Source organism: Triturus cristatus, chromosome 7 (genome assembly GCF_964204655.1).
Source record: "Triturus cristatus chromosome 7, aTriCri1.1, whole genome shotgun sequence".
Lineage (NCBI taxonomy): Eukaryota > Metazoa > Chordata > Amphibia > Caudata > Salamandridae > Triturus > Triturus cristatus.
The window spans coordinates 97,607,054-98,476,920 of NC_140590.1; the positions used below are offsets into that span (position 1 = coordinate 97,607,054).

Genomic DNA, 869,867 nt, shown 5'->3' on the forward strand with positions numbered 1-869,867 from the left:
CCGCAGCCCACAAGTCTCATCTAATTTACAGGCCCTGGGTATATGGTATACCAGCTTACAAGGGACTTGCTAGTAAATTTAATATGTCAATCGGGTATACACCAATTGCACACATGTTTAGGGAAGAAGCACATACATGTTAGTACTGGTAAAGTGCTAAGAGTCCTAAAGCAAACAAAATGATACAGCTCTTCTGGATAACATAAGCTGTGGGTCTGGTGGCAGACTGATTCTGTGCATCCCCACCGGATACATTAGCCTGTCTGTATCAGCTAGCTCACAGTGCCACTAGAATCTTCTCTTATCACTGAGAGGATAGTTCTTGGCAACCTCAGAACATGACAACAATGATCCCTCAGAATCGTAGAAACAATATACTACCTTTCGCTCAGCCACTTTGTTTGTCTCAGAGATACACAGAATAAACATACCGGGCGTTTGTCAATAAAGATTTATTGAACAGTTGTTATTCTAGTGTAGAATAAATGAGCTGCAACAACCATTAGACAGTAGCAGAGATATATGATTAGAAGCACCATGAAAGTAAATGGATAGCTCTACCATTTTGTAACAATCATGAATACATACAAGTATATAAAACACATGATAAAAAGTGCGTACTCCTACGATGTCTCCCTAACAAGATGTACCTAAATGTACCTAGCATCTATGTAGGTGTTATGCCAAGAATCCCTCTAGGATCTAGTCAATCCCATTACCCGAGAATTAGAGAACGTGGGACTCCGTCCTGGTCTCGAGTTGGACACCCCACGAGGGATGTTAGACCACTGCTAGCTGGAGCGACTGCATTCAGGAACCTAAGCGTCTCTGGTCAGTTTGTCAGCTGGGAAGTCACAGTCTCCTCTGTCTTTCTAAGCAAGACATGATGTATATATACCCATAGGACTCCCCAGGGGTCCTACCTTGCTGTGTTACTGTGTCGGCCTAAAGGATGATGTCGGGCCTGAACTTTATACAGAGATATTATACAGGAGATGTTCGTCCTGCTGTCAGTCCTGCTCTGCTTCCAAGAAGCCTCATGCATAATGTATGAGTTCCGAACTAGGGAAAAATCGGCGTTCTGAATGCAGAGTGGTACCTAGGTAAAAGGTAAGTCCCTATGAACCATTATGTATGTAATGTAGGGAAGGATATAGGTGAAAGGTTGCAGTGTCACCTGCGCCTATATAGGGTACCTATATGGTATATAACACCCACTCCTCTTCTGAGTGGATGACATATGTAACCTATTATTGTACTACTATTCAAATTTAGACATTGGTATGCACAAAGTGTTAAAAACATTTCATTGCTAAAATGTTAAAAAAAACATCTAAAAAATACTAAAAAAAAACTTGCAAGCTATAGCTCTAAAGTGTCTGTAGATATAGTCTGAACCACTAAAAGCATTAGAAAGCCATTTATGCCCAATAAATGAAAGGAATGTCAATTTCTTCTCTGAGTTCCAAAACGAGTATGTTTAAAAAAGGGCTAATTTCTTCCAGCACACGACGAGCCAAAAGTGAGTTAAATGTTTATGTGTCCTGGCTAGTAGACGCAACGTTTTCGTTGCTTGCTTCCGCAGTAGACGGCCCCTGTAGCACCTCGCAGAGTACGTCAATTGAGCACAGTTGATGTTCCACGCTGTCCGCAGCCGGTGCTGGGGGCAGCATGTGCGCCGTCCAAAGCCTGGCTGTCAGAGGAGGCGCCGGGGTCCATACCAAACAGATGCAGTTACTACCTGCAGTGGCTCAAGGAATGCTGCCATAACATTGGAATACGCTGAGGACACTGCAGAACATGGGCCGTTATCGGGTCCAGTTGAGCATTCACGTCTGGTTGCACACATGATGTGAGTGTCAAACAAAGGTCTAACATGCATTCTTCTCCGCAAAACAGGCATCGGAGGATAGGTAAGATGCAGTCCATCCAGACTGGTCAAAATGACAGGGACCAAGATGTACTTAGTTCTCTCAGGCGAGGCATGCCTAGATGTTGTACCATTCGGTCACAGTATTTCCGCTCCAGTAGTGCTTTTTCCATCTTCTTGGTGACTGGGACGTCCATTGGGTAGCAAATAGAAGACAATCAGGATACCTGCTATTAGAAACAGAATTAGAGGAAGTCCTCCAAAGATGCTTCCGAATACGGAGTGTATGAAGTTTGATATAACTCCAAGTACCGTCTGAAAGGTGCCTAGAAGTCTAGAACCTTTGGTCTTAAATAGGTGGACTATGCCTGTCGTATCAGACATGGTAAATATACGATTTATCAATTCTGCAAAATGGAAAGGGCAGTTTGTGTGGATAAGTGCCTCTTTCTCTGCTGAAGACCTTGCAATCTGGAGATCAAAAGTCTCTCGAGCGGAGGTTAAGGGCACAGATTTCTGTAAAAGCATGGCTTTCACTCTGCTTAGAGTATCAAACCGTATTAAAGAAACATTCAGTGATGGCCATAACGGCGCCTCCCTGACTGTATGTGCATACAACAAGTAACCCTGGAGCTCACAGTTACTAGATATGCGCTGCCCAGGAGCATTCCACAGCAGCCTTGACTGTTCAGCATCAAGTAACTCCCATTCGAAAGTAGCCCAAATGCTGGAGTAATCACTGCAGCTGGGGCGCCCCTTAGATGACAGGACAAGTTTGCTACAGAACCAACACAAGCCATGTGCAGCATTACATCCTGACATATGAGTGATCTACTTAAAGCGTTCTGACAGTTTGTTCCGCTTAGAAACACTTCTTGGTCCCCATTCCTGTATCGAAATCCGTATGATAATTCGCAATATTCCTTAATGTATTCCTTACCCATTTCTTCATATCTGCCTGCCTGCTTTTGTTCAAAACAATACTGAAACTGAAAAGTAGTGACCGGTAGAGTTATGTGGCTATGGATTAGCCATTCCGCGGATGGTGATTCTGCCACTGTAAATTTTAACCTCTCCAGTTTTTCAATACGCAGCATTGTATATTTTGTTCCCCTTTGTGCCATTTCTATCTGTTTATCTTTAAGATTGCATTCAGAAAACAGAAATGTGCTGTTGATAAAACACCAAGGCACGCAGCCTGCACACAAAGATTGCAACGTTCAGCTTAGCAACATAATAGAACGTAACTAAGATTGTCCTTGTTGGAATATGTCTAAATCCTGTTCTAGGATGTCTATCGCAGAAGATACAATGTTGCCTAAGGAATATATCCTGGAGGTCAATGTTGGTAACCCATTGTCTACCACTGTTAGAGATTTTCCTAGATTTATACGGTCTATCTCCCATAGTATCTCCTTGGCCTCTAGTTGGGATATTTTCCATATTTCATTGTAGGCAGCATACATGGCAGCATATATGAAACGTTTCTGATGTAGTTTCCAGGGACCTAGTAAAGAATCCCTAAGATCCATATCCTGTGTGAGTAAGAATAGGTGTTGTTTCACCTGTGTGAGTGTAGAGGTTTTTAGCCAATCGAGGCACAACTTCCCAACACTGTATGATGTCACTACCCCTGGATTTTGTCTCTGTACATAGCGCGGATCTGACATATGGATTGTGAACCCTTCGGTTTTACCCATGAATCTTTCCTGACAACTATTGGTGTCTGTGGGCCAAATCAACTATTTCTTCCAATTGGAGTCTGATCTATTGTATTGTAATATGTCATCTAGTGTAATATCTTCGTGTGATGTTATGTTACTCTCGGTGTGTGATGGAGTTGGCATCCAAGGTATGTTTTAGTCTTTGTTCTTGGCTAGTCCAAGGCAAGACATCTGTTGCACTGTCTCGTTCAAAAACATGAGTTGTTGAGGGATGAGGCATGCTCTATATAAAGCTTCTATCCCCTGCACCTGCCAATCTCTAGTACCCCAGACAGATTTTAAGTCTATGGTGTCTTTCCATAAATCCTAACCTTGTTCAGACAACTGGGCAATAAAGGATGCAGAGTAAATCTGTTTAGTGTTTGTTAACATATTTTTCTGTGCTGGTGTTGGTGCAACCTTATAAAAATATGAGGCTGGGTCAGACATATTAAACCCTGAAAAATATAACTTTCTGTGCAAATGTTTTTGAACTGCACTTCGTCTGTGTTGGACAATGTTCCCACTGGTGGTATGTGAACACATTTCTAGGATTAGATGATTTATGCAAAAAGTGATGACCATAATGTTGATAACAATACATGGTTTTGAAATATGATGTGCCTTCCAATGTTTCAATATTAGAAATCGCAGCAGATTTTTCCAAATCAGATAACATATTATTAATAGTTTCAAAATCCCAATCATCGGAAAAATTACTTGTGGTAATTATATCACTCAATGATATTTTAAATAAATGTGGAATTTTTAAAAGTTCGGTCGGGCCGAATATGTCAAAATCAACCTTGTCCCAAACTATAGCATCAGGTATAGGAGCTGCTGTAATGTTCACTAATGACAAGTGTCTTTGTTCTCGATGCGATGATTAATGTGGTTTTACAAGTAAATTCATCTTTTGGGCTACAGAGCTCTGCCGAATATATTGTCCATTAAAAAGCATGTTAAAAACTGCCGCTAAGGCTAACCAGAAAAGAAAAAAAAGTACCCCGGTAATTATCCATAGTTCTATCCACGGTGATACCAGGTAGGTTCTTTCAAGAAAGTTCAAAAAGTCCTTAACTTGCTGCTTGTGTGATTTTTGGACTGGCATAGTTTCTGGTTCACTTGAATCCAAAGAAAACGTATCAAAGTTTATGAAGTAGCCAGAAGCAGTTCGAAAAATTGTTGGAATTGCATCAGTATTTATTGACTTTGCTCTTGTCTAGGCATGATGACATAGACATCTGTATTTGGTCTCATAGCAATTTGTTGTTCTTTTTTAGTTTGATTTTGAAGTTGATCTTCAGGCTCAAGGGGAACGAGTTAATAGTATTGTTGCATAGTCCATTATTCCGTACAGGAGGCTCTTCGAACGTGAAGAGTCTTTCTGTTTGAACTCCCTGAATTGTAGTAAGAGAAGGGCGTCGGCTACTTTGGAGTCCAAGTGGCCTACTACTCAGTAGTGGCCACATACTGTGGTTTGAGTAGTTCGATTTAGACAAATCTTTTCTCCTTTTTTCCAGCAAGATGCGGTAGAAGTTCAGTGCTTTTTCCATCAATTGCTAGGACCGGTACAGGCTTTCTGTAGGATGGCCCAAATTATTTTTTGTCTGCTATTATCTCTCTGACCAGATCCCCGACTTTGGGATCCAGACAGGTCTTGCCGTGACTGATTTGACTTCTGCCCGGATTGCCAGCTACCAGCTTTTACGTTCCCCGAACGCCTACTCAACACCTGTCCACGGAGGAGGGCGGGACTGCGAGGACCAGCCTGCCAAGCGCCCGCAGCACCATCGGCGCAGCTGGGTCCTCTTCCCAGCCACTCCCCCTGGTCAATTCAGCGACTCGCGGCCCCCGCTTCGCGGGAGCCGCTCGAGGATAAAAGCTCCAGTTTGAAAGTGAACTTTGTCTGCCCGGATTGCCAGCTAGCAGCTTTTACGTTCCCCGAACGCCTACTCAACACCTGTCCACGGAGGAGGGCGGGACTGCGAGGACCAGCCTGCCAAGCGCCCGCAGCACCATCGGCGCAGCTGGGTCCTCTTCCCAGCCACTCCCCCTGGTCAATTCAGCGACTCGCGGCCCCCGCTTCGCGGGAGCCGCTCGAGGATAAAAGCTCCAGTTTGAAAGTGAACTTTGTCTGCCCGGATTGCCAGCTAGCAGCTTTTACGTTCCCCGAACGCCTACTCAACACCTGTCCACGGAGGAGGGCGGGACTGCGAGGACCAGCCTGCCAAGCGCCCGCAGCACCATCGGCGCAGCTGGGTCCTCTTCCCAGCCACTCCCCCTGGTCAATTCAGCGACTCGCAGCCCCCGCTTCGCGGGAGCCGCTCGAGGATAAAAGCTCCAGTTTGAAAGTGAACTTTGTCTGCCCGGATTGCCAGCTAGCAGCTTTTACGTTCCCCGAACGCCTACTCAACACCTGTCCACGAAGGAGGGCGGGACTGCGAGGACCAGCCTGCCAAGCGCCCGCAGCACCATCGGCGCAGCTGGGTCCTCTTCCCAGCCACTCCCCCTGACTCTCCGCGATCATATCAACTGGCCCTAGCAATCGCGCCAGCGGAACGCGCGCGGAACGAAGGGCAGAGCGAAGACCAGGCAAAGAGCGGGCCGTTTGAGGCCGTTCGAGGACAGGCGAGCCAGAGCCAGGCCCCGTCACTCATTCCATTTACACTGTACAGCTGCTCAAACTGCACTGGAGGATGTCGGCCATAGAAACAAGAAGCAGATCTACGCGCGCTGCAGGACCGGCCAAAGGTACTCTTGACACTTACTTTGCCAAAGCCGGTTCTCTGTTAATCGATGAAATATCTATTCTTGAACGGCGAATTTCCCAAGAGATCGACTGGGTTAGACGATCTTCGCTAGGTCCACTTGCACTTGCCCCCTCCCCCAGACACACTGATGCACCTAAATATGGGGGGTTTACTGGCACTCCCGTCCTGGCTGACTCACCTAGTCCTGTCCCAACAAACAATGATAGTGATATGACGGCCATTACGGACATAAGCATATTGCCTCTCCCTTCTGCCAGGCCTCCCTCTCTACCGCTGACTTCCATCTTGCCTGCCGATGACGCAACTGGCGAAAGATCTACTCCCAACTCTGAGCTTGCACGGAGGATGAGGGAAGGAGCGTTCCCTAAAAGAAAGACGAAGGCTGGCTCTATTCGAGGCCGCAAGGTGACCGCCCCAAACCGGAATCTAAAAAGTGACCCCAACCTTCATATTTCCAAAACCAAGTCATTAAATCACTCCAGAAAAAATAGGCCACCAACTCCCTCTAAAACGCCCGAGCAACTCTCCAACCACAATTCTATCTCTACAATTGAGCCTTTTTCTCTCTTGGAAATCCGAACTCTCCTAAAGGAAATTTTAAGTCCCCTGGAGGACCGCATCTCCAAGATAGAAACACTATTACTGGAAATTAGAAAGGGGTTCTCAAGTAGGGCAGAGGGGAAACAGTCATCATCCACCAAGGCTAGTGAGTTAAACACTGATAAATCCCTGCTCCCACGCAGGAAAATTGCAACACTCCCTCAGCCGATTTTAATTTGTGATCCCCCAGCATTACCAACAGAGCATCCTTTAACCTGTAAACCAACACATGCAATGGAGAAAGCCCAAGATGCTTTCAATTCGCCTCATGTTGAGCCACATCTGAAGGCCCGGCAGGACACAACGTATAACCTTCCACCACAGGCTAACCCTTACGCAGTAATCCTAGCCGGCATTCCTCCACTGAATCCCGCTGATAGAGAGTCAACAGGTGCACTAAAAAATAAAATTACTCATTGGCTGTCCAAAAACAGACCCCTTCCAGAGGGAATACACGCTGAGGTTCTTATGGTGAGAAGAGTCCCCTGGGTGGGTACTACCAATAAGAGCATCCAGGGTGACTGCGCCGTGATCAATTTTAGAGACCCTGCCACTGTGAAATACATCTGCAGCTGGCCAAGAAACACGCACGGGACATCTATCCACACATTGCCCCTGTCCTTTTTCTATCCTCTCCCAAGACATGAATTGGATGGAGAGGGATGGAAACTGGTTCCCAGAAGAGATCACAGGCGGAGACCTAATGTAAATTTAGAACACCTCACCACCAGAACCACTGCTGATAACTATCTTCCCCTACAAAATAGCTTTAGTTGTTTGGACATGCTGGACTGACTGATTAATAAAGGGACGGCCGTTGTGCCGGAAATAAAAAGGTCTCTATTAATAGACCCACACTCAGATACTCACATAAAGAGCGACGGTCTAAAGCAGTCACAAACTGATGAGGAATCTAGCATGTTAGTCACCATTACACCCACAATCGAACCCATAGTACAAGAGGTAGTGTCAACCGACCCAAAAGCCTTCATTATGGATCACCTCCCCCCACCTCCTAAGCTTTCTAAACACCACACTTCCCTTTTAAATATCCTTTCTTGGAATATAGCGGGCCTGTCCAACAAATTAAACTGTCATGCATGGAATGACTTTATAGTAAACAGGGACATATGCTTATTTCAAGAAACGCGGATGCGGGAGGACACCGCCCGCATCGGCTTTGCTGCCTTTTCCAAAAATGCAAAGTGGAGTGGCAAAGGTCGCCCCTCTGGTGGGCTCACAACCTGGATAGCCTCTCATCTTGGCTGCAGGGCATCCCCTGTGATAGTAAACTCAGAGGATATTTTGGCAGTTTTATTGGAGTGGCCAGGTCTGTCCAGTCTCCTGGTAATTAATGTTTACTCAAGGCCAGTTAGTAATTCGCAAGAATCTACTACCATTGCTGAGCTCGATTCTGCCCTATCCTCAATTCCTGTGGGCACCCCCTATATAGTAGGAGGAGATCTGAATTGTCATTTTGAACCTCTTTTGGGCCTATCGGATGGCCTGTCCCAGGAGGAAGACCACATCTGGTCTATACCACCGTCCCATCTTCCAGCACCAAAAGCGTGGTCCCCCCTGGCGATACAAATCACTTCTCTCACCCTTAAACATGGGCTGAGGGCCTGCAATGGAAGGCTACCGTCAGACATTCCCTCAAATTATACCTTCCATAGAGAGGGTAAAACATCGAGACTGGACTACATTCTGGTCCCACTAGCCCTCTGGTCGCAAATAAGTGACTTTCGGATACTCCAAAGGGCTGATAGTGATCATAATGCTTTGCAGCTCGAGTTACATCATTCTGGCCTAGAACCAAGGGAGAATAATGGGGATTCATCCGACCCGGGATTACTCCTTTCTACTAACAGACGTAGAATAAAATGGGAGAATCTAGTAGCTAAAGAAGGGATGATACCAAACTTATACGCCCTACTTGTGCCGTTCCTGGAGAAGGTTCAAATCCTGATTCTGCACTCAAGCACTCCGGGATTATTCAATAACTTCTGGCAGTTACACGCAGATCTTATAATTTCTACATCAGAAATTCTTACTGGCAAACCTAAAAGGGCCCTTCCTACTTCAGTTCCCTCCTGGTATAACTCAGCCTGCAGGAAGGCTAAGAGTGACCTTCTGTCCGCACTCAAGACAGGTCAGGACCGGACAGGAATCAGGGAGAAAAGAGCAGCCTATAAATCACTAATTAAGAATGCAAAACTGGAATGGGAACAAGATAAATGGGAGAAATTATCGAAATTTCTGGCAGTAGGTGATTCCAGGAATTTTTGGCGTTGTGTAAACACTGGCACAGAAGAACTGGTCTCTGCGATTGAACCGAACATTTCTGCTGAGACCTGGCGTGACCACTTCCAGTCTTTATACACGTCCCCCGCGGGGACAGGGGCCGACACTGTCTCCACGGAAGTCACCACTACTTCGGGCTTTTCTTTTTCCCTAAAAGAAGTTAGAGTAGCTATTATGGCCCTTGCTACAGGAAAGGCGCCAGGCTTGGATGGATTGCCAGGCGACCTTTTTAAGCAAGAACCTGAAGTCTGGGCACCTTACTTCACGTTTTTATTTAATTCCATTCTGAAGGGTATGGAACTACCAGATACTTGGCTGGGCGCAGAGATTGTCCCAATTTTTAAAAAGGGCTCTCCTCTGCTCCCAGCCAACTATAGACCGATTAGTCTCATCGATGTTTCCCAGAAACTTTTCGGCAGACTCATCCTTAACCATTTGCAGGACTGGATTGAGGAGTCCAACATCATGAGCACATATCAGGCTGGTTTCAGAAAGAAAGTTTCGACCATTGACCAGATTTTTCGTTTAAATCTTATTCATTGGAAGACCGTATTATTAGAGGGTGGCACCCTATATACGGTCTTTGTCGATTTACGTGCCGCATTTGACTTAGTGCCTAGGGAAAAATTGTGGACTGTTCTTGATGACCTGGGCATTCCAACTGACATCCTAGTAATCCTGAGAAGACTACATCGGGGAAACTATGCAAGGGTGAGGTGTGGGAGAGGGGGCGCCCTAACGGCCCGCTTCCCCGTTGACAGGGGGGTTAGACAGGGTTGTGTGCTCGCACCGACTCTTTTCTGCCTCTTTGTCAACGGGGTGATTAGCCACTTGAATGCGTTGAAAGATACTGACGCTCCGAGGCTTGGAGGCACGAGGGTACCCGCTATTCTATTTGCGGATGATACCCTATTGCTCTCCAAGTCTCCCATGAGCATTCAGCGGATTCTTGATGGGTTTGTACTCTTTTGTGCATCTCGGGGGTTGGAGATCAATGCGGCAAAAACTAAGTATATGATCTTCAACCCCCCATCAACCACTCGCCCCAATCCCACGCTCGGGCCCTCCAGGCTAGAGAGGGTCTGCACATTCGAGTACCTGGGGTTAACACTAAATCAATCTTTGTCCTGGGACACCCATCGCACTAGGGCGAACCTGAAATTATCTCAAATGATAGGAGGACTGGCAAGGATGACCCGGGGTTTGACTTATCAACCATTTTCCCCTCGCCTACAAATATATAAATCACAGGCAAAAGGGGCAGTGATCTATGGTGCTGAAATATGGGGACACACTGTCACTCAGCCCATCCAGGTGACTGAGAATAATTTCCTTAGACAGCTAACAGCTCTCCCCCTCAGCACCCCCCTCCTACCTTTGAGACTTGACCTAGGCCTCAGACCAATTTCAGAAGAACTACGCCTCAAACCCTTACTGTATTGGCGAAGGCTATGGTCCACACCGGAACTATCCGACTTTAGATCTGAACTTCAGGAAATCCTCAAACGCTGTAACCCTGCACGACTCCCCTGGCTCAGGCATATTAAACAAACCTGTGAGGCACTAGGAAGACAGAACTTATGGTCTCACCCGGAAATCACATGTCCCAGAGTCTCAAGGAAATCTTTAGCCATAGATTATTATGAACACTGTTTATGTCTCCAATTTAAAAACATACAGGAGTGTACCCTTACAGGTAAATTCTTGGAGTCCAAAATCCTATATTGCCAAGAGTTGGTGTATGATAATATAGGCCCCCCGCTTACCAGGAAGCTCTTCATGCAATGGAGGTACAGCACCCTTCCTCTTAAAGCGCACACTGCTTGCTGGTCAAATTCTGAGAACTCATTACAATGCCCAGCGTGTGCGCATCCGAGGGAGTGTGACTTGCATATAATATTTTTCTGCCCGGCATATAGAAGAGCAAGACAGTACTGGCTGGTCCCACTCCTCAAAAACCTGGGCTTCAGGACTTACGTTCCGGCATACAGGATTCTAAAAAGAGACCTCTCTGCCCCAACTGTGTTTGCAGTCTCAAAATTCTTAACGGCAATGTGGCACAGTCGTACTAAATGTATTAAGCTTTTATTAACCAAATGACTGTTTTATATTCTGGTCAATCACCTGGAAATTACCACTGTATCCTTCGTTGTTTTTTAAAAAAATGTTGTATAATGTATTCTTTTATGGTCAAGTCGACCGAAATAAAGATCAAATGATGATGATTTGACTTCCCCAGTGGTAGTCTGCTTCAGATGGACATTACTGTCCTGGATTCACTTAGATCCTGTAAAACATCCAAATGATCATGGATGTCAAAAGGCTTATCACCCACCACTGCGACTTCACAATCAAGATCAGGTACCCACATTCTTGTCCCAAATAGGACCTCATATGGAATGACCCCCCCAGAGAACCTCTTGGCATATTGTTAAGAGCCTGCTGCACTCCATAAAGATGTTTTACCCAACTCTCACCCGTGCCTAATACTCTAGCTGTTAAAGACAGCTTTAATTCAGGCCGTGGTTAACCGCCAGTCATGGCGGACATGTGTTAGAGGAGCTCCGTGCTGGGCCCTGAAACCGAGCTAATTATCCTGTCGAACAGAGGACACCAGTCAGCCACATACGCTGCAATGAGAAGCGGAAGCAAAGCGGAACACAACGACACCAAAACGATGAGTCTGCATGGTGTGTAGAAGAAGAAACGGGACGGCAATTCGAGTCGCGAAGACGAGTGCGGCACAAACGCCAGTAATCAGTGCCGCGGAAGTCCAGGACGGCCTGTGTGTTCACGTCGGAGACAGCAGAGACTAACGGGAAACCCTGCCCATTCAAACGATCTCCAGGCGGGCCAGGAGTGCCGCATGCCCTGGGAGAGAATTGGGAAGCTGGTGAGCAGTACAGGGAAATGAGCAGCAAATGGCAGGCGGACACACCCCAGAGACACTAAAGTGACTACGAGCCCAAGACCTCCACTGGGGACGAGACGCACCATTGATGCCTGCCGGGCGCTCTGTGGAGTCTGCAGCTCCGGAGATACGTGGCGCTCATAGACAATTAATGCCGCGCTGCGAAGAAAAGAGAAAACTCCTGCCGAGGACAATAAATTGCACCGACTGGCTGCGCCAGTGAACGCCTTTAGTACAGTGAATAACTAGGGAGGACGCCGGGGCAGGTGAGCAGCAGCATTACAGTTAGTAAGTGGGGCTCGTACATGATGTGCATTTGAGGACTGCTCCGGTCGAAGTTCCAGGAGGAATAGCAGTGATAAAAGAGACTTACAGTCCAGGACTATGTATATGCAGCTTCACATGCCGGCTTAGTAGTGACTTGCAACAGGAATGGGGTGGCAGACGAACCATAATATACACATGGTCATAGCGGCCTGTGTGGCCATATGTACTGCTATAGCCATTGGAAATGAGTGGCTTGCATGGAGTAAGACGTGGGACAGCCAACATTGTGAAACGCCGTCTCCTGGTCGTGGGAGAGCTAGAAGGAAGGTTCAGTGGGTGTGAAGCATACCAGCAACCCCTTTGCATGACACCTTTGGGCCGGGACATGGTGCTGAAAACAAAAGAGTACGCTGCACCTGAGCACGGCGAACAGAGTTGCGTAGGAGGTAGTAGACGCGGTTAGGACAACGTTCACACACAACTAGAACTGAAAATGGGGTGCACTATGACTAAGCAACCTGGACCCACCCGCTGCGGAGATGACAGACTCTGCAGAGCAAGGCAACTCAACCCAAGGGTCTGACCAAAAAGTGATACCACCCACAGGATCTGAAAAACACAACGATAAACTTGACTTAATACAGAAAGAAATTCGGGACTCACGCACAGCCATTGAAATGCAAATAGGCACGCTGACCACTAGCTTCACCTTCTTAAAAGCAGACCAAGCAAAATTGGCGGATAAAGTGAAGTCAAACAAAATACTACTTGACGATTTGATACCGCAACAAAAAGCTACCACCTCTCAATTGGAACAATTGCAACGACAACTGCAAGGGTTACAGGATAGGTTGGACGATGCGTATTCTGGGAATAGCAGAACGGAGCGAAGGATCTAATCCCACTCAATTTGTAGAAAAATGACTTTGGGATCATGTTGCATCGACGGGCCTCACTGACCACTATAGTGTGGAGCGAGCGCACAGGGTCCCACCCAGGTCTCCACCCTCGGGCGCAGCTCCCAGGCCGATCATAGAACGTATATTAAATTATAAAAATAGATATACGATCTTGCGCGTGGCACAAGAGAATGCTCGACTCGAATTTGAAAATAAACAGATATCTATATACCCGGACTTCACTCTGGCAGTCCAAAGAGTGAGAAATACTTATTGCGATGCAAAAAAGACGCTTCAGGCCCACAAGGTGAAATGTGCAATGTTATTCCCTGCCCATTTGAAAGTTATCTACATACAGTAGACCCTGTTCTTTGATAATCCAGAGGAAGTAATGGAATGGGCAGAAATTACTTTAACGCCAAATACGTCACAAGCCTCGTCACAGGAAAGCCGGAATCGGCAGCCTCGACCTCGGAGAGTCAACAAAACTAAAATAGATCATGGCCGCAAAATGTACCTAGTTCCGGGACAAACCCCTCACTGGAACAGATTGCAGAAAATCAAAGGGACGCATTGCTTGCTGCGGCTCCATTGATTGACCAAGATTAGTCTTCTGTTGTTGAGACTTTGGACTCCTCAGAAGATGGCGATGCCTTCTCGGACTCCAAGAATAGTTGGCGTTGTTACCTTTGGTTACCCCGCAGACTGCGAATGACTGTATAGGCTAAATATTGTGACGGACACATGGGGGTATATGCTGTAACAGATGAGTATGATTTACCTTGCAATTCTGATACATGATAATGATAATGCTAATGTCCCCTGTAACAATAATTGTAACAAAATAGGGTCGCAGCTGGAGCTCCCTGGCTGTGCGCACTGTGTGCGGTGCTGTGCACGGCATGAACATGGCGGTTGCTGCTCCTCCAATGGCGACTGCATTGTGTTATAAAACTTGCAGAGTTCCTGATGAGCTGGCTTTCATTGTTTGGTCCTCTAGTGTTTTATGGGGAACCTAGTATTGGGAGTTTTAATAGGGTGCATTAATACAGAATCAGCTGCAGAAAATTCTCTATGTAGTCAGCAAGTGAGGATGTGGCTGTATATCACACTCTATCATAAACGAATGAATGACACAACCTAGTAAATATATATACACGTGTTGGAATACGAGGGGCTTCGGCTCAATACATAAGAGACATTGAGTTCTAGCACAGCTTAACCATAGGAAGGTACACATAGTGTTTCTGCAAGAATCCCACCTCACGCATGCACAAGCCAGTAAACCTTTATTTCACACATCCTACTCCGCATTTGCTAGGGGGGCGGCGATATGGATAAGAAATGGTACCCCTTTTGATCTATTGGAACAGAGAATAGACTCCAACGCAAGATATGTGCTAATACACGGAAAGCTAGATGGGAAACACATAGTGATGGGAAGTATCTACGCCCCGACCTCAGAACAGGACAAATTTCTAGACATACTTTCTGTGGCAATGTCAGGGTGGGATGCCTACCCCGGGGTCCTAGGAGGGGATTTCAATGTGGTACTAGACATAGGACTGGATAGGTCACACCCCCCACTGCAGGGCACAGGTTTTAGGAAACAAGCTGACGCTCTTAAGGGATGGGCAGAGGGCTTGAACATAGCAGATGCATGGCGTATGATACACCCCGCAAGCAAGGAATTTTATTTGTTTCGCCGCTACACGGGTTACATACCCATATAGACAGAATCTTCTGTTATTTGCCTATCATTGCACGTGTACCGGAAACCACATATCTGGGTAAAACCTTATCGGACCATAATTCCATTGAAGTTGCATTATTGTGGGAGAGGATCCCATCGCCGGTACAGACATGGAAACTGCAGCCTTTGCTATTGGAAGACTCCAATTCCCTATCTGCAGCGATTGTTAATTATTTTGCAGAAAATGCGGGCACGGCTAGCACGCGCCAAGTGGAATGGGACACTTTCAAAACTGTAATCCAAGGAGTGGCAATTAGCACAAGGGTGGGGGCTCGCTCTACCCTAGTTGACAAGATAGCGGAAGTTGAGAGCAACCAGGGTAAATAAGAGCAGGAAGTAGCAACAAACAACACACATAAGGACGAGCTACAAGATAACCCGCATAGAATATGCGGAACTCATGGAAGAACTCTGTGTATTGGATTACCGTTTATACACACAAAAACAACATGCAGAAGCAGACAGGGCGGGCCTACTCCTTGCTAGGATTCTCAAGCATACACCGCACTGACACAGGTCCCCATTTCGGAGATTATCACTCCAGAGGGCACTGCGGTTCACACTCAATAAGAGATAAATACGGCCTTTAAAAACAAATTTGAAACACTGTATATGGCACCAGAGGAACCTAGTGTAACCGAGTATGAAGCATTTTTTGAGGAACTTTGGTTCCCGCAGCTGTTGGCGGACGACCAAAAAGAATTAAAGAGTAAACTGTTAGCAAACACAGACTCCAACAATTCATACAAATAGGGGCACATTCACAAGGAACAATCACCGAGTTAATGGCACTTTACCAAATTTGCGATAAATTTATCGCCCCATTCACAAGCTGGTGTTAACAGCCCACAGCACCAGTTTACCTGCAATAGCAGCCGCAAAAAACATCGCCACGGATGACCCCCGCAACTATTGCTAATGAGATGCAGAGTAGGCGTTCCCATGCCAAAAGCCACAACAACACCACTCCACAACATTCACAACGACCAGACAGAACTGCGATAATAACATGAAACAGCCGATAAGGCACATTAGCAGCAGAAAAATAACACCTACTCTGACCTGGTGCTAAGTCGGACCGCAGTCTGTACCACAAAAAGGAGCACAGTCCACAGCCACATCGGAAGGGCAGCAGATGCCATTGAGCCACTGGTCATGCTGCCCGGACACCCAAGAGGTCCACAACACCCACTGCCACCACCCCAGGACCCCATACAGCACCCGGAACACCCCCCCGGACCACCACCCAGGCAGCGCTAACAAAGACAGCAGACCCCCAGGAAACACACCAGCCTCAAAAACCCAACACCTGAAAATGTCATTGCCCAATACAGGCTCAAAAGGACAACCATCGCACGCATCATGACCAAAAACGCCCAACAGGCTGATGGCACCAACACAGCGGACAACCAACATCCCACCCCACACAAAGCTGCTGGCTGTGCTGCACCTGTAGGCCCCTGGTATCCCCAAACAACACCCGCCACAGTCAGAGGAGTCACACAGCCAGCCACATCCAAGTCACTCACACCTGGCCTGGATATCACCACAGCCTGTTACCCCAGTCCCCATATGTCAAACATAATGCGCAGGATCCGCTGGAGACCAAGCAAGGACCGTATGCCATAACTGGATGCACGCACGTGTTGTGGGCAATCCACAGCACACATGTCATACCTGTGCCCCCTGCCGACACAGCACACAATCACCACAACAGAAATCACACGTCTCACATCAATGTGCAGGCAACAACCGAACACCGTGGAACCTCCACCAATCTCTCCACCAAATACCCAGCCACTGTGCACGATTCCTCCATCCTCCGACAGTCCATCAGCAACCAGCGTCCCCAGGATGTCACCAAGAGAAATGCACAGCCCCCTGGCAATTTCAAAATGAATACCTCAACTCCACAACCATGCAACTCACAACTCTGGCAATGCACACGTCACAAATACAAAACCAATATGCAAAACAACATGCCCACCCACCAGGCCCGACAGGACAACTCACAATGGAAACCTGGGCAAGCCGTGAACATGAGCCTTCAACGGCATGGCACCTCAGCCACACAATAGCCGAATGTGGTGAGAGGTGGCAACCAGGCATGTGTGAAGGATGCAGGAGAACCATGATTGGGAAACCACACAATGCCAAGAGTGGTGGAGATGTGCTGGACGGACCACAGTATGCAGAACACACCCATATCCAAGGCGACATACACCTCTGGTGTATGGAGTGTAGTGGACAGTGGACGCTACCATGTCACTCCGGCCAGTGGGGGAGTTTGTGGAAATGTTACCTGTTACGTCCCCCCCGTAAGCGTGAGTGGAGTGGGTTGGCCTGGCGTATGCCAGGCCAGCGTATAGGTGTGAATGAAAAGCACGTAGCCCTGGGCATGGTCCTCTTCTGGAAAGCCCAACGTCTCTGCCAGGGTGGTGCCGCTCACCACGCCACGAGGCCGCCACCGTCCTCGTGAGCAGAGTTGCCTGTGATACTGTGTGCATGCCATACCCCGGACCGCTGGACCCCAAACGCGTCAGGCCCGCCCCTGTGCCACCAGTCCACACTGATCACCTGCCGACACTGGCATATGTCACGGAGGGCCCACCATTCAGGCACGCGACCTTGGCAGCCTCCTCAGACCATCATGGGCTTCACAACAGAGGCCCGCTTTAGTCCTTTCTCGCTGACGTACTCTACTGCCGCCTCCGGCCTACACCATGGTCAAGTAGGTCTCACATTTGGAACTGTGTTTTGATTATACCATGGCAGTGAACATTATCTAAGGCAGAGTTCATGTCACTGTACTCCCTTCGATGTGGTGCCACCAACTCTGTGCACAGCATTACAACCACACGTGTCTGTTGGCCTTCGCGGTCATGCCCTCGGCCTACTCTGCGCACGAGTAGGTCACAGAACTGGAACTGAACATTGATTGTTCAACGGCAGTTTACATATCCACGCACGCAAGGAGAGGCGTGAGAGGATGACGCGTTGCAGCCCGGAGGGAATAGGATCATCATCACGGAGGTGATCGAACAATACCGACAACTGCCCTGTTGGCACTAACTCTGCATCGCGAGCCAATGACAGCTGGCTGTGGGCCCTTGCTGACCGCCGCCCCCAGCCTACACCGTGGTCGAATAGGTCACGCACACCTTCAAATCCAGCCTCGGTATGTTTATGGAAGACTTCATGTCATTGTACAGGCATTATCGCAGACTGCATCCCCTTTCAGCCCCGGTGCCAAGATGTCTATTCCCCGAGACCCATGGTCACTTTCTAGTTGGACTTTGGGGACGACTGACTCCATGGACTTGGGCTTTTCATCGCCATCATGGCGGTGATACTGACTTCGTGGCAAAAACTAAGCCGTGGCATTCCAGCCCACCATTTGCTGCTTCCGGATAACATCAGACCTTTCGTCTCATGCCCTGGAGGACACCTTCCACTGTCCTCCGCAACATACACCTCGGACATTGATGAGGACCCGCTCCGGTCACATGGCCCATCTGACTGCACCACAAGTCACTGTCCCATGGCAGGGTGCCCGTCCCGGCCGCTGTGCATCCGGGGCCACTAACTCTGTGCAGCTCATGTCAGGGACCCTGTCTGATTGAATATTGGATTACCTCTGTGATGGTGGTCCTCAGGTCATCAACGCCATGTGCATGTGGCCTGCACTGTCCACTGCCTCCGGCCTCAACTGCGGACCACCAGGGCTCACACATCAAATCAAATCCTGACCGTACCGGATGTCGCATCACCGGAGGAGGCACACGCCACCTCCGCCAGGACAACCTCCAACCACCATCTGCCAGAGTTGAAACTGTGGTTCTGACAAACCTACAGAGTTGATAAACACCTGTCGGGGATGCCATCATCAGAGTGATACTCTGCTAGGCACTCCAGGTGCCACTGACTCAGTGCCCCGCAACCCATCGTCCGTTACTGATTGTGTTTTGTGCTGTGGAGAGGCTGCGCAGCAATGTCATGTCAAGCAATATGGGAGACCTGGGACATTGTTGAGGAAGCTGATGCAGGTCTCACACACCACACTGCATCTGCATGAGAAATATCTCGAAGGGACACAATCCGAGACTTTTTCTTCTCATGAGCACGCTCATCTCTAGTGCCCCAACCACAGTGCACTGCAACTTATGGACACTCCTGTTTGCGTGTTGTGCGCCCTCTGGACTTTCTCCGTCTCCCTACATGTTGCTCAGCAGTCGACTGTTATGCAGGTGTTTTCAGTTTCCATTGCACTGGTGTCCACTGTTCAAGTGGTTGCCCGCACCAAGAACTCCGTGTTGGCTGGCTTACACTCACCTCACACACATCCAGCACAGGCATCACTGTACATGTGACCCTGCCAATAAAGCGGCCGGGCGCAAGTGCCCGTAGCCAGTTCAACGTGATATCTGCATGTGTCCCTGTGGTCTTGTTGTATGCATGAGGGCCGAGGGCCCTGGGCCCTACGACATTACATTGTGCTGTGTACAGCGGATGCAGACATGTCACCGCAGGCAGCGCGTTGGAGCTTGGCCATGTAGTTTTGTCATCACCCACTCAAACCGTAAGGGGAGTGGGCTGGGCTGTCGTAGGCAGAGCAGACGTGGGTAGGTGACTGCTATTTGCGTGCCCCTGGGCGTGGTTCTGTTCTGTGAATGTGCATCTGCATGTGTCTCCATGGCTGTGTGGGTCTCCTTTGTGGGGTGTGGGTGGTCCCTGAAGTGTAATGGACACCAACATATGTGATCTAGTTGGCCTTCCATGGGTTCGGACCCCAACCATGCCTGTTCGGCCACCTCCTTTTGGCGAGCTGACACATGGCAACGGGATGCCATGTGTGGGTGGGTGAAGTGTCGTGAGCCAGCTGTGCTTGCGGGTGCTTCCTGCTGTGTGGTCTGTTGTAGGCTCTGTGTCCACCTCTGGGAAGCTTGTCTGCCAGGTCCTGGTGGTGGGTTGCATGGGATGCCCATGGGCTGTTGTAGGGTGTCGGTGTTGAATGTGTGGTGGTCCACTCCGGTATCACAAATGTTCTGTCTTGTGTGCTCTGCTGGAGGTGTTGTGTGCCCCTTTGCAATGTGAAGGAGAGATGCATGTTGACATTGTGTTGACATGTATGTTTGCGTATTGTTCTGGTCTTCATGCAGACTGTATGACTATGTACAATGTGACTGTGTGTGAGGTGCTGAATCCTGCTGCGGGACAGTGTACATTTGGACTACAAGACGGATGTGAGGTCGTACGTGTATATTTCCATTTCACAGTTAACTGCTCAGTCAGATGTAGTAGGCATGTTTCTGTGCATGTGTGGAGCCAGTTGTGTCCTCTGTTCTGCAGTGTCAGCTATGCACATCGTACCACGTTGTCGTCAATGTGGATGTGCTGTTCTTGCTATGTGTGTGTGCTGCAGTGTGCCAAGAGGATGAGGGACATGATCCTGGGTAATTGTGGGTGTGCAGTGTGCTACGCCTCGTTGTGCATGTGTGCCATTGTGCCCATCTCCCCCGTCCCCACAGTCCCTGTTGATGTTGTGTCAGGTCCTCTCGAGCTGTGTCCATACTCCCTACTCCTTGCACCGTCTCCACACTGATGACTGTGGCCTCGGTTTCCTCCAGCTCCTCCTGTGTTGCTGGACTGCCACCTCCTGTCGCCGTTGCTGCCTTCCTGCTGGCACCGGGTTTGTGCCTGGTTTCGGTTGTCACATCAAGCCGGCGCCTCTTGGCCTCCTTGATTGACCTCCTCGGCACTCTGACTGCATTCCAGGTGGTCTGCTTGTGGGTCAGTTGCTGGTGGTGTTCTGTCACGTCTGTGACGCTGGTCTTGTTTTCCTGCGGTCTGCACCCCGTCTTCCTCTCCCTCTTCTCCTTGGCCTTCCCCGAGCCCGTTGTTCCTTGCTGGTGGTCTGTGGGGGTTATGGGGTTCGCGTTGGCCTCTGCCCTGGGTCTGTTTGCATACATGTTGCTACGTGCTTTGGCTTGTTTCAGGTGTGTTGTTTCTGTCTTTATTGTGGTGCATTTGCCGGCCAGACGCGTGGTATTTGCAGGCCTGTGGCTAGTTTTCGTGACTTTTTGTACCCCGTTGGCCTCGTCGCATTTGTTTTGCGTTTGCATTTCGTATTTTTGTCACGTGGCGTTGGATTTTGCATGGCCATTTAGACCGGTTATCTGGTGACTATCGCATGCTAGTGCCGCGTTGTGAATACTTGGTTGGCACGGCGTAATTTTCCCACGTTGGGCTGCGATGTTGGAAGTTGCGTTAGGCTACTCTTGAGGTAGTTATCACACGTTCTTGTGAATATACCCCATAGACCAGTGCGGGTTTGTACCGGGCAGGTGTATGGCACTTAATATAAAAAGATTTCACCAGATTATGACACGATCAAATGCAGACACTAATACACAGGGACCTGCGCCAAGCTTTTGATTCACTACAATGGAGCTATATGCTCCGTACTCTCCCGCGGTTTGGAGTCCCAAAGGAGTAAATGAGATGGTTGGCTCTCCTGTACATGAATCCTACAGCACGCGCGAGAACGGTGGCTCATATTTCACAACAATATATAGTAGCACGGGGAACTCGGCAAGGGTGCCCGCTCTCACCTTTGATATATTTATAATGGCCCTCGAACGGCTGATTATTTAAATCCGTACCCTGGCGGAGCAACAAGGTGTACGGATGGGAAATGACACCCACATTATATCAGCATATGTGGACGATCTAATATTATATTTTGAACGTCTCTGAAATGATCCTAAACCGATCCCCGAAATATTTAACACTTTTCAGTCACTGTCAGGGCTCTCTATAAATGAAACTAAGTCTTACATGTACTTCTTTACCGATACTGCGCAAACTGATCCATCGCAATTTGGCTTCTGTACGTTCCGAACCACGGAATCTACTTTCAGATATCTAGGTATTCAGGTATACAGAGATTTGGGAGACTTGTTAAACGGCAACCTGACCGGGGCGATCACAACACTAACAAGCATTGAAAATGCAATAGGTCTCGCCTTTGATTAAGTTAAAGCCATTTGCTTTACTAATGGTATTGTATTGCAAAGCAAATGGCTTTAACTTAATTAAAGGCGAGACCTATTGCATTTTTAATTCTTGTTCAGGACTTGTGCCCTGCTCTTTATTGCCTCAGGCCCTAGGTAAAAGAGGTACCATTTACTATGGACCTACAGGACTTACTAATGATATTGCCAATTGGGGAAAACAATTGCACAGTTTTAGGGAAAGAGATCTGACACTTAGGGCCTGGATAGCAAGAACCAGTGCACTTCACATCGAAATCACATCATACACCAGGCAAAAAAATGAGGGTTACCATGTCAAAAAGGCACTTTCCTACAAACTACTATTACTGTAACCCTGTATCCTCTGTGTTGTAAAAAGCTCTGATGCCTTCAGGCCATGTCCACGTTGTATAAAATTTCAAAAATATATAAAATAAATAACGTTCCTTCGAACAAGTGCCTAGAATCAATTTTGTACTAGAGTTGCTATTAAAAATATACTTCTGTATCTATTGCCTGTCGCAATACAATACAATGGCACGTTGAGGCGATGACGATATACCCGCAAACATAAACAAATATGATAAATGAAGCACTTTGTTGGTAGAACTATGTTAACGTTATAATTATACATACAGTCGTCTTACAGAAAGGAAAGGACGCATGGGTCCCAGAATTCTTTGCAAGGCGCCCCTCCTCTCCAGGCTGTGGGATCTGAGGCACATGCCTTCTTCAGCACGAGAACACCCCCTAGCCCGGTTGCCGAGGTAACAGTGCCCAGCACGCTTGTCCGTTGGGATTCCGGTTCAGGGAAGCTTGCTAAGCCGAGCTTGCGCACAACCAGAGAGCCTCTGGGGCAGGGAGGGGGACAATCAGAGGAAGGTGGAGGTGTTTAAAAGGATAGAGAGGCCAAGGTTTGAGAAGCGTCAACGGTGGAGAACGACTCTTGGCTCACAGCAGGTCGCCCGCGGTGGGCATGAACGGAAGGAGGAAGGAGAGTGGCTGGGCACTGTGTCATTCCCGCCACAAGCATGTAAGTACCGCGCCAAGGGTCGTCAAAAGGAGGGGGAAAGTTTTATGTGCAACAGCGGTAAGGGGAGGGTTCAGGGTAAGCACGGGTGTGCTAGCAGTCGGGTGACACTGCTAAGGGTAAGGCGTGATAAGACACCGTCCTTGGAAGGTCGCTAGCATTTTCCCCAGTAGTTCCAGGCTGAGTAAATTAATGTAGGCTTTAACAAGTCACGCGTGGTCACAGGTCACCAGCCCCACCCTAAACCTCACCCTGAAGACCGCGCAGACGCGGCCGGAAACAATTGTGCGCGCGCTGCCGTGCACCATTTAATTATGAAGAGCCTCTGAGGCCCGGGCGGGGCCCGGGCGCGCGCACTAAACATAACGAGTACTCAACTGGAATTAATGGCACGCGCACAAGCTGTTCCACTGTGAAGCGCGTTCATAGAGCAGAATCGGCTCGTGCCCAGAGCAGAATCGGCTCGTGCCCAGGTCTGTCTCCCTTGGGAGTCACACGGCAACAATAGTACTTGTTGGCGGCAGCGCTTCGCGCTGCAACGCCAGCGAGACCTAAAAACACAGATAAAATTCTGGACATCGCTGCCACAGTCTGTGGCGGGCAGGGTAGCTATTGCCAAAATGGTAATGCTCCCCAGATTGCTTCACTATTTGCACGAATATGCCACTCATGATCCCGATACATGTTTTTAAAACCCTAGACACTCTGCTGGTGAAATTAATATGGGGAGTGGGGTGCCGGCGGATTGGCTTGTCGAAATTGTATTTGGATACAAAGCACAGGAGTATGGGAGTCCCATACTTCAGAGCGCACTGTTACGCAGGTCAACTACAGTGGCTGGCGTACTGGATTGTAGGCCGCAACCGGCAGGAGATTACTATGACATAAAGGGAATGCTACACATGCTTCTATTACCAAACAGTAAGCTCCCACTAAATGTGCCTCCACTGTTGAAAATTGCATTGTTATACTGGAAGAGAGCACTGAAATATACCAAGCAGCTGGCCCCTTACGCCCCTAATATTCCACTGCTGGGACTCCCTCTGCCGTTAGGGACAGTAACACTTTAGCGTATATCCGGCTGGATAGATACAGGAGTAGACACGGTGGGTATGTTATTTACAGACCATACATTGATAAACCATGATATATTTGTGAGGGAACAGGGAGTACCGAATACATTATTTCTTCTTCACACGAATATAACAAGATATATTAGGAACACATGGGCACCCGGAGGGGCGGAACCCCTGACACATGACTTAGTACACATGCAATATTTGATGGGTAATGGCAGCCATCTAACTAAATGGTTATTTGCGGGATTCGAACATGTGCTGCAATACCACTACAGACACTCCGGGATAAATGGAATACAGACATAGGCCGTAAATTAACTAATAAAGAATGGAGAATATTACTGGAATACCTGAGGAGGTTATTGAGAAATCCAAAGTTTTCGTTTATTCAACTTAAGATTGCACATCGTGCTTACATGACCCTCCACAGATAAGTATGATGTTTCCAGATGTAGCGAATGAATGCCCACGATGTCAACACGCCAATGCAAACTTATTACATATGCTATGGGCCTGTCCACGATTGGCACATTACTAGGGATCAGTGCACACAATATTAAATGAGGTTGCCCCAGGGAGGGGAGGGCAATCGTTTGAGTACTACATACTAGGAATAACAACTAGAGCCAAACAGGGGAGCCCCATACATAGATTTGCTAAATTAGCATTGATTCTCCCCAAACACACAATAACCATGCAGTGGAAAGTGAGAAAAGCACCGTCAGATGGGGTAAAGCGGAAAGTGCAGAGTTACAGAGGAAAGAGTGTATGGGGGCTGCAAAATGGAATGGTATGTGATGTTGGAAGAGTTTATAGCAACAGAGGTACAGTCATAGTAGGGGGGCAATGTTAGAATGTAAAGGATGCTGCCAAGAAGTAAGAAACGCCAAAATATTTACCCTGCAATGCATTATTATATGTTAGGAGTCGTTTGCTAGAGGAATGCCACGAATTATAACTGTTAAATGTATTCATTTATTTATTTATAAAGCTTTGTATAGCGCGAACAAGACCCAGGAGAGTATCAGAGTGCTTCACAGTTGAGGTAGGTAGAATACCAAGGTGTGATCAGAGCAAAACATTACAAATATGTTCAAGATAAACATTACCACTAGGTTCAAGACGAGGGCACGACAACAAAATGATTAAGAACATCTGAGAACCAGATAGGAAAGTTCCAACAATAGAAAGGCATAGGCATTGAACCCGTGCAAGTTTGCTCAGCTGTTAGCCCTGTGAACGCCGATCCTGCCTGCTAATTATTTTGCTCTTTGCACATTTGTTTAGTACTGTAGAAACGAAATGAAATGATGCCATTCTTTTAAAATAATATTTTGGGTGTTGTGATGTTCTAACTTGATTTTTAAATAATTTTAACTTGAAATTGGAAGTATAGGGTACGGGGGGAATCGAACTGTGATCGAGAGAACAGGAAGTGGGGATTCTTATTTGTTGACACCCGCCATCTTGGTTAAGGCGCGGTCTAGCTCCCAAATCACAGAGGAGATAAAACGGGACGCTGCGCTAGCTCGCGTGGACCCGTGCAAGTTTGCTCAGCTGTTAGCCCTGTGAACGCCGATCCTGCCTGCTAATTATTTTGCTCTTTGCACATTTGTTTAGTACTGTAGAAATGAAATGAAATGATGCCATTCTTTTAAAATAATCTTTTGGGTGTTGTGATGTTCTAACTTGATATTTAAATAATTTTAACTTGAAATTGGAAGTATATTGTACGGGGGGAATAGAACTGTGATCGAGAGAACAGGAAGTGGGGATTCTCATTTGTTGAGACCTGCCATCTTGGTTAAGGCGCGGTTAGGTCCCAAATCACGGAGGAGATAAAACGGGACGCTGCGCTAGCGCGCGCGGACCCGTGCAAGTTTGCTCAGCTGTTAGCCCTGTGAACGCTGATCCTGCCTGCTAAATATTTTGCTCTTTGCACATTTGTTTAGTACTGTAGAAACGAAATGAAATGATGCCATTCTTTTAAAATAATCTTTTGGGTGTTGTGATGTTCTAACTTGATTTTAAAATAATTTTAACTTGAAATTGGAAGTATAGGGTACGGGGGAATCGAACTGTGATCGAGAGAACAGGAAGTGGGGATTCTTATTTGTTGAGACCCGCCATCTTGGTTAAGGCGCGGTCTAGCTCCCAAATCACGGAGGAGATAAAACGGGACGCTGCGGGCTTGCCGAAGGTGCGCCTAAGGCAAGCCCGTCTACGCCCGTCCGCGCATCGGACGCGCTAGACTATCCAGGTATCAGCAGCAGAGGTAAGATGTCTATTAGCGCATATAATCCTCGTATTAGTTATGACATTGGAGATCTTAAAGATCTGAATGTTGGTGCGAAATGTTGTCCCCACTCTCTCTCGGTGGGCTCCATGAAAGCATGGAGTTGTGAAACATGCCATTGGACTCTCCCCCTTCCCCCGGCTACCGCCGATACATCCTTTCCAGGTGAACGTGTGCATAATCAGTCCATACTTACTAATCAGCGAGCTAGCAATGATTTACAACTGATGCTCTTGAATACTCGCTCTATGAAACAGCACGAACACCAGATTTTCGATCTTCTTTCTGAATCTAAGCCTGATGTGCTGTTTCTCACTGAAACTTGGCTTCATGAAGGGTCTAACCCTACTATCGCCAATGCCATCCCACCCAACTATCTTATCTTAAGGAAAGATCATGTAGGGGGACGTGGTGGAGGAGTGGCGATTATTTATAAAAATACATTCACCTGTACTACCCATCCCAATTTTGTTTTAGAGAATGCTGATAGTCTGAGTTACCTTTTAAAAATATCTCCCCATCATTCTATTGCAGAGGCTTTAGTCTACTGGTCTCCTGGTCAGGCTAAAAGCTTCCTGGAAGGTTTGAACTTCGCCATTTCTCCCTTGGCCGCTAAATATGAACAATGCTTAATCTTAGGTGATTTTAATATCCATATGGATCTGCCACATAATTTGGATTCGATAAAATTGTACGATTTATTAAATATGCTACATTTTTCTTCATATGTTACTCATCCCACCCAGGAAAAGGGACATATATTAGACCAAGTTTTCTCAACTAAATTAATTGAAATGGCCTTACCTCTCCCCCTGGTGTGGTCAGAACATCCCCTATTAACTTTTAGCATTAAGGAAGCATCGGCCCCATCTTCTAAGTCTTATGCACTACGGACTAACAGTTTTAGGTCTTTTAAATCAATGACCTCGGCAGCCGTAGGAGCTTTTCTGGAGGCACATCATTTTTCGTTTATGGAGAGCCTCACTCCTGATGTATCTTCCCTAGAAAGTTGGCTCAAAACCTGTGTAAACACCATTGCCCCTCTCAAAACCCAGGTAGCTAATAGAGCCAGACCATCTGCTCCCTGGTTTACGGAAGATCTCAGGAAGAGCAAGAGCCTCTGTAAATGTCTAGAAAGGAAATGGAGACAGGACTATGATACATGGGCGAAGCAAACTTATAAGACTTCACTAAAAGCTTACTATAATAAAGTTCACCTGGGAAACATGATTTTTCTCAACGAAAAAATTGAGAAAGCAGGAAATAAAAGTGAAGAACTTTTTAAAGTTGTAAAAGATTTTACGGCCCCTAATGCCATAAAAAATCCTTTCACTCCAATGAAAGTATGGACTGAGAGCATTGCTCAATTTCTTTTCACTAAAATGTCCTCTTTACAGGCTACTTTCGTAGCAGCTGGCCCCGACTGTCATGGGAATTTGGATAGGCTTTGTCTACAGCCACCCCCGTCTGTGAACTACCTACTACATATTCCAGAACTCTCGTTAGAAAAATCCTTACAACTCCTTCGCTCTCTTAAGTCAGGCTCCCCAGTAGATCCCTGTCCGGCAAAGATTTTGACCTCAATAGCAGATGTAATCAACCCGGCAGTTAATCAGGTGCTGAACCTTTCATTATCTAAGGGGACAGTACCGGATAGCTGGAAACCTGGGAAAATTCTTCCTCTTTTAAAAAAACGCTCTGCTGATCCCTGGACAGCAAGCAACTACAGACCCTTCTCACTGCTCCCTGCCTTATCCAAGACTCTGGAGAAATATGTAAACCAGGTTCTCGGGGAGTTTGTAGAATCCAATGGCATCCTCCATTCCAGCCAGTCAGGCTTCCGTGCTAACTATAGCACCGAAACAGCTCTCCTCAAGATATCGCAGTCCATAAAAGTCACCTTGGATAAAGGTGGGAGAGCAGTATTGGTACTGCTGGATCTATCTGCAGCCTTCGATACCGTATCTCTTGACCTTCTTCACAATCGTCTTAGGAGGTAGGGTATTGGGGGCAATGCCTTACAATGGTTTCGGTCTTACCTTACCAATCGCCAGCAAGCAGTCTGGTTCCCCCCTTTTGAGGCCCCCATTCAATCAATGAATATGGGAGTTCCCCAGGGATCCATCCTGAGCCCCACATTGTTTAATGTGTATGTGGCTCCCCTGGCACTGTTGGTTGAACCTTTTGGTGCTAGAATCGTCTCTTATGCTGACGATACGCAACTACTGTTCACATGTGCAAAGGGTGAAGCTTTGGATGGGAAGAGGATTAACCTATGCCTCTCGGCGGTGTTTAACTGGTTCTATGTAAACCATCTACGATGTAATTCTGAAAAATCAGAAATGATTTTTGCGGCTGTTCACCGGACGATGAATGGCGTGAATGGTGGCCATCTAATATGTCTCCCCCTACTGTCCTGGCCACTACGGTCAAGAACTTGGGGGTTAAACTGGACAGTAATCTTTCCATGATTGCCCAGGATCAATCGGTGGTGAGCACTTGTTTTGGACTGCTTAGGATGATGCGAAACTTCTTACCGCTACTCTTTATGTCCCACAGGAAGATAGTCGTGCAAGCCCTGATACTATCTCGGCTCGACTATGTGAATGTTCTTTACTTAGGCCTCCCTGAGTATTTGTTTAATCGGCTTCAGGTCGCCCAGAATGCTGCTGCCCGAGCGATTTTTTTAGCTGACCGTCGTACTCACACAACCCCTCTCCTTAGAACACTTCACTGGCTCCCAGTGTGTAAGAGGGTATCCTTTAAGGCACTGGTATTGGCCTTTAAGGCCTTTCATAACGTCGGTGCTCCTTACTTAAGGGCTAGATGCCAGCAGTATGTACCCGCACGCAATCTACGGTCCTCATCCTCTTGTTTGCTATTTACCCCAAGGTTCTATCGTGCCCGGCAGGGAGGTCGTTCTTTTCAGGTATTGGTGTCTGTACTCTGGAATATTCTACCTATTAAGTTGCGCTGGGAAAATGATCTTCTGCGCTTTCGTCATAAACTAAAAACGCTGCTGTTTTCATGATCAGTGTTCTAGGTTCTGATTGCTGAGGGTTTTTTGTTGAGGGTCGCCATGTTAGCGCCGGGACACTCTTGGGAGTAGCCGTGCGCTCTATAAATACCCAGTAACATTAACATTAACATAGGCAATGTCCATAGTAACAGTAGTAGCCTGCCAATCCTATTAAACACCAGATTACACAAAGGTAACAGATAGCGATCAAACAAAGGGAGAGAGACATTCCATAAATAGCATACAGAGTTGTGGAATGGCCTGTTCCCACTGTTAAACTCAGAAGTGAAACTGTGACTGGAAAGTCATATCATCAGAGAAGAGAGCAGTATTGAGGCAACTGAGCCAGAACTTTATGGCAGGAATTTCAGCATTAGAATTTTTTTCACTTCGTTTTTGAAGGAAGCGGTGGATGGGATTCGGCGAACTTCCGGTGGAAGGGAATTCCAAATCTTTGGGGCCATGCCCAAGAATGCTCTGTTACTCGTTTTCTTTTTGTGGAAGATTTGAGGTTTCAGGAGGAGTGAGTTTGCACTCGGCAACCCCCTGATAATTCAAGCTTTTGAGCCAGATAGATGGGGGTTTTGAATTGCAGTGCTTTGTGAGTCAGGCAAGCGATCTTTAGTTGAATTCTAGCTTCATAAGGTAACCAGTTTAGGAATTTTAAGGCTGGGGATAAGTGCTCATTTCCTTTTGTCCCAGTAATCAATCTGTCTGCGGCATTAATGGAAGCCGTAAGTGGAACGAAGCTTTGTTTGGTGAGACCGCAAAGAGTGGAGCTGCCGTAATCAAGTCCTTGGCAATACTAAAGCTTGAACCTCCCATTTGAAATCTTCCTGTGGGAGGAATGGTTTCAGATTCCTTAGTAGCCTCATCTGATGTTTAGCACCCTTGGTTACATTGCATATTACATTGCTAATATGTTTCTGCATGTTCAGGTGTCTGTCTAGGGTGATTCCAAGAGATTTAGCAGAGTCGATAATGTGGGTGGAGCAGTTGAAGGCTGACAGGTGATGGATCCAGAGGTCAATCTTGGGGGCATGGTTAGGTGGAGCAATGAGGAAGAATTCTGTTTGGAGTTGAGCGAAATGAAGTCTTCCGGGGAGGAGACTTTCAAATAAAATTGGGTGTCATCTGCGTACATGTGAAAGAGAATGTTCGCTGAGTTCAGGGCATTAGCTAATGGTTCCAAGAATAGATTAAAGAGTATGAGAGAAAGGGCAGACCATTGTGGAACCTCCATCAGGACTGTAGACAGCTGAGATAAGGATTGCTTCATTTGAACTCTTTGGGATCTGTTTTGGAGAAAGGAAGAGAACCATTGGAAGACCACACCTGATTGACCCATCCGGTGTTCTAGCGTGGAGAGTAGTTTGCTGTGGTTAACAGTGTCGAAGGCAGAAGGTAGTTCAAGGAGAATGAGGAGGCAGGATTTATTTTGGTCAAGCAACTTTAAAATGTCGATATGCTGACTGTCAATATGTATATATATATATGGAGAACTGAGTCTGTGGGAAGGGAGTGGGTGGGAAATATAGTTAGATTAAGTTAAGTTGGGAGGGATGTAAGAAGAGCTATAACTTGATACAATGCCTATGCTGAGTTATGTACATGGTAGAATCGGAAACTTGATGGACATTACAAGTAATGGAAATATATAAGTTAAAACTGTTAAATAATATCGAGGATAACTCATCGACCAGAGTGCAATTGTTTAGTTTCTACCGAGATCCATAAGAAATAAATAAAAAAAAGACTGCTTTAAGTCTTGGTTTTTTCTCACCACGACCGAATTTCCCTCTGGATGGTACGGAGAGGAGTACCGCAATGCTACACCCAATCCTCGCATGGCCTCCTTGTAAGCCCGAGAGCTAAACGCAGGGCCCTGGTCAGAATGTAATGTGCCAATTGCGTATGTCCCTATGAAGACTCGCAAATCTTTTATAACAGTTCGAGCGTCAACCGAGCGCTGGGGCCACACCCATAGGAACCTTGAGCAGGAATCCACTGCAACCATGATATATCTGTAAGCCCCGTTTCTTTTTAAGGGGCCGCAATGGTCCAAGTAGAACATGCTAGTGGTTTGTCGGATATTAAAAATGGTGTCTGCGCTGGACGTGTTACGATGGAACCTTTCATCTGCTGGCAGATGTTGCATTTCAAGACATAGGGCCAGATGTAGGTAAAATCAGTTTTGCGAGTCCTTAATAGCGATTTTTAGCGAATCGCTATTAAGGACTTGCAAAATGGAATGTATGTACGAATTGCAATAATAATTGTGAATCCTTAATATTCCTTAATTGCGAATTGCAATTTGCAATTCGCAGTTGAGGAATACCTTCCCATTCATTTCTAAGGTCCTAGAGGCCCATAGGAATGAATGGGCATTGCGCACGCAATTTGCGAGTACCCAATATGTACTCGCAAATTGCGTGTGCAATTTCAAGGGTGTAAGGGTTCCAAAAGGACACCATGTTGCACCCCTGAAATGTGCATGTGTGCACATGTGGCGCACATACATGCCCTAAGGGCATGTATGTGTGCCACATGGCAGTTTGAAAAAAGTGCTTTTTTCAAAAAAATTGCAAATTACCACCTACTTGAAGTTGGTGGTAATTTGCATTTTCCTTAAGGCAAAATCACAATTTGCGATGCCTACTAGCATAGCATTTAGGGAATCAAAAATGGTGATTCTCTAAATGCTTGGGCAAAATAAGGAATCGCAATGTTTGTGATTCCTTGCTTTGCGAGTAGGTATTCGCCTTCCTACATTGCACACATCTGAATTGCGATCCCAAACGCTGACATTCTGCAAATTTCAGTGTTTGCGATCGCAATTTGTCTTGCTACATCTGGCCCATAGTCTTTAGTCTGCTTTGTTAATCCAGGCTACCATTAGCGTTGTTTCAATAAAGAAGCAGTCGCCGTCACTCCTGCATGAGCAGAACCTATCCCTTCGTGTGCTGCTATAATTAAACCTAACTTACGATCCAGGTTTGGAATTACTCTATCCTCCACTCCAGGAATCTGAGCAAATGGAATGTTATTGGCATCTAACTTGTAGGAGTATTTGAGTGGAAATCTTTTTGGTCCTGCACCGCTGTTTTTGCGTGAGGAAAAAGCACTTACCATAATCTCACAGTCTATTCTTGTTTTAGAACGAGTGATTGCAGCTATGGAAGCCATACATACAGCTCCCTTTGCGGCTTCATCAGCCAATTAATTCCCTTCAACATGAACGCCATCACGCTGATGACTCGGTAGTCTCGATTTAAACTTCACTACCTGTTCCCATAGCATTTTATGCTTAATTGTGCCACCTTTTGCATCTTTGAACCCGTTTTGAACCCAGTATTGCAAGTATTCATTATATGACTGCACACAGTAAAAGGAATCACACACAATTAGTGTGGGGAATTCTCAATCTGTATTTACTAGTGCCAGTATCAATGCTTTTAATTCTGCCAGTTGTGCTGTGCAGTCTCCTAGAGACTGTGTTTTTGTGCAACTAGGTTGGAACTTTCCAACCCGCATGCTACCTTTAACAATTTCACATGTCGCTCTATATTGTTGCTTACTTCCTATGGCCGGTTGAGCAGATCTGTCAGTGTAAATAATATATTTGTACTGATCTAGAGGTATTATTTCATTTGGTAGAGGATATTCTTGTTCGTATTGCAGGAATGCTTGTGTCTTTAAATTTGAGTCTTACCTGTATTCTACATCTGTTGCAGTGAGAGAATTAGCCCATTGTATCCATCTCGGATGTAAGGCTTTAGTGTTAGGGACGCTTATCTTTGTTGCAGCCTCGAAGGCTGGAACTGGAGTCACTACTATCATTCATTTCCCCTGAGCCAGTGCTCTTTCTCTCACTACAGCAGTCTTTACCGCTGTTAGAATCTTTTCTGTAGATGCAAAGCGCATCTCAGCATTTGTGTACAAATGTGACTTGTATGCAATTGGTACTGTTTCACTTTCATTATATGTCAGATAGGTTTACCCAGATTGACCCGCAACTCTACGGATCACTAGGTTGCGTACATTTACGCGTGTCTGTAAGTGTCTGTATGCTATCGTGCCAGCTTGTAAGGAACAAAGTGTATCTGTGTGTTCCTGTGTCCAATGTCTTACTGAAAAATCAGGTTTAATTAAGGTGCAGAAAGGTTTTACTCTTTTTGTGTAATCCAAAATGTAGGAATCCCAGTATTGATTGTAGATTTTTAAATAATTTTGGAGGTTGGAGCAGCGAACATTTTTCAAAAGAATTGTCTGCCAGGCTTTTTCCTTCACTTGAAAGCTCATATCCTAAAAACAGGACACTGAGGTGGGCGATTTTAGATTTTTTAAAGTTGAATTTGTAGCCCTCAGATGCAAATCCCAAAATTATGGTATTTACTATGTTCAAGTGCTCCTCCAGGTCATCATCCATCAGTTCAATATCATCCACATAGGACAATGCCTCTTCATCTAATTTCTGAAGTAACTCAGTTACTCTGGCTGAAAACAACCCCGGGCTGTTCTTATACCCCTGGGGGAGTCAACGAAATTGCTTCTGAAACCCTAGTGCTGAGAATGCTGTTAAATACCTGCTTTCAGGTGATATATTTTGTCCAAAAAAACCCATTTGATATATCAAGTGTTGTTTTGTATTTTTTCCGCTTAATGTTATTCATTAATGTGGCACTGTGTGCACTTTGAACTGTGAATGTCTAGGTGCAAGTGTTTAAATGTCTATATTCTAAAACCAGACCATATGAATTGTCGGGTTTCATGACTGGAAACAAAGAATTGTTCATTTGAGAGGTGCATGTTTCAATCACCCCTTGGCATTCAAGTTGATCTAAGATCTCCCTGACCTGTTTTTTAGCTTCTTGCTTTATTGGATACTGCCTCTGTGCAGTTGGAGTATTTTTTAAAGGAATTATGTGGTGGGTTGAATCTTCATCCCATCCAACATGGTTCTTGTATAATGCCAGGGCCTGGGCTACCACCCACTCCTGCGCATATGTGTGTTGTAAGTGCCTGTGAATATGGTCTGAGAATGCCGTTAGAATTAAAGTTTCTCCTTTAGGGCAATCAATGGCGAATGCTGGCGGGCAATCTCGTTCAGCTAACAAAATGTCATAGCCTAACGTCAGGTTCTCCTCAAAGAGACATCTAACTGTCCTACTTTTGTCCCCCTCCATCTGGAGGGTTATTTCATGTAACCTATGTGGAACACTCACCCTAATCGTTGGGTGTTTCTAACGTGATATAATCATTCAAGTCCGCTGTCACCAAAAATTCCATCAGGTTCTGGTGAGCTATTGTTACTTCTGCTACGCTGTCTAGCATCGCCAGAACCCATTCCCCGTTCAGTAGTTGAGTCCTCAGAATTCTGGCCATGTCTAATCTTTAGACATGCAACCTTCTTCTTTTTGAACTTTGACTTTTGCTTTGGTTTCTCTTCTTTTTAGAAGTGTAATCTTGAGCGTGCTGCTTGTCTCTGGACTTTGTACGCTCTTCTTGTCTGTCTGACTATCCTTCCCTTTCGGAGTTTTTCAATGAATCCTTAAAGGAACAAGAGGAACGTGTATCAATATCCTGATACTTGTCAGGTTTCCTAATGTTATCCTGATTCCTGAGGTTATACCTCTTTTTGGAGGGCTCCTGGGGAGGAGATCTACCTTGTGATTGAGATCTATTTCCTTTAAATGATTGTTGTTTTTTATTGTCCCATTTCTTTTTAGTTGAAGCAGGTGTCTGCTTTGAAGTGTCCTTTTCAGAACTGCCCATCAGTTGTGGTTTTAAAGCTTTCCCACCCAAACTGTCTCTGCCTAATTCTGCATATGCAGTTTCAATTATTTTTGGTAGTTCATGTTCCTGTTCTAAAGGACTAAACTCCCTTAGGCGTTGACGGATAGTTACCGATGCTGCTAATATTGGCTAAATTCTGGCTGATACCTGGTCATAGTTACCTAGTAACTTTATCCCTAAGTTCAGACCAGGCTCTGCTCCATACTCATTCTGTATTTGTCTTAATACATCGGCTATCACTGCTAATGAAGAAATACCATGAGTCCTGGTATAAATGGCAGCAAAGATTGTACCTCTACTTGTGGTGTTATCCCCATGGGCAAGCAGATTGTTATCATTCTGTGTTTTTCATACAGGGTAGTATTCGAGAATACTGTCTCTAACTATGTTATTTTCTGAGCTACTCAGAATTTCATTTGTTTGTGTTTTGTGGGCATTTTGCCCATCACTGCGTGGAATGTTTGTTGTGTGATTTTAGTTGCTATACCCTCAGTTTGAGTTCCATTTATTGCAACTATTGGTGGGTGGACTGTAAATGTCCTTATTACGAATCGTGTCAAGTTTCTATAGATTTTAATTAAATCTTTGTTTTGTATGAGTAGGTCTCCTGGTGGCATTATGTCAATGTCAGGATGTGGTGTGTAGGCCACTAATATTGGCCATGTTGCCCCTTCTCCGATGAGCGGGCCCAGTCTTACTCTTCTCCTTATGTGGGGTAGGGTGCCTTTAAGCCAATATAAGTGTTCCTGGTACATGAGCAGAACCTCAATGTCCTCAAACGGACAATATTCCGCTGGTGCATCTCCTTCTGTATAGTAGTGAAATGTCTGTGTCCTTGCATTTGCTGCTGGGAATGTAACCCACAAATAAAAATGTTCAGTTTTGTTTGATTCATGTGCCTCAATCACGAAAGCTACTATGCCACTCCTAGCTGATAATCCATTCTCTAGCAATTTCAGTGTGACTATATTTCAGAATTGTTCTGCAATCGGAATTGCGTCTGCATCTCCTTCTCCGGCTGAGACGTTCAGATTTACTATTGCGCCATCTCTGTTCTCAGTAATTTTTTAAAGGTTTTTTTATGAGCAATTTTAGGAACAATGTGTCCTTCAAGCTTGATGAACCAACAGCCAATGAATAGGATTTTTTCATCTTCTCAGCTGTGGCGGAGTTAGTGCCCACCCACTCCGGATGTCTGATGTTTTGTGAGTAGGGGTCTCTGAGAATAGCACAACTGAACTACTCAGATTCTACTGTTAAATTAGTACCCAACCAATGTTGGCGGTGCAATGTTGTGTAGTTCCTATATTACCTATACCGGATCTGCGCGTTTGGATAACATAAACTGCGGGACTAGTGGCAGACTGATTCTGTGCACCCCCACCAGATACGTTAGCCTGTCTGTATCAGCTAGCTCACAGTGCCACTAGAATCTCCTCTTATCGGGGAGAGAATAGTTCTTGGCAACCTCAGAACATGACAACCCTGATCGCTCAAAATCGTGGAAACTATATTCTACCGTTCGCTCAGTCACTCCTGCTCACTTCGTTTGTCTCAGAGATACACAGAATAAACATACCGGGTGTTTGTCAATAAAGATTTATTGAACAGTTGTTATTCTAGTGTAGAATAGATGAGCTGCAACAACCATTAGACAGTTGCAGAGATATATGATTAGAAGAACTAAGAAAGTAAATGGATGGTATAGCTCTACGATTTTGTAACAATCATGAATACATACGAGTATATAAAACACATGATAAAAAGTACGTACTCCTACGATGTCTCCCTAACTAGATGTACTTAAATGTCCCAACCATCTATATAGGTGTTATGCCAAGAATCCCTCTAGGATCTAGTCAACCCCATTACCTGAGAATTAGAGAATGTGGGACCTTGTCCTGGTCTCGAGTTGGACACCCCGCGAGGGATGTTAGACGACTGCTAGCTGGAGCATCTGCATGCAGGAACCTCAGCGTCTCTGGTCAGTGTGTCAGCGGGAAGTCACAGTCTCCTTTGTCTATCTAAGCAAGACATGATTTATATATACCCATAGGTCTCCCCAGGGGTCCTACCTTGCTGTGTTACTGTGTCGGCCTAAAGGATGACATCGGGCCTGAACTTTATACAGAGATATTATACAGGAGATGTTCGTCCTGCTGCCAGTCCTGCTGTATTTCCAAGAAACCTCATGCATGATGTATGAGTTCCGAACTAGGGAAAACCCACGTTCTGAATGCTGTGTCGTATCTAGGTAAAAGGTCAGTCCCTATGAACCATTAGGTATGTAATGTAGGGAAGGATATAGGTGAAAGGTTGCAGTGTTACCTGCGCCTATATAGGGTACCTATATGGAATATAACAAAAGCAAAAGGTTTGGGGGAAGACCATCCTAAGGATGAGAGGTCTAACACGTGTCCCCCAGCTGAAAGTTGGGAGATCTACTTAACCTCTAGGGAGTCCTTCTCACTAAGGCAGAACATCCTGAATAGACCATCAGCATTGGAGTGGCCTACACCTGGTTTGTGTTCCCTCCTGAAATCCCTACCCTGTAGGGAAATGGACCACCTCAACAGTTTTGGATTCTCATTCCTCATTTGCACGAGCCACCTGAGGGGCCTATGGCCAGTTTGAATCAGGAAGTGAGTGCCAAACAGGTATGGTCTCAACTTCTTCAGTGGCCAGACCACAGAATAAGCTTCTCTTTCTATAGCACGTCACCTTTGTTCCCTGGGGAGTAACCTGCTGGAGATGGCCCTCCTCATTCACTTACAACAGTACTGCCCCTTTACCATGCTCTGAAGCATCTGTTTACGCGATCACACCACCTCTGGACACTTCTATGGTGGATTGACTGGGAAGCAGGTCCAATCGACCCTTACTGTGGCATTGGAGCACCTAGCCCCTAGTGAGACAGTGCTATTTAATCATGACCCAAGGAGGCTGTACCATAACACCACTTAAATCCCCTCCCCTTCCATTACACCAAGAGACTAACCATAACCAATTTGTTAGCCTGGAATGTGACTGGGGTTAGGTCTAAGCTCAATGGCCATGCATGGGGATCTTTTATCAATCAGTCTGACATATGTCTTCTACAGGAAACCTGGTGCATTGACCCTGTCTACAGGTCTGGGTTCATAAACTTTTCACCCCTGCATGTCACACGGGGAATGGACGTTCATCAAGCAGTCTTTTAATCTCAGTTACACCTTCCTTAATGAGAATTGTTTCCCTCTTTTTGTTCAAATCTGTTTTATTGAATTTATCAGTTACATATAGAGAGACGTACTCACACGTTATACATGCATGTTGCCATCTACCAAACATTCAATCATGCTTTCGTTGCATGTCAGCTGAACACTTTAACATACATGGCTCATGCGCCACTCCAAATTGATTACAAACGCAATGTACAGCTCCTTGCCTTAGTGCTATGTTTCATAAGTCAATGTTTGGTCAGCGACAATATTCTCACAAATACAGTCTTTCAGTTGATTCAGCATGGACTTCAGTACAGACAATGTAGAACAATAACAATTTTTAAAAAAACAACTAACCAACTCTACGCAGACCAGTGTTAGCACCCCGTTGTCTCTTCCTCCCGTCCCCGTCCCCCGCCTCCCCATATCCCTGTATTTCAGATTGACTGTTATTTTCTTGCAACAGCGACCACCTTTATCGTCACACCTAGCTATACAGATCAACTCTCATGCGAGAACACCACAGCCGCACACGATGAGAAGCTTCAGCATCCTCTCTGAGTCCCCGTCCTCCCCTTCAGCCTGATCCCTTGATCACTCCTCCCCGGCTCCCTGTAGTGCATGAATCAAGACCTCCCACTGGGTGGCCATGGGTTCCCTCCACAACCCCATCGTCTCCTCCCTCCTAATGGATGTTCCCTCTGCTCTGGCCCCCGCGAGCAATGAATTTCTCCATGCCTGCGCCTGAGGCGGGTCCTGCGCCTTCCATCTCTTGGTGAGCAATCTCTTAGCTACTATTATACCCAAGTCTATAAACCGGGACGCTACCTTCATGGCCGGTGTTCTGCGGAACATGTGTAACAGGTATACGGCCCATTCAAACGGCAGGGTACAGCCTGTGCACATATGCAGCAACCCGCCGATTGTCTGCCAATACATATGAAGCTGGCTACAGCTCCATAGCATGTGGACTATACCCACCCCCAGCTCGGCACATCTGGGACACTTTGCATCTGTGCGGTGGAAATACTTATTGACCGCCTCCAGAGTGAGGTATGCCCTGTGAATAATGAACAGCTGGATCTGCCTGAACCTCATATTTCTGGGTATGCGCATTGGACTCCCCAACATTCGCTCCCATTCCTTATCCTCCAGGGGCCTCCCCATGTCGGCCTCCCACTTATGTCTGAGAGGTTCCAGCGCAATCGCTGTGTGAGTGTGCAGCGACGCTGCAAACCAGCGGCCCAAACGCCTGCCTCGTCCCATAATGTGAAGGTATTGTATGGTGAGGTGTTGTCGAGGCTCCGTGGACATGTCCCCCCATTTCGCTGCCAGGGATGCAACAAGCGAGCGATGCAGGAGGAACTGGCCTGGTGACAATCCCTCCTCCTCCATCAGATGATCATATGACCTAAGGGAACCGTCTCGATATAGATCTCCTAAGGTCTCTACATCAGCATCCCGCCAATCCGTGAGCGCACGAGCGGTGAGCGTCCCCACCCCACTGGGGGATCCCTCCAGCGGCAGTGCCGGCGCGTATGGGATTAGAGCTCTGGTGAGAAAGAGACTTCTACGGTAGCATTTATCTGCCACATGTAGGAGAAGCGGCTCCGGCGCTGCCCGCCTGACAGCCGGGTGAAAGAGCTCGAGGAGTCGCTCCAGGGAGTAGGGGGGCAGCCTCGAAGCCGTATCCTCACGACCCCTATCCGCAAACCAGCGAGAGATCCATAGTAACTGAGCAGCCAGATAATAGTGCTCTAAACAAGGTGCCGCAAGCCCTCCCTTAGCGGTCGGAAGGTACAGTTTTGCTAGTGACAGCCTATGCCGACTGTTCCCCCAGATGAAGTCCCGGAGTGTTCTGGAGAACGTGGCAAAAAAAGCCACAGGAACATATAATGGCAGATTGGCAAAATAATACAGGAGTCTGGGTAGAACCACCATTTTGGATAGTGCCACCCTGCCCATGACCGTAAGTGGCAATGAGAAATGTTTCCCTCTTGACACTGCATCACATGACATTCAAGGTGTCATGGTCAAAGGAGAGGACTTTCATACCTATTATATCTATAATATATATATTCAATGGTTTTGGGTGTTGGAGATTCACAGACAGTACACCATCCTGCCTCACATAGGAATTATTTTGCCACACACAATTCATTAATTGTTGCAGGGGACTTCAATACTACATACAAACCTCTAGACAGCAGTAGCTCTCCCCTCTATGAATCTGAGGATGAGGTATGGGGTATTCTGCCTCTAGACACTGCTCCTCTACAGCACAGGACAGATGCAGCATACCAGCTTCTATCCTTTAGAGTCCTGTTTAGGCTGAGGGCATGTAATGGGCATACTGCATCTGATTGTAATGCAATTCACACTCCCAGGCTCCACTAGCAGGATAGACTATATATTGATCAACCTCTCTCTGGTCTGCTGTAGTACAAATGATGGTACCTAGCCACGACAGTGACCACAATGCCATACAATGCTCTTTCAGTGATCATTTTAGCCAGCCAGCAAATATTCCCCTCCACCTCGCTGCAGACCTAACACCTTCCAATGATGGGAGCAAGAAAAAGTGGACCACACTTGCAGTTCTGCCTGATCCCGTGGATACAATCAACAGGGTTTTGCTTCATGCTATTGCTGGAGCAGGGTTTTCTATTTAAACTCAAACTTCAGTTTATATTTTCGTATGTCATATTTAAAAATACTAATGATTTATAATTAAGTATTAAGTTTGTCGAGTGTTTTAACTAACCAACCTTACTAATGGAAGAAATTACACGTGGGAATGCAATTGCATGGCTAAATTAATAAGTGAACTAAGTGGGTGAGCAAATTAATTAAATAAGTGTGGCTTATGTGACATTTGTTATGTGTTTGCGCTTTGAAATAATATGCTTTAATGTTTTTTTTATGTCACAAATGGCTAGATAAATACATACACATAGAGGTATTAGTGGGAATTAACACTGTATAATCAATATAATGTAGTAACGTTGTTTATGTTTCTTTTTAATTAAGTTGCCCATTTTGGCCTATTGAGAAAATGGCCGACATCTACAGCCTGCATTTGAGTAGATGAAATATGAAGAGAGGCCTTGCTGAATATGGTTGAAAATGTGACCTCGGCCTCTGTCTGAAGCCAAAAAGGTTATGAAAGGACAGCAGTTCTGGGCTCATTGCCAGATATCCTAGGAGGAGAATAATTGTCACAATGGACATTTGATAACTTGCGGTGGCTTCACTATAATTCCGGAGAAGAGCATCCATGGATGTTGCAAAATTAGTTTGTGCTTCCTATTTCCGTGTTTTTATTTTTGAGATATCCAAGAGCGAAGATGATTTTTCTAATGTTGCAAGCTAACATCCTTTTCTGCTCAACGGACGTTCAGAGCTTTGTTTGTAACTTTTAGTATGCTAATTTTTAGTATAAATATTTCTAGACTAGAGAGGGTCTGTCGCCACATCGCCACTTCTTCCTGAACTTATGCTCAAGAGGATCGATGCTGACTGACGGCAACACGAAAGACTTTGATTCATTGCCGAGAGACCTGATCTGACTTAGAGAATATTTAGCCAGAATAGGTAATTATGAGAATAATGATTTTGCAATTGAATGGCTTTCATATGAACTAATTTTAGATAAATCATTCTTGTTTGAATTTCAGTGTCAGGTGGTTATTTCTTTGTCATTTATTGAGATCTCAAATGTGTTTTAACTGTTTAAATCATGACTCGAGACAATTCAATTTGGTTGCATTGACCTCAAATTAGATGCAGATTGATCAAGGAGTTCTCTCTTACGTTCAGTGTGGATAGAGTAATAGAATGAATGTTGGTGTAATGGGCCCCACCAGCGTATGATGAATGTATGTGCGTGTGACTGTGGAATTACTCTGTCCGTGGAAGTAAGGAGAATTTAGGAGTTCCGATCTGCAGCAGTTTCCTGGTAGCAGTATGATGGTTTTGATTATTGTCTTGATCTGATAAATTGCTTGTACATAGGCTTTTTGAATTTATTGATTGATGTTGATACATGTACTAATACTAAATGTTGAAGTCGTCGTATTGAGTTCTGTGTAGTGTGTACAGCTTCTGGGACGTAGGGAGTCGGTGACAGTTCCGTAGTAGGGCAGAGGGAAGTAAGTGCTGTTCTCGGGAAAGACGGGGTTGTTGGCCCTGTACGCATGCAGGGAAAAACATGTGACAATTGAAGTTGCGCGTCGCATTGTCTGGGTTCGATTTAGTGACATCGTCGTGTGTTACCATTAGAGATATTTCTTGTATAAGAGAAGTGTATATGAAAGCAAAGGTTATCTGTGAAACTCTGGTCTTAAGTCCCAGGGATCCGTAAGGTTTGCCGTTAAAGCTTACCGCTGGAGAAGTAATAGGTATTCTCTGAGCTTGTTTGAAGGACTAAGCAGAGGCAAGCGCTGCTTAGTTAACGTGTGTTATAATTCTGTAGTAGGACAGATTGTTCGCTGTTCTCGGGAAAGGCAGGATTTTGTGTAAATGTACTACATTTTCTGGTGTGAATGTGCGTGAATATATGGGCATTTAGTTAATTGTGAAGCTCTTAGGAACATTCCGGGAGGAAACAGTTAATGGATGCATGTTAGAAGGGCAGAGTAGAGGGATGTGCTACTGTGTCAACGAAAGTAATAATTCCGTAGTAGAGCAGAGGTAAGCGCTGTTCTGGAGAGAAGCGGGATTCTCGTGGGAAAGGTCTTTACTATTCTGTGGTTAGCGAAGCAGACAATGGAGATGTTTATATGTTGTAACTAATAGATTTTGTAGAATCTAAAACAGAGTCTACTAAGAAGGCTTTGTAAAGGAGGGGTAGACGAGTGACAGGAGACAGGAGTAGAAGCGACTGCAGCGACTACTGACGTCAGAAAGACCGCGCTGTGATTGGACAGTGGGTTAGAACAGCGAAAGCGCTGTGATTGGTGTGTTGGTGTGAGCCGCGCAGGGATTGGAAGAAGTACAGGGTGACGTAGACGCTCCGGGATTGGTGCGTTGGTGTGAGTCGCGCTGTTATTGGACAAAAGATCGTACAGTTGCGGAAAGGACTAGAGGTTTGTGGTAAACGCGAAAATGTATTACCAAACCGAGGAAAAGAAGAAGAAATCCTTGTTCAGTAAAATTAAAAAGTGGTTCGACAAGGATAAGAAATTAATAACTAGAGAAGGTGAATTGCTACCTCCGACAAGAACCCCTGCATCCTTCATGGTTGCGAAATATGGGTATCATACCTGTATATGGTTAGACAATTGGGCTAAGTACACTAAAGAAGATGGTGTTTTAGCATTCCCGGAACATGGTTCATTTAATATGGCCGTGTTGAAATTTACGGTAAAAGATGTTGTGTCTAGAGCCAAGACCAAGGCCGACACAGTTCGAGGCATTGGTAGAATGGGAAGATGAGGTACATGAGCGAGAAAAACAGAGGTCTGGAGGAAATTATAGGTACATGTTCGGGAGGAAATATGATCGTGAGACTCATCATGATCGAATGAGGAGATGGCGAGATGCTAGTATGACCGAGGGACTGTATCCTATGAGAACCGTTGAAGAAACGGAAGGGAGGAAAGGTACGGAAAAGGTATCTGATGCAGAATTGAGGAGGTATGGGGCTAATGAATATGAGGATGAAGTCTTGGATGATATGATTTACAAGAGATCACCTCCATATAGACCAGAACCAGAGGTGAGAACACCAGTTACTACACCAATAAGAGATACTTTGCGAATAGTTAAAACAGAAGTTGTGACACCTGATCTGAAAAGTGGTAGCTCTTTCACGGAAAGGGAAAGAGAGAGAGAGCGAGAGAGAGAGAATGCAATCGGGGATGAGAAAACTAGAGAATTAGCAAGAACGACATCTGAGTTGACTGAGAAAATTAGAGAATTGACAAAGAATCTAGAAGCTGTTACAGTGCCTGTAACTATTGGTCCGGTTATGCCTATTTTTGATAAGCAAAGAATGGGTGAATGTGGTTTAACAGTTCCATATGTAGGAAATGGACTAGTTGGTTCTCCAGGAGAGTCAGGAATGAGGACAGGAGAAAATCAAATGAGGCATACCATATGTGGAGAGTCAGATGTACAGTCTAATTCAGGATTGAATACTGGCTGTTTAGGAGGATCAATATTGGAACCACAGAGGATGGCAGAAAAAGTGAGTACAGTGAAAAAGTCTACAGAAATAACGGCTGAAGATTTGAATGATTGGTTGAAAGTTCTCCAAAAGAAAGATAAAGATTCTCAGGCAATTGATGTGGCCAGGTTGCGCATAGAAATGGAGGAGCTTATTGCGGGAACAATTCCTACAGAAATGTTAAAAAATCATCATGACGGAGAGTTGTTATTCATGTGCAAGAGTATCACCTGGAGGGCTAAGAGTACACATGATAGGTTAAAAGGAATAGCGAGTGAAATGGGAGTTGACATGGATAAAGTAAAAGCTTTGCAGAAGCCTTACAGTGTGGATTTTTCTGACAAGGACATTGAGAATTTAAATGATGTTGGCAGAACAGGGCATATTAAGGAAATTATTTCCTTATTGCGAAAATGGGGTGATGTGGAAAAATGGAAGGATAGGTGGTACAAGAAAAGGGAAGATTCAGTGGACAGGACTTATACAGCATTTCCCATGAGAGAAAAGGAAAAGACAGTGGATGCTTATCCTATGAGAGAGATTCCTGGAGGAGGATATGTACATGTTCCATGGACCAGACAGGATATTTTGTCATTTACGAATGATTTCCCTCGACTGAGAGAGAAGCCTGTCGAGTGGTATCGGCAGGTAGACAGGTTTGTGAAATTGTCAAAAGTGCTGTGGATTGACCTGAATAGTCTGTTTGATATAATTGTTCCAGCAGACTTGTGGGCAGAATGTAATATAGTCATAGATTGGCCTGCTAAGGAATATCCGAGGGACCCAAAGTCAGGAGCTCCAGACCCGGAGGTTATGAGGAAATATGAGCAGGTCATAGTGTTCTTGAAGAACAAGGTGCCTCCTAAAGAGACAGACTGGGTTAAGATAGATCGAACACATCAGGAAGCGAAAGAATCAGTCCATGCCTTTTATGAAAGGTTAATACTGGCCTTTAAACAGTTCAGTGGAGATGAACATCTGGGTGACAAGGATTTGAGTCATTTTGTATACATATTTGTATATGGCCTGAGACCTGAAATTAGTGAAATGATACGAGAGCATACAGTTGATTGGCAGAGTAAGAAGATTGATGAGATCTTGAGACATGCGAAGTACTTCAGTGATGAAATAGAGGCGAAACAAAGAAAGCTGAAGGAAAAGGCAATGTGGGCACAGGTGAAGGTTGCAGAAAGACAAGAAGCACAGCTGGTTGAACAAGCAAATAATCCAGGAAATAGGCCCAGATATGGTACTGGGAAAGGAAAGGGGAATCTAGAAGAGGCGAAGAAAAAGTTCCCGTGCCACAACTGTGGACAATTGGGGCACTGGAGATCCGAGTGTACGAATCCACCATTAGTGAGTAATGAGAATAAATCCTTGACTCAACATGTGCAGAACGAGGGGTGTAATCATCAGCAGCAACAGCAGAAGGTTGTCAAGCAGCAGAATCAAGAGCCGAAACCGCCTTTACCGCAGAACAGAGGGTCCCAGAAATACAATCAAGACTTGGGATTCTACAATGAGGAACAGGTAAACAAACCGAGACGTACAAATACAGTACAGCAATACTGGCTAAAGAATGAGGGAAGTGAGTCTGAAGGTGACTTCTGACGGTGCCGAAGAGAGGAGGAAGAGTGCATACTTGGAGCAACTCTAGAAATAGACCAGGCAGGACCATTTGTAGATGGGAAAATAAATGGGGAAAGTGTTACTTTTTTAGTAGACACAGGAGCAACGAGATCAACTGTCAGGTCAGCAGATATAAAGAATCTTCCTCTCTCGGACGAAGCAATCCAAGTGGTTGGTGTGTCTAATACACAGATTAAGACTCGTCTTACCGAACCAGTAAAGGTTAGAATAGGGACATTTTCAGATATGCACCGATTTGTGGTGTGCGACACTAGTCCAGTGAATTTGCTAGGTAGGGACTTATTGTGTAAAATGAATTGCACAATTTTTTGTACTCCGGATGGAATAGTCTTTGAGACACCAGATGAGGATGTCTTATACAGGATGACTCTGGATAATAGAGAAAGTGAGATTGTTGGAACATCTGCTGTCTTTAATCCAGATGATTTGCCTCAAGAGTTGAGAAACACAGTAAAAGCAGTAGTCTGAGATTTTACTGGAGAAGATGTGGGATTGATGAATAATGTAGATCCAGTAAAAATTACAGTGAAAGAGGGAATTACTTACCCTAATATCCCACAATACAGATTGACACCAGAGATAATTGAAGGAATAACACCTATAATTGATAAGATGATTCAGCAGGGTGTTTTGAGAGAGTTACTGAGTAGCCCATGTAATTCACCTATAATGGGGCTGAAGAAACCTAATGGGAAGTTCAGGATAGTGCAAGATTTGAGAAAAGTTAACAAAAGTGTGGTATCATGCTGTCCCATTGTGCCAAAGCCATCAGTGATTTTGTATCAGATTCCTCATGATGCTGAATGGTACACAGTAATTGATTTGTGTCATGCTTTCTTTTCAATTCCGTTGCATCATGACAGCCAGACGATTTTTGCATTTCGGTTTGGACAGCGTATTTTGGCATGGTGCCGAATCCCACAGGGGTACACAGAGAGTCCTTCAATATTTAATCAGTTGCTAAAGAAATCTCTGGAAAGCCTGACAATGCCTGAAAGCTCAGTTTTGGTACAATACATTGATGACCTACTTGTGGCATCGAAGACACGTGAAGCTTGTGAAGTAGATACCATAGCTTTACTGAATCATCTGGCTGATGGAGGGTTAAAGGTATCTCCAGCTAAATTTCAGTTTTGCAAGAAAGAAGTACATTATCTTGGACACAATATTGAAAAAGGTCTGAGAAAAGTGACCATTGACAGAATCAAAATTATCAGAGGAATGAGAGCCCCAATGACCCAAAGAGAAGTAAGAATGTTTCTGGGAATGGTGGGTTATTGTCGTCAGTGGATAAGTAACTTTTCCTTGATAGCAAAGACACTGATTAAATTGACCAAAAGTGAAGTGAAAGACCCCTTGGAATTGAATGCAGAACAAATGGCAGCATTCGAAGAATTAAAAAGCAGATTATGTGAAGCTCCTGCTCTAGGAATGCCAGACTATGAGAAGGAGTTTGAACTGTACTGTAGTGAGAGAAATGGATGTGCACTTTCAGTGTTAATCCAGAAACATGGACGACTGAGAAGGCCGATTGCGTACTTCTCATCAACACTTGACCCAGTAGCTGTGGGTTTACCAGGTTGCCTGAAAGCAGTAGCTGCTACATGCAGAAGCTTGGAGTGAGGGTATAATAATGGGATATCCTGTAGGGGTATTTGTACCTCATGATGTGGCAATTCTTTTGACAAGAAGCAGGACTCAATATATGTCACATAGTCGGCTGACTAAATATGAGAAAATCATTCTGGGAGCATCAAATGTGACTCTTGAAAGATGTGTAAATGTGAATCCAGCAACACTGTTGCCTGATGCTGAAAATGTGAGTGTGAGAGATGATGTTGATCATGACTGCCTGGATGTGCTTGATTACTGTACAAAACCAAGACCAGACATAAGAGATCTGCCACTTCCTGAGAGTGATCATGTGCTGTTTGTGGATGGATCGTGTCTGAGAACAGATGAAGGTGTGCTGAGTGCAGCATATGCGGTGTGTAAAGTCTCAGAAGTTATGGAAGCTTCATCTGTGAAAGGAGTTAAATCTGCTCAAGTAGCGGAATTGGTGGCATTGACAAAGGCTTGCAAGATTGGTAAAAATGTGAGGGTGACTGTAATGACTGATAGCCAGTACGGATTTGGAGTGGTTCATGACTTTGGCCAGCTTTGGCTACAGAGAGGTTTCTTGACTTCGAGTGGAACTCCTATAAAGAATGCGGAAGTGATTGGGAAATTGCTTGAGGCGATACAGCTGCCTAAAGAACTAGCAGTTGTAAAATGTGCTGCTCATGGACAGGGAGATGATTTTGTTACTCTTGGTAACCGATTTGCAAATGACATAGCACAGTATTGTGCAAAGAACAATCATTCGATTAACAAGGGAAGAGAGAAGGAAATGTCTTTTTGTTCTGTGATGTTTACTAATGTCCTAGAAACGTGGGATGAAGTGAAGCAGTTGCAGGATGAAGCAGGAGATGAGGAAATGAGGGATTGGATCAAAGCAGGTTGTGCACCAAGAGAAAAAGATCATGTGTGGATCTATAGGGATGGAAGACCAGTCATGCCAAATTCCATGTTGTCAACAATGGCAAGAATGTATCATGGCCAGGGACACCTGGGGAGGGATGCTATGATTAGGTCCTTCAAGCAGACCTGGTACAATGCAAAGTTCAGGCTGATTGCAGAGAGCATCTGTCAAAGATGTTTGATTTGTCAGCAATTCAATACTGGAAAGAAAACAGTGGTGAGCCTAGGAACGATAGGCAGAGAAGGAGGTCCTTTTACCAGAATGCAAATAGATTTCATTGAAATGCCTCAAGTCAATAGATTGAGGTATGTTCTAGTGGTAGTCTGTTTGTTTTCAAGGTGGGTGGAAGCATATCCAACTAGGAGAAATGATGGAGTAACAGTGGCCAAGCTACTGTTAAGGGAGTTGATTCCTAGGTACGGGTTTCCAGTAACGATTGAGTCAGATAGAGGTGGACACTTCTACAATGAGCTCATGAGTTTAATTTGTGAAGCATTGAGCATACAGCAGAAGTTACATTGTGCATACAGACCAGAGGCTTCTGGTGTTGTTGAACAGATGAATGGCACAATAAAAAACCGAATTGGTAAGATGTGTTTAGCCACTGGAATGAAATGGCCTGATGTCTTGCCTCTAGTGCTAATGACTATTAGATCTACTCCAGATAGAACTACAGGGTTGAGTCCACATGAAATATTGATGGGACGTGCAATGAGACATGCATTCGTGCCTGTCAACAAGCTGATGACTATAACTGATGACATGATTTTGGATTACTGTAAAGGCCTGGCTGACGCAGTTCATTCTGTGTTTCACCAGGTTGGAGAAGACGCCACTACACTTGAAAAGAAGCAAGCCCATGATCTGAGCCCAGGGGACTGGGTGAGGATAAAGGTGCACAGAAGAAGAAATTGCTTGGTTCCAAGGTGGGGAAGACCAAGGCAAGTCATTCTGACTACGACGACTGCTGTGAAGTGTGCTGGAGTGAAGAACTGGGTTCATGCAAGTCATACTCTGAGAGTTCCAAATCCAAAAGAAGGGACTGGGAAGGAGTATTTTGAAGAGTCAGATTCCAGTGATGATGCAGATACTGAAACAGTGAGAAGAAAAAAGAATCCTGAAAGGGGGGAAGGAGAGTTGGAAAGAGAGTCAGGTGATTCTTTTTTCTTACCAGAAGAAGCTCCAGGAGTTTCAAGAGAAACATTGCGAACCTCAGAAGAGAGTTCAGATTCTGGGAAAGTGCCTGAAGTTTCAACGAGCAGTGGAAAAGGGAAAGAGAAAGGAAAAGGAGAAAAGAGCAATTCCACAGAGACTACATCTGAGTCAGATGAAGAGATTGAGAATCCACCTGAGATTACTTCTGAAGAAGTAGGGTCAGAAGAAGATAGAGAGGGAAAGATTGCGGAAGACCCCCGAGGAGGTATAGGGAACATTCCTGATAAGCTAGGTGAAGGGACAAGTAGACAGCAAGAAGATTGCGTGTCGGAGGCTCGAGGAGGGACAGGAGTAGGGAAATCTCAATCGGTGGAAAAGAAGACTGTGGGAAAAGAGAAAATCGTTGATGAACAAGAGGGAAATGAGACAGAATCGGATGAGAGTGAGAATGAGGTACCAGAGGGTCGAGTTCTGAGAAAGAGAACTTGGATTGGAGAAAGAAACAATAGAGAAGTGAAACAGAAAAGAAGTGTAAAAGGAGATCTTTGGCGTAACAAGATAAAGAGGCTGAGATATCGACTGACACGAGTGAATTCATCAAAAGCTGAACAGGTGAACGAGGTGTCAAGTCAAAATCAGGCGAAAGAAGAAAAATAGAAAGAATCAAAGGAACCAGAAGGGATCAAAAGAATCAGAAAACCCAACCAGAAGTATAGGTCACCGGAATGGATGTATGTGGCACTGTCTGAAGAAGAAGAAGAGGCAGAAAGTCAAGGAAATCCAAAGGGGACCTTACAGAGAGTGGTTGAGGAGGAGAAAACTGTTGGAATCCTGAAAGTTATCTTGACTGACATTGGAGAAGAGACGGATGTTCAGGATATTCAGGATCTGATACAATTTGATGTTGCCGAAGAAGAAGTGAGAAGTGATGAAAATCCAAATTGAGTGAACTAAAAAAAAAAAAAGTCACTTGGAGAAGATTGAAGACGAAGAGCCTTGAAATTTATAGATTGTAACGATCTAGTGTCATAGAGATTCAGTAGTGGAGTAGTAGGGGCTGAGTCAAAAGACACAGTCAAAGTAGTAAAATGGCTAACACAGGAAATAATCAAAGTAGATGTGCCTTCTTGAAAAGATGGTGTAGAATGTGCTGCTGCTGTACAGGATTATTAATGCTACTATGGTGTGTGCTTGCTTTATTAGTTACTTTCAGAGTTACAATAGATACTTTGGGAATACATATCGAGAATATAACTAATATAGAGAAAAGTTCACAGAAAGTAGTACCAACTAGAATTAGTAACATATACATACATAACGCTAGGTCAATTAATGATTTTTCTAGCAATGTTTTTTAAAAATTATTGTATGAATATGTGAAGACAATGGAGGTAAGGGATTGCTATGTCTGTATGCAATTGCCTGCCTCTGTTTCAGAGGGAGTTACTTATCATCATTTGCCAGCTACGTATGGAATTTCATGTAGTGTGTTGAGTAGTATCTTTTATTTGTTAGGGAAAATAGATTATGAGATGTCTAATAAGGATCACATTTTTGGGCAATTGCCTGTGAATAAAAAATTGAATCCTGCTAAAGAAGCTAACATTTTTGGTGAGATTTTTATTGAAACAGAAGAATTAACATTAGATTACATTTTCAGAAATAATTTAACTTGTAGTTTAAAAGAAGAAGAAAAAGCTTTCTTGGACATGGTAGAAAAGAGGAGAATGGGTATGCATGAGAAGGCAGGAGGTTACAAGATGAGTGAGACGGTGTGGGATATTGAGATGGGAAAGAAGTTGGAAAATGGAGCCAGACCAACTTTGGCTTTAGATGCACCACAGAAGGGTAAACTATGCATTACCAGAAGGAAATCCCAATATGATAATTATTTTGTTGGGACCAGTGAGTGCCATGATACATACTTTATTGCAACGGGATGGGGATTTAGAGGAGGAGAAGATCCAGTTTTCCCGGGGGTGTATTATATTTGTGGGAATAAGGCTTATTACAGGTTGCCTGACCATTGGTATGGCACATGTTATGTTGGCCTGGTCTTTCCAAAGATTTTTCATATGGATAGAATAGAAGATGCAGAACAAATTAATTTACTAACACGCTTTAGAAGAGAAACTTGGTCAGAAATTGTAGGAGATATTTTCGGAGCTTTAATTCCAGCAGTGGGTATTTCACTAAATGCATATGGAATTAGGAAATTGTCAACAGTGGTGGATCGCTTATCGACAAGTACCGCTGGAGGCTTTCTATTGGTGAATACAGAGAGGGTTACCTTACGCGCTATGTCTATGCAAAATCGACTTGCCCTTGACATTCTATTGGCAAAGGAGGGTGGAGTTTGTGGAATGCTGAAAGTTCAACATTGTTGCACTTACATTCCTGATGAAAGCAGAGATCTAAAAGTTTATATCAAAAATATTACTGATTTACATGAAGATTTAGTACCACTGGAAGCTGAAAGTATCTGGACTAAAATGGCTAATAAAATGATTTCTGTTAAGAATTTTATTGCTAAAATAGGTAGTACTATTTTTGGTAAGTTATTATTTCCTTTGACGTGTGATTGTTGCTTTATTGATTCTTAGATTAGGGTGTTTATGTTGTAGATACAGGAGAAGTAAAAAGAGAATAGTAAAAGAAAATACTGAAAAGAGACAAAAGAGGTCAAAAAGAGACCCACAAGAAATAGAATTGGAAGAATTCAGGGAAAGCATGTATTTAGAGACAAAAAGAGATGATGAAAGAGAAACTGGAGTATAATGTGAGAACAAAAAGACATTTGAACCTTTCCTAAAAGGGGAATTAATTTTTTTGGGTTGGATTTTTGTGGTGATAAGATATCACCAAAGGGGGGATTGCTGGAGCAGGGTTTTCTATTTAAACTCAAACTTCAGTTTATATTTTCGTATGTCATAATTAAAAATACTAATGATTAATAATTAAGTATTAAGTTTGTCGAGTGTTTTAACTAACCAACCTTACTAATGGAAGAAATTACACGTGGGAATGCAATTGCATGGCTAAATTAATAAGTGAACTAAGTGGGTGAGCAAATTAATTAAATAAGTGTGGCTTATGTGACATTTGTTATGTGTTTGCGCTTTGAAATAATATGCTTTAATGTTTTTTTTATGTCACAAATGGCTAGATAATTACATACACATAGAGGAATTAGTGGGAATTAACACTGTATAATCAATATAATGTAGTAACGTTGTTTATGTTTCTTTTTAATTAAGTTGCCCATTTTGGCCTATTGAGAAAATGGCCGACATCTACAGCCTGCATTTGAGTAGATGAAATATGAAGAGAGGCCTTGCTGAATATGGTTGAAAATGTGACCTCGGCCTCTGTCTGAAGCCAAAAAAGTTATGAAAGGACAGCAGTTCTGGGCTCATCACCAGATATCCTTGGAGGAGAATAATTGTCACAATGGACATTTGATAACTTGCGGTGGCTTCACTATAATTCCGGAGAAGAGCATCCATGGATGTTGCAAAATTAGTTTGTGCTTCCTATTTCCGTGTTTTTATTTTTGAGATATCCAAGAGCGAAGATGATTTTTCTAATGTTGCAAGCTAACATCCTTTCCTGCTCAACGGACGTTCAGAGCTTTGTTTGTAACTTTTAGTATGCTAATTTTTAGTATAAATATTTCTAGACTAGAGAGGGTCTGTCACCACATCGCCACTTCTTCCTGAACTTATGCTCAAGAGGATCGATGCTGACTGACGGCAACACGAAAGACTTTGATTCATTGCCGAGAGACCTGATCTGACTTAGAGAATATTTAGCCAGAGTAGGTAATTATGAGAATAATGATTTTGCAATTGAATGGCGTTCATATGAACTAATTTTAGATAAATCATTCTTGTTTGAATTTCAGTGTCGGGTGGGTATTTCTTTGTCATTTATTGAGATCTCAAATGTGTTTTAACTGTTTAAATCATGACTCGAGACAATTCAATTTGGTTGCATTGACCTCAAATTAGATGCAGATTGTTCAGTGTGGATAGAGTAATAGAATGAATGTTGGTGTAATGGGCCCCACCAGCGTATGATGAATGTATGTGCGTGTGACTGTGGAATTACTCTGTCCGTGGAAGTAAGGAGAATTTAGGAGTTCCGATCTGCAGCACTATCTCTGAGCTTGATAGCTCTATTTCTTCACAAGATAGACTGATGGCAACCCCATTGATACATGAAGCACTATTTAACAAGTTGGTAGTCTGCTTCACACGGCACCTCACTCACACACGCAAGATCTCTAAACCAGGTCATACCTCGTTTAATTAAGATTGCAGTCGGGCTAAATCTGAGCTGTGAGAGGCGCTCATAAAAGAGAATGTCTCAGCCATTAATGATGGAATAAAGAAGTACAAAGTGTTCCAACTCAAAGCTGACAGTGTATGTTACACCCAGCTCTGGTAAGACTTGATATGAGGCAGCGGACAATAAATACACTGGGCAATTCTGTAATTTGGTACCAAAAAAGAGGCAGAGATCTGTAACCTGCTTCGCAGACTCCATTCACTCGGAGACCTGGAACAAACATTTCTCAGATCTCTACAGCCCCCCCAGATAAGAGTGTGGATGAGAAACCCCCCCTAAAGTATCTTCCATAGTCTCCCTCTACTATATTAACTATAGCAAAAAACACGACCATGAGGGCAATTAAGTCTGTAGCTGCTGGAAAGGCTGTGGGTCGAATGGAGTCCCAGGGAGATCTCTTCTTATCCAATATATAGAACTGGGCCAAATTTATAAATACCTTAGCCACCCTTATTCTGGAGGGGATGGAAATTCCGTCTAGCTGGAGAGCGGCTGAAATTGTTCCTGTTAACAAGAAAGGCCCAAGACACCCCCTCCCCGAACTACAGGCCAATTAGACTTATTGATGTAATACAAAAGGTTTTCATTAAGCATATCCTGTTTCAGCTTGACCATTGGATACAGGGCTTGGAGCACTGTCATATCTGCAAGTAGGCTTCAGAAGCCAGGCCAGTACCATTGAGCAGGTCCTTAGGTCCATGATTATTTATTGGAAGACAGCTATCATTGAAAAATCTCATTTATACCTTGAAGGTACCCCTTCCTGCACATAAACAATAATTGTTTTGCTACTTTTTTTTTTTTTTTTTTTAAATATTTTTTTATTGAGAGTTCAAATATAACAATACAATATAGAGAAAAAAAAAAGGATACAGTCGAATCCGATTAATACAGTGCGAGACAGAGAATACTGAAAACATTCATACAGATTGTCATTTTAACATTTAAATTATAAAGTGCAGGGTTGTATAGAAGCAAACGATCAATCAACTGTCATTAATATTCAAAAGATTTTGTTAGAATAAAAACAGTGCGTAGTATTTAAATACAATGAGCGTCTTCTCAGTTAATAATCCAGAGCTGAGTTGTAAAGTGCAGTGTGCGAAATCGAGACAGTCGTTATAGACTAGAAAAGAAATAGATGTTCTCGCAGTAGTATAAATCTAGTTAAGTAATAGCAGGACAAATTTAAAGATCAAACACCCTCCAATATTTATCATATTTTTTAAGGGCCCCTGATCTAAGAGCATATTTTCTTTCCCTATCCTGGATTCGGAGTAGTTTTGTCTTCCATGCCTGGAAGGATGGAACAAGATCTGTTTTCCAGGACTGTAATATAAGGGATTTAGCTATTAGAGAACCTATAAAAAGGGACTCATCATGTTGAGTATGGATATAAGAGCAACCTAGGAGGGGAATTAGATCATCAAATACAATATTAGTTTTGAGAACGATTGAAAGATATTTTTCAATTTCCTTCCATAAAGCCTGGATTTTTGGACACTCCCAGACAATGTGTGTCCAAGTGCCTTTTTCATCGCAACGAAAGCATTTGTCGGCTACTTGAGGGAAGATATCATGTAAAAAGGATGGGGTTCTATATATTAACCATTTGTTGTAAAATTGCATACGTTTAAAATTTGCTCCTTGAAAGATGGTTTTATTAAATTTATTTATTTTGTCCCATACCTGTTGATTAATTGTAATATCTTCCCTCTTTTCCCATCTTTCAATAATCTTGCTATAGGAGTCCTGGTCCTTACTTTCTTTTAATATTTTAATCCAGAAACTCATTTTCTTTTGTATGTTATTATTAAGGATAGAGGAAATATTTTCTTTAATGATTGATTGATTGATTGATAGGGAATTTGTAATGCGCTACTTTGCCAGAAGGCGTCAAGGCGCAAATGATGGAAAACAATCAGCCGAATCCAGGAAAAAGAAGGACTTTAGGGGTAAGCGTCAGAGAAAAGGAAGGTTTTGAGGGCTCGGCGAAACAGGAAAAGAGATTCCTGATTCCTGAGATCAGGGGGAAGCTCGTTCCAGAGTCTGGGGGCAAGGGCAAAGAAGGCCCTGCCTCCCCACCTTGCTTTCGCAAAGCGGGGGACAGTTAGCAACTTCAGACTGGCGGGTCGCAGGGCCCTACCTGGGGTGTAGTACGACACCAGAGACCTAATGCCCTCGGCCCCTGCGTCATGAAGAGCCCGATGGATGATAATCAGGGTTTTGAATTTTATCCTGGCATGGACCGGGAGCCAGTGAAGATGTTTCCTGATAGCAGTTCCAGAGGGGGCGATAACGACAAACCTTGCTGCCGCGTTCTGAACAACTTGCAGCCGATGGACCAGACTGTTGCTCATCCCAAAATAGAGGGCATTACAATAGTCCAAGCGCGAAGATAGAAGGGCAACCGAGACTTGTTTCCGGGCATCAGGGGTAAGGTAGTGGGTGAGCTTTCTCAGCACCCTTAGAACCCCACAGCAGGTGGAGACGGTCCTATTCACTTGCTTGTCAAAGGCAAGTGAAGTGTCGAATAGGACTCCCAAATTACGGGCAACGGAGGATGGCTGTGGGCATACTCCCAGAGCCGATGGCCACCAGTCGGCTGACCAGACCTCCTTGTTTTCCCCAAACACAAGGATCTCAGTCTTCTCCCCGTTCAAATTTAAGAAGTTTGACGTCATCCAACCTGCCACGGCCCCCATGCAATTCCTGAAGTTTAGGGCCGTAGACCCAACAGATTGTGACAGGGAGACCATGATTCGGCATACGAGAGTACCTCCAATCCAAAAGATCTGACAAGCCTAGCAAGTGGAGCCACATAAACGTTGAAAAGAGTGGGGCTCAAAGAAGAGCCCTGAGGGACCCCACACTGCAAAGGCTTGGCGGTGGAGAGGAAGTCACCCAGTTTAACCCTTTGCTCCCTATTATTGAGGAAGGAGGTGAGGAGACTGAGGGCCAGACCCTCCACCCCCATCTCGCTAAGTCGGGAGGCCAAGATGGTAGGGGACAGGGTGTCAAATGCGGCTGTAAGGTCGAGCAGGATCAGAAGCGTAGTCTGCCCCCTGTCAACCTTAGCGCGGATGTTATTGACCACCACTGTAAGGGCTGACTCGGTGCTAAGCTCCTTTCTAAAACCGTGCTGAGATGGATCAAGCAGGCAGGTTTTATCAAGAAAGGAGCTGAGATGGAAATTCAAATGAGCCTCCAACATCTTGGCCGGGGCAGGAAGAAGGGAGATGGGACGAAAGTTCTTTAGAGTCCCAGGGTCCAAAGTGGCCTTTTTTAAGAGGGGCTTCACAATAGCAGTTTTCCAGGAGGCTGGGAAAGTCCCACTGGATATAGCCCTGTTCATAACCGCCAACATGGGGGGAATTAGAGTAGCCCTACAGTTTTTTAAGACTTTAAGTGGACAGGGGTCAAGAGGAGAACCTGACCTAAGGGAGTCCAAAAGTCTCTCAAGGTCAAAGGCCGTAAGAAGAGGAAAACTGGGGAAAGTTTCGATAGGGGGAGTCATATTCACCGAGTCAGAGGACAAAGGGCGAGTGAGATTATCCGCCTAGAGAGCTGTGTAAATATTTAAGATTTTAGTGTGGAAAAAGGAAGAGATCTGATCACAAAGATCTTGTGAGGGGACTATAGGGGAAGGGTGATGGATAAGGGATAGGGTATCCACAATTTTAAACAAGTCTCCAGAGGAAGTAAGGGAGGAAGTGAGATTGGAGAAATAGGTTTGTTTTTCAACCAGCACCGCCGCTTTGTAGTTCTTAAGGAGGGTTTTGTGCTTGGTCCGGCCTTCCACATCGGGCTGAGTTCTCCAGAGCCTTTCTTGCCTCCTACATACCTGCCTCTGAGTTCTAAGGGAGTCAGAGTACCAAGGTGCTGAGGGACGTTTCCTGGCATTGTATACAGATTTAAGAGGGGCCAGGGTGTCCATTGCCTTTGCGATAGTGCTCGCAAGCTCCCGTGCTGAGAAGTCGATATCCTGTGAGGGGAGAGGCTTGAAATTAGCGATAAAGGGGCCCAAAGATTGGTCAGTCAGGCCCCGGAAATTCCTCTTCTGCACCCAACAGTTTATATCTTCTCTGGGGACTGGAGAGGCACAGGGAGTAAATTCCATGGAAACCGCATGATGATCAGACCAGGAAAGGGGAAAAAGTGGACCCAGCTCCAACCTGAGATCATTCGTAAAGACTCCATCTAGCGTGTGACCAGCAATATGGGTGGAAGATGAGACCTTTTGAAATAGATTGAAGGAGGCCAGTGAATCCACGAGTGATAGCGTATCGCTGGAATTGCTATTTTCTAAGTTGAAATTAAAATCCCCGAGAATAGTGAGGGAGGGCCTATTTAAGAAAGGCTCTATGACATCCAAAAGGTCAGGGCCAAACGAAGATCTGGGGCCTCGGGGTCTGTAAACAAGAACACCGGAAACATTTTCTGAGGGAGAGGAACTAAGAGAGAAAAACATGGCCTGAAAAGAGTTATAGGGAGAGGGAAGAGGCTCCATACGGCAGGTAAAGGCGATCTTATGTATTATGCCAATTCCGCCCCCTTTACAGCCCTCTCTATCCTGTCTTACCATAGTGTAACCGTCAGGGAGAGCGTTGAGCAAATCAGGACCTGCTGAGTCAGAGCCCCACGTTTCTGTTACAAAGACCCAGGAGGGTTTCCTTTGAGACACAAAGTCTCTGAAGGCTAAATTGTTTTTAACCAGGGAGCGGGCGTTGATGAGGAAGCCTAATTCTTTCGAGGGGGGTGGGGGCTCTTGTGTCCCTTTTTTCATAAAGAAATTAGTGACAGGTCCCGGGAGGGCTGTCCTCGAACCCTTCAGACATCTACAGTCCAGACTATGGTGCAGCTGCCCGGGAGAGAATGTGTGATGACATTCTAACTGGGGGGGTCTGAGAGATTTGAGGGTACTCAGAGGATACAGCCGGGTGCAGGATGATGAACATGAGCACCGGGCAGCATCCCTGGTCCTTTGCACCTCCTTAGCGCTGACGGGCGCAGACGGGCAGGACTCTGGCATGACTCCGGCCTGAGTCCGGCCCGCCCGCAAAGCGCATCCGCTGCACGGAGGAGACGTCATCCCCTTATATAGAAAACTAGAGCGCGTCCTCGCGCTACAATACCCCCAATATGGCCGCCAAAGCCAGGTTCGCCTCTCCGGGAGCATGCTCTCAGCGTCGATGCACAGCTGAGAGCTGCCCGAGAGCGACTGGTCGAGGAAGCACCTAAGAAAGTAAGGCACACAAGTTGCAGTCTCTGGGGGAGATTTTACACACCAGGCACCAAAGCTACCACAAACGTGCAAATCAAACAATGAAATAAAAAGCTTGTTAGATCAGGCAAGTCGAGAAGTATGAGTTAAAATACACGAGGTAAGGGTGCAAGGAAGAACTTCCCGGCTTATCACCTCAGGAGGGGAAAGTGCTGCTGGCTAACGCGATCCCCGGATCAGGGACCCCTTATGTAGGAAACTAGAGCGCGTCCTCGCGCTACAATACCCCCAATATGGCCGCCAAAGCCAGGTTTGCCTCTCCGGGAGCAAGCTCTCAGCGTCGATGCTTAGCTGAGAGCTGCCCGACAGCGACTGGTCGAGGAAGCACCTAAGAAAGTAAGGCACACAAGTTGCAGTCTCTGGGGGAGATTTTACACACCAGGCACCAAAGCTACCACAAACGTGCAAATCAAACAATGAAATAAAAAGCTTGTTAGATCAGGCAAGTCGAGAAGTATGAGTTAAAATACACGAGGCAAGGGTGAAAGGAAGAACCTCCCGGCTTATCACCTCAGGAGGGGAAAGTGCGGCTGGCTAACGCGATCCCCGGATCAGGGACCCCTTATGTAGGAAACTAGAGCGCGTCCTCGCGCTACAATACCCCCAATATGGCCGCCAAAGCCAGGTTCGCCTCTCCGGGATCAAGCTCTCAGCGTCGATGCTCAGCTGAGAGCTGCCCGAGAGCGACTGGTCGAGGAAGCACCTAAGAAAGTAAGGCACACAAGTTGCAGTCTCTGGGGGAGATTTTACACACCAGGCACCAAAGCTACCACAAACGTGCAAATCAAACAATGAAATAAAAAGCTTGTTAGATCAGGCAAGTCGAGAAGTATGAGTTAAAATACACGAGGCAAGGGTGCAAGGAAGAACCTCCCGGCTTATCGCCTCAGGAGGGGAAAGTGCGGCTGGCTTTGTTGGATAAATTTCCAATATCGAGTTCTATGAGTTTTGGATTTATCCTAATAAAGGACCAGTTCAGCGTTAGGTGCGAGTGGATTAAATGGCTATGAATTTCATCCGAGGATTTCCACCTATTTCCCAGCATGAAGTCTTCAATTTTCTCAAAACCATTCTCCTTCCAAAGTGATATTTTTTTGTCCCTACAGCAAGCATCTCCCAAGCTAAAATTTATTAAATTTGTCTTATTACTTAGAATGGGTAAGTCATAAAATTTAAAAAACTGAGTTTTCACCTTGAAAATCCACTGAAGGGATTTATATTGTACTTTTTTTGGATCTTTCGTAGTTCTGACCGGGTCATGGATTTTCAATTCTAACAACATCCTTTTCATAAAAAAATTATCTGTCTCATGCGAATCTAAAAAAAACCTGTGGCTATAATGTGCAAAAGACGCGAAATAATATTCCTTAATATTTGGGAGGGACAGCCCTCCTTGTGTGGATGATAAATATAAAGTGCTCAGTGTTAATCTGGGAGATTTTTTTGCCCATAAGAAAGAGGAGATCAAAGCTTCTATTTTTTTAAAGTAAGAGGCCTGGATTGCGCAGGGAATTGCGCTAACAAGGAAATTAAAAAGGGGTAACACCGACATTCGAATTAGCGATGCCCGCCCCATAAGAGACAAGGGTAGTAAATTCCAACGATCTAAGAGTGAGCCCACCTTTTTTAATAAAGGTAAAAAATTAAGTGAAACGAGATCATCTGGGCTATCCGATAAGAGTATTCCAAGATATCTCTTTGGATCCGTATTGTATATCCGCCTAAATTCTGAAGCTAAAGTATCTATAGTGCAGTTCAGGAGAATAATTTCCGTTTTGCTTACATTAATTTTATAACCCCCAAGCTTTTGAAAGTCAGAGAAGATTTTTAAAATCTTCAGTTGACTTGAGGGTTTAGAGTCTATGAAAAGGGCAATATCATCCGCGTACAATTTTATTTTTGTCATTCCTAATATTGGGGCAGTGTCAGCTTTGATATTCCTGATGGCGATCGCTAGAGGTTCAATAAATAATGCAAATAGAATTGGCGACAAGGGGCATCCTTGTCGCGTGCCTCTAGTAACTTCACAGGACCCAATATTAGTATTATTAACGATAATTTGTGCCCTAGAATTCATATACAATTGTCGTAAAAGAGAAATAAAAACATTCGGGAAATTAAAACTACGTAAAATTGCAAACAGGCAATCCCAAGACACTAGATCGAAGGCTTTCTCCGCATCTAAAAACCAAATTTGAGCCTTTACCTTATTAGTTTTAAAATAATCTAGTGCCTCCAGTAAAAATTTAGTATTGGAATGAAGATGCCTGCCTGCAATAAAACCACACTGATCATATGCTACCAGAGATCCTACTATTTTATTTAATCAATTTGCTAAAAGTTTTGTAAAAATTTTATAATCTGTATTCAAAAGGCTAATCCGTCTGTATGAATTTATATTTTCCTTGTCTTTTCCTTTTTTTAAAATACTGACCACCACCGCTATATGAAAGGAGTCCGGTGGGGGACTTCCTTGGAGTAAGTTATTAATTAATTCCAAAAGTTCCTTACGTAATGTTCCCCTAAATTTTTTAAAAAATTCAATGGGAAGGCCATCCTCACCATTGGCCTTGCCATTGGGGAAGGATTCTATCACTTCATCTAATTCTAATAGTGTAAAATCCTGTGTAAGGTAATTCCTGCCCTCAGCATCTATTTTAGGTATTTCAAGTGGCTGAAGAAATTCCGTGATAGAGTCAGGTGTAGCCCCCTCGGTCGCTTGATATATCCACTCATAGTGTTTTAAAAACAACTCACCGATGGAAATGGTGGTCTTGACTTGTACTTTAGTGATGGGATCAATTAGCTGATCTATTCTATTTCGTACCCGCTTTTCTTTAGATTGCCAGGCCAGCAGCTTTCCTGTGTATTCACTCTCCTCATAGATCTTTTGTGCTTGTGAATTACTATTTATCTCACCTAAATCATAATAGAAGTCCTTCATCTTGCGCTTCGCCTCGTGAAGTTTGTGTCCAGAGAACATAGATCTAGCCCTTAGATGCTCTTGGGTAGCCTGCGAGAGTTCAGTTTGGAGTTTGGTTTTCTCCTCCCTTCTTGCCTTGAGCTTGGGAATTTCTTTAGAAGTAATTATTCCACGTAGAGTGGCTTTAAATACATCCCAGATTATATTTAATGGGGCTGTACCTCTATTCTGTATAAAAAATTGCTCTATCTTTTCGTTAATATCCGTGCACCATTGTTGGTCGAGAAGGTTAAGTTTATTAAAAAACCATCTACTTGTGGGTCTTGCTTCATAATTCCCCAAATTGACCTCCATGCAAAGGCCTGCATGGTCTGAAAAAGCATTAGGTAGATAGGCGTAGTTATATAATTCTAGGTCGTGAGATGATAAAAAAAAACCTAGCCTTGATGCAGAATTATATTTTGCTGAGTGGCATGTATACTCGCGCTTGGTAGGGTTTAAGTTACGCCAATGATCAATAACATCGAGGTCAATTTTTCAACTTTGGACAGCTAAGGCAATTTGGGGTTTATTCTGTCGGCGGTCTTTCTTGGAAGAATCCAGTTGAGGGTTTTGTAATAGATTAAAATCGCCCCCCCAAATTATTGGCCCAGAAAGACCGGTTAATGCCTGCTTAACCTGTAAAATAGCTCGAGGGTCGTCCAAAATTGGTGCATAGATTGTGGCAAGAATAACATTAACATTGTTTAATTTACCATATGCAACTGCCCATCTACCTCTGGGGTCTATGCATGACCCTTCGAGATTAAAACCTACATGTCTCCCTATTAATATGGAAACTCCTCTCTGAGCCATCCCGGCAGGAGCAGATATGTTATAGCCCGCCCAGCTTTTGAAGAGTTTAGCTGACTCTGCCTGATCTTTATGATGGGTTTCTTGAAAGTAGATAACGTCTGGTATAAGGTTTTTCAACCAGCACTCAATAGCGTTCCTTTTACGAACGTTATTTAGGCCATTAACATTTAAAGAAATAAATTTCACCATGTTATTTGTTGTTCAAAATATTGGACGTAACCCTCGGCTAATATGCAAGTGTGCAAATGGGCAAATGTGCAAATGGACATACAGCAGCAGCAACATATGAAACTAATAAATAATATATATATATATATAACAGTAAAAAGCAACACATGCAGAATCTAAATTTCAATGTGCAAATATGCAAGTAAACAGCAAAAATGTAAGGTGATGTTACGTTGTCTGTGCAAATATGCATAAAAGCAGCAAAATAGTCCAAATAGCAGCACGGGCTTGAAGGTTTTAAGCCCCCCCTGGTGCAAAATAGGCAGATATACTTATAGAGTCTTGTCATCTTAACACGACCCATATGGACAGAATTGACGAGTGCGAGATATTATTTGTGCAAAAAAAAATAATAATAATAATAATCATTATAATGTGAAAAAACATATTGTCTTTGAACTCTCTTTTTTCCCCCCTTGCCATCTCATTGCATCCTTGTGTGCTTCCTGTTTCCATCAAGTGACCGCCCTAAGGTAATAATAACTTCAGCAAGAATCAGCAACTAATTTAATTACCCCCCGAGGCTGTCGAGGAATGTTTGGGCTTCATGTAGGACCGAGAATATAAAGAATTTTCCTTTAGCCAAGACTTTGAGTTTCGATTGCTGCACTATCATGGCTTGGGCTCCCTTGCTCTTGAAGGAGTCGATTAGCTTCACAAAGTCCCTGCGTCTGTGAGCAGATGCTGCCGACATATCACCAAAAATTCGAAAATTGTTCACCCCCTCCACATTGAAAATTCTTTTAGAAAATGCGGTATTTAGAATTTTTTCTTTTACCCTAAAGTCTGAAAAATTAAGCAGAATTGTACGGGGGTATTTCAAGTTATTAGGTTTATGAGCAGGGACTCTGTGCGCCCTTGTGATAGTCAAGTCACCTTGCATCTCAGGGATAGCTTTTTTCAATAAAGAGTCTGTCCACCTGACTACGTCCTTATCTTCAAGGCCCTCTGGTATGCCTACGAGTCGTAGATTAGATCTCCTATTATAATTCTCCAGATCCTGGAGTTTTTCCTCTAAGTGGGATTTCTCTCTATTAGCCTCCGCAAGATTTTTCTGAATTGTAGTTAAAGAGTCCTCTAGAGAAGATATCCGAACTTCGGCTTCAGAGACCCTCAAAGGAATGTTGCCAAGGCACTCCTCCATCTTCATAAGCCTGCTGTGTAAGAGTGAAATTTCCTGAGCCTGAGAGGATTTAAAGTCTCTTAGTTCCTGGAGGATAGTAACTAGGATATCTTCCATCGTGCTTGCTTTTGTAGCACTCGGAAGGTCAAGCAAGCCGTCGTCTTGGGAGATCGGGGAGGCTTCTAGGCTTAGGGCTTGACTTGGAGCTATCGTGGTTTGCTTGCTGCTTGAGCCTGAGTTTGGGCTTAGGCTTATAGCTGGTGGCAGCAGAGGATGGAGGGAAAGGGAAGTGTTGGAGGAGATCACAGTTGAAACCGTTGGAAACGTTGGTGAGGGTAATGCAACATCTTCTAGCCTTGTCGGTATCTTCTGCGTTGTGGGGCTGCTTACTTGACCTTCAGTGTTAAAGACTTCATGCTCTAAAGTGGAACTTGAACTCCCCTGCTTTAACCCCCCGTGTGTAGAAGTACTTGAAGACTGTCCCTGCTGAAGAAGGGGTTTTGAAAAGAGAGGGTATTGTTTCGGGGTAGAGCGACTCTCGTGGCAGGCAGTAGAGGACATATTAGCAGCCTTGACCGTTTTGTCAGTTTTCTCCATACTTTTACCCCCCTTGTCCATTCTTGTCCCCTTGTCTTTCACAACATCCTCTTCTTTGTCGCCAACAGCAAGCAAGCTCAGTTCTGCAGATAGCTCAGATAGGGTCAAGCTCTCAACCTCTACCTCTTCACCTTCTTCGCCCTCCTCTTGATCATTTTCCTCGTTGTCGTCATTCTCAGCCTGTTTCCTTAGCACATTATACTTATTTTTTCTGTATAAGTCAGTGGACTCCAGCGCCTTCTGTTTTAGGGCTTCTTTTTGTTGATTTTTCCTTTTGTTTTTTCTCTCTCCCTTTGTTGTTGATGGAGATCTGATCGGGGTTAAGAGCTTAACCTCATTTCCCAGCTCTAGCTTGGACTGTTTGCCCCTCACTCTTGTCGCCATCTGGAATGTGTATTTTAACCACGCTTTTAAATGCCCTGAATATTCTCTGAAAGATTTCACTTTTCAGGTCACTACTGAGTGAGAGAGCGAGGAGCGAGGATCATGGAAACGTAGGATCGTGGAATGTGAGGAGGGAGAGTCAGCTTTGCCCCTTCACAGTCTTACAAAGCAATCACATCAGGATTACAGTAAATGCACCGATGAGGAGTCGCAAGAAGGGCGCGGTATAGCAGAGCGAGCGCGGACTGAGTAAAACCCAGCGCGCCTTACCTCGTAAGTAGACCAGCAAACCAGCGTCCGGCGACCAATGCCCCCAGTTTCCAGTTTCCAGTTATTGACCGTTATAGGTGCAGCGGGTTTAAACACTCCATAAACCAGCAGACAGGGTAGGCACCGAAAAGGGGCAGCAGCATTGCTTTACCCCTTCACCCCTTGCGGATTCCAACCAGCTTTACAAACAGCGCACCGAAGTGTAGTCTCAAGGGAGTGCCCCTTACCTCACAAAGCAGCCAGCGTCCAGCAACCAGCAACCAGTGCCCCCGTCTCCCCGACAGCACACCTCCGCAGAAGCCAGTAGCACTTCAAATAATTCAATCGCTCCGCGTGGGAGGACCCTCCAGCACGTTAAACAATCTGCCGACTCCGCTTGTCAATGGATCAGAGGGCAGAGCAGGAGAGAGCAGACTCGCACAGCACAGCGCTCGGAGCTCAACCTCCGCCGCCTCCGAGATTAACAGAGACTCTCCGAGGGGCTCAGCTTGGTTCCCGCTTGGCCCTGCTGGAGTGGACCCGAAGCACGGTTTTCCGGGACCCAGCTCGGCATCTAGCGAGGGAACAGCAGTTGCGGCGCTCCGTTCACGAGGGCGGGACTACGGAGGAAACAGGGAGCACAGCGGCGGCGTGGAAACAGGAAGCACAGCGTGGGTCACCGTTTTGCAACTTGTGTGTGCTGCATTAAGCAGCACACCTAGAAGTTACAATGGAGCATGGACCTTCCTGCACATGAACAATCTTCCCCTGAATGCAGACACCCTTGCACTATGGTCAAAGGTGCCTGCATTGACGCTAGGCTCCTAAACTTAGCGCCATACGCAGGGCTGCACCATATTCTTGTAAATATGGTGCAGCCCTGCATTTCAGAAGCGGAGGAGCGTGTTGTTAAGCCAAAGAGGCTAATGACATTCTGCTGCTTCTTTGTAAATATGCCCATTTGTTGGATCTAAGTCTTTATTGAATTCTGGTCTGAAAATTACCCACCTCTTTCCAGAGAGGCATTTAAAGAATCATCTGGGGTTGGAAGTCAAAACAAAACACGAGGAAAGTGAATCATGGATCTCTCTCTAGTGCCTTACTGGAGATTAAACCCCACACTGAATTTGAGCCCGTTCTTAATTAACTGCTGACCCCGGTAGCCAGAAAATTGTTTTTTAGATTTCTGATACAGTACCCTACCTCTCCTATTCTTTAGTTCAAAGTGGAATTCCAATGTCGATAAAAATCCTGTGTGCCCAGTATGCTTGCAGGCGGAGGAATCCTTACCACACTTTGGGCCATATGTAGGTGGGCTAATACCGGTCGGTAACGGCTGAAAATCGGTAAATTTTCCGTTACCGACCGGTATTTAGCCCTTTGAGATGTAGGAGGCTGGATTGAAGGATTCGGTAATTTACCAATTCGGTATTTTAAGAAATCGGTAGAATACCGAATCGGTAAATTACCGAATCCTTCAATCCTATGTAGGGAGCACTCAAGTGAGTGCATTTTTGGTTTAAGGATTCGTAATTTACCACCAACTACAAGTACCTTTTCAAAAGCAATTTAGTGCTTTTTTAAAAGTGCCATGTGGCCGACATACATGCCCTTAGGGCATGTATGTGCGCCACATGTGCACAGATGCACGATTCAGGGGTGCAACAGGGTGTCAATGTTCCACCCTGCCACCCTTGAATATGCTCCCCCTATTACCGATTCGGTATTTACAGAATCGATAATAGTGAATGGCTTCCCATTCATTCCTATGGGCCTCCAGGCCCATAGGAATGAATGGGAAGGTATGCCTTAATACCGATTCGGTAAATACCGAATCGGTAATAACGAATATTACCGAATCGGTAAAATTTACCGATTTTTTACCACATTCTATTTACCGATTCTTAAATACCGAATCGGTAAAATTTGGTATTTAGGAATCGGTAAATAGAAATTACCTACATATGGCCCATTATCTTTTTCTGTCCCAGCCACAGCCTGCCCAGGACAAGCTGGATCACACCTATCTGCAGCCAGCTGGGGTGTAGATAGTATCTTCTAATGCTAAGGCTGTTACTCACGGAAACAAGTGAGTCAGTTGTCGGAGCTTTGACTAAATACCTTCGTTGGAGCTTTTCTACAGGGCAAAAGCAATACAATAGCAGCCCCTGACTAATGGTCTCAGTGGGGCTCCCTTCTACTCCATCTACCCTTTCCTCTTGTTGTTGAACTTGCCACCCCATTACAGGACTGCTGAGCAGGGTTAGCCCTTATTTACCACACGCGTGCTGTTGTTATAGGTTAATACTGAGGCTCCTATACTTTTAATACTGAAATGTTATTATTTGTTTTAAGGTTTTTACACAATCGTAACAGGGATTCTGCTCAGAACAAAACTATGCTTGGGACCAAAGAACATTAGTAGATAGGGACTGAGTCACTATCCTACCTCAGCACCATGTGCCCCAGTCGAACTAGCTATAGTGTCTCACTTGCCCCCTGTCCAGAGAGACAGGTGAATGGACACCCCAGAACACAGGGATCGCAGTAACAGGATACACCTTTTTCCGCACACACTCATACTCGTCCATAATAAGATATGACCGGGGTACAAAGGAAGTTTGAAGTATTTATCTAAACTATCGTGCTCTAGGGTGCAGTCTATGTGTCACAGTCAAAAAACAACTGCCTAGCAAAAATACCATCAACATAGTCAGTAAACCGTATGTTACAAAAAGCCCTGTCATATTATAAAACATTTTAGCCTAACCCTCCTCCCCTTCTACAGAGGAGCATTTCTTATACAGCAAATATCTCTGGGATTAGTGGAGGACCCCGTGCCTTAGCCTACACAGGTAAATGTTCTACATCTCAGATACAGCTGTGATCTTCTCTCAGAAATCTCCTTCTCTCTCTGTGTCTGTTACATTTCTATGCGTACCCATATGACAAGGTTTACATAAACAACAGCTGCATTTCTGTGTTGTATCTAGGTGTGAGTGCCGGACCAGAACAAAATAACAAGATACATTGTTATTTGACCTTGTTTGCTGTGTTCATACTAAATCCCAGGAAATAACAGAACAAGACAACAGCTGTGGGTTTTCTGTGTGAAAGTACAATGTGGCACAAAAGCAAATGTCTTTATATAGTAACATGTAAACAGCTAATGCAACCTGTGTTGTGCACAGTTAGGCTAAAATAGGGAAAACCACAATGGGCCATGTACGGAATACATGACACCCTTCCCTTGGTCAGAAAGGTAGCACATAATAGGATAAGGCAATAAAAAATATAAGCAAACTCAAAACCATTGTTCAATTTGGTTACAATGAAGGGTGTAGAAAAAAGTATTTTCCCCAAAAAATATTCAATTTAATGCATGTTGGAGGAATCAAGTATATAGCTAGCCATTTTAAAGGCAAAGGAATCCACAATGGGGTCTGACTTCATTCGGATGGACAAGTATATGGCCCAGCTCATAAGTTCCAAAGAACAGACAAGATCTTCAGCGCCAACAGATGCAGATACGGTCAACAGGCAACCTGAGTTGACTTCAACGAAACTCTGATCTAGCAATCACTGTGCAAATGCACATGGACTCCTGTCGGCCATTTGCTCCAGACTCGGATTTTGTAGAGGGCGCAAACCCAAGGAACAGTCCTGATAATGTGTCACTAAGGACTCATCAGTAGTTCGAGATCCCGGGCAGTGGGCGTCTGTAGAGCTAGGCATGTATCTAGTGCTCATTGGTATGGGCACCAGATGCAGTGAATTCAGGTTGCACGCAGGTAAAGTAAGCACAGCAAAAGGTTAAACACCAATCCACATCCAACCCCTGCGGTAGAAATTATGCCAAAAAGCTGAAGCATACGCTCACAGTAATGCTGGAGTGATGCCATGTCCGGGGCGGCCTCAGAAGGAACATCTATTACAGAACAGCAGCAACAGGATGAGAATGCCGTAAATGAGGAACAGAAGTACCAGGAACCCACCTAACACGCTGGAAAAAATACAGCTTATAAAAGACAGTATTTCTCTAAAAATAGTTTGGAAAGAAGTGACAAGCCCAGATCTTACAAGTTTAAAAAAATGGGCTACACCCACGGTTATGAGAAGCATTAAATATTTGATTTATCAATTCTCTGAAATGCAGGGGAGGATTTGAAATTTGATAAGGACAGAATTTCTAGCCACAAACAATTTGAAGATCTTGCAGGCAGATGTGAGAGCCACTTCTTGTTGGACCAATAATGCTTTGAGTCTGCTTAGCTTGTTGAAATCTGCTTACAAAGTTAGAATGGCACGCCACAATGAGCTATCTACTATCCCATGCGGAGGGGGAAACAGGACGTTGTTAAAACAAGTCACTGCTTGGGAAACAGATACAATATAGGGTACTCCCGACTGCATTCCGCAATGGTCTTGATTTTTAAGCATGAGATAGCTTTCATTTGAAAGTACTGTAATGTAGGGAAGAATTGAGGGGACGGGAGTTCATTTTAAATAGCAAGCCAAATTAGCCACTGAAATATTTCAAGCGCTGTGGATTTTAGCGTGTTGACAAACAAGTGAATGACTGGCAGTGGAGTCGCACTCCTCTCTAGTAAGAAAAACACCTCTATCAGTACGTTCACAGTGATGGGTAAATGACAGGGACCATACCAAATGGCTGTAGCTGCTCCAAACGGGTTCGTATCTACCTGCAGGAAAATGTTTCATGGAAGCTGTAAACTGAAATGTTGATATGAGAAATGAGATCGCCCCATGTTTTAACCATACCGCTGTAGGCATGTCGGCAAAAGTGAATAGGAGTTTTTTTCAATTTCTCTAAATGTAGCATGGTGTGAGTTGCATCTTTCATAGCCATTAATTGCTGTTTGTGTGTTAGATTGAAGGCAGAAACAAAGCCGTAACGTTCAGGTAATGCTAAGGAAAGCGTTCATTTTTGAGTGTTTGAAGCGTCCAGCTGAAATTGCATAATAGATCTGACCTTGTTGACCATAATACAATGTCGACATATCATTCTGTACAATATCAATAACAGATGACACAATGCTATTAAAATTATAAGTATGGTATGATAACGTATTAATACTGTTGTCCTCTACAGCAAGTACTTTATCCAAATTATCTTGATTAATTTGTCTCAAAAGCATAACAGCTTCAATTTGTGAATATTTCCAAATTTCATTGTAAGCTGCATTTAGGAATTTTTTAGAACGAGGGATCTTGACATAAAAATAAGATGGATTCATGTTCTCTGACAGAAGAGAAAGATGTAGTTTCACTGCAGTCAGGGTAGAATGTTCCAACCATTGCTTGCATAACTTTCCTACTGAATAGGTGGTTATAATGTTAGAATGGGTAGACTGTGAGTACCATGGATCTGGTCTTCTTGATTTGAAACTGGGGATGGAGTTACGAAAACAAACATGATGGCCATTTGTGTTCACAGGCCACACCAACTACCCACCTGGATTTGTAAATGACAAGTTAAATGTGCCATTTTTATATCATACTATTTAATTTGGCTTCTGTATTATTTGTGTAAGATTGCCAACCATTAAAGTGGGCAATTGAAGGAATGGTCGGGACATTTATTCTTGAACTTTTGCCAAACCCAGAAAAGTAGTCTGTTGGATCATTTTGTTTAGGAAAATAATTTATGTGGGAATTAGACAGGCTGAAAATAAAGTTTCTCTTTCCTGGACCTGCCAGGCTTTTGTACCCCAAATTGATTTCAGGTCAATATTGTCTTTTCAATAATCATAACCTTAAAGGGCCAACTGGTCAACAAATGAAGTCGCATATATCAGCTTGGTCTGAGTAAGCATATATGTTTGGACTGTGTTGGAACCAATCTCAAATAGTATGATGTTGGGTCTGAAAGGTCATAACTTGTATAATAGATGTACTTGTCTTTCTGTGTTTTTGAACTTCCCTGTGGTGGAGTTGGCCAATGTTCCCATTGCATATCATTATAATGGTGGTGCTGTCCACTTGCCTTATGCACAAAATGATGTCCATAATGGTGGTAACAGAACATCTCAGCGGAATTAGTGGAATTCAGATGTAAATCCTCAGATTCAAACACCGTATAATATTCTAATTCAGAATGTATTGAATTCACAGTGTCAACATCCCAGTCATCTGATTGTAACCCCAGTACTATTACATCATCCGTAGGAACTTTGAACACATATAGAATCTGCAGGGTTTCCATAGAACAAAGTATCAAAAGGAACTTTATCCCAAACATCCGTCAGTCACTGGAACGACCAAAATGTTGACAAGGGACAAGTCTCTCTTCATTTTATGTGAGGGGAAATGTGGAGCCAGCACCCGACAACCAGTCAACCAAATAAGATCAAAATACATATCCAAATATATATCCAAGGAGGGACTAGATAAGTGCATTTAAACCAGGAAATAAAAACTTAAATCCGTGCTTGAGGTGAATGCAGAACCAAAGATACTGAAGAAGTGTCAGTAACTCAGAAGGGATATCCAATGGCAGATCAGCATACATGACATCCACTGTAGAAGATAGAGAAGTAGCAACACGAACCAAGTCAACAAAGGTTTAAGCCCCCTCTCCCATCCTGGTAGCTAGAGAAAAGCAGCAAAGGTGAAGTTCACTGGCTGCAAAGGAAAGTCTTGTGATGGAACACTTCTGGGCATATTATGGAGAATTGGCCATATGGAGTAGCTTGCCATGTTCAATGGAAACATAGTGATTTTCTTTATGTCCTGAAAGTGGTGGCAAAATCACGGTTTGTGTACCCTGGAAACCTAAGTATGGAACGGGAGCTGAATTCTTTCTTGAGGGCCACGTTTTCACAAACAAGGTCACAGCACTTACGTAGATCCTAAAAGACATCACAGTGATTATCTACATCAAAGTGTGGCTGCCACCACAATGTCTGGACCCTCAAGGTCTGGAACATACATCTTGATGCCAAAAAGCATTTCGTATGGGGTCCGCCCACCCAGAGATCTGTTAGGTAGATTTTTTAATGCTCGTTGAACCCCAAGAGATGATTCAACCAAACACACCCTGTACTTAATTCTCTAGCTATTAAGAATTGCTTTTAGTCACGGTTCATTCTCTCCACAAAAGAATTACCCTCAGGCTTATACAGAGAAGAAAAATGCACTTGCACCTATGGACTTCATTGAATCCCGGTAAGCCTTAGAGGCAAAAGGGGGGCCTTGGTCTAAGTGAAATGCGCAATAGACGTAAGACTCGACAGAGACTTGCAAATCTTTAATAAATGTTTGTGGCCAAACCCAGAGGAACCTGGAGCAAGAAACAACTGCAACCAAAACACATTTGAACGCAGTATCAGAAATTAAGGGACCGCTATGATCTAGAAAAACATAAATGTGTCTGTGGCAGTCTAGACACAGTGAAACATTTAATCTGTTGGCATATATTGCTGGAGCGGGTAATATGTTTTGTGTTTTATACCCACTTCATTTTCGCATGTTTAAAACGAATAATAATTAATCATAATTCCATTAATGGTTTGATGTGTGGTGTTTAATCAACCGTATTAACAGGAAGAATACACGTGGGAATGCATTTGCATGGCTAATTAATAGGTGAACTAATATACGTATGCATATTAATATGATGAGTGTTGCTTTTGTGATGTCATTGTAATTTGTGCTTAATAAAACGAGTATAAACGGCTTTAAATGTTGCATATTGCTAGATAAATGCACACACATATGGGTACTAGTAAGGGGATGACATTGTTTTAATCATTTCAATGTATTAATTACGTTTTTATGCTTCTTTACTTAAGTTGACCATTTGGGCCTACTACAAAATGGCTTCCGACTGAATCTAACTGTACTGAATGACATCATTGGTGGAACATGGAGAAGTGCACCTGCGCAAACTTCAGCAGCCGTGTCCCCTATGTGACCTAACCAGACGATGCCCATCTAGGCCAACCTGGGCGAAACGCCAGTTCTCCTGAATAATAAACAAAAGATACATTGGACTAATAAAATTGACAAGTCCCAATTCATTGAAACTTTTCCTGCATGGGAACCACATTGAATGTTTCCTGATGCACCAAAATGTATTCTAATTGACCAATTGGAGCCCACCAAAGTTGTATTTGTTACTTTTTGCAATGTAAATTTACTATAAATAATGGTAGACTAGAGAGGTAAGGGCGAACGTCATTTCCAGTTTCCTGATGTTATGCTGACGGAGAGGAGTCACCACTCTGCATGACAGATATCCAGAACTTTGACAAACTGACTGATGACCAGACTCTGACTTAGAAAACGACAATTAGCCAGAATAGGTAAATATGACAAACTGAGATTGAATTATTAAGATTTTAACCTGCATTTAATTAGATAAAATAATTGAATTTACATATGCGTTGGGTTGTTATTTCATTGAAAGTATTGATTGATTATTGTTGAAGTAGTAATGTATCATTAAATTCAAAACAACTAAATTGGTTCGATCGACCCTTTAGATGGAAGGGATGCTAGGTGTGATATAGGGAAAGAGGTATTTCCTTCCAGAGCAGTATTGGGAAACAATCTCCTATTCTTAGGTGCGGTTAGTTTGATAGAATGAATGTCAGTTTTCTAGTAGCAAGATGATGGTTTTTATTGTTTTGATTTAGGGATTTTGCTTGTATATATATAGCTTATTAATTATTGATTTGTATTGGGTGATGAGTTTAGAGCCAAGACCTAGACCGACACAATTTGAGGCACTGACAGAGTGGGAAGATGAAATGCATGAGCGAGAAAACAGAGAAGTGGCGAAAGATATAGATATATGTTTGGGCGACAGTATGACCGAGAAAACCATAGTGATCACATGAGAAGGTGGCGAGACGCAAGTATGACTGAAGGACTGTTTCCCGTAAGAACTGCAGGAGAAACTGAAGGGAGAAAGTGTGTAGGAAAAAGACATAATGTAGAATCTAGAAGGTATGGAGCAAATGAATCAGAAGACGATGTTCTAGATGACATGTTTTATAAAAACCCACCACCGTATCGACAAGAACCAGATGCTTTGACACCAAGTGCCCCGATGAGAGAAACCCTGCGAATAATTAAGACAGAAACTATGACCCCAGAAGTAAAAGGAAGTAATTCCATTAGAGAAGGAGAGAAAGAAACAGAAAATAAGACAAATAGTGAAAATTCTATGGAATTAGCAAAAACGACACTGGAATTGACTGAGAAAATAAGAGAATTGACCAAGAATCTAGAAGCAGTCACAGTTCCTGTAACAATAGGTTCAGTAATGCTCATTTTTGAGAAACAGAAAGAGAGTGAACATTGTCTAACAGTTCCTTATACGAGCAATATACAGGTTGAACAACCACAAATGAGAGCAAAAGAGAATCCTTGGAGACATACAATGAGTATAATCGAACCGAATGTATCAAATAATCAATTTTTAAGCCCAGATTCTACAGAAAGAAACAGAATGACAGCAGGATCAATATTAGAACCGCAAAGAATTTCAGAACCAGGGAATGTAGAGAAATCAGCAGGAATAACCACAGACGAGTTAAGTGAATGGTTGAAAGGCTTGCAGGGAAAAGAAAAAGAATCCCAAACCGTTGATGTGGCCAAGCTATGTATGGTACTAGAAGAATTAATAGTAGGGACCATCCCCACAGAAAAGTTGAAAAATTACCAGGATGAGGAATTGTTGTTCCTATGTAAAAGCGTCACTTGGAGAGCAAAAAACCTACATGACAGGTTAGAAGAAATAGCAAGTGAAATGGGAATTGACATGGATAAGGTAAAAGCTTTACAAAAGCCTAACCGAGTGGATTTCACTGAAAAAGATATTGACAACATGAATACCACAGGACGAATAGGACAGATCAAGGACATAATCACTTTGTTGAGAAAATGGGGAGATGTGGACAAATGGAGAAGTAGGTGGTATAGAAAACGAGATGATGCCTCAGATAGAACATTTCCAGCATTCCCTGTAAGAGAAAAGGAAAAGGTAGTGACAGAATTCCCTATGAGAGAGATTCCAGGAGGGGGATATGTACATGTCCCGTGGACAAGACAGGATATTTTGTCTTTTACAAATGATTTCCATCGATTACGAGAAAAGCCCGTCGAGTGGTACAGACAGGTAGACAGATTAGTTAAATTGTCAAAAGTATTATGGATTGATTTGAATAGCCTATTTGATATAATAGTACCAGCAGATTTATGGACAGAGTGTAAGATAGTGATCGATTGGCCAACCAAGGAATACCCAAGGGATCCTAAAACAGGAGCACCAGATCCCGAAGTAATGAAAAAATATGAACAAGTTATGGTATTTCTGAAAAACAAGGTACCTCCCAAAGGAACAGACTGGGTAAAAATAGACCGAACACATCAGGAAGTAAAAGAGTCAGTCCATGCCTACTATGAGAGACTAATACTAGCATTTAAGCAGTTTAGTGGTGATGAGAACTTAGGTGAGAAGGATCTGAGTCATTTTGTATACAGATTTGTATATGGTTTACGTCCTGAGATTAGTGACATGATAAAGCAGCACACTGTCGATTGGCAAAGCAAGAAAATTGATGAAATATTGAGACATGCTAAATATTTTAGTGATGAGATTGAGGTAAAGCAACGAAAACTGAAGGAAAAGGCAATGTGGGCACAAGTGAAAGTCACAAAGACAGGAAGCTCAATTAGTGGAGCAGGCCAAAGATACAGGAATGAGACCAAGATTTGGGCCTGGAAAAGGGAAAGGTAATATAGAAGAAGCTAAAAAGAAATTCCCATGCCATAATTGCGGTAGAATAGGGCATTGGAAATCCGAGTGTAAATTTCCCACAAACACTAACAGTGAAAATCCATCCTTGAATCAACAGGTGCAGCATCAGAATGAGGTGAGTGGCCAACAACAGCAACAGCAGAAGGCTGCTAATCCACAGAATCAGGTGCCAAAACCGCCTTTACCACAGAGCAGAAACATACAGAAGTATAGTAACAAATAGGGATTCTACAATGAAGAACAGGTAAATTAACCACCACGCGCAAGCGCTGTTTCGCAGTATTGGCTACAACGTGATGAGAGTGATTCAGAGGAAAGTTATTGACGGTGCCGAAGGGAGGAAGAAGAGTGCGTACTTGGCGCAACTCTAGAAGTAGACCAGACAGGACCATTTGTAGATGGAAAGGTTAATGATGAAAATATTACTTTTCTAGTCGACACTGGAGCTACTCGATCAACTGTTAGGTCAGCTGATGTAAAGAATCTTCCTCTTTCAGATGAAACAATCCAAGTAGTTGGTGTGTCCAACAAACAAATTAGAACGTACCTTACAGAACCAGTAAAGGTCAGAATAGGGAAATTCTCAGACATGCACTGCTTCGTGTTGTGTGACACTAGTCCTGTGAATTTGCTAGGAAGGGACTTATTGTGTAAAATGAATTGCACCATATTTTGTACTCCGAATGGAATAGCATTTGAAACACCAGATAAGGATGTATTGTATAAAATGACCATAGCTAACAGAGAGAATGATGTTACTGAAACATATGCCATATTCACTCCCGATGAGTTGCCACCACAGTTAAAACAGACAGTAAAAGCAGAAGTCTGGGACTTCACTGGAGAAGATGTGGGACTTTTGAGAAATGTAGACCCAGTAAAAATTACTGTAAAAGAAGGAGTAACCTATCCAAACATCCCACAATACAGACTGACGCCTGAAATAATTGAAGGAGTAACCCCAATAATAGAGAAAATGATCAAACAAGGAATTTTGAGGGAAATAATGAGTAGTCCATGTAATTCACCTATAATGGGACTGAAAAAGCCTAATGGAAAGTTCAGAATAGTGCAGGATTTGAGAAAAGTAAATAAAATTGTTGTATCATGTTGTCCCATCGTACCAAATCCATCAGTGATTTTGTATCAGATTCCCCATGACGCAGAATGGTACACAGTAATTGATTTGTGCCATGCTTTCTTTTCAATTCCTTTGCGTCACGACAGTCAGCATATTTTTGCATTTCGGTTTGGAGAGCGTATTTTGGCATGGTGCCGAATCCCACAGGGGTATACAGAGAGCCCCTCAATATTTAAGCAGTTGTTGAAGAAATCTTTGGAGAGTCTAGCAATGCCTGAAAATTCAGTTCTGGTTCAGTATATCGATGACCTACTGGTGGCATCGAAAACACGTGAAGCTTTTGAAGTAGACACAATAGCCTTATTGAATCATTTGGCAGATGGAGGACTAAAAGTATCACCGACAAAATTACAGTTTTGTAAGAAAGAAGTACAATACCTAGGACACAACATTGAGAAAGGATTGAGAAAAGTGACAATAGACAGAATCAGAATTATCAAAGGAATGAGAGATCCCATGACACAGAGAGAAGTGAGAATGTTCCTAGGAATGGTTGGTCATTGTCGTCAGTGGATAAGCAACTTTTCCCTGATTGCAAAACCATTGGTGAAATTGACAAAAAGTGAGGTAAAAGACCCCATTGAACTAAACTAGGAAGAATTGGCAGCATTTACGAAATTGAAGGATAGTCTATGTGAGGCACCTGCCCTAGGTATGCCAGACTATGAGAAGGAGTTTGAGTTGTATTGCAGTGAGAGAAATGGATATGCACTCTCAGTGTTAATACAGAAATATGCAAAGTTGAGAAGGCCAGTTGCATATTTTTCATCAATGCTTGACCCAGTAGCTGTAGGTTTGCCAGGATGTCTGAAAGCCGTAGCTGCTACATGCCGAAGTTTAGAGCAGAGTGAAGGAATTGTGATGGGATATCCATTGAGAGTATTTGTACCTCATGATGTGGCGATCCTTTTAACAAGGAGTCAAACACAATACATGTCACATAGTCGGCTGACTAAGTATGAGAAGGTCATTCTAGGTGCAACCAATGTGAGTCTTGAGAGATGTGTGAATGTGAATACAGCAACATTACTGCCAGATGCTGAGAGAGTGGAGGTAAGAGATGAAGTTGATCATGATTGTTTGGATGTACTTGATTTTTGCACGAAACCAAGACCAGACATAAAAGATTTCCCATTGCCAGAAAGTGATTATGTGATGTTTGTAGATGGATCCTGTTTGAGAACGGATGAAGGATTTCTGAGTGCGGCATATGCAATATGCACAGTTGCAGCAGTCATGGAAGCATCACACTTGAAAGGAGTTAAATCCGCTCAAGTGGCAGAATTGGTGGCATTGACCAGAGCATGTAAGATTGGGAAGAATGTGAGAGTAACAGTGATAACTGACAGCCAGTATGGCTTCGGAGTTGTCCATGATTTTGGCCAACTTTGGCTACAAAGAGGTTTCCTAACCTCAAGTGGAACTCCTATAAAGAATGCAGAAGCGGTTGGAAAATTGCTTGAGGCGATACAGCTGCCTAGAGAATTGGCTGTTGTGAAATGTGCTGCTCATGGTCAAGGTAGTGATTATATCACTACGGGTAACCACTACGCAAATGACATGGCTCAATAGTGTGCACGGAATCAGTATTCAATCAATCGGGCAAAGGAAAAGGAAATGTCTTCTTGCTCCTTAATGTTTACTAACGTTGTGGGAACTTGGGAAGAAGTGAGACAGTTGCAGGACGAAGCAGGCGATGAGGAGATGAAACAGTGGGTGGAAGCAGGATGTACACCAAGAGAGAAGGATCATGTGTGGGTCTATCGGGATGGAAGACCAGTAATGCCTGATAGCATGATGTCAACCATGGCACGGATGTATCATGGCCAGGGACACATAGGGAGAGATGCCATGATAAGGGCCTTTAAACAAACCTGGTACAATGCAAAGTTCAGGCGTGTAGCAGAGAGCCTTTGTCAGAGATGCTTGATATGTCAGCAATACAATCCTGGGAGGAAAACAGTAGTGAGCCTAGGAACAATAGGCCGAGAGGGAGGACCTTTTACCAGAATGCAAGTGGATTTCATTGAGATGCCACCTTGTAACAGGTTGAGGTATGTTCTGGTGATAGTCTGTCTGTTTTCCATGTGGGTGGAGGCATTCCCAACAAGAAGAAATGATGGAATAACAGTGGCAAAGCTACTGTTAAGAGAATTCATCCCAAGGTTTGGGTTCCCAGTGACCATTGAATCAGACAGAGGAGGACATTTTTATAATGAAATTATGAAATTGATCTGTGAAGCATTGAGTGTACAACAGAAACTACATTGTGCCTACAGACCGGAGGCTTCTGGTGTGGTTGAACAAATGAATTGTACCATCAAAAACAGAATAGGGAAAATGTGTTTGGCCACAGGTATGAAATGGCCCGATGTCTTGCCTCTAGTCCTGATGACAATCAGATCTACTCCAGACAGAACTACAGGGTTGAGTCCACATGAAATTATCATGGGACGCGCCATGAGACACGTGTTTATACCAGCCAACAAGTCGATGACTATAACTGATGACATGGTTTTGGATTACTGTAAAGGCCTGGCTGACGCGGTCCATTCTGTGTTTCATCAGGTTGGAGCGGACGCCACCACTCTTGAAAGAAAACCAGCCCATGATCTGAGCCCAGGGGACTGGGTGAGAATAAAAGTCCACAGAAGAAGAAATTGCTTGGTTCCAAGGTGGGGAAGGCAAAAGCAAGTTGTACTGACCACAACAACTGCTGTGAAGTGTGCTGGACTGAAAAACTGGATCCATGCAAGTCACACTTTGAGAATTCCAAATCCAGCAGACAGTACTGGCAAATAATATTTTGATGATTCAGAATCGAGTGCTAATTCAGATGACGAGACTTCAAAGACAAAAGAAAATCCTCAAAGGGGGGAGAAAGGGCCAAGATTAGCTCTAATTCCACGAAGTAACTCCCTGAGGAAAAGACTGCAGATTTCCGATACAAGTTCAGATTCTGGAAACGAACAAGAGATACCGAGTACCAGTATCGAACACAAAAAGAAGAAAAGAAAAGAAAAGAACACTCCAACAGAAGAGACATTTACACCAAATGAAGGAGTGGGAGAAGTTCCACCTGAAATAGTCCTTGAAGGTGAGGAAGGGAAAGAAATAGAGAGAGAGGGACAGATTTCTGCGGAAAACCCCCGAGGAGGTGTAGGGACAACCAACACTGAGTTAGATGAAGGGACAAGTAGACAGCAGGAAGATTGCGTGTCGGAGACCCGAGGAGGGATAGAAGTAGGGAAAACACAAGAGGTGGAAAAAGAAACTGTTGGAGGGGAAAAGCAAGTCAAGACAGAATCTGAAGAGAGTGAAAATGAGATACCTGAAGGTCGAGTTCTGAGAAAGAGAACTTGGATCGAGGAGAAAAACATTAAAGAAGGCAAAGCAAGAAGAAATGCTAAAGGAGACCTTTGGCCAAATAAGATAAAGAGACTGAGATACCGATTGACACGAGCTAATTCATCAAAGGCTGAACAAGTGAATGAAGTGTCAAGTCAAGGAAAATCAAAAGAGGAAGAGATAAGTGTGTCTGAAGAAAACAAAAGAACAAGGAAACCAAACCAGAAGTATAAGTCGCCAGAATGGACGTACGTGGCACTGCCTGAACAAGGAGAAGAGGCAGATAGTCAAGGAAATCCAGAGGAGGCTTTGCTGAAAGTGGTTGAAGAAGAAGAAGCAGCGGGAATCCTGAGAGTTATCTTGTCCGACATTGGAGAAGAAGCGGAAATTCAGGAATTTCTGTATTTGGATGACGAGAGGAAAGTGAAAAATGATGAGATGCCAAACTGAATAAGATCAAGGAAAGGCATTTGGGAAGAAAAATGTAAGATTAAACTGGAAAATTGAACGACTGGTATAACTTGTTAGGTGCTAAGTGCCTTAAGGTGGAAAACCGGTTGTGAAAGTAGAAGAGGCTAAGTCAAAAGACACGGTCCATTCTAACAAAATGGCTAACATAGATGATAAGAGTAGATGTATCTTTATGAAAAGATGGTGCAAGATGTGTTGTTGTTATACAGGATTATTAATGCTTCTCTGGAGCATACTTGCTCTATTGATCTCTTTCAAAGTAACTTTAGATACATTAGAAGGACATACTGAAAATACGACTAACATAGGGAAGATTTCTCCAAAGGTAGTTCCAACTAGAATAAGCAATGAACATTTACATAAGGATAGGTCTATAGCTGATTTTTCTAATAATGTGTTTTCAAAATTATTATATGAATATGTAAAGACAATGGACGTAAGGGATTGCTACGTATGTATGCAGTTACCTGCCTCTGTGTCAGAAGGAGTGACTTATCACCACCTTCCAGCAACCTATGGAATATCATGTAGTATGTTAACCAGTATATTTTATAAAGTAGGTAGACTAGAATATAATTTTTCTGATGTTGATAACATTCTTGGACAAGTGCCTATGAATAATAAGTTAAACCCAGCTAAAACTGCTAAAGTATTAGGTGAAATTTTTATAGAAAATAAAGAACTAACATTAGAATATATTTTTAGAAACAATTTAACTTGCAGTTTGAGGAAAGAAGAAAAGACATTCTTGGACATGGTTGAAGAAAGGAGATTGAAAATGCAAAGAAAGGTAGAAGGAGAAAAGATGGATACAACAGTTTGGAATGTAGATAAGGAAAAACACCTGAAAAATGAAGCCAGTACAACTATGGCTATATATACACCACAGAAAGGGAAATTATATATTAAGAGGGAAAAATCTCAATATGATTACTATTTCATAGGGATTAGTGAATGCCATGATACATATTTTATTGCAACTGGATGGGGATTCAGAGGTGGAAATGATCCAGTCTTTCCTGGATTGTATTACATTTGTGGGAACAAGGCATATTATCGTTTGCCAGACCATTGTTATGTTGGCCTGGTCTTTCCAAAAATCTTTCATATGGATAGAGTAGAAAATAATGAACAGAGTAGTCCACTAATACGTAATAAAAGAGAAACTTTGGCAGAAATTGTAGGTGATGTTTTTGGAGCATTGATACCAGCAGTGGGAATATCTTTGAATGCAAACAATATTCGGAAACTATCAACAGTAGTGGATCGCTTGTCCACAAGCACCGCTGGAGGATTCTTATTGGTAAATACTGAAATGGTTGCCATGCATGCTATGGTAATGCAAAATCGACTTGCCCTTGATATCTTATTGGCAAAAGAGGGTGGAGTCTGTGGAATGCTGAAAGTACAACATTGTTGCACTTACATTCCTGATTAAAGCAAAGATCTAAAAGTGTACATCAAAAACATTACAGAATTGCATGATGAAATAGTACCACTGGAGGCTGAAAATGTTTGGACTAAAATTAGTAATAAGATGGCCGCTTTAAGAATTATTTAGCAAAAATAGGTAGTAGTAAAATATTATTTCCACTAACATGTGTGATTTTTCTATTACTAATGTTTAGATTAGGATGCATGTGTTGTAGACATAGTAAAAACAAGAAAATACTTAAAAGAGAAAATTTAAAAAGAAAAGTGAAGAAACATGAAAGAGAATTTGAGGAGATAGAATTGGAGGAGTGGAAGGAGAGTATGTATGAAACAGCAAAAAGAGAAGAAGAAGGGGAAACTGATTTATAAATTGAGCAAGAAAACATTTGAAATTCCGTAAAAGGGGAGAACACATTTTTGTGTTTTTGTGGTGATAAAATCACCAAAGGGGGGATTGCTGGAGCAGGTAATATGTTTTGTTTTTTATACCCACTTAATTTTCGCATGTTTATATTAAAACGAATAATAATTAATCATCATTTCATTAATGGTTTGATGTGTGGTGTTTAATCAACCGTATTAACAGGAAGAATACAAGTGGGAATGCATTTGCATGGCTAATTAATAGGTGAACTAAAATACGTATGCATATTAATATGATGAGTGTTGCTTTTGTGATATTGTAATTTGTGCTTAATAACACGAGTATAAACGGCTTTAAATGTTGCATATTGCTAGATAAATGCACACACATATGGGTACTAGTAAGGGAATGACATTGTTTTAATCATTTCAATGTATTAATTACGTTTTTATGCTTCTTTACTTAAGTTGACCATTTGGGCCTACTACAAAATGGCTTCCGACTGACTCTAACTGTACTGAATGACATCATTGGTGGAACATGGAGAAGTGCGCCTGTGCAAACTTCAGCAGCCGTGTCCCCTATGTGACCTAACCAGACGATGCCCATCAAGGCCACCCTGGGCGAAACGCCAGTTCTCCTGAATGAGAAACAAAAGATACATTGGACTAATAAAATTGACAAGTCCCAATTCATTGAAACTTTTCCCGCATGGGAACCACATCGAATGCTTCCTGATGCACCAAAATGTATTCTAATTGACCAATTGGAGCCCACCAAAGTTGTATTTGTTACTTTTTGCAATGTAAATTTACTATAAATAATGGTAGACTAGAGAGGTATGGGCGAACGTCATTTCCAGTTTCCTGATGTTATGCTGACGGAGAGGACGGTGACTCTGCATGACAGATATCCAGAACTTTGACAAACTGACTGATGACCAGACTCTGACTTAGAAAAAGACAATTAGCCAGAATAGGTAAATATGACAAAATGAGATTGAATTATTAAGATTTTAACCTGCATTTAATTAGATAAAATAATTGAATTTACATATGCGTTGGGTTGTTATTTCATTGAAAGTATTGTTTGATTATTGTTGAAGTAGTAATGTATCATTAAATTCAAAAACAACTAAATTGGTTCGATCGACCCTTTAGATGGAAGGGATGCTAGGTGTGATATAGGGAAAGAGGTATTTCCTTCCAGAGCAGTATTGGGAAACAATATCCTCTCGTTAGGTGCGGATAGTTTGATAGAATGAATGTTGGTGTTATGGGCCCCACCAGCGTATGAGTTGTGTGATGTGTGTGACTGCAAAATCATTCTGTCTGTGGTAATAGAGAGGAATGAAGAATCCTGAACTGGATCAATATCACAATCTAAGAAATATTTTCTGGTTTGCTGCTACAAACCCTGCCACCAATACCACTGTTGTAAAAGGGAAATAGTGCCAGCCACTCCTGCATGTGCAGAAGTGACACTCTCATGAGCGGCAACTATTAAAGAATATCTGCGGTCAAGGTTTGGTATCACGCGGTCTCCAACCCCTGGTATAGTCACAAATGGAACTTGTTGTTCATTAAGATAATATGAATATTTAGAAGGAAAATCTTTAGGTAAAGTGGTGCCGGCTTGAAAAGGAGTGACTGCAATCATGATGTTATTATCATGAGTTTTAGAACACGTAATTGCTGCTATCTTACATGTGGCTGCTGCAGATTTGGCTGCCTCACCAGCCAGAGAACTTCCTATTGCGTGTGCTCCCACACGTTGATGACCCAGTGCATGAATAGCACGAACTAGTGGAAACTTATCTTTAAAATCCGCAACCTTAACCCAAAGCATTTTATGCATGATTGTTCTACCTTTGGAAACCTTAAAGTAATGTTGTCACCAAAAATACTAATTATCATTAAATGATTGTACACAATTGAACGAATCACACATTCTATTTTTTTTTTTTATTAATCCACAGTATCAAACCAAAGAAGACTGCATCATCAATAAAAACAAATAGGTCATATACAAAAACATACATATAATTCATTTCCTTCCATGAATTCCATATTATAAATCAGTAATGCAAATAATCAATCATTGCCCCCACACATAAATACCCAGTTTCCGTTTCCTAAATTCCTTAACAGAATACAGACTATATTCCAAATTATATACATATTATAAAACCGGGCGTGCCACATTTCATGAGACGGTGCATCAGACTGCAGCCATGAGGATGCCAAACATAACCGCGCTACTGCAGTAGCAATAAAGAGCAAATACCGGAATTTGTCCATAGGTCTCCCTTGCTCCACAACTTCACCAATTCCAAGTAGCATCATGGAGGCAGAGATTTTGGTTGCAACCCCAGTTACCTCTGTCAAAAATTTCTCAATTCATTCCATTAAAGGCGCCAATTTACTACTAGCATAAAAAATATGAAGAATGTCAGCATTGTCTCTGCCACACCGAAAACATTTACCCTCATATCCCCGTCCCCATTTCATCATCTTAGCTGGGGTGTGGTAGAGATCAAATATAGTTTTATAACACTGGGCTTTTAATTTCGCCGACAAACAAATTTACCCCACAGCAGCAATCACCGTCTCTAAAGAGACCGTAGGTTCTCCTAATTTAAGTGCCCAATTACGGTTATGCTTATCCAAATCATCCGATCTTAGAGCTAGGAGGATTTTATAAAGATCCCAATCTTTTCCTGCCGCCTAATGGCCTCAACTAATTTATACGGTATCATCAGGGTAGGGTGCTTACGTAAGAAATCCCAAATCAGTAAAAATTTAAAGAACTGGTTCTTAGGAAGACCATTATCGGCTAAATCTGAAAAAGACTTATACAACCCCCCCTGCTTCATAAAAATCCCCAATTTGAGTAATGCCCTTTCGTCTCCAGCTATTTGCAACATAATCGCAGAAAATTGACGGGAGGATACCCGCGGCCAAAGTAGGTGTTTAAAAGTTTATATCTGGGATTTGTAAATCTTCATGAACCCTGGTCCAGACCTTAAAGACGGCCCCCAGAATTTTAAAGCACCTTCTCTTATAATAGCTCCCATCCAATTTCTTGAACAAGCAGTTCTTCACCTCGCCACACAGTACCATCTGATAAATTGAAGGGGCCTCCGCAGGGTTACTCACTTCTTCTCCTGTCAATAATATCCGCATATTAGATAACAGACACACGTAATAATACAGTGTGAAATCGGGAACCGACCACCCACCCCTCTCTCTTGGAAGGGTCATAAAATGGAGCGTTCTCCATGGTTTCCCCAGTGCCCACAAAAATTTAGCACAAATTGCGTGTAGAGGCTGTAATTGACCACGGGAAACCTCCAGAGGTACTGATCTAAAAAAATAGAGGACCTTAGGAAGTATATTCATTTTCAGGACATTAGCTCTACCAACCAAGGACAAGTATAAACAGCCCCATCTTTCTAGTGATTGTATACCCCCACTTATAATGTCACCCCAATCGCTCTCCACCAATTCTTTCAAACACACTTGTATCATGATTCCCAAATACGTAACCTCCTTGACCACTCTAGTATCGTTAGCCATAATATGGTTTGTACACAAGATCTGAGTTTTTGATATATTTAACTTATATGCAGAGACTTCACCAAACTCAAGGGCCTGCTGCTCAATCTCGGGCATAGCGGTAGCAGGATCCGAAGTTACAATGGCTATATCATCTGCATATGCCAGAATGCAAAAAACGATCTACCGGAACACAAAAAGGTTATATCCGTGTGCTTCTATCCAGGATGGTTAAAAAAGGATTTATATAAAGAGCAAACAGCAGGGGGGAACAGGGGCACTCATGTCGTGTGCCTCTAAGATCTTTATAGGATCAGATACAAAACCCATCGAGCAGATCCTGGCCGTAGGTGATCGATATAATACCTGTATGGCCTGGATGAACCCCTGACCAAACCCCATCCACTGCATAACCCCCCATAAAAAGTCCCAGGCCACACGATCGAACGCCTTCTCAGCGTCAAGTAAAATCGGTCCTAAGTCCCGAGATTCAACCTGGGAAACATCAAATAAAGTGACAATTCTTCTAATATGGCTCACCGTCCCCCTGCCAGGGATGAATCCATGCTGTTTGGGGTAGACCAAGAAAGATATGATTTTAGCCAGACTATTTGCCAATATTTTAGCATAAATTTTACCATTGCAGTTTACAAGAGAAATCGGGCGTTACGACCCTGGCAAATCTGATGGTTTATCTTTTTTCCTGAAAATTACAATATTGGCCACATCCCACGATTGTGGAGCCAGTCCCATTTGAGATGCTTGAAAGACGGCTAGCATATCTATTTTAAGATCCTGAAAGAAGGCCCTACACACCTCCACCGGGAGTTTATCTGGGCCTGCCGCCTTGCCAGTTGTCATACCATTTATAGCTAGCTCTAGCTCATTCATAGTAATGGGGCAGTCCAATAGCTCAGCCTGCTCGGGATCGACCTGCTCCACTAAATGCTGGAGGTACATGTTTCTATCATGCTGCCTCTGTTCCTTTCCCGAGTATAGATCTTCGTAGAATTTATGAAAGATCTGGAGGATCTCTTGGGGATCAAATACCATATCACCATGAGCATTCTTCATGCCAGTTATTCGATAAGTAGCCTCCTTAGCGCGTAGCCTTTGAGCTAAACACCGTCCTATAGCCTCCCCATACTCATAGCAATCCCTTTTATGCGCTAGATAATTAGCTGCTATTTCCATGATCCAGGATGAGTTCATCTTTGCCTTACATCTGGCCACCCTCGTTAGTAATTCAGTAATATTGAGCTTAAGCTGAATTCCCTGTGCTAGCTTTTCCTCGGCGATCTTAAGTTCGATATATAGTTCCTGTACTACAAGTTTGGATTTCTTTTGTTGGTACAATCCATAACTCAGAACCTCTCCTTTGAAACAGGCTTTAAGAGTCCCACAACACCCCCACAGATGTAGAATACCGGTTGTTTTGGAGAAAGTCCTTAATCCACCTCTTCATATGGTCTATAAAGATCTTATCAAGAAGAAGTTTCCGATCAAAAGTAAAATTTCTTGGGACTACACCGGATCCCAATGCAAGGATATCCAGAACTACCGGTGCGTGATCAGAGGTGATTCTTGGGAATACACGTATTTTAGCTTCAGTAAATATTGAGGAGGACAAAAAAAAAAGGGTGGGAATAGAACATAAAGTCAGGATCAGGCTTGCCCAGAGTATCCCAGACATCCACCAAACTGTGATCTAACAATAAATTATATAATGCCTTAAAGACAGTGGGTTTCTTTCTTTATATTTGTGTATACCCTGTTGAAGTTCTTTCTTAATCAGGTTGATGTTAAAATCCCCACACAAAACCAGAGGGGTGGGCCAGAGTGCTAGCTCCACATTTAATTGCTCCAAAATCATAGCCTCATCAAAATTGGAGCCATAAACAGTGCATAGTGTGCACTTAGTTTGCCCAATCAAGCATTCCACAATCACCCAGCGTCCTAGTTTGTCTACTAAAACCCATCCTGAAGTTTGTATGGCAGGTTTAGCTAGAACCGCCAACCCCCGAGTCATTATCGATTGTTGTGAGGTGGCTAAAAGCCTGAAGCCCATTTCCGAAAGTATTTTCAGCCTCCCCTACGGTATATGCGTTTCTTGTAAGCAAACCACATCGGGCTGGATCACCCGAAGCTCAGCAGCAACACTTTGTCTTTTATTGTAATTGTTTAGGCCACATACATTTAAGGAACATATTCGAAACCCAAATCTAGCCATTGAATAGGTAGGGGAGTCAAACCGATACTCAATTCTCTATGAAAAGACATTGGATCTGTAAAACTCAAAAACTTACTGATGCTGTGGATTATTTTTCTTATTTTACCCCAATTATAGCCCCCACACCCTCCTGAGCCGCCTACACCCCTAATCCCCATCCCCGCTATCCCTACCCTTCAACAAGGCTTTAGGACCAATAGTCCTGTGATGACAAGCTCCCACCACCCGAATGATCACCACCACCACAAACCCCTCACCCCATGACTCAATCACTACCATAGTAAACAAGATGTACTCCAAGAACAAGCTCATCAGTAGAACACATATAACCCATATCTCAAATGGGGTGAGATAATGTGTATACCCAAAAAAAGATACAAAAAGAAAACCAAAGAAGGTGAAAAGAGAAAAGGAAAAAAAATAAGCGGAGAAGAGACAACAAGAAAACAGAATTGCCACTCGGATAGTCATTATACATGATTATACCCTAAGTAGGAATTTACCACTGAATACAAAGGCCATCCCAGTGTTTACAGAGAGTATAAGAAATCCTTCGCTAACACTTCAGAGGTTAAAAATCGGGTTTGTTCCTTAAAAATCACTTTGAGCTTGGCAGGGTTAAACAAGAAGACTTGAGCCCCTTTAGCCTGAAACGGTGTTATCAGCTGGAGCAAATGCCAACGCCTTTCCACCGTTGCATGACTAAAGTCAGGTCTAACAAAAAACTTGAGCCCCTTCCCTGCCTTTTTTTTATCAGGGCGAGCCAGCCTGTACACATCTTCCCGAGCCAGAAAGCTGTTAAGAGAAATCAACGTAACTCGGGGTTTATCTGTGGTTTGACCAAATCTAGGACGAAGAGCAAAGGGGAAACAATGCGCTCTTTCTATCTCCCTCTGCCAGTTCCAGTTTTTTAATTCAGGTAATGCTTCTGTGAAAAAATCGATGATGAATTTTCTAGGATACTGCCCTTCAACCCCCTCAGGGATTTGCATAACTCGGAGATTGTTCCTGCAAGAACGATTTTCTATATCCGTGAGTTTTCATTGCGTGTTGTCTTTTAGGGACTGCAACAACTCGGTCAAGGCCTTCTGTGCTACCAGTTCATCTTCAAGAGATGTGATTCGGGCTTATGCTTCCTTAAACCTTGCAGTAAACTCCGTACAAGTTTTAGCTATCCGTCGCACAGAGTTCTGCAGTTGTCGACATGAGCCCTGCACTCTCTGATTTTTGGCCTGTGCCTCCTCCCTATGTGTCATCGTAGTCTCGTAGATCAAAGTTAATGATACCTCCTCCGGAGGATGTAGTGGCGTTTCCATAGTGGTCCTTGGGTTGCATACATTATCCCTGCTCAAATCAGTCGAGCAGGAATAATCCCACTGTAAGGCATTGTTACCCTGGCCACTGTCTATTTGCGTAACACCAGCTCTAGAACCGATCTTTTTTGGACTGTACGAGGGCTCCCATCAGATATATCATCAGTATCCTCCAAATGCGTACTGCTGAGATCACTGCCACCATTCTCCTGCGCAGCAGCCATGGCTGAGGCCATAAGTATAGAGTCAAGATCATCACTAGAGGAGTTTGAATTGTGGGAAAGTGAGTAGAAATAACCCCCTGATTTTATCTCCTTCAGTGAAGATTTCAAACTAGAAACATCACTTTCTGGGGCCATGCCATTTTGCACAAGATTATCCTCATTTCAATCCTGCGATGTGGCAAGGAAATCCTGAGGGTGGATATTAGTCTCTTGACATAGATCAGTCACTTGGGCCGCCCCTAATATCAATGGGGGCCCTACAGTGGTGTGAACCCCATCATATGGGGTGCCTTCTTGCCCGTTCCCACCACCTTCAACAATGCGATTAGTAGAGTCCCGGCATCCCAATGTGGAAGCAGTTGAGGCGCCCTGTGGGGGCTGAATGTCTTTCCCCTTGTCTTTGCCAGCAGAGGCCGAGAACAGTAGTGGGATAGTGCACTTACCTGGGTTCTCCACAGTCTTTTCCTCCTTCCTCGTTGTGGATTCCTTTCTGGCAGTTTTGTCGCTACTCGCAGCACTCGCAACATTGATCGCAGCCTTCAGTCCCCAACGTCCAGTACCCGTGTTGTCCACCGGAGGTCGACTCTTCCCCCTTGCAGTGTTGGGAGGCATGGTTAGAGCTGACGAATCCTCAACTCTCCGGCCGCTGTAGCCCACGAGTGCAGCGGAGCAACACATACGCCAGGTCCAAGCAGGACCCCACCAGCAGCTGTGAAGTCGACGCAGCCCCACAGAAGCCACTGCCGCCGCCAAGATCAGCATGGCATGGAGACCACACAAAGGAGGAGTCATCCCGTAAGTTCCGAGTTCCTTCCCTTCCTCCATTTCATTCAGGGTGCCATGTAACAACGAGTGGTGGTGGTGAGCACCCGGGAGCAGTCAGCTCACATGCCCGGCCGAGCGGAAGCCATCTTGCCTTTCCCTGAATCCCACATTCTAAGTGTGAGGAAATCAGGATTTCTATGTTCAAGTGCAAGAAGCAAAGCCTTTAGTTCATCCAACTGTGCACGGCAATCTCCTGGAGACCGAGTGTGAGTAATGGTAGTTTGGAAAATGCCATCTGACATAGTGCCTAAAACAGTGCCGCATGCTGCGGAGTATTGCTATTTAGAACCTATAGCCGGTTGTGCTGAACCATTGGTGTATATAATACATTTGTATTTATCAAACGGAAGAACAAAGTCGAAATCCATGGACTTTAGAATTAGGAACGCTAGCCTTAGTGACAGCCTCTAAGGCAGGCACAGGTGAAACAAGGCCAAGGACATCCATCTGGACTGCTGTCAGTATTTTTTTGACTGATGTAAAATGCATTTCCACCAGGGAACATAAGTGCGACTTATATACAATAGGAACTGTATCACCTTTATTAAATGTGATAAAAGTAAAACCAATAGAATCAGTCTCTACCATGACAAAAGTTTCAGTTGCTCTCGCCTCCAAAAGCTGGTGGAGAGTCCTGTGCACTATGTTGACTTCTGCATTACTTTCGAGGAGAGTCACCGCCCAACACCTCTCCAGGAGAAGGATTCTCACCATATGGGTCATATTTAGGGGTTAAGACTGCAACTTTATTTTTCTGAAAAGGGAGCTTATAAGAAGGCGGTTGATCCTCCTTCTTGATCTAAACGTCGAAAGAGCATTGTGTGACCTGTTCTGGCTGCATGTACTCTCCTTTTCTATGATCAGATTTCTGTCCTCTGTCGTACTGTTGATCAGTCCTGAAAGAAACAAGGAGAACAGGGATCAGGAACCTGAAATCGATCAGGAGTTTTAATTTTAGATTAGTCATGAAAATCGGAACACAGTTCAAAGTATTTCAGGGGCGGGGTACCAACACGAGGTCCACCGTTAGGTTGTGGGAGTTTAGCTTTATCCCATGTTTTCTTCAAAAAAGTACAGGCAGGGAGAGCATCTTTGTCACAAGCTGGTTTTATATGGGTGGAAACAGAAGGTCTGGTCCCCAAATGATCGCGTCCTGAGAAATGATAATAGGCAAACTCATGTTCACAGTCCGCAATAGCCACTGAGCAAGTCGCTGGCATATAGTCAAAGAAGCTGTGTCACCTTTAAGATTAGAAAGAATCATTTGGGAGACAACTTGAAAATTTCCAACAAGTTTCATCCCCAAATAGAGGGCACAACCTACTCCACGTTCAGTCCCTATCTGTTTGAGGACATTCGGCAAAATGCCCATCGAGGGAGTGCCGTAACAGAGAGTTTACAGCATGGTAAACACAGCCCCCCAGGTGTTGCAGTTGGCTAAAGCTGGAACCAGACCATTAAGCAAACACATGGTTAAAATTCTATGTTTTTTTTGTTGTCCCATAAGGGAAAACACAACATCAAGTTATTCAATTTTCTGGGCAATCCAAAAGGGAATGTCCTCACGATTAACTGACTGTTAGCCCATAACCAAATGCACGATAACCGGAATAATATTAAGTCCTACAGTATGTTCTGCCTGAGCAGACACACCCGCTGAAGAAAGGCATGGGAAACAAATTGTGTCAAGCGTCTATATAAAAGAACAATCTGGGTATATAATATAAGCGTCTATGCCAAAGTCAGACCTGCTAAATTTTGTAATGGCGTGAAGCCTGCAAGAGTAGGCCTGGCGGCCCTGTTCAGACTTAATGGACCCATACAAACAATGCCAGGGACATGGGGAAGGGCCCCATTAAACCAAGTCTGGTGTTCTCAGACTGTAAGAGGAATTTCAAGAAGTGCATATGAATGATAAGCGTTTGTTGCCGCAGCCACGGTATAAGCAGGAAACAGATTGTCATTAGCGTTGAAAGCCAGGAAGGTGACCCAGTAATTAAAAACCTCAAAGAGGTATGCAGCTTCCACTTCACAAAAAAAAAACCTACAGGAGCCTCGCATTAGGAACTTCATGCTGAAGTAAGTGTTGAGTAACCACTGGGCGGCAATTTGTGGCGATGGCAACAATCATTATCTATAAGCAAGGGATTAAAAAACGCAGAACAAAAAAGGGTATAAACCTTTAATATTCAAGCTTAAAAAACCGTCAGAACTAGGTGGCCCCTAACAACTGTGCAGGATAGGTCCCATTCACCGCAGATGTCTCTGCAAAATGGTGTGAGGATATTGTGGACAAGCACAAACGCTACTCAAGGTTCTCACAAATAACCATAGCCAGAGATACAAGTGAATCAACACCTCAGAACACAACACTCTCGACTTTCTCAGGGATCGCAGTAACAGGATACACCTTTTCGCTTACACACTCATACTCATCCACATTAAGATATGACAGAGACATGAAGGAAGTTTGAAAGATTCATTTAAAATATAATGCTCTAGAGTGCAGTATACATGCTACAGTAAAAGAAAAAACTGCCTAATACAAATACCATGAGCACAGTCAGTAAACCATATATAATGACAATCCCTGTCATATTCTAAGACAGATGAGCTCATATTAAACACCTAGTTGAAAAGATAAAATACTGGATAGATATGAAGAAGTATACAGGAAAGTGAAAGAAGAAGGTTGCTACTAAAAAGAAGGCTACAGAGACAGACAGGAAGGCAAAGGGTTCAGCTAGAAATTCAATTAGGGGTGGGCGGAATTTGCGAAATTCACTTTCGCAAATTATCGCGAAAATGTTAAAAATCTCAGCAAACACGTGGAAATATCGCGACGATGCGGAAGTTTTTTTCCCGCCCGTTCGCGGTATTTTCTGCGTGGTTGCGGCTCGCCAACTTACCCATGCGGTTGCTCACGGGCACGGCCATCTTGTTTTCACTTGTCTCGCGGTGCATGACGTGATCGCGCGACGAATGACGTTACTGCGGGCATGAACTGTCGCGAGACAGCACCAATGGCTACCAACAATCCAACATCTCGTGGAGAACGCGAGCGGATCGGGCAAACTTGTAGGCGAACACGGGGATTCAGGTAAGGCGATCGTGCACTCGCGAGAATTTATTATTTTACAGCGTGAGCAAGCAAAACATTTCCGGTACAATGCAGATTGCGGAAATTTTGACATTTTCGCGCTCTCCGCGGAACGCGAAAATGTCACATTATCGCAATTTCCGCGAGCGGAACGGAATTTTAGCCCAGGCCTAAATTCAATGTTAATGTCAATTTTAACATTTGCACTAAGAGAAGTGCATGGAGGGAATTATGTGCATGTGCCCTGGATAAGAGGTAATACTTTTGGCCTTACAACAATTGTTCCAAATTTGTGTGAAGAACAGGAAAAATGGTACGAGGACGTTCTTAGATTAATGACAATTTCAAAAATGCTTTGGACAGATTCAAATATGCTATTTGAGACTCTGGTACCAAGTGCTTTTTAGGCAGAGTGTACAGCTGCTATTGCTTGACCATCTAAGGAACCAGCTAAAGTTGTAGGTCCCAGTCAAAACCGTTGCTGGAAAATTTAGAGCAGTGCTAAAGCATTTGAAAAAGAAGGTGCAGGAGAATTTATTGGACAAACATTTGAGAACTACACAAGAGCTAAAGGACAATGCAAGCTAATTATGAGGGACTTATGCAGATTTTTAAGGAACTCTAGGGCATGTACAAGGAAACATTTGGAGCGCAGCATCCAGGCAAGATAGCGCAGGGTTGCACCGCATTTATAAGAAGGCGCACCTCTGCATTCACCCTAGCACTGGCGCTAAATTTAGCTGCCTAGTGCCAATGCAGGCACCCTTTCATCATAATGCAAGGGTGCCTGCGTTGAGGTGTCCCTTCCTGCACATAAGCAATCAGTAATGGCGATTTGTAACTTCTTTGTGTTGTTCTTTTTTCTGCAGCACACATAGAAGTTGCAATTAGTAATTGTTCAATGATTGTTGCTATGCAGGAAGGGACACCTTCCTGCACATGAACAATCATTAGTAGGGATTTGCTGTTTCTTTCTGTGCTGCATAATGCAGCACACATAGAAACAGCAAAAATGAGGAGAAATTAATCATTTCCCCTCGTTTTGCCAGGTTAAAATCAAGGGGCATTTCTACTAGGAAGTGGCAGAGCATGGGGTTAACCTAATGAGGCTAACGCCATGCTCTGAAACACAGTTCTGCACTGTATTACAATATTACGGTGTAGCCCTTTGTTTCCCCCTCCGCTGGTGCCAAATTTAGCTGCATAGCGCCAATGCAGGCACCCGTGCACAACAGTGCAAGGGTGCCTGCGTTGCAGAGGAAGATTGCTTATGTGCGGGAAGGAGTTCCTTCCTGCACATAAGCAATCCCTTCCTGCACATAAAACAATCTTTAAATGATGTTTTGCAGCTTCTATGTTTGCTGCATTAAGCAGCACACATAGAGGCTGCAAAACGTCATTTTTTTTAATGATTGTTTATGTGGAGGAGGGACACCATCCTGCACATAAACAATTATTGGTGTTTTGCTGTTTCCATGTGTGCTGCACAATGCAGCACACATGGAAACAGTAAAAAAAGAGAAGAAATTAAAACATTTTCCTCATTGCCCCAGGGTAAGACCAGGTTTGCTTGGTCTTCATTTTGGGGGCTGCCCCAAATTTACGTCACCCTTTTAAATATAGGGCAGCATCAAAATCAATCAGTGCTGCGGTGGAACGACCACAACAACATCCATTGCCCTCTCCTTTCACGCTAAGTATAGCATGAAAGGGTGCCTTATTTACAAGGTAGTGTTAAGCCACATTAAGTGGCTTAACACTGCCTCGTAAATAAGACAAAGCCCCAGCGCCACAGGAACATCGATAAAGGTGACGTTGTGGTGGCGATAGGGGCTTGTAAATTTGCCCCCAAGTTTTCCTTGGTCTTGTTTTTGGCACTGCCTCCTATTTATGCCACCCTTGTAAATAGGGGGCAGCGTCAAAATGCAAAGGGTGTTGCGGCGGACGTCCACTGCAACACCCACTGCCCGCCCCTTTCATGCTAAGTGGTGCATGAAAGGGGGCCTTATTTACAAGGCGGCGTTAAGCCACATCAAGTGGCTTATCGCCGCCTTGTAAATAAGGTGAATGGTTTATCGCCACAGGAACATCACAAAAAGTGACTTTCCTGTGGCGATAAGCTCTTGTAAATATGTCCCTCAGTGTAGTTAAGGATCTTGAGAAAAATTATGTCAGTGGATTTGTATCTGCTTTTGCTATGGGTTTGCATCCTGAGATTAGCATGCATATTCAGTGCAATGTTCAGACTAAAGGTATCAATGATATTTTGAAATACTCTTAGTACAATATTGATTGGTTTGTTGTGAAACAGAAGAAGATTAAGGAACAACTGATGGCTGCTCATACAATGCTGTTTCAGAAAAATGGCAGAAATCAATCAATGCGTTTTGAAGCAGATTTTGACAATTCTGAAATTAATGGAGAGCTTTCAATGCAAGGTGCGAGAATGGGAAATGAGATGGATCAGATGCAAGCTCCTGGTGGAGGAGTGGTAAATAATTCTGGAGTGAATACAGATATTGAGTTGCTGAAGAGAAGTACTGCTTGCAATTTTTTCAGGAAAATCGGCCATTGGAAGCAGGAGTGTAGACTGAATCCAGATAGAATCCAGAATGATGTTGTTTCCAAGATGCAGCGGAATATGAATCGGGTCCAAACACAGTCAGTAGCACAGCCCAACCATCTTCTGTGCAGAATGTGTTAAATCAGTAGCAATTTCGTATGAAAATGCCTGTAGCTCCTGTGATGCAACAAAACATGAAAAATAATATGCTATTATAGCCCAGGTTGTCAACAGAATTCATTAATTCTAGAGATAATTACTTTTCAGAGAATAATTCCCAATGAGGGTGCCTAATGGGGAGTAAGGATTGCTTACTTAGTGCAGTCCTTGAGGCAGACCAAAAGGACCCCTTTGTAGATGGTGAGGTGAATTACCACCATGTGTCTCTCTTGATTGACTGATTCATTGATTGACAGAGTAGCTACTGGATCTATAGTTCATTCAATAGAGGTTCTAAACCTACCCTTCTGGGCAATGGAAGATCATGCTGTAGGCATCAGCAATAAACACATTGTTTATCATGTTACAGCAGATGTTCCTGATAAAAGAGGATCAATGGAAAATAACCTCAAATTCATAATGTGTGGTTCAAGTGCTATTACTTTGTGGGCTGTGATTTGCTTTGCCAGATGAATTGTGTGATTTAATGCACACCAGATGGTGTTCCAATTTAAACCTAGTATGAAGATTCATTGATTAGGATCAAATCAAATGATTCAATAGTTCAGTTGTTCCCACATCTTACCAAACTGAAATCTCAATTCAAGACACTCGAAGTACAAATGATGCAGGAACAGAGAAATGTTGGAGTGAGTGGTTTATTCGTCAACCCTCATCAGCTTCCCCCAGCAGTAACCGTCTGTTATACAATTTCCCAGAACATCAAGTTCGAGCATTCTATATTAGTACATTCTACATTCCAAAGTGAGATAATCTGGAATGGGGAAAGCATGATATCACAACACATTTCCCTTCTTTTACAAACATTTTAAAGAAAAACAACAGTACAAAATAACAAATAAAGAAAAGAAAAAGTTAAGTGTGAAGAAAAGATATATGTTGTCTAAAATTCTCAATGGAACACAATTTAAATTAAGAACACTTTATACATCACGAAATCTGATTGGTTTGGAAACTATCCTTCTGCTTCTGCGCAAAACAGGAAAAGTCTCCTCCTCAGTATTGCTTTGCATAACGGCATCTGACGATCCAAAACTTTGAAGACGTTTGTTCATACCATGCACATTCTCCTTTTCACTATTGGCAATTATTTTATGTACTCTATTTTTATTCCACCATTCACGACCCTTTGGCCCTAACAGCATTTTTTGACACTGCATCAACCTGTACGGGATCTTTAAACTTAGAATTCCCTTTTACAACGTGTGTGGGAATCTTGATTCGGACCCAGTCACCCACCTCAATCTTTGTGTGATTTACACCAACTATATGCTTTTCATCATAATACTCTTTCATCTTGTTTTAGTACAATTCAACTTTTGAACGTAAAATCTCATGACCAGGATTGCTCGTGTCCATTTTAGATTGATATAACCTTAACCATGGGGGACATAACTTAGACGTTGAAACACGCCCCCTCATAAGTTCAAAAGGGCTTTTACCCGTTATAGCGTTGGGAGAAGTGCGGTGAGACCACAACATGCTCTCAACTGCCTCTAGGACAGGAACAGAATTTTGTATGGACCATTGTATACATTCAACCAACGTCCGGCTCATTTTTTCCACCAAACCATTTGCTTGTGGGTGATAAAGAGCAATCCATTTATGAACCATAGCATTCTTCTGCACTAGAGATAAACTGAACACCATTATCGGAAACCAGTTCTTTAGGTAATCCTTCCCTAAGGAAACATTTTTTTAAGAGAGTTTAAAACAGAACTAGTGTTAGGCTCCTCCATGAAATCAACTTCCCACCACTTGCTAAAATAGTCAACAATGACTAAAGCAAACCTGTATCGGTGTGGTAACATGTTAAACGGACCGATGAAGTCAATAGCAATTTTAAGCCATGACCCTTCAGGTAAACTACAGGATTGTAAAGGAAGAGTGGTAAGCTTAATACTCTTGTCACTGTTGGCACAAATGACACACCTTTCAATTTTGTTAACAATCTCGGTGTGCATAGCTGGCCACCAGTAAACCTCTCTAATTTTCTTTTTTGTTATGGTTTGGCCCAAATGCCCTTCATGTCCATTTTCAATAATTCTTTGCCTCAAACCAAAAGGGGGAACAAATCTATCACCTCTCATCAAAATTCCATTCTTCTGAACATGAAGTTCATCTGCAATTTTTGCGTAAACTTGCAAGTTAACAGGCAACACTCGTTCCCTCGGCCAACCTTCAATCACACATTTTTTAACAATGACAAGATCCCCATCTTCTTCCATTCTCAATTTCCATTCTTCTTCACTAATAGCCTGTCCTTGGCACACATCCACGGATGCTATCAGGCATTCATCAAAATCCTCATCACAATCATCAGAATTGATTTCAACAGAAATGGGAGAACGTGATAGAAAATCTGCCCTAACATTTTTCCCTCCAGGGATGTACTCAATTTTAAGGTCATATTGTAATAATTTGGCACTCAATCTCGAGATTCTTGGGGTATGGTCTCTGATAACAGTACCGGATAAAATATTCACTAAGGGTTTGTGATCAGTTTGCAATACAAACCTCCTACCCCAAATGAAACATTTAAGCCTTTCCACTGCCCAACAACACGCTAAAAGTTCCTTCTCGATTACAGAATATATTTTTTCATTGTCTCTTAGTGAACTAGAAGCAAATCCTAAGGTGACTTCTTTTCCATGCTTGTTTATCTGAGACAAAGTCGCACCCAATCCATCATTACTTGCATCTACTGTGATGATACATTGTCTTGAAGAGTCAATCGGTGCTAGGATACTTGGAGAACTAATTTCTTTCTTTAGATTGTCAAATTCCACTTGACACTCAGCCGACCATGTACAGTTTTTCTTTTTTTAAGCAACTCCCTCAAATTGGTACAAAAGGGGGTGGTGATGGACGGAGCATCAGAACCAATCAAACACTCACACCCAGTCAACAGATCTGGGTTTGATCCATCACCGTTCTTTAGTCCACTCTGCCACCCCAGTTCAGACATGGCCATATGCAAATCAGTCTGACCCTGTGCCTCATGGGAACAGTCCAGCCCGAACTGCCAAGCCATGCCTTCCCTGGACCGGAAACAAGCTTCCTAGGACCGGTTTCTGGCATTTCAGCCGTCTTCAGCCAGGCTTGCTTGAATCCAGTGGCAAAGTGAGCAAGGGACTCAATGTCTGAGCATACCCTGCCAACTTAAGGCGAACAAAGCGGTACAAAAGGGGGTGGTGATGGACGGAGCATCAGAACCAATCAAACACTCACACCCATTCAACAGATCTGGGTTTGATCCATCACCGTTCTTTAGCCCACTCTGCCACCCCAGTTCAGACATGGCCATATGCAAATCAGTCTGACCCTGTGCCTCATGGGAACAGTCCAGCCCGAACTGCCAAGCCATGCCTTCCCTGGACCGTAAGCAAGCTTCCTAGGGCTGGTTTCCGGCATTTCAGCCGTCTTCAGCCAGGCTTGCTTGAATCCAGTGGCAAAGTGAGCAAGGGACTCAACGTCTGAGCATACCCTGACAACTTATGGCGAACAAAGCGGTAAAAATTGACAGTTTTTGCCGAAAAATTCTCAACAGATTTAGCATAAAACTCACAAACTCCTAAAAATGATGATACATGTTCTTTTGTTGATGGACACGGTGCTTTGATAATGGCATCAATTAAACCAGGTCTAGGTGAAATTCCTTTTTCAGATATGACATGACCGAGATACCTTTATTGAATTGGTTACTGCACTTCATTCCTTGATGTGTCCCCCTGGGCACAGCGTTTGGCGAATCAATGTTTTGAAATATTTGAGGCGACTCGTGGTTGGTTGTATTGCAATTAATGTATTTATTCATACATTATGCATTTTTCGTAAAGGATTAATTTTGTTATTATGTCACATGGACTTTCTTTATCCAATGCATTTCGGGTATAGGTACCCTTCGTCAGGGATTAGTCCTGTGATAAGAATATAAGTATCATGAACCACTGTACACAATGGGGTTATTAATCTATTGGTTCTTTTAAGTCAAACGGGTATGTGTTAATAATCTGATTTAGATAAGAATATGAGATGGTATGTCTGTTGCATTAAGGTTTATAAAAACGTGATTGGGATCGTTGACTACAGCAAGTGAGAGAGGAACGCGCGTTAGTGCTCGGTGTTGTTAAAATAGTTTATGCAAGTAAAAGGTGCTCCGGTTGAAGAGCTTAACCCTTTCGATGCTTGTGACGGAGCGGTTCCGTCATGCGCATCGGTCGTGCTGTGCTCATGACGGAACCGCTCCGTCACGGCTCGCCCGCGCAACGAACCTTCAGCACGGCGCGGAAATCCGCGCTGCACTGAAGGGGTTAATATGCAGTGAGAAGATGTCATGTCAATATAGTTAAAACATGGTGAAAAGGTGAAAAAAATATTGTGCCGATACGATTTACTCAGCAGGTGTGTGAGAATGTGAAAATAAAGTGTTAAATAACGTCGCATGTTTTTTTTTTAAAAGCTGAAGAGGTGACGAGTTTCAGATGGTGATAAAAGCTGTGAAATTATGTACGACTATAGTTGCGGTTAGTGGCGTTTACTGCAAAAAATGCCACTAGTTGTGAAGCTCAGCGAGATTAATAACGGCGGATGTGGTGCCCAAAAGTTATCGTGCTGTATAGTTTACGAATGATTTTAGCCCGTGTTATGCGCAAAGGTGCATCAAACTTCGGATCGTTTCGTTACAAAGGTTATCACGCTGTATAGTTTACAAACGGAGTGATTTTAGCCCGTGCAATGCGCGACGGTGAATTAAAATTTGGTTCGTTTGGTTACATACCTTGTGTGAATTAATCCGTCGTGAACTTCGATTTAGAGAATGTTACTTGCCGGTGTAGGTGAGTTAGGTTTGGTGGCCATCTTATGTTTATGCGTTATCTATGTAGGTAACATAGTGAAAGGAGTATGGTACAATAACTTTGGCGGCCATCTTAGAGTGTGTATGTTATGTTAGTATGTTTTGGAAGTGGTGTCGAAGGCGTAATTTTCTCATAAATTTGAAAAGACATCTCAAGTTCCAAACATACTACCACCACAAACCAACCCTAAACCAGACCAACTCAAGGGATTATCTACACCAAGTACGTATATGGCACCTATTAGCCATAAAACACTGGACACTTTCGAAAACCTTGTAAAACATGACCTACAGAAATTGAATCTATCAAAAAGAACAAGAAAAACCAAACTAACGCAAAAAAAAAATTGGCATCATTAAAAGCATAGCCAACAACCCGAACATCACTTGTCAAAAAGCGGACAAGGGAGGAGCGCTGGTTATCCTCAACACAACCGATTATGAAATGGCAGTAATCAGTCACCTAGCGGATGAAACGACAGACATAAAAATGGATACCAACCCAACGGAGGCCTTTCACAACATTTTGAAAAATCTCATCAATCAAGCCCACGATAAAGGAATCATTAATAACAGAACCAAAAAATTCCTAATCCAAGAATTTCCAAGAAGTCCTACCATCTACATGGTGCCAAAAATACATAAAGACCCTCTAAAACCTCCATTCAGACCAATCGTATCTACGAAAGGAAGCATACACGAACCCATTGGAAAATTCATCGATCGGTATCTTCAACCCATGGTCCTCAAAATGAAAACATACATAAAAGATACCACAGATTGTAGTGAAGATTACTATCTCCCTATGTACAATGCTAAGTTAGCACAACCGCGTTAGATGTTAGAAAGCCATCTTGCCGCTTTTGCTGCTTTTGCACGCGACACTGTAGTTACATGTTATTAATTGAGAAGTGCTTACTTGACTTTGCTTCACATGAGAACTGTCTGTTGTTTAACATCCTTAACAGTGAGCAGGGACCTTGGTCTGAACATTGTGTAAAGAAACAGTCTGGGTCACTAGACGGTGCATGTTGTTGAGTGCAGGTTGATCGTCCCACTATTTAGCCATAACATGCACGCAGCTGCAGATACCTGAAAGACGAGTGCTTTTTAATATTGCAGTGCAGCACGTTTTAGATTCATTCGGAAGAAGAGCGTTCCCAGGAGAGAGCCTAGCTGATCCTGTGATGTGATTCCACTAAGCTGATCTATACGGTATGGGGTCCCCCATTCAAGCCTAGAGACCTTCTATTAGTCTAATAATAATACTATTAGTTTACTAGCGAAAGGAAGGTGGCTGTTTCCACTGTCATTTTATTATGATTGCTCCTTTCATTTTCTATGGTGTTGTAACAATGCTGATGGTTCTGATCTTGACCATTTGTCTGCTTATGTTAGCCAAAGTACTGCATCTTAGGACGCGAGGTTTATAAAATAAACTCTTTCAACTTTACAGTGTCTTTGTTTATTCTGTTGTGGACTGATATGAGAATAATTACGAACAGGTATTTCTGATTCCACCATTCCCGAGAATATTCGAAGTCGCTTGTTCTGGGTTGTCTATACATTGGGACCGCCGAGCTAAACCTCGGCTAAAGAATGGGACACTAAGCTAGTCGGATAAGGGGTTCTGGGTTCTGAGGGGAGTTTTTGGTACACCACAATTCTCTGAGGTCCTGGTTTCCTGCGCACAGTTCTGTGCATAAGCAGAATCCCTGCAACACGGCGCACCTAACGTTTGGTCTATTGATTTGAAATACCTTAGTAGTGCGTGTATTAGTCCACAACGCCCTCACTCTGGTTTCCGGTTGACGGGAGTGACGGTTTAACCTACCTAGGTTTCGACTAATAGGTTCCTTCAAGCTTGATCATTAAAAAGGTTATTTCTTCTGAACCCCAGTGCTACTGTGGATATCGTTGTTACACTTTAGTGTGTCCTTATGGCGGTCGACATTGCCACACATAGTCGAGCCCCTCTACGCCGTCATTCAGAGGCGTATGGGGTGCCATGACGGGATGGCTGTTATTTTTGTGGTGAGCGCTGATGGGTGACTTTTCCGGCGGTGGATGCAGACGATGATACGTTTCATACCTTTACTCCCACGCAGTTACCTCTGGTCTATACCCCATATAGGACACAAGAAATTCAAATTTCTGCCTGGCAGCGTACCATTTGGTTTAATGGCGCCCTTCCCCATGCGGTAGCACCGACTAGAATGGGCCCGTTGTCTATTGCAGGGGCCACATGGCCGGTGCTGGCCGGTTTTACGCCTCATCCCCGCTATATGACGGTGGCGGTGGCGGTGGCTGAGTTGCGGGTACTACACACAGCCCTGATTACGGTCCATAGGGCTTTAGTGCAGTACGTGTCACGCAACGTGCAGGCGGGGGCACCTGCTGTTGCGGGACACACGACTGACCACCACGCGGTGGTTATTAGTCCTGTTATGGTTAATTCGGTTGTGGGCAAGCGCCCCCAGAGTAAGGATGAATTTCCCTACTGGTTTGCTGAGAAATTTGACCAACTGGAGGCGGTTTTTCCGCACACCACTCCTGTGGAGAAACACAGGATTCTCACCATTACTTTGCCGAAGGACCTGGTCCCGGATATAGTCGATTGTGATAACTGGGGCAAGGTCTTTGCTGCGACCTATTCGAAGTGCTATGGCACTCCATCTATGTCTGTACTCCCCTCCGTCATCAAGAAAGTTCAAGACAATCACTGTGCGGAGGGGGCTATTGAATTGGGAATGAGGCTTGTCGACAGCTTCGTTGTGGTATGTTCCATGGTGATGGGCAACCTCAAAGGAGATGCCATGCAGCTCCAAGTAGCGAATATGCTGGAGCTCGTGGATGTGCTCGACAGGCCCAGGGAATTCGCTAAAATCATTGCGAAAGCCTACAGAACTGTCGGATGTAGTGCCTTAGGTGTGAAACCTACAGTGATCATTCCTGATATAGTACAGCAAACTAAGGTGAGCTCGTCTACTAAAGACGAAAAACCAAATTTTCCAAAACAAAGTTGGAGAAGTAAGAAACAGGGGAAACAGCAACAGAAACAGGGTTCTCGTCCTGCCTCACCCCTCCAGTTGTCTAGTGACCGCATAAATGATCTGCGCGATCGTTCTCGTATCAAGTCACCTGATAGATTTCAGGTTTCTGAACAACGCTCTCCTCGTTCTTCACAGGAAACATCGGCTTCACAATCCGGTGGCGGAGACCGTGGGAAAGGAAGGGGTGCCCAAGGTCGTGAGCAACCCCGCCAGACTGACGGCAAAGGCAAGCAGGACGAGTCTGCACGACAAAGACCACCGTTTCAAAAGAAGAAAGTTGCTGCCCTAACAGCGAGGTATGCCTCAGATAGTACGGACACAGCTTCGGAACCAGACATGGGCACTAACGCTGCTAGACAGCGCGGCAGAAGTTACAGTAGTGCGACGAGCAATGCGTCCATATCTGGTGGCGACAGCAACTGATACATTTGTGACTGTTGAAACTGCTGATACTCGCGTAGCTCCCCCTGACAGACTATATAATATAGTCCTTTTAATTGAGGGTGACATACAACTCACAATTCAAGGGATTTTTTGGGATAATCTGACCTCCTCCTATGATATTATTTTGGCGGAGGCTGATTGGCCCCCGGCTTTCGTTTTAGACACTCCTAGAGGGGAGGAGATGATCCTCCCGTCCTTTACGCACACGGTGCCGAAGGACCAGTCTAAGAGGTTAGCCGAGGAGTGGGCACAGGTGCTCGCACCTGCGTTGTATCGTAATCAGGTGGGCTGGGATAAATTGTCTCCTAGCCATGAGATTCCGTTGCGGTCCACGCCCCAGCCCCAACCCCAATATCCCATGCGTCGCGAAGCAAGGTCTCACGTCGCGTCTATCCTTGAACAATTGGAATATCAAGGAGTAATTGAAACGTGTGTCCCCAATGAATAACCCCTTGTTCACTGTGACGAAGCCTGACGGGTCGTACCGCCTAGTTTTGGATTACCGGCACTTAAACTCACACTGCCGGATGTGCGCGGTACAGAATACCCACAGTTCTGCTCTCGTCGATAGTCTCGTCAGAAAACAGTTTAAAACCCCACTTGACATTTCCAATGGCTTTTACAGCCATAACCTGTCCTCTCTCAGTAGTGAGTGAACGGCGTTCACCTCGGGTGGCAAACAAAAACAGTTCAAAAGGCTACCAATGGGCTATAAAAACAGCCCTGGTGTCTTTGCCGCTCGTGTGGTCTCTCTCTTGGAGATGGTAGACCCGGAAGCGTACTCGTATGTCGATGACATCTATCTGACGGACGACGAGTTGATCCCACACCTTACACGAGTGGATAACATAATTACTATGTTTGCAGACTTCAGTTCCAAGTTCAACTTTGCGAAGACCCACATTGCCGAGTATACAGTGTTGTTCTTGGGGTACGAACTCAACAATGAAGGTCGAGGATTGGCTCCGCACTTCCTTGAGAAGTGTGCATGCCTTTGTGCTCCTACAACGCTGAAGAAATTACAATCCCTGCTGGGCTTTCTGAATTTCGGTCGTACCTATATTCCTGACTATGCCCAGCGTATCAAGCCGCTTTATGCCTTGGTACAACCTACTTTTTCCAAATCTTGTTGGCTGCCAGAGCATTCAGCTACATTGCAGTCATTGCAAGCTGATCTCCTTGCTTCTAAATACTTACAGACACGTGATAACCACACTAACCTGGTCATTAGAATTGTACCGGGCGCAGTGGGTTTCACGTACTTAACGTTCAATGAGGGCGACACCGTCCCCATTGCTTACAAATCACACTTGTACACTTCAGCTGAGCTGCGATTTTCCGCTGTCGAGAAAGTACTGACAGCAGTTCAGATGGCGATCCTGAAAGAACGGGCGCTATCACAAGGGAAACGCATGTTGGTGGTAACACCATATCCTGCCCTTGAGGCAGTGACGAAAGCTAGTGTACCAAATTCTAAAGCTTTGCATCCAAGGTGGATACAATGGGCAACTTCCTTAAATTCGCCTGACGTCACATATATCTTTGACGCGGCATTACAGACTCAGGAGTTCTTGCAGTATGAGTTCGTTCATCCGGCTCCTCTGACTTTGCGCCCGCTCGAGGATTACCATTGTGTCATTTATACTGACGGTTCTGCGCAACCCGCAACTGGGTCAAAGCACGCCTATTCAGAGGCCTGCGCAATTGTGGTTGGTACTTTCGTGAATGGTGAATTCCAATCCGATGTCATGCATACGCAGTCATTGGGTGATTGTACCGCACAGTTGGCAGGGCTTCCGGCTCTGGTGCTTGCACTGGGGTTTGCTGATCCTCGAGTCACTACTCTTATAGCGAGTGACTCGTTTTATTGTGTCCAAGCCTACAACGACAATCTACATTTTTGGTCTCAAAATGAATATTGTGATTCCAAAGGTAGCACAGTTAAGCATAAAACGCTTTGGGTTCGAGTGGCAGAACTTAAAGAACATCTGCCTCTCGTGAATGCAATTCACACTCTTGGTCAACAACGTGTTGGCGTCCATGCTGTCGGAAACAGTTTGGCTGACGAGGCAGCAAAAACCGCAGTGGCGACATACTTAGTAGCAGCAGTTACGAGATCACAAAGTAAGATCGATGATGACATCTTGGCAGCTATTGCTGCTACAGAGACGGGAAAGAACTTTCCAAGAGGTTTCCCTTCTCGTTACCATTATCGCTTAAGTCCTGATAACGCCCCGTTTGTGAGGATTAATGACGTTGGTGACAGATTGATTCCCAACGCGGACTGCAGACCATCTTTGATATCAGCGGCCCACGAGGGCATGGCATCCGCGCATGCCGGCGTTGCGGCTACTGTATCTTTATTACAGCAGCGTTACTGGTGGTTCGGCTTATACAAACAAGCGCGCGCCTATGTTCTTAATTGTGACATTTGCCAGCAGATAAAACCTTAATCTGCGGCGCGCCCACCACAAACACAGCTGTATATATCTAATAAACCACTTGCTTGTGTTTATTTAGATCATTGCGGTCCTTTTCCCTCTGATACTGCGTACAAGTACATCTTGGTTGCAGTGGATTCGTGCACACGTTTTCTGTGGGTGTGGCCACAAAGGAGTGCTGATGCCCGTACTGTCATCAAGGATTTGCGTGTCTTTGTTGGAAGTTTTGCATGTGGTACCTTTCATTCTGACCACGGCCCTGCGTTCGCCTCTAAGGCGTACAAAGAAGCCATGAGAAGTTTGGGGGTCCAAGTCAAATTTTCATCTCCATACCGGCCTGAGGGCAATAGTGTTGTGGAGCGAATGAACCGTGACTTAAAGCAATCTTTGACAGCCAGGGTTTTAGGTACTGGCCGGAACTGGCTAGCCCACTTGTATGACGTGCAACGTGCACTTATTAATCTCCCTAGAAGGTCTCTGGGTGGGCGGACCCGTTACATGATGCTCTTTGGCATACGAATGTTTGTCCCGGACCTTGATGGTCTAGACATGGCGGCGGCGGCCGCGCCTTTTGACATAGATGTTCACTGTGCTGTATTGCAGACTCTTCAAGAAGCCAGAGACACTCTAGCAAAGGAACACATACCCTCCACATCTGATGCTGCGCTCCAGATTCCGGTAGTTGGCTGGCTACCTCGAGTTGGTGACCTGGTCCGTGAGAAGGTGGAGAACAAGAAGGAGTTCGGCCCCTCTTATCGTGCACCAGTTCCGGTGCTTGGAGTACAGGGTACACGTACAGTCATTTTACCTCCACTTCCTGGTCGCAAGGATAACAGGTACATCTCTATTGACAATGTCAAGCTACAGCGAGTGGCCGATACTTCTTAGTATGACACCAGCAGTTTCTTGCCCTTCAATGCTGCGAAATTCTGTTGTGGCCCCAGCTTCTAACACCTTGCCTGGTGTTGCCGTCAAGATGCATACAGTCACTGGTCCTTTATTGCCACCGACAGCTGGTGGTTTGCCTGAAGATGCTGAGTATGCTTATCCTGCAGAAGTCCCGGTGCTTCTTTTACAATCAACCGCTATTAACCAGTCACGTTCCTCTTTGACACTAATTCAATGACTTCCAATGCCCCTTCAAAAGTTTCTATTTTTGTTGCCTGGTTCAAAAGAAATTTTTTAATCCCGCCTTGGACTTACATTTGGCTGGTGCTCACATGTGTTTTTTTGTTTATGTCCGTTGGCTTTGTGGTAGTGTTTTTTAGACTTATCAATGGACACTACCTGAATGAAAGATCTACAATTGGATTAATTGATGGAACTTTGGCCTTCCACTCCTCATCACACATTATGAAAAGGGACCAGACTTTTGTGAACATTACTGCCTGGCCTCTGCGTGATGGGATCGCTTGGAATGCTGTAAAATTTCAAATTCATGGCCCCACCGAAGTGATTAATGTGCCAAATGTTTTTCGTGTTTCTATGGGTGATGTAGTTAAACAGAACATCCGATCGGATGATGTCCAAGCGAATGAAGCACTGTTTTCTGATTTGAAATATTATGCTGCATTTGATGCTGAAGATTTGTATTTAGATACTGCAAATTATGATGAACAATTTTGCTACCAACATTATGGCACTCATTTCCCACACAGAGCAAATACTTTTAGGAATTTTGTTAATTTTACACAATGGGAACACTGTCCAGCCCCTATGCCTGACAGCTCCACAACGTTAGTGAACAAATTCACATACTTTTCGGATTTTAGTGTGTCTAATCCTGCCTCCTTTTATTTTAAGGTTGCGGCTGAATCTTCTTCTAAGGTTCGGCTGACACACACCAAATTGTTGTATTCTAAGTCCTTTATGGACGAATTGGCAATCGGAGGTTATGACCTGTACAAAGCTACTATCGATCTTAAATCGGTTTGGGGTTCTAAACCGTGGCAGGTACAAGGAACAGAGGCTTTGCATCGTGCCTGCCTTATCCCGAACCACATGTTGTTTTTGAATTCGTCTATTTTTCAGACCACCTGTTTTGGATTGGCTACATCTAAAAAATTTAATTCCTCCTCGACCCCGGATCTGGGTGCTTATCCTAATTGGGAGAATCATACAGATCTGTCCCTTGCTACATTGCAGTCCCTCGTTTCCAACAAAACCTTCAATGTTTCGGCATTGAATCCTGAAGGGTGGTTGGTGTGGCAAACGAGCTCAGATTCCTGTCAACATCGGTTTTTGGATTTGTCTCCGGGGTATACACAACTTAGAGTAGACCCTTGTTTTGAATCTTCACACACAGTAACTACCTACTCAGTAGGTAAGTTACGCCAGTCATGGCTGCAACATTCCACATTAGCATCTGTTAAACTTCATTTATCACGTTTGAACGACAAAATAGATTTGAATGATTTTGTTAAGGGTCCTGCGTCTGGCAGGTCCAAGAGATGGGTATATGCTATTTACAACGAAGTTTGGAAACTATCACAGATTGAAGCTGCGTCTAGATTACGCGCTATTGGCCAAGCCAATATGGAGAAAGTATTAGCTGTAATAGATAATAGCATTAACACCCTGTCTTCTAGAATTTATACCTTAGATAATATTGTTTCGTCTGTAGTAGACATTGTGCAGGGTGATTTGTCTGTATTGTATCATGGTCAAAATCAATTGCATTCTATTATGCAGTTTGCATGGACTTTGCAAACGTTAAAGGCTGGGAAAGTCCCTTGGGATTACATGAATACTTCATCTTTGTTCCTTCCTTTTAATTTAACTGCAAAACAACAATTCATGTCCTTGAAGGATGCTACATACTCATTGCTGCACATTGAAAAGTTAGAACCTTTACCTTTCTCTGTTGCTGAATTAAACTCCGCTGTGTGGCTTATCCACGGGTTGATAACGTTACCATTCCCCCTGTTTAAATTCAGTTCGTGCATGAAACATTATGCTCTAGGCAGATATGAAAAACTTGGTACTGCCTTCCTGCACGAAGTTTGGTCACTCCCATTCACATATAGGTGCGTGAGAGACTGCACGGAGGTTTACTTAAAAGGTGAGGAGTGCACTTCCACTCCTGATCACTCTGTAGTGTGTAGGCACATTCAATTGCATGGTGCATGTAATATACACGCTCCGAATTTAGCATGCATCCTGAAAGGGATTCCGGTGCCAGTTATAACACCGTCTTTTACGCTGCTTGCTAACGGTAGTTATTTGCTGTTAAATAATGAAGCTTGCTGTGGGATGTTAGTGGGAATTCCTTACATAGTGACTGTATCACAACGGGTAGTTTGCTGTAATAACGTCCTTTTCCCACCCCCGCATGGACGGCTCGATATATCCTTCTGGCCTTCCATTCCAACCTTGAAAGCAGAGTTCAACAAGATGAGCAGAATAAGGGCTCTATTGTCTCAAAAAGAAGTCGCGTTGACTTCATCCCAAGAAACATTTGTCCTTCACGTAGCTAACACCCGCACAGAGGTGCAAGCGCTTTTGAACACTGATCTCCCACTACATTTTGGGACGCTAATTCAGACTATCTTTAATGCCTCGTCAACAAGTGGCCTGGCTCATTTTTTTAAAATTGTGGGCTCCGGCCTCGTGACCTCCTCTCAAACTATTTTTGGTGTGATCCCCGCATTTTTTCATTCAATTTTTTCCAGCGTCTTCGGAGGTCTCCCTTTGCTTCTCGCCCTCGTAGCTGGGGTGCTATTATTGATCTGCGTACTACGCTATGGCTGCACAACTTGCGTTACAAGACAGCATGCCCCGGCTGCTCCATCTTCGTAACCAGATGCTTGAATACTACGGCACTCTGCCGCTGGCGACCTTAAGCATTGCCTATGGATTGTCCTTCCGGTTTCCCTTCTTTACCTGTGTGCAACCTGTCTTTCATTGCCTAGATTATCCATTCCAATGGGCTCTGGATTTGTGCCTGTCGAACTCGGTGTCTCCTGCCCCGGATTATGATCGGCTAATGAGCCCCTTAGTGGCTCATGAGTTGGACTGTTCTGGCGTCAGGATTATGGCCTGTGGAGCGGCACATGGAGTCCTAGGGAATTGGGATATCGGAACGGCTGCTGCTGACTTCTTAGCGAGAAGTTATCTTGAGGAACCCGCCTGTTGTCCTCGTATGGTGCTAGAGGCTCCAGTGGTCGAGGAACACGTGTGTTCCTTCCCCTTGCTGAACTGGATGGCAGATAATTTTTTGAAACGTTCCAATGATTTCTTCTTGGAAGATTTTGCAACTTATTGTGCTTATACCTTGATGGATTGACTTTTTGCCCTCTTCATATCATGGTGCATCCATCGATGTTATATTTTTTTCCCTTTACATGGTTTTTTTCCCTGAAACATCGTTTTTCTTTTTCTTTTTTTCTTTGAACTTTTCACTTACCTTATATGGACTTACAGTTCATGCCCTTGGTTCCGTTCTATCAACCTTGAACTCTGCGTTCTTGAAAGTGCGCCCCTAGTGGTTAGTGGTCCGATCAAGGGGGGGTGTAGTGAAGATTACTATCTCCCTATGTACAATGCTAAGTTAGCACAACCGCGTTAGATGTTAGAAAGCCATCTTGCCGCTTTTGCTGCTTTTGCACGCGACACTGTAGTTACATGTTATTAATTGAGAAGTGCTTACTCGACTTTGCTTCACATGAGAACTGTCTGTTGTTTAACATCCTTAACAGTGAGCAGTGACCTTGGTCTGAACATTGTGTAAAGAAACAGTCTGGGTCACTAGACGGTGCATGTTGTCGAGTGCAGGTTGAGCATCCCACTATTTAGCCATAACATGCACGCAGCTGCAGATACCTGAAAGACGAGTGCTTTTTAATATTGCAGTGCAGCACGTTTTAGATTCATTCGGAAGAAGAGCGTTCCCAGGAGAGAGCCTAGCTGATCCTGTGATGTGATTCCACTAAGCTGATCTATATGGTATGGGGTCCCCCATTCAAGCCTGGAGACCTTCTATTAGTCTAACAATAATACTATTAGTTTACTAGCGAAAGGAAGGTGGCTGTTTCCACTGTCATTTTATTATGATTGCTCCTTTCATTTTCTATGGTATTGTAACAATGCTGATGGTTCTGATCTTGACCATTTGTCTGCTTATGTTAGCCAAAGTACTGCATCTTAGGACGCGAGGTTTATAAAATAAACTCTTTAAACTTTACAGTGTCTTTGTTTATTCTGTTGAGGACTGATATGAGAATAATTACGAACAGGTATTTCTGATTCCCACCATTCCTGAGAATATTCTAAGTCGCTTGTTCTGGGTTGTCTATACATTGGGACCGCCGAGCTAAACCTCGGCTAACGAATGGGACCCTAAGCTAGTCGGATAAGGGGCTCTGGGTTCTGAGGGGAGTTTTTGGTACACCACAATTCTCTGAGGTCCTGGTTTCCTGCGCATAGTTCTGTGCATAAGCAGAATCCCTGCAACATGGCGCACCTAACGTTTTGTCTATTGATTTGAAACGCCTTAGTAGTGCTTGTATTAATCCACAACGCCCTTGTGCAAGGTCTTTTCCTGCCACCAAGATATCGTCTTGAAATGTGACAACTCCTTTTAGACCACTCAACACATTCTCCAACACACGTTGGAAATCAGAAGCGGCGGAAGCTAGCCCAAAAGGCATTCTCTTGAATTGGAAGGTCCGATGGGAGAGACGAAAGCTGTATAATGTTTGGATGATTCTTCAAGTACTACTTGATGGTAGGCGAAGGACAAATCGATTTTACTAAACACTTTTGCTCCAGAGAAAGTAGAAACAATATCATCTATACGTGGAAGTGGGTGGGAGTCTACCCAAATCACTTTATTCAAACTTCTAAGGTCCACACAGACCCTAAATTGGCCATTTTTTTTCTTGCGATGACCAAAGGGATAACCAAAGAGAGGACTCAATTGGTTCTATGACAACATCCTCACACATTTTTTTGAGAATCTGTGACAACTCATCTCGTACACTGAAAGGAACATTCCTTAATTTGTGTTTAACCGGAGTAGTACCACTTTGTACTTTGATCATATGTTTGAATACAGAAATTCTTCCCAATTTATCACTGAATACGTCTTTATATTTGCTGATCCATTTCACGTCACTGGATACTTGTAGGGAAAGATTAGCACATGGGTGATCTGGAGCCACAGAAACTTTAACTTTTTTTCCTGGTCTGAGCGTCATACCAAATAACCCTTGGTGGTACCACCACAAAATATTCAGTCCCTTCTTTGCTACATATATTTTCCCAAAAATCACTTTCTCTTTAAATTTCAAATGTCCTTCAAAATAACCTGTTAGTTCTATCTTCCTCCCATCATAAGTAAAAGGATTTCTATCTGGAGGAAGCAAAGGCTTATCATTCCACATTTTCTTGAACAATTCTTCAGTGATAATGGTCATTCTTGCTCCTGAGTCAATCCCATCTTCAATAATGTTCTCATATGGGTCAACACAATCCATTTCATCACTTTGGACTACGACAATCATGTCTCTTTCAAATTGTTCACTCATAGCTTCAAAAGTAATATAATTTTCAACCACAGTGTTTACTTTGATATTCTCTTTTGGTGTTTGACACACTTTTGCGAAATGCCCGTCTTATTACACAACTTACATTTTACATTCATTGCAGGGCAAGGACGCCCATTAAAACCATGTCTTGTGTTACCACACCTAAAACAAATGTTTTTTTGACTGAAGAAATTTTCTTTTCCTTCCTATCTTTTATAGGGATATTTACTAGGCCCTTTCTGTGTTTGTCCCGTACACTCTTTAGTATTTTCTTTAACTACTGACACCCCACACTCTTCATTTTTTTTTTTAAACTCCTTTGACGATTTTTGTGAAATTTCTATACTTTTGACTATATCTATTGCTTCTGTGAGTGAAGGATTTTTAACGTTAACAACTTTTCTTGAACTTTCTTATTCCAACATCTGACTACAATCTGATCCCTGATGAGTTGGGACGTAAAGTTTTCAAACTCACATTCTGCTGCTAGTGTACGCAAAGCAGCAACATAAGTAACGATTGATTCATCCTGCTGCTGTTCCCTAGTGAAAAATGTATGCCTGTTGACAATAAGACTGGGTGGAATATCGAATTGTTTTTCTAATTTTTTTACCGCTAATTGATATTCGTCAATATCTTCTTCATCCTCTGAGGAAATATGAATTTTATGATCAGTTATGTCCCCTATCTTAGACCCCAACGGCTCCATGTGCATGCTACAAGTACATGTATGTTCCCTCCAGTTCCAGTTATGAAGACGCAAATACATGTGCGTCCACCGTCAACATGTCCTCTTTCAGATCCGCCATGAATGGGTCAGATATTCCATTCCTAAGTATGAAAGGCCACCGACTTTATGTGGTTCACTTTCCACGTTTTACAGTTCAGGCGAGTAGGCCCTGAATTCTGCCATCAAGCCTTTTCCTGCCTTCTGCCTCTGAAAGCTCCAGTCTGAGCCCGCATCTGTATCCATGAACTTTGTCCTACTCCCTGCGCGGCTAACGGTGCCTGATCCGGCCTGTTGCCTGCCAAAAACTGTATTTCACCTTCAAGATTATCTGCTCCGCTCCTCATCCGATGCATTCCTGTCTAGTAGTTTAGGTAAACATTCTTCCAGCTACCGAGCAGAGGGCCAGGCCTCACTGTCCTCATGCAAGTAATTCATAGCCCCTGTTACCATGGAAGATTCCTGCCCCCTCGCATCTCATGTAGACACTTAGACGCTTGTACACGCACTAACAGTCAGTATAGAATAGATTCCGTCCTAGAGACCTTTCCTTTTGGATAATACAGTTCTTTAAACATAAGATATTAGATATGATTTGGGATTAGGTTGACATGACCCCCCAGACTTCTGTCTCCACATGTAGAGCTAAATGTCAAGTCCCCTTCACCCTCTAGTTGCACGTCAATCACACGTCATGCGGCTGCGCGCGCATCTCTGCCAGGTATTTCTGCTGACATTGCAGGATTCTCTTATGGATCCACCCACCTGTGACCTCATGTTTAATGACGTTTCTAGTCTACGCCTATGTTTACGCCTTTTTCATTACGTATGTGTATTATTATCTGTATTATCAGCTGTTACGCCTCCTGCATCTGTCTTAATGTAATGCTTTTCATATAAATATCTTTACTTGTCAATAATGTATTGCCTTCCCTTCCTGAACCCTCGTGGTGATGGAATTTGATGCCTATGGTTCGAACCATAATTCCTTTGTAGAGGAATAAAGCCTTTCAGAACCTCTAATACCACGGATTCTGCCTCTTATTTTTACTGAGTTATTCTTACTAGACTTTACCGCATAAAAATAGTACAGGTAATGAAATATTTACCACATAAATTGGCGCCCGAATAGGGACACTTTCTCATCTCACGCGCCGGAGGTGCGTTGCAGGCCCGGTCTCCTGCCACAGCTGGACGGACAACAACGCGTACCTGCAGGATTTCCTGTATCTCCCTCCGGCCAAGCGGGGGTGACTGAGGCTGCGATCAACACCCAGACGAGGCGGTGAGAAGTGCGAAGTATCCCGACCAGAGCCTAGCTGAGAGAGCAAGATCCGAGGTATACAGAGGCCCACCAGGTTCCGAAGTTTCCGAGTCGAGTCGAGTCCAGTCCGGTCCAGTTCAGTTCAGTTCCGAGGCCTTCCGTTCCGTGCTACCCGGTGAGTACCGTTGCCGGGGAGGCATTTAGACGTGCACATTAGGTTGTGCCGGTCAAGACGGGTTTGGGTACACAAATCCGGTCTGCACTGTTTCAGCAGTGTATCTGTACTGTTTAGCAGTATATCTAGTATGTCTTGCATATAATTCAGTATTATCTAGTGTTAGTATTATGTCAGTAACTAGTTTTCTATTAGTTATCATCGTTCGTTAAATGTTAAATGTTAAATGTTTTAATACGTTCTACATATTGTGGTGTGAATGATTGTTCATTATTGTGTTTATTGTATTAAGTGTGTTCAAGATCAAGTAATAAGGTCTAAAAATGCCGCTCTTTTCAAAATTAAGACAGATCAAAACCAGAAAAGGGGTACTCGAAGAAGCTGTTCCCATTCCACCTAGGGACACTCCAGGGTACTTTATGTATCATAAGCATGGCCTAGATGCCGTATTATTTCTTGATTTATGGGTGGACTACACCAAGGATTTACCAGAAAGTCAGAGGTGGCCCGCAGCTGGGACCTGGGATGCAGATTGCATCATGAGAGTAGAAGAAGAATTGTGGAAAAATAAAGCCAGACAGTCACAGAAAGAGGCCATTGAATTATGGCGTAAAGAATCATATAGACGTACAGAAAAAGCGCTCAGACAGGAAGAGAAAAGTAGGGAGAATTCGAATAAAGCCCGAGAAAATATATTAATTGAGGAAGGTACCCGAGTAAAAGCAGAACAAGTAGACAGACAACGAAACACTCTTATGAATGGTATGTATCCTCTTCTGGCCGAAGGGTTACCTCAGGCCACCCCGGAAATACCGAAAGACTTGACACCTCCATTACTCCCGATAAAAGCACATCCCAAAACAGCAAAAGATGTTTTCCTTTCTTCCTATTTAGATGATGTAGCTCCTGAAGATGCTAATGTTCCGCCACACACACCGCCTACCGATGGTGCTCAACGCCAAGATCATCCGTCTGTATCCCCGCAACAACAAACTCCTACGCACATTCCCACAGGTCCATCTGTTTCTACCGCTTTTCCTACATCTACAGTTTCTATCTTACATCCAACAAATCCTTTCGTGCCTAGCACCTCAGACGGTGCGACAGGAGGTACGACAGAAATTTTTGCCACGCCACCCCGAGGAAATAAATTATCCCTTAGAGATTTAGCATACGAACGTACACCCCAACTAGCAACTTCCGACATGTTTAAAGAGCATCTAGTGGATTGTAGATATGATCCTGTGCCCGGTAGACGGGACGGTATGCTGCTGTCATCACTACGTATACGACGAGCTTCAAGGTATTTAGCGACGCTACCAGGAATGGTGGCACATTTAGACAATATATATCACTTTGTCCAATCAGGGCGAGGCCCTGAAAGTATTGACGAAGCCATGGAATACCAGAAAGTGGATGTACAGAGACAACTGTTACGCTTCTTCATAAACTGTGTGATCAGAAACCAAGACAGGCCTGAGGTAGAGCAGAAGGAAATACAAGTACTTACCAAATGGGGTCAGAATATATCAGAAGGGAAACATGATAGACAGACATGTATAGTAGTTATGTGCCGAAAGATCCGCAAAGAAGTAGAACGAATACATAAAGAAAGATTAGAGACAGACCAACATGAATCAGAGGGAGAGGAGGACGAAGAATCAGAAATGCCCACAGGACACTTAGAGACAATGGCTTATGTAGGTAAAGGAAGATCTTTTAATAATACCAGATGCTTTAATGATCCAATACGTCCGATACGTCCAGAATGTAACAGAAATTTTCAAGCCCCTATGTTAAATATAAGGTCTCCTTGTTGGAAACAGCCCACTCCCACTCCGCAGGGTGGTGGTGGACCTTCCCGACACAACGGGGTAGCTTGGCTCGAGTGGTCAGGAAACAGGCGCAGTGCTAAGCATACAATATACCCATACAATAACCATGCGTGCATCCGTTCCAAAAACGACTCTACACCGTAAAAATTATGAAAATATGCTTTCTTTATCTTTCTTCTCTTAGTTGCTGATTGGGAAAATAAATAACAATCACAGTATATACATTTTAAATAGAGCAGGTCAAATAAATACTGGCTGTTTGCTGAAATAAATAGGGGTGATCATAAATAACAGGGCATAAATACAAGTGCAATATATACAGTCAATTAAATACTTTGAGGTAATAAATACTGTACTAATAAATACTGTCCCAATAAATACTGTACACCAACAAGTCCTGTGGACCTATAAATTCAGTGCAGCAATAAATAGATAAGAACTTAATAAATACAGTATCCCCAATAAACAATTAGAAGTATACAGTACACTTTGTGAATCAGATGGCACTTCAATTCTTAAGGGCTGATTTGGCCCAGGTACAGCTTGTAGGGTGTGGAAGGCTTGAGGGGGGGCTACTCCCTGGCTGAGGCAAAGGCTGAGGCCTAAACTGAGGTAGATCAAAAGGGGGGAAATTCCAATGCCCTGGCTTCCCTCTCCACACAACCTCTCTAGGTTAGTCCCAGTTCACCCCAGGCACAGTCAGATGGGTTTCAGCACCTCCCTAGCCCCTTAGAGTAGTCTCTCAGGTCTCCACAGGGCCTTAGGCGCCCTCTACTCCACTTACTGCCCTTTTCTGATGTTCCGACGCCGCTGGAGTCGTGTCGACGCCGTGAGGCGGTTCCGGTTCGGTCTCGGCGGCCTCGGCACAGTGTCAGTTCTTTGACGACGCCGGTAGGCGGTTCCGGTCCGATGTCGGTGGCCTCGGTTCGAACTCGACCTCCGATTCGACGGCGTCGGGCAGTCTCTTCACACGATGTCGACTTCGGGCGGCTCCGGTCCGATGGCGCTCACGGCTCCGATGACGTCGGCCGGCCTGGCCTCGCTGTCGACTTCCGGCGACTCCGGGGTGCGATCCTCACCCCCGACCTCCGGTGTTCCTCCTTACAGGTTCCGGGCGACTCCGGAGTGCGATCCTCACTCCCGACCTCCGGTGCTCCTCTACCTCGGTCTCCGACGACTCCGGAGGGCGGACTTCACCCTTCCGATGACGCCGCTCACTCGACCTCGGTTCACCTCCTTCTCGACCCTTGGTATTCCACTCGACCTCCGCCGACGCCCTCTTGCGACCTCAGGCGGCTCCGGGTACGACGTCTGCTACCTCAGTCAGCGCCGCTTCTCCACCTCGGGCTCCAGGTCTTCGGCTACTCGACGCCAGGCTCCAGGGAAACCAGTTCTCAGGTCAGAATCTTGCTGCTTTCTTGGTTCTAAGGCCTGTTCCTGCTGTCCAGGTCCTTAGGATGGTTTTCTTCTGACCTCTTCCCACCCAGGGCTATAGGCTGGGATCCATCAGTAGGGACAAGTATCAAGGGTGGGTTTATTGACCCCACTCCAGGCACAAGTTTCCACCCCTACTGCTTCACTCCTTCCTCCTTCGCTGTTGTGCTCCTCTCTCTTCACCAGTCAGGTGCCAACTGCCAGCTCCAACTGCCAACTGCCTCTCTTATCCTCCCAACATTCTAAACCGCCTCCAACGGTCACAGGGTTCTGGAAGCTCCTAGAATGTTCTGGAAGGTGCTGGTAGGTTCCAGTGGATGCTGGTGATGTCATGGGAGGCCACCATTTTGTGCTTCAGGCCCTCAGTTAGAAGTTTCAGGGGTAGATAAAATGGCTCCCTGAACCTGTAGCAACATGAAAAATGAAAACAACTGAGGGTAAAAGGGCCAAGTCCTACACAACCCCCTTCCAGCCAAAAGCCAGGGTAGACCGATCAATGCCTTGATGGTCTTCCCTGCTTGGGGCGAGAAAAGGTGGACGCAGGCCCGCAACGGCAGGAGCACCCGCAAGTTCTCCTCCGCTCTGGAACCCAATGGTTCCCTAACTAACCTCCCTGGACCAACAAAACCACCCCACGGGGGTTCCCTAGCTAGTTGTGGCCAGGACCGGCCCCTGGGCCATCCAGATGTCTCTGGCCCGGGTGATCTCGCGGAGTGGGGGGCAGTAGCCCCAGGCCTGTAGTGCCCGTTGACCACTCCGGTCCTCCTCCTTGCAGTCCTAAACTGCCTCTGGTCCTTCCTCCTGGGTTTCACACCCTTAGGCTGACCAGCCTTCAGGGGCGAGGCTCTCCTCCCCCTAACTCTCCTTCTGGGGTTCCTCATCCTTCCCTGCGAGGCACCCTCAGACCAACACTTCCTCCTTAGTCTAGGGCCTTGACCCCTCAACTGATCCTTCAACCTAGGGTCTAAACCCTTAGGCTGAGGCGGTGCCCGAGGCGAGACCTTCCTCCCTCTGCACCCCCTTCCAGATTTCTGCACCCTCCTAACGGGAAAAGTACCCCTGGAAGTCAATTTCGGGGGGACCCGGTTAACAGAGGCCCCACCCGCCAGGTCAGGCAACCCCTGAGCCTGGCATCCCAGCCCAGGACCTAAACCCTGAAACTGAGCCAACCCCAGAACCTCAGGCGCGCTGGTTACAGTCGCCCTGGGTCCTCCTGACACTAGGGGCTCCCCTGCACTGGAGGGCACATCGGGACAGCCTAGGCTCCCAACCTGGGGCTCCCTTGCGGAACTCTCCAGGCCCTGAGACTTCGGTTGGGGCACCTCGGGACACCTCCCCGTCTCACGCCTTCCTACAGATAGGTCGTGAGGCCCTACAACCCTCTCTCCCTGGGACCTAGCTGGGCTATCTGCCACTTCTCTCACCTCGCTGGGTTGGAAGATCCCTGCACTACCCCCTTCAGGTTCACACCCCAATGCCTCCTCAGACACCCTGGTGATGTCTTCCTGGGGTAAATAAACTTCTAGCTCCTGTGAAGCTTCTGGTATGCTGCCACCAGTGTCCTCGCTGGACACACTCATCTGGAGGGCACGCAGCTTCATCTCCTTCATCCAAAGCTGGTGCGCCCTCCTTTTCTCCTCCATCTCTTTCTCCAGCCTTGCTAAGTCCCATGCGAGCTGTCTTTTCTCCCTCCGGTCTGTTAACTTCCTGACTTGGGCCACAGTGTACGTTTTTAGATTGTCTAGTACAACCTCCATCTTGCCCACTCAGGTTAGAGGACAGGTTTTGTGCAGTAACAATGCAGGGGGGTACCTTTAGTAATACCTCCTCCCACCACCAGAGTAAATTTGGAAAAAAGCAAAAACCCACAATTAGGAAGGCCGCTGTGAGAAAACTCCCGGTGTAGGCCTATGGACTACCCACAGTTATTGTTGAGTATATGTAGGCACAGCTCTATCCCACCACTGAACACCAATTTATGTTGGAAACAGCCCACTCCCACTCCGCAGGGTGGTGGTGGACCTTCCCGACACAACGGGGTAGCTTGGCTCGAGTGGTCAGGAAACAGGCGCAGTGCTAAGCATACAATATACCCATACAATAACCATGCGTGCATCCGTTCCAAAAACGACTCTACACCGTAAAAATTATGAAAATATGCTTTCTTTATCTTTCTTCTCTTAGTTGCTGATTGGGAAAATAAATAACAATCACAGTATATACATTTTAAATAGAGCAGGTCAAATAAATACTGGCTGTTTGCTGAAATAAATAGGGGTGATCATAAATAACAGGGCATAAATACAAGTGCAATATATACAGTCAATTAAATACTTTGAGGTAATAAATACTGTACTAATAAATACTGTCCCAATAAATACTGTACACCAACAAGTCCTGTGGACCTATAAATTCAGTGCAGCAATAAATAGATAAGAACTTAATAAATACAGTATCCCCAATAAACAATTAGAAGTATACAGTACACTTTGTGAATCAGATGGCACTTCAATTCTTAAGGGCTGATTTGGCCCAGGTACAGCTTGTAGGGTGTGGAAGGCTTGAGGGGGGGCTACTCCCTGGCTGAGGCAAAGGCTGAGGCCTAAACTGAGGTAGATCAAAAGGGGGGAAATTCCAATGCCCTGGCTTCCCTCTCCACACAACCTCTCTAGGTTAGTCCCAGTTCACCCCAGGCACAGTCAGATGGGTTTCAGCACCTCCCTAGCCCCTTAGAGTAGTCTCTCAGGTCTCCACAGGGCCTTAGGCGCCCTCTACTCCACTTACTGCCCTTTTCTGATGTTCCGACGCCGCTGGAGTCGTGTCGACGCCGTGAGGCGGTTCCGGTTCGGTCTCGGCGGCCTCGGCACAGTGTCAGTTCTTTGACGACGCCGGTAGGCGGTTCCGGTCCGATGTCGGTGGCCTCGGTTCGAACTCGACCTCCGATTCGACGGCGTCGGGCAGTCTCTTCACACGATGTCGACTTCGGGCGGCTCCGGTCCGATGGCGCTCACGGCTCCGATGACGTCGGCCGGCCTGGCCTCGCTGTCGACTTCCGGCGACTCCGGGGTGCGATCCTCACCCCCGACCTCCGGTGTTCCTCCTTACAGGTTCCGGGCGACTCCGGAGTGCGATCCTCACTCCCGACCTCCGGTGCTCCTCTACCTCGGTCTCCGACGACTCCGGAGGGCGGACTTCACCCTTCCGATGACGCCGCTCACTCGACCTCGGTTCACCTCCTTCTCGACCCTTGGTATTCCACTCGACCTCCGCCGGCGCCCTCTTGCGACCTCAGGCGGCTCCGGGTACGACGTCTGCTACCTCAGTCAGCGCCGCTTCTCCACCTCGGGCTCCAGGTCTTCGGCTACTCGACGCCAGGCTCCAGGGAAACCAGTTCTCAGGTCAGAATCTTGCTGCTTTCTTGGTTCTAAGGCCTGTTCCTGCTGTCCAGGTCCTTAGGATGGTTTTCTTCTGACCTCTTCCCACCCAGGGCTATAGGCTGGGATCCATCAGTAGGGACAAGTATCAAGGGTGGGTTTATTGACCCCACTCCAGGCACAAGTTTCCACCCCTACTGCTTCACTCCTTCCTCCTTCGCTGTTGTGCTCCTCTCTCTTCACCAGTCAGGTGCCAACTGCCAGCTCCAACTGCCAACTGCCTCTCTTATCCTCCCAACATTCTAAACCGCCTCCAACGGTCACAGGGTTCTGGAAGCTCCTAGAATGTTCTGGAAGGTGCTGGTAGGTTCCAGTGGATGCTGGTGATGTCATGGGAGGCCACCATTTTGTGCTTCAGGCCCTCAGTTAGAAGTTTCAGGGGTAGATAAAATGGCTCCCTGAACCTGTAGCAACATGAAAAATGAAAACAACTGAGGGTAAAAGGGCCAAGTCCTACACTCCTGAACACCTATTCCAAGCTGCTGATAAACTACTCCGAGACCGAAGGGGGTACCATATGCTCGATTCCATGGATGAACAAGAATTAGCCAGGTCAGCAGTACAATGGGCTGACAGTCCCGGCAAATACAGTGATGATGCACTAGCACACACGTTTCTGAACCTTGCCCCAGACGAACAACGATTAGCTGGTATATACATGATTCAACACCTCCTTATATTATATAAAAGCCAACACTCCGATCCTGGACCCCTACCTGACATATTGACAGAATTACTCACGAATAAATGGAGAGGGTCAGGTACTGATTTAATTAAAGAAATTCTAGAATTTCGAAGCCAGTATATAGTTTTCGTATGCCCAGAACATGTTCCAGTTCCCACTATGGGAAGAAAAATGTATCACATAGATAGACAGAATCCCTTACGCGAAGTACACCCAATCAGAGGTGAAGATAATACCTTTAAACGCGTGTTTGTGTACACGCCTATAACTAAAATTGAATTATTAGAAATGAAGAAAGTAGTACCCAGCCATGACAAGGATCCAGCAGGTTTCCACCGTGGGATAAAAGACATGTTACTCATGGGAGAGTATACCTACCCCGACATTATGAAAATATTAAGAGTATTAATGCCTGCCGGTATTTACGAGAAACTCAAAGAAAAGGAATGGGAGGTGGGAGACCAAAAGATAGATTGGACAGCATTAGAAAACGAAGAAAAGGCTCGAGCTGCAGGATCAGGGCTTGGGGAAAAGACTACAGCACTACCAGGATTACTAGTGCAGGTACTGCCACGTTTATTAACTACGAAAAAGGAGGACTGGGGTGCAATCTCAGCCTGTAAACAAAAGCAAGATGAAGACACTAGTGATTTCTATTCCCGATTTGAAAAATGTTTTGGTATAAATAGTGGCATAAAAGCAAGTAGCGAGTCATATCCACATCTGTTTGTGACAAAATTAGTTGAAAATTCCCTACCGCAAGTTAAGAATAGAGTATTGAAATTCGAGAGTACCTGGCAAGGTAACACCCCGTCACAGATGTTACAGATGTTACAATATCACCACAATAGAATTAGAGAAGAACAAGAACATGAACAAAGACGTATGAAAGACACGAAAATGAAAATGCTTGTGGCTCAGTCAGTTCCAGCTGATGGTCATAAAAAGGGTGATTCCGCAGGTCCGGCGAAAGGGACATGCAACTATTGTAAACAACAAGGTCATTATATACACGATTGTGCAGTTCTGAAACATAATATCGCCACGGGTAAAACCCAGGAAAGACCACGTCCACCTAGACAGGATCAGAACCAACCACAAATCCCTCAGCATGCACAATCTAGGCCAGCTCCGCAACAGGCAGCTCCACAACAGACCGTAGCCACATCACAGCAGCAGCCTATTGCTGCCACACAAGCAACAACGCAACAGATGTACCAGTATGCACAAACTGATTATCCAGATTATCAGCGATACACATGAAATAGCCTAGAGAGGGAAGTTGGCTTACCCCTTATCGAGGTTCCTGTAGATCAAGAGGGACCTTATGTACATAGTGAACTATTAGGGGAAGACAGAAAGTTTTTACTTGATACAGGGGCAAGCAGAACAACTATACGACGCAGTGAAGTTCCAGGGGCACCCCTCTCAGGCTCACAGAATATTTCCCTTGGATTCTCAGGAAAGCCTATCATTAATGAAGTATCGCAACCCCTTCCACTTACGGTTGGTCCATTGACACGAACTACAGATTTATTGCTTACTAAATCATGTCCAGAAAACTTGTTAGGTATAAAAACATTGAAAGCTCTAGGAGCTATAATATGTTGTTCTCCGGAAGGAGTACGATTATTTTTACGTGACTTCAAAGGTCACTACGTGTCCAGAGACATGGATCACCGGCTGCAGAATTTACCTACACATTTATGGGCACAAGGCCCTACTGATGTTGGTTGCATGAACATTACACCATATCGAGTCACACTAAAAACAGGAGTGGTACTACCACGAATGCGACAATACAAGTTACCACCAGATGCTGTTGTGGCTTTACTGCAAATCATTGACGAGCTCATTGGACAAGGAGTGGTTGTGGAAACCGACTCCAATGTATGTAATTCCCCGATAATTCCGATTCTTAAAAGAACGGATCCAAAAGCACCACCAGTATATCGATTAGTTATTGATCTGCGCGAATTAAATAAATGTATTGTACCACAATACCCTGTGGTCCCAGATATCTCTTCATTACTAACAGCTATTGATTCAGAAGCAACGTTCTTTACTGTAATTGATCTCAAGAATGCCTTCTTTAGCGTCCCAATAGATCCGGAAAGTCAATATTTGTTCGGATTCAGTTTAAATGGACGAAGTTTTAAATTCACACGCGCTCCTCAAGGATTCACAGAAAGCCCCAGCATCTATAGCCAAGCACTGAAACGAGAACTTGACAGTATCCACATGCCAGTTAACACTGCCCTGCTTCAATATGTCGATGATCTGCTGATCACCGCCCGAAGCGAACGTAAATGTGAAGAAGCGTCACTGACGGTTTTACAATTTCTGGCCGACAAGGGGCACAAGGTGTCCCCTTCTAAGCTGCAATTCTGTGTCCAGCAAGTTGTTTATCTTGGGCACTTGCTGTCCAAGGAGGGAAGACAGCTTACACCTGACCGCATCCAGTTAATTGCTAACATGCCACCACCTAAGACACAAAAGGAGGTGCGGGCTTTTATAGGCCTCACTTCATACTGTAGGCAGTGGATCCCTCAATATGCATTTCTAGCAAAACCACTCATCCAGTTGACAACACAGGAGGCAGCCACATCGACTGTCCTCCCTTGGACTCAAGAACATACGCAAACCTTTGAAAGCTTAAAGAAAGCTTTATGCCAAGCACCTGTTTTAGCAACACCATGTTACAGTAAACATTTTACACTCTTTGTTACAGAACGCGAAGGTACTGCCTTGTCAGTACTCACTCAGGAACAAGCAGGATCACACAAACCATGTGCTTATTTTTCTAGTACATTAGATCCCGTAGCTCAGGCTCTCCCTGCGTGCCTGAAATCAGTGGCAGCAACAGCTTTAGCAATCAGACAAAGCGATGCCATAGTATTAGGACATCAATTGACAGTACAAGTACCACACGCAGTAGAGGTTCTCTTGAACCGCACACAAACACAACACTTGACTATAGCAAGACTCACCGGTTATGAATTAACATTGTTTCAGCCACACATAGAAATCAGACGTTGTAATACATTAAATCCTGCCACACTTTTGCCAGTAAACGGAACAGATCCATTAGCACATGATTGTATTGAAGTCATTACTATCACGACGAAACCCAGACAAGACTTGACAGATATCCCTTTATCAGATCCGGACCTGACATTGTATGTAGATGGTTCATGTATGAGAACAAGTACAGGAGAGTTAGTGGCCGCTTACGCAGTCACAACAGACACTGAAGTCATTGAAACAAATTGTATTAACACTCTGTCAGCTCAAGCAGCAGAGCTCATCGCTCTGACACAAGCCTGTATTCAAGCCAAAAAAAAAAGAAAGTCAACATATACACAGATTCACGTTATGCATTCGGAGTCGTCCATGACTTCGGCGTACTGTGGCGAGAGAGAGGTTATTTAACTTCTCACGGTACCCACATCCAACACGGACCCCTCATTCAAGCTCTATTAGACGCGATTCATCTACCTACTGCAATATCGATTATGAAATGCAAAGCCCATACAAAAGTTACCGATATCATTTCTCAGGGTAACGACCTAGCTGACAGAACAGCTAAACAGACTGCTCAGAATCAGACTCATACAACTGACACGACAAAGACAATAGTTCCGACACCAACACATTGCATGACAGTTAAGGATCCCGCCCTTGATGTAATTGACATACAGACACATGCTACACCAGAAGAAATAAAGAAATGGACTGAATTAGGAGGGATCCAAACGGATCAAGGATGGATGACGAAGGGAAAATCTATATGGTTTCTTCCCGACTCCATGGTTCAAGTCATCATTAACACAATACATAGTCCAGCGCACCTAGGAGAAAAAGCTATGCTAGACAGCATTCAACACATTTGGTTCAACAAACACTTGCGAGCAGCAGCCAAACAGAAAGTACGTACCTGTATGATATGTTGTCAGTTCAACCCAGGTAAAAGCATTCCCGTAGAACGGGGTGGATTTCAACCTCCCGATCACCCTTTTGAAGTCCTCCAGATGGATTATATCCAGATGGAACGATGTCGAGGATTCAAATATGTTCTCGTAGTTGTCTGTGCTCTCTCCCGTTGGACAGAAGCCTACCCGGTTTCAGATTACACTGCCCCGACTACTGCCAAACAGCTAGTTCGAGAATTCTTCCCACGGTACGGTTTGCCCCGTGTCGTGTACTCAGATAACGGCCAGCCATTCTCATCCGAACTAATGAAACACGTTTCACTTCTGTTAGGTTACCAATGGAAATTCCACTGTGTCCGACATCCCGAGGCAGCAGGTCTCGTGGAACGCCATAATCAAACTCTGAAAATTAGATTGTCCAAAGTATGTAGAGAAAAAGGTGTCGATTGGATAGTAGCCTTACCAGTTGCGCTCTTTTACATGAGAATGGTAGCACATTCTCGAACAGGGCTATCCCCGTATGAGGTGATCTTCGGTAGACCACCAAATATGTGGGGGACGCCTATACCTCGTAAAATCACTGATGTTGACTGTAATATGCTGACAGATTACCTGGCTTCCTTGATGTCTGCACTACAATCTTGTCGTTCACAGGTAGCTGCAGCTTTTCCCGATAACACTGAGGTGAAGCCCCATGACGTGGTTCCAGGTGACCTGGTTCTTGTGAGGAATTTCGACCGGAAGACCCAGCTGGAGCCTAGGTGGCAGTCGCCCAGGCTCGTCTTGCTGACCACAAGGACAGCCGTGAAGATTGAGGGACGTAAAGGGTGGTTGCACTCGAGCCATATCAAAAAATTTTATGGACTACCGTCCGATGTGAACACTCAGCCCTGCATTCCCTCACAGACAGACTCAAAGCTCCCCTTGGTTGAAAGGACGGAGAACGAACTCTATAAACTGAAACTAAGGTCTAGCAAGTCAGACAATTTGATTGTTTAAGTCCTCTCCAAGGTGAATCGGTTGAATTTGTCTCTGACATGTATCCTCTAGACCGAAATAGAGAGAGAAATAGACAGATACAGCTTAAAAAACATGCGTACTGTAAATCGCTTCGTAGTCACTGCATAGTGACATTATTAATTTTGTTTTTTCTAAGTCTTCTGATCATCATTTCTAGTGTATTGCTACATATGTATTACCCTATTTCTAAGCGTGCTTACAATGCTACTGCTGAACATTCTTTTAGCGAATTACCTCCGCATGAGTTGTCTTATAGATTTGCGCTGCGCAACAACACTTTTATTAGTATGTTACATCATTCCCATCAGACCAACAATGCTACCAATTGTTGGATATGTGGCCGACTCCCTCCCTATCAGAACTATAAGGGAGTTTTGCCTCTCTTTCCGTATCCGTTCACACACAATGGCTCCTGTGGAGCATGGTTTAGTTTGATTAATTCCCTAGATTCAAATTCAGTAGTGTATCAAGACAACTGGGTATGGGGAAACCTGAACCTAGTTTTGCTTAAAGTCTGCTACCCTAATAAGGAGGGACTTCCCAAAAGAACAGGAACTGATCTAGAAAATGAAGTATATGGATTAGGTAATTTTACACTTAACCTCATGATTCTGAATGTTGAATCCGAAGCTACCCCAATCTTGCCCGCTATGTCAGTATTTCCAGTTAAAGGTGAATTATGTGTTAGAAAGAATGGTTCCATACACATGGGCCATAGTAAATGTACCACTGTAATAAAATTCAGTGATCAAGGCAAGTCTACATTCAGAGCTTCTCGTCATTCCTACTTCATATGTGGCCAGACTGCATATATACGTTTACCTCTAGATTGGGATGGTACCTGTTACATAGCATTCCTTCTGCCACCTGTTTTCCTAGCCCCTCCTGATTATCACAGAAATACCCATTTAGTACACAATAGACAGCAGAGAGATCTCCCGATTGTCGATTACACTGAAACGGCATGGGAACAATACACAGATTTCAATAAAGGTTTCTTTCCCTATATAGGTACAGTCACTAATAGTAAGCTGATACGTAGATTAACTAGAACCCTTGAAGCAGTAGTGAATGAGACTACTTCCGCCCTAGGCAACTTAACAGAGGAGCAGTCTGCGATGCGGATTGTTGTGCTTCAAAATCGTCTTGTCCTTGACGTCATCCTGGCCGATAGGGGCGGAGCTTGTAGGGTCATCGGATCAAGTTGCTGTGTTTTCATACCAGAAAACTCGCCGTCAGTATATAAAGCCATAACTCGCCTTCATAAGATTATAAGCCAGATACACCAGAGTCCAGGCACCTGGACTTGGTCCGGTTGGTTCTGGAGCGTGTTGTCAGCCTGGGGATGGAGGATTCTATCTTTCCTAGGTATTGGCTTTCTCATACTATTCAGTTGCTGCTTATGTCTACAATGTGGGCCAGCGATTTGTGGTTTGTGTGCCACATCGTGTATTCCGCATCCAAGTTTTCGTTCAAGATCCCGGAAGAAGAAAGAAGAACAAATGATGCTATATGAACAGATTGATGGATTGATGAAGATCGATATCTCCTGAGGGTCCGTAGGGGACAAGGAGGGAATGAGGAAATATGAATTTTATGATCAGTTATGTCCCCTATCTTAGACCCCAACGGCTCCATGTGCATGCTACAAGTACATGTATGTTCCCTCCAGTTCCAGTTATGAAGACGCAAATACATGTGCGTCCACCGTCAACATGTCCTCTTTCAGATCCGCCATGAATGGGTCAGATATTCCATTCCTAAGTATGAAAGGCCACCGACTTTATGTGGTTCACTTTCCACGTTTTACAGTTCAGGCGAGTAGGCCCTGAATTCTGCCATCAAGCCTTTTCCTGCCTTCTGCCTCTGAAAGCTCCAGTCTGAGCCCGCATCTGTATCCATGAACTTTGTCCTACTCCCTGCGCGGCTAACGGTGCCTGATCCGGCCTGTTGCCTGCCAAAAACTGTATTTCACCTTCAAGATTATCTGCTCCGCTCCTCATCCGATGCATTCCTGTCTAGTAGTTTAGGTAAACATTCTTCCAGCTACCGAGCAGAGGGCCAGGCCTCACTGTCCTCATGCAAGTAATTCATAGCCCCTGTTACCATGGAAGATTCCTGCCCCCTCGCATCTCATGTAGACACTTAGACGCTTGTACACGCACTAACAGTCAGTATAGAATAGATTCCGTCCTAGAGACCTTTCCTTTTGGATATAACAGTTCTTTAAACATAAGATATTAGATATGATTTGGGATTAGGTTGACATGACCCCCCAGACTTCTGTCTCCACATGTAGAGCTAAATGTCAAGTCCCCTTCACCCTCTAGTTGCACGTCAATCACACGTCATGCGGCTGCGCGCGCATCTCTGCCAGGTATTTCTGCTGACATTGCAGGATTCTCTTATGGATCCACCCACCTGTGACCTCATGTTTAATGACGTTTCTAGTCTACGCCTATGTTTACGCCTTTTTCATTACGTATGTGTATTATTATCTGTATTATCAGCTGTTACGCCTCCTGCATCTGTCTTAATGTAATGCTTTTCATATAAATATCTTTACTTGTCAATAATGTATTGCCTTCCCTTCCTGAACCCTCGTGGTGATGGAATTTGATGCCTATGGTTCGAACCATAATTCCTTTGTAGAGGAATAAAGCCTTTCAGAACCTCTAATACCACGGATTCTGCCTCTTATTTTTACTGAGTTATTCTTACTAGACTTTACCGCATAATAATAGTACAGGTAATGAAATATTTACCACACCTCTCTCACCTCATACGGTGGAAGATGTTCATAAACTGACTGTCCTTCAAATCCTAAGCTATGTTCTAATAAGAATTTTTTTCTTTCTGGACAGTATCTATTGCCCCCAATTACACCCAGGTACTTTGTGAAGGCTCTGTACCAGGATCGCCATGGAATAGGTGGGTCCCCTGGAACTTGAAGGAAAGGAGGAGGTGCGTTGATACTTTGCATCTTGATATCACTCCAAACAAAAGACTTTTTGCAATGATAAACAATGTGAATGTAAATCCCCAAAAAATAAAATACACATACATTCTACCATTAAATTTACACTAAAACCCACATGGAAAGTTATGCCTTTAGCAACTTTGTACCTAAATGTCCCCAAAAAAAAATATATATTTTTTTTTTTACAACCCCCCCACTTTTTTTTTAATTAACCTACAGAAGAAATTTGTGAATGTCTCACAGGGTAAAATTAATACAAAATTGTTTGTAATACTTTTTTTTTTCTTTTTTAAATGGAAGAGCAATTAAAATCCTCTGGTGTTGAAAGGTGCACAATGGGTACTTAATTTGTGAGAAGGCTTTGACGAAAACGACCTTATGATCGCGTTTTATTCACAGTTAATATGTTAATACTTGACACGCTTTTAACTCATGTGAGGGTGTCACAGTGTAATTCTGCTCCATCTAATCTTTTAGTAAAAATCGTGTTTACACACATGTGTGCGTGTCACAGTGTTGCACACATTGATTTCGATCTTCCTCAAATGTGTGGTTGACACGCTCACACTTTTTTTATGTAATATATAAGCCTCATTAAGTCAGTTCCGTAAAACTTCGGAGGATGTAATTGTTTAAACGTTACCAAGGGAACGTTGGTTAAGACAAAGAAAATGTCCGCCCCAGCGTGGTAACGTAATGCCACATGCGTCACAGTCCGTCAGGTAGATGCCTGATCCTGTGCACGTTTTACCACAAGATGTCAGCAGCTACGAGCTGACGTGTGACGCTGAGATCCCGGTCCGACAATGGATGTGCGATCCTTGGTTGCTAGGTGTGACGAGCAACACGATAGACGACGCGCAACATGCCTTTTTTTTCCTTTTTTTTTTATTGTTCTTCCGAAGCGGAGCGTGACTCTTGGGAAGCTGAGTACTCGCGGCCAGATTGCGCTTTAAACGAAGATGAAGCAACAAAGGTAGGCAAGCCTTACTTACAGTTTTTCTTTCTTCTTTTTTTTTTATGTGTCCGTTTGTCTTTTCCTTTCCTTTGACACGCATAGGTCCTTCCCTTCCTTAGAGGGTTTGCGTTTAACTTAGATCGTCGCCAAATTTGTAGAAGTACAAATGATGCAGGAACAGAGAAATATTGGTGTGAGTGGTTTATTCGTCAACCCTCATCAGCTTCCCCCAGCAGTAACCGTATGTTATAGAATTTCCCAGAACATCAAGTTCGAGCATTCTATATTAGTACATTCTACATTCCAAAGTGAGATGATCTGGAATGGGGAAAGCATGATATCACAACAGACACTCTCAAAGAAGAGGTATTAGATTTTACAATAAAAGAGAAAAGTTTGATTAAATGTCCAAAGCCTTTCAAACCTAATGCAGTTTTCCTCAGAATTAGATAATACAGATTTTCAAAAGAGGCAGAAAAGGGATGAAGCCCATCATTGAGAAAATGATTGAACAAGGTATTTAGCATGATGTGGTTGGTAGTCCTTGCTATTCTCCCATGATGGGCATTAAAACAAGCATTGGCATAGCCAATAGGTCTCGCCTTTGGAACCTTATAATTGTTTAGCCATGTAGCACACAAGCTGCGAGTTTACAAACATCAGAAAGTAGACAGAGCAGCTGATCACATATTATGTAACAATGGCAGGAACCGAATAGTTCCGCCCTGCATACCCTCTGCACAGGATTAAGCAAGAGCATTAACAACCGATCAGTGGTGGGTGCGGAGGGGACATGGACTGTTTCCTTTCATCTTTAAAAATGCAAGACTAGATACAAGTGTCAGAATTCAAGGAAAACATGAGAGGATGTGCCTGTGCGACTCACACTTAATATGGGACACAGTAGGCTCTAAACAGGGAGTGGTTTGATTTGACTCAGGGTGTCCAAATAAAGACCAGGAGGGCTGGACTCATGCCAGGTTTCCAAGATAGCCACATAAGATTCATGTCAATACAATGAACCGAGATGAAACCTATTTTCAGTAGGTGATTATCCTTAAAATCTGGCATGGACCCAGCCCTCTGGACCCAAGTTGGACACCGCTGTTTAAACAGAGCCAGCCGGACTAACACGCCTGGCCTATGTTTTGTAAAAGGAAAGCCGAGGGGTGAAAGCACTTGGAGAGGCAGATATGGCGGGGTCGCAGAGTTCTATCGCCAGCTCACAAGACCCGTGTGTCTAAGGGTCTGAACTGCTTGGTTCCCTGAGAAAATAAAACAAGGTGAAAGGAGGGACAGTTTGACAAGTAGAGCGGAGACAAAGCCATGAAGTACTGATGGGAGAGCCGTAAAGAGAGACAAAATGGATGAGATGAAGGAGAGACTAAAAGGCTAGGATGAAAAGGACCAGCTGAAAAACAAAGAGCCTCTGGTGAAAGGAGGGACAGAATGACATGGAGAGGGGAGAGACAGCCCGTGGGGTGTGCCATTGTGAGAGATGAAAAGCTGAGGTGAAGGGTGGAATCCGGTATGAAGCAGAGACTATGATGAAGGAAGGGGTAAGATAAAATGGTAGAGCCTGTGAAGTGCCGGTGGGGAGTGCCACAATGAGAGACTGACCGATTGTGATGAAATAGGTGACTGGGTGAGAAATGGAGAACCTCTGGCGTAAGGAGGGACAGAATGAGGGGAGAGATAGCCTGTGAAATATCGGAAAGAAGTGCTATTAAAAGATTAGAAGACAGCGACAGGCTGAGGTGAAAGGAGGAGTCCACTAAGAAGCAGAGAGCCTCTGGTGAAAGGAGGAACAGTGCGACAAGGTGAAAGGAGGAACAGCAGGGAAGTACCGATGGGAGAGCCATGAAGAAACAGAATGGATGAGATGGATAGGGAAAAGGCTGGGATGAAAAGATGGACCGGGTGAAAAACAGAGAACCTGTAGTGAAAGGAGGGACAGAATGACACAGAGGTGGAGAGACAGCCCGTGGGGAGTGCCATTAGGAGAGACTGAAAGGCTGAGGTGAAAGGAGGAGTCCGGCAAGAAGCAGAGAATCCGGTGAAGGAAGGGTCAGGATGACCAAGAGAGTGAAGAGACAGCCATGAAGTACTGCTGGGGAGTGCCACAAGGATAGCGTGAATGACAGATGAAATGAGTAATCGGATAAGAAAGAGAAAGACTGATGAAAGGAGTAATGGTGAAAAGGAGGCAGGAGAGACAGCCCTGAAGGACCGGTAGGGTGTGCCACAAGGACAGACTGAAAGATTGAGATGAAATGAGTGACTGGTGAGAAGCAGATAGCCTCTGGTGAAAGGTGCGACAGGATGACAAGGAGACGGGAGAGACGCTGTGAAATACCAGTGGGGTATGCCAGAGTAGTTGTGATGGGAATGCAGAGTTGTAGAGTTGCAGTTAAAGAGTTATTCGTTTGTTGTGTTGTTGTAGATGTACCATCAATTTTTAGGGGGGGTGTTGTAAAGCTATAGTGTTGTTGATGTGCTGCTGTAAAGCTATAGGGTCAATTCAAATGTGGTTGTGGACTACTAAACATGTGAAGTAATTTATCTGTGACTTTCGAACTGTGTAGTGAAGTTAAACTACAGACGCCTGTGCTTTTTTTCCCACTTTTGCTTCATCGGCCGTGCTCACTAAAGCTAAATGGCTTGTCTCCACTTTAGTTTCCCGACTGTCAGGAAACATACCTAGCTGAGTGCGGCCTGTGAGAGACCTGCATCGGAGCGATTCTGATGGAGAGGTCTTATACTTGGAAGCTCGACCGATTCTACAGTTTATTTTTTGCCAAGTCCATTTAAAGGGGGAGGATCCTCTCATTGTATCGGTCACAGACCGCTGGGATCTGGTGGGGCCTTAGTTGGATGTGGGTGATTTGAAGTTGTTTTTAGAAACGTGTTATTTCCTTGCCATTGTTGCACAGCGCGAGTTGTGACAGACATGGATTGGATATGCAATAGCTGAGAGAAATATAAGTACAGCACAGAAAGTGTGCTTTTAATGCGCTGCCGCACAGATATAACAAGCATTGGCATAGCCAATAGGTCTCGCCTTTGGGACCTTATAAGTGTTTAGCCATGCAACATTTGATGTTGTTGCACCAAGGATATTGTGCTGCATAACTAAATACTCATAAAGTCCCAAAAGCGAGACCTATTGGCTATGCCAATGTTTGTTCCTTGTGTTGTGCAGTGCAAGGCAATTCTACCCAGCCCCCAGCAGAGTAGCAACAAATAGCTTCTAAAAGGAGAATTTTGACCATGTCAATAAGTCAATTCGCCTAGGGTAAGAAATCCTTGCATCACTCTTGTAGGTTGGAATTGTGCAAGGGAATTGCTCCGTGGACCTATGTCATTCGTTGTATCTTACACAACAACCTTCCTGTGAGTGATGATATGACCTGCTTGCACAAGGTGACTAGACGTAGGTGGTGACTATGCAGTTGCCAGATTGCAGATGTATTAACCGAGCAAGGCAGGCAGTATGAGTGGCACAGAAAGTGACGACAAAAGAGAGGTACAAAAGACTGGTATGCTATTCCACCGTGGTCCTACAGCACAAAGTACCCCTTTTAAGTATATTCCTCGAAGTGAACTGCTATTGTGCCCCTAACTTTAACATAAATGTAATCTCCAACAATGGGAGGTTTATTAAAGCTGAAATGCATGGCTGGGCTTCCGAGCGCCATAAAGCCAGACAGGGAGAGTCGCTTTCTCTTGCATTTTGGAGCAGTCCCCAACAGTAAGGCCTTGTCCTTCTCACTTCCGCCCGCGTGCACCTTCCAGACGGAGGCCCGCGCCGTGATCAGTAAGGAGATTAGATATTCTCCCTCTGGCAGGTGCGCTCTCAGTTTAACATGTCTGAGCTGGCTGTGGTCCCCACCTCCTGAGGTGAGACGGTTTAAAGGTCCTTCACCCGGATGTCTAGACGGGGCCGCCTTAAATGCGAGTTTTGTCACCGACCCGCTGGCCCTGGGTGCGCGTGAAGGTGAGCCGTGATGATGCGCAGCTCATAAAATGCAGTGCTCGCTGTCTGCCTCCGTCTGTCTGGGTGAGCCGAGCCCTCTAATCCCGCGCGCGGGTTCAGCGGATGGCATTTAATAGAAAGTAAAATGGATTGGAAAGAATTAGCAGCTAAGACTTTAACACTATTAAATCAATCTTCTGTTTAATGTGAATATGTAAATTAGAATTCAACAGTGGGTGGCTTAATGCGATACCGTTCAAAAATGAGACTGAAAAACAACCTCAAATTTTTGCAGTGACACAATGACTAATCGCAGGGAGTGCAGCGCCTCGCCATGCGCGCTTGCAGTTGTGTGTAGATGAGACACACGCACACACCGCAGTAGTCACAGTGCTGTTTTCCGGGATTCTTAGTATTCTGCCCTCATGATGTTTTTCTTGTTGTGTATTTTTTTTGCCTTGGCTCTCCTGACTAGATTCGAGCTCAGATAGACAGACAGCAAGAATCAAGACTGCTGTAGTTGTGTGAGTGAGTCAAAACAAGTCGACAAAAGTAAAAGTGAGGGGGGTGTGCAAGCCTGGGGTTGTGTGCGCGCGCGCACACGCTGAAAGTGAAAAACAAGGGAGAATATAAAGGGAGTGGTGCGTGCACGGCCGTCGCGAAAGTGATAGCGATCGCGATTTAGCACGCTGCGAGCGATGCGCTTAATGAGCATGAGGAATGCCATATGGCGCCTCTGCTCAAGCACGCGCCCGTGCACAGGCACTGCAAGCTGTAGCCGGCGGTAGCATTTTTTGAAGCTCTTACTTAAAGTCTCGCCAGACCAGCGCAAGCGCTGGGTCAGGCGAGACCTAAAAACAAGTGTAAATGGAGAATAGCGCATAACCTTCAGAAAATTAATAAATAGCGATTCCATGTTGTCCAGTGGTACTGAAAAAAACCTTGACAAATCTACTCGCCCACTCGTTATGGCAAGTCAGATTTTATCAGGGTGAGCTATATTTAGGATCTACTAACCCCTTCTGGCTAGCTGACAAGCAACAGGTGTTCTGTTATCTCACACAGTGTAAGAGCGGGAAAGCTAAACAAATAATGCTGCCTCAAAACGGCACCACTCAATCTCGCCCCCCCCCAGAGACCAATGTAATTGCCAATTTAGGAATACACTCGCCACCTGAAGCTAAGGAAAATGACAGACGCACTCTCCTAACAGACAACGGGGCAGGGGACAAGACAAATTACCCGATGGAACTCATATCCCTGCTGTTGCAAGCTCTACAAGCATCAACAGATACTCTTATTTTGCAGTCAGATAAACTAGACATTCAAATAGACCCAATGAACAATAGTGTATCGTACATCGCAGAGAAACTCGAAATTGGACAGCTCAACTAATGTAATAACAAGAGTACAATCCACATACTCCCCGCAGGCCTCTTCATGTGCATGCGGCCCAATACTATATAAATTAAGCTTTTTACAAACTTTATTGCAACAGATTATTTGTCTTAACAAACGCATGGTTATCTCTAACTCTCAGCCTGTGAGCATGTGAGCATGGTCACAGATTATACTGGTTCAACCTCAAACAAGCAGCTTCCGACGGTAGTTCCAGTCCTCAAGCTTGGAATCAATTACATTACCCGGTCTCCAGCCGCAGAAATGACTGATTATGCAAATGCTGAGAAAATAATGAAACCAAAGGTTTCTCTAGGTCAACCAAATACACTAGTGCAATCCAGGAGGCAAAAAAAGAGAGAAAGGAAAGCAAGGAATAGAACTAAGGAACACTCCATAGAAAGCTTCACCAAAGTATATCTGATTTTTACTACATCACGCCAAAAGAAAAACTTAAATAGGGTCCGTCGTCATCAACACATGCCATTCCCCGACTAATCCAGACCGATTTAAACAAAGGGTCTGCAGGAACGAATACGGAAGCTTCAGGGCTTCTTAAAAGACAAACCAATGACGCCACTGTCTTGGTCTTTGCTAATCTCAAGAAGAATCAGAATCACACACGTCGGTTGATAGAGTTGGTCTTCACGTACAAGAACTCAAGATGTCAACAGACGGTGAAGGACCTAAGAAAAGAGAAATTCAAGCACCTTCAAGTTCACCTCTCTCATCAACATCACAATCACTGCTGCCAGCTCAGAAACATTCATCCGGAATAACAGAAAGTCCTAAAACTGTCAACAATTTAAACACGTTCTCAGACATAACAGAATATTTATCCAGTCCGATGAGACACCGGGCTCTCAGCAGCAGGAAATAAAAGATTAATTGCTCAGATCCACCGGAGGTTTCCAGAAACAATGCCGCAAGACAGAAAACAGAGGTGGGAAACCATCTATCACAAACAAAACTACGAAATCACATTGTAAACCAGATATACTCCATATCAAAGGAAAGCACACTTATGGAAAGCTTAAGGGCCACACCTAAGCCCAACTGCACTCCACAGCAGACAATATGGACTCGGGAACTCAAATCACATTGCAGCCATGATATCTTGAACGGAAGTAATATATTAAGACTCATGGCGGAAATTCTGGATCTAAACCAGATGCAAACGGCCGACCTCCCAATTCTTCACAGCAGGCCAAAAAGACTCAACAAACATTAACCACATGACAATCGGCAGAGGTTGCACAGCTAATACTAAACAGCTCCCGACAATTTGAAGACTGGGATATAAAACTATCTACACCAACAAGCCATCTCCTCTGATTGATTATCACTCACATCAACCTAAACAAGACTTCAATAATCTTCTGGCTAGTAAACAAGTTTATTCCATTCTACAGAACGCTAAGGGAAGCAGCGGTTCACACGCAACCGTGGATAGAAAAACCGGCAAACAGTATAGTCAAAGTCAAATTTATTCAAATGTTCGGTATTTTAAAACCATTACATTATATAATATGATTACGTTACTTAAAGCATCCTATATTTAAAAAAAGAACATTTATAAAAAAGAATAGAATCTTCATTCATTATTCTACACTTCGTAAAATCAAAGACCTGTCCAAAAAGTGCTGCACCATAACATCATCCTCATCTTAAAAACCATAATCATAAAACTGTATATTAAATTATTTGGTTTTCTAATACGATTCTTCCTAATTCCTTTAGATCCAAAATTATGAATGTAAGCCCCCTGCAGACCAGCGGAATCGAAGACCCACCCAACCAGGTGGTTACAGCTTCCCTGCATGTTCGTATGTTCATATTAATGAATATTTCTTTCAAAAGTATCTTTGTTTCTTTCTTTTAATAACTTCGGACATGCACAGAGAATATGTGATAGGGATTCACGTTTGTAGTTGCACAATCTGCAGTCTTAATTTTGGTTATGGTGTTTCCAGGGGGGATCAAATCCTTTGTTTCCCACATACCAAAGCGTAAATTCATAAATTGGTTCTTTAAGATTTTTGAGAAATGTGCTGATAAATAAACCTGCGGTTTCCTGGTGCCATATGAATGAATCACCATCTAGGCATGACGTCTTTGTAATAAGCTGTTTTCATCTGTTATGTTAGACACGATTTTTGTAGACCAATTTAATGCTCTGTTAAAGACCTGTTTCACCTTGCCTTAGTTCCAAATATATTGAACACAAAGATCCTCAATGACTTGTGCTAAGTAACAGCCCCAGGAACCTTGTGTTTTCTTCTCTCTCTGAGCTTTTATTTCTTTCCAGCACAAATTCTCAATAGAATCAATTGTGGCTGGTCTAAGCCTTCCACATAATTTATTCAAAGCACTTTTGCTCCGATGTATTTGATTGGTCAAACCAAACTCTAAACGGACTTGAGCCGGTGATGCTGCTTGCTGTATGGTGAAGACTTTTATAAACCTTCGTTTAGATACTGTTTAGGATTGCGATTTCATGACCCCTCATAATTTCTCTACCATATGTGACAGAAGGCATTAACTGTGCCGACATAACAGATAATGGATGGCTGTAAGATGGACAGCTTAATTTCTTTTTGAATAAATTGAAGCCATAGATAAGACTTTGCGCATTAGCCCTCATTGCTAGAGACTGATGTTTATAACTCAGTTTTCTTTCGATTTTAAACCCCAGGCAACAACCTCAACTTTTTTTCCGCCCAAAAACCACGCGTGTTTTTTTAATTTGGCATCCACTAACCACACTACCTTTGTTTTAGATAAAATTAATTCTAATCCATGCCGTTCCATATAATTCGCTAATGTGCTCATACTGCGTTGTAACCCTGTTGGGGTTGGGCTGAAAAGCACTATGTCTTCAGAATACTGTAAGCAGCTAATTTCCACTTTGGCTAACATTGGTGGATGGCTGTTTACTCCAGTAAGTGCTTCTTCAAGATCAGCTAAATACAGATTAAAGAGGCTTGAGGCTAACACGCACCCCTGTTTTAATCCGTTGTGGGTACCTATTTTCTTTGTTGCACAACTACCATCACCTATTTTCACCTGAGTCCAGGTATCAGTATACAGTTCTTTGATGGTGTTCAGTAAGTTGTGTGGAATACCCCACGTTGCCAGTTTTTTCCATAGGTGACTTCGGGGCGCATGATCGAAAGCTGACTTTAAGTCCACAAAGCATGCAAACATCCACTTGTTCTGATGTTTGGCATTTTCGATTTAGTAGCGTTATGGCTGATAAATTGGTCAGTTTGTCTGCCCCTACCCTGAAACCGGTTTAAGACCGAGATATCAATTTTGTATCGTCAGACCATTTTTGAGATGTTCCAGCAGACAGGTAGCATATAGCTTTGCTTCAACATCTGTTAAAGCAATTCGTCTGTAGTTGCTGGGCAGTGACTTATTTCCACCTTAAAGATTGGTTGAAGAATACTTCCTCTCCATGATTCTGGGTTTTTGTTTGTCAGGAACAGCTCCTGAAAAAGTGTGTAAGATAAACTTCCCAGTAAGCAGGCTCTTCCTTAAAGAGAGCATTTGGTATACCATTTGGGCCTGCTGCACCCTCTTTTTTAAATTTCTTTATGATTTTTGTTAATTTTTCTGTATCTGTAAGTTCAGGGATATTTTTGCTTTGATTTTTGCTTAGCTGTTTATTCATGATGATTTTTTATTGAGTTCCTGTGATTATCAGTGCTGCTGTTGACAGGCTCCTTCTCTTTTCGGTTACATTATCACAACTTTCTGTATTTTGTTTGTACTCCGGTTCTTTGTACATAGACCGGCAAGCTAACTTAAGTTTAAATCAATGGAACTGGCTTCCAGGTACACTCGCCAACAAGAAGAGAGAATGACAAAGAACACACAAAACTAGTAATTCTTATGAAGATGAAATTCACATTCTATCCTGAAACATAGCTGGAGCAAAGAAACTTTTCGAAGAAGGTCTTCCACTTCAACATAATTGCCTTACAAGAAATGTGGGCACTGGAAGATCTCTCCATAGTTGGTTTTACCCACTTTACAGTGGTGGCAAAAAAATGTAAACATTACGGCCGTGCAAAGGGTGGCCTGGAGTTGATGTTGAATTAGCTCTAAACATTACTTCAGAACAGCTGAAGTCTCCAGATCCTAGTATTCAACTTATTAAACTTACATATCATCGTTTGGGAAAAAGGACATCAGTAAAAGTGATACACGCAGTCGACAGTTAAAAGAAAAAAAGGGCAACAATGCACTTTTAATCAAAACCATTTCGGACTCACGTTGTGCTGAACCAGCTTGGAAAATAGTTCTGGCAGGGGTTTTTAACAAGAACTTGTTCCACACACCTGACGAAGATGACATCTTGGCAGATGACAATATTTTCTGGAGCATAAAGCAACAGCTTTCATATAGGCCAACTCAACAGGACCAAATTGGCCAGCAGCCGGTAATAGCCTTAGAATATCAGGGTATGCGTGTGATTAATGGAAGATCAGAAGAAGATACTCCGCCCAAATACATGTACCACGGCCGGAGGTCCCAATCGACACTTGATTACACGATCATAACGCTACCATTAATGCCATTCCTTCGTCATTTCCATATTTAATACACCACACTGAGTGAACATTCAATTTAACACATTATCTTTAAATTGAACTTGTCAAGATTTCAAGCCACTACATCACAGGAACGCAACCTAAAATGCCTCACCTGGTCAAGCAGAATCAATCAGCAGAAATTTACAACAGTGAAAGTGCAACTTGCTGAGTCTGTACTAGTGAACACAAACTGGGTAAAGCATGGTCTCAATATCTGATTGATCTACCAACTGTAAGGACAAAACCTCGGCGCAAGGTATCATACTCCAACCCATATAAATGATTAACAAGTGAAGTACAAAATTTCAGAAGAGACTTCAATAAAACATTGAGGAAATTACAAACAAATAATAGTAAAGATGCTACATGGAAAGCATTTCGGCAGCAGAGAAAACATTATAAAAGAAGCTATGTGAGAACAAGAGATCGTGTGGGGACAATTTCTGCGTCAAACTATTACACAACGCAAGGCATCACAACTCAAATTCAAATTCAAAAAGTACTTTATTCGGTTAAAAATCAATAACCATAAAAGCAGCAGATAAAAATTTACAATTTAAAATGGCTCAATACACAGTTATTATAACAAGGGCGAAGCACAGAATTTTTATATGAACACTTAAAATGTATCCATCCATCGATTTTCGGAGTTTAAAAACATGTTTAAAAAATTCTGACAATGATACAACAATAAATACAGTGTCCATTCTTTGCAATTCTAAAAACGCTGGGCGGCATCCATTTAACTTCATCTCTTTTAGGATTGGGACGATAAATTTCCTACGGGGCAAAGTGTAAAATCTACAGAAAAACAACACGTGAATATCGGATTGCAGAGATAATTCATCACATGGGCATAAGCACAATTCATTAGACCAGGAGTTCATTTCTGGGAATGTTAATAATCTAAAAACAATGTTAAACCTGAAACGTGTAAGACGAAATCTATCGTAATGTGACATAGGGAGGCATAAGTATGGTTGTAATTTAACTCCGCTTAATATCAACTGATGGGAGCAAACCGTCTTTTTCTTTATTTCCTCTAACAATCTTTTTCCCCTGAGGTGTTCCATACACAGTTTTTTCAATAATTTTCTGGATATATGTGCCATTAAAAGTGGATCCTTATAGTATTGTTGATAGTGAATTTCTGTCAAGAAGGATTTCACATAATTTAACCATTTAAAAACATTGACATTTTCAAGTTGTAGCACATCCTGAAGTATGGCACGGTTTACTACACACTAATTTACAGTCCATATCCTATGCCACAATAAGATGGGCTGGATTCTTATTATATCTGAGATATACGACTGCCCCAGCTCCTCATGACAATTAAGGGTTGCAATACTATCGGGTACAGACAACATGTACCGCATAAACTTATTTTCAGCTAATTGCATTGCGTTTATGTTAGCATACCCCCAGAGTCCTGATCCATACAAAGCCACCGATATACACGTTGCATTATAAATGGTTAGAATTTCCCTAATGGGTTTCTTTCCCAACTTTTGTATAAAACTCTTTAGGGCCATTATTGTCTTTGAAAATAAGAGAGTTCTTGCCCTTATAGCGCTTGTCCATGAACCAGTCTCATGGAACAAGATACCTAAGTAAGGGAAGGTGGACGTGTTTTCTAAGGGAGCGTTATTTATAAACATAGTTTTCATTTGCTTCTTAGATCGTGTTCCACAGTTCATGGTAAAGGTTTTACTACAGTTGATTTTCAAATCTAAACTGGACATGAACTTATTAAAGGATGCTATCAAGTTTTGGAGGGCAATGGGTGTACGCGCCATTAAAACAGCATCGTCCGCAAACAAGAGCGCAGGGATAGACCTATTACCAACAATAGGCACATCCCTGCACTCCTGCAGTAGACGATGCTCCAGTCCGTTTATGTAGATTAGGAATAGAAAAGGTGCCAGGACGCATCCCTGGCATACTCCGCGCCCTATCCCAAAAGATCTACTACATTCCCCCCCTCTTCCATAACGGACAGTAGCTGTAGCCCCAGAGTACAGCTCCCTCAAGAAGCGAATAATCGGATCTTCCACGCCCATCCTTTGCATCAGTTCCCATAGTTTGTTATGGGACACACAGTCAAAAGCCGAAGTAAGGTCGACAAACGCAAAATATAGGCGCTCCCTTTTTATCGATATGTACTTCTGCTGGACAAAAAATAAATTCAAGCACTGCTCGATAGTTCCTATGCCCCTTTGAAAACCAAACTGTAGATCACTTATTACCCCATTATCCTCCGCCCAGTTTTGTAATTTAGCTAAAATAGCTCTACCGAGGATTTTTATAGACGAGTGAAGTAGGGATATTGGCCTATAACATGCACAGTTTTGCCTATCTCCCTTCTTATAGATAGGAACAATGATAGATGTAAACCATGATGGACTTAGACCCCTCGCTAATGCTGCATTAAAAAGCTGTACCAGAATGGGGCCCCAGATGTCACTGTTAGCTTGATATAGATTAGCTGGGATCCCATCTGGACCTGCTGCCTTTCCACTCTTCGTAGCTTTCAAACTCAATAGGACCTCAGGCAAGGTATCCACTACTTTTTGGGCATCCCCCCCTTTCTCACATAGGACCTCAGGCGGAGTAACCACTACTTTTTGGACATCCACCCCTTTCTCACTTATTAAGTTAGAAACTTTTTGGGTGCTTTGTTCTAAACACATGTAGGGGGTGGAGAAATGTGTAACCCAGTCGTCTTCACTAATCGCAATTTCCATGCGAGCCTTGGTGTTATCAAAAAGGAAGGGGGCATTTACCACCCTCCAAAATGCAGGTGTATCTTTGGACTGTGAGGCTTCACATAGTTCTTCCCAAGCCACCCTCTTTATGGCGTTCCTCCTCTGTTTCAGTGCCAGATTGTAACGATTCCTTAAGTCCCTTATTAAGGAGGGGTCCCGGGGTTCCCGGTGGATGGCATATTTAAGCTCAGTGAGGGCCTTAGTGCATGCATTATCAAACCATCTTCTACCATTCTTGGGCCTGTTCCTAGAAACCGCCCTCAGGCTCTCTTTGATGGTGACTGCTATAATATTAAAATGCTCTATTATATTTTCACTCTTAGAATTTTCATCCAGGCAAATTCTAAAGCTATCTGTACAGGTGTTAACCAGTTTAGCTAAGAATTCATCCGGGGCCACCTTGCTCCACTTAAGCGTATACCCATTTTGTCTCCCCAGAAAAACGTCCGGGGCTGCCTGCATTTGCAACTTATCATTTTGGCATGCCATAAATGGGATATCAATTTCAAGTACTTGTGGAAAATGATCACTCATTGGTGACTCATGGATCTTAAAACTAGAGATCCTGTATCCATAGTTATTCGAGCAAATAGTAAAATCAATGGTAGTCGATGCTCCCCTACCAATAAAGGTCGGGACAAATGGTGTTGGTCGCGTAGCCAGTTCATTTACATATCCCAAATCACAATTAAATAATATCTCATTTAACAAGTCCCCAGTTAAAGTATGATCAAAGTGTGTGAGGTTACTGTCTTGCTCTAACATTAGACCGCAAATTCCTTTTTGACCCTTATTACAAAGATGACAGTTAAAATCCCCCCCCATAGAATCATTTCTTCCCTCCCTTACTGTCTATTTCGCCTTGGAGATCCTCATTTAACCTTTTCACAATATCCTGGATTGTGCTACTTGGGATATTGTTATAGAAGTTAACAATAATAAAACTAGTCCCAGTCTTAGTGTCTATCACTACTTTGTGATAGAAACTACACTCTGAGTAGAAGCGAACCCTCTCATATGGTATACAATTTGAGAGGTATGTAATTAAACCGCCCTTAGGTCTCCCGTGTGTTCCTCCTACTGCAGGAGTGCAGTAAGTTTTGTAACCAATTAAATGTATGGGCTCAATGGTCCAGGTTTCTTGCAAGGCCACAATATCCATACTATCTATGACAGTTTCCCAAGAGGGGTTAGAAATTTTCTGCTTTAAGCCTGCCACATTCCAAAACATCACGGTACAGGTTTCTTTATGACTAGCTATTTTTGTCTCATCCATGACAGCATAACCCCTATCAATCCCCTTATTTTCAAATGTAGTTTTACCCAGGATTTCTATTGGACCAGAGGTCTGATTTTGGCTACTTTTATGGCATGATCCCTTTTTGCATTTAACATACTCCTTCACCACCATTTTGGTCGAATTAGCCAATTCATTACTTTCTGGCGACGTCTTACTACTCACACTACTAATAATCGTGTCAGACATTTCCTGTGATGAACTATTCACTCATGAATTTAAAGGAATGTTTACAGATGACAACGGGTCAAGAAATTCTTCATGCTCCGGGCGTCAGTCAACCATCTCCAATGGGCTGAACCTATTGTAACATGGGAGGAAGGGTGGAACAAACTGTACACCTGGCCATTCTCCGCAATACTGCTGGCCACCCTTTTGATTGCTCCCGGCCCGCCGCTGTATTAGGGTCTATCTGTCTTCTCCCCTCCCTCCCTGACTATTGGGATTTGGATCCCTATACATATCATGCCTCCTCCATTCCCTGGGACAATTCACTTCCCTAGTCCAGCTCCATCTGTCATCTGGCTGTTCAGCTGGTGTATAAAAGTAAGACAGAGGTCTAGCCATAATTGACAAACCCTGATTTCTTGGAACCCCCGGCAGATGTAATCTACTGTTCGCGAATTTTCAAAGGTTATGACCTCACAGTCCCCCTGTGATCTTTCCCTATTATAGCCCACCCAAGGAACCCTTTGAACCATTAAGATCTTACTGGCTAATGCTAAAGGTAAAGGGTAATTAGAATTTAACCAGTATATCACCTTATTTCTGAGTGCCTCGAAGGGTTCCGTAGTTTGAGGAACCAATTCCGGAACCCCTGTTAAAATTACCACGTAGGGACATGCATCTGGTGGTAAATTGATGCTTCTACGTTTTTCGGGCTTCTCGTGTTGGACTTTATCGGGATTATGAGTGGGTGGGTTGGGGGTAACTGTTGTACATAAGATTGATTCAGAAGCCGGGGTTGGTTTAAGACCATCTATACTTACTACCGAGCAGGTGGTATTTTGCATGGGTTTAAGAAGGGGAGTTTTAGGGGTTCTTTTTTTCCCTTCCGCCCGTTTATTATTGGTTGTCTGCGGTTTATCCACCGGTACGATTTCATGATTTACCATTTTTTCCAGGCTACTATACTGTACTTTTATGTCTTTCTGCAACGCCTGGAGTAGCTTCTCTATACCATGAAGCCTCTCTTCTAAGGGCGTAAGTAAGGATTTAATTAGCGTTGTCAAGGTACATATTAAGGGGTCCTCCCTTTCTACTCGTACGCCTGTACTATTAGCTGTAATACTTTTAGAAAAAATATCAGCTAATGTATCATCTAGTGTGGTGTCGTCTAGAATAGGCAGGGGCATTGACTTGTACCCACCCTCTTCTTTCTCGGAGTCAAGCCCATTTATTTCCACCGCAGCCTCTTTACTACTCTTCTCTCTAATGCCACCCACCTTAGCTACTTTAACTTTTACTTTCTTGCCAGTCCACTTATTATTTTTAACACGCTTATTTTTTGGGATTGCCCCCTGCCTTTTTCCTCTCATTTGCCTAATTAAAGTCTCAGCCTGAGTGTCTAAATATACCCCAGTCATGGTATTTTCCATGGGATGTAATAGTTGAGGACCAAAAGGGATCGGATTTTGGGGAGCCGGCTGAGTACAGTCGATATTATGTATCTCCGCATGTGTCTGCAGGGGGACGGATTCAGATAAAGCATTTTCAGGGCTACGTACCACAGCTATGTTGCCCAACGATGACCTCTTGGCAAATGCTAAGTCTTGGGATACCCTTCTCTCCATTAGTACTATCCCCTGATCTATCAGGGAGTTAGTACGTACTATGAAGTCGTTGAGTGTTCCCGTCAACTTTACCCCCCCAACCGCAGCCTTACTTCTAGTTTCCCGTGTGGTCATTTTATATGGGCTTTTTTCAAGCATATACAAAACAGGAGCTATCCTAACTAGAGGTGATGAAATACTAATATCAACTAATACAAATTCAAAGCATACCAATGAAGCCTCGGGTTATGATCGACAAGATATATTGTCAGACAATATCAAGGGGTCCCCAGAAAGAAGCACAGTGAATGATCACAACGATGGCTCATGTGATGGACTTACAATTCCTTAGTCTTTCGTCTGATAATGGTCCAGGGTCACTGGCCCAGCCCAGTCTCCTCGGGCCTCTGAGGGCCTAAGAGGGCCCGCCCTTTGCCCGGGCTTAGCCCGGCGCCGCCCGCGCGCGTCCCGCGACGCGGAGGAAGCTTGTCCGCTTTTAGCACCTCCGGGCGCGGAAGTCTGGTTAGTTGGGGGCGGGCCCACAGCCAGGGATTCTGGGGGCTGTAGTGCGCGAGCTCCGCTCACCGCGCGCTGCAAACAGGAACCACAGCAGCGTCGGCGGAATCGAGCACGAGAGGCCACAGACGCCCAGCAACCCTGTTCCTCTGCCTCAGGTCCGCAGGTAAGGTGCACAGTAATTCTAAGTGTAAAATGAGGATCCCGCTCCACCGAGGGAGCTTGTTCGCTTTTAGCGCCTCCCGGCGCGGAAGTCTGGTTAGTTGGGGGCGGGCCCACAGCCAGGAATTCTGGGGGCTGTAGTGCGCGAGCTCCGCTCACCGCACGCTGCAAACAGGAACCACAGCAGCATCGGCGGAATCGAGCACGAGAGGCCACAGACGCCCAGCAACCCTGTTCCTCTTCCCCAGGTCCGCAGGTAAGGTGCACAGTAATTCTAAGTGTAAAATGAGGCTCAAATTATGACAAACAATAAATCAATTGAATCGGCCAAGGAATATCTTAACATCAAACATGCAGGAATGGGCCAACTACATAAACTAGAAATTTAGAACACAGTATCATACTTCTCAACAGATACAGACATCGCAGGTACACCTAAGTCATCCCCAGCAAGCAGGTGTTAATGCCCATTCCACCCATGCCAAAGCCACAAATGAGATCCTTGGCCTAATAGGGGAATCCAACATAAACAACTCCTCTTACCCAGTGGACACAATAAAAAGCATAATAAACCAAACCAAAAGAAATTGTGCTCCAGGTCCCAACGGTGTCCCGAAAGTTTTTTTAAACACAACCTAGCTTTTTGGAGCACTCCACTAGAGAACCTTTTTGCTGAAGTTGAGTTCAATCAATCAATCAATCAGGCAATTGTAAGCGCGCTACTCACCCATGAGGGTCTCAAGGCGCTGAGGGGGGGGTCCGCAGATCTGTTTAGCTGAAGAGCCAGGTCTTGAGGGTCTTCCTGAAGGTGTTCAGGGAGGGGCGAGTCTGATGTCTGCGGTAGCTTGTTCCAGGTCTTGGCTTCAATGTGAGATAATGATCTTCCACCTGCTCTGGCTCTGTGGATGCGCAGGGTTTTGACCAGTGTGAGGTTGAAAGATCAGAGGTTTCTTTTGGGTACGTGGATGTTGATTCTGTCAGTGAGGTATTCAGGTCCGTTGTTGTGTTGGTATTTGTAGGCGTGAGTGAGGATTTTGAAAGTGACTCTTTTCTCCACAGGGAGCCAGTGGAGACATCGTAGGTGTTGGCTGATGTGTTCGTGTCAAGGGATGCCGAGGACGAGTCTGGCGGCGGTGTTCTGTATTGTCTGGAGTTTGCGGAGTAAGGACTTGTTGATGCCGGTGTAGAGTGCATTTCCATAGTCCAGTCAGCTGGTGATGAGTGCGTGGGTGACTGTCTTCCTTGACTCAGGGGGGATCCATTTGAAGGTCTTGCAGAGGATGAGGAGGTTCATGGTGAGTGATGAGCCGTGTACGATGCAGAGGTTCTTGGTGTGGTCTGAGGGGGTAGGTGGTCTTCTGCAGGTGGTTGGCCACCAGGTGCTGTCCCATGCAGAAGGGGTGGTACCGAGGATGAGGACTTCAGTCTTCTCGGTGTTGAGCTTCAGGCAGCTGTTGGTCATCCAGACTGCGATGTCTTGCATTCCTTTCTGGAAGTTGAGTTTGGCAGTGGTGGGGTCTTTGGTGAGGGAGAAGATGAGCTGGGTGTTGTCGGCGTAGGATACGATGTTGAGGCCGTGTTGTCGGACGATGGCTGTGAGGGGAGCCATGTAGATGTTGAAGAGGGTGGGGCTCAGTGATAAACCCTGTGGGACTCCACAGGTGATTTTCGTGGGGTCATGGAGGAAGGGTGGGAGTCTGATCCTTTGGCTTCTTCCGGTGAGGAATGATCGGATCGGATCCAGTCCAGGGTTGTTCCTTGTATGCATGCATCGTGTAGTCTGGCGACTAGTGTGCGGTGGGAGACGGTGTCAAAGGCCGCTGATAGGTCGAGTAGGATGAGGGCTGCGGAGTGGCCTCGGTCCAGGAGGGTGCGGATGTCGTCTGTGGCGGCGAGTAGGGTGGTCTCTGTGCTGTGGTTGCTTCGGAATCCGGATTGGGACGCGTCCAGGACACCGTTCTCTTCAATGAATCGTGTCAGTTTCCTGTTGACTGTTTTCTCTGCAACTGCAACTGCGAAGGGGAGGAGCGAGATGGGCCGATAGTTCTTGAGGTCAGTGGGGTCAGATGTGGACTTCTTGAGCAGGGGTCTTACTCCTGCGCACTTCCAGTCATCTGGGAAGGTGCCTGTTTTGAAGGTGGTGTTGATGGTGCGTTCTAGTTTGGGTGTGATGGTGGCTGCAGCTCTGTGGCAGATGTGAGAGGGGCAGGGGTAGGTGGGGGCCCCCAAATGGATGCTTTTCATGGTCGAGGCGTTGTCTTCGTCCTGATCGGTGTCCAGTTGGAGATGGTGGGCTGGCTGGTGTTTTTGGGGGCCATCTGTGGCACCTGGTGGATGGTTGATGAAGTTGTCATAGAGGTTTTTGATCTTGAGGTGGAAATAGGTTCCAAGCTTGTCGCAGAGGTCTTGGGATGGGGTGATGTCTGTGGCTTCGCTGCGTGGGTGGATGAATTCTTGAATTACACTAAAAAAGTTCCTTGGAGTTGGTGGAGTTGGCCAGTATTTTGTTGTGGATGAAGTTCCTCTTGGTGGCTCTGATATGGTTGTGGTAGTCCGGCATGGCGTCCTTGTAGGTGGTGTGGTTTTCAGTTGTCTTGGTGTTTCTCCAGTTCTTCTCCAGGTGGCTTTCATGGGGCATTGTCTGTCAGGGTTGCGTAGCGGGGCGACCTCATCTGTGCAGTTGGAAATCCAGGTGTGGTGTTCTCTGGCTGCGTCGTTTGTGTCGGGTGCCCAGGTGTGGTTGTCTCAGGTGAGGGTGGAGTTAAGTTGTTCATCGGTAACGTTGCTCCAGTTCCTTTGTGGTGGACGTGGGGCCGGTTTGGGTGCCTTGGGTTTGTTGATGGCGAAGTGTACGCAGTGGTGGTCAGTCCATGGCGGCTGCATTGTGTGGCTGAATTGGATGCTGTCTCCTGCCGCAAAAATGGGGTCGAGGGTGTGTCCGGCTCTGTGGGTCGGCGTGTTGACGATTTGTATAAGTCCGATGCTGGCAAGGTTGTCACGAAGGATAATGGGGTTGGGGTCGCTGGGGATGTCGAGGTGGAAGTTCAGGTCTCCAATGAGTATGTAGTTTGTTGAGGTAATGGCATGGGGTGCGATGAAGTTGGTGATGGTGGTGGTGAAGGGTGTTCGGGGGCCAGGGAGTCTGTAGATGAGGCTTCCTCAGAGTGTGACTTTGGGGGTGGTCTGGATCTGGAAGTGCAGGTGTTCGGTGGAGGGGAAGTTCTTAAACCAAATCCCTGAGAGCTGGCAAAGATCTATTATAACACCAATATACAAAGGGGGAGAAAGAACAGAACCCTCTAACTACAGACTTATAGCATTACTGGATGTTGAATCAAAATACCTTGCCTCCTTGATCCTGGAAGATCTGTTCAACTGGTATAATGAACTCAACCTGATTCCTACAAACCAGACAGGCTTTAGAAAGGAGATAGGAACCATATCTAACATATCATCCATCTCCCTAATTGCAGACAAAATGTAAGGAAAACAAACAGAGTTTGCATCTGTTTTATGTTTTATTGATCTAAAAGCTGTGTTCAATAGTGTGGACTGGAAACTTTTGTGGTCAAAATTGCGAGCATGGAACATTCCAGCAAGAATTCTAAAATGATTCTTGTTATTTTATACCAATACATGGGTAAGAGAGAAACTGGAGGACTGCTCAAGAGTCTCAAGAAAATTATGCACAAACAAGGGCCTGAAGCAGGGACATGTTTTGGCCCCACATTTAATGAATCTTTTCATATATATCTGTAAGTAAATCTTCTTACAATCAATTCCCATTCCCCACAATTTGGCACCTTAGTCCTATTTCACGTTGCCTATGCCGATGGCATAGTTTTACTCAATTTAACCAAGATTGGTCTAACTAGAATAATAACTGAACTTGTAGCATTTCTAACAGCAAACAAGTTAGAAATCAACACAACAAAAACAAAAACTATGCTTATTAGTAATCGGGCAGCCCACCAGCATAACATCTGGCTAGAAGGAAAGAATCTGGAAAATGTGTCCAGCTATGAATATCTGGGATTTTACATTGACAATAAACTTCCTCATCATGAACAGAAAAACTACATGGTTCAACGGGCAAGCGCACTAACTTTTGCTAACAAGTCATTGGCAAACAAACTGGAGGGCCCATCGTTCAGACCACTGATTTGGGTAATAACAGCCAAAACACTTCCAACTTTAACATATGCGAGCGCCGCCCTTTACAGAGAAGACTTGACACTCCTTAATAACTTAACTGCTAGCATTTTTAAAAAGGTTTTTCAACTCCCCCAAACTGCCTTGCCAGCACAAATGTGCCTGGAATTTGGCCTAATTAACTAAAAACTGGTCCTACTCTACTCATCAATAAAAGTTTGGTATCGCATAAAACAAAATGTGGAGAACGCTAGCCTTAACGAGGCATTGAGGTTAGAACTTGAGAAAGGGAAGAAATCACCATACACTGACTTTTTGCACAACACACTTAAATCCACTTGCACTTTGGACCTTTGGAACAAAAACCTGCCCTTTTTAACATTTAAGTTAGCACTAAACAAAGCCAGAAAACTCCATTCTCTATTACTGAACAAAAGTATTTTTAGCCAAAGATCTAATTCTTGGAAAGCACTCAACAACTATAAAGTCCTCAAACAGGTGGCCTACCTAGATCTAACTTTTTCGGTCCACTTAAAAAACACAGCTAATGGCACTACGCTTTGGAAAATATCCCTCACTTTCAGACGCTCCAATGTGGAAAAACACTGGTTTAAAAACGTTTCGCCTGTGTGGTAGTCAAAAGGAAGATCTTATCCACCTGATATGTATCTGTCAGAAACTTCATCCAGCACGTGTCACTTTATTAAAGGAAGCCTTTCAGAATAGGGGAATACAATCCTGCAGGTCCGCTATTATTAAAGGGCTTGATCCATCTGACCCACAGATGAACTGCAAACTGGTTAAGTTCCTTCACATACACGATCAGGCTGTGAAGTGTAAGCCCCTACACGAGGGTCCGTTTACGGAAGGGACCACTCCTGCTGTAACTGATCTGCTCAATTGATATCTTGATGATGGAATTGTGCGCAGCCTATTGCTTCACACTCCAGGCAGGAAACAAATACGACCAGCACAGGGTCAATGACTGCGTAAATCCAGTAATATTAGAGATTTAGGACGCCAATATTTAATTTACAATCTATTCCTACCGGAAACTAAACTAATAAGTTTGCCACTTGTTATCTGATGGTTTAACACATGTCTTTCCCAAACGTATCAATGGTCTTACATATTTTAGACACTATTTTACAGGATTTTAGATTGTATTGACAATTGAAGATTTTTTATAACTGTGTAATATTACTATGTGATATATTGGGTTGATGAATTAATTTTAAACGTCTGTTTTAAATCAAAGTTGACATACGCAGTAAAATTGTATTTGGTTAATTAACTAAACAATTAAGATTACTTACTCACACAGTGTAAGAGCGTTAAAGATGTATTTAAATCTTTTTTATCTTGTCACATTTATTCTATCTTCAGAAACAGAGGTCAAAAGTCAGTTTACATCTACAATTATTTTTCTTTCTCTGACTGCAAAGTTCAAGGATTTTGTAAAGTCAAAGTCTGACAAACCATGCTGTACGGAAAATATGAACTGAAAGGCTGTCATGTTTTATTCACACACACTTAAATAGCTAAAAAGTGAACTTTACAAACATTTCAAAATACATTTCAGAAGATATTAAAGTCCTCGGTTTGTAATTGTGTGATGAAAAAAAATATTTTAATAGGATGAAAACATATAAGAACACTTTACTTGATGTTGTACAAATGATACATCTGGTTGCTGAAACTCAATGTCCACAAATTATTGTTTATACACTATATCGTTTCATAAGTGAAACGGCATGTTAGTGGGAATATTTTTGACCACTTCAGTATGAAAATGGGTTCTGTAAATGGGAGTGCACACCACCTGGTGCTTTAGTGATATATTTATTAAAAGTGATTTTTTAAAGAAGAACTGAGAAACATTCCTGCCCCAATGGCAATGCTATTAGTGAAATAAGAGGCAAGTCACAGTTAATGTGCACCTATGTGGGCTAGATTCTTATTATGCATGCAGCAAACAGTTAATTTATTAAATCCAAACAAAAAGTTTATTCATATAAAATTAAAGTTGAGCTTACATACTGGTACTGGTGCTCTCATATGTGATAATAAATGAAACGTTGTCTCTGCAAAACAAAATATTTGCTTGCAATGACATAATGAGACCAGTTTATGGGTCAAGTACATTACAGTTAGGTTGAGTAGATTATTCAGGTTGCTAGACCCGCAGGTCTAGTGACATTTGTGTAATTTTTTGAGGCCTGCGAATCCTGAAGTAATTCTGTATCCAATTCCAAAAGATGCAGAATGGTATAGTCATTGACTTATGCCAAACATTATTCTCCATTCCTCTGCATGCGGAAAGCAAATATATCTTTGTGTTTCAATTCCAAAATGACATCCTTGTGTAGTGTAGAATTCCACAGGGTTATACTGAAAGTCCTTCAATTTTTAGTTCAATGCTAAAGAAAGATTTAGAAAGTTTGTTGTTGTCATATACTTCATTCCATGTACAGTACATAGATGACCTATTGGTAGCATCTTAGGCAAAAGAACATTGAATAATTTATATTATTGCACTTCTGAATCATTTAGCTGGCAATGGTCTCACAGTTCCCCTACAATGATGCCCTATTGTAGAAAGAAATTATTTATCTTGGTCATCACTTTAACAAAAGAGCAAGGAAAGTCTCAAAAGAATACATTTCTGCAATTCTGAAGATGTATCCTCCAACCACCCATAAGGAGTTAGGATGTTCCTAGGAATTGATGGCTACTGTCACCAGTTGATTCCAAACTTTTCTTTGATTGTGAACCCTTTAATAAGGCTTACACCCGGTAATATCAATGACCCAGCACAATTTGATGAAAAATATTTAGAGCCCTCCCTAAAATCAAGAGAAAAGGTTTGCAATGCAACCGCCCTCAGAAAGCCAGATTATGATACAGAGTTCTACCTTTATCGTCATGAAATAGGTGGTGTGCTTTTTCCACACTTTCTCAGAAACCTCGTGGAATTATGAGGCCAATAGCCTACTTGTCAGCTGTTTTGGATCCAGTAGCTGTTGCTCTTCCTGGTTGTCTGAAATTGGTTGCAGCTGTTTGCACTGTAATAGAGAAAACTCAGATTGATAGCTGAAATATTTTCAGTGAGGAGATGTAATTTTTGGAACCCTACAACACTGCTACCTGAACACAAAGAAGACAAGAGAGTGTTGAAGATGAGCACGACTATGTGGTAGTCACAGAGTTATGTACCAAACCAAGACCAGACGTAAGAGAAGTTCCTTTTGAAGAGCTGATCTGATTTTGATTGTGGATGGTTCTTGTTTGAGAGACCATCATGGAGCACTGAAGGCTGCCTATTAAGCATGTTCCAGTTCATACACATCATTGATGCCAGATAGAATGTCAGCACAAGCGCCAGAGTTGATTACATCGATAGGAGCTTGTTGTCTGCAGAAGGCTTAATTGTGAAAATGTATACAGGCAGCCAGGATGGATTTAGTGTTGATCATGCCTTTGAACATCTTTGGTCACAAGGTGGGTTTCATGACATCCTCTGGAACTCTCATACGGAATTGATCCTGTATTTGTGACTTATTGGTAGCCACACAATTTCCAAAGGAGAATACAGTGATCAAGTGTACTGCTCATAAAGCTGGAAATTACATGCTTGCCCTTGGAAATACAAATGTGGATCAGATGGCTAAATACTGTGCACCAGAGAATCAAGCCATTAGTTCAAATGAACAAATTACAGTTCAAAACACAGAGCAAAATGAAGCAAATGAGTCTTCTTTTGTAAGTGCAGATAATGTGGATTGTTTCTTTTTTTAATCCATTAATGGCTTTGAGTAAATCGAGGGATCTCCAGGATGACGTGCCAGGGAATAAGAAAAAAAGGTGGAAAATAATGTTGGTTTCAAAAAGGACTAGCAAGATTCATGGACCACTCTTGAATATAAATGTGTTTTTTGTCTGTTACAATATTGCATTCACTGGCTAGTTTTTACATAATAAATCACATGTGAGAAAGGATGCAAAGGCCAGAGTTTTTACTAAATACTGGTCAAATTCTAAATTCAGAGGTGTTGCAGAAGATTTGTATCAGAGATGCCTTGTTTTTCAGAAAATTATTCAAAGAAAGAAAATCATAGTTCCTATGAACCGCACAGGCAAATCATTAGGCTAATTTACGAGACTTCAGGCGTAATTCATGGAAATGCTGGTTCACAATGGTCTTTGATACATTTTTGAGATTGCTTATTCTTAAAATAGATTTAGTCCTATCCCACTAGTAGGTCAGGCAGCAGGACAGTTGCAAAGCTTACTTTACGACAGATCGTGGCTCCCATTTAAAAAAAGAGATTTTACAATTGATTTGTACAGCTCTCCAAATTAATTAGAGGTTCCATTGCAGTTATCATCCTAGGTAATCTGGCATAGAGGAGAGGAGGAATGGAATCATCAAAAGTGATGACACAAGGGATGGCTAAATGATGACAACAGAAATCAAATGTCACTCATTGAGTCTGTGTGACTGGATTCTCGTCAAAATGTATGTCCGATAAAACCTGTCTTGTGGGGAGGGGGAGCATCCTTTTCCAAGTTGTGGCTAACAGTGTGTGGTGGAGTTCTGCAGTGGAGCCACACTGCTCACACAAAAAGAGTGTACGTGGCAGATGAAGGAGTGTGTCCTCAACCACTGATACAATTTTGAGTTCTTAACGTGTATCTGGGGGGTGAAGAAAACTTTGAAACTAGCGAAGGCTCGAAGTAGTCAAGGCTTCAGAAGTCGCTAAAGAAATTAATGGTGAAGATCCTAGTGAAGGTACCAGTACCCAGTTTTAATGCAAGGGTCAGAGAGAAGAGTTGTTGGAAAGTAACGAGTGGAAGCAAGAAGAAACACTGTTAGAGACTAGAGACAATCAGAGAAGAACCTAGAGTAATTTAAATCGTCTCAGAAAATAGTGATACTGAGTTGCTAGTTGCTTAAAGACCAGAAGAGAGGAGAATTTTTAACTGAAATAGCATGCCACCTGAATTGGTGTATTTTGCATCTGTGGCTGAAAAGGAAGATAGAGAGACCTGGGGGCATATTATCAAGAGATATTTTGCCGCTTTTTCGGCACATGGCACCGAAAAAGCAGCGATTTTTTTATCTCAATATTATCAAGGCATCGCTAACATGCATTAGCGCATGTTAGCAGCCAATTTTGTAACACATCTCATGACAGCGATAGATATCGCTAATGAGATGCAAAGTAGGCGTTCCCTCCAAAGACAACATGAGAAAAGATTGCAAAACCAACATCGTGGTATTAACAACGCGGCCCCCGAACAGCGAAGCGATAACAAAAGGCGCTCTAAGCCCCCATTATCGCATGATTCTAACACCTGCAAAAAACCTGACTGGATTGTATGGTTAAGTACACACTTTCGTATCAGCAAGCTTTTCTATTATCGATGCTCAATTATCTCTGGATTCCTCGCGATAATTGGTGTTTTCGCCGCTATCGCTGGATTTCTTATCGCCTTTGAGATGAGCGTTGATAATACTGCGCTATCACGGCAATGAAATCCAGCGATAGCCGGCGATAAGAAAAACAGCGCTAAGCTCGCTTTGCAATAATTATCACAACTCGTTGGTAATATGCCCCCTGGGGTCCAGTAAATTGTTAACAATCTTCTATTAGGAGTGATTGGGAAGTAGAGAAAAACACCTTAAACTGTATACTAAATGATTTTGTAATTTTTTAGATTAATGTTTTGGACTTGATGGAACTATCCAGATTGAGTTTGTAGACTGAATGAACTGAACTGAGAAAATAATTTTACCTGAAAGCTGAAATGTGATTTATGATTGCTACTTTAAATAAATATGAAGCAATAAGAATAAGAAAATAACTTTAAAGACAGTTTTTTCTGTTATTTTTTTGTAAAAAAAAATAGGAAGACTTAAAATTACTTTAAAAGAAAGAGGTTTTTGTTGAAGACTAGTCATTTTGAATCCAGATTTATGTTTTCATTTGTGTTTTTTTTTTATCCTATTGGAAGATGGCATACAGTAACTGCTGTAAAATTACTAGTATGATTATACTTGCATGATTATATCTGTAGTGTTATTAGTAGTCTGAGTAGGTTTATTGTTGTGCCTCATTACTCTAGTGAGATAAGACTCATATAAGTATGTCACACTGTTGGATTTAATACATTGATACATAGGGAGAGGATGGTTAGTGAATTTAGTGACAATATTTATACAAAGCGTTGGGTGAGTATGTGGATATAGTCGGTGTTAAAAATTGCTCTGCATGTTTTATTCTACCTTGTTCTGCAGGTGAAGTAATGACAAACTCAAAACTATCGTTGTAAGAAATTGGGTTACTGGTTTAGGGAGGTGAAAGTCTTCTAAAACAGCAACCAAAATCATTATCAGGGTGAAGCCACACACAAGGCCTCAGTTAACCTGTGCTCAACCCTCAGGTAGCTTGGCACAGGCCAGTCAGGCTTAACTCAGAGGTAATATGTAAAGTGTTTTTGTGTTAAATAAGCGTTATTAGCAATAAAGATTGCAAATAAGAAAAAACAATTGGTGAGAATAGTAACAATGCAGCAGAAAAGAAAGCGGTTTACAATTTTTAAAAGAATTATGGGAAGGAAAGAATAGGAAGAAAAATAAAATAAAATATACATCATACAACTGAGGATCGAATGACATTGCATATCAATATAAAATGACTTAAATGATTGAAACACCAAGAAAACAAATATAGTGGCAAAAACTAATAAAATAAGAGAGCAGAGATAGAAAAATTCATGGAGGTTTAAAATTTTCAGAACGATTACGAAGCTCTGGTCGTTTTGCAACCTTATTCAAATAAGTTAACGGTAGACGAAATAAATCTCTGTTCACATGCTGTTTACAAGAAGAAGCAAATGCAACATTTAATTTATGATAATGATAAACATTGTTCCACCAAGCTTTGATTGAATAGGGACATTTTCAATTTAATGTAATTTGTTGAAAGGCTGAAGTTAATAAGGTCAAATAAACCATGTTTGCAAGAAATTAATTCCAAAGTATTAAATAAACTACAGAGAAATGTAATACATTGGACAAGGGGCATTGTCAACTGAAAATGAGCTAACTATGGGACCAGTTTTCCAAAAGGAGGTGACAGGGGGGTAAATAAAAAGAAGATGCAACAGATCTGCAAAAGGCTGGCCACAAAACTAACACAATGAGCTATTTGTGTGTGAACAAGGGGCAATAAAAACCGACGTGTACTATAATCTGTGATATAAAAAGAACAGGGTTTGAGTAGTGGATGCAGATATAGAGATTTATAACGATCTAGTCCAAATCCTGTCTCAGAGACCAATGCTCCAAATACATCCCAAATCAGCCTCCCAAGCAAGTTCCAATTTATTTATAAGGCGCTCAGGATTTGGGACTGACAGATATTTATAAATCAAAGTTGCTTTTGGGAAGAGAGTAAGTATCTTGAGAAGAGGGAGAGTAATTTTTATTAAATAAAACAAAACCAAAACAATAAAAATCCAATCAGTAGAACTGAAGATATTCAGTTTTAAAGATTTTAGTAAAAGAAATGCCAAAGGGCATAAAAAGACAACTGTTGATATCTGGTCACGCCGGACCAGGACAAAATCACAAGGTCAGTCTGAACCCGATGGAGCGGGGGCAGGCTACAGGGACCCAGTTGGATTGGCCGTACAAATCACCTTCAATCCTAGGATTCTGAGCGTTGTGAGGATCTGAGTTGAAGATTCATCACCCAGCTGATGCGATGAATTGTTTCCGAGATGTGGCGAGGCTGCTGTGCGAGATCTAGCTGCATCGGTGTTGGAATTGGGGGTCTCTAGTTGGCAGAGGTAGGTACCTTTGACCAAGTGGGGACCCTTGCTTATAGTCAGGGTAAGAGGCTACACTTCTAAAATAGCCCCTGCTCACCCCTTTGGTAGTTTGGCACGAGCAGACAGGCTTATCTCAGAGGCAGTTTGTAAAGCATTTGTGAACACATACAGTAATACAGTGAAAACACTACAAATGGACACCACACCAGTTTAAAAAAATAAGTGATCTTTACTAGACTTAACACAAGACCAAACGACAAAAATCCACAATACTGTAATCCAAGTAAGTCTTTAAAATGGTAGAAATAGCTTAGTTCACTTTAGATTGTAAATGCAACACTTTACTCTCAAAATACCTGGGATGTGTAACGCAAAACAAACAAAAAGGGTCGCAGGGAAGGTGATGCGCCGTTCCTTACACTCAGGTGAGTGGATGCGTCGGTTCCTTACTGCTGCGCAGGGGAGTTGAGGCTCGCTTCCTTACTGTGTGGGGAGTTGATGAGATGGTTTCTTACTGCGATCTGATGCGATGACGCTCCGGTGCGATGCAACAAAAATGGCGTCTTGGTTATGGTGCGACAACGTAGATGCGATACATTGACGCCCGACGGCCATGCAGCGACTCGGTGAACTTCTGAGCCATGACAAGCCCTGCGACACGCTTCTCCGGTGATGAGACGATGACCTCTGCGGTGGCGGCACGCTTCTCCAGTGATGCTACGCGCCTCAGTGATGCGATGGCGACAGCCGGCGGCATGCTTACTCGGCGATGCGACGACAACTGCTGCGGCGGCGATACGCTTCTTCTTTGTTGAGTCACGCTTCCATCTCCCAGCTACACGCAGTCTCTTAGAGGGCCCAGCACAACAGCAGGCACTTCAATTCCCACAAGGGAATTCAGGGGAGAGCTGGTGGTGAAGTCTTCTATCCCTGAGACTTCAGGCAGGAGGCAAGCACAATTCAATTCCTTGGAGATTCTTCTTCAAGATGACGAAAGGACACTCAGTCCTTTTTCTCCTTTCTTTGGCAACGAAGCAGCCACTGCAGGCCAACCCCCAAACAGCACACAGCACAGGGGTAGTCTCCTTCAGTTTCCTGGTTCTTCTCCTGAACAAAGGTTTGTCTTGATTCCAAGAAGTGATCTACAGTTCTGGGGCCTGGGTCCCCCTTTTTATACACACAAATCCTTTGTTCAGAAGGCAGAGAGTGTCTGTACCTAGTCCAAACCAGTTCTGGGTGCATGCTGCCAGTGTACAACTTCTTCCTTTGTCAGTGTGGGCCAGGGTCATCAGACGCACCACAGGAGGTGGAGCCAGCATTGTGGAAGGCAGGCACAGCCCTATTCAGGCCCAGGTGCTACTCCTTCCACCACTCCCAATGCAGATAGGTCTATTCAGCCTAGTGCTGACTCACCCTGTCTCCTGGAGCCACCCCAGCCCCTGTCACTCACAAACCAGACATGCAATACAGAACCTAGCAGAGGCAGGCTGGATGGTTAGGTAAGAAAATACCTACTTTCAAAAAATGGTATTTTCAAACACAGAATGTTAAAACCAACTTTACTAAAAGATGTATTGTATCATTCTGAGTTCAGGCATACTAAATTATTTGTTCTACCATGTTCCCTGGGTCAGTTAGGATTATAAAATGTTATTATCAAACTGCCCATTCTGGCCTATGGGGACAGGTAGCCTTGCAATAGTGAAAAACGAAAATGGCTGTAATTCACTATCAGGACATGCCACATACATCAGGGCATGTCCTACCTTTTACATATGATGCACCCTGCCCTTGCGCCTACCTTAGAGGTGGCTAACATGTAGAAAAGGGAAGGTTTAGGGACTGGTAAGTGGGTGCACTTACCAAGTCAACATGGCAGTACTGGACTGCGCACAGGCTCTGTGATGGCAGGCCTGAGCCATAATTTACAAGCTGCTCCGGTGGGTGGCACAATCAGTGCTGCAAGCCCACCAGCAGTATTTGATTTACTGGCCCTGGGCACCCATGGTGCACTGAACTAGAGTCTGACAAGTAAACCAAATAAGCCAAGCATGGAGTCACTAATCCATTACATCACTTTAACATAGGGAGCACTTGCACTGTGGCACTGAATAGCAGTGGCACAGTGCTGAAAGCATCTAGACCAGCAAAACATATAGCAGAAACACAGGAGGCAACAGCAAAAAATGGAAGGGAGACCCACGCCAATGGTGCCAGGTCTAACACGTGTCCCCTCCAGCTGAAATGTGGGGAGAACTACACTACCTGTTGGGAGTTCTCATCACTAAGGCGGAAAAATCTGTACAGACCATCAGCATTGGCGTATTCTGTGCCAGGGCAGTGTCCCACCGTGAAGTCCATCTCCTGTAGGGAAATGGACCACTTCAACAGCTTTGGATTCACACCCCTCATCTGCATCAACCCTCTGAGGGTACCTGTGGTCTGTCTGAACCCTGAAGTGAGTCCCAAACAAGTATGGGTCTCAACTTCTTCAATGCCCAGACCACATCAAATGCCTCATGCTCAATTGCACTCCACCTCTGTGCCCGTGGAAGTAACCTCCTACTGATGAAGGCTACAGGTTGGTCTAGGCAGTCCTCATTTATTTGTGAAAGAACAGCCCCTACACCATGCTCTGAAGCGTCTGTTTGGACAATAAACTCTTTTGAGAAGTTGGGGGCCAGGAGCACGGGCGCTGTGCACATGGCAGTCTTCAGAGCATCAAACGTTTTCTGACAGGTGTCAGTCTAGTTCACTTTCTTGGGCTGCTTCCTGGAAGTCAGCTCTGTTAAGGGTGCAACAATGCTGCAATACCCCTTGACAAACCTCCTGTAGTACCCAGCGAGTCCTAAAAAGGCTCTCTCTTCTGTTTGGGTCTTGGGGGGTTCCCAAGCTAGGATGGTCTCATTCTTGGGCTGTAGGGGTGCCACTTGGGCACTCCCAACCTGGTGTTCCAAGTGCACCACGGAACCCTGCCCGATCTGGCACTTACTCGCCTTGATCGTGAGGCCTGCTCTCCGCAGCGCCATCAACACTTCTCAGAGGTGGCGCAGATGTTCTTCCCAACTGGCGCTGAACACTGCAATGTCATCCAGGTTGGGGGCACTGAAATCTTCCAGCACAGCCAACACCTGGTTGACCACCCTCTGAAAGGTGGCAGGGGCATTCTTCATCCCGAAGGGCATAACCTGGAATTGGTAGTGCCCATCTGGTGAGGAGAATGCTGACCTCTCCTTTGCCCCACCAGTCAAGGCGATCTGCCAATACCCAGATGTCAAATCAAACGTGCTGAGGTACCAGGCAGCCCCTAACCGATCAATGAGCTCATCAGCTCTGGGGATGGGGTGCGCGTCAGTCCTGGTGACTGAATTGAGTCCTCAGTAGTCCACACAGAACCGGAGATCGGGCGTGGCACCAGGCGCAGCAGCCTTTGGGACCAAGAGCACTTGGCTGGCCCAAGTGCTGTTAGAGGACTCAATCACCCCCAATGCAAACATCTTGGAGACCTCCTCCTTGATGCAAGCTCTCACCCTGTCAGTCACTCTGTAAATTGTGTGCTTAACAGGAGGACTGTCCCCAGTGTCCACATCATGGACGCACCAATCAGTGACACTAGGGTTCAGGGAGAACAGGTCAGAAAACTGTCCCAACAGTTGGTGACAATCCTCCTGCTGCTCAGGGGTCAGGGAGTTAGAGAGGTTCACACCCACCACTGACCTGTCTTGCTTCTTGACACACAGGAGGTCAGGAAGAGGCTCAGTCTCCTCCATTCCAGCATCTGTGGCTAGGAGCATGCCCACTTCAGACCTCTCCAAGTGGGGCTTCAGGCGGTTTACATGCAGGACCCGCAAAGGGTTCCTAGGAGACCACAAGTCCACCAAGTAGGTGACATCACTCTTGTGCTCCACCACCTCAAAGGGTCCGGTCCACTTATCTTGGAGCACACAGGGCTCCACTGGGGCCATGGCCCACACTTTCGGACCAGGCTGAAGCTCAATCAGAGTGGCATTCTGATCATACCACCCCTTCATCTCCTCCTGGCTAACATCCAGATTTACCTGAGCGAGTTGCCTGAAACGCCGGGTTTGGGTTTCTGAAGGCCAGCATGTAGCTATATACATCCTGGGGAGGTTTCCTGGGAGCTTCCTCCCAGCCTTCCTTTACCTAACTCAGAGGTCCTCTTACCGGGTGTCCATAAAGAAGTTCAAAGGGGCTGAACCCTAGGGACTTCTGTGGCACCTCTCGGTAAGCAAAGAAAAGGCATGGCAAGAAGAGATCCCACTTACGCCTCATGGGTTCCTCAAGAACCATAATCATGCCTTTAATAGTCCGGTTGAATCTCTTACCCAGCCCATTACCTTGGGGTTGGTAAGGAGGGGTGAACTTGTACGTCACACCACACTCCTGCCACAGGGACTTCATATACTTGTAAATGAAGTTTGTACCACGGTCTGACACCACCTCTCTGGGGAAGCCCACACAGGAGAAAATCCCCATCAACGCACGACCCACCACGCACGCGGGCCCTCACCGAACGGAGAGGCATGTCTTCCTTGTACCGGGTCACATGGTCCACCAAGACCAGAATGAACCTGTTGCCCATGGCTGTCTTGGGATCCAGAGGCCCAACAATGTTAATGCCCACCCTTTCAAAGGTGGTGCTGACCACAGGGAATAGCTGGAGAGGAGCCTTGTGCTTCCTCCCACTCTTTCCACTTACCTGGCAAGTTTGGCAGGTCCTGCAATGAGTGTCTGAACTCTTGCGCATCTGGGGCCAATAAAAGTGGGTGACAAGCCGTTCAAAGGTCATGTCCTGCCCCAAATGTCCTGCTAAAGGCACATCATGAGCCAGCCCCAGTAGGAAGGCTCTGAAGTGCTGGGGTACCACCAGCAAACGGGCTGACCCAGGCTCAGTAAGATTAAGCAAGCTATTGCCCAGAGTCACATGGTGCTGGGCTAATCTGCCGCCGGCGCCAGGGATCGAACCGTGATTCCCAGATTTCGGAGTCAGTCGCCCTGGCCGCGGCGCCACACCTCTTCCAGCTCACTTAGGCTCACTATACAGGATAACATTTTCCCAGTAGATCCAATGTGATCCAGATTGATCACCTGCTGCCTGGTTTGGGGCCTGTTGCCGCCAACCCACAAGAGAAGGGCACTTGTTCTGCTCCTCACAGAACTCCTTCTTGAAGGGACCTCTTTCTTGCTGCCGATGGGTCAGCTCAGACAGGTCCCCCAGTTCAGCAATTTGCTCCCCTATAGGTTCCAGGGCATCCCCCTCAAGGTCTGCCTCCTCCTGGACTGTGGGAACTTCAGGGGCTGGTTTCCCGTGCCCCCTACCTCTTCTCTTTAAGGCAGGTACCTGGGCCACTTTCTCGGGCTCCAGATCCTCTTGAACACTCTTACTGGCTGCCATTGACCGAGTGGTCACACATGCCCACTCAGGCAGACCCAACATCTCCAAATGAGACTTTCTCTCCACCTTAGCCCATGGGAAGCTTTCTAAGTCGTTGTCCAACAGACAAATCAACAGGCAAGGCTGGCCTCACAGCTACTTGAAGGGTACCTGAGACCCCCCCCCACTCAAAGGTAACTTGGTCCACCTCACAGTGGCTCTCTGAGTCGTCAGCGGCAACTACAGGGAAGTCCACATGGGGAATTACCTGCTCCTTAGACACCAGCTGACAACTGACAGGTGTCTCTGAGAGCTTCCACCCTCTTGCCATTGATGGTCACCCACTGCCTGTATTTCTTAGTGTTATCAGGCAGCTGGGTCCTGGGGACCTTCTCACAGTCTCCTAAAGAGACAGGGGACATCTCTGCGGGACCTCACCCACCTTGGGCAACCACCTCCTCCCCCAGGGCTACAGTAGCCATCTGCCGGGGTGGTGCACCACTGGGTGCGGTTTTCCCATACAGGGGACATCTAGCATCATAAGAGCAGTGGCCCACTAGACCACACTTAAAACAGGTCTTGGGCCCCCTGTGAACAGGCTTATCTGTCGGGGTCCCTGCCTTCTCAGGGGGAGGCTTGGAACCCTTCCCTTGGTTCCCTTGGGGATTACTTTGGGGCCCTTTCTGGAACTCCCTCTGGTTACCCTTGTCCCCCCCATGTCGTACTTTAGAATTTGGGACCGCGTAGGAGGCAGGGCCCTACCCCTGTCTATCCCAGTATTAGTGAACCGCGAATGGTTAATGCAGTATGTACAAGTGCTTTGTGTAACGTTTTAGCTATGAATGCACTGTGTATACGTTATTATACATCACTACGTGGGTTCCATTTTGTATCGGTGGCCATCTTATGGTTGCCCTCACATAGGCTATATAGCATGGGGCAAATACGGGCCTTTTAGAGCACATGTGCCTTTCCTTTAACTTTTCTGTGACCTGGGCAGCTTGGCTCCGCTGCCCCAGGTCAGTCCGGTCTCACGAGTTCCCCGTCCTCTGGCCACCTGTGATTAGCATCAGGGCTTGACACACCATAAAGTCTTTTCATCCTACACGAGCCTCCAGCTAATCTCTTTCGCACCTGACTGTTCCTGTTTTATGGCTTGTTTCCCAAACAGGAGATGCTCATGTTTATTGGGGCCTATCGATATCTGATGTGGGATCTGAGCCTTGCTGTGTAAATAATTGCGGGCTGGCTTAACTGGAATGTGGGATGGTCATCATGACTCTGCCTTTTCGTTTGAAATGTATACATGTAATGGCCATATCGTAAACTAAGGAATGTATGCCTGAGGCAGGATATTCTGTATTTAAGAAGAAGCCCGTTTCTGTGATTTTCAGCAGTCTCCTGAGAACATACACGCTGTTGTACTTCTAGGATACCTGTAATTGGTCTGCAGCCAATAAACTGATCTTTGACTTCACCCAGAAGACTCTGTGTTTCTGTAGGTCTGAAACAGGAAGAACCCCGAAGTCATAGGGTGTGTTCCCCTGCACCGCTGGGCTTAAAATACCCAGTACTTCAGTTGGCGCCCAACGTGGGGCGATTTCAGCGGTACCGGTCCAAGCCAGAGGTTCGTGAGAAGCTTCGTGTGGAAATTCTGGAGGAAGGCCGCCACTTCATCGACCCCTGCATGTCGACGTGGTCCGAAGGTGTTTTCTGCGAGGTTCTCCGCGTCCCGACGGCTACGAAGGACTGCTGCCCTGATTAATCGCCCTGTTTTGGACCCTTGACGATTTTGGTAGAGCGAAACAATCGAGAGAGTCTTCTGGTGATGCCATTGATCATCGATATTCAGTTAAGTATAAGTGGAGCGTCTCCCAGTTTGAATTTGGTATCCTTCGGGATAATTTTGGTTTATTTGGAGTTTGCAAACCCCAAAGCCAGAGGACTCGTGTATTCACGAGACTATTGTAATCGATAATCCTTTGAAGTTTGGAACTAGACTAGTGAGCGAAGATGCCTGGTGCTAGTGTATTTGGTAATTAGTTTTGTTTGAGTTGTAGAAGGGATTTCCAGTTGGAGGATTCATGTCCGGTTCCTCCAATTGGAACTCCAACTTATGAGCTTTATGGAAAACATGGCGTGGGCCCCATTGCATATAATGAAATATGGATCCGATACACCAGAAAGGACGGTGTTTTAAAATGGCCCCAAAATGGTAGTTTCGATACAGATATCTTAGATAATTTGGAAGTTAAATTGTTTAAAAAGAAAGCCCGGCCGGCGATGTTTGATTCTTTCCGCCTATGGCGAAAGGAAGCCAAACAGAAGGAAATAAAGCTAGCGAAAAGGAATAAGAGAGAGAGAGAGAGAGGTATGTCAGTGATGCAAGCAGCTGTGCAATTTAAAGATAATGAGGAGGAACAAATGAATGAGTAATTGCACAGACAGCGCAAACTAGGGATTGATAAATGTTACCCTGTTTTGTCACCCCTTGTGCAAGATGAGACAAAAGAGAAAGAAAAAGATTCCCTAATGTCCCATTTGTTAAGTTCACCACCCCCGTATGCGCAAAATGCCACAGCACCTCCACAGCTTGTAAATGCGCAGCCTCCAGTAAATATGCCGCAAGCCTTCCCGCAGCTGCCAGCTCCTCTTCAGCTGGCTCCTATCCCTGCAGTGCAGCCCTCTCAAGGGCCGCCAGTTTTGCTACCTGTTACCCCCGCGCTTCCTGCGACTTTGCCTAGCACACCAGCGGTTTCCCCTGGCGCTCCTTCTTATACTACCCAGGAACCTGTATCTGAATCTGTTTTTCTTCCCTCTGTCTATCCCCCCGTTTTCGCCTCAACTTCTCCTTCAGCACGACAACGACTGGCTAATGTAGTTACTAGTTTAATGTCGCCTCTCTTTGGGTCATCTAGTGCGACTCCTGCCTTACAGCGTAAGCAATTGCGCAGTCAGCTGCCTGATTCTGACGAGAAAGAGGTGTTAGATCATCTGGCGCGTAGGTGGATTGGTTTCCCTTCACTCTATGATGTGGAATCGGTTGTTAACGTTTTTCACCAATGGGATGCCCCAAAACAGAGGTATGTGTTCGAGAAAATGTGTGAAATTCTCTGTGAGGAATTGGATGATCATGGTAGAGATCCAAGCCCGCAGGAGTTGTGTCAAGTGAGATTCGATTTTGGAAAAGGTACGATTGTGGGCCCCGATGTCAATAGAGCAGTTGCGATCTTATTATCCTTGAGGAATGATGATTGTCAACAGCCGTTGTTTACACAAGATTTCCCTGTGGGGAGAAAGGGAAAAGCGCGACAATACCCTATGAGAGAAGTCCCTCCGGTATGGAAGGAAGCTGTTGCGGCTGATGCCGCTCATGGTATTGCTGCTATGCCAGCACATTTTCAGCGTGTTTGGGTTCATGTCCCTTGGAAACGATCTGAAGTAATAGCGCTTAAACAGACATTGCCTGATCCCCGTAAGAACCCTACAGGATATTATAAGGAGTTATCCCAAACTGCAGAATCGTGTGTAATGAATTTGGCTGACATAGATATGTTGTTCGGGAATGTTTTCCACAGCCTTTATGGGGATCCATCCGTAATACGGATCATGCTGCAGAGCTAGGGGGTACATGGGCTAATATCGTTCCTGCAGACGCTAGACAAGTTGGTGGTGCAAAACCTGAGCCTTTGGTAGCAGAACTCCCTGGTAGAATTATTACGTACATGAAAACTATAATGCCTACGATGCGCGTAAATTGGGATAAACTATCCGCATGTAAGCAGAAGAAAGATGAGACAGTGTCCGATTTCTTTACCAGGTTTGAAGAAACGTTTATCGACCACAGTGGTCAAGACATGAGTACTGAAGGTGGCCAACGGTTATTTGTTGATAAATTTGTGCAGAATCCACTTCCCGAGTTGTGTAAGAAATTAAAAGACTCAGAAAGTTCTTGGGCTGTTTCCTCTTCAGCGCAAATACTGGCTACTGCACAGTATTATGAGAATAGAGACAAAGATGAGAAGGATAGAACAGATAAGAAAACGAAAGAACTAAAGACAAAGGTCCTTTTGCAGCAGGCCTATCCGCCACGTGGAGGACAGAGTAATTATAGGCAAACACAAGGTATCTATCAGCAGCCCCAACAGTTTCAGAGTAATCAGCAAATGAACGGGTATTATCAACCACGTATCCCTGTAGGTCCCAACCAATGTTCATATTGCAAAGAGGAAGGTCATTTTAAATATAGTTGCCCTAAATTAATGCAGCGTAACAGTAATGCGTATGGCGCAAGAGGTGGAGGTGGTCAGCAAGCTCCTAGAGGCAGAGGGCGTGGAAATGTTCCCCAGAACGCGCGTCCTCTTCCGCCTCAAAATACCATAAATAGCTTTGATCAGCAAGCCAATGCGACTGGCAATACAGCTCAGTACTACAATAATGATTATTATGCAGAAGATGACAATGTAGAAGATGATGATTACTAGGATCGCCGTAGACAGAGAGAGGGAGTTGTTTCAGTGCCAGTGGATCGGAGTGGACCCTATGTTAAAGTAACTACAGCAAATGTAACGGAGCCCTTTCTGTTGGATACTGGTGCTGCAAAGAGTTCAATCATGTATTCAAAACTCCCTGGCGCGCCTTTGTCTGGCGAAATAAATGTCTCAGTAGGTTTTTCTGGTGCCCCAGTTAGGAACCCGATTTCTAGTCCTATGTCACTTTCTGTTGGACCTTGTGAGCTAAAAGCACCCCTCATTCTAACAACAGATTGTGGTGAAAATTTGCTAGGCTTAGATTTGCTAAAAAGATGGCATGCAACGCTATATTGTTCTCCCTCAGGAGTACAACTTACATTAGGTAAGAAAGTGATTTCCCCAATGTATTTGTCTAAAAATGCAATGCCACCTGAATTGTCATCCCTTCCGGATGTCCTTTGGGCTACTGGTCCCAATGATGTGGGTCTTTTGGAAATACCGCCATATGTGGTAACTTTAAAAGCCAATGTCAGATTGCCACGTATTCCCCAGTACAAGATCTCCAATGAAGGTCAGAAAGCATTGTTAGCAATTTTAAGTGATTTGATTAAAAAGGGTGTAATTGAAGAGACAAGAGGCAACGTTTGCAATAGTCCTGTTTTACCTGTCTTAAAACGAACGGACCTTTCACAGCCACCTGTTTACAGATTCGTGATTGATCTTAGAGAGGTTAATAAGATTGTTGTGCCACAGTTTCCAGTTGTCCCTTATATAACTGCCTTGTTAACTATGATTCCAGCCTCCGCTGCATGGTTCTCAGTGATCGATTTAAAGAATGCCTTCTTTAGCATCCCAATTGCAGAGGAGAGCAGAGACATTTTTGGCTTTAGTTTAGGAGGTCGCAGCTTCCGCTTTAAACGCGCTCCCCAGGGCTACTGTGAAAGTCCATCAATATACAGTCAGGCTTTAAAAGCGCAGCTTGATGCACTTGTTTTACCTAGTGGCGCTATCCTCATTCAGTACGTCGACGATTTACTAATCGCCGCAGATACCGAAAAGATTTGCAAAAACGCTACCTTGTCATTGTTGCGTCATTTGTCTGCCTTCCATCACAAAGTGTCTCTCTCAAAGCTGCAATATTGTCGACAAGAAGTGACCTACTTAGGTCATCTCTTATCGAAGGAGGGAAGGAGACTGACCCCAGAACGAATTCAAGCCATTGCACAGTTGAGTGTGCCAAGAACACAGAGAGAAGTGCGTGCTTTCTTGGGCATTACTTCATACTGTAGGCATTGGATACCAAATTTTTCCTTGTTGGCAAAACCTTTGTTAGCATTAACATGCAAAGACACACAGAATCCTATCCCATGGTGTGAAGAGTGTCAGAAACGTTTTTTGGAATTGCGTAATGCATTGTGTTCAGCTCCTGTGTTGGGTACCCCTGACTACAGCAAGCCTTTTACATTGTATGTTCATGAGAAAGATGGTTGCGCATTGTCAGTGTTAACACAGCCTTTTGGCGACAGACCGCGTCCATGCGCATATTTTTCGTCAACCTTGGACCCTGTAGCGAGGGCATTGCCAAGTTGTCTGAGAGCCACAGCCGCCGCAGCTATGTCTATTCGACAGTCTGCTGGCCTAGTGATGGATAATACATTGATTGTTATGGTTCCACATGCTGTGGACACATTGTTAAACAGGACCAAGACACAACACTTAACTAGTGCGCGATTATCTGGTTATGAGCTGACACTGTTAGCAAACCATATACACATAAAGAGATGCAACACATTGAATCCAGCTACACTATTACCAATCCCAGCAGACCTAGATGAGATTGAGCAACATGATTGTCTGTTCAGAACAGAAGAAGAGACGAAAGGGAGAGTAGATCTCAAAGATACTCCCCTGACTGAGTGTGATGGTACCTTATGGGTGGATGGTTCGTGTTTCAAGCTTCCGAATGGTGATACGACTGCTGCATATGCCATCACGACTTTGCACACGATTGTGGAAACTGCACGTGTGCCACAAAATTCGGCTCAAGCAGCAGAATTGATTGCCCTTACGAGAGCATGCGTGTTGTCTGAAGGAATGAAAGTGAACATATATACGGATAGCCAGTACGCCTTTGGCGTGGCTCATAGTTTTGGGCGATTGTGGAAAGAACGTGGGTTCCTGTCTTCGCATGGAGCTAAGATTCAGAATGGCAAGTTGGTGAATGATCTCCTTGAGTCGCTGACCCTACCGTTGCAAGTTGCGATTATGAAATGCAGTGCGCACAAGAAAATCACGGATGATGTTGGTCGTGGTAATGCGTTTGCTGATGAAGTCGCGAAAGAAACAGCAAAAGATGTGAAGACTCGAATGTATGTTGCAGGCCCTGCCAGATGGGTTGGTGATGTTGGAATGTGTGAAAACACAATAGAGAGTGTAAAGTCCCTTCAAGCTGAAGCCACAGAGAAAGAGTTAAGCAAGTGGAGAGAAAGTATGGGTAAGTTGGATGAGAATGGTTGTTGGATTGATTTGTCAGAACATAGGCGATGGTTGTTACCTGATGCATATGTGTTTCCAGTGGTTACTATGGCACATGGAAGGGCACATATCAGTACGAAAGGAATCTGTAAGTTGTTGGCTCCAGTATGGCAGAATGCTGGAATTCCTAAGTGTGCAGAGAATGTGGTCAAGAATTGTATGGTATGCTTGAAGTACAACCCTGGTAGGGGAACCCCAACTCCAGCTGGTCATTTTGCGCCTCCATCATATCCATTTGAAGTTTTGCAGCTAGATTTTATTCACATGGAAAGGTGCAACAACCTGAAATACGTATTGGTGGTTGTTTGCGCTTTCTCAAAATGGATAGAGGCCTATCCCCTAAAGGATAACACTGCTCTGTCCACAGCCAAAGCCCTTGTGAAGGAATTTTTCCCTAGGTTTGGAATGCCAAGAATGGTGTGGAGTGATAATGGAAGTGAGTTTGTGGGTAAAGTGATGAAGAATGTGTGTGAGGGACTAGGTATAAAGCAGAAATTTCACGCTGCAAATCACCCCCAATCAGCTGGATTAGTAGAGCGCTACAATGGCGCTCTAAAACTCAAACTGGCCAAAATTCAAGCGAGCTCAGGTCTTAACTGGCCTGACGCTCTGCCTCTAGCACTCCTATCCACAAGAATGACCGTGCACTCACGAGTGGGACTTAGTCCTTATGAGGTCGTTTTTGGCCGCCCGGCCAATGTATGGGGTGTGCCAAGACCGACGAAATTCAGTGAAATCGAACACCCAGTACTGCTTGATTACTTGTATGATTTGACGGTTAAACTGCGTGTTTTACACCAACAGGTGCATGATACTCTCCCCCCGGCTTCTGAAGCTCCTGGACACCCTATCAAACCTGGCACGTGGGTCCTTGTGAAAAACTTCCAGCGGAAAACCAACGATGAGCCCCGCTGGATTGGCCCTCATCTCGTGCTACTGTCTACAAGATCAGCTGTTCGAGTAAAGGGGAAAAGGAACTGGATCCACGGTGCCCACGTGAAGAGGATCCCTTTGCCTCTGCCGTATGACCAGTGGGTCCAGGAGGGTATTGCTGACTCTGAAACAGACACTGTACCTCGTTTTGTGCCGTTCAGTGATGCACGCATAAAAGGCACAACTTCAGCGCAGGAAAGTGACGATATTTTGCAAGAAGCTGTGCCACCGTCAATTCGATTGGACACCACAGAGCCTGAACTCTTGTTCCAAGATCAAACAGTACCTGGCCGTTTCCATTACAATCTAAGACCAAGGCCCATGGACAAATAAATATTCTTTTTCTTTTACCTTTCTATTTTTTGATAACCAGAGCTCTCCCATCTGAAGGACTTTCTTGACTTTTGTTTTTCGAACCACCATCCGGGTTCAGCCGCAGGGTCGCGGTGCCAAGACTTTGGGGTACAGGCCGAAGACGTTAGGTCGACGGTTCTGGTTGGTCTAGGGCGTTCCCTGGACTGACAGGCGTACTCCTTAGCAGAAGATACTCACCCGCGGCGAGCGGCGCGATTAGAGGATGGAGTTTTTCAAGATGGAGAGACCCGCTGAGGAAATGAACTTTAAAACAAGAATGTGTAAAATCATGAAGCGCAAACGTTTTGTATTTTTATGCCTGTTTGTATTATGTAGTATGATAGTGTTTACTGTAGGATTTGTATTCTTCTCCTCTCAAGAGCCCATTGCACCCACTGTACAGCCTATACCTCCTCCTACTATCTCCTCACACTCTTTTCACCCTCTGCCTGAACATGAACAAGCTAGACGATCAGAGTTTGTGAATAACTCGTTTATTCAGCTCCTACACCAGCACCAACTAGTCATGAATACAACCAATTGTTGGGTGTGTGGTTTAATGCCACATACCATTAATAAGGGTATTCCCTATCTAGTGCTGCCGAATAGTTACAATGGATCGTCATGGGCATTCCAGACCATGTTTCTCTATGCTCTAGATGCGTACTCCCCGCGACAACCGCGTTCCATCAGACCTAGCACCAATAATAAAGCTTTAATGAAAGGAGTTGCCGACATGAGTAGAGATATCGATGCATACTCATCTATTCCCAAAGAAGAGTTGAGAGCTTATGTAGGGTGGAACGCGACGGGGTATAGTATTAGTCTAGGTGAAAGACAGCGGAAAATCTCATCCCCAATCTGGGTCGTACCCCACATAGGTCGGTTCTGTTTGCAAGGTAATGGTCAGAATCCTAGGGCTCAACTGGGAAGAAGTGACTGTACTGAAACGTACACTTTTCCGTCACAGTTTTCCCCTGCGTTTTTGGCTTCCAAGGGTACATATTTTATCTGCAATGACCGAGAATATACATGGTTGCCCCCTGACTTCTCGGGCACATGTTATATTACAAATCTGCTACCGCCAACATTTACTGCCGCCTCTGACTATCACAAGACCAGAGTTGTGAGAGGCGTGATTAGTAAGGAGGATACTGCCGGTCAGGGAGCGGGAGATTTCTTTTTGGGTTTCCTGCCGTTTTGGGGACCTATGGTTAATAGTAGGAACCTGAGACAGCTGACTCGTGTGGTTGAATCCACTGTTAATGTTACGGCTGGTGCCCTTGGTAATTTTACAGCTGAGTTCCAAGCGGATCGCCTCATGACTTTGCAGAACCGCATGGTTCTAGACGTCATACTTGCAGACCGTGGTGGGGTATGTAAGGTTATCCAATCCAGTTGTTGCATTTTCATACCAGACAACGCTCCAACAGTTTATCAAGCCATCTCCAAACTGCATAAAATATCTGAGTTCATACACGTGGATAAAGGAGATTGGTCACTGGTGGGGTGGTTCTGGGAACTGATATCTGCCTGGGGTTGGAAAGTTCTGATGGTCATTGGAATGATCTTAGCCATCCTTTTCCTGTTCTGTCTGTGCATACAGTGTGCTCCTGCGATATGTGGCCTCTGTGCTACATTATGTGTAAGGAAACCTGTATCGAGGGACGAGCTAAGTAATAGGATGATGCTACAGCAACATCTCCATGACTTCGTGAATATTGACCTAGACTCGGATTGAAATGAGTATAGTTATTGCCTATGTAAGGGCAAAAGGAGGGTCTGTCGTACTTTAGAATTTGGGACCGCGTAGGAGGCATGGCCCTACCCCTGTCTATCCCAGTATTAGTGAACCGCGAATGGTTAATGCAGTATGTACAAGTGCTTTGTGTAACGTTTTAGCTATGAATGCACTGTGTATACGTTATTATACATCACTACGTGGGTTCCATTTTGTATCGGTGGCCATCTTATGGTTGCCCTCACATAGGCTATATAGCATGGGGCAAATACGGGCCTTTTAGAGCACATGTGCCTTTCCTTTGACTTTTCTGTGACCTGGGCAGCTTGGCTCCGCTGCCCCAGCTCAGTCCGGTCTCACGAGTTCCCCGTCCTCTGGCCACCTGTGATTAGCATCAGGGCTTGACACACCATAAAGTCTTTTCATCCTACACGAGCCTCCAGCTAATCTCTTTCGCACCTGACTGTTCCTGTTTTATGGCTTGTTTCCCAAACAGGAGATGCTCATGTTTATTGGGGCCTATCGATATCTGATGTGGGATCCGAGCCTTGCTGTGTAAATAATTGCGGGCTGGCTTAACTGGAATGTGGGATGGTCATCATGGCTCTGCCTTTTCGTTTGAAATGTATACATGTAATGGCCATATCGTAAACTAAGGAATGTATGCCTGAGGCAGGATATTCTGTATTTAAGAAGAAGCCCGTTTCTGTGATTTTCAGCAGTCTCCTGAGAACATACACGCTGTTGTACTTCTAGGATACCTGTAATTGGTCTGCAGCCAATAAACTGATCTTTGACTTCACCCAGAAGCCTCTTCTGTTTCTGTAGGTCTGAAACAGGAAGAACCCCGAAGTCATAGGGTGTGTTCCCCTGCACCGCTGGGCTTAAAATACCCAGTACTTCACCCACTCCTCTGCTGGGTACCCTGCCCACCTTTGGCGAAGTTTCCCACAGGACTCTTGTGGACCCAGGTGCTCACCCAGCAGTCCGCCTCCTCAGCAAGCTTCTTAGGATTAGTCAGCTTACTATCAATCAGGTGCTAGAGTAGCTCTGGAAAACAATTATTGGGCAAGTGCTCCCATGCAAACAAATAATAGAGTGCCTCAAAATTATCCACTTTGCTACCCTTCACCCAACCATCCAATGCTCTGCAAAAGAAAGACACATAAACCCCCCATGTGGTAGACTCCAGTTTCTTGCAATTCCTAAACCTTTGTCTGTACACCTCTGGGGTCAAACCATATCTGGACATTAGGGCTACCTTCATGTGCGCATAGGACACCTGCTCCTCAGTAGGTAAATCTAACAAGGTGTCCCGCCCATCACTAACAAAGCGGCCCCACAACCCCGCTCCCCAATCCTTATCAGGGACCCGGTGGGCCAACATTGCAGCTTCATAAGCCCTAAACCATTGGCCAATATCCACGTTTGTGGAAATCCTCAACTACCTCTTTGGGGATGTAGGCCCTTGCTTCTACAGGCACTGGTGGTGCGCTGCCACCAGAAGGAGGAACCTCTAAACGTTTGGCTTTGAGTTCCAATTCCCTCAACACTCTCTCATGTTCATAATGCATTTTCTTTGCCTCTAAGGCTAGCTTCTTCATTTCTAATTCCATTCCAACTTCTATTTTCTTGCTCTCTATGTCCTTCTGACCATCTATTTTGAACTTGGCTTGCTCCAACTTATGCACTCTCTCCCTCTCCCTGTCCTCCAGCTCTCCTGGGGACAGGCCCTTGGTAGAAACACTGCTGCCCGCCCTGGAAGGTACTTTCTCCCCGGCTGGGCCCAATGGCCCCTCAAGCTGCCCATCTAAATTCTCTGCCTCCTCCACCGGCTCTTCAGGATGCTCACTGGCATTTCTAGATTCTACCCAGGCCCTCAGCTCCTTTTAGTATTCCTCTTTCCTGGTGAAGCCTTTCAAAGAGATTTTACAGTTCTTGCAGAGCCTTGAGGTTTGGCACACTGTAGGTATCAATCCTCTCTTCTTCCATTTCAATGTCTACAGATGTAATGAATGCTGGCTTACTCATGGTAGAAACACCGGCAGTTCTCAAGAATCAAAAAATAGAAAAGAAGTTCCAGGGAAACAAATTCCACCAAAATATATTTGGTTGCATTATGGTCTGCACTCACTAGTAGTGTACACCAATCACTGTATATAAGTCACAAATGCAAGTCTAAATCCCCACTGCTGACCACCAATGCTAGAATTGGTGGTCTCTAGTTGGCAGAGTTAGGTACCTTTGACCAAATAGGGACCCTTGCTTCTAGTCAGGGTAAGAGGCTACACTTCTCAAATAACCCCTGGTAGCTTGGCACGAGCAGACAGGCTTATCTCAGAGGCGTTGTTTAAAGCATTTGTGAACACATACAGTAATACAGTGAAACACTACAAATGGACACCACACTAGTTTAGAAAAATAAGTAATCTTTACTAGACTTAACACAAGACCAAACAACCAAAATCCACAATACTGTAATCCAAGTCTTTAAAATGGTAGAAATAGCTTAGTTCACTTTAGATTGTAATTGCGACACTTTACTCTCACAGTACCTGGTATGCGTAACACAAAACAAACAAAAAGGGTTACAGGGAAGGTGATGCGCCGTTCCTTATACTCAGGGGAGTGGATGCGTTGGTTCCTTACTGCTGCGCAGGGGAGTTGAGGCTCGCTTCCTTACTGTGTGGGGAGTTGACGCATCGGTTCCTTACTGCGATCCGATGCTATGGCGCTCCGGTGCGATGCGACATAAATGGCGTCTTGGTTACGGTGCAACAAAGTAAATGCGATCCGTGCAATCCCGACGGCCGTGCGACGACTCGGTGAACTTCTGAGCTGCGACAAGCCCTACGACACGCTTCTCCGGTGATGCAACGACGACCTCTGCGGTGGCACGCTTCTCCTGTGATGCAACGTGCCTCGGTGATACGATGGCGGCAGCGGCGGCATGCTTACTCGGCGATGTGACGCCAACTGCAGAGGCGGCGACTCGCTTCTTCGTTGAGTCGCGCTTCCAGCTCCCAGCGAAACGCAGTCTCTTAGAGGGCGCAGCACAACAGTAGACACTTCAATTCCCAGCAAGGGAATTCAGCGGGGAGCTGGTGGTGAAGTCTTGTATCCCTGAGACTTCAGGCAGGAGACAAGCACAGTTCACTTGGAGATTCTTCTTTATGATGATGAAAGCACACTCTTTCCTTTTTCTCCTTTCTTAGGCAATGAAGCAACCACTGCAGACCAACCCCCCAACAACACACAACACAGGGGTAGTTTCCTTTTTCAGTTTCCTGGTTCTTCCTCTCAGCAAAGGTTTGTCTTGATTCCCAGAAGTGATCTAAAGTTCTGGAGTCTGGGTCCCCCTTTTTATACACACATATCCTTTGTCTCTGAAGGCAGAGTGTGCCTGTACCTAGTCCAAACCAGTTCTGGGTGCATGCTGCCAGTGCACAACTTCTTCCTGTCTCCTGGAGCCACCCCAGCTCCTGTCACTCGGAAAACAGACATTCAATACACAACCTAGCAGAGGCAGAAAGGATGCTTAGGTAAGAAAATACCAACTTTCTAAAAGTGGTATTTTCAAACACAGAATGTTAAAACCAAACTGCCCATTCTGGCCTATGGGGACAGGTAGCCTAGCAATAGTGAAAAACGAAAATGTCTGTAATTTACTATCAGGACATGCCACACACATCAGGGCATGTCCTACCTTTTACATATGATGCACCCTGCCCTTGCGCCTACCTTAGAGGTGGCTAACATGTAGAAAAGAAAGGGAAGGTTTAGGGACTGGTAAGTGGGTGCACTTACCAAGTCAACATGTGTTAACCTTCACTCACCTGAAAAGCAGGATGTTCAACTTGAGAGATGTGAGGATTGTTTCCGTCCACCCCTAAGAACTTACGTCTGAATTGAACTGAATTTAGAACACAGCTCACCCAGGGTAATTTCCTAAGGGAAGGGCAAATGGGACAAAATAATAAACAAAAAGACACTCTGGACTTCTACGTGCAGCAAGTAGTAACATCAGCTACTTCTTATAATCTTGTGTTTCTAGTATAATAAATGACAAAAGAAACAACATTAAAATAAGCATCAAAGATTCTGTTCCTTATTTCTGAATTTAGTTAAACTCTAAACTACATGCCACTTTTACCTTTAACACCCTGCGCCAGAATGCTTTCTTTATATTTAAACTTTTGGTCTGCTTTTATCAGCTTTTTCTGCAATGATATAAACAAAAAACAACTTCAAATGTCTGAACATAGAGCGGGTGGTAATTGTTATATGTCCTTTGCTTCTCTGTGAACTTACAAAAGATTTGCCTTGCAGTTCCTTATATTTGTCTCTTTCTTTAACACTCAGGTTCTTAACTGCAAAAGTCTGCCCAGTCTACATTCGTCAAAGATAAGTGAAAACTTCAGGCTTTAACTACTTGAATTATTTCTTCGTTTAAATAGTGCCGAAGTTGAGAAATAATAAAAAAAATAACTTATTGCAATGTCAGAAGAAAATAATGCCAGGCGCGCTTACTTAGTAAACTTGTCTCTTTAGAATTTTCTTTTTGTTTCTTTTTCAGCGGGGGACGCCTTTCGTCGTGACTCCTAGAGGTTCAGGAAGAGATTTTCAAGATGCGGGGAAGACTTCAAGTGGCGGACAGGAAGTGCGCGTCTGCGCGGAAGCAGCACCCGATGCGAAGACGAGACCTCCGAGGCTTGAATCTCTGCTTTCCGGTAAGTGAAGTTAAAAACGAGCGCAAGCGAATGTTCACACTTGCTTGCTTCTTAAATAGGGTTTTGGAGAGGGTGGGGTTTTGCACGGAGGCACAAGGAATAACACGTGCAAGATGAGTTCGTTATTAAACGTGCCTCGTAACTGCCAAAACGTGTTGCCTTGATGCTAAGAAACACCTGCCTTGAATTAACGTGCCTCGTGATTGCCAAGAAGAACGTGTAGCCTTAATTTAGGGAAAGCACACTTGCTGACAGCACGATCATATAGAAATAAAACAAAGTAATATTTCAGCAATACTTTTGGTTTTACATAATGTTCAAAGAAAAGGCAATGGTTAAGGAAAAAGGAGAATAATAAACATACATAAGCAAAGGGTTATTTGACCAGGATTACAATTGTATTGTCTATAAGTCTACCATATATATATATACACTGCTGGCCATTAATGCAATTCTAAACAGGTTTGAGCCACATTATTAACACAACCTCTAACAACATGGCAGTACTAGACTGCACACAGGCTCTGCAATGGCAGGCCTGAGCCATAGTTTACAAGCTGCTCCAGTGGGTGGCACAATCAGTGCTGCAAGCCCACCAGCAGCATTTGATTTAAATGCCCTGGGCACACATGGTGCACTGGACTAGGGTCTGACAAGTAAACCAAATAAGCCAATCATGGAGTCACTAATCCATTACCTCGCTTTAACATCGGGGAGCACTTGCACTGTGGCACTGAATAGCAGTGGCACAGTGACCAAAGCATATAGACCAGCAAAACAAATAGCAGAAACACAGGAGGCAACAGTAAAAAAATGAAGGGAGATCCACGCCAATGGTGCCAGGTCTAACAAACGGCATTGAAGATCCTGTCTACAAGGGTTTGCGATGCGAATTCTGGAGTTGGGGGATGCATCAGTCCCAAGGAACTGTGAAGCTGCGGTGCAGACTCAGACATCATCATAAAGGATGCCATGGATGAGGGATGCAAGGTCCTGCACCAAGGATGCGTTGTGCAGTGGTTGTTCCAAGAAAGTGTTGGGCTGCAATCCGATGTGGATCTTTATGGTAGTTTCGATCCACACAGCAGCAGCGGTGTGTCAGTTCTGCTCAGGGTTGCAAAATGCAGCAGAAGAGATGTGTCTGTTCCGCTGGTTCAACAGATGCTTGTAGAGCACCATAGGCCCACTTCTGAGGACTGGGGTGGCACAACTTGGCAGGCTAGACACACAGATGGCTGAGTTCATATGTAGGTGCAAGGTTACTGGGGCTTTCTGTCCCAGAGACTCAAGTCAGGAGGCCAGCCAACAAGCTCTTGGAGTCACTCTGGGATTCTGGGTTCAAGAGATGCAGTTTCAGTCCTTCTCACCCAGGCAGGAGGGCAGGAGGGCAGGAGGTAGCAGGTCAACACATCAAGGCAACAGCACCGCAAGGCAGCAGTCCAGCAAAGTGCAGTCCAGATGAGTGCCAGTCCTTCAGCAGCACATCAGTCCTGCTCCCTGACAGAGTATCCATAGGTCCGGAAATGTACGGAAATGTTGGCATCTGAGGTACAGTATTTATAGCCAGTTGTGCTTTTAAATTGGGGGAGAAGCTTCTAGTGGTTTCCCCTTGAAGTCCCAAGGCATACTGGCTCTTCTGGTTCCAGGCTAACTATAAGGGATATACAGCCCTTTGTTTGGAAGCAGGATGTTCCTTTGAAGGCCAACACAATGTAACAGGTAATTATCAACGTAGGAACACTATAAATTCATAACAATTATTAAACATAAAATAATAATCTAAAATGATTAAATAGCACAAATACATTCATGCAAGCTTGAAAGTTATATTTGCAAGAACAGAACAATATGAAAAAAAATTGCAATTCATTTTACCATACGTATTTGCTTTTGACTAATCAATTAGTCCGTCATTCATGGAAGGTATGTCAGGTCCTAAAGGGGAAGAAAAATCAAGATAATTATGGCAGGTGGACTCATCACAGACATGATCTGCTGCTGGAGAGCACCCCAAAGGCTACAAAAAAAGATATGCCTTAGAGGCTTCCTCCTCTCGATCTTCTCTCTGCTAACTCTCAAAAACGAACTGCTTCTTGCAGGATACTCACAGCTGGTAGACTTCAAGCACGCCCACCCATCTGCTTGAACAGTCACACACTCACTCATCTCAGATAGGACAGCCATGTCATGCCCAAGCAGTCCACCAGCCTACCCTCCATTGCTAGGGGCAGCCTGCACTTTATCCACTAATGTGGCTTTTAGAATGAGGTTCAACAGTAAAAGTTCTTATGGGAACTGTTTTGTAGGTTCATAGTCACAAATCATGAGTCAGAATCATAGGATAGAGTAACCAGTGGACTCCCTAGAACACAGAATTGAAGGGGGGAGGGGCATCTCATCTGTCGAGGAACTAAATTAAAGGGTTTTAAAAACTGGGGAACAATGGGAAATGGAGTATTAGGTATCTGAATCATCTTTTGTAGGTCCAAATGCATTGCTCTGCTTTTCAGATAAGCCATCATGATCAAATCAAAAAATCAGATGAACTTAGATACACGCTTTATTTTAATGTTTATTGATAGGAAGACCCATACTGTGCCAAAGCTGTGCCTCTGTATTAGGTAAGGTTACAGTACAAATCAATTTAATTACAATGGCATGTATACAACGTACAAATTCGGCTTACAGTTAAAATGGCTCATCTTCTTACAGAGAATGATAAAGCAATTTTTGGTTAAGTTCTTTATGCTTTCAGCTGTCCTTTATAAACTGATAATGGCCACCAGGGCAGCCACTATGAGTGGGGCAACATATGTGGCGCGCGGGCCACCATTTGGCTTTGGTGTTATTGACTTTGGTGTTATTGTTGCCAAATCCAAACCATTGCAGAGATTCTTACTACAGCAAGAGCCACTTTCGCTGACATCCTCATAATCGCTGACCCCCCTGGACCGCGTAGTGCAGCCCGCGAGGGCGCATTTCTTCATAAAGTAGGTTAAGTAGACTTTGGTTTTTTTACCTGTGAAAATGGAGCAGAAAGGAAAGCAGTTTCAATAATGATCTAGGTCAGAAAAATATATATTTGACATACTTCAGTAAAGCACCCCTGGGTTTGGGCAGGCAAGCCCTTCCCTTTCCAGAGGGATACTAGCATCCTCAGATGTACCGCCTACTAGCACCTTGAGATGTAATGACTACTAACACCCTGAGATGTACCTGGCACCATGAGATGTACTAACTACAAGCACCCTAAGATGTACTGGCTACTAGCACCCTGAGATGCACTGGCTACTAGCACCCTGAGATTTACTAACTACTAGCACCCTGAGATGTTCTGACTACTAGCATCCTGAGATGTACCGACTACTAGCACTCTGAGATCTACCGACTATTAGCACCCTGAGATGTACCGACTATTAGCACCCTGAGATGTACCGGCTACTAGCACCCTGAGATGTAACAACTACTAGCACCTTGAGATGTACCGGCTACTAGCACCCTGAGGTGTACTGACTACTAGCACCCTGAGATGTATCGACTACTAGCACCCTGAGATGTACCAGCTACTATCACCCTGAGATGTACTGGCTACAGGCACACTTAGATGTATCGGCTACTAGCACCCTGAGATGTACTGGTTACTAGCACCCTGAGATGTACCTGCTACCTACATCCTGAGATGGACTGTCTACTAGCACTTTGAGACGGACCAGCTAGTAGCACCCTGAGATTTACTGGCTACTAGCACCCTGAGATGTACTGGCTGCTAGCGCCCTCAGATGTACCGACTACTAGCACCCTGAGATGTACCAGCTACTAGAACCCTGGGATGTACCGGCTACAAGCACCCTGAGATGTATCGGCTACTAGCACCCTGAGATGTTCCGGCTACTAGCACCCTGATATGGACTGGCTACTCACATCCTAAGATGGACTGGCTACACCCACCCTGAGGTGGCCCATCTCCTAGCACCCTGAGATGGACCAGCTACGAGCACCCTGAGATGGACCAGCTACTAGCTCTGTGAGATGGACCAGCTACAAGCACTCCGATATGTACCGGCTACTAGCACTCTGAGACATACCGGCTACTAGCACCCTGAAATGTACCAGCTGCTAGCACCCTCAGAAGTACCAACCGCTGTCATCCTAAGATGCACCGACTACTAGCACCCTATGATGTACCGCCTACTAGCACCCTGAGATGTACTGACTACTAACACCCTGAGATGTACCGACTCCTAGCACCCCGAGATGTACGGCCTACTAGCACTCTGAGATACACTGGCTACTAGCTACGTGCAATCAAACTTCAAGACCAATAAAATAAGGAAACAGTATTAAACGGAACACTTCCTATTGGTAGTACTTTTCATGTCTTCAACATTTTTGTCATATATTCATTTATATCTTTATTTATAAAGTACCAGATTGGCATCAAGTTGTACATACCTGTAAAGGGAGAAAATAGAGGCATAAAAAGAGAATATCTGGATCTGGTGACTAAGGATGCCGGTCTAGGGGCTCATTAGGCAACTGCATTTTCTACAGGTATTTGTGCTTGACTCCATGGTCAGATATTCAAATCCTAGCGGGTCCACTAATCCTTTCATTCTGTTGAGGTTAATGAAATTAGCACCAGTGAGTTGGGAAACAATTAATATCTGATGTGAGGACTGTGGTGTATTATATGTTGAGGCAGTGAAGCTTCATTTTGTAATACATTCACAGAACCCTCTTGAGACCAACCAGGCTTCTTTGTACAACCTCTAGCTCAACGTTGGGTGGCCTTGGCTTCAAACAGCGGGACTTAACAAAGGAACTAGTGCAAAGCATTTAGATGCAACAAACAACAGAATAAGGAAGTCATACAACATGAAAGAAATCTGGCACCAATTTATAAAATTTGCTTATATTTTTATGAATTTGTAGACATCAAGGTGAGTAAAATGCACAAGAGGTTTATAGAGATATAGTTTTTAAGTAAAATTCAAATCAAAGTTTTTACTCCAAAGAGCAAACAAGCACTGACAATCATAACGTTTGAAAGGTTTTGAAAATAGAAGGGTTCTGTTTGACTACTAAGGCCTGGTTTAGCAACCACTACTGACAGGAAGAAGGTCTGAGGGACCAGAGAGTAGGTTTCGGACAGCTACCTGTCACAACAGCAATCTGGAGTCTAGTTCCACATTTTAAGCAAGAAATGTCATAGACATCACTGAAGTGGTAGTGATGATGGAGATGCAAGGTGCTGAAAGATGCTCTGGGTGCTGTGCGATCGATGGGGTCTTCTTGCACTTATTCCTCAGTCCACAGGTAAGGTGAGGCACTTTGGCCACTGGAGCTGGGCCCCTCTAATTCCTCTTTGCATCAGTAGAAGGCTACCAATCTCCGGTCTCAGAGGTCCAGCTGCTTCCTTTGGTGAGAGCTAGTGTCAATGTTTGGTGACCATTCCACACTCTGACAACTCTCCCGGATCCAGCAAACATAGGTGCAACTACTGAGGGTTGAGGGGAAGTCTTCTTGGCGGCACGTCGGCAGTCACCAGCGATTCCTTGGAGATGGCTACTGACTTGCTAGAATGGGCTACTTCCGCTTTTATGGCACTGGTGCTCGAACAGGGGGGTCAGTCTACCGGCCCTTGAAGTTTTTTTTTGTCTGGGGCTCTGAGCCTGGTATCACAGGCACATTTGTCTTTTCACTTGCCCAAGGAGCAGTAGGTGTGATCCAGCTATTGGTTAAGTCTATCTTGCTAGGTCTAGGTCCTCAGTCCTTTCTCCTCTCCAGATGTGATCGGAGGTTCAGGGTGCCATATTTAAGCCCAGGAAATTCCCTGGGGTGATGATGCGGTCACTAGGTAATGATCTCCCAGGATCCCTTCGATCCTGTGATGAAGTTAGGCTGTTTGTGACACAGAGTGCAGTATTCTGCCCTTTCTCAAGATGTCTGAACTCTTCCTTGGCTGTTACGAGCTTGGTATGCCACCCTAGAGTTGTGGCTACCTGTGGGCTACACACTCACAAAAAAAAAAACAGTTTCACAACTGGGTTCCTCTCTCTATTTAAGCCTGTCTACCTGAACAAAGGGGCAGCCCTTCTCAAGTTTGATCGCCATTTGCCTACCAAATATGGCTTCTCCTTTGAAGCTCGCTTTTTGGGCCAACACTCTGTGTGACTCCCTGCCAGAGGGAGGTAACACCTCCCTCTGCGGCAGAAATCTATTGTTATTGAGTCTGGGAGTTGTTAACAACTCCCTTGGAGGGCAAAAGGCTGGTTACCAGCAACTGTGAATGGCCACTGGATAAAATGGGCAACTGAGTGGCAGCTTTCTAAAAGTTGCCTTTCCTTACTAATGACATTAATCTTGACTTACGCATCAAATCGGGTTTAATGCTACGATTCGTTTGATATCTTTAAGTACCTATTTTAGTAGCTCCATTCAGAAGTTAGCAGGGATGGGATGTCAGCCTGTAACTCTGTACTAGCAAATGGGCCTACAAGCTTTTCGACAGTAAGATGGCAATTCGGACGTTTTACTATTAGGACATATAACAGTACATGTCCCATTTAATAATATATAGCTCCCTGCCTTAAGGATCTATAGGCCTTCTTTAGGGGAGACATATATATTGTCAAACTAGCAGTTTAAAACTTGCCATTGAGGCTGAAGTGGAAGGCTGGGCATCATTTTGTGTTTTTCACATATTTATCATTATCCACTCTACAAGTCCTTGTTGGGCCAAAGATACAATGAAAAAGATAGCTAACAGTTTAGCCTTGAATGAGTCAGTGTGGTGGGTGCTGCATCAAGTCACAAACGTATCCCAGCACCCAGTTTACACTGATTTTATGGAAGGTCCCCTGGCTGACAAGATCACATCAATGACTCTGAGCGGTGGCAGTTGATCAAAATAGATCAACTGCCACCGCTCAAACTCCATGCAAGAGTGCACAAGCTTGGGTGCAAGACCCTGCCATGCTGTTGCAACAAGAGATCCTCCTCAAGCTGCAGCTTGATTGGAAGACAGATCCTCAGACCCAGAAGATCTGGGTACCACACTCTCCTGGGCCAATTCTTAACCACTAAGATGACTTTGACGTGGTAGCAAAAAGATCCAGCCCAGTCTTACCCCATTGCTTGAGGACATCCTGTGTTACCTATGGGTGTAAATACCATTTGTTATCTGCTAGGTGTCGTTGGCTGAGCTTAGCCACACTGGTACTGAGAGATCCCTTCAAAATCTTGGAGATGCCCTGATGACTCAACGACTTCCAGAGTCGCACATCTTCCACACACAAGGCCCTGGACCCCCATCCCACCCTTCTTGTTGCAGCACCACATAGCGGTGGTGTTGTCCATGAGAGCTTTCACAATTCTTCCCTTAAAGATTAATGGAAAGACCTTCACCACCAAGTAAATTGTGCACAACTCCAGCAACCTGATGTGGAGGTGGGTCTACACTGAAGACCAGAGCCCTCTGATCTCCACCTCTCCCAGATGGCAACCCCAACCCAGTAGTGATACATCCATCACCACCGTCAACTCTCGGCGGGGAAGGAAGAGAAGTCTGCCACTGGTCCAATTGCGGTCGAGCACAGACCGCTGCAGATCTTTTGCAGTATCCTCAAAAATCTGGATGGAATCTAAGATGTTTCTGTGGTGCTAAGCCCATTGAGATTTTATATCCCACTGTACAGCTTGCATGTGCCTTCTGGCATGGTACTTTCCACCAGAAAGTTTGTCCAGTCATTGATGTGGTCCTTATCAGGCTGTCAAGCCCATTCACTAACCACTCAATCCCTTGCCTTCCTATATCTGAGTATTCAATCAATCAATCAATCTGTGGTAAATAATTTAATTACCGGGACTTAATTTGATGCGGAAAATCTATAACAATAGCTCAGTAAAATAAGAGGCAGAATCCGTGGTATTAGAGGTTCGGAACAGGCTTTATTCCATAATCAATTTAAATCGATGAGCTCCAGATTCCATCACCACGAAGGTTCAGGAAGTGAAGACCGTACTTTATTGATAAGTAATCATTTTTATACAATAGGCATTACAGTGAAGCAAATGCAGGAGGCGTAACAATTGATAGTAAAGATAAAACATACATGCGTAGCAAAAGTGGGTGAAACTGGGCGTAACTAAAGAACGTCATCAGGTATGATGTCATAATAGGGTGGTTCCATGAAAGAATTTCGCAATGTCAGCAGAAATACCTGGCAGAAATGCGTGCGCAGCAGCATGACGTGTGATTGACGTGCAACTAGGGGGTGAAGGGGACTTGACATTTAGCTCTACATGTGGCGACAGAAGTCTGGAGGGTCAAGTCAACCTAATCCCAAATCATATCTAACATCCTATGTTTAAAGAACTATGTTATCCAAAAGAGAGGTCTCTTAGAGTAGAATCTTATTCTATACTGACTATACTGACTATTAATGCGTGTACAAGCGTCTAAGTGTCTACACTAGATGCGAGGGCAGAAATCTTTCATAGTAACAGGGCTATGAATTACTTGCATAAAGACAGAGAAGCCGGGCCTTTTGCTCGGTAGCTGGAAGAATGTTTACTTAAACTACTAGACTGGAATGCATTGGGTAGGGAGCGGAGCAGATAATTTCGAAGGTGAAATACAGTTTTTGGCAGGCAACAGGCTGATGTCAGGCACCGTTAGCTGCGCAGAGAATGAGGACAAAGTTCATGGATACAGATGCGAGCTCAAACTGGAGCTTTCAGAGGCAGAAGGCAGGAAAAGCTTGATGGCAGAATCAGGGCCTACTTGCCTGGACTGTAAAATGGCATAAGTGAACCATATAAAGGCGGTGGCCTTTCATACTTAGGAATGGAGTATCCAGCCCATTCATGGCGGATCTGAAAGAGGACATGTTGGCGGTGGACGCACATGTGTTTGCGTCTTCATAACTGGAACTGGAGGGAACATACATGTACTTGTGATTTATACATGAAACCGTTGGGGTCCAAGATAGGGGACATAACAGACCAGAAAAATCCATATTTCCACATTCCCTCCTTGTCCCCTACTTGCCCGTCAAGAGATATCAATCTTCATTAATCCATCGATCTGTTCATATAGCATCATTTGTTCTTCTTTTTTCTTCCGTGATGAATGAAATCTTGGTGGTGGAATACACGATGTGGCACACAGACCACTGATCGCTGGTCCACATTGTAGACATAGACAGCAACTGAATAATATGAGGAAGCCAATACCTAGGAAGGATAGGACCTTCCATCCAAAGGTAGATAATACACTCCAAAACCAACCGGACCAAGTCCAGGTGCCTGGATTCTGGTGTATCTGGCTTACAATCTTATGAAGGCGAGTTATGGCTTTATATACAGATGGCGAATTTTCTGGTATGAAAATGCAACAACTTGATCCGATGACCCTACAAGCTCCGCCCCTATCGGCCAGGATGACGTCAAGGACAAGACGATTTTGAAGCACAACAATCCGCATAGCAGACTGCTCTTCTGTTAAATTGCCTAAGGCGGAGATAGTTTCGTTCACTACTGCTTCAAGGGTTCTGGTTAATCTACGTATCAGCTTACTATTGGTAACTGTACCTATATAGGGAAAGAGACCTTTATTGAAATCTGTGTATTTTTCCCATGCTGTCTCGGTGTAATCGACTATTGGGAGATCTCTCCTTTCTCTATTGTGTACTAAATGAGTATTTCTGTGATAATCAGGAGGAGCTAGGAAAACAGGTGGCAAAAGGAATCCGATGTAGCAGGTACCATCCCAATCTAGTGGCAAACGTATGTATGCCGTCTGACCACATATGAAATAGGAATGGCGGGAAGCTCTAAATGTAGACTTGCCTTGATCACTAAATTCTATTACAGTGGTGCATCTACTATGGCCCATATGTATGGAACCATTCTTTCTTACACATAATTCACCTTTTACTGGAAATACTGACATGGCGGGCAAAATTGGAGTAGCTTCGGATTCGACATTCAAGATCATGAGATTAAGCGTAAAATTACCTAATCCATACACTTCATTTTCTAGATCAGTTCCTGTTCTTTTGGGAAGTCCCTCCTTGTTGGGGTGGCAGGCTTTTAGTAAAACTAAGTTCAGATTTCCCCATACCCAGTTATTCTGGTAAACTGCAGAATTCGAATCTAGGGAATTAATTAAACTAAACCATGCTCCACAGGAGCCGTTGTGTGTGAACGGGTATGGAAAGAGAGGTAGAATTCCTTTATAGTTCTGATAGGGAGGGAGTCGGCCACATATCCAACAATTTGTAGCATTGCTAACCTGATGGGAATGATGTAACATACTAATAAAAGTGTTATTGCGCAGCGCAAATCTATAAGACAATTCATGCGGAGGTAATTCACTAAAAGAATGTTCAGCAGTAACATTATAAACATGTCTAGAAATAGGATAATATATGTGCAACAATATACTTGCAGTAATTATTAAAAGACTTAAGGAAAACAGAATTAATAACGTCACTGTGCAATGACTACGCAGTGATTTACAGTACGCATGTCGTTTCAGCTTTATCCTTTTGTTTCTTTCTCTATACAGGTCTAAGGGGTACATGTCAGAGACAAATTCGACCGATTCACCTTGGAGAGGACTTAAACAATCAAATTGCCTGACTGGTTAGACCTGAGTTTTAGTTTATATAGTTCATGGCTATTCAGTTCAACCAAAGGAAGTTTAGAGTCACTCGGGGAAGACACGCAAGGTGTGTCATTTACGTCTGACGGTAGTCCATGAAATTTCTTGATATGACTTGAATGTATCCAGCCTTTTCGACCTTCGATCTTTACGGCTGTCCTCGTCGTTAGCAAGACAAGTTGAGGCGACTTCCACCTAGGATCCAGCTGAGACTTCCGATCAAAGTTCCTCACTAGAACTAAATCCCCTGGAATTACGTCATGGGGTTTCACCTCGGTGTTGTCGGGAAAGGCTGCAGCTACCTGTGAACGACAAGATTGTAGTGCAGACATCAAGGAAGCCAAGTAATCTGTCAGCATATTACAGTCAATATCAGTTATTTTTCGTGGTATAGGCGTCCCCCACATATTTGGTGGTCTACCGAAGATCACTTCATAAGGGGATAGCCCTGTTCGAGAGTGTGCTACCATTCTCATGTAAAAGAGTGCAACTGGTAAGGCTACTACCCAGTCGACACCTTTCTCTCTACATATTTTGGACAATCTAATTTTCAGGGTCTGGTTATGTCTTTCCACGAGACCTGCTGCCTCGGGGTGTCGGACACAGTGAAATTTCCACTGATAGCCTAACAAAAGTGAAACGTGTTTCATTAGTTCGGAGGAGAACGGCTGGCCGTTATCTGAGTAGACAGCACGTGGTAAACCGTATCGTGGGAAGAATTCTCGAACTAACTGTTTGGCAGTAGTCGGGGCAATGTAATCTGAAACCGGGTATGCCTCTGTCCAACGGGAAAGAGCACAGACAACTACGAGAACATATTTGAATCCTCGACATCGTTCCATCTGGATATAATCCATCTGGAGGGCTTCAAAAGGGTGATCAGGAGGCTGAAATCCACCCTGTTCTACGGGAATGCTTTTACCTGGGTTAAACTGACAACAGATCATACAGGTACGGACTTTTTGTTTAGCTGCTGCTCGTAAATGTTTGTTGAACCAAATGTGTTGAATGCTGTCTAGCATAGCTTTTTCTCCTAGATGTGCTGGACTATGTACAGTGTTAATAACGACTTGGACCATTGAATCAGGAAGGAACCACACAGATTTTTCCTTCGTCATCCATCCTTGATCCGTTTGGATCCCTCCTAATTCAGTCCATTTCTTTATTTCGTCTGGTGTAGCATGTGTCTGTATGTCGATTACGTCAAGAGCGGGATCCTTAACCATCATACAATGTGTTGGTGTCGGGACTATTGTCTTTGTCATGTCGGATGTTTGAGTTTGAGCAGTCTGTTTAGCTGTTCTGTCAGCTAGATCATTGCCTTGAGAAATGATATCAGTAACTTTCGTATGAGCTTTACATTTCATAATTGATATTGCAGTGGGTAGATGTATTGCATCTAGTAAGGCATGAATAAGGGGTCCGTGCTGAATGTGGGCACCGTGAGAAGTTAAATAACCTCTCTCTCACCACAGCACGCCGAAGTCATGTACAACTCCGAATGCATAACGTGAATCAGTGTATATGTTGACTTTTTTATTTACGGCTTGAATACAGGCTTGTGTCAGAGCGATGAGCTCTGCTGCTTGAGCGGACAAGGTATTTATGCGATTTGTTTCAATGATTTCAGTGTCTGTTGTGACTGCATAAGCGGCCACTAGCTCTCCTGTACCTGTTCTCATACATGAACCATCTACATACAACGTCAGGTCTGGGTCTGACAATGGGACGTCTGTCAAATCTTGTCTGGGTTTCGTCGTGCTAGTGATAACTTCAATACAATCATGTGCAAGTGGGTCTGTTCCATTTACAGGTAACAGTGTGGCAGGATTCAATGTATTACAACGTCTGATTTCTATATGTGGCTGAAACAATGTTAATTCGTAACCAGTAAGTCGTGCTATAGTCAAGTGTTGTGTTTGTGTGCGGTTCAAGAGAACCTCTACTGCATGTGGTACTAGTACTGTCAATGGATGTCCTAATACTATGGCATCGCTTTGTCTGATTGCTAAAGCTGTTGCTGCCACTGATTTCAGGCACGCAGGCAAAGCCTGGGCTACGGGATCTAATGTACTAGAAAAGTAAGCACATGGTTTGTGTGATCCTGCTTGTTCCTGTGTGAGTACTGACAAGGCAGTACCTTCGCGTTCTGTAACGAAGAGTGTAAACTGTTTATTGTAACATGGTGTTGCTAAAACAGGTGCTTGGCATAAGGCTTTCTTTAGGCTTTCAAAAGCTTGTGTATGTTCCTGAGTCCAAGGGAGAACAGTCGATGTGGCTGCCTCCTGTGTTGTCAATTGAATGAGGGGCTTTGCTAGAAATGCATACTGAGGGATCCACTGTCTACAATATGAAGTGAGGCCTATGAAAGCCCGCACCTCCTTTTGTGTCTTGGGTATCGGCATATTTGCAATTAGCTGGATGCGATCTGGTGTAAGCTGCCTTCCCTCCTTGGACAGCGAGTGACCAAGGTAAACAACTCGCTGGACACAGAATTGCAGCTTAGAAGGGGACACCTTGTGCCCTTTTTCGGCCAAAAATTGTAATACCGTCAGTGAGGCTTTCTCACATTCAGGTTCGCTCCTAGCGGTGATCAGCAGATCATCGACATATTGAAGCAGGGCAGTGTTGACTGGCATGTGGATACTGTCGAGTTCTCGTTTCAGTGCTTGGCTATAAATGCTGGGGCTTTCTGTAAATCCTTGAGGTGCGCGTGTGAATTTAAAGCTTCGTCCATTTAAACTAAATCCGAACAAGTATTGGCTTTCCGGATCTATTGGGACGCTGAAGAAGGCATTCTTGAGATCAATTACAGTAAAAAATGTTGCTTCGGAATCAATGGCTGTCAGTAATGAAGAAATGTCTGGCACCACGGGGTATTGTGGTACTATGCATTTATTTAATTCGCGCAGATCAATAACCAATCGATATACTGGCGGAGCTGTTGGATCTGTTCGTTTAAGAATCGGAATTATCGGTGAATTACATACATTGGAGTCAGTTTCCACAACCACTCCCTGGGTAATAAGCTCGTCAATGATTTGTAGTAAAGCCACTACAGCATCTGGGGGTAACTTGTATTGTCGCATTCGTGGAAGTACCACTCCTGCCTTTAGTGTGACTCGATATGGTGTAATGTTCATGCAACCAACATCTGTAGGGCCTTGTGCCCATAAATGTGTCGGTAAAGTCTGTAGTCGGTGATCCATGTCTCGGGACACGTAGTGCCCTTTGAAATCACGTAAAAATAATCTTACTCCTTCCGGAGAACAACATATAATAGCTCCTAGAGCTTTCAAAGTTTTTATGCCTAACAAGTTTTCTGGACATGATTTAGTAAGTAATAAATCTGTAGTTCGTGTCAAGGGACCAATCGTATGTGGAAGAGGCTGTGTTACTTCGTTAATGATAGGTTTTCCTGAAAAACCAAGGGAAATATTCTGTGTGCCTGAGAGGGGTGCCCCTGGAACTTCACTACGTTTTATTGTTGTTCGACTTGCCCCTGTATCAAGTAAGAATTTTCTATCTAGACCTAACAGTTCACTGTGTACATAAGGTCCTTCTTGATCTACAGGAACCTCAATAAGGGGTAAGCCAACTTCCCTCTCTAGGCTGTTTCATGAGTATCGTTGATAATCAGGATAGTCATACTGTGCGGTCTGATACATCTGTCGGGTCGTTGTTTGTGTGGCAGCAATAGGCTGCGGTGGTGGAGCTGGCATAGACTGTTGCGGAGCTGGCATGGACTGTGCATGCTGCGGAGCTCCTTGTTGGTTCTGATCCTGTCTAGGTGGCCGTGGTCTTTCTTTTGCGTTACCTATGGCAATATTATGTTTTAAAACTGGACAATCGTGTACATAATGACCTGGCTGTTTACAATAATTGCACGTCCCTTTAACAGGACCTGTTGAAACACTGGACTGTGTTATACCCTTCTTATGACCGTCAGTTGGTACTGTCTGGGAAACTAGCATTTTCATTTTCGTGTCTTTCATGCGTCTATGTTCATGTTCTTGTTCTTCTCTAATTCTATTGTGATGATACTGTAGCATTTGTAACATTTGTGACGGAGTGTTACCTTGCCAGGTACTCTCGAACTTCAATACTCTATTCTTAACTTGGGGCAAGGCATTTTCAACTAACTTTGTCACAAACAGATGTGGATACGACTCGCTACTTGCTTTTATTCCACTATTTATACCAAAACATTTCTCAAATCGGGAATAGAAATCACTAGTGTCTTCATCTGATTTTTGTTTACAGGCTGAGATTGCACCCCAGTCTTCCTTTTTCGTAGTTAATAAACGTGGCAGTACCTGTACTAGTAGACCTGGTAGTGCTTTGATCTTGTCCCCGAGCCCTGAACCTGGACCTCGAGCTTTTTCTTCGTTTTCTAATGCTGTCCAATCTATCTTCTGGTCTCCCACCTCCCAATCCTTTTCCTTGAGTTTTTCGTAAATGCCCGCAGGCATTAATACCTTCAATATTGTCATAATGTCGGGGTAGGTATATTCTCCCATGAGTAACATATCTTTAATTTCACGGTGGAAACCCGCTGGGTCTTTATCATGACTGGGTACCACTTTCTTCATTTCTAATAGTTCTATTTTAGATATGGGTGTGTATACAAACACACGTTTAAACTCATTGTCATCACCCTTTATCGGGTGCACTTCGCGTAAGGGATTCTGTCTATCCATGTAATACGTCGTTCTTTCCTTGATGGGTAGTGAGACATGTTCAGGACATACAAAAAGGATGTACTGCTTTCTGAATTCTAGTATTTCTCTAATTAACTTAGTACCGGAACCTCTCCATTTATTCGTGAGTAATTCAGTCAACATATCAGGTAAGGGACCAGGATCGGAGTGTTGGCTTTTATATAATATAAGGAGTTGTTGAATCATATAGATACCAGCTAAACGCTGTTCATCTGGGGCGAGGTTTAAAAACGTATGTACTAGTGTATCATCACCATATTTTCCAGGACTATCAACCCAGTGAACGGCTGACCTGGCTAATTCTTGTTCGTCCATAGAATCGAGTATATGATAACCCCTTCGTTCTCGGAGTAATTTGTCAGCGGCTTGGAATGAATGTTCGGGGGACCTTATATTTATTATAGGAGTTTGGAATTTTCTGTTATTATCTGGACGTATCGGACATATCGGATCAGTAAAGCATCTAGTATTATTGCAAGATCTTCCTCTACCTACATAGGCCATAGTTTCTAACTGTCCTGTGGGCAGTTCTAATTCTTCCTCGTCCTCGGTTTGTTCTGGTTCGTCTACTGCTAATCTTTCCTCGTGTATTCGTTCTATTTCTTTGCGGATCTTTCGGCTCATAGCTACTATACATGATCGTTTATCGTGTCTCCCCTCTGATATATTCTTACCCCATGTGGTAAGAATTTGCATTTCTTCCGTATTTACCCCTGGTTGATCTTGATTTCTGATCACACAGTTTATGAGGAAACGTAACAGTTCCCCCTGTATTTCCACCTTTTGGTACTCCATGGCTCTGTTAATACTCTCAGGGTCTCGCCCTGACTGAACAAAATGATATATATTTTCTAAATGTGCAGTCATTCCTGGTAGCTTCCCTAAATATATTGCAGCTCGTCGGATACGTAATGATGCCAGCATCATTTCGTCCCCTTTTCCGGGCACAGGGTCATATCTACAGTCTATTAGAAGTTCCTTGAGCGTGTTGGGAGTTACTAGTTTGGGCGTACGTTGGTGGGCTATTTCTTGAAAGGAAAGTTTATTTGTTCTGGGTGGCGTAGAAAAAATGCTTGATGTACCTCCGGTAGCACCACCTGGGGTGCTGGATGTGAAAGGATTCGTTGAACGGGATATAGCAACCATAGGTGTGGATGCAGATGTAGAAACAGATGTGCTTGCCGGAACTTGTGTCGGGGTTTGCTGTTGCAGAGGAGGAGGGTCTTGGCGTTGAACCCCCTCGGCAGGCGGTCTATGTGGCGCAGCATTAGCATACGCGGGAGCTGCGTCGTCTAAATAAGAGGAAAGAAAAACATCTTCTGCGGATCTGGGATGCCCTTTGGGATGTACTTTTATCGGAAACAATGGGGGTGGCAAGTCTTTTGGTATTTCCGGAGTAGCCTTAGGTAGTCCTTCGGCCAGAAGAGGATACATACCATTCACAAGGGCATTTCTTTGTCTGTCTGTTTGTTCTGACTTTACTCGAGTACCTTCTTCAATTAATACACTTTCTCGAACTTTATTTGAATTCTCCTTACTCTTCTCTTCCTGTCTACGTGCTTTTTCTGTACGTCTATACGATTCTTTACGCCATAATTCAATGGCGTCTTTCTGTGATTGTCTAGCTTTCCTTTTCCACAATTCTTCTTCTACTTTCATAATGCAATCTGCATCCCAGGTCCCAGCTGCGGGCCACCTCTGACTTTCTGGTAATTCCTTGGTGTAGTCTACCCATAGATCAAGAAATAATATGGCGTCTAGGCCATGTTTATGATACATGAAGTACCCTGGAGTGTCCCTAGGAGGAATGGGAACAGCTTCTTCGAGTACCCCTTTTCTGGTTGTGATCTGTCTTAATTTCGAAAAGAGCGGCATATTTGAGAACTGATCTGATCTGATACCTAGTTTTGAACACATTTAATACCATAAAACACAATAATAAACAGTCATTCACACCACAATATGCAGAACATATTTAAAACATTTAACATTTAACATTTAGTGAATAAACAATGATGGTCATTTAGGGAACTAGTCACTAAGCATAATACTCGATACTAACTAGATAAATTCTGAATTATATACTAGACATACTTGATATACTGCTAAACAGTACAGATACACTGCTGAAACAGTGCAGACCGGATTTGTGTACCCAAACCCGTCTTGACCGGCACAACCTATGTGCACGTCAGAACGCCTCCCCGATAATGGTACTCACCGGGTAGCTCGGAACGGAAGGCCTCGGAACTGAACTGAACTTGAACCGGACTGGACTCGACTCGGAACTTCGGAAACTTCGGAAACTGGTGGGCCTCTGTATACCTCGGATCTTGCTCTCTCAGCTAGGCTCTGGTCGGGATACTTCGCACTTCTCACCGCCTCGTCTGGGTGTTGATCGCAGCCTCAGTTACCCCCGCTCGGCAGGAGGGAGATACAGGAAATCCTGTGGGTACGCGTTGTTGTCCGTCCAGCTGTGACAGGAGACCGGGCCTGCAACGCACCGCCGGCGCGTGAGATGAGAAAGTGTCCCTATTCGGGCGCCATTTATGTGGTAAATAATTTAATTACCGGGACTTAATTTGATGCGGAAAATCTATAACAATAGCTCAGTAAAATAAGAGGCAGAATCCGTGGTATTAGAGGTTCGGAACGGGCTTTATTCCATAATCAATTTAAATCGATGAGCTCCAGATTCCATCACCACGAAGGTTCAGGAAGTGAAGACCGTACTTTATTGATAAGTAATCATTTTTATACAATAGGCATTACAGTGAAGCAAATGCAGGAGGCGTAACAATTGATAGTAAAGATAAAACATACATGCGTAGCAAAAGTGGGTGTAACTGGGCGTAACTAAAGAACGTCATCAGGTATGATGTCATAATAGGGTGGTTCCATGAAAGAATTTCGCAATGTCAGCAGAAATACCTGGCAGAAATGCGCGCGCAGCAGCATGACGTGTGATTGACGTGCAACTAGGGGGTGAAGGGGACTTGACATTTAGCTCTACATGTGGCGACAGAAGTCTGGAGGGTCAAGTCAACCTAATCCCAAATCATATCTAACATCCTATGTTTAAAGAACTATGTTATCCAAAAGAGAGGTCTCTTAGAGTAGAATCTTATTCTATACTGACTATACTGACTATTAATGCGTGTACAAGCGTCTAAGTGTCTACACTAGATGCGAGGGCAGAAATCTTTCATAGTAACAGGGCTATGAATTACTTGCATAAAGACAGAGAAGCCGGGCCTTTTGCTCGGTAGCTGGAAGAATGTTTACTTAAACTACTAGACTGGAATGCATTGGGTAGGGAGCGGAGCAGATAATTTCGAAGGTGAAATACAGTTTTTGGCAGGCAACAGGCTGATGTCAGGCACCGTTAGCTGCGCAGAGAATGAGGACAAAGTTCATGGATACAGATGCGAGCTCAAACTGGAGCTTTCAGAGGCAGAAGGCAGGAAAAGCTTGATGGCAGAATCAGGGCCTACTTGCCTGGACTGTAAAATGGCATAAGTGAACCATATAAAGGCGGTGGCCTTTCATACTTAGGAATGGAGTATCCAGCCCATTCATGGTGGATCTGAAAGAGGACATGTTGGCGGTGGACGCACATGTGTTTGCGTCTTCATAACTGGAACTGGAGGGAACATACATGTACTTGTGATTTATACATGAAACCGTTGGGGTCCAAGATAGGGGACATAACAGACCAGAAAAATCCATATTTCCACAAATCAATCGATTTGTAGAGCGCACTGCTCACCCGTGAGGGTCTCAAGGCAATGGGGGGGTGGGGGTGCTGCTACTGTTCGAACAGCTAGGTCTTGAGAAGTCTCCTGAAGGTCAGCAGGTCCTGTGTCTGTCGTAGGCGGAAGGGGGGGGGGTGTTCCAAGACTTGGCGGCGAGGTGTGAGAATGATCTGCCGCCGGCGAAGGCTCGCCAGATGCGGGGGACGGTGGCGAGGTCAGCGGAGCAAAGCTGGCGATTCGGGGTATAGAAGGTGAGTCGTTCATTGATATACGCTGGTCCGGTGTTGTTGAGTGCTTTGTGAGCGTGGGTGCTTTGTCAGTATTGGTTTCACCTCAGTTAGCATACCTTTTCATTCAATCCAGTACACATCAAAGTTCCTTCTTTCATTCTCAAACCTACGCTCTTTGCCTCTTTCTCCATGAGAAAAGCCTCATCCAACCATATTTTCATACCTGCAGTGTATTCACCGGTTGCTCTGTGCCCTAAAAAGACTGGCCATCCTTTTCATCACCAGTTCACTTTGTGCCTTCTCTATGATACTGTAGGCCTACTTCTGCCAGGTTATATGGAGTAATGCCCTGGGTATGATGTAAGGTATGGTGAGTGTCCCTAGTTCACAAACATAAAGTACATAATACATAGGCAAATGGTGTGCGGTCTATTCTGCCAGATCCCAGGTTCGAATAAAAGAAGGGAAAACATCTGGTGGAATGCAGTTACAAACTGTAGTCATCAAACCCAAAATCAAACAGGCCAACTAGGCTTCAAAAGAGACTTTGTTGAAGATCAAGGTTCAGCAAAGCTTAGACCCTAAGTTTGCACTTTGACAGATAATGTCTTGCTTCACTTATTCTTCAGAAACTTGTGAAGCAGCTTTTTGAAAATCAGAAGAAAAAAAAATTTCAAGACTGATGTCTGGAGTCACAGTTGTCTAGGAGGAACAGTTGTATGAATCTTCCTACAACTGGCGCAGGACTACCACAGCCTAATAAGCAGCATGCTGGTTAACCAATATTGAGGAAATATGTCAGCCGCTTACTCTGACCCTGGACATTAATAGTCACCCGGCACTTTATGCTCTCCAGAGTCAAGGAAGTCTTTAATCCAAAATCTCCCTGGAGACTGTAGCAGGACACTGGCTTTTTATGTTCTTAGATTCTGGGACTGTAAGACTGATAAGAACACAAATGTAGAGACAACTATTTCAATGCGGTTCTAGTAGACAGCAGGGGTATTTCTCAGCACAGCAGCCAAGTTGCTGGAAACACTATGGATGATTGTGGCGCTTTTATTGGAGTGTGTGAGCAGTCCTTGAATCATCTCCTGATTTGCATGTGTGTAAACCCTTTGAAGCTCCGAGCTGGCAAATCGCCCACATTAAAAGAACTGCAGTGACACTGAATTCTCAATGGGTGGGTTATTCCCTCACCATAGCTGTGTCAGTCTATGGGTTCATATTTTATAACTACTAAAAGTAAAAAAGGCATCTAATCTTGCTACAGATTTAAGGCAGTATCATGAGTGGGTGCACTGGCACACAAGAGAGGACTTGTTAGTGCATGAGCTTCAGGCATCGAAGCTTGGAAACAGGGAGAGGCAACAAAAGATTGCTACTGCTTTCTAGGCCACAGTAAGAAATCATTGATAGTGTGGGTTCTGCTAAGTGTCTGACACGGCACCCTTGTCCACTGGTAGTAATATGTAGTTTGGCATCTAAGCTTACTGTCAGTAAAACCCAGTACCCAGCTGCAAATGTTAAAAGGTTGCTGATTTATCTGGACAACACGATATTCCTAGGTCAAAACAAGGGCCTTTTGCAGATGCAGGTGCAGGAGGCAATACAACTAACCCAGAGGCTAGGGTTTATTACTTAATAACATCAAAGAGAATAGATTTTCGGGGTTTTCTGGCAGACTCAGACAAACTGGTGCCTTTACTTTCAGACACAAAGTTGAACATGATCAGGAACAAACTGAGGAATATGTTGGTCCAGATTTCCCTCCAACGCGTAGCAAAGATGGTGGCTCTCCTCTTCAATAAAGGTAATTTTTCGTAGGACCCTTTATTACATGTCACTGCCGTGTCTAAAGAGAATCAATCAATCATTCATAGCATTTATAAAGCGCACTACTCACCCGTAAGGGTCTCAAGGCACTGGGGGGGGGGGAGGGTCGGGAAGCTGCTACTTCTCAAAAAGCCAGGTCTTGAGGAGTCTTCTGAAAGTCAGCAAGTCTTGGGTTTGCCATAGGTGGATGGGGAGGGTGTTCCAGGTCTTGGCGGCAAGGTGGGAGAACAATCAGCTGCCGGAGGTCGCTCTTTGGATGCGGGGGACTGTGGTGAGGGCGAGGTAGGTGGAGCAAAGCTGGCGGGTGGGGTTGTAGAAGCTGAGTCATCTGTTGAGGTACGCTGGTCCGGTGTTGTGGAGTGCCTTGTGTGCGTGGGTGAGGAGCTTGAAGGTTATCCTCTTGTTGACGGGGAGCCAGTGCAGGTCTCTCAGGTGGGGTGTGATGTGGCTGCGGCGAGGAAAGAGAAAGCATTTACAAAGGAGCTTGGAATACTCAGAAATGATTCCCTTAGATTCCAAGGTGACATAGAGCCCATAAGGCCTGACTACATTTTAAGAAGATCTTGACTCCATCTTAACTAACGGGAGTCACAATATTTCACTGTTGCAGATGTCATCTGACCTTATCTTTCAAGGAACCATTAAAGTGTCAAGTCACTGGGCTAATGACATAGAAATATCACCTGATATGATATCAATCTGGAACAAGTCTACTTATAACCATGCCAGTGTTAAATAACTGCAAGTACAGATATATGGCCCAATAGTGTAGCATGAATTGTCGTCTTTTCACCTTATATGCTCATAAGGAAACAATAGGACATACACCTTGTTTCCTGTAGTTCCTATATAACCTATAAAGAATCTGCGCGTTTGGATAACATAAATTGTGGGATTGGTGGCAGACTGATTCTGTGCACCCCCACCAAGTATGCTAGCCTGTCTTTATCAGCTAGCTCACAGTGCCACTAGAATCTCCTCTTATCGGGGAGAGAATAGTTCTTGGCAACCTCATAACATGACAACCCTGATCCCTCAGAATCGTGGAAACAATATACTACCTTACGCTCAGTCACTCGTGCTCATTTAGTTTGTCTCGGAGAGATACGCAGAATAAACAGGCTGGGCATTTTCAATAACAATTTATTGAACAGTTGGTATTCTAGTGTAGAATAGATGAGCTGCAACAACCATAGGACAGTAGCAGAGATATTTGATTAGCAGTGCTACGAAAGTGAAGGGATGGTAAAGTTCTACCATCTTGTAATAATCATGAATACATACAAGTTATAAAATGCATGATAAAAAGTGCGTACTCCTACGATGCCTCCCTAACTAGATGTAGCTAAATGGGGAAACATCCTTTACCACGCAACCATTACAACGCGGTATGGTTACATCGTGGTTTTAACAACGCAAGTCGTTACACCGACTTGCACTGGAGGGCGCTGTAGGCTAAGGAATAGTGTGAATTACTTTCCAACACCTTCCCTACTGTACGTAGACTGGAGTTGGAATAGTAATTCACACTATTCCTATGTCCAGCGCCCTCCAACGCAAGTCGATGTAACGACTTGCGTTGTTAAAACCGCGATGTAACATGCCGCGTTGTAATGGTACGCGTTGTTACATCATACATCCATCTAAATGTACCTAGAATCTGTGTAGGTGATACTTGCCCTGCTCAGTTTTTTAAACTCCTAGCACCCAGTATTAATACCCCACTAAATTAGATTTGGAATTCCACCTTGAGCTCAGGGATTTTACCGGCAGTGTGTAAACAGGCTTACCTTCTGCCGATCCTCAACAAACCGGATGCTGATCTTGCTGCTTTAAAAAGTTTTAGACCCATTTCCCTGCTACCAGCACCTGCAAAAATTCTCGAACAAATAGTCCAGGAGCAACTCTCCTACCATCTGGAATTCAGTAATCATTTCCACAACTGCCATGCCGGCTTTAGAGCTGGTGACAGGATGGAGACTGCTCTGCTTGAAGTATCTGAGAGTCTTCACGAGAGCATGGATCTGGGCAAAGCAGCTATGCTTGTGCTACTCGATCTGCCAACTCTATTGTTCTTGCCAGGTTAAGAGACATGGGTATTCAGGGCAACATTCTGTCCTGGGTCCAGTCCTTTTTGGGGAACCGGTCTTAACAAGTCTTTCTCCGTTCTTCCATCCCGGATGTGAAGCCCTTCCTCTCTGGGGTTCCACAGGGCTCGGCCTTGAGCCCCCTCCTCTTCAATGCCTACCTTTAACCTCTTGCGGCGTTGGTGGAATCTTGTGGGGTGATGGTGGTCTCCTATGCTGATGACACCAAACTGGTGTTCTCCTTTGAGGAGTACTCGGAAGCTGCCTTTTCCAATTTTAGAAATTGCCTGAGTAACATCCCGACATGAATGTATTTGAATTGTCTCAAGATCAACTCGGACAAAACCAAGGTACTTTTTTAATCAAAAAGCACCCCCCCCCCGTGCTCTGGTGGTCACATGAGATGAAGCCTCCTCCAAAGCCTGTTGACTCGGCGAGAAATCTCGGTTTTAGATTCGACACCAAACTCTCCTGCAAAATCCAAATCAAGCAAGTCTCCTCCTCATGCTTTGGGAAGCTTCGCATGTTGCAGAAACTTCTACACTTCCTTCCCCTGGAATGTAGATGCACTGTTGTCCATGCCTTAAAAACATCCCACCTGGACTAAGCAAACAGTCTCTATCTGGGTGCTCCAGTCTATCTGACACGGCGTCTGCAGATAATTCAAAACGCTGCTGCCAGATTGATCTGTAAAATACCTTTCCACCACTCGATCACCCCCCCACCTACGGGCCTTGCACTGATTAGCTATTGTCAAGCGCATTGAATTCAAGGCCCTTAACCTGTAATTTAGGGCTTGCCGGGGACTAGGCCCGGCGTATCGGAGAGCTAGACTCCAACACTACCATCACAACTGGTCCTTGCATTCTAACTACCAGTCTCCTTGCCATTCCTCATTTTCGCAAGGCCAGGACGGGTTGCACAGCCTTTGCGGTCGGAACTTCTAAACTATGGAATGCCGTGCCACTTTTCATCCGCCTATCGGAGTCAGAACCTACTTTTCCCGGTGCTCTGAAAACCTGGTTTTTCACAAGCACCTAGTGTTCTCTTCTCGCCTGTTTGCTGCAGTCTGCATCAGAGACGGGACACCCCCGTTGGGGGTAGCTGTGTGCTCTACTAATTCCTTAATAATAATAATAATAATAATAATAATAATAATAATAATAATAATAATAATAATAATAATAATAAATAAAGGCAAGAATCCCTCGAGGATTTAGTCAACCCTATTATCTGAGGATGAGAGAATATGGGACCTTGTCCTGGTCTTGAGTTGGACACCCCGCGAGGGATGTTAGACCACTGCGAGCTGGAGCGTCTGCATGCAGGAACCTCAGTGTCTCTGGTCAGTATGTCAGCCGGGAAGTCTCGGCCTCCTCTGTCCTTCTAAGTAAGATGTGATGTATATATACCCATAGGTCTCACCAGGGGTCTTACCTTGCTGTGTTACTGTGTCAGCCTAAAGGATGATGTTGGGCCTGAACTTTATACAGAGATATTATACAGGAGATGTTAGTCCTGCAGTTAGTCCTCCTGTGCTTCCAAGAAGCCTCATGCATAATGTATGAGATTTGAACTAGGAAAAAACCTGCGTTCTGAATGCAGGGTCATATCTAGGTAAAAGGTCAGTCCCTAAACACCGTTATGTATGTAATGTAGGTAAGAATATAGGTGAAAGGTTGCAATGTTACCTGCGCCTATATAGGGTACCTATATGCAATATAACACTTAATGCGCATAACCTATGCCAGACATTCCTAAACTTATGTCAGAACATTCAGCCTCGGATAGGATTTATAATATAAGGGCTGCCACTGGACCACTGGTCAGGAAAGATTCTTCACCCAGATTATCGCACTAGATTGATCTCACCTACTACCATCGCAGTTCAAACATGCTGCATCTCACCTAGTGCTGATAAAGCCGAGTCCCGGAGGAAGGCCGCTACAACAGCACATGCTTGCAGTCGCAGGGAACACTGCCTTCATGCCTCCGCTGATAACAACAGCTCTTGCTGTCAACAAGGTATGCAATGTGTTGCTACTACCTAAAACTCTAGCATGCAAGTTGTTCTACTCTTCATGCTGTCCTAGTGTAGTGCATAGAAGTGGATTTTAGGGTGTTAGGTTTTATCACATTTTAACCATGTTCATTTTATTCTCATTGATCACAACATTCCTTCTTGTTGTTTTTATCATATCCTGTGGAGGTAGTTTAGATGTGCTGAAAAGTAGGTTCTCGCTATTATAAACGTTTTTGTTAACAGTGTCTATTCTTTGTGCAATGTGAGTGTGATACTGTAAATAACTAAATAATTTTGTTTCTGTCGCGACAGTGCCCCTGATCCCATTGGAGGGTTTGTTAGTAACCCAAAAGCAATAGCTCTTCTTCAACTACGTATTGGGTAATGTTCTGCGGGCTACCATAACTTGTCGTTCACATTCAGCATTGGTGCATTGAACCAAGTTTACCTGTGTCACCTGTGGGGTGAGGAAGCAAACCTTATAGAATTAACTACGCCAAAGTCATAGTTTATGCAACAGTTGGTGCCCAACATGGTACTTGTATCTTACTGTTACCTCTTCACTAGTCACACGTGAACCAGATTGCAGCAGCTAGGCTGCTGACTGGGACACCAAAATGTGTTGCTGTTACAAAAATAAATAAAAAGGCTACACTGGCTCCCTGTGAAACAACTAGTTCATTTTAAATCCCTGTGCATGGTTTTCAAAGCACTTCATGGAACAGGACCAAACTACCTGCAACAATGCTTCCAATGGTACATCCCCAGAAGAGCCCTTGGTTGAGCTGAAGCAAAAGGGGTGGTTGTACCGCTAGTTAAAAAAGCTAACTAGGGCGGTAGAAGCTTTGTCACCTGCGCCGCCCGGGCATGGAATGAGCTTCCTTTTCATCTCAGAAGTACCACTGAACTGCTGACATTCAGGAAGGGGCTGAAACCCTGGTTGTTTACCATGTAGGCCAATACATACTCTGGAATTTGGACAGATAGTACCCAGCGCCAGGACACCCTTGGGTAACCATGCGCTCAAGAAATGCAATTAACATAACATAACCATTATTACATCATTAAGGCGACGTCCATAGTAATCATGATTACCTCCTACTGGAGATAAGGGAGCACCTTTTTCCATGGGTTTACCAAGCTTGACTTTTAAAAGGTTATTCCTCATTCTGTGGGTTTTCTAATTCTTTGAGTCCAATTTCAATTGGAACTGTTTACCATGGGGGGCACCAATTGTGATAGGGGCCAATCACAGGGAAACAATTACTCAGCATCTCAAAGCTTGCGGTGTCCCTGACAAAGGGGTGGCTGTTTATTTTATAATAGCTGCACACACTGCAAATGCCTTTGAAACATTTTACTCATGGGTGGAGTTTGAGCCAATCAATACTTCCTCAGTGCAGTTTTGTGCCTACGAAGTGATAGACCCACCGGCAAACTATAAGCCAGTCTTGGCTGACTACATGCCTGTACCTCGCCTCAACAGCCTAGCACCTGCTGAAGTGATTGAGGTTTTAAACTTTATAGTTGTCTTATACAGGAGACTTATACAGTTCCTGGGGGGGCGGAGCTTTCCGGCTCACAAGATGGCCGTGGGCTAAGTGAACTCCACAACGCCATAAAACTATCCTGAATTATCCTGGCAAATCCTGTAGCCTGACAGACACAGAACTGGACACCCCGAGTGATGGAATCTCTCCAGAATCGACAGGCACTGTTCCGGTTCGGATCTGAGGCGAAGCGGCGAAGTTGCGCATCCCGAGAAGTGACGCTGCTCCTGGGCCCGCCTGCGCACTGTGCTGGGCTGCTGCGACCTTCCGTGAGATGCCCCGGCTAAGAGTGGAGCCCCTGATCGCTCTCCTGCTGGGTAGGCGCTGCTGGCCTGAGCTGGAGAGAGAGAAGTGAGGGCGGCTCAGAGGCTCCGGTAGACTCCCCTACCTTGCAGCAAACAGCCGGTTGGGCCGGTGGTGGGGCGTGGCAAAGCTGAATACAAAGGCCAGAGGATCTGGCCAAGAGTGATAGCAAGAGTGGTTGCGGGCCGCGATCCGACACAGAGCATGATTGCTGGAGCGGCCTCGTCACTTGGAGTCGTACTGCGACTGGGCCCCTCGGAAGCACTAACAGGTACAATTCGGCCAGGCGGGGGTCACGTTTGGCCGCCTTGTGAGGTGGCTTGGTCTGTTAACTCACCCAGCTATCTGTGTTTGGAAGGTAGTGGGGCTCCCCCCTGGGGGTACAAGTAGCGTAAGGGGGCGGTGCAGGCCCCGATGTAAATTGTCCAGGACTTGTGCCCAAAGCATGCATAAGAGGACGGCAGTTGCAGCCCAAAAGGAGAACCCCAGTGATTTGATCGCTGAATATTGCTGCCTGCGCTGAGGTCATTCCCCAGGGAAGTGCTTAGTTGGGGGTAACTGTGGTGTTAACCTCTGCTGTGGAGTCGCTAGAGGCTACAGCGGGGGGTCTGGTCCTATCGGTCCCCCCCAATTAGTCTCCCTCCTACACCGTTTCCAGCACTGGATTTCCCTTGAGCCCACATCTAGGGGAATACATGCTTAGCCAACTAGCTGCAGCTGCGCTCACATAGCGGTAAACCTCAGTGGTGTTCCCCCTGTGACACAAACTGGTGGAGATGGGGAAGGTGGACAAGGTCCAGTCTAAGCTCCCGTTCGAACAAAGCAAAACCAGGACCCGGGAGAGTGGCGACTCCCAGCCTCCTCTGGAACAGAACAAATGGGGGAAGTGACCTTGACAGATTTCAGCCAGATCTTAGCCACAATCCATACCAGTCTCAGTGCCATAGATGGTAAGATTGACTCGCTGGTCTATTGCATCGACCGGATGTCTGAACGCATGGATAACCACACTGAGAGGATCGACATGATGGAGAGGTGAATCACTGAGGTCGAAGAATCGAACATGGAGACGGATGCAACGCAAAAACGGATGGGCAAGGCCCTCATGCAGCTGCAAGACAAAGCAGAGGACCTTGAAGCTAGGTCAAGGAGAAGCAATGTACGCATTACGGGACTCCCCGAGACTACATCCACCGGAAACATTGAACTTTTCATTGAAACTTTGGTGGTCTCACTACTGGGTCGAGATACTTTCTCCACTATCTTCGTTATCGAATGAGCGCACCGCTTGTTGGGCCTGCGTCCTCCTCCGGGTTCACCCCCACGCTCGATCATCACAAAGTTTTTCAATTACAGGACGGAGATGCAGCCCTGAGAAAGGTTAGAGACTTGGGGACTTTGCAATATGAGGGTACCACGCTGTCGCTGTTTCCCGACTTCACAGCCAAAGTACAGGAGGCACTGAGACAATTTGCTCTATTAAAGCGTTCACTGCGGGCTCAAGAACTTGACTATGCCATGCTCTACCCCGCGCAGCTGCGAGTCACTATGAATGGTGTATCAAAGATATTTACGGACCCTAAGTCTTGCAGAAAGCGCTAATAGACTAAACCAAAACCCAACAACTCACAACTACTGTGGAACAGTCGCGGGGGGCTGAGGGAGGCAGTATGGAGGACAATGATTAGGCACGTATTGCACGTTTAGCCAACAGCAGGATACTGTATGCTGAGAGATCAAGGGCGAAACGGGATTATTGACTTTTCATTGCAGTTATATGCCTGATTGATGTTCTGATTGGGGGATGCGTTTGATTGCTTTTGGTTGTTCAATGTAGAGTAGCTTGTTCCTCATAAACACTCATCACTAAGTCAATTTACAAGTGCTGGCGTATTAAGACTGGACACGTTAACTCTCCGAGGGAGATTTACTACCCTATAGGTTTTAGAAGACAATTTCTGCGTCATATTAGACATTAACTGATGCCTTAATGTTACTTCTATAGTTTGCAGGGAGAGCGCTACGCGCCGAGTGGGATTGGTTTATTGTATTATACCCTCCTGGGCAGTTGGTGAGGGTAAGACCTATTGGATATGGGCTGCTACCTGCCATGATGGTATTTGAATGGCTAATAGATACTCTTGGTGGTCGCCAAGTCTACACTGCTGAGAGGCAACATCCGCCTCAATGTGTGCTCCACGTGTTGGCATTTTGCCACTTTTCTTTGGGTTATGCAGGGGGGTATGATCGATTTTGTGCAGTTGGGTTTGACGCAAAGTGGGAGGGGGGGTTTTTGTTGGGAATCTTTTTGTTCAAGCTGAGCCACAGCAAAGAAGAGAGCATGAGATATATTACAGATACTTTAGACTATTGGATGGGATGGACATAGTGGTACTGATTTTATTACATAAAGCTATCTGCAATACAATACAATGACACAACAGGAAGGGCAAACAATCAGATTTTTGACATGGAACGTCTGAGGCCTTAATAACCATCGCAAAGTTTGAAATGTAATAGCTTATCTTAAGCGTCACTCTATTGACATAGCATTGCTTCAAGAAACTCCCCTGCCTGGGGATAGTAAGATGCTATCACAGAGAATGCTGCAGGGCTTGTACCACGCTTCTGGGTTCACTTCCCATGCCAGAGGGGTGCTCACGTGGGTAAACCCGAAATCCTAATTTAAAATAGACCTGGTAGAGGCAGACCCTGACGGTAGGCAGACTATCTCCAAGTGCAGTGGGAAGGGCTTCAATATGCGAGTTGTCAACGTGTACGGACCCAATTATGACAACCCTCATTTCTACAACTCTCTTTTTACACCCCCAAGTCTCGAAGCTTTGCTCCCACTGCTAGTGGGGCGCGACTTTAACTGCATCTTAGATCCAACGTTGGATCGCTCTGGAGGTCCCGAACGTCGTATTTCGGCCTCAGCAAACCTTATCATTGACACAACAATAAGATTGGACATGGTGGATGTATGGAGGACATGATTCCCAGAGCAGGGGGGATACACACACTACTCTGCTCTACAAGGTCTCCACACGAGAATTGATTATTGTTTACTGTCACGAGAACTGTATCCGGAAGTCAGTGACTGTAGGGTCCACTCACGTACTTTGTCTGATCATGTTCCTATATTTCTGGAACTGTGCAGCCCACAGGGGCGGCCTGCCCCCATTACTTGGATGTTTCCCCCATATTCGTTGTTTGACCCGGTATTTAAAACTGAGATGGCAGAGGCAATAGAGGACTTTTTTGCAAACAATATAGGATCAGTGCCGCAGTTTTACACTGTATGGGAAACATTTAAGGTTTATATTTGAGGGGTTGCCATCTCTAAGCACTCTGGGGTGCTAAGAGCAATTCAAAGCAGGTTGGAACAGCTTGAGAAACGACTGATTGAGCTAGAGACAGCATTGCATCTGGATGGGGCACCGGAGGGGATGAAAAATTGCAAAAGACACTCACGGAGTATCAGGAAGCCGCTGATAGCAAAGTCCAACATATGGGGAAATACGCAGTTGCAAGAAGTTATGGGGAGGGAGAGGAACCGGGTGCCACACTAGCGGCGCTAATGAGAAATAGAAGGGAGGCAACAACAATCAGGGCTATACGTTCGGAGGAGGGTGAGATGCTGGTAGACCCTGAGGGTATAGCCAACCAATTTAAGTGATACTATGAACCCCTTTATCGCTCTCGCCCTCACGCAGAGGACAGCGTGATTCGGGACTACTTAGAGCATATAAAATTACCCTGGCTCACTAATGCTCAACGAGAATATCTGATGAGACCGTTAGAAGCCTGGGAAATACACGAGGCACTACGCCATATGCGAGCTGGTAGTGCACCGGGAAAAGACGGCTTGACGGTGGCCTTCTATAAAGAATTTGCAGATCTTCTAACTTCACACTTAGTGACGCTCTTTGAGGAGCTTTATGAATCAGAGTCACTTCCCCCAACACTGAGAGAGGCAATGATGGTCATTATATTTAAGCCTGGCAAGCCCCCGGAGGAGTGTTCCTCCTTTCGCCGGTTATCGTTGCCGAATGTAGATACTAAGCTTTATGCTAAAATTCTGGCCAACCGACTTACTCCCCTGGTTCCGAGCCTTGCCAGCACAGAACAAGCAGGGTTTGACCCCGGTCGTAATCTCACATACAACCTGCGCACCTTTTTCAGCACCCTCCAACATATCAACCCAGAAGTAAAAGCTATTGCTGTATTTTTAGACACAGAAAAAACGTTTGATTCAGTTGAATGGACTTTTTTAAGTGCAGTGCTGGAAAGAATGGTTGGTGGGCGGGGTGTTCTTGAACTTAGTTGCAGTACTGTACAACTCGCCTACTGCTAGAATACGTATTGGAGATATGGTCACTGCCCTGGTAAAAATCTCTAGCGGGACTAGACAGGGGTGCTCGCTGTCCCTGCTTTTGTATGCCGTAGTCGCAGAACCTCTAGCCTGCGCTCTCAGGGAATACCATGGGTTCTGTGGGATTCAGTTTCCGGACTATAACCTAATAGTGTCATCATACGGTGATGATACACTGCTATACATCAGTGACCCGTAAGCTAACCTGTCCCCTGTACTAAGGGAAGTTGTTCGGTTTGGTGAACTCTCGGGCCTAAGAATAAATTTGACCAAGTCCATAATCTTCCCTCTGACTCCATCCACCACCCCTTTCGAACTAGATTTCCCCTTAACCTGGACCAGGGATCAGGTCCGCTATCTGGGCATACAAATCCATACCGGAGACAGTTTTTAAAGAAAACTACGGAAGAGCAGTTACAAAACTAGAAGACGATGTAGAAAGATGTATTTGGTTGCCTATCTCGCTCTTAGGGAGGATTTCGCTGATGAAAATGGTGGTTTTACAGAGGTTACTTGTCTTGTTTTTAAATATCCCTATAGTCCTCCCAGCACATTTTTTAACCATATCTCCTCCATACTGACTAAACTAGCGTGGGCGGGCAAGCAACCGAGAGTGCAATGGAAGGTCCTAATCCTGCCCTACTATCTCGGAGGGCTGGGAGCCCCAGACATGGACTTGTATTACAGAGTAGCGCAATGCTCACATGCTTTTCATTGGCTACACCAGACACTAGATGAGCTGCACTTGCACATTGAAAGTGTAACTGTTGGCCCATCTAACCTCCCCATGAGTCTGTTCTAGCCCCCAGATAGGCGCACGGGGATCCTCAACTCTATAAACTCCACAGTACATGCATGGCACAACTTGACTAAAAGGCACAACTGTAACATTCTATACTCCCCATTGCACCCATTGGAGTGATATGCGTGGCTCCCACATGAGTAGCGATCAGGCAGCGATTAAAGCATTGCAGGCATTGGATGCTACTGTAGTGGGCGATCTCTTTCTGGATGGGAAAACATGCACGTGGGATGAGGTGGCAGCGGAGGGCACTGTGGTCACCCCGGTAATATTATTATTATTATAGTCGGATTTGTAATGCGCATGGCTGCCCCAGCCACGGGGCGTCCCATAGAGTAAGGCACGCTCTGCTAGGAGACGATGTGGCGGACCCCCCAGAGGTGCCTCCGCTTATGCTTATACTGAAAGCAGCATCACCTGTCAAACTGGTGTCCAGCATGTATGGTAGTGCGCAGGCTTAATGCAAGAACTACTATACAAACTCTAGGCTAGAGTGGCAAAAGGACCTAGGCTTGACCATTGATGAGGATATCTGGAGATATTGTTGTGAGGCGACCCGTCAGGTGTCATTAAATGGCCGGCACCGACTTATCCATTTTAAATATTTACAAAGAGTCTACTACACCCAGGAGAGACTACATCATTATGGGCTGCGTGAGAACGCTGAATGCGAGAGGTGCAGGGTGTGTCCAGCAGACTTTATGCATGTAGCCTGGCTATGCCCAGTGATTGCCAAGTTCTGGAAAAAAGTATTCCACACACTAAGCGATATTACAGAGCGCCCAATGCGCTCTGATCCATTAGTTGCACTGCTGGGCTATACCATGAAGCTAAACAAAGGAATTAGACGTTTGACTGATATGGGAGTGTTGTTGGCAAAGTGCAGATTAGTGATGGTCAAGGGATATGTTGTACTGCAACACACAGACGGAACTGTATAGTGAACTACTACCCCCTCAAAGTCGTCCTAAGAACTTCTGGGGACTATATCAAACATATATGGCTATGAATTCTCAACCTCCCACAGATACACACTATGATGCGGACGGCGAACCAGGGTTAAATGCTAATGCTACTAGCCAACAGGGCACCGCTATATGTACCAACCTGTGTAGTGAACTGTTACAATCATAATGTTTAATGGGAAAGGTGGAATTATGTCTGCTATATTAGCCGTGGGACTTCACTGTGGCTCTTATTGTTATTGTTGTTTTTTGTTTGTGGCTCATTTCCATTGACTTTGATAAAAAAGAAAATGGTCTGTATATCCATGTTTCTACCATATAGACTCATGTTAATGCTTCAAGAATATATCCTTTGTAAAGGTAATGCTTTACGGCCTAACCTTCTGATGCTTGGCATGTAGTATTTCTTGATGTAAGACCAAAAATAAAATAAGAAAAAATATATAAATGTACAGTTCCTACAAGATATGTTGAGCTTCGGACCTGCTCTCACAGTGGGACCAGCCACACCTAGACAATTGCAAACCATTAGTCCACAGACTATTAATGCCATTATGGGAAAAGTGACCATGAAGCGTGACAAAAAGGCCTTCTCTATTGCTTTCAAGACAAACCAGTTAGAAGCAGTGTATCCATACACTGCACCCCGAGTCAAACATAGAATACTGATTATGTGTCTCCCTCTTCAGATGGTGCCAACTGTAGAGGAGCGTAAGACCTGGGGAAGCATCTTTGCATACATGTACACCAGAATGCATGACACACCATCATTGACAGTTCTTCCTGGCGTACTTAAACAGATACATAATGAGCACAGTGATGCACCAGCTCTGGATTTAGGAATGAAATTAAAGGAGAACTTTTCTACAGTTTCATCTATCATTCTAAGCAACATTAAGGGAGAATATTCAGTTCTGCATATGTATCAGAGACTGTAGGGGTTCCAAATTAGGAACGGGAACTCCCAAAATTAATGTGGAAGTTTATACTTCTGTGGGTCCTGATACCTTGAATCCACAACTGACGAAGCAACATTTAAAACCTAAAAGTGAAACCGAGGGTTCTGTTAAAGAGAAATGTGCAATGGAAGAGAAGAAGAAACAGAGGGACAAAGAGAAAAGATGGACTGGATCACCTGCTTCTTGGGATCGGATTGGGGTGGTTATAATCTAATAGACCACAAAAAAAATTAAAAACCGGAACGGCATCAGTATTCTGATAGCCGTTCTTCCCGTTCTTTTCAGACAGTAAACATGCAGAGAGAGGGTGTCGATCCTAGTACCAAGCTTAAGAGGGGGGAAAACAGATTAGACTCTAAAACTCCAGAGAAGAAGAAAAAAGTAGATACTATGGGGCAGATTTATAATAACTGGCGCATCTCTGCATATCAGCGGGGATGCGCCAGTTATTATGCGCCACAGCTCCGCCACCATGAATGCGCCGCATTTACAATGCGGCGCACCATGGGGCAAAAACAGCACAGATGCGTGACGCATCTGTGCCGTAAAAGTGGCGCATTGCTGGAGTTGCGTCGCAAGCGCGACGTAGCTCCAGCAATGCTTTGGGGGGACCTATCTTCACAATGCTGCATCAATCCTTACGCCTGCTTCAAGCAGGCGCAGGGTTTTGACGCAGCATGGGCTCAAAATTGACTGAGTGAAATCTTGTAGATTTCACTCAGCCACTTTTAGGAGGCGTTCCTGAGACGGAACGCCCCCCCCCCTGCACAGGTACGCCTACTGCTGGCGCAGGGCTTTACAACGTGACGCATCTCCCAGATGCGTCACGTTGTAAATACCCCGCAGCATGGCGCAGGATTTGCGCCGCCGCTGCGTCACAAAAGTGATGCAACGGCGGCGTAAATGAGGCGCAAGGGCCTCATAAATCTGCCCTTATGAGTTCTCGTGCAAAACAGGACTTAGGGAAGAGCACTTCTAGGCAGAGCAGCAGAAGTCACAATAGTGCATCAGACGCTTCAGGAGGTTTCTGGATGCGAATCCAACTGATTATTTTATACAAACTGAAACAACAGTTAAACACTCAAATGCCCCTGACAGGGTTTATAATTAAAAAAATATGCAAATTGAAGGGGAAATACCATGTACCATTAAAGCAGTCTTCTAGTCACAATTGCAAGATGATTATAATATCATCCTAGAGGAAGAGGACTAGCCTCCAGTCTTTATTAGGGAAGCACCTTGGGGGCAGGAAATAATAAGAGTAGCTTTTTCTCGCATAGTATCTGAAGACATCAGGAAAATTTACATCTGCAAGAAAGGCTCCGGCCTAACACAGAAATCAAGCGGGGTGCGGAAAACACTCAAGTCCACATGTCATCCCCTTACACACCAAATCTAAAGCACAAGCACAATATCCTTTAAAGCCAAAAGCAAAATGTGGTATAAAAGCAATATTAGATCAGTTGCACTATCAGGGCATATTAGTACCTTGCCTTTCACCAATGAACATGCCCCTTTTTCCCTTCTCCAAACCAGATGGCTCATATAGGATAGTTTTAGACAACAGGAATATAAAATCCCATATACGGACCTACTCAGTGCAAAATGCTCAGAGCACAGGTTTAATGACCAACCTGGTGTGCAAAAAATATAAAACTACCATGGACATCTCCATTGGGTTTTTATCTCGATATAGCGCCTGAAAGTGAATGTCTAACAGCCTTAAGTGTCAAAGGGGTGAGGTTCTCATTTCGACACTTGCCTATGAGTTATAAGAACAGTCCTGGCTTATTCTAAGCATGCATCATGGAGCTCTTACAACCAAATTCCGAGGTTTTTTCATATGATGATTTAAATCTGCACCTAACTAGAGAAGATAGAGTTGTGACCATATTAACATCACATGGTTACTAAATTAATTTTAGGAAAATGAAGATTGCCTTCCTGATGGTAACCTACATAGGATACGAGTTATCAAATGCAAGGGTATAGCCCTGGACTTTCTTCAGAAGTGTGCTACCTTGCAGCCTCCCAATACACTGAAAAAGTTGCAATCCCTGCTGGGATTTCTTAACTTTGGATGTACTTGCTTGCCTCACTATGTTGAGGGAGTGAACCCCTTGTATGACCTGATTTCTCCCACATTTTCAGCCAAACAGTGGACAAACACACACATGGATATCTCGTGTCCACGACCAGCAGACATGCTTGAGACCAAACTCCGGAAAATAAGGCCAACCTTGCTATCAGAGTCACATCCAGTCACTATGGTTATACCTATTGGACGAACAATGGAGGACCGACCTTTACTATTGCTTACAAGTCTCACTTGTACTCCTTAGCTTAACCATGTTTTGCTTCTATTGAAAAAATCCTTGCAGCTGTGAAAACAGCTATCCTGAAGGAGCTTCCCTTGGCAGAGGGCAACACATATAACTGTTGTTTCTCCCATACAGGCACAAGAGGTTAAAACCAAAGTAAGCATTCCCAATACTTTAGCCCTACACCCAAGGTGGATGCATTGAGCTTCTTCTTTAGGTGCAGTGGATGTAAAGTTCCAGTACAATCCTACTCTTCATATACAGTCTTTTCTCCAATATGAACAACACATTGTTCTAACTCCAACCACGGTGGCCATTGAGTTTTACCAAAGAGTACTCTATATCGATGTTTCTGCCCAACCAGTGGTAGGAACACACTACAAGTACTCACCAGACTACGCAGCAGTGCGAGGTGTAGTGAAGGATGGTGAATTCCATCCACAGCGCACCTACACTAAAATCTTGGGGGACAGCACTGCACAGCATGCTGAATGACATGCCCTGTTACTTGCATTGCGCAAGACTGACTTGTCAGTTCCACACTTATTGTGCCCCACTTCTCCTTCTGTGTGCAAGGTTACAATGACTTGCAACATTGCCGTTTGATTGGATTCATTCATTCAAAAGGAAAACCTATAAAGAATAAACAGCTTTGGGGAAAGGTATCTGTCATACAAGATAAGCCTCCACTGGTCCATGTGAGGAGCACTTTGGGGATGAGTGTGATGGCGTTCCCGCTATAGAGAACTGTGTGCCCAATTTAGCTGCAAAGGCTGCAATTCGGACTATTAGGGCAGCAACCCAACCAGATCTCAAACAAAGATTGACGCAGATGTTTTAACAGGCATAAGTACAACAAAGCAAGGGGGGACACCTCCTGCAGGCTTTCCTCCCAACTACTCCTACACCCTGAATTCAGACAACATTCTTGTAGTCACAGTACTAGGAGTAGGCGACAGGATAATAATCCGTCTAGATTAGATGTAATCAAGGAAGCCCATGAGGGATTGACATCTGCTCATGCAGGGGTCAATGCAACCATAGCAGTGCTACAGCAGCGGTACTGGTGGCCCGCTTTATATAAACAGACTAGGGATTACATTAGGGATTATGTTAGGCAGGGTGACATTTGTCAGGGTATTAAACCCTCCACTGACAAAAGACCCCACGTCAACTTCTCTCACAATCTCAAACATCCTCTTTCGGGAGATTTATTTAGATCAAATAGATAGATATATGGAAAAGATAAATGTGGCTTGGAGAAACAATCTGATGCCACCACCTGTGAAGAGAGGGTTATCAGTGCTGCTGAGCGGTGAGTTCCGAAAGTTGGAGAACTAGTTTGTGAAAAAACCCATGACAAGACTTTTGAACCATCCTACAGACCACTGTCACTGTTCTTGGGGTAAAAGGCAACAGAAATGTGATTCTGCCTCCTTTCCCTGGCTCAAAGACAAACAGACAGGTGTCCATCGGCCACGTGAAAAAGTAATATGTGGCTGCTCCTCTACAGCAGACCTTAACAGACACCAAGAAGGATTCACAGTAGTTCTTTGGCCTAATCTGAATACCCATCTCTTAACTTGAGTTCCCAGCCAGGGATATTTCAGCACACTACCTCTCTATCTCTACACAGAACATTAAGTTCCATCAATGAACCTGATGCTTCATCTCATAGAGCCCGGAGATCTGTAAACAACACATCTTATCCTGTGCCTGACAGCATAACATGGAAGAAGGTTCCATGTCAATTTATGGGACCCACTGAGACATTGTAGTTAGCATATGTGATAAAAGATGATATGAATTATATTTTCATACCTGGTTCTATTTCAGATGATTGGGATAAGGAGACTGTTAAAAGAATAATGTCAGATTTTTAGGAATATGCTACCTTGAATAATGAACATCCTTATTTGAATACAGCTTATTACAAAGAAAGGTATTTCTTACAATCACTATGCAGATTATTACATACATAGCAACAGGTTGACCTAGAGACAATTACACACGGTGGGAACTGTGTGAGGCTCCGTTTCCTGATAATCATCCTAATTTCTAGAAGAAATTCCCCTTTTTTCGGAGTGCTGACAGATCATACCCTTTACCTGTCTTTTTTTATACAGAAGACACAACAGCTTCCAAAGAATCTAATCACTACCAACAAACTGATTTACTCCTCTGAATTTAGTTGAAATCTGGCTATCCAGGGATATGAGTACTGGACAACAAATGGTGACGAGAAGAGCATTTGGGAAACGAAATCTTGTCAGACCCAAGGCAAAGAAGCCCTATTTGTTTGCATGTATAATGCAGAAAGAAATTGTTTTTCGAACAGACTACCTCGGATAAGAAGAGAGAGCAAAACGTGAAAAAAACTGGCACATAAGAAGAAGAGTTGGAAAATAGAGTAAAACAATGGTGAGACAATTATGTTGGAGAGAAAGGCACAACAAGAGAAAGCGATGATAGTGCTATTACGAGGTCAGAGGAAAGGGCACAAAGAAGACAGACATGGCAATGAAATGGCAAAACAGATGATGGTAGGGTGAACAGTGTCAAAACAAACACTGGCAAAGTCACACAATTAAGTGGCAGGGCGAGCAGTGGCAAAAAAAGCAGATAGCAGCAGAGGCAAAGACAGACAATTAAGTGGCAGAAGATAATGGGAGAGTAAATAAAAAAATAAGCACCCTCAGAGCAAGGATGCTTACCTATTGACCAGTGCAAAACTGTACCAATGGTCTGTGAATACGGACATTAAAACCCTGCTGACGGTCATTACTGACTGATAGCAGCCACACACTAACTTGTTAAACTATGAGAAAATGGAGGAATGGTACCTTGGAACAGTGGTTTGGGGTTGCTCAACTGTTAGTGGTGTAGATAGAAGAATGGTGTCAGGATTAACAGGTCTAATCATGGTACCGCAGTGCCTCTACCCAGGCATTGAGGTTTAAACTGTTGCTTTAATTATAGAAGAGGTCAGACGTGGCGAGTATGGAGAACAGGAACATGGAAGTTGGGCTTGCACTCACTTCCCAGTTGTGGGCAGGTCTTCAGGAGCCTGATAGTACAGTGACTATTGTAATAGTCTTACTGGTGTTGTCATAGCACTGAGAATGTTCTACAGGCTCCTTGTTAATGGAATGTTTGTGTTTGTAACACAGACTCATTCCCTGGAGGCTGTTGATGAGATGAGCAGCAATAAATACGCCTTCTACCATTGACTGGTTGTGGCTGTGGTCACTTCAATTGGCGACGATTTATGGGATTTTCTGCTCATCTCTAGTTCGTACCCACGTGTGCGTGCGTGGAGCTGTGCTGTTTACTACCATTTTTTTTTATTCATCCTACAACCGATGGGATAATCTGTCTCGGTTTTTGGACTCATCCAAACTTAATGGTACAAGTCTAACAACTGACAACGTGTTGGAATATAATGAGGCGCTGGTCTGATCTCCACTGTATCTATACATCCTGACCATCTACCTACAAGACCCCTCTGAGGTATTTGTAAAAACGAGTGTCTCCTGGAATATGCTTGCGCATGTCGTCGTGCATGTACAGCGATCGCATGTGAGCAGCGTTAAGGGGGCCCGACAATGAACGGAAGTTTGGTGATCATCAGGATGTGGTGCAGGCACGGGGATCGTATTTCTTTCTGAAAAGGGCCGTAGCGGTTCGACAGCGAATGATTGCTCGGTGATTTTATGAACAAATTTTTTTTTGAAAGCTCGAGGTGTCAGCAACATTTTTGGGCATTTTCAATTACATTTGTTTATTTTTGGTTTGGCTCGCGTACTCACGGCCGTTGCTGAGTCGCGTGTTGTATTCACCATCAGCATTCCAAAGCGTTTGTTCTTCTCTTCGCCCGCCCTCGACGCAGAGCTGCAGGTGCGTGCCTTAAGCCACACGGCATGCGTCTTGGTGCGCACTGACGTCAGCATCACCACATAATAAGAGGTTTCGTCTCTTGACACAAAGAACGAAGTTTTTCCTGAACAGACTTTCAAGCGGACAAGTCACCGACGTTTGGCAGTTGTGCAAAGGGTATTTCTTACATATGAAGTCAAAACTGTAAAAGTTCAACCCTCGAACAATTCTCTTCATTTTTGTTTTGTCCTGGACATAATCGTTGTCATTGTTTTAGTACTCTAGCACCATCTAGTGGTGTTCTATTTTGTTCCAGCCCATTGCATATAGCATTTTGGACAATTAACTTATACATATTCAGGCACACACTTAGATTTTGAAACAGCAGTAACATTATTGTATGTTTTAGACAGTCAGGGAGGAAGGGGAAATTTACATTGCTGGTGTAGTTTGTGTGGGTTGATTTGTTTATTGGTTCATTAGCTTTTTCATCCCAATCTACATCATGCAAAATGTACAAGCACCTTCTCCATTTTTACAGCTTCCAGGGGATCCACCGGTAGAGTGGAAGGTATGGTACAGAGCCTTCACAAAGTACCTAGGGGCCATAGGGGGTCTCAGATTTAGTGCAGAACGTAAAAGATTTATGCTTGAACATAACTTGGGTTTTGAGGGCCAGGCTGTACTGGAGCATTTACCTTTGCCGGAGTTAACAGAGGGTGCTGAACCACTCAATGAGTTTGACCAAGCAATTCAAATGCTAGAAAAGCAATTTGATGTGGAAAAGAGCTTAGTAGTAGCTAGACATAAGTTCTTCACGAGAGAACAACAAACCTCAGAGAGCATTGTATCGTATGTTGCTTCTCTACGTATTCTAGCATCTGACTGCGAGTTTGAGACATTCACCTCTCAACTCATAAGAGATCAAATTGTGGTACGGTGTAGAGACAAAAAAGTGCAACAAAAGTTACTTACATTGAAAAATCCATCTCTGGAAGAAACTATCTCAATTGTCAAAAGCATAGAGTTATCGCAGTCATCGTCCAATGAGTTGAGATCTGATAAAGCTACTATTGGGGTTGTAAATGAAAGCAAAAGTAGTGCAGACAAGAACAGTTCGTCTGACAAGAATTCTAGTGAAAAAAATAGCAATGAAGTCAAAGGGAAATCACAAGTTGTAAAACAAGATAAGAAACAATTCTATGCTCAGGAAAAGAATGTGTGTTCAAAATGTGGTTATACTGCACATTTTCCTAATTCACGAATTTGTCCAGCTCGTAATGCTTTGTGCAGGAACTGTGGTAAAATGGGTCACTTTGCAAAAGTTTGTAATTCCAGAAGGAATGTCAATGTAGTATGGGAAGAGAGTGACAGTCTAGAAAGTAACACAGAAGTCGTGAGTTCAATGAGAGATCTCATGTTAGTAGTAAAGGACGACTGTGACATGTTAGTAGTAAAGGATGACTGTGAAGATTGTGCTGACCCGATCGTAGATATAGTTGTGGATGGCAAAGTTTTAAAATTACTTGTGGATTCAGGGGCACGGATGACAATGATTACGGAAGAGTTGTTTGAATCCGTATGGGGTGACAGACATTTAGAACCTCCTGATAGAAATCCTGTGTCTTATGAAGGGAGAAAGATTCAACTTAAAGGTTTCTTTGAAGGGACTTTAATGTTCAGAGGGAAAACCATCACGGGGAAGATTTATGTAGCCATCAAAGGACTAGATATTTTAGGGTGGTATCATCAGGCTTTGTTCAAAATGACTCTAAGGCCAGGCACCAAAGAACCAGTTTCTATTGTGAATGAGTCTATAGGTGGAACAGAATGTTCCGGTTGGGGAAGCAGTTTTCCCAAAGTTTTTTCTGAATCTCTAGGCCTAATCAAAGGTTTTAAACATCTCATCAAGGTGAAGGACGGTGCCATCCCTTGCAAGCATAAACTACGAAATGTACCGTTGAGTGTTCGAGATGATTTAGCAAAAGAGTTGGAAAAAATGTGTGAAACAGGGGTGATTGAACCAGTTGAGTCGTCTCTTTGGTTAAGTCCGTTGGTCGTTGCACGGAAAAAAAATGGCAACCTCAGAGTCTGCATTGACTTGCGCAGCCTCAACAAAAACATCTGGGTGGACTCACACCCTCTTCCACGTATTGATGATATTGTGTCTAAGTTTCAAGGTTTCAAATGGTTCTCTAAGATAGATCTGTCTTCTGCATACCATCAGGTGGAGTTAGATGCATCATCAAAACACCTTACCGCTTTTGTTTCTCCATCTGGGACTTTTCAGTTTAAACGAATGCCTTTTGGCTTAGCCTCTGCTGCTTCTGTTTTCCAGCGTGTCATGGAAAAAGTTTTGTCGGGTGTGCAGAACACAGTGGTTTTTCAGGATGACATTTTGGTAGCGGGCATTTGCAGATCTTCACATGATAAGAGCTTAGCTGAGGTGTTGAATAGACTACAAAACAAGGGCATTGTAGGGAACTTAAGCAAATGTGTTTTCGGAGTACAGTCTATAGAGTATCTTGGGCATTGTATTTCTGGGGAGGGAATTCTTCCTAGGGCTGGGTTGATTGAAGCTATTGTTAAAGTTCCGTCCCCTAAATCCAAAGAGCAGGTTTCATCTTTTCTTGGAATGTGTGAATTTTATGCCAAATTCATTTCTAATTTTTCATCTAAGACTGCACATCTTCGTGAACTTTTGAAGAGGGGTACTGTGTTTCTGTGGGATCAGGAATGTCAAGATGATTTTGAGAAAATCAAGAATGAGTTGAATCACTGTAATATTCTGACTCCATATGATTCTTCTTTAGAGTCTATTGTGTCTGTTGATGCTAGTTTGGATGGCTTGGGAGGCATGTTGACTCAAATTAAAAATGGATCAGAACACACAGTTGGATTTATATCTAGATCATTGCGTCCCAGTGAAAGGAATTATTCTGTGATCGAGAGGGAGCTTTTGGCTTGTTGTTGGGCAGTGGAGAGGTTCAAAGGTTTCCTTTGGGGCAGATCCTTCAGACTTATGACGGATCATAAACCTCTGGTTCCGATACTTAATGGGGTGTTGGTAAAAGATCACACGCCCAGGATTGCTCGGCTGAGCTCCAAGCTCCTTCAGTACAATTTTACGGTTGAACACATTCCTGGAGGAAAGAACATTAGACCAGATTGTCTTTCTAGGTTGCCGTTGCCCGAAGTACAGGGTGTATGTGATGCAGAGGATGATGAGGAATGTTTGATTGCAAGCATTGATGTTTGTAAAGAGGGGTGTTTCAAGGAGGTTGAATGGTTTGATGCGTTAAAAGCAGATTCAGTTCTCAAGGAGGTTAAAAGGTGCATCATTCAAGGGTGGCCAAAAGAGAAACATCTAGATCCTGATTTACAACCTTTCGCTAAAGTGGCTGATGAATTGACCTTGGAGGAAGGTGAAATGATCTTAAGTGGTGACAAATTTGTACCTCCAACCAGTTTGAGAGATCTCATAATTAAAGCTGGGCACGAAGGTCATTTAGGACAGACGTGTACTAAGCGCAGAGTTCGTTCCATGTATTGGTGGCCCTCAATGGATCGGCATATTGAGAACATGGTTGAAAATTGTTACACGTGTTGTTCTAGTGACAAAGTAATCAAAACAGTGACTCCTCCTAAAGTGAGTGTTGAATTACCTTCAGGGCCTTGGATGAAGTTGGCTTTGGATTTTATTGGTCCTTTCAATGTTTTATCCAACAAATATAGATTCGCTTTGGTGGTAGCAGATTATTATAGTAAATGGTGGGAAGTGTGTTTCATGACTGAACCTAATACTACAAAAGTTATCAAGTTTTTGGAGAGTTTGTTTGCCAGGGAAGGTTTTCCTAAAGAACTAGTGTCAGACAATGGAGTGCAATTTGTCTCCAAGGAAATGTCTTGTTTTTTAAGTCAATCCGGTATTCTCCATAAACGTGTAGCTCTCTATCACCCACAAGGAAACGGTTTCATTGAGCGCATGAATCGTATTTTAATGGATTGCGTGCAATGGGCTGTTTCTGGTAATATAGACATCGGAGGAGCTGTCCAGAGCATGCTATGGGCACATCGAACTACACCAGGTGTGGAGTTTGGGAAAAGTCCATTTGAATTATTGAGAGGGAGGATTGCCACATTCAACATGTGTCCGGCTTGGATGAGACAGTGGGGATGTATGTCTGGTTCAGGTTTGTCATCTTCACAAGTGTATCATAAAGGTCGTGTTGATGAGATTACCTCTGATTCTTTTGCTAGGAGTTCTTCTATAGCGGGGTGGTCTCACAACATCAAAGTGGGGGATTGGATTAAGATTAAAATTCCGCATAATGTTCCCAAAGGTTTTTCCAAGTTCAGTCAACCCCAGTGTGTTGATTTAGTCTCGCGGCATGCTGTGAGGGTTAAGGGGAAAAATTGGTGGAATGTGTCTAGGGTTTATAGAATTCCTGATAAGGTTGTGGTTCAAATGGGTTTGAGGAACAACAATATTGTACCAGGCTTTGGTCTTTCTGTCCCAGAGGGTGGTCCTGTTAAACCTAACAGGGATGGTCAGTCCTGCAATGAGTCATCTGGAGACTCGTCTCCAGAGGGAACTTCTGTTTCAGTTAGGAGGAGTACACGCCATAGAGTTGTTCCTAAACGCATGGATTTGTAATTTGTTACTTCTTGTTAGATTGTATTAAGTTTATTCTGTATTATCAATGATTTTATTTCTTGTTTATTCATTTCTTAATTTTATGTATTTATTTTTATGTTGCTATTTGTGTATTTTCATTTGTTGTTTCTATTTATGCAAAGATGGGAGATATTGTAATAGTCTTACTGGTGTTGTCATAGCACTGAGAATGTTCTACAGGCTCCTTGGTAATGGAATGTTTGTGTTTGTAACACAGACTCATTCCCTGGAGGCTGTTGATGAGATGAGCAGCAATAAATACGCCTTCTACCATTGACTGGTTGTGGCTGTGGTCACTTCACTATTAAAGGCCATTTCAGGTGGGGCCTAGTAGCATTTCCCAGTAGTTTTGGCTTACTTGGCTCTTGTTAGCTGGTAACTCAGTATTTCAAATCCCTCACTTTTGCTGTGTACTCCCTTCTTAGCTCCATCCCCATCTGCAAGTGTGTTCTCTTTTAACTCTTTCTATTCTGACCCTTTCTATCAGTTCTAACTTACCACCTGGCTTCTTTCTTCTTTCATATCACTCCTTCTGTGTAATTATAATTCTCGCTAAGATGCTGATGTCATCTCTGCAGCAATCCATTGGAGCTGTTACCGTCTCCTGCAGTAAGATTCAAAACTTTTCCTCCTCCTCTAGTAAGCTGCTCTCCATCATTGTAGAAGTCGCTTAGCCTCTGCCAATTGGGCCCGTCCTGATAACTGGTAGGACTCAGATTACTCTTGAACGCCATTAGTATGGCATATGGCATCTTGTTGTTACAATGCAAAGTTCCATATTTTATCTACAATGTATATCTTTGCAGGTGTACCTTCCTGCACATAAGCAATGTATCCTGCAGTGCAGGCACGTTAGCAAAATGGTGCTAGGGTGCCTGCGCTGGCACTTTACAGCTTTAGTGCCAGCACTAGGGGTAACGCAGGGGTGAGCTGCATTCTTGTGAAAACAGCGCATACCTGCATTTTGAGACTGTCAGAGCGCTGCGTAACCAATTTTGGCGTAACACCTTGCTCCGCCAGTTTCTTGTAAATTTGCCCCTGTGTTTCTCAAACTGATCATGCTACCTTTTTGGCATTTGAAATATCAAAAGTCAAATCAATGGACAAGGAAAAGGTCAGAGCCATAATAGAATAAGCAGCTCCCACCTCTGTCAAGGGAATTCCAAAATTCCTAAATTTTTGCAAGCACAATTCACGAAAGACTTTGATCACTGTCACAATTGGGCAAAATAAAGCAACCTCCTTGAAAAATGTAAAGAAGCATTCACAACTACTCCTATACTGAGACATGCTACCTTGCAAATGCTGCTCATCATGGAAACTGATGCATGCGCATTGGCCGTCTGGGATGTCCTGTCGCTTGGAGATCCACAGACTGGAGATGTGCATCCAGTGGCACATTATTCCAGAACACTTTCCACTTCTGAATGCAGCTGTGCTTTTTATGATTTGAAGTGTTTCGCAATAAAAGAGGGTTTTACATATTAGAGACACAATCTGAAGAAGCACTGCCTGAGATCACATTATAGACTGATCCTAAAACGCTTTTGGGTTTGCAATCCTTGAAGTGTTGAATGCTAGGCTTGCAAGGTGTGCCTTGATCTTCTACTGGTTTCAATACAAAGTCACCTATAGACAAAGGGATAGACCAGCACTTCAATGCCCCACGTGGAGGTAGTAAGTGCCATATAAACGTTGCAATACAATCAACACAAGCAAAGCCTGATGCATTGTCTAGTCAAGGGAAGACAGAACAGATGCCTGCTCCTTACATTTTATCAGTCACCCGGTAAGGAAACAGAATTGGAGATCAATTCATGAAGCAAGTCAGAAAAGGACAGTTCGATGGTGAACAACGACTAGAGAAAGAGTACATAGCCAAGTCAAGAGTTCAATTTTCATTCAAGCTAAGCCAAACCTACAGCAATGTTTTGTGTATCATCTCAGCCATTGACGATGGTCTCCATGGATCCTGTAGTGGGAATAACTGTAGAACTACCACCATCTGAAGGCTTTAATACATTATTGGTGGTGGTCGATTCTTTCAGTTGAATGTAATATTTTGAGCTTTTGAAATGGTTTCTGACAACAGTAGAACTTGTGCAAATGTTTCTGAATAACAAATTCAAGCTTTGTGGATTACATGTTCTCATCATGGCCGAGGAGCTCAACTCTTTGCTCATTTCTGTAAAGAACTGATTAAGCCCATAGGAGCCAAGCTTTTTCCAGCAACCAGATATCATCCACAGATGGACAGGGAGGTTGAACCAGGCAAAAGGATAATATACAGAGTGCTTTTTGATGGAGTGGTGACCCCCCTGTGACCCACAGGCGGTCGCTCCTCTCCCCTGCTGCTGCCTACGCCTGCCGCTGCCTACGCCTGCCGCTGCCTTACACCCACTGTACCTCCGTTGGCGCCACTTACCTCCTTCCGCCGCTCACAGGTACCGGCCTCCGCTCGCTGACTGCTTGATTTTCTTTTTTTCGCCGTTTCCGCCGCCACTGCCCCGGTCACTCTTTCCCCTCCTCCCGCTTCCCTGTTCCGGTCCCCGCAGTCCCGCCTCCCCTCACTGCCCATTGGCTACCCAGCCTCCCGCCTCCCTGCTGACCCTCCCTCCGGGCTCCTACTTATGACGCCCCCTCCGCGACCGCGCAGCGGACGCGCGCAGCGGGAGCGCCGACTGAGCGCCGAAGGTGCGCCAAAGGTAAGCCCGTCTGCGCCCGTCCGCGCCAGGACCGCGCCCAGTGCCAGACCCCCTGGCCCCCGCGCCCGCCAGCCCCCCCGCAGGACCTACGACTTCGCCACGCTCATCGCACTCAACACCGCCCGAACCCCCGGATGCTACCGAGCGACCCCTCGACGCACCCATGGACCCTTCGTCTGCCGCTCCTGCAACTTCTCCTGCCTCCGATCCTGCACCGCACCCACCAGCAGCACCGGAAGCAGCAACCACCTGAAGTGCACCCTACTCAACACCCGCTCTGTCCACAGACACACCGTTGAGCTCTGGAACCTCCTCAACACCGCATCCCCAGACGTCGCCTTCCTCACGGAAACCTGGATGAACGCCTCCTCAGCCCCCGACATCGCCATAGCCATCCCGGACGGCTACAAGATCATCAGGAGAGACCGCATCAACCAGACCGGAGGAGGCATCGCCATCGTACACAAGAGCACCATTCGCATCTCGGCTGCGTCCATCGACACATTCGGCGCTGCCGAATACCTCCACTTCCAGGTCCACGTCGACCCCCAGACGACCCTCAGAGGCACCCTCATCTACCGACCCCCGGGACCGCGGGCACAGTTCTGCGATGACATCACGGACTTCATCAGCCCACACGCCCTCCACTCCACCGACTACATCCTCCTTGGGGACCTCAACTTCCACCTGGAGAACAACAACGACCGCAACTCCACCACCCTGCTGGACAACCTGGACAACCTCGGTCTGAAGCAACTGGTCAACACCCCCACGCACCAAGCCGGACACACGCTCGATCCTATCTTCTCCTCCAGCAAGTACGTCTCCTTCAGTCGCTCCACCGCACTCCACTGGACCGACCACAGCTGCGTCCACTTCAGCTTCGCAAAGAACACGGCCCACCACCACCCGAAGCAGGTTCCACACAGAAACTGGAGCAAGATCACCGCCGACCAGCTCACCACCTCCCTCAGCCAGAACCCCCCCGGCAGGACACCGGACCCTAACACAGCAGCCTGCAACCTCACACAGTGGCTGTCCACTAGCGCCGACAACCTCGCCCCACTGAAGGACCCACTCATCAGGCCGAGAAGCAAGAAAGCCCCCTGGTACACCGACGAACTCAAAGACTCCAAGAAGGCCTGCCGCACCCTGGAGAAGACCTGGCTCCTCGACAAGACCTCCGACAACATGACCGCCCTCAAACTCGCCACCCGCAGACACCACCAGCTCATCCGCACCACCAAGAAGAAATCTCTGAAGGAACGACTGGACAAGAACGCCCATGACAGCAAGGAGCTCTTCAACATCGTCAAGGAATTCTCCAACCCCATCACCGGCAACAACGAGATCGCCCCCTCACAGGACCTCTGCGACTCCCTCGCTTCGTACTTCCACCACAAGGTCGCCGACATCCACAACAGCTTCGGCGTTCATCCCCCGCACCCACCGATCGAACCCACGCACCCAGCCACCATCCTCCGGACATGGACCGAGGTGACCCCTGAAGACACGACTCGCATCATGAACACCATCCACTCCGGATCCCCGACCGACCCGTGCCCTCACCACGTCTTCAACAAAGTGGCCCCCACCATCGCACCCCACCTCCGAGACATCATCAACGCCTCCTTCAACACAGCAACCTTCCCGGAGAGCTGGAAGCACGCCGAACTCAGCGCCCTACTGAAGAAACCAACAGCGGACCCGACCGACCTCAAGAACTTCCGCCCCATCTCGCTCCTTCCCTTCCCGGCCAAAGTCATCGAAAAGGTCGTCAACAAGCAACTGGCCGCCTTCCTCGAGACGAACGGATCCCTCGACCCGTCACAGTCCGGATTCAGAACCAACCACAGCACCGAGACCGCTCTCATCGCAGCCACCGACGACATCCGTGCCCTGCTCGACAACGGCGAAACAGCAGCACTCATCCTCCTAGACCTCTCCGCTGCATTTAATACTGTCTGTCACCGCACCCTAGTACAACGCCTCCACGACACCGGCATCCAAGGGAAGGCCCTAGACTGGATCACCTCATACCTCTCCGGAAGAACACAGAGAGTACGTCTGCCTCCTTACTGCTCGGAGGCCACCACGATCATCTGCGGCGTCCCGCAAGGATCATCGCTCAGCCCTACGCTCTTCAACATCTACATGAAACCTCTAGCGGCCATCGCTCGCCAACACAACCTGAACATCATCTCCTACGCCGACGACACCCAGCTGATCCTCTCCCTCACCAGAGACCCCGACACCGCCAAAGCAAACCTCCACGAAGGGATGAAAGACGTCGCCGAATGGATGAAAGACAGCCGCCTAAAGCTGAACACAGACAAGACAGAAGTCCTGATCCTGGGACCATCACCCTCCGCGTGGGACGACTCCTGGTGGCCCCCGGCCCTAGGCACCGCACCCAAACCAACGGACCACGCACGTAACCTGGGCTTCATCCTGGACTCCACTCTTTCGATGACCAGACAAGTCAACGCCGTCTCCTCATCCTGTTTCCTCACACTCCGCATGCTCCGCAAGATCTTCCAATGGATTCCGACCGAGACGAGGAAAACAGTCACCCAGGCCCTCGTCACCAGCAGACTGGACTATGGAAACACCCTCTACGCCGGAACAACAGCCAAGCTACAGAAGAGACTCCAGCGCATCCAGAACGCCTCCGCCCGACTCATCCTGGACATCCCTCGACGCAGCCACATCTCGAGCCACCTCAGAGACCTGCACTGGCTCCCGGTCAACAAAAGGATCACGTTCAGACTCCTCACCCACGCACACAAATCCCTCCACGACCTGGGCCCAAGGTACCTCAACGACCGCCTGACCTTCTACTCGCCCACCCGCCAGCTACGATCCGCGAACCTCGCCCTCGCCGTCGTCCCCCGCTTCCAGAGAGCCACCGCCGGAGGAAGATCCTTCTCTTACCAGGCGGCAAAGACATGGAACTCCCTACCGGTCCACCTGCGGCTGACCCGGGACCACCTCGCCTTCAGGAAACAGCTCAAGACCTGGCTGTTCGAGCAGTAGCAGACCCCCCCCCCTCCCCAAGCGCCTTGAGACCCTTCCGGGTGAGTAGTGCGCGATATAAATGCCATGATTGATTGATTGATTGATTGATGGAGCATCCAAATAAATAGAGCAACTGGATTTCTAAGGGGAGTTTACCTATAGCAACATTGTGCACGCCTTCAAGGGAACCTTGCCTTTTGTTATTCACCCTTGCACCTTTCCTGCCTGTCTTTTTCCACCACAGTTACTTCCTTAGGCACAAAGGTGAAGTTTGAAAAAGGATGTATCTGCAAGTTCTTAAAGTCAAGTCAAAATATAAGAGACAGGTTAACGGTCTCCATTGACTCAGTCCAGAATATTAAGGTGAGGGATGGTTTCGCTATCAAGAAAACATCTTCATTTACCTATATATCCTGTATATACATCCGGAATTCCGTGTGTCTCATGTCAGGCCAACACCGTATTGACAGAAGGCTCCCAAGAACATGTAGTGGAGGCTATCCTTAATTCCTGTATCGATTTTGGTCAACTCTAGGGATTTACATCCTGGAAAGGATATGATGCTTTGGAGAGATTTGTGGGTCATTTGTTGTGCATTGCCCTTGACTGGTTTCTCAGTTTCATTAATGGAATCCAAAGAAAGCAGGCCCTAGTGTATGATCCATCGAAATTAATTTTTCTGGGGAGAGGGGAGACACCTGTACAGTCCTGTCAGGATTAGCAGGAAATATCATGCAATCCCAGTGCCTCTACCCAGGAATACAGGTTTCAAACCTTCCCATGAGTACAGTACAGAAGAGGTCAGCCCTGGCGAATATGGAAAATGGAAGTTAACATAGCACTCACGTCTGGGTTTTGGGTTCGGCTTCTGGAACCTGATAGGTGAGTGACCATAAAAGGGCCAGTGCATGCTCTGGGTAGCTGCCTAGCAACATCTGACTTTTGGCAGCTTGTCTCTTGACACTCGCGATCATTTAGTTTTTTGTTATTTTCCCCCTTCTTGGCTCCCTGCCCCACTTACCAATTTGTTCGCATTTGACCCTTTCCATTAGTTCCTGGTTACATTCTAGTTTCTGCTCCCTGCTTTTTTCCCACTCCTTCTCTGTAATTCTGAGTCCATCAAAGGTGCTGCTGTTGCCATCTCTGTAGCACTTCATTGGCATGGGTACCATTTCCTCTTTTCTCTCATGTTGCAATCACCTCTCATCCATTTGGCTCCATTCCTGATTCCTTTTTAGGTCTCGCCTGACCCAGCGCATGCGCTGGTCTGGCGAGACTTTTTGTGAGGGCTCAAAAAAAATGCTACCATGGCCAGCCTTAGAGCTACAGTGCATATGCGCGGGCACACGCTTAGGAGCAGAAGCTGGCAAATCTCGTCATGCTCATTAAGAGCCCGCGATCACTTTCACTTTCGCGGCGCCCCTTTGATGTTCTCGTTCAAAGAACATCAAACATCAAATAACATGTTGTGTTAATGCTTTGCTGCGCCCGTTTAACTTACAATGTGCTTTCTCTTTCCACAAACTCGATGTTTGTGTTCCTTTATTTTGAGATGCTTTTAGTATTACTGTTTTGTGACTTAAAGAACATTAAGGAAATGTTACTGTGAAACTGGACAACGTTCACAGTGTTTATTTCTGATCGCAGTGGCTGCTTCATTTCCGTTGCACCATTCAGGGAGTCCTTTCGTTGGTGCTTTCATGAGGACATGATGAGGAAGCTGGAAACTTTTGGCACATTCTCTTTAAAAGCACAGCATGTTGGCGACTGGTTAATCGATTAGACCTATGTAGCGCTTTAGATCTCAAAGCGCTAGGGTGGGTGCAGCAGTTACAACTCATGAAATATGGGGTGCGACTCACAAGGAGGGGTCAGGTTTGAGTGCACATTGGCTGCAATCGAACTCTTAAGATGATGGGCTGTGTGTATCCAATATCAGCACTCAGTCTTCGCTAAGTGATCCTGTTTGTTTTGTTGTTGTGTTAATGCTATGCTGTGCCCGTTTGACTTACAACGTGCTTTCTCTTTCCACAAACTCGATGTTTGTGTTCTTTTATATTGAGATGTTTTAGTATTACTGTCACACACACAACCACACACACAACCACACGACACACAACTACAACCACACGCACAACCACACACACAACCACACACACACCCCCACACATACAGCTACACACACACAACCACACATAACCATACACACACAACCACACACATACATGCAAACACAGACACAACCACACCCACACACAACCACACACGCAACCACACACACACAACCACACACACACATACAACCACACAACCACATCCACAACCACACCCACAACCATACACACACAACCACACAGACAACCCCAACCACACACACAACCACACACACAACCCCAACCACACACACAACCACACACACACACAACCACACAACCACACAACCACATACACACAAGCCCAAGCACACACACAAGCACACACACAACCACACACACAACCACACACACACAACCACACACACAACCACACACACACAACCATACCCACAACCACACCCACACACATACTACACACACAACCACAACAACACACACACAACCACACACAACCACACACCCACAACCACACCCACACACAGAACCACACACACACAACCACACACACCCACAACCACACACACACAAGCACAGACAACCACACACACACAACCACACACAACCACACACACACACAACCACCTACACAACCACACACAACCACCCACCCTCACCCACAACCACACCCACAACCACACCCACACCCACAACCACACCCACACACAGAACCACACACACACACAACCACACACACCCACAACCACACCCACACAACCACCCACCCACAACCACACCCACCCACAACCACACACACAGCCACACACACATAACCACATACACACAGCCACACACAACACCACACACAACACCACACACACACACACAACCCCAACCACACTCAACCCCAACCACACACACACACACAACCACAACCACACACACAACCCCAACCACACACACACACACAACCACAACCACACACAATCACACCCAACCACACACACAAACACAACCACACACACAACCACACTGGCAACCACACCCACAACCACACACACACAACCACACCCACAACCACACCCACAACCACACACACACAACCACAACCACACACACAGACAACCACACACACAACCACATACACACACACAACCACACACACAAAACCACACACACACACAACCACACACACATCCACACCAAGGATTGGCATAGCCAATAGGTCTCGCCTTTGGGACCTTATAAGTTTTTAGCCATGCAACAGTTGATGTGGTTGCACCAAGGATATTGTGCTGCATAACTAAATACTTAGAAGCTTTCAAAAGCGAGACCTATTGGCTATGCCAATGCTTGTCTTTCTTTTTTAATGTGAATGTAAGATTTTGTGCATCTTTATTTATTAGTGGCACTGTTGTCCGGATCGAATTCCCAAAGAGTCTCAGACACCCGGTCCACCTAGCCAGACGCAAATCCAACATTTCAATAGACTAACACTGTGTAGAGCAATCAAACAGAGCACAAACAGGACGAAGCTGTCTCCTATCATATTGGGTGATAGTTGCTGGACAGTGAACCATGCTGTCATCCCTGTAGGAGTCGGTGTGCTCCTCCTGCATTAGGGTGTGTGAGGGAGTCCGTGGCCCCCCACACATAAGAAGGCTCCTCACACCTAGGCATATGAGCCCGTGTCGTCGTTCCTCTTAGACATAATTCCTTTGCATTCTGTCATTTTAGCCAATTTAGACAGCCAGTCGGTTCCACTGGGTACCGGTGGCTTCCTCCAATGTGTAAAATGCAGAGCTTAGATGTAGGCCAGCCCGCCGCCAGACAGCGTTTCTCATGTTTTTTAGGGATGTTTCAGTCTGACTTATCAAGTAAAAGAGGCAGCTTGGCCGAGGGCATCAAACTGACTATCCCTGAGCCACCGAGAGTAGTCCACACTGACGACCAGTTACTGTCAAGCGCTGGGGAAGACCACAAAATGTGCTCCACGTCATATCCTCCTGTCCACCATTCCAGCAATCATGATGCAGTAGCAGCGCCCGCCTGATGCAAGTGCACCGGGGACAAGTAGCAACTGTGTAGTAGTTTAAAATAGGTGAATTTCAGCCTGACATCCCGGAGGAATTGACAGTGGTAATCAACGAGGGAGGATCAGGATTTCGGGGAGTGGGTATGATCAGAAAAAAGAGGTATATCTATGGAGTCATCCAGAGTGTCTATATGGCTGGGTCCAAACTGGAATGGCAAGGGGAGCAAAAAAACTATGAATTTAGGCCCAGATCTCTGTACTGGGATGAATGTGTGACATTGTTCTGCAGTCTGTCCATCAACTGTTCTTTTTGCATTTGTCACGGTAGGCTGCCAGCTGGTCCATGTCATCATATTCCGTAGTGCGGCTATTCACCATCACGATCATCACGGTCAGGTCCGGAAGGCCAAATTTGATCCCCGCATCCCACAGGTGTGCACAAAGCGTCAATTTTTTTTCAGCTTGGCCACAGTCTTCTGCGACAAATTTGCTGTGATTGTGGCACCATCGTATTGGAACGGCCCCCAATTCTTTTTTTGACTGCCTGTAACATGGCTCTGGCATGCTAGTGGTGTAGGAGGCCCACTATGATTGCTCCAGGGGCATTGGAGGAGCAAGTTCAGCAAACTCGCAGTCTGTGTGCTCCCTGGAACTCCAGGGATACGAAAGACCAGCGTGTCAGGGTGGGCTATGTGCCCAGGGAGGAGGAGGCAGCTCCAAGCAGACCCCTCATGATCAGACAGGGCCGTACGCCACCAGCCACAACTATACCAGTGAACCTCCGACCCCAATCTCCATGTCATCAGCACCACCATAGCTGCCAAGGTTTCAGATTGCTTATGAGTGACATTTTCATAATTTTTGTGCAATTATGAGTGACATACAACAAAAATGAGTGAAGCTTTCTCAAGGTCAAAAATCAAGCAATGAAGACGAGGGAAACACATATCACCCTCATAGGGTGATCAGACTATATGTAGGCATGGCATGAAGGTCGGACATGCAACAGGGTACATTTAAACAGTTATCATATCAGTGATTCTAAAATGTTTTCTGAATAATCTATTTATGATCTTAACTGTGCTCAAGGGCGCTCTTTTGCATAATATACAATAAGAACCTTGAGATGGCCACTGCAACTTGGCTTAAGGAGTATGTTATATCTCAATGTTCATGTATCAGGCATACAAGTTATTGTTTGTTCTACCTTCTAGTTCCATTAAGAACCTTGCTTAGGAACTCTCTGTATCTGAAAGGTCAGTTGCACTGAGCCTTAATGATGATCAGACTGCTCTATGTTGCTGTGCTGCAATTGGAAATAAAATCATTTTAAATCATCCTGGATTTATTGCTTTCAACAATTGGCAATGAGGGGAGGAACACTTCACTCAACAAGGAGCTGCAGCACAGAAGAGTCGTTTTCCTGAACCCTTAAAACAACTCATAGGTGAATTTACAAGTCATTGCTACAACTGAAAGGAAGTGAATAATATTCATCAAGAAAAGATGAAAATCAGGTCAGCGTACGCCAAACCGGAAGTTTGTGGTGATTTTTGGACTGTTTTGCATTTGGAAAATACACCATAAGCGTTTTACCATTATGCGTCTTAAAATTCAAATGTAATCAGCTTGTGCGGGTGTGCTGATCTGCCACGAGTCCTGCATTGTGTGGAGTGAATGCGCTGAATCTTCACGAGTCTGGGAACGGTGGAGAGAGCGGCATTCTTCCTTCATCTTCGAATCCTGATGGCATTTCTATGTGTTCACGCTGCGCTCTGAATTATGGGATGCGTGACGTATAGACGCACGATGCACACAAAGTGGCGGCCATTTTAAGAATCCTTGACAACCGTCATAGCAACCATTACGTGGTACAGGAACAGAGATTAACATTGTTTTTCATACGGAGCAGGATTTTAAACATTAGACTTTATTCAACATCGTTTTGAACCCCAAGTAAGTTGTATTTAATTAAACTACAAAGGAAAATAATTTATTAATGGAAAGGAACATATTTCAATATATTCAAACTTTCGTTTTATTTAAAAAGAAAAAAAAAAGGAAAAACCTTACAGAATTTTACTTTTCCATTATTTATGTGTAACATATATTAAGGAATATGCAATTTGAACCACCAGCTAAGTTTTTACAATCTAAAGGTGATCCTCCATTACCATGGTCTAGATGGAAACATGTCTGACGAAATGATAAGGGACCAAATTATTGTCCATGTGAAGTGTAAAAAACTCAAGAACAGTTATGGGTGATGGGTGATCCCAAACTATCAGAAGCTATTTCCACTGCGAAAGCTTTTGAGCAAACAGAAAAATGGATGCATACCGTAAGGAATGTGAATAACAAGTCTGATAAATCAGAAGAAGTTTGTGCAGTCAATCGTCATGGTGAAGTTAAAAATGATTCTCCTAATTTGAATACCACTCACAGTTCTAACTACAATAATTCAAAATAATTTGATAGAAACGAGAAAAAAAAATACTTTGCTACAGGTGTGGAAACAAAAAACATATGGCTTCATTTGGAGGATGTCCAGCTATAAAAAGAGAATGTAGGAACCGTGTAAGGCTTGGACATTTTTGTAACATGTGTAGAGATCAAAGAAAGTTTACTCCTCAAAATCATGGAAGGGTCTCATGTACATTAGAGGGACCTGGGTAAATTCTACATAATGGCGGAGATGAGAATACGTCACAAAATCAAGGTTTTGTTGTATCATTAGTTGATAGCATAGCAAATATTAAAGATTATAATGACATGCCTGTTAGGAATTCCCCCACGTGTATGGTTCAGATATCAGATATAGATTTAAATCTCAGGGCTGATTCTGGATCTCCATGGACTATTATTTCCAAACAATATTTTGAAGAAAAACTTAGCGTCGTTTTTGATATACAAAAGATTTTTCCATCGGATACAAATCCTGTAGGCTATGATGTTTCTCGATTTGACATGGTAGGATATTTTAACACAAGGTTATATCTTAAAAACAGAATGGTGAATATACAGTTATATGTCTCTGTCGAAGGGATAAACGTACTTGGTTGGAGGGATCAATGGAAGCTTGGTATAATTTTAAATCCGAGACTAAAAGAACCAGTCATTTGGATGAATCTATGTGTTCTAATAACATTTCAGTTACAGGTTGTGAAGACATGGAAAGATTTATAAAAGACAGTTACAAGCAAGTATTTACTGATTCATTAGGAAAACTCAAAGATTACTCTCATGAGATCAAACTCAAGAGTAATGTCACACCTGTCAGACAAAAGATTAGACCAGTACCCAATAATGTTAGAGAGGAGTGAAAGGATATGTTAACAGAGCTTGTGTCAGAAGGGATTATTGAAGCAATTAACTCCTCTGAGTGGGTTTCACCCATTGTTTTAGTTCGCAAGCTGGATACAAAACATATGTGTTGACTTAAGAGCTTTAAATTGCAAACTAAGGGAAAACGAAGGTAGTGAACCTTGTGCATGTTAATATGTTGACCCTATTGTGTACATTACTCTGCAATTATATATACCTAAGATGTGAACACTGTACTCTTTGACTGACCAAGAATATAAAATTATAAAAAAAATAACAAAAACTTGGTTAGAAGAGGTGGGTGATTGTGATTTTGAGCTATATTGATTATGAGGATTACGTTATTACCATTAAACCCTGACAGAGGGCTTTAGCCATAGAACTATTCCTACCCCATTCCTGATCACAGCCATTGAAGAACCTATACATTTGTCAAGCTATGAAACCCAAACATAAGACCTGTTAGGCCTTCCCATGTAAAATGATGAAACAGTTCAGGCAAGCATCCACCTACCCCCAGCAAATACAGACACACACACAGTACCTTAGATATACTAATGGACTGTAAAGCTAATCTCTGGTGCTCGGTAAGGATTCTGAGGGCGAGTGAAGAGGCTTTACCTAGAATGATGGTGCCATTCCCTTCAAAGCATCTTGGAGAATCATCGAGGCACCTCACAACAGCAGCGTTCTTTGGGGAGCACTGGTCCTTCGAGGTACTGAAGCAGGAGTAACATTCAAGATTACTGAGGCCCCGAGTTTTGTTGTCTGAAAGGAAAGAAATGGAAAGATGTTGCTTATCATCCCAAGACAAGATAGCATGTTTATATCAGCGCTGCTCGAACACACAAGGCACTAGGAAGGACACTGATGGGCAAACCGGCAGCTCCTGTGCTGGAGATTCATATAGCAAACTCTGTGTCACTGGCAATATGTTACATCAGAGCAATGAGATTTATGCTCTCATTGCTACAGGGTTTTACACCCTAATTCATCATAGAAAGGACCTGAGCCACAAAACATTCTTCAATAAATAGAGGTGACTTTGTTGTGAATCAGGTCCCAGGCAGGAAAATCTAGGTCACATTTAAGAAACTTCAATTTATACTGTGGACCAATTTGATGCTTTTACATACATCCCCGATAATTATGTCATTGCACCACTATCATTATGCATTCTACACTGTTCAATCAACATGCAACAGGTAGAGAAGCTATCCTAGAACATGTGGTCCTTATAGACAACTAGCCGAAAATACCTTGGTTCAATTTTGTGATTGACAAACCTTTCTCATCATGGGCCTGTTTACGAGTTTGAGGTGTCGGATAATCCGTCACAAGCGTGACAGATAGCCTGTCCACCATTTTACAAGTTCTATAGGATATAATGGAATTGAAATACAGCGAACGGGATATCCATCATGTTTGACGGAGTGTCCCATCAGTCAAACTCCTAATCAGGCCCTAAGTGTTTTATCATACATCATCTTATTCCTTATCAACAAGAGCTCAAGATGTCTGAAGGACACGTTTCACCTGAGGGACTTGTTTGAAATGTTTAGAATGTTAGGTGCATCTTAACATGTGCAAAATGTTTCTCTGCCCCCCAAACAGTATCTGCTGATGATTCAAACTTTAAACATGAAGTACTAACTACCATCATTCTGCATTGGGACACATCCGCTAGCAAGAAGTTGAACAGGTAGTCATGCATGCCCTTCTTAACAAGAATTGCATGTGTATGATGGAACCTCTCCTGAGACTCCTGAGGGCCCAGATTTACAAAGATTTTGTGTCAGGTTTTTGTTAATTTGTAACACGGACCCGATGCAAAATCCTTTTTGCTATTTGCGAATAAATGCAAATGGCTCTTTATGTTGCCTGCTAAAAAAAGGTAACAGAGCGAAGTTCACACTGTTTCGCATTACTTTGCATCAGGGACCCATAGCATGGGTGGTGCATAGGTGTTCCCAGGCATCCACCCATGGATTTTGATACAACCTCATACCTCCAAAGACTTATAGAGATGAAAATCCAGCACCTCCCTGAGGCTGGAGCAAAAAAGGAAAAACATCTTTATTTCTCCTCGTAAGTTTCTCTTTGTATTTGCGCTGGATTCTGCACAAAAACTATCCTTGCCATAACCTGTTTGCTCTTTGTGCATGAGTGGTTTGGTTGGGTGCAAGCACAAGAAACATCTCTAGAAGGCGACTACCTGAGTAATACAGACTGACGTGGAGTACGCACTGGCTCACCTTCCCACTATTTTTTCATGAGGTCAGAAGCACAATGATAGATAGCATTTTAGGTAGGCATTCTACTTGTGTTTTCTGATGTGTAGGCTGGAAGGAGACTATAAGAACAGCATTTTTAAGTGGCTGCACGCAGGGGGCATGTCGCTAGTGTGGCGAAGGTATGCATCATGCATACCTGCACCAATCGCACTCAGTGCCAGTCATGCTGTCCATCTTTCTCCAGACTTTGATGCTCACATCTGAGTGAGCTTCTCAAGAGAGGAGTTGCTCAACCTCTGCAGTGAGTAGTTGGCCTTTGATAAATTGATAGGTGGCAAGAATTTATGGCCAAACTCTAATGCATATTTTCTATATACAGATAGTTCATTAGCGAAGGTCAGTGAGGGACAGATCTCATGAACGGCTGCTCTAAGTCGCCATTTCCATTAGATAAGCCACACATCAGGAAAAAAGGCAAGTACATGCAGTATTTCAAGACGGCACCTTATCAGGTAGCAAAGGGAAAGCTCGAGGCCAAGCACTGTCTGAGGTGTGCACTAATATATGCTCAGTAGGTGGTTATACATGTCACCGAGGTCTACAAGTTACTGACTCAGAGTCGGGTGGATGTTCTTTTTGTTACGGATACATGTTCCTGAGTACATATTCCTCACATATAGCAGTAATGTCTGCACAGGATGTTGTATTCTTCGTCTCCACCGCCTTCTCTGATGAGCTGGTGGAGTGGCAGTAATAGTGGATGCCTAGTATAGGATTAGAAAACTCACATTAGTGGACTTCCCCTTAGCGATCTTCCAAGTTTCTCAACTGCATCCCCTGCCTTGGTGGGTCTGAGCAGTATAATTTGCTATTGACTGCCGGATCCAACCGAATCCTTTAGCAATCTTTTTTTAGGTCTAATACTTCCTTTATCTTTGGGGCATGATCATTTTATAGTATTAGGAGATTTTGAAATATAGGCAGAAATCCTCCTGGATCTGTTTGGTGACACAATTGTAGATGGTGTGGCAGTTTTAGATCTCCATCAACAAGCTCTAGGATAAAAACATCAGAAAGGGCATACACTGTGTAAGGAAATGCCCTTTTTGCGTGATCACCCCTCCCCACTTTTTGATGGATTTTATTTCTGTTGTAAAGACTCGGTACACCAGGGCGCTGACGTCCAGCACCCACTGTGTGTACTGTGACCCCTAAAAATGTATACAATTGACTAATCCCTGACTGTCATACTCAAATTACCTCACGTCCCTGGTATATGGTACCCCGTGTACCCAGGATCCGTAAGATAAACGTCATAAGTGGACCGCAGCAATTATTGTGCCACCACTAAAGTGAATAGTGAAACCACAACTCTTGGTCTGCCACTGCAGCCTGACATGGCATTTTTATATCTGTAAACTCTACCTGGCAGAAGAAACCATTTTTCCAGGCCTAAATCTTCTTTTTAATGTATTTAGGTCACCCCTAAGGTAGGCCCAAAATGCCCAAAAGGCAGACTGCATGGTATTTAAAAATAAGGACATGTATATATCTAATGGACTATATGTCCTGGCAATATAAACCTTCCAACGTCGTTTGTCACTGTAGCAAGGCATGCTGTGCCATAAGAAAACATTAATAGTTATTATTTTTAATTATTACCTAATTACCTTCACACCCTATACCCCTACAAACATAGCAACCCATACCTAAAATCTAAGTAAATTAAATCAATATTACATAGTATACATAATTAATATAAAGCACATACTTACTTAAAGATTTCTAATGCATTTGTAGTGAATTATTACTTGTTTAACTTCCGACCATACGTGCTACAAACCCAACAACCCACCACAACACTGCTATTTAATATTAAATAAAACATTCAAAATCACTTAACATTACCAACTATATTTTAAAAAAGTATAACAATTATGCAAATAATAATAAAACATACAATTACTATATGAACTAAACTACATAAAATAAATTAAAATGATATTCTTTACAATTATATTATTGAAAATGATATTAGCAACAACGATATTCTTAATAACGATATTACTTACCTGAAAACATGAAATTCTGGACAATTATATTTCTGAATCACAATATTTTTTTCTAATATTTCTGTCTCCCAATATTAATAACAATATTTTGTCCAAATACTGGCCCGGTCAATCCCTTTGTGGCACTAGATATTTGGGCACGGTCCCAGAGGAGGAAATCTCCTTCCAAAACCAGCTTAGAGTGACCATAGAGGAGCGGCTGCTCATTTTACTGGCCACAACTCTAGGGTGAGCACAGGAGTTCTGTGCAAGGGATGACGTTTTCTGCCATCTTGGTCTTAGGAAGAATAGGGCACTGTAGGCTTGTTTGCAGTAAGACCCTACTGCAAAGTTGTGTAGGGATACCCCTAAGTACTTTCTCCCTATCGGTTATGGAGTGGCTAGGACTCTCCCCTACTCACAGGTTAGTGCCAAGCTTAAATATGGCATCCCTGGTACCCTCTTCAGAGCACTACTGGACCTGTGGAAGTCTGAAGAAGGACTGCACCTGCTGTTGAATCTGTAGACGGGCTGGATCTTCTCCCACTTGAACCCAGGACAGAAAAGTGGACCCAATAGGTTTAGTTGGCTAGTGCCCTGTTCAACTCCAGTGACATAAAAGCATACAAGAAGTAAGAACAACAAAGATCAAGGCAGCAGATAAAGGGTCACCCCCATCTCCTGTGTCCCTTAGTGACTGTCAAAAACAGAATTCCAACATTTGTGTACACAATATGAGCCCTTGCTGCCAAGGTGCCAACTTAAGCACAGGACATTTCAATTTTTCCCAAATAAAGGTGCACCACAAATCATAATAATTGCGAGAAATTCAAAAACAAGTTACAGAATATATTCAATTCTTCTCTTTGTTTTCTTATTCTTATATATATATACACAATATACATATATACAAGTTTACAGCAGAAACAGCCAACGTGTTTTGTCCATAGCAATGGACTTCTTCAGGGCTAAATGCATTCCAGTGGAGTGGTGTGGCTCACTGGTTAGATGCGGCAGACCCGGAAGCAGAGGTCAGCCCGGGACCAGGGTTTGATTCCCGACGCGACAGGGTCTTGGGCCAAGGTCAGCGGACTCGATAATTCTCGCCTCGGTGCCTACTCTAACCATGGAGCCCACTCAGCAACTCTGGGCAATAGCTTGCTTAATCTCCACTTACGGACCCATCAGCGCCAGGGATGCTTATCTTCACCTTGGAGATGCCCAGTAGGGACCATCTCACAGGGAAAGCCAGGATGGGTTCCTCAGCGGTATACAGCGCCGGGACGCCCCGTTGCTGGGGCAGCTGCGCGCTTTACAAGTATACAACATTTACATATTGTAGACAGTAGTTCAGGAGAGCAACATAAGTCAGATGTTATTAAGCCCCAAGAATAATAATGCAGGCAACTAATCATCTACTGCTTTCTATATAACAATGTTTTATCAAGTTACCGGCCAGCAAGCTTGTAATATATTGTAATGTGTAAAAGCACAGGGTCCATCCACCACGTGTATGGGACTTCAATAGGTGCCCAGACTGCAACAGAAAAACCATATTGCACTCCTCATGCAGATACATAAGGTGAAAAAAAAAGCTGCGCTTAGACTAAGATTCTACTAAGCCCAGCTGACTGATTTCAACTGGATTTGCTCTGGATCCTGACAGTGGCTTCTGGATTTGTGTCCTCACCTCCACTAGTACCACTCAAAAGTGCAAGACTGGGAACTTAGAAAAGTTTTCCAAACTTTTTGCAAAAAGAAATGCAATTATTCTGTCCTCAATATTCTTGACACAATATTTTGTCCAAACACCCTAGGGCACGTTAGGGTTCTGCATATACCCTATTTTCCCTGTCACCATTTTTATTGTGCTTCATGTACACTCTGGTTTTCCTTCCCTCTAAGGCTAGATTGTTCTCTGCTAGAGCTAACTTCTTCTCTACCAGTGCTATGTGGCCCAGCTAGGCCTCCACCTCTCTTTATCAGAGGGCCCTTTCTGAACTACTGGCCCTCATTGAGCGCTACTCACTTCCAGCAATGGAAACTACTCTCAACAGAGGGCCTCATTCATGAAGTGTTGCATCGCTGCAGTACAACAGTGAGGCAACACTTTCAGTGCACCCTCCTTGCCACACCATGGATGCGCCATATTTACTGTACGGCCCTCCATGTTGCAAGGATTGGCAGATACGTCAGGAATCCTGATGTATCTGTCAGTGCAAACAATGCGCATTGCTGGAGTGTGTCTGGAAACAGACACAACTCCATCATGTAGCAAGCCCCATGTGAAAATGCCTGCGTTTCCCCTTTCACCTGCTTCAAGCAGGCAAAAGGGATTTGGCTCAGTGAGGCCGTAGAAGTGTTGCAATGAAATCTTATAGATTTCACTGCAACACTTCTACGAGTCCTTTCTGCACTGGAACTCCTACCCTGCATACATATTAGTGACACATCTGCCTAGCTGCGTAACTTTGTAAATATGGCGCAGTGTGGCACATTTTTTACGCTGCCACAGCATCACAAAAAGTGATGCAACAGCGGGGTAAGAACCTCATAAATAAGACCCAGAGTCTTTTGGGACAACGTGTCCTCTTCATCACCACTCTCTGGAGTAGCCTCTATCTCCTCTTGTGTAGTTTTCCTTGTCTCAAAAGAGATCTGGGCCAAGCAAGGTCCTTCCTAGGCCTTGAGTGCATTTTCCAAATCTTTCTTCTGGACATTGTGGCCTAATTCCAGGTTCCTGTCCTTGCACGGGGATTTCCGCTGGGCCACTTTGAGAGTAGATACGTTGGCCAGTTCCAGTTTATGTCTTTTTGGTGTTTATTTGTTCATTAAAATTTATCATATGTTTATAAATTCAATTGGGATTTTCTTTGTGTTGTGTTTTCTACTTTTTACCTATTTTGCTTTAGACATTTCTCTTAACTTAGGCCTGGCTGCCCCGTGCTCCCTGAACATTATCTTGTTAAGTTCTTTTGTAAGTGAACCCTCAAGGTATTTCACTAAGACAGGACACCTATGTGCTGCTAGAGAAATGCTCCTAAGCTGTCTATTCACCACTTTGTTAACAAACTTTAGGATGACTAACAGGACTGAAAAACACTCAATGGATGGGGACAGCGATGGATGTGTGTTACCACAAATACAGTTCAGCTGCAACAGGTTCAATCAATCAGTCAAACATTTATAAAGCAGTGCAAATAACCCGTGAGGGTCTCAAAGCGCTGGAGGTGTTCGCTGCTGCGAGGAGGTTTGATCATTCAAACATCCATGTCTTTAGTTCTTTTCTGAATTGCTTGAGCAACGGTGCGGTACTGAGGTGCATGGGAAGGTTGTCCCAAGCCTTGACTGCCAGATGTGAGAAGGAGCGTCCTCAGATGTTGGCGGCGGATCCGTGGTGTGTCTACAAAGGAGAGGGAAGCTAATGGAAGGTGTCTGGTTAGTTAGTGGAGGGTCAGGCATGGGTTGATGTATGCTGGTTCTACATTGTGAAGGGCCTTGTAAGCGTGGGTCAGCATCTTAAACTGACATCTCTTCTGAATCGGGAGCCAGAGTAGTTTCTTGAGATGTGGTGTGATGTGGGTCCTTCTGAGGAGGTCAAGTATGAGTCTTGCCACTGAGTTCTGTATTGTCTGGAATCTCAACAGGAGGCGTGCAGTAATAATAATAATAATAATAATAATAATGGTTCATATTTAAGTGCGAACATATCAATCCCTTAAGGGTTTTAAGGCGCTGGGGGCCGTCTGGGAGATTAAGTGAGCTAATACCCAGAGTCACATGTTGCTGAGCTGCCGTGGCACTGGGGATTGAGCCGTGAGCCCGCGACCTGGAGTCAGCTGCTCTAGCGGCTGCCTGACACCTCTCCCTACATAGAGCATGCTTCCACAATCCAGTCTGCTAGTGATGAGGGCCTGCATGACTATCTTTCTAGTGTCTGTCGAGAGCTGCCTGAAGAGCTTGCAGAGCATCTAACGGGTGTGGAAGCAGGCGGATGAGACTGCGTTGACTTGATTCTTCATGGATAGCTTGCTATTAGGGGTGGGCGGAATTTGCGAAATTCACTTTCGCAAACTATCACGAAAATGTTAAAAATCTGCGCAAACACGCGGAAATATCGCAAAGATGCGAAAGTTTTTTTCTCGCCCGTTCGAGGTATTTTCTGCATGGTCGCGGCTCGCCAACTTACCCATGTGGTTGCTCGCGGGCGCGGCAATCTTGTTTTCACTTGTCTCGCGGTGCATGATCGCGAGAAGAAAGACGTGATCGCGCGACGAATGACATCACTGCGGGCGCGAACTGTCGCGTGACAGCGCAAATGGCACCAACAATCCAACATCTCGTGGAGAACGCTACCGGATCGGGAAAACTTGTCGGTGAACACGGGGATTCAGGTAAGGCGATCGTGCGCACGCGAGAATGTATTTTTTTACAGCGCGAGCAAGCAAAAAATTTCCGGTAAGATGCGGATTGCAGACATTTTGACATTTTCGTGCTCTCCGCAGAACGCGAAAATGTCAAATTATCGCAATTTCCGCGAGCGGAACGGAATTTTCACCCAGGCCTACTTGCTATCCAGGATAATTGTGAGGTGGCGGGCATGGTCTGCTGGGGTGGGGGTGTGCCGAGCTCCACGGGCTGCTATGTGTCTGTCCGCGGTGAGAGATTGAGACATTCGGCCGCGTGGAACACACCATACTTAAAGCAGCTAAGACAAGACGCAAGAAGCAAGAAAGATTATGGCAGGTAGATTACTCTGCATTGGCCAAATTGGGGTAAACAACGCCTTGAAAAAAAAACTGATTGAATTAGCTAAGGCTGCACTTTATTCTCATAGGATCCTTGCAGCTGAAAATGCACCAAGGGAAATTTTGTAGATATTTCCCTCCTTAACCTTTCAGAATCCGAAGTGTGGGTTGACATTAGTGGAAAACTCTCAGGGCCGGCAAACAATCTCCCTAATTATTTTGAGGATTAAATCACTGGTGATGGTGCAGTCCAGAGACAGTTTATAACTAGGGACAGAATGCTCTGTACAGACCTGCGAGTCAAGACCCTTAGGGTAATCCGGTATGGCAGGGGTATCTAAGGGTAACAGGAAGGTAGCTAGAAATACTAATGCTAGTATAATTCGTTTCTATCGCTAGGTCTATTTCATCATTATTATTATTATTATTATAGAGGCTTTTGTAGCGCGCTCTGTTACTAAAAAGTATAGTATCCTGGCGCGAAAGAAAAGGGAGACAGATCATATTACAAGCGGAGTTAGAGAGACATCCATTAGGCAGTGATGTTAAAAAGGTGGGTTTTTAGGCCTTTCCTGAACGTCATGATGGATGGGGATGTTCTCAAGTGAAGCGGAAGGGTATTCCAAGCTCTCGCTGCTCTGACAGAGATGGATTGACCGCCGAGCCTGCTATATTTAAACTTTGGCTCAGTCATTTGGTGGAGGTTGCTTGATCTAAGAGGGCGATTGGGAACATAAAGGGAAAATCTTTTCCTCAAATATGCTGGACCCATTTGATGAAGTGCTCGGTATGCTAGCACGAGGATCTTAAATAAGATCCTTTGAGCAACTGGGAGCCAATGAAGATCTCTAAGGGGTTGGCGGACACTAGATCTTCTGGGTATGTTGAACAGCAGCCTAACCGCGGCATTTTGAATGACCTGGAGGCGGTGGATCAAATAGGCTGGGAGTCCGCAGTAGAGGGCATTCGCATAATCCAATCTGGATAGTATAAGAGCGCGAATGACCGTCTCCTTGGCCTCTCTTGGGAGCAGAGGGAGAAATCTGCGCAGGGTTTTGAGGGTGGAAAAGCAGATTCCAGTAAGTTTTTTCAGGTGGTCCTCAAACCTGAGATTGTTATTAAACCAGACTCCTAAATTTTTTGCAGGTCCACCAATAGATTTGGGACATGGGAGATCGGTGGGCCAGAGGGAGTCGCTAAAGTTATCTGGAAAGGAGCCATACAGCAAGATTTCCGATTTACTCTCATTGCATTTAAGCTGGGCACACGCCAGCCAGAAGAAAAACCGATGATAAACAGAATTGGACCCTCGACGTGTCCGAGTTGTTTTTGGGCCAGGTAAACAGAAGCTGAGTATCATCGGCATAAGCCATAATTTTGGCTCCTAGCTGTTCCGCAAGATAAATGAGGGGGGTCATATATATATTAAAAAGCAGGGGGCTTAGAGTGGACCCCTGTGGGACACCAGTAGAGAGTTTTATGGGAGAGGAGGAGAAAGGTGGCATCCATACTTGCTGGGACCTGTTATCCAAGAAAGATGATAACCAGCCAAGAGCAGAGCCAGTTATGCCTATGGCTGCTAGTCTGGTGAGTAAGAGGGAGTGAGGGACCGTATCGAAGGCGGCAGAGAGGTCCAATAAGATCAGAACCGCTCTGCCACCTCCGTCCAGACATTCCCGAATGGCCTCAGAAACCTCGACTAGAGCCGTCTCTGTGCTGAAAGCAGCTCTGAAGCCTGATTGCGCAGGGTGAAGAGCTTGAGAGCTTTCCACAAATTTGTCTAACTGTGTGAATGCAACTTTTTCACATATCTTTGCCAGGGCCGGCAGTAATGATATGGGCCGAAAATTAGCAGGGGCCTTCGGGTCTAGGCCATTTTTTTAAAGAAGTGGAAGCAGTTTGGCCTGCTTCCAGCATGCCGGAACAGTGGCGGTGGAGAGAGAGAGGTTGACAATATGTGTCACCTCTTGGCCAACTGTATTAGCCAGGCCCGCAAGGACTCTGGCCGGGCAGGGGTCAGCGGGGGATCCTGATTGTAAAGTGGCCAGAATTTTAACAACCTCTGTTGTATCCACTGGAGTGAAGAGGGTAAACTGGTCCGTATAGATGGGCATAATGGGGGAAGGAATAGTCATTGAAGCTGGAAAATTGTTACATACAGTAAGCAAGTCATCTTGGATTTTTGTAATTTTGTCCACAAAAAACACAGAGAGTTCTTCACACCATTTTTCCGAAGAGGCTAGGAGAGGTTGAGTGGCGCAAGGGGAAACAAAGCTTTTGACAATAGCAAAGATTTCCCTGCTACTGTTGTTGGCCGTGGTTATGCGTCCGTTGTAGTATAAACTTTTTGCTGATTTAATTGCTGCATAGTACCTCTTTTGAGCCGTTCTTAGTTCTTTCTTGGCCTCAGGGAGATAGGCTTGTCTCCAACGTCTTTCAAGTTTTTTACAACCTGATTTAAGATCGCGGAGAGTATTAGAGAACCACGGCTTAGAAGGGGTGGAGCGCACTCTACAGACACGACCTATTTTAGTTGAAGAAGCAACGCCGCCTTCAATCCATGAGTTGAATGAGCTAACGGCTGACTCAATTTCGGAGGGAAGTGTGGGGCGAGAGGAGTCAAGCTGATCACAGAGCATAGCTATGTTAATTTTCTGTGTGTGAGCAGCGGAGTGATTGGACTCAGTGGGGCGGGACAGGGGCCAGGTGAACCTTATCAGCATATGGTCAGACCAATTTACTATCTCAGGGTCAGACATATTTATGTCGAAGTTGGTACATAGTAGGTCGAGAACGTGACCCCCTGAATGGGTGGGAGCTTTAATCCACTGTTTTAGCTGGGCCATCGCCAGAGCATCGTTTAGCCGAACTGTGTCAGGTAGATCTGGCTGATCCACGTGAATATTAAAGTCTCCCAGAAGGAGATATGTGGGGTATTTCAGGGCACGTGGGACTATCATGTCCTCTAGTGCCTCTAGAAATTTTCCTGCGTGGCCAGGTGGCCGGTACACCAGAGATCCACCTAGGGTGAAATGTGCCCCTAGAGTGAGAGAGAAGTGGAGCACCTCTGCATCAACTGAGGGGCCCATAGGATCCAGAGACAGAGTCCATTTATCTCTGAAAATGGCTGCTATACCACCTCCTCTGCCTAAGGGGCGGTCTTGTCTAATGATTTTAAAGCCACGTGGAATAGCCAATTCAATCACTGGATTGCATGACTCATTAAGCCACGTTTCTGTGACAAAAAGGAGATCGAATTTATTGTCACTTAGCAATTCAAATATGTCATTGCAATGTTTGACCAGTGATCTAACATTGATCAAACCGGCCCGAAGACATGTCGAATCGGTGGGAAGCTGGGTAGGAGCAGTTAGGGTAGGCTGAAAGAGAAATTTGCATGCCTGGCAAATACGCTGAGATAAATCAGCCAGGTCCCAACAATGCAAGCAGGGGGCAAGAGTTAGCACTAAATGTTAATAGATACTCACGAGTGTAGGAGACACGCGACCGATCCGTGACTGGAGAAGCAGCAGCAGGAGGGCTGGCGCTGGCCACGTCCGGGACACGGACGGGCGCAGACGGGCTTGCCTTCGGCGCGCAAACGGCGCTCCCGCTGCGCTCGTCCGCTGCGCTTGCGTGAGACACACATTTATGGAGAAAGAGGGTGGGCGTGGCCTCGCGTTTCCTAGCGATGGCGTCCGTGAGCCGATTCCCTTCCCAACAGCGCTAAAATCCGCTGAAAGTGGGTGTCTGCTTGGCAGGGGAAATAGTTGGAGTGGCTAGGGGGAAGTGCGCAAGTTTAAAACATACAAATTAATCACAGTTTTCAATTTAAAAAGCGAGCGTAAGGACACCTCCGGCTTCCGCCTCAGAGGTCAATCAATTCAATGGCCGGCGCTTTTGCTCAGCGCATACATAGAGTGGGCGGTGGGCGTGGCCAAACGTGTGGGCGTGGCCTCGCGTTTCCTAGCGATGGCGTCCGTGAGCCGATTCCCTTCCCAACAGCGCTAAAATCCGCTGAAAGTGGGTGTCTGCTTGGCAGGGGAAATAGTTGGAGTGGCTAGGGGGAAGTGCGCAAGTTTAAAACATACAAATTAATCACAGTTTTCAATTTAAAAAGCGAGCGTAAGGACACCTCCGGCTTCCGCCTCAGAGGTCAATCAATTCAATGGCCGGCGCTTTTGCTCAGCGCATACATAGAGTGGGCGGTGGGCGTGGCCAATCGTGTGGGCGTGGCCTCGCGTTTCCTAGCGATGGCGTCCGTGAGCCGATTCCCTTCCCAACAGCGCTAAAATCCGCTGAAAGTGCGTGTCTGCTTGGCAGGGGAAATAGTTGGAGTGGCTAGGGGGAAGTGCGCAAGTTTAAAACATACAAATTAATCACAGTTTTCAATTTAAAAAGCGAGCGTAAGGACACCTCCGGCTTCCGCCTCAGAGGTCAATCAATTCAATGGCCGGCGCTTTTGCTCAGCGCATACATAGAGTGGGCGGTGGGCGTGGCCAATCGTGTGGGCGTGGCCTCGCGTTTCCTAGCGATGGCGTCCGTGAGCCGATTCCCTTCCCAACAGCGCTAAAATCCGTTGAAAGTGGGTGTCTGCTTGGCAGGGGAAATAGTTGGAGTGGCTAGGGGGAAGTGCGCAAGTTTAAAACATACAAATTAATCACAGTTTTCAATTTAAAAAGCGAGCGTAAGGACACCTCCGGCTTCCGCCTCAGAGGTCAATCAATTCAACCTTTTGGACACCCTACCACCCAGGGATTGGAAAGCTGCTATTGCAGAATTGGCACAACCACTGCTAAAGGTTTGAAACAGCACCTTGAAGATGGCATATGTACCCTTGGAGTGGAAAAAGGCTCTGATAGTTCCTTTTCTAGTAGAAAACTAATGTGAATCCAACTATCCTATCCAATTGCAGGTCCTTATCATTACTTCCCTTTGCTGTTAAAATATGAGAAACATGTCAACCAGATACTTTCAGGATTTCTGTAACAAAATTGGATTTTGGACCCCGTCCAGTCTGGATTTCCACCATCACAAAGCACAGAAACTGCTCTACTGTTCGTGTTAGATGATATGCGACTGTCCACCACACTAGTGCTTTTGCATCTGTCGCATTTGACAGAGCATCACAGTCCATTCTGACATTGGACTCAGCGGATATGTATATCTATGATATAAATACTATTTAAAGGAAAGGTTTATTCCCGTCCTTTAGCACAGCAGATGATATCAAACTCATTATTACCGTGAAACAATTGGCTCAAGAATGCGGTTCTCGTTTTGAGCTATTCCATCAATGTATTACTTCCCTTTCATCTTGGCTTTAATTATCCTCCCTGAAGTTCAATTCAGACAAAATGGCTGTCATCTGGATAAACCATTCTCAATCGATTGGCCATCTTACTGGTATGAACCCCCTTGGCCAGCAAAGGCAGTGAAAAATGTAAGCTTCCATCTGGATACCTGGAAAAATAGACAAATTATCTGACTTCCACTTGGTTCTTTTCCCTTACAGTAATGAGGAAGATTTTACCACTCCTACCAGAATTACCCATGGGTTGGTGATTCAGGCGACCATTCATCTCAATATTTCTGGGCATATCATAAGGACTTATGAAAAAACTTCAAAGGGTCCAAAATGCTGTCTCCAGACCTGTAATGGAACTCCTGCACTTCTCCTCGGCACTAGACAGCTTGCTCTGGATTCTGGTTTAAAATAATAATCATATTCAAATCCTTATGTCTTGGGTGTAGAGCACATGAGACAGGCCCTTTCTATTTGAGAAAAAGATCACTCCTGATGTCCCTAGTCATCCCCTCCTTTCTAAAGATGCATTTCTGCTAATAATACCATGATTTTGGAGTGTTCAGTCTTGAGGAAATGCTTTTTCAGTGGCAGCTGCCAAATTCGGGAACTCACTTCCTCTCAGTCTACCAATGGGTGCTGAAAGTAGGGGTGCAGAGGGTGCTTCAGTAGACCCAAAAAACCCATGATGGAGTTGGGAAAGTGAATAAGCAATAAAGATGGCTTTAAATTTAGTTTCGATCTTGTCACATTTGCTGGCACCAAAATCAAGGGGAGGAGGAAGATCTCCGCCCCCTGGTTTTTAGTCTGGAAGACCTCCAGTGGCAATGCCGTAAGCAAGAACACAAGTGGAGATTGTTACGCAGTCAGGAAGAAAAGGACGAACACAAAAGGCAATTCTAAAATATAGGAATGGCATTAAAGAGGCAAAATCTGCATATTTCTCTCTCAAAAATAGACTAATGTACAGAAGAACAAGTTACTTACCTTCAGTAATGGTGTCTCTGGTAGAGACACAGTCTAGCTGTAGATTCCTTAACTTAGAATATTCCCCAGGCGTCAGACTGGACATGGAAAAAACTTTTTCCCCCAGCAGTACCTCTGCACGCCTGGAGGTGGCATCGCTAGGCTCCGTCCTGACATTGTCCATGGAAGTGATGTCAATGGAGCCATATAGGTCCCTCCCGGCGTGCTGACGTCAGTTTCCTTGTGGGAAACTTTTCCACGCCACAACACGGAGCCACTAAAAAAACTGGGAGAGTATAGGAACAGTGTGTGAAAAAAGAACAAAAATCTGTGAAACAAGAAGGACAAGAGACCACAGAATGATGAGGACCTTCACCAAGAGAAAAGGGTACTCAACACTTGAAAGCCCCCATTACTAGAAACAAAAAAGCAAAAAACCAAGCCCCTCCAAAGAGGGAATAGCATTGGGAATGAAGGACATGAGAAACGAAGAATAGTGCACAACCACCGACGGGTGCGCATGAAAGACGGCCTGGAACCACAGGACATAACTGTAAAGGACAACAAGACTAGAACAACATGTGCCATGGTGAGCGACCAAAAATGAGTAACAACAGAGCACGGTCATTATGTTCCCACGATGACCTATGAAGTAGAACATAGGCAATAGAACCTCAACCCAAGTGACTGCAGAATAACAAGGAAACCTCAAGTCAATGGAGGGGCTGGAAAAAGGCGGAGGGTGGGAATATGGGATCTCCACTCCAGAAACCTGGGCAGAGGAGCACAGAAAGCACGTAGAACAAGTTACTTACCTTCGGTAACGATGTATCTGTAAGAAACATTAGTTAGTTAGATTCCTCACCTTAGAATATCCACAGGCGTCAGACTGGATCTGGAAGATTTTTCGTCAGCAATACCCCTTGCGCGTCGCTAGGCGTCGACTGCGGCTCCGCGTCCGTCGTCGGCTTCGTGCGCCGGAATGACATCGTCGGAGTATTTAGACGCCGCCCTCGCGCGCTGACATCAGTTCTTGTACATAGCTTTCCGCGCCAGGAACGCAGAGCCATGCAAAGACCGACACTGGTGCCAAAAATAAAATCTAGGGGCCTGAAAAGGATAACCTTAACCCTAGATGTCAGTTCACAGAACGGGGAGGATGGGTGGGTCGGTGAGGAATCTAACTAACTAATGTTTCTTACAGATACATCGTTACCGAAGGTAAGTAACTTGTTCATCTGAAAGAAACACGTTAGTTAGATTCCTCACCTTAGAATAGATACCCAAGCAATACCATCCCCGGTGGTGGGTCTGCGAACCAAGATCACACCAGAAAGTCCTGGAGGACAGAACGGCCAAAGAAGCCATCCCTCCGGACTTGGCTGTCAAGGCAATAATGCCTGGCAAACGTGTGTAGCGAAGCCCACGTCGCCGCCTGACAGATGTCCTGCAAAGGGACACCCCGTCCCAAAGAAGTAGTAGCCGCTGTGGCCAGAGTAGAATGGGCGCGCAGACCAACAGGAGGGTCCATTTTTGCCAAGGAATAACAAATTTTGATGCACAAAACGACCCACCGAGAGATGGTCCGTTTGTGCACAGCTTTCCCCTTCTTAGCACCCACGTATCCAATGAAAAGTTGGTCGTCCACCCGGAACTGCTTTGTGCGGTCCAGATAAAAGGAGAGCGCACGTTTTGGGTCCAGACGGTGGAGCCTCTCTTCCTCTTTGGAAGGATGCGGAGGCGGAAAGAAGGTGGGCAAGGTGACAGACTGCCCAAGATGAAATGGAGTCACCACTTTCGGAAGAAAGGAGGGACGAGGCCGAAGGACAACCTTGTCCGGATGAACAGAGAGAAAAGGAGGCTTTGATGATAAAGCCTGGAGCTCACTCACCCATCTAGCCGAGGAGATGGCTACCAGAAAAGCAGTCTTAAGCGTCAGCAGACGAAGAGGACAATTATGAAGAGGCTCAAAGGGAGCACACATTAGAAATGTGAGAACAAGATTCAAGTCCCACTGAGGCATTACAAAAGGGACAGGAGGGAACGTGTGAGTAATGCCTTTTAGAAAGCGTGTAACTACAGGGGACTTGAAAAGAGAAGGCTGATCAGGAAGCCGCAAGAAGGCAGAGATGGCAGCAAGATAACCGTTCAAGGGGCCCAGGGCAGAGCCCTGCCGGGTCAAAGAAAGAAGAAAGAGGAGAACCTCAGAAAGAGGGGCGGAAAGGGGATCCACAGCCTTTGCTGTGCACCATGCCACAAATTTGTTCCACCGGCAGGCGTATACCGTCTTTGTGGAGGGACGCCTGGCTGCCAGAATGACATCACAGACTTCAGGAGGCAAGTCAAATGGCATCAACTGGCGCCGCTCAATCTCCACGCATGGAGGTGGAGGCTGGACAGGTTCGGGTGGAGGACCGTCCCCTGCTGCTGCGACAGAAGATCCTCCCGAAGGGGCAGACGTATCGGAGGATCGGTCAGCATACTGAGTAGCTCGGGATACCAGTACCTTCGTGCCCAATCCGGAGCCACCAAGATGACTTGGGCCTGGTCATGCCTGATCTTCTTCAGCACTCTGGGCAGAAGTGGTATAGGCGGAAAGGCGTACAACAGACCGCAACTCCACTCGTGACGAAAAGCGTCGCCGAGCGAGTGCCGCCTTGGAAATTCCAACGCGCAGAACTGCTGACATTGCGCGTTCTCTTCGGTGGCGAATAGATCTAACCAAGGCTCTCCCCACTGCTGAAAGAGACCTTGCGCCACTTCGGAGTTCAGACGCCATTCGTGATCCATCATGCACCGGCGGCTGAGTTCGTCTGCTCTGGCGTTCAGAGAGCCCGCCAGATGTTGAACCACTAGGGTGACGCCCTGGTGTTCCAGCCACGTCCAGAGGCGCAGAGCCTCCTGACAAAGGGTCCACGACCCCACCCCGCCCTGTTTGTTGCAATACCACATGGCGGTGGTGTTGTCCGTGAACACCTGCACGACACTTCCCCTGACAGAGGGAAGGAAGGCTTTCAGTGCAAGTCGGATCGCTCTCAACTCCAACAGGTTGATGTGGAGACGAGACTCCGCCGGAGACCAGAGGCCTCTGATCTCCGCCTCTCCCATATGGCCACCCCATCCCAGGAGGGACGCATCCGTCACTACGACATGCTCCGGTTGGGGAAGGGAGAGGCTTCTGCCCATGACCCAATCGTGGTCCGTGAGCCACCACTGCAACTGCTGTGCAGTGCCCTCCGAGATCAAGACATGGTCGGACAGGTTGCCGTAATGCTGGGCCCACTGAAACTTCAGGTCCCACTGCAGAGCCCGCATGCGCCGCCTGGCGTGATGCACTAGTAGGATGCAGGAGGCCATCAGCCCCAGAAGCCGCAACACTAGCCTGACCGAAACCCAGGATAGAGGCCGAAAGATGGGAATCAGGGCTGAATATCCCGGACCCGCTGTTCCGGCGGATAGACCCGGAACTGCGCCGAATCGAGAACCGCTCCGATGAAGAGGAGCTTCTGAGAGGGACTCAGATGTGACTTCGGCACGTTGATGGAAAATCCCAGCAAATGCAGGAGATCTGCCGTAGTCTGGAGGTGGGAGACGACTGCCTGGGGCGAGCCCGCCTTCAACAACCAGTCGTCGAGATAGGGGAAGACTGGAACCCCTGATCTGCGCAGATGAGCTGCGACCACCGCCATCACTTTTGTGAACACCCGAGGGGCACTGGTGAGGCCAAAGGGGAGCACGGTAAACTGAAAGTGCTCTGGGCCCACCGTGCACCGCAGGTAACGCCGGTGGGCCGGCAGGACGGGGATGTGGAAATATGCGTCCTGCAAGTCCAACGCTACCATCCAGTCTCCAGGGTCTAGGGCAGCTAGAACCTGAGCCAAAGTCAACATCTTGAACCTTTCCTTCCGGAGGAAGGCATTGACGATCCGGAGGTCCAAGATAGGGCGTAGGCCCCCCTTGCCCTTCTTGGGAACCAGAAAGTAGTGGGAATAACAACCACGACCTACTTCTGGGCTCGGAACGCGCTCGACGGCCCCCTTGGCCAAGAGGGCCGAAACTTCCTCGTGGAGAAGATTCAAATGATCCCCCGAGATACGGTGGTGCTGCGGTGGCATGGCTGGAGGGGTCGTCTCGAAGGGGAGGGAGGAGCCCCTTCGGACGATTTGCAGCACCCACCTGTCCGATGTGATGGACCGCCAGTGGAGCAGGTGATGGCGAACTCTGCCGCCCACTGGCGTGGAATGGGCCTGAAAGCTTGGACTAGGAAGGCTTTGAGGCGGATGCTGCCGGGGTGGATGTGGGCTGACCTCGTCGTCCTCCAGAACCGCCTCGGCGGAAACCACGTCCGCGACCGCGCGCAGGTTGGTTCTGCGGCTGGTGGCTAGGCGTACGTGAGGAGGCACCCCTTCCTTGGCCACGAAAGGGGCGAAAAGCGGAAGTTTGCGACCGCGGGGCCGAGAGGCCCAAGGACTTGGCCGTAGCCCGGCAGTCCTTAAAGCGATTCAGCGCACTGTCCGCTTTCTCACCAAAAAGGCGAGTGCCATCAAAGGGCATGTCCATGAGAGTGCTCTGGACATCACCCGAAAAGGACGTGGACCGCAGCCAGGCGTGACGTCTAAGCGCCACCGTGGTAGAAATCGCCCTACCCAGCGAGTCCGTAGTGTCAAGCCCACAGCGGATAGCATGCCGCGCTGCATCCCTCCCATCGGCCAGAGCCTGGGTAAGTCATGTCTGGACCTCCTCCGGACACAGGGGCAGCACGTCCTCCACCGTATCCCACAGAGAGTGGGAATAACGGTCCAAGAGACAGGCGGTGTTCAAAGACCGCAGGCCCAAACTAAGGGAGGAGAACAGCTTTTTACCAAACTGTTCCAGTCTCTTGGAATCCCGGTCCGGCGGGGCGGTCGGGAAGGAGTATTGGGAGGTAGAGGCCTGGATAACCAGGCTCTCGGGGGTAGGGTGTTGGGACAGAAAACTGGGGTCGCCCGGAGCAGGGCGGTGGCGCCTGGCGACGTTCCTGTCCACAGGAGGAACTGTGGAGGGCTTGGACCAGGTGCCCTGCAGAACGTCAATGAGGGCTTCATTGAATTGCAGCAGAGGCTCAGTGGAGCTTGCTGCAGACTGAAGCACCTCAGTGAGGACGTTAGTCCTCACAGCCACGGCAGGCAGCTCGAGCCCAAGGGCTGCGGCCGCCTTGCACAGCCTCACAGAGAAAGCAGCACCCTCCTCCGAAGCCACAGTCGGAGGAGAGATGAATCCAGTGTCTGGAGAGGTATCCAGATCACTGGCCTCACCCAGTTCGTCTGCCCAGTCCTGTGACAGTTGAGCCTGAATGGCCATAGGATCCTCGGATCCCTCCCATTCGCCCCCATCATCCGATTCCTGGTATACAGGAGGAAGGATCGGAGCCGGGCGATAGACAAAATGTGTCTCTAGCGGCGCCGAACGCGGCGTCCATCGACGCCGTAACGGCGCCGGGCCCGGAGCGGGGCTGAACTGGGGATCGATGCCGTGCGGAGCCGGCGTCGGAGGTGGTACCGGTGTCGACGCCGGCGGAGGAGGCGTGACGAGGTCGACCGGCGTCGGCGGGGACTCGGGAACGGGTCCCTCGGGCGCTTGCGGCGTCGAGGCCGGAGCCGTCGACGGCGCCGGGGCCGGAGCCGCCGGCAGGCAAGGTTGCCCAGTCGGGTCCGCGGGGCCCGAAGGCGCGCCAGCGGGCGTCGACGGCGGAGCCAGGTTCCTCATGGCCGAGAGGAAGGCACTGACTTCCGCCGGCGTCGCGTCAGTCCCAGGGACCGGTGGGTATGGGGACTTGCGCGGCGCCTGCGGCTCTGCCGGAGCCGCGGGGGTGGAACCACCCTGACCCTCGGCCGAGTCGCGTGACCGGCGAGGGGAGTCCGAAGCGCGGTGTCGCCTCTTGGACTTCTTGGAGTGCTTCGACTTACCCGAAGACTTGGATCCAGATGACCGATGATGACGTCGGCTGCGGCTCCACGACCGATCCTTGGACCTCCTCCTGGACCGGGATCGAGAGGGGTGCGGAGCCAAGTGGCGAATCTCGAGAAGCTTGCGGGACCGCTCCCGTCTAGCCTTCGAGGTCAGGGCCTTGCAGTCCGAACACGACTCCGCGTCGTGGTCGAGGCCCAAGCAGTACAGGCACCGGCGGTGATGGTCCGTAACCGACATCAAGCGGCTACAGTCAGCACAGGCTTTAAAACCAGGCATCCTACCGGCACCGGAGTCGAGACAAGATCAAAAAGGATCGAAAAAGTTAGTCAAAAAGTGACTAAAGGGGTAGCTCTCCCGGATCTGCGCTTACTGGCACGGAAAAAAGAAGAACTGACGTCAGCGGGCGAGGGCGGCATCTAAGTACTCCGACGACGTCATTCCGGCGCACGACGCCGACGACGGACACGGAGCCGCAGACGACGCCTAGCGACGCGCAAGGGGTATTGCTGACGAAAAATCTTCCGGATCCAGTCTGACGCCTGGGGATATTTTAAGGTGAGGAGTCTAACTAACGTGTTTCTTTCAGATACCTATCCACACAAAACGAGAAAAGACTGGAGAGCCAATGCGCTAGACATAGTGACACACCCTGCCCCAGAAACGCCAGAGTACACCTCAAGAAGGCCAAGACCACCTGTAAGGAGGTCAGTGGGCAGAACCCCACCTGGAAGGTTGTCGCAGAATGGATAGGATGGGTGGGCGTTAAGGAATCTGCGGCTAGACCTTGTCTCTATCAGATAAACCATTACCGAAGGTAAGTAACTCGTTCATCTGATAGAGACATCTAGCCGCAGATTCCGTAACTTAGAATAGATACCAAAACCATACCCCATTGGAAGAGGGTCTGCGACTGAAAGCCCACCACATGTGTGTATATATATATAGATATATATATATATCTATATATATATACACACACAGAGATATAGACAGATACACATAGAGGCATGCATATGACCAAATTAAAAGCAAGGGGAAGAACGCGAAGAGCATGCCACAGGTAAAAGAGACTCCACAAGATGCACCAACACCACCAATGTCAAACAGGTCACAACAATGGCAAAAATCAAAGAAACCAGAGTCCCTGCCAGGGAAGTGTCAATGGAAATAGAAACAAGGCAGTGCACAACAGTGACATGGCTGGCGGACATTCTACTGCCGATAGCCAAAAATCCCACTGACCCCAAGCCATGATAAAGACACAAACACTTCCCCACACTAAGAATGGATCAGAAGAGAACGCAGCCAAGACAGAGGTTCCAGGAACATCGTCAGCACCCTGTGACAGTGAACACATATCGCGTGTATACAAACACAGAGAAATCGTTCAAGAACGCAACAGAACAGAACAACACACCCCAAAGGGGCACCTGTGAACAGGCAGGAAGAACACAGTGAAGCCGAAAGAACACGCCATGGCGAACCAGGTGTAGCAGAAGGCAGAAGAGGTCGACGAGCCAATCCGTTGAAGACACCCAGAGACCCCAGGAGAGAGCCACACCAAACCTGTGAGCCTCACCAGAGGGGATGCCCCACCACAGTAGGAAGAGCGGGGTGAATTAGGAGACCGCAGCAGACAGACCCTGCGAAAATCCCCAAAACTTTCCGGTCAGGGCTATACAATAGCCAACAAGTACCCCACATAGGGTATGGCACATCCCTACAAAAACAAGGGACACCTCTTCAGACTGATGAGTACAGGCCCCAGCTAGGCCCGCAGAATACTAGGGTTCGCTCTCCTGTAACGTAAACTAGAAGGAAGTTGGCACGGAAACTGCAAATACAAAGACAGAGTTTATTAATCCTTAAGGGTGGTCCTACAACCTATACAACACTCTTCAGTATTGCATAGAGTAGCACAAAGAACTTGCGTACACAGTCCCCTTTTATACACAACAGAGGCGCTCATAAGTGGGTGGATACAACATGAGGCGAAAAGCATTACCTTTTATGGACATTTTCGATACAGAACCGATATGTGGGCGGAGTTAACACATTCCTAAGCCCGCGAAAACATGGTCAAGCAAGGACTAACTGATAACAGATGTGGTCAAGTCTGGACATGCGCCAGACGGACAAAGGAGCTATTTATAGACTGTTACTGGGCAGATTACAAGAACAACTAACACAAAGATAGGACTCTTCTCGTGCTGAGCACGTGGAGACATGACAATACAAAATGGAGTCCGGACATTAGTCAACATAAGACAGGAAACATGTTTCAACTAGAAAGAAGTCATGTCTTTAGTGAATGCTTAATCACATCGCCGTTTTAGTTTTCAACAGACGACCCTTTCAGCATTTACTGAAGACATTCGGCTTATTAGGATAATCATCATATATGTCAATTTTCATCATCTCTTCCACCTCTTTAGTTAAATGTTTCTGATAGGTGACATTGGCAATAGCCTACTTATCAGGAATACAGAATGACACACATAAAGAACAGAGTAAAGGACCACACTGGACACAGATGCAGCAGGAAAACAGAATTGCCACAATAATGCAGAGACCAGTTAAAACCTTCCATCCCCATGTAGTGATCAATGCCCAAAACCATCCAGAAAAGGTCCAAGTGCCATTTTCTGTATGAATCTCAGCTGCGATTTTATGCAATTTATTAATAGCGTTATAAACTGATGGCGTATGGTCAGGAATGAACACACAACAACTACTTCCGATAATTTTACATGCTCCACCTCTATCAGCTAACATAACATCTAATACCATACGATTCTGCAATGCAACAATTCTAGTAATTTGTAATTCTTCCGTAAGATTCCCAAGAGCAGCAGCGGTTTGATTCGTCACAGCCTCTACGACTCTTGTTAATCTTCGAATCTTCCTACTATTCAGGGCAGCTCCAACAAAGAAAAACAATCCTAGATTAAAATCAACATACTGCTGTAAGCTAGTATCAGTTTGATCAACATCATCAATAGATAGAGTACGTTTATACCTATTTACAGTCACATTATTCAACAACTTCGAATCTTTATGATAAGATGCAGGTGCTAAGAATACAGGAGGTAATAAGAATGCTACATAGCATACTCCGGACCAGCCGGCTGGCAAACGATAATAACCCTTATTCCCACATACAAAGTATGTATTATGGGAGGCTAAGAAAGTACTATTATTTAACCCATCAATATTTAACACAATAATACAGTCACTAACACCAACAGGAATATAACCCACACTCTGAACACACAGGTCCGCTTGAGCTTGTGCCACTTGAATCACAAATTGTTCTTTCCCTACAGTGTCTCTGGTGTTCGTGAAAATGTAGGGGATCGATTCATTGTCTGGTCGATATTCTTCCAACTCCCATATTGTCCCATTTGCTTGTGGATAGTCGTCTTTATCTTGATGACATTCCCTATTAAGTCTGAAAAGTAGTCGTCCCACTGTAGGCTTCCATGTGGCAAAAAGCAAAGTGTACCATGCTCTACAAGAGCCATTATGAGAGAAAGGAAGAGGTATGAATGGCGTTCCTCCTTTCTTCTGATGAGCTGGCATCATACCACATATCCAACAGTTCGTAGCATTCGTAGCAACATGGGTATGATGCAACATCTGGATGAAAGTGTTATTCAAATAAGACTGGCGATGCTTCAATTCTTGATACGGAAGGGTATAAAAGTAGTGCTCCTCAGGCACTGGAGTGGTCAAAACAAGCAACTCACGGGCAGGAGTCACGTCTTCAACAAACCATGTGGTTATACCAACAATAGCTACAATGATAATAAAACTCGTTGCACAAAGAATCTTCTTCTTTTCCATCTTGTAGTAACAAGTCAATATCTTCCTGAAACTAAAAGGTTGTCAGAACTCTTCCCCTTAGGCAGCCGTTGATTTCTTCACCAGCGGGCCAAGACGGGTGTCACTACACTAATGCAGGGCTGACCCCCCCCCCCTTGCCTCATTGGCTCTCCGTTTCACTAACCCAAGGGCCGTTCTGACAACGTCTTTGGATACAACAATTTCTTCCTTGGTCTGAGATGATATCTTCCTCCTCCAGGAATCGATTGGTCCGGGAAGAGCTCCTCAGTGTCGTTCGGCTCCACAGCACGGCCTTTCTCCGTAATCAGGATCTCTCGATGGTCGGTCAACACAGCAGGCTCCACCAATCCAGGCGGCACTTTACGACAGTGCAAAGAGTGGATCCAGTTCTTCCGATTGGAAACTCGCACAGCTGTCCTCTTTGCAAGCAGGACTTGCTCAGGACCAACCCATCTCGGCTCCAGACTGTTCGTCCTTTCAAATACCTTTATCATAACCTGATCTCCAGGTCGGAGATTATGACCTTCACCTGTGGACCGATCAGGGAGCGCTTCTCGAACCTGTTGATGAATAGAAACCAAATTATCCGTTAACTGTGCCAGATAATCATTCATCATTACACAAGGTACATCATACACTGACTTCGGTTTTGGTGGACCCCAAATATTCATTGGGCGTCCGAACACGATCTCGTAAGGTGTGAGACCGGTCCGAGAATGCGGTATCGATCTAATTGACAATAATGCCAGCGGTAAAGCATCTGGCCAAGTCAAAGAAGTTGAAGCTTGGATCTTCGTGATCTTAAGCTTCAGAGTACCATTATATTTCTCGACCAATCCCGCAGACTGAGGGTGAAACACTGCATGAAATTTTTGGGTAATTCCCAGGCCTTTCAGGACATACTTGATAACGTCTGCTATAAAATGAGGTCCGTTATCACTCCACAACAATCTGCAAACCCCATATCGAGGGAAGAACTCCTTCAAAAGCATCTTGGCTGTAGTCATTGCAGTATTGTCTTTCGTAGGGTATGCCTCAACCCATTTGCTGAAGGCACAAACCACTACTAGAACATACTTCAGATTGTTACAGCGCTCAAGCTGAATGTAATCCATCTGCAAAACCTCAAAAGGTGCAGTAGGTGTTGCAAATCCTCCTGCTGGAGTTCGCGTACCCTTTCCTGGGTTATACCTCAGGCAAATCATGCAGGTCTGCACTACCCTCTTTGCCGTACTAGCGATCTCCGGATGCTCCCAAACTCGTGTGAGTAATTTGACAATTGCGGAAGCTCCGACATGCGCTAGTCCATGTGCCATCTGAACCATAGGTTGTACGAAGGCTGTGGGTAACTTCCACTTATCCATCTGCTTACTTCTCCAACACCCTTCATCATCTAATTCTCCATCATTGGACCATTGCTCCCGTTCCTTATCGGAAGCGGTCCTCTGTATTTCCAGCACTTCTCTCCTAGCATCGTGCCATCTTTCTGCCTGCGACTTCACAACATACATTGCAGTAGCCCCAGGCTGCATCGCAGTCTCTCGTGCCACCCGGTCTGCGAAAGCATTCCCTTCTCCAACTTTATCAACCACTTTCTTATGGGCACTACATTTAACTATAGCAATCTTCTTTGGGTATGTTAATGCAGTCAAAAGATTGTGAACTAACTCCCCGTACATTATCTGTGCTCCATGTGACGTTAGAAACCCTCTCTCCTTCCAGAGTAGGCCGAAATCGTGCGCTACTCCGAAGGCATAGCGGCTATCTGTATAAACATTCACACACAATCCTGCACTGAGCTCACATGCTCGTGTTAATGCTATCAGTTCCGCTGCTTGAGCTGATTTCTGCGGTATGCGTGCTGTCTCCACTATTGTTTGTAATGTGGTAATTGCATACGCTGCTGAAGTCGTACCATCTGGTAGCTTCAGGCATGATCCGTCCACCCACAGTTCTCCATCTACATCTGTAAAGGGCGTATCCTGGAGATCAATACGACCCTTTGTCTGTTCCTCAGTCACAAGAATACAATCATGCGCTTTCCGTGCTTCAGACTGAGTTTCCGGGAACGGCAACAATGTGGCTGGATTTAACGTTGCACATCTCTTTAACGTAATATGAGGAGCCAAAAGCGTCAACTCATATCCCGTTAATCGAGCACTGGTCAAGTGCTGCGTCTTTGTCTGATTAAGCAGGGCATCAACAGCATGGGGGACTAATACCAACAGTTTGTGAGATAACACAATTCCCTCGCTTTGGCGTATTGACACAGCTGTCGCCGCAACCGAGCGAAAACAACCAGGCAATGCTCGGGCAACAGGATCAAGTACAGCCGAAAAATATGCACAAGGGCGTTGCTTGTCGCCGTGCATCTGCACTAAAACTGATAATGCACATCCATCTTTCTCATGCACGTACAGTGAAAAGGGCTTCGTATAATCAGGGGTACCTAACACTGGTGCTGAACAAAGGGCTTGTCGTAATTGCTGAAAAGCAATTTCACACTCATTTGACCAGGGAAGAGGAATCGGTGTGTCTTTTGTCAAAAGGGCTAACAATGGTTTAGCTATGTGTGAAAACCCCAATATCCATTGTCTACAGAAAGAAGCAAGACCCAAAAATGCATGCACATCCTTTTGTGTGGAAGGTACTGGCGTGTCCAAAATTGCTTGAATACGATCTGGTGTGAGTGCACGCCCCTCCTTAGACAAAAGGTGACCCAAATAAGTCACCTTTGGTCTACAGAATTGCAATTTCTTCCTGGACACTTTGTGATGATGAGATGCCAAAAAGGAAAGCAAAGATAACGTACACTGCTCACACAACTCCGGGGTGTCGGCCGCCAACAAGATGTCATCGACATATTGTATAAGGGCGACACCCTCGGGCAGAACAAAGGAATCCAACTGCCTTTTCAATGCTTGACTGTAAATACTAGGGCTTTCTGTATAACCCTGAGGGACTCTACAAAATCTATAAGACCTATTATTCAGAGTAAAACCGAAAAGGTATCGGCTATCGGGGTGAATAGGAATCGAAAAGAAGGCATTTTTCAAATCAATAACTGAAAACGTGGTCGCCGTTGGCGGGACCAAAGTGAGTAACGTCATGATATCAGAAACCACTGGATACTGAGGTATCACTATCTTATTCACTTCCCTTAAGTCAATGATAAAACGATAAACCCTGGTATCGGTATCTTTCTTCAAAATGGGTAAAATAGGACTGTTGCAGACATTATAGGGAACTTCCTCCACTACTCCCACCTTAATCAAATCCTGCACAATCTGTATGAGTGCCTCCTCCCCCTCCTGGGAAATACGATACTGAGGGAGGCGCGGTAACACCGCACCCTCCTGGACACTAATGTGGACAGGCGGAATCACCATCTGTCCCACATCAGTATCCGAAGTGGCCCACAAAGAATGAGGGAGGGAAGCCAATACAGTATCCTCCGCAACCACACACATCCGGTCTGTCATTGGGTGATTATCGTTTAATATCACACGTACTCCAGCGGGGGAGCAGCGGATTGTAGCTCTGAAGTGCTTGAGCATATCAAGACCCATAATGTTGTCAGGCGTGTTCGGGGCAAGCAGAAACGGACAGGGCGCAGAAAAGTTGTCAACATGGAATGCAAGGGGTCGGGAAAGAGGGCTTCGAGAGAGTGTACCATCAAACCCTACCGATGTAACCATTAAGCCAGATGGGGGAGCCCTCGGAACCAATTGTTTGGACATCGGACTGCGAGTAGCTCCTGTATCAACTAGGAACCGATCAGTAGAACCCAAAACATTTGCTGAAACATAAGGACCCTTCTGATCAACCGGCACTTCAACTGATTCTAACCCCCATCCAACGCAATCCTACGCATACTGTAAGTCATGGTACCCAGAACGGTCGTTCCCAGACATTTGATACTGATGTTGCCTATCAAACACATTAGGCCTATCCCGTTGCTGTACGTTAGGCTCAAATCGAGTACGATCATTAGAGTTCCCTCTATAATTCGAAAAAACCCCTCTACCTCTCGGTGGTCCCTGACCACGTCCCTGACGAGATGCATATAACACCGGGCAATCTCTAGCCCAATGACCCGACTGTTTACAATACGCACATTGATTTCTATTTACATCTGACCGGCCCGAAGGGGGACCATAGAATCCTCCTCTACCTCTTTCTACACCCCGACGAGGCGGACCATACACTTGTGCTAGCATCACCTTAGTTTTCAAATCTTTCGATTTCTTCTCCTCATTCCCCTTCGCTTCTTGTTCCTGACGCTCATAATACTGAGCCATGGTCAGGAGGGATGCCGGAGACGAAGTGGACCAAGAACTTTCACTCGCTTTTAAACGAGCTGCTATTCCCGGTAATAAATTCGCCACATATTTATCAACAAAAAGATGTCGGCCCGTATCATCCGTAAGCGACTGACCACTGAAATCATGAAATGTCTCCTCAAAGCGTGTAAAGAAATCTGAAACTGATTCATCAACCTTCTGTTTACATGAGGCTAACATATTCCAGTCAATCTTTTTAGGGGGGATGATTGTTTTCAATTTAGTCAAGATAGCAGCAGGAAGATCTAAAATAAGCTGGGGTGGTTTTTGCGCGGGTTTTCTCTCCCTATCCACATCCTCAATCTCAGACCATTTGGCCTTAAAAACGGCTTGATCATCCACCTTCCGCACAGATCGCCACATATCCGGTGGTAAAATAAGCCCAAAGAACAAATCTATATCTGCTAAAGTCATAGTACAAGAATTCAAGGCCCCTTCGACCTCTTCGTAAAAGGCCGCCGGATTCTTGCGCGGGTCAGGCAATGCATTCTTTAATGCCATAACATCAGCCCTATGCCAGGGAGTATAAACCCAATTATACACAAAATAACCCCTAGCATCGGGGGAAGACATATCTGAGCTAGTACCTGCTCCTTTAGGAGGAACATACAAAGGTGCCGCCTCTCGCATTGGTTTAGCATGCACTAGTTCGCTCTTATCTGATGGGGAGGTAGATGATTGGCCGCCACCAATGTGCGAATCCGATTGCTCCTTTTCCGCTGTCGGTAGGCGAGCTCTCTCTTTAAGTGCAAACGCCGCGTCCCGCAATGCAAACAGCCGTCAGACCGCATCGGGTACCTTAGAGGGAGAAAAAACACCGGTACGTAATGCTTTAGCATCCAATACTACATCTTCAGGCTCGAAAACATCTGAATATTTCCGAAAGGCAGTAATCACTTCATCAGAAAAAGTTTCAAGAAAATACAGCTTCTCTCTATCCTGCCACTTTCCCAAAGACTCCAATAATTCAGAAAGAGATAGCTTGCCCTTAAGCGCACGAAGAGAAATTTTCCGCAGCTCACCCATACGCTCAGTTGATAACATGGACCGCGTGTCTACCTTATCCGAAACCGATCCAGAATCCTGTGATCTCGGGGCGGACGCACCAACATAAGGGGGCGGAGAACGATCTAATAAATAAAAATCATCTTCAAGATTAGTAAGGACAGGATAAAGTGGCTGGCGGACAGCATATTGACCCGAGACTTGCAACCTACGCTCTTTCTCTTGTTTCTCCGCCAGTTCTCTTTCTTCCCGACGCTTTGCTTCCTGGGCTCTCACATGATCATTTTTCTCACGTTTCTCTCGCTCGCGCACTTCCTTCACCCATAACCGTACACATTCAAACATGTCTTGCCGAGCACGCCGTTTACACATACACTGTTCCACATACTCAATCTTACGCATATCAAACGATCCATACAAAGGCCATCGTAACTCAGGATCCTTTTTGGTATATTTCCTCCACACTGTGCTGTACATTATAGAGGAAAGACCATGCTTCACATACATATCCCTATTAGGAGTCCCCTCTGGGGGGGCTGGAGCAGATTCCTCGAGGTTTAACCGGTTTCCAAAACAGCAGCACCACTTACAGAGTGTGCTAAAAGCAGGCATGCTCAAATATAATGCAAAATATGCAGTATTATCAAAAATGGCACTTAAACTTTGCACCGTTCAGATTTACACAGCTCCGGAGAAATATCTCCACATTACCTGCCTATATGTGTTGCAACGCATATATTCTCACAGTAATCAATACAAAATATGACCGGTCATCACAAATCAAACTCAAATAGCCAACCCAGGCTTCAAAAACTCGGAGCAAGTACCTACAACGGTTCTTACCAATCAAGAGTGTCCAGATTCCAACTGCCAAGTTCCAAAATTCGCCCAAACAGCTGTCGCGGCAAACCGACAGAAGAGGTCTCAGTTGAGGACCGGCGCCACCCAGAAGGTCAGTTCGGAAGGGAAGGAAGAAAACCTTGGGATGCCAGGGCTAAAACCCGCCGCTGGCAGTGATCACATCCCCGGCCGAATTCCTCACCTTCGTCACGACCAGTCCTTCGAGCATCCGAGTCGCCGATGAGCCCCACGTGACGGGCGCCAATTGATGAGTACAGGCCCCAGCTAGGCCCGCAGAATACTAGGGTTCGCTCTCCTGTAACGTAAACTAGAAGGAAGTTGGCACGGAAACTGCAAATACAAAGACAGAGTTTATTAACCCTTAAGGGTGGTCCTACAACCTATACAACACTCTTCAGTATTGCATAGAGTAGCACAAAGAACTTGCGTACACAGTCCCCTTTTATACACAACAGAGGGGCTCATAAGTGGGTGGATACAACATGAGGCGAAAAGCATTACCTTTTATGGACATTTTCGATACAGAACCGATATGTGGGCGGAGTTAACACATTCCTAAGCCCGCGAAAACATGGTCAAGCAAGGACTAACTGATAACAGATGTGGTCAAGTCTGGACATGCGCCAGACGGACAAAGGAGCTATTTATAGACTGTTACTGGGCAGATTACAAGAACAACTAACACAAAGATAGGACTCTTCTCGTGCTGAGCACGTGGAGACATGACAATACAAAATGGAGTCCGGACATTAGTCAACATAAGACAGGAAACATGTTTCAACTAGAAAGAAGTCATGTCTTTAGTGAATGCTTAATCACATCGTCGTTTTAGTTTTCAACAAGACGATCTCATAGGCAGAGTGCTCAAAAAGAAATGGCACAAAAAACAGCTGGTCAGCTGTAGCAAAACAAGGACAAGACGGCGAAAAGCTGCACAGACCGTCTGGGTAATGACGTCTTGAACCCAAAGACGGGACTTACTAAACAAAGCAGTGACAAGACTGCAACTAAATGCAAAGTCCACATAGGAACTAGAAATCATGAGACTCATGGGAACTCAGACATGAGGCGTTGAACCGCCTAGTCTGCGTGTCTGTCGAACAAGGTGACCCCACCAAAGGGCAAATTCCCAAGACGCTCCTGGCCATTAGCAGGGAAACAGCCATCACACAGCCAGGCATGGCGACGCTGAGCAACTGACCTGGCCATAGCGCAAGCCACCAAATTAGTGGTGTCTATTGTCGACCGGATGGTAAATTGCGCCATTTTCGACCCTCCCGAATCAACCGTTCCAGGTCAGACCGAGGACCCTTCGGAAGAAAGGGGAGGAGGCGCTCGACTGAGTCCCAAAGGGCAGCAGTAGCTCGTACAAACATGCAAGACGTGTTCAGAGATCGAAGGCCTGCACTGGTGGACGCAAAGACATGGCAGCCACATGACTCCAACCACCGAGACTCCTAAGTAGGAGGGAGTAATGGAGGAGGGGCAGAAGGCAAAAGGGCTAAAACTGCCTGAATCACCAGCCCTTGCGCCCTAGGATGGAGGGACAAACAGACAGGGTCATCCAGAGCAGGGTGATGTTGGTGTGCAAATGCACGATCCACCGGGTCCCCCGAAGAGGGCCTCGCCCAAGTCCCCAGAAGAACATCATATAATGACACACCAAAAGGTAACAAGGGCTCAATCTCCATGGTGCCCTGTTGGAGCAAAATCAAGCAAGGGATCAGATGGCAGAGAGACAGAGGGTGGCTGCACTTGTAAAATGTCCGTAGCCCTGCGAACCGCCCTCATAAAAGCCGCACTAGCCTCTGAGGCCATGCGAGGTGACAACAGTAGGTCATCCGTAGGGGACGGCATGAGGCTAATCCTGCCACCAAAACGCTGTGGCTCCACAGCCTGAGGGTATCCAAGGCCCTGCCAGTTTGTGGGAACCTGGCCAGAGGGACAGTGAAACAATCCGAGAGGTGGTGAACCCACAGGGGTCTCCTCAGTTTCGGACTCCACCAACCGATCAACGGTCAGGGGTGGCACGGGCGTTGACTCGATGTCGAGGACCCCCAAGGGAGCCTCGTCTGTCTGGCATTGACGCGACCTCTACCGAGGTGGAAACCTGTGGAGAGGAACGGAGCTGACCCAGAGTTGAGAACTGTCCTGCAGCTGCAGCCAGCGTCGACGCATGGAGCCGCACAGGGCTGGGCAAAGACGACATGGAAGGCTTGGACGTGCAAGGAGGATGCCCCTCTGGGTCATGCCTCGATGTCACAGTGAATCCGGAGTTGGAGTCAGGGTGCTCGACCGGCACTGAGGGCGAACCTGCCGGCGAATCCCCGATCTGAGCCCCTACTCCCTCTATGGGACCCAGAGGGGTGCCAGGGAGAGGGGGTGGCCCAAAGATGGACAGTAAGGCCTCCATCTGGGCCCTAGTCGCCCCAGCGCCAGGAAACGGCACATAATTGGGGTTCGACTCCTGTGGACCCGTGTCCGGTAGAGACCGGGAGCAGCGTGCCCCGCCGTCGCGTGAGGTGGGCGACCTCCACGACTTCTTTTTGTGCTTACCTGCGGTAGGAGAGGGATGTCCGTGGGAACGACTCCGAGACTTGTCCCAAACTGACCCCCCAGTACGAGAAGGAGACCGGTGGTGTGAAGGCTCCGAACAGGACATTCGGGTGGTTAGCAACTTCATGCGACATTCCTGCAAGGACTTCGGCTTCAGCCGGCGGCAGGGTTGCACTCCTCAGAGTCATGGTGCTCGCCCAAACACCACATACAGATCACGTGTGGATCCATCACCGACATCTGCCGTGAACAGGAGTCACACGTTTTGAAGCCCGAAGGCATTACACACTGTTTCCGGGCACCAAAAGGTGTCGAGAAGGCCTGAAAAAGTAAAAACAGGCCTGAGGTAACCTATTCTCCGGATCCGCGTTGGGACGCAGAAAAGAAGAAAACTGATGTCAGCACGCCAGGAGGGACCTATATGGCTCCATTGACGTAACTTCTGTGGATGATGTCAGGACGGAGCCAGGCGATGCCCCCTACCGGCGTGCAGAGGTACTGCTGGGGGAAAAAGTTTTTTCCGGATCCAGTCTGACGCCTGGGGAATATTCCAAGTTAAGGAATCTGTGGCTAGATGTCTCTATCAGATGGAACGGTTTAAGGAGGTTTTAGATCTTACATCACTGTCAGCTCAAAAAGAGCTAGAAAGTTCTTTAGATTTTACCAATATAATGGCTGCATTTTTTGAAGACAAGATTTGGAAGATACTGTCTGAATTTCAGGTTGTGGAAGTTGGTATGGTGCCCAACACTTTGGAAGTCGGCCTCTGAGGAAGGTCCTCAATTACAGACAAATTAGCCTCCTTCTTTAGTCTGCCACCAGCAAAAATCCAAACTATTGTGGAGAAGGTGTTGGAATCTGGAGTGTATTCCCAGTGCTGGAAAGAAGCAATTGTTATACCTGTAAAAAAAGAAACCGAATGGGGATACAGGAGATCTGAAAAATCTTTGTCCTATCTCCCTGTTACCCATACCTGCTAAAATCCTTGAGGAGGCATATAAATCAGGAACCAGCTCAGTTTTTTCACAGAAGAGCTTTTAGATTCCGCACAGAATGGCTTTAGGAGGAACCATAGTACAGAATCTGCACTGATTGCAGCAGCAGGCTCTTTAACCCGCCAAGTAGATCAGGGAGGTAAGGGTATTTGGGTCAATGGACGAGGTCGGAAAGACTTTGGCCAAGATGAAAAGCGGCTCTCCCCGTGACCCTGCTCCCATGAGGTTTCTGAAAGCTGTCGCCCCTGCGACTGTGCCCACAATCCTGGAGTTGATCAATGCCTCGCTGTCCCAAGGCTCCGTCCCCCCTAGTTGGAAGGGGGCGGTAGTTAAAGCCCTTCTCAAAAAACCCCAACTGGACCCCACTGATTTGGCCAACTACAGACCGATCTCGCTTCTCCCGGGCATCAGCAAAATTGCAGAGAAACTGGTTAACGTCCAGCTGTCCCAGTTCCTGGAATCTAATAACCTGTTGCGCCGGTCCCAAACTGGGTTTCGTCCTGGCCAAGGCACGGACACTGCCCTCCTCGCCGTCATCGAGGAGGCAAGGTGCATTTTAGATTCAGGGGGGTCAGTGGCAGTGATCCTCCTGGACCTTAGTGCAGCCTTTGACACGGTGAATCACCGTGTCTTGCTCCACCGGCTGGCCAGGGCGGGACTTGGGGGCACAGCGCTGGCCTGGATTGAGTCATTTCTGTCGGGCCGCTCGTTCCAGGTATGGGATGGCAATTCCCGTTCTGATTCACTGCCTTTGACTAGTGGGGTGCCACAGGGCTCCTCACTTAGTCCCACTCTTTTTAACGCCTATATGGCTCCTCTAGAGGACGTAGTTGCCCCCTTCGGCATCAAAATTGTGAGTTATGCGGACGACACGCAATTAGTCGTCTCGCTCTCACATCTTGACCAATGCCCAGACAATCTCCTGCACTGCCTCCAGGAAATCCATCTCTGGATGTGCGAGTCCTCACTCAAGCTTAACGGGTCCAAAACTGAAGTTATGCTGATGGGTAAGAAATGGTCAGCAATTCCATCTTCAGTTTGGCCCGATGCTATGGGCGAGGTGCCCGCCCCTAAGAGGGAAATTAAGAGCCTGGGGGTCTGACTCGAACCAGACTTGTCCATGAAAACCCAGGCAACTAAAACAGCGGGAACTTGCTTCGGACTTATGCGCTCAGTCCGTAAGATCCTTCCACTGCTCCCTCCCCAATCAAGGAAACTCCTGGTTCAAGGACTGAACCTTACGCGATTGGACTACAGCAATGCTGTTTACTTGGGAGTCCCCGAAACTACCCTGGGCAAGCTACAACGAGCCCAAAATGCGGCTTCCCTCCAGAGTCTCTGCCAGACCAGCGCTTAAGACTCTCCACTGGTTACCAGTGCGAGAGAGGATCGAGTTTAAGGCAATGTGCATCGCTCACAAACTCCTCAATGGACAAGGCCCTTCCATTCTGGGAGATATGGTGACTCCGTACAAAGCCTCGAGATCCCTGCGCTCGGACAATGAGCGACTAGCCAATGTCCCTAAGTTCAGGAGAGTACGCACTGGTGGCCGTCGCTTTTCAGTAAAAGCATCCACACGCTGGAATTCGCTCCCTCGCTGTCTGCGGTTAGAACCTGTCTACCTACGCTTCCGCAAACAGCTTAAAACTTTGCTGTTTCCCAAATAAGTTCTCCCCCCCCCCCCTCCCTCCTCGGCCTATTCAAGTTCTTACAGCGCGGGGATGCCTCCGGGTCACCAGGCGCTTTACAAATCGTTAAATAAATAAATATAAATAAATAAATATTCTAGTGTAGTCATGTTAGATTTATCCTCAGCTTATGACACCATCTCTACCAGTGGATTGGTGCAAAGACTGTGCCAGGGTGGATTGTGGGGTTCTGCCCTCAATCCTATAGAATCCTTCATCACAAATAAGACCAAAAAAGTGAGCTGTGGTGACTTCAGAGCTAAGATCCCACAGGGGTGCCCCCTTAGCCCCACATTGTTTAACCTCTATATGGCCACTCTGGCTAAACTAGTCCATTCTTTCAGGTTTCAGGTACTGTCGTACACAGATGATACACTGAACATTGTCTCTATATCAGTGGAATAGGAAGTCATAGCTGATACATTAAGGTTGTGCATGGGGCAAGCGAGCACCTGGATGCCAGATAATTGGCTCAAGTTGAATGCCGATGAGAACTCGGTCTGGTCCAATCGCTGGTGGCCAGAGAAACTGTGGTTCTCTATCAATTCCTAGAATCTCTGCTAAAAACCTGGGTGTGCTTTTTGATAACACTCTGACATTCGAACTCCAGGTCAAGATGCTGGTGAACTCTTGTTTTTCGAACATGAAGTGTGTTGAAAAAGATCTTTCCCATCTGATATGGCATAGGGAGATGCCACGGTAGGCCGGAGGGGAAGAAGGCGGTCTGACGCCATGGCGGAGAGCAGGCTCACGGACAGCTCTCACACATTGGACGATGGCTAGCTAGAAACACTAGGATGATGCACAATTTATGACGGTGAAAGGTAGAGAAGGGAGGATATACCCACCTAATGGCCCTCTCTTCCTAAAGAAAGGTAAAAACAGCAAAAATTTGGGAAACTCTGAAAACTTACAGAACTGAAGGCAAATGCAGGCAACAGCAGCGGTTGCTATCGGACGACTGCTGTACGTGTCCTGGGCTGCTCCTTGGGTAATTGGACGTTGCTCGGCAGTCTACTGGTCGAGACTGCCCTCAGCCTCAGCTCTCGTTCCAAGAGGACACATGGCTCCACCAAAGACACTGCTCAGAAACGGACGAACGGCACGAGCACCGGCGAATATGGCAGGATCTTCCGGGGCTGATGCTGACGAAGTAGGGACCACCGCACAGAGAGCGAATACTACCAGGGGCCCCTCAAAAGTAGGTATGCCGCTATGGCGACTTTTACAGTCGTGTAAAGCTGCGGATCTCTTTTCGGCAGGCGCGTTAAACGAACATTTAGCTGGCAAAAAAATTGCAGATGCTATATTAGAGGCAATCCAAGCGAGACATATGGACAGTAATGAATGAATACGCATTTGTATAGCGCATGGCTACCCATAGGTATTCCAGCGCTTACTATGACACCTCACTCAGCAGGCACAGCTCAGGGAAAATGGAAAGCCTTCAGCTGTTTCCTAAAACTAAAATAGTTAGGTTCCAAACGAATATGCTCAGGCAGAAGGTTCCATAACTTGGCCACGTTGTACGAGAACCGACGACCTCTTGAACGAACTCGCTTGATCATAGGCACTATGAGTAAGCGTTTGTGCTTAGATCGCAACGTCCTGTTTGGTAAATAAAGTTGGACCAGCGACTGAATCATAGGGGAACCTTTCCCAGAGATGGCTTTGTGAGCAATACACATCGCTTTAAACCTTATTCTGGCCTGAACCGGAAGCTAGTGCAGGGTGGCAAGTGCTGGTTTAGCTGAACTATGTTTGGGAATGTTCATAAGTAGGCGGGCAGCACAGTTCTGGACAATTTGTAACCTGTTGATAGCACCCAGGGGAGCGCCGAGGTACACTGCACTTGCATAGTCCAGTCGCGAAAGTATCAGCGACTGGACTAACACCCGTCTGGCATCAAAATGAAGAAGGGGAAGAATCTTCCTTATCATCCCAATCTGTCCATAGCAGCTAGCTGCCACCTTACACGCCTGTTCTTTTAAATCAAGCTTGCAGTCAAGCCAAATTCCCAAGCTCTTAATCTTTTTTTTTGGTACAGGTGGAGGACCCAGACAGCTAGGCCATGAAGCATCAATACTGGTGGGAACAGAATGCCCAAGTAGCATAAGTTCAGTATTTGCTCCATTTAGCTTCAAAAATGACTTGTCCATCCAATTCGAGAACTTTCCAAAGCAACAGAAAGAGGAGGGGATCGTGAGCTCCACCTCAGACAATGTGAGGCAAAATGGTTCTGCAGATTACGGAGCTCTATTGAAGGATTTAACATTGATAATGAAATGCATTATTTTCTTGAAGATAATTAATGTATGCAAATCCATGTTTCAATGACCATATAATAGTTTTGCAGCCTTTTCATCAAAAGTGGGACACATCATATATGTGTTTTACACTTTGGCAGCAATGGACACTGATGTATATAAATTGTTGGTCATAATCACTTCCCTTTTTCTCGCTCCCTTTTTCTTTTGTTCCTTTTCTTTTGATGCAATCTATTATTGTTTTTCCAATTACACAAGGCATGAGAATTTGACTGTGGCTTAGGATACCTTAGTTTGATCCAAGTAGTAATAGAATGCTCCGCTTTTGTTCTATTTTTTTACTTGTCCACTGGGGTTCGTTTACCCTACGGCAATGCTGATCTAATATTTCCATTTTTGGCATTTTTTCTCATAACAAATGAACTTACATTTATACTATATTCCTTGTCAAATTGCCTGATCAATGATGGCGATTGGTTTAATCCTACTAGCAATCTGTTCACTGGGTTTCGATTATCCAAGGGTAATGTGGATTAAACATCTTCATTTTGAATTTTTACTCATAACAAATGAAATCACATTGATACTATATCTTGTTTCGATTGCCCGACCATGGATGGCGATTGATTTAATTCCACTAGTGACTTTGTTCTTCATTTTTATACTCTGATTGCAGTTCCTTTCGCTTCTAAATGTCACACATGACACCACCACTTTCCATTTGGGATCGGATTAATTAAAGTGGAGTCCTATCTTTGCGTACACGTCTCAACTACATATACGACTTTTTATTATATTTTTTTCGCGTTATTTTGTCCGTTTAATAATGGCGACTTCTGTTTGTACAATGATAGTCATTTACTTTGGTCCACATTTCTATCTAGTTACTAGCGTTGATGGGGGTCATCCTCGTTTTTCACGCTTCACATACGATAAAATTACTTTTCATTTATGATCGGACGAATTTAGGTGGAGTTGCCACTTTGCGTGTACGTTTCTACTTCAGTTGATAGGCTTATATTATTTTGGGATTTTTGATCTGATTTTACATCTGCACATTTCGCGGCTTTTATTTCACACAAATGTATGCTTATACATGCTTTCTGTACTAATTTGCTCATTCAAAAATGGCGACTGACTTAGTAATACATTGCGAAAACCATCACTTCAGGTCCATACGCACACTCATTGGCTACCATCCCATGAGGGGGTGGAGTCTCGTATATTTATACATCATGGCGGGTTTACTGTTTTCGATCGAGGAACATGCCGTCGTACTAGGAACTCTGTGCTATTGCCGGTAAGAAAATACATGATGGCTTAACGTGCGTTCTGTTTCTGTGGGGATGACTTACACTTTATACTTTATGTTTGTGGCTTTGTGTTTTTTTCGTATATTTATTTTTGTGGGATTCCCCATTGCGAGTCTATAACACTTGTGACGGCTATTTGCATGTCCCATTCAGCCATGCCTTTGCTGTTCGGCATTTTCTGTGCGGTATTATGTGGTGTTGCGGTCTAGTCTGCGGCGCGCACTACGTGCGACGTTAGCGGACTTCCGGCGGCGGCCATTTTAGAATCGGCACTAGCGCGCCGATTCAAACGCGATCGGAGCTCCGAACCGGCGCTCCTGCTGAGAAGTTGAATTTGGTAATAAACCCCCGTTCCTCCTCAAACACGTGTAGAGTCATCTGTGGGGCGCAACAACGTGGGGGAAGAGCACAACATTACAATGGCGACGAGGAGGTGAAACGGCCCAGCGCTGCCTCCAGAAATATGCCACGTGGTGCACGCTGACTGCAACCAAAGTCACCACCACCCTTGCAGGAGCGCGGCAGTGATATGGAGAGCGGCAGAGGGGGCGCAGCAGGACGGAAAGGGTCCCAGCCCCAGCCTGGTCCAGTACAGCAGCGGGGGAGCCCAAGACGGCCCAGCAGCGCAGGGATAGCGCCACCGGGGTGCACGTGGCCAGGCAACTCCATACATCCTGGCGGGGGTCGCAGAAGGATACGCAGGACGCGGACAGTCCGGCCAGGACGACGACCCAGGCGAAGGGGGCTCCAGCGGTACCAGCGCGTCGAGTGGTTCGAGTCCAGGTACGCGGCGGAAAGGAGCCGGAGGCAAGATGAGTGCCGTATCGTCCTCTTTTCCGAACCCAGTACCCTTCCTAACCAAGGTGGGAGTCCCGGAGATGCCGTGGGAGGACTGGAAGCGGTATTTCATGAACTACCTGTTCGCTTTAGAGGAGGAGGGCGACGCAGAATTCCCGAGCTCGCGCAGGAAGAGGATACTCCTACATCATCTGGGCCCGGCGGGACAGAGAGTATACGACGACCTTGTGAAGGAAGTGCGGCCCGTAGGGGACGATGATGTGTTTCAACACGCGATTGACGATCTGGACGCCCATTACCGCCCGGCGGTGTGTACAGCCATCGACAGGTACAATTTCTACCACAGAGCGCAGCACAAAGGGGAAACCGTCGACGAGTATGTGGCGGCGTTACAGAAGCTGGCCCTGACGTGCAAATTTGGGACTTTCCAGGAAGAGTTGATCAGGGACCAAATAATTATGCATACTGTGAACACGTCCATACAGGAAAAGCTGTGGGCTAACGGAGACGCACCTCTTAAGACGGTGGTGGCCATGGTGAAGAAAGCGGAAATGTCCAAGAGGTTTGCAGAGGCGGCTAAGAAAGACCGTCTTCCAGAACAAGCGGTGTGCAGGATAGAGGAACGGAAGAGCCGCGAGGGACAGGTGGCGGCAGAGCAACACAACACGCGGACATACAGGAATTCCACGACCCGGGGCATGAAACAGCAGGTACAGGGACAAGGGAGCACCAACACGTGCTACAGATGCGGCAGTAATAGACATGCCGCCAACGACAAAGGGTGCCCGGCGTTCCGAGCTAAGTGCACGTACTGCGGCCTGATGGGCCATTACGAGAGAGTATGCTGAAGGAAATCACCAAGGCAGCAAGTGAAGTACGTGGCACAGGAGACAGGCAAGGATGATGAGGCCGGAAGCCAGGAGGAAGACGAAGAGATCCTGATGATAGAGGATCAGATATTGGGGATAGACGGTGCGGTCGACAAGAAACCAAGATGCGACATGAACATTGGGGGAGTAGGAGTCACAATGGTCGCAGACTCAGGTTCTCCCTACACGATCATTAGAAGAAAGATATGGGAGGAGGACTTTGCACCGGTTACAACACACCAACTGCGTCCCACGGACATCCATCCCGTGACATATACAGGGGAACCCATACCGATGGTAGGGTATTGCCCCCTAACCTTCGAGTTCAAGGGTAGAACGTGCGAAGGGAAATTATACGTGGCAGAAAAAGGACCGTCAGTGTTAGGATGGAGGGACCAAGGAAAGCTAGGGATAAAGTTGAACCCGGGAGGACGCGTACAAGTGCTCATGATGGAAGAGGACCCTGGAGCGGGAGCACGGCAGTGGAAGGAGGAGTTCCCTGAAGTCTTCAGAGACAATATAGGGAAGTTAACCAAATTTACGCACAAAATAAACCTGAAGGAGGGAGCCCGACCAGTGTCCCACAAAGTGCGAAACATTCCGTTCTGCACCAGGGAGGCGGTACAAGAGGAACTGCAGAGGTTAGAGGACAACGGGATTATCGAAGCCATCGACAATGCGGAATGGCTGGCCCCCTTGGTTGTTGCGCAAAAGCCGAACGGGAAGGTGAGGTTGTGCGTGGACCTCAGGGAACTCAACAAGAACATTGTGGTGGACAAGTTCCCCCTTCCCCGCATCAACGAGATGCTAGCCAAGACCAAGGGCGCCAAGTGGTTTTCCACAGTAGACTTGACGTCCGCGTACCAACAGATTGCACTCCACAAATCGTGCAACCATCTCACATCGTTCATAACACCGTTTGGGTGCTACAAATTCTTACGGATGCCGTTCGGGCTTGCCTCTGCTGCAGCAGTTTTTCAAAAATTAATGTACCGGCTGTTCAACAAGATGGAGGGAATCCAGTTCTTCCAGGACGACATCTTGGTGATGGGAACCTCCAGGGAAGATCATGACCGGAAGCTAGCAGACGTACTGGCAGTACTCAAGCAGAATGGGCTTACAGCCCAGTGGGACAAGTGCAAGTTTGGAATGGAAACTGTCACGTACCTGGGGCATGAAATCAGCCAGGAAGGCATAAAACCCAAATCATCCAACGTGGCAGCCATCAGGGATGCACCCACACCCTCAAGCAAGGAGGAGGTCCGGACGTTCTTAGGGATGGCTGAATTCTACAGCAAGTTCGTATCCCACTTTGCCTCAAAGACACACCACCTGAGGTCGATCCTGAAGGACAAAACGGCGTTTGCATGGAAGGAGGAGCAACAGCTGGAATTCGAGAGGATGAAAAGAGAAATATGCGATGCAGTACCCATTCAAGGGTTCGACCCAACGGCACCCACGGTACTGACCACGGACGCGAGCGACCGAGGCCTAGGGGCGGTACTAACTCAAAGGTCCGCACAAGGAATGACAGCCACAATCAGCTTTGCGTCCGGCACGCTAGCGGACAATGAACGCAAATTCAGCGTAATTGAAAAAGAAATGCTGGCCGTGGTGTGGGCGGTGGAGAGGTTCCGACAGTTCTTGTGGGGAGGAAGATTCCTCTTACGAACAGACCACAAACCACTGGTAAAGGTACTCACGTCCAACGGCCATGAGCACGCAACACCAAGAATCGCCAAGATGACGCTACGACTCCTCGACTACGTGTACGACGTGGAGTACATACCTGGGACCAGGAACAGAGTAGCGGACTATCTAAGCAGAGCAGCAGCAAAGGAATCTGCGGAGACGCAAGACGCAGAAAATTGGGCAGAGTACGCAGTGGCGTTCATGGGCGATCACGAGAAAGCCATCAGCAGGCAAGAGTGGGAAGAAGAGTACGAGTCAGACGAGAAGGTGAAGGCAGTCAAAATATATGTGACGCAAGGGTGGCCGGAGAAGAGGTTATTCGGAGAAGAACTCAAACAGTACTGGGAGGTCAGAGAAGAACTGTCGTTGGGGGACGACCCCTGTTTTCTGTTCCGGGGTAACAAAGTAGTACCTCCGCTGGCGTTGAGGCCTAGAGTGGTGGCCATCGCCCATGAAGGGCATTTGGGAATCGTGAAGACGAAGGGAAGAGTAAAGGAGGACTATTGGTGGCCAGGATTGGACCTCGCGGTGGAACGACATGTCAGAGCGTGTGAACAGTGCAGCAATGCAGACAACACACAAAGGGTGCTGCGTCCACCGCTGGGACGCTTTGAATGTCCAGAAAATCCGTGGGAGGAAATCTCAGTAGACGTCCTAGGCCCCATACAAGATGCCAGTGGTACCCAGAAGTACCTCACCGTAGTCGTTGACAGGTACTCGAAGTGGCCAGAAGTCCACGTGGATGAGAACGCGGAGACAGACACCATCTTAGGATTCCTCACGGACATATTCATCAGAGAAGGCATCCCCAAGGGGATCCTAAGCGACAACGGCCCACAGTTCACGTCGACCAAATGGGAGGCCTTCATGGACAGAAATGGGATAACGGTCAGGCGCACGCCGGTCTACCACCCCGCGGGGAATGGAGCGGTGGGGAGATTCAATAGAGTAATAATGGGGTCGGTGCAAGCAGCCATCAGTCAGGGCACTAGCTGGGAGAAGGAACTTAAGCGACTACTATGGGCATACAGGATAACTCCCACTTCCACAGGCTACAGCCCATTCCGAATACTGAGAGGGAGAGAACCTTTCACCAGAGACAACGTGGCCTGGAAGAAGCTCACAGTGCAGAGTCATTGGTCACCGGCTGTGGTGCGCAAGAACTTGGAAAGAGCGCAAGCCGTGTACACAAACTACTACGACTCAAGGCATAACACCAAGGAAGTAGCACTGGAGAGAGGGGAATGGGTGAGGGTGAAGTTGCCAACGCCCGGGAGGAAGGGGGACAGCAAATTCACGCCCCCATTCCAAGTAGTGGAACCCTACTCCACATCAGCCTTACTGAGCAACGGGAAGATATGGGCCCAAGATCGTATGGCAAGGTGTACCAGGGCCGACGAGACAGAGCTGAGAACGGAACTGAACAACACGGAAAGGGCCAGGTCCACACCGGCGGCAGAAGGCGAAAGGAGAAGACCAGAAGGAGGAGTAGGAAGTTCCCCTCAGGGGACCTGGAGCCCGAGAGAGGGTGGAGTCAGGACACAGGGACTAAGTGACCAAGAGACAGTGGAAGAGACGGAGTTGGGTGGTCCCGAACTCCGAGAAGCGAGTGGAGCGGCGTTCCCGAGTGGGGTGGACACCACCGCGAGCGCAGAAGGCAGGAGAACACGCTGCGGGAGGAGGATAATGCTGCCACGAAGATTCGAAGAGTTCAGCCTGGACCACAAGTAAGACTGTTCAAGTGTGAAGGAGGGACCTGGTATGTTGTGTTTATAAAGGAGGGAGATGTGGTGTTGCGGTCTAGTCTGCGGCGCGCACTACGTGCGACGTCAGCGGACTTCCGGCGGTGGCCATTTTAGAATCGGCACTAGCGCGCCGATTCAAACGCGATCGGAGCTCCGAACCGGCGCTCCTGCTGAGAAGTTGAATTTGGTAATAAACCCCGTTCCTCCTCAAACACGTGCAGAGTCATCTGTGGGGCGCAACAACGTGGGGGAAGAGCACAACATTACATATTACATGCACAGATTTAGCTTTGAAGCATTTTGGAACTGGAGGCATATTGTTGTCGCACCATGTTCACTGATCTAGTTTGTGTATACCGCATTGTTTCCAGTTCTCTCTTGGTTAAGACTTTCTTCCGCTATTTGTATACCATGTTGCTGCGACAGAGGTATACTATTTCTGTCTGATTTATTTCTCCCGACGTTACATATTAGAGTGTGTGACAATTGTTTTAATATTTGTAAATATTGCTGTTCATTTGTGTCACACTATTGTTGTGCGTTTCTTGAACAGTGAAGGAAACCGAGGTTACACTTCGTATTCTAATGCACTTTGCTTTGTGTTTTTTTTCTATCGCTAGCGAGCTAACATATGACAGGTGATAACTGTGATCTATGTTATCACACTCTATATACTATCATAACGATCACAATTAGAGCTTTCCATGGTCCCAATATGACTAGCTCGGTTCACAATGCCATTCAATATAATGTGATATCTGTGATCCATGTTGTCACATCTTGTGTGCAATTACAATGATCACGATTAGAGCTTACTATGGTTACAATTTGACAAGCTAGGTACACAATGCTAGTTAATATAATTCTGGACACTGTTTCTTTCTTTCCCCCCCCCCCCTTTTCTTTAGATGATTATAATGCTTGTGAAACACACTACACTTGGTCAAGATTTCGAGACCTGTTCTATTTTTAAGAACATACAAATTTGACTCAAGGTATGCATGTGTTTTTTCTGAAATTTGGATCTCCTTTTTCTGTTTAACATTTATTCTTCTTTATATATTCCCTTCTTCTTCTTATCGTTACTTATTCTTTGTATTGCACTATCTCGAATTCACACTTTCATTCGTTATTTATGGCTCTTTATAAAGTTTTTTTTCACATATTTGATGTCAGCAGATCGAATTATTAAACGTATACCAACTGTGATTTGGTCATGGTTAGTTTAATGTCTGCTCATAAATGATTATGGGGTGGAAAGTTTTCTCTGATAAAGCTTCCACCCTTTTCACCTTTTTCTGTAAATATGTACATAATGAAATAATATCTCTTGTATGTCTATTTTATGTGATTTTAAATGGTTGTTTCTTTTTTCCTTTTTTCTCTTGTTGTCGACGAAATGTCTTTATAATTTTCATACTATGTGGTCATCTTGTGTTGTTGGTCCTGTGCCTTATGATTTATATGTAATATATATGTTGTTTTATCATGTTACAGTCCTGATGAAGTTCCCCTTGAGGGAATGAAACGCGTTGGCTAACCATCTTTTTATCAACCTTAATCTATTTTGAAATAAAGAGGACATTGAGATACAACGTTGAGGCTCATTGGACTATTTCATTTGTGCACCCCCTTTTCTCATTTTTTCATATTGTATTGATCTGGAGCACAGTAGCGCCACTCAGCGGCTGGCGTATGGGGTTGATTGCACAACAACTACTTTATATACTTTTTCTTGAGAACTGATGTGAGGTGCGGCAAGAAGGGCCCGCCATAGTTGAAATATTAATAACTTTCCAAAGCAGGATATAAGACCCGGTTCTGATTTGCCCTTCTGGCTAAGAGAAACAATCAATTGTGCGTCGTCCGCATATGTGACGATCTGGATCCCCCAAGGAAACACCAATTCAGCTAAAGAGCTCTTGTAAATATTGAACATGGTGGGGCTTAAAGATGATCCCTAGGGGACTCCACACTGCAAAGGAATATGCTCTGATGCAACTTCACCCTCAAAGACACAAATATAGCGATTTTCAAGCAAGGACTGGAGCCAGTCAAGCGCCGATCCTACTACACCCACCTCCTTAAGTCTCTGAATCATAAGTTGGTGATTGACGGTGTCGAAGGCTGCGCTAAGATCCAACAATATTAGAGCCGCGCAGCCTCCGTCATCCAAGATCTTCCTGGTCTCTTCAATCACAACAATGAGGGCGGTCTCAGTACCCTGTTGCCATCTAAAGCCTGTCTGAGATGGATGCAGGCACTTATTGTCTTCAAGAAATAAAGACAAGGTCTAGTTGACATGTTTTTCAGCTAATTTGCTGATTCCAGGCAACAAGGAAATGGGCCGGTAGTTCGCCCAGTCCTCCGGGTCAAGATTAGTGTTTTTTAAAAGTGCCTTGACCCTGGCCTGTTTCCAGAGAGGAGGCATCACTCCACTACGAAGGGAGGAATTTATCACATCCTGTATGACTGGAGAAACTATGCCAGGGATTAGATTTAAAATGGACGGAAGGGCCGGGTCTGTAGGAGAGCCCGATTTCAAATGTCTAAGGAGCTCCTGCGTGGAAGATAAGGAGAGAAGAGGAAACTCTTCCAACAGAGTTTGCTTTTCCACAATAACACTGGCCTCAGAAAGATTGGGATGTGAGAATGTATTATATATCATTTGGACTTTGGAGGAAAAGTATTCTGCAATTTCATCACATGGCTGCTGGGAATTGTTGGGGGCAGGAATAGGGCTAGGGGGAGTAAGAAGAGACTTTGTAATTTTAAAAATTTTACAGGGAGAGTTGGCAGTCAATACACTCTTATCCTGCTTGATTGAGCAGCCTTTATTTCAATTTTGTACAATTTAATTGCCTCTCTGTATTTAACTTTTTTAATCACGTAGGGGCACATTTACAAGGGCCATATCTCCACTTTTTTGGCTTTTAAAGCCAACAAATCGGAGATAAAAATATCGCCCTATTTACAAGAGGGTGATAATATGCATTAGCGCATGTTAGCACCCTTTTACCCAACTCCTCCCTTTGCATCTCTAACGAGATGCAAAGTGGGCGTCACTGGGCAGTACAACCTTGTAAATATCGCTGATGTACACATCGCGATATTTACAAGGCTGCCCACGCATTTTAGCAGACGTTTGTTTTTGGAGAAAACAGCTGTTTTCTCCAAAAACTAACGTCTGCTAAAATGCAGACTTAGCTATACTTACCATTGGGGTGGATTATGCTGATACGACCACAGGGTCGTATCAGCAAGGTTATCGTTGTTTCCATGGAACATCGCTGGAAAACCAGCGATGTTCCATGTAAAACATCACTATCGCTGGGAAATTATCGCCCTTGCGCTATGCGTTGTTAATACAACGCTAGCATGGCAATAATTTCCTGCGATAGCCAGTGATAAAAATGTTCTCGCTAAGAGCGGCCAGCGATAATTATCGCTGCCACTTGTTAATATGCCCCAGAGTAATCCATTCTCCAATTTCTTTCCAAATTTTTGGCACAATTGTTTCAGTTGCCTCAAATTCTGGGAATACCAAGGTTTTTTTAATAATTCCCACTCGATGAAGGGATTCTTTCATAAGAAGCACTGAATCAAGGGAGCATTCGAGCGAGTTATTAAAGTTATTATTAGCAATAATGGGATTGACCTAGAGTAGGGGAACTGAATTATTTAACTCAGTAATCCACTTTTTATGGGTATTTTAGACAAAATGCGACTGCATTTTCTCATTTTTGTGAGTGGCAGCAGAGGATCAGATAATGAAGGTAATGACGGTTACAGTGTTTCTCCAGGCGGCCCTGGGCCAGAGAAAACAAACCTTGTGAACCAGACTGAGAATATTTTGGGTGTAGATAAGACTAAAATGTATCCACCTGAAGCGTTCCCACCACCACTGGAGCCACTGGGAGCAGGGGCCATTGGAAGCCAGCAGGGAGCAAGAGGGAATCTCCACAGAATATGGGAGGGAGTGCTTAACATTCAGGGAATCGTCTGGCTTTATGGGGAGTTACGCAGACACAGTAGTAACTCCTACTAGTGCGAGTGCCGACATGGTTATATATATGCAATCTGTGGCTCAGGTACTGCCCGGGAATGGCGGAGGAATATCAGGCAATGGGGAAGATCTACTGGAGTCACGAGGGGTCCGACAAGATATTGATAACCCCACGATACACGCGACAAGGCAGGATTTGCTGACAGCGCCTACGAAATCAGCAGATGATGCCCAGGCTGAGACTAGTTCGCCTAATGTATCTTTTGACAGAAAGAAAAGGTGAAAGTAACAATAGCCAGTAGAAAATATTCAACATACATGGCAGCCAGGAACAGTATAATGTGCCCCACCTGGTAAAGATACTTCAGACAGCAGCCCTTTGCATAGATGGATCCATGCGAAGGGAGAGGTAAAATCAATAATATCACGGCTCTCAGGCACTAGCACAACAGACTGCGGCAGCAGCGCTGAAGGAAAGCATACAGCGGGTGTCAGTCCGGAGTTAGAGATAGCTACAGGGCATACACTTAGCCCTTGGTCTCAGAGCTTGCCGTCGACACCTGTCTCTCCTAATGGGGGAGGACAGACGACAGACAATGGAGAAACATAAGTCTTAGAATATTCAGTACCATAACAAACCATCACTGCCCCTGATCCTTCAGACCCTAAATGACCACAGACTCAAAGCGCAGAAGCATTATCCATAGGCTAGAGCAGATAATCACAGCATCCAACTGTTGTTAAGGGAGGCGACACTTAAAGTCGGGACACTCAAGCAAGACATCTTGGAACTACAGCAAAGGGTCAATGACACAGAAGAAACCACTACCCTAACAGCCAGCTCGGTGCAAAGGCATGATGGTCAGATGCTAGCTCTGCAGGCCAAGATAGAGGACTTGGAGTCCCTGAGCGGAAGGAGGGTTTAGATCCTACAGCATATGTGGTCCAGCTCTTCCAGAAGGCTTTTCCCGACGTTGCGGATTGAGACTGGTACTGTCAGCTACAACGAGCGCATATATTACCATAAGTGCAACATAAACAGGGATCTCGATACCCCCGGCCATTGCTGATTTTCTTCAGTAATATCTTACTTAGACAAGCTTATCCTTGAAGGCTCGACCTAGCTGCCCCGTAAGCGTTGATTCTCTAACTATCTTTGTGCGCTCAGATCAATGCAAGGTAACTATGGATAGACACTGAAAACGGCAACAATTAATTGACCCACTAAAAGCCGAAGGAGCAGAAAAATTTCTACAGGAGCCTGCATGGCTAACAGTTACGAAAGGATGACACTAGTTTTTCTTCTCTACTGATCAGGAGGCCAAGCAAGCTCTTTGCAAATCAGTCAATGTTCTGCTTGGGTTTTCGGATCAGATAGAACCCACTCATCAGAGCCTCACTAACCCAGCCAGAACGTTACCCCCTCCCTAGAACCTATTTACAATAATGCAACCACATATATCTACCACCTAAGGACAGGGGATTCCTACTATACATACCAAGACCTCTTATAATCGGCGGCCTCGCGATCCCATACGGATCCAGACCTCTCTGCCCAGACGGCAGTCTCAGCACAAGTGGCGGCCTCGCGATTCCATACGAATCCAGACCTCTCTGCCCATACGACAGTATCACAAGTGGCGGCCTCGCGATCCCACACGAATCCAGACCTCTCTACCCAGACGGCAGTCTCAGCACAAGTGGCGGCCTCGCGATTCCATACGAATCCAGACCTCTCTACCCAGACGGCAGTCTCAGCACAATCGGCGGCCTCGCGATCCCCTACGAATCCAGGCCTCTCTGCCCATACGACAGTATCACAAGTGGCGGCCTCGCGATCCCCTACGAATCCAGACCTCTCTGCCCATACGACAGTATCACAAGTGGCGGCCTCGCGATCCCACACGAATCCAGACCTCTCTACCCAGACGGCAGTCTCAGCACAAGTGGCGGCCTCGCGATTCCATACGAATCCAGACCTCTCTGCCCATACGACAGTATCACAAGTGGCGGCCTCGCGATCCCACACGAATCCAGACCTCTCTACCCAGACGGCAGTCTCAGCACAAGTGGCGGCCTCGCGATTCCATACGAATCCAGACCTCTCTACCCAGACGGCAGTCTCAGCACAATCGGCGGCCTCGCGATCCCCTACGAATCCAGGCCTCTCTGCCCATACGACAGTATCACAAGTGGCGGCCTCGCGATCCCCTACGAATCCAGACCTCTCTGCCCATACGACAGTATCACAAGTGGCGGCCTCGCGATCCTATACGAATCCAGACCTCTCTACCTAGACGGCAGTCTCATACGACAGTTCATCCTATGATCACCATAACATACAAAAAAGGGAATCAGTCTCACTATTCATCAGATCACACAAGGATTGCCAGTTCGAGCATAGCCTGTTCTCAGGTTCGAGGGGCTCCTCTTTCCCTTATTCAGTTACCACTTACCTGATCAGGGTTAACATCTGTTCATGTAGCCGCAGCTGACTAGAAGAATAGACTACCCTCTCATACAAGAACACGCAGCACATGTTGGTTCACTACAAACTGGGTACTTTATTACTCATTACATACACAATCACATAACATTACGATATAACACATAACCTGCAAAGAAAAGTGAAAGATTAAGTTGTACACTCTAATAAGAAAGGGTCGACATCACCTTAGTAGTATGTAGCCTGCACTCAGTGGTCATCTAGGTTCCCTTCTCGTCTGTGCCTCGGCTCGCCTGGAATCACCCTTCTCCGAGTCACTGGGACCTCTTCCTTATCGGCTACTCTCTCCTCTCTGGCTATTCTGCTAGGAGAGCATCTGTCTCTCGGTTCTTCTCCGCCTTCAAGATGGCGTCTGTCTTCCCTGGAATGAGTAGTAGCTTTACTGCTAACGGCTAGATGCCGCCTACGGACTGAACATGTAACTGCCTCAGACTTTCACTAATATAGAGGTGCGTTTCCTCATGGAAAATTCCGGCCCGCAACCTGCCGCCCACCAAATTCTTGTACCTCCCCGTACCAAGGACACGTTCCCAGCCGGCCGACCTGATGTAGTGTCTTCGGCATGAAGAAAAATACAATCCTTCGATAAGGGCCGGCCTGAACCGGTTCTCTCCAAGCGAATAACACCTCATAACTAAAACATTACATTTGACCTAGAAGCATCCCAAGCTGCCGGAGCAGAAAGAAAGATGGAGTCTCTCCCGTTTGAGGCCTACCAGGCCTGAATTCAGCACAGCTCCATGAAATACCCTCACTACAGGACAGGTTATCCCTAATACTAACGAATCTATCCCCTAGGCTATGTGTGCAAGCCCTGATCTATGGGGAAGAGCACAGAATCATGTGGAAGTGCCAAGTAAATAGGCTCCATTCACTACTCTAACCCTTAGACTTGAATGATAAGAGACTGAAGTCACATTCCATCATTGTTCCTCACAAGAAGGCCTGGAAAATCGAGCAGAACATTTCACCCTTGACTTCAGTCTATTATACATTCATTAAACAGAACTAATGTCTGTGGAAGAATAATATGAAACAAGACTAACTGATCTATGTCTAGTACCAGGTGTGCAGAATTGAAGTAGTGAAGGAATACACTGAATAAAGCAACAGATAGAAATCAAAATGCCGATAGCAATCAGAATACCTCCTAATATCTGACGTAACATATGCAAATCAGGTAACCAATTAAAGAGCCAGTCAAACCAGCCCTGGTCAATGTGTTTTCTAACTTCTTCTGTCAAGTCATGTAGTTTATCAATGTGAGCTTGAATGGATTTTGTATGATCCGACAAGTTAAAACAACAAAGACCCTCAAAATCAGAACAATCGTGTCCATGTTTAAGCAAAAGATAATCAATGGCCGCTCGATTTTGCAAGATAGCCCTACGTTCACCCTGGGCGTCTAATAGCATGTCAGACAGGACTGTAGAAGTATGATTGATGGATTTCACCATCCAGCAGGCCATTTTCCCAATAGATTTGGCATTATAAACTGCCAAAGCAGGAACACCAACAATTGAAATAGCTAGGCTAAGGTATTCAGACTTGGAATATAAATGTAAAGATGAGTCACAGTCCTCCTGTAACCTCACTGTATCTCGAATCACACGAGAGTTGGCATTCGGATGTGGAGAAAACATTAACAAGCTCAGTCTAGTAATGGCACAAGGGCCTCCAGAAATATTTGCGGGAATATATGGCCAGGAAGTATTACCACATGAGAAAAGCCATCCGGCAGGTAGTAACATCGTGCGATAATGACTGGGGGTAACTACCAAACTCTTGCAAGTCATGTTATTCTGAACAGAAGTACATGTTTTCGGTGTCCTTTGAAGGCACAAAGTTCGTTCATGAGCGGTGAATGAAGTGGCACCTTTCAATCTTAAACGCATACATTCAGAAATCGCACTAGGATCACAAGTAAGGAAAAAACACAAATCACCTTGTGTGATATTATAGGTAACTATTTGGGACTGGATGGGGGGTATCGGGTCTGACAGTACAGTACACAAGGGGCAATACTCATGGGCAGCGAAATCGCCCAGAAGAACATTGGGGCGAGCATTTGATATATTAAAAATATGAGTCAAAGTCTCCAATGAAGCAGGGACAGCAACTAAACAAGTCGCTAGAATGTCCGTCACCGATCTCATCGGTGTCAAGCAGAAATGAGGGGCTTTAGTCACTTGTTTTGCTAATGTAATCCAAAAGTTCGACGACGAATCCCACGCAGCGAAGGAACGCGACACTCGGGTTCTCAACTCAGCCCGGGTTGATGGGATCCCTCCTCTCTCGTCGTACCAGCCCAAAAGGAGTCCAACGCCGACACATCCTGCAGCAACAGTCCAAAGAATGATCTGAAAGAGAATCAAATACAGGCATTATTCATTCTCGTAAGTAACATTTGTCAGCCGGGACTGCTTCCCAGCTATCTTTCCCTGGTCTCATAACTAAAATGGTGTTGTCTTGACCGGTTGCAATGACTTCTGCTTGTTCAGGGGGATTCTTAGGCGACTGCACCCAAACTCTGGCCCCAGGATTATCTGTGGAGCCAAAACCTTTCTGGCCTCGTACAGTTAGCAACGTTGGGGCAGTGCCTTTTGTGATCTCACCACTGAAAACAGGCATTATTAGCAATTGAGCCACTCGGTCAGTTTGATGTATCAGTAAGTCAACCTCACTGCTATTCAGCAGGAGCACCTTAATCTCTCCCTGATAATCACTATCAATGATTCCTCCAAGCACCTGAATGCCTTTTACAGCCAGCCCCGATCTAGGGGCTATTAATCCGAAATTTCCAGTTGGTATATGAACACCAACACCAGTTTCAATGATGACTCGATCCTTACTTTTTATAACGGTGTCATCCATGGCATGCAAGTCTAAACCTGCCGACCCTGGGGTCGCTCTACATGGAGCCAAAGCTCCGGGAGTAATCTCCCAGTACATCATAGTCTCTCTGATTTCATTGGGCTTAGCATCAACATTCGGAGGAAACAAACGCATAAGTGGGGATTCAGCATTTAGAAAAGGACGGTTATTCAAAATCAATAACGCTTGAGGCAAAAAGTCTCGCCAATTCTTATACTTGTCATCTGTTAATTTACGTAATTGGTTTTTCAGCAGGCCATTCAACCTCTCCACAAGACCCGAGGCCTGTGGATAATATGGTATATGAAACACTCATTCAATATTGTTTTCCACACAGAATTCCTGTACCAATCTTCCACGAAAATGGGATGCATTATCAGATTGAATTTGGAATGGCACACCATAATACATCATAATCAATTCCAATGTTTTAATAGTATTCAATTGGGTAGCTTGCTTACAGGGAAGGGCCACCAACAGGCCACTGTATGTATCAACAATAGTGCAAACATATTGACAATTCCTACTCATAGGAAGTGGACCAATGTAATCAATCTGCCAAATTTGAGCGGGCAATTTCCCGCGATGTAAATGTCCTTTAACAATTTGGGGCACTTTGCGCTGCCTGATATGCTGACAAATGGGACAATGTAGAATAACATTTTTAATTAAATCTAGGGGAATATAAATTCCTCGATCAGCAGCCCACCTGCTAGTGGCTTTCTCTCCAAAGTGTCCTGCTTTCTGGTGGGCCCATTTCGCCAATCCCGCAATATCAGAATCTTGCCTGTCCACCACTGCCTCAGCAATTTTAGATTTCTCATCTGCAATGTTATGAAAGAATTTGTCAAGAGAGTCTATCGGGGTATGAGCATCCACATGGAAGATTGTAACAGTACTCTGTGGGAGCATTTCCCAAATCTCCTGCCATAATTCTTTTCCCCACAGTTCTTTTGAATGGATTTTCCAACTATGGGAATGCCAAGTCGGTAACCAAACTGCCAATCCATTGGCAGTAGACCAAGAATCGGTGAAAATATGACATGTGCCAGGTAACTCTTGTTTCAGAACTTGATAAACAGCATAGAGTTCAGCAAATTGACTGCTCTTACCCTCACCAGTTGTACTCAGCAATTTTTGTGTGATCGGATTATAGGACACCGCCTTCCAATGCCGCTTCATCCCTATGAACCTTGCTGAACCATCCGTAAACCAGACATGGTTTCTGTCCTCTGCGGACAGATCATCAAAAGGTCTACCCCACTTAACAGGAGACTCCTGTACTAAAGGTACGGAACATTCACTCTCAGTCTCAGTTGATGGCGCCCGTGCCACCTGCTCATGCAAAGATGCAACTCCTTTTTGTCCCACACGTGCCCTGTCTTGTATATACCATTTCCATTTAATCACACTCGCCTCTTGAGCGTGTCCAATTCGGTGAGTTTTAGGCGAACTCATAACCCACTGCATGATAGGAATTTCAGGTCGCAAAACTATATCATGTCCCAAAATCAATTGCTCGGTATCCACCAGAGCCCAATAACATGCAAGTAACTGTTTCTCAAAAGGTGTATAACGCTCACCAGCATCAGGTAACTTTTTAGTCCAGAAACCTAACGGTACTCTACTCTTGCCTTGTTTCTGCCACAAACTCCAATTCGCATAAAGGCCTTGTACAGACACATTCAAATCCACATCACCATCACATACAGGCCATAAATCCAGAGCATGCTGAATTGCTTCTTTTGCCAGACTAAACGCATCTTGCTGTGGTTTACCCCATTCAAATGCATTCTTTTTACGAGTGACCTGGTACAAAGGGGCCAATATTTGACTTAAATGAGGAATATGCTGGCGCCAAAAACCAAACAAGCCAATGAAGCTTTGGGCTTCTTTCCTATTCCTCGGAACTGCAAAGTCAAGAATTTTCTGTTTAACCTGAGGGATCACTTCTCGGTGCCCCTCATGCCAATTAATGCCCAAAAATTTCACAGCCTGGGACGGACCTTATAATTTATCCGGGTTGATTTCCCAACCTTTCTCACGCAAGCACTCAATGACTCTATCCAATTGGGTCTGAACTTCCTCTTGTGTTTCGCCTTGGATCAAAATATCATCAATATAGTGACATATCTGAATTTGCGGATGAACCGGTACCTCAGCCAAATGCTCTGCCACCAGCCGGTGACATATCGTAGGACTACTTGATTGGGAAACAAGGAAACCCTACCCACAAGGAGCTTGGGTATTATGTACTGTAAGGAAACAATAGCTCATGCGGATTAATACTTAACAATATAGTATGTAATCTAAAATAATGATGAAAAAAAGAAAAGGGGATTATGAAAGATGTCAGAAGAAAAGGCAAAGCCATACACGTTAGGTCTTTTTTTGTGAAGAATGTTCTTCGTTTATATTACTAGAATATTTACACAAGAAGTGGACATAAATTTACAATACAAATTGACATTAGACAAACAAATTACAAATTAGTGTCCCAATGAAAAAACCTTTAAACAACCAAATAACATAAAATACGACATACAAACAAGGTTTCCATTTCTCTTTACAAAGGCAATCACAAGTAATTAATAATTCAAATTAGCAACACTCAATTATTATAGGTGTTGATTTAGTGATTTGCCTATCGCGTCAACGGCGTTTCGACCCTATTCCAAGTTAAAGGGTCTCGTCAGGACTGTCTAATATAGGGACACCTAAAAAGGGATGAGGAAAATATGTGTCAAAAAAAGGAAAATCAAAGTGTCTCAAAGAAAGAAATATAGGTGATGAGCCTATCTACCTTATCGTCCAGGACAGGTCTAGCGTGTAAGTGTACAGTGACACCGTGTTCAAAGTGAAAGGATAAAATACTCACAGGTACCCAGCCGGGTGCTGTGTGAGGACGAAAAAAACCATTATTATCACCACCGTAATCCAATTATTTAATTATCAAGTAAATACCCAAGTTTCTACTTACCCCTGTGAGAGAGGACTCACACGGAGGCAGTTGCCCACTGTAATTCAATACGGTTTTGATTTTAGCGTGATGTAAGGGTCCTTCAATGTATGACACCTACAGAAGCTCCAGACTGCTGTGTAGCTGTCGCCTCGTAATAACGAGTCCGGTAAACTATTCAAAAAATATACACAAACGGAGGTCTATGATATTGTAAGTGCATTCAGGGGAAATATCCTCTTCGGTCTCTAAATGACCTATAATGAAAAACATTATAGTGGAGACGCCGCTCCTACCTCTCTTCCTCCTTCCGGGGTTACGAATGTCCCGAGAAGTGCTGCAGCAGGCAACCAAAGTCCTGTCTGCTTGGTACAATCACAGCGGTTGGTCGGGATAATGGGATACTTAACCCTGATTTGCTAAAGAATGGCCAATCAAAAGTGTCCAACAATAATGTAACGGTGGGGCGAGCGTGACGTTGCCTAGTTACCGGCAACTGCAGTCGATCATTCTAGCGTGATTTTGAAGCTTGTGAATAAAGTTTTTAAAGGACATTGAATCGAGTGAGAGCTGAGCTACGTTCTATACCGCTGTGTTATTATTAGTGTTTATACTAATAGAAAGACGGGACTGTCGGATTGAATATCATAACTTGGAAGGTGATAATAGACTTATAAATGTTCACAGTCATTAGACTTGATAGAACCAGTCCTGCATTCTACGGCAGTAAATGATCAGTTGTTTTTTGTAAATGGGGTTGCGGTACAAAAACAATTATCCTGACAGTTACATAATTTCATTTACAATCAACACAAAAATTACAGTGGTTGCTAATATCAGGCTTTTTCGTTCGTTCATTGGTTATTGCATGTAACAGTTGCAATTACTTCAATTATTTGAACAATGCACAATGAATGTAACGGTTCAGCGCCAAAACAATGGTGAAAATATTCACTAGTCTGAAGACATAATAAATAATAATAATGCAAATGCATGACATACACTACAAAAAGGCTTAAAATAGTTTTCTTATCAAAGACAATATGTGCCTCAACCAATTATTAATTATTCAATCAAAAACATTATAGTACTGTACATTCGCTTTTACAAAGTACGTGTGACAATAGATCTCTGACCATATAGATTATACATCACTTATTGTTACATAAGTACAATTCGGGCTAATTATTGAAAAGCACGACGGAACCTCTTTGAAGTTTCGGTTAGAGCTGTATTGAAAGGGCTGTGTTGAAAGACATACTGAGTACGCAAGCAACATTGATTAGGAGAGGGTAGTGATAAACCCACGCCATTCCTCAGCTGAATTCAGCCCCTGTAGTATGGAGTTAGTACGTTCAATCCAACGACACTCTAATCGTTGCAATATCTGTGATAGATCTCCACCCCTTTTCGGAGCGATCACTTTATCTATTACCTGCCAACGAATGTCATTTGCCGTGTGCCCTTTCTCTTCAAAGTGAGTGACCAATGGGGCATTGGGAACAGAATTCCTAATCCTACTGCGGTGTTGTCCTATGCGTGCTTTAACAATTTGTTGGGTTTGTCCAATATATGGTAGCCCACAAGGACACAGTATACAATATACCACATTTTTAGTATTGCAGTTGGCAAAGAAATTTAGTAGTTGATCGACCTTTCCATGAGTGAATTTTTTGGTATTTGTTGTAAATTCACAGGCGACACAGTTGCCACACTTGTAGTGACCTTTAACATCTGGTAAGCCCCAGGTTGATTCCAATGATCTCAAATTTTGGCATGGACTCTCCATTGATGATCTTACAAGGTGATCTTTAATATTTTTGCCTCTTTTAAAGGCAAACATTGGTATGTCAATGCTGGAGTCTATGTTTTGAATAATGTGCCAATTTTTTGTGACCAATTTTCTAATGGCATTCGTGTGTATACCAAACGTGGTGACACAGATTAATTTGTCAACCTTGGTTTTTTCTTTAGGAATGAGTAATGTCTCTCTGGGGCAGAACCAAGCTCTTTTCAGAGAGTTCTTCACTAGTTTTTTCGGATATCCCCTAGACAACAATTTGTCTCGCAGAATGTATGCCTCTCTCATATAGTCATCTTTTTTGGTACAATTGCGACGGATTCGCAAGAATTGTCCATGAGGCAATCCATCTCTCAGGGCACGAGAGTGATGACTATTGTAAGCGAGTAGTGTATTACGCTCAGTTGGTTTCCTGTGCAATGAAGTATAGAGTTTCCCTTCATCATGTGAGATGTTAAGATCTAAAAAGGCGATGCAGGAGTCATGTATGGTGGATGTGAACTTAAGGTGTGGTTGAACTGAATTTAAATAAGACACAAAATTATTAAACTCAGGAACTGTGTCAGACCAAATAAAAAACATTTCATCAATATATCTTTTCCAACAATTGATTTTTGAGTGGTATATGTTTACATTATTGAGGACAAATTTGTGCTCTAGGTTATCCATAAAGATATTCGCCAGATTTGGCGCAAAAATTGCACCCATACTGGTCCCGGAGCATTGTTGGTAGTATTTGCCTTCTGATACAAAGTAATTGTGTGTCAATGCAATCTGTAAGAGAGTGACAATAAATGAAGTGGGGACCTGATGGGGTTTTGGTCTAGTTTCAAGTAAATCCTGGATCACCTGTATACATTCCTGCTGTGGTATATTTGTGTATAATGAGGTGATGTCCAGTGTCGCTAATCGATCTTTAGTGATGTCATATGGTCGATCTTCCAATAAATTAATCATATGCATCGAGTCTCTTACATAGGTCTCTTGAAGAGGAACATAGTCTTTTATAAAAAAGTCTATAAATTGACCGATGGGTCCAGGATTTACTTGAAACTAGACCAAAACCCCATCAGGTCCCCACTTCATTTATTGTCACTCTCTTACAGATTGCATTGACACACAATTACTTTGTATCAGAAGGCAAATACTACCAACAATGCTCCGGGACCAGTATGGGTGCAATTTTTGCGCCAAATCTGGCGAATATCTTTATGGATAACCTAGAGCACAAATGTGTCCTCAATAATGTAAACATATACCACTCAAAAATCAATTGTTGAAAAGATATATTGATGACATTTTTTTTATTTGGTCTGACACAGTTCCTGAGTTTAATAATTTTGTGTCTTATTTAAATTCAGTTCAACCACACCTTAAGTTCACATCCACCATACATGACTCCTGCATCGCCTTTTTAGATCTTAACATCTCACATGATGAAGGGAAACTCTATACTTCATTGCACAGGAAACCAACTGAGGGTAATACACTACTCGCTTACAATAGTCCTCACTCTCGTGCCCTGAGAGATGGATTGCCTCATGGACAATTCTTGCGAATCCGTCGCAATTGTACCAAAAAAGATGACTATATGAGAGAGGCATACATTCTGCGAGACAAATTGTTGTCTAGGGGATATCCGAAAAAACTAGTGAAGAACTCTCTGAAAAGAGCTTGGTTCTGCCCCAGAGAGACATTACTCATTCCTAAAGAAAAAACCAAGGTTGACAAATTAATCTGTGTCACCACGTTTGGTATACACACGAATGCCATTAGAAAATTGGTCACAAAAAATTGGCACATTATTCAAAACATAGACTCCAGCATTGACATACCAATGTTTGCCTTTAAAAGAGGCAAAAATATTAAAGATCACCTTGTAAGATCATCAATGGAGAGTCCATGCCAAAATTTGAGATCATTGGAATCAACCTGGGGCTTACCAGATGTTAAAGGTCACTACAAGTGTGGCAACTGTGTCGCCTGTGAATTTACAACAAATACCAAAAAATTCACTCATGGAAAGGTCGATCAACTACTAAATTTCTTTGCCAACTGCAATACTAAAAATGTGGTATATTGTATACTGTGTCCTTGTGGGCTACCATATATTGGACAAACCCAACAAATTGTTAAAGCACGCATAGGACAACACCGCAGTAGGATTAGGAATTCTGTTCCCAATGCCCCATTGGTCACTCACTTTGAAGAGAAAGGGCACACGGCAAATGACATTCGTTGGCAGGTAATAGATAAAGTGATCGCTCCGAAAAGGGGTGGAGATCTATCACAGATATTGCAACGATTAGGGTGTCGTTGGATTGAACGTACTAACTCCATACTACAGGGGCTGAATTCAGCTGAGGAATGGCGTGGGTTTATCACTACCCTCTCCTAATCAATGTTGCTTGCGTACTCAGTATGTCTTTCAACACAGCCCTTTCAATACAGCTCTAACTGAAACTTCAAAGAGGTTCCGTCGTGCTTTTCAATAATTAGCCCGAATTGTACTTATGTAACAATAAGTGATGTATAATCTATATGGTCAGAGATCTATTGTCACACGTACTTTGTAAAAGCGAATGTACAGTACTATAATGTTTTTGATTGAATAATTAATAGTTGGTTGAGGCACATATTGTCTTTGATAAGAAAACTATTTTAAGCCTTTTTGTAGTGTATGTCATGCATTTGCATTATTATTATTTATTATGTCTTCAGACTAGTGAATATTTTCACCATTGTTTTGGCGCTGAACCGTTACATTCATTGTGCATTGTTCAAATAATTGAAGTAATTGCAACTGTTACATGCAATAACCAATGAACGAACGAAAAAGCCTGATATTAGCAACCACTGTAATTTTTGTGTTTATTGTAAATGAAATTATGTAACTGTCAGGATAATTGTTTTTGTACCGCAACCCCATTTACAAAAAACAACTGATCATTTACTGCCGTAGAATGCAGGACTGGTTCTATCAAGTCTAATGACTGTGAACATTTATAAGTCTATTATCACCTTCCAAATTATGATATTCAATCCGACAGTCCCGTCTTTCTATTAGTATAAACACTAATAATAACACAGCGGTATAGAACGTAGCTCAGCTCTCACTCGATTCAATGTCCTTTAAAAACTTTATTCACAAGCTTCAAAATCACGCTAGAATGATCGACTGCAGTTGCCGGTAACTAGGCAACGTCACGCTTGCCCCACCGTTACATTATTGTTGGACACTTTTGATTGGCCATTCTTTAGCAAATCAGGGTTAAGTATCCCATTACCCAGACCAACCGCTGTGATTGTACCAAGCAGACAGGACTTTGGTTGCCTGCTGCAGCACTTCTCGGGACTTTCGTAACCCCGGAAGGAGGAAGAGAGGTAGGAGCGGCGTCTCCACTATAATGTTTTTCGTTATAGGTCATTTAGAGACCGAAGAGGATATTTCCCCTGAATGCACTTACAATATCATAGACCTCCGTTTGTGTATATTTTTTGAATAGTTTACCGGACTCGTTATTACGAGGCGACAGCTACACAGCAGTCTGGAGCTTCTGTAGGTGTCATACATTGAAGGACCCTTACATCACGCTAAAATCAAAACCGTATTGAATTACAGTGGGCAACTGCCTCCGTGTGAGTCCTCTCTAACAGGGGTAAGTAGAAACTTGGGTATTTACTTGATAATTAAATAATTGGATTATGGTGGTGATAATAATGGTTTTTTTCGTCCTCACACAGCACCTGGCTGGGTACCTGTGAGTATTTTATCCTTTCACTTTGAACACGGTGTCACTGTACACTTACACGCTAGACCTGTCCTGGACGATAAGGTAGATAGGCTCAACACCTATATTTCTTTCTTTGAGACACTTTGATTTTCCTTTTTTTGACACATATTTTCCTCATCCCTTTTTAGGTGTCCCTATATTAGACAGTCCTGACGAGACCCTTTAACTTGGAATAGGGTCGAAACGCCGTTGACGCGATAGGCAAATCACTAAATCAACACCTATAATAATTGAGTGTTGCTAATTTGAATTATTAATTACTTGTGATTGCCTTTGTAAAGAGAAATGGAAACCTTGTTTGTATGTCGTATTTTATGTTATTTGTTTGTTTAAAGGTTTTTTCATTGGGACACTAATTTGTAATTTGTTTGTCTAATGTCAATTTGTATTGTAAATTTATGTCCACTTCTTGTGTAAATATTCTAGTAATATAAACGAAGAACATTCTTCACAAAAAAAGACCTAACGTGTATGGCTTTGCCTTTTCTTCTGACATCTTTCATAATCCCCTTTTCTTTTTTTCATCATTATTTTAGATTACATACTATATTGTTAAGTATTAATCCGCATGAGCTATTGTTTCCTTACAGTATATCGTAGGACTATGCACATAGCCCTGGGGAAGACTTCTAAACGTCATCTGACGCCCGTTCCACGTAAAACTGAATTGCTCCTGACACTCAGGGGCAATCGGAATCGAAAAGAAAGCATTAGCAATATCAATGGACGCATACCATGTACCTGGATGTTTTTGGATTCTTTCAATTAGGGTAATAACATCCGGTACTGCAACAGTCAAAGAGGGTGTGTGTCTATTCAATTCTCGATAATCAACAGTCATGCGCCAAGAATTATCACTCTTACGTACAGGCCAAACAGGATTATTCCAAGCAGAAGTAACTGGGGTTATAACTCCTGCATCCACCAACTCCTGAATAGTGGTACTAATCTCTTCATGACCACCTGGAATACGATACTGCTTCTGACGAACCACTTTTGTCGCCTGGGGAACTTTTATGGGGGGCATTCTTAAACGACCAACCCGTACAGGCCTGGACGATATAGAATGTTTAGTTCCAAATTGGTAACATCCATCATCTAAGTGCAAAGTCATTCCTTTCAAAATATCAATTCCAATTATGAATTCTAAGAGTGGCACCACTAATACAGAGTATTCTTTTCTAGGAATTCTACCTATTCTCATTTCAAGTAAAGTTTGAACTGCGGGAGTTTCCTTTCCACCTAATCCGGTAATTGTAAAAGACTGACCTTTAAACTTCTTTGATTTTCCATGAATAAGAGTGGCCTCCGCTCCTGTATCTACCAATGCTCGGGCCCTTTGGATATTACGATGTCTCCAATAAATATCAATATCTACATAGGGTCTATTATCTCTGTGAGCCCATCTGTGTACTGGAGCTTGACCTATTTCCTAGTCATCTTTACTGCGTTCTGTGTACCAGGATAAATCAGGATAAAGACTCTCACGTTTCCCAGGTATCGATACCTCCTGTTCATATCCATCTCCATTACGAAATGGATTCCTGTTCTCTGCATTGTACTGCGGGTTTCGATCGGCCAATATGTGTCGATCCTCTCTCCTTCTCAACTCAGGGGATTGATCCCTATCATCTCTACGTCTGCTGTTAACATAATCATCTCTCCCCCTCTCTCTTTCCCCCTCTCTCTCCCTGTCTCTCACACGACGGGGGGACAAATCACGTACATAACGTCGATCATCACGACGATCAGAGCGCCCACGGCGGTCGTCATCACCGCTACCGTCAGAAAAACCACGATCACACTCAGTTGTCCGAACACGCCGGGCACCCTCCTTTCGATCCAAGCCACGTTTGCAAAACATTTCCCACAAACGAGAAGTAGTCTCACCATCAATGTCCTCCTTCCGCACACCATCGGCCATAAGACCAAAAAACATATCACGTCTAGTAAGTTTATTGTCACCAGGAGTACGAGTGTCAGGCCGGGACTGCCGTTCAGGTTTAAACCACTCACCCAACTCACCGAGTTGGCGTACCGATTCCAGCACCACAGATAACATGTTACCAGTCTGATTAATCAATAAAGTCATCATGACCTGCTTATAAGCAACAGGGGAAGAACGAATAATACGATTCCGCACAGAAGATGTCAAGAAACCATCAAGCAACCTGTCAGCAGTATTTAGAATAATTGCCGTTTTCATCACCTCCTCCTTGAGACGTTGCGCAGCATCGCGCAAAGTATACCACGGTTTGTCATTCACAGGCCAGTCAGACTCAGTAGGATATTTTTGATTACAACCCTCAGTCGCCAATTGAAGCAAAGAAATTTGACCACCAGCATTAAAGTTACGAAAATGATCCTGTACAGTAGAATCCGAACTCAAGGAACAAAACTTCAAACAATCGCCAGTATCCAACATAATGCCAGCAGCGCCCAGTTCATAAAGGCGCACCATCCATGTGAGTAAGGTCTCACCAGCTCGCTGCCGAAATCGCTGCAAAATATCACTAATTTCTTGTTGAGTAAAATCCTCCAAAGAGTCTAAAGCAATACCATTCGGAGCACCGGGAGCCTGCTGCAACTTCCGCCGAAAAACTGGATGCACCGAGACCGCGGGACGAGCATCACAAGGAGCTTGACCAGTACACGTAGAGGAACAATCAGTGTAAGAAGCATCGACCCCACTCGAAGGACGAGCGCAATCACGGGGTGCACCATCAGAGGCGCAAGAAGCAGACTTACAATCACGGCCGGAGCGAGAGGACTCGCGCTTGGCAGACTCCTCACCCGAGGAAGGAGAATCACTCGAGTTCCAGATATTACCATCACATTCATCAGGATTCCAATCCAGTCCGGCTTTCGCCACGACCAGACGCACCTTTCGCGTCGAAACCCGACCACGCCGATTCTTGTATTTATAACGAGCAATTCGCACAGCCGCCCTCTCGGCAATAGTTTGGTACGTCTCAAGTTTATCAGCAAGCAACTTATTTTGACATCGCAACAAAGTATGAGCATTCTGAATCTCAACAAAGTTCGCTTCCAAATCCTTATGCAAGTTCTGTAACTTCAACAACCTCTCATGCAGAATCCTGTACGCAGACAGAACAATCCAAGCTCTGCGCCCCAAAACGGGAAGCTCATCACCCTTAGATACCGGCGCCTTCTGTAAACAAGTAATCACATTAGCCGGCCCCGCCAGCTCCAAAAAAGAATTCCAATTCTCACTCAAACCAGTAGAATCAGCCCACTCACGGGCTAAGGCTTCATAAGGCGTTGAATCCCAGCCGGGAATATCAACGGGCAACTTAAAAGTAGATTTCGACTTTCTAGAAAACATCTCGGAAAAGAAAGAAAAAGAGAAAAAGAGAAAGAAGAAAGAGAAAAGAAAACTACACACAAGTATATACAAATAATATACAAACAAAACCACGCACGCGCCGAAAGCAAACACGATACAACCACAACGCACACAGGTTTCGTAAACGGTTCGTGACGCCAAATGTTCTGCTTGGGTTTTCGGATCAGATAGAACCCGCTCATCAGAGCCTCACTAACCCAGCCAGAACGTTACCCCCTCCCTAGAACCTATTTACAATAATGCAACCACATATATCTACCACCTAAGGACAGGGGATTCCTACTATACATACCAAGACCTCTTATAATCGGCGGCCTCGCGATCCCATACGGATCCAGACCTCTCTGCCCAGACGGCAGTCTCAGCACAAGTGGCGGCCTCGCGATTCCATACGAATCCAGACCTCTCTGCCCATACGACAGTATCACAAGTGGCGGCCTCGCGATCCCATACGAATCCAGACCTCTCTACCCAGACGGCAGTCTCAGCACAGTCGGCGGCCTCGCGATCCCCTACGAATCCAGACCTCTCTGCCCATACGACAGTATCACAAGTGGCGGCCTCGCGATCCCACACGAATCCAGACCTCTCTACCCAGACGGCAGTCTCAGCACAAGTGGCGGCCTCGCGATTCCATACGAATCCAGACCTCTCTGCCCATACAACAGTATCACAAGTGGCGGCCTCGCGATCCCACACAAATCCAGACCTCTCTACCCAGACGGCAGTCTCAGCACAAGTGGCGGCCTCGCGATTCCATACGAATCCAGACCTCTCTGCCCATACGACAGTATCACAAGTGGCGGCCTCGCGATCCCACACGAATCCAGACCTCTCTACCCAGACGGCAGTCTCAGCACAAGTGGCGGCCTCGCGATTCCATACGAATCCAGACCTCTCTACCCAGACGGCAGTCTCAGCACAATCGGCGGCCTCGCGATCCCCTACGAATCCAGGCCTCTCTGCCCATACGACAGTATCACAAGTGGCGGCCTCGCGATCCCCTACGAATCCAGACCTCTCTGCCCATACGACAGTATCACAAGTGGCGGCCTCGCGATCCTATACGAATCCAGACCTCTCTACCTAGACGGCAGTCTCATACGACAGTTCATCCTATGATCACCATAACATACAAAAAAGGGAATCAGTCTCACTATTCATCAGATCACACAAGGATTGCCAGTTCGAGCATAGCCTGTTCTCAGGTTCGAGGGGCTCCTCTTTCCCTTATTCAGTTACCACTTACCTGATCAGGGTTAACATCTGTTCATGTAGCCGCAGCTGACTAGAAGAATAGACTACCCTCTCATACAAGAACACGCAGCACATGTTGGTTCACTACAAACTGGGTACTTTATTACTCATTACATACACAATCACATAACATTACGATATAACACATAACCTGCAAAGAAAAGTGAAAGATTAAGTTGTACACTCTAATAAGAAAGGGTCGACATCACCTTAGTAGTATGTAGCCTGCACTCAGTGGTCATCTAGGTTCCCTTCTCGTCTGTGCCTCGGCTCGCCTGGAATCACCCTTCTCCGAGTCACTGGGACCTCTTCCTTATCGACTACTCTCTCCTCTCTGGCTATTCTGCTAGGAGAGCATCTGTCTCTCGGTTCTTCTCCGCCTTCAAGATGGCGTCTGTCTTCCCTGGAATGAGTAGTAGCTTTACTGCTAACGGCTAGATGCCGCCTACGGACTGAACGTGTAACTGCCTCAGACTTTCACTAATATAGAGGTGCGTTTCCTCATGGAAAATTCCGGCCCGCAACCTGCCGCCCACCAAATTCTTGTACCTCCCCGTACCAAGGACACGTTCCCAGCCGGCCGGCCTGATGTAGTGTCTTCGGCATGAAGAAAAATACAATCCTTCGATAAGGGCCGGCCTGAACCGGTTCTCTCCAAGCGAATAACACCTCATAACTAAAACATTACATTTGACCTAGAAGCATCCCAAGCTGCCGGAGCAGAAAGAAAGATGGAGTCTCTCCCGTTTGAGGCCTACCAGGCCTGAATTCAGCACAGCTCCATGAAATACCCTCACTACAGGACAGGTTATCCCTAATACTAACGAATCTATCCCCTAGGCTATGTGTGCAAGCCCTGATCTATGGGGAAGAGCACAGAATCATGTGGAAGTGCCTAGTAAATAGGCTCCATTCACTACTCTAACCCTTAGACTTGAATGATAAGAGACTGAAGTCACATTCCATCATTGTTCCTCACAAGAAGGCCGGGAAAATCGAGCAGAACATTCAATCAGTGAACTTGTAAAGCGCGCTACTTACCCGTGAGGGTCTCAAGGCGCTGAGGGGGTGTTGCTGCTACTGCTCGAAGAGCCAAGTCTTGAGGAGTCTTCTGAAGGTGAGCAGGTCTTGGCTCTGTCGTAGATGGGTGGGGAGGGTGTTCCATGTCTTGGCGGCGAGAAAAGAAAAAGATCTGCCGCCAGAGGTTGTTCGTTGGATGCGCAAGGGCGAGGTTGGCGGAGCGGAGCTGGCGGGCGGGGGTGTAGAAGTTGAGTCTGTTGTTCAGGTAGGCTGGTCCGGTGTTGTGGAGAGCTTTGTGTGCGTGGGTGAGGAGTTTGAATGTGATCCTCTTGTTGACGGGGAGCCAGTGCAGGTCTCTGAGGTGGGAGGTGATGTGGCTGTGGCGGGGAATGTTCAGGAAATGTCAAACAGAGGCGGTGAAAAAGACTTAAGAGAGCTATATTTTTGATATTTTTTTCGGTTTACCAAGTTAAAAGTGAGGGGGGGAAATTAACCCCTTTTTTCATAAAGGATCGGCGGATTTGGCTACTTTCTCTCTATTTTTTCCTTCTCTCTGATTTCTCTGTTCTTTTTTTTCTCTGTCCTAAATTTATCTGTTCTCTCTCTTTTCTCTTTCTCTTTTCCGTTTTTTCCTACTGCTAAATCAATTTAGATAATGTGTGGGGTGATGTGTGGGGGTACCGTGGTCACACTGTCTCGTGTAGCAACCTAACTCAGCAGCTTGTAAAAGGGAGGATTCCTCCTTTGCGATACAGGGGTGGGGGCGTAGCTAAGGGTGAGGGGGGAGAGGGGTGGGTTGATGGAGGGAAGGTGGAGGGGAAAAACATTTCAACAAGGGATAATGTAAGTTTCAAGCAAGCATGTCTGAAATTAAAATAAGAAAATATAACATTCACAGGACAAAGAAGTGTACCAGGAGGGATAGCAGTGTGATTGAAGTAAACAATATTCCTGATGGAGTGGGTTCAGTGTATATCTTGGAATGTTGCAGGCCTTAATAGTGGAATTAAGAGGCAACTTGTCCAGGAGGAGTTAAAAATGTACAGACCTCAGATAGTTCTTCTAACAGAGACACATCTCTCTTACAAAGATCATGGCCGCCTGAAGCATTTGGGATATGAAACAATGGTGTGTACAACACAAAGCGCTTCAGTAAGGGGATCTGCCATATTAAAGGATAAAAAGTGTGCTTGCAGAGTGCATAAAACATTAGCTGATCAGAGGGGAAGATGGGCACTTGCACAATTAGTAATCAAGGGAAAGAAATATGTTTTCTGTTCAGTATACGGCCCTAATATAGATGATCCTATTGTCTATGATGCTCTGAATATGGAACTGATAAATTGGCAGGGGGAGCGTTTGATCATAGGAGACTTTAACTGCATTATGGATTATGGTATATATTCAACAAGGCAGGCAGCTACTCCAAGAATGCGGAAGACGCAAACTGCAATGCCAGAAATGGGGCGGCTGCAGGCTACAAAAGATACATGGAGATTGTTATATCCAACTCTCCCCGGCTATATGTACTACTTGGCCCATGCAAGCAATACTCTAGAATAGATATGGCATGGGTGTCGGATAATGTAATATTGTCAGCAGATATGGAAGTGTGCCCTTGGGTTACTTCCAACCATAATCCTATTTTGTTATCTTTTCGGGCCACAACCGAATGTAAGACAATCAGACCTCTTTCCTTCCCACTATATTAACTCATGGACAGTGGGTACTTTGCTATAATTAACAAACAGCTAGAGTTTTTTTTAAAGAGAATATGGGGTCAGCTTCCCCTTTATTGTTTGGGATGCAATGAAAGCATTTACAAGAGGGGTAACCAAAAATATTTTTGGCAGCAGAATAAAGAGCGGAAAGCTGCAGGCAGGGCTGTCACTGAAGCATTACGTGATGCTGAAATCCAACATGCAGAGGTGGTTCTGCGAGGCACTAGCGATCAAGATCAGCTACTTCTCTTTTGATAGATGCAACAACAGGCACGAAAAAGTCATTCAGGGAGAGAAACGCTGCTAATTACAATAAGCACCAGTTTTCGCAATACGAATACAGGGAACAAATAGGAAAGGTGCTGGCTTACAAAGTGGCAGATGTCCGGGCTAAAACTCAGATAAAATTCATAAAAGGGACAAATGGAATCCTGTATACACATCCACAAACAATCTTGGCATAGTTCTCCACGCTCCAACACAAGCTGTATGCACAAATAGACAAAATTAGAAGAGGGGGACTTACAGCGGTATCTCTGGGTTAGTAATCTCCCAGCTGCGAGTGAGGAAAAACTGGTTTCATTAGAAAATGACATCTCGTATGAAGAAATAAGTGCTGCAATACCCACTCTGCCCTTCCGGGAAGGCAGCTGGGGAAGATTCTATACCTGTAGATTTTTATAAGGTCTTTACAAATATTCAGATTTTACCTTTCAAGACAGTCATACAACATATTGGTTCAAGGGGGAAGATACCAGAATCTTGGAAAATGACACAGATAGCTTTTTTGTTTTAAAAAGACAAACCACCCGAAGAGTGCGGTTCTTATCGACTGATTTCGCTTATTAATGGCAATTGCAAGATTTTTGCAAAGATTTTGGCCAACCTTCTGGCCCCCAAAATGCCCGGATTAGTATCTAGCCAACAACATGGTTTTATTCAGGGTAGGGACACCACAGAGCGTGTTAACACAGCAGTGGGGGCCTTCGATTTGGCTGGGAAGTTGACAATAAATCTTAGCATGATTCTCTTAGATGCTGAAAAGGCCTTTGATAGGGTGGGGTGTGACTTTCTGTGGGTTACACTGGCAACATTTGTATTTAGAGGGCAATTTAGGCAATGGGTACAAGCTCTGTATAATAAACCTCAAGCTACGTTACTATATTCAGGCTTACAATCACATTCATTTCAAATTCTATGCGGCACTAGGCAGGTATGTCCTCTTTTTCCCCCCGTTGTTTGCCTTGTACATTGAGCCATTTATATGTACACTGCAATCTAACCCACAAATTATTCCATTAGTATCAGGTACAACTCAGCAGCTCAAGGCTGCTGCTTATGCGGATGAAATTGCCGCCTTTACGACTGACCCAGCTGGGGCAATACATTTCATCGAGGATGAAGCAATCAAGTTTGGTTCTCTGTCAGGGTATACACTAAATGTAAAAAAAACACAAATGCTCCTCAACTTCAGGCCTGAAAGACCCATAATGGGCGTCTGCTCTGTAGCCACGTACTTAGGGGTCTGTGTTTCAGGTCAGATCGACCGCATACCTGCTTTGAACCATTACTGAAGGATACAATCAAACAGTTTAAGAACATGGCACAAACTTTCAATAGGAATTGTAGGGAGGTGTAATATGATAAAAATTAAAATACTCCCCAAATTTCTATATCTATTTCGATCCATTCCCCTACGGGTCTCTAATTCCTTTTTTAAGAAACTTGAGGGCGTGCTTAGCAGCTTCATCTGGGGGTATAAAAAGCTAAAAAATGCTCCCATATAACCAAGGAGGGCTCGACTTTCCAGACTTTAAAATGTACTTTTGGGCAGCTTTTGCAGGACGTTTTGTAGTCTCCTAAACCCTGCACATCAAACGTTTTGCGATCGTCTGATTCTGGGAGACGATAGTCGAATGTTTTTATATAAAGCTAATGACTCGAACTATTTTAAAAGAGTTAGGTTTAAGATCATTAAGGACAGCATATATATATGGCGTGCAATGGCTGCTAGATATACTCTATCATTTTACTATGATAGGCTTCCTCTATGGAGCAATCCCATGCATCCAGAGGTGTTTTATGATGCTGCCAGCAAGCGCTGGGTCAGATATGGGATTCAACGTCTAGGGGATTTGTACGATAACAATGGCTTCGCTGCTTTTGAGAGCTTGCAGCTTCACTGAAAAGTTACCTGGTCAAATGCTTTTCAAGCATGTCCAGATCGGGGATTACTATGTGAAAAACATAGCTTTAATGATAATATCTAACTCAGAGATATGGGATTGCTTACATGGGGAAAAGACAAAGTTCTAGATCAGCAGAATGTATCAATGTCTCAACAACTGCAGACAGAGTGACTGTTAAAGGCTTGCTGCGCGGTGGAGCAAGGCTTTGGGGACTGGGGTCACGCCCACTGCTATCAAACAAGCATTTGGAACCATAGACGACTCAATTAATTCTGTTAAACTGAGACTACAGCAATTTTGTACAATATGCATGCTTTATTAGACACCGGAAAATATTGCAAGCTGGGCTCAGGGGGATATAGAGGAGAACGGAAGAAATGTCCTAGACGAGGTATGTATACTGTTTGCATAGTGCATATGTTTGTAATTTGTCCGGAATTGAGAACTTTTTGGCAAAAGATAGGCTAAGTTTTGAGCCAGAAACTAAAGATAGATTCACCCCCTCCTCAAAGCGAATGGTGGCCTATAGTTAGGGAAACCTATGCAATGGAAAAAGCCTTGGCTAAGGCAAGGGGACCTTGCTCTTTGTTGAAACTAAAGGCAATATGGGGGCACCTTGCATTATATGCGCAAGACTAAAGACTAGTATGGGGGTATTTAAAGTATGCATGCCTAGCCGGCCCCTTTGTTAGTTTCAAGCTTGTAAGTAATGTTTCTTTTTTTCTTCAAATGTAATATTATGTTAAGAATGTTTGCATATAGGCGGACAAGTGCTCTCAAGAGTTTTTTTTTTAATATGGATAACTCAAAATACTTTTAAGTATAATGTGTAAACAATGCTCTCTTATTGACAATAAAAATTGTTAAAAAAAAAAGAAATAAAACGATCGTTCCCTTCCTCGCACCATGACTACTGCAACGCCCTGTATTTGAACGCCAACTATTATTCCCTGAATAAAGTTCAGGTGTTTCCGAATGTGGCGGCTCGACTGGAGTGCGCGTTCCCAACCATTAATCAGTGAGGGAGGGGCTGAGGGCTCTTCATTGGCTTCTAGTGAGGAAGATACTGTCACTCAAAGCCCTGTGCTTGACCTTCAAGGCCTTCAATAATCAGGGCTCTTATTATTTAAGAACAGTCTTTAACGGATATCGTCCCAGCGGACAGTTAAGATCGGCTTAATTAACAAACAGCTAGAGGTTTTTTTAAAGAGAATATGGGGTCAGCTTCCCCTTTATTGTTTGGGATGCAATGAAAGCATTTACAAGAGGGGTAACCAAAAATATTTTTGCAGCAGAATAAAGAGCGGAAAGCTGCAGGCAGGGCTGTCACTGAAGCATTAAGTGATGCTGAAATGCAACATGCAGAGGGGGTTCTGTGAGGCACTAGCGATCAAGATCAGCTACTTCTCTTTTTGATAGATGCAACAACAGGCACGAAAAAGTCATTCAGGGAGAGAAACGCTGCTAATTACAATAAGCACCAGTTTTCGCAATACGAATACAGGGAACAAATAGGAAAGGTGCTGGCTTACAAAGTGGCAGATGTCCGGGCTAAAACTCAGATAAAAGTCATAAAAGGGACAAATGGAATCCTGTATACACATCCACAAACAATCTTGGCATAGTTCTCCACGTTCCAACAAAAGCTATATGCACAAATTACAAAATTAGAAGAGGGGGGCTTACAGCGGTATCTCTGGGTAAGTAATCTCCCAGCTGCGAGTGAGGAAAAACTGGTTTCATTAGAGAATGACATCTCGTATGAAGAAATAAGTGCTGCAATACCCACTCTGCCCTTCCGGAAAGGCAGCTGGGGAAGATTCTATACCTGAAAAGGCCTTTGATAGGGTGGGGTGTGACTTTCTGTGGGTTACAGTGGCAACATTTGGATTTAGAGAGCAATTTAGGCAACGGGTACAAGCTCTGTATAATAAACCTCAAGCTACGTTACTATATTCAGGCTTACAATCACATTCATTTCAAATTCTATGCGGCACTAGGCAGTTATGTCCTCTTTTCCCCCCGTTGTTTGCCTTGTACATTGAGCCATTTATATGTGCACTGCAATCAACCCACAAATTATTCCATTAGTGTCAGGTACAACTCAGCAGCTCAAGGCTGCTGCTTATGCGGATGAAATTGCCGCCTTTACAACTGACCCAGCTGGGGCAATACATTTCATCGAGGATGAAGCAATCAAGTTTGGTTCTCTGTCAGGGTATACACTAAATGTAAAAAAAACACAAATGCTCCTCAACTTCAGGCCTGAAAGACCCATAATGGGCGTCTGCTCTGTAGCCACGTACTTAGGGGTCTGTGTTTCAAGTCAGATCGACCGGATACTTGCTTTGAACCATTACTGAAGGATACAATCAAACAGTTTAAGAACATGGCACAAACTTTCAATAGGAATTGTAGGGAGGTGTAATTTGATAAAAATTAAAATACGCCCCAAATTTCTATATCTATTTCGATCCATTCCCCTACGGGTCTCTAATTCCTTTTTTAAGAAACTTGAGGGCGTGCTTAGCAGCTTCATCTGGGGGTATAGAAAAGCTAAAAAATGCTCCCATATAACCAAGGAGGGCTCGACTTTCCAGACTTTAAAATGTACTTTTGGGCAGCTTTTGCAGGACGTTTTGTAGTCTCTTAAACCCTGCACATCAAACGTTTTGCGATCGTCTGATTCTGGGAGAAGATAGTCGAATGTTTTTATATAAAGCTAATGACTCGAACTATTTTAAAAGAGTTAGGTTTAAGATCATTAAGGACAGCATATATATATATGGCGTGCAATGGCTGCTAGATATACTCTATCATTTTACTATGATAGTCTTCCTCTATGGGGCAATCCCATGCTTCCAGAGGTGTTTTATGATGCTGCCAGCAAGCGCTGGGTCAGATATGGGATTCAATGTCTCGGGGATTTATACGATAACAATGGCTTCGCTGCTTTTGAGAGCTTGCAGCTTCACTGAAAAGTTACCTGGTCAAATGCTTTTCAAGCATGTCCAGATCGGGGATTACTATGTGAAAAACGTAGCTTTAACGATAATATCTAACTCAGAGATATGGGATTGCTTACATGGCGAAAAGACAAAGTTCTTGATCAGCAGAATGTATCAATGTCTCAACAACTGCAGACAGAGTGACTGTTAAAGGCTTGCTGCGCGGTGGAGCAAGGCTTTGGGGACTGGGGTCACGCCCACTGCTATCAAACAAGCATTTGGAACCATAGACGACTCCATTAATTCTTTTAGACTGAGACTACAGCAATTTTGTACAATATGCATGCTTTATTAGACACCGGAAAATATTGCAAGCTGGGCTCAGGGGGATATAGAGGAGAACAGAAGAAATGTCTTAGACGTGGTATGTATACTGTTAGCATAGTGCATATGTTTGTAACTTGTCCGGAATTGAGAACTTTTTGGCAAAAGATAGGCTAAGTTTTGAGCCAGAAACTAAAGATAGATTCACCCCTCCTCAAAGCGAATGGTGGCCTATAGTTAGGGAAACGTATGCAATGGAAAAAGCCTTGGCTAAGGCAAGGGGACCTTGCTCTTTGTTGAAACTAAAGGCAATATGGGGGCACCTTGCATTATATGCGCAAGACTAAAGACTAGTATGGGGGTATTTAAAGTATGCATGCCTAGCCGGCCCCTTTGTTAGTTCAAGCTTGTAAGTAATGTTTCTTTTTTTCTACAAATGTAATATTATGTTAAGAATGTTTGCATATAGGCGGACAAGTGCTCTCAAGAGTTTTTTTTTTAATTTGGATAACTCAAAATACTTTTAAGTATAATGTGTAAACAATGCTCTCTTATTGACAATAAAAATCGTTAAAAAAAAAAGAAATAAAACGATCGTTCCCTTCCTCGCACCATGACTACTGCAACGCCCTGTATTTGAACGCCAACTATTATTCCCTGAATAAAGTTCAAGTGTTTCCGAATGTGGCGGCTCGACTGGAGTGCGCGTTCCCAACCATTAATCAGTGAGGGAGGGGCTGAGGGCTCTTCATTGGCTTCTAGTGAGGAAGATACTGTCACTCAAAGCCCTGTGCTTGACCTTCAAGGCCTTCAATAATCAGGGCTCTTATTATTTAAGAACAGTCTTTAACGGATATCGTGCCAGCGGACAGTTAAGATCGGCTTTATTAACAAACAGCTAGAGTTTTTTTTAAAGAGAATATAGGGTCAGCTTCCCCTTTATTGTTTGGGATGCAATGAAAGCATTTACAAGAGGGGTAACCAAAAATATATTTGGCAGCAGAATAAAGAGCGTAAAGCTGCAGGCAGGGCTGTCACTGAAGCATTAAGTGATGCTGAAATGCAACATGCAGAGGTGGTTCTGCGAGGCACTCGCGATCAAGATCAGCTACTTCTCTTTTTGATAGATGCAACAACAGGCACGAAAAAGTCATTCAGGGAGAGAAACGCTGCTAATTACTATAAGCACCAGTTTTCGCAATACGAATACAGGGAACAAATAGGAAAGGTGCTGGCTTACAAAGTGGCAGATGTCCGGGCTAAAACTCAGGTAAAATTCATAAAAGGGACAAATGGAATCCTGTATAAACATCCACAAACAATCTTGGCATAGTTCTCCACGTTCCAACAAAAGCTGTATGCACAAATTACAAAATTAGAAGAGGGGGACTTACAGCGGTATCTCTAGGTTAGTAATCTCCCAGCTGCGAGTGAGGAAAAACTGGTTTCATTAGAGAATGACATCTCGTATGAAGAAATAAGTGCTGCAATACCCACTCTGCCCTTCCGGGAAGGCAGCTGGGGAAGATTCTATACCTGTAGATTTTTATAAGGTCTTTACAAATATTCAGATTTTACCTTTCAAGACAGTCATACAACATATTGGTTCAAGGGGGAAGATACCAGAATCTTGGAACATGACACAGATAGCTTTTTTGTTTTAAAAAGATAAACCACCCGAAGAGTGCGGTTCTTATCGAATGATTTCGCTTATTAATGGCAATGCCAAGATTTTTGCAAAGATTTTGGCCAACCTTCTGGCCCCCAAAATGCCCGGATTAGTATCTAGCCAATAACATCGTATTATTCAGGGTGGGGACACCACAGCTCGTGTTAACACGGCAGTGGGGGCCTTCGATATGGCTGGGAAGTTGGCAATAAATCTTAGCATGATTCTCTTAGATGCTGAAAAGGCCTTTGATAGGGTGGGGTGTGACTTTCTGTGGGTTACACTGGCAACATTTGGATTTAGAGGGCAATTTAGGCAATGGGTACAAGCTCTGTATAATAAACCTCAAGCTACGTTACTATATTCAGGCTTACAATCACATTCATTTCAAATTCTATGCGGCACTAGGCAGGTATGTCCTCTTTACCCCCCGTTGTTTGCCTTGTACATTGAGCCATTTATATGCGCACTGCAATCAACCCACAAATTATTCCATTAGTGTCAGGTACAACTCAGCAGCTCAAGGCTGCTGCTTATGCGGATGAAATTGCCGCCTTTACGACTGACCCAGCTGGGGCAATACATTTCATCGAGGATGAAGCAATCAAGTTTGGTTCTCTGTCAGGGTATACACTAAATGTAAAAAAAACACATATGCTCCTCAACTTCAGGCCTGAAAGACCCATAATGGGCGTCTGCTCTGTAGCCACGTACTTAGGGGTCTGTGTTTCAGGTCAGATCGACCGGATACTTGCTTTGAACCATTACTGAAGGATACAATCAAACAGTTTAAGAACATGGCACAAACTTTCAATAGGAATTGTAGGGAGGTGTAATATGATAAAAATTTAAATACGCCCCAAATTTCTATATCTATTTCGATCCATTCCCCTACGGGTCTCTAATTCCTTTTTTAAGAAACTTGAGGGCGTGCTTAGCAGCTTCATCTGGGGGTATAGAAAAGCTAAAAAATGCTCCCATATAACCAAGGAGGGCTCGACTTTCCAGACTTTAAAATGTACTTTTGGGCAGTTTTTGCAGGACGTTTTGTAGTCTCTTAAACCCTGCACATCAAACGTTTTGTGATCGTCTGATTCTGGGAGAAGATAGTCGAATGTTTTTATATAAAGCTAATGACTCGAACTATTTTAAAAGAGTTAGGTTTAAGATCATTAAGGACAGCATATATATATGGCGTGCAATGGCTGCTAGATATACTCTATCATTTTACTATGATAGGCTTCCTCTATGGGGCAATCCCATGCTTCCAGAGGTGTTTTATGATGCTGCCAGCAAGCGCTGGGTCAGATATGGGATTCAACGTCTAGGGGATTTATACGATAACAATGGCTTCGCTGCTTTTGAGAGCTTGCAGCTTCACTGAAAAGTTACCTGGTCAAATGCTTTTCAAGCATGTCCAGATCGGGGATTACTATGTGAAAAACATAGCTTTAATGATAATATCTAACTCAGAGATATGGGATTGCTTACATGGGGAAAAGACAAAGTTCTTGATCAGCAGAATGTATCAATGTCTCAACAACTGCAGACAGAGTGACTGTTAAAGGCTTGCTGCGCGGTGGAGCAAGGCTTTGGGGACTGGGGTCACGCCCACTGCTATCAAACAAGCATTTGGAACCATAGACGACTCAATTTATTCTGTTAAACTGAGACTACAGCAATTTTGTACAATATGCATGGTTTATTAGACACCGGAAAATATTGCAAGCTGGGCTCAGGGGGATATAGAGGAGAACGGAAGAAATGTCCTAGACGTGGTATGTATACTGTTAGCATAGTGCATATGTTTGTAACTTGTCCGGAATTGAGAACTTTTTGGCAAATGATAGGCTAAGTTTTGAGCCAGAAACTAAAGATAGATTCACCCCCTCCTCAAAGCAAATGGTGGCCTATAGTTAGGGAAACGTATGCAATAGAAAAAGCCTTGGCTAAAGCAAGGGGACCTTGCTCTTTGTTGAAACTAAAGGCAATTTGGGGGCACCTTGCATTATATGCGCAAGACTAAAGACTAGTATGGGGGTATTTAAAGTATGCATGCCTAGCCGGCCCCTTTGTTAGTTTCAAGCTTGTAAGTAATGTTTCTTTTTTTCTTCAAATGTAATATTATGTTAAGAATGTTTGCATATAGGCGGACAAGTGCTCTCAAGAGTTTTTTTTTTAATATGGATAACTCAAAATACTTTTAAGTATAATGTGTAAACAATGCTCTCTTATTGACAATAAAAATCGTTAAAAAAAAAGAAATAAAACGATTGTTCCCTTCCTCGCACCATGACTACTGCAACGCCCTGTATTTGAACGCCAACTATTATTCCCTGAATAAAGTTCAGGTGTTTCCGAATGTGGCGGCTCGACTGGAGTGCGCGTTCCCAACCATTAATCAGTGAGGGAGGGGCTGAGGGCTCTTCATTGGCTTCTAGTGAGGAAGATACTGTCACTCAAAGCCCTGTGCTTGACCTTCAAGGCCTTCAATAATCAGGGCTCTTATTATTTAAGAACAGTCTTTAACGGATATCGTCCCAGCGGACAGTTAAGATCGGCTTAATTAACAAACAGCTAGAGGTTTTTTTAAAGAGAATATGGGGTCAGCTTCCCCTTTATTGTTTGGGATGCAATGAAAGCATTTACAAGAGGGGTAACCAAAAATATTTTTGGCAGCAGAATAAAGAGCGGAAAGCTGCAGGCAGGGCTGTCACTGAAGCATTAAGTGATGCTGAAATGCAACATGCAGAGGTGGTTCTGCGAGGCACTAGCGATCAAGATCAGCTACTTCTCTTTTTGATAGATGCAACAACAGGCACAAAAAAGTCATTCAGGGAGAGAAACGCTGCTAATTACAATAAGCACCAGTTTTCGCAATACGAATACAGGGAACAAATAGGAAAGGTGCTGGCTTACAAAGTGGCAGATGTCCGGGCTAAAACTCAGATAAAAGTCATAAAAGGGACAAATGGAATCCTGTATAAACATCCACAAACAATCTTGGCATAGTTCTCCACGTTCCAACAAAAGCTGTATGCACAAATTACAAAATTAGAAGAGGGGGACTTACAGCGGTATCTCTGGGTTAGTAATCTCCCAGCTGCGAGTGAGGAAAAACTGGTTTCATTAGAGAATGACATCTCGTATGAAGAAATAAGTGCTGCAATACCCACTCTGCCCTTCCGGGAAGGCAGCTGGGGAAGATTCTATACCTGTAGATTTTTATAAGGTCTTTACAAATATTTAGATTTTACCTTTCAAGACAGTCATACAACATATTGGTTCAAGGGGGAAGATACCAGAATCTTGGAACATGACACAGATAGCTTTTTGTTTTAAAAAGACAAACCACCCGAAGAGTGCGGTTCTTATCGACTGATTTCGCTTATTATTGGTAATGCCAAGATTTTTGCAAAGATTTTGGCCAACCTTCCGGCCCCCAAAATGCCCGGATTAGTATCTAGCCAACAACATGGTTTTATTCAGGGTAGGGACACCACAGCTCGTGTTAGCACGGCAGTGGGGGCCTTCGATATGGCTGGGAAGTTGGCAATAAATCTTAGCATGTTTCTCTTAGATGCTGACAAGGCCTTTGATAGGGTGGGGTGTGACTTTCTGTGGGTTACACTGGCAACATTTGGATTTAGAGGGCAATTTAGGCAATGAGTACAAGCTCTGTATAATAAACCTCAAGCTACGTTACTATATTCAGGCTTACAATCACATTCATTTCAAAGTCTATGCGGCACTAGGCAGGTATGTCCTCTTTTTCCCCCGTTGTTTGCCTTGTACATTGAGCCATTTATATGTGCACTGCAATCAACCCACAAATTATTCCATTAGTGTCAGGTACAACTCAGCAGCTCAAGGCTGCTGCTTATGTGGATGAAATTGCCATCTTTACGACTGACCCAGCTGGGGCAATACATTTCATCGAGGATGAAGCAATCAAGTTTGGTTCTCTGTCAGGGTATACACTAAATGTAAAAAAAACACAAATGCTCCTCAACTTCAGGCCTGAAAGACCCATAATGGGCGTCTGCTCTGTAGCCACGTACTTAGGGGTCTGTGTTTCAGGTCAGATCGACCGGATACTTGCTTTGAACCATTACTGAAGGATACAATCAAACAGTTTAAGAACATGGCACAAACTTTCAATAGAAATTGTAGGGAGGTGTAATATGATAAAAACTTAAATACTCCCCAAATTTCTCTATCTATTTCGATGCATTCCCCTACGGGTCTCTAATTCCTTTTTTAAGAAACTTGAGGGCGTGCTTAACAGCTTCATCTGGGGGTATAGAAAAGCTAAAAAATGCTCCCATATAACCAAGGAGGGCTCGACTTTCCAGACTTTAAAATGTACTTTTGGGCAGCTTTTGCAGGACGTTTTGTAGTCTCCTAAACCCTGCACATCAAACGTTTTGCGATCGTCTGATTCTGGGAGACGATAGTCGAATGTTTTTATATAAAGCTAATGACTCGAACTATTTTAAAAGAGTTGGGTTTAAGATCATTAAGGACAGCATATATATATGGCGTGCAATGGCTGCTAGATATACTCTATCATTTTACTATGATAGTCTTCCTCTATGGGGCAATCCCATGCTTCCAGAGGTGTTTTATGATGCTGCCAGCAAGCGCTGGGTCAGATATGGGATTCAACGTCTAGGGGATTTGTACGATAACAATGGCTTCGCTGCTTTTGAGAGCTTGCAGCTTCACTGAAAAGTTACCTGGTCAAATGCTTTTCAAGCATGTCCAGATCGGGGATTACTATGTGAAAAACATAGCTTTAACGATAATATCTAACTCAGAGATATGGGATTGCTTACATGGGGAAAAGACAAAGTTCTAGATCAGCAGAATGTATCAATGTCTCAACAACTGCAGACAGAGTGACTGTTAAAGGCTTGCTGCGCGGTGGAGCAAGGCTTTGGGGACTGGGGTCACGCCCACTGCTATCAAACAAGCATTTGGAACCATAGACGACTCCATTAATTCTGTTAAACTGAGACTACAGCAATTTTGTACAATATGCATGCTTTATTAGACACCGGAAAATATTGCAAGCTGGGCTCAGGGGGATATAGAGGAGAACGGAAGAAATGTCCTAGACGTGGTATGTATACTGTTAGCATAGTGCATATGTTTGTAACTTGTCCGGAATTGAGAACTTTTTGGCAAAAGATAGGCTAAGTTTTGAGCCAGAAACTAAAGATAGATTCACCCCCTCCTCAAAGCGAATGGTGGCCTATAGTTAGGGAAACGTATGCAATGGAAAAAGCCTTGGCTAAGGCAAGGGGACCTTGCTCTTTGTTGAAACTAAAGGCAATATGGTGGCACCTTGCATTATATGCGCAAGACTATAGACTAGTATGGGGGTATTTAAAGTATGCATGCCTAGCCGGCCCCTTTGTTAGTTTCAAGCTTGTAAGTAATGTTTCTTTTTTTCTTCAAATGTAATATTATGTTAAGAATGTTTGCATATAGGCGGACAAGTGCTCTCAAGAGGTTTTTTTTTAATATGGATAACTCAAAATACTTTTAAGTATAATGTGTAAACAATGCTCTCTTATTGACAATAAAAATCGTTAAAAAAAAAAGGAAATAAAACGATCTTTCCCTTCCTCGTACCATGACTACTGCAACGCCCTGTATTTGAACGCCAACTATTATTCCCTGAATAAAGTTCAGGTGTTTCCGAATGTGGCGGCTCGACTGGAGTGCGCGTTCCCAAACATTAATCAGTGAGGGAGGGGCTGAGGGCTCTTCATTGGCTTCTAATGAGGAAGATAATGTCACTCAAAGCCCTGTGCTTGACCTTCAAGGCCTTCAATAATCAGGGCTCTTGTTATTTAAGAACAGTCTTTAACGGATATCGTCCCAGCGGACAGTTAAGATCGGCTTGTAAGAGAAATGTTGTGGTCTCCCGCTTTACGAAGACAAGAAGGGGTGTGTGGGAGTTCTCAGTGGCGGCTGCTCGGCTATGGAACACTCCCCCGGTACATATTGCTAGTATTACGACATACTCTCCATTTCACAAGAATGTAAAAACTTGACTTTTTCACAGTTATAATTGTATTTTGATCTCCCCTATATGCTGTTGCTTGGTTATAGTGCTTTGATGCCGTTGGCTTAATGCGCTCTATAAATGCACATTCACATTCTGTTCACTGAAAGATAAAGGTCAAATGTCATTGCTCTGTCTGCTGACAACTGCTCATTCTTTTAACCCGGAGATTGGTGTTTCCTTCTCTTTCTCTGACTGAAAAGTTAGAGGATTCTGTTAAGTGAACTATCTGACACCCTTGCTGGGATACTGTGAGTGAAAGGAAAGGCTCCTGTAGGATGTCAGTTATTTTCTAACACAACAAAATGTAAATACAGTAAATTAACTGTACAGATATTTCAAAATACACCAGCAGTTTGGAAATCCCCAATAAAGCACATTATTTCTTATTCTAAAGTGTGATGGAAACAAATATTTTGATAGGATCTAAACAAATAAAGACACTTTACTTGTTGTACAAATGAGAAAATATTTACAGAAACCCAATTTTCACACATTATCTTTTGTGCTCAGTATAGTTTTGTCTGTAAAACTGTATCTGAGTGTAAGGTTAGTGGCCATTTTAATGACAATTGTGCTGTCTGTAAATGGCAGTGTGCTTTGCAACAGTGTGCTCCACAAGGCACCACCGGCTACATACCACACATTTACCACTCTCCTGCTGCATGGGCATGACTCATTTACTATACTTGTTCTTTATGAAAAACTAGAATTGTTCACAGCCATTATGGCTTCAGTGATGTAACACTGGGGAAAGCCCCCACCCCTTCAAAAACTGTATCACCACAGCAGTCTGTGTAAAACACAATTCATTCTGCAGTTCAGGGGGGCCTTGAAGATTTGGCTTTACAGGATTTAAATTCACAAATCATCTTTTTACCGTTCGCTCTCTTAGCACCAGGACACCTGCACAGGTATTATCGCGCTTTAGAAATGATATAACATTACATAACCTTCTCATCTTTTTGGACATTGCTTACATACACCTCTGTAACACGAGCAGTAGCCTCAATATTTTGTTTATGATATCACAAAATACATTTCACCAACTAGTGCAGCTGCTCACATTTGAGTTTAGCAAGCATGCATGCATACTAATTCCACAGAATATAACAATAATCACTTTAGAAAGATGAATCAAAAGTTGGGGAATGAGAGAGTGTCTCTCCTGTGGTTTAGTTTAGGACAACTTTCAAGATTTCTGAGGGTTCATACTCCAAATACAGGGGATTGTACTCTCCAATTGCTGGAAGTATTGTTTTCAAAATAGCTTGTTATGGCTTAGCAATTGCCACCAGGTACCACCTGAGAATATTCAGGAAGTAATCATTCTTGAGCAGTGGACAGATATTCCCTCTTTTAGCCATACACGTTTTAGAGCAGCGAACTTGAAGATAATGGAGGCGTATGCTAGATTGATGCTGTATTATACTCCCCAATTCCTAAATAAATCTTTCCCTACTGCTCCTAATCAATGTTTCAGATGTAGCACTCCTGTGCAAGGATGGGAGTCTCATATTTTCTAAACCTGTCCAGTTTTGCAATCTTTTTTGGAGCCAACTATTTAAGTTTATAACCCAAAACCTTGGGGGAAAGGTGAGATCAGATCCATAGTGAGTTCTTTTTGGTGTTTCTGCTATTAATGGTGCATGTTTGAGGAGTGAACCAAAGTGTATCTTTTTATCAGTCTCAGTTGCACGATCACAGATTTTACTTTTGTGGAAATCAACAAGGTGCTCCTTGTTTCTTCAATAGCAAGCTAAGATGACTAGGGTGAGACAACTTGAATATTCATGTGCTAAAATGAATAATCACTGAGGAGATTCCAACAGCCCTGGTGCCTTTTCACCATTGAATGAGGTTATGGGAGGTAGTCCTCGAAAGGGGATTGGACAAGCACTGGCACTTTAGGATGTTTGTTTGCACAAGTCGCTCATTATTACACTTTATTTGTATACTTGGCTGCACATGGAGTGTTCATAGGTGGGGAGACACAGGCATGATGAACTGTGGGCGAATAAGTATGGATAAGGCAGGGGCTGAAGCACTTTATTTGTTTGTGTTTTTGCACTAAGCATGATGACCCTGTTTTTCGGGTGTAAGTAACAGGAGTATTTGTCGGTTTAGCAGCAGCAATGCTTGTTTCGAAACTATTGTACTTTCTCTACTTGTATGGTGATATTTGAAATGTCTTTTTCTCTTTTAAACATTGTCGGAGTGCAAAAGGGCTTTGATTGAGAGGAGCATGTGTATGCTGGTGACCATAGTATTTTAATATCGTGTGGTTCTTGTTTGTACTGTCTAGAAATGCCTTGTCCCCCATGCCTTACTTATGATCATGTGTGTAACATCTATGTGTTCTGGCAGTGAGTTAAAGACACCTGAGGTAGTTTCACGACAAGGGTGAGTGTGCCTTAAGTCTTGCCATGATCTATTTTTCAAATATGCAATATGTAAAGAACCTTAAAAGATATTGGGTATAGGCTACCAACTCCATGTTTTAGAGTGACATTGTAGCTTTTTGTAATATATTAAAAAATATATATAAGTGGAGAACGTGTGGGGGGTTCTTCTAAGAACCTAGAAGCAGTAGCTAGTTCTGTCGGACCTTTCAGTTTGAGTGAAGTTTTCTCGCTGCGCTAGATCTCCCGTGTTGAGAAGCCATGATGCGGTTCCTTAACTCTATTTTCTTCACCTACATAATTCGTATTAACAGCCACGGTTAATGACCTTCTCATAAATGGAACCAGGTATTATAATCTTATTGGGATTTAGAGAGGTATGGCGCATCGGCCAGAAAAGCTCACTCCGGAGCTCATGCTAGCCCTTTGGTTCCCGGGACCCGGCGCCGACAGCAGCTGAGCTCCACATCATGTGACTCTAGGCAACAGCTCACTTAATCTCCCCAGACAGCCCCCAGCGACTTGAAACCCTGAGTGGGTGATAGGATCGCGCTTTACAAATAGAAAACTTTATATTATTATTGTATTTGTTTTTCAACCTACAGGGACATTGTTGTGAAATGTACCTTATATTTATCTTTTCAAAGAGAATATGTAGCAATTGAAAGAGAATTACCAGGTAGGTCGTCTGGAATCTTGTCTGCGAAGGCTTTAGTCACCAATGTGTTACAGAGGTCCTCAGAGCAGGCGTGAACCTTCCGCTGGCTGTAGGAGTACATGGAGCTGATACCTGCGTTCTCCTGACTCTGGTGGATGCCAATGTCACACCCCTTTATTGCTGCTGAGACTTTTTGTTTATCTGATATAAGAGAGATATGGGGAGAAAAAACACAAATCTCAAGGGAGTGACAACATATTTATTAGCAAATAAAATCAGATAGACATTTTTGTTTTTTGTTGCAAAAATCAATGAGCAGGTGGCGCGATACGCTTTTACATACTGACAATAACTCAGAAAGTAACATCACATAAGGGTTAAGGGTAAAAGACCCATAAAAGTACACACACACACACACACACATACACGCACAGACACACGCATCCAAGCACACACACACAAACATACACACCCCAATAAAATACCTAAAGGTGAAACTAGTAATCATATCATTCAAAGGCTTGGGGGCCTATTCATAAACTGCAGTTTGTAGGAAGTACTCAAACATGCTATTCACATACCCATGTGAAGATGTCTATGCCTCTGACTCTTACGTTTTCTGTGTGGAGATCTCCACCCTGACTGCAAAGATCTCCGCGTATGTAAGTATACGTTTTATTAGCATATGTGGGATGGACAGAGGAGAGTTGCTGGAAATAGGGAACACCTAGTACCAAATGAAATGGGTTAAGGGAGGACTAAGGAGGGGTCCGGAGGGGCAATGAAGTTGTTTGGAAGGGGTCAAACAGCCACCCACAAAAGTGTAGGTGCATTATTATTCACAAACTGCCGTTCTATAGATACTGCACCCCAAAAAATCCAACACAGTAGTAAATGTACTCCAATTGACCCTCGGGTAGGTCACTTCTCCACCGCTGCAGCTCCGCCTGCCTGATTGCTGTGTCCCGCCAGTTCAGCGCTTCTCCTGATTGCGCGCTCGCCGACCGGGCTCTGTGCCCCGTGTGTGCCTGCCCGCCCCCCCTTCTCGTTCTGTAATCCCATATTGACTGCGTGAGTGTGCCTGCCCGCCCCCCTTTCATTTTGTACCCTGTATGAACAAGTGACTTTTGGTGTTTGACTGAGTGACTGCTTTTTTCTGCTCGCTCCCGTCTTTCCCGCCGCTGCCTCGCGTGCGGCCCCGCCCCCCTGCTCCCATTGGCTCATCCCTCCCGCCTCCCAGCTGACCCCTCCTCCCCTCTTATGGCGACCGCTGCGCCAAAGGCAAGCCCGTTTGCACCCGTCCGCACCTGGACCGTGCCCAGCGCCAGGACCCCTGGTCGCCAATGACGCCATCCCACCCGTCTGACCTACGACAGCGCCACCCTCCTCGCACTCAACACCAGCCGGAACAACGCCTGCCACCCAGCCAGCCCGAAACGCACCCACGGGCCCTACACCTGCCTAGCCTGCAAGTTCACTTGCCTCCGGACCAGCACCGCACCTGCCAGACCAGGCCCCAACACCAAACACCTCAAATGCATCCTGCTCAACACCCACTCCATCCACAGGCACGCCATTGAACTCTGGAACCTCCTGGACATGACGGCACCGGACGTCGCCTTCCTCACAGAGACATGGATGAACGCCTCCTCAGCTCCCGACATCGCCATAGCCATCCCGGACGGCTACAAGATCACCAGACGGGACCGCACCAACCAAACAGGAGGAGGAATCGTCATCGTCCACAAAAACACCATCCGCGACCAACTCCGACGACAGCCTCACCACCGCCGAGCACCATCACTTCCAGATACACACTGACCCCACGACCACCCTCAGAGGCACCCTCATCTACAGGCCCCCAGGACCGCGCACTCACTTCAGCGAAGCCATCGCAGACTTCATCAGCCCGGTCGCCCTCGCCACCTCAGACTACATCCTCCTAGGAGACGTCAACTTCCACCTGGAAAGCAGCAATGACAGCAACACCACTGCCCTACTGGATAACCTCGCCAACCTCGGACTCAAGCAACTGGTCACCACCCCCACCCACTACGCCGGACACACGCTTGACGCCATCTTCTCCTCAAGCAACTGCATATCCTTCAGCCACTCCACCGGACTACACTGGACAGACCACAGCTGCGTCCACTTCAACTTCAGTAAAACAACAACCCACCTGGAAAGCAGCAATGACAGCAACACCACTGCCCTACTGGATAACCTCGCCAACCTCGGACTCAAGCCACTGGTCACCACCCCCACCCACTACGCCGGACACACGCTTGACGCCATCTTCTCCTCAAGCAACTGCATATCCTTCAGCCACTCCACCGGACTACACTGGACAGACCACAGCTGCGTCCACTTCAACTTCAGTAAAACAGCAACCCATCGCCGCCCACAACAGATCCCCCGAAGATGCTGGACCAGGATCACCACAGACCAGCTCACCACCTCGCTGAGCCAGAACCCTCCCACCCACACCACGGACCCTAATGAAGCAGCCCACAACCTCACACGTTGGCTCACCGACTGTGCCGACACCCTGGCCCCACTGAAGAACCCCCCCACCAGAACCGGCAGCAAGAAAGCCCCGTGGTTCACCGACGACCTCATACACTCCAAGAAATCCTGCCGGACCCTCGAGAAAGCATGGCGCAACGGCCAGTCAACAGAGAACATGACAGCCCTCAAAAACGCCATCACCGAACACCACCGACTGATCCGCTCCACCAAAAAGGCAGCGTTCAGAGAAAGACTGGACAACAACACCCACAACAGCAAGGAACTCTTCAACATCGTCAGTGAGCTCTCCAACCTCAGCGCCAGCAACAAAGACATCACGCCCTCCCAAGACCTCTGCGACTCACTGGCACTGTTCTTCCACAACAAGATCGCCGACATACACAACAGCTTCGGCCCCCAGACGACGCACCTCACCACCGAACCCACAACCGCCACCACCACCCTCCGCGCCTGGAACACCGTAAGCACAGAAGACACCACCCGCACGATGAACACCATCCACTCCGGCTCTTCTTCTGACCCCTGTCCACACCACATCTTTAACAAAGCCGACACCATCATCGCCCCCCAACTGCGGAACATCATCAACAACTCCTTCGCATCCGCCACCTTCCCGGAGAGCTGGAAACACGCAGAAATAAGCGCCCTCCTGAAGAAACCCACCGCAGACCCCACCGCTCCTACCCTTCCCCGCGAAAGTCATCGAGAAGACCGTCAACAAGCAGCTGACCGCATTCCGCGAAACCAACGGCTCCCTCAACCCATCGCAGTCTGGCTTCCGAGCAAACCATAGCACCGAAACAGCCCTCATCGCAGCCACCGACGACATCAGAGCCCTGCTCGACAACGGGGAAACTGCCGCCCTCATCCTCCTCGACCTCTCGGCCGCATTCGACACACTCTGCCACCGCACCCTAACCACTCGCCTCCACAACGCCGGAATCCGAGAGGGAGCTCTAGACTGGATCACCTCCTTTCTCTCAGAAAACAGAGTGCACCTCTTCCCCTTCCAATCATTGTCCACCAAGATCATCTGTGGCGTACCGCAAGGATCCTCACTCAGCCCCACCCTCTTCAACGTCTACATGAGCCCCCTCGCAGCCATCGCACGCCAACACAACCTTAACATCATTTCCTACGCTGAGGACACCCAGCTGATCCTCTCCCTCACCAACGACCCCGCCACCGCCAGAGCCAACCTCCAGGAAGGTATGAAAGAAGTCGCGGAATGGATGAAACTCAGCCGGCTGAAACTGAACTCGGACAAGACAGAAGTCCTCATCCTCGGCTCATCCCCCTCCGCATGGGATGACTCCTGGTGGCCCCCGGCACTGGGCACCGCGCCCAAGCCCACGGACCACGCACGCAACCTGGGCTTCATCCTGGACTCCTCCCTAACGATGACCAAGCAAGTCAACGCCATCACGTCCTCCTGTTCAACACCCTGCGCATGCTCCGGAAGATCTTCCGATGGATCCCCACTGAAACCAGGAAGACGGTCACCCAGGCCCTCGTCACGAGCAGATTGGACCACAGGAACGCCCTCTACGTGGGATCCACGGCCAAACTACAGAAGAAACTACAACGCATACAGAACGCTGCAGCACGCCTCATCCTGGACATCCCCCGCCACAGCCATATATTTGCCCACCTGAGAGACCTGCACTGGCTCCCGGTCAGCAAGAGAATCACGCGCAGACTCCTCACCCACGCACACAAGGCCCTCCACGCCTCGGGCCCCACCGCCTTACGTTCTACACACCCACCCGCCAGCTCAGATCCGCCAGCCTCGCCCTCGCCACCGTCCCACGGGTTCGCAGAACCACTGCAGGAGGAAGATCCTTCTCCTACCTGGCTGCCAAAACATGGAACTCCCTCCCCACCCACCTTCGACTGACCCGGGACCATCTCACGTTCAGGAAGTTACTCAAGACCTGGCTCTTCGAGATGTAGCAGCACCCCCCCCCCCCCCCCCCCAGCGCCTTGAGACCCGTCCGGGTGAGTAGCGCGCTCTATAAATGCCTTGATTGATTGATTGTACTACCCATGGCCAATACCCTCCTATACGAAATAATGAAGGTAAGGACTAAAAATTAAAACCTAATGGCTGCTAATGTTAAAAGAAATAAAATTATGTCATCTATGTAAATATAAAAATATGTTTTATTCAATATTAAAAATTGTTTATAAATAAAATAGGTTTTATATCATTTTAAAATATTCTATTAAACTTTTGCAAATCTAAACATTAATGCAACAATATCTATCAAAAAGAATTACATTACTTTTAATTAATTTTACATGTTACTTTAATAATTATTACTATATATTACTTTTTCCTTCAAGTAACATTTATTTATTTAATTAAACTTCAGGAAAATCATTTTATTTTCATTTAATATATTGAAAATATTAAAATTTTTATTTAAAATTAAGTTATTCATGTTCTAACTTATTTATACTGTTCTACATAAAAAATAACATATATCTAAAAAATACATGAAGTATTTAACATAAATATTTAATATATAAACAATTCTATTTATTTTTTAAGTTTAAAAAATCTTTATGATTTCTCCTATATTTCACCTTATTAAGTGCACAGAACTTCATATATGGTTATAAAGTCACTACTAGTAGTAACTGATGGAGCAAGGACTCGTATAAAAGGAGACTTGCTCGGAAGCAATTTCCTCAAATAACTCATAACTCCGTAATAATTGTGTTTGTAAGTACTAATCTGCACCAAATTCGTACATTTGAATCTAGGGGAAGCTTGCCTATGTGTTTTACTAACAAAGTAATCCGTGTGTCACTAAAGATGCCTGCTAACCACTGGATTCTGCATTGCGCATGCGTTCACTGCATCTATGTAGTATGACGTGCTGTCGCTTGGAGGGAAATCTTTGCAGCTGCGCAGTTGCTCTTAAAATGGCTGCTTGAAACCCACATGATAATGCACATGCTTTGCTGAAATTAACCATGTAAGTTTACTAAAATGCTAATGCGAAAGATTATTATAAGTAAATGGCAGTAGAATAGAGATAGGTGGTATACAGTGAAACCATTTATTTTTGATTTTAATATTCCTATCTTTGACTTCTCTATTAGTTCCTATTTGGTCCTCCAAGAGGGACTGAAGCTTGTGTACCATGTGACTAGTTCACATGCGCAGTAACGACAAACCAGGAACCGCGATGCAAAGGCTTGAATGTGGGGAGGTGTGGTGCAGTGGCCAGGGCACCTGACTTCGGAGTACAGGGTTCACGGTTCGATCCGCGGCAGCTCAGCTCAACACCATGTGACTCTGGGCAATTACTCTATTAGGGGAATATTATCAAGCACGGTGTTAAAATTATCACCACTTTTGTGGCAGAAAACTGCCGCTGAAGCGGCGATAATGGGCTTGATAATATGCCGCAGAGAATTCCAAAAGAAGCCCATGTTTACACCAGAACATGGGCTTCTGTGGGAATTCTCAAGGGCACATTATCAGGCCCATTATCGCCGCTTTAGCAGCAGTTTTCTGCCGCTAAAGCGGCGATAATTTTAGCGCCGTTTCTTGATAATATGCCCCTTAATTTCCACGATGGCCCCCAGCGCCTTGAGACCCGTAGGGGTGAGTAGTTCACGCTTTACAAATACGGATATATATATCTATATTCACAGAAAAAACCATAGGTTTCAGGCACGTTATAGTTAGGAATTAGCATTTAAAAAACCTCAGAAATTCCCTGAAAAAACCATAGGTTTCAGGGGTGTTATAGTTAGCTGGACTTTTCACTTGTACAAAACCATTGAAATTCCCCCGTTATAGTTAGTTCAGCTAACTATAACTCGCGCGCCCGCAATGCACTGCTGATGATGTCACATATTACATCACTCATGACATGGTCAGTGACATCACTCATGACATCACTGATGACATCTCAAATGACATCACTGATGACATCACTGATGACATCATCCAGTGAATGTGTGTTTTTCTGAAAATTAAATATGTTTTATATATGTATATCTCAAGGTCGATGGAAGAATAAATGGGTATATAAGTGTCTAAATGGATGATTTGTTTTTGAAAAATTGTGTAACTGACTGATTAAGTGTATCATAGTGAATACATGGCTTAGTGAGTAATGTTTAAATATGTAAATATCTGTATCAGTCTCTCACTTTGTGTATAAGTGGCTGCATGGGTTGGTGAGTAGCTATATGGGTGTCTATATAGGTTATTAGTTGGTTTTTTGAGTATCAGTCTGAGTGTCTGCATGGTTCGGTGGGGGGTATTACGTAGTGCATAGTTGCATGAATGAGTGACTCACTGTTTGTATGTGTTGAAGACAGCATGTGTGCAGGACTGTATGGGTGGATGAGTGTGTGTATGGGTGTGTTAGTGAGTGAATGACTGTCTCAATAGTGTCTTTATGAGTAACTACATATGTTTTAAACTAGTATATGTGACTATTGGTGTATATAAGTGAGTATATGTGAGAGTGAGAGATTGAAAGAGTTCCTGTATGAATAAGTATGTGTTTCTATAAGTGATTGTTTAAAAGACTAAGTATGTGTAAGTTTCCGTAGAAGTAAGTGTGGTGGTGTGTGTATAACTGTATATGCAAGTAAATGTATGCTTGATTCTTTATTAGCATGAGTGACTATGTGTGTGAGTAACTCTATGGATGAGTGGCATTGTGTAACAGGATGTATAGGTGTATGAGTACATATGATGAGTGAGTACATGTATGAGTGACTGTATAGGACTGTTGGTGAATGAGTGGATGTGTATGTGGATCTTAGAATTACTGAAGAGGTTGTTGTAACTGGTATTGGTATGTCCATTGTTTTGAAAATTGTAGTCTCTATTTTTGAATGTGTGTATCAAAGGTTATATTAGGGTGAGAGGAGGTCTGCCACTCTATCACAAGGATGATGTCATCAGTGATGTCATCAGTGATGTCATTTGAGATGTCATGAGTGATGTCATGAGTGATGTCACTGACCATGTCATGAGTGATGTAATATGTGACGTCATCAGCAGTGCATTGCGGGCACCCGAGTTATAGTTAGCTTAACTAACTATAGCGGGGGAATTTCAATGGTTTTGTACAAGTGAAAAGTCCAGCTAACTATAACACCCCTGAAACCTATGGTTTTTTCAGTGAATTTCTGAGGTTTTTTAAATGCTAATTCCTAACTATAACGTGCCTGAAACCTATGGTTTTTTCTGTGAATTTCAAAGGTTTTTTAAATGCTAATTTCTAACTATGCCTACAGAGATAGGACATGTGAAGAAAGAAGAAAAAATGCACAGAAAGAAAAAAAAGAAGTGCAGAAAGAAGCAACAGAAGTCCTCAAAGACGAAGAAAAGTGCAGGAAGAAGGATAACGTGCAGAAAGAACAAAAATAAGAGCAGAAAGAAGACTTGTTGCAAAATAATCCTGTACCCTCAACTTTTTCAGACGGATACTGGTGGTAACTGAGTCTGACTAACCAGTCCTAGAGCCAGTGCTATGTTAAAAGACACTTAGAATACAGTGAAAACACCTACATACACTAGGGAACATTATGCGTTGGGGTCCCCCTGTGATTAGCATGACCTCCTCTGTAAGCCCCTAGTATATAATAGGGCAGGGGGATTAAAACTACCTCTTAAAACAGGCCACAGGGCGTTTTTGCACACGTTAACTCAGGCCCCGTCCCCTCCCTTCACCACTGTGTAAACACGCCCTGTGTCCGTTTTCAGTTGGGAGATTAAGTTCATTTGAATCCTGAGGGTCCCAAGGGTCCAACTAGCCCACTAGGTACCTCCAGTAAGTGCCACAGACCTGCGTTGCAGAGAGGTGTAAAAAGTGGCACGGCCTGGACCACCTCTCTGCAATGCAGCTCAGTGGCGCTTACTGGAAGCACTTGGTGGGCTAGTTAACCCCCAGGGGCCCTCAGTATTGAAGGGAAATTATATCCCCAATTTAAAACGTGCCATAGTGCGTGTTTGCACACGTCACCTCAGGCCCCGTCCCCTCCCTTCACCACTGTGTAAACGCGCCCTGTGGCTGTTCTAAATTGAGAGATTAAGTCCCCTTGAATCCTAAGGGTCCCTAGGGTCAAACTAGACCACTAGGTACCTCCAGTAAGCGCCACAGAGCTGCGTTGCAGAGAGGTGTAAAAAGGGGCTTGGCCTCAGAACACCTGTCTGCAGCGCAGCTCCCTGGCCCATACTGGAGATGCCTGTTGGGCTAGTTGGCCCTCAGGGACCCTCAGTATTGAAGAGGAATTAATTCCCCAACTTACAACTCGCCAGGGGGCGCGTTTGCAGAGTGCTGCAAGGAGGGGGCGTCGCCTCCGGCACGATGCCAGTCTTTTATTTATTTTAATTTTTTAAGAAGGGGGGCTGTGTGGTTCCCCTTCTTATTCTAATTTATTGGCCCTGATGACCCCATCCCCCAGGGCCTGTCTCCTAATTATATTTTTTTGACCCCCATCCCCAGGGTCGGCCACTGTTTTTTATTATTTTTAAAAAATATATATTTATAGACACACCTAGGACATGCTGGACAAACCGTACGTACCTATCACCATCACGATTTGCGTGATATTCATTAAAAGGCGACTATGCATACAATGAATCCACGTGGAATGTATTTACACCACTAGTGAAGCTCTGACATGTCTGATGCCCTACTGTGCCTAATCCCGGTAGACACCCTCGTTGTTTATTTATACAAACATGGGTAGCTATTGACGGGCACATTTAATACACATGCACACCAAGCCATTCAAAGGGGATTCGACAAAAATTCGACCAAAACTATGCAAGAAACCCCCCTCACGATTAATGAAACACACATCCACTGCCGGATGTGTAATACTTTTTATTTTACTCTCTGGAAAGGGGACGAACATCACTTGAGAGTCACAGCGCGCTCCTGGCAGAGCCCAATGCTGTGTTACACCCACCATTGCCTGCTGAGTGCCACACACCTCTGTGTTGTATTCCACTAGCTAGTGCATATGCTGTGACACTCTCTAGCCCATGTGCACTGTAACACCACCCCGTGAATATGTCATGCCACACTTGTCTTCGCACGGGTTATATTGCCCCATCTAACGTGCCTTCCTCGATGCCTATGTTATAACGCACAGTGCTATGCCATACATATTACAATCTGGGATCCATATCTTTGTCACAGTGCATATGCAACGTTACACTCCCCAGCACATATTTTATATTACAACTTTAGAGACTAGTTAGGTTACACAACACTGCCCTGTGTATATTACACTCCAAGGCGCATATTGCATAGCACGCGCTAGTGCCTGTGCTATCTCGTGCTCTCCAATGAATCTGTCATTGCGCACAATGTATTGCATATTATATTTCACGCCCGGTTCATCTTATATCACACTTTTTGGTGCATAGTTTATACCATACACTATATCTAGTTTTCATTTTCAATCGTGCTCTCAGGACTATGTTCTATATAACACTGTGTTCACCTACCCTTTTCACGGGCATTACATTTTGCGATAGGGGGTGGAGGGTCAGGGGGTGTTTCTACCAAGTGAGCCCGGAGTCACAGTCACAAACGTCCTCTTCTTCCTGAATAAAAGTGAGATTATGCTGCATACTTGTTCATATTTTAAGTAGTTCGCACAGACACACGTTTTAAAAACAATAAAGTTCCTAATACCCGCCTTCTCAGAACAGTTAGCTTGCTGCCCCATCCCCCTCCTCCCTATCCTCTGTTGTGTGAATCCATGGACTAGCCTCCTCCCTCCTGCCATGCATGGTCTGATGTGCTGCCACTGCCCTCAATTTAGTATGATGCACCAGTCCACTCCTCCTGCCCTCCATTGCCCAATTCTATGTCCCATCATTGACCTCCTGCTTAAACTCTGTGCTTAGCTTGCTGCCCCTATTCTCCTTCCCCCTGCCTTCCGATGTCTTTGTGCATGCCACTGCTCCATCCTTTTTGCCCACCATGTTCCATGGACCTGCCACTCCTATCTACTCTGAGTGTTCTGTTGAGCTGCCACTCCCCTCCCACCTGGCTAGCATTGTCAGATGACTGTAACCTGTCCCTGCCACCTCCACCCTGCCTGTCCACATGCCATGCCCCTATCCTCTTCCTCCTGTCCACATGGTCCATTGTACTGCCACACCCTTCTACCCTCCCTGGTCTGTTGTGCTGCAACTGCTCCTCCTGCCTGCCCCGTGCGGTCTGTTGTGAGGCCCCTTCCCCTGAACTTTCTTGTCTGTGCACAGGTCCTGACCCTCCCTTCTATCCTCCATCGTCCTTTGTGCATGCCCCTGCACCCTCCTTCTTGCCCATCATAGCCATTGTGCTGCCACTAACCCTCCCACTTGCCATGCATGGTCTTCTGTGCTGCCATGGCCCCTCCCGCCTTCCCTGTGTGGTCAGTTAGCTGCCCCTGACCCCCTCCCACCTTCCCTCCATGGTCTGTGTGTATGCCATCACAGTCTCACTGTTGCTCTTCATGGTGTGTCTTGCTTCTAGTGCCCATCCTGCCTGACCTCCATGGCTATCTTGCTGCTCCTGCCCTGCCCCTTTGCCCCCAGCCCTCTGTTTACATGTGCAGACCCCTACTCCCTCCCTCCTGGCTTGTCTGTTCCATTGTAATGCCCCTGATCCGTCCCTCCTGTCCTTTATGGTCTGTTATGCTGCAGCTTTCTCTCCTGTCTGTCCATTATGGTCAGCTAGCTACCATTGCCTCTTGCCCCTCTGTTCTCTGTTGTCCATGTGCATGGTCCTGTCCCCTCCCTCTTGCTTTCTATGGATTGTTGTGCTGCACTCCCGTCCCGCATGCCCTGTGTGGTGTATTGTCCTGCTGCAAACCCTGATGCCTGCCCTGCAGGGTCAGTTTGGTGCACCTCTCCATGTCCCTCCTGTCCTCTGTTATCCAAGTCCATGTCCCTACCCCATTTCCTTCCATGATCCAATGTACCATACTTGCGAACATTTTGAACCTGGTAAGAGGGAGATTTTGAAAAAAAACTGGGGTATTGATTTTCCCCTTTGAGTTACATTGAAAAAGAGGAGATTGTAGACAGGAGACAGATCAAATAAAGCCCATTTGAGCTTAAAAACATTGGACGTTTCCTGGCTGAATCGGGTCTGTTGGCATGTATGGTTGTACTACCATTGCCTCTTCCTTCTGCCCACAATGGTCTATTACATTGCCACAGCCTCTCTTGCAAGTCCTGTATTGTTGGTTTGTTGCCCCTACCCCCCTTTCCACTGCCCTCCATAGTCTGTTGTGCTGCCACGGCCCTTCCTGCCTGCTCAGTGTGGTTAAATTGTTGCCTTTGCACCCTCCTACCTGCCTTCAATCTTCAGAGTCCATGTCCCTGGCCTCTGCCTCTCAACAGTATCCTAATGAACAACTAGATTGCTAACATTCTATATTTATTACAAAAGTGTGGAACCCCTGACGTCATCTTGATGTAATCAAAACTGTAATACCTAGAGCATTTCCTTTAGAAATTACATATATGAGAGGGTCTTATTGGCATCAAAATTATGGTTAGTGCTCTAAAAGACTAAAATAAGGACATATTTTCTGAGTTTTCAAATAGCGACAAAGCACTTTTAAATTATTTGTTATCTTTATGTTTTTTTTATCCAGTTGACCACTTGATTAAATGTTGCACTTAGGGGAGAGGATGTGGTGTTACTTCCAGAACTGCAGACTTTGCAACTGGGGACCAGGTTGGAGTTTCTGCTTCAGCTCAACATTCTGTGATTCTGGTCAAATCACTTAGTCTCCCCATGTCTACAACCAAAATGAATTTGTTCTTGTATGATGTAACCAATGCTCATGTAAAGCACTCCAATACCTGACAAGTCTGCACTATATAACACTGCAAAAACACAAAATGATAAGTGTTTTGCACACTTCTGTCATTGGGCTATATTTGGGCTACATCTGGGTGATTTTGGGCTACATTTGGGCTCTTTTGTCTCCGGTGGCCATTTTGGGAGATTTATTTGTTATGAAGTTTCCTAATTTCCTTATGTACTGCAGTCTCCTCAGTAGGAAATGCTTTCAGTTTTTTACTTTGATTCCATCATGAAGGTATTCAGATATGTCACACATTTGCCATAAATTCTGAATGTTAGCACTCTAGTTGCTCATTAGATCACTGTAGTAAAACTACTGTTCACCATGGAAGTCTGCTCCTAGTATTAAAATTGCATGTTTCAGTCTGCATGTCAGAATTTTTTAATGAAATAGAAGAGGATTTGAGAAGTCACTCAAAATGTGCCCTCATTTTCTTTCTTCAGCATTAATCATAATTTCTATGGAAAAATGAACCCCCTCATTGTGTTCCTTTTTAAATTAAATGTTTTAAGTGTTACCAGTTTATTCCAATCAAGATGGCTTCAGGTGTGCCATACTTTTGTCATAATGAAGACAGTAAGTGCACTAGTTGTTTTTAAGAACACTCTGGGACATTCTGTCATTGGGCTATACTTGGGCTACATCTGGGTGATATTTGGGCTACATTTGGGCTCTTTTGTCTCTGGTGGCCATCTTGGGAGACTTATTTGTTATGAAGTTTCCTAATTTCCTCATTTACTGCAGTCTCCTCAGTAGGAAATACTTTCAGTTTTTTACTTTGATTCCATCAAGAAGGCATTCAGATGTGTCACACATTTGCCATAAATTCAGAATGTTAGCACTCTTTTTGCTCATTAGATCACTGTAGTAAAGCTGCTGCTCACCAGGGAAAACTGCTGCTGGTATTGAAAGTGCATGTTTCAGTCTGCATGTCAGAATTGTTTAATGAAATAGAAGAGGATTTGAGAAGTCACTCAAAATGTGCCCTAACTTTTCTTTCTGCAGCACTAATCATACTTTTTATGGAAAAATGAACCCCCTCATGTTGTTCCTTTTTAAATTAAATGTTTTAAGAGTTACCACTTTAATCCAAGCAAGATGGCTTCAGTTGTGCCATACGTTTATCATAAGTAGGACTGTTAGCGCTCTAGTTGTTCTTTGGAACACTCGGGGAAGCTGCAGTAGAACACAAAGGAATCAACTGACAGTCTCTGCCCTTGTTGGATGTACATGTTTTACTGAGAATGTCAGACTTCATTCTCACATGACTGAGAAAGATAATGTGAATTAACAGAAAATATGCTCTCAGTTTAGCTTATAGATCACCTTCCAAACCTCTGTGGGAAAAGCATGAGAAAATATTTTTCTCTCAATCATGATATCCCAGCAGAAGGCTTTTTCACATGGTGAAATCACCTTAGAACATACCACAATTCCTAAAATGAGTATGGTACATCAACAAATGATTTATAATGTAACTAAAGTCTTAAAACCTTCTATTAACTGCAATGCTTTTTAATGAGGTGCTATCATGTATATTGGTCCCAAGATGGCTGCCAACACTTCTTGGATGAAGTGCTGACAGCCAATCAGATCTCAGGATGAGATGTGTGGTTAGGCTCCGCCCACATATATATATGATTTTACTTTTGATTTTCTCAGGAACTACTGAACAGATTAACACCAGACCTGCAAAAGGCACTTCCCTGACCTGAGGACTACCTCTCTGCCAGATTTCAAGTAATTCTGTTCAGCCGTCCGGGCTGTACCTTGGACTAAAGGTCCCTATGGAAAAATGCATGGGGAAAATGTGTTTTGGGACCCCCCTTTTTTCTTGGCCCCCGCTTGACGAATCACCCCGAGACTTTCAGGGTAGGAGCGGAGCGGAGCGCCCCACCTATTTTGAAAATTTTGCGAGGATTCGTCAACCGGCGCCAAAGTTATTCCAAATAGAATTTTGCGGATTTCCTATGGAAACACGGTCCTAACTATAACTATCTACTGGCGACCGCCAGTAGATAATACATATATATTGAATGCCATCCAAAAGAAAACAGCAACATGTCCTGGGAACAAGCATGATGTCCTGTGAACAGGAACCAAACTGTATACAATGTATTGATTAATATGTTAATACGGGTGGGAAATAAAGCTTGGGAAAGTAAATTAAGGGGTGGGAACATTAAACAATAAGCTTTAGAAAATGTTAAAACTTAGCATGATGTGATCATCATCTCCCCTTGCTTATCCAATCAGAATGAAGCGTTTCATGAACTTGAAACATTTAGGGGTGGTGGTTACCATTAGAAGAGTATAATTGAGGTAGTTAAGTTAGTTAGACCCCGCTCATGATGCAGAGATGCTGAGAGACCGAGATGCTGTCCGAGAATTGAGCAGATCCTAAAGAAGAACCGAACTACAGAATTTAGAACCAAAGCTAAATTAGAAGAACATCGCGGAAGAATCGAGGAGGGAAGTAAGTAAAGAGCTAGAAGAAGATCGCGGAACAATCGAGGAGGAAGAGAGTATCAGAGAGGAGTGCGACACAGGCGTCGGATCTAGAAGAGGTCACCTATCCTGTCCTGAATCCTGTCCTGAATTCTTTGGTCACCTGACCTGTCCCAGGGAACCCAGTCCTGCTCTTAGGCCAAGGGGTTGGTTTTATTATAACTAGTCTGAAATTTCTGACTTAATTTGATTTTCCTTCCTTAAAGAAGACGGTGTTTGAGCTGTACTTTGTATTCTTTGGTTCACATGAAATTTACTATATAAACATTTTAAACTCTCTTGAGTCAGTGGTTATTTAAAGTATATATTGGGATGGTATTACCCCTTTACTACTAACAACTAGATCCATTGATCAGAGGAAATTATATACGGATGTAGGGTAGGTAAGAATTAGTGCGGTAAATCTACCTCGCAGGTATTAGAAAACTAGATTGATCCGAGCAGAGCTTACTAGCATTTTGTATGAATGTTTATGGGCCCAGGTGAGTATGTGAATTGTGTGTATCTCTAGCTGGTAACCGCTCCACTCCATCGTTACATTACTAGTGGCTGCATCCCCAATTTGAAGGGGTTGGTAATGTAAGTCTACACTTTTAAGTAACTTTAAGGTCATAAATAGAAAATAACAAAAAGTAGTAAAGTTACTCAAAAGTGTAAATTTACTGTGTGGTTTTTCCTTTGCGAATAGGCTCCTTGCAGTATCTTTGCCATTCTCACTTTATCCAACGTAATCTCCCCGGTTTTACTTTTATTTCCTTAGCGTGTGTATTTGTGCTGGTGAATTTTTTGCCTCTTTATTTTTTATATTCGGTGACTTTTCTATCCCTGTATTAGTTTTTCCTTAACTTCTCTTTATTCCCTAATGTCTCTGTCTTTACTCCTTCTCTTCCTCCTGTTTTCTCTTTTTTCCATTTTCCACTCAGCGCAATGGCAGAGCGTGGGTGAGGTGGCACCAGTGCAGGAGGTGCAGCGAGCCGCACACCCTGTGGGCGCACCAGGGGGTGCAGTCTTGTGCCACTTTTACAAGGAGGAGATGGCTGCACTTGTTTTTTTTGTGTAGCGCCACCTCCCCTCCATGCTGGCAGCAGACAGAAGGCCCAGGTGTGGATATGGCCTGCGGGAGCATCAGCTGCTGTGGAAGGTGCCCTGTTGCATTTGCTGACATACTGGGGTTCGGCGCACCCAGCAGAAGCTGATACACAGCTGGGCCCATATCCTGGACCGTGAGAGGGGCCGTTTCGACCTGCTGGGTGTCCAGGTTGCGGGGCTTGGTGAGTACTAGTAATTTATGATGACTCATTTTGTTGTGCCCTAACCTATAATGCTAATTGTTTTTTCAAATAGCATGCTGCTCACACTATGAGGTAAGTTACGTTCACATAACATATTGTTACGAATATTACGTGATCCAATTTGAGGCAGTCAGGTGCTCTTTACTACCCAGTTCTACTCATCGCTGTAGGCATTCACTTGGGCTGAATATTTAAGAAATTATGCTGACTCCACTGTCCTCCTGTCACTAAGATAGTGGTACAGTAGTTGCAGTAGTAGTATAATATCAGTGAGTTTAGCGTTCTCTGTGTCTTTCTTTTTATGTAGCTTTTACAGTCCTAAGCTATCTTCCAGTGATGTAATATGCAAAATATGCATCTATGCATTGAAAAGAGAAAATGACTGAGATGGTCGTTTAAAGGAGTGCAGCAAAGATCATTTGTTGCAATGCATTAGCATTTCCAAATGTAGTTTAGGAAATTCGGAATAGGGCTTAGGTAAAGTTTTGGAAATTGGGAATAGGTCAACTTGATAATATAGGCAATCTGATTTAGAAAAGTATAATGTCAAATTGTTACTGAGTTTGCCTTTGTTTGCCAAAATATTTTCGAGGAGAGATTAACTGTATCACTAATCTATTTTCAGGAGCAGTTTCTTTATTTGGATATGTGGGTGTTGCTCCCATGTTTGTTTTGTATCCCAAATGTTTATGACCTATACTGGATTCCAATTTTTTTAGCCGCAGTGCAAAGCGTGGCCCAGGGGAAATTACGAGTGATCGAGGGTGAGGTGGGATCCTTTGAGCATGCTTGATGACTTTCAGCTGTCAGGCCTGCTTGGGCTGAGGTGCACATTTTGAGTTGAACGGGTGCCTTGCCCTGACCAGCCCAACATGTGCACTTGAACCCTTGCCTACCCTTGCAATGTAGGGGCTGGGAGGATTGCTGCCACAGCCTGCAAGGCTCCAAATGAGCATTGGCAGCGCCTGACCGAGCCAATCCTCACACTGCTCTCTTGCTATTTCCTGACATAAACAGCAAGGCAGCTCCATCTACATTGGCTCAGGAGTCACGGGGTGGGACAGGGATTGTAGGGAGCACAGGTCACGTCACAACTTCCATGCTCACAGCATGCCTGGAGGCAGTGGTGGCTGATGATATTATTGTATGTCGAATACATTTGGAGCAACAAAACAAACATGGGGCGATGCCCTCATGGCCAAATAAAGAAACTGCCACTGATACTGCTGGAGCGGGTCATTTTAAAAATGTTGTATACCCCCCCATTCTGCATGTTTTGAATAATTAATTAATTGTAATATCATTAATAGTTTGATGTTGAGAACTAATCAACCATACTAATAACTGGAATACACGTGGGAATGCATTTGCATGACTAAATTAATGTGAACTAAGTACGTACACATACTAATGTTAGAAGAATAGAAAATGGCATGATATATGTTGCTTTTGTGACGTATTTGTGATTTGTGCTTTATTAAGTGAGTATAAATTGCTTTGGGTGTTGCTTTTTGCTAGAGAAATACACACACATATGCATTGATTATGTTTTGTGTTTCTTTTGCTTAAGTTGACCATTTGGGCCTGCCAAAAAATGGCTGCCTCCTGTATCTGACTCAACAGACGACACCACGTATGGTTCATGGAGATATGCGCCTACGCGAATGCCAAGCAACTGTGGCCTCTTCCTGACCCCAACCAGACTGTACCCACCAAGGTCGCTCTGGGAAGCAAGCCAGCTCTCCTGAAAGAACATTAAAATGATACATTTGACCGGAAAAACAAAGAACTATGAATTAAGAGACATTTACCTTGTGAGAACCCTGTTGAACATTTAGAATAGCCAATCAGAGACATTCAAAAACAATATTCGATACTTTTGGAATGTGATTTTACTATTAATTATGGTAGAATAGTAAGGTGACAGAGATTCCTTCTAAGATCCTTGATGAAAAGCCGAACGTTATGCTGACGGAGAGGACGGTGACACTGCAGGACAGCTGTTTCCCTGAATCTTTGACAGACTGAACTGATGACCAGATTTTGACTTAGAAGACGACAATTAGTCAGAATAGGTAAATATGACGATTGGTGATTTGAATAAAAGAATGGTCTAACTTGCGTTAATTAGATAAAATTTGATTTGATTAATCACCAAAGGTGTTGGGTCGTTTATTAATTGAAAATGTATTGATTTAAAGTGAATGAAGAAATAGAGAGTACTAAACCTGCAACTAACTGATCCATTGGCCATTTATGGGAGGAATACTGGAAGATGGAATTTAGTGCTTAATGAGTCAAGGGAGGTTATGTAAAGGTATTGCTCATTAGGAGAAAGAGGTATTTCCTTCCATGTCAGCATCCGGAACCAATCACCTCCCGAGAAGCGCAGATCGATGATGAGTGAATGTTGGTGTTATGGACCCCACCAGCGAACGTGTTGTTTGAGTGTAATTGTGAGATCATTTGGTCTGTGACGGTGGGAGAGATCTAGTATTCTGCAGTTTTTCTGGTAGCAAGATGATGGTTATTATTGTTTTGGTTTGGTGATTATTGCTTGTACATAGCTTATTGATTATTGATTTGTATTGGTATATGTACTAACACTCTATGTTGAGTTGCGTTGAGTTCCATGGTGTTTGCATGGCTTCTGGGATGTAGAAAGTCGGAAGTTTGTAACGGTTCCGTAGTAGAGCAGAGGTAAGCGCTGCTCTCGGGAAAGACAGAATTGTTGTTGCCCTGTAGGTACACAGGGGAAAACGTGAAACGATTGAAGTTGCACGAAGCATTGTCTGGGTTCGATTCGGTGACATCGCCGTGTGTTGCCATTAGTGACAATTTCTGTATGAGAAAAGGAGTGTATGATAGCGAAGGTTACCTGTGAAATTTTGGTCTTCGGTACCGGGGATCCAACTGGCTTTCCGATAACACTTATCACTGGAAAGGTAATAGATACTCTTTGAGCTTGTTTGAAGGACAAAGGAGAGGTAAGCTCTGCTTTGTTAACAAGTGTTATAATTCTGTAGTAGGACAGACTGTTCGCTGTTCTCGGGAAAGGCAGAATTCTGTGTGAATGTACTACATTTTCTGTATGAAAGGGTGTGTATGAAAAGGCATTCCGATTAATTGTGAAACTCTGGTTTTATTTCTCAGGAGCATTGGGTCTCCAACTAGGTGTCTTAATTCTAGAGAAGCGGTTAGTTGATGCTTGCTAGAAGGGTGAAGTAAAGGGATGTGCTACTTTATCAACGGAAGTAACGATTCCGTAGTAGGGCAGAGGTAAGCGCTGCTCTCAGGAAAGACGGAATTCTCGTGAAGAAAGGTCTATTGCTATTCTTTGGTTAGCGAAGCGGACAATGGAGATGTTTCTATGTTGTTACTAACAGAACTGTAGTAATTGAAACAAAAACCTACCGAGTGGTTTTGTGAAGGAGGGGTAGGCAGGAGCTGCCGCAGCGACTTCTGACGTCAGGACGACCGCATTGGGATTGGACAGTCGGTGAGAACAGTAAAACGCTCTGATTGGTGCGTTAGGGTACGCCGCGCTAGGATTGGAGAAACTACAGGGTGACGTAAACGCTCCGGATTGGTGCGTTGGTGTGAGTCGGGCTGGGATTTGAGAATTGTGACAGTGACGTAGACGTTCCGGATTGGTGCGTTAGTGTGAGTCGCGCTGCGATTGGACGGAAAACAGTGCAGTTGTAAGTAAGGACTAGTGATACACGAAAGACAGAAAAATGTATTACAATTCAGCAGAAAAGAAGAAGAAGTCCTTGTTTAGTAAAATAAAAGGATGGTTCAAGAAGGACAAACCGATTGTGACAAGGGAAGGACAGTTACTTCCTCCATCGAAAACACCTGCATCCTTCATGGTTGCGAAAAACGGATATCATACTCGTATTTGGTTAGACAATTGGGGGAAATATACGAGGGACGATGGAGTCCTAACTTTTCCAGAACATGGTTCGTTTAATTTGGCAATTTTGAGAAACTTGAGAGAGAAAATGATAGTTTAGAACCAAGACCTAGACCGACGCAGTTTGAGGCATTGACAGAATGGGAAGATGAAATGCATGAACGAGAAAAACAGAGATGTGGCGGAAGATATAGGTATCTGTTTGGGCGACAGTATGATCGCGAAAATCATAATGATCGAATGAGAAGATGGCGAGACGCAAGTATGACTGAAGGTCTGTTCCCCGTAAGAAATACAGGAGAGAATGAAGGAAGAAAGTGTGTGGAAAAAAGACATAATGTAGAATCGAGAAGTTATGGAGCGAATGAGTCAGAAGATGATGTTCTTGATGATATGTTTTATAAAAATCCACCACCGTATCGACGAGAACCAGAAATACTAACACCAAGTGCCCCAATGAGGGAAACAATATGAATTATTAAGACAGAACCCATGTCACAAGATTTAGAAGGAAGTAACTCCATTAGAGAAGCAGGAAAAAGATCAGAAAATAGAACAAATGGTGAAAATTCTATGGAATTAGCGAAAACGACACTAGAATTAACTGAGAAAATAAGAGAATTGACTAAGAACTTAGAAGCAGTAACTGTTCCAGTAACGATAGGTCCAGTAATGCCCATTTTTGAGAAACAAAAAGAAAGTGAACATTGCCTAACAGTTCCTCATACGAGCAACAGACAGGCAGAACAGCCGCAATTGAGACAAAATGAGAATCCATGGAGACAGACGATGAGTATGATCGAACCGAATGCTTCAAACAATCCATTTATAAATCAGGATTCCTCTGAAAGAAGCAGAATGACAGTAGAATCAATATTAGAACCGCAAAGGATTTCAGAACAAGGTAGTATAGAGAAACCAGTAGGACCATCTACAGACGAACTGAGTGGTTAAGAAGCTTACAGAGAAAAGACAAAGAATCCCAATCAATTGATGTGGCTAAATTACGAATGGTACTAGAAGAATTAATAGTAGGGACCATATCCACAGAAAAGTTGAAAATTTACCAGGATGAGGAATTACTATTTTTGTGTAAAAGTGTGACGTGGAGAGCGAAAAATTTACATGAGAGGTTAGAAGAAGTGGCAAATGAGATGGGAATTGATATTGACAAGGTAAAAGCTTTACAGAAACCCTATCGAGTAGATTTCACCGAAAAAGATATTGAAAACATGAATACCACAGGACGGATAGGTCAGATTAAGGACATAATCACTTTATTGAGAAAATGGGGAGAGGTGGACAAATGGAGAAGTAGGTGGTATAGAAAACGTGATGATGCACCAGATAAGACATTTTCAGCATTCCCTGTAAGAGAAAAAGAAAAGGTAGTGACAGAATACCCCATGAGGGAGATTCCTGGAGGAGGCTATGTACATGTCCCATGGACAAGACAGGATATTTCGTCTTTCACGAATGATTTCCCTCGACTGCGGGAGAAGCCCGTAGAGTGGTACAGGTAAGTAGACAGATTTGTTAAACTATCCAAAGTATTATGGATTGATTTGAATAGCTTGTTTGACATAATAGTACCAGCAGATTTATGGACAGAGTGTAAGATTATGATTAATTGGCCAACAAAGGAATACCCGAGGGATCCTAAAACAGGAGCTCCAGACCCTGAGGTAATGAAGAAATATGAACAAGTTATGGTATTTTTGAAAAATAAGGTACCCCCAAAAGAGACAGTTTGGGTAAAAATTGATCGAACGCATCAGGAAGGTAAGGAGTCAGTGCATGCATATTACGAGAGGCTAATACTAGCTTTTAAGCAGTTTAGTGGAGATGAGAATCTAAGTGAGAAGGATTTGAGTCACTTTGTATACAGATTTGTATATGGTTTACGCCCTGAAATTGGTGACATGATAAAACAACACACTGTTGATTGGCAAAGCAAGAAAATCGATGAGATATTGAGACATGCTAAATATTTTAGTGATGAGATTGAGGCAAAACAACGAAAATTGAAAGAAAAGGCTATGCGGGCACAAGTGAAAGTGGCAGAAAGGCAGGAAGCTCAATTAGTGGAACAAGCGAAAGACACAGGAGCGAGACAAAGGTTTGGACCTGGGAAAGGAAAGGGTAATATAGAAGAAGCTAAAAAGAAGTTCCATGCCATAATTGCGGTAGGATAGGGCACTGGAAATCCGAGTGTAAATTTCCCCCAAGCACTAACAATGAAAATCCATCATTGAACCCACAGGTGCAGCATGAGGTGAGTGGTCAACTGCAACAACAGCAGCAGGTTGTTAACCAACAGAATCAGGTGCCAAAACCACCTTTTCCACAGAGCAGAAACACACAGAAGTATAGTAATGAATCGGGATTCTACAATGAAGAACAGGTAAATAAGCTGCCACGCGCTAGCGCTGTTTTGCTGTATTAGCTGCAACGCGATGAGAGTGACTCAGAAGAAAGCTATTGACGGTGCCGAACGGAGGAAGAGGAGTGTGTACTTGGCGCAACTCTAGAAGTAGACTAGAGAGGACCATTTGTGGATGGGAAGTTTAATGATGAGAATATTACTTTCCTAGTCGATACTGGAGCTACTCGATCAACTGTTAGGTCAGCTGATGTTAAGAATCTTCCCCTCTCGGATGAAACGATCCAAGTAGTTGGTGTATCCAACAGACAGATTAGAACTTACCTTACAGAACCAGTGGAGGTTAGAATAGGGAAATTTTCAGAAATGCACCGCTTTATGGTGTGTGACACCAGTCCTGTGAATTTATTAGGTGGGGACCTGTTGTGCAAGATGAATTGCACCATATTCTGTACTCCGGATGGAATAGTATTTGAAACTCCAGATGATGATGTACTGTATAAAATGACCATAGCTAACAGAGAAAATGAGGTTACCAAAACATATGCTGTATTCAACCCTGATGATTTACCTAAAGAATTAAAACCGTCTGTAAAAGCAGAAGTGTAGAATTTCACTGGAGAAGATGTAGGACTAATGAGAAATGTAGACCCAGTAAAAATAACTGTAAAAGAAGGAATAACATATCCAAACGTCCCACAATACAAATTGACACCTGAAATAATCGAAGGAGTAACTCCTGTAATAGAGAAAATGATCAGACAAGGGATTTTGAGAGAAGTAATGAGCAGTCCATGTAATTCACCAATAATAGGACTGAAAAAGCCTAATGGGAAATTCAGAATAGTGCAAGATTTGAGAAAGGTAAATAAGATTGTTGTATCATGTTGTCCCATTGTACCAAATCCATCAGTGATCCTGTATCAGATTCCCCATGATGCAGAATGGTATACAGTGATTGATCTGTGCCATGCTTTCTTTTCCATCCCATTGCACCACCATAGTCAGCAAATTTTTGCGTTTCGTTTTGGCGAGCGTATTTTGGCATGGTGCCGAATCCCACGGGGGGTATACAGAAAGCCCCTCAATATTTAATCAGCTATTGAAGAAGTCTTTGGAAATTCTAGCAGTGCCCGAAAATTCTGTATTGGTTCAACACATCGATGACCTACTTGTGGTATCGAAAACATGTGATGCTTGTGAGGTAGACACAATAGCCTTACTGAATCTTTTGGCAGATGAAGGACTAAAAGTGTCACCAGCGAAATTACAGTTTTGTAAAAAGGAAGTACAGTATTTAGATCACAACATTGAGAAAGGACTGAGAAAAATAACAATAGACAGAATCAGAATCATAAAAGGAATGAGAGCTCCCATGACTCAAAGAGAGGTGAGAATGTTTTTGGGAATGGTTGGATATTGTCGTCAGTGGATAAGTAATTTTTCCCTAATTGGGAAACCTTTGGTACGACTGAAGAGAAGTGATGTGAAAGACCCCATTGATTTAAACAAGGAAGAATTGGCAGCATTTAAACAATTGAGAGATGGATTGTGTGAGGCACCTGCATTAGGTATGCCTGACTATGAGAAAGAGTTTGAGTTGTATTGCAGTGAGAGGAATGGATGTGCACTTTCTGTGTTGATACAGAAACATGGAAAACTGAGGAGACCAATTGCATACTTTTCTTCGATGCTTGACCCAGTAGCTGTAGCCCTACCTGGGTGTTTGAAAGCAGTAGCTGCTACATGCCGAAGTTTGGAGCAAAGTGAAGGAATTGTGATGGGTTATCCATTGAAAGTGTTTGCACCTCATGATGTGGCGATTCTTTTAACCAGGAGTCGTACTCAGTATATGACACATAGTCGGCTGACTAAGTATGAAAAGATCATATTAGGTGCAACCAATGTGAGTCTTGCGAGACGTGTGAATGTGAATCCTGCAACCTTGTTGCCTGACGCTGAGAATGTGGAAGTAAGAGATGAAGCTGATCATGATTGTTTGGATGTACTTGACTTTTGTACAAAACCCCGACCAGATATAAAAGACCTGCCTTTGCCAGAAAGTGATTATGTGATGTTTGTTGATGGGTCTTGTTTGAGAACAGATGAAGGAGTGCTGAGTGCAGCATACGCAGTGTGCACAGTCGCAGCAGTAATGGAAGCATCCTATTTGAAAGAACTAAGATCAGCCCAAGTAGCAGAACTTGTGGCTTTGACTAGAGAGTGCAAAATTGGGAAGAGTGTGAGAGTGACTGTTATAACTGACAGCCAGTATGGCTTTGGGGTTGTCCACGATTTTGGCCAACTATGGCTACAAAGAGGTTTCCTAACCTCAAGTGGAACTCCTATTAAGAATGCTGAAGTGGTTGGAAAATTGCTTGAGGCGATACAGCTGCCTAGACAATTGGCTGTTGTGAAATGTGCTGCTCATAGTCAAGGTAGTGATTATATCACTACTGGAAATTGATATGCGAATGACATGGCACAATATTGTGCACGGAATCAAAGTTCAGTCAATCGGGCAAAGGAAAGAGAAATGTCTTCTTGCTCCTTAATGTTTACTAACATTGTGGGAACTTGGGAAGAAGTAAGACAGTTACAAGATGAAGGAGGAGATGAGGAAATGAAACAATGGGTAAAAGCAGGATGTGCACCAAGAGAGAAGCGTCATGTGTGGGTCTATCGAGATGGAAGACCAGTGATGCCTGATAGCATGATGTCTACCATGGCACGGATGAATCATGGCCAGGGACACATAGGGAGAGATGCCATGATCAGGTCATTTAAGCAGACCTGGTACAATGCAAAGTTCAGACTTGTAGCAGAAAGTCTCTGCCAAAGATGCCTAATATGTCAGCAATACAATCCTGGGAGAAAAACAGTAGTGAGTCTAGGAACCATAGGCCGAGAAGGAGGGCCTTTTACCAGAATGCAAGTGGATTTCATTGAGATGCCTCCCTGTAACAGATTGAGGTATGTTTTGGTTATGGTCTGCCTATTTTCCAGGTGGGTGGAAGCATTTCCAACAAGGAGGAATGATGGGATGACGGTAGACAAGCTACTGTTGAGAGAGTTCATCCCTAGGTTTGGGTTCCCAGTGACAATTGAATCAGACCGAGGAGGGCATTTCCATAATGATATCATAAAACTGATCAGTGAAGCATTGACTGTACAACAAAAACTACATTGCGCCTACCGACCAGAGGCTTCTGGTGTGGTGGAACAAATGAATGGTACTATCAAAATCAGAATAGGGAAAATGTGTTTGGCCACAGGTATGAAATGGCCTGATGTCTTGCCTCTGGTACTCATGACTATCAGATCAATTCAAGACAGAACTACAGGGTTAAGTCCACCCAAATAATCATGGGACGCGCCATGAGACACGTATTTATACCAGTCAACAAGTTGATGACTATAACTGATGACATGGTGTTGGAATACTGTAAAGGCCTGGCTGACGCAGTTCATTCTGTGTTTCATCAGGTTGGAGCGGATGCCACCACCCTTGAAAGGAAGCCAGCCCATGATTTGAGCCCAGGGGACTGGGTAAGGATAAAGGTCCACAGGAGAAGAAATTGTTTGGTTCCAAGGTGGGGAAAACCAAGACAGGTCATTCTGACCACAACAACAGCTGTGAAGTGTGCTGGATTGAAAAACTGGGTCCATGCAAGTCATACCTTGAGAATTCCAAATCCAGTGGCCAGCACTGATAAAGAATATTTCGATGAATCAGAATCAAGTACTGAATCAGATGACGAAGAGTCAAAAACAAAAGAAAATCTTGAAAGGGGGGAGACAGAGCCAAGTCTAACTTTAGTCCCCAGAAACAGCTCCCTGAGAAGAAGACTACAGATTGCTGATACAAGTTCAGATTCTGGAAACGAACGCAAGGTTCTACCAAAGAGCACAAAAAGAAGAAAGGAAAAGATAAAGAAAAACCAACAGAAGAGACTTGTGAAGAGGAAGTACCAGATGAAAGATTGAGAGAAATTCCACCTGAAATAACCAATTTAAGTGAACAAGGGACAGGTACAGAGAGAAAGGGACAGATTTCTGCGGAAGACCCCCGAGGAGGTGGAGGGAACACCAACATCCAGTTAGGTGAAGGGACAAGTAGTTAGCAGGAAGATTGCGTGCCGGAGACCCGAGGAGGGACAGAAGTAGGGAAAACACAACAAGTGGTGGAAAAAGAAACTGTTGAAAAGAAATAGCACGTTGAGACAGAGTCTGAAGAAAGTGAAAATGAGATACCTGAAAGTCGAGTTCTGAGAAAGAGAACTTGGAGAAATGAGAAAAACAACAAGGAGGTAAATTAAAAAGGGCTGCTAAAGACGACGTTTAGCCAAATAAGATAAAGAAATTAAGATACCGACTGACACGAGTGAATTCACCAAGAGCTGAACAAGTGAATGAAGTGTCAAGTCAGGAAAAATCAAAAGAGGAAGAGATAAGTGTGTCTGAAGAAAGCAAAAGAACAAGGAAACCTAACCAGAAGTATAAGTCGCCGGGAATGGACGTACGTGGCTCTGCCTGAAAAGGGAGAAGCGGCAAATAGTCAAGGAAATCCAGAGGAGACTGTACTGAAAGTGGTTGAAGAAGAAGAATCAGAAATCCTGAGAGTTATCTTGTCCGACATTGGAGAAGAGGAAACGGAAATTCAGGAAATTCTGTATTTGGATGACAAGAAGAAAGTGAAGAATGATGAGATGCCAAACTGAATAGATCAAGAAAGCTGTTGATAAAGAAATAATAAAATAAGTCAAGAGATAGAAACTGGTAGAACTAAGTAGGTGTTTAGAGCCTTGAGGTAAAAACTAGTTGTGAAGTAGAAGAGGCTAAGTCAAAAGACACGGTCCATTTTAACGAAGATGGCTAACATAGATGTAGTAAAAGTAGATGTACTGTCATGAAAAGATGGTGTAAAATGTGTTGTTGTTGTACAGGATTATTAATACTTCTATGGAGCATACTTGCTCTTCTGATCTCTTTTAAGGTAACTATAGATACACTAGAAGGACATACTGAAAATACAACTAATATAGGGAAAACTCAAAAGGTAGTTCCGACTAAAATAAGTAATGCTCATTTACATAAAGACAGGTCTATAACTGATTTTTCTAACAATGTGTTTTCAAAGTTATTATATGAGTATGTAAAGACAATGGATGTAAGGGACTGCTACGTATGCATGCAGTTACCTGCCTCTGTTTCAGAAGGAGTGACTTATCATCACCTTCCAGCAACGTATGGAATATCATGTAGTGTAATAGCTAGTTTATTTTATCAGACAAGTAAATTAGAGTATTATTTTTCAGATGTAGATAACATTTTTGGACAAGTGCCTTCTTATAACAAACTAAATAAAGTGAAACCTGCTAAGGTAATAGGTGAATGTTTCTTAGAAACTAACAAACTTACATTAGAATACATTTTTTGAAATAATTTGACTTGCAGTTTGAAGAAAGAAGAAAAGACATTCTTAGATATGGTCGAAGAAAGGAGACTGAAAATGCAAAGAAAGGCACCAGAAGGAAAGGTGGATAAAACAGTTTGGGATGTAGAAAAAGAAAAACACTTGAAGGGTGAAGCTAGTCCAACTATGGCTTTAGATAGACCCCAGAAAGGAAAATTATGTATAAGAAGGAATCACAATGTGTAGTATAATTACTTTGTAGGTAACAGTGAGTGCCATGATACATACCGAATCATGGGTGGATGGGGATTCAAAGGTGGAAAAGATCCAGTCTTTCCTGGATTATATTTTGCGGGAACAAGGCTTATTATCGTTTGCCAGACCATTGGTATGGCACATGTTATGTTGGCCTGGTCTTTCCAAAAATCTTTCATATTGATAGAGGAGAAGATGGTGTACATAGTTTAGGTAATCACATAGTTCGAAGAAAGAGAGAATCTTGGGCAGAAATTATAGGTGATGTTTTTGGAGCATTGATACCAGCAGTGGGAATATCTCTGAATGCAAACAAAATTAGAAAGTTATCAACCGTAGTGGATCGCTTGTCAACAAGCACCGCTGGAGGATTTTTATTAGTAGATACTGAAATGGTTGCCATGCGTGCTATGGTAATGCAAAATCGACTTGCCCCTGATATACTATTGGCAAAAGAGGGTGGAGTCTGTGGGATGCTGAAAGTTCAACATGGTTGCACTTACATTCCTGATGAAAGTAAAGATCTGAAATTTATATTAGGAATATTACAGAATTGCATGACGAAATTGTACTACTGGAGGTTGAAAGTGTTTGGGAAAAGATTGGAGATAAGATTTCAGCTATTAAAAATTATTTAGTTAAAATAGGTAGTACATTTATAGGTAAAATATTGTTTCCACTAACGTGTGATTTTCATAATATTAGTAATAAGATTAGGATGCATGTGTTGTAGACAGAATAAGAAAAAATTAAAAAGAGAATAGTTAAGAAGAAGAGACAAGAAACAAGAAAGAGAATTTGAGGAGATAGAATTAGAAGAGTGGAAGGAGAGTATGTATGAATCAGCCAAAAGAGAAGACGAGGGGGAAACTGAATTATGATTTGAGCAAGAAAACATTTCAAATTCCGTAAAAGGAGGAACAACATTTTTGGGTTTTTATGGTGATAAAATCACCAAAGGGGGGACTGCTGGAGCGGGTAATTTTAAAAATGTTGTATACCCCCCCATTCGGCATGTTTTGAATAATTAATTAATTGTAATATCATTAATAGTTTGATGTTGAGAACTAATCAACCATACTAATAACTGGAATACAAGTGGGAATGCATTTGCATGACTAAATTAATATGTGAACTAAGTACGTACGCATACTAATGTTAGAAGAATAGAAAATGGCATGATATATGTTGCTTTTGTGACGTATTTGTGATTTGTGCTTTATTAAGTGAGTATAAATTGCTTTGGGTGTTGCTTTTTGCTAGATAAATACACACACATATGGGTATTAGCGAGGGAATAACATTTTATTAATCATTTCTATGCATTAATTATGTTTTGTGTTTCTTTTGCTTAAGTTGACCATTTGGGCCTGCCACAAAATGGCTGTCCCCTGTATCGGACTCAACAGACAACACCACGTATGGTTCATGGAGATGTCCGCCTGCGCGAATGCCAAGCAACGGCGGCCTCTTCCTGACCCTAACCAGACTGTACCCACCAAGGTCGCTCTGGGAAGCAAGCCAGCTCTCCTGAAAGAACATTAAAATGATACATTTGACCGGAAAAACAAAGAACTATGAATTAAGAGACATTTACCGTGTGAGAACCCTGTTGAACATTTTGAATAGCCAATCAGAGACATTCAAAAACAATATTCGATACTTTTGGAATGTGATTTTACTATAAATTATGGTAGAATAGTAAGGTGGCAGAGATTCCTTCTAAGATCCTTGATGAAAGGCCTGACGTTATGCTGACGGAGAGAACGGTGACACTGCAGGACAGCTGTTTCCCTGAATCTTTGACAGACTGAACTGATGACCAGATTTTGACTTAGAAGACGACAATTAGCCAGAATAGGTAAATATGACGATTGGTGATTTGAATAAAAGAATGGTCTAACTTGCATTAATTAGATAAAATTTGATTTGATTAATCAACAAAGGTGTTGGGTCGTTTATTCATTGAAAATGTATTGATTTAAAGTGAATGAAGAAATAGAGAGTACTAAACCTGCAACTAACTGATCCATTGGTCATTTATGGGAGGAATACTGGAAGATGGAATTTAGTGCTTAATGAGTCAAGGGAGGTTATGTAAAGGTATTGCTCATTAGGAGAAAGAGGTATTTCCTTCCATGTCAGCGTCCGGAACCAATCACCTCCCGAGAAGCGCAGATCGATGATGACTGAATGTTGGTGTTATGGGCCCCACCAGCGAACGTGTTGTTTGAGTGTAATTGTGAGATCATTTGGTCTGTGACGGAGGGAGAGATCAAGTATTCCGCGCTGCAGCAATACCACTGAAGTTATCACAAAACACCACTTTCCTAGGGGAATGTGCTTCAAAAACTTCTTTGTGGTGGATGTCAACTTGTGTCAGTTGTGTGTCGTAGTCTTTGTTGCCTCACATTCTACCATGACAGCGACACTTGAAGGTCAAGCGTTTTTTTCATGAGATGAGAGCTATGTGCAACAAAGCTTTTAAAGGTCAAACCAAAGTAATCATGGCACGCCATGTTCCTATCAGCTGGCACCCAATTTGGCATAAACCATGCACGAAGAGTGTAATGCACTACTTTTCAAATAAAGTTGTGACAGGAGCTAAAAAATGTAGACCCAATGAGGGTTGAGAACGCATAAAAGATAAACATGGATGTGCACTGGGATCTAAGACAAATGTACATTGTTGAGGAAGTAAGCAATGCTGGAAGAGGATACATTGATACAAATTGTACAGCTTGAGTTGGTTACAACTCTGCATTCTGCTAATTTACCTTGAAGATAAACATTACTCTGAACATTAACTCCTTCCATCTGCAGGATGGCCGGGAGCTGTCCGGTGCCACAGTGCTTGTGTGCACAGGGTGGCTCCAGGCTCGCCTCGTGCCACAGTGCTCATGTGTGCAGGACAGCTCCTGGCCATCTTAGCGCATGGCACTGGAAATCCCTCCAACAGCCTCGGGAGCTGGGGAAGAGCTTCCCCAGCTGCCAAGGCTGTTGGTTTCTGTGAAATGACTATCAGCACGCACGTCGCACTGATGTCATTTCATAGAAAACAAAACTGAAATGAGCCGGTAGGCTCATTTCAGTTTCACTTTCTATATGCTCAGGGGCTATCTCAGCCCCCTGAGCAAGTAGAAAATTACGAGAGGCATTGTTGGAAAGGGGAGAATCTCCCCTTTCCAATGGTACCGCTCCCCAGTGGATCTCTGCTTGGGGATCACCAAGAGGGCGATCTCTAAGTAGGGATCCACCCACTAGACACCAGGGAGGGGGGGGCGGCCCCTTGGGCAAGGACCCTTGCTCCCCTCAATTATTTTTGGGGCATTTCAGTCTTTCTGCCCCACCTGGGAAAGTAGATTGGAGCAGTAGCCCCCAATCTGCCCCCCAAGGGGGCAGGAAGCCCACTAGAAGCCAGGGATTAAAAAGAAATATGGTTTAGGGGAGGGGGCTGCCCAAAATGAGCATGCTAATGCCCCCATCCTCCAGAAACATTCCACAGTCTTTCTGCCCCCCCAGAGACAAATGGGGCAGTAGCCCCTGATCTGCCCCGGGGGGCAGAAATCCCACTAGGCACCAGGGATTGTTTTTTTATATGTAGGGGTGGGGGCTGCCCAAAATGGCCATGCTAATGCCCCCACTCCCCCAAAAAAAGTTCCTAAGTCTTTCTGCCCCCCCGAAGACAGATGGGGCAATAGCCCTTGATCAGCCCCCGTGGGGGGCAGAAAGCCCACTAGGCACCAGGGATTGTCTTTCTTTTATACATAGAGGTGGGGGCTGCCCAAAATGGGCATGCCAATACCCCACTCCCCAAAACAACTCCACATCCTTCCCTGGGAGGCAGATGGGGACAAAAGCCCCCAATTGGGGTGGCAGAAAGCACACTAGGCACCAATGATATGTTTATAGGCATGCCAGTGAAAAGCCCCATAGGCAAGGGTCGCTCCCTTTAGTCACACCTTTTGGCTGTTTCAGTGATATTTTCATTCTCATCTGCACCCAAGCGGGGGTAGAAAACCACTAGAGACCAGGATGAGTTTGTGTTTGTGTAAACTGGAGTTTGGCTGAAGGTCTGCGTGTACTGATGTTTGGCTGGCATTTCGCTGGCAGTGTGTGTGGACCTGAACTTGGCTAATGGTGTGGGTGGACTTTAGATTCATGAAGGTGTGTGTAGATTGGGCCTTACCTGGCTCTGTGCATGGATGGTGCTTGGCTGAGGATCCGGACAGGCCGTAGCAGGGACTGGACCTTTACTCGGTGGGCCCGAGGGTTTGAGACGGTTTTCTGGCCGTGGGGGGCGGTTTTGTCACTGAGGGCCAGTTTTGCAACACAAGTAAGGTATAATTTTTATTGGTAGAGTGAGGGGAACGCTGAGTGGTAGGAAATTTGTGCTGTGCGGTGATCCCACAACCTTCCCACACAGGTATTAGAGGAAAATGTTACTTTTTAGCTAAATGTGAGGTTTGCAGCAAATTCTAGGAAGGAAAATGTTGGGGGATCAATGCAAGCCTTTAATTTAGCTGAAGAAGGTATCATATTACTCAGGAGGCCAAGGGGAACACTGGGTGGTAGGACATTTGTGCCGGCACGATGATCCGACACAAAAATGTGGGGAAAAAGTGATTTGATTTTTTTTCAGCGAAATGGCAGAGCCACACAAGTGAGGTACCATTTTTATCGGGAGTCCCGGGGAAAGGCTGGGTGGTAGGAAATTTTTGTCAACCCGGTGATCCTACAACTTTCCGACACAGAAATTTGGGGAAATTAGATCATTCAGATAAATTTGAGGTATGCAGGAGATTCTGGGTAGGAAAACATTGGGAGACCCATGCAAGACATACCTCCATGACTCTCAAGGGTGTCTAGTATTAAGAAATGTGGCTTGGCGCCGACAGTAATGGCCGCCTGGGAGAAAAGCTCCGTCGGAGCCGAGGCTCAAAACAACCACTATATCCGACAAAATCCGGCTGGACGGGATCAGAGCGACGGCCCACACCTGCGGCGGTGGACCGGATCGGGAGGTACCAAAGTTGCCGGGGAAATCGAGGTGGAGAACGAGCGGAGGACAGGAGGGCGTGGCGCTGGCGGCGTCTCGGGAGGCGCGCCACCTAGGAAACACCGGGGCGGCGCTCGGCTTTCGGGCTATCTACATCGCCAAAGGAGAGATGGCGGCGGGGGCCGACCACCTCATTCCCCCCACCTAGGCTCAACAAAATATAACGGGCACGGCGGAGAGTGGCCGGCTCCGCGCCGGAGGACCGAGGGAGGCGCTGACGCCGGGGAGGGAGCGGAGGAGTGGCGGTGTCCCTTACCTGAGGATGAGCCCTCATGCACCGGTAAATACTTGAATGGAGGCCCCCCACCTGGGTGAAGTCACATAGTGAGCGGCACCGGCTCTGTGGAGGGCGCGGCGCAGGCTAGGTGGTGGAGGGAGCGTAACCGGGACCACCGGGGCAGCGACCGGCTCCCACGCGGGGGGCGTGGTATAGGAGGGGACGACAGTGGAGACCGGGACTAGCCCTCCCCTCCCCCCCTTTCCACCGGCTGGAAGCGCTGGGCACAGAGTAAGGGGCGGCTGACGGTGCACTAGGAGACCAGGGGAGGCGCATATATCCAGGGTGAAGTGGCAGAGCAGCGCTGTTCCTCACTGAAGGATAGATTTTCGTGACCTGGCATCTATATTAACCTGAAGGCCCATGCATCAAGTGATATTATATAAGGCGAGGAGCTGACTGTGTGGTGGACGTGGTGCACTTCGGCGGCGGCGTGGGCCCGCATGGTGCGCTTCTCGCGTTACAGCGGCGAGGGATGTTCCCGCTGCGCCCCCGGGGTGACCTCTCGGAGGGAGGCCCAGAGACCACACGGGTAGGAGTGGACACATAAAGACTGAAGATACCACTGTTGGGGCCCCTGCCTGATGTCGGACACTCCTCTCTAATAAACACATGTAGGAGAAGTGGTGCGGCCCTACATCTAATGGTATGGCCTATACACCTCTGATGGTGGGGGTGAGGTCAGCCTTGCCAACCACACGAACTGCGGCGGAGGAGCAGAAAGGGAAATCTGGTGGCTGGGTTGTGGTGGAGACGGCTGCCCAAATAGACTAGAACACCGGAAAGGGAGGAGTCACACTCGAAGGGGTGCACAAGTGACCCTCATACCGCCAATATGAGACCCAAAACTAACACTACAGTGCAATCTAACAAGCTGGACAAATATGCCATTCCCAAAACAACGCCGCAGGCTGACGAGGCCCAGGAGGACCAGCAGGGGAAGCGGAGCCGTCTCTACAGTCTATAATGGCAGCCATCAAGGGGCTGGGAACCACCCTCAAAACAAAAATGGACAAAATGTCCATAGATATGAACTTGATGAGGGCCAATATGTGCAAAACCGCAGAGCGAGTCAAAGGGAATGAAACCAATGTCAAGGACATCCAGACAACCACTAAACGCCTTGAAGAGAGACTAAACACCCTGACCCACCAACACCGCCAAATGGCCATAAAGCTCGAGGATCAGGAAGGGCGGGCCCTATGCAGTAACATAAGAGTGGTGGGAGTTCCGGAGGGACTGGATGGACCGAGTGTCGATCTCTTCCTTGAGGATCTCATTCTAAAGCACCTCAAACCAAAAAGACTCTCCTCCCTCTTCACGGTGGAAAGGGCTCACAGAGCACCGGTCCCCAAACCCAGGCGAGGTGCGGCCCCAGGACGATTATTGCAAAGATCCTCAACTACAGAGACCATGATGCTATACTACAGGCTGCGAGGGTCCAAGGGGACCTACACTACGACAACACTACGATCCGGTTTTTCCTGGACTTCACTCTCAAGGTACAGCAGGAGCGGCGCTCGTTTGAAGGGGTGAAGGCAACTCTTCGACAACGTGGGTTTAAATACATGATGTTCTTCCCGGCTAAACTTAAAGTTCTTGCGGATGGAAAATCACTCTTCTTCACCAGCCCTCTTGAGGTACAGGACTGGCTGAAAGGGAAGGCGGAACAGAGGAAGATCTCGGAGGGCTGCAGGGAGCCGGAAGGCGCACAACAATCGAGAAACAGGATCACCCGGGGAACACACTGACCCGGAGAGGCATGGCATGCGCTCCCGGAGATCAAGGTCCAGCAGTCCGGGTCTGGCAGCTGCACAAAGAGACTGAAAAAACTGGGGTTCCAGAACTAAGGCCAGAGGCTATTTCATCGAACCGTAATGTATAAGTAGATATGGGTTGATATAAAGGGCAACAGAAACTAGGGGCCGCAGAATTGAGAGATGTCCAATTAACTTTTGAAGAACTCCTTGCACTGCTGGGAAGGCGCCCGCATACTGGTCCGACCCGTTTGCCAAAATAATATGCAGGATGCATTCCTGATTAGTATGTCAATACTGTTCAATTATGGGGGCGCTGCTCTTAGGTCTCGTGCTTCGCATTAATTCCAGCAACACAGGGGGAGGACCTCGGGCGGCCGAGGTTGGCTCTGGCCCACTTCCCCAAGACACAGTTGTTCACTTATCAGGGCGATAGGCACTCTGCTAGTTGGGGATGTGGGTAGTTTCAAACCTACGTGGCAGGGTAGCAGGGAGGGGGGGCGAAACAAAAGGGTTAGGAAGATTGAGGGTTTCAAGATGTTTATTGTTGGTTGTGGGGGGGAAGGGACGGGGGGTTATCGTTGGTCATGCAATCTACAGTCATCGGTGGCGGGGTCGGGTCGCAGGCTTTATGGATGGTTCATCAAGCTCTACTATCACAACAGGCATGCACTGGGATAAAAGTATTAAAATCATAAGTTGGAACGTCAATGAGTTGGGTGATAAAATAAAAAGGAGCATAGTGCTCCAACACTTCAAAAGACACATGCCGGATGCTGCACTACTACAAGAGACACACCTGATTGGTAATACATGTAAAGCGCTTAACAGGTGGGGCTACAGAATGGTGGCACACGCAGGGTTCACAACTGGGTCCAGAGGAGTGGGCATCCTTTTAAGACACACCTTCCCCTTCGACGCGAGACACACATGGGCGGATCCACTCGGACGCTTCGTGGCGGTCACAGGATGGTGGGAAGTGGCTGCATATATCCCCCAGGCCTGCAGGCCCAATCATATAAGGATCTTGGCACTTTTCTTCTCGCCCTACCTGAGGGGCACCTCGTGATTGGGGGAGACTTTAACTCCGTTGTATCAGGGGCGCTGGAAAGACACCCGCCGTGAGATATCGGACCGGGGCTCCCCAACTTTCTTGAAGCTTTTGGCCTTGTCGACCTCTGGAGGCAGCGACATCCCACTCTTAGGGAATACACATTTTTATCGAGACCCCACCGTACCCTCTCTAGAATTGACTACGTACTTGCGCATGTCCAGGCAGACGTGAACACACATGAAATCAAGCACTTGGCGAGGGTGTCTCTGATCACTCCCCCATATGGGTCCACCTAACTATTGGGGACAAAAGAATTGGCTGTATTGTGCCGATAAATCCCTGGTGTCTGAAAGATCAAGATACCAGAGCCATGATGGTGTAGGTGCAGGGAGGCATTCAAGACGGTGCTGCGGGGACACGCAATATCAGCAGTGGCAGGAAGACGTAAAGATAAAGAAAAGCGATTAACTGGGATTGAGTGCAACATCCTCCGCCTAGAGGAGAGAGCCGGGCACAACCCTGGCCGTGCCGTATCACACCAGCTGCAAATAAAAGCAGTTGAATATAAAGCAATCGCGACAGATGCTGCAAAATCCCTTGCACGGGATAGGGATGGACGGATCTATGACCAGGGCGACAAGGCAGGCAAACTTATAACCTGGTAAGATAAAAAAGAGAGAGCGCAAAGAGTGGTGTCTGAACTAAAAAGCACTACTGGCAAGGTGCTCACGGAGCCCCACAAAATTGCTAGAGAGTTCGCGAATCATTTTGGGAAAGTGTACCAGAGGGGCTCGGAACTCACAGAGAGAGATTCTTCTGATTTATTGGCAGACATTCAATTGCAGACCCTCTCTGAGCAAGACCGTGAAAAACTGGAGAGGGATCTCACAAATGACGAGCTAACCAAAGCAATAAGAGATCTCAACGCGGGCAAAGCGCTAGGGCCTAATGGCCTTCCCATTGAACTATACAAGCTTAAGCCAGATAAGATAGTGCCTCATTTGAAAGCCATGTATTATGATAGCAAGAAAACAGGGAAATTACCAAGAGACCAACGCATAGCCACATTGGTTGCCATTCCCAAGGAAGGGAAACCAAAAGACGAATGTACTTCATACAGACCGATATCCCTGCTAAACGCGGAACCCAAGATACTCTCTAAACTACTGGCCAATAGACTCCGGCTGATTATAGCTAAGCTGGTACATCCTGACCAATCGGGATTTATACCCCACCAAAATACGGCCCTTAACTTGCGGCGTCTCCATGGAGTGCTGGGGCGCTGCCCCGGAATCCAGGAAGATGCGCCACAATGACATTCGACACTTTGGAGTGGGCATACCTCTATGTAGTTCTAAAAAAAGATGGGCTTCGGCCCCAAATTTATTTGGTGGATACACCTTCTATATGCTGAGCCACTAGCCCAAGTAACGGTCAATAATAAAACCTCAGAAGTGTTCACACTAGGCAGGGGTACCAGACAGGGATGCCCGCTGTCGCCGCTCTTGTTCGCACTCTCCCTCAAGCCGCTTGCAGCCTGGATACGGAGTAATGTTTCGATCCGGGGACTTCGATGGACCGAGGGATGGGAGGATCGGATCTCATTATACGCTGATGATATCCTCCTTTATCTTGCATCCCCTTCACGATCACTAAGAGTGGTGTTGGATATCTTTGCCAGTTTCGGGCGAAACTCGGGCTTCCAAATTAATTGGAGCAAGTCGATGCTCTATGTTCTCCATGGAGACACCCCCCCCCCCCCTTACCCAGGAATTGCCCAATCCAGGTAGCTGTCGAGGGATTTAAATACCTTGCCATATTTGTCACCACAGAGGCCAAGACTCGATATGAGCGGAACCTCACCCCACCCCTGCAAAGGCTTAGAAGAGACGTCGCCCCTATCTCTCCTCGGGAAAGCAGCACTGTTCAAAATGATGGCACTACCCCGATTCATATATGCCCTCCAGAACTACCCGGACCTGGTACCGCACACGTTCTTTAAGGAAGTTGAATCTTTGCAAAGGGATCTTCTGTGGGATGGTAAACCGCGCATAGCACTCCACAAGCTAACGCTTGGATGGTATGACGGGGGTATAGCGCTGCCAGACATTAAGAAGTACTATTGGGCAGCGCAACTATCCGCAATAAACCAGTGTCAATACGGAAGCGGGGATGACCCAGCGTATGGCATGGATAGGTGGCTGCTGCCGGGAGACTTTACGAGAGTACTTACTCTAGACCGGCAAGGTTCACACTCACTGAGCCGACCAAACATGGGGTGCACTTATGGCACGTGGTTAATCGCGCTCTGGGGTGGGCCAACAGACTCACGATGGCGACTCCCCTCTGGGACTCAGAACGGTTGGGAACTCTAAGATGTACGAAAGGGTTTAATAAATGGGATCTCATAGGTATCTCACATATAAGGGACTTTTGGGGGCAGAATGGAGTGGAGACATTCACTACACTACAGCAGACATATGAGATGGCTGACTCAGAATACTTTAGATAAGCACAGGTTAAACACTCCCTGCAGGCCAACATCCCGGCTGGGACGTCACTACCTGAGTCATCCCCTCTCGAGGATAGACTCCTTGACGGGCACTTACCAGAAAAATGTATATCCCTAACATATAAAAAACTCATTCACCATACTCCGGACCCTCTTACAGCACTTAGAGAGAAATGAGGGAGGGACGGTCTGGAAATAGATGATGAGGAGTGGCAGGAGGTGCTGTCCTCGCCAAAAGAAGTCGCCATTTCGGCAGAACTGAAATTGGTACAACTAAATATTTTACACAGGGTTTATCTCTCGGGGCGGCAACTAATGCTCATAGGTAGAAGCGAGGATGGGCTCTGCAAGAGAAAATGCGGGATGGAAGGTACCTTCCTACACGTTCTTTGGGAGTGTCCGATAATTCAGGATTTTTGGCATAAAATCCTAAGGTGTATGAGTACGGTCTGGGGGGTGACTTTACGGCCCAAAGCTAAAAGATGCCTTTTGAACATCTGGGAGCCAACAGACTTAAATGTGAAGGGGAGGCTCTGGGTTACACTTTTGGCAGATGATTGCCAAACGCAACATAGCACAGTTATGGGGGGCTGCGACACCGCCAACAGTGAAGGGATGGAAGGAGGACATGGATTGGTGTATGACGAGAGAGAAAACAGTGTACGTTGCCCGGGGGTGTCCCAGGAAATGGATGACAATCTGGACTAAATGGAATGTATACCGGGGAGGAGTGTGTGAACCCCCTATTATTCCCTCCCTTGATGAACACTTGACGATCTGAAACAATTACATGTACTGTTGATGTAACTTTGATAACGAAAGCAAAACACCAATGCCTGGGCAGACTCTGTTCCCTTTAAATGCACAAAAGGAATATTTGTGTCGCACGACCCTTTTTTTTCATGTTTAATAAACAGAATTAATAACAAAAAAAAAAGAAATGTTTGGGTTTGGTAGGTTTCCCTAGATGGCCACCAAGCCTGGGGCCAAAAACCTAGCCCCCTCCCCCCGCCGCAAAACCATTTTTTTTTTGTGATAGGTACTTTTGATGTTTCCACAATACGTTTTTGGGGCCTTGTCTGTCACGGGTACTTGGCCCACCCACACGAGTGAAGTACCATTTTTATTGGGAGAGTCTGGGAAATGCGGATGGGTGGAAGTTTGTGGATCATGCAGATTCCAGAACTTGACATCACAGAAATGTGACGAAAATGTGTTTGTTTTTACAAAGTTTGAGGTTCGCAAGTGATTCTGAGTAACAGAACCTGGTGACAGCCACACAAGTCACCCCATCCTGGATTTCCCTTGGTATCTAGTCTTCAAAAATGTATAGGTTTGCTAGGTTTCCTTAGGTGCTGTCAGAGCTATGGTGCAAAATCCACAGCTAGGCACTTAGCAAACAAAGTTTCAGTTTTCACTGTTAAAAATCAGGTGTATCCAGGTTGCGTTTTGGCCCGTTTCGGGGGCACTAGGCCAACCCACACAGGTGAAGTACCATTTTTATTGGGACACTTTGGGGAATGCGGTATGGGTGGAGTTTGTGGATCCATGCTGATTCCAGAACTTTCCATCATAGAAACTTGAGGAAAAAGTGTTTTTACTTTACACAGTTTGAGGTTTACAAGGGATTCTGAGCAACAGAACCTGGTGATTTCCCAGGGTATCTAGTTTTCAAAAATGTGTAGGTTTGCTAGGTTTCCCCAGGTGCTGGCAGAGCTAGGGTTTAGAATCCACAGTTAGGCACTTTGCAAAAAGGGGTCAGTTTTCACTGTAAAAATGTAGGGTGTCCACGTTGTGTTTTGGCCCATTTCCTGTCAGAGGCACTAGACCTACCCACACAAGTAAGGTGCCATTTTTATCGGTAGACATTGTGGAATGTGGGTGGGTGGAATTTTGTGGATCCACGCAGATTCCAGAATTTTCCTTCACAGAAATGTGAGGAAAATGTGTTTTTACTTTACACAGTTTGAGGTTTACAAGGGATTCTGGTTAACAGAACCTAATGAGAGCCACACAAGTCACCCCATTCTGGATTCTCCTGGGTGTCTAGTTTTAAAAAATGTACAGGTTTGCTAGGTTTGCTCAGGTGCCAGCTGAGCTAGGGTCCCAAATCCACAGCTAGGAACATTGCGACAAAGGGTAAGTTTTCACTAGAAAAATGTGATATGTCCATGTTTTGTTTCGGACCGTTTCCTGTTGCAGGCACTAGGGATACCCACACAAGTGAGGTGCCATTTTTTTATCCGGAGACTTAGGGAAACACAGAATTGTAGAGCAAATGTTATTAGCTATTGACTTTCAATGCATTTCTGCCTTCCAAATGTAAGACAATGTTTAAAAAAGAAGTCACTTTGAAAACTGTCCCATAATTCACATGCTATTATGGGTAAGCACAATTTTGGAGATGTGCAAATAACTACTGCTTCTAAACTCTATATTTAGTTCCCATTTTCGAAAATACATAGGTGTCATTGATACCTATTTTCCACTCTTTATATTTTAGCAAGTGGTTTGCTATATACCCGGTACACAATGAAAAATCATTGCAAGACGCAGCTCAGTTATTAACTCTGAGTTCCTCGGGTTCTTGGTAAACCTACAAGTCCTATATATCCGCACAACCAGAGGGGTCCAGCACATGTAATGGTATATTGCTTTGAAAAATCTGTTATACTTAGAAGAAGTTCCAGGTGAAAACTTTGGCACAAACTGCAGTTTTTTTCAACTCATTTTCAATTTTTCTTATTTTCAACTGTTAGTTTCTAAAACACAAAATGAAAGTTCTACACAGATGACCCCTTGAAAATTCAGAATGTTGTCATATTTTCAATGTATAGCTTTCCGGGATCCATTATTGCTTTCACACCCATTTCTACCACTAACTGGAAGGAGGTTAAAAGCACAAAAAGTAGCAAAAATAGGCTCTGTCCCGGTAAAATGCCAAAACTGTATAAAAATGTTGGTTTTCTGACAAATGTTTGCCTGTCCCTGAAAGCTGTGAAGATTGCAATTTCAGCACCACAAATCCTTTGTTGAAACCTTTTGCAGGGACAAAATACAGAAGCTTTCTTCTGCAGCACTTTTTTCCCATTTTTCTCCCCAACCCCAAAATGTTGCTGTATTTTTGCTTATTTCTGGATCCCCTCCAGGGGAATGCACAAATCAGGGGGCCCAGAGCCAGGGTAGGATGGATGCAAGTTGTTCTGCCTCACAGCTAACAAGAGCAACTACATGCCCTGCTTCCACAGTCAGTTCTTGACCTTATTCCTTTTGGTCTTTTCACCCCGGTATGATTCAACCTGGGGTGTCCTACTGCTACTGGCTATCAGTAACAATTAACTGAACCAGGCCCATGGTAGTGCTAAAAAAATACAGTTTTTAACCACACTTATGGTCCTGACGAAGTGCCACCAGACCCGTTAGGGGCTCAACAGGCACGAAACATGTCGACCCATAGCACCACTTTAGCCCTATGGCACCTTCATATCCATTTAGGGGCCCACCCACTTTAATTAGGGTAGTGCTCCCAAAGAATAAACACATCAGTTGGACTGCCCTAGACTTATTTTAGCTCACTTCTTCACCGCACTGCCCAGTCCACACACCCGCACTCACCAAACGGCTTCATCAAAAGATATCAGCCAAAGAGCCTCGTTCGCGGGTGCCCGTCGGGCATTGCAGCGCCAGCCCAACAAGGAGCAGGCCCAATGATGAAGCATGACATCCTGTGGGGTGTGTGAGGGCACTTCTTAAAAAGACCTTCCTTTCTCCCTACTTTCCCTAGGAACTGCACACCCCTTTGTTACCCATTATCCCCCTGGAGCTTGTGTGCAGGACCTGCTTAAACATAGCTCCCGGTTCTCCTCTTGTTTAAGATACCTTTAAAATCCCCATGATGTTGGAAGAAAAGGATGCACATTAGGCGTGGATACCTTATGTGGACAAAACATTATAGGGGCCGAAGCGCAAACTAACCCAAATAGTCAAAAAAAGGCTTAGCACACGGGTGAAAAGGCCTAGCAGTGAAAGTGTTAAAATGTGAATTTGACTTTTCACACAGATAGCTCTCACAGGGGAGGCAGAAACAGCTGCTGGATGCCATTCACCCTGTTTTAGCCAATGTCAGGGGGGTGAGGGGACAGAAAAGAGACATAACATTGTCTCACCTCCCATGAAGGCTGCTCCCTCAACACTACAATAGATAGACAACAAGCATTCAACTCCACATAATTCAACACAAAACAACACTGTTGTGTATTTTCCGTGTTTGTGAACAACATAAACTTAGGATGGTGCCAGACTGATTCCATGCAGACGCACACTATATGTTCTCCCTTGAACAATCTAAATCACAGTGTGACTGATAGCCCCCTAAACCTAGGCAGGGGACAAACAATTCTGGCAACTACTGAACAGGACACCCCTGTTCCATCTGGAACCGTGGTAACAAACCAAGAATGGGTTGCTTTTTCACTCGTCCTCTCTTTCGGTCAGAGAAACATACAAATAATGCACGAGGGGACGTTTTTCAATATTTATTGACCGTAGTGATTCCTGTATAGAAAACATGTGCTGTGATGATCCATAAATAGATTCAGATAAAAGGTATAATGAGCGTCAAAACATTGAATAATAGTTCCACCATCTTGTTGAGACAACTTATATATGCATACATATACAATAATATTACAATTTAGCGTACTCCTACGATGCAAACCCTAACCTGCTAGCTTACCTTGCCTGACCATATGGCCCCAAAATTATCAACTAAATATCTAGAAAAAAGAGCGTGGAACAAAACAGAAGCAGGGGAGCTACATCAATTATTAACCTCGACTCTCACCCCAACCCCTAATGATCTTGAGGTGACAACCAGATCCTATACTAACTGGTTAGAAGCTGCTGGAAATAAGCTAGCACCCAAAAAACTTCTTTGCCATACCAGTCGTCCTCCCCTTGGTATTCTCAGGAACGTAGATTCCAATAATTGGCTTGTAAGCACCTGGAAAGAAACTGGAGGAAGGAATACAAGGAAAAGGACAAATTGGAATACAAAATAAGTATTGTACAATACAAACAACTACTTCAAAGAACGAAACCAGAGTATTGTTCCAATAAAATTAAACTGGCCAAAAACTCGCCCAAAGAGCTGTTTGAAATAGTAAATACACTTGCCCTCTCAAATTCTCCTACCATCCCTGCTAGCCAAGACTTGTGTAATAAAGTGGCCAAATTCTTTTTTGACAAAGTTAATGGTATTTTCCAAACTTTCCCACACTCTACAGCAAAAACATCGATCAACTGCACAAATGGCCACTTGAGAGAAATAAAAGATGCCTCTCTTTTTGACCAATTCGCCTTTTCAACGGAATCTGACACTCTCAATCTCCTCGCTAAAGTTAAGTCAGGCTCTCCCTACGATCCCTGACTGCCAGCCATCGTCAAACTAGTGGCAGAGCCTGTGTCACGAAAATTGACTTCCATCATTAACACAATGTACCTGAAAGGATACTTTCCAATAGATTGGAAACAGGCATCAATCTTGCCCCTGTTGAAGAAACCTAATTTGGACGCAAATGATCCAAATAATTTCAGACCTATTTCCAGACTACCACTCCCGGCAAAAGTCATTGAAAGAAACATGAACTCTCAACTTAACCAGTTTTTGCAAAATTCTCACGCGCTGAATCCAACTCATTGTGGTTTTAGAGAGAGCCATAGCACGGAAACGGCGCTCCTCAAATCCACAGAAGAAATCAGGACCATTCTTGACCAGGGAGGAAACGCTGTACTGATTATGTTGGATCTGTCTGCAGCATTTGATATGGTCCATCATGCTCTGCTGATGGACCGTCTGGACGATATAGGCATCAAGGGCATGGCCTGGAAACTGCTCAAATCCTTCCTCTCGGATAGAACACAAACGGTGGCCCTTGACAAATTTGAAGCAGAGTCTTTTTCTCTACCCTGTGGAGTGCCACAGGGGTCCTCGCTTAGACCAACACTATTCAATGTTTGTGTCCTCACAAGCTCCTCTAATTGAATCCTTTGGTTTCAATTTGACATCATATGTGGATGACACACAAATTGTGGTGACTAAACTGCCAGAAGTGATCCAGGAAACCGCATCCAGGTTGCAAGACTGCTTGAACGCCATGGGCATATGGATTGCCGAAAACTGCCTAAAACATAACTTCACAAAAACGAAGGTTATGTTGTTCGGCAACAATCCTAAATTCTGCACCCCTAGGTGCTGGCCAGAAGCATCAGGCACGCTCCCCACCCCGATTAGGAAGGTGAAGAACTTGGGAGTGTGGATAGACGACAAACTTAGCTTCAGGGATCAGGTGAATACAGTGGCTTCATCGACATCGTACATTCTCAGATCATGCAAAAATAAATGCCACTTTTACCCAAAGAGGTGCAACAAACAATGGTCTCCGCAATATTAATCTTGAGATTAGATTATTGCAATGGTCTTTATCTCAAGATCCATGAAGAATCGCTGAACAAATTACAAATCCTTCAAAATGCTGCAGCCAAGCTTCTCACAGGCACACTGACGTTTGAATCAATCTTAGCCAATATAAAAAAACTCCATTGGCTTCCGGTCAGGAGGCGCTCTCAGTTCAAGACGCTATTTCTGGACTTTAGAGCCCTGCATGTAACTGGGCCGGACTTTTTAAAACAAAGATTTTGTTGTTATACACCAAAAAGAGCTTTGCGAACATCTGATGCTAATTTCGCGGTGGTGCCCCTGTTATTGTTATTGTTAGGTTAGTTTTATAAGGCGCACAGCTACCCAACAAGGGTTTCCCAGCGCCGGCCTGAAGGAACAGAAAGGAACAGAAAAAGTGAAAATTATTTGTTAAACAACCATTTTTTTAAAGTTTTACGCAAGTTCTCATATATTGTTTCACTGCGAAGCTCTATGGGGAAGAGAGTTCCATAGGGATGGACCCAAGAAAGCAAACGAACGCCCTCCCGTCCTCGTAAGTTTGACTCTGCGAACTGAGAATTTTCCCTGGGTAGTGGAGCGTAACAAATGGGAGGGTAGATAGGGATGAACCAGATTTGCAGATATTGAGGAGCAGTGCCGGCCCTGATCTTAAACATATATACCAAGGCTTTAAACTTGGTGCGTCTTTCAACCCTAAGCCAATGCAGACCTCTCAGGGTGCTAGAGGTGGAAGATGTTTTAGGAATCTGACAAAATCAATCTTGCAGCTGAATTTTGAACCACCTGAAGCTTCTGTATTACATCCTTCTTAGCCCCCAGATAGAGGATGTTCCTGTAATTCAGTCTGGAGGTCACAAGTGCCTGGACTAAGTTTTTTTGGGTAGCATCCAGATGATTTTTTTCAACAATTTCAGAATGGTAAAGCAAGTTTCTGCCACCTTCACCGCCTGCTGTTTCATCAATAATTTGTCATTGATAATAAATCCCAAGTTGTGGACTTGATGGGTGAGCTGGGGTAGGGTACCCATTTCGGTAGGCCAGTGTTGGGGGCCCCAGAGATGTTTATTTTTCCCCAAGATAAGTTTGAGTAAATTAGCTTGCATCCAAGATGCAATATTTCTCAAACCGGCCTGAAGAACTGATGGTCCGGGCAACCTTTCCGTTGAAAGGGAGAAGATCATTTGGGTATCGTCCGCGTAAGAAAAGAGGGACAGCCCAGCCTCTTCTGCGATCACTGCCAGAGGTTTAACGTATATATTAAACAGAAGGGGGTTTAAAATGGAGACCTGGGGTACCCCGTGAGGGGAAAAATAAATTTTAAGAAGTAGCCTTAGATGAGAAGACTTGAAATGTCTGCTTAGTGAGAAAAGATGAAAACCAGCCAAGTGCCGGGCCGGACATGCCAAGGGACTGCAGGGATTTGATTAACAAGGTGTGAGACACCGTGTCAAATGCGGCGCTCAAGTCGGGCAATATAAAAGCCACCGTTTCCCCAGAGACCAGACGTTGTCTTACCATTTCTGTAACTCCAAGGAGAGTTGTCTCGGTCGAAAAACTGCCTCTAAAGCCGGACATGTGTAGGATTTATTAAAAATTACAGCAATGCCACCTTTTCTTTTCATCTACATTTTGACTCCCCTGAGAACATCTTTCGGTCTCCTATCGAGAAGGCTCAATGAAGGGATTTTTTTTAATGATGCCAAATAGTAGGTCCAAGTATATTAGTACATGTGAGAGTGGAGACCCCTGTGGAAATATGGATTTTTCTGGTCAGTTATGTCCCCTATCTTGGACCCCAACGGTTCTATGTGCATGTCGCAAGTACATGTATGCTCCCTCCAGTTCCAGTAATAATGACGCAAACACATGTGCGTCCATCGTCAACATGTCCTCTGTCAGATCCGCCATAAATGGGCTGGATATTCCATTCCTAAATATGAAAGGCTACCGGCTTTATATGGTTCACTTATGCCATTTTACAGTTCAGGCAAAAAGGCCCTGATTCTGTCATCGAACTCCTTTTGCCTTCTGTCTCTGAAAGCTCCAGTTCAAGCCTGCATCCGTGACCATGAACTTTGTCTCATTCTCTGCGCGGCTCACGAAGCCTGACATCAGCCTATTCTCTGCCAAGAACTGTATTTCACCTTCGAATTATCTGCTTCCCCCTCAGCCGATGCATTCCTGCCTAGTAGCTTAAGTAAACATTCTTCCAGTTACCAAGCAAAAAGGCCCATCTTCTCTGTCCTCATGCAAGTAATTCATAGCCCTGTTACCATGGAATATTCCTACCCCCTCGCATTCAGTGTAGACACCTAGACGCTTGTACACGCACGCACAGTCAGTATAGAATAGATTCTGTCCGAGAGTCCTTCTTTTGTGGATAACATAGTTCTTTAAACATAGGATGTAGATATGATTTGGGATTAGGTTGACTTGACCCCCCAGACTTCTTGTCTCCACACGTAGAGCTAAATGTCAAGTCCTCGTCACCCCCTAGTTATACGTCAATTATACGTCAGACTGCTGCGCGCGCATCAATGCCAAGTATTATCTTATAGATCCACCTATGTATTACATCATAGCCAATCATGTTCCTTTTTACTCATTATTGCACCCATTTTCGGCTACGCACACCAAAACGTCAATGTCCTTATCAATTGTTACGCCTACTGTATTCACTTCATTATGATGTATGTATTATAAAAGTTACTGCTTGTCAATAAAGTATGTACTTCACTTCCTGAACTCCCGTGGTGATGGAACTTGAAGCATCCGATTATAATCGCTTATTGGAATAAAGCCCATTCTGAAACTCTAATATCACGGATTCTGCCTCTCATTTCATTGAGCTATTTTATTATGTTCCTGTATCAAATTCAGTCCCGGTAAAGGAGAAATATTTACCACATGATGGCGCCCGAACAGGGACACTTTCTCATCTCACGCGCCGGCGGTGCGTTGCAGGCCCGGTCTCCTGCCACAGCTGGACGGACAATAACGCGTACCAGCAGGATTTCCTGTATCTCCCTCCGGTCAAGCGGGGGCGACTGAGACTGCAATCAACACCCAGACGAGGCGGTGAGAAGTGCGAAGTATCCCGACCAGAGCCTAGCTGAGAGAGCAAGATCCGAGGTATACAGAGACCCACCAGTACGACGTCAAGCCCAGTGTCCGACGAATCGAGTTGAGTCCAGTCCAAATCCGAGTCAAGTTCAAGTTACTGAGGCCTTCCGTTTCCGAAGCTACCCGGTGAGTACCATTACTGGGGAGGCATTTTCTGACGTGCACATAGGTTGTGCCGGTCAAGACGGGTTTGGGTACACAAATCCGGTCTGCACTGTTTTAGCAGTGTATCTGTACTGTTTAGCAGTATATCAAGTATTCCGAAGTGTCTAGTTATTGTCTAGTTATTGTCGAGAATTAAGCTTGGTGATTAGTCGTGCAGACGATCATCATTGTTGTTCCAGTTAAAGGTTTAATGTTAAATGTTTGAAGTGTTTAAGTATATCGTGGTATGAATGACTGTTCATTATCGTGTTTATTGTATTAAGTCTGTTCAAATTCAAGTATCAGGTCAAAATCAAGTATAAGGTCAGTTCTCAATATGCCGCTCTTTTCGAAATTAAGACAGATCACTACCAGAAAAGGGGTTCTCGAAGAAGCCGTCCCTATCCCTCCTAGGGACACCCCAGGGCATTTTATGTATCATAAACATGGATTAGACGCCATATTATTTCTTGATCTATGGGTAGACTATACCAAGGGATTACCAGAAAGTCAGAGGTGGCCCACAGCGGGGACCTGGGATGCAGAGTGCATCATGAAAGTCGAGGAAGAGTTATGGAAAAGGAAAGTCAGACAGTCACAGAAAGACGCCGTTGAATTATGGCGTAAAGAATCACATAGACGAACAGAAAAAGCACGTAGACAGGAAGAAAAGAGTAAAGAGAATTCCACTAAAGTTCGAGAAAATCTATTAATTGAGGAAGGTATCCGAGTAAAATCAGAACAAGTAGACAGACAAAGAAATACCCTTATGAATGGTATGTATCCCCTTCTGGCCGAAGGATTACCTAAGGCTACTCCGGAAACGCCAAAAGACTTGCCAACCCCATTGTTCCCAATAAAGGTACATCCTAAGGGGCATCCTAGAACCGCAGAAGATGTTTTTCTTTCCTCTTATTTAGATGACGCAGCTCCCGAGTATGCCAATTCCGCCCCACGTAGACCACCTACCAGGGAGGTTCAACGCCAAGATCCAGTACCCATATCCCTACGGCAACAAATCGAGTCACAAGTTTCGGCAAGCACATCTGTTTCTGTATCCGTTCCTACAGCTACTTCTATGGCTGTGTCCACACCTGTAGTTGCTGTGTCACGTTCAACGAATCCTTTTACACCCGACGCCCCAGATGGAGCCGCGGGAGGAGCTGCCAATGTCTTTTCTACACCACCCAGAATAAATAAGCTTACTTTTCAAGAGTCAGCGCATTCACGTACACCCAAACTCCTTAGTGCCCGTGCGCTTAAAGAACTTCTTATAGATTGTAGATATGACCCGGTGCCTGGAAAAGAGGACGAAATGACCCTAGCATCATTGCGTATCAGACGAGCCGCAGTGTATTTAGCAAAGTTACCAGGAATGACTGCGCATCTAGATAATCTATATCATTTTGTCCAAACAGGGCGAGATCCAGAATGTATTTACAGAGCTATGGAATACCAGAAAGTAGAGATACAGGGGGAACTGTTACGTTTCCTCATAAACTGTGTGATCAGAAATCAAGACCGACCGGGGGTAGACCCGGAAGCCATGAGAATTCTTACAAGATGGAGCCAGAATATATCAGAAGGGAGACATGATAAACAAAATTGTATAATAGCCATGTGCCGAAAGATCCGTAAAGAAATAGAACGCCTACACGAAGAGAGATTAGAGACAGACGAGTTCGAACAAAACGAGGAAGAAGGGCCAGGACTGCTCACAGGACAGTCAGACACCATAGCCTATGTAGGTAGAGGAAGATCTTGTAATAGGAATCAGACCAGATATCATACTGACTCAATGCATCCGACGTGTCCAGATAATAGCAGGAATTTTCAAATACCTATGATTAATATAAGGTCTAACGAGCATTCGTTCCAAACCGCCGACAAACTACTCCAAGAACGAAGGGGTTATCATTTCCTCGATTCTATGGATGAACAAGATTTAGCCAGGGCAGCTGTCCATTGGGTGGACAGTCCCGGAAAATATAGTGATGATACAGTAGTACGCGCATTTTTGAATCTTACCCCAGATGAACAAAGGTTAGCTGGGATTTATATGATCCAACAACTCATTATACTGTATCGGAGTCAGCACTCGGACCCTGGTCCCTTGCCTGACATACTGACTGAATTACTTATGAATAAATGGAGAGGTCCAGGTACTGAATTAATTAAAGAAATTCTAGAATCAAGAAAGCAGTATATTCTTTTCGTGTGTTCAGAACATGTTCCATTGTCCGCCAAGGAAAGAACTACGTACCACATAGATAGACAGAATCCCTTACGAGAAGTGCACCCAATAAAGGGTGAGGACAATGAGTTTAAACGCGTATTTGTATATACGCCTATATCGAAAATAGAATTATTAGAAATGAAGAAAGTAGTACCCAGTCATGACAAGGACCCAGCGGGGTTTCACCGAGAAATTAAAGACATGTTACTCATGGGAGAGTATACCTACCCCGACATTATGACAATATTAAAGGTGTTGATGCCTGCTGGCATTTATGAGAAACTCAAAGAAAAAGAGTGGGAGGTAGGTGATCAAAAGATAGAATGGTCAGCATTAGAAGCAGAAGAAAGGGCCAGAGGTCCAGGTTCGGGGCTTGGGGACAAAACTAAGGCATTACCAGGACTACTAGTACAGGTACTGCCACGATTATTAACTACGAAAAAGGAAGATTGGGGTACAATTTCAGCCTGTAAACAGAAGCAAGATGAAGACACTAGTGATTACTATGCCCGTTTCGAAAAATGTTTTGGTATAAATAGTGGCATAAAAGCAAGTAGCGAATCATACCCACATCTGTTTGTAACAAAATTAGTAGAAAATGCTCTGCCTCCAGTAAAGAATAGAGTATTAAAATTCGAGAGTACCTGGCAAGGTAACACTCCAACACAAATGTTACAAATGTTACAGTACCACCACAATAGAATTAAAGAGGAACAAGAACATGAACACAGACGCATGAAAGACACAAAAATGAAAATGCTAGTTTCCCAGACGGTCCCAGCCGAAGGACATAAAAAGGGTATGACACATTCCGATTCAGCAGGACCTGTAAAAGGGACATGCAATTATTGTAAAAAGCCAGGCCATTACGTACACGATTGTCCAGTTCTAAAACATAATATCGCCATAGGTAAAACACAAGAAAGATCACGGCCACTAAGACAAGACCAGAATGAACAAGGAGCTATACAGCATGTCCAGGCAATGCCAGCCGCACAACAGCCAATACAGTTTGTACCAGCTGCACCCCCATTACCTGTTGCTGCCACACAAACAACAACACGACAAATGTATCAGACCGCACAGTATGAATATCCCGAGTATCAGCGTTACGCATGAACTAGCCTAGAGAGGGAAGTTGACTTACCCCTTATCGAGATTCCTGTGGATCAAGAAGGACCTTATGTACATAGTAAATTATTAGGTCAAGATAGAAAATTTTTACTCGATACAGGGGCAAGTCGAACAACTATAAAACGTAGTGAAGTTCCAGGGGCACCCCTCTCAGGCTCACAAAATATTTCCCTTGGTTTTTCAGGCAAACCTATTGTTAATGAAGTGTCACAGCCTCTGCCACTCACGATAGGACCTCTGACCCGAACTACAGATTTACTGCTTACTAAATCATGTCCAGAAAATCTATTAGGAATAAAAACGTTAAAAGCCCTAGGAGCTATAATATGTTGTTCTCCGGAAGGAGTAAGATTGTTTTTACGTGATTTTAAAGGTCACTATGTATCTAGAGACATGGATCCCCGACTACAGACTTTACCTACACGTCTATGGGCACAAGGCCCTACTGATGTTGGTTGCATGAATATTACACCATATCGAGTCACACTAAAGGCAGGAGTGGTGCTACCACGAATGCGACAATACAAGTTACCACCAGATGCTGTAGTGGCTTTACTACAAATCATTGACGAGCTCATTGCCCAAGGAGTAGTTGTGGAAACAGACTCCAATATATGTAATTCACCGATAATACCGATTCTTAAACGAACAGATCCGAAGGCCCCGCCAGTATATCGATTGGTTATTGACCTGCGCGAGTTAAACAAATGTATTGTGCCACAATTCCCTGTGGTCCCAGATATCTCGTCATTACTGACAGCTATTGATTCCGAAGCGACATTCTTCACTGTAATCGATCTCAAGAATGCCTTTTTCAGCGTCCCAATAGATCCGGAAAGCCAATATTTGTTCGGATTTAGTTTAAATGGACGTAGCTTTAAATTCTCACGCGCACCTCAAGGATTTACAGAAAGCCCCAGCATCTATAGCCAAGCATTGAAACGAGAACTTGACAGTATCCACATGCCAGTTAACACGGCTCTGTTTCAATACGTCGATGATCTGCTGATCACCGCAAGAAGCGAAGCTGAATGTGAAAAAGCGTCACTGACAGTTTTACAATTTCTAGCCGAAAAAGGACACAAGGTTTCCCCTTCTAAGCTGCAATTCTGTGTCCAGCGAGTTGTTTATCTTGGACACTCGCTGGACAAGGAGGGAAGGCAGCTTACACCCGACCGCATTCAGTTGATAGTTAACATGCCAACACCTAAGACACAAAAGGAGGTGCGGGCTTTCATAGGCCTCACTTCATATTGTAGACAGTGGATCCCGCAATATGCATTCCTAGCAAAACCACTCATTCAGTTGACAACCCAGGAGGCAGCCACATCGACTATTCTCCCTTGGACTCAGGAACATACACAAGCTTTTGAAAGCCTAAAGAAAGCTTTATGTCAAGCACCAGTTTTAGCAACACCATGTTACAGAAAACAGTTTACACTCTTTGTTACAGAACGCGAAGGTACTGCCTTGTCAGTACTCACACAGGAACAAGCAGGAGCACACAAACCATGTGCTTATTTTTCTAGTACATTAGATCCAGTAGCTCAGGCTTTGCCTGCGTGCCTGAAATCAGTAGCAGCGACAGCTTTAGCAATCAGACAAAGCGATGCCATAGTGTTAGGACATCCATTGACAGTTCAAGTACCACACGCAGTAGAGGTTCTTGTAAATAGAACACAAACACAACACTTGACCGTAGCACGACTTACAGGGTATGAACTGACACTGTTTCAGCCGCATATAGAAATAAGACGCTGTAACACATTGAATCCTGCCACACTTTTGCCAGTAATCGGAACAGACCCACTAATCCATGACTGTATTGAAGTCATTACTGTAACGACAAAACCCAGACAAGACTTGACCGATGTTCCATTGTCAGAACCAGACTTAACATTTTATGTCGATGGTTCATGCATGAGAACAAGTACAGGAGAGTTAGTAGCCGCTTATGCAGTCACAACCGATACTGAAGTTATTGAAACTAATCGTATAAATACTTTGTCAGCTCAAGCCGCAGAGCTCATCGCTCTGACACAAGCCTGTATTCAAGCCACGAATAAAAAAGTCAACATATACACTGATTCACGTTATGCATTCGGAGTTGTACATGACTTCGGCGTGCTGTGGCGAGAGAGAGGTTATTTAACTTCCCACGGTGCCCACATTCAGCACGGACCCCTCATTCATGCATTATTAGATGCAATACATCTACCCACTGCAATATCAATTATGAAATGTAAAGCCCATACAAAAGTTACTGATACCATTTCCCAAGGCAATGATCTAGCCGACAGAACAGCTAAACTGACTGCTCAAATTCAAACCCCCGATATGACAAAGACAATAGTCCCGACACCGACACATTGTATGACAGTTAAAGATCCTACTCTTGACGTAATTGACATACAGACACATGCTACACCAGACGAAATAAAGAAATGGACTGAATTAGGAGGGATCCAAACGGACCAGGGATGGATGATGAAGGAAAGGTCTGTGTGGTTCCTCCCTGATTCAATGGTCCAAGTCGTAATCAACACTATACATAGTCCAGCACATCTAGGAGAAAAAGCTATGCTAGATAGCATTCAACACATTTGGTTTAATAAGCATTTACGAGCAGCAGCCAAACAAAAGGTCCGTACCTGTATGATCTGTTGCCAGTTCAACCCGGGAAAAAGTGTTCCCGTAGAACAGGGTGGATTTCAGCCTCCTGATCACCCTTTTGAAGTCCTACAGATGGATTATATCCAGATGGAACGATGTCGAGGATTCAAATATGTTCTCGTGGTTGTCTGCGCTCTGTCCCGTTGGACAGAGGCGTACCCAGTTTCAGATTACACTGCCCCGACTACTGCCAAACAGTTGGTTCGAGAATTCTTCCCACGATACGGTTTACCACGTGTTGTCTACTCAGATAACGGCCAGCCGTTCTCATCCGAATTAATGAAACACGTTTCACTTCTGTTAGGTTATCAGTGGAAATTCCACTGTGTCCGACATCCCGAGGCAGCAGGTCTCGTAGAAAGACATAACCAGACACTGAAAATCAGACTGTCCAAAATATGCAGAGAGAAAGGTGTCGACTGGATAGTAGCATTACCAGTTGCACTCTTTTACATGAGAATGGTAGCACACTCTAGAACAGGGCTATCCCCGTATGAGGTGATCTTCGGTAGACCACCGAATATGTGGGGGACGCCTATACCACGCAAAATAACTGTTATTGACTGTAATATGCTGGCAGATTACTTGGCTTCCTTGATGTCTGCACTACAATCTTCTCGTTCACAGGTAGCTGCAGCCTTTCCCGACAACACTGAGGCGAAACCCCATGACGTTGTTCCGGGTAATCTTGTCTTTGTGAGAAATTTCGACAGAAAAAATCAACTGGAGCCCAGGTGGAAAGCACCCAAGTTGGTCCTGTTGACCACAAGAACAGCCGTGAAGATCGAGGGCCGCAAGGGTTGGATTCATTCAAGTCACATAAAAAAATTTCATGGACTACCTTCAGATATAGACACTGTGCCCTGCACTCCCTCACAGACTGATTCAAAACTTCCTTTGGTGGAAAAAACGGAAAGCGAACTTTACAAACTAAAGCTTAGGCCCACCAAGTCGAGCAATTTGATTGTTTAAGTCCTCTCCAAGGTGAAGCGGTTGAATTGTCTCTGACATGTATCCCCTGGACCTAAGTAGAGGAAATACCGGAAAAATGTTGAAACGACAGGCGTATTGTAAATCACTGCGTAGCCACTGCATAGTGACATTATTAATCTTGTTTTTATTGAGTCTTTTAATAACTATTACAAGTATGTTGTTGCACATATATTACCCTATTTCTAGACATGTTTATAATGTTGCTGCTGAACATTCTTTTAGTGACTTACCTCCGCATGAATTGTCTTATAGACTTGCGCTGCGCAATAACACTTTCATTAGTATGTTACACCATTCCCATCAGACTAGTAACGCCACCAATTGTTGGGTGTGTGGCCGACTCCCTCCCTATCAGAATTATGAAGGAGTCCTGCCATTCTTTCCGCACCCATTTACACATAATGGCTCCTGTGGAGCATGGTTCAGTTTAATTAATTCCATAGACTCAGACACAGCAGTTTACCAAGACCATTGGATATGGGGAAACCTGAACCTAGTTTTACTCAAAGTCTGCTACCCTGACAAGGAGGGTCGCCCCAAAAGAACAGGAACTGATCTAGAAAATGAAGTATATGGATTAGGTAATTTTACACCTAATCTCATGATTCTAAATGTCGTATCCGAAGTTGAGCTAGTCTTACCCACCATGTCAGTATTCCCAGCAAAGGGTGAATTGTGTGTAAGAAAGGTTGGTTCTATACATATGGGCCATAGTAAATGCACTACTACAGTAGAATTCAGTGATCAAGGCAAATCTTCATTCAGAACTTCTCGCCACTCCTACTTTATATGTGGTCAGACTGCATATATGCGTCTACCTCTAGATTGGGATGGTACCTGCTACATAGCATTCCTTTTGCCACCTGTTTTCCTAGCTCCTCCTGATTATTACAGAAATATTCATTTAGTACACAATAGAGAACGGAGAGATCTCCCCATTGTCGATTACACTGAGACGGCATGGGACAAGTATGTAGATTTCAATAAAGGCATCTTTCCCTATATAGGTACTGTTACTAATAGTAAGCTAATACGTAGATTAACTAGAACCCTTGAAGCAGTAGTGAATGAAACTATTTCCGCCTTAGGCAATTTAACAGAAGAACAGTCTGCTATGCGGATTGTTGTGCTTCAAAATCGTCTTGTCCTTGACGTCATCCTGGCTGATAGGGGCGGAGCTTGTAGGGTCATCGGATCAAGTTGCTGCGTATTCATACCAGAAAATTCGCCATCCGTATATAAAGCCATCACTCGCCTTCATAAGATAGTAAGCCAGATACACCAGAACCCAGGCACTTGGACTTGGTCCAGTTGGTTTTGGAATACGGTATCAGCCTGGGGATGGAGAGTTCTATCCTTCCTAGGTATAAGCCTTCTCATACTATTCAGTTGCTGTCTATGTCTGCAATGTGGACCAGCAATTTGTGGTCTGTGTGCCACATCGTGCATTCCACATCAAGATTTTCATTCAAGATCCCGGAAGAAGAAAGAAGAACAAATGATGCTATATGAACAGATAAATGGATTGATGAAGATTGATATCTCGTGAAGGGCAAGAAGGGGACAAGGAGGGAATGTGGAAATATGGATTTTTCTGGTCAGTTATGTCCCCTATCTTGGACCCCAACGGTTCTATGTGCATGTCGCAAGTACATGTATGCTCCCTCCAGTTCCAGTAATAATGACGCAAACACATGTGCGTCCATCGTCAACATGTCCTCTGTCAGATCCGCCATAAATGGGCTGGATATTCCATTCCTAAATATGAAAGGCTACCGGCTTTATATGGTTCACTTATGCCATTTTACAGTTCAGGCAAAAAGGCCCTGATTCTGTCATCGAACTCCTTTTGCCTTCTGTCTCTGAAAGCTCCAGTTCAAGCCTGCATCCGTGACCATGAACTTTGTCTCATTCTCTGCGCGGCTCACGAAGCCTGACATCAGCCTATTCTCTGCCAAGAACTGTATTTCACCTTCGAATTATCTGCTTCCCCCTCAGCCGATGCATTCCTGCCTAGTAGCTTAAGTAAACATTCTTCCAGTTACCAAGCAAAAAGGCCCATCTTCTCTGTCCTCATGCAAGTAATTCATAGCCCTGTTACCATGGAATATTCCTACCCCCTCGCATTCAGTGTAGACACCTAGACGCTTGTACATGCACGCACAGTCAGTATAGAATAGATTCTGTCCGAGAGTCCTTCTTTTGTGGATAACATAGTTCTTTAAACATAGGATGTAGATATGATTTGGGATTAGGTTGACTTGACCCCCCAGACTTCTTGTCTCCACACGTAGAGCTAAATGTCAAGTCCTCGTCACCCCCTAGTTATACGTCAATTATACGTCAGACTGCTGCGCGCGCATCAATGCCAAGTATTATCTTATAGATCCACCTATGTATTACATCATAGCCAATCATGTTCCTTTTTACTCATTATTACACCCATTTTCGGCTACGCACACCAAAACGTCAATGTCCTTATCAATTGTTACGCCTACTGTATTCACTTCATTATGATGTATGTATTATAAAAGTTACTGCTTGTCAATAAAGTATGTACTTCACTTCCTGAACTCCCGTGGTGATGGAACTTGAAGCATCCGATTATAATCGCTTATTGGAATAAAGCCCATTCTGAAACTCTAATATCACGGATTCTGCCTCTCATTTCATTGAGCTATTTTATTATGTTCCTGTATCAAATTCAGTCCCGGTAAAGGAGAAATATTTACCACACCCCTATGAAACCTTATGTGATAGAAAGTGACCCAGTTGACCCTTTTTGACTGACAGAAAAGGAAGTACCTAAACCATTTTTTATTGGTCATTGGGAGCCCTCAAGGACAGCCTTTTAAGCAGGACGCAATTGCATATGGTGTTAATTGTCACAGACAGGTCCATCTCTACTTGGAGACCTCTTCCTTCCTCATCTATTAACCAGAGCATCATTGACCCAAAGACCCAAGGGGGAACTTCCTTTTCCATGTTTCCTATTGAAGACAGATAGTACAGGTGAGAGACAATAGTTGGCTTCAAGGTGGTGGTGTGTTATATAACAATGCTTTTCTCCAGAATTTTGGCACCACTGGCTTTGTGTGATGGCTCTGTAATTGGATAACATTGATGGATCCACTAAGTTAGTTGAATTGGAATGGGCCCACCGCGATTAACTGATTTAACAATTGGTAGACAAGTGCACAAAAGCAGAAAGAAAGGCTTGTAATGGAAAAACATGGAATACACTTAAAACTTCTACAACTATGGACCTGAGTTTTCAGTTTCGCAAATGGTTACTCCTTTGCAAACGTGGCGTATATCCTGCCCGCTATTTTACAAGCACCTGACATCCTAATGCACTAATGTGGACAAGATATCTGTCACATTTGTGGTGGAAAAACTTCTCCTCCAAACAGCTGCGTGCATAAGGCGTGAGATTCAGAGATCCTCTCCTGTTTTACCACACAACAAAAGGTCTAAAACTCCTCCATAATGCTAGGGTGCCCATATCCCTGTTAGTGTGGTAGATGGTGAGGGAACAGCCAGTGAAGGCTTCTTATTTGGCTATTTTATTATGTCACTTATGCATGATGCAGAAAGACTAAAATGTATTGGCTGCCTCAGAGGGAGCAAGTGGAGCTCTTCTAGCACGGGGGCTATGTAGCCAAACTTGTACAGGTGTATAATAAGAGTTCAGTATGGTGACCAAGAAGCCCAGGGAGCTGTACAGAGCTCCTGTTGATGATTTATAGTGGAGCAGCATTCATGCTTTATTTATCTTTTTATGTATGGGAGGGTAAGACACCCAACTGATAGTCCTGAAGTGATAGTATATGTAATCATGATGTTGCAACATCACAGGTATCTTGAAAAACCTGTGATAGTAGGAAAGTTGGGACTGGCATGTTTGTAGGAGAGGCCATTTGCATTGTCTTGAGCAGGATGAGGGTAGGACCTTTGTTTAGGGGTAACTGAGGTGCAGAGAGAGGTTTATGATGTCTATTTAGGGAGGAATGGTAGTAGGGAAGAGGGAGTTTGTAAGAGAGATGTGTAGGATCAGTGAAAGATGTGGCTTAGAGAGTTTTGGAAATGTGTGCCTCATCGTCAGTGATGAGAGATGATATGAGTCTCAGCTGGGCATGTGTGTGGACTGAGAGATATTGGAGGGTACAGGACTGTTTAACTTGTTGAAGAAAAAGTGCTTCATTTAGCAGTAGAATTTACCTTGCTCAGACGCATTTAGGGGTGTTTTTCCTGTTTGGACTCACAAGGTGTGAGTTGCGTATAATGTGCGGTTTTGGACACGGAATAAGGAGTCACCTAAAGGGGCAGACTGGCCTGATCTGCAAAGGACCCAGGGTTTAAATAAAATGGAAAACCCACACATATATGAAAAACTTCATGGTGGAATATAGAGTCAAGTAATTAGTCTATGATATGGAGATTATGTATAACGAAAATGCCCTGAAGAAGTTCAAAGTGGTGAACAAAACGTGTTGGCTGTAATGTTTTAATTTTTATTCTCATTGTAAAAGAAAAATAAAGAAGCTATGGAACATTCTACATTCTAATTTGGACTTTTTTGTGTGGTTATCTGCTGTTGACACACCACTATTTGTGTTGTTTCTGGTTCTTTCCTTGGTTGCTTCGGAGATGATTTACTTTGCTAGGATGCATTTATGAGTGATAGTTGAGAACCTGTGTTATGTTCTGTGGTCTTTGTTATTGCTATGTTCTGCTGTTCAGTGAGTGAAATATGATTGTAGAACTCTGGGAGCTGGTCAGTTGGTGGGTTACTGCCAGGAGTTTCACATATTTTGCACTCCTCAATAAAACTGTTTCGATCAGCAGTGAAAGTCTATTCTTTGGAAAAACCAGGGGCCAGATGTATGACGCTAAATTGCAAGCGCAAACTGGTTAGCGACCCGTTTGCGGATGCAAAAACGAATAGGGCCATGTATAATTACTATTTAGCGAGTCACACTTTGTTTGCGATTCGCTAAATAGGAATTGCGACTAATCGCTATTAGGACGGGGCATTTCAAGGGCGTCCCTTCCTAATAGCGACTCTCTACCTCATGTATAAATGTTTTGCAATTGCGGTCGCAAAACACTCACAATTTACCGCCCTCTTCAAGAGGGTGGTAATGCACTTGCAAATGGGAAGGGTTCTCAAGGGGACCCCTTCCCCTTTGCAAATGCAGGGGTCAATACTTTTTAGTGGCAGGAATTGGTTCCGAAGACCACTACCTGCCCTTAAAAAATGAAACAAAAACGTTTCATTTTTTTAAAAAAATGCATCCCGTTTTTCTTTAAGGAAAACGGGATGCATTTAAAAAAAGAAAATGTTTTATTTAAAAGCGGTTCCAGACATGGAGGTCTGCTGAGCCCAGCAAGCCACCATCCCTAGGAGGGCCAGCCATTCCCAATAAGGTCACAAATTGCAAATGCCTTATTGATGAGGCATGCAATTTGCGACCCCATTGGGAATCACAAACAGTGTCTCAGACTCGCCATTAAGCGCAATTTGCAAGTCGCAAATTGTCATGATCGTACATCTGGCCCCAGGTCGTTTCTAGATTCATTGTTGGTTGCCTGCTGGCTTTCAGGTTTAAAGAGACTGGGGGCATTAGATTTTAATTTATCTTTCTCAGTGTTGAAGGGTTCTTAGGCATCAGAGAGGGTTTTGAGTGTAATAGAGAGACTCAAGGATGGCCATCTGTCAGGTGGCAGTGAAGAGAGCATCGTGCTTGTTTAAAGAAAATGATAGAAAATTAATGGTATTGCTACAGTGGTATGTGCAATAATATTTGTAGCATAGTAGACAGCCTTAATTTGTGGATGGCTAGAAACAAATATTTTTATTTTTTTATTTTATAATGAGATTCTTTTGGTAAAGGTCCTTCTTATTATCTGTCACTGCAGGCTTATGAGGTAGAACACTCGACTCTGTGTTCTGCATTAAGAATAGGCCAGTTTTTAATCATGCACTTATAAATGGGCCTTTACATAGCACATGGACCCCATATGGGTATACTGTAGGTAACAACGTTAGTATTACACAGGTGTGCAGTCAAAATATAGATTTAAAAATTCTTTTGGGTTGGAATATCATTTTAAAAACAATGAGGATCAAAATATAGTGAAGGTGAGTTTATGTGGGTAAGCATAGTTTTACTATCCTTTACTCCGTATCTATGTACCTTTACAATATATATGTATATATATACCTGAGCTAACTATAACTTACGCCTCAGCAATGCACTACTTATGACCTCATATATTTTATTAGTCTTGACATGGTCAGTGACATGACTGATGACATAACTGATGACATCTCAAATGACGGACTTGGGTTGGGGGGGGGTCCTCAGGGCAATTAATGGCTCCAGGAAGGGAGCTGCGTGGTTCCCCTCCTTTTTTTATTACAGGGCCCACCCCGGTGAGGTGGTGGTTCCAGGGGTAGTAAATGACACAGAAGGGGCTCCACATGCCCCCTCCCTTTTTCATCAGTTTTCAGCGATCAGCCTGGCCCCGGGGAAGTGCCAGTCCCTGGGGCAATAAAGGGCCCTGGAGTGAGGCCTAAGTGCACCCCCTTCATTGTGTTTAATGTTATAGGCCTTGGCCTATAGAGGTGGTGGTCCTCGTGGCCCACCTTCTCGCCATTTTATTATATTGGCCTGGATCCGAACAGATGGCGGTCCCCGGGGCTGATATCGCCATGGGGAGGGGGGGAGCATGCGCATCCCTCTTCAAAATTAACATTTAAATATGCCTTCTGGACCTGGTTTCCGGGGCTGAAATAGAAACATGCTTGTTTTTTATTTTTTTTTATTTCACATGAATTTGTGAATCCAGGCCTAGGGGGTCAGGTTGGATTTAAGGAGTGTCTGCATCCCAAGAAATATATACATTTGGTTTTCCTTTAATATCTCAAAATCTACTGAATGCAATTACACCAAATCAAAAAAAGTATACTTTCTGGACCAATATCTAGCTTTCTGCCAAATGTGGTGTCATTCCGTTCAGCGGTTCCGGTTGTAGTCGTGTCTAAATCCCTATGGGAAATTGCATGGGAAAAACTAGTTATGGGACACCCCCTTTTTCTCGGCCCTCATTTGACGAATCACCCCGAAACATTCAAGACAGCAGCTGAAGTGAGTGGCAAACTAGTTTTGAAAATTTTGAGAATGCTTTCCCCATCGAAATTAGGTCCTAACTATAACTAACTTCTGGCGACCGCCAGTGAGTTTTATATATATATATATTCACTTAAAAAACCATAGGTTTAACACAAGTTATAGTTAGCTGTACATTTCACTCGTAAAAAACCAATGAAATTCCACGTTATAGTTAGATCAGGTAACTATAACTTGCGCCCCCGCAATGCACTGCTGATGACGTCACATATTACATCACTAATAACATGGTCAGTGACATCACTCATGACATCAATGATGACATCTGAAATGACACATTGTGCATTGCGGTCGCGCAAGTTATAGTTACCTGATCTAACTATAACGTGGAATTTCATTGGTTTTTTGAACCACAGCTAACTATAACTTGTGTTAAACCTATGGTTTTTTAAGTGAATTTGCAAGGTTTTTTAAATGCTAATTCCTAACTATAACGTGTGTGAAACCTATGGTTTTTTCAGTGAATTTGTACGGTTTTTTAAATGCTAAGTTATGTATTTATTTTTAATTTTTGCACGCACACTGCGCGCGCTGTGGGCACTCGGTGCGCTTTGCGCTCCGAGCGCCCACATTGCGCATTTCGTACCGTGCACGCCTCGCCATTTTTTACAAAATATCAATTGTTTTTTTCTCCCTTGGGGGTCCTTAGATTTATATAATAAATGTGATTGTTAATTCTTTTTTTTTTTTTTTAGTTTTTTTACCGTACGCGTACGGTAAGCTTACCGTACGAGCACTCCGCGATTTTTTTTTAAAATTATTAAATTTATTTTTCATACTTTTTGGTCCGTCGTGAACCCCCTGACGAACGCTAGGGGGTCTGCAACTCTCTTCGTTGCCCCCTTTTCATGTTATCTTCCTTTGTTTTTCAGTGCGAGAGACAGAAAATGGCGGCCAATACTTCCTGGTTTCGACCGATTCGAATGTTTACTTTGATCTAACAACCAATCAGAATGGCGCTCGTGCACGGCACCATACGCGTACGGTAAGCTTACCGTAAGCGCTCGGAGCGCGCCCACAGATATATATATTGATTTAAATGCTATTTTCTCAGGAAATACTGAACAGATTTACACGAGACCTTCAAAAGGCACACCCCTGACCTGAGGGCTACCTCTCTGCCAAATTTCACATAATTCTGTTCAGCCGTTCGGGCTGTAGCTCGGACTAAAGGTCCTATGGGAAAATGCATGGGGAAAACGCGTTTTGGGACCCCCCTTTTTTCTCAGCCCCCGCTTGACGAATCCCTCCGAGACTTTCAGGGTAGGAGCGGAGCGTAGCGCCCCATTAGTTTTGAAAAATTCGCGAGGATTCGTCAACCGGCGCCAAAGTTATTCCAAATAGAATGTTGCGGATTTCCTATGGAAACACGGTCCTAACTATAACTATCTACTGGCGACCGCCAGTGAATAATATACATTTTCTTTGTGAGGAGATATATATATATTTGTATATATACATATCTTTGAGGTACTTCGATTTGGAGTACCTATTTTCACTTACCTTCTCAATATTTAGCTCCTCAATATTTTTAACACAATAATTTGTCCCTAAGGTACTTTTAGCCTTGATATTCTGTTGTACTGTCACACAAACACTATAGAACTAGATGGTACTTTAATGACATTTGACGAAATCAGGTCATACAGAGTTCCCAGCATTAAGTGCGTTATTGCGCAGAGTTATGAGAAGACAGTAGAAATCTTGTCAGTCATGACAGCATATGCGGGTCACTACTGGTAATGTGAACTTGAAAATTGTTGCAGTTATCCTACCTATGACGCGAACACCGATGGCCTCCAAACAGACGTTCTGCGGCGGGGTACATTCCTCTATCGTGATGCGGTCCACTGCACATCCTCCATCATTAAAATCCTTGCAGGAGTAGCAACGCAGGCTGGCAACTCCTGAAAGAAAATGAAAATGTGAGTGAAAGAAATTGGGATGAGGGGGGTGTCTATCCTTCTCAAGCAACAACCAAAGTCCTTGTCATGGTGAACCCCCAAAAGTCACTAAATTGATATGTGCTTAAACTTCTAGTAGCTTGGCACAAAATCCATCAGGCTTAACTTAGAGACACTGTGTTGACTATTTATGGAGCACTGAAAAAGTAATAAAGTGAAGACGAAACACAAGAAAAATCCCACACCAATTTAGAAAAATAGAGTTCATTGGAACTGGGATTATGAATTTTTAAAGTTAAAATTAGTGCCTAAAAGATCAAATCACCAATTGTGGATGTCTTTACCAACAAGACCGGGGCAAAGTCAAAAGTTAAGGCTAACCGCAATAAAGAGCAGTCCGTATACACAAGATGGATTAGGCCCGGTCTTGGGTTACCTGTGGACTTAAAAAAAATTCTGCACAAAAGTCCACGAGAAGGCAGTGACTGAAGAGTCATTGTCACTGGGTAGTGCTGGACTCTGCCTAGGTGAAAACGTTGATGATGGTGGGAAAAAGCTCTGAGCTGGAGAAGCTGGATTTCCAGGCTGAGGAGGTGGTTGCCGTCGAACCAGTAAAGCTTTTTATCTTTTAAACTTAGACAATTTTTGGGAAGTTGTAAACCTCCAGCAGGATGAAGCTGCAGGCTGTAGCCAAAGAGCTCTCCACAAAGCTGGATACCATCACCGAGAGGGCCTGCTGAATAGGATTTGCTAAGGGGGAGAAGAATGTAGCTGGCGCTACAGTGAAGTCAGGCCAACTCATGATTCTCCTTGTGCAGTTTCCGCTGGCAGGTAGGTCCCGGTGTTCTGTTTGTTTTTCTGCCTCTTTTTGATGAAAATCTTTCTAAATCCCAACTTTTAGGGTTAGGCAGGAGGCGCACCTTTAGCACCACTTCTAAGGGTTCAGGCCTGGATAGATCCAGGACTAGATGCACTGGGGGGGGCTGGGACTCACTGCAGCAGAGGCCAGGTGCAGGGTACAAGATCTCTGGTACTTGTAAAATCACTGTAGCTCACACAGGAGGCTGGCCAACTAACCCATGGAGTCAATCTGGTAGTCCTGAGTTCAAGCAGCAGGGCAGTCCTCTGGGGAGCAAGGTGGGCTTCAAGCAGCAGAGCAGTTCTCTGGTAGCAACAGGGTTGTCCTATGAGTACAAAGCAGGCCTCAAGCATCAGGACAGTTCTCTGGAGTACAAGGTAGTTGTTCTGATGTCCTCTATAGGTCTAGGATTGTACTCAAGAGTTGGTCCAATATGTATACCTGGTGCCAGCCTTTGAAGTGAGGAAAATGTCTAGGCTACCCCCACACCTGGTTCTGAAATGTTCCTTCCTTCCCCCTATAAGCCCCCTATAAGAACTCCAGGGTTGCAAACAACTAGTGTTAGGTTTCTTTGTGTGTGCTGGATGCGGCCCCTATTGCAGTGAAAGAGGGACCCCCCCTTATCCTGTCAGGATGGCCCATCCTGCCCACATTTAAGCACTATTGTCTCACTGTCTGGGAGGAGTATGCAAAGCCTAACAGCAGGATTGTGTGACTCACGACACTGGCAGCAGGCACCAAATGGCTGAGCCGAATAATTGGCAATGTTCTGAAAGTGTCATTTTCAGAATTTAGGGTTATAAATTGCAAGTCACTTGAGACCAAACATGACATTTCTACCTGTTCCCAATTAAATGTTAGCAGTTTTTAAATGTAATAAGGTAACCCAATGTTAAACTATGGAAGAGGAAGGCCTCACAATAGTGAAAACGCATTTAGGTGTATGTCGCTACTAGGACATGTAAATATTTTAATAGAATGCGCCCTACCCTGTTGGCTTTGCTGGGAACTACCTTAGCAGTGGCTTATTTCTATTAAAAAGGAGGTTTAAGCCTTTCAAGTTTATTTTGCCAGGTCGAAATGCGTGTTTAAAACTATACTACAGACTGCAATGGCAGGCCCGAGACATGTTTTAAAAGGCTTATTTAGTGGGTGGCAAAATGAGTGCTGCACACCCACTTGTGTCATTTAATTTACAGGCCCATGTAGTACCACTTTACAATGGACTTATATGTAAAAAAGTATGTGCTAATTGCATGTAAGTCAATTTTACCATGTTTCAGGAAGACTTACTCCTTGTGTTCAGTGCTGCTATGATCATAATATAGAGAGCTGCCTGTGAATTCTGCTTATTAATGACAACCTTCTCTCAACTGTGCATCCCTCTATGGAGAACCACCTCATGTGAAAAGTGCTTGTGTTAATATGAGAAGAACACTCTTTGATCTGTGTGTCCATATTGTTAATTTGCACAACTAGCTCCTGGAGATAGGGCTCGACTAGTAGGATAAGCGCATTCCTAATGTTTATCTGGAGAGGCATCAGTAGTACCCAGTGTGCTCCTAGTGTTAATATGGTAGAACACCTCCATCTGATCAGTGTTCCCCATGGGTTAAGGACGACCACCTTTTGAAGAGTGTGCAGCCCAGGCACAGGAGAGTGTTAATACAGGGGATCCACTGCCTCTGATCAGTTAGCATTAATATGGAAACCAACGGTCTATGAACTGGTTGTCACTAGTGCTAATATGGGAGCAGAGCTCAGTAGCTGCCTGGTGTGAATATGGAAGGAATGCTGTCAGCTGTGTACTAGTAGTTCAACTCATGAAGGTAACAGGAGTATTTACAGAGGGCCCACTTGGGATCATGAAGATGTGAGTTTGATTGGATGCTTGTCTTGGTAGAGCGGAAACAGGGTTTTCAAAGACAGCAAATCTCAGGGACCCCACACATTAAAAGCAAACGAGTCAAGAGGCGCAAGTGCCTATTAAGATATGTACAAAAACCGATTGGAAACACTATTACCTCCTCATCCGTTCCTCGTCCCATTACTTACTCCATGCACTAATGAGTTGAATCCTCATTTCAGTCACCCCTCTGAAGCACCTCTCATCAAGCAAACCAAAGAATGAAATCACCTGGCTCCTTTTAACTATTAAAGGAGAACGATCCCATCGGTGCTGGGTTCTGTTTTTAGATCTGGTATTAGTCAAGACCCTTTGATTTCTAAAACAATATATATGTATAATATACTTATTTGAAGGAGCTATCAGCCAGTTGTCTTCATTCATTGGTTTGTTGGTGTGTCATTCACATTTTGTGCCCACCCGCTACAACATACACCATGGACAGGGGGCCAACCCACTTTAGCCACTGGATAACTTCACTTTGAGTGACTGCATTTCACAACAAGCACATCCCCACACAAGGAAGCTCTCTTCAGTGCCGGTGTTTTTGTTAGCCATTTTTTTTGGTGTTGCCTTAGTGTTTAGAGTCAGATGTGATAGAAGGAAGCTTTCAACTAGCTATTCCATGTTGATCACAAATCACATTACAGCTTTATCAGTTCCTATCTCCTTCTAATTGTGTTGTAAATTACTTTTGGAGTGGCCTTTGTTTATCTGACTGTGATTTCACAGCAGATCAAATTGTATCCATTTGAAACTGTTATTAATGAAGTTGGCCTTTTTAGGTGTCGCCTGCACAGCGCTTGTGAAATCTCTTCCAAATAAAAAGAAAATCTTAAAAGGGACTCAGAGCCCGCCCATTATTTACCTTTGCTTAACATTGGTTTGCTCCTACGCCACTCTTGTTTCATTGCTTACCATTTGTCAGCGCTCTTTCCAGCCTCTGGCTTCCTTTTCCTATATTTGAAGTCTGGACCAAGTACTGCTTCCTGTGGCCAGTGTCCTTCCACTGTCCACATACTTCCCAAGGAACTTTTTGTTTACTTGTACAAATGCATTCTCTAAGAGTGCTCTATTTCCGTGTAAACAAGCCTGTTCGTCAGCTCCTGGCATCTAGTTTATGCCAGTACTCTATAGAGTAATCAAAGCAAGCCCAGAAAACGGAGCAACAGGGTTTTGCCACAAGAACTGAGTGAAAGGGACTATCTTGCTTTATATAACACTTTTACCGCACTAATGCAATTTCTGACATCTGTGTCGCTCTCTCAGTATCACCTCTCAGGGAATCGCAGCTGTTTCTGTGTAAGGAACATGGATTTACATTTGACCCAGAAGACTGACACTGTTTTGTGGGAGGTGAAGCAACAACAACAGCAAATGAAACAAAGGAAGGGGAGACCAAATCCAAGTCCCCTTAAAGTCTGGTGAGACAAATTGGGTTTAACCGAGTGTGTGAACAATGTGCATTGTTGCTTAAGCAATAAAGGCAAACTGGAAAAATACAATTCAATATTATGCAAACTTCTACTGTATCTGTAAAAGGAAATGAACACATTTTTCCGTTATGAGAACCAGTGGGTGGTGTTTTAGCTGATGGTGTATTGTTAAGCAATATGTCCGATCAGTAGCGCCCCCCCAGCACCTTGAGACCCTCGCGGGTATGTAGTGCGCTTTACAAATGACTGATTGATTGATTGATTGATTGATTGATTGTATCCATAGGGGTGGGGTATTAGTGTCACATTTTTCTGATGTTCAGTTAAGACTAGACTGCTTTTATGTGATATTTAGGTTTTGTTTACCTTTTTAAGAATAATCTCCTGGACAAAGGCCTTTGTTTCAACTGCACCTTGTATTTTGATTATTTAAAACTGCTGCCATACACTAACATATAAGGGATTTTGGGGGCCCTGGGCCAAACTTATTTTAGCATGCCCTGTTTGGAACAGTTTTGATTTTATTATCCAATTTCAGCTCTTTCATGCTTTCTTTGCACAGACACACGGGTTCAAATTCTATTTATGGAAAGCGACATATGTTTTACATATTGGAACACAGCAGCAGTTCACCAACATTACTGCAAATAATGTCTGTGACCCCTACCCACTTCTCATATGTGAGGTCCTGTTTTGATCTAAAAAAATATATTTTACAGACATTGCATATAACATATGCAAAAAGAAAAATTGTTGGAAAGAATGCAGAACAATGTCATACATTCACCCCAGTACGAAGATCTGGGCCTAAATCCATCGGTTTTTTGCTCACCATGCCGTTCCAGTTTGGACCCAGCCATAGGCAAATCAGTCTTGACCCTGCGTCCAATGGGAACAGTCTAGCCCGAACTGCCAGGCCAGGTCCTCCCTGGACTGGAAACAAGCATCATAGGACCGGTTTGGGGGTTTCTGAACTGGGGTGGCGAAGTGAGCTAAAGAACGATGATGGATTGAACCCAGATCTGTGACTGGAGGTGAGTGTCTGAAAAGTTTCAGCTCTCCCCCCATCACCTCCTTGTGGTTGCATGAATCATAAGCACAACATTTATCTGCAAAATGTCTGCAGAACACTCACACATCAATCCAATTCAAAACAAATAAAGGAAAATTGCATTTAAAATAATCTGTTTAAGAATTATTCAGGCAATACTCTGCAGAACAGAACTGGCTCTATCAGGGCCCTTAAATAAGGCTGGGGCCCTGGGCCAGAACCCACTTTGCCCATGCCTTAAAATGCCTCTGCCGCCATGCTCAACTGGGCTGGCAATGAGCAAATCCTATACTAGGCGTTATTGCACCAGAATGAATTATGCTAATTATTCATACTTTGACGTAATTTCCAGGATGAGCAGTTCCAGCAGTGTGTATGCCATTGAAAGACTGGAGGCTGTTAGATGCCCGGTATGTCTTATTTTAATGTGCATCCGTGTTTTAAAGGTCCGTCCTAGTCTCAGTAGATGATGCTCTTCCGTGTTGACAACAACCTGGCTTCTCTTTGCAGTCTACCGAAATCCTGAGTTGCCTAAAAACTATGGGGCTTATTTATGAGCCCTTGCGCCACTTTTGCGCTGCCGGTGCGTCACTTTCTTTGACGCACCAGCGAGATGTCACTGCGTCACTTCTAGGGTGCAAATGCGTCAATACCTTACGTCTGCTGTTCAGCAGGCATAAGACTGACGCAGGCACATTTGAAATGGGACTTGCCCATGTGAAATGACCCATTGCTGGAGTAGCGTCACTTTTGTGACACACTCCAGCAATGCGTCATTTTTGCCCCTACAGATACGTCAGAAATACTGACTTATCTGTAACTTGTTGCTACATGATGCATCATACTGTAAATATGACGCATCATTGGTGTCGCAAGGAGGGCGCAATGAAAAGTGACGCATCGCTGTTTTAACGCAGCGATGTGTCACTTTTCATAAATCTGGCCCTATAACTTTTAGTTTTTAGTATATATTTCAGAGTTTCTGTATAAAATGCTAGAATCACCAACGGGGGGAGAACTGGCAACGAATTATGCAAAAAGAATTCATAGGAAATGCTTTATTTTTAAGTTGCAACACAAAGGCATCATTCGATTACTATATTATTAATGAGTGGTGTCATATACTCCTCAAAACCGCATTTCTACCGTTTCCAAGCTCTGTTAGATACCATATGCCACTATTGCACAGTAGTGAATTGCAATGTGCACATCTGTTCTATCACAATAACTGCCCCAGTGCACAGAGGCCACGGGAACAGTGCCCCAGTTGTTCATGATAGAGCCGAGGCCTTGAATTCCAGATGCCCGGATTAGGAACACACCCTGGTGGCGCAGAGGTCCCGAAAGCTGCCCACTTATGCATCGTGATTTTGAGTGACTATTGTATGTGCATTCGTTCGAACTAATGTGTGCCATCAAGAGAAGCCATTATGACTTTTGATAACTTCCTGACTATTTATTATCAATAAGTTGTTTCTTTCACCCCCACGCCTGTACTTGCTCTTCCACCTCTCCACCCCCAATCAGCTGCCCATGCTTTACTTTCCATCCCACTTTCCTCCAGCTGTCTGTGCTCACCCTCCTGCCTTGTGTTGTTTGCCCACCCTGCTGATTTTATACATATTGCATAGCAGCACGGCCTGCTGTGGAACATGGCTTAAAGAAAAAGAAAGCGCTATGACACGGCCTACGCTGGCAGTGTCTTAGCACTTTTTTAAGCCATGTGGCATAGCAGCTCGCTCTGCTACGCAACATGTTGAAGAACCGGGCTTATTAAGCCTGGCGGCGCAGGGTATGCCTGAAATCTTCTGAGTTCGCCTTCCAAATTACAGAGACACTCTGTTTGGCATAGGAACTTCAATTTATTAGCTGCAGCTAGGTACAGTTGTCCTAGAAGTACATCAGTGGTAGGTTCTCAGGAGACTGCCACTTCAATCCGTGGCTCACAGTTTTTTGAAGCGCTTGAATCCCCTAAAGCAACAACCCCCTCAATGTGCAATAAAAATACAAATCATCCACAAGAAAACATTCTTTGTACAAGATACAGGATAATGGGTAATAGAAATTCCTTCCCTAAGGTCGTGTTCTCTACCCGACCCTATAGGTCAGGTGGCATAGCCATTCCTTGGTTAAATTAATTTACGACAGCACGTGTTTGCGTGTTGAAGATGGTGATTCGTAAAACAACTGTAGAGGCCGAGAACGGTCACCAAGGGTCAATAGATGGTTATCTCGGGGATTAGTTGCTTCGAGCCGGGTCTCAGAATGGACTTAGCTCGGGGAAACAGGAAAGGTCGTGTAATATGTGCAACAGTATAGAATGTGAAAGAAACGCTATAGAGGTTGAAGGTGCCTGAGTGAGGGCAACAGCGTAATGGTGTTACTAGGAAAGATGGGGACGTATTTGAATTTCCTCAATGTCTAACAAAAAAAACACATTGAAAAAGCCATTTGATGTCGCATAGGTGCAACCTATTGGCTTTGCCAATGCTTGTTTTTAGAATGCGCTGACTGAAGTGCATTTCTAACTGAACATCTGTATGTCATGCTGATATGCATTTGAATTGAGGACTACAGTTATACTTGTAAATGAATGTAGTCTATATGTCCTAGCTGCATGGCTTTTTAGTTTACTTTCAGTGCTCTGCTCTGTCATTACAAGGAACACCAGTTTAGTCTGTATGTCCTGCTAGCCTGGCTATTTACAGTAATTTTGTTTGGTATGTCCGTCTTATATAGCTGAATAAATATTATATCACTAATTTTATCTCTTCTGTTTAGTACTATCTATCTATCTATCTATCTATCTATCTATCTATCTATCTATCTATCTATCTATCTATCTATCTATCTATCTATCTATCTATCTATCTATCTATCTATCTATCTATCTATCTATCTATCTATCTATCTATCTATCTATCTGTCTATCTGTCTGTCTGTCTGTCTGTCTGTCTGTCTGTCTATCTATCTATCTATCTATCTATCTATCTATCTATCTATCTATCGTTCTATCGTTCTATCGTTCTATCCGTCCATCTATCTTTCTTTGTATGAGCCAGTGTGGTGACTCAGTGGACTAATGTGTCCCATGCTGGGGCCTGTGTTCAACCTCATGGTCACAGGTTCAAACCCCAGCAGGTCCACTCAGCCTTTCATCCATCTGAGGTAGATAAAATGAGTACCATTGAGTTGGGTAACAATAAACATCTGTTATTCAGTGCCAAGAGATCTATGGGTGAAAGTGTGCTTTACACATGGCATATTATTTTATGTTATCCGTCTGTCTACCTACCTACCTACTTTGAGAAATTGAGATGTTGCCTGACTGGGCTGTTAGCCCTGGCCAAGCAACAACTGCAATCCCTTGCAGGGTGAACCACAAAAAGTTCCTAAATTAACCTGTGCTTAACCCTGGGTAGCCTGACACAAAAAGCAGTCAGGCTAAATTTAGAGGCAATGTGTACAGTATTTATGCAGCACACAAACAGTAATAAAGTAAAAACACAAGAAAAATCCCAAACCAATTTAGAAACATAGCGTCCATTTTAATTAATTATTGACACCAAAACAACACAAATCCAATAAGTAGAACTGGAGTTATGAGTTTTTAATGTTTTTAGTATGCGCCAACCGCAGACAATTAGCTGTGCAAGACCAAGTCAAAATCAAGAGTTAAGGATGATGTAGCACGGTTCAGACACAAGAAGTGGATTGGGCCCGGTCAACACTTACCTTCGGACTTGGAAAAATTCTTAAAGAAAAATTTCTGAGAAGTAAAGTTCAGCAGGACAAGGCTGCAGGAGGTGTCTGAGAAGGGAGTGTTGTCATTGGATGGCCTTCGGTGGAAGCATTGGTGAAGACTTCTTTTTTGGACTTATTTGCTCAAATGAAAGTCAAAGAACTCCAGCGGGATGAAGCAACGGGCTGTAGTCGGAGTCAGTTCCACGAGGTCAGATACCCGTTGGTGAAGGACCACTTAAAGGGATTTGCTGCTGCAGAGAAGAACGTAGCATGAGAAGCTGCAAAATCAATCTAACTGGTGAATCACCTCGGGCGGATAGGCAAGCAGGTTTGTCTCAGTCTCATCCTGGTTCTCAGACTACTTTTTGACCAACTTTTTTTCAAGTCATCAGTTTTGGAATTGATCATCTGGTACCCTTAGCACCACACACAAGGGTCCAGTACTGGTGGGACACCACTTGGGGGTGCAGGGCTCAAGGCAGGTTCCATGCAGCAAAACACAAATTCCAGGTACAGCAGCAGTCTAGCATAGTGCACAGCAGGTCACAGCAGCAGGCTAGTACTCCGAGAGTCCTTCTGAAAGTCCAGTAGTAAACTGAAGAGTGGGTCTGAAGGTCTTATTTTTATACCTGGGCTCCCTTCCTATGGAAGGTGGGAGAAGCTTCTGGAATTGCTCTTTGAAGTGCATGGAAATAATCTGACTCCCCTGCCCTGGCTCCAACCTGACTGTAATGATAATACAGGGTTGTTAGACCCATGTGTGAAAGCAGAACACACAGGTATAAGTGAGGCTGTGCTCAGCTCCACCTTCCCATCACAGCAGCAGATGGCCCATTGCGGCACACCTAATCCCTCTACTCTGTGAGTGTCTAAGAGGAATTTATAAAGTTTAACTGTCAGCTACACCCAGTCATGTGAACCAAGACAGGCTGAAAGCACAAAGGGCTAACAGAAGAAAAATGCTAACTTTCAAAAAGTGGCATTTTCATAAATGTAATGAAAATACAACTTTACCTTTAAAGATGGTTTATCATTACAATTTTCATAGGTACCAAACATGTGATATCTACCGGCTCCCAATTAGGAATTACAGCTTATTAAATGCAGTAAGGAATCCTCAATGTTATCCTATGGGAGGGGAAGGTCTCACCGTAGTGAAAAAGCATTTGCAATGCAATAGGTCTAGCATTTGCAAGAGTTTAAGCTATTGGCATTGTAAACGACAATGCCCTTTATTTATGTTTTGATAATTAACACATTAAAAAAAAGGAATTGTCATGTACAATGCCAATAGCTCAAACTCTTGTAAATCTGAGACCTATTCGAAGAAGCGGCCGCCATTGTCCTGGGCTGCTTAGAAAGTGAAAGCACGCATGACACGCTGCATGTTGAAGAAAACATGTTGTGCCTGCAGTAGGAGAAACTATTCAGAGAATATAGTACATACAGACTAAAAAAGACTCACCGTGTAACAACCGCAGTAAAAGGGCCAGTCCTCGTGGAAGGGTACAAATTAAGACAAGGCGGTACTAAGGAGGGACTAACAAGCCTATTAACAAATCAGTAGCCAGCATTTACGAAGGACAATGAAGCAAACCAATGACAAATATGGGCAGAAAGTAGGTGGGGCTTCTATTCCATTCTCCAATACAGCATGGCAAGCAGAGCTGCGCATGCGCCTTGCCAGGCTTGACCTAAAAATGGGGCAATCTCTAAATATTTCAGTTTGATAATTTTTAAAGGTTTTTTTTTCTTTTTACAGTCCATTTTCTTCAACAAATTGGTCAAAATTTCCTTTTTGTATTGGGGCACATAGATCAGAACCTTTGATGATCTGGTGATGATTTGACCCATGTTCTTGCCTGTCATAAAAATATAAACGTTTAAATGATTGGCTCAATTGATGTTGGTATCCTGTACATTCATTGCATACAAATTAACACATGGAGTGAGCTCATGTTGTCCAAATAGATTTTTTGTCCGAATTGTAAAACATATGTGCTTATCACTTCAGATTTGTCACACGTTTGTAGAGCATAATTTATTTCTTAAATAAATACAACATAAATGTTGTGATCATTTCGTTGGACTTTTAAGCATAAATATTTAAACTCTATTCTGTTTTTTCTGACCATGATAGTGACTTTGTGATTATTCAGAATACTCACGTCACTTCTTGTAGGCAAAGGCCACGTGCAGCGAAGGTTGGAAATTAAGTACATCATAAAAAAAAGAATGAAACTCACTTATCAAACAGCTCAAATACGCAAAGCCACAGAAATTCACCACGTATGGTGAAGAGCACAAAGAACGCGTGCCCGCCATTTTGTTCTCTAAATAACTATCAGTGCCAATGGAAAATAGGTGTACATGGCAGAAGCCATGAGTTATGGCGTGTGTTATGTGCTATCATAACCATACTTGGCAATTTTCAGTAGTTTTGCGTGTTTCTGCCAGAACCATTGCTCAATTGTTAACTGTTACTATATAAATATATAGTATTGGCTTCACATACGGCCTTTCAGCGTTGGTGCTTGGCTATGGGTTCAGTGCTACCCATTCAAAAGCACTGCTTTAAAAATTAACTCCATGTACCTCTCAGTTACCTGGGTTCACCAGCTTTAGTTCAGATAGATCAGAATTTGTGTAAAAAATAATCAATCTATAGAACCCCACTTAAGGGCTGATTTAGAGTGAGCGGTTGCCCTGAAAGACAGGATACACCATACAACAACTTATTGGCTGTCTTAATTTTTGATACAGGAGAATTTTTCTTGTTCCATAATTCCTTAGTTCTTAGGGCATTTTTAATATTTATGTTTAGAGTCATTTTGTAGAAAGTTACTAGCAAAGGTTTGAAGGCTGGTGATTTATCTTAAAATACAATGGACTATGTGTTGACTCTATAAAGCTGATGAGCCCTCACATCATCAGGGACAAATGTCTCCAGCATGGGAATTGGCATTATTATATGTAACACATAAATAAAGAGTGCCCAATTATGGGTGCTACTGTAGGAAAGTAGACAACACATCCTCCAGATTTCCCGAATTTTCAGTCTTTCATATTTGCCAAATTAAGTGCAGGGGATAGCCAAGCGCGGAGCGCTGCCATGACTTGAAAAGTGACACCGGTTAGTTATGGTTGTCGAAGAATGTAGCAAGCTTCTGCTGAGGCCTCTGCTGCACAGCTCATTAGCAGCTTCTCAGGTGCTGCTTTTGCATTGCTAAAAAGATTTAACTTCCAGGGCTTCTATCTCTATCTTTCTGGCAAACCACTCTCAAGAGCAACTCAAGCTTTTCAAACTTTATTTTTGAGATTCCAGTGCTTGGAACTCCTCTCTGGACCACTATTTCAACACGCTTTTTTCATACTTTCAAAAAGAAACTTTATTGAAAAAAAGTGCTGATCCAAATATGGCGGACCACTCATCGAACAAAAAAGTAAAAATGCACCAGAGCACACCGACAACACTACACCAATGAATCCAGCGTTGTACCATATGTAATTATTTCAAAATAGCAGTAATAGCACCAAACTTTAGATATTTATTTTTGTCACCACATTACAAAAGAAAATATTTGCAATGCAATAGGTCTCGCATTTAAAGACCTATTTCATTCCAAAGAGGCAGCCACCATTGTCCCGTGCTTAATGTAAGCAAAGCACATTGTGAGTGCACCAAGATAAACTCAGTAAAGAAAATAGTGCTTAGAGATTTAAGAACACGTACCGTGTAACAAGTAAAGTAAAGGGGCCAGCAGCCATGGGAGGATACAAATGAAGATAAGGCCGTACTGAGGAGGGACTGACAAGCCAATTACTGAATCAGAAGCCAGCATTTACAAAGGACGAGGACTCAAGCCAATGATAGACATAGTGGGCGGAGCTTCTCTTCCATTTTCCACTACAGCAAGTCTCGCAGGGCAGCACATGTGCGCCTAAAAACGAATTTAGGATATTTTCTGCATCAAAGCATATAAAACCTAAAAGTACATGTCCAACCTTTTAATTACTCATTACCCTGCCCTATGGGTTACCTAGGGCCTCCCTTAGGGGTGACTTACATGTAATAAAAGGAGAGTTTGGGGTTTGCTAAGTCGACATTGCAGTGTGACAATGCATTTAGGCTGCAGTGGCAGGCCTGGGACATGTTTTGGAGGGTTACTTAAGTTGGTGGCACAATAAGTGCTGCTGACCCACTGGTAGCATTTAACTTGCAGCCCTGGCTACATGGTATACCACTCTACAAGGGACTTATAAGTAGATTAAATATGCCAATTAGGTATATGCTAATCAAACCATGTTTACAGGAGTGAGCACAAGTACTTTAGTATTGGTTAGCAGTGGTAAAGTGATCAGAGTCCTACGGTCAACAAAAGCTAATTTCAGCAAAAATTGGAGGTTAGTAGGCAAATTATTTGGGGGAAGACTACCCTACATCTGACAGATCTAACACTGTCTATCTATAATCTATCTGTCTGTTTATTTATCTGTCTATCTATGATATATAATCTATGTATCATCTATCATCAATGTATCTATCTATCTTTGCACCTCTGTCTGTCTATCTGCCTTTCTATCCCTATCTCTCTATGTTTGGAGCTCTTTCTACCTTTGCAACTGTATGTACTTTTGGAAATCACCAATTTTAGCTCTTCTGTTTAGTACAATTTCTCTCTCTCTCTCTCTCTCTCTCTCTCTCTCTCTCTCTCTCTATATATATATATATATATATATGCAACCCTCGCTATCTATTCATCTATGCAACATTCTATATCTGTCTGTCTGTCCAACCATCCATCTGTCTGTCTGTCTGTCTGTCTGTCTGTCTGTCTGTCTGTCTGTATGTCTATTTATCTATCTATCTATCTATCTATCTATCTATCTATCTATCTATCTATCTATCTATCTATCTATCTATCTATCTATCTATCTATCTATACAACAGTATCTATCTTCTCAACACATATATGCAACCTTTTGTATCTGTCATTAAAAGCCTCTCTATCTGTCTTTCTATGCAAGCCTCTCTATCTGCCTGTGTTTGCAAGCCTGTCTGTGTTTTCAAGCCTCTCTGTCTAGCTGATTTTGCAAGCCTCTCTAGCTATATGTCTTTGCATCCCTCTCTGTCTGGCTGTTTTAGCAAGCCTCTGTAACTATTTGTCTTTCTATCTATCTATCTATCCTCTCTATCTAGGAAGAGGTGTGGCGCTGCAGCCAGGGTGACTGCCTCCGGAATCTGGGGATCACGGTTCAATCCCCGGCACTGGTGGCAGATTAGCCAGCACCATGTGACTCTGGGCAATAGCTTGCTTAAACTTCCTGACGGCTCCCAGTGCCTAGAGACCCTTATGGGTGATTGTTTGAGCTTTACAAATGTGGATTATTATTATCTGTCATTGCAAGCCTCTCTGTCAGTCTTTGCAAGCCTCTCTGTCAGACTTTGCAAGCCTTTGTATCAGCCTTTGCAAGCCTCTCTGTCTTTGAAGCTTCTTTATCTGTCTTTGCAAACCTCTCTATCTATCTTTGCAAGCCTCTCTAACTACCTGTCTTTGCAAGCCTCTCTAACTACCTGTCTTTGCAAGCCTCTCTAACTACCCGTCTTTGCAAGCCTCTCTAACTATCTGTCTTTGCAAGTCTCCCTATTTGTAAGAACATTTTACAAAAATATTACAAAAATCATTATAAAAGGCTGTCTGCCAACACCAGACTGATTGGTTTATTGAGGTCTGGTGTTAGCAAAGACCTATTGAATTTACTACAATACTACAATTATATGTATAAAAGAGTTACTTGCAGGTGTTTTCAGCCAGACTGCATCAATCAGTCTGCATGTATCAGCAGCATGGACAGTGGTGTAGCGCCCTTCATTTTGACTCACAGCATGGAGCACATCCGCAGTCCCCTTCTGTGTCAGAAGCTCAAATGGTAATATATGGGTTTGAAACCATCCCAAAAATGTGGCTTTATCAATGATTATTTTTTGAATGATGATGGCTCAGCAACCTACTCATCAACATGGTTTATCACAAACCATAAATGAATAAACTGAGCATTGGTAGAGTCAATAGGTCTTACCTATGCAACTTCTTTTGGATTTGTCAATGAAGTTAACAATGTTGTAGAGTAACCCACCTGCTGTGTAGCATGGCTGAAAGTGTCAAATAAATTGCTATGAAGCTGTCAGTGATGGGGGACGTCATAGTGCTTTCATTTTAACTTTCAACCATGCTACACTGAATTCGCACAGCTCCACAATATGGATTGAAAAACATTGTAAAGCCAAATAGTAGAGCTATTTGGCATTGTCAATGCTTTCTTTGCCATTTTGTACAGCTGTGTGACTGGTTAAAAAAATATTGACAACGCCAATAGATCTCGGATAGGGGAAACCTATAGGCTTGGCCAGAGCTTGTTTGAATTACGATTTAGTGTTCACTGGAGCGCCTGTACGTTTTTAGGTCTCGCCTGAGCCAGCGCTTTAGCGCTGCGCTCGCGAGAGCTTTTGTAAATGGGGGATTTGGAAGTGCAAACTAGTGCTTTCAGGCCTCCAAATACAGTGCATGTGCGCCGGGCGCGCGCACCATTTGGCAGCCTGTGTGATCATTTTGCGGCCGCTTTGATGTTCTCAGTGAGCCGCGCGGCCACAGAGAACATCAAAGCGCCCGCGAAAGTGCTCACCATATGCCAGCCTGCATGCCTCTCTCCCCTACCCCATCCCTTATCCCACTTCCTGCTTGTTTTTTTTAACTGCAACATGTTTTTGTCAATGTTTGGAAAAGGAATCATGTGCAAGTCACACATATATAAACATATTTTAATTCACACACACAAAAGGGCACACAATCCAGCTGCATAAAGCAAAACAAGCATTGGCAAAGCCAACAAGTCTGACTTGTATGTGCTAACACATGTAGTACAGGTATGCACACATGCAATTTGCATGCAATACCCTCCTTAGGTCAAATCTTTTATCTTTGCCAATGCTTGTTTGATCCGGTAGACACATTTCAGTACCAGTATCCTGGAAACAATGGTCCTTCTCAGGCAGGTTATGTTAGAAGATTTACCGCCTACTGGTGGCCTTAAAGGTCCTGTGCTTGCGAGCCGTCAGTGTGTGTTTACTTCAGATCCAACTCCTCCTGCATTCGTCCACTCCAGGTTTGGCAGCAGGCTTGGTGTCACTGTGCTGAGAGAAGACAGCAGCGTGCTGGCCTTGCCTCCTTCATCATTAGTGCTCCCCGCGAGCCACGACAGAGGGAGATGCGGAAGCCGACGAGAGCGCGCGCCACTGGCTTGCTTGAAGGGAGCCCGTTTTCAGTGACTGTGGGCGCGTTATTTGTACAATTAGATGCAACTTGAAACGATTCAGCTCTCTGAACACTCATTCGATTTTATGATACTGGCAACGGAGGAGTGACCGGACATAATTTTGTTGCGTTTCCTTAGCAGCACAAAAACAGAGACCTTCAATTTAAAGGAATAGCTGAATTATTTATTACCCAAGTCAGCAGTTCTCATTACCGACCTCGGAAGGCTGATTGGCTGATACAGCTAAGAGTTTGATGGCTTTCAAATCCGTGAATAAACTACTTCGAACCCGCTCATCGACCCACCAAGCAATCTAGGCCTTTTGTTTTTTTGCATATTTATATAGCGCGAACTCGACCCAAAGGTATCGGAGCGCTTTACACGAGCACCGTATTTACATTGGCACGGGGAGATTAAGTGTTTTGCCCAGAATCACAGGATGTGGACGCGACCCCGAGGCTCGAAACCTTGTTTCCAGCACCAAAGTCGGCAGTCTAGCCGACGGACCACATCCTCTCTCCTGATAGTTTGACTTGGCACCGCTCTGTGAGTCACCTGTAACTTTTGTAATGCAACCCATTGCAATATTACAGACACACTACACATCACAACAGGTGTATTTTGTGTTAAAAAGCTCTCTTTTATTTAAGTCAGTAGTCTTGATATCAGCACTGGAAGAATGAAAGGATGAATAGGCATAACGCTTTGCAGAGAAACAAACTTATTACTAAGGTGCTGATTTACAATTGTGCAGACAGCGTACTCTGTCACAGATGTGGCGGAATACCCTGTCCCCCAAAACCTTGCCCCTTCCACCTTATTTAGACTTAGGTAGACTGCCAGATTCCGTTGACGGAGCCGCTGTAGGCTCAATCGATGGAAAGCTTCCGCCGACGGCCTGATGGAGAAGGGGCCATTAGAGGAAAGACTTTCCACCCCTCTCCTTATTAAAGGTAAATCCTGCTGGTGAAGGACGAATAAAATAACAAGCATTTGCAATGAAATAGGTCTCGTAATTACGCGAGTTTGAGCTATTGGCATTATAAATGACAATGCCTTTTATTTATGTGTCTGTTTGTAAAACATAAATAAAAGGCATTGTTATTTACAATGCCAATAGCTCAAACTCGCGTAAATGCGAGACCTATTGCATTGCAAATGCTTGTTAGCGCATGTTGTACACAGGAGGATTCAACTTCCGTATTTTCAGCTCCCGTGCGTCGCTGCTAACCCCCAATCTGCCTGCTTCTTTGAGAAACCGTGAATTTTGTCTTGATATATATTGAGATTCTTTGATGACTGTGGCTTCTGACCCAGTGGCTTAGCTAGGGGGGGCGGTCTGCCCCAGGCGGCACTATTTTGAGGGAGGACAAAGGCATTCAGATAAGGCTCTGCTTGCTTTCGTGGACGTTCGGGGACGGGCAGAGAAGGAATAGGACTCGGGCAATGTCCTCTTCTTTTTTGTGCTGGCAGCTGTCCCCCCCTCTCTTCCTATTAGTCCCTCTCTTTCTGTCTTGCTCCTCACTTACTGAAAACCGTAACTTGAAAGAAACGGTTCACAACCTCTTTCCTTCTTTCATTTAGTTGCTTACCTGTAAAATGGATCCCAAAAAAGAAAAACACTCTTGCGGGGAAATGCCCTTTTTCTGACATTTTTCTATTCCAAAGTGCAGCGGGATGGAGAGAAATAGAAGGTTTTAAATATGAAAAATAAATACATAACTAAATAAAGCAAGACAGAGTGGTTGCAAAGTGGCCAGATTGGTTTTATTCACATCCAGATACATCAGTCTCACTTTACAGAGTTTGCCAGTGAAGCGCCACTTTTGTTTTCTAGTCTTTCTTTGAACAGCATTGTTGTCCCCAGGTGGGGAAGTGTACCATTGCTGGAGGGATTGCAATAGGTGGTTGATGGGTGGATTGGAAAACAAAATGTGTACCATGGCTCTGTTTATGGATGTGGTCTTTTTAAACAATGCTGCTTACGTTTTGTAAGGATATAAGCAATGGACATTGAAACGGTTCCCTTCAGGGCTCTGTAGTCATGTCCTTAACTTTTCAGGTAAAACCACTCGCTGATTTCTGAATAGTGAGTGAGAGATTGTTAAGGTAACCATGTTGTTTCTGCTTACATTTCACATGCTTTACTTAATCTTGCCTTCCCTATGAGTGTTTGCTTTTACTTTTTTTTGTAGGCAGCATATTACTCTTATCAAGTGCATAATTTGAATTGAGCCACATCCTAGTGTTTATAGCGGGCACAATTAGGTTGTAGCTGAAGGCAGTGCGAGTTTCTCTCAGTGGGGCAGTATGGTGTTCAGTGGGGGAGAGGATGTGGCACTATGGCCAGTGTTGTCGAATTTGGAACTGGGGAACTGGGTTCAGTCTTCATGACCAGTCCACCAGACCACTCTACTGAGGGAGCATATTCCCATGCTAGACCTTAGAAGGCCCCACTAGACCTTAGAAGGCTTGATGTCTTAGCACAAGCAGGTGTACCCTTGGGGTGTCAATTGTGGGTTAACCTTGAAGGCCTGTCCACCACACTCCATACTGAAGTTCATCTCCAGTCTTGCGGGCAAGCCTACGAAGCAGCACACCCTAGAGCAATAGTGATCCAGTCACTGTGACTCTGTCACTGAGTTCACATGAACCTTGAGCAAGTTAGGGCGGTGTGAACGGTGTGACCGCACTGGGTACCTATTTCGGGTGGGTGCGTAGTGTTTGCAAGAATATTATGGTTTAAAAAAAACTTGCTGCCTCCTTCCTGGCCTCCAGCAATTTTCAGAAACAATAAAAATGTCATGATAACTTCGGTGATTAATGTTCTTCCTAGAGAGAGATCCGAGTTTTGTCTAGTGGAAGGGTTGACTCCTGAAAAGGTAGCACAGAGGGTTAATGTGCCTGTTGCAAAGAACATGTACCATGCAGATCACAAAGTGCACTGCTTTAATGGGGGGGACCATGATGAATGGTCATTTAATGTCAGCTGTGGATGATGGATCCCTGAACAGTGTCATGTATGTGCATGTTTGCATTGTGCTGAGGGGATTACCAGGTAATTGTTCACGCAGCTCTCTGATCGATGTCACATGCGGTTTTGCTGAGTCCCCAGATAGATCATGCAGTCTGTGTGTTCTCTTTTGTACTGCCAGTCACCGGTGTATTTAACTGTGTAGCCTTGGACCGTGTCATGTATGTGTATGTAACTTGCATGATCGAGGTAACTATTAGCGGCGATACTACGTTTCTCTTGGTCCTCTTTCAAGTGCTTGCCGTCCTTTTTCCCCAGCAAACCCCCCCCCCGACCCCCAGGTGCGGCAATCTGAGGGATAGCCCCAGGCACCACAAGCTCTAGCTACGCCTCTGTTCTGACCTGAATTAGAAAGAAGTGCTGCGGTGAAGTGCTTGACGCGCTTTGATCATTGAACTATGTGCATCCACCGGGGCGGCTGCATGGTGCAGCTCGAGCTGAGATTGCAAAGTGCAGAGTATTCTGATCAGTTTGAGCATACTGCACTTTTGACACAGACTGGTTCATTTGACAGTAACCCTGCTGATGCAGACTGGTACTCTGAACACCCATGCTGCTCTTTAAACTGCCATTTCCAAACCAAGGTCTTACATTTGCCTCCTCATATGGCAGTCTAGCAGAGTTTTTGCGGCACCATCATATTGTCTAGCGGCACCAAGATATGAGAAATGTATGAATAAAAAAAGCAGAGCTTTCTACAGCTGGGTCATTTGCTGTTTAGGCAGATATGCCTGAAGTGTTAGGAAATTACACATTTATGGGAATTATTTACTAAATCTGAAATCGATTTGTTAAGTCTCCGTCAAGGATTGACCAATACATCAACGGCGGCTCAGGAGTCGCCCCACTGCTTTACAGCAGTGCAAAGAAAAACATAAAATGATAATGGCACTTAATTATCATTTTATTTTTTGGATTGCAGTTGCCGCCAGGTTAGGGCGGGGCGGAGCTGGGCTCCCTGCCTCACAGGGAGGAGGAGTGGCTGATGCTGCACCTAAAGTCCGCATGATTGTTTGGCTGCCGACTCGGGCCGCCAAAACAGTCATGTGCACTTTGCATGTTCTCCACCCAGGCTGTGTTCCAGCCTGGGTGGAGAACATGCCCAGTCTTCTACTACCTCTCTGAGCACCGAACTACGGTGCTCAGACCAACCACGATGCTGCTATCAGGAGCGGGAATCTGGAAGCTGGGGAGCTTCCTTTTCCTGCATCCTGACAAGGAGAGGCAGGGGCTGGTGACAGGTAAGTTTTATTTATTATTTATTTCCTAACCACCACTTTCCCCCACCCCTCACCACCATCCTCTACCAGCCCCCACTGCAATACACATAAATAGAAGGAGTGGGTGGGAGGGGAAAGGAGGATGTTGCGCTACGGCCAGAGATCCCAACTTTGGAATTGGAGTGCCAGGTGACTCTAGGCAAATCATGTGATATCCTGTGCCTAAAAAAAAAAAGAAAATGTGAACGTGTGTAATGTAACTATGGTGCTCACGTAATGCACCCCAGTACCCTCAGGTTGAATTCATGCTTTATGAAAAATGGCAACAAAAAGAAGAAATAGTACCTCACAGCAAGAGATGTGGATGGACTCTAAATAAATTAAGCTCATCTGTACTTTGTCTATGCGCCATACAAAGAAACAGAAGTGACAACTTGACACAGCTGCCGAATTAATTAAAAGGCAGCAAAGAAGTATAGTGTGCTCCACCTTTGTTTACGAGATTAAATGCATTCTGTGCCTTTCATTCGTTTTTCTAGGTCAAGCCTAGCGTTGCAACGCATGCACTGTCCGCTTTATGAGGCATGCAGTATTCAGTATAGTGTGAAGCTTTGTGGAAGCTCCGCCCACTCTCCGCCCATCTTTTTCATTGGCTTGTGTCTTAAATGCTGCCTTCCGATTGGTTGTAGGCTTGTTGGTCCCTCCTTATGACGGCCATGTCGTCATTTGTGTCCTTCCATGGCTACTGCCCCCTATACTGCACGTACTGCACAGAATACTTTCTTCCCATGCCCCTCCTCCTGCAGTCCAATGCCATTTTGCCTGCTGCCCCCCCTTTTCGTGCCTTGTCACCCGTACGCACTCCAGTTTGCAATGCAATAGGTCTTGCGTAAATGCGAGTCCTATTGCATTGCCAATGCGGTTTGAAAAGGTTGTGACCTAATGCAAGTCCAATAAGGTTCACTGCTTTTGGCTAGAGCATAGATTTTTTGAAAACATAGTGATGGTCGCCAAATGAGGGTGAGCAGACTGTTCTGCACAAGGTAGGGCAGGTGCACAGTCATCTACAGGCCCCCAACAAGTCACCAAACGCCTAAGGAGGGGCTCACTTCACTCTCTAAACCTAGCGCACCAGGCTTCCCCATTAGTGTGTCTGTCCCTGCCTCTCACTCATCCTTACATGCGCGCTCTCGTCACCCTGTCACTAGAGCTTCTCGCCCTTAGGTGATGGGGGCATGTACCAGTGCTCGCAAGCAGCTGCCATTCACAGCTACGTGTGTGCCCCTGCAGCAGAGGCAGCAGCAGAGCCTGGTGTAATCACACCGCCTCCTTCTCCTCCCCAGCATCTACGATTCTCTGCTGCCCTCTCTGTACACTGGGAACCACCGCCCTCCACCTGGGGGTACACCATGGTTGAGTCCACAACCAGTGGCACGGGAAACGGAGGGAGGGGATGGTGACAGTCATTTTACAATATAATTTCTGCGTCCAGTCGACCCATTCCCCATCCATCATAAGTTGTGCGGGCTGTGGTATTAAGGTCGATTAGAGCTCAGCGTTGTATATATTGCTACGGTGGGGTGGGTGTTTTGCTGTGTCCCATAAGTGCTCTTGACAGTGTATGTGAGTGGACCGCATTTGCACATCCTCATGCTCTGTACATTCACTTCCTTATGCACCGCACATCCACTTCCCTCTGTTGTACGTTTTCACATCCACTTCCTCAGTGTAGTATAACTTTTCACTTCCGCTGCCCTTCTTTTCAGAAATGTATCTTCCCCTCTCCACTCACCTCCTTTGCTACTCCCCGCCCCAGCGTATGCACTCGTCTCCTTTCCACTTCCCTGTACCCACTCAATCTGCATGTCCCCACCCAAAGAAGTGCATTTTCGCTGTTCCTTTTCTCTCCCAGTGTATTGTTTCTCCTCATTGTGTACTGTGTGCAGCCCCCTTCATAGTCCCATGTCATTATTCTCCCCAGTTTTTGTCCCCAGGAAACCTTCCAGTGCTCTGTCCCTCCTATACAAATTACCACTCACTGTTTAATGCACACGTTCTCTGTGCGCCACTCCTTTCCGTACAGTGCCACCAAAATGATCACCACCTTGGCTCTGAACCGTAACTCTCTATGGATTATCTCTGGTATACTGCAAGACTTTGCTTTAATGTGTGTCCCCCTTCATCCAGTAGCAAGCGTACTGTAAATAAGTACATGTTGCTGTTAATGTCTGCGGACCGCACCTTCACATGGGGTGACACCATGACACCATCAGTGGACTGGGGGCGTGCTTTCAAAATGGAGCCACTGACTTCCTTTAGGCCATCCACCTGATGCATCTCGTACAGCGCCGGGGGACCGGCCATCTCCCGGGCCAGCACCTCTCTCTTCACCCTGGGCTCCAGCTACGGGGTGGAAAGTTCAGCCAGGGCTACCGGACGGGCTACAGCTCGGGCAGTACCGGAGGGGGGATCACGGCCGTCAGCGTCAACCAGAGCCTGCTGGCCCCGCTGAATCTCAAGATCGACCCCCAGATCCAGCAGGTGGGGACCCAGGAGAAGGAGAAGATCAAAACCCTGAACAACAAGTTTGCATCCTTCATCGACAAGGTGAGCCGGTGGGGCTGTGGGGGTGAGACAGGGGTTTGTGAGGGTACAGGGGCACTCAGACACAGGGGCACCCAGGCACAGCCCGTGCATGGAACACAAGTGAAACTCAAAAGACAACTCCGTCAGGACATGGAGACCGGGGTTCGACTTCCCCAGTGGATGGGGATGGGACGGAGCAGTTGGCACAGGTACAGCTGGTCTAACGTGTGACATCTCAGCTGGCAGAGGTGTGTGCCAGGCAGACTCTCGCCGTGGGAGGGGATGCGCTGGCACGCGCAGGTAGACCCGGTCTCTGCGGAGGCACGAGCGAGGCAATGGGACAGGCGCCTCTCTTGCACAGGTGTGTTGGATCTAAGGGGATCAGCCTGCTGTCACCAGAAGACCAGGCGTGGGGAAAGGCGCGCTGTGCTGGTTCAGGGAAGACACCCCTGCTGGGACGGCTCTATCGTCTCTAAGGGGGGGGAGCAGTGGCGTCACTAGGGGGGCACTGGGGGTGTGGACCGCACGGGTGACACCATAGGTTACCGCACTGGGTGACACCAACCCTAGTGACGCAGCTGGCAGTTCCTTACACAGGCCCGCTGAACGCATTTTTTGTAACAACGGCGCACACACTTTTGTCATATTTTCATTGAGTTTGATATGGAAACTTGAAACGCCTCTTCATTAAACTCCACTGTAATCAGCATCATAACCCGCCTCCACATTTACAGCCCCCATACGATTTGGAATACTGCCTTTTGAACTCTTTTAATGTAAAGGAAGGTGCTAATTATCGCATGCTCTTAATTTATATTCTAAAATCCCTCATTGTAGGGTTGCATTGATGAGTCTCATTCAGTTTGATGGTACACAGGGGCATTTAGGATGGGGTCAGCACCTCAATGGCTTTATAGCATATGGGGCACATGTTTGAACTCCTACGCGAATGTGATAACACACATAACAATCATTTCCTCTTATATCTCTTCCTTTGCTGTGCTTAACAGCGAGGTCCTTGCTCTGCCCTCAAGGGCTGTCTCAACCCCCCTGCATAATACACAGCAGCTCTCATCCATTGCTGGGGCTTTCTCCTTCCCCTATGTGATAGGAAAGGCCCTCACCGCCCCATTTGTTGAATTATATTAGTCGGAGGGCAAAGTACAACAGCTGTGGGTTTTCCCGCCAATCTGGACTGATAGTAAGGAAGCCTCAGACATGGAACAATCAGGACAGGACGCAGTCTCAGTCTCGAGTCGTGACTGAGGATAATATGAAAGCAATTTGTCTTTTGGCGATTTGTGCATTAGTACTTCAAAACAAAGACAACTTATTTGTTCAGTGTAGCTTTATATGGCGCTACAAAATGCACTGCTCAGCACAGGTATCTATGGAATGAAATCAGTGGGTTATGGGCAATTAAATTGTATTAGATAGTGGTGAGGGTGTGCAGTGTGTACACTGAGATTTGGAGTCGGGTTGAGGGGTTGTCAAGTTGAAGGCTGGCTTGTAGAGGTGATTTTCTGTTGCTTTCCAGTCGCTGGTATGTAATGAGTGTGGTTTGAGAGGGAATTTAATTTTGACAGGTCTTGGGCAGCCACCATTAAATCATGGCTCCTGATTCTGCAGACTTTTGTCTATATATTTTCATTGCTCTTCTGGTTGATCTGCGGACTGGTTGTGAACATTCACTTGTGTGCATCGCTCAGTGCCTGATGTGCTAATACAGGGTTGTCGCCATCAACACCAATCCAACAATAATCAGAAACTGCACCCTATTAAACGACATTCCTGAAAACAGCTCCTGTGCAAAGATCAAAACTCAACGTTGGGGCGTGGCTTGGGGCCCAGCAGAGATGGCGGTGCTCGGGTGAAGCTCTCCGGTGATTCTCAGAGAAACCACGCTTCCGGATCGAGCCGAGACGCACTATATGCAGCTATGGGCAGATGAAAACCAGAGGATCGTCCTGAGACCCTCGTTGCCCTAATTCCTCACCAGCAAGTAGTTTTTTTCATGTAATTTCAGCTCCTTATCCGTCGCGTATTTTCACGGCCGTCATTTTGAATTTTAACCGCGATCGTGGACTTTGTGCATTTTGTGCTGAACTTTCTATAGACTGTTTCTTGATGTCTCCAGTTTGACCCTGCACCTGATTGCTGTGTGGCTTTTCCTCATTGCACTGGGGTATGAGGTTGTGGAGTGCTGTTGGAGGTTTGCTGGAAGATTGAGGAGATTATGTTTGGCGGCCATCTTGCGACTTCCAGAGAGCCCTCATAGAGCTCACTTATCTCTGCTTTGATACTGCTGACTGGAAGTTTGCTCGAGATATTTAACCATTGCTTTTTCTGGCTGTTTTCTGATGCGCTCAGTATGTCTTAGCATCTGAAAAAATTGCACGATTCTTCTTCAACACTTCAGGGTACGTTGTTGTGTACTGATGCCAAAAGATCACTGGAGACTTTGTGAAAATTGTGTTTGGTGGCCATTTTGTGTTCCACAACGAGCCTTCATAGAATATACTTTCTTCACTTTCTCATTGCTGACTGGAAGTGTGAGATTTTGGTCAGCATTTTATGGGCAGAACAAAAGTAATCCGTCCTTCTCCATCCAAGAAGCATATTTTTATAAAAAATTCAAAAATGTTCACTGCATTTTCTAAGCTTGAGGACTCTCTATTGTCCACGCCTCAGCGCTCAAACATAACTATGGCTCTCCTGGGAAATCTTTTACTACACGTCTTAAAAAAGACCCTCCTTCACCGCCTAAGTCGGCCTCGCCTGTACCGATGGAATTACTACTTGAGGGGATCAGGGCCCTTCGACCCTTTATGGAAGAGACTAACACCAAATCTTAACGGATAATTGGTCTCAACTAGATACAAGGGTTTCTGAAGTTGAAAATACCATTTCTTCCTTAAAAGAGTCTTGTGCAAATGTCTCTCACCTACATTCTCAGGTCTCCACACTTCAGAAACAGGTTGAGGATCTCAACAACCGCAATAGACGGAACAATCTGCGCATCTACGACCTTGGAGAAGGACTTGAAGGATCAGACTCGCTCACCTTCTTTAAATCGTTTCTCCCTAAAATTCTCCACATGCCAGAAGGGACGCAACTCAATATTCAACGGGCTCACAGGCTGGGCCGCGCTCCATCCCATGCTAGTCCCTCACAGAAACCGAGAGGTGTCATCTTATACTTCTTGGAATATACAGACTTGTTGAAAGTGCTCTCAGCGGTTAAAGCTACTCCAAAGATTACATGGTCAGGATCGTCTTTATTTTTCACACAAGACTATGCTAAAGCTACTGCTAACAGACTTAAAGCTTTCCTTAATATGAGAGCTGATCTCCGTTCCTTGGGAGCCAGATATGGCCTTTTCCATCCATGCCTCTTCGAAGTCATGTATAACAATAGAACATCAACGTACGAAGATCCAATTCGTTTACAAAGCTTCATAAACTCTTGCAAAACAGTTGCTATGGATTCCTCTGGGCCTTCTTCTTCATTTAACATTTAACTGATTTTTGCTTCCTCCACAGGTTCTTCGGATTCGGTTTACTTTACTATAGTATCCAACGACCGCAGAAATGCTTTTCTATAGTCTTATACATATTTGCTGCTGTTTTCAAGAAGTTATACTTTATGTCAAGTTGCTTAATGCTACTGTTGGTTTTCCTGTTATCGATTGATCCAATATATGTTACATTTGTGTGTTCTAACGCTTATCCTAATACTTATTTTTTGTTGTCTTCACAGATTTTTACCTTTGTATTGTGGTTTCTCTTCGATTTTCTGTTCAGTTGACCCCAGATGTATTGATTAATCCTTGTGGTTCCATCCCCCCTCGTGTATTCCTGAGTCTTCTTTTGGCCGGCAGTCGATCTGGGCCCCGCCGGATTCCGCCGTGATGCCGCCTCTGGGAGTCGGGGTCCCTCAGGGCTCTATTTTGAGCCCGACCCTCTTTAACATCATTATGACCCCATTGGCGGCGTTGGTGGAGTCGCATGGTGCCCAGATCGTATCCTATGCGGACGACACCCAGCTCCTCTTCTCTTGTAAGAGAGGAGGCGACTTTGATGGGGAGAGTATTCGGGATTGCCTTGGGGCTGTTTTTCACTGGTTCCATCTAAACAGCCTTAAGTGCAATTCCGACAAGTCCGAAGTACTTTTCTTTGGGTGCGACACAGAACCAGATTGGCAGACCTGGTGGCCACGGGATTTGTTCCCTCCGTCCTGCTCCTCTCAGGTTGCTAAGAATCTGGGGGTGAAGATGGATAACAGGCTTACCTTGAAATCCCAGATCCAGGGGGTGTCGGGCATTTGCTTTGGCATCCTCAGGATGCTGCGGAGGTTTCTTCCTCTGTTATCCGTGGAACACAGGACGCTGACTGTCCAGGCTCTGATTGGGTCCAGGTTGGATTACTCCAACGTTCTCTACCTGGGCCTCCCAGAGTACTTGTTGCAGCGGCTTCAAGTGGTACAGAATGCCGCTGCAAGGGCAATCTTTGGCCTTAGCAGGCGCTCCAGGGCCTCGGGCTTGCTGGTAACTTTACACTGGCTTCCTATCCGCAAGAGGATCGCCTTTAAGGCGTTGACCTTGGCCTACAAAGCTCTTCACAAGGAGGGAGCCAAGTACCTCCAAAAGAGACTGTTTTTTTACCATCCAACCAGGTCTCTGAGGTCGGAAGCCCTGCACCTTGCTGTTGTCCCCCGGGTAAAGAAAGCGCGCCTCGGAGGCCGCTCTTTTGGACTGCTGGCTTCTCAGCTGTGGAACTCTTTACCACTGGCCCTGCGGGGAGCCACCAGCCTACTAGCTTTTAGGAAAGGCCTTAAAACTTGGCTGTTCACTCAGTAGCCGGTTCTCCGTGAATCTCTGGCCCATTCTTCTGTTAGTTTTATCTGGTGTTATGTTTTTTATGTTGCAGTATTGTCTCTTTCTCCATTAAAGCGCCGGGACACTCTTTTTGAGTAGCCGTGCGCTATAGAAATAAATGAATAACATAACATAACATAACATAGGTATGTTTTCCTTTTGTATATTCTTAGGTATATTATTTATTGTGTCTTTTCTTTTCTGTTTTTCTTTGATTGTTCGCATTTTCTTATCAGCAGGTGTTCCTCATTTTTTTCACTTCGTCTTATCTTGCCTTCTCGATCAATTTTTCCGTCTTTATAATTATTTCTATTTCTCAATTCCCCTATTACCTATCTACCTGGCTTTTCCTTTTTCTTATTCTGGTATTTGATTCTCATTTTTCGCTTTGGCTATTCGATTTGTCTGTCTTTTTTCACTCTGACATCGAACTAATCATTTCCCTCTTGCTTTACTTATTTCATATTCTATATTGAGCTTACAATGAATTGGACTTCTGCTTCACATTTGTAGTACAATTTGTCTTTAATTACTTATGTCATTAAAACTGATTACATGGAACGTTAAGGGATTATTTTCTCCCATCAAAAGGCAAAGAAGCCTGACCCACTTAGCCAAATTAGATGCTGATATTGTATTCTTGCAAGAAACTCACCTCTCGGATGTTGAATCATTAAAGTTGAAATGGGGTTGGGTGGGGGAGGTTCTCTTCTCCCCAGGTGATGGCAAACAAAATGGAGCAATGATACTTTGCCATAAATCCCTTTAGTTTTCACTTCTGTCTCAAGCTTCAGATGTTGATGGAAGATGGTTGAATGTTAAATTGTCTTTGAAGGGTGTTCCAGTCTCTCTTCTTAATGTTTATGCCCCTACATGTGACAAACCCTCTTTTTGGTCCACACTGGCTAAGCAAATTACTCTCTGCATGGAGGATAATTTTATTTTAGCTGGCGACTGTAACCAGACTTTTGACCCGTTTGTTGACAGAAATTCTAGAGTCTCCTTTGTTCCCAACAAATCTCAGAAGTCTTTTGTTCAAGCAATCACTCAACATAAACTCTTAGATGTTTGGCGTCTTTGTAATCCGACCACTAGAGAGTACACGTTTTACTCCCCATCCCATCAAACTCAATCAAGAATTGATTACATATTTGTCTCTCATACCATTGGCCTTCACATTCTACCTAAGGTTATAGGTCCCAAAAGGTGGCATTTTAATAATGCCCTCCTTTTGGATCCAAAGTTTACTGCCTCCTTCACTACCTTCTTTGATGAGTTTTTTGTGCTGAATCAAACCCATTCCATGCCCTTCTCAACTGTATGGGATGCATTCAAAGCCTCAGTGAGGGATTTCATTATCGGCTTTGTTGCAAAGAGACGAAAAATTTCCCGTAAATTTACTAAGGATCTTCTTCAGGATATTAAAAGACTGGAGCACTCTTTCTACACTTCACACTCGAAGGAGTGTCTCACAGCTCTCATAAATGCCAAAATGCAATTTAATAAGAAATCAACGGAGGATGCCTCACTATATTTGTTAAAGTCCTGGGCAAAATTTTATGGGGGCAAAAATAAAACAGGGAAAATATTGGCTAATTATTTAAAAGTTAAACATAACAAGCTAAATATTGAATCTATTTATGATGATCGATCAGATTTAAAATGTAAAGATGCTGATATTTTGAATGAATTCTCTCTCTTTTATAAATCACTATACGCTTCTGAAACAAAATCCTCTGATCACTCCCTACTCCACTTTTTCTCTGATATCCAAAAACCTCAACATACTCTGCCGGATTTATCCTCCTTGGAGTTAGATTTTACGCACCAAGAACTATTAACTGCTCCTCAGCATCCTAAAAAAGACAAAGCACCGGGACCTGACGGTTTCACTGTAGAATTTTATCAACACTTCTCCAAACTCATAATGCCCAAATTACGTTCTCTAATAAATTTCTTTAGTACATTAGGTGGTTCCCTGGGTTCTTTCTCGGAAGCACACATTTGCCTTACCCCCAAAGAAGGTAAAGACCCCAAATATTGTAAAAATGACAGGCCAATTTCCCTGGTAAACATTGATTATAAAATCTTTTCCAAAGCATTAGCCATACGACTAGACTCTTACCTACCTGATTTATTGGGAAAAGAACAACCTGGATTTGTCAAGGGTAGATTCATAAATGATAATACGAGACTCCTTTTTAACGTCTTGTCTAAATCTTCCCATTTAAAACATTCCCTTGTGGCGATAGCACTTGATGCCGAAAAGGCGTTTGACAGGGTCAAGTGGACTTATTTGTTTTATACCCTCACATGGTTTGGTTTTGGCCCTAAATTTATATCCCTGATTTCTCTTCTCTATTTCAACCCTCACGCGGCTGTCTGCACCAATGGCCTGGTCTGCTCATTCTTTGATTTGGGGAGAGGAGTACGCCAGGGCTGCCCTCTTTCCCTCTTCATTTTTATCTTAGCTTTGGAACCTTTTCTCTCTAAATTACATCAAAATCCAAATTTACATGGTTTTCAAACAGCAAACTCTCACATTAAACTCGCAGCCTATGCTGATGATATTTTGCTTTTTATGTCCAAACAAAGTGACTCAATCCCTGCCTTTCTGGCGCAGGTACAAGCCTATTCTAAGATCTCCGATTATAAATTGAATAACGATAAATGTGAGATTCTACCCTTGACTAAGTATACTTTTAAGTCGGACTTTAGTGCTTCCAACTTTACTTGGAGTCCCACCCATATTAACTATCTAGGTTTACATGTTACTTCTTCTATATCAGACATGGTAGCATTATGCATGAATAAATGCATACATAATATCTCGGAACTAGCCGCTAAATGGCATTCCCTCTACTTATCCTGGTGGGGTAGCTTGGATACTATAAAGATGATGTTGTCGCCTATAATTCTATACACCATCTCTAATATTCCGGTCCCGATCCCTACTAAATTTTTTAAGAGGATCAATACCACACTCTCTTCATTCTTATGGCACAAGAAGAGGTCCTGAATGTCTCTATTTAAATTAACTCGTCCTAAAACAGAAGGTGGGGTTAATTTTCCCGACTTCCAGGCTTATCAGAAAGCATTCCTCTTACGTCAAGCTTCTCTATGGTTGTTTGATCCCACAGAAGATTGCCCTCTATGGACCACAATTGAGCGTCTTTTTTATCCCCTTTCTCTTTTTATGAATACCTTTCCTTTTCACGCAAACCACAGGCCTTGTCCACTCCCATAATTAAACTGACCGCTAAACTTTTGGAATCTGCATTTTCCCCCTCACACAGTATTATCGATTCTTTCCTTAATTCAACAATTTGGCACAACAAAAATCTGACTATTTGTAATAAACCATTTTATTGGAAGACTTGGCAACAATAGGGTTTAATACGGATACATCAGTTATTCTCACATTTGAACTTTTTATCTTTTCCCTCACTTAGTCAATTATTCAATCTACCTTCCTCATTTATTCATAAATATAGTCTACTTAAGGAAGCCGTGATGGATAAATATATCCAATTAAACTACCCAAATCCTCCAGAGCAGTTAATATAACACAAACACTGTTTTTTGTTTATAATAGACTTTTATTTACACCGAACGCTTTAAGCAAAATATTTGCGACTGTTTCAGACGTTTGTTGGTCATGTTCCTCTCCAAATGCTGACTTACTCCATATGCTATTCTCCTGTCCAATTGTATATAATTTCTGGAAACAAGTATAGTCTCAAATTAACCTAATTTTGGGAACTAAGTTTTCTTTTTCTTTCACTCATGTTTTCTTAGGGAGTCTTTCACCTTGCTGGGAGAATGTTACATTTAATGTTAAAATTATTGATCTGTTAATCACTGTTAATTGGAAGGACTTCACAAAAATCTCTTATAAGGCATGGTGGTATGCTGTTTGCCACAATCACAGGTTGGACAATTCTTTTGTATATCCCATACATATGGCAGCGAAACGTCTGGACGATGTTCCCAGCTACAACCATCTCAGCAAGAAGTTCTAAAACCCCCTTGAGTCCCCCTATACGTTCTCAGACTATTTGTTATTCCACTACTTTCTACGATTCACCTTTATCGTATTAACCATTCTCTTTTTATTCATAAGACCGATTCATTTATTTGTATTGCAACCTATTGTATTGTAATGACATGAATTTAATGTTATGACTTCTGTATCGACACCTTTGTTTCTATCAATAAAATGTTCTTTTTGAACTTAAAAAAAACTCAACGTGGGCTCTGATCTTGTTTATGGCCGACATCAACAACGTTTTGGGAACAGATTTCAAAAACGTGTAGATAGTGAACAATTTCAACTACCTACTGCACTTGCTAAACACTGCCCCACTAAGAACTGCTCCCTAAACTTTGAGCCTTCTCCCACGATTATTATTGAGACAACAATTCTTAGGAATCTGTGGAGTACCTTAGATGCACTCCAGCTGCTTTGAAAAACACTGTTGTAAAGCTCACAGAAAGCTGTGGAGTATTCAAACACATGGGAGTTACAATGCACACTCTCCACTGACTGTAAATCATTTTGGACAACAATAAAAGCAGTACATCCACCACACTTCTACAACGTCACTATCCTACTCCTCGATATTCGCTTCTACCACCTAAAGCCCTTTGCACCCCTACCCCCCACCCCCACGCCCCGTTGTGCCATTTCACCATAGCACCTTATAATGTGCCATGGTAACGACTTTATGCACAGTATTCTATGGTCTCCAATCACAATCGCAGGCAGTAGCTCACCCCTCTCCCCTGCACTGATTCCAGCTCTTTCCTGAACCAGGCAAAAGCTCAGAAATAACCCGTCCTCATCAAGATGCTGTCATTGGTTCCAGCTGATCTCAAGAACTGTTAGCGCCCCGGGGCATGCTTCAACCAGTTGTTTTTGGGTGTCAAAATGCCACAAATGAGGTAATGTTAAGCTGAAAAAATGCCAACGTTGTAAGTTAATACTAAAACAAAATGTGCTGCATTATGCTGCAGAATATGCCTAATTTAGTTTAACCGAACACATAATTTGGTCCTCCTCCAATGCATATATTCAGCGGCCCTACTCATACGTAATGTAAAATACCAACTCTGGGGCACGCACATTTTAAATGCCGCAGATGAACTCGGTGGCTTCGGAGCGGAAGGGGGGGTACGGACGCTCTGTGTTCTGCCGGAGAGGAAGGAGGAGGTCCAGTCCAGGGCCTTCTCTTGGATTCTGGCGTCATAAAGACATTGATGGGAGTTTGCTATGGACATGAAAACGTGCCTGCATTCATTAAGTGCAGTTTACTGGAAATTGGTGATGTGTGATGTTAGACTAATTGCTTTTTTGCGTTCCAAAAGTGAGCGCGCAGCAAAAATCTATCCTGAACAGATCCACAAGCTGATTTTCCGGCTTTGGGAAGTATCTTCTTGTTCAGGGTCGCAAAAAAGAGCATTGCAATGATCTCAGCGCGTTAAAGGCCCGCTGTTGACATCAGTGAAAAGCGCGTCATTATCCTGGACAAGATAACAGCAGCTTGCCATCCTTGATAGGTTTATTAAACTGATTAATTGTTTCACTTTTTAAATGCAGCAGATAGTAGAAGCAGAAGTGCAGTAGAAACAATATATGGGAACAGTTCCTTATGACTGTGTTCATTTATTTTACTGGGAGTGCACAGGGTCCAAATACCTCGAACAAACCTCGCACTGACACCATTGTGACAAGCGCATTACCAGTGTACAGTGCACAGTTAGCTGAGAGGAAACATCTGGATTTAGAGTGTAATTGTTCAGGAGATAAAATGCTTAATCTCAGCCCAGGAGATGAAACCCCCTACCCCAGTGCAATCGGAAAATATCAACGGTCTAATGCACAGCTCTAGACAAGGAAGTCAACGTTATTGGTAAGAAGCAAAAGACTGAGAGTCATATTGTTCACCGCTGCAGCATGTCCCCCGTCATTCGCTTCCATTCAACATATTTATAAATCCCACCCAAATCTTGATCCGATCTAATTTGTCTTCCCCGACGAGAACTACAGTTCCTAACCCCAGAGGCGACGCGGCATATCACAGTCTTATCACAGCTGCTTCTAAATCAGACAGCTCTTTGCATCACTTGCTGGCGACGTAAACACATCACATGATCGCAGCCCCGTATCCTGTTTGATGTCTGACTGCAGCATGGGAAGTGTGTTCACTAAAACAAAGGGAGTGAAAGTGCTTAGACGCCCTCGCGAGGAGGACAGGCAGAGCCGTGAGCAAGACCGCATCTGCCCCGTGATTCACACGACTTTGAAAGTGAAAGTGTCTGCACGACAGCCCAGGAGTGACGTGCCACTATCACCAGCGCCCTTCGATACTGCTAACATGGCTGGCGCAACTCCCTCATCCCATCCTCCCTCTTCCCCATAATGGCATCGTGTAATATAATGTCGCCTCCCGTGAATGCCGCTGCCCGCGTCCCAAGCAGTGGGACATCAGCAGGGCAGCATGTTAGTGGCCGCCCGTCGGAGCCTTCCCCCCTTGCTGCCTCGCGCGCGAGGCTACGCCCACTAAGGTAGGACCCACCTATAGTTTTGAACTGGAGGCGGGCCACTGGGGGCGGGGGGCGCGGCCGCCCCCTCTACTTAGGTGGCCCTCTCGCCCAGCTCCTCCTCTGTTCCCTGCGCGCCGCTCCAGCCTGGACACGCGATTTCGCCGCCGCCAGGGTCATTGTCGGGATCGTCGTCGTCGCCGCCGCCAGTCATTACGGTATGTCCATGCTCTTGCCTCCCCCCCGGCCCCGTCCCTGGGTTAAGCCCGGGTAGTACAGGGGCCCTGTGGTCGGATACCACGGGGGGGGGGCGGAGATGGTCGCGTGTGGTCGGAAGCGGCAGGGTGGCGGTCAGTTGCGGGACAGGGGCAGATGTAGCGACGCAGCAGGGTTAGGGGCGGGTTACGAACGCCTTAGGACGGTCGCCTATCCTGGCGTCGGGTTTGGCAGGAGCCCGTTGTTTTCGGCTAAAACCTGGTGGGAGCGTGAGCCGCTGTGTGGAGCAGCTAACGGCACCGATCTGCAGCCCGCCCCCCTGATCTCAGCAGACCCCACACACCGAAGGCATGCGCAAGGCCATGAAGAGCACATATCACCATGTCAGCGCGTGCAGGTTCAATTCGGGACGATCGATACTCTTCTCCGATATCTCTTGCCCAATACAGGTTAGAACATTATGAATAATTACTCTCCTTTGCAAGCAGGAAAACAAGTCCAGGAGCACAATTTTCATGACTCTGCTTGCCAGCGGCAGGGCCCCCTTTGGGAATAGGAGTTGGCCTAACAGCTAGGGCGCTCAACTGCGAACCTGGGGAACTAGGTTTCGAGTCTTGGCAATGACTCTGAACAGCCTGTGATTCTCGGCAAATCACTTAATCTCCCCGTTCCTCTTCCTGATTGCCAGATGAAAGGGGGAGTGCTCGGAAGAAGTCGGTCAGCATAGATAGTGCGTAAAAAGCATTCCGCCTCCATGTCGAGCAATTTTCCACCCCCATTTATCAAGAAGCAGTGAGGAGCCGGGCAGCGTCCGAATACCTCATCCTAGGCGGGGGGGAGGGGGGTGGAGACTGGAAACGCACGGAACAGGCATCATTATTCCCGGTGAAAGTGAGCAGTTGATAGGGTAAAAGCACTAAGGAACTTGCCCCTTTGTTTAAAAGGTTCCGGTATGCGGGTGTTCGGAGCTCAAGTATTCCGTTAGCTTTGAAAAAGCTCTCTATGGCGCACAGTGGGTTAGATGGCGTTCGAATGTCCTTTCCGCCTGATGCCGGTCGCTCCTCCTGGTCTTGCGTCGGGTTTCGAGTGCCGGTGGACGGAGCTCTGGGAGAGCTCAGGCTTTGCATGTATGAAGGCCCCGGGTCGGCTCTCGGCATCTCCAGATTTCTGCTTGCTTGGCTTGGTTGGGATGTGGACCCGTTTCATTTGTCGGGCGTAGTTATGGACTTTGCCCGATTACTGGGGGCCCCTGGTGGTGCGGGGGAAATGGCGCGAATGGGTTGTGTAAGTCTGCAAGGCCCAAGTACCTGAGTATGTAATGTAGATACGGGCCATGTACAGAGCCCCGTGGCCGCGCCCACACCCGGTGTTTCTGGGCAAATCACTTAAACCCCCGTGCCGGAATGCGTAATGTAAATACGATGCTATGTACAGCACCCCTGGACCTGCGTGACGAGATCCCGTGGGCGGTGTGGTCCGCTGGCTGCACCGCCGACTCGGTGCAGGGAACCAGGGTTCGAGCCTCGTTGCCCAGTCAGCTGGGAGCCTTTTCCTTCTGCAGCATCAGCTTCCGGTCACCGGGTTTTGTTTTCATAGATCCTGCAATCGTAGTGGTATCGATCCGTGATTGGTGGGTGGGCACGTGATGGGGCGCGCCCTGCTCTGCTACAGGACTAAACAAGTTTAACATTTGGAAGAGATCGGTTCCAAAACTACAATATAGCATAGTGTTCCCATGTCTATGGGAATCCTCCCAGCAACTTCTAATGAGTCCATAGTGTCGCGCTAATGACAAAAGGCCCTGCAAAATTTTATTGACACAGTATAATTCCGGTAATTAAGCGTTATGCGTGTTCGCTGCAAAATCAGAGTGCAGGGGCCCAGGACACAACACGAGCTGCCAGAATTCAAGCAGCTGTTGTGTGCAGTTGGCAGCTGTTATACCGCGTAATCCAACCAGAGCTCCTCTGCAGACCTTCTTGGTGGGCACGCATCCTCAAGTTTAAAAATCAAACTTCGACACAGGAGAATCCATCGCTGAGACAAGGCGCTGTGACGCGGTCCAACACAGGACTGGCGCGACGATGTCCAGCTGCCCATGTGCTTGAGCTGCAGCAATGCACTTCGCGGTCACTGTGCCCCAATAACTGTGTTTTGAGAGGATCAAGGCACAGGAAGCTAAGGCGAAGTGTCTAGGAGCACACAATTGTGTAACACCTGGGATTGGAACTCGCGCCTCTGGGTTCCAAATTAAGCTTTTCACCCACCGGGTCACACAGGCAAAAGCTCGACCCACTTCTCCATTTTCAATACTTTTATCGCCCACACGTCCCGTGCAGGAGGGGCTTCTGCACAGTCGCTGCACCTCCCTGGCACTGAATAAATCTGCAGCGCCCAGCTTTGTCCTTCCCTGCACCCGGGGAGCGCTAACCTTCCCCGGGCCGCTCCCAGCTCTACAATAGCCCGCCAGGCGCACCCCGGGACCAGGAAGTTATTTCCAGTTGGCAACTGCATAGTCTGAACGGTGGAATTCGGGGTCCTTCGTATACTCGGTGCTCCCTGCCTCCCAGAACAAAGTGTGCACCACTGTGTACTTTGTTTCAGTCATGGCACCGGATGCTGCGTTTCTTTCCACGGCAATTCCAGGCCTCACATAAATGTCAAGATAACTCGTGTGATTCGTTATCTTCCTGGAGAAAGGTCAAGAATTTGTATAGTGGAGGTTTTGACTTCGGTGTAGTTAGTGCAGAGGGTTAAAAATGCCCGCTGCAAAGAGCGTGTGCCAAGTAGATTCCAGAGTGCGTATGATGTAAATAGGTCAGCAGGTGACTGTTTCAAAGGAGGCATCCTTTTGTTACTTGCAATGTATATCTTAAAGCCCTTAATGGTCAACAGTGAGCTACGAACGCTCATCCTAGAGCTGCATTCACACCACTAAGCATACATTATTACAATATTGATTAGTGTTGCAAAGAGGGTTAATTTGGCTAGAAATCGACTACGCTTTTGCTTCTCCACACTAAGCAACCTTAAACTATCTGCCTGCCAGTAGGGATGACATGAGTCTCCTACGCATTGAGTCCTTTGGCTCAGGTACAAAAACAGAGTAGGTCGCACACTGCTCGTCATACTAGCAAATAGCCCCATAGAACTCTGGATACTGTAGTGGCAGCGGAGAGTACGCCTATGCCACGAGTGTAAAAAATAATGCCATCCCTGGACACGTGTTTCGAGGTAATTGCCTCTCGTCAGCAGGGAGCAGGTAGGTGTGAGGGGTGCCAAGTAGACTGCCAAAATATTAAAGGTAAAATACCTCTCACGGCGCGCAGGTGCGGTACCAAGGCTCGTCAGCCCAACGCGCTCAAGGGAGCTTAAATACAAAAACAGAGTAGGTCGCACACTGCTCGTCATACTAGCAAATAGCCCCATAGAACTCTGGATACTGTAGTGGCAGCGGAGAGTACGCCTATGCCACGAGTGTAAAAAATAATGCCATCCCTGGACACGTGTTTCGAGGTAATTGCCTCTCGTCAGCAGGGAGCAGGTAGGTGTGAGGGGTGCCAAGTAGACTGCCAAAATATTAAAGGTAAAATACCTCTCACGGCGTGCAGGTGCGGTACCAAGGCTCGTCAGCCCAACGCGCTCAACGGAGCTTAAATACAAAAACAGAGTAGGTCGCACACTGTTCGTCATACTAGCAAATAGCCCCATAGAACTCTGGATACTGTAGTGGCAGCGGAGAGTACGCCTATGCCACGAGTGTAAAAAATAATGCCATCCCTGGACACGTGTTTCGAGGTAATTGCCTCTCGTCAGCAGGGAGCAGGTAGGTGTGAGGGGTGCCAAGTAGACTGCCAAAATATTAAAGGTAAAATACCTCTCACGGCGCGCAGGTGCGGTACCAAGGCTCGTCAGCCCAACGCGCTCAAGGGAGCTTAAATACAAAAACAGAGTAGGTCGCACACTGCTCGTCATACTAGCAAATAGCCCCATAGAACTCTGGATACTGTAGTGGCAGCGGAGAGTACGCCTATGCCACGAGTGTAAAAAATAATGCCATCCCTGGACACGTGTTTCGAGGTAATTGCCTCTCGTCAGCAGGGAGCAGGTAGGTGTGAGGGGTGCCAAGTAGACTGCCAAAATATTAAAGGTAAAATACCTCTCACGGCGCGCAGGTGCGGTACCAAGGCTCGTCAGCCCAACGCGCTCAAGGGAGCTTAAATACAAAAACAGAGTAGGTCGCACACTGCTCGTCATACTAGCAAATAGCCCCATAGAACTCTGGATACTGTAGTGGCAGCGGAGAGTACGCCTATGCCACGAGTGTAAAAAATAATGCCATCCCTGGACACGTGTTTCGAGGTAATTGCCTCTCGTCAGCAGGGAGCAGGTAGCTGTGAGGGGTGCCAAGTAGACTGCCAAAATATTAAAGGTAAAATACCTCTCACGGCGCGCAGGTGCGGTACCAAGGCTCGTCAGCCCAACGCGCTCAAGGGAGCTTAAATACAAAAACAGAGTAGGTCGCACACTGCTCGTCATACTAGCAAATAGCCCCATAGAACTCTGGATACTGTAGTGGCAGCGGAGAGTACGCCTATGCCACGAGTGTAAAAAATAATGCCATCCCTGGACACGTGTTTCGAGGTAATTGCCTCTCGTCAGCAGGGAGCAGGTAGGTGTGAGGGGTGCCAAGTAGACTGCCAAAATATTAAAGGTAAAATACCTCTCACGGCGCGCAGGTGCGGTACCAAGGCTCGTCAGCCCAACGCGCTCAAGGGAGCTTAAATACAAAAACAGAGTAGGTCGCACACTGCTCGTCATACTAGCAAATAGCCCCATAGAACTCTGGATACTGTAGTGGCAGCGGAGAGTACGCCTATGCCACGAGTGTAAAAAATAATGCCATCCCTGGACACGTGTTTCGAGGTAATTGCCTCTCGTCAGCAGGGAGCAGGTAGGTGTGAGGGGTGCCAAGTAGACTGCCAAAATATTAAAGGTAAAATACCTCTCACGGCGCGCAGGTGCGGTACCAAGGCTCGTCAGCCCAACGCGCTCAAGGGAGCTTAAATACAAAAACAGAGTAGGTCGCACACTGCTCGTCATACTAGCAAATAGCCCCATAGAACTCTGGATACTGTAGTGGCAGCGGAGAGTACGCCTATGCCACGAGTGTAAAAAATAATGCCATCCCTGGACACGTGTTTCGAGGTAATTGCCTCTCGTCAGCAGGGAGCAGGTAGGTGTGAGGGGTGCCAAGTAGACTGCCAAAATATTAAAGGTAAAATACCTCTCACGGCGCGCAGGTGCGGTACCAAGGCTCGTCAGCCCAACGCGCTCAAGGGAGCTTAAATACAAAAACAGAGTAGGTCGCACACTGCTCGTCATACTAGCAAATAGCCCCATAGAACTCTGGATACTGAAGTGGCAGCGGAGAGTACGCCTATGCCACGAGTGTAAAAAATAATGCCATCCCTGGACACGTGTTTCGAGGTAATTGCCTCTCGTCAGCAGGGAGCAGGTAGGTGTGAGGGGTGCCAAGTAGACTGCCAAAATATTAAAGGTAAAATACCTCTCACGGCGCGCAGGTGCGGTACCAAGGCTTGTCAGCCCAACGCGCTCAAGGGAGCTTAAATACAAAAACAGAGTAGGTCGCACACTGCTCGTCATACTAGCAAATAGCCCCATAGAACTCTGGATACTGTAGTGGCAGCGGAGAGTACGCCTATGCCACGAGTGTAAAAAATAATGCCATCCCTGGACACGTGTTTCGAGGTAATTGCCTCTCGTCAGCAGGGAGCAGGTAGGTGTGAGGGGTGCCAAGTAGACTGCCAAAATATTAAAGGTAAAATACCTCTCACGGCGCGCAGGTGCGGTACCAAGGCTCGTCAGCCCAACGTGCTCAAGGGAGCTTAAATACAAACTGACGAGCCTTGGTACCGCACCTGCGCGCCGTGAGAGGTATTTTACCTTTAATATTTTGGCAGTCTACTTGGCACCCCTCACACCTACCTGCTCCCTGCTGACGAGAGGCAATTACCTCGAAACACGTGTCCAGGGATGGCATTATTTTTTACACTCGTGGCATAGGCGTACTCTCCGCTGCCACTACAGTATCCAGAGTTCTATGGGGCTATTTGCTAGTATGACGAGCAGTGTGCGACCTACTCTGTTTTTGTATTTAAGCTCCCTTGAGCGCGTTGGGCTGACGAGCCTTGGTACCGCACCTGCGCGCCGTGAGAGGTATTTTACCTTTAATATTTTGGCAGTCTACTTGGCACCCCTCACACCTACCTGCTCCCTGCTGACGAGAGGCAATTACCTCGAAACACGTGTCCAGGGATGGCATTATTTTTTACACTCGTGGCATAGGCGTACTCTCCGCTGCCACTACAGTATCCAGAGTTCTATGGGGCTATTTGCTAGTATGACGAGCAGTGTGCGACCTACTCTGTTTTTGTATTTAAGCTCCCTTGAGCGCGTTGGGCTGACGAGCCTTGGTACCGCACCTGCGCGCCGTGAGAGGTATTTTACCTTTAATATTTTGGCAGTCTACTTGGCACCCCTCACACCTACCTGCTCCCTGCTGACGAGAGGCAATTACCTCGAAACACGTGTCCAGGGATGGCATTATTTTTTACACTCGTGGCATAGGCGTACTCTCCGCTGCCACTACAGTATCCAGAGTTCTATGGGGCTATTTGCTAGTATGACGAGCAGTGTGCGACCTACTCTGTTTTTGTATTTAAGCTCCCTTGAGCGCGTTGGGCTGACGAGCCTTGGTACCGCACCTGCGCGCCGTGAGAGGTATTTTACCTTTAATATTTTGGCAGTCTACTTGGCACCCCTCACACCTACCTGCTCCCTGCTGACGAGAGGCAATTACCTCGAAACACGTGTCCAGGGATGGCATTATTTTTTACACTCGTGGCATAGGCGTACTCTCCGCTGCCACTACAGTATCCAGAGTTCTATGGGGCTATTTGCTAGTATGACGAGCAGTGTGCGACCTACTCTGTTTTTGTATTTAAGCTCCCTTGAGCGCGTTGGGCTGACGAGCCTTGGTACCGCACCTGCGCGCCGTGAGAGGTATTTTACCTTTAATATTTTGGCAGTCTACTTGGCACCCCTCACACCTACCTGCTCCCTGCTGACGAGAGGCAATTACCTCGAAACACGTGTCCAGGGATGGCATTATTTTTTACACTCGTGGCATAGGCGTACTCTCCGCTGCCACTACAGTATCCAGAGTTCTATGGGGCTATTTGCTAGTATGACGAGCAGTGTGCGACCTACTCTGTTTTTGTATTTAAGCTCCCTTGAGCGCGTTGGGCTGACGAGCCTTGGTACCGCACCTGCGCGCCGTGAGAGGTATTTTACCTTTAATATTTTGGCAGTCTACTTGGCACCCCTCACACCTACCTGCTCCCTGCTGACGAGAGGCAATTACCTCGAAACACGTGTCCAGGGATGGCATTATTTTTTACACTCGTGGCATAGGCGTACTCTCCGCTGCCACTACAGTATCCAGAGTTCTATGGGGCTATTTGCTAGTATGACGAGCAGTGTGCGACCTACTCTGTTTTTGTATTTAAGCTCCCTTGAGCGCGTTGGGCTGACGAGCCTTGGTACCGCACCTGCGCGCCGTGAGAGGTATTTTACCTTTAATATTTTGGCAGTCTACTTGGCACCCCTCACACCTACCTGCTCCCTGCTGACGAGAGGCAATTACCTCGAAACACGTGTCCAGGGATGGCATTATTTTTTACACTCGTGGCATAGGCGTACTCTCCGCTGCCACTACAGTATCCAGAGTTCTATGGGGCTATTTGCTAGTATGACGAGCAGTGTGCGACCTACTCTGTTTTTGTATTTAAGCTCCCTTGAGCGCGTTGGGCTGACGAGCCTTGGTACCGCACCTGCGCGCCGTGAGAGGTATTTTACCTTTAATATTTTGGCAGTCTACTTGGCACCCCTCACACCTACCTGCTCCCTGCTGACGAGAGGCAATTACCTCGAAACACGTGTCCAGGGATGGCATTATTTTTTACACTCGTGGCATAGGCGTACTCTCCGCTGCCACTACAGTATCCAGAGTTCTATGGGGCTATTTGCTAGTATGACGAGCAGTGTGCGACCTACTCTGTTTTTGTATTTAGGCTCCCTTGAGCGCGTTGGGCTGACGAGCCTTGGTACCGCACCTGCGCGCCGTGAGAGGTATTTTACCTTTAATATTTTGGCAGTCTACTTGACACCCCTCACACCTACCTGCTCCCTGCTGACGAGAGGCAATTACCTCGAAACACGTGTCCAGGGATGGCATTATTTTTTACACTCGTGGCATAGGCGTACTCTCCGCTGCCACTACAGTATCCAGAGTTCTATGGGGCTATTTGCTAGTATGACGAGCAGTGTGCGACCTACTCTGTTTTTGTATTTAAGCTCCCTTGAGCGCGTTGGGCTGACGAGCCTTGGTACCGCACCTGCGCGCCGTGAGAGGTATTTTACCTTTAATATTTTGGCAGTCTACTTGGCACCCCTCACACCTACCTGCTCCCTGCTGACGAGAGGCAATTACCTCGAAACACGTGTCCAGGGATGGCATTATTTTTTACACTCGTGGCATAGGCGTACTCTCCGCTGCCACTACAGTATCCAGAGTTCTATGGGGCTATTTGCTAGTATGACGAGCAGTGTGCGACCTACTCTGTTTTTGTATTTATGCTCCCTTGAGCGCGTTGGGCTGACGAGCCTTGGTACCGCACCTGCGCGCCGTGAGAGGTATTTTACCTTTAATATTTTGGCAGTCTACTTGGCACCCCTCACACCTACCTGCTCCCTGCTGACGAGAGGCAATTACCTCGAAACACGTGTCCAGGGATGGCATTATTTTTTACACTCGTGGCATAGGCGTACTCTCCGCTGCCACTACAGTATCCAGAGTTCTATGGGGCTATTTGCTAGTATGACGAGCAGTGTGCGACCTACTCTGTTTTTGTATTTAAGCTCCCTTGAGCGCGTTGGGCTGACGAGCCTTGGTACCGCACCTGCGCGCCGTGAGAGGTATTTTACCTTTAATATTTTGGCAGTCTACTTGGCACCCCTCACACCTACCTGCTCCCTGCTGACGAGAGGCAATTACCTCGAAACACGTGTCCAGGGATGGCATTATTTTTTACACTCGTGGCATAGGCGTACTCTCCGCTGCCACTACAGTATCCAGAGTTCTATGGGGCTATTTGCTAGTATGACGAGCAGTGTGCGACCTACTCTGTCTTTGGCTCAGGTAACCTTTCCTATACACTGATTCATATGCATATGATTGATTGGCTAGGTGGAATTTGTGTGAGATGCTAAGTTCTCGGACACCCTACACTGGTAGGAGTGGCGCTATATATAACTAATTAAATGCATCTGAGAGTGTGGTTATGGAAACTTGGTCAACTGTTGAAGGGGGCTAGTGAGGGAATCTGTGGTGGAGGCGGCATTGGGGGGGCGCCAACAACATTCTTGCACAGGGCACCACCATCGCCAAGGCATCGCCGTTTACCGCGAGAGTGCGTGAGTTCTACAACACTTTTAGTGGCGTGCTAAGTTACATTAATCATAACCAGCATAGCGCAGGATACAAACCAAATTATTTCCGGCAACTAAGAATAATTTTCTAGGGATACCCAATGAAACTTGTTTATCGGGCAGTAAATAACAGATTTCAAACTTTACCTACTGAAACTTATGCTTTCCCTGCACAACTAGCTAGTGCATGGCCCATTGCTATATGCTGGAGAGAACCAGGCCCGAAGTCCCAGCGCCTTACTTATTAATATGCAGTGATTCTGGGAGAATCACTTAATCTCCCCGTGCCTAATAAGAAAAGAGTGTGTCCCTGGTGTAGCGTCATTTGGTGCGCAGGTAAAGCGCACTAACACTGATACCTTTCTGGTCGTGCAGCACTACCATAAACTGACAATTTAACTTGCAGGCTGTTTCATTCCCGAAAGCAGCAAACTGGATGCCACCAGCACTATTCACACTATCGCCCCCAAGCTTTCCTTCCATACCTGGCTTCATGTTGACCATGCATGGCTTTGATATTTCTAACGTACCCTTTGCCAGCCACTCGCGATTTTAATAAGGAAATAGGCCTGGCTGATGGTGAATAAGATAGTCACATGAGAAAATATTGGTTAAATGTTTGAATTCGGAATACTGATTTATTATTGTGTAGTTCCACGCTTAGGTCAAGTGATGCTGCTGCCTTCCATCTTTGGGCTTGCTATTCGGAAACAGCTGGTGTACTTTTTTCATCAACTCACACTCACATTGGCAGCTTAGTCGATTCAGGAAAGCCAGCAGCCTGAGCTGTTTTGAGACAAGCGGAAGGCCTGGGGTTTGTGTGTCATACATACCTTCCGTAAAGTTATTCGCGAAAACAGCTGGTGTAATGTTTCTTTCAAATCACAGTCACAGTGGCAGCTTAGTCCATACAGACAAGTCAGCAGCCTGAGCTGTTTTGGGACAAGCTGAAGGCCGGGGTCTGGGTGTCTGATATAACATCTTGAAGGTATTTATTAGTACTAGTTCCACGCTTAAGTCAAGAGATGTGGCTGCCTTTCCTATTTAGCCTTGCTAGTCGGAAACAGCTGGTGTAAGGTTTTCTGCAACCCAGTCAGAGTGGCAGCTTAGTCTATACAGGACGTAAGTGCATTGTGTGCTGGGAAACTAAGGAGCGGGTCCATTTAGTAAGCACAAGGAGCATAGGGGGCGTTTCGAGCTCTAAAAGGACAGCTGAGACAACCAAGTTAAGTTCAGTGCAAGGCTACATTTGGTGGGGCAATTCCAGGCGTAAAGCATTAAGCCAGACAGCCCGGGGAATTCGGCAGGCGTACGATTAGCTAGGAATTTGTTCAGACTGAGGGAGAGCATATCGACCACAATTAATTGTGGAACCAGAAAAAGCTTTACAAAGCAATGCTGTAGATTTACGGAGAATGCTGTAGGGATAGGCTTCAGTGATAAGGCCATGACCTTTCTGGACGGGGCATTCTTCTTCGACTGTGTCGAACTGGGAAAGGAAGTAAGGCGGGCTTTAGAACTCTTTCTTCTCCCTCCATTGGCACGTCTTGGTAGGAGTGATTGTCAAAGGTTTTGCCTTCAGCCAGTCTAGGTTAACACCCATCCACTCCAAGCTAATTGTTCCTGGTGATATTGGGGCCGCATTTACACAGCCCAGTATTTGGCCCCTGGGGTTGTCAGTGTCGTGAATTACTAAATTTCACTGAACGGGAGGTGTGGCCGGGTTTTACACTAGCAGAAGTTTGGGAGTGCAAGCCTCCACCTAGGGGGTGGCTGGCTGAATTTGATGAACTACTTCAAACGTTTCACAGCACTGCACGTGGGAGAGTGTCAATGACCTGTGCATGCTTCAACCAGACACCCCAGAATGAGTGTCAACTACCTGAGCATACTTCAACCAGACACCCGTGAATGGCATGCCCTCGTCTACATGGTAATAATTGAGAGAGCTGCTCTCCACAGACATTTGACAGGTTAATGGGCAAGGCTAGCGGAAAAGCCAGGTGTATTGTCATCATTTAAGGCGGACGTGACCCAGGTATTGGCAAGATAGTGACACTGCCAACTATGAAGATATGAACGAAATCATAACTGGGGCCCACAACAGATTATTTGATGAAATAAGAAGTTTCATCTTCAAGCCACGATGTCTGTGCATCGAATTACCTATAGCACAGCAACACCGGTATAACAAGGACCGTAGGCAAACTTATTAACCCCTTTCAGCAGCAATAAAGTCCAAAAGCTAGCTCCTATTCAACAAGCAAAGAAATTGGATACGTTGTCGCAGTAGAGAGTAAGAAAAGATTGGAATAACCGCGGGACTAGTATAAGACTATCGCCCAAGTTAATGTAACTTAATTTAAAAGTAGAAAGGCTAAAACGAGGAGATGTTGCTAAGATATGGATCATTTTGTAGTAAACAATAGGATAATAAGATGTGAAAGGAAGGGAATTGAGATACCCGTGATGTCAGCTTGTGTTTATATACGTAGGTAAAGTGGTTAACTCACACGTACCTTCACCCTGCTTATTGTGCTGTAGCTGTTGGGAACACAATTTCAAGCCAGGAAGGCACCTAATATGGCCAATTAAAAAATCTTAATAGGATTGCAGGTCCATAAGCGCCTATTTCACCAATGCCTTGTTACCCAAGCCATATTTTCCAGCCTGAGAAACAGATTTAGGTGTTGCTCTTCTCGCTCAGCCTTTCATTGGAGCCAGGGAGGAACGAAATCATAACTGGGGCTCACAACAAATTATTTGATAGCAATGAGAAGTTTCCTTTTCAAGCCATGATGTCGGTGCCACGACTTACCTACAGCACTGCAACACCGGTGTAACAAGGACTGTAGGCAAAGATATTAACTCCTTTCAGCAGCAATAGAGTCCAAAGCTAGCTGCTATTCAACAAGCAAGGAATTGGATACGCTGTCCCAGTGGAGAGTAAGAAAAGAGTGGGATAACAACGGGACTAGTATAAGACTCTATCGTCCAATTTAAGGTAACTTAATTTGCAAGTAGAGAGGCCAAAACCGGGAGATGTTGCTAAGATATGGGCCGGTTTGTAGTAAACAATAGACTAATACGATGTGAAAGGAAGCAAATTTAGGTAACAGTGATGTCAGCTTGTGTTTATATACGTAGGTGAAGTGGTTAACTCACACGTTACCTTCACCCTGCTTATGGTGCTGTAGCTGTTGGGAACACAAGTTGGCCAATTGAAAAATCTTAAGGGGATGGCAGGTCCATAAGCGCCTATTTCACCAATGCCTTGTTACCGATGCCATATTTCCAGCCCGAAAATCAGATTTAGGTGTTACCCTTCTCGCCCAGCCTTTCCTTGGAGCCAGGGAGGGGGGGAAACGTTCACAAATTTGGGTCCTCGAGCTGAGCGATGTACCTTCGGCAGCTCAGTCAGCCATATCGGCTTTATCCGGAGTCATGAAAGAAGAATACGTCCATTTAGCAGTTACAAAAAAATCTTCTGTCCTGCTAAAGAAATCATGCAATCCCCCGCAGCAGCAGCTGCTTTTCAGGTACCATGACGCTATCTATACATCACCTTTGTAGACAAAGCGGAAATCAACACCTTAGTGCTAGGATATGAAGGGAAGCGATGGATTGACGAATTCAGCTATGGTTTAGTTCTGACTCCATATGTAGGTGCTAGATCTTCCCATAATTTCGATAGGAAGATCTGCGGTGGCATCGCTTATAAGGCTAGTAACTCCAGTCACGCCTAAGCTGAGCGGCATTGGGGCCAAGAGCCATTCGTGGTTAGTCTGCCCTGGGCTTCTGAGTAATGTTGCAACTTAATGCCGTATATTTACGGTTACAGACCAGGACCCATTATTTAGCCCAATAAAAGCTGGCTCGCAGGGGCGGGCACCTATAAACAGCGAAGGGAGGAAGGGGGGCTCTGGCAGCGACGGTAGCCTCCCCAGAGCTGTGGCGGAGTTACAGGGCGATCTGGATGCAGACGGGTACAGTAAGGGTACCTCTGCGACAGGCGGTACAGTAAGGGTACCCCTGTCCGGCACAGTAAGGGTGCCCGAGCCAAGGTCCAGGAGCCGAAGGGGGTTCTGGGAAGACCGCGACGGCGCCCCGTTAGTCCTTCGGGCGGTTGGGGGGCCTGACCAACCGGGGGTGTGCCACAACACGCTCCGCCCCTGTCCGAAGGGGCGGGAGTAAGGAGACAGATCACGTGACCCCGTGGATGATCTGTAAATAATTATGTGCCACACTGCCGGGCATCGACCCACCGTGTGTGCGGGCTCACCAGGCGGGCGGAGCAGCAAGGGGCTGCCTGCCCTGGATCGCCCGTAAGATAACCCAATTTTATTATCATACTGTGTTGTATGAAAATAAACCTGCAGCAGTTTTCACCCACAAATAAAGTGTCAGTGTAATCTTTGGGTGACGTCTGTGTATGCGTGTTGTCTGAAGCGGATGACGGTGTGGTCACTATGCCGCTGCCCGCGTCCCAAGCAGTGGGACATCAGCAGGGCAGCATGTTAGTGGCCGCCCGTCGGAGCCTTCCCCCCTTGCTGCCTCGCGCGCGAGGCTACGCCCACTAAGGTAGGACCCACCTATAGTTTTGAACTGGAGGCGGGCCACTGGGGGCGGGGGGCGCGGCCGCCCCCTCTACTTAGGTGGCCCTCTCGCCCAGCTCCTCCTCTGTTCCCTGCGCGCCGCTCCAGCCTGGACACGCGATTTCCCACCCTTTCCGCTTACCCCACGTGTCAGGCGCAGGGCGTCATTGGAATGTTTTAATGTTTTCTTTTTGCGTTGCAGGCGGAGTTACAGGGCGATCTGGATGCAGACGGGTACAGTAAGGGTACCTCTGCGACAGGCGGTACAGTAAGGGTACCCCTGTCCGGCACAGTAAGGGTGCCCGAGCCAAGGTCCAGGAGCCGAAGGGGGTTCTGGGAAGACCGCGACGGCGCCCCGTTAGTCCTTCGGGCGGTTGGGGGGCCTGACCAACCGGGGGTGTGCCACAACACGCTCCGCCCCTGTCCGAAGGGGCGGGAGTAAGGAGACAGATCACGTGACCCCGTGGATGATCTGTAAATAATTATGTGCCACACTGCCGGGCATCGACCCACCGTGTGTGCGGGCTCACCAGGCGGGCGGAGCAGCAAGGGGCTGCCTGCCCTGGATCGCCCGTAAGATAACCCAATTTTATTATCATACTGTGTTGTATGAAAATAAACCTGCAGCAGTTTTCACCCACAAATAAAGTGTCAGTGTAATCTTTGGGTGACGTCTGTGTATGCGTGTTGTCTGAAGCAGATGACGGTGTGGTCACTAAGTCGTCCGTAATCTGGTGCGGGCAGAGCGCAGCTGAAGAGCTGCTGCAGAAGAACTCTCACTCCGTTCTAATAGACCCGCAGCACTGTTGCGGCGACAGGCAATGGCGACAGAGCTTCCCCAAGCATGCGTAAGAGAGACGTTTGTATTGTGCATGTTATTAAGACAGGTCAGGCAAAATATAGAACACATTTATCCACCAATCACAGGACAAACAAGCATTGAATATGCAATAGGACTCATATTTACGGGAGACCTACTGCATTTTCAACTGAAGTGCGGGCATCAAAGAAGGCACGAGCAGGTGGGGTTGGGGGGCTGGTTGTGGTCTGAGAAGTTAGGGACTGCAGGAGGGAACGGGAAGAGGCAGGGAAACAAAACGTTTTTTTAAGTAAAGGAGCTGATAGCCTCGGAAGAATAAAAATGATGACATGGCCATCAGGAGGCGGGGCTAACAAAGCAAAAACCAATCATAATGCAGAATCTATAATTGCAGCCAATCAAACATATGGCCGGAAAGTGGGCGGAGCTTCCCCCACTATAGTGTATACAGCATCTCTCGACGAGACAGCGCATGCCCTGCCTAGCCGAGACCTAAAAAGGAATTTTCCTCAAAGCGCTGCAATTTAACATGACGCCTGGCCACAGCATTGCTGCTCGCTTCTCAAGTATTCACCTATCACTTATAAGTTTAGGAAACATAGGACATACATTAAATGCTAAATCAAATTGTGGATGATAACCTAATTTCTAGGGATATTTATTTGTCTATATCATTGTCTCTTCTACAGTTTCTATAGTTCCACTATGTCTGCTGGTTTATATGTTGTGGCTCTGATCTCAAAAACAAATTCAGAAACAGGGTTTAGACATGGCATATAAATACAATTGGGCTTAAGTTCTGTGAAAGTAAGATTCAGAACAGGGGAACCGATATAATGTCAGCCTACTCACTGCAAAACAAACAAGCATTGAAACTGCAATAGGTCTCGCCTTTGATTAAGTTCAAGCCATTTGCTTTGCTAATGGTATTGTATAGCAAAGCAAATGGATTTAACTTAATAAAAGGTGAGACCTATTGCATTTTTAATGCTTGTTCCGTCCTGTCTGGGTTTGTCTCCCACGTGTGCGGCACCTCTCTGCCCTCCCTGGGAGCCTAAATCAGAATTGCAGCAGCCTTTTAACACCGGTGGCATAAAAACTCACCAACAGCCTTGTGCCTAGCTGTGCCTCATACAAATTACTGGGAGAGGGCGCCGGGTGCCCAGGCATGGATGGGTGTGAGTGGCGTCTGAAAACATGTTATGAATACAACAAAGGGGCATGCATATCACATTTCAAATGCATCACCGTGTGGGTGTGTGTCAATATAGCATGAACTGCACATTATTAGCACAGCACCCAGCACGCACAGTTACATTTGCAAAAATATATGATTATAAATAATATTAATACAGCACAACGCACATGCATCTAAAACTCATTAGTGATGCAGCGGCGAGCACTTGTACAGCGCTATAATTATAGAGCTCAGAGGGCATGCACAGCGCTATTCAGATAGAGCTCAGAGTGCAGGGACAGCGCTACAATAGAACTTGGAGTGCATGTGCAGCGCTACATCGATAAAGACCAAAGTGCGTTTACAGCGCTACATCGATAGCGCTCAGAGTGCCTGTACAGTGCTACATTAATAGAGCTCAGAGTGCATGTACAGCGCTATGATAGAACTCAGAGTGCATGTACAGTGCTATGATAGAGTTCAGAGAGCATGTGAAGCGCTATATTGATAGGCTCAGAGTGCATGTACAGCGCTACATCGATAGAACTCAGAGTGCATGTACAGCACTATGATAGAACTCAGAGCGCGTTGACAGATCTATAATGATAGAACTCAGAGTGCCCCTACAGCGCTACCTCGATGGAGTGCAGAGTGCATGTACAGCGCTATGATAGAGCTCCGAGTGCATGATCAGCGCTACATGGACAAAGCTCAGTGTGCATGTAGAGCACTGCATGCACAATAGACAGTTGTTAAGTGGGGTGTAGGAATGACTCGGTTTTGAAATAAACAACACTTCCGTTGGTCTAGCCGGCCCTGGACAATACAGCTTTTATGTGGCGCTGCAGCTTGCACCTCACTCGTGGGGATATTGTTCTGTCCTGACTGGGTTTGTCCCCCGCGTGTGTGGCACCTCTCTGCCCTCCCTGGGAGCATGAATCAGAATTGCGGCAGCCTTTTAACACCGGTGGCATAAACAGTCACCAACAGCAGGAATAGAGTGTGCAGCCCGGCCATGACAGCAATCTCAGAGCTCTGGGAGGAGCGGCCTCTCCAGTCTCTGTACTCCGGCGTCCACAGCAGCGATACGGGGGCTCTTCAAAGATCCCACACGGGATTAAAATGGAGCCACCCTCACTCAGCCTGAGCTGCCAGGGAGCGAGAGGGGGCAGCCATTCCAGAGGGTGGGGGGGGGCCAGCACGCCATTCCGCCAATAAAAAAAGCGTTCGCCATCTGTACCCACAAAGATAAGAAATACATTTACGACAGAAGGAAAGCAGTCCGGGTGGGCGGGCCCAAAAAAGCGAAAGGGAGGCAACCCAAACAGCTAATTTCCAATGGCAGCCCACCGTTTACCATAAACGGTGATGCCAGCCAATGGAAATAAGGGGAGGGGCTTCAAACCCTTTTCTCAAACTCCTCGTTGACAATAAATCTCGCCGAGCGATCAGCGCATGCGCTGCAACGCTAGGCGAGACCTAAAAATCATAGTATGAACCACATACCTCGTACAGCATTACTGGCCTCCTTCTGCCTCCACACACTCACTCTCTTCCTGCCTTTCTATGATACAGTCCTCTAGTCCTCTTTTCTCTCTCATTCTTCTCCATTACATCCACGCTCTAACACATTATGTCCTTCCTTTTCATCAGAAGGTACGTGCTTACAGTCGTTTCATTCCTCTCTCCTTCTCTCCCTTCACTCCTTTCACTTTTCCTTACCTCCTTCCCTTCTCTTCATTACTAACATCACCGCAACCCCACTCTCTTCTTCTCCTCATACTCCCTCTCCTTCTCGTTCACAAATTCCTTCTTTTGTCTCCTTTCATTTTCTTCCTTTGCTAAACCTCTTCATACACGAACTACCTATCCCTCTCATTCTTACTTTCTATTTATTTTATACAGCTCTCACCCCTATCTATCACCATACCACATATTTACAATACACAAATACACTACATACCTTGTTCCTAATTAAGTAAAGAGGCAGCCAGCAATGCATTGTTAAGCCTTTGGGAACAGAAGCATACAGATTCAAAATCGTTTGTTTTCCTCTTTTGAAACGCAGTAGTACTGGCCCATGTCAGGATTTCTGGCTTCCAGTGTCTCTTTTGTTAGAGCACTGCAAAGGGCCTGCTTCTGGTAAAATGTATTGTTACAAGCAGTTTTTGCAGCTATGTTCTATTTTGCACTTTTAATGGCAGTAAAATGAAACACTGGTGGTGACTGCTATTCTGAGTAGGGTCGGTTTGTTGCATTCAAATGTGCCTTGGGACAGCGCAGGCTTTGATTGGCTGAGAGCCTGCCTGCGCCCATTGGCTACAGTTGAAGATGTGTGCAGCCTTGTAAACACACCCATCACTTCCCTTATTGGGCGAGAGCTGAGGACCAAGATGTGCTGAAGAGTTTCGTTTTCAATTCATTGCGTCCTACGTTCACTGGTGACTGCACGCGATGTGTGTGTGGTATTTCTGGATTTTTGCTCTTAGCCTCTCTCTGAGGGAAGCCCTTTCGCCATTTCAAAATTACTACTTTTCATTCTTTCCTCAAAATACCTGGGGAATTTATAACTTTCCCTAAAATATTCCAGGACTACAGTTAGAATAGTAAATAAACCTCCTGGAATATTTAACCTCAAAATTAATGTCACTAAAAGGTGAGATAAAAAAAATGAAAACAGAGAAATGGAAAGTAAGACCCAGGCACTGTGAAGGAAAATAACAACACAACTAGAAGTGAAAGAGAAGGAAAACAGTAACCAAAGGCAGAGAGGAGATGGGAAAAAATAGGTTGGGGTAAGAAACAAATGTGAGAGAAAAGTGTAGGAGAAAGACATGTTGGATTTTCTTTCTCCATAAAAAGGTACACAAAGCTTCATTAACCACAATCACCTAGCCTTGGTGGTCCTCGCAGGGTAGGACCAGAAGAAAGTGCTGCCCCTGTACAAAACAAGGGTTTTTGACAGAGGTGTGCAGGCACAACAGTAGAGTCTTTTAAAAGAGGAGACAGTATGTTGCTTATTTCTCCTGTCTCTTCGGGCACTTAGGGGCACATTCTCAAGGACTTACCGCTGATTTATCGGCACTTTAGCGCCGCAAAAGTGACGATAGATTTATCGCCCTATTCTCAAGCTGGTGCAAACTGCCGACATCGCCAGTTTTCCAGCGATAGCTGCTGCAAAAAACATTGCCACAGATGAGAGCGACAACTAATGCTATCATATGCAGAGTAGGCGTTCCAATGCAAAAAGTCACAAAAACACCACTTCGCGATATTCACCACTATCAGCCAGATCGGCGATGCGATCCAAGAACCTGGGATAAGCAGCATTAGCAGCAGGGATTTAACACCTACCATCTACTGGTGATTAGCAGGATGACAACCTGCAGTATAATAGGGAGCCCAGCCCAGAGCCACATCTGAAAACCAACACATGTCTTTGGAGCTACTGATCATGCAGCTCGGAGACCCAAGAGGGCCACAATACCCACTGCCACCACCGCACCCAGGCCCCCCGGACCACCCCTCCCCCTGGACTACCACAGAGGCAGCGCAGAACAAGACAGCAGACCTCCCAAAAACCCACCAGCCTCACAGACTTAACGCCAGAGGATGTCATTGCCCACTACAGGCTCAAAAGGACAACCTTCCTCTGCATCCTGACCCACATTGCCCACAGGCTGACGGTACCAACACAGCGGAGAAGCAACATCCCTCTGCAGACAAAGCTGCTGGCCGTGCTGCACCTGTTGGCCTCTGATACCTTCCAACCAACAACTGCCAGAGTCGGAGGAGTCTCAGAGCCAGCCCGATCAAAGTTCCTCACACCTGTCTTGGATGCCATCATCAGTTTGGTACCCCAGCACCTTCACTTCCCCCACACTGCATAGGAACAGCTGGAGACCAAGCAAGGCTTCTACGCCATAGCTGGCTTCCCGCACGTGTTGGGGGTAATGGACTGCACACATGTCCTACTTGTGCCCCCTGCCAACACCGCACACAATTACCGCAACAGAAAGCACACGCATTCCATCAATGTGCAGGCAATAGTGGACCACCGGGGACTCTTCTCCAACGTCGTCGCCACCTACCCAGGCAGTGTGCATGAGTCCTACATCTTCCGACAGTCCATCATCAACCAGCGCTTCCAGGATGGCACCTATGGAAATGCACTGCTCGTTAGCAAGTACCAAATGTACACACCACACACCTCAACTCCACAATCCTGCAACTCACAACTGTGGGAATGCACTCATTACAAAATCACATACAAAATGCCAAACAACATGCCCACCTACCAGACAAGACAACACAAGTAACTGTGGTAACCGTGGCCAGCCATGTAGTCAAACCTTCTGGAAGGGTACCAGATCATCCTGCGAGACCTTCCTGGAATGGGTGAACGGACTGAACCCACACCTTCGATTCACGGGGACTATGAGTGACACCTCTATCCCCTTTCTGGATCTTAAGATCATCCTAGAGGACGGCGCCCTGAGGACCACACTACACAAGAAACCGACGGACTGTAACAGTCTCCTTGACTTTAACAGTCACCACCCTAAGGCCCTTCGGGAGAATCTCCCGTACGGCCAATTCCTGCGCATACGACGGAATTGCACAACCAGTCAGGATTATGAGACCGAAGCAAATCACCTTGAAAAAAACCTCCTGGACAGACATTACCCCAAGAGGGTAGTCAGACACGCAAGAAAAAGAGCCCGTAATAACCATAGGGACACACTTTTGGAAACGAGAACCAAGACACCCAGTGAGTCCATCACATGCGTGACCACTTTTACACCCCAGTCCAACAAAATCAAACAAATCATAAAACGGAATTGGAAGATTTTGAACACTGACACACTGGATCTGGAACTACCACGTTTCGCATTCAAAAGAACAGCTAACCTACGTGACAGACTGGTCAACACGCGACCATTACAACGTAGACAGGATCCACCCAACACCACATTGTGGAACCTAGCCCCTGTGACAGGCCACTATCCGTGTGGGAACTGCCACGCTTGTTCTACTACTACTCACAGCAAACAACTTACCCTGGAGAACTTTATATGGGAACAACGAGGACACTCTAATTGTAACACCAAGAACTGCATCTACCTTATCACATGCCCATGTGGTCTTAGGTATGTCGGCATGACCTCACGTCCCATTAAAGTACACATAAGCGAACACAAGAGCACCATCCGACGGGGACGGACAGCCACGAAGCTCACTAACCATTTTCTTGACCTTGGGCATAACAGCGAACAACTAACATGGACTATATTAGAATCCATATTATAAGAGACACTGGTCCCTGAAAACGAGAAATATTCACAAAAAACAAGGAATATAGCCAAAATTGGTGCTATATTATAGCCTATGTCCAGCCGGACAAGGCGACTTTAATAAGAAACAATAGTTTAGCGGTGATCAAAGGGATGTAAGCAAAATGTTGGTGGGACACAAGCCTGTATCCTGTGGCTTACATATCAAGAGAACATAATATTTTGGAAAAACATACAGGCAATTGCAGTGATGTTTCTATGTCAAAGAATACTCGATAGTGAAACATCTTAGTATACAGCTTGTCACCTTCACCACATTTTATACACATAGATTGTTTTAGTGTAAGGTGAACCACATAGTCGACGACGTTTCGATCCTTAACGGGGGGATTTTAGGGTCATCATCAGGACTAATTAGTATGAATTGCCAATTTAAGAAATGCCTGAATTTACACAATTAGTACAAAAAACGACATGAACAATGAGGCAGGGGAAAAAGATGGGGAAAAAAAGAAAAGGGAACATGGTGATTAACGATTAAATTAAGTTAATTATACAGCATAAGACTAAATTCGTCAGAACACGGACCAGACCAGTCTCTATATGAATACAATCTAACTGAATTGTGGCGTTCAATTTTCATTGACAGTAGAAAAAGAAAAGAGAAAAAAGAATAAGTGGTGATGAACATGCTCTCAGGGTAAAGTGAGCCAGAGGTAATCTACCAGCGTGTGTGGAAGACGGTGAATAAAAATTATAAGTGCGTCATGAAGGTATCGGTGAGTGGAGCGGGGGTGTTGTGAGTGTGAAGGGAATCGTTACCTCGGTTGGAGACGAGTACAGAAGTATATTGATTCGTCTGGGTCCAATGACAAGAAGGAGTCAAGGTTCCGAAGGAACGGCCTGCGGAGGAAATTCTAAGAAGTAAAAAACGAGGCGGGAATGGTGAAAGGGTGGGGCGAATAAAAAGCAGGAATCATTTACCTCGAGTTTCCGAGTTTTTGAGGCAAAATGAAAATTCGTCTTGGTTCGATGACCTGAGCGAATTTAGGGAATCCAAGAAGTGAGCCTGCGAAGGAAATTCGAGTTGTAAAAAATCGAAGCAGGAAATGTGAGAGGGACCGTGTCTAAGGGGTGACAGGCTTACCTTGGGCAATGAAGGTACAATCAAGTCAACACGGTGATGCGGTATCTATCGAGGAAAAGGGGGAGAATGAGAAGGGGTCTCATACTGTGACGGCGTAGTGCGTGGCCGGCATAGAGATCGTGGTGGACATACCTCGTTACAATGAAGGAGATGCGTTCCGTGGGGGTCTGCAGGACAGCGCGGTCGGACAATCCCGGATAGGCTGTGAGGAAGGAGTTTGTATGTGGCTATTTTGTGAGTGCAGAGAATCAGGTGATCAATCACATGGTAGTCATGTGATCGATCCAGGAAGTGAAGTGAGGGCAAGTGAAAGAGAGTTGGCGAGTTTTGAGCGCCATATTGGGTGAGTGAAAAGGACTAATTTCCGCCGATGCCGAGAAAGAAGACCGATAGTGTAGCATGAATAGACAGTCAAGAAAGCCAAACGAAAATGGAAAATTAAGGGAGCATCCATATTCTGTTCATCTACTAAAGTTAAAAAAGACATAAAATCCTATTCCACCGAACGTACTTACCCTTACCTGACTAAGGATTATTATACCAACAGGTCCTACAACAATCAACGTTACAATCGCCCCTGGGGGAGATTTAACAGAGGTAATACCCTTGTCGGATTTTCGGATACTTCTGTAGATTCGTCAGACAATTCAGATCCCGGTGAAGGAACTAGCAGTGGGAACAGGGCACTCCCCAATCCACAATCCTCAGCGCCCTCTTTTTTAGGCCGCGGCCCCAACGAACCTCCAAGAAGAGGTGGGTTGAAACGTGCTCACTGGCAGAACCCTCCAGGAGAACGACAAACCCGACGCAACTACTACCGTTGGTAAATTGTCCCTCTGAATTAAATTGTCCCTCAGAACTATATAGTAGTAATTCTTCTCACCAGACACAAACCAATCTTCTACTCCCCATATTTAATCTTACTAAGCATCAATTGAATGACTACGAACTATCCATACTTAGCAAGGGACTCTCATTTGTACCCACAACTAGGACCAACTTTCTCGACCTGCAGACTGAAGTACTCAGGTTCTTCAGGAAGATTAGACTACAGAGTTATTTCTTACTTAATCCTCTTCCACCTAAAACATCTAATACTCCCCTGAGACCTCCATCCACTTTTTCCCCATCAGCAAGCATGGTTCCAGCTGAGGTTTCCTCCTTTGAGAAATTGGTCCTGAAGGACCTTTCTCAACTGGCGACAGAACGCCAGTTCATCCCTTATAACATTGCACTGGAAGAGAAAACAGCACTGCAAACTCTCAAGGCCAATGACATGATGGTCATCAAACCTGCCGACAAAGGCGGTGGAATAGTATTACAGGATACCACCACCTATAAAAACGAAATTCTGAGGCAACTAGGCAATACAGATCACTATTGCAAACTACCCACCAATCCTACAAATGAACTTAAACAAATTATACAGCAGACAACAAAATCAGGTCTGGAAGAAGGCTTCCTTTCCAAACATGAGTATGATTTTCTTAATGCCAAGGCTCCACGCATACCAGTCATTTATACTCTACCTAAGATCCACAAGGACAGTTCAAATCCACCCGGACGGCCCATTGTATCAGGCTGCGGGTCTATCCTAGAGCCACTGGGTCTATATGTGGACTACTTCATTAAAAATGTTGTCCCATCCACTCCATACTATGTTAGAGACAGTATGCAGATGATCACCCTAGTAGAAAATCATAGTTTCAATCCATCAACCGACACACTCTGCACCTTAGATGTGGAATCACTATACACAAACATCCCCCAACGAGACGCACTACTTATCATTGAGCAAACTCTAGATAGCCGCACCAGACCACACGCTGTTCCAACTGTTTTCATTTTACAACTTCTAGAGATCTGCCTCACTAGAAATTTCTTTTTATTTGATGGCCACTATTACCAACAAACCAAGGGAACATCCATGGGAGCAGTTTTTGCACCGAATCTGGCCATTTTATACATGAATGCCCTAGAGGTGAATCACATAATGGTCCAAGACAATCCCTTCCACTCAGCAATAACACACTGGAAACGCTATATAGATGACATCTTTTTTATTTGGCATGACACTGAAACCTTGCTTGAGAACTTTCTACACTGGCTCAACAATAACTGTGGAGGTCTCAAATTCACACTCACACACAACAACACATCTATACCATTTTTGGACTTGAACATAACACATGATAATGGACACCTGATTACTAGCCTCTTCAGGAAACCTACAGAGCGAAATACACTATTAAAATACAATAGCAATCACCCTAGGGCCTTAAGAGATTCCCTTCCCTACTCACAATACTTACGGATTAGACGTAATTGCACCCTTAAAGAGGACTACTTCAGGGAGGCTAAAACGCTTAGCAGTAAACTAACTTCTAGGGGATACCCTAAAAAGCTGGTCCGCAGTGCCTTGAAGAGAGCATGGTACTGCCCAAGGGATGTCCTTCTGGAACCCAAAACTAAGAAAAGGGAGAATCGCATAGTTTGCGTCACGACTTTTTGTCCTTCCTCCAATAAAGTACGTAAAAGTATTCTCAAACACTGGGGTGTGTTGAATGCAGGAATACTGAACATTGAGAGACCTCTTTTTGCTTTTAAGAGAAGCAAAAATATCAAAGACCATCTGATCAGAGCAGCACTCCCTGACCCCAAAAACACCGGCACACTCCTTGATTATTGGTCCTTACCGGCAGTTGTTGGGCATAATAAATGTGGCAATTGCTCTGTCTGTGAATTCACTGCTGATTGTAAGGAGTTTGTTTTTGGCACCATACGTAAACCTCATAATCACTTCAGCAATTGTAACACCTGTAATGTCATCTATGCAATTTTATGTCCCTGCGGAATGATTTACATAGGTCAAACAACACAAAAAATCCGGATCAGAATCTGCCAACACAGAAGCAGACTGAGGTGCAAAACACCTAATGCACCGTTGGTAGAACATTTTGAGAGTGCTGGCCATACTGAGGATGACATTCGTTGGACAGTCGTTTCAGTTGTTAAAATTCCACCAAGAGGTGCGGATATATCCCAATTACTGAACAAAGAAGAATTAAAATGGATTTTGAAGACGGAAAGCATACACAAAGGATTAAATCGCTTAGAGGATTGGACATCCTTGCTATGATCTCACAGTCTTCTCCCTATAAACTTGAAGCAAACACAGAGCCTCTGCTCATATGAAAGACTATGACTTTGCCTTCCGCACTAGCTGAACTAATGAAAAATCGCGCTGACTGTGTTAAACAACTGATTTATTATTTATGTTCTTGAACAGAATATGGATGCTCCCTTAATTTTCCATTTTCGTTTGGCTTTCTTGACTGTCTATTCATGCTACACTATCGGTCTTCTTTCTCGGCATCGGCGGAAATTAGTCCTTTTCACTCACCCAATATGGCGCTCAAAACTCGCCAACTCTCTTTCACTTGCCCTCACTTCACTTCCTGGATCGATCACATGACTACCATGTGATTGATCACCTGAGTCTCTGCACTCACAAAATAGCCACATACAAACTCCTTCCTCACAGCCTATCCGGGATTGTCCGACCGCGCTGTCCTGCAGACCCCCACGGAACACATCTCCTTCATTGTAACGAGGTATGTCCACCACGATCTCTATGCCGGCCACGCACTACGCCGTCACAGTATGAGACCCCTTCTCATTCTCCCCCTTTTCCTCGATAGATACCGCATCACCGTGTTGACTTGATTGTACCTTCATTGCCCAAGGTAAGCCTGTCACCCCTTAGACACGGTCCCTCTCACATTTCCTGCTTCGATTTTTTACAACTCGAATTTCCTTCGCAGGCTCACTTCTTGGATTCCCTAAATTCGCTCAGGTCATCGAACCAAGACGAATTTTCATTTTGCCTCAAAAACTCGGAAACTCGAGGTAAATGATTCCTGCTTTTTATTCGCCCCACCCTTTCACCATTCCCGCCTCGTTTTTTACTTCTTAGAATTTCCTCCGCAGGCCGTTCCTTCGGAACCTTGACTCCTTCTTGTCATTGGACCCAGACGAATCAATATACTTCTGTACTCGTCTCCAACCGAGGTAACGATTCCCTTCACACTCACAACACCCCCGCTCCACTCGCCGATACCTTCATGACGCACTTATAATTTTTATTCACCGTCTTCCACACACGCTGGTAGATTACCTCTGGCTCACTTTACCCTGAGAGCATGTTCATCACCACTTATTCTTTTTTCTCTTTTCTTTTTCTACTGTCAATGAAAATTGAACGCCACAATTCAGTTAGATTGTATTCATATAGAGACTGGTCTGGTCCGTGTTCTGACGAATTTAGTCTTATGCTGTATAATTAACCTAATTTAATCGTTAATCACCATGTTCCCTTTTCTTTTTTTCCCCATCTTTTTCCCCTGCCTCATTGTTCATGTCGTTTTTTGTACTAATTGTGTAAATTCAGGCATTTCTTAAATTGGCAATTCATACTAATTAGTCCTGATGATGATCCTAAAATCCCCCCGTTAAGGATCGAAACGTCGTCGACTATGTGGTTCACCTTACACTAAAACAATCTATGTGTATAAAATGTGGTGAAGGTGACAAGCTGTATACTAAGATGTTTCACTATCGAGTATTCTTTGACATAGAAACATCACTGCAATTGCCTGTATGTTTTTCCAAAATATTATGTTCTCTTGATATGTAAGCCACAGGATACAGGCTTGTGTCCCACCAACATTTTGCTTACATCCCTTTGATCACCGCTAAACTATTGTTTCTTATTAAAGTCGCCTTGTCCGGCTGGACATAGGCTATAATATAGCACCAATTTTGGCTATATTCATTGTTTTTTGTGAATATTTCTCGTTTTCAGGGACCAGTGTCTCTTATAATACGTTACTTCCCAAGGTCCCTGACTTATTGCTTTGGGTGCCCTTGTGTTTCTTTTACACATATATTAGAATCCAGACCTTTCTGGAATGCCCAAGCCCTCTTGCGCCAAGAACAACGTTGGGTGTTCCGTCTCCGCACTAACACGAAAGGACTCAATGATGAGATACCTTGGGTGGAACTGTAACTAGCCACTTACACATACCTTCTCTCCGTTGGGCACATTTCTCAACACTTGAGTCTCTATATGGTCTCTCTGGCTCTTTAATAAGGAGCATTCCAGGAGGAGGAGCTCGTGCTCTCCCCTTAATATTTATTATTCCCCCCCCCCCCCTTTTTTTCCTCAACACAGACCAGTTTTTATGAGGGTATCCAGATTTTATTGTGCACCACACTCTAGGACACGTCCTGTCCAGATGACTTGAGCACGCCATTCTGTCAACCTTTAGCCAGACCCGGGGCACCACCAGGGCTCACGAGCCCTTAACAGTCGCACAAGCGCAGACCACCTCTGAGTAGGGCACTGTGTGTAATTGATAACGCATGCGCACTCCGCCTGTTTCCAGTTTCCGTTTTGAGCATGCGCATACCTCGGGACACATTCACCCACGCATGCGCCAGAACCAACACGCGCACTTCCCCTTGTCCTCTCCCTCGAGCAGGAAGTGGTTCACTCCCTTTCTATCGCCTTATATGGAACCCTGCTTGCTACCGGCACTATCTCCAGGCAGCCGCTGGCAGAGGGTAGGTGCTGACTGAGCCGGCCCCCGACGCAACCATAAGTACTCTCAGGCAGGATCCACAAGGGAGACGCCTGACGACCCTGTATGCGCAGCCCACCCTTACGTAGGGAGCCCACCTTTAATCAATCTATACTCTGTTTGGTTTCTTCAGCAAATAGGGCGCAGGCAGCCTCGGCAATACCTAGGAAGCCCCCGTTCAGATACACGAGGGTAAGGATCTGGGTATATTCTTCCAAATACCGGTTGTATGTGTATTTATGTATTCTCGAATGCCCACTTTACACTTACCATTTGTAACCGAACAGATTGTTCGCTTGTGGTCTGAGGTGTCAGGTTCTTCTTGACTCATTCCCCTAAAGTTCAGTGGGTCCGTAACCTTGCTCTGTGGACTGTTTATACTTTTTGACCTCTGTACTAAGATCCATTTTTGTAGATTATCACTGGCTATGCTCACTCATTGTTCACGCACTACGTGCCGTTCATTCTGGCATTATTAATGCCACTTCACAAATGTTTTCCTCGATTCTAGCATGTATATCGAGATATATATATATTTTTTAACATGTCTGGTCTCCCTCTTACACCGCCCCACAACTCATGGGCAACATTCCACCATCGAGTTAGTAAAGTGTGTCTGACACCGATGCTGGACGTCTGAAACGTTATCTGTGTATGTTCCTGCTGACATGGTCACTGGGGTGACCGCACAACTATTATGCGAATGGTATTCGGGGTCACAGACAGTCCGTTGCTGTGTTCTCTCGTTAAACTGTGACTGATTGTATGTACCAGTTCTGTCTAAACCATTCATGTGTGTCTGTCACCCCTCCCTCCTCCCTCTATTCCCCTTCCTTCCAAACCCCAACCTTCCCCTTCTCCTCCCCTTTTCCCTTCCCGTTTATTTCCCCCACAGGTTACACTAGCTTGGTACGCTCTTTCTGTCTCTGCTGACTAGGTCACTGTACCCCGCAGCCCCGTACCTCTCTTTACCTTCTCAAGACGTGGGTTACCCTTCCAATCTCTGGCACCCTCGTCTTCACCGTGCACAACCTTTCACTCTTATTTGGTCCTGATGAAACGCCACTGACCCGCTCGGGCATATAAGGCGTGAAACATGTCGACCTTTGATTAAAGTCACATTAGCACCTTGCGCTTATTAGTGACCCTGCGACCTTTTGGTCTTTTTACTTTGCCAGAGGCTCCATAATATTAAAACTTACTTTTTGGACACCCCTAGGCATTTTTATTCACACACCCTGCACGCACGCAATCACTTACCTCTTGGATCCACCTTTATTGTTTTTTTGCCCACATACCCGCATTCACCTTACGGCTTTTCTCTTTAAAAGACCTCCGATAAAGAGACCCTTCGGGGGACCGTCGGGCATTGCAGCGCCGGCCCGACGAGGAGCAACAACAAGCCCAATGATGAAGCAAGACATCCCTCGGGGTGTGTGAGGGCTAACTAGAGGCTACATAGAGTCCTCCCCTTCGGGATTGGATCCTTGAGACTGGGGAAATTTCTCTCTGCCTCTTTTCATCTCCCTTCTACCCCCCTCCCTCCCTCTACACTCTCTCTTCTCTTTCTACTTGTGTTGAGCAGGTGATCGCTATTTTTGTTTCACCGCCAACAGGGAACAATGTCCTCATTGATTTAACTGTCAAACCATCCATGTCATGGCACCTCTGCCACACAATTGCAGACTGTGGGGAGAGGTGGGAACCAAGTCTGTGTGAAGGAAGCAAGTGACCCATGAATAAGAATGTACATAATGCCAAGTGTGCTGGACAGACTTCAAGATGCAGAGCACAGACATGTCCATGTGGACATACACTTCTGGTGTTTGTAGTGATGTGGACAGTGGATGCAACCATGTTACCTCAGGCAGTGGGGAAGATTCTTGGACATGTAGCTATGTCCCCCCCCCTGTAAGCGTAAGCGGAGTGGGCTGGGCCGGCATACGCCAGTCCAGCGTAGGAGTGGAAATAAATAGCCCGGGGCTCTGGGCGTGGTTCACTTCCAGGATGGCCACCAAAGTAAATATTGCATGTGTCTCTGTGTCTGTCATAGCCTGACCATAGGCCTACACACACGTGGCTGACCACCTTCAACGGCCAATATCACAGTGTTGTCAGGCTTGTGGACATGCGCAGACAGTCATGACAATAGTGTGTCTTAGGAGTGCAAGTGATGCAACCGCACAGCCAACACAAGTAAATAGGCTCGGGGGAGTGAGGAGCAGCTGTGATGCAATGTAATGCACATGGATGCTGCTCATTTGCCACAACATACATGTCAAACATGAATCCCAAAGTCGCACACATCACAAGCCACTAAACTAATAAGCCTGCCAACACAGAATGCAGAACCACCGATTGACACATATCTCTCTCCCCTGTCACAGGTGATGAAGCATATGTACTATGCCCGTGGATGATGACACCCCTCTGAGGCACGAACACCCAGGCCCAGAGGCAGTACAATGCGGCCCACAAATGCACCAAGGGCATTGTGGAGCGCTCATTTGGCATGTTAAAGTCATGTTTCAGGTGCCTGAACATCACAGGTGGAAGACTCCTGTACAGCCCGGAAATAGTGTGCAAGATGATCATTGCATGTTGTGCGTTGCACAACATATGTGTACGCACCAATGCCCCATGGATCCAAGTGCCAGATGCACCGGACGATGATGATGAAGATGAGGCAGGTGGACCACACCCCAGTGCAGCTGCAGCAGGAATAGCCCGCAGGAACACAATCATTAACAATTTCTTCACATGAGCACGACACATTGTGACTGTCCTTAGCAATCATGGGACTGGACGAAATGACCACAGGCACAGCATGTACAAATAAATTCATTCCAACACACAATCCCTGTGTGCATGTCACTCCTCTGCATAAGAACATTACTCTGACAAGTGTTAGTGTAACATTTAGTGCTAACAATCTCACAAATGGCAATTAGATGGCGGATGTGTCACCTCTGTACAGAGAGGCTGTTTAGGGTGTCACGTATTCAAAATGCCATTTCAGGGTGTCAAAGATAGTACGTAATCCCACTCAGCAGTGTATCACATGTGTCCAAATTCATGACATAAAGGCTGTCATTTGTGACCAGGAAAAGACAACAGGGCGTCTTTTGGGATCAAATATGTATCACCATGATGCAGAGAGTTGCACCATGTGACTCAGATCCCACAACCCCCTACATTCATCCATACTTGATTGATTATAGACATTACACATCTGTGTGAATTAGAATGTTTTATTCACATTCGGTGGAGTGGTGAAGCTGGAGCAGTACAGGGCCATGCAAACCCCACTATAAATTGTTGCCCCGTGGAGGGTCAGCCAGAGTCCTTTAGGGATTGACAAGTTCATAAGTAGAGGAAGAGTTCAGTCCGCCGTCTGATTGCTGTGACATTGGTAACCAAACAGAATATGGCAGTCCATGTCGGGGTCCAAATTGAGTGCCGCAGAGTGTATCGGGGACAGTGGAAGGTGATGATGCAGAGGGCAGAACCAAGCAGAAACAGGCCATATGGCAGAGATGAATGCTACCACTTCCTTCTTACCACTAAGGCAGAATCATCTGCATCTTCGTCCACTGATGCTTCATGTGCCTCACATGTGGGTGGTGTTATTTTGTCTGCATCACTGTGTGGCAGTGACACATCAGTGGCCGGCGGTGGATTGTCTGCAGCACTGTGTGTCACTGACATTTTAGGGGGCGGAGATGTGGATGGAGTAGTAGCAGCAGCATTAATCCGTGTCAGGCCTTGTGGCAGCAATGCCATGAGGGTCTGCAGGGCATGAAAGAATCCAGCTACATCTCGCTGGTGTGCAGCCATGGTAGCCATTCTTTCCGCCTGCAACCGCTCCATGTTCTCCATGATCCTCCACATGTGTCCCAACTCCTGGATGACATCGCTGGAACCACCCTGACTAGACAGTTGTTTATGTCTCAGAGTCAGGACTACAGCAATGTCATCCATGGATCATTGGAGAGCATGGAGCGGACTATGGGTGTCCAGTGGGGACTACAAGTGGTTGCTGATAGGACTTAGACACCCACGTATGGCATCTAGTTTGGCTGCCATGAGGTCGAATCCCACCCCTACCTGATCAGCCATCTTCTCCTGGCACCCCAACACACAGTGTTTGAAGGCCACGTGCTGTTTGTGGAGGTCCTGGGAGACAGCCTTGGTGGTGGGTGCTTCCTGCTGTGTGGTATGTGCAGGGTGTGAGGTCTTCTCGATGCAGCTGGGCTGCCCTGCTCCTGGAGGTGAGGTGCCGAGGCTGTCCATGAGCTCTTGGAGGGCGTCAGTGTCGATGTTGTTGAGGTCCTCTTCGTCATCAGTGAAGAGATGTTCGGTCTGCTGTGCAGGAGGTGTTGATTCTCCCTCTGCAATTTGAAGGGGAGATGCAGTTTAACCTTGTGTTCACATGTATGTTGACGCATTGTACAAGTTTACATACAGATTGTATGACAATGTACATTGTGACTGTTTGGAAGGAGCTGCATATTTAATGCGGGACAGTGGACATTTCGACAATATCACGGATGTGTGTTTGTACTTGTACAACATCATCTCACATTTCCCTGCTATGCCAAATGTGATTGGCCAGTTTCTACACACAAGCAGCACCAGTTGTGTCCTCTGTTCTGTTGTGAACGTGTTGCAGTTTGTGCCACATTGTTGTCAATGTTGATGTGCTCTGAATGTTATGTGTGTGTGCAGCATTTTGGGAGACTCGCCCCTGCAGCTCTGATTTTGCTTCCCCATATCCCTTTCAGGTGGTGTGCCTTTGACTTATGTTCTTCTACTGTGCTGAGACGTTGCATACTTGGGCTCTTGGTGGGAGTTGGGACTCTGGGGCATGGTTTGTTCGCAGATGTGTTGTTGACGTCAGGGGTTGTTTGTGCATGTGGATGTGTCAGAGTATATTGACTGCAGCCATGCTATTCGTCATGCAGTGTCACTTGCATTGTCAGTGTGGCTCACAGACACGCCGCTTTGCTGGCTTTGGCACATGTGAATGGGTTGGTTGTGAGATTGGTGATGTGTGGGAAGGGCCCCCTCTGGGCACATAGTCGATGGGGGCCTACTTGCTGTTTCTATGTGTGCTGCCATGTGCCAAAGGGATCAGGAACATGATCCTGAGTCATTGTGGGTGCTATGCTTAATTGTGCATGTGTGCCACTGTGCCCATCTCCCCCTGTTCCCCAGTCCCTGGTCGTTACTCACCCTGTTGCTGTTGTGTCAGGTCATGTTGAGCAGTGTCCGGTCCCCCAACTCCTGCCACCGTCTCCACACTGATGACTGTGGACACAATTTCATCCATCTCCTCCAGATCCTCCTGCGGCGCTGGACTCCCACCTCCAGTCTGCATTGCTGCCTTCTGGTTGTTGCCGAGTTTATGCTTGGTTTTGCTCTTCAAATCATTCCAGCACCTCTTGACCTCTTCCATTGTCCTCCTCAGCTCTCCGACTGCATTCACCTTGTCCTCGATTGGCTGCCATATTCCATTTTTTGTTGCCAATGACACAGTTGGGGTGATGAACAGTTGTTGATGGTGTCCTGTCACCTCCGTTATCCGGATCCTGTTTCCCTGTGGACTGAACCGCGTCTTCCTCTTCTTCTTCTCCTTGCCCTTCCCTGACCCTGAGGTCCCAGGCTGGTCCTCCGTGGGGCTTGTGGGGTTTTGGTTGTCCTCTGTACTTGCTCCGCCTACCTCCATCATGCTTCGCAGTTGTTTTGGTTTTGTTTCTGGGTTTTTTTCTGCTTTTATAGTGATTTTTCCCACCTGACGTGTGTGAATTGCAGGCCTAGCCTTGCTTATTACTGATTTTTTTTATCGTGGTTGTGCCCATCGCAACTTTTTGCACGTTCGGCTTTAGATTTTTATCACCGTCCTGGTCATTTTATCGCGGACATTTGACGCGTTATCGGAAACTATCGCATATTTCTGCCGTTTTGTGAATACGACGTTAACACAGTGTTATTTTCCCGCGATAGACGGCAATATGAAAAATTGCATTGACCTATTTTGGCGATAATTATCGCACATTCTTGAGAATATCCCCCTTGATCTGGTTTTTCTACTATTTAATGTCATGGAAGGAGGTGGGCTGGGAGTGGTGCAATATTGAGCACTTGAACCCCACGAGGGCCCTGATTGTTTTAGTAAGCGGGCATTTCTTTTATCACACCCTTTATTTTTAGAGGAGTTTTAATGTCAGCACATCACCAGTGGGTGCTCCCTTCTCCACTTGAAACACTGCCTCTACCCTTTCTCCCATTGGCATCTTTAAACCCATTATGCCTCCCGTGCCAATATGAAGCAAATCAAAATAAATTTGACCCCCCTTTTCACCAGTGTCCCAAGTTGCCTCATAATGTGACACTATCAACCTTTCTTGGATGCTCAGTCAACAAAATGGTGCATTCTGGGGCCTGTAGTTTTGCTTTTAATATTACCTTATTGGGCTCAGGATCTCCAACATGGAAAGTGAGAAAGTGACATTGGCTAAAAAGCCAGAATCAGTTGAAATGTCACATATGACACAGAGACTACTGGTAGCTATATTTTAGCATTTTACAAAGTGCTCTAGCCTGGCCAAAGGATCTGCTTGTTTCACACACAAAAACAAAAGTAAACTTGGCTCACATACTATTTAAGGGTTCACACTTTCATTTATGTCATCCATTAAAACATGCACTGATTGTGCGAATCATTTTGGCTTTTGTTTATTGAAACATTTTACTACATGTTGTATTACATAACACAGATGCAACCTGGGTAGTAGCAATGCAAACTTACTCAATACAAATATTAAGTGAAGGCCACATGGGAGCAGAAGGAGGCGTGGGACAAGGTTCCTTCACTTACAGATCAAGTGGTAACAGGGCAAGCTTCACATATTCACAAAATAGGTACTACTAGAGCATCTACACTGCAAATGTATTTCCAACATACAGCATGTATAGACAGGCAACAGCAGTGGAAATGGCATTCACAGACCAGATGCAGCATGGTAGATGTAGTGCAAGCATCCCCCTGTCGCAGAACTAGTGAAGCTTGGGCAGCAATAGTGCAAACTTTTCCCTCACTGAGGCAATCTGACAAGGGCAGTGAAAGGATTCATTCTTCAGAGGACATGGAAATCAAGACATGATTAAAACAAGCTTCCTCCTCACACAGAAGGCGACCACAGAGCAAGGTATTCTTCCCTGCAGAACAGCAGGAGTAATAATGCAACCTCTGCCTCTCCCAGATCATGTACAGTTAAGTTGCAAATAATATTATTATTATGCAACTTGTGGTGGGGAGAGTTTCCTGTTGCAGACCCTTGTGGAAGCTCAGGAGTGAATTACAATTCCCTAAAGCTGTGGGGAGAGATTTCCACAAAATATGCAAAAGAACGGCCTTCAGTACGAGTTAAACGAAACCTCGGTACTGAGAACAGGGTTTGAGTGGAGGACCTCAGGGTGCAAGTCGGCTTTTAGGGAACCACCAGTTCCTGAATGTAGCCCTTTTTTGCTTTGAACATAAAGCACAGTCATTTAAACTTAATGCACTTGGTGATCTTAAACCAATGCAATTCCCGAAGCAAATGGGAGACTGAGGCAGATTTCGGTAAACAAAAGAGCAGCCTGGCAGCAGCATTTTGCACAATCTGAAGGTGCTGAACCAGTGCCTTATGGGCACCTAGGTACAGCATATTACCATTATCCAGGCTGAATATGGTTAAGGCCCGAATGACCATTTTTTGAGCCACTAAGCGGATCAGCCAAAGAATCATTTTCAGTCATGAGAACTACAAAACCAGTACCAGTAAATCTAGTCACTTGTGGGATCATGGAAAGTTTATTATCCATGAACATGCTCAGGTTTTTCACCAAAGGAATAACTGTAGGAATAACTAAACCTCCTTGTATGTATAGGAGTTTCTGTACTTTTAGTCACTTATATTTTTATTCCAGGACCGCCACCTTTTTAGATTGTTGAGCCCTTATTGCTACACTAGTGGACAGCCAGAGGCTAATATGGTAAAATGCAGGGGGCCACGTGCCCCCAGTTGCCCCAGGGACCACCACCTTCCCACGGCTTAAGATTAGTTAGAGGGGGCTATGTGGCGACCCTCGTGGAGCCATAAATGGCTCTGGAGACCACCACCCGCCAGGGCTGGTTCCAGCAATGCCCCCGGGTGCCCACCACCTGGACAATTAAAGTTTTCAATGGCTTGACGGGAGCACTGCTCTTGCCAAGCCGTAGCAAACTCTGCTCCTGTTCATGGAAACAAGAGCAGTAAAAATGCTCTTGCTTCAATGAAGCAGAGCAGAATTGCATTTGGGCAGAGGAAGTTGCATATCAGCAGCTCCCTCTGTCCAAATGCAATGCGGGTCCTGCAGGAGGTGGGGAGCCGGCAAGCACTGCGGGGGCCTTGAGGTTTCCTCCTTGGTCCCCAAAGAGCTGGCCATGCTCAGGGGGATAGGGTCCCCGGGGCAATATCGGCCCAGTGAGGTGGGTCGCGCTGGCCCCCCTCCCAATTTAAGATAAGAAAATTGTTGAATGCCTGCTTCGGTGGATGGGGCCCTCAGAGCCAGAATAGGCCTCAAGAGTGGGGCATGTGGCCCCCTCCTATTTATTTTTTTAAATGGGCATGCCATGGGTAATGGGGTCACTGAGACTGAAATCGTTCCGGGGAGGGGCTGCGTGGCCCCCCTCCCGTTTTTTAAATAGAATATTTTTAAAAGGTCCAGGCACCAGGGTTTGGGGTCCCCCGGGCCCAAAATGGGGAAGGGAGGCCATGCAGTCTCTCCTTCTTAAAAAATATATTAAAAGAGCTGTAACTCTTGGGATGACCTACCCCTATTCTCTACTATTTTGCAAATTTGCCTCCTGGCACACTCCGGGTTGGGGGATGAAGTCCCCTTGGCTGCTAAGTGGTCCTTAGGGGCCAAGGAGACCTCCTGTTACTTTGAGTAAGCCTCACACAGTGAGATTGCTGAGAGGTGGTAAGAGGCCAAGTCCATTCTCCACCACTCTGCATACACGCCTCTCAACACACTGTTGGTGGAGGGATGGCGTCCCCTTGCCACCTGAGGGCCTACTGCTACTCATACACCCACTCACTCACTAATACAGATATTGACATATCCACTCATACACCCATACAGGCACCCACACATTGAGTGAGTCACCCATAGAACTACTCACACACCTAGACACTCACCCATACAGTCAATCACACAGCCAATTACTCACCCAAACACTTATACACAAACCCACGTACTTAATCATACAAATAGTAACATGTACTCACTGACTTATACAGTCAATGACAGAAGCATGTACCCATCCATATAGCTACTCTCACATTCACTTACTCATGCATACAGTCACTCATATACCCCATCACTCATCTATACTGCCTTTCACATACCCATTTACTCATCCATACTGACACATGTTCTCAATCACTGACACAGCCATACAGAAACTCACTCACCCATACAGCTTCTCACACACGCACACAGTTCCTCATACAGCCACTGACTCACCCATTCACTCATCCGTACAGGCAGTCACACACCTCCTCACTCTCACATATAGACACCCAGACAACCATAGAGGTATTCAGGTAACCAGTCAAGCACCCATATGGCCACTCATGTACATACTAACACACTCACTTAGACTTCAACTGACAGACTTATACACAAATTTACACAGCCAGTCACTCTCCCATACATTCACTGAGACACCTAATCACTCACTTATACAGTAAGTCACACACAGTGAGTTGACCATACAGGCATTCATACACCAACTGATTCACCAATATACCTTGTAACACTCAAACATTTTAAAAGCACACAGAGTCACTGGATAATGTCATCACTGATGCCATTTGAGATGTCATTAGGGATGTCATCACTGATGTCACTGACCATGTTATCAGTAATGTGATATGTGAGGACATAAGCAGTGCATTGTGCGGCCTCAAGTTATAGTTAACTCAGCAAACAATAACGGCTGAATTTCTCTGGTTCTGGTAAAATGTCAGCCTAACTAGAACGTCCCTGGAACCTTTGTTTTTTCCAGTAAGTGTCTAAGGCTTTTTTTCTTCCGTTTCCTAACTAAAACACCCCTTTAATATTTTTTTTTTTCGATAGATAGATAGATAGATAGATAGATAGATAGATAGATAGATAGATAGATAGATAGATAGATAGATAGATAGATAGATAGATAGATAGATAGATAGATAGATAGATAGATAGATAGATAGATAGATAGATAGATAGATAACACAACACATTGATGTGTAGGGCCCTGTATGTCCCCAAAAATACATATTGCATGAAACTGCAAAAACTGAGAAAAAAATATGTCTCTGTCTTTTATATCCTTAGAGTGCAAGTACAAGAAAGAGAAGGGATCTCCAAAACCAAAGAGCACTGTTGGACCCGGCCTCGTGGCGTGGTCCTTAACCCCATGGATTGTGCCCGTTCCCCGCCCCGGCCTTCACGGGCCACCCTTCTGAACTGCACCGAGGCCCTTCATCCAGAGCTGCACGAGGCCGCATACCCCTCGTGGCTCCGCCATCTTGTTGGCATCCACGTGACTCTGTGCACCAGCCAGCGCGACCCCGCGCAACCCAGCCTCGACCCCAGCGAAGCCCCGACATCGAGGCACCACGAACTGGCCAGGGGGTGCCGCAGGAACCATTCATCGCCCCCAGCGGAGGACAGTATCGATGAGACCCCCGACTGTCCTCCCCTCTCTAGGTGTGATCGCCCTGCAACTCTCTTGGGCCTGGCGCCTATCCTGCTGGGCGTCTGGCCACCTCCACCCGGCCTCTCCGCCCCCCCGGGCGCCTGGGTCCGGACATCAAAGGGCTCCAGACCTATATCTGGGGCGACCCCGCCACAGATCGGCAGTTGTATCCCGGAGTCGAGAGCCCTGCTGATTGAATCGTGGCTGACCCTACGGAGAAGAACTCTTGTCGGAACCATCACGAGCCCTGCTGACTGCGTCGCGGCTCCTTCTTGTGAACACTTTGAAGCCACCTGGAACATCGGAGCCCTGCTGACGCTGTCGCGGCCCAACCTCGCTGAAACCTCCCTCGGAGCCCTGCTGACGACGTCGTGGCTCGAGCTGAGCAGAAACCATCTTGAGAGCCCTGCTGATTGGATCGCGACTCTCCACGAACTGTACGCCGGAGCCCTGCTGACGCCGTCGCGGCTCGACCCCTCCGAGATCCGGAGGTCCTCCAGCTTGAGGATAAGAACTGGGCCCCAGGTACCCTCGTACCGCACCTCTGCCAAAGACTGTCCCGCTACCCTTACCCTTCCGAAGAGACACTGAGACTTTTGGTGGATCCCTCGATCCCTTCGTGTAAATATTGACCTCGTAACCTTTTTATTGCTGATAAAGAATTGCTTGTCGTGAGACAACCTCCTTGAGTCCTGTGTGGTGGTGTTACTGTGCTAGTACGTGATAGGAGAAGGATCTCTCAGGAGACTTCTCGGCAGCGCTCGGCTACTTCGAACAGTGTGAGGGCCCCCCCCCCCCCTTGGTGGTCTCGCCGACTCCTCGGGGTCCGCCTTCCAACAAGCACATATCAGATAGGCATTGTTATGTGAAGCATAACAGTCATTATAAAAGGTGCCAAGCGTGTTACCGCCTTCATTAGCTGGAGATTAGATTCTTTAAATGGTTTGTTCCTTATATTTTGCAGGCAGAATTCAGAAAAGATGTTGGAAGCGAAGAATATCAGGAGAAGGACACCAAGCAAGTTCTAGAAGAGCTGCGGCACTGCTGCCCTTGGGAGAAGATGAGTGCAATGCACAATGAACCCAAAAGTAGAAGTTAAGTTCAAGGGGGCGAAAGATTGCATGCACGTCAACCAGAACGCAAAGTATTCTTCCACCCAGAAAGACCGGCTAAATGCAGGCAATGCCCCGGCCCCGCTGAAACCTCTGCCGCAAACGGAGCAAGCCCGACAGGACCGTACGATCCAGTTATGAGAGTACAACAGGCCAGAAGTCCCTGCACCACCTCACCTCAGCTCATTAGTACAGATCCCTCTAGTTTGACCCCCCCCTGTCCATCGTATTCAGTCCATCAAACTCCAACGGCACAGAGAAAATGCACTCCCACCCATCCAGGAGAATTCACTCGGATGAGAGGGAGATTCATAGCAGTTCTGGACAGTAACACAACTAGTGGAGGTGAGAAAAGAGGCTCCAGCCCTGTGGGGTCTGATGACGAGGAGGTTGCCACATGGTATGCACAGGCAGCTGAAGGGACAATAGAAAGTGAGTTTGAAGGCAAGTTCCTACCCAGATGCTTTGGGATGCCGACTTTAATGTATGTTGTTTTATTGTGCTCAATAAAAACAAAAAACAAAAAAAAAAAAGTTCCTACCCAGAAGAATCGCGCATAGACTGTACAAAGGAGGCAAGTTAAGTGGGAGCTAAATGAGAGGTGTAAATTAAGGATGGCGAAAGAGTGAGCACTCACCCGAGAGGTGCAGCAAGAAAACAGAGCAGCGCGCCCTTCACCTGAGGAGAGCAGGGGTAAGCTCAGAGCTTACCCCATAAAGGAGTCTGAGGCAGAGCTAGAGGGCAGGTTCCTCTCTGGGACCCAAGCCACACCGGATTGTCAGCGTAGGAGAGGGGCCGAACAAGAAATAAGGGAGCAAGGTAGCCTGGTACAAACTCAATTGAGATGCAGGAGAGGCAGGAAGTGAGCAGTGACAAAGACATCTCCTACTCCCCTCGAATGCATGGGTTAGTCAAAGTGACCCCAAGAAAGAGAGTGACCAGTGAAGAAGGCGAGATCTTTGCTGGCCATGATCTGGGTGGGAGGGCAACCTGACATGGGTTAAGAACGGCTCACGGCCCAGTGCATAAAAACAGGCATCCAGGTCACCTCACCAAGTCCAATTGGGACTTGTTAGAAATGGGGGTCTCTAGTTGGCAATGGCTGGCCACTGTCCAAGTAGGGACGCTTCTTCCTAAGTCAGAGTAAGCAGCCTACACCCTTTGACAACCCCTGCTCAACCCTGTGGTAATGTAGCACGAGCAGCTAGACTTATCTCAGAGGCAGTGTGTGAAGCATTTATGACCATACAGAGTAATACAATGAGGAACACTACAAATGGACACCACTCAAGTAGTTATAAAAAATAGGTATAGTTATATAGACTTAATCACAAGACCAATAACAGTAAAAATCCACAATACTAGAAAAATAGGGTTACTTTAAAAATGCTGCAAAAATAGTTCAAGGTGCACAAAATGATGTTCAGTTCAGTGCAGTGGTCTCTGTGACCCTTTTACTCACAAGGTATCTGGATTCTGTAGCAAAGCAACCAAAATGTCGCTAAGGAGTTGTAGTGATACATTTCCTCACGCTAACCAGCGATGCGTTGAATCCTTACCGCAAGGGAGGATGATGCGCTGGGTTGCGGGAAGGAGAAAGCGACAAACTTCTTCACGCTAAGCCGGTGATGCGATAAAATCCTTGCCGCTAAGGGAGGATGATGCACTGAGCCTGTTGCGTGTGCGATCTTGTTGCGATGAAAGAAAATGGCGCTCCGCAAGGGAGCGACGATCCTGATGCGATGCGGGGAACATGGCGAACGCTCGGCATCCGCGCTGCGATGAGCTTGATGCAATGATTTGGGGTTAGCGATCGCTTTCAGGCCCGCAGACAGGTGCTGCGACGAACTTCGGGATAGCGGGCGTTGTCAGGCCCGCTGTCGGGTGATGCGACGATCTTCGGGATAGCGGGCGTTTTCAGGCCCGCTGACGGATGATGCGATAATCTTTGGGGTTAGCTAGCGCTCGGCGACAGCAGAGCGACGATTTTTCTCACGCTCACCAGCTGCAGCGGCTCACTAACGGGGGTTAGCGACGATTTTCAGCACTCTCTTCTCAGCAGTAGAACTAGAGGCCTTGGAACTCACAGGAGCCTCACCTGCAGATAGAAATCCTCGCTGGGAGGAAACAGGAGGCTGGTGTTGGAGTCTGATGTGCCTGAGACTCCTGCAGGAGGCTAGCTCTCTTCTAGCCCTTGGGTAATTGCTGTAGCCACAAAATAAAAGTTCCTTCAAAGTCCTTTTCCTCTTCTTCCAAGTCCAGTAGTAACCACTGCAGGCCAGTCCAAGAAACAGCACACAAGCACAAGGACAGTCCTTCTCCTGCAGATTCCTGTAGTCACACAGACAGAGGTTCTTCTTGTTGTCCAGGAGCAATACAAATTGTAGGGGTTTGGGCACAAATATTTATACGCCCAAAGTCTTTGCTCTTAGGGGTCACAAGACTCTGAACCCAGCCAGAACCAGTTCTGCCCAGCCCTGGAGCAACTTGTTTTTTAACCGGTTGCATCCTTCCTTTCAGAAAGAGGGGGTCTGCCTTCAGACGCACAGTGGGAGGTTGTTCTGCTCGATTTTCCCGGCCTTCTTGTGTTGAGGAATGATTGAATGTGACTTCAGTCTCTTATCATTCAAGTCTAAGGGTTAGAGTAGTGAATGGAGCCTATTTACTAGGCACTTCGACATGATCCTGTGCTCTTCCCCATAGATCAGGGCTTGCACACATAGCCTAGGGGATAGATTTGTTAGTATTAGGGATAACCTGTCCTGTAGTGAGGGTATTTCATGGAGCCGTGCTGAATTCAGGCCTGGTAGGCCTCAAACGGGAGAGACTCCATCTTTCTTTCTGCTCCGGTAGCTTGGGATGCTTCTAGGTCAAATGTAATGTTTTAGTTATGAGGTGTTATTCGCTTGGAGAGAACCGGTTCAGGCCGGCCCTTATCGAAGGATTGTATTTTTCTTCATGCCGAAGACACTACATCAGGCCGGCCGGCTGGGAACGTGTCCTTGGTACGGGGAGGTACAAGAATTTGGTGGGCGGCAGGTTACGGGCCGGAATTTTCCATGAGGAAACGCACCTCTATATTAGTGAAAGTCTGAGGCAGTTACATGTTCAGTCCGTAGGCGGCATCTAGCCGTTAGCAGTAAATCTTCTACTTATTTCAGGGAAGACAGACGCCATCTTGAAGGCGGAGAAGAACCGAGAGACAGATACTCTCCTAGCAGAGTAGCCAGAGAGGAGAGAGTAGCCGATAAGGAAGAGGTCCCAGTGACTCGGAGAAGGGTGAAGAGAACAGCGCATAGTGGTGCAGATATGTATCCGTGACTGCGGAGGTGTGACTTCCAGGCGAGCCGAGGCACAGACGAGAAGGGAACCTAGATGACCACTGAGTGCAGGCTACACACTACTAAGGTGATGTCGACCCTTTCTTATTAGAGTGTACAACTTAATCTTTCACTTTGCTTTGCAGGTTATGTGTCATATTGTAATGTTATGTGATTGCGTATGTAATGAGTAATAAAGTACCCAGTTTGTAGTGAACCAACATGTGCTGCGTGTTCTTGTATGAGAGGGTAGCCTATTCTTCTAGTCAGCTGCGGCTACATGAACAGATGTTAACCCTGATCAGGTAAGTGGTAACTGAATAAGGGAAAGAGGAGCCCCTCGAACCAGAGAACAGGCTATGCTTGAACTGGCAGTCCTTGTGTGATCTGATGAATAGTGAGACTGATTCCCTTTTTGTATGTTATGGTGATCATAGGATGAACTGTTGTATGAGACTGCCGTCTGGGTAGAGAGGTCTGGATTCGTATGGGATCGCGAGGCCGCCACTTGTGATACTGTCGTTTGGGCAGAGAGGTCTGGATTCGTATGGGATCGCGAGGCCGCCGATTGTGCTGATACTGCCGTCTGGGTAGAGAGGTCTGGATTCGTATGGGATCGCGAGGCCGCCACTTGTGATACTGTCGTATGGGCAGAGAGGTCTGGATTCGTATGGGATCGCGAGGCCGCCATTTGTGATACTGTCGTATGGGCAGAGAGGTCTGGATTCGTATGGGATCGCGAGGCCGCCACGTGTGCTGAGCTGATACTGCCGTCTGGGTAGAGAGGTCTGGATTCGTATGGGATCGCGAGGCCGCCACTTGTGATACTGTCGTATGGGCAGAGAGGTCTGGATTCGTATGGGATCGCGAGGCCGCCGATTGTGCTGATACTGCCGTCTGGGTAGAGAGGTCTGGATTCGTATGGGATCGCGAGGCCGCCACTTGTGATACTGTCGTATGGGCAGAGAGGTCTGGATTCGTATGGGATCGCGAGGCCGCCACTTGTGCTGAGACTGCCGTCTGGGCAGAGGGGTCTGGGTTCGTATGGGATCGCGAGGCCGCCATTTGTGATACTGTCGTATGGGCAGAGAGGTCTGGATCCGTATGGGATCGCGAGGCCGCCGATTATAAGAGGTCTTGGTATGTATAGTAGGAATTCCCTGTCCTTAGGTGGTAGATATATGTGGTTGCACTATTGTAGATAGGCCCTAGGGAGAGGGTAACGTTCTGGTTGGGTTAGTGGGGTTCTATCTGATCCGCAAACCCAAGCAGAACAGAGGTGGAGCAAGCATTCTCTCTATTCAACCCAGGTCTGACTCAGCCTGCCCTGTCCCTCCAAAACCAGACAGCCAATACACATAATAGCAGAGAAAACTGGAAGGCTTAGGCAAGAAAGTACCTATACTCTAAAAGGGGTAGTTTCAAACACAGAATATAAAAATAACCTTCACTAAAAGATGTATTTGAATATTCTGACCTCAGGCATACTAAATTCGTTTTTCTACCATGTTCTGTGGGTCAGTTAGGACTATAGAATGTACTAGCCCAGACCTCCCATTCTGGCCTATAGAGAACAGGTAGCCTTACAGTAGTGAAAAACGAAATTGGGTGTAATTCACTACTAGAACATGCTACACACATCAGGGCATGTCCTACCTTACACATACAATGCACCCTATCATAAGGGGGGCTTACAGGATGCCAAGGGAAGGTTTAGGGGCTGGGAAGTGGGTGCACTTCACAGCCAAGATGGCAGTTCTGGACTGCACGCAGACACTGCAGTGGCAGGTCTGAGACAAACTTTACAAACTGCTTCTGTGGGTGGCACAAACCAGTGCTGCAGGCCCACCAGCAGCATTCGGTTTACCAGCCCTGGGAACACACGGGCCACGCTACTAGGGACTAACAGGTAAACCAAATAAGCCAATGATGGATGTACCAATTCACATGTCATCTTTACAAAGGGAGCATTCACGCTGTGGCACTGAATGGCAGTGGCACAGCGCCCAGAGCATCTATAACCAGCAAAAACAGAGGAGACACAGCAAAAAATGGAAGGGAGACTCACGCCAATGGTGCCAGGTCTAACACGCGTCCCCTCCAGCTGAAATGTAGGGAGAACTACCCATCCCCTTGGAAGTTCTCATCACTAAGGCGGAAAAATCTGGACAGACCATCAGCATTGGCGTGTTCTGTACCAGGGCGATGTTCCACCGTAAAGTCCATACTCTGTAGGGAAATGGACCACCTTAACAACTTGGGATTCTCACCCCTCATCTGCATCAACCAACTGAGGGGCCTGTGGTCTGTCTGAACGCGGAAGTGAGTCCCAAACAGGTATGGTCTCAGCTTCTTCAGTGCCCAGACCACAGCAAATGCCTCACGCTCAATTGCACTCCAGCTCTGTTCCCGTGGAAATAACCTCCTACTGATGAAGGCTACAGGTTGGTCTAGTCCCTCTTCATTCATCTGTGACACAACAGCCCCCACCCCATGCTCTGAATCGTCTGTCTGGACAATAAATTCCTTAGCAAAGTTGGGCGCCTGGAGTACGGGTGCTGTACACATGGCAGTCTTAAGGGCATCAAAAGCTTTCTGACAGGTGTCAGTCCAGTTCACAATCTTTGGCTGCTTCTTGGAAGTCAGCTCAGTCAAGGGGGCAACAATGCTGCCATACCCCTTGGCAAACCTCCTGTAATAACCTGTGAGTCCCAAGAAGGCCCTCACGTGGGTCTGGGTCCTTGGGGGCTCCAAAGCCAGGATGGTTTCAATATTGGGCTGTAGAGGTGCCACCTGGCCACTCCCTACCTGGTGTCCTAAGTACACAACAGAACCCTGCCCAATCTGGCACTTACTGGCCTTGATTGTGAGGCCTGCTCTGCGCAGCGCCATCAACACTTCCCAGAGGTGGTGTAAGTGGTCCTCCCACGAGGATCTAAATACTGCAATGTCATCCAGGTAGGCGGCACTGAAATCCTCCAGCCCAGCCAACACCTGGTTGACCAACCTCTGAAAGGTGGCAGGGGCATTCTTCATTCCAAAGGGCATCACACGGAACTGGTAGTGCCCATCTGGGGTGGAGAATGCTGACCTCTCCTTTGCCCCATCAGTTAAGGCGATCTACCAGTACCCAGACGTTAGATCAAACGTGCTGAGGTACCGGGCAGCCCCTAACCAATCTATGAGCTCATCAGCTCTGGGGATGGGGTGCGCGTCGGTCCTCGTGACCGAATTGAGACCTTGGTAGTCCACACAGAACCTAAGTTCTGGAGTGTCAAGAGGCGCTGCAGCCTTTGGTACCAAGACCACGGGGCTGGACCAAGGGCTGCTAGAGGACTAATCACCCCCAGGGCAAACATTTTGGAGACCTCCTCCTTAATGCAGGCCCTTACCCTGTCAGTCACTCTGTAAACATTGTGCTTGACAGGAGGACTGTCCCCGGTGTCTACCTCATGGATGCACCGATCAGTGACACCAGGTACCAGGGAAAATAAATCCGGAAATTGCCCCAACAGCTGGTGAAAATGAAGTTGGTCCCCCTGTCGCTCACCACCTCTCTGGGGAACCCCACACGGGAGAAGATCCCCATCAGTGCACGTCCCACCACGGGGGCCGTCACTGTCCTGAGCGGGATGGCTTCAGGGTACCGGGTGGCATGGTCCACCAAGACCAGGATGTACCTGTTGCCCATGGTTGTCTTGGGGTCCAGGGGCCCCACAATGTCAATGCCCACTCGCTCGAATGGGGTACTAACAACTGGAAAGGGCTGGAGTGGGGCTTTGATCTTCCCCCCACTCTTCTCACTTGCCTGGCAAGTCTCACAGGTCCTACAATACCTATCTGAACTCTTGCACATCTGGGGCCAATAAAAGTGGGTGACCAGCCTCTCAAAGGTCTTGGTCTGCCCCAGATGTCCTGCCAATGGAATGTCATGAGGCAACCCCAGTAGGAAGGCTCTGAAGCACTCGGGTACCACCAGCACACGGGCTGACCCGGCTCAGCAGCCTTAGGCTCGCTATACAGGAGACTGTTCTCCCAATAAATCAGATGAGAACCGGACATATCACCTGCTGCATGGGCTGCAGCCTGTTGCAGCATACCCTCAAGAGAAGGGCAAGTTCTCTGCTGCTCACAAAACTCCTCCCAGGTGGGCCCCCCTTCCTGCTGCCACTGGGTCAGCTCAGATCCCCCAGGTCGGTACTCTGCTCTCCGGTAGGCTCCAGGGCATCCCCCTCAGGGTCTGCTCCATCCTGGGCCGTGGGAACCAAGGGGGCCGGCTTCCCACGCCCCCTGCCCCTTCTCTCTAAGGCAGGGACCTGGGCCATACTCTCAGGCTCCAGGTCTTTCTCAACACCCTCTTTGGCCGCCATGAACCAAGTGGTAGCACATGCCCACTCAGGCAGACCCAACATTTGTAAGTGAGCTCTCCTCTCCACCGTAGCCCATGGTGAGTTCTCTAAATCATTGCCCAACAGACAGTCCACAGGCATGGCGGGCCTCACAGCCACCTGAAGAGTTCCTGAGACCCCCCCCCCCACTCAAAGGGAACCTGAGCCACCTCACATTGGCTCTCTGTGTTGTCTGCAGACACTACTGGGTAGAATGCATGGGGCACAACCTGCTCTTTGGACACCAACCGGGAGCTGACAGCAGTTACACTAGCTCCTGTGTCCCTCAGAGCCTCCACTCTATGGCCATTGATGGTTACCCACTGCCTGTATTTTTTAGTGTTAACAGGCTTAGGAACCATGTCAAAGTCTCCTAGTGAGACAAGGGTCAATTCTACGGGGTCCCACCCACCTTGGGCACCCATCTCCTCCTCCCCCAGGGCTACACTAGCAAGCTGGCGGGGCGGTGCACGGGGTGGTGCAGGAGTATCCCTTTGGGGACACTGGGGATCAAAATATCTGTGGCCCACCTGGCCACACTTAAAACAAGTAGGGGGCCCCCTTGGAACAGGCCTACCTGTTGGGGGCATTGGCTTCTTATCCTGGGGAGGCTGGGACACCACTGCCTGGTTCCCTTGGGAATTATCTTGGGGCCCTCGGTTGAACTCCCTTGGTTTACCCCTGTCCCCCCCACCTCTCTGCTGGGGACCCTGCCCACCTTTGGCGAAGTCTCCCACTGGACCCTTGCGAACCCGGGTGCTCACCCAGCGGTCCGCCTCCTCAGCAAGATTCCTAGGGTTAGTCAGCTTGCAATCTATCAGATGCTGGCGTAGCGCAGGAAAACAGTTACTAGAAAAATGCTCCCATGCAATCAAATCATACAGTTGCTCAAAAGTTTCTACTTTGCTGCCTTTTACCCAGCGCTCCATTGCTCTGCCAAAAAAAGACACATATTCAACCCACGTGGTACCCTCTAACTTCTTGCAGGTTCTAAATCTCTGCCTGTACATTTCAGGGGTCAAACCATAGCGGGTAATCAAAGCTTCCTTCATGTGGGCATAAACCATCCTACTTTCTGGGGGCAGGTCCAACAAGGTATCCCTCCCCTCACTCACAAAGCGTCCCCACAACCCCGCTCCCCAATCCTTCTCAGGGACCCGGTGGGACACTGTCAGTCACTCTTGAGCCTTGTGCTTGACAGGAGGACTGTCCCCGGTGTCTACCTCATGGACGCACCAATCAGTGACACCAGGTACCAGGGAAAATAAATCCGGAAATTGCCCCAACAGCTGGTGGCAATCTCTCTGCTGCTCTGGGGTCAGTGTGGTGGGGAGGACCACACCCTCCACTGACCCATCCTTCTCTCCTGCACACAGGAGGTCAGGAAGAGGCTCACTCTCCTCCTCCATCCCTGCATCTGTGGCAAGAAGCATGCCCACTTCAGACCTCTCAAAGTGGGGCTTTAGGCAATTCACATGCAGGACCCGCAGGGGGTTCCTGGGAGATTTAAAGTCCACCAAATAGGTAACTTGACTTTTGCGCTCCACCACCTCAAATGGACCGGTCCACTTATCTTGGAGCGCACAAGGCTCCACTGGGGCCAGTACCCAAACCTTCTGACCAGGTTGAAACTCGACCAGAGTGGCATTCTGGTTGTGCCAATGTTTCATCTCCTCCTGGCTGGCTTCCAGATTTGGCTCAGCAATTTTCTGAAACGCCGAGTCTGGTTCCTGAAGGCCAGGATGTAGCTAAATACATCCTGGGGAGGTTTCCTGGGAGATTGCTCCCAGCCTTCCTTGACCAGACTCAGAGGCCCTCTTACCGGATGGCCATAGAGCAGTTGAAAGGGACTGAACCCTAATGACTTCTGTGGCAGTTCACGGTATGCAAACAACAGGCATGACAAGAGGACGTCCCACTTACGCCTCCGGGGCTCTTCTAGGCCCATGATCATGACCTTCAAGGTCCGGTTGAACCTCTCAACCAGACGGTTACCTTGGGGGTGGTAAGGAGTGGTAGGGGTCCCCCTTGGAACAGGCCTACCTGGGGAGGCTGGGAGGCTGGGACACCACTGCCTGGTTCCCTTGGGAATTATCTTGGGGCCCTCAGTTGAACTCCCTTGGTTTACCCCTGTCCCCCCCACCTCTCTGCTGGGGACCCTGCCCACCTTTGGCAAAGTCTCCCACTGGACCCTTGCGAACCCGGGTGATCACCCAGCGGTCCGCCTCCTCAGCAAGCTACCTAGGGTTAGTTAGCTTGCAATCTATCAGATGCTGGCGTAGCTCAGGAAAACAATTACTAGAGAAATGCTCCCATGCAATCAAGTCATACAGTTGCTCAAAAGTTTCTACTTTGCTGCCTTTTACCCAGCGCTCCATTGCTCTTCCAAAAAAAGACACATATTCAACCCACGTGGTACCCTCTAACTTCTTGCAGGTTCTAAATCTCTGCCTGTACATTTCAGGGGTCAAACCATAGCGGGTAATCAAAGCTTCCTTCATGTGGGCATAAACCATCCTACTTTCTGGGGGCAGGTCCAACAAGGTATCCCTCCCCTCACTCACAAAGCGTCCCCACAACCCCACTCCCCAATCCTTCTCAGGGACCCGGTGGGACACTATAGCTAATTCATAAGGGGCAATCCATTGCCCAATATCTTCACTTTTATGAAAATCCTTAATAACCTCTTTAGGTATATACACTCTACTCTCAGTATGCACTACTGGTATGCTGCCACCAGAGGGGGAGATCTCCATACTCTTTGCTTTAATCTCCAACTCCCTCAAAATTCTCTCATGCTCAAATTACACCTTCATCATCTCAAATTCTAACTTCTTATTCTCTAGGTCTCTTTGACCATCCAAATTAATCTTAGCCATCTCCATCTTATGCCGCCCATCTCTCTCCCTGTCTTCCATCTCTTCTGGAGTTAGACACCTTGAGGACACACTAGAGCCCGGGCTGGAAACTGCTTTATCCCCTACCAAATCTACAATTTCTTCCTGCTGCTCTCCTGCATTCTCTCCCCCCTCCACAGGCCCTTCCATATTCCTAGGGGCATCCCTGGCTTCTAACCAGGCCTTCAGCGCCTTGTAATACTCTTCTCTTCTAGTGAGACCTGTGATAGGGACTGTGAAGCGTTTGCAAAAATATTTGAGCTGCTTGGCATTGTAGGTTTCTAATTTCTCTTCTTCCCAGGAGAGATCCTCAGAGGCATTGGATCTGGGCTTGCCCATTGTAGCAATAACTGGCAATAACAATCAAAAATAGAATCAAAAATCTAAAAAAACGTACGTGATTATGTTATGGTCTGCACTCACTAGTAGTGTACACTATAATTACTGTATGCAATCATAAATGCAAGTCCAGATCCTCACCGCTGACCACCAATGTTAGAAATGGGGGTCTCTAGTTGGCAATGGCTGGCCACTGTCCAAGTAGGGACCCTTCTTCCTAAGTCAGAGTAAGCAGCCTACACCCTTTGACAACCCCTGCTCAACCCTGTGGTAACGTAGCACGAGCAGCTAGGCTTATCTCAGAGGCAGTGTGTGAAGCATTTATGACCATACACAGTAATACAATGAGGAACACTACAAATGGACACCACTCAAGTAGTTATAAAAAAATAGGCATATTTATATAGACTTAATCACAAGACCAATAACAGTAAAAATCCACAATACTAGAAAAATAGGGTTACTTTAAAAATGCTGCAAAAATAGTTCAAGGTGCACAAAATGATGTTCAGTTCAATGCAGTTGTCATTGCAACCCTTTTACTCACAAGGTATCTGGATTCTGTAGCAAAGCAACCAAAATGTCGCTAAAGAGTTGTAGCGATAAATTTCCTCAGGCTAACCAGCGATGCGTTGAATCCTTACCGCAAGGGAGGATGATGCGCTGGGTTGCGGGCAGGAGAAAGCGACAAACTTCTTCACGCTAAGCCGGTGATTCGATAAAATCCTTGCCGCTAAGGAAGGATGATGCACTGAGCCTGTTGCGTGTGCGATCTTGCTGCGATGAAAGAAAATGGCGCTCCGTGAGGGAGCGACGATCCTGATGCGATGCGGGGAAAATAACGAACGCTCGGCGTCCGCTCTGCGATGAGCTTGATGTGATGATTTGGGGTTAGCAAGCGCTTTCAGGCCCGCAGACAGGTGCTGCGACGATCTTCGGGATAGCGGGCGTTTTCAGGCCCGCTGACAGATGATGCGATAATCTTCGGGGTTAGCGAGCGCTCGGCAACAGCAGAGCGACGATTTTTCTCATGCTCACCAGCTGCAGCGGCTCGCTAACGGGGGTTAGCGACGAGTTTCAGCACTCTCTTCTTAGCAGTAGAACTAGAGGCCCTGGAACTCACAGGAGCCTCACCTGCAGATAGAAATCCTCGCTGGGAGGAAACAGGAGGCTGGTGGTGGAGTCTGATTTGCCTGAGACTCCTACAGGAGGCTAGCTCTCTTCTAGCCCTTGGGTAATTGCTGTAGCCACAAAATAAAAGTTCCTTCAAAGTCTTTTTCCTCTTCTTCCAAGTCCAGCAGTAACCACTGCAGGCCAGTCCAAGAAACAGCACACAAGCACAAGGACAGTCCTTCTCCTGTAGATTCCTGTAGTCACACGGACAGAGGTTCTTCTTGTTGTCCAGGAGCAATACAAATTGTAGGGGTTTGGGCACAAATATTTATACCCCCAAAGTCTTTGTTCTTAGGGGTCACAAGTCTCTGAACCCAGCCAGAACCAGTTCTGCCCAGTCCTGGAGCACTTTGTTTACCAGGCTGCATCCTTCCTTTCAGAAAGAGTTGGGGTCTTCCTTCAGACGCACAGTGGGAGGTGGAGCCAGCATTCACCTTGCCAGGCACAGCCCTATTCAAGAGCAGGAGCTACCCCTCCCCTCACTCCAAAACAGATCTCTCTATTCAACCCAGGTCTGACTCAGCCTGCCCTGTCCCTCCAAAACCAGACAGCCAATACACATAATAGCAGAGCAAACTGGAAGGCGTAGGCAAGAAAGTACCTATACTCTAAAAGGGGTAGTTTCAAACACAGAATATAAAAATAACCTTCACTGAAAGATGTATTTGAATATTCTGAGCTCAGGCATACTAAATTCGTTTTTCTACCATGTTCTGTGGGTCAGTTAGGACTATAGAATGTAATAGCCCAGACCTCCCATTCTGGCCTATGGTGAACAGGTAGCCTTACAGTAGTGAAAAACGAAATTGGGTGTAATTCACTACTAGGACATGCTACACACATCAGGGCATGTCCTACCTTACACATACAATGCACCCTATCATAAGGGGGGCTTACAGGATGCCAAGGGAAGGTTTAGGGGCTAGGAAGTGGGTGCACTTCACAGCAAAGATGTCAGTTCTGGACTGCACGCAGACACTGCAGTGGCAGGTCTGAGACACACTTTACAAGCTGCTTCTGTGGGTGGCACAAACCAGTGCTGCAGGCCCACCAGCAGCATTCGGTTTACCAGCTCTGGGCACACAAGGGCCACGCTACTAGGGACTAACAGGTAAACCAAATAAGCCAATCATGGATGTACCAATTCACATGTCATCTTTACAAAGGGAGCATTCGCGCTGTGGCACTGAATGGCAGTGGCACAGCGCCCAGAGCATCTATAACCAGCAAAAACAGAGGAGACACAGCGAAAAATGGAAGGGAGATTCACGCCAATGGTGCCAGGTCTAACACGCGTCCCCTCCAGCTGAAATGTAGGGAGAACTACCCATCCCCTTGGAAGTTCTCATCACTAAGGCGGAAAAATCTGGAAAGACCATCAGCATTGGCGTGTTCTGTACCAGGGCGATGTTCCACCGTAAAGTCCATACCCTGTATGGAAATGGACCACCTTAACAACTTGGGATTCTCACCCCTCATCTGCATCAACCATCTGAGGGGCCTGTGGTCTGTCTGCACCCGGAGGTGAGTCCCAAACAGGTATGATCTCAGCTTCTTCAGTGCCCAGACCACAGCAAATGCCTCACGCTCAATTGCACTCCACCTCAGTTCCCGTGTAAGTAACCTCCTACTGATGAAGGCTACAGGTTGGTCTAGTCCCTCCTCAATCATCTGTGACAGAACAGCCCCCACCCCATGCTCTGAAGCGTCAGTCTGGGCAATAAATTCCTTAGCAAAGTTGGGCGCCTACAGTACGGGTGCTGTACACATGGTAGTCTTGAGGGCATCAAAAGCTTTCTGACAGGTGTCAGTCCAGTTCACAATCTTTGACTGCTTCTTGGAAGTCAGCTCAGTCAAGGGGGCAACAATGCTGCCATACCCCTTGGCAAACCTCCTGTAATAACCTGTGAGTCCTAAGAAGGCCCTCCCCTGGGTTTGGGTCCTTGGGGGCTCCCAAGCCAGGATGGTTTCAATATTGGGCTGTAGAGGTGCCACCTGGCCACTACCTACCTGGTGTCCTAAGTACACCACAGAACCCTGCCCAATCTGGCACTTACTGGCCTTGATTGTGAGGCCTGCTCTGCGCAGCGCCATCAACACTTCCCAGAGGTGGTGTAAGTGGTCCTCCCACGAGGAACTAAATACTGCAATGTCATCCAGGTAGGCGGCACTGAAATCCTCCAGCCCAGCCAACACCTGGTTGACCAACCTCTGAAAGGTGGCAGGGGCATTCTTCATTCCAAAGGGCATCACACGGAACTGGTAGTGCCCATCTGGGGTGGAGAATGCTGACCTCTCCTTTGCCCCATCAGTTAAGGCGATCTGCCAGTACCCAGACGTTAGATCAAACGTGCTGAGGTACCGGGCATCCCCTAACCGATCTATGAGCTCATCAGCACTGGGGATGGGGTGCGCGTCGGTCCTCGTGACCGAATTGAGACCTCGGTAGTCCACACAAAACCTAAGTTCTGGAGTGTCACCAGGCGCTGCAGCCTTTGGTACCAAGACCACGGGGCTGGACCAAGGGCTGCTAGAGGACTCAATCACCCCAGGGCAAACATTTTGGAGACCTCCTCCTTAATGCAGGCCCTTACCCTGTCAGTCACTCTGTAAGCCTTGTGCTTGACAGGAGGACTGTCCCCGGTGTCTACCTCATGGACGGACCAATCAGTGACACCAGGTACCAGGGAAAATAAATCCGAAAATTGCCCCAACAGCTGGTGGCAATCTCTCTGCTGCTCTGGGGTCAGTGTGGTGGAGAGGACCACACCCTCCACTGACCCATCCTTCTCTCCTGCACACAGGAGGTCAGGAAGAGGCTCACTCTCCTACTCCATCCCTGCATCTGTGGCAAGAAGCATGCCCACTTCAGACCTCTCAAAGTGGGGCTTTAGGCGATTCACATGCAGGACCCGCAGGGGGTTCCTGGGAGATTTAAAGTCCACCAAATAGGTAACTTGACTTTTTCGCTCCACCACCTCAAATGGACCGGTCCACTTATCTTGGAGCGCACAAGGCTCCACTGGGGCCAGTACCCAAACCTTCTGACCAGGTTGAAACTCGACCAGAGTGGCATTCTGGTCGTGCCAATGTTTCATCTCCTCCTGGCTGGCTTCCAGATTTGCCTCAGCAATTTTTCTGAAACGCCGAGTCTCGTTCCTGAAGGCCAGGATGTAGCTAAATACATCCTGGGGAGGTTTCCTGGGAGATTGCTCCCAGCCTTCCTTGACCAGACTCAGAGGCCCTCTTACCGGATGGCCATAGAGCAGTTGAAAGGGACTGAACCCTAAGGACTTCTGTGGCACTTCACGGTATGCAAACAACAGGCATGGCAAGAGGACGTCCCACTTACGCCTCAGGGGCTCTTCTAGGCCCATGATCATGCCCGTCAAGGTCCGGTTGAACCTCTCAACCAGACTGTTACCTTGGGGGTGGTAAGGAGTGGTGAACTTGTAAGTTACCCTACACTCCTTCCACAGAGACTTCATATACTGGGAGATGAAGTTGGTCCCCCTGTCGCTCACCACCTCTCTGGGGAACCCCACACGGGAGAATATCCCCATCAGTGCACGTCCCACCACAGGGGCCGTCACTGTCCTGAGCGGGATGGCTTCAGGGTACCGGGTGGCATGGTCCACCAAGACCAGGATGTACCTGTTGCCCATGGTTGTCTTGGGGTCCAGGGGCCCCACAATGTCAATGCCCACTCGCTCGAATGGGGTACTAACAACTGGAAAGGGCTGGAGTGGGGCTTTGATCTTCCCCCCACTCTTCCCACTTGCCTGGCAAGTCTCACAGGTCCTACAATACCTATCTGAACTCTTGCACATCTGGGGCCAATAAAAGTGGGTGACCAGCCTCTCAAAGGTCTTGGTCTGCCCCAGATGTCCTGCCAATGGAATGTCATGAGGCAACCCCAGTAGGAAGGCTCTGAAGCACTCGGGTACCACCAGCACACGGGCTGACCCGGCTCAGCAGCCTTAGGCTTGCTATACAGGAGACTGTTCTCCCAATAAATCAGATGAGAACCGGACATATCACCTGCTGCATGGGCTGCAGCCTGTTGCAGCATACCCTCAAGAGAAGGGCAAGTTCTCTGCTGCTCACAAAACTCCTCCCAGGTGGGCCCCCCTTCCTGCTGCCACTGGGTCAGCTCAGACAGATCCCCCAGGTCGGTACTCTGCTCCCCGGTAGGCTCCAGGGCATCCCCCTCAGGGTCTGCTCCATCCTGGGCCATGGGAACCAAGGGGGCCGGCTTCCCACGCCCCCTGCCCCTTCTCTCTAAGGCAGGGACCTGGGCCATACTCTCAGGCTCCAGGTCTTTCTCAACACCCTCTTTGGCCGCCATGAACCAAGTGGTAGCACATGCCCACTCAGGCAGACCCAACATTTGTAAGTGAGCTCTCCTCTCCACCGTAGCCCATGGTGAGTTCTCTAAATCATTGCCCAACAGACAGTCCACAGGCATGGCGGGCCTCACAGCCACCTGAAGAGTTCCTGAGACCCCCCCCCCACTCAAAGGGAACCTGAGCCACCTCACATTGGCTCTCTGTGTTGTCTGCAGACACTACTGGGTAGAATGCATGGGGCACAACCTGCTCTTTGGACACCAACCGGGAGCTGACAGCAGTTACACTAGCTCCTGTGTCCCTCAGAGCCTCCACTCTATGGCCATTGATGGTTACCCACTGCCTGTATTTTTTAGTGTTATCAGGCTTAGGAACCATGTCAAAGTCTCCTAGTGAGACAAGGGTCAATTCTACGGGGTCCCACCCACCTTGGGCACCCATCTCCTCCTCCCCCAGGGCTACACTAGCAAGCTGGCGGGGCGGTGCACGGGGTGGTGCAGGAGTATCCCTTTGGGGACACTGGGGATCAAAGTATCTGTGGCCCACTTGGCCACACTTAAAACAAGTAAACAAGTAGGGGGCCCCCTTGGAACAGGCCTACCTGTTGGGGGCATTGGCTTCTTATCCTGGGGAGGCTGGGACACCACTGCCTGGTTCCCTTGCGAATTATCTTGGGGCTCTCGGTGGAACTCCCTTGGTTTACCCCTGTCCCCTCCCCACCTCTCTGCTGGGGACCCTGCCCACCTTAGGCGAAGTCTCCCACTGGACCCTTGCAAACCCGGGTGCTCACCCAGCGGTCTGCCTCCTCAGCAAGCTTCCTAGGGTTAGTTAGCTTGCAATCTATCAGATGCTGGCATAGCTCAGCAAAACAATCACTAGAGAAATGCTCCCATGCAATCAAGTCATACCGTTGCTCAAAAGTTTCTACTTTGCTGCCGTTTACCCAGCGCTCCATTTCTCTGCTAAAAAAAGACACATATTCAACCTACGTGGTACCCTCTAACTTCTTGCAGGTTCTAAATCTCTGCCTGTACATTTCAGGGGTCAAACCATAGCGGGTAATCAAAGCTTCCTTCATGTGCGCATAAACCATCCTACTTTCTGGGGGCAGGTCCAACAAGGTATCCCTCCCCTCACTCACAAAGCGTTCCCACAACCCTGCTCCCCAATCCTTCTCAGGGACCCGGTGGGACACCATAGCTAATTCATAAGCTGCAAACCATTGCTCAATTCCTTCACTTTTATGAAAATCCTTAATAACCTCTTTAGGTATATACGCTCTACTCTCAGTATGCACTTCTGGTATGCTGCCACCAGAGGGGGAGAACTCCATACTCTTTGCTTTAATTTCCAACTCCCTCAAAATTCTCTCATGCTCAAATTTCACCTTCATCATCTCAAATTCTAATTCTTATTCTCTAGGTCTCTCTGACCATCCAATTTAAGCTTAGCCATCTCCATATTATGCCGCCTATCTCTCTCCCTGTCTTCCATCTCTTCTGGAGTCAGACCCCTTGAGGACACACTAGTGCCCGGGCTCGAAACTGCTGTATCCCCTACCAAATCCACAATTTCTTCCTGCTGCTCTCCTGCATTCTCTCCCCCCTCCACAGGCCCTTCCATATTCCTAGGGGCATCCCTGGCTTCTAACCAGGACTTCAGCGCCTTGTAATACTCTTCCCTTCTAGTGAGACTTGTGATAGGGACTGTGAAGCGTTTGCAAAAATATTTGAGCTGCTTGGCATTGTAGGTTTCTAATTTCTCTTCTTCCCAGGAGAGATCCTCAGAGGCATTGGATCTGGGCTTGCCCATTGTAGCAATAACTGGCAATAACAATCAAAAATAGAATAAAAAATATAAAAAACGTACATGGTTATGTTATGGTCTGCACTCACTAGTAGTGTACACTATAATTACTGTATGCAATCATAAATGCAAGTCCAGATCCTCACCGCTGACCACCAATGTTAGAAATGGGGGTCTCTAGTTGGCAATGGCTGGCCACTGTCCAAGTAGGGACCCTTCTTCCTAAGTCAGAGTAAGAAGCCTACACCCTTTGACAACCCCTGCTCAACCCTGTGGTAACGTAGCACGAGCAGCTAGGCTTATCTCAGAGGCAGTGTGTGAAGCATTTATGACCATACACAGTAATACAATGAGGAACACTACAAATGGTCACCACTCAAGTAGTTATAAAAAATAGGTATATTTATATAGACTTAATCACAAGACCAATAACAGTAAAAATCCACAATACTAGAAAAATAGAGTTACTTTAAAAATGCTGCAAAAATAGTTCAAGGTGCACAAAATGATGTTCAGTTCAATGCAGTGATCTCTGCGACCCTTTTACTCACAAGGTATCTGGATTCTGTAGCAAAGCAACCAAAATGTCGCTAAGGAGTTGTAGCGATAAATTTCCTCACGCTAACCAGCGATGCGTTGAATCCTTACCACAAGGGAGGATGATGCGCTGGGTTGCGGGCAGGAGAAAACGACAAACTTCTTCACGCTAAGCCGGTGATGCGATAAAATCCTTGCCGCTAAGGGAGGATGATGCACCGAGCCTGTTGCGTGTGCGATCTTGCTGCAATGAAAGAAAATGGCGCTCCGCGAGGGAGCGACGATCCTGATGTGATGCGGGGAAAATGGCGAACGCTCGGCGTCCGCGCTGCGATGAGCTTGATGCGATGATGTGGGGTTAGCGAGCGCTTTCAGGCCCGCAGACAGGTGCTGCGACGAACTTCGGGATAGTGGGCGTTTTCAGGCCCGCTGACGGGTGATGCGATGATCTTTGGGATAGCGGGCATTTTCAGGCCTGCTGTCGGATGATGCGATAATCTTCGGGGTTAGCTAGCGCTCGGCGACAGCAGAGCGACGATTTTTCTCACGCTCACCAGCTGCAGCGGCTCGCTAACGGGGGTTAGCGACGATTTTCAGCACTCTCTTCTCAGCAGTAGAACTAGAGGCCCTGGAACTCACAGGAGCCTCACCTGCAGATAGAAATCCTCGCTGGGAGGAAACAGGAGGCTGGTGGTGGAGTCTGATGTGCCTGAGACTCCTGCAGGAGGCTAGCTCTCTTCTAGCCCTTGGGTAATTGCTGTAGCCACAAAATAAAAGTTCCTTCAAAGTCCTTTTCCTCTTCTTCCAAGTCCAGTAGTAACCACTGCAGGCCAGTCCAAGAAACAGCACACAAGCACAAGGACAGTCCTTCTCCTGCATATTCCTGTAGTCACACGGACAGAGGTTCTTCTTGTTGTCCAGGAGCAATACAAATTGTAGGGGTTTGGGCACAAATATTTATACCCCCAAAGTCTTTGTTCTTAGGGGTCACAAGTCTCTGAACCCAGCCAGAACCAGTTCTGCCCAGTCCTGGAGCACTTTGTTTACCAGGCTGCATCCTTCCTTTCAGAAAGAGGGGGTCTTCCTTCAGACGCACAGTGGGAGGTGGAGCCAGCATTCACCTTGCCAGGCACAGCCCTATTCAAGTGCAGGAGCTACCCCTCCCCTCGCTCCAAAGCACATCTCTCTATTCAACCCAGGTCTGACTCAGCCTGCCCTGTCCCTCCAAAACCAGACAGCCAATACACATAATAGCAGAGCAAACTGGAAGGCTTAGGCAAGAAAGTACCTATACTCTAAAAGGGGTAGTTTCAAGCACAGAATATAAAAATAACCTTCACCAAAAGATGTATTTGAATATTCTGAGCTCATGCATACTAAATTCGTTTTTCTACCATGTTCTGTGGGTCAGTTAGGACTATAGAGTGTAATAGCCCAGACCTCCCATTCTGGCCTATGGAGAACAGGTAGCCTTACAGTAGTGAAAAACGAAATTGGGTGTAATTCACTACTAGGACATGCTACACACATCAGGGCATGTCCTACCTTACACATACAATGCACCCTATCATAAGGGGGGCTTACAGGATGCCAAGGGAAGGTTTAGGGGCTGGGAAGTAGGTGCACTTCACAGCCAAGATGGCAGTTCTGGATTGCACGCAGACACTGCAGTGGCAGGTCTGAGACACACTTTTCAAGCTGCTTCTGTGGGTGGCACAAACCAGTGCTGCAGACCCACCAGCAGCATTCGGTTTACCAGCCCTGGGCACACACGGGCCACGCTACTAGGAACTAACAGGTAAACCAAATAAGCCAATGATGGATGTACCAATTCACATGTCATCTTTACAAAGGGAGCATTCGCGCTGTGGCACTGAATGGCAGTGGCACAGCGCCCAGAGCATCTATAACCAGCAAAAACAGAGGAGACACAGCGAAAAATGGAAGGGAGACTCACGCCAATGGTGCCAGGTCTAACAGGACTGGTTCCAATGACTAGATTAAACGGTCCCAACTCTCAGGTACCCAGCCCGGATTACAATTCTATCATGGCTTGCAATCCTAAAAACAGCGCCGTCAGAAGAAAAAAAAACAGCAGCCTCCAAGACAATGGAGCCCCCCCTTTAGTTCCAAAATGCAGCTGTCCTCCCTTATTGGGAGCAAGATTTCCCATGCGCTGGAAATAGTGAAGATCCAACAACATCCACAGCATTAAAAAAAGACAGTCAGGAAGAGGGGGCGCCAGATCAACAAGTTGTCCTAGTCCATTACCCATATCAAGCAAATCTTGATGAGTTCTGGCCTTACACCGGACTCTGCATGCAGTAACACTCTGCCTCCTCCTTTCCCGCAAGGCTTTTTGAACATCCAGAGCCTGCTCACTGGGTCATGCCCCTCAGAAACAATGAAAGTAGTGTGCTGCTGGTTAGATATCCCTTGCCAAAGCCAGGGACCGCAGGCCCAAAATCTTGGATAAAATGTGATCTGAGGGAGGGGTGCCAGGAAAGAGAGAGTCTACTAACGTCCATCACAGCTCCGAGGATACTCAGAAGCACGCTCACCACCATATTCGGCCGAGTGTTTAGCTAACACAAGAGGCCTTACACATACCATCTATGTGAGGAAAGATAGAGGGTAGTGCCTTCTTAATTAATCAACGTCGATAAATAATAAACGTCAAAAGATTTTTCGGATAAATATCACGTATTTGGTTTTATTTGTATTTCTATAGATAAAGTGCAGATATAAATTGTGGAGAGAAAAGCCGACACGTGTTTCGCCCTAGTGGCCCATTGGCCGTGGGCTTTTTCAAGGCAGAACTTCGTTATCATCAATATCTTCCTTAGGAAATCACTAGCTTCGTCTCTGCGGGACCGCTTCTGTCCCAGCATGACCCTTAGTGTGTCTGGGCCATTCTTCTTCAATAACAAATGGTCCCCAGACATGGAGTTCCAATGTAGGGCTATCCACCTCGATGAAGAGAAATAAGTCTCATAGGGAAGGTTTGAACACCAGCATAGATACTGCATGTCAGGAAATCTGGGATACTAAGATAGATAGATACACGTAGTTGCAAGGGAAGGGGCAACCCTAAATTGTATGGACATTTAGACTGTATTACTTGTATTTCAGAGGCAAGGGAACAATTCCACTCAGCACAAATGAGAACTGTGGGGCGGTACTACACATACCGGACAAGCAATGGGTCACCTCCATGCTGATGAATACGTATTGGTAGTGCAGCGAGTTTGCCTATACCCTGCTGGTCCCCGGAATGCGGGGCCTCTACTCCCTTGTCACCATACACAGCCCTAACCCTGGTCATCCCTGGGATGATCTGTCAGAGTTGTTCCAACATTTGCTACAGAAGAAGACACCTCTGTTACATCAGGCTCGAGAACAAAGAACTGCCAATTATTTTGGCTGGGCTCAGTACAAGGACATTCCGGAAGAATTCAGACTGTTTTCTAACACACATGTAAACAAGGGTCCATACATTTCATCACCTTGCAGATTAAAGCGAACGCCCACTGGTTGGAAATAACCAGATGGTAAATGTTAAACATTATGTACCGCACTGAGCTCAGACTTAATGCAATCAATGAAAGAACCAGGAGCCATCCACCTCATGGTGATGTAATATTGATTTGTTTTGATGACTGCAATGGAGGGAGGGGTGTATGCCAAGATTGGTGTGTCCTGCTGCACCATGGTCCCAGGTAACGATACGGACAATGGGACTCTGACTCTTGCCTTCTAAGCAGTGCAACGTTTACAAACAGACATGTGTAAGGAAGGAGTTACCCCTGAGCAGGAATGGTCCACCAACTGGTTTTCCTGGCTCCTCCGGCGGATGACTGGTCTGTGTATGTAATTGCTGCTCATTCTCATTTTCATATTGTTTTTGTGTAGTTTCATACAAGTGTGAAATTCCTGCTGTAAAAATGCATGCCTCAAATTTGGTAGGATACAAGTAACTAGGATGGTAGTAGTTGTCAAAACTGAAACACAACAAGCCCCTAAAAATGTGACTGTTATGAAGTGCGGGGTAAATAATGTAGTTGAAAACTCAACTTCAGGGGGGAATGTTAATATTGAAGAAATTGCTGTTGATGTATTCAATGATACATGCGTGTATAGAACTGAAATTGCATCACTTCTGTTGAATTCACGCGACCTTTCCATCAACCCCGAGACAGAAATACATGGTCAGGCAGTCCCTGCGACCTATGCCTGAGGCAACTGATGGACAGATCACAGGTGGGATGACATGTAGCCGGTAGACAAAAGTGCGAACAGGAAACACCTAGCTAAATCCCACAGTAAGGTAGCGACACCACAATGGTCCAGGGAGATTGGCCTGAATAAAGCACATATGGCAGGAGGGGTGCACGCTTCCCAAAACACCATAAACTTAGATGCCACATGAAGTTAAGAATACTCAGTCAATCAGAACTCAGCACACGCAGTGATCATGCTCTCCTCATACCGCACACTTGGCATGTTACCCACTGGGCCACATTGTGTCCATGCAACTTAGAGACCCATCTGCATTTGTTATAAAGTAGCAATCATTTATGGCTCCAAGACTAGGTCTGCATTCCTTTCCTAAACAAGCATTAAAAATGCAATAGATCTCGCCTTTCATTAAGTTAAAGCTGTTTGCTTTGCTATACAATACCATTAGCAAAGCAAATGGCTTTAACTTAATCAAAGGCGAGACCTATTGCATGTTCAATGCTTGTTACAGAGTGACTTAACTGTGGAGGTTCGGAGCAAACTCCATCTAGGTTAGCACCACTGCAATCACCGCCTTGCAAGCGCTGCCATGAGCAGTTTTATAATATTAACTGATATATTGGGGAGGGCAAAGGAGGCGCCATCTGATCGACGAACTGGTTGCACTGGCACGCGCGGGTATCACGGTCCTGCAGCCTTATGCGCATCCCCCCTCGCCTCTCTATTCTGCAGCGCGCACCGTGGCCTCTCTGGAGCTTTCCCAAGACAGGCCTAACCCTCTGTCCTTCCATTCTGCCTAGCCTGCCTCGGGAAAGTGCACGCTTTTCCAGATCTCACATAACAAATCACTTCTCTCGCACAAAGCGGAGGGAAAAAAATAACTTGGACAGCAATGCAGAAATGACGCCAATAAAAGAAAATGCTAACTTTTCAAGCCCTGCAAATCCCGCAAACCTTGGAACATTCTGGACAGCAAACTTTCCAAGTACAGATGTACTCGTCCATGGGGAAACTAGGATGTGTTTTCCAATAGGCCAGATACTTAAAGGTGGTGTGTGCTGATGAAGAGAACGACAGACACGCAAGTTTGGGACTCTTCTTCACCTCGCCTGTCATTTCAGAGGAACCCACCTGCCCGTCAGATAATCAACCATTTTCCACAAAATGCCTAAATCTGCCTCTGACTCATGACACGAGTGAGAAACATCTGCATTCTTTGGCAGAATTCCTTGGCGAATGTGGCAAAAGCATCCAAAACGAGTACAGGCGTAGGAGGTTAAAAATGAGAGTAGAGATGATCGAGAGGGGCGGGGCTTTGTCCCCAGACAGGACGGCAACAAAAAAGACAGGGGGAGGGAGGGAAAGCAAAAGCACGCCATGCGCGCGTTGTGCTTAAACGCCGCAACCCATATGCGTGCACATCTCCTGTCCATAAGCGTGCACATCTTTTGTCCGTCCGTAAGCGTGCACATGGAATCCGCATTGATTCCAAAAGGCCCTTGCATGGCGCTGCTAACGCCAGGCGAGACCTAAAAAGGATCTCTGTATTGTTTTATGATGCTCCAAGAACTGTATATAATGGCCCTCAGAGCAAATGTATGTCGAGACAGTCCTCAACCCCCGACTCTGTAACTGTGCTCTTGGCCGAAGTGTTACAGCAAGCTTAACGATCTAAATAGGTTGATTTTTAGAGCACAATCCAACACAAACTTCATGCAGTCCGTTTGTTGCTTATACCCATTATAGATTGTCTGTCTTCACAAACGACATTTCTCAACACTGTACTGTCTAAAATTAAGCGATGATTACAAGGACTCACCGACCCTCGATCTATCAATCAGAACCAGTCCATACTACTGAAATTCCCTCCCCAAGAACACTGGAATGGGATCTACAGGCAACTCCTTTTGGCTCCAACCCAGGCAGCTAAGGATCGGCCAAGGACATACATCCCTCAACAGCAACTTTCCTCACAACCCTCAAGCACCAATTTGTTTCTTTATTCCGGAATACCATTCATCAGGCCCTCATGACATTTTTACCAGGGGAAATATCATAAGGTTATTAAAGGCGGTCCCCGAACTGAGCTGCCTGAAGTCGCGTGACTTTTTGTCATTCGAATTTCTCCCCTCCAGGGGATTCCAAACCTCAGAAGTCACTCTCGCACCCTTTGCCTCACCCATTCTTGTCCCATCAATTATGTCCAAATTGGGGCATTCAACGCATGGAGCAACAAGATGAGTCCGTTTAACGCGAACGACTACCTGGTCATTCTGGCTAAACCCAGGCAACTACAGAGACGTCCAGAATGGCGTTCTCCTCAATTCTAAAAAATGCACTGGGTCTGTGGTAAATATTCTTTTTTACCTTGACTGAATTTCATACGGAATCTAAAATAAAGTAAAATAGCTCAGAATAACAAGAGGCAGAATCCGTGGTATAAGAGATTTTCTGAATGGGCTTTATTCCAAAATGGCCGACTCGAGTGGCGGCCTTCAGGTTCCGTCACCACGAGGGTTCAGGAAGTGAAGTACAATACTTTATTGACAAGAAGTAACTTTTATAGGTCATACATTACAATGAAATGAATGCAAAAGGCGTAACAATTGATAAGAGAAATGACATAGTGGTACGTAATCGAAACTAGGCGTAATAAGGAGCAAAAAGAAACATGATTGGCTCTGATTATCATACATAGGTGGATCTATAAGATAATACTGAACATAGATGCGCGCGCAGCAGCATGACGTGTGATTGACGTGCAACTAGGGGGTGAAGGGGACTTGACATTTAGCTCTACATGTGGAGACGAGAAGTCTGGGGGGTCAAGTCAACCTAATCCCAAATCATATCTAACATCCTATGTTTAGAGAACTATGTTATCCACAAGAAAAGACTCTCGGACAGAATCTATTCTATACTGACTGTGTGTGCGTGTACAAGCGTCTAAGTGTCTATATGAGATGCGAGGGGCAGAAAACTTTCCATGGCAACAGGGCTATGAATTACTTGCATGAGGACAGAGAAGCCGGGCCTTTTGCTTGGTAACTGGAAGAATGTTTACTTAAACTACTAGGCAGGAATGCATCGGCTGAGGAGCAAAGTAGATAATTCGAAGGTGAAATACAGCTTCTTGGCAGGCAGGCAAAACTGGCCGAGGCAGGCACCGTTAGCCGCACAGGGAGTAGGACAAAGTTCATGGATACAGATGCGAGCTCAAGCTGAAGCTGTCAGAGGCAGAGAGCAGGGAAAGGCTTTGAGGACAGAATCGGGCCTACTTGCCTGAACTGTAAAAATGGAGTAACTTAGCCATATAAAGTCGGTGGCCTTTCATACTTAGGAATCGAATATCCAGCCCATTCATGGCGGATCTGACAGAGGACATGTTAACGGTGGACGCACATGTGTTTGCGTCTTCGAAACTGGAACTGGAGGGAACATACATGTACTTGTAACATGCATATAGAACCGTTGGGGTCCAAGATAGGGGACATAACTGGTCAGGAGAATCCACATTTCCACATTCCCTCCTTGTCCCCTACTTGCCCTTCAAGAGATATCAATCTTCATCAATCCATTGATCTGTTCATATAGCATCATTTGTTCTTCTTTCTTCTTCCGTGATCTTGAATGAAATCTTGGTGGTGGAATACACGATGTGGCACACAGACCACAGATCGCTGGTCCACATTGCAGGCATAAACAACAACTGAAGAGCATAAGAAGGCCAATACCTAGGAAGGATAGAACTCTCCATCCCCAGGCTGATATCACACTCCAAAACCACCCGGACCACGTCCAAGTGCCTGGATTCTCGTGTATCTGGCTCACAATCTTATGAAGGCGTGTTATAGCTTTATATACAGATGGCGAATTTTCTGGTATGAATATGCAGCAGCTGGATCCGATGACCCTGCAAGCTCCGCCCCTATCGGCCAGGATGGCGTCAAGGACAAGACGATTCTGGAGAACAACAATTCTCATCACTGATTGTTCCTCTGTCAGATTGCCTAGGGCGGCTATAGTCTCGTTTACTACAGCTTCGAGAGTCTTGGTTAGTCTACGTATCAGCTTACTATTTGATATTGTACCTATATAGGGAAAGATGCCTTTATTGAAATCTACATACTTGTCCCATGCCGTCTCAGTATAATCGACAACTGGGAGATCTCTTCGCTCTCTATTGTGTACTAAATGAACATTCCGATAATAATCAGGGGGAGCTAGGAAAACAGGTGGCAGAAGGAATGCTATGTAACAGGTACCATCCCAATCTAGAGGCAGACGCATATATGCCGTCTGACCACATATAAAGTAAGAATGGCGAGAAGCTCTAAATGAAGATTTACCTTGATCACTATATTCTACTGTAGTAACGCATTGGCTATGGCCCATATGTATGGAACCAACTTTTCTTACACATAATTCACCCTTAACTGGAAATACTGACATAGTGGGCAGAATTAGTTCAACTTCGGATTTGACATTCAGAATCATAAGATTAGGTGTAAAATTACCTAATTTATACACTTCATTTTCTAGATCAGTTCCTGTTCTACTGGGGTGACCCTCCTTATTAGGATGACAGACTTTGAATAAAACTAGATTCAGATTTCCCCATATCCAATGTTGTTGATAAACTGCTGTGTCTGGGTCTATGGAATTTAGTAAACTAAACCATGCTCCACAGGATCCATTGTGTGTGAACGGATGTGGAAAGAAAGGCAGAACTCCTTTGTTATTCTGATAGGGAGGGAGTCGGCCACACACCCAACAATTGGTGGCATTACTAGTCTGATGGGAATGATGTAACATACTAATGAAAGTGTTATTGCGCAGCGCAAGTCTATAAGATAATTCATGTGGCGGTAGGTCACTAAAAGAATGTTCAGTAGCAACATTATAAACATGTCTAGAAATAGGATGATATATGTGCAAAATCACACTCGTAATAATTATTAAAACACTCAATAAAAACAAAATTAATAATGTCCTCATACAGTAGCTACGCAGTGATTTATAATACGCCTGTCGTTTCAACATTTCTCGGGTATTTTCTCTACTCAGGTCCAAGGGATACATGTCGGAGACAATTCAACCGCTTCACCTTGGAGAGGACTTAAACAATCAAATTGCTCGACTGTTTGGGCCTAAGCTTTAATTTATAGCACTGAGAGTCATTCTGTTCAACAAAAGGAAGTTTTGAATCAGTCTGTGAGGGAGTGCAGGGCACAATGTCTATATCCGAGGATAGTCCATGAAATTTCTTAATGTGGCTGGAATGTATCCAGCCCTTGCGGCCCTCAACTTTCACGGCTGTTCTTGTGGTCAGCAGGACTAACTTCGGTGCTTTCCACCTGGGCTCCAACTGGGTCTTCCGATCAAAATTTCTCACAAACACCAGATCCCCCGGAGCAACGTCATGGGGTTTCACCTCAGTGTTGTCAGGAAAAGCTGCAGCTACCTGTGAACGACAAGATTGTAGTGCAGACATCAAGGAAGCTAAGTAATCTGTCAGCATATTACAATTAACATCAGTTATTTTACGTGGTATAGGCGTCCCCCACATATTTGGTGGCCTTCCGAAGATCACCTCATACGGGGATAGCCCTGTTCGAGAGTGTGCTACCATTCTTATGTAAAATAGTGCAACTGGTAATGCTACTATCCAGTCAACACCTTTCTCCTTACATATTTTAGACAATCTGATTTTCAAAATTTGATTATGTCGTTCCACGAGACCTGCTGCCTCGGGGTGTCGGACACAGTGGAATTTCCACTGATATCCCAACAAAAGTGAGACATGTTTCATTAATTCGGATGAGAAAGGCTGGCCGTTATCTGAATATACAACACGTGGTAAACCGTACCGCGGGAAGAATTCTCGAACTAACTGTTTGGCAGTAGTCGGGGCCGTGTAATCTGATACTGGGTACGCCTCAGTCCATCGGGAGAGAGCGCAGACAACTACCAGAACATATTTGAATCCTCGACATCGTTCCATCTGGATATAATCCATTTGGAGCACTTCAAAAGGATGGTCAGGAGTCTGGAATCCACCCTGTTCTACGGGAACACTTTTTCCTGGGTTGAACTGACAACATATCATACAGGTACGGACTTTTTGTTTAGCTGCTGCTCGTAAATGTTTGTTGAACCAAATGTGTTGAATGCTATCTAGCATGGCTTTCTCTCCTAAATGCGCTGGGCTGTGAATTGTAGCTATAATGGCTTGGACCATAGAGTCAGGAAGAAACCATACAGATTTCTCCTTTGTCATCCATCCCTGATCTGTCTGGATCCCTCCTAGTTCAGTCCATTTCTTTAATTCTTCTGCAGTAGCATGTGTCTGTATGTCAATTACGTCAAGTGCGGGATCCTTAATTGTCATACACTGTGTTGGTGTCTGAACTATTGGCTTTGTCATGTCTAATGTGCGATTCTGAGCAGTCTGTTTAGCTGTTCTGTCAGCTAAATCATTGCCTTGAGAAATGATATCAGTAACCTTCGTGTGTGCTTTACATTTCATAATCGATATGGCAGTTGGTAGATGAATTGCGTCTAACAAGGCATGAATGAGGGTTCCGTGCTGAATGTGGGCACCATGGGAGGTTAAATAACCTCTCTCTCGCCACAGCACGCCGAAGTCGTGTACAACTCCGAATGCATAACGTGAGTCAGTGTATACATTAACTTTCTTATTTGTGGCTTGAATACAGGCTTGTGTTAGAGCAATAAGTTCTGCTGCTTGGGCTGACAAAGTATCTATACAATTTGTCTCAATAACTTCAGTGTCTGTTGTGACTGCATACGCGGCCACTAAGTCTCCTGTACTTGCTCTCATGCACGATCCATCTACATACAACGTCAGATCTGGATCTAACAATGGAACGTCTGTCAAGTCTTGTCTAGGTTTCGTCTTTATTTCAATAATTTCAACACAATCATGAGCTAGTGGGTCTGTTCCAATTACAGGTAATAGTGTAGCAGGATTCAATGTATTACACCGTCGGATCTCTATGTGTGGCTGAAACAATGTCAGTTCATAACCGGTAAGTCTTGCTATGGTCAAGTGTTGTGTCTGTGTTCGGTTCACAAGAACTTCTACTGCATGTGGTACTTGTACTGTCAATGGATGTCCTAACACTATGGCATCGCTTTGTCTGATTGCTAAAGCTGTTGCTGCCACTGATTTCAGGCACGCGGGCAAAGCCTGAGCTACGGGATCTAATGTACTGGAAAAATAAGCACATGGCTTGCGTGATCCTGCTTGATCCTGAGTGAGTACTGACAAAGCAGTACCTTCGCGTTCTGTAACAAAGAGTGTAAAATGTTTGCTGTAACATGGTGTTGCTAAAACTGGTGCTTGGCATAAAGCTTCCTTTAGGCTTTCAAAAGCTTGTGTATGTTCCTGAGTCCAAGGGAGAACAGTCGATGTGGCTGCCTCCTGTGTGGTTAACTGAATGAGTGGTTTTGCTAGAAAAGCGTACTGAGGGATCCACTGCCTACAATATGAAGTGAGGCCTATGAAAGCCCGCACCTCCTTTTGTGTCTGGGGTATTGACATGTTAGCAATTAACTGGATGCGATCTGGTGTAAGCTGCCTTCCCTCCTTGGACAGCGAGTGACCAAGATAAATAACTCGCTGGACACAGAATTGCAGCTTAGAAGGAGACACTTTGTGCCCCTTGTCGGCTAGAAAATGTAAAACTGTCAGAGAAGCCTTTTCACATTCAGGTTCGCTTCTCGCGGTGATCAGCAGATCATCGACATATTGAAGCAGTGCAGTATTGACTGGCATGTGGATACTGTCAAGTTCTCGTTTCAGTGCTTGGCTGTAGATGCTGGGGCTTTCTGTGAATCCTTGGGGAGCGCGTGAGAATTTAAAACTGCGCCCATTTAAACTGAATCCGAACAAATATTGGCTTTCCGGATCTATTGGGACGCTAAAAAAGGCATTCTTGAGATCAATTACAGTAAAGAATGTTGCTTCGGAATCAATTGCTGTCAATAATGATGATATATCGGGGACCACAGGAAATTGTGGCACAATGCACTTGTTTAGTTCACGCAAATCAATAACCAATCGGTATACTGGCGGAGCAGTAGGGTCAGTTCGTTTAAGAATCGGAATTATCGGCGAATTACATACATTGGAGTCTGTTTCTACAACTACTCCTTGGGCAATTAACTCATCAATGATTTTCAGCAAAGCCACTACAGCATCTTGCGGTAACTTGTATTGTCGCATTCGTGGTAATACCACTCCTGCCTTGAGTGTAACTCGGTATGGTGTAATGTTCATGCAACCAACATCAGTAGGGCCTTGTGCCCATAGATGTGCTGGTAAAGTCTGTAGTCGGGGATCCATGTCTCTAGACACATAATGACCTTTAAAATCACGTAAAAACAACCTTATTCCTCCCGGAGAACAACATATTATGGCTCCTAGGGCTTTCAGGGTTTTAATTCCTAACAGATTTTCTGGGCATGATTTAGTAAGCAATAAATCTGTAGTTCGTGTCAAAGGTCCTATCGTAAGTGGAAGAGGCTGTGATACTTCATTAACAATAGGTTTTCCTGAAAAACCAAGGGAAACATTTTGAGAGCCTGAGAGGGGTGCCCCTGGAACTTCACTACGTTTTATAGTTGTTCGACTTGCCCCTGTATCGAGTAAGAATTTTCTATCTTGACCTAATAATTCACTATGTACATAAGGTCCTTCTTGATCTACAGGAATCTCGATAAGCGGTAAGTCAACTTCCCTCTCTAGGCTGGTTCATGCGTAACGCTGATACTCAGGATATTCATACTGTGCAGTCTGATACATTTGTCGTGTGGTGGTTTGTGTGGCAGTAACAGGCAACGGTGGTGCAGCTGGCACAAACTGTATTGGCTGTTGTGCGGCTGGCATGGCCTGGGAATGTGGCATAGCTCCTTGTTCATTCTGATCTTGTCTGAGTGGCCGTGATCTTTCTTGTGTTTTACCTATGGCGATATTGTGTTTTAAAACTGGACAATCGTGTACGTAATGACCTGGCTTTTTGCAATAATTGCATGTCCCTTTTACCAGTCCTGCTGAATCGGAATGTGTCATACCCTTTTTATGTCCTTCAGCCGGTACTGTCTGAGACACTAGCATTTTCATTTTTGTATCTTTCATACGTCTTTGTTCGTGTTCTTGTTCATCTCTAATTCTATTGTGATGATACTGTAACATTTGTAGCATTTGTGACGGAGTGTTACTTTGCCAGGTACTCTCGAATTTCAATATTCTATTCTTTACTGGAGGTAATGCATTTTCTACTAATTTTGTCACAAATAAATGTGGATACGACTCACTACTTGTTTTTATACCACTATTTATTCCAAAACATTTTTCAAATCGGGCATAATAGTCACTTGTGTCTTCATCATGCTTTTGTTTACAGGCCGTGATTGCACCCCAATCTTCCTTTTTCGTAGTTAACAAACGTGGCAGTACTTGTACTAGTAAACCTGGTAATGCTTTGACTTTATCCCCGAGCCCTGAACCTGCAGCTCGGGCCTTTTCTTCCGTTTCTAATGCTGTCCAATCTATCTTTTGGTCTCCCACTTCCCACTCTTTTTCTTTCAGTTTTTCATAAATGCCAGCAGGTAAGAGCACCTTTAATATCGTCATAATATCAGGATAGGTATACTCTCCCATCAGCAACATGTCCTTAATTTCTCGGTGGAAACCCGCTGGGTCTTTGTCATGACTTGGTACTACTTTCTTCATTTCTAACAATTCAATTTTTGATATGGGTGTGTATACAAATACACGGTGAAACTCATTGTCTTCGCCTTTTATTGGGTGCACTTCTCGTAAGGGATTTTGTCTATCCATATAATACGGCGTTCTTTCTCTGCGGGGCAGCGGGAAAGAATCCGGACTTACAAAAAGGACATACTGTTTACGTGACACTAATATTTCTTTAATTAACTTGTTACTAGAACCTCTCCATCTGTTCGTGAGTAGTTCCGTTAATATATCAGGTAAAGGACCAGGGTCAGCATGTTGGCTTTTATATAGTATAAGGAGTTGCTGAATCATATAGATTCCAGCTAAACGTTGTTCGTCTGCACTAAGGTTAAAAAACGTGTGTGCTACGGTCTCATCACCGTATTTTTCAGGACTGTCAATCCAGTGAACGGCTGATCTGGCCAATTCTTGCTCATCCATGGAATCGAGGAGGTGGTAACCCCTTCGTTCTCGTAGTAGTTTATCTGCGGCTTGGAACAGATGTTCAGGAGACTTTAAATTTATTACAGGCGTCGGATACGTTCTGCTATTATTTGGACATACAGAGTGTATGGGATCAGAAAAGCATCTAGTATTATCACAGGATCTTCCTCTGCCTACGTATGCTATGGTTTCTGACTGTCTTGCGGAATTCCCTGATTCGGAGACTTCATCTTGCTCGAACTCGTCTGTTTCCAATCTTTCGTCGTGAATACGTTCTATTTCCCTACGGATTTTTCGGCACATGGCTATTATACAGTTTTTCTTATCGTGTCTCCCTTCTGATATATTCTGGCTCCATCTTGTAAGAATAAGCATTGTATTCGGGTCTACCCCCGGACGGTCTTGATTTCTGATCACGCAGTTTATGAGGAAACGTAACAGTTCCCCCTGTATCTCTACTTTCTGGAATTCCATAGCTCTGTTAATACATTCTGGGTCTCGCCCTGTTTGGACAAAATGATATATGTTATCTAGATGCGTAGTCATTCCTGGTAACCTCGCTAAATACTCTGCGGCTCGTCTGATACGTAATGATGCCAGGACCATTTCGTCCTCTTTACCGACCACCGGGTCATATCTACAATCTATAAGGAGTTCCTTAAGCGTACGTTCACTTACGAATTTGGGTGTACGTGAATGCGCTGATTCTTGAAAAACAAGTTTATTTATTCTAGGTGGCGTAAAAGTATTGCTTGTACCTCCCGTGGCCCCTTCAGGGGCGTCGGGTGTGAATGGATTCGTCGAACGTGATACAGCAACTATAGGTGTTGATACCACTGTAGAATCGATTGCGGGGACAGATGCGGAAACAGATGTGCTTGCTGGAGCTCGTGTCGGGACTTGCTGTTGCACGGGGACAGATACCTGATCCTGACGTTGAACCCCTCCGCCAGACGGTCTATGTGGTGTGGGGTTAGCATACTCGGGAGCTGCGTCATCTAGATATGAGGAGAGAAAAACATCTTCTGCGGTTCTGGGATGCCCTTTTGGATGTACCTTAATTGGAAATAATGGGGGTGGCAAGTCTTTTGGCATCTCTGGAACAGCCTTAGGTAGTCCTTCGGCTAGGAGGGGATACATACCACTCATAAGAGCGTTTCTTTGTCTATCTACTTGTTCTGATTTCACTCGGATACCTTCCTCAATTAATATATTTTCTTGAACTTCCTTTGAACTCTCTTTACTCCTCTCTTCTTGTCTACGTGCTTTTTCTGTACGTCTATGAGATTCTTTACGCCATAACTCAACAGCGTCTTTCTGTGACTGTCTGACTTTTCTTTTCCATAACTCTTCCTCCACTTTCATGATGCACTCTGCATCCCAGGTTCCCGCTGCGGGCCACCTTTGACTTTCCGGCAATCCCTTGGTATAATCTACCCATAGATCAAGAAACAATATGGCATCTAAGCCATGCTTGTGATACATAAAATGCCCTGGGGTGTCCCTAGGAGGAATAGGAACTGCTTCTTCGAGCACCCCTTTTCTGGTAGTAATCTGTCTTAACTTCGAGAAGAGCGGCATCTTGACAACTGATCTGATACTTACTCTTGAATTCACTTAATACGAAAAACACAATAATGAATGGTGAACAATGAACAATCATTCATACCACAATATGCAAGACATTTGAACACTTTAAACATTTAAACATTAAACATTTTTAAAAATGACCGACGATGATGACAGTCTGCATAACTAATCACCAAGCTGAATTCTTGACAATAACTGAATACTTCGGAATACTTGATATACTGCTAAACAGTACATATACACTGCTAAACAGTGCAGACCGGATTTGTGTACCCAAATCCGTCTTGACCGGCACAACCTATGTGCTGTCAACACGCCTCCCCGGCGATGGTACTCACCGAGTAGCTCCTTGAAACGGAAGGCCTCAGAGAATGAACGGGACTTGATGACTGCGGACAGCGGACCCTCTGGACATCGGGATTTCGAAAACCTGGTGGGCCTCTGTATACCTCGGATCTTGCTCTCTCAGCTAGGCTCTGGTCGGGATACTTCGCACTTCTCACCGCCTCGTCTGGGTTGATCGCAGCCTCAGTCGCCCCCGCTTGACCGGAGGGAGCTTACAGGAAATCCTGCTGGTACGCGTTTATGGTCCGTCCAGCTGTGGCAGGAGACCGGGCCTGCAACGCACCGCCGGCGCGTGAGATGAGAAAGTGTCCCTATTCGGGCGCCATTATGTGGTAAATATTCTTTTTTACCTTGACTGAATTTCATACGGAATCTAAAATAAAGTAAAATAGCTCAGAATAACAAGAGGCAGAATCCGTGGTATAAGAGATTTTCTGAATGGGCTTTATTCCAAAATGGCCGACTCGAGTGGCGGCCTTCAGGTTCCGTCACCACGAGGGTTCAGGAAGTGAAGTACAATACTTTATTGACAAGAAGTAACTTTTATAGGTCATACATTACAATGAAATGAATGCAAAAGGCGTAACAATTGATAAGAGAAATGACATAGTGGTACGTAATCGAAACTAGGCGTAATAAGGAGCAAAAAGAAACATGATTGGCTCTGATTATCATACATAGGTGGATCTATAAGATAATACTGAACATAGATGCGCGCGCAGCAGCATGACGTGTGATTGACGTGCAACTAGGGGGTGAAGGGGACTTGACATTTAGCTCTACATGTGGAGACGAGAAGTCTGGGGGGTCAAGTCAACCTAATCCCAAATCATATCTAACATCCTATGTTTAGAGAACTATGTTATCCACAAGAAAAGACTCTCGGACAGAATCTATTCTATACTGACTGTGTGTGCGTGTACAAGCGTCTAAGTGTCTATATGAGATGCGAGGGGCAGAAAACTTTCCATGGCAACAGGGCTATGAATTACTTGCATGAGGACAGAGAAGCCGGGCCTTTTGCTTGGTAACTGGAAGAATGTTTACTTAAACTACTAGGCAGGAATGCATCGGCTGAGGAGCAAAGTAGATAATTCGAAGGTGAAATACAGCTTCTTGGCAGGCAGGCAAAACTGGCCGAGGCAGGCACCGTTAGCCGCACAGGGAGTAGGACAAAGTTCATGGATACAGATGCGAGCTCAAGCTGAAGCTGTCAGAGGCAGAGAGCAGGGAAAGGCTTTGAGGACAGAATCGGGCCTACTTGCCTGAACTGTAAAAATGGAGTAACTTAGCCATATAAAGTCGGTGGCCTTTCATACTTAGGAATCGAATATCCAGCCCATTCATGGCGGATCTGACAGAGGACATGTTAACGGTGGACGCACATGTGTTTGCGTCTTCGAAACTGGAACTGGAGGGAACATACATGTACTTGTAACATGCATATAGAACCGTTGGGGTCCAAGATAGGGGACATAACTGGTCAGGAGAATCCACATTTCCACAGGTCGCACCATTCCACCAAGCAGAGAAGTAAGAGTGGCAACTACCGAACCTTCCAAAATTGATTAGAACTGGCTACCTCCAGCCCTGGCCTGTAGACGCCCTGACTGAAACAATCACCTGGTGCCTTCTTGCCCCAAGCCACTACAGTTATCTGTTTGCTGCTGAAACATCAACGATTGCCGGCAGAAATTTTAGCTCCCCCGACCTACCAGCTTTCCTAAATGGTTATGACATCATAGTCCTGCAGGAAACATGGGCTAAGCAGAGTTGTCCAATAACAAGCTTCATTAAGTCCCATAGGGAGAATAAGCATGGCAGATCAAAGAGTGGTCTGTCCATATACATCTCAGTAAAACCGCAAGGGAACATTGAGTCATTAATATTCCGAAAGAGTTGGCTGCAAGGAATCAGATTTAGCAACTGGAGATCACAGTGCCCCCTTTTTTGATCAATGTCTACATGAACCCGGATGCAAGGGAGAAGAGGTCGCAACTCAACTCAATCAGGGATCATCGTCTAGCAGACTGTAAGATAACTGGGGACTTCAATACAAATCTCTTGCAACATCACCATGAAGACTCCGATAAGATCCGTGTAGGGAGCCCCTATAACATCCCGGAACCATTCAGGCAGATTGGCTGGGAGAACTCCTGGTTTTGCAACTCGACAGTGTGAGCTTACAAGTAGTGAATGATCGGTTACCCCAAGATACACCACCTAACTAGTCCAGAACAGATGGAAAAACCTGCTCCTGTTTCGATTACACCATTTGCAACACAAAAATGCTACCCTTAGTCGAAAGTTACTGCATTGTTCTGCATACTGAGCAATCACATTCCCCAGATTACCATAACAAACTCTAACCTGTCTTTTCATGCTACTGCCATGGTAAAGGTGTATGCACTGAGAACCTTAACTATCTTAAATGAAGTGACACCATTAGTGGCAACATCAAGGCTGACTGCACAAAAACCCACTGAGGTGTGAACTAGGTGCAGGGCCACCAATCATTGAATGAACAAGCCTTACCGCCTGGCCCCTTGCTAAATTTCTATAATCAGCCCAACGGCATGGTCCCCCTAAATCAGCTATTGTCTAAACAATTCAGCAATAAAAAACAAAAACACCTGCAATAGGTCTTGAGGGACATTCTAAATAAGCCCAGATCAAAGGAGCTAATCGACACATTCAAGCTGGCGCAGAAAATCTTCAGGCAGGAAATTTTTGCACAGAAGCAAAGACGCTAACATCACTTCTGGGTGACTCTCCTAGGCAAGAGAAAGCAATCCAGAATTCCTGGAACTTTTGGGCTTTGTTGAACAGGCAAATGAACGCAGCCAGAATGTCTGGTTGTGTGAAAATCACTGAACTAGAATGGGCATCTTTACTCTGCAGGCATTTTTTTGAGAATGAGACCGCACATCAGACGGGGTCCACCAAAGCTCAATGGCAAAATCACTTCTGTCCCATCTCAAGATCGGGACCATTTGCCTTTCTCTGCCATGGATATGCCTTTCCTGATAAACAGGCTGGATCCAATGGCTCTCCCAGGCACTCTTCCAACAGGACATCATGTTTTGAGCAGGTAGGCTCTCTTCACACTTGTACTACAGCCTGAGGAGCTCAACAATACCTGAGTCATGGCATGGGGCCATAATACATCCCATTCATAAAGGGTGCTCCAGATCAGATTGGAGAAATATAGATTAATAATTGGGCTTCTTGACAATTAAGCTAAATTCTGCGCTAGTCTGCTCCTGGAGAATACACAGCTAAGAGCGGGGTGGAAGGGAATTATTCCAATAAATTAAACAGGTTTTTTGGCTAAATCCTGCACATCATCCAACCTGTTAGCACTATCAATCCTGATAGACAAAGTAACTTCTTCACAAACGGGGGCGCTAGGTGGCGCACAAGTGGAATGGCTGCCTTAGAGTGAGGCTCCCACAGGCTGGCGATGTCATTCATTAGTTATCCTGCTCCCAGAGGAGAAAATTTGTTGCAACCTGCTGACTATAGAGGCCTGGAACTGTGGCGTCGTCCGGTGACCGCAGGAAGGACCTAGCAGCTGAGTTGCGCCGGAGGGCAGTCACCCAAACTCTTGGCGGCCAGAGGCAGGGAAAGTCTTGGAGCCGAGCGACGGCGGTGGAGCTCACGCGAGCGGCGGGCGGCACACGTGACTGCCAGGCTGCGCCCTGATACTTCCTGGGACCCTGCACTGAGCTGCACGTAGGAGGCCCCGGTGAGGGGATTGCTCGGCTACGGACTGGTTTGAAGGCATCCACATGCGAGACGGACGCAGAGCGAACTCCATGATAGATCGGCTGCCTGGACAATGGCAGCGGAGAGAGCGGCTCAGCGGGGCCCGGCGGGCCGAGGGACACTCTCCATCGGACAGTGAGTAGGAGCGGGGGTGCGAGGCTGCTCGCTGGGAGGACGCTTGGAGCTAGGGGACAACACGCTGTGAAGGTGCACGTTAGCGCGCGACTGTGCCGGAATTGATGCTCGTGGGTGCATTATCGACAGCGCTGTACAGGATTGGAAGGGAGGAACAGTGCCCGCTACGGATGCGACAGAGAGTTGGGACGCTGCAAGAGAAATGGCATAGGGCATCGTGGTGCCACAAGTGAATCGAACTGTGGTTGCTGCTGGCTGGGAGTGAATGGGCATTTGTGCGCTGGCCCCTTCCTCCGGCGTGCGACTGGGAGGCCAGGCGAGATCGGTTCTGTCTGGCGGTGGAGGTGCACCCCCCCTGCGTACACCCAAAGTTATTAGGAGGGCACGGCTGCAAGGGAACTCGGCATCCTCCGGAGGCAACTTCACCTTCATGGAGCGCTGGACTATCAGAGGGTGACCCATACGCGAGGGGACATTCGCCGCCCAGAACACTACGGCAGGTGCACTCCCGCAGAGAAGCGTTGCAGAGTGGCTTTGAGGATACTGGAGAAGTCAGCGGGGGGCTCCCGGATGCCCGGGGGACTGGGCTTGCCTGCTTAGAGTGTGAGACAATTGACGGCTGTGAGAAACATTGATCCTACCACTTCTATCAATCCCACTGAGATGGGGAAAACAGATGCCCGCCAACAAAGGCTAACTTTTGAAGCCAAAAAAATGGCGAAACAGCCGCAGGTGGAGGCAGTATCAGAGCCGGAGCCCCCAAGGTCGGAACTGGTGGCAGGCCCAGGGGAGGACATAAAGACGGTCCTAACGGAGATGCGGCAGGGGTTTGCGGCCATTGCGGGCAAAATAGATACAATGACCACCCGCATGGACGTGATCACTCGGAAGCTAGAGGGTCACGAGGCGCGCCTGACGGAGGTAGAACAGCGCGTCTCCAATGCGGAGGACTCTGCTGCACAAGTGCAAAAAACTACTGAACAGCTTGAAAAACTGCTTAAAGTGATTGCGGCAAAGAATGAGGACATTGAAGCGCGCAGTCGCAGAAATAATATTCGCGTATTAGGGATACCGGAGAGCACCAACACGGGCAAACTGGAAGACTATATAGAAAAATTGCTGTTGGCAGTGGTAGGGAAGGAAGCTCTTTCCTCACAATTTATCGTGGAACGCGCACACCGATCCCTTGGACCACGCCCCCCCCCCCGGGCGGAATCCCTAGGCCAATCATTGCCTGCCTATTGAACTATAGGGATAGGGATGTCGCCCTAAGAATAGCTAGAGAAAAGAAGCCATTAACCTATAATGGGGTGACATTCACCATTTACCCGGACTTCACCCAGCACGTGCAGGAAGAGCGCCGTCGATTCTTTGGAGTGAAGCAAAAGCTCCGGCAGGCTGGGATTGCCTATGCACTGCTGTACCCGGCCCGTCTCTGCATCACACACCAAGGTAATCAGAAGTTCTTTACCGCCCCACATCAGGTGGAAGACTATCTAAAACAGCAAAGACGGCTGCGTAAAGAGTCGGCAACGCTGGATCAGCCTGGGAGATCATCATCGCCTGAGGTGGAATAATCGAGCCGAGTAAGGAGATGATGGAACATTGGCACATTACTATAGACTTGGACGACGGTACGGTTTCGAGTGCTGCAGGGGAGAGAAAAGAGTAGATGCCAAGACAAGCAGCAGGCTGGACAATGACTAGAACATTTGCCACAAATATTTACAGATCGCCAGCCGCCCTCGGCGTCGGTCATGGGACCAGTAGACGACACTGCTGGAACAGAGCTGACGGGAGGTTGCCGTGCGCCACCCAGGCACAGGACCCCAAAGGGAACTACCCTATATTTTCATGTTAATGTTTTATTGCTTTCCCATGTGCACTACCTAACATGGGGAGGGGGTGTAATAGTCCTGTTGACTCATGTGGGAAAGCGGTTGGGGGAAGGGGTGGGGGAGGGTTTTGTCTGTCCTGGCATGATTGGGATGCTCCAGTGGGTGGGGGAGGGGCGGGATGGGGAAGTTATGGTATATAGTGATCCGTACACGCAGTTCGTGTGCTCTGTGCAGATGGGTATTAGAAAATGTATTAGTGGCAAGACTGACTTAATACAGGCATGGCATTTGCAGGTGCTGAACCCTCATGGCACAGGAGGATAGCCAAATGATTAGAATCCTGTCTTGAAATGTTAGAGGGCTGGGGGATCCGAGGAAGTGGAGACGGATTCTGGCATAACTGGACAGGCAGCAGATACAGATAGCATTGCTGCAGGAGACACACCTAGCCCCCAACGCGATCTCTGCTTTCGCAAGCAGATGGGCAAGTCACCGCCAGTTCTCCTCTTACTCCTCCTATGCTCGGGGGACGGCAATACTAGTTAAAAAACATACTCGGTTTGAGCAGGTAGGAGCCCTCACAGACACACAAGGCAGATATGTTGTTATATGGGGCAGATTGGGCACAGATTCTGTGACAATAGCAAACTGTTACGGGCCGAACACGGATAGTCCCGAGTTCTTCACGAGTAAAATATTGACTATAGGATCCACCCACATCATATGGGGAGGGGACTTTAACGTTGCGCTATATCCGCGTCAGGACCGGTCCAATGCAGCGATGCACCATGACACCAGGGCTAGAGCAGCACTACATGGTATTCTGGAAGAGGGTGGTCTTGTGGACAGCTGGAGACATCTACATCCGCAGGGCAGGGAGGGCACACACTTTACATCCAACAGTGGGACCTGGGCGAGATTAGACTATTGCTTTTTGTCCAGGGGACTCGGGCCCAGCGTCAAACAGGTAACACATTTGGCCAGAACATACTCGGACCATTGCCCGGTCAGGGTATCACTCATACCACCAGGATATACGTGTCCTAGACCCCGATGGTGATTGCAACCCACGATGTTGCTGGACACAGTATTCTCTACGGAACTGCAGGAAGAGATTCAGGATTTTTTTGTTAGAAATAAGGGGTCAGTGGATAGTGTCGAGGTGATCTGGGAGGCCTTCAAGGTGACGATTAGAGGGATTTGCATGTCAAAGGGTTTGGGAGTGTTACGTGACATACAGCGAACTCTCAGGCGCCTGGAGAGGGAACTAAAAGACCTGGAGGAATCTATGGAGCGGGGAGAAGGGAGACAGGCACATGGTGCATTTCGGACTAAGCTGACAGAATATGAAGCAGAGGCCCAGCGAGAGCTGAATTTCCGCGGACACTACTGGAAGGCCCGCCAATATGGGGAAGGGGAGCGCCCAGGGAAGGCGTTGGCGGAGATTACACAACACTCTTGTTTCAACACCTACATTTTAGAGGTACAGAGTCAGGAGGGAATCGCCCAAAGAGACACGCTAGATATTCTGGAGACATTCACTTCACACTACAGTACACTATACACATCTCAGAGACGAGGGGAGCTTGATCTAGAGGACTTTTTAGGGGAGGTAGCGATAGGGTGGCTAGGAGATGCGCAGCGAGAATTCTTATGTCATCCGTTCGAACTGGATGAAATACGGGAGGCGATTATGCAATTAGCAAATGGAAAGGCACCAGGGTTGGATGGGTTACCGGCAGAGTTTTACAAAACATACATAGACATAATGGCGCGGGTCCTAAAAGAAATATATGAGGAGTCCATGGAGAGTGGAATGTTGCCCCCTTCGATGAGAGAGACGACGGTCACATCCCTGCTAAAACCAGGGAAGCCCCCTGACTCATGCGACTCATACCGACCGCTATCACTCATAAATTGTGATGCCAAAATATTGGCCAAAGTATTAGCAAGCCGCTTGTCCCTCCTGATGGAAAACCTAGTACTGCCAGACCAGTCAGGATTTGTGCCGGGCAGGTCGACCTCGCACAATCTCAGGACGCTCTTTTCGTTAACACAAACAGTAGATCCCGAATTCCCTCTGGCCGCGGTCTTCCTTGACGCTACAAAAGCATTTGATTCAGTGGAGTGGGATTACTTGTTCGGAGTTTTGTGGAGGATGGGGTTCCCGCGAATGTATATGTCATGGCTTCAATTACTATATTGTCAACCTACAGCCCGAATATTAATAAATGGCCATCTGTCCCCCCGGGTCTCTATCTCAAGGGGCACTCGTCAGGGATGCCCCTTGTCGCCGCTGCTCTTCGCTCTTGCGGTTGAGCCTCTAGCGGCGCGACTGAGACAAGTTCATAATGACAAGGCGTTCCGCTGCTGTATGCGACAAATATTAATATCATGATATGCTGACGACATAACATTATACATCAGAGACCCACAGAATAACATAAATCCCATATTGCGAGAATTTATATGATTTGGACAGCTATCTGGGATAGGGATTAACTGGGGGAAGTCCCAGGTATTCCCGCTTACGCAGGCGGTGACCCCATTTTTGCTGGACTTCCCGCTGGAATGGTGTCAGGGGGAGATGAAATATCTTGGAATCTGCATAGCTAGAGATAAAGAGGAAACTATTCGGGCAAACTACGGTACGGCTGTGGAGCGCCTGAAAGGCAGTATTACGCGCTGGATGGTGCTACCCCTGTCCATGGTGGGTAGAGTCTCACTCATTAAAATGGTGGTACTCCCGCAGTTCTTGTACCTGTTCCTCAATATCCCTACCACCCCGGACGATTCTTTTTTGCCACGCTGCGCTCTGAGTTAACGCACTTGGTCTGGGGCGGCAAGCAGCCACGGTTGAAGTGGTCCATATTGACGAGACCATGTGAACAGGGAGGGTTTGATGTCCCTGACTTTGAGGTATACTTCCTTAGCGCTCAGGCGCACTATGCATATTATTGGATACATCCTCCACGATACATGCCACAAATAGCGGTAGAAGACTGGCTTGCAAACCCGATACCCCTTAACGGGATTATATACAGTTCACTTCACGATATAACGCCGCGCTTCACCACTGTCACAAGCACAGTCTCGGCCTGGCACCGGATAAAAACCTTACTGAAAGTGCCTCTCATTTATACTCCTGAAATGTCACTTGTATATCATCCTGACTTGACGCTATTACAGGAAAAGGGGTTCCGGGATCTATGTGACAGTGCGCAGATCAGAACATGGGGGGGCCTCTTTCGTGAGGGAATCTTCCTTACATTAGATCAATTTCGCCCAGAGGCGGCTCGTACGCCACTGGACGTTTTCCTATATGTACGGCTACGGCAGGGTATGAAGTCGCTCCTTCTGGAGTTCCCACAGGAGCCTATGAGATTAGAACCATTGCATAGGATTCTGCGGTCTACCGACGGCAAGCATCTCGTGTCCGGACTATACGCCACGGTGCGAGCCCTAAAGTCGGAAACAGATGATAGGTCCCGGCAGCGCTGGGAGAGGGATGTGGGAGGGGAGGTCACCGCTGAGCAGTGGAGGTATTGCTGCCTACAGACGGTGCAGATCTCGGCTAATAGTCGTCTCCGGATGATCCACTATAAATTCCTGCACCAGTTATATTACACACCGGTCAAAGAAGTACGCTTCCAATTGGCAGACAATGATCACTGTGAGAGATGTGGTATGTTGGGAGCAGGCTTCCTGCATCTGGCGTGGGAATGACTGAAAATAGCAGAATACTGGGATGGGTGTTTGTGGCGCTGGAGGAAATGATAGGCATTCAGCTAGACAGAGACCCCATGGTGGCGCTCATGGGATACACGGCGCAGATACCGAAACAGTGCAGAAAACTGGCTGCTATAGCGCTGTTGCTGGTGAAACGTAGGGTTGCTTGTCGATGGGGCAGGGGCAGAGCCCCGAAATTTAAGGAATGGCTCGCAGACATAACATATTGTCAGGAACAAAATAACATATACGCAGAGTTGCTGCCACGTAGGTCCCAGCCCAAATACATTTGGGAACCGCTGGTGAAATATCTGCTATCACACAGCACTGTAGTGGTAGAGGCGACGGGGGTAGGGGTTGAGACGGGATGGGAACAGGATGGAAGACATGTGTAAATCAATTGGGAATGATCATAGGGCGTGAGGAGGAAGGAGAAATGGGATTGGATGGTGGATACCTGCAGCGTATTGGAAGATCAGGAGAGAATATAAATGTTCTGGCAGTCGTGTGGTACTTACCAGATGTCTACACAATACTTGAGCTAGTCTGCTTGTCACTGGGTACTCTGAGTATGACATAGCTGTGCTTAACGAACCTGTAATGAGAAACATAAGAACTGTATCATGTTTTTCCACTATAGACCTATGAATGATGTAGTAAAACTCTTGACTGCATATGATTGTAACACTGTGTACAGACTTTAAAATATAAATAAAGTTTAAAAAAAAAAAAAAAAGTAACTTCTTCACACACTGCTGCACTGCTGTTGTGTTGAATGCAAATCTGCATTCGACTGTGTACCAAGGGGGGCACTCTGGTCCATACTATCAAGATGGGGAATTCCTTCAACTTTCTTGGAGTACATAATTCAGCTGCACTCCAACACCTGGATTTGCATCAAACTAGGGGATGGCACCTACGTATCCAGAAAATCCCCACTAGTGTAATGCTGGTGTGCGTGCTAGCCCCCCTACTTCTTAACATGTTCATCGTCAATCTGTAGCAGTCACTTGATTCCATCTATCTTCACCCCGACCCAAGCGGATCAGCAATTTGTTATACGCTGATGACCTTGCTCTATTTAGCTTCACAAGAGTAGGGCTACAATGCCTGCTAAATCAACTATACTCTTACACAATCGCCAACAACCTGGAGGTCAACCTGAAGAAAACAAAGGTTGTAACATTTAGCAAGATAAAGTATCAGGGGGAGGCTGGCTTTACCAGGATTTTCAGTGGACCAATCATATAAGTACCTGGGAGTACAAATCAATGCTGGAGGCTCCTCCTCAAGACAACAAAAGGAAGTTGAACCAAAGGCCCTTGCTCTCCAGGTAACTCTATCAAAATCACTGCTAGGGCCAAGCCTCTCCCACCTGCTGGAGATTATGAGGGGTAAGATTTCACCACCAGTGTTCTATGGCAGCAAAATATCACTGGGCAAAAACAGCAGCTTACTAAACAAACTGACCACAAGGCTATACAAAAGTGTCCTTCCCCAGCCAAGGTTTTCATCTGCTGCCCAGATTAGGCTGGTACTGGGCCTCTACGACCAAGGGGCGGTCAGTGCCGGTGCCTATCTCAACCTGTGCAAAAAACTACGGATGGCTTGGGGTGGCTGCTTAGAGGCATTGTGGGTCAAAATCAACACCTGGGGCCCAAGTCAAGCACGTCACCAGTATCTTGTGGACTGTCAGCACCTTCTGGATGTGAAGGAACTCTGAGACTCCAACTTCAGCCAACATACCTTCAAACTGGGAATCAAAACAAGTGTACACCTCTGGTCATTCCACTCTGACAGGGCCATTAAAGCAAAACTTAAGCAAGCCTGGGCGGTTGGTAACACTTACCAGCCAGCATCCACTTCATCCTACCTTGCCTGCACGTACTCCAACCGCCTGAAGGCAAGATTCATGACACTTAGGCTAGGGAAGCGGCCCTTCCTAAAACATCTAGCCAGTTGGCCTCAACCCTTGCAAGGAACAATCTGCATTGGTCAGTGCGAGGAATTCAGGCTACGGTGAGAGTGGAACAATTTGGGCGTCCGTTCGTGTGGGCAGGCTAGTATGTCTTCTCTTAACCTACACAATAACTTTTTAAAATGTCCAACTGATCAAATTCAACTCCCTTGCACTGAACAGGCACAGTCGCCTGGGGGTTTCACCGGTGAACTCAGCTCCTACCCCTGGTGCACCCCTCAGACAGCTCGCCTCGGTAGGGTGAGACCCCTGGGATGTGGAGCCAGTGGTTTTATTGTTATGCACTCTGGTTTGACGGCACTCCAATACATAATATTTATTGCACTGTTGTAAGAGGGTTCTTCCCACATGAGGAACGGCTGGTACTTTTCAAGCTAGGTGTGTTTTTTAATACGTGTCATTGATTTTACTGTTATGCAAATTGGTCAGATGACACTTTGCAATGAATACGTTGCTGCTATTATTCATTGCACGTGCACTTCGTGAGATAGTGCTGCTACCTCAAGATCGGTTTCTACTTCCCGATCCTAGTGCGTTTTTAAAATGTGTTAAATGGTCCTGGGGTTAGGTAAAACAGATGGACTAACCTTCTATCGAACAAACCGTTGCTTCTAACCAATTGTACATCAGTGGTTAAGCGTGGGCCAGGAGAACTCTTCTTATTTTCTCCTTTTAGTAACATCAGCCAAGTTTTCTGACTATTTGGTTTCTTTTACACTAGCACTTTGTTTTACCATGCTAATATGGGTTAACATCTGTATGTCTGTTTCAATTTATCATGATGTCTTTTTAACCTGTGTGTGTTTTTTTCTATCATTCATATGTATGTGTTTTAAATAATTGTAATGGATTTAGTTAGCCACACAATACATTAAGATGGGACGCCCAGCTAAGAGAAATCCTACATAGGAGCCACAAGGTGACCTTGTAGCGAGACACTCCACATCTTGGTTAGCTTGGGATTACATGCCATTATAAAAGTTTTGGTTAGCTTGTTGCAAAACCATGATAGCCCATGAAGGTGATAAAACTCTTGAAACAAAATGTTGAGGCATTAGGGGTTCTTGAAAATAAACCTGCGGCTTCCATATATAGTGAAACCCCGAAACCGGTCCTAGGATGCTTGTTTCCAGTCCAGGGAGGACCTGGCTTGGCAGTTCGGGCTGGACTGTTCCCATTGAGCACAGGGTCAAGACTGATTTGCAAATGGCTGGCTTCAAACTGGAATGGCATGGTGAGAAAAAAAGCGATGGATTTAGGCCCAGATCTCTGTACTGGGGTGAATGTAAGACATTGTTCTGCATTCTGTCCATCAATTGTTCTTTTTGCATTCATAAACATATTCCTGGCACATAGTGGGCTTTCTGCCCCCCGTTGGGGGGTGGGGGGGTCAGATAAAGGACTATTGCCTCCATTTGCCTCCCCAGTGGGTCAGAAAGACTCTGGGCTGGCCCCACACCTATATATAAAAAAACAAAATAATCCCTGGTGCCTAGTGGGCTTTCTGCCCCCTGAGGGGCAGATCAGGGGCTATTGCCCCCATCTGCCTCCGGGGTGGGGGGGGGGGTCAGATAAACTGTGGAATTTTTTTTGGGGGGGCATTGGCATGCCCATTTTGGGCAGCCCCACCCCTATATACATAAAAAAAATCCCAGGTGCCTAGTGTGCTTTCTGCCCCCCCCCCCCTACGGGTGGGCTGATCGGGGGCTACCTTTTGGCCATCTTTTGGGGTGTGGGGGCTTTGGAATGCCCATTTTGGGCAGCCGCAACTCCAACGTATAAAAAAGAAAAAAACAATCCTTGGTGCCTAGTGGGCTTTCTGCCTCCTGGGGGGTGCAGAAAGACTGTGAAATTTTTTAAGGTGGGGTGGGGACATTGGCATGCCCATTTTGGGCATCCCCAACCCTATGTATAAAAAATACCCTAATCCCTCGTGCGTAGTGGTATTTCTGGCCCCCCGGGGGGGCAGATCAGGGGCTATTGCCCATCTGCCTCCTGGGGGGGATAGAAAGACTGTGAAACTTTGCAGGGGTGAGGGCATTGGCATGCTCATCCCTGGCAGCCCCCACCCCTACACATGCCCTAAAAATCAATCCCTGGTGCCTAGTGTGATTTCTGAATATGCCAAAATTGAATTGGGGGAGCACAGGCCCTTGCCCAAGGGTCCAGTCCACCCTCCCTGGTGTCCAGCGGGGGGATCCCTGCTTGGGGATTGCCCTCCTGAGGTGATCCCAAAGCATGGATCCACTAGGGAGTGGTATCATTGGATAGGGAAAATTCTCCCCTTTCCAATGATACCTCTCCTGTCTTTCTACGTGCTTCAGGGGGGCTGAGATAGACCCACAAGCACTTAGAAAGTGAAACTGAAATGTGCCTGCCGGCTCATTTGTTTTGGTTTCACTGAAATGACGTCAGCGCAACGTGCGCGCTGATCGTCATTTCTGAGAAACCAACTAAAAATACTTGGGAGCAGGGGAAGTTCTTCCTCAGTTCCTGAGGCGGTTTAGGCTGTTTAGAGGGATTCCCTGTGCCATGGCGTCGGACGCGGGGGAGCCGCTGGACGCACATGAGCAATTTTGCATCAAACGGCTCCCACGCGTCCGACACATGGAAAGGGTTAAGACATTACAGCCCATCCTCTGTTGGGCAGCTGCGAAGCCGTTTCTTAAATGCAGACAAGCACAACTGGTTGTCTAATCTGATGATGATATGAGAGTCATTACCATAAGCCCATAACCCCAAAGTATGCAACAAGCACAAACAAGCATTTGCAATGCAATAGGTCTCGCATTTATGCAAGTTTGAGCTATTGGCATTGTAAATGACAGTGCCTTTTACTTATGTTTTGATATGTAAAACATAAATAAAAGACATTGTCATTTACAATGCTAATAGCTTAAACTCGCGTAAATGCGAGACCTATTGCATTGCAAATGCTTGTTGCCCTTGTTATGAATGGAGATGGATGGGTCAGTGGAGCTTTCCTGTGCAATAACAATGAAAGCGCTTTAATCGGTCTTGGGACAGAATGTGAAAAAAAATTGAAGGAATCTAGAATGAACAATTGTTAACCATCTGTATGTCACACAGCACACTGCAACACAGAGTGCTACATCAGCCCATGAAACCTGAAAGATTTTAGACAGAAAGAACTATTAAGAGGCCATTTAAATGTGTTTTCTCTGGCGGCATGTGCCTTGTTTTTAAAGACACACTGACACATTTCCCCTATGCCTATAGAGATGTGCATCTCCCCTCGCAAAATGGTTCCAGCACCTCGGATGTCACACTGCACGCCATGTAAAACGTCTTTAACACTCATGAACGTCTGATAAGAGGAGCTCGGCTCCCGGTCATCGATACAGGTTGTGCCTCGAAAAACAACAGATACGGCAGGTAAAAATAGCGACTGAGCGATGAGAGGTTGGAACAGAGCCTGACCTGGAGGGTAGACAGCAGCATTGTGCGCCCTGAAGTCCTCTTATCCTGAAAGAGCGCCCGTCACTGGTGCTGACAGAGGGCTGCTGTCTCTGGTGTTGGCGGGACGCGGATATCTTTGGGTCAGCAGGGGGCAGAAGTCTCTGGTCCGGAAAGGGGCAGACGTCTCTGGGTCAGCAGGGGGCAGAAGTCTCTGGTCCGGAAGGGGGCAGACGTCTCTGGGTCAGCAGGGGGCAGAAGTCTCTGGTCCTGAAGGGGGCAGTCTCTGGGTCAGCAGGGGGCAGAAGTCTCTGGTCCGGAAAGGGGCAGACGTCTCTGGGTCAGCAGGGGGCAGAAGTCTCTGGTCTGGAAGGGGGCAGACGTCTCTGGGTCAGCAGGGGGCAGAAGTCTCTGGTCCAGAAGGGGGCAGTCTCTGGGTCAGCAGGGGGCAGAAGTCTCTGGTCTGGAAGGGGGCAGACGTCTCTGGGTCAGCAGGGGGCAGAAGTCTCTGGTCCGGAAAGGGGCAGACGTCTCTGGGTCAGCAGGGGGCAGAAGTCTCTGGTCCTGAAGGGGGCAGTCTCTGGGTCAGCAGGGGGTAGAAGTCTCTGGTCCGGAAGGGGGCAGACGTCTCTGGGTCAGCAGGGGGCAGAAGTCTCTGGTCCTGAAGGGGGCAGTCTCTGGGTCAGCAGGGGGCAGAAGTCTCTGGTCCTGAAGGGGGCAGTCTCTGGGTCAGCAGGGGGCAGAAGTCTCTGGTCCTGAAGGGGGCAGTCTCTGGGTCAGCAGGGGGCAGAAGTCTCTGGTCCTGAAGGGGGCAGACGTCTCTGGGTCAGCAGAAGGCAGATGCACTGCTTCCACAGCCCCCTGGGTGGGTGGAGGCGAGTCTGCAAGGGTTTCTACAGAGCCTTGTCTGGGGTGAATTGCACCTGTGATGGGCAACAGAGTGGGGGGGGGGGGGGTACAGAATAGGCGAGGGGCAGACGGGGGAGCAAAGTGAATAACACAAATTAACACAAGCATTTGCAATGCAATAGGTCTTGCATTTGCTAAAGTTTAAGCTATTGGCATTGTCAATGACAATCCCTTTTATTTATCGGTTTTGCTAATTAACACATAAATAAAAGGTATTGTCATTTGGAATGCCAAAAGCTCAAACTTGTAAATGTCACATCCTGTTCAAAGAAGCAGCCACCATTGTCCAGGGCTGCTTGGAAAGTGAAAGCACGTATTGCCCACGGAATGTTGCAGGAAATCATGTTGTGCCTGCAGTAGGAGAAACTCATTAAGAAAAAAGTATTTTTCAGACTATAAAAGACACACCGTGTAACAACCGAAGTAAAAGGGCCAGTCCTCATGGGAGGTTACAAATGAAGACAAGACTGTACTAAGGAGAAACTAAGAAGCCTATTCACAAATCAGAAACCAGTATTTACGAAGGGCAATGGCATAAGCCAATGACAAATATGGGTATAGAGTGGGCGGGGCTTCTATTCCATACTCCAATACAGAATGCCCAGGCACGGCCTAAAAAACATCAACACAGGCCTGTGTGGTCTTAGCCATATCAGGCCCGGGTTGGCTGATAAAGTGAATGCACTGTGGCCTGCTACAGGTAACCACAAGAAGCAAGCACGCCTGGAAGGATGCTGGGATAGTGTCTAAAAGCAAGCCTGACAGGAGGCAGGCAAAGCGCCGAGACCACATCTGGTCTATGCCTGCCTCCTGTCAGGCTTGCTTTTGGACACTATCCCAGCATCCTACGAGGCGTGCTTGCTTCTAAGCACTATGCCTGTAGAGCATGAGGCTTACTTATGCCTGCTCACCCTGGTGCTATCCAGGCAGACTAGTAGACATGCTGTTAGGCGCTAATCTTGCACACCCGAAGCTTGTTCTCAAGTATTATGCATGTTTTCCCGCTGCGCACTTATGACTACTACGCCCTAGCCTTGTGACGCTGTAGCTGCGCACCAGGAAGGCTAGTTTTGGTTGTGTTGTTATCTAACGCTATGTTAACAGAGATACATTTATATGCAAGCAGCCCACGAGGCTTGCCTTTTGGGCATTATGCCTACAGCCCATGGCGAGCTTTAGGCGCTACGTCCAAGGCCCGTTTGCTATTCATCGGTGTGCCTGCAGACTTCGATTCTTGTTTTGGGGGCTACCCCTACTGTGCATGAAGCTTGTTTGTGTTGCTTTTCATGTAGGCCCTAAAGCGTGATGTTGCGGTATACCAGCAGCTGTAGGACGCTTGTTTATGCCCGGAGTTAACGTGTTTTGCTCTTAAGAATTATGCCTTCAGCATCACAACAGAAATGTGTCGTAAGCACTTTTCTTGCCGCCTCTAAGGCATTTTCTGTCTTGTTTGTAGACTGCTATTCAGCAGCGTCCGGAGTTTGCTCTTGGGCGCAATGCTATGCCTGCGGATCCGACGGCTTGGGCGCTGCCCCTCAAGTACCTCCATGATTCGTACGCACTAGTGACTAGTGCCATGCCCCTGGCTCACCTCCGCCAGGCGCGTACACTTGCTGCACAACACGTCCAGCTGACATCCGGGCTAAAGTGCGAAAAAACTACTCATAATAAACTAAATGAAATACGGCAAACTTGCCGCTTTCTGTACGTGTTAAAGTATAGTGCCTCACATCCGATCCATGCTGTTTCTGAGCACTGCATGTTTTTGTAACAGGAGGCCACAGGAAATTAAGCACGCTGCCCAGGATCACGCAGTGTGGAGAAGCCTTCCTCTTAGGGCCCCAGATCTGAACATTTTGATGAAGCAGACCACCTACCTCTCCGTGTGGCCGCGAATGCCCACCAAGAGGGGCAGGGGAGGGAAATTCCACTGTGGGGAAGATAAGAGAGAAACAAGCGTCAAACTGCTCTGAGAACCTGTGAATTAAAATGTATCCTCTACCGTCGAAGAGGGAGTGTCCTCTAATCAAACACCCAAGGGGGAGTGGGTAGGGGTGCATGTTCTCCATTTACTTTGTTAAGTACATGACTTAGTTGTAATAAACGCCAGATCAAATCATATATGTGGCAATTGAAATAAGTCCCAAATAGATAAGTTCTTTCACCCCAAGCCTGCGGAGTTCTGCCCCTCAGGGCCGGCTTTAGGGCGGTGCGACCGGTGCCACCGCACCGGGTGCTGGCTTCCTGGGGGCGCCGTGTTTGAAAATAATTATGCTTTTGAAGCACCTGCTGCAGCGTTTCTTTCCCCGGGCAATTAACAGGCCTCACAAAAATGTCAAGATAACTCGTGTGATTAATTATCTTCCTGGAGAAAGATCAGCATTTTGTATAGTTGAGGTTTTGATTTATGTGAAGTTAGTGCAGAGGGTTAATGTGCCTGCTGCAAAGAAGGTGTACCAAGTAGATTACAGAGTGTGTATGATGTAAACAGGTCAGCAGGTTACTGCTTTCAAAAGAGACATCCTTTTGTTACTTGCAATTTAGAACTTAAAGTCCTAATATAGGATAGTGAGCTATTAACTTTCATCCTAGAACTGCATACACACTGCAAAGTATACATTATTAGAACATTGATTAATGTTGCAAAAAGGGTTAATTTGGCTAGAAATAAATTTTTATTCTTAAAGAAAACTCCCAACTATGCTGTTTCTTTTTGGACTCTGAGTTTGTGCTTCTCCACACCAAGCACTCTTAAACTATACTGCCTACCAGAATGGATGACATGTGACTCATACACTTTTAGTCCTTTGGTTTATGTAACATTTCCTATACACTGATTTACACTCGTATGATTGATTGTCTCTGAGTAATGTGGGTGTGATGCAAAGTGCTCGGACACCCTACACTGGTATGAGTGGCGTTATATAACTAATTCAATGCATCTGAGAGGGTGTGGTTATGGAGACTTGGTCACTGTTAAAGGGTGCTAGTGAGAGAATCCGTGGTGGAGGCGGTCATTGGGGGGGGCGCCAACTAACATTGTCGCACAGGGCGCCACCAGCACTAAAGCCAACCCTGCTGCCCCTCGCCCAGATTCTGCCTCTGTGGCTTCAACCGCACGCTATATTCAGCTATATTCACTGTGAGTGGATGCAGTGGAACAAGAACATTTCTAATAGCGGCTACAATATACCGGGAGGCGTGTATCACTGGATGTACCAGCTCTACTTTCGCCAGTCGATGCCCTTGCCTCGGGGTTGGGAGGCGGCTATCCTGCCCAGAGGCCTGCATTGTTTCTGAGCTCCCGTGTGGCAAGGAAGTTACTTTGTTACAAAAATTAATCGATTAAAAGTGCCACTGAATCGGACCTCAGTCAAGTATTTTGAATTTCAGACGTCGCAGCGGCACTATTTTATTGTCTGAATAATCATGACCGCAGCTCACACAGTGTGAAGGGAGGGTGTTGTCTGCAAAACTAGGGCTTCAAGGTAAAGAGGAGATTTATTTTTAAGATGGTGTGGGTATGTTTGGGGACAGTCTGCAGTAGCGGGGGATGCGTGTGAGGAGTGGACACTTTGAATCAGACTGACCAACAAAACAAGAACAAAAATCTAACTTTATATCCACATCTCCGCCATTGTGTGTGTGCCCACGGACCACCCGGCCGGCCTGCTACCTCTCGCGGCACAAGGAGGTGACAGGTTGCCGACATCCCTTGCTGCCGCCTGATCGTTTGGACTATCGCTTTATGGTTCCATCCTGCCTGCAGGATTATGCATGCTTGCATATAAAGAAGAGAGAATTGCTCATCCGGGCCCATCCTACTCATCCACTGGAGCGGGGTTTCATAAGGTGACCCATGCAATAACGAGAGTTCAGCCTGTGCACTGTACTCCTCTCACGTCGTCCCTTGTGAGTCGAAGCTGGTCACACCTCGCATGCCAGTTGCAAAAAAGAAATCTGAGCATGTACAGTGTTGCCAGATTTTTAGACCCGTCACAAGCCCAAAGCCGCTCAAATATAAGCCCAAAATAAGCCCAATCAGACCAGTTTCAGCCCAAAAACCAGCCCAAATTAGCAAGTCTCCAATTATGCACAAATTGTCACCAGAAACAATTTTAACAACAAATATACATTCTATTCAATATACAGATGGTGGGAGGGTGTTAACTGGGCGGGCACCTGCCTTAATGCTATTAATTTTTAGGTCTCGCTGGCGTTGCAGCGCGAAGCGCTGCTGCCAACGAGACTATTGTTGCCGTGTTTACTCCCAAAGGAGACAGACCTGGGCACGAGCCGATTCTGGTCTGGGCACGAGCCGATTCTGGTCTGTGAACGCGCTTCACAGTGGAACAGCTTGTGCGCGTTAATTCCAGTTGAGTGCTCATCTCCGGAAGACATGCTGCGCATTAATTATAGTTGAGTGCTCCAGCAGCCTGGGGCGCCTGTCGACATGCTGTGCTAATGATTACTGTGGGGTCTCATGCTGTGATAATTCTCACTTTCTGTGTTGTGATGGGGAGCAGGCGTATTACTGGCGCCACCGCCACGCCTTCATTAGTCATAAAAGCTGCATGGCAAGCGATAATTAGGGCGGCATGTCTTAGGACATTTTTAGCAATTACTTTGTTTATTTAGTGCTATTAGTGATATCTTTCGTGCATCCAATGCTCTATTTAAACGTGCAGCACTGAACATTTTCAAAGAAGGCGAATCAGCGACATTCATTGGAGACACGACCTATTTGAAGACGCTTGTTTTACTGGGGTAAGTTCTGTGAACTGTTTAGTTTGTTTACTTTATTATAGTATAACTGGAAGGGTTGGCTAAATTATGTGAGAAAAGGAAAAATATGCAGGAGATGATGGTATGAGGCAAGTGTGGCAAATGTATAATTATGCGTACACCATATAAAAGCAAGTTGCAAAATGTCCGGTGTTGGGCGGATGGGTTCACTGTGCTGTTGCGTCACCTGTAGGTGTGGTTATGAGTGCATGTGACTAGCTGGCGACATGTCCTTGTACTGTTACTTGCCTTTGCACTTGTTTTTTTTTTGCATATATATATAGCACGAACTCGACCCGCAGTTTATTGGAGCGCTTTACACGAGCACCGTATTTACATTACACATTCAGGCACGGGGAGATTAAGTGATTTGCCCAGAATCACAGGATGTTGATGCGACCTCGGGGCTCAAACTCTGGTTTCCAGCATCAAAGTCGGCAGTTTAGCCGACGGACCACATCCTCGCCCTTGCCCTGCTGATTTTCAGGGACGGCTGCTCTGTCTTCACAAGGGTCAGGCGAACTATGACACCGCTGCCTGACCTGGAACAGATCTGTTAGGTGTTTGTATTTATTTTTTAGTTTTTTTTATTTAGCGCAAACTCAATCCGTAGGTATTGGAGCACTTTACATGTATACCACATCCATTATAGAAGGACACATTCATGTTTGATAGGTACGTGGATATTAAGTTATTCATAACCGGCGGAGCCAAGGCTGGTCTCTCTACCTCTGTGACTCCGGTTGCTGCTCGCGCCTCGTGTATAGCTGGTTTTCCTAGTTATCTGGCGAATACAAAAGCGGGCTTTGCTGTGTTTCTGTTTAAAGGCTACACATAAGGGGCTCAACTGATCGAATTGTAACCAGCTGTCCAACACAATACCGGCAGAAGGGCTCAGTGAGACGTACACTTGTAAGGGGCACAGGTTACACTCCCGGCAAGTCTGCCTCAGCCTTCATTCTTCCGAGGTGGATCAATTGAATACCATTGATTGGGTAGTAGTTATATCTGTTAACCGAGCGTAGAAATGGAGCAAATTTAATACAGAGGGCTATTTGAAAAGTATAATTTTTTTCCAATGTGCCAGATGAATTTGTCTTTATGTTCTTGAGACTTATAAGAATCTTGTAGTGTGTACATCAGGCGGGTCATGTGTCTTTGGAAAACTAGCACCTTTTTGTGATATTGTAGTTGCATGATAGTTTCACATTATAATAGTGGGGGCTCGGATGTCAAACCTCCTTTCCGAGTGTTGGTCCTTGCCAGCAGTCATCACCTACTGCCAAAGACCTGCTTTTTAAAATGTATATCACCTGTCCACCTCCTTCCCCTTCCGGTACCCCCCTCACTAGTGCCCTCTCTCCCTTTCGTTTTCACCCTTCCAGCCTCTCTTCCCCCGTTCTCCCTCGGTCCGCCATTTCTCTCCATGCCCCCATTTCTCTCTCCCTGTGCCCCCTTTCTCTCTCTTCCTGTACCCCCTTTACTCTCCATCCCATTTTCCCGTGACCCATAGCTTTGGCTGCAGGTGAGTTGGCACAACTCCTGTGAGAGAAGTGTCTCTAGATTAGGTGGCACGTGCCCCTGCTGGGACCATGGTCAGGCGTTTGTCTGTTACACAGAAAACCACGTCTCCGTTAAACTGCAGTTTGAGAGTATTTTTGGTTATTGTGTTTATTTACTGTACCAAATGAATCATGGTGGAACCGGGAATCTTATGCCAAAGCATCCCAGGAATCCAAAAAGTAAAACTGAAAAAACACATTTTGGAGAAAAATCATGTGATGTTGCAGAAATCGCTTCATCTTTTAGTGGTGTTCAATGTAAGTTCATTTACAAACCCCAGCCATCATATAAGGTCTCTGGAATGCCTCAGACCTGGCAGAGTCTCTTGATGCCCCTGAGCAACAGTAAAGAGCATGTTCTCTGCTGAAAAGAGTGACCACTTCACCATTCATCCCTTTGTGCCTGCAAACAGAGCTGAATACTTCACCTTTCACCACTTTGCATCTGCAAACAGAGCTGACCACTTCACCAGCTGAACAACATTTGCACAAGCGTCGCTGACACCCCGTACTACCGATTTTTTTATTGCATATGATGCCCCAATCACTTCAAGTACATTTGTTGTGATCGGTAGTCCCTGTCCCCTGCTATACATTCCATCGTAAATTTTTAGATCCTTTTTTTGTCTTTTTTATTTATCCATTCACACTCCTTTACGTTAAAATAGCCATAGCTTTACTGTACAGTTGCTAGAATAGCTTATAATATGGTATAGTGTGTAATTTTTAAATAATCACTCCACTGCAAACAAAAAGATTGATAAAAAACACTGCCATTTACAATGTCAGTAGCTCCAACTGCAACAAATGCAAGACCTATTGCATTGCAAATGCTTGTTAAGACCAGTTCTCACTGCGACTTCTAAGAGCCCCTGCAGCTCCACTCTGCCTATTGCTTAAAGATTCAGCCCCCCCCCCCCTGAAATCAGCTCCAGTTCGAGCGGCAAACAGTGTGCGTCAGTGCGCGCCTTGGCATCAGCAACGTGGTGAAGCACGGAGTGTCAGATCCATGCCAGGACAGTGGTAAACAGACGCACGTGGTGCTGCCAGCAGGTGCGTGCGAGGTTGGGTGGCCCCTGAACGACCGTTTTCGAAGCTGGGCTGGCCTACGAACAACCGATGTGGTCAGTTTTGGTCTGGGTGTTAAAACACTCCCTTTACCTATGTCAACTTCCTGGCATCTATCAATATTCATCACTTCCTACAAATAGGGTGACCAACTGGCTTGGGTGCAAATTCATGACGGTGAGTGTAAAAATTCAGGACAAAGGGTCAAAATTCAGGACGGGAGGTCAAAATTAAGGACAAAACTTCGGGACAAAAGGTACGTTTCACAGACACATCAAAGGAGGTCGCGTAATAGTGTACAAGTAATTCCATCTATATCCAAACATTCATCCATTTGAAAACGTACGTATCTTTCCATCCATCATTTCACTCATCCATCCCTCCATCCACACTTTCACTCATCCATTCATCCACCCTTTCACCCTATCCATCCGTACACTCATCCATCCACTCTTCCACCCAACCATCTACTCATCCATCCAGCCATTTATCCACTCACCCATCCAGCCATCCTTTCACTTACTCATTCATTCACCCAGTTACTCATCCTACCACCCAGTCCCCTTTTCAGTCATCCATTCATCCTCCCTTTCTCTCTTCATTGACCCTTTCACTTAGCCATCCTTCCTTTCTTCGATCCACCCATACTTCAACTCATTCACTCATGAATCCATCCATTGACCCTATCACTCATCCATCCACCCATTCACTCACCGATCAGCCACCCTTTCACTCATCCATCCATCCTTTCGCTCATTATCCATCTATTCACCCTTCCATTCATCCATTCACCCTTTCACTAATCCATTCAGCCATCCACCCATCCCTTCACCTACTCACTCGCCCACCTTTTCCTCTTAATTATGAGCTGAGCCTTTGTCTGCAGAGTTGCAGACAGAAGAGGCCCATCAAGAATTTCGCCCTTGCTGTCTTCCTAAAGCAAGGGGTGGGGTGGGGGAGGCTTCACTATGCACCTGCACATAGGCAATCTGAAAAAGTGGAAGTCATGAGTCATGCATGATGCACAGTGCCAGGCCATGAGGCGATTGTGACATGGTGTTTCCAGGGCTTTAAGCGGGATGAAAAAACTGGGGGTCTCTCCAAGGGGCGTGTCTGATGTAATTAATGGTGTTGCTTAAAACAACTATGCTAAAAATCTGTGCTTAGCCTTGTGTATTGCCGGACTGGTATTTTGCCTCTTCTGTCATTGCATCCAGATATATATCACAACAAGTAACGTTACACCTACAACAAGCCAGAACCATTTGCTTTGTTAATGGTTGTTAGTTTCATAAAATAAAAATGCAGCAACTATGGCTTAATTGAATATAATATTGAAACTGCACTTTTCTAAAATGATGAGACGGAAAGAATTCCCTGCCCCAATCTCCACTCTGTCTATTGCTTAAAGACTCAGCACCCCCCCTCGAAATTTTTTCTTTCCCCCCCCCCCGACATTTGGCTCTAGTTGCGCCTCTGACTCACTCACCTGAGGTCGGGGCGGGCGTCGAAGTCTGGACTCAGCAACTGCGGGTGCCGCCGGGCGGCCTGCTGCTGTGCTGCGTGACTCTAGGCTGTGCTGTCGACTGGTGGTGGGCTCACTGGGCTGGCTAGCCTGCGCTGCGCAGAGAGCGCTGCCTGCGAGCACCACCCGCCGCCACCTGCGGCCTGGGTGACCACGAGTGGACCACAGTGGGCGGCAGCAGCAGGGACACCACGTGCGTCCGACTCCAGTCCGACTCCTCATGAATCCATGATGATGATGATGTGTCCTGGCGTCTACCGTTGAGCCGAGCCGAAAGTAAGAGCTCCGTCAGGTCACGCACCGTGACGCACGCACGCAGTCCCAGCATAGAGAGCCGCAGGGGCTGGCCAAAAAATGATACCCAGGGCCGTCATTAGTAGCGTTTTCGCGCGCTACTGGATTGACGGCCCTGGGGGACCCCCACATTGGCCCGCACACGCATGTGCAAAATAAGAGTGAGTGGTGCACTGAACACGACGGACTCCTCGTGGTCGGCGCCCGCACAAGCCACAAAATTGGGCACAACCTTTAAAATCTAGCTAAAAAAGTAGCCCCCCGTCAGGCATGTTTTTTTCCCGCACAACTGGGAAAAAAGTTGCCCAATTGTGCGGGAAATAGCCCAATCTGGCAACATAGAGCTTGTATGACACTGGGAGCCATAGTGCACCCTGGCTTGAAAGTATTAAGGCTCCCGTACATTGCTGACTGCAACAGATAACAAGCCCAATCCTCCTTAGAACAAGGCCCAAAACCAAACTAACACTCTACTAAAAATAGCCCAAATGACGATCAACATTAAAAATTGCTAAAAACTTAATCAATATAAACAACGAAGCGGGAGGCATGGCGCAAGACGTACCCCCAGTACAACTGTGGAATTAAGAGGAAGTGGGAGGGAGGAAAACTGTATTTAAATGTAATTAGCTATGGTGCAGGAATTACACACAGGCAAACAGAAACTGAGCAGGAAACAAAGAAATAAAGTAGTACCCCAGAGAACAGACAAAGAACTGTAGTGTAATGAGACAGTACTTAGTCCCTGCTGCACGGGAGGAACGGAAGAGAGAAAGGAGGGACACAGAGGCAGGACTGACCACTGGCAAGCAAGGATTTTAGAAGGACACTGAAACAAACAAATCAAAAGCTGGGGGATGGCATTAACCCAACATAAGAAATTACAATAGGTCTTGAATGCTCGACCTAAAAAGGACTGAACATAGGTCCTGATAAGCGTGGGGGGCAAAGATGACCCCTTAGATACCACCATACTGGATCAAATGAGATGGGAGGCTGAGACACAAACTGAGCACAGTTGTATAGAAATTACCTGAATCATGCCAATACAGTGCCCCAGATCCCGATATCTGTCAGGTGGCGGATTCGAATCTCATGGTCCATTGTGTTAAATATAGCAGAGAGATGCAGCAAGATTACTGTTACAGCACCACTGTCATCTTGAGTAGGCCATATTTCGTCCAGGGCTAGGAGAAATGTGGTTGCTGTCCCGTGTCCTGGGCATAAACCCACTTGCCAGAGATCAAGAGCACTGGAGCACTCTAACAATGATAAGTGCTGTTTGACTATAAATTTCTCTAGCACCATACTCAACGCTGGCATTAGTGTAATACTGCAATAATTCACTACTTCTATAGGATAAAGACTCTGCTTTTTGAAAGAGGTGAGCTCTGTTAGAAATCGGGTCTCTAGCTGGCAGATGTATGCCCCTGTCAAAGTAGGGACCACAGTCCTAGTCAGAGTAAGCCACATCACAGTCTGTGCTCACGCCCTCATAGTTTGGCACAGAGCAGACAGGCTTAACTTAGAAAGCAATCTGTAAATTATTTGTGCAGTAGCTCATGCAACGAAACAGCAAGCACACCACAAAACAAGCATTGAAAATGCAATAGGTCTCGCCTTTGATTAAGTTAAAGCCATTTGCTTTGCTAATGGTATTGTATAGCAAAGCAAATGGCTTTAACTTAATGAAAGGCGAGACCTATTGCATTTTTAATGCTTCTTAAAATGTGTTATCAATTGCATGACTTTGTAAAAAGTCAAAAGTGTTTGGTTTTTATGTATATTTTTGTATGTCTGTACCTGTAGGGGACAGTGGTGCAGTAAATTGTGTGTTTATTTTAAATTAAAATGCCCCTTTTTAAGGCTATTGCTTTGAATGGGGAGTGCTGTCTAGAAGGATTCAGGCGAGTGCCACGGCATTGTTTCACATTGTAACTCCTTGTCAGGGGACCACCATACAGGACTAGGTCATCTGTGGGTACATATAACCCCGAATTCACAGTGCCCATTTCAAACTTAGAGGGATGAAAGGCAAAGCTGGTCCAGTAAGAATGTCGGTCTAAGCTGAATGTCGCACACAGCAGCAGCAGGCACATTGATTCAATGGGCTATACTTCCTCGCTATTAAGTCCACTGCATTGTATGGTTTCACACAAGCTTTATTTTCAAATCTGCCCACTTTGAACCCCATTTACGACGTAAACGGCCTCTTCCTGCTGATTGTTGAGGAGGTAGGAAGAAGGGGAAGGTGCAGAGTCTCTGACAAAGGCAGTAACCCACTGAGCTATCCACATACAATTCAGTTTATCTGCATTTAAAAACTACCAACAGACAAAATGATTACTCTCCAGCAGGATCATACATCACCAGAGGCATTGGTACATTTTTTGTTATCGTTGTGCATCATTGGCAGATTCACTGTGAGGGCCAAGGCTCATGTTCGGGTGGGCCAGGCTCATGTTCGGGTGGGCCTGGCCCACCGGGCCCACCCTCTAGAACCGGGCCTGCTGCTGCCCCCTGTGAGCTGGACAGAGTGCCAGTCTGCTGCCACCTCAGACCTGGACAGAGTAACAGTCTGCTGCCACCTCAGACCTGCCAGTCTGCTGTCACTTTGACACCGTGCCAAACAGTTCAGAAGAGTCAGAGTGTCCTAACAGGTCTCCAGCTCTAGAACAGCCGTCGATCCCTGAAACACATGTGGCTGTCCTGACGCTGCACCCAGCAGAGAAGCCAGGGTCTGAATGGGAACCGTCTGAACTCCCCCACATCTTGTAGCGCAAAGGTGCTTGATTCACACGGATTGGAAACAAGAAGTCCTGCAAATCAGTGCTTTGGGCCTGATATCTGCCACGGGCCCCATACTCACTTACTAAGCTGCCCCTAGCGCCTAGAGGTCATTCAGCTAGCACTATGCTCATGTGACCTACTTACCTTTATTAGCCTCCCATTTGCATTGTCGTGCTCCCCTCACAACGCGTTATCAAGCGCACTGAAGCAGGAAGGAGAGCTCAGTGAGTTACACGTTCATTGTAGAAAGTGTGCATGTGTGGGCGGGGCTTGTTTGTTTTCGGGTTTCAAATCAGGTCCGAACTAGTTCAACCTCTCTCATTTTTTGAATGTAAAACCTTTATATTTAACTGGTTAATAAATGCACCTGGTATGCAAGCGCCTACCGATCACAGCACTTAGTTTCTACACCAAGAATCGAAACGCTATATATTTAATAATCATTGGCATATCCATGACGTTATTAAAATTATATTATTGCCAGTGACGTTCTCACAGGCTGCAGCAGCGCCTCAACCTACTGGGCCATTCATTCCACGGGTGGATTGTGTCGGATGATCTGTGGTAACGGCAGGGTTAATATTACACAGCAGTTCGGAATGTATCAACCTGGGAGGATTAAAGCTGCCTCTGTCGAGGCAGACCTTGTACCGCAGGCGCACTAACCCAATGAACTATCTTGCTGGCAGTGTCAGTAAATGGCTGTCACGTCCACGCGCACTAATGTTTTATTCATCGGGTGAAGCTTAAAACGTTAAGTGCTTCCTCGACTCTGCACCAGAGCCCCCTGTCACCGATAAGGATCTGGGGGCTTTTGGTATTAGGTAGACGTTGCTGACGTCTAGATGCTGCTCCTAATATCTGCAGCTCCTTTTTTCATGCTTTTTAGTCACGTGTGTAGAGCGATTAGTTCTAAGGGGGACCTTTACCACAGGCCAGCAGGCCACTGTCTAAGAGCAACACAGCCCTGCAGAATGTGAGCCCACATACCCCAAGCCCTGCTTTTATTCGCTCGGTTGGTCTGGTGTTGTGATTTCTGGGGGCACGGTTGCAGGCAGAGCAGGCACAGTCCAGGTGACAGGCATCCGTGCCAGTGCAGCAGCTGATTGTGAAGTGGTGAGCTAACTTGTAGCGTGGACGGGACTCCACAAAGGAAAGTGGGAGAGCAGATGGGACCCGCAACGGAAGGTTATGGCGGGAAGGGGGGAGGGGCAAAGCAAGGAAGGATTAGTTACTTACCTGTAATCCTAGTTCTCTTCCAGGGGTATCCTCATCAAAGTCATAAGCATTAGAATATTCCCGCCCATGCGTGGGACCCCGGAAACACTATATTATATGTGCCCCACATATAAATATCCATATATATATATATATATATATATATATATATATATATATATATATATATATATATAATTCACTTAAAAAACCATAGGTTTCACACATGTTATAGTTAGCTGGGCATTTCCTTCGAAAAAAACAAATGAAATTCCCCCGTTATAGTTAGTGCAGGCAACTATAACTCACGCGACCGCAATCCGCTGCTGATGACGTCAGATATTACATCACTGTATTTAGACACTTATTTACCCATGTCTTCTTCCATTCATCTTTAGCTATACATATATTACAATTTTTTTTTTTCAGAAAGACACATATGTCATCAGTGATGTAATATCTGACGTCATCAGCAGCGGATTGCGGTCGCGTGAGTTATAGTTGCCTGCACTAACTATAACGGGGGAATTTCATTTGTTTTTTTCGAAGGAAATGCCCAGCTAACTATAACATGTGTGAAACCTATGGTTTTTTAAGTGTATTTGCAAGGTTTTTTAAATGCTAATTCCTAACTATAACATGTGTGAAACCTATGGTTTTTTAAGTGAATATATATATATATATATATATTCACTGAAAAAACCATGGGTTTCAGGGGTGTTATAGTTAGCTGGACTTTTCACTTGTACAAAACCATTGAAATTCCCCCGTTATAGTTAGTTCAGCTAACTATAACACGCGCGCCCGCAATGCACTGCTGATGACGTCACATATTACATCACTCATGACATGGTCAGTGACATCACTCATGACATCACTGATGACATCTCAAATGACATCACTGATGACATCACTGATGACATCATCCAGTGAATGTCTGTTTTTCTGAAAATTAAATATGTTTTATATATGTATATCTAAACAATGATGGAAGAATAAATGGGTATATAAGTGTCTAAATGGATGATTTGTTTTTGAAAAATTGATTGTGTAACTGACTGATTAAGTGTATCATAGTGAATACATGGCTTAGTGAGTAATGTTTAAATATGTAAATATCTGTATCAGTCTCTCACTTTGTGTATAAGTGGCTGCATGGGTTGGTGAGTAGCTACATGGGTGTCTATATAGGTTATTAGTTGGTTTTTTGAGTATCAGTCTGAGTGTCTGCATGGTTCGGTGGGGGTATTACGTAGTGCATAGGTGCATGAATGAGTGACTCACTGTTTGTATGTGTTGAAGACAGCATGTGTGCAGGACTGTATGGGTGGATGAGTGTGTGTATGGGTGTGTTGGTGAGTGAATGACTGTCTCAATAGTGTCTTTATGAGTAACTACATATGTTTTAAACTAGTATATGTGACTATTGGTGTATATAAGTGAGTATATGTGAGAGTGAGAGATTGAAAGAGTTCCTGTATGAATAAGTATGTGTTTCTATAAGTGATTGTTTAAAAGACTAAGTATGTGTAAGTTTCCGTAGAAGTAAGTGTGGTGGTGTGTGTATAACTGTATATGCAGGTAAATATATGTTTGATTCTTTATTAGCATGAGTGTCTATGTGTGTGAGTAACTCTATGGATGAGTGGCATTGTGTAACAGGATGTATAGGTGTATGAGTACATATGATGAGTGAGTACATGTATGAGTGACTGTATAGGACTGTTGGTGAATGAGTGGATGTGTATGTGGATCTTAGAATTACTGAAGAGGTTGTTGTAACTGGTATTGGTATGTCCATTGTTTTGAAAATTTTAGTCTCTATTTTTGAATGTGTGTATCAAAGGTTATATTAGGGTGAGAGGAGGTCTGCCACTCTATCACAAGGATGATGTCATCAGTGATGTCATCAGTGATGTCATTTGAGATGTCATCAGTGATGTCATGAGTGATGTCACTGACCATGTCATGAGTGATGTAATATGTGACGTCATCAGCAGTGCATTGCGGGCGCGCGAGTTATAGTTAGCTGATATAACTATAACGGGGGAATTTCAATGGTTTTGTACAAGTGAAAAGTCCAGCTAACTATAACACCCCTGAAACCTATGGTTTTTTCAGTGAATTTCTGAGGTTTTTTAAATGCTAATTCCTAACTATAACGTGCCTGAAACCTATGGTTTTTTCTGTGAATTTCAAAGGTTTTTTAAATGCTAATTTCTAACTATGCCTACAGAGATAGGACATGTGAAGAAAGAAGAAAAAATGCACAGAAAGAAAAAAAAGAAGTGCAGAAAGAAGCAACAGAAGTCCTCAAAGACGAAGAAAAGGGCAGGAAGAAGGATAACGTGCAGAAAGAACAAAAAGAAGAGCAGAAAGAATCCTTGTTGCAAAATCATCCTGTACCCTCAACTTTTTCAGACGGATACTGGTGGTAACTGAGTCTGACTAACCAGTCCTAGAGCCAGTGCTATGTTAAAAGACACTTAGAATACAGTGAAAACACCTACATACACTAGGGAACATTATGCGTTGGTGTCTCCCTGTGATTAGCATGACCTCCTCTGTAAGCCCCTAGTATATAATAGGGCAGGGGGGTTAAAACTACCTCTTAAAACAGGCCACAGGGCGTTTTTGCACACGTTAACTCAGGCCCCGTCCCCTCCCTTCACCACTGTGTAAACACGCCCTGTGTCCGTTTTTAGTTGGGAGATTAAGTTCATTTGAATCCTGAGGGTCCCTAGGGTCCAACTAGCCCACTAGGTACCTCCAGTAAGTGCCACAGAGCTGCGTTGCAGATAGGTGTAAAAAGTGGCACGGCCTGGACCACCTCTCTGCAATGCAGCTCAGTGGCGCTTACTGGAAGCACTTGGTGGGCTAGTTAGCCCCCAGGGGCCCTCAGTATTAAAGGGAAATGATATCCCCAATTTAAAACGTGCCATAGTGCGTGTTTGCACACGTCACCTCAGGCCCCGTCCCCTCCCTTCACCACTGTGTAAACGCACCCTGTGGCTGTTCTAAGTTGAGAGATTAAGTCCCCTTGAATCCTAAGGGTCCCTAGGGTCAAACTAGACCACTAGGTACCTCCAGTAAGCGCCACAGAGCTGCGTTGCAGAGAGGTGTAAAAAGGGGCTTGGCCTCAGAACACCTGTCTGCAGCGCAGCTCCCTGGCGCATACTGGAGATGCCTGTTGGGCTAGTTGGCCCTCAGGGACCCTCAGTATTGAAGAGGAATTAATTCCCCAACTTACAACTCCCCAGGGGGCGCGTTTGCAGAGTGCTGCAAGGAGGGGGCGTGGCCTCCGGCACAATGCCAGTCTTTTATTTATTTTAATTTTTTAAGAAGGGGAGCTGTGTGGTTCCCCTTCTTATTCTAATTTATTGGCCCTGATGACCCCATCCCCAAGGGCCTGTCTCCTAATTATATTTTTTTGACCCCAATCCCCAGGGCCGGCCACTGTTTTTTATTATTTAAAAAAAATACATATTTATAGACACACCTAGGACATGCTGGACAAACGGTACGTACCTATCACCATGACGATTTGCATGATATTCATTAAAAGGCGACTATGCATACAATGAATCCACGTGGAATGTATTTACACCACTAGTGAAGCTCTGACATGTCTGATGCCCTACCGTGCCTAATCCCGGTAGACACCCTTGTCATTTATTTATACAAACATGGGTAGCTATTGACGGGCACATTTAATACACATGCATACCAAGCCATTCAAAGGGGATTCGACAAAAATTCAACCAAAACTATGCAAAAAAAACCCTCATGGTTAATAAAACACACATCCACTGCCGGATGTGTAATACTTTTTATTTTACTCTCTGGAAAGGGGACGAACATCACTTGAGAGTCACAGCGCGCTTCTGGCAGAGCCCAATGCTGTGTTACACCCACCATTGCCTGCCGAGTGCCACACACCTCTGTGTTGTATTCCACCAGCTAGTGCATATGCTATGACACTCTCTAGCCCATGTGCACTGTAACACCACCCCGTGAATATGTCATGCCACACTTGTCTTCGCACGGGTTATATTGCCCCATCTAACGTGCCTTCCTCGATGCCTATGTTATAACGCACAGTGCTATGCCATACATATTACAATCTGGGATCCATATCTTTGTCACAGTGCATATGCAACGTTACACTCCCCAGCACATATTTTATATTACAACTTTAGAGACTAGTTAGGTTACACAACACTGCCCTGTGCATATTACACTCCAAGGCGCATATCGCATAGCACGCGCTAGTGCCTGTGCTATCTCGTGCTCTCCAATGAATCTGTCATTGCGCACAATGTATTGCATATTATATTTCACGCACGGTTCATCTTATCACACTTTTTGGTGCATAGTTTATACCATACACTATATCTAGTTTTCATTTTCAATCGTGCTCTCAGGACTATGTTCTATATAACACTGTGTTCACCTACCCTTTTCACGGGCATTACATTTTGCGATAGGGGATGGAGGGTCAGGGGGTGTTTCTGCCAAGTGAGCCCGGAGTCACAGTCACAAACGTCCTCTTCTTCCTGAATAAAAGTGAGATTATGCTGCATACTTGTTCATATTTTAAGTAGTTCGCACAGACACACGTTTTAAAAACAATAAAGTTCCTAATACCCGCCTTCTCTGAACAGTTAGCTTGCTGCCCCATCCCCCTCCTCCCTATCCTCTGTTGTGTGAATCCATGGACTAGCCTCCTCCCTCCTGCCATGCATGGTCTGATGTGCTGCCACTGCCCTCAATTTAGTATGATGTACCAGTCCACTCCTCCTGCCCTCCATTGCCCAATTCTATGCCCCATCATTGACCTCCTGCTTAAACTCTGTGCTTAGCTTGCTGCCCCTATTCTCCTTCCCCCTGCCCTCTGATGTCTTTGTGCATGCCCCTGCTCCATCCTTTTTGCCCACCATGTTCCATGGACCTGCCACTCCTATCTACTCTGAGTGTTCTGTTGAGCTGCCACTCCCCTCCCACCTGCCTAGCATTGTCAGATGACTGTAACCTGTCCCTGCCACCTCCACCCTGCCTGTCCACATGCCATGACCCTATCCTCTTCCTCCTGTCCTACATGGTCCATTGTACTGCCACACCCTTCTGCCCTCCCTGGTCTGTTGTGCTGCAACTTCTCCTCTTGCCTGCCCCGTGCGGTCTGTTGTGAGGCCCCTTCCCCTGAACTTTCTTGTCTGTGCACAGGTCCTGACCCTTCCTTCTATCCTCCATCGTCCTTTGTGCATGCCCCTGCACCCTCCTTCTTGCCCATCATAGCCATTGTGCTGCCACTAACCCTCCCATTTGCCATGCATGGTCTTCTGTGCTGCCATGGCCCCTCCCACCTTCCCTGTGTGGTCAGTTTGCTGCCCCTGACCCCCTCCCACCTTCCCTCCATGGTCTGTGTGTATGCCATCACAGTCTCACTGTTGCTCTTCATGGTGTGTCTTGCTTCTAGTGCCCATCCTTCCTGACCTCCATGGCTATCTTGCTGCTCCTGCCCTGCCCCCTTGCCCCCAGCCCTCTGTTTACATGTGCAGACCCCTACTCCCTCCCTCCTGGCTTGTCTGTTCCATTGTAATGCCCCTGATCCTTCCTTCCGTCCCTCCTGCCCTTTATGGTCTGTTATGCTGCAGCTTTCTCTCCTGTCTGTCCATTATGGTCAGATAGCTACCATTGCCTCTTGCCCCTCTGTTCTCTGTTGTCCATGTGCATGGTCCTGTCCCCTCCCTCTTGCTTTCTATGGATTGTTGTGCTGCACTCCCGTTCCGCATGCCCTGTGTGGTGTATTGTGCTGCTGCAAACCCTGATGCCTGCCCTGCAGGGTCAGTTTGGTGCACCTCTCCATGTCCCTCCTGTCCTCTGTTATCCAAGTCCATGTCCCTACCCCATTTCCTTCCATGATCCAATGTACCATACTTGCGAACATTTTGAGCTTGGTAAGAGGGAGATTTTGAAAAAAAACTGGGGTATTGATTTTCCCCTTTGAGTTACATTGAAAAAGAGGAGATTGTAGACAGGAGACAGATCAAATAAAGCCCATTTAAGCTTAAAAACATTTGACGTTTCCTGGCTGAATCGGGTCTGTTGGCATGTATGGTTGTACTACCATTGCCTCTTCCTTCTGCCCACAATGGTCTATTACATTGCCACAGCCTCTCTTGCAAGTCCTGTATTGTTGGTTTGTTGCCCCTGCCCCCCTTTCCACTGCCCTCCATAGTCTGTTGTGCTGCCACGGCCCTTCCTGCCTGCTCAGTGTGGTTAAATTGTTGCCTTTGCACCCTCCTACCTGCCTTCAATTTTCAGAGTCCGTGCCCCTGGCCTCTGTCTCTCAACAGTATCCTAATGAACAACTAGATTGCTAACATTCTATATTTATTACAAAAGTGTGGAACGCCTGACGTCATCTTGATGTAATCAAAACTGTAATACCTAGAGCATTTCCTTTAGAAATTACATATATGAGAGGGTCTTATTGGCATCAAAATTATGGTTAGTGCTCTAAAAGACTAAAATAAGGACATATTTTCTGAGTTTTCAAATAGCGACAAAGCACTTTTAAATTATTTGTTATCTTTATGTTTTTTTATCCAGTTGACCACTTGATTAAATGTTGCACTTAGGGGAGAGGATGTGGTGTTACTTCCAGAACTGCAGACTTTGCAACTGGGGAACCAGGTTAGAGTTTCTGCTTCAGCTCGACATTCTGTGATTCTGGTCAAATCACTTAGTCTCCCCATGTCTACAACCAAAATGAATTTGTTCTTGTGTGATGTAACCAATGCTCATGTAAAGCACTCCAATACCTGACAAGTCTGCACTATATAACACTGCAAAAACACAAAATAATAAGTGTTTTGCACACTTCTGTCATTGGGCTATATTTGGGCTACATCTGGGTGATTTTGGGCTACATTTGGGCTCTTTTGTCTCCGGTGGCCATCTTGGGAGATTTATTTGTTATGAAGTTTCCTAATTTCCTCATGTACTGCAGTCTCCTCAGTAGGAAATGCTTTCAGTTTTTTACTTTGATTCCATCATGAAGGTATTCAGATATGTCACACATTTGCCATAAATTCTGAAAGTTAGCACTCTAGTTGCTCATTAGATCACTGTAGTAAAACTACTGTTCACCATGGAAGTCTGCTCCTGGTATTAAAAGTGCATGTTTCAGTCTGCATGACAGAATTTTTTAATGAAATAGAAGAGGATTTGAGAAGTCACTCAAAATGTGCCCTCATTTTCTTTCTTCAGCATTAATCATAATTTCTATTGCAAAATGAACTCCCTCATTGTGTTCCTTTTTAAATTAAATGTTTTAAGTGTTACCAGTTTATTCCCATCAAGATGGCTTCAGGTGTGCCATACTTTTGTCATAATGAAGACAGTAAGCGCTCTAGTTGTTTTTAAGAACACTCTGGGACATTCTGTCATTGGGCTATACTTGGGCTACATCTGGGTGATATTTGGGCTACATTTGGGCTCTTTTGTCTCTGGTGGCCATCTTGGGAGACTTATTTGTTATGAAGTTTCCTAATTTCCTCATTTACTGCAGTCTCCTCAGTAGGAAATACTTTCAGTTTTTTACTTTGATTCCATCAAGAAGGCATTCAGATGTGTCACACATTTGCCATAAATTCAGAATGTTAGCACTCTTTTTGCTCATTAGATCACTGTAGTAAAGCTACTGCTCACCAGGGAAAACTGCTGCTGGTATTGAAAGTGCATGTTTTAGTCTGCATGTCAGAATTTTTTAATGAAATAGAAGAGGATTTGAGAAGTCACTCAAAATGTGCCCTAATTTTTCTTTCTGCAGCACTAATCATACTTTTTATGGAAAAACGAACCCCCTCATTTTGTTCCTTTTTAAATTAAATGTTTTAAGAGTTACCACTTTAATCCAAGCAAGATGGCTTCAGGTGTGCCATATGTTTATCATAAGTAGGACTGTTAGCGCTCTAGTTGTTCCTTGGAACACTCTGGGAAGCTGCAGTAGAACACAAAGGAATCAACTGACAGTCTCTGCCCTTGTTGGATGTACATGTTTTACTGAGAATGTCAGACTCCATTCTCACATGACTGAGAAAGATAATGTGAATTTACAGAAAATAAGCTCTCAGTTTAGCTTATAGATCACCTTCCAAACCTCTGTGGGAAAAGCATGAGAAAATATTTTTCTCTCAATCATGATATCCCAGCGGAAGGCTTTTTCACATGGTGAAATCGCCTTAGAACATACCACAATTCCTAAAATGAGTATGGTACCATCAACAAATGATTTATAATGTAACTAAAGTCTTAAAACCTTCTATTAACTGCAATGCTTTTTAATGAGGTGCTATCATGTATAGTGGTCCTAAGATGGCTGCCAACACTTCTTGGATGAAGTGCTGACAGCCAATCAGATCTCAGGATGAGATGTGTGGTTAGGCTTCGCCCACATATATATATGATTTTACTTTTGATTTTCTCAGGAACTACTGAACAGATTGACACCAGACCTGCAAAAGGCACTTCCCTGAGGACTACCTCTCTGCCAAATTTCAAGTAATACTGTTCAGCCGTTCGGGCTGTACCTTGGACTAAAGGTCCCTATGGAAAATTGCATGGGGAAAACGCCTTTTGGGACCCCCCTTTTTTCTCTGCCCCCGCTTGACGAATCCCCCCGAGACTTTCAGGGTAGGAGCGGAGCGGAGCGCCCCACCTATTTTGAAAATTTTGCGAGGATTCGTCAACCGGCGCCAAAGTTATTCCAAATAGAATGTTGCGGATTTCCTATGGAAACACTAAAACATATAAAACATGCATTAGAAACAGGAGAAACAACCATAAACTTGTTTAGAATCTGTTTTAATGCTCAGAAAACAGTAGAAATTCTGATAAACCACTGAAAGCCTAGTAAGCTCCCAGGCTGCATTGCAAATAGCCAGTCTAACAAGACTGAAAAGCTAACCTGTAGCTGTATAACAATAAATTGACACCGTGCCTTTAAGGCACACCTAACGCCCCAGCTTCCCATCATGCCTCAGGGGTGGCAGTTAGCTCAATTGTTCTTTGTGGAGACTGAAAAAGCCATGGAACAAAGTGATGACCACATCTTTAAAAGATAACAATCCTTTGCTCGGGGAGGCGGGAGGGTTGCTTATGACTTTGATGAGGATACCCCTGGAAGAGAACTAGGATTACAGGTAAGTAACTAATCCTTCTCTTCCAGGGGATCCTCATCAATAGTCATAAGCATTAGAATAGAATAGTGAGCCTCACCTCATCCCCCTGCGGGCAAAGGAGAACATAGAAATGTGATCAGTTATCTTAACAAACGAAGCTCGGATAGAGCAAAAATCTATCCAAACAGATTCCTCAAGGAGGCCTGGCCTACTTGAGCATCAGCCCTGGAATCAGATTCTAGGCAGTAGTGCCTCGTAAAGGTATGAACCGATTTCCAGGTTGCCGCCTTGCAGATTTCTGACATTGGGACGTCATGCAAGAAAGCAACTGTGGCCGCTTTCCCCCTAGAGGAATGAGCCTTGGGGGTTAGCGGTAAAGGCCGCTTCGCCAGCTGGTAAGCAAAGGTGATGCAGGACACAATCCATCTCGAAATGGATCTCTTAGCGACTGGGAAGCCTGTTCTCATGGCGCCATAATTGACAAACAGCTGATCCGTTTTTCTTATGCCTTTGGTACTCTCTAAATAAAACTTAAGTACCCTCTTAAGGTCCAAGGAATGGAGTGACCGCTCAGCAGGGGTCGTAGGATTCGGAAAAAAAGATGGAAGGGAAATGGACTGATTGATATGGAAATCAGACACTACCTTAGGGAGAAAAGATGGATGTGCCCTCAAGACTACCTTATTATGGTGAAAAACAGTGCAAGGCTCTTTGATACACAGTGCTTGGATCTCGCTTACTCTGCGCGCTGATGTAATGGCTACCAGAAAAGCGGTCTTCCAAGACAAATGCTGCAAGGAAGCTCTGTGGATGGGCTCAAACGGTGGGCCCATCAACTTGGATAACACCAGGTTCAACTTCCACGGAGGAGAAGGGTTTCGAACAGGGGGATACACTTTTTTCAACCCCTGTAAGAAGTCCTTAACCACCTGCATCTGGAAAAAAAGAGGGCTGACTAGGTGATCTTCTGTATGCCGTAATGGCAGACAAATGGACCTTGATAGAGGCATACTTTAAACCTGATCTAGCTAGGTATAGAAGATAGGGGAGAATGACATCTTCCTGACCCTTCGTAGGAACATGGTGATTATCCCTACACCAAAGAAAAAACCTTTTCCACTTGAACGCATATGACGCTCTCGTGGCCGGTCTTTTTGCTTCTTTCAAAATATGCATACAACCAGGAGGCAGATTCAGATGTCCGTATTGCAAGACCTCAGGAGCCATGCTGCCAAGCTCAGTGAGGGAAGGTTGGGATGAAGAATCCTCCCGCCCATCTTGGACAGCAGGTCCGGCCTGCAAGGTAGTCTCCTGTGTGGAAGTACCGACAGATGAAGAAGGTCCGGGTACCACCACTGCCGTGGCCAGTCTGGAGCTATCAGAATCATGGTCATGTTGGATCTGAGTAGCTTGGTCACCACCTTCGGGATCAGGGGCAGAGGAGGAAAGGCGTAGGCAAATGTCCCTGACCAGTCCATCAAAAGTGCATTCCCCCTTGTCCCTGGGCGATGAAATCTGGACGCGAAGGCGTGGCATTTTGTGTTTTTGTCGTCTGCGAACAGATCTATCTACGGACGACCCCAATGATGGAAAAGGTCCGACACAACCTCGTCGTGCAGCACCCAGTCTGGCTGATCTTCGAAGTGCCTGCTGAGTGCGTCTGCCGTGACATTGAGCTCTCCTGGAAGATGCACTGCCACCACCGAGAGGTTCCGGGCGAGAAGCCAGTGCCAGATCACCTGAGATTCCAGAGAAAGAGGATGCGACCGAGTTCCGCCCTGTTTGTTTAGGTAGAACATGGTCGTCGTGTTGTCGGTCTGGACCAGGACCGAATCTGACTCGATTGCCGGTAGGAAAGCTTTCAGAGGCAGGTGGACTGCTCGAAGTTCCAGCATATTGATGTGGTAGGTCTGTTCCTTCGCCGACCACCGCCCTTGTATCTGAAGGCACCCCATGTGTGCCCCCCAGCCTTGCAGAGACGCATCCGTCACCAACGATTGCACTGGTAGTGGCTGGTGAAAAGGGACTCCCACCATCAGATTCCGCTGCTGAGTCCACCACGCGAGGGAGGATCTCGCCGCCTGGGAGAGACATATCCGATCGTTTCAGCGACCTGTTGACTGATCCCACTGGTCCTCTAGAGTCTGCTGCAGAGGCCGCATCCTGAGCCTGGCGTGGGGGATGAGAAAGATGAAGGACGCCATGGACCCCAGCAGGGATGCCACCTGCCGGACCGGCGGATTTTGCACCTGGAGCAGAAGCTTGCATTTCTGTTTCATTGAAGACAGTTTCTCCCCCGAAGGATACGCTCTTCCCACGCTTGTGTCCAGAACGGAGCCAATGTAGTGGATGGTTTGAGTGGGCTGCTGCACTGACTTCTCCATGTTGACATGAAGTCCGAGATCGTGCAACTGTCGAAGACATATCTGGAAGTCGCGCCTCACCTGCAGCTGAGGTGAACCTTTCAGCAGCCAGTCGTCTAAGTATGGACAGACGAAGAGACCTTTTCTGTGGAGGGCAGCTGCCACCACTGCCATGCATTTGGTGAAGACTCGCGGAGCCGACTTGAGACCAAAAGGCAGGACCGTGTACTGATAATGCTTGTGGCCGACCACAAACCGCAGGTACCTGCGATGACGCTTTGCTATGGAAATATGGAAGTATGCATCTTGGAGGTCCACCGAACACATCCAATCCCCCACTTGCAGATGTGGACATATCTGATGAAGTGCCAACATGCGAAACTTCTCTTTGACTATGACCTTGTTCAGGAGGAGAAGGTCCAGAATCGGCCGGAATTTGTGCTCCTGATCTTTTTTGGGGAAAGTACCGGGAGTATACTCCCTTGCCAATTTGAGACGGAGGGACCCTTTCTATAGCCTGCTTTTGGAGAAGGGTCCTTACTTCCTTTCGGAGCAGTGATAATTGATGAGGACGGGACTTTTTTGGTGGAATGTCTTTTGGTAGCGCACGGAAACGTAGCGCATATCCATTGCGCAGTATATTCAGCACCCAGCGATCCTTTGTGATGCTGACCCACTCTGCCAGATGTTGTGAAGCACTTCCTCCCACTGGAGTGGGCAACAGCGGCAGAGGAAGCGACTGTTCATGATTTTCCTCCTGCCTTCGCTGTGGAAGAGGACTGCTGCTGGTGGCCTTCTCTACCTCTGCTGGACTTTCCTCCTCGATACTGCGATTTTCCCAGCGCTTTGGTCTGGGTCCACTGAGGGGGTTTGAACCCTCTGTTGAGGCCCTTTGCATTGGTTGGGTCTGTAGCGGCGCTTGAACTCCTTCTTCCTCTCCAGCCCAACTGCCTTAAGAGTGTCCAGCTCAGTTTTCATGCGGGTCCTTTCCTCATCCGCATGCGTGCCGAAGAGAGAAGAGCCAGAGAATGGGAGGTTTAATATTCTCTGCTGAGTGTCTGGCTTCAGCCCTGTGAGTCTCAACCAGGACGATCTTCTGGCGCACACCCCATGCGCGTAAGAATGAGCTGCCAGCACTGCCCCATCCGCTGCTGTGCTGATTGACTGATTAGCCACCAGAGATCCCTCCGTGACTATTTCGTCGAAGTCTTTCTGGTCCTCCTGTGGAAGCTTAGATTTAAAACGATCCAAAGAGTCCCAGAGGGCCCTATCGTAGCAGCCGAGCAGACCGCCGCGCTGGAGACCTTCAGGGATGCAGCCGCTGACGTGCAAACTTTGCAACCCCATGAGTCCTGGGACCTGCTCTCTTTATCAGGAGGGACAGAGGAAGATGCCGATACGGCGTGAGTCTTCCTTGCTGCTGCTACTATCACAGAGTCTGCCGGCGGGTCCGACTTAACAAACACCGGATCAGAGGCAGCGAGCAGGCACCGCCTTGATGGTCGAAGGTGTTAAAAAGGTGTCCATAACTGGTTCGAGGATCCCCGGAACCAAGGGAAGCAGAGGTCTAGACGCTGTCTTCTGGTGAAGAGTCTCAAAAATCACAGATGTTGTGACCTGAGGGACTGACATTTGTATGTTAAGTTTCTGAGCGCCTCTCTGCAGGACCTCGTGATATGTATTGATATCATCAATAGGCGAGACCCTGGATACCGGGCTGTCCGAAAGTGTGGGGGAGTAATCCCGCCTTGAGGACCGGGTGAATGAAGTGGAGGAAGTAGACGGTGTTCTCCTACTCCACCGATGATCCCTGGATCTTCCAGCACGATACTCTCTCAACGCACGTTCCTCTCGCCTGGGGAGCGCGATCTAGAGCGCTGTCTCACAGGTGACCTCTCGCGTGCTCGTCTAGGCGGACTCACCCTGTCCACTTCTTCCACCAGTCTCTGGAGAGGAGACCAATGGTGCAGACTGGCATAGTCTTGCATCCTCCTGGTCGCCCCCGAATCCCGCCAGTGATGTGCGGGTCGCAACCATTCGTGTGACAGCTGCACCGTAGAAATGGCCTCTTGTGGTCTTGAAGGCTGGACAGCATCCTTGGAACGGCTGTGTGGAGTTGCTGACCTTGGAGAAGCCCTCCTGGACGAGCGGAAGGATGAATGGCGCGAAGCCGACTCCGTCACTAGAACCACAGAGTCCCCAGACCTCACCGAGGCTTGTCTCGACGTCGAGCGTGCTCTCGACGTCGGTCTGTGTGCATGTCGAGCCTCCCGTCTGCTCGACGTCGAACGCCTCGTCGACGGAGACCTGTGATGAGAGGTAGGTGACGAATGGTGCCTCGACGTCGAACAACGATGTAAAGTCGACGACGGAGGGACCCCTTCTCTCGACGCCGAACGCCGAGTAGATGACAGCGGAGCTGCGTCCAGTCTCGACGTCGATAGTCTGCGTGGCGACGGCTGAGGGGTATTTCTCGCCCTCGACGCCGAAAGCCTTCGAGACGACGACGGAGACCTCATCCTCGACGCCGATCGTCGCCTGGTTGACGACGGCGGAGGAGTGTTCTTTACTCTCGACGTCGACGGCTGATGGAACTGCGACGCCGGAAGAGAGCCCGCCATCGACGACGGAGGGGTGATACTCCTCGACGCCGAGCGTCGTCTGGTTGATGCCGGCGGAGGATCTGACGACGGCGGACGACTCTTCGACGTCGACGACGTACCTTTTCTCGACGGCGAGCCTGCTGTCGAGGGTCTTTTTGAGGAGATATGTCCCATCTGAAGGTCTTTATTCAGCGCCGCGCCCGATGCTGAAGTAGAAGGACGCGAAGACTTACTTCTAGAAGGCGTCCTGGACCTCTTGGAACCCTTCCTGACCAGAGATCTTCCTCTAGATGGATTCGCCAGGCCATAAATGCGAATCCTTTCCCTGTCCTTCAAAGTTCGTTTGGACAGGTTGTGGCAGTGAGAACAGGTCTTAGGATCATGGTCCTCAGGCAAACATAGGATACAGACCCTATGGGAATCACTCTTGGCCTTCTTTTTGCCACAAGAAGGGCAAGGGTCAAAAAGAGATGGCATTTTCGGTATTAAAAAATGCCTAAATCTGTCAAAAAAAGACAGCTTCTTACTTGAACAGATGGAAAACGTCGAAGTAAGGTATAAAAGTTGTTAAAAGTGAAATTATTTTCTGAGAGAAATCAGAAAAAAAGTGGAGCTGTGTTGCCAGGATCCTTCCTGAAGGAGCCGGAAAGAACAACTCAGCTTACTGCCACCCCTGAGGCATGATGGGAAGCTGGGGGGTTAGGTGTGCCTTAAAGGCACGGTGTCAGTTTATTGTTATACAGCTACCGGTTAGCTTTTCAGTCTTGTTAGACTGGCTATGTCCAATGCAGCCTGGGAGCTTACTATGATTTCAGTGGTTTATCAGAATTTCTACTGTTTTCTGAGCATTAAAACAGTTTCTAAACAAGTTTATGGTTGTTTCTCCTGTTTCTAATGCATGTTTTATATGTTTCAGTGGAAATTCCTTACAGCATGTATCAGCTCTGATGATTATTAGGCTGCAATTGCTTATTATATATATATATATATATATATATATATATATATATATATATATATATATATATATAATAAGCAATACATATATACATATATATATATATATACATATATACATATATACATATATATATATATATATATATATATATATATATATATATATATATATATATATGGATATTTATATGTGGGGCACATATAATATAGTGTTTCCGGGGTCCCGCGAATGGGCGGGAATATTCTAATGCTTATGACTTTGATGAGGATCCCCTGGAAGAAAAGAGGCCATTACAGAAGATAGCAACGGAGAGGGAGCACGGGGGGGACACGTAGCAGCGAGAGGGACAGATGAGACAGGGAGAGACCAATGCATTGCAAAGAGAAAACTCACATGAATGGGAGACATGGTGAGCCGCTGTGGGTCCCTGACAGGGAGGGCAGGATAGAGAGTGACAGAGCGAGTGACCAAGAGACACTGGAAGCCCTACAGAAGCGGCGACAGTTATAGTCAGAGAGGGGAGGCTCACAACTTTGGGGAATCTGCCACAGGAGAGGTTAAAGGGGCTCTCGGGTAGAGGGAGGGGGTAATGGAAAGGAAAGGGGGGCACTGACTTCAAGAAACAAGTGCGGCGCGGTCCCAAAAGTGAAAGAGGATCTCTTTTCTTTATGGGGCCATGTGTTTGAAACACATGGCACCATAAAGATAAGAAACCTTTCACCGCAGAAGGAAAGCAGACGAGCCCGTCCAAGTGGGCCGTCTGAAAGAGCCAAAAGTTTCATCATAAAGAGCTCTTTTCCAATGGCTGGTCACCGTTTAGCATAAACGGTGATGCCAGCCAATGGAAAAGAGGGGCGGGTCTTAAAGCCCTTTACCAAAACTCCTCAAAATCATTAAATCTCGCCGAGCGAGCTGCGCATGTGTGCAGCCACGCCAGCCAGACCTAAAAAGACTCCAGAACAGTATAGAATGTTTACCTGATTAAATCAAGACCAAAATAATCAAAATCCATCAAGTAGAACTCGAGATAGTGAAGGTTGCAGAAATAGATGCCTTAAAGTGCTTAAAAGTAGGTAGTGCTAGCAAAGTTACTGCAGGTCGCAAAGGACTGGTGCAAATCCATAGTTCAGGCTGACTGCGATGGAGCGCTGGCCAGCTACAGAGACCCATTTGGGCCCGCTGAACACAGTACCTTGGTTACTGGGGTTCAGTCTGCATGGCGAAGCTGTACGTTGTCCAGAGTTGGTTCCAAGATGCGGTGAGGCAAGACTTTGAGGCTTCGCACTGCTTTATATCAGTCTTGACAGAAACTCAGCTGCTGAACTCACTTCTGATGCCTTGAATTTGGAGGGGGCCCTCAGGCAAGATTAGGACTCATGGAAGGCAGAGTCCGGCAATTCCAACAGTACAGCAAGAAGTCTTTTGTGTCCCTGAGACTTCAGAAACAGGAGGTAAGCTAACTAGCCCTTGGAGATCACTTTGGAGTTAAAGTGGAGTCCCACTCTCCTTCCAGCAGAGTCAGAGTGAAGCTGGCCACAGGCAACACATTCCCTAGGCAAAGCTGATATTAATTGAGCAATCAAGGTGGAGTCAGGAACTGGCCCTACAAAAGCAATACAGAGTACCCTTCAATTTGATGGGCAAAATTCCTCCCAGAAAAGACTAGCCTAGGTTATGGCAGAGGTCAAAGTATTCAACTCTCTTGAAGGACTTGTTATTGTAAATATTTTTTACTTTAGTGAAAAAATAAGAAAAGGGATTGAGGTCTTGTGTTTTGGGCTTGAGGTCTTCTGCTGATGTGAGAGTCAAACTTCTGAAAAAAAGGATATGGAGGGAATTATCTGGAGAGGTTTGTTCTTCACTTCTAATGTTTAGTTGGATGAAAAAGTCAGCTTTGGCCTGCATGAAATTATTCTTATATCTCCTAAATTGAACTAAATAGGCTTCCTTCTGAGAATCATACAACTGTCCCCATTGGTTACCTGCATGACTTGTCTGAAGTATAACCTCCTGGAAAGCAGCATGAAAACAAGGATTTTGCGGCCTTGGCACTCAGGGGATTTTTTTCTCTGCCTCATGGTCTTCAAAAATATCCAAGCCTCACATTTGGATCAATCTGATTTACCATTGCTCTTTCATGCAAGGCATTTTTCCACTGCATCCTTCAAGTTTAAGGAACCGGTAGGTGGATAATGGCAGTAAGGATTTTATGTCCTTGTGCTTTATGCAGAGATGATTTCACTTCAGATTGAAATAGGTGATTTGTCCAGCATACAGGAGAAATATTGCTGAGTCTTGTATATGTAGCAAATCTAGAGAACGTCAGCCGCAATTTGTGGCATCCTTGGCCAGCAAACTTAGCCCATGGGATTCCAGGGATTGCTGAAGTTCAGTTGCTTTATTACCTAGGGTTTTATTCAATCATCGATTAAAGTTCCTTGCCATCACTAGTTTGCTGAAGGTTAAGGATCTCTCTCTGTGCTTGGATTGATAAACACACTGGTGATGGCACTGATTGCATTGGGTGGTCAAACATTAATGTAACAGGCTGCTCAGGGGAGATTTGAACTTGATAGATTACAGTTTTGTACTATATATTTAGATAATAGTAACAGACACACACTATTGGCATTTACTGTTTTGAGTGAAAATTTGTATATTCTCTAAGCAGTGCTTTAAATGGGCCGGTACCAGTAGTCGAAGTGGGGGGGAACGGCAGGGCACAGCGTGCCCCTACTTCTTCAATTCCAGCGACTCCGTTCCCCTACTTTTTTATTTTTAAAATGCGTCCCAGGACGCAAGAAATCACCATCGCCTATAAAGCTCAGCGTTCCTGGCGATCGAGGACGGGCGGCAGAGAAGTAACAGGACTCTGTCTTTTCCTTCTTACCCAGAGAAGAAAAATACAGTGTCCGCTTCTGCTCTGTAGCTTCAGCTGCCTTCCCCCCTCCCCCCAACTCTTTCCCTCTTCCCTCTCTTTCTGTCTAGCAGTTCGTCTCTTACAGGAAACCGAGATTTCAAGACAGGGTTTATACATTCTTTCCTCTCCTTTCTTTTATTTCCTCCCCTGTGAAATGTCGTATTTTAATTCCAAAGTGCAGCATCTGGAATAAAAGGTTAAAAATAGGAAAAATAACGAAGTAAAGTAAGACAGACTGGTAGCCAGAGGTGCTACTAGAGCCAAATTTCGGGGCGGGGGAGGCAAAACAAAATTCGGGGGGGGGGGGGGGGGAGGCTTAATCTTTAAGCAATAGGCAGAGTGGAGCTGCAGGGGCTCTTCGGAGGGGTGAAACAACAGCAAGGCCTCATTAACATGCAAATGGTCTTTAAAAGACCTGTGAAGTGCTCGGGTGCGGCTGTGTGTGTGCCCCGGAAGCTGTCTCAAGCCCTTTGAGTCCAATGGGTGTTGCGCGCCTGCTGGTAGCAAACTGACCAGATCGATTTTATTCACACCCAAACACATTAGCGCCACTTTTACAGAGTTTGCCAGTGAAGCGCTATTTTTGTTTTCTTGTCTTTGTTTTCCCTGGGCTTGCAACTAGTGCACCAATCCTGGAGGTACTGCAAAGTGTGGATTGGAAAACCAAATGTGTACTGAGGCTCTGCGTACAGGGATGTGGTCTTTTTACCATACTGCTTACGTTTTGTAAGGATATAAGCAATGGCCATTGAAATGGGTCCATTCAGGGCCCTGTAGTCATGTCCTTAACTTTCATCTAAGAGCTTCATACAACCTGCAAGGTATAAATTAGAGCGTTATGTTTCCCCCCCCCCCCCCAGTCTTTGATTATCCTAATGTTACAAAAAGTGTTCTTTTGGACAGAAATCAATTCTGATTATTAAAGAGAACCCACAACCATGGCATTACGTTTTAAAATTCTGAGTTTGTTTCTCCAGACCAATCACTATTAAACTATACCGCCTAGTAGTATGGTTGTCATGTGACTCCTAAACCTTGTAGTCCTTTGTCTTATGTAACATTTTCTATACAGTGATTTACACACATATTGATTGTCTCTGAGTAATGTGTGTGATGCAAAGTGCTCTGACACCCTACACTGGTATGAGTGGCGCTGTAAATCAAATTAAATGCATCTGAGAGAGAGTGTGGTTATGGAGACTTGAGGGGCACTGTTAAAGGGTGGTAGTGAGGGAATCCATGACAGAGGTGGCCATTAGAGGGTAATAACAAACATTAATGAACAGGGCACCACCAGTGCTAAGACCGGCCCTGCCCTTGAGGCCAGTCTGCCTCACCCATAGTTAGCTCCATTGGCCTTGTTTCAGAAGTAGTAGCTGCCACTCACCAGGGATTGGCAATGCAGAATTTGGCACGCACACCAAACTAAGTTCGCAAACTTCACAGTCTCTCTGCTTCATTCACAAGCACTTTTAACATGTGCTGCTTGCTGTGGGGTCACTGGAATTAAATATGCAGCAAAGGAGGACAAAATTATGCCACAGTGTTGACTAAATTATGCATTTAAAAAAAGGCTGCAGCGTAATGCAGTATATTTTCTGATATTTTATTATTTTGACGTGTACACATGCTAACAGTCTTTGGAAAGATTTTGCCTTATTAACACCACTGTAACATACAAATGCAACAGTGAGAAAGATGATCAGTCAACCTTTGCAATAAGCCATCCACTCCGCAGCAAAACAAGTCAATTTTTTTGTTAACTGTTGATACGTTTGAGCTATAAACAATTTATTAGTTTAAATGGTCAGATCATGCAGCAGATCTTTCATTAGGAGGCAAATATGGCAGAGCCAGAGTTATATAGAAAACATTTGCAAACTAGGATATTTTGCTATTCATGTTTGAACTGCTGTTGTGGAAAAAGGGAGAAGTGCTGATGACAGAAATTCCATGGCTCGGAAACAAATGGCTTGTGCTTCCATATTTTATCGTATTTGGGACATTCTGTGATTAGAAGCATATCCCACTTTGTGAATGTGATTTAATGTCAATAACTCATTATAACCTTATATAATCATGTGTATCCATTGGTTGATTAAACTGGGCAGTGAAATGCCAAACAAATACTAAAAATTGGGATATTTGCGCATTCTGGCCACACCTCTGGCTCCGCCCACTGAGCCAATCCTTGGGTTATTCCCGCCCTCTGATTCTCCACCCACAGTTCCCCTACTTTTTTTTCCCCACTTCGACCACTGGCCGGTACTCACCGGTACTGAGTACCTGCACTTATTTGTTCCCCCTCCAAGAGTACCGGCACTTCTCTGTTATTAAATAGAGTACCGGTACTCACTGTCACACAAAGTCATGTGAGCATGCATCGCATTTCTACACTGCGGCGCCTGCTCACATATTGGTGATTTCACAAGGAGAGCAGTGACGCCATGGCACCAAAGCAGAGCAACGTGTGACCCAGGCGCGCAACGCCCATTGGACTCAAAGGCCTTCGCCCCCCCCCCCCCCCAGTCCCCCCCTCGTGTGTTGCAGCCCGGGATGAGACAGTTTCCCCGGGTACAAACACAGCTGCACCCGAGTACTTCACTGGTCTTTAAAAGACCTTTTGCTCGTTAACGAGGCTTTGATGTTTTTCACCCCTTAGAGCCCCTGCACCTCCACTCTACCTTTTGCTTGAAGAATCAGACCCCCCACCCCACACAAAATTTGACTCTAGTTGTGCCTCAGGTGTGACCTCCCCCGCCAGGAAGCTATACGGCAGGAAGAAATGGAAGCTCTTTAAAAATCCCAATTTGCTCTGGCTTTCCCTTTCTTCTGTGCGAAAAAGACGGAGAGGATAGCATAGCAGCTGGCAGGTGAAAAAGGGGACAACTGAGAAGAGCTTTCAGAAATGAAGGGGTATAAACACAGTCAGCTAAATAAATCGAGGGGTTATCTGAAAAAGAAGAAAGGGGCAAGCAAAGATATTTGAGAATATACTGCGGGCGTGGGGCAGTGGCAGGGCCGGCTTTAGGGCGGTGCGACGGGTGCCACCTCACCAGGTGCTGGCTTCCTGGGGGCGCCGTGTTTGAAAGTTTATTAAGCTTTTGAAGCACCTGCTGCAGCGTTTCTTTCCGCCTGCAATTACCAGGCCTCACATAAATGTCAAGAAAACTCGTGTGATTAATTATCTTCCTGGAGAGAGATCAGCGTTTTGTATAGTTGAGGTTTTGACTTAGGTGAAGTTAGTGCAGAGGGTTAATATGCCTGCTGCAAAGAACTTGTATCAAGTAGATTACAAAGTGCATGTGATGTAAACAGGTCAGCAGATTACTGCTTTCAAAAGAGACATCCTTTTGTTACTTGCAATTTATAACTTAAAGTCCTAATATACAACAGTGAGCTATTAACTTTCATCCCAGAACTGCATACACACTGCAAAGTATACATTATTAGAACATTGATTAATGTTACAAAAAGGGTTAATTTGGCTAGAAATCGATTCTTATTATTAAAGAAAACTCCCAACTATGCTGTTTCTTTTTCGACTCTGCGTTTGTGCTTCTCCACACCAAGCACTCTTAAACTATACTGCCTACCAGTATGGGTGACATGTGACTCCTACACTGTTAGTCCTTTGGCTTAAGTAACATTTCCTAGACACTGATTTACACTCGTATGATTGATTGTCTCTGTGTAATGTGTGTGTGATGCAAAGTGCTCGGACACCCTACACTGGTATGAGTGGCGCTATATAACTAATTCAATGCATCTGAGAGAGTGTGGTTATGGTGACTTACTTGGTCACTGTTAAAGGGTGCTAGTGAGAGAATCCGTGGTGGAGGTGGTCATTGGGGGTGGGGGGGGCGCCAACAAACATTGTCGCACAGGGCGCCACCAGCACTAAAGCCGGCCCAGGGCAGTGGGTTTAAAATAAAGCACCTGATGGATGAGATGGGGATCATCTGATGAGAGTCGGGGGTGGGTAGGTGTCCCAAGAAAGCCAAGGCTTTCGAGAATGACACAGGTTGGTGGAAGGGGCCTGTTGTGTGAGGACAGAGCGACAGCTACAGTGGCAGAGACTGGTATTTTAAATGGGGAAAGGGTATCCCAGAAAAGCAAGAGAAAGAATTTGATGAGATGAACAAGGGGACATTTAAGATGAAAGGTGGCGTGACCACCTGAAAAAAGAGAAAATGTAAAGAGACAAATGGGGCATCGGAGGGGACATGGGGCTAAGTAAGTAAGGGCTAGGGACATCAGAGGGTAAAGGTAGGAGAGTATCTCGTCATCCAAAAGAGTGTTATCTAAAGCGGGGGCGGCAGCTGAATCTGAATAGAAAAATAATTTTGAGGGGACAGTGGTATTTTTAAGTCGTGTTTTATAGTTTTTTAGCAGCTAATATAAAGTTTACCACAATGTGACTTATTTTTTTGTAACAAAGTAAAACAATGAAAGGCTCAACAAACAATCATAAGAATTCAGATCGCATACTTGGAGGAAGAATGGATTTCTCAAAATACTTAAACACAGTATAGACCTTACTAGGGCACACTGGAAGGGGAAGAATAATGTGCACGGAGTTAAAAATGCACATTTATCAGAAAACACTGAATGTAGCTAACAATATAAGCATTCAAACACGACCAAGACATGACATCCCATGGCTTGGTGAACCTTTCTCATTCATTTCTATGATGTAAGATCACACTTTGAATCGCTTCCAGAATGCTTGTGTATGATATCAAGCATTTCTCAGAAACGAAGCCTATTCCAGATTGTCAAGTACGCTTTTTTGCTGTCATACACATGCTCAGTAACACTTTTTGGTATTTCTTTGTTGTTTAAACCCGATAAGTGCTACTCTCCAAACAAAAGTGCTTCAACACCCCATCAGGGGTAACAAGCGCTATATAAATGCAAACCTTTTTCCCTCTTCTATCTCTCTGCTATCCTTCTGAATCCAAATAACTGACTAACCTATCCACCACTCAAATTACTTTCAGATTTTCACTATACTAATTCAACACTAATCCTTCTTGGGTTCCGGAGTAGTGCGCTACTCGCCGAAAAAGCGCTTCAACGCCTCGTCAGAGGTAGTAAGCGCTATATCAGGAGTCCTGATTGGAATTTGCGTCAGAAGTAGAAAGAAGAATCTGTGTTTGTTATTCGTATTTAATTAAAATGATCGATGGATGGGGCCGTGGCATTAGTGGGGCAATGCCCCAATGGACGCACCGCCACTGCTAAGAAGTCTATTTGCTCTGGGTAGTAACTCTCCCCCGGTGCTTAGGTGGCATGTCTCATCATCGGGTCCCTCCTCACACCAAAATCAATGGCTCCCGGTATGGCCTACAACTACCTTAAACAAGAAGGAGCTCCAGATGTGTGTTTTTTTATAATCAAAGCCCCATACAGAAAACACGACCTTCACCCCAAGATGAGACCCTAAAAGAGACTCACTTTGCTGTACAATGAGGGTGGCTAACAGTGATGGAAAATGTAGTGACTGAGCTGGCAAAAAGCCAGTATCGCTGGTCTACAACACAAACAAGCTTTTGCAATGCAATAGGTCTCGCAATTGCGAGATTTTGAGCTATTGGCATTGTAAATGACAATGCCTTTTATTTATGTGTTTAAAAGAAGGCAATAATAAAAGGCATTGTTATTTATAATACCAATAGGTAAAACTTTCAAAATTGTAAGATCAATTGCATTGCAAATGCTTGTTCTTGCAGTGTTCAAGGTACATAGATATGAGACACATTGCACAGTTGTTTTGGGAGGAGGCGGGACTTATGTGTGTAAGGAAGAGCACATGGCTGTGTGAGGAGGAGCCGGGACTCACAAGGAGTGAGGGAGATCACACAGTTGTCTGAGGAGGCGCAGGGCCTCATAGGGAGTGAGGAAGATCACACAGTTGTTTGAGGAGGTGCTGGGCCTTCTAGGGAGTGAGGAAGATCACATAGTTGTGTGAGAAGAAGCGGGGCCAAGATACAACAATTCCAATTCCCCGATTTGCCACACTTTATAAATCCTGATTGATTGACAACTGCTTCAATGTTAAACCTCGTATTAATGGCCAGGGGTAGATGCCGTGAAACAGTCCATGGGTGGGATGGTTGTTGCAAATGTTACTTAATGCTTGCTTGCGCTGGACCCGTGAGTAAATAAAGTCAACCAGGTCTGCCATGAACTGAATCTGTGCTTCATTATCTATACACATATTTCCTACAGACACTCGTCCCCTCAGCTATTGTACTTCCACAGCACAATGGACAGATATGGAGGACAAAGTAATTTGTACTTGGTCTGAAGAGTCGCAAGCAGCACAGCAGGGCTGTATTTACGTTGTTGAGAAGTGTTTTTCTGACTACAAAACAGAAACAGCTCGCGTATGTTGTACACAGAAACAGAGCGACCTGACGACTCATGCGTGTTTCACACTGCTGAAGCATCATTTGACATCAGCAGGTTGTCTGAGTAACATACCACAGTGAATACTTCGGCACAGCGGCCATCCTGGCGGCGACACGACTTTGATTTCGTGCAGGGGCGCGAAGGTTATATACAGGGTAGGTTTCATGTGTTCCAGCACAGCACTTCATCGTCACCTACAAACCATTCTGTTTTTAGGACACGGGTGACAATCTTCTGCACAGTCTAAAAGATTTAGAAAAACATTTGTAATATGGTGTTGCAATAAAGACACCAGTGCTACATATGTGTTAATCAAGGCGGAATACCTTCCCGGAAAGTCGAACCTTTCTGCGGACTGGAACTCAAGATTTCTTTCAGACCTTATCGATTGGAAACTCAACGTGAATGTTTTCAATCTTATCTTTCACCTTTGGGGTCCACTGGATGTGGACTTGTTCGCCAGCAGACTAACCTTCCAACTTCCGAAATATTTCAGCTGGATGCCGGACCCTGGAGCTCTAGCGGTGAATGCCTTCCTCCAATGCTGGTCGAACCTTCGGGGCTACGCCTTTCCCCCCTTTGCCATGATCCAAAGAGTCCTACAGAAGGTCAGAATAGACCAATGCACTCTGGTTCTGATAACTCCCTTTTGGCCTTCTCAAGCATGGTCCCCGACATCTCTGGAACTGTCCTGCGACATCCCCTTTCTCATCCCAGCGAGCCAAGGTCTGATTTCCAACGCAGACGGAGAAGATCATCACCTAATCACTTCAGGGAATTTGAACCTTCTTGCTTGGAAAGTGTCAGGCAATCCAACGAATTGTCTGGACTTTCGTCATCAGCTCTCACTCTCCTCGGTGAATCATGGGCATCTGGAACGCACTATAGGCACAATAACATCTGGAAAAGATGGGTTTGTTGGTGCATGGAGAGGAACCTGGATCCCGTGGAAGCTCCTATCGTCAATATAGTTAATTTTCTTGTCGAACAGTTCGATAGAGGATTAGCTTATAGATCTATCAATTGCTACAGATCAGCAATTTCCGCTGGACACTCCCTTGTCAACAATAAAACAGTAGGTAAAAATGTTATTATTTGTAGAGTGATGAAAAGCATGAGACTCAAAAGACCTCCTAGACCTAAATATCAGACTATTTGGGATGTTAAAGCTATCTTTGACCTTTTCTCTGCTTGGCCTGATAATGCTTTTCTCAACAGGAAATGCCTTTCGCTCAAACTTGCTACTCTCTTATGTCTAATTTCTTGTCGCAGAGTTTCTGATGTGAAATGCCTAGATATTTCTTATAGACAATATGATATGTTTGGAATTAAGTTTGATATATTTAGAAGGACTAAAACCATGTCAGACTCTATTTTTTATCCTCGTTTTGATCTCTGCAAAAAATTGTGTGTTGTTGACTGTATGAAAGAATATGATCAGAGATTTAAAGACCTTTGCCCTTTAAACGCTAATCAACTCCTTATCTCTTTTGTTAAGCCTTTTAAACCTGTTTCTTCCTCGTCCATTGCTAGATGGGTCAAGTCAGTTATGAAGCTAGCTGGTATTGACCTTTCTAGATTCCAAGCACACTCTCTCAGAGGTGCCATGGCAAGCAAATCATTCTGGTCTGGTGGTAAGTTGAATGATATCCTTAAAGCTGCTGATTGGTCAAATGCTTCTACCTTCGCCAACCACTACTCTAAACCTATCGAGCACATGTCTGATGTTGTCCTTCAGGGCTACCAACATGCATAATGTAGCCTCCGGTCTTGTAATGAAATTGCGATTCTCATATTAACATGACTAGAGAATCTAGATTTCATTAAAGACACGGAGGCTATCATTATCCCTCCCGTCCCTCCCTTGGACGGAGCTGCTCTTGAACTATTGTACTTGGCTTATTTGTATTTACATGTGCTTGTAATTCTTTACATCTACCTCTTAGCGTAATTACATTGCTTCTTTCTTTTCAGACCACTCTGCATGATGTCCTGCTTCACTCCTTATCCAGGTTCAGACGTCTCTTCAGTCTCAAGTTACGTCTCTCCTTCTTCAGTCTCAAGTTCAAGTTCGATTTCTTCTTTGGACTTCCGCTGTTTCGCTTCATTTAAAAGAGGCAGTCTGTTTGTCTCTCATGCCTTTTGTTGCTTCTGCTCACCGCATTCTAGAACTGTTTTGCCTTTATGATGTAGCGGCTGCTTGTGATCTGCATTAAAGGATTAATGCATAATGATAGCCTCCGTGTCTTTAATGAAATCTAGATTCTCTAGTCATGTTAATATGAGAATCGCAATTGACAATAAGAATGGTAGGTGGGCACGGCAAAAGTTACTGAAAAGTACAGTGTGATTTGATGTTATTAAAGCAACCATGCCTGTGTCTTTCTTATATAGAACTGGCTCACACTGAGGGCGGGATACCTGTGATGCAGGACTGTACGTGTTCGGTAAAGGGGGTGTCATGAGGGTGGACACTTTCTTCTAGCTCCACGGGATAACTTACACGCTGCGCTGTCGGTATACAAACAAGGGAGCCCTTATTTACAAAAGACAGCAAAGCAAATGTGGCCACTCCCTAAGCACAGACACATCTCCTAAAGATGAGGGATGTGCCCACAAGGAGCGCCGTTCCCGCTCGGCCACAAAAGGAATTAAAAAACAAGCTTGCTGAAAGACAAATACTAGAAGAAAAGAGTCTATGGAAAATCAACGCACTGGGTTTCGGAATCAGCTATAGGTGTTATTGACATTTGCAACGTAAATTACGTCGATAGGAGTGTATGTGTGAGAAGTCATAGTGAGTGAGAATAAGTTAGAATGATTAAGAGTGAGTGAGAGTATGAGTGAATATGAGCAAACGTGGGAGTAAATGATTAAAACATTGGCCTGGATCCGGTCTGTTTCCAGCCAGTGGCGACAGACGGATGCGGTGGGTGTCTGGAGCTGCATCTGTGTAGAGTCTGTAACAAGGAGGGGTGCGTGTTGGGGAACCCCTGGCGAGAGGTGCAAGCTTCCCTCACTCTCAGTGATGGTTAATAGATGCCCCCGTGTCATCAGATACACATGTTTTATTCCAGAGCCTTCCTTTACTACATTCATGCATTTTGGGAGTTGTAGTCGTGAACCAGTTGGACTGACGCACCAGGAAGCAGTGGTTTGCAAAAGACGAGAACTGTAGCCCATGGCCCTGATGTCATAGAGTCATCTGATAAACTTAAGGCCTTCAGTTTTGTATTTTCCTTTGAGCCCTTGAGGCAGTCTGTCTCTCTGACATGTTAGTCCACTGTCCAGCCTTACCAGGATACCCTGGTCTGAGGCGTGGTCTTGCACAGGTGAAAGGTCAGGAGGAGGTCCTGTGGAATCGGATCACGTGGTGCGGATCTGGTGCATCAAGACGTAAGTGTATACTTCAGGGATGATAAAGGTGTGCGGTGGGGGCTCCTTGCCTACTTCCCTGCCTGTGAAAAGCTGCACACACTCTCCCTGCTCTAAAGCCCTTGTGGCTGGTGGGTAAACAAGGCTGTTTACTTGGGTGTTGTTTCCCCCTCTCAGATGGGATGGGACTGCTGTGTTGTGTCAGCCCTGTGCGCTCCCTGGCTGGGTGTGGGCAGGAATGCTTGCAAAGAGGCCACCCCTCTCACTTTCCTCGTGTTGACAGTGAATCTTATCAGCTATCCTGGAAGCAGCCCTCTTCACACCTCTCACAGTACACATGTGATCCCCTTTGAAGGAGTGTAGGTGGGGGGGAGCCGAGGCAGGCTGGCTCCAGTTTGGACTCTGCTATGTGGCTGGTATGTGCCTCGAATATTTGTGGCACAAACGCTGGTGACAGCTCATCGGTGGTTTTGCAGACTTGAGGCCAAATTTACCACGCAAGTCAGGCATTTACTCTTGTAGATGTATGGCTAGTTTTGGAATACATTCACAATTTTAAGGAACATTCAGGACAGTCCCAGGAGCCCTCGCAGGCGTAATCATTTATTCGGACAGGAATGAGGAAACAGGGCAAAAACCAGCATTTGTTTGCAATATGTTTTTTTTTATCTTTCTCCAAAGGGGAATCCCCACATCTCCATTCTCATCATCAATAGAAATGTATTGCTAACACTTCGCAGTAGTAAATCTACAAGCACATTTGGGGCGGGCCGGGAACCTCCATGCTGTAGTGAATATTCACAAGCGTGCAAGTCTATGTCGTGCAGACTTTCACTGTGACCGCTGCTGCAAGGGAAAAGCAGATGGCACGCTGCAATAAACTCACAAAAAGTGTGGCTGGCCTGAAACAAAATAAAGACTGTAGCTAGGGAAATGGGTTTGTTCGGCGTGGGCAAGAGGCGATGCCCAAGGCGGGTCCGCTGCCTCTCATTCACTTCAATCTACAAACAAAAGCCCGGGAGGGGTGCGCGGTCATGCGCTTGTGCCCACCGCTGCACAGGAAAACCAGATGGCTTGCTAAAAGCAAACCACGAAAACAAAAAAAAGAATTTCACAACAAACACTTCAGTTCACTAGCAGCATGTTTACTGTAGTTAGGCAGTGCTGCATAGGCGTTCCCAAGTAAATAGAGGATGACAAAAAAAAGAAAGCGCATTAGCCTGTAAAAACCCTGAAAATAAAGCAGACAAGTGTAGAAACCAATTAAAAGCCAAGAGGTGGAGTAGGTGGAGTTTCCACACATATACAGATTACTTGATGCCTCGGAGAGGCAGCACATGTGCTGCCTATGCGAGACCTAAAAATAAACAAATACAGGAAAACAACAATCACATAAAAAATCTAAAACTCTTTATTATTCAGTTAAATTAAGAGTCAGGGTGAAGCAGAAACATAACGGATCAAAGAAAAGGCACCACAACTGAAATTAGGGACTGTCAAAATGCAGCAGGTAGACGACAAACAATCCAACCACAGATTACCAATGTCATAGATTTGTTCATCAGGCCTCTTCTTCCTAGTGTCCCATGCCATCTTTTTCGCTGGCCTTACAAGCACATTACTCAAAACTCAGTGATGAGTGTTTCGGTGCTGAAAGCGCTTCTCTTTCCTCTGGCCCGACACCGCCACAACATGACTGCAATGTTTTTCCAGTTCCTGCATGCCATTTCATCAGCTTTTCTTAATTAATCTAGATTTCTCCATCATTGGATATTTATTAAGTTGAATATGCCTTACAATGTCTCTGCATGTGTAGGACCAGGAACACTTCTCTGTGGAGGGAACTAAATCTCGCCAATAATAAATAAAAACTGCCAATGTAAAGCCAGCATTTTTTTTTTCATTTCCTGGAAAAATACACACATCGCATAAAAATACTACTACAAAATCAAAATGGGCACAAAACTACACTATTTTTTCTATATTTTCCCTTGCCGCCTCAAATAAAGGAAAGACTGCAGTCACGTTAATGCAGTTTAAGGCAAACACAATCCTAGGATGCATTATAGTGGCCTTTCATTCCCTATGTTAATTTTGATCAGCTAATGAACAAAGTAGGAATACCCCAAGCCCAGGAAAGAGCCTGGGCCAATTTACTCATGAATTCCCTGATGACGAACACTCAATGGTTCTTTTTTGCAGTATGAAAGTGTAAAGGGGAACAAGAAAATACTACAAATCAAATTTAATGTACAGTGCAACTAAAATGGCTACACAATAACCCAGTTCGACAACCAAATGAAGGTTAGTTAAATGTTATTATAAATTCGAAAATAAGTGAACATACATAAATCTCAGCATAAGGGTATAAAAATACAGAGGAAACAGAAGGAATCCAAATATTAGGAAAAGATTCACTTTATAGAGCGAGAAAAGGACAACAAGTTCTATCATTACTACATAAGTAAACAGAAAACAAAAATGGAGATTTCCCTGCATCAGTAGTTCGCTGGAGAAAAGCATTTAGTCCTATCTAACTCTACCGTTACTCTAAAGTGGCATCCCTATTTCAGAATTTAAACCAAAAGGTTAAGAAAAGGTGTCAGTGGTTAGAGCCTTCTGAAAAAGTCACTCTACCATCAGATGGGTGAAGCAGCATAAAGCCACTAACAGGAAAAAGTCATTTAGCATGCATGTGCTTTCGACGTTAAAGGCAAAATGGAATGGGCCACGTATCCCTCGCTACAGTGCATCGTATACCAAATCTCTTTCCACAGATGTCCCATAATGCGATTCTCAAACGTTTTCCACAATAGGCTCATCCTCGGGTTTTTCCATGGCGTCGGTTCATTCCACGACCTTCTCCATGTACACTCCTTTGCAACAATTTGTCCTTGGTCTCCTAACCCTCTCCCATTTGAACACACTTTCTTCCATCTTATCTTCGCCAGACAATGCGAACTGTGGCCTCTTCATGCCTCAACTATCTAAGAAAACAATCACCTTACTCTCCGCTAACGAAGCATTTGTCCACCTGCAGTGAGAAGCATGAAAACATGTAACATTTCTACGAAACTCGCATGAGAATCTTAGAATGAATTCAGAAATGAGAACATCCAATTAATGTGTTCTGAAATCAGGCTTAAGACTTAAGCTAAAATAATAAATGCACTAGGTTAGTTATGATTCACGGTTAACATTTTCAAATGTTCATTAGCATTTTCAATAGGCACCTTTACTAAACTACATTAATTTGATTATTCCAACAACATTATTAGCATAATAAACATTCAAAATGCATTTAATATCTCAGTTTGCCACATCACTAACAACCATTATGTAAATATATGACATCCTTTTTATGTAATAACTACAAATAAATCATTTGTTAAACTCACATTGAATCATGGTATTATCACAAATGTATGTTAATTAGTTCACATATATTCTACCATCTAATTTCATCAACAACACTAAGGGGCCGATTCCGATCCTGTATTTTTTTTACCCATACGACTCGTATCAGTAAATTTTTCCATAGGAATCGTACAAGTCCCGTCCGACCCATGAAGTATGATTCGTATGTGAAAAATACATACGGATCTGCCCTATCCGTACGAATCAGATCGGGAAAAGTTGTACGAGACGGACCCGGACACTTCTCCGTACGAAGCCTAAAAATACAGTCCAATCGTACAGGTACAATCCGGACCGGCTTACCGAATTACAAATTGTACGGAAAACGTCCCGTACACGGGGAATCACTTGTACATATGCGATGTCGGTGTATGCACTGTACATATGCAATGTCGGTGTACGCACCATACATAAGCAATGGCGGTGTACACACCGTACATATGAAATGTCGGTGTACGCACCGTACATACGCAATGTTGGTGTACGCACCGTACATAAGCAATGGCGGTGTACGCACCCGCACCGTACAGATGCAATGTCGGTGTACGCACCGTACATAAGCAATGGCGGTGTACGCACCGTACATAAGCAATGGCAGTTTAAGCACCCGCACCGTACATACGCAATGGCGGTGTACGCACCGTACATAAGCAATGGCGGTGTACGCACCGTACATATGCAATGGCGGTGTACGCACCGTACATAGCAATGTCAGTGTACGCATTGTACATCCACAACGCATGGAGGTGTGTGCCTGTACGACTCGTACCCCTGTAACGTATTGAACCACGGACACTGTAAAACAGCACAAGGAGGGTCTATTCAAATCGCACAACACCACAAAACACGTCTACACTGCACAAAAAATGGAAAGGACTGACCCGGACACATTTAAACAGGCAAACAGAGGGGCAAACTCACAACCACCCCATATAACACACCCACCAAAAATTCAAACTGAGCCCCACCCACAAATGGACCAATAAAAATGGCCCACATACACAAACCATGAGCCTTTGCAACAGACTCACTGCAGCTAGAGAGCACACACCAACAACTGCACCCATCCACCTTAACATATACACCTCCACACAACCTCCTTCACACATACCCCCTCTTCACATTCAGACCCACACCGTCACATTCATACCCACACACAAACAATCATCCACACCCTCACCCCACACCATGCCCACAGACAAGAATCCAAAGTTCACAAGGGAGGAACTGGAGTTCCTTGTCAATGAAGTCATCAGAGTCGAGCCACAGCTGTTTGGAACATTGGTCAGACAGACCAGCATAGCCGAAAAATCACGCCTGTGGCAGAGGATTGTCAATAGGGTGAATGCTGTTGCACCCATCAGAAGGACCAGGACCGAATGCCAAGCCAGGTGGTACGATCTGCGGAGGGCGGTCAAGAGAAAAATGAATGACGACTACGCCCAGAGCAACATCACTGGAGGTGGTGCGCCCCGCAGACCAGTACATTTCCATCCCTGGGAGGAGAAGGTGATGGGCATGCTTCTGCCGGTGGGAGTACATGGACTACAAGGAGTTCCAGAGCCTGGTGAGTAACTTACGTAACATGGGGTAATGGCATCCACACCCCAACTACACCAAATGCATGCAACTACCCCCAAGCCCTCACCGGCCAGAACCACACTCAAAAACAACGCTAATGCCAATAACATGTGTATGCCCCATTGAGAAAGCAACGCCATGCTATGTCCCATGCTACACGAAGCACCAAACCAAGAATGGATGTCCGGTATGCTGGGAGGGTGGGTGGCACAAAACGCATTGTTGAACTCCAGACACAATTGCCCTCATCCCATATGGCAAAGCTACATACCAATGAACCATGCGCAATACACAGGGATTGGGAAAGTCCTGACAAGATAGATCACACTCGGCCCTGGTGTAGGCAGCACAAGGCCCTCCTGTGACCAGTGCAAACACAAACATCAAGACAACAAGGTCAGATATCTAGGACAGGAACTCACACTCACTGTCATGGCAGCATGCTCCATGGGGGGACAGCTACATCACCTGGGAGACCCCGGGCCAAATCACACTACACACACCAGCAGGCCCTGTCACACACACCTTTTACACAAGCAGACACCCCCGGGACAGGCAATGGATTTACCCACTGTCACAATGGACATGTAACACAACAAGACCAATACATAGCCGAAGAAGCATCCAAGCAAAAAATCTACATGTCAAAGACTCAGGAGAACATATCAATCTGTCCCCCGCAACATACCCATACACAAGTGAACATTGAGGAGAACGCTAGGCACATACAACTACCTGGAGGAACAGTGCCAACTTGAATGTGTATGAAACATGCATGTTGCATGAAACAGCATTAACATTGTCTGTCTCTCACACACAGGGCAACGTGATAAATCTCCCCCCAACAATGGGGGGGAAGAATCACAGTCCCAGGCTCGGGAGGAACCGGATCCCACCGGCAGCGACGCCTCTCAACACTCTGCGGATGACCCCGACCGACCTGGACCCTCTGGTGTCCAAGCCCCTGCAGCACCTGGTTCAGGAACATCTGTGCCAACCACCACCCCCATTCCTGCCACATCCCAGGAGACACCGAGGAGCCCTGCCCGCAGTGAACAACAGAGCCAGCCTGACAAGGAGGGACAAGGTGTGGCGGGCACCCAAGAGGAGGCAGGCAACACCGCCACTTCCATCCCTCAGGGGTCCAGTCGACCCGATGTGCCCACAATGGCAGGCCAGGCTCGTGTGGGCAAGGGTGGTGGAAGTGGAGGCAGGCAGAGGCGAGAACCTGACCAGCCAGCTGAAGGGACCGGTATGTCACACATACACAACATGATGGAGGCATACCGACGTGACACCAGGGAGTTCAGGTAGGTAGTGGTGACCCTCACAGAGATCAAGAACCAGCAGGCTGAGCAACACGCCAGTCAACAACAAAACCAAGGACAGATGGAGGCAAGACTGGTTGAGCTCCTGGCGGTGCAAAGGTACATAAGCCATTCACTCCGTCGGATCGCCGACAGCATGGGCAACCCTCGCTGTTCCACCAGGTGCAGACCACCACCAGCCTCAGGGAGGGAGGAGGAGGATGATTCGTCCGACGGAGCGTCCCAAGCATCGTCAAGGCCTGCATCTGAGGGTCCCGCAAGGAAGGTGGGTCGTCCACGGAAAAGACCGTGAGAGGCAGCGGCCCATCCACAACTCCCAGGTCACCTGGCCTGGCACCTGGCCTTCATGTGCGACAGCATCACCTCATTGACTGACATCATCTGCAACATGGACCTGCTGGTCACAGTCTGACCAATGATGCCAAACACTGTGGTCTGGACTCTGATGGCTTCAAATGCCAAGGATCCCATCTCCCCCTGTGAACTTTGGATTCTCTGGTCCCTGCATTGCACCTTTTCATGTGCACAAATCACGCCACAGAGCTATAATTAAAAAATTAATACTTGACATTTTATGTTGCAGTCATTTAGCATGAGTACACAACATACATGTGGGGATATGTCAAAGTATGCCTGAGTGTGGAACTAACTCCAGCCATCCATACACTTGGATTTGAGTCCGCTCGAGGACACATGAGTCACAATGTATCACCAAATACAGACATGGAGCCCAATACTCACCCGTGATGGCCTCAAGCTGCTGAGGGGGGGCTTGCAATACTGCTCAGACAGACCAATTTGGAAGAGTATCATGAAGGTGTAGAGGTCATGTGTCATGTTGATGTGCCCGGGGAGGGAGTCCCAGGTCTGTTTGGCGAGGTGGGAGAACTATCTCCTGCATGCAGTTTTTATGTGGATGTGATGAATGGTGGCCAGGGCAAGGTGGGCTGCATGGAGTTGGGCCAACTGGGTGTTGGATGACAGACGTCCAAGGTCGGTTTTGGGTCTGGGGTTGTGGACTGCCTCCTGAGTGTGGTTGAGGAGTCTGAAGGTGATCCAGCAGCAGACAGTGAGACATTGTAGCTATCTCGGGTGGGCGGTGATGTGGCTGGTGCAGGGGATGTTGAAGATGAGGTGTGCGGATGCATCCTGGATGTGGATAAGTTCTCCTGCAGTTTTGCTGTTGTTCTCCGTAGAGGCCGGTGCTGTAGTCACTTTGCATTCAGTCAGCTGGACACACACATTGCAACACATGCCACTCAATGCTACACGCTTGCACACTCATACCCAGTGACTCACAATTATGAGAAGAAGTTGCGTATGAGCTGACTCCGGATATCATCCTCCTCCTCCTCATCACTTGCCTCGTGACCAAACCCTGGATCCTCCACGGGTGGATGTTCCTCCTCATCAGGATCAAGGATGAGTGGCACTGCCTTCTCAATGGCCATGTTGTGCAGCATGCAGCATACGAGGAAGATTTGGCAGACCTTCTCCGGGGCATAAGGGAGGGACCCGCCTGTCTTGTCCAGGCACCGGAATCGGCTCTTCAGGAGTCCAAACGCCCTCTCAATCACTCGCCTGGTCTGCCCGTGTGCATTGTTGTACCGGTGATCTGCAGCTGTTCTTGGGTTGCGGAGAGGTGTCATCAGCCATTGCATGTTGGGATATCCAGAGTCCCCTACATGGAAACATCATGTAAATAAGTGGGTCAGGAGATGCCGTAAGAGCCAAAGATACCGGAACACACAGGACAAACAGAGTATACCCACCAACAAGACATGCTCGTTCGTTGTGCAGCCGCAGCATCATTTGTGGCACCCTGCTACGCCTCATGATGTAGGCATCGTGTGCTGATCCTGGAAAACGCGCACAGACATGGGAAATCAGCATGTTAGCAAGACACACCACAAGGGCATTTATCGAGTGGTAATGTTTTCTATTGCGAAAGGCTTGTTCCTGTGCCTGTGGTGGTACCAAAGCCACATGTGTCCCATCAATGGACCCAATTACATGGGGCATCCCTCCCAGGGCATAGAAATCACCCTTGGCCTCTGTCAACTCCTCAGGAGTAGGAAATTTGATGAATTCATCAAGGTGCTCCAACATGGCTGCTAAAACATCACGCAGGACACGGCTGAACATTGTCTGTGACATCCCACCCACATCAGCTATGGTGTATTGAAACGTACCTGTGGCAAAAAAATGTAGGGCTGCCATCACCTTCATCTTGGGGGTCAGCGCAGTAGGATACCTGTTTCGCGGTTGGAGGTGTGGTGCCAGCTTGTCTGTCAAGTCCACAATCAACTTGCGAGTGAATATGTAATTGCGGATGCAGGCACGTTCCCTCATGACACCCAAGTCTGGCATTGTTCTTGGGACAGGCTGTGCCCTGCAAGAGATTGTTTGTAAGAATGAAGATAGAGAGTCTGCCAATATCAATGTCAATGAACATAGCACATGCTACACTGCTAATACACATCAGGTAACTATGGAGTCGGGTGTGTGCAATACATACAGGACACATATGCCAGCTTGCTGGCACTCCTACAAAAAGCAAGATACACCTGTTTGTCAAGTATACATGACATGCCCTGAAATGAGCTGGGGGCCAGTCTGAGTGAAGAGCCACAGATATCACCGGAGTGACACACAACCACATAGCTGCATTGGAAGGATGTCATCTCATCCACACAGCTGACTGCAAGGCACACGCACAGGTCACATGGAATGTCAAATGTACATATCAAACACAGTGTGATGAAGGGGTACACGTGACAACACAAAGACACAGCCATTGAGACAACGCACACATGTATGACTGGGAAAATATGATGTCCGATGCACACAGACCCTACAGCCGTGGGAAGCCACATGTGGCATGGTGTGCATAGATGTGTTCCATGCCCATCTCCACACAGACCCCTGTTGGATGCACCAAAAGCAGATGCAGTTGACGGGACACGGACATCAAGCTCATGGAAACACATGACACACACCTGACATAGTCACAAAGGGGCACGCTGATCGTGACATGTCAGTTGATAGAGTGTCCCTGGCATTATGAGACAGGTGCAGGTGTTGATGACTGTGCCATCCCACTGCTGATGTGCATGACACAGTTGGACTACAGACACACATGTGGCAAGTGGCAAGGTGATGTGTGCCACATAGTGCCCCATCACACATGACATGTGTCCACAGGTCATCACACATCAATTGTGCAACTAGATGAGATGACCTGTGCAATATCACTGGCTGCCACACATAGGGCCTGCACATGAAAGTATGCAATGACAAGTACTTGATGGACAACCTTGTGCGACTCGTAGCCCTCCATTCCTGGCATGTGTACGCCTGTATTACCATTGTAAGCGTGTGAAACGCGCACCCGTATGGGTACTACTAGTAGTACACGTACGTGTACTACTAGTGTGTACCCGTACGTGTACTAAGGTAGTACATGTACGTGTATGCACTGTACTACTAGTGCGTACACAGTACGTGTACTCCTAGTGCGTACACGTACGTGTACTCCTAGTGCATACATGTACGTGTACTACCTTAGTACCCGTATGTGTACGCACTAGTAGTACACGTAAGTGTACGCACTAGGAGTACACGTGTGTGTACGCACTAGGAGTACAGTGCATACACGTACGTGTACTACATTAGTACTCGTACGTGTACGCACTGTACTACTAGTGCGTACACAGCACGTGTACTCCTAGTGCGTACACGTACGTGTACTCCTAGTTCATACATGTACATGTACTACCTTAGTACCCGTATGTGTACGCATTAGGAGTACACGTACATGTACGCACTAGTAGTACACGTAAGTGTACGCACTAGGAGTACACGTGTGTGTACGCACTAGGAGTACAGTGCATACACGTACGTGTACTACCTTAGTACCCGTACGTGTACGCACTAGGAGTACACATACTGTGTACGCACTAGTAGTACACGTACATGTACGCACTGTACTCCTAGTGCATACACAGTATGTGTACTACTAGTGTGTACACGTACGTGTACTCCTAGTGCGTACACATACGGGTACTACCTTAGTACCCGTACGTGTACGCACTAGGAGTACACATACGTGTACGCACTAGGAGTATGCACTAGGAGTACACGTACGTGTCAAACGCACTGTACAACTGGTGCCGTAGGGGTACGTGTCAAACGCACTGTACACCCACAATCATTGCGTGTGTACGCTTCATTTCACTATTGTACTGGTGCCGTAGGGGTACGTGTGAAATGCACCGTACCTGTGTGTGGATTTCAAAATTACATAGGGGACACATAAGGGACAAGTATTAGGCCCTAAATGCATGCTGGTTGTCATGGAGACAGAATTTTCGGTTGAAAAGTGTCGATCAGGTGTCCTGGAAAAGTCAGTTGGCCACAAAATACAATGTTGCAAAGTGGTTGTTGACTTGACATGATGCTCAAAATTTTAACGTTGCGAATGCTGTCATTGGTGTATGTTTAAAGGGATTGGAGTAAACGTACAATGCTAATGAGTCTGACCAATCACTATGTACTCCTCAAAATGAATGCCCCTCTGCAAGACAGATATAAGGCAGCCAGAACCCATGAAAGGGCACTTGCCTGCACAACTTTCCAGTCGACCACATTGCTGCTGTCTCTGCTTCCTCTGGACCATGTCACGTACTGTGGAGAGGGCCCAGCCACTCACCCTGGAGGATAATGGGGACTTGCTGAACGTCCTCCTCCCACAGTACCCCAAGCTGTATGGGAGACCAGGGGAGCAGGTGAGTGCTGAGTCCACTACCTTTGCCTATGCACCTGTTGTGTGACTGTGAATATTGTGTCCAGGTGGGACAGACATGCAATGTTGTTTAGAGTGGGTCCCAGGGGGGGGGGGACATGCTGATGTCTCTCATGCAAAGCATGATGTAGTTCCTGTGTGCACTCCTCACTTGCATTGTGCTTACTGTGACTTTCACTGCATAGTACATGACACATTCAGCCTGGCAAATTCTTGGTGGCTTTTTTTTCCTATTGTCCTGAGGTGATTCAGTGGTCCCCCCGGTGTGACAGGTGACTGTACCCACAGATGTGTATGAGTTGAGTGGACCTGTGGTGAGAGTGTCCAAATGATGTGCATGACCTCATGGACATTGATGTGTGTGAATGTTCCTTGTCATGTGGCTGAGTGTCTATGTGAAGTGTTGCACCACAGCTGCATGGAGGTGGCAACAGATCTACCCATCTGATGTGACAAGTAAGCCGTGCTGTGTGTCTGACTTGCAGAGCTAGCATGACACCCCACTGGCAAGTGGCACATGTGCAGAGTGAGGGTTGTATCCGCTGTTGTCAATGACAGGCGAGTGATCTGTGCTTGGGTGTATCTGTCTAGTATGCTGAGGGTGCGTCAGTGGAGTGGGACATGTGACTGCTTGGCACGTGCTGGCCATCAGCCTGCTGTTGCATGTGCTGCACAGTGTGTGGCATGATCAGTGAGTGTGTCGCACCCCTCATGCCAACCTGTTGACTTTCAATGCCATGTAGTGCATTGGGGCTTGCACACAGGCAAATTTCTTATAGTGTATGATGTAATTCCTGTCTGCATCCTATGCCCTGTTCAACATTTCAAAGATGTTCAAATGTGTGTCTCTGGGACATGGAGCAGGTGTATTGATGTTGTGTCACTTTGTCATCCTGACAGGTAACTGCCTACGAGAAGGGGGTGATCTGGAAAGACATCGTCAGGGCCGTGAGATCGGAGGGGGAGCGTAGTCGGCAGCTGCCACAGGTCCGCAAGAGGTGGCAGGACATCCAGTGCTGGACCCGGCGGATCGCCCGGGTCCAGCTTGGGCTTGACCTTCCTCGCCCCCACGGCGACCGCCGACGCCTGACCCCCCACATGAGACGTGTCCTGGCGGTGGTCTTCCCTGAGCTCGATAGGCAGTTACAGGAGAGACTGCAGCAAGGAGGGGGTAGGTACATGGCTGTTTGTCGTGTTATGTGTCGCCAGCTTTTTGAAGTGCTCTGTAGCCTGGATACACTCCCAGAGTTTATATGTGCAGTGCATTTTCTGTTCCCCAATGTCACCTGGTGCTCTTTTTCATCCCTTCCCCTCTTTGACATGTGTCCCCTGGTCTGTGTGTAATCACATTTGCACATGGTCATCTAGGGTGCCATCAAATCTAAGTACACATTGCTTTCTGCATCATGTGGGAGGGTGGTCTGTGACTTGTGTTGGTACCTTGCCTGTGCCATGACCTGTTCACTATGTTGGGCGTCCATATTTGTTGTCACTGATGATGATTTTCAACATAGGAGTGTGAGCTTTCAAATGAACACCCTTGCAGCATGCATGACCAATGTTGTGGCCTCAAACATGATGTGCATGAGTGAGAGATATGCATAGTGCCATGATGGTTGAACATGGTACAGTCAGCTCATTCCAGGACCACGGAGCAGTGTGCCCACTACAGTCCCTTGAGACACCCTGGCCTCCTAATCATGTGTGTCATCCAACACTGTGCCCATTCTCTGTGGGTTCAGCATAGGTCTGCCACTGTGGTATTGTTCCCTGGCCTAGTTTGTATTTTGCAAATGTGTGCTACATGTGTCCACTGGACAGGGATACACCATTTTGCTTGTGCATACTCACACTGGGCAGTGCCTGTGTGGCTATTCACAACAATCTGTTGATGGTTGTTTGTCACAAATATGTGTTGCCAGCCCCACGAGGTGATGTTGTGTAAATGAAGCAATTTTTCATGCACAGTTATTGTAACCCTGAATAAGAGGTGTCACTTCTTGATCTGTATCAATCACATTGACTCAGGTATGGGGGGGTGTGCGGGTGTGGCATACATGTGCAACCCTGATTTTTCATTGCCAGGTCTGACTTGTGTGTGAGACTTGGCTGTACAGAGAATCACCGTGCAGTGCCCCTGTGATGCTGGCCAGTGCTTGATGTTCGTGCTTTGCAGCCTGTGTCAGTTTTTTACAAACATGAATCCTACTCATACATTTTTGCCACCTGTGTGTGGTTGAGATGCAACGCAGTTTGGACTTTGTGTGCTGACATCTCTGTATACATTCTGGCTGGCCATGAGGGTGTCCCCACAGTACAGCTATGCTTTTTTTCAACCCAATTGCAGGCCCATTAGCTTATGCATTGTCCTGGGTGTGGACATGTGTGCCACTCCGATGACAGGCAGTAGGTCATATGTGTAGCCAACTGTGTAATCAGGTGACGGATGGCCATGTGACAACTGACATAATTCAAGTTGTTACTACCAAAATATTGTACCTTGGCACTCACAGCACTTGTCAACAGTTGTTCATGTTTTAAATGTGTAAATTTGAAGATTTGTGTTAGAACACTGATGTGCCTGCATGAAAAAAGTCTCCCAAGGAAGTGCACACCAAACGACATTTCCACTTTCATGGAACACGCTGGCACCTTTTCAAAGAAGTCACTGTTAGAATTACATGGTGTTGCAGATTCTCCATATACATGTTCCCAGAGTGGTCTTGATTTTGTGAGACTCCTTTGTTGTTGGTGATACAAAATAACGAGTCTCAAGACATCAAGACCTCCGTGGGCCCATGTATATGTACTTTCTGCAACACCATTTATTTCTAACAGTGGCTTCTTAGAAAAGGTGCCAGCTTCTTCAATGACAGTGTCAATGTACTTTTGTGTGCACTGCCTTGTGCGACATATTTCATGCAGGCACATGAGTGTTCTTTTCACGAAATGGCCACTTGGCACATTCAAAACATGTTGATTGTGTCAAGTATTGTGAGTCCCAAGGTAGCAAAATTTTTTCGTTTTGTGTTCCAAAGTACTTACAGGTCTCCGAGTGTGGTGACACCTTGAGTATTGAGGTGTGTTAGTTTACCTTGGGTGCACCACTACTGTTTATTTCAGGGTAAACAAGAGGTGGCATGACTTCTTTCTATTGCTGTGCTCACCGGTTCACAGACACTCGCTTCTCAATGTATTTCTCATTCAATTTGTGGCCTTTTGTGTATTTTTTTTCCTGGTGTCCAAGTTGCATAGTGGGTCTACCAACTGGGCAGTACAGGGGTTACATATGTGTGGAGTAATCTAGCTGTTACTCATGATGCATTGCCTGATATGCACTGTGACCAATTGTTCTTGTGCTCATGTGTCAGGTGTATACAGGTGACTGATGCATTTTGGTTTCTTTTCCTTGCCCACAGCATCATCATCCGCAAGCGAGGGAGACACCTGCATGGACCTGGAGGAGGGACCCAGTGACAGTGCCACCAGTGCTGTGGAGGCAGAAGGAGCCAGTGGCACGGAGGGCGAGGGGAGTCAGTCGGAGGACCTGTCTGGAGGTGAGAGCATCTACGACGCTGACAGGTCCGAGGCTGACCTCCTTGAGGAGGCGGAGGATGCAACAACAACTGGCAGCATTCCATCTGTACCCGCCTCCTCCATTGCCATCTCCGCCCTCCCAGTTGCTCCCGTCCCTTCTGTCCGTGCAGAGTCCCACCATGTCTCCTTCGTCCCAGGCACCGCACCCCCTGCCCCTGTCACCCCTGCTGCCCTCAGTGAAGAGTCTGTGGACATACTGCGGCAGTTGCAGGTTGGTCAGGTATCGGTGCTGACTGTCCTCCATGGACACACTAAACTGTTCACACAGTTGGTTTCGTTCGTGGAGGGCATGTCATCAACGATGTCTGAGAAATGCAGGATTCTGCGGTCCATGGACTCTTCCCTGACGGCAGCAGTTTCTCTCCTACAGCGCTCCATCCCCCCCCTACCCCGGACCCATCCACACTGCCCTCTCCCATGCCTGCCCAACACACACATAGACAGTCACGGGCATGCACCCCAACAGACATATCCAGCACACCCCCAAGTAAGGCGCAGCGCACACCTCCTGGCACGCACACTCAGGGGGATGTAGGCACACCCACAGGGTCTGGGGGCAGACGACAGACACGCAGCCACAGTCGCAGTCTGCAGTCCTCACAACCCTGTTCCTCCAAAACCACTCCCCTTAGCTCCCCTGCCAAACTCTCACCCAAGGACATCTATATGGGTGACCTGCGCCTCGCCCCCACTGAGTCACCACACCACAAGCGGGCGAGGAAGTCCCCGGGCCCGGGAGTTGAGTCCCCCACCATGTCCACCCCGTCCCCCAAGAGCGCTGTACCCCATCCCTCAGCCACCACACCCTCCGTTGGCCCTGGGGTATCTTCAGGTGCAGGGGTTAAGATGGCGGCCCTAGCAGAAGTGTGCAGCGCCGTCCTCACCTCCACCTTTGGCGCTGCCCCACCTCCTGTGGTGGAGACATCCACCCCTGCACCCACCACACCTACCCATCCCCCTACTGTCCCTGCGGTGCCTGGGCCTGCCACAGATGATGCCCCCCCCGGTCGACAAACCTTGAGGTTCCTTTGTGCAAGCAAGGTAGGGGTGGCCGCGATACCCTACGTCCACCCTTGGACTAGAAAAATGGACTGGCCATTGGCCTTTGTACATAGTCTATCTTTAAATCATTTTATTTTTGTGCTGAATAAAGCCTTTTCTTTTGCTTTCAACACTATTGCATTTCAGGTACTTGATGTTGGTGATGAGGCTCATGGAGTTGGTGTTCTGGTAAAGTGTTAGGGTTCAGAGAAATGTTTTTGTATGATGGTCATGAGGTGGACCATGGGATCTGTGTGCCATCACAATGTCTCAGCAAAGAATCATTGGCAGTGCGTGTTGATTTGTTTTTGAGACATTGTCCCAAAGAGTGTTCCTTCCTCTGCGGCACTTGACATCTTCCCTGCAAACAGTTGCACATTTGTTGTGCTGACCTGTGTCAACATTTCCTTTGTTGGTGAGGGAACCCTTCTACAATGGCCCTGCCTGCTCACCGATGTCTCCTGCTGAATCGTCTGTGCCATCCTTGCTAGTCACTGTACTTGTGTTTTGGGTATGTAGGAATGCCTTCAGGGACAAATTGGCCCTTTTCAGCACTATGCATGTGTGTAATCATGGCCTACCACACAAATGGTACTTGTTATGCAGGGTATTTGTGCACCTGACTCACAATTGTGGGCATTGTATCTAGTGGAATTGAACCCTATTCCTTCCATGAGAGACAACATCTTGGTGGCTGGACCAGCACCTGAACATTCCTATCACTCCTGGGATGTGTGTGACAGTGTGTGTTCCCTTTGGCTATCTTAGTTTTGTATGCAGTTACATGACTATACAGTCTTTTGGCATGAATTCAGGGTGTGTATTGTGCTGCATCCGCCATGGGTGGGTATGCATGTGTTATATGTCCTCACACCCACATGTGGTGTGTCATGCAGTGTGTGAAAGACATACATCCTCCTGGGAGTGGGACACTGCTGTTAGTGATGTGTTGTAATAGCACTAAAATCATAATCAAAAGTTAGGGATGCGTCCATACCACTATGTAGGTGTGGTCATCTGATAATGATGTACACCCCCCCATATCTCTGTCCACTGCTGGGAGTCATATGCACCCACCCCTCATATGTCTGGACACTGCTGGGAGTCCTCTGCACCCACCCCTCATATCTCGGTCCACTGCTGGGAGTCCTCTGCACCCACTCCTCATATCTCTGTCCACTGCTGTGAGTCATATGCACCCACCCCCATATCTCAGTCCACTGCTGGTAGTCATATGCACCCACCCCTCATATGTCTGGACACTGCTGGGAGTCATATGCACCCACCCCTCATATCTCTGTCAACTGCTGGGAGTCATATGCACCCACCCCTCATATCTCTGTCCACTGCTGGGAGTCATATGCACCCACCCCTCATATGTCTGGACAATGCTGGGAGTCCTCTGCACCCACCCACGCACCCCCTTGGAACAGTACACTGCTGGCCTGGACCTACACACACACCAATATGAAGGTAACATGCTGGGCCAGTCCTCTAAGCCCACATTCCTGGTGTGTCTACGCCTCGTATCCAAAATGTACTAGTGCCGTAACGGGGTACGTGTGGTACACACCGTACCCACGCATTCATGCGTGTGTACGGTCCGTATCACTGTTGTACTGTGCCATAGGGGTACGTGTGGTACGCACCGTACCCACGCATTCATTGCGTGTGTACGGTCCGTATCACTGTTGTACTGTGCCGTAGGGGTACGTGTGGTACGCACCGTACACGTCCACTTCCGTTGTTGCGGTATGCAGGTGTTGCTGGACACGCCCCCCCCAAGTGACCAGACCCTGGTGGTAATGTATGACCTCCATATTATATGTTTGGCTTTGAGTATGGGGTATGTTTTCTGCCCCTCACCCCCACCCTGGCCCCTGGGTGTTGTTCTCACCTTCTGCGTCGTGTGCGTCGGGTGCGTCGGGTGCGGTGCACCAGGTCGTAGGCCAAGAGGACCGGGATGACACGTACGACGGGGTTCATGGCGTGTACGTCGCATACCGTTGCATAGAGGTTCGCGTAGGACTCTGCTTTTCCGGCTGTGTTTGGGTCCTGTAAAAAAAAGAGACGTACGGAGTGACGTAGGTACGAATCGTACTTGCTTGGCTGGAAACCGCTGCCTGAATACGTCCGGACGTCGCATACAAGCTGTTCCAGATCAGAATCATAGTTTTTTTTTTACCCGTACGGGCTTTTGTACGAAATGTACGGAAATAGGCTTTCTGTACGATTCGTTTCCTAGGTTGTACGGAAAGTTTACCGGGTACGAGTCGTACGGGGAAAGCGCTCCGTGCAACGATTTGTACAGCCTTTTTACAGGATTGGAATCGGCCCCTAAGTAAAATGAGAGCGCTTACGACAAGTGGTTATGTTGCACTCCTAACACGTATCCCAAGCAGGGTGGAATTTCTGCTCTCGCTCCCACAATGATTCCATAGGTCTCCCATTCCAGTAGATAAGAACGAGTTCTTGATGTAGGTGAGCCAAGGTATTTTGCTTGCTCCCCTGAGGTTTGCCACCTCCCTCAGTTCCTCCTTATACATAGATAGTTCTGGAGTACTCCATAGGCAACGCCAGTAAAGTAGAGGTCTGAGCGCAACCTCCAGTGTCATTGGGCTGACACCCAAATCCATTCGGAGTGGAGTTAATGGTGTACTATTGGAAAGTCCCAACAGTTGTCTAAGAAATGAGTTTTCAATCCTGGCACGTTGTTCGGATGGCCTGTGGCCTCATAGTTCCGCTCTATACAGGGCAGCCCCTCTGGCTTGCACCTTATATATTTCCAGCATCGGCCCCAGCAACTTATGTACACACTTCCTCTCCCGTTTCGCTAGGCCCCCTGACGTTTCCGCCAGCTTAAAACAAGCCTTCTTAATTTGAGCAGCCCACTCCATTTTCTCATTAAGGGATAATCCCAAATATTCACATACGGCGACTTTCGCTAAGAATTCCCCGGCTAATTGTGGATTGGGTCGCTTTGAGCGCCCTGCCTTGAACACCATATATTTTGTTTTCTGGGTGTTGATTTCCAAACCCCTATTCTTGCAAAACAAATGAAGATATCCAAAACCCTTTGAATACCCATTGGGGATATTGACAGCAGGAGGGTATCATCTGCGATTGCTGGAGCGGGTTCTTTTTTATATACCCACTCCATTTTCGCATGTTTATATTAAAATGAATAATACGTAATCATAATAATATTAATGGCTTGATGTATGGGAACTAATCAACCGTATTAACAGAAAGAATACACGTGGGAATGCATTTGCATGGCTAATTAATAAGTGAACTAAAACGGTATGCATATTAATGTGATAAGTGTCGCTTATGTGATGTTATTGTAATTTGTGCATAATAAAATGAGTATAGACTGCTTTAAATGTCGCCTATTGCTAGATAAATACACACACATAAGGGAATTAGTATGGGAAAAACACTGTTTTATCATTTTTATGTATTAATTACGCTTTTATTCATTTCTTTGCTTAAGTAATCCATTTTGGCCCACGATAAGATGGCTCCTGACTGAAGCCTATCTAAAGTAGATGACATCATGGAGGAAGGCGCCTATGCTGACTTCAGCAACCTTGTCCCCAGTGGGACCTGTTACGATGATGCCCATGAAGGCCACCTTGGGCAAAACGCCATTTCCCAAATTTGTGCAAAGTTGCTTTTATTTGAACTCATGAACTCTGACTGTTCTCACTCATCGCTATTTTTCCTATGTGGGAAAATCATCGAATGTTGCCTATTTCACCAAGACGCCTCCTAATTGTCCAATCGGATCCCTGAGAAAACAGTATTTGCAACATTTGTATTACTAATTTGACTATAAATGAGGGTAGACTAGAGAGGTATTAGATCATCTTGGACGGAACCCTTGGGCGCCACTTCTTGAACGTCATTGCCAGTATCCTGATGTTATGCTGACGGAGAGGAGACTGACTCTGCATGACAGAAAAGAACTTTGACGATTTGACTGATGACCAGACTCTGACTTAGAAAACGACAATTAGCCAGAATAGGTAAATATGACCAAATGCAATTGATTTATTGAGATTAAAACTGCATTTTAATTAGATAAAATTACTAAATGTATACATGTGTTGAGTTGTTATTTCATTGAAAGTATTGTCTGGTTATTTAGAAGTATTGATGTTTCATTAAACCCAAATAACTAGCTTGGTCTGATCGACCTGAGGATGGAAGGGATGGTAAGTGTGATTTAGGGTAAGAGGTATTTCCCTTCCAAAGCAGTATTGGGAAACAGAGATTTCCCTCTCGTTAGATGTGGATAGTTTGATAGAATGAGTGTTGGTGTAATGGGCCCCACCAGCATGTGAGTTGTGTGATGTGTGTGACTGAGAAATCATTCTGTCCGTGGTAATAGAGAGAAATAGAGAATGCCGATCTGCGTCACGAACATCAAGCCAGGTACCTTGCGGCCTGCTAACTTTGGAGCGTCTATGTCCCCTCCCGCTGTCAAGACTCCCACTAGGCCATTGATAAAAATACATGTGTTTAAATCATGTGTACTATACACTTGAGATACTCAGCGCCTATCAATCTACTTAATATCTTTTTTAACATTTTAATGTTTTTATGTGTATATAAAAATCTTTTATATTGATAAATTGTATTGAATTTTCAAATGTTTTTGTGGTATACTGAAAGAGGACGAGTCCGAGTAATTTTCCAAGAAGATTTATTGATTAGCAGGTTACATGGAAAAGAAGAATAAGAGTATAATGAGAGCCCCACCAGGAGCACCTTCCCTGCTGCTCAGCCCATACACCAACTGACTCAGGCACTCCATCATTCCACATCCCAACATTCTCTCACGCAATCATTCTGGCTGAGCAGCAGCATACCACGTATCTCCCTCCTTTACAATGGAAAAGAAGGAAGAACTAAAATACATCAGAAAATAAGGAAGAAAATAGGGAAGAAAATACTCCAGAAAAGAACATGAAATGAAAGGTGGAAAAGTAGAAAACGCAAACAAGATGAAAAGAAAACAGTGACTAATGCATCAACACCCTTTCCCACAGAAAGACAAACCCACATCCTCCCACACATAAATAACAAAACAAACCCATGTACAAAAATATGAAAGCTGGCCAGGCAAACATAAAAATATACAAGGGTATAAGCAAAAAATTGAAGGAGAGAAAAAACAGAAGCAAAAACAGTGAAAGGGTGGAAGACAGCTATAGATAGAACAAGCAAAAGGATAGTTGCCTTTGACTCAAGCAAGAGTATGGAGAAAAGTCCCCAGAAAGACAGCAAATCCTGGGTATGGCAGAAAATGCCACACGGAACATTGCAATAAATAAATGCAAAACAGAAATGGGTGTGGGAAGAACCACACAGTACAATGCCATACAGAATGTAAACTAGTGTGACATAAAATATCACAATAACACACGGTATGGTGTAAAATACCATACAGTAAAACACAAGGTATGGCGTAAAATTCCAATTGTAATAATGTAAATTGAAAAAACTGTGAAAATAGGTGTGGAGCACGCCACACGGCAAAACTATGCAAGTGGAGGTGTGGATATAACCACACTGTCCTAATAGGAACTGTAAAACTACTAAAAACACAGGAAAGGTGTGGGCAGGCACCACACAATACAATACAATAAGTAGCAAAAGCAGAGGGTGGAAACTACCAGAGCAATTACATTACGCAAAGAAAGGTTCCCTAGAAAACAGCACATTGCCGTTTGACATCCTTGTAGCGCATCAGGATGAATCCTTGTAGCGCAGCAGGTTGAAGTATTGTATTGCAGAAAATTAAATAAAATTGAATAATCCTTGTAGCGCAGCAGGTTGAAGCCTTGTAACGCAGCAGGTAAACAATCCTTGTAGCGCAGCATGGTAAATCCTTGTAGCGCAGCAGGCAAAGTTACAGAACTAGATGGCACAGTAGAAAAACCAAATGCATTGAGTGTGCTATTAGTGAAACTGATAGAATTGCTTCACATCCAGAGTCATTCCCAGAAAAGAAGGCTTGAATAAAAGCTCAGCGCAGGAGGGCAGCAAATTTAAAACAATACCTGTAATGAAATGCAACCACGCTTTGGCGATACGATGTCTTGGCAAACAAAGCACACGTTGGAAGAAGAAAACTGCAACAGGTGGAGGCGCAAAAGGACTTCCACAGCCTCATGATACAACAGCTCCATTTTAGTGGAAAACGTGGTGGCTCACGGCGTCAAAATGCTCCTATGAAAAAACAGTACCTGCGTGAAACCGATGATGCAAAAGTGGTTTCAATGTCCTTAAATGAAAAAAACATGCATCGATAAAATAGTTGATGGAGAACCTCACACGACCTTTAAAGAGCAGAAAACGTGGATGGCATGGTTGGCAAAAACATGGGCAAATAGGAAATCCTAGAGCACCTCGCTTATTGTGCTCCGGATATGCCAAACAAAAATGGAGGCACGTAGAGTGACGCCTTGCCGGATGGCTCCAGGCACGTCGAAGCATGAAGAAATCCAAGGCAGGAAGGCAGCTAAGTAGAGGAGACGCCGTCACAAGGAACATGAATCATGCGAGGACAACAGGAATGAAGATAAGAGCGTGAGCGGCTCTGTGTGCGCTCGAGCAACGTTCAAAAGTATGGAAGGACAGTTAAACTGTCATTGAAAAGCGCACTGAAAATAATTTTTAAAAAATCAATAAATTATAAACTCACGGCCCAAGTCTCAAACCACGATGTGGAAAATGGTCTATAGAGCAAGTCTCACATACGCTCTTGCTCACGCATGGTAACCATCAAAAGGCAGTTCACAGCAGGCACTCTCCCATAAAGTAGAACATGTGGAAACCCTCTCGATGAAGACATGCGCAGAGAAAATGAAACTCTGGGGCAGTAGGTAGCATGAGAATGAAGCACTGGAAACAACAATAATGAAAGCCATCTGACGGCAGAGAACAGCAGGCTCAGCACGGGTTCTGCCAGATGTAGAATACAATAAAATTGACGCTCTTCCAATCTGAAACAGTTAGTGCCCTCCATGGCAACATGCGGCAGGCAGGAAGAAGCGTAAAGTACCGGCAACAGGGCAAGTAGGCAGGAGGACGAAGAGTAGTATAAAGACGAGTAAGGCAGGAACTGGCAGTCAGCCTGTCAATAGCAGTAAGGAGCTGGTAGAATTAAGTTGTAACTGGAACGGTTGAGTTGTGGGCGACCGGTGGAAGGTCCCTGGTGAGGCTCGTTGGTGCCAGTTAAATTGAAGTGCTCCTCTAAAGTTTCAAAGGAAATCCCTGATCTTGATTGTGGGTTCTTGTTCTTCAGCCTCTTCTTTTCAGACTGTGGAAGCCCACTCCTGGTACCAAAATGTGGTATACTGAAAGAGGACGAGTCCAAGTAATTTTCCATGAAGATTTATTGATTAGCAGGTTACTTGGAAAAGAAGAATAAGAGTATAATGAGAGCCCCACCAGGAGCAGCTTCTCTGCTGCTCAGCCCATACACCAACTGACTCAGGCACTCCAACATTCCACATCCCAACATTCTCTCACGCAATCATTCTGGCTGAGCAGCAGCATACCACAGTTTTATCTGTGCTTTTAAGGTCTTGTGAGGCCGAAATAAAGTATCTCCTGAATGACTGACAATTCAAAGAATGGCACCTATCCTATTAAAGTCCAACCCCCTTGTGTGAAAGGATTTACACTTTGGCCACCCAGTCAAATGGATCGTCATTCTTCTTAAGCCCTAGAGCTAGCCCTAGATGGAGATGCAATTCCTAAGGCAAGGGATGCCAGATCCAGCCACCAGTGTAGTTGCAGCACAGGGAGGAATACAGCAGTACTAAAGTGTAGACATCCAGCAAAGCTAGGACCCAGTGCTGATGAAAATGGGCCAGAAGAGGATGGAAGCTGAGGCCAGCACAACGAGCAAGGCAAGAAACCCGTAGCAATGTGCTCATGCACCCTCATCCACAGGTGAACTGGAACAGAAAGATGAGTCATCAAGGAAGATAAAGTCAGCCTGAACCTCTCTCCCTGATCATTGTGCAGAAACACCATAGGCAGGTCCCGCATAAAACTGGACACCAATGAAGATCCTGTCCTGGGAATTAACAAGCTGATATTTCAGCAGATTCAAAAAGAATCCTGACCAAGCAAGAGATAACATCCAGACTCCTCAAGGCCTCTTCAGATGAGGGAGCATGCAGCAGCTTGTAATCCAAAAAAGAAAAGAACATCCATTCTTGTTGATGAAGAATGGGCACAACTACCTTGGCAAACACTCGAGGGACAGACTAGAGTCAAAGGACATGACTTGGAACTTTTAATGCATCCCTTGACTACAGTAGCAAAATAATTGCTGATTACAGGAAGTGACTGTGGCATGCAGGTAAGCATCCATGAGACTAATGGTCATCAAGTAAGCTCTTTCTCCAATCAAAGAAATTATATGTTGATGAGTCTCCATCTTGAAGGCTATAGCTCAAAATCGAAGGTTGACACTTCTCATGTCGATGATAAACTGTAATCCTTCTGTCACCATGGGGACCAGAACCACAGCGAAATAGACCTCTGCACCATGGTCTAACAAGGTGACTGGAACCACAGTCTTTTTGTCCATCAGAGTTTTAAAAGCTTGGGATACTGTCAACCTCTTAACAGGAAATGAGTGTGCTTCTGTTTGCCCTTTCCTGGGAACACTGTCTTCACACCTCTGGTGATAAAGACAGTTTTTGTTGTCAACAAGGTATGCAGTGGGTCTCTTTTCCTAAGAAACTCTAGTCTGTAAGTTGGACTGCCTTCATGCTCTTTCAGTGTAGCACATAGAGGCAGGCATTAGGGTGTTAGGTTACAGATGACATGTGAAAACATGCAAGAAATTTCCATTTTATGATCGTTATTAATTTTGCGTCTCCTTGCTGTTTTTATAATATTCTGTGATTTGTATTTGATTTTTTTTTCTTTTCAGGAGTTATATATAGCGAGAACTCAACCCAAAGTTAATAGGTATCAGAACACTTTACATGAGCACCAGTTGCGTTAAAGATGGAACGATTAATTATTTTGTTAGGCACAGGGAGATTAAGTGATTAGCCCAGAATGACAGGATGTTGAGAGTCTGTGCCAAGACTGGAACCCAGTTCCTCAGATTCAAGGTTGATCGCCCTAGCCGTTACTTTTAACTTAAAAAGGTTAATTCTTCTTAGTACAGTGTGTGTGATACTGTAAATTACAAAATAAGGTTTGTTACTGTTTCCACGCGGTCCCTAAAGTCTTCCTGGGAATGTTAGTAACCCAAAAAGCAATGCTTCTATCTTAATTACACATTTAATAGTGTTTTGTGGGGCTACATTAACTTATCGTACCCATTCATCGGTGGTACCTTGAACCAAGCTATCCTGTGTCACCTGTGGATGAGAAAGCACACTTTGCAGAGTTTTGCCAAAGTCACAACCCATTGAGGTGTGGGCTGATGTGGGTGCATCGAGGAAGGTTTAGGGGAGAGTCTTGCTGCAGTATTTTGAATGCTTTGGAGCCTGCTCTGGAGCTGCTTGGTGATTCCTGCATAGTGTGTGTTGCTTTAATCAAGTCTGCTGATTAACAGGGTGTGTGTAGGAAAGTATGTTGATGTCTTGTGATTTAATGAGGAGACTGAGAGATGGTCCTTGGGGGACTCCGCAGATAAGGTTCTTGGCTTCCGACTTGTAAAGTGGCATGCTGACTTTTTGTGTTCTTCCTGTGAAGAAGGAGCAGATCCAGTTGAGGGCAAGCCTGTTTAGTGTAGTCTTCTGATCAAGGTTGAGTGGGAGACCATGTCAAAGGCGTTTAGATGTCGAGCAGTGTGAGGGCGTCTGTTTCTCCACAGTCAAGAGCTTCAACCTCGTAAACCAACGGATCGGCCAGGAACTCACATCCATGCTCAACACCTCTGTCACCACCACAACATTTCCAGATGCCTGGAAACACGCTATTGTCAGACTATTACTCAAGAAAACCATTTGCCGACCCCATGAAATTCAAAAAGTACCAGCCAATCTCTCTGGTCTGTGAAGGTACTGAAAAAGATAATCAACAATCACCTCATGACACACCTGGAGCAGAACCAGCTACTCAACACCTCGAAATTCGGCTTCTGCAGCAATCACAGCATCAAAACCACCCTAATCGCAGCCAATAATGACATCTAAGCCCTCCTCAGCCGAGGCAAAACTGCAGCTCTGATCCTCCTTGACCTCTTGGCAGCCTCCAACACTGCTACCCACCACATACTGATCGAAAGACTCCACCACATCAGCATACAAGGGGACACGCTCAGATAGATCAGCTCCTTCCTCACCAGAAGCACCAAGATCATCCACCTCCCACCTTTCACCACCAGACCCAATAAGATCACCTTTGGTGTCCCCTAGGGCCCATCCTTCAGCCCCAAGCTATTCAATGCAGTTATTTCCTTAGGACAAGAATAAAAAGATCTAGAACCGGCGGAAGGACGTTCATGTACAATGCAGCTAAGGCCTGGAATGCTCTACCGTTTCATCTTAGAGCCACCCAGAACCTTACTATGTTTCGCAAGCAACTGAAGACCCACCTTTTCATATCTGCCTGCTAAACCACTGTCCCTTCTTTTTTTTCTTCCCTTCCCTGCTCTCTGTAGGTCTCGGTTATCCTAGCGCTTGGACGCCTTCGAGCAACAACTGCGCTCTATAAATCCCCAAGTTTACAAGTTTACAAGTTTACACAGCAGCACGCCAAGGGCACACCACGGGCCATATTTTTCAAGTGTTTGCCTTTGCCTTGCAACACGCAAGGTGACTCAAGAGCAACACAAGCCCTTAAGTGAGATTTACTATGTCACGCAGAGACACCTTGTTGGGCTCTGCAATCCACAGTAAATCTGGAGTAACGCAAGGCAGCACAAGTAACACAGGGCAGCGCGTTGCGTTACTCTGCTCTTCCAAAGCTTTTCATGAGTGGAACATGGGTGTTCTCACACATCCACCCAGGGTTTTTGGAGCATTCCCAGATTTACTAACATTAATAAACCTGGGAATGTGTCAAAATGTTACTCTTTCCCTGGGGAGGTTTAACAAGGAGAAATATGTTTATTTCTCTTAGTTTTTTCCCCTATCGGTACCGCATTCTGCAGCATTTATAGAAAGAAGAAAAGGAAAAAGTCTCAGAGAATTGTTTTCAGGTCGAGCATGGGCAGTGTATGCACTGCTCTGCGAAGCATGCTGTATTCAGGTAGGGACTTGAAGCTCTGCCAACTCTCTACCCATATTCTTCATTGGCTTGCGTCATTGTCCGCTGTTCATTGGTCAATAGGCTTATTAGTCCCTCCTTTATGCCACCTTTTCTCATTTTGTAACCTCCCATGGCCACACCCCCTGCTACAAGTGTTGTTACTCGGCATGCTTCAATTACCATCTCCGAGCACTATTTTTTAAATAGCTATAGGTCTCGCATTTGCAATGCCTTTTATTCATCTGTTTCAAAAACAACACATAATTAAAAGGCATTGTCATTTGCAGTGCCAATAGCTCAAACTCTTGTAAATGCAGACCTGTTGCATTTCAAATGCTTGTTGTGCAGAAAGGTGCCCCTTCCTGCACAAAAACAATCCTGCCTCCAATGCACACACCCTTGCATCAAGGTGCCTGGGTTGGCAGCCACAAGTGTGTCAGCGCAGCGAGAAAGCAGAAATGTGCCATATATTAGTAGATATGGCACATTCCTGCCCTCTTTATTTGATGCAGTGCAGCAAGATGTCGTGTTCGTTGCAATGTGGCCAACATTAGAAAATCTCCCACCAAGAATTTAAGCCATTAGTGGGAAGGGTGGTAAGGTTGATGGTGTACTACTTGATCATGTACTTAAAGGAAAAAAGTATCCTCTGCTATACATTGTATGAATACCTGGAAGCTCTATGACATTATAAAAGGAATTTAACCTTTGACCTGGTTCCGCCTTACGGTCACAGTGACTTCCAATTGCCTTACAATGCACTGCAGAAATACTTTATCCCATATATTAAAGTGTGTGACAGCAGTGCCACAACCTCAGTAGTATTGGCACAGGTGTATTAAAGCCACAATAGAACAAGGCACATTTGATATATTCAAATGATACAGCTGCCTCCAGAACAACACACAGCTGCAGGAAGTGACTTGAGAATTAAAGTGCTTGGTGTGGTGCACATGTACACACTCGGATGCACATTTGCTAGTCTTTCACACAGCAAATAAAGATGCTATGCTGCATTACTGAAAAGGAGAGAGGAGGACAGCGCCATCTGGCACTGCAGCTCACTTCCCAAGCACTGGTGCACAAACCCTGACCCTGATTCTAGCATAGATTTGGCACTGGAAGGGTACCCTTCTGGTAAGAAATACTATGCCTAGACTTACTTTGACACATTTCCCACTTATGTATTGGTGCTGAACGGTAACTAGACAAAATATTTTTAAAAAACGTATAGAATGGACAGAATATCGAAGTCAAAATATAGAATGGACATAATATCGAATGGAGATAATTTAGTGGCTAAAAATATCGAAATGCAGGTAAGTAATATCGACTGTCAACATATCGAAGTACATAATATAGGCATTAAAATATATCGAAGTTTTAATAATATCAAATTTTTTAAAGTGTTTTCTATGTTAGTGTATGTGTTAAAAGTGTATATTATTTTTGTAATGTATGTTTAATTTTTGTAAAGTAAGGAATTTTATGTTATTTAATTTTTGCGTAATCTAATTCCGTAGTGGGTTGTGGGTTTATGAGGGAATAGGGTGGGAAGTAATTTAATTATAGTAAATTAAATGAGGAATTATTAATTATTTTTATTTTAATTTTTCGTTTCAGTTCTGTAGCGGGTTGTGGGTTTATAGGGGAATAGGGTGGGAAGTATTTTAATTGTAATTAAGTAAATATTTATTTTAATTTATTTGTATTGATAATTAATGTATTGTTAATTAATTATTAATTGGAAATTAATTTTTATTAATTGGTACTTAATTTTTGTTAATTGATAAATTGATAATTAGTTGTATTAATTTATTATTCGGAGCCGGTTGTGAGTTTATAGGGGAATAGGGTGGGAAGTAATTTAATTGTAATTAAGTAATTATTGAAAATATTTTTGTGTAATGATAATTAATGTATTGTTAATTAATTATTAATTGGTAATTAATTTGTATTAATTGGTAATTAATTTTTATTAATTGATATGTTGATAATTATGTTAATTGTATTAATTTATTCTTCGGAGCGGATTGTGGGTTTATAGGGGAATAGGGAGGGAAGTAATTTAATTGTAATTAAGTAATTATTGAAATTATTTTTGTGTATTGATAATTAATTTACTGTTAATTAATTATTAATTGGTAATGTTTTATTACTTGTTACATTTTTGGTATTGAAATTTAATCGGTTGTTAATTAATTATTATTATGTAATTAATTTTTAATAAATACTATTTATTGGTATTTATAATTAATTAATTATTAGATATTTTGTAATTGTTAATTCATTTTAATTAATTTTTTATTGCCATTGATAATTTATTTTTATTTAAATATTAAATCATTACTTCCCCTACTGTTGCACTCACTGGAGTGGGAATAGTAATTTGTACCCCACGCTTTCCAACGCTTTCTCTATTGTTGCACTCTCTGGAGTGGGAATTGTAAATTTTACCCTCCCACTACCCAATGCTTTCCCTACTGTTGCACTTACTGCAGTGGGAATAGTAATTTTTACCCCTACGGAATCCAATGCTTTTCCTACTGTTGAACTCACTGGAGTGGGAATAGTAATTTTTACCCCTACGCTATCCAACGCTTTCCCTACTGTTGCACTCTCTGGAGTGGGAATTGTAAATTTTACCCTCCCACTACCCAATGCTTTCCCTACTGTTGCACTTACTGGAGTGGGAATAGTAATTTTTACCCTCCCACTATCCAACGCTTTCCCTACTGTTGCACTCACTGGAGTGGGAATAGTAATTTTTACCCTCCAGCTATCCAACGCTTTCCCTACTGTTGCACTCACTGGAGTGGGAATAGTAATTTTTACCCTCCCGCTATCCAACGCTTTCCCTACTGTTGCACTCTCTGGAGTGGGAAAAGTAATTTTTACCCCTACGCTATCCAACGCTTTCCTTACTGTTGCACTCTCTGGAGTGGTAATAGTAAATTTTACCCTCCCGCTATCCTGCGCTAAAAATATTGAATATTTTTTATTAATATTAAGTTAATACATATATGTATTAAAAAATAAAAAATGATGTTTATTTTTTTATATCTTACAATAATTATTTATTAATTGTAAGGTTTTTTTAAGTATGTTTTAGTTAATTATATTTATTATTTTATTAATTTTACATTACTTTTAAGACATTTAAAAAATTCGATATTTTAACATACTATATTATTTACAAGGATATTTTGGATTCGATATGTTTGTACTTAGCTGTTTGTAGATAGGAATTCGATATTTTGGCATTCTATATTTTGTCCATGATGTTTTGGCAGGTCGATATTTTGGCATTCTATATTTTGTCAGTGATCCCAGGATGCTGTGCATTTGTGGTGTAAAGACCAGCCTACCCAGATGTGCAGGTTCAGGGAAGAGTGGTGGGGTGGATGGGGGAAGTTGACAGACGACGGAATAGTTATTTATTTATTTTATTTTCCTTATTCCATCGTCGGTCGACTTCCCCCCACCCTGCCCCAGCCCGCTGCTCTTACGTGAACCGGAAGCAAGACGTGACTGAACCCTGCTCTCAACTAACTAACGTTTGTGTGCGACAAGAATCCTTACTGGATCTCGGGAATTTTAGTTTTTTTGACCAAACCTAATGCACAAGGGTTATAAGGCACCCTCTCCCGTATCCATATCTAGACAAGCAGCCTGGTGCACAGTTAATTTATTATACAGCCCCTAATCTGGAGGGGCCATAGTAAGGAAGTCATATTGGATTCGAACCAAACGCCTTCATTTAAGGCCAACTTTTCATATTCTTTTGTCTTGAAGAACTGCGGTGATGCCACACATGAGCACATGACATAACAGGGTCGAAAAGTCGACGATAATTACTGGTGCTCCGTATTGTGATCAAGTACACCCTCACATCCTAGTGATAAGGACATGGGCTTGAATAGCTTACAACAAACTCCCGGACACCACCATTGCAAATCTCTCTGTTTTATACATATGTAACATCCTGTGGTTTTAGATGTTTATATTTGTGCACCCATTGTATATTGTGTTTTTATTGTTGTTTGTTCACTCATTGTATATATGAATCCAATGGCCTTTGGGGTAGTGTAAGCACCTATGGTATATAAATGATAATATACCTCCTGTTTTTCTAATCATCTCTGGTGTCAATGATTCGTTAGATACATCAATGTGTATACATTTATCTTTGTAGACAATTAGCCAAAGAGGAGGCTAGCCTGAGTTGAATAAGGAACTAATTTGTTCAGAATCAAATACCCTATAGAACAAACTGTTGCTGGAACCGGTGAGCACCAGGGGCATCATTAGGATGGCGGGCGGTCCTATCGTAGAATGGGACCGCCCGTCATTGGTGCGGGGGTCCCATTGGTGACATTAGGATGTGCCCGCCACACTGGAGGGCACATCCTGCATTCTTGACATTGTGGCGGGCGGTGCTCTCACACCGCCCACCGCAATGCCAAGAAGGCATGTCGTGCTGTTCCATGCACAACGTGGCAGGCACCTCGTGGTGCCTGCCATGTTGTGCATAGAACTGCAAGGGGGACCATACCCATGTGCAGCCCCCACCCCCCAGAATCCCTGGGGGCCCGCTACGGGCCCCCCAATTGCGAGAATCGCCTGCCTTTCCGTGGCGGTGCGTACGTGTCGCATGACACAGTTGGACTACAGTCACACATGTGACAAGTGTCAAGGTGATGTGTGCCACATCGTGCCCCATCACACATGACATGTGTCCACAGGTCAGAACACATCAATTGTGCAACTAGATGAGAGGGCCTGTGCAATATCACTGGCTAACACACCTAGGGCCTGCACATGAAAGTATGCAATGACAAGTACTTGATGGACATCCATGTGCGACTCGTAGCCTTCCATTCCTGGCATGTGTACGCCTGTATTACCATTGTAAGCGTGTGAAATGTGTACCCGTACGTGTACGCACTGGTAGTACACGTACGTGTCCAACTAGTGCGTACACGTACTTGTACACGTATGTGTACTAAGGGAGTACATGTACGTCTACAAGTACGTGTACGCACTGGTAATACACGTACATGTCCAACTAGTGCGTACACGTACTTGTACACGTACGTGTACAACTAGTGCGTACATGTACTTGTACACGTATGTGTACAACTAGTGCGTACATGTACTTGTACACGTACGTGTACTCCCTAAGTACACGTACGTGTACAAGTACGTGTATGCTCTGGTAGTACACGTACATGTCCAACTAGTGCGTACACGTACTTGTACACATACGTGTACTCCTTTAGTACATGTACGTGTACAAGTACGTGTACGAACTGGTAGTAAACGTACTTGTACACGTACGTGTACTCCGTTAGTACACGTACGTGTAAAAGTACGTGTACGCACAAGTTGGACACGTACTTGTACACATACGTGTACTAAGGGAGTACACATACGTGTACAAGTATGTGTACAACTAGTGCGTACACAAACTTGTACATGTACTCCCTTAGTACACATACGTGCACAAGTACGTGTACGCACTGGTAGTACACATACGTGTCCAACTAGTGCGTACACGTACTTGTACACGTACGTGTACTCCCTTAGTACACGTACGTGTACAAGTACGTGTACGCACTGGTAGTACACGTACGTGTCCAACTAGTGCGTACACGTACTTGTAGACGTACGTTTACTTAAGGGAGTACACGTACAAGTATGTGTACAACTAGTGCATACACGTACTTGTACACGTACGTGTACTCCCTTAGTACACGTACGAGTACAAGTACGTGTTCGCACTGGTAGTACACATACGTGTACAACTAGTGCGTACATGTACTTGTACACGTACGTGTACTAAGGGAGTACACGTACAAGTATGTGTACAACTAGTGCATACACGTACTTGTACACGTACGTGTACTCCCTTAGTACAGGTACGAGTACAAGTACGTGTTCGCACTGGTAGTACACGTACGTGTGAAACTAGTGCGTACATGTACTTGTACACGTATGTGTACTAAGGGAGTACACGTACAAGTATGTGTACAACTAGTGCATACACGTACTTGTACACGTACGTGTACTACCTTAGTACACGTACGTGTACAAGTATGTGTCCAACTAGTGCGTACACGTACTTGTACACGTACGTGTACTCCCTTAGTACACGTACGTGTACAAGTACGTGTACGCACTGGTAGTACACGTACGTGTCCAACTAGTGCGTACACGTACTTGTACTGTGGTAAATAAAATAAATATTACCTGACTGAATTTCGTACGGAGTCTTAAAATAAAGTAAAATAGCTCAAAATAACAAGAGGCAGAATCCGTGGTATAAGAGGTTTTCTAATGGGCTTTATTCCATTCAAAATGGCCGACTCGAGTGGCGGCCTTCAGGTTCCGTCACCACGAGGGTTCAGGAAGTGAAGTACAAAAACTTATTAACAGACATACATTTTTATAATAAGTGCATTACAATGAAACGAATGTAGAAGGCGTAACATTTGATAAGAAAAATGACGTAACAGTGACATAATCGAAACTAGGCGTAATAAGGAATAAAAGAAACATGATTGGTTAGAATTATCAGACATAGGTGGATCTATAAGATAATACTTGGCATAGATGCGCGCGCGGCAGCATGACGTGTAATTGACGTGTAACTAGGGGGCGAAGGGGACTTGACATTTAGCTCTACATGTGGAGACGAGAAGTCTGGGGTCAAGTCATCCTAATCCCAAATCATATCTAACATCCTATGTTTAAAGAACTATGTTATCCACAAGGAAGAGACTCTCGGACAGAATCTATTCTATACTGACTATGTGCGTGTACAAGCGTCTAAGTGTCTATATGAGATGCGAGGGGCAGAAAACTTTCCATAGCAACAGGGCTATGAATCACTTGCATGAAGACAGAGAAGCCTGGCCTTTTGCTTGGTAACTGGAGGAATGTTTACTTAAACTACTAGGCAAGAATGCATCGGCTGAAGAGCAAAATAGATAATTCGAAGGTGAAATACAACTTCTTGGCAGACAGGCGAAAACTGGCCGAGGCAGGCACCGTTAGCTGCACAGAGAGTAGGACAAAGTTCATGGATACAGATGCGAGCTCAAGCTGAAGCTGTCAGAGACAGAGAGCAGGGAAAGGCTTTGAGGACAGAATCGGGCCTACTCGCCTGAACTGTAAAAATGGAGTAACTTGGCCATATAAAGTCGGTGGCCTTTTATACTTAGGAATCGAATATCCAGCCCATTGATGGCGGATCTGACAGAGAACATGTTGACGGTAGACACACATATGTTTGCGTCTTAGAAACTGGAACTGGAGGGAACATACATGTACTTGTAACATGCATATAGAACCGTTGGGGTCCAAGATAGGGGACATAACTGACCAGGAAAATCCACATTTCCACATTCCCTCCTTGTCCCCTTCTTGCCCTTCACGAGACATCAATCTTCATCATTCCATCGATTTGCTCATGGAGCATCATTTCTTCTTCCTTCTTCTTCCGGGATCTTGAGCGAAAACCTTGATGTGGAATACACGATGTGGCACACAGACCACAAATCGCTGGTCCACATTGCAAACATATGCAACAACTGAAAAGCATAAGAAGGCCAATACCTAGGAAGGATAGAACTCTCCATCCCCAGGCTGATATCACACTCCAAAACCACCCGGACCACGTCCAAGTGCCTGGATTCTCGTGTATCTGGCTTACAATCTTATGAAGGCGTGTTATAGCTTTATATACAGATGGCGAATTTTCTGGTATGAAAATGCAGCAGCTGGATCCGATGACCCTGCAAGCTCCGCCCCTATCGGTCAGGATGACGTCAAGGACAAGACGATTCTGGAGAACAACAATTCTCATCACTGATTGTTCCTCTGTCAGATTGCCTAGGGCGGCTATAGTCTCGTTTACTACAGCTTCAAGAGTCTTGGTGAGTCTGCGTATCAGCTTACTATTTGATATTGTACCTATATAGGGAAAGATACCTTTATTGAAATCTACATACTTGTCCCATGCCGTCTCAGTATAATCGACAACTGGGAGATCTCTTCGCTCTCTATTGTGTACTAAATGAACATTTCGATAATAATCAGGAGGAGCTAGGAAAACAGGTGGCAGAAGGAATGCTATGTAACAGGTACCATCCCAATCTAGAGGCAGACGCATATATGCCGTCTGACCACATATAAAGTAAGAATGGCGAGAAGCTCTAAATGAAGATTTGCCTTGATCACTATATTCTACTGTAGTAACGCATTGGCTATGGCCCATATGTATGGAACCAACTTTTCTCACACATAATTCACCCTTTACTGGAAATACTGACATAGTGGGCAGAATTAGTTCAACTTCGGATTTGACATTCAAAATCATAAGATTAGGCGTAAAATTACCTAATTTATACACTTCATTTTCTAAATCAGTTCCTGTTCTACTGGGGTGACCCTCCTTATTAGGGTGACAGACTTTGAATAAAACTAGATTTAGATTTCCCCATATCCAATGTTGTTGATAAACTGCTGTGTCTGGGTCTATGGAATTTAATAAACTAAACCATGCTCCACAGGAGCCATTGCGTGTAAATGGATGTGGAAAGAAAGGCAGAACTCCTTTGTTATTCTGATAGGGAGGGAGTCGGCCACACACCCAACAATTTGTCGCATTACTAGTCTGATGGGAATGATGTAACATACTAATGAATGTGTTATTGCGCAGCGCAAGTCTATAGGACAACTCATGTGGCGGTAGGTCACTAAAAGAATGTTCATCAGTTATATTGAAAACACGTTTAGAAACAGGATGATATATGTGCAAAATCATACTCGTAATAATTACTAAAATACTCAATAAAAACAAAATTAATAATGTCACAATACAGTGGTTACGCAGTAATTTACAATAAGCATGTCGTTTCATTATGATTCTGGACTCTGCATCATTCAGACCTAAAGGATACATGTCGGGACAGATTCAACCGCTTCACCTTGGAGAGGACTTAAACAATCAAATCGTCCGACAGTTTAGATCTGGACCTGAGTTTCTGTTTATAGCACTGAGAGTCATTTTGTTCAACAAAAGGAAGTTTTGAATCAGTCTGTGAGGGAGTGCAGGGCACAGTGTCTATATCTGAAGGTAGTCCATGAAATTTTTTTATATGGGTGGAATGCACCCATCCTTTCCGTCCTTCGATCTTCACAGCTGTTCTGGTCGTCAGCAGGACCTGCTTAGGCAACTTCCACCTAGGATCCAATTGGCTTTTCCTATCAAAATTCCGAACCAGGACAAAGTCCCCGGGGACCACGTCATGGGGTTTCACCTCAGTGTTGTCAGGAAAAGCTGCGACCACCTGTGAACGAGAAGATTGTAGTGCAGACATCAAGGAAGCCAGGTAATCTGTCAGCATATTACAGTCAACATCAGTTATTTTACGGGGTATAGGCGTCCCCCACATATTCGGTGGTCTACCAAAGATCACCTCATACGGGGATAGCCCTGTTCGAGAGTGTGCTACCATTCTCATGTAGAATAGCGCAACTGGTAAGGCTACTATCCAGTCCACACCTTTTTCCTGACATATTTTGGACAATCTGATTTTTAAAAGTTGATTATGTCGTTCCACGAGACCTGCTGCCTCGGGGTGTCGGACACAGTGGAATTTCCACTGATATCCCAACAAAAGTGAGACATGTTTCATTAATTCGGATGAGAAAGGCTGGCCGTTATCTGAATATACAACACGTGGTAAACCGTACCGTGGGAAGAATTCTCGAACTAGCTGCTTGGCAGTAGTCGGGGCAGTGTAATCTGATACGGGATACGCCTCTGTCCAACGGGAGAGAGCGCAGACAACTACGAGGACATATTTGAATCCTCGACAACGTTCCATCTGAATATAATCCATCTGGAGGACTTCAAAAGGATGGTCAGGAGGCTGAAATCCACCCTGCTCTACGGGAACACTCTTTCCTGGATTAAACTGACAACATATCATACAGGTACGAACTTTTTGTTTAGCTGCTGCTCGTAAATGTTTATTGAACCAAATGTGCTGAATGCTGTCTAGCATAGCCTTCTCTCCTAAATGTGCTGGACTGTGAACTGTAGCTATAATGGCTTGAACCATGGAATCAGGGAGAAACCATACAGATTTCTCTTTCGTCATCCATCCTTGATCTGTCTGGATCCCTCCTAGTTCAGTCCACTTCTTTATTTCTTCTGCTGTGGCATGTGTCTGTATGTCAATTACATCAAGTGTGGGATCCTTAATTGTCATACACTGTGTTGGTGTCTGAACTATTGGCTTTGTCATGTCGGATGTGCGATTCTGAGCAGTCTGTTTGGCTGTTCTGTCAGCTAAATCATTGCCTTGAGAAATGATATCAGTAACCTTCGTGTGTGCTTTACATTTCATAATTGATATTGCAGTCGGTAAATGAATCGCGTCTAACAGAGCATGAATGAGGGACCCGTGTTGAATATGTGTTCCATGAGAAGTTAAATAACCCCTCTCCCGCCAAAGCACTCCGAAGTCATGTACGACTCCAAATGCATAACGTGAATCAGTATATATGTTGACTTTCTTGTCCGCGGCTTGAATACAGGCTTGTGTTAGAGCAACAAGTTCTGCTGCTTGGGCTGACAAAGTATCTATACAATTTGTCTCAATAACTTCAGTGTCTGTTGTGACTGCATATGCGGCAACTAAATTTCCTGTACTTGTCCTCATACACGAACCATCTACATATAACGTCAGGTCTGGATCTAGCAGTGGAACGTCTGTCAAGTCTTGTCTAGGTTTCGTCTTTATTTCAATGATTTCAACACAATCATGAGCTAGTGGGTCTGTTCCAATTACAGGTAATAGTGTAGCAGGATTCAATGTATTACACCGTCGGATCTCTATGTGTGGTTGAAACAATGTCAGTTCATAACCAGTAAGTCTTGCTATGGTCAAGTGTTGTGTTTGTGTTCGGTTCACAAGAACCTCTACTGCATGTGGTACTTGTACTGTCAATGGGTGTCCTAATACTATGGCATCGCTTTGTCTAATTGCTAAAGCTGTCGCTGCCACTGATTTCAGGCATGCAGGCAAAGCCTGAGCTACGGGATCTAATGTACTGGAAAAATAAGCACATGGCTTGCGTGATCCTGCTTGATCCTGAGTGAGTACTGATAAGGCAGTACCTTCGCGTTCTGTAACAAAGAGTGTAAAATGTTTGCTATAACATGGTGTTGCTAAAACAGGTGCTTGACATAAAGCTTCCTTTAGGCTTTCAAAAGCTTGTGTATGTTCCTGAGTCCAAGGGAGAACAGTCGATGTGGCTGCCTCCTGTGTGGTTAACTGAATGAGTGGTTTTGCTAGAAATGCGTACTGAGGGATCCACTGTCTACAATATGAAGTGAGGCCTATAAAAGCCCGCACCTCCTTTTGTGTCTGGGGTATTGACATGTTAGCAATTAACTGGATGCGATCTGGTGTAAGCTGCCTTCCCTCCTTGGACAGCGAGTGACCAAGATAAATAACTCGCTGAACACAGAATTGCAGCTTAGAAGGGGACACCTTGTGCCCCTTGTCGGCTAGGAAATGTAAAACTGTCAGAGAAGCTTTTTCACATTCTGGCTCGCTTCTCGCGGTGATCAGCAGATCATCGACATATTGAAGCAGTGCTGTATTGACTGGCATGTGGATACTGTCAAGTTCTCGTTTCAGTGCTTGGCTGTAGATGCTGGGGCTTTCTGTAAATCCTTGGGGAGCGCGTGAGAATTTAAAGCTGCGCCCATTTAAACTGAATCCGAACAAGTATTGGCTTTCCGGATCTATTGGGACGCTGAAAAAGGCATTCTTGAGATCAATTACAGTAAAGAATGTTGCTTCGGAATCAATTGCTGTCAATAACGATGATATATCAGGGACCACAGGGAATTGTGGTACAATACACTTGTTTAGTTCACGCAAATCAATAACCAATCGGTACACTGGTGGAGCAGTAGGATCAGTTCGTTTAAGAATCGGAATTATCGGTGAATTACATACATTGGAGTCTGTTTCTACAACTACTCCCTGGGCAATTAGCTCATCAATGATTTTCAGCAAAGCCACTACAGCATCATGCGGTAACTTGTATTGTCGCATTCGTGGTAGTACCACTCCTGCTTTCAGTGTGACTCGATAGGGTGTAATGTTCATGCAGCCAACATCCGTAGGGCCTTGTGCCCATAGATGTACTGGTAAAGTCTGTAGTCGGGGATCCATGTCTCTAGACACATAGTGACCTTTAAAATCACGTAAAAACAACCTTACTCCTTCCGGAGAACAACATATTATGGCTCCTAGTGCTTTCAGAGTTTTAATTCCTAACAGATTTTCTGGGCATGATTTAGTAAGCAATAAATCTGTAGTTCGTGTCAAAGGTCCTATCGTAAGTGGTAGAGGCTTTGATACTTCATTAACAATAGGTTTTCCTGAAAAACCAAGGGAAACATTTTGAGAGCCTGAGAGGGGTGCCCCTGGAACTTCACTACGTTTTATAGTTGTTCGACTTGCCCCTGTATCGAGTAAGAATTTTCTATCTTGACCTAATAATTCACTATGTACATAAGGTCCTTCTTGATCTACAGGAATCTCGATAAGTGGTAAGTCAACTTCCCTCTCTAGGCTGGTTCATGCGTAACGCTGGTATTCAGGGTATTCATACTGTGCAGTCTGATACAGTTGTCGTGTTGCGGTTTGTGTGGCAGTAGCAGGCAACGGTGGTGCAGCTGGCACAAACTGTATGGGTTGCTGTGAGGCTGGCATGGACTGTTGCTGAACTGGCACGGACTGTCCATGCAGCATAGCTCCTTGTTCATTCTGATCTTGTCTAACTAATCGTGGTCTCTCCTTTGTAATGCCTGTAGCTATATTACGTTTCAGGACTGGACAATCGTGTACATGATGGCCCAGTTGTTTACAGTAATTGCAGGTTCCTTTTACAGGAACTGCAGAATCACCAGAATGTGTCACACTCTTTTTGTGACCATCTGCTGGTACTGTCTGAGAAACTAGCATTTTCATTTTTGTATCCTTCATGCGTCTATGCTCGTGTTCTTGTTCATCCCTAATTCTATTGTGATGATACTGTAACATTTGTAGCATTTGCGACGGAGTGTTACTTTGCCAGGTACTCTCGAATTTCAATATTCTATTCTTTACTGGAGGTAATGCATTTTCCACTAATTTTGTCACAAATAAATGTGGATATGAGTCACTACTTGCTTTTATACCACTATTTATACCAAAACATTTTTCAAATCGAGCATAATAATCGCTTGTGTCTTCATCTTGCTTTTGTTTGCAGGCTGTGATTGCACCCCAATCTTCCTTTTTTGTAGTTAATAAACGTGGCAGTACCTGTACTAGTAAACCTGGTAATAGTTTAACTTTATCCCCGAGCCCCGAACCTGCAGTTCGGCCCCTTTCTTCCTCTGCTAATGCTGTCCAGTCTATCTTTTGGTCTCCCACTTCCCACTCTTTTTCTTTCAGTTTTTCATAAATGCCAGCAGGCAAAAGCACCTTTAATATCGTCATAATATCAGGAAAGGTGTACTCTCCCATCAGTAACATGTCTTTAATTTCTCGGTGGAAACCCGCTGGGTCTTTATCATGGCTAGGTACTACTTTCTTCATTTCTAATAATTCCATTTTTGATATGGGTGTGTAAACAAATACACGGTGAAACTCATTGTCTTCGCCTTTTATTGGGTGCACTTCTCGTAAAGGATTTTGTCTATCCATGTAGTACGGTGCTCTTTCTCTGGGGGGCAGGGAGAGAGAATCTGGATTTACAAAAAGGACGTACTGCTTACGTGACACTAATATCTCTTTAATTAGCTTGTTACTAGAACCTCTCCATCTGTACGTAAGTAGTTCCGTTAATATATCAGGTAAAGGACCAGGGTCAGCATGTTGGCTCTTATATAATATGAGGAGTTGCTGAATCATATAGATTCCAGCTAAACGTTGTTCATCTGTACTGAGATTGAGAAACGTGTGTGCTACGGTCTCATCACCGTATTTTTCAGGACTAACGATCCAGTGAACGGCTGATCTGGCTAATTCTTGCTCATCCATGGAATCGAGGAGGTGGTAACCCCTTCGTTCTCGTAGTATTTTATCTGCGGCTTGAAACGAATGTTCAGGAGACTTCAGATTTATTACAGGCGTTGGATACGTTCTGCTATTATTTGGACATACAGAATGTATGGGATCAGAAAAACATCTAGTATTTTCACAGGATCTTCCTCTGCCTACATAGGCTATGGTCTCTGACTGTCTTGCAGAGTCCCCTGATTCGGACACTTCATCTTGCTCAAACTCGTCTGTTCCCAATCTTTCTGCATGAATACGTTCTATTTCTTTACGGATTTTTCGGCACATGGCTATTATACAATTTTGCTTATCGTGTCTCCCTTCTGATATATTCTGACTCCATCTTGTAAGAGTAAGCATTACGTTCATGTCTACCCCCGGACGATCTTGATTTCTGATCACACAGTTTATGAGGAAACGTAACAGTTCCCCCTGTATTTCTACTTTCTGGAATTCCATAGCTCTGTTAATACATCCTGGATCTCGTCCTGTTTGAACAAAATGATATATGTTATCCAGATGCGTAGTCATCCCTGGTAACCTTGCTAAATACTCTGCGGCTCGCCTAATACGTAATGATGCCAGGACCATTTCATCCTCTTTACCAACCACCGGGTCATATCTACAATTTACAAGGAGTTCCTTAAGCGTACGTTCATTTACGAACTTAGGTGTACGTGAATGTGCTGACTCTTGAAAGACAAGTTTATTTATTCTAGGTGGTGTAAAAGTACTGCTAGCACCTCCCGTGGCCCCATCTGGGGCGTCGGGTGTGAAAGGGTTCGTTGAACGTGACACAGCAACTATGGGTGTCGATACCCCTGTAGAGTCGACTGCGGAAACAGATGCGGAAACAGATGTGCTTGCCGAAACTTGCGTCGGGACTTGCTGTTGCACGGGGACAGATACCTGATCCTGACGTTGAACCCCTCCGCCAGACGGTCTATGTGGTGTGGCGTTAGCATACTCGGGGGCTGCATCATCTAGATATGAGGAAAGGAAAACGTCTTCTGCGGTTCTGGGACGCCCTTTTGGATGTACCTTAATTGGAAATAATGGGGGTGGCAAGTCTTTTGGTATCTCTGGAGCAGCCTTAGGTAATCCTTCGGCTAGAAGGGGATACATACCATTCATAAGAGCATTACTTTGTCTATTTACTTGTTCTGATTTCACTCGGATACCTTCCTCAATTAATAGATTTTCTTGAACTTTATTTGAACTTTCTTTACTCCTCTCTTCTTGTCTACGTGCTTTTTCTGTTCGTCTATGAGATTCTTTACGCCATAACTCGATAGCGTCTTTCTGTGACTGTCTGACCTTTCTTTTCCATAACTCTTCCTCTACTTTCATGATGCACTCTGCATCCCAGGTTCCCGCTATGGGCCACCTTTGACTTTCCGGTAATCCCTTGGTATAATCTACCCATAGATCAAGAAACAATATGGCATCTATGCCATGTTTATGGTACATGAAATGTCCTGGAGTGTCTCTAGGAGGAATAGGAACTGCTTCTTCAAGCACCCCTTTTCTGGTGGTAATCTGTCTTAACTTCGAGAAGAGCGGCATATTAACAACTGATCTGATACTTACTCTTGAACTTACTTAATACGAGAAACACAATAATGAACAGTGAACAATGAACAGTCATTCATACCACAATATGCAAGACATTTTCTGAATACTTTAAACATTAAACATTAAACATTTAATAATGGTCGACAATGATGACAGTCTGCTTAACTAATCACCACGCTGAATTCTTGACAATAACTGAATACTTCGGAATACTTGATATACTGCTAAACAGTACATATACACTGCTAAACAGTGCAGACCGGATTTGTGTACCCAAATCCGTCTTGACCGGCACAACCTATGTGCACGTCAACATGCCTCCCCGGCGATGGTACTCACCGAGTAGCTCCTTGAAACGGAAGGCCTCAGAGAATGGACAGGACTCGATAACTGCGGACATCGGACCCTCTGGACGTCGGAATTTCGGAAAACCTGGTGGGCCTCTGTATACCTCGGATCTTGCTCTCTCAGCTAGGCTCTGGTCGGGATACTTCGCACTTCTCACCGCCTCGTCTGGGTTGATCGCAGCCTCAGTCGCCCCCGCTTGACCGGAGGGAGCTTACAGGAAATCCTGCTGGTACGCGTTTATGGTCCGTCCAGCTGTGGCAGGAGACCGGGCCTGCAACGCACCGCCGGCGCGTGAGATGAGAAAGTGTCCCTGTTCGGGCGCCATTATGTGGTAAATAAAATAAATATTACCTGACTGAATTTCGTACGGAGTCTTAAAATAAAGTAAAATAGCTCAAAATAACAAGAGGCAGAATCCGTGGTATAAGAGGTTTTCTAATGGGCTTTATTCCATTCAAAATGGCCGACTCGAGTGGCGGCCTTCAGGTTCCGTCACCACGAGGGTTCAGGAAGTGAAGTACAAAAACTTATTAACAGACATACATTTTTATAATAAGTGCATTACAATGAAACGAATGTAGAAGGCGTAACATTTGATAAGAAAAATGACGTAACAGTGACATAATCGAAACTAGGCGTAATAAGGAATAAAAGAAACATGATTGGTTAGAATTATCAGACATAGGTGGATCTATAAGATAATACTTGGCATAGATGCGCGCGCGGCAGCATGACGTGTAATTGACGTGTAACTAGGGGGCGAAGGGGACTTGACATTTAGCTCTACATGTGGAGACGAGAAGTCTGGGGTCAAGTCATCCTAATCCCAAATCATATCTAACATCCTATGTTTAAAGAACTATGTTATCCACAAGGAAGAGACTCTCGGACAGAATCTATTCTATACTGACTATGTGCGTGTACAAGCGTCTAAGTGTCTATATGAGATGCGAGGGGCAGAAAACTTTCCATAGCAACAGGGCTATGAATCACTTGCATGAAGACAGAGAAGCCTGGCCTTTTGCTTGGTAACTGGAGGAATGTTTACTTAAACTACTAGGCAAGAATGCATCGGCTGAAGAGCAAAATAGATAATTCGAAGGTGAAATACAACTTCTTGGCAGACAGGCGAAAACTGGCCGAGGCAGGCACCGTTAGCTGCACAGAGAGTAGGACAAAGTTCATGGATACAGATGCGAGCTCAAGCTGAAGCTGTCAGAGACAGAGAGCAGGGAAAGGCTTTGAGGACAGAATCGGGCCTACTCGCCTGAACTGTAAAAATGGAGTAACTTGGCCATATAAAGTCGGTGGCCTTTTATACTTAGGAATCGAATATCCAGCCCATTGATGGCGGATCTGACAGAGAACATGTTGACGGTAGACACACATATGTTTGCGTCTTAGAAACTGGAACTGGAGGGAACATACATGTACTTGTAACATGCATATAGAACCGTTGGGGTCCAAGATAGGGGACATAACTGACCAGGAAAATCCACATTTCCACAGTACACATACGTGTACTAAGGGAGTACACGTACAAGTATGTGTACAACTAGTGCATACACGTACTTGTACACGTACGTGTACTCCCTTAGTACACGTACGAGTACAAGTACGTGTTCGCACTGGTAGTACACGTACGTGTACAACTAGTGCGTACATGTACTTGTACACGTACGTGTACTCCCTAAGTACACGTACGTGTACAAGTACGTGTATGCTCTGGTAGTACACGTACATGTCCAACTAGTGCGTACACGTACTTGTACACATACGTGTACTCCTTTAGTACATGTACGTGTACAAGTACATGTACGAACTGGTAGTAAACGTACTTGTACATGTACTCCGTTAGTACAAGTACGTGTACGCACTGGTAGTACACGTACATGTACAACACGTACATGTGCATGTACACACTGGTAGTACATGCACTAGTTGGACACGTACTTGTACACGTACGTGTACAAGTACGTGTACACACTAGTTGGACACATACGTGTACTACCTTAGTACACGTACGTGTACAAGTACGTGTACAACTAGTGCGTACACGTACTTGTACACGTACGTGTACTACCTTAGTACACGGATGTGTACAAGTACGTGTCCAACTAGTGCGTACACGTACTTGTACACGTACGTGTACTCCCTTAGTACACGTACATGTACAAGTACGTGTACGCACTGGTAGTACACGTGCGTATCCAACTAGTGCATACATGTACTTGTACACATACTTGTACTAAGGTAGTACACTGTCAAGTACCTGATCCAGAACTTGGGATTCTGCAGGAACAGATGAATGGTCCTCAATCCCCTACTCCGCTACCACGAACTAAGTTCACGCCTAGCAAAGAGGGGGAAAGGGGAATGGGAATACTAAGAGAGAGACTGCCAAGTCTGCTTCTGCTTCTGTTGAACTGGAGTCTTGCTTGACTTCTAAGGTCTCCTAAAAGATAAATGGGGTTAAGTACACATATCCTTAACACATTTCCCTTTCCAACCCAAGAACTAACTTAAATACCTCTCCTTCTCAATTGACTTGCCACTCTCTTGTAATTCTACTGTGGGCTGGAATTCTATGTATTCTTATTAGAACTCTGTGGAAGAGAAATCTATTAAACTCTCTCCAAAGAAATTTAGGAATAGTGTGTTATCTTTTCATTCTTAGTAAAGTTACCTTAACTTCCCACTAGTATTCTTATAATAACAACCCTCTTCTTTTCTGGTATGGTGCAGAAATAGATGCTGAACTCGTTGAGTAGTTGGTAAGTATACTTATATATATATATATTCACTGAAAAAACCATAGGTTTCACACATGTTATAGTTAGCTGGACATTTCACTCGTGAAAAACCAATGAAATTCCCCCGTTATAGTTAGTGCACGCAACTATAACTCACGCCACCGCAATCCTCTGCTGATGACGTCAGATATTACATCACTGTATTTAGACACTTATTTACCCATGTCTTCTTCCATTAATTTTTATCTATACATATATTACAAATAATTTTTTTCAGAAAAACACATATGTCATCAGTGATGTAATATCTGACGTCATCAGCAGAGGATTGCGGTCGCGTGAGTTATAGTTGCATGCACTAACTATAACGGGGGAATTTCATTGGTTTTTCACGAGTGAAATGTCCAGCTAACTATAACATGTGTGAAACCTATGGTTTTTTCAGTGAATTTGCAAGGTTTTTTAAATGCTAATTCTTAACTATAACGTGTGTGAAACTTATGGGTTTTTTCAGTGAATTTGTACGGTTTTTTAAATGCTAAGTTTTTTTTTTATGGATTTTTTGCCGTGCGCGTACGGTAAGCTGACGCTACGCTTTCCGTACGTCATAAGTACGGTGCGCTTACGTGATACGTACGTGACGTACGTACGCATGCGTACTTCTTCGGCAACGCATGCGCGTTGCGCGGAACCAACGTCGCGGTTACGCGGGTGCGTGTAATGCGCATGCGCGAGTGCGTCATACGTACGCGCTCCGTAAGCGCATGTTTACGTCACGTTTGCGCATGCGTACTTGTTTACGAGCGCGTAGCGTAAGCTTACGGAGCGCGCAACGTAAGCTTACGGAGCGCGCACGGTAGGTCATGTGATCGACAAAGAACACTTTTCATTGGTTTAAACTACTTTCAGTTCCAGAAACTCCAACACCACACCCATTCCCCTCATTACTGCTTGAGATCCCCTAGGAGAAGGAGCTGAATTGACATTGAGATACAATGGCAGAACAGCAAACCTCTTCTGAGAGTGAGCCTAGCAGCACCATTATCATACAGAGAAGGAGGAAACAAAAGGATTCTTTTGTGTGGGAGTATTTTACTTTTCCAGAGGGGCAGAAAAAGGTCAATGCTCCATTGGTCACTTGCACACTTTGTGACCGTGTTTTATCTAGAGGAAATCCAAGGAAGAAGTATTCCTTTGGAAATCACTCTATGATGAGACACCTTAGGGATAAACATCCCAGGACCTTTGCTCGACATACTGGAGAAAACTCTTCAGTAAGTCACCGGAGCCCAACCTCAGAAGCTCAGCCGAGTACATCATCGGCAGCTCAGCTGAGCTCTTCCTCTGAGGTGGGAGCATCACCTTCTTCAGCTCCTCTGGACATTAACCCTTGATTTCGGAGGGTTTCAATGAGGTTTACAACGTGTTGTGGTCTTATTGTTTTTGGGGAGACCAGTGTTTCCCTTATTAACAATAAGATAGACCAGCACGTTTGTAGACGTTCATAATATTCCCATTCTTTCTTTCCTCTATCCCTGTATTAACACAACGGCTCTTTTAAGAGCCAACCTTACCTCACAATTTTTTTTATTTTTTTTTACTCTCTCCTTTTTGATTGTTTTTTTTTACCGTGCGCGTACGGTACGTGTAGTCGCGGAATCGTTACGCGAAGTTCACGGAATTTTTCCGTTTACGCCGTGCGCGTACGCTGCGCGCATTCCGCGATTTTTCGAAAAAAAATTAAAATACATTTTCGCCCTTGGGGGTCCTTCTGGGACCCCCTGACCAAGGCTAGGGGGTCAGGAACTGTCCAGCCTGCCCCCTTTTCACGTTATCCACCTTTGTTTTTCACCCCCCCTCAGAGTGCGAGAGACAAAATGGCGGCCGACACTTCCTGGTTTCGACCGATTCGAATGTTTACTAAGATCTAACAACCAATCAGAATCGCGCTCGCGCACGGCGGCGTGCGCGTACAGTAAGCTTACTGTACGCGCTGGGAGCGCGCCTATAGATATATATATTGATTTAAATGCTATTTTCTCAGGAAATACTGAACAGATTTACACGAGAACTTCAAAAGGCTCATCCCTGACCTGAGGGCTACCTCTCTGCCAAATTTCAAGTAATTCTGTTCAGCCGTTCGGGCTGTAGCTCGGACTAAAGATCCTATGGAAAAATGCATGGGGAAAACGCGTTTTGGGACCCCCCCTTTTTCTCAGCCCCCGCTTGGCGAATCCCCCCGAGACTTTCAGGGAAGGAGCGGAGCGGAGCGCCCCACCTATTTTGAGAATTTCGCGAGGATTTGTCAATCGGCGCCAAAGTTATTCCAAATAGAATGTTGCGGATTTCCTATGGAAACACGGTCCTAACTATAACTATCTACTGGTGACCGCCAGTAGATAATATATATATTCACTTAAAATCCATAGGTTTCACACACGTTATAGTTAGGAATTAGCATTTAAAAAACCTTGCAAATTCACTTAAAAAACCATAGGTTTCACACATGTTATAGTTAGCTGGACATTTCACTCGTAAAAAACCAATGAAATTCCACCGTTATAGTTAGTTCAGGTAACTATAACTCACGCGACCGCAATCCACTGCTGATTTTTAATTTAGACACTTATTTAGCCATTTATTCTTCCATTAACCTTTAGATATACATATATAAAAAATATTTATTTTACAGAAAGACACATATTCACTGGATGATGTCATCAGTGATGTAATATGTGACATCATCAGCAGTGAATTCCTAACTATAACGTGTGTGAAACCTATGGTTTTTTAAGTGAATTTGCAAGGTTTTTTAAATGCTAATTCCTAACTATAACGCGTGTGAAACCTATGGTTTTTTTAGTGAATTTGTAAGGTTTTTTAAATGCTAATTTATGTATGTAATATTATATTTTTTATATATTTATCTTACAATAAACTACCTATGTATATAGTTATAGATTGACTGTATCCTGTAATATGGATTGGCTCCGCTTTTTTTTTTTTAATTTGGATAAAGTTGAACAGCATAGTTAATATCTTCTATAAACTTATTAACAGTTTTAAAAAAAAAAAAATTATGAGTTTTTCACGGTGCGCGCACCGTGCGCGCACCACGCGATTTTTTTAAGAAAAAAAATATATGTTTTTTTCACCCTTCGGGGTCCTTCAGTGACCCCCTGACAAAGGCTAGGGGGTCAGGAACTCTCTACCCTGCCCCCTTAAACAGTTTAAAATGTTTTTTTTTTTAAGGGTTTTTCACCGTGCGCGCATGGTGCGCGCACCCCACGATTTTTTGAAAAAAAATAAAATGTTTTTTTTACCCTTCGGGGTCCTACAGGTACCCCCTGACAAAGGCTAGGGGGTCAGGAACTCTCTACCCTGCCCCCTTTTCACGTTCTCCACCTTTCTTTTTCACTGCCACAGACTGCGACAGACAAAATGGCGGCCGACACTTCCTGATTTCGACCGATTCGAATGTTTACTGACATCTAACCACCAATCAGAATTACGCTCGCGCACGCCACCGTGCGCGCACGGTGCGCGGCTATAGATATTTATGTACTTTTAACTGCAATTTTCTCAGGAAATACTGAACAGATTGACACCAGATATGCAAAAGGCACTTCCTTGACCTGAGGACTACCTCTCTGCCAAATTTCAAGTAATTCTGTTCAGCCGTTCGGGCTGTACCTTCGACTAAAGGTCCTATGGGAAAATGCATGGGGAAAACGCGTTTTGGGACCCCTTTTTTCTCGGCCCCCGCTTGACGAATCACCCCGAGACTTTCAGGGTAGGAGCTCAGCGGAGCGCCCCATTAGTTTTGAAAATTTCGCGATGATTCGCCAACCGGCGCCAAAGTTATTCAAAATAGAATTTTGAGATTTCCTATGGAAACTCGGTCCTTACTATAACTATCTACTGGCAACCGCCAGTAGATAATATATATATATATATATATATATATATATATATATATATAACCATACTGCTGGTTCCTCGCTGTTCTCTTTCCAGTTTTATTCTTTGCTCTGTACTTCTTTTGTATACTCAACCAAGTTAGGACTGCTTCAGCTTTCTATTCCTTCTTCGTATTCAATTGCTTAGCAAATGTCTTTTGTCTAAGTGCTCCCATATTGTACATAAGCCACCCTGCTAACTAAATAGGTGACTCTCCTGTAGCCTTCTATGATGCAGCAACAATAGTCTTTTGTTCTACTTCGAAATATCTCAGTATTGTTCTAGTTATTCAGCATATATCCATATCTCCAAATTATACTGAAGTTCTCACAGAGGAAATCCGTGAAGAGACTGACCTTACGTCACAGTGTACCTACTGTGACAACATTGACAATGAACTCGGTTACACTCTCTGGTAGCACTCTGTAAGATTCTCCGAAAGTCTTCCTCAGAAGCTGGTACGTGTACAAGTATGTGTACGCACTGGTAGTACACGTGCGTGTCCAACTAGTGTGTACAAGTACTTGTACACGTACGTGTACTACCTTAGTACACGTATGTGTACAAGTACGTGTACAACTAGTGCGTACATGTACTTGTACACGTACGTGTACTCCCTTAGTACACATACATGTACAAGTACGTGTACGCACTGGTAGTACACTTACGTGTCCAACTAGTGCATACATGTACTTGTACACGTACGTGTACTAAGGTAGTACACTGTCAAGTACCTGTTCCAGAACTTGGGATTCCGCAGGAACAGATGAATGGTCCTCAATCCCCTACTCCGCTACCACGAACTAAGTTCATGCCTAGCAAAGAGGGGGAAAGGGGAATGGGAATGATAAAGGAGAGACTGCCAAGTCTGCTTCTGCTTCTGTTAAACTGGAGTCTTGCTTGACTTCTAAGGTCTCCTAAAAGATAAATGGGGTTAAGTACACATATCCTTAACACATTTCCCTTTCCAACCCAAGAACTAACTTAAATACTTCTCCTTCTCAATTGACTTGCCACTCTCTTGTAATTCTACTGTGGGCTGGAATTCTATGTATTCTTATTAGAACTCTGTGGAAGAGAAATCTATTAAACTCTCTCCAAAGAAATGTAGGAATAGTGTGTTATCTTTTCATTCTCAGTAAAGTTACCTTAACTTCCCACTAGTATTCTTATAATAGTAACCCTCTTCTTTTCTGGTATGGTGCAGAAATAGATGCTGAACTCGTTGAGTAGTTGGTAAGTATACTTATATATATATATATATATATTCACTTAAAAAACCATAGGTTTCACACACGTTATAGTTAGGAATTAGCATTTAAAAAACCTTGCAAATTCACTTAAAAAACCATAGGTTTCACACATGTTATAGTTAGCTGGACATTTCACTCGTAAAAAAACAATGAAATTCCCCCGTTATAGTTAGTTCAGGTAACTATAACTCACGCGACCGCAATCCACTAGAGGAACCTCTGCACCGGAAGAAACACCAGGGCCAACAGAGGGGGGGGTTGTCCGAGGGATGGGGTGCAGTGCTCTTGGGGTAGGGGGTGGACATGGGGGGGACTCAACTCCCCTGCCCGGGGACTTCCTCAACTGCTTGCGGGGTGGTGTCACAGTGGGGCTGAGGGACAGACTAGCCATGTAGGTCTCTTTGGGTGACAGTCTGGCAGGGGAGCTAAGGGGAGTGGATTTGGAGGAAGTGGGTCGTGAGGACTGTGAGAAGTTGGCCTGGCATATGCTGGTCACTAGTTATAGTGGCCACCTTGCACCAGTCCAATTCGAATCTTGGTAGATAGGTTTAAAGACAACCTTTTAAAGAAAGCTATCCTAGTGGTAGCTGTGGAGAGCAGCCTTCAGGCTAAGTCTCTGAGGAATGTAAAGCAGCTTGTTTTACCTTATAATCTCTTGAATTACCAAATGAAAAGACACGACACAGGTATATATATCAAATATATATGTATGTATTACTAAATATACTCTACTAATCTCTTTATGAGATTAGAGCCAGGTAAACATTTAAAAGATCAACAGTTCTCAATAAATTAAGCACAAATATGGCTGTTGCCCTAGGGGCGTACCAGACCATATACTAAGAAAATGGTATAACAAACTCGACAAGCAAAATGAAGAGGCCTAGGGCCTTGGGAATCACTGGGGCTTCACTTCTGCAGTGTTAGCAGGTAAGTAATCAGCCTACAGGAGACGCGTGCAGTGTCTAAACAATCACGCGGGATTCTCATACGTTTCAATGGCAAATGTCGCGGTTTGTATTTTTCAGTCCTAGGGCACTTCGGAGTGGATAACAAGCAAACAACGTACAGGGTAAGTATTTCGATAGCCAATGCACACTTGGACACCTTTATGCAAGAGTTACCTCACCCAGGGAAGCCGGGTGCATAGGTGTCCTTTGGTGTCGGGTCGCGATGCTGTTTTCAATGGAGATCACTGAAGACTTGCTGCTTGTGTCGTCGAGAGAAGTGTCCGTTGGAATCCGAAGATGGATTGGAGTTGCAGAAGATGTAGAAATTGAGGGGACAGAGTTCAAAGTCACTTTCCAGTAACCGGTGGCCAGCAAGATGGATGACCACAGCTGTCGCGTCGCTTCAGGTCGCTGATGTTGTTTTGTCTCTTCGCTCACGAGGTCCAGGAGAGATCGAGGAAGACCATCAGCTGGATTCGGGAGGTCCCACAACGTCTACAGCTGTTGAAGGTGTCGGCACTCGGATTGGCGTCAACAAACTTTGGCAACTGCAAGTCTCGTGTGGATGGAAGATTGTCGATGGATCAGACCAACAAGGTTCGATGGACTTACCCAGTGAGGGTAAGTGAGGGCAGGCCCAGAGCAACCAGGCGAACCCTTGAAGTTGAAGCAGAAGTCTTCTGGAGAGTTACTAGCCAACGGGCAAGCAACCGCAAAGACGCCTTGGCAGGAAAAGTTGACCAGTAGCCCGCGGTCACTCAGGACGAGGTAGGCCGCTGATTTTCGGAACTAGACCTGCTAGGGACTTGGACATCGAGTGGTCCAAAGCACAAAGTTGTAGCACGTAGATTAGGGCTTGAACTCGAAATCAGTGCACGGTTCCCTGGTATTGCTGTTCCTCGTTACTCGTGGGGTCCAGATGCCACAGCTTCACTGGGGACTCAAAATGGCTGTTGTGAGGTCAGGAAATCTGCTTCAGGGGATGCAGGGACTTCGGGCTCCGGCGGGAGCGGTAAAGTTTGCAACCGTAGTTCAGTAGTTTTGGTGCCTGCCAAGCAGGGGAGTCACTCCTTGACTCCAAGGGAGATCCTTCGGTCTTCTAGAGATAGTAAAACGTTGAAGGGCCAGGATTCTTCTTCTTAGAGCGTCGTCCAGGTGTAATCTAAATTGCATTGGCAATGTGTGGTATCTTATACTGATAAGATTGTTAGGGACTAGCTCTATGGCCACTCCTCTAGGAGGGCCAGGGTAGTGGGTGGTTACACCCACTTCCCTTTGTCCAGTTTCGCTCCAGGACAGGGGCAGGCAGCCCCTGAACCGGTTTGAGCTGGCATATGCACAGAGGAGCCTACTGCTCCCCCAGTGCAGGACTTCAAAGCACTCTAAGAGTGCACCCACCCAGCTCCAATACACTAAATCCTGTCTGGGAGGTGGTGACACCTCCCTGTGACAGGAAACCCTTTGTTGGGCTCCCTCCACTGCGAGTTTCGGTCAGCAGCAGGAGGGCAGCCCGGTGTCTGTGCTGGTGGCATCCATTTTGTGATGCCAGGGCTCTGAAAGATTTCTACCGTGTAGTATAGTGTGTACATGTTGTCCCCTCTAGAAGGGTGGGATCCTACTCCCACACCAGTTACTAGTGAGGGGGTAGGATTCCAAGTTGTTTGACACCAAACACGACAAGTTTTGATGCAGTCATTCCAAAGTTAGCATTTACCGCGAGGTTATAATGCACTTAAGAGTATATGGTTTAACCGCATCCACAAACAGCAGCAGAGAATAGACTGCCAGCTGCAGAGGGGTCCTGCTCAGGCAGAAGCACCCCCTCACATAGTAAACCAAGCACCCTGCCCTTGGGATTGATAGGGCCTACCATAGGGGTGACTGATAGGTTTATATGTGTGTGTGTATGGTGAGATATAGGAACCTATACCTCAGTGAGGAGTGCTAACACTACCTCACACAGGCTGCAGTAGCAGGCCTGTGGTGTCAGATTGTGAGTGCTTCCCAGGGGTGGCATAATACATGCTGCAGCCCCTGGTAGGCCTGTGAAGTACCAATGCCCTAGGTACCTAAGGTACCATATACTAGGGGCTCATAAGGTACCACAGTATCCAATCACTAGTGCATCTAATATGCACACCAATCATTTTAGGGAGTAAGCAGATAGGCTGGGGTCCTGGATAGCTGGATCCCAGCCAGACTAGTCAAAAACCATTCAAACACCAGAAAAAAAGTGGGGGCAACCATATAGTCAGATTCCACCTTCCTTCATAACCCCCCCCCCCCCCCCAAACGAAAGGAGATAAGGCTAACCTTGCCCAGTTAAGCCTTTATTTCCTGAGTTGCCATATAAGGAAGAACCTGCACTAGCATGGTTGCTCCCTGTCTCATGGTCCACTTGGGAAATCCTACCCCAAGGGGTTTTGGAGTTTCTCCAAAGTCTAGGGAAATTACCTGTATTGTTTTCTGGTACAGAAGTAGGCTGGTGGGGTGTCTGAGTCGGGAAGTGAGGCCCTATTTGGGGTGGTCTCAACTTCCTCAGCACACTGGTCACCATGGAAGCCTTTCTGTCCATGACTGTGTCATATCTGGCCCTAAGGGTCAACCTCTGGCTGCCTACAGCTGGGGGTTGGGTCCCTCTGGTTGGAATAGTGGAGGGCATTGGAAGGTTTGAGGCAACTATGCCCCAGGTTTCCCTGTGCCCAACAAAGTCCATCTGGGGGGTACCTGTACCTAGGGGTAAGGGGGATCCCTCAGTTTGTAGAGGATTTTTCACCTGGCTAGAGCTACTCTGCTGGGTGTCCCTAATCTGCTGATGAGGGGGTTCCTCTGGGCAGGGGCCCACTAGGGGTCCACTGACCTCTGCAGCCCTGGGCTGACTGAGGCAGGGTAGAGAGGGGCAGGATACCTGCTCCAGACTGGGTGCCACCTTGGAAGGATCCCCTGCCATCAGAGATGTGGCCAAGACAGGCCTGACCACTTCTGGGGCAGTTACTTCACAAGGGGCAGGGGCAGTTCCCTTAGAATGCTGACCCCTACCTTTAGTCTGGTGGGGGGAGGACAGTTCCTCACCCCCTATGCTCTCTGTTTGTGTGGAGTGATCCATAGTTTCAGGCTTCACTCCCCTTACTTTCTCCTGGGGTGGAGGTGAGGCCCTCAGGGTCTCATCCACTCTCAGGGATGCCTAACATTCTTAAATGGGCATTGTGGTCTACCTCAGCCCAGGCTGAGATCTCTAGATCATTCCCCAGTAAACAATCTACAGGCAAGGTTGGGGACACTGCCACTCTCTTGGGGCCAGTGACCCCTCCCCAGCTGAGATTTACTACTGCCATGGGATGGTCTGTCCTAACTCCATCAATATTGGTCACCTGGTAGCTAAACTCAGGTAAAAGCTGTTCTAGGGGCACTAGTCTCCTTGTCACCATGGTGACACTAGCCCCTGTGTCCCTGTAGGCCACAGCCTTCTGACCATTGATCATGGGCTCTTGTCTGTACCTGCCCAAGATATTGGGAGTCATGGTAAAGTTGGCAAACCCCATGCCACCATCACAGACTAGAGTTGCTGGTGTAGGGGACCTGGTTAGGCCAGAGTCCACCTGGGTTCCCCAAGAAAGCCCAACTAATTTTTTGGGTGCACTCCCACCACCTGGGGGATTACTACTGGTAGTAACAGGAGGTGTTGGAGCTGCATTGGGAGGAACATTTTCTTTATTGCCATTCTTTGGACAGCTGGAGTCAGTTTTCCAGTGTCCAGGTTGCTGGCACACATGGCAATATGGTTTCTTATTGGAAAAGGAAGGATTTTGGGACCCACCCCCAGAACTGGGTTTTTGGGGCCCTTCAGAGGACTTTTCTGTTTTATCATCCCAACCTTTCTCTTTGGGCTTAGTGGAATCTTTCTTCTGGTCACCACCTTGGTTCTTGGGCCTAACCCTCGTTCTGACCCATTTGTCTGCCTTCTTTCCCAATTCTTGGGGAGAGGTCAGATCAGAGTCCACCAGGTACTGGTGTAAGAGTTGGTTTTGACAATTATTAAGGATCTGCTCTCTCATAATCAAATTATACAATCCCTTAAAGTCAGTGACTCTACTGCCAACTATCCAACCCTCCAGAGCCTTGTTAGCACAATCTACAAAGTCCACCCAATCCTGAGTCTGTGCTTTCTGGGTGTCTCTGAACTTGGACCTGTACTGTTCAGTGGTTAAGCCAAACCCATCTATTAATGCACTCTTCAGGGATTCATAATCATTAGCATCCTCTTCTCTAATAGTGAGGAGCTTGTCTCTACCTTTATCTGAAAAGGAGAGCCACAAGATTGCTGCCCACTGTTTCTGGGGGACCTGTTGAACTTTACAGGCCCTCTCCATAGCAGTTATCCATTTTTGGATATCATCCCCACTCTGGTAGGGAGGAACAACCTTGGACAGGTTCCTATGGTCAGGAGTATAATCTCTGTTTCTAGGGACACTGTTGCTGCCACCAGGGGTATCTAACCCCTCCTTCTTTAAAGCTCTTTGGAGCTCGAAGGCTTCCCTATCTAAGGCCAGTTGCTTGGTTCTGAGAGCAAGCCTAGCTTCCTCATACTGCAGCAATTTGTACCTTCTCTCAGAAGAGGTCTCCCTGGGAAAGTTGGAGTTCTTCTGTGGAACAAATTCTCTTCCAGAGTGGTATGAATGGTCAGAGTCCCTTGAGGGCGACCTAGGCCTCTCTCCCACTCTTTCAGTTCTCTTAGGGAAAATTCCTCTGTTCCTTTCAGACTCTTGTGAGTCTGGCCCATCATCCACAGACTCCAGGTCATCATGAATTTCATCATCAGACCCAGAGACTATGTTTGACCCACCCCCTGATCCAGACCCACTTGCTCCTAGAGCTTGTTTCAGGTCATCTGCTACTAGCAGATCTATCAGGTGCTGTGATGAGGGACTCCTGCCCACCCTCAGATGTCTTTCAAAGCATACGGCCTTTAACTCAGTATAGGCAATATCTTTGTACTGAGATGGGATGGACCCACTGGCTCCATCCTGGTGAGGCATACTAGTGTTGTGCAGTGTTGTACTACCTACACTAGTTGTGGCCTACTGATCCTAACTTGAGCTGTAGCAAGGGTGTGCTTATCCCTTCACAAACAGCTCTAAGTTCAGTAGAACTTATTGATACTAGCTTGACTTTATATGTACCTTGAGTACCTTAAGTGGTTTTCAGTTAGTAATTCAAATAGAGATTTTCTGGTAAAGCAATGGCAAGCTGGAATCCCACACGCTGCCCACCAATGTGAGAAGTTGGCCTGGCATATGCTGGTCACTGGTAAGAGTATCCACCTTGCACCAGTCCAATTCGACTCTTGGTAGATAGGTTTAAAGACAACCTTTTAAAGAAAGCTATCCTAGTGGTAGCTGTGGAGAGCAGCCTTCAGGCTAAGTCTCTGAGGAATGTAAAGCAGCTTGTTTTACCTTATAATCTCTTGAATTACCAAATGAAAAGACACCACACAGGTATATATATCAAATATATATGTATTTATTACTAAATATACTCTACTAATCTCTTTATGAGATTAGAGCCAGGTAAACATTCAAAAGATCAACAGTTCTCAATAAATTAAGCACAAATATGGCTGTAGCCCTAGGGGCGTACCAGACCATATACTAAGAAACTGGTATAACAAACACGACAAGCAAAATGAAGAGGCCTAGGGCCTTGGGAATCGCTGGGGCTTCACTTCTGCAGTGTTAGCAGGTAAGTAATCAGCCTACAGGAGACGCGTACAGTGTCTAAACACACACGCGGGATTCTCATACGTTTCAATGGCAAATGTCGTGGTTTGTATTTTTCAGTCCTAGGGCACTTCGGAGTTGACAACAAGCAAACAACTTACAGGGTAAGTATTTCGATAGCCAATGCACAATTGGACACCTTTATGCAAGAGTTACCTCACCCAGGGAAGCTGGGTGCATAGGTGTCCTTTGGTGTCGGGTCGCGATGCTGTTTTCAATGGAGATCACTGAAGACTTGCTGCTTGTGTCGTCGAGAGAAGTGTCCGCTGGAATCGGAAGATGGATAGGAGTTGCAGAAGACCTAGAAATTGAGGGGACAGAGTTCAAAGTCACTTGCCAGTGACCGGTGGCCAGCAAGATGGATGACCACAGCTGTCGCGTCGCTTCAGGTCGCTGATGTCGTTTTGTCTCTTCGCTCACGAGGTCCAAGAGAGATCGATGAGGACCAGCAGCTGGATTCAGGAGGTCCCATGACGTCTGCAGCTGTTGACAGTGTCGGCACTCGGATTGGAGTCAACAAACCTTGGCAACTGCAAGTCTTGTGTGGATGGAAGATTGTCGATGGATCAGACCAACAAGGTCCGATGGACTTACCCAGCAAGGGTAAGTGAGGGCAGGCCCAGAGCAACCAGGCAAGCCCTTGAAGTTGAAGCAGAAGTCTTCTGGAGAGTTACTAGCCAACGGGCAAGCAACCGCGAAGATGCCTTGGCAGGAAAAGTTGACCAGTAGCCCGCGGTCACTCAGGATGAGGTAGGCCGCTGATTTTCGGAACTAGACCTGCTAGGGACTTGGACATCAAGTGGTCCAAAGCACAAAGTTGTAGCACGTAGATTAGGGCTTGCACTTGAAATCAGTGCACGGTTCCCTGGTATTGCTGTTCCTCGTTACTCGTGGGGTCCTGATGCCACAGCTTCACTGGGGACTCAAAATGGCCATCGAAAGGTCAGGAAATCTGCTTCAGGGGACGCAGGGACTTCGGGCTCCGGCGGGAGCGGTAAAGTTTGCAACCAAAGTTCAGTAGTTTTGGTGCCTGCCAAGCAGGGGAGTCACTCCTTGACTCCAAGGGAGATCCTTCGGTCTTCTAGAGATAGTAGAACGTTGAAGGGCCAGGATTCTTCTTCTTAGAGCGTCGTCCAGGTGTAATCTAAATTGCATTGGCAATGTGTGGTATCTTATACTGATAAAATGGGAGGGACTAGCTCTATGGCCACTCCTCTAGGAGGGCCAGGGTAGTGGGTGGTTACACCCACTTCCCTTTGTCCAGTTTCGCGCCAGGACAGGGGCAGGCAGCCCCTGAACCGGTTTGAGCTGGCATATGCACAGAGGAGCCTACTGCTCCTCCAGTGCAGGACTTCAAAGCACTCTAAGAGTGCACCCACCCAGCTGCAATACACTAAATCCTGTCTGGGAGGTGGTGACACCTCCCTGTGACAGGAAACCCTTTGTTGGGCTCCCTCCACTGCGAGTTTCGGTCAGCAGCAGGAGGGCAGCCCGGTGTCTGTGCTGGTGGCATCCATTTTGTGATGCCAGGGCTCTGAAAGATTTCTACCGTGTAGTATAGTGTGTACATGTCGTCCCCTCTTGAAGGGTGGGATCCTACTCCCACACCAGTTACTGGTGTGGGGGTAGGATTCCAAGTTGTTTGACACCAAACACGACATGTTTTGATGCTGTCATTCCAAAGTTAGCATTTACCGCGAGGTTATAATGCACTTAAGATTATATGGTTTAACCACATCCACAAACAGCAGCAGAGAATAGACTCTGCCAGCTGCAGAGGGGTCCTGCTCAGGCAGAAGCACCCCCTCACATAGTAAACCAAGCACCCTGCCCTTGGGATTGATAGGGCCTACCATAGGGGTGACTGATAGGTTTATATGTGTGTGTGTATGATGAGATATAGGAACCTATACCTCAGTGAGGAGTGCTAACACTACCTCACACAGGCTGCAGTAGCAGGCCTGTGGTGTCAGATTGTGAGTGCTTCCCAGGGGTGGCATAATACATGCTGCAGCCCCTGGTAGGCCTGTGAAGTACCAATGCCCTAGGTACCTAAGGTACCATATACTAGGGGCTCATAAGGTACCACAGTATCCAATCACTAGTGCATCTAATATGCACACCAATCATTTTAGGGAGTAAGCAGATAGGCTGGGGTCCTGGATAGCTGGATCCCAGCCAGACTAGTCAAAAACCATTCAAACACCAGGAAAAAAGTGGGGGCAACCATATAGTCAGATTCCACCTTCCTTCATAACCCCCCCCCCCCCAAACGAAAGGAGATAAGGCTAACCTTGCCCAGTTAAGCCTTTATTTCCTGAGTGGCCATATAAGGAAGAACCTGCACTAGCATGGTTGCTCCCTGTCTCATGGTCCACTTGGGAAATCCTACCCCAAGGGGTTTTGGAGATTCTCCAAAGTCTAGGGAAATTACCTGTATTGCTTTCTGGTACAGAAGTAGGCTGGTGGGGTGTCTGAGTCGGGAAGTGAGGCCCTATTTGGGGTGGTCTCAACTTCCTCAGCACACTGGTCACCATGGAAGCCTTTCTGTCCATGACTGTGTCATATCTGGCCCTAAGGGTCAACCTCTGGCTGCCTACAGCTGGGGGTTGGGTCCCTCTGGTTGGAATAGTGGAGGGCATTGGAAGGTTTGGGGCAACTATGCCCCAGGTTTCCCTGTGCCCAACAAAGTCCATCTGGGGGGTACCTGTACCTAGGGGTAAGGGGGATCCCTCAGTTTGTAGAGGAATTTTCACCTGGCTAGAGCTACTCTGCTGGGTGTCCCTAATCTGCTGATGAGGGGGTTCCTCTGGGCAGGGACCCACTAGGGGTCCACTGACCTCCCTGACATCTGCAGCCCTGGGCTGACTGAGGCAGGGTAGAGAGGGGCAGGATACCTGCTCCAGACTGGGTGCCACCTTGGAAGGATCCCCTGCCATCAGAGTTGTGGCCAAGACAGGCCTGACTACTTCTGGGGCAGTTACTTCACAAGGGGCAGGGGCAGTTCCCTTATAAAGCTGACCCCTACCTTTAGTCTGGTGGGGGGGGGGGACTGTTCCTCACCCCCTATGCTCTCTGTTTGTGTGGAGTGATCCATAGTTTCAGGCTTCACTCCCCTTACTTTCTCCTCTGGTAGAGGTGAGGCCCTCAGGGTCTCATCCACTCTCTCAGGGATGCCTAACATTCTTAAATGGGCATTGTGGTCTACCTCAGCCCAGGCTGAGATCTCTAGATCATTCCCCAGTAAACAATCTACAGGCAAGGTTGGGGACACTGCCACTCTCTTGGGGCCAGTGACCCCTCCCCAGCTGAGATTTACTACTGCCATGGGATGGTCTGTCCTAACTCCATCAATATTGGTCACCTGGTAGCTAAACTCAGGTAAAAGCTGTTCTAGGGGCGCTAGTCTCCTTGTCACCATGGTGACACTAGCCCCTGTGTCCCTGTAGGCCACAGCCTTCTGACCATTGATCATGGGCTCTTGTCTGTACCTGCCCAAGATATTGGGACTCATGGTAAAGTTGGCAAACCCCATGCCACCATCACAGACTAGAGTTGCTGGTGTAGGGGACCTGGTTAGGCCAGAGTCCACCTGTGTTCCCCAAGAAAGCTCAACTAATTTTTTGGGTGCACTCCCACCACCTGGGGTATTACTACTGGTAGTAACAGGAGGTGTTGGAGCTGCATTGGGAGGAACATTTTCTTTATTGCCATTCTTTGGACAGCTGGAGTCAGTTTTCCAGTGTCCAGGTTGCTGGCACACATGGCAATATGGTTTCCTATTGGAAGAGGAAGGATTTTGGGACCCACCCCCAGAACTGGGTTTTTGGGGCCCTTCAGAGGACTTTTCTGTTTTATCATCCCCACCTTTCTCTTTGGGCTTAGTGGAATCTTTCTTCTGGTCACCACCTTGGTTCTTGGGCCTAACCCTGGTTCTGACCCATTTGTCTGACTTCTTTCCCAATTCTTGGGGAGAGGTCAGATCAGAGTCCACCAGGTACTAGTGTAAGAGTTGGTTTTGACAATTATTAAGGATCTGCTCTCTCATAATCAAATTATACAATCCCTTAAAGTCAGTGACTCTACTGCCAACTATCCAACCCTCCAGAGCCTTGGTAGCACAATCTACAAAGTCCACCCAATTCTGAGTCTGTGCTTTCTGGGTGTCTCTGAACTTGAACCTGTACTGTTCAGTGGTTAAGCCAAACCCATCTATGAATGCACTCTTCAGGGATTCATAATCATTAGCATCCTCTTCTCTAATAGTGAGGAGCTTGTCTCTACCTTTATCTGAAAAGGAGAGCCACAAGATTGCTGCCCACTGTTTCTGAGGGACCTGTTGAACTTTACAGGCCCTCTCCATAGCAGTTATCCATTTGAGGATATCCTCCCCACTCTGGTAGGGAGGAACAACCTTGGACAGGTTCCTATGGTCAGGAGTATAATCTCTGTTTCTAGGGACTGTGTTGCTGCCACCAGGGGTATCTAACCCCTCCTTCTTTGAAGCTCTTTGGAGCTCGAAGGCTTCCCTATCTAAGGCCAATTGCTTGGTTCTGAGAGCAAGCCTAGCTTCCTCATACTGCAGCAATTTGTACCTTCTCTCAGAAGAGGTCTCCCTGGGAAAGTTGGAGTTCTTCTGTGGAACAAATTCTCTTCCAGAGTGGTATGAATGGTCAGAGTCCCTTGAGGGCGACCTAGGCCTCTCTCCCACTCTGTAAGTTCTCTTAGGGAGAATTCCTCTGTTCTTTTCAGGCTCTTGTGAGTCTGGCCCATCATCCACAGACTCCAGGTCATCATGAATTTCATCATCAGACCCAGAGACTATGTTTGACCCACCCCCTGATCCAGACCCACTTGCTCCTAGAGCTTGTTTCAGGTCATCTGCTACTAGCAGATCTATCAGGTGCTGTGATGAGGGACTCCTGCCCACCCTCAGATGTCTTTCAAAGCATAAGGCCTTTAACTCAGTATAGGCAATATCTTTGTACTGAGATGGGATGGACCCACTGGCTCCATCCTGGTGAGGCATACTAGTGTTGTGCAGTGTTGTACTACCTACACTAGTTGTGGCCTACTGATCCTAACTTGAGCTGTAGCAAGGGTGTGCTTATCCCTTCACAAACAGCTCTAAGTTCAGTAGAACTTATTGATACTAGCTTGACTTTATATGTACCTTGAGTACCTTAAGTGGTTTTCAGTTAGTATTTCAAATAGAGATTTTCTGGTAAAGCAATGGCAAGCTGGAATCCCACACGCTGCCCACCAATGTGAGAAGTTGGCCTGGCATATGCTGGTCACTGGTTATAGTGGCCACCTTGCACCAGTCCAATTCGACTCTTGGTAGATAGGTTTAAAGACAACCTTTTAAAGAAAGCTATCCTAGTGGTAGCTGTGGAGAGCAGCCTTCAGGCTAAGTCTCTGAGGAATGTAAAGCAGCTTGTTTTACCTTATAATCTCTTGAATTACCAAATGAAAAGACACCTCACAGGTATATATATCAAATATATATGTATTTATTACTAAATATACTCTACTAATCTCTTTATGAGATTAGAGCCAGGTAAACATTCAAAAGATCAACAGTTCTCAATAAATTAAGCACAAATATGGCGGTAGCCCTAGGGGCGTACCAGACCATATACTAAGAAAATGGTATAACAAACTCGACAAGCAAAATGAAGAGGCCTAGGGCCTTGGGAATCGCTGGGGCTTCACTTCTGCAGTGATAGCAGGTAAGTAATCAGCCTACAGGAGACGCGTGCAGTGTCTAAACACACACGCGGGATTCTCATACGTTTCAATGGCACATGTCGCGGTTTGTATTTTTCAGTCCTAGGGCACTTCGGAGTGGACAACAAGCAAACAACTTACAGGGTAAGTATTTCGATAGCCAATGCACACTTGGACACCTTTATGCAAGAGTTACCTCACCCAGGGAAGCGGGTGCATAGGTGTCCTTTGGTGTCGGGTCGCGATGCTGTTTTCAATGGAGATCACTGAAGACTTGCTGCTTGTGTCATCGAGAGAAGTGTCCGCTGGAATCCAAAGATGGATTGGAGTTGCAGAAGACCTAGAAATTGAGGGGACAGAGTTCAAAGTCACTTGCCAGTGACCGGTGGCCAGCAAGATGGATGACCACAGCTGTCGCGTCGCTTCAGGTCGCTGATGTCGTTTTGTCTCTTCGCTCACGAGGTCCAGGAGAGATCGATGAAGACCAGCAGCTGGATTTGGGAGGTCACACGACGTCTGCAGCTGTTGACGGTGTCGGCACTCGGATTGGAGTCAACAAACCTTGGCAACTGCAAGTCTTGTGTGGATGGAAGATTGTCGATGGATCAGACCAACAAGGTCCGATGGACTTACCCAGTGAGGGTAAGTGAGGGCAGTCCCAGAGCAACCAGGCAAGCCCTAGAAGTTGAAGCAGAAGTCTTCTGGAGAGTTACTAGCCAACGGGCAAGCAACCGCGAAGACGCCTTGGCAGGAAAAGTTGACCAGTAGTCCGCGGTCACTCAGGACAAGGTAGGCTGCTGATTTTCGGAACTAGACCTGCTAGGGACTTGGACATCAAGTGGTCCAAAGCACAAAGTTGTAGCACGTAGATTAGGGCTTGCACTCGAAATCAGTGCACGGTTCCCTTGTATTGCTGTTCCTCCTCACTCGTGGGGTCCAGATGCCAGAGCTTCGCTGGGGACTCAAAATGGCCGTCAAGAGGTCAGGAAATCTGCTTCAGGGGACGCAGAGACTTCGGGCTCCGGCGGGAGTGGTAAAGTTTGCAACCGTAGTTCAGTAGTTTTGGTGCCTGCCAAGCAGGGGAGTCACTCCTTGACTCCAAGGGAGATCCTTCGGTCTTCTAGAGATAGTAGAACGTTGAAGGGCCAGGATTCTTCTTCTTAGAGCATCGTCCAGGTGTAATCTAAATTGCATTGGCAATGTGTGGTATCTTATACTGATAAGATGGGAGGGACTAGCTCTAAGGCCACTCCTCTAGGAGGGCCAGGGTTGTGGGTGGTTACACCCACTTCCCTTTGTCCAGTTTCGCACCAGGACAGGGGCAGGCAGCCCCTGAACCGGTTTTAGCTGGCATATGCACAGAGGAGCCTACTGCTCCCCCAGTGCAGGACTTCAAAGCACTCTAAGAGTGCACCCACCCAGCTCCAATACACTAAATCCTGTCTGGGAGGTGGTGACACCTCCCTGTGACAGGAAACCCTTTGTTGGGCTCCCTCCACTGCGAGTTTCGGTCAGCAGCAGGAGGGCAGCCCGGTGTCTGTGCTAGTGGCATCCATTTTGTGATGCCAGGGCTCTGAAAGATTTCTACCGTGTAGTATAGTGTGTACATGTCGTCCCCTCTAGAAGGGTGGGATCCTACTCCCACACCAGTTACTGGTGTGGGGGTAGGATTCCAAGTTGTTTGACACCAAACACGACATGTTTTGATGCAGTCATTCCAAAGTTAGCATTTACCGCGAGGTTATAATGCACTTAAGAGTATATGGTTTAACCGCATCCACAAACAGCAGCAGAGAATAGACTCTGCCAGCTGCAGAGGGGTCCTGCTCAGGCAGAAGCACCCCCTCACATAGTAAACCAAGCATCCTGCCCTTGGGATTGATAGGACCTACCATAGGGGTGACTGATAGGTTTATATGTGTGTGTGTATAGTGAGATATAGGAACCTATACCTCAGTGAGGAGTGCTAACACTACCTCACACAGGCTGCAGTAGCAGGCCTGTGGTGTCAGATTGTGAGTGCTTCCCAGGGGTGGCATAATACATGCTGCAGCCCCTGGTAGGCCTGTGAAGTACCAATGCCCTAGGTACCTAAGGTACCATATACTAGGGGCTCATAAGGTACCACAGTATCCAATCACTAGTGCATCTAATATGCACACCAATCATTTTAAGGAGTAAGCAGATAGGCTGGGGTCCTGGATAGCTGGATCCCAGCCAGACTAGTCAAAAACCATTCAAACACCAGGAAAAAAGTGGGGGCAACCATATAGTCAGATTCCACCTTCCTTCAAGGACTGCGGACTCTGACTGTGGCTGCCTGTCTGCCATTTGCCCCCAGACCCTGTGGGTGTGACTAAATCCCCCTGAGTGTGCGTGCTAGGAGGTGTGCGCTGTTCCTTACTTAGGGGTGTGCTGGATGTGTCTGTTGGGGTGCGTGCCTGTGGCTGTCTGTGTGTGCGTTGGTCAGGCATGGGAGAGGGCAGTGTGGATGGGTCCGGGGTAGGGAGGGGATGGAGCAGCGCAGGAGAGAAACTGCTTCCATCAGTGAAGAGTCCATGGACCGCAGAATCCTGCTTTGGCCAGACATCGTTGATAACATGCCCTCCACGAACGACACCAACTGTGTGTGAGCGAGCTGCTCACCACCAACTTTGCCGCTGCCCCACCCCCTGTGGTGAATACGTCCAGTCCTGCACCCACCACACCTACCCAACCCACTCCTGTCCCTGCGGTGCCTGGTACTACCACTGATGATGCCCCCCCCCGGTCGACAAACCTTGAGGTGACTTTGTGCAGACAAAGTAGGGGTGGACACAGTCGCATACGTCCACCCTTGGACTCGAACTATGGACTGGCCATTTGCCTTTGTAAATAGTGTATTCTTCAAATTTTTATTTGTGTACTGAATAAAGCCTTTTCATTTAGTTTCAACACTATTGCATTTCAGGTATTGATGTTGGTGATGAGGCCCATGAAGTTGGGGTTCTGGTAATGTGTTAGGGTTCTGATAAATGTTTTAGTATGATGGTCATGAGGTGGACCATGGTATCTGTGTGCCATCACAATGTCTGTGAAAATATTAATTGGTAGTGTGTGTTCCTTTGGATTGGGAGACATTGTCCCAAAGAGTGTTCCTTCCTCTGTGGCACCTGACATGTTCCCTGCAAACAGTTGCACAATTGTTGTGCTGACCTGTGTCAACATATCCTTTGTTGGTGACGGATCCCTTCAACAATGGCCATGCATGCTCCCCGATGTCTCCTGCTGAATCGTCTGTGCCATCCTTGCCAGTCACTGTACTTGTGTTTTGGGTATGTAGGAATGGCATCAGGGAACAATTGCCCCTTTTCAGCACAATGCATGTGTGTAATCACGGGCTAACACACAAATGGCACGTGTAATGCAGGGTATTTGGGCACCTGACTCACAATTGTGGGCATTGTATCTAGTCGCAGTGAACCCTATTCCTTCCATGAGAGACAACATCTGGGTGGCTGAACCAGCACCTGGACATTCCTATCACTCCTGTGATGTGCGTGACAGTGTGTGTTCCCTTTGGCTAACTTATTTTAGTATGCATTTCCATGACTATACAGTCTGTTGGCATGAAATCCGGGTGTGTATTGTGCAGCATCCGCCATGGGTGGGTATGCATGTGTTGTATGTCCTCACACCCACATGTGGTGTGTCATGCAGTGTGTGAAAGACATCCATACTCCTAGGAGTGGGGCACTGCTGGGAGTCCTCTGCACCCACCCCTCACATGTCTGTCCACTGCTGGGAGTGATATGCACCCACCCCCATATCTCTGTCCACTGCTGGGAGTCCTCTGCACCCACCCCTCATATGTCTGTCCACTGATGGTAGTGATAGGCGCCCACCCCTCATATGTCTGTCCACTGCTGGTAGTGATATGCACCCACCCCCATATCTCTGTCCACTGCTGGGAGTCCTCTGCACCCAACCCTCATATGTCTGTCCACTGCTGGTAGTGATATGCACCCACCCCCATATCTCTGTCCACTGCTGGGAGTCCTCTGCACCCATCCCCATATCTCTATCCACTGCTGGGTGTCCTCTGCACCCACCCCTCATATGTCTGTCCACTGCTGGGAGTCCTCTGCACCCACCCCTCATATGTCTGTCCACTGCTGGTAGTGATATGCACCCACCCCCCATATCTCTGTCCACTGCTGGGAGTCCTCTGCACCCACCCCTCATATGTCTGTCCACTGCTGGTAGTGATATGCACCCACCCCAATGTCTCTGTCCACTGCTGGAGTCCTCTGCACCCACCCCTCACATGTCTGTCCACTGCTGGGAGTGATATGCACCCGCCCCCATATCTCTGTCCACTGCTGGGAGTCCTCTGCACCCACCCCCATATCTCTGTCCACTGCTGGGAGTCCTCTGCACCCACCCCTCATATGTCTGTCCACTGCTGGTAGTGATATGCACCCACCCCCATGTCTCTGTCCACTGCTGGGAGTCCTCTGCACCCACCCCTCACATGTCTGTCCACTGCTGGGAGTGATATGCACCCACCCCCATATCTCTGTCCACTGCTGGGAGACCTCTGCACCCACCCCTCATTTGTCTGTCCACTGCTGGTAGTGATATGCACCCACCCCCATGTCTCTGTCCACTGCTGGGAGTCCTCTGCACCCACCCCTCACATGTCTGTCCACTGCTGGGAGTGATATGCACCCACCCCCATATCTCTGTCCACTGCTGGGAGTCCTCTGCACCCACCCCCATATCTCTGTCCACTGCTGGGAGTCCTCTGCACCCACCCCTCATATGTCTGTCCAGTGCTGGTAGTGATATGCACCCACCCCCATATCTCTGTCCACTGCTGGGAGTCCTCTGCCCCCACCCCTCATATGTCTGTCCACTGCTGGTAGTGATATGCACCCACCCCCATATCTCTGTCCACTGCTGGGAGTCCTCTGCACCCACCCCCATATCTCTATCCACTGCTGGGTGTCCTCTGCACCCACCCCTCATATGTCTGTCCACTGCTGGGAGTCCTCTGCACCCACCCCTCATATGTCTGTCCACTGCTGGTAGTGATATGCACCCACCCCTCATATGTCTGTCCACTGCTGGAAGTCCTCTGCACCCACCCCTCATATGTCTGTCCACTGCTGGTGGTGATATGCACCCACCCCAATGTCTCTGTCCACTGCTGGAGTCCTCTGCACCCACCCCTCACATGTCTGTCCACTGCTGGGAGTGATATGCACCCGCCCCCATATCTCTGTCCACTGCTGGGAGTCCTCTGCACCCACCCCCATATCTCTGTCCACTGCTGGGAGTCCTCTGCACCCACCCCTCATATGTCTGTCCACTGCTGGTAGTGATATGCACCCACCCCCATGTCTCTGTCCACTGCTGGGAGTCCTCTGCACCCACCCCTCACATGTCTGTCCACTGCTGGGAGTGATATGCACCCACCCCCATATCTCTGTCCACTGCTGGGAGACCTCTGCACCCACCCCTCATTTGTCTGTCCACTGCTGGTAGTGATATGCACCCACCCCCATGTCTCTGTCCACTGCTGGGAGTCCTCTGCACCCACCCCTCACATGTCTGTCCACTGCTGGGAGTGATATGCACCCACCCCCATATCTCTGTCCACTGCTGGGAGTCCTCTGCACCCACCCCCATATCTCTGTCCACTGCTGGGAGTCCTCTGCACCCACCCCTCATATGTCTGTCCACTGCTGGTAGTGATATGCACCCACCCCCATGTCTCTGTCCACTGCTGGGAGCCCTCTGCACCCACCCCTCACATGTCTGTCCACTGCTGGGAGTGATATGCACCCACCCCCATGTCTGTCCACTGCTGGGAGTCCTCTGCACCCACCCCTCATATGTCTGTCCATTGCTTGGAGTCCTCTGCACCCACACCTCATATGTCTGTCCACTGCTGGGAGTCCTCTGCACCCACCCCTCACATGTCTGTCCACTGCTGGTAGTGATATGCACCCACCCCCATGTCTCTGTCCACTGCTGGGAGTCCTCTGCACCCACCCCTCACATGTCTGTCCACTGCTGGTAGTGATATGCACCCACCCCCATATCTCTGTCCACTGCTGGGAGTCCTCTGCACCCACCCCCATATCTCTATCCACTGCTGGGAGTCCTCTGCACCCACCCCTCACATGTCTGTCCACTGCTGGGAGTGATATGCACCCACCCCCATATCTCTGTCCACTGCTGGGAGTCCTCTGCACCCACCCCCATATCTCTGTCCACTGCTGGGAGTCCTCTGCACCCACCCCTCATATGTCTGTCCACTGCTGGTAGTGATATGCACCCACCCCCATGTCTCTGTGCACTGCTGGGAGTCCTCTGCACCCACCCCTCACATGTCTGTCCACTGCTGGGAGTGATATGCACCCACCCCCATATCTGTCCACTGCTGGGAGTCCTCTGCACCCACCCCTCATATGTCTGTCCATTGCTTGGAGTCCTCTGCACCCACACCTCATATGTCTGTCCACTGCTGGGAGTCCTCTGCACCCACCCCTCACATGTCTGTCCACTGCTGGCAGTGATATGCACCCACCCCCATGTCTCTGTCCACTGCTGGGAGTCCTCTAGACCCACCCATGCACCCCCTTGGAGCTGTACACTGCTGGCCAGGACCTACACACACAACAATATGAAGGTAACATGCTGGGCCAGTCCTCTATGCCCACATTCCTGGCGTGTGTACGCCTCGTATCCAAAATTTCCTGCTGCCGTAACGGAGTACGTGTGGTACGGGCCGTACCCACGCTTGTATCTGTGGGTACGGTCCGTACCTGAGTACTCATGGGGCCGTAGGGGTACGCACCGTACCCACGCATGTATGCGTGGGTACGGTCTGTACCTAAGTACTTATGGGACCGTAGGGGTACGCACCGTATCCACGTATTCATGCATGGGTACGGTCCGTACCACTGTTGTAATGGTGCCGTAGGGGTACATGTGGTACGCACCGTACCCACGCATTCATGCGTGGGTACAGTCCGTACCCGAGTACTCATGGGGCCGTAGGGGTACGCACCATACCCACGTATTCATGGGTGGGTACGGTCCGTACCCGAGTACTCATGGGGCCGTAGGGGTACGCACCGTACCCACGCATACATGCGTGGGTACGATCCGTACCTGAGTACTCATGGGGCCGTAGGGGTACGCACCATACCCACGTATTCATGCGTGGGTACGGTCCGTACCACTGTTGTAATGGTGCCGTAGGGGTATGTGTGGTACGCACCGTACACGTCCACTTCCGTTGTTGCGGTACGAAGGGGTTGCTGGACATGCCCCCCAAGTGACCAGTCCCAGCTGGTAATGTATGGCCTCCATATTATAGGTTTGTGTTTGCGTATGGGGTATGTTTCCTGGCCCTCACCCCCACCCTGGCCCCTGGGTGTTGTTCTCACCTTCTGCGGCGTGTGCGTCAGGTGCGGTGCACCAGGTCGTAGGACAAGAGGACCGGGATGACACGTACAATGGGGTTCATGGCTGAACGTCGCGTACTGGGGCTCCGTGGCATTGGGTTCTGCTTTCCCGGCAGTTTTTGGCTCCCGTAATCACAGCGAGGTCCGTAGTGACGTCAGTACGAATCGTACTTGCTGGGCCGGAAAACGCGGCTGAAATACGTGCGGACGTCATGTACAAGCAGTTCCGGATCGGAGTCGTGGGTATTTTTTTGCTGTATGGTCTTTTGTACGATTCGTACAGAAAAAGGCTTTCTGTACGAATCGTACTTCCTAGGTTGTAGAATGAGTTTACCTGGTACGAGTCGTACGGAGAAAACGCTCCGTACGACTATTCGTAAAGCGTTTTTCCATGATTGGAATCGGCCCCCATGTATCACCTTTTGGATGTCATGTCTGTGAGCAGGGCTGGTTTAAAGATTTTTGAATCCTCCGGCGGTAAAGGTAACTGCAAGGCCTCTCTAATTTACATAAAGCCAGACATAACAGGAAGTAACATCATTTAACTAAAACACAAAAACCTTAAAGTCAAGATGCAGTGACTGAGTACATAATAACATTCAGAGTACAAAAAACGTGATGAGGATACCGGGGTGGGCATTTACTGGAGAAGCTAATTACCTGTGGGGGTGGGGTGACTGCCATCATTCAGCAGAATGAAAAAAGTACTTCCTTTTAAACATTGACAAGGCAGGAAATGGCAGTGCTGAGCCTAGAGCCAGGCAAATGTATGTCCTAGAAAAGGTATCACTGCAAATTGCTTCTCAATGGCCTGTGAGGGTTCCAAATCCATTCAAGCAAATAAAAATGTTCAGGCTTCTGCTCATAAAACCCTTTGCAATAATGTGTCTCAGGGCTGCAAAGAACTTACAGGCTCAGGGCTCACAAAGCAGTACAATAAGAAGGTAGCAAAATACCGAGGCTCAGAAATCACAAAGCAGTGCTATCTCGCAGGTGACAAAGAACATGAAAGCTAAGCGAAGCAGAACCATCCTTTAGATAACAAGGAAATTACAGGCTCATACTTCACCAAACAGCTAATTATTTAGCTAACAAAGAATTACCATGCTCAAGACTCACAAAGCTTTATCACTCAGGCTCAGTCATTGTAGGAAGCTGACTATACCAAAGTGAGGTATAGTGTGCACAGAGTCCAGTGGATCCCCAAAGGTAGGCAGAGGTAAAAGTAGATAGCTCCTCACTCTCTATTTGTGGTAGTGTGGGCGAGTAGTAAGGCTTTATCAGAGGGTAGTGTTAAGCATTTGTTGTACACGCTCAGGTAAGAAATGATGTCACACACTCAAAGACTGAACTCAGACCAATTTGTTTGTATATAAATATTCTTTTAGTTATTTTATTTCTAGAACCAAACCAGGCCTGGTGCAGGTAAGTGAAATAGCGCTTTGCAGTTATATTGCAGTGGAAATACTATAACAAATCACTATTTAAAATGGACGCCCTAAACACACCTCTTCTGAACACTGATGCGTTATATCTTTCTAAACCCATTTAGGAACCTAGCAAACTGTTAGCCAATCACAAAATGGGTTTAGTACATTAAAAAAGCCATTTAGCAGTTGCAAACCCTGTTATTTTTTTTTATGACATTCTTTGGGACTGCAAAAATGGCTTTGCACATCAGGCCCAAATTACCTCTGCTCATTATGTAGCAGCCTAGCTTACGCTGTGTGTAACTCAATATTAAAATAATGACGTGCATATTTACAGTGCTTTCAGTCTCAAGGTGGGACCTCGTAGCGCTATAAATAGACGTCACTATTCCCCGCTACACCAACCAGGATTCGGTGGTGACTTTCATTATATACAGACATCTGCAGTGACAGCGTTAAATCTCTCGTGACATAAAATCACGCATTTCCCAGATTACTTCAACCTGCATTTATATTTAATTTATGAGGGTGAAAGGCGAACAGGCGGGCAACTAGAGATTTCGGGGGGGGGGGGCTGAAAGAGATTTCGGGGGGGGCTAAGTCTTCCAGCCATAGGCAGAGTGGCTGTTAGAAGGGGTGAAAACACAACAAAAGCATCATTAACGAGTAAATGGTCTTTTAACCCGTTCCGTGCTCATGACGGAACCACTCCGTCATGAGCCACGGTCGCCGTGTGCTCATGACGGAATGGTTCCGTCATGCTGCGGCCGTTGGCGGCCGCTCCGTCCACGCGGCGCTAATTCCCCGCCTGTGCGGGCGATTAGCGCAGTGGGCGGAGTCATGACGGAACCACTCCGTCATGAGCAACGCCCAACCGTGACTCATGACGGAGTGGTTCCGTCATGAGCACGGCACCGCCGTAGTGCCCCCAAAACCCCCCCAGCGCCGCGGTGGAATTCCTGCCGCGGCGAAGGGGTTAAAGACCTGTGAAAGTACTCGGGTGCGGCTGCAATTAGACGGACGCCAGCCCGCGAGGCTGTCTCACACATGAGGTAGGGGGGGGGGCTGAAGCCCGGTGAGCCCAATGGGTGTTGCGCGCCTGAAGGCGAACATGATAGTTGTAGAATACTTTGTCCTTTTCAGACACACTTCTGACCCAGTCCACCCCCTGGTCACTGCTGTCCAAGGAAACAAATGCTGAACAGCTGTGTGTGCGTCGTCGAAGCTGCAGCTGCCCGGGCTAGGGATGGGAGGGTTGGGGAGACTAGAGTCCTTTTGACCCAGGGGGCGTTGTGCACTTCTAGGAACACGTTCCCCCCACAACATACCTTGTGCCAGGAGGACAGCCATCAGCATTCCCGCCAAGGCCACTTTCCCAAAAACCTTCGCGAACTTTCTCTCTTCCATGCCTGCGCTTGCCTTCTTGTTTGTCTGCCAACGAAAACAGATAGCGGCAGAGTGGAGCCAGGACCTGGTGTGAAGTGGCTCCTATTATAAGCACTTGCCAGCGCGCCTTCCCTTCTCTGCCTGCGCCAGAACTGCACATGGGATGAGTTCGGGCGTGGTCCACCTCGACCCCCCCCACACACACACAAACGCGTCACTGTTTCCACAGGGAGTGCCGGGCCCAGCTTTGCCAGTCCCTACCCAGCCCTGCTGGGTAGGGACTGGCAAAGAAATGTGAATTTCTATACTTGACAATTGATCTGCACACAGCTTCTTACAAATATTTCCTCGGCCAAGAACCTCCTTAAAAACCAACTAATGACAACGCAAACTTTCCTCAGACTCCAGCCAATAAATGAATCATGGTGAATTGTTGACAAAGTCCCTCCCACCACCGCCAGCGAAGAGGAATAACACATTGAAAAGCAGCCATATTTGTCCTCGCCTTGAACTTCTCTTTTTTTCACTCGGCAAAAAAGATAACCGCAACCGAGCTTCTGGGTTTATGTTGACTGCGTTCTAATGTTGCTTAAACTGAGAAGCTGGTGCCCTAGCTGTTGTTAAAATACCAGGGCCACTGGAATTATGTGGCCGGGGAGGACCATATTATGCGGCAGGGTTGACTAAATCATGCGTCAAGAAACGGCACATTGTGCGGTTTAATGTAGCACATTTTTGATGCTCTTTATTTTGTCTTTTGTACAACATTGCCTGGAGAAAGTTTTCACCTCACGAGTACCAGTTTAATACAAATTCAGCAATAAGCAATTGAAAGATGACCAACCAACCTTTGCGAAGGGCAACACATATTGCTGTATTTTTAGTAACTTCCGCCTGAGCTACAGACAATTTTTATTGTTAAAATCAGTAAGTTATGCAGGAGAGGATACGTTATGTGGCAAATGTGGCTAAATCATAATTATGTAAAAAACCCACGGCTGCAGAACGCATAATTCCAGTGGTCCTGACTAATGCATGTCTATAAATCTACATACAGACTGATCATTTGTCAGTCACCAATGACTCAGCCTTTGGCACCCGTCATGCAAGTGCTGACCTTTCATGAAAGAAGAAGTGCGTGCAGGAGCCGAGATTTTTAGGTCTGCCGTTAGAATAGATTTTTCTAAAATTATATGCATAATATACTTTCTTTAAGGGGCTTTCCTTCAGCTCTCTTCATCACTGGTCTGTTGGTGTGTCATTCACATTTTGCTTCCACCCACTACAGCATGCAGCAAGGGGCAATGGGTCTGCAGTTTGCTCTTTCGCAAAGAGCACACCCATACACAAGCTACTTGCCTTCAGTGGCAGCATTTTTTAAAAAGTTATTATTACTTTAGAGGTGATTTTGTGTTTAGAGCTTTCTAGCAGCTCTTCGTGTTGTTTTTGATGTGAGAAGGGCACATTATATCTTTATCAGTTCCTTTCTACTGGCGTTGTAACTTCCTTGAAAGTGGCCCCTGTTTATTTGACTGCTCCTACTTCACAGCATAAGAGACTGTGGGGCATATTATCAAGACAGGCAATAAAATTATCGAAAACTGCCGCTAAAACGGCGATAATGGGCTGGATAATATGCTCTATGGAATTCCAATTGAAGCTCAGGTTAGATGTCCTTCACATCTAACATGGGCTTCAATTGGAATTCCATAGAGCATATTATCAAGCCCATCATCGATGTTTTAGCTGTAGTTTTCTGCCGCCAAAGCGGCGATAATTTTATTGCCTGTCTTGATAATATGCCCCTGTGTCCATTTGGGAAGGTTTTGTCTAAGGTTATCCTCTTTTTAGTATGCACACAATGAAGTTCATTTATAACTGTACTCCTGCATGTCATGCTGATATGTATTTTATTTGAGGACGCTGCTGTGGCATTCATTGGAGGGTGCTCCATACCAGACCAGCCGTGAGGGGAACGGCGATCCTTTCCTGAAATCCTTGTGTGGATATTTGCGGAGCCGTGAGGGGAACGGCGTACAGAAGAAAACTACAACTCCCATCACCCCCTCACCCGGGCGCCTGCCAAACTCGTCATCAGGCAGCGCCGGGGAGGGTCAAAAGCCAGGGAGGAGACCCGCAGCGCGGGACGCGCGCGGGCTGCGCCCGGGCAAAACCCGGGCCAAGGGCGGGTCCGTCCTTGCCCGTCCCTGACCGAACCTGACTGGGCTGGGCCACCCCCCCTTACTCTTGGTATATGCACTTTTGCACTTAAGGTGGACCTGTGTAACGCCGTGGACACCAAGATTAGAAGCAGGACAGGTTCCTAGGTCCTTCATCTCCTAGCTGCCACGACGTGATCAGTAGGCATATAAAGCAACCACCTGTGGCTTTCGAAATCTGCCAAGAGCAGGTAAGATCGGATTGGGTCTTGTCCGTAACCATTCCCCCCGGAAGTATCTGTCCTCCAACTGCTGGCCACTAGCCTATCTCTTCTTAAAGTAGTGATTTTCCACCTTTGCTTTGGTTGTACTTACGTTTACCTCCATTAGTGATTTAGCGCAATGATGACGAGGGGCAGCAGAAGTAAATTAGTCCACGGCCCAACACACATATCAGGGCCAATTGATCAATACATCACCAGGGCGAATGAGGCCATCAATCAAGGCATATCACTACTGGAGCGAAGGGTCTCCCAAGATCTGGTACAGGCTAAGCGTTCTTCCCTTGGTATTTTAGCCCTATCTAAATCGCCCCTAAATTCTGGGGAGCCTAGGCCCCTAATCACAGTCCAGGCTGAGACGCATGGAGTTCCAAATGTTGTCGACCTTTCGGCATCTTTGGCCTCCTTGGACACGCAATCTAGTGAGACTCTGGAGAGGACCCCTGTTCTTTTTAGGACCTCAAGGCAGGAGTCTCCTATTATTGATGAACCAAGAAGGGAGAGGGAGGGTGCTATCCCTAAAATCAAGAAGGTTAAGGAGGCGAAGAAACGCAAAAGTAAAAGTAAACCAAACAAAAAATTCCTCTTTAGTCGGCTACTAAATAAAAAAACTCCCATGCAGAGCGCGGCTATGGATACTTTTGCTCCTTCCCCCAATACAATCTGCCCTAGAGACCCAGCTAACTTGGGGGAGGTCTGTAAGACTTGCGAGGCTAACCAGCAACTATTGTGCAGAATAGGCGATCTTATAAAAACCTTGATCCAACCCATTGAATTATCGCTTTCAAACATTGAAAAACTGTTAGCATCTAGGAACAGGTCCCCCTCCTATGTTTCCCCTGAGGCAGGGATGGGCGAGGGGCTGCCAGCATCTGGGAAGTCGAAAACCTCATCCAACATCGCAACAAGGAAGGAACAAACCCTACCCAAAGATAGTAATAAAAAACTTAGCCAACCCTCAGATGACCGGAAGAAGGTCGTTGTTAATTTGAACTGCTCTCCACCTAAGTCTCCTGGGTCAGCGAATAATATCAATAATAATGGGGTTATGAATGCCCAACATATACATTTACCAGCCGAAGCTGAGCCATATGTTGTGATCATGACAGGTGTCCCTTGTCTTAGACCCAATTCGGAGGAGCCTCTATGGTCCCTAAAAAACAAGGTTCAGCATTGGCTCACTACCAATAGACCACTTCCACCCTTTTGTGCCAGTAAGATACTTATGGTACGTAGGGTCTCTTGGCTAGGTAATAAAAAGAAACAAATACGGGGGGACTGTGTTATAGTCAACTTTGACAACCCCCATACGGCGGATTATATCTGCCGTTGTGGCACATGGGCTAAACAAGATGGTATTGAGACGCAAAGGCTTTCCTTCTTCTACTCCTCGCCAAATTGCTGTCCCACTCCAGGAAGGGGTGGGCCGCAAGGTGGCAATTGGGTTGGAAGAGGGCCGCAGGATGGTAGACAGCTTCGTGAGTGCAGAGGCACTGCTCTTAGTACAGGTTGGAGTGATATACCTTTGGTCAATAGATTCAGCTGCCTAGATGCAGTGGACTGACCATTATCAAGTGGAGGGCGTGTCCCGGAGGGCGAAGATCATATTATCTCCAATCTGCCTCAATCCCCGGACAGCTCTTTGCTTAAAATTGATAGCGATATTAACCCTATTCCCCTTACCCAGAAGTCAGCCCCCTATGGAGTCCCGCAGGCTTTAAATCCATGCTTATGTCCTATTTCTATACCAGTTGCAGCTCCATCTATTGCCGAATGCATTAGTTCCCCCAAACTTAATGATCTTATTTCTTTCGATTCTGTTAAGATCCTAAGCTGGAACTTGGCAGGCATTCAAAGGAAATTGTGCTCTCCTGAATGGAATGCCTTAGTGGAGGCTCATATGATCTGCCTATTCCAGGAGACTTGGTCTCTTGAACCGCTCCACCGGGTTGGTTATACTACATATTTTGTCCCATATGGCCTTTCTAGAAACGGCATGGGTCGTCCTCTGGGTGGCTTGCTTATCTGGGTAAATATTGCCTTGAATTGCCGAATAGACCAAAAGAAAATTAATTCCCCTGATATTCTAGGAATTTCTTTAAGAGGCCCTCGTATGGGTCCCACCCTTGATTTGTACAACGTCTATGCCAGAGGCACCAAACATGGTTTAATGTCCTTGACAGTGACTACCCTCGAATCGGAACTCAGGAATAATTCAGCTGTAGCTCAAGTCTTGGTTGCGGGAGACTTTAATTGTACATATGAGCCTCTCACATCAGATGATATTATTGACTTGGGCGAGGAGGATGCTAGATGGGGTATCCCAATTCTAACGATCCCCCTGATTAAGAAATGGACACAAACAGCGATCCAGTTGAATGCTTTAACATTAGAGTTCGGCTTAAGAGCTACCAACGGCCGCACAATCTCAGACCCCATGGGTGCGGCTACATTTAACAGAGATAACCACACCTCAAGGATTGATTATATTATACTTGATTTTTCTCTTTGGGGTTTGGTTCAAGACATGAAAGTTATACCCACCATTGAAAGTGATCATAAGTCACTTTCCTTGTCCCTCAAGAATCCTTGGCCAAGTGAAACTATTAGACCATCTTCTAGGTCAACCAACGACATCTCTGTCTCCTCTTGTGGAAGACGGTTGAAGTGGAAATGGGTTGCGGGGGACGAAAATACGCTCAACATCATTAATTCAGTCCTTCTTGCTTCACAAATAGAGCTGGATAGTATTGACTCGGCCTCTTTGCCTTCTATAGGAAGGGTTACATCTATCTTTGAGGGAACCCTTGAAGCTATTGGGAATGTGTTCTTGAAAAAGAATCGGGTGGACAAAAAAATGGTAGCTCGGACTTTGAGGGGTAAGCAGGAGTGGTTTACACCCACTTGTAGACATGCTAAAACTATTCTGATTAGGGCTATTAAAAGTAAAAACCAAGGAAAAATCCAGGGTGCTAGGAAAAACTATAAGGATACTTTGACAAATGCCAGAAAGGAGTGGGACCTAGAGTATTGGTATACCTTAAAAGAGGCAAGCTCTGGGAAGGACTCTAGGCGCTTCTGGGACACAATAAGATCCAGAAGTAGACCAGATAGTGATATTATAACATGCAATATCACTAGTCAGGCGTGGACCAGCCACTTCTCCAAATTATATTCAAATCAAGTGAGTGAAAATGTCATAATTCCCTCTAATGACGAACATGCTGGGTCGTTAGATAGTGCTACTCTTGTTACTCCTCTTACAAGTACCACTATTTCGACTAACATCTCATGTTTTATTTCACCTTTGATCGCCCAAAACCCTGATTTGGTTAATCCCCCCTTCACTATTAAAGAAGTTGAATATGCAATCAGAACTATTAGGCCCCAAAAAGCAGCTGGTCCTGACGGCATTCCAGGGGATTTGTTGCGCTCAGACATCTCGAAATGGGGCAAACTCATCCTTGCCCTGCTTAATGCGATTGGTAGGGGTGCACCTGTTCCTGCATCTTGGAAGGGGGCAGAAGTTGTGCCTGTTTTCAAGAAGGGGGCTAGGGACGTCCCATCCAACTACAGGCCGATAAGCCTGCTTGATATAACTCAAAAGGTGGTTGGCAAGGTGCTCCTAGTTAGACTGCTTCAATGGACCGACGAAAATAACATCCTTTCCGACCTTCAGGCAGGCTTTAGAGTGGGTACCGGCACAATCGAGCAAGCCTTCAGGTTGCTATTAGTTTACTGGAAGGTGGTGGTCCTGGCCAGGGGCAGTCTCTATCTCGCTTTTATCGACTTGAAGACTGCCTTTGACCTAGTACCCAGAGCGACCCTATGGAGAGTCCTCATTGATATGGGGGTACCCCATCATATACTCTTGCTAATCATAAGGTTGCATGAAAACACCTTTGCACAGATTAGATGGGGTAGAGAGGGAGAAAAAACTGGTAGAATCCCGGTAGAGCGCGGGGTCCGCCAGAGCTGTGTGTTGGCTCCCACTCTCTTTTCTCTTTATGTTAATGGCGTGGTAGAGCATCTACTGAAAGATCCCTCTGATGAACCATCCCTGGCGGGAAAACGTATCCCCACCCTCCTCTTCGCGGACGATACACTCCTACTCTCCAAATCACCAATGGGGCTTCAAAAATTGCTAAACAACTTCCAGACTTTTTGCGCAGAACGGGGCCTAATAATTAATGTTGATAAAACAAAATACCTTGTGATGAACCCACCAAAGAAACTTGCGCGTCCGCCGAGGTTGAATGGCGCACCCTTGGAGAGGGTAGACGAGTTTGATTATCTTGGGATTCGTTTGTCGCACAATATGCTTTGGGCACCCCATCTGTGCAAAATGCTGTTAGCACATAAAAGGGTTACAGGGGCACTCCTGAGAGAACAGCGCCAATGCACATTGAGACCTATAGCCCCTGTTATGGAAATCTACACAGCTAGGGGAGTCAGCTCCGCACTGTATGGGGCTGAACTGTGGGGCTCATGTAACTCTAGTGAGCTGTTAAGATCTGAAAGAAAGTTCTGCAGGGCTATCATGTCACTTCCTCAGGGTACCCCCATGACCCCGCTGATGCTTGATCTAGGTTGCCGGCCCATTGATGAGTTGGCGAAATTCCGACCCTTATTGTTATGGGCGCGGATATGGAGAGTTCCAGAATTAGCAAACTACGCCAAAGGTCTCGCAGAAGTAATGTCACTACCCGGGTGGCACAAGATTAAATGGTTGAGAGATATGAAAACTCTCCTTTGCAATCTGGGATTGAGTTCAGCATGGGAAAGCAGGTCCTCCCCACCAAAAGCGACTCTTAAAACATTATATTGGAACTGGATTGCAGTACATGAGAATACTACTTCTTCATTGGGCAGACTCACGGAGGACTTTCTGAGTTTTAAGGACCTGCCCCTCCGAGAATTATACTTGGACATTATTGAGAAGCCTTTTGATAGGACCCTTTATTTTAGATTTAGGGTTGGGACTCTCCCACTCCACGCTTTCACATCTGGATGGAAACCCCCTGTACAGACGACAGATCTTTGCCCTTTTTGTACATCTAGGCGCGAGACTGTAGCACACTTTTTATTTGAATGCTAAGTGTATACTCTCTCGAGGAGAAGATGGCTTAAACACTTGTGCCACTCTTTAGGCACTAGACAGCACGCTGTCGCGCTACGTATTTTAAAGTCTGATTCTCGTTCATTGTATGTTTGTGCCCTCTCTAAATTTTTAGCCTGGGCGTGGCGTATCAGAATTAACAGGCTTAAATTAATTGTTTAATCTGTTTCTTAAACTTTATTGATGCAACTTCTTATTTTTTATTGTATTATATGGCTTTTATGACTAAAATGAACTGAAATTTTTTTATTGTAATGCTTTTATGATAACTTTTTATCGAAATAAAGCCTTTGATTGATTGATTGAATATGCCCCTGTGTCCGTTTGGGAAGGTTTTGTCTAAGGTTATCCTCTTTTTAGTATGCACACAATGAAGTGCATTTATAACTGTACTCCTGCATGTCATGCTGATATGTATTTTATTTGAGGACCTCAGTTTTACTTTCTATAGAACTCTTTTTTCTCTAATGTAACATTCAGGTGCTCTTGAGAAACTGAGGGGTAAATTCACAAGAATGTGGGATAATTACCGCAAGAGTAGTTTAATGCAACTCTCAACAACGCAGCCTATCGCAGGAAAATTACGCCGTGCCAACCAAGTATTCACAACGCGGCGGTAGCATGCGATAGTCACCAGATAACACGTCAAATGGCCACGCAAAAATCAACGCCACGCCACAAAAATGCGAAACACGAATGCCCAAAAATCTGCGATGAGGCCAATCGCAATACAAAAAGCGTCGAAAACCAGTGGAAGGCCAGCAAATCCCACGCGTCTGGCGGGAAAATGCACTATAAAAGCAACAAAAACAACACACCAGAAAGAATCCAATGTGCGTAGCCACATGGATGCACCCTGACCAAGCGCAGAGGCCAACGCAAACCCCACAAGCCCCACAGACCCCCAGCAAGGAACAACGGGGTCGGGGACGGCCAAGGAGAAGATGGAGAGGAAGACGGGGTGCAGACCGCTGGAAAACAAGACCAGTGGAGGTGACAGAACACTACCAGCAACTGACCCACAATTAGACTATCTTGAATGCAGCCGGAGTGTCAAGGAGGCCAATGGAGGAGGACTAGAGGTGCTGGCATGACGTGGAAACCTAGACCGGGCACAAAGCCGCTGCCAACAGGAAGGCAGCAACGGCGACAGGAGGTGGGAGTCCTGCGCCACAGGAGGAGCTTGAGGAAATGGAGGCCAGTCATCAGTGTGGAGACGGTGCAAGGAGTTGGGAGTCCGGACACAGCTCGATAGGACCTGACACAACAACAACAGGGTAAGGATCTAATAGTGACTGGGGGGACAGGGGGAGACGGGCACAATCGCACACATGCACAACGATGTGTAGCACACTGCACAACCACAAATACCCAGGGACATGTCCCTCATTCCCGTGGCACACTGCAGCACACACAAATAGCAATCAAAGCACATCCCATGACAATGTGGCACAAAGAGCAACACTGACACTGCAGAACAGGGGACACAACTGGGTCCGCCCATGCGCAGAAACAGGCCAATCACATTGGACAGAGCAGGGAACTGTGAGATGCATATGTATGGGTACAACCTCACAACAGTCATGTAGTCCAACTATCCACTGTCCCAACTCAAATTGCCACCACCGCCCAAACAGTCATGATGTACTTCGTCACACAGTCTGCATGTCCACAAGAACAATGCACCAACATAAATGTCAACACAATGTCAACATCCATCTCCCCTTCACATTGCAGAGGGACAAAAAACACCTCCAGCAGATCACAAGACACAACGCATCAGTGATGCCGGAGACTACCACCACACCTTCGACACCGACGCCCTACAACAGCCCATGGATATCCCACGCAACCCATCACCAGGACCAGGGCAGAAAAGCCACTTAGAGGAGAACCCAGCCCCTGCAAGAGACCACACAGCATGAAGCACCCGCAAGCACGGCTGGCACACAACACTTCACCGACCCACACATGGCACACCAATGCCAGGTGTCAGAATGCCAAAAGGAGGTGGCCTAACAGGTGCAGGTTTGGTCCGAACCCATGGAAGGCGTAACAGAACACATACGTTGGTGTCCATTACCCTTCAGGGATCACCTACACCCCACAAAGGAGACCCACACTGCCATAGAGACACATGCAGATGCACATCCCCAGTACAGAACCACGCCCAGGGGCACGCATATATCAGTCACACACCCACGTTACCTCTGGGTAGGACGGCACAGTCCACTTCCCTTATGAATTGAGTAGGTGACGACAAAGCTACATGTCCAAGCTCTAACCCGCTGCCTGCGGTGACATTTCTGCATCCGCTGAACACAGCACAATGTCGTAGGGCCCAGGGCCCTAATGCATACAACAAGCCCACAGGGACACATGCAGATATCATGTCGAACTGGCTACAGGCATGTGCGCCCGGCCCCTTTATTGGCAGGGCCACATGTACAGTGACGCCTGTGATGGATGTGTGTGGGGTGGGTGCAAGCCAGTCCTCAGGGAGTTGTTGGTGCTGACAACAAATCCAACAGTTAACACAATGAATACGGAAACAGACAACACCAGCATTACAGGGACAGCTGCGGAGCATCATGGAGGTGGCCTGAGCAAGTCCAGAGGGCACACATTGAGCAAACAGAAGTGTCCGTTATTAGCAGTGCGCTGAGTCTGGGGCACCAGAGGTGAGCGCGCTCATGTGAAGAGAATGTCTAGGATTCTGTCCCTTCGGGACCTACATGTTACATCTGCAGTGGGGGGGTGTTGCACCTGCATCATCTTCCTCATCGTCGTCCCAGGTCTCCCAGACCGCCTGAGGTGACATTGCTGCGTGAACCCACCACAGTACATAACCAAGACAGTAATGGAGGATGATTCGTGGTGCACTGAGTCAGTGGCATCTGGAGTGCTGAGCAGGGGATCAGGCAGACAATGGCATCCACGACATGTGGAGGCAACTCCGTCAGTCTGCCAGTAGGACCATTTGGTCACAGGCATTTTGTGATTGGAGTCGGTCCTGGCGGTGGTGGCATGTGCCTCCTGCAGTGATGCGACGTCCAGGCCGGTCAGGACTTGATTTGATGTGTGAGCCCTGGTGGGCCGCTGTTGAGGCCGGAGGTTGTGGACAGCGCAGGACCCACAGCCACGTGTCATTGGGATGCTATGCACATGGTTGGTGCCACCTGACCGAAGGGAGTACAGTGAAGTAGAATCTTCATTATTGTGCGTACATGGACAATGTATGATCAAGACTCAGTTCCAAATGTGCGACCTACTTGTCTGTAGCGTAGGCCAAAGGCTGTAGTCAGCAGGGGCAACAGACATGTGCCGTAGGAATGCCATGCACAGAGTTGGTGACACCACGTCGATGGGAGTACACTGATATAAAATCTGAAATGAACATATATGTACTCTGCCATCGTGTAATCAAGCCTCAGTTCCAAATGTGTGACCTACTGGACTGTGGTGTAGGCCGTAGGTGGCAGTAGAGTACGTCAACGAGAAAGGACTGAAGCGGGCCTGTGTCCTGGAGGCCGTGATGGTCTGCGGAGGCTGCCAAGGTCGCGGACCTCAGACTTGAAGCTTGCGCTGGCACGTGGTGGGCCCTCCTTGACACACGCCGGTGTCAATAGGTGATCAGTGTGGCCTGGCTGCGCAGGGGCGAGCATGACGGGTTCGCGGTCAAGCGGGCCGGGGTACGGCAGGCGCACAGGATCACAGGCAACTCCACTCATGAGGACGGCATTGGCCTCGTGGCGTGGTGAGAGGCCCTGCCCTGGCAGAGCCGTTGGGCTTTCCGGAAGAGGACTGCGTGCTTTTTATTCACACCCCTACGCTGGCCTGGCGTACACCGTGTTCTGCACATCTCCGCCACTCTTGGCATTGTGTACTTTCACAATCATGGTTCTCCTGCATCCTTCACACATGCCTGGTTGCCACCTCTCCCCACATTCGGCTAGTGTGTGGCTGAGGTGCCATGCCGTTGATGGGTCATGTTCATAGCTTGTCCAGGTTACCATTGTAAATTGTTCTCTCGTGTCTGGTGGGTGGGCATGTTGTTTTGCATGTTGGTTGTGATTTTGTGACGTGTGCATTGCCAGAGTTGTGAGTTGCATGGTTGTGGAGGTGAGGTGAGTGGGGTGTTCATTTGGAACTTGCCAAGCGGCTCTGCATTTCCCTTGGTGCCATCATGGGAATGCTGGTTACTGATGGACTGTCGGAGGATGAAGGAATCATGCACACTGGCTGGGTATTTAGAGGCGACATTGGTGGAGGTTCTACTGTGTTCGTATGTTGCTTGCACATTGATGTGAGACGTGTGCTTTCTGTTGCAAAGATTGTGTGCTGTGTCACCGGGGGGCACAGGTAGGACATGTGTGCTGTGGATTGCCCCCAACAAGTGCGTGCATCCAGCCATGGCGTATGGTCCTTGCTTGGTCTCCAGCAGATCCTGTGCATTGTGTTGGACGTATAGGGGTACCAGCTGATGGTGATGTTCAGGACACGTGTGAGGGACTTGGAAGTGGCTGGCTGTGAAACTCCTCCGACTCTGGCGGGGGTTGGTTGGGGAGTACCAGAGGCCAAAAGGTGCAGCACAGCCAGCATCTTTGTGTGGGGTGGGATGTTGGTTGTCCGATATGTTGATGGCATCAGCCTGTTGGGCGATGATGGTCAGGATGCGTACGATGGTTGTCCTTTTGAGCCTTTAGTGGGCAATGACATTATCAGGTGGTGGGTCTGTGAGGCTGGTGCGTTTTCTGGGGGTCCGATGCCTTTGTCTGCGCTGCATCTGTTAGGGTCCTGGGGTGGTGGTGGTGGTGGGTGTTGTAGCCCTCTTGGGTGTCCGGGCCGCATGACCAGTGGCAGGTGTTAGTTTCCGGGTGCTAACGTGCCTTATTGCCTGATTTGTGTTCTTATCGCCGATCTGGCTGGTCATTGAGAATGTTAAGTGGTGGTGTTGTCACGGCTTTTCACACGGGAACACCTACTCTGCATCTCATTAGCGATAGTTGCGGGGGTCATCTGTGGAGATGTTTTTTGCGGCTGCTATCGCGGGTATACTGGTGCTGTGGGCTGTTAACACCAGGTTGTGATTGGGGCGATAAGTTTATTGCAACTTTGGCTGAGATAAAGTGCAGTTATCTCTTCAATAGATCCTTGTGAATATGCCCCTGAGAGTGGTGTTAATCTCCCAAGGCTTTGCTGCTCCTGTCTGGATCAGATCATTTAAATTAACTCAATATCCAGTGGCATTTCAGAATTAAGTGTAAAGCACATTAGGCTTTACAATAAAGACAGACACGGGCCAGATGTACGATGAAAATTAGCATGCGCAAACGGGTTTCCGACCCGTTTGCGCATGCTAATTTCGATAGGGCAATGTACAAACACTACTTTGTGAGTCGCAAATAGTTTGCGACTCGCAAAATAATGTTTTGAGTCTCGCTATTAGGAAGGGGCGTTCCCTTCCTAATAGCGAGCCATAAGCCATGTACCAATGTTTTGCACTCGCAAATTACCACCCTCTTCAAGAGAGTGTTAATGCAGTCATAAATGGGAAGGGGTCCCCTGGGGACCCTTTCCCCTTTGTGACTAGCTACAAAATATTTTTTAAGGGTAGGCAGGGGGCCAAGGGACCACTATCTGCCCTTAAAAAATGAAACGAAAACGTTTCATTTTTTAAAAAAAAATGCATCCCGTTTTCCTTTAAGGAAAATGGGCAGCATTTAAAAAAAAATAAACTGCTTTGACAAGCAGTCCCAGACGTGGAGGTCTGCTGAGCCCAGCAGGCTACCATCCCTGGGAGGGCCAGTCATTCCCAATAGGGTTGCAAATTGCGAGTGGCTCATTAAAATTCATGAGCCTTGCATTTTGCGACCCCATCAGTGTCTCTGACACTGTTGAACATTCCAAATTGCGAGTTGCAATTTGCGACTCCTGATTGAGTGCAAATTGCAAGTTGCAATTTGGCATAGTCGTAGATCTGGCCTTAAATTGGGTATTTAGACAAAATTTTGAAGTAAAAATAAAGGGGTCAATTAGAATGTCGGGCGGATCGCCACCGCTTCGCATGGCAGTGGCGATCCACCCGACATTCTCTCCCGCCTGCATGCCATTTCTCCCTGCCATATTACTATGGCAGGGGGGACCCCGGCAGACAGAAAGACCGTCCACGGGGTTTTCCACCCGGTCGATGAGTTAGACACAGCCATCCATATTAAGATACATGCGGGGATTTGCCTTTCCGTGGTGGCATTGCTGCCACGGAAAGGCATGCGGCACTTGCCATTGGGGGCCCTGTAGCGGGCCCCCAGGAATTTTGGGGGGTGGGGGGTGCACATACCACCTGCATTTGAATGCACAACATGGCAGGCCCCGCGTGGTGCCTGCCACGTTGTGCATGCAAATGCACAACATGCATTTTTGGCATTGCGGCCGGTGGTGCTGGAAAGAACCACCCGCCGCAATGTCAAATATGCAGGATCCTCCCGCCAGTGTGGCGGGCGCATCCTAATCTCCCCAATGGGACCGCCGCACTTATGGCGGGCTGTCCCTTTTCACGTCAGGATTGTCCACCCGCCATCCTAATGATGCCCATAGTGTCCAAAATATTGTGAAATGGAAATATCATCAGCAAGTATATCGTTGTCAAAAATTGCGATTTTAAGGCAAGTAATATCGATTTTTAAAATATTGAAGTCATTAATATCATTTGCAAAATTATGGTTGTTTTAATAATGGTTGTTCAATTATTGTTATGCAGTTTAGTATATATTTTAAATGTATATGGTGTACAGTTTTTGTACAATTATTGTTTATGTTTTTTTAATATATTTGTTACATTCTTAGTAGTTATTAAATTCACATTAATTAATATTTGTGATTTTTAGTGCCATAGTGGGTTGTGTGTTTATAGGGGTATAGGGAGGGAAGTAATGTAATTATAATTTATTAATGTTTAGTTGTTAATTAATATTTATTAACTTATTGATAATTCATAATGTTAATTGTGTATTCTTTTCTTAGGTGCAGGTTGTGTGGCTTATGGGGTAAGGGGTGGAAAGTAATTTAATTTAAATGAATAAATTATTCATTTTTATTGATAATTAATTATGTTAATTTTGTAATTCTTTTTTTTAGGGACGGGTTGTGGGGTTTATAGGGGTAAAGGGTGGGAAGTAATATATTGTAATTAATTAATAATTAGTTGGTAATAATGATTAATTGATCATTTACTATGTTAATTGTTCAAATTTGTTTTGTTTTATGTACAGGTTGTGAGGTTTATAGGGGTAGAGGTTGGGGAGAAAATTATGTAATTATTAGGTGTTTAATACTATTAATCATTTAATTGACAATTAATTATTTTAATTGTGTAATTAATTTTTTTAAAGTTTCCTTTTAGGTGCAGGATGTGTGGTTTTAGTGCGCTCTCAACGTGCAAGATGCCGCCCCCCCACTGAAACAACTCCCAAGGATATAGACAACTGAATTTAATGTGATACGCCTTTTATTCACATAGTCACATTGCATCAGTGAGGAATAATAACATAGTTAAGGCATACAATGAGAATACTGCAAGGTCATCCATAGACATTGTTACGAGAATACAGGAAGTAGGCTCAGCAAAACAGCTCAATGATTGTGCAAGCAATAAAACAGTTGTCTCCACCCTTACAGCACAAAACCTCAGAATGCATGTGTAAGATCAGTCCAAGTCATTGTTCTGAGAATACAGTACGTAAGACCAGCAAAACAGCTCAAAGATTGTGCAAACAATATAAAAAGTTGGAAACACTGTGGAATGCAAAAGTGCTAGCAGGCCCCTATTCCATATCCATTGCCCATGCCCACAACCCAGGGCATCCGGGGCAGAACTTTGTGGCAACTTCCTCTCCATCATGCAGAGGGATGGGCAATAAACTACCCGCAGTTCCACATACACCAGGGCACCGCATAGTGCTCCACCCCTGCCGGGGTACCTGTCACCAGGCAAAACCCCCAAAATGTAAATCTTAATGTATCTTGGGGTAGGGCAGAAAGGTCCAGGACCACCAGCAGGCCAGTCCCCCCGTCTGCCTGCCCAGTCCGGCACAAAAAAACACCCCTCCAAGGTATAAGTTCAGTAAATCAGCCCTCCTTTTTCTGCTGCAAGAAATTCTGTCACAGGGCAAAGAGGCCACTAGCGATCTCGCTCTCCCCCCAGCCACCACCAGAGGGCCTCAGTAATAGCCCCTTAGACAGAGCAACTGCCAATGCATGCATTATCTGATCTAGGATACTTGCTCTGCGTTGCAGTCTACCCCTTGAAAAGTGTCAGAAAAGAATATTAATTGCACGTGGAGCTGATGGAACACCTGCTCTGGCTATGAAGAGTTCTCTACTCGTTGTGACTACCGAAAAATAGCAAGCCTCGCAGCTTGACAGAGGCTACTCTTTATGTGAGGGATGATACTTTGTCCCTTCATAAGTTGGACTCATGGTTAGAGATCCCTCCAAGATATATAATGTTGACCCCACTATGAACATGTAATATATGTTACAAAAAATATACACCACCTGAGGTGAAGCCTATAAATTGTACCTCTCTACCGCCTCCAACACAAGCCACTCTTAAGAGGCTGGAAACCACCTGTCCAACCTAAAAGATACCCTGGTACAACCAGTTATGTTCCAGACTAGATGGTTCCGCGTAAACCTTCCTAAAATCAACCACTTTGTCCGGTATGTGATATTTATATTTCATGGTGGTCGGTAGAACCTCATTCTGTCTGCAAAACATATTATTCCTAGCCGAATCTAAGTGCCCCATACCTTTACAGCCTGCCAAGGTTGTGTTGGCCTCATTCAGGCAGGAACTGAAGACATATTTAACCATCCCTGGTGACCAGCCAGCCTTCGTAATTGACTTAAAGGCATCCACCGACAATACTTTGATGCCTTAATGCATATTAAGCATTTGATAATCAGCCCTGCACATGCGCTCACTTAGACAGTGACCATTGTGGGGTGGCACAATAATTCCCATACCCACCATTGCAGGATGCCATAAATTCAGATTCAAACAGCTATAGACTGTCACTCACAACGGCTCGTTTCCAGCGTTGGGGGGCATCCTATTTCTTGGACCCTTTAATATTATGCATACATTACACCAACAGGCTCATTACGTAGACAGACGTATGCAAACTGAAGACCATTATCCCTGGCACACTGTTGTGGTTTTACTTATGTTCTTACACCTTTTTCCCTTACCCATGTGTACTGCTCTTATTTCCCCTTGCCTGTGTTGCTGGGCTGCGTCCCTGCATTCCATGTGTCATAACTTGGCAACAGAATGCTTGAGTGGGTTAGAGACTGATCCTAGGCAGTTGTAATTCAACTGCTGCCTGGACTGGTGGTCTTTACTTGTATCTGAGAATAAGCTTTCTAAACTTACTGGATTGCTCATTGGACTTCATATAGTCCCTTGGATCTCCTTTACACTGGCGACAAGTGGCACCTGATTGGGGACAGGAATTGCTGACCCCCAGTTTCCCCAATCGAATCCATTACTTCATTCTAGCGTTTAATCTACGAAATTCAGGTACTCTGTATATTGGAACTTACTCATGCTCATTTTTTATTCTCTTCATCAAATTTCTTGGATGCTCTTCTGTCATTACCAACTGGTTTGTGGTTAGAAGCGGAAAAACCGTTATAACTGAGTCACTCAGCGACTGTGGAACTGAACCTACTCTAACTTTGTTTCAATTGATTTCAATCACACTCATGGTTTAATTGTGATTTTGGCTGTGCCTGCAATTACTTTAGCCAGATCGTGTGGGACGAACAGGAGATATTAACATTTTGTTCGGTCTGCGCGTTGCCTTCGGAATTGAACTGGAGGTGTTCCTATGCTGTGTGTGACCCTGTGATTCACTTTGGCGCATGCCTTTTGACAGAGTTATTGATTCGTGGTGAAGTGGGGAGGTCGAGCAACTACCATTTCTAATTTAAAAAAGTAACTTCTGCACACGCGCTAAAAAACTCTTACCTGACATTCCTTTCACGGTCGAGCGCCATGCTGTGACGCACGATTTCTTGCTTCTAGCCTCATCGTCCTGTGCGGCACTTACGTGTCTTGAACCACCCGGCTGACGTTGACGCAACGTGCCGCCATCTTCTTTTGCACAGTGGCCTTCTGCCAATCTCGTCTTGCCAACCACAGTGTTTCTGACTGTTCAAGCTTTCGACTGTTTCCTACGCGGATTAGTGATACGCACACTTCTGCCCTCACATGAATTTCCTATAAAGAAAGATTTGCCTACATTGCGTGTCAGTGATCCGTACACTTTTAAATGGATTTCACACTTTTAGATGAATTTCACACTTACAAATTGTTTCTTTACCACAATGTTTTGTCGATGTATTATGCATCTATATTGAAATAACTATCATTTTTTCTCTTTTATTGTGCTTCCTTAAAGATGGCTTCTTCAGGTATGTCCCAACCACCACAATTTTTAACTGATGTTGGTGATCCTATCTTACCTTGGAAAAGGTGGAAGCCTCTCTTTGATTCATATTTATTGGCCATTGGAGGGGAAACATTTTTAGCTGTAAGAAAACAAGCCACACTTCTACATAATTTATGAGTGGAAGGAAGACATGTCTATGAGAGCTTAGATGAAATTATTTTAGGGCGTGGTGAGAGTGAACCTGAAAACATTTATGACATGTCTGTTTTGATGCTTGAAAATCATTTTGGTTCTAAGATTAATGTGGTACTAGAACGTCACAAGCTCTTTTCTAGAATCCAAGGCAAACAAGAAAAAATTAGCATCTACGTAGCTACCTTAAAAACGCTAGCTCGCACCTGTGAATTTGAACAACTTACAGATTCACTTATAAGAGATCAAATTGTTAGGTGCACTAATGACCCAAGAGTTCAGGAAAAGCTTCTTGCTAAAAATCCTGACCTTAAGGATACGCTATCTATTGTGGAAAGTATGGAGAACACTAACATGTGGGTACGTGAGATGAAAGTAGAGAAGACTTCTGATACTGCCGTAGATGATAGAGATGTTCATGAAATTAAAAGAGATGAGGTTAAAAAAGATGATTCCAAAGGGGGGTTGAAAGGGAATCAAGGTGAGAAGGATAAGAAATTATCTAACTCCGAACAATCTTTTCCCAAAAATAAGTTTTCTAACTCTGAACATTTTGGATTCAGAAACAACAGGAATGGTTTTAAATGTTTTAGATGAGGGAGTGAGAATCATTCACCTAATAGTCCCAGTTGTTTTGCTAGATCTGTTGTCTGCAATAAGTGTGGTAAAAGGGGTCATTACGCCGGAGTGTGTCGTAGTGGCAGGAATCAAACCGTACAACATGTTGAACAGGAGAAAAAGTTTATTTGCAGTATAAGACAAGACGGTGCTGTCGATGGTGATACACTTGATATGCCTGAATGTGAAGTGTTGATTGGTGGTGAACGGTTTTCTGTTTTGGCTACACTATGGTAGGAGATGCTAATTGGGATGCTGTTTATGGTCTTGAAAAAACGGAACTATTCCCTCTGGACATCAATCCAGTAGGTTATGGTGGGGTCAAAATTGATGTTTTGGGGTTTGCAATAAAAATAATTCAGTTCAAGGACAGAGAAACACTTGGGAAAGTATACGTGGCGAAAAGGGGAGATAATCTTTTGGGGTGGAGACACCAGAGAGACAGGGGGATCAAATTAGATCCCAATTTGCCAGAAAAGGTGTTACTTTTATCTCCTTGTTTGCCATCTGATGATGTGTGTTCACAATTTTCAAAAGTTTTTAGTGATGAGTTGGGTCTACTTAAAGATTTTCAACATAAGATTATCTTAAAGGATAACGCTCAACCTTTTGTCGGCAAGGTCAAAAAGTTCCACACCTGTTGATGGAACCCTTGGATCTAGAACTCAAAAGACTGTTATCGACAGGTGTCATTGAGGAGATTGAATGTTCTGAATGGTTGGCCCTCATAGTTTTGGCATCCAAAGATGGTGGTAAAGGGATTTGCATGTGTGTGGACTTGCGCGGGCTGAACAGACATATATGGATCGACAGGCAACCTTTACCAAATATTTCTCAAACTCTTGCTTTAATCAAAGATCCCCCAAGTATTTCAGCATCATGGACTTATCTTCTGCCTACCATCAAGTTCTACTACATCTGGATTCTAGGCACTTAACATCATTTGTGACACCTCTGGGGGCTTTCAGATTTATTCGTATGCCTTTTGGGCTAGCATCTGCCGCAGCTTGCTTCCAGCGGGTCATGAATGAAGTCTTGATAGGTTTACCTAAGGTTTTGATTTTCCAAGATGACATCTTGGTTTATGGGAAGGACCTACGAGATCATGATGATGTGTTATGGAAGGTTTTACAATGGCTACAAGAAGCTGGGCTTGTTATCAAAAAAGAAAAGTGCAAATTTCGTGTGTCATCTGTGAATTATTTAGGACATGCCATATCTGCTGAAGGAATCAGTCCTAAACTTGATATAGTGGAAAGTATTGTAAAGGCTCCTATACCTGTCAACAAAGACCAAGTTCATTCATTTCTAGGATTAGCAGAGTTTTGCTCGAAATTCATTCCTAATTTTGCTTGTGTTTCTTCTCCTCTCAGGGTGTTGCTCAAAAAGGGTGCTCAATTTACATGGTCAGACGACTGTTCTTCTGCTTTCAACTCTATTAAAAATGTAATTAGTCACATGCCCACGTTGGGACATTTTGACGCCTGCAAGAAAACAATTTTGTCCACAGATGCTAATATGCTTGGTCTGGGAGCAGTGCTATCACAGGTCGTCGATGGAGAGTTCAGGATCGTTGCTTTCGCCTCTCGGTCACTCAGGGGTGCTGAGGAACACTATTCCGTGATCCAGCGAGAGACGTTGATGGTTTTCTGGGCTATTCATCACTTCAAGTTTTATCTTTGGGGTTTGCCTGTGGTGGTCAGGACTGATCATCGTCCTTTATGCCAAATTTTCTCATGTAGAGATGCTGAAAATGTTTCCCCTAGAATCAAACGTTGGATGGAAGGGCTGTCAGAATTCAATTTTGTTGTTGAGTATGTTCCTGGATCAATGAATGTTGTTGCGGACTGTCTTTCAAGGTTGCCCATGGATCAATCTGGTGTGGAAGTGGAAAATTCTCTGGTAGGATGGGTACACGAGTTTGCTGTTGATTCGGATGAATGGTCTTTAGCCTCTCGTGATGACAATGAATTAGAGATGGTCAAGAAATTCTCGGATGAGGGTTGGCCAGCAGAGAAAGATATACCTGAACACTTGAAATGTTTCACCAATGTTAATGATGAGTTATGTGTTTTTGATGAGAAATTGCTGAGGGGAAATCGAGTGATACCTCCACGTAACCTTAGGAGCAAGCTCATTAACTTAGCCCACGAAGGTCATCTAGGAAGGAATTTAGCCAAGGCCAGGGTTTGTGAGTGGTACTGGTGCCAACAATGGATAGACAGATTGAGGAAGTGGTAAAAGATTGTTGGGAATGTGCTAATAGTGCCAAGAGTAAGAAATGTCGTGCTGCACCACTCTCACCTGTAGAGATTCCCTCTGAACCTTGGTCCTAGTTAGGTTTGGATATTGCTGGACCTTTTGAATCCTTTGCTTATGATGAGCGTTATGTGTTGTTGCTAGTGGATTACACTTCCAAGTGGGTAGTAACCATATGTGTGCCTGCTGTGAACACCAGGACTGTTATGGAGTTTCTTTCTGAGGAGTTTTCAAGAGAAGGAATACCAAAACATCTGATCACTGATAATGGTATTCAGTTTGTCTCGCATGAGATGAACAGGTTTCTGAAGGAGTTGTCCATCATCCATATTAAGACAGCCCTGTACTCTCCACAAGCTAATGGCCTGGCGGAAAGAATGAAAAAAGTAGTCAAGTCCTGTGCCCAAAGAGCTATACAAACCAGGTCCTCACTCCAAAAAATGCTTAGGGAAACGTGGTGGGCTCACCGCAATGCTCCTAATTGTTTAACGTCGGTTTCTCCTTTCTTTATTTTGAGGGGGAGGAAACCACATGACAAGTTGAGTCCTGCTTGGCTAAATTTAGATGTCAATGATGTACAAATGAATGAACAGATTGTTTTGAGACGAAAGCTTCAATAAAAAGATAATTACAAAAGCTGGTTTGATTCGAGGAATTCCTCTTTCCTCAGACACTGGAGAGTGGGAGATGAGGTGTTGATCAAAAAACCTGGTCTCTTGAGGAAGGGACACTCATGATTTATGGGTCCATTCATTATTAACCCCTTCGATGCTCATGACGGAACGGTTCCGTCATGAGCATCGGTTGGGCTGTGCTCATGACGGAACCGTTCCGTCATGAGGACAGCCCCCGGGGGAAGCGCTGGCGCTCCCCCCCTTGTGCAGCGATCTTGCCCCCCTTTACGGGGGTGGCAGCGGAAGAGCTTCCGCTGCCACCCTCGAGCCCCCCCGAGCCCCCCCCACGCTTTCTGATGACGTCAGCGCGCACAGCGCGCGCCGGCGTCATCAGGAAGCGTTGGACGCGCTGGAATCCATTTCTTCCAGCGCGTCCAAGGGAGCAGAGGTAGGTTTTGTTGTCCGGTGGGGGCCGGGGCGGTGAAATTTGTAGTATTGAGGCATCGGGGGAGAGGAAAGAGTATTTCCTCTCCCCCGATGTCTCAATACAGGGCATTCCTGCTCCACGATCGCGCACAGCGTCGCGATCGTGGAGTAGGGATGCCCCACTAGACACCAGGGATTTGTTGTTTCGAATTTGGGAAGCGACCCCTTAGGCAAGGGTCGCTTCCTTGGGGGAAAAATTTGTCAAAGTCTTTTCTGCCCCCCCTGGGGGCAGATCGGTCCGCTTTCTGCGCGTTTCTGCCCCCAGGGGGGGCAGAAAAGCCCACTAGACACCAGGGATGTCGTTTATTCTATGTAGGAAGCGACCCCTTAGGCAAGGGTCGCTTCCTTGGGGGCAAAATTTTTGGAAGTCTTTTCTGCCCCCCCTGGGGGCAGATCGGTCCGCTTTCTGCGTGTTTCTGCCCCCAGGGGGGGCAGAAAAGCCCACTAGACACCAGGGATGTCGTTTATGCTATGTAGGAAGCGACCCCTTAGGCAAGGGTCGCTTCCTTGGGGGGCCCAATAATTTGAAGACTTTTCTGCCCCCCCTGGGGGCAGATCGGTCTTCTTTCTGCCCGTTTCTGCCCCCAGGGGGGGCAGAAAAGCCCACTAGACACCAGGGATGTCTATTTCGTTATGTAGGAAGCGACCCCTTGGGCAAGGGTCACTTCCTAGGGTGGTAAAGTAATTAGAAGACTTTTCTGCCCCCCCTGGGGGCAGATCGGTCGTCTTTCTGCCCGTTTCTGCCCCCAGGGGGGGCAGAAAAGCCCACTAGACACCAGGGATGTCTTTTTCTTTATGTAGGAAGCGACCCCTTGGGCAAGGGTCGCTTCCTTTGCGGCCTAATTTTTTAGAATACTTTTCTGCCCCCCCTGGGGGCAGATTGGTCGTCTTTCTGTCCGTTTCTGCTCCTAGGGGGGGGGGGCAGAAAAGCCCACTAGACACCAGGGATTTAAATATTATTGTAGGAAGCGACCCCTTGGGCAAGGGTCGCTTCCTTGGGCCCCTAAATTTTTTGAAGACTTTTCTGCCCCCTCTGGGGGCAGATCGGTTTTATTTTTTTGCCGTTTCTGCTCCCATTGGGGGCAGAAAAGCCCACTAGACACCAGGGAATTAGTTCAATTAGAAATAGAAGTGACCCCTCGCTTCCAGGGTGCAATTTGTTATATGTATTTGGCTCACCCGCCCCGGGACTGAATAGCCTTTTTTTTCCTGCTGTTTTCTGCCTGACCTGGCACACAAACCGATTGACCATTTGGGTAGTGACATGGCATGTTATAATGTTTATTGTTATATTTTTTGTGATTTCCAATTGTAATGTTTTTTTTGTTTACTTTTTCGTTCTAGGTGAAGGCTTTTCTTCTGTTCACGTTGACGTTTTGGTTCTGGTGGTTTTGCTGTTTGTGTAGTTTGGTAAGAGACTGTTTTTTTGTACAATGCAAATGTGTTTGATTTCTCTGCCTGTTTTTTTTTGCAAATGGTGTAATAATAGCAGTATGTTTGGTTTTTGAGTGTCAAAAACTTTTTGCATTGGTGCTCGATGTGTATTTTGTTGTCTTGTGAGTAATTTGTTTTTTTTTCTTCTTTCTAGTTTGATATCGTTGGTCTTTGCTGTGTCACTGCAGAGTTTGTTTCTGGTGAGTGCAGCTGTCTCTTTTGATTTTGGATTGTATAGTTTTTGAGTACATTGATCTTATTGATATAAGGTACACATTTCTTTACTTACTTGGTTTGCACATTGTTGGTTGTTGTTGACTTGTTTGTGCAGTCTTCTATCTTAGTAGGTATAATGGCTAGCCGCAGGATGACTGCTCAGCAGGTTGTTGGTTTGCTGTTTGAGTCTTCCTCTGATATTGGGTCAGAGACTGACTCTGCTTCTGAGGGAGAGGGGGCAGGGGACGATTCTGGCAGTGAGTTTTCTCTCCGTATGGGGTCATCGGATGATGAAGATACTCTTAGTGCGGATGAAGTGCCTGTGTTAGAGGAGGAGACTGATGTGCCGATAGTGCGGCAAGAGGCATCTGGGCTGCAGCCTGCGGCTGCAAGGCTTCCCGTTGGTGTAGTGCGGCAAGAGACATCTGGGCTGCAGGCTGGGACTGCAAGGCTTCCCGTTGGTGTAGTGCGGCAAGAGGCATCTGGGCTGCAGGCTGGGGCTGCAAGCCTTTCCGTTGGTGTAGTGCGGCAAGAGACATCTGGGCTGCAGGCTGGGGCTGCAAGTCTTCCCGTTGAAAGTGATGACCTCTGGGTTGCCCCTGGCATGGTGCAGCCGGAATTTCCAGAGTTTACTGGTGTTCCGGGGTCTAGAGTGAATACTGAGAACTTTTTGCCTGTAAATTTTTTTCAGTTGTTTATGGACGATGTGTTTTTGGCAGAGATTGTTGAGCAGACTAATTTGTATGCCGAACAGTTTTTGAGGGACAACAGTGCCAGTCTTAAGCCACACTCTAGAGCTACCCGGTGGACTCCCACAAATGTTGAAGAGATGAAGAAGTTCTTGGGTTTAACTTTTTTGATGGGCTTGCTAAGGAAGCCATCATTGGCTTCATATTGGTCTAGCAGTCCCTTGATGGCAACGTCTATTTTTCCGGCAGTCATGAGTCGTGACAGGTATTTGCTTCTGCTTCGGATGATGCACTTTGTTGATAATGGTTTAGCGTTGCCACGAGATCACCCTGATTGTGACCGTCTTTTTAAGATTAGGCCTGTCCTTGATCACTTTGTTGATCGATTTTCTGAGATTTATGCCCCTGGTAGAGAAATTGCAGTGGATGAGTCTTTGGTGTTGTTCAAGGGCCGCTTGGTTTTTAGGCAATACATTCCTAGTAAGAGGGCACGCTATGGAATAAAGCTGTATATGCTGTGTGACAGTAGGACTGGATATGTCTCTAATTTCAGGGTGCACACCGGTAAGGAATCTAGGTTTAACCTCCCTGGTTGTCCGTCCACTTTTGGAGTGACTGAGAAAATTGTTTGGGAACTTGGTAGAGGATTTTTTAACAAAGGCCACCATTTATATGTAGATAACTTCTACACTGGTGTGCGGTTGTTCAGGGAATTGGCCAAAGTGGACACTTTTGCTTGTGGCACAGTCCGCTGTAACCGTAAAGGTTTTCCGAAAGAACTTGTTTGTCAAAAGCTTGTGCGGGGACAGTGCAGTGCGTTGCGTTGCCAGGAGCTTCTTGCTGTGAAGTTTACAGACAGGAGAGATGTCTACATGCTGACTTCCATCCATGATGAAAGCACTGCACCTGTGACTGTTTGGGGTCAGGTCGCTGAAGCGCGCAAACCTGTATGCGTTTTAGACTATAATAGGCACATGGGTGGTGTTGACAGAGTAGATCAGAGGTTGGAACCTTACACTGCTCTTCGTAAGGCTTACATTTGGTACAAGAAGTTGGCTATCCATCTTTTCCACTTGGCAATGTTTAATGCTTTTGTTGTGTTCCAGGATTCTTGCCCTGAGTCAAAGATGACTTTTGCTAAGTTTCAGGAGTCTGTAATAGGCAGCCTTGTTGTAGTGGAACAGGCAAGTGTTCCTAGAGTTGGACTGGTGGAGGATGTTGCTAGATTGAAAGAACGCCACTTTCCAGATCACATTCCTCCCACACCCGCAAAAGATTTTCCCAGTAGGAGATGTAGAGTCTGTTGGCGAAGAGGTTTGCGGAAGGAGAGTTGTATGCACTGCCCCGATTGTCCCTCTCATCCTGCACTGTGTCTCTCTGCTTGTTTCCGAGCGTACCACACGCGTAAAAATTTCTGGGAAGATTCATGAGTGGTAAAGTGAACTGCCTGGTCTGTATTCTTTGGAAAATATGATTCTGTTTCAAGGTTGGTGTTAGTGCAATGTATTTAGTTGCTGATTTTCTGTTAGAAGATTTGTATCTATTTGCAATTTGTTTGTGTTTTTATTTTTTTCTAAAAAAATCCAAAATGTGATGGCGGTGTGTGTAGGCTTGCGCTTGGCTGTTGGTGTGTGTGGACTGGCACTTGGTTGGTGGTGTGCGTGGAATGGTGCTTGGCTGACGGTGTGCGTGGACTGGCGGTGTGCATGGACTGGCGGTGTGCGTGGACTGGTGCGTGGCTGGTGGTGTGTGTGGAATGGTGCTTGGCTGGCGGTGTGCGTGGAATGGTGCTTGGCTGGTGGTGTGCGTGGAATGGTGCTTGGCTGGCGGTGTGCGTGGACTGGTACTTGGCTGGCGGTGTGTGTGGACTGGTGGTGTGTGCGGACTGGTGTTTGGCTGGTGGTGTCCGTGGACTGGAGCTTGGCTGGTGGTGTCCGTGGACTGGAGCTTGTCTGGTGGTGTGTGTGGACTGGAGCTTGGCTGGCGGTGTGCGTGGAATGGTGCTTGGCTGGCGGTGTGCGTGGACTGGTACTTGGCTGGCGGTGTGCGTGGACTGGTGGTGTGTGCGGACTGGTGCTTGTCTGGTGGTGTCCGTGGACTGGAGCTTGGCTGGCGGTGTAGGTGGATTGGCGATTGGCTGCCGGTGTGCCTGGACTGGCGATTGGATGGCGGTGTGCCTGGACTGGCGCTTGGCTAGCGGTGTGCGTGGACTGGCGTTTGGCTAGCGGTGTGTGTCGACTGGTGCTTGGCTGGCTGTGTGTGAGTAGTGACTTTCTGCTGGTCACTACACACACTGCTAGCTGAGTGCCACTCCACGCAATCCTTCAGCCTGTGTAGTTGCTGTGTCTGGATTGTGGGCGTGTGAAAGTGATGGGCCCTTGAATGGCGCTGTGTGCTGGTGTGAGTTTTGTTATGTGATGGGCCCGCGGCTGGCGGTGTGAATGGTTTTGTATGTCTCACACGTATGAAAGGTGTATGAATGGCCTGTAAAGAGGTTGGTGCCTTGTCGTGGCTTTACAGCTCACGAGCTGTGAGTCAATGGTTCAGTTTCTTGCCCTTTCAATTATTACCAGTGCATTTCATGTTTTGTGAAATCACTTGGTAATACAATTTTATCTACTGAACCATCACTCACCCTCGTGCCAAATCCAACCAGTATGTGTGTGTGCTTGCGGGTTAGATGACTGTGCAGTAATATTTGTCTTTCTGAAGCAGGGTGTACCTTGTCCCTTTTTGGTGATTTTTGTACTGTGTTGCTTTTGTACCTGGTGGTGCGAATGGTCTTGTTTGTATCACGTATGAAAGGTGTGTGAATGGCCTGTAAAGTGGTTGGTGCCTTGACGTGGCTTTACAGCCTACGAGCTGCAAGTCATTGGTTTGTTTTTTTGTGGATTTAATTATTGACAGTGCATTTCATTTTTGTGAAATCTCTTGTTAATAAAATTTAATACACTGAACCATGACTCGCCCTCGTGCCAAATCCAACCAGTATGTGTGTGTGTTTGAGGAATAGATGGTTGTGCAGGAATCTTTGTCTTTAGTTTCTCTGCCAAGGTACACTTTCCATGTAAGAATAACCCACCAACTGTAGATATTGTCGAAAACCCTTGGGAGTTCATGGTGATGTCTCTCTAGTGATTTCAAAAATATTTTTTATCCCCATTGTCCTGTAAACCTCAAACTGTCTGCCACATTTTCTTTGCAGTATTATTCCTAAATTCTCACGCTGTAGTAACAATAGTTAATCTGGTTTTGCAAGGGGGGTTACTTTGGTTTTTTGCCCAGGGCTCGGTGGCCATCTAGGGAAACCTTTCAAACCCACGCATTTCTGAAAACTAGACACCCGGCGGCTTCCAGGGAGGTATGGCTTGCGTGGATCCCCCAACGTTTCCTTACCCAGAATCCCCTGCAAACCTAAATTTTTGCCCAAAAAATCACTTTTTTCACACATTTTGGGGTGGGAAAGTAGTGGCATCACCGGGCTCACACAAATTTACCACCACCCAGCGTTCCCCCAGGTCTCCCGGTAAAAATGGTGCCTCACTTGTGTGGGAGGCCCAAGTACCCGCGGCAGGCAAGGACAACAAACGTAGTGAGGCGACATCAAGATGGCCTATCGCCAAACCACCTGGTTTTTCAAGGGGGGTCACTTTGGTTTTTGGCCCGGTGCGCGGCGGCCATCTAGGGAAACCTACCAAACCCAGGCATTTTTGAAAACTAGACACCCGGCGGCTTCCAGGGAGGTATGGCTTGCGTGGATCCCCCAACGTTTCCTTACCCAGAATCCCCTGCAAACCTCATTTTTTGCTCACAAAATCACTTTTTTCACACATTTTGGGGTGGGAAAGTAGTGGCATCACCGGGCTCACACAAATTTACCACCACCCAGCGTTCCCCCAGGTCTCCCGGTAAAAATGGTGCCTCACTTGTGTGGGAGGCCCAAGTACCCGCGGCAGGCAAGGGCCCCAAACGTAGTGAGGCGACATCAAAATGGCCTATCGCCAAACCACCTGGTTTTGCAAGGGGGGTCACTTTGGTTTTTGGCCCGGTGCGCGGCGGCCATCTAGGGAAACCTACCAAACCCAGGCATTTTTGAAAACTAGACACCCGGCGGCTTCCAGGGAGGTATAGCTTGCGTGGATCCCCCAACGTTTCCTTACCCAGAATCCCCTGCAAACCTCTTTTTTTGCTCAAAAAATCACTTTTTTCACACATTTTGGGGTGGGAAAGTAGTGGCATCACCGGGCTCACACAAATTTACCACCACCCAGCGTTCCCCCAATTCTCCCGGTAAAAATGGTGCCTCACTTGTGTGGGAGGCCCAAGTACCCGCGGCAGGCAAGGACAACAAACGTAGTGAGGCGACATCAAGATGGCCTATCGCCAAACCACCTGGTTTTTCAAGGGGGGTCACTTTGGTTTTTGGCCCGGTGCGCGGCGGCCATCTAGGGAAACCTACCAAACCCAGGCATTTTTGAAAACTAGACACCCGGCGGCTTCCAGGGAGGTATGGCTTGCGTGGATCCCCCAACGTTTCCTTACCCAGAATCCCCTGCAAACCTAATTTTTTGCTCAAAAAATCACTTTTTTCACACATTTTGGGGTGGGAAAGTAGTGGCATCACCGGGCTCACACAAATTTACCACCACCCAGCGTTCCCCCAGGTCTCCCGGTAAAAATGGTGCCTCACTTGTGTGGGAGGCCCAAGTACCCGCGGCAGGCAAGGGCCCCAAACGTAGTGAGGCGACATCAAGATGGCCTATCGCCAAACCACCTGGTTTTTCAAGGGGGGTCACTTTGGTTTTTGGCCCGGTGCGCGGCGGCCATCTAGGGAAACCTACCAAACCCAGGCATTTTTGAAAACTAGACACCCGGCGGCTTCCAGGGAGGTATGGCTTGCGTGGATCCCCCAACGTTTCCTTACCCAGAATCCCCTGCAAACCTCATTTTTTGCTCCAAAAATCACTTTTTTCACACATTTTGGGGTGGGAAAGTAGTGGCATCACCGGGCTCACACAAATTTACCACCACCCAGCGTTCCCCCAGGTCTCCCGGTAAAAATGGTGCCTCACTTGTGTGGGAGGCCCAAGTACCCGCGGCAGGCAAGGGCCCCAAACGTAGTGAGGCGACATCAAGATGGCCTATCGCCAAACCACCTGGTTTTTCAAGGGGGGTCACTTTGGTTTTTGGCCCGGTGCGCGGCGGCCATCTAGGGAAACCTACCAAACCCAGGCATTTTTGAAAACTAGACACCCGGCGGCTTCCAGGGAGGTATGACTTGCGTGGATCCCCCAACGTTTCCTTACCCAGAATCCCCTGCAAACCTCATTTTTTGCTCAAAAAATCACTTTTTTCACACATTTTGGGGTGGGAAAGTAGTGGCATCACCGGGCTCTCACAAATTTACCACCACCCAGCGTTCCCCCAGGTCTCCCGGTAAAAATGGTGCCTCACTTGTGTGGGAGGCCCAAGTACCCGCGGCAGGCAAGGGCCCCAAACGTAGTGAGGCGACATCAAAATGGCCTATCGCCAAACCACCTGGTTTTGCAAGGGGGGTCACTTTGGTTTTTGGCCCGGTGCGCGGCGGCCATCTAGGGAAACCTACCAAACCCAGGCATTTTTGAAAACTAGACACCCGGCGGCTTCCAGGGAGGTATGGCTTGCGTGGATCCCCCAACGTTTCCTTACCCAGAATCCCCTGCAAACCTCATTTTTTGCTCAAAAAATCACTTTTTTCACACATTTTGGGGTGGGAAAGTAGTGGCATCACCGGGCTCACACAAATTTACCACCACCCAGCGTTCCCCCAGGTCTCCCAGTAAAAATGGTGCCTCACTTGTGTGGGAGGCCCAAGTACCCGCGGCAGGCAAGGGCCCCAAACGTAGTGAGGCGACATCAAAATGGCCTATCGCCAAACCCCCTGGTTTTGCAAGGGGGGTCACTTTGGTTTTTGGCCCGGTGCGCGGCGGCCATCTAGGGAAACCTACCAAACCCAGGCATTTTTGAAAACTAGACACCCGGCGGCTTCCAGGGAGGTATGGCTTGCGTGGATCCCCCAACGTTTCCTTCCCAGAATCCCCTGCAAACCTCATTTTTTGCTCAAAAAATCACTTTTTCACACATTTTGGGGTGGGAAAGTAGTGGCATCACCGGGCTCACACAAATTTACCACCACCCAGCGTTCCCCCAGGTCTCCCGGTAAAAATGGTGCCTCACTTGTGTGGGAGGCCCAAGTACCCGCGGCAGGCAAGGGCCCCAAACGTAGTGAGGCGACATCAACATTGCCTATCCCAAATGTCGCCTCACTACGTTTGTTGTCCTTGCCTGCCGCGGGTACTTGGGCCTCCCACACAAGTGAGGCACCATTTTTACCGGGAGACCTGGGGGAACGCTGGGTGGTTGTAAATTTGTGTGAGCCCGGTGATGCCACTACTTTCCCACCCCAAAATGTGTGAAAAAAGTGATTTTTTGAGCAAAAAATGAGGTTTGCAGGGGATTCTGGGTAAGGAAACGTTGGGGGATCCACGCAAGCCATACCTCCCTGGAAGCCGCCGGGTGTCTAGTTTTCAAAAATGCCTGGGTTTGGTAGGTTTCCCTAGATGGCCACCGCGCACCGGGCCAAAAACCAAAGTGACCCCCCTTGAAAAACCAGGTGGTTTGGCGATAGGCCATCTTGATGTCGCCTCACTACGTTTGTTGTCCTTGCCTGCCGCGGGTACTTGGGCCTCCCACACAAGTGAGGCACCATTTTTACCGGGAGACCTGGGGGAACGCTGGGTGGTGGTAAATTTGTGTGAGCCCGGTGATGCCACTACTTTCCCACCCCAAAATGTGTGAAAAAAGTGATTTTTTGAGCAAAAAATGAGGTTTGCAGGGGATTCTGGGTAAGGAAACGTTGGGGGATCCACGCAAGCCATACCTCCCTGGAAGCCGCCGGGTGTCTAGTTTTCAAAAATGCCTGGGTTTGGTAGGTTTCCCTAGATGGCCGCCGCGCACCGGGCCAAAAACCAAAGTGACCCCCCTTGCAAAACCAGGTGGTTTGGCGATAGGCCATCTTGATGTCGCCTCACTACGTTTGGGGCCCTTGCCTGCCGCGGGTACTTGGCCCTCCCACACAAGTGAGGCACCATTTTTACCGGGAGACCTGGGGGAACGCTGGGTGGTGGTAAATTTGTGTGAGCCCGGTGATGCCACTACTTTCCCACCCCAAAATGTGTGAAAAAAGTGATTTTTTGAGCAAAAAAAGAGGTTTGCAGGGGATTCTGGGTAAGGAAACGTTGGGGGATCCACGCAAGCTATACCTCCCTGAAAGCCGCCGGGTGTCTAGTTTTCAAAAATGCCTGGGTTTGGTAGGTTTCCCTAGATGGCCGCCGCGCACCGGGCCAAAAACCAAAGTGACCCCCCCTTGCAAAACCAGGTGGTTTGGCGATAGGCCATTTTGATGTCGCCTCACTACGTTTGGGGCCCTTGCCTGCCGCGGGTACTTGGGCCTCCCACACAAGTGAGGCACCATTTTTACCGGGAGACCTGGGGGAACGCTGGGTGGTGGTAAATTTGTGTGAGCCCGGTGATGCCACTACTTTCCCACCCCAAAATGTGTGAAAAAAGTGATTTTTTGAGCAAAAAATGAGGTTTGCAGGGGATTCTGGGTAAGGAAACGTTGGGGGATCCACGCAAGCCATACCTCCCTGGAAGCCGCCGGGTGTCTAGTTTTCAAAAATGCCTGGGTTTGGTAGGTTTCCCTAGATGGCCGCCGCGCACCGGGCCAAAAACCAAAGTGACCCCCCTTGCAAAACCAGGTGGTTTGGCGATAGGCCATCTTGATGTCGCCTCACTACGTTTGGGGCCCTTGCCTGCCGCGGGTACTTGGGCCTCCCACACAAGTGAGGCACCATTTTTACCGGGAGACCTGGGGGAACGCTGGGTGGTGGTAAATTTGTGTGAGCCCGGTGATGCCACTACTTTCCCACCCCAAAATGTGTGAAAAAAGTGATTTTTTGAGCAAAAAATGAGGTTTGCAGGGGATTCTGGGTAAGGAAACGTTGGGGGATCCACGCAAGCCATACCTCCCTGGAAGCCGCCGGGTGTCTAGTTTTCAAAAATGCCTGGGTTTAGTAGGTTTCCCTAGATGGCCGCCGCGCACCGGGCCAAAAACCAAAGTGACCCCCCTTGAAAAACCAGGTGGTTTGGCGATAGGCCATCTTGATGTCGCCTCACTACGTTTGTTGTCCTTGCCTGCTGCGGGTACTTGGGCCTCCCACACAAGTGAGGCACCATTTTTACCGGGAGACCTGGGGGAACGCTGGGTGGTGGTAAATTTGTGTGAGCCCGGTGATGCCACTACTTTCCCACCCCAAAATGTGTGAAAAAAGTGATTTTTTGAGCAAAAAATGAGGTTTGCAGGGGATTCTGGGTAAGGAAACGTTGGGGGATCCACGCAAGCCATACCTCCCTGGAAGCCGCCGGGTGTCTAGTTTTCAAAAATGCCTGGGTTTGGTAGGTTTCCCTAGATGGCCGCCGCGCACCAGGCCAAAAACCAAAGTGACCCCCCTTGCAAAACCAGGTGGTTTGGCGATAGGCCATCTTGATGTCGCCTCACTACGTTTGGGGCCCTTGCCTGCCGCGGGTACTTGGGCCTCCCACACAAGTGAGGCACCATTTTTACCGGGAGACCTGGGGGAACGCTGGGTGGTGGTAAATTTGTGTGAGCCCGGTGATGCCACTACTTTCCCACCCCAAAATGTGTGAAAAAAGTGATTTTTTGAGCAAAAAATGAGGTTTGCAGGGGATTCTGGGTAAGGAAACGTTGGGGGATCCACGCAAGCCATACCTCCCTGGAAGCCGCCGGGTGTCTAGTTTTAAAAAATGCCTGGGTTTGGTAGGTTTCCCTAGATGGCCGCCGCGCACCGGGCCAAAAACCAAAGTGACCCCCCTTGAAAAACCAGGTGGTTTGGCGATAGGCCATCTTGATGTCGCCTCACTACGTTTGTTGTCCTTGCCTGCCGCGGGTACTTGGGCCTCCCACACAAGTGAGGCACCATTTTTACCGGGAGACCTGGGGGAACGCTGGGTGGTGGTAAATTTGTGTGAGCCCGGTGATGCCACTACTTTCCCACCCCAAAATGTGTGAAAAAAGTGATTTTTTGAGCAAAAAATGAGGTTTGCAGGGGATTCTGGGTAAGGAAACGTTGGGGGATCCACGCAAGCCATACCTCCCTGGAAGCCGCCGGGTGTCTAGTTTTCAAAAATGCCTGGGTTTGGTAGGTTTCCCTAGATGGCCGCCGCGCACCGGGCCAAACACCAAAGTGACCCCCCTTGCAAAACCAGGTGGTTTGGCGATAGGCCATTTTGATGTCGCCTCACTACGTTTGGGGCCCTTGCCTGCCGCGGGTACTTGGGCCTCCCACACAAGTGAGGCACCATTTTTACCGGGAGACCTGGGGGAACGCTGGGTGGTGGTAAATTTGTGTGAGCCCGGTGATGCCACTACTTTCCCACCCCAAAATGTGTGAAAATAGTGATTTTTTGAGCAAAAAATGAGGTTTGCAGGGGATTCTGGGTAAGGAAACGTTGGGGGATCCACGCAAGCCATACCTCCCTGGAAGCCGCCGGGTGTCTAGTTTTCAGAAATGCGTGGGTTTGCTAGGTTTCCCTAGGTGCCGGCAGGGCTAGGGTACAAAATCTACAGCTAGTCACTTTGCCAAAAAAAGGGTCATTTTTCGCTGCAAAACCACGTTGCGTTTTGCGCCGTTTCCTGTCGCGGGCACTAGGCCGACCCGCACAAGTGAGGTACCATTTTTCTCGTAGGACTTTGGGGAACGTGGGGTGGGTGGAAATTTGTGGATCCACGCAGATTCCAGAACTTTCCATCACAGAAATGTGGGGAAAATGTCTTTTTTTTGTCAATTTTTTACGTTTGCAAGGGATTCTGGGTAACAGACCATGGTGGGAGGCAGTCAAGTCACCCCATCCTGGATTCCCCTGGGTGTCTAGTTTTCAAAAATGTATAGGTTTGCTAGGTTTCCCTAGGTGCCGGCAGGGCTAGGGTACAAAATCTACAGCTAGTCACTTTGCCAAAAAAAGGGTCATTTTTCACTGCAAAACCACGTTGCGTTTTGCGCCGTTTCCTGTCGCGGGCACTAGGCCGACCCGCACAAGTGAGGTACCATTTTTCTTGTAGGACTTTGGGGAACGCAGGGTGGGTGGAAGTTTGTGGATCCACGCAGATTCCAGAACTTTCCATCACAGAAATGTGGGGAAAATGTGTTTTTTTTGTCAATTTTTTACGTTTGCAAGGGATTCTGGGTAACAGACCATGGTGGGAGGCAGTCAAGTCACCCCATCCTGGATTCCCCTGGGTGTCTAGTTTTCAAAAATGTATAGGTTTGCTAGGTTTCCCTAGGTGCCGGCAGGGCTAGGGTACAAAATCTACAGCTAGTCACTTTGCCAAAAAAAGGGTCATTTTTCACTGCAAAACCACGTTGCGTTTTGCGCCGTTTCCTGTCGCGGGCACTAGGCCGACCCGCACAAGTGAGGTAGCATTTTTCTCGTAGGACTTTGGGGAACGCGGGGTGGGTGGAAATTTGTGGATCCACGCAGATTCCAGAACTTTCCATCACAGAAATGTGGGGAAAATGTGTTTTTTTTGTCAATTTTTTATGTTTGCAAGGGATTCTGGGTAACAGACCATGGTGGGAGGCAGTCAAGTCACCCCATCCTGGATTCCCCTGGGTGTCTAGTTTTCAAAAATGTATAGGTTTGCTAGGTTTCCCTAGGTGCCGGCAGGGCTAGGGTACAAAATCTACAGCTAGTCACTTTGCCAAAAAAAGGGTCATTTTTCACTGCAAAACCACGTTGCGTTTTGCGCTGTTTCCTGTCGCGGGCACTAGGCCGACCCGCACAAGTGAGGTACCATTTTTCTCGTAGGACTTTGGGGAACGCGGGGTGGGTGGAAATTTGTGGATCCACGCAGATTCCAGAACTTTCCATCACAGAAATGTGGGGAAAATGTGTTTCTTTTGTCAATTTTTTATGTTTGCAAGGGATTCTGGGTAACAGACCATGGTGGGAGGCAGTCAAGTCACCCCATCCTGGATTCCCCTGGGTGTCTAGTTTTCAAAAATGTATAGGTTTGCTAGTTTTCCCTAGGTGCCGGCAGGGCTAGGGTACAAAATCTACAGCTAGTCACTTTGCCAAAAAAAGGGTCATTTTTCGCTGCAAAACCACGTTGCGTTTTGCGCCGTTTCCTGTCGCGGGCACTAGGCCGACCCGCACAAGTGAGGTACCATTTTTCTCGTAGGACTTTGGGGAACGCGGGGTGGGTGGAAATTTGTGGATCCACGCAGATTCCAGAACTTTCCATCACAGAAATGTGGGGAAAATGTGTTTTTTTTGTCAATTTTTTACGTTTGCAAGGGATTCTGGGTAACAGACCATGGTGGGAGGCAGTCAAGTCACCCCATCCTGGATTCCCCTGGGTGTCTAGTTTTCAAAAATGTATAGGTTTGCTAGGTTTCCCTAGGTGCCGGCAGGGCTAGGGTACAAAATCTACAGCTAGTCACTTTGCCAAAAAAAGGGTCATTTTTCACTGCAAAACCACGTTGCGTTTTGCGCCGTTTCCTGTCGCGGGCACTAGGCCGACCCGCACAAGTGAGGTACCATTTTTCTCGTAGGACTTTGGGGAACGCGGGGTGGGTGGAAATTTGTGGATCCACGCAGATTCCAGAACTTTCCATCACAGAAATGTGGGGAAAATGTGTTTTTTTTGTCAATTTTTTACGTTTGCAAGGGATTCTGGGTAACAGACCATGGTGGGAGGCAGTCAAGTCACCCCATCCTGGATTGCCCTGGGTGTCTAGTTTTCAAAAATGTATAGGTTTGCTAGGTTTCCCTAGGTGCCGGCAGGGCTAGGGTACAAAATCTACAGCTAGTCACTTTGCCAAAAAAAGGGTCATTTTTCACTGCAAAACCACGTTGCGTTTTGCGCCGTTTCCTGTCGCGGGCACTAGGCCGACCCGCACAAGTGAGGTACCATTTTTCTCGTAGGACTTTGGGGAACGCGGGGTGGGTGGAAATTTTTGGATCCACGCAGATTCCAGAACTTTCCATCACAGAAATGTGGGGAAAATGTGTTTTTTTTGTCAATTTTTTACGTTTGCAAGGGATTCTGGGTACCAGACCATGGTGGGAGGCAGTCAAGTCACCCCATCCTGGATTCCCCTGGGTGTCTAGTTTTCAAAAATGTATAGGTTTGCTAGGTTTGCCTAGGTGCCGGCAGGGCTAGGGTACAAAATCTACAGCTAGTCACTTTGCCAAAAAAAGGGTCATTTTTCACTGCAAAACCACGTTGCGTTTTGCGCCGTTTCCTGTCGCGGGCACTAGGCCGACCCGCACAAGTGAGGTACCATTTTTCTCGTAGGACTTTGGGGAACGCGGGGTGGGTGGAAATTTGTGGATCCACGCAGATTCCAGAACTTTCCATCACAGAAATGTGGGGAAAATGTGTTTTTTTTGTCAATTTTTTACGTTTGCAAGGGATTCTGGGTAACAGACCATGGTGGGAGGCAGTCAAGTCACCCCATCCTGGATTCCCCTGGGTGTCTAGTTTTCAAAAATGTATAGGTTTGCTAGGTTTCCCTAGGTGCCGGCAGGGCTAGGGTACAAAATCTACAGCTAGTCACTTTGCCAAAAAAAGGGTCATTTTTCACTGCAAAACCACGTTGCGTTTTGCGCCGTTTCCTGTCGCGGGCACTAGGCCGACCCGCACAAGTGAGGTACCATTTTTCTCGTAGGACTTTGGGGAACGCGGGGTGGGTGGAAATTTGTGGATCCACGCAGATTCCAGAACTTTCCATCACAGAAATGTGGGGAAAATGTGTTTTTTTTGTCATATTTTTACGTTTGCAAGGGATTCTGGGTAACAGACCATGGTGGGAGGCAGTCAAGTCACCCCATCCTGGATTCCCCTGGGTGTCTAGTTTTCAAAAATGTATAGGTTTGCTAGGTTTCCCTAGGTGCCGGCAGGGCTAGGGTACAAAATCTACAGCTAGTCACTTTGCCAAAAAAAGGGTCATTTTTCACTGCAAAACCACGTTGCGTTTTGCGCCGTTTCCTGTCGCGGGCACTAGGCCGACCCGCACAAGTGAGGTACCATTTTTCTCATAGGACTTTGGGGAACGCAGGGTGGGTGGAAATTTGTGGATCCACGCAGATTTCAGAACTTTCCATCACAGAAATGTGGGGAAAATGTGTTTTTTTTGTCAATTTTTTACGTTTGCAAGGGATTCTGGGTAACAGACCATGGTGGGAGGCAGTCAAGCCACCCCATCCTGGATTCCACTGGGTGTCTAGTTTTCAAAAATGTATAGGTTTGCTAGGTTTCCCTAGGTGCCGGCAGGGCTAGGGTTCAAAATCTACAGCTAGTCACTTTGCCAAAAAAAGGGTCATTTTGCACTGCAAAACCACGTTGCGTTTTGCACCGTTTCCTGTCGCGGGCACTATGCCGACCCGCATAAGTGAGGTACCATTTTTCTCGTAGGACTTTGGGGAACGCGGGGTGGGTGGAAATTTGTGGATCCACGCAGATTCCAGAACTTTCCATCACAGAAATGTGGGGAAAATGTGTTTTTTTTGTCAATTTTTTTACGTTTGCAAGGGATTCTGGGTAACAGACCATGGTGGGAGGCAGTCAAGTCACCCCATCCTGGATTCCCCTGGGTGTCTAGTTTTCAAAAATGTATAGGTTTGCTAGGTTTCCCTAGGTGCCGGCAGGGCTAGGGTTAAAAAACTACAGCTAGACTCTTTGCAAAAAAAGTGTAAATTTTCAGTGTGAAAATGTGGTGTGTTCACCTTAGGTTTTGAGCCACTTCCTGTCGTGGGCACTATGCCTACCCACACAAGTGAGGTACCATTTTTATCGGGAGACTTAGGGTAGTTCAAATTTGTAAAGCAACTGTTATTACCTATTGATTTTTGATGCATTTCTCCCTTCCAAATGAAAGACATTGTGTAAAAAAAAAGTCATTTTGAAAAATGACCAATAATTGTCATGCAAATATGAGTATTCCCAATTTCGAAAATGTGCAAATATGCACTGTTTCTGAACTCTGTAATTTGTTCCCATTTCAGAAATACATAGGTGACTTTCATACCGATTTTTCCATGTATACATTTTCCCACAATAATTGCTATATACCCGGACCAAAAAAAAAAAACATTACAAAATGCTGCTCATTTTTCTACTCTGGGTTCGTTGGGCTCTTGGTGAACCTACAAGTCCTATATGTCCCCACAACCAGGAAGGTCTACCGGATGTAACGGTACATTGCTTTCAAAGAGATGTCATAATTCGAAGAAGTTACAGGTAAAAACGTTGACTCAAAAGGCTGCTTTTTTCAACAAATTTTTAATTTTTCCTATATTTGCCTGTAAATTTCTATAAAGAAACCTTGATGGATCTACACAAATGACCCCTTGCTGAATTCAGAATTTTGTCTACTTTTTAAAAATGTATAGCTTTCCAGGATCCATTATTGTTTTTGTACCCATTTCTACCGTTAACTGGAAGGAGGTTGAAAGCACAAAAAATAGCAAAAATAGGGTATGTCCCAGAAAAATGCCAAAACTGTGTAAAAAATGTTGGTTTTCTAACAAAATTCTGTCATTCCCTAAAAGCTGGAGAAATTGTGATTTCAGCCCCACAAACCCTTTTTTGATACCATTTGCAGAGAAAAACCCAGAAGCTTTCATTTGCAGCCCGTTTTTCACATTTTTCACACAAAAAAAAAAAAAATTGCTGTATTTTGACTAATTTCTGGGAACCCTCTAGGAGAATCCACAAACCCTGGGTACCTTTAGAATCCCCAAGATGTTGGAAGAAAAGGACGCAAATTTGGCGTGGATACCTAATGCGGTGAAAAAGTTACAGGGGCCTAAGCGCGCACTACCTCAAATAGCCCAAAAAGGGCTTAGCACAGGAGGGGAAAAGGCCTAGCAGCGAAGGGGTTAAGGAAGTTAGGAAGAATGTTGTTGTTTTGGATTCTGGTGAAGTGTGGAGTATGTCTCGGCTAGTCAAATGGGAACCTGGTTCTGATGCTCGTGAGCGTGAATGTAGTCGTGTTCCTGCCAACGAATCTTGTGACAACTCTAAGACTGCAAGTTATAGCAATGTTTCTATTGTTCCTGGCCGTGAGCTCAGCGAAGATTGAGGTTCAGACCATCCTGGCACAAGGACTATAAAATGTTTTAGAGCAATTATATTTACTATGTTGTATCTTGTAGAGATTTATGTTTAAACCTTCCTGACACAAGTATTTTAACATTTTTTCTTTAGGACAGTTGTATTGCTGTACTGCATTTGTTTAATATTTCTCTTTTGTGCAACTTTGATATGTTTGGGGAGGGAGATGTGTTGTGGTTTTACTTATGTTCTTACACCTTTTTCCATTACCCATGTGTACTGCTCTTATTTCCCCTTGCCTGTGATGCTGGGCTGCGTCCCTGCATTCCATGTGTCATAACTTGGCAACAGAATGCTTGAGTGGGTTAGAGACTGATCCTAGGCAGTTGTAAGTCAACTGCTGCCTGGACTGGTGGTCTTTACTTGTATCTGAGAATAAACTTTCTAAACTTACTGGATTGCTCATTGGAATTCATATATTCCCTTGGATCTCCTTTACACACACTTGGAACATTAAAACATGCTAATGGTACAATAAACTCCCACTTACACATGCTTCCTAATGTACTCCTGGGAGTGGCTAACCTGTATTATTTGGCTTCTCTGCATGCATAATTTATCCAACCCTCCTACATAATTTGGTCTTCCCTGCTTCCTAACTCTAATGGCCCTGCTGTATAGCAAAGGGACTGGGCCAGTCAGCAGCCTCTGACATATGACTGCCTCTGCCTCAGCCCCACCGGCCTTAATAACAAGAGACCTCAGAGCCTCCCATATTGTACTGTGGTATGTTGGCTGGTGCACAGTGGAGCGAAAAAGAGGCATATGCTTTGCCTCGTAATGCCTTATAAGCTTTCCGGGCACCCCCAGATGACATCACTGGAGACCCTCTCCACTTTCTGGCAAAAACAGAAGAGGGACTCCCCGTTTTGGCTCCTGCACATGGAGCAACTAAGGGCATCCCACCACTATTTGCGGGGGTGTCTGGTCAATAGGGGTAAAGGGTTGGAAGTTAATTAATTTTAATGATTTAATATTTAGTTTTTAATTAATAATATTTGTTCAGTTGATAATAAATTATGTTAATTGTGCAATTATTTTTTAGGGGTATTTTAGATGTGGGTTGTGAGTTTTCCATGGGCATAGGGTGGAAAGTAAAATAATTTTAAGTAATTAATAATTCATGTTTTAAATAATATTAAATATCAAATTGATAATTAATTATATGAAATGCTTACATAACTTTCTGTTCAATTTTGAGTCTGTTGTGTGTTTTGTGGGGGTATATTATGGGAAGTGAATTAATTATAATCAATTCATACTTAATATTTAATTAATGAAACTTAGGGGTCCATTAGGATGGAGGGCGGATGTCCTCCGCCGGGTGGGCGGTAGCAACCGCTGGTTCGGCGGCGGACATCTGCCCGCCATTGAAGCCATGAACACCGCCCATCCGATTAGCATTGCGGTCGTGACCGCAGCGGTGTGAATTTCCGCCCGAGACTTTTCCGCCGGTTGGAGTCCGCCTGCTTGCCTGGCGTGCGGAGCTGGACCGCTGCAATTGTTGCGGATCAGGGCCAAGCACCGCCAGCACGATTATGATGCCGGCGGTAGCCAGCGTTCCGCGGCTGTGGAACCGCCATGGAAAGGCATGCGGAGAATATCTCCAGGGGTCCATTGCGGACCCCCAATGTGTTAGGGGGGTGTGTGGGTGCACTGGGGGGTACCATTACATGTCCCTGTACCAGGTGACAGGCACTGTGCAGTGCCTGCAACACAGTTCAGGGACATGCAGGACATGCTTGGTTGGACATCGTGGCGGTGCTGCTGGCAGTGCCGCCCGCCACAATGTTAACTGCCGCTATCTGACCGCCACGGGTTGGATTTCCACTGCGGAGCATAATAAATGGACCGGCGGTTTTCCCGCGGTCCTGGCGGGCAGTGTTTTCCAGCTATCATGGCGGTCAGAGGGATTTTCCGACCGCCATGCTAAAAGACCCCTTAGTTTGTTGATAAATAATCATATTAATCGTGTAAATATTTTACTTTTTAAAGTTACGTTTTATGTGCAGGTTGTGTGTTTTGAGGGGCAATGAGTGGGAAGTAACTAATTAAATGAATATATTAAATATTTTTTGGGTAATAAACACTTTCTAATAGAAATATTTATTTGTATTAAAATTATTTTAGCATCTTGATTATAATAATATTTATAGTTATTTGTTATACATTTTTAACATTGTAATATATTTTTAATCTTTTAATATGAACTATATTTGTAGGTTTTTTGTACATATTTCTATTTTTCTTTATTTACTTTGTTTTTTAAATAATTTAATTTTGTTCAAGATATTTTGTTTATTTTTAATGTTGCACTGATTAGAGTGGGAATGGTAAATTTTACCCCTCCGCTATTCAACACTTTCCCTACTGTCATATTGACTGAAGTGGGAATAGTACATTTTACCTTTCCACAAACTAACACTTTCCGTACTGTTGTACTAACTGTAGTGGAAATAGTAAATTTTACCTATCCGCAATCCAAAAGTTTCCCTACTGTTGCATTTACTGGAGGGAGATTTTGTAAATTTTACCCAGTTGTATTATTTTTGCGATATGTGAAGTGGGTGTAGTACATTTTTAATATATTTATTATAATGGTTTGCGTAGTTTTGTATAAACAGTAGTTGGAATAGTATATGTATAACATTTTATATTTCATATTTTATGTTGTATTGTTATAATTTATATTATGTTTTTGTTTATTTAAAGTTATAATATTTGTAATTATTAATGTTTTTTGATGTTTGAAAAATGTCTACTAAATTTTATGTTGTTTACTTTTTTAATGGAATTCAAGTGGTTTGTATTTCAAAGAGTGTATGTTATTGGTGTGTATATATATATATATATATATATATATATATATATATATAGAGGTAGATGTACAATATTACGTGCTGCTTGGTTTTCACAGAACACCCTCCGTTGAGGTGCATCAAACTGTGCTTCCGTAGCTAAGTGCTGCACATGATTATTGGGGTTGGCTGACTGCAGTCGGTGGAGTACACCTCGGTACAGCAGGTCCGAATAGTGAAACGGGGTCTTGATCCCATAATGGACGATGTTAGAACTGTATGTGAGAGTGGAGATGAAGGTAGTCCCTTCAACCAGGTGCAACCAACTCTAGGTCCCAACAGTGGAACCATGGTACAGCAGGTCGGAACTGTGAAACGGGTATTGATTCTATGATTGAGGATGTCAGAAGTTAAACTTTGTGATGATTTGTGTGTACCTCCTCCGATCAGGTGCAACCAACTCCGTGCTTCCGAATCCAATGGCATGTGGCTGTGAGGTGTTAATGACCACTTCCTCTAGCCTACACTGCGGTCAGCAGGGTTACAATTCAGATCGAGTGGTGATTGTTTAATTACCAAATCCTATAGGCAACTAACTACAACGTCTATTGAAATATACACAATAGCCTTTTAGTATACTTGCTTGAAGAAGTTTTTTAAGATGACTTATAGGTCTAGTACAATGAACAAATTCTTCTTGGTAGTGGTAAAGAACACTGAATAACAGTGTACACAGTGGACAGCAGAGATCGCAATTCGAATTATTTTGATTTATTTATTGCAGAGTTTTGTGTAATTTATGTTGTTGTAGTTTGTGTAGAGGAAGTGAGAAAAAGTATTCATGGAAGACTGTGCTCACTACTGCCTTCAATTTACACTGCAGACAGCAGTGTTCACAATTCAGATTGAGTTGCTATTGTAGATGACGCAGTCCAGTAGGCAAAAGACATTGCTCCAGTGCGCTCTGTCCACACCACGCATACGCATCATCGAAGGGTCCGCACATGGTTTTTCTTGCTTCGCGTATGACAAACTGGGCAGCTCAAGTCAACACCAAGTGGCTGTGGGCCCTTACTGACCGCTCTCTGGCCTACACTGCAGACAGCAGTGTTTACAATTCAGATGGAGTCGCTATTGTAGATGACGCAGTCCGGTAGGCAAAAGACATTGCTCCAGTGCGCTCTGTCCGTACCACGCATACGCATCATCACAGGGTGCGCACACGGTTTTTATTGCTTCGCGTATGGCAAACAAGACAGCTCAAGTCAACGCCACGTGGCTGTGGGCCCTTGCTGACCGCTCTCTGGCCTACACTGCAGATAGCAGTGTTCACAATTCAGATCGAGTCGCTATTGCAGATGATGTAGTGTTGTGGGCAACAGACATTGCTCCTAGTACGGCCCGCCCGCAGCACACATCATCCCTGGCTGTGCACATGCTGAATGCTTTTGATGTGGCTACCTGATGGACCCTTTATGATACAATATTTTTGTGTATTATTTCAGATCTACTGCCTGTATCTCAGCATACCACAAGTTATGGTTCTTTTACGATAGAATCTTTTCTGTATTATTTCACATCTAGTGTCCCTACCTTACTGCAGCACAAACTATTGACCCTTTTATTAATGAATCTCTGTGTGTGATCCAATGATTACTGTTGTACTTGATGCTAGCAGCAACCATTCCCTGAGGGCTGGTTTACACTCACCTCACACGCATTCAGTACAGACGTCAGTGGATATGTGACCCTGGTAATAAAAAGGAACTGAGCACACGTGCCCGTACCCACTTCCACTATCTATCTGTGTCCGTGTGTTCATTATCTATGCATGATACTGCCCCTGGGCCGTACCATATTACATTGTGCTGTGGACAGCGTATGCAACCATGTTACCTTTGGCAGTGGGGAATTGTTCTGTTATGTAGCTTTTAGATGCATGGCTATCACAGGTGGAAGGCTGCTTTACAGAGCATGTATATTGATGAAGATGATGTTTGCATGTTGTGTGTAGTGTCAGATATGTGTATATACCAAAAAGTTTTCAAAAAAGCTCTGTAAGCAGAAGAGGAGTCTCTCATCAAACGTTGGAGAGAGAATGACTAAAATGGGTAGGGTTCTCCAACTGTTACAATGGAAAATATTATGAACCAATGAAATGCTTTTCTTTAAGGTCACATGGCAATCGCGCACCGAGTGCGCAAGGAGGCCGCACCCGACGCGATTTTGAGAAAATATATTTACAATATAAGTTTATTACAGTTAGAAATGTTTAAAATATTTCAGCTTATCGCTTTTTCTCATATACACTTTAAACTTATTTAGATATAGTTTTGAGCTGAAAAATAAATGAGGGAATGCCGTTCCCGCCGTGACACCATACGTCTATGACGTAATACAGGGCCTGGCAGCGTGCACTCGTCGCATATGCAAAGCGCAGCGGGCGTGACCCCATACGTACATGACGTAAGGCGCAGCTTGGTACTGCGTACCCGTCGCATACCAAAGTAGCAGCTGGCACGACCACATACATATATGATGTTACGCGGGACGCGGTGCCACAAACCCGTCAGATACGAAATGCGCATCCTTTACGAGTTTAGTAATATGGCAGATAGGATTCGCATGCTCATGGAGCTTGGTACACTACCGGTACAAAAGTTCAGTTTTCTAAAAAAATAAAAAACGATATACATACTTTTTTTTGAAGACATAAAACATCACATATTTTTCAAATAAAAAAATAAGGATAATAGAATTCCAAAATATTACAAACAAAATAGAAAAAATATAGGTTTTATAAATATTAAAATATGAAATTAACATTTAAAAAACCTTTGATATTCACTGAAAAAAACATAGGTTTTACAGACGTTATTGTTAGGAATTAGCATTTAAAAAACCTTAGAAATTCACTGAAAAAACCATAGGTTTCAGGGGCGTTATAGTTAGTTGGACATTTGACTCATATAAAACCAGAGAAATTCGCCCGTTATAGTTAGTTGAGCTAACTATAACTTGTGCGCCCGCAATGCACTGGTGATGACATCACATATTACATCACTCATGACATGGTCAGTGACATCACTGATGACATCACTGATGACATCTCAAATGACATCACTGATGACATCACTGATGACATCATCCACGCGATAACCTTATGCACATACTGATGGCCCAATATAAACTTTGATACAAGCACTCTAAAATACAGACTACTATTTTTGAAACCATACACACAACAATGCCAGATACTACATACCACCCACTATTTACTAGGTCTACACTCACATCCACTCAATTATACATGCAGTTACTCATCAATACAATACTATACTATGCGCTCATACACCTATACATACAGTCACAGTCCGCCACTCATCCATAGAGTTACTCACACACCTAGTCATTCATGCAAAGAATCAATCACATACACATTTACTCATGTATACAGTTATACACACCAACTGTGTTATTTATACACACACCACATCACTTATTTATGCATCCTCTAACACATAATTACTGTCCGATACAATCACTGATACAAGCAGACACACTTTTATACACCCACTCTTCAAATAACTTACTCTCACGAATAGTCATTTATATACTCCAACACTCACATATACTGCCTTAAAACATATGTAGTTACTCACACATATACCAGTGAGACATTCACTCACCAACACACCCATACACACACTAACTCACCCATACAGCCCTTCCCAGATGTACTTTTGAATCCATACAACCAGTTAATCACCCACTCAGACATGATTGCACAGAGTCACCCACACCCCACCCACCCACACAGACACTCAGGCACTCATACAGATACTCAGACAACAAATCAATAACTCATATAGACACTCATGTAGCTACTCACCAACCGATGCAGCTGCTTATACACCAACTAAGATACTAATACAGACTTTCACACAGTTTAGTCACTAACACATACATTCAGTAACACATGTTCAATCACTCACTTATACAGTCAGTCACGCACCTACTAAACAATCCCTTCAGGGACTTGTAAATTCACTCTTTCTTCAATACACCTTGGCATAGATATATATGAAAAATATTTAAACTTTACAGAGACACACATTCACTGGATGATGTCATTAGTGATGTCATTTGAGATGTCATCAATGATGTCATCAGTGATGTCACTGACCATGTCATGAGTGATGTACTATGTGACGTCATCACCAGTGCATTGCGGGCGAGCGAGTTATAGTTAGCTCAGCTAACTATAACGGGCGAATTTCTCTGGTTTTATATGAGTCAAATGTCCAACTAACTTTAACGTCCCTGAAACCTATGTTTTTTTCAGTGAATTGCTAAGGTTTTTTAAATGCTAATTCCTAACTATAACGTCTGTAAAACCTATGTTTTTTTCAGTGAATATATATATATATATATATATATATATATATATATATATATATATTCACTTAAAAAACCATAGGTTTCACACATGTTATAGTTAGCTGGACATTTCACTCGTAAAAAACCAATGAAATTCCCCCGTTATAGTTAGTGCAGGCAACTATAACTCACGCGACCGCAATCCTCTGCTGATGACGTCAGATATTACATCACTGTATTTAGACACTTATTTACCCATGTCTTCTTCCATTAATCTTTGGCTATACATATATTACAAATATTTATTTTTCAAAAAGACACATATGTCATCAGTAATGTAATATCTGACGTCATCAGCAGAGGATTGCGGTCGCATGAGTTATAGTTGCCTGCACTAACTATAACGGGGGAATTTCATTGGTTTTTTACGAGTGAAATGTCCAGCTAACTATAACATGTGTGAAACCGATGGTTTTTTAAGTGAATTTGCAAGGTTTTTTAAATGCTAATTCGTAACTATAACGTGTGTGAAACCTATGGTTTTTTCAGCGAATTTGTACGTTTTTCTAAATGCTAAGTTATGTATTTATTAATTTTTTTTTTTTCAGGTTTTTCATCGTGCGCGCACCGTGCGCGCGCTGTGGGCGGACGGTGCGCTTTGTGCACCGAGCACCCACGGTTCGCAGTGCTCGTGATTTAAAAAAAAAAAAAAAAAAAAATTTTCTCCCTTGGGGGTCCTTCTGTGACCCACTGCCCAAGGATAGGGAGTCAGGAACTGTCCACTCTGCCCCCTTTTCACGTTCTACACCTTTTTTTTCACCCCCTCAGACTGCGAGAGACAAAATGGCGGCCGACACTTCCTGGTTTTGACCGATTCGAATGTTTACCGACATCTAACAACCAATCAGAATTGCGCTCGCGCACGGCAGGGTGCGCGCACAGTGCGCGCACGGTGCGCGCGTATAGATATTGATATGCTTTTAAATGCTATTTTCTCAGGAAATACTGAACAGATTTACACCAGACCTGCAAAAGGCACTTCCTTGACCTTATGGCTACCTCTCTGCCAAATTTCACGTAATTCTGTTCAGCCGTTCGGGCTGTAGCTGCGACTAAAGGTCCTATGGAAAAATGCATGGGGAAAACGTGTTTTGGGACCCCCCCTTTTTCTCGGCCCCCGCTTGACGAATCGCCCCGAGACTTTCAGGGTAGGAGCTGAACGGAGCGCCCCATTTGTTTTGAAAGTTTCACGAGGATTCGTCAACCGGCGCCAAAGTTATTCAAAATATAATTTTGTGATTTCCTATGGAAACTAGGTTGTAACTATAACTATCTACTGGCGACCGCCAGTAGATAATATATATATATATATATATTCACTGAAAAAACCATAGGTTTCACACATGTTATAGTTAGCGGAAATTTTACTGATAAAAAACCAGTGAAATTCCCCCGTTATAGTTAGTGCAGGCAACTATAACTCACGCGACCGCAATCCTCTGCTGATGCTAATACTGTATTTAGACACTTATTTGCCCATGTCTTCTTCCATACATTTTTAGCTATACATATATTACAAATATTTTTTTTTCATAAAGACACATGTCATCAGCAGAAAATTGCGGTCGCGTGAGTTATAGTTGCCTGCACTAACTATAACGGGGGAATTTCACTGGTTTTTTATCAGTAAAATTTCCGCTAACTATAACGTGTGAAACCTATGGTTTTTTCAGTGAATTTGCAAGGTTTTTTAAATGCTAATTCCTAACTATAACGTGTGTGAAACCTATGGTTTTTTCAGTGAATTTGTACGTTTTTTTAAATGCTAAGTTACTTTACGCCATTCGTGGCGTGCGCACCCACTTAACGCAGTTCGTTCCGTGCGCGCACGGTGCGCTTCGCGCACCGTGCGCGCACAGTAAGCACGCGGTGCGCTTCGCGCACCGCGTGCCCACTTTACGCAGTTAGTGCCGTGCACGCACGGTGGGCACGCGGTGCGCTACGCGCACCGCGTGCCCACGTTACGCTAGATGGGCCATGTACGCACGATGCGCTTCGCGCACCGTGCGCACATGGAGGACATATGATGCACTTCGTTTTGAAAGGTAATATTTTAATTTTTCGTAATTTTTATAAGCCATGCACAAATGGTGCCTTTCGGGCACCATTTGCACACGGGGTGGAGAGAGTGTGGATAATTTTTTCTTTTATTATTTTTGTTTAAAATATTCTAGTTCATCACACCTCTGATAAGCCATGCACAATTGGTGGCCTGCAGCCACCGATTGCACACGGGTTGGGGAGAGTGTGGATTGTTTTTTTTTTTTATAAATTTTTTACCGTACGCGTACGGTAAGCGTAATCGGCGAAATTAGCGAAAAAATAAAAATTGCATTTTTGGCCTTGGGGGGTCTTTGGGGACTCCCTCAACATGGCTATGTGTGTGGGAGCTGTCTAAACAGCCCCTTTACATGTTTTTTGGCTTTATTTTACAACCTAACTCTCAGTGCGAGAGAGAAAATGGCGGCCGCCGCTTCCTGGTTTCGGCCGATTCGAATGTTTACTAAGATCTAAGAGCCAATCAGAATCGCGCTCGCGCACGCCACCGTACGCGTACGGTAAGCGTACCGTAAGCGCACCGTAAGCTGGCTCAGATATATATATTGATTTAAAGGCTATTTTCTCAGAATCTACTGAACAGATTTACACCAAACCTACAAAAGGCACTTCCTTGACCTGAGGACTACCTCTCTGCCAAATTTCTAGTAATTCTGTTCAGCCGTTCGGGCTGTAGCCCTGTCTAAAGGTCCTATGGAAAAATGCATGGGAAAAACGCGTTTTGGGACCCCCCTTTTATCTCAGCCCCCGCTTGACGAATCCCCCCGAGACTTTCAGGGTAGGAGCGGAGCGTAGCGCCCCACCTATTTTAAAAAATTCGCGAGGATTCGTCGACCGGCGCCAAAGTTATTCAAAATAGAATGTTGAGGATTTCCTATGGAAACGTGGTCCTAACTATAACTACCTACTGGCGACCGCCAGTAGGTGCTATATAAATATATATATATACATATATATATATATATATATATCAGTACACGTGGGGAGTCCAACAATTGAGCCGCACTCAGGTTACAGGTCCGCTTATCCCCAAAGCCTTTATTGGTACAGACAGCTCAGCTCGCCGTTACATCCAAGCAAATGACTGTAGCCCGACGCGTTTCGAGAACATCTCTTCCTCAGGGGCAGCCAACAGTCAATGAAAGCATAATGGACTCTTCCTCCCTATTTACCAGCAATCATGCGCCGTGATTCGGCGGCTCTGTATGAGTCAGCATGTCAGGATTCTGGGATACGTAGTCAGTTTATCAAACCTGGATGGATGCTTTCATAAATTCCATGCTGCATAAAAAGCCCTTGGTAGGCTCCGGCAAGCGTTGCTGTCTTCAATCCATGGCCTGTACCTCACATATTGAGCCCCGTGTATCGGGAACTACGTGACCCCCTGATGATTCTGGGGTGGTGCAGGCTCGGCGGCAGGACGTCCGCCAATACATCAGTACACGTGGGGAGTCCAACAATTGAGCCGCACTCAGGTTACAGGTCCGCTTATCCCCAAAGCCTTTATTGGTACAGACAGCTCAGCTCGCCGTTACATCCAAGCAAATGACTGTAGCCCGACGCGTTTCGAGAACATCTCTTCCTCAGGGGCAGCCAACAGTCAATGAAAGCATAATGGACTCCACCTCCCTATTTACCAGCAATCATGCGCCGTGATTCGGCGGCTCTGTATGAGTCAGCATGTCAGGATTCTGGGATACGTAGTCCGTTTATCAAACCTGGATGGATGCTTTCATAAATTCCATGCTGCATAAAAAGCCCTTGGTAGGCTCCGGCAAGCGTTGCTGTCTTCAATCCATGGCCTGTACCTCACATATTGAGCCCCGTGTATCGGGAACTACGTGACCCCCTGATGATTCTGGGGTGGTGCAGGCTCGGCGGCAGGACGTCCGCCAATACATCAGTACACGTGGGGAGTCCAACAATTGAGCCGCACTCAGGTTACAGGTCCGCTTATCCCCAAAGCCTTTATTGGTACAGACAGCTCAGCTCGCCGTTACATCCAAGCAAATGACTGTAGCCCGACGCGTTTCGAGAACATCTCTTCCTCAGGGGCAGCCAACAGTCAATGAAAGCATAATGGACGCCACCTCCCTATTTACCAGCAATCATGCGCCGTGATTCGGCGGCTCTGTATGAGTCAGCATGTCAGGATTCTGGGATACGTAGTCCGTTTATCAAACCTGGATGGATGCTTTCATAAATTCCATGCTGCATAAAAAGCCCTTGGTAGGCTCCGGCAAGCGTTGCTGTCTTCAATCCATGGCCTGTACCTCACATATTGAGCCCCGTGTATCGGGAACTACGTGACCCCCTGATGATTCTGGGGTGGTGCAGGCTCGGCGGCAGGACGTCCGCCAATACATCAGTACACGTGGGGAGTCCAACAATTGAGCCGCACTCAGGTTACAGGTCCGCTTATCCCCAAAGCCTTTATTGGTACAGACAGCTCAGCTCGCCGTTACATCCAAGCAAATGACTGTAGCCCGACGCGTTTCGAGAACATCTCTTCCTCAGGGGCAGCCAACAGTCAATGAAAGCATTGACGGGCTACAGTCATTTGCTTGGATGTAACTGCGAGCCCCACGTGTACTGATGTATTGGCGGACGTCCTGCCGCCGAGCCTGCACCACCCCAGAATCATCAGGGGGTCACGTAGTTCCCGATACACGGGGCTCAATATGTGAGGTACAGGCCATGGATTGAAGACAGCAACGCTTGCCGGAGCCTACCAAGGGCTTTTTATGCAGCATGGAATTTATGAAAGCATCCATCCAGGTTTGATAAACGGACTACGTATCCCAGAATCCTGACATGCTGACTCATACAGAGCCGCCGAATCACGGCGCATGATTGCTGGTAAATAGGGAGGTGGAGTCCATTATGCTTTCATTAACTGTTGGCTGCCCCTGAGGAAGAGATGTTCTCGAAACGCGTCGGGCTACAGTCATTTGCTTGGATGTAACGGCGAGCTGAGCTGTCTGTACCAATAAAGGCTTTGGGGATAAGCGGACCTGTAACCTGAGTGCGGCTCAATTGTTGGACTCCCCACGTGTACTGATGTATTGGCGGACGTCCTGCCGCCGAGCCTGCACCACCCCAGAATCATCAGGGGGTCACGTAGTTCCCGATACACGGGGCTCAATATGTGAGGTACAGGCCATGGATTGAAGACAGCAACGCTTGCCGGAGCCTACCAAGGGCTTTTTATGCAGCATGGAATTTATGAAAGCATCCATCCAGGTTTGATAAACGGACTACGTATCCCAGAATCCTGACATGCTGACTCATACAGAGCCGCCGAATCACGGCGCATGATTGCTGGTAAATAGGGAGGTGGAGTCCATTATGCTTTCATTGACTGTTGGCTGCCCCTGAGGAAGAGATGTTCTCGAAACGCGTCGGGCTACAGTCATTTGCTTGGATGTAACGGCGAGCTGAGCTGTCTGTACCAATAAAGGCTTTGGGGATAAGCGGACCTGTAACCTGAGTGCGGCTCAATTGTTGGACTCCCCACGTGTACTGATATATATATATATATATATATATATTATCTACTGGCGGTCGCCAGTAGATAGTTATAGTTAGGACCTATTTTCCATAGGAAATCCGCAACATTCTATTCCCCATAAGTCTGGCGCCGGTTGATGAATCCTCATGAAATTTTCCAAACTTTTGGCCAGCTCCGCTCCGCTCCTACCCTGAAAGTTTCGTGGTGATTCGTCAAGCGGGGGCCGAGAAAGAAGGGGGTCCCAAAACGCATTTTCCCCATGCAATTTCCCATAGGATCTGTTGTCGCAGCTACAGCCCGAACCGCTGAACGGAATGACACCAAATTTGGCAAAGAGGTAGGCCTCAGTTCGGACTCTTGCCTTTTGCATATATGGTGTGAGTCCGTTCAGTAGTTCCTGAGAAAATTAGAGTTAAAAGTACATAAATATCTATGGCCGCGGAGGATCCGTGGACCGTACCCGCACCGTAAGCGCACCCTCCCCGAACCGAGCGCGCACCCTCCCGATCGCGCGCTGAATGCTAATTGGCTGTCGAGTGTCTCTCTACATTCGAAACCAGGAACTGTTGGCGGCCATTTTCTGCCTCGGTAGAAGCGAGGCTGAAGAAGCAAGGGGAAAAAGTGTGTAAAACATATAAAGGGGGCAGAGTGGAAATACTCTGACCCTCTAAAGGTGCTTAGGGGGTCCTAGAAGGACCCCCTTGGGCTCTCCTTTTTTTATTAAAAAAAAACAGCGAAATGCGCGCACGGTGCGTGCATCCTATCGCGTTGGATGCACGGATTCTCTCGTGGTGGGTTCGCGGATCCAAGGGAAAAAAATGAAACTGTTGGGAGATAAAGATTAAGCTTAAGTGTTTTGTTCTTGAGTGGCTCTAAAAAGAGCCGTTGTGTTCATTGAGAGTTTTTGGTGCTTATAAATAAGTACCTATACAGAGTCTAAAGTTGTTGAGGAAGAGTCTGTTTCCTTCATCAGTAAAGTGTACTCCATCTCTCCTATACATCTCTTGCATATGAAAGCGCAGATTGTTATTGTAAATAGACCCCATTCTGTAGTCTCGGAGAAAAGCAGAAACAGATTTATTCACATGTTTCCTAGCTTTCTCAATCTGTGGACAAAAATGATCGGACCAGTTCCATTTCTGCCTTTGGCATATGTTAGAATTCACAAAGGCAGTTTTAGGGAAAAGTGAAATCAGTTCTGCAAAGGTGTCCTTCATAAGCATTTCCAGACCTACCCCAGTCAAAGTGCCTAGGTCATTGCCACCACAGTGCACTATTATGAGGTCAGGGTGTTGGATTTGCATGAAGGATTTCACCAATGGCATCAATTGGTGCCACTTTAACCCTCTCTGTCCAATCCATTTAATGTCTACATTTGGCAAACCTAGGTCTTTGTGAATGCCTTTGTTTTCTGCATACCTTTGGTTCCAGAAAATGTAGCTGTGTCCCACAATCCACACTGTAAGCATCTTGTAAGGAGGTCTGGATGCACTCAGATGGTCTCTGTAAATGAAATGGCAGTTTGGAAAGTAAGATGTTTCTAAAATGGTGGCTAAGATGCAATTTTGAAAAAAGACAAGAAATCATTGGTTGTTTGACAACCTTCTACACTGAAAGGTAGGGTGCATATTTCTGTTTTTTAAACACATGAGTCTTATTGGTTAACAAAAACTGATTGTAAGGAACATTATATATGATAAGCTGATATGTTGAGAAGTCAAGCACACTTGCTGTTTTGATTAGCAACATTGTGTGTGCTGAACTTGTGACCTGTGTGCTCAGTACAGTGTTCCATGACCTGTTTCTATGGTAACGGGCAGAAGGCAGATTGGAGGAAGGGTTGAAGTTTATGTCATTTGGAAAGGGTTGAAATGGTTAACCAATAGAAATGTGTGTTTGCTTTTGAATTTATGTGGGAAGGAATGTGATTTGATGTTTACATGTATAGGTGTGGAAAATGAGAGGGAAACTTTGCCATTCTTTGGTTCTGCTGACAGGTGCACAGTGCAGAGATTCTGTATAAGAAAATCTGGTGTGTGACTGATATCTGGTGTGTGACTGATATACTTCTTAATCTACAAAACATCTTGAAAGGTGAGTTATTTAATTGTGAGGGGATGTATGTAGACTATTTTTATTTTAATCAGACTAATGTATTTCTTCTGCTAAAGTGTAGGGAGTACTTTTTTTCTCTACAATCTTATTGACAGTGTGTGTGCATGTAGAAACCATTTTGTGATAAGGATTTGTTTTTTTCATGTGTTTGTATACAGATAACTATGCAGTTTTTATATTTTGGTAGAATTAGAAACTAGTCATTGTTTATGAATTTGTGAAATGAGTTATGTTTCTGCAGTAAAATGTAGTACTCCTTGTAGATGAAGAAATGTGTTTTGGTATAGTGCAAGGGATAGTGTAGTTTGTCTAGAATCACACACAGAGCCTGTGTGCATTTGGGAACCCCTGTGAGAGAAGCATTTAGTAACATCTTGTATTTGCTGACAGATAACTCTTTTAAAACCTGTCATGTTGTCAAGTTTTAGTAGCATTAGAAGCCAGTCTTTGCTTATGCCTTGATTAAATGAGTCAGGCTTTGACACAAAAGTGCACTTTTGAAATATGCACATTGTGTGCAGTTCCCTTACCATAGTAGTAAAGAAGGTTTGGTAAACTCGTAGGGATAGTGGTTGTTGTCTAGAATCACACTGTGAGTCTGTGTGCATTTGGGAACCACTGTGAGAGAAGCGTTTGGTAACATCGTGTATTTGCTGACAGATAACTGTTTTAAAACATGTCATGTTCTCAAGTTTTAGTAGCATTAGAAGACAGTTATGGCTTATGCTTTCATTAAATGAGTCAGGCATTGACAGTAAAGTGCAGTTGTGAAATATGTAGATTGTGTGCAGTTCCCTTACCACTTCCACTGTAGTGAATGAGTTTTGGTAAACTCCTAGGGATAGTGGTGCTTGTCTAGAATCACACTCTGAGTCTGTGTGCATTTGGGAACCACTGTGAGAGAAGCGTTTGGTAACATCGTGTATTTGCTGACAGATAACTGTTTTAAAACATGTCATGTTGTCAAGTTTTAGTAGCATTAGAAGCCAGTCATTGCTTATGCGTTGATTAAATGAGTCAGGCATTGACACTAAAGTGCAGTCGTGAAATATGTAGATTGTGTGCAGTTCCCTTACCACTTCCACTGTAGTGAATGAGTTTTGGTAAACTCCTAGGGATAGTGGTGCTTGTCTAGAATCACACTGTGAGTCTGTGTACATTTGGGAACCACTGTGAGGGAAACGTTTGGTAACATCGTGTATTTGCTGACAGATAACTGTTTTAAAACATGTCATGTTGTGAAGTTTTAGTAGCATTAGAAGACAGTTATGGCTTATGCTTTCATTAAATGAGTTAGGTATTGACAGTAAAGTGTAGTCGTGAAATATGTAGATTGTGTGCAGTTCCCTTACCACTTGAACTGTAGTGAATGAGTTTTGGTAAACTCCTAGGGATAGTGGTGCTTGTCTATGTCTAGAATCACACTGTGAGTCTGTGTGCATTTGGGAACCACTGTGAGAGAAGTGTTTGGTAACATTGTGTATTTGCTGACAGATAACTGTTTTAAAACATGTCATGTTGTCAAGTTTTAGTAGCATTAGAAGCCAGTCTTTGCTTATGCGTTGATTAAATGAGTCAGGCATTGACACTAAAGTGCAGTCGTGAAATATGTAGATTGTGTGCAGTTCCCTTACCACTTCCACTGTAGTGAATGAGTTTTGGTAAACTCCTAGGGATAGTGGTGCTTGTCTAGAATCACACTGTGAGTCTGTGTGCATTTGGGAACCACTGTGACAGAAGCGTTTGGTAACATCGTGTATTTGCTGACAGATAACTGTTTTAAAACATGTCATGTTGTCAAGTTTTAGTAGCATTAGAAGATAGTTATGGCTTATGCTTTCATTAAATGAGTCAGGTATTGACACTAAAGTGTAGTCGTGAAATATGTAGATTGTGTGCAGTTCCCTTACCACTTGCACTGTAGTGAATGAGTTTTGGTAAACTCCTAGGGATAGTTGTGTTTGTCTAGAATCACACTGTGAGTCTGTGTACATTTGGGAACCACTGTGAGAGAAGCGTTTGGTAACATCCTGTATTTGCTGACAGATAACTATTTTAAAACATGTCATGTTGTCAAGTTTTAGTAGCATTAGAAGACAGTTATGGCTTATGCTTTCATTAAATGAGTCAGGCATTGACAGTAAAGTGCAGTTGTGAAATATGTAGATTGTGTGCAGTTCCCTTACCACTTCCACTGTAGTGAATGAGTTTTGGTAAACTCCTAGGGATAGTGGTGCTTGTCTAGAATCACACTGTGAGTCTGTGTGCATTTGGGAACCACTGTGAGAGAAGCGTTTGGTAACATCGTGTATTTGCTGACAGATAACTGTTTTAAAACATGTCATGTTGTCAAGTTTCAGTAGCATTAGAAGACAGTTATGGCTTATGCTTTCATTAAATGAGTCAGGTATTGACAGTAAAGTGTAGTCGTGAAATATGTAGATTGTGTGCAGTTCCCTTACCTCTTCCACTGTAGTGAATGAGTTTTGGTAAACTCCTAGGGATAGTGGTGCTTGTCTAGAATCACACTGTGAGTCTGTGTACATTTGGGAACCACTGTGAGAGAAGCGTTTGGTAACATCGTGTATTTGCTGACAGATAACTGTTTTAAAACATGTCATGTTGTCAAGTTTTAGTAGCATTAGAAGACAGTTATGGCTTATGCTTTCATTAAATGAGTCAGGCATTGACAGTAAAGTGCAGTTGTGAAATATGTAGATTGTGTGCAGTTCCCTTACCACTTCCACTGTAGTGAATGAGTTTTGGTAAACTCCTAGGGATAGTGGTGCTTGTCTAGAATCACACTCTGAGTCTGTGTGCATTTGGGAACCACTGTGAGAGAAGCGTTTGGTAACATCGTGTATTTGCTGACAGATAACTGTTTTAAAACATGTCATGTTCTCAAGTTTTAGTAGCATTAGAAGACAGTTATGGCTTATGCTTTCATTAAATGAGTCAGGTATTGACAGTAAAGTGTAGTCGTGAAATATGTAGATTGTGTGCAGTTCCCTTACCACTTGCACTGTAGTGAATGAGTTTTGGTAAACTCCTAGGGATAGTGGTGCTTGTCTAGAATCACACTGTGAGTTTGTGTGCATTTGGGAACCACTGTGAGAGAAGCATTTGGTAACATTGTGTATTTGGTGGCAGATAAGTGTTTTAAAACCTGTCATGTTGTCAAGTTTTAGTAGCATTAGAAGCCAGTGTTTGCTTATGCATTGATAAAATTAGTCATGCTTTGACACTAAAGTGCAGTACCATGTAGTATTGTCTTCACTGCACCAGAACTGTAAATTTAAAATGTTTACCCATGCACTGTCCTAGCAGTAGTCTGATGATTTAGTCAGTTTCTAAGTACTTATGTTGTGAACCATTCATTACCAAATAGACTGCTTCAAATGTCTATGCAGTATGCATGTAGTTCTCTGACCACCTACACAGTTGTTTTTCACACCTTCAATTCCCTAGTCAGTATCCATACACTTCCAGGAAACACCCTGTCACTCCCTTTGTGGTCTTCTAGTGACCCATTCAGCAGCATGTAGTAATCCATTCACTGTGCCAAAACACAAACACTTATAAATTCACCAAGACACTGTCTTTCCAGTACTCTAATGATTCAGTCACTGCCTAAGTATTCATGCACTGAGCCAGGCCTTAGCACATGGTTTGCTTCAAACCCCTATGCACTACGCATGCAGTCTTCTAACCACCTAGACACTTGTCTTTTACACTTTCAATTTCCTAGTCACTATCCATATAGTCCAGCAAACATCCTGTCACTCCCTTTGCACTCTTCTAGTGACCCATTCAGTACCAAGTACTAATCCATTCCCTGTGCGAAAAGCCTACCACTTATAAATTCATCCAGGCAGTCTCCTTGCTTTAGTCTAATTATTCAGTCAGTACCCAAGTACTCATGCAGTGAGCCAAGCCTTAGCACATGGACTGCTTTAAATGCCTATCCAGTATGCATTCAGTCCTCTAATCAGCTACACAGTTGTCTTTCACACCTTCAATTCCCCAGTTAGTATTCATACACTTCTAGCAAACACCCTGTTACTCACCCAGTGCGTCTCCTTTTAGTACTGTAATCATTCAGTCAGTTAGCATGTAGTCTTTTAGTAAGGTAGGCTTTAGGGCATGAACTGCTTCAAAGTAGTATGCACTATGTATGTAGTGTTTTAATCATCGTCACACTTGTGGTTCAGGGCTATAGTTTCTTAGTCAGTTTTTTATATAAAATGTGTTTGTACAGTAATGGAATACTGTAAATTTGAAAATTATTAATATACATTTATTTCTGATTCTTTTTTGCAGATACTGTTTTTCAACGTTAAAATAGAGAAATTATGCCAGAAAAAAAAAAGAAAAAGAAAAGAACAGAGACAGGAGGATTATTTGAAGAAACATCAACCACAAGTATTGAATGAACAAGATAATGTAGCTAAAAGGAAAAAATCTTCTGGTAAGATCACGAAGCAATTTATTAAAAATGTTTGTAGGAGCAAACAGAATGTAGATAATGCTGCAACTTCAGAGAATTTTTTAAGTAAGAAAAAAAATCAAAATAAGAGGAAAAGTAAAAAAGCAAATGTTCAGTCAAAGGAGATAAAGTATGGTAAAAGAAGACAAAATCAGTATAAGGAATTACGCAAAAAAATATTTTACAAGAGAGTAGTGCATAATTTGCTGAAAGATGTGAAGAAATATAAAAAGAGAGCTTTATTTTATAAAAAGAAGAAGCATATTGAAAGCATTGTGGAAAAGGCTTTTGAAGTAAAAAGGAAAATGTTTATTTTAGTGTTAAACAGAATTCAATCACTAGATAAACCAATATATGTAATGAAGGCCAAAAGTAGGAGGAAAAGAGTTATTAATAAAAAAAAAAATTGTGATTTTTTTTTTGGGAGAATGGAAACACAGTTCTAGTTCAGAGTCTTTTTTTAATGAAAGAGTTATTCTCTAAGTGAAAAATTATTGTATGCAGTTGACACCAGTGGTAGAGGTTATGAGGTTAGTGATGGTTGTCCAATGGAGAAAGAGAAAATAGTTGAAAGAAATGCAGAAGAAGTGATAGCTGATGAAGTTTTAGGGAGACGTGCTAAAAACCCTGTGTACACTTGGGATTGCAGTAGTGTTTGTAGTGTACGACAGGAATCTATTGAAAAATTATGTAGTTTTTTACAAGTCTATACTAAAAAACAGTGTAAAACAAAAGATTAAGCTGTTGGAAGGACTAGACCCTTGCAGAGTGAGAAAACATACTGGTTTGCAAGGTCATTCTCTGGCTTGTCTTTCTAGGAAAGTTTGTGAAAGTGTTTTTCACCATTTCAGAATGCTGGCAGTACATCATACTCAAATGCGGAAGTTAGTGAGAAGGTTGTATTATGCAAAAAGTCCAGCACTAAAGTTAAGTGAGTTGAACAGTGCTCTTTTACGTGGGTCAGTTTCAGATGTGAAGCAGGTCTGTGAGGATATTGAGTTTTGTTACTTTGAGCCTCAGCAAGAGAGTGAAGAAACTGACACATTAATAGAACAAAATGTTGAAGACAATGTAGAACCTGTAATTACAGAAAAATTTGAGGATGAAATCACAAAGTTTAAGGTAATTTCAGGTGAAAGACCAAATGTTTCTTGTATTTGTGTCGGCGAAGTCACTATAAAAATCAGACTAGGGGTGTCAATCTGTATTTAAAAAGTGAAATAGGAGATAATGATAAGTGGATGGAATTTGCAACTTATTTGTTGGTAGAGGATTGTTTTGATTTGGGATGTGAGCAGCGTATTTGCAAATATTGTCATAATAAATTAGATGAGAATAAAATGCCTGCTAGAGCTGTTCATAATAATCTAGAGTTGGTTGCTATTCCTCCAGAGCTGATAGATTTAAATACGTATGAGTCTATTCTGATACAATGTGTTCACCCGTTTCAGGCTATTGTTCGTATGGAGCCCGAAACAAGTAAATTACCTCCATCAGAGTTGCAAAGAGGATTGAAAGGAAGAGTTGTGTATTTACCATAAGATTTAAGGAAAAATGTTGAAACTATTGGTGTAGATCATGCAGAAAATGAGCCACTAGTCATTCTAGTTAATGGTGTTCCTACTAAGAATAAGAAAATCTGGCAAGAGTTAGTGGATGTTAGAAAAGTGCAAAAGGCATCATTGTATCTGTTAAAAAATAATGAGTACTATAGAAATGTATTTGTTGGAGAAGAAGAAATAGATTTAGCAGAAGATAGTGAAACACTAAGTGGACAAATCAAAAAAGTGGACATGTCCAGATGTGAAGAGATCTATGAACATTACAGTGTACATCCACTTCATTCCAAAGAGGTGATGGGGAATACAATTGAGTTGTTTCAAATGAAAAAAGCAACAGGAAGTCCCATGAGTGTATGGGAAGAGAGCTTGGAAGCTCGTTGTTTCCCGCAGTTGTTTCCAACAGGAAAAGGTGGACGATATGATGAACGTCCTGTGTAGATTCCTGCATCTGAATATCGGACAACAAGATTATATGCAGAAGATCCAAGATTTCGACAATGTATCCCTTATATGTTTCATCTTCTGTTTGAAAGTGACTTGTCTGGGCTTTCATATGCAGTAAATCACATTTTAAAAACTTGAATGCATCTGCAAAATGTAACTGCAAATGATTTTATGGATAAAGTGCATCAGAGAGATGATCATTTAGAATCTCAGTTGATTAATCTGATGGCATGTCAGCGTGGGACTAATGAATATTGGTACCGTCGACATGGAGAACTGAAATGTATGCTACGGAACTTGGGAACTCCTACATGGTTTGTTACACTAAGATGTGCTGAGTATGCTTGGGATGATTTACTTGAATTTCTTCGAGAGGCAAATTCCAATATAAAAAATATTGAATACAAGACATCTGGAGAATTGTGCTCTTTGGATCCTGTCAATGTATGCAGATATTTCAATCATAGATTTGAAGCTATGATGTCTTTCATCTGCAATAAAAAGAATCCTCCTCTTTGAGAAGTTGTGGATTTCTTTTGGAGAAAGGAGTATCAAGCAAGAGGTTCTCCTCACATACATATGTTGTTATGGGTCAAGGACGCCCCCAAATTTGGAACAGATTCAGATGAAACTGTTTTGTCTTTCCTTGAAAATTATGCTACATGTGCTCTTCCAAATAGCAGAGAAGAGAAAAACTTAAAACAACAAGTCTTACGATTTCAAAGCCACAGGTGTGGAAAATACTGTCGACGAAAGTACAAGTCAAAGGATAAGTTCTATACCAAATGTCGTTTTGGATTTCCACGTCCAGTATTAGCCAAAGGAACAGTGAACAGTTTTATGTCAGCTGTACAACATACCATCACAAGAAAGTCTCTGAAAAACACCTACAACTTAAGAAGAAGCGAAGAATCAAAATACATAAATGACTATAATCCAGTTATTTTATCCATGTGGAACGCTAACATGGATATTCAGTATGTTGCGGACAATTCCATTGCTGTTGCTCGATATGTAATGTCTTACATTACTAAATCAGAAAAGACTGAATTGAAAGAAATGTGGGAAGAGATTTCTCACGAGAAGACTCTAAGTAAGAAATTATACAGTTTCAGTTTGAAGATGTTATCGCATCGTGAAATTGGAGCATATGAATGTTCAGATCAGTTATCATCTGCAAGTCTATATTCCAAAAGTAGAAGAATCATTTGGGTGAGTCTAGGTCTTGCAGGAATGCGAAATCGGGTACTGAAATCTGTTCAAGAAATTGAATATTTAGCAGAAAATGACCCTGAAAGTACAGATATTTTGAAAACCAATATGTTGGACACATACTATCCAAAGAGAAGTCATCATCTTGAGAACATGTGTCTCTATGAAGTGCTGCAAAACTACACTTTTAAACGGAATATTACAGAGAACATCAACAATGGAAAATATGGAGTGATTGGTTCTGAAGGATGTCTGGTGAAACAAAGGAAAGGAAATTTAATTAATCACAGAAAACTGAGTTGCGACACTGGTGACAAAAGGGAATTTTACTATTTAGCCCTTTTGCAAATGTTCAAACCATGGCGTTCTGAACTGGAATTACTTGGAGATTTTCCCAGCTATGAAGATTCATTTAATGCTTGTAAAGATAGCATACAATGCAGTGCTTTCGCAAAATATGTCAAAATGTTGAATGATGAAATTGATCAAGAAGCTACAATTGCAGCTGAGATTGCTAGAGACAGTTCTCAAGACAGGCAAAGTTCTGCTGCACTGAGTCAAGATCAACTAGGACAACGAATTGTTGAAAATGAAGCAGCGATTGCAATGAATGAGGTGGAAACAGCAATGTATCAAGCACAAGAAGATGCAATACAGTTAGGAAACTTGGAAGAGCAACTAAATGTTGAACAGAAACAATATATCAGCAAGTGAAAGAGCAGATTGACCATGGATTACTTCATGAAAAGAGAGTGTGCTCATGTACATCATTTCAACCTATCCAAATGTATGTGAGTGGTCAAGCTGGAACAGGAAAGAGTTTCTTAATTAAAGTAATTACAAGTTATCTGCAAAAAACAACTGAGTCGCATTTGTCTTGTGTTGTCACTGCTCCAACTGGGTTGGCAGCACATAACATTAAAGGAATTACTTTACATCGTTTACTAATGCTGCCAGTAGAGCATGAGAACAAATTGGAATACCACAAGCTATCTGGAGAAGCTTGTTGTGAAGTTTCAAGAGTGCTGAAGAAAATGAAACTTCTCATTATTGATGAGGTGAGCATGGTTTCAAACTTGATGCTTGCCTTTGTGCATTTAAGAATGCAGCAAATTCTTAAAACAGAGCATGACGTGTTATTTGGAGGAAAACACGTCATAGTTTTTGGAGATCTACTGCAACTGACACCGGTAAAAGGACAACCGGTATTTAAAACACTTGCCCATGAAGATACCAGAAAGTCTCTTGGCAGTGTTGGTAATGTGAGCATTTGGAGTAATTTTGAATACAAAGAACTGACAACAAATATGCGACAGGCAAATGATGCTGAATATGGAAGTATTCTTGAAGATATAAGAATTGGAATTCTTTCAAAAAAAGGGAAAGAAGCTTTGGAGAGTCGATTACTTTGCAACGTCTTTCCAAATAAAAATGCAGTTCCTTCAAAAGTGTACGTGGAAATTGCTAAAAATAAGTCAGTGATTTGCTTAATGCCGACACTGCGTGAGTGTTCAATATTCAACGAAGAATTATTAAAATTGGAAAATGAAGAAATTGTAAAAATGGAAGCCATCGATAAAATACTACATGAAGGAATCACTATTATTTTGACGGGTACGTTGAGATCAAAACTAGATTGTTTAGAAAAAAAAATATCTAAAACTGCTGGTTTGGAAAAGACGAGGGGCCCGATTCACAGAACAAACTTAAGACAAAATCCTAAACTTAGTACCATTTTGGTATTCACAGAATGCACTTACTACTTCTGGTATTCACAGAATGAACTTACTACTTTTTCGATTCACAGAATAAACTTACTACTTTTGCTATTCACAGAATGGATTTACGACTACTAAACTTACGTCCGCTTCCGGCCCGGAGGCGGAGCTTCCGGCCCGAAGGTGGGGATTCCGGCCAGTGGCGGAGATTTAGCCATGGCCAAAATCTCCACCTGTGGTCCGGAAGCTCCGCCTCCATCCCGGAAGCCCCGCCTCCGGCCCGGAAGCTCCGCCTCCGGGCCGGAAGCTCCGCCTGAATTTCCGGCCCGAGTGCGGACGTAAGTTTAGTAGTCGTAAATCCATTCTGTGAATAGCAAAAGTAGCAAGTTTATTCTGTGAATCGAAAAAGTAGTAAGTTCATTCTGTGAATACCAGAAGTAGTAAGTGCATTCTGTGAATACCAAAATGGTACTAAGTTTAGGATTTTGTCTTAAGTTTGTTCTGTGAATCGGCCCCACTGTATGCGTGTGTAAACTGTCGGGTAATTTTAAGGCGTAATTTGGATGTAGAAAAAGGGTTAGTTAATGGTGCAATGGGTAAAGTGGTGGATTTTGTGAATTATCAGAAAAAAGAAGGAATTGAATTTAAAAAAAATAAATTTGATCAGATTGATGAAGTTAAAGAAATTGGTCGTTGTTCAGTTTGTTTTTTGCTTGTTAAAGATTTATATGTCCGTAGGAAACAATTTCCATTTTCTCTGGCATATGCAGTGACTATTCATAAATCTCAAGGATTAAGTGTAGACAGTGCATTGGTGAACATTGGATCTACTGTATTTAAAGAGGGTATGGCATGTGTTGCTTTGTCGCGAGTCAGAACATTATCTGGTTTGTTTTTGATTGATTTTGATGAGACAAAGGTTACTGCAGATGCAAACTGTGTAAAAGAGTATAATAGGTTAAGAAGGGTGTATGCTCCAAATTTAGGTCAATATCCTGTATTTGAAAAGCGTATGGTTGGTCGAAAAAGAAGGTTAGAGAAAAGAAAAGAACAAGATAATGTTGTGATTGCAGGTAGAAAGAAATTGGACACTGTTGAAGAGATTGTTGGTTATCAGTTTGAAAATAGTTCTGGTGTCAACTGCTATGCTAATGTAGTGGTCAATGTTGTTTTTTATCTGGAAGGTTTGCAAGCACAAATTATGCAGAATCGGGAAAAAAGATTGTGTTCTCTGTTGCATTCTGTTTATGAAAAATAGAAGTAAAATACAATCTGTTTCAGATGTTCGTAGTCTTTTGGATGTGTGTTCTGGTTCTACACAATTTACACAAAATATCCAACAAGATGCTCAGGAATTTTTAATGTATATGCTTACCATTTTTGAAAATGAAGGTGTAGAAATAGAAAATATTTTTGGCCTTTCTTACAAATGGGAAACATTATTGTGAAAATTGCATGTATACATGTAGCACAAATGTAGACACTGAGAGATTTCTGTATTTAACATTACCAGACTGTAAATCAGTGTCTTTCAATAAATTAATGAAAGGTGCAATTCAAAACATGGAGTGTATCCAATGTAAATCAGAAATGTTATCCACATTATTCTTAACAAAATATGGAAAATACATAATTTTAATGATGCAACGTTGTACAGCTGACGGAAGAAAATTGGATACTTTAATAAAACAATTTGTAGCAGCACAACTATCAATATCAGGAAGGACTTTTGTAGCAATTGCAATAATTTTCCATGATGGTCCTTCCACCACATCTGGACATTACACTGACTATCTAAAATGTGACAAAGGCTGGACACTTTGTAATGATGCCCAGTTGGTTTTCAAACAACGTTTGCCTAGTGAATTACCAAATTCCTACCTAATATTTTTAAAGCCAAAGCTTTAGGAAGATAATTCACTCTCTGAGGAATTTATTATTATAATTTAATAGGACTACCATTGGACAATTTACATAAAGAAGAAGTGCAAAAATACCATTTGGCCTCAAGGAAAGGTATGTTTTTGAATTATGGTTTTTTAATGCGGCAACATTTACAGTTTTTATAAGTTAAAGTTATAAAATGTTGTAATCTGTAAGCATTTCATATATGTATGATTTGTATTTTCTGGTATTAGAATAGTATGTTGTTTTTTTTTTAACAATCTTTCTGATGTTTTTTTTTTGCCCGCTGTTAAGTGATGAGTACCATTGAAATCACTATTTCTAGTGTAATTCAATATACAGAACAGCAACAAAGGCAAACAAATTACTTTGTGAAAATTATGTAGTGTTGTAAAAAATTTATTATTATGGTGCCGATTCCGATCCGGTAGAACCCGGGTACAAATGGTCGTACGGAGCGTTTTCCCATCCTACTCGTACCCGGGAAAAAAACCTTACAATCTCGCAAGTACGATTCGCACAGAAAGACCATATCCATACGAGTCGTAAAAAACACCGACCGGCAAAAAAATACATACAAATCTGATTCTGCACAGCGCATACGCGACGTCCGGACGGAGTCAGGCAGCGTTTCACGGACTAGCAAGTACGATTCGTGCCGACGTCACTCCGCACATTGCATTTTTTACGGGAGCCAAAAACTGCCGGGAAATTGAGGACGACGCGAACAAGGAGCACCGGTACGCGACGGACAGCGATGGACCCCAACCTACCAACCTACGCGTCATCCCGGCTCTCATAGCCTACGACCTCGTGTTCCGAAACCGACGCAGACGCCGCAGAAGGTCAGAACAACCCCCAAGGGCAAAGGGGGGTGTGTGTGTGTGCAAGGGGAAGGAAACACAACCCACACCCCACAAAAAACAAAGATATCCTACACAACAATCACCTCCATGGTCTGGTCACTTCGGGGGTGTGTCCACCAATCCCATGTCCCGCCACAACGGAAGTGGACGTGGACGCATACCCGTCACTACCACAATGGTGGTACGGGACGTACCCACGCCCCTCAGAGCGTGGGTACGGGCCGTACCACGCCTACGCCTACGTCACACCAATAATGGCGGTACGGCCCGTACCCATGTCCCAAAGGCATGGTTACGGCCCGCACCCCCAAAGTTGGGGTGCCGTAGGGGTACGGGCCGTACCCAGGCCATCAGCGCGTGGGTACGGCTCGTACCACGACAGTGGACAGATACATAGGGGTGGGTGCCTATCACTCCCAGCAGTGCCCAGACAAGTGAGGGGTGGGTGCCTATCACTCCCAGCAGTGCCCAGACAAATGAGGGGTGGGCGTAGAGGACCCCCAGCAGTGGACAGAGACATGGGGGTGTGTACATCATCCTCCGATGAGCAAAACTCCATGGGTGCATGAAGGCATCCACAATGTGCGACAATGTTGAGAGTGCCATGACAACACATCACTGACAGCAGTGTCCCACTCCCATGAGGACGGATGTCCTTCCCCCACTGCATGACACACCACATGTGGGTGTGATGACAAATTACACATGCGTACCCACCCCTGGCGGAGGCAGCACAATACACACACTGAGATCATGCAACAAGACTGTATCCTCATGTTAAACACCACTAAACTAAGAGAGCCTAAGGGAACACACACTGCCACCCACATTCCAGGACTCATAGGAATGTACAGGTGCCGGGTCAGCCAACAAGTGGTTGCCTCCCATGGAAGGAAAAGGGTGGAGTACACACAGATACAATGCCCACAATTGTCAGTCAGGTGCCTAAATACCCTGCAGAACAAGTACCATATGTGTGTGAGGCAGGGAGTACACACATGCATAGTGAGGAAAAGTGAAAATGTCCACATGAAGTCATGTCAATATACTCCATACACAAGTACAGTGTCCAGCAAGGATGCCACAAACGATGCAGGTGGAGACATTGCAGAGCATGCATGCCCAAAGTTGAAGGGATGTGTCACACACCGAGGAAATGTTGACACAGCTCAGCACAACAATTGGGAAACACCCTGCAGGGAAGAAGTCAGGTGCCACAGAGGAAGGAACACACCTTGGGACAATGTCACCATGCAGTAAGAGCCAACATGACCTAAGAACATATGCAGACACCATGTGACGGCATGCAGATACCAGGGTCCACCCCATGAGCAGCACACTTCAACATTTCCCAGACACCCAACACATTATCACCACCCCAACTCAGGGAGCAGCAGCACCTACAGCAATACCAGAAAAGCAATAGTGTGCAAACGAAAAAAAAAAAAACACATTCAGCGTATCGAAGAAAATTAGCTACAGTACACCATTCACCAAGCCCATAGGCCACGCCAGATGCAAAGTCCTGGGGGGGGGGACACGTTGGGACGCGTCTCCCCGAGCTTACCTGCACAGTTCACTGTTCCATATCATCCACAGAAGGGGGGGCATCATGTGGGGGGGAAGAATCAGGCACCGCAGGGACAGGAGGGGCACGGGTAGGTGTCGTGGGTGCAGGGACGGACGACTCCACCACAGGGGGTGGGGCAGCGCCAAAGGAGGAGGTCAGCATGGCGCAGCACACGCCCGCAAGCTCTTCCAGTGTCTCCCCTGCACCCGAAGGAACCACAGGCCCCAAGGAGGGGGGGGTCGGAGGGATGGGTTGCAGCGCAACTGGGGGAGGGTGTGGACAGGGGGGGACTCAACTACCCTGCCCGGGGAATCCCTCAAACGCTTGCGGGGTGGTGTTACACTAGGGCTGAGGGACAGACTGGCCATGAAGGACTCCTTGTCCGACTGTTGGGCTGGACAGCCAAGGGGAGTGGTTTTGGAGGTAGTGGGTCGTGAGGCCTGCGGACTCCTACTGTGACGGCGTGGCTGCTGTTTGCCCCCCGACCGAGTGGCTGTGCCTTCTCCCCCCTGTGTGTGCGTGACAGGAGGTGTGCGCCTGGCCGTCCCTGGTGGTGTGCTGCCTGTGTCTGGTGGGGTGCGTGCATGGGGATGTCTGGGTGTGTATGGGACAGGCATGGGTGTGGGAAGTGCAGATGGTGCCTGGGTAGGGGGGGGACGGAGCGCTGCAGGAGACCCACTGCTGCCGTCAGTGACGAGTCCATGGACCTCAGCAACATCCGTTGGTCAGACATCGCTGATGACATGCCCTTCATGTACGACACCATCCGTGTCAGCAGTCTGGTGTGGCCATGGAGGACACGCAGCAGCGATGTCTGACCAACCTGCAACTGGCGCTGAATGTCCACAGACCCTGCATTGACGGCAGCAGGGGAGACAGGGGCAGGGGGTGTGGTGCCTGGCATGAAGGAGACATGTTTGGTGTACCACAAACTCCCCACAGAACCCAGAACCCCTTATCCGATTAGCTTAGTGTCCCATTCGTTAGCCGAGGTTGAGCTTGGCGGTCCCAATGTATAGACAACCCCAAACAAGCGACTTACAACATTCTCAGGAATGGTGGGAATCAGAAATACCTGTTCGTCATTATTCTCAGATCAGTCCACAACAGAATAGACAAAGACACGGTAAAGTTGAAAAAGTTCATTTAATGAACCTCGCGTCCGAAGATGCAGTACTGTGGCTAACATAAGCAGACAAATGGTTACGTTCAGAAGCATCAGCATATTTACAATATCATAGACAATGAAAGGAGCAATCATAAGAAAATGACAGTGGAAACAGCAACCTTCCTGTCGCCAGTAAACTAATAGTAGTATCATTAGACTAACAGAAGGTCACTAGGCTTGAATGGGGGACCCCCCACCGTACAGATCAGCTCAGTGGAATCACATCACAGGATCAGCTAGTCTCTTCTCCAGCGATAGTTCTCCATCACAATGAGACTAAAACGTGCTGCACTGCAATATGAAAAGCACTCGTCTATCAGGTATCTGCAGCTGCGTGCATGTAATGGCTAAATAGTGGGACGATCAACCTGCACACAACAACATGCACCGTCTAGTCACCCAGACTGTTTGTGTACACAATGTACAGTACAAGCTCGCTGCTCACTGTGAAGGATGTCAAACAACAGACAGTTCTCATGTGAAGCAAACTCAAGGCGGCATTTTTCCATTAATAACACGCAACAACAGTGTCACGTGCAAATGCAGCAAAATTGGCAAGATGGCGTTCTAACAACTAACGCGGTGGTGCTAACTTAGCATTGTACATAGGGAGATAGTAATCATCACTACGCCCCCTCTTGTTCGTACCACTAACCACTAGGGGCGCAAATGCAAGAACGCAGAGTTCAAGTTCGATAGAACGGAACCAAGGGCATGAACTGGAAGTCCATAGAAGGTAAGCGAAAAAGTCAGAAAAGAAATTTCAATCATAAACAATGTTGCATGGAAATTAACCATGTAAAAGGGGAAAAAATACAACATCGATGGATGCACCATGAAATGAGCAGGGCAAAAGTCAATCCATCAAGGTATAAGCACAATACGTTGCAACAGCTTCCAAGAGGAAATCATTTGAACGTTCCGCAAAATTATCTGCCATCCAGTTCAGCAGGGGGAAAGAACACACATGTTCCTCAACAATCGGGGCATCCAGCACCATTTGTGGACAACAGGTGGGTACATCAAGATAACTTCTGGATAAGAATTCTGTTGCAGCCGTTCCGATGTCCCAATTCCCTAGGACTCCATGTGCTGCAGCACAGGCCATGATCCTGACGCCAGAACAGTCCAACTCATGAGCCACTAAGGGGCTCATCAGTCGATCATAATCCGGGGCAGGAGACACCGAGTTAGACAGGCACAAATCCAGAGCCCATTCGAATGGACAATCTAGGCAATGAAAGACAGGTTGCACGCAGGTAAAGAAGGGAAAACGGAATGACAATCCATAGGCAATGCTTAAGGTCGCCAGCGGCAGAGTGCCGTAGAATTCAAGCATCTGTTTCCGAAGATGGAGCAGCCGGGGCATGCTGTCTTGTAACGCAAGTTGTGCAGCCATAGCGTAGTACGCAGATCAGTACTAGCACCCCAGCTACGAGGGCGAGAAGCAAAGGGAAACCTCCGAAGACGCTAGAAAAAAATTAATGATTAAATGCGGGGATCACACCAAACATAGTGTGGAAGGAGGTCACGAGGCCGGAGCCCACAATTTAGAAAAAATCAGCCAGGCCACTTGTTGACGAGGCATGAAAGATAGTCCGAATCAGAGTCCAAAAATGTAGTGGGAGAACAGTGTTCAAAAGCGCTTGCACCTCTGTGTGCGTGTTAGCTACGTGAAGGACAAATGTTTCTCAGGATGAAGTAAACACGACTTGTTTTTGAGACAATAGAGCCCTTATTCAGCTCATCTTGTTGAACTCTGCTTTCAAGGTTGGAATGGAAGGCCAGATGGATACATCGAGCCGGCCATGCGGGGGCGGGAAAAGGACGTTATTACAGAAAACCACTTGTAGTGATACAGTCACGATGTGAGGAATTCCCACCAGCATCCCACAGCAAGCTTCCTCATTGAATAGCACATAACTACCATTAGCAAGCAGCGTACAAGACGGTGTCACAACTGGCACACGAATCCCTTTCAGGATACAAGCTAAATTATGAGCGTGTAAATTACAAGCACCATGCAATTGTATGTGCCTACACACTACAGAATGATCCGGAGTGGAAGTGCACCCTTCACCTTTTAAATACACCTCCTTGCCGTCTCTCACGCACCTGTTGTTGCCTAGCACGGACACAAGGGACCCGAGCAAGTGGGAGGGCGAGGATGGGAATGGAGGGTGCGGCGAGAGATGGAGTGCTGCTTTCAGCTCTGGGAGCAGTCTCCGTCCCCTCTGGGAGCTCTTCCTCGGACCCGTCAGCGTCATAGTCGGTGTTGGGACTGGACAGGTCCTCCGCCTGACTCCCCTCGGCCTCCGTGCCACTTGCCGCGCCAGACTCCCCAGCACTGGTGGCCCCGGTGCTGGATCCCTCCCCCACGTCTGTGCCAGTGTCTCCCTCGGTTTCCCCCGACGATGCTGTGGGCAAGGTGAAGAGACAGGAAATGATCAGACACCTGTATACATATGACACATGAGTCCAAACTACATAGGTCACAGTGCATAGCATGAACAGCAACATGAGTAACATCTACAATACTACAAACATATGAAGGCCCTGCACCACGCAGTTGGTTGACCCACCATGCCACTGGGAAACAATGGGGAGCATGACACAACAACAAATTACTTGATATCAATTTATACAGAGGAGCTAGTCTCTGGGGACAGTCGAGCACTGCATCACTGGCATGGCACAGTCACCTTCACCCGCAACTGTCTCCTGATGCCAGGTACACGAATAATGACACCTGACATGTAACTACCGGCATTGCACGATGTGACTATGTCATGTGTGTGATGTGTTCCCCTGAGCTTGCTGTAGTTGTTCCGTGACATGCATCTGCAGTTGCTGCATCCAACATGTGTCTGCGTGTTGATGGGCATGGCACACTATTACGCACACCAGGCCACATGTGGAATCAGACGTAACGTATGTATGTATGCATCCCACATGGACTTGCAAGACAAGGACATATCTGCGTAGTCTCAATGTATGTGTGATCAGTCTTGACATGTACCCCTTCATGGCAAGGTGTGTGGACTGTCCTATTTCAAGGACATGTGACCTGTGCCTCTAGTGTTCCGCAACCTGTCTGTATGATAAAACATCCTTCTTCTGCACATATGTGGATGTCTGTCACTCCTGTAATGCGTCTGCCTGTTCACTTACACTGGCCCACTGCTAGTTTCATGGCATGTCATGTTGACCTTGAGCACCCACGTGTGTGGCTGACTCTTGGTAGGAGTATCACCTGGCTGGCATACGTGTCCTGGATGCATTGCACCGAACAGACACTGTATGTAGCATATGTGTATTAGCTGTTGAACATGTGCTCAGTTCATTGACATTGGTGTAGTGCTGTACTCAATCTTCGTTATTCCTTCCAAATTTCTGCAGGGCACCACCTATCCCCCGACCAATGCCAGACTTGGCTGCCATGAGGGAACGTGACTGTATACGCCGCTACCGCTTCTCCCAACCGTTGATTGACAACTTGACCGCAACGCTGGCACCACACCTCCAACCGCTACACAGGTATCCTACTGCACTGACACCCAAGATGAAGGTGATGGCAGCCCTACATTTCTTTGCCACGGGTACGTTTCAATTGACCATAGCTGATGTAGGTGGCATGTCCCAGACCATGTTCAGCCGTGTCCTGCATGATGTGTTAGAGGCCATGTTGGTACACCTGGGTGAATTTATACATTTTCCAACTCGTGAGCAGTTGACAGGTGTCAAGGGTGAGTTCTATGCCCTGGGAGGGATGCCCCATGTCATTGGGGCCATTGATGGGACACATGTGGCTTTGGTACCACCAAAGGCACAGGAGGTAGCTTTTCGTAACCGCAAACATTACCACTCCATCAATGCCCTTGTGGTATGTCTTGCTAACATGCTGATATCCCATCTCTGTTCCCGTTTTCCAGGATCAGCACACGATGCCTACATCATGAGGCGTAGCAGGGTGCCTGAAATGATGCTGCAGCTGCGCAACGAACGTGCATGTCTTGTTGGTGGGTATACTCTGTTAGTCCTGTATTTTGCGGTATCTTAATATCTTACTGCTTCTCCTGACCCACTTCTGTCCATGATGTTTCCATGTAGGGGACTCTGGCTATCCCAACATGCCATGGCTGATGACGCCTCTCCGCAACCCCAGAACAGCTTCAGAACACCGGTACAACGACACCCATGGGCAGACGAGGCGCGTGATTGAGAGGACGTTTGGACTCCTGAAGAGCAGATTCCGATGCCTCCACAAGACCGGCGGTGCCCTCCCATATGCCCCGGTGAAGGTCTGCAAAATCTTCCTTGTGTGCTGCATGCTGCACAACATGGCAGTGGAGAAGGCCGTGCCACTCATCCTGGATCCCGATGAGCAAGATCATCCACCCGTGGAGGATGAAGGGCTTGGGCACGGGGCAAGTGAGGATGAGGAGGAGGATGAGGATGAGGACATCCGAAGTCAGCTTATCCGCAACTTCTTCTCATGATGGTGAGTCCCTGTGTCTGAGTGTGCACGCTTAGAGCCTTGTGTGGCATGTGTTGCAATGTATGTGTCGAGCTGACTGTGTGCTAAGTGACTTGGAGGTGTATTCTGATGTGTCATTCAGGTGATGATGTCATTCCACAAATTTTTGCGGGAACACAAAATGCATTCATAGCATGGTGACGACATCATTCCTGTAGAGTACATGTACATGTCTGCGGATTACTAGCTCTTCGCTGAATTGTTGTGTGTCTGTCCTCCCCAGGTTCCTGCGGCTGTCATCTGCTCATGTCTTCATTGCCCCCCTGCTATTCCTCATGAGTATTGCAACGTGTGCTGGATCAGAGTTACATGCACAGACATGGTGAAAAGTCATTTTGGGTAAGGAGTGCAGCAAGGCGTTTTGTGGGTGGTACGTGTTTGTGATATGTGGGGACTGCTCCTGTGCATGTTGTGTTACCATGCATACATGTCGACTCACCATGGGCCACATGACGTGTTGCATGGCTCCCATAAATTGATAGTCACCCTTCCTGACAGTCATCTGTCATGGATTGTGGATTCTGATGAAGGCATCACTGTGTGTATAACGTCCCTCAGGAACATACGGGATGCTAATGGTGGACATGGTGTGGGACATCCCCATATGAGGCTCAATGGGGAATTGTAGCCTCTCCGTGTGCAACAAGGGGTGTTAGGCTCAACCCCTTCACTTGTGTGCCAGCTCATTGGGATTCACCACATCTGTGTGTTGAAGGGGGTGTCCAGTGTAGGTCATACATGATCAGCAAAATGATCTGTGAGTCTGTTCCAATTGATGCATTTCCCTTAGTGTGAGGCTGAGTAATAAAGGTGTTCGTCACACTCCAAGGTGCCTCATCTCTGTCAATGCAGGTCTCTTGCCACTTTGCATGTGGCCTCTCTGGCATACTTGTTGTAGATGATGCATAGGAGTCCATGTGTAGTTTAGCGACATGCATGCAGTTGCTCATGGATTAGGCTCCCTATTGGGCATGAAGTACATGGTCGTGTATGTTTTTTAGCAAGCTTGACCACACAATGGGCCATCAACAGCTGCTGAGGGTGTGTCTCCTGTGCACAGGTCGGCCTTCAGTTTCCTGATCCGGTGTAATGGCTCTTTGGTGATTGTGCATGCATTGTCTCTGGGTGTGCCATGTGACACTGGACACTCCTTACTTTACACACGCGCCTGTTGCAGTTGTCCTTCTGACATCCGAGTCTTTGTGTGCAAAATGGGGCTTTTTGGAGGGACATGCCGCCTGCTGCTGCAGGCCCTGCACAAGCACCCAGTGGCCACACACACAAGATGGTGTGCATCATGTTTGGGTCACTCACATATGCCATGCTAGTCCACAGCATCTGGACCTCATGCTGCAACGCCCTCTGCATTATGCACATGATCCACAGATAGGCTCCACTCCAAGTAAAGACACACCATCCCCCAGGGCCATGACAACATCCGTCTCATATACTGCCCTGCTCTCTACGGAGCAAGTACATCCAAACGCCAAGGACACTGGTCCACTTCCAGGGTGCATCTGCACACCTCAGCTTCAACACCCTGCGCCCCAGCCACCTCACCGTCCAGCATTGATAGCTGCAATGGATCACTGTTTGCTGCAGGATGACCTCCACACTCCCCACCCACACTCAGGAGACAGTCCACAAACCCGACCCCACACCAACCTTGTACGTCTGTCATCCTACATCCCGTTGAGCCTTCTCCGTGCATCCAACCTTGCCCTGGCCACCGTTCTTCACATCCACCGTACTCCAGCATACAGGACATTGTTCTCCCACCTGGCCACACTTACCTGGGACTCCCTCCCCGGGTACCTCCACATGAGCCATGACCTCTACGCCTTGATGATAATCTCCCAAATAGGTCTGTCCGCACAGTTTAGCAAGCACCCCCTCAGCAGCCAGAGGCCATCACAGGTGAATGTTGTGCTCCATGCCTACATTGAATGATACCTTGTGACCCATGTGTGTCCTGTACCAGACTCTGATCCCAGGGTATGGATGGCTGGAGTTAGTTCAACACTCAGGCATAGTTAGACATTTCCACACACATATGTCATTGAATAATGCCAAATGACAGCAACATCTCATGTGCAGAACAATGAGATTTTATTTTTGGTGGGGTGACTCTTTTGGTAGATGTGCTAAGGTGCTCTACCTGGTGCATAGAATCCAAAATTCACAGGGGGAGATGGCATCCTTGTCAGTTGGAGTCATCAGAGTCCAGACCACAGTGTTGTTCATCATTGGTCAGACCGTGAACAGCAAGTCCATGTGGCAGAGAATGTCATTGGATGAGGTGCTGCTGTTGCGCCAGAGGGCCAGGTGCCAGGCCAGGTGACCTGGGAGATGTGGATGGTCCGCTGACTCTCACGGTCTTTTCCGTGGACAACCCACCTTCCTCCGGGGACCCTCAGATGCAGGCCTTGACGATGCTGGGGACGCTCCGTCAGATGAATCCTCCTCCCTCCCTGTGTCTGGTGCTGGTCTACGCCTGGTGGTACAGGGAGGGTTTGCCAGGCTTTGGGCGATCTGACGGAGTGATTGGCTCACGTCCCTGTGCACCGCCAGGAGCTCAGCCAGTCTTGCCTCCATCCGTCCTTGGTGTTGTTGATGACTGGCATGATGCTCGACCTGCAGGTCCTTAATCTCATCGAGGGTCCCCTGCATCCCGGAAAGTCTGGACACGACCTGGTCGATGCCTCTGGTGTCACGACGGTATGAGTCCAGGATGTTGCGTATGTATGACATACCGGTGTCCTGAGCTGGCTGGTCAGGTTCTCGCCTCCGCCTGCCTCCACTCCCACCACCCCTGCCCACACGAGCCTGGCCTGCCGTTGTGGGCACATCGGGTCTACGGGACCCCTGAGGGATGGCATTTGTGGGGTTGTCTGCCTCCTCCTGGGTGCCCGGAGAACCTTGTCCCCCCTGGTCAGACTGTCTGTGTTGTTCAGTGCGAGCAGGGCTCCTGGGTGTCTCCTGGGATGTGGCAGGAATGGGGGTGGTGGTTGGCACAGATGTACCTGACGCAGGTGCTGCAGGGGCTTGGGCACCAGAGGGTCCAGGTTGGTCGGGGTCATCCACGGAGTGGTGAGAGTCGTCGCTGCCGGTGGGATCATCTTCACGCGGAGCCTGGGACTGTGATTCTTCCCCCCCAGTGTTGGGGGTCTCCCCCCAACACTGGTCGACGTTGCCCTGTGTGTGAGAGAGAGACAATGTTAATGGTGTTTCATGCGACATCTATGTTTGATACATATTCAAGTTGACACAGTTCCTCCAGGTAGTTGGATGTGCCTAGCATTCCTCTCAGTGTCCACTTGGGGATGGGTATGTTGCGGGGGACAGATCGGGATGTTCTCCTGAGTGTTTGACCTGTAGATTGTTGGCTCTGCTGCTTATTTGGCTATGGATTGGTCTTGTAGTGTCACATGTCCATTGTGGGAGTGTGTAAATCCGTTGCCTGCCCCGGGGGTGTGTGCTTGTGTTGGGGGGGTTGTGACCGGGCGTGCTGTTGTGTGTAGTGTGAGTTGTCATTGGGTCTCCCAGGTGATGTGTCTGTCCCCTCATGGTGCATGCTGGCATGACAGTGAGTGTGAGTTCCTATGCTAGATACCTGTGCTTGTGGAGTTGGTGTTTGAGTGTGCAGTGGTCCCAGGAGGGCCTTGTGCTGCATACAGCAAGGCCCTGTGTCAGCTACCTTGTCAGTAGTTTGCCAGTCCCTGTGCATTGTGCATGGGTATGTACCTATGCCATATGGGCTGAGGGCATTGTTGTCTGCGTCTCATTTCCACAATGTGTTGTGTGGGGCCCCCCCTCCCAGCCTCTCGGACATCCAGTCTTGTGTTTGTGGTTGTTGTAGCCATGGACATGGCCTTGACTTGATTTGTGAAGGGTGCATGGAGACGTTAGTGGCATGGCCGTGGTTTTTGAGTGTGGTTGTGTGCGGTGAGTGCTTGGGGGTGGGTGCGTGCATTTGTTGTAGTTGGGGTGTGGATGCCATTCCCTCCATGTTACGTGAGTTGTTTGTGTACTCACCAGGATCTGCGACGTCTTCGACTCCGTGTACTCCCACCGGCGGTAGCAGGGCCATCACCTTCTCCTCCCAGGGATGGTAGTGTACGGGTCTGCTGGGCGGCCCACCTCCAGTGATGTTAGTCTGGGCATATTCTTCATTCATTTTCCTCTTGACCGCCCTGCGCAGATCGTACCACCTGGCTTGGCATTCATGCCTGGTCCTTCGGATGGGCGCAACAGCATTCACCTTGTCGACAATCCTCTGCCACATGGCAGATTTTTCAGCTATGCTGGTCTGTCTGACCAATGTTCCAAACAGCTGTGGCTCGACTCTGATGACTTCGTTGACAAGGAGGTCCAGCTCTGCCGTTGTGAACTTTGGATTCTTGTCTGTGGGCATGGTGTGGGGTGTGGGTGTGGGTGTGGATGGTTGTGGGTGTGTGGGTGTGAATGTGAGTGTGTTTGTGGAGGAGGTTGTGTGAAGGTGTGTGAGTGAAGGTGTAGCGAAGGTATGAGTAATGTGGGGTTGTTTGTGTGTGGGGTCAATTTTTGGGTGTGGCTGTGTTTGAATTTAGGTGGGTGTGTTATAAGAGGTGGTTGTGTTTGGGGCCTCTGTTGGCCTGTTTGGATGTTGCAGGTCAGTCATTAAGATGTATTTTGTCGTGTAGACGTGTTTTGTGTTGTTGTGCGAGTCGATTTGACCCTCCTTGTGCTGTTTTACAGTCTCCTGGTTCTGTATGAGTATTTTTCGCGTTGGTACGATCCGTACATACGCGATGCTGGGTGAGGGTGCTGGGGTACGGTGTTGGTGTGCGGCGCGTACATGCAGTGGGGGTACGGTGCGTACATGGGGGGGCTGGGGGTACAGTGTGTCCATGGGGGGGCTGGGGGTACAGTGCGTACATGGGGGGGTGCGGTGCGTACCTGCGGTGGGGGTACGGTGCGTACATGCGGTGGGGGTACGGTGTGTACATGGGGGGGCTGGGGGTACAGTGTGTCCATGGGGGGGTGCGGTGCGTACCTGCAGTGGGGGTACGGTGCATACATGCGGTGCTGGGGTACGGTGCATACATGCGGTGGGGGGGCTGGGGGTACAGTGCGTACCTGCGGTGGAGGTACGGTGCGTACATGCGGTGCTGGGGTACGGTGCGTACATGCGGTGTGGGGGCTGGGGGTACAGTGCGTACCTGCGGTGGGGGTACGGTGCGTACATGTGGTGCTGGGGTACGGTGTGTACATGCGGTGGGGGGGCTGGGAGTACAGTGCGTACCTGCAGTGGGGGTACGGTGCGTACACGTGCGGCCCTGGGGAAAGGCGCGCACATGCGGGGGTACGGCGCGTACATGAGGGGGTGCTGCGTGTACATTGGGGGGACGGTGCGTGGAGTTGCAGGGCTGGGGTACAGTGCGGACAGGGTGGTTTACGGTGCTGACATATTTGGGTTTGGGGGGGGCTGTGCGGCTCGTACACGGGCATGGGTTTACCCGTGTACATGTGTGCTACTGCGTTAGCTCCGTACGGGTCATTTATCGTGCGATTGTGTATTCGGACGGTCGGGATCGTACTTGCTCGTTCGGACTTGTGTTTTACGATTTGCACGTAAAAATGTCCGGCTCACTCTCATACACTTTTCCCGACGATATTCGGATGTGAAAACTTTCCGAAGCACTCTCGTAGACTTTTCCCGACGCTATTCGTAGAGATTTTTCACGAACGAATCGTACTTGGCCGTTTGTACGGTACTTGTACGACTCGTACGTAATAAAATACGGATACGAATCGTATGGTAAATTTTTTTACCGGATCGGAATCGGCACCTATATGTTATAATTTTTTTTTTCTTTTCTTTCACAGATCCAAATTTTAAAATAAGCAATTTTTAAGAATTTATATTTGAATGAAAAACAGAAACAAATGTATACCATTTTTTATTCCTATTAATGTGAAGGTAAGTTTAACTAAGTCTCAATATGCAGAATGAAGAGGCCTGCAAGAAGCTACAAAGTTGAAACACGTTTCTAAAAACACTCTGTTTATGTAGTTTTGAAATCTGACCATAATCAGATATCATGTGACATGCAAAAAAAGAGATTTGAGGGGTTCATAATATTTCACCTTTTTAGCTGTTGAAGGACTGCAATCATTTCAATCATTCTTCTTTGAACATGTTTGCAGACAAAACTCTGTGCTTACTTTTATCATTCGCAAGGAATTTTAAAAACGGAAACATGTCACTTTTTGTAACATATTTATTGTGTAAGATACTGTTTCATATTTAGAAAGAGAGGAAAAGGCACTCTGTGCACTTTTTTATACTCCATGTAAATACAACCTCATCATGCAGACCACTTTGCGTTGATAGGGTGTTCTATAAGTGTTGTTGTGCATGATTGCACTGAATACTCATAGAACAAGACACATGTCTAGATTTATCATAAATCATAAATCTCGATATGTGTGTGAATGCTGTACCATTCTAAAATTGGTGTAGGAAAGCACAACAAGGAGAAATATGTCACTTTTTGTAACATAGTTATTGTGTAAGATACTGTTTCATATTTAGAAAGAGAGGAAAAGGCACTCTGTGCACTTTTTATACTCCATGTAAATACAACCTCATCATGCAGACCACTTTGCGTTGATAGGGTGTTCTATAAGTGTTGTTGTGCATGATTGCACTGAATACTCATAGAACAAGACACATGTCTAGATTTATCATAAATCATAAATCTCGATATGTGTGTGAATGCTGTACCATTCTAAAATTGGTGTAGGAAAGCACAACAAGGAGAATTGTTTTCATTTCTCCACATTTTTATATCTTCAATGCATGCTGAAATGTTCAGCATACATTGAAGGAGAAAAATGCATTTTCTCATTGTTTTTGTGCAGAAAAACAAACAGCACATGACACAGATATCCTTGCACTATGGTGCAAGGGTGCCTGTGTCACCACATGGCTGCAGTTTAAGCAGCCGTGCAGAGAGAAGCATAGATTTGCAACATATTTATGTACATACGTTGCATCCCTGTGCTTCGGAAGTACTACAGCACACTGCAGTTAAAGAGGTTACTGTGTGATGCTGCAGCACTTCCTTACAGTTCTGCACTTATACATTCACCATACGCTACTAATGCATTCTTTCAGTCAATTACATACTACACATACATTCATCCATCTAAACTTTCACACACTAACAAAGAAATTTAGCTCTTTTTTTAAACCAGGAAAGTTAGTTCTTACAAGAACTTTTTTTTTCTTCTTTTATAATTTTTTGGGGGTTTTCTAAACAATTTTTTAATTTTTTGGGGTTTTTCTGCAAAAAAAAAACATAAAACAAAACAGGAGAAACCAAACAATGAACTTCAGGGAACAATAAAAAAAATAAAAAACTAGCAAATGTGACTTTCTTGGCGGCGGCAGATCAGATCGATCCACTGCTCACCATAGCACAAAGTCGCATTGCACTTAGTGCAGAGCACTTTTAAAAATTGAAATTGAGGACGGATGTCCAAGGTTTGGGCTGATGGATGCACTCTTGATGTGCTCGGCTGCGATGAGGTGGATGGCGCAGGAGCAGGAGTGTTTCTCATCCGTCGGCACTCTTCTCGTGCAAGATTGTTTGGATGAAGGGTCCTCATGTGCTTCACCATACTTGCCGTGCCGCAAGAGTATTTGTTGTTAGGATCCCCTCTCGATAGGACTCTTTTGCAAATCTTGCACATGACCAAGGTGGCATTGGTCTTATTCTGACCCTCTGGAAAAGTAAAAAATTTCCACACCACTGAAGAAAAACGTTTTTTGAGTGGTGCCTCCGGCAAAAGTTCATCCTCAGAACTATGAGGTGATGCAGGTGATGCATGCTGCCCTGAAGCCATTTTTGGTTGAAAAAAGTTAGAGCTAAGTGTAAACTTAGTCTAAAAAATCTTCTTCTCTCCAAAGAGATGGTTCTCCAAAGAAGAATGATTGAAATGGGTGGGGTCTTTCAGTAGTTAGAAAAGGAAGTGTAATGAACCAATCAAATCTCTTTTTTTGCAGGTCACATGGGATCCGTGCACCCAGCGCGCATCCGCGAAATTGAATTAAAACAAAATTATAGAATTAGATGTAAAAATATATTAGTTTTAAGACTATTTTAGAGTTTGTCTTCAATTAATATTCACATGAAATACATATATATATGTTTTTTTAAATGTTAAATATTTAGCGGGATTCGCACACCTACCGCGTCATAGACGCAGATGTCGTGGAAGCGCGTAAACGTCGCATTACGTACATCGAACGTATCGCATATAGGCTGGGAGTCGCGTACCAGTCGCATTGCGATCGCGCACTAAACACGTACCCAACTCGTACCATGCGTGGATGCTACCGCGTAGGGATTGGGAACGGTGCGCTTAGGGTGCGCGGATCCAAAAACATTGAAAAAAATATATAAAATAAAGTTTTGCACATATAGTTAAAAAAAAATTTGACAAATATAAAAAATATGTTTGAAAAACCCATTAAGTTCAAATAATATTTTTTAATTTTAAGAATTAATTGAAAAAGTAAGTTTAAAAAATGGTGATAAAAAAGTATTTAAAAAAATGTAATTAATGCAATTGACACACTGAAAATATAGATATCCAATCAAAATCATTAAACATGATATCTTCAGAGATAAGTTATAGATAGGAATTAGCATTTAAAAAACCTTTGAAATTCACTGAAAAAACCATAGGTTTCATGCACGTTAACGTTAGGAATTGCCATTTAAAAAACCGTAGAAATTCACTGAAAAAACCAAAGGTTTCAGGGGCGTTATAGTTAGGAATTGGCATTTAAAAAACCGTAGAAATTCACTGAAAAAACAATAGGTTTCAAGGGTGTTATAGTTAGCTGGACATTTCCCTCGTACAAAACCCTAGGAATTCCAATGTTATAGTTAGTTCAGCTAACTATAACTCGCGCCCCTGCAATGCACTGCTGATGACGTCACATATTACATCACTCATGACATGGTCAGTGACATCACTGATGACATCTCAAATGACATCACTCATGACATCACTGATGACGTCATCCATGTGATAAATTAGTGCATCTTCTCACACCCTAATATAACCTTTGATACACCGACTCAAAATTTCAAACGGCCATTTTGACAACCATAGATACTCCAATACCAATAACTACACACCCACTCATTGACTTTTAGGTCTACATACATGTCCACTCACTCACCTGTACAGTCACTCATACTTACAGTCTATAGGTTTGACAACTTTTTTGACAATGGGGGTAGAAACATCGTCACAAGAAACAGAAGCATTATTAGAGTTAGAAAAATCACAACCACCCTTAGGAGCAGGGGAAAGTGGCCTCAAACCAAAGTCAAGATTCTATCCATCCCTACCATCGGGTAACAAAGTGGATTTATTACACAAAGCTATAATAGAAGATCTATACAAAATGAAAAAAAAGCCATGTAAAATACAATCTATCGATAAAAGAAAGGCAAGCATTAAATAATCTTCAACAGGACACTAATATTGAAATAAAACCTGCAGACAAAGGTGGCAATATTATAGTCCTAGATAAAAGAGACTACATGACTGAAGCAAATCGACAACTAATGGACAGACAATATTATCATGTATTAACAAAAGACCCTACAAAAGAAATTGGAGATAAATTGAAACAACATCTGCATGTATGGCTGGCCAGAGGATTAATTAACACAGAAGAACAAAAATATCTTACATGTGAATGCCCAACTGTTAGAAATGGGATTTCTGGTTGGCTAAGGCTTGCGCCAAAGTCAGGCAGAAACCACCACTCTAGTCAGGGCAAGGAAGTTACACGCCAAAGATAACCCCTGCTCACCCCCTTGGTAGCTTGGCACGAGCAGACAGGCCTATCCCGGAGGCAATGTGTAAAGCGTTTGCGCGAGCACCCAGCAACAACACCCAAGGCCCACCACAAAAGAAACTCCACACAAGGTATTCTATAAAAATAGCCTTTGTATTATAGCAAAACACATTAGATAATAAATATACTCTTTACAGGGTGCCACTGGTACGGGTAGAATTTACAAGGGATATGTACAAGACAGGGCCACCCGGACCACTGTCAGGAATAAGCACTTTTTGGACATAGCACGTTTTGTAGAACTAGTACTTTGCAGGAATTAATACTTGGTAGAAATAATACTTTTAGAACATAGCACATATAATCACTGTATCACCAATTAGAAGTCATAGCGCACAACCAGTAACCACTGGTAACAGGTAATTGCCACCTACGCAACCCTAACCACTTTAGGAGAATCTCACGCAGGGAACCAGTACCACTATGCTAGGTAACACAACCTCCTAGGGATAAAAATACATCTAGAGGGGTACACAAAGCATGGTATAAATCACATTAGGAAGGCATCAAGCATCACAGCAATGCACAGGCGCAAAAGCGCATAAGTAACAATGATCAGGAAAAGTTCCTTCTTTAGGAGATAGTTCCTTAGCAACCAAATTAAATATTCTTCTGAACACAGTTCGTTGGCAACAATGTGACCCCCACGGGAGTCACACGACGTCGAGTCTACGATATTCCCAAGGTTCGGCGTCGACCGCGAGGAGCGCTACGTCGAGCCTGGAGTTACAACAGACCCCATAAACACAGTACCTTTGGAAATGAAGAAACGATGATCCACGGCGTCGAGAGGTCGGCGTCGAGGTCGGCGTCGATCGTGCCTCGGAGTCGGGTCGATCTGCAGCGGCGTCGAGAGATGTCGGGCCGGAGCAGCGCTCACGGCGTCGAGTCGATGCGATCAGCAGCGGCGTCGAGACGGGGTCGCTTGGAGCCGGGGCCGATACCCACTGCTCACTGGCGTCGATACCGGCGTCAAGACGGGGCACTTGGAGCCGGGGCCGATACCCACTGCTCACTGGCGTTGCTGCTGGCGTCGATCGGGCCCGGCGGCCGGCGTCGAAGGCTCAGAACACTGGGGCCGTTACCCACGATGTCGAGCTGGATTCGGCGGCGTCCGGCGACGTCGAGACTGCAGATTTTCCCTTGGGTACTGGAGACAACACTTTCCAGCAACCAGCAATTCAGTAGAGGGTGAAGTCCTTTGGCCCTGTGACTTCAACAGGAGGCTGGCACTCTTCCAGCCCTTGGAGATTTTCTTAGCAAGATTGAGAGTACACACACAGTTCCTCTCTCCTGGTCCCTAGGCAAAAATAAAGAAGCAGCTTTCAGGTTCCTCCACAGCAAAACAGCACTCTGGCAGAAAGGGGAGGCAAGTCCTTAGATCAGCAGGCTTCTTGTCCTTGGTACAGGTTTCCTTGTCAGAAGTGATCTCAAGAAAAGCAAAAGGTCCTAAAAGTCCTGGAGGTATCAGGGGGACAGAACAGCCCCCAGCAAAGGCAGAAGGGTCCCAAGAAGTCCTGGGCATAAAGAAATGGAGCAGAAAAGCTCCCAGCAAAGAAAGGTCCTCCAGCCAAACATGGGCAGGGCAGGGCCCAGGGAGGCAAGCCTTCCCCTGAGCCCCAGCAGCAGCACGCCCCTGGTAGATTCAAGTCCAGAACAAGAACACGAACAAGAACATTTTCATGGGGTCACAGCCCCTCTTTTATACACCGAATCCCTTTGTCTCAAGGGTGCAGGGAAGGGGCGAACCAGATCCAACTGGTTCCTGAGCACTTTGTTTTGCTCAGCCCCTCTCCCTATTCAGAGGACAGGCCAGGGTCATCAGTCGCACCACAGGGGGCGGAGCCATCATTGTGTGGGGAAAACCCAGCCCTATTCAGGACCCAGGTGTACTCCTCCCACCCATCTAGCTGCTGATCTCCCCATTCACCACTGGGTGACTCATCCCGACTCTGGGGAATCCCTAGCCCGTCACATGACCTCAACCAGCCAATCATGCGACAAGGCACACATTTTACACTGCACACCGAAGTGCCCACTTCTAGAAGTGGCACTTCCACACTAGGTACATGCACGCCGCACACATCATCGCGCAGCATTCAATCCCACGAGTCCGCACATACCAAACTCGGGCCTGCACACCCCACGCATCAGGAACTACTAGGGACACATACATTCCCCATGCATTCCTATGGGAGGGCAGGCCTATCTCACCACATGCACTCAGAGCGCGCACGCACTTTACCCTGGGACACAGGGAAAGTGCGCAGAAACCAAAAATCACCAATAAAAAGCAAAAAAAGTTCAGGGGTGAACCTGCCAGAAGGGCCAAGTCCAACACAACCCCCTTCCAGCCAAAACGCAGGGCAGACCAATCACCACCGTGATGGACTTCCCTGCTTGGGGCGATAGAACACGAACGCAGGCCCGCACTGCAGGGACACTCTCCGGTTCTACGCCATTCTCAATCAACAGGGTTCCAAAAAAAACAACCGAAAAGAACTCAGGCCCAACTAGGCTACCCCACTGGTACTACCTAGTTGTCCACGGCCAGGACCAGGCCCTAGGCCACCCAGATACCACTGGTCCTTGCCAAACCCAGAGTGGGGGGTAGTAACCCCTGGCCTACAAGCCATTCTCCACTCTCCCTCTCAGTGTAGTTCCCAACTACCACTGATCCTTCAACCTAGGGTCCGCACCCTCAGGCTGACCAGAGGTCACGGGCAAGAATGCCCCACCCTACCTCTACTTCTGGGGTTCCGCACCCTCCCAGGGAAGCACCCACCAGAACACAACTCTCCCACCAGTTCAGGACCTCTCTCCACCAACTGGTCTACCACCTGGGATCCAAGGGGTCAGAGGCGAGGACTCCCTCCCTCTGCACCCCCTTCCACTGTAGAGCAGGGTCTCTTCACTTAAGATGAGCCCCACCTGCCCTCAGGACTACAGCCGCCCTTACGTCCAGATCCGGAAACACCGACTACTGGCTCCCCAACCGAGGGACGTACCCTTTGGTCAGATGCCTGGCGAACCAGGACTTAACGAGGGTGACACATAACTAATGGGTCGTGTGACAGTCTGCCTGGCGCTGATCTCACTACCTCCTGTCCATCTGACAGTGCGTGCAGACCCCCCAGGACAGAAGTGGCGACACCACGGTCACTCAGTGGCGACACAGCCCTCCCGGCTGGTCCCTGACCTACTGGTTCCCACTGGGGAATCCCTCCCCCTCTCACCCCTCCCTCTGGACTTCCGCACCCTCCCAACTGGAGCGGTACCGCCAGACACCAGGACTACTGGAGGTCTGATTACAGACGCTCCACGTCCTCTAGACACTGGGAGATCCTCCTCAAGTGACCTATTGGTACAGCCTAGGCCCCCGACCTGATGTTCCCTAAAGAAACCATCCAGGCCCTGACACTGGGTTTCGGGCACCTGGAGACACGCAGTCCCACCCACTCCTTCTCCGCAGAGACAGGCCGTGAGCCCCTACACCGAGACCTAGCTGGGCTACTCTGAACCTCTTCCACCACGCTGGGCTGGAAGACACCTCAGCCACTACTTTTGGAATCACTCCCCAATGCAAGCTCCCTATCCCAGAGAACTCACACCCAATCAACCAGCAAGCTCCTTATTTCAGAGAACTCACACCAAAGAATTCAGCAAGCTCCTTATTTCAGAGAACTCACACCATTCATCCACACACACACACCCCAGACTAGTAAGACAGTTTCTACCGCCCCTGATTTTCTCAACCTGACCACCACGTGACACAGGTACTATTACTCTGGGAACTGGGAATGGGACATTCACATTCATCCAGCGCATTACACATTCATCCCCAAACCCCTCCCAAGACTGGTAAGACAGTTTCTACCGCCCCTGATTTCTCAACCTGACCACCACGTGACACAGGTACCACTACCCCTGGAACTGGGAATGGGAATACATGCACTGGACACACATCTGCTGCCACCACTGGATCCCACCCTCTGGTGAATCCAGAAAACACAATGCACTAAGAGGGATGATCTACCCTCCCGAGCTAGGGACACCTAACTCACAGTGCACAAGAACACATTTCCAAAGAAATGACATTTAAAAACAATAATCCCTATACCATGTGATTTATCTAAATGCAGAGTTTTGTAGTGCGGCCAGTTGCTGCTGCGGTACAGCGCAAACGCAAGTCCAAATCCCACCGCTGATCACCAATGTTAGAAATGGGATTTCTGGTTGGCTAAAGCTTGCGCCAAAGTCAGGCAGAAACCACCACTCTAGTCAGGGCAAGGAAGTTACACGCCAAAGATAACCCCTGCTCACCCCCTTGGTAGCTTGGCACGAGCAGACAGGCCTATCCCGGAGGCAATGTGTAAAGCGTTTGCGCGAGCACCCAGCAACAACACCCAAGGCCCACCACAAAAGAAACTCCACACAAGGTATTCTATAAAAATAGCCTTTGTATTATAGCAAAACACATTAGATAATAAATATACTCTTTACAGGGTGCCACTGGTACGGGTAGAATTTACAAGGGATATGTACAAGACAGGGCCACCCGGACCACTGTCAGGAATAAGCACTTTTTGGACATAGCACGTTTTGTAGAACTAGTACTTTGCAGGAATTAATACTTGGTAGAAATAATACTTTTAGAACATAGCACATATAATCACTGTATCACCAATTAGAAGTCATAGCGCACAACCAGTAACCACTGGTAACAGGTAATTGCCACCTACGCAACCCTAACCACTTTAGGAGAATCTCACGCAGGGAACCAGTACCACTATGCTAGGTAACACAACCTCCTAGGGATAAAAATACATCTAGAGGGGTACACAAAGCATGGTATAAATCACATTAGGAAGGCATCAAGCATCACAGCAATGCACAGGCACAAAAGCGCATAAGTAACAATGATCAGGAAAAGTTCCTTCTTTAGGAGATAGTTCCTTAGCAACCAAATTAAATATTCTTCTGAACACAGTTCGTTGGCAACAATGTGACCCCCACGGGAGTCACACGACGTCGAGTCTACGATATTCCCAAGGTTCGGAGTCGACCGCGAGGAGCGCTACGTCGAGCCTGGAGTTACAACAGACCCCATAAACACAGTACCTTTGGAAATGAAGAAACGATGATCCACGGCGTCGAGAGGTCGGCGTCGAGGTCGGCGTCGATCGTGCCTCGGAGTCGGGTCGATCTGCAGCGGCGTCGAGAGATGTCGGGCCGGAGCAGCGCTCACGGCGTCGAGTCGATGCGATCAGCAGCGGCGTCGAGACGGGGTCGCTTGGAGCCGGGGCCGATACCCACTGCTCACTGGCGTCGATACCGGCGTCAAGACGGGGCACTTGGAGCCGGGGCCGATACCCACTGCTCACTGGCGTTGCTGCTGGCGTCGATCGGGCCCGGCGGCCGGCGTCGAAGGCTCAGAACACTGGGGCCGTTACCCACGATGTCGAGCTGGATTCGGCGGCGTCCGGCGACGTCGAGACTGCAGATTTTCCCTTGGGTACTGGAGACAACACTTTCCAGCAACCAGCAATTCAGTAGAGGGTGAAGTCCTTTGGCCCTGTGACTTCAACAGGAGGCTGGCACTCTTCCAGCCCTTGGAGATTTTCTTAGCAAGATTGAGAGTACACACACAGTTCCTCTCTCCTGGTCCCTAGGCAAAAATAAAGAAGCAGCTTTCAGGTTCCTCCACAGCAAAACAGCACTCTGGCAGAAAGGGGAGGCAAGTCCTTAGATCAGCAGGCTTCTTGTCCTTGGTACAGGTTTCCTTGTCAGAAGTGATCTCAAGAAAAGCAAAAGGTCCTAAAAGTCCTGGAGGTATCAGGGGGACAGAACAGCCCCCAGCAAAGGCAGAAGGGTCCCAAGAAGTCCTGGGCATAAAGAAATGGAGCAGAAAAGCTCCCAGCAAAGAAAGGTCCTCCAGCCAAACAGGGGCAGGGCAGGGCCCAGGGAGGCAAGCCTTCCCCTGAGCCCCAGCAGCAGCACGCCCCTGGTAGATTCAAGTCCAGAACAAGAACACGAACAAGAACATTTTCATGGGGTCACAGCCCCTCTTTTATACACCAAATCCCTTTGTCTCAAGGGTGCAGGGAAGGGGCGAACCAGATCCAACTGGTTCCTGAGCACTTTGTTTTGCTCAGCTCCTCTCCCTATTCAGAGGACAGGCCAGGGTCATCAGTCGCACCACAGGGGGCGGAGCCATCATTGTGTGGGGAAAACCCAGCCCTATTCAGGACCCAGGTGTACTCCTCCCACCCATCTAGCTGCTGATCTCCCCATTCACCACTGGGTGACTCATCCTGACTCTGGGGAATCCCTAGCCCGTCACATGACCTCAACCAGCCAATCATGCGACAAGGCACACATTTTACACTGCACACCGAAGTGCCCACTTCTAGAAGTGGCACTTCCACACTAGGTACATGCACGCCGCACACATCATCGCGCAGCATTCAATCCCACGAGTCCGCACATACCAAACTCGGGCCTGCACACCCCACGCATCAGGAACTACTAGGGACACATACATTCCCCATGCATTCCTATGGGAGGGCAGGCCTATCTCACCACATGCACTCAGAGCGCGCACGCACTTTACCCTGGGACACAGGGAAAGTGCGCAGAAACCAAAAATCACCAATAAAAAGCAAAAAAAGTTCAGGGGTGAACCTGCCAGAAGGGCCAAGTCCAACACCAACCATGGCAACCTTCTACTGCCTGCCAAAAATACATAAAAGCAAAGCAAATCCTCCGGGGAGACCCATAGTCTCCGCAAATGGATCTATTTTAGAACCCATTTCAAACTACATAGACCACTTCTTGACACCACTTGTGAGAGATCTCAGCTCCTATCTACGCAACACCACGGACCTCCTACAAAAACTGGAAGGAATGACATGGCAACCCACGTTTAAACTAATAACAATGGATGACGTTTCATTATATTCCAATATTGATCATTCAATTGGACTCCAGGCTTGTAAATACTTCCTGGGTAAAAGAAGCATAGAATATCATCAACATAACACAATGCTAATGGAAATGATCACTTTATGCCTGGATAACAACATTTTCACTTTCAATAAACACATTTTTAAACAAACAAAAGTTTGTGCTATGGGATTTTCTTTTTCCCCCAACTACGCAAATCTCACCATGGGTTGGTTTGAACAACAAGTGGCTTGGACTTCAGCAAATGATGAGTTCCTGGAAAAAATCTGTTCTTTGGCTTCGTTTTATAGACGACCTCCTAATTATATGGGATGGCACAGAGGCTGAATTCAAAAGTTACTTTGCAAGACTTAACAACAATGTATCAAAATTACAATACACTTTTGAGATCAGTACAAAACAAGTAACTTTCCTTGACACCAACATCTATGTGGAAAATAATACACTCCACACAACACTGCATCGCAAAAAAACATCCACCAATGCGATACTACATGGTGAAAGCTTTCATCAAAACACTCTAAAATTGAGCATTCCCTATGGGGAATTCCTAAGACTAAGGAGGATTGCTCTGCAGATGATGAATTTAAAAAAAATAGTCAACAAGCAAGTGATTCAAAAAACGGAAATATCCAAGGAAAGTAATTGAAAAAAGTCTACAAAGAGCAACAAATCAGCAACGAAAGGATATTTTGCAAAAAACTAAACCAAAGGAACAAGCCTCAGATCAACAAATAATAAGACTCATCACAACACACAGTGTGGAAAACAAGAACTTAACTAAAATCATCAAAAAACACTGGGGGATTCTACAACTTGACCCATCATTGGAAAAGATAATGGGAGATCATCCGAACATAACGTATCGTAGAGCAAAAAACATTGCAGATAAAATCACGCACAGTCATTTTAAAGAATCATCAACCACAACATGGCTCAAAAGAGAAGGCTTTGGCCATGTAAACAATGCAAGGCGTGCAAAATTACAAAAAAAATGACAGAGTTGGAGATCCAAAAGGGAACTAAATGGAAATTAAAGCAACATCTAACCTGCAAAAGCAACTTTGTCATCTACATGGTGGAATGCCCATGTAAGCTACGTTATATCGGAAGCACAATCTTTGAGGTCAAGAAAAGTATCCTTGAACATATCCGAGCCACCATACACAAGGATCGCTCGAATGCGATAGCGAAACACATGGAGAAAGAACATGAAAGTCGGTGGGAACACCTTCAATTCTGGGCCATAGAACAAATACCACTGTCAGAAAGGGGAGGAAATCCTGAAAGAACCCTACGCCAAAGAGAATCAAGACATATAGTGGCCTTTAGAACCTTGGATCCTAGAGGTCTCAATCAGAATGAAGAACTTTATGTACATCTTTGACACACTTCCCAGTATTTGAAATGAAATAAAACAACAGCAAGATGAAAATAGAAGAATGAACATCAAATGAAAAGGAGTAAAATATTAAAAACAAAGAGTGATACCAGAATCACTAAGGAAATAAAGATAGAAACAGGACAACGAATAAAATAAAAACAGCTCACCAAAGAGCTTGAAAAATAAACAAAAAACGGACATAACGCATTAATTTGCCGACAGAATAATGAACATTAAATATTGTTCAAAAACGAAAAAGAGATAAGCACACCAATCACTAATGTCACTAAATTTGAAATGTATGCACTACCCTAACCACAATGCACCAAAACACATAACAGGAAGTAACTGTGTGTAGAAATAAAAGAAGACCTCTTTCTCTGTCACACCAATCCTGTGATCAAGGTCAAAGTAACTTGACCGAAACGCGTAGGGCATGGCATGGCAAAATAATCAATGAGTGAAATGTCCAACTAACTATAACGTCCCTGAAACCCATGGTTTTTTCAGTGAATTTCAAAGGTTTTTTAAATGCTAATTTGTAACTATAATGTCCCTGAAACCTATGGTGTTTTCAGTGAATTTCAAAGGTTTTTAAAATGATAATTTGTAACTATAACGTCCCTGAAAACTATGTTTTTTTAGTGAATTTCAAAGGTTTTTTAAATGCTAATTTCTAATTATAATATTTATCAAACCTATGGTTTTTTCAGTGATTTTAAATTATCATTCCATTTTCAACCTGGTGAAAACAGGCAATAGCGTCAGTTTTCCAGCACTAGCTTCCGCAATTTTTTTTTTGCCACAAATGAGAGCAACAACTAACGCAAAAAATATGCAGAGTAGGCATTCCTGTACAAAAAATAACACGAAAACACCACTACCCGATATTTTCAACGAGCAGCCAAATATGCGGTGCGATCCAAAAAAAGTCGATAAGCTGCGTTAGCAGTAGGAATGTACCATCTGCCTTTTCCTGGTGTAAAGTAGGACAACTACCTAAAGTGTGAAAGGGAGCCCAGCCCAGAATCACATCTGAAGACCAACACATGTCATAGAGCTACTGATCATGCACCTCCGACACCCAAGAAGGCCACAAAACCCACTGCCACCACCCTCAGGACCTCCCCCCCGGACCACCCCCCCTACTACCACCGAGGCAGCGCACAACAGGACAGTGTACCTTCCAAAAACGGCATGGTCCCTCAGCCACACAATAGCTGAATGTTGCGAGATGTGGCAACCCAACATGTGTGAAGGACGCATGTCACCCACCATTAAAAATGCCCACAATTTCAAGTGTAGCGGTGATATGCTGGACAGACCTCACTATGCTGAGCACAAACCTCTCCATGTGTACATATACTGCTGGTGCTTGTAGTGTTGTGGACAGTGGACGCAACCATGTTACCTCAGGCAGTGGGAAAGATCTCGGTCATGTACCTGTATCGTCGTCCCCTGTAAGCGGAAGCACAGTGGGCTGGTCCAACATACGCCGCTCCAGTGTAGAAGTGTGAATAAATAGGCCAGGACTCTGAGCGTGGTTCACTTGTGTGAAAGCCAACGCGTCTGCCAGAGCAGCGGCCCTCACCCTGCCACGTAGCTGCTGCCATATCAGCCGGCCACCTCGACACAGGCCCCCTGCGAACACAGCGGCACAGCACCGCAGACTTATGTCTGTACAGACTACTGCCTTTGAACTACACTGCGGACAGCAGGGCTCACAATTCAGATGGAGTGGCGATTGCAGATGACGCAGTCCAGTAGGCAAGAGACATTCTTCCCAGTGCGGCCCACCCACACCACGCATCATCGCTGTCTGCGCATACGCTGAGAGCCACACCTACCACTAACTCTATACAACTCAAGTCAACACCATGTGGCTGTGGGCCCTTCCTAACCACTGCCTCCGGTCCACACTGCGGTCAGCAGGGCTCACAATTCAAGATTAGTACCAATGCAAATTGTGTAAGAGACTATAATCGGTCAAGAAAACCAAATGCTCCCTATCTGTGCAGCTAAAGTCAACGCCACATGGCTGTAGGCCTTTGCTGACTGCTGCCTCCGGCCTACACTGTGGTCAGCAGGGCTCACAATTCAAATTCAGTCTTGATTCATTAATTTCAGAGTCCTGTAGGCAACTAACTATCACGTCCCAGAAACTACACATTTCAACAATGTTTTCCATACATATTTCATCTTTTGTTACCTACACTGCAGTCAGCAGAGCTCACAATTTACATTGAGACATGATTTATTAATTACAGACAGAATTTTACTCTATGTCCTCGGATCTTGTCAAGAGGAAGTGACAAAAAGCATTCATCGATGTCTGTGCGGACTACTGCCTTCCAACTACATTGCGGACTGCGGGGCTCACAATTCAGTTTGAGTTGCGATTGCAGATGACGCAGTCCAGTAGGCAACAGACATTGCTACCAGTGCGGCCCGCCCAGACCAGGCATCATCGCAGGCTGCGCAAACGCTGAGCGCCAGAGGTACCACTAACTCAGTGCACCACAAGTCAACACCACGTGGCCTTATTAAGGCATAATTCATTAGACAAAAGACATTGTTACCAGTGCGGCCCGCCCGGACCATGCATCATCGCAGGGTGCGCACACACTGAGTGCTTCAGGTGCCACTAACTCACTGCACCCCAAGTCATCGCCATGTGGACTTATTAAGGCAGAATTCAGTAGGCAAAATAAATTTCTCCCAGTGCAGCCAGCTCGGGCTACGCACCATCGCAGGTTGCGCACCCGCTGGTTGCTTCAGGTGCCACAAACTCAGTGCACCACTTATCATCGCTGGCTGCACACACGCTGAATTGCCAATAACTGTGCAGCTCTACAGAACGCCATGTGGCTGTGGGCCCTTGCTGAACATTGCCTCTGGCCTACACTTCGTCAGCACGGCTCACAATTAAAATTGAGTGTTTATTAATTAATTACAGAGTCCAGTAGGCAACTAACTACGTCTTTGAAACCTAAATAATTTCCTTTTAGTATCCTTGCTTCAAGAACTTTTTTGATATCAATTATAGCTTTAGTACAATGACGAAATTCATCTTGCAAGTCCAAAGGAACACTGAACGGCAGTCTACACTGCGGCCAGCAGAGCTCACAGTTCAAATTCAGTCTTGATTCATGAATTTCAGAGTCCAGTAGGCAACTAACTATAATGTCCCCGAAACCTACACATTTCGGCAATGTATTCCATACATATTTCATCTTTTGTTACCTACACTGCGGTCAGCAGAGCTCACAATTTACATTGACAGAATTGTACTCTATGTCCTCGAAATTTTGTCAAGAGGAAGTGACAAAAATCATTCCTCGATGTCTGTGCTGACTACTGCCTTTCATCTACATTGCGGATAGCAGGGCTCCCAATTCACATCGAGTCGCAATTGTGGATGACGCAGTCCAGTAAGCAAGAGACATTACTCCCTGTGCGGCCCTCCGGGACCACGCATCATCGTTGGCTGCGCACACGCTGAATGCTTCTAAAAGGTGGGGCAGCGACATCATCAAGCAGGCGGTGAATGCATTGGAATTGATGTTGCAGCAGGCTGCCAAGTAAATATTTGTCTAATAAAGCACTTTAACATACCTGTTTGCAGGAGCACTGTATATATATTTATAATCTGGCAACCAGCATAAACCAAACTTTTACAACACAACCGGGAAAAATATAGCCCAATTGTGCGTGATCTAGCCCAATCTGGCAAAAGTGCTGCATCAGTTAATTCCTCATACAGGTCACGATGGAGCCACGCTCATAACTCCGGAGTCATTCTTCACAGCCTCACGCAGGACTGGCATACGCCAGGCCAGCCCACTCTGTTTACGCTTACAGGGAAGGACAACAACGCTACATGGCCCCGATTTCAATTGTACCCGATTTCAATTGTAGTGATCCGCTGGTCACAGGTATAGTTGTCAGTATGCCACAGCCACTCCCTCACGGCTGGTATACACCCACACCAAATGCATCCAGCACAGGCATCACAGGACACGTGACCCTACCAATAAAAAAGAACGGGCACATGTGCTCTACGCCATTTTAGGGTTGCTCCCACCACATGCACTGTGATGGCAAGTCCCGGTGGATCGGACACCTCATGTAGGCCTGAGCCACTGAACAGGTGGACCTACCGCCATGTGTGTGGCCTCACTGAGTTAGTTGCACCGCAAGGACTGAGTGGGTGTGTAACCTGCGATGATGATAGGTGCACTAGTATGTCCTCTGCCATGGCAAAATCAAGACGCAGCACCAAATGTGAGACCTGTTGGCCTGCGGTGCAGGACTGCATGATGTGGAGGGTGCCCTCTCTGCAAAAAGGTGAACAGTGAGGCCTGGGTGCGCAGCGGTGGGCAAATTCGTCTGGGCGGTGGGAGTGGATGGGGTGCAGCAGCCTGGGTGCGCAGAGACTTTCATACACCTCTGGGCAGTGGTAGTGGATGGGGTGCAGCACCCTGTGTGTTCAGCAGCAAATAGACACCTCTGGGCAGTGGAAGTGGATGGGGTAGACTAGTCTGGATACACAAAGGCGGGACAGCGATTTAGGCATGCGCAGTTGTATGCACTCATCCATTAATAATTCCATACTATGTTTCAGATGACTAAGCTTGAGGGCTGCCCTATATCCTGGTGCGTGTCTGGAGACACACCGGTGGCATAAAGGTGAGCTGTGAGGATTTTCTCCAGTGTCAACACTCCCTCTCCCTCTCCATCTCTTCCTTTCTGTCACTCACACTCGTTCTTTCTCTCTCACTCTCTATCTCTTCCTTTCTCTCTCTCACTCTCTATCTCTCTCTTCCTTTCTCATTCTTTCTTTCTCTCTCTTCCTCTCTCACTTTCTTTCTCTCTCTTCCTCTCTCTCACACTCTTTCTCTCTTCCTTGTATCTCACCCTTTCTCTTTCTCTCTCACTCTTTTTCTCTGTCTTCCTCTCTCTCGCTCTTTCTTTCTCTCTTCCTCTCTCTCACTCTTTCTTTCTCTCTCTCTCCTTTGCTGGACGCATGACGCACCATCTTATCTTTCTTTTTGTCTTGCAGGCTGTGATTCACAAATTGTGCACTTGTATGCACTCATCCATTACTGATTCCATACTATGTTTCAGATGACTAAGCTTGAGGGCTGCCCTATTTCCCGGCAAGTGGTTGCAGACACACCGGTGGCATGAAGGTGAGCTGTGAGGATTTTCTCCACAGTGTTAACACTCACTCTCCCTCTCCATCGCTTCCTTTCTGTCACTCACACTCTTTCTCTCTCACTCTCTCTCTCTTCCTTTCTCTCTTTCACACTCTTTAACTGTCTCTTCCTCTCTCTCTCTCATTCTTTCTCCCTCTTCCTCTCTCTCACACTGTTTCTCTCTCTCTCTTCCTCTCTCTCACACTGTTTCTCTTTCTCCCTTGCTTGTATCTCACTCTTTCTCTGTCTTCCTCTCTCTCTCACTCTTTCTCTCTCTCTCTCTTTCTCACTCTTTCTCTCTCTCTTCGTCTCTCTCACTCTTTCTCTTTGTCTTCCTCTCACTCTTTCTTTCTTTTTTCTCTCTTCCTCTCACTCTCATTGTTTCTCTCTTTCTCTCTGTCTTCCTCTCACTCATTCTTTCTCTCTCTATCTCTCTCCTTTAATGGACACATGACGCACAATATTATCTTGCTTTTTGTCTAGCAGGCCTGCGATGATGTGTGGCCATCCTGCAATCAACTCTCAACCCGAATTGCGAACTCTGCTTTGCCGCATGTACACCACAGGTGAGGAGGTTTTTCAGCACGTGGTGGACCCTCTTCGACACACGCCGGTGGTGTAAGGTGAGCAGAGAGGCTTGTTTGTGCAGCGGCGGGCAGTCACCTTCAGGCAGTGGGAGTCGATAGGATGCAGCAGCCTGGGTGCGCAGTGGCTGTCATACACCGCTGGGCAGTGGGAGTGGATGGGGTGCAGCAGCTTGGGTGTACAGCAGCGAGTAGTTACCTCTGGGCAGTGGAAGTGGATGAGGTACACTAGCCTGGATACACAAAGGCAGGACAGCGATTTAGGCATGCGCAGTTGTATGTACTCATCCATTACTGATTCCATACTATGTTTCAGATGACTAAGCTTGAGGGCTGCCCTATATCCCGGCACGTAGTTGGAGACACACCGGTGGCAGAAAAGTGAGCTGTGAGGATTTTCTCCACAGTGTCAACATTTACTGCCCTCTCCATCTATTCCTTTATCTTGCTCACACTCTTTCTCTCTTTCGGTCTCTTCCTCTCTCTCACACTGTTTCTCTCTCTCTCTTTTCCTTGTATCTTACTCTTTCTCTCTCACTCTTTCTCTTTCTCTGTATTCCTCTCTCTCTCACTCTTACTCTCTCACTTTTTCTCTCTCTCTTCCTCTCTCTCTCTCTCTCTCTCTCTCTCTCTCTCTCTCTCTTCCTCTCTCTCACACTGTTTCTCTCTTTCTCTGTTCCTTGTATCTCACTCTTTCTCTCTCTCACTCTCTCTCTCTCTCTTTGTCTTCCTCTCTCTCTCACTCTTTGTTTGTTTCTCTTTCTCCCTCACTCTTTCTCTCTTTCTCCTTTGCTGGATGCATGACGAACCATCTTATCTTTCTTTTTGTCTTGCAGGCTGTGATTCACAAATGGTCCAGCGACGACACAACATGGCTGTACATAGTTTTATTTGTTGTTGTTTTGTTTTAATACATTTTTTTATATGTACATCCATACATGACTAAGATTCTTATTTGTCCAACCTCACAGGCATCTTCATATTAAAATGTTTAGAACATTACCCAATTTGTGGGGGGTGGGGGTGAGGGAGGATGGCGGACAAGGGGCAACTGGTGGGGGGTGTCGGAGCAGTGTTGGGTGTCCGACCTGCATGATCGTTGACTCCATTGCATCCGTTGTCAGAGACTTGCGAGCCGTCGGACTGGCTCGTAGATGAAGAGCTACGAGCCGACTGGCTGGCTCGTAGAGGGAGAGCTGCGGCCCATCGGTTCGCAGAAAAACAGCTGCGGGCCGACTGATATAGGGAAAGGTGCGGGCCGCCGGCTTGCAAAGGGATAGCTGCGGAACAATGATGTGGGGAGAGGGAGCGTGAAGAGCGCATTTCGCAGAGAGAGACCTGCGGTATATTTCCAGTCTTGGCTTCACAGATCCAGCTGCAGGCCCGAGAACTCGCACCCGAAGAGCTGTGAGTCGACAAGTGGTTCACAGAGGGAGACTTGCGGGCCCAAAGAATGTTGTTGCAGGTATGCTGTTGATGGTGGAAAAGGGTGCGTTACCTGCTGATGTACAGAGACGCAGCGTGAAAGTGGTATCTCGCACAGACAGAGCTCCAATATATTAAATTGACCTCCGGGACCTTTCTTTTATATTTTCACTCGATGCGAGGCACACGATGGCAGCTAACAATTCCTGGTTTGAAGTGTTAGCAGCCAATTAGAGGCAAGATACTGAACGGATTTACACCATTTCAATACAAGCATGCTTTCTGGACCAAGACCTTTCTCCCTGCCAAATTTGGCGTAATTCCGTTCAACAGTTTGACCTGTAGCCTTGTCTAAAGCTTCCTATGGAAAATGCATTGCGAAAACACTTTTTCGGACCCCTAATCTTTCAAGTTAAGAGCTGATCAAAAAAGAGAAACTTTCTGGAGAATTTAGTAAAGATTTGTCAAACGACGCCAACGTTATGAGCACATGGAGGGCTCCAGGAGGGGGCAGCGCAACCCCCTCCCAACATGAGTGAAGCCCCGGGTCTGCTGGGACCCCAGCGGGCCCCCGCAGCCCCACCAAGCCCCCGCTATTATTTTTTAAGAAATGGCCCCGGGACCTAGCCCACCCCAGGGTTTCATTAAAATAAAACGCGGGAACCCGCGACCCCAGCGCGAATTGCACCGATATATATATTTTTTTTAAATGCTTTCTTTGGCACTGAGGGTCCTTCTGGGACCCCTGAGCAGGCCTAGGGGGTCAGGGTATTTCTACCCTGCCCCCTTCTCTTGTTTTATACCTTTGTTTCTCTGTTTTCTGGTGACTTGCTTCTACCGAGTCACAAGATGGCTGCCAACACTTCCTGGTTTGGAGTGTTGACAGCGAATCACAGTGAAGCTCGTGCACGGGACTTAGGCTCCGTCCAGATATCGAAACTTTTATTTTTCTAATTTCTCAGCAACTACTGAACGGATTTACCGCATTTAAAAAAAGGTTGCTTTCTGATTCAAGCACTACTAATTTGGGGTAATTCTGTTCAGTAGTTTCGGCTCTAGCCTTGCACAAAGTTTCCTATGGGAAATTGATTTTTTTACTCCTATTCTTTGAATTTCTCCAAAACTACTGAACGGATTTACACCATTTAAAAAAAAAGGTCGCTTTCTAAACCAAGCTCTACCTTTCTACCAAATTTGGGGTAATTCCGTTCAGCAGTTCGGGCTGTAGTTCGTCACCAAACTTCCTATGGAAATTAAGTTTGGGAAAACGCGTTTTGGGACTCCCCTTTTTTCTCAGGCCCCGATTGACGAATCACCCCCAAACGTTCAGGATAGGAGCTGACCTGGATTGACTTTTTTTGGGGAGAATTTTACATGAGTTTACATGAGCGACTTGAGGGGCCTGTGCTCATCCTGAATCAGGAAGTGAGTACCAAACAGACATGGTCTCAACTTCTTCAGTGCTCAGACCACAGACAAAGTGACTCTTTCTATAGCACTCCACTTTTGTTCCCTGGGGAGTATCCTCCTGGAGATGAAGGCTACAGGTTGGTCTAGGCCCTCTTCATTTAGCCATGTGAGTACTACCCCTATGCCATTTTCTAAGGCATCTACTTGAACGATAAACTCCTGGGAGAATTCAGGGGCCTAGAGCACAGGGGCTGTGCACATGGTCTGCTTAAGGTGGTGGAGTGGGGGCTCAAAAGCTTTTTGACATGCTTCTGTCTAAATTACATTTCCGGGCTGCTCTGACCAGGGGGTAATAATGGTGCCATATCCCTTGACAAACCTCCTGTAGTACCCAGTGAGGGCCTAAAATGCTCTGACCTCAGTCTGGGCTTTGCAGGGCTCCCGGGCCATCCATAAAACATTTATAGAGCATGGGGTAAGGGTCTCAAGGCCCTAGAGCTGTTTGCTGCTGCATCCAGTTCTTTAGCTATCTTCTGAATTGGTGGAGCAACAGTGTAGTCCTGAGGTGTGGGGGAGATTGTTCATGCCAAGTGCAAGAAGGCCTGTCACTGCCATTGGCTCGAAGGATCCATGGGGTGTCTGCGAGGAAGAAGGAGGCTAATCTAAGGTGTCTGGTCAGTTGGCAAAGGGTAAGGTGTTTACTGATGTATGCTGGTCCTTTGTTGAGCAATGCCTTGTAGGCATGGGTCAGAATCTTGAACTGACATCTCTTCTGATAGCCATGAAAGTTTCTATATTGGCCTGGAGGGGCTGCACTTTACCCCTGTCCATGAGGTGTCCTAAGTACACCACTGGCCCCTACCCTATCCGTCACTTTCTGGCCTTGATAGTCAGACCTGCCTGTTGAAGAACCTGAAGCACATCCTGGAGCCTGAAGTGCATCCTTGAGGTGAAAAAGTTGGTCCATCCAGCTGCTACTGTAGTCAGCAATATCATCCAGATAGTCCACTGAGAAGGTTTCTATACCAGCAAGGACCTAGTTCATCAACCTTTGGAAGGTGGCAGGGGCATTTTGGAGTCTAAAGAGCATCATCCTAAACTGGTAGTGGCCTTCAGGAGTAAAGAAGGCTGACCTCTCCTTGACTCCTTCTGTTATAGCTATCTGCTAGTATCTTGATGTAAAGTCAAATGTACTCAAGTACTGGGCAGCCGCTAACCTGTTAATCAGCTCATTAGCCTGGGGAATGGAATAAGCATTTTTTTGTGACTGAGTTTGGCCCTCTATAATCCACACAGAACGTGAGTTCAGGTGTGGTGCCCGGTGGGGCAGCATTTCTACCAGAACTACAGGAATGGATCAGTAGCTACTGGAGGGTTCTATCACTCCACAGTTCCAGCATTTTAGAGACTTCACTCTTAATGCTAGCTCTAACCTTGTCTGACAACCTGTAAGACTTACTCTTAACAGGGAGGTTGTCCCCTGTGTCCACATCATGGGTACACAAGTGGGTAGTCCCTGGGATAAGGGAGAACAGAGAGGAGTACTGCCCCAACTCTTGGTGGCAGTCACTCTGCTATTCAGGAGTCAGACTGGGAGGCAGGATTAATCCCGTCACAGATCCATCTCTCTCCTTGGAGTCTGAAAGGTCAGTGAGAGGCTCACTCTCCTCCATCTGTAACCAATAGCATGGTGATCTCAGACCTCTTAAAGTGGAGTTTGAGGTGATTGATATGGAGCACCCTGTGGGATTGGCTATAGGTATTGAGGTCCATCAGGTAGGTGGCCTCAACCTTCCTCTCAGTCTCCTTATAGGGCCTTGCCCAATGGTCCTGGAGAGCCATGGGCTCGTCCGGTTCCACTTTCTGCCAAGGAGTCATTTCCACCTTTGGTCATACCCCTGCTTCATGACATGCTGTCAGACTTCTAAGTTATTGGAAGCCTGTTTCCACAGCTTAGTCATCTTGCTTCTGAAGGCCACCATGCAGCTCACTACATCCTGGGGAATCTTGATGGGAGCTTGCTCCCACCCTTCCTTCACCAAACTCAGAGATCCTCTGATAGGATGCCATTACAAATGCCCAAAGGGGCTGAAGCTCATTCATTTTGCGGTACCTCCATGCAGACAAACATCAGGCATGGCAAGAGAATGCCCCACTTACTCCTTAAGCCCTTAGGCAGGTCTCTAATCATGCCCTTCAGGGTCTTGTTGAATCTCTCAACAAGCCTATTTGTTTATGAATAGTAAGGAGTGGAGAACTTGTAGGTTACCCCACACTATTTCCACATTGACTACATATAAGCTGACATGAAGTTGATGCCCCTGTCAGACACCACTTCCTTGGGGAAACCCACTCAAGTACAAAATACCCATCAGGCCCTTTGCCACTGCAGGTGGTCCTCTGAGGAATTGCCTCAGGATGCCTAGTTGCATTATCCACCAGAACAAGGATCAACCTGTTGCCTGATGCAGTCAAGGGATCCATAGGCCCAACAATGTTGATGCCCACCAGCTCAAATAGTGTGCCAACGAAAGGCAAGGGATTAAGGGGGCTTTTAGCCTCTACCATGTTTTCCCACTGGCCTGGCAGGCTACACAAGTCCTACAGAATGCATCTGAGGACTGCTTGGTTCTGGACCAATAAAAGTGAGGGACAAGCCTTGCAAAGATCTTGACTTGGCCCAGGATTCCTACCAGGGGAATTGTGTGAACCAGGCCCATTAAGAAGGCCCAATAGCATTGGGTGACCACCAGGTCCCTTGTTGTCCCATGCACATGAGCCTTCCGCTCCCTGTAAGGGAGGTTGTCCGCCCAGTAAATGTGATTACACCCAGAGTCACCTGCTGCTTGGGCTTTGGTATGTTGCCTCAGTACCACATGGGTTGGGCAATCTCTTTGTGCCCTTAAGAACTCCTCCTTGGTGTGTCATTCTTCCACATGCCATCCAGCAAGCTGAGGTGGATCGCCAAGGGGAGTAATGCCCTCCTCAGTTGGCTCTGGGGTGGGACCCGCTGGTGACCCTTCCACCTCACTGGGAAGACATTCAGGGGCTGATGTGTTGTACAGCTTATACTTTCCCAAGTAATACTGTGCGTTTGTTGGATAACATAACCATCAGAACTATGCAAGACTGTTTCCATGCACATTGTCCAGATACGTTGGCTTAAGTCCCACTGGCTCACAGTTTACCATCTGTATCCCTAACCTTACAGGGTAAAAAATGGAAGTGCAACCTCAGAACATGACAATCCTAAATCCCCATAGAAATTGTGGTAAGAGGTCTAGAACTTTTTCGCTTAGCTACTTATCCTTACCAAAAGAGATATACAAGAAATACACAGTAAGGCGGTTCAGTATTTATTGAAGCATTGTGAATCATGAGTAAAGTACTGTAATATATTGTACTCCTGCCTAGTGCATCCTAACCTATTGTGTCTAGGGTGAGTGAATCAGCCAAATCCCTGTATGGTGATCTAACTCCCCCTTACCTGTAGGTAAGTGTCATCAAGCTGCCCGTCATGGTGGAGAGCTGCATAGCATCCCTCGCATGAGGTAAACAGGAATTAGCTGGGCTAGATTTATGGCATGGGTGTCACCTTTCAGCATCAGCAAAATGCTCCCCTATATAAACAAAGGGCTCATGTTGTGTATATATAATATAATAATCCCTATTACCATGGCGAAATCCCAATCAGGCCACTATTGTTTATTCTATTATGACAGCTTTGTCGCTGAGTGGCCAAAAACAAATGACAACATACAGAATGTTCAAGGTGTTAGATAGTGTTCCTACGAAGTGGCAGTGTAAGCAAAACTGAGTTAGAAGAATATTATCCTGTATGTGCACACAAATGAATGTATGTCAAATACCATTGTTTTAAGGGAGAGAAGGCAACTTAAGAACATGAGCATGCAAAATGCCATTTCTATCCACGCCTAATGTAACCACGTGACAGGTTTCCCTCTGCCTTTCCCCATTCTTAGTAGCTGGCTGGGCCACTACTCCAGGCTCCATCCCCTTTTGACTCCCATCCTGGACAGCCATGGGCCTTGTGGTTGCACAGATACAATCAGGTAACCCCAACATCTCCACATAAGCGTTGAGCCCCACTTCCTTCCAGGTAGTGTGCTCAAGGTCTTGACCAAGCATAAAGTCACAGCAACCTCCTGAATGACCCCTCACCCCCTAAAAACGGAAAAAGGGCCACTGGATAATGACCCTCTCTGTTGTCAGTCACCACAACCTTATGGAATGCATTGGGAATCATCTGCACTGGGTGCACCAGCTGACTCCTTACCATAGTCATGCTTGTACTTCTATCCCTCAGAGCCTCAACACTATGCACATTGCTGGTGACCCATTGCCTATACGTTGTAGTATTTGAGGGCACATGGATCTTTGAACCATTTAACTGTCATCCAGGGACACTAGGGTAACGCCACTAACCCCTCTTGCCTCCATGAACTGTGAAAAACACCTACCCGATCACTACACTAGCCACTCCCGGAATCTTTCATCCTTATAGCACTTGATGGGCTTGAGCTGCTGACTCTAGTCAGGGTAGTTTTTCTTCTGGTTGCCAGATTGGGTATGAGAACCAGACTCCTCACCCTGTGGGTTGTTTTGGAGGCCTTTGAAGAAGCCTGTCTTTGTATCTCACCCCTCCTTCAAGCCTTCATTCAGTCTTCAGGTTCAGACTTTGGGACCTTAGGCAATTCTAAACTAGGTAAATCATTTCAGCTCCTTTGACATTAACCATCCTGATACTACCACTTGACAGAGTGAAGTTTTTCCCTACCTTAATCTTTGGGTTTAATCATTAAATAACCCTTGCCACTGGTTGTATGGACCTTTCTACATCGAAAAGGAGAAGGTAAGAGGAGCAAACTTATACATCAATCAATAACATGAAAAATTATTTATGACTTTTAGTACAGTCAATAAAGAGAATTTTGTGTGAGTTAATGGGTTTTATTATTCAAATATTTTAGTGTTTTATCTTTTGTTTTAGTCTTTAAGGAACGAGAGCAAAGCTCAGAGCAAGGACGGTGAGGAGGAGTTGCGAGCTGCAAGCTCATAGTTGATAGCCAAGCACTGCACACTGCATTCAGTTCATTGGCATGAGGCATGAGGACAGGAGAAGTCAAGTACCGGGAGAGCAGGTGGCTAGGAGCCTGTAACCACCCCCTGTAACCTGCCTTCTCAGTTTATAATCTGGCCGGGGCATTCACTCCCCCTATTTCCGTGAGAAAAGGCTCTGGTAGTCGCGGCTCCCCCTGGACTATTGGATATGTGGGAAGGAAGGCTGCAGTGGTGACACTGAAGATTGAATTCGTGGCATCAGGTTGTGGTGTTATAGCAGCCCAGGCAAGCCTGAACAGCTTGGTGTCTCAGTGATTTAGGCATACGGAGGCGTACGGAGAAAGAGGTATATAGAGATGCATTGTTAGGCACTGCACCAGAACTGAAATGGGTTGCAAAATATCTAGGCGTCTTGGTAGACAGTGCATTAACCATGCAAGATCATGTAAAAGCAACAGGCGGCAAATGTTTTTCCAAGCTAAAATTATTAAAGTGACTTTTTATATGGATCCCGGACAATTGAAGGAAAACCATAGTTCAGGCCTTGATACTGGACTATGGGAATGCTTTATTCGTTGGGATGGCAGATTACTTGTTCTCACTACTTAGGTTACCCAAAATGCAGCAGCTAATTGAGTCTGTAACATGAACAAGTTTAGCTCAACATCAGTTGGATGAAGGCACTACACTGGTTGCCCATACTCCAAAGCGCTAAGTTTAAGCTACTATGCCATGCGCATAGAGCATTACACAATATTGGCACCTAAATTCTGCAGGACAAAGTTGAATTCCATTAACGTTTGCAAGAACCGAGATGTTGTAATCTTTCTCTGACTAAAACTTGGCGAATACAGGGGCATATTATCAAGCACGGCGTTAAAATTATCGTCGTTTAGCGGCAGAAAACGGCCGCTAAAGCGGTGATAATGGGCTTGATAATATGCCCTTGAGAATTCCAATAGAAGCCCATGTTGACACCAGAAGATGGTCTTCTATTGGAATTCTCAAGGGAATATTATCAAGCCCATTATCGCCGCTTTAGCAGAAGTTTTCTGCCGCTAAAGCAACGATAATTGTAACGCCGTTTCTTGATAATATGCCCCACAGAAAGTTAGATCAGCAGACACTCCTTTTCATACCAGGCAGCCGTACAATGGAATAAACTTCCATTGGACCTACACCTCACAAAAGACCATCTGGGGTTTAGGAAGAAGCTGAAAACAAGGCTGTTCAGGATATAATGCTGGGGACTTCTGCAGTGAATGTCTTTACAACACAGGGAGATTTAACTAGCGCCGTGATATCCCTCTGGGATGAATGTTGAGCTTTACAAGTACAGTAAATAAATAGAATAAGAGGAGGGAGGCAGTCTCGGCGTGAACAGCACTATGCTGTGGCGCTGCACGTTGAATGGAAGTGGCCGGTATTAGGATGGAGTGGCTTGTGCTCACTGCATTGGTTACTCATATTGCCTCTGCACTTGCACTTGGCCTGCCCTTGCCTCTCTTATCCCTCCAACCATTTCCATCATGCCCTGTGTGCTATAAAACTGCCCTAGGTTACATTGAACACTTTTATTGGAGTCTCTGTTTGCTGCTTGCAGATTGCTGCCTTTTTCTCACCAGAAGTGAGAGCTGCTCTTACAGCCTGGTGAGTGGCGACAAGCACTGAATGCATAACTGAGGTTTGCACCTTAGACTATTAGTGCAAAGGGGGCTTCAGCATCCGAAGAGGCAGCCAACCTAGGACTGAGTGCGGCTTGTGGTGCTGTACTGTTGTCATCTTCCCCTTGTTCCTAATCTATTACTGATGATTGTCTGTTGAGAGTTGCCTTCTCCTGGGGATGTGTTTTACATTTGATAGATGCAGGTTTTCAGTGTTGTCCAGTGGAGGTGACACTAAAGAAATTACATTCAGGGTGAGTCATTTCTTGTAATATAAATCAAAAATTGAAAAAAGCGGCCAGTAGAAAGAGAGGCTCCCATCAGCTATATTACAAATCTCTTATGTCTATTTCAGTTTTTTTTTTAAATAGATAAAGCTACTTTTAAAGAGGCAGAGAAAGCTTTTAGGGGCATATTAGCAAGGGCCGGAGATAAATATCGCAAAGCGCGCTTAGCGCTTGCATATTTATCGCCGGCTATCTCTGGAATTTATCCCCCGGTAAGCGCGTTAACAACGCTCATCGCCGAGGCGATACAAATTCCAGAGATAGTGTGGATATCGCCGTTTTCCACCGATATCCTAGATGATAGGGCCTGTGGTCTTTAGCCACAGAATCCACCCCCCATGTTAAGTATGCCTTAGTCAGGAATTAAACAGACGTTAAATTCCTGCATTAAGGCATACTTAACGCGATTTAAATAATCGCTACCCTTCCTTGTTCATATCGCGAAGCTGCATTCGTGATATTTTCCCTGGTTGGTTTCACAGCCATGCCTACTTTGCATCTCATTAGCGATGCGAAGTTAGGCATGCTGGAAACGGGGGCTAAATCAGCAAAACACGCGATAGCGTGTCTTTGCTGATAAGGCGATAAAATTATCGCCGCTTTTTCGGCCGATAATTTTATAGCACCGCCTTGTTAATATTATTATTATTATTAGTTCTTATATAGCGCTCAACTCACCCTTGGGCATCTTGGCGCTTGCATTGGGAACCCGTCCTGGTTTTTCCCTGTGAGATAACCCGTAATGGGCATCCCCAAGGTGAAAGCCAGGCATCCCGCCGCAGGGGGGCCGTTGTGGAGATTAAGCAAGCTTGTTGCCCAGAGCTGCATAGTGTGAACTCGTGCTTAGAGTAGGCACCGAAGCAAGAATTATCGAGTCCGTGGACAATTGGGCTCCGGACCCTGCCGCGTCGGGAATTGAACCCTGGTCCCGGGTCTGACCTCTGCTTCAGGGTATGCCTCCTCTAACCAGTGAGCTACACTTCTCCACTCAGTTTGTCCTTTACGGACATCTATGTCAGTGTCTTCTACGCCTCAGAACCAATTGGTTGATTGCAATCCTTTTAGCTCCTCTTCTGCTATAAATGATTCTTCTTGTCTGGCCAAGGTGGGAAAGAAGGAGACTACATCCCCAGGGATGTGGATGGACACAAGTGAATTAGTGGGATTGGCTAATAAGTCCCTGGCAGATATGTCTCCGCCTGCATCCCCAATCCCATTGGCTGGTAACCAGGCTGACTCCTGTAAGAGCTAATAGTTTCATTGGTGACAACGATGTAGTTGTCCATGTGGAGGACTTCACGTCACCTGACATTGACCCTGATTCTTGCCAGGGGTAAGGGGTGCGTCTTCAGCACGTTGCAACCCTGTAAATGCCCAGGGTGAAATGGGTCATTGTAACACAAATCCAACTATTCGTCCCTCTTGCCAATCTTTGCCGACATTATACATTAGCCCCTCATCCTCCAATCATGATGAAAAAAATTCCCCGAGTACAAAGTGGAATATGAACCAGTCTAAAAATGACAAGGGAGGAGTCGGCCCCTAAGGAGGCCGGACTTCTGGCTTTTTGTTTTGTATTGAAAACGTTTGATAGTCTATTTTGTGTTTATTAGTGAAATATGTGTCTAGTTCTGATCATGTATTAGATAATGTATAGTCAGCTTTATTAGAGGTGCAAAAATGTATACAAATGTTGATAAATAAAACAGAAAGTGTAAAAGGAGGCTAGCAACAGTGTTCCACCCAGGAGGGGTCACCTCTGCAGTATGACGTCTCTCCCAAAAAATCTTAGTACATGTATCAGTGATGACCTGTGTTTAAGTCTGTTGTTTATGGAAAATAGTAGGAGACTCTCCACAGATCCAGCCATGGTGAAGATTATCCCTTTGTACAAAAAAGACCAAAAAAGGCCCCCCCAAAAAACGAGTAAGAGTGTTGGTGAAGCGAATGTGTTTGTTTTAGAAACTGAATGCGGAGTTGGGGGGGGTTCTAATTCTGCCACTGTTCTGATCGAAATGCAAACGTCAGCTTGGAGATTATCAGTCCAAATTAGGAGTCTAAAGTAGACTCTTTGTTGAATTAGGTGCTACAAAGAAGCATGAAAATAAAAAGACCAGGAGAATCTCCAAACGTACACAGAAAAAATTGAGATTCCCTGGCTGTCCTAACATGAAGGTCCCCAGGGAGGTGTCTGCGCCCATTAAATTACCTCATTAATTCCTAATTGGAAGAGACAGATAAGGTAAATGTAGTTGAAACATTGAATCCTTCTGCTTTGCTTTCACGACCACAAGGTGTTTCAAATATTGCATTGAGTTTTTCTTATGTTCAGGTAGGGATGGGGGCATAATTGAAAGTATAGTACCTCCCGGTGCTCCTGAAGCTGAAGGATTGAAAACTCTAACAACCATATTTATTCATCTGGGCCCTTTACCAGGGGTACTCTTAAACCACTTAAGTAAAATTCAAGTAAATCGTTCCTTCAACCCATGTGTACCTGCAATAACTCTGAAGAAGTCATCGTAGCCCTTTTTGTTATGTTATATCATAACATAACATAACATAACGTAGCCCTTTTTGATGATATATCATGTCCCTCGCGTAGCTTAGGAACAAGGGCTTTTATCCGCAGAACGACAGCCCATATGATGGGGAGTATTGATTGCAATCCTCATGGACTGATCTCTGAGCAGAGCTTAGAGTCAACTATTTTGGACTTTATATCATTATTTGATCATGAGTCACTGCTAGTGAATAGAAGCTCTATTTCAAAATCTGTGGCAGAGACAGAAGCATTAAGGTTGGTAAAAGCAGTGATATTATTGTGTTTAGTCACTCATCTGCATTGAGGCCATATTCTGGATTTCCCTTTGGCTCATTGGTTATTACAAACTTGGTCCTACAAAATTGTGATTTTTTTTTTTAAAAAACAAGTATTGATGTTGTGCCACTTGTGAAGTGCTCCGACCCCCAGGTTAATTAATTGAATCCAACAAAACTAAATAAGTCAATGGTGATTGCCGCAATGGGTCCCAATAATAAGATCTATCAAGGAAATCCCAAAGATATATCACTGGGGAAGGGATGGCAAGCAGTAGAAATCTTGGAGGGGTCGGATGTTAACTCTCATGTTGTTGAGCCCGATGGATGATCTATCTAGATGGAGCTGGGTGGCAGGTGTCCTGAATGGAGCCCATCCTATGCTAAAAAATCAAAAGCTGTTAAGATAGTTTTTGTGGCCGCAATATGAGTGGGCTGGGACATTATGAAGCAAAATTAAAATTGTTAATATCTTTTAACCCAATAATTGTATGTTTATAAGAAACCTGGACATCCACTGAATTTACATGTACTGTTTTTTTTGTAATCTCTTGTAATGCAAAGCACCCTGTAATGGGCCGCTCTAGTGGGGGGTGGCAATTTTACTAAAGAACACTGTAAATTGGAATCAGGAAATTTTTACTCATTCTACCATTTTGTCTGAAATTGGCTTGCCAGGATGTAAAAGTTGATCTATCTTTCCTTATATTAGCGAACATGTATATTCCTCAGGGTAAATTGTATGACCATTTGGTGAGTCAACTTCTCTCCTTTGTCTTTAATATTAATGTTAATTTGGGAAAAAATCAATGTTGATATGAAAAACAATAAATTCATTTATGTGAACGAAACCACATGGGTATTAACAAAATTTGCCCATTGTGAACCCCGAATGACTTGCAAATACGTAGTCAGGCAAGCACTGAGACCTAGGCATGAGGTTATTGATTGACAGGTCACAGGTAAGGTTGTATGTAGCTGACAGACAAATGCATGGATATGAAACCTTAGATCGTTCCCACAGATAGGCGCAGTGACACTATAATGGTCAAGGAAGATGACCCCAAAAAAGCACAGGGGTAACGCGAGATCCTAAAACACCGTAAAGTCAAATGCCACATAAGTTAGGAACATATAGCCAATCAGAACACAGCACACAGTGATCACACACTTCTCATGCCAGACATCTGGACACATTACCACCTGGCCACATTGTATACACGCAAGGTCAAAGGCCACCTGTATTATTCATTAAACTATAAATTTATGAATCCAAAGGCAGCAACTGACATTCCTCACCATACAAGGATCACCAGAAACGTTTTATCTCCAATGATGAATTGTATATAAGAAACTACGGACCGACTGTAAAATCGAGACAGTCCTAAGACCCTGTGCCTGTAACTGTTGTCCCAGCCATTATGTTTAATTGAATGAACAGTTCCTGTTTTGACAAACGCCTCTGGTCTCTTGTTTTTTAAGGAATTTTATTTTCAAGCAACCTTTTTGGCGAGCCACCATTGGAGGTGATTGGTACCTCGAACCCGACTGCAGCCAAAGGAAGGAGACCGCGCACGGTTCGATTCAAAATTGCACAGCAAGGAAGGTGAGCAGACACTGCAATTAATTGGAAGATTTGCTGAATCCACGGGGCAAAGGTCCATCCTACAGCTGTCGTCCCAGAGTGTAAGAGACTACTTCAAAAGCTCATTTTAAAGCATCTGATGTATGGCAAACTAGGGAGAAGCATAAAAAGATAAAAAGATAACCTGAGCGTCCTGCCATTACCTATTTTACATCTCCTTGCTGAGCAGTTATAAGGGGGGCGTTAGTCACCACTCTAGAAATGGTGAATATTTATAGTATAGGCTTTAGGACACCCAGGATGCTATTTTTGTGATAGAGCTAACCTGATTGGGCGGAGCTGGCACCTTAATCTTATATTTTTTAGTCTGAAAGGATTTCTCCGTGCCACTGGTTTCTTAACACCATTGGTCACTTGGACAGCTGGGCATGACACAGATAGTACTCTTGGCCCCTGGGTTTGATATAGCATGTGATTAGGACATTTAGGGAAAAAGATTTGAAAGTGGGAAACTAGGTCTAATTTGTGTGTGGCCAAGAGGGGCCCATGTTTTTTGAGTTATCTTTTGTTTGTACTATTACCATTACCTTTGTCCCAGAGCTGATTTTGGCAGACTATAAGGCTCAGTTAGTACAATGTACTGCACGGAGTTTCCCCTGGTCACAGGAAAACATGCGCTAAGCACGGGCTAAAAAATGTTTTGACAGAGCAATAATTATTTTCTTTGTCAACCGTTGCTAAGTTATTTAATACACAAGGGATGTTAGGGTGCAGGTTTTTATTGGAAACTGTACTTTGTCTTGCATTTTCTTGTCTATGTCTCAGTACTTCATATGAAGGTCCTGTCTTGCAAACAGTATTTGGTGCAAAAAGTCGATATTGTACAGATTCTGCTTTTACAAATTACTCTTTTGAGGTCGAGCTTAGAGAGCCCTTGCGTTGTCGGTTAGCGAACAGTTGTATATGTTTTGTGGGGTTCAACTCCATCCACTGCTTGCCATTGCTTTTCATTAACCCCTTCAGCGCGGCGCGGATTTCCGCACTGTGCTGAGGGTTCTATTGAGCGGGCGGGGCCATGATGGAGCGGTTCCGTCATGCGCACAGCGCAACCGACGCTCATGACGGAACCGCTCCGTCATGAGCATCGATGTGGTTAATCTATGTCAGTGTCTTTTAAAAATCCTTGCTGGCTAGTGGTCAGTTCTGCCTCTTTGTCCCTCTGTTTTCTCATCGGTTCTTCACACAGAACCAAGACTAAGTACTGTATCATTATGCTAAGGTTCCTTAATCTGTTATTTTGGGGACATTTTTTTCATGGTTTCCGGCTCTGTTACTGATTGCCTGTGATCAGCTTCGGCGCCATAGTTGCCCACATTGTATAGCACCTCCCTCCCACCTTCTCTTAATATCATAGTTGTGTTAGTGCTGCCACCGGTGTCGTGTTTCCTGCTCCATCACTTGCATTTTCTTTAGACTTTTTGCAATTTTGGATGTCGGCCCTCAGTTGGGCTTCTTTTAGTAAGATATTACTATGGTTTTGGTTGTGGGCTTCCTTTTGAGGGAGATTGGGCTTGTTGTTTAGTTTCTGTCTAGTCCTCCTCCGAACATGAGGAGCTGGTCAGGCTATATTACGGGGCAGATTTATAAGCCCAGTGTGTCACTTTTGCGCCGCCGTTGCGTCACTTTTGTGACGCAGCGGCCGCGCAAAACCAGCGCCAGGCTGCGGGTTATTTACAACGTGACGCATCTGGGAGATGCGTCACGTTGTAAAGCCCTGCGCCAGAAGTAGGCGTTTCTGCGTGGGGGGGCGTTCCGTCGCAGGAACGCCTCCTAAAAGAGGCTGAGTGAAATCTACAAGATTTCACTCAGTCACTTTTGAGCCCATGCTGCGTCAAAACCCTGCACCTGCTTGAAGCAGGCGTAAGGATTGACGCAGCATTGTAACGATGGGGCACCCCAGAGCCTTGCTGGAGCTGCGTCGCGCTTGCGACGCAACTCCAGCAATGCGCCGCCTTTACGGCACAGATACGTCACGCATCTGCCCCATGGGGCGCCGCATTGTAAATGCGGCGCATCCATGGTGGCGGAGCTGTGACGCACAATAACTGGCGCATCCTTGCTGATATGCAGGGATGCGCCAGTTATTATAAATCTGCCCCTAAGTCCATAAAAGCACAGACGCGCAGTGGAGTAGAACAAGGCTCCCTAATTTAATCTGGCAGCATTTTAAATATTCACTAAAGAAACTATTTTTCCAATATTTTAATTGTTTTTAAAGTTGACGGTGTTCAGTGTTTCACTTCTTTTCTGTACGGTGTCCGCAGTTCAGCCCATTGTACCTGGGAGAAGGGGGTGCCTTGCTTCTACGAGGCTTGGTTCAGGAAGGTTCGGGGGTTTTAGACCGTCTCACGTCCTTTTTATTAGACTGTTTTATTTTTACACAGACCTTTTCCATTTAGATGATTTGAAGTGTCTTTTTGTGTGCCACCTCACGTGAAACACCAAGGGCAAGACCGCGGGGACTCCACCCACCCCAACCCCCACAGAATGGCGCTCCATGTAATATCCAGTCTGCCTGTGCTGCGTAAAGACGGGAACGCATTGACCCCTATTGTGTATTCCCTTCACAAGGTTTAATGCACACAAAATTATTTTTTGCGCTGCCTCCTTTAAAATGTCACAGAGCTTTACTTCACATTTGTATGTAGGTCAGAAAGTAAGAACCCGACTGCTACACATTTTTCAAACACCGAAGGGCATGCCACGTGTAAATCAGTGATGCTTCTCAGTTTTAATTCCAATTCTTCTGATTTTAGCTAAACGCCGTTTCAAACAGAATGCTAGAAGTAAGGAGTATGCATGTTTGGGGTTTAAGAAAATGTTTCTGTTTTGGGCTTTCCCCTTGCATATTTTGCTGTAATCACCATTTTATAACAAGATGAACATTAAAGGGGGCATTTAATCAATGTTGTAGTGTACAGGTGTGGTGGGCCGCTTAGCTCATTCTCAGTTCTGTGTCGCACGGTACACCGTGAATAGTTTAGCATGATGACAATCTCCTTCACTGGGCCTTATTACTAACCTTTCTTCTGACTTGTCTCTTTACAACAGACATGTTTGTGTACATCACCATGCTTTCATTTAAAATAGCTGGACATATCTTTTTCTCTCAGATTACTGCTAATTCAATCAATCAATCAATACATAGCTTTATTCGGAAGTATGAGAAGAACCATAAATGCATATACTACATCACATAATAATATATAATGCATAAAAACAAATAAAACAATAATTATAAAGTTATCACATAACAACTTGTGCTAAAATAATTTTAGGAAAACATAGACCTTCGAGCTCGTACAGCACATTTTAAAGGTCTATGGGCAGGCCTGCGTTGTTCAGTGCTTTGTAAATACTTTTTCAAAACTTGAATTAAAACAATCTCATATACCTTACATATAATTTACAATAAAATATAAAATGGAGCATTGATTGGCCGGAGACATAGTATAGCCTCTAAATTGTGGACAAAACCCTGAGGAAAGCACCACAGGTATTTCATTGTCTCTGATGTAAAACAAAACAGCAAAGATCACTCCGCTCTAGTCCCTGCATGCCAAAGGAAATGGGAAGGACAATCAGATTCACATAGGCCGATCAATGCAGACACGTTTGGCTTCACCAACGTATCGCTTAGACGTTGTGATTCTTGTTCATAATCATGAAGTGCTGGGGCCACTATCTTTTTATCTATATCAATACACGATAATGGTTCAGTGAAAGCAGTTTCCTTTCCACTTTTACGATATTCATCTTTCTCAGAGGCCAACCAGGTAATAAGTGAACCCTTATCCAGAGAGAGACAATCCAAAATGATGTTGTGTGTTAGCCCAGCCTCAGCGTTTCTCCAGATTGCAAGCCGTTGCAATACAAACCCTAATACGGTCAACTAGATAAGGAAGACTAAGGGGCCTATTATGATGGCAGGCGGACCTGAGTCCGCCCGCCATCCTCGCGGTGTTGAGACCGGCCACCAGACTTGCGGTGGTCCCGCACCGTGAATTAGGAAGCGACGCCACCCTGTCGGTCACATTCCACATTTTGACATTGCGGCGGGTGCTGCTTACAGCAACACCCTCCGCAAAGTCAAAATCGCATGCCTGGCATTTCCCTGCACCACGTGGCAGGCACCACAGGCATCTGCAAGGGGTTGTCATGGGTACCCCCAAGTACACCCACCCAGCCCCCCAGGGGCCCAAAACAGGCCCCCAAAGCCAAACACCGCCAGCCTTCCCACGGTGGCATTCACCACACACATCCTAATATGGCTGGCAGTGCCTGCTAAGCACCGCCACCATATTAGTGGCCCACATCCGGCAATCAGAACGATTGCCGACCGGTAGAAGAGCAGCGGACGGACTTTGCGTCCTCCGTGATACCTCCTGCCATCATAATATGGCGGGGGGGTATTTCACGTTACGATGGCGTAATGGTCGCCAACGCCGGCTCAGCGGTGGCGATGGTTACACCATCGTAATGGACACCTCTACTCTTTATTACAAATATAGTGTGAAGCAGAAATAGGGACAGACTAAAGTTTTCAACACATTTTTTTTCCCTTGCTCTGTATAGCCTTGTAATTTGAAAAACCCCAAACCTCATCACCATACATGGCGATGGGTAAACATTGCACCTTATAAATCTGTAAGAGAGGCTTAAGCGAGCCACCCCCCACAGGGTGGGGGAGTTTACACAAGGAGCCATTAGCCATTGTAAATTTCATGCTACGATGCACAATATTAGCCATCCAAGACCCTCCAGCTGCAAAAATCACGCCAAGATATGAAAAAGTGCTGGCGTGGGGCTCAAATGCTGAGAACCAATCAACATATTTGATATGGGAATAACCTTCGGTCAGCATGACATAATAAGGGATTTTGTCAAATTTGTTTGCAAATTGAGTAGGGCTATAAAATCCCCAAAACCTGTACCAGATGATGCACTGCCTTGAGTGTACATGTCATGAGCACTGAGTCATAGGCATATATTAGTGTTGGTAGTGGCTTCCCCATAATTTTTGGAACATGTTCTGTTAATGTAGAGAATAAATAAAAGGGGAGCCAATATGCAGCCTTGTCTTACCCCCTTGCCTTACCCCCTACATCTCCGGATACCTCACCCTGCAATCTGATGTGGACCCTTTCTTTATATTGCTTGCGCATTTTTTGCACTTGTGCCAACTCCCTAGGTTCTGAAGCCAAAGCTGCCCTCAATGCCCTTTTAGCCACTGAACACTCGGTATTAAACCATATAAGGGGTTCTGAAAAGGTCGTACAGGCTATAAGAGAGCTGTCCTAATTCTATGTTTCAGGTGTGGCAGGTCGCTTAAGCTCATTCTCACTTCTGTGTCGCTAAGTACACCATGAATAATTTAGCACGTTTACTTATTACTAATCTTTCTTCTGGCTTGTGGGCAGGTAATCATAGTAGAGTAGAATTGACCACATTGTCCAGGCCCTATGAGCTAGGTGAAATAGAGGCTCCTAGCCCGGACCTCTATTACTATACTGCCCGGTTTCAACATGCAGGTGGGTGGCTGGATGTGAGCCCCTATTGCGAAACCCGACTCCTAGAGAGGGGAGTGGAAGCGGAACATCTTCCTGAGCTGCTAATGGAGGGAAAGAACACACCAAGAGATACTTAATTGTAGTCAGGCAGACGGCCTCAGTCAGGAAACGATTCGTGGTAGCAGTTTCGGGCTTCACGGCATTCCATAGAGACCTCCCATTATGGATTCTCAATCCAGTCCGACAGATGTCATTTATTATGTCCTTTCAGGGATGGAGGGAGGGGGGTTGTGGGGAGCTCTTTACCCCAACGAACACTTTGGTGTCGATTCCGATCATGGAAAACCCGGGTACCAATCGTCGTTCGGAGCGTTTTCTCCATACGACTCGTACCCGGGAAATCCACATTACAAACCAGCAAGTACGATTCGTCTCGATAACCCATTCCCGTACGATTCGTAAATATTTACGAGCATGGAAAAAATACCCACAATTCCGATCCGGGACATCTTGTACGTGACGTCCGGATGGAGTCAGGCAGCGTTCTACGGACCAGCAAGTACGATTCGTGCTGACGTCACTCCGCACGGATAAATTTTTACGGCAGCCAAAAACTCCCGGGAAAGTGAGGACGACGCGAACAAGGAGCATCCGGACGCGACGGACATCCATGGACCCCATCCTACGTGTCATCCCGGCCCTCATAGCCTACGACCTGGTGCACCGAAACCGCCGCGCACGCCGCAGAAGGTCAGAACAACACCCAGGGGCATAGGGGGTGCGAGGGGCAGAAAACATAACCTCTACATATGTACACATATACCATATACTGTACATACCTGACCTCCAGGGTCTGGTCACTTCGGGGGGGGGCGTGTTCACTCATACCCACGCATGCGTACCTGTCACTACTACAATGTTGGTACGGCCCATACCCACGCCCTCAGAGCGTGGGTACGGCCCTTGCCACCATTGTAGTGGTGACGTAGGGGTACGCGTGGTACGGGCCGTACCCACGTTCTGGGTGCGTGGGTACGGCGCGTACACCTACATCACCACTACAATATTGCTACGGCCCGTGCCACCATTGTAGTGGTGACGTAGGGGTACGCGTGGTACGTGCCGTACCCACGTTCCGGGTGCGTGGGTACGGCACGTACACCTACATCACCACTACAATATTGCTACGAACTGTACCCACGCTCTGGGGCGTGGGTACAGCGCATACACCCACATCACCACTACCATGTTGCTGCGAACCGTACCCATGCTCTGGGGGCATGGGTACGGCCCGTGCCACCATTGTAGTGGTGACGTAGGGGTACGCGTGGTATGGGCCGTACCCACGTTCCGGGTGTGTGGGTATGGCGCGTACACCTACATCACCACTACAATGTTGCTACGAACCGTACCCACGCTCTGGGGGTGTGGGTATGGCCCGTGCCACCGAGACGTAGGGGTACGCGTGGTACAGGCCGTACCGACACCATGAATGCAGGGTTATCGACCGCATCACCCGTACCCCTAGGGCACCAGTACATAATGGATACAAGGTGAACACACGCCACGAATGTTGGCTTAGGGCCTCGAACAGCATAGAATCAGTATATTGTTGTGTGTGTATGCACAGGACAGTAGTGTACTGCACCAAGGGGGCGGGTGGGTGGGTGGGTGGCTGCAGAGGAATACCAGCAGTGCCCAGACACATGGGGGTGGGTGCATATCAATACCAGCAGTGCCCAGAGACATGGTGGTGGGTGCATATCAATACCAGCAGTGCCCAGCCACATGGGGGTGGGTGCATATCAATACCATCAGTGCCCAGAGACATGGGGGTGGATACAGAGGAATACCATCAGTGCCCAGAGACATGGGGGTAGGTGCATATCAATACCATCAGTGCCCAGAGACATGGGGGTGGGTGCATATCAATACCAGGAGTGCCCAGAGACATGGGGGTGGGTGCAGAGGAATACCAGCAGTGCCCAGAGACATGGTGGTGGGTGCATATCAATACCAGCAGTGCCCAGACACATGGGGGTGGGTGCATATCAATACCATCAGTGCCCAGAGACATGGGGGTGGGTGCAGAGCAATACCAGCAGTGCCCAGAGACATGGGGGTGGGTGCAGAGGAATACCAGCAGTGCCCAGAGACATGGGGGTGGGTGTATATCAATACCATCAGTGCCCAGAGACATGGGGGTGGGTGCAGAGGAATACCAGCAGTGCCCAGAGACATGGAGGTGGGTGCAGAGGAATACCAGCAGTGCCCAGAGCCATGGGGGTGGGTGCAGAGGAATACCAGCAGTGCCCAGACACATGGGGGTGGGTGCAGAGGAATACCAGCAGTGCCCAGAGACATGGGGGTGGGTGCATATCAATACCAGCAGTGCCCAGATACATGGAGGTGGGTGCATATCAATACCAGCAGTGCCCAGAGACATGGTGGTGGGTGCATATCAATACCATCAGTGCCCAGAGACATGGGGGTGGGTGCAGAGGAATACCAGCAGTGCCCAGAGACATGGGGGTGGGTGCATATCAATACCATCAGTGCCCAGAGACATGGGGGTGGGTGCATATCAATACCAGCAGTGCCCAGAGACATGGGGATGGGTGCAGAGGAATACCAGCAGTGCCCAGAGACATGGTGGTGGGTGCATATCAATACCAGCAGTGCCCAGGCACATGGGGGTGGGTGCATATCAATACCAGCAGTGCCCAGAAACATGGGGGTGGGTGCAGAGGAATACCAGCAGTGCCCAGAGGCATGGGGGTGGGTGCAGAGGAATACCAGCAGTGCCCAGAGACATGGGGGTGGGTGCATATCAATACCATCAGTGCCCAGAGACATGGGGGTGGGTGCAGAGGAATACCAGCAGTGCCCAGAGACATGGGGGTGGGTGCATATCAATACCATCAGTGCCCATAGACATGGGTATGGGTGCATACGAATACCAGCAGTGCCCAGACACATGGGGGTGGATGTACATCATTATCAGATGCACACAACATCCCTAAGTTTGAACTATGATGACAGTGCCGTAACAACACATCACTGACAGCAGGGTCCCACTCACAGGAAGATGGATGTCTTTCCCCCAATGCATGACACATCACATATGGGTGTGAGGACACATAACACATGCATACCCACCCATGGTAGATGCAGCACAATACACACCCTGAGATCAGGACACAAGACTGGATAGTCATCTAAATGTGCACCAAAATAAAAGATCCAAAGGGAACACACACTGGCAGGCACATCCCAGGACTGATACGAATGTACAGGTGCTGGGCCAGCCACCAAGATCTTGGCTCCCATGGAAGGAATAGGGTGGAAATCCCACAGATACAATGCCCACAATTGTTAGTCAGGTCCCCAAATACTCTGCAGAACAAGTAACATTTGTGTGCAAGACCGGGATTACCCACATGCATAGTGCTGAAAAAGGAGAATATCACAATGAATGCATGTACACATACTCAATACACAAGTACAGTGACTACCAAGGATGGCACAGACGATGCAGCCGCAGACATCGCTGAGCAGGCTTGGCCATAGTTGAAGGGATCCGTCATCCAGCAAAGGAAATGTGGACACAGGTCAGCACAACAATTGGGCAACTCTTTGCAGGGAAGATGTCAGGTGCCACAGAGGAAGGAACACTCCTTGGGACAATGTCTCCAATCCAAAGGAACACACACTAACAATGAATATTACCAGAGACATTGTAATGGCACGCAGATACCATGGTCAACCTCATGACCATCAGACTAAAATATTTCTCAGAACCATAACACATTACCACAACACCAACTCCAGGAGCATCAGCACCACCATCAATTACCTGAAATGCAATAGTGTTCAAAGGAAACAAAAGGTTTTATTCAGCACACAAAAAAATTTGAACTGAGGATAATATACAAAGGCCAATGGCCAGTCCATTATTTAAGTCCTTGGGGGAACGTATGGGACAGCGTCTCCCCCTAGCTTGCCTGCACACTGGAACCCTCAGGTTTGTCGACCGGGGTGGGGGCATCATGTGGGGAAGCCACAGGCACCGCAGGGACAGGAGGGGGAAGGGTAGGTGTGGTGGGTGCAGGGGTGGACCTGTCCAACACAGGTGGGGTGGCAGCGCCAAAGGTGGAGGTCAACTCTGCCTGCACACCGCAGCCAGTGCGTCCAGGGTAGCCCCTGCACCACAAGATTGGCCAGGGTCAAGGGAGGGTGTGGTGGTTGCGGGATGGGGCGCTGTGCTCATGGTGGAAGGGGTTGAGGTGGGAGGGGACTCAACTCCCCTGCCTGGGGACTTCCTCGCCCGCTTCTGTGGTGGTGGCTCAGCGGGGGAGAGGTCCTGCCCAGCCAGAAACATCTGCTGGGGTGACAGTGTAGCAGGGGAGCCAAGGGGAGTTGTGGAGGTAGAGGGTTTTGAGGCATGCAAACTCACACTGTGGCTGTGTGTCTGCCTTTTAGTGCCCGACCCTGCGGGTGTGCCTAACTCCCCCTGAGTGTGCGTGCCAGGAGGTGTGTGCTTGCCCTTCATTGGTCGTGTGCTGGCTGTGTGTGTTGTGGTGTGTGTGTGTGAAGGTCTGTGTGTGCTTGGGACAGGTATGGGAGAGGGTATTGTGGATGTGTCCGTGGTAGGGGGGGTACGCAGCGCTGCAGGAGAAGCACTGCTGCCTGCAGGGAAGAGTCCATGGAACGCAGCAGCCGTTGTTGGCCAGACAGCGTTGCTGACATGCCCTCCATGAACGACACCATCTGGGTCATCAGTCCGGTGTGGCCATGGAGGACCTGCAGCACCGATGCCTGCCCAACCTGCAACTGCCGCTGGATGTCCACAGACTCCTCACTGAGGGCAGCAAGGGTGACAGGGGCAAGGGGTGCGGTGCCTGGTCCGAAGGAGACATGCAGTGGCTCTGCACGGACAAAAGGGACTGGAGCTACTGGGAGGACGCTGATTGGAATGGAGGAGGCGGGGACAGATGTTGGGCCGCTGCCAGATGGTGGAGCAGACTCCGCCTCCTCAATGAGGTCAGCCTCGGACCCGTCGGCGTCGTAGTTGGTGTCGCCACCAGACAGGTCCTCCGACTGACTCTCCACGCCCTCCGGGTCACTGGCTCCAGCAGATTCCGAAGCACTGGTGGCACGGGTGCTGGGTCCCTCCTCCTGGTCCGTGCAAGTGTCTCCCTCGGTTTCCGTGGAAGGCGCTGTGGGCAAGGAGAAAGAACACAAACCATCAGTCACCTGTATACATCTGACACATGAGTACAAAAACATTAGGCAACACTGCATATCAGGAAAGCATCATGGGTACCAGCTACATTACTCCGCACATATCTAAGCCCTGTACTCCCCAGTTGGTAGACCCACTATGCCACTTGGACACAATGAAAAAAAGGACATACCAGCCAAATTCGTTGATTACAAATGCAATGCGAAAATAGTGTCTGTGAACAGGTGAGCACACCAATACAATGAAGTTATGCCACCTCTTGGTTACCCTGAAACAAACAGTAGTGGTGCACACAATCACAAATGACACACCTCAATACTCCAGGTGTCCACACACCTTGCGACCTGTAAGTACTGTGCAACACAAAAACAAAATATGTGTTATCCCTTGGTACTCACAAGACTAATCACAATTGACATGTTCAGCATGTTCGAATGTGCCAATTTTTACACAGACCACACATGTGCCTGCATAACATAAGCCTCACAAGGAGGTGCACAAAGAAACACATTTACACAGTCAGTGAAGGATCTGGCAGCTGTGATACATAAGCCACTGTTTAAAAAAATGGTGTTGCTGAAAGTACATATACATGTGCCCACTGAGCTATGGATGACTTGACACTGGTACTGTTGTATCTCCACCATCAAAGGACGTACACAAGACCCATAACACTGTAGTAACATGAATATGGCTAATCTGCAAAACCCTTTAATTATGACAGTGGCATATAACAAAATGTCCAAGTGTGTTACATGAAATTGTCAAACTGGATTGTTGTGCACCTCCTTTTGAGACATCTGTCATGCAGGCATAATCTTGTGCAGAACCACTAAACCTCAAAGTCAAGCATGCTAGACATGGAGAGCTGTTTGCGAGAGTTGGGATTGGCAAGGGACAATCCTTTCTGACTAACTACTTCATCTATGTCTGTTGGCACATGGGCATCCGTTACCTGATGACACAGTTGTCCACACATAAGACACAAAGCCTGTCATGTGGAGTGGAACAAATGGCCAAATCCCAGACAATGCATAAGTGAATGGGCCTGCAATAGTGATGTAAAATTGCATAGCTGTACTGTGGAGACACCCTCATGGCAAGGCAGAATGTCCACACACATGTACGCACACCAAGACAAAAGACCCTTGCACCAGGAACATACACAGGTGCCAAAAATGCATGAGCAGGAATCATGTACTTTAAAAAATAACACATCCTGGTAAACTCTAACAATAACCCCACCGCCAACATCACTGGGTCACTGCACGGTAAGTCACTGCCGTGCAAATTAGCACACACAGGTCAGACCTGGCAAGGAGTAATCATGGTAGTCCATGTGGGCCCCTACCGCACAAACCCACCATACATGAGACAATGTGATTGAGACAGATCAAGAAGTGACACCTCTGAACCAGGGATAACTAAAATGTACTGCGACAAGTCACAAAGGTACACATCAACTCCTGAGTCTGGCATTACATTTTTGTGACATCCAACCAGCAACTGATACTTGTGAATAGCAACGCAGGCAATGCGCAGTGTGAGTATGCACAAGACTGATGGTGTCGCCCTGTACAGGGGACACATGTATCACACATTGGATAAGTACAAATGAGCACTGTGAAATATGTCACTGATGAAAAACTATGCTGAACACACAGAGAATGGCCAAACTGTCGTGTGACACACATGATTGTGAGGCCTGGGTGTCTCAGGGGACTGTGGTGGTCTCAGTGATCCGTGGCCATGGTATTATCTGACTGTAACCTGAGCAACCGCCATGGCACTATGCATACCTCCCACACATGCACATCATGTCTGTGCCCACAACATTGGTCATGCATGCTGCAAGGGTGTGTGGTAGAGACCTCACACTCCTATGTTGAGACTCAACATGAGCGCTTAAGAATATGGACCCACAACAAAGTGAACAGGTCAGGGCACAGGCAAGGTATCAACACATGTCACACTCCACCCTCCCAGATGATGGTGAAAGCAATGTGCATTGGATTAACTGCCAGCGTACATGACCATGTGCTAATCGGATGACACACAGACAGGGGACATATGTCAAGGAGGGGAAGGGATGAATCAGAGCACCGTTTGACATTGGGGAAATGTAAATGCAATGCACATATGCACTACAGCAGTGGATCCAGACTACAGAGCATTGCCAAAAGCTGGTGACACACAACACAACTAACATCCATGTACCTACCCCCTCCTTGCTGCAGTTTCTCCTGTAACAGCCTATCCAGGTCAGGGAAGACCACCGCCAGGACACGCATCATGTGGGGGGTCAGGCGTCGGCGCCCTCCGTGTTTCCGTGGAGCTTCGATTTCCAGCTGGACCCGGGCGATCCGCCGGGTCCAGCACTGGATGTCTTGCCATTTCTTCCTCACTTGTGGTAGGCGCCGACTGCAATCCCCCGCCGATCTCACGGCCCTGACGATCCGCTTCCAGATCTGACCCTTCTCGTAGGCTGTTACCTATGAGGAGGAAAAAAAGTGAGACGACATCACTACACCAGCTCCATGTCCCATTGACACACATTTTAACATCTTTGCTATGTTGAACAGGGCAGATGATGCTGGCAAGGAATTTTTTTATACTCATATACACCTTGTCCTCTGTTGAAGCCCCAATGCACCACATGGATTAGAAAGTGCACAGGTGGCAGAAGGGGTGCAACACACTCCATGATCATGGCACACACTGTGCTTCACATGCAACAGCAGGCTGATGGACAGCACCTCCAAGCAGACACATGCCACAGTCCACTGATGCAACCCCAGCTGAGTACACAGACACACACAGGCACTGAGCAATCACCTGCCCTTCTCAAAAGCAGATACAAGCCTCACTATGCACATGTGCTACTTGACTGTGGGGTGTCACAGGTGTCGTGTGCACTCAGCAAGTCAGACACACAGCACAGCTGCCTTCTCACATCAGATGGGTCTAGCTGTTGCCTCCTCCATGCAGCTGTGGTGCAACACTTCACATACACACTCACCCACATGACAGGGAACATTCACACACATCAATGTACATGTGGCGTACACATCACTTGGACACTCTCACCACAGGTCCACTCAACTCAGACACATCTGTGGGTACAGTCACCTGTCACACCGGGGGGAACACACATTCACCTCCGGACTGTCGTTCAAAAAACTACCAAGGCGTTGCAATGCTGAATGTGTCATGCACTATGCAGTGAATGTCACCAGTAAGCACAATGCAAGGCAGGAGTGGACACAGGAACTACATCATGCTCTTCCTAAGGTACATAACCCCCCCCCCCTCCCCGGGACACACTATAAACAGAATTGCCTGTCTGCCCCTCCTGGACACAATGCCAGAAGTGTAAGTAACAATAAAGGTGCACAGTGAAAGGTAGTGGAGTCAGCACTCACCTGTTCCCCTGGTCTCCCATACAGGCGGGGGTACTGTGAGAGGAGCACATCCAGCAGGGCCTGGTTCTCCTCCTGGGTGAATGGCTGTGCCCTCTCCACAGTCCTAGACATGGTGCCAGAGGAATACAAGGCTGCAGCAAGTTCGTCGACTGGAAAGTTGTGCAGGCAAGTGCCCTCTCAGGGGTGCTGGCTGCCTTATATCTGTCTTGATCAGGGGCTTTCACTTACAGGAATACATGGTGATTGGTCAGACTCCTTTGCATCCTACGTTTACACCAATCACTTTAAACCTACACCGATGACACGAATCTGCATGATTCAAATTTTGAGCATCCTTGTAAGGAAACCACCACTTTGCAACATTGTAATTTATGACCAACTGACTCTTCCTGCCCACCTGAAGGCAAAATTGAAACAGAAAGCTCAGTACCCATGAAAACCAGCATTTATTTTGGACCAGAATAATTTTAGATTTTGAATTTTGAAAATACACACACATGTACGGTGCGTTTCACGTGTACACGTACACGTAGGGCACCTCTATGATGGTGTTACGGACCATACACATGCTCGGAGAGTGCGTGTGTACGGTCCGTACCAGGCGTACAGGTACGGGGCTGGTGTAGGGCCTGGGGTACAGTGCGTACATAGGCGGGTGGGGGGTAGGTGCGTACATACGCGGGTGGGGGGTAGGTGCATATATACACCGGTGGGGGGTAGGTGCGTACATACGCGGGTGGGGGGTAGGTGTGTACATAGGCGGGTGGGGGGTAGGTGCGTACATACGTGGGTGGGGGATAGGTGCATACATACGCGGGTGGGTGGACAGTGCGTACATAGGCGGGTGGGGGGTAGGTGCATACATACGCGGTTGGGGGGTAGGTGCGTACATAGGTGGGTGGGGAGTAGGTGCGTACATAGGCGAGTGGGGGTAGGTGCGTACATACGCAGGTGGGGGGTAGGTGCGTACATAGGCGGGTGGGGGGTAGTAAGTAAGTAATATATTTAATGTGCAGTTAATTAAAACCATTACAAAAATTGACCATCTCTTATTAAAAAAAAAAAGAAAAGAAAACTATTAGCCATAGTTAAAAACACTCATTTAAAATTGCGGAGAATGTCAACTCCCCTGGCCTTGGTGACCCATAATCTTGTTTCTTCATTTCTGTTGACAAGTATTAGCAGCAGTTCGTAAGGTAGGATTACCCCCCTGATCAGAGTCTTGGCTACAGAATGAGATCAGGCCGAGGGATGTAGATTTAAAGTGCATAGTGACACCTCAAAAAGATCAAAGATGGCCATATAGTTAGCCTGTTGATGATTTCCTTGAGGCATTTACATGTGCAAAAAACGCTTAAAGTAATGTACTTAAAACACTATTGCAGTGCACTTATTATTTTTTTTAAACGAAGGTCAGCTACAGATAAAAACTTTACTAGACAACAGCTTAGTTGAATGTCTTCGCCAGAGAAGCTTGCAAGAGCCGCTTGTCTACACGACCGTATTTGGTTTTTGTTGAAGGTAGGTCTAAGTAGTAGCCGGCGCTCTTGCGTCAGCTCACGGCAAATGGTTATGATGTGGACAATGTCCTCCTCTCCTTCCCCGCAAAGGCGGCACATTGCTGGCTTTGGAGGGCGCAGCCAAGGAGGCAGATGGTATACCGTCGGTAATAGACCTAATCGAAATTTCAAGAACTTTACTTTAATAGTTCTGGAGAAGTTAGAAAGGAGGTAGGCTTGAGGAGTCGCTTTTCTGTAGGTTTGTATCGTGAGCCAGCCATGTGAACGTTTTATCAAGGCCGCTTTGTCTTGTAAAATAGACTCTTTTTTGACAATGTTGTTTACGATTTTCTTGAAGCTTGCCATAGTCCCGGGCATTGCCCAGAGTTGCCGTAACCCCAACTGGTCCAGTGCAGTATCCAAGAAATGTCTGGCTGGGCAAGTTTCTATTGTTTCTACCTCTCTCCACAAGTAGAAGTTCAGCGTTTCTGGCTGCGCTTTTTTTTATCTTGAACCAGGTTTTAACAAAGGCTCCTTTTCTGGCCAGCTCCTGTCCCTGTATCCCGAATTCCAGCCTTATTTGCGCCGGAGATGTATATCCAGGCAACCCATAAATTATTCTCAACGCTCTTGCGATGGTCCCATTTAGTATTTCCGCATCCCTCCCTCTCATGGCTTCACTTCCATAGGTGTTTGATGGTATCAGTTTGGCCTGAATCACCTTGATCAGAGGGAGATAACTTGGGCCAGCAGTTATATTCTTCACATTTCTTAAAGCTACTGCTGTTGTTAACCCCCTCTTTTTTATTGCCTCAAACTGGGCTTTGTAATTGCCTTTGTTGTCAATTATAACCCCCAGATATTTGTAGTCTTGTACGACTTCAAGCTTGTATTTTGCCAGGTGCCAGTTGAATTTTGTTTTTATTTTCCGGTAATTTACGCACATGACTTTTGTCTTATCTTGGTTGATACTTAGTTTGTTGTTTTCTGAGTATTGAGATGTAATATGCAGCAGGCGTTGTAATCCTATGGATGTCTGACTAATAAGTACTAAATCATCTGCGTATAGGAGGTTAGATAGCTGGCGACCTCCCAACTTCGGGGCATGCGCATTGCTTCCATTAAGTTGGACTGAGAGCTCGGCCATAAATAAGTTAAATAGTGTCGGGGCTAATACACATCCTTGTTTTAATCCTGAGGTTGTATTCATCTTTTTCGATAGATGGTCTCCTGCCCCCAACTTTACTTGTACCCAGATGTTACTGTGCAGAAGGATTGGTTGTCTTAAGAGCAGTGGTGGAATGCCTAGCTTTTTTAGCTTTTGCCACAGAATATTTCTATTTATGTGGTCAAATGCTGAATTGTAGTCGATAAAGCAGATGTACAAAGGCTGTTTGATTAAGAGTGCAGCGTCTATCATTAGTGAGAGGGCGGAGATGTTAGTGGCAGTACCCATATCTTTACAGAAGCCAGTTTGGTTATAGGGTATTGCTTTGATTTCTGTAGCCCATGTTGTTAATTCTTGGAGGAGTACCCCGGCATAATATTTGGCGTCATTATCCAGAAGAGCTACCAATCGATAGCTCCTCGGATCGTTCCTGTTGCCTTTTTTATAAATGGGAGAGATTATTGAGCCTCTCCACGATGATGGTAATATTGATGTCTGCATAATTCTATCAAGGACCGGTTTTAGGTCTTGTTTGAATAATATGGGCGGAATCCCATTTGGGCCAGGAGCTCCTTCGCGTCTACCTTTCAAAATTCTTTTGTGAACTTGTGTTTTTGTGATTGTGATTGTACAATTCTGTACATTTTCTGCATTCAAATCCAGCTGGAGCGGTTGAATTTCAAAACTGGGCGCAGGAGTAGTAGAGCCAATTTGGGGGGTCTGATCTTTATTAAAATGAGGTTCAAGGAAAGTTATCCATGCTTCTTCTGTGACATTGGAACTGATGCACTGACCTTGAGGGTTAGATAGAGCATTAATTTTCTTCCAAAATTGTGCGCTATTGTTCTTAATATCTTACAGGAGTCTGGCCCAAAGAGTTTCTTCGGCTTCCTTTTTGTTTTGCCAGAAAAGTTTTTTGCGAGTTGCTTTTAACTGCCTCAGCTCTTGCAATGCCGAGGGATCTTTCTTCAACCTCCGCAGTGTGAAGTTTATCCGTGTTTTTAACTTTTTTAATTTGGTGTTGTTCCGTGTATTGGAGCCTAGTCGAGGATTTTGCAGAAACTTTATTCTCCTGTTTAGAGAGTTGCCCTTAATATCTCCGTAGCTGTTACGTAGGGCGTTTGTGAAAGCCTCCCAGCCTCCAATTATGTCGGGGATAGCTGCTTTCCCTCCTTCCCAGAGTTGTTTTGCTCGAGAGAGTAATCCTTCAGGATCGTTGGTGCTGCATTTTACTCTTCTCTCGTTGTTGGTATATTCTGAGCAGAATGTATTTGCTGGGAGCAGTTTATTTAGTGATGGCTCTTCGACCGTGATTTCCTGGGGTAAATGGTCACTAAAATCTTCACTCCCGATGCAATAGTTTTTTACTTTTGTAAACATGCAACGAGAGCAGAATGTGTAGTCAATTGTTGATCTTGTTACAGTGTTGTTAAATGTTGCTGTTTGCGGGCGATCTCCCGGGAATCTGCCCAGTTGCTCTAAGAACGACAATAAGTTTTTCGTGATGTTTGTGAGTCTTCCGTCTGTACTAATGTCTTGGGGCATTTCCTCCCAAGCAAATGGATCCTCCTCTAAGTTGATGTCATTAACTCGTCTCCTCAGCATGTTTAAATTGAAGTCTCCTGTGATTATCCAATTATTTGTCTTTTCTTCTGTTATTATTTTCACCAGCTCCTCCTTTAGTTGTCGACTCCCTTTGTTTTTATCGCGTGGGTGCAGATAGAGGTTTACAAGTATTATGTGTTCTTTACTTGTCTTCCCCTGGAGGGTGATTCGGTTTACTTGCATTTCATTTGGAGGTGCTAGATTATATGGTAGGGGTTCTATTGCATAAATGCTGCTTATGGAGGTATATGTGACAAGACCACCCTTGTTATGACCGAATTTTGCATTTCTAGTTGCCGGTAAGTGGAGCATGTTATAGCCGTGCAGTGCCGTTGGTAGTTCACTCCATGTTTCCTGGAGCGAAATTATGTCAAATTTCTGTAGATAAGTTAGCAATTCTGGGTCAGAGGTCTTGTCTCCCAGCCCATTGATGTTCCAGGAGCAGATTTTCAATAAGTTCTTATGTGGGGATACATTATGCTTAGAGTGTCATGGTCTTCCAGTTTTAGTGTTTATTGTCCTGGTAACCCTGCTCCACTCCAGTGTGGGTCTACTTTTGTCCACAAATGCCCTTAATGCATTGTATTCTCCGTTTGGCCTGGGCTCTATGCTGTTGCTACGCGCCCCTCGCAGTACTGAGAATAATCGTGGGCTCGGTTGTTCGTGGCCGGAGTTTTCTTCTTGGCACTTTGATTCGGCCAGTAGGGGGTCAGGATACCTTGATTTTGCTAGTGGCTGAAGTTTAATGCCCCATTCGTTGAACCTATTTTGTTCTTTTAGGACTCTCTCGGCTAGGTCTGGTGAAGCCCATACTGTTTTCGTTGACTCTGACCCTGGACAGTCAGGTGACTCTATAAACTCAACTGACTCCAGGTCAGTGGTTTTTATGTTCTCAAGCGTGTTGATAGACCTCAGTAAGCGCAAGATGTTACCCCTGTTTAATATATCAACCCGACCCCTTGATATGTACTCTGGGTGGAACATAATTGCTGTAATAGCGCCTGAGTGCCCTGTTTGTTGGGCCATAATGGTCTCTGTCGCTATTGAGGTCCCTTTTGGCAGTGATGGCCCCCATGATGACCTAGTCAAGCCTAGTGACTGGCTATTGCTTACTATAGCTTTCTCCATGTTCGACGCTGATGTTTTAATTGTCACCCCCTCCGTGCCGATGCTGCTTTGTGGGACTGTTTTTTCTCCTGCTGGCTCCCTCAAGCCATTAGTTGATGATATAGCTGAACCTTGTATTGCCTTATTGAAGGTACAGTCCATTATTTTTGTTATCGGTGGTTCCCCTAAAGAGCTCCAGCTGTTGTTCCCCGGTTTCTGCTCCAGTCCATCACTGATCAATTCAATGGCGGTTGTTCGCACAGTGATTTTTCCTGGGTTAGTCTCTTTTTTTCCTCCTGACCCTGGGCCGTGTCTTCTTCCTCCCTACACATATGTACTAGTTGGTCATCCCTTAGTTTGTCCTGGGTCCTGTAGGTTCTATGTAAATGTAAATGTAAATGTCAAGGTACTTATAGAGCGCACTGTCACCAGACGGCCACCTTGCGGTGTCGCCTTTGCGGTTTCCTGGCGCTGATACTCATACCGCTGTGGAACCCCTCCTGGCTTTCCCTATGAAGTGTCCACTCCTGGGCACCCCCAGGGTGAAGCCAGGCATCCTTAGCGCTGTTGGGGCCGGTGTGGAGGCTGAGCAAACTATTGCCCAGAGTTGCAGCATGGGGCCCGTGATTAGAATAGGCACCGAGGCGAGAATAGACAGGTCTGAGGAAATTGAGCCCGAGCCCCGCTGAGGCGGGAATCGAACCCTGGTCCCTGGCCAGAACTCTGCTTCAGGGTCTGCCGCTCTAACCATTGAGCCACACTCCTCCACTCCTCTATCCTTGCTGTGTGGCGATGCCTGCATGGATTTTTGGTTTCGCCCCTTCCTCCTTTGTTTTCTCCGCTGTTTGGCGGATAGTTGTGCCCCTTCAGTCGGTGCCTGTTTTTCCAGAAAGTTGCTGGATTGAGTAGTATTACTCATCAGGGCTGCTGTTGCTCCTTCAGTTAATGCACTGTCTTTTAACCCTAGTATCGATGAGTCCCCATCCTCGCAGAGCTGATTGCCGTCTGTTGTCTGTGCCGCACTTGCAGTTTGCTTAGCCTGAGCCTTGCGTCTTTGGGGTTTGCTTAGCTTAGTCATTTGTGGGCAACTGACACTGGAGTGGGTCTCACCTGGCATTGACTGGGCAGGTACTGCTTTCCTTATGTCAGCAAGGAGGTTATCCAATGCTGATGGTAATGTTGCTAGCTTGTCTACAATTGTTATGCAGGTGCAGCTGGCCTGGGCGAATTTTGTCTCTGACTGTGCCCTCTTGATCAGATTGTTGAGATTAGCCAGCTTGTCATCTATGCCAGCGACAAAGATGGAGAGTGAGTTGAGGACTGACAACTGGAGGTCCATCTTATCTGATTGGTACTGCAATGCGTTCACAGACATTTGCATTGTATGCAATAGAGTAGACCAAATATCGTCCTTATACAATGATTTATCCTTTTCGATGTTAAGTTTTGGAGAGTTGTTATTTCTTCTTTCTGACTCGCCTCCGTTGGCAGCAGAATAGGACGCGACTAATCCCTCCCATTCTTCAGGTGTAAGGTATGATGTCTCTAGTTCAATTTCATGAGACATTAGTGGTCGTTCGGTGTTGCAGTCAAGTTGTGGTACGACAAAGCTGGGTTGGGTGTTAGATTTTGCCCGGTTTAATTGAGCGTGCACGTCTTGTAAGGTTGGTGATTTTTCGACCTCTATTTTTTTTGTCGTTTTATAAGAGTCTATGCTATCTGCTTCGCTCATATTGGACGTGCTCATCTCAGCTGTGCATACCTCCAGGTGCTTGCGTATTCCAAGTCTCTCCAGAGAATCCTGACCAAAGGTGCCCAATTAAAGGGGGTTATCATTAGGATTATCTTCTGTTTTGGTCCACAATGGCGTATCCGGTTTCTGTGACGAACCATGAGCAGCAGGGCTATGCTTCTGATTTCCGGAAGCCTCCACCTCTCCTCCCAATTGCTGTGGTAACATTTTGAGCAAGGAGCCATCCTTGACATGCTTGTAGAGAATGCTGTTGTTAGTGCTTTCCCCCTTTTTTTCCTCCCTACCTTCGATTCCCCCCACTGCAGTGGTTACTCTGTGACTCGCCGCCTGTTCGGATGTAATGTGCCTGCTCCCATTAACTATTGCTTTGTCTATAGGCAGGGCTGTCTCCGATTGATTCAGGTCGTCATATCCCAGGTAATTATCTTCCTTGAATACCTGGGTCCTTGCCTCCTTGATTATGGCTGGTGCATCTTTTCCCTCATTAGGCCTTGCGTCGCCACTACCAAAACCATAACTTTTACAGGCGGTTGATAGGTTTCTCCAATCTGGCCCCTGCTGCTGCCATTGCTGCCGCTGTTGTACCAACTGATGTTCCGTTTGGTATGTATTAAGAGGTTGGAGTGGATCCGGGAGGTTAGTTATTTTACTACTATTTAAGCATAGCACCGGCCCAGCGTCTTTTAAAAATGGCCGCCACCTGTCTGTATGAGATGTCATCCTTGGAATGCAGATATGTGGATGTATGTTACTCCTGTGATGTGTCTGGATGTTCACTTACACTGGCACATAGCTAGTTCCAGGGCATGTAATGTACAATTTGACAATCAACGGGTGTAGCCGTGTCTTCGTAGGAGTATCACCTGGATAACAGATGTGTCCGGGATGTGTTGCACAGACCATACTCTGAAGTTAGCTGATGTGTAGTAGTAGCGTAGCATGTGCTCTGTTCATTGACCTAGATGTCATCATGTAGTCACCCTTCGTCATTCCTTCTGATTTAATGCAGGGCACCACCTCTACCCAGACCAATGCCAGACTTGGGTGCCATGAGGGAACGTGACTGCATCAGACGCTACCGCTTCTCCCAACAGTTGATTGAGAACTTAACCACGAGGCTGGAACCACATCTCCAACCGCGACACAGGTATCCTACTGCGCTGACACCCAAGATGAAGGTGATGGCAGCCCTACATTTTTTTTGCCACGGGTACGTTTCAATTCACCATAGCCGATGTTGGTGGCATGTCACAAACCATGTTCAGCCGTGTCCTGCATGATGTTTTAGGAACCATGTTGCAGCACATGGATGAATTCATCCATTTCCCAACTCGTGAGCAGTTGACAGGTGTCAAGGGTGAGTTCTATGCCCTGGGAGGGATGCCCCATGTCATTGGGGCCATTGATGGGACACATGTGGCTTTGGTGCCACCACAGGCACAGGAGGTAGCCTTTCGCAACCAGAAACATTATCACTCCATTAATGCCCTTGTGGTGTGTCTTGCTAACATGCTTATTTCCCATGTCTGTGCACGTTTTCCAGGGTCAGCACACGATGCCTACATCATGAGGCGTAGCAGGGTGCCAGAATTGATGCAGCGGCTGCACAACCAACGAGCATGTCTTGTTAGTGGGTATCCTCTGTTAGTCCTGTGTTTAGTGCTATCTTTGTATCTTACGTCATCTCCTGACCCACTTCTTCACATGATGTTTCCATGTAGGGGACTCTGGCTATCCCAACATGCCATGGCTGATGACTCCTCTCCGCAACCCCAGAACAGCTGCAGATCAACGTTATAACAACGCCCACGGGCAGACCAGGCGAGTGATTGAGAGAACGTTTGGACTCCTGAAGAGCCGATTTCGCTGCCTACACAAGACAGGCGGGTCTCTACCATATGCACCGGTGAAGGTCTGCAAAATCTTCCTCGTGTGCTGCATGCTGCACAACATGGCAGTGGAGAAGGCTGTGCCACTCATCCTCGATCCGGATGATCTGGAACATCCACCTGTGTCTGAGTGTGCACGCTTGGAGCCTTGTGTGGCATGTGTTGCAATGTGTGTGTCCAGCTGACTGAATGCTAACTGCCTTAGAGGTGTGTTCAGATTTGTCCCTCGCGTGATGATGTCATTCCACGCATTGTAGCTGAGACACTCATTTTTCGAGTAGCATGGTGACACACTTTGTCCTGTAGGGTAAATGACCATGCATGCGGATGATTATGTTTTGGCTGACTTCTAGTGTGTCTGTCATCCCCAGGTACTTGGGCATGCTGTCTGGTCGTGTCATGGTTGGCCTCCTGCGATTGCTCATGGGTATTGCAACGTGTGCTGAATCAGCGTTCCATGCACGGACATGGTGAGTAGTCATTTATTGTAAGTATTGCTACAAGGCCTTTTAGGGGTGGTAGGTGTTTGTAATGTGTGTGCCCTGCTCCTGTGCATGTAGTGTCACTATGCATACATGTCAACTCACCATGGGGTACATGACATGTAGCATGACTCCCATGACTTGATAGTCACACTTTGTGACAGTCATCTGTAATGGGACTGTGGATTGTGATGAGGGCATCAATGTGTGTACAACTACCCTGGCAACATACAGGATGCTACAGGTGGACATAGTGTGGGACATCCCCATGACAGGCTCAATGGGGAATTGAAGCCTCTCGGTGTGCAGCAGGGGGTGTTTGGCTCACACACTTCACTTGTGTGCCAGTTCAATGGATTTACAGCGTCTGTGTTGTGAAGGGGGTGCCCAGTTTAGCTCCCACATGTTCAGGCAAATGATCTGTGGGTCTGTTCAGATTGATGCATGTCCGTTGTAGTGAGCCTGAGTAATAAAGCTGTTCCTCACCCTCCAAGGTGCCTCATCTCACTCAATGCATGTCCCTTGCCACTTTGCATGCAGCATCTCTGGCATAGTTGTCAGAGATTGGGAATATGAGTCTATGTGTAGTTTTGCAACATGCATGCAGTTACTCATGGATTCAATTGTCTACTGTGCATGAAGTCCATGTTTGTGTATGTATTTGGGCTTGTTGGTCCCCACAAGGGGCATTCAACGCCTGCTGAGGGTGTGTCTCCTGTGCACATCTCGGCCTTCGGTTTCATGGTCCTGTGTCAGTCATCTTAGGTAATTGTGCATCCATTGTGTCTGTGTGGGCCATGGAAAAGCAAACATTCCATCATGTACATACGCATGTTGCAGTTGTCCTTACTGACATATTTGTGTTTTGGTAGAACTTGTGGCATATTTTCAAGGACATGCCGCATGCTCATGCAGCCCCAGCAGCAAGGGATCAGAAAGTATCCTGATTCGGCAACACTCACGCCTCCAAGATGATCCTCCCTTCCTCCCTCCACCCATTCATTTTGCCTGTCATCATCTTGTCTGTGCCACTGTTGCGGTCACACGGTGACAAAGGATGGTCCGTCAGCGCATGCAACGTGCACATTGCGCGACCCTCATGTCCTTGCATGACCCACATCACACTACAGTCTGATGTTGCTACCACACTCCAAGCAATGTCCATCCGCTAATCTGCCGCATGCTCTCAGGCATACCCTAAGCACACACACAGCAGCTTTGCATGATGAGTGTGCCACTAGAACTGCCTACACAGCACAGCCACGCATTTGAGGCCCTGTCACACCAACCAGGTCATGTCCCTCCTACTCCCCACCGGCGCTCTACCACAGCAAGTACATGGGATTGGGAGTCAAGCCTTCAGCATGTAGTATGGTGTCGTCATATGGCACATGGGCCAGGTATCATCTCTGAGCGTGTCAATCGTCTATGTGTCCAGGACTACCCTATCCCCCATGACATGCGCACAGCAACTCCGCATCAGCTCGTATGCCATTGACAGCCAAGTGCTACTCACCCTCACCAGAGACGCCAACATTGCCAGTTCCAATATTCAAGGATGCATGTCATCCATTGATGAATGGCTGTACAGCAGCCACCTGAGGCTGGACTGGTACAGGAATGAGGTAATTATCTGAGGATTGTCCCCTTCCAGCTGGGCAACTGGTTATGTCCCACACGCAAGACACCTGCACAAGCACACAGTGGCCATGCACACAAGCTGGTGTGCATCATGTATTGCTGGCTCACATTTGCCATGCTAATCTCAAGCATCTGTACCTCAGGCTGCAACTCACTCGGCATTATGCACATGATCCACAGATAGATCCACTCCGCGGACAGACAGGCCATCCCCCAGGTCCACAGCAACATATGTGTGAAATACTGCCCTGCCCTATACGGAGCAAGTACATCCACACTCACAGGTAACTTGGACACATCCAGGGTGCATCAGCACACCTCAGCTTCAACTTCCTGCGCCCCAGCCACATAACCGTCCACCAGAGATAGCTGCAATGGTTCACTGTGTGCTGGCGGATGACCTTCACACTCCCCGCCAACACTCCTGAGACTGGCCCCAACCCCAGACCCCAAACCAACCTTGTACGTCTGTCAGCCGAGACCCCATTGGGCCCTCTCCCTGCATCCAACCTTTCCCTGGCCACCATTCTTCACATCCACCATACTACAGCATGCAGGACATGTTTTGCGTAACTGCCAAGGCATACCTGCTACTCCCTCCCAGGCAACATCCAAATGAGCAATGACCTCTAAGCATTGATTGTTCCACTTCCCAATTGGTCTGTCCTCACAGCATTTGAATCCCCCCTCAGCAGCATGTGGCCATCACGGGTGAGTATTGTGCACACATATCTGTTTGGGATGATACATTTTGACCCAGGTGTGTCCTGTACCAGACTCAGCTCCCAGGGTATGGATGGCTGGAGTTAGTTAAACACTCAGGCATAGTTTGACATTTCCCCACACGTAGGTTGTGGATACATGCTAAATAACTGCAACATATAGGTAGTGAGTTTAAGATTTATTGTCAGTGGGGGGCATGTTTAGTGGGGACAAGTAGGTGCTGTACAGTGTCCATAGAATCCAAAGTTATCATGGGGAGATGGGATCCTTGTCATTGGAAATCATCAGAGTCCAGACCACAGTGTTGGTCATCATTGGTCAGACTGTGACCAGCAAGTCCATGTGGCAGAGAATGTCATTGGATGAGGTGCTGCTGTTGCGCCAGAGGTCCAGGTGCCAGGCCAGGTGACCTGGGAGATGTGGATGGTACACTGCCTCTCACAGTTTTTTCCGTGGACGACCCACCTTCCTCGCGGGACCCTCAGATGGAGGCCTTGATGCTAGTGATGCTCCCTCGGAGTCCTCCTCCTCCTCGTCCCTCCCTGAGGCTGGTGTTGTTCTTCGCCTGGTGGCACAGGGAGGGTTGCCCATGTTGTCGGCTATCCGACAGAGTGAACGGCTAATGTCCGTGTGCACCGCCATGAGCTCAGCCAGTCTTGCCTCCAGCCGTCCTTGGTGTTGCTGTTGACTGGCATGTTGCTCGGCCTGCATGTTCTTCATCTCATTAAGGGTCCCCTTGATGTCTGTGAGGCTGTCCACTACCTGGCTGATGCCCCTGGTGTCCCGCCGGTATGTGTCCAGGATGTGGCATATGTGTCACATACCGGTTCCCTCAGCTGGGTGGTCAGGTTCTCGCCTCCGCCTGCCTCCACTCCCACCACCCCTGCCCACACGAGCCGGGCCTGCCGTTGTGGGCACATCGGGTCTACGGGACCCCTGAGGGATGGCATTTGCAGGGTTGCCTGCCTCCTCCTGGGTGCCCGGAGAACCTTGTCCCTCCTGGTCAGACTGGCTGTGTTGTTCAGTGCGAGCAGGGCTACTGGGTGTTTCCAGGAATGTGGCAGGAATGGGGGTGGTGGTTGGGCTGGATGTACCTCACACAGGTGCTGCAGGGGCTGGGGCACCAGAGGGGCCAGGTTGGCTGGGGTCATCCAGGGAGTGGTGAGAGTCGTCGCTGCCGGTGGGATCATCTTGACGCCGAGGCTGGGACTCTGATTCTTCCCCCCCAGTGTTGGGGGGAGATCCATGACGTTGCCCTGTGTGTGAGAGGGAGATAATGTTAATGCTGTTTCATGCGACATACATGTTTCATACATATTCAAGTTGGCACAGTTCCTCAAGGTAGTTGGATGTGCCTGGCATTCCTCTCAATGTACACTTGTGGATGGGTATGATGCAGGGGGCAGATTGATATTTACTCCTGAGTGTTTGACCTGTGTAATTTTGCCTGGGATGCTTATGTGGCTATGGATTGTTCTTGTTGTGTCACATGTCCATTGTGAGAGTGGGTTAATCCGGTGGCTGCCCCTGGGGGTGTGTGCGTGTGTAAGGGGGGGGTGACCAGGCCTGCTGTTGGGTGTAGTGTGAGTTGGCATTGGGTCTCCCAGGTGATGTCTGTCCCCTCATGGTGCCTGCTGGCATGACAGTGAGTGTGAGTTCCTGTGCTAGGTATCTGAGCTTGTGGAGTTGGTGTTTGGGTGTACAGTGGTCACAGGAGGGCCTTGTGCTGGCTACAGCAGGGCCAAGTGTCAGCTACCTTTTCAGTACAGAAGTACCTAGGCCTTATGGGTCTGGCGGCGCAGGGCATGCCTTAATCTTCGAGTTCACCTGCTTCGTCAAACAGAGACACGGGACACTCCACTGGGCGTAGAAGATCAGGTTTATTAGCTGCAGCTAAGCACAGTTGTCCCAAAAGTACGTTCAGTAGGTTCTTAGGAGACTGCCCCTTTACTCCGTGGCGCACACTCTTTTATCGCACGCAGATTCTCACAGAACACCCCCAATGTATACATGGTTAACCAATGGGAAGAGTTTGGAAACAGCATATTAAATAACCCGCTTTCATCTCTGTTTGTCACCCTTCCCCACAAGTTAATCAATGGTATTGTCTACAATTTGACTTGCAGGTGGCAGGACACATTTGTATGCCTCGAAGGACAATCGTGAAACAGAAGAATACAAGCAGAGAATAGCGAAGGACAGAAGATAAGATAAAGTAAAGGAAGAATGGTGCGAACCAACAGATAGTTGAAACAGGGATCAGTCAAACCAGACGAGGATTAGTGGACTCGGCCAGACCCTGAGACCAGTTTCATAAGCAGAGGCAGGTTATTTGACACGTAGCAGTGTGCAAGGCAAAAACACTACGTTCGCCGCACTGCCTGAGTGAGGGCAACACAAAATGGCGACGGGACACAAAATGGAGGCTGAATGCGAGCGAAATGATAAACTGAAAGTCCCTGTGCATTGAGCATGTTGCATTGGTATGTACCTAGGCCATATGGGCTGAGGCCATTGGTGTCTGCTTCTGAGTTGCACTATGTGTTTTGTGAGCACCACCCGCCAAGCATCGCAGACAGCCAGTCTTTGTTTAGTTTTTTGTGTAGTCTGGGACATGGCATGGCCTTGCTTTGTGAATGGGGCATGGAGACGTTAGTGGCATGTGCATGGTTTTTGAGTGTGGTTGTGTCCGGTAAGGGCTTGGGGGTAGTTGCGTGCATTTGTTGTAGTTGGGGTGTGGATGCCGTTCCCCCCATGTTAGCTCAGTGGTTTGTGTACTCACCAGGCTCGGCGACTCCTTCAACTCCGTGTACTCCCACCGGCGGCATTGTGGCCATCACCTTTTCCTCCCAGGGATGGTAGTATACCGGTCTGCGGGGCGCCCCCCCTCCAGTGATGTTACTCTGGGTATGTTCTTCAGTAATTTTTCGCCGGACTGTCCTCCGCAGATCGTACCACCTGTTTTAGCATTCATGCCTGGTCCTTCTGATGGGCGCAACAGCATTCACCCGATCGACGATCCTCTGCCACATGGCTGATTTTTCAGCTATGCTGGTCTGTCTGACCAATGTTCCAAAGAGCTGTGGCTCGACTCTGATGATTTCGTTGACAAGGATCTCCAGCTCCTCCCTTGTGAACTTTGGATTCTTGTCTCTGGGCATGGTGTGGGGTGTGGGTGTGGATGGTTGTGGGTGTGTGGGTGTGAATGTGATGGTGTGTGTGTGAATGTGGAGAGGGTGTGTTTGTGAAGGAGGTTGTGTGAAGGTGTGTAAGTTGAGGTGTAGTTAAGGTGTTGGTAAGGTCCAGTAGTTTGTCTGTGGGGTCTGGCAGCAGTGGGTCTGTAGCAAAGGCTCATGGTTTGTGTGTGTGGGCCCTTTTTATTGGTCCATTTTTGGGTGTGGCTGTGTTTGAAATTTTGGTGGGTGTGTTATATGAGGTGGTTGTGGGGTTGGGCCTCTGTTTGGCTGTTTGGATGTGCAAGGTCAGTGATTGAGCTGTATTTTGTCATGTAGACGTGTTTTGTGGTGTTGTGCGTGTCGAATTGAGCCTCCTTGTGCTGTTTTACAGTGTCCTGATTCAGTACGAGTATTTTTCGCGTAGGTAAGGTACGTACATACAGATGCTGGTTGAGGGTGCTGAGGTACGGTGTTGGGGTACGGTGCGTACAGGCACGGGCCTGTGGTACGGTGTTGGGGTACGGTGCGTAGGGGCACGGGGCTGGTGTACGAGCCGGGGGTACGGTGCGTACAGGCACGGGCCTGTGGTACGGTGTTGGGGTACGGTGCGTAGGGGCACGGGGCTGGGGTACGGGCCTGGGGTACGGTGCGTACAGGCACAGGGCTGGGGTACGGTGTTGGGGTACGGTGCGTAGAGGCACGGGGCTGGTGTACGGGCCGGGGGTACGGTGCGTACAGGCACGGGCCTGTGGTACGGTGTTGGGGTACGGTGCATAGGGGCACGGGGCTGGGGTACGGGCCTGGGGTACGGTGCGTACAGGCACGGGGCTGGGGTACGGTGTTGGGGTACGGTGCGTACAGGCACGGGGCTGGGGTACAGGCCGGACATGGGGTATACGGTGCTGACATACGGGGGTACAGTGCCAACATATGCGGGGTGTGTGAGGGGGGGCTGTGCGACTCGTATGCGGGCACATGTTTAAACGTGTACATGAGTGGTATAGCGTTCGCTCCGTACGGTGTTTTTTCCATACGGTTGTACAATCAGATGGACGGGACGGATCGTACTTGCGCGGTCGGACTTATTTTTTACGATTTGTACGTGTCGGGGACTTTTCCCGATATGAGGATGTGTCGGGGAAATTTCCAGATTCGATTTGTATGTATTTTTCACATACGAATCGTACTTCACCGGATGGACGGTCTTTGTACGATTCGTACGGAAAAAAATACGAATACGAGTCGTACGGGAAAAAAAAATAACGGATCGGAATCGGCACCTTAATCTCCTTTGAGGATGCCTGAGCGGAGTCTGCATTGTGTCTGGGTCAATTTCTGCAACATGCTGGTCTGGCAGAGGTGGCTCGGCACACATGGACAAGCTACCCTGCAGCCCCACCTTTCTCCCACACACTTGGGATCCTTCTCATGTGCGGGACAAGCAGGCACTTAATCACACTCCTGTACAGAGCTATGCATTCAGACACAATAGATACTTCTCAAAGAGCCGTCGCAGCCTGGAATCTCGATGTGGAAACCCCAATGGAAGAGTCCGACTGGTAGCAAGCCTTTGAATGAACGTATTCTGACTCTAGTGATGCACGCTTTCAGCTCATACATTATAACTTCCTGTAGACAACATACTTGACTCCAATGTATCTCCATAGAATGGACCCGGCTCGCCCAGATACATGCCCACAGTGTATTGCTGGTAGGGCGGATTTTCTGCACCTGGCATGAACTTGAGATGCTGTATACTCCTTTTGGCAGCTGTTAGTCAACGAATTGGTGCGAGCTTCGCAGCTACACATTGAATTAACACCTCAGTGCTGCCTGCTGGGGCTGTTTAAATGCCCACAGAGCCGGAATATAGCCTATAAATTTGGCCAGCTAGCAATGGTATTGGCTTGCCGTGGAGTTGCCATTACATGGCAATCTCAGAGTGCCCCAACATTAGACCTGTGGCACAAAGATGTGGTGGAGTGGGCTCTAGCGACGAAATACACATACGCTTAAGTAGGAGGGACACAAACTCAAAGAAGCAATAAACACATGGTGGGAGTTGAAAGACAATCTCTTAGTCCCTCGCTCAGTCGATAACACAGGCACAGACTAAGTCCCCTGTACAGATTGGACTACCTATAATGACACCGGGAGGTACAAGCTGGGGTCCCCCCTATGACTCAACAGGGCGATGGTTTACTCGAGCTCTACTAGAAGCACCCTGAAGGTGAACTGGGTGGGGTCGGATCTCATGTCAGCTCCTGCAGATCCAAGGATTGTCATATTCTTCCCATCAATATGTCTATATGCATTGCAACGATATGAACATGTGCTTATTTAGACTGCCAGTTGTATATTTGGTAAAATTGAAAATAAAGTGCTTGGTATTAAAACAGCTGGACAAATCTTTTTCACTCAGATTCCTATTAACTCTAAATTCTTACCCTGCGTGTGGGCCAGTTGTTGCAGGAAGCTCAGGGGACAGTGGCAAGTGTTTAAATGTTTCGTATCTAGAACTGAGGTTTCTAGGGCTGGAGGGAGGTAGGATGTGCACTAGTGGAGAAGTTATGTAAGCAGGCCAGGTCACCATGGCGAAGGCATGAGGAAGAATGTGGAGCATGGAGTTTTGACTCATGAGGTGTCACAGCCTTGTAGTTCTATGTTTGCATGAGCACACAACAAGGACAGCATCACTGCTTCCAGCCTCAATATAAATTATGCTGGTAGCAGTGGCTGGTTTCTATTAGCACTGTAGCTCACTGAGCTAGTCTGATGCAAGAATGTGTGTGCAACAGGGACATGTTTGGTTTGCTTGAATGGGTGCTAGTGTGTCATCGGTTTTCCCGGTACAGCCATAACCGGTGAATTCGTTGAAACAGCTTAGTTACCCATTAACCCCTTCCATGCTGCGCAGATTCCGCCGCTGTGCTGACGGAATCTTGCGCGGGCGTGGTCATGACGGAACGGTTCCGTCATGAGCACAGCTCAACCGTGGCTCATGACGGAACCGTTCCGTCATGAGCACCGAAGGGGTTAAGTGTGTGATAAGGCTGATGCTGAAGCAGTCAAACGTTCAAGGTTCAATGACAGCAATTGGATAATTGCTACGCCTTCAAAATGTTGTTTGGCACACAATCCTTGGTTAAGGTTTTAATGTTTAAAGGTTTTAAGGTTTCCATGCAACCGTAGGTTGTGTCTCTGGCGGTATCTTTTGACAGTGAAGATGTTTCTTGCCCGGAGAGCATTGTTTGCGATATGCCGGCCCCAGGGAAGCCTCTGTCTTTCGGGTCACTTCTTGAATAGTCCCCAGATCTCTGCTGCACGCACAGGGTCGGCCTCTAATGGAAGGACAAACGAGGAGCGAGGACAAAGTATTATGAAGAGATTAATCAGGAAGGAGGTTAATTCAGGTCCCTGCATCTCCACTTTGATTTGGTTAAAATGGCCGCCAAGGAGTAGGAGCATCTACGAGGAGCTCCTGGTTTGGGGATCACTCAAAGATTACTATCCCCGTTTAAACCTCCGCTCCACCCCGTTCCTCGCTGGAACTAAGCTCGCAACTAAACGACCTACCTGGCGAGATACAATCGTCGAGTCTTCCCTCGCCGACTCGGACTGCGGACCGCATCTGGGTTCCCGTCGGACTGCGGACCGGCTCCTTCGCTGCTCCTGATTTGCGCCGGTCGCCGCTGGGGGCTGCCTGCACCGGGGGTATCTGTACCACCGAGACCTTCGACTGCGACCTCCACCAGTGGTGCCGACTTTGGCCATGGTGCACCGCTCAGCCGCCGAGAGCCCTGCACGGCTCCCACTGACTCCGCGACCCCAGCTGCTGATCCTGGTGAGAGATCGCCGCCCTGCGAGATGTCCCGCGATCTCACCGGCCCCAGCGCTACAGGTATGACGATCTGACGATCTGACGATCTGCCCTCGCCTCGCCTGCTCCTGCTGCTGGAATCCGTCGCTGCGATCTGTGAAGCGGCTTGGGTTCCCTCACCTCGCCTACCGTTGGAGTCCTTCGCTGCCTGTGCCCTGGAACGCGCTTTCCACGTCCCGCCCTCATTTCCCCAGTGCTGTGGTTCTGCAGCTGACCAGCGCTCCTGCTCTGCCCTCGCCGCCACCGTCTGGATGGCCTGGGGGCCCCCTGCACAGCTCGAACAGGCCCTGAACCTTCCTGCCTGACTCCAAAATGGCGCCCGTCCAGGACATCCTCATTAGTCCCTCACTGCCTGACCCTTAGATGGCGCTTCCCTTGAAATATGCTGTTCTACCTCTATAGTACTTCACTGCTACCTAGGACATACCACTGCAGCCAACACTTTCGCAGTTCCTAATCCGGGTCTGAACATTCCAACCCTCTCCCGGCTAGATGCCCCCGACCCGATCCTAATGCTGCCTCCAACGTCCGCTATCCCTACACCCTGCTCCAGTGCTATACCCGCAGACTCTGTCCCTATGAACCTGCGCGCAACAGTCTCATATCGCTGCCAACCACACCTGCCCTTCACTACTGTCTCACACTCTAGTGTCCTTCCCCATGCACGCTTGTGACACGAGAATCCCTCCTGCGAGCCCTGCTGCTCCCACACCAGCCTAACTAGAGATCCAGCCCTACCGCTACCCCACTAGTCTCCTCCCTCTTCAGGGCCCCTCCTCAGCCATCATGTCCCGCCCGGCCATTGCAAAGGCGGGTGACAATGCCTTCACTCTGGTCTACCCCCCCAACCTTTCCAAAACCGCTGCTAAATCTTTCAAACACACCACCCTAAAAAACCACCCTGAGACATTGATATCAGACCTCCGCGTCAACTCGGGCAGTGGCACCTGCATAAATGACCTTATCTTCTACTCGAAAAAAACCGCTGCCTGGCGAAAAACCCTAACACACCTTCTGAATGTTCACTCATCTAAAAACATTCCCTATGGCACCAAACTTACTATTACTCCCTCTCCTACCCTCAGAGCAGACCTTACTATCACCCTCTACAAAAGCGGCATAGTCCTGGTCCAAGCCACACCTAATAACCTTAACAAATTCGCTGACCGGTTCACCCTCCTCAGAAACCACGTTCACGATACGGACAGGAGAACTGACTCCATCACCAGCAGCCCTCCGTCCTACCCGCCCACTATGCCTAGCAACCTGCATACCCCCACTACAGCCCCCACCATAGTTCCTCCTTCCCCTCCCAGCATACTCTGTGATCCTTACCATGGACCCCCCCTACCCTAATATCGGCTCCTGAACCCTGGCCCCCCTCCCGGCCAACACCCCCAGCCCTCATCGACCTAGAAGCTTTGCACTCTAGAGCATCCACCCTAACTCAGAGCATCCACTGCTCCATTCTGGACCTTACGAACCTCTTGCACCTCGCTGAACTCTCCCTCGCGAACCTCAAACCTCATCCACCCCCCCCCTCAGTCAAATGCGCCCCCCATGCTCCCTCTCCCGCTTCCCTTAAGACACCTTCGCCCGCGCAAGCACCCCTGCCGCATCTCTGAAGCGGAATCCCGAGCTCTGGCACTCTCCTACAATTCCCCACCCACCTCCCCTACCCCAGCTGACCTCACTGAAGACGAAATCCTAGCTATCCTCCAAGATTACAATACTGCCCTTGCCAACCCCTGCCCCCCTGTCACAGGTCATGCACACCCCATCAGCACGGTCACCATCAACCCCAACAGGCCAACCACACGACGTAACAGAAATGTGGTTAAAAGCAATCTTGCGCCAATTCTTCCATCCTCCCAGACACTTGACACTTCCCCAGACCCCCCACTATCAGGTCTCCTAATCAACTGTCGTTCAGCAGTTAAACATGCAGCCGATATCGCTGACCTCATCCTGCACAAAAACCTGGACTTAGCTATTCTTACTGAAACCTGGCTAAATGAATACTCCTCCCCTTGTCTGGACTTATTAGTCCCTCCTAATTACAACATTGCTAGGCTAGACAGGCAGTCGAACAGAAAGGGCGGAGGCCTCGCCTGCATCTACAGATCCTCCCTCCTGGTCAAGGAACTCGGAACGCTCACTACCGACTCCTGCGAGTATCTCTCACTCTCCCTCACCAACAACGCCCTTCACCTTTGTAACTTGCACATTTTTTACCACCCCCCTGGCTCTAATGACTCTTTCACCGATCATCTACTGGAAGTCATCACCTCAAAAATTTCCTCTAATTCCAAAGAGATCTTCCTCGGTGATTTCAATCTCCACTGGAATGACCCCAATGACCCTCACGTCAATACCATCAAAGACCTCCTAAATGACCAAGCCCTGACTCAATCCTGCTCCCTACCAACTCACTCAAAAGGAGCCACCCTGGACTGGATCATATCCAAGGACTCTGTAGTCAAACTCATCTCTATCGACCCTTGTGACTGGTCCGACCACCACACCATCTCCTTCATCCTACCCGGATCAATCAAGACTAAGCCCCCACAACCGATGATTCCCAAACGCTGGATCAGGGACACCAAAAATCTGGACCTTACGAAGCTGGAGGCTCGCTGCAAACTTGAGCTCTACCCGACCCCGAACACTACCACAATCAATGTCCTCTATGACCATTATTCGGCGTCTATGTCGAACATTCTAGACGACCTTGCCCCCCTGAAACTAAAGAGAACACAAATCAAAGACAGAAACCCCTGGTTCTCCGCCTCCCTCAACTCAGAGAGGAGATCCCTACGTCAAGCCGAAAGAATATGGAGGCAGCACCCATCTACCGAGCACCTCAAACTTCTCCGGCAGGCAAGAAACTCCTACAACAGACACATCCTCAACTCAAAAAAAGATTACTTCAGATCCGAACTGGGGAATGCCACGAATAGGCCCCGCAAGCTCTTTGAACTGGTTAAACTTCAATCAAACAAGCTGGCCAAAACCCCTAAAGAATCACCGAAATCTCTTATATCTTCGGATGAATTCTCCTCCTTCTTCGCCGAAAAAACTGCCTCCCTAGGAATCGAACTTAGTACCGCCTCTTGCGCTCAACCCCCGCATGACCAACTGCCTCCCCATGCACCCTCATCCTCGACCCTACCCAAAAACGAAGCTTGCTGGACTGACTTCAAAATCTACGACGAAGACTCCATTGCTAAAATCCTCTCTACATTAAAACCAAACAACCACTTCAATGACCCGCTACCATCCAACTGCCTCGCTGCGGCCTCCCGTGCCATTGTTCCTTGCTGGACCGCGATGATCAACGCCTCCCTCCAGCAGGGATCGATTCCGGACCCCCTGAAAGCCGGCCAAGTCCTTCCTATTCTAAAAAAACCAACGCTTGATCCCGCCGCACCAGACAATTTCAGACCCATCTCTAATATACCCCTACTAGCCAAAGTGATAGAGAAATGCGTACAATACCAGCTTAGTCAACACATCGACAACTTCCACCTGCTGGACGACTTCCAATCGGGATTCAGACCAGGGCACAGCACTGAAACAACCATGCTCCACATTGTGGACGACGCCCTCCAAGCCCTGGACCAAGGCAAAACATGCCTCCTAATCCTTTTAGATCTATCTTCCGCCTTCGACACGGTCAATCATGAAAAACTACTTGAACGCCTTAAACACAGGATGGGTCTGGATGGCGTTGTCCTTGAATGGTTCAGGTCCTTCCTCCATAACCGATCTCAAAGATTCCTCATTGACGGCAAACTATCCGCTCCCACCCCGGTCACGGTTGGAGTCCCTCAAGGCTCAACCCTGTCTCCTACCCTCTTTAATCTTTACTTGGAGCCTCTCACTGAAATTCTACGCTCCGCCAATATCTCCTACCACATGTACGCGGATGACACCCAAATTTACATCAATATCTCCTCACTCAAGGAGGTCCTCGCCCTGAACGAAACCCTGAAACTAACCGTTCAGTGGCTTGCTACTAACCAACTAAAACTCAACGCCAAGAAAACTGAATTTCTCATGATCTCCCCTTCAAAAGCCAACCCGGAGCTACAGGTGTGGTTCAAGGCCATCACAGCCCTAAATTGTCCCCCGACCATCGTGGACTCCGCCAAATCACTGGGCATATTTCTTGACTGCAACCTGAACATGCGTGACCACATTAATTCAATGGCCAAGGCAGCCAGATTCCACCTGAGCTACCTCTGGAAATTAAAACCCTTCATCGATGCTCCAGATTTGAAAATGGCAGTCCAAGCTCTAGTCATATCCAGACTGGAATTTGGATGCTCCACCCTCACAGGCCTACCCAAGCGCTCCTTGGCACCGCTAAAAGCCTGTCTCAACGCGGCTGCCAGACTACTCACCGGCACCAGGAAATTCGACCACATCTCTCCACATCTGAAAGCCCTAAACTGGCTCCCTCTAGAGGCCAGAATACAGCTGAAACTGGCGTGCATTACACACAAGGCCTTATACGCAAACTCCCCTGCATACCTTTCACAGAAGCTGGTGCTATCGGGAGGAAACAGGAAATCTCGATCCACTAACAGTCTCCTGCTCCGACCCGCCCACTTTCGTAAAAAAAGAACCTACAATAGGGCATTCACCGGGGCAGCACCAAGAATTTGGAACTCCTTCCCGCCCGCTATCAGAAGAATCCCCACTCTTGCTCGCTTCAAGAAGGAAGCCAAAACCTTCCTCATGGGTAAATTCCTGTACTAAGTCCTCCTCTCAGCAGATATGACTTGCTGCTTGATTCCATGACTATTGCGTCTTCCGCAACCCTATAACCGGACTCCATCGAGACCCAAGGGGGCCACGGTCTCTGCCAACCCTAGCTTGAATTTAGCTCTCATGTGTGCTCCCTTTGCCCCCATGCTACCTCATCCCCCCCCTTTATGCTATATTTCTTTGCTTTTGATACTTTACTGTTTGCACTGTTTCTCTATGATGTTTTTTTTCCTGTTAACCATGTAAAGCGCTCTGATACCCTCATGGGTCATGTTCGCGCTCTATAAAACACTAAAATAAATAAATAAATAAATAAATGACGTATCAACTTATTCAACTGTTGACTTTTGCCAGTTTCAGAGGGTTCTGGAGGGGGTGACTATCCTCAAGCTCAGTCCCATATCAATAATTCCTTGTATAGTTTTTCATACAGATTTACCCAAAATTTGGTCCTCCTGCTGGAGTCCGTGTGTGTAAAATGACTAACTTTCTTGTTCCTGGTTGTTTGTCTCTGTTTTTTTGTGTTTTTAGAGTGTCATATTACTTTTGTTTCATGTCTGTATAAGCATGCTTTGAATTTAATCAATGTGCAGTTGTTGGCGGTTATATGTGTTTACACTTCTGCATATGGTCAAATATGAGATTGCTAGGGCATGAAGTGCAAGATTTTGCTATTGTTTTTATTAACTTAGGGGCATATCAACAAGGGCTTTATCTCTGCTTTTTTGGCTTTAAAAGCCAAAAAAGCAGAGATAAAACTAGCACCCTATCAACAACAGGGTGCTAACACGCAAATTTGCATGTTAGCACCCTTTTACTCTACGCTTCCCCTTGCATCTCTAATGAGATGCAAAGGGGGCGTTCCAAAGTAAAATAATAGGAGAAATGTCGCTAAGCGACATTTCTCCTATTATCAAGAATGTCGCTAACCCTGTTAGAGACAAAAAAAGCAGCGCTAACCGCGGTTAACGCTGCTTTTTTACGTCTGCTAATTTTCAGACTTAGCCATGATATCCTATGGAAGGAGGATATCATGGCTAAGTTTTCCTGTCCCTATCAACAAGGTAACGTGTGATTATCGCTGGGTTTCCAGCGATAATCTCACGTTAGCCTGTTAGCGTGTAGATTTTTATCGCTATTGAGATAAGCGTTGCTAATAGCACGCTATCTCAGCGATAAAAATTCACGCTAGCCGGCGATAATTATCCTCACGCTAAGAGCGCTGAGCGATAATTATCGCCGGTTGTTGTTGATATGCCCCTATATTACTGATTTCAGTGGTGGAATCTGTTAGCTGGTACAACCTCTGCTCTGTGGGTGGTGTCTCTCTCCTGATGCAGCCTCCTCACTTGCACTATGTATACACTTATTTAGTCGCTCTGCAGGTGTCTCATCAAGTGGGCATTCAATATCGGGACATAAATATTGTTGTAAAAAAATATCGACTTCCTATCTTTATAATGGTAAGTACAAAAATGTCGGAAAAAATATCTTTGTAAAAGAAAATATCGATGTACAAAATATAGTTTTTTTATATGTATGAAAAATAATGTTACATAAATTAAAAAACATATTTAGATTTATTAATACATTATAACAATATAAGTAATACATGTCATTGTAAAAAAATTAAACACACTTAGATAACATATAATATATATATTTACTTAAAAAAATTAATAAATAATAATTTTAATTATGTATATGTTAGAAATATATAAAAAACAATCTAAATAAATATATATATACATACACCTGTAACATACAAAGTAATAAAATATTACAATATTTAATATTGTTTAAACCTACATTTTGCACTACATTAAGGTGCCGATTCCGATCCTGTAAAACCAGGGTACGAATGGTTGTACGGAGCGTATTCTCCATACGACTCGTACCCGGGAGATGCACCTTACAAACCAGCAAGTACGATTCGTACAGAAATACCATTTCCGTATGAATCGTAAAAAACTACGTGCGATGAAAAAATACCCACAATTCCGATTCGGGACATCGCATACGTGACGTCCGGACGGAGTCAGGCAGCGTTCTACGGACCAGCAAGTACGATTCGTGCCTACGTCACTCCGCACGGATCATTTTTTACGGCAGCCAAAAACTCCCAGGAAATTGAGGACGACACGAAGAAGGAGCAGCGGTACGCGACGGACAGCCATGGACTCCATCCTACGTGTCATCCCGGCCCTCCTAGCCTACGACCTGGTGCACCGAAACCGCCGCGCACGCCGCAGAAGGTCAGCACAACACCCAGGGGCAAAGGGGGGCGAGAGTCAGGAAACATAACCTCTATCTAATTTAAAAAATACCATATACTGGCCATACATCACCTCCAGGGTCTGGTCACTTCGGGGGGCGTGTCCACCAATCCCCGTGTATGCATACCCGTCACCACTACAATGGTGGTACAGCCCGTAACCACGCCCTCAGAGCGTGGGTACGGCCCGTACCACCATTGTAGTGGTGATGTAGGTGTACGCGCCGTACCCACCATTGGAGTGGTGATGTAGGAGTATGTGCCGTACCCACACCCTCAGAGCGTGGGTACGGCCCGTACCACGCGTACCCCTACATCACCACTTCAATGGTGGTACGGGCCGTACCCACGCTCTGAGGGTGTGGGTACGGCCCGTACCACCATTGGAGTGGTGATGTAGGTGTACGTGCCGTACCCACACCCTCAGAGCGTGGGTACGGCCCGTACCACCATTGGAGTGGTGATGTAGGGGTATGCGGCGTACCCACGCCCTCAGAGCGTGGGTACGGCCCGTACCACCATTGGAGTGGTGATGTAGGGGTACGCGCCGAACCCACGGCCTCAGAGCGTGGGTACGGCCCATACCACCATTGGAGTGGTGATGTAGGGGTACGTGCCGTACCCACGCCTTGAGGGCGTGGGTATGGCCCGTACCACCATTGTAGTGGTGATGTAGGAGTACGCGCCGTACCCATGCCCTCAGAGCCTGGGTACGGCGCGTACCACGCGTACCCCTAAATCACTACTCCAATGGTGGTACGGGCCGTACCCATGCTCTGAGGGCGTGGGTATGGCGCGTACTCCTACATCACCACTACAATGGTGGTACGGGCTGTACCTCTAGGGCACCAATACATTACTGATACAAGGCGTACACACGCCACAAATGTTGGCTTAGGGCCTGGTGCAGCATATAACCAGTATATTGGGGTGTGTTCATGGCCAGGTCAACAGTGTACAGCACCAAGGGTGTGGGTGGGTGGGTGTCTGCCTAGGAGTCCCAGCAGTGGACAGAGACATGTGATGGGTGGGTGCCTATCACTCCCTGCAGTGGACAGAGACATGTGAGGGGTGGGTGCAGAGGAATACCAGCAGTGGCCAGAGACATGTGAGGTGTGGGTGCAGAGGAATACCAGCAGTGGACAGAGACATGTGAGGGGTGGGTGCATATCACTCCCAGCAGTGGACAGAGACATGTGAGGGGTGGGTGCAGAGGAATACCAGCAGTGGACAGATACATGTGAGGGGTGGGTGCCTATCACTCCCAGCAGTGGACAGAAACATGTGAGGGGTGGGTGCAGAGGAATACCAGCAGTGGACAGAGACATGTGAGGGGTGGGTGAATATCACTCCCAGAAGTGGACAGAGACATGTGAGGGGTGGGTAAAGAGGAATACCAGCAGTGGACAGAGACATGTGAGGGGTGGGTGCCTATCACTCCCAGCAGTGGACAGAGACATGTGAGGGGTGGGTGCACATCACTCCCAGCAGTGGACAGAGACATGTGAGGGGTGGGTGCAGAGGAATACCAGCAGTGGACAGAGACATGTGAGGGGTGGGTGCCTATCACTCCCAGCAGTGGACAGATACATGTGAGGGGTGGGTGCAGAGGAATACCAGCAGTGGACAGAGACATATGAGGGGTGGGTGCAGAGGAATACCAGCAGTGGACAGAGACATGTGAGGAGTGGGTGCAGAGGAATACCAGCAGTGGACAGAGACATGTGAGGGGTGGGTGCATATCACTCCCAGCAGTGGCCAGAGACATGTGAGGGGTGGGTGCCTATCACTCCCAGCAATGGACAGAGACATGTGAGGGGTGGGTGCATATCACTCCCAGCAGTGGACAGAGACATGTGAGGGGTGGGTGCAGAGGAATACCAGCAGTGGACAGACATGTGAAGGGTGGGTGCCTATCACTCCCAGCAGTGGACAGAGACATGTGAGGGGTGGGTGCAGAGGAATACCAGCAGTGTGACAGAGACATGTGAGGGGTGGGTGCATATCACTCCCAGCAGTGGACAGAGACATGTGAGGGGTAGGTGCCTATCACTCCCAGAAGTGGACAGAGACATGTGAGGGGTGGGTGCAGAGGAATACCAGCAGTGGACAGAGACATGTGAGGGGTGGGTGCAGAGGAATACCAGCAGAGGACAGAGACATGTGAGGGGTGGGTGCCTATCACTTCCAGCAGTGGACAGTCATGGGGTGTGTACATCATGACCAGATGAGCACAACTCCATGGGTGTATGTACGCATCCCTAATGTTCAACTATGTTGATAGTGCCATAACAACACATCACTGACAGCAGTGTCCCACTCCCATGAGGATGGATGTCCTTCCCCCACTGCATGACACAACACATGTGGGTGTGAGGACAAATGGCACATGCATACCCACCCCTGGTGGATGCAGCACAATACACACACAGAGATCATGCCACAAGACTGTATACTCATGTCAATGCCCACTACACTAAGAGAGCCAAAGGGAACACACACTGTCACGCACATCCCAGGACTGATAGGAATGTACAGGTGCTGGGACAGGCACCAAGATGTTGCCTCTCATGGAAGGAATAGGGTGGACTTGCCACAGATACAATGCCCACAATTGTCAGTCAGGTGCCCAAATACCCTGCAGAACAAGTACCAATTGTGTGCTAGGCTGGGATAACACACATGCATAGTGCGGAAAATGCTGAATGTCGCCATTAAGGCATTACAACATACTCAATACACAAGTACAGTGACTAGCAAGGATGGCACAGACGATGCAGCCGGAGACATTGCTGAGCAGGCATTGCCATAGTTCAAGGGATCCGTCACCAACAAACGAAATGTAGACACAGGTCAGCACAACAAAAGTGCAACTCCCTGCAGGGAAGATGTCAGGTGCTACAGAGGAAGGAACACTCCTTGGGACAATGTCTCCAAACACAAATAACACACACGAGCAAAGATACTTTGCAGAGACCTTATGATGGCACGCAGATATCATGGTCCACCCCATGAGCATCAGACTACAACTTTTTCCTGAAACATAACACATTACCACAACCCCAAGACCATCAGCACCCACATCTATACCTGAAATGCAATAGTGTTCAAAATGAAAAGAAAATACTTTATTCAGCAGTAAATGAAAAATTATAAAAGGACACTATTTACAAAGGCACATGGCCAGTCCAGATCAAAAGTCCTTGGGGGGACACATGGCCACGCGTCTCCCCTAGCTTGCCTGCAAATTAGAACCCTCAGGTTCGTCGACTGGGGAGGGGGCATCATGTGGGGAAGGACCAGGCACCGCAGGGACAGGAGGTGTAAGGGTAGGTGTGGTGGGTGCAGGGACAGACACCTCCACCACAGGGGGTGGGGCAGTGCCAAAGGTGGAGGTCAGCTCGGCGCTGCACACTGCTGCCAGGTCGTCCAGCGTATCCCCTTTACCCGAAGAAAACACAGGCACAAAGGAGGGGGGGGGGTCGGAGTGATGGGGTGCAGCGCTACTGGGGGAGGGGGTGGACAGGGGGGGGACTCAACTTCCCTACCCGTGGAGTGCCGTTCCCGTTTGCGGGCTGGAGAGCCAGAGGGGCTGAGGCCCAGCACAGCCAAGTAGGCCTCCTTGTCAGGTTGTGTGGTAGGGGAGCCGAGGGGAGTGCCTTTGGAGGGACTGGGTAGTGCGGCACGCGGCCTCGGACTGTGGCTGCGTGTATGCCTGTGTGCCCCAGACCCAGTGGGTGTGCCTTCATCCCCCTGAGTGTGTGTGCCAGGAGAAGTGCACTTGCCCTTACGTGGTGGTGTGCTGCCTGTGTCTGGTGGGGTGCGTGCTTGGGAATGTCTGGGTGAGCTTGGGACAGGTATGGGAGTGGGAAGTGTGGATGGTGCAGGGGTAGGGGGGGACGAAGCGCTGCAGGAGACTCACTGCTGCCGTCAGTGAAGAGTCCATGGACCTCAGCAACATCCGTTGGTTAGACATCGCTGATGACATGCCCTCCATGTACGACACCATCTGTGGCATCATTCAGGTGTGGCCATGGAGGACATTCAGCATCGATGTCTGGCCCACCTGCAACTGCCGCAGAATGTCCACAGACTCTGCAGTGAGGGCAGCAGGGGGGACAGGGGCAGGGGGTGCGGTGCCTGGCACGAAGGAGACACGGTGTTGCCTAGCACGGACAGAAGGGACAGGAGCAACTGGGAGGGCGGTGATGGGAATGGAGGGGGCGGTGACAGATGTAGTGCTGCTGTCAGGTGTTGTAGCAGCCTCCGCCCCCTCGAGGAGTTCAGCCTTGGACCCGTCAGCGTCGTAGTCAGTGTTGTCACTAGATAGGTCCTCCGCCTGACTCCCCTCGCCACTTGCTCCCGCAGACTGGGCAGCAGTGGTGGCAGCGGTGCTGGATCCCTCCTCCACATCCGTGCAGGTGTCTCCCTCGGTGTCCTCCGATGATGCTGTGGGCAAAGTGAAGATACAGAAAATAATCAGCCACCTGTATACAACAGACACATGAGTCCAAACAAAAATGTCACAGTGCATATCAGGAAATGCATCATGAGTAACAGCTAGAATAGTCCGCACATATGTAACCCTGCACTCCCCAGTTGGTTGACCCACCATGCCACTTGGAAACAATGGAGATTATGACACAACAGCAAATAACTTGATATCGAATTATACTGAGAAGCTAGTGTCTGGGGACAGTTGAGCACAGCAAGACTATGAAGGCATGCCACCTCTTGTTCACTGTGAACGAAACAGTATTGGTGCACCCAAGGCCAAATAACACACCTCAATGCTGAAGGTGTCCCCACACTCTGAGAGCAGTGAGTACTTTTGGAAACCCTAACTAAAAACATTGCGATCCCTTGGGACTCTCACCACTTTACACAATGTACATGTTTAGAATGTGTGAATGTGCCACTTTGTGAACAGATGACACATCTGCCTGTATGACAGAAGTCACACAATGAGGTGCACACAAAAATACATTTACACAGTCATTGTATGAGCTGCCAGCCGAATTCTAATAAGCCACTGTAAAGAAGAAATGGGGTATCAGTAAGTACATATACATGACACCACGGTGGTCTGGATGACTTGAGACTCGTAAGTTGGTATCAGCAACAACCAAGGACTTACCCAAATGCAAACACACTGTGTGAACATGGATATGTATAATCAGAAAACTAGTGGTAATCGAACTGTGCCTTTCTGTAAAATGTGCCAGCGTGTCCACGGAAAGTGTAAAAGTACTTTCTTTTGCACTTCCCTGGGAGACATCTGTCATGCAGGCACATTATTGCCCTTCACAACAAACTAGCAAAATGAAGCATATGAAAAATTGAGACATGTTGACAAGTGTAGTGAGTGCCAAGGTACAATACTTCTTGACTAAAAACTTGAATCATGCCACCTGTCACATGGCCATCCGTACCATGATGACACAGTTGGCAACACATCTGAGCCACTGCCTGTCATGTGGAGTGGCACACATGTCCAAACACAGGACAATGCATTAGCTAATGGGCCTGCAATGTGTCAGGATAAGGAGCACCTGCACTGAGGAGACACCCTCATGGCAAGCAAGAATGTCCACACAGATGTCAGCACACACAGACCAAACTACGTAGCATCTCGACCACACACTGGTGGCAAAAATGGATGAGCATGAGCCGTATATTTAAAATTTTGACACATGCTGCAAAGCACAAACATTAAACCCAGCACAACATGACTGGGTCACTGCATGTTGAGTGTCTGTGCAGACAATTATCACACACAGGTCAGACCTGGCAAGGAGACATAAGGTTTGGACATGTAGGCCTTGCCCGCACAAACACCCCATACCTGAGACAATGTGATTGAGACAGATCAAGAAGTTACACCTCTTAATCTGGGTTTACTAAAATGTGCATCAAGAATTCCTAAATGTACTCCACATCCCCTCGTGAGGCTGCCAACACATATTTGTGACAAACAACCATCAACAGATAGTTGTACATAGACACACAGGCACTGCCCAGTGTGAGGATGCACAAGCAAAATGGGGTCAGCCTGTACAATGGGCACATGTAGCACACTTTAGATAAATACAAATGAGGCCAGGGAGCAATGCCACAGAGGCCAAACCATGCTGAACACAGAGAATAGGCACAGTGTTGGATGACACACATGATTCCGAGGCAAGGGTGTCTTAGGGGACTGTAGTGGGCACACTGCTCCATGGTCCTGGAATCATCTGACTGTAACATGAGCTACCGTCCCGGCACTATGCATATCTCCCACTCATGCACATCATGTCTGAGGCCACAACATCGGTCATGCATGCTGCAAGTCTGTTCATTTGAAAACTCACACTCCTATGTTGAGACTCAGCATCAGTGCCAACTAATATGGACCCCCAAATGACTGAACAGGACAGGGCACAGGCAAGGTAACAACACATGTCTCAGAACCCCCCCCACATGATGCAGAAAGCTTTGTGCACTTGGATTAACTGCCAGCCTAGATGACCATGTGCAATAGTGATTACACACAGACCAGGGAACACATGTCAAGGAGGGGAAGGGAGGAAGAACAGCACCGTTTTACTTTGGGGAACAGGATATGCACTGCAAAAATTAACCCTCGCAGTGTATCCAGGCGATTGAGCACTTTCAAAAGCTGGTGACACACAACAAACACACATGTACCTAGCCCCTTCCTGCTGCTGCAACTCCTGTAACCGCCTATCCAATTCAGGGAAGACCACCGCCAGGACACGCTTCATCTGGTGGGTCAGTCGTCGGCCCCCGCCGTGCTTGCGTGGAGGTGAGTCCTTCAGCTGCCACCGGGCGATCCTCCGGGTCCAGCACCGGATGTCCTACCAGCGTTTCCTCACTTGGGCGAGGCGCCGACTGCGACCCTCCACCGATCTCACGGCCCTGATGGCCCGCTTCCATATCTCCCCCTTGGCGTAGGCAGTTACCTGTGAGGATGACAAAGTGAGACAACATCACTACACCTGCTCCATGCAACAGCCATTGGCAACAGCAGATACAAACCTCACTCGGCACATGTGCCCCTTGCCTGTGGGGTGTCACAGGTGTGGTGCTAGCGCAGCAAGTCAGACACTCCGCACGGCTTACTTCTCACATCAGTTGGGTGGAGCTGTTGCCTCCTCCATGCAGCTGTGGTGAAACACTCCACATAGATACTCACCCACATGACAAGGAACATCCACACACATCAATGTCCAGGGGGCGTACACATCATTTGGACCCTCTCACCACAGCTCCACGCAACTCACACACATCTGTGGGTACAGTCACCTGTCACACCGGGGGGGGCACTGAATCACCTCTGGACTATAGAACAAAAATGGCCCAAAGGATTGGGCAGGCTGAATGTGCCATGCACTATGCAGTGAATGTCACAGTAAGCACAATGCAAGTGAGGAGAGCACACAGGAACTACATCATGCTCTGCATGGGAGACATAAGCCACTCCCCCCAGGGACCCACTCTAAACAACATTGCATGTCTGTCACACCTGGACACAATGCCAGAAGTGACAGTCACAAAAAAGGTGCACAGTCAAAGCTAGTGGAGTCAGCACTCACCTGCTCCCCTGGCCTCCCATACAGGCTGGTGTACTGTGGGAGGATGACATCCAGCAATGCCTCATTCTCCTCATGGGTGAATGGCTGGGCCCTCTCCACAGACCTGGACATGGTGCCAGAGAAAGCACAGGCAGCAGCAGTGGTGTCGAGTGAAAGGTAGTGCAGGCAAGTGCCCTCTCATGGGTTCTGGCTGACTTATATCTGCCTTGCTGGGCTGTTTCATTTACAGGAGGACAGAGTGATTGGTCAGTCTCATTTGCATCCTACGTTTCCTCCAATCCCTTTAAACATACACCAGTGAGTGCCTTTGCATGGTTCAAAATGTGAGCATGATGTGAAGTCAACAAGCACTTTGCAACATTGTATTTAGTTGCCAACTGCCTTTTCCAGGACACATGATGGAAAATTTGAACTTGAAAATCGGTATCCATGACAACCAGCATGCATTTAGGCCCTAATACTTGTCCCTCATGTGTCCCTATGTAATTTAGCTATCCACACACAGGTACGGTGCGTTTCACACGTACCCCTACGGCACCAGTTGCACAGTGCGTTTGACACATACATCTACGATCAGTGTGTGCACGTACATGTATGACCAGTGTGTACACGTACGTGTAAGACCAGTGTGTACACTGCCGTAGTACACGTGTATGTCCACACTGGTCATACACGTACGTGCACACACTGGTCATACGTGTACGGCCAGTGTGTACACGTACGTGTACGACCAGTGTGGACACGTACGTGTACGACCAGTGTGGACATGCACGTGTACTACGGCAGTGTACACACTGGTCGTACACGTACGTGTACACACTGGTCATACATGTACGTGTACACACTGATCGTAGACGTACGTGTCAAACGCACTGTGCAACTGGTGCCGTAGGGGTACGTGTGAAACGCACCGTACCTGTGTGTGGATAGCTAAATTACATAGGGACACATGCCGTAGTACACGTGCATGTCCAAACTGGTCATACATGTACGTGCACACACTGGTCATACGTGTACGACCAGTGTGTACACGTATGTGTACTATGGCAGTGTACACACTGGTCATACACGTACGTGTACACACTGGTCATACACGTACATGTACACCAGTGTGTACACGTACGTGTACGACCAGTGTGGACACGTACGTGTACTATGGCAGTGTACACACTGGTCATACACGTACGTGTACACACTGGTCATACACGTACGTGTCCACACTGGTCGTACACGTACGACCAGTGTGGACACGTACGTGTACGACCAGTGTGGACAAGTAGGTGTATGACCAGTGTGGACATGTACGTGTACTACGGCAGTGTAAACACTGATCGTACATGTACGTGTACACACTGGTCATACACGTACGTGTACACACTGGTCGTACACTTATGTGTACGACCAGTGTGTACACTGTCATAGTACACGTACGTGTCCACACTGGTCATACACGTCCGTGTCCACACTGGTCGTACACGTACGTGTACACACTGGTCATACACATACGTGCCCACACTGGTCGTACATGTATGTGTATGACCATAGTACATGTATGTGTACACACTGGTCATACACGTACATGTATGACCATAGTACACATACGTGTACACACTGCTCGTACACGTACGTGTGTACGGTCCGTACACACACCCGTACTCCGGCGGCAACACCAATATAATGATGCGGACCGTTCACACGCCCTCAGAGCGTATGTACGGTGCGTTTCACAGCTTACACAGGTGATAGGAGGCGCACACGAATGGAATGGAGGTGTCAGACTTGTGCAGGGCTGTAATCAAGTCATTGTCATTGCAGTCCTTCATGTGCAGGGCCTAGGTGTGTCATGCAGTGATATGGCACATGTCTCCTCATGTTTTAGCACAATAGATGTGTGATGACCTGTGTACACATGTCATGTGTGATGGGGCAGTATGTGGCACACTTCCCCTTCCCACTTTGCACATGTGTGCATGTAGTACAAACGTGTCAAGCACTGCATCACTGGTATGGCACAGTCACCAACACCCGCAAATGTCCCCTGATGCCATGTGTTCCCATTAGCTTGCTGTTTGTTTTCCGTCAACTGCATCTGCTGTTTCTGCATCCAACATGTGTCTGTGTGTAGATGGGCATGGCACACATATACGCACACCATGCCACATGTAGATTCACACTTTACGTGTGTCTGTATGCTTCAATGATGATTTTTTGACATAAGGACATATCTGCGCCGTATCCATGTCTGTGTTTTCTGTTTTTCACGTGTATCCCTTCATCGCTATGTGTGTGATCTGTACATTTCCAATGACATGTGACCTGTACGTCTAGCTTGCCGCCAGCAGTCTGTATGAGATGAAATCCTTCAAATGCAGATATGTGGATGTATGTCACTCCTGTGATGTCTCTGGCTGTTCACTTACACTGGCCCACAGCTAGTTTCGGGGAATGTCATGTAGAACTTGACTATCAACGGGTGTAGCTGGCTTGTCGTAGGAGTATCACCTGGCTTGCACACGTGTCCTGGATGTATTGCAGAGACCTGACACTGTATTTAGCAGATGTGTAGTAGCAGTTGAGCATTTGCTCAGTTCATTGACATGGATGTTGTTATGTTCTCACTCTTCGTTATTCCTTCCAATTTTCTGCAGGGCACCGCTTCTCCCCCGACCAATGCCAGACTTGGGTGCCATGACGGAACGTGACTGCATAAGATGTTACCGCTTCTTGCAACAGTTGATTGAGAACTTGACCGCAAAGCTTGAACAACACCTCCAACCACGACACAGGTATCCTACTGCGCCGACCCCCAAGATATAGGTGATGGCAGCCCTACATTTTTTTGCCACCGGTACGTTTCAATTCACCATAGCTGATGTGGGTGGCATGTCACAGACCATATTCAGCCGTGTCCTGCATGATTTTTTCGAAGCTATGTTTGAGCACCTGGATGAATTCATCCATTTTCCAACTCGTGAGCAGTTGACAGGTGTCAAGGGTGAGTTCTATGCCCTGGGAGGGATGCCCCATGTAATTGGGTCTATTGATGGGACACATGTGGCTTTGGTACCACCACAGGCACAGGAGGTCGCCTATTGCAACCGTAAACATTACCACTCTATAAATGGCCTTGTGGTGTGTCTTGCTAACATGCTGATTTCCCATGTCTGCGCACGTTTTACAGGGTCAGCACACGATGCCTACATCATGAGGCGTAGCAGGGTGCCAGAAATGATGCTGGGGCTGCACAACGAACGAGCATGTCTTGTTGGTGGGTATACTCTGTTTGTCCTTTGTTTTGCGCTATTTTTGTATCTTACGGCATCTCCTGACCCACTTCTTTACATAATGTTTCCATGTAGGGGACTCTGGCTATCCCAACATGCCATGGCTGATGACGCCTCTCAGCAACCCCAGAACAGCTGCAGATCACCGTTACAACAACGCACAAGGGCAGACCAGGCGAGTGATTGAGAGGACGTTTGGCATCCTGAAGAGCAGATTCCGGTGCCTTCACAAGACAGGCGGGTCCCTCCCATATGCACCGGTGAAGGCCTGCAAGATCTTCCTCGTGTGCTGCATGCTGCACAACATGGCAGTGGAGAAGGCTGTGCCACTCATTCTGGATCCGGATGAGCAGGAACATCCACCCGTGGAGGATGAAGGGTTTGGTCACGAGGCAAGTGAGGATGAGGAGGAGGAGGACGACGACATCCGGAGTCAGCTCATACGCAACTTCTTCTCATAATGGTGAGTCCATGGGTCTGAGTGTGCACGGCTGGAGCCTTGTGTGGCATGTGTTGCAATGTGTGTGTCCAGCTGACTGTATGCTACGTGACTTAGATGTGTGTTCAGATGTGTCACTCGAGTGATGATGTCATTCCACACATTTTAGCTTAGACACTCAATTTTAACATAGCATGGTGACACACTTATTCCTGTAGACTAAATGACCATGCATGCAGATGACAATCTTTTCCCTGACTTCTTGTGTGTCTGTCATCCCCCGGTCGTTTTGCATGCTGTCTGCTCGTGTCATAGTTGGCCTCCCGCTATTCCTCATGAGTATTGCAACGTGTGCTGAATCAGCGTCCCATGCACGGACATGGTGAAAAGTATTTTTGGTTAAGGATTGCTGCACGGCATTTTGGTGTTGGTAGGTGTTTGGAATGTGTGGGCACTGTTCCTGTGCATGTTGTGTTACTATACATACATGTTGACTCACCATGGGGCACATGACATGTTGCATGACTCCCATGTATTGATAGTCTCCCTTCGTAACAGTCATCTGTGATGGGACTGTGTATTCTGGTGAAGGCATCAATGAGTGTACAACTTCCCTCTGAAACATACGGGATGCTACGGGTGGACATAGTGTGGGACATCCCCATGAGAGGATAAATGGGGAATTGCAGCCCCTCCGTGTGCAGTAGGGGGTGTTTGACTCACACCCTTCACTTGTGTGCCAGTTCAATGGATTTACAGCATCTGTGTTGTGAAGGGGGTGTCCAGTGTAGGTCCCACATGTTCAGCCAAATGACCTGTGAGTCTGTTCATTTGATACATTTCCCTAGGTGTGAACCTGAGTAATAAAGGTGTTCCTCACCCTCCAAGGTGCCTCATCTCTGTCAATGCAGGTCTCTTGCCACTTTGCATGCGGCATCTCTGACATAGTTGTCAAAGATTGTGCATATGAGTCTATGTGTAGTTTAGCAACATGCATGCAGTTCTTCAGGGATTTGAATATCCATTGTGCATGATGTCCATGGTTGTGTATGTATTTGGGCATGTTGGTGACCACAACAGGCCGTAAACACCTGTTGAGGGTGTGTATCCTGTGCGCAGCTCGTCCTTCAGTTTCATGATCCGGTGTCAGTCATCTTTGGTGATTGTGCATCCATTATCTCTGGGTGTGCCATGGGAAACCGGACACTCCTTCCTTTACATACGCCTGTTGCAGTAGTCCTTTCTGACATCTTTGTCTTTGTGTGCAACTAGTGGCATAGTTTCCAGGACATGCCGCCTGCTGCTGCGGCCCCTGCAGCAAGGGCACACAAAGTTTACAGATTCAGCAACACACACACCTCAAAGATACTCCTCCCTTCCTCCCTCCACCCATTCATTTGGCTGGCATCAGCTTGTCTGTGCCACTGTTGCGCCACGCGGTGCCAAAGGCTGGACCGTCAGCGCATGCAACGTGCACATTGCACGACCCTCATGTCCTTACAGGACCCACATCACACTACAGTCTGATGTTGCAGCCACCCTCCAAGCAATGTCCATCCAACAATCAACTGCCTGCTCTCAGGCATACCCTAGGCGCACACACAACACCTTTGCATGATGAGTGTGCAACCCCAACTGCCTACACAGCGCTGCCCCGCCTTCAAGGCCCTGTCACACCAACCAGGTCATGTCCCTCCTACTCCCCACCGGCTCCGTACACCAGCAAGGCCATGGGAGTGGGACTCAAGCCTTTAGCCTGTAGTATAGTGGCATCATCTGGCACATGGCCAAGGTATCATCTCTCAGCGTGTCAATCTTCAATGTGTCCAGGTCCCCCTCACCGGCATCACATGCGCAAAGCACCTCATCATCAGCTCGTATGCCATTGACAGCCAGGTGCTCCTCACCCTCACCAAAGACGCAGCCATTGGCAGTTCGAACATTCAAGAAGGCATGAGATCCATTGATGAATGGCTGAACATCAGCCACCTGAGGCTGGACTTGTACAGGACTGAGGTAATCATCTGAGGATTGTCCCCTTACAGGTGGGTCAACTGCTTGTGTCCCACCCGCAAGAGCCCTGCACATGCACCCAGTGCCCATGCACACAAGATGGTGTGCATCAAGGATTTGTCACTCACATTTGCCATGCTAATCACCAGCATCTGTAACTCAGGGTGCAACACCCTCTGCATGATGCACATGATCCACAGATAGATCCACTCCAGGGAAAGACAGACCATGCCCCAGGCCCACGACACCAGCCGTGTCAACTACTGCCCCGCCCTCTATGGAGCAAGTACATCCTAACTCCCGGGAAACTTGTCCACATCCAGGCTGCATGTGCACACCTCAGCTTCAACATCCCGCGCCCCAGACACATCACCGTCCACCAGAGATAGCTGCAATGGATCACTGTGTGCTGCAGGATGACCTTCAGACTCCTCACCCACACTCAGGAGGCAGGCCACAACCCCAGACCCCAAACCAACCTTGGCCGTCTGTCATCCGAGACCCCGTTGTGCCAACTCCGTGCATCCAACCTTGCCCTACTCACCATTCTTCACATCCACCGTACTCCAGCATGCAGGACATAGTTCTCCCACCTGGCAAGACATACCTGCTACTCCCTCCCCAGCAACATCCACATGAGCCATGACCTCTACGCCTTCAGGATACTCTTCCCAATTGGTCTGTCCGCACAGTAATGCATGCCCCCCCTCAGCAGCTTGAGGCCATCACGGCTGAGTATTGTGCTCCATGTCTGTATAGTATGATACATTTTGACCCATGTGTGTCCTGTCCAAGACTCAGATTCCAGCATATGGATGGCTGGAGTTAGTTCAACACTCATGCATAGTTTGACATTTCCCCACACGTAGGTTGTGTACTCATGCAAAATGAATGCAACATGTAATTGTAGAAATTAAGATTTATTCTCGGTGGGGGGCCTGTTTAGTGTGGACAAATAGGTGCTATACAGTGTGCATGGAATCCAAAGTTCACAGGGGGAGATGGCATCCTTATCAGTTGGAGTCATCAGAGTCCAGACCACAGTGTTGGTCATCATTAGTCAGACTGTGACCAGCAAGTCCATGTCGCAGAGAATGTCAATGTATGAGGTACTGCTGTTGCGCATGAGGGCCAGGGGCCAGGCCAGGTGACCTGTGAGATGTGGATGGTCCGCTGCCTCTCACGGTCTTTTCCGTGGACGCCCACCTTCCTTGCGGGACCCTCAGATGCAGGCCTTGACGATGCTTGGGATGCTCCGTCGGACGAATCCTCCTCCCTCCCTGTGGATGGTGCTGGTCTTCGCCTGGTGGCACAGGGAGGGTTGCCCATGTTGTCGGCGATCCGACGGAGTGAACGGCTTATGTCCGTTTGCACCGCCAGGAGCTCAGCCAGTCTTGCCTCCATCCGTCCTTGGTGTTGTTGTTGACTGGCGTGTTGCTCGGCCTGCTGGTTCTTAATCTCGTTGAGGGTCCCCACTACCTGGCTGATGCCCCTGGTGTCACGCCGGTATGTCTCCAAGATGTGGCATATGTGTGACATACCGGTTCCCTCAGCTGGCTGGTCAGGTTCGTGCCTCCGCCTGCCTCCACTCCCACCACCCCTGACCATGCGAGCCTGGCCTGCCGTTGTGGGCACATCGAGTCTACGGGATCCCTGAGGGATGGCATTTGCAGGGTTGTCTTCCTCCTCCTGGGTGGCCGGAGAACCTTGTCCCTCCAGGTCAGACTGGCTCAGTTGTTCTGTGCGGGCAGGGCTCCTGGGTGTCTCCTGGGATGTGGCAAGAATGGGGGTGGTGGTTGGCACAGATGTACCTGACGCAGGTGATGCAGGGGCTTGGGCACCAGAGGGTCCAGGTTGGTTGGGGTCATCCACAGAGTGCTGAGAGTCGTCGCTGCCGGTGGGAACATCTTCCTGCCAAGCCTGGGCCTGTGATTGTTCCCCCCCAGTGTTGGGGGGAGATCCATGACGTTGCCCTGTGTGTGAGAGAGAGACAATGTTAATGCTGTTTCATGCGACATCCTTGTTTCAAACATGTTCTGGTTGCCACAGTTCCTCAAGGTAGTTGTATGTGCCTAGCATTCACATCAATGTTCACTTATAGATGGGTATGTTGCAGGGCACTGATTGAAATGGTATCCAGGCTCTTTGACATGTCGCATTTGGCCTTGGATGCTTTTTTGGCTGTGGCTTGATCTTGTTGTCTCACATGTCCATTGTAAGAGTGTGTGACTCCATTGGCTGCCCCGGGGGTGTGTGCTTGTCTGAGGGGTGAGTGATCATCACTCAGCCCGACGCTGTTCAACATCCACATGGCCCCCCTCACACAAGTGGACCGCCACCACAACCTCACAGACATCTCCTACGCCGACGACACCCAGCTCATCCTCTCCCTCACCAAGGACCCTCACACCGCCAAGACACACATCCACGAGGGTCTGAGGGCCATCGCCGACTGGATGCGGAGCGGCCATCTGAAACTGAACTCAGACAAGACGGAGGTCCTCATCCTGGGACCCACACCCTCACCCTGGGACGACTCCTGGTGGCCGATTGCTCTGGGGACATCACCGACACCCACCAAACACTCATGCAACCTAGGATTGATCCTCGCATCCTCCCTCTCCATGTCCAAGCAGGTCAGCGGCGTCTCCTCCTCCTGCTACGACACCCTACGCACACTCAGCCAGATCTACTGGTTGATCCCGACTTAAACAAGTAGAACAGTGACACAGGCCCTCGTCAGCAGCTGACTGGACTACGCCAATGCACTCTACGCAGGACTCCCATCCACACACCAACGGCGGCTACAACACTTCTGAAACGCCTCAGCACAACTGATCGTGAACGCCCCCGCCACAGCCACATCACCCCCCTCCTCAGAGACCTGCACTGGCTCCACATCGACAAGAGGATCACCTGTAGGCTCCTCAGCCACACACACAAGGCACTCCACACCGCCGGACAAGCCTACCTGCACATCAGACTCAGCTTCTACACCCCCACCTGCCAGCTCCGCTCCGGCATCCTCGCCCTCGCAGCTGTCCCCCGCATCCAACGTACGCCCGCCTGCAGCAGATCCTTCTCCTACCTCGCCGCCAAGACATGGAAGACCCTCCCAACCCACCTACGACTCACCCAAGACCTACTTGCCTTCAGGAGACTCCTCAAGACCTGGCTCTTTGAGCATTGGTGGAACCCCCCCCCCCCTCTGCGCCTTGAGACCCTGACAGGTAAATTGCGCGCCTTACAAGTACCCTGATCGATTGTTGATTGCTTGACGGTGCCTGCTGGTGGGTGTGGTGTGATTTGGCAGTGGGTCTCCCAGGTGATGTATCTGTCCCACCATGGCGCATGATGCCATGTCAGTGTGTGTGAGTTCCTGCCCTAGATTTCTGAGCTTGTTGTGTTTGTGTTCGAGGTTGCAGTTGTCACAGGAGGGCCTTGTGCTGCCTACAGCAGGGCCAAGTGTTAGCTACCTTGCCAGTACTTTGCCAGTCCCTGTGCATTGCGCATGGTGCATGGGTATGTACCTGGGCAATATGGGCTGAGCGCAATGGTGTCTGTTTCTGAGTTGTACAATATGTTTAGTGATCCCCACCCTCCCAGCATCCCGGACGTCCTGTCTTGGGTTTGTGGTTTGTGTAGGCTGGGACATGGCATGGCCTTGCTTTGTGAATGGGGCATACTGATGTTAGTGGCCTGAGCGTTGTTTAGAGTGTGGTTGTGTCAGGTGAGGCCTTGGGGGTAGGTGAGTGCATTTGTTGTAGTTGGGGTGTGGATGCCATTCCCCCCATGTTACGTGAGTTGTTTGTGTACTCACCAGGCTCTCGAACTCCTTCTGAAGAACCAGAACCTTTTGGACCTGGCGGCGCAGGGTACGCCCAATGTCTTCGGAGTTCTCCTGCTTCGCTACACAGAGACTCAGGACACTCTGTCGGCGTTAGAAGATCACGTTTATTTAGCTGCAGCTAGTACAGTTATCCTAGAAGTACACAAAGTAGGTTCTCAGGAGACTGCTGCTTCATTCTGTGGCGCACAATCTCTTATAGTACATAGAAACATATTCATTAATCGAATCCACTCCGATAGCATACAAGAAAGAGCCAATAAGGAAAGTTGGAAAACAAGGTAGAACCAATAGGAGAAGTTGGAAAACAAAAGTGTCAGATGACTCGAAGAGACCTCTCCTCCGATTATGTTTGTCATCCCTCCCTCAAGCTAATTCATTAACAGGTTCATAACTAACTTGCAGGTGGTGAGATACGTTTGTGTGTGTTGGAGGACAGTTGTGAAACGAGAGAATGCTAGCAGAAGACAGTGAAGGCCAGACGATAAGATAAGGTTAGGGAAGAATAGTGTGAACCAACAGATAGTTGAGACGGGGATTAGAAAAGCCAGACAGGGATTAGTGTACTCGGCTAGATCTAACACCAGCTTTGCAAATAGAGGCAGAAGGCGTATTTCGACACCAGGCTACAGAAAAAGCAGAATAGACTTCGTTCGCCGTGCTGCCTGAGTGATGGCAACACAAAATGGCGGCGGAGCACAAAATGGCGGGTCACTTCGATCGCGATCAAAAATCGAAGTTCCTCAGACCCTCCTTTTGCCAGAACTCAGGCAAGATAGACTCATGCTAATCTGAGTCCACATCAATAGCCATGAGGTCATCGAGCTGTTGCTGTAACATCATTCTTATGTGTCCTGTTACTTGTGGTTTGGGTTTTGGGATGCACATAGTAGCACAGAGGTCACAGATAGCGGGACCACAGTGCATACAAAGGCAACAGGAGAAAATAATGATCAGAATTAAACCAAGAAACGTCAATGCTTTCCAACCCCATTTGGACAGTAGTCCCCAAAACCACTCCGTAAAAGACCAATCTCCTTCATCCTGATGTATAGACTCAGAGATTATGTGCAACTTGGAGATAGCTTGGTATACTGTCGGGCGTCATTAGGTATGAAAATACAACATCTTGACCCGATCAATTTGCACACTCCACCACGATCGGCAAGAACAAAATCTAAGGCAACTCGATTTTGTAATGTCATAAGACGATCCGCCTGTAGTTCTGCCGTGATGTTACTTAAGGCTCCTACAGTGATGTCTATTGTAGTTTCTACGACACGGACCAATTGCCTTATATTTCTGCTGTTAGCCATTGGTCCCCAGAAGGGAAGAAATCCTTTAAGGAAATCTCCTCCCTCTTGTCCTGCTGTGTCCTTTGAATCAATAATCCCTCTGCCGTATCTGTTTCGATGATGATTTGCGGTAGCAGTGTAAGTAGGGGGAAGAAGAAAGGCTATATAACAAGTACCAGAGAAACCCGTTGGTAACCAAGTATAAGCTCTATTATAGCAGATGAAATAGGTGCCTTGAGATGGCACTAGAGGAGGCGAGTTCTGAGAGGAATAGACGTACGTATAGGAGCAGTTATTCCTTTGTATAGTGTCAGAAGAGTGATCGTTTATCTGTAAGCAGAAATTACCCTGATGTGGTATAGTCCAGATCGGCGAAGATTCTCCTTTTCTACCTTTACTACTAAGACTTGACATATATTGGGTGACGTTCCAATTAGTGTACGCTTTTCTTTCGTCAATGGAGATTTTACTATTTTCCATGATTTTAGCCATAGCTACCATACCCTTAATCAAAGAACTATGACTAAAATCTGGATAATTAATATGTGAATTAGCAGATCGTTTGAATTTGCTTTGATAAGCATTGGAAAAAATAACAAAGTAAGCCCAAGCAGAACCCTCATAAGAAAAAGGAAGAACTAAATATGGCATTCCTTTCTCTGTGGTATGTGGCATAAGTCCACACACCCAACAATCAGTTGTATTAACCACTAATTGGTGCTGATGTAATAGCTGGATAAAGGAATTGTTATAATATTCAGTTCTTCTAATAAGTTCATGTGGAGGAAGAGTATGAAAGAGATGTGGAGAAGTAGTAGAAGAGAACGAAGAGGAAGAGGGAGAAACAACTTTTTGCTGCAGAACATGAATAATCCAACCTATAAACGCCAAAATAATACACAATAATATAATAACACATAAAGCTAAGCTGAAACGACTGTACATTATTTTACAGGATGCTTTCTTCATTTCTTCTCTTCTTTCTTTATTACCTAGTGTAGTTTCCATCTTTCTAATGGATGCTCACGGCAAACTTCCTCACTCGCTAAATCACGATATTCCACCGTCCTATGACACTGAAGATCCTGCCGGCCTATTGCCACTATTCAGGTGGTGATCCAGACTCCTACCGTGACCCTGCAACCGGGACAGAATACTACACGAAAGTGAAGAGTCTTAAATGTTCTTTGGTCTAGGCCTTAAATTATATTGTTCTTTCCCCGGAACATTCTGGTCTTGGAACAATGTTCGTGGTTTAGTCGTATCCAAGCGACAATGTGATGGAATTGCTTCCTGCAAAATGTCGTCGTCCTCTTTCTCAGACTGTGTCCCACTCAGGTGTGCATCGCTGAAGGGTACGAATCGTGGAACTCTTTCTTTTTCACAGTCACCAACACCTCTGCGTACCCATTGATCGTATGGCAAAAGCAAAGGCACTTTCTTACAATGGACACTGTGAATCCAATTTTTCTTTCCTTCGACTTTAACTGCTGTCCTTGTAGTGAGGAGGACCATTCGAGGCTCTCGCCATCTGGGTTGCAAATTGCTGGACCTTTGGAAATTCTTTACGCATACCCAGTCACCTGGTCGAATGGAGTGACCTGGGTCTGTGGAAGCCTTCGGCAGAGCACTCTGAACCTGTTGGTGAAGGACACGCAATTTAGTCGTAAGGTCATGCAGATAATCAATTAACATTGGATATGGCAAGTCTGAGTATTTCTTGGGACGAGGGATTCCCCATACGTTCGCCGGACGACCAAACACCACTTCGTATGGGCTAAGTCCCAAACGAGAGTGTACTGCAGTTCTCGTGGATAGCAGAGCTAATGGCAAAGCATCGGGCCAATTGAGTCCTGTACTTGCTTGAACCTTTGCTAGCTTTAATTTCAAGGTTCCGTTGTAACATTCTACTAAACCCGCTGACTGTGGATGATTCGCAGCGTGGAACTTCTGTTTGATACCAAGACCTGCACAAACTTTCTGCATGACTTTCCCAACAAATTCACTCCCATTGTCACTCCAGACAATGCGCGGTAAACCAAACCTGGGAAAGAATTCTTTTAGTAGAATTTTAGCTGTGGATAAGGCTGTGTTATCTTTTAAAGGGTATGCTTCTATCCATCTCGAAAAGGCGCATACTACCACCAGAACATATTTGAGGTTGTTGCATCGCTCCATATGAATATCATCGATTTGCAACACCTCAAATGGATATGTTGGAGGAGCAATGTGACCAGCTGGAGTTGGGGTTCCCTTTCCCGGGTTGTACATTAAACAAACAATACAGTGCTTCACTACATTGTCTGCACATTTTGGGATACCTTCATTCTGCCACACTGGAGCCAGAAGTTTACAAATACCTTTTGCACTTAAATGGGCTGGACCATGTGCCATAGTAACCACTGGGAGAACATAGGCATCTGGTAACAGTCAACGTTGATGTTCAGATAGTTCTATACAGCAACCCATTTCATCCAACATTATGGTACTTTCTTTCCCCTTGATTAACTCTCTTTCTGAAGCGTCTTTCTGAATCGCTTTCACACTTTCCACTGTATCCTCATACATTCCTCTCTCTCTGACCCAATTCGCAGGACCTGCCACATACATTCGACTTGTTGGATCTCTCGCTGTTTTCTTTGTTATTTCGTCTGCAAACGCATTTCCTCGACCAACATCATCTGTTACTTTTTTGTGTGCACTACACTTCACGATCGCTATCTGGGTAGGTAAGGCAAGTGATTCGAGGAGATCAGTCACTAACTGGCCATGTTGTATTTTAGTGCCATGTGAAGTGAGAAAACCCCTTTTCCTCCAGAGACGCCCAAAGTTGAACGCTACACCAAAAGCGTATTGGCTATCAGTGTACACTTTCACTCTTTTCCCTTTCGACAATATACAAGCTCTCGCTAGTGCTATCAATTCTGCTGCTTGCGCTGAATTATGTCTAATGCGTGCAGCTTCCACAACTGTATGTAGAGTAGTTACAGCATAGGCCGAAACTGCATCTCCATTAGGCATTTTAAAACAAGAACCGTCTACCCATAGAGTTCCATCCGGATTCTCTAGCGGTGTGTCTCTCAAATCAATTCGTCCCTTTGTCTCTTCCTCAGTACGGAGGAAACAATCATGCTGTTCTTCAACATTTTCTTCATCTAGAAGAGGCAATAGAGTAGCCGGATTCAGGGTATTACATCGTTTGATATGTACGTGACTAGCCAAAAGTGTCAGTTCGTATCCAGTTAGACGAGCACTCGTCAGGTGCTGTGTTTTTGTTCTATTTAATAAAGTATCCACTGCATGTGGTACCATGACAATGAGAGTGTTATCCAACACCACTCCAGCAGATTTCCGAATAGAAATTGCTGCTGATGCTGTCGTTTTGAGACAACTGGGCAATGCTTTAGCTACAGGATCTAACGTAGCCGAAAAATAAGCACATGGCCGTTGTTTGTCTCCAAACTGCTGGGTTAAAACTGACAATGCACAACCTTCTCTCTCATGCACATAGAGCGTAAAAGGCTTAGTGTAATCAGGGGTGCCTAGTACAGGAGCAGAACACAGAGCGGCACGTAAATCTGTGAAACTCTTTTGGCACTCATCAGTCCAAGGAAGGGGATGAGGCGTATCTTTTAAAGTGAGTGCCAACAAAGGTTTAGCAATTAGAGAGAAGTTGGGGATCCACTGTCTACAATAGGAAGTAATACCCAGAAAGGCACGTACTTCCCGTTGTGTGGATGGTACAGACATTCGCGTAATCGCTTGAATTAGTTCTGGTGTCAATCGTCGTCCCTCCTTTGATAGGAGATGACCCAAATAGGTAACCTCTCGACAAACATATTGTAGTTTGGAAGGTGAAACCTTGTGATTCAGTTCAAACAAGTGGCGTAACAATGCAACAGTGACATCTTTGCAGATATCTTTTGAATCAGTGGCGACTAATAAGTCATCCATGTACTGTATAAGAGCAGCACCAGACGGCAAATGAAAAGTATCAAGATGACATTTTAAAGCTTGACTGTAAATAGAGGGACTTTCACAATAGCCTTGGGGTGCGCGTTTAAACCGGAAGCTTCGGCCTCCAAGAGAGAAGCCAAAAATGTCCCTACTCTCTTCTGCAATGGGAATACTAAAGAAGGCATTCTTTAGATCAATGACAGAAAACCAAGTCGCTGTGGAAGGTATCATTGTCAACAGAGCAGTGATATCTGGAACAACAGGAAATTGTGGGACAACAATTTTGTTTACTTCTCGTAGATCAATTACAAAACGATATACAGGTGGTTGAGAAGGATCAGTGCGTTTAAGAACAGGAAGAATTGGACTATTGCATGTGTTACCTCTTGTTTCTTCAACCACACCCTTCTGAATCAAGTCATGAATGATTCCCAAAAGTGCTTTCTCACCTTCAGCAGAAATTTAAACTGTGGGATGCGCGGTAATTCAACATTGGACTTGAGAGTGACAACATAAGGCGGAATCTCAAGACAACCCACATCATTCGGACCCGTGGCCCAAAGCGCTGTTGGAAGAGGAAGCAATTCAGGAGGAAACTGATCTTTGGTTAAATACATTGGGAGACGAATTTCTGTCCTAAAGTAAGATGTACACCAGAAGGAGAACAATATATCGTAGCATACATTCTTTTCAATAGGTCTAGACCCAACAGATTTTCACCGCAACCATTCGTCAACAGAAGTGGAGCTTCTAAATCATAAGGACCAACTGAAATAGGCAAGGGGCAAGAAACTGGATTGCGAACAGGGGCGCCAGAAAATCCTACAGAAACATTTGTTAAGCCAGACAAAGGTGCCCCAGGGAGTTTGGAGTGAATGATAGAACTTCCTATTGCCCCAGTATCCAAAAGAAATGGCTCTGAAACACCCATTGTAGTGACGTTAACATAAGGTCCATTTTGATCTACTGGGATTGGCACAACTCCCTTAATTTGTCCATGGCTGTCCTAGTTAGCATGAAGACTTTCATTCTCGCCTTCAACATAATGGTCTTCATTGTAATACTGTGCGGACCTCACATTCTGCTGATCAAAGTAGTTCATGGAATTGGAAGAAGGAATTGCACGTTGTTCTTGAATCAACATACCCCGACCTCTACCTCTGTTTGCTGACTGAAGGCCAGCACGACCTCGTGGAGCAGATAACGCCCCACTGCGTTGCAATAAAACTGGACAACTATTCTTAAAATGACCTTCCTCTCTACAATAGGCACACTGATTAGGACCTAGCAAAGGTCGCGGAATATATGGTTCAGGTTTTTGATACAACCTTTGAAGCTGTGGAGGCTGCTGAATTTGAGGCTGAGCATAACGTGGCGTCTTTTTCTCTTGCTTCTCTTTTTCTTCCTTGTCCCTATTCTCATAATATTGTGCAGTAGCCAATATCTGAGCGGAAGAAGAAACAGCCCATGAACTTTCTGAATCTTTTAATTTGTGTGACAGCTCGGGAAGCAGATTGAATACAAATTTGTCCACGAATAATCGCTGTCCACCCTCTGTAGCCATGTCTTGACCACTGTGGTCGATAAATGTCTCCTCGAAACGAGTAAAGAAATCAGAGACACTCTCATCTTTCTTTTGTTTGCATGCTGCTAATTTATCCCAATTAACTCTCAATGCAGGCATCATAGTTTTCATTAATGTAATGATTCTACCAGGGAGTTCCGAAATCAGAGCGTCAGGTTTTGCACCACCCACTTGGTCTCTATCTGTATTAGTTATAACATCCCAAGTAGCACCTAGTTCCTGCGCGTGATCCTCTCTACGAATCTTAGCCCATATTGTCTGAGGGACTACATTTCCCATCAACATGTCAATATCTGCTAGGTTCATAATGCAGGCGTCAACTGTCTGCGATAATTCCTTATAATAACCTGCAGGGTTTTTACGAGGATCTGGTAGAGTCTGCTTAAGAGCTAAAACTTCAGATCTCTTCCAAGGAACATGTACCCATATACGTTGAAAATGAGCAGGAATAGCTGCATTAGCACCTACTGCCGCAACCTCTTCTTTCCATACTGGAGGAACCTCTCTCATATGATAATTTTTCAACGTCAATCTGACCGACGGATCTGAATCAAGGAAAGTCTGAGAAAACAACAAGGATCTATAAGAGATAAGCGTCCTTACAGCTTCCTCAACTTTAGAACCCACAATGAGTCCTTTCTCAAAATCAGTCTGAACATTTAACAGATCTTGTGGAATCGGACTCGAACTTATATCTTCCATTCTTTGATGAGAGTGTTGCATAGAACATTGAAAACGTATCTTTGCGTAGGCGCATTCCATTGCAAAAAGGTAGGCATAATATCAAGCACACTGTATTGTGGACCCTTCTTGATCCATCTACATGCAAGAGAGTCCAACCTCTCTCGTTCCTCAAAATCTGGGAACTGACTACGAGACTGTCTTCGAGCAAAAGCCGGAGACGCATTTAAAGCTCCGAAGAAAGGAGATAGAATACCAGTGACTGCATCTGTAAGACGCTTACGCACAGATGGTGAATTAGACATGAGAATTGGAGACAGAGTATTAGGAGAACTGACAGAAGGAGAATCGATAGTTACAGGAGGAGCAGAAGGCAAAAGAGATTTAGGATCAGGTGATGAGGGCAAAGAAGTCGAGGTTAAAGGTAAAACCGGCAAGGGCGGTAATACTAGAGGAGGCAAATGCTGAAGAGCCGGAACAGGCGGAGGTACCACTGGCGGCTGGACAGGCTGTAACGGCTGAGGTACATTAGTACTTTGCGCGTAGGGCGGAGGCAACCTTAATAAGTGGGACATTAGGGGATCTTCTTTTATATCTTTCTTATTATCCAAAGGAAAAACAGGCAACACCGGATAGCATTTATCTATCGCCATACGATGCTGTCTTTCTGAAATTTCAATCGCATTATCAATTTCATCGTTTTTGAACTGTTGGGCAGCCTGTATAATTGTCATACCCTGTGCTTTCCTATCTCGTTTTGCTTGTTTAATTTCTTTCTGTTTGGCTTCCTTACGCCATAAGCGGAAAGAGTCAAACATTGCCGGCCGGGCTTTTCTTTTGAATAAAACTGCTTCTAAATTGTCTAGCACTTCAAAACTACAATTTTCTGGCCATTTTAGCTTTCTTCGTGTATCGGGTCCATGTCTTGTTAAAGGCAATGGGGCCGATACCATGTTTTGAATAGAGCTCATATGTGGGAGTTCCAACCGAAGGAATCGGACATGAGTCCTCAAGTCGGGAATCCCCATTACAACGAAGACAACAAATTCTTCCAAACTTAGTCAGACCAGGCATCTCACGATATTACCAGGCTGTTCACAAACTTCAAGGGAGTAAAACTCAGTTTACGCAGCACAAATACACTTACCCTCGGCTTTGTATACTGCAATATACAAATCTAAGAACCAAAGAACCACAATTGTGGGCGCGACCCATGAAGATACCTAACTAAGGACGTCTTCTCCCACCAACAGAGGCCCAACTATCGTCTCGCCTTACCATACATCATCAAAGGAAGGGCCAAAGCAGGGCGGCAGTCAGGGCAGCGGTTGTTAGTAGCCGTCAGGAAGGAGTAACCGCGCTGCAAAAGACCTTCGGACCACTTTCGACATACAGGGGTCGCTTAGTGTGGCTCGCGAACCCACCGGAATTTTCTTGCGGGGTTCCTCACGACCTTCGGGCAGAACCGGTACCACTGAAGCCGCCCCTCGTTGGGCGCCAATTGAAGAACCAGAACCTTTTGGACCTGGCGGCGCAGGGTACGCCCAATGTCTTCGGAGTTCTCCTGCTTCGCTACACAGAGACACGGGACACTGTCGGCGTTAGAAGATCAGGTTTATTTAGCTGCAGCTAGTACAGTTATCCTAGAAGTACACAAAGTAGGTTCTCAGGAGACTGCTGCTTCACTCTGTGGCGCACAATCTCTTATAGTACATAGAAACATATTCATTAATCGAATCCACTCCCATAGCATACAAGAAAGAGCCAATAAGGAAAGTTGAAAAACAAGGTAGAACCAATAGGAGAAGTTGGAAAACAAAAGTGTCAGATGACTCGAAGAGACCTCTCCTCCGATTATGTTTGTCATCCCTCCCTCAAGCTAATTCATTAACAGGTTCATAACTAACTTGCAGGTGGCGAGATACGTTTGTGTGTGTTGGAGGACAGTTGTGAAATGAGAGAATGCTAGCAGAAGACAGTGAAGGCCAGACGATAAGATAAGGTTAGGGAAGAATAGTGTGAACCAACAGATAGTTGAGACGGGATTAGAAAAGCCAGACAGGGATTAGTGTACTCGGCTAGATCTAACACCAGCTTTGCAAATAGAGGCAGAAGGCGTATTTCGACACCAGGCTACAGAAAAAGCAGAATAGACTTCGTTCGCCGTGCTGCCTGAGTGATGGCAACACAAAATGGTGGCGGAGCACAAAATGGCGGGTCACTTCGATCGCGATCAAAAATCGAAGTTCCTCACTTCGACTCCGTGTACTCCCACCGGCGGAAGCAGGGCCATCACCTTCTCCTCCCAGGGATGGTAATGTACCGGTCTGCGGGGCAGCCCACCTCCTGTGATGTTACTCTGGGCGTATTCCTCATAATGTACCGGTCTGCGGGGCAGCCCACCTCCTGTGATGTTACTCTGGGCGTATTCCTCGTTCATTTTGCGCTTGACTGCCCTGTGCAGATCGTACCACCTGGCTTGACATTCATTCATGGTCCTTCTGATGGGCGCAACAGCATTCACCCGATCGACGATCCTCTGCCACAGGCTAGTTTTTTGGGATATGGTGGTCTGTCTGACCAATGTTCCAAAGAGCTGTGGCTCGACTCTGATGATTTTGTTGACAAGGATGTCCAGCTCCTCCCTTGTGAACTTTGGATTCTTGTCTGTGGGCATGGTGTGGGTGTGGATGGTTGTGGGTGTGTGGGTGTGAATGTGTAGGTTTGTGTGTATGTGTAGAGGGGGTCTGTGTGAAGGAGGTTGTGTGAAGGTGTGTAAGTTAAGGTGTATGGGTGCAGTTGTTTGTGTGTGATGTCTGTCAGCAGTGGGTCTGTTGCAAAGGCTCATGGTTTGTGATTGTGGGCCCTTTTTATTGGTCCATTTGTGGGTGTGGCTGGGTTTGAACTTTTGGTGGGTGTGTTATAAGAGGTGGTTGTGAGTTTGGGCCTCTGTTTGACTGTTTGGATGTGCCAGGTCAGTCTTTTAGTTGTTTTTTGTCCAGTAGACGTGTTTTGTGGTGTTGTGCGAGTCGAATTGACGGTCCTTGTGCTGTTTTACAGTGTCATGGTTGAGTACGAGCCGTTTTCGCGTATGTAAGGTGCGTCCATGGCTATGTTGTTGTACAGTTTTCACATATGCAATGGTGTTGTACAAATCGTACATACGCGATGCTGGGGTACGGTGTTGGGGTACGGTGCGTCCAAGTACGGGGCTGGGGTGTGGGGTACGGGGCGTACATACACAGGTGCTGTGGTGGGGGTACGGCGCTTACATACGCGTGTGCTGGGGTACGGCACGTACATTCGCAGGTACTGGGGTACGGCGCGTACATACGCATGTGCTGGGGTACGGCGTATACATACGTGGGTGCTGGGGTGGGGGTATGGCGCGGACATACGCGGTTGCTGGGGTACGGCACGTACATACGCGGGTGCTGGGGTGGGGGGTACAGCGCGTACATGCGCGGGTGCTGGGGTGGGGGTGTACGGCGCATACATACGCAGGTGCTGGGGTACAGCGCATACATGCGCGGGTGATGGGGTGGGGGGTATGACCCGTACATACGCGGGTGCTGGGGTATGGCGCGTACAGGCGCGGGTGCTGGGGTGTCCGGCGTGTACATATGCGGGTGCTGGGGTATGGCGCGTACATGCGCGGGTGGGGTGGGGGGCCGTACGACTTGTACCACGGGCCCAATTGTACCCGATGTAGGGGTCGTACAAAGTTCGCTCCGTACGGGACGTTTTCCATACGCTTGTGTATTCCGGACGCCGGTACGGATCGGACTTGTGCGTTCGGACTTTATTTTTACGACTCGTACGTAAATCTGTCCGGGGACGTCTCGTAGACTTTTTCCGAAGTAATTCGTATGTATTTTTACGGTACGAATAGTACTTCGCCGTTTGTACGGGACTTGTACGACTCGTACGTAAAAAAATACGGATACGAGTCATACGGGAACATTTTTTACCCAATCGGAATCGGCACCTAAGTGTAATAGTAGGGAAAGTGTTGGATAGCGGAGAGAAATAATTTACTATTCCCATTCCAGCAAGTGAAACAGTAGGGAAAGTGTTGGATAGTGGAGGGGTAAAAATTACCATTCCCACTCCAGCGAGTGCAATAGTAGGGAAAATGTTGGATAGCGGAGAGGTAAAAATTACTATTCCCACTCCAGTAAATGCAAGCGTAGGGAAAATGTTGGGTAACAGAGGGAAATAATTTACTATTTATTCCCACTCCAGTGAGTGCAACAGTAGGGAAAGTGTTAGATAGCAGAGGGGTAAAAATTACTATTCCCACTGAAGACAATTCAAATTTAAAAACAAACAAAATATCAACTAGAACTCAAAAGATAATACAAAAATAAAAAAACTAAACATAAAAAATACAAAAATTACAAAAGATAGAAACATTATAATGTTAAAAAATTCAAAAAATTACATACAAAGATTTTTTTTTAATTTATAATTATTATTTACAAACAAATAACTGTTTTGCAATAGAAACCAAACAATTTACACCACACATCCATAATTAACATAAATAATGAGCAATTAAACACATAGGGCCTGATTCACAGAACTAACTTAAGACAAAATCCTAAACTTACTACTATTTTGGTATTCACAGAACGCACTTACTCATTTTGGTATTCACAGAAGACACTTACTCATTTCGGTATTCACAGAAGTTAGGAGTCCTAAGTTTAGGACTCCTAAATGCCTTCTGTGAATACCGAAAGCCTTAAAATTAGGATTTTTCTCAGTTTGGTAGTAGTATAGTTAGAACTCCCAACTTTAGGACTCTTAAATGCCTTCTGTGAATACCGAAAGTCTTAAAATAAGGATTTTTCTCAATTTAGTAGTAGTAAAGTTAGGACTCCTAAGTTTAGGACTCCTAAATGCCTTCTGTGAATACCGAAAGCCTTAAAATTAGGATTTTTCTCAGTTTAGTAGTAGTAAAGTTAGGAGTCCTAACTTTTGGATTCCTAAACTGAGAAAAATCCTAATTTTAAGACTTTCGGTATTCACAGAAGGCATTTAGGAGTCCTAAAGTTAGGACTCCTAACTTCTGTGAATACCGAAGTGAGTAAGTGTCTTCTGTGAATACCAAAATGAGTAAGTGCCTTCTGTGAATACAAAAATGGTAGTAAGTTTAGGATTTTGTCTTAAGTTAGTTCTGTGAATCGGGCCCATTTTAATTAAAAAACACATTAAAACAGATGCAAATTAATTTACTTATCAAACATTACCCGTCTAGAACGAAAAACCACAAACAGAATAAAAACAAACAATTATCAAAAATCTTTATAAATGAATATGAATGTTGAAGTAAATATTAATTAATTTAAACTAAATCACTTTCCACCCTCTACCCCTGTAAACACCACAACACACACCTAAAAATAACTATGCAGTTTCCATACCTAATTTTACATTAATAAATTAATATAAATTAACCACAAATCATTAATTAATTTAAAATGTTTTACTTCCCACCATTTACCACTATAAACCCCACAACTCATCAAATTAATTACACAATTGCCATTTTTAAATTTTAACTAATTAATAAGCATTAATTATCAATTAATTAATTATAAATAAATTAACTCCCACCCTATAAACCCCACCACCACTTTCTTAAAACATGACACAATTAACATAATTAATTTACAATTAATTAATTAATAACAATTAACACGCAAATTATAAATAATTATTAAGAAATTAATTCCCATAATTAATGCTATAAAATAAAATTAAATAAATATGATATAAAAAATATTAATACATTTATTAAAATTGTAATACTTCCCACCCTATTCCCCTATCAACCCACAACCCGCTCCTAAACAAATTGACACAATTAACATAATTACAAATTAATTAATAATAATTAACAACGAATTAATACATAATTAATAATAAATTAATTCCCACAGTTAACAGTATAAAATATTAATTAAATACATATTAATTATTTTTAAAAAAAAACAAATTTGATTATAATTAAATTATTTCCCACCCTATTCCCCTATAAACCTACAACCTACTCCTAAAAAAATGACACAATTAACATATTTACCAATTAATTCACTAATAAAAAATGAACAACTAAATATTAATTAATGATTCATAAATTAATTCCCACAATTAACACTATAAAATAAACTTTAAGGGGCCGATTCCGGCAGCAAAACGTACCGACCGGCATGGACCCGGAACGGAGATCGACTGACACGGACCAGCGCCGTACAACCCGTGCAGTACGATGCAATGTGTGTGAATTACAAACGACACGCACGGAATACAAGCCGTACGACCGAGCCATAGGGAAAACAGTGATTCGCCCGGAAAACGGACACGATTAGCACCGACCGACACGCACCAGGAATGAACCCGACCGACATGTACCCGTGATGTCCGATCCGTGCAGTATGATGCAATGCGTGTAAAACCAGACCAACTCGCACGGAGCCCAAGCCGCATGACCGACACGCACAGAAAACAGGGACCTGAAGCAATAGAGATCTCCGCGACTGACCCGTATGAAACACAGAAGAAAGTCAGCCTGAAAGACCCGGAGAAGCCCACACGAGCCAACATCAGCACCCGTCTCGGTCAGAAGAACGTCTCCTTCATGCCTAGAAAAGCCAAAGGAAATAAATCAATAGTCAATAAATATATTTAAAAAAAACTTTGAACAAAGACACACCCACAACTGCACCTATATAAAGGACACCAATCACTACCATGATCCTTTGCAAATTGAATACAACAGCCAGCAGAGAACACCATCACACAGCAACCACAGACATACTCACAACTCACCCATCACACAACTTTCACACCATTAGCACCCCACCAAAAGCACTCACACATACACCTAGCAAAACCGACACCCACCCACCCTCATTTGCACCCTCACACACACACATCACTCACCACCACCACCCATCACCATGCCCCCAAAGAAGAATCCAAAGTTCACAGATAGTGAGTTAGAAGTGCTAGTAGACGAGATCAGAGTAGAGCCACATTTGTTTGGTACATTGGTCCAAAGGACCCCATGTCACAGAAAACAAAGATGTGGGCGAGGATTGTGGAAAAGGTGAACGCACAAGCACCAACGTTGCGCACAAAGGATGATATCCAGAACAGGTGGCATGACGTGCTCAGAAGGGTCAAGAAACTCATTGAGAAAGATCACGCCTTGAGTCAGTGCACTGGTGGTGGCCCTCCTGCCAAACCAGTATACTTCAGGTCCAGGGAAGAGAAGGCAGGACATCCTACCACCAGAGAGCGTCCATGGTCTAGCAGACATACCAGAGCCTGGTGAGTACACAACCAACATACTCAATATTGTGTGGCAAGGGGACAGTGAAACCATGCACCATTAGCAAAGCCACAGTAACCAATAGATAATCATCCCAAGATGTGTATGCTAGTCAGACAAACACAATACCTGCCATCTCATAGTGACTTGTAACTGTGTCATGACATGTACAAACCTACCAACAAATAGAGCAAGGCAGTGGCACAAAGCTAAATAAACACTGTCAGACAGTTTGCCACCACAAATACACTACCTCACAGTGCAGCTGACTGACAGGAAGGAATAATGGGTATGCAGGTGAAGTGAGTGTATCCAAAAGTATGATGGGAGTTGCAGTCACAGACATTCCCCACCCACCCACATGTCCCAGCAAGCTCACACTGAACCATGTTCGCCTCACAGGGAGTGGGAGTGGACTGACAAGATGTCTGACACTGGGCTCTGTTGTGGGGAGCACAAGGCCATGCTGGGAACTGGGCACCAGCAAACACCAGGACTGCACAGTTAGCCATCTTGCCATTGCTGTCACACCCCCTCACAGGGAAGCAGAGTCAAAAGGAAGGAAGTGTGGGCATGCTGGGAAGGGGTATAGCCAAAAGCATGATGGGAGTTCCAGTCACAGACATTCCCCACCCACCCACATGGCCCAGCAAGCTCACACTGAACCATGTTCGCCTCACAGGGAGTGGGAATGGACTGACAAGATGTCTGACACTGGGCTCTGTTGTGGGGAGCACAAGACCATACTGGGAACTGGGCAACAACAAACACCAGGACTGCACTGACTGACATCCTGAAAGTTAACCTGCACCCACTGCAATGGTGGCACGCTTCATGATGGGATACATGGCCTGGGGGAGAAGGAGGTCCTGACTTGAAAACAAATAACACTGATGCAGGCCATACACACAACTTTTATGCTAAAACACATTGCACACGTGGTACCAGTCACTCACAAAGATGATGCCTGGGCAAGATGTCTGACACATGGGCCTGATAAATGATGTGGCTGAAAATCACACATATGCACTGGCCAACCCAAACACGGTCGCACACACAGACATTGCAACCGTATGCTCAAAGTCACTGTCTGGGGATGCAGTATCCAGGGGTGCCCCCTGGCCTGGCTGTGGAGGTGGGTCTTGCAGATGACAAGTGTGGAGAGCCATATATAGTACATTGCACAAAACACACAGGAACTCACATATACATCATTGACAGGGGACATCTGACAGTGAATGGATTGGACACACCAATATAGCCGACACCATAGCATGGTCTCATTCACACTCGGTGCTGTTGTGAGCTGCATTCCACTCCTACATCGCGCTGCAACATATGCATACTTCACACAACACACCACTCACTGACATAGACACTGTAGACACAAGGTCTAACCTGGACTGCATTGGAGGAGACATGCTACTCACAGCAGCCAAACCGCAACTCACACACCACCGGCTCTCACTGTCATAAGCATTGAAAAGCCAGAGTGCTTCCTTGCCCAATCCATGTCACCATGGAAAACATTGACAAGTCAAATCACATATGCACGTACAAAACTCAGCACCAGACTCATTAACAATGGTGACATGACTACTTGTATGAAATTAGATGGGAACTAGGAACACTGTAAAAAAACACTTTCTCCCAAGAGATCACAGGCATACCGGACTGTGACCATGTCGTACCAATACACCAATGTGACATACAAAGACTAGCAAAATCTGCTACCACACATGCTCCAATCTTACAACATTGCACGTATGTCCTTGTTAAAGGTCAAATGTGTACAGGGATGACACACCTGTTTCAGCAACGTGATGGCCCTTGAGTAGTAATGGCCGTGTACAGCCAAATCTATACATTAGCTGGGCATGCACACACTTTGACATGCACATTGAAATGTTTAATTTGGCTGGGCAATGTGCCACAACATTATCAATCTCTGTCCGTGACAACTTTGGACAAAGCAGTGTACAGGCACACATCCGGACATACAGAAGAAAATGTCATGTATGTGAACCATTGATGCCTGTAGAAACATGACTTACATTGTGTTTCTCTTCCAAACACAGGTGGTGCTGGGGACACAGCAGCAAATGAAGAGGAGTCTCTGTCCCAGACTCTGGTGAACCCTCAGCTCTCTGGTGTGGATCCGTCTCTGTCCTCTTCGGATGACGACGAACAACCTGGCACCTTCGGTGTGAGTCATCATACAGCACCAGCAGTACCAACATCTGCACCACCTGTACCCACGGCTCCAGCATCTGGCAACAGACAAGGCACCCCCGCCAACACGGACAGACCAAGGCCACAGAATACCGACAGCACAGGGACACAGGACCCCCAGGAAGCTACGGACAACACCACCAGCAACAACACCCAAGGGGGCCCAGTGTCACCTGTGCGTGCCGCCGCAGATCCTGCCCGTGTGGATAGCGCTGCTGGGAGGGGTGGTAGGCAGAGGGCGCGCCTTGCAGAGGAGTCTGGACTGCATGATGACCCCCAACTGGCACGCATCATAGATGCATACCAGGATAGCACCGGAGGATTTGGCCAGGTAGTGGGGATCCTCAAGGACATTCAACAGGAGCTGCCCATCATGCCCGCATGGAGGCAAAGTGGGATGCACTTACTGCGGTGCATCGGGACAAACTCCAATGCCTCCGCCAGATAAGCACCAACATGTCCACACCTCCCTGTGTGGCGACAACATCCGTTGCCGCACGATCTGCCAGTGCCACAGGGAGGGTGGGATGACTCTGGCAGAGAGTCCTCTGCACCGCAGACGCCTGCACCTGAGGATCCCCCCCGAAGAAGGACAAGTGAGACGCAGATGTCCATGCACATCCCCCAGGGCCTCTAAACCAGTCCTGGACAATATTCTTTGTGCGCAAACCGTTCACCTTGTCGTATCTAACACAACTCGCCTACATGACATAGAGGGTTCATGTTGGTCCAATGTAGCAGATGACTGTGGACTTTACTCTGGACATTTCAGCTACCAACACTTCCAACTCTACTGTGAACTTTGGATTCAAAACCCAATGTATAGCACCCACCATCCTGTGCACTATCCTCACACATGTTTGTAAATAAACTCACCAGTACACTATACTTGCCTTTGTTGTGATTCCAAGTTGTCATGTGTCATAGAGATGTTGATCTGCTAAACAACACAGTGCATGCCAAATACTACAAAAATTTGATCACCGTTATGTGAGTCATGGTGATGTGACACATGTGAGGGAGACACACCACTATGGCACTAACAACACATACTCACCATGTCCATGTAAGTCATCACACACAATGATGTTGACCTGAAATACATTGGAATGCACAGACACCACATCTATCCACAGTCAGTGGTAACAATCCCACAGGTGAGGTAAGCAAATGTCAGTCAGATGTGGGAAGACAGACAACGCACATAACAAAGCGTAGCACAGGTTCATTACACATCAGCAACATGTTTATTCCACAATAGTTGCAAGGTAATTCTACGTTACAGTGGACACACGGTCACAAAGTGTCGGAGAATTGAAGTCCAGGGGTGTGTGGTACATCACTTGATGGGAATTGACAACTTCCACACTGGTGTTGGATTCTGGGTGTTGGGGGTCAGTGTTGACCAATCAACAGGCAAAGTACCCTGGGAAGGACAGACACAAGACACAGTCAAAAGCACAGAAGAACAGGAGAGAAATACAATACACATGCACAAAACATGTCAAAATAAACCTACACAGAAACAAGTTAGCAGTTCGACACTACTGTGGAGTACAGACCACCTGAAAGCACACATCACTGCATGCATCAAGTCAAGTGGCACACAGACACACTCAAACAGCAACAGAGCAGCCCCAAGACATTTCAGGCTAACTCAGTACATTGACATAACAACCCTGTAAACTCACATTCAGGTGAAGAAGTTGTTGAAGAGCTGTGTGCGGACGTCACCCTCCTCATCATCATCACTGGCATCGTGGCCCAGGCCTGGATCCTCCGGTGGCAGAGGTAGGTCATCGTCATCCTGGATGAGAGATAACTTCTTCCGCACTGCCATGTTGTGTAGGATGCAGCATACAAGGATAATTTTGCACACCTTTGCAGGGTCATATGGGAGGGCCCCTTCGGTCTTGTCCAGGCAGCGGAAGTGGCTTTTCAGGAGACCAAATGTCCACTCAATCACCCTCCTGGTCTGACCATGTGCCTCATTGTAGCGCATCTCGGCTGGTGTCACAGGGTTCCTGATGGGTGTCAGCAACCGCGGCATGTTGGGGTATCCGGAGTCATCTAAATACAAACAATTGAACAATTAGCTGAGTTTTGAAAGAGGGTGGACTACAACATTGCCAAACACACACAATGGTAAACAGTCAGTACACACCGACAAGCCAGGCACGCTGTTCTGGCATCTGTGACATCAGCGTTGCAATGCGACTACTCCTCATGATGGAGGCATTGTGCGCAGAACCGGGGAAACGTGCACACACATGGGTGATACACATGTCTGCAAGACATACCACCAGAGCATTGATGGAGTGGAAATATTTCCTGTTCCGGTATGCCTGCTCATGTGCCCGTGGTGGTACCAGGGCCACATGTGTACCATCAATAGATCCGATGACGCTCGGCATCCTCCCCAGTGTATAAAAAGCGTCCTTTTTTTCAGTGAGTTGACCTGGGCTAGGAAACTTGATGTACAGGTCAAGGAAATGCATCATCCCCTCCAGGACATCGCGTAGCACACGACTGAACATAGTTTGCGACATATCACCAGTAGTAGCCACAGTGTACTGGAAGGACCCAGTCGCAAAGAAGTGCAGGGCTGACATCACCTTCACCTCTGGGGTCAGTGCTGTAGGGTATGTCCGGCCAGGTAGCAGATGTGGCGCCAACTGCTCCGCCATCTCCTCAATCAGTGGCCTGGTGAAGCAGTACCGTCAGATGCAGTCGCGTTCCTGCATGGTTTCAAGGTCTGGGAATGGTCTATGGACAGCTGGTGCCCTGCAGTACAGAGATGAACAAAGGAAGATTGTCGATTCATCCACCCATGTGGCTATGACCAAGCAAAATATCACGATACATCATGACAATACACAATGTACTGAGGTGTGTGCTGTTGGGTATGGACACATGCCACCTACATTCACATCACCTCACATCTCAAGTCCACATGTCTACATAAATTCCATGTAGTACAATGGCCAATCATTGGGCTGTGTCACAGTACCTATGTACTGCTGTCATGTTACAAACACACACCACAGTGACAAGTGAGGCCAGATGTCTCCCAGGCATCACAGCTCTTTGACATGCAGATACCCAGGGTCCCTGTATTGGCACAAGGACACTGGCATGACATGGTGTATCATGTACACATCCCAAAACAACCGTGAGTCCCACATGTAGTGGCCACTGTTGTCTCTGCAGGCCCTACATGGACGTCTCGTAGACACACACACAACATCAATGTTGATGCACAAACCACATGGATGTGGAGACTGTCTCCCATTGGGCACATTTGATCAGCCACATCTGAGACACACCATGCACACAGACTGTGGGTGTACATCAGAATTGGGGCTATAGGTCTCACTGTGACGTACATACCATCATACCCAGGACTCCAGGGTATACGTGACATGTCCTAAACATATCCAACCTGCAACCGTGTCCATGACTCATGACCATAACTGTACAGTTGCACCTCACAGTGGTAATGTGCACAACACACAAAGGATTCTGTCCCCATGAACACGTCCACAGCCTGGGAGTGGCTGCACAAAAGTGCCACACAACAAACCAAATGTTGCCCCCCCCAAAACACACAGGTAATGCAGCCTTACATGCCATGGGACACAGCACATGCTGTAGTGTGGTAGGTGTGCACCTGAGTCCCTGGAAAGTAATTGTGTGTGGAAGCCGTCAAAAAGTCACACCAATGTCAACCGACGTGGGTGACTTCTACAGGGACGCATTGCACAGTTCAGGACCGAGCCGTGCGTACGCTTAGCCATTGACTGTAATGCGGACAGACGCGGGTAACTATCAAGCGTACGCATTGCACAGTTCAGGACCGAGCCGTGCGTACGCTTAGCCATTGACTGCAATGCGAATCGATGCTGGACAGGCTCCTTCCACAGTACAGCAAGCTGTATGGGAAACCAGGGGAGCAGGTGAGTGTGCAGTCCACTGCCTTCCTAATTGTGCATGTTGTCTGACTAGCAGTACTAGCAGTGTGTACACCAGTGGCAAGCATACTCACTGAGTACTTTCATCCCCCAAAGTGTGTAGGTACATGTAATGAACAGGTGTTCTGCAGCTAAAGTGCATTTGTGCAAGCTTAAACTTCCCAGGCAATGTTAACATGTCAGACATGCAGGGCATTTGTCCATTTTCATGGGTGCACTACCTGTGTAACTCATTTTCCTTTGTGATGACGACATGTATATCCAACTGTGTGCAGCACAAATATGGGGCATGTGTGTTAATGGACTTTTAACTTTGTCATCCTCACAGGTTGATGCCCACCAGAAGCAGGAGATATGGCTGACCATCGCCCGGGCAGTTGGATCAGTGGGGGTCTAGAAGCGCCAGAACCGCAACTGCCAGAAGAGGTGGCAGGACCTTCGGGGCTGGACCCGGAGGATCGCAAGGGTCCGGCTGAAGCTGTTGCTTCATCGCAGGAGGTGCAGACACCGGACCCTAACCTCCCACATGCTCAGGATTCTGGCGGTGGTCTTCCCGGACCTGGATGGACAGCTGAAGGCCAGACAGCAGCAAGGAGGGGGTAAGTCCATGCCTAATCTGTGTCCTATGTCTGAAATGCTATTTGCAGTCTTTTGTCCTGGTCACACTTCCACATTATGTAGGTCTTGTAGTCCAGGACTCATGTCCGTCAATTGTGTGATGCACCCTCCTCATCCGATCCACAGGTGTGGACCCTACAGTCTATGGCTTGTGTCACTAGGGCACTGTGTCCCTGCAGTCAGCTATGCTTCAGGTTCGGGACAGAATCTGTTACCGTGACTCTGTTGTGTGTTTCATGGGTGTGTCAATTGTTTACACAATGCTTGAGATCTGACATGTGATCTGTGTGTGCCCTTGATATCTGTTCCAATTGCTGGTCTGACTCGCCACATGTGCCTGGGGTATTTCAAACACACCCATGCAGCAGGGGACTTCAAATTGTGGGCCTCAGGAGTATGTATATAAAGTGTGTCACACTTGCTTAGCCACCTGACTTGACTACTGTCCAGGGCTATACACTGTTTCACGTAGACCTGGGCATTTAGAAACACTCTGTAATCCCACTCCTGTGTATCCACTTACAGGCTGTGCTTAGTGACATGTGCCTTCAGGTGTCTGCCTCTGTGTCATTGTGGTGTGGCTTCCTTTTCTGGACACCTGGGGTGTTCATGAGTTTGAGGGTCAGCAGGACATCTGAGATGTGACTATAAGAGACAAGACCTGTGTGACATATAGGTGAGTGATCACTTGACAGTGCACAATGGTGTATGCAACTGTGAACTTCAGGCAGCTGTGTTTCATGCACAGCAGACTGTGATGTGCTCATGTACAGGGAGTTGTGTTCGCAGAGACTAATATGTCTGTTTTGTATGATGTGGGGTCATTTGGGTCCGGGATATGTTGTTTGCAGGGGATGGACAAGTGCACTTGTCAGATGCAGAGTTTGCTTTACCCATGACCTATGATTGTGACACAGTGCATACTGTTGTTGTCTGGATGCCCTGCCCCTGTGACAGGAGACAGTGATGACTGACTTTCCAGGCAGGCCAGTGCCATGGCATTTAACTTGATATGAGTGATCCTGCATTGTGGTCAAATGTGCTCCATGCACCCCATTGTGGCATTGACTATCAGGACATGAGAACATCATAGTGTGTGTTGCTGGTATGCATCACAAGCATGTGAAATGAGACTCTGGCCATCTCTTCATCCTGACTCCTGTACTGAGTCAGTGGTGGCAAGAGATGTGATGTGTGTATTGTGACATACTCCTACATGTTAACTTGCATGTTCAACAAATGTGTAGGTGGTGCATGTCTGCACATTGGGGTATTAACATCCAACATGCAACAGACATATGGGTGCAAGTCCAGGAGGGATATGAGTGCCATGGTTGATGGTGATACTGACAATTGGCTTATTCTAAACAGTGTGAGCACTTTGAGCAGTGTTCAGCTGATGATGCCAGGGCTTGCCCTGTGATGTGCTGTACTCACTGTGGTGTGCGGTCAGTGCAGGTGACTGATGTTGTTCTTTTTATCCTAATTCTATACAGATACATCCACGGCCACAAGAGGGGACAGCTCCACGGACCAGGAGGAGCCACAGAGCCTGACTGGGACAGAAGGTAAGAAGTTGGAGGGACCCAGTGGCACGGAGGGCGAGTGGAGCCACACCGAGGAGTCCTCAGCACCATCCACCCCAGCTGAGGGCCACAGCAGCTTGGAGGATGACTCCCTTGCGGAGGCGGGTGTCAGCAGCCACCAAACCCCAGCTAGTGAGGCTGTCCCCGCCACCGCCACCACCATCACCATCACCACCACCACCCTCCCATCGGCTCCCATCCCAGAGGTCCGTGGAGGCTCACGTGTTCAGGAGCATGTCTCCTTTGTGCCAGAGTGTGGAGTCTGTGGACTTGCTTCGACAGATCCATGTAGGGCAAACATCAATGCTGAGTGTCCTCCATGTACACCAGTCTGTTGACACAACTGGTGTCGTTCATGGAGGGCATTTCATCTGCCCTACAGAGGAACAATCAGTCCGTGGCCTCCTCCCTGACGGCAGCAGTGTCCCTCTTCCAACAGTCCCACAGCCCTCCTACCCCTGCTACACCCACTATTCCTGGCACCCTACCTGTCCCAAGCACACACACACCAGCACATTCACCCAAACCCACAGACACGGGCAGCACACAAACACCCAAACCAAGGTCTAGACGTGCACACAAGCAACCTCAGGGGACTGATACCACACTCAACAGGGGATGGTTTGCAAACACACACACAGTCATGCACAACCCCTCCGCAGTCCTCCAATACCTCTCCCTCCAAGACCCCTTCCCTTGCCTCACCTGCAACCTCATCTCCTAAGAAGCTCTTCCTCTGTGACCTTGGCCTCTTCCCCACCGACCCAGCAGATCCAGCTTACAAGGGAAAGAGGAAGTCCCCACACACAGAGGGAAGTGCCTCTCACACCCATACACCCTCCGCCAGGCGCAGTCAGACTGAGGCCCCCACCCGCAAGTCCCCCCGAAGCCGGAAGAGCAAGACCCCACCCCCGCCCCACAGCTCCACGACAAAGTCTCTGTCCTCCATCACCCAGGCCACCACTCCAGAGGTTCCCCCACCACACCCTGCCCCAGGTTCCCCCATCCAGATACACCATCCCCAAAATGCTCCGGCCCTCCCCCCCACCACTTGCTCTTCCACCCCCACCATCCCCGGTCAGATTGTTTGTGCCACTGATGTGGGGACCGTGACCCCCCCGTCCTGCCAACCTCACCTGAACAGTTACTAGTAACAAAATTGGGGAGTGTAGAGGGATGGCCCTTCATGGGCTTCAGAGATGGATACGTCCTCCACTTCAAATTATTTACTTAACAAAAAGATCCATCTCATAGGGGGAGAAAAGAAGGAACTTCAAAACCTGGGTTATATAGGTGTAAAAGTCCCACAATGGTTGGACATACACAAAGGTGTTTAAATACCCCTCACACACCAAGAATGACCAGTGGTGTCATGCTTCATCATAGGGGTCTTCCCGCCCCGCTGCGGGACGGGGCGTGCTACGACCTACGGATACGTGGGAGCACTGATAGTAAAGTGCTATGTGTAGTGCAGTGGGAGGGTCTGGGATAAGTGTGAATGTGAGTTAAAAAGGACCTGGCCCCTAGGACAAAAGAACTTTAATAAGTCGGAGGGGGCTGGTACTAGTAAAAAGGTGGTGCGGAGACTCCCTACTCAATGTGTGGTATTCTCCTAGTATGTTGTCGACATGTTTCGATGCTAGGCATCTTCTTCAGGACAAGGTTAAGATCCCTCCTATGTGCGCATATTCGTACTCATGATAAGTTTATCATTTATAAGAGAAAACATGCGTGAGTATACAGTACCTAATGGTATTCGTATTAAGTTCTGTAAGAAAAAAAGGCAAATTACTCGTTCAGATTCCCAGGAATTGTGAACATTGTACCTGCAAACAAAAGAGGTGTGCCACAAAGGTGACAAAAAACGTGATAGTTTAGCCATAACTCTAAATGGTTGCAGAAGAAGGTGCAGTGACCTGTAAGAAAGGTAAAGACATACACGACACTACAAACAAAAAACAGAAAACACACACTCTAAAAATAATGGACGTAACTGTTATTCGAATATGAGACCAAAGATGTAAAAAACATACTTAAGTGTATGTGAGGTGTTGCCTCATGGACCTTAGGGTTGATGGAAAACCAATATGGATCCATATTGGTTTTCCATCAACCCTAAGGTCCATGAGGCAACACCTCACATACACTTAAGTATGTTTTTTACATCTTTGGTCTCATATTCGAATAACAGTTACGTCCATTATTTTTAGAGTGTGTGTTTTCTGTTTTTTGTTTGTAGTGTCGTGTATGTCTTTACCTTTCTTACAGGTCACTGCACCTTCTTCTGCAACCATTTAGAGTTATGGCTAAACTATCACGTTTTTTGTCACCTTTGTGGCACACCTCTTTTGTTTGCAGGTACAATGTTCACAATTCCTGGGAATCTGAACGAGTAATTTGCCTTTTTTTCTTACAGAACTTAATACGAATACCATTAGGTACTGTATACTCACGCATGTTTTCTCTTATAAATGATAAACTTATCATGAGTACGAATATGCGCACATAGGAGGGATCTTAACCTTGTCCTGAAGAAGATGCCTAGCATCGAAACATGTCGACAACATACTAGGAGAATACCACACATTGAGTAGGGAGTCTCCGCACCACCTTTTTACTAGTACCAGCCCCCTCCGACTTATTAAAGTTCTTTTGTCCTAGGGGCCAGGTCCTTTTTAACTCACATTCACACTTATCCCAGACCCTCCCACTGCACTACACATAGCACTTTACTATCAGTGCTCCCACGTATCCGTAGGTCGTAGCACGCCCCGTCCCGCAGCGGGGCGGGAAGACCCCTATGATGAAGCATGACACCACTGGTCATTCTTGGTGTGTGAGGGGTATTTAAACACCTTTGTGTATGTCCAACCATTGTGGGACTTTTACACCTATATAACCCAGGTTTTGAAGTTCCTTCTTTTCTCCCCCTATGAGATGGATCTTTTTGTTAAGTAAATAAACCTCACCTGAACCCCATTCAACTCCCATGGAGTTGGGCACTGCAGTGGAGTCCACGACCACCCCGTCTGACTTGGGCACTGCAGTGGGGACCCAGTCCACTCCATCTGACCTGCCCACTGCAGCTGGGCTGGCACCCATCCCATTTGACTTGTGCCCCACAGTTGTGACTGCACCCACTATGTCAGACACCTCCACTGCAGTTGCCAGTGATTCTCCTGCATCCACCACCCCTTCACTGCCTCCTTCTGCTGAGCCCTGATCCTATCCCTGCGGTGCCTGATCTGCCCCCATGTATGCCCCTCCAAGTGGATGTCCCCTGTCCTCAACAGTGCAGGCAAGCAAGGTGTGACAGTTGTCACTCAAATCACATTGTTGACATTTGAATATGGACTGGCCATTGGCCTTTGTTTTGAAAGGACATTTGCATTGAAATTTGGCTGAATAAAGCAATTGCATTTATGCTTGTGTATTTGATTTAGCTGTACATTATGTTGATGATGTTTACCATGACCTTGCATTTCTAATGCTGGATTTCCAATGTTGAATACTGAGGTGTTGATGTGGGGTACTCCATGTGGTCCATGAGATATGTATCCTATTCTGGTCGGTATCCATGTCCTTCTTTGCAGCTAACTGGGTGTGTCATGATTAACAATTTGTGAACATCTCTGTAAACATTTAATTTGCATGGTCACATCTGTGGCTTGCACACATGCACATATGATGTGCTTCCCATTGTCCAATATGTCTATTTCCCTGACTGGACATGCAGGTGTGGGCATCATTGGTGTAGGAGCAACTGGGTCCTCTGTGCAACCTGCTGGACATATGTATTGAGTATGTACAGATAACTTAAGGGACACTCCCGTACCCAGGCTGTTGTGACCAGAGCCTTCATTGGATGGTAACTGATGGCTGACTCACCAAGTGTTCTGCTGACATGACTGAGACCTGCTGAGACTGTTTGGCACAGCTGAGCTTCCACAGGAGTTGAGTCCCCTCAAGTAAGTGTGTTGTTCCGTGACATTGCCTGGCATGGTGTGTGTTGTGTGAGCATGTGTGTCTACATCCCTTTTCATACACAGGCAGTGTTCCCTTGATATGTTCCTGTTGTTGATGCTTGCTGAGTTGTACTGTGTTCATCCCAAATCTTTGCCCGCGGCTACCAGATGTGTGGGTGCATGAGACACTACTGTTAATTGGTGTTTCATCATTGGGATTTGTCAGTTCTGAGTGGTGATGATGTGGTCAGACGCAGATGGGACACAGTCAGTGGTCCCCAAGTCACTTCTTTGTTCGCAATTTCATGTAGTTGTCCCTAGGTGGTACCTTTCAGTGATTGAGACATGTGTATGTGTGTGTGACTGCTCCCACTCGTCCGGTTCAGGGCTGCAATGTTGGCAGGTGTCAGCATGCGTCACAAAATAAAAGAGAGGGGCCCTATATCACAAAAGGGGTAGAGCACCCAATAGACAATAGTCAAAAAAACTTTCCCCTTTCGGCAAGTATTCAGTACCACACAGTGGCTCACATCAGAAACAGTCAGTCACCAGAACAAGACACCAATACCTGGACACGATCAAGTGTTCTCACAAATTATAGAGGAAAGAACTATATACACCATACTTATGAGGTATGCGAAACACATATGATTTTGAAAGACGCCAAGAAATAGTGATGCTAACGAATACCTGTAGCCTTTTTTTATATATTTTCTAATGCAATGTGAAATTGTTCAAAAATACAATATTCAGAATATGAATGTAAATATAATGTATTCGGAATAATCATTGTGATAAACTTTTTGTTGTACTGAATTAGGCAACATAGAGCAAGATCACACTGTATGATTTTAGTGTAACATGACATGATTTCAATTTATGATATTGATATTGAGAATGTGATATTGAATGGTACCTCTCTAGGAATATCTTGATGAATTCAGATGTGCCTGAATAGACCTTTTAAAATAATAAGTGGAGTTGAGTACGATATCACATATTCGTGATTTTATACACTTATCAATGCATTTATAAAAGCCAAGAAAGCAAAAAATAATTAATATTTTGAAAACGAAATAGATGTGTTTTCTATTGCCTTTTAAAGGCTAGGCCCTCGTTCTGTGTTTTCTAAATGTTTTTTCTGTTTTGTAAATGAGACAGCAAATATAGAATTGTTAAGAGATACTTTGATCTCTAAGGGAATAAGGATTTTTTAAAATCTGTTTGGAGATGCTAAGATAAAAATCTAAAACCATTCATGTATGTTCCTTTGATAGCCCTGAAGAAGTCTCATGAGAGACGAAACGCGTTGGCTATGGCTATGCGAACATGAAATGTGAAATAGAAGAAATCTTCATTCAAAAGCAATAAAGAAGAAAATCGTTATATTTTGTTTGTGTCACATGCTTTATCAAACGGCTGTTGTTACTTGAAAACCATACAAAAGTATATAGTGCTGAACCTCCTGTGTATGTGTATGTTAATGTAGGACTTGGTCCCACATTCTTGAGAGTAAAGAGGGTAGTACTCTCTGGTTTCGCGCACTATCCTTGATTCAATTACGGCAACCACTGATATTTGTTTGGTGCGGATCTAATCAGCCTCCACCCTCTTCTTTGTGCTTAAATTATAGATATTTATTTAAATATGACAGAAATTTATCATCACAATTACAATGAATAGTCACGTACACTTACAAGGATAAAAATATACAGCAGAGTTAAAAAAGTTAAAAACCTAATTTTCATTATGTGCACAAATTACAAGATGGGGAGAACATGAAAGAAAGTTGCTTTCTTATCAACAGAGAAAGACAAAAAGACATTAGATCCGGATCAACTGTTCTTCTTGAAATTTATGTTCAGATACTTAATTATTCGGAAAACAGATGTCTCCACAATCTATAGTCTGCCTTCTAAATCATGCGTCGACGCGTTTCGGTCGAAGTCAAGAATAAAAGACCACCTTCCTCAGGACAAACGTTAAAATCTCCTATAGAATGTGCTTTCAATCTAAATCAGATAATAAAACAAACATAAAAAAGAAAAAAGCAGTTAGCCTATATGTAATATACAATTCCAAAACAAAATGATACAGCTCAAAATACATAGTTATTTATCTTTGTAAGTACAGTTCTATCAAAATTGATCAATTCCACATGACAGTTGACCAATGGCAGGCTTTACCCCTTATTAGGATTTTTTTTTATTTGTTAACAGTGTTGTTATCCTGGTGAGCTTACAAGCAACACATTCATACCCATTGGCTCATTTTTATCAAATAATGATCCTTGGTGATATTCATTCCTACAACTATACTTCTCTTTTCGTCTAGACTCCGGGACCCACTGATCCGACTACAAGTACGAGGCTCCAACGCTCGTCACAGAGGTGAGAAGTAGGAAGGTGAAAAATCCTTTATCGGCTCTCTTTTTTAGAATGATACCTATCTTCACCTTTTTCTTATCATCACTCCGATTTTTTGATTTGGCATTGCTGGAGGTGTGGAGAGGGTCTTGGGCTAATGCATGCTCAGCGTAGGGCTTGGGCTGTAATTTCAGAAATAGCACTGCGAGAGGCTTATGGCACTGGCTTTCGTTTCAGTAATAGCACTGCAAGAGTTTTCAGAAAGTTTTAAGGCTAAATCGCTGCTTAACGTAGGGCTCTGAGTATTTCTTTTTGTTTTTGATCAGGTCTCCATATCATAATACATATGAGACCCAGCATAGGGGTTCTTTTCCTATCTGTTTGCTGGTTTCCAGCTGGAGGGGTAATAATATATATGCCGGTAATACACACTCCGACTTTAGTAGCATGGAATGTAAACCCATTCAGCTGTTGAATCTTTTGGATATACTCATTCAAAAATGTAAAGAGATACCCCACATATAAGATTGGGAGTGTTGGGATGCAGACTACTCTCTAGCACAGCCCAGTGCATTTTTTGGACCATCGCGGGTTAAGAGAGGAGTGAGGGGCTTATTTCCATACGTAGCCCTCACTGATCAGCGGTGTGTCCTAGCTTTCATCTAAGAAACTGACTGAGTGGGGGCATTATTCTATGTAATGTGAATGTTGAAATACTGATAGTAAGGGAAACAATAAACTTGTTAACAACTGATTTTCTATTCTTTCAGACATAAAAGAACCCCCTCACAAATATATAGGGCTCTAATTATGGTCAGTGGACATACGGATTGATGAATTCCACCTTAACAGGTTCTCAACCGTAACGAATATAAAAGGTAATAAATATTACTGGAGTACCAATCTAACAAGTCAGATCAAGGTTCGAAAGTCATTAAAATAAACATAAATATTTTTTTTCTGCAGATATCCATCTTTTAACACAAAGTCCTGGATAGTCCAGAATCACATGTGGGCAGGTAATTAGGATATACTGTCTTGGTTTAGGTTTAAGGTGACAATTAAAGTCTAGTATATAAAGACAATACCTAATAGAAGGTTCTCTAATCTTTATAGATTGACTGGCCAGTTTCTAAATGCGGCCCTACGGAGTGATCCCCGCCCTTTGACACGATTGTGCAAAGATTTTATAGCATCTACAGAAGTGGATGTGCTCTTTAATATAACAGGTATTGATATAGATCTAATGAATAGAAATATTGAACAACGAAAAGAGAAGTATGGTTGTAGGAATGAATATCACCAAGGGTCATTATTTTATAAATATAAGCCAATGGGTATGAATGTGTTGTTTGTAAGCTCACCAGGATAACAACACTATTAACAAATAAAAAAAAAATCCTAATATGGGGTAATGCCTGCCATTGGTCAACTGTCATGTGGAATTGATCAATTTAGGTAGAACTGTACTTACAAAGATAAATAACTATGTATTTTGAGCTGTATCATTTTGTTTTGGGAATTGTATATTACATATAGGCTAACTGCTTTTTTCTTTTTTATGTTGATGTTTTATCATCTGATTTAGATTGAAAGCACATTCTATGGGAGATTTTAACCTTTGTCTTGAGGAAGGTGGTCTTTTATTCTTGACTTCCACCGAAATGCATCGACGCATGATTTAGAAGGCAGACTATAGATTGTGGAGACATCTGTTTTCCGAATAATTAAGTATCTGAACATACATTTCAAGGAGAACAGTTGATCCGGATCTAATGTCTTTTTGTCTTTCTCTGTTGATAAGAAAGCAACTTTCTTACATGTTCTCCCCATCTTGTAATTTGTGCACATAATGAAAATTAGGTTTTTAACTTTTTTAACTCTGCTGTATATTGTTATCCTTGTAAGTGTACGTGACTATTCATTGTAATTGTGATGAAAAATTTCTGTCATATTTAAATAAATATCTGTAATTTGTGCGAACACTTGATCGTGTCCAGGTATTGGTGTCTTGATCTGGTGACTGACTGTTTCTGATGTGAGCCACTGTGTGGTATTGAATACTTGCCGACAGGTGTCAGCATGTGTGCCTTGTGGTTCTCCTTGGCTTCTGCATTGTCCTAGGACTGTGGCAGGGATTCCGAAGGTTACGGGAGCTTTGACGTCATGGCCATGTACCGTATACTGTGCAGTATGTCTGTCATTCACCAGGGTTGTAGACTGTCCTTGTGTGATGAGTCTGTGCACCTTAGTTCCTCCCAACATTACTGTGTTTGTCATGGGTGCATTTTCAATGTCACCTGTCCATGTGGGCTTCACAGATGCACATTGGTGCAGTTCAGGGTGTGTGGTGTTGAGGGTGGACAGGTGTGAATGTTTGCATGGATGGGCCCCTAGCTCCCGTTTGTCCATGGATGACGGGCCATGCTGAGTGATTTGTGTTTGTGTAGGTGTGATGTACGTTTGTGGCACAGGACACATGTCTAGGTTTCACAGTTTGTACAACATCTACCTTTGTCATCACAGCGGACGTATCATGCATGCTTATGTCACCCGAATGTCTAGTCCCTGAGGGTAGTGCTGTTGTGTGTCAGTCTCTTGCTGTGTTAGTTGCTGTCCATTCCAGCTTGTGTCACATGTGTCTGATGTGCTCCCTCTCATCTCACAATGCCTGATTGCCCACTAAGGAGGACCCAAGGATGGGTTACTTTTTTATGGCACTGTGTCCACATCTGACCCACTGTAGTTCAGCCCCCCTCATGTGTTGTGTAGTTGTCTGTGGATACTGAGACACACACACACATGTTGTGTCAGATGTGCAGTGTGAGGTTGCCTGTTTGTGTTTGTGCATCTGCACCAGTGCATTGGTATTGCTGTTGTGGGCCATTGTCTGGATGTTGTTTTTGTGATTTTCCCTGCTGTCCCTGTGAGTCATATCATATCATTCTGCACATTCATCCTGGTTGTTAGGTCCCATTGCTGCCATGGAATAGGAGTTTGCAACCTGACACCGACAGTCTACACAGGATGTTTTGATTTGTGTGTCTATTTTCGAGATGTGTGTATGCTTTGTGATGGTCACTTCAGCTTTTGTGTCATTGTACACTGTATGCAATGTCAGCCTCCATGGGTGGTGCTTGTCTGCACATGGCCGAGAGTATGTTAGGTTTTCACAGCACTGTTAGCCTCACCACATCTCTGTGGGTATGGGACACAGCCACTACTTTGCCACAAAAGTGTTTCATGTGTTGGGACCAGGAATCATACATGTTGTTTGGCATTTGCAGCTTTGACCATGATGACACTTACCTTTTGGTCACTGTGATGAGGGGGGTTTTAGACCCCATCACCACAATGCTCAACATTTGCTGCAGTTTGGAACCACACACTTAACTTTTGTTCTACACAGTGAGGGGGTGTTCATTTTACATTGACACAGTGCTATTGTGATGCTTGCCTTGTGTAGGCCACACTCAGTTTCTGGTCACACATGTGATGGTGGTTACATTGTATGTTCGAAGTCATAATCACTGTTGTGGGCATTTGTCACAGACTACACACTGTTGTCATGATGTTAGGGGGGATGTATTTTGCTGACATACCTAATGTTGGTGTATGATGGATGTGTGGCGCATCACCCATCCTATGGGTGGGGGTGGCAGGAGTGCTAGGCAACATAGTCCCTAAGGGTGGGGTTGGCAGGAGTGATGGGTTACATAGTCCCTATGGGTGGGGGTGACAGGAGTGCTAAGCAACATAAGCCCTATGAGTGGAGGTGGCATGAGTGATGGGCAACATAGTCCTATGGGTGTGGGTGGCAGGAGTGCTGGGCAACATAGTCCCTATGGGTGGGGGTGGCAGTAGTGATGGGCAACAGGTCCCCTATGGATGGGGGTGGCAGTAGTGCTGGGCAACAGGTCCCTTATGGGTGGGGTTGGCAGTAGTGATGGGCAACATAAGGCCTATGAGTGGGGGTGGCAGGAGTGATGGGCAACAGGTCCCCTATGAGTGGGGATGGCAGGAGTGCTGGGCAACATAGTCCCTATGGGTGGGGGTGGCAGGAGTGATGGGCAACATTAACCCTATGGGTGGTGGTGGCAGGAGTGATGGGCAACAGGTCCCCTATGAGTGGGGGTGGCAGGAGTGATGGGCAACATAAGCCCTATGGGTGGGGGTGGCAGTAGTGATGGGCAACAGGTCCCCTATGAGTGGGGGTGGCAGGAGTGATGGGCAACAGGTCCCCTATGAGTGGGGGTGGCAGGAGTGATGGGCAACATAGTCCCTAAGGGTGGGGGTGTCAGGAGTGCTGGGCAACATGTCCCCTATGGGTGGGGGTGGCAGGAGTCATGGGCAACAGGTCCCCTATGGGTGGGGGTGGCAGGAGTGATGGGTAACAGGTCCCCTATGAGTGGGGGTGGCAGGAGTGCTGGGCAACATAGTCTCTATGGGTGTGGGTGTCAGTAGTGATGGGCAACATAAGCCCTATGGGTGGGGGTGGTAGGAGTGATGGGCAAATGGTCCCCTATGAGTGGGGTGGCAGGAGTGATGGGCAACAGGTCCCCTATGGGTGGGGGTGGCAGTAATGCTGGGCAACAGGTCCCCTATGGGTGAGGGTGGCAGTAGTGCTGGGCAACAGGTCCCCTCTGGGTGGGGTTAGCAGTAGTGATGGGCAACATAAGCCCTATGAGTGGGGGTGGCAGGAGTGATGGGCAACAGGCCCCCTATGAGTGGGGGTGGCAGGAGTGCTGGGCAACATAGTCCCTATGAGTGGGGGTGGCAGGAGTGATGGGCAACAGGTCCCCTATGAGTGGGGGTGGCAGGAGTGATGGGCAACATAAGCCCTATGGGTGGGGGTGGCAGTAGTGATGGGCAACAGGTTCCCTATAGGTGGGGGTGGCAGGAGTGATGGGCAACATAGTCCCTATGGGTGGGGATGGCAGGTGTGCTGGGCAACATAGTCCCTATGGGTGGGGGTGGCAGGAGTGATGGGCAACATGTCCCCTATGGGTGGGGGTGGCAGGAGTAATGGGCAACAGGTCCCCTATGAGTGAGGTTGGCAGGAGTGCTGGGCAACGTAGTCCCTATGGGTGGGGGTGGCACTAGTGATGGGCAACATAAGCCCTATGGGTTGTGGTGGCAGGAGTGATGGGCAACAGGTCCCCTATGAGTGGGGGTGGCAGGAGTGCTGGGCAACATAGTCCCAATGGGTGGGGGTGGCAGTAGTGATGGGCAACATAAGCCCTATGGGTGGGGGTGGCAGGAGTGGTGGGCAACATACCCCCTATGAGTGGTGGTGGTAGTGGTGATGGCCATGCAACTCCTATGGTGGCCTGTTGCTAGTGGCCAGGATATGGATCCCCTGGGTGTGTGTGACATTTTGCGGGTACGTGTCATTAGTTTGTGTGGTGGGTGTCTGACTTACCATCTGCGCCGTCCGCGTCTGTTCCTGATCCGGTCATAGATGTACAGTACTGTTATGACCTGCACGATGGGATTCATGATGTGTTCGTCTCGTACACGCTGCTTGTTAATCCGTCTCGTACCCATTGCTAGCTGGTCCATCTTGTAGCCGTGGATTGTGATGTGGCGCGAATCGTACTTGATATGCTTCTTTTCCGGATGCTGTGACGTGCTGTACGCAGCGACCCGTCCGGCGCCCATGATTTGCGCATCGTACTTGTCCGGCTGGAAACTGCTGTGGGTACTGCTTCCGGGCGACTCGGTTCGGAGGTACAGCTCGTGCGGAAAATGAAGCTTGAATCACAGCCTATGTGCCGGTCGGATTTGTGTCAGTTATGCGCATCGTACTTCATTGCCCGGACGGACCGGGGCACGAGTTGGTCGCAAGGTAAGGCTACGAACAGCTCTCGAAGAGCTGTCCGACCCGGATCGGAATCGACCCCTTAATAAATACTAATAAATAAAAATTATTATTATTTAATTTATTATAATTAAATTACTTCCCACCCTATAGCCTATAAACCCACAACCCACTACGGAACTAAAACACAAAATTTTATTAAAATAAATTAATAACTACTAAAAATGTAACACATATTAAAAAACAAAAGCAATACTTGGACAAAAAAATAGAGCACATATATTTAAAATACATACTAAAATACATAACTCTAACTAAAACAACTATATTCTTAACAACTATATTTTTGCAAACGATATTATTGACTTTGATATTTTTAAAAACAATATTTATTACCTCAAACTCGATATTCTTGACCACGATATTCTTGCTGTCATTATTTCTGTATCACGATATTTCAAACTCGATATTTGTGTAGATTGACATTTCCAACTCGATATTCTGTCTGCATACTGTACGTTGTATGCCTTCCTTCCACTTTCAAAAATTCTGTGAACTCTTCCCCCATACACCCACTGCCCCTCGCATCTCCCCCTCACATTGCCACTACCCTATCTCATCTCCCAATCCCACTGCCCCCTATCATCCTGGCCTCGAACTCCCTAGTTCCTCTCTATACTGCCCGCTCACACATACTAAAAACATTTTCTTTCCCATGCCTTATAAAAGTTTCTGCCCTTCAAACCCATACTCTCCTCCTCTTTTTGGGGTGTCTTCTGAGTACACAGGTCATCCCTCTTTATGCGTCTGTGGCCTGCTCTCACCTTCTTTCTCTTTTTCTCACACACCCCTTCTACCCCTGTATCGAGTTCCCTCACCACTTCCAGAACAAACTACTTATCCCTTTCTATCTATTCTGTTCAGGTCTCACCTCTATCTATTCACCAGGCCACATAATCCCACTACACAAATACACTCCACACCACACAATTCCACTACAAACAATTACACAACTAATAATTCCAATAAGGCTCATATAATTTCACTTCACACCACACACTCCAAACCAAAAGACACAGATAAAAGACATTCTCATTTACAATGTCAATAGCTCATACTCTCGCACGATAGGGATCATATTTGTGCCATGGGCTCAGATGGATAAAGAAGGGTTAAAGACAAACTTACCATTATTGCTGGATGGAGCAGGGAAATGGATTTCTAAATCGAAAAGAACACTGCAGGAATAAACCTAGCTATTGGTGATATTAAATAAAAAGTCTGTTAAGTGGCCTTATCGGAGAACAGACTAAAGTTGAGTTTGCCCTAGCTCGCATCCCAGCTATTATGCTAACAGACACAAAGCATGACAGGGCCAAATTTAACTCATACAGGCTCCAAATATGGATGACACTGAGAGATATGTTCCCTGACCACCCTGATGTAGGAGGGTTAATGGCAGAGACTGTGAAGCCAGCTGGGAGTATAACCAATTTCTTGAATAGAATGAGGAAATGATGGGGACAAGAGACAGGACAGCCGTGGACCGATACGAACCCACAAGTCATATTCTTTTACAATATTCTTAAAAAGGGGCAACCCACCGAGATACAGAATGGACTGGACAGCGTGGTTGGGTTAGACACTAAACCCTGGTGGGAGATACAAGCTAATCTATCATATTACCACAAAAAGAAACAGGAAAAGTGTAGAGAAATACAGCACCAAGCCCTGAGAGACACTGCTAAACTGGTCCAACACAAACTGAAAAAGACTGCCCTCGAGGGAGATGGGTTGGTCGCAAATTCACTGCAGGATCCCAGAGGGTTCCAACCCAGATATGGCGGTAGAGGCCAGGAAGGTTGGCAGCAACCAAACCCTAGTAGGGCTACCTTTGCCACAGGATGGGCCACCTGATAGACAGATGCTGGTTGAAAGCATACCATGATCATGGGCCAGGGCCAGCCACCACAAAACCCTACAAATGTTCCTCCATCAAACCAAGCACAGGGGAATAAGAATGCACCCTACAGTCAACAGCCGGGAGGTCCGCCAGCCGCTGCAACCCCACAGCAGGGATCAGGTATTTGAACAAACACATGGCAGCAGCAACCATATATAGAGAACTCAGGCTAACAGGGACTGGGACCACAACCTCAGCATGTAGGGGTAGCTGCCTGTAGAGGAAATGCCTTCATATTTATTTATTTATAAAGTTTTATATAGCGCGAACAAGATCCAGAGGGATATCAGAGCACTTTACAATATGATGGGAGGAAGGACAAAATGCAATAACCATATCAAGTAGGAGGGAGAGGAGAAAAAAAACAGGAATGGTCGCATAATACAGTACAGTTGCATCCAGGAGGGTAATACAATAAACAAGTGTGTGCGGGCAGCAAGGGGGAGTCACAACTTGCAGTAAGGGGAGCCGTAAAAGTTGAAAGTAAAATGGTAGTAGGAGCAATGTCAACGGGCACATGAGTCTATCTCTATGAGGGTAAGAATTTGATCATCAGTAATCTTTTGGCTTCCGCTTTGAACGCCGTCGATGAGGAGATTCTACGTACTTCCGATCGAAGAGATTTCCATATCTTAGGGGCAGCTCCGGAGAAGGTTCGGTGACAGCTTCTCTTTATGTTGAGGATGAGTGGTTTCAGGAGGAAGGTAGAGGCGCTTCTTGAGGCTCTTACACCAGAGGATAGTTTTAAGTTTTTGCGCAAGGTACGTAGGAGTGTTAAAGTGAAGGGCGTTGTGCGTAAGAACAGCAACCTTTAAATGAATTCTTGCTTCGTAGGGCAGCCATTTGAGGGAGTTTAGGACTGGGGATATATGCTCTTTTCATTTGGTGACTGTAACCAGTCTAGCCGTAGTGTTCAGTGAAACCCTTAGTGGAGCCAGGGTGTATTTGGGAAGGCCACAGATGGTAGCACTGCCGTAGTCTAGCCTCAGCAAGACAAGCGCTTGGACCACCTGCTTGAAATCATTTAAAGGAAGGAAAGGTTTGATAATTCTGAGTGACCTCATCAGGTGGTTTGCTCCTTTGCATACATTGCTGATATGGTTTTTCATGTTCAGGTGCTTGTCCATGAGTCTACAATGAGAGGAGTGCAGTTGAAAGCAGTGAGGTGACTCAGCCAGAGGTCTAGCTTGGGGATGTGGTTTGGAGGGGAGATGAGCAGGAATTCCGTTTTGGAAGTTTTGAGCAGGAGATAGTTCTCCGTTAACCAGTTTTGAGTACACATTAGGGTAGTATTGAGTGAGATGATGTTTTCCGGGGATGAGATTTTCAGATATAGTTGTGTGTCGTCCGCATACATGTGGAAGAGAATGTCCATGGAATTTAGAGAGTTTGCAAGAGGTTCCAAGAAAAGGTTGAAGAGGATAGGAGATAGAGCGGACCCTTGGAGGACCCCCATGAGAACAGAAAAGGCCTGAGAGAGAGTGATTTGCCTTGACTCTTTTTGTTCTGTGATGTAGGAAGGATTAAAACCATTGTAACACCTGATCAGAAAAACCCATTCTGTTATGCAGGATGGATAGGAGGTTGTCATGATTAACGTGTCAAGGTCAAGGAGGATCGGGAGTCAGAATTCGTTTTTGTCAAGCATTTTTAAAATGTCATCCATAACGTGAGTGAGACCCGATTCGGTGCTGTGCCCCTTCCTAAAGCCAGATTGATGCTGGTCCAGGAGTTGGTAATTCTCTATGTGAGCACAAAGTTGGTATTGCACACATTTTTCTAGGGGTTTCGCTAAGGTGGGGATGTTGGAAATGGGGCGAAAGTTGAGATCAGATTTGTCAGTGTTAGTTTTTTTTAGTATAGGTGTTACCTGGGCTGCTTTTAGGCAGTCTGGGATCATGCCTTGTGATAGAGAAGCATTTACAATCCTTGTCCAGGTGGAGATGAGTGCATTCTTGATTTCTTTGAAGATGGAGGGGGGAAGCAGGTCGCTGAAGTGGTTGGAAGAGTTGATATTCTGAAGAATCTTGATGTTATTTTCACCAAATGGGGTAAAGGTGCCCCAAGATGCATTGTTCTTGGAGTTCGTGGAGGTCGATTTATGCTTTTCAGAGGAGTCAATGGGTGAGGAAACACTGGAAGAAGGTAGTAGAGCCTTCTTAGAGGCGAGGTCAATGGAGAGGAGTCTTGATTTCTCAGTGAAGAAAGCAGCAAGTTCATCGCAAGAGGGAGGGTTGCCGCCAGGATCAGAGTGGTTAGGACCAGCGACTGATTGTTGTTTGACCAATTCGAAGAGTTTCTTAGGGCGGTTTGCTGCTTGATCCAGTTGGTGTCTGAAGTAAGCCGCCTTAGCACTCTTGATTTGTTTGTTGTAGAGGCTCCTAGGGAGTTTTGGTTGGTCCGAGGAGGGATTGGCTCGCCAGGAACATTCGACTGCCCTAAGGTTGCGGCGATCCGTGTTTAAGTTTTCGTTATACCATGGTTTGGATATTTTTGATGAAGCATTTTTTTGTTGGAGTGGGGCAATATTATCCATGATGTTGGAGATGGTCGAATTGTATGCGTCAGTGAGTGATTGCACCTCAAGCATGTTAACTTGGGAGGATAGGTCAGATTTACAGTGGACAGCTAGTTCGTCAGAGTTTATTGCTCTTAGGTCCCTTTTCCATATCTTTGATTTAAAAGGTTGTGCCTTCCTCACCATCACATCCCTGTTAATATCAAAGAGGATACTGTGGTGGTCGGACCAGTCACACGTGGTAATGGAATCAATGGTGATATTCTGCCCTTTAGAGATGATGAGGTCTAATGTTTTTCCTTTGATATGAGTTGGTTGGTCATAGTGCTGAATCAGTTCTTGATCATTTAAGAAAGATTTAATGCAAGATACAGCGGGGTCGTTGGGGTTAGACGAATGAAGGTTGAAATCACCAAGGAAGATTTGGAACACCGCTGAGCCGACATTGCTAGAGATGATTTCCATTAGCTGCTCAATAAAAGGGAGATTGTCTCCTGGGGGTGGTAAAAGGTGTGCAGTTTGCAAACCTGTAGGTTCATACTTGAATATGCTGAGACAGTGTGGTGGTCGCACCCAGAAGATCCTCGCCCCCGAGCCTGCAGAGTTTCTTTGTTCCGAAGGTTCTCTATTGGAAACAGGGCACCCGACCTCAAAACAGCCTCAAAACAGCCCTCTGCACCCGGCCGCCCTAGTGCTGCTGAGGGTGCACCTTTGGTGCTACTTTGGTCCCCAACTTGCCCTGAGCTAAACACTAGGAGCTTTGCTCCCACAGCCGTGTGGCCTGCTAGCCAGCAGCCACCAACTAGAAGAACCCTATCCTCCATAGCATTACATTGGGCCTCAACACTCTGCAACCGGCCACCCTAGTGCCCCTGAGGGTGCAATCTCAGTGCATCACTCACCCTTGGGGACCCCTGAGTCTAACCCCAGAACTTTAACTCCCACAGTCATTTACTTACCTGCAAACCGATAACCAGTTTTTCTTCCACAGAATAACATTGAAAATTTTCTTTCGTGAAAACGACTAAGTGTGGAGTTTTGAAAACTTGAAATATTCCTTAAAAATCGCATGAATAACAAAAATGCATTTTCTCAACTGTTTTCAGGAAATGTCCCAGTGCTGAATCTAGGCATCCTTCACTGAGTAAGAAAGAGTACTGTAAAAGTACTTACCTGCAATTTATTGTAGAAGCCCATTCATTTCAATGTACTACTCCAAAAAGTTTTTAAGTGTGGAGTTTTGAAATCTGAAAATATTCTTTAAAAATCGCACGAATAACAAAAACGCATTTTCTCAACTGTTTTCAGGAAATGTCCCAGTGCTGAATCTAGGCATCCAGCACTGAGTTAGAAAAATTTACGTAGAAGTAACTTACCTGCAATTTGTTGAAAAAGCCTATTCATTTCAATGTACTGCACTTGCTAAGTGTTGCATACTACTGCTCCCCTGTAAATCAAACAAATTACAATTCCTATTGCATTTTTAAACTGTTCTATATCCAGTTACTTATTACTGAAAAGTATTTATTGCTTACCTGTACCAGGCATGCTTGGTTCTAAAAATACAAAAAGAACTATTGATGGACAGAATGCAGAACAATGTCATAAATTCACCCCAGTACAGAGATATGGGCCTAAATCCATTGTTTGTTTGCTCACCATGCCATTCCATTTTGGACCCAGCAATATGCAAATCAGTCTTGACCTTGTGCCCAATGGGAACAGTCCTGCCCGAACTGCCAGGTCAGGTCCTCCCTGGACTGGAAACAAGCATCCTAGGACCGGTTTCGGGCTCTCACCCCTCTTCAGCCAGGATAGCTTGATGCCAGTGGCATGGAGAGCACGGGACCACGTCTGAGCGCACCCGTCCCACTCAGGGTGACAAATGCAAAAAGAACTATTGATGGACAGAATGCAGAACAATGTCATACATTCACCCCAGTACAGAGATCTGGGCCTAAATCCATCGTTTTATTGCTCACCATGCCATTCCAGTTTGGACCCAGCCATATGCAAATCAGTCTTGACCCTGTGCCCAATGGGAACCGTCCAGCCCGAACTGCCAGGTCAGGACCTCACTGGACTGGAAACAAGCATCCTAGGACCGGTTTCGGGGTTCACTCCTCTTCAGCCAGGATAGCTTGATTCCAGTGGCATGGAGAGCACGGGACTCACGTCTGAGTATACCCATCCCACTTGGGGTGATAAATGCAAAAAGAACTATTGATGGACAGAATGCAGAACAATGTCATACATTCACCCCAGTACAGAGATCTGGGCCTAAATCCATAGTTTGTTTGCTCACCATGCCATTCCATTATGGACGCAGCCATATGCAAATCAGTCTTGACCCTGTGCCCAATGGGAACAGTCCTGCCCGAACTGCCAGGTCAGGTCCTCCCTGGACTGGAAACAAGCATCCTAGGACCGGTTTCGGGCTCTCACCCCTCTTCAGCCAGGATAGCTTGATGCCAGTGGCATGGAGAGCACGGGACCACGTCTGAGCGTACCCGTCCCACTCAAGGTGACAAATGCAAAAAGAACTATTGATGGACAGAATGCAGAACAATGTCATACATTCACACCAGTACAGAGATCTGGGCCTAAATCCATCGTTTTATTGCTCACCATGCCATTCCAGTTTGGACCCAGCCATATGCAAATCAGTCTTGACCCTGTGCCCAATGGGAACATTCCAGCCCAAACTGCCAGGTCAGGTCCTCCCTGGACTGGAAACAAGCATCCTAGGACCGGTTTCGGGGTTTCACCCCTCTTCAGCTAGGATAGCTTGATTCCAGTGGCATGGAGAGCACGGGACTCACGTCTGAGCATACTCGTCCCACTCGGGGTGACAAATGCAAAAAGAACTATTGATGGACAGAATGTAGAACAATGTCATACATTCACCCCAGTACAGAGATCTGGGCCTAAATCCATCGTTGACTGTTCCCATGAGGCACAGGGTCAGACTGATTTGCATATGGCCATGTCTGAACTGGGGTGGCGGAGTGAGCTAAAGAATGATGATGGATTAAACCCAGATCCATTGACTGGGGGTGAGTGCTTGCATTGTTCAACACTCCGTCCATCATCCCCTTTGGTTTTGCTTTGTTCGCCCTAAGTTGGCAGGGTATGCCCAGACGTGGGTCCCTTGCTCACTTTGCCACTGGATTCAAGCTAGCCTGGCTGATGATGGCAGATTAGCCAGAAACTGGTCCCAGGATGCTTGTTTCCGGTCCAGAAACATGGCTTGGCCGCTCGGGCTGGACTGTTCCCATGAGGCACAGGGTCAGACTGATTTGCATATGGCCATGTGTGAACTGGGGTGGCGGAGTGAGCTAAAGAATGATGATGGATTAAACCCAGATCCGTTGACTGGGGGTGAGTGCTTGCATTGTTCAACACTCCGTCCATCATCCCCTTTGGTTTTGCTTTGTTCGCCCTAAGTTGGCAGGGTATGCCCAGACGTGGGTCCCTTGCTCACTTTGCCACTGGATTCAAGCTAGCCTGGCTGATGATGGCAGATTAGCCAGAAACCGGTTCCAGGATGCTTGTTTCCGGTCCAGGGAAGACATGGCTTGGCAGTTCGGGCTGGACTGTTCCCATGAGGCACAGGGTCAGACTGATTTGCATATGGCCATGTGTGAACTGGGGTGGCGGAGTGAGCTAAAGAATGATGATGGATTAAACCCAGATCCGTTGACTGGGGGGGAGTGCTTGCATTGTTCAACACTCCGTCCATCATCCCCTTTGGTTTTGCTTTGTTCGCCCTAAGTTGGCAGGGTATGCCCAGACGTGGGTCCCTTGCTCACTTTGCCACTGGATTCAAGCTAGCCTGGCTGATGATGGCAGATTAGCCAGAAACCGGTTCCAGGATGCTTGTTTCCGGTCCAGGGAAGACATGGCTTGGCAGTTCGGGCTGGACTGTTCCCATGAGGCACAGGGTCAGACTGATTTGCATATGGCCATGTCTGAACTGGGGTGGCGGAGTGAGCTAAAGAATGATGATGGATTAAACCCTGATCCATTGACTGGGGGTGAGTGCTTGCATTGTTCAACACTCCGTCCATCATCCCCTTTGTTTTTGCTTGGTTCGCCCTAAGTTGGCAGGGTATGCCCAGACGTGGGTCCCTTGCTCACTTTGCCACTGGATTCAAGCTAGCCTGGCTGATGATGGCAGATTAGCCAGAAACTGGTCCCAGGATGCTAGTTTCCAGTCCAGGGAAGACATGGCTTGGCAGTTCGGACTGGACTGTTCCCATGAGGCACAGGGTCAGACTGATTTGCATATGGCCATGTGTGAACTGGGGTGGCGGAGTGAGCTAAAGAATGATGATGGATTAAACCCAGATCCGTTGACTGGGGGTGAGTGCTTGCATTGTTCAACACTCCGTCCATCATCCCCTTTGGTTTTGCTTTGTTCGCCCTAAGTTGGCAGGGTATGCCCAGACGTGGGTCTCATGCTCACTTTGCCACTGGATTCAAGCTAGCCTGGCTGATGATGGCAGATTAGCCAGAAACCGGTTCCAGGATGCTTGTTTCCGGTCCAGGGAAGACATGGCTTGGCAGTTCAGGCTGGACTGTTCCCATGAGGCACAGGGTCAGACTGATTTGCATATGGCCATGTCTGAACTGGGGTGGCGGAGTGAGCTAAAGAATGATGATGGATTAAACCCTGATCCATTGACTGGGGGTGAGTGCTTGCATTGTTCAACACTCCGTCCATCATCCCCTTTGTTTTTGCTTGGTTCTAAAAATAAACAACAATATATTTTTATACAAAAACAATTAGCCTAGAGTTCAGTTCTTGAGTGCGTGAATTCATTTGCTGACCGAGTGTGTACATCAAATGCTTAACACTGTCCTCTGATACTGCCTTAATGCTTGACCAAGCGACCACTTTAGAGAGCAAGGTTGTATCTAACTTTAACTTCTGCCTACCTCTGGAGACTCTTGGATTCTATACACACTGTACCTCACTTTGGTGCAGTATATATAGAGCCAGTTTCTTACACTCTGGATCCCAAAACTGCCTTTAGCCAACAGGTTTACCCTGTGTTTGGTGGACCATGCCACCAGACACCCAGAGTCCATACCTCTGAGAATTGGGTCTACATCCGAAGTGGCTAGGATTTTTACCTGAATGGAGCTCACCAAGGAAGTGGCGTCTGACAGCTTCATGTCTGTGTACATCAAGTCCCTGTGGGATGTGTGTGGAGTAACTTATAAGTTCTCCACATACTATCACCCTCAGTAAAATGAGCTTGTTAAAAGATTCTACAAGACCCTCAAGGGCGTGATTATGAGTCTGTCAGCCCATGATGAGTAAGTGGGATGCCCTCTTACCATACCTGTACTTTCCCTACAGGGAGGTATCACAGAGTTAGGTTTAACCCATTTGAGTTCCTCTATGGCCACCCTCTCAGTGTGGTGAAGGAGGGGTGGGAGCAAGCTCCCAGAAAGCCTCCCCAGTACTGAATCAGCTATATGCTGGCTGTCAGAAACAAGATGCAAACGTTATGGAAGAAGGTTTCTGAGAAACTAGAAGCCAGCCAGGAAGTAAAGAAACTCTGGTACGACCCTGGGCAACTCTGGTAGAGTTTCAGGCTGGCCACAAAGATTGGGTGATGGAACCAGAAGAACCCAGGGCCCTTGAAAACCATAGGTCAGTGCCTTATGGGGAGTATGGGAAAATGGGGAGGGCATCTACTTCGTGGACCTCAAGACCTCCAGAAAAGGTATTCCATGTGAATTACCTCAAACTATACTATGAGAGGTCTGAGGTCACCAAGCTCCTCAGGACATATTATACAGTGAAAGAGGAGAGTGAGCCTCTTCTATCCTCCATGGAGAACGATGAGGCTTTCAACAGTTGTTGGGGCAGATTGCCTCTCTGTTCTACCTTAACTGGGGGCTCACACACTTGTATACCCTTGACATAGATTTCGGAGACAGTAGGCCTGTGAAGAATAAGATGTACTGGTTTGCAAACAATGTGAGTGCTAGCATTGAAGAGGACGTCTTATGCTTGCATTCGGGGTATTGAGCACTTTAGTAGTCTCTGGCCCAGCCCAGTAGTGCTGATACCCAAAGCCACCCCACCGGGTGCCGCAGCAGAACTCTCGTTCTGTGTGCATTACAGAGAGCACAACTCAGTCACCAAGACAAATGGCAACCCCATTCCTGAAGATGATGAGTTAATTGACAAGCTGAGAGCTGCCAAGTTCCCTTTGGATTAAAGAATGCCCCTGCCACCTTCCTGCAGTTGGTACATAGGGTCCTGGCCAGGATGAAGTCCTCCGGGGCTGCCTACCTGGTTGACATGGCTGTCTGCCCCAGCCACCATCAGAAGATGATTCAGGCCCTGCAAAAGGCAAGTCTGACTATCAAGGACGGCAAGTGCCAGATAGGGCAGGGAAATGTAGTGTATCTAGGACATCTGGTGGGCAGGGTCAAGGCAGCCTCTCCAGGCCAAGACTGAGACTATCGTGGCCTGGAAAATCCCCACAACTCAGACAGAAGTGAGGGCTTTTCATGGCTTCAATGGATAATATATGAGGTTTGTCAACCTTGAACACGAATCCACTGCGACCATGATATATTTATAGTTTCCATCCCTTTGCAAGGGACCGCAGTGATCCAGGTAAACACAAGCTAATGGTTTATCTGAAATTAACAGGGGTGTCTGCGCAGGACGTTTCACTGTAGAGACTTTCATCTGTTGGCATATTTCACATTCCAAAACATAGTTTTTGGTCTGTTTCCTAATGCCGGGCCACCATTATGTTTGTTTTAATAACGATACTGTGGCAGAAACACCTGCATGGGCAGAGGCTATCCCTTCATATGCTGCTAGGATTAGTCCTAATCTACAATCCATGTTTGGAATTACCCTATCCCCCATTCCAGGGATTCGAACAAACGGAACGTTGTTTGCATCAATTATATACGAGTGGAAATTTTTTAGGTAACGCTGCACCCCTGCCTTTGCTTGAGGCATTGACAGCCAACAATATCTCACTGTCTATTCTCGTTTTTGAATGAGTGATAGCAGCTATGGAAGCCATTTGCGCAGCCCCCTTCGCGGCTTCGTCAGCCAATTAATTCCCTGCAATGTGAACGCTATCACGTTGATGACTCAGCGTGTGTATCACGTGAGTGTTTTGTAGTCCGTTTCGCAACTGAACTACTTGTTCCCAAAGCATTTTAAGCTTGACTGTGCCACCTTTTGCATCTTTGAAACCATTTTGAAGCCAATTCTGTAAATATTCATTGTATGATTGAACACAGTAAAAAGAATCGCACACTCTAAGAGGCCCATTAGGATAGCGGGCGGATCACTACTGCCCGTATGGCGGTGGCGATCCGCCCACCAAAAACCACCGCCTGCATATCAATTTCCCCCCGCCACATTACCATGGCGGGGGGGGACCCCAGCAGACTGAAAGACCGTCCCCCAGTAGGCAATCCGCCCGATTGCCTACCAGGCGGAAAAGCTGTTAACATGGTGGTGGTGTCTGGGAGACACCGCCATCCATATTAGCATATGTGCAGGGACATGCCTTTCCAGGTGGTTCTCGCTATTGGAGGCCCGTAGCGGGCCTCCAGGGATTCTGAGGGGTGAGGGGTGCAGATGGGGGGTACCTATGGTACCTCCCTGCAGTTTTATGTACAACATGGCAGACGTCGCACGGTGCCTGCCACGTTGTGCATGGAACAGCACGACATGCCTTCTTGGCATTGCTGCGGGCGGTGCTCAGAGCACCGCCCGCCGCAATGTCAAGTATGCATGTCAAGGATCTACGATAGGATGGCAGGCGGACAAAGTCCGCCTGCCATCCTAATGGTGCCCTAAGTGTGGTGAGTTTTCGATCTGTATTTTCAAGTGCCAATTTGAATGCTTGTAGCTCAGTTCGCTGAGCTGTACAATCTCCTACAGATTGTGTTTTAGTAACCATTGGTCGGAATTTACCATCACGCATGCGTCCTTTAAAGATTGCGCAAGCTGCACTGTAAGCTTGCTTACTCTCTGTAGCGGGTTGTGCTGATCCGTCAGTATAAATTATAAATTCGTGCTGATCAAGAGGGAGACTCTCAATAGACAGAGTACATTAATGTTCATGTTGCAGGAATGCTTGTGTTTTTAAATAAGCATCAAAAACGTATTCAACATCCATTGCAGGAAGAGAATGAACCCATTGTATCCATCTTGGATGTAAGGCTTTTGCATTTGGAATGCTCGCTTTTGTAACTGCCTCTAAGGCTGGTACCGGAGTTACGACAATAATGCATTTCCCCTGGGCTAGAGCTCTTTCTTTTGCTACAGCGGTTTGAACTGCTGTCAGAATTTCTTCTGTCGAAGTGAAGCGCATTTCCGCTTGTGTATACAAATGTAATTTGTATGCAATTGGTACTTTTTCACATTCATTAAAAGTTAAGTAGGTGAATCCGCATTGACTCGAAATTATTTGGATCACTAAATTGCCTGTATTTACGCGTGTTTGTAAGTGATTTGTTGCTAACATGTCAGCTTGAAGTGATCGCAGGATATCTGTGTGTTCCTGTGTCCAATTTTTGATTTTGTAATCAGGTTTGATTAATTAGTAGAGAGGTTTAACCCTTTCCACGTAATTTAGAATGTAAGTTCTTCCAAGATTCAGGAAACCTAGAATCAACTGTAAGTTTTTCAGCGTTTTTGGAGGTTGGAACAGCGCACACTTTTCTAAAAAGTTAGCTGCCAGGCTTTTGCCTTCACTTGAAAGCTCATATCCTAGGAAAAGGACATTGAGATGGGCAATTCTGGATTTTATAAAGTTGAATTTATAGCCCTCAGAGGCGAAGCCCAGTATAATGGTGTTCACCCTGTTCAAGTGCCTATCCAGGTCATCGTCTGTCAGATAGATGTCATCGACATATGACAATGCCTCGTCATCATAAATTTGTAGTAACTCTGTTACCTTTGCTAAGAATAGCCCCGGGCTGTTCTTGAACCCTTGTGGGAGTCGACAAAAGTGACGCTGGTTCCCCATTATTGAGAAAGCTGTCAAGTACCTACTTTCAGGTGCTATGTTTTGACAAAAGAAACCATTTGAAATGTCTAATGTGGTTTTATATTTTGTATGCACAATATTATTTATTAATGCTGTACTGTGTGCATTTTGCACTGCAAAAGTCTTAAAACAAGTGTTTAGGTGTCTGTAATCCAAAACGAGACGATATGTATTGTCTGGCTTGGAAACAGGAAACAAAGGATTGTTCATTGATGAGGTGCATCTTTCAATCACGCCTTGGTATTCAAGTTCATCTAAGATCTCCCTGACTTGTTTTATAGCTTCTTGCTTAATTGGGTACTGCCTTTGTGCAGTAGGTTGATTTTTTAACTGGATCTTATGGTGAGGTGAGTCCTCATCCCATCCTACATGATTTTTGTGTAATGCTAGGGCTTGGGCAACTGCCCATTTCCTGGCATATGTATAGTTTATGTGTATTGGAACATGTTTGGAGAAGGCTGGCATAATGATATCTTCGCCATGTGGGTACTCCGAGACAAATTCTTGTGGCCAGTCCTGTTCTGCTAGAAGTATATCATAACCCCTTGAAAGTTTCTACCAAAAGAGTGCTCTCACTTTTCTTGGTATGTCTCCCTCCATCCGGAGTGCTATTTCATATAACCTTTGTGGAGTACTAACCCTGGTGTCTACAGTCTCAACTGTGATGTACTCATTCAAGTCCACTATCTCCAGAAGCTCCTTCAGGTTCTGGCGAGCTATTGTTACTTCTGCTGCACTGTCCAGCATTGTCTGAGCCCATTCTCTGTTCTTGAGTTGTGTTCTCAGAATTCTCGGCATGTCTGATCTTCAGACCTGCTACCTTCTTTTTAGTGAATTGAGGTTTTGGTTTGTTTTTCTGAAAGTGTTGATCGTCTTTGGACTTCACACGTTCTTCTTTGTGATCTGACCGTCTTCTTCTTTTGGATGTCTGTGATGATATCTGAAAGGTACGAGAGGAGCGTGTAGCAGTATCCTGATATCTGTCAGGTTTTCTCAAATTATCTCTATTCCTGAGGTTATACCTCCTTTCAGAGGGCTCCTTTTGTGGAGACCTACCTCGGGATTGAGAACGTTTCTCTTTTGAATGTTGTTTGTTATTTTCCCACTTCGTTTTAAAAGAGGTAGGACTGTGTTTAATAGAGTCCTTCTCAGGACCTTCAGACAGTTGTGGTTTAACTGGTTTTCCACCCAAACTATCTCTGCCTAATTCTTCATAGGATTTTTCTATTATTCTGGGTAGTTCTTGTTGATGTTCTGTTACATCAAATTCCCTAAAAGCGTTGGCGGATCGCCTCTGATGCTGCCTCCCCTTTAATATTAGATAATATTATTGTTGAGACTTGGTCGAAGTTTTTTAGTAATTTCATACCTAAATTCAGAGCAGGTTCTGCCCCGTATTCATTTTAAATTTGTTTCAGGACATCAGGTATTACCGCAATAGACGGAACACCATGTTTTTTAGTATAGATGGCAGCAAAGACTGTGCCCCAAGTGGTGCTGTCTTCCAGATATGGTGTGATCCCTATTGGTAAACAGATTGTTAGGATTCTGGGGTTTTCATAAGGGCTAGTATTAGGAAATACTGCTTCGATTTCTGTAAATTGTTTAGCTATCCAGAATGGAATTTGTTCACGTTTTGTGGGCATTTTACCCATGACTGCGTGTAAAGTCTGGGGAGTAATTTGTAGTGTATTCCCCTGGTGAGGGGTTTGATTTGAAATGGTTAATAGTGATTGGACTGTGAAAGTCCGCATGACATATTGGACTAACTGTCTGTACATTTTTATTAATTCTTTGAGTTGAGTGAGTAATTCATCGTCTGACATCTCTTCGATATCTGGATGAGGTGTGTAGCCGGCTAAAATCATCCATGTAGCACCTGGTCTACCTAGTGGACCGAGCCTGGTAATGTTATTGTAATGTTTTATGACGCCTTTAAACCAGAGATTATGCTCCTGGTGTTGCGGGGATGCTGCTCATGCACAGAACTATGCACAGGAAACCAGGACCTCAGTGAATTGTGGTGTACCAAAAACTCCCCTCAGTACCCAGAACCCCTATCCGACTAGCATCAGTGTCTCATGCGTTCTCCGTACTACAGCGAAGCTACCAATGATAAGACAACCCAAAACAAGCGATTTAGGGTACTCTTAGGAATGGTGGGAATCAAGAACACTCTTTCATCTTTATTCTCATACAAGTCTACAACGTGAGTAATCAGAGACATGGAAAAGTTTAAAATGTTTTTTTTAACTACGTGCTCTAAGATGCAGTATTTTGGCTAACATAAGCAGGCAAATGATTTGAAATAAAACAATCAGCATTATTACAATTCCATAAAACACAAAGGGAGAAATCATATTATAATGATTGTGGAAACAGGCCCTATTGCACCTTGTGTACCACCCTCCCCTGGCTAGAAGCTAGTCTTATAATAATAGAAGGTCTCTAGGTTTGAACGGGGAACCCCATACCTCCAAGATCAGCTTAGGTGAATCACATCACAGGATCAGCAACGCTCTCTGTAGATGGAAAAGTGTTCTCCAAGTGCCAGTATCATGCATGCAATGCAATATTAAAGGCACCTGAGTTTCAGATATTTTCAGCTGTGTGCTTGTTGTGTCTAGAGCGTGGGCTGATCAACCTGAATTCATTCAACAGCATACATTGTTATTTGACCTTGAAGGCTTCTGCACACAGTGTTCAGACTAAGGTCGTGGTATAAGTCTAGGGATGTGAAAAACAGACTGTTCTCATGTGAAGAAAAAGCAAGCAATCAGTTTTACTTATAATAACAGATGCGTGTAGTATCGTGTGCAAAAGCGGCAAAGTGGCAAGATGGCGTTTAACTTCTAAAACGCTTATGCTAACATAGCAATGTGTGCAGGCAAAACCCTGTCTTCACTACACTGGTAAGTGAGTGGAATTTCAACATCCTGGAAGGGAATATATTCCTCAGGTGGTTCATCTTCTTTATAGAAGTGAAACACTTTTGTTACTGGATTTGATTCTGGGAATACTATCCATGAATAGAATACCTCTGTCTGAAAAGATTCATGTGCCTCTATCACGAAAACTGCTCTACCACCTCTTGGTGTTAAGCCATGTTTTATAAGTTTTAGAGTGACGGCTCTCCTTAAATTTGGATGGTTTATAACACCCTCATCGGTTTTATTTAAACCTGTAAGATTAAAAGCTATTATGACTTGGTCAGTCGCAGCCTCACCGGTCACGGTATTATTATCCCCGTTTTTGAACATTGATTTTGAAAAATGTAGAACAAGTTTAAAGGAAACAAAGATAAGGAGCACAACATTTTGGAACACTGTATCCTTCAACGTTGAACAAACCAAACAGCTAATACATAGGATTCTCGTCCTACTCAGCTATGGCGGATATTAACCCTACCCACTCCAGACGTCTTAAGGTGTATTATGAGTAGGGGTCTCTGATAAAAGTACGACTGAGTTACTTCAGTATCTGGCGTTAACTTACTGCCTTACCAAACACGTTGGGCGCCATGTAGTGTAGTTCCTATTTCCCTTATAGGCTCTGCGCATTGGAATAATATACACTATAGTTGTGGCATAGAACTGAGGTCAGTATGCCTCTATCGAGTACATTAAACTTAATTACTTTGTGTGCCAGCTAACTCAGAGGCCACTAGAAACTCCTTGAATAAACAAGAAGGGAGTAGTTTCTGACAACCGCATAAACATGACAACTTTGTTTCCCTTTAGAATCAGAACATGTTTCAGAATCGTGGAAACAACAGAGAACAGTTTCACTCAGTCAATCGTGCATGCTTAGTTTCTTCAGAGTTACACAGAAGTAGATAGACGGGCGTTTCAATAAAAAGGATTTATTGAACAGTCTTGTTTCTCGTGTAAGAGATATGAGCTGTTACAACAGCAAGACAGTATGCGCGATATATTATGTACAGCGTAAGCAGTAAGAAGAAATAATACTGCAATAGCATTGTCTTCTAGCTATGACATATATTCATATACACATACATAAATAACATAGGCTAAAACAAGGATACTCGTCTGATGCTTCTAAACAGTTCTACCCCAGTGTACCTAACCTACGTGTAGTACAAGGTAAGAAGTAGGTGCCGTATTCTTTAGTATGGTAAGCTAATGTTTTGCATATGCCAAGAGTCGCTCTAGGTTCTAGTCAGCTCCATACCTTAGAATGAGAGAGGTGGGAATCTCTTTCCGGGTCTCAAACTCTAACACCCCGCGAAGGGAGTCAGAACACTGGAAGTTGGATTCTCTGCGAGCAGGGATGACAGCCTCTGGTCAGTGTGTCAGGCGGGGACTTGAAATCCTTCCGAACTTGCTGTGGCGAGCCGTATCGAGCTGTGCAGCCGGGCCGTGGTTTGCCATGGTAAGGGAAGGTATATTTATACCTGGAAAGTGCTTAAGAATATTAGCATTGACGTAAAGTCGGGCAGAAGAAGACGTCATGAATGAACCTCTAAGGAATAGTAGTTCATGCATAATAGAGGAGTTCTTGGAGAAATCAATAATCCTAGCTAGGGAAAGTCCCAAAGGCTTAAGCGTCTGGTTTCTAAGAACTCGTTGTGAAGTTGGGATGGACGGATGTAGGTGACCATGCCTGTATTTGGATAGCATGGCTAATGCCTAAATAAGGACTGGGATTCTATGCCTACATAAGGGCAATGTGAATTGTGACTATATAAAGACATGATTTAGGAAAAACTATATACGGACATACATCTAAATCAAAACACAACAGTACGTGAGCCTGGGGCAACCGTTTGTTGAGGGCTCCCTAGCGCTACAGAGCTTTCCTACTGGGGCTTGCTCATGCCATACCCCTGAAAGGACATCTGGGGCAGGACAAGACCTTTGCCAGGCTTGCCACACACTTTTGTTGGTATCGGATGAAGACAGCTCCAGATGTATTTTTTTAGATCATGTTCCACCGACCAGGCTAGTCGGAAAACAGGGGAAAAAGCTCAAGGCTCCCCTTATTCCATTACCTGCCATTGGTGCCCGCATTCAAAGGGTGGGCATCAACATTGTTGGTCCTCTGGATCCCAAAACAGCCTTACGCCAACAGGTTTACCCTGTGTTTGGTGGACCATGCCACCAGACACCCAGAGTCCATACCTCTGAGGTCTGGGACAACATCCAAAGTGACTAGGATTTTTACCTGAATGGGGCTCACCAAGTGGCGTCTGACAGCTTTATGTCTGTCTACATGAAGTCCATGTGGGATGTGTGTGGAGTAACCTATAAGTTCTCCACACACTATAACCCTCAGAAAAATTAGCTTGTTAAAAGATTCTACAAGACCCTCAAGGGCGTGATTATGAGTCTGTCAGCCCATGATGAGTAAGTGGGATGCCCTCTTACCATACCTGTACTTTCCCTACAGGGAGGTATCACAGAGTTAGGTTTAGCCCATTTGAGTTCCTCTATGGCCACCGTCTCAGTGTGGTGAAGGAGGAGTGGGAGCAAGCTCCCAGAAAGCCTCCCCAGTATTGAATCAACTATATGCTGGCTCTCAGAAACAAGATACAAAAGTTATGGAAGAAGGTTTCTAAGAACCTAGAAGCCAGCCAGGAAGTAATGAAACTCTGGTATGACCCTGGGCCACTCTGGTAGAGTTTCAGCCTGGCCAGAAAGATCGGGTAATGGAGCCAGAGGAACCCAGGGCACTTGAAGACCATTGGTCAGCACCTTATGGGGTGAAGGGGAAAAGGGGGAGGGCACCTACTTGGTGGACCTCCAGAAAGGGTATTCCATGTGAATTGCCTCAAACTACAATATTAGAGGTCTGAGGTCACCATGCTCCTCATGACATATTGTAGAGTTAAAGTGGAGAGTGAGCCTCTTCTATCCTCCACAAAGAACGAAGGGGCTTTTAAGAATTACTGGGGCAGATTGCCTCTCTGTTCTACCGTAACTGGGGGCTCACACACTTGTGTTCCCTTGACATAGATAACGGAGACAGTAGGCCTGTGAATAATAAGATGTACTGGTTGGCAAACAATATGAGTGCTAGCATTGATGAGGACGTCTTATGCTTGCATTCGGGGTAATTGAGCACTCTAGTAGTCTCTGGCGCAGTAGTGCTGATACCCAAAGTCACCCCATAGGGTGCCGCAGCAGAACTCTCGTTCTGTGTGGATTACAGGGGGCACAACTCAGTCACCAAGACAGATGGTCACCCCATCCCCAAAGCTGATGAATTAATTGGCAGGCTGAGAGCTGCCAAGTTCCCTTTGGATTAAAGAATGCCCCTGCCACTTTCCAGCAGTTGGTACATAGAGTCCAGGTCAGGATGAAGTCCTTCAGTGCTGCCTACCTGGTTGACATAGCTGTCTGCCACTGCCACCATCAGAAGGTGATTCAGGCCCTGCAAAAGGCAGGTCTGACTATCAAGGATGACAAGTGCCAGATAGAGCAGGGAAATGTGGTGTATCTAGGACATCTGGTGGGCATGGTCAAGAAAGTCTCTCCAGGTCAAGATTGAGACTATCCTGGCCTGGAAAATCCCCACAACTCAGACAGAAGTGAGGGCCTTTCAGGGGTTCAATGGATAATATATGAGGTTTGTCAAGAGGTACGGATCCATGAATGCTCCCTTGACTGAGCAGATTTCCAAGAAACAGTCCAGAACGCCTTTGAAACCCTCAAGTAGGACATGTGTACAACCCCTGATTTTTCCCAGGAATGTATAGTGCAGATTGAAGCTGCAGAGCATGACATAGGGGCTGTGCTTTCACAGTTAAATGTGAAGTGCCTAGTCCAATCTGTAGCCTTCATCAGTAGGTTACTCCCTAGGGAACAGAGGTGGTGTGCCATTGAGAGAGAAGCTTTTTCTGTTGTCTGGGCAAGGAAAAAGCTGAGATTATACCTGTTTGGGACTCACTTACGAGTTCGGAGAGATCACAGGTTGCTCAGATGGCTCATGCAAATGAGGGGTGAGAGTCCCAAACTGTTGAAGTCATCCATCTCCCTACAGTAGAACACTGCCTTGGATCAGACCACTCCATTGCTGATGGTCTGTCCAGGTTCTTCCACCTTAACTCCCAGGAGGTTAGATAGTTCTCCCTATTTTCAGCTGGGGGAAGAGGGCACATATTAGAACTGCCAACCTTAGGGTGGTCTTTCCCCAAATTGTTTTGCTGAATTCATTTTGTTGGCCTTAGGTCCCTTGCTCCGTGGAGCAACACTTTGGCGATTACGTCTCCTGTCCATATTAACAGCTAAGAAACATCTGTTATCTTCCATGTTCGATGGCCACCTCACTAATGGTTTCAAAACGTCAAGCTGTTATTAAGGACAAGAGACGCGATGTCCAAAGTGCTGCTCCACGGAGCAAGGGACGCGTCACACACCATACCAGACTTCCCTCGTGATTGATCTGGTTCCCCACCAACTATTGATGTAGTAATTGAATTTCAACTGTCTGGTAAAGTCAAACAAACAGCCCCACACAAACAAACCTTTGCCCCATAGGGGATCCATTTCTATGCCTACAAACTCTCACAGTGGAGCCCCTTGGAAATCTGTATATGTGACCCACACATGTACATACCTCGCCCTGAGAAAGACCTTTGATAGAATTACTCTGGTGTCAGCATATATAGAAAAGTGGCCAGGAGCTACCCATGCCAAAATAAGGCAACATGTAAAGACACAAGAAGGTCCTGGGATATACTAATACCTCAAAAGACCGAACAATCAAACTTCGAGCATTAAGGGACATAGGTCCTGCATTCTGAGGGAAACAATGGGTCCCTTGCAGGTTGAACTGTTTAACAATGGTGGTTACTGTTGGACAACATTTCATAAGGACTATCACATGTGAACATATATGTTGGACACTTATGTATGTTAATAACAAGTCACTATGTTTTACCTGTGGTACTGTTACACTGAATGTATGCCATTTATTTCTTTATGTTATGCTTATGTAAATTTGTCATTATTGTATTGTGTCATACTGTACAATGGATTTGTGGCGGGGCCTGAAGTAAACATATCCTAGGAAAGAAGCAACACAACTATCGCATTTGAGTTATATACATGCCTTCTTTTTACACATGTAAGGAGATGAATTGTTGTGTAGTTCCTATAACCTATATAGGATCTGCACATTTAGACAACATATACAGTAGAATTGGTGTAGACACTCCCACCAGGTATGTTAGCCTGTATACCAGCTAGCTCACAGTGCCACTAGAAACCCCTCTTACCAAGGAGAGAATAGTTATTGGCAACTATCAATCATAACAACTCTGTTCCATCAGGGACGGTGGAAACAGTGCAATACTTTTCGCTCAGTCACTCATGTTCACTTCGTCTCAGGGAGATACACAGAATAAATAGTGGGGACGTTTCTTAATAAGCATTTATTGAACCCACGTAAATTCTAGTGTAAAATTAGGTGTGCTGTAACAACCATAAGACACTAACAGATATGAATGATTGTAAGCATCAACAGAGTAAAAGGATAGTACATGTCTTCCATAGTGCTAAAACAATTAATACAGTCAGGTATTAAAATACATGACAGTAAAATGCGTACTCCTACGATGCAACCCAAACTGGATGTACCCAAGTGTACCTTGCATGTATGTAGGTGTGTACAGAGCAAAGAATCCCTCTAGGATAAAGTCAACCCCATTACCTGAAGTGAGAGACTGTGGGACCCTTCTTGGTTTTGAGATGGACACCTCGTGAGGGATGTCAGACCACTGCGAGATGGAGTGTCTGCATGCAGGAACCACAGCTTCTCGCATCAGTGTCAGCATGGAAGTCCTTTTCTCCTCTGACTATCTCAGCAAGATATTACGTTTATATACCCAAAGTGGTACCCTCTGGGGTTCTACCTTGCTGTTTCATGTCGGACTTAGGATGACAGAAGGAATGATCCTTATACATAGTCATTATGCAGGAGATGGTAGTCCTGTTGAGTTTCCAAAAATCCTCATGCATAATGGATGCAGCGAGTTTTCAGGGAAAATCCCACGTTCAGTAAGCAGTACCGTAACTAGGTAAAAGGTCAGTCCCAAGAACCGTTATGTAGTTTAATGGCAGGGGAGAATATAGGTGAAAGGTTAAGTTGCTACTTGAGCCTATATTGGGGTACCTATATGAAACATAACAGAATCGTAGTTTCCAAATAAGAACTGATGTCACAGGTAGGTGCGGCGGAGTAGGCAAAAGTATATGAAATAATAATTAGTTGACATAGACTAATGAGGTACAAAGTAATAATGTGATATATACATTTTTAGTACATACTTTTAGAAAGTTGACATTTTATTGTCCTAATCTTTTTGGTGCCTGCTGCCTGTTTCCTGCATCACAAAATCAGGTGAAGTTGCCAGTCGGCCTTTTTGTATTCCTCCCATAAAGGTACACAATAGGGGGACTGGGTATTGACAGGATGATGCTGTGGGGGGGCAGAGCTGTGCACTGCCCCACTTGCACTTCAAAGACCGTGCCTCAGCACACATCCAAAGAACCTCACACTATCCTTTTGTGACTCCAGACATCCTGGGATCTGGGCAGGGATACAGGAAACTCCAGACACTTCCACTTTGAAGTTGGTTCCAGGTGAACAATTAGGACCCTCAAACCCATTCTTCAGTTTACTTCTGGAACTGTTGAGGACCTTCCGAGCACTGCATTGCTGCCTGTGGCCTGCTGTCAACTACAGATTATTGCCCCGCTGCTTCAAGAAAGCTACCTTGCTGCCTGAAGCCTGCCTTGTGCCCTCAGGGGACTGCCCTGCTGCTTGAGAGCCGCTGTTCTGCTTGAACCCAGGTCCACTAGAGTGACTCGAAGGGGTAGTTGGTTGGCCTCCTGATAAGAGCCTCAAGGACAAAAACGTCTCCAACCATCTTTAGCTCGTACCTGGACCTTATGGAATCCTGAACCTCCCAGTTCGTGTGCATTCCATAATGCACCCTTGGAAGTGGCGCTAAAGGTGCCCAGATAGCTCAAATCCAAAACTCAGGACTGAGAAACTTTTCTGCCAAAAAGTGCACTGAGAGCTGAGAGGAGAATAATATCTACCTGATAGCCGATCTGCCCAAGGTGCATCACTGGTCAGCCAACTTTGTTGTAGATCCTGCTACTTTTCCACAGAAGCAAACCCTGTTCAGCAGCTCTACTATAGAAGGGGAATTCAGTCGCCGGGTGCCCTCGTTGGATACAGCCAGCAGATTTGTCCCTCTCTAGGCTTTCATCTTCAAAAAAAGAGACTAAGCCCAAACTTAGAAATCTTCACTGCAGCTTCATCCATCACCTCCCCGATAATGATGCCTCATCCTTGGACATCGCTGGCTGCCTTTCCCCATTGAATTTTCCCTTCTCAGACATTTTTCTTTGAATTTTTGAAGGTAAGTATAGCCCACTAAGTGTATCTGAACCGAGCTCTATTGTGGTGGGGCAAAATTCTGGACTTTGCCCTGGTTTCACCTAACCTGATGCCTGTGGTTTGCTCTTTGATTTGTTTTAGGCACTATTTTCCACTTTAATCTTTAGAAATTCATAACTCTAGTTCTACTGATTGGATTTTTATAATTTTGGTGTGAAATAATGTATTACAGTTTACTCTGTCTAAATTAGTAATTTTTCTTGTGTTGTGTTTTCACTTTATTGCTGTTTGACTGCTGCATAAATAGTTCACACATTGTCTCTAAGTAATACCTGGTTGCTTTTGTGCCATGTTTCAGAGGGTTAAGCACTAGTTAATTTTGTGACTTTTGTGGTTCACCCTGATAAGGATTATGGTTGTTGCTTGAGAAGGCTCACACCTACCTCAATCAACAACCCATTTTCTCTCACTGTCTTTTTGTAATAACACTGAATTATTACACTGATCTAGAACTCAGGTATCGAGTAGGCCCTATTGCTTAATTGACTGTTTGCTTGGTATCTTTATGTGTATTGGGAGATGCTCTACCTCAGAGACACATTGGTGCATGAAATTGAGGTTAGCACCATCTCCTACTCATCAGTCCATGTGCATTCTGGTGAGGTAAAGTTTTGTAGTGCAAGAGTTATAGGGGACCCTGGACAAACAAGTACTGCAACCTTTATGTGGTGGTCTACCACACTGTTTACCCAAGGGAAGCAAAATCTGCACAGTTCCTTCATCCTACCAAGGGGCAACTCTCTTAACTACTAATACGTCCTGGAAAACAGCACTGCCAAGACGTATCCATATATCTTCCTGTATCTCTACTGCCATCTCTGCTATCCGATCCTTGGGAACCGCTTGCCTCTCATATGTTTGGGGCCACCGGAACCTCAGTGCTGACCTCAGTGTATCTCCTGAATCTTCATGGTATCTAGGGGTTGGAACAGGCTTCACTACAGCTTTGTTTATGGGTAGGAGTGGCCTCAGCAGGACTTCATGTGAAAGAGAGGCACAACAACTTATAGTATGTTTGTTAAAACAGATAGTATTACAACTATACTGCAGACACCTAGAGCTGGCCTCACTTTAGTTTTAAATACAATGTGATGATTTGCAGGTCAAGAAAATGTTTCTCCTTTAGAAATACTTCTATTTTATTATACCAAGTTCAGTTCAGCATATAAGAAAGACTCCCAATTATGTTATCTGTATTTCTAAAGCGCAGTAATACCTGCAAAAGTATCCTGGCATTGAGCAGGTGTGTGTGCCTACTTCTGTCTCTTGTATGTTGATGAATTGAAAAGCTAGGTCTCCAACTTCTTGTAGATATCAAGAAGAGAGGAGGAGGCTCTGATTTAGAGTGGAAGGTCCTCCCATGCTTTATGAGCGATTTAAGAAAAACCTTTTCCTCCTGATCTGGCTCTGTATATGCTTGGGATTTTTGGTGGAATGCAATGACTGTTCAGGTAGGCGAGGGCTGAGTTGGGTAGAGCGTTTGTTGAAGGGATTCTGCTTAGGAACAGAACTATGCTTGGAACCATAGAACATTGGCATGTAGGGAATGAGTCACCATTCCACGGTAGTACCTATGAGCCTGAGTCCTACTAGCTATAGTGAATCACTTGCTCTCCTAACCTTTCGAAGAGAGACAAGTGAACTTTCAGCCCTGTTGACAACATTCTTGATCCGGGATAGGGGTAACAGTACACACCCTTTCGCTCTCTCACTTGTACTTGTCCACAACAAAATAATCATGAAACACAAAGTAAGTTTAGATTATTTATTCAAACTATCATGTTCTAAATTGCAGTATTTGTGCCACAATTAGAAAACAAATGTATACTAAAAATACTGTTAGCATGATCAATAAACCGTATACCATGAAAAGCCCTGTTGTGTTATAAGACCAAATTATCTAATCTCTTGCCCTGTCTACTGAAGCTAAATGATTATATATAAAAGATCTCAGGGGTTAGTAGCTGACCCAGCACCTTAGCATACACAGATGGATGGTCTACATCTCAATTGACACAGTGTTCATGTTTCTGAACTCTCACTCCATGTGTGTATTTTGGACCTCGGTGCTCATCTATATGACAAGGCATGTATGCTCGCAAACAATAGCTGCATTCTCGTGTTATGTCTAGGTACTAGTGCCTGACCAAAGAAAATAAGGGGCATTGTTGTTTGACCTTGTCTGTGGTGTGCAGAGTAAATCCGAGGAAAAGAACAGAACACAAAGACATATGCAAGTTCTGTGTGAAAATACAATGCTGCACAAAAACAAACATTTTTATAAAGTAACGGGTTCAAAGGAAGATACAGCCTACAATGTGCACAATTAGGTTAACAAAGGGAAAACTACAATCGGCTGTGTAAGAAACACACAACACCCTCCCTTTGATCAGGATAATAGTATGTAGTTTGAGGGTAAACATACTCAAAGCATAGTTATAAAAATGAAACTTACTGAAAACAAATAGAAGAAAGTGTCAATTTGGAAAAACAGTCAAATTATAGTTCTTTGGAGGAATCCATTGTGCTACTTGCCAATTAGAATGCAAAGGATTCCATAAAGGAGTCAGTCTCAACATACGATGATTGGTCGACTACCTGTGGTCCGTGGTCCGTAGTGAAACATTTTAGACACTCGCCCCCAGTCAAGGATCTGGATTGAATACATCATCATTCTTTAGCTCACTTCGCCACCCCAGTTCAGACACAGCTATATGCAAATCAGTCTCATGGGAACAGTCCAGCCCGAACTGCCAAGCCATGTCTTCCCTGGACCGGAAACAAGCATACTGGGACTGATTTCGGGCTAACAGCCCTCATCAGCCAGGCTAGCGTGAATCCAGTGGCAAAGTGAGTGTTTGCTTTGTTCAACCTAAGTTGGTAGGGTATGCCCAGACGTCGGTCTCTTGCTCACTTTGCCACTGGATTCAAGCTAGCCTGGCTGATGAAGGGTGTTACCCAGAAACCGGTCCCAGGATGCTTGTTTCTGGTTCAGGGTAGACCTGGGTTGGCAGTTCAGGCTGGACTGTTCCCATGAGGCACAGGGTCAAGACTGATTTTCATATAGCTGGGTCTGAACTGAGGTGGCAAAGTGAGCTAAAGAATGATGACAGATTCAACCCAGATCTGTGACTGGGGTGAGTGTCTAAAAAGTTTCAATTCTCCGTCCATCATCTCCTTGTGTTTCCTTTGTTCGCCCTAAGTTGGCAGGATATGCCCAGACGTGGGTCCCTTGCTCGCTTTGCCACTGGATTCAAGCTAGCCTGGCTGATGAAGGGTGTTACCCAGAAACCAGTCCCAGGATGCTTATTTCTGGTTCAGGGAAGACCTGGCTTAGCAGTTCGGGCTGGACTGTTCCCATGAGGCACAGAGTCTAGACTGATTTGCATATAGCTGGGTCTGAACTGAGGTGGCGAAGTGAGGTAAAGAATAATGATGGATTCAACCCAGATCTGTGAATGGGGGTGAGTGTCTGAAATGTTTCAGCGCTCCGTCCATCATCTCCTTTTGTTTGTACAATTTAAACAGTGCTATGGAATGTGCCCATTTTTAAGTTTGAAGCGTCCAGCTAAACTGCATTATAGATCTAAGTTTACTTTGTCCATGATATTGTGTTGACATGTCACTCTGCACAACAGCAATAACAGACAACACAATGTTCAAATTGTAAACACGAAATGACAATGTATTAATACTATTATCAACAACAGTTACCACTTTATCAAAATGATCCTGATAAATTTGTCTTAAATGTGCAGCAGCTTCCATGTGCTAGTTTCCTAATTTCATTATAGGTGGAATAAATACATCTTTTAGAATGTGGGGATTAATGACCTAAAGCAAACCTGATAAATTCATGTTCCCAGACATGAGAGAAAGATGTTGTTTCATTGCAGACACTGTGAAATGTTCCAACCATTGTTGACATAACCTACCCACCGAATAGGTGATAACAATATGTGGCGAGGCGCAGCCTGCTGACCCGTTCACCTTCGCCCCTTATACTGATCAGATGCCGCCTTACATGTCACCATGTCCCCTCCGCTATTTGCAGACTCCTATTCCTGAGGCGCATTGTCCGTTTAAGGCCTCGCTTTCCCCGGCCTCCCGGGCCGCTCACGTGACTTGGTCAGCTAACAGATCTCCCTTCAAAGAGGAAGAGAAGGAGGAACTGGTTTACTCATCCGGGATCCGCCTACGTGCATCAGAGGAGCCAGAACCCGGAAGTGCGGACCTTCCTTATGGCACCAGGGCTAGGAGGACTGCGGAGCTGGTTTGACCCGAAAGCGGAGCTGAGAGCAGAACCTCAACAGACGGACGGACCACCCAACGAGGACCAAGGAAAGAGGGAGCCGGACCCGTTCCAGCGACATGCTGAAGCCGCCACGGCCGAGGAGGGTCGTGGCTTACAAAGGTACAGGACCAGCTGGGGGCCATATGGGATAAGGGGAAGTCTGGAGGAAGGGACGGGCCACCCGCTAAGCCGCTATAGCTTGGGGCTGTGTTTAACCGCCATATCATCACAACGCTTAAGCACTTCCAGGAAAGCAATAGCGCGTCACTGGTGTTAGTTGGGTGTTTGCTCCTTCACTTCCGCTTTTTACTATGTCACGCCTCACCGTTCCCCTTACAAGGTCTTTTTTTGTTTTTTTGGTGTTGTGTTCCTGCTTACTGGGTCACAGAACGGAGGAAGCCACCGGACAGACTCCCCTCTCTCAGTGGAAGAGAAGCCACAAGAACCTCCCGACTAACCCCTGTTCTCTGACGCAAAAGAGTAAAGACTCCTTTGAACTCCTCTATGTTCCATGATCTGTGCCTGGGGAACGTGTTAGAATAAATAAAACCTCTCTGTTTGCACAAGCAATCCCTGACTCCCTGCCTTCTTCTCCTCTGTGCCACACAATACTAGAATGTATTGACTGCGGATATCGGGGATCAGGTCTGCCTAATTTAAACCCAGGTGTGGAATTAAGAAAACAAGCATGACAATCATTGCCACCACTGGCCACAACAAACATCTGCCAGAGCCTGAAAACAAGGAATTATATACAACATTTTGCACCATGCTATTTAATTATTCTTCAGTGTAATTTGTTTAACTCTGCCAGATATCAAAGCAAGCCACTGAAGGAATGGTTGGGGCTTTCATTTCTTAAATATTTGCTAATCCCAGACAGGTAGTCTGTTGTATTTTTTAACTCAAAAACACCATTTGTGTGGGGATTAAACATGCTCAGAATAAGGTCTCTGTTCCCTGAACCTGCCAGGATTTCGTACCCCATATGGATTTTAAATCGGTGGTGTCTTTCCAGTACTCATAACCTTTCAGTGCTAATTCATTGACAAACCTAGCAGTATACATAAGCTTAGTTTGAGTAAGCATATATGTTTTTGGTGTAGTGGGAACCAATTTAAAGTAATAGTAATTTGGGTTTGAAGTGTCATATCCTGTGAAATATGTAAGTTTGTCTTTTCGGAACTCACTTAAGGGAGAGATGGATAATGTTCCCATTGTGTATAATTAAAATGGGGACGCTATCCACTAACTGTGCAGAAAATGATGTCCAGGATGATGGTAGCAGAACATTTAAGCGTAGTTAGCAGAATTAGGATATAGATCTTCTTATTTAAAGACAGTATAGTATGTTAATTCAGAAAGCATAGAATTTACAGTATCAACATCTCAATCATCCGAATGCAACCCCAGTACTAATACATCATCCACAGAAACTTTGAACACTTACGGTATCTGCAGGATCTCCGTAGGATTCTATTAGTCACTGGACCGGCTGAAATGTCTACAATGGACAAGTCTCATTTCAGCTTATGTGATGAAGGGTGAAGGGCCAACACCCCGTTGACCAGTTCTGTCGCAGAACATTTCGGGAGGTAATGGTCATTTATTAGTAGGAAAAAAAGTCACTAATTCAATTCACATGAACAGAAAAACCAAGGGAAGTATATTCAAGGAGGAATAAGATAAGTGTGTTCTATCTAAGAAATAAAAAGACAAATCTGCGCTGGAGGCGGGTGCAAAACAGAAGAACTGTCTGAAGAAAAATCATCTTGATCCATATAGTACCGGAGTACAGCTGGAAAAGAGGCGGCTGTGACTCAGCAGGAGGCCTAGAAAAATCCACATCAGAAGGATTCGCCAATGGTGGATCATTATAAATAAAATCATTATAAATGAAATAACATGGAGAATTGGCCACATGGTGTAGCGTTTGTATTTATATGTTGGAAGTGGTGGCAAAATCACAGTTTTTGTTCCTTCAATGCCTAGGGGACCAGGTGCACGGTACATTGGGCTGAATTCCTTTTTGATTGCCATCTTTTTTCAAACCAGATTTCCAATCTTTGAAAGCCAACCAGGAACCAGAATTTGATCTGCAGTACTGGAAGAGCGATTGTTTGCGAGATTGTGTCACAAAACATTTGTAGGTTCTGTAAGACAGCACAATGGTCATCTACGTCAAAGTTTGTGGCAGCCGCCGCAACGTCTGGAACATCACAGCCAGGAAGATACATCTTGAGGCCAAAAAGCACTTCGTACAAGGTCCACTCACCTAGAGATCTTTGAGGGAGGTTATTTAATGTTTGATGAGCCCCATAAAGATGGTTCAACTAACGATGCCCTGTACCTAATACTCTAGTCGTTAAGGACTGATTTAGGTCACAGTTAATTTTCTCCACAACAGAATTACCCTCGGGTCTATATGAAGAAGAAAAATGCTCTTGCCCACCCATGGACTTCATCGAATCAAATAATGATTTAGAAGTGAAAGCCAGGTCTTGGTTCAAGTGGAATGCGCAACAGGCATATGTACCAACAGGGACTTGGAAGTCTTCAATAACAGTTCAAGTGTCAGCTGGGCGCTTTGGCCAAACCCAGAGGAAACTAGAGCAGGAATCAACTGCAACCAAAATATATTTGAATGCATGGGATGGACGAGACACAGTGGAACTTCTGATTTGTTGACACAAAACAGCTGCATCCTCATGTTATGTCTAGGTGCTAGTGCCTAACCAGAGAAAATTACAAGGGGCATTGTTGTTTGATCTTGTCTGTGGTGTGCAGACTAAATCCCAGGAAAAGAACAGAACAAGAAAACATATGCAGGTTTAGTGTGAAAATACAATGTGGCATAAAAGCAAGCGTGTTTATATAGTAACATGTGCAAACTAAAATGCTGCCTACAAAGTGCACAATTAGATTAACATAGGGAAAACTGCAATCAGCCATGCAGGAAACACACAACACAATGTGTGTATGAGGAGTTAGAATTACGCACTTTGTGTATTGGGAGCCAGTGTAGTTCCCTGAGGTGTGGTGTGAAGTGAGGTCTTGTGGGAGGTTAAGAATAAGTTTGGCTTCCAAGTTCTGGATGGTTTGTAGTCTAGTTTGGTTGTTTGGTGACCCTGGCATGGAGGCTCTTCCTACAGTACAACTTGCTGCTGACAACCAGTTTTTTATAGTGTTGCTTAAGAGCCATTTGAAGATCTTCATCAGCGTCTTCAGGGTGTCGAAGCAGGATTCAGTGACAGTGTATCCCGTTTGCTTTTGATGATAAGTCTGAGGTTCCTGGTGTGGGTCCACGTTTTACGGTCTGCCAGTTGGAGTCCCATGCTGAGGTGTTCTTGTTGAAGATCCCTACTGCTGATTTGCCTGTGTTGAGCTTGAGACAGTTGGCTTTCAACCAGTTAGCAGATTCCGCCATGCAGACAAAGTATTTATGTCTTGTGTTGAGGGTTTTGTCTGAGAGGGAGAGTGTGAGTTTCTTGTCATCTGTGTAGGAGAGGACATAATGTGTGTGAAGATGACTCAGCGAGAGGGATTATGTATGTGTTGAAGAGAGTGGAGCAGAACAATGAACCTTAAGGCACTCTGCAGATGTGTTTGCCGACATCCAAGAGGTAAGGTGCCAGGCTGATAGCTTGTATTCTTGCCATTATGAACGTGCTGATTCAGCAGACAGAGGGTCCTTGGATGCAAATTTCATGCAGGCACCTGATGAGGATTGGGTGTGAGACTGTGTCAAATGCATCTGTCACATCATCATGAGGTCTGCGGCAAATGCTGCTGATAGGTCCAAAAGAAAGAGAGCTGCC

General features: G+C 45.8%; 1 protein-coding gene and 1 long non-coding RNA gene across 3 annotated transcripts; one reads left to right on the forward strand and one right to left on the reverse strand.

The window, feature by feature from the left end:
• Positions 1 to 133,167: 133,167 nt before the first annotated feature.
• LOC146808912 (uncharacterized) lies at positions 133,168 to 557,557 on the forward strand. 2 transcript variants are annotated; one of them, XR_014966277.1, is made up of 3 exons: positions 133,168 to 133,350; positions 203,063 to 203,161; positions 557,331 to 557,557. It is a non-coding gene; the product is annotated as an uncharacterized LOC146808912 (long non-coding RNA). The 2 variants fall into 2 exon arrangements; XR_014966278.1 differs by lacking the exon at positions 557,331 to 557,557 and adding an exon at positions 418,692 to 418,798.
• Positions 184,528 to 632,696, reverse strand: LOC146808913 (ly6/PLAUR domain-containing protein 3-like). Its single transcript, XM_085615716.1, has 5 exons — positions 632,443 to 632,696; positions 391,654 to 391,785; positions 327,119 to 327,301; positions 240,920 to 241,066; positions 184,528 to 184,992 (listed from the first exon to the last, which is right to left on the reverse strand). Exons 1-5 carry the CDS (start codon positions 632,519 to 632,521, stop codon positions 184,736 to 184,738), a joined length of 798 nt encoding a protein of 265 aa, XP_085471842.1. The 5' UTR covers positions 632,522 to 632,696; the 3' UTR covers positions 184,528 to 184,735.
• Positions 632,697 to 869,867: the final 237,171 nt, after the last annotated feature.

Coding starts and splice junctions, on each gene's coding strand:
- LOC146808913 (XM_085615716.1), bottom strand. CDS start 632,521: ATGGAAGAGAGAAAGTTCGCGAAGGTTTTTGGGAAAGTGGCCTTGGCG. Junction 391,786..632,442: donor GGCTGTCCTCCTGGCACAAG/GTATGTTGTGGG, acceptor ATTTTCTTTCAG/GAGTTGCCAGCCTGCGTTGC. Junction 327,302..391,653: donor CATCGGTGTTCGCGTCATAG/GTAGGATAACTG, acceptor CTCTTATATCAG/ATAAACAAAAAGTCTCAGCA.